Genomic DNA, 1,060,065 nt, shown 5'->3' with positions numbered 1-1,060,065 from the left:
CTCCCTATTTCTCTCTCTCTCTCTCTCTCGCTCTCTCTCTCATTCCCTCTGTCCCAGGTTCCCTCTCTGACTCTATAACCCTCCTCCCCTTTTATTGTCGCCCTTCTCTAATCAATACCAGGGACTTGAACCGACCTTCACCACCCGAACCCTGTCTCAGTAACAGAACACTTCAGTCTGCCTCTTGCACTACCTTGGATTTGTCTTCGAGTGTGTCTTTGCACTGAGGTCTTGATTTTGTACTGTCTTCTGTTTTTCACTGTATGGTATAGTTTTATGTATAATTTATTTATAAATTATGTTCTGTGTGTTGTCAGTTCCTATGTGCCTGTGATGCTGCAGCAAGCAAGTGTTTCATTGCACTTGTACCTCACTGGACTTGTGCACATAATTCGACCTGACATTTCAGCCCTAATGATTAAAGGAGAACGGTAATAAAGGCGGAAGTTTAAGTTTAGTTACACTGGTCTCCTCAGTCCAGATCCTTGGAGCGACGGAGGATGAGGGGGGACCTGATAGAGGTGTATAAGATGATGAGAGCCATTGATCGTGTGGATAGTCAGAGGCTTTTCCCCAGGGCTGAAATGGTTACGACAAGAGGACACAGGTTTAAGGTGCTGGGGAGTAGGTACAGAGGAGATGTCAGGGGTAAGTTTTTTACTCAGAGAGTGGTGAGTGTGTGGAATGGGCTGCCGGCAACGGTGGTGGAGGCGGATACGATTGGGTCTTTTAAGAGACTTTTGGACAGGTACATGGAGCTGAGAAAAATAGAGGGCTATGGGTAAGCTGAGTAATTTTTAAGGTAGGGACATGTTCAGCACAGCTTTGTGGGTCAAAGGGCCTGAATTGTGCTGTAGGTTTTCTATGTTTCTATGATAGTTAGCCTGAGCACCGTGCAGGGCTGGGGCTGTCTCCCTGTTGTTGTGGTTCCTTCACCCTGCGCCCTCCTCCTCCCTCCCCCAGCACTGGCTGCAGCCCACTGAGCTGTGCTTTCGTGTGTGAGTCAGAGGGCTGTGGGTTGGAGGCTGACTCGAGTGCAGAGATCTGGTCTGATACTGCCAGTACTGAGGGAGGCTCCACTGCCCTCGACGCGGCCTTCCTGCAGAGGTGTTAAGTCAATGCTCTGGGTGGGCAAAAGAGGTTTTGGGTTGTTATTGTGTGTTGACACCTGGGTCAATGTGTAAAGCTGAACTAATCTGTCAAACCCATCCCAGTCAGTGTGTGTGAGTGACCCGTCCCCCAGTGAGGGTCAGTGTGTGGGTGTGTGACCCATCCCCCCCATCGGTGTGTGTGGGTGTGGGACCTGTCCCCAGTGAGGGTCAGTGTGTGTGTGGGACCCATCCCCCAGTGAGGGTCAGTGTGTGTGTGGGACCCGTCCCCCAGTGAGGGTCAGTGTGTGTGTGGGACCCGTCCCCCAGTGAGGGTCAGTGTGTGTGTGGGACCTGTCCCCTAGTGAGGGTCAGTGTGACCTGTCCCCAGTGAGGGTCAGTGTATGTGGGTGTGAGACCCGCCCCCCAGTGAGGGTCTGTGTGTGTGTGTGTGTGTGTGTGTGTGTGTGTGTGTGTGTGTGTGTGTGTGTGTGTCCCATCCCCCCGTCGGTGTGTGTGGGTGTGTGACCCGTCCCCCAGTGAGGGTCAGTGTGTGTGTGTGGGACCCGCCCCCAGTGAGGGTCTGTGTGTGTGTGTGTGTGTGTGTGTGTGTGTGTGTGTGTGTGTGTGGGACCCATCCCCCCGTCGGTGTGTGTGGGTGCGTGACCCGTCCCCCAGTGAGGGTCAGTGTGTGTGTGTGGGACCCGTCCCCCAGTGAGGGTCAGTGTGTGTGAGAGAAATTATTTCCCAGGGCAAATCAGTGTATATGGGCCTGTTCTCCAGGGAGAGTCAGTACCTGAAGCTGTGCTGATTAAAATCATGACAAACACAGTCTATTTATGCTGATGAATCACATCATTCTCAAACGTGAATTTATGCAAATCTGTTACTTAACAGTAAACGGTGCAAAAGTCCCTGCTCAGCCCCTTTTGTCCTGCTCACCTAGCTGGAATGGCTTTCTCACTCTCTATATCTCTCTCCCTCTATCTCTTTCCTCTCCCCCCCCCCTCTCTCCACCCCCATTCTTTCTCTTTCCAATGTCTCTCTCTCTCCCCCACTGTCCTCCTTTCCCCACTCTCTCCCTCCCTTCCCTCTTCCTCTCCTGTCTCGCTCCCCTCTCCTCTCGCTCCCCTCCCCCCTCCCCTGTCTCCCTCCCCTCCCCTCCCCTGTCTCCCTCCCCTCCCCTCCCCTCCCCTGTCTCCCTCCCGCCAATCATTCCACCTCCCTCCCTCCTCTCCATTATTTCTTAGGCTGTTATAGTGGAAGAGAAGGACAGTGTAGTTGGGATCGGTCTCACCCAGAGCGCTCCCTCTGCGTCTGGGCACGTGGGAGAGGGCACAGACCTGGTGTCAGACCAGCCAGTGATGAATCGTGAGTTAAAGGTTAGAGCGGAAGAGGCCGTGATTTCCTGCACACAGGTACCAGTGAGTAACTGAACAGAGAGGGCAGGATTGCTGATGTATTGCAAAACCCTTTGATCAGGAACTCAGACGTAGAGCATGCAGGCAGTCAGCAGAACACGGCAGTAGGAACATGTGTCAGTGCACGCCAACTGCTGTCACTCGCACATCTGGGACAGGTGCCACTCTCACATTCAGGAACTGCAGAAGTTATTCCTAGAGTGATGCACATCACCACTGCCATACTTCCAGAGGAACATTGGGTTGTCCTTAACTTCCCCAATAATGACTGGGATTTCCTTAGTGCAAGAGACTCAAAGGGGGAAGCATTTCTTCAGTGCATCCAAGAGGGTTTCTTGAGACAATACGTGGATAGTCCAACTAGAGGAGGGACAACACTGGACCTTGTTTTGGGAAATGACCCTGGGCAGGTGACTGGCCTTTCAGTGGGAGAACATTTTATGGAATAGTCGAACAGCACGGAAACAGGCCCTTCGGCCCAACCGGTCCATGCCGACCAAGATTCCCATTTGGCCCATATCCTAAACCTTTCCTGTCCGCGTACCTGTCCAAGTATCTTTTAAATGTTGTTGTACCTGCCTCAACCACTTCCTCTGGCAGCTCATTCCATATACGGACCACCCTCTGGGTGAAGAGATTGCCCCTCAGGCTCCTATTAAATTTCTCCTGTCTCACCCTCTGGCAAGAAGTTGGAAGATAGCCCCAAATTTGAGGTCGGGAGATGCAGCCATTGCTGACATGATTTCAACTAAGCCCATGTGTGTCGAGAGCGTTTCTGAATACCCACTTCTTCGTCGCTTTGCTGTCTGTGATACGAGACAGATGGTGGCTGTTAGTGTGATCAGGTCAATTACTAAGAAAAAAAACTGCTGTCAAAGCCATCAAGGCTGCCGACAAATTATTAAACAAGAAGTGAATATCGCCACTTGCTACCAAGATTCAGCAAACCCTGAGACTGACACCTCTAACTCTTGGTTCCCCAACAGACTGTGTGAATTCAACCTATCTTTGCCCATCATAATTTTATACATAGAACGTAGAAAACCTACAGCACAATTCAGGCCCTTCGGCCCACAAAGCTGTTCTGAACACGTCCCTACCTTAGAAATTACTAGGCTTACCCACAGCCCTCTATTTTTCTCAGCTCCATGTACCTATCCAAAAGTCTCTTAAAAGACCCTATCGTATCCGCCTCCACCACCTTTGCCGGCAGCCCATTCCACACACTCACCACTCTCTGAGTAAAAAACTTACTCCTGACATCTCCTCTATACCTACTCCCCAGCACCTTAATCCTGTGACCTCTTGTGGCCACCATTTCAGCCCTGGGAAAAAGCCTCTGACTATCCACATGATCAATGCCTCTCATCATCTTATACACCTCTATCAGGTCCCCCCTCATCCTCTGTTGCTCCAAGGAGAAAAGGCTGAGTTCCCTTAACCTGTGTTCATAAGGCATGCTCCCCAATCCAGGCAGCATCCTTGTAAATCTCCTCCACACCCTTTCTATGGCTTCCACATCCTTCCTGTAGTGAGGTGACCAGAACTGAGCACAGTACTCCTCAGTACACCTCTATAAGATTTAAGAAAATGAATAGGGATAAGTCTGGACCTTGTGGGGAAAGTTCTAAATTGGGGGGAGGGCAAATTACATTATTAGACAGGAGTTTAGGGGGAGCTAATCGGGAGCAACGGTTATCAGGCAGGTCCACGTCTGACGGAGTTGTTTAAAGACCAGTTGATCAGAGCTTAGGATCGGCACGTCCCAGTAAGGAGGAAGGGCAAGGATGGCAGGATAACGGAATCTTGGATGGTGAGAGAGGTTATGAAGTTAGTCAAAAAGGAAAAGGAAGCACATGTAAGGTTTAGGAAGCTAAAAATCAGACAGGGACAGAGCAGGAAAGAGCTCAAGCAGAGGATTGGGGAGGCCAGAACGGACCATGAAATGTCCTTGGCAAGTAGGATTAAAGAGAATCCCAAGTCGTTTTATACTTGCATTAAAAATAAGAGGATAACTAAGGAGAGGGTAGAACCACTCGAGGATAAAGGAGGGAATATATGTTTGGAGTCAGAGGATGTGGGCGAGGTACTAAACGAATATTCACCAAGGAGAAGGACATGGAGGATAGTGAGAGCAGTGTGGGGCAGGCTAATGTGCGAGGGTGTTTTGAGATCAGGAAGGAGGTGGTGCTGGGTCTTCTGAGAGCATCAAGGTAGACAGATGCTCCCAGAAGACCCAGCACCATCAGATGGTAGATGGGATATATCTCAGGTTATTGAAAAAGGCGAGAGAGGAGATTGCTGGGGCCTTGACAAATATTTTTGGATCCTCACCAGCAACAGGCGAGGTCCTGGAAAGTAGCCAATGTTGTTCCTTTGTTCAAGAGGGATAATGCAGGAAATTATAGGCCAGTGAGCCTCACATCAGTGCTAGGGAAGCTATTGGAGAAGATAAGATAAGCTATCTTTATTAGTCACATGTCATTGAAACACACAGTGAAATGCATCTTTGCGTATAGTGTTCTGGGGGCAGCCCACAAGTGTCGCCACACTTCCGGCGTCAACATAGACGTCCTAACCCATACGTCTTTGGAGTGTGGGAGGAAACACACGAAGATGCACGGGGAGAACGTACAAACTCTTTACAGGCAGTGGCCGGAATTAAACCCGGGTCGCTGGCGCTGTAATAGTGTTACGCTAACCGCTACACTACGGGATAGGATTTATGAACATTTGGAAAAACGTGGCCAGATTAGGGACAGTCAGCATGGCTTTATGCAGGGCAGGTCATGTCTTACAATCTTGATTCTTTTGAGGAGGTGAAAAAGGTGGTTGATGTGTGTAGGGCAGTGGATGTTGTCCACGTGGATTTTAGTAGGGCATTTGACAAGGTCCCACATGGTAGGCTGATCCAGAAGGTTAAGATGCACAGGATCCACGGTGACTTGGCAGTTTGGATTCAGAATTGACTTGCCCATGGAAAACAGAGGGCAGTGGTGGAAGGGTGTTATTCTGACCAGAGGTCCGTGACCAGTGGTGTGCCACAAGGATCGTGTTTGTGATATATGTAGATGGGTGGGTTAGTAAGTTTGCAGACAACACAAAGATTGGTGGACTTGTGGACAGTGTCAAAAGATACAACAGGATATATATCAGTTACAAATATGGGCGGAGAAATGGCAGATGGAGTTTAATCCGAACAAGTGTGAAGTGGTGCACTTTGGAGGTCTAATGTAAGGGGAAAGTAATGGCAAGACCCTTAACAGCACTGATGTACAGAGAGGTCTTGGGGTCCAAGTCCATAACTCCCTGAAACTGGCCCCACAAGGAGACAGGGTGGTAAAGAAAGCGTACAGCACACTTGCCTTCATCGGTCAGGGCGCTGAGTATAAGGGTCAGGAAGTCATGTTGCAGCTGTATAAAACTTTGGTTAGGCTGCACTTGGAGTATTGTGTGCAGTTCTGGTCACCCTGTTACAGGAAGGATGTGGAGGCTTTGGAAAGGGTACAGCAGAGGTTCACCGGGATGCTGTATGGATTAGAGGGTATGAGCTGCAAGGAGAGGTTGGATAAATTTGAGTTGTTTTCTCTGGAGCATCAGAGGCTGAGGGGAGACGTGATAGAACTTTATAAGATTATGAGAGGCATAGATAGGGGAAACAATCAGAATCTTTCACCCCGGGTAGAAATGTCAAGTACCAGAAGACATGCATTTAAGGTGGGGGGGAAAGTTTTTTTTTACACAGAGTGTGGTAGGTGCGTTGAACGAGCTGCCTGTGGTATAACTAGAAACTAAATTATACATTTTCAATTATTTGTATAATATGGAACTTAAAACAGCTGCCAAATTTTTGCATGGTTAATCCTGTCTCTCTCTCTCTCTCACAGGCACACAGAATGACACAATACACAGAGATATAATGACATGTACGCACAGCTATAATGTCGCTTTCAGTTATAATGTCATACAGAGTTATGATGACAGACACAGTTAAGATCACACACACAGTTATAATGACACGCACAGAGTTATGATCCGACACACAAAGTCAAAATGCCCCCGATGACTCTGACCAATTTTTACAGATGCACCACAAAAAGCCTCATCGCAGGTGCATCATGGCTTGGTATGGCATCTGCTCTGCCCAAGACTGCAAGAAACTACAGAGCTGTGAACACAGTCCAGTCCATCACTCAAACCCCTCTGTCAACTCTGTCTACACTTCCCACTGCCTTGGGAAAGCAGCCAATGTAATCAAATCCCATCCGGCAGAAGATATGAAAGCTTGAAAACACCACCATACTCAAGGACAGCTTCTATCCCACAATTATCAGACTCTTGAACAGACCTCTCATACACTAAAGATGAACTCTTGATCTCTCAGTCTACCTCATCGTGGCCCTTGCACTTTATTTGTCTGCCTGCACTGCATTTTCTCTGTAACTGTAACACTTTATTCTGCATTCTGGTTTTCTTTTCACTACCTCGTTGTACTTATGTATTGGAATGATCTGTCTGGATGGCACGCAAAACACAGCTTTACACTGTATCTCAGCGCACGTGTCAATAATAAACCAATACTGATGATCACACACACACACACAATTATAATCACGCACACAATTATCACACACACTAACAATTATCATACACACTCAATTATAATCACACGCAATTATCACACAATTATAATCACACACGATTATCACACAATTATCACACACAATTATAATCACACGCAATTATCACACACAATTATAATCACACACAATTATAATCACACACGATTATCACACACAAATATCACACACACTCAATTATAATCACACGCAATTATCACACAATTATAATCACACACGCTCACAATTATAATCACACAAGCACAATGATCACACTCTCAGTTATAAGCACACACACCCGGGCCACAGTTAATCTCCGCTGACGTTTCAGGTTGGTGAAAGGTTTCTCTTTTCCACAGACGCTGCCTGACCTGCTGCGTGTTTCCAGCATTTGACGTTTTTCCTTCGGTTCCCCAACATCTACCACCCACGGTTAACCTCCTCTTCCCTCTGTTTTAGCACAAATTGAAATCATCCCCTGTAAAATTTGTGGAGATAAATCCTCGGGAATCCATTATGGAGTCATCACTTGTGAAGGCTGCAAGGTAAGAGCTGCCGAGGAGACGCACGGCTTCGGCCGGGACCAGCCCCTCCGAAGGCGGGGAAGGTGGGAAGGGGGAGCCGTCGGTGTCTGGGCACAACCGCTGGCTGCCAAAGATGGAGCGATTTCTCGGCCGCAGAGGATTGTGGGTATTATAGCCGCCATTATTAAATGCTTGCCACGCGTTGGAGCAGGTGTCCGTATAAATTCCGCAGCTGTGGGGAAGCGGTGGTGGTGGTTATTCACTCGCCGTGTGGTCTTATTTTTATTCTTCCTTTTTTGCTATTCAGGGGTTCTTCAGAAGAAGCCAGCAGAACAGTGTTTCGTACACCTGCTCCCGACAACAGAACTGCCCGATCGACCGCACCAGCCGCAATCGCTGCCAGCACTGTCGGCTGCACAAGTGCCTGGAGCTCGGCATGTCCCGAGATGGTGAGGAGCCTGGCGTCTTGCGTGCGCGGGGCTGAGGGTGGGCTCTCTGATCCAGGGGCTCCCACGCCCTTATCATAAGGAAGCGGTGAAGAGAAATACTTACCACACTTAAATATCCCGCTAGATGTCAGCCCGGAATTCCGAGCCATGGAGTCTCTGTGATGTCATTAGATAGAACGGTTTCCCGAGCACAGAGGCTTATGGGTATTGAAACCGCCATTATTAACATTAACTTAACGGTATGTTTGGAAGACTATCTGTCCGTCAAACAGCATCGTTGATATTTTTGCAGCCAATGAGCAAGCGTTCGGTTTGCAAATCGTCCAGTCACATTTGCTTCCTGAATTTTGTTGACGGGAGAATCTGCTGGTGTAGGAAATGGCGAAATGATAATATTTCCTGATTATGCACCTTGCCGCAGACAGTTGACATCCTGTTGGTGTTCAACGACTTCAGTAAGGAGAAAGGGAAAGCTTCCATTCTAAGAAATTTGTTTCAGTGCTTCAATGCATATCTGTTAACTATGAGGATTTCCTTGGAGTCTCCAATAACGTTTGAAGGTTAACAGGATTCTGGGGGATTAATTCCAGGAGTAACATCATGGGTGACCACGTACTCTCATCTTCCTAGGACTCTTCGTAAGATATGCACAGTAGTGTTGTGGGTGGAGCCACTGCCTCACAGCTCCAGGGGACCCAGGTTTGATCCTGACCTGCAGTGCTGTAGTTTGGCGTTTCCCTGTGACTACATAGATATCTCTGGGTGCTCCATTTTCCTCCAACGTCCCAAAAGACCCGTGGGTTAATTGGCTGCTGTAAATTGCCCCTCGTGTGTGGGTGAGGGGTAGAATCTGGGGGGAGTTGATGTGGGGAGAATAAAATGGGATTAGTGTACATGGGTAGTTGATGGCTGACATAGGCTCAAAGGGCCTGTCTCCATGCTGTATGATGCTATGACTATATGAATCTCACTGGCCAGTATTATTTTTTATTAAACCGCTTTCTTGAGCACCTTTGCTCCATCTGCCGCAACAGCCAGGACCTCCCAGTGGCCACCCACTTCAATTCCACATCCCACTCCCATACTGACATGTCTATCCACGGCCTCCTCTACTGCCACGTTGAGGCCAGGCGCAGGGTGGAGGAACAACACCTCACATTCCGCCTTGGGAGTCTCCAACCTGATGGCCTCAGTATCGCTTTCTCTAACTTCTGCTACCCCCCCCCCCCCAAACCTTTTGTCTTCTCTTATTCCTATGGCTCCCTTCCCCTGCCTTGATGATCTGTCCATCTCCTCCACTCCCCCATCCTTTATTCCACTGTTCACTGCCCTCTCCTACCGGATTCCTCCTCCTTCAGCCCTTTGCCTGTTCTACCTATCACCTCTCAGTTTATTACATCCCCCCCCCCACTTGGACTCGTCTGTCACCTGAACTCACCCCTCCCCTGCCTGTGTGTACTCCTCCCCCTCCTCCCCACCTACTTATTCTGGCTTCTTCCCTCGTCCTTTCCAGTCCCGATGAAGGGTCTCAACCCGAAACATTTACTGCTTATTTCCCTCCATGGATGCTGCCTGACCTGCTGAGTTCCTCCAGCACTTTTTGTGTATTGCTCCAGATTCCAGCATCTGCAGAATTTCTGGTGTCTTTGTTTCTTTTAATGTATAATTTATTTAGTTACCTGAACTTCAATTACCCAGTTGCTGCACTATTCAAACCTGCTGGATCAGTGATCCAGAACACAGATTAATTGAGCCACTACACACACTCTCTCATACCCTCTCTGTGGCCTTCACATGCTCCCAAAAGTGTGGTGACCATAACTGGATGCAGTACTCCAGTTGTGGCTGAATCCTTCCGTATTTCAGGCACCGGATACTATCCAGGAGTGGAAGGAATGGCTGGTTTTCCTACCTTCTGTATCATCTAAAACAGGTTGTCCAGTTCTGGCCTCTTAGCTATTGAGAGATACAGCGTGGAAACAGGCCCTTCGGCCCACTGAGTCCATGCTGACCATTGAACAACCCATCTACACCAATCTCCTCGCATTTCCCAGATCCTCAATCATCTCCAGTTTCCATTGCTCCTCTATCAGTGTTGGTGGCTTCATCAAGCTCTGAAATTACCTCCGTAAACTTCTTCCCTGCTTTTAATGGCATCACTGAGGATACCGAGGCTACAGGAGCAGGTCAGAGGCTGGGTATCCTGCAGCGAGTGATGCACCTCCTGACACCCCAAGGCCTTTTCCCCCACCTACAAGGCACAGGTCAGGAGTGTGACGGGACACTCTCCACTTGCCTGGGTGAGAGTGGCTCCAACAACTCTCGAGAAGCTCGAAACCATCCAGTACAAAGCAGCCCGCTCCACCGGCTCCCCGTCCACCTCCCTAAACACTCCCTCCAGCTACCACTGACACATAGTGGCTACAAAATGCACTGCAGTTACTCGCCCGGCTACTCCGCCACTTCTCCCACCGAGGAGGGGCCAGGGCAGCAGGTGCAGGGAACACCACCACTTGCCGGTTTCCCTCCCAAGTCACACAGCAGCCTGACGTGGAAATATATCGGCCGTTCCTTCATCGTCACCAGGTCTAGACTCTGTACCTCATGACACAGACTGCAGCGACTCACCCCCACCTTCTGAAGGGGTAAGGAAGGAAGGGAAATAAATGCTGATCTTGCCAGTGACATCCAGATCCTGAAAGATCACAAGACAAGGGAGCAGAAGCAGGCCATTCGGCCCATTGAGTCTGCTCCAAGGAAAAGGGAAAAAAGAAAAAGAAATGAGAAATGGTGGGGGGAGGAAAAAACCTATTCTAATCCCAATTTCCGGCCTTATCCCCATATCCCTTGATACCCTGACTATTTAGATATTTATCTATCTCTTCCTTAAACACCCCCAATGATCTGGCCTCCACTACTGTACCTGGCAAGGAATTCCACAAATTCACCACCCTCTGGCTAAAGAAATTTCTCCTCATCTCTGTTTTGAAACTGTACCCTCTAATTCTAAGATTGTGTCCTCTGGTCCTGGACTCAACCCACCGAGGGAAACAGCTTGACCACATCTACTCTGTCCAGTCCTTTCAACATTTTAAATGTATCTATGAGGTCCCCTCTCATTCTTCAGTGAGTACAGTCCAAGAGCCGACAAATGCTCATCATACGTAAGCCCTTTCATTCCGGGAATCATCCTCGTAAATCTCCTCTGAACCCTCTCCAACATCAGCACATCCTTCCTAGGATATGGGGCCCAAAACTGTGCACAGTATTCCAAATGAGGCCTCACTAGTGCCCCGTAGAGCCTCATCAACACTTCCTTACTTTTATACACTATACCTCTAGAAATGAATGCCAACATAGCATTCGCTTTCTTTACCACCGATCCGACCTGGTGGTTAACCTTTAAGATATCCTGCACGAGTACCCCCAAGTCCCTTTGTACTTCTGTACTTTGAATTTTCTCTCCTTCTAGATAATAATCTGCCTGTTTATTTGTGTTTCCAAAGTGTACAACGGCACATTTCTCAACATTGAATCTCATCTGCCATTTCCTTGCCCATTCTCCTAAACTATCTAGGTCTCTCTGCAACCTTCCTGTCTCCTCAATACTCTACTCCTCCACCTATCTTGGTGTCATCTGCAAACTTAGCCACAAAACCATTTACTCCATCATCCAAATCATTAATGTACAAGGTCAAAAGAAGCGGCCCCAACACCGACCCCTGCGGAACACCACTAGTAACCGGTAGCCAACCAGAACAAGATCCTTTTATTTCCACCCTTTGCTTCCTGCCAACCAGCCAATTCTCCACCCATTCTGTTATCCTACCTGTAATTCCATGACCTCTCATCTTATTAATCAGTCTCTTATGCGGCACCTTGTCGAAGGCCTTTTGAAAGTCTAAATACACAACATCTACCGCCTCTCCCTTATCCACCCTACCTGTGATTTCTTCAAAAAACTCCAATAGGTTGGTCAGGCAGGATCTTCCCTTCACAAAAAAAAACTTTACAAAAAAAAAAGTACAACTTAAAATTGAGAGATCAATTTTAGTCACCAATTTCCTTTGACTCAAAACGGATATGATTTGAAGCAGGACTACTTCTGGTCACCTCACTATAGGATGTCGAGGCTTTAGAGAGGGTGCAGAGGAGGTTTACTAGGGTGCTGCCTGGATTAGAGAGCATGTGCTATCAGGAGAGGCTGGACAAACTTGGGCTCTTTGGAGCGGCAGAGGCTGAGGGGTGATCTGTTGGAAGTGTATAAAGTTATGAGGGGCATAGACAGGGTGGACAAGCAATATCTTTTTCCCATTATTGAGTGATCCAATACCAGAGAGCATGCATTTAAGGTGAGAGAGGGTAGGTTCAGAACAGACGTGAGGGGTACATTTTTTTACTGAGAGAGTGGTGGATGCCTGGAATGCGTTGCCTAATAGGGTGGCAGAGGCAAACTCATTGGGGGCTTTTAAGAGGGGCTTGGATGGGCACATGAATGAGGGATATGGGCATTCTGTAGGTAGCAGGGATTAGCTATGTTGGCACAACATTGTGGGCTGGCCTGTTCTATGCTGTACTGTTCTATGTTCCATGTACTTGCCACTCTCTGGGTGAAAAGTGTCTACCTCAAATCACCTTTAAATCTATTCCCCCCCCCTCCTCCCCCCTCCCCCCCCCCACCCACCCTAAATCTATGTGCTCTAGTTTTTCCCCACCTCTGATGTGGGGGAAACTTTCCTGCAGTCTACTCCCCTCAATTTTATGTACCTCAATCACGTCCCACCCCTTAACCTCTACTCCAAGGAGAACAGGCCCAGCCCCTCCAGTCTCTCCTTGTAACTGAACTGCTCCATCCCAGGCAACATCCTGGTGAATCTCCTCTGCACCCTTTCCAGCGCTGTCACACCCTTCCTGCATTGGTGACCAGAACTCCAGCGGAGGGCTGACCAAGGTTTTATAAGAACATAGGACACTACAGCACAGTACAGGCCTTTCAGCCCACAATGTTTTGCCGACATTTTATCCTGCTCTAAGGTCTATCTAACCCTTCCCTCCCACATAGCCCCCCATTTCTCTATCATTATGTATCTAAGAGTCTCTTAAACATCCCTAATGTATCTGCCCCCACAACCTCTGCCGGCAGTGCGTTCCACGCACCCACCCACTCTCTGTGTAAAAAAAACTTAGCTCTGACATCCCCCTTATACCTTTCTCCAATCACCTTAAAATTATGTCCCCTTGTGTTAGCCATTGTCGCCCTGGGAAAAAGTCTCTGACTGTCCACTCGATCTATGCCTCTTATCAACTTGTACACCTCTACCAAGTCAACTCTCATCCTCCTCTCCAAAGAGAAAAGCCCTGGCTCACTCAACCTATCCTCATAAGACATGCTCTCCAATCCAGGCAACATCCTGGTAAATCTCCTCTGCGCCCTCTCTAAAACTTCCACATCCTTCCTATAATGAGGCGACCAGAACTGAACACAATACTCCAAGTGTGATCTAACCAGAGTTCTATAGAGCTGCAACATCACCTCGCGGCTCTTGAACTTAATACCCCGACTAATGAAGGCCAACACAGCATACGCCTTCTTAACAACCCTATCGACCTGCATGGCAATCTTGAGGGATCTCAACCTCAACCAAAGTTAGAGCATAAACTCTCTGTGTCTGTATTGATGCCCCGACCAATGAAGGCCAGTATCCTGCATGTCTAGTCATGTTATCTACCTATGTTGCCACCTTCAAGGATCTATGGGCTTGTATTCCAAGGTCTCTGTTCCTCAATACCCCCCAAAGCCCTACTGTTCGTGGTCTATGTCCTAGCCTCATTAGTGCTCCCAAAATACATCACCTCACATTTGTCTGGATTAAACTCCATCTGCCATTTTTCAGCAACACATTGTGTAGAATTTAAGCTGCATGCAGAGATATCAATCAACAACTCCACCAATTCTCGTGCCATTCGTGAACTCGCCGGTCACACCATCCACATCCAAGTCATTCACATTTATTGTAAATAACAAGGGTCTCAGCACCAGTCCCTGTGGGTCCAGTCGCAAAAATAACCCTCTACCATCACCCTCAAAGCATGGTGGCTAGAACTGCACGCAGTACTCCAGATGAGATCTGACCAATGTTTCATAGAGATACGGGAGACTACAGACCCCATTTGGAACATTGTGAGCAATTTTGGACCCTGTATCTAAGAAAAGATGTGGTGGCTCCAGAGGAGGTTTACAAAAATGATCCCATGAATGAAAGGCTTAAAGTATGAAGAGCATTTGATTGCTCTGGGCCTGTACTTGATGGAGTTCAGAAGGGTGAAGGGGGATCTCATTGAAACCCATCAGATGCTGAAAGGCCTGGATAGAGTGGACATGGAGAGGATGTTCCCATCAGTGGAGAGTCTGGGATCCGAGGGCACAGCCTCAGAATAAAGGGGACATCCCTTTAGAACTGAGATGAGGAGGAATTTCTTCAGTTGGAGGGTGGTGAATCTGTGGAATTCGTTGCCACAGAGGGCGGTGGAGGCCAAGTCACTGGGTGTATTTAAGGAAGAGATTGACGGGTTCTTGACTGGTAAGGTGGGTTAAGTGTTACGGGGAGAACGGGGTTGTCCACGATTGAATGGCAGAGCATACTCGACGGGCTGAATGGCCTATTCCTGCTCCTGAACCTTACGGTCTAACGCACAAAAGGTGCCAGAGGAGCTCGGCGGGTCAGGCGGAGGGAAGTCGACAGTCGACTGAAGCCTTTGTGGGTCCCTTCACGATTTGCAAAGTTGGAGCACGACCTTCTTGTACTCAATGCCCCGATTAATGGAGGTCGTCTCCCCTTGTGCCTGCGCTGCCACCTTCAGGGATTGTATTGTGAAGGGTCATGGCTGTCACGTGACACCACTGATCACCTGGTCGAAAGACACATCACAGTCAATTGAGGTCTGGCTGCACCCACCCATTAGTGCACACACTTCACCATTGGCCTCTGTAAACACCTTCGTACCTGGCTTTGGGCCATTGGCTTGTCTTGGACCACCCAGCCCTCCAGCACTATAAAGAGTGCCACGTGTGTGGCTGTCTCTCTCGACTGTTCTGAAGAATCGTGAAACAATGCTGAAGAGACCATTGGTAAGAATGTGCACTTCCATGAGGGTTAGGAGTGTCCTAAGTAGATTCCCGGTAGCATAGAGCTGTGCCTGCACTGAGTCGAGGGTGGCAGGCATCGTATTGTTTATTCCTTGATCATTTGTACCCAGTTTGTTTTGTTTGTGTGGGGGTGTGTGTGTGGGGGTGTGGGTGTGTGTGTGGGTGTATCTCATCCTTGTTGTGATCCCGCCCCCACATTCGCGATCACCAATGTGCGTGTGTGTGCATTCGTTCCCGTTTATCCTGTCCCACATTTGTCTTTTATAAATAAATCATTCTAACTCCAAAGACTGTGTCCAGAGTCCTCGCCCTTCGAGACCTTTCGAACTTGTCTTACAACAGGGATACTTGTACTAAGTTGGGAAACTCTTGTCCATTTCCCTTCCAGCCGTGAAATTCGGCCGCATGTCCAAGAAACAGAGGGACAGCCTGCACGCCGAGGTCCAGAGGCATCGCATGGAGCAGGAGAGGCAGCCAGGCAAGCCCGAGGCGCCAGATTTGGCCTACTCTCCCGGTGCTTCTGTGCTGGGCCAGGCCAGGTTGGGTCAGGACCCCTTCCCCAGTGGACAGGGTCCCGGTCCGGGGGTGCCGGAGATCGGTGGCCAGCCCTACGGCCCAGCGGAGGTGCCGCTACCTCAGCCTGGCCTGCAGCTGGTGGAAGCAAAGCCGGAGGGAGGGCCAGAGTTCCTGGCCCGGCACGGCCTCCCGCGACTGCAGGCCGGCGCGCTGAGCTCGGAGCTGGGTAAGTAGAGCAGCGGGACCCCAGGGATCCCAACCACTCGCCCTGGACAGTGACCACACTGGGGAGGCGGCGGGGGGGGGAGGTGTCCCAGAGCAACCTGGTCAGCGCCCCACCCACCGGTTCCCCACCCCGCCCACACTCACTCCCCCCGCCCAATCTGGCTCATGGCCCTGCCTGCCAGTTCCCCGCCCATACTTAATCCCCCCCGCCCAATCCGGTTCCTCGGTCCGCCCATTTGGACACACTCACCCCATCCACTCCCTCCACCGTGTCTCCACTCTGCTGGAAGGTTTTGTCCCAAGTGTGTTGGTGTATCACTGTGTGTGCATGTGTGTCCAAGCTGTTGGAGTATCACTGCGCATACACGTGTGTCCAAGCTGTCGGAGTATCACTGTGCGTACACGTGTCCAAGCTGTTGGAGTATCACTGCGCGTGCACGTGTGTCCAAGCTGTTGGAGTATCACTGCGCATACACGTGTGTCCAAGCTGTCGGAGTATCACTGTGCGTACACGTGTCCAAGCTGTTGGTGTATCACTGTGCACGCACGTGTGTCCAAGCTGTTGGAGTATCACTGTGCGTACACGTGTGTCTAAGCTGTTGGAGTATCACTGTGCGTACACGTGTGTCCAAGCTGTCGGAGTATCACTGCGCGTACACGTGTGTCCAAGCTGTCGGAGTATCACTGTGCGTACACATGCGTCCAAGCTGTCGGTGTATCACTGCGCGTGCACGTGCGTCCAAGTGTGTCGGTGTATCACTGCGCGTACATGTGTGTCCAAGTGTGTCAGTGTATCACTGTGCACGCACGTGTGTCCAAACATGTCGGTGTATCACTGTGCACGCATGCGTCCAAGCGTTTCAGTGTATCACTGCACACCCACGTGTGTCCAAGCGTGTCAGTGCACCACTGTGCACGTGCATGTCAAAGCGTGTCGGGGTATCACATCATGTGCATGTCCAAGCATGTCAGTGCATCACTCCAGACCTGTCCTCTCACTGCACGCAGACCGTGTGATCCAGAACGTGGTGAAGTCTCACCGGGAGACCTGCCAGTTCCTGCCCGAGCAGCTGCACGCCCTGCGCTGGAAGGTCTTCTCACAGGCGGAGGTCGAGGGCTACCAGAAGAAGGTGGGACCATGTGGGGGTCTTTGGGTCATGGGCCGAGCCCTCTCACACACAGCAACACCGAGGGAGCGCTGTGGGGGTGGGGAGGGTGAGGAGTGAGCGTAGGGAGGGACGGGGGGGGGAGAGGTTGCGAGGATGGAGGGGCGGTGAGGAGGGAGGGCCGTGGGGGGGGCAGCAAGGAGGTAGTGCAGTGCCCTGGGAGATTCTCTGCCCTCCTTTGTGGCATCAATGTTCCCTGTTTGGATGAACGGTGGATGGTGGGAATTCTCCCGGCTGAACTGACGCCTCAACCAAACCTCAAAATCCAGCGACCCGGTCAACGCCTGATGGCTTGTGGGATCTTGCTGTGCTCCTTGGCTACTGCAGTTTCCATACTTCAACAGTGACTACACCTTGGAGAAGTGCCACACCCAACCTGGAACTCCCGGCCCATCGTTCAGCTGCAGGGATAATTTATATTTTCCCAATTTGTATTTTTCTTAACTCCCTCTCTCTCCTCCTCCCCCCCCCCCCCCCCCACACACCATTGTCGATATCCCTTCCCCTCTCTCATTATTTCCCTCTTCCCTTTCTCACCTTGTCCGTTCTCCCTCCCTCTTGGATCTCTCTCCTCTCACCTCTCCTGCACTCCCTTTTCTCCCCTCTCGTGTTCCACCTTTATCTCCCTCTCCTCTCACTCTCTGCTTCTCTCCGTCTCACATCATTACCCCCGCCACCTCTTTTTCTCTCTTTTTCTCTCTCTCTTTCTCTCTCTTTTTCTCTCTCTCTCTCTCTCTCTCTCTCTCTCTTTCTCTCTCTCTCTTTCTCTCTCTCTCTCTCTCTCTCTCTCTTTCTCTCTCTCTCTCTCTCTCTCTCTCTCTCTTTCTCTCTCTCTTTCTCTCTCTCTTTCTCTCTCCCCCCCCTTCCAGTCCGCCGCGGAGATGTGGCAGAAGTCAGCTCACGCCATCACCGGCGCCATCCAGTACGTGGTGGAGTTTGCCAAACGCATTGACGGGTTCCTAGACCTCTGTCAGAACGACCAGATCGTGCTGCTGAAAGCAGGTGAGACCCCACCCAATGCAAGTCCACCACCCTGTCACGTCCCGGTGGTCGGAAGTGGCGCAGGGGAGCGTCTTCCCTTAGTGTGGGAGACATCAGGCAGGCAGAGAGGCTTGGAGGAGCTGGGAGCTGTTCTCCAAACAGAGCAGGTTAGGAGGACATTTAGTGGAGGCATTGGAAAGTGGAGGGAATCTCACTGTAATGGAAGATAATCAGGACTCGAGGGAGAGAGCAGGAGAACGTCTCTCTGCCTCAACTCACTAGGACCAGGAACGCCCTGCATCGGAAAGCTTTGGGAGCAGATTCAGGAGAGGGTAGACAAACTTGGGCTCTTTTGTCTGGAGCAGCGGAGGCTGAGAGGTGATCTGTTGGAAGTGTGTAAAATCAAGAGGGGCATAGATAGGGTGTACGTTTTCCCATTATTGAGTGATCCAATACCAGAAGACATGTATTTAAGGTGAGAGGGGGTAGGTTCAGTGACAGGTTCGATTCTGGCCACTGTCTGTAAGGAGTTTGTACGTTCTCCCTGTGACTACGTGGGTTTCCTCCGGGTGCTCCAGTTTCCTCCCACATTCCAAAGACATACAGGTTAGGAAGTTGTGGGCATGCCATGTTGGCGCCAGAAGCGTGGCGACACTTGTGTGCTGCCCCCAGCGCACACTACGCAAAGATGCATTTCACTGTGTGTTTCGATGGACCTGACTAATAAAGAGATCTAAAAGATATCAATCTATGTATCTTTTAAAGGCTGTAATTGTACCTGCCACTATCACTTCCTCTGACAGCTTGTTCTATACACTAACAACCTTCTGTGTTTTAAAAAGTTGCCCCTTAAGTCTCTCCCCTCTCGCCTTAAACCTACACCCTCTAGTTTTGGACTCCCCTCCCCTCCCCCGGGAGAAAGACTCTGACCATTCCCCTTGTCTATGCTCCTCGTGATTTTATAAACCTCTGCAGGGTCACCTGAAGCAGCTGAAGACACAGAGCTACGGAAACAGGGCCGAGTCTCCACATTCAATGCTTACGTGGGAAATAGGAGCAGGAGTGGGCTACTTAGCTCATTGAGCCTGCTGTACCAATCAATAAGATATTGGGCTGATCTGATTCTATTCTCTGCATCACCACCTACCCTAGTAACCTTTCACCCCAACTCAAGAATCTTGAAAATATTTGCTCTGCTTTCACTGCTCTTTGAAGAAGAGTTTCAAAGACTCACAACCCTCTCAGAACAAATTTCACCTCGCCCTGCTTTAAATGGATGACCCCTTTATTTTTAGGGGAGATGTCAGAGGTAGGTTTGTTATACACAGTGCCTGGAACACACTGCCGGGGGGTGGTGGTAGAGGCTGATACAACAGGGACATTTAAAAACTCTTAAGTAGGCACATGGAAGTAAGCAAAATGGAGGGGGTTGTGGGCTGCGTAGGAGGGAAGGGTTAGATTGATCAGGGAGTAGGTTTTTATATAGGGCGGCACAACATCGTGGGCTGTTCCATGTTCTAATCCAGGCAACGTCCTGGGGCAGGCATGGCAGTGTAGCGGTTAGTGTAACGCTTTACAGTGCCAGCGACCTAGGTTCAATTCCGGCCACTGTCTGTAAGGAATTTGTCCGTTCTCCCCGTGTCTGCGTGGGTTTCCTCCGGGTGCTCCGGTTTCTTCCCACATTCCAAAGACGTACGGGTTAGGAAGTTGTGGGCATGCTACACAGGCACAGGAAGTCTGGTGACACTTGCGGGCTGCCCCCAGAACACGTGATGCAAAAGATGCATTTCACTGTGTGTTTCGATGTACATGTGACTAATAAAGAGATCTTATATCTGTGGGAATCTTCTCTGCACTCTCTCCAGTGCTATCACATCCTCCGTGTAGTGCGAGCAACTGGAACTGCATGCAGTGCTCCAAGTGCAGTCCAACTAGTGTTTTGTAAAGTTGCAACACAAAATCTCTGCCCCAACCTACGTGGGCAATAATGCCTCGTGCCTTCTCCACCACCCCATCCGCCCTGTGTTGCCACTTTCGGGGAACCATGGGCTGGGACCCCCAGGTTGTCCCTGCCTTGGTGAAGGTTGGATGGAGATCCGAGGCAGGTAGGGGAGCTCGACAGGGCCAGTGGAGGGAGGCTGGTCCCGTTAGTTCAAGGACAGGTCTAACCTTCTGTGGAAGATAGGTAGGCGGGGGGGGGGGGGGGGGGGGGGGGGAATGCGAGGAGAAACATTCTGTACGCAGAACGTAGTGATGATTGCGGTGGGGGGGGGGGGGAAGGGACACAAAGAGAATCAGCCTTGGGAAGAGACCAGAAGTGGGGATAATCTGCAGGGTCTGGCAGGAACTCAAGATATTGGGCTGATCTGATTCTATTCTCTGCATCACCACCTACCCTAGTAACCTTTCACCCCAACTCAAGAATCTTGAAAATATTTGCTCTGCTTTCACTGCTCTTTGAGGAAGAGTTTCAAAGACTCACAACCCTCTCAGAACAAATTTCACCTCGCCCTGCTTTGTGGATGACCCCTTTATTTTTGTAGGGGAGATGTCAGAGGTAGGTTTGTTATACACAGAGTGGTGGGTGGCTGGAACGCATGGCCGGAGGTGGTGGTAGAGGTGGGAAAGGTTTGAACTCCTGCCTCTTGCTCCTGGGATACAGGCGGTTCGGATAGGTCACAGGCCCCAGGGTGTGGGGTCTCGGGGTGGGGTGGACCCCTGAGGGAGGGAGGGGTTGGCACGGACCCAGGCCAATGTCCGTTCTTTGCTGTGTCCACTGCAGGGTCCCTGGAGGTGGTGCTGCTGAGGATGTGTCGCGCCTTCAACCCCACCAACAACACTGTCTTCTTCGAGGGCAAGTTCGCTGGACCCGAGCTCTTCCACTCCTTGGGTAAGGGAACGGCTCCTCCCACAGCACACGGCCTCAGAATATTCTGGAGGAACGGGGCTCCAGAGCCGAACCGTCAATTCCTCATTCACCCTCTGCCTGTCTTCCCCTCCCTCTCTCTTCCTTCCCCCTCACTCATTCTCTCTCCCCCCTCCCTCCGTCTCCACCCCGCTCTATCCCACCTGCCCATTCCTCCCTTTCTACTCCAACCTGACTCTGTCAGACCCAGTTCTCCTGCTATTCTAACTCCTGTGACTCTCCTTTTATTTATTCCTCTTTCTCATTCCATCCTCCTCTCTCTCTTGATCCAGCTCTGCCGTTCATCTCCTTCTCCGTCTTTGTCTATTTTCTCCCTCCCTCTCTTCGACTCTGCCTGTCTCTTCACCTCTTTTCTGTCACTCTGCCTCTCTCCCACTCTCCCCGCCTCCCTCTCCCCCTCCCCATCTGTTTCTCTGCCTCTCTCCCTCTCTCTCTTGCACCCCTCGCTCTCCTCCCTATCTCTCCCTCTTTCTGTCTGCCTTTCTCTCCCTCTGTCCTTCTCTACCTGTCCCCCTCCTCTCTGTTCGCCTGCATCTCTCTCCCTTTCTCCCTCCCTCCCTCCCGCCTCCCCTCTCTCTGTCCCTCTGCCTCCCACGTCCCCCCCCCACCCCTTGGTCCATCGCCTCTGTCTCTCACCTCCTTCTCTCCCCATTGCTACCCCTTGGGTCAGGAGCCCAAGGGCCAGGCAGACACCCCTCTCTCCCCCCACCCCTCTTCTCTCCCCTCCCCCTCCTTCCTTCCCGTCCCCCTCCTCTCCCTCCCCCTCGTCCTCTCCCTCCCCTCCCTCCCTCCTCCCCGTCTCCCCCTCTCCCTCCTCCCCCCCCTCCTCCCTCCTCCCCCCCCTCCTCCCTATCCCTCCCTCCCCCCCCCACCACCTCTCTCTGTCCCTCAGTTTCTCACTCCTGATCTCCCTGCAGCCCTGGATTTCTCTCCCTCTCGCCCTGTGTTTCATGGGACTGACAGTCACCCCCTGTGACCTGGAGCTGCTTCACACTCTCCAATCTCTCGCTCCGCAGGTTGCAAAGATTTGATCAGCATGATATTTGAGTTTTCCCACGGGATGTGCTCGCTGCGTCTCTCCGAGCAGGAACTTGCCCTCTTCTGTGCCACGGTGCTGATATCCACAGGTGAGGCTCCGTCGGGGGAGAGCTGGGGCCAGGGGACTTCCTTGGAGTTTCAGGAATTAATGGGCAAAACCTGGGAGACTTCTGGAATCTTTCCACCACCTGCAAGGCGCAGGTCAGGAGCATGACAGGACACTCCCCACTTCCCTGGGTGGAAATTGTCCATGCACTCCACATCCGCCACATTACCTCTCCCCCGTCGACAGGTCAGGAGTGTGACAGGACACTCCCCACCTCCTTGGGTGGGGTTAGTCCATGCACTCCACATCCGCCACATTACCTCCCTTCCCGCCCCCCCCCCCCCCCCCCCCGTCGACAGGTCAGGAGTGTGACGGGACGCTCTCCACTTCCCTGGGTGAATGCAGCTCCGACAGCTCCCGGGAAGCCCAACACCACACGGGACAAAGCAGCCCGCTCGATCGGCACCCCATCTGCCCCCCCTCCCTCCACCACAGTGACCGCACCGTCTACAAAACGCACCGCGGTTACTTGCCTGGGGCTACTCCGACAGCACCTCCCAGACCCGCCACCTCTCCCCCCGAGGGGGATACCGCCACCCACAGGTTCCCCCTCCGCCATCCCCCGAGATACATCAGCCGTTCCCTCACTGCCACTGAGTCTGAATCCCGGGACCCTCCCCGGCAGCAGTGGGAGCACCTTCCCCACGCAGACAGCAGCAGTTCAGGAAGGCAGCTCAACCCCCACCTTGTCGAGGGGCAGTTGGGAGGGAGTGAGTTGTGTCACTGCTGTTTCTCCTCATTGATGGAGTCTGTTCCCTTCCTCCACCCGAAACCCTCACGGGCAGATCGAATGTGGCTTCAGGAGAAGTTCAAAGTGGAGCGCCTGCAGAACAGCCTGCAGCTGGCCTTCAAACACGTCCTGCTGAGAGACCACCGGGAGCCCATCCTCGCCAAGGTAGGCAGTCGTCCCCGGCAACGGGGCTTAGCGCCACGGCACGGCCGCGTCCCCCTCCTTCCTGACTCAGTCCAGCCGGGGCTCTTCGACTCTGAGGGGCATCCCGTTTGAGCCTGACCTCTCGTCGGATCTTCCCCCCGACACCAGCCCAACACTCATTGGGTTTTCCTACCCCAGGGACGGGTAACCATTCCAACCAGGGCCGTTCTCTCTCTCGCTCCCCCCGCTCTCTCAGCTTGCTCTCCCCCCCTTAACGCACTTTACTCTCCCCCTTTCGTTTACCCTCTTTGTGATTCTCCTTCTCTCCCCATTACCCCCCCACTTTCCCCCTCGGGTCAGGAGCCCAAGGGCCAGGCAGACACCCCTGCTGCAGGCCGAGGGAGACCTTCACGTTACGGAGGAGATGTTAAACCGTCCACCTGCAGGGGTGGACCTGAGGGACCCTTGAGGTTGGGGGGGTGGGTGGGGGAGGAAGGGAGGGGAAGAGTCCTGAGGTCCGCCTCTCATCCTGGCTCGGGAAAAGTAAACAGTCGCTCCGGAATCTTGCTGTGCGTCGACAGCAGAGAGTTGCTGCTCGATTGTGAGGCCTCCTGTGGTCGAATAGCTGGCCCGGACAGGGAGGGAGGGGCTGCGCAGGTGTGTGTTGGGTGGGACTTTCTCCCTCGCAACCCCAGGAGCTGTGCCGGTTTTGGGGGAGGGGGGAGGGGGGGGAGAGAGGGGGTTGAACGAGGAGGCTCCGAGTGACTAGGGTCTGGCCCATTTGTTTCCCCAGCTCCCGGCCAAGGTGCAGTCGCTGCAGAACCTATGTGACCGACACAGCGAGAGCCTGAGGGGCTTCCACCTCACCCACCCCCTCATCGCCCACTCCCTCTTCCCTCCCCTCTACAAGGAGCTCTTCACCCCGGAGTCTGAACACTCGATGCCCTTCGATCTCTGAGGCCCAGCCACTCCTTAAAGGGACCTGGCTCCCACCCTTTGGAATTGGGAATGAGTGTGGGGTCGGTGGGGTTAGAGTGGTGCTGGCTGTGGAGGGAAGAGGGGCTGAGGGGGTTGGTGTGAGGGGCAGGGAGTGGGGTTTAGGGGGAGCAGCTGAGGGAGGATGAGGGTAGAGGGATTGGACAGGGAGGGAAGGGGTTGGAATTAGGAAGGAGTGGGGGAGTGAGGGGCAGATTGGGAGAAGGGGAAGGAGGGTGGGAGGGGTCAGTTGAAGGGAATGAGGTGGTGGGTTGGAGTCGGGAATGGTGAGTTCAGTTACAGTGGGCTGGGGAGTGCAGTGGTAGGAGGAGGGAGTGGGGGGGGTGGGTTAGAGTGAGGGACTAGATTAGAGGGAGTGGGAGGGAGTGAGTGGGGTGTGGGGGAGGGAGGTGGAGAGTGAGGGGGCAGCTCGGAAGAGGGAGTGGTGGGTGAGAGGGAGCGAGGCAAGATTGGAGGAAGGGAAGGAGTGAGTGAGTGGGGCAGATGGGAGGGAGGGGTGGCATCTGAGGGAGTTGGAGAGTGAGGGGGACAGATTGGAGGGAGGGACACTGATCGTTGACATTCTTTAACCGGCCACCACACTGCCCACACCCCCACCCCTTCAAGGGACCATCCCTGCCCCAGGAGCTCCCTCACTACCCCCTCCCCTTCCCCAGGGTTTTCCTCGCTCCGCAGGGCACCCGGGGCTGTGAGGAGACCCTGGGATCGAGGGGTCCCCAATCACCCCTGGACCAACCGAGGCTGTCTGGCCTCCGGCGGACAGCAGGATCAGGAACAAGTGCCGTTGGACGGCTGATTCCCTGAATCCATTCCCTCGGGGAAGTGGGAAAGCTCACCTGCTCCGTCTGGTGGTGCACAGAATTGGGACTGGCCCTGGAGGGAAAGGGCAGATCATTGGCTACCATCTCGGACCCGATCCCAACCACATCCCAGATCCCATCTGATCTTCCAGCGCCGGTTCGGAAGTTGGAAATCCAGCTTGGACATAAAGTTGCTCATTGGTCAGCCGGCTCCTGGAAGCTAGGCTGTGGCCTACTCCGGATCATCTCCACGGCAACCAGCCACAGACTACGTGACAATAAGTTTATTTTCTCAAAAAAAAACGGACTTTTCAAAATTTGCACAGATTATATTCCTGACTGTAGTTTAGCACAAAGGAACTTAGTTTTTTTTTTCAATTAATCAAGGGGGGAAGAAAAAGCCAATTTCTTGCAAGAAAATATTTTGGGCTTTTCTTTTGGAAAACTTGTTTATTTGCTATTTTTTAAAAAAAATCTAAGTAGCTTTGTAAAACTGGGGCATTTTTGGAATATGTTGCATTAGAATATTTAGTAAAAAGTTTAGTTGTAAATAAATATATATTTACCTATTTTATAACTTGAATAAAGAGTTTTGTCAAATAATTATTATCCTCTGTTTTATTAGGGCTTATAGGCCCCATTTGTTGGGTTAATTTTGCCCCTCTCTCTCAGCCCTGGATCTCACTAGGATGAGGTTTCTGGTGAAGCTTTTTTTTTTGCAGAGTGCTGATCCATTTGGCTATTCACCTTGTGTAGGCAGCACTGTCATGCTTCAAGCCTGTCCTTGCTTAGGCCCAGAAGGCTTTCAGTGTGCACGCCAGGCTCCCACATTGCCCATCGTGGAAGAATCGCAGAGGGGGTGTGATGGGGGGAACTGATGGGAGTTCTCCTTGGAAGGTCACCTCAACCAAACCTCACTGGAAACAGGAGCTGTAAACAATCTGCCGTAGGAACTCAGCAGGTCAAGCAGCTTCTGTGGGGTGGGTGGCGGTGAGAAAGGAATTGTCAACATTGATGGAGGGTTTCAACCCGAAATGTCGACAATTCTTCTACCTCCACAGACACTGCTCGACCCGCCGAGTTCCTCCAGCAGATTGTTTGTCGCTCCAGAGTCCAGCATCTGCAGTCACCAGAGTCTCCGCTGGAAACTGACTTTTAATCACATTGCTATGCCTGGAATGGATTGTGCTTGTCCCCGTTAGAACAGTGAGTCCCTGGACTGTGAAACTCACTTACCCCAGGGGTCAGCAACCTTCTTGAACCACTACAGTCCTTCTGGAGGAGGTTCTCCCGGGATTTGGGATGAAGGAACCGTGCTACGTTCGATAGATTTTTGGATGCAAGGAACCGAGGGGATCTGGGGGCTGTGCGAGATGGTGAAGGTGAAACCTGCGTTCACACTGAACTGGTTGAGGGGGTTTCTGGGGTTAAGGTCTGCCCCCTCAGGGAGATCTCCCTCCTGGGGGGGGGGGGTGAAGGGCGAGGAGACAAAACAGGTCGGGGGATTTTAAGGTTGGTTCCATGCTGGTGAAGGACACTCGGCAGACGCGAGATTTGTGAAAGTGGTCTTTGTTTTATAAACTCCATTCATGTTTGTAGTGGAAATCGTCTCAGGGTCCAGTCACTGCAAACCTCATCCCGAGGGTCGGGACATTCCGGACGGAACGTCAGGCTGGGGGGAGGGGGATCTGGCTCAGTTTGTGTGTGTGTGTGTGTGAGAGAGAGAGAGAGAGAGAGAGAGAGAGAGTATACATGCACTGTACGCAAGTGTGTGTGTGTGTGAGCGAGAGAGAGAGTATACATGCACTGTACGCAAGTGTGTGTGTGTGTGTGTGTGTGTGTGTGTATACACGTGCCTGTGTGTGTCCATCTGAGTGTGTATATACACAGCTCTGTATGTATGTGTGCATTATGTCCCTGTGGAGATCTGTGTGGCTTTGTCATTTGTGTATGCACTAGTGTATGTTTGCGTGTGCGTCTTTGGGACAGGTATGTCCATCTGTCTGTCCACACACGTGTCCGTTGACTTTCCATGACGGAGGCAGGACTGGACCCGAGAGGGCTGGGGCCTCTACAGGTCCTCCCCGCGACACAGCCCCAGCAGCGCCGTCTGGTAATCACCCTTCGTGTCCTCCTGTGGGGAGAGAGCTGGTCGTCAGTGCCGGGGTCCAGAGCCTCGGGTCACAGGTCCCCGGAATCAAGGCCCCAGCCAGAGAGAACGCGAATCCGGGCCCACCCTGCAATGCGGGAGGGAGGGAGCGTGAGGCCGCGGGAGGGGCGGCGAGGAGGGAGTGCTGCGCTGTGGGAGGAGGGCACAGCTGAGCAGAAGCCAGAAGGGGAAACACCCAGAATCACAGCTGGACGTGACAGACACTTACCCGGATCGCCGTGTACAGCGACTTCCCATATTTCTTCCTGAACTCGGCACGGATACTCAAGAGATCATTCTCACAACGGGACACAAGCAAACGGGTCAGGGGTCCGTCCTTGGTTCCCAAAGACTGCAAAAGTATAAGCACAGGTCAGACACAGGGTAAAGCTCCCTCCGCACCGTCCCGTCACACACTCCCGGGGTCAGACACAGGGTAAAGCTCCCTCCGCACCGTCCCGTCACACACTCCCGGGGTCAGACACAGGGTAAAGCTCCCTCCGCACCGTCCCGTCACACACTCCCGGGGTCAGACACAGGGTGAAACTCCCTCCACACCGTCCCGTCACACACTCCCGGGGTCAGACACAGGGTGAAGGTCCCTCCACACCGTCCCATCACACACTCCCGGGGTCAGACACAGGGTGAAGGTCCCTCCACACCGTCCCATCACACACTCCCGGGGTCAGACACAGGGTGAAGGTCCCTCCACACCGTCCCATCACACACTCCCGGGGTCAGACACAGGGTGAAGGTCCCTCCACACCGTCCCATCACACACTCCCGGGGTCAGACACAGAGTGAAGGTTCCTCCAGCAGATCCTGTGACTGTTACTGAAGTGTTTCCCACAGACAGAGCTGACTCACCTTCATACACTGTTGCAGTCGGTCAGCGAGGTACTCGGGTGTGTTCTGGATGCTTTGCACTGTATGAGGGAGGGAGGATAGTGAGAGGGTAGTGAGACGCAGCGATGTGATCACCCTCCCCTTTGCTTTGTGCCATCTCCAACGCACTACAGAAATCGTCCAGGATCTCCTGAACCCAGGGGAGTAAGTTGTAACCCCACCAAGGCGTTGGGAGGGTTCGACAGGCTCCAACCAGGACCCGGTCTTAGGAGGACGACGCGAGGGAGTGTTCGGACGTTGGAGGAATTGGTGGGTGAGAATCTGAATGGGAAAGCATCCGAGGGGCAGAATGGCCTCCTAAACCTCGTAACCTCAGGGGTGTTGGATCCACGAGTGGGTGTGCCCTTTGCTGCCTTCCTGGATGGGGGAGACTTGAGCTTTGTCCCAAAGGAAAGGCAATGGACACAAGGTCATCCCTCAGTTGTGCTGCTGCCTGTAATCCGTCTATGCAGAACTCCAGCTGCTTGCTGGCCCAGGCACTCAGGAAAAGACCTGGAGCAATTTTGGGATGGTGTGGGGAGGGGGCAGGGGGTGGAAGTACAGCAACGACCACGTAAACCCCTGTCCGGGATCCCACAGGGAAACTGGCCCCAGAAGGTGTTGGGAGAGGGCAGCCAACTCTCGGTCAGAGATGGAGGGTTGAAGGAGCATCCTGAAGGGGGAAGAGGTTTAGGGAGGGGAATCTGGAGCTCGGGGTCTGGGCAGCTAAAGGCACAGCCACTGAGGGTGGAACAACGCGAAATGGGGGGGTGGGGGGCAGGTCAGCCCTGTGGCACAGCAGGTAGAGCCGCTGCCTCTCAGCTCCGGAGAACCCGGGTTTGATGCCGACCTCTGGCACTGTGTGTGTGTGAGAGTGAGAGAGAGTGTGTGTGTGTGTGTGTGTGTGTGTGTGTGTGTGTGTGTGTGTGTGTGTGTGTGTGTGTGTGTGTGTGTGTGTGGAGTCTGCACGTTCTCCCTATGACCACGTGGGTTTCCCCCAGGTGCTCCAGTTCCCTCCCACATCCCAACAACGTGTGGTTAGTCAGCCGCTGTAAATCACCCCCTAGTGTGTGGGTGAGGGGTAGAATCTGGAAGGGGGGGGCTGGCTTGGTGGGGATGTGGGAAATGCAGAATACTGGAAACTGGGATAGCTCCCTGAGCAAGTGTAGACTCAATGAGCCAAATCGTCTCTTACTACATTATAAGGAAGTATATTGAGGAAGGAATTGGATGAGAGGGGTGTCCAGGGAGATTGGTGGGGGGGTTTGAAGGATCAAGCTCAAGTTTATTGTCATGGGCAGACATACTCAGGGTACAAATGTTGTGAAAATTAGCTTTTTGCAGCAGTAGCTCAGCACATTATAAACATAAGTCAACATAAACAGCTTCTACCCCGCTGTTATAAGACTATTGAACGGTCCCCTAGTAGGATAACATGGACTCTTGACCTCACAATCTACCTCATCATGCCCCTTGCAACTTATTGTCTGCCTGCACTGCACTTTCTCTGTAACTGTGACACTTTATTCTGCATTCTGTTATTGTTTTCCCTTGTACTACCTCGATGCACTGTTGTAATGTTAAGATCTGTATGGATGGCATGCAAAAGAAGGTTTTCCACTGTACACGTGACCGATTTACAAAACTTACACAATAATAAAATAAACAAGATAAACACAAGACACGGCAAGTTGAGAGAGAACAAAGAAGAAATGTAGTCCGAGGTAGAGTTAGGATTTTTCAGGTATCGGTAGACGAGGAGTTTTAGACGAGGCGCTGAGCCAAACAACAAAGTCAGTCTCACCCAGAGCGAGGAATCCTTTCTCATCGTCCCCCTTCATCTGTTTTTTGATCGTTTCCGTGATGTCCTGGGAGTTGTACACTTTGTAGTGTTTAAACACTGCAAGGAACACAGACGGGGAGGGTCAGCGTCTGCCGTACAAGACGCAGCCGGCAGCCGTCTGCCGCGCCTGGGGCCCAGAATCCGACTGGTCATCGCCTCCCCGTTTCATCCAAGGCGTCCCACAGAGCCTGGATGTCTGCTGGTGTCACAGCGGCAGAGACGCGCACACCACCACTTAGCCAAGCAAAGGCAAGCTATTCCACTCCGGAGGGCGTAGACTCAGAGAGGCAGGGAAACAGGCCCTTCTACCCGACTAGTCCTTGCCGACCAAGGTGTCTACTTGAGCTCGTCCTATTTGCCCGCGTTTGGCCCATATCCCTCCAAACCCTTCCTGTCCACTGACCTGTCCAACTGTCTTTTAAACACTGTAACTGTACCCCCTCTGGCAGCTCATTCCACACACCCACCACCCTCCGTGTGAAAAAGTTGCCCCTCAGGTCGCCTTTAAATCTTTCCCCTCTCACCTTAAACCCTTGAGCTTTAGACTGAGGAAGAGACGGTCACCCCTCAGCCTCCTCCGCTCCAGGGAAAACCGTCCCAGCCTCTCCTTATAACCTCTCCAGGGTTTTCCAGCCTACAGCTTCTCTGCAGTTCCTGCAGGTGCTGTTTGGATGCGGAGAGGGTCTCGGACAGAATCCACCCCCCCCCCCCCCCCCAGTGTTGTTTCTCCCACTCTAAACCTTCAACAGATGTCTAATTATTAGCCTGCAAAGGGGTTGTCAGAGAGAGAGAGAGAGAGAGAGAGAGAGAGAGAGAGAGAGAGAGGAGAGAGAGAGAGAGAGAGACACACATAGCAGGAAAACAGGCCCTTCAACCCATTGAATCGGTGCTAACAACCATCCGCACATTTACATTAACTCTATTTTGTTCTCCCCACATTTTCCCGTCAACTCCCCCCCCACCCCCCAGATTCTGCCCCTCACCCACAAACAAAGGGGGTGATTTACAGCTGTCGATTGACACTGCCCCTCCCGTGGCGCTCCCTCCTCGCCGCCCCTCCCGCGGTGCTCCCTCCTCGCCGCCCTCCAACCATGGGAAGCTCCCTCCTGGTGCTCCCTCAGCACTGCCCCTGAGGGAGGGCATATCAGGGCCCCTCAATCCTACCTCGATTCAGGTGGCTGTGGCTCCTCTGGGTCAGAATGGGAATCCAAGCGTCAAAGTTGGGCTTCTTCTGGCTGGCCACGGCATGCAGGGCCTTTAGCGACGAGGGTGGGGGGTTGAGGGGTGGGAACAGGGAGAGAGGAGTCAGAAAATAACCCCACCAGCATCCCCAGTAACCTCCTCTCCAAAACACCGGAACTCCTCTCTCTCTCTGGTACCTTTCAATCCATCCAGTGAGGTTCTTTCCCAGAAGTGGTCGCTCTGGTACTTGAGTGGCTGCCGACCAGCACACAGCAAGATCCCACAGCAACCATGTGACATGGGTGACATATCTCTGCTCCAGGATACCAGGGAGAGCTCCCCAAACATTCCCCTCCTCCTCCAATAGTGGACCTGGGTTAATTTACATTAACTCCCTCCTCACTGCCCCTCCATCCTCACCACCCCTCCCGTGGCACACACTCCTCAATGCCCCCTCCCATGGTGCTCCCTCCTCACCACCCCTCCCGTGGTGTCCCCTCCTCACCTACCTTGATCTGTCCACCGACTCACCAGCTTGGTCTCCCTCCCTCCCTTCCTCCCCCACGACTACCCAATGGCCCACATTATCTGAAGGGGTCGAAGTTCCCCGAATTCCAGCTCAGCGACACAGTTGGCGATGGGGTAAACAGATCAGGGAAAGTTACTTGGGGAGAACCTGTGTTGGTTCGCTCTGTACCACAGCCCCACTTACCCGGGCATCCTCCTCGATCAGCTCATAGTTAATGACGTTTGAGTTTTCCTCTCTCTTCCCCTGGAAGCGGACGATAAGACCAGTTAGTCCGGACGGACATCCCTGTCACCTTGCCGAAAGCCCAGACCGAAAGCCCTGGGCAGATCCCTGTACGTTCTATGGCAAGTCAAACATCTCTACAGCAGAGCAGGTGGGATCTGTGGAATCTGTTGCCACAGAGGGTGGTGGAGGCCAAGTCACTGGGCGTAATTAAGGCAGAGATTGAGAGGCTCTTGATTGGTGAGGGGGTTAAGCGTTACGGGGAGAAGACGGGAGAATGGGGGTGAAAAAAGGGACTGGAGTGGAGCAGGAACAGTAGCATGAATTTGATGGGTTGAATGGCCTGCTTCTGTCCGGATGGAATTGTGTGCGCGCGCATGCATGTGTGTGTATGTATGTGTGCGCGTGTGTACATGCGTTTGTGCCTGTGCGTCTGCGCGTTTGTGTGTGCGCGTGTGTGCATGCGTTTGTGCCTGTGCGTCTGCACCTGTGCGTTTGTGTGTGTGTGTGTGTGTGTGTGTGTGTGTGTGTGTGTGTGTGTGTGTGTGTGTGTGTGCGTTCTCCCTGTGACCGCATGGGTTCCCCCGGGTGCTCTGGTTCCTTCCCACTTCCCCACGACGTGCAGGGTGGGTGCCCCCAGTGTGTGGGTGAGGGGCAGAGTTGGGGGGGCAGCTGATGGGACAATAAGATGGGATCAGTGTAGGATGAAGATAAGTAGGTGCTTTATGTGCGGAGCAGACTCAATGGGCGGAAGGCCTGACCCCCTGCTGGGAGGGACCTTCATCAGTTTCACATTTTCACTGGTTTCCGTCACTCCACCAAAGTTTCCGCTCGACGGCGACACCAGAACGTCAACTGCCGACAGCAATGTCCGATTGGGAATTGGGTAGCAACTTCTCCCGGGGAATGAGGAAGAGCACGTGGTTCATCCCCACAGCAAGGGTTGGGGCAGAGGCAAGGGGCGGGTTTAAGGAGGGGGTGGACAAACAGAGGCAAGGGGGGAGAGAGAGAGAGAGACAGAGACGGAGAGAGAGAGAGAGACGGAGAGAGAGACGGAGAGAGAGAGAGAGAGAACAGAGAGAGAGAGAGAGAGACGGAGAGAGAGAGAGACGGAAAGAGAGAGAGAGACGGAAAGAGAGAGAGAGACGGAAAGAGAGAGAGACGGAAAGAGAGAGAGACGGAAAGAGAGAGAGACGGAAAGAGAGAGACAGAGAGAGAGAGAGAGAGAGAGAGAGACAGAAAGACAGAGAGAAAGAGAGAGAGAGGCAGAGAGAGAGAGAGACAGAGAGAGAGAGAGACAGAGACAGAGAGAGAGAGAGAGAGAGAGAGACAGAGAGAGAAAGAGACAGAGAGACACAGAGAGAGAGAGAGAGACAGAGAGAGAGAGAGAGACAGACAGACATTTTGGACCCGTATCTAAGAAAGGATGCGCTGGCCCTGGAGAGGGTCCAGAGGAGGTTCACAAGAATGATCCCGGGAATGAAAGGGTTAACATATGAGAAGCGTTTGATATCTCTGGGCCTGTACTCAATGGAGTTCAGAAGGATGAGGGGGGGATCTCATTGAAACCCACTGGACACTGAAAGGCCTGGATAGAGTGGACGTGGAGAGTGTTTCCATCAGTGGGAGAGTCCGGGACCCAAGGGCACAGCCTCAGAATAAAGCAACATCCCTTTAGAACTGAGATGAGGAGGAATTTCTTCAGCAAGAGGGTGGTGAATCTGTGGAATCCGTTGCCACAGTGGGCAGTGGAGGCCAAGTCATTGGGTGCAATTAAGGCAGAGATTAATAGGTTCTTGATTGGTGAGGGGGTTAAGGGGAGAAGACGGGAGAATGGGGGTGAAAAAAGAAGTGACTGGGGTGGAGCAGAAACAGTAGCATGGTTCTGATGGGTTGAATGGCCTGCTTCTATCCAGACACCGCAAAGGTAGCATTCCTTGGGAACAATGATCCCCCATTCACACAGCCCTCTTAATGTAATAAAATATCCCCAGAAACTTCCAAGGATTATCATCAAACAAATCAGCCCCGGGTCCACGATGGGAGATGTTGGGACAAGGAACCCGAAGCTCAGTTGGAGAGAAGGGGGAGAGACATTCCAGAGCTCAGGAGGCAGGGAGCAGAAGGCAGGGCGATGGGAATCGGGGGATGGACGGAGAGGCCGGAATTGGAGGAGGGCAGAGAGTTGGGAGGGTTGTTGGAGCTTGGGAGAGACGTCACTGGGAGTTTCCCGACCCTCTCTCCCGACACACCCTGGATGGGTTGCAGTCCGAACCGGGACACAAGGACCAAGACGCACCTCTAACAGGGTGAGGAGCAGGGTTTGGAACTTGCCCCTCGTGTCGCTGCTGATGTCCTGCTCCAGGGTCTTCTGAAATTCTGGAGAAATTAATCAAACTGTGGTTACGCTCCTGGGCCGACAAGGTTCAAATCTCACCCCCCACCCACACCTTCCTTCCCCACCTCCTTCCCTTTATTCCCTGGTCCACTGCCCCATCCAATCAGGTTCCATCACATTCAACCTTCTGCCTCTTCCCCCTCCCAGCTTCTCACAGCGTTCCCAGATTCCCCCCCTCCCCCACTCCTCTTCCTCCCCTTCCCACCCCCTCAAACCGCTCTTATTCTGGCTTCTGCCCTCTTCCTTTCCCAAGGAAGGGTCTCAACCCGAAACGTCGACTGTTCATTTCCCTCCACAGATGCTGCCTGACCCGCTGAGTTCCTCCAGCGTTCAGTGTGTGTTGCTTCATTATCTCACCCTGACACTTTTGGGGACTTCAATATGGATTGAAAAAAAGATATTGGTTGGTATTGTTGTCATATGTCCCGAGATACAGTGAAAGGATTTCCTTCTGCACGTCACCCAGACAGATCATTCCGTACATCAGTACATCGAGGTCATACAGAAGGAAAACAGAATGCAGAATATAGTGTTACAGAGAAAGTGCAGTGCAGGCAGACAATAAGGTGCAAGGGCCATGACGAGGTAGATTGGGAGATCAAGAGTTCACCTTTAGTGTGTGAAAGGTCCGTTCAAGAGTCTGATAACAGCGGGATAGAAGCTGTCTTTGAGCCTGATGACGTTTTCAAGCTTTTGTATCTTCTGCCCGATGGGAGAAGAGAGAATGACCGGGGTGGGAAGGGTCTTTGATTACATTGGCTGCTTTCCCAAGGCAGTGGGAAGTGTAGACAGAGTTGACAGAGGGGAGGTTGGTTTGAGTGATGGACTGGGCTGGGAGAGAGGGGAGGGGAGGGGAGGAGAGGGGAGAGAGGGAACGTTCTGCAGATACAGGTGGTGTGTATGTGTGCTTGTGAAGGGTGTGTGTGACTGAGTGTGTGTGTCCCTGCGTCTGCACCGTGCACACAGGCACACTGTGTGTTTGATTCTTGATTTCGTTCATGGGCCGGGGGTGCTGTTAACAAGGAGGCGGTTCTGAATCAACCAGTTGGGTGGGTCTGGAGTCATAGCCGGGTCTGACCCAGTGAGGACGGGAGAGTTCTGATGTGAATCTCGGGAGTGAAGGGGAAAGGCATTTATATCGTTCCACACTCACCGAGAGTGAGACTGGGATTTTTAAACTCCGGATTGATTTAATTCATTGAAATAACCTCCTGACTGCTGCAGTCGGAATTGTACTAATGTCCCTGACACCAGTGGTCCAGACCCCTGTCTGCTGGTCCAGTCAGGGTGTGTACCATTGTGTGTGTGTGTGAGAGAGAGAGAGAGAGAGAGAGAGAGAGAGACAGAGAGAGAGAGAGAGAGACAGAGACAGAGAGAGAGTGAGTGAGTGTGTGTGCACGTGAGTGTGTGTGTGCACGTGTCTGTTTTTATGACTGACAGTCCACCTGTCTCTCCCCTAACCTGTCACTCCCTGTATCCATCCCTCTCCGCCTGTTCTCCCACCTCCCCGCCTGTCTGCACGGGATCCACAAACCTCGTTTGTAAGCTGCCGCGATCAGCTGCAACTCCTTGTTGGACCGGGTGCTGAGGATTTCGATCAGAGTGTCTTCATCTGTCCCAAGGCCCTGTCAGGAATCAGAAGCAGGTCAGGCCGAGATGGTGTAACCTACACACCACACAGGCGGAGAGAGGGAGGGACGGGTGAGGGGAGGTACAAACGTCAGTCAGAAAGACAGACAGACTCACATGTATATAGGCACACACACACACACGTGCAGACACACGCACACACTCACAGGAGCTCAGACTGTGTAGTCACTCCCGCCTCTGAACCAGAGGGTCAAGGGTTCGAGTCCCACTCTGGAGACAAGAACAAGATCCCAGAAGAGTGCGGGGGAAGTGCCACACAGGGGGGAATGGGTATAAAGTGCATGAGTGAGAGAGGGAATGGGGGGGGGAGGTGGAGAAGGCAAATGAGAGAGAAAGAAAGAACGAAAGAGAGATGAAAGGGATGACAGAATAGGAGAGGGAGAGGGGGGAAGAGGGAGGAGGAGAGGGAGGGAGATGGAGAGGGGGGAGGGAGAGATGGGGAAAGGGGGAGGGAGGGGAACTGGGATCTATGGGAAGAGACAAGAGGTGTGGAGAGGGCTGGGATTGTGGGAGGGAGCTGGGCTCCTGGGGCAGACCCTCCCTCAGCCAGAGCCTGGGCCCCTTGCACGATTACCTTCATTGCCTCTTTAAGCGCCTGTGCGTCGCGGTCCTCTGGGGATTGCAGCAGGGAGACCATGACATTCTCAAGGTAACCGGACAGCTTTTTCTTCAGCGAGGCTTCCAGGTCCTGCAGGAGGGACACAGAACACTTCTCCTTACCATGTTCCCCAGTCCCTCCAACCCACCCCTCGCGCTCACACCCCACAACAACTCCATCTCAGCAAGGTCACAGAGTCACACAGCACGGAAACAGGCCCTTCGGCCCAACTAATCCATGCTAACCAAGATGCCCATCTAAGCTGGTCCCATTTGCCCCCATATCGTTCTGAACATTTCTTGTTCACATACCTATCCAACTGTCTTTTAAACATTGACAAGGTCATGGTTTTAAAATCCTCATCCTTGTTTGTAACTCACATTTTCTTCTCTCCCTGTCCCTCCAGCCCTCCCAGATCTCTGCCCTTCTCCCCATCATCCCCTGATTTCAGCTGCCTGGGCCCTGAGCTCCAGAATTCCCTCCCTAAACCCCTCCACAGACCTCTCCTCCTTCAAGGGGCCCCCAATAACTAACTTCACGTTTGGGCACCTGGTCTAACATCTACCCAGGTTATATCTTACTCATCAGGGGACGGAACTTGGCACAGCAGGTAGAGCCCCTGCCTCTCAGCTCCAGGGACCTGGGTTCAATCCCGACCTCTGGTGCTGTGTGAGTGAGTGAGAGAGAGAGAGCGAGAGAAAAAGAGTGTGTGTGTCTCTCTGGGTGTGTGAGAGAGTGTGAGAGACAGCGTGAGAGAGAGCGTGAGAGTGTGTGTGTGAAAGAGAGAATGTGTGTGTCTCTCTCTCTGTGGGTGAGAGAGAGAGTGTGAGAGAGAGTGTGTGTGTCTCTCTGGGTGTGTGAGAGAGTGAGAGAGAGAGTGTGAGAGAGAGAGTGTGTGTGTCTCTCTCTCTCTGGGTGAGAGAGGGTGAGAGAGAGAGAGAAAGTGTGTATCTCTCTCTCTCTCCCCCCCCCATGTTGGGGCAGCCACCGATCCCTGCTCCAGAAACCCACCGCGTTGTACTGTTTCTGGAAAGCCTTGGTGATGAGTTGTCTCTGATCCCAGGAGCGATTGGAGAGGATCCGGACAATGGTGGCTTCGTCGACCCCTGTGGGATGGAGAGAAAGCGCAGAGTGAAGGGATGTCTGCAGAGGATGTTCGAGGAGGGGCCGTGAGGGGGGAGGGCCGTGCTGTGGGAGGGGCGGTGAGGGGGGAGTGCCGTGCTGTGGGAGGGCCGCGCTGCGGGAGGGGCGGTGAGGGGGGAGGGCCGCGCTGTGGGAGGGGCCGTGAGGGGGGAGGGCCGTGCTGTGGGAGGGGCCGTGAGGGGGGAGGGCCGCGCTGCGGGAGGGGTGGTGAGGAGGGAGGGCCGTGCTGCGGGAGGGGCGGTGAGGGGGGAGGGCCATGCTATGGGAGGGGCCGTGAGGGGGGAGTGCCGTGCTGCGGGAGGGGCGGTGAGGGGGGAGTGCCGTGCTATGGGAGGGGCCGTGAGGAGGGAGCACCGCGCTGTGGGAGGGGCCGTGAGGAGGGAGGGACGGGCTGTGGGAGGGGCGGTGAGGAGGGAGCGCCCCACTGTGGGAGGGGTGGTGAGGGGGGAGCGCTGCGCTGCAGGAGGGGCGGTGAGGGGGGAGCGCCCGGATGGAGCGCCGTGGGAGGGGCGGTGGCAATTTATTTCGGATTTACAGCATCTACAGTTTTATTTTGCATTTCACTCCCTGGGGGAGCAGTGGGCGCAGTTCTTCCCCTCACCACTGAGGGGTGCCACCGAGGCCCATCCACACTGCCCTCACCTCGAGGAGCAGTGGGTAACTGGGAAATGCAGAGAGTTTTGTAGGGGCAGTGGTGTCGAGTGAGCACACAGTACCTTTGGCATCCATCGCCTGCTTCAGAGCTTTCACATCGTCCTCAACAAAGAAGTTGGCGTAAGGTTTCAGGGTGGCCAAACCTCCCCAGTTCATCGGCTGCAAGGGAAGAAAGGGACCGTTAGAAGGCTGAGAGCAGGAGGAGGTGGGTTCGTCTGTAGAATAACAGATCCCCGGGAGTGGGTTACAGGCTGGGATCTGATCCAGGGGTTCAGGGGTTTATATATAGAATAACAGATCCCCGGGTTACAGGCTGGGATCTAATCCAGGGGTTCATATATAGATCCCTGGGAGCAAGTTACAGGCTGGGATCTAATCCAGGGATTCGTGGGGTTTATATATAGAATAACAGATCCCCCGGTTACAGGCTGGGATCTAATCCAGGGGTTCATATATAGATCCCTGGGAGGAGGTTACAGGCTGGGATCTAATCCAGGGGTTTGTGGGGTTTATATATAGAATAACAGATCCCCCGGTTACAGGCTGGGATCTAATCCAGGGGTTCATATATAGATCCCTGGGAGCGAGTTACAGACTGGGATCTAATCCAGGGGTTCGGGGAGTTTATATATAGAATAACAGATCCCCAGGGGTGGGTTACAGGCTGGGATCAAATTAGGTGTGTCCAAGGATACTTTAATTTAGGGTTGGCTGAATTCTATGTCTCTGAATTGGAAGCATTGATCAGTAATTACACATCTCACGACGAAGTTCATACCCATTGTGCAGTTACATCTGAAACCAGCAGAGGGAGCATTGGACTGTGTGTGTGTGTGTGTGTGTGTGTGTGTGTGTGTGTGTGTGTGTGTGTGTGTGTGTGTGTGTGTGTGTGTGTGTGTGTGTGTGTGTGTGTGTGTGTGTGTGTGTGTGTGTGTGTGTGTGTGTGTGTGTGTGTGTGTGTGTGTTGAATAACCCAATGCAAGAAATGTGTGAATATTCCTTTAGCCAAGTAGCAATGCAGACTTTGGGGGATCTGTGTGACAAACTGAACTTACTGTTAAGCTTCAAGGGAAAACAAATATGTCTTAAAATTTAAAAACTGCAATTTGTGGAAATTACTCCAATAATAGAATACACTCAAAGCATCACACACTCAGACACAGAGTGAAGCTCCCTCTACACTGTCCCATCACACACTCCCAGGGTCAGACACAGAGGGAAGCTCCCTCTATACTGTCCTTGATATGATAACATTCTCTTAGACTCTTCATAGCTCTGACTTTTGATCAATCGTGCTGGGAAGACCGTGGGTTCAGGAGAGTGGAATCTCACTCCTAACTAGTTAACAGAGAGAGCACTCAAACTCCCCCACGGTCATAGTGTCCTTCTATTTACCATGGGTGGGGACCTCAGTGAAGAACAAAGTTCTCCTCGTTGGACACTGTTTGGGTTAACGAGCCGGAACCTATCACACTGAGGCCAGGAGGTGGGAGCTTACCCGATCGACTTGCACGATCTGACTGAGGATTTCGTTCACAAGGACCATCCTTCCCGGAGACTGTGTGAAAGAAAACAGAGAGGTTTTACCCACCACGAGTGTGTCTGGGACACAGAGAGTCGCTCTCCTGTCTCCTGCATCTCCCACACAAAATGCTGGAGGAACTCAGCAAGTCAGGCAGCATCTATGGAGGGAAATGGACAGTTGAGGTTTCGGGTTGACTCCATTAACCAAAACGTCGACTGTTTACTTCCCTCCATAGATGCTGCCTGACCTGCTGAGTTCCGCCAGTGTTTTGTGTGTTGTTCCAGATTTCAGCATCTGCAGAACCTCTTGTGTCTCCTGCATATCCAAGTCAGGTCTAGGTCCGTAAACAAGGTGGCCCAGCGGGTAGAGCCGCTGCCTCAGAGCTCCAGAGACCCAGGTTCGAGACCCAACCTCCGGCGCGCTGTGTGTGTGTGTGTGTGTGTGTGTGTGTGTGTGTGTGTGTGTGTGTCCAGAGTTTGCACATTCTCCCTGCAACCGTGTGGGTTTCCCCCGGGTGCTCCGGTTCCCTCCCACATCCCAACAACATGCAGGGTCGGTGAGTTAATCGTCCGCTGTAAATCTCCCCCCACCCCCCAAGTGTGTGGGTGAGGGGTAGAATATGGGGGGTAGTTGATGGGAATGTGGGGAGAATAGGTTACAGGGAAAATTAGCGGGAGATTGGGACTGCTCAGTGGGATGGCATGGACTTGATGGGTCAAAAGGCTGAAGGAATGTCGTACTGTGGGGGAGTCAGGACTGAGGGAGCGCCACGCTGTGGGAGGGGTGGTGAGGAGGGAGGGCCGCACTGTGGGAGGGGTGGCGAGGAGGGAGGGCTGCGCTGTGGGAGGGGCGGCGAGGAGGGACGGTGAGGAGGGATGTCAAGGAGGGAATGCTGCACTGTGGGAGGGGTGGTGAGGAGGGAGGGCCGCACTGTGGGAGGGGCGGCGAGGAGGGAGGGCTGCACCATTGGATCAAACACCACTCAGAGATCTGGTCCTCCCTCTCAGTGGTGGGGGGGGATGAAAAGAGACCCCATGTCTGCTGGGCAGGGAGGGAGGGGGGTAGGGAGAGAACGAGCTCTCACTAACATCCCAGGCCTGATATTTATTCCCCGACCCACACAGTCAGTTGCAACACGGCAATTGCCACCTCATGGGATCTTACTGTGCTGTGGGGAGTGCTCCCTGCTGAGAGCGAGGGATGCGGCTGAGGGACGCTGGGAGCTGCTGGCGAGGGGCGGTTTCTCCCTGGACGGCTGCCTCTCCCGTGCAGACTGAGCCGGGCAGCATTCCTGTGGGGGGCAGGGATCCGGTTCTGCTGGGAGAGCCTGGTTCACGGGCTCCGCAGTGTGGGTGAGGGGGTGAAGGGCTGAGGGAGGGGACAAGGGGGGGGATGGGGATGGAGGAGAGAAGGGAGGGAGGGGAGCCACTGTTACTGCAAGCATAGGACTTGCTGCTAAATCTCTGGCAGAGAGTATTTGGAGGGGGTTTATTCATTGCCTCCTTGTCGTGTGCATTACGTTGGGAAAGGTGCCCCCAGCAAGATCCCACCAATGGCAACGTCCAAATTCTGTGACTGCCCCTCCCGCAGTGCGGTGCTCCCTCCTCACCGCCCCTCCTGTGGCACTCCCTCCTCACTGTCCCTCCCACAGTGCAAAGCTACCTCCTCACTGCCCCTCCCTCAGCACTGACAGCAGCCGGGAGCCCTGCAATCAAGCCCCCTGGCCTCAGAGAACAGACACCCTCAGTGGTTCGGCCTGCCCCACACACAGGGGACTGCGGAGAGAGACCCTGTGCCCCAGTGAGAGACACTTGAAAGGACCTCCCGTCCAAGTGCCCCTCCCCTGGGGCCAATCAACAAGGGTCGGACTTCACCACCACCACCCCCCAACCCTCACTGGGATCTTGCTGTGCACAGATCAGCCACTCGCAACTACAGACCTCTCCTGGGTTGGACCACCAGAAAGACTTCCCGAAACCAGCCCCCACACCCCACCCAGGACAGGCCAGGGCAAGGGGTGCTGGGACACTGACCCCTCCCTACCCTGACCCGGTTGACCCTCGACCCTGTGGCACTGAATGGGGGGACCAGAATCCCACCCCCACCCCAATAGTGTTTGCCCTGCTGGCTGGAATTATGCTTAAAGGTGCTGTTGCTCTTAAAGGTGAGGTTAAGAATTTTCATTTGCGCGCTCTCGGTAAACCAAGAGCACCCAGCTCCCTCTCACCCTTTCCCCTCCCCCCCCACTCCATCGGCCCATCACCCACACACCCCTCCCACTGCGTCCCCTTCCCCCCTCACTGTTCCCATCTGCCCTCCCCACCCTCCCTCATTTGGCTCCAGGCTCCACCTTTCTCTCCTATCAGATCCCACCGTCTGCAGCCCTTTGCTGCCTCCGCCTCTCACCTCCCGGCCTCTGTCGCTGTGCCCACCCTCCCCTCCTCCGTCTGCCCATCGCTTGCCCCACTCTGTCTATCTCCCCTCTACTCTTTCAGACCAGAAGGGTCTCGACCCGAAACGTCGACTTGTCTGTTCCCCCTCCACAGATGCTGCCTGACCCGCTGAGTCCCTCCAGCACTTTGTGTGCTGCTCCAGATCCCAACATCTGCAGTCTCTCTCGTGTCTCCAATCGTCAGAAGGTAGTTGGGACAAGGTTTGGATACGAGCATACAAATTTGGAGCAGGAGTAGGCCATTGCCTCGTCAAGCCTGCTACCACATTCAAGAAGAATCATGGCAGATTTGACTATAACCTCAACCCTACATCACTGCCTCTCGCTGGCAACCTTTCACCCCTTTCCTTATCAGGAATCTTTTAACCTCCTCCCTAAAAATACTCATAGGCTGTTTCCACCGCCCTCAGAGTTCCAAAGACTCACCCACCCTCTGGGAAAGAAATAAAATTACCTTGACTCTGTCTGAAATGGGCCACCCCTGATTTTTAAACAGTGACCCATGGTTCTAGAATCTCCCACAGGAGGAAGCATCCTCTCCACACCCTCGTTGAGACCCAAACTCCAGATACAAGCCCCGCCTGTCCAACCTCTCCCCTTACACTGACCCAAGAAGATAGAGAGGTGTTTTAAAGAGAGAGGTTTTACTGAGAGAACTGCAAAACATATACGTTGAAAGATGCTTCCCCATTCAGACCTGAAACTAATTCTTTGGAACTTTGTAAGTCCTTTGGGGAGATGCGGGATTGCTGCTGTAAGGTGTCAAAACTTTCCTAACTTAGAACTACTCAGCAGGTCAGGCAGCATGGGGAGAAGAGCAGAGTCGACATTTCAAGTTCCGGGACCCTTCATCAGGACTGGAGGAGTGGGAAGGGGCAGGGGTCGTTGTCAGCAGGTATATCCGTGTTTCTCTCCCAACAGATGCTGCCTGACCTGCTGAACACATCCAGCGTCCTGTTTTGTTTTCGGATTCCCAGTATCCTCAGATTTTTTTTTGTGTTCCAATTTCTTAACACCACAGCAGTCAGTGCTGGAAATATTTAAAGGTTTGTGTACACTGCAATCATTTTAACAGCAAGCCCAAACTAAAGTGACACACGCCTCTGTATAATTTCACGTTGCACATTCCTTCCCCCACCCTGGGGACTCCTGCCAGTCTTTTCTCAGGAATGAATTAAAAGACAAGCAGTGTCCCAAGCCTGGCTCTCCCTTGTTCCTCTCTGTCTCTCTCCCCCTTTCTGTTCCTGAAGCAACTCAGCACAGCCTTACCTGAGAGGTGTTTTAGGACGTAAGACTTGGTTGTGTCTCTCTGCAGGGCAAGGTCTGGTTTCGTTGCTTGCTGCTTCTCTCTCGTTTCCCTGTGGGCGTGTCACGTATACTCATCCCATGAGATCACACACACACTATTCAGTAAGTAGGCAGGGAAAACTCAGGTTAGATCTCTCTCCACGTCAGCCAGCTCCAAAACATAGTCATAGAAACAGGCCCTTTGGTCCCTGCTGACCAAGATTCCCATCTAATCCAGTCCCATTTGGCCCATATCCCTCTAAACTTTTCCTATCCATGTACCTGTCCAAGTACCTTTTAAATGTTAATGTACTTGCCTTAACCACTTCCTCTGGCAGCTCGTTCCATATACTGACCACCCCCGGGTAAACAAGTTGCCCCTCGGGTCCCTATTAAATCTCTCCTCTCTCGCCTTAAACCTGTGCCCTCCAGTTCTTGATTCCCCAACTCTGGGGAAAAAGAATGAGTGCGTTCACCCTGTCTATGCCCCTCATGATTTTATACACATCTATAAAATCAACCCTCATTCTCCTACAGTCCCAGCCTGCTCACCCTCTCTCAGTAACTCAGTCCTTCGAGTCACGGCAACATCCTCGCAAATCTCCTCTGCAACAATTTCCAGCTTAGTGGCATCTTTCCTATAGCAGGGTGACCAAAACTGAACACAATACTCCAAGTGCGGCATGACTAGCTTCTTAAACAACTGCAACATAACGTCCCACATTCTGTACTGAATGCCCTGAACGATGAAGGCCAGCGAGCCAAAAGCCTTCTTCACTGTCCTGTCTACCTGTGACTCCACTTTCAGGGGAACCAAGTACTTGTACTCCTAGGTCCCTCTGTTCTACACTCCCCAGGGCCCTACCATTCACTGTCAGCAGGCACGGTAGCGTAGTGGTTAGCATAACGCTATCACAGCGCCAGTGACGCGGGTTCAATTCCCACCACTCTCTGTAAGGAGTTTGTACGTTCTCCCAGTGTCTGCGTGGGTTTCCTCCCACATTCCAAAGATGTACGGGTTAGGAAGTTGTGGGCATGCTATGTTGGCGCCAAAAGTATGGTGACACTTGCGGGCTGCCCCCAGAACACTCTACGCAAAAGATGCATCTTTAAGATAAGATCTTCATTAGTCACATGTACATCGAAACACACAGTGAAATGCATCTTTTGCATAGTGATTTTTGGCGGGGCAGCCCGCGAGTGTCGCCACGCTTCTGGCGCCAACATAGCATGCCCATAACTTCCTAACCCGTACATCTTTTGGAATGTGGGAGGAAACCAGAGCACCCGGAGGAAACCCACACAGACCCAGGGAGAACGTACAAACTCCTTACAGACAGTGGCCGGAATTGAACCCGGGTCGCTGGCGCTGTAAAGCATTATGCTAACCACAATGCTACCGTGCCTGCCTCACTGTGCATTTCGATGTACATGTGACTAATAAAGATATTTTATCCTCAGTTGTCTTCCCAAAATGCAACAACACCTCGCACTTATCTGAATTAAACTGCGTTTGCCATTCCTCAGCCCACTTACCCAGTTAATCAAGATTCCTCTGTCAATCCTGATAACCACCTTCTCTGTCAACGACATCCACTTTAGTGTCACCTGCAAAATTACTAACCACGCCTCATACATTCTCATGAAATCATTGGTCTTTCAACGTTTCCCCGACAGTGGGAACCTCCTCCCTTCGAACTGCAAGGTACCACGCTCAGCAAGGGAAGCTGAAGAAGGTGCAGGCCCCTCAACTCTGCTCGATGACACCGTCTACTTCAGCTGCCCCACTATCCTGGGTTTGAACCCAACCTCGTGTGGAGTTAGTTTTGAACCCCACCCCACTGACCCCAAGGTTACAGAAGTTCAGGAACAGCTTCTTCCCCTCCGCCATCAGATTTCTGAACGGTCCACGAACACCACTTTGTTATTCTTTATTTTTTTTGCACTATTTATTTATTTTTGTAATCCATAGTAATTTTATGACTTTGTACTGTTATTGCTGCTGCAACACAATAAATTTCACGTCATCTACATCGGTGATAATAAGCCTGATTCTGAAGGGCTTCCCCACTGGATGCTCCAGTCTCATGCATGTGGGGTTGGTTAACCAGCCCTTTAAATTGCCCCCCGGGGTGAGGGGAAAAAAGAATCAACAGGGAAGAGAGGTGGTCAGGAGGCGGGGTGGAGTACATGGCCCCTGTGTGTAGCAGTGGTGCTGAGGTGGAGATGGTATCACCATCAACTTGTCCTGGTCCAGCCACATGGACACTCCAGCCAAGAAAGCGTACCATCGCCCCTCGAAGGGGTTCACCAGGATGCTGCCTGGATTGGAGAGTGTTCGCTGAGGAGAGGTTGAACAGACTTGTATATTTGAAGTGTCAGAGGCTAAGGTGATTTCTGAAGCCATAGAAAGGGTGCAGAGGAGATTTACAAGGATGTTGCCTGGATTGGGGAGCATGCCTTGAGTGAACTCGGCCTTTTCTCCTTGGAGCGAAGGAGGCTGAGGGGGGACCTGATAGAGGTGTATAAGATGATGAGAGGCATTGATCATGTGGATAGTTAGAAGCTTTTTCCCTGGGCTGAAATGGTGGCCACAAGAGGACACAGGTTTAAGGTGCTGGGGAGTAGGTACAGAGGAGATGTCAGGGGTAAGTTTTTTCACTCAGAGAGTGGTGAGTGTGTGGAATGGGCTGCCGGCAACGGTGGTGGAGGCGGATACGAATAGGGTCTTTTAAAAGACTTTTGGATAGGTACATGGAGCTGAGAAAAATAGAGGGCTATGGATAAGCCTAGTAATTTCTAAGGGACATGTTCAGCACAGCTTTGTGGGACGAAGGGCCTGTATGGTGCTATAGGTTTTCTATGTTTACAAGATTATGAGTGGCATGGATAGAGTAAACAGAATCTTTTTCCCAGAGTGGAAATGTCATAGCTTTAAGGTGAGAGGGGGGAAGTTTAAAGGAAATGTGTGGGGAAAGTTTTTTTTTTAAAGAGAGTGGTGGGTGTCTGGAACAGGCTGCCAGGGATGGTGGTGGAAGCAGATACAATAGTGGGGTTTAAGGGGCATTTAGACAGGCACACAAACATGCAGGGAACGAAGGGATATAGATTACAGGCAGGCAGATGGGATTAGTTTAATTTGGCGTCATGTTCAGCACAGACACTGGGGGCCGAACGGCCTGTTCTTGCACTGTGCTTGTGTCTGTGTGGCTAAGCACAGCTCAAACACCATCTATAAGTTCACCGATGACACCACAGTTGTTGGTCGAATCTCAGATGGCGACGAGGCAGCGTACAGGAGTGAGATAGATCGGCTCCACGTCAGCAAGACCAAGGAACTGATTGAGGACTTTAGGAAGGAGAAGTCTGGAGAACACACACCAGTCCTCATAGAGGGGTCAGCAGTGGAAAGGACGAGCAGCTTCAACGTCTCGTTGGATCTGTCTGGGGCCCAACACGTTGATGCAATCATGAAGAAGGCATGTCAGCGGCTCTACTTCGTTAGGAGTTTGAGGAGATTCAGTATGTCACCAAAAATTCTTGCAAATTTCTACAAATGTACGGCAGAGAGCATTCTGACTGGTTGCATCACTGCCTGGTATGGAGGCTCCAATGCACAGGATCACAAGAGGGTTGTAGACTCAGCCAGCTCCATCATGGCCACAACCCTCTCCACCATCGAGGACATCTTCAAGAGGCCGTATCTATCAATAAGGACCCTCACCATCCAGGACATGCCCTCTGCTCGTTACTACCATCAGGGAGGAGGTACAGGAGCCTGAAGACCCACACTCAACGATTCAGGAACAGCTTCTTCCCCTCCGCCATCAAATTTCTGAACGGTCCGTGAACCCATGCCTTGTTATTCCTCCTTATTTATTTTTGTAATTTATAGTCATTTTTATGTCTTTGCACTGTACTGCTGCTGCAAACTAACAAATTTCACATCATCTAAGTCAGGGATAATAAATCTGATTCTGCACCACTCCTGCTTTTACCCTTTACATTGTAGATGCAAAAGCAAGGAGATTACGTTGAACCTTTGTAAAACACCAGCGAGACCACAAGGGAAGACTTGTCACCCCACTGTAGGTGCTGGAGAAGGGGTTTAAATGGACAAACAGACAGGGCGGTGGGGAAGGGAGCTAGTACAGGTGCTGTGGCGCAAATGGCCTCCTCCCGGAAGATGTGACGAGAGGGGAGGCTCAGGGCAGCGGAGGCAGATGCAGCAGACTGTGACGGGAACAGGGATTTCTGGTTTGACTGGTTCATCTCCCTGTCACAGAGTCAGGTTTCAGGAGACAGAGAGGGGGTGCCGGTCAGCAGGGAAAATGCACGGTTTCAGATGAGAAACAGGAATCAGGTTGTGAACGGGCTGGGATCCAACTGAAGGCTGGTGCAGAGGGAGGAAGCAGGAAGGTTTCTTAATCAGGGGTGGGGCTCCTCTGCGTTTGTTCCGTCTCTCGCCCTGTACTTGTCACACAGCCATGCCGGTTTTGCAATCCTGCCTCGGCCTCACCCTCCCTACCTCTGGAACCACCTCCTCCAGCTCTGCAACATTCCTGAAACTGGGTAGATAGTGCGAGTGACTCAGAGCTGGGAGCTGCGGCCTTGGGGAGCTGTTCCACTTTGCTCTGCATATAAACCTCAGCCTATGGTTCGGGGTAGCGAGGAGGGAGTGCTACACTGCAGGAGGGGTGGCAAGGAGGGAGTGCCGTGCTCTTTTCGACTCCCTGCTTGGCTTTACAGGTGAATGTAGAAGCCACCCTTCTACTGCGCAGAGGGAGCTCCAAAGATTGATTGCGCTCTGGGGAAGAGCTCTCCCGAATGACCAACCCCTTCTGCTAAGATGCTGACCCCCTTGGATCTAAACACCCCAGCCAGGATAAACAGTGTCCCTGTGTCAACAGGGTCTGTCGTAATGCATTCGACCTTGGCCGCTAACTCTTCTCTCTCCACAGATGCTGTCTGAACATTTCCAGGTTACAATTCCCAGTCACCTCCTGGGACCATCCTCCCCCCATCCCAGCCTGGATGCTCTGGAACACACCAGTAACCAATCCCAGGGAGGTTTGAGAGGCAGGCTGCTCCCATGTCGATCACCACCCACCCTCCCAATGCCCAGCGCAGAGGCGGGGAGAGGGATTTACTAACACATGACATGAAATTTGTTGTTTTGTGGCAGCAGTACAGTGCAAGATATAAGAAACTATAAATTACAAAAATAAATAAATAGCGCAATAAAAAGGAATAATGAGGTAGTGCTCATGGATCATTCAGAACCTCTCGAAGCACTTCATCACAGTAGATGAGAGTGCTGCTGGGCGATAGTTGCTGAGGCAGCTCACTCTGCACTTCTTGGGCACCGGTATGATTGCTGCCCTTTTGAAGCAGGTGGGAACCTCAGACCACAGCAGCGAGAGGTTGAAGATGTCCTTGAACACTCCAGCCAGTTGGTTGGCACAGGTTTTCAGTACCTGACCAGGTACACCGTCGGGGCCTGATGCCTTGCGAGGGTTCACCCTCTTGAAGGATGTGCAGACATCGGCCTCTGAGACAGATCACACGGTCGTTGGATACTGTGGGGGTTTGCACTGGTGTGTTATTCGAGAAATAGCGAGACAGACAGGAGGGCTGGGTATCTATGGGACAACATTGCCACTCACTGGTAAAAGCTGGTACGACAGGTGGAGATGCTCGTGACGGCTCCAGTATAGAGTACGCACCAAAGGCCATTCAGCCCATCTGCCAGCATCCAGCACGCTTGAGACATTTGACAGCTTACATTCAACTTTTACCTGTTCAGGACATCTCTGAGCCCATTACATCCGACGACTGCCCAACCCGACAGCCAACTTGCGCATAGCAAGAGGCCACAAACAACTGGCTGGTATTGATGGTCAACTCTTTTTTTCCCCGTGGTGCCAAGTGAGGGATTAAACATTGGTTCGGACACCGGTGGGGTGGGGGGGGGGGGGGGTCTGCCAGTTGGGTCTGTGGGATCTTTTACATCTGAAAGGGCAGGAGGAGGGGAGGGGGAGGGATGGATTTATGTCCCATCTGGCACTGTGGCGCTCTGTCAGTATGGAACCCACCTCCAACATTCCAGAGAGAGAGAGAGAGAGAGAGAGACAAGTCAATAAGTAGGTGCAACAGGCAATCAGAACGGCAAATGGTACGTAGTCCTTCACTGCTGGAGTGTTTTGAGTTCAGACGTCTTACTGCAGTTGCAGGGGCTCATGGTGAGACCACAGCTGGAGTGCTGTGTACAGTTACGGTCCCTTTACCTAAGGCAGGGGTTTCTTGCTATTGAGGGTGTTGCAACAAAGATTCACCAGACCGATTCCAGGAAAGGCAGGCCCGTCACGTGCACAGGGACAGTGCGAGCCAGGACTCCGCTCTTTAGAATGGGGTGATCCATTGAAAGGTGCAGGGCTCGACAGGGGCGGGGGATTGTTCCCCTCTCCCTGCGAAGTCACAGGCTCAAGATGAAGGGTAGAGCTGTTGAGGACGGAGATGGGGAGGAATTTCTTCACCCAGAGGGTGGTGCGTCTTTGGAATTCTGACTGTGGAGGCTCAGGCATCAAGATAGAGATGGATAGATTTCTGGATATTAGAGGAATCGAGGGATACGGAGAGGAAAGTGAAGCCGAGGTGGATTAACTAAAGTCTCGTTGAAGGGTGGAACAGGCTTCAGGGGTTGAATATCCTCCTCTTGCTCCCACTTCTCACACGCGGAGGGTAGTGGACTCAGCCCAATACATCACGGGCACATCCCTCCCCACCATCGGGAGTATCTACAGGAGGCGCTGCCTCAAGGCAACATCCTTCATCAAAGATCCCCCACCACCCGGGCCGTGCCATCTTCTTACAGCTACCATCGGGCAGGAGCCTGAAGTCCCACACCACCAGGTTCAGGAACAGCTACTTCCCTCCAACCATTCTGTTCTCGAACCAACCGGCACAACCCTAATCACTGCCTCAGTACAGCAACACTGGGACCACTGCACTACAATGGACTTTGTTTATTTTTGCTCTAATTGTGTTCTTCCTTGTAAAAATCGTGTATAATTTATGTTTCTCTTGTGAATGCTGCTTATCTGATGCTGTGTGTCTGTGATGCTGCAAGTAAGGTTTTCATTGCACTTGTGCACCATGTACCTGCGCATATGACAGTAAACTCGACTTTGACGCTGGAACCTTTTGACTCTGAGGAGGAGATAAAGACCCACTACGAATGTTCTGTACTGAGCAGTAGGCACCCTGGTGGGGTGTAGGTGCTCAGGGAAAGAAGAGGTTTACAGACTATCGAAGACTATAAGGATTGGCAGCTGATCGTTTGGCGTTGTACCACAGGCCCATTGTGAAGATGAAGGTCTCGACCGGAATCATCGACTGTCCATTTCCCTCCAGAGACACTGCTCGACCCGCTGAGTTTCTCCAGCAGATTGTTTGTTGCTCCAAATTCCAGCATCTGCAGTCTGTTGCGTCTCTGCTTCCACTAATCCCACTTTATTCCTCTTTCTCCATCACCGCTCCCACCCGACTCTCCCACCACCCACACACTGGGGGGGGGGGGGGGGGGGGGAGCGATTTACAGCGGCCGATTAACCCACCCCATTGGGATGTGGGAGGGTACCGGAGCAGCTGGGGTGGGGAAAGCCAAGTGGTCACAGGGATGACATGCAAACTCCACACACACACACACACACGCACACACACAGCACCTGAGGTCGGGATCGAACTCAGGCCTCCGGAGCTGTGAGGCAGCGGCTCTACCCAGCCACTAGGTACGAGGATTTAATGTGGTGGAGACTAACAATTCAATAGGACAACTTGAGAGAGACAGCAACGAAATGTCTCCCTGGTTATACAGTGAATGCCCCAGGACCGCGCACACACTCTCAGCAGTCTCCCTCTGGGCTTCTCCCCACGAGCTTAGATAGCTGGCTACTCAACTGCAGAGGCATCACTTCTGGCCCAGATCTTATGCACTCGACGCTGAAAACTCCAAGGACCTGGGGCAAACGCTGTAGTTGGGGTATCTCAGCCCAGATTTCCCTTGTCACGTCAGAGTGGGTCACACACTAGTGGCCCAGAACAAAAGACAGTGATGGCTCTGGCAGTTGAATAGCCAGCCAATAAAAGGCTGTCTGGTGGGACTAGCTCAGGTTGGCATGGACGAGTTGGTCCAAAGGGCCTGTTTCCATGCTGTATAACTCTAAGACTCTATATGGCTCTAGTTGACTCGATATCACCCTCACCAATTTTTACAGACACACCACAGAAAGCATCCTATCTGGATGCATCACAGCTTGGTGTGGCAACTGCTCTGCCCAAGACCAAAAGAAACTGCAGAGAGCCATGCACGCAGTCTCCCCTCCATCGACTCAATCTACACTTCCCACTGCCTCAGGAAAGCAGCCAACATAATCAAGGACCCTTCCTACCCTGGTCATTCTATCTTACTAGCTTGGTACAGCAACATTATGACCATTTGACCACTTTGCACTACAAACGGGCTTTGTTTTTTTTGTTTAATTGTTCTTTGTTGTATAATTTTGTACAATTTATGTTCTTCTTCCGCATGTTGTGTATCTGATGCTATGTGCCTGTGATGCTGCTGCAAATAAGCTTTTCATTGCACCTGTGCACACATGGACTTGTGCATCGGACAATAAACTCACCTTCAACTTTCTACTCCCTCCTCCCATCGGGCAGAAGATACAAAATCCTGAAAGCATGTACTACCAGTTTCTATCCCGCTATTATAAGACTATTTAATGGTCCCCTAGTACGATAAGATGGACTCTTGACCTCACAATCTACCTTGTTATGGCCCTTGCACCTTGTCTGTCTGCACTGCACTTTCTCTGTATCTGTAACACATTCTGCATTCTGTTATTGCTCTCCCTTTGTACTACCTCGATATTTGGAATGATCTGTATGGATGGCATGCAAAACAAAGTTTTTCTCTGTATCTCGGTACGTGTGACAATAATAAATCAATTACCAATTTCTATACGACTCTATGCTCATGGGGAGAACAGCATTCATTTAGCATGTGCAACCCTGGGGTGCATTTAAATAGCGACCAGCTAACTCAAGTGTTTCACAGTAATGAAAGAGGTACTCACAGTGACACAATTTTACAGGTGATGACTGTGCACTGCTCTGATCTGCCTACACGAGGAGGATTACACTTCCAATAGAGGGAGTGCAGCGAAGGTTTACCGGGTAGCAGCCAGCTCATCGACCTGAACCGTTAACCCGGGTTCTCTCTCTACGGATGCCACCTGACCTGCTGAGTATCTCCGAGGTTCTCTGTTTTTACTTCAGATTTCCAGCGCCTTTTGCTTTCCGATCACCAGAGCCTCTCCTGGGAAAACAGACCAGTCCTACTGGGAGAAGTCGCGCAGACTGGGTCCACAATCTCTGGAGTTCAGAACGAGACACAATCAGACTTCCTGAGGGGCTTGAGAGGGTAGGTGGAGGGATGATGTTTCTCTGGACGCCTTAAGCGCAGGATGGAGATGAGGAGAAATCTGTTCACTCATGGGGCAGGGAATCTTGGGAATTCTCTCTCCAAGAGGCTCAATCACCCTGGATATTCAAGACGAGAGCAGGATAGACAGCAAGAGTCCCCCTGTTACTGGAGAGATGTGGTTAAACTGAAAAGAGCACAGGGAAGATTTTCGAGGATGTTGCCAGGACCAGAGGGCCTGAGTTATAGGGAGAGGTTGGCCAGGCGAGGTCTTTACACCTTGGAACATAGGAGAATGAGGGGCGACCTCATAGAGATGTTTAAGATTATGAGAGGCATAGATAAGGTGGATGGTAACAGTCTTTTCCCCAGGGTAGGCAAGTCCAAAACTAGGGGGCATGTTTAGGGTGAGAGGGGAAAGATTTAATAGGAACCTGAGAAGGGCATCTTCTTCATGCAGAGGGTGGTGAGTATATGGAACGAGCTGCCAAAGGAAGTGGGTGAGGCAGGTACAATAGTATCATTTAAGAAGCACTTGGATAGGTACATGGAGGGGCGGGGATTGTAGAGGGATGGGCTGAATGCAGGAAATTGGGACTAGCTAGGTGGGCACCATGGTCAGCAGTGACTGGTTGGGCCGAAGGGCCCATATTGCTCTACAGCTCTCTAACAAACAATCTGCTGGAGGAACTCAGCGGGTCGAGCAGCAGCCGTGGGGGCAGGAACATTCACTATTTCAGGTCAAAACCCTGCCTCGGGACTCGATTTTCAGATATTACATGATCAGAGACGGTGGGGTTAAGAGGATGGAAGTGGCGCAGGGGCAGAAGATCGTCCAACGTGTGGGGCAGGAACAAGGGGCCATTTGGTCCCCGTCTGGTCCTGCCAGAGGCAAACTTGTCGAGTTAGTCTCGGTGCTCACACAAGGCAGTTAGGTGACTGGTGAGGAAGGGAAGGCAGATGGGGATGCAGGAGGCCGCAGACGCTGGAATCTGGAGCGACAAACAACCTGCTGGAGGAACTCAGCGGATTGAGCGGCGTCTGTGGGGGCGGAGGGGAACTGCCGCTGTTTCAGGTCCGGACGCTACGTCAGGACGGAGAAGGCAGATGCCTGCCTGGTTACGGGCACATGACACCTCAGACTGCCGTGGGAGCACCGGGTGTTTCATACTTGCAAGCTACTGACTTGGGCATGGCAGTAGGAGTGGGCAGAGGCTGGCATTAAGAGAGACATTCGACTGATGTGAATAAATACCTAGTTTTATTGCAGTTGTTTACAGGCCAATCGCAAAGCTGGTCGACATTGTCCCGGCAACCTCTGTGGAAACCACAGGGATTTGGAGACCGCGGTGGGGGGGGGGGGGGGGGCGGGGGGGAAGGGTCTGGTGGAAACACAGACTTAGGGAGTAAGTCAGCGATGCAGGAGAGGTGCCAAGACAGGAAGATGGCTCCTGAGTCCAAGAAACTGTGCCACAAGTCACAGAGCACACATTACGCGGAGAGGAAGAGGGCGCGGACTGCGTAGACCGCACGGTTTGGCGGACACCGACAGGCTCTTCCGAGATGTGGCAGTTCCTCGTCATGAGCGGCATTCACCTCCTACCTCACCCGCGACAGACGTGGCTGGACGCTCACCGGCTCCAGAAGAGGCCCTTCAGCAGCCGGTCGAGGAAAGGCAGAGGGTCCTGGGCTGACGGCGGCTCCCCGGGTACACCGTGCCCCGCCCGCTGATCCCAGTTCTCCGCAAACCTCTGCAGGTCTCCTGAGTGGATAGGACATGAGAGAGAGAGAGAGAGAGAGAGAGGAGGGGGGAGGAATGGTTACTGGAGGGGGAATCCAGACCCCAAGGATTCTGAGGTCTCTGCCTCGGTTGATCCTTTTCCTCACTCTGCACCTGCCCCTCGACCCAACCCTGCCCCGGTTGGGAAGGATCCAAGGACATCCCCACCAACTTGTTCACTGCTCACTTTTCTCCTGTCTATTAGGAAGGATGTGGAAGGGTTGGAAAGGGTGCAGAGGAGATTTACCAGGATTCTGCCTGGTTTAGAGAGTATGCATTATGAGGAGAGACTAAGGGAACCAAGTCTTTACTCTTTGAGAGGAGGAGGATGAGAGGAGACATGATAGAGGTATACAAAATATTGAGAGGAATAGATAGAGTGGACAGCCAGTGCCTTTTTCCCAGGGCACCAATGCTCAATACAAGAGGGCATGGCTTTAAGGTAATGGGTGGGAAGTTCAAAGGAGATATCAGAGGAAGGTTTTTTTACCCAGAGAGTGGTTGGGGCATGGAATGTGCTGCCTGGGGCGGTGGTGGAGGCAGGTACATTGGTCAAATTCAAGAGATTGTTAGATAAGCATATGAAGGAATTTAAAATAGAGGGATATGTGGTAGGAAGGGGTGAGATAATCTTAGGTGAGGTTTAAAGGTCGGCACAGTATTGTGGGCCAAAGGGCCTGTATTGTGCTGTACTGTTCTATGATTCTATGATTAGTTGCAGCTTCCTGGGGGCAGGGGGCAACCCCAACAAGAGGAAAACCATGAGGGGCATAGACAAGGTGGACAGATCACAGCCCTGTTTCCCCCGGGGGTTCTGGGGTCTAAAACTAGAGGGCACGGGTTTAAGCTGAGAGGGGAAAAGATTTAAAAAAGGACTTGGGGGACAACTTCTTCACACAGAGGGTGGTGGATACACGGAATGAGCTGCCAGAGACAGGTACCATTACGACATTTGAAAGACATTTGGACAGGTACATGGATAGGAAATGTCTGGAGGGATATGGGCCAAACATGGGCAAATGGGACAAGTTTGGCATCTTGGTCGGCATAAACGAGTGGGCTGAAGGGGCTGCTTCCATGCTGTGGAGCTCTACGAGTCAATGCTGTTTCTATAACCCTTCCATTTACCCTCCCCTCCTTGGGCGCAGCGCGCTGTGGGAAGGCTAAGCCCAGACTCCACGGAGGGCTCAGGGAACATCCCTCTCACTGGACTGTCAGGTAGACGCACAGTCAGCGGATCACAGAACACACTCCCCCCACAGACTCGAGTAGTTCCACCCCATCCGACTTACAGACTTGCTACACACACACACACACACACACACACACACAGAGTCCTGGGGCAGCTCCGCGCAGACACACAGACTCCCAGCGAACGCATCAGGGATCCACATCACAGGTCACTCTGGAAGCCACCCTCCCCCCAGCTCTGTGAGCTGCACCCACTGCCCTGGAATGGGCAAACACTGCTCGACATCGCACCGTGGGTCCCAGACACTCACGGTCATCCATGCCGACCACCTGCTCGGTCTGCTCCTCCCTGCCCTGGGCGTCCCTCCGGGTCACCGTGGTGTACGACTGTTCCCCCTGGACTCGGGTTATCTTGGTCTCCTCGTTGCCCTCTCCATCCCGTTCTGTGCGCCGTTCCTCCACCGTCTGCGGAAGGGAATGGGGAACAAAGAAATAAATGAACCAAGACAGGCCAAGGATCCGATCGCCCCTCCCTGTGCCGAGTGAACGGTCTCTATGGCTGACCAAGGACTACTTAGCTGCAAGAAGCATTACAACAAGTCTGACTGACAGATGACCCACAACGAGGAGTTCAACTGTTAGGCCCTGCCCCCAACCACTGGTCAAAGTCAAGTTTATTGTCATCTGCACGTCCATGTGTGAACAGGTGCAATGAAAAACTTACTTGCAGCAGCATCACAGGCACATAACATCAGGTAAGCAGCATTCACAAGAACAATTAAACATAGACTATACACTTTTTTTTTAACAACAACACAATTAGATCAAAAAAAAAGTGCTTTGTAGGCACGGTAGTGTAGGGTTAGCATAACGCTTTACAGCACCAGCGACCCAGGTTCAATTCCGGCCACTGTCTGCAAGGAGTTTATATGTTCTCCCCATGTCTACGTGGGTTTCCTCCGGGTGCTCCGGTTTCCTCCCACATTCCAAAGACGTATGGGTTAGGAAGTTGTGGGCGTGCTATGTTGGCGCCGGAAGCGTGGCGACACTTGCGGGCTGCCCCCAGAACACCACGCAAAAGATGTATTTCACTGTGTGTTTTGATGTACATGTGACTAATAAAGATATCTATCTAGTGCAAAGGGGTCATAGTGTTTGCTGTACTGAGGCAGTGATTAGGGTTGTGCAGGTCGGTTCAAGAACCGAATGGTTGAAGGGAAGCAGCTGTTCCTGAACCTGCTGGTGTGGGATTTCAGACTTCTGTACCCCCTGCCCAATGGGAGCTGCGAGAAGATGGCACGGCCCGGATGGTGGGGACCTTTGACGATAGATGCCACAGTCAGCAGCTGCAGTGGAGTGTGCACAGTAAGTCACTGCCCCCTGTAGTCCGAGACGGCAGCTAATTAGACACTGTCATAGAGGGAGAGTGGGAGAGGGAAGACACATCGTCAGCCACTGGTGAAGTTCCCGAAGATTGGAATGTTGTTCGGTTGTTTGAGAAGGGTAGCAAGTACAAGCCAGAGAACTACAGGCCGGTCAGCTTGACATCAGTGGTGGGGAAGTTACTGGAGGGAATTCTGAAGGACAGGATCTATAAGCATTTAGAGGAGTCAGCATGGCTTTGTGCGTGGAAAGTCATGCTTGACAAACTTTGTAGAGTTTTTGTTTTGAAGAGTAACCAGAAAGGTAGATGAGGGTAGTGGATGTTGTTTATTTGGCCTTCAACGAGGTCCCGCCTGGTGGGCTGGTCTGGAAGGTGAGATCCCATGGAATCCAGGGAGAGCTAGTTAGGTGGATTCAAAACTGGCTCAGAGATAGGAAGCAGAGGGTGGTGGTTGGAGATTGTTTCTCGGAATGGAGGCCAGTGACTAGTGATTTGCCGCAGGAGTCAGTGTTGGGACCCTTGTTATTCATTATTTATATCAATGATTTGGATGCAAGTGGCCAAGGCTTGATCAGTAAGTTTGCGGATGACGTGAAATTAGGAGGTGTTGTTGATAGTGAAGAAGGTTATCATAGATTGCAGGGGGATCTTGATCAGTTAGGGAAGTGGGCTGAGGAGCGGCAAATGGATTTCAATACAGATAAGTGTGAGGTGATGCATTTTGGAAAGTCAAACCAATGTAGGACTTGTACTATGGAACAGAAGGACCAAGGAGTAAAGTGCATCATTAGTTGAAAGCAGCATCACAGGAAGACAGGGTTTAGCGTGCTGGCTTTCATCAGTCAGTGCATTGAGTGTAGGAGTTGGGACGTTATGTTGCAGTTGTATAAGTCTTTGGTGAGGTCGCACTTGGAGTACTATGTACAGTTTTGGTCGCCCTGTTACAGGAGAGATGTGATTAAACCGGAAAGAGTGCAGAAAGCATTTACAAGGACCTTGCCAGGACTAGAGGGCCTGAGTTATAGGGGGAGGTTGGCCAGGCTAGGTCTTTATTCCTTGGAGTATAGCAGAATGAGGGGTGACCTTATAAAGGATTATAAAATCATGAGGGGCATAGATAAGGTGGACGGTAACAGTCTTTTCCCCAGGGTAGGGGAATTCAAAACTAGGGGACATAGGTTTAGGGTGAGAAGGGAAAGATTTAAAAGGGACCTGAGGGGCAACTTTTTCACACGGAGAATGGTAAGTATATGGAACGAGCTGCCAGGGGAAGTGGGTGAGGCAGGTACAACAGTATCATTTGAGAAGAACTTGGATAGGAACATGGAGGGACATGGGCTGAACGCAGGGACTAGATGGGCGGGCACCATGGTCAGCATGGACTCGTTGGGCTGAAGGGCCTGTATCCCTGCTGTACTGCTCCATGACTCTACCAAATCTGTGCCAACGTCAACCTCCCATCTACACTGTGGAGACACAAGAGACTGCAGGTGCTGGAGTCTGGAGCAGGAAACAAGATGCTGGAGGAACTCAAGCCGGTCAGGCAGCATCTGTGGAGGGAAATGGACAGTCGAGGTTTCGGGTCAAGACCCTTCATCTGGATAAAGAGCAGAGAGGGGAGATAGCCAGTGTAAAGCGAGGGGGAGAGTGGGGCAAGAGCTGGTGGATCCAAATGATGAGGGGTGATAGGCAGCAGATGGAGTAGGGGAGAGGGAGAGGGAGAGGGAGAGGGGAAATAGCGACAGAGGCTGGGAGGTGAGAGGTGGAGGCAACAAAGGGCCGCAGATGTTGGGATCTGATAGGAGAGGAAGGTGAAGCCTGGAACCAAATTAGTGGAGAGGGCAGATGGGAACAGTGGGGGGGGAAAGAGGACCCAGTGGGAGGAGCGTGTGGGTGACGGGGGCGCTGGGGTGGGTGTAGGAGGAACTGGGTGGATCAGGTGGAGAGAGAAAAGGGACAGAGGGGGAGCAGGTTACCTGAAAATTGGAGAATTCAATGTTCATGCCGTCAGCTTCTACACTACCCAGGCAGAATACGAGGTGTCGTTCCTCCAGTTTGCAGGAGTTAGTTAGAAGTCTCCAAGCACTTGTAGCCAAAACATTGTTATTCCTAAATCCCGGAACTCCCTCCCCAACCGCACCGTGGGAGCACCTTCCCCACACGGATTGCGGCAGTTCCACAAGGTGGGTCGCCCGGTGAGGGGACGAGAGCGAGAGAGAGAGAGACAGGCGATAAACCGTGGTGCGCTTGGAACATCACTCACCCCGTCAGGACGGACGATTTTGGAAATCGAAATGCTCTTGAAGTAGGATTTACTCTGGGGCTCAGCTGGCTTGAGGGCACTTTCCAAGCCTTCGGAGGTCACCTTGGAGTCCAGGTCTGTGGAGGCAACGGGAATCGGGTTACTTCAACCACCCAGCGGCTATGGTGGAAATTGGCAAGTGGAGTTCACAGAAAAACCCCCCATACTGAGCCCATTTACAAGGCACCGTTCAGGACTGTGAGGGAACACTCTCCGCTTGCCTGGGTGAGGGCAGCTTGGACAACTTTCGAGAAGCTCGATATCATCCAGGACAAAGCATCCCGTTTGGCTGGCACCCCATCATACTGCCTCACTCTAGCACTATAGGGCAGGCACGGTAGTGTAGCGGTTAGCGTAACGCTTTACAGTGCCAGCGACCCGGGTTCAATTCTGGCCACTGTCTGTAAGGAGTTTGTACGTTCTTCCCGTGTCTGCGTGGGTTTTCTCCAGGTGCTCCGGTTTCCTCCCACATTCCAAAGACGTACGGGTTAGGAAGTTGTGGGCATGCTATGTTGGCGCCGGAAGTGTGGCGACACTTGCGGGATGCCCGCAGAACACTCTACACAAAAAGATGCATTTCACTGTGTGTTTCGATGTACATGTGACTAATAAAGATATCTCTTATCTTACAGAAGGTATGTCCACAATGACCCTCAGCAACTTTTTTTAATATAGATGCATCATAGCCTGGGATGGCAATTGCTCTGCACAGGACCGCAAGAAGTTGCGGAGAGCTGTGGACGCAGCCCAGTCCATCGCACAAACCCAGCCTTCCCTCCACCAACTCTGTGACTCACCCTGATCCTGCTTCCTGGCTTCACCCTTCCGCAGACTGTCCCAGAGGTCTTCAAACTGCAACGGAAACGCTCGCGGTCAGAGACTCCACTGGCGACTGGGAACGCAACCCCACCCTTATCTCCCATCCCCCCGCCCAGTCTCCCAACACTCCCCGAGTCTCAATGCCCCTCACAGCAGGGCAGTCAGTTCCACTGGTCGCCAAGCTCCCTCATGCAAACCACGGCCGAGTCAAAGCCCTCGACTCGAGCTGAATTGGAAGACTCCCGCCCTCCCCAGCCATTGCCATTTAACCAAATCATCAAAGCCCCATCGGCAGTCCTTCCAGGCTGTGCCAGTTCGCTGCCTGAGCAATCCCATTCCCCGCCTGAGCAATCCCATTCCCCACAGCCTTGCACACATCTCTTTTGGGTATCAATCCAATTGTTTAATGAACGCTCCTGTTTAATCTGCACTTTCAGGCAAGACATCCAGGACACAGCAACTCTTTGGCTGACAAACATCCCAACAGATGCTGCTCAGCCTGCTGAGTTCCTCCAGCAGATTGTTTGTTGCTCCAGGTTCCAGCAGCTGGGATCTCCAAATCTTTGACTAATTTGTTTTTCCTGATTAGGCCATTGCTTACAAGATGAGCATTACTATCGCACTGGAGTCACACAGAGGCTAAATTAGGTTAAGATTCCCTCCCCCTGAAGAATACTGGCCAACCAGTTTTTGTTTTTAATGACAATCCAACATCTTTGTGATCATCATTCCTGGTTCTTTGTTTTTGGTTTAATTCCAGAACTAAAAATTCCTCCTGTGGTGGGATTTGAAGTCAGACCAATCACCAAGGGGAAATTCTCTGCCTCATCTCTGTCCCATAAAAGCAAACATCCTCTCCATCCCACTGCACTGTCAACATCCCTCAGGATCTTCTATGTTTCAATCAAATGTTTTGATTCTGGAGAGGGTCCAGGTTTCTGAGAATGATCCTGGGGATGGAAGGGTTAATGCGTAAGGAGGGGTTGATGGCTCGATGAAGTTCAGAAGGATGAGAGGTGGGGATCTCATTGAAACCTACCGAATATTGAAAGGCCTGGATAGAGTGGACGTGGAGAGGATGTTTCCATCAGTGGGAGAGTCCAGGATCCGAGGGCACAGCCTCAGAATAAAAGGACATCCCTTAAGAAATGAGATGAGAAGGAATTTCTTTAGCCAGAGGGTGGTGAATCTGTGGAATTCATTGCTACAGACGGCAGTGGAGGCCAAGTAATTGGGTGTATTTAAAACGGAGGTTGATAGGTTCTTGATTAGTAAGGGCATCAAAGGTTATGGGGAGAAGGCAGGAGAATGGGGTTGAGAGGGAAAAATAAATCAGCCATGATCGAATGGTGAAGCAGACTCGATGGCCTAATTCTGCTCCAATGTCTTATGGTCTTAAACCATCTCCCAGTCTTCTAAGCTCCTCTGGATGAGAACCCAGCTTGTCCAACCTTTGCTCACTATTCCGGGGATTAAAAACCAAACAGATGCTGGGAATCCGAACTGAAAATAGAAAATACTGGAAACACTTATTTCCAATATGCCCTTCACAACAAAGGAGGCCAATCTGCCCATCAAGTCCATACCAGCTCAGAGAACAATCCCATTCCCTTACTAATTTTCCCTTTAACCCATTCTCCCCACATTCCCATGAACTCCCTCCAGATTCAACACACCAGGGGGACAACTTACATTAATCTAACCCACTGATCCCACACGTCGTTGGGACGTGGGAGGAAACCAGAGCACCCAGACGAAACCCACGCGGTCACAGGGGGAAGGAACATGCAAACTTCACACACACACACACACACACACACACAGCGCCGGAGTTCGGGATCGAACCTGGGTCTCTGGGGCCGTAAGGCAGCAGCTCTACCCACTGTGCCACTGAACTCTTTGCCAAAACTGGTCTAGTGCAGATATTTCCATTCTTAATTTCCCCATTTGGAGCCCAGTGTGTTAATCTGAGTTCCCTGCACATCTATTTTGAAAAGCATGCAATTAAAACATTTTTCAAGAATCTGTGCCCGTGAATACCTTTTTACCATCACTGGGGATCCCAGGGTTGTGTGTCTCAATTAAAGCTGCAGTGGACTCTTGATTATCTTGCCTTACAGAGAGGAATGCCTCCACTGATAATGCAAAAACACAGATACCATGCAAGAGGTTGCCTCTGGCAACTGTGGAACACACCTCAGTGTTGAGCACCACCCACCCCAACACAACTGCACGGAGGCAGCTTTCAGCAGCTAAGCTGCCTCTGGACCATGCCCGGCAGCTCTACATCCTCAACAAGTAGTGCCTGCCCCTCCCATCCAGGTGACGTCCTTTCCCAAGTTCAGCCCAACACGGACGGGGGTCGTTCACAGAACCAAGGAGGGTTGGATCTGCAGACGGGGCCTTTCTCCACATCCCTCTCACCACATCAGCCTCTGTAATTCTCTCCTGGACGTCACTGGATGCATCACAGCTTGGTACGGCAACTGCTCTGCCCAAGGCCACAAGAAACTGCAGAGAGTTGTGGACACAGCCCAGTCCATCACGCAAACCAGCCTCCCCTCCATGGACTCCGTCTACACTTCCTGCTGCCTCGGTAAAGCAGCCAGCATAATCAAGGACCCCTCCCACCCCGGACATTCTCTCGTCTCCCATCGGGCAGAAGACACAAAAGCCTGAAAGCATGTACCACCGGGCTCAAGGACAGCTTCTATCCTGCTGTTATAAAACGATTAAACGGTTCCCTAGTACGATAAGGTGGACTCTCAACCTCACAATCTACCTCATTGTGGCCTTGCACCTTATTGTCTGCCTGCACTACATCTTCTCTGTAACCCTATACTTCTATTATTACTTTTCCCTTTTGTACTACCTCAATGTGCTTATAGAACATAGAAGAGTACAGCACAGTATGGACCCTTGGGAACAATCTGTATGGATACAAAGTTTTTCCACTATCTCAGTACAAGTGACAATAATAAACCAATTACCATTGCTGAGCTGTTTTAGAGAGCAGCTATGAATCAACCACCTTGGTGGGTCTGGAGTCACACATTGCCAGGTTTCCCTGAAGACCCAGGACTGTGTCAATAGAAACAACAGGAGCCATTCAGCCCATCGAGCCTATACCCATGTTCGATAGGATCGAGGCCAATCCAACATTCAAATCCTTTCCCCCACAAGCCTTAATTCCCCCAACTAGATGCCTGTCTGGGAAGGACCCGTGGTTATGGTAGCAAGTCTGGGTGAGAATGTGGTCGAAGAGCTGCAGAGCAGTGGAAACCACAGGGGGTGCAAGTCCAGAGGAAGGGTCTCGACCCCAAACGTCAACTGTCCGTTTCTCTCCACAGATGCTGCCTGACCCACTGCTTGTTTTTTGCTCCAGATTCCAGCATCTGCAATCTCTTGCATCTCTAGAAATCTATCTCAGCCTTACATGTACACAAGGACTCTGCCCCAACAGCTCCCTGTGACAAAGGACTTCCAAGGAATCACAAGAGTAGAAATTTTCCTAATTTCAGACTTCGACAGGTACCTCCCTGTTCCGAGGCCACACCCTGGACTGTCCCACGAGGGAGAAAATATTCCTTCAGCATTTACCTCCATCTAGCCCCCTTAAATGTCTTTTTTTTTTATTATTAAGATATCCTCATCCTTCTGAGTGTAAATCAAAAAACTGCAGACATTGGAAACAAAGTCAAGGAAAGGAAATGCTGGAGGAACTCAGCAGGTCAGGCAGCAAAGAGAATGTATTAATGTTTCAAGTCAAAGAGAAAAGTGTTGACAGACCTTCAACCTGAAACATTAACTGTGTTTCCCTCTCTCCACAGATGCTGCCTGACCTGCTGAGTGTTTCCAGTATTTTGTCTCATTCTTCTAAACTCCAGTGAATAGAGACCCAACCTATTTAACCTTCCCTGCTTGCTGTACAGAGGGATCTTGGGGTCTGAGTCCATAGCTGAAAGCGGCCACGCAAGTAGATAGGGTAGTAAAGAAGGCACGTGGCATGCTTGTCGTCATTGGTTGGGGCACTGAATACACAAGTCACTCTCTCTTCTCTCCGCTTCCGTCAGGTAGAAGATACAGGAGCATGAGGGCACATACCACCAGGCTTAAGGACAGCTTCTACCCCACTGTGATAAGACTGTTGAACAGTTCCTTTATACAATGAGACGGTCCCTGACCTCACGATCTACCTTGTTGTGACCTTGCACCTTATTGCACTGCACTTTCTCTGTAGCTGTGACACTTTGTACTGTTATTGTTTTTACCTGTACTACATCAATGCACTCTGTACTAACTCAATGTAACTGCACTGGGTGATGAATTGACCTGTACGATTGGTATGCAAGACAAGTTTTTCACTGTACCTTGGTACAAGCGACAATAATAAACCAATACTAATGTTGCTGCTGTACAAAACTTTGGTTGTGCCACATTTAGAGTATTGTGTGCAATCCTGATCACCCCATTACAGGAAGGATGTGGAGGCTTTGGAGAGGGTGCAGAAGAGGTTCACCAGGATGTTGCCTGGGCAGGTGCTACAAAGAGAGGTTGGACAACTTGATTTGTTTTCTCTGGAGGCTTGAGGGGAGACTTGATAGAGGTTTATAAAATGATGAGAGACACAGATCAGGTAGACAGACAGAATCTTTTCCCCAGGATAGAAATGTCAAGTACTGGAGGATGTGCATTTAAGGGGAGAGGAGGAAAGTTTAAAGGAAACGTGAGTGGGGGAAGTTCTTTTTTTAAAAATGCATGGAGAGTGGTGGGTGCCCAAAACAGGCTGCCGGGGTAGTGGTGAAAGCAGACACGATAGTGGCATTTAAGCAGCTTTTAGATACACAGGAATATGCAGGAATGGAGGGATGTGGGATTATCTGGAGGCAGAAGAGATCTAGTTTAATGTGGCATCTTGTTCGGCACAGACCCCGTGGCTGAAGGGCCTGTCCTGTGCTGTACTGTTCGTTGTTCTACGTAATCCTTCCATGGCGAGGATTATCCTACTGAGCCTTCTATGAATCACTTCCAATGGAATCACTCCTTCCATAAATAGGAACATGCCAGATGTAGCCTCACTAATGCTTTGTACAGATTCTGTTAAACTTCCCAACTCAAACTCCAGAGAGTTTATAGTCAGTCTGGATTTGTAGTTACCACCACTGATTCCAAATTCACCGTAAGGACATGCAAACCAGCAGCATCTGTGAGATGCCTCCTTTCTATCCTCTCCTCCCACAGATGCTGCTCGACCCACTGAGTTCCTCCAGCAGATTATTTGTTGCTCCAGATGCCAGCATCTGCAGTCTCTGGTCTCCAGAGGATAAGGGTCCAATCTCTCCTCACATGGCAAACCTTCCAACCCTGCAGACACAAGAGACTGCAGATGCTGGGATCTGGAGCAAGACACAAAACACTGGAGGGACCCAGCGGGTCAGGCAGCATCTGTGGAGGGAAACGGACAGTCGACATTTCAGGCCGAGACCCTTCACCTGGACTGAAAGACCCCAACGTGAATGTTGAGCATCTGCTTGTGACGCTGCTGCAAGTTTTGCAATGCTCCTGTGCACACATGGACTTGTGCAGATGACGATAAACTCGACTTCTGATGATAAGAGGGGAGACGTCCATCCCCGGAACCCGTCTGGTGAACACCCCCCCCACGAGATAGAATGGCGGATCAGACCCAAAGGGCTGAATGGCCTCCTGCCCCCCCCACCCACCTCCCCTCATTTCACCCCCACCCAGCCACCTCCCCTCACCCCCATACCTCCCCCAGCCACCTCCCCCCACTTCCCCCCCACCCACTCACCTCTCCCACACCCACCCACCCGCCACCCACCCATCTCCCCCACAACCACCCCCACGTTGCTGTGACACTTGAGCTTACGTTTCGCGAGGGATTCCAGGGGGGCCGGTAGGGAGCGGTGGGTCTGTCCCCCGGCCGGGGCTCACCTCCTGCCTCCCCGCTGAAGCCGGGCGGCTCGCTGTCAGGTTGCTTCAGCATCCAATCGCGAGGCGCCCGCCTCCTCACCCCCTCCTCGGACCCTCCAGGCAGGGGGTGGGTGTCGATATCAGGAAACTCTGGGGGGGCGGGGGTGGTGAAGAAACAAGAATGAAAATTATTTTCACAACTGTTTGGTTCTCCTCTGTCACGCAAGATGTTCGTCCTCAGTCCTCAGTCCCAAGCTCGCAACTAGCCACCCCCTCTGCTGTTGACCTGGCCAGTCCTATAGTCACAGAATCACACAACACAGAAACAGGCCTTTTGGCCCAACCGGTCCATGCCGACCAAGATGCCCACCTATGCTAGTCCTATTTCCCCACGTTTAGCCCATATCCCTCTAAACCTTTCCCATCCATGTACCTGTCCAAGTGCCTTATGTTAATGTACCTGCCTCAACCAATTCCTCTGGCAGCTCATTCCACATACAGACCACCCTCTGGGTGAAGAAGTCGCCCCTCAGTTTCCTATTAAATCTCTCCCCTCTCACCTTAAACCTGTGCCCTCGAGTTCTCGATTTCCCCTACCCTGGGAAAAAGACCCTGTCTATGCCCCTCATGATTTTATACACCGCTATAGGGTCTCCTACACTCCAAGGTATAAAGTCCCAACCTACTCCAACCTCTCTCTATAACTCAGTCCCTCGAGTCCTGGCAACGTCCCCGTGAATCTTTTCTGCAACCTTTCCAGCTCAATGGCATCTTTCCTATAGCAGGGCGACCAAAACTGAACACAATACTCCAAGTGCAGTCTCACCAATGTCTTGTACAACTGTAACATAACGTGCCAACTTCTGTACTCAATGCCCTGACTGAAGGCCAGCGTGACAAAGGCCTTCTTCACCACCCTGTCTACCTGTGATGCCTATTTTTCAGAAACTCTGTGTCACTGGCCTAACACTCATCTCCTTGAGAAGGTGGGGATGAGCTGTCGCCTTGAGCCATCACTGTCCGTGTGCTCCCACAGTGCTGATGGGGAAGGCATTACAGGATTTAGACCCAGTGATGATGAAGGAACGGCGGATATATTTCTGGATCTGGGTGGTGTGTGACTTGGAGGGGAACCTGCAGGCAGTGATGCCCCCTTGTCTAGTCAAAGAGAAAATGGCAGAAACACTCGGCAGGTCGGGCAGCGTCTGTGAAGAGGGAAGCAAAGTCAATGTTCCATGTCAATGTCCCTGCATCAGAACTGGTGACGGGACACAAAGGGGGACAGAGTTAGAGGGAGATGAGGTACGGGAGCCTCATAACAACATGTTCCACTGCAAGATGGGTCACCATCTGAGCAGACTCCATCTTCGTACATTGGTGCGCTGCAGTTACTCAGTGCCAAGTTTCCCTCCGCACCATCGGGAGTATCTACAGGAGGCGCTGCCTCAAGGAGGCAACACCTATCATCAGAGATCCCCCACCATCTGGGCCATGCCATCTTCTCGCAGCTACCATCAGGCAAGAGGTGCAGAAGCCTGAAGTCCCACACCACCAGGTTCAGGAACAGCGACTTCCCTTCAACCATTCGGTTCTTGAACCGACCGGCACAACCCTAATGACTACCTCAGTAATAGCAACATTATGACCACTATGCACTAAAATGAACTTTGTTCATCGTTTTTGGTTCTAATTGCATTAATCCATGTACAATCCATGTTTATCTTCTGAATATTGTGTCTCTAATGCTACTGCAAGTTTTTCATTGCACCTGTGCGTACATAGACGTGCATATGACAATAAACCTGACTTGACTCAACTTGACTTGTCATTTGCACATGTACAGTGAGGTACAGTTACAATGAAAAATTTGCTTGCTTGCACAGACACGGAGGTACAGACAACACACAGAACATAAATTATACTGCATCTCCCAAATCCACTGCCTCTACTACCAAGAGCATCACTGCCTGCAGATTCCCCTCCAAGTCACACACCACCCTGATCCAGAAATACATTGGCCATTCCTTCATCATCACCGGGTCTAACTCCTGGAACTCCCTCCCCAGCAGCGCCCTGGGAGCATTCACAACTCAGTAGCAACTCGCAAATGACGACTCAAGCACACATTCTCAGGAGGAGAGGAGGGTCAAGCCAGGCCATAAATGGCAGCGACACAGGTGAAAAATAAATATATGAAGGACTGGGAAGGAATGGCTGCGCGCGTGAGGCTGAGGAACAAAGCTGTAGAGATCAGGACAAGATCAGTGGACGGCCCAGGAGGACAGGGAATGGAAGCCAAATAGAAATGTGAAGGCTAACTAGGCATTGGAAGGACGTTTAGGAAGTGTAGAGGACCTGGGCGTGATGGGACAGGTGGATATGGGTTACTTTGTAGGCCTAAAATACCTTGCAGGAACCGAATAGACAGCAGGGTCAGCACAGTGGCGCAGAGGGTAGTGCTACTGCCTCACAGCTTCAGGGAGCCAGGTTCGATCCCGACCTTAGGCACTGCCTGTGTGTGGAGTTTGCACATTCTCGATGCGACGGCGGGTGTTTCCCCCCCACCCCCACCCGGGTGCTCCGGTTTCCTCCTACATCCCCACGACGTGTAGGGGATACATGGAACAGTACAGCACAATACACAATGTTGTGCCGACCTTTAAACCTCACCTAAGACTATCTAACCCCTTCCTCCCACCTCCCACATATCCCTCTATTTTAAATTCCTCCATATGCCTATCTGGTAATCTCTTGAATTTGACCAATGTACCTGCCTCCAGGCAGTGCATTCCACACCTCAACCACTCTCTGGATATCTCCCTTGAATTTCCCACCCATTACTTTAAAGCCATGTCCTCTTGTATTGAGCATTAGTGCCCTGGGAAAGAGGCACTGGCTGTCCACTCTGTCTATTCCTCTTAATATTTTGTACACCTCTATCATGTCTCCTCTCATCCTCCTTCTCTCCAAGGAGTAAAGCCCTAGCTCCCTTAGTCTCTCCTCATAATGCATACTCTCCAAACCAGGCAGCATCCTGGTAAATCTCCTCTGCACCCTTTCCAATGCTTCCACATCCTTCCTATAATGATGTTGTACCTGTACGAGCTGCTGTTAAACTGCTCCCCTAGTGGGTTATGGGTAGAATCTGGGAAAAGTTGATGAGAATGAGGGGAGAATAAAATGGATTAGGGTTGGATTAGTGAAAAAAAATGGGTGCTGATGGTTGGCGATGGATCTGTATCCCTCTCTGTGTCTAGTTGGGCTACTGCTGGTGACCTGCACTCAGTACAGCCACAGCTTATTGAACGGGAGAGCAGGTCTGATGGGCCAAACAATCTCCTCCGGCATCTATCGCTAATAGAATCCTGGACATTTTACAACACAGAAGGCCATTCAGCCTGTCATGTTTGTGCTGGTCGAAAAAGACCTAATCCCACCTCCCAGCACTTGGTCTTTAAGGAGGCAACCAAGCGATGTTTAGAAATAGTGACAAGGAAGAATGTGCGGGGAGTTTTACGAGGGCCCCTTATCTTAAGGAGGATGTACTTATGTTGGAGAGGGTTCAGAGAAGATTTACGAGGACGATTCCCGGAACGAAAGGGCTCACACACGGGGAGCGATTGTCGGCTCTTGGACTGTATTCACTGGAGTACAGAAGAATGAGAGGGGACCTCATAGAAACATTTCGAACGTTGAAAGGACCGGACAGAGTAGATGTGGTTAAGTTGTTTCCCTTGGTGGGTGAGTCCAGGACAAGAGGGTGAAGGGTGGCGGTGGGGAGGAGAGGGGAGGGGGGTGTGAGGTAGGTGAGGTGAGGTGAGGGAGGTGGGGCTGAGCCAACTTGCCAAATTGTCCCATGGGCACATCCCAGCTCCCGATTCCTTTGAAGAGCTCGTCCATCTCGCGGAAGAGTCCAGAAAAGCCTTCGCCAAACGGCTGCCCGCTGGGCCCAAAGCCAAATCCGAAGGGGTCGGCCCGGTGTCCATCGAAGTCCTCGTCATCGTCCCCCTCCTCATCCAGGACGGTCCCACGATAGAACGGATCCCTGAGACCACACACAGGGTTAGAGCGGCTCAGTGTCTTGGGGCTGCAGGGGGTGGGGGGAGTTGTAACCGGGCGCCGGGGGGAGAGAATGGCTGGACTTGGGGAGGGTCCAGGGCAGGGGCTGGCTGCAGGGCTGTGGCGAGGCAAGCAGGAGGTGGGCAATGGGAGGAGTGGGGAGAGGGGGAGAGGGGGGGAGGGGGAGGGGGGGGGAGGGGGAGAGGGGGGAGGGGGAGGGGGAGGGGGGGGGAGGGGGAGAGGGAGGGAGGGGGAGAGGGAGGGGGAGAGGGAGGGGGAGAGAGGGAGGGAGGGGGGAGGGGGAGAGAGGGAGAGAGGGAGAGAGGGGGGAGGGGGAGGGAGGGAGGGGGGAGAGGGGGGAGGGGGAGAGAGGGAGGGAGGGGAGAGGGGGGAGGGGGAGAGAGGGAGGGGGAGGGGGAGAGGGAGGGAGGGGGAGGGGGAGGGAGGGAGGGAGGGGAGAGGGAGGGAGGGGAGAGGGGGAGAGGGGGGGAGAGGGGGAGGGAGGTGTGTGTAACTGGGGAGAAAGGCGGAGGGAGAAAGTGATGGGAACAAGGGACCGGGTGGCCAGAGATGGGGGGGGGGGGAAGAGGAGTGAAGGGTGTTGGGGGGAAAGGTGGGGGCAGTGGGCGGGCGGGCGAATGGGAGGAGTTGGGGGACAGAGGAGGAAGGCACTGGGCGATGGTTCCCCCGCTCCCTCAGGCGGACGGGGACGGGGACACGGTAACGTTTGCCCGGCGCCTCCTCACCCTCCGCGCTCCGGGAAGCCGAAGAGGCCCCGAAAAATCCCGAACAAACTCATCGCTCCGCAGCTGTCCGCCGACCTCCTGCCGCAAAACCCCGCTCGGCGTCCGACCTCCTGCCGCAAACCAGCGTCGTAAAACAGCTCCGCGGCGACCTCAAGCCCATTTAAAGGGACAGTCCCCTCCTGAGGGCTTGGCACTTGAACTCTGCAACTTCCACAGGGAATCTGTCAGGAGCCTCAGCACAACCCCAAAGGCGGGGAACTTGCGCAATGGATGATCTAAACAGTAATGAGCGTGACGACACGTTGCAAGCTGCTCTCTACAGATCTACTCATTACCCTTACTATAATCGTTCTAAACTTTTAAATTTAAACTCTATGACACTAACTATAACTCAATGTAACTGCACTGTGTAATGAATTGACCTGTATGATTGGTTTGCAAGACAAGTTTTTCACTGTACCTCAGTACAAGTGACAATAATAAACCAATACCAACGTGGATTGAAGCATCAATATTGGCCTCAGGACCCAACCCCTAAGGAGCAATCCTTCACTCCTGCTCTTCTTCTAAGAGCAGTTGTGAGATCTTTTAACTTCCATCTGCAATTTTTACTTCCATTGCTTTATTATTCCACTTTAAAGGAGGCACCCTTGACAGTGCAGCAATCCTTCCGAATCAGAATCGGGTTTATTATCACTGATTTATATGTGGTGAAATGTGTTGTTTTGCAGCAGCAGTACAGTGCAACGACATAAATCACTCTGAGTTACAAAATAAATAAATAGTGCAAATAAAACCAATAACAAAGTAGTGTTCATGGTTGCCACTTCCTTGGCAATTCTCATCCATCAGCACGGTGTTCCCTCAGCACTGCAGCACTCCCTCTGCACTGCAGCACTCCCTCTGCACTGCACCCTCCCAAAAGTGCTGTGCTCTCTCCACACTGCATTGAAGCATTAGCTTGGATTTTGTTGTTTGATTCTCTGGAGCAGGACTCAAACCCGTAACCTCTTCCAATGAGCCACCGCTGAAATACAACAAGCCTAAAGTCACTTCGGGAAGGGGCATCTCCATGTTGACGGAGGCTCAGCTGGAAACCAGCTGCATTTAGCCCATTGCAGATTGGGAGTAGCTCTCTCAGAGGCTACATTAGAGCCAACATACATTGATAGGGTGAGGCTACAGTCTGGGAACACGAGGTCGTGATGCAGCGTCTTAACCTGAAACATCAACCATCGCTCTGCCTCCACAGATGCTGCCTGACCCTCTGAGTTCCTCTGACAGTTTGTTTATGTTTTGCTCCAGATTCCAGCATCTGCAGTCTCTTGCATCTCCAGCTTCTACCGATGACTGGGGATTATGAAGGCCGCCCAGTATAGCTCTTTGGACTATAATGAATGAAGCTGTCATCATGCCCTCTTCTTGATGCTATCTGGCAGGAGGTACAGGAGCCTGAAGACCCACACCTCAAGGCTCAACAACAGCTTCTTCCCCACTGCCATTCGCTTTTTGAACCAACCTGAAAAACCCTAATTCTACCTCAGACTATATTTTTCTCTCTCTCTCAACTTGCACTAGTGTTATGTTTTTGTCATATAAGTTATATAATAATTTATGTTCACTTATGTTTGTAATGTACTGTAGTGCTGCAAAGAGCTAATTTTCATGGCATTTATCCCCAGGTATGCATGCCTATGACAATAAACTTGAACTTAACTTAAATCTCTTAAGGAATGGACAGTGGGGGGGGGGGGGGGGGAGAGACATGAAGAGTATGCAGATGCTGGAATCTGGAGCAAGACACAAACTGCCAGAGGAACTCAGTGGGTCGAGCAGTATCTGTGTTGGGGGGGGGGGCGGGGGGTGTAATGGGCTAACGAATTGTCAATTGGTGGTGGGGGATGCTGAGAGAATGAAAAGTCAAGAACAGCATGCAGAGTCACTGGAGAAGGCCTTCAGGACATTCACTTAGAGGACTGTGAAACTGAGGAATTTGTCCCCTGGAGCTGTGGGTGCTCATGTTGAGTGGATTCAATGCTGCAATCAATATATTTTTGGACACTCAGCCATCTCCCATTTGACACCCCATCTTCAATTTTGCAGATGCGCCGTATAAAGCATCCTATCTGGATGCATCACAGCTTGGTACGGCAACTGCTCTGCTTAAGACTACAAGAAATTGCAGAGGGCTGTGGACACAGCCCAGTCCATCACACAAACCAGCCTCCCCTCCACTGACCCCATCTACACTTCCTGCAGCCTTGGGAAAGCAACCAACATAATCAAGGACCCCTCCCACCCCAGTCATTCTCTCTTCTCCCCTCTCCCGTCGTGGAAGATAGAAAAGCTTGAAAGCACATACTACAGACTCAAGTACAGCTTCTATCCTGCGGTTATATGAACTGACCTCCTCTACAATAAAGTCTTGATCTCTCAATTTACCTTATCATAGCCCTTGCACCTTATTGTCCACCTGCACTACACTTTCTCTGTAACTATAACACTATAGTCTGCATTCTGTTATTGCTTTTCCCTTTATATTACCTTGATGTACTTACATTTGGAATGATCTGAATGGATGGCACGCAAAACAAAGTTTTTCACAGCATCTCAGTACTTGACAATAATAAACTAATTCCGGGTCTTGACCCGAAACATCGACTGTTTATTTCTCTCCATTGATGCTGCCTGACCTGCTGAATTCCTCCAGCATTTTGTGCGTGTTGCATCAATTACCTTCTGACTTGTTCCTCTCTTGTTGTATCCAGAACGGTGGGCCTCCTAATCACCAGCAGATGGCACAATCGCTCCCTTCCTCAAAAACCTATTGATTCGACTCCATCCACCCCCACCTCTGGTTAGAGAAATTTCTCCTGAATTCCCAGTCAGATTTACTGACAGCTCGCCTCCAGAGTTTATAGGAAGATACTAATATATGGTGAAATGCAGTCATACAGCATCCTTCACCACAGCCACGCCAATTTACACTAATCCAATATTATTCTCCCCACATTCCCCTCAACCCAGGGGCAATTTACAACAGCCAATTAACCTACCGACCTTCTTTGGGAAACCAGTGGACCAATGCAGTCACAGGAAGAACATTAAAACTCCGCAGAGATAGCACCAGAGATCAGAATTGAACCTGGCAGTAGTTCTACCTTCTGCACCACTCTGGTTCTAACTTGCAGACCTTCAATCGCAGACAAATACCAGGTTGTACGTTCTGATAGGAAGAATGGGGAGGTCACTTATTACTTGGAAGGTGGGAGTATAGGTGGGATGGAAGAAGTACGACATTTTGAAGTATTAATACACCAACTAAAAGTTGCCTTGATAACTGCAAACCAAGCACTAGGGTTTATTTCTGGAGGGATAGAATTAAAAATAGATTTATACTAAACCTGTATCAAACCTTGATTGAACACACTTATAAAGTTCCGCGGACAACTACACTAAGATGGATATAGAGGATGCAAAAAAAACCTACAACGATGGAAGTCAGTCAGTGCATTCAAATCAACACTGGAGAGGGAATAATTCACAGGAACCTGGGTTCGATCCTGACCTCCAGTGCTGTGTGGAGATTGCATGCTGCCCATAAGATATTGGAGCAGAGCTAGGCCATTCAGCCCAATGAGTGTCCCTGTAACTGTGTGGGTTTCCTCCCACGTCGCAAAGACTTGCAGGTCGGTGGGTTAATTAGCTGCTGTAAGTTGCCCCCAGCGTGTGGATAACTGAATAATTCACAGGGCTACAGGAACTTTGTACACCAGTACAATTCAAAGGAGTGCCTACTTCAGTGATTGGGTTCATCTCCATTAGCACGTAAAGGACTTATTTATAACACAGGAGAACATTTAGCCCATCAGATCCATGCCAGCTCCCAGCAGTTCCAGTCCCGTGTAACAACTTCTCTTTCACATGCCTTGTTCTCCCCTTTGCTTCTGGCTTGGGCATGGCTTTAAAGTAATGGGTGGGAAGTTCAAGGGAGATATCAGGGGAAGGTTTTTACCTAGAGAGTAGTTGGAGCATGGAATGCGCGGCCTGGGGTGGCGGTGGAGGCAGGTACATTGGTCAAATTCAAGAGATTGCTAGATAAGCATATGGAGGAATTTAAAAGAGAGGGATATGTGGGAGGAAGGGGTTAGATAGTCTTGGGCGAGGTTTAAAGGTCGGCACAGTATTGTGGGCCGAAGGGCCTGTATTGTGCTGTACTGTCCTTTTGCTGTGTTACCTCCACTAAGGGGCAAGTTACAGCAGCCAATTAACCTACCAACAATGTCTTTGGGATGTGGGAGGAAACTAGAGCAGCCAGGGGAAACCCATGCAGTTGCAGGGAGAACATGCAAACTACACACACACACACACACACACACACACAGTGCCGGAGGGTCAGGATCAAACCCGGGTTGCTGGAGCTATGAGCTCCACCTGCTGCACTGTGACTCTGCAGGTTGCTCCTGGGGATATGCACCCATGCCTTTTACAGCTGGAAGAGGTTGAAGAGACCTCCATGATGCACTGGAAACCAGCCAAATATTGCTGACTAACTCATTCCAAGAGCCAGGAGCTGGTGATGCAGATCACCCTTAGTCAAGGGGCATCCTTAGGGAGAACGTACAGGGAACATATCTTGTTTGATATTGGAGGTTCTAGTTCGTGTACAATCAGGAGTGAATTTACTGGAGTGATGCTAATTGCAGTCTGTCTTTGCATAGTTTTCTGGTTTAAAGAAATAAAGTCTTTAATTTTCTGATGAAAACAATATACATTCTTCACAGGTCCAACTCGCGTTAGAACCTTTGAGGGAACACACATCCTCACTTCATGAATTAATTGGGACTTAACCCCAGCTGTCTCTCTCTCTCTCTCTCCAGAGCCGAGGGCAGGTGCGACTCCACATGTGACTGGAGCTTGTGACAGCTGTGGAGGGCTGTCCTTTCCACCTGTGTGATGATCCCATCTTGGGATAAATGTCAGCATTTCGCTGGACACTCGAGTTTCTGCTGGGCTGAAATTGTCACAGTCCCTGATTTGCGGAGATGTCACCAAGATCTGCTAAAGCTGTCCTGTCTGTCAAGGCAGGGGGTTACCCTTGCTCCCCCAGGGCAGAATCCAAAACCCCGCTATACCGGCTCCCCGGTTACTCCGTCTCGGTTCTTCCGGATTACCAGCCTAACTGGGCCCGCTGGCTGCGATTTGATCAGATTCCAAGCTTCGTAACAAGTGCGGTTGTGACAGTCTTCTCCATTAACCCACAGCAGCTGGTCTCCAGGCTGGATCATGCCGGTGAGTTCAGCTACCCCACCTGGAAAAGAGGTGCCCAGGATAAAGAATTCCATCTCTTTTTCCCTTGGCTCCAGGAATGAGTGTTGAGGAGCCCAGAGAGGCAACTGGCTATGGAGACTGTGGGGGTATTGGTGGTGGATTTACTCGGGAAGGGGAATCCCGACGGCTCTCTATCTCTGGCAATACCGAGGTGTGGAGAATGAGCTGGAAGCTGTGCGTGCAAGGATGGAGGGAGAGAGGGGGAAATAAAAGAGACGGAAGGGGGGAACGAGAGAGGGGAGGAAGGAGTGAGGGAGGAGAGGAAGGGATGGAGGTAGTGTACGTGTTGAAAGGGAGGGAAAAAGGGAAGGGGGATCGGGGAAGAGAGAGGAAAGAGGCGGGGTCAGAGATGGAGAGGAAGTAAGGAAGAAAGGAAGGGAAGATGGATGGAATGCGATAGGAGGAGGAAGCAAAAAAGTGGTCAAAGGTGGGATGGAGAGTGGGGTAGGGACAGGGGGGCAGGGAGGTGGGGTCAGACAGAGAGGCGGGTCTGCCCAAGTAGACCAACACTCACACTGTTGGGCAGTGGGCATTCCCTCCAGAAGCTAGGACGGGAGGGTTAGACACCAGCCTTTGGCTCTCACCACATATAGTGTGCAAGGCTTCTTGTACACCGCTGCACAGAGTCCCACTATTGAGGATATTCCCTTCCTACCTTGGAAAACCTTCTTGATAGTGAGGGGTCGGTCCCCCTGACTGGAGCCCTTTCCCCCATCCAGGCTGAAGCCTAGGCCGGCACTGTTTTTCACCAGCTCCACTGTGATGCACTCTCCCAAACTCTCTGTGGGAAGAAGATACCAGTCAAAGCCCAGAGGGCAGCTCCCCAAATACTGTCCTGACACACAGCGACCCTCCTGGGAACCAGCTCCCCAAATACTGTCCCAACTCGGTGATGCTCATGGGAACAAGCTCCCCGAATACTGCCCCGATTCACTGTTCAGTTTTTGAAGCTAACCTAGACTTTCAAACCCTGTGGGGACCTTTTTTGAATTATTTTCAAAATCTCTGATTTGGGGACTAAAATGCAGATATTGGCTGACACAGTTAGGTTTTTAAAAGTTTTTCCTTGTTTTTTCCATCTAACAGCTTCGGGTTTTGGTAGTGGGAGTAGTTTTTTTTATAGCAAAATATTTCAGTGTTTTCTTCCTTTGTTAACTAACTACTATATGTGATTATTAATTTAGAGTATTGTAATTTAAGTACAATTTAATACAACGTATTCAGTAGTATTTTTATTCTCTTTCTTGATGCATGTACTCTATTTTTTTTCCATGAATTCAATAAAAATATTGTAAAGAGAGAAATACTGCCCCGACACAGAGATTCCCCCTTAGGATTCATATCCCTAAAAATTGTTCCAACACATTGTGTTCTATTAAATTGGATAGATACATGGACGAGAGAGGTCTGGAGGGGTGTGGGCTGGGGGTAGGGAAATGGGACTAGCCGAATAATGTTTCGGCACAGACTAGAAGGGCCGAATGGCCTGTTTTCTGTGCTGTAGTTTTTCTATGGTTCTATGGTTTCTATGGTTCTACCTTCTTAGGGAACCAGCTCCCAAATACTGTGTCAATACATAGAGATCATTCAAAACGCCCAGCTCCCAAACTAACTCAATGTAACTGCACTGTGTAGTGATCGATATGCAAGAGAAGCTTTTCACTGTGCCTCGGAACAAGTGACAATAATAAACTAATACCAATTCTGTCCTAAGGCACAATGTAACTCCTTGGGACCTAATTCCCACACGTTGTCCCAATTTGGAGATCCTCCTTGGGAACCAACCCCCAGCAGTGTAACAGTTCACCACCAACACCTCTGCCCTTTGGGAGAGAAAAGGAGTCCTTACCTGATACCTGGCCACCTTGTGGCATGTTGTTGGCACTGCTGCTCTTGTGAATGGCTGCCTTCTCTGCCTTGGCCACCTTCCGGACCACAACAATAGCTTGTTTCTGAGGTCGAGCCTTGTGGAGGTGGGAGAGAGCCTCGCTGTGGGTGACACCCTTGAGGGAATATCCATTGATGGACAGAATCTCGTCTCCCTGGTCAATGGTCCCCTCTTGGGCAGCCAGACCGTGTGGGAACACCTTGTGGGCCTGACAAGGGAGAGCAGAAGGTCTTACAGAGGGAGAGAGGGCATCGCTCCGAGCATTACAAAGGGGGTGCTGTTTGCTCTCCAGGAGAGCCCATGCCATTGGCTCTGTATCAACTCAGTCACACCCACTGCAGGAGGGGCAGTGAGGAGGGAGCACTGGGCTGTGGGAGGGGTGGCGAGAGTGAGCGCCACACCACGGGAGAGGTGGTGAGGTGGGAGTGCCATGCCGCGGGAGGGGTGGAGAGCAGGGAGCGCCACGCCGCGGGAGGGGTGGCGAGGAGGGAGCGCTGCGCTGAGGGAGGAGTGTGGAGGAGGGAGTGCCATGCTGCAGGAGGGGCAGCAAGGAGGGAGCATTGCACTGTGGGAGGGGTACCGAGGAGGCAGTGTCACGCTGTAGGAGGGGCGGCGAGGTGGGAGCACTGCACTGTGGGAGGGGCAGTGAGGAGGGAGCACCGTGCTGCGGGAGGGGTGGCGAGGGTGAGTGCCACACCACGGGAGGGGTGGTGAGGAGGGAGCGCCATACTGTGGGAGGGGCGGCGAGGGCGGGCTGCTCCTGCACACCTTTCACTTCCTCGCCCTGGTCTGCCGGCCAGACACGCTGTGGCGGTCTGTCTTGCCGGCGAGGACGGTCCCCGGTGGGGGTTTCTCTACGCGGGAGTCCTCCCGCTGTACATCGGGGACCTGGGGTGGAGGGTGTTGCACCGGGCTGTGCCGTGCAACCGATTCTTGAGCCGGTTCAGCGACACCCCGGCTGCCTGTCACTTCTGCGGCCGGGAGGAGACGGTGTACCACGCATACGCGGAGTGCGAGAGGTTGCAGCCCCTCTTCGAGTATCTGCGGGGGCTGCTGCTGAAGTTCTGGTTGCACTTCAGCCCGGCGCTGTTGGTCTACGGGCACCCGGTGCGGCGCGGGGAGAGGCGCGCGGTGGATCTCCTGGTGGGTCTCCTGCTGGGCCTGGCCAAGCTGGCCATCCACGGGACGCGTCGGCGGGCGGCCGAGGGTCCCGGCAGGTCGGCCTGCCTGCCCGTCTTCCACACTTACGTGCGTGCGCGGGTGCGTTTAGAGAGGGAGCACGCGGTTTCCGCGGGCACCCTAGCCGAGTTCCGCGCTCGGTGGGCCCCTCAGGGGATCGCGTGTGTCGTGGACGGTACGAACGCGATTCTTATTTGAAGTGTCCCGTGTCGCGTTAACGGGTGTAGCGTCGCGTGTGTGTTTCGTTAGTATTAGTTTGCATTCTCTACCGTAGTATGTCGTTGCGTAGTTTCTCTTTTCTGTACTAGATGTGGTGTATTGACACTGGTTGTCTTTTGTACTGCTTTTAGGGAATAAACGTTTATTATTAAAAAAAAGGGGCGGCGAGGGTGAGCACCATACTGTGGGAGGGCGGCGAGGAGGGAGTGTCGTGGAAGGTCCTTCGGTCTGAAGAAACATTAAACCGAGGTGGACAATAGCGATTCCCACAACCGTGACAGGATGAAGAGGTGGGGGAGGGGGTAGCGATTTCTCCAGTATCCCTCAACCAGAACGTGCTGTAGGCCATTACCTTGGTGTCTGTGGGATCCTGTTGTACTTCACATTTACTGCATCAGAGCAAAAGAACAGAAACACGAGTAGGCCATTTGGCCCCTCATGCCTGCCCTGGCATTCAACAAGATTGTGGCTGGTCTCTTATCTCGGCACTACTGACCCAATGTCACCCAATTCCTTTCCATGATTGGCCGCATGGCTACAGAAATGCATGTGCTCGCACTTACGGTTACCATCTTGTTCTCGTGGTCTGCTCCCCCTGCGATGCTAAAGCCCAGCCCTGCCCCCTCCTCCTTGTGAAGGACCACCACTTGGATCTCTTCTGGAAACTGGGAACCAAAGAGAGAGAGGTTGTTACGCTGTGGTTTTCACTCACCGCTGACTTGCCCCTACAGAAAGACAAATGTAAACCCACACTGAGTCCCCTCCAATGACCCACCCCGCTCACGACCTCCACAACCAAGTTCTCATTAGAAAATCCTCCTTGTAGTCTTGTTTCCCACGTCCCTGCCAGTCCCCACCTCTTCTACCTTCCACATCTCTGCCTTCCTCCAATTCCAGGCTCTCAAACATTGCCCAATTTCTGTCTCTCCACTCTTGGCAGCCATGCCTTCAGCTGCCTGGATCCCAAGCTCTGGAAATCTCTTCCTAAAACCTTTTGCCTCTCTGTCCTCGAGACACTTCCTAAACTTCCCCCTCTGATAAGCTTCAGGTTTCCGAGACAGTACTTCCTGATACAGCTGTGTTAATTTTTGTTTGATAACATTCCCATGACTTACTTGAATTTCTTCCAATTTAGCACGCTGCATTCCCTGCTCACTGTGCTTTGCTCTGCCACTGGGAGACCAAACTCAGATTGGGAATCTGCCTTGCGAAGACCTCTGCTCAGTCTGCACAGGTGACTCCGAGATTCCAGTCTAACCTACTCTAATCTTTCCAGCTTCAGCCTCCTACACTGTTCCAACTCAAGCTCAAGAAACAGCACCAGACTGGGCACATTACAGGCTTCCAGACTCAACACTGAGTTCAACGATTTCAGGACATCAACAGCTCCAGCCATGTATTGCACACTTCCTGCACTCAGTCTTTTCCTTCTCTTTTCCACTGGTAATTTCACCGGGGCCCCATTCCCCATGCTCTCTTCAGACTTGCCAGGGCTCCGTTTCCCACACACCCTTTAACTCGCCAGGGGTCCCATTCCCCAAACTTCCTTGAAACTCACCTGGTTCACTGGAAAAATTTATTATATTATTGTGTTACATCAAAAAATTAAAAACCTGCCTTCCACCTTTTCGCGTTCCTTCCCCATTCTCTCCTGTCCCCTCATAGCCTGTATTTCTAACTTCCCCTAGTTCTGATGAAAGGTTGCTGATTTTCAACACGAGGGGGCATAATTTTAAGGTGATTTGAGCAATGTATAAGGGGATGACAGGGGTAAATTTTTTTTTACACAGAGAGCGGTGGGTGCGTGGAACACACTGTCAGCAGAGGTTGTGGGGGCAGATACATTAGGAACATTTAAGAGACGCTTCGATAGACACATGAATGATAGAGAAATGGGGGGCAATGTGGGAGGGAAGGGTTAGATAGATCTTACAGCAGGATAAAATGTCGGCACAACATTGTGGGCCGAAGGACCTGTAATGTTCTATGTTCTATGACTTAAGACGTTAGCTCTGTTTGCTGCCTAACCTGCCGAGTATGTTTTCTGGTTTCCAGAATATGCAGTTTTTTTTGCCTTTAGAGTAAAAGTGTAATCCATTTCCCCAGACTAGAGGCTGAAGATCCTTAAAAGGTATTCAAAGACTCTCCTTCCAACACCCTTTGATCCTGAGCAGTCAAGAAGGGGTAAACATCGAAATGTTTCTACTACAGGTCCTCCCCAGCTTACGAACACCCAATTTATGAACAACCTGTACATACGAACGAGCGTTTGGGAGACTGGCGGGATGGATTTGCCAGCTGCTGCAGGTATCTTCTACCACCTGGAGACTCAGTTGGCCACCGCATTTCCAACTTGCGACCCTGTCCGGGTTACGAACAGTTCAGAGGAACAGAACCCTGCCGTAACGGGAGGACCTGCAGTGGGAGAGTCTGGAACAAGGGGACGGTTTCACAATAAGGGGCAGGTCACTTAAAACCGAGGTACTTGTAAGTTTCTTCTCACGGAGGGCAGTGAATCTCTGGGATTCTCTAGAGCGTTGTGGAGACTGGATCTTTACAAGGTAGATAAATTTTTGAAAGATCAGGAAGGGGGATTGAGGGCTCTGGCAAAGAAGAGCTGAGGCCTGGGTTAGATCATATTGAACAGTGGGGCAGGCTCGAGGGGCCAAGCGGCCCACTCCCGCAACTATTTTCTTGTTCTTTGAGGAAGAGGGTTCCCCACTGGAGGCAAAAAAAGGGGGAATCTTATCCTCTTTCCCAACACTAAGGGCCTCCCAGTTGCGGCAACACTGCAGTAAATCTCTTCTGTTTTGGCACCTCCTCGTGTGTCTCAATATCCCTTTTGCAAGAAGTCTACAACAAGCATTCTTTGCGGCCAGACCAACATTTTATGTGGGTTTAACACAGCTTGAGCAATTTTTTTTTAAACCATTCTTTCCCCTATGTTGTTAGGACCAGCATTTGTTGTCCATCTGTAATTGCTCGTCCTGAAAAAGTGGGGGGGGGGGGGGGTGTGAGCCACCTTCTTGAACCGCTGCAGTCCGCGTGGTGAAGGTGCTCCCACAGTGCTGTCAGGGAAGGAGTTCCGGGATTTAGACCCAGCGACGGTGAAAGAATGGCCAAGTCGGGATGGTGGTGGGGAACCTGCAGGTGGTGGGGTTCCCCTGGGCATGCTGCCCTTGGTGGTAGAGGTTGTGGGTTTGGGAGATGCCAGAGTAGCCTGGGCGATTCGTAGACGGTGCATACTGTAGCCATGTGCACTGGTGGAGGAGGGAGGGAGTGTTCAGTGGGGGTGGATGGGGTGCTGATTGACCGGGCTGCTTTATCCTGGCGTCGAGCTTCCTGAGAGTTGATGGAGTTGCACTGACTCAGGCAAGCAGAGAGTGTTCCACCACACTCCCGACTTGTGACTTGAAGATGGTGAAAAGGCCTTAGGGTGTCAAGAGACATTTGCTGCAGCTTCTGACCTGCTCTTGTGGTCACAATGTTTATGTGGCTGACCCAGCTGAATTTATGGCCAATTAATTCCCAGGATATTGATGGTGGGGATTCAGTGATAGTAACCCCACTGAATCTCTTGTTGGAGATGGTCAACGTCTGGAACTTACGTGGAGCAGACGTCACTTGTTATTATCAGCCCGTATCCGAATGTTGTCTGGGTCTTGCTGCAGGCAGGCATGAGTTGCCTCATTTGCTGAGGAGTTGCAAATGGAATTGAACATTGTGCAATCATCAGTGAATATCCCCACCTCTGACCTTACGACAGAAGTCATTGATGAAGCAGCTGAAGATGGTTGGGCCCTGAACACGGCCCTGAGGAACTCCTGTGATGATTGACCTCCAACAATCACAACCACCTTTTGTGCGAGATGCGACTCCAACCATTGGAGTGTTTCTCCTTTGATGTCCATTGACTTCAGTTTAACCAGGGTTCCTGCATGCCACACTCAGTCAGGGTCTGTCTCTCTCACCTTACCTCTGGAGTTCAGTTTGTTGGTCCAGGTTTGGTTCAAGGTCTGCAGCCAAGCTGTCCTGACGAAACCCAAACTGGGCATCGGTGAGCAGGTCGATGCTGAATAACTACTGCCTGATATCACTGTCAACGCTACCTTCTTTGACTTTGCTTGTGACCAACTGATTTTGCAGTAATTAGCCAGATTGGATTTACCCTGCCTTTGGTGAACGGGATAAGTGTTGGGTAGCTTACAAGACAAAGGAGCAGAAGTAGGTCATTCGGCCCATCGAGCCTGCTCCGCCGCTTCACCATGAGCTAAACTATTCTCCCATCTAGCCCCAATTCCCTGCCTTTTCCCCATATCCTTTGATACCCTGGCTAATTAGATACCTATCAATCTCGTCCTTAAACACCCCCAATGATCGGGCCTCCACAGCTGTATGTGGCAAAGAATTCCATAAACCCACGACCCTCTGGCTAAAGAAATTTCTTCTCATCTGTGTTTTCAATGGGTACCCTCTAATACTAAAATTGTGCCCTCTTGTCCTGGACTCACCCACCAGGGGAAACAACTTAGCCACATCTACTCTGTAGATGCCAGTGTTGCAACTGTACTGGAACAGGTTGGCTGGAGGCACAGCTGGTTCTGGAGTGCAGGTCTTCAGTGCTGCAGCTGGGATGTTATCTGGTCCCGTAGCCTTTGCTGTACAGAGTGCACTCAACCCTTTTTTAATGGCACATGGAGCGAGTCGAATTGGCTGGAGAATGGCTTCTGTCGTGGTGGGGACCTCAGGAGGAGGTCAAGATACATATCCTTTCAGCACTTCTGAACGACCGTGGTTGCATATGTTCAGCCTTTTCTACAGCACTCATGGGCCGACAGTGTGGCGCTCCCTCAACACTGCATTATTAATTAACCTGCTTAGCTACTCCCCTTTGCTCCTTTACCCCATTTCAAGTTGTCTAAGTAGTAATAAAAAATAGAAAATGCTAGGAATACTCAGCAGGTCAGGCCACGTCAATGAGAAGAGAAATAGAGTTAACCTTTCAGGTTGAAGGCCTTCGTCGAAACTGGAAAGGGGGAGAAAGAAAGCTTGTTAAGCTGCAGGGAGGGGCTTGTGTCTGATAGGGTAAAACGGGGTAAACATGGGGATAAGTTGTAAACAAGGTTATCTGGTCAACCCTGCAAGGTTTCAACCCAAAGTGTCAACAATTCCTTACCTCCCACAGATGTTGCTCGACCTGCTGAGTTCCTCCAGCAGATTGCGTGTTGTTCCCTCTGAATCTTTCCTATCTATGTACCTGTCTAAATGTCTTTGCTTCTTCTGGTAACTTGATCCATATACCCACCACCCTTGCTGGGATATGGGGAAGGATTTGGGGAAGAGGCTGATGTAGTTGTTCTACAAAGAGCCTGTAGAGATTTGATGGGCTGAATGGTCTCAACAATTTAGGAAGAGAAGAGGCCCTTTTGTTCCCAGACAACTGCCCGACATTCCTAAACATAGAGGGGTGGGAGAGGCGAGTGATTCCAACCCACACCAGTTTGGGAAGAAGAGGGAAACAGTCTATCCCGGCTCGGGCAGAGGGTCCGGAACATACCTGCAACGTCTCCTCCTCCAGGCAGCTGACCTCCTCCAGCAGTCGGTCGAGCTCGTCGGCTGGGATGAGCGAGACCACGGACATGGACGACATGTTGGAGGCCAGCGAGGCGGAGTGGTCCAGTCGCTCATCTCTCCGTAGATCGTCATGGGGCTCCAAGCCGCACTCTCGAAGCTCTACCAGGCTGCACACAGACGTACTCGTCAAACACACCCATTCCCATCAGGCACAGATTAACCCTCAACACCATCAGACTCTGATTCCTCAGGACCTCACACCCCAAAATGACTTACAACCAATTTATTAATTACACTCAGTGAAGCTCCCTCTACACTGTCCCGTCACGCACTCCCAGGGTTAGATCTGGCAGTGAGGTAGGTCCCCAGCGGAGGACTCTTTACGTGGGAATCCTCCCCCTTTATAGGTGGAAAGTGTTGCACAGAGCAGTACCACGTAACAAATCCTTAAGTCTGTTTACAGACTCCCCAGCAACCTGTCTTTTCTGCGGTCAGAGGAGATGGTGTATCATGTATTTATATGGAGTGTGAGAGGTTGCAGCCTCTATTTGAGTATCTGAAGGGGGCTGCTCCTCAGGTTGTGGTTGCACTTCAGCCCCACGCTCCTGATCTTCGGTCACCCGGTGCGAAGGGTGGGTGGGTCAGTCGGGGGAATCTCCTGGTCAGTTCACTCCTGGGAATGGCCAAGGTGGCCAATCACAGGTCTAGTCGGTGGGCAGTCAAGGGTTCTGCCCAAGCCAATTGCCTGCCCCTCTTCGGGGGTTACGTCCGTGCCCGTGTCTCCCTGGAGAAGGTGCACGCAGTATCCACGGGTACAATGGGGGATTTCTGGGATCGGGTGGGCATCAAAGGGGCTCGAATGCATTCTGGATAGTGATGACCCTGTTATAATTTGAAACTGTAAATAGTGTGCATCTCCCCAGCCGCCTGTCATTTCTGCAGCCAGAAGGAAACGGTGTATCACGCATACGCAGAGTGTGAGAGATTGCAGCGTCTATTTGAGTTCGGTCACCCGGTACGAGGGGGGTGGGTCGGTCGGGGGATCTCCTGGTTGGTTTGCTCCTGGGCCTGGCCAAGGTGGCCATTTGTGGGGCCAGGTGGCTGGCTGTCGAGCTGATTGCCTGCCCCTCTTCCAAGGTCGTGCTCACGTCCATGTGTCCCCGGAGGAGGAGCATGCAGTATCTACGGTACAGTGGGGGAATTTCCAGGACCCGTAAGTGCCACAGGGGCTCAAGTGCGTTCTGGATAGAGATGACCATATTATAATTTGAACTGTAAATCGTGTGTATCGTGAAGTACTATAATATTGTACTGTAATCACTGAATGAACCACCTTTGGAAAAGGAAGAAAAAAGAGCACAGGTTAGACACAGAGTGAAGCTCCCTTGGCAATGTTCCATTACACACACCCAGAGCACAGGTTAGACAGAGTGAAGCTCCCGCTATTCTACCCTGTCACACACTGTCACAGAGAGACAGCACAGATTAGATGGAGAATAAAGTTCCATCTACACCATCCCTTCACATTCACCATTTCTGGGTACGAAGGCTGAGGGAGGATATATTACCTTTGGCAGCAGAGGAGTGGATTTTTACCAAATTCAACTTACTGGGTAAAGTCACAGGGAGAGGTTACACACAAACTGGGGGGAATCCAAGTTATCTGCTGAAGAGGTGATTTGATTAAAGTTTTTGATATAAAAGCTAACCAATAGGGTGAATAGGAAAAAATAGGCAGAATCCAAAGATTGGAGCCTGGGTTTCAAGAATGTAGAACTTTAGAATTCCCACAGAGTCAATGCCACGTGAGTTGTTATTTTAAATTTGGGATTTGGGGGTTGTTGTTCACCTGGGATTGAGGGATTGGGAGAAGGTGGGGAGAGAGTGTGAGGCACAGATCGGTCACATTCCCTGCAAATGGTGGAAGCAACTCAGGGTGTGGAGAGGTCTGTCCCCACAGTGGCAGCTGTTAGACAGGGTGCTCTCTCACAGAAGGCCATGGGTTCGAGACCCATTCCAGATACTTGGGCTCAGCACAAAAATCCAAGTGCGGTGCTGAGGGAGCGCACACACTGCCGCAGGAAGGCGAGGAGGGAGCACCACACTGCGGGAGGGGTGGTGCTCTCCAGAGATGGTTGGAGATCACCATGGGTGCAAGTTCAGAGGAAGGACACACTTACACTTAGAGTCAATGGGAGGCAACTTTTAAAGTGGTCTCCCGACCTATACTTGTGACAGAGGGAGTGCTATGAAGGTTCACCAGATGGAGTCCAGAGATGGTGACCTTGAGGAGAGGTTAAGCAATCAAGGCCAATGTTTAGCAGAATGAGAGATGATCTCATTGGATTCTTATGGGGCTTGACAGAGTTGAAGAAGTTTCCCTGTCCTGGCTGTCTAGAACCAGGGGTCACAGTCTCAAAATAATGGGCTGGCCATTCAGGACAGAGGCGAGAAGTTTCTTGACCCAGGTGGTGGAAAATCTTTGGAATTCTCTACCTCAGAGGCTCAGTCACTGAGTACAGAGAATCTTAGATTATGGAAATGAGGGATAGTGCAGGAAAATGGCAAAAGGGTAGAAGTTATTGAGAGGTACAGCTTGGAAACAGGTCCTTCAGCCCATAGTCCGTGCTAGCCATCACCCATTTACACTAATCGCATTACGTAGTAGAGGATCAAGGGATTGTTCAAGGAGGCTGAAGTTATGAAGTCATAAAGGGAAAGCAGCACGAAAACAGGCCCTTCTGCCCATTGCACCTGTGCTAACCACTTTCCTACTTTAATCAAATTAAGTATTAAAGAATCAAGGGATAGTGCGACAAGATAGAAGTTATGAAGATGTACAGGACAGGTACAAGCCCTTCGGTCCATCGAGTCAGTGCTACCCATCAACCACCGATTTTCCTACCGTAATCAAATTAGATGTTAGAGGATCAAGGGGTAGTGCAACGAGGTAGAAAGTGTGGAAGTTATGGAGTCACAGAAGGATCCAGCACGAAAACAAGCCCTTCAGCCCATTGAGTCCATGCTAGCCATTTACACCAGTCCCTATTTTATTCCCCTTGCATTCCCATCTGCTCCCCACCCCCCAGATTCTACCCCTCTCCCCGAGAAATAACCCACTGTTCATATCCACAGATCCCTGAAAGTTGCCTCACAGGTGGATAGGGTAGTTAAGAGAGCTTATGGGATTTTAGCTTTCATGAGTCGTGGGATCAAGTTTAAGAGCCGCGAGGTAATGATGTAGCTCCTCAAAACTCTGGCGAGACCACACTTAGAGCACTGTGTTCAGTTCTGGTCGCCTCATTATAGGAAGGATGTGGAAGCGTTGGAAAGGGTGCAGAGGAGATTTACCAGGATGCTGCCTGGTTTAGAGAGTATGCATTATGAGGAGAGACTAAGGGAGCTAGGGCTTTACTCTTTGGAGAGGAGGAGGATGAGAGGAGACACGATAGAGGCGTATAAAATGTTAAGAGGAATAGATAGAGTGGACAGCCAGCGCCTCTTTCCCAGGGCACCAATGCTCAATACAAGAGGGCATGGCTTTAAAGTAATGGGTGGGAAGTTCAAGGGAGATTTCAAGGGAGATATCGGAGGAAGGTTTTTCCCCCAGAGAGTGGTGGGGGCATGGAATACGCTGCCTGGGGCGGTGGTGGAGGCAGGTACGTTGGTCAAATTCAAGAGATGACTAGATAAGCATATGGAGGAATTTAAAATAGAGGGATAAGTGGGAGGAAGGGGTTAGATAGTCTTAGGCGAGGTTTAAAGGTCGGCACAACATTGTGGGCCGAAGGGCCTGTATTGTGCTGTACTGTTTTATGATTCTATGACCCCGCATGTGTTTGGGACGGAGGAGGGAAACCGGGGCACAGGCGGGGGTCGGGATCCGCCACGGCGGGAGAGGGGCCGAGTGGCTGGAGGCCTCCCGGCGGGAAGCCTCACCTGATGGAATAGCTCCTGTCCAGCTGGCTCACGTCGCTCTGCACCGTCAGCACCGACTCGTCGGACAGCGAGGCCTCGTCGTCGGAGCGGGGGACGGGCGACGGCGGGGGCTCGGCCTCGGCCTCAGCCTCGGGGCTTCCCTCCGGCGGCCGGGGCCGGGACCCGGCCTCGGGGCTTGACCTGCCGTCTCCGGCCCCCGGCGCCGTGAGGCCAGGCGGCTCGTCCACCCACCGACCGGGTGAGGGAGGCCCCTGAGGAGCCTGGGGCTCGGGTCTTCCCGGCTGCTGCTGCTCGCCCTTCCCGCCGCACCGCTGCTTCACCATCTGCTCGAACGACTGGATCTTCTGCAGCACCAGCGACTTCCAACACTCGGGCTGCCGCTTGGCCGCCGGGCGGCCGCCGTCGACGCCGCCGCCGCCCGCCGCCTCCGTTCCCGCCTTTTCCCCGGCGCGCGGCCGCGCGAAGCTCGCGCACCTCCGCCTGATGCTCTCGGCCAACCCGGCGCCGCTCGGCCCCTTGCCCCGCTGCTGGCCCTCGCCCCCGCCCCCGCCCCGCTCCAGCGCCCGCCAGAACTCCGAGGCGCACAGGCTGGCGGAGCGGCGGTGGCCGGCCCTCGGCTGCCAGGCCGTCCCCACCTCATGGCAGCTCATCTTCCTCGGGCCCTCCCCGCCTCCCGCTGCCCCGGACGACGACGAGGAGCTCCACGGCCTCCTCTCCTGCCCCGGGACCTCTGCCCCGCTGTCTGTGGGGCAGACCTTGGCTTTGGAGTCCCATGAAGATGGTTTGGTGCTCGGGCAGGACCAGCCACGCTTGGGTTCCATGAGTTTGGAGCAGAAGTTGGGGCACGATGTCCTGGTGAGATCTTGGTAGAACCACCACCGAAGGAGCTCTGGACCTTTTTCTACTCTTTGGTGTCAACTGTGACTCCCCTTCAGGATATCCTCCAAGCTAGGATGGAAGCTAGGCTCAGTTCTCAAAGCAATCCAGCTCCATCCCCAACCGTATCCATTGAAAGCCCGCTCCTCGGATTGTTGGAAGCTGGTATGGAAACGCTGGCCTGCAAATTAAACAAAAGAGCTGGTCATTGACTTCAGGAAAGGGGGTGGTGTACATGTGCACCTGTGTACATCAACGGTGCTGAGGTCGAGAGGGTTGAGAGCTTCATCAACATCACCAACAGCCCGTCCTGGTCAAGTTGCATAGATGCCACAGACAAGAAAGCTCACCAGCGCCTCAGCTTCCTCAGGAGGCTAAAGAAATTTGGTTTGTCCCCTTTGACTCTCACCAACTTTTACTAACACACCATAGAAAGCATCCTATCTGGATGTATCACGGCTTCGTACGGCAACTGCTCTGCCCAGGACCACAAGAAACTGCAGAGTTGTGGACACAGCCCAGCGCACTAGCCTCCCCTCCTTGGACTCTGTCTTTACCTCTCATTGTCTTGGTGAAGCAGCCGGCATAATCAAAGACCCCACCCACCTGGGACATTCTCTCTTCTCTCCTCTCCCATCAGGTAGAAGATACAGGAGCCTGAGGGCATGTACCACCAGACTTAAGGACAGCTTCTACCCCACTGTGATAAGACTATTGAACGGTTCCCTTATACGATATGGACTCTGACCTCACGATCTGCCTTGTTGTGACCTTGCACCTTATTGCACTGCACTTTCTCTGTAGCTATGACACTTTACTCTGTACTGTTATTGTTTTTACCTGTACTACACCAATGCACTCTGTACTAACTCAATGTAACTGCACTGTGTAATGAATTGACCTGTATGATCAGTTTGCCAGACACGTTTTTCACTGTACCTCAGTACAAGTGACAATAATAAACCAATACCAAAGAAATAACATTGGGAGATCAAGGGGGACTCAAAGAAGTGCACACAGACAAAAACAAGAGGTGGTGAGAAGCAGCCACACTGACTACCTCTGCTGAGGCATTGAGGTTGGATTACAATGGCCTGAGAACTTAAGAAATAGCAGTCGGCCATTCAGCTCTGCTGTTCGTTGGCTGTAGTTACGGAGAGATAGAGAACAGAAACGGGCTCACCAAGTCCACACCAACCGTCAACCACCCATTTACACTAAATCCCACGTTAATCACAGTTGTATATTCTCCCCACATTCCCATCAACTCTCCCCAGATTCCACACTAGGGGCAGTTTACAGTGGCCAATTAACACGTCCTCGGGACATGAGAGGAAACTGGAGCACCCGGGGGAAACCCACGCGGTCACAGGCAGAACATGCAAATTCCACGGAGACAGCACCCAAGGTCACGATGGAACCCAGGTCCCTAGCACTGCGAGGAAGCAACTCCATTAGCTTGCCACTGTTCCAGCTGATCTGATCTTGGCTTCACTTTCCTGTATGATGCCCGTAACTCTTGACTCCCAATGAACCACAAATCCCTTCCGCCATATGTTCGATGACTGCAGCATCCCCACACCCTTTGGGATATAGAATTCCAAAAACTTACCAAGTTCCAGGAGGAGAAATTGCTCCCCATCTCCATCTGAAATGGGTGACCTTTATTTCCCTAGTTCCACACACTAGGGAAAACATCCTGTCAGCATCCACCCTAACAAGCCGCCTGAGAATCTCGTATTTCACTATCACACCAAAGACTCTTGCAAATTTCTATAGATGTACGGTGAAGAGCATTCTGACTGGTTGCATCACTGCCTGGTATGGAGGCTCCAATGCACAGGATTGCAAGAGGCTGCAGAGGGTTGTAGACTCAGCCAGCTCCACCACGGGCACAACCCTCCCCACCATCGAGGACATCTTCAATAGGCGGTGCCTCAAGAAGGCAGCATCCATCACTAAGGACCCTCAGCATCCGGGACATGCCCGCTTCTCGTTACTACCATCGGGGAGGAGGTACAAGAGCCTGAAGACCCACACTCAATGACTTAGGAACAGCTTCTTCCCCTCCACCCTCTGAACGGTCCATGAGCACTACCTCATTCTTTTTTTTTGCACTATTTATTTTATTTTTGTAATTTATAGTACTTCTTATATCTTTGCACTGTACTGCTCCTGCAAAACAAATTTCACATCATATAACTCAGTGATAATAAACCTAATCACATCTTATTCTTCAATGTGTAGACCCAACCTGCTCAACCAATCGTCACAAAACAACCCAAGAGTCATCAAAAAAACAGAGCCTGAAGAACTTAGAGGGCCAAGCGGCATCTGTGGAGGCAAAATATGAATGTCGAAGTTTCAGGTCGAGACCTGCAGCAGGGACTGAGAGGGAAGAGGAAACATTGCTAGTGTGTAGCAGTACAAATCTCTCGATCTCTTCATGTACCTTGTCATGGCCCTTGCACTTTATTTGTCTACCTGCACTGCACTCTCTCTGTAACTAACACTATATACTGCATTCTGTTTCTTTTTCCTTTTGTACTACCTTGACGTAGTTATATACAGAATACTCTGTCTGGAATGGCACGCAAACAAAAGCTTTTCACTGTACATGTGACAATAATAACCCAATTACAAGGGAGGGGTGGGATAGAAGATGGTAAGTGATAGGTAGAACCAGATGGGGAGGGGATGATGGAGGTGAACAAAGAGGAGAAAACTAGTTGGAGAGGTGAGTGTGGGAGAGGAACACCAGGGGTGTGGGCTGCCTGAGATTGGAAAATTCAATTGGGGTGTAAGCAGAATATGAGATGTTGAATCATCCTTCAGTACTACCGAAGGGTCTCTGACCCAAAACATGTTTCTCTTTCCATAGATGCTGCCTGACCTGCTGAGCATTTTGGTATTTTTGTTTTTTTAACGTTACCCTTCATAGCTCTCTGGAGTAGAGTATTCCAAAGATCCACACCTGAGTGAAGAAATTTCTCCTCATCTCTGTCCACCTATGCTGGACTGTGCTTTTCACCCTGAGGACGCAGCCTCTCGGTCAATCCGTCTCCAACTTGTGCCTCTGCAAGATCCCCTCTCAATCTGGTCTCATTCAGCGTGGCACAGACTCTGATCGTGGTGTGTGAGCAGGTGAGTCTTGGAGCTGAGAGAGTCTCCATTCTCAACCCCAGGTTGTGGGATGCTGTGCACAAGGGGAGAAGGGGTGGAGTTAATGGGAATGGGGCAGGGTCTCGCCTTCCCTCTGAACCAGAGAGTCAGGGGGTGCCTACAGTAACAACCAATCTTCTCTAAACCATGTTCAGCCACAGCAAAACATCACATATCCTCCCCTAGTGCCCTGACCATTGGCTTCAGGCCAACTAAGGTCATATGGGGGACAGAGAAACAAAGGACTGCAGATGCTGGAATCTAGATGAAAAACACGATGATGCTGGAGGAACTCAGCAGGCCAGGCAGCATCCGTGGAGAAAAGCAGGTGGTCAACATTTCGGGTCCAGCCTCCCCTCCTTGGACTGTCTTTACCTCTCGCTGTCTTGGTGAAGCAGCCAGCATAATCAAAGACCCCACCCACCCGGGTCATTCTCTCTTCTCTCCCATCGGGTAGAAGATACAGGAGCCTGAGGGCACGTACCACCAGACTTAAGGACAGCTTCTACCCCACTGTGATAAGACTATTGAACGGTTCCCTTATACGATGAGATGGACTCTGACCTCACGATCTACCTTGTTGTGACCTTGCACCTTATTGCACTGCACTTTCTCTGTAGCTGCGACACTTTACTCTATACTGTTGTTGTTTTCACCGGTACTACCTCAATGCACTCTGTACTGACTCAATGTAACTGCACTGTGTAATGAATTGACCTGTACAATCGGTTTGTAAGACAAGCTTTTCACTGTACCTCGGTACAAGTGATAATAATAAACCAATACCAATGATAGGGGGACAGTCTCCTCCTGCTCCTCCACACCTCAATATCTTCCTATTTATCATGAATTCCCTCACCCCACAGGTACTCCCCAAAAGCATTACCTCACATTCTCCATGTCATTTAAAATTCGATTTTTAGATGTTAAGGGTTGAGTGCACAGGAACAGGCCCTTCGGCCCACAATGTCTGTGCCGAACACAATGCAGAATCAAACTACATCTTTCCTGCCTGCACGTGATCCATATCCCTCCATTCCCTGCACATTCATGTGTCTAAAAGCCTCTTGGACGCCATTATCGTACCAGCTTCCACCACTTCCTCCAACAGCCTGTTCCAGGAGCCTGCTGCTCTCTGTGTAAAAAAAACTTGCCCTGCACATCTGCTTTAAACTTTCCCCTGCTCACTTTGAATGCATGCCCTCTGGTACTTGTGTCCCTCTAGTATTTGAGGTTTGTGAAGGAAGGTGGCACTAAGGTAGGTCCGTGTAGCGGTTAGCGTAACGCTTTACAGCGCCAGCGACCCGGGTTCAATTCCGGCCGCTGTCTGTAAGGAGTTTGTACGCTCTCCCCGTGTCTGCGTGGGTTTCCTCCGGGTGCTCCGGTTTCCTCCCACATTCCAAAGACGTACGGGTTAGGAAGTTGTGGGCATGCTATTTTGGCGCTGGAAGCGTGGCGACACTTGCAGGCTGCCCCCAGAACTCTCTACGCAAAAGATGCATTTCACTGTGTGTTTCGATGTACATGTGACTAATAAAGATATCTTGAGCCCAAGTGGATGAATGGACGGCTCTGGCTTTGATTCCAATGCTCCTCTGTTGCTTATATGCCCACTTGATCAGTCCTGTCTGGAACCCACTGACTGGCCTCCTGACTGTTAACCACACTAAAAAAATTTTCAAAATCCTGCAGATGCTGGAAATCTGAAATAGAAACAAAATATTGGACCTGAAATGTTAAAACTCGGTTTCTCTCTCCGTTGATCCTGCCTGACCTGCTGAGTATGTCCAGCATTTTCCGTTGTTGTTACTGCTGACTTGTGCCTCATTGACAAATTTCTTCATTGTGGTCCGAACATTGGGGTACACCACTAACGAGCCCTAAAAGCTCCCATTAACTGTAGATCCACCGGTGTCCCAGCCTTGATGCCACCGCTCGATTCCTTCATTCTCCTCTCCTCCCTCCATCAAACCAGCCTCCCCTCCCTTGACTCCATCCACACTTACCGCTGCCTCGGGAAAGCAGCCAACATAATCAAGGGCCCCTCCCACCCCACACATTCTCTCCTCCCCCCTCCCATCGGGTAGAAGATACAAAAGCTTGAAAACACACGCCACTAGGCTCCGGACCAGCTTCTATCCCACTGTTGACTCTTGAGCAGAACTCTTGTGTGATAGAGATCTCCCAATCCACCTTGTCGTGGCCCTTGCACTTTGTTTGTCTCCTGCACTGCACTTTCTCTGTAACTTTAACACTATATTCTACATTCTGTTATTGCTTTTCCCTTTGTACTACCTCAAAGTACTTATGTTTTGGAATGATCTGTCTGGATGGCATGCAAAACAAAGTTTTTCCACTGTATCTCGGTGCATGTGACAACAATACACTAATTACCAAAGGTCAACTCTTGCACAGTTCTACTCTCCGAACTCAAGGTCTCCTTCACTCAGGAAAGCAGCACCTCAATTTTCGAACTCTCACCCTCCTTTTCAAACCCCACCATGGATTTGGCCCTCTCTGAATTAACAGCACAAAGATACTCAGCCTCTTGGCCCTGTCCTGCCATTTAATCAGGCCAACCTTCCAAAATCTCAGTGTTCCTCCAATTCCCCCCAAGCATACCAGACTTCCATCGCTACAGAGCTCCAGATTCTCCACCCCACACCTCTCCATCCTCCTTTAGGGAGCTCCTTGAACTTCTGGAGTGGGCCTCTTTCTCCACTCTCAGTCCTGATGCAGGGTTTCGACCCAAAACGTCGACAATCCCTCTCCTCCCACAGAGGCTGCTCGACCCGCTGAGTTCCTCCATCTGCAGTCTCTCATGTCTGCTTCAATTCCCACCTGACAATGCACCTCGAGAAGATTAACCAAGTGGGTGTTGTCTAAATGACATTTACCCAAACTCCTCTTAAATCTACCTCACTGAAGATCTATGTGAAGTCCAAACGTTTAGCAATAAAAACTGTCGATACAACACACATCCCCCTCAATCGGCTTCCTCTTTTGCAAGCGTTTCCTTATACCTTGTGGCCTACAATCCCTGCTCGTGACCTTTACTCCTTGTTGCTTGGTTAGGGTGAGATGGCCCCCCAGTTTGCAAGTGGTTACCTTAAACACTGGTCCACAAGGCCTGGCAGTGACGAAGCCCTCTGCAGTCCAGGGTGAACGGATTTGAATGATGTCCTCGGAACCGTCTACAGCCACCGACTTCTCCGTTCAACCAATGGCAGTGAAACTGCGGCGGAAGATTCTGCACCAGATGACGTACAGAATCAATGACGGAAACAAACAAAGGCTTCGGTGCTACAGACCAAGGGCTTCCTCTTTCTGACACACAGACAGCTTCATAAATCTGCAGAGTGTTGCCACAGCTCAGGGGGTTTTTTGCCACTTATTTCACTGAGTTCAGAAAGGGGAATTTGGGAGACTACATGCCAGTTCTCATTGGTGGGTCGGAGGTAGGGTCATAGAGCAATACAGCAGATATATAGGCCCTTCAGCCCAACCAGTCCATGCTGACCACAGTGCCCACCCAGCTAGTCCCAATTTCCTGCGTTCAGCCCATACCAGGCCCCACCCTTCCAGGTACCTATCCAAGTGCTTCTTAATTGATACTATTGTACCTGCCTCAACCACTTCCTCTGGCAGGTCGTTCCATATACTCACCACCCTCTGTGTGAAGTTGCCCCTCAGGTCCCTTTTAAATCTCTCCCCTCTCACCCTAAACCTCTGCCCCCTAGTTTTGCACTCCCCTACCCTGGGGAAAAGACTGTTACTGTCCATCTTATCTATGCCTCCCTTAATTTTAAACACTTCTATAAGGTCGCCCCTCATTCTCCTACATTCCAAGGAATAAAGACCTAGCCTGGCCAACCTCTCCCTATAACTTAAACCCTCCAGTCCTGGCAACATCCTCATAAATCTTTTCTGGAGAGAGTCAGCAGCTTCAGATTCCTGGGCACTAACATCTCAGGTGACCTGTCCTGGGCCTAACACATAGATGCAATCACGAAGAAGTCAAGCCAACACCTCTACTTTCTTAGAAGGTTAAAGAGGTTCAGAATGCACTAAATATCCCAACAAACTTCCACAGATGCACTGCAGAAAGTATCCCGAATGGTTCCATCATGGCCTGGTATGGCAATTTTAATGCACGCAATTCCAGGAATGCAAGAGGCTGCAGAGTAGTAGTAGACACAGCTTGGTTCATCACAGGCATCTACATAAAAGAATCTACATGAGGCGCTGCCTCAAGAAAGCAGCATCTATCATCAAGGATCCCCACCATCCAGGACATGCCCTCTTCTTGCTACCACCATGAGGAACCACCAGGCTCAGGAACAGCTACTTTCCTACAACCATCAGGTTCTTGAACCAACCTACACAACCCTAACCCTACATCAGCAACGGAACACCTCTCACACTACCATGGTCTTGCCTTTGATTGTGTTTTGTCTTGCACCAATGTTTTTGTACAGTCTTTTTTCTTCACTGTCTTGTATAATTTATGTTGTGTTGTTGTCTGTACCTATGTGCCTGTGATGCTGCTGCAAGCAAGGTTTTCTGTTGCACATGTACCGCACTGTACTTGTGCACATGACAATAAACTCGACTCAACTTCACTAATATCCCTTTACTCTCAGTTCTTCTCTCTGGTCCAATTCTCCAGTGGGATGGAGGAGTTTGGTTGGATGTGGACTGAATGCTCACAGGAGCAGATGTGGACCCACAAATCAAATGTCCCCTTAAAGCCAGCAACGTCATAATGACCACTTGGTTAACAAAAACCTGCCAATCACTGGTGCAAAAGTTAATTTGGAGAAGAGAGTTCCAAAATTCCCCACCATCTCTGAACTTCCCTCCTGAAGCCCAAATCCTGATTTTTAGGTTCTGCCTCGCAGTCACAGATTCACAGACCAGCTCCAAAAGTCTCTCTCCAATTCCCCCTTTCGCTGTCCAGAATACCTTATAAAGCTGAATAAAATCACCTCTTTAACTTGCTAAATCACAGAGAATCCACGGAAGCTGTGCGCATGCAATGTTGGCGCCGGTAGCATGGCGACATTTGCAGGCTGCCCCCAGAACACTCTACGCAAAAGATGCATTTCACTGTGTGTTTCGATGTACATATGACTAATAAAAAAGATAGATCTTATCCTAGTTTTTGTGTAACCTCTCGCAGTAACTTAACCCTTGGTGTTCTGGTAGGCGACTGTCAAAGTGATGGACGGTGTCATAGACAGGGCTATCAAGTGGCACTTACTCACCGGTAACATATTCACTGTGTCCCAGTTAGGGTTTCACCGGGACTACTTGGCTCCAGACTCTATCACAGTCTTGATCCAAACATAGATCAACAAGCTGGACAGCAAAGTTGAGGTGAGAGTGATTGTCCTTGGCACCAGGGCAGAACTTGACAGAGTGGTCCTGGTAAAACTGGTCAATGGGCTTCAAAGGGCAAACACTCCAATGGTTGGAGTTGTACTTTGCACAAAGGAAGATGGTTCTTGGAGGTCAATCATCCCAGCTCCAGCACATTACTCTGGGCAGTGTCCAAGGCCCAACCTTCACCAGATGTTTCATCAGTGAGCTTCCTTCCATCATAAGATCAGAAGTGGAATGTTCGCTGATGATTGCACAATGTTCAATTCCATTCACAGTTCGTCAGTAAAGAAAACAGCCCACGTCAGCATGCAGTAAGACCAAGAGAACATTTAGACATGGGATGATAAATGGCAAGTAACATTTGTGGCACTGAAGTACCAACCAATGATCATCTCCTATGAGAGTCTAACCATCTGCCCATGACATTCAATGTCTACCATCGCTGAGTCCCCTAACATCATTATCCTGAGGGTTTGTACTATTGAAAGTGCCCTGACTGGTTGCATCGTGGTCTGATACAGCAATTTGAATGCACAGGAACGCAAGAAGCTGCAGAGTCGTGGACCCAGCCCAATACATCACGGGCACATCCCTCCCTACCATCAGGAGTATCTACAGGAGGCGCTGCCTCAGGAAGGCAACATCCATCATCAAAGATCCCCACCATCCGGGCCATGCCAACTTCTCGCAGCTACCATCGGGCAGGAGGTACAGAAGCCTAATGTCCTACACCACCAGGTTCAGGAACAGCTGAAACAATTTGGTTTTTGAGCCTGCACAATGCTGATCACAACTTCAGTATAGCAACACTATGAGGGTAAATCCACAACAGACACGTGGGATCCTTTTAAAGGCCAATTGGTTAGAGTTCAGGACCACTATGTTTCCATGAGGATTAAAGAAGTTTGGCAAGGTTCAGGAACCTTGGATGACAAGATTGTAAGTTTATCCACAAAGATAAAGGAAACATTTTAAGGTTTAGGGAACTGAAATAAAATGAGGTCATTGAGGAATATAAAGGAAGAAGGAAAGAACTTAAGAAATTAGAAGGGCTAAAAAGGGCCAATGAAATGTCCTAGGTAAATAGGATTAAGGAGAACCTCAAGGCATTTTATACATATATTAGGAACAAGAGGGTAGTTAGGGAAAGGGTAGGTCCACCCAAGAACAAAGGAGGGAATTTATGTCTGGAACCAGAGGAAGTGAGTGATGAGTGCTTTGTATCAGTTGTCACCAGGGTGAAGAACATGGATGGTGGTGACATTAGGGAAGGGTTTGTTATTCCAGGTCACGTCTACATCAAGGAGGAGATGTTGTTGGGGGTCCTGAAAAACATTAAGGTGTACAAGTCTCCAGAGCCCGATAGGACCCATCTCAGGATACTGAGGGAAGCAAGGGAGGAGATTGTTGGGGCTATGACAGATCTTTTTATCCACTTTAGCCACTGGCAAGCTACCAGAAGGCTGGAGAATAGCCATTGTTGTTCCTTTGTTTAAGAAAGGCAACAGGGACAAATCAGGAAATTATAGGCCAGTGAGCCTTACATCAGTGGTAGAGAAATTATTGGAGAAGATTCTTGGTGACAGCATTTGGAAGAGGGGGCACCTATTAGACTCTACGATATGGAAGCAGAATTAGGCCACTCGACCCATCGAGTCTGCTCTGTCATTCAGTCATGGCTGATTTTCTTTTTCAACCCCATTCTCCTGCCAATCCTAAACCCCCTTTGATTGATTAAAACCTATCAAAATGGCAGGACTATGAGTAGTAGTCAGCATGGCTTTGCGTGGGGGAGGTCCTGTCTCACAAATTCAATTGCATTTTTTTTTGAGGAAGTGACGAAGGTGATTGATGAGGGTCGGGTAGTGGGCGTTGTCTACATAGACTTTTGTAACGCCTTTGACAAGGTCCTCCATTGTAGGCTGGTCCAGAAGATTAAGGCACATGGAATCCACGGTGAGTTGGTAAATTGAAACCGAAATTGGCTTAGTCATACAAGACAGAGGGTAGTATAGTAGAGGTGTTTTTTTTTTCCTCACTGGAGGTCTGTGACCAGTGGTGTTCTGCAAGGAGCAGCGTTGGTACCTCTGTTGCGTGTGATATATATACTGATTTGGATAAAAATGTAGGTGATCTGGATTAGGTTTGCAGTGGACACAAAAATCGGACGAGTTGTGGATAGTGAGGGTTGTCGGAGGATACAACAGGATATAGATCAGTTGGAGATGAGGGCGGAGAAATGGCAAATGAAGTTTAATCCCGACAGGTGTGAGGTTTTGCATTTTGGGAGGCCAAATGCAAGAGGAAAGTTTCCAGTAAATGGCAGGAAGATTGATGTACAGAGGGACGTTGGGGTGCAAGTCCATAGCTCCATCAAAGTGGCAACACAGGTGGATAGGGTGGTAAAGAAGTCATATGGCATTCATACCTTTATTGGTTGGGTCATTGTGTATAAAAATTGAAAAGTCACATTACAGCTGTGTAAAACTTTGGTTAGCCTGAATTTGGAGTATCGTGTGCATTTCTGGTCACATTACAGGAAGGAAGGATGTGACGGCTTTGGAGAGGATGCAGGAGAGGTTCACCAGGCTGCTGCCTGGATTCGAGAGTATTAGCCACAAGGAGAGGTTGGACAGACTTGGTTTGTCTTCTCTGGAGTGGCGGAGGTTGAGGTACAATCTGATAAAAGGTATATAAAAACTTTTAAAAAAATTTTGAAACTTGATTTACAGCTCGGTAACAGGCCCTTCTGGCCCAACGAGTCTGCGCCGCCCATTTAAACCCATGTTAACCTACCTGTACATCTTTGGAACGTGGGAGGAAACCCACACAGACAAGGGGAGAACGTACAAACTCCTTACAGACAGTGACGGGAATTGAACCCTGATCACTGGCGCTATAATAGTGTCGCGCTAACATGTAAATACAGCAGGTATACAGGCCCTTCAGCCCAACCAGTCCATGCCAACTTGTGCCCACCCAGCTAGTCCCAGTTTCCTGCGTTCGGCCCATACCCCTCCAAGCCCCACCCCTCCATGTACCTATCCAAGTGCTTCTTATGCTATTGTACCTGCCTCATCCACTTCCTCTGGCAGCTCATTCCATGTACTCACCACCCTCTGTGTGAAAAAGTTGCCCCTCAGGTTCCTTTTAAATCTTTCCCCTCTCACTGTAAACCGATGCCCCCTAGTTTTGGACTCCCCTACCCTGGGGAAAAGACTTAGCATCCATGTCATCTATGCCTCTCCTAATTTTACACACTTCTACAAGGTCACCCTTCATTCTCCTACGTTCCAAGGAATAAAGACCTCACCTGGCCAACCTCTCCCTATAGCTCAGTCCCTCCAGTCCTGGCAACATCCTCTTAAATCTTCTCTGCGCTCTTTCCAGGTTAACCACGTCTTCCCTACAACAGCGTGACCAAAACTGTACACAATACTCCAAGTGCGGCCTCACCAAAGACTGATACAACTGCAACATAATGTCCCAACTCCTATACTCAATATGTTGACCGGTGAAGGCCAGCATGCAAAATGCCTTTTTCACCACCCTGTCTACCTGTGATGCTGCTTTCAACAAACTATGCACTTGTACTCCTAGGTCCCTCTGTTCTATTACACCCCCTAGTGCCCTGCCATTCACAATACAAGTCCTACTCTGGTTTGACTTTCCAAAATGCATCACCTCACACTGATCTGTATTGAAATCCATTTGCCGCTCCTCGGCCCACTTCCCTAACTGATCAAGATCCCCCTGCAATCTACGATAACCTTCTTCACTGTCAACACCACCTCCTAATTTAGTGTCATCTGCAAACCTACTGACCAAGCCTGGATAAAATCTTTTTCTCAGGGTAATGTCAAATACTCAAGGACATCGGTTTAAGGTGAAAGGGGGAAAGATTAAAAGGAGGTTGATACAGAGTGGTGGGTGCCTGGAATGGGCTGCCAAGGGAGGTGGTAGAAGCAGATACAAAAGTTTTAAGATGGATTTAGACAGGCAGGGAAGAAGAGGGTACAGACCATGTGCAGGCAAATGGAATTAATTTAGCTTGACATTATGGGCCAAAGGGCCTGTTCCTGTGCTGTGCCATGTTCCATCACCCTTCATTATACCTGCACAGGTACAAATTGCACAGACTAAACCCCAGCACCCACATCTCTCTGGACTTCTGTTGCTTCCACCTTTCATCATTTGGAAACTCTTCCATTTTATGCTCTTTAGCTCAGAAATGGCTGTCCCCACAATTTGCCCAATCTGTTCACGTCACTGGGACCTAACATTGCTTACAATGCCCAGTGCGATCGGCAAACCAGGATCCATCACTTACAACTGGTTGCAATCCCCGAGGCAGATCCTCGTGAGGCTAAACTACCAATCAGGAAACCTTCCATTTACCAGATGCCCAGCCTGGTCAATGGTCTGTCTTCAGTCCCACAAGTTTCATCTTCAGCTCAGTCTCTTTTACAATCTGGTGAAGGAAGCATTTGGCATGCTTGCCTTCATCGGTCAGGGCATCGAGTACAGGAGTTGAGACCATGTTGCATCGTTGGTGAGACCGCACTTGTGGTATTGTGTGTAGTTCTGGCTGCCCAGCTACAGGAAGGATGTCATTAAGCTGGAAAGGGTGCAGAAAAAATTCATGAGGATCTTACCATGACTGGAGGCCGTGATTGGCAAGCAAAGGCTGGATAGGCTGGGACTGTTTTCTCTGGAGCGTAGGAAGCCAAGGGATGACCTTATAGAGGTATATAAGATGTGGATTGTCACAGTCTTTTCCCTAGGGTAGGGGAGTCTAAAACCAGAGGATATAGATTTAAGGTGAGAGGGCAAAGATTTAAGAGAGACCTGAGGGGCAACTTTTTCCCCACATTGAGAGGAGTGGGTATATGGAAGGAGCTGCCAGATAAAGCAGGTATAATGAGACAGATGTGGATAGGAAAGGTTTAGAGGGATATGGGCCAAACACAGGCAAATGGGACTGGCTTAGAAAGATATCTTGGTCAGCATGGATGAGTTGTGCTGAAGGCACCGTTTCTGTACTGTATGACTCTGGGACTCTACAAAGGGCTTCAACAAAAGCCTTCTGGAAACCTGCATAATGAACTTCTTTAGACACACGTTCACCAATCTTGCGTTGGGAGGCATGATGCACCCTGACAGGGGAGTGACATGGGCAGGCACGGTAGTGTAGCGGTTAGCATAATGCTTTACAGTGCCACTGATCAGGGCTCAATTCCGGCCACTGTCTGTAGGGAGTTTGTACATTCTCCCCCTGTCTGTGTGGGTTTCCTCCGGGTGCTCCGGTTTCCTCCCACATTCCAAAGATGTACGAGCTAGGAAGTTGTGGGCATGCTATGCTGGCGCCGGAAGAGTGGTGACACTTGCGGCCTGCTCCCAGAAGACTATGCAAAAAGATGTATTTCACTGTGTGTTTCGATGTACAGGTGACTAATATACATATCTTATCTTAACATCCAGTTTTCCAAACTAAAAGGCACGTTTTCCAAAAGTTGAGGATACAGACAACCCCTTGGTTACGGCCTTACCCTTACAGAAGTCGCAAATCACTTGCTAAAAGTTTGGGGTACGGAATGAAATTCCCTTGTGGAATTTGTGAAAAAAGTAAATAGAATTTTTTAAATTAATCAACTCACGTTTCTTGATGCATGTGCAGATGACGAGGCTTCAGGTTACAGATGTGGGACGTTTTCTAGGAATTCAACCACCCCCGTAACGTGGGGGTCACCTGTACTTGAGTCAGAGCACTACCGCACCCCTTTGGCCCATCTAGTCCATGCCGACCTGATCTTCTGCCTAGTCCCATCTACCTGCACTCGGACCATATCCCTCCAGACCCCTCCCATCCACGTACCTATCCAAACTTCACAAGTGTTACAACTGAACCCGCAGCTACCACTTCCGTTAGCAGCTCGTTCCACACTCGCACCACCCTCTGAGTGAAAAAGTATCCCCTTATATAATTTCACTTTTCACCCTAGATCTCTGTCCTCTAGTTCTCGTCTCACCCAACTTAGGGGGAAAAAAGCCTGCATGCAGTTACCCTATCTACATCCCTCAATTTTGTATACCTCCATAAGATCATAAGAATTTCCCCTCTTGAAAGATTATAGCAGGGATGGTGTTCTCACTTGCTTCCTTAAACCCTGGGATGGAATCAGTCTGTTCCTGGGGATTTATTACTAACCGTTGTTATTCTGCTCATGTTGTGGTTCAACATTGCTTCGTATGGATTAGGAATGGAAGCTGGCCCCTCAATCCTGCTTTGCAGTTTGGTATCATTACTGCTCCGGTTGTCACCTCAATCTCTCAATACTGCCCAGCCCAGTCACCTTTCACCTCCTTCCTCATCTTTGCCTTGAAGATATTTAGAGGCACTGTTTCCATCATCCTAGAGTTCCAAAGACTCACCACCGTGAAATAATGTCAGCTTTATAGGCCACTTATTTTTAAACCGAGATCCCCGGTTCGAGATTCTACAAGAAACATCCTCTCCCCATTCAGCCAGTTCAATTGTTGCACATTTCAATGCACTGCCATTACCCACTTCAAAAGGTTAACAGAGAGCCTCTGAACACACTCCATTTCTTAAGGCGAGATTTTGATCTCCCTTTTGTTTCACACACCCTTCTTGCAACTCTCACTGTTCTGTCGCCTTTTGATGCTTTGTCACCTTTTAGTGTTACTTCCGAGGTGCCAGCATCTGCAATACTTTTAGCATTTTTGACGCTTAAGTCTTAACTTTATGTCGTTGCTTACCTCCAGTTTGCATAGCTTTCTTGATGGGGGGGTGGGGGGTGCAGGGGAAGAGCTTCATCACATCATATGCCTTCCATTACCGGTTCCCATGAACAGTCCATCATGTCGTACAGAAGGCAGTCTTAGATAAATCAGTCATAATTACATAAGAACATAAAAAATAGGAGGAGGCCACCTGGCCTGTCGAGCCTGCTCCGCTATTCAATAAGATCACGGCTGATCTGGCTGTGGACTCGGCTCCGCCTACCTGCCTTTTCCCAATAACCCTAAATTCCCCTACTATGCAAAAATCTATCTAACTATCTTTAATGAGGTAGCCTCTACTACTTCCTTGGGCAAAAAATTCCACAGATTCATTACTCTCTGGGAAAAGTTCTTCATCTTCACCCTATATCTATTCTCCCAAATCTTGAGGCTATGTCCCCTAGTCTAGTCTCACCTACCAGTGGAAACGACCTTCCTGCCTCTATCTTGTCTATCCCTTTCATAATTTTGTTTCTATAAGATCCCCTCTCATTCTTCTGAATTCCAGCAAGTATAGTCCCAGGCAGCTCGATCTCTCCTCATGGGCTAACCCCTCATCTCTGGAATCAACCTGGTGAACCTCCTCTGCACTGTCTCCAAAGACAGTATATCTTGCATTAACTGGTCACTCACCAAATAATCTGGCTCAATGTCACAGTGTGGCCTGCTCCTCATTGTGATGTGCAGCAAGGGAATGCGTTCCAGAAACCTACTACCTTTCTGATAGGAGATTTGCTGGTCATTATAACCTGCTGCAAAAGATCAAAAATCTCATTAATGATATCCTGCCTTTACCACATGCTTGTCCGATCTCTGCATTTATACATTCTGCCACATCAAAATATAGTGAGATGCTGCACTGCAGTTCTGTTCTAGTTACATTCAGACCTTAAAACTAAGGCCATTGTTTCATTTTTAGCTGCAGAAGATTCCATGGTCCTCTGAAGATATCTCCTGGTATTCTGGGTAAATGCTTTATTCCTAGATCAGTAACACAAAGTAAATCATCTGCTCATCATACTGGGTGTTAATGGGAGCTTGCTGTGCACATATCATCCATATAGCATTTTGGGTCATCTTGAGGATTGTAAAGGCAACTCTCCGTAATTTTACATTCTCTTCTATTAATTTGACCTATAAAGCTCCAATTAGGTGCTATGACATCTGTTATAAAACAATTTGATCTTTTATCACTAAGGTTACCTGCCCATTTTTCCTGTATAGTCTGGTACTTTGAGTTCCTAGTAAAGCCATAACTCAGTAATGGTCACCATGTCGTATTCTCTAAATGAGTCTTCCATTCAACATCCAATTTATTCCATAACACAAGTATATTTACTTCAAAAAAATCTTCTTTGGGCCACAAACCCCCACCTACTCTCTTCCCCTATGTTTTTTTACTTGTCTCCTGGTTCAGTTACTTTTGTTTTCTCTTCACTTGCAGTACCAATAGTTTACAGACTTAAAACTCTTCCATTTTGTTAAGAAACCATAGCATTAGATTCTCTAGCCCCTCCCATTTATGCTCTGACTGAACCTTGGTCCCAGCTGACAGTTCCTCTCTGATGCACTCCTGTTACCAATGTCCCATTAAATGGACCCCCACCCCCTTTCCCAAAACACTCATTTACTCTCATGTCCCTGTCCTTAATCTGGATATCACAAAACTAATCTGCATATGGTTTAGCTAACAACCCAAGATTATAACCCATTTGGATCTTTTCTTCCCAGAAGATCATTAGTCTCAAGACCTGGGAGTGCAGAGGGGCAGATTATACAACGCCTCTTGGTCTGCCCACACTGCTTAAGGACAGGTCACGCATGGTTCCGGATCTTGCCGAGTCCAAGATCTTTGTGCCCATCAGTGGAGATGTTTTATGGTGGAAGGACACTTGATGTGGACAAACAAACAACCTGCTGGAAGAGCTCAGCAGGTCGAGCAGCATCCATGCAAGAAAAGGAACTGTTGACATTTTGGGTTAAAACCCTGCTTCAGGATTCAGGGCTGCATATGGATTGCAGTGATTGAATCTTCCCCCCCACCCCCCAATCTCTCCAATACCCTGCTTCCATACAACAGAGGAACAGAATTAGGCCCATCAAACCTGCTCTGCCATTCAATCAGGGCTGATTTCCTTTTTCTCAACCCCATTCTCCTGCCTTCTCCCCGATAACCCTTAACTCCCTTACCAATCAAAACCCATCTCTGCCTTGAACCCCTTCCAACTACTGAATCTCCTTCAACTACCTCACGCTGCTCAATTTTCCCTGGAGCAGCAAGCATTCAGGCCGTCTTTCCAACATTCTTTGCCCTCTTTTTCATCAGGTGCACTGGGTAGAATCAGTTCTGATGGATGTTCACATTTCATTTCATTTGGGATTCCCTTATGATGCCGTTTCGATGTGGCCCAGCTAAGGAGCCAACTGCCCAGATACCACACCCAGCTCATGTGTTGGGAGTACCCTCAAGCTCATGCTGGGGAGCAACAAGCTCATTAATTAGGAGCCAGAGATTTACCACAGGCAAGCTCATTTCTGACGATCTTGCTATCTGCAGACTCCCACAAACTGCAATCCAGACACACAACCTGCCTTGCTTTTTCCTCTTTACCCGATCCTCAGACTTCTGATCCTACCATTCTCCAGGGTAATCACCCACTCGATCATCTGCTACAATATTTTGGGAACACATGAACTAAATAACTTTTTTGGAAGTACTTTCAGCCTCTAGCTTTAACCACAAGTACTAGAGTCTTGAGCAGTGTCTCATCACCAAAACTTAATAGTGCATACCTCCATTTCTGATCAGTGGGTCAATTGATAATAGTTTACTTCTATTTATCTTTGAGCCACGAGTTACAGGCAATCAATCAAGCTTGGTGACTGTACTTCCATGAGTGACAATGACTATCTGCCACTCACTGCAGGAATTATACTTCTATTGGAAGTTGTGATAATTTCTGGTTTAAGTTCAGTTTCCTTCTTAAATTAAATCGACTGGGAAGTAAATTGAAAGATGTACCAGAAAGCATTTCCAGACAACATGGACAGACACCGCGCCTCTGATCCACTGGCGGACAGTGCCGTCAACAGATTCGAGACTTACCTTGACTTGGAGAGTTTAAGCTCTTGGCAAAATCCTCAACTTTACTTCATGCGCTCCCAGGCGTACAAACGCTTCGTGACCCTAGCAAACGTCCCACGGCGTTTCAAAGGTTTGATGCCTGACCCGTGGCAGATATTAGGGCAGGCGAGCAAACTCCTCGGTCAGAGGGAGGTTTGGAGGGGGAGAAAACAATGGGCTTTTGGAGGTAATTCCAGAGCTCAGGGCCCCGGCAAGATACAGCCACCAATGGCAGAGCAACAGGAATCAGAGGATTGAGAGGGCTGGGATTAGAGGCACGCAACAGCCCACAGAATCAGAGGCATGCACAGCAGCCCTCGAGGGTGGTAGGGTCAGAGGAGACAGATGATATGAGTGAGGATGGAAATATTTGAAGTGCTGCTGACCAGAAGTTAAAACATGAGAATGGAGGGCAAGGAAGCATGAAGGAGACTTGGTGCAGGTTAGTAGGACACAGAGCCTGAAGTTGAGAGAAAACCAGTGTACGTCATCCACAAGGGGATTGGACCCCAATAGAACCAAGCTCAAAACATTTTTAGGAGGAGCTGGAGGAACTGTTGAAGAATAAGCAAGCTATTAGCACAGTGGCAAGATCTAGTGGGTGAGAGCAAGGTATCCCAGCCAGATTGAGAGATAATGGGGTGTGCTGCCTGAAGCCAAAGATTACATTAGAGCCAGACTGTGGAGGAAAGCTTAAGATGGGATGGTGGACATCAGTTACTTACAAAGAAAAACCCGGTAAAAAGTTGTCCAATGCAATTCCGTTTTTTTTCCATTTTATGTCATGAAATTAATTACAAAAAAAGCCGTAAAGAGCAGGTGAGAAACTGGATCCATCTACAGTTCTTTGTGTTGTTTATATATACACAAGAGATACATCATTCACTGAATTGAAACACAGTACAAAATAACACCTCAAAGAAGCCATATAAGAGACCACATTGTCCATATCACTTGAAATTCCTAAAGAAGGGGGCAGAGTGGGGATGGGTTTGAGGGAGAAAAGACGAGGGCGTGGGAGGTGTCTGGGAAGTAAATAAAAAAAATTTGCACTAGGGTAGTGAAGCTCCTTCATCGGGAACGAGGGGCGCAGAGGTAAAACAAACAAGCATCTCGTAATCTTAACGCAGAAAGGAGGAGGAATTACAAATTCTATATTACATACAACAGTAAAGGTGGCATCACAGACACAACGCAGAGCTTTTTTTTTCTGGTTTAAAACTTTGCTAATTTAACTTGCTGTTTTGGTTTAAGTGTGGCCGGACGTGGTGTCGGGTGAGCTGTCACCACTTCTATCCGGGGAATTCCATTTTTTTTTCCCGTTTTCTCTCTCTTTCTTTTCAGGGTTTTTTTCCTCCAAAGCTGGATATGTGTAGCGGACGGTGCCCGCGGTGGGGGGGGTGGGGGGGGAGTCCTCTGCTCTGCTCAGTTGGGACCCCCAGTAGCCCGAGCTGTTGTAGGCCGATTTGTTTGCCTGGGATTTCTGCTGGATGCTGCTGGCCTGAGTACGTTGCCCCGTGCCGCTCTTGAAGAGACGCAACGCACACATAAAAAGAAAGCACAAAAATATATTTTATCCTCCTCTGAAACACTTCCTTGCAAAAAATTTTGGAATTGGAACATTATAGTCACATGTACCAAGGTACAGTGAAAAGCTTGTCTTGCATACCGTTCATACATATCAATTCATTACACAGTGCATTGACATAACACAAGGTAAAACAATAACCGAATGCAGAATAAAGTGTAATAGCTACAGAGAAAATGCAGTGCAGAAAGACAATAAGGTGCAAGGTCATAACGAGGTAGATTGTGAGGTTAAGAGTCCATCTTATCATACTAGGGAACCGTTGAATAGTCTTATAACAGCAGGATAGAAGCTGTCCTTGAGCCTGGTGGTACGTGCTTTTCAGAAGAGAAAATATCCAGGGTGGGTGGGACTTCGGTTATGCCGGCTGTTTTCCTGAGGCAGCAAGAATTTTAAACCGTAGATGCTGGAATCTGGATCAAGAAGTAGATTACTGGAGAAACTCAATGAGTCAGGCAGTAATTGTGAAAGGAAAGTTTTTTATTTCTAAAAATGAAATTTATTCATAATAAAAAATAAAACACTCAGCACATCACTGAAGCCAGCCTCTCCTCCATGGACTCTGTCTACACTTCTCGCTGCCTTGGGAAAGCAGCCAGCATATTATACGTAAACATACAATTCCATTTTATTCTCCCCACATTCCCATCGGCTCCCCCCAGATTCTAAACCGCCATTCAACCCACCAACATCTCAGCTTGGTATGGCAACTGCTCCGCCCGATACCGAAAGAAATTGCAGAGAGTTGTGGACACGGCTCAGTCTATAACAGAAACCAGCCTCCCCTCCATGGACTTGCCTACACTTCTCACTGCCTCGGTAAAGCAGCCTGCATAATCAAAGACCCCACCCCAGTCATTCTCTCTTCTCCCATTGGGCTGAAAGCACGTACCACCAGGCTGAAGGACAGCTTCTATCCCGCTGTTACCAGACTCTTGAAGCGTCCCTGAATACGATAAGATGGACACTCGACCTCACAACCTACCTCATTATGGCCTTGCACCTTATTGTCTGCTTGCCCTGCATTTTCTCTGTAACTGTAACACTTTATTCTGCATTCTGTTATTATTTTCCCTTGTACTACCTCAATGCACTGTTGTAATGAAATGATCTGTATGGATGGCGTGCAAAACAGGGTTTTTCACTAAATCTTGGAACTTGATAATAATGAACCAATTTACCAAGAATAAATGGTGTAAAAGTTTTTACACTCATGGTCAATACATTCAGTAGTGTTAAGACTTTTTTTTAAACCATAGCACCATTGCCACCCACATGGCCCCCTGGGTGGTGCACCATTTCAATGTTCGAGGGGCTTCCCCACCCGACTCAGCCCCTCCACGTGCAGTAGCGGAAGGAGCCTAGACTGCAGTTCTTCCCCACAGAGCCTTTGCATTGGCTGCACCGAGCTTCAGTGTGTCCCTCAGCACGTCCTCCTGCAGCCTGGACTGTGCCAGTCAGTAGTATTCGGCACGCTGGAAAACCAAGTTTAGGGCACTGAGTCGAGTCGGGATGGGATGGGTTCAATGGGTCAAATAGCCACATGTCATATTCAGTTTTATCATTGTAATCCTCTGCTCAAAAGAAGCCAGGAAGGGGATCAATCAGTCCTTCCAGTTTGTTGATTGTGACCTAACTCCATCATTTTCCCCTTTTGAGTTTTAAAAAAACCTTGTCTTAAACTATGGTAGATGGCCAGTGTGAAGAGATGAGGGGGAGGGTGAGGCAAAAGCTGGCAAGAAATAGGTGGATCCAGGTGAGGAGGGGTGCATCTCTGTTGCCTCCACCCCATCACCTCCCAGCCCCTGTCGCTATCTCCACCCTTCCCTCCCCTCCCACCTGAGGATCAACTCCTCCTCACTTGGATCCACCTATCACTTGCCAGCTCTCGCTCCATCTCTTTGTACCGGCATCTTCCTTCCACTCTTTCAGTACAGATGAAGCATGTCAGCCCGAAACGTTGACTGTCCATTTCCCTCCACAGATGCTGCCTGACCCGAGTTCCTCCAGCATCTCGTTTTATTTTTGCTTTAAATTTTAACCCATAGTTTAAGACAAGGTTTTTTTAAAACTCAAAAGGGGAAAATGATGGAGTTAGGTCACAATCAACAAACTGGAAGGACTGATTGATCCTCTTCCTGGCTTCTTTTGAGCAGAGGATTACAATGATAAAACTGAATATGACATGTGGCTATTTGACCCACTGAACCCATCCCGTCCCACCGTCCCATTCTCCTTTCCCTGTAGCTCTGCAAACCTCTCTCTCTCTCTCAAGGGTTCTCCATTTCCCTTCTGAAAGCCCAGACCGATTCAGTTTCCACCAGCCCTGAAGTGCTGGATTATAAGTGCTCTCTGTGCAATAGCTTTCCCTCACATCCCCTTTGTACCTTTAGTCCAAAATATTAAATCTATGCCTTGAGGGTCACGTCAGTACCAACACAAAAGGATGGTTACTGGCGTAGCATTGATGCAACAAAACAGAACAGCTCAGCAAAACTGGTGTGCTGTCAACCAGAAGAGAACCCAGCTTACGGACACCTGACTTATGCACAGCTAGGATATCTGAGCGAGTGTTTGGGAGACCAGCGGGATGGATTTGCTGGCAGCTGAGGGGCTGCAGGCATCTTCTGCTGTGTGGGAACTCTGTCCACGGCCGCCTTTTCTGAGTTATGAACAGTTCGCAGGAACAGAGGCAACACATGAAGTGCTGGAGCGACTTGGCGGGTCAGGCAGCATCCGTGGAGGGAAATGGACAGTCGATGTTTCGGGTCAAGACCCTTCATCTGCTGTATCCAGCATCTGCAGTCTATGTCTGTCCATTCCCCTCCAATAGATACTGCCCGACCCACTGGGTTCCTCCAGCACTGTGTGTTGCTCCAGATTCCAGCATCTGCAGTCTCTTGTGTCTCCTCACAGACAGAATCCTACCACAACCTGGGGAGCACCTTTGACCTGAAATGTTAATTCTGTTTTTCCTTTACAGATCCTACCATATCTGCTGAGCATGTTGTTTCCTTTACTGTTAATAAGGCGATTCCATTTCCATTGAGATTCTCACCACCATGCAACGTCCCAAACACTTACCCTTTGCACCCAAAGAAATGTTTTTATGACTAGTCACAGTTGGAATGCAGGGAATGTGGAGCCAATTTGTACACAGCAAGCTCCCACAGGCAGTAACATAACAAATGCCTGACACCACACTTCTGGTGATGATTGGTCAAGGAACATCGGCGGACTACACTGGAGAGAAAGCGCTCTGGGAATCGTTGAAGAGACAACGGGATCTTGCTTTAGATCCTTTCCACCAGCAGGGGAAAACATGAAGCAGAACAATGCTTGCCCTGTACCCAGGGGGCATGTGCAGGGCCCAGTCTGTGTAATGCATCATCACTGTACTGAAACAGGCCATTTGGCCCATTGAGTTGGTGTGGACCTTTACAGGAGTAACCCAAGCTGGTCCCAACCCCACCCAGCTCCCCTTTGAGGCACCATGATTGGATCCGACTCCAGTAACACCCCTGGCACAGCCAAACCACTTCCTACACCAAGGGTTTTCCTCCTGTATTATTTTCATTCTACGCCTCCTTCTCCTCCCGTCTCAAGCCTTCTGGCAACCGAGAACAGCTCCACCCTTGTCTCACTGCTTTGCACCTTTCTATCAACCTCCCCTACCCCAAGAGAAACAACTCCAGCGTCTTCCCCTCCGCCATCAGGTTTCTGAACGGTCCATAAACACTACCTTGTTATTCCTTTTTTGTTTGCACTATTTGTTTTTGTAATTTAAAGTAATTTTGTGTCTTTGCACTGTACTGCAAACCAACAAATTTCAGTGTCCCAGTCCCGATGAAGGGTCTCGGCCCCGAAACGTCGACCGTTCATTTCCCTCCACAGATGCTGCCTGACCTGCTGAGTTCCTCCAGCATTTTGGGTGTGTTGTTCCAGATTTCCAGCATCTGCAGAATCTCCTGTCTCCAAATTTCATGTCATCCAGTCAGTGATAATAAGTCCGATTCTGGTGTAACTAACGTCACTCACTCCAGAAATCTTTATTACGAATCTCTTCTGTGCTCCCTGTACATGCATCTGTGTACATCAACGGTGCCGAGGTCAAGAGGGTTGAGAGTTTCAACTTCCTGGGAGTGAACATCACTACAACCTGTCCTGGTCAAGTCACATAGATGCCACGCTAAGAAAGCTCACTAGCGCCTCTACTTCCTCAGGATGCTAAAGAAATTCGGTATGTTCCCTTTGACACTCACCAACTTTTATCGATGCACCATAGAAAGCATCCTATCTGAATGCATCACAGCTTGGTACGCAACTGCTCTGCCCAGGACCGCAAGAAACTGCAGAGAGTTGTGGACACAGCCCAGAGCATCATAGACACCAGCCTCCCCTCCTTGGACTCTTTTACCTCTTGCTGTCTTGGTGAAGCAGCCAGCATAATCAAAGACCCCACCCACCCGGGTCATTCTCTCTTCTCTCCTCTTCCATCAGGTAGAAGATATAAGAGCGTGAGGGCACGTACCACTAGACTTAAGGACAGCTTCTATCCCACTGTGATAAGACTACTGAACGGTTCCCTTATACGATGAAATGGACTCTGACCTCATGATTTACCTTGTTGTGACCTTGCACCTTATTGCACTGCACTTTCTCTGTAGCTGTGACACTTTACTCCGTACTGTTATTGTTTTTACCCTGTACTACATCAATGCACTCTGTACTAACTCAATGTAACTGCACTGCGTAATGAATTGACCTGTACGATCAGTATGCAAGACAAGTTTTTCACTGTACCTCGGTACAAGTGACAATAATAAACCAATACCAATGGCGTGACATCTTTCCACTAATGTTGTGCCCAGAATAAACTTATTATGTAGTCCCACGCCCACAAAAATCCTAAACTTGTAGACGCTCGTGACTTAACTTTTTCCAGTTTTGGGATCATACAATGGAAGACGCACTGGACCTCTGAGGACGGCGCACCTGCCCAGAGATGGGTACAGCCGCCACGTGAACCCCCTGCCCCTTCAGTAGCGAAGTATTTGTACCTGGCCGTCTTGTTGGAGATGCAGGATCTGCGAGTGCATCTGCTGCTGGTGTGGCGTCAGGATGTGCATGAACGGAGGAGGGTAGCCGGCAGCGGTGGCTGGGTTCACTGGGCCCCCCGCTCCCCAGGGCCGAGGGCAAGTTAAACGAGGCTGCTGGGGTCCCGGCATGAAAGCCCTGCTTCTCGAAAGACTGCGGAGAAGGGGGGAAATAAACGGTCAAGCCGACAGAGCAGCAGCAATCTAGCCCTGACCCTTCTGCACCCTACCCGTGCCCCCAATCCCCTGCTGGAGGAAGGGGTCAAAGTTAAAGCCCACCCTCAGTGGAGGGATGAGTGATCTATCGAAGGTGCTGGACGCAGAGGATGCTTCCCAGGACTGGATGCAGAGTTTCAGAATGAGAGGTTGCCCATTTAAGACAGAGACGGGGAAGGAATTTTGTCTCCAAGGACTGTGGATGTTTGGAATTCCTTCTCTGACGTAGCAACACGTCTTCTTGCAGAGTGTCATGGGGGCTTTGAAACTCTCTACCCCAGGGAACTGCGGAGGCAGAGCCGTTGGAAGTGGAGAGCTCGAAGCTGCAGCCCTAACAGATCCAATGACTGGTTCGATCTTGACCCTCGGGTACGCGTGTGCAGTTTGCATGTGCTCCCCGAGACCCTGTGGGTTCACCCCGCGCCCCCAAGGTGCTACGGTTTCCTCCCACTCCCAATGATGCGTGGGGTCGGCGGGTTAACTGGCTGGTGTAAATTGTCCCCTTAGTGTATGTGAGCGAGGGGTAGAATCTGGGGGGCAGGGTTGGGAGTTGATGGGAATGTGGGGAAAAAAAATGGGATCAGTGGTGCTTAATGGTTGGTACGGACTCGGTGAGCTGAAAGGTCTGTTTCTGTGTCCTCAAACATTTGTCATAGAAAACAGTGACACAATTCAGAAACGGACCCTTTGGCTCATCAACTCCACACAGTCCATTGAGCACCCATTTATACTCATCCTATACTAATCCTAATTCTCCCCCATATTCCCATCAACCACCACCTCCCCCCACCCCATTCTAACACTCACCTACTCACTGAGGCAATTAAGAGTGGATAACAGGGGAGTCCAGGGGGCAGGCAGGAAAGTGGAGCCAAGGTCAAGATGAAACTAGCCACGACCTTGAACGGCAGCGCAGGTTGGAGGAGCCGAATGGTGGACTCCTGCTCTTCGTTCTTAGCCTTTTGGGAGCTCAATTTACACTGCAGAGAGGGCTGAAGCGGCTAAGGGCTACTGCTAACCTGAAAGATGAATGCCCGCCTGCAGTGCACGACAAGCGTGGAAGAGCGTGAACTTCCGCACACAGGTACGGCACCAGCGATACGGCCCAGTGACTATCCCCAAAATAATCAGATGCTCACTGAGCAGGGGGCAGTGAGCATGTCACGGGAGACCAAGGGACCAGTCCAAGCATTCCTTGCCACAGTGTCACCAGACCTTTCTGCAGTCAGAGTGGGGCTCGTTCCATATGCTTCAACAGCACCTCCCAAAGACAGTGGAGGTGCTCACAGTCCGTCCATTTGGTACCACCTTGTGCGCTCTGGCTGCCACACGTGCCAGCTACTCTCACAGCGCCTCCCCGATTCCCGTCACCCCTGCAGTCGAGGGACCTGCGCAGGGGAACACCGCCACTCATGCATTCCTCCCCAAGCCGCGCACCGTCCCGGCTTGGGAAATGCATATCAGCACTTTGGTGAGGAGGCTGGGCTTGTTTTCTTTAGAGCAGAGGTGGTTTAGGGGCAAAAACAGGGTAGATAGTGAGAAACCTTCCCCCTTAGGCAGAGGGCTTAGGGGGACAGGTAGAAAATTTAGAGGAGATTAGGGTGGCTGGAACCCAAAATGCCTGAGGGGGGTGATGGAGGCAGAGACTCTCACAACATTTAAGAAATATTTAGACCAGCACTTGAAACACCAGAGGGTAGAAAGCTGCAGGCCAACTGCTGGGAAAGGACAGGAGTGCGGTGGCTGGCATAGATATGGTGGGCTGAAGGTCCCGTTTCAGTGCAGTATGACACACCCTGAACTCCTGCCCTAGTGGCGCACTTGGAGCCCCTTCACTGTGTGGACTGGGGATGCACCTCATGGGCAATCCAGGAGAGGCAGTAAATGGCCGGCACTCCCACAAGGATCAACAGACGTCTAAGCCTGCATCTCCAGCAAGGCTGCACACTGCAGTCACACAATGGGCTGTTGGTGGTTGCATTTAAACCCCAAGAATTAAGACCCCTGCTACCTGACCCAATATGGAATCCAACAGTGTCTCTGCTTCAGGGCAGGTTAATACAATCAAATAGGGAGAGGTAGGCATTCAGGAGTCCATCCAGAACAACACCCAGACCCATTTTATTAGTCTATATTCAGGTCAGGAGAAAAGTACTCAGGGTAGGGTTGGGCCCCCAGCTAATACCCAAGCAGACCATTCCGAATGGCAGGTCCTTGCCCAAATCTTTGAGCTGTCACCTCTCAGATGCTGCCTGACCCGCTGAGTGTTCTGCAACAGGCGCACGGCATTGTTGGAAATGCAGAGGAAAATGTGGCGATGAGGGGCCCTGAGCTTTGGCCGATCCTCTCATCTTTCCAGGCAGACTTGGGTGACCTCGCACACCTTACCATACCAGGTATAGCCCAGGAACCTCCCAGTGCTTTGTCCCTTCCTCACCCATTCCAAGGAGGAGCTCTTGCAAGGATAATGACTTATATGAGAACGTTACCAGGACTTGAGTGGCTGAGTTATAGGGAGAGGTTGGGCAGGCTAGAACTTTATTCTTTGGAGCGTAGGAAACTGAGGGGTAACCCCATAGAGGTGTATAAAATCATGAGGGGCATAGATAGGGGAAATGCACACTGTCTTTCTCCCCCAGGGAGAGGAAATCAAAAACTAGTGGGCATAAGTTTAAGGTGAGAGGGGAAAGATTTACAAGGGACCTGAGGGCAACTTCTTCACACAGAGGATGGTGGGTATATGGAACAAGCTGCCAGAGGAAGTGGAAGAGGCAAATACAATTACTGTTTAAGAGATATTTAGACAAGTACATGGATAGGAAAGGTTTAGAGGGATATGGGCCAAATGCAGGCAAATGGACTAGATTAGATGGGCATCTTAGTTGGCATGGATGAGTTGGGCTGAAGAGCCTCTTTCTGTGAATTTAATCACTGTCAGGACAGTGCAGATCTGCTGTGATCATATTGAATGACAGGTCAGCCTTAAAGGGCCTACACTTCCTTTTTTCTTATGTATTCACCTCAAGCCTGTGCCTTCCATGTACCATTTGCCTGCTGTGATTAATTGGCTGTGCAAACACTTTGGGGAGATCTGAGGTGCACTTTCTGACAGATATTGGAGGGGTTTAAAATGATCCCTAATGTATCTTCTCTCCCTCCCCACCCAACACCTCTGCAGGGGAGCTCACCAAGTTTGGATGAGGGGATGCTTCATCTCTAGCCCCGGCCACCACCCTCTGTAATAATCTGTGACTCCCTGTCCAGGAAAACGACCCACGGCGCACTTTTGTGGCAAGCTTTGTTAACCTCCCCAACCCAGCCGAGGTTTCAGGTACCTTCCAAACGGCAACGCACTTACCTGCTGGGTTTTGCTGTACACAGATCCTGAGATGTCTGGAACACCCGTGTTGCTTGAGGTTACTGATACACCAGCTGTTGGAAGAGGAAAGAGCGGTGAATAACCCGGTCTGAGGAGGGGCTGAGGTTACGGGAGAAAAATTTGCAAGCTGAGGCTACACAACCAGGAGTGATTGGTGCAGCTTCAAAGGGCAAGGGGCAACCCACCGAAAGTTTTTTAAAATCCTTAAGAGTTTGATAACAGATTTGATAAAGGGTAGGTGGTGGTGGTTGGGAAGGGAAACGAAGGTGGGGACACGAATAAAAAAAGGGTTATTATTAAATTTAATACAGGATTTATCTAAAAATGTGGGACACAATCCCACAGGGAGGGATTGAGCTGCAGAGATGGGTTTAAGCAGCAGTAAGCTTCATAAACACGAGGAGAGGAATGGAAGGACACAGGGATGGGTGGAGATGGAGAGGGTGAGAACAGGCTGATGTGGAGTGGAAGAGCTGTAAAGATTATAAACCTCACATTTGCTCAAATGAGCCAGCATTTATGCAGTGCCCTTACAGCAGTAATACAACCCCAAGGTGCCTCACTGGGGCACTGCCAAACAAAGATCGTGAGCCACATTAGTACAGATGATCACAAGCCTGGCTAAACGTGCAGGATAAAGGCGGATAGAGACATGGGGTGGGGGGGGAATTTCACAGCTTGGGGGGCCCGGGCACCTGAAAGTGCCATCAGCAATGGTGGAAATTAGAGATCATCGTGGCTGAAATTGGGAGGGTTACAGAGAAAGGGAAGGGTGTAGGGGCCAGAGAGGGGTTATAGAGATAGGGAAGGGTGTCAAGACCGGTTTACAGTGAAAGGGAGAAGTGTGGGGGGGGGGGGGGGGGGGGGGGGGGGGGTGGGGGGGGGGGGGGGGGAGATGGTTACAGAGACGGGGAGGGGTGTAGGGGCTAGAGGGGGGTTACCAAGGATGAGGGCTGGAAGAAATTATAGAGACAGAGGGGTGTAAGGGGCTGGAGGGTACAGAGGTAGAGAAGGGACAAAGAGCTGGAGGGGCTTACAAGTGGGGGTTATGAAGATGAGGAGGGTTGCAGAGGCTGCCGTTACAGAGAAGGGGAGGGTGTAGATGCTGAAGGGATAGGGAATCACAGATGAGAATTTTAAAATCTAGGCATCGTCAGAATGGGAGCCGGTAGAGTCCAGCACACACGGGGAATGGACGATGTGAGTTGGGACACAGGGCCACCGAGTTTGGGAAGAGCCCACACTTATAGTCAGGGAAGATAGGCAAACCCCCACCCATAGGTAAGAGAGGGCAGGTAAGAGAGCCGAAGCAGGGAAAGAGCCACTTTATCAGCCGCCTTCCGAACTGTGGCCGCGGTAAGCAAAGCCACACTGGGCTGGGTGCTGGGAAGCAAGGTGCAGGGAGGACCAAGCTTGGCATGATGAATGCAGCAACACCAACCAATCCCAATCCGAGGTTATGTGCCCGCTGTCACAGTAAACCAGTGGGCATTTCAAGGCTTCGCTTCCTGAGATTTCGCCCAAGACTGGCAGACAAGAGCTACTCAAAAATTCTGGTGGGACTCACCTCTAGGGAAGACAACTCAGTATGGTTAAGGGGAGAGGGGCAGGGAAAGAGCTGTAAGGGTTTGGTTTGGAAGTTGTGGAGACATGGAGTCAACGGGAAGGTAGACAGGATGGAGGAATTGAACTGATGTGACTACCTTCTAGGTAGGTTGGAAGCTGCCACTGTTCGATGGGGGTTGCTGGGTGCCACTTACTAGTGCTGTATCCGTGTGTCCCGTAACCACTCGCCTGCTGGAAGGCGGTTGCCGTTGCGTTCACGTTCACATTGACGCCGTGTTGCTTGGACGAGGTGGGGGGGACCTGTGGAAAATGAGGCAGAGTCACACGTCAGTCAGTCAGGCTCGCACAGTGTGCAATTTGCCTGGTCCCTCTTCACCCCCACCACACCAACCACACCCCCCCCACCCCCCATGCACTCAGCCAGCGACTAGCAGCCCGATACTTATGACCACCTCGTGAGTGGACTCTGGCCAGCCCCAGAGGAACAAGGCCCTTAAGGGGACAGACAGCAGCCAAAATCTCATGACAAACCCAGGAGGATGATCTCCAAGTACGTAATCGATCGCGTCTCAAACGGAGGAGTTAAGGGCGCACAAAAACTGTCAACACCCATCTGCCTTCTCCACACCAGCCGATTCTCTTCGCCCAGAAATCCCTCAAACTCAGCTGCAGATCTACTCACTGGCTGCTCACAGCAACTCAGGTGCAGTGACCTACAGATAATTCTGTTATAACATGCTTCTCTAACACAATTGATGGATTAGGAGACACTATTTGCATTATGCGGGCTGTATCGATTACAGCACGAGCGGGGAAAGCTGTTTAAGTCTGTGCTTTGAAAGCAACTACAGCATGTTCTGTTGTAACTCGACTTCCTATAACGCAAGTTTTTGAAGAACATAGAGGAGAGACTAAGGGAGCTAGGGCTTTACTCTTTGGAGAGGAGGAGGATGAGAGAAGACATGATAGAGGTGTATAAAATATTAAAAGGAATAGATAGAGTAGACAGCCAGCGCTTCTTTCCCAGGGCACCAATGCTCAATACAAGAGGGCATGGCTTTAAAGTAATGGGTGGGAAGTTCAAGGGAGATATCAGAGGAAGGTTTTACACCCAGAGAGTGGTTGGGGCATGGAATGCACTGCCTGGGGCAGTGGTGGAGGCAGGTACATTGGTCAAATTCAAGAGATTGCTAGATAAGCATATGGAGGAATTTAAAATAGAGGGATATGTGGGAGGAAGGGGTTAGTCAGTCTTAAGCGAGGTTTAAAGGTCGGCACGACATTGTGGGCTGAAGGGCCTGTATTGTGCTGTACTGTTCTATGATTCTACGATAACTATCGCGTTATAGCAGGACTACCTATATTCCTATAAAGGGAACAAATAACACCTGGGTGCCTCCAGCAACGCCCAGATTTAAAACCTCATGTCCGATTCCAGGAGCAGGCACCGGAATCGGAAGGTTAACAGCACCAGCAGCAGTCAAATCCACCCACTCTGTGACTAAACAGGTCACTCAGCCCTGCAGCCTCTTACACCGATCAGAGAGATCGCCTTCATCAAGACGTCTCTCTGGCCCTAACTTCCCTCCACACTTCCGATGAATAAAATCAATCTCGGGTTTCAGCTTGACAACTGGCCCTGTCGCTTCTGGTATGGAATCCCAAATACCTCCTGCCCCGTGTGTGCAGAGCCGCTTTCAATCTCAACCCCTGAAACCCTGCCCCTGGTTTTTAAGACTCTGCTCTGTCCTGGAATCTCCAAGCAGCAGGAATAGTTTGTCTATTCCGACAGTCCAGAATGCATTGAAGAGGGCGCAGGAAATATTGACAGGGATGTTGCTGGGATTGGAAAGCTTGAGTTATAAGGAAAGGCTGGATAGGCTGCGACTGTCTTCCCTGGAGCGAAGGAGGTTGAGGGGTGACCTTAGGTGGTTTAGAAAATCATGAGCATAGATGGGGTGGATGGTCACAGTCTTTTCTCTGGGTTACAGTAGTTTAAAACCAGAGGGCATAGGATTAAGGAGAGAGAGGAAAGATTTAGAGGGGACCTGAGGGCAAATTTTTCCACAAAGGTGCTGGTTTATGGAACAAGCTTTCAGGAGGAAGCAGTAGAGACAGGTACAAATATAACATTTAAGAGACATTTAGACAGGTAAATGGATCAGGAAGGTTTGGAGGGATGTGGGCCAAACGCAAGCAAATGGGACGAGCTCAGGTAGGTACCTTGGTAAGCACGGACGAGTTGGGCTGAAGGGCCTGTTTCCCTGCTGTATAACTCCACAAGACAATTTTTTTTTAAAGCATCTCTTTGAAAGCATGGATGTTTTTATTTTAATTTACAGGAGGCAGTGGCAGAGGGGTTGCTAGAATTTATTGTCCATCCCCAAGTGCCACTGAAGAGACAGACATCCACGCAACCCTCGATCTGTTGTCTAGGGTCCATGGGGCCAAGTCTTTGAGCTACATCTGGGGAGTTCTTCACCCTCCCCCCCCCCCCCCCCTCCCCAAACACCTGGTAGATTCACTCTTTAAATTAAATTGGTTTCCGCTGGTGTCCCAAAGCCCGATCTCCTTGCCGATGATCTGGAACCCCTGGTTCTCCCCCCACCCCACAAAGCTTCTCTCCCTGATACTCACAGCGAACATGGCTGGGCCGTACTGGAAGGTGTTGGGGAGTCCGGGCATCCCGGCGTAGTACGGCAGACTGGTGTAGCTATAGCCAGGAGGCAAGGCCGGGTTGAGGAACGTCTGCTGGGTGGTGTGGTGGGTCTGCGTTTGGTTCTGCTGAGGCTGTGCCAGGGTGGTGGCCGGGGCTGGAGATGAAGCATCCCCTCGTCCAAACTTGGTGAGGTCGCCTGCAGAGGTGTTGGGTGGGGAGGGAGAGAAGATACATCGGGGACCGGTTTAAACCCCTTCAACATCTGTCAAGAAATGCACCTCAGTGCATTTCTCCCCAAAGTGCTTGCACAGCCAATTAATCACAGCAGGAAAATTGTACATGGAAGGCATAGTTTAAGGTGAGTACACAAGAAAAAGCGCAGGCCACTCAGCCCTTCAAGGCTGACCTGTCATTCAATATGATCACGGCCGATCTACGCTGGCCTCTTCCTGTGCCAGTTCCCCACAGCCCTCAATTCCTCGATCTTTCAAATAGATCACAAGATACAGGAGCAGAATCAGGCCATTCGGCCCATCGAGTCTGCTCTGCCATTCAATCAGGTGCTTTTTCTTCAACCCCACTCTCCTGCCTTCTCCCCATATTCCTTAACCCCCTTACCAATCCAGAACCTATCAATCTCTGCCTTAAATACACCCAATGACTTGGTTTCCACTGCCCTCTGTGGCAATGAATTCCACAGATTCACCACCACCTGGTTGAAGAAATTCCTCAACTCAGTTCCAAAGGGACGTCCCTGATGGAAGCATCCTCTCCATGTCCGCTCTATCCAGGCCTTTCAGTGTCTGGTAGGATTCAATAAGAAGCTACCTTCCCCACTCATCCTTCTGAACTCAGTACAGGCTCAGAGACATTAAACACTCCTCATACGTTCATTCCTGGGATCATTCTTGTGAAAACCCTCTGGAGCCTCTCCAGGGCCAGCACATCCTTCCTTCGATCTGGGCCCAAAATTGCTCACAATAATTGTTCATAATATTTATCCATTTCCCCCTTAAATAATTCTAATGACCTGGCCTCCACCATCCTCGGGGGGGGGGGGGGGGGGGGGGGGGGGGGTGGTGCGGGGAGGTGATACAGAGAATTCCGGATATTCACTACCTTCTGAGAGGAGATATTTCTACCCACCTCAGTGCAAAACAACCAGTTCCTCATGTTGTAACCATGCCCCCTTCTACAAGGCTCTCCCACTAAAAAAAGTCAGTACCTACCCTGTCAAGCCCCCTTAGCATCTTGTATTTTTGAAAAAGATCACCCTCATTCTTCTTAATCTCCAAACAACATAGACCCAAACTGTTTAGCGAGAGGTTTTGAGGGGATGAATTTTTTCCCCTGCCAAAGGTGGTTAGAATCTGGAAACGCACTGCTTGAGAGAGGCAGATACTCTCACAATATTTAGTAAGTACCTGGACAAGCACTTGAATCACCAGGTTACAGACCAAGTGCTGGCAAATGGGATTAGTATTTATAGGTCCTTTGATGGTTGGCACGGACATGTGGGCTGAAGGGTCTGCTTCTGTGCTGTACGGTAGTGCAGCGGTTGGCGTAACGCTATTACAGCGCCAGCGACTTGGGTTCAATTCCGGCCGCTGTCTGTAAGGAGGTCGTACGTTCTCCCCGTGTCTGCGTGGGTTTCCTCCGGGTGCTCCGGTTTCTTCCCGCATTCCAAAGCCATACAGGTTAGGAAGTTGTGGGCATGCTATGCTGGCGCCGGAAGTGTGGCGACACTGGTGGGCTGCCCCCAGTACACACTACGCAACAAGATGCATTTCACTGTGTTTCGATGTACGTGACTAATAAAGAAATCTTATCTTCTCTACAACAGCAAGATAATGAGGCAATGACCAGATGCAACTAATTTTATATTTTAAAAAGATTTGGTTTAAGAGATAAATAGGTCAGGAGGAAGAACATTCAATGCCCACCCAAAAGGGGGCAGATGGGCATTTGCATTGGTGCAACCAATCCAATGGCACTGGGGAAGGTCAATCTTCACTCTGTAGTTGGATCTACAACCTCCCGCCTCAGAGGGGCGGTGTTGTTCTCTTGGCTGGACTGCCAACCAACCACTTTTCCACCTCCAGGCTTTCCTGCTGCAGCACTAACTTCCCAGGAAGTCCAGAATGCAGTCTGGAGGTTCCACTGGTGGGATGGGTCAAACTGGCTGGTCAAACATCAGCAATGCCCATGGACAACTGGCTTGGGATCTATGCTACCGAGTTATCCAAGTGCCGAGTGCAGGTCAATGGGACTAGCGGAATAGTTTTGGCACGGACTAGAGGGGCCAAATGGCCTGTTTTCTGTGCTGTAGTGTTCTATGGTTCTAAGGGAGCATTGAGTTAGGGCTCAAGAAGGATCCAAATCAACCACGCAGGGACTGGTCTGGGAGTGACATCCATCCGTATCCGAGGTCAACTAAAAACTCCACCTAAGGGCTTCACGTAGTGAATGCACACTCCTTTATAGAAACAATCTCAATGGTGCTCAGACTAATGGGATCAAGATCCAATCTGGGCTGATTTGGATAGAGTCAGAGCAGGGAAACAGGCCCTTCAGCCCACTGTGTCTATGCTGACCACCAAGTGCTAATCCTACCCCAACCCGTTTTGTTCTCCCCACACCATCAGCTCCCCCCCAGATTCTACAACTCAAAGGGCAATTTACAACTGCCATCCAACCTACCAACTCAGACATCACAGCTCAGCACAGCAACTGCTCTGCCCAAACTACAAGAAATTAGAGTCGTGGACACAACCCAGCCCATCACGGAAACCTACATCCCCTCCACGGACTCTGTCTACACTTCCCGCTGCCTCGGTAAAGCAGCCAACATGATCAAGGACCCCGCTCACCCCAGACATTCTCTCTTCTCCCTACTTCCATTGGGAAGATACAAAAGCACATACCACCAGGCTCAAGGACAGCTTCTACCCCACTGTTATAAGACTTCTGAATGGACCCCTTGTCTGATAACGATGAACTCTTGACCTCACAATCTACCTCGTTGTGGCCCTTGTGCCTTATTGTCTGCCCGCACTGCACTCTCTCTGTAACCACAGCACTACATTCTGTTATTCTTTTTCCCTTTTAATAGCTCAATGCACTAATGTGATGAAATGATCTGTCTGGATGGCATGCAAGTTTTTCCCACTGTATCTCAGTACACGTGACAGTAATAAACCAATTCCACTTCCAATCTTTGGGAAACTGAAGAGTGCCCAGGGGAAACCCGCACAGTTGCAGGGAGAACGTGCAGACTCTGCACAGACAGCACCTGAGGTCGGGACTGAACCTGGACAACTGGAGCTGTGAGGAAGCTGCAGCACTATGCTGGGTGGATTGGGGTGGGGTCGGTGGGTGGGTGGGGAGTGGGAGCTGGCTTCCATGGAGAGGGGGAAGGCAAGTCAGACCAGGTCTGGGCTGTGCTGCAGCCACTCCCCACCCAGACTGCGCACATGGAGAGTCAAGTGAACGGAGGACTTGTGTGTGGGGGGGGTGGCGGTGGTGCAGAAATCTGTCGCCAAACCAGAGCTGGCTCCTCCAGAAACCAAACAGATCGAATTAGAAGCAAAAGCGAGAGGAAACCTTTCCGACAGATCAATTCCATCTCTCAGCCGCCCAAAGCTGCTCAAAAAAATCTCTTACCAGAGTATGGGTTATTCGTCAAACTCGCTTCCCTTCCTGTGATTGGGGTGGTAGGAGTGGCAAATGGAATTCCATAGTAATCCTGGAGGAGAGAGGGAAGAGTCAGGAAACCTGGGGATAAAAGGGAAGCTTGGCATTACAGAAAATGAGACCCGCAGGGCCACAAGAGGAGAGGACTGTTGAGGGGCAGCCGGTGGGCAAGAGGGTGAAGGGTCAGATTTCGAGCCAATGGACTCAGCTCCTCTGCAATCCCAGTTCACATGGGACCACAGTGGAGTCCAAAGCACCGCCTCAGTATCTACTGCCCCCATCAGCAACACAAGCACTCAGTAGCAGTGGAAAAAGTTATTGGTAACAGGCTAACAGGAGCCCAGGGCAGAGAGATTGACCCCACAAGAAAGCACCAAACGTGTAGAACACTCAAAATTTGTCCCGGGCCACCCTCAGAAATAACCGCACCAACGTGGACCCTCACTGTGAAGTACCTCGGCAGCGCTTCGTCGTTGCTTGTTCCAGAAACAGTTTGTCTATTGATCTGCAGCACACGGGTATTGCTGGCAGGGCCAGCATTTATTTCCCACCCCCAACTACATCCCTGGGAAGGTGCGGGTGAGCCGCCCCCTCGAACCGCTGCAGTCTGTGCAGTTAAGGTGCTCCCACAGTGCAGCGGGGGAAGGGAGTTCCAGGATTTAGACTTGGCGACGGCAAATGGCTGATGTATTTCCAAGGGTGCAGTTCTGGTCACCCCGTTACAGGAAGGATGCAGAGGCTTTGGAGAGGGTGCAGAAGAGGTTCACCAGGATGCTGCCTGGATTGGAGAGTATTAGCTAGACGGAGAGGTCAGACAAACTTGGACTGTTTTCTCTGGAGGGAGACTTGATAGAAGCACAAAATTATGAGAGCATAGATAAGAGTCTCCCCCCCCCCCCCCCCCCCAACAGGGTGGAAATATCAGATACCAGAGGACAGAGCTTTAAAGGTGAGAGAGGGGAAAGTTTAAAGGAGATGTGCGAAGCACGGTTTTTTTTAATTCAGTGAGTGGTAGGTGTCTGGAACGCACTGCCAGGGGTGGTGGTGGTGGTGGTGGAATCAGATACAATAGCAGTATTTAAGAGGCATTTAGACACGTACAGGTAGATGGGATTTAGATTGGCATCATGGTCAGTACAGACATGGTGGGCTGAAGGGCCTGTTTCTGTGCTGTGCAGAATACAAACAGCTCCAAGTACCACCTAGAGTCCTCAGTGTTTCTGCTTCAGCTGTTATCGTCCTTGCATTGTACAACTTCCATACCATTTACCTGAGTGGAGAGTGACGGCCACTGAGCAGCATTTCATCTGTGCGGCTCTGGGGCAACGTCTAAGGCAGGATTGGGATCAATTTTAAATTGCACACGTCTTTAACTCTGGTCAATGCATGCCTTTACGGGGCACAGAATCGCAGGAGAGAACCAATGCTGATTATTTTATGCAGTTAGTTTTAACATCAGTGCTGGAGACTAATCCAGTGGTTTCCACATGCAACGAGCAGAACAATTTTTTTTGTTGAAAATCAACAAATTGCAGATGCAAAAATCCAAAATAAAAACAGAAAATGCTCAAAACACTCAGCGGGTCAGAGAGCATCTGTGGAGTGAGGAATTGTTAACATTTCAGGTCAGAGACTCTTCGTCAAAACAGAGAAGGGGGAAAGAGGTAGACAGGACATAGGGAATATGCTCCCGTCAACCCATTTGATCTGGTCTTGCGCTATCACAGATGTTCCCTGTTATTTCTCTTTCCCAGTTCTGACGAAGGGTCTCCAACCTGAGACGTTATTTCTCTTTCCACAGACGCTGTCCGACCCGCTGAGTGTTTCCAGCGTATCCTACAGGAACCGAGAGAAAAGAAAAACTACTTACCAAGGGAAATCTTGTCTGTAACATTTGCAAGTCGTCGTAGCCATACACCTGAGGCTAAAGCAAAGGGGACGTTAACAGTGTCTGTCCGAGGGCATCACCTGTGAATGCCGGGAGCAGAGTGTACGGGACTATTTGCATCTCAGTGGTGATCTTGTGGTTCAACCAGGGACTCTGATTCAGAACAAACCTCCCAAAGGAGTCATTGAGGGATGGCAGCTCAAGAATGGAGGTGGCTGGAATTGGCCCATATGGTCCAACCTCCAATGCAAATCACAGCCCCCCACCCGCTTTTCATGTGGAGATCTGCCACTGCCTCACCTACCCCACAACCAAGAGGCTGTGACTGCTGGATGCAGGTACAGGGTTACGGGACAAAAGAGCCAAGATACACATCACTGCAACCTAACAGAATATGTGCACAAGCTCGAACGGTAACTGTCCGCTGGCCTTTATGGCCCCACTGCCATCAGGTTCTTGAACCGACCTAAAAACCCCAAATCTGTCTTGGTCTATATTTCCCCCAACTTGCACTAATTTTTGTTTGTGTTCTGTAAGTTATGTATAATTTCTGTTAATTTATGTTTGTAATATACAGTGCTGCTGCTGCGAACAGAGAAATTTCATGGCATTTATACCCTGGGTACGGATGTCCATGACAATAAACTTGAACTGGCATAAAAGGGTTTGAGCACAGAGATGTACAGTTCCTGGCGAGACTGCATCTGGAATATTGTACACAGGTTTGGAAAGGATCTGCTTGTGACAGAACGACTGCAGATCGATTCCTGGGATTATCTTATGAAGAGAGATTCATCAAACTCTAGGTTTAAAGAATGAGGTGATCGCATTGAAACGCACAAAATCTTAAGGAGCTTAACAGGGTAGATGCAGGGATGATGTTTCCCTTGGTCAGGGTGTCAAGAATCAGAGGGGTCACAGTCTCAAAAGGGGTTAGCCATTTGGGACCAAGATTACATTCCTTAAAGTCATACAGGACAGAAGCAGACCCAACCCGTCCATACTGACCAAGATTTCTACCTGAGCCAGTCCAACTTGCTTGCATTTGGCCCCGATCCCTCTAAACCTTTACTATCCATGAACCTGTCCAAATGTCTACACCCAGAGGGTGGTGAATCTTTAGAATTCTCTACCTGGGGGGCTGTGGAGGCTCATAGTCAAGAAAGAGATAAACAGATTTTTGGATAAAGGGAATCAAGGGGATAAGTGCAAGAAAGAGGCTGAGTGGCCAAAGGTCAGCTGAGTGAAAGAAAAGTGGAGAAGGAACATAGAACAGTACAGTATAATACAGGCCCTTCAGCCCACAATGTTGTGCCGACCTTTAAACCTCACGGTAGACTATCTAACCCTGTTACATTAATGGCCAAGAGATCCATTTTATTTAAATGGAAGGATCCTATACCTCCTACTACACTTCAATGGTTTTCTCAAACTATAACATGTTTAAACAGAAAAAATTAGGAGTGGGATTGTTGATCCTTCACTTAAATTTGAGGAGGTTTGGAGTCCATTTATTCAGTATTTCCATATGATATAAGCTGATCTTTTTCAGATCCCTTTCAATAACCTTTGAATACAGAGGAGCGGAGCTAACAACATAAGAATGTTTTTTTTAAACTGAAGAAATATCAGTCCAGTTTTTTTTTTGGAAGTTTTTTGGTTTGCTTTTGTTTATTTTTTTTGATTTGGGGGTTCTCTTTTCATATAATTAAATCTCTTTTCAATTTTTTTTTTGTATCACACTCACTTAGCAAGAGTGCTGGAGGTCCAGACTATTTTTTACTCGTGAGTATATATATTAACTGTTATCCCGATCTCTTCGCAGCACATGTATAATCATTAACATTATGTATATTAAATTTGAAATTCAATAAGATTGAAAAAGAAGAAAGACTATCTAACCTCTTCCTCCCACATATCCCTTTATTTTAAGTTGCTGCATATGCTTATCTAGGAAGGAAGGAGCTACTCCTGCTTTGGCTTCTCACGTTTTGAAAGGAAGGCTGCTTCGACTACTTTACGTTACAACACAAGTCTCGACCTCGGGAACTGAACTGGCGACATCTCAACATTAACACATGCTTCCTAGACTTGGCCCCAACCTGTCCCCTTCACACCTGGGCCGTATTCCAGAGCGCACCACCAAGCCTCCTGCCCCACGGAAATCGGAGGAGATGGATATTCCCACGTTATCTTTTCAGCCCTTTTGAGGGGATCTGGGGGAGATGCAGGTGAAGACACTGAGAGCTAATATGCATCTGCTGGTGTGTAGGCAGAGTGACAAATAGACATGTATTTGGAAGGGAAGGGAGCAACACTTGTTAGTTAATCAAGGAACTTCTACAGAAGCTTCTCACCTGATAGGCAGGCAGGAGGCCAGGTGCCATGATGTACGGGTTAGGTAGCAAGGGTGGAACTCCTGGAGGAAGATTCGGAGGAGCCTTTCCTGGGAATGACCAATAAAATAAATGTTATTGGCTGCCAGTAATCATAGGATTAGATTTATTACCAGAGAGATAAACAAGATCATTAAGCAAATCAATGTAAATACAACAAGGGATGACCTGTGATAGACACAGAGTAAAGCTCCCTCTACACTGTCTCAATCAGGCAACCCCAGCCTGGAGCAGTTTCCGATGAGTGCCAGATGTCCCTCAGCCAACCTCGCAGGCAGAACCAGCCGCTGGTCAGAGCTCAGGCTCCTGAACCTTTGGCTCGGGCTTCAGAGCAAAGCCTGCTTCCAGGCAGAGGTAATCGCCTCTGGGCAGAGGACTTCGCCAGATAAAATGGGGCTCGAGGCTACTGAAAATTCATCAGGCCATTTTCAAGGGCAACCCTCTAGGATAGACGCCAACACCAACTTAGACAGAGAGAAAGACGGAAAAACACAAAGAAAAACAGAAAAAAGACGAGGGAGAGAGAGAGGGCGCAGAGGGTGGGGGGAGAGAGAGGGCACAGACAGGGCGGGGGAGAGAGAGGGCACAGACAGGGCAGGGGAGAGAGAGGGCACAGACAGGGCAGGGGAGAGAGAGGGCGCAGACAGAGGGTGGGGGGAGAGAGAGACGGGTGAGAAGAAAGAGGCAGAGAGACAGGGAGAAAAAAGGTGAAGAGAGTTAGTGAAGAGGGAGAGAGGGGGTAAGTGAACACCCTTTGGTCTTTTCTGGGTCGGTTTGCGCTGCTCCTCTCGCTTCGTTACCTGACGTGGTTGCCACGGAACTGCGGGAGGACACCGTCACAGTGGAGTTACTGACCAAACTCAGCCCCAGGCTGCTGCCACCTCCGAGGGTGTTGGAAACGCTCGACGAGGGGGCCACCGACACCGTGCTGGCTGCTGTAGCGAAAGTGCTGGGGGGCGGGTGAAGATTGGCTTCACTTTCCACACTTGTGTGCTGGGAGGGTTGGCGAGAGAGGATACGTTTAGAACGCAAAGTAGGTAGGAATACGTCACGCTGAAGCCTGATAACAATGCAAGGCAGTGTATTCGGATGCACAGTTCTCATTAACACCCGAGGATGCTCAGCCACCCCCAAAGTCAAACCAATGCACCCTAAAACAGGCTTCCCCCCACCTCCTTAATTTTCTGCCAGGGAGACCTTTACTGACACCAGTTAAACTCTAGATAAATATAGAGAAACAAAGGACTGCAGATGCTGGAATCTAGATAGATATCCATCTAGATAAAGATATTTATTCATCTATTTGTGGCCTCTCCCTCTTGCTGCTGCAGTCAGGTGGATTTAAAGCAGCTCTTTGTCTATAAGGTTGGTAGTTAAAAGTTTCCCTCCCCCATGGTAGGGCCATCAAAAAGAAGAGTGCATGGTTTTTATGGTGGGAGGACGGAGATTCCAAGGGGATCTGAAGAGTAAGTTTTTGTTTTTACACAGAGAACACTTGCCAGAGGTTCTGGTGGAGTCAGATATGGTCACTGTGTTTGAAAGGCATTTGGACAGACATTTAAATAGACAAGGAATAGAAGGATACAGTCCTAATGTGGGCATATTGTAGATGGGGAGAAAGGTTGGCATGGATGTGGTGGGCTGAAGGGCCTGTTCCTGTGTACAACTTGTCGAAATATTTGCCTCTACAATGGAGAGACCAAATGTCGATTGGGTGATCACTTTGTGGGACACCTGCATTCAGTCCACAGGATTGACCCTGGGCTTCCAACCCTCAGTACTCACTGCACTATCCCCACAATCACAAGACAAAAGGAGCAGAAGTAGGCCATTTGGCCCATCAAGTCTGCTCCATCACTTCACCACGAACTAAACTATTCTCCCATCTAGCCTCAATTCCTGGCCTTACCCCCATATCCCTTGATACCCTGACTAATTAGATACCTATCAATCTCTGCCTTAAACACCCCCAATGATCGGGCCTCCACAGCTGTACGTGGCAACAAATTCCATAAATCCACGACCCTCTGGCTGAAGAAATTTCTCTGCATCTCTGTTCTAAATGGGTACCCCCTAGTTCTAAGACTGTGCCCTCTTGTCCTGGACTCACCCACCAAGGGAAACAGCTTAGCCACATCTACTCTGTCCAGTCCTTTCAACATTTGAAATGTTTCCATGAGGTCCCTTCTCATTCTTCTGTACTCCAGTGAGTACAGCCCAAGAGCCGACAATTGCTCATCCTGTGTGAGCCCTTTCACTCCAGGAATCATCTTCGTAAATCTTCTCTGGGCCCCTTATCTTAGGGAGGATGTACTGACGTTGGAGAGGGTTCAATGACCCGCCCTTCCTTATGCTATCCTTAAATGAAACAAAATAAGAGAGAGCAAGAGAAAGAGCAAAGCAAGGTTGGAGAGAAAAATGTGAAAAGGGTAAAGCAAAGAAGAAAAAGAGAAAACAAGGGAAAGAGAAAAAAAAGCAAAACACAGGTGTGGCAGTACCACAGAGAGAGGAGTGAGTTGGTGAAAAACCTTTATAAAAACTATCTCCAGAGCCAGGTCCTTGTCCAAGGTGACGAAATCCAGGGAGGACTATAGTCTCTGACTGGAGAATGGACCTTGTTTTCCACGGGGGGGCAGGGGGGTTGGTAGTGGTGGTGGTGGGGGTGGCCTTGGGAGGGAAGGTTGAGTGGGTTGACGTACGCAAGGCCAGGGATGAGATTCAAGGAATCTTAGATCTAAGGAACTGCCGGTGCAGTTACTGCACTTGGAGGCTTGCCCAGTGGCTGCTCTGAAACATCAGCTCACACGCACCAGAGAACACCGGCAGACAAGCCTCTTGCATCAGGTATTCCCTGGGGTGGGGGTGAGGGACAAAGAGAGGAGGATGGGGGAGCAGAGCCGTTCCTACTGCTGGGGGCTTCAGGAAACCTGCCTCAGGCCAGCTGTGGCAGAGCGAAGGTTGAAGGGAACAGATGCGTGCGGTAAATGGCGCACAGGAAACAACACAGACAGACCGCGACCCTTCAACAGAGCGCCACAAGATCACAAGACAAAGGAGCAGAAGTAGGCTGTTCGGCCCATTAAGTCTGCTCCATGAGCAAACCTAAACTATTCTCCCATCTAGCCCCAATTTCTGGCCTTATCCCCACATCCCTTGATACCCTGACTAATTAGATACCTATCAATCTCTTCCTTAAAGGCCCCCAATGATTCGGGCTCCACAGCCGTATGTGGCAACGAATTCCTTAAATCCACTACCCTCTGGCTAAAGAAATTTCTCCTCATTTCTGTTCTAAACAGGTACCCTCTAATTCTAAGACTGTGCCCTCTAGTCCTGGACTCACCCACCAAGGGAAACAGCTTAGCCACATCTACTCTGTCCAGTCCTTTCAACATTCGGAATGTTTCCATGAGGTCCCCTCTCATTCTTCAGTGAGTACAGCCAAAGAGCCAACAAACACCCATCATATGTAAGCCCTTTCATTCTGGGAATCATCGTCGTAAATCAAGCATCATTGTTTAACGAATGGAAACACAAGAGACTGTAGATGCTGGAATCTGCAGCAACAACCAAACTCAGTAACTCAGTGGACCGAGCAACATCTGTGGGGGATGGGGAGGAAAGAGAGGGGAGGAATGGTCTTTTCCCCTCACAGATACTGCTTGACCTGCTGAGATGCTCCAGCAGATTGCTTGTTGCTCCACAGATTAAGAACCATATCTCACTCCCTGCCTGCTGTATCCACAGGTCTGAAGGGAACCCCAAACCTGTGTGTACCATTAACCAGGCTTTACCCGGGCTCAATCCAACTCAGTATCTTAACTAACACGTCCCGAATACCCATCACCCCCATGTCTGTGAACCGATACCAGCTCCTGGTTAAACATCAGCTACTTCCAGCTCCCATTTCCCCAACGCACCTCCCGCACAGCTTTACTTCCCCAGGACCAACCCCTCAACCCACACACCCGGCTTCACATCTAACTACCACCCCTCTGCCATTGGTGGCCATGCCTCCAGCGGCTCGGGGCCCCCAAGCCCTGGAATTCCCTCCCTGGACCCTGTCTCTGCCCCCTCCAAAATTCTTTGAGCTTTTGCTCACGCTGGAGCCTGCTAATCCGACAGCACTCCAGGGGCACCACCGCCTCACAGAGTGGTGGCATCTGAAAAAAACATGGCAGCATTACATGTGTATGTGTGTTGTTTAACATGTATTCACCCGCGCTCCAGGCCGACTTCCAGGTGCTGTCTGAGCGGAGCTAGGGCTTTACTCTTTGGAGAGGAGGAGGATGAGGGGAGACATGATAGAGGTGTACAAAATATTAAGAGGAATAGATAGAGTAGACAGCCAGCACCTCTTTCCCAGGGCACCAATGCTCAATACAAGAAGGCATGGCTTTAAAGTAATGGGTGGGAAGTTCAAGGGAGATATCAGAGGAAGGTTTTTTTTACACAGAGAGTGGTTGGGGCATGGAATGTGCTGCCTGGGGTGGTGGTGGAGGCAGGTACACTGGTCAAATTCAAGAGATTACTAAATAGAGGAATTTAAAATAGAGGGATATGTGGGAGGAAGGGGTTAGATAGTCTTAGGCGAGGTTTAAAGTCGGCACAACATTTTAAATTTTTTTAAAAATTTTATTTGCAGCGTGGTAACAGGCCCTTCCGGCCCAACGAGTCCGCGCCGCCCATTTTAAACCCAAATTAACCTATCCGTATGTCTTTGCAATGTGGGAGGAAACCGGAGCACCCGGAGGAAACCCACGCAGACATGGGAGAACGTACAAACTCCTTACAGACGGCGAGCGGAATCGAATCCCAATCGCTGGCACTGTAATAGCGTCGCGCTAACCGCTACACTACCGTGCCGAACATTGTGGGCCGAAGGGCCTGTATTGTGCTGTACTGTTCTATGGTGGTTCCACCAGGTGCTCTGGTTTCATCCCAAAGACATGCTGGCAGATTAAATGGCGACTGTGAATCACCTCTTAGTGCAGGTAGGTGGTAAAAAGAATCAAAGAGAGTTGGTGGGTATGCGAGCAGAGAAATAAGGGCAATGGGATCGTTTCGTTAGGAACCAGAGTGGGCCCAATGGCTCCCAGTAATGTTCTCAGGAGGTGCCTCAGCAACACTTTCTCAAGGGACAAGTCAAGATGCCTGGCCAGTGGCACCATGTATGCTGAGATATAATTTAACCATAGAACAACAGAACCATAGAACAATACAGCACAATACAGGCCCTTCGGCCCACCATACTACCAGGATATTATCTTTTCCCCAAAATCAGAGGTTCCATTGAAATGAGCCAAGACTGCGCGTAACAGGGCTTGTATGTGGGAGGGATCGTCTACACCCACTTTGCTGATAACATGCATTTCTCCAAACACACACACACACAGACCTTTTCAGTAAGCATTACTACTTTCTTCCAATGCCTACCCAGTTCCCAGTTTTGATGTAACTGTGTGCTGTCATGCAATCCCCAGTTTCATAACCCTTAATTTGAAGTTGTTTTTGTAGCCAAATTGACAAAATGATGCAAGGAAGGAAAAATGCACTTGCCAAAAAACGCTGTCACATCAGCAGCAATATTTGGAGAGGCATTCTGAGCAACCTGACATTCAAACTCCCATTCTAGTTTTCAAATCCCTCTTTATGGCCTCCTCACTCCTGCAGCTGCTTCAAACCCCTACTGCCCTTAGAGATCTTTGGTTTCCTTCCACTTCCGACTTCTCGATCATTCCCCGATTCCTGTTCCTCCACCTTTGGTAGCCGTGCCTTCAGCTGTCTCGACCCCAAGACCCAGACTCTGTAATTCCCTCCTTAAAACTCTCCATTTCTCCCTCCACCCACTCCCCGCACACTAATTTAAGGGTCAGGTGGCCATTTGGTCCATCATATCCCATCACCAGAAGAGAGTCAGTCAGCTAATTCATCGGACAAGAAGGTTGTCCTATCACGGATCCATCTTCTTTGGAACTTAGGTGAATGAGGGGTGATCTTATTGAAACGTACAGGGTCCTTAGGGGAACTTTAGATGTTGGAAGGCTCCATTAGTGGTGGAATCTCACACGTGGGGACACAGTCACAAGGCCAGTGCGTAGAAACTTCTCGCAGAGGGTGCTGGATCTGGTTATAATATCATGAGGGGCACAGAGGATAGACAGAGGGAATCTTTCTCCCAGGGCAAGGGGAGTCTAGAACTAGAGAGCACAGAAAGAGGAGAGAGATTGAGGGGCAAGTCCTCCCCCCGCCCCCCCCCCCCCCCCACACACACACACAGGGTGGTGAATATCTGGAACGAGCTGCAAGAGGGGGTGGTGGAGGCAGATACAATCACAAGGCTAAAAGGCGTTCGGGGACAGGGACTTGGGATAGGAAAGATGTAGAGGGATGTCAGACTAATGGGACAAGCGTAGATTGGCATCGTGGTCAGCATGGACGAGATGGGCCGAAGGGCCTGTTTCTGTGCTGGACATTTCCAAGATGGTTGTGGAGACTAGATCATTGCAGGTGGAGCAGTTAAAGAGGAAGTAGATACATTTCTGAAAGATCAAGGAATTAGAACAGTACAGCACAACACAGGCCCTTCGGCCCACAATGTTGTGCCTACCTTTAAACCTCACCTAAGACTATCTAACCCCTTCCTACCACTATGTTAAATTCCTCCATATGCTTATCTAGCAATCTCTTGAATCTGACCGATGTACCTGCTTCCACCACCATCCCAGGCAGCGCATTCCATGCCCCAACCACTCTCTGGGTAAAAACCTTCCTCTGAAATCTCCCTTGAACTTCCCACCCATTACTTTAATTGAGGGCTACGGGGAACCAGCAGAGACGAGGAACGGACAGCAGCAAGTTAGCCAAGATCATATGGAAGGGATCGAGTGGCCTCCTCCTGCTTCCTTATGTCCTCGTGTCTGGGTCAAAGGTACACAGCACAAGCCCACAATGTAATCCTTGCTACAGCTTTGTATGTGCCAGGATGTCAGGCAGGTTTTCAAGCATGTATTTCTAATGAGTCTTGGCTTCAACTAGCCTGCCCAGCAGTGAGTTCTGGACTTCTGGGTGAAAAAGCATTCAATCCAAAGCCCCTGGTTTCTGACCTCTAAATTATCTAATGAAACAGGTTCTTCCTATACTTTTTCTACACTTCCTACACTGGCTTTTTCCCCAGGGCTGAAATGGTTGCCACAAGAGGACACAGATTTAAGGTGCTGGGGCGTAGGTACAGAGGAGATGTCAGGGGTAAGTTTTTTTTTTACTCAGACAGTGGTGAGTGCATGGAATGGGCTGCCAGAGACTTTTGGATAGGTACATGGAGCTTAGAAAAATAGAGGGCTATGGGTAAGCCTAGTAAATTCTAAGGTAGGGACATGTTCGGCACAACTTTGTGGGCTGAAGGGCCTGTATTGCGCTGTAGGTTTTCTATATTTTGGATGCGATCTGAAACATCCCAGACCCTGGCACCTGGGAGGCAAACTACCATCCGAGTTTCTATGTTTTCTATGTTTCTGCACTCTCAAGGTGTGTTAAGATCTCATCAGTGTCAAAATTTGATTTACTACACTCTTGTAGGCAGGTTTACGACACTGAGGACACTGTGCAACTCCACCTCAACCCACTCACAGAAGAATCCCTGAGCTTCCCTTCTGCAGCAGGGCTGTAAGTAGCTGGGGGGGGGGGGTGGGGGGGAGGAGGTCGGAGGTGCAAGTTTCTCTGCCTCAGTGCCTCCCTCTTCTGGGAGGTGGCCCGGAGACCACTCATGGTTGAATGCTTCAGTGGGGCAAGTCACTGTTTTGGCAGCAGAGAAGTGTATGGTAGTAGTGCCCCAGTGGTTCTGCATCATGCACCTCCCGGCCGCCAGGCGAGGATCGAGGGCCTAAACACCTGGGGGGGGGGGGGGGGGGGGGGGGGGGGAGGGGGCAACAAACATCAGAGGGAAGTTATTGCAAACTTACCAAGTGGGTGGATGTTGAAGTGCGTGCTGAGGAAGAGGAGAGGTTGCTGCTCTGTTGAGTAGATGGAGTACTAAGGGGGCAAAAGAGAAAAATTATGCAGTAAAGCCACACCAGCACAGTGCACCGTCAAGTCCAGCTACTTGTTTTCTTTCTTTTTCAATCTTTTTATTGAATTTCACGTTAATTCAAATTAATGTACGTAACATTAATGATCATACATATGATACAAAGATCGGGATAACAGTAATAACTGTTAACATTTATACTCACAAGGAGTAAAATATGTAACCTAGACCCCCCCGCACTCTTGCTAAGTGTACATGATGGGAAACAAAATAATTGAAAAGAAATTTAATTATATAAGAGAAAACCCCCAGATCAAAAAAAAGTAATATTAAACAGAAACAAACCAAAAACTTCAAAGAAAAAAACTGGACTGATATTTCTTCGATTAAAAAAGAACATTCTTATGTCATCAGCTCCGCTCCTCTATATTCAAAGGTTATTGAAGGGGATTCTCAGTTACTTGTTTTTATTGGATAGTAGATTAGTCTGTCATTTACAGAGTGCAATGAAATACCTTGTTCACATGAAGCTCACAGAGTGAACACTATACACGGTAATAGCAACTACAACAACAAACGCAAAACAGCAGAATGGTGCAAAGATTGTAGTGCAATCTGAGGTAGTGCATAAAGAAATGCTGAAGTGACAACAGCAGAGTAATGGGAGAGGTACAGGGAGAGGTAGAGAGTGAGGCACAGGGAGAGGTACAGAGAGAGGCTACTGTCAGGCAGGAAGTACGAAAGCTTTAAGTCCCGCACCACCAGGTTCAAGAACAGCGACTTCCCTTCAACCATTCAGTTCTTGAAACAACCGGCACAACCCTAATCGCTACCTCAGTAGAGCAACACTGTGACCACTTTGCATTGCAATGGACTTGCTCCAATTGTGTTCTTTCTTGTAAAAATTATGTATAATTTGTGTTTATGTTCTCCTTGCAAATGCTGCAGGCACATAGCATCAGATACGCAAAGTAAATTTTTCATTGCACCTGTGCATACATGTACATGTTAATAAACTCGACTTTGAGGTGGAGTTAAGAGTCTGAGAATGTGGCAGCACCAGGAAGAGGGTGTGAAAGAGATGGTTGTTCAGGAGTCTGATAGCAGTGGGGAAGAAGCTGTTCTCGAGTCTGGTTGTCCGGGCTTTCAAGCTCCTGCATCTTCTCTCAGAAGGTACAAGAGAGAAAAAGGGAATGGACAGGGTGGCAAGATTTTAGTGTTCCTCTGTTGTATTCCTGCCATTCCCTTGTTCTCGCTGAAACCAGAGGTGTCCTGTAACGCGAAGAAGGGAGTGGGAGGGAGAATCAGTGTTAAGTAGGAACGGGAGTCTGTCAAGTGCAAGAGATTCTCCAGATTGCACTCCCGGTTATAATTCACCCACGGTGGTCAACGCTTCCGGAGAAGGCAACAGGAGTTTTCCTGGGAACCACCTGTTGCTGCAATGTTCCTGGGAAAATTTCTACGAGGGGGCAGGCAAGATAAGCCCATCGAAGCTGAAACACGCTGCTCACCTGCTTTGCTGTGCGTTGGTAGTGCTTGGGAGCTCCTCATTGTGGCTAAGGCTGGCCAGCGCTGCGGGGTGCTGGCTGTTCGATGTTAGTAGCGACGATGCAGATACTGCATTCGAGAGTGAAGCCATACTGGGGACTGCGGACGAGTCGGACTTCACTGCAGAACCAGCTGCAGCTGCGGTGAACAGGAGGCAACGAAGGGGGTCAGGTTTGTACACGCATGCAGCCCGTTCCTTCCAACCTCACTACACACCCAAGGTACTGACTCCTGCAATTTATTTCCCTGTAACAGCCCAACTCCCAAATGTTCGTTCAGACACCAGAGGCTGCGGATGCTGGAACCTGGAGCAACAAAGTTCTGGAGGAATTCAGGCAGGCACAGTAGTGTAGCTGTTAGCATAACGCTTTACAGCGCTAGCGACCCAGGTTCAATTCCAGCCACTGCCTGTAAGGAGTTTGTACGTTCTCCCAGTGTCTGCGTGGGTTTCCTCCGGGTGCTCCGGTTTCCTCCCACATTCCAAAGATGTACGGATTAGGAAGTTGTGGGCATGCTATGTTGGCGACAGAAGCGTGGCGACACTTGCGGGCTGCCCCCAGAACACTATGCAAAAGATGCATTTCTCTGTGTGTTTCAATGTACATGTGGCTAATAAAGAAAATCTTATCCTGTGGAGGGAAATGAACAGTGTCTAGGAATAAACCCTGTCTGGGGGCTTCGGGGCTGCTCTCTCCCTGCACACGAATTTCACGAGACCATTAGGAGTAGAAGCAAGACATTTGGCCTCTCATGTCTGCTGCACCACTTAATAAGATCGTAGCTGATCCTTTGCCTCAGCACCACTTTCCTGCACTAACCCCGTTCTGCAGGTTCACAGGTCTGAGCACAAGGTCCAAAGGGACAACATTCCTGACAATGGGAATGCAAGGGTGGCTGGGTGAGACTGCAGGGAAAGAGGGAAGAGTCTAAACATTCCAACCAGGGATGAAAGACAGAAACATGCAGGGGGCCAGAGAAATTTCTCTCCCTATGAAGGCTGGGCGAGACTTGAACTTGAAATATTTTCTTGCTCACGGAAGGCACTAACAAACGCAGAGTTAGACCACCAAGACGTGGACATCAGAAACCAAATGCTGGGAATCTAAAATGAACTCAGAAAATGCTGAGCAGGTCAGGCAGCAAATCGGTGGAAAGAGAAACAGTTAATACTTTCAGGTTGACCCAAAATACTAATTCCGCTTCTCTCTCCACAGATGCTGCCTGAGCTGCTGAGTGTCTCCAGCACTTCATTTTAAGGGAACAGAACAGGTGTTGGAGGGCTGAAGGGCCTCTCCCCTCTATTTATTCCCACTTTTACCACTGCATAGCAGCAGGAGGTTGGGCATGGCATCAAGACAAAAATGGCAGGCTGAACATTTAACTGGAGGTTGTGTGTGGGTAACGCAGCAAGAACCAGCATCTGTTACTTCCTCCCCACCACTCACCCCTCCCTACATACCCTACACTTATTTAGACAGTGTAATATTTTTAACTTCAAGCTGTGATGAAACATTAATCCCGGGTCCTCTCTACACACATACTGCCGGAACTGATGAATGGTTTCAGCAATCACTATTTACGTACTAAATGTGGACAACAATGGCAAGGCCAGCACTTCTTGCCCATGCACAAAATGCCCCTCAGAAAGGTGGTGAGCTGCCCTTTTGCAGTCCTCGAGGTGAAGATCAGAGTGCTGTTGGGGAAGTAGTGCAGGGTTTTGGAGCCAACAATGACCTTCCAAGTCAGGACGGTGTGCGACTGGAGGGGGAACCCAAGGAGGTGGTGCATGGTTCCCTTGTCCTCGGTGGTAGTGGTCACGGGTTGGGGCTGTCCGAGTAGCCTAGGTGCACTGCATTACACATTGCAGCCACAATCAATCTGCTGGAGGAACTCAGCGGGTCGAGCAGCATCTGTGGGAGGAATGGAATCGTCAACATTTTTGACCCAAAACGTCAACGATTCCTTTCCTCCCACAGATGCTGCTCGACCCGCTGAGTTCTTCCAGCAGATTGTTTGTGGCTCCAGAACACAACATCTGCAGCCTTTTGCGTCTCCATCACACATTGCAGCCACTGTGTAACACTACATGGAATGGGTGGTAGACGGGGTGCCAATCGAACGGGCTGCTTTGTCCCAGATGGTGATGAACTTGTTGACTGTTGTTGGAGCTGCACTCATGCAGCCAAGTGGCGGGTATTCCACTCCATTCCTGCGTGGTGCCCTGTAGATGGTGGAAAGGCCTTGGGGATGTCAAGAGGCAAGTCACTCACCCAATCTCTGACCTGCTCTGGTATTTTGATGGTTGCTCCAGTTGCATTTCTGGTCATAGGAGACCCCTGATGGTAGCAATGGTTGCACCACTGAATGGAGAGAGGGGTGGTGGGCAGATATTCCTTTGCCAAGAGTTGGTCATTGCCTGGCATGTGTTGGGAGGAGCAAAACCTAGCTGTCACATTTAGCATGCTGTGTTTTAAGAGTCTGGGGAGAAAAGGGGCCTTCGAAGGTGAAACTTTAGCCCGAATGTCAGGAAGTCAACATTTGGGAAAACAATGGACTTCCAATTTTGGGGAACTAGAACAAAAGTCCACCTCAACATAGCTCAAAACAGCACAAAGCCATTGTCCTCACAAATGAAACAAGAATATCGTAGTTCAGAGACACAAAAGACTGCAGACACTGGAATCTGGAGTAACAAACAACCTGCTGGAGGAACTCAGTGGGTCGAGCAGCCTCTGCGGGGGGGGAAGGAACTGTCGACGTTTCAGGTCTGATGCAGAGTCTCGACCCGAAACGCAGACAGTTCCTTTCCTCTCATAGGTGCTGCTCGACCCGCTGAGTTCCTCAAGAGGATTATTTGTGGCTCCAAAGTTTGGAGAGAAACTTAGTTATTGTGCATAACCTCGCCCCACTCCGATCACCATATCCCTGTGTGGGCAAGCCTCGTATTTCCCTCTGCTCCTTAGGGAAAGGAGCTTCTCCTGAATGGATTTAGCAATGATGGAATTGCATCGATGGCTGCTCTTGCTGGTGCTTGCCCTGCTGACACTGTCTGCCCTCCCACCACCTGATGTTGAATCTCACACCCTCTCAGACCACCACCGCCCCCCCCCCACTCCCCAGCGAGGATCTCGACTCACCTTCAATAGACTGCGATGTCTGTATCGTGCTGAAGCCGTTCTGCAAGAGAAATCGGATGTTGTCAGAACACAGTGGGACATGTCAGGAGAGGCGAGGGGAATAAATATCAAACAAGCAAACACCCTCACCCTCCCCAGCTAAGGAAGCTCATTACCTTGGCTTGCGTCAGGTCTTTCTGAGGAGAGGAGGATAGGGAGTTGGAGTACGGTGCCCGCTGCGCGGAACTCTGCTCGTACTGCGTCCCCGGTGCGCTGCTCTGGGCCGTGAATGCCGAGGTCGTGATCGTGTTGGGCTGGTAGCCAGAATCCGGGCTTGGATTGGAGGCGATCGTTGGAGAGGACTCACTGCGAAAGAAGAGAGCAATGAGTACTCGTGGCCACAGCAGTCAGCAGCTGTGGGGGGGGGGAGAAAGAGGGCGAAAACAACAAGGCCCTTCAGGAGGAAGAAATAAATGGAAGAGTGGGGGAATGATGATGAGGATCAGTGGGCTGAATGGCCTCAGTGCTAGGAAGTGGTAACATTTACATCAAATTGCAGAGCACCGTTGCGTTTAAAGCCTTATAGCTCATGCTGCGGAGGGAAGGACGGAGGGCAATAACGTTTTCTAAAGCAGCCCTCACCACCTCCAGAGACCACTGCATGCAGTTCTGGGCACCCCATTACAGGGAGGATGTGGGGGCTTTGGAGAGGGCGCAGAAGAGGTTCGCCAATATGCTGCCTGAATGAGAGGGTATTAACTACAAGGAGAGGTTGGATTGTTTTCTCTGGAGCAGCAGAGGCTGAGGGGAGACCTGACAGAAGTTTATAAGATTATGAGAGGCATAGATAGGGTAGGCAGTCAGAATCTTTTTCCCAGGATAGATACGTTAAATACTAGAGGACATGCATTTAAAGCGAGAGGGGGAATGTTTAAAGGATGTAATACACACACAGAATGGTGGATGCCTGGAACGGGCTGCCAGGGGTGGCGGAAGAAGCAAATACGACAGAGGCACTTAGGAGGCTGTTAGATAGATGAGTGTGCAGGGAATGGAGGGGTAGGGATCATGTGCAGGCAGAAGAGATTTAGTTTAATTCAGCACCATGTTGGGTGCAGACACTGTGGGCCGAAGGGCCTGTTCCTGTGCTGTACTGTTCTATGTTCTAACAAAATATTTTTATTCTTGAAACAGTGGATTGTTATTTTCTACAGATCTGCATTTCACTGTTTTTATGTTCCTTTGTTTTCTCTCTCTAACCGCCCTCTTTAACCTCAACCAGGTCGTGTAGCAGTTAGCATAATGCTATTACAGCACCAGCGACCTGGGTTCAATTCCCATCGCTGTCTGTAAGGAGTTTGCACGTTCGCCCTGGGTCTATGTGGGTTTCCTCCCACATTCCAAAGACGTACAGATTAGGAGCTGTGGGTATGCTCTGCTGGCGCTGGAAGAGTGGCAACACTTGCGGGCTGCCCCCAGCACATTCTCAGTAACACAAAAAGACGCATTTCACTGTGTTTCGACATACATGTGACTAATAAATATTTTATCTTGCATCATCAACAGCTCATCACCCTGGCCTCAATCTATCAGCAGTTATTTCCCCATCCACATCTCTCCCGCCTTCTCTGCAACTTGTCTCAACTTTTCTCTCTTTCCCGGCTCTAATCTGAATTATTAACTGTTTTTCCCTCCACAGACGCTGCCCAACCTGCTGAGTGTTTCCAGCATTTTCTACTTTCATTTCCGATTTCAGGCATTTCGAGGTTTTCATTCACTTTGAAGTGTGGTCAGTGCATGATTGAATACAGCAAGCTCCCAAGTATTTCTTTTTGAAAAAGGTGTTGGTTGTGGGACAAAACACCAGCCCTTAAACGCTGAGGAGAGCTCCCTACTGCTCTTCCAGCAAGTGGCCACAGGATCTTTTACCACCACACAAGGGGACAGGGAGGTCGAGAGCCTGCACGTTTGACACAAGGATCCTTGGCAAACACCCAGCCTCGTGTGGGGCTGCTGCCACCAGGAACAGGTGCATCCAATGGTGGTGCTTTTCAGGTCCCAACAAGCTGTGGATCTGAAAGCCACAAGGCACTTTCCACTTATTTGCTCACCAGCTGTCCCTCTGCTCTGCTGAGAGGCCAGAATGAAGGGGTCAGGTTACACTGCTGTTCGTTGCCTTGGCTGAGGCCACCCCTCATGTCGGTGTGTAGACGGCTGGGGAGAATGGGGATAGTCGAGCTCAGCAGAAGCCTGGGGGGAGGAGGTGGGCGAATGTGGGATCTTCCTGCATCTCAGCAGCAGGATAAGCCTCAAACTATGTTGAAATATGGAGCGTTGTCCATCTGCTGATGGATATGGCTTTATGCCCCCAGGCCTCACTCTGGTGTGGATAAGCTGGGGTCACCCCTCCGGCACTGAAGGAGTTCTGCACTGTCGGGCAAGTTGCCTTTCTGCTGAGGTATTCACTGTGGTTCTGGTGGTTGTAAACGATCCCTGGGCTGACATCTTGAAAAGGTATGGGGATAGTTCTCCCTGGTGCAGAGGAAGGTACTCATCCCTCAACCAACATCACCAAAAATAGACGGGCTGGTGTCTGTCTGTGGAATCTTGCTGTGCACGACACCTACAAGTGATTGTACTTCGATCGGCAGTGAAACACTTGCTAATGCCCTGAATAGTTCATGACAGACTGTACTCTTAATCTTTCTAAGAGCAAACTAACGCAAAACAACATGGCAGAGACTGTTAATTTATTAAAAGATATGGGGCTCAAACATTTCAAAGTTCAGTTTTAGAGTTCATACAGCGCAGAAACTGGTCCTTCGGCCAAATAAGTTCATGCCGACCACAAAGCATCCATTTGCACTAATCCTATACTGAACCCATTTTTTTTTTAAATTCCACCCCCACTCCCCCCCTTCCCATCAACTGCCCCCAGATTCTACCACTCACTTGGGGCAACTTACAGCAGCCAATTAACCAACCAATCTGCACATCTCTGGGACGTGGGAGGGAACTGGAGCACCGTGCAGTCAATAGGAGAACATGCAAACTCCATGCACAGACAGCACCAGAGGTCAGGAGTGAACCTGGGCTGCTGGAGTACTACCAGCAACACCATGGTACTGCCCCAAATTTGGTCAACAAGGGCTCATCATCGCCTCTCCATAGACAGCAGTTGCTTGAAATCAGGGAAATAGTCTCTGATCTGGCACAAAGACTCAGTTAAAGCTGCTCAGTAAAAAGAACCATCCAATAACACTGCACTGGACATCCAGTGAACACATTTGCACTCGTAACACTGAAATTGGCTAACTGCTCTATGTTTTGCATAGAAATTATGGCCTAAGATATCTTTATTAGTCGCGTGTACATCGAAACACAGTGAAATGCATCTTTTTGCGCAGAGTGTTCTGGGGCAGCCCATAAGTGTCGCCATGCTCCAATATAGCATGCCCACAACTTCCTAACCCATACGTCTTTGGAATGTGGGAGGAAACCGGAGCAACTGGAGGAAACCCACGCAGACACGGGGAGAATGTACAAACTCCTTACAGACAGTGGCTGGATTTGAACCCGGGTCTCTGGCGCTGTAAAGCGTTACGATAACCACTGCACTACCATGCCATTCAGTCCATCTGCCACGTCAGTGTTCATTGCCCCTCTATGCATCAGCTGATTGTTTCCCTCCCTCATGGACTTCTCTAGTGTCTTCTGTAACCCAAGGGTGGCACAGAGGCACAAGGATAATAAAGCTCCAGCCGATCCAAAGCCTTTGCACGGTGCACAAGTCAGGAGTGTGATGGAGAACTCCACTCACTTGCCTTGAGGAGTGCAGCTTCAACAACCCTCAAGCAGCACAGTGGGTAGAGCCACTACCTCATAGCTCCAGAGACCCGGGTTCCATCATGCCCTCTGGTGCTGTCCGCGTGTGGAGCTTGCACGTTCTTCTTGTGACTGCGTGGGTTTCCTCCCACGTCCCAACGATGTGTGGGGTTGGTGGGTTAACTGGCCCAAGTGCGTAGGTGAGCGGTGGAACCTGGTGGGGGTGGTTTGCCGGGAGCTGATGAGAATGTGGGGAGAAAAGGGGACCAGTGTTGGATCTGTGCAATGGGTGGCGAACTTGGTAGTAAGAAGGGCTTGTTTCTGTGGTCAGTGACTATAGCATCCAGAACACAGCAGCTTGCTTGGACGTTCTTCCCATTCACTCCATCCACCTCCAGCACACCATGGCTGCAGTGGTCCATGAACAAGGTACACTACAGGCTATTCCAATAGCATCTGCCCTAGTCTCTGCCGTCAAGAAACAGGCACATAGTTACACACCATCCCCCCTTGGGAATCTATCTACTGTTCCTTCATTGCCGCTTGGCCTAAATGCTTTTACCTCTATCCAACACTGCTGTGGGAGCTCCTTCAACGAAAGGACTAGAGGCTCACCACATTTCAAGGGGCAAATAGGTACAGGCAATAAATGCTGGTTTTGCCAGTCCTCCCATGTTCCAAAGACATACGGGTTAGGAAGTTGTGGGCATGCTACATTGGTACTGGAAGCGTGGTGACACTTGTGGGCTGCCCCCAGAGCCCTCTATGCAAAGATACATTTCACTGTGTGTTTCGATGTACATGTGACTTAGTTCCCACTTGCCACAAAAATATTCAAAGATCACTGCAGAAGCAGTCCACCAGACGGCGCAGGAGGAGAAAAGTATCGAGTGGTGTTGGCATTACCTTACAGCACTGGTGTAGAGGCTGCTCTGGGGTTGGCTCACGGGCACACTGGTCGTTGGGGTCGACTCATACTCTGATAACATGGGCTCGGAACCAAACTGCAAAGCCCCAAACTGCAGGTTTAACCCTGCTATATCAGCTGAAGCGGGCATCTCTACGGCAGAAGATGGGATCTGTGAGGAAAGGAAGGGAGGTCAAAAATTCAGCACATAACACCAGGGTTGAGAATCACTTTCACATAAAACCCTCCACGTCCTAAAGCACTTTGGTGCCAACTACATACTTCTGAAAGTGCAGTTACTGCTGTATCATAGGAAGTGCAACATAAAACACACCCTCACCCCATTCCAACCACTGTTCTTCCAACTGTGGTCATGGGAACATTCATGTGTACTCGAGAGGGCAGAGGGGGGCCCCCCCACGGGTTTAACACCATTTTCGAAAGACAGCACCTTTGGCTGTGTGATGCTCCCTTAGGTCTGCACTGGGAGTGCCTGCCTGAAAGCCACCCTGCAGACCTGAATCATGGGTGAACTGATGGGCAAGGCAGCATAACAGGTGGGTGAATGAGAGGACCTGCTTATTCAATGGGGGAAAACCATCTGCTTCAGGCAACCTTTCACAGGAGACCCAATGGTGGTGATTTTGAACAGACCAATTCAGGACAAACTCTTCCCACTGATGAGGGAACCAGAAACTAAGGGAGGGGCATCCCTCAAGGAACCTGTAAACAGGAGGCCTGCACAGTAGGATCTTGCATATAAATTGCAATGTTCACACTGCGCTAATCTGTAATTTCACACAGAACTATTCAGAGGATGGTTTACTCCTGGAGGTATTTGCAGTCAATCTGACTACAAAAAAAATTGAAGTGACTGAGTAGTGATCCTTCTCTGGGTGAACGCCGTTCCTGGGAAGAATGTTAGCCAGGAGCACTCCAGTTCCGATGCATCTCAACCAACTGCCTGAACTAAAAGACAGCATCAGTCAGGGTTATTAAGGGTCAGCCTAGACACGTTTTTAAACTCTGCTGCAATCCAAAAGCACCATTCTACTGCGAGTCAAGCTGTCAATGACGAGGCTCCCTTGTGACCAAGTGCGTGGTCACTGTCGTTCTACGGTGACTTGCGAGACCACCTACTCCCGCTGCATCAGCTGTGACTCCCTCAGAGAAATACAGCACGGAAACAGGCCCTTCAGCCCAACTCGTCCATGCCAACCATAGTGCCCACCAAACTAGTCCCATTTGTCTGCATTTGGCCTGTATCCCTCCTGTCCATGCACTTATTCAAATGTCTTCTATTGTACCTCGACCACTTTTTCTGGCAGCTCGTTCCATATACACACCACCCTCTGTGAAGCTGTCCCTCAGGTCCCTTTTAAATCTTTCCCCTCTGACCCCAAACCTGGTCCACAGAAAATTGTGGGTTCGAGTCCCAGTCTGGGGACTTGAACACAAAACCCTGGACTAATACTCCCAGTGCAGTGCCGAGGAAGGGTCTTGCCATCAGAGGGGGCCACCTTTCGGGGTGGAGGGAGGATCAACACAGACTCGTATCCTACCACAACATTGGGGAACAACCACCAGCAATTCCCACTGCCAAAGGACAAGCCTGGTCATCGTTCTGCTGCTGCTTTTGGGAGCTTGCTGTGCCCAAAAGGGAAATCGGTGGGCGGTGCCGTTAACAGGAGGTAGTCTTCAGCCACAAGGTGATATGGACCAGTTGGAAAGATAGGCAGAACAATGGCAGATGGAACAAGAGTTACACACCATGGAAACAGGCCCTTCGGCCCAACTCGTCCATGCTGACCAACCTGCCTAACTGAGCTAGCCCCGTACCACTAGATCTCCATGGAACTGTCTAAATGTCTTTTAAAGTTGTAACTACTACTTCCTCTGGCAGCTCGTTCCATATACCCAGCAGCTTCAGTGTGAAAAGGTTGCCTCTCAGGTCACTTTTAAATCTTTCCCCTCTCACCTGAAACCTATGCTCTCTAGTTTTAGACTCTACTACCCTGGGGAAAATAAAACCCGTGACTCTCCACCTTATCTATGCTCCTCGTGATTTTCCGTAAAGGCCACCCTTCAGCCTCCTGCAGCTCCACGGAAAAAAAGTCCCAGCCTCTCCTTATAATTCAAGCTGTCCAGTCCCAGCAACATCCTCGTGAATCTTTTCTGCACCCTCTCCAGCTTAATGACATCCTTCCTATAGCTGGGTGACCAGAACTGCACCAGACCAGGTGTGGTCTCAGCAACATCGCATACAGCTGTGATCCTGAGATACCCAAGGTGATGCATTTTGGATGGACTAATAAGGAATGGAAGGTTGCTAGGAAGTACAGAGAAACGGAGGGTCCTTGCCGCACACGTTCAAGGATCAATGAAGGCAACAGCACCGGTAGTTAAGGTGGCATACAGGACGCTTGCCTTTATTAGCACAGAATATAACGGATGCTGTGGTACAACCACAAACAACGCATTAGGCTACAATTGGAGTACTGCGTGCAGTTCTGGTCACCACACTATAGGAAAGATGTGATTGCACTGGAGAGGCTGCAGAGGAGATTCACCAGGATGTTGCCAAGGATGGAGCGTTTCAGTTATGAGGAGAGCCTGGATTAGCTGGGTTTGTTTCTCTTGGAGCTGAGTGAGGGGCATCAATTATGCTACCCAAGATTACGAGGACGACAGACAGGGTGGATAGTGAGAAACTTCTCCCCTTAGCAGAGGCACTGATAACCTCAAGGCATTGAGGAAATCCAAGGAAGAATTATTTTCACCCAGAGAGTGGCTGGAATCTGGAACACACTGCCTGAGGGAATGGTGGAGGGAGACTCTCACAACAATTAATAGATGAGCACTTAAAATCACCAAGGCATAAAAGGTTAGGGGCCAAGTGCTGAAAAAGAGGAAGAGCGTGGAAAAGGCATTTGATAACCAGCAGGGGGATAGTGGGCCTGTACCGAGCCGTACGATTCTAACAGGCAGCTGAGCCAACGATCACAGCAGCAGCCACACCTGAGAAGCGCATCACTGGCCGTCAAGTACCCTGGGCTGTCCAGCACGGGCCGCAGATGGGGAACCTTACCTTGGAAGAAATTGAAGCTTTCTTCTTCTGTGGCTTCAGCTTCTGCTGTGCAGGCTGGGGACTGGAGGACTGGTTCTCTGAGGAGCCGGGGGACACCTGCGTGGCGCCGGATTTGTTTGGCAGAGGTGAGTTTGAAGGTGCCGTTGGCTGTTTGGTGGGGATGAAGACTTCCATCATGCTGGAGTTGGAGTAGGACTGGCGTTGTCCGAAGGGACCGTGAACTGAAGATTCAGTTTGGCTTTTCAACTCTAGAGAGAGACAGACAGACACTGATCGGCATCGTTGCTGCTACAGGAGGGGGACTCTGCACTGGCCTCACACGTTACCCTATCCTGCACTCCAATGACTGCAGTAGCAAGCTCAAACAAACTGAGCCTGAAGCCTCATCTTACAAGCAACCCAACTCCCACCCCTCCAACTCCACTAGTTGAACAACATCCCTTAAATTAGTCGAGCACAAGAGGCAGAGCTGCAGGCAAGGCCTGTCACTATTTGCCCGATCCTCCCCTTGCCCTACGTATCGACTGCCATTTCAGAAAGGCAACCGAGACTCCATCACACACAGCTGTCTCTCAAGGTCACCTGTGCCCCAGATGGGTTTTTATGGTTGCACTATGTAGTTAATAGCTTTTGTTAATTCCGGATTCAGATTCTTAGATGTCACGGTAGGATTTGAACTTGAACCAACAAGGGGGCATAGCTGCAAAATAGGGCAGGCGTGGTAGTGTAACGGTTAGTGTAACACAATCACAGCGCCAGCGATCCGGGTTCAATTCCCGACGCTGTCTGTAAGGAGTTTGTACGTTCTCCCCGTGTCTGCGTGGGTTTCCTCCGGGTGCTCCAGTTTCCTCCCGCATTCCAAAGACGTACAGGTTAGGAAGTTGTGGGTGTGCTATGTTGGCGCCGGAAGCGTGGCGACACTTGTGGGCTGTCCCCCAGCACACTCTACGTAGAAGATGCATTTCACTGTGTGTTTCAATGTACATGTGACTAATAAAGAAATAAGGGGATGGCTATTTAAAACTGAGATGCACAGAAATTTCTTCTCTCAGAGTGTTGGAATTCTCTGCCTGAGGGCAGTGGAGACCGGATCGTTGGATATATTTAAGGTGGAGATGGATAAATATTTGACAGAAAGATCGAGGAATTGAGGGTGAAGAACTGACACAGAAGAGGCCAGCATAGATCAGCCAAGATCATACTGAATGGCGGGGCAGGCTTGAGGGGCTTGTGTTACGTTCTATACCCCGGACACAAGTCCAGTGGTTCAACATTCGTAACTAGCGACGATTTAAACCCAGCACTCGATGCATCTTATTGCTTTAACCTCACTAGTTTTCTCAACCCATTCCTTTTGTCTGCCATGGTTTGACTTGCAAGTCTTGAGTTCTGGGGGAAGCTCAGCGACCTGAAACGTTATCAGTTTCTCTCTCCACACCCGCTGAGCATCTCCAGTGTTACCTATTTTTATTTCAGATTTTTAGGATCTGTGGTATTCTGCACACTACCAATTCTACTTGTCTTGGACCATTATTTAAGTCCTTCAGTCTCTCCCTCCTGTGACCCAACCAAAGGCCTTCTCTTTCGCAATCTCCTTTACATCTCTGAACCTCTCCCGGTTCAGAAAAGAAGATTGTTGACATGAAACCTTAACATTTTGTCCATTTCTTCACAGACTGTGCCTGACGTATTGAGGATTTCTGATTTGTGTCTACGATTTGAAGGCGAAGTGAACCCAATATGGGGGAATCCCTATTTAAGCCTCAACAGGGAAGGTCAGATAACCATGGAGCAATATCTGGGGGTAATCAACATCATTACTTCCTACAAGGTTGTAGCTAGATTTCAGATTGGGGCTGGAACCTATAGCATACTCTGGAAAGGTGTGGGTTACTGAGCACACATGATCTTAACTGCATCTCAAGACCGCAAGAAGTTGCAGAGTTGTGAACACAGCCCAGAACATTATGAAAACCAGCCTCCCCTCCAATAACCCTGTCGACACTTCCCACTGCCTGGGGAATGCAGCCAACATAATCAAAGACCCCTCCCACCCTGGACGCTCTCTTCTCACCCCTTCTGTTGGGCAGATGAAAGTACAAGAGCACATAACACCAGGCTTGACAGCTTCCACCTCAGTGTTAAAAGACTCTTGAATGGACCTCTTGTATGATAAAGAACTCTTGATCTCTTAATCTATCCTGTCGTGGCCCTTGCACCTTATTTGTCTCCCTGCATTGCACTCTCTCTAACTGTAACACTGTATGCTGCATTGTGTTTTTGTTTTCACTTGTATTACCTCAAGGTACTTGGGTATAATCTGTCTGGATGGCACACAAACAAAGCTTTTCACTGTATCACAGTACATGTGACAATAATAGACCAATTACTAATCTAAACTGGTCAGGCCAGCACTAATTGCCCATCCATAATCACTCCCTGCAAAGATGGTGAGCAACCTTCCTGGTGCAGCCGTGCTGGTGAAGATGCTCCCAGTGCTGTTGGGGAGGGAGTTCCAGAATTTAGACCTGGTGATGACAAAGGAACGGCCAATATATTTCCAAGTCAGGATGGGTCAGGCTTGAGGGTTAAGGTTTTAGGTGAACGGTCTTCTCATTAGAACCGGGAGAGGTCTAGAGATTCCAGAGAAGTTTTGAAGGAGGCAGAGAAAGGGGGAAGCGGTGAAGAGGACTGTGGTGGACTTGAAGGGGACCCTGTGGGTGGCAGCGTTCCATGCACCTGCTCCCTTTGCCAATTTGGGAGGTAGCCTGAGTAACTACAGTGCACTTTGTAGATGGACCATAAGACAAAAGGAACAGAATCAGGCCATACGGCCCATCGGGTCCACTCCACCATAATCATGGCGGTTTTTTCTTTAAAAACCCCATTCTCCCACCTGCTCCCTGTAACCCTTAACCCCCTCACCAATCAGGAACCTATCAATCTCTGCCTTAAATACAACCAATGACTTGGCCTCCACAGCCCTCTGTGGCAACGAATTCCACAGATTCGCCACCCTCTGAGTGAGGAAATTCCTTCTCATCTCAGTTTTAAAGGGACATTGAGGCTGTGCCTCGCATCCTCTCCATGTCCACTCTATGCAGACCTTTCAGTATATTGAAAGGTTTCAATGAGATCCCCCTCATCCCTCTGACTGGTCTCTGGATGTGGCGTTTTTTTTGCACTGATGTCTTGTTTCAGCAGAGTTTTTTTCCCCACTGTCTTGTATAATTTATATTCTGCGTGTTGTCTGTACCCAGATGCCTGTGATGCTGCTGCAAATTTTTCATTGTACTGAACGTCAGCGTACTTGATGACAATAAACTTGACCCGACTTGGTGCACACTGCAGCCACACTGCATTGGTGGTGGGAAGGAGGGAGGCAAGGAATGTATCGGGGCACCAACCAAGCAGGCTGTTCCGCGCACTCAGACAAGAACCCAACCCCCCCTCCGCTCACCCCAGACGCACCACTTACCAAAGTGGCCAAGCACCGAGGGCTGAGACGTGGGCCCCATGTCCCAGGAGGAGGTGGCGTTACTGGTGGGCTGCGTGTGCTGGGCTGCCAACTGCGCCAGGGCCTGGGCGGTCTTCAGCTGCTCCAGGAGCTGAGAGCCGGCACTGCTGCCGCCCTTGGGCTCCCCGACATCGCCGAAGTTCTTACTCAGCATGCTGACCTGGAGGGGGGAAAGTGGACCAACAAATGCAAAGCGTCAGGTGGAAGGCAACAAATGCTTTGGTCTCAGCATTCTGGAAAAGCTCGGCCCATCGAGTTTGCTTCGTCTGGGGGGTGGGGGGGGGCGGGGGGATAGTCCCCAAGCCAAGTCCCATTTCCCAGCACGTCCCTCCACAACAGTAGTTCCAGTGCCTGTTCTCTGCACACGACAAGGGCCTCTACAGCCACTGCCCCTTCAGATATTTCTCCTCCGAACTCCCTCTCTGTCCCCCAGTTGCTGACCCGAGAGGTTGTCCACATTGTCTAGGCTTCTCTACCGAGTCCCTCCTTGGTTGGTCAAACCCACCTCCTCCACGACTTCAAACCCCTTCTCCACAAGTAAAATTCTCGGGCCCTTAATGAGCGCCAGAGAGTGGTTCGCACAGTTTGAGCTTTGGCTTGGTAGCATGGAGTGCACTGTTCCACGAAGAGCCAAGGCACTTGGCGAAAGCCCACATGTCCACAGTTCGAGACAGACAGCACAGCAGGAGTTCACAATACAAAGCGGTCACAGCTTGTTCAATCTCCTAATGAAGCAACCCCATTTCCCTGCTCTTCCCCTACAGCCCTGCAAATTATCCTCCCTCAAGGGCCTGTCCAAGGTGTTCCCAAGCTTCCGGCCGCCTGCCACTTTAATTCTCCACCCCACTCCCACCTTAACCTCCGTTGCCTCATGCACCATTCCAACACAACCCAATGAGTTCAAGGAACAGCAGCTCATCTTCCATCTGGGTCCAACAAGAGCCCTCAGGACTGAATACCAAATTTAACAATTTCAGATAACCTGTCTTTCCTGTGTGCATCAGCACTGGCCAGTATCCACCTGCAATACTGACCGAGTTTTTGTCTCTTCACAGATGCTGCCTGACCCACTGGGCATTTCCAACATTATTTTTTAAACCCGCAAACCTCCCCCCACCCCTGATTTCCAGCAACTGAGTTCTGCAACTCTCAGTTCAAGCACATCCTTTTATTTTTGCATTGCCCAAATGTCTTCCTTCCTCCATTAACTGGGCAGCACCAAAAGCACTGCATCACCTGGACCACCTCAGTCTCCACCCTATCACAAGCACTCCCTGTTCTCTCCACCCCTCCTCTTCTCTGTAATTTCAAACACATTCATTTTCTCACTCTTCCTGTTCTGCCACAAGATTATCAACCTGAAACGTCAACTATACTTCTCAGCCTGATTGGCTAAGCATTTCCAACATTTTTAAAGTTTTATTTCCTTTTGAAGGTCGATTCACTTTTCCCATCAACTCCACCGGCAGGGAATTCCAGATAAGAAATATCTTCTGCAGAGAAAGTCTTCCCTTGCATTCTCTTTAGGTCCAGAACGCCGCCCCCGGTCCAGCCATCTAATATCTTTCATCTATCTACCCTGTCCAAGTCTGGAGGGAATAAATGGATCAAGATAGGATTAGTGCTTGATGGTTGGCATGGACTTGGTGGGCCGAAGGGCCTGTATCTCACTGACTCATTAACCGCTCTCTATTGATTCACCCTTCCAAGCAGCAGCAGCACAGAGGCACAGCAGGTAAAGCTTAGAGTACTGTGTCCAGTTCTGGTCGCTCATCATAGGAAGGATGTGGAAGCATTGGAAAGGGTGCAGAGGAGATTTACCAGGATGCTGCCTGGTTTAGAGAGTATGCATTATGAGGAGAGACTAAGGGAGCTCAGGCTTTACTACTCTTTGGAGAGGAGGAGGATGAAAGGAGACATGATAGAGGTGTACAAAATATTAAGAGGAATAGATAGAGTAGACAGCCAGCGCCTCTTTCCTAGGGCACCAATGCTCAATACAAGAGTGCATAGCTTTAAGGTAATGGGTGGGAAGTTCAAGGGAGATATCAGAGGAAGGTTTTTTACCCAGAGAGTGGTTGGGGTGTGGAATGCGCTGCCTGGGGGAGTGGTGGAGGCAGGTACATTGGTCAAATTCAAGAGATTGCTAGATAAGCATATGGAGGAATTTAAAATAGAGGGATATGTGGGAGGAAGGGGTTAGATAGTCTTAGGCGAGGTTTAAAGGTTGACACAACATCGTGGGTCGAAGGGCCTGTATTGTGCTGTGCTGTTCTATGATTCTATGAAGAATTGTGAGATAGTGGATGGGGAAGTGGAGCATCAGTCATGGAATGAAAGGCTCTGATGACAGATCCTCCCCAGGTTACAGACGTCCTACTTTTATGTACAGCCCATACATACAAACAGGCGTTTGGGAGACCTGTGCAATGGATTTGCCAGCCACTGCAGGCGTCTTCTGCCATGTGGAAACTTGGTTTGCTGCAATATCTAAATGGTTGAATTAAACCCCTGGTTTAACTATATGTCACTCCTGGCTGACCTATATTTATAATGAAACAGAAGTTCAGCAGATCCCCAATGACCCTGGGGATTTTTTCTGTTTACAGGTGCACCATAGAAAACATCCTATCCAGATGCATCACGGCTTGGTACGGCAACTGCTCTGCCCGAAGCCACAAGAAACTGCAGAGAGTCGTGGACACAGCCCAGCACATCATGGAAACCAGCCTCGCCTCCACTGACTCCGTCTACACTTCTCACTGCCTCGATAAAGCAACCAACATAATCAAGGATCCCTCCCACCCCGATCATTCTCTCTTCTCCCCCCTTTCCGTCAGGCAGAAGATACAAAAACTTGAAAACATGTATCACCAGGCTCAAGGACAGCTTCTATCCTGCTGTCATCAGACTCTTGTGCGGTAAAGATGAATTCTTGATTTCTCAATCTACCTCGTTGTGGACCTTGCATCCTATTGTCTACCTGCACTGCACTTTCTCTGTAACTAATATATTCCGCATTCTGTTATTGCTTTTCCTTTGGTACTACCTTGATATAGTTATGTTTGTAATGACCTGTCTGAATGGTTTGCAAAGAAAAGTTTTTCACTGTATCTTGGTACATGTGACAATAATAAACCAATTAAATATATTGCTGAACAGCTAGATTTCCGACTTGCAAACTGTTCGGGTACAAGCAGTTCTCAGGAACAGAACCCCATCATAACCTGGGGAGGACTTGTACCACTTCTCAACCCCACCTCACTCTCTGCCTCGAGGCTTTCAGAGAGATGCAATGTGGAGCCGGCATCCTCCGCCACACTTACCATGTTATGCTGAGGGAAGGTGGTGGGGGGAGACGGCTGAGGCACGGGGTGCTGCTTCGAGTTGTTGAACACCAGAGGCTGGGAGAGCGTTGGCGAGGCAGAGCTGTCCAAGGGAGCTGGCTCATTCTCCGACGAGGAAGGCTGCTTGCCCAGCAACACCGCCAGGTCGATCCTACAGGAGGAGGGTAGAAAGCATTAAGCGGGCACCTTTTCCTGCACAGGGCGGGGTGCATGGGCTTTGACCAACTGTGCCAAGATATTCTGTAAAGTTGGGGCTCTGCATTAAGGAAATGGCACCGTCGATATTGAGGGAAAAGGTCAAAAACCAGGGGGAATAGATCGAGGGTAATTGGTTGAGGGACAGGAGGAAAAATGTTTTCATCCTGAGGGTGTTGGGATATGGGACTCGCTCCTTTCTCTCAGTGCTTGGACGTGTAGGTGACAAGCTGCGAGATGCAGGGTTAGCATTGCATAGGATTAGGTTAGGGTACAATGGCTTCCTTCTGCACTGCAAATCTTCTGACTCCAGGGGAAGCTTTCTCCCCCCTACTCTGCCACAGATGTAGAACATAGAACGATTCTCCCCGCACAGAATTTCCAACTGCTGAACACAATATCCACATTTTTTTTTAAATTAAGCAAGCACGGGCTGGAGCAGACACAAGCAGAGCCCGATCGGAAATTACCCTGGCAACGGGCTCTAAGTTTAACGGCAGCCGAGATTGTTGGAGGCGACAACGCAAGTGGTTGGGAGGACATCCTCCGAGACCCACCTCTGACCCGCTGTGATTGTCACAGTCTCGTTGGCAGAAGGCAGGGGTCCAACGTTGGAAGCGGTGAAAATCTTTGTCTCTGACAGCTGAAGGAGAGGAAGTTTTTGTTATTTAAGAGATCAGGCGAGAGGCTGGAAAGATCAAACCAGTGAAGCACCTGACCCACAAGTTACAGACATGCCTCAACCCCACCGTGACAAAGACCACACCTCCCCCCCTCCCCAAATAATAAATTTATCAGACAGAAACTCACGGCTCAGGAGACAGCCCCAATAAATCCATTGTACCACAAGAGACTGTTATGCTCCTGGAAAGAGGAGCCCAAATCGTCTTGGACGCACCAAAGCAAATTAGATTTGCGAGGTTACACAGGAGGCTTGGTCACAGGTCACTCTCCCCACCACCCTAAATCGCAGCACCTCACTAACTGAACACTGGCATGTGATCCAAGGACAATATTCAGCTGGCCTTCACTCATTGCTGAGTTTACACTGTGGGTGCATCGTTCTTTAACTACATCAAGGACCGGTGAAACCTCCCTCTCACCATCATGGGTATAATCTGCAGTGGGCACCACTCTAAAGGATCTGATGGAAACAGAGTGGGCAAAGAATGTTGCTGGAGTACTAGTTAATAGTAGAGATGGCCAGGCACATTGTCATTTTATTTGGAATACAGATTGTACTGAGGTGTCTTAAATCGAGACGGCTGGATAAAGGGGATATAACAACCATTTTCCTTAGAGGTCAATGTACAAGCATCAATTTAAGGTGGAACAGCTATTTTGTTCCCACCTCGGGGATAATGAGGGGTTCTGGAATTCGTTGCCTTACTAGAGGAAGGAGGAATGCTCAGCGCATGTGTGAAGTACCAGGACAGGAGCTGCATTCTGAAGGGCTAATGACCAAAAGCAGGGAAGTGGAAGTCAGTGGACTATGTTAGCATCAACATGATGGGCCAAATGGCCTCTTCCCATACTGCACATTTCTGTGACTCTACAGTAAGGTTGCAAGTAACACGATGGTCCAGGTTGAGTACGCTGCAGAATGAACCACTAACTTCCCACTTGCCGGGCACCTCACACCTTTGTGCCAGAGTGGGGACCTGTTCTACTCATGGTAAGTACACACGAATGACATGTCCACATCGGAGGCCCAGGCTCCCATTATAGTAAGGATTACACTGGCATCCTCTGCCATCAGGACGCACCGTGCCTCTGATGTGCACACTGTGGAACTTTTTTATTTAATCGAGTGATATTTTATTTCAATTAGTGGAGCTGCAAATATGCTGTACCACAATCAAACAGTACCCCAGTGTTTTACGGTGACAGACCCGTCCCCACTAGCACTGTACCCCAGTGTTATAGTGATAGACCTGTCCCCACTAGCACTGTACCCCAGTGTTATAGCGACAGACCCGTCCTCACTAACAGCGTATCCCAGTGTTGTAGTGACAGACCCATCCCCATTAGCACTGTATCCCAGTGTAACAGACCTGTCCCCACCGGTACTGTACCCCAGTGTTATAGTAACAGACCCGTCCCCACTAGCAGCATATCCCAGTGTTATAGTGTCAGACCCGTCCCCACTAGCACTGTACCCCAGTGTTATAGTGACAGACCTGTCCCCACCGGTACTGTACCCCAGTGTTATAGTGACAGACCCGTCCCCACTAACAGCGTATCCCAGTGTTGTAGTGACAGACCCATCCCCATTAGCACTGTATCCCAGTGTAACAGACCTGTCCCCACCGGTACTGTACCCCAGTGTTATAGTAACAGACCCGTCCCCACTAGCAGCATATCCCAGTGTTATAGTGTCAGACCCGTCCCCACTAGCACTGTACCCCAGTGTTATAGTGACAGACCTGTCCCCACCGGTACTGTACCCCAGTGTTATAGTGACAGACCCGTCCCCACTAGCAGCGTATCCCAGTGCTACAGTGACAGACCCGTCCCCACTAGCAGCGTATCCCAGTGTTATAGTGACAGACCCGTCCCCACTAGCAGCGTATCCCAGTGCTATAGTGACAGACCCGTCCCCACTAGCACTGTATCCCAGTGTAACAGTGACAGACCCGTCCCCACCAGTACCGTACCCCAGTGCTACAGTGACAGACCCATCCCCACCAGTACCGTACCCCACCCAGTGCTACAGTGACAGACCCATTCCATCAGTAGTGTTCAACAGCCTTGTACAGCAACAGACCTGACCCCACCAATGCTGCAGTGCCAAGATGTATCTCACCCCTTTTCACTGAAGCACTGCCCACCCATTGGGTCCCGGGACCCCCCCACCACACTGCTTTCCATTAAAAAACAGCTTCCAGCTCAAAACAGAAAGTGAGGCACATTGGCCATTTCATCCAGGAGCCTCGTCAGCAGACTGAAATCACAATGGGATGGACAAACACCTCGGCAGTGGAGAAAAGCAGGAGGGAGAGGCTTGGGGGCAAGAGACCCAGCGATGTGTAAACTGCTCCAGCCCCAGTCCTGGCCTCACCCCAGCCTCCTACCGATGTGCTGCACTCGCTCCCAACTCGGCGGGTCTCTGCAGGGTTCCACCTCACTTCAGGGAGCGGGAATTCTATGCCGACCTTCCCAGCGCAGCACTGGTGGGAAAACAGGGATGGTGTAGTGGCTTTTGGGCAAGACATTGAATCGACCCCCATCTGGAGTGGACGCGAGAGGTTCCCTGGCTGCTACTGCTGAACGAGGGGGCAGTCAATTCTCCCCAGAGTCCAGGGACAATGCTCATTCCTCACCCGAGACCACCAGAACAGTCCCACAATTTACCCTCCTGTGATTTCAGGTGATTTCACTCACTCCTTTGATCCTCCTCCGGCACTTCTCCCATTCTGCCTCACCTGAGGCTCGAGCGAAGACTAGCATGGGGAAGTTGGGCCAAATGGCCCGTTTCCGTGCTGAGATTCCACTCCAACTTTGTCCTCTGACCGCTCCTGCAAACTACCCCCAATACCGGCCCACTCTCCAGTTCCCCACAACCTCCTTCCCCCACCAATCTCCTCGCTCCAACTTAAGGCCACTAACCCAAGACATCAACACCATCTCTCCCCACGGATGCTACCCAACTCGCTGTTCATTGCTTGGCACAATTTCGGACACGCACGGTACACCTGATCAGCCACCACAATTCTTTGCACAGACCAATTCTGTACTGCTGAATTCAGCAGCAAGGAAGTGTGAACTAAACTGCACGGCTCTGAAGGGGCTGAGAGTAAATGTGCACAAATGCTCAAAGTTGGCAGGGCATGAACAACAACAAGGGAACCATGGCTTCATGAACAGAGAAGCAGGAAAGCTAGGTATAAAACACTGGCTTGGTCACAATTGCAGTACTGTGGCCCATTCTGGCCCCCATCCTTCTGAAGGTGTCATACTGTACAGCACAGAAACAGGCCCTTCGGCCAACCATGCCTACCTTTCTGCCCATCTACATTGGTCCCTTTTCCCTGCATTAGGACTGTATCCCTCAATGCTTTGCCCATTTAAGCACCTGTCTGAATCTCTCTTAAACATAGAGATTGTAGCCGATTCCATCACCACCCCGACAGCACGTTCCAGGTATCAACCACTCTGTGTAAAAAAAAAACTTACCCCACAGATCCCCTTTAAGACTCCTTCCTGCCTTAAACCCATGCTCTCGTTTTTGAAACCCTACCGCAGGAAAAAGATCAACCACCCTGTGTGTACCCCTCATAATTTTATAAACCCCTCAGCCTCCTTCACTCCAGGGAAAACAAGGCCACCCCGTTCAACCTCTCCCCATAACTGAAGTCCTCCAATCCGGCAACGTTCTGTCGAGTCACCTCTGCACTCTCTCCAGCGCAACCACATCCTTCCTGAAGTGTGGTGACCAGAGCTGCATACAGTACTCCAATTGTGGTCCAACCAGCATTTTGTAAAGTTGATAACATAATATCCCAGTTCTCGTATTCTATGCTATAGAGTGGGCACAGGGATCACTTACTGGAACAGTTCAATGGGTCAGGGGGGGTGGAAGGTGTGGTTGCTGGTGTTTAGCTCCTACGTAAGACTGGAGAAGCTGGGGATTTGATACAAAGAAGGCTGAAGGTGGTGGACAGGATCCGACAAGCTCAGAGCGGGTAAGTGGAGCAAAGTTGGCAGATTTTGAAGACGGGAGGTGCACGACTTTAAAACTTTTGTATGGGAGAAGCAGCTCTATTGAAAGCAAGGCGCAGGCAGCTGTTCTGATGCGACATTCCCCGCCTAGAGGGGCAATGGAAATAAAAAGCAAAGGGCATTGGATAGGTACTGGAAGCAAAACGTCAGGAGGAAGAGGACTGACTGACAAGTCTGCTCTACGGGGAGGGGTTCTGGACAAAATGTGCTGATTTTACCCTGATGCACTGCAGCTTCTGAAGTCTGGGAAGACTCGAATATTATTGCAAGATCCCTTGGGCTTAACGTCAAGACTGTCAATGGGGGTGGGGCAGGGAAGGAGAGGAAACTGCAAGAGTAAATTTACAGTTTTTAATTCAAGAGAAACAGCGAGAGATTAGAAGTCTGTCTTACCTGATAGCAGCCATTGACTGCTTTGGGAGGGTTCCTTTTATCATCAGGAGTCAGGAAGGTGGTGCCTGGTGCTGACTGAAATATAGGGGAAACTACAAGTGTCAGGAGGCTTCGGAGTTAGGAGACTGCACACACAGTTTTTTTTTGTGGCTTCCGAAACATTTCCTAAAATAAAAAGAACATAGCCACAACGCGACTTGGGGGGGTGGGAGGGGGTGGGTGAAGGAGGGTAGGCAGAACCCAAACTAAAAAGGCGATACCGGGCACATGTTGGCCGGTCGCCCCCCCCCCCCCCAACCCCCCCAGGTCTTCTCAGCCAGCAGCAGGCAGCCTCCTGACGTCAGCTGGTGACCAAAGGATTCTCCACTTACAGCGGCCGCTAGCAGGTAAATAGGAAAAGTAAAAAATAAAGGGGTAAAACTTAGCTGCGTAAATGAAAGCAAAGCTACGAAACAGATAACCTGGAGCAGCACTTGGAGGATTAAACGGAGAGGGTCGAGAAACTGTTCAATGGCACACCTCCCCCACCCCCCATCTGATGAGTCCCTCCACAAACCAGGGTAATTGCCACCTGCAGTCACTACCAGAGGGGCAGGGTAATTATTCCACCCCCCCCCCCGCCCCCAAAATTAACCAGCAATGGGCACGTGCACCGTTTACGAGCGAGGACGGAGGCGTTTCTGTCTGTACAAATCCCAAACCAGTTCAAGTGGCTGATCGCTGGTTTCAACCCTGCTCACTTGAAGGGGGCTATGGCTATCGCTACACAAACCTGACCCTCTCCACTAACCCCTGCTCCCCACTTCCCCCCAACTGTAGGAGGTAATTAAAACTTTCCAGTGATAATGTGGCCAGGCTTGCTGAATAGGGGGTGTGTTGTAAAGCACCTAAAAATTAAAATAAAACAGGTGGGGGGATAATAAAGTTGAACAAGGAAGGGAAGGTCATTAAGACTCTGCCTGCACTTCATGGCATGGGCACACTGACCTACACTACGGACTTAACAACGAGTTATTCACGTCCAAGGGCTGGGGAGGAGGAAACGCCAGGCTGTTTGGGCATCCCACCCCAGATATTCTAAGGTAGCAGCCTATTGTTGTGACCACAGTCCCTCTACGCACTCTGAAAGGGGCAAAGGCGTCTTAAGTGCACAAACATCAGAATGATCGAGATCTTTACTCAAAAGGCGGAGCTTACCAAGAGTCACATTGACAACTTTTACACTGCACACACAAGGCATATCATTACAGTCAGTTTACGAGCACACCTGCAGAGTCTAAATACCTACATCTTCACTCCAGTCATCTGTACCCCACTCCTCCGTCGCAGTCCGCCAAGCACCTACGATTAAAAGAGTTTTAGTATTTTTTTATTAAATACGATGAAGAAGTTGCTGCCAAGCTTCAGGGATTTTGCAGCCTTGGGAACCAGGCACGGGCTGCAAAGTCCCCGAGGAGGTTGCATCACTGAGCGTGCCAGGACTGCAGATTACTGCTCAGTCCCATTGTGGCCAAGTCGGCCGTGCTCTCAAAGTCCAGCTGGAGCCTCAGCATTTAAATGTATCTCCGCGTGGAAGGGTCAGGCTTGTTCACAGAGGGGCCAGATATTTGGAGGCTGGGCAGGGCCGGGCAGGTTCGTTGCTCCAAGGCAAAATTGTCCCACTGGTCAGAGGGGAAACACAAGGAAATACCTATATCACCCAAGGGGGCAGCACATAGACCACCACCACCACTTGGACTTCAGTGGCCACATTCATCCAAAGACTGGGCGTCACAGTGGGGTAACATCCTTCTGGGCGAACCTCAATTGGTTTATTTCCCCAATCACTTTGGAATGTACAACCTCTACCACTGAGTAGAAACAGCAGTCCCCGTGACCTTAGAAACACCACCCCGATTGGAAGTCAACTGGGCATTGCTTCTTGCAAGGTAGCTCTTATCATAGAATCATACAGCACGGAAGCAGACCTTTCGGCCCAACTTGTCCATGCTGACCAAGATTCCCGTGTAAGCTAGTTTCTTTTGCCTGCATTTGACCCCTATCCTTCTAAACCTCTTATGGGGCAATTCGGAATGGGGACAATACCAGCAAGTTCCACATGCTGAGAAATAAGCCTCCAATGCCCCTTTACCTCCCTGTGGATGAAACCACCCATTAAGTTTCCACCCCCCACCCCCCCATCATTATGGTCAGTATGGTTTAGGGTCACCATGGAGCCAAACTGAAAGGAGCAGGGAGCTGGCATGAGGTTGGCCCCTGCCAAACCAAGCAGGGTTGGGAGAAACTGAGAGGGTTGGGCCACAAAAGGAAAAACTCATACCCACAGTAGCTGCTTAACACAGCATCGGGTTTTAAGAACTAACTTCAAAATTTTACTTGAAGATCCTACAGGGAAAAATGAAGACCGTCTCTAATGTCAGGTCAGCGAAACTAACCCGAAGTTGGAGAGGGTGCAAACAGTGTTAAAATTTCTTACAGCTTTTAATTAAATACAAACTTTAAAGCATTGAGAGCAGGGAGAGCGAGGAGGAAGGGTGGAGGGGCAGGAGGGAAGCAAATACTAGCCTAGCCGCAGTCTCTACACCAGCACGGAAGTTGCATTCATGTGTTGTCTTCCAATAATATATACAAGACAGCTGAGTGGCACTGGGATTGGTAGAAGAGTCTGGCTTCTTGCAAATTGAGCTTTTGGTCTGGGACAGAGGAAAGAGGGGGACAACCATAGGCCCACAATAGAAAAGGGGGCACAAATTTATTTGAGCAGGCTACGAACACTTGGCAGGAGTTGGTAAAAGGCCATGGAATTGATGAGGAGATACCACTGGAGCTACCCAATTACTTCTGAGCCCCTTCCCCACTTAAGAAAACCTGCCAGTTGAGCAAACAGGTTAATTCAAGCTTGCTGTATTCCACAATTAATCTACTCCTGCATGCCTCAATTATTTTCAAGCCTTCATCTGCTTTTGAAGCATTTATTAGTGGGGGCAGTGACTGTTCTAGAGGAGTTCATCCACTGGAGCCGTTCCCTCGGCAAGAGGCTGTGCGGAGAGTCAACCTGATCTTGTCTCAATTTGCCGTCGTCTCTGCCAAACTCTTCCCAGCAGGAATCCCTGGATTGTATGTGGGAGCAGAAACCCGGTCCAATTCTGTACCTCCATCACCATCCTCCTCAAGCCAAGTGCAGAGCAGTCATAACCAAAAATGCAAGAAGCATGGCCCGACTCAGAGGATGGTGTTGGTCGCAAAGGATACCTCGTGCCTCTCCTCCTCTGCCCCCAGAGAGGGCAACTTAGGAAATAGTAGACAACCAAATCAGTAGCAAGGAGCACTGTAGCTGGAACGTGCCCGTCTTGTATATATTACATAAAACAGCCAAGGGAAAGGAGAGCAAGCATACAGGGCAGTTGTGACACCTCCATTAGGCTCAAAGGACTGAAGAAACCAATCCCATGGCAAGTGAAACGTCCTTGGAACCAAATTGTGACATGGTATCACAGCCTTGAACACACATCCGAGCCAAATGAGTCAGTGCAAAAAGTGCAAAATAAATATTATATACTGTAACTTCCAGCATCCATTTCAGATGCACAGCAGTAGAGAACGAAACAGTCATATATCCACAGATAACAGCATTAACATATTGGAGATATCTGGGAACATTAATAGCACCTGGGTTAACCCTCACACCGCCTAATGCTTTTGACTACTCTCATCCGCACTAGAATTAAGCCAGCCATCAAGACTGTGCAATGTCACTAAGAAAACTTCTAAAACACTTCCTTAAGTTAGAGTTCAATTTTCTTTTAAAAAGTTTTTTTTGTTAAAAAAAATTAAAAATAAATAAGGCACAATTGTCTAGAAACAATTTTTTTTTAAAAAAAGAGACAAGGTAGGTTAAGGACAAAGCAACTTAAGCGATAGAATGGGACGCATAAAAAGAGCATCCGCAGTGGTCAAAGGGTTAAGCATACCAGGCACAGTTTCAAATTTTCTAGGACAATTTGCCCCGGCGCCCCCAGTGAATTGGAGCCCTGAAAAGGAGAAACAAAAAGAACAAAAAGAAAGAGACAATTGATGTAACTCAGGGTTAGTTTTAGAAGGAGGCAGAATTTGTATATGCCCCCACTTTGCTTTCATTTTTCCTATAAACAGTGTACCTGTGGATATTCATCAGAAACAACGCACACATTGAAATAACTCAAAAGCATGGGATGTAGCGATGGAGCAGAGGTTGTGTGCTCCCACCTTGCTCTCACAGCTATGAGCCACCTCTCGCGCAGGCTCCAAAGGCTAACTTCATTCAATAGGGGATGAATTTTCTGCCAAGGCTGATGCTTTTTTTTTGGCCACTTCAGAAGGCAGTTAAGAGAGCTAACCAGTGGGACTGGAGTCACATACAGGTCAGGTTAAGGACTTTTGACTACACTCACCCGAACTAGAACTAAACCAGCCATCACAATTGTGCAATTGAACCCTGGGAGTGAACCTTCAGAAAACTTCTAAAACACTTCCGTATGTGTTAGAGTTCAATTTTCTTTTAAAAGGTTTCTTTTTTTTTGTTAGAAAAAAATTAAATAAGGCATGATTGTCTAGAAACAAAAGAGACAAGGTGTTCCCTGCCTGAGATTCGAAGAAAACCTGACAGCCTCACCATTGCTGACACTTCATTTTTATCCAAGATTTGTTTAACCAGATTTTAATCCTCAGTTGCCACAAGGAAGTTCAAATACAGGGCTGTGTCTAGTAATGTATCCACCACATTTCTGTACCCCATGCTGGAGAGGGCAGGGAAAGACTAGGGAGGGAAGTTAAAAAAGACACGCCCCCGTATCTCACTGCTGATGAGATCTGTGGTGTTAAATAAATTAGGCTATTCCTAATCAGCTCTGCCAGGGATCTGTCATTAGTCTTGCCGCCAATAATAGGGTTTAGATGGAAAATAAAGTGAAGTTTGAAAAAAAAACAACACGGAGGAAATTTCTCGCTGAACGATGGCAGAAACCCATTTTAATGGGCCAACAATTTATGGGCATGTGTACAGGCCTATTTATCATGTCCCTTTGGCTGGGCGTGGCAGGGTTCAGATGCCAGAGCTTAGGGACTGCACCTTCTGCAGTCTTTAATGATGTCAGGCGGCTCAGAAATCAGTCAATCCCAAGGTGGAATGAAAAGATTACTAAGAAACAAGCCAACCCCTGATGGTTGGAGCTTCCCCCTCACTTACTAAATTGTAGTACACAAGCTGAAATAATCCCAAAATATCCCACTTCAATGCAAAATTTAATTACAACCAGATAAATTTAAATCTAGAATGAACCACTTGGTCAATCTCAATTGGCTTTTCCGCTCTGTCACAGCCCGCACCCTTCCTGCCCCGTTTCCCACCCCCACTTCCTAGAGGGGAGAATGTATAGATTCACTTCCTTGTAATTCTTCACAGGGAAAGCTACACAGCTGCCTGGCTACAGAAGGCATCACCGGCCTGCCCTCCCTGGATAGATGCTGTGCTGGAGCACAAATGGGGTGAAGAGGGGTTGGGGGAGGGAGCTCCTGCACTGTCTGCAGTGCACAGCAATGCAGCAACTTTTGATGCCCCCTGAAACTTGCAGACATTTTGCTGCAACAAGAGGTTTCAGGGGCCTGAAGGAGACTGCGTGATGCAGTGATTGGCCGGAAGAGCGGGTGGAGGATGGGCTGAGATATTGGATGAGGGGGGCAGCACAGCCGACGACAAGACAGGAGCAGGGACCCTCTCCTATACACCCCTCACAGTCCCAGGACAGAACTGCTGCATCCACTATTGGACTTGGACACCAATTACACATTGGTCAGAGGTCTGACCTCACAGCCTTGAAAAAGGTGGCAGGAAATGAACAACTTGCAAAAGTGGGAGGGGTAAATTTGGGAGGGGTTCTAAATAGATTATCGATGGAGGTGGCAGCATTTACTACCCATCTACTACTAGCCCTGAACCGAAGAGGTCGTTAAGAGTCAACCACACTGGTGGATCTGAGTCACGTATAGGCTAAATAAGCAAAAACTGCCGATCGCCATTTCTGAAGGGACATTAATGAACTGGGTTTTTGACAACAATCCAATAGTTTCACATCACCAATGATCCTTGCCTTAATTCCAGATTTAGCTCCTGGACTTTAATTTCCTAGCTGACATGGGGGGAGGGGGGGTGGGGGATGCAAACTCACGCTTCCGGATCAATGGCCCAGAACTCTGGATGCTTGTCCAGCAGCTCGACCGCTAGAATTTCAAAAGAGATGGCCAAAGGCGATAGGGCAAGTGGCCTCCTCATAACGTTCAGTGAAAATACCAGAGAGCAGGTTCTATTACTACCAGACGTCACCAGGATTTTCACAGAAGTTTTGGGCTGTGACAACTCCTACATGAAAAACACGCCAATGCCGCAAAAGTTTCAAATGCAGCCAGGCAGAAGGGAGAGTGGATCAGGGGTTCATTAAAACTGGGAATTGTTGCTCTGGGAAATCCAAACTGAATCCTCCCTCCGCAAGATCCCGAGCGGGAGCCGCTTACTTGTTCCGTCGTCCGGCTCGAAGCTGGCGGTGCTGTTCCACGTTGGATTGGCATTCCCGTAGTACTCGTCCGTGTTGGCGGGATCAGTGTAATCGGCAGGGTTAAACGTCCTGGAATGAAAATGCAAACACCTGATACGCTGCCACCCAGAGCCACAAGTAGTCCCAGTGGGAACGCAATGCCTCATGACACTCGTGTCTCAGTACAGCCTCAAAGGCGGGGACAGCGCAATGCAGGATTTCAGATACAGCTGTGACTTGGTTAGAAGGCAGTGGGGTCCAATCTCACTCTAGAAACTGGGGTGCAAATCCTCGGCTGGTACTCCAGTGCAGTACTGAGTGAGTGCCACACTGCCAGCACACCATCTTCCTGATTAGAAATTAAACAGAGGTCACTGTTTGTGCACTTTGGACAGATGTGAAGGATCCTATTGCTTTTTTGTTTGTTTGTTTGGAGAGTTACGGGTTTGAGCCCCACAATAGGGAGAACTAAGCCCTCAGCAGATACTCCCAGTGTCATGTTACATAGAACAACATAGAATTGTACCGCACAGGAACAGGCCCTTCGGCCCACAATGTCTATGCCGACCATGATGTCAAATGAAACTAATCCTTTCTGCCTGCACATAATCCACCTCTCCATTCCCTGCATATTCAAATCTAACAGCCTCTTAAATGCCTCTACTGTATCTGCTCCCACCACCACCTCTGGCAGCCCGTTCCAAGCACCGACCACTGTGTAAAAAAAAAGCTTGCCCCGCTCATCTGCTTTAAGCTTCCCCCATCTCATCTTAAAGCTATGCCCTCTAGTATTTGACATTCCTACCCTGGGAAAGAGACTCTGACCATCTACCCTATCTATGCCTCTCATTTTATAAACTTCTATCAGGTCTCCCCTCAGCCTCCGATGCTCCAATGTTACACATGGGACATTAAACCCAGGCTGCCAAGGAAAGTTTCTATGGACAGTCTTTTCCCTGGGGTCATAGGCCAATATTTATCCGGCAATCAAGGTATCTAAAATGCCAGCTAGATGTTAAGCTGCATTTGTAGGAGCTTGCCATGTTTCCTACACTATAACAGTAACTGCACTTCAGAAGTACTTCATTGGATGTGTGAGGCGATCCCAATAGATGTGACAGAAATGCAAATCTTTAACAGCGAGGACTGACAAACTTCAAACACCTGGCCAAATGGACTAAAATTTATTCAGGAAAGTATCGCTAAAAAGGAGCTTGTCACATCTGGTCAAACACATTAAGACAGCATGGATACCAATTAACTCTCCTTTTTCTCTCTCGGAAGTTAACAAGGCAACTAAATGCAGAGAAGTGGACCTGATAGAGGTGTATACGATGATGAGAGGCATTGATCCTGTGGACAGTCAGAGGCTTTTTCCCAGGGCTGAAATGGTTGCCACAAGAGGACACAGGTTTAAGGTGCTGGGGAGTAGGTGCAGAGATGTCAGGGCTAAGTTTTTTTTTTACTCAGAGAGTGGTGAGTGTGTGGAATGGGCTCCTGGCAATGATGGTGGAGGCAGATATGATAGGGTCTTTTAAGAGACTTTTGGATAGGTACATGGAGCTGAGAAAAATAGAAGGTTATGGGTAAGTCTAGTATTTTCTAAAGGTAGGGACATGTTCGGCACAGCTTTGTGGGCCGAAGGGACTGAATTATGCTGTAGGTTTTCTATGTTTCTATGGAGTGCAGTTCACCTTTAGTTCCTCAGTCCTCCAAAGGGATGAGGGAGTTGGGATCCCTGTTAGGAATGCCCCTGGCAGTGTCAACACTTCAAAAGCTATACAGCACAGAAAACCAGCCCTTCTGCCTAACTCATCCACACCAACCAAACATCTTGTGTCTATCCAAGCTAATCCCATTTCCCTGCGTTTGGCCCACATCCCTCTAAACCTTCCTTATCCATGTACCCACCAAATGCCTTTTAAATGTCGCCTCTACCATTTCCTCTGGCCGTCGTTCCATATACCTACCAGTGTGTGGAAGAAGTTGCCCCTCAGATCCCCTCTCACTTTAAACCTATGCGCTCCAGCTTTAGACTGCCACCCCCCCCCCCCAACCCTAGGGAAGAGACTGTGGTTATTCACCTGATCTGTGCCCCTCATGATTTTATAAGCCTCTATTAAAGTCACTCCTTAGCCTCATACATGCCAGGGGAAAAAAAAAATCCCAGCCTATCCAGCCCCTCTAGTCCCAGTAACATACTTGTAAACCTTTTTTTTTTAAAAACACCCTCTCCAGTTTAATGACATCTTTCCTATGGCAGGGTGACAAGTGTACAAAGTACTCTAAATGTAGCCATACCGATGTCTTGACCAGCTGAATGACGACACACCAACTCCTGTACTCAATATACTGACCTATGAAGGCAAGTGTGCCAAACACCTTCACCACCCCACTTACCTGTGCCGCCACTTTCAAGTAACTATGCACCCGTGTCCCTAGGCCTCTCTGTTCTACAACACCCCCAAATATTTCCTGTGCAAGTCCTGCCCTGGTTTGTTTTACCAAAATGCAACACCACGCATTTATCCAACTTAAACTTCATCTGCCATTCCTCAGACCACTGGCCCAGTTGAAGATCATTGTGATTTTAGAACAACCTTCTTCACTGCCCACTATACCACCAACTTGCTCCGCTCATTACTCCAGAGGTGTAGCGCACTTGAAAGAAATTCCACCCACCCCACCCAATAACAGACCGGTTTGAATTTCAGGCCCAGAACCAGAGGAGCTGTAACTTGACGTCTCAATGCACAACTTATGTCCAAAAGAATTCAGTTTGTGAAAAGCAACTTACCCCATTCCCTGGGCAGAAAACCTTCCTCCTCTTCGGCCCAAACCTGATGAACAGAACAGAACTGGGATTGGTTTAATTTCCAGGCACAGATGCTGCTTATGGAAGAACATAAGAGGAGCAGACCATCTGGCTCCACCACTCAATAAGATCATGACTGCTCTGGCCGTGGACTCAGTTCCACCTACCTGCCTTTCCCCATAACCCTTAATTCCCCATCTATGCAAAAATCTACCTGTGTCTTAAATATATTTAATGAGGTAGCCCCTACTGCTCCCTTGAGCAGAGAATTCAACAGATTCGCTACTCTCTGGGAAAAGCAGTTCCTCCTCATCTCCCTCCTCCCCCCAATCTTGAGGCTACACCCCCTAGTTCTAGCCTCACCTACCAGTGGAAACAACTTTCCTGCCTCTATCTTATCTGTCCCTTTCATAATTTTACACGTTTCTCTAAGATCCCCTCTCATCTGAATTCCAGCACGTAGAGTCCCAGGCGACTCAATCTCTCCTCATGGGCTAGGAGAGGCTAGCTAAACACGAGGCTTCATCCCAGTGAGGACCCTTTTGCAAGCAGGAGGTGCATGGCCTACAAAAGCTCCCAGAACATTAGCTGGTAAAGGTGGTCCATTTTGCCTTGTTGCAGAGTGCCAGGCCACTGGGGACGCATTCCTCCACCTCCGCCCCACAGGTGCCCAACTCCACAGCTGCCAGTTTTAAACGCGCTCACGGATGTTGCAAGAGCATCACTGGCAAGGCCAGCATTATGCATCTATGACTGCCCTCTTGAGGGAGTGGTGGCAAGACTCCTTCTTGAACTGCTGCAGTCCATGCAGCGAGGCCACTCTCAGTGACGCCGGGCTGGGCAAATCCAAGTGAAGGAAAGGGACGATGTTTCCGGGTGAGGGTGGGTGCATCACTTGGGAGCAGGAAAGCCTGGTGGGGCCCCCCAAGCACCTGCAACCCTCGTACTTTGAGGTGGTAGAGGATGCAGGCTCGAGAGGGCAGCTTTGCCGAGTTGCTGCAGTGCATCTTGTACAACTGTGATCCCCAACATTAAATCACAGTTAGAAATAACTGCAGCCACCTCATCCTATAAATTCTCAGTGTTGTCACCGGGGCAGTTTTGGGGATTACAGGGGACGTCTTCATTTATATATTCATTTCTTGGACATGGGCGTCATTGGTAATGTCAGCATTTTTTGCTCAGTCTATTGTCATAGACACCAGGGTGCAATGAGATTCCTTGCATGAAGCTCACAGAGTAAACACTAATAAATATGACATGCGCAAGACAGCAGAATGGTGCAGAGATTGTAGTCCAATCTGAAGTAGTGAAAAAATAAAACTAAAGTGACTATAGCAGAATAACAGAGGGGTAGAATTAGGAGACAGTATCACTGGGAAAGGGGTGCAAAAGAGATTTTTGGTTCACAAGTCTGATAGCAGTGGGGAAGAAGCCATCTTCCTCAATGCTATCGTCTGATCGTCCAGACTTTCAAGCTCCTGTATCTTATCCCAGAAGGGAATGGCCAGAGTCGCAGGCATCCTTAGCAATACCACTAGTCTTCCCGAAGCAACGTACTGGAAGGGAGTGACGAGCCCATGATGGACCAGGCTGTGTTTACCACTCTCTGCTTATCCCCAGTTGCCCTCAGGAAGGTGGCAATGAGAAACCGTGAAGTGCTGCACGTTTGTGCAGTGAAGGTGCTGCCAGGGCTCCTGGGGAAGGAGCTTCCAGGATTTAGACCCAACCAAATCCATTTCCAAACTGGGATGGTGTGCAATGTGGACAGGAACCCGCAGGGGGTGGTGGTCCCCCGCTGCCCCCAATCGTTATTGGTGGTAGGGGTCATGGGGCTGGAGTATGGGCAAGAAAATGCAGTGCATTTTGTAGGTGGCACACACTGCACCCAGTGATGGATGGGGGTACCAGTCAAGGGGCTGACTCATCTTAGACTGGTGTCCAGTTTGAACGTTAACTGGAGTGGAACTCGGCCAGGCAAGAGTGCGAGTCGGAGGGAAACCTGAAAGCATTCTTCTGTGCCAGCTGCCCTCGTCTTTCATCATGGTAGAAGTTGCAGGTCTAAGGAGAGCCTGTCAGAGTAGTAGAGGGTTAACCTTCCAACCTGAGCAGCCAGCGTGCATTTAAAAAAATATTTTTACCTTTGCAAAATTTTCAAACTGAATAACCCCAGCTAATAGAGCTGCTGCCTCACAGCTCCAGTGACCCAGGTTTGATCCTGACCTCCGTTGCTATCTGAGTGGAGTTTGCATGTTCTCCCTGTGACTGCATGGGTTTCCTCCCACACCCCAAAGACACACGGGGGTTGGTGGGTTAATTGGCTGCTGTAAGTTGCCCCCAGTGTGCAGCTGAGTGGGAAAATCTGGGGGTGGGGGGGGAGGGGAGCTGGGAAGGGAATTGAGGGAAAATAATACGAGAGTAAGTGTTTGATGGTCGGTGCGGAGTTGGTAAGCCGGAGACCTGTGCTGTACGACTCTCTGGCTCATATTAAGCCAATAAAACCTTCTGGGAACCAGGGGAGATGGCACACACGTACTGCAGCTCTGGTGCAAGCGCCGTCAAGTCATCATTGCGTTCCAAAGGTGCTTACCTCTGCCTCTGCCCCGTCCTCGCCTTCCTCTCTCAGAGGTCCTGCCAAAGGTCCCACTGCTCTTTGCTCCGTCCAGCCCATTCTCCTGGCCCCGAACTGCACAGGGAAGAAATCCAATCGAGGGGTTACTCGTGAAAGGGGCACCCGATGACCGCTCAACGCTCTTCACTGGTGTTCCAGTGGACAGAAGAGGATGGGGGAGATCTCCCTAGGCCCAAGCCCAGTGTTAAACTCATCAATCTCACTGAACCAGAACATTCAGTCATTTTGACACTGAGAGGCAGCACAGTGGCCAAGTTTACAGGTTATTAATGCAGTGACCATACCGATGACCTGGACAGACTCATTCAAATTCCATCAACACAGCTGGGGAATTTAAATAAATCTGCAAACAGCGACTGTAAGATTGAGGCAAAATCCCCCTGGGTTCACTAGTGATCAATGGGGAAGGAAAGCTTCCATCCACATCTGTCTGACCTGCACGTGGTTTCAGACTCACCAAGGCATTAAGCCACTGACTTGCTTCACCTATGCTGCTGGAGAACAGGAAATCATCCAACGAGGAGCTACACACAAAAGGTACTGGAGGTCAGCGGGTCAGGCACCATCTATAGAGGGAAATGGACAGTTGACGTTTCAGGTTGGCCAGTCCAGATGAAGGGTCTTGACCCAAAACGTTGACTGTCCATTTCCCTCCACAGATGCTGCCTGACCCACAGAATTCCTCCAGCACCTTCGAGTGTCGCTCCAGATTTCCAGCACCTGCAATCCCCCATGTCTCCATCCAAAAAGGAGGCTCGTATTCAGGTCCGACTGCCATCAAACCCTGAACTATGGTGACACTTGTTCAGTTTGACTTCAGAACAGAATTTATTGGCCAGAGGCTACTGGAAGTCTTGGTTCCCATTTCCTGTCCCCAAATGACAGGAAACAGCACAAGTAATTTTCCATAGCCTGTTCATTATGGCTCTCCCCCAAAATAGTTTCCAACAGCTCAGACAGGAAGCTTAAATGCCCTCTGACATGGTCCAGCAACCACTCCATTCACAGCAACTGGGAGATGCCACCCATGGAAGAGGTGCCCTCATTAACCTGTTGGTACATTCTGCTGTGCAGACACTGCCAAGGTCACAGTCTGTACATTGCACAAGACTCAAAATAACTGATTTTAATTTGAACAGGGGCTCAGTTTGACCACCAATACTCTGTGGTGGCAAAAGTCAACAGCTCCCCACACTCAAACATGCTGCCAACAGAGCCTCATTTCCCCACGACCTAACAGAGATCTTTAAAAAGGATGAATGGTGATTTCTGCCACTCCACAGCCAAGAGGCTGAAAGCCACTCATAAATCCCGTCGGGAATTCTGGAGCACATCTAGTCCCAGAGAGTGGTGGGAAAAGGGAACTCACTCCCACACAGAACAGCCAAGAACCAATGATACACAAAAGGAGGAGGGCAGGTATGTTCAACAGGTGAAAAAACAGACAGGGTCAGGTTCCAGGAGGGATGGATGGATAACCCAGAACGATTCCACGGTGTGACAGCGAGAACATCCATCAAGGCAGTCCTGACACGAGCCACTTACACTCCCTGCCCCGGCTCGCACCCCTTCCTCTCCTGCTTCCACCCACGCGCCTTCGGCTGAACTCCCGGTCTCGGTCGCGAATCTCTTTGCCCTCTTCGTTTCCTTCTGCCTGACCAGCTTCCTTCTGTCCCGCCAAGCTCTTCTTCTTCCCCACCATTTCCCAAGAATCCTGCGAGGGGAGGAGAGAAAGGTGACCAGCTGAGCAAAGGGACAGTGAATCCTCTCTTGCAGAGGAGCTGAATTTTACACTCGCTGCCTCATTCACACACACGTTCCAGTAGAGAGAGCTGGTCATCCTTCTCTCTGATGAACTGGCTGAGGTTGAGCCTAACATAACACGCACTATGGCAGGCACGGTAGCGTAGCAGTTAGCGTAATGCTATTACAGCGCCAGCGACCCAGGTTCAATTCCGGCCGCTGTCTGTAAGGAGTTTGTACGTTCTCCCGTGTCTGCGTGGGTTTCCTCCGGGTGCTCCGGTTTCCTCCCACATTCCAAAGACGTACGGGTTAGGAAGTTGTGGGCGTGCTGTGTTGGCGCCGGAAGCGTGGCGACACTTGCGGGCTGCCCCCAGAACACTCTACGCAAAGGATGCATTTCACTGTGTGTTTTGATGTACATGTGACTAATAAAGAAATCTTATCTTACTATGGAGCCAGGCACAGGGGCAAAGAGGTTAAGATAATGGACTGCCAGTCTGGACTGATTCAGAGGTGGCGCATTGGGGCGGCAGGAGGTGTTGCTGCCTCACAGATCCAGCAACCTGGGTTCGATCCTGACCTCTGGTGCTGTGGGAAGAGTTTGCACGTTCTCTTATGACTGGGTGGGTTCCCCCGCCAGGTGCTCCAGTTTCCTCCCAAGTGCTGGCAGTTGAAGTAGAGGAGTGGTCATGGGCAGGCGAGACAGAACAGGTTACAGGGTGATAAGTGGTGGAATAGGACTGCTCTGAGCACCAGCATAGAATCAATGGGCTGAGTGGCCTCTTTGTACGCTGGAAGGAAATTTAAAAGAATCAAAAAGTCTATGGGGAAGTCGCAGAATAAGTCACAGGACTACAAGGGATTAGGAAAAGTGGGACTGGTTGGTTTGCTCTGTTGGGGAAGCCAGTATGGACTCAATGAGCCAAATGACCTTTCTCTATGTTGCTCTCATTGTTTCCTGGTCTGGACTCTAGAGTTTAGAAGAATGAGAGGCAATGCCATTGTAACACACAAAATTCTTATGTGTAGTTGTTTCTCTTAGGTGGGGTGTCTCAAACCAGAGGTCACGGAATCAAAACAAAAGGGTTGGCCATTCAGGATGGAGAGGAGAAACTTTTTTCCCCCACCTGGAGGGTGATGAATTGCTGGAGTTCACTACCCGAAAGGGCTATGGGGGCTCAGTTGCTGAGTACATTCAAGACTAAGGGGAGGGGGGGAAACGTTTCTGGATATTAAGGGAATTATGGGCCTAGTGCAGGAAAGTGGCACTGAGATAAAGGATCGATGGTCATTAAATGCGAGAGCAGCTGTGGTCTGCTTGTGCTTCTATTTCCTACAAGTTGCTCTAATTCCACAAGGCATATATCAAAGGACTTGTATAAGGGACAACAAAAGATGCTGGAGGAACTCAGCAGGTCAGTCAGCATCTGCAGAGGGAAATGGACAGCAGACATTTCAGGTCGAGAACTTCATCTGGACTGAAACAGAGGGGAGGTAGTCAGTATAAAAAGGTGAGGGGGTGGAGCAAAAGCTGGAGAACAAGTGAGGAAGGGTGATAGGCAGAGTGCAAATAGCCACAGAGGCTTCCCCTCACCGTCACCCCTCCTCCACCATTTTCTGCTTCAGGTAAAGTGGCCCTGGAACTTAGCCTGAGCTGACAGCTGCTCCCAATTGGATACAGGGAGCAGTCTCTATTCCAGGTAGGTGTGCACCTGGCATGCGACAATGGATGTGCTTGTTGTGGACAAGCACAGGGGGTTGTAGAAACCAAGTACTGGTCTGGTTACCTTTGGAAAAGGTCCATGTTTAGTCAGTGCATCCTTTTGCAGAACAGCCTGCAAACACTCAGCTCAATACAGGAACGCTGGTGATGCCCAAATCCCGATACGACAAGAGGGAGAGGAAACCAGGGGACATCTAATAATGTTTCCAAATGGATGGACTGGAACTGCATTGCCAGCCAGAATACAGTCTGTTGGATGGAAATGCTTAGTACAGTAGCTTGAGGGCAACAGCATTCCAGGGAATGGGAACATTAACGTGCCATTTCGCACGTGGCTTTGTTACAGATCTGGAGCTGGGTTGCTGAAGTTAGCCTTCCTTCTATCAGGCAGTCTTATTGGGCAGGGAAGCGAGACAAAGGCACACACACCTCTCACCCCACTCTCTCAGCTACACTGGTTCCGATTCATACACAAAAGCAGTACCGTGTCTGGGTTTCCTTCCAGGAGAACATTGATAGCCCTGTTGACGTCACCATTGCAATCGTGCAAAGCGATCATGCACTCATCCTGGTTTTTGCCTGTGATGTCAATCAGCTGCGGAACAGAAGAGGTGGTTCGGTCAGATGGCATCACTTTTACCTCGCCCCATGGGCGAGAGCCAAAAAGCCCAGGAGGAACAGATGGCGCAAGGTAAAGCGAACAGCCTGAGGCAACGGATGGAACTCTCATCCACAGAAGCCCCAAGGAAACCTTCATGCTTCAGAACACCCCAGCAGGAGGGAACAACCTATACAAGAATAAATGGTTGTTTCCTTGCCCCTGGCAGATAAACACTGCACCCCACCCCAAAAAGCATGCCGATTAATCTGGTCTTAACTAAAAATGGCACCCAATCAATTTCTGCACAAAAGCAAACAGAACTGGAGAGTCAACGATGAAACTCCTGCAAATTACAAGCTCCCAAACACTACAAGAGGCCATTTGGCCCATTGGGCCTGTGCCGGTCCTCTGAACTAATTACTTCTGTTCCTCCCCAATAGGGGATTGTACCTTTTCACATCCGAATCCAGATTTTCCTTTGAAAGTTAATGTCTGTTTTCAAGGAGAGGATTTTGGATCATAAGTCAGTGTGGGACAAAGAAAATCTACACTCTTCTCCCTTCATCCCTGCCAGCCCAAAATTACACCAGATTCTCTTTTTTAAAACCAAACTTGAGCCCATATCCCTCTAGTTACCAGCCCCCTGGCAACAGTTTCCGGTTTACTCAGTCTGAACAGCTCAATTCCATCTTCCTTTAAGGGTTGCTGATCTGAACAACTCTAGTTTCTGTGAGTTTTCCACAAACCTAACTCCCCCACAATCTAATAATAAAATTAAATATTTGATATTCAAACTGTCAATAAATAGCGACCATTCGATATGTAACAAAGCATTTGTTTTGCATGGGAGGAATGCCCAAGACTCCAGAACCAAATTAACTGAGATTGCCACCACTATGAATCGGTGGCTGAACCCCAAGGTGATGCAGCCACATGCCAAATGGAGAGGGGCCGCGCGCCTGCGCTGGGAACAAGTATTCTGCCTTTGATACTTACCTGCTTTACTTTCTCTTCAAAGTCAGCATCATTGTGGTCTGAAATCATCTGTGCAATTCGTATCTGCTCTGCTGTGGCCTTGAGAGGTGGGGTCAAAAAAAAGGAAACAGTGACAGACAAGAGCCAGCTGTAACAGCCTAATCTCAGAAAGAATGACCTTGGTTGGGTTCCAGACGAGCGCAAGAAATACCTTAACCATGGGGCACACCCGTTCCTCTGCATTACATCAGTTGATATAGTTTCCTCCCACTCCCACCATCTTATCTACAGGATACAGCTTGCAAAGTCCCCTAACATCTGCAGAATACAGCCCCCTCACCTGCCAGATTTGGCAGCTGCTCCTGTCAACCATGGGACACTTCCACACCTGTTAACTGCCGGATATGGCCCTGTCCACCTCCCACAAACCTCAAAAGGCAAGATCCAGCTTCCTCTCCACCCCATCATCCCCCCCCCCCCCACCCCAAAACTGCTGGATGCAATCTGCCCTCATCCCACTTGCCATTGCACACACAATCTGTCGTTGGAAGAGTGGGTTTGTTGATCGAACACTCCAGAAACCAGATGACATGGTCAGCTTGCTTGCTGTGCGCAGTGGCTGCCGCATTTCCTACATCATACTGCGCCTTGGAAGGATCTCAAAGGCCGGAGAGAGCTTTGGGCCGTCCAAGTGAAATGGGGGGGACCACGGAAAGTAATGAACCTGCCCTCAACCTGGGCAGCAGGCAAAAATGTGGACAGGGTTAGCTCAAGTCAGGCAAGGGATCCACTGACTGAAAGACATCTGGCATGTTAAGTTTCAGGGACCATAGCCTTGCACAGTTAGAAAGGGACGGGGGGAGGGAACAGAATGCACTCGAACAATACAGAGTAGTAATGGAACACCTGTCACATGACGCTGCACAATGCTGCAAACTGCTCCCTCATGCTCAGCGCTGGGGGAGACAGTGGCATAAGGTTACAGCCGATCACGCAGGTTATCCAGCCAGTTTAGTCAAACCTACAGCACGCTGCTCAGGTGCAATAGCTCTGCCCCCTTCTTCCTCTGCATCAAGTTCCAGACTGACTGCGGCACTTCAATACCAGCACCAAGTCGCCAGCTGATTATTTTTAAACAGACGAACTCTGAAATGACGCCCAGTTTAAATGGGTGTTTGGGGGGGGGGGTGAAAAGCCCTGAAGAAAATGATGCTTCACAAAGCCTTACTCACCAACTCCAGCCAGGAGCTGAAGGCACGCCACCCCTGATCTCCTGCACCAGGTGAGATCGCCCAACGAACTACACTTAAAATTAAGCTACTGCCTGAGCAAAGTAGGGAGGTGCATTACAGCTGCAGCACAACCAAAAGGGAGGGATTGGAACACCTGAGAAACACACTACTCCTTGGCCCAGGAAACCCCTTTGCAAACAAGCCAGACAACAGCGGATGGCCAGGTATCATCTTGCTGTTGAAGCAAGACTGCCTTTGATGTAACATTGCAGAAACTATCAAAGCTTCAGAACAATGCAAGTGCCATTGGCATTTGACAAGTCATGCATGCAGTAAGGGGAGACTGCGCGGAACCAGCTTGGGGAAAACGAGGACTGGGGAAGGAAGGTGGGGCTTTGCAACGTCTGGTTAAGGACAAGCAGAGGGCTGCTGCTGCAAAGCTCCAACAAGCCAGTGGTGCTGTCCGGTGGTGTTCGCACATTCTCACTGCGACTGTGTCGGACTCCCCAGCCTAATCCCACTCCCCACCTTTCAGTCCACAGCCAACTGGCTTAAGCCAGGTTCTGCTGGAAAGTGGAGACACAAGACAGACTGCAGATGCTGGAATCTGGAGTAACACACAAAGCGCTGGAGGAAGGCAGCATCTATGGAGGGAAACGGACAGTTGACTCTTTGGGTCGAGACCCTTTATCTGGACTGAAAGAAAGAGGGAAGCTAGCCAGTGTAGAAATGTGTGTGGTGGGGAGGGGAGGGAGGGAGGAAGGGGTGGAGCAAGAGCTGGCAGGTGATAGGTGGATCCATTTTTTTTGGGGGGGGGGGGTGGAAACAAGAGTGGGAATCACGAGTGAAACTGGGAGGCGATGGGTGAAAATGACAAGGGGATGAAGCAGTTTCCTCCCACATCCCAAAGATGTATGGGTTAGGAAGTTGTGGGCGTGCTATGTTGGCGCTGGAAGCGTGGCGACACTTGCGGGCTGCTCCCCAGAACACCACGCAAAAGATGCATTTCACTGTGTTTCAATGTACATGTGACTAATAAAGAGATCTTATGATGGAATCTGATAGGAGAGGAAGGTGGACCATGGAATAGAGGGGGAGAGGTGCGCAAGAGAAACAGCAGGTGGTGGGCAGGTGGAGAGGGGAAAGGGATAGTGTGAGGGCCAGGTAGATCAGGAGGAGAGAGAAAGGGACCAGAAGTTTGAGAATTTGATATTCACGGCACCAGGTTGGAGACTGCCCAGGGAGAAATCAAGGTGCTGTTCCTCCGATGTGCATTCAGCCTTGAATGCGAGGAGTGATCTGCCACATTCCAGGCAGTGGGTTCCAAACCAACACACCCACTCTTCCCCCCAAGCCTACCCATTCTCTGGATGGAAGAGTTTTCTCCCCACCACCACTTAATCCTTTGGCCAATGACAAACCTATTAGTTACTCAACTGCCTGTTAAGGGAAATAACATTTCCCCATTCTCAGTAAAGGTCACTTAACCTGAAACATTAGCCGTTTCTCTCGACACAGATATCACCTGACTGTATGAGCCTTTCCAGGAACTTTGCTTTTTACTTGAGGAAACTGGGGTGCTCCCACTCACATTACCTAGACATCACAGCAAGTAGAGCCGCTGCCTCACAGCTCCAGTGACCCAGGTTTGGTCCCGACCTCCTGTGCCGTCTGTGTGGAGTTTGCACGCTCTCTCTGTAACCGTGCAGGGTCTCTCCCCCCCCCTACACACACTGCTCCAGTTTCCTCACACATCCCAAAGATGTGCGGGGTGGAGGAGGAATTGGCCGCTATAAATCCTCCCTAGTGTGTGGGTGAGGGGTAGAATCTTTGGGGGGGGGGAGAAGATGGTGACGGCAATCTAGGATGATTAGGTGACAGGGAAAATTAGTAGGGTAAACAAAGCTGGCATAGATTCGATAGGCTAATACATCCTTGTAAGGAAATATAGATCTGAAATAGGGGCCTCAACTTTGTACACCTGTCAGTTCTCCTTATTCCAAAGGAAACAACTCCAGTCTATGTGGTCTTTCCTCAGAACTGGGATTCGCCAGCCTGGTAGCATCCTTGTAGATCTCCTGTGCACCCTGTCTAATATTGTCATATCGTTCGTGCAGTGTGGGAACCAGAACCGTACACTAATCTAGCTATGACCTCGTACTCCACACCTGATCGCCCTTTCCCAACACCCTCCCCGCAAGCCCGCTCTTGCGTTCCACGCCTCAGCCACTGAGGGCAGTAGGGAGCTGGCAACACCAGGCAGTCCCCAGACTGGTACATCAAGAGCAGCTGCTGGAGTACAGCAGAAGGACAGCATAGCCTGCGCACCCCCACCGTTCTGGGCAATGACCGCAGTGGACATTTGGATGGAAGCAAGTCGGCACTGGCTTGAAGGGAATGGGAGCAGCGCTAAGCACCAGTAGGTTATCTGCCCCCCAGAGAAAGGTTACCTGTGGCCGCTGTTTCTGCTGTGTCTGATTCTGTGTCTGTGTCTGATCCCAGTTGCCTCGGGCTCGACTGGTGCCCACCGATGTCATCATTTACAGTATATACAAATAACAGTATTTACAAGGTACAAACCTGCAGGGAAAGAGCAGGGAAAAGACAGGTGAATAAAAATTGCCTTCACAGAGTCAGACAGTTATACAGCACGGAAACAGGCCCTTAGGCTCAACTCGTCCATCCCAACCGAATAGTCTACATTTGGCCCATATCTCTCTAAACCTTCCTATGAACATGTCCAAATGTCTTCTAAGTATTGTAACTGTACCCACCTCTACCACTTCCTCAGGCAGCTCGTTCCACATAACCGCTACCCTGTGTGCGGAGAAGGTTATACCTCAGGTCCTTTTTAAATGTTTCCCCTCTCAACTTCAGCCTATGCCCTCCCTTGCCCTGGGAATAAGGCTGTGACCATCCACCTTATCTGTGCCTCTCATGATTTTATAAATCTCTATAAAGGTCATCCTTCAACCTCCTATGCACCAGGGTAAAAAGCCTGGTGTTGAGGCCAAGATTGGACTAGCTATGATCTTATTCAATGGCAGAGCAGACTTGAGAGGTAGATTGGCCTACACCTGCTATGCTTTCTTGTGTTTTTTTTTTAAAAACACAAAGGATATGTGAACAAGGTAACTGCCATATCCACATAGAAATGAAACAATGGAGATTTTAAAAATTGAGAAGGGCGTTGAACTCTACACCTGGTGGTGGATGCAGAGTGGAAAGAGATTTGTCAGCTGAGTGAGCAGAGTCCGTCAGCTTCAACTCATCCAAAAGGTCTGTTGCCCATATCCCAAATCGCAGGGAATCCGTTCACGCATGTTTTCGCTGCCCGTCCGGTGATCACCAACCCACCCTGGCTCCTGGTTAAGCCACACGTTTGTTTTGAGGTTCACATCCTTGTTCTCAAAGTATCTGTGGTCCCTCGCACTTTACAACCACTGTAGGCTTCTGTCAAAGCTCCGATATCTCTGTTCCCCATTTTCATCCCTCCCTGATCACCAGTGGTTCTTCATCTGCAAGGGCCCAAAGCTCAGGAACTTTTCTTTTTCTCTCTCTCCTCCATTAGAGATGGTCCATAACACCTCCCTCTCAGACCAAACTTTGGGTCACCTGTCCTAGTATCTAATTCAGCATTAATTTTTAAAAACATTTCTGTTAAAATCTACAGCTAGATATTGATGCAACATGGAAGAGGTCAGCTGTGCAAAGCAACACATCAAGACCATTGTCAGTTTTTTTTTGCTAAGTATGTTGTCTGTCAATCACGCTTATCCCTTTCCTATCCCTGGTCAATAAAGCACCTGTACAGAAGAAAGACACCTCAAAAGCTTATGCAAAGCAGGGTCAGACCCAGGACAGCAAGGGAGGGGATGGGAAAGCACCAAGATTAATGGCAGAGTAGGGTTTAGGTGATGAACCTAACTTCCGAAGATGGGGAGGGAAGACGACGAACCAAGGAAGTGGAGAGGCATTTGGAAGGGTTAAATGAAGCATACAAGCATATGCAGCGGCTGAGGATAAAAATAAAATGGAGAAAATGCTAAAAACACTCAGGTCAGGCAGCACTAGGCAGTTAATGCTTCAAGTCTGGGACACTTTTTTTTGAAAACAAGGTAACACAGCCCTGCTGAACCCATTACTCCAGCTCCAATTGAAGAAGGTGTTTAATTCTGAGCATTGTACTTTCTGAAGGATCTTAGACAGTTCAGGAACACCTCTACTTCCTGAGAAGCTTAAGGAGAGTTGGCATGTCAACCAATCCTCAAACAAACTTCTACAGATGCGCTGTTGAAAGTACCCTGACTGGTTGTACCACAACCTGGTACAGCAATTCCAACACACAGGATCATAAGAGGCTGCAGAGTAGTAGACACAGCCTGGACCACCACAGTCACAGCCCTCCCAACCATTGAAAGCATCTACATTAGGCACTGCCTCAAGAAATTGGCATTTATCATCAAGGATCCCCACCATCCAGGTCCTGCCCTCTTCTCGCTGCTACTGTCAAGGCAGGAGGTACAGAAGCCTGAAGTCCCACACCACCAGGTTCAGGAACAGCTACTTCCCTACAACCGTCAGGTTCTTGAACTGACCTGCACAAACCTAATCCTACTTCAGTAATGGAACACGATGGCTACCTCTTGCACTACCATGGACTTATCTGTTTTTTTTGCACTAAATGTTTTGCCCACTTTTTTCTTCACTGTCGTACAAATTGTCCATAAATTATACACGTGTTCTGTTGTCTGAATCTGCATACCTGTGATACTGCTGCATGCAAAGTTTTTCCACTGTACCTGTACCTCACCATACTTCTGCAAATGACAATGAAACTTGACTAGACTTCACGTGGGAGGATGGTTCTGGGGAAGAAGATGATCAGTTACACAGATCAGAGAAGCTGGGGGTGTTTCCTCCAATCCAGGCAAGGTTAAGGGGAGACTTGACTGAAAATTTATGACATAGGAGGGTGCTATTTAGCTTGTTGAACTGCTTCTGCCACCCAAACTAATTCCACCTTACAGCACAACTCATAGCCCTGCAAATCACAGTTCTCAACACACATGCAGGCACTTTTTAAATGTAGTGAGCATTCTGGTCTCTGCCACCCATTTAAGCACAAGAATTCCAGACCCTCACCACCCTTTGGGTAATTTTCTCTTTATTTCCCCTCTGACCCTTCTTCTAAGTCACTGCCCTCTTGTTTTTGACCCCTCTGCCGATCCAAGTCCCTCTTAATTTTATACAATTTGATTAAATCTCTCCTTAGCCCTCTCCATCCTAAAGAAAAGAATTCCTGCCTTGCCAATCTTTCCTCAGAGCTCAAGAAAGGCAGTTTAAAGGTTCCTGTGGCTAATGTGAGACACAAAAAGAGGACACACACCTTGGGCGAACAGGAAAACAGCTAGGGAAAATTTTAACAAAATGCAGCAAAAATCAAACATTCTCCAAGACACAAATGTACAGGTTGCAGAGAGCCATTACGAGGATAGATATCTGGAGGCGTTTTCTTCTGGCTGCAGAGACTGGAATCAGGGGGCCATTTGGGACCACGAGAACAAAATGGGCAATGGGAGCCTTTGGTAATCGCAGTCCCAGGATGAATATATTGAATGCAGAGATTGATTGATTCTTGGACATGCAGGGATTAGGCAGGAAAGTGAAGAGACTCAGGATTAGCAGTGATTGCATTGAATGGTGAGGCAAGCTAGAATGGTTAAGGCCTGCTCCTATTCCTTGGACTATATGCATGCTATTTTAATCGATGTAGTCAGCACAGTGGTGCAGTTGCCTGACAGGGCCAGGAACCTAGGTTCAATCCTGACCTTTGCCGCCGTGTGTGGAGTTTGCATGCTTTATAACTGTGTGGTTCACCCCCCCACCCCCGGTTTCCTCCCTCATTGCAAAGTCATGCAGGTTGGTAGATTAATCAGCCTCTGTAACTTGCCTCTTAGTGGTAAAATCTGGACAGAGTTGATGGCAGTGTAGTATTAAAATAAATGGGTGGTTCGTAGGACCTGTTTCTGTGTTGTACTTTTCTATGATTGCAAATCCTCAATAGTTTCTCACTGAATAATGCCTTACTTCAATGATCTGATGCACACTGCACCCATGAAAGACTACTTTAAGTACTGTTGAGGAGTTTTAACCTTTGTAAATAATATAGCAGGGTGGAATGGACAAGCTGGTGTTTTTTCCTTCCTTTGGAAGAGTGGAGGCTAGAGGTGTATAAAAAGTTCTGAGGGGACTAAGTAGAGTAAATAGGACTGACATATTTCCCTTGGAGAAGAAAAAAAGACATGATTTAAAGTAAAGATCACAAGACAAAGGAGCAGAAGTAGGCCATTTGGCCCATCGAGTCTGCTCCATGAGTTAAACTAATACTATTCCTAACTAGCCGCAATTTCCAGCATTATCCCCATATCCCTTGACTAATTAGATACCCATCAATCTCCTCCTTAAACGCCCCCAACGATCGGGCCTCCATAGCTGTATGTGGCAAAGAATTCCATAGTTTCACTACCCTCTTGCTAAAGAAATTTCTCCTCATTTCTGTTTTAAACTGGTACCCTCTATTTCTAAGACTGTGCCCTCTAGTCCTGGACTCACCCACCATGGGAAACAGCTTAGCCACATCTAGTCTGTCCACTCCTTTCAATATTTTAAATGTTTCTATGAGGTCCCCTCTCATTCTTCTGTACTCCAGTGAGTACAGTCCAAGAGCTGACAATCGCTCATCATAAGTAAGCTCTTTCATTCCAGGAATCATCCTCGTAAATCTTTTCTGAACCCTCTCCAACATCAGTACATCCTTCTCCATGGGGAGAAGGATTAGAGGGGAGATGAGAAAGAAGATAGTCACCTGGAGGGCGTTGGGGTTGGAAGTCACTGCCTGATGAGGTGGTGGAGACAGGAACCCTCCCCACATGTAAACAGTACCTGGGTGTGTACTTGAGGGGAAGTGACCTGCAAGGCTATGGACCCAGTGATGAAGGATGCAGTTCAGCCTGTGTTTTAAGACTGTCACAGGGACAATGGGTTGAATGGCCTCCTTCCTAAATGTTCTGATTCTGGCAACTTGATAGGAAATGATTCAAAATTCTCTCTTTATAAGGAACACAGATTCCTCTCCAAAATACACATGCAGAGAGTGGCCACGTTCTTTCCCACAATCCCAGTTTCCTGGAACACCCACCTCTTCCAAGGGTATGGGCTCTACACAGTTCTCCAACTTCTGGCCCAAACATGGACAATCTTCCCACTGTACCCATCAATGATGTAAATCTCAAACACAGAGTGAACCAAGAAGCTTGCATTCAATACAAAAACAGGTCTACAGAGAGGAAGAGTTCTGCGACTGCATCTGAATGGACTAATCAGCAGCATACATGTGGCAAACTGGAATTCACCCGAGTGAACTATGAGATTTGGGTTGGCCAAAGGAGGCACAATCAACTGGAGGACACTCAGAAGCCTAAAAGAGGAGAACCTCAAGGCATCCATCCATGGACTACTGAAGATAGCAGGGCAGGTAGATGACAAAGAACATAAATAGCAGGCCATTTGGCCCTTCATGCCTGCTCTTCCAGTCAACAACATTACCATTATTCTGCCTCAGGGCTGTTTTCCAGCATTATCCCCGTCTTTTGATTCCCTTAATGTACAAAAGCTATTTTGAATGAACAGAAAGATTGAACCTCAAGGATTGAAAGTTCCAAAGGTTCACCACCCTCATTATGAAGAAATTTCAGCCCTAAACTGTCCACTTTGTTATCAAACTGGGCTCCCTGGTCCTAGACTCCTCACTTGGGAGAACCTCCCTTTCTGCATCTAGCCTGTCATGAACTTTTTCTAAGTTTCATTTGGATCTCCCGCCATTCTTCTAAGCTGCATATAGTCCAAGTTTACTCAACCTCTCCTCACACGGCAAACCTTCCACCCCTGGAACTAGTCTAGTGAACCTTTGAATAAAAATGTTCTTGCCAGATAGAGTACAGCAGAGATCAAAGGTGGTTAAATGAGATGGACAGGTTAGTTCCCTATATAGGTCAAGGCAGATTATACAAAACCAAAGAGGTCCTGCTAGAACTGTGTAAAACACCAGTCAGGCCACAGCTCAAGTTTTGCAGATAGCTCTGCATTACAGGAAGGATGCAACATCACTCAAGAGGGTGCAGAGGATAGCAGATCTGGTGAATTACAGTTACGAGGAGAGACTGTGGTATTAGGTGGGGTTGGTTTATTTGGAAAAGATAGTTGGGGGGGGGGGGGGGAAGAAAAAAAAAGAGGGTGGGGGAATTAAAATTATCAGAAGCCTAATTTGAGAGGCTAGGAAGGAATAGTTGCTCTTACACAGTCAGAAGCTCCTGGAAACATTCAGATGAGGCAGTGTGTTGAGATAGAGAGAATGTTTGAAGTGCAAGACAGAAAGGCCATATTTCCATCCAAAAGGTTGCCAATTAATTTTGTTAAATTCATGCCATGAGGTAATTTTTTTTTTTAAGGATTGGAGGGGAGTTGAGTAAATTTCCTTTGCTCTCAAAAGTTCAGAGGGGACCTGGACCTCATTACCTGAAAGGGTGAAGGCAGAAGCTCTCCCCACATTTAAAAAGTAGCTGATGAGCACAAGAAGAGTCATATATTGAGAGGTGGAGTGGGAACAGCCTCAAGAACTCTTGCTTTGCAGGGAATTCCTGGGAATCTATCAAAGGATCAACCATGGTCTAACAGGCTCAAGGGAACGAACTACCTATTCTCCCCACAAAGACCCGTGTAAATGACACACAACTCAAGCTGTGTTAGACGTCACAACCTAGCACCATTATCAACCGAACAATTCTAAGAACAGCCAATGAGCTGTGGAAACTGTACCGACTTTTCTTCACCAATGTAGACAACGGGAATATTCCAGCCCAATATTGCAATGCTTGTTACATGTCAGCACAGGCTGGGCAGGGGGAAGACGAACCACAGCAGTCCAGAGGTGCCTGTATCACCCAGAGATGTATAGAAGCTTGTATCATGCAGTCCACTGCAAGGTTGCTTTAAGCCTTTACATCATGACTGGTGACCAAGATCATCCACATGCCCCCTTCAATGCCCGTATTGGGATAGATCTGACACAGAAGCAAAGCAACAGACGGCAAAAAGCTTGACCAGCGAAGCAGGGTTTAAAGGAACACCTTAGAAAGGGGAAGGTAGCAGAGAGGTTTAGGAAGGCCTCCAGAGCTCAGGGCTCATTAGTGGTCGAATAACAGAAAATGGGGAATCAGCGAGATTTTGGAATTGGAGCGCAAAAATCTAAATAGTTTGTCGAGCATACAGACACACTTCCCCCGTTTTTGTTTTTACTTTCAGGATCTAGACATTGCCAGCAAGGCCAGAATTTATTGGTAGTTGCCCTTGGTGAGCTGCCTTCATTGCAGTGTGTGGTGAAGGTGCTCCAAGAGTCCTGTGGGGTAGGGAGTTACAGGATTTAGATCCAGTGATAAACGAGCACCAAGATATTTCCCCAGTCAGAATGGTGTGCAACTTAAAGGGGAGCCAGCAGGTGGTAGTATACTGTATGCCTGCTACCCTGGTCCTCCTTGGTGGAAGAGGTTGCAGGCTTGAAAAATGTTGTCAAAGTTGCCTAGGTGAATAGCTGCAGTGCATTTTGCATATGGTCCACACTGCAACCTCAATGTGCACTAGTGGCAGGGAGAGAGAATATTGAGGGTGGTTGATGGGGTACCAATCAAATGGGCCGTTTGGTCCCGGGCAGTGTTGAGATTCTCAAGAATTGTTGGTGCTGTACTCATCCAGGCAAGTGGACAGTATTCCACCATGTTCCTGATTTGCACCTTGGAGACATCAGGAAGGCTTTGGGAATTAAGTCACTTGCCATAGGATACCCAGCCTGTAATCTGCTCGTGGCTCCAGTATTTACGTGGTTGGTCCAGTTAGTCAATGGTGACCCCCAGGATATTGCAGGAGGATTTGGTGATAGCAATACCTTTAATCATCCCCAACACCTTAACATTCAATTATTGGCACGCCTGAAGCATGAACTTCACTTGCCACTTATCAGCCCTTGCCTGAAGGTTGCCTCGGTCTTGCTGTGCGCTGGCCTGGGCTGCGGATGGAATTAAACATTGTGCAATCATCAAACATCCCACTTCTGATCACAAGATGGAAGGAAGTAACAGATGAAGCAGCTGAAGATGATTGGGCAAAGGATACTGCCCTGAGGAACTGCTGCAATGATGTCTGGGATGACCAACCTCCAATAACCACAACCATCTTTACACAATGCAAGACTCTAAGCACTGAAGTGTTTCTATCTGATGACCATTGACCAATCTCCCATCACACGCCACCTTGATGATCAAAGCTCCAAACAGGATAGCAATTTTAAGCACCAACACAGTTTCAACACTTTAAATTAATTACCGAGATGCCTTCACATTATGAACTTGGAACGAACTGTTTCAAATTGTTGGAGAACACCTAAAGGATCAGAGCCCTGGAAGACAAGTCTTCTCAAATGTCCCTACACACCCAGGAACAGGGTAGCCCATACAGTTTATGACACTGGGGGCTGGAAAACACTGGATGACTAGTGGGCTGGTTAACAATGATGTACAATCAGGTTTTTGGTAAACCCAAGTGATATCTGCACCAGGACAGAGATGAGAAAGCTCCAGGATGAGCTGCCCCAGTGGTTTTCACAGCTCGGGGGCTCGAGGACTCTCCCAAGAGCCTTGGGAAGGATTGTTTGTTATACCAAAAAAATAGCCAAGGAAGCACAGCTTTGTTTGACGTTGGACATTTCCCACCAGAATCTTGTCCTTTACACAGGTGCCTCTGGAGCTTTTAATATCCTGCATGGAATTGGAATCCTTGGTAGGGAGCAGAGTGAGGGTGAATGGGGGGGGGGGGGGGGAAAGCAAACAGAGTGGGGGAGAGAGTGAGGGAGAAAAGAGAGTAACAGACAGACAAGATAAATGAGGGGGGGGAAAAAAAAGAGAGCAAGAATAAAAAAGCAGGAAGAAGCGAGGAGAAAGTCTTGGCATCCATGGACTTTTTCCAGTATCGAGCAAGCTACCATTAGTACCCCAGGAAGATGAGCTACTTGGGTGGGAGCTGTCTGCACACCAGGAGGCAGCTGCTGGACCTGTCACGGCTTTAAGCTGCAATCCCATTCTTCTGCTCTCTCCCCATTGCCCTGAAAGTTACCAATTTCCAATATTTATCCAAACCCCTTTTGAAACAGGTGAAAGACATTGCAGCATCTATACTTACAGGAAGTTGGTTGCAGATCAGAACCACTCCCTGCAAACTTTCTCCTCCAGCACCTTGAGTCCATCACTTCAAATGCACATTCCCTGGTCCTTGAACCACCCGGTGCTGGTTACAGCATGCATTTTGCTAGTTTCAACCTGTTATCACGGACTCCTCCAACCAGTTTCCTCTTATCCTTCTGTGCTCCAACCAGAGCTCTTTGGCTTTACTCTTTGGAGAGGAGGAGGATAAGGGGAGACATGATAGAGGTGTACAAAGTATTAAGAGGAATAGATAGAGTGGACAGAGTTTAACCTTTGCAGCCAAAATCCCTCATCCCTGGCACCGAAATGCTTCCCACTTGGACTAGACTGCTGGAGTGCAACTTGATTAGAAGAGCCAAATATCACTTAAACAGCGAGAACCATAGAACAGTACAGCACAATACAGGCCCTTCAGCCCACCATGTTGTGCCGACCTTTAAACCTCGCTTAAGACTATCTAACCCCTTCCTCCCACATATCCCCCTATTTTAAATTCCTCCACATGCCTATCTAACAATCTCTTGAACTTGACCAGTGTACCTGCCTCCACCACTACCCCAAGCAGCACATTCCATGCACCAACCACTCTGGGTAAGAAAAAACCTTCCTCTGATATCTCCCTTGAACTTCCCACCCATTACTTTAAAGCCATGCCCTCTTGTATTGAGCATTGGTGCCCTGGGAAAGAGGCACCGGCTGTCCACTCTATCTATTCCTCTTAATATTTTGTACACCTCTATCATGTCTCCTGTCATCCTCCTTCTCTCCAAAGAGTAAAGCCCTAGCTCCCTTAGGCTCTCCTCATAATGCATGCTCTCTAAACCAGGCAGCATCCTGGTAAATCTCCTCTGCACCTTTTCCAATGCTTCCACATCCTTACTATAATGAGGTGACCAGAACTGGACAGTGTGGCAAAAGAAGATTTTGTGCAATGGGATCTAGGTGCACAGGTCCATTGAACTCAAAAACTAAACATGCGGGTACAACTTGCATTAGAAAAGGCAAATACTACAGGACCGAGAAGTCTGAACAAGATTGTAAAAAGATATTGAGACCAGTTTTGTTTGGCCTGACCCAAGGAGGATAGGAAGACCTGGAGTAAACACAGCATGGGTTCACAAGGGATGAGAGTTATGGAGTCAGAGTCATACAGGGCAGAAACGGGCTAGTTGGTTCAGTACATTCACACCAACCAGTGGGCATCCATCTGTACTGATTCCATCTTCCAGCACTCGGTCTGAAGGCTTCTTTGCCTGGGTGAATCAAGTGCTCATTTAAAGACTTAAGTCACTTACTCTGCTCCCACTACTCTTAGGCAATTCCAGTTACTCACCACTTTCTGGATGAGAGAGGTCCCCATTTCCCAGCTTCACCTCAGGGTTGTCCTGCTAGCAGTGATCGAGAAGACTGACCCCGAACTTACTGGGATAAATAAGAGGGGATCTCATCAAGACATCCCAGGCTCTGAGAGAAAAGAGGCTAGTTCCTTGGGCTGGAAGCATGACACAGTATCATGGCAGAGAGAGGAGGAATTTCTTCACTCAGATATGCAAACCTTTGGAATTCTCTCCAAGCACATTCAAGGCAGAGGCCTCTGGACATGGGGATCAGCCAAGAAATGGACAAATCACTGGATTTCAATGTCCAGAGGAAGGAGGCTGTGGGGCCCTATGGTCCACTCATCTTTCTATTTACGGCTTCAGGAATGTCGTTCACTGTTAAAAACAAAATCCAGGGTTCAGTTGTGGAACACCACAGCACTATCCCGAGGGCCACTCTGAGGAGGAGGTTCCAAGCTTTAAGAGTGGAAGGTCTTGGGAGGTAGAACCTGCACTACAGATTCATTAAACAGCGAAATTCAAGCTATTTCTTTATCATCACTTCTCTGGGTTGCATGCTGGGGCAGAATTATGCCAAGAGAAAAACAATACCATCCAGAGACCACTCTCTCAACCTCTACACATTACACTCCTTCCCTGATCGAAGACATTAATACTTGGACCACTCAAGGACAGAAGATCACTTGTCAGAAACCTTTATCATGCTGCCCCCTCCTAGACAGTGTCACTCTCTGCACTCAATGACCGGGGCGGGAGACAGCGAACGGAAATAACATCCACAAGCATGGTCATATAGAGCACATGGGAACATCCTTGAACAATGCATAACATCAGCTTTCCCCAACTAACATCAAAAACCCCTCCCCTTTTGGTTAAGACCCATGCAGAGTGAAACTCCTGGGAGGAAGATACTAGTGGCATTGCTAGTAAAGCAGCTGCCTCACAGCTCCAGGGACACAAGTTCAATCCCGACCTCTGGTGCTGACTGCATGATGTTCCCTCTGGGTGCTCCGGTTTCTTACCACACTCTGAATACATGCAGGGAGCTAGGTTTGTTGGCTGCTGTAAAATGCCCCTGGCGAGTAGGTGGGTGGAGGGATCAGAGGAGAGTTGATAGAAATGCATGGCGGTTAAAACAGGGTTAGTGTAAATGGGCACTCGATGGTCAGCTTGGGCACTTCAGCTGACCAAGTTAGTTTCTATGATGTATCACTATGACCAGAAGGTCATTCAGCCCCTTGACTCTATTCTGCCATTCAGCGAAACCACAGCTAATGTGTGACACAACTTCTTAAACCTTATCCCTTAACACCTTTGGTTATCAAAAAAAATCTAAGCCTCAGATTCAAGATTTAACAGTTGACTCCCAGCTGAAGGAGGAAGTTTCTACCTTCCTCTGCACGTATAGAAGTTTCTGAATTTCACTCCTGAAAAAGAGGCTCCAATTGCTAGATTACCTCCCACTGCCCAGAGAACCCACCCCTCCCTCCAAAACCAGGGTGCAGATTGCAGAATAACAGAGCAGGCAAGTGGGTTAAGTCTTGGTGGCCCAGGCTCACACATGAAGGGCAGCAGTCTGCACTTCACTGTCATGAGCCCAGAGCAACCCAGAATAGGTAACAGGTCCCAGCACAAGAGCAATCCCTCCCAAGTTTGAGCATGCTAACCATTTGCTCTCCTTGTTGCTTGTGTCATAGTTGCCGAGTACCACTCCTGAAGCCCTGCCCAACATGACTCCACCCCCATCTCCCCAGTAACCTTAACAGAGCACGGCTGAGCAAACAAAGCAGGTGGCTCCGATTTCAGCCTGAAAGTGCAGCAAGATGCAAATCACTGGCAAGAGAGGAGCTTCCAAGCAGAATTGGCCTACAAGTCACAGCAGTTCTTGAAAGATACAAACTTCTTAGAGGGATGTGGTGGGGAGATGCTGAGTGCCTTTTTCCCTTGGGTGGACCACATCTAACTTGGAGGCAGTAGGTGCAGAGTAAAGGGTCAATCATTTCCTTCCTCATTCTTTCATGGGAGTGGATGTTGCTGGCAAGGCCAATGTTTATTGTCCATCTCCTTGAACTGATGAGGTATTCAGGGTCAACCACTGGAGTCACGTACAGACCTAGACTAGGCAAGGCTAGCAGACTTCATTCCCCGAACTACACTGGGTATTTACAACAGGCCCTATTGCCAACCATCAAGCAACCATTAATCCCAATTTATTCTCTCCACATTCCTATCATCTTCCTCTGGATTCTACAACCTTAAGCACAAGGGGTAATTTACAGTAGCCAATTAACTTAGCAACCCAAAGATCTTTGGGATGCGACAGAAAGCCAGGGGAAACCCACGGAGAGAATGTGCAAACTCCACATAGACAGAGCACCTGAGGTCAGGATCGAACCCGGGTCGCTGCAGCTGCAAGGCAGCGACTCTACTTCACTGCGCCTCTGCACTGTTCGACCAATAGTTTCAGTCACCCGTCACTGAGACATGCATTAATTCCAGATGCATTTAATTACTTGGTTACAGTTCACCCTCACTTGCTAGACCACGGCACACAGTTATGGCCACACCAAAGGAAGGACGTGACACACTAGACAGGGTGCAGAGATTTACAACAGGCAGAGAATTATAGTTACAAGGAGAGAGCACCTTGGCTGGGGATGTTTTCTTTGGAACAAAGGAGTCTAAAGATTTAATCGAGGTGTATTAAATTACGAGGCCAGGATAAGTTGAACAGGAAGGAACTGTTACCCTTAGCAGATATGTTAGAATTGAAGGATATAGGTTAATGGGTAGAAGGATTAGTGGAGATTCAATAATTTTTATTCCCCCCCCTCCCCCCAGTAATAATCTACTGCCTCAAAGGGTGGCGGAGACAGAAACTGTCATCACATTTACTGTATCTGTGTGACTTACAGAATAATCAGAATGGGAAAGTGAGACAAGTCTTGGTGGGCCTTTTGCTCAACGTGCTGTGAATTTCTAAGATTCTCCTCCAATCGAATTGTTACAGGACCTTGATTTCTGCTTTTCAAACAACTGTGTGCCCTACACTTGGAATACCAGATGATACAAAATTAACTGGGGGGGGGGGGGGGGGGGTGGGAGCTTTAAACTGCAGCAGAATGTAGATTAACTAGTCAACTGGACATAAAAATGGCAAGCAGAATTCAGTATGGAAAAGTACGAGGTAACGCACTTGGGAAGGTGCGACAAGAGAAGAGATTGCACCATAAATGGGAAGATACCGAGAGGTATAGAGCAAACTTGAAGCAAAGGCCCACAATTCTGTACAGGGAGCACATGCCAATAAGGTGGCAAAAAAGCAGAAGGGATATTTTCCACCAGTCAAGGTTTAGAAAGACAGCAGAAAGATTATACTCGAACCATACAGAACACTTGCCAGACCACGACTTCAGAACTGAACACAGTACAAGCTAACAGTGATACAGCCAGAGGCAGTCCAGCTTCAATCCCTCAGTCATCCAAACATTAGGGGACCTAAATAGAAGAAATAGGAGGTACTTGTTTTCTTTAGCAAGAGGCAGGGATTTTAATTAGTAGAGTCACATAGCATGGGAACAGGTCCTTCGGCCAAACTTATCCATGCCGACCAAGATGCCCACCTGCCTTTATATGGGGAGATGAGAAGACAACATTTCCTCAGAGGGTGACAGAACTCACTGTCTGAAGGGCCATGACCTGCAAGACCATGGAAAGAGGGGGCAAGGCTGAGCACTCTTTTACAATCATAAATGATGGGCTGAATGGTCTTCGTCCATAAACAGCCTGTTTCTTCTCATAGGCTCTGCAGACATGGGCAAAAGCTCCTTATAAATAAGGCAGGGAAGAGCAGAGCTATTAAAGTTACCTGGATTTAGGGAAGAATATGTCAATCACAGTAAACATTGGCAGAAAAAGTAGAAGTAAACCACAAACCATGAAAGTAAATTTGGAGTCAAATCTCAAAACAATCCAACTGAGACCTCAAGTGGTGCAATGAGGGCACATTAACATGTAATAGTATTCTGCTCCTCAAGCCTATCCTGCCAGTAACAAGATCATAGCTGATCTGAGAGAGAAAGAGATTGAGAGATTATACAAGGCCCAACTCATGCATGCTGTCCAAGATGTCTATCTGAGCAAGTCCCATCTGCCCGCCCTTGGCCCATATCCCTCAAAACTTTTCCTTCCCACGTACCTGTCTTTTAAACATGGTAACTGTATCCACCGCTACAGCTTCCTCTGGCAGCTCATTCCATATATCCACTACCCTCTGTTTGACAAAGTTGTCCCTCTGGTCCCTTTTAAATCTTTCCCCTCTCACCTTAAACCTATGCCCTTGAGTTTTGTACTCTTCTACCCTAGGAAAAAGACTATCCACCTTATCTACATCCTCCATGATTTTATACATCTCTGTAAGGTCATGCCTCAACTTCCTATGCTCCAGGGAAAAGTCCCAGGCTATCTAGTCTTTTAGAGCACAAACCCTCCAGTCCCTGCAACATCCTTGTGAATCTTTTCTGCACTCTTTCCAGCTTAATGACTTCCTTCCTACGTGACCAGAACTGCACACAACACTCCAAATGTGTCTCAACCAATGACTTGCACCATTGTAACATGATGTCCCAACTCCTGTATTCAATGCACTGACTGATGACAGCAAGCACGCTAGACGGTTGCTCCACTCTTGCTCTGCTCTCCTGCCTGATCCCCACTCTCAATTCTATTGAATGACAGCATTTACAGCTCTCTCCAAAGACGCATAACCTCAGATGGTCCTTATTGGTCTCAAGTAGCTGGCCTGCCATCCCAAGACCTACTCGTCCCCACCTGGGGAAACACCCTCATATCTGTCCTGCCAGAACCCCAAATGCTTCAATGATACACCAACTAACTTGGGATTCTTCCTGTTTAATCCGACATTCTAATTAACTGGCAACAAAAGCCCGTGAAGTTTTAATCCCAGAACTCATTCTACAGATCAATGCCACGTGCAGGAGTGAAGGTTCCTCCCTACATTAATGGAATATTAACAGAGCTACTATTGAGAGTCCAGGCCAAAGCATAGCTTGTGAAAAGTAGCTTTAAACAGAGTATTTACTGATAACTGCATCAGGCGATGTGGGAAGTACAACTCACAACGATCAATCAATTTGAAGTTCACAGAAACCACAGCAACTTCTCCTGATAAATGCAGGCTAATTTCTCCAGAAAAGTGCAGTCATTGGAGGATAGTTACTCATAAACTATTCAGTCTTGGGCACTTTGGTTGACCAAAGTGACCAGAGGAATTATCACCACCCTGCTTGGTTACAGCTTCATTCAATGGCCCTGCTTTGAAATCTATACCTCAAACATCACAGTGATCCACGAGTTAAGCACAGCCACTTCTGCCCTATAACAGGGGACCAGGAGGAAGTGAACCAAAACATCGTAGGCAGCCAAGAAAGCCGGTGAGAATGGTTATACCAACACTGGCTGACACTGAAGTTAGGCACAAATCTTAGAAATAACAAACTACATTTATGCAGCATCTTAAACATAGCAAAAACATCTAAGCTCTTCAAAAGCTAATGGCAGGCCAAACGAGGAGTCATTAAGGTGACCAGAAGACTGGTTCAACTGGTGAATGAGCATCTCATGGAGAACTGGAGAGATTTAGGGGTGGGAATTCCAGAGCTCACTAAGACAGAAGCATGGTGGACAACAAAAAGTGATGAATGAAACATACAAAATAGTTATTGACTTTGATAGAGAAGATGCTGGTATGATGCTCAAGGCTGGGGAGTTTAGAACCAGGGTTCCTGTGCATTCCTGTGTTTATCCAGCTTCCCTTTAAATCCAACTCAGCTATTCACCTCCTCCATTCCCCATGGGAGAGAGCTCCACACACTCCACGCTCCCTGGCTTCTCTCAAATTCCTCTGGGGATTTGTTACATAACCCTTATTTAGGAAGCCTTGGCTTCAAACATAACCCACCAGCACTCTTCAACAGCACCAGAGGCGATCAAGGCTCAGGCATCCATTCATCCATGTAAACCTATGGAAAGGTACAAACTCACCAGGCTGATGTTGGCTGTCGTGTCCACTGTGCCGAGAAGTGGAAAGTAACCCCACCCCTTAGCTCATCAAATGAGGTGAGCTTATTCTACTCTCCAACCCTATCAGGCACTGGAAAGATTTTCCTTCAATCCCATGTTAATTCTTAGACCAATTTACCTTCCAAGATATGGATCTCTCTGGGAGTCCTTCCTAATACCGTAGACACCCCTATGAACCAAATTACAAAAGTCACCACAAACTACAGAAGTAGATATTTAATCTGAGCTCCTTCAGGCAGTTCCTAATGTTATTCACAGGGATTTTTTTTAAAAAAGCCTCCAAACACATTCTACAAGACTTAGACTGTTCGGGTATTTTAAAAGAAAAATAAATAACTATAGATACTAAAAATCTGACATACAAGCAGAAAATTTTGGAAACAATCATGTCAGGTAGCATCTGTGGAAAGAGCAGAGTTAACATCCCAGGTCAAACACTCTTCACACTCCACCTGAATCATTAACTGTTTTTTTCCCCCCATAGATGCTGCCTGATCTGATGAACGTTTCCAGCATTGAGTTTAACTTGAAATGCAATGGTTCTGTGTGAAGTTATTTCGAGTAATGAAGCAAGATGTTACCCCAGAAACCTTCAGAATTTAGTCTCCAAGTGGGAGGGTGTGAAAGGCACTGTGGGCTGTGGGTCTGAATCATAAAAGATTCACTTACACAGCACCTGAAACATTGTAAAGCAACTCAAAGATGCTTCACATCAGGGTCATTGGATCAAATCTGACACCGGAGATATCAGAACCCTTAACAAAAGCAGAGGTCAAGGATCATTTTAAAAGGAAGATTGAGAGGGAGTTCGAATTCAGGGCCCAGGCGGCTGAAGGCAGAGCCACTGGTGAAGTGAGGGAGATTGAAAATGATCAGGGGGCCAGAACTGGAGGAGGAGAGATCTCAGAGGGGTTGCATCTCCATTAGTGTTGAGCTGAGCTTTGGCTTGGAAGAAATATAGCATCATTTTGGCACAGGAAAGACTTGACGAGTCCAAGTTGGCCAAGGAAAAACTTGATGAGTCCAAGTTGGCCAAGGAGGAGCTATCAGGACTGATCCTACTTCCCAGCTTCCTGTAGAACAAAGAAAATTCAGTCCAATCCCCCTGCATAATATTCCCTCTCTTGCGCCTATCCAATTCCCTCTTGAAAAACCAGACTGATTCTCCCCCCTCCTCCACCATCACCTCAACAGGGAGCGAGCTCCAGTTACAAAGATTTTCCTCACAGCTCCCCTCCCTATATATTCTGCCAACTTTGAATGTATCCCCTTGACTGAGAAACAACTTCCGGCAATCTAAGCCTGCCACAATCTTGTCCATCTGGATTAATCTCCACCCAGTGTGTTCCTTGCTCCGTGGAGAACAGCTTCAGCTTCTCCCAGCCAACTTTGTCCTTCATCCTCTGGAAATCAGGAACACTTGCTGGGGTCCATTCTCATGGTTGACATCCAACCAGAGAGCACAGCGCTGCCTTGCAATGGATAATTAGAAACATAGAAGATAGGAGCATTTGGCTCTATTCAACACAATCACAGCTGATCGCCCACCAGTATCCTGTTCCCACCTTCTCCCCATATCCTTGACCCAATGGTATCAAGAAATATATAAACCTCCTTCTTGAATATATTTAATGATTTGGCCTCCGCTGCCTTTTGTGGTACAGAATTCCACAGGTCCACCACCTCCTGGATGAAAAAATTTCTCCTGATCGATTTCTAAATGGTGTACACATTTCCTGAAGCTGTGACCTCTGGTTCTGGACTCCCTAGCCATTGGTAACATCCTCCCTATATTAGTCTACATGTTAGAACCATGTAGGTTTCTATAAGATTCCTTCTTATTCTTCTGAATTCCTGTGAATGTAGAACTAATTGCCCCAATCTTCCCTTGTTTTTCCTGACTGGAAGTCTGTAACAAGTGGTATACCTCAGGGATCAGTACTACTTGTAATGATTCGGATGAGGATGGAGGGTGTCTGATTCATAAGCTTGCAAATGACATGGAAATTGATAGCTGCAGATAGCAACGGTTGCCTAAGGATACAGCAGGGTATAGATCAGCTTAAAAGTTGGGTGGAATGGTGGCAGGTGGAATTTAATCAAGTACGATGTAATGCACTTCGGGTGGTCAAATTCTGGTAGGACAGAGTAAATGGCAGGGTCCAGGATCGTTGATGGACAGAGAGGCCTTGACATGCAAGTCCACAGCTTGCTGAAAGCAGCAACACTGGTTGGCTGGGGGAAGTGAAGGCATTTGGCACACTTGTCTATGTGGGCCGAGGCATTGAGTCAAGAAGTCATGTAGCAGCTGCAGAAAACATTGGTTACGTAGAACAGTATAGCACAGGACCAGGTCCTCTGGCTCACCACATCTGTGCTGACTATGATGCCAGTTTAACTAATCCCATCTCCCTGCACATGGTCTGTATCCCTCCATTCCAAGCCTGCTCATGCACTTGTCTAAATGCCTTTTAAACCTTGCTGTTGTACCTGCTTCCAGTACCTCCCCTGCCAGCACATTCCAGGCACCCACCACTCTGTAAAATAACTTGCCTCACGTTAGATCTCCAAGTAATGTGTACAGTTCTGGTCACTGCACTACAGGAAGGACATGATAGCAACGAGAAGACATTCACCAGGATACTGCCTGGAATTGAGGGCTATAGTTATAAGGAGAGATTGGAAAAGTTGATTTATTCTCACTGGAATGTAGGACATTGAAGGATGATCCTACTGTGGTTTATACAATCATGAGGGGCATAGATCGGACAGACAGTCTTTCTCCCCCAGGGTAGGGGGGTCTCGAACTAGAGGGCACAGGTTTAAGGTGAGAGGGAAGAAATCTAAAGTAGATTCAAGGGGCAAGTTTTTTCACACAAAGGGTGCTGATTACTTGGAACAAGCTGCCAGAGGAGGTGATGGATACAATTACGTTTGAAGAGCATTTGAACAGGTACTTGGATAGGAAAGGTTTAGAGGGATAAGGGCCTAATGCAGGCAAATGGGATTAGTGTAGTTAGGAATCATGGATGAGGTGGGTCAAAAGGGTCTGTTTCTCTGCAGTACAATTCTATCATTCACACACCAGTCCTACCATCCTGGGAGTCGGTCTATGGCACAAACATCCTTCCTCAAACGAGATCAAAATCTCTCACAAAACTCCAACTGTGGTCTCACCAAGGTCCTGTACAGTTGCAGCAAAATGCCTTAACTCACAATCAAATCCTCCTGCAATGAAGGCCACATACCATTCGCTTTCCTAACTGCTTGCCTTCAGCAGCTAGTCTACAAGGACACCTGGGTCACGTTGCACCTTCTCCAATCTCAAGTTAACATCTTCCTGTATTTAGAACCAAAGTGGGTAACGTCACATTTATCCACATTAAACTGCACCTGCTGCAATTTGGCCCCCTCACTCAACTTGCTGCCTACTGATGGAAAATGGAGAGGTTTAAGAACCCACCCATTTCAGTGTAGACTTCCATGCACAGGTGAAGAGAGAAAAAAGATAATTGGCCCCAATTGGAATTTTCACATGGAAACATGGTGAAGAACCTTGCAAAGAAAATTCAACAGAGGTATGAAAGGCTTGGTCAAAGCAGGTGGTTTTCAGGAGTTGGGAGAAGGAATCAAGAGTAGCCGAAGGCATGGGCACCAATGGCAGAACAAGAGAGGCTGGAATTGGAGTAAAGACACAGCGATTCTTAAGTAGTGTTGAGCTACTGAGGTTTCAGGCTGTTACAGTTGGTGCCCTAGGGAAAATATAGAATCATTGTAGTGCAGGAGGGAGGCTACCTGGGCTACTGAGACTGAGCAGGCCAAAACAAAGAGCCATCACAACTCCAAGGGTAACTCCAGTGCCGGTTGCGACAGAGCCAGGAAACATACCGATAGCTTGCATTTCTACAAACCCTTTTCTGACATCCATGGCCACTTCATAGCCAATGGAGTTCTGAGGTGCACAGAGCACAGCAGCCAACTGGTGCACAAGCTCTCGGAAACAGTGACAATGTCGATTGAAAGATAAATCTTGGATTAGAGGCACTCCAACCTGCAAAACCATGCCCACGCGAACAAGGGATCAGAGTAGCATTGCTCCGCCAATGGTCCTGTACCTGGGAATTTTATTTATTCATTTCACAGTTGTGAACGGCACCAATAATAGCAGTAGTTACTATCTACCCCTAATGACTTTAGAGTCAAGGGTGGCAGTAGGTCTGGATCATAAACAGGCCAGACCGGGTTAGGAGAGGGTAGATTCCCACTCCTGAGTGACGTAGGGAATCAGATGGGATTTTTCAACATAGTCGCTGTTACAAAAACAACCCTTCACCTTTAAATTCTTTTATTTGAATTTAAATTCCCAGCTGCACTGGGTGGGATTTTAACTTGCATCATGAGATCAATGGCGCAGAACTTCAGTCCAGTAACTTAATCACAACACCACTGTACCCCATGATGTCTGCTCAAGTCTCTGGAGTGGGACTCTTGAGGCGAGAGTGACTTCGAGTGCCGTCCCCTCAAAGACATCTGGAATACCCAGGGGATCTGGAGATGTGGCAACAGATACATTTGCTGGGCCCCTTTCACCGGATACAGGCGCACATACCACCAGACAGCTTCTACCCCACTGTGATAAGACTATTGAATGGTTCCCTTATACAATGAGGGAGACTATGACCTCACAATCTACCTTGTTGTGACCTTGCACCTTGTTGCACTGCACTTTCTCTGTAGCTGTGACACTTTACTCTGTACTGTTACTGTTTTTACCTGTGCTACCTCAATGCACTCTGTACTAACTCAATGTAACTGCACTGTGTAATGAATTGACCTGTATAATCGGTTTGTAAGACAAGCTTTTCACTGTACCTCAGTACAAGTGACAATAATAAACCAATACCAGCACCGTGTGTCGTTTACAAAATGGACTGCAGCAAATTGCCCAGACTCCTCCAGCAGCACCTCCCAAATACCTAGAAGGACAAGGGCATCAGGTAGAACAGGATATCACCCCTTGCAGGTTCCTCCCAAAGCTCACAGCATCCTGACTTAGGATATATATCCTCTGTTCCTTTAATTGCTGCCAGGTCCAAATCCTGGAAGTCCCTCCCCAGCAGCACTGTGGGAGAACATTAAAAAAACATTGAACAAAATAGATTTTTAAAAAATCCCCAAGGACCATGTGGTCACCATCCTACCCTTCCCATGGAAAGACTTTAACATCTATCACGCAGGGTAGGGGAGTCTGGAACTAGAGGGCACAGGTTTAAGGTGAGGGGAGAAATTTAAAAGGAGACTCGCTGACTCCATCACGCACAGAGAAAACGTACAAAAATGGGGAATGTATTGGAGTGGACCCATCCCACCTGCCCCCCCACCCCCCACACACACAAGGAATCTGGATTTTAAAGCACCAAATCCCTCTCAGTGATTCACTGACACCAAACAGCACGCTGGGCAGGATTTACCAATCCAAGCCCTACAAAGAGCAACTGGGAAAGGAAGAGGGTGGAGATTGTCCCACAGACCTTCAGAGAAATTCCCTGGCTCCCAACTGCATCAAGGAAGGCTCATATGCGGATGGGAAGACTGGGCTCCCATAACATTTCTGGAGCTGGAGAAAACAGCTCCAACATGAAAAGGATATTGTCAAGTGCCATCAGTCTTGATCTAAACATTCACTCTCTGACCCACCTGCCTGCAAGCTGATTACACCCAAACTTAACAAGTGGCCACATAACCTTATCACAGTCTGAATCGTATTCCATTATGTCCTTGCCAAGGCATCTCCCAAAACACCAGCTTTACCATCAAGGACAAGATGCTGTAAATTCTCCTCCGAGCCACACACTGCTCCTACTTAAATATAATCTCCTGCTACATCACCGCTGGTTCTAAACCCTGGAACATCCTCGCCAACAGTGATGTGGGAGCACCTTCCCCCCCACAGAGACTGCCGCGGTTGGTTGAGCTCTCCACCCCCACCTCTCAGGGGGCAATTAGGGATGGGCAGCAAGTGCCAGCAACACCCACATCCAGTGAATAAGAGATGTTATTGAAAAGCAAAACTACAAATGTTGGAAATCCTAACAATAAAAAAAATGTTGTAAATACTCACTAGCTCAGGTTGTGGAGAGAGAAACAGATACCACTTCAGATGGATGGCCTGGCATCAGAACATTCAATAACCAAAGGTCTCCAATTCAACATTAGCTGTTTCTTTCTCCATAGATGCTGCCTGACCTGTTGAGCATTTGCACTTCGCTTTGGACTCGGTTAGGTCCAAAGATGTAGGTGGACTGCAGCCCAGGTGGGCGGAATACAAACGCAGCAAAACACTGATGCCAAGAAGCCTGTCAGCTGCCTCCCTCTCTGCAAGCATTCTTCAGCTCTCTCTGAGCAGGTTGGTCTCTCTTGGCCTAAGCAGGTTGATTGCGCCAGTTCCCAAGCCACAACACAAATCCTTAAACAAGAGTGTGCAAATATAGAAAGTATCCAAGGAACAGTTAACTTTTAAGTGCTCAATTCTTCAACCAAAGAGTCAAAAATAGAATCATAAAAATTTAAGGTCTGTGAACTACTTGACCCCTCAAATCCATTATTGCTTATACAGGAATCCTTCAGCCTAATTCCACCCCTCTTGGTCTGTTGCATTATAGATACTTCAAGGACTCATCCTGATTCTTAAATGTGAGGAAGGTTTCTACCTCTTATTCCTGGGCAGCATAGTGGTGCAGCTAGTGGAGCTGCTGCCTCATTACACCAGCAATCCTCACCCCTGGTGCCATGTGCAGTATGCATGTTCTCTCTGTGACCATACACGTTTCCCCTAGGTACTCCAGGTTCCTCCCATAGTTTAAATTTGCTTGGAGAGCTGGTATAGATTTGATAGGCCAAAACAGCCTGTTATATCCACCAGCAAGTTTCATTGCCCCCACCATTCCTGGGGTGAAAGATTACTCCTCATTCTAATTGCGTAACTTAAAAATACCCCTCCAACCCCCTCCCAAAGTTATTGTCCCAGACCAAAGAACAATTCCAGTACTGTGAGAATATGGTATCCCTTATTTCAGGTGAAGATGAGGAATTTTCCTCATATTGGGTTGTGAATCTTTGTAGTTCTCTACCTTGGAGAGCAGTTAGGCAGAGTCCTTGGAATATATTCAAGACACATACCTGAAATATATTGACAGATTCAAACAAGGGGGTGAAGGGGTATGGGAGAGTGGTCCTGGAGTGAATAAGATCTTGGCTAGTCCAATCTTGGCCTCAACACCAGGCCTCCCCCTCCCCCCACCAAATTGCCTACCTGTGATTGGCCAAAATTGCCTACCTGTGATTGGCCAAAGTTTTTCCTATACATGAAGCTATCCAAATGCCTTTTAAACGTTGTGATTGTACCTACCCCTACCACTTCCTCTGGCAGCTCGTTCCACATGCCCACCGCTGTGTGGAAAAAGTTGCCCCTCATGTCCCCTTTAAATCTTTCCCCTCTCACCTTAAAGCTATGCCCTCTAGTTTTAGACTCCACTACCTTGAGAAAAAGACTGTGACCATTCACCCTATCTATGCCTCTCACGATTTTATAAACCACCATAAGGTCATCCCTCAGCCTGCTATACTCCGGGGAAAAACTCGTTATGATCTTGCACCTCACTGTCTACCTGCACTTTCTCTGTAGCTGCTACACTTTATTCTGCATCGTTTTTACCTTGTACTACCTCAATGCACTGTGTAATGAATTGATCTGTATGAAAGGTACGCAAGATAAGTTTTTCCACTCTACCTCAGTACATGTGACAATAATAAACCAATTCCAATAAAGGCCTGGTGTTGAGGCCAAGATTGGACTAGCCATGATCTTATTCAATGGCAGAGCAGGCTTGAGGGGTAGATTGTTTACTCCTGGTTATGCTTTCTTGTTTTTCTTTAAAAAGGATATGAGATCAGAGTAACCGCATATCTGCCATATCTGCATAGAAATGAACATTCTGAACTCAAGCTGTGTGAAGAACCTGGGGACTCAAAAGCAAGCTTGTGAATCCCTCCACTGTACCAACATATACCTGGCCTGGACTACTGTACACCCCAAGACAACTGGGTCTCAGGCTGTACCCTTAAAATAAAATGGTGGCATCAAAACATGCTCGGACATAGACTGGCTGCTTATGTACTGTTAAACCTACCACAGAGCATGTACGCAAATATAAAAAGTACGTTTGATACAATTCCCGAGTCAGACGAGGTGCAGAAAAAAAACCCCGCAGCGATTTTCTTTTTAAATAGAAAAACAACATCCTTACACAAGTTCGGTAAAATATAAGTGGAAAGAGCTCACGATAAGATTTAGCAGAAGAGGCAGATGCTCAGAACAAAGCGCTGCGCCACCTAACAGTCCACACACACACCCGAATCTGGGCGCTTAAAGTTTATTTTGCAAAAATAAAATTAATTAAACGATTCAATTCTGTTCAACCCCCCACTACTGAAAAAAAAAAGTTGCTTTTACGCGATTGCGCCTTTTTCTTTGCTCGGGGAGGATACCTGATGCTGACGAGAAGATTAAAAACAAGGAGAAAAGATTTCTCCCTAAATAGAGAGAGAGAGAGAAAATTGCAAACCGATTTTATTCGGTCACAAAGCTAACAAAACCAATTCGAATGCAAAAAAAAAAGCAGCCTCCATGCACATTCAACAACACACACTCACGCGTATTTTTCTAGCAAGTTTGATTACTTTGCACGTTTTCGACCATTAAAAACGTAAAAAAAATAAAAGCTTAATTGCAATCTTAAACAGCCATGATTTGCAATTCAGTCTCATAATAAATTTCCCCCTATAACCAAGGTGCAAACAATCTTAAATTCCTGCATTTGACACACAAGCACACATTTTTACGAGATCCCATTACAATGATAATTTTATGAGCGTGGCGAGGACGAAAAAAAGAGATAAACTACAGTACAAAGCCCTCAAGAAATCCCCTCTCTGTGCTGATGGCTTCCTCTTTCCCGAGGCCTGGGAGGCCTCCAAGCCACCAAGCGTCGATTTACTCTCAAATTAACCCGTCTCTGCAAAAAAAAGACTTTAATACAAATAGGGGGGGAAATCAGACTTAAATAATAGGACTGAATTAAAAAGGAGGAAGGGAAAAAAATGCAAAAATTGCCCTCTCCAGAGGGAGAAAGATCATTAAATCCCTTCCTTTCACAACTAATCGAGCCCCAGGCCTCGGGCCTGGCTGGACAGGCCTTTTTTTTATTTTTTTTTAAAAAAAGCCTGTTTCGTCCAAATTCTCAGCAAATAGAGTTTACGTGATTATTCCTGGAGGCCCAGAACCTCTCCATAACCCTCCTTCTTCAGAAAGGACATGAACATTTTTTTTTGCTGGTGGTGGGGAGGGAGGAGGGGGTGGGAAAAAAATGAGTTTTATTGTTCAGATAGAGGGATTAATTTTAACCCAACAACAATCCCCAAATTAAAAACCTTTAGAGGAATAAATGGGGGGGGGGGGGAAGGGAAGGAAAGAGAGAGATTTTATTCCCCTTGTTATTGTATTCCTTTCTGTTTTAAAAAAAGGTTTAAAAATACCAGACTGAGGGGGGGTTAAATATTTTCCTTTACACATAGTATTTAATCCAAAGAAAGTAGAGGTAGTAAGCTAAATATAAAGGAAATAAAAGGGGGGGGGGAGACAATAAGAGGGACACAAACTTTACCTGCTCCTCAGTCCACACTGCACTAAACACGCACACAAACACCCCCGGCACGTGACCCGGCCCGCCGCGGCTTCGCCCCCGCCGCCATCTTGAACCCCGTGACGTCACCCCCCGGCAACCCAGCCTCCGCGCCCACTATTTCTACCCCCGCCCCCCCCATATACACACCACCACCAACCCTCCCCCCTGCATTTTCTTCCGCCCTCTCCAAATCATTTATTTTATCGTTAATACTGTTGATGCGTTTCCCCGCCGTTGAGTTGGCCTCGGGAGACGCTCCGTGCCTCGCTTTCCCTTCCCCCCCGTCACGTGGGGGGAGGGAGCAACAAGGCTTCCATTAATTGGCACCTCCCCAGAGGTTTATTTTATTATCGCTATCGTCTCTCTTTTTGTTTAATTTCTCTTCGTTAATAATATTTGAACAGTAACGTTCACTGGTCTCTCTGGGGATATTTTACTTCATTAGAGCGTCGTTCCCCCCACTCAGGCTACGCTGGTCACGTGATAAGGACCGCCTGTATTTTAGGGAACTTCCCCCCCCCCCCCGTTTCCAAAGTTTGTACCGCTTCTACTTGTTTTTAAACCTGCCTGATAGAAATGAAAGTAATTCAAATATTAATTGACTTTAGGATTTCCTGTTCACAGCGCCCTGTCACGTGCTGGGGGCATTTTAAGTCCACCGGCGTCCCCCGATATCAATACGCTTTCGTGCCGAACTGTCCTTTTAAATATCGTTCAGGACGGAATAATTTTCGTTCAATTAGGACTGAAACTTTTGAGTGGGAATCCCACTCTTTTTCCCCGTCACGTGACCCGGTCCGTCTCGGCTTCGACCCGCCGCCATTTTAAACTCGTGACGTCAGGCGTCTCAACCCTGCTTTTAACCTCCTCCTCTCCCATCCACATTAACGTTTTTTTTCAAACATTTCGCTAAAATAGGCTTTAACGTTCTCCAAAACCCAACGCTGCTCTCCAATTTTCACTCAGCATTCGGCTAACGCCTCGGTTCCTCTGTCACGTGACCCTCCCCTGGACGCCGCCATTTGGAAGCCTATGACGTCACCGCATCGGCTTCAACATCATCATTCATCATTCAGCCAACATTTACCTTTTCCCTTCCTCCAAACTACCTGCAATTGTTATTACCGTAACAGAAAAAAAAGCATTGACATTATCCCAACTCCAAAACCGATCTCAACGAATTTTGATATTGTGCACTCAGAGACGCCCATGTCACGTGATTTCTTTCCGCACAAGGCGGCTTCACCCAGGCGGACGCCATTTTATTTGTTCCCCTTGGCCCCCTCCCCCCCTCCTCCTCGGCTCTGGGACGCCTGCAAATATAATCTAACGCGGTATCGCCATAAGGCGCCCTTCTTTCTAACGTGATTCGTTTATCCTTCGCTTAAATCATGAGCGCCAAATTCCCCCTCCCGACCCGCCAACAGTAACCCTGTTTAGTTTTGCCCCCTTCGTGACATTTCCCCTCTTGCCCCCCTCGGAGGTTTTCGCGCCAATCCCGCGAATTTTCGACTTCCGCCGAAGACCGACCCCTCTCCCCCCGCCCCCCCCCGGTCTTCCCCCGAACCTTCAGCCGTCGGCCAGCCCCTTCCGATCACCGCCGAAGATTCACGAACGTGTCGAGCGCCGCAGCCGGGACTTACCGATCGCCGTCGGAGGTTCCCGACCGATTCGAGTGTCGTTGACGGTAGCTTCCGATCGCCGCCGAAGATTCCCGAGCGGTTGGAGCGTCCTTGACCGTAGCTTCCGATCGCCGCCGAAGATTCCCGAGCGGTTGGAGCGTCCTTGACCGTAGCTTCCGATCGCCGCCGAAGATTCCCGAGCGGTTGGAGCGTCGTTGGCGGTAACTTCCGATCGCCTCCAAGCGTCGTTGACCGTAGCTTCCGATCGCCGCCGAAGATTCCCGAAACTAATTTTCAATCCCTTCTCGTCACCGATAGGAAGGCAAATTATCTTTCGCGCAACGCGATTGCTCGCATCGGAGTGTTTTTTGTTTCAGGAAGAAATAATTTTAGGGACTTTTTTTATTAAAATGGTTTGCCTCTCCGGAATTAACCGAGTGTTTCCGAAGATGGAACTCGGGCCGAAACGTCGCCGGAGTTTGCGCGCCGCCGCCGGCCGAGTTTAAAGGGCCCGAGGGCGGAGGCGGCGCCGCGCAGCCACGGGTTAAACTTGGCCTGGAACGGCACCAGGGGGTGGCGGCGGGGGGGGCCGGAATCAGCGGCACGGAGCAACTCCCTGGCCCGGGAGAGGATCATGATGAGCGCCAAGAGCCTGTCCGGGGTCAATGTGGTGCTGGTGATGGCCTACGGCAGCCTGGTGAGTGTCAGCTGCCTGCTAGTTACCGCTGGTTACCCCCAGCGTGTGGCCTAAGCCACTCACGTTAGTTATTGCTAGTTATTCCTGGTTTATTGTACTAGACAAATGGGGAAATGACTGTAAGATGGGTGTTATTGCTAGTTATCCATGATTTTCTCTAATTATTCTATAGACAAACTGGGGAATGGCTGTGAGGTGAATATTAGTTATTGCTAGTTATTCCTGATCTCTAATTATTCTATATGACTAACTGGGAATGCCTGCAAGATGGATGTTAGTTATCCCTGATATTTTCTAGTTATCCTATATGTCAAACTGCAGAATGCCTGTAAGATGGGTGTTAGTTATGGCCAGTTATCCCTGATGGTCTCTAGTTATTCTATTTGACAGATGGGAAGATGGGTGTAGGTTATGGCTAGTTATCCCTGATATTCTCTAGTTATCCTACATGCCAAACTGCAGAATGCCTGTAAGATGGGTGTTAGTTATGGCCAGTTATCCCTGATGGTCTCTAGTTATTCTATTTGACAGATGGGAAGATGGGTGTAGGTTATGGCTAGTTATCCCTGATATTCTCTAGTTATCCTACATGCCAAACTGCAGAATGCCTGTAAGATGGGTGTTAGTTATGGCCAGTTATCCCTGATGGTCTCTAGTTATTCTATTTGACAGATGGGAAGATGTGTTAGTTATGGCTAGTTATCCCTGATATTCTCTAGTTATCCTACATGCCAAACTGCAGAATGCCTGTAAGATGGGTGTTAGTTATGGCCAGTTATCCCTGATGGTCTCCAGTTATCCTATATGTCAAACTGCAGAAAGCATGCAAGGTGGGTGTTAGTTATTACTGGTTATCCCCGATTTTCTCTAGTTATAATATATATCAAACTGGGGTATTCCTGTAAGATGGGTGCTAGTTATCCCTGATCTTTGGTTATTCTATATGAAAAGGATTACTATGTATGATAATAGATGGCACATTCTGCTAGTCATAGAGTAGTGTAGCACAAATAGGCCCTTCAGCCCATCATATCCATCCTGACCATCTACACTAATCTCATTTGCCTGCATTAGGATTGTATCCTACTCTTTGCTGGTTTAAGTCCATCTAAATACTACTCAAACATAATGATTTTATTGGATTCCACCACTTCCTTTGGCAGCTTGTTCCAGATATCAACCGCTCTCTGTGTAACAGAAAAAAACTTGCTTCTCGCCTTCAAATAATGCCCTCTTGTTTTTTATGCATCCACTGTGTGTGGGGTGGGGGGAAGATTTTGACTATCTACCATATCATAATCTTACGTACTTCTGTAAAAATACCCCTCTGCCACCTCCATTCCAGGAAAACGCACCCAGCCAATCCAATCTCTCCCCAGAACTACAGTCCTGCAGTCTAGACAACATCTTGGTGCATCTCTTCTGCACTCTCATCAGCACAACCACATCCTATGGTGTGGCAACCAGAATTGCACACAGTACTCCAAGTGTGGCCTAACTAGTGTTTTGTAAAGTTGCAACGTGATGTCCCAATTCTTGTATCCATTTCTTGTTGTTTCAGTATTTTGCAGTAGTTGCTCAAGAAACTATTGCTGCTGATCAGCTCATGGCTTACTGCTGTTTGAACAGTCTGAGGACTTCTAACTTCTTTATTGACAGGGTCTTGCATTCATTGGACATCACTAAGTGCCCTTGGTGACTTTCAGGGCCATTACAGAGGTCACAAACAGTCTGCTGGAGGAACTCAGCGGGTGAATAGCATCTGTGGGAGGAAAGGAATTGTTGATGTTTGGGGTCAAGACCCTGCATCGAGGATGTGAATAAACCAGAGGGATTTTGAGGGTCTCGACCCGAAATGTTGGCAATTCCTTTCCTCCCACAGATGCTGCTCAACCCACTAGTTCCATCAGATTGTGTGCTGCTCCAGATTCCAGCATCTGCAGTCTCTTGTGCCTCCATTTCAGAGGCCCACTCTGTTACAGTGTGCCAAAATTGTATTTGGCCCCAGAGTAGTTTGGAACATTTTGAGAAGCCAGTGTGTTTTGACAACAGTCTGATAGTTTCGTGGTCGTTTATTTTGGTTATTAAATTCTGCATTTATTTCATTAATTTATCTTGAACACCCGAGTTGGTAAGGTGCAATTCAAATTCCTGTCTCTACTGCAGCAATTAGTTCAACCCAAATCATTAAATATATTCAAGAAGGAGCTGGATATTGTTTTTCGGGCTAGAAGCATCAAGGTATGTTGAGAGAGAGCTGGAACAGGGTACTGAGTTTAGATGATCAGTCAGGGTCATATTGAGTGGCGGAGCAGGCTCAACCCAGCCTAGTCCCACTCCTGTTTTATATATTTCTGTAGAATGCCGGCGTTGTGATACTTGCCCAGTATACTTCTGTACCCCCAGCTCTTCGGTGCCAAAATCCGGTGCAGTGCTGTGGGAGCACTGCTCTTTCAGAAGCACCTAACATCAGATGTGATGTGAAACCTCGCCTGTCCTTTCAGGTGATCCTATGGCCACCCCTGGAGAAAGTGGAACAGTGTCCTGGGGCCAGTATCTATCTCCAAGTCAACATTTATCATGTTGCTGTTTGTGGGATCTTGCTGTGCACAAATTGGCCGCTGCATCTCCTGCACTGCAGCGGCGGAAGAAGTCTGCTTGGGTGTAAAACTAAGACATTTAAGAGACTCTTAGATAGACACATGAATGATAGAAAAATATGGGGCTATGTGGGAGGGAAGGGTTAGATCTTAGAGCAGGATGAAATGACGGCACAACATTGTGGGCTGAAGGGCCTGTACTGTGCTGTAATGTTCTATGTTCTAAAGTGAAGCTGATGTGAAGCCTGAGACCGTGGTTTATTTTGAAGTCCACCTGACCTTCCTACAGAGTCCCCAGTGCTGACGTGCAGCTGGTGGCAAGTGTTGGGAAATAAACGGTCAATGTTTCGGGTCGAGACCCCTCATCAGGATCCTTCATCGACGTTCCTGATGAAGGGTCTCAACCCGAAATGTCGACTGTTTACTTCCCTCCATAGGTGCTGCCTGACCCGCTGAGTTCCTCCAGTACTTTTATGTGTGTTGCTCCAGATCCCAGCGTCTGAAGAATCTCTTGTGTCTGCGTGGCAAGTGTTGTAAGCTTCCCACCTTAAAAATGTGGCCACAGTGTAAAACTCTGTATATTTTTATTTTTCCTTTTCTCTGACACCTCTTCCAGTCAAAATAGCCATTGCTCTGGCCCAGAGTCCACTGCTATCTAAACCACCACCCACCAAGTCCCAGTCGTATCTTCCCTAGAGCAAAGGAGGCTGAGGGATTTATAGAGGATTTTAAAATCACGAGGGTCATAGATAAGGTGGACAATCAGAGTCTTTTTCCCAGGGTAGGGGAGTCTAAAACCAGAGGGCATGGGTTTAAGGTAAATGGGGGGAAAATGAAAAGAGGACCTGAGGGGTAAATTTTCCCCATCCAGAGGGCGGTGGGCATATGGAACGAGCTGCCAGAGGAGGCGGTAGAGGTACAATTTGCAACATTTTAAAAGTGGACAGGCACATGGATAGGAAAGGTTTAGAGGGATGTGGGCCAAACGCAAGCAAATTGTCCAAGCTGAGATTGGCATCTTGGTCAGCACAGATGAGTTGGGCTGAAGGGCCTATTTCACGCTGTATTACTCTGACTCTATGACCCCTTTCAGCAGCATTTTTTCCCAGCACCTGGTTGGATACCATGGCCCACTCCCAGAGCACCAATGCTCCACCTCAAGCGACTGCCCCACACTCAAATCCTCTCCTTTCCCTGACCCTTCATGCAGACCTGGGCAGCCAGTGTGAATAAAAACCAACATTTTACTTGCAAACATTGAAGCAATGGAACATTTCAAGGACTTCCATCTATGAGGTGCCTGAGAACCTCTGTTTCTTCTCTGAAGCAGATTGGAACCCAGCACATGGGGTTGCCTCTCACTGGACTTGGTCGGCTGTGCTCCACTGGTTGTGAAGCACTTTGGGATGTCCACTTGTTCCAAGGTGTGTGAAAGAAGTACGTGTTTCCCTCCCTAATGGTGCTTTCTTTGTCCTCAGATATTTGTCCTCCTATTCATCTTTGTCAAGCGCCAGATCATGAGGTTTGCCATGAAATCGCGGAGAGGCCCTCACGTTCCTATCGGCCACAATGCGCCCAAGGTTAGTACCTGACCCGTACTGGGCAAATGGCTCCCGGACGCATGCCTGCTATAACCTGGGCCAGAGAGAGGTGGGGCGATGCTTACTGAATGAGTGGCATAATGGTAAACTTGGCAGGGCAGGCAGAGCCCCAGAGCTCTCAACTCCCCTCAGATCTGCCTGTCTCGGCCTGAAATACATTCAGCGACTTAACTCCACAGCCCTGTCAGGTAGAGAGTCCCAGGGAATCGTTACGCTCTGAGAGGAAATTCCTCCTCGTCTCCATCTTAAACAGGCGATCCCTCATCCTTCGATCAACGTCTGTTTGTAGCTGCACTGCTGCAAGTTTTAAGCCCATTCAGAAAGTGATGCATTCCAAACTCAATGGGACGAAGGGAGGTACAACACTAAATCACGCCCACCCTTAAACAGAGTGCCCTTATCCTGTGGGTTAACCTTGCTCCTCTTCTTTCCATGTGACCTGACAGGACCTGAGAGAGGAGATCGACCGGAGTCTCCTGAAAGTCCAGGACCTCGACTACGAGCCGCAGCTACTCGACGAGGACGATGTGCGCTTGCTTCAGCTGCAGGACCCGACAACCCAAGGTAGTCCATGAAGGAGACTGTAGGCAGTGATACAGAGACACGAGAGGCCGGAATCTGGAGCAACAAGCAATCTGCTCGGCCCGCTGAGTTCCTCCAGCAGAATGTTTCTTGCTACAGACGATCATCCGTTGACCAATCCAAGGAGTAAATGTGACCTAGAGCCACTTGACCACCATCCTGATCAAAGAGAAAGGGTTCAAGACGCAGAGGGGGTCAGGGAGGAAGTGTCTGAGCTTGAGGTCCATCAGCTGAAGGCACAGTGGTGGAGTGGCAGGAATAGAGGATGACAAAGCAACCAGGAGAGTGCAGAGGGTGTAGGTTACAGAGATGGGGAGGGAGAGCAAGTACAGAGCCTCGAGTGTCAGGACTTGGCGAAAGATACACCTCTGTAGTATCTGCTTCCACCACCACCCCTGGCAGCCTATTCCAGGCACCCACCACTCTCTGTGTAACAAACAAAAACTTACCCCGCACGTCTTCTTTAAACTTTCCCCCTCTCACCTTAAATGCACATCTTCCAGTACTTGACATTTCTACCGTGGTTAAAATATTCTGACTGTCCACCCTATCCATGCCTCTCATAATTTTATAAACGTGTATCATGCCCCCCCCTCAGCATCTGACGCTCCTGAGAAAACAATCCAAGGGCAGCTCATTTTATACCAGGATGCTGCCTGGATTAGAGGGTATGAGCTACAAGGAGTGGTTGGACAAACTTGGGTTGTTTTCTCTGAAGTTTAAAGGAGATGAGCGGGGTAAGTTTTTTTTAAAACACAGAGAGCGGCGGGTGCCTGGAACAGGCTCCCAGGCATGGTGGTGGAAGCAGATGCAGTAGCGGTGTTAAAGAGGCTGTTAGACACATGAATATGGAGGGATATGGATCATGTACTAAATCATTAAGAGATTTAGTTTAATTTGGCACCATGGTCGGCACAGACATTGTGGGCCAAAGGGCCTGTTCCTGTGCTGTATTGTTCTGTGTTCTAAACTGAGAGAAGATGAAATGCCCAAGTGAACATTAGAATGGGGTGTGTGGGTTAATGTGTGCCTTGGAACTCTCCATGCCCGGGGAGTGTGTGCCAAGGCAGTCGAAAGGGAGCTTTATTCTGCATCCAACAGTTTTTTTTCCTTCCGTTGTCCCTGGGCATGTGTGACAGGACAGCATAAGAGGAAGACACGAGTGCAGATGCCGGAATCTGGAGCAAAAAATACACTGCTCAAGGAACTCAGCGGATCACGCAGCATCTGTGGAGGCAAAGGAATGGTCGATGTTTCGGGTTCAAACCCTGCATCAGGTCCCAAAATGTCAACCATCCCTCTGCCTCCACAGATGCTGCATGATCCGCTGAGTTCCTCCAGCAGTTTGTTTGTTTCTCCTCCCAGTGTAAGAGGAACTTTGCTGTGTGTCTAACCTGTGCTGTCCCTGCCCTGGGAGTGTGGGATGGGATGGTGCAGAGGGAGCTCCAACCTGACACAATGACACAGTTAGCAGAGCTGCTGCCTCACAGCTCTAGCGACCCGGGTTCGATCCTGACCTCCGGCGCTGTCTGTGTAGAGTTTGCACGTTCTCCCTGTGACTGCGTGGATTTTATAAGATACCTTTATAAGTCACATGTACATCGAAACACGCAGTGAGATGCATCTTTTGCGTAGAGTGTTCTGGGCAGCCCGCAAGCGTCGCCACGCTTCTGGCGCCAACATAGCATGCCCACAACTTCCTAACCCGTACGTCTTTTGGAATGTGGGAGGAAACCGGAGCACCCGGAGGAAACCCATGCAGACACGGGGAGAACGTATAAACTCCTCACAGACAGCAGCAGGAATTGAACCCGGGCCGCTGGCGCTGTAAACCATTACAATAACCGCTACATTACCGTGCCTGCCCTGGGTGCTCCAGTTTCCTCCCACATCCCAAAGACTGGTGGATTTGTAGGTTTATTGGATCAGTATAGTTTGCCTCTAAGGTATGGATGAGTGTTAGAATCGCGGGTGGGGAGAACTTTTTAAAAAAAAAAACAGGATTAGTGCAGGGTTAGTGAAATGTGTTCTTAAAGGTCGGCACAGACTGTGGGCTGAAGGGCCTGTTTCCATTCCTATCCCAGGGGCATGGGGCATCAGAGTGCCCATAATAACGAGGTGCTCCCTTCCTGAAGAACACAGTATTTACAGGAGGCAGATTGTCTCTCAAGATGAGAAGCTGTTTTATTGCCGAGCAGCACTTGAAAGGCCGTGACTGCAATGACTAATGCGTTTCCCCATCGCTGTCCACAGGTCGCTATAACTACTTGTACAGGATGAAGGCCCTGGATGCCATCCGACACATTGGTGAGTGCGGGCAAAGTTTGCACTTGTGGACGTAGCTCCTGGGCGGGCAGACGTACGAGGATCCGCGTTCTTAGATGACGCTTCAACGTCGATAGAAAAAGATCTCTCAATGCAGCTGCTGTTGTTAAAAGGAAACGCAGCAGTCAGCGTGTGCACAGCAAGATCGCATGAAGCAGTGTGGTTGTGGGCAGGTTACATCAGGCGGAGGAAAATGTGTCTGATGTGATAAGTCACAATCAGTACAGGATTGAGGGGCTGAACAGCCTCCTTACAACTGAGGAGTAAATTGGAATAGCAGGAGGAACAGCCCTGTTCTGTCCTGCGCCAGGAGGGTCTTTGTGCTGGTCTCGTGTCTGCAGATTCTCACGACTGCAGGGACAGAGGCTCCGAATTTGAGTGGGGCCTTTCAGGAGTGAAGTTTGGAGGCACCTCTATCTGTAGAGAGTGGAGGGCAGTCCGGGTAGGAACTCAGAAGAACTTGTGGAGAGAAACGACTAGAACTGCAGATGCTAGAATCTGAAAGGAAACTGGAAATGCTGGAAGAACTCAGCCGGCCAAGCAGCCTCTGCGGGGAGAGAAACCAGTCAACGTTTCGAGTCGGTGACCCTTCCTCAGAACTGGGGGAGAAAGTAGAAAGGTTAGAGTTTTCAAAGTAAGGCGGTGGGGGAGGAGAAAGGTGGAAGACACGATGATATAGGGATGCATTAAGACAGACCAGGTGATAAGGTGCGTGATTGCTGATCGTTAGTGAGGCGTTTTAAAGAAACAGGACAAGAAAGGGACATAGTCATAGAGCTGTACACACAAGACAGGCCCTTCAGCCTGACTTATCTGTGCTGACCAAGTTACCTAATTGAGCTAATCCCATTTGGCCCAGATCCCTCTAAACTTTTCCCATCCGTGTACCTGTCCAAATGCCTTTTACATGTTGTGATTGTACCCACCTCTACCACTTCCTCTGGCAGCTCGTTCCATATACCCACCACCCTCTGTGTGGGAGGAAAAAAGTTGCCCCTTTTTACCCTCTCATTTTAAACCTATTCCGTCTAGTTTTGGACTCCCCTGCCCTGGGGAAAAGACTGTGGCTATTCACTTCATCCATAGAACAGTACAGCACAGGAACAGGCCCTTTGGTCTGTGATGTTGTGCTATACTAATTAGATGTAATTAAAAGTCTATAAACCAGCCCGCACGTCCATATCCCTCCATTCTCTGCATATTCATGCGCCTATCTAAGAGCTGCTTATCTGCCTCTATCGTATCTGCCTCCACAACCACCCCGGCACCCACCACTCCCTGTGTAAGAAGAAAGCTTGCCCTGCACATCTCCTATGAACTTGCCCCCTGTCACCTTAAATGCATGCCCTAATGCATTATGCCCCTCGTGATTTTTATCTATAAGGTCATTCCTACGCTCCAGGGGGGGAAATAATTCCCAGCCTATCCTGCCTATCCTGCCTCTCCTTATAACCTATGACATTAGCAGGATGATGGGAAATTAAGATTAAGATTTCTTTATTAGTCACATGTACATCGAAACACACAGTGAAATGCATCTTTTGCACAGATCATTCTGGGGGCAGCCCGCAAGTGTCTTTGGACTGGCAAGGTTTATTCCTAGACACTGTTCATTTCCCTCCACAGGATAAGATTTTCTTTATTAGCCACACGTACATCGAAACACACAGTGAAATGCATCTTTTGCGTAGTGTTCTGGGGACAGCCCGCAAGTGTCGCCATGCTTCTGTCGCCAACATAGCACGCCCGCAACTTCCTAATCCATACATCTTTGGAATGTGGGAGGAAACCGGAGCACCCGGAGGAAACCCACACAGACACAGGGAGAACGTACAAACTTCTTACAGACAGTGGTGGGAATTGAACCCGGGTCGCCGGCGCTGTAAAGCGTTATGCTAACCGCTACACTACCGTGCCTGAAATGATGAGAAAGCGGTTTACCTGAAGTTGGAGAATTCAATGTTCATTCCAAAAAGTTGCAAAGTGCCCAGACGGAAGATAAGATGTTGTTCCTCTCGCTTACGTTGGGCCTCACTACAGCAGTGTGGGAGGACGCAGACGAATCAGAAAGGGACTGGGATTGAGTAATGAAGTGGCAGGTAACAGTGAGGTCAGGGTCACCCTGCGGACTGAGCACAGATGCCCTGCAAAGCGGTTACCCAATCTGTGTTTGGTTTCTTGTTGGCCACATCGTGACTACCAAATGCAGCAGAGGAGATTGAAGAAGTGCCGGTGAAATGGCTGCTTCCCCTGAAACAATGGTGTGGTGTGAGAAGGGGTGAAGGGACAGGTGGTGCCCTGGGACAAGGAGTGGTGGGTGGGGACAAGAATGGACCAGGGGGTTGTGAAGCAAGAAGTCCCTGCAAAATGCAGAAAGGGGAGCAGAGAGGACAACGTGACAGGTGATGGGACCACGTCGCTTTGAAAAGCATTGACGCTCCACTTCCCCCCCCCCCCCACCCCCCCACCGCAGTTTTTTGGAAAGGTTGCTGACCTGAAAGATTGACTGGATTTTCTCTCCATGTGCTGCTTGATTGGCTGAGTTCTGTTCTAGTTTGAAGAGAAACTGGGGTGGATTTGAGGAAAGAGCTGGGATGGCAGGGGAGTGGGGCTGATCGGGAGATCTTTCTCGGGGAGTAGGTGTGTGTGGTGGCCCCCGTCCCTGCGGCGCGATTTCCGCCTTACCGAATCATTTGCCGTCCCCTGCACAGATGTTCCAGTCAGCCAAGGCTCCGATCACGGGAAACTTTTGACAGGGAAGAGTTTCCGCACCTTCCTGTTGGAGCTGCGAGAGGGCAACTCCCCCTACAGAGGGGTCCGCAAGAACCTCATCGAGAAGCTGATAGATGGCTACGAGGCAGCGCGTTACAGGACAGCAGTGAGTGCGCCTGCAGATGTTTTCAATGGGTGTAACAGCAGCCTCTTGTGCTGTGCATAAACTTTGAGTCTCAATTGAGGTACGAAAGGCAGGCAGGGTTTACTGGGGAGTGTAAGCATTGAAAATGAAAAGGAAACAGAATATTGTTGAAATGGAGACTGCAGAACAGTGCTGTACAGAGGGATTTGGGTGTCTTTGTATGTGAAGCACCAACAGTTAGTACCGAGCTACAAATAAATTGGAGGGTAATGGAGTGTCAGCCCTTACTGCAAGCGAGATGGAGTGCACGAGTTATACAGCATGGAAACAGGCCCTTCGGCCCAACTGGTCCATGCTGACCAAGATGCCCCATCCAAGCTAGTCCCATTTGCCAGCATTTAGCCCGTAAGCTTCTAAACCTTTCCTATCCAAGTACCTGTCCAAGTGTCTTTTAAAAGTTGTTATTGTACCTGCCTCAACCACTTCCTCGGGCAGCTCGTTCCACATAGACACCACCCTTTGTGTAACAAAAAAAAAGTTGCCTCTAAAGTTCCTATTAAATCTCACCTTAAACCTATGCCCTCCAGTTCTTGATTTCCCCAACCCTGGGAAACACCCTGTGCATTCACCCTATCTATGCCCCTCAAGATTTTATACACCTATACAAGATCACCTCTCAATCTTCTCTGCTCCAAGGAATGAAATCCTAGCCTGTCCAACCTCTCCCTATAACTCAATCTCTCAAGTCCTGGCAACATCCTTGTAAATCTTTTCTGCATTACATAGAACAGTACAGCACAATACAGGCCTTTCGGCCCACAACGTTGTGCCGACCTTTAAACCTCGCCTAAGACTATCTAACCCCTTCCTCCCACATATCCCTCTATTTTAAATTCCTCCATTTGCTTATCTAGCAATCTCCTGAATTTGACCAATGAACCTGCCTCCACCACCGCTCCAGGCAGTGCATTCCATGCCCCAACCACTCTCTGGGTACAAAAAAAACCTTCCTCTGATATCTCCCTTGAATTTCCCACCCATTACTTTAAAGCCATGCCCTCTTGTATTGAGCATTGGTGCCCTGGGAAAGAGGCGCTGGCTGTCTACTCTATCTATTCCTCTTAATATTTTGTATGCCTCTATCATGTCTCCTCTCATCCTCCTCCTCTCCAAAGAGTAAACCCTAGCTCCCTTAGTCTCTCCTCATAATGCATACTCTCTAAACCAGGCAGCATCCTGGTAAATCTCCTCTGCACCCTTTCCAATGCTTCCACATCCTTCCTATAATGAGGCGACCAGAACTGGACACAGTACCCTTTGCAGTGTTAATTGCAGTGTTTTCCAAATATTTGTCGGTCTGAGGGGAGGGGAGTGGCAGCAGCTTTAACTTTTACATGTTTCTATAATGCCATTACACCGCGTCCGTGGAGGATTTTACCCGTTTTCCCATTAAGTGCCTGTCCCACTGTGCACGCAGTCCGATCCGGGAATGGGCTGGCTTGGATCGTAGGGTCTGCCACGGTAACGGTGGGTTGGGTCTGATGGCGAGTCCCAGGGTGGGTCAGATCATCTGGTCCATTGTTCCACATTTAGGTAGAGCCACAATGTGGGTGTGCATAGTGTACAAATGGAATAACAGGACAATCGTTGGAGACTTGGTTAAAAAAAATCACTAACTGACTGGAGTATCTTTACCAAACGGTCACTCACTGGTCCATGGTGTATAAATATTATAAGGGCACAGTAGGAAGGCATTAGGTGCATCCCCACTCCCAGCAGAGCAACCCCATCAGTCCCATTCTCTCTACCCCCCCCATTCTCCCTCACCCTTTTGCCATTGACCCACACCCTAGGCCGATTAACCTCCCCGCACATCGTTGGGGTGTGGGAGTGAACCGGAGCACCCAGGGGAAACCTACGCGGTTACAGAGAGAACGTGGATGTTCCACGCACATGCTCACTCTCTCTCTCTGTCCCTCTCTCTCTCTCTCTCTGTCTCGCGCGCGCTCACACACAGCAGGGAGGTTGGGATCCAACCCCAATTCCTGGATCTGTGGTACAGCAGCACTAACGGCTGCACCACCGGAAATGAGGCTATTGTCTTTGCTTGATAGCAGTGTAATCTGGGATGATGATGTCCGTCCTCCTGCACATTGGAGGAGCAGGCAAGCGTTCCCATTCCTGATTCTTTTTCCCTGTTGCAGGTCTTTGGAAAAACGGAGTATCTGAAGTACCAGCACGCAGTGAACGAGCTGGCCTCCATGTGAGTTTCTCTGCATTCACTCTTCGCTGCAACCACTGTTCTGCTTTCCCCACCTCGTGGTTCTGATTGTGTTCTTCCTTGTAAAAACTGTGTATAATTTATGTTTTCCTTGTGAATGTTGTGTCTCTGATGCGATGTGCCTGTGATGCTGTTGCACCTGTGCAGACATGTACTTGTGCATGTGACAGACTCTTTGAGTATCTGGAAAGTGGTGGAAACAGGTTCACTGATGGCATTTAAGAAATGTCCAGATGAGTCACCCAGGTGCAGAATGCAACAGGCTAATGCTGGGAGGTGGGATTAATACTGTGGGTGTACTGAGTTGAATGGCTGGTTTCTGTGTTGTTCTGTTCTGTAAGGGCAGTACAAGTGGATTCCATGGGAACTTCCCAACCTGAATTGAGTAAGAACTTTAAAAGTGGACAGCACAGTGGCACAGCAGGTAGAGCCACTGTCTCGGAGCTCCAGAGATCCTGGGTTCAATCCCAACCTCCAGCGCTGTGTGTGTGTGTGTGTGTGTGTGTGTGTGTGTGTGTGTGTGTTCTCTCCCTGTGACCACGTGGTTCCCTCCCAAGTCCCAATGACGTGCAGGGTTGGTGGGTTAATCTGTAAATTGCCCCCCTAGAGAGTGGGTGAGGGGTAGAATCTGTGGGGGGAGGGGGGGGTTTGATGGGAATGGGACAGATGAGAGAGCTGGCACAGGCTTGATGGGCTGAATAGCCTACTGTGCTGTGAGAAAGGTGGTAGAGAAAGATGGTGGGGAAAGAGCAAGGGCTAACGGAGAAGTTTTCTGTGAGCTAGCACAAAAACAATGGGCCGAACTGACTCATTCTATTCTGTCTGGCTCTGCGATTGAAGGCTTGGGTGGAGGGGAGGGAGCGGCTGGTATCCTGGTCGTGCGAGGATGGCACCCTTGGGTGTGGCCCCACCTAACCTGTGTTCCCTCCGACAGCCTTCAAGCCCGGGGAAGCCGGAGCCAAGCACAGCACCAGAATGCAGCCAAGGACCTGACCCCCGCTCCCGAGGCTGCCTCCCCCAGCACCATCCAGGTCACTTACCTCCCATCCAACAAGAGCAAGAGGCCCAAGCACTTCCTGGAGCTGAAGAGCTTCAAGGACAACTACAACACATTGGAGAGCACGCTGTGACAGCCCCGTGGGTGCCGACCAAGGTGACCCACTGCTGGAGAGGAGCAGTGAGGGGGGGGTTTGCGCCAAGCCTGTGACCTCTCTTAACCAGTGCATCCTGAAGATATCCTTCCAAACACAGACTGGCAGCGAGCTCTCTGATGCTGGGCTGCGGTACTGGTGGGGACGAGTCTGTCACTGTATAATAGTGCGGTACAGTACTGGTGGGGACGGGTCTGTCGCTGTATAACACCGGGGTATGGTACTGTTGGGACGGGTCTGTCGCTGTATAATACCAGGGTATGGTACTGTCACTGTATAACACTGCGATACAGTACTGGCGGGGACGGTTGGTTGCTGTATAACACCAGGGTACGGTACCAGTGGGGATGGGTCTGTCGCTGTGTAACACTGGGGTACGGTTCTGGTGAGAATGGGTCTGTTGCTGTATGACACTGGGGTACGGTACCAGTGGGGACAGGTCTGTTGCTGTATGACACTGGGGTACGGTACTGGTGGGGACGGGTCTGTTGCTGTATGACACTGGGGTACGGTACTGGTGGGGATGGGTCTGTTGCTGTATGACACTGGGGTATGGTACCAGTGGGGACAGGTCTGTTGCTGTATAACACTGGGGTATGATACCGGTGGGGACTGGTCGGTTGCTGAAGCCTACTGGTGATCTGTAGATAGTGGCACTTGTTTTCGAAGCCCCTGCCTCTATAAAGCTCGGAGCCTCGCCCTGGAATTCTAGCTCTTCCCTCTCCACCACCTCCTGGAAGGCACTCCAGAAAATTCAGCCTCTACAACTGAGTCTCTGGTCACCTTGGCTGTTATCTTCATGTGGTTCCATTGGGACACTGATGTGCTGTGAAAATGGAAGTTACTGCTTTAACATGGAGGTGGATGGAACCTGGGCAAGTTTCCCCAGGTGAAGGTTACACTGCCTGTTCTGTACAGTTTGTGTTCATTGTGGTCAGTGAGATTCCCCCTCTCACCCCCTAACAGACCAACTCACCTGTGTTTCTTCCCACTTTAAATAAAGTTGCCAGGTTTGAACCAGGCTGAGGATTCGCCTGTTTTGAGTTCCCATGCCTGGTGACGGGATGAGGGATGTGAGCAGGGGTCTCGGTGTGTGAAGGTGGAAGGTCAGAGCCGTAACTCCCCACTGGCACAATCCCATGGAACTGTATTGCCGGGTCTAAATCCGGAAGTCCCTCCCATGAACGATGAGCTGAAGGGCCTTTTTCTGTGCTGTGTGAACTCTATCCAGCTCTGGGAGCAGCTTCACCATGCAGACTGCAGGGGTTCAAGAAGATCTCTCCCCCCACCACCTTGGGACAATTGGCCTCCCCAGGGAAACCCAGATACTGAGGATTCACATCCACACTCCTGCAGCAACACACAAGATGCTGGAAGAACTCAGTGGGACAGGCAGCAACTGTGGAGGGATATGGACAGTCGCCGTTTCCGGTGAGACCCTTCATCGGGACCCTCCATGCTCTGGCACTTTCTGCCCATGTCCCCCAACCACATAAAGAGCTAGGGTTCAGCTCTGAATCTGCAAGTGCTATCCCCAGCTGATGGGGTCTGCTCAGATAAGTGGGGATCTTGTCAGATAAGCAATGCCTCCTCAACTTCTGAAGCTGTGCTCAGAGGGAGCTGGTCACTGACACCCCTCCCTGAGCTACAAGTCAGAATCACTGTGATGTGCCCCCACTACAGTGAGAGGAGAACTTAATGTTCTTTGGGTGTGAGTATGGCTTACTCGAACTTCGGAACTCTCCTCCAAGGTCCAGTTCTTCAGGGGGTAGATTCTGTGTTAAAAATTGCATTGAAATTTGGTCAGCCTGCACTTGGAACAGTTTTGGTCTCCTCGCTGGACAAAACCTGGAGGGAATTCACAAAGGACAAGTCCAGAACCTGTTCTTGGGAAGGATGTGCAGGTCAGCTTCAGGAAGGTAAGGCTATTGGAGATCTTGATGAAAGGGGAGAGGTAGAAAAGGTATTTCCACTTGGAGGAGACATCCAGTACTGGAAGCCTTCTGTATTGTACTGGTTTATTATTGTTGCATGTACCAAGATGCAGTGAAAATCCATCCAAGTAGATCATGCCATGCATAGGTACATTGAGGTAGTAAAAAGGCAAACAGAAAGCAAAATATAGTGTTACAGTTACAGAGAAAGTGTAGTGCAGGTAAACAAAGTGCAAGGGCCATGACGAGGTGGACTGGGAGATCAAGAGTTTGTCTTTAGTGTGTGAGGTCTGTTCAAGAGTCTGATAACAGAAGGGTAGAAGTTGTTCCTTGCCCCTGGTGGTATGTGCTTTCAGACTTTTGCATCTTCTGCCCAACGGGCGAGGGGAGGAGAATCGGTGGGTCTTTGATTACATTGCCCGTTTTCCCAAGGCAGTGGGAAGTGTAGATGGAGTCAATGTGAGGAGGGAGGCTGGTTTCCGTAATGTACTGAGCTGCGTCCACAACTGTCCGCAATCACTTGTGGTCATGGGCAGGACAGTTGCCGTACCAAGCCGGGATGCATCTGGGTAGGATGCTTTCTCGGTGCATCTGTAAAAAAAATTGGTGAGGGTCATCTGGGCCATGCTGAATTTCATGCAATGATGGGAAATCTATGTCCCAGAGGGATATACGGAACATTCCCAGCTGATGGCCGGGGGGGGGGGGGGCAGGGAAGCTGGATAAAAACAAAGATAAGTGAACCAACGGATGTTGAGATGCTGGGTGTAGGAGGAACCTGTTTCTATACTGAATGGTTTGTAGTATTGATAAATTGCATACCTTTCAAGGAAAATGTCCTTCATTTTTTGTCTTTCTGAATATAAAAAAAAGACTTTGGAACATTAAGGGAATGTGACGGGCATCAGAGAAATGCAGGAATGGAAGAACACACAACATCAACGCTTTACTCTCCAGCCGGTATTTCATATCCAGGACACTCCACTACAATGCATCAGGACTCTGCAGGGAGTTTGTGTGCAGCACTGCCATCTGGTAGCTGTGTCATTCAACAGTGCCAGCTCTCTATATTCCATTCACCTCTGCCTCCTGGTCTATAAGCAAGCACCACTGACCAACTGGCCCCATGGAATTCTAGCCTAAATCAGCACACAGGTAGGCTGATTGATTACCTTTTTCGCCAAAGCTACAGAGCTTTGGCTGGTGGAGACCTGGTATATTGCTTGAATGTCTTGGACACTGGCAAGAAGGTGTTGATTATGAATTTTGTGTCTCAGTAAGATCCATCCTCATTTTAAGAGAATATAGGCTGTGTAAATATAGGCTCCTTGTGGGGAAGCCCTGTTATTTCTGGAATCAACTCCATTGACTTAATGAAACCTGCCCCAATGTAGAACTTGTGCTACTGGTCTTTTTCCTCATTTTCATAAAATTGAGCCAAATTAATGGTGATGGCTGCTTCCAAAATGCAGTCCCACTGTCAGCCCCTGAAATGGTCCAGTCCAGCTCCCACCATCAACTTGTGGTGACCTACTTGCTTACGAAAATGCAGCTTCAGAATTCTGCTCCTATTACCCTCTTAACTAGGACAGTAACTAAATAAATGTTAGAAATCTGCAGACATTTCTCTCTCGGTTTTCTATCTACCTCTGACTGCGTAAGGTCTACAGTGCAAGTCCAACCTCCCTCTTTCCTGCAGTTCAACCCATGAATTGGATGGTGGAGCAGATTTGAGGGGCAGTATTTAGTGTTGCATTCAGAAACCTCGGTGCTGGCAGGGGACTCAAACTATGGGGCTGGTTTCTTGCTCACTTGGCCAGGGAGGGGGGAAAACCTCATGACTCAGTGGCCAATACCTATCGAGCCAACCTGATCCACAGAGAATCAAAGTGCCCGACAAGGAATTGGATTTAACTTAGGGCACAATGGCAAACTTTTGGTCGTCAGCAGGCAAAGGGCTTACTATTTCTGGGAATGACCATTCAGCGCTGCTGGCCCTTGGAAAGGTTAGTCGCACTCTCTCCCCTCCCATTGCTTTTCAGCCCCAGACCATTGCTTCCACCTCAAACCAGAAGTGTACGTGACAACCCTCCATTGGTATCCCTGCCACTGAACAGTTTCCCTCCACTTACTTGATCAACCTTCCCTCTACAACTGTGAATCAAGACTCTGTTCAACCCAGAAACTTTATTTAAGCAGAATATAGAGGACAAAATGTACAAAAATACTCATGTTCTAAGTGCCACAAATAATTTAAATAAATATTAACCGACTAGTGTGTACTGAGATCTTAATACTTGATTGTTTATGTAAATGCAACCACAGAGTTTCCCAGAAAAGAAGGGCGTCCCCTTCCCAGTAAAGAAACAAGATTCGTGGTTAAATCCAAAGCTGTGTGTTGCGAAAGTTAGCCCAGGTTCTGGGAAGGGGAGACTTCTCCTCCTCGTGTTCCACATGGGGGGAAACAATGAGCTTCAACCTAAATTGGGGCAGTGGGATTCCAAGACCCAACTGCAACTAGCAGTGAGTTAGCTGGGAGCTATAGCATTGACTCGTGCTGCTCGGGGTGGGTAGAGGGGACAAAGATAGTTGGCTTGACTGCTGACTTTCCCAGCAGTGATGTGGAACCGCTCACTGGTGTGGAGAGTGGGCCTGAGATTGGATCGGAGGGAGCTTTACTATGTCTAACCTGTTTTTCTTTAAAGCAAAGTTTATTCACAAATTTCTATTTTCATTCAAATCCTTACAAAATTCACATCCTCTTTAAAATTAAAACGGCGCCATCCCTGTCCAGGATGCACTCCAGCCCCTGCAGTGCCCACTGCTCCCGGAAGGCCACCAGATATCCAGCAGACACCGTGCTCCCTCTCCAGGAACACCCGGGCACAGATTTATCCTCGGAAGAAGGGCGGGCAGTCGGCTCAGGTGGAACCCTCAACTGCCTGGACCTGTGAATGGACACCTTAGCCAAGCCCAGGAGGGGAGATCCTCTGACTGACTCGTCTCCCTCCACACCAGGTGCCCAAAGATCAGGAGATGGGACTGAAGTGAAGCCAGAACTTAAAGAGCAGCCCCTTCAACTACCCTGCCCTGGGAGTGTGACGGGACAGTGCAGAAGGAACTTCACTCAGGGTCCAACCAGCGCCACGTGGCTGTGCTCAAGGCTGCCTCCTCTGGACCACCGACTTGACCCAGGAGCCTTGCCTATCCACCCATCCCACATTTACATTCGTAGAGGTCACTTGCTGTGGTTGTCTGAGAGATGAGAGAACCATCACCGCGTTTCCAACACACGCATCAAGGCTTTGGGTTTCTTTGATCCCAGCAGGAATCTGTTACTGAGGTGGGAGGGAAAAATAGCTTCAGTCACACAGAGGATTCAACAAGCTTACTGAGACTTCACAAAATAATATTCTGTGCTTCAAAGGGATCTGGGGGTCCAAGTCCATAGCTCTCTGAAAGTGGCTGCACAGGTTGATAGGGTGGTAAAGGCAGTATGCAGTGCACTTGGTGAGGCATTAAGTTCAAGAGTCAGGAGGTTATGTTGCTGCCTTATAAAACTGCTTAGGCTGCATCTGGAGTATTGCATTCAATTCTGGTCATGGGAAAGATGTGGAAGCTCTGGAGAGGGTGCAGAAGAGGTTCGCCAGGATGCTGCCTGGATTAGAGGGCATGAGCGAAAGGGAGAGGCTGGACAAACTTGGGTTGTTTTCTCTGCAGTGGCTGAGGGGAGACCTGAAAGAAGTTTATGAGGTTATGAGAGGCATAGATAGACAGCCGGTATCTTTCTCCCCAGAGTCAAAATATCTAATACTAGAGGGCATGCATTTACAGTGAGAGGGGGCAAGTTCAAAGGAGATGTGCAGGGCAAGTTCTTTTACACAGAGAGTGGTGGGTGCCTGGAACATGCTACCAGGGGTGGTGGTGGAAGCGGATATGATAGGTGTTTAAAGAGGCTCTTGGATAGGCACATGGATGTACAGAGAATGGAGGAACATGGACACTGTGTGGACAAGGGATTAGTTTAGGCATTTAATTGCTAGTTTACTTAGTTTGGCACAACATTGTGGGCTGAAGGGCCTGTCCTATGCTGTATTGTTCCATGTTCCAAATGTAAGGGAGTTACTGTTAAACCACCTGTGTACAGAAAATTCTTCTGTGGTGAATCTCTGGAATTCTCTGCCCCTGGGGGGTGGTGAAGGTTGAATCATTGAGGTGGAGATAGATAAATATTTGAAAGATCGAGGATTGTGGGGAACTGGCCAGCATGGATCAGCCATGATCGTATTGAATGGCGGGGTAGGTCTGAGGGGCTTCCTCCTGCTCCTGTTGTGGCCGCAACAACCTGCAGCTGTTGGTAATCGGTTTGTTATTGTTACATGTACCGAGATAGTGAGAAGCTTTTGTTTTGCGTGCCATCCAGACAGATCATTCCAGACATCAGTACATTGAGGTAGTAAAAGGGAAAAGCAATAATAGAATGCAGAATATAGTGTTAGTCCAGGCAGACAAATAAGATGCAAGGGCCACGATGAGATGGATTGAGAGATCAAGTGTTCATCTTTGTTGTACAGAGGTCCGTTCAGGAGTCTTGTAACAGTGGGGTAGAATCAAGGGGAAGTTGATGGGAATGCTTATTATCGTCACACCTACCAAGATCCAATGAAAACGTTTTGTTTGCGTGCCATCCAGATAGATCATTCCCTATGTAAGTACATTGAGGTAGTACGAAAGGAAAACAATGACAGAATGCGGAATATAGTGTTACAGTTAAACTAAGTGCAGTGCAGGCAGACAATAAGGTGCAAGGGCCACGAATGAGGTAGGTTGGGAGATCAAGAGTTCAAATGTTCATCCTCTAGTGTTCGAGCTTCTATCCCACTGTCCTTGAGCCTGGTGTGCGCTTTCAGGCTTTTGTATCTTCTGCCTGAATTATAGGGAAAAGTTCCTGACCACCTCCCCACAAACGATCCCTCCCCGTCCGATTACCTGAGGCTGTGCTGGTCCGGAGCCCCCTGGGCACTGCTCTCAGACAGGCTGCACTGGGGCGCGCTCTTGCTGCAACTCAGGTACTCCATGTGATCCTGCAGCTCCCGGTTCTGGCGAACGGGACAAAATGAGAAGAGCTGAGTGCGTCAGATCTACAAACTGGGAAAGCGGACCGTCAGTCCACCTGGAGGTGCAAGTTGGGGAAACGGTGGCAGAGACCTGGAGAGGGAGCAAGCACAAGGGGTGCACCAACCCTGGCCACATCTCCCACTGCCGTTACCTCTCATAGAATCATAGAACAGTACAGCACAATACAGGCCCTTTGGCCCACAATGTTGTGCCGACCTTTAGACCTCACCTAAGACTATCTAACCCCCTCCTACCACATATCCCTCTATTTTAAATTCCTCCATATGCTTATCTAGTAATCTCTTGAATTTGACCAATGTACCTGCCTCCACCACCGCCCCAGGCAGCACATTCCATGCCCCAACCACTCTCTGGGTAAAAAACCTTCCTCTGATATCTCCCTTGAACTTCCCACCCATTACTTTAAATCCATGCCCTTTTGTATTGAGCATTGGTGCCCTGGGAAAGAGATGCTAGCTGTCTACTTTATCTATTCCTCTTAATATTTTGTACACCTCTATCATGTCTCATTCTCTCCAAAGAGTAAGTTGGTCCCACAGCCCCTGCCTCTTCTCCAGTTCTGTTGTGAAAGCTCCCATTCCACTGTGCTTCTTAAGAAAGATTGTCTACTCTGTTGTTTGTTGTTTGTTCCACTTGTGTCTCTCTGGTTGCTCCTGCCCCCTCTCTCTCCCTCCCCACCGTGTTCGCTCTTGTCCCTGCGTCCTAGACCTCTCTCCTTTACGGCTTTCCCCACAGCCTTGCCAAAGTAATTATCCATTTTGCTTTTCAAAATTCCCTCGTGGAAATAGGTCCTCCTCCTAGCCAATTTTAAACATCTCAATTGAATCTCCTCTTAACCTGCTCTGCTCAAAAAGCAACCCCAACTTCTCTGGTCTCCCCAAGGTTTCGAACTCCCTTTGCCTAGGGACCGTTCTGGGACACCTCTGATTAAACGTACGCTTGGTACCCGTACCTCGGACTCCAGATGTTCAACTCGCTCCTGCAGCTGCTGGATTAACAGATCCTTTTCCTCGATCTGACTTCTGGAGGCCTGAAGCTACAAGAGGAGAAACAAACAAACAAACTTGGGTTCAGGCACCTCAATAAACCAGGCGGGCACATTGGCACAGCAGGTAGACCAGCTGCCTCACGCCACCGGAGACCTGGGTTCAATCCTGACCTCGGGTGCTGTCTGTGTGGAGTCTGCATGTTCTCCCTGTGACCGTGTAGGTTAACTGGCCACTGTAAATTGCCCCTAGTGAGTAGGTGAGGGGTAGAATCTGGTGGATGAGTTGATTTTGGGGGGGGGGGGGGGGGGGGAGTAGGATTGGTGTAAATGGGTGCTTAGGGTCAGCACAGACTTGGTGGGCTGAAGGGCATGTTTCTGCACTGTCTCTCTCTAGGACAGCAGCTGGAGGGGGAAACTGGTAGCCATCTCCCATGGATTGTGAGATTTGCACTCACACAAGGCAGATAGTAAATAGGAAAGTTCACAAGGTCCTCCCTCAGTGCAGTAACAGGCCTTGAACCCAGATCTCCCACAGCAATCCAGACCAGTTCAGTACCACGTTGTCAGAGGGGAGGGACGGAACATTAAGTTGAAGGTGTGAGGTAGGGACGGTTGTCCCACAGTCAATATCTATTCCTCAATTACTAAAAGCAGATGGTGTAGGTCATTAAACACTTGGACAGGTAAATGGATAGGAAAGATTTGGAGGGATGTGGGCCAAACGCAGGCAAATGGGACCAGCTTAGATGGGTGTCTTGGTCAGCATGGACAAGTTGGGCCGAAGGGCCTTTTTCCGTGCTGTGTTACTTAGTCATGCAGCAGGCAACGGGAGCGTGCTGGGCAGGGATTTGCTGCGGAGTTCCTCGCCACTTTGCGAAGGGTTAAAAGTGGAACGACTCTGGCCAGTGGTGCAGCCCGACTTAATCGCCCCCTCCTCCTCCCACGTTTTATTGTGCTTCTAACGACGCAGTGGTTACTGCTGCTGCCGGGGACCCGGGTTCGATCCCAACCTCTGGCGCTGTCCGTGTGGAGTTTGCACGTTCTCCCTGAGATCACGTGGGTTTCTACTGGCTGCTCCAGTTTCCTCCCACGTCCCAAAGGTTAACTGGTTGCTGTAAAACTACCCAGAGTATCGGTGGGTGGGTGGTAGGAGCAGCAGAAGGTGTAGAGGAGCAAGAGAGAGAGAATGAGTAACAGGAATCCTGAGAGCTGGCAGAGACTCGATGGACTGAATGACCTCCTCCTGTTGTAAGGGAGCACTACCAAGTAGATAGGGTGTTAAAGAAGGATACAGCATGCTTGCCTTCAATGGTCAGGGCATTGAGTCAGAAAGTCATGTTGCAGCTATAATAAAATGTTGGTCAGGCTACACTTGTGTGCAGTTCTGGTCACCCCATTACAGGAAGGATGTGGAGGTTTTAGAGAGGGTGCAGAAGAGGTTCAACCAGGATACTGCCTGGATTAGAGGGGATAAGCTACAGGGAGAGGTTAGACAAACTTGGATTGTTTTCTCTGGAGTTTCGGAGGCTGAGGGGAAACCTGATAGAAGTTGATGAAATTTATGAGAGGCATACCCAGATTAGACAGTCAGAATCTAACTGACTGGGGAGGGAGAGAGGGATGGAGGGAGAGAGGTACCTGTTCGATCATCTGCCGCACTTTCCTCTGTTGACTCTGCAGCATGTCGCTGAGGTGGGAGATCTTTTCCCGCAGGGTCTTGACCTCCTCCTCCAGCCTCTCCGACCTGCAGAGAACGGGAACCAAGGGGCGGAGAGACAGTTAGGCCCAGGGGTCTGTCCACAGGACCGCTCGGTGGGAATGGCCCTCTGCAGCCCGGGTGAGCCAAGCTCACTCTGAAGGGGTAAAACAGGCGTCAAGAGTCAGACAGATTCCTGGACCATCAAGTCCGCGGTGACCGTCTGCCGCTGACCGCCCCTGTCCGACTCCCCGCTCTGTCTCCAGCCAGGTAGCTGTGCTCTCACTCTGCACAGTGGCGCATCAGGTAGAGCCGCTGCCTCACGGCTCCAGAGACCCGGGTTCGATCCCGACCTCCGGTGCTGTGTGTGTGGAGTTTGCACTTTCTCCCTATGACTCCCTGGGTTTCCCCCAGGTGCTCCAGTTCCCTCCCACGTCCCAACGACGTGCGGGGTCGGCAGGTTAACCGGCCGCTGTGAATCGCCCCCCTAGTGTGTGGGTGGGGGGGGGGGGTAGAATCTGGGATGGGGAGGAGGTGAAGTGGTGAAGCCGCCCCCCCACCCCCACACAAAATGAAGGGGGAGCTGAAATCTGGATCTCTCCCCCAAATAGCTGCCAGGGCTGTGGGCTAACTGGAGTTCCCCAGACCGAGGTCAGAGGTGGGTAGATGGGAATAAAAGTGGACCAGCATTTAATGGACAGGTACAGCAGGGCTAGAGGGGCTGAATGACTACCTCCTCCTCCTGTGCCCCCTGCTGGAGAGGGCTTGCAAGGACGGGTTGCAATCCGAGAGGTAAGATGCTGGAACATGGAATAACAACCAATCTGCTAGAGGAGCTCAGTGTCTGTGGGTGGGAGAGGAATTGTCGATGCAGGGTTTCGACCAGAAACATCGACAATATCATGTAAATGCAGTTAGATATTTGTATCAAAATTACTGGTATGTGTGGATTGGAATAGAAAGTGGGAGTTATCAAGTTGGAGAATCGGTAACTAAATTATCACCACACAATATATTTTTATTAAGAGAAGCAAAGCAATTGCTGGGCATCTCATTGTGAGAGCAATTGAAAGCTGAGCTTATTAACCACCTTTCCACCTAGATCTCTCTCAGTACTCTTTCAAAATTAGATGCAACTTATCTTTTAAAACAATTGTTACTATAAACTATCTGACTGCAATGAAAATAAACGAAGAAATTCAGATGCTGGAAATCTGAAATAAAACCACATGAATGATAGAGAAATGGAGGGCTCTATGGGAGGGAAGGGTTAGAGCTAGGGCTTTTCTCTTTGGAGAGGAGGAGGATGAGAGGTGACTTGATAGAGGTGTACAAGATGATAAGAGGCATAGATCGAGTGGACAGTCAGAGACTTTTTCCCAGGGCGGCAATGGCTAACCGAGGGGACATAATTTTAAGGTGATTGGAGGAAGGTATAAGGGGGATATCAGGGGTAAGTTTTTTTTTAAACACAGAGAGTGGTGGGTGCGTGGAAGGCACTGCCAGCAGAGGTTGTGGGGACAGATACATTAGGGACATTTAAGTGACTCTTAGATAGACACATGAATGATAGAGAAATGGGGGGCTATGTGGGAGGGAAGGGTGAGATAGATCTTAGAGCAGGATAAAATGTCGGCACAACATTGTGGGCCAAAGGGCCTGTACTGTGCTGTAGTGTTCTATGTTCTAAATTCCTTCCCCCCCCCCCCCCCCAACGGATGCTGCTTGACCCAAGTTCCTCCAGCAGATTGGTTGTTACTCCATGTTGCAATCATAGGTGGGGAGAGGAGATACCCACTTGACCCCATGCCACTGAGATCCCAGGGGTCATTGGGACGGAGCGGGGGGCACCCACACACCACGGCCGTACCTGTGGCGATGAGCCTCATCGTCCCGGTTCTGTGCTCTCATCTCCCCCAGCTGCCTCTCGCCCTCCTGCATCTTGGCGGCCAGGATCTGGTGCTCCTGTGCGAAGAGCAACAAGATGCCGTTACAATTCAGAATCCAGTTTATTATCACTGACGTACGTCGTGAACTGTGTTGTTTTGTGGCAGCAGTGCAGTGCAAAGACATAAAATCACTTTGTTAATGGATAAATAAATGGTGCTGAAGAAGAATAATGAAGCAGTGTTCATGAACCTTCAGAGGGGAAGAAGTTATTTCTAAACACGTTGAGTGTGGGTCTTCAGCTCCTGTACCTTCTCCCTGATGGTAGTAATGAGAAGAGGGCACGTCCCGGGTGGTGAGGGTCCTTAGTGATGGATGCCACCTTCTTGAGGCACCAACTCTTGAAGACGTCCTCGATGGGGAGGGTTGTGCCCATGACGGAGCTGGCTGAACCTACAACCCTCTGCAGCCTCTTGTGATCCTGCAGATTGGAACCTCCGTACCAGGCTGTGATGCAACCAGTCAGAATGCTCTCCACCGTACATCTGTAGAAATTTGCAAGAAGCTTTGGTGACATACCAAATCTCCTCAAACTCCGAATGAAGTAGAGAGTGTGGTATACCTTCTTTGTGATTGCATCAATGTGTTGGACCCAGGATAGATCCTCTGAGATGTTGACATCCAGGAACTTGAAGCTGCTCACCCTTTCCACCGCTGACCCCTCAATGAGGACTGGTGTGTGTTCTCCCGACTTCCCCTTCCTGAAGTCCACAATCAATTCCTTATTCTTGCTGAGGTTGAGTGCAAGGTTGTTGTTGCAACACCACTCAACCAGCCAATCTATCCCATACACCCTGATGCATGTTTTGCTGTTGTCTAGGTGCTCCAAAGCCGAGTGAAGAGCCAGTGAGATTGCGTCCTCTGTAGACCTGTTGTGGCAGTAGGCAAATTGCAGTGGGTCCAAGTCGAAGTCCTTGCTCAGGCAGGAGTTAATTCTAGCCATGACCAACCTCTCAAAGCACTTCATCACAGTAGACATGAGTGCTACTGGGTGATAGTCATTGAGGTAGCTCACCCTGCTGTCAGGCACCAGTATGATTGATGCCCTTTTGAAGCAGGTGGGAACCTCCGACTGCAGCAATGAGAGGTTGAAGAGGTCCTTGAACACTCCAGCCAGTTGGTCAGCACAGATTTCAGTACCCAGCCAGGGCCTGGTGCCTTGCCGCCTTCACCCCCTTGAAGGATGTTCTGACATCAGCCTCCGAGACAGAGATCACAGGGTCGCCAGATGCTGTGGGGATTTGCACAGGTGTAGTGTTATTCTCCCTTTCAAAGCGTGCATAAAAGGCATTGAGCTCATCAGGGAGTGAAGCATCACTGCCATTTATGCTGTTAGATTTTGCCTTGTAGGAAGTAATGGCATGCAACCCTGCCACAGCTGTTGTGCGTCCAATTGTATCTCTAAATTCGCACAGAATTGCCTTTCACTCTCACGATGGCCTTCCGTAGGTCATACCTGGGCTTCTTGTAGTCTGGATTGCTGGTGTTGAATGCCACATATCTAGCCCTCAGCAGACTGCCAATCTCCTGCTTCATCCAGGGCTTCTGGTTCTCTATGTTCTTAAAGACACACACTCATCCACGTAGGTCTTGATGAAGTCTGCGATACCGTGGAATGTTCATTTAGATCCAAAGATGAATCCCTGAATATAGTCCAGTCCATCGATTCAAAGCAGTACTGTAAACGCTCCTCCACTTCCCCTGACCAAACCTTCGTAGTCCTCACCACCGGTGCTGCAATCCTCAGTCTCTGCCTGTATGTCGGGAGTAGAAGTACAGCCAGATGGTCGGACTTGCCAAAGTGCGGGTGTGGGATGGCACGGTAAGCATTCTTGATGGTGGTGTAGCAGTGATTGAGTGTGTTGGCTGCTCTGGTTCCACAGGTGATATATTGGTGGTAGTTTGTCAGAGACTTCTTCATGCTGGCCTGGTTGAAGTCCCCCACGATGATCGGGAAGGCATCAGGGTGCGCTGTCTTGTGACTGTTGATCACTGTGCTCAGCCCCTCCAGTGCCAGCTTGACATTTGCCAGGGGTCGAATGTACACCGCTACCAGGATGACGGCGGAGAACTCCCTTGGCAGATAAAACAGATGACACTTGGCCGCCAGATGTTCCAGGTCAGGGGAGCAGGATTGAGACAGAACCGCCACATCTGTGCACAACGAAGAGTTAATCACAAAGCAAACGCCACCGCCTCTGCCTTTACCTGATGCCACCATCCGGTCCATGCGGTGGATGCTGAAGCCCTCGGGCTGGAGCACTATGTCCGGAGTGCTGGTGTAGAAGACAATGTAGGGAGCTCTGATGAACAAAGGGTTACTCTCTCTCTCGGTAAGCAGCTTGAGCCACCTGCTCACGGCGTGATAAGGAGTTTCTCAGCTTCATGGCCACAAGGGAAACAGGGTTGTGACTAACTGTAAAAGATGCGTTAACCTGTCTGTCTGCACACAGCAGCCTCGGCTTGACCAATGGTAGCATGAGCTGGTCAAGCATAGGCAAATATGGGTATGCCTGTACAGTAGGTGGACACCCACCGGAGAACAGAATATTTAAGTTTGTTAGCACCCTGTATTCCTTGAGTCGGGCCACGTGCAGGGAAGAGCAGCACTAACTGTTTGCTCCTCAGTGTACCCCCACTCCCGCTAGCGTTAAACAATAAAAGAACTTTTTGTACGCTCCTTGGTTCTGCTGTTGTCTGATTTATTACAGAGCGGGGGTCGACTTTCACACTGGGGGTGAGCCATGTCTCTGTGAAGCAGCATACACAAGAGTCCCTGATGTCCCTCTGGTACTGCAGTCTTGCTCTGAGGTCTTCGATTTTATTTTCCAGAGACTGTACATTAGCCAGGAGGATGGCGGTGGGGCGGTGGGCCTTAGGGCCCTGCATTTCAGTTTTACCTGCAGTCCTCCCGGGCAGCTACATTTCCCAAAATAATGCAGATGTTCCCTGAGCTTCCGGCTGCTGAGCTCTGGGTGGTCTGGAGTCCTGGGTCTGCTGGTTCTGAAGATCGCTAAATGACTTGAAGCGATATTAGTGCAGTCTCTGTGGCAACAGATTTCCGCTGTAGTGTTGTAAACAGGAGTATTTGATGATTCCCTTGGGAGCTGCACACCCCTCTCCGGCACCATTTTGGAGTCTCGGACCCCCACCCACCCTTGCACCGAGCCCCAGACCCGCCCTCCGCCCGCACCTTTTCCATTCCGGCCATCAGCCGCTGGAGTTCCTCGATCCGCTTATCCTGCTGGACGACCCTCTCCTCTGACCTCTGAAGTGATTCCCTGGTGTCTCCCAGCTGCTTCTGGTACTGGCTGGCCTGATCCTACAGTAGGGCAGAGTAACAGGTGCAATGTTATTCCTAAAACAGGGCTCCTGTTTCCTGGGGCACATTTAAGGTCACAATATCACCGCACGAGTCACTGACCCATGAGTGGCCCGGTGATTTGTATGGGAGGAGCAAGTGTAAAATATCCAAGCTGGATGGCAGTGGGGTGGGTTCAGGGAGGCTTTGGGGGGGAGGGGGGGATATAGACGGGTCAAGTGAAAGGGAAAGATTATGACTGACAGGTGGGATATAGATGGGTCAAGTGAAGGGGTAAAATTATGATGGGGTGATATAATGTCGTAGATTTTGGTAGAAAATATGCAAAAGGTGGGGTATTTTATTTTAAATGGGGAGAATTTGAAAAGTGTCCCTATACACCAATCACACACAAAATTCTTACAAGGCTTGAGAGAGTTGACGCAGGAATGGCCAGGGTGTCTAGAAGCAGGAGTCACTGTTTCTAAATTCAGGACAGAGACGAGAAGAAATGTGTTCACCCAGAAGGCGGACGATGTTTGGAACTCTCTAACCAAGAGGACAGAGGAGGCTCAGTCGCCATGTGTATCCAAGACAGATCAATGGATAATTTTTGTTACGAACGAAACCGAGGGATGCGAAGTTAATATAGAAAAGTGCTGCAGAGGTAAAATATTGGCCATATTCTTAATGAATGGCAGAGCAGACACACAGAGCCAAACTCAACTTTCTTTTGCCCTGGAAACTGCTTTCCGACCGACCCAGCCCTGCAAATACAATTGCTCTGCAACTGACTTAGCCTGGCAATCACTAGCCACCGTCTCCTTAAATCCACAAGCCGTGTTACCGACCAGAAGTGCTCCTGACATCAGTCTCCCATTCACAACGATGCCCAGGGTCAAGCAGTCCATTGGCCTCATTAACCTCCCCAGACTCCACAGTGGAAGGAAGTTATTCCCACCCCACCTCCCCTCCCCCAACACCCCCCCACCCAATCACCTACCCTCCTCATTATAAAACTTTTCCCCTACAAGACTCACTAAATCCAGAGATCTAACTCCATGCTAACAAAGAGCCCAAATTTCCACAGATTGGTCTCTTGAAAGACCACGGCCAATTAGGGCACAGCAGGATTCTGCAAATGGCACCCGGGTGGCTCTGCAATGTTGGTGAAGAGATTCATTGTGGTATTGGGGGTTTCCCACCTAAACGATGGGACCTCAAAGAGTGCGTCACTCCCTCTATTCATGGCTGCTCTCTTCCCTCAACCCTTGGACCATTGGCTCGGATCTGGGGTGGGGGGGAGAGGAGAGAGAAGGTGGGGGAGAGGAGGGGGGGGAGAGAGAGAGAAGGGGGTGGGGAGGCAATACGTCTGATGGAGTCCTCCAATGGCTTTTGACGAAGGAGGTGCCCGGCATGGATGGGTCGGTAGGGACACCTGCCCCACTCACCTCCAGGAGCCTCATCTCCCTCTCGTGCCTCCCATCAGCCTCCTTCAGCTTCCCGTACAGCCTCCGCGTGGCCTGCCGCATCTGCTCTGTCTCCTGCTCCCAGCCGTCCGTCTGCCAACAGAGGAGGACGGTTACACCCCCTCAGCAAGGCCTCCTGCCCCCAGGAGTCCCTCCCCTCACTGGGTGTGTTCCCCCTTGCCTCAACTAACCCCAACCCTCTCCCTCGAAACCATGAGAGGCACATGGTAGTGTAGTGGTTCACGTAACGCTATTACAGTGCCAGCAACCCGGGTTCGATTCCGGCTGCTGTCTGTAAGGTGTTTGTACGTTCTCCCCGTGTCTGCTTGGGTTTCCTCCCACATTCCGAAGACGTATGGGTTAGGAAGTTGTGGGCGTGCTATGTTGGCGCTGGAAGCGTGGCGACACTTGTGGGCTGCCCCCAGAACACTCTACGCAAAAGATGCATTTCACTGTGTGTTTCGATGTACGTGTGACTAATAAAGAGATCTTATCATAGATTAGGGGGATGGTCACAGTTTTTCTCCCCCCAGCCTAGGGGAGTCCAAAACTAGAGGGCATAGGTTTAAGGGGAAAGGTTTAAAAAGGGACCCAAGAGGCAACTTTTTCCCACATTGGGTATATGGAATGAGCTGCCAGAGAAAGTGGGAGAGGTGGGTCCAATAATGTTTGAAAGACATTGAGACAGGTACATGGACAGGAAAGGTTTAGAGGGACATGGGCCAAACACAGGCAGATGGGACTAGCTTGGATTGACACCTTGGTCAGTACAGATGAGTTGGAACGAAGGGCCTGTTTCCGTGCTGTACGTCTATGACCCTCCCTCCCCATCCGTGTTGGAGGAGCTGATTCCCATTGGGGAGGAAGGGAATAATAAGCCCAGTTTCTGGGGCTGGCGGGGAAAAGAACACAGAAAAGTACAGCACAGGAACAGGCCCTTCGGCCCACCATGTCTGCGCTGACCATGATGCCAATCTAACTAATCCCACCTGTCTGCATGTGGTCTATATAATCATAATGGGCAGTTTTAGGGTTAATACAATATATAGCACTTTCCCTCCTCAATTTTCACATTTGGTGGATCACCTGATGCTAAGAAGACATATTCTGAGCCCCCTGAAGCCCCCCCCCCAGCTGCCTTGAAGGGTATACCCAAAGATTCAAGGATCAGGAGCTAGAAATAGAAAATTTATTTGCCAAAGAGCTACAGGTATTCAGCCTATTGTACAGTTCTGGTCCTGGAAAAGAGATGCCAAGTGTATCTTTGTTCCCATAAACAGAGGTCGAGTACCTAAGTTCAAAACTGCTACCGAGAGAATGCTGAATGTGTTTCTGCAGACCAAATGATAAATTATGCTTCAAATCAAAGATAGGACAGAATAACTATTATTATAGATGATTATTTAATTGTAAAATATTGTACGACACAAGGGAAGAGAAGACCAGTGAACGTAACCAGGACTGTCCCACTCAGGGTGAAGAGACTGGCCCCGCAACACCGGTTGGACTCCCCACAGAAGCCATGGTGGCTGTCCAGGGTAACAGGAGTCCACAGGGGTAACTGCGGAGCATTGAGCAACCAGGAGCCACAATGCATGACCCTCTCCCTAATCCAGGGTTTACGGACATCCCGCCCTCTCGGCAACATCGAGATAACTGCTTAACGCTGGTCAGCACCACAGGTCCCTCTCACGGTTAAGTATATATAGTCTGCAAGTCCTTACTAAAATCATAAAAGGATTGTGGTAATTTACCCACTGATAGAGCATCTTTAAAAATTTTACCTAACCAGGGAGAGAGGTGGTCAGAAAAGGATTTTAAAAATTCAACTGTATACCCATCAGGACTGGGTGTTTTATCCGAATTCATTGAAGAAATTACTTTCTTTATTTCTTCCTCCGAAATGGGTGCATCTAATATTAAACGTTCATTAAGTGATAATTTCAGAGTCTTCAAATTCCTTAAAAATTCATACATTGATGTCGAATCCGAGATTCTGATTGATATAAAGTAGTATAAAATTCTTGAAAAGATTTGTTAATTTGATCATGTTCTACCGTGTAATTACCATCTCGTTTACAAACTTTAATAATCTGACATTTAGTTGAAACAGCTTTCAGTTGGTTGGCCAACAATTTACCAGATTTATCACCATGTATATAAAACTGACTTTTGGTTTTTGAGTAATTGATTTTCAATTGGAGATGTTAATAATAAACTGTGTTGTAATTGAAGTTCTGTTCTCTTTTTATAGAGCTCCAAACTAGGAGCATCAGAGTATTTTTTTTAATCAATTTGTTTAATCTTATCAGCCAATATACGTAATTCATTACTAGTTCGTTTTTTCAGTCCAGCAGAGTATGAAATAATGTGATTTTAATAAAATCATGAGGGGCATAGATAAGGTGGACCATCACAGTCTTTCCCCCCAGGGTCAGGGAGTCTAAAACTAGAGGGCATAGGTTTAAGGTGAGAGGGGAAAGATTTAAAGGGGCAGGTTTTCCACACACACAGGGTGATGGGTACATGGAAGAAGCTGCAAGAAGAAGTGAAAACAGTTAAAAGACGTTAGTACGGTTACATGGATAGGAAAGGTTGTGAGGGATACGGGTTAAACGCGGGAAAATGGGACTAGCTCAGGAAGACACCTTGGTCAGCATGGACAAGTTGGGGCAAAGGGTCTATTTCCGTGCTCTATAACTCTATGACTCATGAAACCAATCCAAGTCACGTTGCAGCTGTATGAAACATTGGTCAGGCCGCACTTGGAGTATTGTGTGCAGTTCTGGTCGCCCCCGTTATAGGAAGGATGTGGAGGCTTTGGAGAGGGTCCAGAAGAGATTCACTAGGATGCTGCCTGGATTAGAGGGTATGAGCTACAAGGAGAGGTTGGACAAATTTGGGCTGTTTTCTCTGGAGCGGCGGAGGCTGAGGGGAGACCTGATAGAGGTTTATAAGAGTATGAGAGGCATAGATAGCATAGACAGGCAGAATCGTTTTCCCCCCGGGGTAGAATTGTCAAATGCTAGGGGACGTTCATTTAAGGTGAGAGGGGGAAAGTTTAAAGGAGATGTGCGGAGCAGGTTTTTCCCCACACAGAGAGCAGTGGGTGCCTGGGGTGTACTGCCGGGGGGAAGCGGTGGAAGCAGATACGATGGTGGCGTTTACAAGGCTGTTAGACACGCACATGAATATGCAGGGAATGGAGAGATATGGATCATGTACAGGCAGCAGAGATTTAGTGTAACTTGGTATCGTACTCGGCACAGAAATTGTGGGCCTCTTTCCGTGCTGTAGTGTTCTACGTTCTAAGTGATTGCATTACCACAGACCCAAGCGTTCCCCAACAACCTCTGCGGGATCCAAGTCACCTGAGTGCTTGCAGCTGTCAGTCCACACACTGGAGTCCGCTCTCCCTCGAGGTCTGGCCTGGAAAATCCCTAATGAACCAAAGGAATAGTCAGGCAGGGGTTGAAACAACTCGAACCTTAAAGCAACTCCAGCTGGAACAGATCCCAATGCACGTTTATCTGCCTCTAAAGCAAGGGTAGGGTTGCCCTGGGCTCTCTCTGCCCTGTATGCCCAGGAGGGGCTGGGGTGGAGAAGGTGACAGGATCCCAGTAACAAACCCCTGTTGGATTCGACTGTTTTAAGTAGTATTTTTTTAAAAAACATGTATAGTATTTAATACACCTCAGGTGGCTGCACAAGGAATGGCCGCTTACTAGCTTATTGGTTCGTCCATCAGGTGAATACGTGTTTTCTCATTGGTTGGTTTTGCCACAGGTATCTAATAGGTTTCCCGATTGGACTATCGTTAGCTAAGGAGTACCTCTGATCTCACGTAAAAAAGATGTCGCTTTTTGTTAATCACTCTCTTGCTTCTCTCTCTTTTCTTGCCTCTCTCTCTCTTGCTCATCTTGCCTCTCTCTCTCGCTCTCTCCCTCCACCCCGCCCCCCCCACCACCCCCCCGACCCCACACCAGCCCAAGCTCATCTTTAGTTCCTTTTGTCTCGGCTCATCTCCTAGTAGTAAAGCTAGTGGCGTGTGCTCTGTGACTGTTTCTTTGTTTTAAACTTTTCCAATAAAACTTTGTGAAGCACCAAGTTGTTTTCAACTCATTCTTGGACTCCTGAAAGAACCTGCGGATTCAAACATAACCAGATCCAACACCCCCACCACCTCCAAAACCAATGCCTCCCCAGTGAGGGGAGAGCCAGCTCCTTGTCTCCGTTCAAAGAGGTCACGGATAGAAGCTGATGTGATCCCCACCATCTCCCTCCCTTGCATCTCCCCGACTCCTGGCTGGCTATTTGACCACAGCAGGCATCACAGAGAAGCCCAAATCCATCTTCACCCAATGTTGGGTTGCGGTCCTACAGTAAGGGAACAGGCCCTTTGATTCCATGCTGACCACAGAGTACCCATTGACACTGATCCCACTCCGTTCTCCCCAGCACTCCCATCAACTCCCCCTCACCCACGCACTGGGGGGACGGTTTACAGCGGCTAATTAACCCACCGACCCCGCACGTCTTTGGGAAGTGGGAGGAAACCGGCAGACTCCAAGTTCAATGTTGTCATAGGCGAACATACACAGGGTATAAATGCCATGAAAGTTAGCTTTCTGCAGCAGTATGTTACAATACAAAGACAAACACAAGTTAACATAAAGTTAAATTAGCAATAAATTATACACAACTTGCGTGCAAACTCTACACAGACAGCACCAGAGGTCGAGGTCGAACCAGGAGCATTAGAGCTCCTTCCACCGACTCGCCTTTCCCCCTAAGGCAACACCTCGGTGCAGCTGGTAGACCAACCTAACCTCCGGCGCTGTCTGTGTGGAGTTTGCACGCTCTCCCTGTGACCATGTGGGTTCCCCTGGGTGCTCTGGTTCCCTCCCATATCCCAACAATGTGCAGGGTCAGTGGGTTAATCTGCCGCTGTAAATCGCCCCCACTAGTGTGTGGGTGAGGGGTAGAGTCTGGGGGAGGGGGAGGGGGCGGGAGTTGATGGGAATGTGGGGAGAATAAAATGGGATCAGTGTCGATGGTCGTCACAGACTGGGTGGGCCGAAGGGCCTGTTTCTGTGCTGGATCTCTCTATGATCCTGTGAGACCAATGGTAACCGCGGGTGTAAGACATCAGTTTCCTTTTACCTCAGACTTGATGGGATCATCCAGAGCGTTGACCCGGGCTCCATTCATCCTGATGGAGAGATGGTCACGGATCCTTTCCATTGAATGTCTCACCTAAGGACCACCATCGGGATAAAGTCAGTGTGGTGGATGTCAGAGCATGGGATCTTGCTGCACCACATCCTCCCTCTTCACATGGTTTAGACACAGGGTGTCCCATCACGCACTCCCAGGGTCAGACACAGAGTGGAGCTCCCTCTACACCGTCCCATCACACACTCCCGGGGTCAGACATAGACTGAAGCTCCCTCTACACTGTCCCATCACACACTCCCGGGGTCAGACACAGGGTGAAGCTCCCTCCACACCGTCCCATCACACACTCCCGAGGTCAGACACAGGGTGAAGCTCCCTCCACACCGTCCCATCACACACTCCCGGGGTCAGACGCAGACTGAAGCTCCCTCTACACCATCCCATCACACACTCCCGGGGTCAGACACAGAGTGAAGCTCCCTCCACACCGTCCCATCACACACTCCCGGGGTCAGACGCAGAGTGAAGCTCCCTCCACACTGTCCCATCACACACTCCCGGGGTCAGACACAGAGTGAAGCTCCCTCCACACCGTCCCATCACACACTCCCGGGGTCAGACGCAGAGTGAAGCTCCCTCCACACTGTCCCATCACACACTCCCGGGATCAGACACAGAGTGGAGCTCCCTCCGCACCGTCCCATCACACACTCCCGGGATCAGACACAGAGTGGAGCTCCCTCCGCACCGTCCCATCACACACTCCCGGGATCAGACACAGAGTGGAGCTCCCTTAACACTGTGACAAAGAGGGTGGTCATTGTCCCACTACACCTGTGCCAGGTGAAAAAGATTCTGTGGACATTTCTCCCACCCCTGCACACCTCACCAACATCCTGCACTTCCTGTGCAATCCAGCTCTGCAAACACATCACCTCGCCCACCTCTGGATTAAACACTTCTCTGACCAACTGACTAAACCTTCCCTCTGTCCAAAACTGGCGACCACACTGGCCGGCGTTTGTGTCTTCTCCACACTGATGTAGTAACACCTCTCCTGTTGCAGAAGGCACCACTACCCTTTGCTACAGTTACTGGGCCAGTTTTGGATCCAGCCTACCACTCTCCCATGAACACTACCTCATTATTCCTTTTGTTTTGCACTTTGTTTGTTTTGTAATGTCTAATAATTTCGATGTCTTTGCTGCAAAACGACAAATTTCATGTCATACAAGTCAGCGATAATAAACCTGATTCTGTTTCTCCCTTGGATCCAATGGGTTTTTACATCTCTGACCAGCCTGCCACACGAGATCTTGTCAAAAGCCTTGCTAAAGTGCACATCAAACACACTACGCTCCTCAAACCTCCTTGTTACACTGTCCTGTCAAACACTCGCAGGGCTGGATGGGTACATGTTCTCCAGTGTCCCCAGATTAGTCCTGTCCCCGAACTGCAGGTCTAGCAGCAGCCCAAGTCGATCGGCGCAGAGTGAAGTTGAAGCGGCTCGAGTTCCCTGCGTGTGTGTTCTGCTAGCTCTCTCTCTCTCACCCTCTCCATCTGCCTGTCAGAGCGTCAAGCCAACAAACCTCCTTAAAATGTGCCAGTTCCATCCGGAGCTGCCCAAGGGGGTTCTCCTGGGTGTCGAGGGCCATGCCTTTGACATCCGGCTCGTACAATAAGCGTGCCTGGGAAGGACAGAAGCTCTGTTAGTGCTTGATTGACTCCACAGGTCTTCACCTTCAGGGGCACTGTGTAGGCATCGCTGAGGGTCAAGAGGTGCCCTTAACTGAATAGGGCAGAGGTCACACGTGACCCTACACCTCCCACTCAACCGCTGTGCCAGCCAGTGGGGGTCAGGGCAGGGGCACGCCAGAAAGCACAGGTTTCACTCCATACCAGGGCTGTGGGACTGCCCACCAGCATCTCAGGCACAATTATGCCACAGGGCCACCTAACTTGTACCTGATACACTGGATGACTCTGTCCTGGGCCAAGGGCCATCTGAGGAGACTCTGCTACCTCGTGTCTTCGAGTAAACGGGGGTAAGTGCGAGGGGAGGGAGAGAAACCCTTTTCTCTGGAGCATCGGAGACTGCGGGGAGACCTGATAGAAGCTTATAAAATTTTGAGAGGCATAGATAGAGTGAACAGTTGGAGTCTTTTTCACAGGGTAGAACTGTCGAATACCAGAGGAATGAAAGGGCTTACATACGATGAGCGACTGTCGGCTCTTGGAATGTACTCATTGGAGTACAGAAGAATGAAAGGGGACCTCATAGAAACATTTTGAATGTTGAAAGGACTGCACAGAGTAGATGTGGCCAAGTTGTTTCCCTTGGTGGGCGAGTCCAGGACTAGAGGGCACAGTCTTAGAATTAGAGGGTACCCATTTAGAACAGAAATGAGAAGAAATTTCTTTAGCCAGAGGGTCGTGGACTTATGGAATTCGTTGCCACGTACAGCAGTGGAGGCCCGATCATTGGGGGTGTTTAAGGAGATTGATTCATAGGTATCTAATTAGTCAGGGTACCAAGGGATACGGGGAAAAGGCCAGAAATTGGGGCTGGATGGGAGAATAGTTTAGCTCATGGTGAGATAGCGGACCAGACTCGATGGGCCGAATGGCCGACTTCTGCTCGTGTCTTGCATTCTTGTGATAGCTTTAAGGTGAGAGGGCGGAAAGTTGTATTGTTTGTTTTTTTTAAACACACAGCAGTGGGTGTTTGGAACGCATTGCCAGGGGTGGGGGTGGAAGCAGACACAATAGAGGCATTTAAGAGGCTTTTAGATAGGCAGGTGAATATGCAAGTAATGGAGAGATATGGATCACGTGCAGACAGAAGGGATTGAAGTTTAATTTGGCATCATGATCGGCACAGACATGGTGGGCCGAAGGTCCTGTTCCTGTGCTGTACTGTTCAATGTTCTAAACCAACGTAATGGCCCTTTCAGTCTTAAGCGAAGGGAGGTCAACCAGTCAGGGCTTGGAGGGGTGGCAAAGAAATCAGAGGGAGCTCAAAAGGGAAGGGCAAGACACAAATAGGGTCAGGATGGTGGCAACCTTCCCAAAGGTTTACAGAGGTATACAAAATATTGAGAGGAATAGATGGAGTGAGCAGCCAGCGCCTCTTTCCTAGGGCACCAATGCTCAATATAAGAGGGCATGGCTTTAAAGTAATGGGTGGGAAATTCAAGGGAGATATCAGAGGAAGATTTTTTACCCAGAGAGTGGTTGGGGCATGGAATGCACTGCCTGGGACGGTGGTGGAGGCAGGTACATTGGTCAAATTCAAGAGATTGCTAGATAAGCATATGGAGGAATTTAAAATAGAGGGATATGTGGGAGGAAGGGGTTAGATAGTCTTAGGTAAGGTTTAAAGGTCAGCACAACATTGTGGGCCAAAGGGCCTGTATTGTGCTGTACTGTTCTATGTTCTATGAAATATTGGCGCAAGATCAGGAGGAGTCCAACTCTGATGATCAAACCTTTAGTGTTTGGGGTGGTATTGAGGATAAAAGGGAAAGATGATTGATGATGCTCCCGACATGTCCCATTTACACAGGGGTTTACCGCACCAAATCTGACCCAAGCCCCACCGGGGAACGTTGGGATAGGGGACCCAAAGCTCGGAGAGGGAAGGTTTAACGAGCGGTCTTGAAAAAAAGGGGAGAGAGGCACAGAGGTCGCACGTACCTTGGTGGTTTCGTTGGCAGGCCGATCCTGTGCACAATCCCACGGCTCATCTCCGCTGCTCCGGGATGAGATGACGGCGTAAACTCTTCCCACAGGCTGGAAGTAGTAAAGGTGCAAGACTTAAAGTAACCAGGTTAGAGCTCGAAACTAGTAGAGCTCCAACGGAGAACGACTGCCCCCTTCGCGGAGTCCCAGCGTGATAGAGCACGGAGAAAGGTCATTCAGTCCAAACCATGAATCAACCACCCAGTTACATTAATCCCACATTCATATCAATTACCCCTCACCCACACGCTCAGGGTATCTTATAAAGACCTCCAGAGACCAAAGGAGCGCTCCTCATGAATTAACCCTGGACCTCCTTGCATTCATATTCTCTTGTGGCATGGGAGGAGACCACTTAGCCCAATTGGTCTATGCTAGCTCTCTGCGCACCCCATCAGTCCCATTCCCCCACATCCCCATCTCCTCCACACCAGATTCTACCTCTCACCCATACACCAGGGGAGCGATTTACAGCGGCCGATTAACCCACCGACCCCGCACGTCGTTGGGATGTGGGAGGGAACTGGAGCACCCAGAGGAAACCCACGCAGTCACAGGGAGAACGTGCAAACTCCACATTCCACACTCCACACAGAGCGCCAAAGGTCAGGATCAAACCTGGGTCTCTGGAGCCCTAAGGCAATGCCAATGTGCAACAGGCAGTGGACAGTCTCAGTGTTATTACCCTGCACCAGACCCCACTGGCAATGGTTGGTGCACAGACTCATTGTCACTAACTGTTGTCAGACACCACAGAATAACTGGCACTGGTACCAGATAAACAGGGAGCTCCCTGCCCTTGTACAGCCATTCACCAGGGGAGGATATCCACAGTGGGATAAGTCGCTGGGATGGTCCACCACTTGACCCGAGCCCCCTCCCCACCCTGGATCTACTCCCCAGCCGCAGACCAGGACAGGGAACCGAAAAGGTTAGAGAAGAACTGCTCACCTTGGATTTTGCTTGGTCCTTCCATGCTGGGTCCACTTCACGCTGCAGGGTCAGTCTCAACCTGGGGACATCCTACAAAGAAACACGTCGTTAGAACCCTTCCCCTCCACACCACATCAGAATCTATGGTGGGCAGAGGCCAGAGCACACAGCGTGGACAGAAGCCATTCAGCCCAACTGATTGGTACTAGCTCATGATGGCTCCTCCATCTCCCACCTGGACACATCAAGACCGCCTCCGCCTTTGTTTGTGGCATCTGATTGTCCAACATTTATTGCCCTCGAGAAGGTGGAGGAGACCACCTTAGAACAGTACAGCACAGAACAGGCCCTTTGGCCCACAATGTTGTGCCAACGTAGCTATTCCATCCTGCCTACAGAATGCCCGTATCCCTCATCCAAGCCCTTCTTGAAAGCCCCCAATGAGTTTGCCTCTAACACCCTATCAGGCAACACATTCCAGGCATCCACCACTCTCTCACCCCTCACATCTGTTCTGAACCTACCCCCTCTCACCTTAAATGCATGCCCTCTGGTATTGGGTCGCTCAATAATGGGAAAAAGATATTGCTTGTCCACCCTATCTATGCCCCTCACAGTTTTATACACCTCCAACAGATCACCCCTCAGCCCTTCTTGAATCTCTCCGGGTCCGTGTGGTAAAGGTGCTCCCACGGCGATTTTGGGGAGGGAGGGAAGGAGTCATAGAATCATACAGAGACAGACCCTTCAGCCCACCGAGTCTGTGCTAACCGTCAACCACCCATCTACACCAATCCCATTTTGTTCTCCCCACATTGCTACCAACTGCAGCCCCCCCCCCCTCCAGATTCCACCCCTCACTCACGCACTGGGGTGGGAGAGATTTACAACGGCCAATTAACCAACTGACCCCGCACGTCACTGGGATGTGGGAGGAAACCGGAGCACGTGGGGGAGAGCCACGCGGTCACAGGGAGAATGTGCAAACTTCACACACACAATGCCGGAGGTCGGGATCGAACCCGGGTCTCTGGCGCTGTGAGACAGCGGCTCTACCCACTGCGCCACTGTAATGCCCCGGTGTTCCAGAATTTAAGATCTTTTGCATTCCGACCTCCACTGCTGTGTGTGTGTGCCTGGAGCTTGCACTATATTTACAACGTTTTCATCATTGTCCCTGCGGTTTAAGCAGAATCTGTGAAGGGTTAAAATCAAATCCCTTTCTGGCAGTCGAACCTACTCTGACAGTACGGTTCACGGCGAGAATTAAACGGGATCAGTGCAAAAGGTTGACAGTCAACACAGACTCGAAGGGCCGAAGGGCCTGCTTCCGCGCTGTGCCTCTCTAACACACATTTCACATGCTCTGGATTTCATGGGCCACTTCCTTGGGAAGTGTTGCGAGGCAGCCCCTCAGGACCGAGGGCAACTCGTTCCCCTCCAGTTCTGCGGTTGCAGAGGTTGAGGTGGGAACCGCAGACGGGACTGGTGGGTGGGCAGCACGCAAGGTGGCAGCGACTCTCATAATGCAGGAAACGCAGTGTCAATCTGCACACAGTAAGATCCCACAAACAGCAACAGGAGAAAGCACCCAGGCAAAACTGCTCTGTCGATGTTGGTAAATTGGTTTATTATTGTCACACGTACCGAGGTACAGTGAAAAACTGTGTTTTGCATGTCGTCCACACATCATTTCATCACATCAGTACATCAAGGTAGTACAAGGCGAAAGCAGTGACAGAATAAAGTGTTACAGTTACAGAGAAAGTGCAGTGCAGGCAGACAATAAGGTGCAAGGGCCACGACAAGGTAGATTGAGAGGTCAGGAGTCCATCTTATCATACTAGGGGACCGTTCAACAGTCTTATAACAGCAGGATAGAAGCTGTCCTTGAGCCCGGTGGTACGTGCTTTCAGGTTTTTGTATCTTCTGCCCAATGGGAGGGGGGAGAAGAGAGAATGTCTGGGGTGGATGGGGTCTTTGGTTATGTTGGCTGCTTTCCCGAGGCAGTGAGGTGTAGAAGTGGAGGGGAGGCTGGTTTCCGTGATGTGCTGAGCTGTGCCCACAACTCTCTGTGGTTTCTTCTGGTCTCGGGCAGTTGTGTCCCTCCCCTCCATGGACTCCATGTCTATCTTGCTGCCTCGGTAAAGCAGCCGGCGGAACACCAAGCTGGTGCTTTCTATGGCGCATTGATAAAAATTGGTGAGGGTCAACGGGGACATGCCAAGTTCCAAGGCTACACCTTGGCCCAAGAAGATCTTTCAGGTAGTCCCCAGGGATTTTTGTAGGTTAATGTCCCTCCCTAAGGATTTAAGCACAAAATCCTACACAGTGCAGTGTTGGAATTGCTGACATTAAATACAGTCCGTCTGCCCTTTCACAGAGCCTCAAACACCCCGTCTGTGTCAACTATCAAGAACCCATTTATGCCATCTAATCCCATTTTGTTTTAAATTATCATATCAATTTCCCTCAGATTCTCTTTCAGGATCTCACTCAGGGGAGATCTTGCCTGACAAATCTGTTGGAATTCTTTGAGGAAGTAACAGGCAGGGTAGACAATGGAGAGTCAGTGGATGTTGTTTACTTGGATTTTCAGAAGGCCTTTGACAAGGTGCTGCACACGAGGCTGCTAAACAAGATAGGAGCCCGTGGTATTACAGGAAAGGTACTAGCATGGATAGAAGATTGGCTGACTGGCAGAAGGCAAAGAGTGGAAATAAAGGGGGCCTTTTCTGGTTGGCTGCCGATGATTTGGTGTTTCTCAGGTCGGTGTTGGGTCTGCTACTTTTCTCGTTATATGTTAATGATCTGGATGATGGAATTAATGGCTTTGTGGCCAAGTTTGCAGATGATACAAAGATGGGTGGAGGGGCAGGTAGTGTTGAGGAAGCAGGGAGTCTGCAGAAGGACTTGGACAGGTTGGGAGAATGGGCAAAGAAGTGGCAGATGGAATACAGTGTAGGGAAGTGTTTGGTCATGCACTTTGGTAGAAGGAATAAAGGCGTAGACTATTTTCTAAATGGGGAGTGAATTCAGAAATCAGTGCAAAGGAACTTGGGAATCCTAGTGTAGGATTTCCTAAAGGTTAACTTGCAGGTTGAGTTGGTAGTAAGGAAGGCAAATGCAAACTTAGCATTCATTTCAAGAGGACTAGAACATAAAAGCAAGGATGTACTGCTGAGGCTTTATGAGGCATTGGTCAGACCACATTTGGAGAATTGTGGGCAGTTTTGGGCCCCATATCTAAGGAAGGATGTGCTGGCATTGGAGAGGATCCAGAGGAGGTTCACAAGAATGATCTCTGGAATGAAAGGGTTAATGTATAAGGACCATTTGATGGCTCTGGACCTGTACTCGCTGGAGTTTAGAAGCATGAGTGGGGATCTCATTGACACCTACCAAATATTGAAAGGCCTGGATAGAGTGGACATGGAGAAGATGTTTCCATCAGTAGGAGAGTCTAGGACCAGAGGGCACAGTCCCAGAATAAAGGGATGTCCCTCTAGTACTGAGATGAGGAGGAATTTCTTTAGCCAGAGTGTGGTGAATCTGTGGAATTCATTGCCACAGACGGCTGTGGAGCCAAGTCATTGGGTATATTTAAAACAGAGATTGATAGGTTCTTGATTAGTGAGGGAGTCAAAGGTTACGGGGAGAAGGCAGGAGAATGGGGTTGAGAGGGAAAGATAAATCAGCCATGATCGAATGGCAGAGCAGACTCGAAGGGCCGAATGGCCTAATTCTGCTCCTATGTCTTATGATTCTATCCCAATGTGCAAAATCCACATGGACAGCACCAGAGGTCAGTATCAAACCCGTGAGGCAGCAGCTGTGAAACTGTGCCACCCTGCGTTTGTGTGTTTGGGTGAAGTTCTCTGGAAGGATCACAAATTCCAATGAACATTAACAGGAACCCTGAGCAAAGGACAGATATTCTTCCTTTCTGGTTCCAGTCAGTTTTCTGTTTCTCCTTGAGATGAAGGGGGAGAGGGCCAGATGAAGGGAGGAGAGGAAGGGGCAGGTGGGGGGGGGGGGGAGAGAGAGGGGGATGGTGGGGGGTTGGGGGAAGAGGGACAGGACACACACACGGAGGCAGAGAGGAGTTAATGAGAGACAGAAAAAAACTGGGTCAGTAGCAACTGTGCTGCAGAGTTGGACAAGGTGTTGAGCAGATCCCGGCCTCTCCTCCATGGAGATGATGTTGAGGGGGTGGTAAAACCAGAGCGAAACTCCAGTGCCCTTTCAACCCCGTTGCCATGGAACCCGGCAGGTCGAAGCAGCACATTCCTGGCGAGTGAGGAATTCTCCCAAGATCGTCTGCTGGAAGCACACCGTGAGAGATAACACACTGTGAGACTGGGGGATGGTGCAGTAACTGGACTCAGGGTTTACGGATGAAACTTCGACTCTCTCCAGACCCAAACCTGGAGGGTGGGACAAACTCCAACTGCACAAGTACAGTTGATAAGTCTGTCGACAACCTCATCACTTCACCATCAGACACTGGCCAGTTTATCGCTGGTCCCAGTTTGCCTCTCTGCGAGTCACATTAAGTTAGTGGGAGCCTGCTGTGCTCAGATTCCCTCAGTGACAAGAGCGGAATGTGCTGGGAACACACGGCAGGCCAAGCAGGATCTGTGGAGGGAGACACAGCGAACGTTTCAAGTCTGGGACTCTTCGTCAGAGCTGGGAAAGCGGGTACCAGAGAAGGTGAGGGAAGGTGTGGGGAAGTGGGACAGGTGGAACAAAGGGAACATCTCTGGAAGGGCGAGACCAGATGAGTTGATGACGACACAGACGTAGAAACATTACGTGCTTGTAACTTAATCCATCTGGTCTCACCCTATCAGAGGTATCATCTTTGTCCTACCATTCCTCCCATACCTTATCTGCCACCCTAATACTGCCTTATTCTCTCTCTCCCTCCCCCAGTTCTCTTCCTGGACCTGAAACATCATCCGTTTCTCTCTCCACAGGTGCTGCCTGACCTGCCGAGCGTTTCCAGCATTTTTTGTTTTTATTTCAGATTTCTGGCACCTGCAAGCTTTGATTTCCAGTGACAAGAGCAGAACAGGTGAGAGGCTGAACTGAGATGCCATGGCTACTATTGGAAGCATATGAGGCATTATCTATTCAGTCAATACCAGAAAGAAGATCTGGCTAACGTTTGCGGGATCCTGCTGTGCAGAAGTTGGCCACTGCATTCCCTGCAACAGTGACATCCTCAACGCCTCCCAAGGAACACAAGTCACATCAAAGGAGAACTGAAGGCACAAGGTAAATGCAACCGACAGCAGCAAGTAAAGGCCATTCAGCCCCTTGAGCTGCTCCTATCAGACCACAGCTGATCATGTGCCTCAAGGTCCACATTCTTCCTCGATCTCTCCCACCAATCAGGACAGCAGGAATGGTTGGAAGAGCAAAATGGCCCTCAATAAAAGGTCGGCACAGATGAGTTGGGCTCTATAACTCTATAACTCACAGTCTGTTGTCCTCGTTATCTGCTGATTTGCTATCTGATAGTCAGCATACTTGTACTCAACCATCTCAAACTATCAAAAATATATATACACAAGTACGCGTTAATGAACCAATTGCACTGTACCGCTGCCGCAAAACAACAAATTTCATGTCATACAAGTCAGTGATAATAAATCTGACTCTGTACTCCAGGTGCGGCGTCACCAACACCCTGTACAAATGCAACAAAAACTTCACTATTTTTAAACAAAGGTGGTGTCACATTAGGAACCAGCAGCCATTTGTCCTTTTCAAGGTGGTCTGTCATCCATCATTATTGTAGCTGACCTCTTCCTGCACTATCCCCAGATCCCTGAATTCCTGTACCAAGGCAAAGCTCCAATAATCTGCTGCCTGACTATTTAGAAATACTGATTTTTATTTTTTTTCTAATTACAGTTCAGCATCTGGCTCACCAGGTGACATTTTCCATAGTCCCTTTAAATTCACTGTGCTCACTGTAAAATGCATTACAATAGTGCAAAATCTATTTTAAAAAAGTGAATTAAATTTGTGGGGATATTAACAGTAGTAACTTCCAGTAGTCTGGAAAATTTGCTCCAGTCGAGGTGTGCCGGATTAATGGAGTTTTATATATCACTCTATGGTGTAAGAACTGGGTGTGTTAAAGGAATGAATCCAAATACAGGGGGGAGAGGGATATCGCAATCCCGATGTGTCCAAAATGATTTACAGCCAATCGAAGTACCATTGCAATGCAAGAAAAAAAAATCACGGCCAATCCGCCCACAGCAAGCTCCCACAAACCAGAATGAGGTAAGTGTCTGGACAACCTGGTTCCATGAATGCTCCTTTGATCACTGGAAAACTGCCAGCCTTTCCTGGAATCTTGCTCTGTTTCAGGACCAGATCCCAACTCGTTTTACTCAAGGGAACTGCAGGAAATGGCGCAGCGGGTAGAGCCGCTGCCTCACAGCACCGGAGACCCTGCCTGTGACGTGCTGGTAGGTTAATTGGCTGCTGTAAATTACCCCTGTATAGGTAATTGCCTGTATGTTGCAAAGCCACAAGGCAAGTAAGGAGTGGGGGAATGGCGTTGATGAGTTTGCTCTTCTGGGAGTTAGCATGGACCCAACGGGCGGAATGGCCTCCAACTTCAACCAAGAAACTACAAGACGACCGTTCAAACACAAAACTGCAGTCAGGGGGGCATTTTAAATTAAATTTAGTCTCTCTCTCTCTCACACACACACACACGCACATCCACACCCTTTGTCAACAGACAAAGGGATGGGAACACACACTTAAGAAGAATTTGGCCCTGAAACGGGTACCTGAGTAGTGAAGAAAAACGCCCCTGTTTGAATATTTTCAGCCATAACCTAATATTCCCAATATCTTGACCTTGTATTTTAAAGAAATTATTATTGAAGTACATATACACACACGAGTCCAAAGTAACATTGCTCCAACTAATATATTGCACTAATCCCAAGATTCTGATGACGAAAGTCTCGCAATCTCCAACTCTTTATAGATTTATAGACGGAAAATACTGGAAGTACTCAGATCAGACTGAATACTTTGGAAGCGGAGTTACCGCGATAATGGAAACACGATTAAAGATCCAGGTCGGTGACCTTTCGTCAGAACCCTTTTCCAAAACTGTTCCCCTTTCCCTCCTGCCCCGTCCCCCAATCCCCAAACTCACAATCCTTTCGTGCTCTGTCTGGATGTCAGCGATGGACAAAACCCTGGATCCGCTCATCGTGGAGAAGTTTTAGAAGTCTGTAGAAGACGAGAAAGTCAGGGAGGGGGGAAAAGAAGTTCCCAGGAGAGAAAGCAGAAGCGAGTTGTACACAGTAACTCCGCGCTCGGTGAACAAGGAGCAAGCGACAAGAAGATACATTGATAGATACACGGGCGGGCCAATCACAGGCCGCGCAGCTTCCCCGTTGCCGGTTGCCCAGCCAATCAGAAGCCGCGCAACATTCCATTCACACCTGTGGGTGACGGAAACATTCTGTTCAACGCAGTGTCAATGTAGACGGCAACCAGGGAGGTGCAGTGGTTCTTCAAGGCATGTTTCAGGGTGTCGATTGTACCTAACTCCCACATAAATTCTGTAGACTCCCCGCCCTTACCTGGCCTGTCCTACGTGAAACAAAAAATTGCTGGGAACACTCAGCAGGTCGAGCAGCGTATGTGGGGCCTCCACAGTCCAAAGATAAGATGGATTATTAGTCACATGTACATTGAAACACAATGTATCTTTGTTTTATCACAGTGAAATGTATCTTTTGTGTAGTGTGTTCTGGGGGGCAGCCCGCAAGTGTCGCCACGCTTCCGGCGCCAACATAGCACGCCCACAACTTCCTAACCCGTATGCCTTTGGAATGTGGGAGGAAACCCACGCAGTCACGGGGAGAACGTACAAACTCCTTACAGACAGTGGCCAGAATTGAACCCGGGTCGCTGGCGCTGTAATAGTGTTACGCTAACCGCTACACTACTGTGCCTGCCCAAAGAGCAGATAGGGAGAGACAAAAGTGTTGGCATTCCAAATGAAGTACATGTCCAGTGAGACAGTAAACAAAACAAAATTAGGATGAGGAAGGGCAGAGCTGATCAGTCCCATATTTGTTTATGTTCCAGATGTTCAGCACCTGCAGATTTTTGATTTTTATTTCCATACCTCATCTGAGGTTCAGCAGTTTTGTATCTAGTTCCTCAGAGGCAAAAGTGCCAACTGTACCACTGCAGAAGCACCCATGATGGCGCAAAGCTAAGTGGTGGAACAGTGGCTCAGAGTAGCAGCTGCTGCCTCACAGCGTCAGATTCCTGGGTTCGATCCCAACCTCCAGCATTGTGTGTGTGTGTGTGTGTGTGTGTGTGTGTGTGTGTCTCTGTGTGGCTTGCAAGTTCTCCCTGTGACCACATGGATTTCCCCCAGTGTGCCATGTAGGTTGGTAAACTGCTGTAAATTGGCCTCCTTCTGTGCCATAAGGGAGATATCAGAGGAAGGTTTTTTTACCCAGAGAGTGGTTGGGACACGGAATGCGCTGCCTGAGGCGGTGGTGGAGGCAGGTACATTGGTCAAATTCAAGAGATTGCTAGATAAGCATATGGAGGAATTTAAAATAGAGCGATATGTGGGAGGAAGGTTTAGATAGTCTTAGGCGAGGTTTAAGGGTCAGCACAATGTTGTGGGCCGAAGGGCCTGTATTGCGCTGTACTGTTCTATGTTCTTTGTAACATGGTCTGGGATGGCCCAATCAACTACAAACTGTAAAAACACACCCCAATCAAAATACCGAATGCCATTAGTGGAATCATGCTGTTGATAATTCAGGATCTAGCACTTAACATCCACCCACTTACCATGAAAATGACCTATCGGGGTTTTCCTCAGAGGTCAACCAGATTTTCGTGGGTCTGGAATGAGGGAGGAGCTTCCTCTCCCACCTCGAGTCAGAAGGTTGTGGGCTGGAATACCACCCAGCCAGCCAACTGCATGCAAAAACCTAGGCCGACAGCTACTGAGGGAGTGCTGCACTGCTGATCCACAACCATTCACTCACTCCATCACCAACGCACAGTAGCTGCACTTTGTACCATCTACAGGCTACACTGCACCAAGACTCCTTAGCACTTTCCAAACCCACCACATCTACCAGCTAGAAGGAAAAGGGCAGCAGAAGTACGGGGAACACCACCAACCTGGAAGTTGTTCTTCAAGCCACACACCATCCCGACTCAGAAATATATTGCCGTTCCTTCACTGTCGCTGGGTCAAAATCCTGGAACTCCCTCCATAACACCAACAACCTCAAGAACTGCAGTGGTTCAAGAAGGCAGCTCAACACCTCCTCAAGGGCAACTAGGGATGGGCAATCAAATGCTGGCTCAGCTTGCGAATAAAAGAGTAGCTCTCCTGAAGGTCCTGGAGCCAATACTTAAAGCAGCAAAACACATTTCTTAAAACAGATTGCTGTTTGTGAGGTCTTGCTGTGTGCAAAAAATCACAGACACATCTCCCACAGCATGTGATCATGAGCACTGCGGAACCATAATCTATTCATCTGCTGAAGTCACAGGTAGGAGAAACCAAAGGGGGCAGCAGATTTGTGTCGTGAACATTATTGGCGAACCGCCTTCTTCTCAGGCAGTGCCTCGGGATCGAGGATGACTTGCTTCCATTCGAGGAGCGGAGGCTGCCTGTCTGTGACTTAACGTGGGATAGCTACCTCACACAGGTTTGACAGAGAGACGTCTTTGTCCTTTGGCGAGGACATCCAAGACAAATGGAGACCAGGCTCTGTTGTAGACATGGCATACACACACACGCTCCCAAGTGCACACTGTTGTACTCTGACCATCCCCTCACACACACGATCTTGCACAAACACTTTTCCTCATTATCCGACTTCAAGTTATTGTCATAGGAATAGGGTATAAATGCCATGAAAATTAGCTTCCCCTGATCCCTTCCTTCAGTTTCCCTATCTCTGACCCTTTTCCCGACAGCCACTCTCAGTCTCCCCATTCCCTTTGTCCCTCCCCCTTCACACACCTCCTTCCCTGTTAGCCCATTGCCTCTTCCCTCCCATAACACTCCGCCCTCAACTGCCGGCTGCTCTCACTTCCTCAGAGAGGGGGCACCCGCGGACTGCTGTGACTGATCCTCTCCGATCGTCTTCCCGCCCACCCCAGAACCTTCATTCGAGCCCAGAAACCTCCATCGCACACCAAAATCCTCAGGAGAATCTTCATCAGTTCTCCCATTGCTGCCAATCTCACCTGATCAGCTTCTTAAGAGTCATATGGCGCAGAAACAGGCCCTTCGGCCCAACTAATCCATGCTGACCAAGGTGCCTTCCTGAGCTAATCAAGAACAAAACACCAGTCAAACAGCTCACACTGAAGTGTGATAAGGTACTGGTTTTCATTCAGAAATACACTGCATGATTAGAAACTCATTTCCAATCCTTTCTTAGCATAGACATCCAATAAGTACACAAATCATTTTCTTAATCATGTTTGTGGGGCTATTAGTCAGGATTCCATTGCTTTTTCACCACTGTTGGAACTACAAAGGATTCTTATCTTCAGTTAAACTGTGAAATAGTCATAGAGTTATACAGCACAGAAACAGGATCTTCAGCCCAACTCGTCCATGCCGACCAAGTTGTCTACCTGAGCTAGCCCCATTTGCCTGCATTTATCCCATAGCCCTCTAAACCTTTCCTATCCACATACTAGTCTAAGTATCTTTTTAAACATTGTAATCACATCCCCCTCTACCACTTCATTCACCCACCACCCTCTGTGTGAAAGGTGGCCCCTCGGGTCCCTTTCCCCTCTCACCTTAAACCTATGCCCTCTTGTCTTTGACAGCCCCAACACAGGAAAAAGATTTTTACAATCTACCTTATCTATCTCTCTCATAATTTTACATTCTTCTAGGAGGTCATCCTTCAGCTTCCTCTGCTCCAGAGGAAACAAACCCAGTCTATCCAGTCTCTCCTTATATCTATAATGTTCCAATCCAGGCAACATCCTGGTGAATCTCCTCTGCACTCGCTCCAGCGCAGTCACATCCTTCCTATAGTGTGGCGACCAGAACTCCAGCTGTGGCCTCAGCAATGTTTAACAAAGCTGTAATGTTATGTCCCAGCTCTTATATTCTGTGACCTGTTGAGTACTACTAGTGTTTTCTTTTAAACACAGCACTTTCTAAACAGTGAGAAGATCAAAGCATTGGAGATCCATATCACTTTGGGAGTCTGTATACAACAGGCATGTAGAGTGCAAGTTAATTGCATTCAATTCTGGTCGCCACATTATAAGAAGGATGTGGAGGCTCTGGAGAGGGTGCAGAAGAGGTTCACCAGGGTGCTGCCTGGATTAGACGTCATGTGCTACAAGGAGAGGTTGGACAAACTTGGGTTGTTTTCTCTGGAGCAGCGGAGGCTGAGGGGAGACCTGACAGAAATTTATAAGATTATGAGAGGCATAGATACAGCCGGTATCTTTTTCCTAGGGTTGAAATGTCTAATACTCAAAGGCATACACTTAAAGTGAGAGGGGTAAAATTCAAAGGTGTGCAGGGCAAGTTTTTTTATATACAGGGAGTAGTGGGTGCCTGAAATGCATTGCCAGGGGCGTTAGTGGAGGCAAATATGACAGAGGCATTTAAGAGGCTCTTAGATTGGCACATGAATGTGCAAAGAATGGAGGGATATGGACATTGTGTGGGCAGAAGGGATGAGATTAATTACTAGTTTAATTAGTTTGGCACAACATTGTGGGCTGCAGGGCCTCTTCTTGTGCTGTACTTTCTATGTATAACCAAAAGACCATGGAGTTGCTAGCCTTCACATCCAGAGGACTTGAGCTAGAAAGGGAGTGTTCCAATGAGACAAAGCTCTGGTTAGACCAAACGGAGTACTTTGAAGAGGACAGATTGATCTTGGAGGGAGAATAGAAATTTGTCAGATTAATGAGATTAAGGATTAAATTACAAAGGGAGATTCTACATAAAACTATTCCCTGGAGTTCAGAAGGTGGGAAAGGTAATATGATGGGAGTTTTCCACAACAGATTGGGTTGATGGAATAAAGGTGTTTCTGCTTGTTGGGGAGCCTGGATTCCAAAGGGGCAGGATCTGAACGACAAAGGCAGGATCTCAGGATGGCCTGGAAATGCTTCCATCTTCCTTGATTCAGGGACAATTGGCAATTTTAAATTTGGGACCGGTACGTTTTTTTTAACCAAAGGTTTATTGGGGTAAAGGAGTTAGGTAGAACTGGGTCAAAGATCAGGCTGGAGGGGCCGAGTTGCCTTTTGCTGTTCCCATTGGGGCTGCCACTTCAAGTCAAGTCGAGTTTATTGCCATATGCACAAGTACATGTGCGCACAGGTGCAATGGAAAACTTACTTGCAGCAGCAACACAGGCACATACCATTCAAAAGAAAAACAAATTATACAAAAACAAATTATACATCATTGAACCTTTAATTCTACCCCTTCCATTATTGTCACTACAGTATTTCTTATTGCACTACCTCAATTACTCTGTTATTGTCACTTCAGTATTTCTTTTTGCATTACCTCAGTTTGCACTATTAAACTCTGCACCATTCCATTGCTCTTGCGTTGCTGTATTTATTGTAGTTGTTATTATGTACACCGTTTCCTCTGTGTGCTTCAAGTGAGCAAGGAATTTCATTGCACCCCGGTGTACGTGACAATAAACTAATCTGAGATCTGTATAAGGGGAGAAAACAAAAAATGAGAAAATAACAGAGTCTACAACATAATTACAATCCAGCACAACAGTAATTTTAGTGTTTAGGGAACCGGTTTACGATGAAAGGCCTTCCTTTCAAAGGGCAGGTACAAAGAGGATGTTGTTTTCAAATAGTGTTTCATTGAGAGATAAACATGATAGCAGGTATGATCCAAGAGTCACACCCAGCTAATAAAACACGCACACCAACCCTCTTCAGAGAAGTTGGCTGACAGTTTGAAAGTTGGAATCTCTCTCCAACCCTCCTTGTCCTCCGCTGGCTAACCCTGAAACTCACCTGAACCACGACTTGTACTTGGTGAAGTCACTGAACTAAATTAAACTAACAAGCCACAAAAGAACAAGTAAAAAAGAAATGAGTTTCAGTCACACTTTGAGTTAATGGGGAGTGGACGCAGTTGCAATGTAAGAAACACAATAGCCACTTTGTGCAGAGCAAGCTCCCACAAATGGTTAGATCATAGAAAATAGAAAACCTACAGCACAGTTCAGGCCCTTTGGCCCACAAAGCTGTGCCGAACCTGTCCCTACCTTAGAAATCACTATACTTACCCATAGCCCTCTATTTTTCTAAGCTCCATGTACCTATCCAAAGGTCTCTTAAAAGACCCTATCGTATCCGCCTCCACCACCGTTGCCGGCAGCCCATTCCACACACTCACCACTCTCTGAGTAAAAAAACTTACCCCTGACATCTCCTCCGTACCTACTCCCCTGCATCTTAAACCTGTGTCCTCCTGTGGCAACCATTTCAGCCCTGGGCTGAAATCATCTCAACTTCATTTTTGAAGATTGGTTGAAGGATAAATATTGACCAGCACCTTCCTTCCCTCGGCATCAGGAAGAACTCCCCGAGGCCAGGGCTAATACTTGTTTGTCCCTGCTGACATTTGAAAAATGTTTCCCTCTAAACCTTTCCTATCCATGTACCTATATGTGCCTTTTAAACATTGTAATTGAACCCACCTCTATCACTTCCTCTGACAGCTCGTTACATATACACACCACCCTCTGTGTGAAAATACTGCCCCATAGACTGCCTTAAATCTTTCCCCTCTCATCTTAAACCAGTACCCTCCAGTTTTAGACACCCCTACCTTGGGAGGGGACTGTGACCACCCAGCTTACCTATGCCCCTTATGATTTTGTACACTTCTGGAAGGTCACTCCCTCAGCCTCCTTCGCTCCAGGGAAAAAAAACCAGCCCATCTTATAGTATTAAACAAAGCAGAAGGATGTTAGTCAACTCCTTGCTTGCTCCCACATTAATTGTTGTGTCTCTCTGTACTTACCAGTTGGTATTTGAAAGCTCCTGTTGAATCTGGTTCTACTGTTCTTGCAGGCAGGTGCATCCCAGATTGCAAGAACTTGCTGCGTTTCAAAAAAAAGTATTGTTCTTCTGCCAATTAGCCTTCAGCTGTGAACCCTGCTTCACCTTCCTCACCCAGCCATAGTCATCTCAGTGAAAGGACAGCACTTTCAACAAGGCTGCACCTGGCCTGGGTTGCATGCCTGGCTTGTAGAATTGATGCCGATTCCAGGTGAGATAGGACTGTTGGCTGTTGTGTACTTCCATGGGTGGTGGGGGGGGCGGGGGGAGGGAGGGGGAGGGGGAGGGGAAGGGGCACAGGGGGAGGGAGGGGGAGAGGAAGGGGCGTGGGGGGAGGGGGGAGAGAGAGGACGGGGTGTGGGGGGAGGGGGGAGAGAGAGGACGGGGTGTGGGGGGGGGGGAGAGAGGACGGGGTGTGGGGGGGGAGAGAGGACGGGGTGTGGGGGGGGGAGAGAGGACGGGGTGTGGGGGGGGGAGAGAGGACGGGGTGTGGGGGGGGGAGAGAGGACGGGGTGTGGGGGGGGGGAGAGAGGACGGGGTGTGGGGGGGGGAGAGAGGACGGGGTGTGGGGGGGGAGAGAGAGGACGGGGTGTGGGGGGGGAGAGAGAGGACGGGGTGTGGGGGGGGAGAGAGAGGACGGGGTGTGGGGGGGGAGAGAGGACGGGGTGTGGGGGGAGAGAGGACGGGGTGTGGGGGGGAGAGGACGGGGTGTGGGGGGGAGAGAGGACGGGGTGTGGGGGGGGAGAGGACGGGGTGTGGGGGGGAGAGAGGACGGGGTGTGGGGGGGAGAGAGGACGGGGTGTGGGGGGGAGAGAGAGGACGGGGTGTGGGGGGGAGAGAGAGGACGGGGTGTGGGGGGGGAGAGAGAGGACGGGGTGTGGGGGGGGAGAGAGAGGACGGGGTGTGGGGGGGGAGAGAGAGGACGGGGTGTGGGGGGGGAGAGAGAGGACGGGGTGTGGGGGGGAGAGAGAGGACGGGGTGTGGGGGGGGGGAGAGAGAGGACGGGGTGTGGGGGGGGAGAGAGAGGACGGGGTGTGGGGGGGGAGAGAGAGGACGGGGTGTGGGGGGGGAGAGAGAGGACGGGGTGTGGGGGGGGAGAGAGGACGGGGTGTGGGGGGGGGAGAGAGAGGACGGGGTGTGGGGGGGGGGAGAGAGAGGACGGGGTGTGGGAGGGGAGAGAGGACGGGGTGTGGGGGGGGGAGAGGACGGGGTGTGGGGGGGGAGAGAGGACGGGGGGTGGGGGGGGGGAGAGGACGGGGTGTGGGGGGGGAGAGAGGACGGGGTGTGGGGGGGGAGAGAGGACGGGGTGTGGGGGGGGAGAGAGAGGACGGGGTGTGGGAGGGGAGAGAGGACGGGGTGTGGGGGGGGAGAGGACGGGGTGTGGGGGGGGAGAGAGGACGGGGTGTGGGGGTGAGAGAGGACGGGGTGTGGGGGGGGAGAGAGGACGGGGTGTGGGGGGGGAGAGAGGACGGGGTGTGGGGGGGAGAGAGGACGGGGTGTGGGGGGGAGAGAGGACGGGGTGTGGGGGGGAGAGAGGACGGGGTGTGGGGGGAGAGAGGACGGGGTGTGGGGGGGGAGAGAGGACGGGGTGTGGGGGGGAGAGAGGACGGGGTGTGGGGGGGGGAGAGAGGAAGGGATGTTGGGGGGGGGGGGGAGGAAGGGTGGGGAGAGAGGGAGGGGAGAGACTTCTTCTGGCCTCACCCCTGGTCTTCTGTATTGAGCTAAGTTGCCTGGGGATTGATTAACAAGTTATGGCAACAGCACATTCCAGTTGTCACATTCTGATGAACAGAGTGTGCTGGAATACTCGACAGCTTCCAATTGAAAGTATATTTACTTTCCACATGGTAACCAGATCGTTGCATTGATGTCTTCAGGAGAATTATTAGCTAATGTCAGAATGGGTCTGCAAAAGCAAAACATGTCCAAGAATGTTCCCCAATGACGTCAATCCCTGTGGACTGACACATTCCCATTTCCCTTATCACTCCCCTGGAACCCAGCCCTCCAACTCCATAACCCCTTCTGTCATCATAACTTTAATGACTCACCAATAAGTCTCTATCCAGTCCCCTCAATCTCCCTGATCACCCTGCAGGAGGGTTGAAGGGGCATAGGATAGTGAATCTCAGTGGAAACACTTGTAGGCCATTCAGCCCATTGAGCCTGTTCTGCTACACAAGACCTGATCTGCATCCTATCCATCTACATACCAAGGTCCCATATACCTTGGTACTCTTCACTATCAAGAACCAATCAATCTTGGATTAGTTAAATAGATTGATTGAGCTGGCATCTAATGCCGTTCCAGTGAAGAGACTCCCTCCACTATTCAAGCAGGTTTAATTAAGTGGTTGATGGCTGGCATGGACCTGTGGGCTAACGGACCTGTCCCCATGCTGTCTCTTTCTTTAACCATCTTCTATTTCTAACTTTTCTTAGTTCTCATGGAGGGTCACAAATCATAAACGTGAACTTAATATTTAAAGCTGGTTCTCATCTTCCATAGTCTCCCATTTCACTTCACCCACACATTGTACTGGACTTGGAGCTCACAGCTTCTGGTCAGGATATTCATCCTGGCTCAACGAAGTTGAGAAATAAAGTTTTTCCCAATTCTCCTTACAACGTTCCATAGTCATTCACAGCCAATGAAACGCTTCAGGAATTCAGGGTCTGGTGTAATGTAGGAAATATTGCAACTAACTTGCACACAAGCTCCCACAACAGCACTGTGATAATGACCAGGTAACTTTTTTTTTTAAAAAGTGATGCTGTTCGTCAAGGGAATAAGTATTGGTTGGGGACACTGAAGAGCAGGGGTCAGTCATTTAAAACAGGTGCATACAAATTTTTTCTCACAGAGGGTGGTGAATCGTTGGAATTCTCTACATCCCAGAGGGTCTGGATATAATTTTGAAAGAAAGATTGGTGAATTGAGGGCTATGGGAACTGGCACAGACGAGGAGTTGAGGCCAGTGTAAATCAGCTACGATCACCTTAGGAAGCATCCTATCTGGATGCATCACAGCTTGGCAACTGCTCTGCCCGAGACTGCAGGAAACTGCAGAGAATTGTGGACACAGCTCAGCACATTACAGAAACCAGCCTCCCCTCTGTGGATTCTTCTTGCTGCCTTGGGAAAGCAGTCTACATAATCAAAGGACATTCTCTCTTCTTCCTCACCACCCCACTCCCTCCACACTGCCCCCCCCCCCCCCCCCCGCCATTGGGCAGGAGATACAAAAGCCTGAAAGCACATACCACCAGGCTCAAGGACAGCTTCTATCCCGCTGTTATAAGACTATTGAATGGTCCCCTGGTACGATAAAGTGGACTCTTGACCTCACAATCTACCTCATTATGACCTCGCACCTTATTGTCTGCCTGCACTTTCTCTATAACTGTAACACCATATTTTGCATTGTTATTGCTTTTTCCCTTGTACTACCTTGATGTGATGAAATGATCTGTATGGATGGCATGCAAAACAAAAGATTTTCCACTATACCCCAGTACGTGTGACAATAATAGACCAATTTACCATGTTGAATGGCAGGGCAGGCTCAAGAGGCCTGATGACCTACTCCTATTGTCATGTCTCTGTTTGAAAGCTGTTGTGTGATCGTTTAAAGAAAAAATGGGGCCTCAAACCAATGACTCATCTGAGAGGACATCTGATGTGATGATACAATGTTAGTTTTGGCCCTCCCACGCATCGCACCTCCTGCTGAACAGCACTCCCTCGTGACCGCACTCAAGTGTCATTTTAAGTCTGAGAGCCTCTGGACTTGCAGTTGAACTCATATCCTTTCTTTCCCCAAGAGACAAGATCGATATCTCAGCAGCATCACCCTTTCTCCTCTTATTCTTTACCTGCTTCAGGCTAGATTTCTCCCTGCAGTGATTTAGGTATAAAGCTGGTCTGGGAAAGCCCCTTCCACCTGCATGGTCTTCTCTACAGTCTGGATGGGGAATAAAAAAGGCACACAAGATTAGTACAGAGTTGGGACAACTCACTTAACTGGTAGTTTGAACACTACGCTCCCAGTCATCTATCTTCTATTCTTGGTCTCTTCTACGGTTTCAATGAAACTCAACAAATGGTATCTCACCTGTCAACAGAGGATGATTTTACATCTTCCAGACTCACTCGATTCTAGTTCTTCTATTTCTTTCTTCCTGAACTCATGCCTTGCATTTCTTAACATCTCCTGTCTGCCACCCCATTAGGGACGTTCCCTATCTTTTATTGTGCTCCTCTCCCTTCATCACTGCATCTTTCAACCTAATCCTATCACAGAATGGTCATTGTATGAAGGAAGCCATTTGGCCCATCGAGTCTATCCTGAATCCTAGCAAAGCAATCCCATCGGTCACGTTCTTCCACTCTTCTCCCATAGCCCTATAAATTATGTGCCCATCTAATTCTTTTTTGAAGGCACTGATTGGTTGTTTAGAACATAGAACAGTACAGCACAGTAAGGGCCATTCAGCCCACAATGGTGTACTGACCTATATAAACCTACCCCATGATCGATCTAACCTTTCCCTCCCACACAGCCCATAACCCTCCATTTATCTCACATCCATGTGCCTATCCAAGAGTCTTTTAAATGTTCAGCCTACCACTAACCCCGGCAATGTGCTCCAGGCACCCAGGGGTGGGTGTGAAAAACCTACCTCTGACATCTCCCCTAAACTTTTCTCCACTCACCTCAAACACTCTATCTATCCCTCTCATAATCTTATACACCTCTACCAAGTAGCCTCTCATCCTCCATCACTCCAAAGGGAAAAGCACCAGCTCGCTCAACTTTTCCTCATAGGACATGTTTTCTAATCCAGGCAGCATCCTGGTAAATCTCCTCTGCACCCTCTCTAGCACTTCCACATCCTTCCTATAATGAGGTGACCAGAACTGAACACAGTACTCCAAGTGTGGTCTAACCAGTTTTATAGAGCTGCAACATTACCTTGCAGCTCTTGAATTCAATCCCCTGACTAATGAAGGCCAGCACCATATACCTTCTTAACCACCCTATCAACTTGCACTGCAACTTTGAGGGATCTATGGACTTGGAACCCAAGATCCTTCTGTTCCTCCACAAAGCTAAGAATCCTGCCATTAACCTTGTACTCTGCCTTCAAGTTCATTCTTTCAATGTGTATCACTTCACACTTTTCCAGATTGAACTCCACTGCCACTTCACCACTCAACTCTGCATCCTATTCTATATACCGTTGTAACCTATGACAATCTTCTACACTATCCACAACACCTCCAACCTTCGTGTCATCTGCAAACTTACTAACCCATCCCTCCGCTTCCTCATCCAAGTCACTTACAAAAATCACAAAGAGCTGGGGTCCCTGTGGTACACCACTAGTCACTGACCTCCAGGCAGAATACTCTCCATCTACCACCACCCCCTGCCTTCTGTGGGCAAGCCAATTCCAGATCTATGCAGCTAAGTCTCCATGGATCCCATGCCTCATGACTTTATGGATGAGCCTACCTTGGAGAACCTTGTCAAATGCCTTATTAAAATCCATATACACCACATCCACTGCTCTACCTTCATCAATTTGTTTTGTCACCTCCTCGAAAAACTCAATTAGACTCGTGAGCCATGCTGATTATCCCTAATAAGATTATGCTTCTCGAAATGCTCGTAAATTCTGTCCCCAAGAATTCTCTCCAATAGTTTACCCACCACTGACGTAAGACTCATTGGTCTATAATTGCCAGGATTATCCCTATTACCTTTCTTGAACAACTGAACATTTGCCATCCTCCAGTCCTCTGGTACCACTCCTGTGGCCAGGGAGGACGCAAAGATCATCAAGGCCCCAGCAATCTCTTCCCTCACTTCCTGTAGTAACCTGGGGTATATCCCGTTCAGCCCCAGGGACTTATCTTAATGTTTTCAGAAGTTCTAACGTTGCCTTTTTCTTAACCTCAACATGGTCCAGCACATTAGCCTGTTCTCCGCTGACCTCACATTTGTCAAAGTCCCTCTTCCTGGTGAGCACAGCAGCAAAATATTCATTAAGGACCCTCACTCTCGTCATCCTCCTGTTCTTCACATACATGTAGAATGCCTTGGGGTTTCCTTAACCCTGCTCGCCAAGACCTTCTCATGTCTCCTTCTAGCTCTCTGAAGTCCCCTTCTTAAGCTCCTTCCTGGCTACCTTACAATTCTTAAGAGCCCTGTATGATTTTTGCTTCCAAAACCTCAAGTATGCTTCCTCCTTCCTCTTGACTAAATGTTCCACCTCTCATTAACCATTGTTCCTCTATCCTACCATCCTTTCCCTATCTCAGTAGGACAAACATATACAGAACCCCATGCAAGTGGTCCCTAAACAACCTCCACATTTCTGCTGTGAATTTCCCTTAAAACATTCCCAATTTATGCTCCCAAGTTCCTAATACCATCGTAATTAGCCCTCCCCCAATTAAATACTTTCCCATATCGTCTGCTCCTATCCTTGCCCATGACTCAGGGAGTTTTGGTAACTATCTTCAAAACGCTTGTCCACTGAGAGGTCTGTCACCCGACCAGGTTCATTGCTTAGTACTAGATCCAGTATGGCCTCTCGTCGGCCTGTCCACATACTGTGTCCAGGATCCTTCTTGGACACACCTAACAAATTCTGCCCCATCTAAATCTTTTGCACTAAGGAGGTGCCAATTAATGTTAGGGAAGTGGAAGTCACCCATGACAACAACCCTGTTATTTTTGCACCTTTCCAAGATCTCAAAATCTGCCTACTCATCTGCTCCTCAGTGTCCTGGCAGCTATTGAGGGGACTACAGAATACTTCCAATAGAGTGATTGCTCCCTTCCCGTTTCCGACTTCCGCCCAGACTCTGTAGACAATCCCTTCACGATGTCCTCCCTTTCTGCAGCTGTGATATTTTCCCTGATTAGTAATGCCACTCCCCACCCCCCAGCTTTTTACCTCCCCATCCCTTTTGAAAAATCTAAACCCCAGAACATCAATCTTGCCCTTGTGACAGCCAAGCCTCTGTAATGGCCACAACATTGTAATTCCATGTACAATTTTAAAGACAGGAAATTCCAGGTCATAATTATGCCAGGTTAATTGGCATTTCCTCACATCCCATGGAAATGTTAAAACATGGAAGGAGGCTATTCAACCCATTGTTAGAAACTTAAGGAGATTCAGCAAGTCACCAAATACTCTGACAAACCTCTACAGATGCACTGTAGAAAGTAACCTGACTGGTAGCATCATAGCCTGGTATGGCAATTCCAATGCAAGGGAACACAAGAGGCTGCAGGGAGTTGACACGGCCCTCCCCACCATTGACAGCACCTACAGGAGGCATGAAGGATCCTCAGCATCAGGGCCATACCATCTTCTAGCTGCCACCGTTGGACAGGAGGTGCAGAAGCCTGAAGTCCAACACCACCAGCTTCCGACAACCGTCAAGGTTCTTCAACCAACCTGCACAACCCTAACCCGACCTCAGCAACAGAACACTACAGACCACCTTGTGCACTACAATGGACTTGTTTCTAATCTTGATTTTGCACTAATGACTTATTTTGTATAATCTTTTTCTTCACTCTTGTATAATTTATGCTCTGTGCATTGTCTGAATACATGTGCCTGTGATGCTGCTGTAAGCAATTTTTTCACTGTACATGTACCTCACCGTATTTGCGCATATGACAATAAACTCAACTTGACCCTGTGCTGACTCTACACAAAAGGAGGCCAACCGACTCCACTCTCCTGCCACCTCCCCATCAACCAACTTCCTTTTCAACACAACTGAACCTGCATCTATTACCCCAATGGCACTGCTCCTACTTGCTGCCCCTCCCCCCCCAAAAACAGACTCTCAATGTTTTAAATCTGCCAAAAGGTTACAGTTTTTTTAAATTAATTTGTTTTTAGGATGTGGTTGCTGTTGGCGAGACTAGAATTTAATGCCCCTTCAGATGGTGATGGTGGACTGCTACAGTCCTTGAGGTGAAGGTGTTCCTTTTGTGTTGGTGGATCAGGAAATGCAGCTTGAAGGATCGGTTGATTCATTCCCAAGTCAGGATGATGCGAGACCTGCAGGTGCATCGTGCTCAAGATTACAGTCAGATCAGCCATGATCTTAATTACATTGTGGAACAGACTGGAGACACAAGTAGCCTTTTCCTGCTCCCTATTTGTACCAACAAACTACCTGCTGGAGGAACCCAGCAGCATCTGGAGGGGCGGTGGGGGGGTGGGTGGGAAAGGGAACTGTCGGTTTCAGGTTGAAACCCTGCATCAGGACCCGTAATGTTGACAATTCCTTTCCTCCCACCGATGCTGCTCGACCTGCTGAGTTCCTCCAGAAGATAGTTGCTCCAGATTCCAGCATCTGCAGTCTCATGTCCCCAATTCGTATGTACCTGTATGGATGCTGGAAGCCACAAGGTTTGGATGGTGCTAGAGTTTACTTTTCAAATATAGCAACCAATTTCTGCAAAGCAAGCTCCTGAAAATAGTATAGTGATAAGGAGTTAACCAAGGCATAGATGGGGTGAGCTGGGACAGTGGATTAACCATGTAAATGTCACTGAAGTAGCATTTAATAGACGAGTATACAAAAGGTGAAGCAGAAGTTCTCTCCAGCTTATGAACATCTGACTTGTGTATAGCCCGTACACATGAACGAGTGTTTGGGAGACCGATGGGATGGATTTGCCGGCTGCTGCCAGGTGGGAACTCAGTTTCCTGCCACATTTCTGACTTGTGAACTGTTCGGATTAAAAACTGTTCTCAGAAAGGGAGCCCTATTGTGAACTGGAGAGGACCTGTAATAACCAAAACAATGAACCAACCGAGGCAAGGTGTCATGTGTACATTTTACCATACTAAATAAACAAATCACAAAACAATTTGCAACTAAATATCTTAAGCATATTTATTATCTTCCACAGAATATGCAAATTAAAGTTTTGAATTTCAAACATATATACAAAAATATAAATGTGAAAAAATAGCTTTGAAAATTCCCGCAGAAGCTGGAATCAAAACCTCATACAAATCTTGATCGATAGGTAATCGATATTCTCCTCTATACAGTTAATATGTATATAAATCTCTATATAGATTTTGTATAAATCTCTTCAGTTAATATTGATTTTTAAATTTATATACGAGCAAGTCTTGGCAACAGGAAGAGTGTGAAGTAGAAACACGAGACATATTTACATTTAATGTATACACAGTATACTTGCAGTTGATACCATAGCAAAGATATACTATAAAACTGGTGTACAAGTCTACTTTCTGGGTATTTTAGGAAGGGGCCACCTGTATACGAGCATTCATCTGATAAAATTAGGGAAGGTTGAATTATTCTTAAGAAACACTGTCATTTGATGTCTGTATTTTCATCTTCATTCATAAACTCAATCACATGAGACAATGAAATTGTGAAAGACAACATACAAAGTGGAATAAATAGATTTCAAAACCTGAAATTATTTATATTTTAACTGGTGATCTGGATAACAGCGAGATGTTAAGCCCAAGAAAAGCGTTTTCCCAAAACTAAAGTTACCAAAGGAGCCAGCTGCTTATTAATTGCTTGAGAATTATACAGGTGATTTTACTCCCTCTTTATCATCACACGGTTACCAAACCAGGCAACATCCAGCAAGATGACCGTGCTTCAGTCATTACCAACAATATAAAAGTAAGGCTTCTGTTTTTTTTCCCCATATATTATTTGTAAAACTGATCGTGGCTGACCTCAGAATTCATCATTAAACAGAAATTATCAACCTGTGAGCCCAAACAATATTGAAGAATAGTAAGATTGACGGAATGCTTGGTATTATTTTTTCCAAATGATGATTGGTGCTTCACCAGTCTGCCCCACCAGGACCCTGCAAGTTTTTACCATTCTGCATTAAACACTGAAATAAAGAAACTTTAAAAAAAAACTTTTGACACAAGAACCTTACCTGAAAGGGGGAAGTGAGGAGGGTAGGGGAAGGAATATATGATCTCAAAGAAAATAAGTAAGTCTGATTACTGCCATCACAAGGTCTTTACTGGCAGGAAGGGTGGATAGAGGTCATGGATCTGTACTGTGACTCACTTCACAGGCCTCCTAATTAGTCGAGACAAAGCAGACATCAGCCCCAAGTACCTTAATAACTCAAGTGCAAAGGAATCATTCAATATGGTGCAAACATGTCAAATCCTTTCCTGAAAGGTCAAAGTCAAGTTTATTGCCATCTGCACAAGTACATATATGCACAGGTGCAATGAAAAACTTACTTGCAGCAGCACACTTTAGTCAACATTTTCACTTGACTTATCCTGGCCAATATTTAATCCCTCAACTAACATTGCTAACACACATTACTCACTGCCCATCATGAGCACACTGCTGCCAGTGAGAGTTTGCTGTGTGGAAATAGGTTGCCTTACTTCCAAAGTTATGCCAATAACAGAAGTAGATCATTGATGGTAAAGCATTTTGGGACATTCCAAAGGGTGTGAAAAACGCTGTAGAAATTCAACTCTGCATTCCTTTTCCCTTGTGAAGTACTCTCACACCAGGTACACCCTTTCGTCTGCTGGAAACATCTCACCTTCTTGAGGAGGACATTGATTCATGTTAAGAATTCGTGAAGGGTGGGCACTTGCTAATGGTGATGCTGAGCTAGGCATTCCACTGTGGAGAGCATCTCGTTCAGACTCAAGCCAGCTTGCACACAGTTCTCGGGGGGGGGGGGGGGGGGGGGGGGCGCAACAAGCCCCTCTCTGTCAAATCGGGTAACACCACAGACCAGACAATTGGACAGAAGATGGAGCTTGAAAGAATGGTTGATACCTTCCTGTTGCAAGGTGTGACCACATGAACCTTCAAGGCTGTTCTGAGAATCCTAACCACCATGACCAATCCTCTACCTCAATTCCACTCCCATCTCTACCCCACCCCCCCCCCCCACCTTCCCCAATGCCCAACCTTGACGTCCAAGAATCAACTATCGCAGCCTTGATCGCATGCTGTGATGGAGCATCATCAGGTCTCTGGGGTAGACAGCTGTAAGATTCTCAACTCTGAAGCAATCTATCGTCATCTCAGTCCTCACTGGACAAGCTCTCAATTCCGAAATGGTGGATTCAGACCTATTTGTGGACTCTTGTAGAAATTGTCATGTTTGTCTAGATGTTGTGAAGTGTAATACTTTATTATCCAATTATATCTTTCATAAAAAGGTATGTACATTTTTGGAAGGTTGTTATTCTCTCCACTACTCAAGCTGCTTCTATTGGCTGCCGTATGATTGGTAAAACTCTTGCTGTTGAGGACACAAAGTGGGGAGGGGGAGAAGGTGGTGCTGGAGAGCAATTCCTGTCCCACTGCTGACGCCAGTAGATGCTGACATTTCAGTGCAGCACTGAGGGAACGCTGCACACTGTTAGAGCTACAATCTTCAGGTTGTGGTCAGAATGAGGATCCATCACCCTTTCACCTCGAGATCAAATGGTATAATTTTTAAAGAGTTATCTTGTGTCCTGATCAATATTTATGTTTAAGTCAACTTTATCCTAGCATTATCTGGCTACTTTCACATTGCTTATGGGAACTTGTACTACACAAATTAGCTATTGTACTTCCTACATTAAACAGTAACTACACTTTTTAAATAGGTAGTGAGCTGAATAGTCCTCCATAAATGTACTCATCTTTCTGTCATTCATTCTGAACAGTGCTTCATCTCGTGAGTCACAAACACTGGTGATGCCTTCATTGCTTGCTGTGTTCAAAAGGTGGGGGGGGTTGGGATAAAATGATATAGAATGTTAATACACCAGCTGAAGCACAAAATACAAATGTCAAATAATCCCCACAATTGAACGGGAAGCTATGGTATTTTCAAGTTTCCTGGTTAGAAACAGAGGTGGAATAAAATAAATCTTTCCCTCTTAACTTTCTCTCTCCTGAAGGCAGTTGCGTCCATTGGTATGATTTAAGGGGCAACATATTTACAGCAAGTGCCTATAAACTGGCAACTGCAGACATCTACTTCCTCTTCTTATAGACACCAAGCAGAAATAACTGCTGGAAGCTTCGGTTACTCAGTCAATAAAAGGCTTATGAAACACTTCAGACTTGTACCTCCCAACAGTACAACCACAGGAATCTGAGACTGACCGCACCCAGGGCTTCATTTTTTTTTAAAAAAAGATTTTCAAGCCACACCAATTTGGAATAAATAGCCTCCAATAAAGAGGCTGATATTGGTAATGTGTTAGCAGAGCTGACCAGTTAAAGGCGAGCACAGACACCCAAATGCAAGCACTCAAGTTGGATATAGGTGCAGATACAGGAAAAGGCACATAGGTTTCATTAGATTTAGCCAGATACAAACCCATCTATAGATATAGTAGAGAGACAGAGAATATAGCATCATGTACAGAAAAACATACAGAAAGATGGAACAGAGTATAGGCACATGACTACAGATACACATATCTGATGGGGTACAGATGACTCCAAGACCATTGCTTGGCAATATTGGCAGAAAATTTCTTCGCACTGAGTATGACTTCTATCCAAAGATACAATGAGTAAAGTGTGGGTTGTATTCACTAAAAGCTGGCCAATGTAGGTTGCTACTTGATAATTCTGAGGTCCAATCCTGCCTCTCACCGGCACCTTCATCCAATATTGTGGATTCAATGATAGGCAGGCAATTCTGCTCTGCCAGAACCACACAAGCAACACCAATATGGTGAAATCTGTGAGCACCGAGACCTTAGTTTTAATGGAGTCCACAGCTGGATTGTGGTGCCCCAGCTAAATTCTTATCCCTATCAAATCCCAGCTCATTCCAGGGTTGAGCACTGAGCTACTGCTCAAAATTCACGTTGAGAACCTACTCTTAGTCACCCTCTCTCACAATCTGCTCCACCCTGGATAAAGAAATACATACTGACATCTCCCCCAAACTTCTTCCTCCTTGCATCCCAACTCTCATCATCTCACCCCACTAAAGCTTAGCAGTGAGCTTGCAATTTCCTTCAACTGCACCTTCCCTTCCCGCTCATACATTAGGGCTGCCTGCAGTTAATACCAGGGACTGTTGAGGATGTAGCACTTGTACTCGAGTATTGAATGCTGGCCCGATCCAGGGTGATTCACATCCCTCGTGTCTGGCATCCAATTAAAAAAAAATCAGCTTTAACATTGCGACAATAAAATGAAGGATTTTGTTCCCACTCCCGGAACATTCACCTTCAAAATACATCCTAAGCCATTAAAATGAATACTTTTATCTATTCTGCATTCTCCCCTATAGACTTTCCTTTTTGTTCTCTCCTCCCTTCCCCCACCTCCCCCCCCAAAATTAATCCTCTAATTATCCTTGGTTCTGAAGAATAGGCTATTCTCTCCCCATGGATACTGCTTGACTTGTTGAGTATTCCCAGCAGTTTCTTTAATTTCATATGTCCAGCAACCACTCTATTTTATTTTTCTTCTTGTAACTTTATCTTTTCACCGTTTCTTCTTAACTCACTGTATTTTAGTAAATTCTACTTTTATTCTAACATAGCTTATTCTAAATTTAATAATCTACTTTTTCCCATTTTCATTTTTTAAGTTCTAGTTTGGAAGTGAGGTACACATCCATCAAACTATTCCCCAATTGATTGAGCAAAGTTCAAGGATTGACCATCAACTCCCAGCTACATGTGACAGACCAACAGTTGCCAATAGTCAGATCTTATCTACATTCCCTGATCAGTGGCAAGCACCACTCTGCAACAGAAATTGACAGTCTGGATTCACAGTGAAAGAGGAACTTATTCTCAATATGGCCATCTTCAAGGGTCAGTGGTGATGGGGGCTGGAAGATCCTTTTATATACTACATTACTTTCAAGTTGGAGGTCATTCGCTCAGTGAATGACCAGCAACCACTGTTAGCAAAAGAGAAAACAACACACTCAAGAGTGCTGTGCAGCCAAACAAAGATGGGGCAGACAGCATCTCTCACCATGTACAATAGGTAGAGATGAGAGAGACCACTAGATCTGAGTGGCCTGTCAACATATGGAATGGGTGCTGCCAGATATATATCTAATGACCTCCTTTAACACCAATTCCATTAGTACTCTCAGTCCTGGGAAAGCAAATTGCATACTGTGAGGTACCCAAGGATGAACCCTTTTTACCTCCCTATGGGAAGGGAATAGAAACTTGTTACAACATACTGACTAAAATGCAATATTTCCTATCAAAAGCAGGTAAATACATTTACTAAAAGTGGATTCAAAAAGCACAGTGCTTTGCATATGCAGATCATTTAAGAGAGGCTGATTTTCCACTGACAATGATCTTCTAGTCAAGTGAATCAGCAAGTAATGGTACTTCCTTTTGTACACACCAGTCACAGAGAGCGACAGAATGAACTGGTGAATTCCTTGCCTCCAAAAAGATCTAACAGGAGCTCGTCTGCAAATTGCTCTCGGTAATCAGCGACGTGATGGAGGAAGGATTGAACTTGCTTTCAAAATCGTCATCCGAACTGAGGTCATCATCTCTTAGATCCATGTTGGAACGAGTATTCTTCCGCCTGCAGAACGAACACAAGTGGAGCAGTTATGGTCACCATTACTAAAGCCGTGAAGGGAGGCCGTTCAGAACATCGCACTTGCCTATCCAGAAAATACAAGAAGAGGTGGTGGCTATGCAGCCATACCTGATAGATGACCTGTTTCTTAACTCTGGTTTCCATTACCCTTGGTGCCCTGGCTGAACAGAAATAAACCTTGGCCTTTTAATAGACCACCAACTTCTCCAAAAAAAGTTACAGATTTTCATCACACTTGACATCAGCCTTAACATCACCTCTTGTTCTACACTCAGTCCCACCACTCTATCTGGTCACCTCCTTTATTCACCTTAAACACTTCCGTCAGATCGCTCCTCAATCTTCTACATTTGAGGAAATGAGCCCACTTTTACAATTCTAACCTCACAATTAAACCTTTTGGCCCCTAACATTTCTTCCCAGGCCAAAGCATTTTTGTGATTCAGTGCCCAGAATAGATTGGTAAAGTAAAAGAAATTAACTTTCTCACTGGGCTTTTGCATTAACTCTCCATCCCCATTTCAAATACTGAATGCCCTATAGATGATCATCTTCCCAGACTTGCAAGGAGGCCACAGTTATAGCTTGCATCCTGAAATACCAGGTCAATTAAGGAATTTGATATCGCCATCCTAAAACCTCAGGCACTCCAGAGATGAACACCGAAATCTAGGCTGGACACTCCAGTGATTAACTGAAATAGCACTGCACTGTTGTAGTCATCCATCTGCCTGCTGGGTGGCTCTGATTGCTCCTGTTGCAAAGTTCCAAAAATATTCTGGGCATTTCCAGTTCAGCCAATGCCACCTAGAGTAACAAGGTGCTTAGCTTGCCTTTGCTTGCGGAAGCTTGCTGTATGCAAACCAGCTGCAGGGTTTGGCTCCAACATTACCCTTTCATTCATAATTCACTGAGCATGAGGCACATTGGGTTGGCCCAAGGATGTGAACTGCATTAAACAAATACACAATTTCCTTCTGAATCTGGACGAATAGTGACTTATCAACATGTTAAAATTGACCCTATCGTCTGCTGTCAAATATGGGAATTGTTCATTATATATTTCAGTTAATCTTCAGACAAAAACTCCAGATGATACCCAAATGGGCTTCAGCAGCTGGTGATCGATTGTGAACACCTTCTATTGCGCCAAGTAGCAGCTGATGAACAAAATGGTCCAGGTACACTCAAGCTTAAAAGGGAATAGCTAATTTCCCACATCAGGAGTGTCAATATTTATCTTCTAAACATCACAAGAACAGATGATTTCTTGGTTGTTTTTGGGTGCTTAATATATGCAAGTTGATTGCTGGTTTCACACATAATAATGACTACACTTCAGATGGATGTCACTGATCTTCAGGACATTATAAATGCAAGTTTTTCCTTCTGTATCCTGACCTATATTTTGAAATACCTGTCCAACTTCATTTTACACAATCTTTCTCTGCCATAATGACAACAACATGCCATTCAGTGAACGTCAAGCAGTATTGCTTTTACTAATCCCAATAACATAAGTCAGGCTGCAACCAACTTCAGAACTGAGTTAACCAGTTAGTACTTCTTGCATAGAGGGGCATCAAATAAAACGACAAATTCAGAAGCATCTGTCAAGTTTGTGGTTCAACAGCAAGCTAACAGTACAAGTGCCTGTAACCAGGCAGCAGGCTGGTAAATTGGTTATGAAGTTATTTTTAAGCAGTGTGTAGAATAGTAATCTATGGAGGTGTAAGTAGCATTACTGTTGAGAGTGCTTGCAGAATTACAGCGTGGGCCTGTGCGAGCTAGTCACGAAACAAAAAAAAGTTACTCACTTCTCGCTTACAGTGGAACTGCCTAGGAGGGGGAAGAAGAACAAGGAGAAGAGGGTTTACAATCTGCTTGTTGTATCAGAACCAAGAGACAAGTGCCCCCACAAAAGTTTACAAACTAGAAGTGGGTGACAGATTGACTTGCCTTTCATAGGAATAGTAGGCCATTCAGCCCTTTGAGTCTGTTCCGCCAATCAAAAAGATCACGGCCAATCTGTTATTGACTAGGAAAGGCTCTAGGAATTTTCACTCATCAGTTAAAGGGGAAGCAGATTGAATGTCAACTATCCCAATGGCATCTGGTAACCTCAGTCAAATGGTCCACTTTCACTTCAGTATAGAAAATGGCTGTCGCAAAGGTGGCAGTGCACTGCAGCCAAATTGACTGTGCACTGGACCTCAACCACCCTGACTGGTTGTGTTAAAAGTGGATAGTTCTCTTCTTCAGTATCCAGTAACTTCAAAAGTAGCCATAGAGCTCCCCCACCCCATTTGAGGAGCACAGAAAATTACAGCACAGTACAGGCCTTTCAGCCCACAATGTTGTGCCAACATTTTATCTTGCTCTAAGATCTATCTAACCCTTCCCTCCCACACAGACACATGAATGACAGAGAAATGGAGAGCTATCTCTTAAATGTCCCTAATGTATCTGCCCCCACAACCTCTGCCATCAGTGCGTTCCACGCACCCACCACTCTCTGTGTAAAAAAACTTACCCCTGACATCCCTCCTTATACCTTCCGCCAATCACCTTAAAATTATGCCCCCTCATGTTAGCCATTGTTGCCCCGGGAACGTCAAATGCAATCAGTAGGAGTTGTACTTCCTGCTTTTACAAGTTGCCAGGGCAACTTAACTTACAGATCACCTCCCAGTATCATAATTGCCAGGTTAGTTGTCCAATGTTTAAACAACAGCTATTAGATATGCAAGAGTGCTCAGTGGCAGCTTGCCAACCCCCCCCACCTCATGTAAAAAATTTAAATAAGCTCATCATTGGGAGGGGACCCTGTCAAATTTTTATTCATATTCCTCAAAAAGCTTGGTAATACCAATAAATATCAACCTCAACCACAAACGGACTCATTGATTAAAATCACAGGGTCAATCCCTGCTTTATGATGGGTTTGTTAAGTTCAGCAAGAGTGCTGCAACACCTCAGCTTCCTTCAGCTTGGGAAGGGAGGTGTGGAGAACATTTCTTGGGGTTCCTGCTGTAAACTGTGCATAGTATGTAGTAAATTGAAGAAAGAAACTCTCTGTAGTCGTATAGCCAAAAGCTCTGTGATATTCCAAGAACTCTCAATTGTGAAGTGTGGTAATTGTGGACCCTGCACTCCAGCACAATGACAGTGTTTTTAGGAGAGGAAGCAATAACATATGTAGGAGCAGAAATCTATAATGAGGAGCAGATACCAACTCTGGTATTTTCCTTTAAACTGATTTCTTGCAGAAGACCATGATGGGTGGTGCAGCAGCTTCAGACTGCTGTGCTTCTGCAGAGGATAAAGAGATCAGCTGCTAACTACAGAGAGGAAATAAATCAATAAGTCATACATGGGTCTCTGGATCCAGCAACACCACATTACCAGTCCTAGCAACCTTGTTTTTCTCTTTGCACTGTACTGCTGCCGCAAAACAACAAATTTCACATCATCTCAGTCAGGGAGAATAAATCTGATTCTTTAGCTGCCTTCTAGTGGAAACAATCGCGAGAATGAAAGCAAAACTGCATTTAAATCTCTCCCCTTTTTACTTAAAGAAGCAAGAACAATTTATATACAAACAGTTTGGCTGTTACTAGTCTAGTTCAGACTCAACTACAGTAAAACTACATTAATCTGCTCTCTGACCATTCGGAAATCCTGATGATTTGGCATCTGGCTCATCAGGTAATGTTTGCTGTGCTCCCATTCAACTCACTGGGATTGCATTCCCTCTCAATTGTCCCGAATCCTGTTTACAGTGCTCCCTTTAAACTTATCTAGTTCGTAGGGAAATTTTATTATAATACTGTGTAACATCTAAAATGTGTTGGGTATTAATAGAAGTAACATCCAATAGTCTGGAAAATTTGTTAATCTAGTCACAAAGTTCCAAGTGTGACGGATTATTGGAGTTTTAATGTATTCATTTGGGCAAAAATACAGTGTGCCCAAATTGACTGATGATATAATCCCAGATGGAAAAGCAAACTGTGAGAAGGGTGCAAAGAGCCATATACACAGGCTAAGTGAGGGGCATGGAGGTGGCATGTGGAGTACAAGATGGGAGAATGTGAGGTTATTCACATTGGCAGAAATACATTTTATAAGTGGTGAAAAATTAGTGAGTGCAAAGGGGGACCTGGTTGTGCTGGCTCATAGAACCATAGAAAACTCACAGAAAATAAACATGAAGATACAGCAAACAAAAGACGTCAAATAGTATGTTGGTCTTGATTGCGAGAGGGTTGGAGTACAAGGGGAAAGAGGCATTGTTGCAATTACACAGGGATTTAGCAAGACTACGCCTGTTGGTGCAGCACAGATTCAATTTACTGTTTCGTGCCCTGGAGGTTGGTGAGTATGCGCAAGATTAATATCCGTGGATTTTTGCACAGTAAAGGAATCAGAGGACATGGAGTAATGGAGGAATGTGACCATGAAACAAAGGATCAGCTGTTTTAATTGACAAGGTTATCTCCAGGCACCATATGTACAAGGACCCAGGAGGCCATTCAGCCCATCAGATTCATGCGAGGTCACAGAGGAGCATTCCCATTAGTCTCATTTCCCCTCACCTTATCACCATATTATTCCCTCTCACACAAGCTTATCAACTCCCCCTTTGGTTCTTTTTGCCATTAACCTACAGTAGGGGGTAATTTGCAGTGGAAAAAAAATTCAACCTACCTCCATGTCTTTGGGATGTGGGAGGAAGTGGGGGCACCCAGAGGAAACCATGAAGAGAATGTGAAAGCTCCAACACAGATGAACCCAAGGTCAGGATTGAACCTGGGTCTATAAGCTACGAGGTTGTAGCAGCACTTATAGCTGTGCCCCTCCTAGTTTTCTTATGTTCAATGACTACAATCATGCACCTCCAGCTTCCAGTGCAAATGGCTGCATCAGCCAAATCAGAAAACACCAGGAAGGTAGGTCAAGTTTCTGATCTTCTGGGGCTCTTAGCAACACGGAGGACCAGTCTCTGACCTTGAGGGAGACAAGAGACTGCAGATGCTGGAATCTGGAGCAACAAACAATCTGCTGGAGGAACTCAACAGGTCGAGCAACATCTGTGGAAGGGAAGGAATTGTTGATGTTTCAGGTCAAAACCCTGCATCAGGACACACAAACCTGAAACATCGACAATTTCCTCCCTCCCACAGATGCTGCTCGACCCGCTGAGTTCCTCCAGCAGATCGTCTGAACTTTGAGGGGTTGGGAACAATGCCTCTGCCTCCACCCCCACCCCACTCTCACTGGACTAAAGACCAAAAGAGAGAATAAAATGAATATTAACACGAAGAAACAGTAAAGTTTATATTCCCCAAGTATTAAAACATGAACAATGTTACTGTATGCTACTTGCATGACGCAAAATTTTAAGCTAAAACAAGGATGGATTACAAACTTGAATAATAGTGTGCAATACCTCTGGCTGTCACATATTATCATCCCTGACTCCCCTTCCATATCAATTCATTAAGTCACATATCAACTGAGACAAGTCTTCACAGAAATCATTAAATTTTAAAGCTCTGATTACATTCATAAGCTAACTGTTCAATAATTTAATGACTTCTCGCCTTCCCTTCCCACACACAAAAGGACACCTTATCTTTTGAAGACAGCCAGTGCATCACTGTGCGTTCCTCCAAACTGCAGGTATCGAGTCTGTGGTTTCAAAGAGATACTTTATTCACCTCTCAGGATAATTAATCCAAGATTAATCAATCTAATTAATCCAAGATTTGCCACTTTAACCTCTTGATTTACTGCCAGGTCCGAGGGCCTAAATGGCTGACTTCTATATTACTCTCTGCTGTGGTCTTAGTTGACAGTCTGAAAAGACTGTCAAGTTTTGCCCAGAGGCCATCTTACCAGACGTCTTTTTCCAAGGACTTAATCCGATTCTGCAGTTGTTCGTTGACCTCGTGTACTTCCTCCAGCTCCCGCAGACTTTTCTTCCGTGCAGCCTCCAGCCTCTCGATTTCCTCCTCTGCTTCGTCCACTTGTCGCTTCAGGGCCTTCACTCGCAAGGTCAGCTGCATGGGGCAGGGGGTGGGGAGAAAGAGGCAAAACTGACAATAAACAACTTACTGTAAAATAAAAACTATTTTACCAGCTTCCTATTTGCAAATATTTAGAACACAGAAAACCTACAGCACAATTCAGGCCCTTTGGCCCACAAAGCTGAGCCGAACATGTCCCTACCTTCGAAATTACTAGACTTACCTATTTTTCTAAGCTCCATGTACCTATCCAAAAGTCTCTTAAAAGACCCTATCGTATCCGCCTCCACCACCATTGCCAGCAGCCCATTCCACGCACTCATCAAAAAAAACTTACCCCTGACATCTCCTCTGTACCTACTCCCCAGCACCTTAAACCTGGGTCCTCTTGTGGCAACCATTTCAGCCCTGGGAAAAAGCCTCTGACTATCCACATATGTTTAATGTTTAATGACTGCCCAAACATTACTTAGGTCTGGTGCTAAACCATGCAAATTCATTTTGTATTCTGCAAACTGCATTCATATAATAAATTTTTAAAAAAAGCAAATCGATCCTTTATTTACCAATGCATGGACTATTACAATGACAGAATGGCATGAATGTATGCTGGGCTGTTCTGATGAAGCAATAAAGATGACAGAGTTATGACTAGTTCCTTTTCTTCCTCTGATGCAGGTTCTTGCATGTTCCCTCCCCAAAAGGGTTGTTAACACCTCCTGCTACACTTACATGCCCACTATGATTCTGAGGAGTACCGTGGTACTGCAGGTCTTCCTAGGAACTTCCCATAGAAAAGAATTCATTCCCAGGAATACTTCCCTGCAAAATGGGCAACACCTTTCATAGCCTCATGGACACAAGACTGCAGATGCTGGAAATCTGGAGCAACTCACAAAAAGCTGGAGGAACTCAGCGGGTCAGGCAGCATCCATGGAGGGAAATGGATGGATGCTGCCTGACCCGCTGAGTTCCTCCAGCTTTTTATGCGTGGCTCCACTTTCCGTGGCTTAACTCTTTGTGGTAGAAATTATATGTAACAAAAAAAGAGCAGTAAGGTGTCCATATGCCTTACCTCCCAAAAATCTCAGCTTTGAATAGGGTCAAGAGATCTTCGTGGATTAGTAACCCTCAGTGAAGATTTCTCTCTATTCCTTATTTTTTAAATTTAATTTCTTATGCCTTTATTTATGTCTGGAAAACATTACCTGATATGGTAGTGGAGGCAAATTCATTGGGGGCTTTTAAGAGGGGCTTGGGTGGGCACATGAATGAGGGGAAAATGGAAGAATATAGGCATTCTGTAGGTAGGAGGTACTAGCTATGTCGGCACAACATTGTGGGCCAAAGGGCCTGTTCTGTGCTGTATTGTTCTATGTTCTTGCTTAAAATAGTTGACCCATCTTTCCAAGATTATGGCCCTGAGCTATCCAGCCTGAGGAAATACTCAGCACCAACCCCCTCTTGAATTTTATACACACAGACCGTCCCTGGATAATGAACGAGTTCCATTTTTACAAATGTCCACAAGTCAGTTTTGCCCATTGGTCAGAAAGTACACAAACGTGACTCAATATGGTAACCATACCTCCATAGTATTGTAATGAATGGCATCAAAAGCACACAAGACTGGTAAGAAACTACTAAAAGTGGAGAGAGATGGGAAACTAGTTCCATTGTTCATAGTAATGAACGCATGTCAAACTTTTGAATTTAGTAATACAATGGGAGCTCGTTTGTATGTAGGGTGTCTGTAAGTCAGGTGCTTGTAACCCAGGGACAGCCTGTATTATGCAAGTGAATGTTGTGAGCTGAGCTGAGTGATGAACTAATATCCTTTTGTTGTTATTGTTTTGGGGTGAACCCCTACCCAATACTCCTAATCCTCTATGAACAATGGTATGGGGTCCTCATCACCACCAGAACAATTTGGCTCTTGAGTTTACAATGTCACCTGGGCGACAGTAAATGTTTACTCTGGAGTTCAAACCAGATTATACACTCAATGAGTTTTAGGCCTAATTAAACAGCACCCACCATGAACTTGTGGGTGAAGGAGCCCAGACACAAATTCAAAGTAATAGGGTCGGGGTGGGGAATTATGAGGTAAAACTTTAAATACAGAATGGTTATGATCTGGAACTGATTTTTGATTCTACTTTCACCAACCTTTCAATCAAGGCTTTGAAAAAGGTCTGAATAGCCAATTCAAAATGCAAACAATCTGCAGGGCTACTGAGAAACAGCAGGAGACTCAAAGAGCAATGTGGTACCGTAGGTAGCACTGCTGCCACACAGCTGCAGCAACACAGATTTGATCCTGCCCTGGACACAGGATGTTGGAGTTTGCCCTGAAGTATTTTTACTTACAAATATGACAGCCATTTCACACTGTGAGGTCCCAATACCTGCAATTTATGTTAATCTAGTTCCGTCTACACTTCGCACTGCCTTGGGAAAGCAGCTAACATAATTAAGGAGCCTTCCCACCTTCTCCCTGTGACTGTGGGTTTCCCCAGGTGCTTCAGTTCCCTCCCACATCTCAAAGATGTGTTGATGGGTTCATTGCCTACTGAAAATTATTCTGAGTGCAAGTGGGTGGAATCGAAGGGGACAGAATAGATTACAGGGAAATAAGTGGGGGAATGGGACTGATGGGAATACTGCGAGAGCTGGCTTGTATCAGTGGGCAAAATGGCTTCCTTCTAGGTCTTATAAAAATATGAAATATGAATAGATTGTTCCATAAGGAGCCAGCATGGACTTTGTAGACAGAATAGTCTCCTCCATTGTTGTAAAGATTCAATGATCTTTCACCATGGGCAGAGAGAAGCCAAGGAGAATTAACTCCTCTTGAAAACTACTCCATCTCCTTCCAAAAAACATACCTGGTCCTTCTCATCGGAGACATGCTGCCTCTCATCGTCAAGCTGAATGGTCAGTTCCTTTACCTTCCTCTCCAGTTTGCGATTCGATGTCTGCAGAATGCTTCGCTCCCTGTTAATGTGAGGTGGAGAGAGAAGGGACACTATTGAGGAAAAGATCATCTGCAAGTCATCTTACTATCAGGTTCAAATTAACAAAGATTCTTTGTACAGGAAAGTTAAATTTTATAACAGCAAACCAATCAGAAGTGCCCTGAAGTATTTTTACTTACAAATATGGCAGCCATTTCATACTGCGAAGTCCCAATATCTGCAATTTATTTAACATTAATTTAGTTCCATCTATACTTCCCGCTGCCTCAGGAAAGCAGCTAACATAATCAAGGACCCCTCCCACCCCAGTCAGTCAATCACTCTTCTCCCCTCTTCCACTAGGCAGAGGATACAAAAGCCTGAAAGCACAACCACCAGACTCAAGGACAGCTTCTGTTCTCAGACTCTTGAACAGACCTCTCACATGCTAAAGGATGAACTCCTGATCTCCCAATCTACCTCGTCGTAGCCCTTGCACTTTGTCTACCTGCAAGGCAATTTCAATGTAACTGTAACACTATATTCTGCATTCTGTTTTCTTTTCACTACCATGATGTAACTATGTATGGCATGATCTGCCTGGATGGCATGCAAAACAAAATCTTTGTACATGTGACAATAATAAACCAATACCAGTTTTGGTGCTGTTAGATGAAGAAGGAACACTGGCTGAAGCACCCAATGAACTTACCTTTCGAAAATATGTAGGTAGGGAAAGAGCAGGCGTGCCTGGTTCTATGACAATTAGGCTGTTGCCCTACCTTACACCTGTTCATGCAGTAATTCACGATTGGAACAGTTAGTCAAGGCTTTGGTTTACTGCCTTACTCAAGATTCTCATATTTCCTTACAACACAGGAAGCAGTGATGTGGCCCAGAATCTATACTGGCTCTTAGGGCAAGCTTATCCCCAGCACCCCCCCCCCCCCCATATATTTCCCTGTAATACATTTCTCACAAACCCATCTACTCCACTCTAATTCTCCTACCACCCATGTACACTAGAGGCCAATTAACCTATCACTGCAAGTCTTTGAGTTGCGGGAGGAAACCCATGTGGTCACAGGAAGAATGTGCAAACTCCACACAGACAGCATGAAGGATATGATTGAACCCGAGTCTCTGGAGCTCAGGCAGCGCCACCTTACGGTGCCGGCCTGCATTTCAAAATCAAAGCCAGATGATGGTAGTGTGCAACACAATGAAATTGGTAAATTGGTTTATTATTGTCACATGTACCAAGGTACAGTGAAAAACTTGGTTTTGCATGCCATCCATACAGATCATTTCATTCCAACAATGCATTGAGGTAATACAAGGGAAAATAACACCATGTAGAATAAAGTGTTACAGTTACAGAGAAAGTGCAGTGCAAGAAGACAATAAGGTGCATAATAAGGTAGATTGTGAGGGCAAGAGTCCATCTTATCGGACCAGGGCCCATTCAATAGTCTTATAGCAGTGGGATAGAAGCTGTCTTTGAGCCTGGTGGTACGTGTTTTCAGGCTTTTGTATCTTCTGCCTGATTTTTGGGGCGGAGCGGGGGGGGTGGGGTGGGTGGGAAAGAAGAGAGAATGTCCAGGGCTTTTTGAAGAAAAAGCATACAACACCCATTTTCAAAACCACTACCACAAACCATCCACTGGTATTTCAGGCAGTTAATTATGGAGCCTTCTTTCTCAATCATCAATGTATGTCTTAAGGCCACATATAATGACAGTGCAGAATAAAAAGGCATCAGTTTCCAGTCTGGATAGTTTCTGGATAAAAGCACAAACAAGGATACTCATGTGAAGCAAGTGGAATGGATCTGCAATATATTTGCCCAACCAGCTCCCAGAGAGCGCACACTAGATTTCTCACTTAGGATTGGCCAAGAGATGAGGTGCAGATTACATCATCAAATAATACATCCAAAAAAAGTGAACCGTGTGTTTTATAAAAGGAAACTGCCAAGATATACACAACATGCCAAGGTTGTGTTTCCTTTCAAAAAAAAAATTACATCCTGATCAAAATCAGGAATTTTCTTCTCCCAAGATGATAATTATGACTGCAGTTTAGTCTGACAGAGGATTTCACCTCTCTAAATAGCTGCTCTTCATTTGGAGCATTAATAGGTATCAGAAGGCTACCTGAAGGTGGGAAAGTATGTAGAAATACTGCACATCTCAGCCTGATAGGAGCCATATACCATGATAATAAAGACAATACAATAGTTCTCTAAAACACAACGATTCAGGAACAGCTTCTTCCCCTCTGCCAGATTTGTGAACGATAATGTACCCATGAACACAACCTCATTATTTTCTTTTTTGCACTATTTGTTTTTGTAATTTATAGATTTTAATGTCTTTGCACTGTAATGCTGCTACAAAGCAACAAATTTCACGTTGTATGTCAGTGATAATAAATCTGATTTTGATTTGGCAAAATTTCTGTCAATGGACATTAGGTTCATGGGACTTGCTGAGAGATTCCCTTTAATGTTTCCCTATATTGCAACTTTACTTCAAATGCAATTCCTTGCCTTTATTTGGGACAATTGTCATAGCAGGAGTTGGTGATTTGGCCCAATGAGTCCTTACAAGCATTTTGCAAGAACAATCCAGTTGGTCCCATTCCTGATTGTCCTGGGATTTCTTTTCCTTCACTTATCCAATTCCTTTCTGAGCTCTACAAGCCATAAACAAGTTATGCTTCTATAACTGATCCAAGCAGGGAATTACAGATCATTAAAACTCACTGGGTGAGAAAGTTTTTCCTCAAGCTATCTCGATACTTTTGCCCAACACTTTAAATTGATGTTCCTTGGTTTTCGACTGTTCCATCAATTGGACAGTTGCTCTTTATCCCAGAGGCTGTCAAAGTTCATATAAATGCAAGTTCATTCTTGACACACATGGCCAACCCACTTCCGTTCTTAGCATTAGGTGCAACAGCAACATGTGCCTATACTAGATCATATACTGGATCAGCAAGTTTGCTGATGACACTAATGGATCAGCAAGTTTGCTGATGACACTAATGGATCAGCAAGTTTGCTGATGACACTAAGATTGGAGGCACTGTGGACAGTGAGGAAGGCTTTCAAAGCTTGCAGAGGGATCTGGACCAAATGGAAAAACGGGCCAGAAAATGGCAGATGGAACTTAATGCAGACAAGTGCGAGGTGTTGCATTCTGGAAGGACAAATCAAGGGAGGACATACACAGTAAGTGATAGGGCACTGAGGAATGCGGAGGGATCTGGGAGTTCAGATACATAATTCCCTGAAAGTGGCATCACAGGTAGACAGGGTCGTAAAAAAGGCTTTTGGTATCCTGGCATTCATAAATCAAAGTACTGAGTATAGGAGTTGGGATGTTATGGTGAGGTTGTATAAGACATTGGTGAGGCCAAATTTGGAGTATCGTGTGCAGTTCTGGTCACCTAACTATAGGAAGGATATCAGTAAGATTGAAAGAGTGCAGAGAAGATTTACTAGAATGTTGCTGGGTCTTCAGGAGTTGAGTTATAGGGAAAGATTGAACAGGTTAGGACTTTATTCCTTGGAGTGTAGTAGAATGAGGGGAGATTTGATAGAGGTTTACAAAATTATGAGGGGTATAGACAGAGTAAATGCGAGTAGGCTCATTCCACCTAGATTAGGAGAGATAAGTACGAGAGGACATGGCTTTAGGGTGAAAGGGGAAAGGTTTAGGGGGAAAATTAGGGGAACTTCTTCACTCAGAAAATGGTGGGAGTGTGGAATGGGCTGCCATCTGACGTGGTAAATGCAGGCTCACTGTTAAGTTTTAAGAATAAATTGGATAGATACATGGACAGGAGAGGTCTGGAGAGTTATGGACTGGGTGCAGGTCAATGGGCCTAGCGGAATAAAGTTTCGGCACAGACTAGAAGGGCCGAATGGCCTGTTTTCCGTGCTGTAGTGTTCTATGGTTCTACTAGAAATCCAGTGACCGAGACAAATCTTGCTATGACAGCTGAGGAATTTAGCAAATTAAATAAATCTGGAATTTAAAAAAAACAAGTGGGTTCCCAACTGGATTGTCAGCAAAACACAGATGCAAGAGACTGCAGATGCTGGAATCTGGAGCAACAAACAATCTGCTGGAGGACCTTAGCTTGACCCGCCGAGTTCCTCCAGCAGATTGTTTGTTGCTGTCAGTAAAACTCTTCCAATTCACTAAGAATCTTTGGGGAAGAAATCTGATGTCCTTACCTGGTCTGGGGTATATGCGACTACAGACCACAGAATAATAGTTTACTCTGGAAGTGGCCCCAAAAGGTCACTCAGTCCAAGGGTTATCAGACATGGATATTAAACCCTGGTGTTGTCAGTGACATCGCTATCCTCTAAATGGGAATTTAGAGTCTGAAGTGAGCCTTTATCCTGCCTCAGCACTAAACATGAACCAGGAATTGGGGATTATTTCTTTTCAAAGCTAGTACCTTTCCTCTGACTGCAAACGATCCTCCAGCTCTCTGATTCGAGATTCAAGCTGAGGCAAGTTAGCATTCGGTTTCAGACTTCCTTCACTGTTTGCCAATCTGGCCTTTAGATCTTTATTCTGCAAAACAAAGAGAAACCAATGATATTTATGACATTGGAGACTAGACGAAGCATTGTCAGATTGTTGTTGCACCTCCCGAACATTGTGCTCCTTCACGTTCCACTGGGCCTCATCATCGAACCACCATCATGTGCATGCAGGGCATACAGAAACTTGGTCCAGCTCATGTGGGCACTGGAGATAAGACGATATTATCGGTTTATAATGTCATCACTACATTACACAGCATTCATAAACCTAGTGAATGGAACAGCATAAACCCAAATGAAAAACATATCATTACTATCACAACAGGATCACAGCCAATGGCAAGACCACTTGGCTTATAATATCTGGAGCCTTGAACAGATTAACCAATTTGTCTTGTTTATCTGAACAGTAGCTCCCACGCCACTGTGCTCTGGAACACATCATCCCTCAAAAGCCCTAGTCCTCACCTCTCTGGTTAGCTTTCTGCACATTGCTCATGTTTCCCCTGTAAAGCAATGCTGTTGTGAAACGTGCAACATTAAGTGGGTCTTGAATCTCCTTTTCTGTTATTGCATTATAGATCTGTGTTCAACCAATTCTGGCATCTCGTACCATCACAACACTCTTGCTTCACAACTGTCTTCCTAAGTCCCAAACCGGCAATTCCCTCCCTCAGCCTCCCAACCTCCTTTATGATGCTCTTTAACATCTCTGAATAAACATTGGGTTGGAGTTGTTTTGCAATGTTTCATAGCATTAAAGATGCTGCATAAATTGAAGCCATTAAACTTAACTGCTATCAGATTAGGCAACGCACCTGTCTCTCCAAAGAAATTTTATCACATTCCAGATCCTGCCTTGCAGCTCTTTCTTGCATCAGCTCACCTCTCAGTTGCTCAATCTGTTAATAAGGAAGGGAAGAAATTAAAAGAATGAACCACAGCCCTCATGACCGACACCAACCCCTGTACCCTGCAACAGATTTATTCAGAGCTCTATCACAAGGATCAGCTGGACAGAGAAAAAGATTCAAGGACTTACTCAAAGCTTCCTTGAAGAAATGCAACATCCCCATTGACCTCTGGGAACTTCTGCCCACAACAGCTCAAAAGTGGAGGAGCATTTAGGACGGCATTGAGAGCACACAGAAGTCCTCTAAGTGACGGTAAGAGTGCATCACCTCACAAACTGCCCACCTCCCCCTCAGCCATCTACCAGGCTCATCTGCTGATAAGAGGCAATAGATCGAGTGGACAGTCAGAGACCTTTTTCCCAGGGTGACAATGGCTAACACGAGGGGATAAGGTGATTGGAGGAAGGTATAAGGGGGATGTCAGGGGTAAGTATTTTTCCCCCCCCACAGAGTGGTGGGTGTGTGCAAGGCACTGCCGGCAGAGGTTGTGGGGGCAGATACATTAGGGACATTTAAGAGACTCTTAGATAGACACATGAATGATAGAGAAATGGGGGGCTATGTGGGAGGGAAGGGTTAGATAGATCTTAGAGTAGGATAAAATGTTGGCACAACATCATGGGCCAAAGGGCCTGTACTGTGCTGTAGTGTTCTAATCCACAGTTCTCACACTAATTAGCCTCCTCAAGAATCCACAAAAACAGAGTGGAAGCAAGTCATTCAAAGGATTACTGAAGAAAAAATTAATTCCAACTCGAGAAGAAATGCTTGCTTGGACCAACAGGGGTGACAGACACACTGGAAATAATCAGACATCAACCGTTCATAATGGTTCATGCATCTCTCCTGATGCATAGCATTTAACATTCCATAACAAGTTATGGGATAGGCAAATAACATAGCTGTAGATCAGTGTTGGTGGGCAAAGGAAAGAATGACGGGAAGGGATTAACCATAGATTCCCTGCCAGAGAGTGCACAGCTGAGAAACGTTTGGCAAGGATCGCATCAGGTGTAGTCTTGTCTCCTATTAAACTGCCTGCTAATTTTCTCTAAATTACTGCAATAATTGGCATGTGGTACTCAAGCTGATAGAAGCGGCCAGAACCCATAAAACTTCTTCCCCACCACACAATATAAAACATATGGCATTATAATGTAGGCCAATGTGAACTGCAAACCAAGCCATCCCTGACATGCATCAAGTCTCCACTTGCTTATATGTTTAACTACCCAGAAAAGTCAACAATATGCACAAAACCCCAATCATGCTAACATTCAACGAAGTCTTTATAAAAGCACCAAATTATACAGCAGACTAAGTCATACACACACAGCAAACATTTCCATTGGCACATCAAATCACCACGAGACAATCAGTACAAATCTCTAGACAAATTGAGCTGCCCTCATTTTAAGGGTCAGTACATTCAGTCAATTTTAACATTGAAGAGTGCATTACTAATCAAAGAACCATCAAGTAATTCAGTATAAAAAGCCCAATTAGCCTGTCGAATCGGCCACTCTCAGAAAACAATCCAATTAGAGCAACGCTTCAGGTCCTTCCCCATAATTATTTTTCTCTTTCAAGTATTTAACAAATTTCTTCTCTGATCCAATACTACCAATCTTTCAGGCAGTGCATTCTAAATGCTAGCCACTTGTTACATTAGTAGTTCCCTCTGGTTCTTTTGCCCATTACTTTAAATCTATGGCCATCAGCTAACAGAAAGTTTCTCTTTAAGGAAGGATGAATATACTGGGTCTTATTTCCCCTTGGGAAAAGGTGGCCAATTGTGACTTGACAGAGGTTTTTAAAATTATGAAAAGGTTTTGATGAAGTAGATACATAGAAAATGTTTCCACCTGAGGGAAAGATTATTACTAGAAGCTATCAATACAAGAGAGTCACCAAGACATCCATTGTGTATATCTATGTTGATTTAAGTTTACATAATTTACGTTTGTTATGTACCATGCTGCTGCTGCTGCAAAAAGCTAATTTTCATGGCATTTATGCATGCACATGACAATAAACTTGAATAAACTTCTTAACCCTGAGAATGTGGAACTTACTATTACCGGAAGTGGTTGAAGCAAACAGTAAAAATGCTAAGCAGCAAAAAAAACTGCAAGAACTAGATAGGTGAATGGGTTATTTCTATGCAATTATATTCCATGTATTTGTGTAGTTTAATTACATCCTTTGTGGTTTTGAACATCACTTTCGAGTAGCATTCCCTGCACTAAGGAATTTAGCTATACCAGTCAGGAATGACCTCGCAGTACACTGTTATCAGTCTTTTGAATGGACCTCTCACACTCTGAAGGATGAACTCTTGATCTCCTAATCTACCTCGTCGTGGCCCTTGCACTTTATTGTCTACCTGCACTACACCTTCTCTGTAAGTGTAAGACTATATTCTCGTTCTGTTTTCTTTTTATTATCTGTGTAATTATGTATGACATGATTTGCCTGGATGACACACAAAAGCTCAGTGGGATGTGAATGATCAAATGTCAAATGGTGGGTATTTGACATTTAGGTATGAAGGGAATGAAGGGATATGGGGTTAGTGCAGGAAAGTTGTACTGGACTAAACTATCAGCCATTATCTTTTTGAATAGTGGAGCAGGCACAAGGGGGCTTATTGCTTTAATACTTCATATTCCTATGAAAACATGAGCATTTGAATTATGAACTGATCACTCGACCCTTCTAAACAGCGCTGATTTTCAATAAAATCACAGCTGATCTGATCGTAACCTCAACTCTTGCCCAGGTAATCTTTCATCCTCATGCTTATTAAGAACTTATCTCCCTCTGCCTTAAAATATTCAAAGACTGCTTCCACCACCCTTTGAGAAAGAGAGCTCTGAAGGTTGATGGCCCTCAGAGAAAGAGAATAATTAAGTAGGTGACCCCCTGATCTAGATTTTCCCACAATAGGAAATATCCTCTCTACATCCACCCTATCAAGACTCTGCAGGATCTTCTACATTTCAATCAATTTCTGAACCCCAGCAGATACAAGCCTATCCAGCTTTTCCTCAGAAGCCATTACGCCCATTCCAAGTATCAGCATACCTTGGCCTCACCTTTTTAGTATGCATAATGAACTTTGGTTCATTTAGAATGGTTTCATTGTGACTACAGACAAGAGGTTAACAGGCTAGAATAAAAAGCATTTTGAGACTTATAGTTATCAATGGTTTACATGGGTGAATCGCAATGCAGTGGTGAAATTAGTAGAGCCACTGCCTCACAGCTCCAGACACACAGTTCAATCATGACCTCAGGAACTACCAGTGTGGAGTTTGCATGTTCTCCTTGTGACTGGGTGGGTTTCATCCAGGTGCTGTGGTTTCCTCACACATGCCAAAGATGAGCAGGCTAGTAGGTTAACTGTCCATTGTAAATTGACCCCAGCGTGTAGGTGAGTGGTAGAATCTATGATGGGAATGTGTATTATTTATTATTGTCACTTGTACCAAGATACAGTGAAAAGCTTTTGTTTTGTGTGCCATCCAGACAAATCATGCCATACATAATTACATTGAGATAATAAAAAGAAAAACAGAAGGCAAAATATAGCCTTTCATTTACAAAGGAAGTGCAGTGCAGGTAGACAATAAAGTGCAAGTGCAGGTAGATTAGGAGATCAAGAGTTCATCCTTTAGATGGTGAGAGGTCCATTCAAAAGACTGATAACAGTGGGATAGGTGTCCGAGTCTGGTGGTTCATGCTCTCAGGCTTTTGTACCTTCTGCCCATCAGGAGAGGGAATGACCAGGGTGGATGGGGTCCTTGATTATGTTGGCTACTTTCACAAGGTGGCAGCAGCAAGTATAGACAGAGCCAATGGAGGGGAGGCTGGTTTGTGTGACGGACTGGGCTGCGTTCACAACTCTGCAATTTCTTGCTGTTTTGGGCAGAACAGTTGCCATTCCAAGCTGTGACGCATCCGGATAGGATACCTTCTATGTTGCATCTGTAAAAATTGGGAAGACCCATCAGGGACATGCCGAATTTCCTTAGCCTTTGAGGCGTAGAGGTATTGGTGTGCTTTTTTGGGGGGAATAAAATGGTTTATGGTAGGATTAGCATAAATAAATCCTGATTGTCAGCATGGACTGTGGGCTGAAGGACCCATTTCCGTGCTGTACAACTCTAATATGAGTACCTAAGCAGCAGACAGCTTCTTCGGCAAGAATACAGGGAAAGTGCAGGGGAAGGGAGGCATGGGAAATTGGTAATTTTCAAAGGGCTCGAGGAGGTACAATTAACTGATCCCTCTTGTATGATTCCAACATGTGCCATCAGCTGCTTATGATGTACTCTTTCCTCAGAAATGACAACACAGCTGCTGCCTCACAGCTACAGCGACTTGAATCTATCCTGACCTCCGATGCCGCCTGTGTGGATTTTGCACATTCTCCTTGTGACCACGTGGGTTTCCTTCCTCCCAGGTGCAATGGGTTTCATCCCACATCCCAAAGATGGTAGACTAATTGCCCATTGTAAATTGCCCCTAGCATGGTGAATGACAGAATTTGAGGGTAGTTGATGGGAAAGTGTGGAGAATAAAATGCGACGAGTGTAGGATTAGTGCAGGTGGGTGTGTGATGGTTGACACAGATATGACGTGCCGAAGGGCCTGTTTTGGTGCTGCATGAATCTGATACGCTAAAGCCCTGGGACCTGAGCATGATTCAACATACCTGTGATGTCACAGGATGACATGTGGGTGTTGGCTGAATTGTCTGGAACTAGTAAAGAATTTTGGCAGTACTTCCATTCCTTTGAAGAGGATAATAAGTGAATACCACTTTGTTTTTAATTTGAGTGCACATTACATTGGTAGGATCTTGCTAGGTGGTCAGTCAGTGCAAATATATAGGCAGGGAAAATAATAACTTATTAACCACTGGGCAAAGTTCAGTGTTTTTTTTTGCTCCAGGCAAATGAAAATAAGTGACAGGGAAGGTCCCAGGTTTGATTCCCAGCTCATGGAATCAAATGACCTTGGTTGGGTCTGTCATAAGTGTGCTCAGAGCCATGGAATGAGTGGGGCGGGATGAGACCAAGCTGAGAGCCACACCTGATTAGTAAACCAGTGACGCTTGTTGGGACATGAAATAACTTTGCTGGTTGTAAGAAGCTACACAAGGAGTGCAATAAAAACAGGTGAGATTGCATCAGAGGACAGAGAAACAGCATTATCATTTCACACAAGAAGATTTTTCAATCAGAAGAACCGATTAGATAATTTTAGGGTATTGGTATATTATTGTCACTTGTACCGAAGTACAGTGAAAAACTTGTCCTTGCATACCGATCACACAGATCAATTCATTACACAGTGCAGTTACATTGGGTTAGTAGAGTGCATTGAGGTAGTACAGGGTAAAGTGTCACAGCTACAGAGAAAGTGCAGTGCAATGCAATAAGGTGCAAGGTCACAACAAGATAGATCGTGAGGTCAGAGTCCATCTCATTGTATAAGGGAACCATTCAATAGTCTTATCACAGTGGGGTAGAAGCTGTCCTTAAGTCTGGTGGTACGTGCCCTTCTTCTACCCGATGGAAGAGGAGAGAAGAGAGAATGATCCGGGTGGGTGGGGTCTTTGATTATGCTGGCTGCTTCACCAAGACAGCGAGAGGTAAAGACAGAGTCCACGGACGAATATTTTCAATTATGTAAAGAAATGATAGAAGCACAAGATAGGAGTAAAACAAAAGAGCCAGGAGAGGTGAGGAGACAGGCAAGGGCAGAAGCAAAGCCACTGGAAGTAACTTATACTGTCCTTAAATTACCCTGGTTAAATGGAAAGCATTCCAATATTAGATACTGAAATTTTTCAAAAGAACTTGTTTATAGAAACCAAGTGTGATATGAATTTCTTATTATATCTGGTCAAAGTGCAATCAAGAAAGTATTTTATTGTTCTTGGAATGCACTGATCAGGCTGTCAGGGATATTTGAAATCTCTTCCTCTACCTGTTCTCTACTCCTATTGATCCTCTCTGCTGAAAGATCAACACTGCTCTTCTCTTCTTCCAGTTCCAACTCCAGGCGCTTGACTTTATCCTGAAAGCAAGAGGAGAGAAGTAGAGTTACAAATAAGCTTCCTGCAGGACTCTGCCTCAAACATGGTCATCAAGAGACACTGGACTGGGACAGTACAGTGCAGTACACAGACCAACTCACCTGTCTAGTAGGGGTTGCAAAGCAACATGGTCTCTGCCAACCCCCACCACCCACCTTCCCAAAGGTTTTAAAAATACAGGAAACACCCTTCCATCCATAGCTACATGAGCAAAATCATTGTGTTTGGAAGTAGGGCAACAGTTTAAAGGAACATGTCTGGATCACAGCATTCACGTTGCTTGATAAAATCCCATCCTGATATTCAGTTCAATTGATTTCATGAGTCAGAGTTATGCAGCACGGAAACAGGCCCTTTGGCCCAACTTGCCCATGCTGACCAAGGTGTCTTCTTGAGCTAGTCTCACTCCTGCAATTAGCCCACATCCCTCTAAACCTTTCCTATCCATGTATCCATCCTAATGTTGTAACTTTCTCTGGCAGCTTCTATATAACCACCACCCTGTGTGTGAAAAGTGCTCCTCAGGTTCCCTTTAAATATTTCCCTTCTCACCCTAAACTGTACCCTGTGGTATTGGATTCCCCTACCCTAGGAAAAAAAAACTGACCATCCACCTTACTCATGCCGCTCATTTCATTAAGCTCTATAAGGTCACCCTCAGTCTCTTTCACTCCAGGGAAAAGTCCCAGCCTATCCAGTCTCTCCTTATAATTAAAGCCTGCTGGCCTGAAGAAGTTAAAAGTCTGCAAAACAGCTAGCTGGAGCAAGTCAAGGACAGTGGACAAGTAGACAAAACAAATATCTTTGCTCTCATCATGTGGTGGAAGAAATGGAGGATGTTGTTTTGCGAGTCTGTTCTTGTGACCACCATTTTGTGAACTGGTTTTCTGAACTAACTCTTCCTGGATTAAAACAATCAGAAGTGGACATGATGAAGACCCTACCAATAATCTGTTAAATCAGTTATTTGTGGGATGCTCTTTGATTAGGTATAAGAATCAACGCAGACTTATAAAGGAGGATAGTTTGTGTCTGAACTGAAATAACCTGAGGCCAGTGTCTGACTTGGACTGGCTGTAACTGGTTTGAAATGGCCTGATTCAGAGAAAAGCAAAGAAATGACAGGCATATCCTTATTTGGGAGAAGAACAATGAGGTAATGCTACCTGTAAGCCTTGGGCCAGAGCCAATGATAAGTGGACACAGGCTGACTCAATAAGTCTGTATCAACAGAATCAAAGTATAACAGTTCAGAACTGATAAAATAGAGAATAATAATGGAGGATTTTGGAAGTGTAGCAAGTGAAAACTCTGGAGACTATCGCAAGGAAGACCCCCATGCCAGGGCAGGGAGAAGGATCAATAATTTGGCCAACAGGAGATCCCCTATTTTGGTGTTACAAGTTGGAGCAAGGGTCTGGGTGAGTATTGGTACAGAAGGAACAATAGCATTCAGGAACCAAAGTCACTTACCAGAGGTCAACATAACTAGCATGGATATTTGCATTGATACAATAAAGTTGATACGATAAAGCTGCGAGTTTGAATTAATGAGGATTTGTGTGGTCATTTACCTAAACTAAGTTAGTTGACTGAGGTAAGGGTCAACAAGCCCTCCAGTCCAGGGAAGATCCTTGTGAATATTTTCTGCACCTTCTCTAGCTTAATTACATCCTTTCTATAGCATTCTTTCTATAGATCAGAAATGCATACTATATTTCAGGTGCAGTCTCACCAATGTCTTGAACAGCTGTAACATAGCACCCCACCTCTCATACTCAATCCCCTGTCCAATGAAGACAAGCATGCACTCCTTGTCTACTTGTGTCACCACTTCCAGGGAAGTGTGTACTTGTACCCTAGGTCCCTGTGTTCTACAACATGCTCCAGTGCACTGCCATTCACTGTGCATGTCCTATTCTGGTTTAACTTCCCAAAGTGCATCACTTCACTTTTCCAAGTTAAATTTTATCTGCCATTCCTTTGCCCACTTTCCCAGTTGATCTAGATCTAGCCGTCACCTTAGACAACCTTCTTCACTGTCCACCACACCAACAAAATTTGGTGTCATCTGCAAACTTACTAATCTGCAAACCTACGTTCTCATCCGAATCATTAATTTATGTGACAAACAAGGGACCCAGCACAGATCCCTGTGGCACACTGCTGGTCACAGGTCTCCAGTCTGAAAAACAACCCTCCACTGCCACCCTCTGACTCCTTCCACCAAGCCAATTTTGTATCCAATTGGCTAGCTCATCCTGGATCTCATGTGATCCAAGGGGATGTAACAAGGAAAATAGTGAGAGTATATTTTCTCTTGTGGGAAATTGTATCGGGGTATAGCTTCAGAATAGAGGGTCGTCCATCCAAAATAATGCTAAGGAATTTTTTTTCTCTTGAAGGGTTGCAAATCTTTGGAACCCTCCATCTTCAAGAATTGCGGAGGCTGAATCACTGAATATTTTCAAAATGAAATAGACAAGGGATACTGGGATCCACAGAAATGCGACTTTGAACCCAAGATCAGATGAACCATGATCTAAATGAATGGCAGAGCAGGCTCAGGGACTGCATATTTTAACCTTGGTCTACTTCTGTTCTAGACCACGGCAGTCCATATTGTGAAGGTACCCCCAGGGGTGCTGTTAGGTCAAAGTCCTAGGATTTAGACCAAGTTCAGGTGGTGTGACTTGGAGAGAAACTTGCAGGTTATGGCATCTTCATCATATGCATGTCTTCTTGACCTTCTGGTTTCTGGGGGCAATGGTGTTGAAATACCCTTGGTAAATTGCTGCTATGTATCTTGTAGGTAATACACATAGTAGCCACAATGTGCAAATGGTAGAGGGAGTCAATATTGAAGGTGGTGGCTGAAGTGTCAATAAAATTGAAGCCAAACATGTCCTGGCCAGCCTCTACACAAATATAGGTGCATCAGTGTTGCTGTGTTGTAGTCAGGAATGAGGAAATCCAAGATAAGGGAGGCAACAAAGTCATTTCAGCACTTTTAACACTTACCACACTAAAGTCAGCTAAACCAGTACAGGCAGAGATAAACTTGGGATATTGCCTGGCCACAAAGCTCAGCTACTTACTTGCAACAGAAAGTTAGACCCAGCCAAAATTATCCAAAAGAAAATACGAATATCTTGAATTAAAAAGGATTTTACAACTCCCTTAGCACATCTTCAAAGATGACAAATATTCTTTGAAAAGCTGGTAATTCCTTTATAGTACTAATAAAACCTAGAATTAAACAGCAGGGAAAGAAGAGGGAATTTAAGCACAACTTCTATAATTAATGCTTCATGCAACATAGATAGCATTGAGACCAAGAAAAATTAATTAATTTGTAGGTCTTTCATAATAAATGGATTGCCCCTAAATACTTTGATAAGATATCTTTATTAGTCACACGTACATCGAAACACACAGTGAAATACATCTTTTGCGTAGAGTGTTCTGGGGGCAGCCCGCAAGTGTCACCACGCTTCCGGCGCCAACACAGCATGCCCACAACTTCCTAACCTGTACGTCTTTGGAATGTGGGAGGAAACCGGAGCACCCAAAGGAAACCCATGCAGACATGGGGAGAATGTACAAACTCCTTACAGACAGTGGCCGGATTTGAACCCGGGTCGCTGGTGCTGTAAAGCGTTACGCTAATCGCTACACTACTGTGCCTGCCATCACTGCAGGCAGTGAAGTACTTTTAAAGTGTAGTTCCTGCTGTAACGTAGGCAAGGAGACAACCAATTTGTGCACAGCAAGCTCCAACAAACAGTAATGTAGGAATAAACAGATAACCTGCTTCAGTTTTTTCATGAGTGAATATTTTGGAATCTGGGCATCAAGGCCAGTGTTCATTGCTTTTTCTTAATTGACATCAAGGAGATGGTTGTGAGTTGCCTTCTTAAACCACTGTAGTCCTTCTGGTGAAGCTACTCACACAACATTGTTGGGAAGGGGATTCCAGGATTTAGACCCAGTGATATTGAAGGAATAGCAATATATTTCCAAGCCTGGATTGTAAGCGTCTAGGAGGGAAACCTGCAGGTGATGTTGTTCCCTTGCCTCTATTTGTCCTTCTGAGCTGTTGAGGTTGAGGAGTTGAGAGGTGCTGTTGTATAGCCTGGGCAAGCAACACACTGCAACCACTATAAGTAGGTGGTGGAGGGAATGAATATTTACTGATATTAATTAACGCATAATATTGGACAGGACATCAGGGATAATCGCCCCACTCATCCTGGATAAATTCTGCCCTGAGAGGACGACATTCCCATCTCATCTGACAGTTCACTGCTCTGTACTTCTAAATTCTCACAACCTTCAAGTAAATGCAATTTCTCCTCATCTCTGTGCTAAATGTTCCGACAATGATCTCCTAGATTAAAGGTGGCAGCTCATGATTACCATCTCAAGGGCAACGAAAGACTGTGGCATTAGATTCTGGCCCACATTCCTAGAAAGTAGTACAAAAGTCAGATTTTAAACTGCCAGTCTTATCCAGGACCAGACAATGTCCAGCAGCTGTCTCCATCTTTACCTCCCCCCCCCACCCACCTACTTTTTTTTGGTCTGCCTCCATTTATCATCCACCTGCCTGTCTCCCAACTCTACCCCTTCCCCTCCCACTCCCCTACCTGGCTCAACCTGCCCATCATCTTTCACCCATCTTCAGTCCTTGGGCTCCTGTCTCACCACTCCTCCATCTCTTTATAACTCTCAGTCCTGATGCCGTGTTTCAACCTGAAACTTCGGCAATCTCTCCCCTGCCCCCCCAACCCCCCCCCCCCCCCCCCCCAAAGTCAAGTTGCAAAAGAATCACAGGGGGCAGTTGATGGGACAGGAAAGGCTGCTGGACCACTGCAAACTAAGACGAGAGAATGGAATTGATGGGATTGCTATGTTGGCAGCAATGGATTGAATGGCCTCTTCTTGTATTGTAATACATAAGCAACTGACCTCCAGTACTTTTGCCAGCCGGGACTTGTCATCCTGGGTCCTTCTCTTGGTCTCCATTTCCTGTTCCAAGTACTGCACCTTCTGCCCCAACACATCTTTATCCAGAAGCGCATTCTCCTTTTCAGCATTGCTCTGTTGCAGCTCCTGTTTCAAATGGCCAATCTGGAGAGATAAATTTAACACCTTTCGTTATGCAATGTAGTTAATGCAGCAAGAAAAAAATGCCCCAAAGCTCTTCACAGGAACGCTATCAAACAGAAGAAAATTGACAATAAGCAAGGAGATAGGAGAACAAGTAACTAAAAAAAACTGGTTAAAGAGGAATGTTTTAAGGAGCACCTTAGTGGAGAAAAAGAGGAGCAAAGAAGTTTAGGGAGGGAATTCTGGAGTTTACAGTCTCAGCAGTTGAAGGCTTGGCTGCCAACAATGGGATGAGCCAGTCGGCTCATCAAACCAAAATGTTAAATTTTGTTTCACTCTCATTGCAGATGTTGCCCGACTTGCTGAATATTTCTAGCTTTTTCTGTATCTATTTTAATTCACAGTATCTTGCTTTTCTACATTGTCATAGCACCCGTTTGCTTACTGCAAAATACTTGGGATATGAGCTATGAACAATTTATACAATGAATGTTATGCCATATGCTAAATCTATTACCATCTAGTGGCAGTAACTGATCACTACTCCAAACATAATGGAGCATTTCAGACACTGCCAATTTCACCACAGGGCCTCCCTGGGTTACAAATGTCCAAATTATGAACACCCCACACACAGGAACAAGTGTTTGGGAGACCAGCAGGATGGACGGGGGTGGATAGTAGCTGTTGCAGGCATCTTCTGCTGGGTGAGAATGGGGTAGATCCATGAGCCTTCTCTCCCCTACTCACACCCCACCCAAAGCTGCAACAATGAGAGGCTGGATCAATCTGAGTAGAGCTGGGAGCGCTGAGCAGACTCACTCACTCAGAGGCCAGCTGGCGGCCACTCTTACCACACCTGCTCACTCTCTCATCACAACTGTTTCTTTGAGCCCCTCACACACTGTTTTTGTTCATTTACAGTTCACAAACAGTTCTCAGGAACAAAACCCCGTTATAACCTGGGGACTTCAAGTGCACTACAAGTGTAAAATTTGGCTGCTATTGAACTGGTGACGGGCCATAAACACCTGTAGAGAGCAGTGGTTCAACCTGGTCTGGAATTATCTAGGACTGTAGAATCAAGCCTTAAATATTTCAGTTGTGCTGAGAAATGGGGCAAGACTCTCATCCCGATCCATGTACAAAAGTTATAGAAAAGGAAAAGATGGCAGCAATGTTGGGGTGGTGGGGGGTGTGGTGGAGAGAGAAAGGGGTAGAAGGTGGCTGGAAATAAAGTGGCCTCAGAATAAAGAGTTTTTGACCAGAAACGTTAACCATTTCTCTTTCCACAGATGCTGCCTGACCTGTTGAATGTCTCCAGGATTTTCTGTTTTGATGTCAGGTTTCTGGCATGTACATTTTTTTGACTTTTGTTCCAAAATTAGCAAGGTATAGCTAGACTTGGTCTATCACTTTGTGAGAGACTGTTTCTCTTGTTTCAGGAGAGACAGAACTACTAATGTATTTTGATGTGTAGTCTTTTTGTTAAGATAACAGTTTCCTATAGTATCAAAAAACAAATCCTACCAGACTCATTTTAAAGTGATCATGCCTGGCTTTGAACAGTTAGTATTTAAACAAGGCTGGTCTTGGACCACATTGGTTGCTGACCACAAATTTTAATGGGATTAATTTACGCCCAAGTTTAGGATATCTTGGTCACTTGTACCTATAAGGAAGGGTAAAAAGTGGCTTGTACCTCATCTTGTAGTCTCTTGATGGTCATGTTTGCCTTTTCCAGTTCAAGGGTCTTCTCTTTTCCTTGTCTCTGGTGCTCTTGTAACTCGCGACGCGACTTATCCCGATGCTCCTCCAACTGAGACTGCAGCATAACCACCGAGCTTCCTGACTGCTCAGAGATGACTTCTACCTGTGATGGGAGAAACCAAAAAGAACACTGCAACCTGGCTGCATCAGGAGGACATCTTCTGGCCAACCAAGAGAATTTCAAGAGCAAATTTAATTGAGTTCCTCAAAACCACAGAGATAAATAAGGAAAAGTGCATTTCTAGTGGCAGAAGGTCTCGGTAGCCAGAGGACTCAAGGTAAGATGACAAGCATAAAGAGTTCGAAAGTAGTATCAACTATTTCTTGCTGAAGGTGACTTGATGGGGAGAATTTTTGCAGGTTTATGAGGATAGAGCAGAGTGGTGCCTGACCCCAGGAGCCTTGAGAAGAGTGGAGCAGAGCAGCAGCCCTGAGGAGAGCAGCAGCAAGGCCCCAGGAATCTGGAGTGGAGCCACATTCTCTCCAGGAACACAACTGCTCTGTCAGCCTCTGCTGGGAATCTGGAGCAGAACAGCAATGCATCCCCGGGAACCCAGAGAAGCATTCCTTCCACGAGTCTGACCAGAGTGACAGCCTCCCTGAGAATTTGGAGTGAAGCAGCAGCTCTAGGAACCCAGAGTGGAGTGGCAGACCCCAGACAACCCCTTATCTGCCCCCTGAAGAGATTGGCAGCTCTGATGGAGCACTATGTTCTCCATGACAGACGAGGTGGCTGGAACACAACTTGTGAAACTTAGGGCATTTCTTCTACTACCAACAGCTATCAATCTCATTCTGTAAAGTAATTCAACATACTAACTATCCTCAAATAAAAACCCAATTTCTTCACTAAGAAATTGTTCCATTTGGCCTAGATGTTAACTGATTACCTGAAAGGATAACAGAGACAGGAAAACAAATAGGGAATTTGAAAATAGTTTGTGAGCAATTGGACTGTGCTATAACCCACACAGCTACGGAGCTTGGAAATGCAATTAGGCTGATTGGCTTGACTGTGGTGGGCAGGAACGTGATTGGCTGAATGTAATTTCAACTGTGCTACAGATTTCTATGAATCCTCTTTACATACCATGTAGCTGACTCGGTGCTCTCTAAAGTACCTGGCTTGACACTCTGGCTGCAAGCGTTCCTGAGGAGTCCCATCACTACTTAGGGCAACTATTGATGGTAATCTTGTTGCCGTCGTTCTCATCCCAAACATATAATTAACTAAAGGTTAACCAGTGGAAGCAATGCAAGCATTTGAGCAGAGCACAAAGCAAAACTGCTTTTTGTAGAATTTGTTCCCCTTCCCTGCTTCCCACCTCTTTCTGGAGCTTTTCAACCATTTTATCCAGAAGCCTCTTTTGTTCTTCCAGTTCATTCTTTGCTTTCTTGAGCTGGTCCTTCTGCCTCGTCTCATCTTGGAAACGTTCATTCAACTCTTGGTAGTCTTGGGTCATTCTGCTCAGGTTCCGCTGTTTATCACGATGGATAGGGAAAAGAAAATGAAATAGTAACACTGCAGCAAGACACATCTCTCTCACATTCACAAGGCAGGCTCAGCAATGTCACAATACTTGGCTGTACAAAGTTCTGGAATTGGAATATTCCAGCTTCCACTGAACATTCCAGTCTCACTTGCACAAAAAAATAAAAGGATCCCTGGAATGCTATGACATCCATTGCTGCCCGATACCTGGAGTAGTGCAGCAGGGTAACGAAGGTGGTGCCTGATTTATGAGACTCACTGTATCTCATCTACTATTAACTGCTAACGATCTAGTTCTGAAAAGTAATTCAAGGTACTCTGGGTGGGGAATGATATGCCAAATTACAACTGGTTATCTTCAAGTTAAATGATTTATAACTTCTGGGAGGAATTTCATTTGGAGTAAGGATTTTGATAATGCCTTTCTGTATTTGTCAGGAAATTGTGCTTTCCAGCCAAGGAACTATTATGATATGCAGTCACTGTTATATCGTAGGAAACACAACTCTCCAAAGCAAGTTAACTAATGTAATGACCAGATATTTGGTTTTGTAATTAGTTGAGGGATAAATCTTGGGTCCAGGACATTTGAGAACTCCCTTGGGTCTACTTCAAAACAGTGCTATGGGATATTTTACTTCACTTGAGGGCAGACAGGACCTTAGTTTAATGCCTCATCTGAAAGTGCTCCCCCACTGTAATGCCAGTTAATTTTTTGTTAACTTGGAAAGTAGACTAGAAATGAGATGTAAACCCATGTCTTCTAACTCAAAAGTGGAAAATGCTACTCAACGAGGCACAGTTCATGAAGCAGAGTACGCAATGGATTCAGAGGCAGAGGGTGCTATACCTGTGTTTCTTCCAGACGGTTTTCCAACACTCTCTTTGCTACGGCTATTTCCTGTTCCTGGTCAGTGGCTTCTCCCAGAGATTGTTCCATGTGCTTTCGCTCCACCTAAAACAAGTAGGATACTTACTTATTCAGATACTTATCAGAAGGCAGCCTTTCAAAACCCTGGCTACCGGCTGAACTGAGTCCTTAATTCATTTGACTACTTGTTTATAGGTCTCTCAGTATCCTTACATAATAAAAGTTCATCAACCTCAAGGCGGCGTCATCCACTACTAAAGATCCTCACCATCCGGGATGTGCCCTCTTCTCATTACTACCATCAGGGAGGAGGTACCGAAGACCCACACTCAAGGGTTCAGTAACAGCTTCTTCCCCTCTGCCATCAGATTTCTGAACAGTCCAGAACACTACCTCATTATTCCTTTTTGTTTTGCACTACTTATTTTTGTTATTTATAGATTTTATGTCTTTGCACTGTACTGCTGCCACAAAACAACATATTTCACGTCATATGTCAGTGATAATAAATCTGATACTTTCATCTGACACCCAGCCACAGAACCTTAAATTAGGACCAAGCCATTCAAGGACAATGCCATGAAGCACTTGCTCAAGCAGATCTTGATCGTAATGTTACCCTCCCCTTTCTCTGAACTCTCCTATAGATTATTGCTATTGATACCAACAACATTTATAGAAATGATGTGATTGAACTGGAGGGGGTGCAATAGATTTACAATAACGTCACCAAGATTGAAAAAATTTTAGCTAAGTGTTAGGCAACGGCTAGTTTCGTTGACACAGAGGAAGCCGAGATGACATGATGATTGAATATTTGACCAGGTTAATAGAGAGCTCCTTGTATTTGCAAAATTCTCAAAAATAAAAAAAAGGAAGAAAAATGAAAAAACAATAGGAATAATTTGTAAAGATTATTCAGAAGTTGAGAAAAGTGTCATGCTTATAAAGCACCTTAAAAATTCACGTGAAATGAATCACTTTGAAGAGTGGTTACTGCTGGGTAAGCTCCCAAGCCATTCCCAACGCTGAGGAAATGCCTAAGAAAAATACTTATTGCATAACTGATTATGAGATGCCAGATCATTTAATCTCACTTCTGAATGATAGCTGAGTAAGAAATATTTGCCATGGCAAAAAAATGGTCCCTGTTCCCAATTGCCTTTCATTATCAGAGAGGTTCGAGAGACTGGGGAATCTTTAACTTGGTATTGTAGGAGAGGGCAGAAATGGGAGTCTATCCTGGCAAGGGCAAGGACCATTGGCAGTAAATTCTCTAACAATCCCTCTTCTCCTCAGGAGGGTGATCTGAAAGGTTGCGATTAATATTATTGGTGAAATAAGGAGCATGGAGAAAATGGGAAAACTTTGCTTGCGTGTACAATAATTGACAGGACAGACACATGGGCAAAGTGAAGCATTTTTTTTTATTATTATAAGCAAAGTGAATGCCCCCATCTAGTAGTGAGGGCAACATCCTGACTCTTCAAAGTTTTTCCACCAGCTGCAAGGTACAGTCAGTAGTGTATTGGAAAAGTTGCCTTTTGCCCCTAACTCAAACAACACTTAAGAAGCTCAACACATTCAAGGTCAAATCAGCTCGCTTGACTGGCATATAATCCACCACCCAAAATACTTCAACTACTGGCCCAACATGGCTGCAGTGCATACCGTCTACAGAATGCATTAAGGCAATCTGCCAAAGCCAATTTCTCTCAAACCCATAAACCCCACCACTTGGAAGGGCAAGTTCAGCAGGGACATGGAGATGCCACCCTTGCAGGTTTGTCTTCCAAGTCACACACTACCAGACGTGAAACATGTTATCACTCTGTCAAGTTCCAAAGACTCCTGACCCAACAGTGCAATATGTTCACCCCCACCACAAGCAACAGCAGTTAAAGGTGGCAATTGTTAACCACCATCTTCTCAAGGGCAAATAAAGACAGGAAATAAGTGCTGAAGTGCCAACATCCCACAACATTATAAATTAGAAGAGATCTTGCTGTTGAATTACCTCAAGCCTGGCTATTTTGTCTTTCAGCCTTGATTCAGAGCATTGAAATTCCTCAAGCATGTCTTTGCATTCTCCCAATTGGAAATCCATCTGTGAAACCTTCCTCTTCAGGTCCTCATTATCCTGCCTCAATTGTTTCAGAGTAGAATCTGCTGCTTTCTTTGCCTGTTCTGTAGCTCCCTTTTCATTTTCAAGGTTTATTTTCTCCTGTGTGAGCAGAGGAAAAAAAAATTACTTTCAAATTTTCAGAGAGTTTTGATTGTGAACAGCTGTTTTAGTGACTGGTTGGGATGAGACTGAACTGATCCACATGGGTCTTAGGTCACCAGTCAGCTCTGCCACAATTCAGGATATCACAGTGAAACTTTGAGCTCTGATCTATCGGTAAATTGTTTTGTCACATGTACCGAGGTATGGTGAAAAACTTCTCTTGAATACCGTTTATGGGGCAGCACGGTAGCATAGTGGTTAGCGCAGTGGTTAGCGCGATGCTATTACAGCGCCAGCAACTGGGGTTTGATTCCCATCGCTGTCTGTAAGGGGTCTGTACGTTCTCCAGTGTCTGCGTGGGTTTCCTCCGGGTGCTCCGGTTTCCTCCCACATTGTAAAGACGTATGGGTAGGTTAACTTGGGTTTAAAATGGGTGGCGCAGACTCGTTGGGCCAGAAGGGCCTGTTACCACGCTGTAAATAAAAAAAAATACCGTTTATACAGATCAATTCACTACACAGTGCATTGACGTAGTACAAGGCAAAACAATAACAGAGTGCAGAATAAAGTATTACAGTTACAGAGAAAGTGCAGTGCAGGTAGACAATAAAGTGCAAGGTCATAACAAGGTAGATTGTGAGATCAAGAGTTCATCTTATCATACTAGGGGCCCGTTCAATAGTCTTATAACAGCGGGAAAGAAACTGTCCTTGAGCCTAGTGGTATGTGCTTTCAAGCTTTATCTTCTGCCCGATGGGAGTGGGGAGAAGAGAGAATGTCCAGGGTGGGTGGGGTATTTAATTATGATGGCTGAGGCAGCAAGAAGTGTAGACAGTGTCCATGGAGGGGAGGCTGGTTTCCATTAAGTGCTGAGCTGTAACCACAACTCTCTGCAGTTCCTTGCAGTCACAGGCAGAGCAGTTGCCGTACCAAGCCGTGATGCATCTAGATGGGATGCTTTCTATGGTACATTGGTGAGGGTCAAAGGAGACGTGCCAAATTTCTTTAGCCCCCTGAGAAAGCAGAGGTGCTAGTGAGCTTTCTTGGCTGTGGCATCAACGTAAAAGCAATTTATGAAAGGCAACAAGCAGACAAAATTGGAGAGATCATCTCTCTCCCTCAATTAAAAGTAACATTTTATGACTGTCAGAAATAATGTGTAAAACTGCATCTGACTCTACTTACAATTTTCTCCTACCCCAAATGAAGCAATATTTTTTAATGCTCCACACTTGCAGCCAGTGCCAGTCTCACTAATGAGATTCTACAATGCAGGTGGTGATTACTTATCTCATCCCTCTGCATTCAGCTTCCCTCAATTTACCCCCCCCATCCCACCAACTCCCCCTCCAACAGATGGTTCAGCTGTGAAATTATAGAATTGGTACAGCCGTTTGAAATATCTCATTAGTCCTACTCACATATTTCTATATTTTATACTTCTTTACGGCTTTCAGAGCAATCCCATTCTCCCACTTCTCTGCCATTAGTCTGCAGTCTTGTGAATTTTTGGTTTTGCAAGTTTTTGTGATTTAGTTTTTTTTAAGAATTATTTTGCCCTGAGACCACTTACATGCGGACAGCCAGAGTCACCAGATTAGGTCCTGACTTCAGGAAGCTGTGGAATTTCTCTTGCTCACTCACTGCCTCTCCTTCTTAAGACTGAACACTTTAAATGTACTTTTTTTGACATCTGTTCTAATATACCCTTGTCTATTACTCCCCAAGGAAATACCGAGATGTTTTATTAACATAAATAAAGTGCTATATAAATTTAAGATCCAGACACTGCGCAAGGGCCTCAGAAAGCTAGAGCTTTCCAGCCATGAAAGCAACAGTGTCACAATGACTCTGGTCTTGTCCTTCCGCACAATATAACATCGATGGTTTTGTCTTTGAATGCAAACAAGAGATCTTTAATATCCACAAAAACAGGCAGACGTAACTTTCCCAATGAAGACATCCATTCTGGAGGGAAACCAGTCTTGCACATACACCTGCTGGAACACAGTTCAGCCCCACAATCTCCAACAACTCTGCTGAATGAGCACGGCCTGACTGGGTTGAGAATTATCTTGGGAAAATTTCACTGGAGAATTAAAGTATAATGGTTGCAAGTTAAACTCACCTCAGCCATGAGGTCACAGTTCCTCCGAAGCATCTCCATTTCCTTGTGATGGTTTTGCTTTAGTTCTTCCAGCACTTTGCTATGGTTTGCTGCCTTTTCAATTAGTGTCTCCTTCAGTGAACTCAATTCCTTCTCCTTTTGTTGCATTAATGCCTCTTGGTGTTCACTGGTGGCAGTCTTCTCCCGTAGCTCTGTTTTGGTTTTATCCAGTTCCTAAAGCAGAGAAGATATGGTCACTTATTTTCCATCAGTTGCTTTAAACTTACAGTGCCTTGTATCTACTGTTTTATCTTTCCAATTGGCCTCTCCTTCAAAAGTCTTCCACATCCCTCCCCACCATCGGGAGTATCTACAGGTGCTGTTGCCTCAAGAAAGCAACATCCATCAAAGATCCTCACCATCCAGGCCATGCCATCTTCTCAGCTACCATCAGGCAGGAGGTACAGAAGTTTGAAGTCCCACACCACCAGGTTCAAGAACAGCTACTTCCCTTCAACCATTCGGTTCTTGAACCAACCGGAACGGCCCTAATCACTACAGTTTAGCAATACTATGACCACTTTGATCGCTGCACTAAAATGGACCTTTTTTTTGTTCTAATTGTGGTCTTTCTTGTAAAAATTGTGTACAATTTATGGTTAATTTATGTTTTTCTTGTGAATATTGCTTATATGATGCTATGTGCACGTGATGCTGCTGCAAGTAACTTTTTCATCGCACCTGTTCATACATGTACTTGTGCCTATGACAATAAACTCAACCTTGACTTTGAATTAGTCAGGAACAAGATTGAAGCTGAAGGTGGAGCCATAAAAGTAAAATAGTCACCAATAAAGAATTCAAGAGAAGAGAAATTTCTTTACCCAGAGCAGTGTGAATGGGCAACACAGAGTGTTTGAGGCTAATGGATGCATTTAAAGGCAAGTTGAAAATTTAAGGAATAGAAGGCAAAATGAAATAGTGCAGGAGGCGGCTCATGCAGAACGTAAACACTCACATACACCTGCCAATCTGAACTTAAAATTTCTGCGCTGTAAACTGCATGCAAGAAAGGCCAGACTGCAGATCACCATCTAGTATCCTCTGCACTATGAATTTCCTTGGAATTTAAAGGCTTATTGGGCCTTTTGTGCCCATCGAGAGAAGGGAAGCCCTCAGCAATATTTCCCTACTGTTGAAGGCTGTGCTCTGTGGATGCCAGGTTGCAATGTAAAAATATGCAAGACTGGTGGTCAGGAAGAGAAAGGTTTGATTCCAAGGCAATGTGGCAGAACCCTGTCCTTTCGCAAGTCAACAAGAGCCTCTAGTCTTTCCCGATCCTGTTACTCATATTCAGAAGTGAAACCAACAGCACAAGACCTGGATGCCTGCAGCTGCCGGTACATAAAAGATTCTGGATGTTCTACAACGTACGGTCTCCAAGCATGGTCAAGTTGCTTATTCACAACTACAGCTTCCATTTGTAACTCATTGCTAACATAACAGCAAAACATTCCACCTCCCAAAATTTCTAAAAAAAAAGCAAATACTGGAAATCTGTAATAAAAACAGAAAATGCTAGAAAACTCGAGTCACGCCACATCAGTGAGAAAAGAAATAGTTAAATGTTTCAGGTCAAAGATTCCAGGTGTTCTGACAAGGAGTTTTCAACCTGAAATGTTAACTGTCGTTTCCCTTTCCACAAACGTGGCCTGACCTGCTAAACTATTTCCAGAAAATTTATTCCACCTCTATCATAGCAATGGTTAGAAAAAAAACTAAACAGACTAAAATACTAAGGCATGATATACACCCAGCTTACCACAGTGTTCCTCTTGACCCAAGACGAACATAGAAAAGTCTCCCCCGATAGATAACAGGATGGCACGGTGGCGGACATTTTGGCAGCACTGACTTTAGCACCAAGTCTAAGTTAGACCATGCTGGACATCCACTTGCACCAAGGATGGGGGAAGGGTGTTGCTATTACTGGATAGTGATCATTGGACTAACACCCTAATGGTGTCCTAATCAAGCCCAGGTAATTTGCCTTTAAGCTTGGCCCTTCACAGTTGCATAGCCTTCTGACACAGAATAGGATTGTTGAAGGCAGTGACTGAATATCCAAATCAGAAGTCAGCAAGGAAGAGAGAGTAGAACAAGTATTAAAAAATAAACAGAGATTACAGGCCATAGAATGGAAAATTTGCAGTTGGAGGGTATCTGCAGCAGAGAGGCAACTGAAAAAGATAAGGCGGATCCGAATGCAAGTTACTTTTCTTAAGCAACAAACAAAAGGAGCTGGAGGAACTCAGTGGGCCAGGCAGCATCTACGGAGGGAAATGGACAGTCAACATTTCGGGTCAAGACTCTTCAGTCCTAATGAAGGGTCTCAACCCTAAATGTCAATTATCCATTTCCCTCCGTAGATGCTGCCTGACTGGCTGAGTTCCTCCAGCTCCTTTGGGTGTTGCTCCAGATTTCCAGCATCTGCAGCCTCGTGTCTCCATACTTTTTTAAGCGCCTCCATCCCAGCAACATCTGCCGAGGTCTGCTTCACGTGGTCCACCTCACTTTGCAGTGCAGAGTAACGATCTCGCAACTCCCGAAGCTCTTCGTCATATTCTTCCTTCTCCATCTTCATCTGCAACAGTCTGAGATTTGGAAATAGTAATAAATAAATAACTAGACGGATAAATAAATAATACATCACACGATATTATCCTTCTCAAATAGCTGCTGTACCCATCATCCCACCCACCCACAGTGCTGGCACATCAGCATCCATCTGAACTTGGGAAAGTGCACTTGGGATTGAACACATGATTCATCTGACAGCACCCTCTCAGCAGTGGAAACCTGGGCTGTGCACTGCAAGTCTTTAAGAGGCACTTGATTTATTACATTATCACTCAAGAGGAGAGTGCCGGACATTCAGCCCACATTCACATCAGCCAATTCTTTGTTCATAGCCCTGTAGGCAGCAGTACCTCAAGTGCACACTCAGATACTTATAAATGCAATAAAGTTCTATCATCATTGCCCTTTTAAATGGCAAGTTCCTCTACATGTAAAGACAATTAGCTCAATTTCCTTTTAATCTTTCAACCAATTGCTACAAACTTTTGTTGCCCTGGTTACTGAAAGTAGAGAAAGTTCATTTCAAACTGATGACTCAGACCAAATCAAACGTGAAATCTTCCCAGTGATGAATAATGGTGAACTTACTCTTGCTTGCTGCTGCGCAACTCCTCCCGGTTTTTCTGGAACATCTCTTTCCAGTGGCTGCTCTCTTCCGTGCTTTCCTGCAGCTGCTGTTGCAGGTTCCGCATGGTTGAATTGATCTTTTGCCTCTCAGATTCCACATTCTGTTGATTCTTGATTTAGGAAGAGGGGGAGAATATTTAATCATTTCCCTAGTCATACCTTATTTCTTCCCAGTAATGCATCACCCAGTTAGGATGGAGCAAACATTCCAAATAGGAAGATATTCAGCAGAACAGACAGCATCGGTGGATATAAGAAAAAGGCTTAATGCTCCAGGTTGACCACCTTTCATCAGGACCAGTCATTGAGTTCTGATGCAAGGTCCCTACTTCTTTCTCGACAAATAATACTCGACCCAAGTATTCCCAGCACATTCAGATTAATGGGAAGTCCCAACAGTCATTGCCTTTAAAGTTAACTCCAAATGTTGTTCCCATTTTGCATTAAAAAAAACTTTCCAGAGTTTGTGGGTGGCAGCTTGAGTATCACATAATTCCCAAATGAGAAAAAAGACAGGTACAACTTGTTTTTCAACTGGTGACTGGGGGAAGTTCAAGATTTACATAGGATTAACAGCAAGGAAACTGCCCATTTGGCCCATATCCAAATGCATCTCCTCTCATCACTATAACATTCAAATCAATTAACATATCCATTTAGTCCTTCCACCTTCACAAGCTTATAATGGCTTTCCAGTCAAGGTTTTTCACCTTGACCACTACCTCTGGGAGCAAGCTCCACATTCCCCCATCTCTCTGGGGAAGGAAGTTTGTGAGATTTATTAGTGACTTTCTTACATTAATGACATTTAATATTGGCTCTTTCACATTGGAAAATACATTTTCCACATCTATTATTTTATCTTTCACTATTTCACATTTTCTATGAAGTCACACTTATCCACAGAAGAAAGCTCCAGCCTTGTTTAGTCTGCTATTTATTATCTGGGTCATTTTTGTTTCTTGGACAGGAAGCTATTTGACCTCCCCAACACTTAGTGCAACAGTATAGTTAACGTGGCAGATGGAGAATCACAGGGGCAATCCTATGTGTTTTCAATCACAATCTACCTCATTGTGACCTTGCACTTTATTGTCTGCCTGCATCGGACTTTCTCTGTAACACTTTATTCTGCATTCTGTCATTGTTTTCCCTTGTACTACCTCAATGCGCTGATGTGATGAAATGATCTGTATGGATGGCATGCAAAACAAAGTTTTTCCAATGTACCTTGGTACATGTTACAATAATAAACCAATTTCACCTTCCAGGTCCCTACTTATTGAAAAAAAGACTTTGCACAGTATTCAGTTCTCATAGGCTGACACTCCAGCACAGCTTTGAGTGACTGCAGTGCCGTCCAAAGTGCGCGCTTGGAAGTAGAAATTAAATTAAGGGCATACCTGCTTGTTCCAATTGATTTTGAGATTTCATATCACTGCTGAAATACAAGAACCTCTCAAAGGCCTGGCTAATATTTCTCTCTCACCCAGTCATTAAAAGAAAAAGTTCAAGTTACTCATGCACCTCCCTGCAGTTAGTGAGAATTGACAGAAGATAGCAACCTTTAAATCCACGATAGCGTGTAGTTGAACACTGAATTTTGTAATTTCAAGTAACCCACACTCCAGGTTCTCTTCCCACACACACCCATCTGTCCACTGCTTTGTTTACCTTTCCCAGCCCTGTCACTCCTCCTGGTTCTATCTGCCCACCATTCCCTCCCCATCCGGTTTCACCCAACATCTACCAGCCTCTGTCCACCCACCTCCCCAACCCAGCTCCATCTGCTCATTGTCCCCTCCCCATCTGGTTCCACCCATCAGCCTCTATCCCACCCCCTGTACTGCTATACACTAGCAATCCTTCCTCTTCCCTCTCAGTCCTGATACAGAGTCTCGACCCAAAGCATCAACTAACACGTTCTGCCTCCACAGATACTGCTTGACCTGCTGAGTTCTTCCAGTGTCCTGTTTTTTTGTTCCAGATTCAAGCATCTATAGTATCTTTTGTCATCAGTCAGTGCCTGGGAATTAATTGAAAGTAGAAAAAATTGCTGATGCTGAAAATATAAAATAAAAACTGTATATGCTGGAAGTACTCAACAGGTCAGGCAGTGTCTGTGGAAAGAGAAACAGAGTTAAAGCTTAAGGCTAGTGCTGTTTGACCTGCTGAATGTTCCCACAGTAATTGATTGCCTGAGTCACTTCAGAAGGTTTCAAGGACACAGTCAGTATGCAAACAATGTAAACTTGCAAGAGAAAACAAGAGTGCACAAGGATTAAGTCTTAAAATTTTAGGTTGATTTCTTTTCGGTGGATTGGTACTCCATACTCCAGAAACCACTGCATTCCAGCATGGAACAGATTGAGTGAAGTCATCCACAGCACTGCACTCTCAAGGACTTGATTGTTCAACAACCCAATAAAAGAATTTTTCATTCTTTTCCCCCTCCGCATCTTCTGTGCGAATTAGGAGCCAGACATTGCCACTGTTAGTCAGTACTTTGTTTTGTCTATGCAATATGTGTGGTCTCCATCTCTACCTACTCATTTCCCAGACAGTATTCTGATAACAGTCAAAGCACTGTTTGTGCAGGGAGGGAACACGTTCCATTAACAATCAAATTTCAGTCTGTGGCGAATTGTTTTGTTGGAAGAGACTTTTATTATTAGGAGGTAACTGACCACGAGTACACACAGCTCACCCAAATCCACCCATCTGAAACATCTGAAATGATATTACCAATGTGTGGATTGAAGATGTCTGTTCTAAAGTAATTGCAGAGAGCTGGGCCCATGTTTCCACTTGGGTCTGAGGGGCCAATAAGTATACAAATTTCAACACTACTGCAAAACGTAATGGAATAGGGCATGCAAATTACACCTCAAAAGTTCCATCACATAGAAGATGCCCTTGTGACAACCAGCAGATTGGTTTCTTGGTTTTTCCCAATTCACGCCCTTTGATACAAGTGTCTTATGTCTTTCACTACTCTACCTTACATCACCAGTTGAGGGAACGACAAACAAGCTTGATTTTCCATCACTATTGTTAACTTTAATGGTGTACCTATGGATATCAGATTGGAACAGGTTCAGCTTAAGACTACAATGGTGTTTATCCAAGTTTCCATAATACTGACCTAGAGCAGTGGTTCCCAACCCTTTTGGAAGAAAGCCCTACTTGCACATATTTAGTTAAACATGTGCTATCACCAACCCACCTTACTCAAATCACAGGCTGTTCTTTTCAAGGGATTTGTGCTGTCCTGGGGATTATCACTGACTGCCTGCACTCCTAATGGACATCTGTTTTTTTACTTACGTTCAGCCTTTCTTTAGCAAACTTTCCGACAATATTATTAAAGCTGCACATATCCCCTGAAATCTTCTAAAATGAGGAGAAACCCAGAAGGGGCCAAGTGGTTGACAACACCAAAGAAAAGCAAAACCTAACTATGAAGTAGTTGAGCTTTGTAAGATGATTATAATTCTGTGAGAAAAAGGAAATCAGTTTAAAAGAAAATTCCCACTCACCTGAGACACCTCATCAATATTTTTCCTCAGCTGTTCCATATCCTTCTGATATTGGGCTGTAAGCTCTTCCATCGCTTTATCATGGCTGCTCACCTCTTCTTTCAGAACCCCCTTCAGGGCTGTCAGCTCCCTTTCCCTCTGCCTTAGGATGTCTTCCACAGTCTGTTTTGCAGTAGCAATCATATCCAGCTCTTCTTTTGTTCTTGCCAACTCCTGTCAAAAGAGAATATAACTATAAAGCACAGAGAGGTCATCCTTGTGCCTGCTCATGTTTTTGTGAAAGGTGTGCACTGTCTTGTGATTTAGCAACAGTAAGGTTTATCCTTTTAAAATACATAAACAAGAGCTTTCAAGTTGTTACTTAATCTGTTTCAACTATTCCTTCAGGCAGTGCATCCCAGATCATAACTTGATGGGTTAAAGCATTGTTAACTTTTCCCACCTGGATTTGTCAATTATCTTAAACATAGGTGCCTTGGTTACTGATCTTCCTACTTGATGGAACCAGTTTCTCTCCATCTACTCTTACTAAAACATTTTTCACAAATTTGCGCGTTAATTCTCTCACTCCCTCATACACCATTTATAAATTCCCCTCATAAAAGGTACATCTTAAATAGCATGGGGTGGCTGCAATTCAGAAGTAATATTGAGAGTAGGAAGAGGAAGAAAATAAAGAGGTCTCTGAAACTTTGGAAGACAGAGGGGAAGGCAAGGTGAAGCCAAGAAGGAATTTCAACAAAAAGCAATAAAAAGGTGAAAGTAGCAGCAGTAAGATGGACTCATAGGAGCAAGAATGCAATCTTGGAAACAAAGCTGGATAAGACTGCGAGGGATATGGAGGGATATGGAGGGATATGGAGGGATATGGAGGGACTCCCCCCCCCCACCAATGACTTTGTACAGGGCAGGTCATGTCTTTAAAAACTTGACTGAGTTTGTGTGAGGAGGTGAAGGTGATGAGTGCAGGGCAGCAGATATTGTCAAATGTCTTACTAAAATCCATGTAGACAAGGTGCCATGTGGTAGGCTGATCCAGGAGGTTAAGATGCATGGGATCCACGGTGACTTTGTAGTTTGGATTCAGAATTGGCTTGCCCATGGAAAACAGAGGGCAGTGGTGGAAGGGTGTTATTCTGAATGGAGGTCCGTGACCAGTGGTATGCTGCAGGGATCTGTGCTGGGGCCTCTTGTTGTTTGTGATACATGTAGATGGGTGGGTTAGTAAGTTTGCAGACAAGACAAAGATTAGTGGAGTTGTGGACAGTGTCAAGGGCCGTCAAAGTATATAGCAGAATATAAATAAGTTACAGATATGGGCAGAGAAATGGCAGGTGGAGTTTAATCTGATCAAGCGTGAGGCATTGCACTCTGGGAGTTCTAATGGCAGGAACCTTAACAGCATTGATATATAGAGGGACCTTGGGGTCCAAATCCATAGCTCACTGAAAGTGGCCACGCAAGTAGACACGGTGGTAAAGGCAGCATATGGCATGCTTGCCTTCAATAGTTAGGGCATTGAATAAGAGAGTCAGGAAGTCATGTTGCAGCTATTTAAAACTTTGGTTAGACCACACTTGGAAGTATTGTGTGCAATTCTTCTCGCCCCATTACAGGAAGGATGTGGAGGCTTTGGAAAGGATGCAGAAGAGGTTTACCAGAATGCTGCCTGGATTAGACAATACGAGTGATAAGGAGAGGTTGGACAAACTTTGGATTGTTTTCTCTGGGACGATGGAGACTGAGGGGAGACTTGATAAAGGGTAGACAGTCAGAATCGTTTTCCCAGGGTAGAAATGTCAAGTACTAGAGGACATACATTTAAGATGATAGGGGGAATGTTTAAAGATGTGCGGAGCAAGTTTTCTTTCTAAAAAAAACAGAGTGGAGGAACAGGCTATCGGAGGAAGTGGTGGAAGCAGATATAATAGTGATGTTTAAGAGGCTGTAAGGTACATGAATATGCAGGGAATGGAGGGATATGGATTACATAAGGGCAGAAGAGAATTAATTTAATTCAGCATTGTGTATGGCACAGACATTGTGGGCCAAAGGGCCTGTTCCTGGTTCCTATGCTCTATGTATCCCTAATTGGTCCTAAACTGAGAGCTCACTTGGCCATTTCAGAGAGCAGTTGAGAGTCGCATATTGTTGTGGGTTTGAAGATACACATTGGCTTGATTAAGCACAGACATTAGCAAACTAGGCAGGTTACAAAAATCAAGTGGTTTCATGGACACCATTACCAGTACTGGCTTTATATTTTACACACACTTAATTGAATTTAAATTCTCCAGCTTCCATGGTGAGACCTGAACTCAAGTCTCCAGATCACTGCTCAAGGAACGTGGATTATTAGTCCAGTAATTTAATCACTTTGCCACAGCAGCTCTATGAAGACAAATTAGATTCAGTGGATCATAACAAAAACAAACTGATGCATAGGATGCCTTATTGGAGTCAGAATGAAGAGCCAGTAAATGAATGCTGTATTTGACTAGTAGAAAACAGTACTCAGTTGCTTTTATATTAGCACTAGTCAATAATAGATGCAAGAGTTGCAAAATACTGAGATATTCTGTATATAAAAAAACTTAACATTCTACAATGGTTACTTAATATTTGTCTATTTTTAAAATTAATTTTAGGATTACTACCATATGGCAAGGAATCACAGAATGGTTACAGCACAGGTCAGTTGAGTTTGTACCGTCTGTAAGAGAAATCCAGCTAGTCCCACTGCCCCCAATCCCACACTCACCATAACCCTGCAAATTCTGTTCTTTTGGATATTTATCCAGCTTCCTTCTGAATGCCACCAATTTCAATGCACATGCACCCATTTAAGAACTGTGGCCTCTAGTTTATATTCTTCCTGACAAAATGTAATACCACCTATCCAACAGGTCATCTCCATCGTCTTGTCCATTATGCCCTCCTCACAGTTCACCATGCCTCCAAGTTCTGTCATCTGCAAATCTGGAAATGATGCCCTGAACACCCAAGTGCAAGACTGATATATTATTAGGAAAAGCAGTGATCCTAGGACCAACCCCTGGGAAATTTGATTACAGTTCCCTCCAGTCTGTGAAGAAACCTCTCTTGTAGGAAGCAGTGGAGAGAATGATTGGAGGGAATGGAGGTTACACCCATCAGGTAAGGATAAATAGGAACCAGGTTTCTTTCCCCACTTTTGAGTACAATGGAAAGAAGGCAATTGACGAAACAGCTATGTCAAAGTCGACCCGTGCTCTATAATAAATCAGACAACAGCAGAACCAAGGAGCATACAAAAAGTTCTTTATTGTTTCACACTAGTGGGAGTGGGGGGTACATGGAGGAGCAAACAGTCAGTGCTGCTCTTCCCTGCACGTGGCCCCGACTCAAGGAATACAGGGTGCTAACAAACTTAAATACATTGTTCTCCAGTGAGTGTCCACCTGCTGCACAGGCATACCCATATTTGGGTATGCTTGACCAGCTCACGCTACCATTGGTTAAGCCAAGGCTGCTTGTGCACAAACAACCCTGTTCTTGTGGCCTTGAAGCTCAGCAACTCCTTACACAAACAGGCGGCTCAAGCTGTTTACGGGGGGGGGGGGGGCAGACAGAGAAACCCTTTGTTCACCAGAGCTACCTTCCCATTGTCTTCTGCAGCTAAAGATGATTGGGCCTAGGATACAGCCTTGAGGAGTAGTGATTTCAGCCACTGGAGTGCTTTTCTCCTGATCCCATTGACTTTAGATTTACCAAGGTTTCTTGAAGCCATGCTTGATCATAAAGCTGCCATGATCTCAAGGGCTGTCATTCACCTCATCTCTGGGATTCAGCTCTTTACTCCCTGTTTGGATCATATCTGGAGCTGAGAGGCCCTGAGAAAGCCCAAACTGTGCTTCAGGAAACCTGTTATTAGTAAAAGCTAGGTAGTAACGTCAGCAATACTTTCCACTGCTTTGCTGATGACTGGGAGTAGATTCATTGGGTGGAAATTAATCTAATCCAATTTTCCTCACACAGTCAGGTCGATGCCAGATTGTAAATATACTGCAACCAGAGGCACAGCAAGCTGCAGGCACGGTAGTGTAGCAGTTAGCGCAACACTATTACAGTGCCAGCGACCCAGGTTCAATTCCCACCGCTGTCTGTAAGGACTTTGTACGTTCTCCCCGTGACTGTGTGGGTTTCCTCCAGGTGCTCCGGTTTCCTCCCACATTCCAAAGATGTACGAGTTAGGAAGTTGTGGGCATGCTATGTTGGTGCCAGAAGCGTGGCGACACTTGCGGGCTGCCCCCAGAACACCCTATGCAAAAGATGTATTTCACTGTTTTTCGATGTACATGTGACTAATAAAGATATCTTATCTTACATGTTTTCAGTACTACCATGGGATGCTATCTGGTCCCATAACCTTTAACGTTTCGAGTACACGCAGCCATTTCTTGATATCACATGGGAAGACAACCAGCTCTATGGTGGTAGAAACCTCAAAGAAATGGATATGGAACATCTACCTCAGCACTTCTAGCTGAATGTGGTTGTTGAAATCTGCTGCTAATCCTTCACAGCTCACAATGCCTCCAGGTTCTACTACATCTGCAGATTTGGAAACAGTGGCTTATATACCCAATTATTGTTTGTGTGTCTGTCACAAACCATAATGATAGTCCAGGAGAACACACAAGAAAATAGGAGTAGGTGTAGGCCAACTGATCCCCAAAGCCTGCTCTGTCATTTAATATGATCATGGCTGATCTGCTCTAGACCTTAACTCCTCTTCCGTGCCAGTTCCCCAATCTTTCAAAAATTTATCTCCCTTTGAAATACCACCAACCCTCCAGGGTAGAGTAATCCAGTGTTTCACCACCCTGTCCTTTTGATAAAGATCCTCTTTCTCAAAATTTCAAAAGCAGAAAAAGAAGTGACAGCCACATTTGGTAACGAATCTTATTAGTATAGATGACCCCCCCCCCCTCATTACAGCTGTTATGTAAATTAGCACTTACAGAATTCACAAATCGCTACTCAAATTTGAGACACGATAAAATTCACACCTATGGAAAAAAATAAACATAAAATGCGAAAGAAACAACAAATTTTGTCAACTTCTATTTCTAGAAACTCAATACTGTGGGGCACTAAGATTTGAAAATGACATCACTGCATCGATTGGGTTGGCAGTCACAACCCAGTCCCTCTTCTGCCCCACCTCTCTCCAGTCCGAGGACATGTGAACAAACATCTCAGAGTACAATGCTACCACAGTCTTCATCTGCGGGGCATTTTCTTTGATGCAATGTATTGCGAGGAGCTGCAGAAGCCATGACCAGCTCCTTGAAGTAATCCCTTGGCCTTCACTTCCACTAAGTCACAGCGCCTTAACCCATTACCCTCTTCTACACCACTATTCTGTCTTCAACCCTGATCCTCAAATCCCATCCCATTCCCTGATATCACCACTTCCTAAACCCTTTCCTAATCCACAAGTCTTGCCCGTTGGAGAAAATACCTCATAGATGAAGAGTGCAGCACTCTGAGATGTCTGTTCATGTCCTCAGACTGGAGAGGGTGTGGCAAAGGAGGGACTTAGCTGTGACTGCCAACTCAACCAACACGATGATGTCATAGCCAAATCTTTTTGCCCAACAGTATTGAGCAACTAAAAATAAAAATTAACAGAATTTGTTTCTTTTGCACAAGCCTGATCCATTCCCAACCCCCACCCACCTTTATCCCTAATGTTGGCCTCAGCTGGTAAATAACGGTGGTGGGTCACTTTGTCATCGTCAATGAAATGGCTTAATGCGAGAGTCGAACATCTTGTCAGAATGCATCTCCACTTATAACGTGGGATTCAATGGGAAAAGGGAGTTCCTGTTACAGAAAGTGATACGGATGGCTCTTTAGGAATGCAACCCTCACATTCTTAGAAGGCCATCCGTATCGCAGGGGTCGCCCATAATGTGCCAGCTTTCAGTTAGGGTTAGCTTTAGTCTGGAGCTGACTGAATGAAGGAACATTATTGGTCTTCCTACAACCTAACCCAAAACCACAACCTAGAAACCAGGGTCAGATCTAGAAAAACACAAGTGCCAAGAATGGCTTGTGGGGAATTAAGTTGCAATAACAAAAATAGTTCACCAAATTCTCTTTCGCAGGAGGCAATAGCTGAATAACCAGACACCGACTGGTCCAATGGGGCTGAATGGTCGAAAAGCCTTTTCATATTTTCCAGTTTTCTTATGATACTCCACTTGTCTTACCAACCTCTTCCCCATCCACCATCCCCCCCACTCTTTGCCCTTAATGGACTTAGGTTAAATATGGCACTCAACATAAATGAGTTAACAGCATAGTCTGACACTGTGTATCAGTGGAAATTAAGTTAATCCAGCTACCTGATTGAGGAACCTTATCGGTATAAGTAAAAATAAAGTGGGGAAAGAGAAGATTGGGGAACAAAATTCTGGTTCATTTGTTTCAGGAAGAGAAGTGCAAAGGTGAAATTTGTGTGGCATAAGTGGTTATTATTTTTTCCAGAGTTCAGATGGGACATTTGAGTGAGCATTCAAATGGAAAAGTCACATACTTGTAAGGTTTCTTGGTCCCCACCATCTCCTGCAGATTTTCTGATAGTCCTCAGCTCTTTCTGCAACAGCGACATTTCTTCCTGCAGGTCTTTCATTTCAGCTTCCAATGTATCTTTCTCCGCCTTCACTTTCACCAAACTAAGGAAAGAGTGAATAAATAAATTGCAAGGCAAAACACCCACATGCAATCTTGGGCTTCATAAATCTTGAAAAGTGCCGAATGTTTGATCAGGGGAAACTTTATCTAAATGATCTCAAAAGGAAGTCTCTCAGGCATAACTTAATAAGATATTGGAAAACATCAGAAAAATACAAATGAACATTTCGTCAACATAAACTGTGGCAGTCAGAAAAGTAGAACAAAGGGCATACTTTAGAATGAACGTCCAAGATTTCTTTGTGAACACAGCGATCAAGATTTGGGTTGCAAGTCCAAATAGGGCAGCGGAGATTTAAACTTCTGAACCATTTAACAATGGGATGTGAAGCTGGTGACAGAAGGGGGAGGGGAGGTTCCGTCAAGAAACCCAAAGACCTTTCAAAACATTAGTTAGTTAGTTCAGGCTTGAAGAAGAATAATTGAACAGCTGAGCTCAGACATGCCACTGAGCTAATGAAAATAATTTAAAGACCAATTATTGTCACTTTTTTTTCTGCTGGTGGAGATCTGAGAAAGAGGATTTTAATCGAAAGGACAGTGTTCTTGTAGATTATTTTGTTTTTGATAGACATATGGAGACAGAGGCACACAATAATAAAGCTTCCATACAACACCAAATTAATCGCCAAACTACATAAACAAATAGGAAGATGAAAGCCAACAGGAGGGACAGAAAAGCTTATAAGACAAAAAATACACTTGAGAAATGAGCAAAGAGTACAAAAAGCAAATGCTGCAAGTCAAAAAAAATAGTATTTTTTTAATTGGAGGGTTAGGGTAACCACAGGTATAAGTACAACATTTAAAAGTCATAGGCAGGCACATGGATAGAAAAGGCTCAGCGGGATAGTGGCCAAACAAGCAAATGGGAAAAGTTCAGGTAGGCAACTTGGTCGGTATGGACAAGTTGGGCCGAAGGGCTTGTTTCTGTACTGTATAACTCCTACCTTAAATGTGAAAAAAGTACAAAGTGAAAATAGCTGAGTTACAATTATTTTTGAGTAGATCTCAAATAACTGGTGACTTATGCCAATTCCCAAAATGAATGATTGTGGCACTAAAGTAAATAATTATTCAGGGTTTGGTATGTCAGCTGTCTGCCAAATATGCAGGTTGTTACTCAGTGACGGCTGAAACCACAGGCGCCCCTTGTTTGTGAGCTACTTGCAAGAATCCTTTCAATGACTGCAGTTTGCAATCTGATTCTCTTTGATGTTAAACATATTATTAAATTGTGTGGTCATTAAGGTTCAAGTGTGCTACGTAAGATTGGACTACATTACACAGCAGTTATTTCACACCCAACCTTACTCCCACCTCTGTCCCACTCTACCAGAAAATTAATTCTTGAGGGAAATGGAGTTCTGAAATATTAACTGTCTCTCCCTTTCCAAAGATGCTGCCTGACCCACTAAGCTTCCCCCTCACCACCTCCCCTCTAACCACTTTGTTTTTATTTCAGATTTTCAGAGTCTGCAGCTTTTTTGGATTTTCAAATTCTTGAGGGAGAATGATTTCACAGCCAATGTTTGTTCCTCAAGTGTGCACGTCATACCTCGAGGCTGGACCCTTTCAACAACTTAGTTGAGGCAGCCAGTGGAGTTGATGCCTCACTGTTCCAGTGACCTGGGTTCAATCCTGACTTGATGGTACTCCCTGTGTGGAGTTTGCATGTGATTGTGTGGGTTTTCTCCCACATCCCAAAGATATGCTGACTGTTAATAAATGGCGACTAAATTGTTCCTTGTGTGCAGGTATATGGTACAATCTGGGAGGGGAAGGGGAAAAAAAAAGTTGATGCAAATCTGGGGAGAATAAAATGGAATTAAATGTAGTATAGGATTAGTGCAAAAGGGTGATTAATGGTCAGCACATATTCGTTGTGCCAAAGGGCCTGTTTCCATGCCGTATGATTCTATGATCTAGGACTCTAATAGGGTCAGTTTGCTTCCACCCAAACTCAGCTCTGCTCATTTGATATTCATTCTTGTCACTTCGGAGACAAGAGAGAAATAGGAAACAGGAACACTGGCCGACTTCCCTCTCCCTTAGCCCAAAGTGTCCCAGTTACAAGCAGCTAGCTTTGCTTAGGTTGGGTTGGGAAATTGAACTGATCTGTCTCTCTGAACTGGAAGCAGCCATCATTCACTCTCTACATCATCAGGAAAATCAACAATAGCTCAGCAAAGCATCCTCACGGCTAAAGGATTCAAATTAGCAGCTGGTTACGTGCTTTAGGGGAGGCAAGAAAAGTGAGGAGTTCAAACATAGATGTATTCTCACGAGTTAACCATATGTTCTTACTCTTCCATGTTATTCTGGAGGTCTTTTCTGTTCTTTTGGTACAGTGAGTGTAACTGGGTCCTTTCCTCAATGTTCTCCACCAGCTGGAGTTGTAGATCCTGCAGCTCCACCTTGTTTTGATCCTTCTCTGCTCCCAGCCGCTGACGTTTCTGGAGAATTGCAGGGTAGGGAGGGGAAGGTGGTGAAGCAAGAGAAATGAAGAGTTCATCATTTTTAACAAATAGTAAAATCAGAGGACTAAATACATAGAATCAATGGCTGATTTGTGGGCATGTTTATGGGGATGGGGGTTGCTGAGCAGATGAAGCAGAGACCTTCTGCTCTTCCTTCCCTTGTGTTATACCGACTTTGGAAGGCTTGTAGAGATGCCTTCTCTTTTGTCACCCCTACAACTACTTGTTAAATCCACAATAGGTTTAGTCCTTTGCGGAGACACACAGATAGAGCTTTCCAAATCGGAGCACAATGGAAGAACTTCTCCTGCAAATTGCAGACCACCAATAGGATACAGCTGCTCTTTGCAACATAGCAACTTGATGTAACCAGGTCTATTAATTCAGAATCAAGAAACCCATTTGTGATTGAAGGGTGGGGAAGTGGCCAAAGATCCCACAGAATACAGAAGGCCTGATGTAGTGACAACACAATTCAACAAAGCAAAGACGATTGGATAAATTCCCAGTCAAACCTATGGCCCACGTTGGTGTTAGTGACAAAGGTTGATTTTCTCCATGCGATTTATGAAACTCACCTCTGTTCATTGCACTTTTTTTTTGAAGAAATTAGCCTGCTTTTATTGGGAGATGTTGCTGCATCCTCCTTTTTTTAGAAAAGTAAATTAACATTGTCTGTTGTACTTGCTGTAAGACATACATGTTGTCCCAAGTCCTATTTACTCATTGTCACAAACCAGCAACAAAAGAAACACACTGAGCATGATTCAGTGTTAAAAACTATTTTATTAATCACTACTTATGATAATACGTAAAATAAAAGTAAAAAAATGTTAGTATGTTAGAATTCAAGAATGTTAAACCTCGAACGTTAACCCCAAAACTAAACTCTTCGCGTGTGTGTGTGACAAAGTCCAAAACTCCCAGTTCCGGAATGGTTCTTAAAGTTCAGTTCCGCAAGCCATAAGGTGAAACATGAGCAAGGGCTTCTTCAACAACCACCGTTGTCTGAAGATAAGATGTAGATGTAGAAAAACATAGAGAGAGTACATACGAAATCCAAATGTTCCACGATGGAACCCAAACGACACTTCAGTGTTTACTCGGTAGTGACTTCCTCACCCCGAAAAGCATCCGAACCGTGGTCGTCCACATACAAATACCTGTTTCTTTCTACAGGTCAGCAACAAAGTGAACTCCACCGGATTACTTCCAACTTCCATACATGGATTTCAGTGGCAAACACAATTATTGTTTCTCATCCATCGATAGAGAAAAACAAGCAGGCTGGTGTCTCTCTCCCTTCTCTCTCTCTCTTCTTCTTCTTCTTCTTCAACAACGTCATTACGTCCTTTATCTTCTATTGACGTAAGCACGCCCCACACACACATACACACACACTCTCTATCTTAAAGGGACTTTCACTGAGTCCGTAACACCTCCCACCTAAAAAAAAAATTTTCCCAAGAAAATTTTAACCGCGCATACAGTTAGTAATGTTAATAATTATCATGTTACACAACTACAGACTATCAGATTAGTACAGATACATGTTTCCCATTTAACATCGGGAAAGACAATCAGCAATCACATTATCTTTGCCTTTAATGTGAGTTATCATGAGATCAAACTCTTGCAAAATTAAACTCCAGTTTAACAGCCTTCTGTTCTTGTTTTTGACTCGGCTCAGAAACACCAATGGGTTATGATCTGTATACACAGTCAATGGTTGCTGAGCGGTGCAAACATATACACTGAAATGTTGCAAGGCTAAAACAAGCGACAGTAATTCTTTCTCTATGGTGGAATAATTCTTTTGATGCTCATTAAATTTCTTTGAAAAGTAAGCTACAGGATGGTCAATATCATCAAGGTCACCCTTCTGCAACAACACAGCTCCTGCAGCTTCATCACTGGCATCTACTGCTAATGAAAATGGCTTTTCAAAGTCAGGTGTTCTGAGCACAGGATGGTAGCATAAAATGGCTTTCAGCTTCTCAAATGCTTCTTGACAAGAATCTGTCCAAACAAACTTTACTCCCTTCTTCTGAAGATTAGTTAGGGGAAGAGCAATATCAGCAAAACTTTTACAAAATTTTCGATAATATCCAACCATTCCCAAAAATCTTCTAACAGTCCTCGTACCTGTGGGAATAGGGAACTCAGATATTGCTTGAACTTTTGCCTGAACAGGAGCTTGCTTGCCTTGACCTACAACATAACCAAGATACGTCACAGTGGCATGGCCAAATTCACTTTTAGCCAAGTTAACTGTAAGGTTAGCCTTGGAAAGTCTTTCAAACAACCTTTCTAATGCAGAGATGTGATCTTCCCAAGTATCATTCCCAGTCACTAAGTCGTCAATGTAGGCATCTGTATGTTTTAACCCATGAATCACTGAATTAATCATTCTTTGAAATGTTGCCGGAGCATTTTTCATTCCAAATGGCAAAACATTGTATTCATACAATCCAGAAGGGGTTACAAAGGCTGAAATCTCCCTTCCTCTATCTGTTAATGGAACACACCAGTACCCTTTTAATAGGTCAATCTTTGTAAGAAATTTTGCCTTTCCCACTCTGTCTATGCAATCATCCACCCTAGGAATAGGGTAAGCATCTGACTTTGTTACAGCATTCACTTTCCTGTAATCTGTGCAAAATCTAACAGTTCCATCAGGTTTAGGTACAATAACACAGGGCGAACTCCAATTTGAACTAGAATGTCTAATAATATCATTTTCCAACATGTATTTTATTTCCTGATCAACAAGTTTACTTTTTTCCACATTCATTCGATATGGGTGTTGTTTGATTGGTTTTGCATCCCCAACATCAACATCATGGGTAATTATCGATGTTCTGTTTGGAACATCTGGGAACAGATTTTTAAATTTTAAAATTAATTCTCTCATCTGTTGTTTTTGTGAAACTTGTAAATGGTCCAACTTCGTTTCAAGGTTCTCCATGATATTTTGGTTTTTCAGTTTCGATGGAACAATATTTGGTCTAAATTGGCCTTCCTCAACATCAACATCAGGCATTCTAGAAACAACCTTTTCACCATCCACCAAGGCCACAACTGAATCCCTCTCATAATAAGGTTTTAGCATGTTTACGTGACAGAGTTGTGTTTTCTTGCGTCTATCTGGTGTTTTGATTATATATGTTAGATCAGTCACTCGAGATTCAATAACATAGGGTCCAGAAAAACGAGCTTGCAAGGGATTATTTTGGCTAGGGAAAAATACCAACACCTTTTGCCCCACTGCGAATGTCCTAGGCCGAGCACGTCTATCAAAATATGTCTTCATTCTTATCTGGCTTGTTTTCAAATTCTCTCTCGCTAGCTGGCAGACTCTCTCCAACCGAGTTTTAAATTTTTGGACATAGTCCAACAGACTCAAGTGAACTTCCTCATTAACCCATTGCTCTCTTAACAACTCCAAAGGTCCTCTCACCCTATGTCCAAACACAAGCTCAAACGGACTAAATCCGATTGACTCCTGGATCGATTCTCTAACGGCAAACAAAAGTAAATGGATACCTTCGTCCCAATCCTTGGTGTTTTCAAAGCAATAAGTCTTCAGCATATTTTTGAGAGTAGAATGAAATCTCTCCAGAGCTCCTTGAGATTCTGGGTGATATGCAGATGATACAATCTGCTTTGCTCCCAGCTCATAGACTATTTGTTGAAAAATTTTTGACATAAAATTACTACCTTGATCAGATTGGATTTCTTTTGGCAAACCAAACAAGGTAAAAAATTTTACAAGAGCCTTTGACACCGTCTTGGCCTTAATATTTCTAAGGGGTATTGCCTCTGGAAATCTAGAAGTGGCACACATGATGGTTAACAAATACTGATTTCCAGTCTTAGACTTTGGTAATGGACCAACACAGTCCACAATCACCTTCGAAAAGGGTTCACCAAAAGCAGGAATTGGTTTCAAAGGAGCCACAGGGGGTTTTTGATTTGGTTTACCTACCATCTGACATGTGTGGCAGGTTCGACAAAACATCACCACATCTTTTCTCAAACCAGGCCAATAGAATTGTTTCAAGATCTTCCCTACAGTTTTATTCACACCAAAATGACCACCCAAAGGCATACTATGGGCCAGGTTTAAAATCTCATCCCTATAAACTTTTGGAACAACAACCTGATGAATAACTTCCCATTCCTCAGTAACAGGAACATGAGGAGGTCTCCATTTCCTCATTAACACTCCATTTTTGACATAGTATCCAGTTGGCACCTTTTCAATCTCCTCACATGAGAGAGCTTTTTCTTTCAATTCTGTCAACTCAGGGTCCTTTTGTCTGTTCCACCATAAAATCCTTCCTTGACAAAGACAAATCTTTAAATTCAGGCTCATTATAAGGATGTTGATCCTCCAGTGAAGACAGAAAAGTCTCAGATAAGGCATCAAAATTTTCTTCCTGTTTAGGACTGTCACAAGGAACTACATCAGACTGCACCGGACTGTCTGTCTTGGCTAATTCTTTAGCTCTAGCTCGAGTCACCGCACATGATGGGTAAACATCTGAATCATCCTCAGACTCATCAATCCTTGGTTTGGTTGTTAACCGTACCACAGGATCACTTTCTCCATTTGCAAGGTCATTTCCCAATAACAAAGAAACTCCTTCCACTGGCAAACTAGGTCTTATCCCTATCTCGATTGGTCCTTCTACGAACTTTGACTTTAAAATCACCCTGTGAAAAGGGACAGACATGGTCTCACCTGTAACGCCTCGTACTAGATTTACTTCACCAGTGTCACTTTCTTCACCAAAATTTAAAACACTGTCCAGCAAGAGAGATTGACTAGCTCCAGTATCTCTAAGAATTTTCACTGGTACCTGGGGTGACTCATCATTCAGTGAAACAAAACCCTCTGATACATACGAACGGAATTCTTTTCTCACCTCCTCCAACTTTTCCGCTTTTCCCTCTTGCAAGGACTGATCTTTAACAGCATCTCCTAAACCTTTTTGATTTTTAATTGCCTGAAAGCAAGCATTGGGCCCAGCTTCCTTCTTTTCTTCAAAAGGGCACAATTAGATATCACGTGGCCAGGTTTCCTACAGTAATAACAAGTACGCTCAACAGGTTTCTCCAGCCCTGGCTTCTTTTCATCTTTTCCTTTTTGATTACCTCCCAATTTAATCTCTGGTTTACCTGGATTGTCTTTGTAACTCTTTTGAAAGGTTTTAGGTTGTCCCCATTTGGATTTATGGGTTAAAGCATAATCATCTGCCAACCTAGCAGTTTCTTGTAAAGTTTCCACTGCCTTTTCATTTAAATATGTTGTTAATTCAGCTGGAACACATCTTTTAAAGTCTTCCACTAGTATCAATTCTGTCAATTTATCGTAATCCCCATCTACATTTTTAGCCAGGCACCATCGTTCAAAACATATTCTCTTTCCATTGGCAAATTCCATATAAGTCTGATCTGCAGATTTCCTCAAGTCTCTGAATTTTTGTCTATAAGCCTCAGGGACCAATTCATAGGCCTTCAATATAGCTTGTTTTACCTTGGTATAATCAGCTGCATCCTCAACAGACAAAGCAGAATAAGCTTTTTGAGCTTTACCTTTAATCACACTCTGTACCATAAGAGCCCATCCTTTCCTTGGCCAGTTTGAACTCACAGCAACCTTTTCAAAATGTTGGAAATACTGATCAACCTGATCTTCTTCAAACGGAGGGACTAATCGAACCTCCCTGCTGGCTGAAAAACCATCATCAGAATCAGATTCCGAACTCCTACGCTTCATTTGTAACTCATGCTGCCTCTTTTTCTCCTCGTTATCCAGCTCCATCCTCTTCAATTCCATCTGCTTCATTGCTAGATCAGCCTCTATCTTCATCTGAGTTATCTTTTGTTCAGTCTCTAATTTCTTTTGTTCGGCCTCTAATCTCTTTTCCTCTCGTTCGGCCTCTAATTTATTTTGCTCTCGTTCAGCCTCTATCTTTAACTGGGTTTGTTCTCGTTCAGCTTCTATCTTTGCCAGCTGCACCTGTGCCTCAGAAATTGCTATTTCACTGCCAGGAAACTGTTTTAATACTTCCTTCTCAAACACCTTCTTTTCCACATAATGGCCAGCTATCAGTCTCTGAATATCTGCCTTTCTCATAGACTGCTTTACTTCTGTAAGGTTTAGCCTTGTAGCAATCTTTATCAGATCATCCTTTTTCGCCACCTCCAATCCCTTTTGGGTTGGTGACTCCAAAAATGCCTTAATATCCATTGCTGCTGGTTTCCACACACACAAGCCAATTAAAAAGAATTTATCAGACCTCCCTCAAAAATCTTTGGATTGAATCCCGAACAAATCTCGTCAATCTGGGGTACAATCCCAGACGACACTCGTTAACCTTGGGAACTATCCCGGACGAGCCCCCAATTTTGTCACAAACCAGCAACAAAAGAAACACACTGAGCATGATTCAGTGTTAAAAACTATTTTATTAATCACTACTTATGATAATACGTAAAATAAAAGTAAAAAATGTTAGTATGTTAGAATTCAAGAATGTTAAACCTCGAACGTTAACCCCAAAACTAAACTCTTCGTGTGTGTGTGTGTGACAAAGTCCAAAACTCCCAGTTCCGGAATGGTTCTTAAAGTTCAGTTCCGCAAGCCATAAGGTGAAACATGAGCAAGGGCTTCTTCAACAACCACCGTTGTCTGAAGATAAGATGTAGATGTAGAAAAACATAGAGAGAGTACATACGAAATCCAAATGTTCCACGATGGAACCCAAACGACACTTCAGTGTTTACTCGGTAGTGACTTCCTCACCCCGAAAAGCATCCGAACCGTGGTCGTCCACATACAAATACCTGTTTCTTTCTACAGGTCAGCAACAAAGTGAACTCCACCGGATTACTTCCAACTTCCATACATGGATTTCAGTGGCAAACACAATTATTGTTTCTCATCCATCGATAGAGAAAAACAAGCAGGCTGGTGTCTCTCTCCCTTCTCTCTCTCTCTTCTTCTTCTTCTTCTTCTTCAACAACGTCATTACGTCCTTTATCTTCTATTGACGTAAGCACGCCCCACACACACATACACACACACTCTCTATCTTAAAGGGACTTTCACTGAGTCCGTAACATCATTGACTTGACAAGTGTTGTCATTAAGTACAATGAATATAAAAACGGACATTTATTGCTTTGAACATCTTTTCTAGACACAAGTTTAAAAAAACATCCTTTTGGTTAGGCTCGCTGCTAGCAAAGTCACTTTCACGTCTGAATCAGACAGTTGTAATCTAGGCCACTTCACATCAACAACTCCAGTGCAGGTGGGAAGGAAAGCTGTACTGTCAGAGGTGCTGTCTTTCAGATAAAATATGAAGCCCTATCTGCCTGCTCAGGTGAAAGGCATCTTGGCACAACTTTGGAGTTACCATCAGTGACCTGGCCAACACTTATCCCTCAACTAATCCAGTTTGTGGGAGCTTGCTATTCATGAATTGCTGTTACATTTCCTACGCAACAAGTGGCTTTCTTACAAAAAGTTTTTAAATAGACTGTAAAGCCCTTAGAGATACCCTACAATTAGGTAAGGTACATTAAACAAGATTCTTTTTCTCAAAAAAATGCAGTACCTTCATTCTTCTGTTGCAATTTAGTAGGTTGCCACTAGGTGATGCAGTGGCATAGGCACAAGTACACATATGCACAGGTACAATGAAAAACTTACAGCGGCATCACAGGCACACAGCATCATACAAGCAGCATTCACAAGAAAAATATAAATCAGAAAGAACACAATTAGAACAAAAAAAAAAGTCATTTTAGTGCAAAGTGATCACGGTGCTATACTGAGGTAGTGATTAGGGTTTTGCCGGTTGCTTCAAAAACTGAATGGTTGAAGGGAAGCAGCTGTTCTTGAACCTGGTGGTGTGGGACTTTAGACTTCTGTACCAATAGAGTAATAATAGAGCAATGGAGTAACACATTAGGCAGTGGAAATGGAACGCAAAACTATCAGCAATCAGAATCAGATTTATTATCACTGATGTATGTTATGAAATCAGTTGTTTTCCAGCAGCACAGTGCAAGATATAAAAATTACTATGTTATAAATAAATAAATAAATAAATAAATAGTGGCAAAGAGGAATAACGAGGTAGTGTTCATGAACCATTTAGAAATCTGATGGCAGAGGGGAAGGAGCTGCTCCTAAGACGTTAAGTGTGGTCTTCAGGCTTCTGGACCTCCTCCCCGATGATAGGAATGTGAAGAGGTTATGTCCTGGATGGCAAGGGTCTTTAATGATGGACGCCACCTTCATGAGGCACCGCTTCTTGAAGATATCCTCGATGGTGGGGAGGGTTGTGCCTGTGATGGAGCTGGCTGAGTCTACAACCCTCTGCAGCCTCTTGTGATCCTGCAGATTGGAGCCTCCATATCAGGCAATGATGCAGTCAGGATGCTCTCCACCGTACATCTGTATAAATTTGCAACAGTCTTTGGTCACATACTGAATCCCCTCAATTTTCATTAGATGTAGAGCCGCTGGCATGCCTTCTTCGTGATTGCATCAATGTGTTGTGCCCAGGAACTTGAAGCCTCTCACCCTTTCCAGTGCCGACCCCTCAATGAGGAATTGTGTGTGTCTTCCCGACTTCCCCTTCCTGAAGTCCACAATCAATTCCTTGGTCTTGCTGACGTTGAGTGCAAGGTTGTTGTTGCAATGCCACTCAACCAGCCAATCCATCTCACTCCTGTACAGCAATATTGGACAGCCATTTTTGACTAAAAACAAAACATTCCTGGGATGTCCAGGAGAGGCTAATTTTATTGTCCACTCCTGGTTACTGAAGAATAAGAGATCCCCAATACTCTTGAGGAAGTAAAGGATTAATAAACTCTAACTGTATTCATATCTTATAACTGCTGAGAACTGTGGCTACACAAAATACTGATTAAAAAGGTGGTTGGCAGGCCAGAGCAGCAAAACCACTTTTTCTGGGCTGGGTGCTGAGTGATAATTGCTGTGTCCGGGACTGAATTGGCTTGCAATCAAATTAAACTTTAAGGATGATGGTTGCACTTAACGGGAAATGAGAAGGCGTCCCAAACAATGAACGTGATACCTGTCTTTGTGTATCTTGATTGCAAACCAATTAACTGAACCTTGGGTGCGATGCTGTTCTGTTTCTCTGCAGTTGTCCTTTGTTTCTTTGCTGCTCAACCCAGAACCGTGGCGCCTGGCTCATTAAAGTGTGCGTGACAATGTTTGTACAAATTACTGTCTGCCCCCTCTGTACCTCGGAGAACTCCGCTGCGAACTCTACCTGAGCGTAAGCAGATTTCTCCCTAGCGATATATTGCTAAATAACCGCGTTTGAATTAACCTGTGGCACTGTGTGATTTTACAGCAGACAGAAGTGGGACTTCAAAATCGGGTTAACACTCTTACAAGCAATTTAACAACCCAACTTACTGTCCCAAATATGGTGGACAAGAGTTATATGCAAACCACCAATGGACAGAGGTGGCTGGTTGCTCTCTAAAGCATATTAGTTAACCACTAGGGCTTCTTAAATTTTTCTCAAGAGATGCAAAATTACAAGGTTTAGCAAATTCAGCTGCAGAGCTTGCAGTAATGGGATCTGAACTTCAAAACACCAGGTTACGTCTGGTACCACAGCCACTGTGTTTGGAATACAGTGAAGTCCATGACTGGAGGAGAACTACATGTGGCAAATGGCAAAGGCTACTTATACTTCAATACACCACAGGAAAAAATAATTCCATTCAGACAATTTGCTTTGTGTAATTATTTTTGTTTTACCTCCACTAAATTTTTCTCACCACCAAGGTGCTAACAATCTGCTTCAAAGCCCAGCCCTCTGCTATCCCACCCGCAGGAACAGAAGAGAAATCTGATTACCCCAAGGCAATGGCTGCACTGTGAGAACAGCAATCAGCACTGAGATGTGGGGCAGCTAAACAGAGTGGGGGATGCAGCAGCTTACATTACATCCAATAAGAGGCAATAAGAGTGAGCATAGGATCCGGGCGGTCTGCCAACACGTGAAACGACCGCTGCTAGTACCCAGCATTGGTCCACATTCAGCAGGCTGGCCAGGATACACTGCTGAGCCCAGAGCTATTGCACCATTCTCTCCCAACACCAGCCCTCACAGATAGCTTTTTAACATTGCTGTGGTGGTTCCCTCCGCACGAAATATTGTGGTCAGGAAATTACTGTTTCATTGGTGCTGGAATCCCAGAGGGCAGGGGTTCCCACCAGGTTTCTGCCACAGAGGGTGTACACTGATGTCTTTTTGATTTTTTTTTGAAAAAAGTAGGGTGGGGTGTGTACCTGTGAGTGTTCAGAGTCCAGGACCAAGAGCATTGTAACAAATCAGGACTCTGCAGGGTAACACTAGGGGGTACCAGTAGACACAGCCTGGGATAATTGAGATGACATAGCACTCCTATATCAATACACAATGAAAACTCAAATCACATGATTGTAAAGTGTAGAGTGTTTACCGTTAATTCTTCTTCCAGTTTTTGCTGCAGTTCTACTACCTTCTTCTCCAGATCATTCTTCTGAACAGCGACATTCCCAAGATCAGGTGATAATTCTGCATACTGAATGTGGAAAAAAAAGCAAGTTAGGTAAAGCAAAGATCTAAATTACAGACTATCAAAGCAGTATCATGGTGGTGGTATATGGATTAAGGTGTCCCATCTTGTGATGATTACAGCACTGTCATCAGTGAAGAAAATAACTGAGTAAGATTATACTCCAGGGAGTATAAAGACAGTCAAAGTCCATAAGCCTGTTTTCAACATGAAAACAGGTTCTTTGGTCCATCAAGTCCACACTGACCATCAAGCACCCATTTACACTGATCCTATTTTTATTCTCCCCACATTTCCATCAACTCCTTGCAGATTCTACCACCCATCTACACAAGTGAGGTAATTTAAAATGGCCAATTAAATTACCAACTACTTTGTGGCACCTGGAGGAAATCCACAGTCACAGGGAGGACACACAAAAACGTGAGCAACCAAGGTCAAATGCGAGGCAGCAGTTCTAATTGCTGTGCCACTGTGTTACCACTACACATATGGAATAATTCTTAATTTCAATGAATAAAAATAGATAATATTGTAAACTCAGAACTACTGAGTTCCACCCCCACCCCCCGCCAGAAAGGGAATCATGAACAAGCCTGTAATTTGGAGACGCCAAGAACTTCTTTATTAACCAGCAAGAAAAATGGAAAACACAAATGAGTTTAATTATTTTGAGATCCTAAGAGGAAAATCATGCAACACATCAAGGATACATAGAAGAGGAAGAGTTTACAGGTAAACCCAGGCTCATTAATATCAGCAGCTGAAAAATAATTTAAACACAGATCTAAGGATACACACTTGGATTTACAGGGTGCCTTCTGTGGCCTCAACACCCTTAACAGCTGCTGAAGTATAGTTGAAGTGTGTTCAGTTTTGCAGAATAGGAAATGGAGCAGGCAATTTACACGAAACTATGTGGTAATAAACAGCTTTTAGATGTTGACTTAGAATAATGGCTAGGACACCGTGATAACTCTTCAAAGTAGTGCCATGAGATTTCTTACATATTTTTTGAAAGGGCAAATGAAGCATTGGTCCCATGGAAATTGTCCAGTTGAGACAGATCATTGGGGCTGACAGAGGCCTTCAATATGATAAAATTAACTGTAATTCAAGAAAAATTAAAAGAGACTAAACCAAAACTGCCCCTTACTTTGGTGCCTTGGAGTTTGTCAAATACAAGGTTTGCTTTCTTCTTCAAGAAACCGTCACTTTCAATGCTCCTAGAAATGAACATCATAGTGTTAGGAAAAATAATTTAACAGGCAATGCAAGTAAAAAACTTAACTTGAATGGAACAGAGCTGTGTACAGGATTTTCAATTTTTCCTCACGTTATGGCGAGAATGTGTGTACTTGCACTGTCACTGGATCAGAGAGTTATTATCCAGCAAAAAAGTTTGGAACTCATAGGTGGGAGGAAAGAAAGTTCTGTCAAGCACAATCCTAATCATCAACTGCACTATAATCTGAGCTGAGCCATCAGGTGGGAAATTACAACGGGCTGCTGCCTAGACCATAAAAAGTTAAAATAAAACAGTTCATTACTTGAATGATATTTAATGACATCATTATTATTGGGAAGAGCATGCATGTTGACATCTACAAAGAGCAAAACATGTCCGGTTGTGATGTCCTTTGCTCTCCAATAACTCTGCCGAGTTTAGTGGTCAACGTTCGACTTGGTGCTTAGTTGCAAGCCGGCTGCTCACCTGCCATAGAAATCAACGGAAATGAAACTCGGGTGGTTTCTATAACTGGAGACTGATTTGCTGCATGTGGGTAGAGATCTGAAGTTTAGATTCACTCAAGGAGAATTGGGCAAGGATGGGATTGCCATGAATGATGGAATCATCAGAAACTCAGAACATTGGAAACATAGGAAGGGAAGATATAGCCTGAATGTTTACTTTACACAGAACTACACAAGATGTACAGAGTCAGATCACAGAGTTGAAACATGTCCGTGTTTAAGCTCTAGTTGAGCCTCCTTCCTCATTTCCCACTATCAGAACAACCCTCTTCACTTCTCTTTCATGCATTAATCCAACTTCCCCATAAACACACCCATGCCATCAACTCAACCACTTTCTGTGGGAGTTCAAGCTTCTCGAAACTGATCTTTCTCCTAAACTCTCCTGTTGACTGCCTTATATTGATAGCCTCTGGTTTCATGTCCATAAGTGAAAACACCACGTCCTCCCCTTCACAACCCTTCAAGGCCACTAATCAGCTCAATTCTCGATGGATCTAACCTTGCATTTCTGATACCACGAACTTACCCTTCCTTTAGTAGACTGAATATTAACTGCTTTGTAAGCTCCTCGCTGGCAGGAGAATGTGCTTTCTGGTCCTTCAAAAGGTCAGGAGTGCATTTTAACTGTGAAAACAAATAAGAATTTAAAAAGATAATTCAAGACTCTGCACATTCACATTTCCACAAACTGAACCACAATCCTTAAAATTATGGAACAGGATATTAAATAAATATAGATACAAAGATAAATATGTAAAAATTGTCTCTTTATCAATTTCCTCTATAACTACAGCCTCTCAATCTTATGAAACAAGCGAAGGATTTAGACACATTATCTCATTGCAGTCAAAGGCTGTTTTCATCTATGGTCAGGTGCAGATTAAAATACTCTTGCCTCTGAGTGAGGAGTTTGGAGTTCAAGTTCCATTGCAAAGGCTTGAGCACAGAAATCCAGGCCTACAATCCAGTGCAATACAATAGTAAGAGGTTTCAAATGAGACATTAAACCAAGTATCAACCTATGGTACTACATCACAGAGTTTAGCAGAATGTCTTGGCCAACATTTATTCCTCAAATCAACATCACTTAACACTGAGTATCTGGTCATCAGATTACTGCTTGTGGAAGCTTGCTGCATACAAATTTGCTGCTACATTTCTTGTATTACAAGACAGATTAAACTTCAGCACAAACCTGGCTACAAAAAGAGTTGGGGGACATCTGATGGTTGTGAAAAGGTGCAAAAGAGATGCAAGTTTTTTTTCTCTGAAATATTAATTACAGCATGGAACTAATAAATAGAGAGTAAGTGAAATATATACAAAATATGCAAGAAAGAAAAGACCTTTCATCAAATGATGCATACATTTCAGTTATTCAGATGGCTGGAATAGAAAGCATTTTCCAATATTTATTGAGTTAACTGATGTCATAACATTCAATGCAAAGAACTCTTGCACCTTTGGACCAAGGAAAGGTGGGTTTTTTTGTGTGCGCTTTACCCAGTCATCGAAGCTGAAAGCCACAGACACGTGTGCAAGGAAACTATTAGCTCATCTGTGCTGCCATCTGCAGCTGAAGCCTATCAATATTCCATTACATTGAAAAGTTTCAACCCAATCACTTTGAGAAGTTCAGATGGTAGGAGGAAGGTGGGGAGTGGATTGTAAGGCAGGGAGGATGTTGTGACTGCAAGGATAATATGAGCAACTTAGTGAAGAAGGGAATAAGAAAGATTGTGTGTCAAGAAACAAGTGTTACGAGCCAGGTTGCTACTTGGTGAATGTCCCTTTAAGGCACCTGGACAGTAGAGTAGTAGTGTGTGTGGTGTTATCTACAAGACAGCAAGACTATAACTGGGGCATGTTTTGAGGGGGGGGGGGGGGGGGGGGAGAGAGGGGGAGAGAGAGAAAAAGACACACACACACACACAGACTGACTGCTGGTTTCTGTATTGATGGATGAAGAACAGCTGTGTGTCACTGCAAAATGTACATGTATTACAGGTATGGCTGAGCTCCTGACTTTACATGATTGACCACAGAAATCTTACAAGATTTTACATATGGCCTAATCCTCAAATGGCTATGGAGTCGATAATGTACCATTTTCAATGTCTCTGGGAACATTCACTTTCGACCAAAAGAGGATTTTACAGGTAATCCTTGTGATTGAATCTTGTGCTTAGAATTTCAAACATTACCATTTACTGAAAAATTAAGTAAATAGAAAAATGCCCAAGTCATCCCACTACCTATCCCAAAAGCACTTATCAGTGCATTAATTAGCCATTAATTGACCAATTTCATACATATACCACAGGATCTAGCAGAGGCGGAGGACTGCTGACAGAGGGGCCTTCTGAGGATGGCGTACACTGAATGAATCAATGCCGTCTGAGACCTAGAAATACCCAAGGCTAACAGAATGATGGCTCTTGCATCTAAAAGGACCGGAATACAAGGAGACAGAAGTTTTGCTACATTGAAACAAAACCCTGGCTGGACCACAAGTGGAGTGCGTGAACAGTCTGGGTATCCTCCTTAGGAGCAGCAGACTGGCCTTGAGGAAGTGCAGCACAAAATTTATCATAATCATGCCTGGACCTTAAAAATTAAATTACAAAATGAGACAATGTAAACAAGGATTGCATTTCTTTGAATTTAGATTAATACCATTTTCCAGCTGTTGGTGTACAGTCTGGTTCTACAGATAATCATCTAGGCACATTTTAAAATGTGGCAAGGACTTCTGGCTCCATCTTTCAAGCAGTGAATTCCACATTCTCATTTTTGTTGAGTGAACTAAACTGTTCAATCTGCTTCCAGTCCTTACACCATTTAACTTGATTTCATGTGCTCCAATTATTAACTTGTCTGCCTGAAGATATGCCCTTTCTATTCAATTTCATAATTGTACACCTCAATTAGAACTCCTCTCAATCTCCATTGTTCCAAAGTAAGCAACCCCAACCTAACTGATCTCTCCTTGTATCTAATATTCCCCAGCGCTAGCAAATTCCTCATAAATCTCCTCCGTACACACTCACTTTCTTACAATAGCGACTGAACTGTATGCAGCACTCTAGCCATGGCATCTTATACATCTTCAGCATGACCTCTTTGCCTCAGCCAATCAAATATCACCCATTTCCTTCAGAACCACAAATTGTCCCTGACCAATTCCAACCATTGCACTCCTCTGAGTGAGCAATTTGTGCAACTGTCAGCAGTTGAAATTTTAGGCTGTTGTAGGAATGCAGAACGAAGCTATACAATGAAAGCAGGGTGTGAAAGGGCAAAGTTGACTGTGACATTTCCCCCTAAACTACACCAATGGGTTGAAGTTGGATAAACAGAGTAAATAGGGAGTAAAACATTAACTTTGGAACAGGGAAGTTGATAACAACTGCACAGTTCTAGTTTAAAACCCATAAATACTTTGGAGAACTATAACCAAATTACAGTTTATACTTCACTAGTTATAGATCAGAGGGTGCCGATTTTTTGTGGCCTTGTGCAAGTCTCAGCTGCAAGTCTTTGCCACTTTTGGAAAACAATACAATCTAGCTTCAACCTCTAGTGTGATATTGGAACAATACATATATCCAAAAGTTATCGATATGTATTAAATCAAGGCTCCATCTGTTCTCTCAAAAAGATTCCATTGCAATATTTTGAACCAATATCAGGAAAAAGATGATCTGATCATCTTACTGCTACTTGTGGAAACTTGTAGTGTATAATTTGGTGTCTGATGGGGAACCACTTACTCTCTGATGGGGAAAACTACTTGCTCTCCCGCTGCTCTATGGTGAAACAAGCCAAGATGATGCTATAAGAAAATAGTTTTTCAGTAAATGAAAGGGCCAATTTAAATAAAACCACAGGCTCAGAGGAAGACAGAGCACAATATACACATAGGGAGCATGAGAAAATGCAAGTGAGAATGAGGCATACATTTGAAATAGCATTCATGTACTTGAAGAATTGGAGAGCTCAGACCTTTAACCCAGCACTCGCAAGTAAATATCTTGTCATTCCATTAGAACAGTCAGGCACTATGCCATAAACAATCATTGAACTATGCAACAATGCCAACTTTCACTGGATGCATTGTTAAAAATCATAAGTTCTCTACAATATGGTTCAAAATACTTATTAAAAAACAAAAGGAATATGTAAACTTTTCTACCTCTATATCCTGCTCAGTAAAGACTGCAGCCTTTTGATTCTTCTCCACTATGGGTTCCATTTCCATTTGTTTCTGATTCCATTTCCTGGGGATGCTGGATGTATTGAAAGTAGGATAGCACCCCGACTCCTTGTCAGGTTTGTTCCGAAATCCTGTTGTATATCCTTTAACTGCACTAGAAGATCGAGATGTGAATTGGATTGGAGAGGAAGACTCCTTCATAACTGCTGAAGGCTTTGTCTCAAAGATCCTAGCAGGTTCGATGTCTTTACCAACATCCATTATGTCACTGGATCGAAAAGGCTTTTGGCCAGCGCTGGTCTCAGACCTATTGTAAGTCTCAACTTCTCTCTTCAATTGTAGCCCAGTGCTGGAGGGGTAGGACTCTCTATCAAGGCTCTGTGAACGCCTGCGGTCTTCAGGGGAAATCCGATTACGCCGCACTGTTCTTCCTGTACGTTGCCCTCCTTTGCCATCAAATTTACTGATGAGGGTATCCACAGAAGAAAGAGGTTTGGTGTCTATTGCATTAACATCATTGGACTCCAACGGAATATCAGTAACAGAGTAAGCTTTAGCCATTGGCTTTGACATATTTGTGGAATTAAATACAGTATTAGGCCATGGTTTTTCCAGGTGCCTATGATTTGAGTTTCCATGACTTTTTCCTTTCAGACTGCTAACTGATCTCTCACTGTTAGCTGAAGTAGCAGGGCTTGGTGTCCTAAAGCCTGGTCTTTCTTCAGGCAAAAACTGGTAGTTTGGGCCAGGTTCTTTGGAAAACTCTAATTCATCGGAAATGAGCAATGATCCATGAGAATGAAACTTTCTCAGGTGCTCCTCATGGTGCATAGGCTTCCTACGCGGCAAGGACAGGTGGCCCTCATCATTTGAGTATGGAAGGGAGTTTTTGTTATTTTGCATATATATTTTTGAATCATAAACTTTTTCATAACATTTGGATCCAGTCTCCTCATCAGAGCTAGTACACTGGGAATCACTGCGAGAATGTGGCTGCACTGAGACAGTGTCTCCATAAGGGTTTTCTGGCACTTCAAACTCAGTTGCTTTTGTGCGTGTGCTCTGCATCTGTGTGCCAGGTATAGCATTGCTGTTCTCTTCATGGATACCACCTTTAATATAATCCATTCTGCCTGATGCCCCAGGCGCTGATGGTGCTCCATCACTGTTATTCAATACCACAAATGGCTGTCCAGAAATCCCCTGGACTCTCACCACAACACCATAGGATCCTGATTTGGCCAAATTCTTCTTGGGTTTCTTGATTTTATTGTTGCCCTGGAGGTCATCTATGAATCGTATTTGGACTCCGTAGTCCACAGGTGCCTGCTTGTCCACTGGGTTTTGTTCAACATGGCCATCCATTTTCTGCCTAAGGTCAGACTCTCAACTCCTGAAACAAAACAAAAATAGTTAATGACCTGGAGAACTCAATCAAAACAATCAGTCAAGGTCAATCAAGGCACTGAATTCCAAATATTTCTTGCTATTTTCATTACATCCACTTTTAACATGCCCATGGAAAACTTCAATGTATTAGTGCAACAGCAAACAACAGCCTCATTTAATCAACCAGCAGGTAATCTGTAAAAATAGAAACTTCAACTTTGTTCAGTACTTTAGCAATTAATCATTAAACTTGCTTTGAAATGCAAGAACAAGATACACATTACAAACCTCCATATCACTGGTGTTTGGAATGTGGGCAGGCAATTAGAGGGACAGGGTAACTGAGCCTTGAGCCAACAGAAAGCCAAAGGATAATGGAGTATATTACTGGATGTTATCCATCTGGGCCTCCAAAAGAATTCAAAAAGTGAATTAGCAAAAAAAGGCAGAGTTATGACAGATGAAAATTAACAAAGGGTAAATTCTAAGGTCATCCTTTTATGATCCAAGATAAGAGGGGGAAACCCCTTTTCTTCCACAGTATTTCACTCCTATCTCCATTTCTAATTTGGGTTTCCTTATACTGACTGACATTGACTTTTTGCTTTTTGACACCTTACTACACAATCAAACCTTACATACAAATGTCATTGTTGCAAAAATAAAACCACCTCTGTTCATCCTCTAGCCATGAAGGCACTGTCTATTAAACAGAAATGAATGGTAGTCTCCAAATGATCTCTCAAGTGGTCACTTGAGTAAATAATCTCTTGTGCAGTTGAAGAAAAGCAAGCTGCTGCTGCGTTCCAACTAAACCAAATCTGCATCTTCTGCAGACTCAATTCCAGGAGAATTCACTTCATAGCAACCATGTAGAAAAAAAAATCCTGGCCGCTTTTCTGCTCTTAAAACATTAATCAGGCAAGTTGGATACTAAAAGTTTTGATCCTACAAATCAAACAAAAAGGACTAAATGCAGCTAACTAATTGTGAGTAGCAAGATGATGTAAAATTACACACAACTTAAACAAAAATTGGTGATTCGACTGAAAAAGCCAATATTTATGTTCCTTGTGTATTTGTCCAGCTTCCTTTTAAATCATCTCTGTATCAAAAATATCCATGATACCAAGTCTCACACCCATGACTTATGAGGCAAAAAGGTTTTGTCCAAATTCAGTATCATATTAATTCAAGGCCAAAGTGAAGATGAACTCTTTCTGTCATCTCTACATTCATACCATTTCTTTAGCCAGGAAGCTTGCTTCACCCCAGATTACAGAGTATTTCTAGCATTGTTTTATTTCAGATTTTCAGCATCTACAGTATTTTACTTATGCATTTATAATCTATGGCTTGAGTTTCATCTTTAAACATACTTATAAGCACCAGAAATGGTTACCTTACAGGCATATCATCACAGAAAATATAAGGTAAGATTTGACCAGTGATTTTTCCACTGATGTTGGTTACCAAATTACTAAAATCATGGGTTCCTGATCCTGGATACGTGGGCATTAAATTCCCTGCCAGTGCCTTCTAAAAGAGACCTCAAGTTACACATTAGATGCATCTCCAACTGAGTGTAAAGTTCAAATTCCTTGAAAACATACCTTTTGACTTTGGGAATCTTGGCCTCTCATACAGGTCAAATCAAGTATTTTTTTTTGAATATGCTTTCCCCGACTTAGGCATTCTGCCCCATATTTGTGTACGAATAAAATACAACAGAACATAAAATCTTCTAACTAAAAAAGTGGAGGTAGCTGAAAGGATTGCTGGGAAGAAAGTCTAAAACAAAAGTGGCAAAGTTTTAAATGCTGAAACAGGAAAAAAGGCAGCAAATTATAGGTATATACATGATAGGAAAATGTTTTTAGTGACAGAACAGCTGTAGGCATATATTTGTTACTTTGCAACCAAGAGATAGGAAAATCTTTACATAGGCAGAAGACAGCTGCAGTGAATATATTTATAAAGAACAATGACAATGTGGTCAGATCTATTGGAGGCTCGGGGGGGGGGCGAAGAGATGTTTTTCATATCATATAGCTTACTTTAGGGTGAAATCTTAATGTAAATTTATGATAGAAACATGGCTGCTTTATCACAAAAACACAACCACAAATCTGCCTGCAAGAGTAATAAGGAAGCGAGTTGGAAACTAACCTCTCAGCTTTAGATTAGGGACCAATACTGGTTGAGGCCAACCTCTCTTTTCACTCTCATGGAAAAGAGGCAAGTACTAGCTAGGACTAGGATACACTGGTAGAACTCAATCCCTTTAAAAACTGTTGGCATGTGGGACCTCCACCCTATATTAGAATAAGTAATATGGCTTAAAATCTGTTTCAGTGTTCACAATTATCACTGAAGAGTTTTATCTGTACTTGCAAGTAATTACTTTTAATCAAACTATTGCCACATTGGGAAAAAAAATGATCCCCACAAGATCAATTTTTTTTTTAAAAACAGAATCAGGTTTATTATCACTGACATGTTGTGAAATTTTGCCGTTTTGCAGCAGCAGAACAGTGCAAGACAAAGACATAAAAATTACTACAAGTTACAAAAATATATAAATAGTGCAAAAGAGGAACAACAAGGTAGTGTTTGTAGGTTCATGGACCATAACTGGGAAATTCATAAATCGATCATCTCCCAATGAAGATGCAGTGGAATCCCTGTGGAGTATTCGGGGTCAATTGAAAAGGTTTAAACAGAATGTCATGCATAACTCTTATAAACTCAAGTTAGTTTTACAATGCAGAAGCAGCCCTGTATTATCTGCTGGTTGAGACAATCTTGGTCAAAAGGGGGTAGAGTCTTAAAATTAGAATTTGCCGTCAGGAGTTCTGAAGAGGGGTACCTGACCCTGATCCAAAACTGGTTTCTTTCCACAGATGCTACATGACTGAGTTTTTCCAGCAGTTTTATTTTTGTTTCAGATTCCAGCATTTGCATTTTTATTTGTTTTCCTTTCAGGAGTGAAACTAGGCTGGCAAAAATTTGGAAACTTGAATGGTGGAACAAGCTGGAATTAAATAGCCTCCTCTTTCCATGTTCATCCTGTACTAAGAGCATTCTCAAATGCCACTTTGTTGCAAGATTAAATAATTCTGAATTCCCAAATGTTCCTATTGATAAATTCTGTTGTGTAGCTGACCCAAACTCTATGTAGAAATCCAGCATCAGGGTTATAAAGGAGGTTTTAAACAATGGGCAAATCCCAGCATTGAAAATTGTACTATCCAGAGAGACAGTACAACTACTTAAATAATTAGACTCCAAATTGTTTGGATTAAATGACTGTAAGCATACAGTGAAGTGGGTGAAGTACATAAAACTTGTTCTTGTGTTCAGAAAAGACAATGATAAAAGTATTGCTATAAAAGGTGCTCTGTGTTATTATTACACCAAATGCTTTGTTCTGGTTATGGAGAGATTGGCTACTTTGCCTCATCACACATCAAATACTTTTGGGTGAGGTAACACTGGGCAGCAAAGGACAGAAACACCAACTAAGTGAATCTAAATTCAGAAGACTAATACGGGGAACACAAGTACATAAGGTATTGGATTACAGCCATCATTTGAATTGGAATTGTGCAAAAAGGTGATGGTACAAGTCTCAGGAATGAAAATTTCTAATAAATAATAACAATTTTTACATAAGGAACGACATACCCATCGACACTAATACGCATAGGAAAGACAATTACTGCTTCAAAAACTGGAGTGAGAATTCCAGCATATTTGTTCCACTAACTCAAGGTGCCGGTTGCAAATACAGCACTTGAGAGAAATCAACTAAGAACACTGGAAATCTAAGACTCCCCCAGCTGTACAGTTTATTTACACACTGCTTTACCACTGAGATACAGGACACTTACACGCACAAAATTTTGTTTGCAATTGATGATGTATTTCAAAAAGCAAATCAGTGAAAGTGATTCTTCACAGTTTCAAAACCTATTTCATTTCAGATCCTGACAAAAAAAAACACTACGAAGTACATTCAATACATCCAAAGCCAGCAAGCAAGAGCCTTTTATTCAACAGGCTTTCAAAACTGACATTTTAAAAGCTGTACCAAAGACAGAATTCACTTCTACCTTAAACTCCAGCCCAAAGTAACAGAAGCTGCATGACTATGATCTTGGGAATTAGAAAACGTGTTTAACCTAAAAGTTATAAATACACACATTTCCATTAGCTTTATATCGTAAGGTGAAGTTAACAAACGATGTTTGCTTGCAGAAGAAAACAAGAATACAAGTACACCAAAAAATGTTCACAGGAGCCATTAGAATAAACTTGCTGCAAGGAAAGTAGGAAATCCAAACTTCCACCATAATTTTGGGATATATGCACTATCAATAGCTTTAATCATTAAGCATGACCATGGTAATTGTTAAAGATTACGAAACAGAAGAAACAAGATAGCCATGAATAAATATTTTACAGGCCAATTTGCTCCTGTGTTTGGCTGTGTTTATCATTGACATTATCTTCTCTCCCCCCATCTTTGTGATCTTCAAGCCCCATTGTCACTCAGCATTTTACGTAAAAAGGAATAATCACCAAAGCAGTAACTACTTTATTTGGATGGTGCTACGAGCACAGGCTGGAACATGGAATTGGAGGAAGTTGCAGTGAAGAAAAGTTCAGGAAGGGATTCCTGAAACAAAAAAAAAGAGGGTTTTAAATTGACTTCCAGTCCACTAACATCTTAATTTTAAAATTCCTACCTTGGCTTTCAAATCTCTCCCACAGCCCGCTCTTTGTGAGTTCAATGAGATTCATCAGCCTTTTGAGAAATGTTCCTTGGGGTTTAGCCTTTAATACATCCCTCAGTACCTTCGCTCCACCATCCACAGACATTAGGCCTTATTTCTGGAATTCACTCAGCAAACATCTGCCCTTCATTCTTTAAAATGCTGCTTAAAATCCATTCATTAACCTTTCAATTCTGTCTAATTATGATTTTGCAAAAACCTTTAAGCATATTAATGTATTAAAGACACTATAAAATACAAATTATAGGTGCTTTATGGAGTCAATCTAATGAAAAACACCACAATATTCTCTCCACATAGCCCAAGCTTGAAAGTACAAACTCCTGCAGAAACTTATTTATAGCCTAAAAAGAATACTTTCCTATGTCAACCATTACACATTGCTGAAATTCTGGTGAAAATACTGCAGAAGATTTGCTTAAGGCTGGTTAATTCAGACATGTAGGAGTATTTTTGTGAGGAGATGCAAGTTACTTAAGCAATTTGGAAAACTTGCACAAAGTTCAAGTGCCTCAATTAATCACTAAACAAATCATTGTCTGCATTATAACATTCTCTCTTCAAATGAAAACAAAAAACTGGCTACAATTTGTATTTAACACAAATAATGTTACTGCTTTAAAAAATGCAGAACTGAGAACCTACACCAGAGAAACTAGGAAGAACTTTCATTTTTCACTGTACAGGACATTTAAAACAGCAAGAGTTTTTTTTAAATACTGTAAAATTCATGAACAAAGTCAGTAAAGTAAACCAATATAAGTGCCACTTCCCAAGTTCAGCTCCCTGGGGTGACAAGGGGAAACTGACATCATTACAAGATACATGATGCAAATCTCCTGCTATGTCAACTACAGTATAAATGGAAAAAAAGTGTTCTTTCTACACATGTAAAAAAGTACAGCAATCCTCTGTACAAACCTAAAGCACATTATCCAGCAGAGATCACCCTGAACCAACCTGAAGGAGACACAAAACAGGTATTGTATTTCAACGATGACATTGTCCCATTTTTTGATTTCTAAAGGACCCAGCTCTTACTGGGATTTAGTTTCACAGGGTTGCTCAACCCCATGACAGCTTGGCCTAATACCTGCTTTACGTGCAAAGTTTGAGAGAGCAAGTGAGAGCACATCAGGGCAGGCATCACATCCTAAACAATCCCCGAGCTAACCTGATATTCACATATTAACAAGTCACTGGATCACAATCAGGAGCAGGTTTTATCTTCTTCCTGGCCCAGGGTGCTAAAGCCATCTCCATGTTCATTGTAGAAGAGTAGAAGAGCAATTCCACAAGCAACACTTTACAGTTGCACTCAAAGAATATTAATTCTCAGACAATTGCGCAGACTTCAGCGAAGTTAGGGATCAGCAATTACAATAGCACTGACATTTCACAAACAAAATCGGGCGGCACGGTAGCGTAGCAGTTAGCTCGACGCTATTACAGCACCAGCGATTGGGGTTCGATTCCCATCACTGTCTGTAAGGAGTTTGTACGTTCTCCCCGTGTCTGCATGGGTTTCCTCCGGGTGCTCCGGTTTCCTCCCACATTCCAAAGGCGTACGGGTAGGTTAATATGGGTTTAAAATGGGCGGCACAGACTCGTTGGGCCGGAAGGGCCTGTTACTACACAGTAAATAAAGTTTAAAAAAAATATTGTTCTCCCATTTAACAGGCTGCCTAATGCAACAAAGATTAAAATGGCATCTGTAGTCTTTAAGGATCAATATTTGGCGTCACCCAGATGACTGGGAATAAAGTGCTTGAAAAACTGACCCTTTAAAAGTGTGAGTTGTTTGAATAAAAGAGCAAAATAATGTACAACTTTGCTAGGCTCTATACTTAGACTTCCAGAGTTATCCAAGTTTGGAGAGTGAGAGAGCAACCACAGTTATAACTGGTTACTGGAAACACAGTCAGGGGGAGCGCAGGACAAGTCAGCTTTGCATTCTTCTGAAACAGCACAACAATCTGGTGTCTTACTTCACAAATTGTGCAAGTCAAATCATTGTGGGTTTTCAACTCTCAATTCTTTTTAAATGGTGAAAGTAATAGTGCCAATGTCACAGTAACTGCCCAGTCTGTCGTGAACAGTTGAGAACAATCCATCAACGTGGAATATTAACTCTACTTCTCTCTCCAGATTGCTGCCCAAGCAACTGAGCATTTTCAGTATTCTCCTTTTGTGTTTCAGATTTCCAGTTTTTGTTTTCTGACCAGAACAATAGAACAATCTCCAGAGTCTGGTAGGTGATAGGTGGAAACTTAAGTGGGGGGAAAAGGTTAAATGGAACCAGGTGGGAGAGGAGGAGGATAGAACCAGAGGCTGGTAGGTGATGGAACTAGATAAAAAGGAGGGATGATGAGCAGATGGAACCAGGTAAGAGAGAGGTGATAGGAAAGGTGAACCATGAGAGAAAATGTGAGTGATGGGCAGATGGAACTAGCTGGGAGAGGGTAATGAGTCTTGATAACAAAGAGAGGGAATGAATGAAGGTAGAGAGACCCTGGGTGGAATGGTGGGAGCAGGAAAAGAACAAGTGGGTGTGATTATCCAACATTGGAAAATTCAACATTCATACCATTGGGTTGTAGGCTACCAGAGCAGAATACAAGTTGCTGTTCTAGTTTACTTTTGGCTTCACCATGGCTGTGGAGAAGGTATAGAACACAGAGGTCAGTGTGAGAAGGGGAATTGAAGTGACATGTGCCAGAAGCTCAAGACGCCCAATGCTGACAAAGAGCAGTTGCTCTGAAAAATGGTCATCTAGTCTACACTTGGTCTCACTAATGTAAAGGAGGCCACATCACAAGCACTGAATGCAATAGAGCAGGTTGGAGGTGCACACGTATCTCTACCTCACCAGAAAGGGGTGCTTAGATCCCTGGACAATGGTGAGGGAGGTGGTGAAGGGACAAGTATTACAACTCCTACAATTGCAGAGGAAAATGCTCGGGGTGGTGTGGGTGGGAAGAGACGAGCAGACCAGGGAGTCATGGAGAGAGCTTTCCCTGTGGAGAGCAAAGTGTGGGACAGTGAAACCAGCCCTTCAAGCTGATCAACATTCCATAACTCCACTTTCCCATAATCTGATTCCCCTACTGATTAGAAATCTCTCTCAACCATAAGTATACACGAACACTGTCGACATCTCTCTATGACACAGAGTTCCAAAGACACACAAACCTCTGAGAAAATGAATCCTTCCTATTTCAATCTTAAATGAGTACCTGCTTATTCTATGACCTTGTTCATTGGTTCTGGATTCCCCCATAAGAGGAAACATCCTCTTAACATTTACTCTGTCTAGAATATTACGCTTCAATAAAAATCACCTCTGATTCTTTCAAATTCTAATGAGTGGATACCCAACCTGTTTGGCTTTTCTTCAGAGGACAATCCCTCCTTACCCTGGATCATCCTAGTGAACCTTCTTTGAAATGCCTCCAATGAAATATCTTTCATGAAATAAGGGATACAAAATTGTCCACAGTACTCCCGATGGGATTGCACTAACACACTGTACATTTGCACTCTAACCCACTTGAAGTATGGGCAAACGTTCTTTTATCTTTTTCTATTACTTTCCATATCTGTATGGAAGTTTTCTGTGTTCCATTCCATGCACAAGGACTTCCAAATCCCTCGATTTCCTCCAATAACACACTGAACTTGTGACAACCTTTTATGAGGCATCTCATAACTAAGTTCAGATACAATATACCTACTGGTCCCCTTCTACCTACTCTGGTCAAAGCTTCCTCAAAAATAATCAATTTGACTCCCACTTCTTGAAGTTACACTGACTCCATTTCATTAGATTATGATTTTTTGAATGTGCTATTACTTTCTAAGTAATTGATCCCAATACTTTTCTAAAAATAGATGTTAGGATTATTGGCATATAGATACTTTTTGCCCCCCTTCCTTTTTTGAATAGGGGTATCACACTGGCAGTTTTCTAGTCCTCCAGTATTTCTCCACAACCGAAGGACTTTTGGAAGATTACAACTAATGCATCCAGTAGCTCAGCAACCACTTCCTACAGGGTCCAAGGATAAAAGCCATCGGCCCAGGAAACATAGTATTAAGCTAACTAATGGGGCTAACTGATATCTCTTGTGATGGTATTCATTTCTCCCTGGATTTATTCAGTATTAATGGGATGTTCAATGTATCTTCTACTATTAAGAATGATATAAAATCTTTGTTTAACTCCCCCATTTCCTTGCTCACCATAACAATTTTCCCAGCCTCATTCTCTAAAGGGCCTACGCTCGCTCTTCCTTTTTATATACTTATAGAAACTGTTATTGTCTGTATTTACATTTCTCTGTAGTTTGTCTTCGGAGAAAAAAACTGAGGTTTCGTTAGTTTAGCTTCGGCAGGAGTCGGGACTTCAGAACAGTTAAGTTTTTTTTCATTAATTCTCATCGGGAATAGTTGGGCAGGACTGCGCAGGCACGTGATGTCAGCAGTTAGCGTGTGGGCAGTTTAAAACGAAGACTGCTATATCCAGCGGGCAGCGTTCGGAGCAGGCTGCGAAGTGAGAAGGAGCAGAGTTACTGGGCTTTGGCTCAATGGGCTTAGGTGTAAAGGGGGCGAGGCAGGTGAGTAGCTGGTAAGTAAAAGGTAAGGTTTACCTTTATTGTCATAACTTTTAAGTAGAATACAGCTAGGTTGGGAAAGAATAGTTTCAGATGGAGGACATGGCTATGTGTGCTGCAGCTGCATGATGTGGGAGCTAGTGGACCCTGCTGTGGTGCACGGTGACCACTTCTGCAGTAAGATTTGGAGGCTGGAGGAACTTCTGCTCACAATTGATGAGCTGGAGTCGCAGCTTCGAACACTGCGGAGCATCAGGGAGGGAGAGAGTTATGTAGATACTGTGCATCAGGAGACAGTCACCCCCCCCCCCCCCTTAAAGCAGGTACCTCTAGGGTTCAGGAAGCAGATAGAAGGGTGACTGTCAGGGGAGAGAAAAAGAAAAAGGGAACAGGCAGAGGACCCCAGAGGCTGTTCCCCTCAGTAACAGGTTTTCTGCTTTGGAAGCTGTTGAGGGGGATGACCTGCAGGGATCAAGCAGCAGTAGCCAGGTCTCTGGCACTGGGACCGCTCCTGCTGCTCAGAAAGGAAGGGAGGAGAAGAGGAGGGCAGTAGTGATAGGGGACTCGATAGTCAGCGAAACAGATAGGAGATTCTGTGGAAGTGAGCATGAATCCCAGATGGTATGTTGCCTCCCAGGTGCCAGGGTCTGGGATGTCTCTGATCGGGTCCACAGTATCCTTGAGCAGAAGGGAGAACAGCCAGAAGTCGTGGTACGTGTTGGTACCAACGACACAGGTAGGAAGAGGGATGAGGTCCTGAAAAGTGAGTTTAGGGAGCTAGGCGGAAGGCTGAAGAGCAGGACCTCAAGGGTAGCAATCTCAGGATTGGTGCCAGTGCCACGTGATAGTGAAGGTAAGAATAGGAGGAGATGACAGATGAATGAGTGGCTGAGGAGTTGGTGCAAGAGGTAAGGTTTTAGATTTGTGGACCATTGGGATCTCTTCTGGGGAAGGTGGGACCTGTACAGAGAGAACAAGTTACACCTGAACCCGAGGGGGGCCAATATCCTTGCGGGCAGGTTTGCTAGGGTGGTTCAGGAGGGTTTAAACTAGTTTGTGAGGGGGATGGGAACCAGAGGGGTAGTCAGAGGAAGAAGTGGATGTGGAAAAGTCAGATCTAACATATAGAGAGGCTTTGAGGAAGGAGAAGCAGAGTACAGGGTATAAAAGTAAAAGGTGGATGGGCTAAAGTGCATTTACTTAAATGCAAGAAGTATCAGGAATAAGAGTGATGAACTGAGAGCTTGGATAAGCACATGGGACTATGATATTGTGGCTCTTGCAGAGACTTGGCTGTCACCAGGGCAGGAATGGATATTGAATATTCCTGGATTTCAGTGTTTTAAAAGGGATAGGGAGGGGGACAGAAGAGGAGAGGTGGCGCTACTGGTCAGGGACACAGTTACAGCTGCAGAAAGGGTGGATAATGTAGAAGGATCCTCTCTAGAGTTAGTATGCATGGAAGTTAGGAAGAAGGATGGAGCAGTTACTCTACTGGGAGTATTCTATAGGCCCCCCGGCAGCAGCAGGGATACTGAGGAGCAGATTGGGAGGCAGATTTTAGAAACGTGCAAGAATAACAGGGTTGTTATCATGGGACACTTCCCAAATATTGATTGGCACCTGCTTAGTGCCAAAGGTGTAGATGGGGCAGAGTTTGTTAAGTGTGTACAGGATGGATTCCTGTCACAGTATGTTGACAGGCCAACTAGAGGGAATGCCATATTAGATCTAGTATTAGGTAATGAACCGGGTCAGGTGACAGATCTCTCAGTGGGTGAGCATTTGGGGGACAGTGACCACTGCTCCCTAACCTTTAGCATTGTCATGGACAAGGACAGGAGCAAAGAGGACAGGAAGATATTTAATTGGGGAAGGGCAAATTATGAGGCTGTAAGGCTAGAACTTGGGAGTGTAAATTGGGATGACACTTTTGAAGGGAAATGTAGTTATGGAGATGAGGTCATTGTTCAGGGATCTCTAGCAGGATGTTAGGGATAAATTTGTCCCAGTGAGGCAGAGAAAGAATGGCAGGGTGAAGGAATCATGGGTGACAAGAGAGGTGGAACAACTAGTTAGGAGAAAGAAGGCAGCATACACAAGATGTAGGCAGCAAGGATCAGAAAGGGCTCAGGAGGAATATAGGGTAGCAAGGAAGGAACTTAAGGGGCTGAGGAGAGCAAGAAGGGGACATGAAAAGGCCTTGGCAAGTAGGGTTAAGGAAAATCCCAGGGCTTTTTTCACGTACATGAAGAGCAGAAGGATGACGAGAGTAAAGGTAGGACCAATTAGAGGCAAAGGTGGGAGGATGTGCCTGGAAGCTGTGGAAGTGGGTGAGGTTCTCAATGAATACTTCTCTTCAGTATTCACCAAGGAGAGGGGCCTTGATGACGCAGAGGACAGTGTTGGTAAGGTGAATGTTCTAGAGTATGTAGATATCAAGAAAGAGGATGTATTGGAGCTGTTAGAAAATATTAGAACAGATAAGTCCCCGGGGCATGACAGGATATTCTCCAGGCTGCTCCGCGAGGTGAGGGAGGAGATTGCTGAACCATTGGCTAGGATCTTTGAGTACTCGATGTCCACGGGAATGGTACCGGAGGATTGGAGGGTGGCAAATGTTGTCCCCTTATTCAAAAAAGGTAGTAGGGATAGTCCAGGGAATTACAGACCAGTGAGCCTTACGTCTGTGGGTGGGCAAGCTGTTGGAAAGGATTCTTAGAGATAGGATCTATGAGCATTTAGAGAATCATGGACTGATTAGGGACAGCCAGCATGGATTTATGAAGGGAAGATCATGTCTCACAAGCCTGATAGGATTCTTTGAGGTGACCAGGAAGATTGATGAGGGTTGTGCAGTAGATGTGGTCTACGTGGATTTTAGTATGGTGTTTGACAAGGTTCCACGTGGTAGGCTTCTTCAGAAGGTCAGAGGGCATGGGATCCAGGGACACTTGGGCGAGTGGATTCAGAATTGGCTTGTCGGTGGAAAGCAGAGGGTTGTGGTGAAGGGGGTGCTTTCAGATTGGAGGGTTGTAACTAGTGGTGTCACACAATGGTCAGTTCTGGGACCTCTACTTTTCGTGATATTTATTAATGACTTGGATCAGGAGGTAGAAGGGTGGGTTAGCAAGTTTGCAGATGACACAAAGGTCGGAGATGTTGTGGATAGTGTGGAGGACTGTAGGAGATTAGGAGATTGCAGAGGGATATTTACAGGATGCAGAGCTGGGCTGACAAGTGGCAGATGGAGTTCAATCTGGAGAAGTGCGAGGTGGTGCACTTTTGGAAGGACAAACTCCAAGGCGGAGTACAAGGTTAATGGCAGGATTCTGGGTAGTGTGGAGGAGCAGAGGGATTGTTGGGGGGGGGGGGCGGGGGTCCATATCCACAGATCCCTGAAAGTTGCCTCACAGGTGGATAGGGTAATTAAGAAAGCTTATGGGATGTTAGCTTTCATAAGTCGGGGGATTGAGTTTAAGAGCCGCAAGGTAATGATGCAGCTCTACAAAACTCTGGTTAGACCACCGTGTCCAGTTCTGGTCACCTCATTATAGGAAGGATGTGGAAGTGTTGGAAAGGGTGCAGAGGAGATTTACCAGGATGCTGCCTGGTTTAGAGAGTATGCATTATGAGGAGAGACTAACGGAACCAAGTCTTTACTCTATGAGAGGAGGATGAGAGGAGACATGATAGATGTGTACAAAATATTAAGAGGTGCTGGCTGTTACTCTAACAGCCAGCACCTCTTTCCCAGGGCACCAATGCTCAATACAAGAGGGCATGGCTTTAAAGTAATGGGTGGGAAGTTCAAGGGAGATATCAGAGGAAGGTTTTTTACCCTGAGTGGTTGGGGCATGGAATGTGCTGCCTGGGATAGTGGTGGAGACAGGTACACTGGTCAAGTTCAAGAGATTGTCAGGTAAGCATATGGAGGAATTTAAAATAGAGGGATATGTGGGAGGAAGAGGTTAGATAGTCTTAAGTGAGGTTTAATGGTCGGCACAACATGGTGGGCCGAAGGGCCTGTACTGTTCTATGGTTATCCTCAGTTTAATTTCTCACTTTTAAAAAAAATCCTCTTTTACTGGGTTCTGAGTTTATCCCAGCCTTTGGGTCTACCACTAATTTTTGGCTCTTTACATATTTTCTTTTAACTTAATACTCTCCTCATCTTGGTTAGCTACAGTTGATTCACCCCTTTCTTAGAATCTTTCCTCCTTGCTGGGATCTATTTTTGTTTGGCAAAAAAATAGACAAGACTGCAAACAAACAAGTTCACCAACCTTATTAGGTTTACATGTCTCTTGTTCTTGGAAAACAGACTTAAAATTTCTTACAGCTACTTTTGGATAAAGTGGCAACATAGTTTTTACAGGTATCTCAAAAAATATCAAAAACACTGGAGACAATTCAAAATATATACAAAAGTTAAATCAAAACTTGTAATAATGTTAGCTCAGAAGTCAAGATTTTACATAACACTTTTCACCACTTCGGAATATACCATAGCACTTTAGAGTCAATTTTTAAAATTTAGTCATGTTCGTAATGTGGGACATTAGTACAGAAGGAGGGCAGGAGGTTATATGTTCGTACAAGATAGAAAACAAAAACACTAATTCTATTCTTAATGAGCTTTCAACCAAAGTAGAAAAGTTAACTATTATAAATGCTAGATTGGAACAACGGAAAGTGACTACGATTCCCATTTCTGAACATTATACCAGAATTTCCTGCTGGAAGACTTACATAGGGGCATCATATAAAGATAGGATAATGCTCCAATGAGATAGTCTTCCTGCTTCCCAAGTCCCATAACCAAATAACCAGTATGTACATATTCAAGATTCTCAAACAGAACAGCACTTAAAACTCTTATCACCGCAAAGACTTTTAGAAACAGTCCCCTGAAACCAATCAGGAGATTAGAGCTGGGGTGAGGGGCGAGACGGAGAGTAATAACTCATGTCAAATCATTATTCTATTCTCGTGGCAAAATATATTCTAAAGCTCTAGCCAAACAGCTGTAAAGAGATCACACCCATGATGGCGTTCCTCTTTGATGTGAAGGATTTTAAAAGTTAAAAAGGTACCTTTTTTCCAGATGGACTACGGAAGTGCCCTTGATTTAGACTTTGGTCCACACGTGATTCCTCATGATTGCATCTGGAATGCAGCGCAATTCACTATCTAACTTCTCGAAATGTCATAGATAAGAGTCTCCAGAGAGACTGTGGAACATCCCTTCTAAGTCAGCACAGCTATGCAAAAAAAAACACAGCTGCACACATTATTTTTCCACGCCTAGAATGGGCTCACTTTCACAAGTAAATTAACATAATTCACTGCGTCAATAATTACAATCTGTAACAACAAATTAAATTGTTTGCATAGCAAACAGTTAAAACAAAACTGTTCTTCACGACCCCCCCCCAAAAAAAAGGGATTCAACTTGGCTTTTAAGGAAACTCTTCAGAAGCCCCAAGTTATTTCAAGAGGCATCTGAACAGTTAAATAGCAAAATTCTTATTTCAAAGGGTTTCCTTGCAATTTCTTGCCTTTTTTGTTTGCAATAACCCTTAATCATTTTACTTGCTCTCTACTATTTTCTCCTTTACTTGCTCTCTACTATTTTCCCAAATGTCCACTCTGTATTACTCTACCTTTACCAACCTACCACACCACAATCTCCTGACAATCAAGACCCATAACAAGATGCTATAAACATGTATTATCTTCCATATTGTAGGAGCAACCCTTTGCAAAAGGATGATGAAAGTCACCACCATCTCCTGGGAAATAGCACAATTGACTATCTGAAGAAAAGGGTAGCTAAAGATCAAGACCTCAAACCCAGTACTGTTGAGCAGCAGTGACCACACCCTCATGTATACTTCAGCCACATGGAATACCTATTGTGGGCACTTCCAATCACTCAGGACTCAGAAAAATTATCCAACGTCAGCTTTTGTCCCCAGGCCATCATACACGAAATATGCTTAGTCAGCCCTGATAGGTGGGTCATATGTCTGACAAGAGACACACAAAATAGAAAAAGATGTCCAAGAGGAAAGAAAGAACGTTTCAGAATCCTTGGAAAACAAACATGCAAAATCTTCATCAACTTACAGGAACTCCTGACCCAGAACCATTCAAAATGGAGAAGCTGCATACAAGGCAGCATTGAGCATATCATAAGGCAGCCCCAACAGTGAGGGGAAAAAAAAGCAGACGTGGCAAAATCTCCCAAATGCAACCATAAATCCCATCAAGCACCTCTTGCCCCACCTGAAGATTCAGATTCTGAATAGGCTTTATCACCACCTCAAACCCAGATTAGTGGAGTTGTAAGCAAGTAATCCTCAGCAAGAGACTGCTTAAGAGAGAGAGTTCTACCATGCTGTAGCTGCAAGACAACAGTGGGATTACTTGATTTGAAAGACCTGATGAAGGTGCTCTGGAACAGAGTTCTACAAGGTGTCGTGCACAGCCCTGAGTAACTACATAAAAATATTTTTCTCTCACTTTTTAGGGAAATGCAAAATAATCATTTGTTTACAACACTTGCCTACTGAGGTCAGAAACTAGCCAAGCATAAAGAATGCACTAAAACAAGCATGCCTGCACAAACCACAAACTGCGGAGAGAAATAAAAAAAGAAATTATGAGAAGGAGTATAAAAAGGAATAATGATCTATAAACTCACCACCATCTTAATTTGTTGGAAACACTCTGCTCAGTGGACTTTTCACTTACTGTTCTTGGTTTCTGTACTGTACCCATAAACTACATGCGTTGCTGTTTATTACTAGTCCCAATGGATTATATAATTGATGGGCAGGCATTTGTAACGTTCAATACTCTATCCAACTTTACCTACATCAGTGATGTGACTTTTCAAATGTTCAAAATTTAGTTCTGCTATCAAATACCAGAGGTATTACAAGTTTTATCTCAAGAGTGGAGGAAGCAGATTAACTCAAGAAAAGAAATTGGATAAATACCTTAACAGGAGAAAAGTTTGTAGGGCCATCAAGAAACAGTACAGGATTGGGAGTAACATAAAGCTCAAAGATGGACTGCATGTTAGCCTCATGTCTTATTATATGGTTCCAATACAATCATCATCTATGTGTCTGCTCAAAGTGGAACTGCCTCCCCCTTCCCATATTCTGACTTTTTTTTAAAATATTGTTCCTCTTTAAATATTTATTCAATTCCTTTTTAAATGATATTCACTGGCTCAATTGAATAATTATTCCCACATTCTCTCTTGCTGTAGTTAGCACTATTATTATGCACAAGCACAGCCCAACTGCCCAAGTTAAGCTGTGCACTGTTTTCTACCTAGGATGAAACTTGTCACACTTCCCACAGTTTTACTAAGGAACTATTTAGAGGTTTATATACTACCCAGCATGAAGATAATTTGAAGCAAAACTACTGCTTGGAAGTAGTTGCCGATCACTAACCCAACTGTGATTTATACTGCAGTCTTTATATAAAGTCTGCATCTGAAGCAGCTTTGGATTAATGAGAAATACATTATATAATTTAACAGTAGGAAATAGTGCTCACTGTAAATCAAATACTATGACGAGGCCTTCACATTCAAATATTATTCATAATTGTACAGAAATTGTCACCACAGACAGTGGGCTTTTTATCCCAGGCATAGTGATTCCTTCTTTAGGAAAATCTTTCAGGGTACTCAAAAATATTTAATACTTTGACAAAGTTATTTCCCCAAGATGCAATAGGTCAGAGTAACAAAGCCAATTCTTCAGCTGTATTCAGACTTTTTTGTATTGCTATCACAAAATAACGTTAGTGTTATTGGTGACAGAGTCAGAGTTATATAGCACGGAAACACGCCCTTCAACCCAACTGGTTCACGCCGATCAAGATATCCCATCCAAGCTAGTCCCATTTGCCAGCGTTTGGCCTGTAACCTTCTAAATCTTTCCCATTGACATACCTGTCCAATTGTCTTTTAAACGTTATTTAACCTGCCTCAACCACTTCCTCTGGCAGCTCATTCCACATAAACACCACCCTTGGTGTAAAAAAGTTACCCCTCAAGTTCCTATTAAATCTTTCCCCTCTCACCTTAAACCTATGCCCTCTAGTTCTTGACTCCCTAACTCTGGGGGAAAAAAGACTGAGTGCATTCACCCTCTCTATGCCCCTTATGATTTCATAACCCTCTATAAGATCACCTCTCAGTCTCCTACGCTCCAAGGAATAAAGTCCTAGCCTGTCCAACCTCTCCCTATAACTCAGTCCCTCAAGTCCTGGCAGCATCCTTGTAAATCTTTTCTGCACTCTTTTCAGTTTGATAACATCTTTCCAATAGCAGGACTACCAAAACTTAACAATACTCCAAGTGCAGCCTCACCAGCATCCTGTACAACCACACCACGACCTCCCAACTTTTATACTCAATCCCCAACTTAATTTTTGTTTTAAATTTGACATTGTTGCGATAGAAGAGTGAATATACATTTGCAACTTTAATGATTATAATTAAACAGATATATCAAACCAATTACCCCATGATCAGACACATACTATTACATTGAGCCAAAAGTAGTTTAGAATTTGCTGCTGACATTTGTAATGGCCCATGCTCAAATGGTGAAACAGCTATTCACATTCAACACTCCCAATGCAAAATAATCTTGCATTTGAGTTTGAACTTTATGACACAAGTAGCAAGTAGCCATGCAGAGCTGGATGGGTATTTTGAGAGAGATGACAAAAGTGGGAATTTTCAAAAAGCACACAAAGGCACTGTGGAATGAATGACCCCACCCTGTACACTGAAAGCCTTATTCAGGAGGGAATGTTATCACCCATCTTCAGAATCACAGCACTGTCATGGAAACTCAATAGTTTTGTTCAAAACACACTTGGCTAAATATTAATAAATGCAAAGCATGCTCTTAGTCTTCCTGATTGCTTGATGGATATGGGGAAAGAAGCAGAAAAGTGCCAGATTCTCGCGCTAGGGTCTATTTCAATGGTCTAATTATGGATGGAATGATGTAAACATGTTGAAGATGAAAGAAATACATTATCTGCTTTTTGTGATGTTTTACTGCTAGATCCTTTTAGGAACTCATGTTGAGCATTCACATGCTAACACCAGATGTCAAGAGCAATAGAGTTAAGGAGTCACTGTCAACATTGATCACAAGCAGCAGAATGAAATGTAGGACCTTAAAATTTAATAGATAATCCACCAATTTTCACACTGCACATTGGCTGTGTCTTACTGTCCACTACACATTACTAACACCCTCTACCTAAGTTTGAAAATGCAGCCAAGGTCACTTCTGGTTAAGTCCCACCATACAAAAGATACACGCCAATTTTGAGCTGTAAAGCAAGTTAGCCCTTGAGGTCTACTGGGAAAGACAGAACTAAGAGTATACTTAAGAAAGAAATCAGGACGCGAGATAGCTTTAGCAAGGTAAAGGAAAATCCTAATAGAAACTATAATTTTTTTTAAAATAGCAAAAGGGAGAGAATAGGTCCCCTTAAGGATCAAGAGATCATCTATGTGTGGAGCCATACAAGATGGGAGAGGTCTTAAATTAATAGTTCTCATCTGTATTTACCATGAAGGTGGTCATGGAAGTTAGGAAATTCAGGGAAGAGAACAGCAATGTCTTGAAACATACCCACACCACAAAAGAGGTGGTGCTGGCAGTCTTAAGGCACATAAAGGTGGATACATCCCTGGGGCCTGACCAAGAATATCCTTGGACATTGTGGTAAGCCAGAGAAGAAATTGCTGGGGCCCTTGCAGAAATATCTGTATCATCATTAGCCATGGGTGAAATACTGGAAGACTGGAGGGTGATTAATGTTGTGCCCTTAAGGACTGGAAGGACAAGCCAGGGAACAACAGGCTATTGAGCCCAACATCAGTGGTGGGAAAGTTACTGGGGGGAATTCTGAAAGACAGGATTGACCTACATTTGGAAAGGCCAGCTCCATCAGGGGCACAACCCTCCCCACCATCGAGGACATAAAGAGGTGGTGCCTTAGAAGGCAGCATCCATCACTAAGGACCCTTACCATCCTGGATATGCCCTCTTCTCATCACTACTATTGGGTAGGAGGTATAGGAGCCTGAAGACCCACATTCAACCATTTAGGAACAGCTTCTTCCCCTCCACCATCAGATTTCTCGACGGTCCATGAACACTACCTCATTATTCTTTTTTTTGCACTATTTATTTTATTTTGTAATTTATAGTAATTTTGTGTCCTTGCACTATACTACTGCTGCAAAACTACAAATTTCATTTTATGTAAGTCAGTGATAATAAACCTGATTCTGATAGTCAGCATTGTTTTGTGCATGGGAAGTAGTGTCTCACGAATATGATTGACCTTTTTAAAGAGGTGACCAAGAGGATTGATGAGAGCAGGGTAGTAGATGTCGTCTACATGGCCTTTAGCAAGGCCTTTGACGAGGTCCTGCATTGGAGGCTGGAGCTTGCCAGTTAGATACAAAATGATTTTGGTGGCAACAGTCAATAGTTGCTAGTGGACCATTGTTTTTCATATTGTAGGCCTGTGACCAGTGGTGTGCCACTGAGATTGGTGCTGGGTTATCTGTTTGTCATCTAACTTAATCTGGATGAGAATGTTGTTGGTATGGTTAGTAAGTTTGCAGATGACACCAAAATTGGTGGAACAGTGGACAATGAAGAAGGTTATCGAAGATCACATCAAGATCTTGGTCAACTGGGAAAGTGGGCCAAGAAATGACAAATGAAAGTTAATTCAGACAAGTGCAAAGTGTTGTATTTGGGAACTTAAACCAAGGCAGGACTTGCACAGTAACTGGCAGGGCCCTGGAGAGTGTTGAAAGACCTAGAGATACGAGTTACATAATTCCCTGAAATTGGCAGCACAGGCAGAAGGGTTATGAAGGTGCCATTTAGCACACTTGTACTCAATGCCCTACCCATTGAAGGCAAGAACTAGGATGTCATTTTACAGCTGTACAAACAGTTGGTGAAATGCACTTGGAGTATTGTGTGCAGTTCTGGTCACCTAGCTATAGGAAGAATGTCATTAAGCTGGAAAGGGTGCAAAATAGATTCACAAGGATGTTACTGGAACAGGAGGGCTTAAGTTACTACAGACCGGATAAGCTTCCCTGGAGCTTAGAAGACTGAGGGGTGGCCTTATAGTAGGTATATAAAATCGCTAGGGGCATAGTAAAGGTGGATGGTCACAGTTTCCTCCCACCCCCCCAGGGTAGGGAGGGATGTCTAAAACTAGAGGGCATAGGGTGAGGGGAAAGATTTAAAGGGAACTTGAGGGGAAACTTTTCCCACACAGAGGTGTATGAAATGGGCAACCAGAACAAGTGGTAGAGCAGAGTAAAATTACACGGATATGAAAGATTTAGAGAGATACAAGCCAAAACACAGGCAAATGGGACTAGCTCAGGTAGGCAACTTGGTTGGCATGGACAAGTTGGGCCAAAGGGTTTGCTTCCATGCTGCGTAACTCTATAATTATAACATTATAGGATTTTGCTGCATCTTGCAGGAAAGCAAGAATTATGCACTGTCTGCAAATCTACATTTACTCTACATAGGATCTTAATGTAATTTAAGCACAGAATCCCATTCTGGTGCTTCATCCAAATAACTGGACAACTTCATTTATTTTTAAAAACAAAAATAATTTGAAAACAACACTAGATATCTGCACAAGTAAACTGGAAGTGTTTCTTACACAACAAATTTATGCAAGAACTGAAGAATTTGATTGTTCTGGAAAGGAACATACCCAAATTGTTTGTTTAAATTATTAAATGTTTCATATTCTGTACTTTCCTTCAGCAGACTGCATGATCAAACTACTTAATTCCACTGAAGTTACTCATGGGCTTGGAATGCAACGGTAAACTACATTATCAACTCACAGAAACTTGCAATTTTTCAAACAACATAAGAATTACTGTGTCAGAAATTCAGAATTAACTTGCAATTTATGCCACTTGGAAATCAATCTCTTGCTTTCTACTTTCATGAGCAGCAATGATATGAAGACTACCTCCATGCAACCTCTGTGATCATTAAAGCAATAACTAACTTGATGACAGTCTCCCAAAGGCCACACAATCCGTATATCCTTCCCAAATCATTTTTCTTCTTTCCTGGTTCCTCTGGATACTGTGTTCCATCAGTAGCAGCAGCAGCAAAATAAACACTAAGTAGGTAGTGAATATTACTGGTCTGACGTTTGAAAGGCTTGTTCAAGGTGGTGACAGGGGTCTTTCTGTCAATTTATGGCCCACGCATGCAAAGCTCTGAACCTTCTTATAACCATGCAACTATTTTCCTCATAGCTGTGCTGTAGGGCTGTTTCCACAGCACTTCTACCCTTGGGAAACTCACTGGCTTCAATGAACCATCACAGCACAGAGGCCATTTGAAAAACCTTGTACATTTTAAGGTTGGCCGTCCCAGAGGAGCAGCACTCAAACGCAGACCAGACATCTCTGTGCACTATTCTCCACCCACTTAACTTTCCTGCCTGCTGCTGCTTCAAATTAGAACCCAGGGACCCATGATCAATCCATAAAAGGGAAGGAACCCAGCTGCACTCATTTTGTTTTAATTGAAGACACAAAAGGCAGCTGGAGAACTCCATGAAATGCAGCTGCCCAATGAATCAAGTCTTTAGATTTCCCCTGATTTACGTTAAAGTGATGTCATGACAAGAACTACACATCTATCACAAACAGCACTTAACATATACAGGTAAATCATTGCTGTGTTGCAGTTTAATTACCATGCTAGTACTCCACAAGCCTAGGCAAAGGATGCAGAGACGCATTCAATTCCCATCACAGTAGCTGTAGAACTTATTTTTGTTTAAAAAAAAGCTTAACGATGAAGACCATAGTCCTACTGGATTGTCATACAAACCCAATTCCAGTCCTGAAACAATGTCATCAATTCTTAAATCCTCTGAAATAGCCTAGAAACCACTCAGTTGCATAACTGCTACATTTTTCCTGCTTTAATAAAACACTATGGACTTATTATTGGTTTATTATTATTGTCACTTGTACTGAGGTACAGTGAAAAACTTGTCTTGTATCACAAGCATGTATCAACCTTGGCACCAAATTATATCGCTGTTCCTCCAGCATCATCAAGTCTAAATATTGGAACAACCCTACCCAAGAGTACTGTGGGAGCATCTCTGCCATAAGGACAGCATTCAAGATTCATCTTCAGGAATAATTAGGTATGAGCAATAAATTTTGTCCTTGCCAGATCATAGAATAAAAATGAATAAAAAAAACTTTTTGGAACTTAAAGCCTCTTTTCATTTTTATTAGATTTCTACAGCAAAACAGAAAACAAAACCACACACTGAATAAATCTAGCAGTTTGTTTTTACTTCAGTTTCCTACAGTATTCAGTTTGGATTTTAGTTAGATCATGGATCACACAAGATGCGATATACATGTAATACCGGGATTGACAGCGTTCTGAATCTTCTCTGCTTACACTTCAATAGAGAATCAGAGCAACTGTCACTGTTGCAATTTGTAGCTTCTGGTTGTGGGTCACCTTCAATGTCAAAGGGTTTGTCCTTGAAAACGATGTATAGCTGCACTGACATTAGGTACATAGAGTCATAGTCATAACTATTATTTTAATAGGTTACTGATAATAGTAACTTATTACAAAACAGTGTACACAGCAAAAAAAAGACCCTTCAGCCCAGCTCATCCATGCTGACCTTCTTGAGCTAGTCTCATTTGCCTGTGTTTGGCTCGTATCCCTCAAAATCTTTCTGATCCATATACCTGTCCAAATATCTTTTGAACCTTGTAATTGTCAGCTTATACTCACACAAAAAAGTGAGTTGTGATTTGAGTCAGGAGCAGTAATTAATATTTCAATTTAGAGTTTCACCTTATCAGACCTTGTTGTTCCTGATCCTGTCACAACTCAGCCTCAATAGAGAATACAAGTTAAACCCAAGGCAGAAAAAACTGGAAATACTCAACAAGAAATGACTGACTTGTCTGTTACACAATGTTTGAAATTCAAAGTCATATTTCCACACATTTCCAATATTTTGCTTCAAAGAACGCAAATTATGCCACTTGCAAATTCTGAACAGCATCACCTGTTAGTCAAGTTCTTCTTTCTCTTTCAAGGAGGCTCGACATTCCACTGCTTCACTCAACATTGCACAGTTATAATTTCATAAATAGTTCAATTACGGATTAGACAACTTTGCTGGAAGAACAGGCGCCAGCTGCATCTAAGCAACATCTTTTTGTGACAAGTGGGGAACAATTACTAGCAAGGACATCTTTTCCAACCAGAACTCAGAATACATCTCCGCTCATGAGCTTTTTATGTTGCCTTTGCTGTGCCGATGCTGCTAGCTCCCGATGTTCACAACTTTGATAGATGACAGCAGGGCCGTAGGATAACATGACAAATTTACTAATATTGGCAGCTAAGGAAGGGCTGGTTTAAAAATTAAGCTTTAGTCCTCGGCAAATTTACATTATTGGTTGCCGATGGTATGGGTTTCGGAGAACTGTACATCAGGAATCAACAGCAACAGTAGCTTCAGTTGTCTGAGTATAATCCCTTACTAATACATAGGTATTCCATTGACAACAGCTGCAATTTCTCAAAGCCAGGCAATTGACCCATTTCCTTCAAGTTTTGCCTTCCTTTCCCCAAACAAAATAGCCCTGTTGTTGTGCCAAATGTGCTGGACTGGCTCAGTATAACGATGCAAATTTGAATGAAAAGCTGGTTGGTTGGCTCCAGATATAATCCATGTTTTATATTTTGTAAATTCTGAAAATTATCCTATGGTATGCAGGGGGAAAATGCTGGCTCTCCACTCTCTAAATCAGCCTCCAATAAATGGACTGTGTCAGCCAGGGATCAATGATAGCAGTCACACCTTGAATTCAAAGGGCCAGGGATCCAAACCATATCCAGAAATTGGAGTTCATAATCTTGGTCAAAATTCCCAGTGCACACTTATGAACTGATGCATCGGCTTTTACACAAGGTGTTAAACTGGGGTCCTGTGTGACCAAAGGATTCCATTTTGGTATCCAAATAGCATGGGAATTTTTGCCCGTACCTCAGCTTAGTACAAACCAAAAAGCTCAAACTTCTTTTTGTCATTAAATGATCTCATACACAGGTACATAGTTCTAAACTGCATGATCAAAAGTTATCTATGTATATATATATATGCAAAGAATTTTGAATATGGCAGGATATGTTGAAGTTATGGTTAGTAAAGCTTGTGGGATCCTGGACTTCATAAATGGAGCCATCAAGTATAAAAACAGGGATGTTACATTTAATCTTTGCAACACTCAAGTATAGTGACCAAAACTAACCAAAGGCTATAAAATTTTCAAAGAGGGCCTATAAGGACAATTTACTCGAATGGTTCCATGGATGAAGAATTTCAGCTCCAAGATTAGACTGGAGAAACTACAGTTGTTCTCCTTAGAGTGTCAGATGAGACTTGAACCTGGAACCTTTTGTCGCAGGATGTGATAGTACTTCCAAATTGAGCCACAGCAGATGCATGCAATTCCAAGATGACTTGCCTGGCACAATGTGATGGGCCAAGTGGCCTTTTACGCTACAAGACTTTGTGAATCTATGAATGCCTTCACAGGCTCTACCGAGTGAACTTGTCTTGATCACAGATGTTAGACGGTAGTACATTTACATTTTTGACAGCACCAGCTCTAAAAGCTAGCAACATCGAAAATAAGCACATTTTTGTTCATGGGCATAATAATTGTTCCTAATGTACAGATTTATTATAACAAGAAAAAAATGAACCCTGTCACTCCAAGATGTTAATTATGCATTCTAACAAAAGGGTCTCTCCATGAAATATTAATTAGTCTCTAGCAGCTAATGATGCAAACTGCTTCCTAACATTTACTATGAACTGAAACTGCAATAAAACAAATGTATCATGCAAGAGGTAAAATGTCTGGCATGTCGCCAAACTATTGCATGTCATTTTAACAAGTTTTTTTTATTTTTTCCCCCCTATCTTTACGTATCATAACTTTGAGTAACTACCTCTATAAAATTAACAAGGTTGAATCATCTGTGCATCCATAAAGTATAAATAGAACAAGGATAAAACTATTGAGCAACAGTACTTTTCTCCCCTAGTCAAATGGTAATGATCGAAACTGCCACTCCTAGACTTTAAAAGATGAATCATTTCCACACCTACATATACAGAAACGAGGCCAGACGTTCTTTGGCAAAAACAAAGTACAAATTCCTAACTTAGTGAGGATGCAAGCAGATCAGATTAAAACCTTACTTCACCATGCTTAGAGACCAAATTAATCTTGTACAATCAATTTTCTTAAACTTTCCAAACATCACTTATGCATTTCCACTTCACAGTAAAGATTATTCTAGAGTAGAAATTATGAACTGCTTAACTGACTGTGAAAAGAGTAGTTTATTTTACTGAAATTAGGATAGCTTTCATCTAGTGGTCTTAGAGTAAGGACTTTTGAATTCTAAACATGGGACTACCTGCTACAGGTATATTCCCACTAAGAAAGAGCATTTTATTTCTAAGATCTCAGTGATTCATTGGATTAGCGATCTTGCAGATGTTCCCGAGTTCCCGAGGCTATCAGTCAGCACAGACATGATGGATCAAATGGCTTCCTGTAGTCGTGAAGTTCTAAGAGATGAAGATTTCATTCACAATCTCTGATGAGTTTGCTGCTCTGAGCCACAGATGTAGAAGGCCAAAGTACAAATAGCCTGTGTGTTCTTTTGGGTGGGAGAGAAACAGTTGAATCTGGAGCAGTGCCAAGATCCAGCTCTACAATCTAATTGCACCTCCCAAACTCATGACATCTACCACCAAGCAGCAGAAGCTCAGTAGGCACATAGGAACCAATTCCCCTCCCACCTCCTCACTTGCAAGTTTCCCTTCAAGTCACCCACCATTCTGACTTGGAAAAATATAGCCATTCCTTCATTACTAGGTTTAAGTCTTGTATTTTCTAACCTAACAGAGTACAAATGTCTTCACAGAAAAACTTCAGCATTTCAAGATGGTTCACCTCCACCACATCGATGTCAATAAATGCCGGATTTGACAGTGACACCAGATATTCCAAGAAATGAATTAAGTAATAGTCAATACCCAACAACTCACATTCAAAAGTGCATGTGTATTAATTAGGCTGGGTTTGGCTAAATGATACACATGCTTATATAGCTTCCTGTCACTCTCCATCCAACTCAACACAAAGGCATGGTAACTTGGGTGTGGATGTGGAGGACTCTACCCCAGCATAAACCAGCTCATTAAGGAAAAGAGTAATACAAAGAAAACATGACAGGAACTAAATCTACTGATAAACAAACTTCTCTGAACTGTTCCCACATTCACTACCAATATTTTGATATTAATTTTAGTGAGGTACCTGAATATGTCAGTAATTCTGTGGTTTGATCTTCTTATCAATGTTTAAGGAGAAGGTGGGGATATGTAACAAATTCTACACCTAATATACATTATATTTTAGTATTGCATGCATGTCAACTGAGTATTAAAGTGTTAGTTTATTTTGGTTTACAAATACTAGAAAATCCTGGGATCGACTGAAAAAATACAAGAGCCTCCACATTTTTTAATACTTGATTATTTGAGCCAAGTTTTTCTTCCTCTAAGGGGCTGCTGGGATACGAGCCAATTTGCACCCTTTGTTAGCAGGCCTAAGTAGTCAATCTTCACATGATCTTCAATGAGGAATGCTGGCAAGCAACTCAACCATGAAGAGAACTTCAACAGTCAAGTTTGGTTTGTCATTACCCAATGAACACACTAGAAATTGTAGTAATTAGGAACACTGGAGCCAACTGCTGCATCCTTCAGTCGACATTAGCTGAGAGTTAATTCAGCACAGAAGTACTGCAACTTGAGACCTGGTCTAAGCAGGCAAGTTAGAGTGCTTTCATCCACTAGGCACTGTGGTCACCCAATGTATCTCATATTTAGACTGTTCATATTAATTTTGTTACACTGTTAATCCCCAGTGTATTTTTCAGGGTGTTAATTCACAATACTGGTACACAACAGGGGAAAATAATTAGATACGATTCTAAACCAGCACTTTTTAAGATTTTCAGAGTCCAGATTTTGAAAGTGCACATTCAAGACCACGTTTCAAATGCAAACAATCTTTGATGCCGTTACTGAAATCCAATGCGTCAAACACAAATGAAGTAGTTAAACTCTGATCAAACATATATGATGCATGAAAAGATTACAGGCTGTCACCAGGTAAAGAATTAGTTCCACTTTTACAAATACTCAAATTGATTTTGTCTGCGAGTTAGAATATGCACAAAAATCACTCATTGTGGTAACCATACCTCCACAGTATTATAATGAATGGCATCAAAAGCATGTAGACTGATAGAAAGAACAACTACTAAAAGTGGAGCGAGAGCAAACTAGTTCTGCTGTTTGAAGGAATGAACACATATGTACATCTGACTTTTGAATTTAATAATATTATGGGAGTTCGTTCCTACATAGGTGTCCGTAAGTCAGTAATAGTTAAAATAGAAAGTAAAATAGTGAAAATATTTATTCATATAAATTAAAAATATAAAAACTGGTTTACACATTTCTACCCCAAAAGGACAGTGAAACCTGTCCTTAAGCTCCTCCGGTACCAAAAAGGTACAGGCCTCCTTTTCCACCTCCAAAAGTTGATGAGCCAGAGGTGGAGGGGCTGATGGTTGCAGGGTGGTCATGATGGTCAATTGAAAATCCCAAAACCAAGATTACTAGGTGTTAGACACGCATTAATGGTTGTGTGGCTAGGTTCTGTGGATAAAACTGATTTGCAGGTCAGCCATTATATTATCCAATGGTGGAAAAAGCACAAAGATGCAAATGGTCTACCACTATACCCTTTCTGCTGAAAGCATGCAGGTGAAGTGCACCAGACTTGACTGCAGTTGAATACCCTAATCAACATTTCAGCTCAAGGTTCAGGGAAAGGCTACATTTTATACATATGCAAATTGTTTGAAATACAGTCTAAAGATGTTTTTCAATAGGTGGTGTTCTGCCTATTATAACCTCAGAAAGAAGCTTGACTAGTTAATACGTTCATTTTCAAAGTAAACCAAGCATCCAAGGGATTACACTATGACTGTGCTGCAAATCAATTTTCATGGATTTCCTGCACTCAAAAGATGGATATAGTTCACAGAAACTGCTCAGCTAGTCTGCACCAGCCTACGCCTTAATTACCTGACACTATCTGTATATTCTTCCACTTTTTTCCCCTCCTAGTTGTGTAACTGTTATCACTTGCCAAGAAGGAGAAGAAAAGTTAGAGATAAAAGTAATTTAGGAAAAAGCTCATGGTGGATTTACATAGGATACCTCGAGTGAACAGTTCAAGAACTAGGGGACACAAATTTAAACTGCTGGACAAGGTAGTTTGATGTGGGGTGGGGTGGGGGGGGGGGGATGGGCTGAAGGATCAAGATCCACATCTCACTATCTACAAGGGTGGTAAAAAGAATCAATCTGCACTTTCAAAATGGGAATTGAATGGGCACTCAAAAGAAAAATTTAGGCAATTGGGAAAGAGCAGGGGAATGGGACCAAACAGCTTGCTACCAAAAGATTTAGCATAGTATTTATGGGCCAAATGCCCTCCATCTGTGCTTAAAGATTCTATGATACGTGATAACTAAGTTAGTCTTTAGACTTGATAGAAATTTCTGCAAGACTTACAGGATTTATGAAAAATCTTGCATAACCTAGTTTCAGGTTCATTAATGTTTTACGCATAATGTGCTAACTAAATTCAAGCCTTTTAAATACAAGAACAAAATAAAGACTGAAAATCACATGGTACTTTTCACAGAGGAGCTGGTGGTAAAATTATATGTCCCAAACAACAATAATGGAGTAATTAAAGGCCCTAATCTGATTCAACCACAATTTATCCAGCAAGATCATGACAATATTCAGGCAAAGTATCAAATAACATTTTACCCAAAATAGTGTCAAACAATGACCATCTCTCAAAAGACAGTCTAACCACCAATCTTCAACATTTAATGGCATTACCACTGTCAACATCGAGTGTTGAATAAGCCACATTAATACTGTGGCTACAAGAGAAGGTCAGATGCTGAGTGACTGAACGTGACTTACCTCCTAAGACTCTAAAGCCTTTCAACCATCTACAAGGTTCGTCAGCAGTGAGGTAGAATACCTGCTCTCTCCTTGCCTGGATGAGTGCAGCTCCAAAAATATTGAAAAAGCAAGACAAAGCATCCCATTCACTTGGCACCCCATCCACCACTTTAAACATTAATTCCGGCCACCAACACAGAGCAACATGCGCCAACTACAAAATGTTACCAACTTCTGCTATTCTGACTGCAGTTTCTACCCTCAACAGCTACCACCAAGGAGGACAAGTTCAGATACATCAGCAAGTTACCATCAGCCATTTTCCTCTCTTAAACCATCCTGGCTTGGAAATGTATTTCCATTCTTTCTTTGGTGCTAGGTCCAAGTACAGGAAATCTCCACCCACAGCACTGTGGGAATACCTTTAACAGAATGATTGCAGTGTTTCAAGGTGGCTCACTACCAAATTCTCAAAGGAAAATTAGGAACAGGCAATAGATAATGGCTTTCCATTGATGCCCAAATCCTTAAAAAAATTAAAAACACACACCTAAAAGCATACACTACGTCCACTTTGAACTAAAATGGACTTGTTTTTTTTTTGTTCTAATTGCGTTCTCTCTTGTAAAAAGTGTGTATAATTTATGTTTATGTTTTTCTTGTGAATGCTTCTTAAATGATGCTGCTGCAAGTGAGTTTTTCATTGCACCTATGCATACATGTACTTGTGCATATGACAATAAACTCAACTTTGAACAAGAACATTCACGCCAACAATAACTGCTGATCCAAGTAACTATGAGCTTTTTCCAGTTTTTCCCCCCTCTCTTTCAAAGAAATTACTTCTTTTAGCTTCAGCAAAAAAAAACTGCAGGAGGAATTCAGCAGATTGAGCAGCATCTGAGGAGGCAAAGAGCTGGTTGATGTTTCAGCTTATAACCCTGCATCAGCCTAAATTTAATTTCTAATTCAACTAGCTATTTGGAAAATCTAACAATTTTGAAGTTTTATACAGCCTTTCAAGCTACTGGACAGTTCAAGATGCCTTAGAAAAAGGATTAAGGTATCACTGCCCTGAAGAAGGGTAGAAGTTAAAGATGGCACCAAGAAAAGCATTCCACAATGCAGTCAAAAGATTCTGCCACTTGTTGGACTTTAGTGTACCTACAATATAAAAGAAGCTTCAAGAGTGGAAAACTGAAAAGTACTCTTTACTAATTCAATACAACACAAGAAATGCTGTGTAGAAAACGACAATGGAGATGGCACAGACATACGTGACCTATTTTACACACCTGTAAACGAAACACAAAAATGGTACAAAGTGAAAGCAAGTATTATCTTTCTGAATGAGAGTCATTGTGTCAGTTCTGGTTCACCGTCACATCAGCCAAATTGTTGGCCCTGATCCAAGGTCTAGAAGATCTAATTCAGGGTGAGATGTCTGAATCATCCGAGCCATTAAGCTGGATGCCATTCACTCAATGGGGGCAAAGCTTCTGCAACACTATTTCGGAGAACTCTCCATGATATTCAGGACCCACATTAATCCCCTGTTACTAAATATGAATATGGTTGTAATCATATTGCAGTTTATGGGAACGTGATGTGCACTTGATTGCTACTTTACAACACGAATACAATTCAAAACTACTTAATTGGCTGTAAAATGTCAAGATACCTTGAAGTTGTGAAGAAGCTCAAGGGAGGCTTGTGAAAATAACATTTTAAACTGCGGGCACAAACTTAAAGCAGTGCCAATTTAACAAAATGTTTGATGGATCCTGTTTTAAAAAACCTCAATCCTGATTTGTTCAGTTTCTATATTCAATTTTTCCAAATTTAGTGGACAACATTCTCAAAAGTTGCAAAAATGAATTTAAGCAACAAACAAAATAAAAATAAATTCAAGCATGAAATACAGTCAAAAATGAATTCGAGTTTGAAGCAACAATATTTTAAAAATTAAAAAATGAATAAGGGGTTAATAAACAAAGAACAAAAATATCAAATGCCAGGCATGAAAAATGTTCAAAATTAAATTTTAAAAGAGTAAAGCTAAGCAAAAAAACTCTAGCATTCTTATAAAGTTGCACCTGACGACGTTTCAAATTACACCTCTGACAAAACTACGCATTACAGAAAGAGAAATATTCTACATTAAAGCATAGAAACAGGATTTTAAAAAAATAACAAACTCAGGGATATAAACCATTTAAGAAAACTTTTTTAATGATCTTTACACCATGCATTTTCAATTCAAAAGCGTTGATAAATAGAGATGCCTCTCAAAAGAAACAAAATCTTTATTTTTTTCCGAGCTAAACATGCACCAAAGTTCAATTTACTTCATGTTGCATTTAATTTTTTTCCACCTTGTCGTCTCTCAGGGGAACGTCGACGTTCACCTGGCACCGACTATTTAGATCGCTTTTGATCATAAAAATAAAGGTTTTAGAGATCGCCTTACCTCAGGAATTCCAATATTTTGTCACTAAAAACCAGTTTACCAAAGAATTTATTTTTAAATTATTGATTCTGTTTTATCCCTTCTCACCGTCTCCAACCTTTACCTTTGCTGCGCTCTCAACCAAACCCGCCTCCTCTTTGGGCGAGGTGGGCGGGAAGGCAGCGAACGGAAGTCCAACCCCTCTCCGGTCTCCACCTTCCCGGTTTCTGATTGGGCCGCCTCCGACAGAGGCTTCCGCGCTATTGGTTAACGTTCCTGTCGGTTAAATTAAAGGTTCCTCCCCCTCCCCGGTGATCATTAGGTTAGGTTGCAGGTAAACGGGACGAATGTACCGTCGTCCAACTGATGGAGGACGAAAGGGACAAGTTTGAGGGAGAAGGTATAACAGAGATGTACGAAACTATGTAAGATTTGACAGAATAAATAGGTATTGCATGAATGAATAACGAAAAATGTGTTTCTACGAAGAAAGTCTATAACGAGCGCAGAAACAGGCCATTCGGCCCACCCTGTCCATGCTAACCGTTGCACCGATCTATACGAATTCCAACGCATTAGATCCATAGCCTTCTGTGCCTTGGCGATTCAATCACTTGTCTCAATGCTTCTTAAATGTCGTGAGAGTATCTGTCCCCACCACCTCATCAGGCAGCGCATTCCAGACTCCATCCACCCTGTGTGTGTGTGTGTGTGTGTGTGTGTGTGTGTGTAAATAATCTCCCCTCAGATCCCTTCTATACCTCCTGCTTCTCACCTTAAACCCATGCCCTCTTAGAAACCCCACCATAGGAAAAAGATTCTTACTATCTACCTATCCCTTCACAGTGCCAGAGTTCCAGGTTTGAACCCGATCTCTGGCGTTGTGTGTGTGTGTGTGTGTATATATATATATATATATAGAGAGAGAGAGAGAGAGAGAGAGAGAGAGAGTTTGCATGTTTTCTCTGCGACCGCGTGGGTTTCCCCCGGGTGCACCATTTTCCTCCCACGGCCCAAAGATGTGCAGGTTGGTAGATTAATTGGTGACAGGGGATTGCCCCTAGTGTGTAGGTGGCGAGGAGGAGAAGAAAAATGATCACACTCTGAGAAGTTACAATGTGGAAACTACAGTGGAAGGAGATTCCATAGGGAGAACCAAAGGGAATGGATTTAGAGTAGGGGGGAAAGGCAGGTATTGTGAGTACAGGAGCAAGGGTAATAGATTTGTGTTCGTATGGGGCTTTTCATGTTGTTCTAAATAATTTTATGACCAAAGATGTATCTCTTGATTGCTGCTGAAGGAATTACAGCAGCCAATTTGTGCAAGTTCCCACCAACAGCAGTAGGGTCATGAAGTCAACAGCACAGAAGCAGGACCTTCGGTCCAGAGACCATGATTACCATCAAGCTCCCATTTACATTCATATCTTTTTTTTTATTATCCCTACCTTCCCATCAACTCACCCAAGATTCTACCATTTAGCTATACACACTAGGGGTAATTTACAAAAATCAAGAGTGATAAAAATTCATACCAACTGCAGCAACCAAATTTGACTTTGACTTTCCTTTGGTTTTGCAGGAGCTGCAGATTCCATCGGGTTTCTCAGCCAGTTGCTATTTTAAGAAGAGCTGAAAGTCAGGGTGGAGCCTGATACCAATATTACTCAACATATCTACAGAGTTATGATACAGTGAGATTAGCAAATAATTAAACTACAGTACAAAGGAAACTTGCCCACTCACCACCTTCAAGTAGCTAAGAAGCCATCTGTTACCAAGTCACCAAGTACACCTTCATCTACAAGAATTTCAGGTATTAAAAGGTTCATGTGTACTTTCATTTGTATAACCCACTGTCCAAGTGTAATTCTGATCCATATGAAAGAAAGACTTGCATTTCTATTGTCACCTTTCGTATTCATTTCAGGATATTATGAGGACTATACAGCCAGTGAAATAGTTTTGAAGTATAATCGTCATTGTAGTGTAGGAAATGCATGGACAATTTATGCAGACAAGCTTCTACAAACAGCACTGTAATAAAGGTCAGATAATCTGTTTTAATGATTGAAGGGTCAGTATTGGTCAAGACACTGGGGAGTCCTTCCTTTGAAACAATAATGTGAAATTATTTACAAAAACCTGAGGGAAAAAAAGGCGTTCATTTAACAATGCATACTGAAGATGAAGAGAATAGTGAAGCACTTCCTCAATACTGCACTGGGATTGTGAGTCTTGTGAATGAATCTTGAACCCACAACTTTCTGACTCATACGCAAATGCCACATATGCCACACCTGAAGCATTCTTCACAAAATAGATGATGCAAGCTCTCAGGATTGCTCACAAGTGCATTGATTTATCTTAAATAAAAACAGGAAATGCTGGAAGTATTCAGCAGCATCAGAAAGGTGGAAAGGGATGGATAGGACAAAGGGAGTATCTTTGATAGGGTGAGGTTGCTATGGGGATATACTGTTGAATTATCTGGTTGAAACATTAACAAGAATAGTTAGACAGAACATAAGCAACTGAATATTTGTTGTTAAATGCAGGACTGTGAGAAATACCTAGCAGGTCAGACCATGCTAAAGGAGAGAGAACACCTAAGCCAAGGTTATAGATGGGTAACCAGCATTTCTGATTCAGTAAAAATTAAAGTTGTTGAATTCAGTATTGAGTCCAGAAGGCTGCAACATGCCTAGCCAGAGGATGAGATGATATTTATTGCTAACAGTGAACCTCGCTATTGCAGTACAGTGGGTTACAGACAAAGGTATGAGTGGGAGTGGGATGAAGAATTAAAGAAAGATGGTGGGAAAATAAAAGGTAAGTGGACAGGAGTTGCCTTTCCTGCAGTTGCAAGAGAGAGTGCCATGAGAAGTGGACAAACCACGTGGATGCCATGGCCAAGAAAGCTCACCAGCGCCTCTACTTCCTCAGGAGGCTAAAGAAATTTGGTTTGTCCCCTTTGACTCTCACCAACTTTTACCGAGGCACCACAGAAAGCATCCTATCAGGATGTATCATGGCTTGGTATGGCAACTGCTCTGCCCAACACCGCAAGACGCAGCAGAGAGTTGTGGACACAGCCCAGCGCATCACGGACACCAGTCTCCCCTCCTTGGACTCTGTCTTTACCTCTCGTTGTCTTGGTGAAGCAGCCAGCGTAATCAAAGACCCCACCCACCCGGGACATTCTCTCTTCTCTACTCTTCCATTGGGTAGAAGATACAGGTGCCTGAGGGCATGTACCACCAGACTTAAGGACAGCTTCTACCTCACTGTGATAAGACTATTGAACAGCTCCCTTATACAATGAGATGGACTATGACCTATGACCTCATGACCTCACGATCTACCTTGTTGTGACGTTGCACCTTATTGCACTGCACTTTCTCTGTAACTGTGACACTTTACTCTGTACTGTTATTTTTTTTCCTGTACTGCAATAATGCACTCTGTACTAACTTGATGTAACTGCACTGTGTAATGAATTGACCTGTAAGATCGGTTTGTAAGACAAGTTTTTCACTGTACCTCGGTACATGACAATAATAAACCAATACCAATACCAAGTAGTTGGTGGAGGTGGAAAAGTGGAGTTGCAAAGGCAATAGTCCCTTTGTAATACTGAAAAGGGAGGGGAAGGAAAGATGTGTCTGGTACTGGAATCTCATTGAAGGTGGAGGAAATTGTGAAGGATAATCCTTTGAATGCAGAGGCTGGTGAAGTGAAAAGTGAAGATTCTAAGGGGAACTCTATATGTTCTGTCCAGGAGGAGAGAGGATGAGGGCAGAGTTGCAGGGAAATGGGTCAAATGAGGTCAAAGGTAGGAGGAAAATCACAGTTTAGGAAGAAGGAAGACTGAGATGGATGGAAAATTTCATCATCAGAGCAGATATGATGGAGATAGAGGAACTGAGAGAATGGAATGGAGTCCTTACTGGAAGTAGAATGAGAGGAAAAATAAGAACCTTGATTTTCATGATTTATCTCAGTCCATGGCTGCCAGTAGAGTTCTAAAAATGGCTTTAGTGAGCCCAGGATAGGGAAGGGAAACAATCAATGATGAACTCAAAAACATAGGTTGCTACTGTTGGTGTCGCATGGTATTGAAATTCATATACTGAGTTTGGCAGCATTGTGAGGCTTCTAGTAAATGTTTTTCATTGTTTTCCTATTATAAGAGGAACAAACATGGTCAGGAATGTCAGACCATGCTAGCTTGTACCATCCTCTCACCCATGCCAGCTTTCCATTCCACAAACGCCTCCATTTTAAAATCCTCATCCTTGTTCTCAAATACTTCCATGACCTCACACCTTCCTTTCTCTAATCACCTTCAACCTTCCAATACCACTTGGCTGCTTCAATTTTTGGCTCTTGAGCATCTCTGATTTCCATCGCTCTACCAATGGCTTTAGCCACCTAGGCTCTAAGCTGTGGAATGCTCTTCCTTCCTAAAACTTTCCACCTTTATCTGCTTCTTTGATCTTTCACACTTGTCCACTGTACTATTTCAATGTGGGTATGTGGCAGTTTATTCAACATTAGCCACTTCCAGAGATAAAGGTAGGTCACCCAGCTCACAATTAGGATTCTGCTCTTAACAGATAGCACTGCATTCTTCTGTAATTACCTGATAAATTGCAAATCAGGATGAACAAGTTCTCTGATGCATACACCAAAAATCCAGCATGACAGTCATTATCAAGAAACCCATTACATTTTCACAATGAAGTTCTAGAAAATGTGGCTTTCTCTTGACAATTTAGCTCAACTCTTCACCTTGGTAGACAACTTGATACAAAAATCAGCAAAGCCTCTGTCAGATTTACCTTGTGTGTCTGGAAAAAACAAGTTAGCCTTGAGCATAAAGGTATTAATCAAGTTTGTGCCCTCAACACTCTGCTTTATGACATTGAAAGCTAGGACATGTACTCCAAGCAGCAGCAGCAGATTGAAGATATTTCCTCCTGTGATGTCTCAGAAAAATCCTTGGAGTCCCTTGGGATTAATGGGTCACCAACAGTAAGCTTCTGGACACTTGTAGGCTTCTCTGGTAAGAGCATGTGGAGCACATGCCTTCAGATTGTTTAATGGAAGGCTGTGCTTTGTGGCCAATTTAAGAACCATCTACAGCACAACAGAAGGCCTAAGCTCTTCAACAATAAATTCAACTAAGGCCTTGGAAGTTCAGCATTCCCACTGATGGTTGGGAGAACCCTGTCTATAACTTCAGAATCTGCAGTAGCTACATCAAGGCAACCTTGAAGCCACCAAAGAACTAAGATTGAGACCCACAGGCGAGCCAGGAAGCAGAGTACTTCAGCCTCTGTCTGGCTAATGTCCCAATAGCACCTGTGGTAAAGTTAGTATTCACACATCTGCAATTTTTCCATACCATAACTTGACTGACATTATTGAGTCTGCTTTGATTTGTAGAGATGTTGGATGGTTCATCATGAAACCAGTCTCTTTGACTAAAGTTCTAGTTATCTATCCCGATATTTCCTTACGTGGCTTGTTTGGTATTCTGTTATGCTACAGATGATATGTCACTGTAAGCGATTTGAATAATTTGCTTGCTGGTGTGACGATGACGCTACTCAACAGCTCCACTGACAGGCACTAAATTGCACTGCAGTTCTTTGAAAAATCTTTCAGAAAATCCAACTTTAAGCCAGAGAAAATCTATTTCCTTCTCAAGTTTCTGGTATATACAATAAGGATATATTGGAAGAATTAGCCTATTAAGAAATCAGTAGGGGGGAGAATTGAATTGGTAAAACAATTTCTCTCAGTTTATAGAATACAATTGCATTGCAGTAAAATTATGGGATTAGCAGCTGAATTGTGGATCATTGATCCAGAGACCTGAGTTTCAATCCCACCATGGCAGCCAAGGGAATTTAAGGTCGTAGTTAATTAAACCTGGAATTAAAGATAGTCTCAGTAACACTAACTATGAAAGCATCAGATTGTCATGAGAATCCAGCTGGTTCACTAATGCATCATCCATGTCTAACTAAGTTAAGGATGAATTAAATTAAAAAAGGCATACAGTGTTGCAAAGATTAGTGGTAGGTCAGAGAAACGGGAAATTTTTAGAAACCAGCAATTTGGCAAACTGGATCCAAAATTGGCTTAACAATAGAAGACAGAGAATGATGGTAGGGCAATGCACACAAAATGCTGGAGGAACTCAGCAGGTCGGGCAGCATCTATGGAGGGAAATAAACAGTCGACATTTTGGGTCAAGAAGTTGTCAGAGGGTTGTTTTTGCAGTTGGATGCTTGTGACTAGTAGTGTCCCACAAGGATTGGTGCTGGGACCCTTGTTGTCTGCAATGTACATGAATGACTTACATGTGGATTTGGGAGGCAAGATCAGCAAATTCATGGATGACACAAAAATTGGCAGATTTGTTGATAATGTAGAAGATAGTCTGATGCTGCAGAGAATTATCGATGTTTTAATGAAGTGGGCTGAAAAATGGTAGATGGAGTTTAATCCAGACAAATGTGAGGTGATTTGGGAGCACTAATGAGGCTAGGACATTTACCATGAATGATAGGGTCTTCTGAGGAACCGAGGGACCTCTGAGTACAAGTCCATAGATCTTTGTAGGTGGTGACGTGGGTAGATAATGGGATTAGGAAGGCATACAGGATACTGGTGTTCATTAGTCAGGGCATTGAATACAGAAGTAGGGAGGTTATGCTCCAATTTTATAAAACCTTAGTCAGACTTCAGCTGGAGTTCTGCATGCAGTTTTGATCACCAAGGTTTAGGAAGGATGTGATAGTGCAGGAGAGGGTGCTGAGGAGATTCACCAGGATGTCACCTGGGAAGGAGCAGTTCAGTTTTGAGGAGACTGGAGAAGATAAGTCTTTTCTCCCTGGAGTGGAGGAGGGTAAGAGGGGATATGATTGAGGTATATAACATTATGAGGCGTATAGATAGGGTAGACTGCAGCAAACTTTTCCCCATATCAGAGGTAGATAAAACAAGAGGACATAAGTTTAAGGTAAAGGGGAAGAAATGAAGAGGGGTTATGAAAAGAACCTTCTTGACCCAAAGAGTGGGAAGTATCTGGAATGCACTGCCTGACAGAGTGGTTAAAACCAGGTTGCTGACAACATTTAAGAAGTCTTTAGGTGATCACTTGAATCACTTAGGCATAGTGGTCTATGAACAAAGTGCTGGGCGATTGGATTAATACAGAAGGATGCCCACTAGTTGGCATGGACATGATGGGCCAAATGGCCTGTTTCCATGCTGTACAATTCTATAACTCTATGATTCTATAGTAAGGGAATGATTAAAAAATTATAAATTAGGATAATCTATCAAATAATATAAAAAGGAAGAGTGTAAACAAAGTAAGTGTTGAGTGGATGAGACTGGGGAACTAATAATGGGAGATAGGGAATGGCAGAGATTCTAAAAAATTATTCACATTTCTTTTCATGGTTATTATTCATAATAAGTGTTCATGGTAAAATATATTAAAAACATAATAATGGTAATCAAGGGGCTTTAAGGAGGGAGGAAAAACAATTTCCATCAAAAATACCAGGCAAACTAATTGGACTAAAGTCTAACAAGTACCCTGGACCTGATGCCTGCATCCTAGGATCTTAAAGGAAGTGACTGCCAAGATAGTCAATGCTTTGATTATAAATTTCCTGGATGCTGAAGAGGTCCCACAGGATTGTCAAGCCACAAACATAATGCAAGAAAATTCAAGAATGGAGAAAGACAGAAAGCAGGAAACCATAGGCCAGTTAGCCTAACAGCTATCACTGGAAAACTGCTGGAGTGCATTGTTCAGGAGGGAGTAGCAGGACATATACAAAATCATAAGACAATCAAATAGAATGAACATGATTTTTTTGACTAATTTGCTAAAGTTCTTTGAGGATATAACAAATAGGGTCTATTCCTGCTCCTGTTTTTCATGTCTTTCGGTGAAGGGAATCCACCAACGTTACCCTAGCTGACCTATATGTGACTCCAATGTGGTTGGCTCTTAGCTGCCTCCTCAGTTCAGACACAATTTGGGATGGACAATAAATTCTGGCAGTATCAGCGACGTCCACTGCACGGGAACGAATAAGTACAAAGAAAGCTACGAAAGGAAGCAGCAAGGCAGAAATCAAAAGATAAATATCAATTGCGCATGACTGACCTTATAGAGTTGTATAAATCATGAGGGGCATAGATAGGGTGAATGCACACAGACTTTTTCCCAGGGAAAGGGAACCAAAAACAAGAAGGCATAGGTTTAAGGTGAGAGGGGAAAGATTTAAAAGGGACCCAAGGGGCAACTTCTTCACGCAGAGGGTGGTGCATATATGGAACGATTACCAGAGAGAGTAGTTGAGACAGGTACAATAACAACATTTAAAAGACATTTGTACAAGTGCATGGATAGGAAGAGCTTAGAGGGATATGGGCCAAGCGCAGGCAAATGGGAGTAGCTTAGGTGGACATCTTGGTCAGCACGACGAGTCAGGCCAAAGGGCCTGTTTCCAAGCTCTAATAATCTGCATCTCTATAATTCTGATGGGGTGAATTAACTCAACAGACATATCCGGCACTCCAACATTACAAAGGCAACAAGGTGTACATTTACAAGGTGTACATCCTCCCTTGATATCTCAGGGATGTGGTCAATGACAGCATGTCCGTACAGGAAAACGGAGTTCATCAGTGACATCTGTGACAGATATCCCACATTAACTTCACATTGAAATTTGTCTTCGAACTGCGGGTCCAGCAGTGACCAAGGTGGTCACTGTCAGGAGAATTAGCTTCTTAGAAAGTGTTGCTTGGGTGGGCATCTTGATTGGTCACACCAATGTCCTGTTACACCATGATCAACAGCTTATGAGCCTGCAGTTGACCTTAGGGCATACAGCTGTTGACATGGATATGCATGGTTGAGGCTGCTCTCAAGTATCGCAGACTCAGACTGAGCACAGCATGGTTGTGATTGCATGCTCAGAATAGGATACCCTGTTGACTTTGCATAAGGACCATGTTCCAGCCAGGAACAAGTGACTGAAGAGAGAAAAATGTTAATTCAGGATCAAACAGACATTAACTACTCCTTTCGGATCAGTTTACATTCATGAATGTTTTCTGTATCAAGAACGGAACAAGATAAGTTAGACGGTGTGCAAATATTGCTGGATGTGTATATAGTATTACAAGTGAGATGTTTTAAAATAGATCAGGGTCAAGGGCATGCCAATCAGTACTAAAGCAAATGCAGAGTGAAATTAACCTAAATTGACAAAAAATTCGGTTGAAGTTATTAAGCGAAAAATAAATTCCAAAGCTTGGGAAAGAGACACAATAGTGATGAGAGGTTTTAGGGACCAGAGAAAAAGGAGTTTTTTTCATTAAAACGATGAAGATTAAGTGGATGTCTAATAGGTATATTCAGATTGATCAAGGTTAAATCATGAAAAATAATTTCCATTGGAGAGTGGTAACAAAGGAGGACATAGAAAATGCTTTTTCATATAAAACACATTAAAACCTCCATATAGAACAGCGTAGCACAGGAACAGGCCCTCCAGCCCACAATGTTGTGCTGAACTAATTAAGCTACTGATGCCTAATTAAACTAATCCCTTCTGCCTGCAGACAGTTTATATCCCTCCATTCTATGCAGATTCACATGCCTATGTAAGAGTCTCTTGAACGCCTCTGTTGTATCTGCTGCCACCACCACTGCTGGCACTGCATTCCAGGCACCCACCACTCTGTGTAAGAAACTTGTCCTGCACACTTCCTACATCTGCTTCGAACTGTCCCCCTCTCACCTTCAATGCATGCACTCCAGTATTGGACATTTTGACCCTGGGAAAAAGATACCGACTCTCCATCCATGCTCCTCCTAATTTTATAAACTTCTATCAGGTCTCCCCTCAGCTTCTGCTGCTCCCAGAGAAAACAACCCTTCTTTGTCCATATAGCACATGCCCTCTAATCCAGGCAGCATCCTGGTAAACCTTATCTGCACCCTCTCCAAAGTGTTCACATGGTACATTTAACAGCAAAGATCTTCACGGGACCATTATCAAACAAACAAATTGACATTGACCTTCATAAGGAATAACTAGGGTTGGTTGATAAATGGAAATCTTGGTCAAAGAGCTATGTCTTAAGGAACATCTTAAAAGAAGAAGGAGAGGTGGAAATGTGGGAGTGGTATTAAGGAGAGAATCCCAGAGCTTAGGTCCTAGGCAACTGAAGACGCAGCAGCTAGTGATAGGGTGATTAAATTTTGTGGCAAGCAATTGCCAGAATTATGGAAGCACAGAGATCTTGACATGTTATGAGGCTGGATGAGACTGTAGGGATTGGGAGGTGGGGACCATGGGATAATTTGAATTTTAATTCCAAGCCACTGCTGATCTACACTAGCTTCTGGTTAAGCAACTATAGAGACGACGGGTGCCAGTACTTGATGAAGGACTTCTATTTCTATAGCACCATTCACATCGCTTTCAGGACACCCCAATGTACTTGTAATGCAAGAAGTTAATTTGCCAGAAGATAACTCTCATAAACAGCTTCGTAATGACAATAAAAAAAACAGATGCTGGAAACTGATATGAAATGAAAAATGCTGGAAATGCTCAGCAGATGAGACAGCATCTGTGGGCAGAGAAATAGAGTTAACATTTCAGGTTCTAGATGCTTCATCAGAACTGGGAAAGAGAGAAAACATTATAATAAGGCCTGAAACTACTTTTAATGATGTTAGTTTATGATTAACTATTGCCCTCAGGATACGGGGAAAACCTGTTCTTCTTCAGTGGTCATCGGATCTTTCACACATATGTGAAATCTTGATATATCATCCAAATAACAGCACCTTCAAGAGTCCGGGACTCCTGTAGTATTGAATGTCACTCCCACTGGCCCTGATATTATTTTCATTTGATCAATTATAGGCTAGGTGTCACCAGAAACAAGATTTTGTTTTCCTATCCTGGATATGCCAAACAGAAAGAAAAACGCCTTTACATATAACCTTACCACAACCTCAGGAGCTCTCAATGCTTTCTCAATCCAATAAAGCACTTTTTAAAAGTGTTGATAACATAATAATGGCACAACCACTGTAGTTTACATACAACAGGCCTTCACAAACAGCAACATGTTGTTGTGTGAAATGGTTCTTTTCGGCCTTAAGGATGAAGGACTCTGGACAGGAGCTTTGGATATCAAAACTAGTTTTAATCACAAAGGCAAACGCGGGGACAGAATGAATGGGAACAGATACACACTCACATACACACAGGAGACCACGAACGTGAGGGGGGATCGCAACTAAGATAAGATACACACACACACAGATATACACAAGCACACAATAACAATGTACAACTTCAGGATATAATACTTCAATGCCTGACCCACACTAGCATTGGTCCTTAGCGCTCCCTGAGTCTGAGTGAAACGCTCCCAAACCACATGGTGATGCACTCTTACCAGTGATCTCTGCAGCGTTGTCTCACTACTCCTGGGGTCGTCAAAGAGGAAGGGCTAGGGGATTGCAACCCTTTTTATGGTGCTAGGAGGCTGGGTGGAACCTCACTGAGTGATTTAAATGGGCCAATGGTTTGGGGGTCAAGGACAAAGGTGCCTGCCACAGCCAATGGTCAAGCAAGTTCAGAGACAAAAGGTACTCTCACACCTGAGGGATGGGTGGAGCCGCACCTTGATTGACAGTGGTATAACTTCCGATCCGAGGAGCAATGCTGTCCTCCGGTCCGCAGGGGTCAGTGTCATTACTGTCACGTGACAGCCATGTGTTTTCTCACTACACATGTGAAGAATCATTCATTTTAGTGATATTGATAGAGGTAAATATTAATTCAGGATGCTGGAACACATCATCATGTGCTATTTTACACCCACCTCTAAGAGAAGATGGTCCCACATTGTAATGACTAATCTGAAAAACAGCATTTCCTCAGTAGCAAAAAGGAGAATCAGTTGAGATTTTTTCACTCTGGTTACCTGAGATATAAACAAATTGTTCAAAAAATGTACTCACAACTGGTTAGTTTTATAAAATCTCTTTTATTGCCATTGAAAGAATACAAAATTTTCCTTAAAACTGTAAGACACAGATTCTAATATTTCAAAGTCGTTTCCCTTCTTGAGTGAACACTCATGATCACTGAGTAAAATTCTGTGGCAAACAGGTTAATCCCAAACTGCAATGGGGCGGTGTTGAGATGTGATGACAGTGTTATCACATTTTGCCTGTTACTAACCCACAGTGGAGAAGTGTACAAACTTTACTATACCTCTCCAATTATCAGACCGTACACTACTTTGGATATACAGTGAAACCTGTGATGTGTGGTCACCCTAGAACTGATCTCAGCTTATAACACCCACTTTCCCCTTATTATAAGCCCAAATCATAATGGTTAAGACTAACAGTCACAAATAGCTCCCTCCCGAGCAAAAAAATTAATTTCCATTTGATTTACACCCACCCTATTTCATATGAAAGCAGAACTATACAATTTTTGAAATTCCTAAAGTGAGATTTCCTGTACTTTTGCTAATTTCTATATTAAGTTTACAAATAATCAATGTTGATTTAGTAATGATCACTGGAGTGCATTTATACCATAGCTACTGATCTGAGACCAGTACCTAAAGTACTATTGAGGCAATAACTTCAGCGTGAACCATGCAGACCAGTGCTAAGCTTTGTCTTGACAAATGTGGAGTATTTTGGCTGCTGCCAGTTACGTTGTCATGTTGTGTCAAAATAAAATGCTGCAGCTCATACTGGGGAGGGGATAGTTGAGGGTGTTAGACTGTTCCCCTTGGGCATCAGGTCTGGAATGACTTTAGCAGAAACCACATTGAACAGATTTTAATGTAGCAATATAATGCTCCCCTGAGCTCATTTTGGCCTCTATCTTCTGATATTCTGCTGGATAAATGTACAATTAAGTATTCGGACCCTTGCCCCCCCCCCCCCCCCCATTGTATTCACCCCTCAATGTACTCATTCCCTATCCAGACCCACCCATAATAACTCATGAATTAAATCCATATGTTCTCAGTGACACTACGTATGTGGATACTTCTTATTCAAGCTGATGTTTAAAAGTTGCAAATGAAAACAAAATAATGCAGATACTGGAAATTTGAAATAAAAACAAAGGTGCTAGAAGCACTCAGCAGGTTCAGGAAGTATGTGTAAAAATATTCTCTTTCCACAGATACTGCATGATCTGCTGTTTTCAGCATTTTCTCTTTTTATTAAAAGGTATAACATGCGATAAGCAAGTAAAATGTTTCTGCATCTAGACATTAGGTGCCTGAATCTTTTCCTATACACTACAAGGTTATTGAGTTCAAATGGTCCTGCCACAATTCCCCTTGGCTCTCGTTTTGAGGGGAAAGTTTAGCCTCTTACAGACAACCCCCCACTTGCTCAAAGTTTATTTTTGGGGAATGTCAGACATGATGCCCTCAGCTGCTGGATAGCCTGTTCACAGTTGCAATGTCTACCTTTGGCCAGGCTACTTGAAGGCATTCAGTTCTCTGAGGAACATAGTAAAGGAAGGGAGAAATCTGGTAAAGAGAAAAGTCATCCCTTTCATTTAGTTTATTACCACCTTCCCCACCCCACCCCAAAACAACGTGGGTGTGGGGGTGGGGGGGGGGGGGGGTGGTGGTTAGTTTAGTAGGCCAACCAAATATTTTCTACAAACCTCAAGATGCTCATGTTAACAATTATTAGTGCCCACACCTTTATGTACATCAATAATTCGCTCAACAGCAGCGTGCACATCCCCGATACATTGAAATAGTGCTGGTAAAATTTAACAGCAAATTCTTTTTCAACTTGAGTGACCACATACACAGGCTGGACTGCAGCAAACCCACGGAGCAACAAGTCCTACCTTTTTGTTAAAGTGACCATGTCACTTTGTACAGCATCAATAAACAGCTTCACTAAAAAAAACCTACAATCCTTCTACATAATATAGTAAAATAAACTTCGAAACTTTTTTGCTCCAAACATTTTTTGATTTTTTTGTAAATATTGAATACCTATGAAGAGTAATATTTTGCAGTTTCAACTTCTTTGTAAGAAAGATTATTATTGTATAAAACCTTAGGAATAGTGAAAAATAAGTTGGATTTCGGTTTTCTTTGTAAATTACACATGCACCTCTTTATGACTAGCATCTTCAGGGAATTATCATGGTCCTTGCCTTGTACCCTAAGAAGTTTCCTGAGATGGTGTGGCCACTTGTACGGCCTCTTCTTTTCATATTCCAAAAATAAAAAGTTGAAGATGTACAGACCATATTTTTCTAGTGAAGCAGTAACAGCAAACCACTCCTGACAGGACAGAGCAAAACCACCCTCTTTATCCCATTAAGATGCATTCTATAACTGGGACAAAGGACCTTTGCCCAAAATTTTAGCCTGTCTTTTCAAATACTGGTGGATCTGCTGTGGGTTACCAGCAGTTTTGTTGGACTTCAGATCTACAGTGATCTCTTTTTCATTTTAGTTCCAAGTTCAATCACTAAAGAATTCATGTCCTTTTCCTTAACTATTCATCTTTATTAAGATATAAAGATATGTCCTTATTCCCTGGGGCCTTGGATGGGTGTGAAAAGCAGCAGCAAGAGATATCCCAAGACCCAGGAGTACTGCACATGGGAATGCTTGATTGAGGACGGTTAGAGTAATAGAATTTTCCATTTGCCAACTAAACATGGACAATAGGCTCAAAACTTGCCCCCAGTCCATACCAACATGTGCTATATAGAAACATCAGCATATTGTACTCTGCTTCACTGTTGAATTCATGAACATAGCAGGCAGAGAACAATGCACTAACAGTACTATATAGTGCATCTGGAGCTACTGACTGGAGATTAATTTAAAGACAATTTTTTTTAACCTGCCAATTAAGGGGTACATCAATTTGCTCTCCAGGATTTTACCTGAATGCAGTTGAAGGAATGTCTGAAACTTGTCCAAGTTGGGGGAGTGTGTGAGCTGAAGGGGGGAACCTCAGAGGTGCTGGTGTTCCCAAACTCTTTTGTCTTTCCGGATGTTGGGTGTCATGGGTTTGCACAGCTCTGTTGATAAAATGGAACTGATCCTTGAAGTCAGTCTGATTTCAACTGGGAAGGGCTACAGGCTGTGTTTGGGAGAGTGTCAGTCACAGTATGAAAGGTAAAACTCATCCAGGCCTCCCCTTCTGAAATGATGCCTGGTTTATGTACATGGACACAAGTATTACGTTGTCTGTGAGGTATGTGGTCAATGTTCAATTTCACCAGTTATTTAGGAAGACCCATTGGTGGAGGGAAGAATCCTGATCATGTATTGCCCAGAAAGAGTCAGCATCTTTAGAAGAATTCTAATTTTCATTGTGGAGCGACAGGAGAAACTCCCCTTAGACCAGAGCGGATTACGGTAGAGATTACAAAATCTTGAAGTATTTTGATTTTAAAAAATTTGCTTCCACAGGCAGGAGGGTCAGTAAGTGTAAGGTGATTGGCAAAAGAACCCAGAGGCAAAAGAGGAAACTGTTTAAACACAGCAATCTGCCTGGCATGAACCCATTCTCTAAAAGGTTGGCAGAAGCAGATTTAATTGTAGCCTTCAAAGGGGAATTGGATTAATACTTGAAGAAGGTTACAGCTCTAATGGGGATAAGAGTAGGACTAATTAGACGGCTCTGTCAAAGAAACATAATAGGCACGATGGAATGGCCTTAGTCTGGCCCCACTCAATACTACAAGTGCTTTCTTAAATTGAGCCCATCTGAATCAGTTTCATCCTATTTAAATTGTTGTTACATAGCTTATGGTCACAAAAAAAAATTCCATAAATTCCAATTCCACTCCCAGAAAGAGAACAAAGAGAGGGACACCTCTTCACAATACAAAGTAAACCTTAACAGAACAAATTGAAATCCAAAGTACAAACAGGGGTTCAAATAATTGAGCTTTGCCAATAATAAAATCCATCAAAACACTGGTGAGAATATTGTTCAAAGGTTAGATTCAGAACCCCAAATTTAAAACGAAACATGATTCCCCCCCCCATCCCACCACACCACCAACCAGTACACCCACCTTCATAATGCATCCCATTGCAATTCCTACTTGAAAGTATTTATGAATGAAGACTGGGGAACAAGGAATTGATCTGGGCTCTGTATGATCTGGTACCTTGCCACCATTTGCAATCTCAGTTCATTATGAAGAGTGAGGATTATGTTCCTATCATTCAGCTATTGGAGCTGTGAACAGATGTTAAATCCAACCCAAATGTGGTAAAGGGGGTAAATTGGAAGGTATTTGTATTTATATAATTCCTATAAGGTAGAAAAATGTTCCAAATTACTTCACATGAGCAATATTAAACAACATTTTACACTAATCCACATAAGGGCAGGTGACCAAAAGCTCAAAGAAATAGTTATTTTAGGAGCGATTTAAAGGAGGAAAACGATTTAAGGAGGGAATTCCAGAAGTTAGGGTACAGACTGAAGAAGGCATGGTCACTAACAGTGAGGCAATTAAATTTGGGGATGACCTAATAGCAGGGGAAATAGAACGTTTCTCAAAATAGGGAATGTAGTGGATTGCACAAGCCATTTGATGTCTCAGTGGTCTCCATCATCTTTTGTTAAGAAATTCTACGGCTCAGGCAGATTGAAAAGAAAATCTAAAGCAAGAGAAAGTCATTCAGACCATCAAACCTATCCCATTTGGAATCCATGTTACTTCTTCCCCCCCCCCACCCCCGCAGAGGATTTCCCTCTTCATACCTCCTATCATTATTAGAGAATGCAATTTTCCTTCCCATGACCTCCCATGTATATAAAAAGGAGATACTAATATCTCTTTAATCCTCAGAAACTCTGCGCAACCTAAGATTAAATGCAAGGATAGAACACGGAGACACAAAGACCCGTGGAATGCATTCCTGGAGTTAATGATCAAGTAAGACAACTTTTACGAAGAAATGGATAACTGACTGAGGGGCTGGTAATAAAGGGCACACTGATGGGATTAGGATTACAGGTGTGATGGTTAAGAACTTACTACTTGGGTATATGATTAATACAGACCCTTAAAAAAGAGGCCCACTGACTTGGAATCAACTGGGATTTAGTTCCATCACGATGAGAATTGAAATGCTTGATCCTCACTGAGATTAAGGTCGCAAATGGTTACTTTCTCCATTCCCATCAAAAAGCTGTCGGGAGTACAATTTCAGCAGTGAGGAACCATATTGGGACTTAACAACACCCCATCACCATCCATCCCCAAGACCCTTCTCTTCCTTTTTGGCTTATTGTAGAACTAAGGTCAGGTACTCCACAACTAACCCCTCCCCTCCCACACCTCCCCCACCACCCACCCCCCCCCATGCCTCCACCTTCCTCCTGCTCTCAACTCTGGATATTAATCAAGTGCTAAGAAGAACTTTCTTTTTGAACCCCTGGATTAAGACGACAATTTTCTTAAAACCTCGAAAGAAAACAATTCTTTTTAAAACAACAAAAAAAGGATGATAAATTAAAAAGACATATCCTCCAACAACTCTTCAGTTGATTAATCCAACTGCAGGCACGTTAATTGGAAAGGTAACAAGGGCAGCTGTGGGATGTATGGAAACAGTATCCCTAGAGCTCTGCTTTGGATCCCCCCGACATTCACAAAACTGAATCTGGGATGTTCCTTGCTCAGAAGATTTGTGTCTTGTTCCAACAGAATCTTATGCAAAATCCAGTCAAAATGGAGGGGGCCCCAAATCCTCCTTTAAATTCATGAAGACCACTTGTGATTGCTGCCCTAAAATAAAAGCGAAGAAACATAATATTAACGACAGAGATATTTCAGCACAAAATTAGTTTTAGACATTGCTAGGAAAGAAACTGCATTTGTTCTGCACTCGTTGTGACTCAGAAGGAAGCATTCTCCCTGAATTGTTGGACTGTGGGTTCAAGTACCACTCTTGAAAATGGAAGTGACACACCCAGAGCCTTACTGGATAAGATGTTAAAGTCTGCTCTCTGAGGTGGGCATAAAAGATCCCGTGGCCACTATTTTGAAGAAGAGCAGGAGAGATTTCCTTTAAACCATGGCCAATATTTACCCAAATTTTCTGGTCTTTATGGCATTGCTATTTGTGGCAGCAAATTCACTGCTGACTAAATTTCAAAACTACTTCACTATTTGTGGGAGTTGGCTATTGAAGGTACTTAACAGAAACTTTATTATCTATAACCCAGTTTGATGCATTCCAAAAGGCTGTGAAAGATGCAAGACTTTCTTACTTTCTTTTCTTAGGACCTTGCAAAGTAGTGATCAACTGATTACCTTCAAAGTGTAATTTCTCTATCTCCAAGTTAAGACCTTTAAAAAGACAATAAGCCTTCACCTGCTGTCAAACTTTCTTCAACATTAAGACTTCCTTTTTCTCTCAATTCTGTCTGGCAAGTCTGAATACCACTGTAACTGCATAAAATCTGGACACAACCAGGTTTCACAAACAACCATGAATGACAGCTCAAACACCGATGAGAGGCTGAGTGTCCTGCAGGGAGCAACTCATCTCCTGACTCTCCAAAGTCTTTTCACCTTCTACAAGACAGTGGTTGAGAGCAAGATGTGATGCTCTCTATTTGGCTAATTAAAGGCACTTCCAACAATAGTTATGCTCAATACCGTCAGGGACAAAGTGGCCAGTTGAATGTCATTCAGTCTGTTCACCACAAGTGCACTGTGGCTGTACTGCATGCCATCTACGCTAAGGTTTCTCCCAAACCTGTGTCCTATACCCTATCTAGAAACATAAGGGTAGCAGGTATATAAGAGCACCACCTGTGGGTTTTCCTCCAAGTCAACCACCAACCTCAATTGAAAATATGTTGGCAGTTCTTTCATTGCTGCTGGTTCTGAATCCTAAAACTTCCTATCCAACTGAGTGCATCAGTTTAAGGTGGCAGCTCACCACAACCTTCTCAAGAACAGTTAGGCATGTAAGGAAAATGTTGCCCTTGTCAGCAATATCTTCAGCCATAAGTGAATAAAATGATCGCCCACTCTTTGGAATTGTGACCCAAATTCATTAAAGTCCACATTACCAAACAGAAGGGGCCTTTGTTCAATTTCCAAAAAGTTTTATCTAGATTATGTGTTTAAAGTTCAGTATAAGGCTTGGCCTCACAAATTTCTAGTACATTTAACTATCATTAATACTATGTCCAGTTACTATAGTGCAATAATCAACAAAGAAAGCTGAGCTATACTGCCAAATGAAGGGATCAATTGAAAGGAACTGGACTGGTTCCTTGACAGGATGTCATATAGAAGGCTTCATATTTAACACAAAGTTACGATCTTCCAGATTGCTTGAGAGTGTTGAGAAGGAATTTTCTATTGTTTCTTTCTCTTGAGGCAGGGCTCAAGGCTGATCTCGACTCAAAGACTCGAATTATTAGGGAAGGTTGACTAATCTTGGAATCTCTCAACCTCAGGGTGAATGAGAGGAGAATGAAGAATTATATAAGTAACCGAGTGAAATAGAAAAGCTTCAAAACAAATCAAAAATTCAACTCGAACAAAGTGATACAAAAGAAACTAGCTCTTTGTACCAGCACAGATCAGCCATTGAAAGGTGGGGCAGGCTTGAGGGGCCTGGTGATCTACTTCTGCTATTTTCTTGTGCCCTGAGATACCACACAACAGCGCAGTTACTGAGATTACTGAAGAGTACCATCGGCTAGATATCATAGATCACACAATCATAATTCAGAAACCATCAGGCTTCCCTCCGCCCCCTCACAAAATCCAACTGTTCCAAATAAGACTGGGATCTACCTGCTTCACATATGACCCATGGGGTTAGCAGCGTCACCAAGCCCCTGATGAACTACCAGATGTGCAGATGTGGATTCGACATTGGAAATCTTCTCCTCTTCTCTTCTCTTAAGGCATGCAGCTTTGGGATTTAGATTCCGCTCTGTGGGAACAAATCAAGCAGTTTTGGTCTGAGGACTATCCTCCAAAATTATATTTATGAATCAAGAATTTCTTTTATATATATTAATTTCTATCACATTCCTTTTGGGATGTTCCAAAGCTAAGTAAGTACTTTACAAATGTAGTGAGTGTGGTAACGCCATGGTATATGCTCATAGGCAATGTGGTATTGTGGTAAACAACCAATTTGTACACTCCCAGGAGAAGGACCAAAATGAGGACAAATTTATTTCCTCAAAGGTTTCCCCATCATCCAGGACATACCCTCTTCATGTTGCTACCATTGTGGAGGAGATACAGGAGCCTGAAGACCCACACTCAACATTTCAGGAACAACTTCTTCCCCTCCGCCATCAGATCTCTGAATGGTCCATGAACACTACCGCATTATTCCTCTGCTGCACTATTTATTTATTTCTGTAACTTAGAGTAATATTTTATCTTTATGTCATGCACTGTACTGCTGCTGCAAAAACAACAAATTTCACGACATATGTCAGTGATAATAAACCTGATTCTGATTCTGAATCCTTGGAATTCTCTGCTCCAGAGTCTGTGGATGCTTAGTCATTGAGGACATTCAAGGGTGAGACGGAGGGATGTTTGGACACTGGGAGAATGGAAGGATATGGTGAACAGTGCAGAAGATCAACCCTGATCTTACTGAATGCTGGAGCAGACTGTAGGAGCTGCATGACTCACTCACAAGATCATGAGACAAAGGAGCAGAAGTAGGCTACTCAGCCCATCGAGTCTGCTCCGCTACCTCACCATTGGCTAAACTATTCTCCCATCTAGCCCCAATTCCCGGCCTTTTCTCCATATCCCTTGATACCTTGACTAATTAGAGACCTATCAATCTCCTGCTTAAACACCCCCAATGATCAGGCCTCCACAGCTGTATGTGGCAACAAATGCCATAAATCCACGACCCTCTGGCTAAAGAAATTTCTCCTCATTTCTGTTCTAAATGGGTGCCCTCTAATTCTAAGACTGTGCCCTCTAGTCCTGGACACACCCACCAAGGGAAACAACTTGGCCACATCTACTCTGTCCAGTCCTTTCAACATTCGAAATGTTTCTATGTCTTGTCCTCATTTCCTTTGTTCTTAAGATAAACTAAATTATCTCCTTTTGCGCTGGTTGATTCCATTCTAAGTGAGTCTGGGGAGTGAGAGTGCATCCTCATAGAAGTCAGTGGGACCAAATTTCAGCTGCAGAGTACAATGTGTTTATACTGTTTGTTTAGCGCAAGTGACCATAAACAAATTTCTAAACTCTTATAGGTTGTACATTTTTCCAACTAACCTCTGACTTGTTGCTCCAGCCCCAGAATCACAGAGACAGCCTGATGGAGGATCAGAAGCTTCGTCTGTGGTTTATCATTCTTCATGTGCAGCTGACACATCCGCCCCAGCTCCTTAAATGCCTCGTTGATGTCCCGTACACGGAGGCGCTCACGGGCATTGTTTGCCATCCTCCGGTCCTTCTCTCGCTCAGCCTTCTGCTCTGGATTCAAGTCATCATCCTCATGATTGCTGAAACAATTCAAAACAGGTACCTTTAATGTTTTGTTTCTAGAAACTTACCGTTCAGATTGCTCTTTCACAGAGCCAGCAGACATGATGGGCTGAGTGGTCTTTTTCTAATATGTTTAATTCTAATATTTGTTGCATGTGGTAAACTGGTAAATTGGTTCATTATTGTGGGTCTGCGTGGGTTTCCTCCGGCTGCTCCAGTTTCCTCCCACATTCCAAAGACGTATGGGTTAGGAAGTTGTGGGCATGCTATGTTGGCGCTGGAAGCGTGGCAACATTTGCGGGCTGCCCCCAGAACACCCCTCGCAAAAAGATGCATTTCAGTGTGTGTTTCGATGTACATGTGACTAATAAAGATAACTTATATGTACCGAGGTACAGTGAAAAACTTGTCGTACATACCATTCATACAGATCAATTCATTACAACAGTGCATTGAGGTAGTACAAGGTAAAAACAACAGCAGAATAAAGTGTTATTCTATCCTCTTGAAGGAGCAAGACGCAAAAAGATGCATTTCACTGTGTGTTTCGATGTACATGTGACTAATAAAGATATCATATGATACATAAGATGAATCTACCCTTAATATCCCAGTGTCAGCCATCACTCAGTGACATTGACATGGATCATCAGTTTTAGTAATGCTGATTAGGAGATAAATATTGGCCCTAGGACACTGGGGAGAATGCCACTGCCTTTCTTTGAGAAAGTACCATGGGGTCCCTGCATCCACACATGGCAGCAGACATACTCAGCTAAATATCGCATCCAAGAGACAGCACCTTCAGCAGTTATCACATCCTCCCTTCAGCATGGTGACCAGAGATGTACAGAGTAGGGCCTGACCCGAGCCCCAATGAGATTCACTGATCTTTAATTGGACACTCCTTGGCCATATTTCCTGAAGACAAGATCTTCCTTTATAATGATTGTCTCTTAATCTGGCATCAGGGTGGCAAAGTGATGCTGCAGATTCTCACAGCTCTGGGTTGGATTCTAAGGTTCAGTTTGGATTGGGTACAGAATCTGATAAAGTATTCAGGATTGAGTTGTGATCTGCTGGCCTGGCTCAGAATTTTATCCAGGTTAGGATGAGTTGCTCAGTATTAACGCATGTGAGATTGTTATATTTATGATGATGGTCAGGTGATGGAAAATATTATAAGTACTTGGGCTGGGCTTGGGTTTAAATTTTAAACCTGAGCAGATCTCTAGGATAGTGCTCTAGTTGTGGCCTGCTTGTGTTTTATACAGTTTGAGAATGACCTCCCTGCTCCTTACCATCGGCTGATAAAGTTAAGTATCCCCTGTGCCTTCTTTACCTTGATCGGCTGCGTCCTGATTTGTCTTTCCTGTGATCCTCGCCTTCATCGTCCTCAGACAAGTCATCTTCCATCTGGGAGCTCAAGCTGTTCTCCTTCTCCTTCTCATCTCCTTTGGCTTCTGTGGAGATGGTGGAAGAGAGTGCCTGAGCTCCTGATGTGAAAGCAGCTAAAAAATGTAGAAAGACCACAATCAGTCAAGAAACTTAATTTTTCACCAGTGTTCAAACAGCTAAGTGACAACTTACGTCACTAATACAGCCTGAGAAATGTTACCGTACAAAGTTTGACATCATGACACATGAAGAGATACCAAAACAGACAATCAAAGGTCAATCAAAGAGGGGTGGGTCTTAAAGGAGAAGCACTCAAATTTTCTCGGTCAGGGTCAATGTTCTCCCTTGACTAACCTTCCCAGAAAACAAATAAAACCATGATTCATCTCATCTGATGTTTCTGTGACACTGCTGTGCCTGAATGCATAATGACTATAAGGCAGGTAAGATTGATAATGTTCATATTTCCTCCGACATAGAATAAAAAGGTGGCCATTTGGCCCATTAAGTCAGTGCTGGCTCTCAGATCAATCCCATCCCCCTACTTATTTCCCTGCAACATGTTCCCTCAACGTGGCCATTAACACCCCAAACCAGGCCACCTACACCTACTGTAATTTACAGTAGTTCATTACCTTAACAATTAGCACATATTTGGGATGTGGGTGGTAATTTGAGCACCCAGTGTGAACCCATGTGGTGATAGGGAGAACAAGCAAACTTCACATAAACAGCACCCGAGATCAGAATTGAGCCTGGATCACTAGAACTGTGAGACATCTGCACTACCTGCAGCACCACTATGCCACCCTGAAACCAGACTAAGAGATTATCATTATAAAGGACGATTCGACAGGAGGTAAGGCCGAGTGACCAAATAAGGGTCTTAATAATTCTATAAGGGAGGCAGAGAGAAAATGCTTGTTGTGGGAGAGAGCAAAACTGAGAGTCATAAATCTAACAGAGATGCTAATAAATCCATTAAGTAGTTCAGGGAAAAACATCTTCACCCAGAGAGGAGTGAGAACGTGGACTCATTCCCACAGGGAGTGTTTAGGTGGGTAACAGAGATATATGTAAAAGAAGCTGGATTAACACGCAAGGAATATATGAGGATTAGGGGAGATGGAGAGGGGTGGGAGAAAGCACAAATAACAGCATAGATCAGAGCCGCTGAATGGCTTGTCTCTGTGCTGCAAGTTTCATGTAGTTACATAAAAAAAACATTTAGGATATCCTAAATAGTGTGTAAAATACAAGCAAGTGCTCAGGCATAATTTTCTTGCATACTCGCCATCATGGTGCCTGGAAGTCCCATGATTAGACCCAAAGAACAGCGAGGTATTCCTCGGCCGGTATGCTGTAAAAACTTGGTGAGGTAGGGGATTGGAGCATGCAGAGGGTGGTGTTCCTATATGCCTACTTCCTTGTCCTTGGCAATAGAAGCCGTGGACTTTGGAGATACTGTTAGAGGTGCTGAGATGAGTAACCACAGTGCATTTTGTAGCTGCAGACCATCCCCCGGTTAAGAACGGCCGACTTATGGACACCCCTATATACGAACAATCTCTCATAATATTTTTAAATCGAGAAGTCTGACGTATGTATATACAATCGTACAAACGGCAGAACTATTTTCCTCTCTCTCTTTCTCCACTTCTAGTAATTGTTTTTTCTTATCAGTCTTATGTGCTTTTGATGCCATTCATTACAATACTGTGGAGGTATGGTTACCATATTGAGGGATTTTCTTATGCATTTTCCAAAATGGACAAAATCGACTTAAGGATGTCAATGGAACCCTTTTGTTACCCAGGGCAGCCTGTACTGGGATTCTCAGGTCCCTGTTGATATTGCAACCAAGTGGCAGAAGTGGGGTATACACAGGCTGGTGCAAAAGACAAAAGAGGCAGAAGTCGAGGTGAACTACTGCTGAGGATGCCGTACTAATCAGACTTTGTTCAATCTTACATGGCAAATGAACTCTGGACACTTCTGCTTATTGTTATTTTGCTAAGGTCAACATTATATATAGTTGTCTTGGATGCTGGACATGAGAAGATCTTGAACATTGGTCTGTTATGGTAGTGCCTTTATGTTTTGTAGTTACAAAATAAATGTGTAAACTCTCAAAAAACTGCAGGTGGTGCAGGGAATGAATCTTAAGGGCGATGGATAGGGTGCCGATCATTCCAATTGCTACACTTGAGTCTAACTATGATGCTACTATGTCTAACTCAACAACCAACTGGAAAAAGCAACCCAATAACACCTGCCTCCACACCTTAAGCATTTACTCCCTCTGCTACCAGTGCAGTATATACCATCTGCAAAATAAACCATGGTTACTCGCCAAGGCTTCTTCAGCAGCACCTCCCAAGCTCATGACAGCTACCACCAAGAGGATAAAGTTGACAATGCCACTGCTTGTAGGTAACCCCCACTATCCTCCTAGTAGGCTGTTTAGTGTCACTGCTTACAAAGGCAAATAACAGAGGTAGAGCTATCAACAGGACATGCTTTATGGAACTCTCAGCTAATAGTAACGACTGGTACAACAGTGTATCAGAAGTCTCACAATGTGGTATGCTCAGTCCTTAATGGTACAGTTATACTTGTATACACCACGCCCACCAAATTACACTATCCAGGACTGGCAAAATAGCAATTGTTCCTTCATCTGAAAAAAGTCCTTGAAATCCTTTCTCAACACTCCAGCAGATGCATCTTTGGCACACAGCCAGCAGCAATTAAAGGTAGAGTCTCACAACCACCTCCTCAAGTGCCAGTCAGGATGGGCATTTAATGCTAGTTTTGCCAGTGACATCTCAGGGATGAATTAAAAGCCCTGTGTTGTGACCTTCCCAGGATCAAGAGCTCGTGGGCAAACAGTGCCTTTAAACACTGAAGTGTCTAGGGGTTGCAGAATTGATTAGAAACACATCATTTTTGTGCCTATGTGCAAGCATCACCTTACCTCGACACACATCCTGAGCCTGGTGGTTGAGTCCTGCTGCTGCAAGAGCTGCAGACACCACACTGGGCAGGCCTGTCAAACTAGAGTGGACATTTGTTGCATCATCCCGATGAGTGGCTGCCTGTGGAAGAAAAGCAAAAGACAAAATCAGGATCAAAAGATGAAGGCAATTCCTACCTGTATGTATGTGAGGGGGCAAGATTTGTAAGGGACTGGAGGGGCAACTTTTTCCACGCAGAGGGTGGCGTGTAAATGGAACAAGCAGTCAGAGGAAGTAGCAGAGGTGGGTACAATTATATTTAAAAGACTTTTGGATAGGTACATGGATAGGAAAGGTTTAGAGCAATATGGGCCAAATGCAGGCACATGGGACTAGCTCAGTTAGGTAACTGTTTTCCGTGCTGTATAGCTCTGCAACTCTATTAGCTTTGGCTTAGTGGGTAGCACGTCCAAAAAGTTCTGAGTTCAAGTCCCAGTCCAGAGACTTGAACACAAAAGCTCATGTAGCGCTGCAAGGGTGTTGCACCGTTCTGAGGGAGCTCTGCACTATCAGGGAAAAGTTTTGAGGGAAGGCCTAAATATGTGAGCTGCTGTGGGACTAACTGGAGCACTGGACTGTCAGAGCAACATTATGGAGGGAGTGCGGAAATGTCAGAGATGTTAAACCAAGGTCCTACCTGGCTTCTTAGGCAGTCATAAGGAGACTTCTATCTTGAAGGAGAGCAGGAAAATTCTGTGTATTGTTGTGGGGCCATTATTTATCCCACAACCACAAGCAGATGAAGCAGATAACATGATCGTCTGCAGATTGGGGTTGTTTGAGCTAGCTGTACACAAATTGGCTGGTTTGTGACCACATTACAACAGTGACACTTCCAAAATTACCTCCTGTCTGTAAGGTGTTCAGGACAACCTGAGGTCAAGAAAGCAACACACTCTTTGCGAGACTACAACCAGAGTCAGGTGACAAAGTGGAAGGACTTAAAATGCAGTTGTCAACTTGAGCTGAGAACACTGGGTGGCGTCAGAGTCTGCCAGCCACATTTCAGAAGTATCCACCAAGGCTAAACTGACTTACAGCCTCCCTGAGTTCTGTCCATTTAGTTTGTTTCTGTCTGCATTGTTCTTTGTGTGCCAGAGTCTGTAAGACTAGGGTCATATCAGAAGTGCCCAGGATGTACTTATAGTCTGCTGCTGAAGGCAGAGCTTAATCCAAAGGAAGGTTCTTCAACCCTGATTTCTGCGGGCCTGTGTTGCTGAATATTACCTGGAGCCCCAGCCCAACCTACAGAGAGCCACTAAAAACAAGAATAACCATTTAGCTCCCCAAAGCCATTCTACAATCAAAGAATTGTTGTGGCACAGAAGGAGGCCCTTTGGCCCATTGAATCTATGCCAGCTCTAAACTGAGCAATTTCCTAGCTCTTTCCCCAAAGCAGTGCAAATCTTTTTCTTGCAATTCCCTTACTGGCAGAGTCCCTGGTCTTAACCTCTTTCTGCTTCAAAGTTTTTTTCCTTGCAGCCCCCTTGTTGCTCCTGCTCAAGACTTTAAAGCAGATGCACCACAGAACACGGTGTCCCAGTTTCCCAATTCAAAAGGTACAATATCATTCCATGCACGTCTGTTGCATAAACCACATCACCAGCTCAATTTACAAACAAGAAGGACCGAATCAAATTTCCGGACTTGGATATGGTCGCAATCATGTTACATCCTGCAAGTACCTAATTTTCACATGCTCTGCATTGAAAAAATATTCACTTGTACATGTTTCGAGGCCAGCATATTCTAATAATCCACAGTGAATTACCACTCATTTCAGGATGAAAACTGGCTGCTGCAATTCAGTGAAAAACTATATTGCAAACCTCATGTTTATACTATTTCTGGAAAGCCAGAATATCAGATTTCCCTACCAGTGGATGAGAGGATTATTCCAGGATATAGCCTACTACTGGTGAAGAGCTTCAGATTTCCACCACCCACTCTATGAAGTTTCCTAATCTCCACCCTTCAACAACCTAGGTTTAATTTTCATGCCTCCATGTCATGAATTCATCCCACCAAAGGATTTTCTTTCCATCTGAATTATCAGACTGATTTTGAACTGCAGTTATATCAATCCCCAATCATACCAATCCTGATGCAGGGTTTCAACCCAAAATGTTGACAAGTCCTTGCCCCCCCCACCCCCCCACTCCCACAGATACTGCTTGACCCTCTGTGTTCCTCCAGCAGTTTGTTGCCCCAGCCGTACAAACTCAGTTCACCGAGTCAAAGAATTGTCACAGCAAAGGAGGAAACCATTTGAGCCATCCTGCCTCACAGCTCCAGCAACCCACTTTTAATCCTAACCTGGGCTGCTGTCTATGTGGAGTTTGCATGTTCTCCCTATGATTGCATGGGTTTTCTCCAGATGCTTCTATTTCCTCCCACATCACAATAATGTTGATAGGTTAATTGGCCACTGTAAGTTGCCCCGAGTGTGTAGTTGAGTGATAGAATATGAGTGGAGTTGAGGGGAATGCGAGGAGAATAAAATGGGATCAGCGTAAGTGCGTTGGTGCAGACTCGATGGGTCAAAGGGCTTATTTCTGTACTGTGTGTCTCCATGACTCCATGCAAACTGGAGCAGATTTAGGGCATTCAGTCCATTGAATGCCATACACCTCAGCCTTAAAAATATTCAAAGACTCTGTATCCATTTCCCTTTCAGCAAGAGGGTTCCAGAGACCCACAACACAATGGGCAAAGTGACCCTTGCTTCTAGACTCACCCAAAATAGGAGACATCCTCTCCACAACCACTCTGTCAAGACCCCTCAGGATCTTATATATTGCAATGAAGTCTCCCTCGCTCTTCTACACTCCCACATATATAAGGCCAGCCTGTCGAACCTTTAGGCAACCCACCCATTCCAGGTATTAGTCCAGTAAACTTTCCCTGAACTGCTTTGAGCACATTAGCATCCTTCCTTAAATGAGAGCAGTGCTGTACACAGCACATTCTCCATCTAGTATGCCTGCCTTAGTAAACTATCCCAAGCCATTTCAAAGAAGTGCATTCATACAAATTTCAACACCCAACCGCAGGAGATATCAGGGTGGGTGGGCAGAGGCTTTGTCAAAGAGATTTTAAGAAATGAGGAAGAGGTTGAGGGATGAAATTCCAGAGCTCACATCCAGGTGTAGCCAGCAATGATGGAGCAAAGTTTACGGGTAATGATCAAGAGGCTTGAACCGGAGGGGCACAGAGATCTTGGAGGGTTGCAGGGAAGAAAGGAGTGGGCGAAACCATACAGGGCATGGTTAGTAAGGATGAAATTCTTTTATAATTTTAATCAACATAATGTTTTTCATTTGGGAAGGGCCATTCATATCTGATCTGATACTCACCTCATGCCTACAACCTTCCAACTGGTCTCACTGTATAGCAATAAGGAACTGAAAGCTCACCTGCTTTATTTTCCTCTCAATTTAGTCCCCAGTTATGGTTTGCTCACTGCACGCTGCTCATAATTGAAATAATTCAATGATATAAACAGGACGAGAAGCTAACCACAACTATTTGGTGGGGCAGCAGTTCTTACAAGCATGCAGCACAGAACAGCAAGAACTTAAAAGATTTCTATAGCTCCTTCATGGATTCAGGATGTCCAAATATGCTTTATAAACAATGAAATACTTTTGAAATGTAGTCACTGTTATAACTTAGGAAACTGCAATGTGCTAATGACCAACATCTATTTCAGTGAGGTTGGTTAAGGAATGAATATGGACCCAAAACATTAGAGAAAACTTCCCTGACTTTCTTTAAAAAAATGGGACAGCCTTGGTATTTTGTAGCACTCCTTCGGCACTCACTCTTGGGGTTGGTTGGCCTAGATTATGGACTTTGGGTTTCTGAGGCCTACGATCTTCTGAATCAGAGATGATAATGCAAGTCTCTAAGGGAATGCAATTGTATTGGAGATGCCATTACTTGGATGAGGGCTCTGCCATGTTTCCTACATTACAACTGGGACAACACTTCAAAAGTACTACAGCAACTACAAAGTGCTTCACAACATCCTGAAAACTACATAATTACAAATCTTTGCTTTGACGTTACTTGCCAAGTCACTTGGCCTTAACTAGTGAAACCAAAAAGACTAATGTTGTTACTGCTACATCTTTCAGTGTGTCGATGGGCAGAATATCAATTACATGTACACATATGAACCATCTCAATGCCACACTTTGATACAATTCAATATGATAAGTACCAATTAAATAAAAACATTTCTTCTAACCATTTACTTCATTGCCATTACCCTGCACTCAATCCTTTTGAAAACACACAAAAATATGATTGTTTCATTACTATTGTATATATGTGCCTAACCCACACCGAGTCCTGTTCATCCTGATCTTCTCATGCTGGGTCTCAGTTAAATAAGGCCTGGAGTCTTAAAATTCAAATCCCTCCAGGGTCTCAACAATGCCTATCACTGAAACTTCCATCAGCCCTAAAATCTCGAGGTCTCTCTGCTCTTCCAAACCTATGCTCTTGCTCATCCCTCTAGTTATTCCGTCCTCCTTCAGTACCTTCAGTTTCCAGGGTCCCGAGTTCCGGAACATCTCTACTCCACTGCCCATTTTTCCACCTTTCTGCTCCTTTAAGATAAAATAATTGACCCTTGTTGACAAAACTTACATCTCCTTGTCACTCAATTTGATAATCCTCCTGGGAAGGATCTTCTCATGTTAATGGTGCTATTTAATTGCAAGATGAATTAAATGAAGAAATATCTTAAAACCTCAGAAGGGTCTTGATAAAATGAGCAATATTTTCACTTGCAAGGATGAGCAAAACATAGAGCCCATCAACCAAGAAATCCATTCAGGAGAAAATTCTTTACCCAGAGAGTAGTGGGAGTTGGAACTCAGTACCACAGGGAGGGCTCAAGGCAAATAGTAAATGTGGTGTAATGCAAGTGTGTTTAAATGTACACACACGGGAGAAACTAATGTTGATGAGAGTTAGATGAGGAAGGATAGAAGGAGGCAACAATGGAACTTTGACAGATGAACTGTTTCTGGCCTTTCTACAGTATCTTTTACAAGACCAGGACATCCCAAATCACTTAGCAGCCCAAGTACTTCTGTGTGGTCATTGTAATCAATTTAAACATAACAAACCATTAACCTGATCATCTGTTTTTAAGTGAGGCACAAGTACTAGCCAGGAAACAGGGGAAAATTCCCTTGTTCTTCTTCCAACGTTGCTGTTGGATCTCAGTTTTAGTATCGCATTAGAAACAGAGCAGCGCTCATGAGTGGGATCCTTCATCACTGAGTACATTTCTGTGACTCTTCCATATTGCTTGAGTCTGCAGTCTCTGACTGCCAACTTGGGAGAAGCCCTTGGGAGGTGAGGAGAAGGGAGATGTTGCGGGTGTAAATTCCCTACTGCTGTTCCTGGCCAACAGATCGAATCGACAGACTGCAGCAATTCTGCAAAACATTTCACAACCTCAAAACGTTCCAAAGCGTTTACAGCGAGTGAAGTGTCACTGAAACACGCAGTGGAGAACCAGTGCTGAGTCTTTGAAGTGGGGTTCAAACCTTTTGACTCAAAGGTGAGGGTGCTTGCACTGAACCACACCTCTATGCTTAGTGTGTAAGCCAATGGGACAGAGTGCATAGGTGACTCTGAATTACCGTTACCTTTGGACTCTCAACATTGATTTCCCCCACTCAAACCAATAAAACTTGCAGCCACTGGGTTAAACAGCAGCTTTTTGAAAAGTGTGGAAGATGAAATTGCAGTCAATGCTCCCACCCCCACCCCACCCATCACAGTTCACAAAATGCATCTTTGTCTTAAAGCAGGGTTGGGATAATTTGTCTTCAGTTTTCCTCTAAGAAAACAAAACTTTTTTTTCCCTCTGCAGCAAAAGGAAAACCCAGACAGCAGGTGTGCAAACAGTCAGCTGGAGCCTCCGTGTCACTCTTACCAAGCCAGGCCTCGCCAGATCAGGTTTCTGTTCATTGTGCCGTGCATTAGCATACAGCTGCTTGCTCTGAGCTTGGGTGGGCAGAGAAATGGGAGTGGGGTGGTATTAATAGGGTGGGGAGGGAGAAGTGAGAGATGTGGGGGGAGTTGGGGGAAGGGTAGATCCATCAGCCAGCCATGATTAACATTCCACACAAAAGACCCTTTCAAAATAAAAGTCTCTCCTCCACCTCAACTGCTGGATGCAACTCTCCATTCTGAGAAACAGAAGAAAGTGGGCCAGTTTGTGGGACAGAGGGATGTCTTAGATTCATAGGGAGGTGCAGCACAGAAACAGGTCCTTCCACCCAACGGGAATAGAGAACCATTAACCACCTACATTAATCCCACATTCCCATCAATTCCCTCCAGATTCTCCCACTCACCTACACCCGTGGGGCAATTTACAATGGACAATTAACTTATCACGTTGCACATCGTTGGGATGCGGGAGGAAACCCATGTGGTCACAGGGAGAACATGCAGATTCCACAAACAGACCCAAGGTCAGGATTGAACCTGGATCTCTGGTGCTGTGAGGCAGTGGATCTACTACCTGTGCCACTAGTGATTCACACCTGATGGTTGAACAACCTGAGTGGGATTGTTCATCACTGAATATGTTTCTGTGACTCTTCTGTCTGCCGGAATCTGCAGCCTCTGACCACCAACTCAAGACATGCCCATGGGAGGTGAGGAGATGGAAGATTCTGTGGCTGTAAACCCCTCCTCTTGAGTTCCTCTGTGATGCACCCCAACAGGCATCTAGGCTTACACAGAATTCACTTGTGGACAACAGTTCGAATCAGGAGGCTGCAGCAATTCTGCACAATGTTTCACAACCCCAAAATGTACCAAAGCATTTACAGCCATTGATGTGTTACTAAAACATAGTCACTATAGTGATTATACTCAACTTTGCTCCACACACCACACCCCCCCACCAATCTCTACAAGCCTCCTCAATGCCCCACAGCTTTAGACTTTCCACCAAAATTGAGCATCAAACCTCAGTGGTTAGCATTCTCGTATGTCAAAAGACCCTGGGTTCAGCACCTATTTCAGAGAGTTGAGTAATTAATCCAGGACGATACTGCTAGTGGAGTGCTGAGGGAGTGCCACACCAGCAGTGGGCAGGTGCTGACAAAGAGTCACATACTTAGAGGGCAAGTGCCAAGGAAATGGCGGCACGGTAGCATAGTGGTTAGCGTGACACTATTACAGCACCAGCGGCCCGGGTTCAATTCCCGCCACTGTCTATGAGGAGTTTGTACGTTCTCCCTGTGTCGGTGTGGGTTTCCTCTGGGTGTTCCGGTTTCTTCCCACATTCCAAAGATGTACGGCTAGGTTAACATGGGGTTAAATGGGCGGCGCGGACTTGTTGGGCCAGGAGGGCCTGTAACTGTGCTGTAAATAAAAAGCTTAAAGTGTCACGCCTTCCGAAGGCCAGTGCTGGGGCTTCACCATGCCATTGGAGGGCAGCACTGTCAGAGGAGCCGTCCTGAGGGAGAACTGCCTTGTGTACAGAGAATGGGATGGTTAAATGCAATGTATGGCACAGATTCAAGCTACTTAGTTGGTGTTTATTCTTCACACAAACTTCCTCCTTCATTTGGCCCCATCTACAAACCCTTCCATTCCTTCCTCCCTCCCTCATGTTTTTATCCAGCTTTCCCTTAACTACCTCTCTGTTCTTCTCCTCCTCAAACACTTCCCATGGGAGCAAGTTCCACCTTCAGACCACTCTCCGGGGAAAGAAGTTTCTCCTCAATTCCTTATTAGTGACTATTTTATATTTATGACCTCTGGTGTTGCGTAGTTGCACATAGAGGAAACATTTTCCCTATGTTTTCCCTATGTCTGTCCTATTAAATCCTTGTATAATCTTAAAGACCTCTTTCTGGTCACCCCTCAGCCTACTCATTCATGCAGAAATGACCTGTTCAGTTTTGGTGTCATCTGTGCACATTCTTTTTTGCACCTTTTCCTGTGTATGTAGAGGGTTCCAGCATCTGCAGAATATCTTCTGTCTACATAGAGGGTTTGCACATTTTGAGTTGTGCCTCAATTATTCCTCCTCCCGATTCTCAGGATGAAAGCCTGCCGACACATGGTGAATCACTTCTCTCTCAGACCTCCACACAAGGCAGCTTGTGTTGTAAAGCCTCTCCAGGGAAAAAAAATTCACAAATCTGGCAGTAAAATCATCCCATATTTGCTTTCAAGCATATGCCAACTGACCTGCTGTACAACAGTAATGTATCTGTTCCCTTGTTTATTTTCTCTTGCAAGTTCCCCAGCACTGACAGATGTCGCTGATAGTGAACACCAGCAGACCCTGGCCCCTTGTCGCTCCTAAGGGTTTTAGATTCTGGTAGCTCCACCCACCTTACAGGTACACACCAGGTGAATAAACAGGAGCAGGTGTTTTCCTCAATAATAGCCTGCACTGCTTATCTCTCGCATTGCTGCAATGGAATTTCGGTTCACAATCTGCATTTACCCAGGCACAACTGACAGATCTGTAGCAGTATGTCATTACTCCCTCTGCCATATGGCTCAGTGGATGAATGCACTGCTCAGATTGGTACTGAGATTTCCAACCGGCAGTGAGCAAATGGTAGCAAGATGGGTGGGTACTTCTGACCACCCCAGGGATGCTCTCCTGACCTCAAGTGAATATCAGACCTCCTCAGTCCAATGGCTGGACACTATCTAGAGTAACTGCTTTTGACCAGCTGGGCCAACAGCATCAGAAGTGCTTACTCGCCTTCCTTCCTTCTGCTAAGTTTGTGGATGGCACAAAAATTTTGTGGATAGCAAGGAAGGTCATCTAAGGCTACAGCAGGATACAGATCAGATGGAAAGGTTGTCATCGTCGTATTGAATGGTGCAGCAGACTTGAGGGGCCGAGTGGCTGCTCCAACTTCTAGTTCATGTATTTGTATGGAAGGGAGACTGAAATGTGGTGGTGAAGAGAGGTGAAGTATTGTATGCAGATCTGGTCGTCACACTATAGGGAGGATGTGATAGCACTGGAGAGAGTGCAGAGGAGATTCACCAGGATGTTGCCTGGATTAATAGACTTTAATTATGGGGAGAGATTGCACAGACTGCATTTATTTTCCCTGGAGCGAAGGAGGCTGAGGGGTGACTTGATAGAAGTATACAAGATGATGAGGCATTGATAGGATAGATAGTCAAAATCTTTTTCCCACGTTAGAGGTATTAGGAACAAGAGGGCATAGGTTTAAGGCAAGAGGAAGGAATTTTAAAAGGGATCTGAGGGTGGTTGATATCTGGAATGTGCTACCAGATGAAGTGGTGGAATCAGTTATAATCATTTTAAGAGGCATTTAAGACAGGCACTTAAATAGGCAAGGTGTAGAAGGATAAAGAGCTAATGTGGGCAAATGGGATTGGTGTAATTGAGCAAAAAGGTTGGCATGGGTATGATGGGCAGAAGAGCCCATTTATCTGTTGTACTCTCACTCAATAATCCATGAGGAGAAGTGGGTGATTGGATTTTGAGCTTCAAGGTTTATGGAACCTGGGTCTCCAAGACAGAGATCATTATTGGCCATAGTGCAAGAAATGTACAGCATTGAAGGATGCTCCTTGCATCGATTCAGCTCATCATACCTGTGCTGGTTCTTTGAAAGAGTGCATGCTTAATTGTGCACAGCCCCGCTTTGTGTCCCCTACTCTATAAATTCCTCACCCTAACCATACAACTACCAGGTCAACTTCCAACACCTTTAAGTAGAATGTTTCAGATCAAGACAATTCTCAAGTGAAAATTTTTGTCCCCTCTGATCTTTTACCAGTGATTCTAAATCTGTGATCTCTGAATCAGTCACCGGAGAATAGTTATTTGCTGTACAAACCCTTGCAAACTTCAAAGAGGTCAGCTCTCAACATTCACAACTCGGAGAGGGATGGTCCTAACTTTTGCAGTCTCTAGTTCAAGTTCCACACCAAAGTCCTGAGGACGAGGAATTCAGGCTGACACTCCAAGTGCAGTACTGCAGAAGAGTTGTGCTGTCAGAGAGGCATTATTTTGATTAGGCAGAAGGCATAAAAGATCCTATGGCAGTATTCTCAAGAGAGCCACAGAAGTTCTCGCCAGTGTCCTGGGGGTTTATTCCTCAAACAACAAATTATCTCCTCATTATCACACAAATTATATGAAGTCATGAAGGGCATAGATAAGGTGGATGATCACAGTCTTTTTCCCAAGATAGGGGAGTCCAAAACTAGAGAACATAGGTTTAAGGTGATAGGGGAAAGATTTAAAAGCGACCTGAGGGGAATGTTTTTCACACAGAGGGTGTTGGGTATATAGAATGAGTTGCCAGTGCAAGCTACAATTGCAATGTTTAAAAGATGTTTGGACAGGTACATGGATAGAACAGGTTTAGAGGGAATAAGGGCCAAACACAGGCAAATGGGACTAGCTTGGATAGATAGCTTGGTCAACATGGATGAGTTGGGTCAAAGTGCTGTATATGAAATTGGCTGCTTTATTTTCTACATTACAGCATTTGTGGCACACTTGGCTTACAAAGAAGTTCATACACTGGGAAAGATTATCTTCTTCCCTCTTTCCAACTAACTGAAGCCCAACAACCTCTGGTAACTTACCATTGACGTTGCCCGAGCCGAAGGCCCCAGGTTGGGCGCAGAGTAGCCCGAGCCCAAGGCTGCGACCAGCCCGCTGTGCGCCGATGGGCCAAGCAGGCCATGCAGGTCTCCATGACTGCTGGGCAAACTGGACGAGGGCCCCACAGCATGGTTGCGCAGGATGTGGATGGCATCGTCTAACCTGTCCAGTCGATCCTCCATCCTGCTTTGCTGCAAGAACCAGCGAGAAGACAGCTCAGCACGGACCTTGTGGAAGCACGCACAACATTGAAAGGCATGTCCTGCACACGAGGGCAGGGAGACAGTAACAACAGATCACAAACTGGCAAATTTGGTTCAGAATAAACTATCAGAATGGGTGGAATCATCTTCCAGTCAATGAACCCTTCAGCTGGGAGAATAAAGGTAGACTAAATGACCTGTCCTTGCATCAGGGAATTTCCTTTGTTCAAGATGGAGCATTATTACTATCAAGCATTAATGCTGAGCATCATTCCCATGCATTCTGATGCTTGATGCATGCAGGATTAATGTAGCTATAATATAACTACCAATTCCATTCACACTAAGCATTAGTTCCACATGTACTTAGCGTCAACTCTGCACATACTGCAAAATCTCCCTTAAAACTGGTGAAAAGATCTCCAACGCTACAAACACTCAATTCTGTGGACAAGACTCACTATTTTCACTATTAATTGGCATTATTGGAATTGGTAGGTGCTGGGCCACACTGGGACGTGACAATTACCAGCACAGAGGGAACGGCACCAGTCAGCACACTGTCCACAGATGAAGGTGCAAGGGAAAGTGGTGAAAGGGAAATTGTTCAGCTTTCCAAATTTGCTCCAACATTGTCAATTCCCAAGAATCACATTTGAAATTGAACCTCAAGATTGTCTCATTCATTGGAGCCCCCAGAAGCAGATTAACTTTAAAAAAAAATTAAATCTGCTGCACAATTGAGTACTGGTTTAATTGTGTGCTTCACCTGGGAGTGTTTGATGAGACAGTGTTTCAGGAACTTTAATGTACCTTTTTTTAACCATAAAGGGAGCTTTGCTTTTTGTCTATCTCATGCTGTCCCTGCTCTAGGAGTATTTGATTTGACAGTGCAGAGGGAGGTTTACTGTGTATCTGTGGATTCTCTGCCTTGCCAGTGTTTGATACTGATATTGAATGTCTCACAAGTGTTCCGTTTCCACCATCCTCAAATTTCCTCCTTGGGGTCAGCAGAAAATTCCCACAAAGGAATGAATGCAGTTGGAGAATAAGTATTAGAAGTTCTTGTGGAGTTTATAAACCTTAGTTAGGCAAAGTACATTGCTTTTTCAAATGAGGACATGACGGCAAATACCACAGAAACTGGATAGGAAAGGAGATAAAATGGGAAAATATGAATAATGTTAATAGAAAACACTACTACCTCGCATACATCCATTAACACAGAGATTGCGTCATGTAAATGCTCCTTAAGCTGCCGCTCGGCTGGGTTTTTCTATAGGATGCAAAGAGTTGGGGAAAGTATGTTAGAAAAAAAACAAGCCATGCAAAGCAAATATAGCAAGCACGGAACAACCAAACGTGAGGGAATAGGTTATAGCATTTGATACAAAACTCTCAGACATTGCAAGGATCACAAGCTCATCAGACAGCATTCAGCTGGTGGCTGTCCAACTCATCTGAGGTTCAGTGTTGGATGGGGTTCTTTGTTTGAGGAGTTTGGGCAGTAGGAGGAAAAGTGCCAACCTCTACTGAGGCTCATGCTCAAAAGTGTGAACTCTGCAATTCTTTGGATACGTAGGCATGATAGTGGAGCATGCCCCATTCCTGATTAGATGAGGAGAAGGGAAGAGTGCAGAGTGCGAATATTAACCAGTCTCTTACCCCACACTCTGGAATGTTACTAGATGACTGGGTTATGGCAAGAACTAAACCTGCAGGCTGTCTGAGCAAAGGAGAAATGTCAGTAACTGAGTCTGCGAGTGAGTGTTTATCAATGCATGAAGAAGCAGCAGGATTAGGCCATGCAGCCATTGAACCCTGCCGTTCAGCAAGATCATAGCTGATCTTCTCTCTCAACTCCTCTTCCCAGTCCAATCCCGATTACTTCAGTGACCAGAAACCATCAGTCTCAACCAAGGACATCTGCAGCCCTCTGGAGTAGAGAGTTACAAAAGATTTACAACTCTCCAAATGAAGACATTTCCCCTATTTTTGGTCCAAAATGGCCAATCCATTATCCTGAAATGTTGCCTACTACTTCAGATTTCCAAGATCCGCAGTTTTTTAAAAATTTTCACCCACTAAATCTAGACTCCCAAACTAGCTAATCCTCTTGATATCACTGCCTCAAGTTTTATTAATTTTACCATTCTTCTAAACTCCAATATTGATACCTGGGATGAAGAGGTTGTCAAGCCTGCTCTGTCATTCAATAAGATCACAGCTGATAGGATTGTAATCTCAACTCCTCATTCTTGCCTACCTACCCCCAGTAACTTTTTACCCCCTTGTCTATTGAGTATCCCTCTAGATCTGCCTTAAAAACAGTCAAAGACACTGCTTTCAACACTCTTTGAGGAAGGGAGTTCCAAAGGTACACAAGAAAATAGCTTGTGTCATCTGTCCTAAGTGGGACCCCTATTTCTATAAAAACCCTAGTTCTAGATTTGCCCACAAGAGGAAACATCTACCCTATCAAGACCCCTCAGGATCTTCTTATATGTTTGAATAAAGTCCTCTCTCGTGCTTATAAACTCCAGTTGATACCACCCTAGCCTGTGCAACCTTTCCTCATAAGTCAACCCACCAATTCCAGATAGTAGTCCAGTAAACCTTCTCTGCTTCCGATTTAGTATCCTTCCTTAAGTAAAGAAACCATCATATCATGGTAGCTTGCTGATCTCTATGGTTTGGAGACATCCCTCCAAATGACAAAGGAGCTGCTTATTGATCATTCATTCCTTGTTCCTCAGTTTGTGCAGACTTGCTGTTTGCAAGATGACAACTTTTATGCCAGTACTAACACAGTCTTTGGCTAGAAGAATGAAGTGTGCCCACCCAGTCTGATTTCCTTAGGTCAAGAGCTGTTCCAAGTTCCTCTTGGTTTATCTCCTATTAGTTACTGAAGGAACAGAATATTCCATGAAAATCAGAGCAGTGACTATTTGCATTACAACCTTGAGTCCCACCAATAAAATTTACATTGTCAGGAAATTTGCATATGACATCATATTCTCAACATTTATATCTCAGCATGGTCATTAAAGAAAAGGAATGCCCAATACATTGACATTTGTCTACTTTTTATAGTTTAAAGGAGGGAAAGACAGACGAGTCGAATTATTTTGAAATACTACCTGATAACACATTGAAAGAGACACAAGACATCCAGGCCACCAGGAGGCAGCAGTGAAATGAATGACCAGTAACAGCTGCACTTGGAGGAATGTTGGCCAAAGCTTCTCATTTTGGGACAGTGAAGTGGGGAATCTTTTAACAGTTTTGGTTCATTACTGGTTAAATGGTTTAACTGTTAAATCCCAAGGGAGGGATGAGAACCATCTCCCACAATGCACAGGCAGTATGATCCAAACTGCAGGCTCAAGTCCAAAAGTTCAGACATTGAACATGGAAGAATTACTTGAAACTTCGGATCCAGAGTAGAGAGTAATGCCAACCATCTGTTATGTTACAAACACTGAGCACAACCACAGTAATTGCTCACACAGTTGAGTAATAATATCCCAATGTGTGTTAACAAAATCCAACCTTAGGGCAACTTTTGGCAAGCTTACCAGTGAGTGCAAGGTATTCTCATAGTTTGGGGAAGCAGTTGTCTGCCCTCCAGGTCTGGGCCACTGAGCAGAACCTAAAGAAATATAACAATTAAAATAATATTTCATAGAGTCATAGAGTAATACAGCATGGAAACAGGCCCTTTGGCCTAATTTGTCCAGTTTAAGGTCAGAGGAGTTAAGTTTAGGGAGGATGTCAAAGGTAGGTTTTTTTTTTACACAGAGTGGTGGTTGCCTGGGCTGCACTGCTGGGGGTAGTGGTAGAGGCTGATACAATAGGGACATTTAATAGATAGGCACATGGATGTAAGAAAAATGGAGGGTTATGGGCTGTGTAGGAGGGGAGAGTTAGATTGGTCATAGAGTAGGTTTATACAGGTCAGCACAACATCGTGGCCCGAAGGGCCTGTACTGTGCTATATTGTTCTATGTTCTATATTTGTCCATGCCAACCACGGTGCCCACCAAGCTAGTCCCATTTGGCCATCTTTGGCCCATATTAAATTCTACAGCCCCTTTAAGATGTAACCGGACATCATTTGAACAAAAAGAAAATGCATCAATCCAGTTTTAGATTTTCTGAATTACAAGAGCACAACTGTGCAGAAGGAGACACTTTCCACCTGCAGGTCAGGCAGCGTCTGTGGAGGAAAATGGACAGTCGACATTCTGGTCGAGACCCCTGCCTGACCCACTGAGTTCCTGCAGCATCTTGTGTTGCTCCAGTTTTCAGCACCTGCTGTCTCTTGTCTCTCCAATTTACAGCTGCATTGTTTATAAACAGTATCCTTAGCACCATAAAAAAACGACTATTAGAGTGTATTTCATTTGATTTTATTTTCCCAGCAGTTTATGTTATCTTCATTGCTAATGTGTACAAGCCAGAAGTTTACAATTTTATATTTATAGCTTCCTGTGAATCCACTCCCATATTTTTTCCTCTGCTGTCTCTGAAGGCATTGAGGTACACTCTCATTGATGAGCCCCTCCCCATCACCTGTGTCTCGCATCCAATGAGTTATTCTTAACAATTCTTTCATGGGACATGAATACTCCTGGCATTTATTGTCCACCCCGCATGGCTCTTGAACTCCATGGTTTGCTGGGCAGTTTCAAAGAATCAACCACATTGCTGTGGGTCTGGAGTCATACATGTTGAGTAAGGACAGCAGAATTACTTCCCTGGAGGATACGGAGGAACCAGATGAGTTTTTACAACAGTCTGATAGATTGATCATCGTCTTTACTGATACTAGCTTTTTATCTAGATTTGACAAAATTAAATGCTCCTGGAATTGCGGTGGGATCTGAACTTCTGTCTCCAGATCATTCAGTCTCTGGATTGCTTGTTCAGTAACTTAGCCATAGTGCCCATGTACAAGTTTAAAGGACATTCAATCACAGATGATGTCACACAAAGTCAAAGAGATAGAAGGCTTTTATTTCTGCAATGCCTCTTGCACACTCAGTGCATCCCAAAGAGCCAAAGCCAAGGCGTACTTTTTATTTCTGGCTTCCAGCATCCACTGTATTTCATTTTCAATTTACTTTTTGAGTAAGAAACACGGCAGTGCTATTGTGCACAGCAAGCTTCTAAGAGCAGCAATGAGATAACGACCAGGGAAACACTAAGTTAGCATAAAGGTACAGCAAATAATTTGTGAAGTATCTCTAAAACTATGCAGGGAGACCACAGCTCGAGTACTGTGTCCACTTGTGGACTCCTTATTTATGTAGAGACATACTTGCATTGCAAGCCATTCAGAGAATGTTCATGGGATTGATACCTAGGATGAGGAGGTTGTCTATAGAGGAACAACTGAGCAGGATGGCCTTATAGAACATAGAACATTACACCACAATACAGGCCCTTCGGCCCACTATGTTGTGCCAACCTTTTAACTTACTGTAAGATCAATCTAACCATTCGCTCCCACATACCCTTCCATTTTTCTGTCATCCATGTGCTTATCTAAGAGTCTCTTAAATGCCCCTAATGTATCTGCCTCTACCAGCACCCACCACACTCTGTGAAAAACATACCTCTAATATCCCCTCTGTACTTTCCTCCAATCACCTTAAAATGATGCCCCCTCATGTTAGCCATTTCCGCCCTGGGAAAATGTCTCTGGCTGTCCACTTGATCTATGCCTCTAATCATCTTGTACACCTCTATCAGGTCACCTCTCATCCTCCTTCACTCCAAAGAGAAAAGCCCTAGCTCGCTCAACCTATCCTCGTAAGACATGCTCACCAATCCAGGTAGCATCCTGGTAAATCTCCTCTGCACCCTTTCTAAAGCTTCCACATCCTTTCTGAGGTGACCAGAACTGAACACAATACTCTAAGTGTGGTCTAACCAGGGTTTTATAGAGCTGCAGCATTACCTCATGGCTATTAAACGCAATCCCCCGACTAATGAAGACTTTTGTATTTTAAAGACTAAGAGGTGATCTTATTGAATATTGAGGGGATTGACATGCTAGATGCTGAGAGGATGTTTCCTTTAGTGGGGAATCTAGAACTGGGTGCATAATTCCAGAATAAAGTGGTGCCTGTTCGGGGTTGAGATGAGGAGGAATTTTTACTTCCAGAGGGCTGAGAATCTGGAATTCTCTACCCTAGAGAGCAATGGATGTTTAGTCAAAGCTGACTTCTGGACAATGGGTGAAAGAAGAGATCTGGGGAATGTGCAGAAACTGCCAATCAGATAAGCTGTGATCTTATTGAATGGCAGAGCAAGCATGAGGCACCTGCTCCTGCTCTTACTTCTTATAGACATTGTTTGATCCAGGAATAACTATGAACTCAGGATACCAAGGTGAACTGCCTGTGAAATATTCCTACTGGCTCTTTAACTTCCACCCACGGGGATAGATTGGACACACCAAGAGACTACAGATGCTGGAAATCTGGAGCAACAGACAATCTGCTGGAGGAACACAGCAGGTTGAGCAGCATCTGTAGGGAGGAAAGCAACTGCTGATGTTTTCGGTCGAAACCCCACATCAGGACATCAGGATGCAGGGTTTTGACCGGAAATGTCAACAATCCCTTTCCTCCCACTGATGCTGCTCGAACTGCTGAGTTGCTCCAGCAGATTTTTGTTGCTTGGGGTAGGTTGGACTTTGGTTTCACATCTTCCCTGAAAGATGGTGCTCCAAACCATGATGTTTTTCTCCTTACAGGTACCGGGAGTGCTTGCCTAGCTTTTAGTGTTCAAGTCTCTGGGGTGGGGCTAAAAGCCAGTTTTCCGATGGGAAGAGCATGAACCACTTGAGTCACAGCCGGATCCCAGGCAGGCACTCAGCAACGCTGTTACTGATAGAAATCCCACACATGGGACGACCGGTATAGAGAATCAGTTCACTTCAGATCTAACTTAGCGCAGGGAGGACATCAAATCTGGCACCTGGGTAGTCTGTGTGACTCAGAGCCAGTGGGTGGGAGAACCTTTGCCATTGGAAACAAACCATTGAGAGACAAATTGAAAGCATTTCAAACATTGGCCCAACACAGTCTCTGGAGGTTATTGTCGGTCATACCAGTAGTATGCAAGTTAAATCATCATTCTGGCATCGTCCCACTTTGCAATTCTTAAAAACCAGGAAGAATATTTTCACAGTGATTCACTGTGGGTCAGAAGAGTTCAACTAGAGCTTTTCACGCGCTCCCTCCCTATCCGCATTTTTTTAAAGTCTAAAAGGCCCCATCACAGCAAGCCTCTTCCAGCACAGTTAATCAAAGCAGTCGCACTGCCTCAGGGCAACAAAGGAAAGAGAAGAGGCCCCTCATTGGCATTCAACAAAGCCAGGCTTGAGAGAGTGCAGCAGCTGCTCTCTGCAGTCACTCCCTCGGGACCCCAACCAGGGGCACAGCGATTACAGACAATTCCCGTCCAGCAAATAACCTGTTTGTCCGAAAACTTCATTCAATCAGCGTCTAGAATATTCGCTTAATAGCAGGATTAATGGAAAACCCCAGTGGAGCAGTGGCACAGAGGGAATTCCAGCCCTATGACTCCATGAAACTTTATGCTGCACCTGCTCAGAATATCTGCACATTGACAGGCTTGTATTAATTTCTGCATCTACTAATTTCCTGGGTTCATTCCTTTCCCTCCTCTCTCTGACTTTAGGCCATGTACAATATGAAACAATCAGATAAAAATCAATGGAGGGAAAAAGCAGTGTCTTTTTAGGTTGAAACAAAACATTAATGTAATCAAAAGAATCCCAATATGTTCCAGGCAGCATTAGCGATTAAAATTTGACACAGTGCCACATTAAGGGGATTGTAAAACAGGTGACCAGAACTTTGACTACATGGTTAAGTTTAAGGAGAGACAAAGGAGGAGAGAGAGAGATGGAAAGGTTTAGAGAAAGAATTTCAAAGCTGAGGGCCTAAGCAGCAAAAGACATAGATGCCAAAAATAGAAATCAGAGGCACGCAAAAAGCCAGAAAAATAAGAGTATAGTGAACTCAGAGGGTCGTGGGGATCAGGGGGTTACAGAAATAAAAAAAAAGTGGGTGAAGCTCAGGAGGTTTGAATATAAGAAGGAGAATATTATAATTGAGGCATTGCTGGAATGGGAATCTGCATAAATCATCGAGCACGGAGGAAAGAGGCTAGGTGGGACTGGGATTCCTTGCTCTATTCTCCTTGGATGCAAATATCCAATTAGAGATTAATCCTGAAATTAAAGCCCCAAGTACTTGTCCCTGTTCACCAGGGGTGTACGAAGTGGGGATTGAACTCAAAATCACCTGATCCAGAGGCTAAGGCAGTTAGTGTTTGTGCTTTTACTCCTTGAATTATGGTCGACTCTTAAAGCCCTCAGACTGACCAAGATGGGTAGTAATACGGCCTCATTAGAGCACACAAACCACAGATACTAAGATATATAAGAATGCAGAACAGACTCTATGTTCAGCACGCAACAAATCCCAAATTTAGGGAATAGCATCAACCACTATTCATGGCTTTTTGGAGCAACAAACAATCTGCTGAAGGAACTCAGCAGGTCGAGCAGCATCTGTGGGGGGGTGGGGAGGGGGGGTGGTAAAGGAATTGTCTTGAGTCAAAATCCCACATCAGGTCCCCTCCAGCAGATAGTTTGTTGCTTTAAATTCCAGCATCTTCATGGCCTTTTATTTGACTCCACTAAAGCCTCTGATCCCCACCAACTGAAAAGCATTATGGAGGATCCTTGTCAAATTTCTCTGTCCTCAGAAATGCATCACCATCCTCTCTCTGCTTCACAATGACGTGCAAGCCATGATCCTTCCCAACAGATCCACCACAGAACCAATTTCAATGCACACTGTGATCAAGCAAGGCTGTCTCATTGCACCAATCTCTTTCTCAATCTTCCTTGCTGCAAGATTTTACCTCACTGCCATCAAACTCTTTGTTGGAGAAGAGTTAATCTGTAGGACATTAGGGGAAACTTTCAACCTTTTTTGCCTCCACTCCCGAACCAAGATCATTCTAATTTCAATCACCAAATTGCAGTACTCAGGCAATATTTAGATTTGTGCATACTCAAGAGGCCAAGTGCCAAATCATTATTGGTTCCTGCATAAGAGAAAAGGCCTTTGCACCACAATGCAAATTAATATGACCTAACCAGTTTAACTCCACTAACTCTCCCCATGAACAGCAAAGGCACCTTTAAAAGAACTCACTCCTCCAAATCACCCTATTCAGTGCAGTGATGAGCCAAGTTACTGGTTTCCAGTATTTTACACAAGAACTGATAGACTTACATCCCCCAAACACCAATAAAATTTGCAATAAATAAATTTGGAATTTGGCATGAGCCAAGTGTCTGGCTGTGGAAATCATTAAAGAGATACTTAGGAGCTAAACTATACCTTGGTGACCATTAACCAATAAAAACTCAGACTGGGAACCTGGAGAGAAATAACTGGCTCCTTTCACAACCTCAGACTGACCTCGATATGCGTAGTCATAGATGTAAATAGAATTTCATTAGCTAGCTTGAAAGCAGAAAGCTCTGACAAATACATAAATAAACAACCAAACCTCATTTAGGTTTCTCATCCATTCATGGTTTTTATTTTCTGTCACTAGCAAGGCCAGCATTTATTCCCATCTCTCATTGTCCTGAATAGAGCAACCTGCTGGGCCATTTCTCAGGTCCATTTCTAAGCATCAGCAACATTGGTTGGTATGGAGTCACACAACAGGCTAAACTAAATTGGCAATTAGCAATCTAGGTTCAATTCTGGCCCAAACTAGCAAGCTAGATTCAATCCTGATCTCCAACACTGTCTGTGTGGTGTTTGCATGTTCTCCCTGTGACCACATGGATACATCCTGGGTACTCCAGTTTCCTCCCACGTCCCAAAAGACGCAAAGGTTGGTAGGTTGACTGGCCTCCGTAAATTGTTCCTAGTGCATAAGTGAGTGGTAGAATCTGGGATGAGGGTGGTGGTGCTCGATGGTAATGTGGGGAGAATAAAATGGGATTAGTATAAGATTAGTGTAAACGGTCGCTTGATATCTGGTGCAGCTTCGGTGGGTTGAAGGGTTTGGTTCCATGCTGTCTGACTCTATGAGAATAGCAGATTTTCTTCCCTGAGGGACATTAGTGAACCAACAAATAATCTGCTGGAGGAACTCAGCAAATTGAGCAGCATCTGTTAGGGGAGGGGGGGAAGAAATCCTCGATGTTTCAGGTTGAAACCCTGCACCAGGTTTCCTCCCCCCCGACACAGATGCTGCTTGAACTCACTGAGTTCCTCCAGCAGATTGTTTGGTGCTCCAGATTCCAGAACCTGCAAGTCTCTTGGGTCGACATTAGTGAACCAGATGGGTTTTTACAACAATCTAGTAGTTTCATGGTCACAACACCAATAGTAGCTTTTTATTTCCAATGGATTTAATTACTTGAATTTAAATTCTCTGGCTGCCTTGCTGGTACTTCAATTCATGTCTCCAGAAAAAAAGTCCAGGCTTCTGACACTAGTTGAGAAATAAAAACAGACGCTAGGACACTGAGAAGAACTTGGCCCTGTTCTTTTAACTGAGACCTTCCACATCTTCCTGAGTGAGCATACAGGGCCTGGTTTTAATACCTCATCTAAAAGGCACACTTCCAACAGTGTAGACCTCCATCAGTACAACAGTGGCATCAGTCTAGATTACATAAGCTCTCTGAAATGGGACATGAACAGTCTCAGAGGCCAGTGCTATACTGACCAAAGGGTAAAGGGATACATCAAGATACTGGAAAAGGAATTTCAGTTGGAATGTAACTCCTGCATAAATGGCAATAGGAGGAGCGCGCCATCTTGCAAACTACCCACCCATCCAGCCCCTGTCAGGCACCTCCTGCGCCATCTGTGGAAGTTTCCACATAGACCTCATCAGTCGCCCCTAGAGTGGAAGCAAGTAATTCTCCAAGGATGTACCTAAGAGAAGACTACAAGGATGGGCTTGCATAGAAAAATTGGGGTCTAGATAGCTGAGATTTGATGGAGGGTCAGAGTGCAGAGTATATGGGACACAGTGGCCATTCAGCCAACCGATCCATGCTGGTACTTAAGCTCCACTTGAACATCCCCTCATCTTTCTTCATTTAAATCTATGATTGTAATTCACTCTTCCCAGCTCCCTTGTATACTTCACAAGCTGCCTCTTAAATGCATCAAACACTTCCCAAAGTGGTGATTTTTCTTCTGAATATTAGGGTACCCCAAGTTCAATGGGCATCATTCATTATATCATTAGGATTCCCTAGAACAAGGATTACATGCTTGGGATGATGAATCTGCTCAGCCCACTTTATTGCAAATGTAAGTGGTCACTTTAAGCATTGCACAGAATGTGAATAATTTCCTTTTACTGGCGACAGTGGTGAATGTGGTAAAGTGGGCATAAATCAAAGGAAAGTTAGCTACTTCCCATGCAACAATGGTGGTCCCTTTTAAATGACACTGTCTGGTCTATCACTGAGCAACAGGAGCCAGAAAAACCCCAAGTCTTTGTCCGACTGGGGAGATTTCGGGATATGGGAGTAGTGGGTAAAAGGTTATGAAAATAATCTGGATTTTTGCAATTGACTACGATCCAATTCCTCCTTCTGGTAAATACAAAAATGAGCATCAGATGGGCACAGTACTGGTCTGACAGCCCGATGGACCACACGATCCAGGTTCATGATGGTGGAAAGAACACATAGACAAGACATTGAGAGGACAGAGGGAAAGAGGAAATCAGATAGTGAAACTCTCGCAAACTAAGCTTCTATTTTCCCAGAAAAATGTTCAAACCATGAAGTCACAGGGAACAAATCCAAAGAATTCCTTCCTTACCTGTCAGAGATGGTGGGGAGCCCACAGGTGTGGATGGATTCGATGTGTAGTTGTTACTGGTGTGATCAGGTGAATAAATCTGTTTTAAAGAGATAAGCACATCAGAGTGGGATTCAAGATATCAATTTAAGTAGATTTTAGTCAGTCTGTGTTTATTTAATGATTTATCACATCTCTCAAAAAAGCTTGCAAAGTGCTCCACAATACAATGCAATGTAGTGACGATCATGCAGACACATATGTCTGCCATTAAGCATAGTAAGATCCCACAAACACCACAGTTAATCTGGCTTTGTTGGTGTTCATTGAGGAATCAGTGTTGGGCACAGCTCCCGGCTGTTCCTCACATGGAACCACCCACAAGAACATGCCAATGTAGCCTCAAGTGTAATATCCAACAGTGAAGCACTTTCTCTGTACTTACCCGATTTTTCAATTTAGGTTATGAGCTTAAATCCTGAAGTGGAGTTTGGGAAAAAACATCGAACTAACACAAAAAAAATACCAAGGAACAACACAGTAGTGGTTAAATATTTAGCTAAGACCCTTGTATGGGAGATGATAAGTTAGGTTGCTGGAGTCAAGAACAAGGAAGCCTAACCTAAAAATCAGACCAAGAGAAATTTCAGGAAGCACTTCTTGACACAAAGTAAATAAGTAAATTAGTTTATTGTTGTCACATGTACTGACGTACAGTAAAAAAAACTTTGTTCTGCATGCTATCCATACAGATCATTTCATCACATAAGTACATCAAGGTGGTACAAGGGAAAAGCAATAACAGAATGCAGAATAAAGTGTTACAGTTACAGAGAAAGTGCAGTGCAGGTAGACAAATAAAGTGCAAGGGCAATGATGATGTATATTATCAGATCAAGAGTCCGTCTTATTGTACAAGAGGTCTATTCAATCGTCTTATAACAGTGGGATAGAAGCTGTCATTGAGTCTGATGGTATGTACTTTCAGGCCTTTTTATGTTCTGCCCAATGGGAGGGGGGAGAAGAGAGAATGTCTGGGGTGGGAAGGGTCTTATGATTATGTTGGCTGCTTTACCGAAGCAGTGAGAAGTGTAGACAGAGTCCATAGAGGGGAGGCTGGTTTCTGTGATACGCTGAGCTGTGCCCACTACTTTCTGTAGTTTCTTGCAGTCTCGGGCAGAGCAGTTGCCATACCAAGCCATGATGCATCTGGATAGGGTGCTTTCTATGGTGCATCGGTAAAAATTGGTGAGGGTCAATGGGGACATGCCGAATTTCTTTAGACTGGTGGTATCTTAAAGTTTTTGCTGTGACTTGGAGGACAATTGAAAGTGTTTTTGGGTAAAGGGATTAAGGGATATGGAACCAAGGAGGATAACTCAAAGTAGGATACAGGTCAGCCAAGATCTTACTAAATGACGGAGTGGGCTGAACGGCCTCCTTCTATTCCCACATTGTTTCTAAGTAAAGTTTTGAACCCAGAATATAATCCTCGTTTTATTACAGTTGTTTTTATTTCAACAATAAAAACTTGCTAGTCTCCCTTTCAAGGTATTTCAGAACACTTCACAGCCAATGAAGTGCATTTTGAAGTACAGTCACTGTTGGAAATGTACCAATCAGCATACAACAAAAACCCACAAAAGAATGACATGATAACAACCACGTTATCGGTTGCTTGTGATATTGGTTGAAGGATAAGTGAAGCTACAAGGCACTGGGGAGAACTTCGCTGTTTTTCTTCAAAATAATGCCACTGGATCTATTGAGTCTACCCGAGTAACAGGCAGAGCTTAATGTCTCATCTGGACAAGAGCACTTTAAGTGGTTCAGTGCTCTGTCGGAAGGCTAGATAATGGAATAAATGAATGAAACTAAGTCTGGCTTTCTTCCCAAAATCTTGGCCCTATAGCTTCATACACTCAGCATTCCTCCTGCTACCATTGTTTTATTTCTGCTGCACAGCCTTCAAAGGGTTAAGGGGACGGCTTGAACCGGTTGTATGCACCATCTAACCCCAGTCCATTAGGCGCCTCTGATTATACCCTGATCAGTGTCTCAGAAAATTGGGCCTGGCACATTTGGCGTCTATCATCGCGCTGGAACCGAGCCATTACAACAGAGCCCAGTCGACCTGCTAAAATGGAATTGAAAGTGCTGGTTGTGTAGAAGATGTGTGCATCGGAGTGAGAGGGGAGGGGTGTTTGGAGGGAGCTGCTGGAAATCCATATTTCATTGTGACAGATGCTGCCCTACTCACCCCCACCCCTTGGTGAGCCAACTATTGTCTGTTGCATCAAAGAGTAAATTAGACGGGGTCAAGCAGTTCCAGCTGCCTGGTTTCAAAGCAACTGCTTTCTGACTGGGCCCTGTGAGGAAACTTAAAGGCAGCAAAACGGCTTCAGTCCCTCCTCTGCCGGCTTCCCTTGGGATCCAATGGCAGCCGGACTGAGTTTCCACCAGCATCGTTTGCGTCCATGGTTCTCTGTTGGGCACACGATCCGAGTAGCTCCACACTGGAGATGGTGGAAGCGCACGGAGCACCAGGTGGGGATGCAAACAATGGCCAACTTCCAGAAACTAGCATCGCAACACTACAGGTCCTCCCCAGGTTACGGACGCCTGTCTTATGGACAGCCTGTACGTATGATTGGACGTTTGTGAGACCGGCGGGATGGATTTGGTGGCGGCTGCTGGGGCGCAGGGTGGGTACGAGGCATTTCCATGTGCCTTCTCTCCTCAAAAGCCGCAACAACCAAGCCGAGCAGAACCAGGAGTGCTGATGAAGACTCGCTTGCTGAGTCAGTGAGGCCGGCTGGTGGCCACTCTTCCCATACCTGCTTGCTCTCCTGTCACAGCTGTTTCTGTGATCCACACACTGTTTTGTCGATCATTTCCGACATGAATTACTCGAGTTATGAACAGTTCTCAGGAATAGAACCCTATCATAATCTGTGGAGGACCTGTACAGGTTCTGGAAATAAATCTACAATAACCATTTTTCCTTCTTGATTTCCTTCCTCTCCTCCTTATTTCTCCACCTTCTTCCCCAGTGGCCATTCTCCCAGTTGCAAGCACTCCAGAGTGCTGCATTGACTGAAGGAAGCTAGGGCAAACCTGCCAGGCACCGTTCGACCATGACCAACACAGCATAGGCAAGCACTATCCTGCCCTCAAAAAGCCAATAAGAAAAGTTGCTGGATTCTCACTGTTTCTGAATGTATTGCCCCTAATGAGATTAGCTTCCTCACCACCTCTGCACTTCAGCCACTGTGTTTCTTAAGTAACCAGAGTGAAGGGTACATGAACATGCAAATACCACAGGTTAGACTACCCTAGGGACTTGCGTCTGAAATCAAGATTCCCTTAAGGACGTCCCAAACACGTAGCAGCTAATGAAGTGCCTTTGAAGCATGGTTGCCATCGGTGTGCAGAGAGAGTGCAGGGAGATTCACAAGGATGTTTCCTGGAATGGAGGGCTCTAGTTACAAAGAGAGATTGGAGAGACTGGGTTTATTCTCACTGGAATATAGGAGGCTGAGGAGTGACCTTGCAGAGGTTTACAAAATTATGAAGGGCATAGATGGGATGGATGGTCAGAACCTTTTTCCCAGGGCAGTGGAGTCGAGAACTACAGGGCACAGGTTTAAGATAAAAGGGGTGAAATTTGAAGGAACTCTGAGGGGTAGGTTTTTCACACAGATGGTTTTTCACAATAAGCTGCCAGAGAATGTAGTGGAGGCAGATACTATTACAACGTTTAAAAGGTATTCGGACAGGTACATGGATAGGAAAGAAGTAGTGGGATACGAGCTTAATGTGGGCAAACGGGATTAGTGTACATAGGCATCGTGGACAGCATGGACGAGGTGGGCCGTAAGGACCTGTTTCTAACCTGTACATTTTTATGGTGCTCTGAATCATGCCAACTGATCTCCATACAGCAAGGTCCCACTAACAGCAATATGAAAGAAGCCAGGATACCTATTCCAGTGATGTTAACAGCAATGCCAACCAAGGCTCAAAGACAATGTCCTCATGGAATCATGGAGTTGTACCGCACAGAAAGAGGCCCTTCCATGTCCATGCTGAATTTTTTTGCCCGTTTACACTAATGTCATTTGCCCGCATTATGACTGTCTATTTACATGTCTGTCTAAATGCCTCTTAACCATAGTATTTGATTCCATCACCTCCTCTGACAGTGCATTCCAGATATCAACCATTCTCTTTGTAAATCCCTTAAATCCCCTTTAAAACTCCTTCTTCTCACCTTAAGCCTATGCTCTCTTGTTTTTGAAACCCCTATCGTAGATAAAAGATTTTGACTATCTACCCTGTCTAAGCCTCCCACAATCTTATACCTCTGTCCGGTCACTCCTCAACCTCCTTCGCTCCAGGGAAAACAATTCCAGTCTATCCATAAGTAAAGTCCTCCAATCCAGGCAACATCTTGGTGAATCTCCTCTACACCCTCTCCAGCACAATCACATCTTCCTATTGTGTGGCAACCAGAACTGCACACAATACCCCAGCTTAACCAACTGCAGTCTAACCAGTGTTTTGTAAAATCGCATCATAACATCCCAACTCTTCTGTTCTTTGAAATACTGCTTGCATGACCTTTTACATCTTCTTTGAAGGGCTTGGTTCAGCTTCTAATCCCAATGGCAGCACAACATTGCTTCAGTCCCGCACTGGAATATTCACCTAGATTTTCCACTCAAGTCTCTAGACATTTAAAGTTTCCCACAGAACTGTGGCTTAGATGGGGCTGATAACCTTAACTCTCCACTCTTCCACTCCTTCGTTGCATCAAAGGAGGCAACACACCAGAGGAATAGATATGCAAAATAAAATGGAGACAGCCCCTGAGGCAGTGCCAGTGGAACCACACCCCTCCCCACATATCCCCTCCATCCCCTCTGCAAGAGTTGACATGACTTCAGGAGAGGAGCTAATAGAATGGAGGAACATAAATTAGTCGCTGCAGGCGCAGACATTAGAATTCCTGGCTTGCAAGCCAGAAAATGACAAAACCTCTTCCTGTAAACAGCCACAGCCTGGTGATAACATCAGCCCCTTTATGACTGTGGAGACTGGCCACCACCATTCAGGCAAACTTAGATCAGAATCCTCATTAAACGGATGGGCTGCAGCACATTGTGAACAGTTTTCCATGCACAAGCTGCCAGAGATTGTGAAAATGATTCAAATCCTTTTTTTTTGCTGGGCTGTATTTGTTTTTTCACCAGTTAGACCTGTCCAATTTCCCAAATAAAACTGCTTCTACACTGGCACCGGACCTTAAATCAGCTGTCGGCAACACCCCCTCTACTCTGAGCCAGAAGGTTGTGAACCCAAGTCCCACACCAGAGACAGAGAACATAATCCGTGTCAACACTCCCAATGCCAGCATTGAGGGAAGTGCTGTCTTTCAAATGAGTCATCAAACCAAGGATCCTATCTATCCTCTTAAATAGAGACAAACAATTCCATGGAAGAAGAGCTTGCAAGTTCCCCCAGCTGTTCAGCAGCCAATATTGTTCCCTCAAAGAGCATCATTGCACCAGGCACTAAGGTTCTTTTGGGATCTGGGCATGGCTGGCAGCATTTATTGTCTATCCTTAATTGCCCTTGAGCTGGTAGTATTGAGCTGCTGCAGTCCTTCTGGTGAAGGTACTTGCATGGTGCTGCAAGAAGTTCCAGGATTTAAACCTAGCAACGATAAATGACCAGCAATATATTTCCAAGTCAAGACTTGGTGTTCGACTTGGAGGGGAACTTGTAAGCGGTGGTGCTTCCCCTGGCATTCTCCTTGGCTGCAGTTTGCTAAAAAATAAATTGCTGCTGCCTTACTTGTAACAATAAAATGACCACACTTCTGAAAAGTACATTATTACCTCCAAAGATGTTTGGAATATCCCAAGGTTATGATCTTATGCCCAACACTCTGAACTTGGTTTTGATCCCACAATGTTCTGACCTCGAACAAAAATCCAGGCTGACATTCCGAATGCAGAGGTGTTCTCTTTTGTTTAAGTCATTAGATGGGGCCTTGGTTCATTCTCTTGTGGGTAAGATCCCATGCCACTATTTTTAAAGCACTGAAGACACCCCCACCCCACCCAGGACAATATTCATCCCTCAATGAACATTTTTAGAGTTGTTATCCAGTTATTATGACCCATAATTTATGAGAGTTTGCTGGGTTGAAATTAGCAAATAGCTTTCCCTCAGTGCAACAATGACTAGATTTCAAAGTTCTTCGTTGGCTGTGACAGGAGGCAGAGTGGCATAGTAGGCAGTGGTACTGCCTTTCAGCTCCAGCAACTCTGGTTCGATCCTGACCTCCAGTGCTGTCTGTGTGGAGTTTCCACATTCTCCCTGCATTATTTTACCCTGGGTGCTGTGGTTTCCTCCCATGTCCCAAAGATGTGCTGGTAGGTTAGTTGGCTACTGTATATAGAACATAGAACGTAGAAAACCTACAGCACAATTCAGGCCCTTCGGCCCACAAAGCTGTGCTGAACATGTCCCTACCTTAGAAATTACTAGGCTTACCCATAGCCCTCTATTTTTCTAAGCTCCATGTACCTATCTAAAAGTCTCTTAAAAGACCCTATCGTATCCGCCTCCATCACCGTTACCAGCAGCCCATCCCACGCACTCACCACTCTCTGAGTAAAAAACTTACCCCTGACATCTCCTCTACCCCCAGCACCTTAAACCTGTGTCCTCTCGTGGCAACCATTTCAGCCCTGGGAAAAAGCCTCTGACTATCCACACAATCGATACCTCTCATCATCTTATACACCTCTATCAGGTCCCCCCTCATCCTCCGTGGCTCCAAGGAGAAAAGGCCGAGTTCCCTCAACCTGTTTTCATGAGGCATGCTCCCTAATCCAGGCAGCATCCTTGTAAATCTGCTCTGCACCCTTTCTATGGCTTCCACATCCTTCCATAGTGAGGCGACCAGAACTGAGCACAGTACTCCAAGTGGGGTCTGACCGGGGTCCTATATACTGCCGGTAGATTATTTGGCCACTAAGTTGCCCCCAGTGCAGGTGGATGGTAGGAGAATTGGAAGGGAGTTAATGGATATCTGAGACTGAATAGGTTATAGGGAAATAAATGGGTTGATGTGATTGTTCTGAGAGCTGGCATAGACTCAATGAACTCAATGACTTCCTTCTATTTTGTAAGTGAATATATAAAAAACATATAATGCTTTGAGATTTCCTAAAAGGGATATGAAAAGTTGCGATAGAAATGCAATACGAACCATGACCCTCATGAATGGCAAAACGGGCTCAAAGGGCCAGATGACCAATTTGTGAACCTACATTTTTATGTTCTTAAAGTGATAACACAGCTGACAGTCCCTACAAAGTGTACATCCCTCTTTCCTCCACACTGCCACATGTACGGTGATTGCGTTCTGTAGCCCATACACCAAAGGTGCAAACTCTACAGAAGTGTGAGGGCCAGGAAACTGCTTCCACTCAAGATCACAAACCAGAAATGTAACTGGATCAGCAACACAGAAGCTGTGGCTACAGGAGCTAGTCAGAAGCTGGGTGTCCTGTGACAAATGACTCACATCCCAACTCCCCAAAGCCTTTCCATCATCTACCAGGCACAATTCAGGAATGTGAGGGAATATTTTCTCTCTTTGGCTGGATGAGTGCAGCTCCAACAACAAAAAAGCTCAACTCCTTCTAGGGGAAAGCAGCCTGCTTGATAGACACATCTTCTACCATCTTAAAAATTCAGTCCCTCTGCACTAGTGCACTGTGTCCCACCTACAATACTGTAGTTACTTGCCAAGGTTAATTTGATAATACATCCCACACTCATGAACAGGGAAGTGCAAGGAAACGCCATCACCTGCAGGACCCCCTCCAAATAAGACACCAATTGTGACTTGGAAATATATTAACGTTCCCTCAACATTCTTCAGTTTAAATACTTCCTACCCAACCGCATTGGGGGTGGGTGGGGGGGGGGGGGGATCCTTCACCAGAAGGAGAACAATTCAAAGCAGCAATCTCCACCAACCACTCACAGATAATTAGGGATGGGCAATATCTACTGGCCCTACCAGAAACCACCACATCCCACAGATAAATGCAGAAAAAATAAACACGTGCCTTGATATAAAGTCCCAGATCAGAGCTTTCCCAGACCCATCCTATTCATTTCCAAGATTTAAATAACAAAATCTTTCTAATGGACGCACAGGGGGATGTTAATGAGTGGCTGCTTCAAACAAAGCTCGACAGGAGCGGCAATCTCTCTGTGCAACTTCCCCTGCCCCCCATGCTTTTAACTCCCTTTATTTCCAACCAGCCATCCCTCTCTAATGGATAAATGCCACTCATTGGGTGCCCCCGCAGAGGCAGACGCTTTCAACAGAACAGTGAGAGGACTTCATTCTGTTAACCCTTTCCTAGGCAAATTGGTTTGATGGTTTCAATCGAGGGAGTTCAAAGATTTACAAGTATTTTTGCCACGACTGGAAACTTGAGTACTGAGTGTTGGTGTTGTTTTCTTTTCAATAGAGGTGTCAGGATGAAGATTTAATTGAATAATTTAATTGATAAAATAAACTGGGAGGCCTAGATAGAGTGGATAGGAAGGAACTATTTCCCTTGGCAGAAATATCAATACAGAGGGGTTCCAGATTCAAGTTAATTGGTACAATGTTCAGCAGGGAATTTAAAAATGTATTTTTTATCCAAACAGTGGTGGAAGTCTTGAAAACTCTGCCCAAAAAGGCGGTAAAGGCTAAAGCATTTGTCACGTCTAAATAATGGCATTTGATGTGCTATAACCTAAAAGGCTAAGGACCAAGTATATATCAGATTAAGCTGGAGAGCACTCACTTGACAATGGGCTGGATGTCCTCCTCCTAAAGTGGCCTCTTCCTGCACTGTAAATTTCTACAATTTAGTCAGTACAGCTTGCTGTTCCCCATGAACAAGGCACAGGAGCAACATACAAACAGCAACAGGTAAAGGGACAATGTGTCCCCTTTAACTTGCCTGGCAAATGTGAAGATGCTGCCCCTTTAACTGTTTGGAATCCAGGCAGAGGCCCAAGGATCTGGCTTACATCTGACATCAAAGCAATTAACAAGCAACCTCACGAATGCAGCACAGAACTAACCTTGCAGCTTGCACTTCCTTTATTTCAAAAAATCTTTGGAAGAAATAGATTTATTCTCAGGTATTCATTTCAACCCCTTAACAGCTTTGGGTACTATCACCTCCCATGAGCTTGAGTCCACTCCTTATATTGTGAGCAGTTTTGGGCCCTGTATCTAAGGAAAGATGTACTGGCCCTGGAGAGGATCCAGGGGATGTTCACAAGAATGATCCCAGGAACAAAAGGCTTAACATACATTTGTTGCCTCTGGGTCTGTACTCAATGGAGTTCAGAAGGATGAGGGAGGATTTCATTGAAACCTACCGAATACTGAAAGGCCCAGATAGATTGGACATGGAGAGGATGTATCCATTGGTAGGAGAGCCTAGGATCCGAGGGCACAACCTCAGAATAAAGGGGACGTCCCTTTAAAACTGAGGTGCGGAGGAAATTCCTCAGCCAGAGGGTGGTGAATCTGTGGAATTCATTGCCGCAGCGGGCTGTGAAGGCCAAGTCATTGGGTGTATTTAAGGCAGAAATTGATAGGCTCTTGATTGGTAAAGGGGTTAAGGGTTACAGGGAGAATGGGGGTTGAAAACAAAATCAGCCATGATTGGATGGGCCAAATGGCCTAATTCTGCTCTTATATCTTATAGTCTTATTCAGAGCTGTGTGTAAAAAGCTAGCTGGGCTGTACTCCAGGCACTTAGGCCCAAAATGCTGGACAGAGATGTGCCATCTTCCAGGTGAGACTTTAATCCAAGGCCCAGCCTGCCCTCCTTGCTGGAAGATCCCAGGGTGATACTATAAATCTAGAGGGCATGGGTTTAGGGTAAAGGTTAAGATGTTTAGAGGGGATCTGAGGAGGACTTTTTTCAGCCTGAGAATGGTTGGAATCTAGAACGCACTGCCTGAGGGGGTGGTGGAGACAAGACACAACACTGAAGTATTCAGACAAGCATTTGAATCCCCAAGGCATAGAAGGCTACAAACCAATTGCTGGTAAATGGGAAAAGTATAGATGGGTACTTGATAGTTAAGGGCTCGTTTCTGTGCTGTATAACTCTATGACCTTAGACGATAGCTATTGAAACTAGTCCACATGCTAGGTCTCTGTCCATAGCCCTGTAGGTCACAGAACATCAAGTATTCATTGGTATCACTTTAAATGTGAAGAGGGTTTCTGCCTCCATCACCATCAGGTTCCAGACCCCAATGCTCTGAGTGAAAGAACTCTTCAAACACTCACAGTACACAAAAGAAAATAGGAACAGGAATAGGCCACCCAGCCATTCGATATGACCATGGCTAATCTGGCCTCCTCTCCTGTTCCAGTTCCCTGTAGCCCACAATTAACTCAATCTTTCAAAAATCTACGCACCTATACCTAATGATCTCACATCCCTGGCCCACTGCTAATATTCCTACCTATTCAAATCTATGCAACATCCTCATAATTCTCCTCTGAACCCTCCCAAGCACTATCACATATTGGTATCGGTATTGGTTTATTATTGTCACTTGTACCGAGGTACAGTGAAAAACTTCTCTTGCATACCGATCGTACAGGTCAGTTCATTACACAGTGCAGTTACATTGGGTTAGTACAAAGTGCTTTGATGTAGTACAGGTAAGAACAATAACAGTACAGAGTAAAGTGTCACAGCTACAGAGAAAGTGCAGTGCAATAAGGTGCAAGGTCACAACAAGGTAGATCGTGAGGTCAGAGTCCATCTCATCGTATAAGGGAACTGTTCAATAGTCTTATCACAGTGCTATTTCCTGCTATGCAGTGATCAGAGCTATATTGTGGTGACCAGACCCTGCTAACTACATGGATCTGTGGATCTTCTGCTCCTATGAATTTCTCAGTACCCTACACCATTTTCTGTGGATTCCCTGGCCTTGTTGTGCTCCCTATGTTAATTGCTATCAACAATATTTATGTTTCACATTGCTGTGTGGGGGAGCTTGCTGAAGCCACAAGTACATCATTAGTTTTGAAGTGCTTCAAGACACCCCAAGGGTTTCTCTTTACCCTCTTTCATAAATTTTAGGATTTCACTTGGTTTATTTTGTTTTCAAATACCTGCAGGAGCAATAAAACAATTGGGTATAATCAGTCTGCTGACCTCTTTTGTAGCCCTCAGTTTCCTCCATCTAAAAGTTTCCCAGCCCCAACTTTCTGTTTAGACAGATAATGCCCTCATCACTCAAAATCCTCTTGAACTGCATCAGAGAGCAATTAAAGCTGATACTTTTTAAACAAAGGGCAAGGTTTAATATTAAATGATCTTTAAAAAATTTCTACCGTTATTTTTGTTTTGGGAATTATCTCCCCCTTACTGTAAATCAGTTCCATCCCCTGGCAAAGGAGATGTCTCTGCAGCCACAATCTGGAATGTGCTGCCCAAAAGGGTGGTGGAACCAGATCCATTCTTGGCTTTCTAATGGGAATTGGATAAGTACTTGATGCAAAAATAATTGTAGGACCACAGGGAAAGAAATCAACTCAATTGTTCTAGCACAAGGACTGGCGTGGGTTCAACTGTCTGAATGTCGTCGTCCTGCTCTCTCAGGCCTGCTGTGCTTTTATAGCAGCCCTCAAGATCCTGAATCATAGAAAATTTATTACATAGAAATAGGGCATGCCAGTCAAAAAAAGAGCTCCCCAGCCTAATCCCACATCACGGCCCTGTTCTTTAAGTATATATCTAAGCAATGTTTAAATGTGATGAGGGTTTCTACCTCCAACACCTTTTCTGGCAGCAAGTTTTCCCTCATCTCCCCACTAGTTCGTCTACCAATTTCTTTAAATCTTTGCCCCTCTGCTAAGGTAAATAGATCCTTCCTATTTGTCTGGACCCATCATAAGTACAAATATCTCCATCACATCTTTTCTCAGCCTCCTCTGTTTCAAACAAAACAGCCCCAGTGTATCAGTTGTCATTTCACAGGCAACATGCTTGTTAAGATCCTCTGAACCTTCTCCAGTACAATCACATCCTTTCTATAATGTGGTGACCATGATTAAGTCATAGAGTTATACAGCACAGAAACAGGTTCTTCGACCCAACTCAGCCATGCTGACCAAGGTGCCTACCTGTGCTACTCCAATTTGCCCACGTTTGGCCCATATCCCTCCAAACCTTCCCTATCCATGTGCCTGTCCAAATATCTTTTAAACACTGTAATTGTCCCTGTCTCTACCACTTCCTCTGGCAGCTACTTCCATATAACCACCATCCTGTGTGACCTTGCCCCTCAGGCAACGTCTTGTAACATGACATCCCAACTCTTGTACTCAGTACCCCCATCGATGAAGGCAAGCATGCCATACACCTTCTTCACCACCCTGTCTACCTGTGTCGCCACTTTCAGAGGAACTATGTACTTCTAGGTCTCTCTGTTCTACAATACTCCCCAGGGCCCCGCTATTCACGATGAACATTCTGCCCAGGTTTAACTTCCCAAAATGCATCACTGGTACACAGTTCTCAAAATGTGGCTGATCTAATGTTGGATAGTGTTGAGTACAAGAGTTGGAATGTCACGTTACAGCTGTACAAGACATTGGTGAGACCGCACTATGAATGTTGTGTGCAGTTCTGGTCACCATACCATAGGAACGGTGTGATTAAGCTAGACAGGGTGCAAAAAAGATTCACAAGGATGTTGCCAGGACAGGAGGGCTTGAGTTATGGAGAGACTGGATCAGCTGGGACTGTTTTCCCTGGAGTGAAGGAGGTCGAGGTGTGACCTTATAGGGGTTTAAGATATAATTTTGGAGACTTCTGATCTACACATTTTGGCCTTTAGTTCTCTTATTGCTTAAATGGAGGGAAGTTACTCCGCCTACTCATACTCAATGGTTACGGGATGTTATGTCATACTTACATTTAGAGAAGTTCAATTTCTGAATCTAACAGACTTTCAAACACTGTGGGGACCTTTTTTGAACTATTTTCAAAACCTTTAATCTGGCAGTTAAAGTACAGATATTGGCTGATATCATTATGTGTCAAGGGTTTTTCCTTGTCCTTTTTGTTTACTAAACAGCTTCGGTCTTGGTAGTGGGTTTAGATTTTGTTTATAATAAAATTATTCCAATCTATTCATTATTAATTAATTATCATTTTTGATTACTAATATAGAGTATCGTGATTTCAAGTATGATTTAACACAATGTATTTAGTAGTATTTTATCTTCTTTTCGATTCATGTACTCTGTATTTTCTTTGTGGAATTAATAAAAATATTGTAAAGAGAGGGGTTTATGAAATCATCAGGGGCATAGATAAAATGGATTGTAACAGACCTTTTCCCAGGGTAGGGAAGTCTAAAACTAGAGGGTATATGTTCAAGGTGAGAGGGGAAACATTTAAAGGGGGTCTGAGAGGCAAGATTTTCCACACAGAAGTAGGTAGGTATATGAAAGAACTAGCCACCAGAGGAAGTGGTAGATGTGGGTACAATTACAGCATTTAAAAGATATTTGAACTGGTACATGGATGGGAAAGGTTTAGAGGGAGATACAAAAGACTGCTTGAATCTGGAGCAAAAAACAAATTGCTGGAAGAATTCAGCAGCTCTGTGGAGGCAAAGGGATAGTTGACATTTCGGGTTGAGACCCTTCTTCAGTACTCAGAGGGATAGAGACCAAATACAGGGAAGGTCTAGAGGGATATGGGCCAAATGCAATCAAATGAAACTAGCTCAGGAAAACACCCTGGTTGGCATGAATGGGTTGGGCCGAATGGCCTTTTTCTCTGCTATATAACTCTATGACTCTATGAAAAATCTGGTAATCAAGAAATGACTGGATTGTCACTAAAAACTTTAAAGAAATCAGCCATCCTTGCCCTTTTGGCTGACATGTTACTCCAGACCCACCAATGTCAGTGACTCACAACTGCACTCCGGAATTGTTTAGCAAATTCAATAGGTGATTAGGGACAATGAATGTTGGTTTTACCAACAACAACCATAAATAAACCAAAAATATGGCCTGCCAATGCTCTTTCTAGACATGCAGAATGATCAGGAATGCAGGAGGGACGCCCATTTATCTGTACCCTGACAGAAGCCAGCACAAGAGCAGAAGGGAAGGAAATTGGCATTTAAAAGAAAGAATCTGCGTGCAATGGACTATCTCTTTAATTTGTTCGCAGCCTGCAGGCCTGAATTCCTTAGCTCTGATGCCAGTGTCAGATGTATCCCCTGCTGAGCAGCTTTGAAATATGATTCCTCTGGCTTCACAAGAGCCTCAGCAATTCTTACCCCACCCAGCCCCCAACCTTTCCATGTTATCATCCACCAGCCAATGTACACAATGAGTCCCAGTGCTAGCTGTGGCTGAGAGAGGAGCAACCTTGCCTCTGATGCAGAAGGTTTGGAGGCTTGAGCATAAGTATGTAGGCCTAAGCTCCTAGTGACAGTCCGTAGGACTAAACAGCCACCTGAACCAGAGTGAAATCATCATCCTCGATGCCAAGAAAGAATTGAGACATTTGATTCCACTCCAATTCAGGTGACTGCTAAATCCAACAGAACTGCCATAAGAGCTGCTTAACAGGATGGGTGGATTGTGTAGGAGATTCTGCTTGTCCTGCAAGCTTTCCCAAAGAAACTCAAAGTACTTGATGCCTTTCCCAAATACTCCTCCATTGTGAGGGGTCAGAGGCTAGGAATTTCCAGAACGATGTTACATTTTTTCCAAGGAGGGGTTAAGAACATCTAATGCTAATACTAGAGGGCATGCACTTAAGGTGAGAGGGGGTAAGTTCAAAGGAGATGTGCAGGGACACAAGAGATTCTGCAGATGCTGGAATCTGGAGCACACACACAGAGGAACAGTGGGTCAGGCAGCATCTATGGAGGGAAATAAACAGTGGACGTTTTGGGTTGAGACCCTTCGTCAGGACCGCAAAAGAAGAGGGCAGAAGCCAGAATAAAAAGGTCGGGGGAGGGAGAGGAGCACAAGCTGGCAGGTGACAGGTGAGTCCAGGTGAGGGGGGGAAGGTAGGTGGATGGGGGAGGAGAGATGAAAGGGAGTGATGTAAGAAGCTGAGAAGTGAAAGGTAGAAGAGGTAAAGGGCTGAAGAAGAAGGACTCCAGTAGGAGGACAGTAGACCATGGAATAAAGGGAAGTCGGGAATAGATGGGCAGGTCATGAGGGTAGGGGAGGGGAAAGAGAAGGGTGAGGAGGCCACAGGAATGAGGGAAAACAAAGGGGGAGGGAAAGAGGTGAGGACAAGGGGAACCCTGTCCCTATTTATGTTGGGGGGGGATGGGGTGAGGGCAGATGTGCAGGAAATGGGAGGAGATGCAGGTGAGGGCTGCATTGATGGTGGTGGAAGGGAAACCCCGGTTACTGAAAAAAGAGGACATTTCTGATGTCCTGGAATGGAAAGCCTCATCATGGGAACAGATGTGGTGGAGGCAGAGGAACTGAGAGAAGGGGATAACATCCTTGCAAGTGACATGGTGAGAAGAGATGTAGTCAAGGTAACTGAAGGAGTCAGTGGGTTTGTAAAAGATGTCTGTGGTTAATCAGTCTCCGGAGATGGAAACAGACAGATCAAGAAAGGGGAGAGAAGTGTCGGAGATGGACCAAGTAAATTTGAGGGCAGGGTGGAAGTTGGAGGCAAAGTTGATGAAATTGACGAGCTTAGCATGGGTGCAGGAAGCAGCCCCAATGCAGTAATCAATGTAGCAGAGAAAGAGTTGGGGAGCGTTACCAGTGTAGGCTTGGAACATGGATTGCTCCACGTAGCCAACGAAAAGGCAGGCATAGCTGGGGCCCATGCAAGTGCCCATGGCTACACCTTTGGCTTGGAGAAAGTGGGAGGAGTGCAAAGAGAAGTTATTGAGGGTGTGTATCAGTTCTGCCAGACAGAGGAGGGTGGTGGTGGAGGGGAACTGGTTGAATCTGTTGTTGAGAAAGAAGTGGAGAGCCTTAAGGCCTTCTTGATGGGGGATGGAAGTGTACAGGGACTTGACGTCCATAGTGAAAATGAGGCACTCAGGGCCAGGGAACTGAAAGTTGAAGTGATGGAGAGCATGCAAAGTGTCACGGATGTAGGTGGGAAGGGACTGGACCAAGGGGGACAAAATGGAGTCAAGATATGAGGACATGTTCTGTGGGGCAGGAACAGGCAGAAACAAGTGGCCCACTGGGGCAGTTAGGTTTGTGGATCTTGGGTTGGAGGTAGAAATGGGCAGTGCGGGGTAGGGGAACTATGAGGTTGGAGGCTGTAGAGGGGAGATCTTCAGAGTTGATGAGGTCAGTGATGTTGCAGGAGACAATGGCCTGATGCTCCTTGGTGGGGTCCTGGTTGAGGGGTAAGTAAGAGGAGGTGTCCGAGTTGCAGGGCAAGTTTTTTTTTTACACAGAGAGTGGTGGGTGCCTGGAATGCGCTGCCAGGGGTGGTGGTGGAGGCAAATACGATAGAGGCATTTAAAAGGCTCTTAGATAGGCACATGAATGTGCAGAGAATGGAGGGATATGGACATTGTGCAGGCAGAAGGGATTAGTTTACTTAGGCATTTAATTACTCGTTTAATTAGTTCGGCACAACGTCATGGGCCAAAGGGCCTGTTCCTGTGCTGTACTGTCTATGTTCTAACATTCTTGAAGCATTTTCTCTGCTGTGTTGGAAATCACTAGCCACAATAAAGCTTGGCGCAGGGTGCCTGTTTTGAGAGTCAGATGTAAGTCAATGTGGGCCACCCATTAGTGCATATTTATGGCGTCAATGCTGGGGATATTGACCTGGGAGAAGATGCCCACATTGATTTGCTTATCCTGCCAATGGATTTGGAGAATCACTCAATCAATCCCTAACATAGAATACCTAGTCACCATGATGTTGCTCTTTATGGGATCTTGCTATGTGTAAATTGCTGGTGCATTTCTTGGGTTTACTAACTTCAAAGAAGACTTCAATCGCTACAAAGCACTTCAGGACATCCCAAGACCATCATGGGTGCAAAATAATTTGCAAGTCTTTCTTGCAGGGATGTCAGTCCAGTTCCCCATATAGATTTCTGGGAGGGCTTCTGTGAGCCTCTGCAATGTCAACTGCTCTCTGCGTTATAAGTTCAAAATCCACATACAAGCATCATTAGGCTACATTAATCACAGATGTGGCTCATTTGGTAGCATGTTTACTTTTGGTCAATGCAGTGGGCTCTAGTCCCCTCTGGGGATCTGAGCACAAAATTCTCAACTGACACACCAGTGCAATCCTGAGGGAATGCTGCATGTCGCAAGAGAATATGGAAGATCCCATAACCATTTAGAAGCACAATCAGGTTTTTATCACTGACTTATATGTCATGAAATTTGTTGTTTTGCGGCAGCAGTACAGTGCAAAGACATAAAATTACTGTAAATTACAAAATAAATAAATAGTGCAAAAAGAAAGGACTAATGAAGTAGTGTTCATGGGTTTCATGGATCATTCAGAAATCTGGTGGAGGGGAAGAAGCTATTCCTAAATCATTGAGTGTGGGGCTTCAGGCTCTTGTACCTCCTCCCCAATGGTAGTAACGAGAAGAGGGCAGGAGTGTTCTCCCCAGGGTCTTAAGGAGCATATTTATCCCCCAATTAACATAACTAAAGTAGATTACCAGGTCCATTATCACAATGTTCTGTGTGGGTTCTTGTTGATCTTGAAAAAAAGTCCGGCACTGGAGTGGACTGCGGTTGTGAAATGCACCACTTAATATTTAAAAACATTCCCAGGAAATAAAATCCAGCCTTTCTGACAGAAAGATTTATAGTCCACAGAATCAGATGAAACAACTCCGCTAAAAACATTAAGCATCATTAGATAACAGAGTATTGCTTTGTATCTGCAACAAAACCTCATTAAACTCAAGAGCCACCTGCTCTGGCGTTGCCTTAAGTCAGCCCTCATCTCTGTGATTCAACCCAGAGCCCAGTAATCAAAGGAACCGCAGATCAAAAGGGGTGGGAGGGGCTGCCATAATCACAGTGTGGTGTGTGTGTGTGCGCGCACACGTGTGTGTGTGTGTGTGTGTGTGTGTGTGTGTGTGTGTGTGTGTGTGAGAGAGAGAGAGAGAGAGAGAGAGAGAGATCTCAAGTGAGAGAGAAATAGAGGGGGGAGAGAGCAAGAGCAAGGCAGGAGAGCAACAGAAAAAATCTCAGCATAGCCAATAAAGAGGGGCCTGGAAGCAAGAGAAAACAATAAAATCCTTCCCCTCCACACCCCAAGCCTGCTCTGATATTTAATAAGATCACTGAGTATAAAATCAGAGATAGGGTCGATGCACACAGTCTTTTTCCCAGGGTTGGGGAATCAAGAACTAGGGGACATAGGTATAAGGTGAGAGGGGAGAGATTTAATAGGAACCTGAGGGGCAACTTTTTCACGCAGAGGCTGATGCGTATATGGAAATAACTACCAGAGGAAGTAGGTATGTAACAACATTTAAAAGGCAAGGTTTAGGAAAGGTTTAGAGGGATATGGGCCAAACGCGGGCAAGTGGGTCTAGCTTAGATGGGAATCTTGGTCAGCATGGACCAGTTGGGCTGAAGGGCCTGTTTCTGTGCTGTATAACTCTATGACACAGAGCCTGTCAGCTCATCGAAATCCTTACCTGATCCGGCTTAGCAAAGTGATTGGATGGATCGGCATAATTTCAGACTGTAAATGGGTTAATATGAAGAGAATCACAATGGGTGGGATAGATGAGCTTTGGAAGCAAGTTGCAGGAAAACCAGAGTTTAAGAACAGTTTTTTTCCCCTTTATCACATGCACAGGGAAAATCATTACCCGATGCTTCACAGATCAGTCACACGACCGCGGTTAAATGTTCAGGCTGTACACTCTTGCATTCTCACTACAGACATGTCAGACTCCTTGCATTCTAAAAGCAAAAAGAACTGCAAATGCTGGAAATCCGAAATAAAAATAGAAAATGCCAGCAATACTCTGGAAACTTTCTCTCTTCACAGGTGCTGCCTTTCCTCCTGAGTATTTTCAGCTTTTTACTCCTCCCACTGTCTTGCTCCTTTAACTCATCCTCTCCCAACCAAACAACCAAGGAGGAAGAGGGGTCTCAGCCCAAATTGTCAACTGTCCATTTCCCTCTGCAGATGCTGCCTGACCTGCTGAGTTCCTTCAGTGCTTTGTGTGTCACTGAGGACCTTCCATTCGCTCAGTCTGCCTGTCCTCCAATCTATAGACTTCTAACACACACCAATTTCCCCAAATGCTGGACCGTACAAGGTAAGAAATCAGAGTGGACCAGACAAATGTTGTGGTCATTCAATCAAGTGGTTGATCAGATCATTGACCTCAGTTCCACTTTGCTGCCTGATCCCCATAACCCTGGATTCCCCTGAAGTTCCAAAGCCTACCTCAACCTTAAATATATCTGTTAATACATTTTCTGCAGTTCTCTGGTGTAGAAAATTTCAAACATTTCCAACTCCCAGGGAGAAAAGAAAATTCCACCTCATCTCCATCTTAAACAGGCAATGCATTTATCCCAAGTCCAGTTCCTGACACTCCCACCAAGGGAAATATCCTCTCAACATCTATCCTGTGGAGCCCCTTACCAGTTTCAATGAAGTTAACTCTCAATTTTCTCGGTTCCAGTTAGTATTGGATCTTTCCATTCAATGTTGTCACACATCCTCTTGGAAGTAATAGTTTATTTCTCAAAGGGAGAAAGGATCAAGATCGTCAATGATTTAAGGATTGCAAACATGGATGCTCCAGCTGAGTCCCACATCTCCAAAGACATGCTGGTTGGTAGGCTAATTGGCAACCGTAAATTGTCCCTGTTGTAGGGGGAGAATTAGTGTGGTAGGAGGAGGAGTAGGGTGTGGGGAATGGGATTGATAGGATAGATGCGATGAGCCAAATAGCCTCCTTCTATGTCGTGGGAAAATATGAGGAAGACCACAGCTTACATCTACTTTAAGGATAACAAGAGATGGCGTAGTATCTGTCAATGGTGTTGCAATGCAATGAAAGTCTCTTGAGTGGACCTCTTGTATGTTAATGATCACAATCTACCTCAACATGGCCCTTGCACCTTATTGTCTGCCTGCACTGCACCTTCTCTGTAACTGTAACACGATATTCTGCATTCTGTTATTGCTTTTCCCTTGTACTATCTCAGTGTACTTATGTTTTGAAATGCTCTGTCTGGATGGCATGCAGAACCAAGTTTTTCACTGTATCCCAGTACATGTGACAATAAACAATTCCAATTCCAATGTATTTCCAGACAAACACAGGCAGCAACCTACCGATGCCAGGGCCTTGCCCAGAGCGTCGCCAGTCTGCGAGCTTCCAGCTGTGGTCCCTCTGCTCCCTGCAACAGTAAAGCAAAAAGCAAGACAAACATTTTAATAAATAAAAAGCCAGCCAGTTAGGGATAAGGAAACAAACAGCAAGTGGCTTTGGCAGAGTTTCGAATGGCGCGGGACGTACCCATCAGGCTTTCCGAACTGTTTAAGGGCGGGGTGTGCGAGGATGTGGCAAACGGGGTCGAGCTGGTGCTGCTACGGTGAAAACTGGCCACAGGAGGAAGAGTAGCATTCACCTCCGCTGGAGAGTAGGGCTGAGATAAAGAGAACAGAAGCAAATTTAGAAGTCATCGATAGGCCGACTGCCCCACATCAATGGTTCATCAACGTGAAGCAAAACAGCTGGTAAAAACTTGTAAAAATGTAATTGAATGTCTTCCATATTTTTCTTAAAACAAAAATATAATAAATTACAAGGATAGATAGAGAAGGGGAACAGAATTAAACCAAGAAAGGTCCCCAGTTTAACGTCTCATCCTGAAGGACACATCTCTCGGCACCTTCCCTCAATAGGAAGCATCCTATCTGGATGCATCACGGGTTGGTACGGCAACTGCTCTGCCCGTGACCTCAAGAAACTGCAGAGAGTTGTAGACACAGCTTGAACATCATGGAAACCAGCCTCCCCTCCATGGACCCTGTCTGCACATCTCATTGCTTCAAGTAAAGCAGCCAACATAATCAAAGACTCCACCCATCCTAGTCATTCTCTCTTCTCCCCTCTCCCATCAGGCAGAAGATACAAAAGCCTGAAAGCAGGTACCACTAGGGTCAAGGACAGCTTCTATTCCGCTGTTATAAGACTATTGAACAATACCCTGGTACAATAAAATGGACTCTTAACCTCACAATCTACCTCATTATGGCCTTGCACAATCTACCTCATTATGGCCTTGCACCTTATTGTCTGCCTGCATTGCACCTTCTCAGTAACTGTAACACTTTATTCTGCATTCTGTTATTGTTTTCCCCTGTACTACCTCAATGCACTCTTGTAATGAAATGATCTGTATGGACAGCATGCAAAACAGGTTTCTCACTGTTCCTCGGTACATGTAACAATAATAAACCAATTTACCAATTTTGGTAGTGGAGCAGCAGCTTAGATTTTGTGCTCAAGTTTCCAGAGTGGGGCTTGAAACCACAACATCTGACTCAGGAGAATGTTAGAGGGAAAGAACAAACAAGAAAAATGTAGGGAAGAGAAGGGGGAGGGAGCGGAGGAGAAAGAAGAGAGGAAGAGGAGAGGGAGAGAGACAGAGGAGAGAACAAGAGAACACTACCCACTGCACCAGTGCTGACAGTCCAAATTAGACCTCACAATGACTCAACTGACAGATGTGCTAAAGCCACATCTCAGATCTGATTCTCGACAGTCATGGAATGTCAGGGTGGGTGGGGGCTGAAGATAACCAGGATGTAAAGTCCTACACATGAAGCTCAGCTCTATGAGATATAACCAGCCAGGTTTGCTGCTGCAAATGAGTTTTCTCCAACACTTCATGAAGTGTCTGGTTCATCTGGGCCATGACACTTTCCACAGACAAACAACCAGCTAAACCCACTCCTTCAGGTGGGATAGGACTGGAGGGACTTATTTCATACACTGAGATAGGCTGAGTGCAGGCAGAAAACAGGTTGAAGACATCACACTAGTCAGGGCTTCGCGCTGTGAAAGCACTAGGCATGGTAGGGAGGGGATGTGGTGAGGGTACGGCTTATCCCATTGCTCTCTACACAGTGGTCAATAACAATATGAGAGGATACACCAAGGGTTTGGGAGTAGGTGCATGCACCAACCATCCCCTTCCCTGTATAATGAAGAGAACTCAGTACAGACTCTGTGGGCTGAAGGCCCTGCTTCCATGCTGTATCTCCCTCTAACTCACCAGCCGCTCGTGAGGGTGAAGGTTGCTGTAACCATTCGCCTGGCTCATGTGGGGCGTAGCCCCAGCTGGAACTGCCCCGTAGTTGGCTTGGCTGATCCCACCCGATGGAGTCCACAGTTCCGATGTGTTGTGATGTCCATCTGGACAAAAAAATAGGCAAGAGAAAAACAGGAATTCCGTAACGTCTGGCTATTCCTAGGAATCACAGTAATATGACTGAATCGCCCAGCATACAAGGTGACCACTCAGCCCACCTTGCTTGTGCTAGCTCATTCAAAGTGCCATCTAATTAGTCATACTTCCCCACACTTACCTCATAACACTGCAAACATTTCTCTTCCAAATATTTTCTAATTCCATTTCTGAATGTTATTTAATCTGCTTCCACTGCCCATTCAAGCAATGCATTTTATCACCGGGTTACATCTAGTAGCTGGAACCAGGACTAACTAATTCTCTCTCTCTCTCACACAAACACACACACACACACACACAATCGTGCCCCAGAGGTATAACCTCAAAGTTTTACCTTGTAACTAGAATCCAACCCCCTCTGACCCCCCATTCTCCCACTAGGCGTACTCTAAGACTAGACACTCCAAGGACCGTACACCAAGATTACACATCCTCAGTACCACACTCCCACACTCCAATACAAGATACCCGCACAGAATCATACCCCAGAGCTGGGAATAGATGGGAGGTGGATGAAACAAGCCAATTACATGAGGCAGTGTGACACACAGTTTGGAGTAACACCAACTCGGCAGACCCCACCACCCTCCTATATGAACATCCTAAACAGTCACCTTACCTGGCAATAAGAAAGAGCTGGAGAACATGCTGCCAGGTGCTTTGGGGGATGGAAAACTGGAATTCTCCCTGTACTCATCAGAATTCTGTGTCTGGGCATACACCTGCAGAAGACCACGTGGGCAAAAACAGAATTACCACACTGTCCAATTAAAGTTTTCAAACAAATGTCTGGCAGGGTACTTAGGTGCTCATGCTGATGCTAATGAGTAGTTTCGGGTCAGGTGCATACTTATGACCTCAAAACATCACCATTTTGTGCACTCCCACACAGCAAAGATCTTACAGAAGTAACAAGCATCTGTCTTAGTTATATTGGTTGAGGAGTTGACGTTAGTCCTAGAACTCAATGACATTCCTCGAAATAACATTCGTGGGATCTTTCGCATCCACTGGGATAGATGGACAAGTCCTCAGTTCATCATTTTGCTTGAAAGATGGCTTCTCCATTCATAATCGAAGTGGACAGTGTAGATTTTGCATTCACCATGGGCTTGAACTCATGACCCACTTAATTAAGAGGTTGCCCCACTCAGCCATTGCCAATGAATTACAGTGAATGATCAGAAACTGGCAGTCAGCCAGAGCTTAATTGCTGCTTATTACTATGTGCATGCAACTATTGGGCACCACTTTGCAAACTTGCACAGCAAATAACATGTCATCAGCATTGGCAAGAAATCACCAAACGTCTTTTTCTCTGTGAGTACTTTATGAAAAACAAAAACCCTGACTCGTATGTGAGGTGATCTAGTGCAAGCAAATGTTTGGAATAAATCTGCATATAATTAAAAGATGGCAGGAAATGCCTTGACACGACAGGAAGTGCATGCGCATTTCCTTCATCAAATACATCTACCAGTAACAATCAAATTTTGCTTATCGGTTTAATGATCGAGCTCCAAACTCAAGCAATCATGGTGAAATCATGTCAAAATAATTGTCACTAATGCTCACTGCCATGATAGTTCAACTTAATCATAGAAACTTGACCATGTGTCTGTAATGGTGCTTGAATGCTGCAGGTCTAGTCATAATGTTCTATATTTTCACACTAGCCCCACAGCTTTATTCATCCTCAAGTACCTGTCCATTTCCTTGTCGGAAGGAAACTTACAAGCGGCCGCGTATAGTGATAATGCTGCAGCTAACCAGACTGGAGGTGATTGGATAATTCCCATGTCAATCAAACATGGGAGCCCAGACTACTGTAAGTGACTGACATTGATTTTATGCACATTATATGTATCTAACCCCTACTCATTTCATTTTTTTTCTTGAGAAATTAGTTCCTTTAACTGGGAAAAGACTACTGACTGTTAACTTTGTTCGTTAATAATCATCTGCCTGGCTCAACTCCAATGCAGTGGTTGACAGTGTTGGCAATAAGTGCTGCTAATGGAATTGGATGGTGTTTCAGATCCTAATTACCTCCTCACATGGAAAAAATTCTCTTCTTCCCTCCTGATGATTTTACTAATGATGTGAATTTACTGAGCCGCTCGCCGGGGGAAACATATTTACCCTCTCTGTTCTTTCAAAATATTCCAAAACCTTCTGAGAGCACATCTTAACCTTTCAGGTTTCAAGAAGAATAGTTCTAACTTTTTCAACCTCACTAGGTAACTGAAGTTGCATATTCTACTTTGGGATGCCTCAAAGTTGTAAAAGACAGTGTATATATATGCCAATTATTCCATTGTGTATGTAGGTGCATCTGAACCCCAGTATTTTGGTTTCAAACACTGCCAGTACCCTGCGGGGAAGGTGGTTGCACTTTTAGAATTGCCATCTTTTGAGTGAAATATGAAACCATAGCTCTATCTGCCCTCTCAGTTAAAAACAGAAAATGCTATTGGCAAAAAATACTAAGTAATTGGCAATTGATTTATTATTGTCAAACATTCTGAGATATAGTGAAAAGCATGCCATTCAGACAGGACATTCCATACACAAGTACATCAAGGTAGTACAAAAGGAAAACAATAACAGAATGTGTTACAGTTACAAGAAAGTGCAGTGCAGGTAGACAAATAAAGTGCAAGGGCCATAACGAGGTAGACTGTCAGATCAAGAGTTAATATTTATCATATAACAGGTCTGTTTAATCAGAATCAGCATCAGGTTTATCATCACTGACATATGTCATGAAATCTGTTGTTTTGTGGCAGCATTACGGTGCAAGACAGTGAAAGACATAAGGACATAAAAATTACTATAAGTTATAAAAATAAATAGATAGTGCAAAAGAGGAATAACGAGGTAGTGTTCATGGACTGTTCAGAAATCTGATGGCAGGGGGGAAGAACTTGTTCCTGAATCGTTGGGTGTGGGTCTTCAGGCTCCTGTACCTCCTCCCTGATGGTAGTAACGTGAAGAGGGCATGTCCTGGATGGTGAGGGTCCTTAATAATGGGTGGATTGAAAAAACTGATAACAGTGGGATGGAAGCTGTCCTTGAGCCTGGTGGTATGTGTTCTCAAGCTTTTGTATCTTCTGCTCGATGGAAGGGGGAGAAGAGAGAATGACCAGGGTGGGGAGGGGTCTTTGATTATGCTGGCTGCTTTCCTGAGGTGGTGGGAAGTGTTGACAGAATCAGTGGAGGGGAGGCTGGTTTCCATGATGGACTGGGCTGGGTTCACAACTCTCTGCAATTTATAGACAATAGGAGCAGAAGTAGACCATTCGGCCCTTCGAGTCTGCACCGCCATTTTGAGATCATCGCTGATCCTCAACATCAGTATCCTGTTCCTGCCTTGTCCCCATATCCCTTGATTCCCCTATCTATAAGAAACCTATCTAGCTCCTTCTTGAAAGTGCCCAGAGAATTGGCCTCCACTGCCCTCTGAGGCAGTGCATTCCACAAATTCACAACCCTCTGGGAGAAGAAGTTTTTCCTCACCTCTGTCCTAAATGGCCTAGCCCTTATTCTTAAATCATGCCCCCTGGTCCTGGAGTTCCCCAACATCTGGAACATATTTCCTGTCTCTATCTTGTCCAATCCCTTAATAATCCTGTATGTTTCAATCAGATCCCCTCTCAATCTTCTCAATTCCAGTGTGTACAATCCCAGTCTCTCCAACCTCTCAGCATAAGACAGTCCCGACATCCCCGGAATTAACCTCGTAAACCTACGCTGCACGCCCTCTATAGCCAGGATATCCTTCCTTAACCCTGGAGACCAAAACTGTACACAATACTCCAGGAGTGGTCTCACCAGGGCCATGTACAAATGCAAAAGAATCTCTTTGCTTTTGTACTCAATTCCCCTTGTAATACAGGCCAACATTCCATTAGCCTTCATCACTGCCTGCTGCACTTGCTCATTCATTTTCAGTGACTGATGAACAAGGACTCCTAGATCCCTTTGTATTTCCCCCTTACCTAACTCCACACCATTCAGATAATAATCCGCCTTCCTGTTCCTGCTCCCAAAGTGGATAACCTCATACTTATCCACATTAAACTTCATCTGCCAAGTATCTGCCCACTTACCCAATCTATCCAAATCACCTTGAATTCTCCTAACTTCCTCTACACATGTCGCACTGCCACCCAACTTTGTATCATCAGCAAACTTGCTAATGTTATTCACAATGCCTTCATCTAAATCATCAACATAGATCGTAAACAGCTGCAGTCCCAGCACCGAGCCCTGTGGCACCCCACTAGTCACGGCCTGCCATTCTGAGAAACATCTATTCACCCCTACCCTTTGTTTCCTATCCGCCAACCAGTTTTCTATCCATGTTAATACCTGCCCCCCAATTCCATGAGCCCTAATTTTACCCACCAATCTCCTGTGCGGCACTTTATCAAATGCCTTCTGAAAGTCGAGGTACACAACATCCACTGAATCTCCCTCGTCTATTTTCCCGGTTACATCCTCAAAAAACTCCAGTAGATTAGTCAAGCATGATTTGCCCTTGGTAAATCCATGTTGACTCGACCCAATCCTATCATTGCTATCCAAATATGCCACTATTTCATCCCTAGCATCTTCCCCACCACAGATGTCAGGCTAACTGGACGATAGTTCCCCGTTTTCTCCCTCCCTCCTTTCTTAAAAAGTGGGATAACATTAGCCATTCTCCAATCCTCAGGAACTGACCCCGAATCTAAGGAACATCGGAAAATGATCACCAATGCATCCACAATTTCTAGAGCCACCTCCTTTAGTACCCTGGGATGCAGACCATCTGGACCTGGGGATTTGTCAGTCTTCGGCCCCATTAGTCTACCCATTACCATTTCTTTCCTAATGTCAATCCACTTCAGTTCCTCTGTCACCCTCTGCCTTTTGTCCATCCTTACTTCTGGGAGATTTCTTACGTCTTCCCCCGTGAAGACAGATCCAAAGTACTTATTAAATTCGACTGCCATCTCCCTGTTTCCTGTCCTTGCGGTCTTGGGCAGAACAGTTGCCATACTAAGCTGTGATGCATCCGGACAGGATGCTTTCTGTATTGCATCTGTAAAAAAATTGGTGAGGGTCATTGGAGACATGGCAAATTTCCTTAGCCTGTAACATGAGGAAAGTCTTCTTTTCTTAAAAAAAATACAATGAACGGTTAGGATCTGGAATACACTGTCCGTGTGGGTCGTGGAGGCAAATTCAACCACAGCATCGAAGAGGGAACTAGATAAGTTCTTGAAAGGAAAAAAATGTAAGCCTACAGGGAGAAGATAGAGGAGTGGGAAAAGCTGGATTGCTGTGGCACAGAGCCAGCACAGACTTTGATGGGCTGAGTGACCTACTTCTGTGCTGGAATGTTGCTGTGATTCTGAAGAGTAGGGGAGATTTTCGATTTCCTTTTCAAATTTATTGCTGAATTAACGTTGTTTGGTCACTATTGTGGGGGCCTGCTGTGCACAAATCGACCATCACATATCCTACATTACAGCAGCAACTACACTTGGTTGCAAAGTGCTGTGGGTAATGTTAAAGGCACTATACAAATGCAAGTATTACCTAACAGTCATTGAAATCTATACAATTTTTCTGGAGAAATTAACTGCTTTTACTGAGGGAAGTTGCTGCAGTCTGCTTCCTCTGCTCTTGAAGAAGACTTAACTGTACAATTAGTCCCACCCCCATCTCCAGCTGACAGTACTGGATGTGGGAACTTGCTGATTTTGTGGGAATCTGGCATTGCGGTATCACCTCATGGGAGCCTGGCGTCGTGTTACTGTCTTGTGAGAGTCTGCCACTGTGGTAGCATCTTGAGAGTGCAAGAACTGTGGCAACCAATGTATACACAGTGAGCTTCCACAAAACAGCAATATAATGAGATAAATCTACTTTAACGTTGAGTTTTTTGGTGGGGGAGGAATGGTTAAATATTTTTAAACACATGACATTCTTTGAAATAGCAGCCACTGCATCTTTTGCATTCACCCGAGACAGCAGACAGAGCATCATAGCCAAAACACAGTGGTGCCCTTGCTTAGTACTGGCACAGGCAGCCTTAACATGAATTTAGTCTCAAGTCTCCAAAGAGGGACTTGAACACTCGATCTTCAGAGGTGGCAACCACTGAGCCAATACATGCACCATAAAGGCACTTGCAGTTAGTCATCTAATGTTCATGTGTATTGGCTTCAATAACCCCTATTCCTATCGGTACTAGTAGTCAAATAAAACCAGTGACAGTGCTGATTGAGAGGCTGCTGCCAGCACTGTGATTACCTTAACAGTACATGGAAACTGATCCATCAATGAAATCTCTTAAACACAGAGAGAAAAAACTCAAAATTCGTCTAATAAATAAACTGCTCACCGTGGCACCGAACTATCAGAGTATAAAAGGAGCACCAGGTACAGGCTACTAGTAGAGAGTTCTGTTTGCTGAACAATGTCAAGGAACAAGGATGCAAGACAACAACTACAAAACTATAGGAAGGATGTCATTAAGCTGGAAAGGGTGCAGAAAAGATTCACAAGAATGTTACCAGGACTGGAGAGCTTGAATTATAAGGAGAGGCTGGATAGGCTGGGACTTTTATCCCTGCAGCATAGGAGGCTGAGGGGTGACCTTACAGGAGTACATAAAATCATGAGGGACATGGAGAAGGTGGATGGCCACAGTCTTTAGGCCTGTTTCCTTGCTGTATAACCCTATGACTCTTCCCTTTCTCCCTCCACAAACCCTATTTGTCCTACTCAGCCAACCTTCTCCTCAACAAAAAACAAACTGCTGGAGGATGGGTTGAGCAACATCTGTAGGGGGGAAAGGAACCATCAATATTTTGGGTTGAGATCCAATGTGGCTCATCCCGCTGAGTTCCTCCAGCAGTTTGTTTTTTGCTCCAGATTCTAGCATCTGCAGTCTCTTGTGTAACCTTCTCCTCAACTCTCCTAAGAGGGAAAGGATTCGCAACTCTACTATCCCAAAACCTAATCCAGCAACAATAAACTACATTTACAGTGTCTTATCAAATGCACTTCACAGGAGACTTGATTCCACGACGAGCCACACAACAACAACTCGTTGCAAGCTGCTCTCTGCAGATCTACTCATTACTTTTACTATAATGGTTCTACTCTTTTAAATCTAAATTCTATGTCTCTAAAAATTACTACACTTTACTTTGCATTCTGTATTCTTTTACCTTGTACTACCTCGATGCACTGTGTAATGAATTGATCTGTATGAACGGTATGCAAGACAAGTTTTTCATTGTACCTCGGTACAGTGACAATAATTGACCAATTCCAATTCCAGAAAGGTCAGTCATAAAGGACCACCTTAAAGAAGGCAAGAGCAATGGAGAGGTTTCACAAGGGAATTCCAGAGCCCAGGGCCAAGGTGGCCAAAGGCACAGCCACCACTGGTGGAGCAACAGAAATCAGGGGTGTACAAAAGGCCAGAACTGGAGGAACATTGATTACAGAGATGGGGGGGGGGGGGGGGGGGGGGCAAGGCCATAGAGAGACTTGATGATGAGAATTTTAAACCCAAGTCTTTGCCAGACAGGAAGATAAAAGGAAAACAAGGTACAACATCAGTTTCTTCTCTGGCCCATTACCTGGCCAATTCTGATGATTTAAATTGTGATGTGGACATGGCCTCATTTTCCTTGGGTGGAAGATAAAGATTGTGATGCTGGAAAATTGAGGGACATTGGGAGGAAAGGATCGGCACTCATTCATTTGGGGGTCCTGCTATTCAGGGGCAGCTGCTGGAAAGTGTGCCTGTGTGGTCAGCTGGAGGCAGAATTAAATTCAGCTGTAATGCCCCTTGCAGCCAAATAGACTGGTCCAATAAGCACTGGCAAAGCTTCCAGAGGTCAGTGGAAAAAGGGGGGTGGGGGGGGGGGGGGAAGAAAATGACTGATAGCTTAGGGAAGAGCCTGGAGAGAAATTAAAGGAGGCTGCTTCAACTTTGGATTCGGCAGTGGTTCGTACTATGTATATTGCGCCAGGATATGCTCTGCTGGCAGTCTCCCTGACTCCAGAGCTGTCAGCAATTTCATTGCAAGATGCCTTCAATGCTGGCTGAAGTTCAGCCCAAAGCTTCCTCCCTCTCCCATACGGGGGAACTGCCACTGGAAATAATCCGGGCCTTTTAGCAATTCCGCCCCTCATAAATCAGGAGATAACTGCCATGCTCAGCCAGTTCGCCAGCTCCCTGTGAAGGCGAGGTCCCCCATCTGGGCCTCTTGCCCTGTGCCGGCTTAGTGGTAGGAGGTGTAATTAGCCTCAGTCAAGGGTTGTTGGGGGTGGGGAAGAGAGAAGAAGTGTTCAAGAAAAACAACAAGGAAGGGAGCGATAGAAAGAGCGAGAGAGCAAGTGAAAGAGCGTGAGAAAGGGATTGGGCAAGGGAACAAGGGAGAAAAAGGAGGGAAAAGAGAAAGCAAGGAAGAGAGTGAAATAGCAAGCAGGAGAGAGGGGCAAGGGACCGGGTGATGCAACACGGGAGCAGGTGAGAGAGTGAGAGAACGCACATGATAGAGAGAATGTGCGAGTGAGAGTGCATGCAAGACAGAGACTCAGATGAAAGAACTGCAGGCAATGCACAGGACAATGAGTGATTGGAAACGACAAAAAGTAAGGCAACATGAGCATAGATATGGGTGAATGAGCCGAGCAAGAATGGTGTAACACGTGTGTCCGTTGTTAACACGACTGTATTCGTGCTTATACAGTCACACTACACTAGTAACCCTATTTCAGTCATGGTATAATGGTCACATTATTTGACTGTCACTAAATTGGTAACCTTCTGCAGTCACAGTACAATGCAAAAGAGTGGGTACTTCAGGTACTAACAAATCAGGATATGATGACTGGCCCAGGATTACTCAAATAGCCTGCCAGTATCTGCAGCCCTAGAGGCAGCACCCTGAGAAGAGGGGAAAGTAGACAGGGCTCTCCCAGTCACAGAAATGGAACTGTCCCCTATGGTTTGCGACAAGCTGCTCCCTGCCTCCCTCCCCAATACTTCACAGCTGACCCTTGAAGCTGGAAGTAATCGTTTGACATCCACACAAGTTAGAGCAGCAGAAGCCAGTGATTAGGGGACAAGCCAAATATTGTCCACTTGATTGGAGCTGCACTACTGTCCTAACAACATCTGATCATTTGGTTGGTGGCCCCCAGTCTGTTTACCAGCAATAAGAACAAAGTCCACTGCAGCAGAAATTAAGGATTGATTCTATTCCTCAATAAATAAACAGATTCGCATTTCTCTAGCACTTCAGGACTTTACAAAATGTTTTAGTGCCAATGAGCTGCTTGAGAGCACAGTCATTTGTATTGTAGGAAAAATAACAAGAATCAGACATTATCACTGACTTGTATGACGTGAAATTTGCTGTTTTGAAGCAGCAGTACAGTGCAAAGACATACAATTACTATAAATTATAATAGTATTGCAAAAAAAAGGAATAACGATGTAGGGTTCATGGACTATTCAGAAATCTGATGGTGGCGGGGAAGAAGCCGTTTCTGAATCATTGAGTGTGGGTCTTCAGGCTCCTCCCCAATCAATTATTACACAGGAAACTCCCACAACAGCAATGTGATAAGCTTAATAAGAGGTAAAGATTGGCCCCAGGACATCAAGCTTTTCTACCTATGGTGGCTGTGGAGTTTTTTTTATTACCTCCATCTGAGGGGACAGATCACCCTTAGTTTAATATCTCATTCCAAAGACAGCACCTCTGACGCGAAAAACCTTCTGGAAAAAGCCTAGAAGCCTGTTGTCTGCTGGGTGAGACTCAAACTTACAGCTTTCTGATCCAAAGAGTATGCGACCCAAGGAGCAACATCCACTCTTTCACCCAGAGTGAGGCATACTGGAAAAGCTGTACTGTTTCTGCAATTGCATCATACTTTCTGTACTGAAGATCAATGTAGCCTGAGATCACAGCTCTGTCAAAAACAAGTTGTTCATCCAGTAGGACTAATTATGTTAGCTTGAACCAGTTCTAAAGAAGATCCAAGATTGCTTTTGTGAGGGACAATGCAAGGAGTTGCAAATATTCAAACCAAAGAAATAGGAGCAGAACTAAGCCACATAGTATTTCTAGCCTGCTTGACCCTTCATTAAGGGTTTTGTAGAATAGTGGTCAAGTTGCTAGACAAAAATTCAAATCCCAGTACTGCACCTGGGAAATACAAGTAAATGAAGAAGTTCATATTAGATGGTAAAAATGGAACCATCATTAAAAACCCCTCTGGTTTGGGAAGGAAATATCCCATCCTCATCGCACTTGGAACATTGTGTACAGTTCTGATTGCCATACTACAGGAAGGATGTGATAGCAATAGAGAGAGTGCAGAAGAGATTCCCTTGGAATGTTGCCTGGGAGGGTTGTAGTTTTAAAGAAAGGTTGGATAGGCTGGATTTATTTTCACTGCTATGTAGGAGGCAGAGGGGTTACCATATAGAGGTTTTAAAATTATGAGGAGCATAGATAAGGTAGATAGTCTTTTTTCCAGAGCAGGGGAGTCTAGAACTTGGGGGCACAGGTTTAAAGATGAGAGGGGAGAAGCTTAAAGGAAAACTGAGGGCAAGGTTTTCCACATGGAGGGAAATAATTATCTGGAATGAGCTGCCAGAGGTGGTGGTAGAGGCTGATACAGTTAACACATTTAAAAAGGCATTTGTACAGGTACTTGGATAGGAAAGGCATAGAGGAATACAGGCCTAATGTCGGCAAATGGGATTAGTGTAGACCAGCATTACAGCTGACATAGATGAGGTGGTTCAAAAGGATCCATTTCTGTGTTGTACAAATTTTGATTCTATGATTTTTACCCATCTAGATAGAATGCAATTGCAGACCCTGAATTATGGTTGGCTCTCAACTGTCCTCTAAGCAGGCCCAACAAGTTATTCAGTTCAAGAGGCAATAAGACATGGGCAATATGATGCAATATCATCCTTTAAATAAAAACAAATGATCTCGTGCTCCATTTCCCAAGTGTCTAAAAACCTATCATATGACAATGACTCCAATTTCGGCAGGTCTCTGGGGTGGAGGCTCTGAACGAAAAGATGTCCAACCCCTTATCCAGACACTGCACATTCCTGTCAGTAGAAATACCCTATACCAGTCCCTCCAAGAATCCGATCAGGTATAAGTAAGATCACCTCTTGTTCTAAACTCTGTTTAGCATAGGGCCTGTGCTCACCAGAGTTTATGGGCCAATGAAGCAGCAATCCATACATCGGGACATTTGAAAGAACTATACTACTGTCCCTGTAAAAGGAAGACTTCAGGAATGAAATGCCTACTCAGATGGGTGCTGGCCACATACGCCACATTGGAGCTGCATGACTGAAACCACTTCACAGTAGTGTACATCTCTACAGGCCTGTCCAGCAGAAATCAAACCCTCAGAAACCACGACGGCCATTCAGACATCAAGGCTCTGAACAGATGCTTCATCAGCATTCCTTTCATGGAACAATTCCACTCCCCGTGCCCAGAGGCAACCCCTCCCAACCACTGTCCCTTCCAATAGCTGGCCCCAGCTTTCAGGCACGTCACCATCACCATCCTTCAGGTCTGATCCTGGGTGGCTAATCCATCACAACAGGCCTTGGGGCCAAAAATACACCATCCAACAGGATCCACCATATGTCGGACAACAAGGAGAGGAGGTGCACGGTTCCAAATTCAACGTTTACACCTTTTTTTAAAAATAGTTCCCCCCACCACCATCACCCACAAGACTTCAGTGTGTCTGCTACCCTTAAAAAAATCAGAACGTGTTTGGCTGCAATAAAAGGAACTCCCCCAGCAGGACTGTCAGGACTGGTAGATCAAAGGCTCAAGCAGCTTCTGATGTGGTTTCAGTTCCTTTAACAGATCCATATGGAGTTAATAATAATTGGCCCTTGGAATGTCAGAGAGATGCTTCAATTCTGAAAGCTGTGAAAGGCCCGGGCATAAATGCATGCAATTTATTTTTAAGCTCCGCTTTGAGGAGCGCTTTCATAGTCATAAGATTCTTTTGTTATCCCCAACCACCCCCGCCCCCCCTTTCTGCAACCCCTTTGTTAGTGCAGAGTCAACCATTGCTTGGAGGACCACTCTCTCTCTCTCTCTCTCGCCTCTGAATCAGCAGTCTGACCTCCAGTCCCGCTCCAAAGGTTCGAGCACAAACTTCTTGGCTAACACTCACCACAGGGGGCGGTGTCAAGGGAGTGCAGCGCAGTTAGAGGGTGGCAGTACCAAAGGAATAGCACATTGTTATACAGTAGTGCCAATGGATGGCTTCCAGGCTAAAGGGGGATGGTGCCAACGTTGCACCTCATAGCTGGAGGGGAACAGTGCCAAGTGAGTGTCTTGCTGTGTTGCCGACGGGTATCACATTTGTTCTTTGAATAACATGATCTGGATCATTCTCTTATTGCTCTTCGTGGGAGCTTGCTGTGCATAAATTGGCTGCTAATTTTCCCATATTTCCTATGATCTAATCCAGATGCAGGGTCTTGACCTAAAACGTCGAGCAACGCTTTGCCTCCATGGATGCTGCTTGACCTGCTGAGTTCCTCCAGTAGTTGGGTTATTGGTTTAGGCTCACACCCTGGTTGAAGTGCCACACCAATGGAACACTGGTGATAGTCACAAACAATCTGCTGGAGGAACTCAGCAGGTCGAACAGCAGCCGTGGGAGGAAAGGAATTGTCAACGTTTCAGGTCGAAACCCTGCATCAGGACGGTGTTCCTGATGCAGGGCTTCAACCTGAAACATTGACAATTCCTTTCCTCCCACGGCTGCTGTTCGACCTCCTGAGTTCCTCCAGCATATTGTTTGTTGCTCCAGATTCCAGCATCTTCAGTCTCGTGTCTCCACGGGTGATGGTCAGCCACTTCAGGAAGGGAAGAGGAGGAAGGAACACCCAAATTTACATCGCACCTCACACCTGCTCAGGACATCCCAAAGTGCTTTACCACCGATGAAGAATTTTTAAAAAAATGTCCAGTGTAATGGACTAGAATGTACAGGGCAAATTCAGAGCCTCTGCAGGACAAAGGCTTCAAAGTGTGGAAGACCACAATAGACTTCATGGGGAGGGCGAACAAGAATGGTGGAATCGGCGGTTACACGTCAGATGAAATTCAGAGCATTGAAGTGCAATGTGATACTCTTTGCTAGGAAGAACATATCATACAGTTCCGAAGGCAGGGGGTAGGGATGGTATGGTGTGGGGGAAGACCACTGGGTCCATCGAGTCCATATCAGCCCTTTGTAGTCATTCTCAGTCAATCTTTGGTGGGAAGGCAGATTGAGAAAGTGACTAGGCTTCAGTGATAAAGGACAGAAACACAAAAAGGAAGATATGTTGAACCCCTATAAAGCATCATCTTGGTCGTAACTTGAGTTTTGCACCAAATTCTGGTCACTGCACTGCAGGAAGGATGTGAAGTCCTTAGTGAGCATGAACTGCCCTCTCAGGTGGATATAAATGATATGCCTCAATTCAGTTTCCCCTCAGCCTCCTTTGTCAGAAAGAAAACAGCCCACCCTGACCAATCTTTCCTCAGTCAAATTTTCCAGTCTTGAAAGAGTGCAGAAGAGATTTACTAGCATGATCCTAGGTATGAGGGATTTCAGCTACAAAGTTAGACTAGAGATACTGATATTATTCACCAAGGATCAAGTATGGTTGAGAGAAGATTTGGCAGTTCAGAATAATCAAGGATCTAAAAAAAAGTGAATTGATAAAGTCCATTCTGTTAAGTCTGGGAACCAGAGAAGACAGATATAAGGTGGAGGTGGTGTGGAGGAGATTTACCAGGATGTTGCCAGGTCTGGAAAATTGTGGCCGGAAGAAAGAGTGGTTAATCTGGGTTGATTTCTTTGCAACAGAGAAATTTACTTTGCATCTACCCAGCTTGTACCTCGGTCGGGGTAAGATTACACGTAAGGTTGCATTTTGTGCTCATGTCTCTGGAATGTGTCTGTCCATCTGGACACTTGGGCACACAAATCTAACCCGTTATTCAGAGCAGTATGGAGGCTGTGCGATACTGTCAGGGACGCTGTCCTTTCAGATGAAGCACTAAAGACTTCTGTCCTTTGAGTGAGTCAAATCAACTAGGAGTGAATGAGGGAAAACAGCAGCGGGCAGACAGGATTTGGAATTCACTGTCCAAGAGCACAGTTAAAGCATTGCCTTGCAAATCCTAGCATGAACTCAATGACAGAGTGGTCCCTTTGGTGCTGTAACAATTCTAGGACTCTTATCTAATGTCAGAAACATGGCAGCAATTTTATGCACAGCAAGATCACGCAGAGTGAGAAACGGCCAGTTCCTCTGTTTTAGGTGATGCTACTTGACTGACACTATAAAATACTTATGACACAAAAGGAGACCATTCAGCCCCTCTCATCTGTGCTTGTTCAGAAAAGGCTACCCACCCAAAACACTCAGTCTGCAGCCCTGCAGGTCACAGATTTAAGTCACGCCCAAGTACCGCTTAAATGTGGGGAGGGTTTCTGCCTCTACCACCCTTTCAGGCCCCCACCACCTGCTGGTTGAATCATTGTTCCTCAGCTCCCTCTAATTCTTCCAACAATTATTTTAAATCTCTGCCCCCTGATTTTTGACACCGTTGCTAAGGGAAATGGGTTCTTCCTAGTTACGCTACGTAAGCCCCTCCTAAGTTTTACGTCTCAATTAAGTCTCCCCTCAGCCTCCTCTGTTCCAATGAAAACAAACCCAGACTAACCAGTCTTTCCTCGTGGCTACAATTTGCCAGTTCAGTGGTTGAGGCAGGCACATTAACAACATTTAAAAAGACACTTGGACGGGTACATGGATGGGAAAAGGTTAAGAGGGATATGGGCCAAACATGGGCAAGTGGGTCCAGCTTAGATGGGAATCTTGGTTGGCATGGACCAGTTGGGCCAAAGGGCTAAATTCTGTGCTGTAAGACTCTACAACATCCCCATAAATTTCCAGTGCACCATCTTCAATGCAAGTACTGTAATGTGGTAACCAGAACAGTACACAGTGCTCATGCTCTGGTCCTGACATAACTTTCTCAGAGGGTTGTGAGGAGCTCTCTTCCTCAAAAGATAGTTGAAGCTTTGAATAACTTTAAGGCCAGAGGTAGGTAGATGCTTGCTGAGCAAAGGGGTGAAAAGTTACCAGGAGTAGGTGGGAACATGAAGTCATAGTTACAATTAGATCATCTTCTTGAATGGCAGAACAGGCTGAGAGCAAAGATAAAAGACGAGCTGCTGGAGGAACTCAGCTGGTCAGGCAACATTCATGGAGTGAAATTGGACAATGTTTCGGGTTGAGATCCTTCATCTGGACTGAAAGATAGAGGGGAGATTGGCAGCATAAAGTGGTGAAGGGGAGGGGCAGGGCAAGAGCTGGCATGCAAATCGGTGGATCCAGATGAGGTTGATTGGCAGATGGGATCAGGTGGGGGAGGGAAGGGTGGAAATGGTGACAAGGGCTGGGAGGTGATAGGTGGAGGCAAAGGGCTGCAGATGATGGGATCTGGTCGGAAAGGAAGGTGGAGCATGGTACCAAATAAAGGAGATGGGAACAGTAGGTGGAGGGGACCCAGTGGATGGAGTGTGTGGGCAGGTGGAATGGGTCGGGGAGGGTGTATTGTTGGAAGGAAGAGTGTGTGTGAGAGAACCTGGGTCGGTCAGAAGGAGCTGGAAAAGGGACAGAGGGGGAGCAGGTTACATGAAACTGGTGAATTCAGTGTTTATGCCGTCGGATTGGAGACTACCCAGGCGGAATACAAGGTGCTGTAACTGTAGTTTAATAATGGGATAGATTTTTGGACTATAGACGAATCAAGGGTTATGGAGATCAAGCAGGAAAAATTGAAGCCAAAAATCAGATCAGCTGAGCTCTTGTTGAATGGCAGGATGGCTTAGGGCCAATATGACAGACTCTTGTTCATAATTCTTATATTCTTTATGTCCTGAAATCATGAAAGGATCAATGTTCTTTATCTTGGGACAAGTGGTGGATGGAGGCTGTGTCTAACAGATTCTGCCCAATAACAGTGGAAAATGAAAGCATAACAATTCATCTGTATCCTACTAACAAGGAGACAAAGAGAGAAGTTTAGTACCACAATAAAAAGACTAGCCTTAGGGGGAGAACCGAGCACTTGGATCATTAAGCTCTGTATATTGGCTTCAAGAATCCCACACTTAAAATAAACTCTTGTGTCATTAAACATTCAGCAGCAGTGAGACCTGCAAAGTGCTAACAGTGCAATACTTGGCTTTAAATTTACAGGCAGTACACCAGGCATGCAGGTTTGTGAGTCATTCATTTGTGTGAAAGGGAATGAGAGAATCAGAGGGAGAGAGAGAGAATGAGAGAGGGAGAGAGAGAATGAGAGTGAGACTGGGCGGGAGAGATGGGTGGGGAAGGAGGGAGAGAGAAAAACATAAGATAAAAGGGAACAAGAGTTAGGTCTTCAGCCCCTCACATCTCCTCCACCTATCAACAATCATGGCTGATCTTATACCTCAACTGAAATTTCCTGCTCTTTTCCCATAATTTCTTTATTTGGGAAGCTGTCAATCGGTTTTGAATGTAACTAATGACTTGGCCTCCACAGCCCTGCACTGCAATGAATTCCATGGATTCACCACCCTCTGAGTGATGACATTTCTCATTTTAATTCTTAATGGCTTACCCCTCATTTTGAGACCATTACTCCCAGTTCCACTGTGGATCTACCCCCTCAAGCACTAAGAATTTTGTGTGTATCAATGAGGTCAGAGAATGGAGGCCTTACCTACTCATTTTCCCCTCACATGATACATTCAGCATCTCAGAAACCAATCTGGTGAATGTTCACTGCACCCCCTCAACCCATCATGTAAAATATAAAGAGAAAATGCTGGAAACACTCAGCAGGCCAGGCAGCAGCTGTGGAAGGAGAAACAGTTAATGCAAGGTTCGTCAGGTGAGCAAAATTATACACATATAATGAAACCACTTCATAGTAGTATTGGTAGTAAGGCATCTTTATTCTTGTATTCAACTCTCACAGCAACAAAGGCCAATGTATTATTTGCCTTAGTCATCTGCTGCACCTGTACGTTTGCTTCCAATAACTCAGGTCCCTTTGAACACCAACATTTCCCAGTCTCTCAATATTTAAACAATACTCAGCATTTCACTTCCTTCTAGTCGTGGATAACCTCATTTTTCCATTATTTTCCATCTGGCATGTTGTTGCCTGCTTATGCAACTTGGTCATATCGCCTCAAAACCTCTCTGCATCCTCATCACTATTCACATTCCCACTTAGTTTCATGTCATCAACAAACGTGGAAAAGGTCACACTTGTTCCCTTCAACCAATTTAGATTGTGTATAAAGGGACCCAAGCACAATTCCTGCTGGAATTCACTTGTCACAGCCTGTCGACCTGAGGAGAACCCTTTTACTCCTGTTTTCTTTTGTTAACCCAACTCTTAATCCAGAGGAGTATGTGGCCTGCAATGCCATGAGCTCTAACCTTGTTCCTTAACCTGTGTCAAACCTTCTGAAATTCCAAATGCACCACCTTATCTACTAGATATCTTCAAATAACCCCAATAGATTAGTCAAACATGATTTCCCCTTCATAAATTCCTGTATATCCAGATATCACATTCTTTATTGTAGTTTCCAGCATTTTTATCAACTATTGATACCAGGTTACTGGGTTGGTAGTTCTTCACTTACTCTCTCCCTTCTTTCTTAATTAGTGGGTCACAATTTGTTACCCTGCAGTCTGCAGAAACCCTTTCAGAAGCAGTAGAATCGTGGATGATAACCAAAGCAGCCACTGACGTATATAATCAGGTACGTAGCATTTATCACAGACCGTGAAATGGATGGGGGGGGAGGGGGGAAGAGAGAAATGGAAATAGAGCGGAGATGGAGAGAAAGAGTGAATATCAGGTTCCTCGGCACACATTTGACAGAGCCCCTTATCGCTTATGACCCTCAACAATGGGAAACCTTTAAACTGGTTGAATAAACAGTGATTCTGTACAATTACAGAACAAGTAACCTTTACCCCATTGAACAAACAGCGTTTCCGTACAGTTACAGAATGAATAACCTTCACCCTGCTGAATAAACAGACTCCATACAGTTGCACGCCATGTAACCTTTATGTTGTTGAATAAACAGCGACTCCGTAGAGTCCAAGCTGAAATTTGCAAGGCTACAGGGAAACAGCTGGGGAAGTAGGATTAATTGTTAAGAAACAGGATAAATACAATGGGCTGAATAGCTGCCTTCTGCAAAATAACTTGAAGAATTAATCCCACTGTGAATTACGTAAACTGCTGAATTAACAGCACTTCTCTACAGTTACAGAAAAGTACACACATTCCTGTTCTATAAGACAGGGATTCCAGGCAGTACAAGGACTGTATCTGGGAATGTTCTGCTGATCAGACAAATTAATACCTCGCAAAAATCCTTCTCTTCACCCCCCCCCACCCTATATCAATCCACTCTTGTTCTAGTATGAAGGATCTCAACCTGAAACGTCAACTATCCATTTCCCTCCATAGATGCTACCTGACCTGCTGAGTTTCTCCAGCACCTTTTGTCTTGCTTCAGATTCCAGCATCTGCAGTCACTTGTGTCTCCTCGTTCCAGTAGTTTTCCAACTCTTCATATATCCTGGAGTTCCCTGGAAGCTCACTGTCCCAAGATGTCACTGAACCCCACGCAGCAGGCGACTGCAAGGTGTGGCAAGGTAATTTATCTCAGCCAGCAAACTGCAACCATCTCATAAATGGTTTTAGTTCCTGACTCATGCCCAGGCATTACTGTTAGAATGTGACCCTCTTCATACAAGTAGATACAGTTCATGAGCAAGCAGAGACAGCAAGAGTTGGCAGGTTATCCAACTTTGAAACATCACAGATAAACCTGCTCTCCAACCCAACCTCCCATCTTCCACCTTCTGTAAATTTGACCTTGTCCAAAACAGGTTGCTGCATGTCCTCCCATCACTACGTCTGCTGACGTCAGTTGTCAATCCATTTTTTTTAATTCTCCGCCTTGTTTTCAAATCCCTCAGTTGTCTCTTTCCCCACCCCACCATCCCACTCCACATTTTTCCCTCCTCCAGCTCGACCCTTCCGAAATCTGTGCCCCTTCAAGTTGGACCTCATCGTCATCCTCAATTGCCATAAGGTCTGGAATTCCCTCCTCAAACCTCCTGAAAAGCTACCTCTTCAACCAGGCTAGTAATCAGCTGTAAGCAAGTTCCTTTTCTCTCTTGGGGAATGTGCCAAGGGCAACTTGTAACTTCACTGAAACCAGACGACTTCCTGAGATAAGTAAGCACAACCTCAGGATCAAACCCAGGAATGTCAGGTCCAAATTAATATATCCATCAAATCAATGCAGTGTGGTTACTGCTACATTAAAAAGGTCCCTTGTTGATACTGAAGGAGTGAAATTTGAAGCTCTCCCAGCAATTCATATGCTTTAATGACTTATCCAGTCCCCCAGTACACACCCCACCAGGGTCAGCAGTCGAAAATTGATTAAAATGTTACAAGGTGAACAATAATTCTAAACATCCCAATTTACAGTTCAATTATGGTGCTTCATAGATCCCATTCACAGGCCTAAACATCCAATCACTTCACCACCTACACACTAGAGCTTCAGTATGTACCATAACAGTATAAGATGCACTGCAGCAACTCACCAACCAAATTTGCAATCCCTACCACTTAGAAGGACAAAAGCAGTAGGTGCATGAAAAGACAACTAGGACCCCACCATGCCACACACCACCCTAACTTAAAAGTATATTGTCATTCCTTTGTGGTTGTTAGTTCCAAATCCTGGAACTCCCAACCCAACAATACATTAAGGGCACCTTCACCAAAACGGACTACATTGATTCAAGGTGGAGATTAGGGATCAAAATACCAGCCTTGCCAGAGACAAATATTATATATCCCACTATAGTTTCCAAAAAGTGCAACAGGTAGGTCACTTAACCAAGCATCCTGTGCTAAAGGGCCACATTCTAAACCTGTACTCTTCCAGTAGCATAAAAATTTAATCCTAGGTGCCTGCTGTATCAAGCATAATCCAAATGGCTAAATGCATGCCCATTGCACCAGTGAAGAAAAAAAGTATGGCACAGGGTGCAGTGGGTCAAATGGCTTTCTTCTCTGCTCATGATTCTATCCTCCCAATTACACCCTATTCAATACAGTTGCAAATCAGTGTGCTGCCTGAAAGAGGAGTGGAAATGTGTTAGGCTGCAACCTTCCAAAGGGAATTGGATAAATATTTGTAAAGGGAAAATACGCAGAGCTGAGGAGAGAGCGTGGGGCTATATTGTCAGTTGTGACACTCAAGAGTCAGAAATCATACATCCAGTAATGCTCCAAGACTTGAGCTAGCTGATGTTCCCAGTGCCAACACTGAGGTGGGGTTTCACTTTCAGAGAAAACACCTTACAGATGAGACATTAAATCAAAGTCACATATGCTTACTCAAGTATCCCAAGGCTACATTTCAATGAATGGGGGAAGTTCCTCCTCATTCCAGTACTAAACCTTCACTCAGCATCATAAAGACAGATGATCAGAGTCATTTTCATGCTACACTCTGTGGGAGTTTGCTGTGGGCAACTGGTTGCTGCACTTCCCACATGACAATAGTGACTACACCTCAAGAATGCCAAATTAGCAGCAAAGCACTTTGGGACATCCAGTCAAGCACACAAAAGGTGCTATAGAAATACTAGGCTCAAAGAGCTTGAGGTAAAAAAATCATATCCATTGTTTGCCTTGACCTACAAAGTAACCAAGAGCTCTACAGTCACTGGGGAATGGTTGAGGAAGATCCTTGTGATGACTTTCCCTTTGACAGACTGCAGGGAGACCCCTCCATAATTACAGCAAGCGAACTTGTCTCTTTATTGAAGATGGTTACAGCATTTCTAAGATCCCCCGGCAAGGTTTCCTCTTCCCAAAGGCTTTGCACCAGAAGAGCTTCTCCACCACATTTTAGTCATTCCACAGGAATTTTGGATGCTCCAATGGCCTTGTTGTTTGCAGCTGCCGGAGGGCCTTTTCAATCTCCAAAAGGATGGTTATGAGATTGTCATGGATGGTGCACTATAGGATTTAGTCAGGGGCACTCATGTCGAGGACAGGGTCCAGTTCATGAGATCTTCAAAGTGCCTCATCCAGTAGATGCCAACTACACCCATCCTTGATTAGCCCTCTTCTATTTGTGCAGAGTGGGGTCCAGGAAGGCTGTGTCATCACACCAACTCTTTGCTCAATCTTCCCAACTGCAAAACTGCACCTCGCTTCTGACAAGCTACCTGCTGGATTAGGATTAATCTGTATGGTAAATGGGAAACTGTTCAACTTCATCACCTCTGCTCCAAAACCAAGGTCACCCCAATCTAAGTTATCGATTGTCGCTTTGTAGATGACGTTTACGCATGTTCAAAGTAATTATTGATTCCTCCAATGAAGTATAGGAGAATATGGGCCTTCCATTAAACATCCAGGAAAAAAAAGGTCCTTCTCCAACCTGCCACGCTATACAACGGCATACCACCCCACCCTACCTCAACATCAGAATCCACGATGATACCATCAAGAACAATTCACTTTTCAAATCTTGGGAGTCATTTCTCAGATGAAGCCAGACATTGGAGATAAATTCCATCTCCAGTGTTCCAACACAGCCTTTGGCCAACTGAGGAAAGAATAATTGAAGATCAAGAAGTCTACCAAGCAGCAGCAATCCCCTTCTCCTGGAGATATGGACAGCCTATAGCCGAGAAAACCAGTGTTGCCTCCCAGTTCACTGGCTGGATAGGCAAGCCAATATCTAAGCCCAATATCCCCAGCTTCAAGGCTGTCGACCAAGGCCCGTGGTGAGCCACATCGTCCACATATGCAACACCAGACTTCCAAAATAGGTACATTGCTCCAAGCTCTGTTACAACAAGAAATTTCAGGGATGAGAGATAAAGCAATTTACGGCTGTTCTCAAATTGGTCAATTAAATTGGTTTACTATTGTCACATGTACTGAGGTACAATGAAAAGCTCTGTTTTGCAAACCATCCATACACATCATTACATTACAACAGTACATTGAGGTAGGGAAAACAATAACAGAATACAGAATAAGTTGTTACAGTTACAGAGAAAGTGCAGTGCAGGGAGATAATAAGGTGCAAGGGCCATGATGAAGTAGATTGTGAGGTCAAGAGTCCATCTTATCGTACTAGGGGACCATTCAATAGTCTTGTAACAACGAGATAGAAGCTGTCCTCGAGCCTGGTGGTACATGATTTCAGGCTTTTGTATCTTCTGCTGGTTGGGGTGGCGGGTGGGGGGAGAAGAAGAGAGAATGTTCAGGGTGGCGTGGGGGGTGCGGTCTTTGATTATGTTTGCTGCTTTACCAAGGCAGTGAGAAGTGTAGACAGAGTCTGTGGAGGGGAGGCTGATTTCCATGATGTGCAGAGCTGTGTCCACAGCTCTGCAATTTCTTGCAGTCTCAAGCAGAGTAGTTGCCACACCGTGATGCATCCGGATAGGATGCTTTCTATAGTGCATCGAAAAATTCTCATCATCATAGGAATCCCTGTCCTGTGGCTGCTCAAAATGGAGCGGCAACCAGGCTGATACTGAACACTCAGAACATTTCTAACGGCAGGATATGGAACAGCGGAAGGAATGTGCAACGTCCCAAACAATCTGTGGCAAAATCTGCAGATCCTGCGCCGCCTCACAGCCCACAGAACTGGAATGGAAGCAATTCATCCTCAGTCCCAAGAGGTCCCAAGAGACCGCCCAAGAAGAAAAAACATACCTTTCTTTTATGTTTCTTTAAACTGAGCAGCACTTTCAAGGAGCAGGAACAAGCTCACTGGTCAAATGACCCTCTGTGTGGTATCGCTTTACGAAAGTTCAAGAGAAGGTGGAACTCAGGCTGATTCACTTCTTCCACTGATTCTTTAATACTTAAGCTTCCATCTCATTTCACCATCAGGTGCAGAACATTTAGAAACCTTTAATCAGGGAAGCTTTTCAACACGACATATTCTTTGCCAGAAAGATCCATTCAAAGAATCAGATGAAGCAGCATCCCAGCGAGGATTGGAAAATAGAAACCTCAGCAATTAAAAGATTAGAAAATGACTTTGATTTCTGTCCCACCTGAAAATCTGGTTATGTTGTTATTGAGGCCAATCCCACCGAACTAATCCCACCCCCTCCCCCTCTGAACAGATGCATTTAGAGGATTGTCTCATTAGAGAGCAGATTCATTCATTCAGAAAACTTAAACTCTACTCTGTGCCCTATCTTGCATCAAATCTCAATCACCCATTGTGCTTACTGCCTACCAATGGCTCCACATCCAGCAACAACACACTTTAAACTCATATCCTCACCTTCAAGTCTCCACGGTCCCGGTTCTTCTATATCCCCTTCCAGCCCCTGTCGCCTTCTGAGACCTCTGCTCTCCTCTTAATCTGGCTCAAATTTAGTTTGGAGTTTGAACTGCCCTTGCAGTATTAAGTAGCAGCAAAGAGCTGCAGATGGAGCACAGGGAACTGCTTTTGAAGTTAGTTAAAAAAAAACACAGAATTTTGTAAAAATCAGAAATCAGCATTCAAGCAAATAAAAATTACACTGGAATTGAGATCCTGAGACCTAGATAGATATCTCATTGAACTCTGCTGGCATAGAGTTTGGTGCACTGTACTCAAATTTTAGAATCTACTTCATTGTCCTTTGCTTTGGTAAGTGGACATGTTTTCTCTGAGTGTGAGTACACCATGTAGAAAGTCTTGCTTTTCAAATGCTTTGCACCCAGAAAGTACTTTAAGTCCAGTCACCATATTAAGGCAGAAAGTGCAGCAGCTATTTTTGTGCACATCAAATTCTCACTAAAAAGGCATTTTCTTTCATTTTATAAGGTTGCAAATTGTGACAACATTATACAGGCCATCACCAGGTTATAAACACCTGATTTATGAAGACCTCTACATATGAATGAGCTCCCATAATATTAAATTCAAAAGTACGATGTATATACTTGTGTTTGTTCCTACAAATGGCAGAACTAGTTTCCTCCCTCTTCCCACTTCTAGTAATTGTTCTTCCTTATCAGTCTTGTGTGGTGCCACTCATTATAATACTGTGGAGGTATGGTTACCATACCGAGCGATTTTTGTATATTTTCTGACTTGTGGGCAAAATCGACTGTAAAAACGGAACAAATTCATTACCTGGAGACACCCTGTAACTAGCCAGGTTGAAAGTAATTGGTCAATCAAGCTTGGTCGCTGCACTGAAAAAATATATTTAAAAAAATCTGCAGATGCTGGAAATCTGAAATAAAAGCAAAATGCTGTAAAATACTCAGCAAGTTAGGCACATCTGTGAAAATAGAAACAGCCAATGGTTTGCATCTGTGATCCTTTGTCAGATCTGAAACGTTAACCATTTCCCTTTCCACAGATGTTGCCCGAGTTTTTAACACCACTTTGTTGTTATTGGTGACTGCAGTGCTGGGACAAGTTGCTGCAGTTTCTGTTTCCTCTGCTGTACAAAACAAACTGTTTGAGTAAAATGACTTTGTTGTACTTTATTTGAGCTTCTTGCTGCAAATCCCATCCCCAAAATCATCTATTATTACACCACAATCAACCAACACAGCTTTTAAGCAATTTCCAGTCATTCCTTTAACCATCAGTACCCAACTTCCTAGCACTTGGACAACTGATTAGATCCGGTGTGTACTACCCAGTAGCCAGAGGGTTGAAGGTAGCAAACAAAGCTTGACTGGCTGCAGGAAAATGGCTTTAAAGATTCAAATTGGCCATATCTGATACCTGGACCAGTGGAAAGCATGCTTATTAGAAAGTTGTACATCCAAGTCCTGAAATGATGCCTAGAGAGGGTTGCATCATTGGAGGGACAGCATCCAAGGACTGACAGAAGAGCAACACTACAGGACCACTGCATTGTTAGATGCACAAACTTTCAGACTTGATGGAACACTAAAGCCCTCGAAGGTAGTTGAAAAAGTTCTTGTGACTTTATTTTGAGGAACGGGGAGCTCCTCCTTGTGTCCTCTCAGCCAGAGAATATGGTCAATATGCACACTGCACTTTGTGGAAGCTTGCTGTGCTTCCTACATTACCTCAGGGACTCCAGTTCAAAAGGAGTTCATTGGCCTTAAAAGGGATGTCCTGAAAGATGCACAGAACCCAAGTCATTCATTAAATTCCTCCTTAATTTGATTCACGGATCCACAATTATTCAACACTGCTCTCATTCAGAAGTCACTCCTAGTTCTCTAGTCCAGAAGCTGTCTTTCCCTGCAAAGAAAGACCACTCCATCAGGGAAGTGGAACAGGAATACTAGAGGACAGCCAGTATTAATTTGCATTAATACAACATGTTTAATATAGTAAAATATCTCATGGTGCTTTACCGGAGAATTAATTGAATAAAATTGGATAGAGAACCACATTAGCGGGCATTAGCAGACGAGCAAAAACTTGGCCAAAGGAAGAGATGTTATGGAGCATTTTAAAGCAGGAGAGAGATGCAAGGAAGCTACAAGAGGATTTAGCTCAGTTAAGTGAGCTAGCAAAGATCTGGCAATTGGACTATGTGACAAAGTGTGAAATTGTCTATTTTGTCAGGAAAACTAAAAACACCAGATTATCTAAATGGGGAGTGATTGCAGAGGGATCTGGTTATCCAAGTGCATGATTCATGGAAGGCTCATACGCAAGTTCAGCAAGTAATTAGGGAAGCTAACTAAACATTATTGTTCATCACTAGAGGAACTGAATGCAAAAATTATGCCTCAGATATAAAGACCTTTGGTAAGACCACATCTGAAATGCTGTGCTGAGTTTTGGTCCCTTTTTTGTTTAAAAAAAGGAAGAATGTTGGTACAATGGAAGCAGTTGAAAGACTTGACTGATACCTGGAATGGGCAGGTTATCTTATGAGGAAAGGTTGGACAGCGTAAGCTTGAATCTGCAGCAATTTATAAGGGTGAAGGCAGACTTGATTGAAACATACAAGGTCCTGAGGGGTCTTGACAAGGTGCATTTGAGTACGTTTCCTCTTGTGAAAGAATCTACAACTAGAGAACACTGTTTAAAGAAAAGGAATCGTCCATTTAAGATAAAGATGAAGCAAGATTTTTTTCCTCTCAGAAGGTCGCGAGTCTTTGGAACTCCCCTCCTCACTTGGCAGTGGAAGCAGAGTCTTGAGTATTTTTAAGGTAGAGGATGTATTCTTGATAAGCAAGGGTGTGGAAAGGTTACTGAGGAGTGGTCAGCAATGTGAAATTGAGGTCACAATCAGATCAGCTATAATCTTATCAAATGGCAGAGTAGGCTCAGGGGACCCAAGAGGACAACCACTGCTCTAATCCACATTTGTTTTAGAGCCACTGAATCACAGTGCGGAAACACCACCACATTCACATTGATCATCAAGCACTCATTTACACTAATCCTACACAAATCCTATTTTCTTCTCCCCACATTTCCATCAGACCCCCACCCCCCCCTCCCCCAGATTCTACCACTTACATACACATTAGAGTCAATTTACAGTGGACAATTTACCTACCACGCAACAAGCAATCTGCTAGAGGAGGACTCAGAGGGTCGAGCCACTGAGTTCCTCCAGCAGATTGTATGTTGCTCCAGATTCCAGCATCTACAGTCTCTAGTGTCTCCTACCTACCATATGTATGTTGATATATTTAGGGAGGGACTTCCAGAACTCAGGGTCCAGGCAGCTGCAGATCTAGCTGCCATGTCAGATTGGTTTAAAATGGCCCAGTGAGAATCTGAACAGGACAACAAGCCCAATCCCTGATTTCTACTCTTACCCGGTGGGCAGTGTTTGGCCTCACCTGAAGCAACGAACAATCTGCTGGAAGAACTCAATGGGTCGAGCAGTATCTGTGGGAGGAAAGAAATTGTCGACGTTTCGGGTCGAAACCCTGCATCAAGACCAAGAGTGGAGAGGATTCCTTTCCTCCCACAAATGCTGCTCAACCCACTGAGTTCTTCTAGCAGATTGTTTGTTGCTCCTGATTCAGGCATCTACAGTCTCTTGCGTCTCCATTGGCCTCACTGGAGTTGGTTTAAGGAAGGTGCAATATTGTGGTTGCCCTGCTTGAAGTGGACAGTGGGCGAGAACGGCACTGCACACAGAAGCTCAGAGCTTCTGTTACATAGTCAATAATGCATCCTCTTATATTCAGCAAGCTCCCACAGGCAGCGAAAGAGGCATCTCAACAATCAGTTGTAGGACACTGGGGTTGAAAGGATGAACAAATTTCCCCAGAACACAGGAAGGAATTCTCTTGCTCTAAGTGATGACCATGGCAACTTTTATGTCCACTTGAGGAGGCAGTCAGAGCACCAAGAGACCTTCAGGATGTCTACCTGTGCTCAACAACTTTGAGAATAGGCCATGGTAAAGCAACAATCTGCATCCTTCACGTGGTATTTATTTCAACTATTTAAATTCTTTATCTTTTACTCATTAGCTTGATACAAAAATTAGCTGTTCGACAGTGTTATTCAAAGGGATTTGCCTCCCATTGCTTACTGCAAAAAAAAACAAAGGTGAAAGGTGAGGAGGCGGTGTGATTAGCAAACCTGCACCGCCCTCTCTCAGCCAGCACCACCACGACGTTTGTCATTCAGTCCCTCTCAATCTCCACCCCATTATAGACATTCCCTTCGTCCTCTGCTCACCTCCCCCTTCTCTGCAAATAAAAAAAACTTTTCCTAGCCCCATTGAAAGGTTACCGACATGAAACATTGCCTGTTCCTCTCTCTGCGGAAGCTGGCTAACCTACTGAAGATTTTCAGCATTTTACTTCACATTTCTATCATCTACAGATTTTTGCTTTTCCATCATCATCCATACCCATGGTGCCAAGGTTGGTGATCTTGCCTGAAGCAGCAATAGAGAGGGGAGGAATAAGTGACAGGTTACCCTCTCCAAGGGGAAAGAAAGAAATCATGCTGACTTCCAACTCAAATCTGAGGAAGGACCTTTTTACCCAGGAGGTGGTTGGAACCTGGAATGCACTGGCAAGGGTCATAGAGGAAGAAACTCTCATAGCACTTAGATAGTATCTGGATGAGCACTGAATCAGCAAAGCATAGAGGGCAACAAAGGAAGTGTTGCTAAATTGGATCAGTCTACGTGAGTACGTAATGGTTGGTGGGCCACAGGGCCCTCTGTGACTCAAACAGCATACCAAACATTGCGCATATATTGGAGAAGGGCAGATGATGGAAGCAAAGGTTGACAGAGGAGTGGTGCCAGACCAAGTGGCAGGCACGGTAGTGTAGCGGTTAGCGTAACGCTTTACAGCACCAGCAACCCCAGTTCAATTCCAGCCACTGTCTGTAAGGAGTTTGTACATTCTCCCCGTGTCTGTGTTTCCTCCGGGTGCTCCGGTTTCCTCCCACATTCCAAAGACGTACAGGTTAGGAAGTTGCGGGCGTGCTATGTTGGCGCCAGAAGTGTGGCGACACTTGCGGCCTGCCCCCAGAACACTCCACGCAAAAGATGTATTTCACTGTGTGTTTTGATGTACATGACTAATAAAGATCTTATCTATTCAGGAGTAGATTGTAGCGAAGGGCAGGAAAAGTGCTGCAAAGTGTTAGCTCCTAACTACAACAAAACTTCCCGGCGAACATAAATCAGGAAGAAAGTTCAGACGCTGAATGAAATTCAAGCAGAAGCTCGAACACTACACGAGTGATAATTAATTCCAGACCTTCCAGAGTCTGATCTCCCCCTGCCCCTCCCCCCACCCCTCCCCACAAGACACTTGGCCAGATTCACAACCCCTGCTTCCCCTTTGATGTTAAAAGCCCCTTTGCACGCATGGCCCTGTTCATACTATAAATAAAATCCCAATGTGCTTCTGCTGCAAGTTGGTAACTTAAACATTTTCAGCTTTTGAATTTTTCCCCCTCCCTGAATATCAACTTCTATCTCCCCCCCCACCCCCCCCCATCAATCCTTTCAACTTATAAAAGCCTCAAGAAGAATAAATTTGGATTTACATGGCAAATAATTTGATCAGGGTGGACACCAAGAGGATGTTTCCTCAGGCTGGGTAATCTAGAACTAAGGGCATGGCCTCAAGTCAAAGGGTCGATCATTTAAATTTCCTCAATGCAAGTCCTTGAATTCTTTATTCCAAAGGGCTGTGCACATTCATTGACAACATTCAAGATCATTTAACATCATAGAGAGAGGTTGAGCAGGCCGAGACTATATTCATTGGAGTGTAGGAGAATGAGGGGTAAAAAAATTCACGAGGGGCGAAGATAGGGTGAACGCACACAGACTTTATCCCAGGGTTGGGGAATCAAGAACTAGAGAGCATTGGTTTAAGGTGAGAGGGGAGAGATTTAACAGAAACCCGAGGCACCACCAGAGGGCTGGTGGTTGAGGCAGGTACATTAACAACATTTAATAGGCACTTGGACAGATACATGGATAGAAAAAGTTTGGAGGGATATGGACCTAGCTTTGATAGGCATCTTGTTTGGGATGGACCAGTTGGGCTGAAGGGCCTGTTTCCATGCTGTATGATCAATAGATTTTTGGATGTTCGGAGAGTTAAGGGATATGGGATAGTGGGGAGAAAATGGAAAAGGCGAAGGATTTGGTCTGGGATGCACTGCCTGGAAGGGTGGTGGAGGCAGAGATTTGCACAATATTTAAGTAGATTCAAGGCAAGCACTTGAATCACCAGCACTAAAAAGCGACAGACCAAGTGCTGGTAAATGGGATAAGTATAGACAGGCATGGACATGGTGGGCTGAAGGGCCATTTCTGTCCTGTATAACCTAGAGGATCAGCCATGACTATTGAATGTTCTCAAAGAAACAACACACAGAAGCAGCTTATCCCAGAATGAGGTTTCACTCAGGGCTCAGTGAGACCAAAAGTGGAGGATTGCAGAGCTCTGGAAGAGTTGTCAGGCTAAAAGATAGAACAGTGCAGCACAGGAACAGGCCCTTCGGCCCACCATGTCTGTGACAAACATGATGCCAAATTAAACTAAATCTCTCCTGCCTGCACATGGTCCATATCCCCGCATATTCACCTGTCTATCCAAAAGCCCTTTAAACACCAGTATTGTATCTGCTTCCACCACCACCCCTAGCAACTCATTCCAGGCACCTACCACTGTCTAAAAAATACTTGCCCCACACATCTCCTTTAAACACCCCCCCCCCCCCACCTTAAATGCATGTCCTCCAGTATTTGACATTTCTACCCCAGGAAAAAGACTCTGACTATCTACTCTATCTACACCTCTCATAATTTTATAAACTTCTATCAGCTCTCCCCTCAGCACCCCAACACTCCAGAGGAAACAACCTAAGTTTGTCCAACCTCTCCTTATACCCTCTAATCTAGGCAGCATCCTGATGAACATCTTCTGCACCCTCTCCAAAGCCTCCACATCCTTCCTGTAATGGGGCGACCAGAATTGCACACGATACTCCCAAGTGCAGCCTAACCAAAGTTTTATACAGCTGTAACATAGATGTTACATAGAGGGGGAGGAAATTGGGAGGTACCCAATGGAAATTTTAAACTTGTGCCTTGATCTTCCCATTTCAATTTGGCATTAAGTGCCGGTGTGCATTGGTGGTAGGGGATCCACTTGACCAAGTGATTCGAGTTAGAGCACACGCACAGAGGCAGCTTATGTTTCGAGAGGCAAATCTGCAGTAGAGTTCTTCTTGAATATAAAATTGATACGTGACCTGATCCTGACCAATATGGACTTGACTCAAGCACTCAATGCATGTAAATATAACCATCTTACACATGCAAACACAATTAAGAAAATCGTCCAGACTTTGATAAAGTATTGCGCCAGGCGTTGACAAACCTAACCCAAACGTTTCATCAGAATATATACACAACACAAAGACAACAAAAAAAGTAGTGTCCCTTCATGCTCAGGTTGGGTATCTGGTTCTGCTTTGCAGATCACCGTTTCTAACTTGGCTCCCAGTAATTCAAAATGATTATGTTTGGGGGTCTACAGAAGGGGTAGCCAGTGACCACCCTGTAGAAGGGGAAGGCAGAGGGATGCAATCAAAGCAAATCAAACTGCAAAACTATTCAAACACACATGGCAGAGTTTGTTTTCACAGTATGTTTATTCCCCACTAATTAAGGCTGGAGAGGTTGGTAATTATGAATAGAATACTTTCTATTTCAGCTTCACCTTCCTAGGTTAGGGAATCCTTCACCAAAACCAGACAGTATTATCACTCATTATTGACCTTGCTACTCTATCCCATGCAGAACTTCAAAACAAAAATCAATGGGCATTATTAAATGCCATTCATCCTGTGCTCCAGACTGCCTTTCAGTGCCAAACTGCAGACAGCATGTTGTTTGTAATCAGTACCCATTCAAAATTGGATTGAGACTGATCCATCCCCTCAAAAATCAGCCAGGGTTCTAGTCCATTATCTGGTGGCAAAAGAACATTGTCTCATCTACATTTAGAAGAACAGGATGTTATTCAGCGTCTGGGGACTGTTCTGTCATTCAATGAGATCATGAGTCTCAGAACTGACCCAAATTCTACTAGTGCATGGCTGTGTGTGTCGTACCCTTCAGAGGGGCACAGGGAGCAAATACAACCTTCTTCCTCTTGTACATAACAAAAATTACATTTTCCATGTGCAAGTTAACTGCGGCTTTTTCCTGAAGCAGCATCTGCACCGGGGGGAAAATACTTCACTGGTCGCACAGCACTTTGGGATATTCTGGATTCAGGAAAGGCAATTTAGAAATGCATGTCTTCCTTTGTATGGGGGTGGGGGGTGGGGTGGAAAGAGTTAAACTTTGAGGATGTGTTTGCAAGTATGAAAGATTCAGGGCTGGTCATATGGCAGCATTTCAGTGAGTGCACCAAGGATGGAATCTATTACAGAGAACGTAATTGCTTCAGTACAATGGGTGTTCATGGGAAAGGTACAGACACAAACAGGAGTCCATTCACCCTTCTGGGACAATTCTGCCAATCGATAAGGTTGTGGCTGATCTGTGACCTAACCCCACTTAACCACCTTTGCCCATGTCATTTAGTACCATTGGTAAACAACAGTTTATCAGACTCAGGTTTAAAAAATTAACAATTGGCTTGGCATTGATTGCTGTTCGCAGAAGAGAGTTCAAAATTAAAGGCCAACATTAACCAATACAATCCCCAACCCAAGTACTTAGAGTCATTGAGTAATACAGCACAGAAACAGGCTCTTCGGCCCAACTTGTCCATGCTGACCGTGGTGCACACCAAGCGAGTCCCATTTGCCCATGTTTGGCTTATATCCCTCTAAACCTCTTCTATCCATTATACTTAACTCAACTTTCACTTAAAATAAGTCTCTAAACATGTCATACAAATGTTGGTAATATTAAGCAAATCATCCTGAACCATGCAAATTTCTAAGCCAGGCCTAACCAGGGCAGCCCTAACCAGCCCAAACATTTCAACACAATATACACTGGACCTGTACCCAATACACATATGGGAGTTCCATTGTGTCAGGGAGCCAGGTTGTGTTCCAAATCTTCACCGCCCTCTGCATGTACAAGTGGTTTCCCAAATTCACCCCCAAAACCCTGGCTCCAAATATTAATACAGTACAAGGGGACACGACCTTTAGCATATTTTTAAATTAAAGCCAGGATATTCAAGAGCGATGCCAAGAAACTCTCCTTCACATAAAGGGTGAAAGAAATATGGACTCACTCACCATTTTGGCCTTCAAGGCATGAGGCCTATTTTAAGCATCAAAACAAAAGTACCGAGCTGCCAGAGAAAGTAGTTGAGGCAGGTACAATAACAACATTTAAGAGACACTTGGACAGATACATGTATAGGAAAGGTTTGGAGGGATATGGGCCAAACAAGGTAAATGATACTCGGTTAGTTGGGCACCTTGGTTGGCATGGACGTTGGGCTGAAGAGCCTGTTTTCATGCTGTATTACTCTCTGACTTCTATTGACAGATCAAAAAAAATTAACTGTGTAGAGGTTTGGCCTCATTACCTAAAAAAAGGACACAGAAGTACTAGAGGCAGTCCAAAAGAGATTCACCAGGTTGATTCCTGGGATAAAGGGCTTGTCAAACGAAGAGAAGTTGGGTCTGTATTCTTTGGAGCTCAGAAGAATGAGGGGTGACCTTATTGAGACATGCAAGATCCTGAGGGGGCATGACATGTTAGAGGCTGAGATGTTTTCATGGGTGGATACAGTTAGAAGACAGGGGGCCAGTCATTTAAAGTTGAAGTGCATAGAGACTTCTCTTTGCAAAGGGTGGCAAGTCTCTGGAAGCCCCTACCCCTGTGGGTTGTGGAGGCTGGATCATTAGAACAATACTACACAGGAACAGGCCCTTCAGCCTACAGTGTCTGTGCTGACCACAATGCTAATTAAAATTATCTGCCTGCTCATGGTCCATATCCCTCCATTCCCTGCTGTTTATGTTCCCATCTAAATGCCTCTTAAACATGTGATAGAACATAGAACATGACAGCACAGTACAGGCCCTGCGGCCCACTGTGTTGTGCCAACCTTTTAACCTCCTGTAAGATCAATCTAACCATTCGTTCCCACATACCCTTCCATTTTTCTGTCATCCATGTGCCTATCTAAGAGCCTCTTAAATGTCCCTAATGTATCCTCCTCTACCAGCACATTCCACGCACCCACCACTCTGTGAAAAACTTACCTCTGATATCCCCTCTGTAATTTCCTCCAATCACCTTAAAATTATGCCCCCTCATGTTAGCTATTTTCGCTCTGGGAAAAAGTCTCTGGCTGTCCACTCGATCTATGCCTCTAATCATCTTGTACACCTCTATCAGGTCACCTCTCATCCTCCTTCGCTGCAAAGAGGAAAGCCTTAGTTCACTCAGCCTATCCTTATAAGACATGTAATCCAGGCAGCATCCTGGTAAATCTCCTCTGCACCCTTTCTAAAGCTTCCATGTCCTTCCTATAGTGAGACGACCAGAACTGAACACAATACTCTAAGTGTGGTCTAACCAGGGTTTTATAGAGCTGAACATTACCTCAGGGCTCTTGAACACAATCCCCCGACTAATGAAGGCCAACATGCCAGATGCCTTCTTAACAACCCTATCAACGCGCGGCAACTTTGAGGGATCTATGGACGTGGACCCCAAGATCCCTCTGTTCCTCCATACTGCCAAGAATCCTGCCATTAACCCTGTAGTCTGCCTTCAAATTCAACCTTCTAAAGTGAATCACTTCACACTTTTTCCATTGTATTTAAAGTGGAGGGAGGTAAAATTTTGAACAAAAGATTGAGGAGTTGAAGGTTATGGGAGCCTGGCACAGAAGAGGTGGCCTGCGTAGTTTTGTGTAATACTTTTGTATAGAAGTATTTAAGGTTGTGGTTCCACGGTGGGTGGGGGGGGGGGGGGGGGGGGGGGTGTTAAGAAACAAATCATCCATGATTGAATTACAATATCAAAATGGTGAATGCCCTCTTCCCACTCTTCTACCAGTGAGCTGCCTGTCTTCTCACTACAATCAATGCAATTTGATTCTGGGCTGCATTTAAATTATCCTGTTGCTTCTGTGCTTGTGTATTTTTCAGTGAATGAAGAGGCAAACTGTTGATCTGACCTGCTTAGATTAGCAGTGGACGGATTAAGGCGGTCAGCGAGGCTGCAGGCAACGTCCCCAGCTCCTCCCCCCACCCCCAGCCTTAACCCTTGCTCTGCTGAATACGCAAGAACCAGCGAGTGCTTCATCAGAGCTCTAAGTGGGATCATCCTGGATCAGTCCACGCTGACTCCCATTTCCCAGTGTTACCAGGCAACCCTCTCGACCATTAGGCGCCAGACAGGGCAACAACACTGGGAACCAGCAGGGACAATCCAGGATCATCTCTGATAAACCCTTCAGGGATTAAAGATAGAATAAACTTGGATTTATGCTGTCCCTTTAACCTAGTGAAGCACCCAAAAGGTGCTTGACAGTAATGCAATCAGCCCAAAAAACTGCAGGAGATGGCAAAGGGTTGGCAGGAGAGATAGATTTTATGGAATGTTTTTAAAGGCAGAAGGTAGAGAGGTGGAAGTGCAAATGGTTGAGGAAAGGACCTCTGGAACTCAAGGCCCAGGCAGCTGATGGAAACTAGGGACAATCAACAGGCCTGAATTGGAGGGTTAAAGGTTGGAGGAGACTACAGGGACAGGGAAAGAGGCCATAGATAAGGATGAGAATTTTATAAAAGCCTTGTTTAACCAGAAGCCAAAATGGTCAACGTGTACAGGGGGCGAAGGGCGAATAGGAACTGGTGCTAGCTCGGATGTGAGGCAACAGGCTTAAGGACGTTTCCAATGTTTATGGGACCCTCATGGACTTGGGCTGATGTTCAAATCATGACTTGGGCACCAATGTGCAGTTGCGGTACCCATCTAGGGAGAACAGTTCAGCCACTGGCGCATATTGGATATGCTGGCATTAGCCAACACACCTTCAAAAGTACTGGTCACAATTCAGAAAAGCCAAAGATTTTTTTCCTGAAGGAAAATAAAACAAATGAACCAGCCAGAGTCACAGTTGAAAGAGGATCCCCTTATGGGGTGGGATAACGTGGCTCAATTCTACTCAACAGCCCAGCATAGTCCAACCAGTGAATGCCACTGGGCCAGATGAGAAGCCTTTGTTCATGGCAAGTTGGCATCGCCCACGAGGCCAACATTTATTGCCCATCCCTCATTGCCCCTTGAACTGAGTGGCTTGTTGAGTTATTTCAGAATACAGTTGAGAGTCAGCCACGTTACCGAGTCCTTTACAGTTCATGACTATCTGAGAGTGACAGATTTCCTAAGGGGACATCATTGAATCAGATGGATTTATTTTTATTTACAACAACCCTGCTGTTTCATAGTCACCATTACCAATACTGAGCTTTTATTCCAGATTTATCTGGTTAACTGAAGTTAAATCCCCCAGCTGCTGTGGCAGTCTTTGAAGTCATTGCTCCAGTCCATAACTTGAGGCCTTGGGAGTATTAGTTTGGTAACATAACCACTGTGCCATCGTTTCCAATGATGCAAGTTGTGCGTTAAACCAAGGGATCCTCAGTGTCCAGATAAAAGAAGTTGGGAAGGTTTATCAACATCAGCAGCTTTCATAACCTTGGGACAATCAAGCATTTTCCGAATAACAACCTCTGCAAAGCAAGCTCCCATAAATGTGATCGTGGCCATACCATTAGTTCCCATCAGACTTGGCAGAAGAATAAATACAGATGCAGGAACCAAGGGGAGAGCTCTGCTGCTCTTCGAAGAGAAAATGGTCAATTCAGCAATTACCCAACAGATATTGAACTCCTGCAGCCCACCCTCTTCACCTGTGTGAGCAGAAATCAGCCTGCAGCAAGCATCATGGGTTGGAGGGAGCTGATCCCTCTGCCTAAATGCACAACACAGACACCTTCACATACATGTATCCAGCGGACAGAGATCACATACTAAAAGGTAACTTCTCTGAAGATTAATGGATGCAGACACTATCCGACGTGCTACCTCAGTGATGTGGATGGAGAAGCTGGGTTTGTTTTCCTTAAAGTAGGGAAGGTGAAGAGATTTGACAGGTGTGTGTGAACTTTGTAAAATCACGAGGGGTTTTGTACGAGTAAATAAGGAATAAAAAAAATAGGCTTTTAGAATTATGAGAGGGGACTGGATTGAAATATGCAAGATCTTCAGAGCGACAGGGTGGATATGGAGAGGATGCTTTAGCTTGGAGATTCCAGAGCAAGGGGGTCACTGTTTAAAAATAAGGGATCACCTATTTAAGACGAGAATGAGACAAGGTTTTCTCCCTTAGAATCGCAAGTCTTTGGAACTCCCTCAAAGGGCAGTGGAAGCAGAGTCTTTGAATATTTTTAAGGCCGATGATAGGATTCTAGATAAGCAAGAGGGTGAAAGGTTACCAGGAATGGGCAGGAGTGCAGAGTTGAAGTCACGATTAAACCAGCCATGATCTTATTAAATGGCAGAGCAGGCTTGAGGGGTAATTGGAATACCAGCAGTTGTTCCTACCATTGGAGCAGTTCTTCCTCATGTGTTCATACCAAGAAACACTTGAGGAACTGCTCCTGTAGCAAGGACATAGATTGAAGATAATTGGCAATAATAAAAAAAAAGAGGCAGATGGAGAGACTTTCAAAGAAAAAGCATTATAATCTGGAACACTATCCTGCAAGGCTGGAGGGAGTGGATTTAGTTAGAACTTCAAAATGGAATTGGATCAATACTTGCAGAACTGTGGGGATAGTGAAGTTAATTGGGGACAGGCTCTTTCAAAGAAACAGTAGAGACACAAATGGTGAAATGGTCTCCTTCAGTGCTGCATCAGTCCATTATACTGAGTCATACAGAAAGAGGAATTGTCAAACTGCATCCCACTGGTATTGGCAGAGTTGTCCAGATGAAGCAACTTTGTTGCTGTAATTGGCCTTAGCGTCGAAGGAGCAAAAGGAAATTAGCCAGCAGTTCTGATCATTATCGGGTCTTCCCCGTTGGAAGTGTGCATGCGGCTATGCAAAATCAACTCAGTGCTTTGCCCTCACAAGAATAATCAAATAACCCTGATAATTCGCTGCTAAACCTCCTGAGTAATGACTGGGCATAAGCCATGTCATGCCCAACGACTCATCATCCAGAGAAAACGCCCCTTGGGAGGAAGCTAGGTTAACAAAAATTATAGTGATAGAAAATGCATAAACTGGATTGATGGGGCACTTAGTGAAAATAATTTAAAGTCAGCTGCATGCAGATTCTAAAACAACCTTGTCATAACATTAAACCTCAGACCTTTGTACTTTTTAAACAAGTAATCTGAAACACAATTGTGGGTTGGTGTGCCATGACCGCTTCCTACTCTGGTGGATATCATCCATAGTTCAGTGGAGTCCTGTCATTAATGGTCAATGACAGCTATTAAAGGATAACGAGATTGTCAGTCACACGTCTCAGGGCAACCCCATAATGGGGTTTAAAACCATTGGTCGTACTGATCTAACACTCTGTACCAGAAGCTCTGTACCAAATTGTTAGCTGAATACAGCTAATGGAGAATTCAGTTGTGGCCAACTGCATTTCTGATGTTCAAATGAAGAGAACAGACACAGTCATTGAGCCTGTGACCTCAACTCAGATTCACGGGCCTTGTTTGGGAACTGGCAAGGTGATAGAGTGTTACACTATCTCTGTATACTCCTCCAGTCCAAGACCTCCTCCAAATCCGATCCCTTGATTGTCCCTTACGTCCATCATTCAGCTGTTGGCAGCCGTGCCCTCAGCTACTGGGCCCTGGAATTCCCTCCTTAAACCTCTCTGCCGCTTGTGCCTCAAAATCAAATGCTTTGACCACGGAAGGAGAGGTGGCTGGGGGAAGGGAAGGGCAAAGAGTGGAGTGAGGAGGGCAGGGAAAGAGAATAAAAGCAGTAGTGAGCAGGAACACAGAGGGGGGAAAAAAAAAGAGGATGTGGAAAAGAATGAGAAAATAAGAACCAAAAGCCGGTAAACAAAGAACTAGAGCCCTGTAGCCTGCAGGGGAGTGTTGTGTTGCTCTCCTTCATCCCTGGCTCCAGTCAGGTCTCGTCCCACTGAGACTCACTTCCTGCTGAGCTCATAGCCTCTCGCTCGGTCCCTTAACAAGCGTGGAGAGATGTTGAATAGGGGAGTCTGTCCGGAGATAATGAAGACATTCATCATCCCATTTTCCAATCCAGACCCATCTGCAAAACTAGATTTAGTGCAAGCTCAGTGGCTGCCAGGCACAGGGTTAACCCTATCCACTCTCAAACAAGAGCTCGGAGGTTCTGGGGGCAGGTACTTGGCTCTCCCCTGAGCCTGGAGGTTTGGTTTTTGTACCTCTTCTCTCCAGTCAGGGGAGAGCCAAGTACCTGCCCCCAGAACCTCCGAGCTCTTGTTTGACTGTCATGGTCTTGGGCCGCTCGTTGGTCCCATGCAGGTGTCAGTAAAAGTGGGACGTTCACCTGCAAGTGTGGCTCATTTCCAACTCTGTGACTGCCCTTTGAGAGGGGAGAAGGGTCTTCATCTTGACACAGTCTCCCAAAGTTTGCTTCATTTTCAGTCGTCTTGTGCATAAGCCATTAAGGACAAAGTCAGCACACAGGCAGACCTCAACCAAGTAGCAATGCAAGGGAAGAGCATAGCCCGGTCAGTGACTCTCAGTGCAGTGCTGAGAGGGTATTACACAGTCAGCAAATGCAACTTCTAGATAAGCCACTGAACCAAAAAAAAACCCATTTGCCCCCTCAGGTGAGTATCAATAACCCCACAGTCATTATTGGGAAAGCAGAAGAGTTCTCCCCATTTGCATGGGTATAAATCTACCCTTCGAGCAATTCCACCAGAGAACAATTTATGATACTTTGACTCAGTTCCAGTTGTGTTCACAAATGACTGATACAAATAACTGCTAGCTAATCTTTAAAAACGCTGCACTTGAAGATGTTGAAACAAGGTGATGTTTGTACGTCATAGAGGTCAGAGTAATGCAGCACGGAAACAGGCCCTTCAGCCCAACTTGTCCATGCCAACCAAGGTGCCCACCAAACCGAGTATCATTTACCTCATTTGGCCCATATCCCTCAAAACCTTTCCTGTACATGTACCTGTCCAAGTACCTTTTAAATGTTGTTATTGTGCCTCCCTCAACTACTTTCTCTGGCAGCTCGTTCCATTTATGTACTACCCTCTGCGTAAAGAAGATGCCCCTCAGGTCCCTTTTAAATCTTTCTCCTCTCACCTTAAGTTCATGCCCTGTAGTTTTTGGTTTCCTTGGAATAAAGAGTATTCACCCTATTTATTGTCCCTCATGAGTTTATACACCTCAGTCTCCTATGCTCCAAGAATTAAAGTCCTAGCCTGCCCAACCTCTCCCTATAACCCAGACCCTCAAGTCCTGGCAACATTCTCGTAAATCTTCTTTGCACTCTTTCCAGCTTAAAGACATCTTTTTTATAGCAGGGTGACCAAAGATGTGTAACGTACATACTTCGTTTTCTTCAAATCTTTTGACAAAATTTAAACCCAATTTGTTTTGGAACACTGCACCCTCCAAGTTTCTTTCCAAGCCACACCCCATCCTGAATTAGGAGGAGATGGAGAGTGACGAAGGAAGGGTCCAGTATTGAAGTGGACAAGTGATCACTTAATAGTGAAGCATTTTGTCATTTGGAGTTGGTGAAAGGCATTATATATTAAAAAAAGTCTCCCTTTCTGCAACACAACAAACCTCTGTTATAGACAGTGACAATTCACCATTCTGCCCATTCCCAATGGGATGACATTCCCAGAAATAGCATCCAAAATGGAGCGCAATATCCGTCAGCTCAGGTTTCCAGTCACCGCTCCCCTGGCTACATGCCAGCGAGGCGCAGCACACCCACCTCCCATCCCAGATGCTGCGGCAGCTTTGACTGCAGGAGGCAGCAACTTCAGAAGCACCTCTGTGCCGGCCAATGAATTTTCCACCCGAGCTTCTCAAAGAGGGAAGGGGAAGGAAATAACTAGCCTATGTCCTTGCACTCAGTCACGAATCAGTGACCCCAGCTCAAGGTGCTTTCCCCTCCCCATCACCCCATGATTGACCATACCACATAGGCTTACATATGGTCTTGTATTCCTGTGTCATATTTCATGGCCAATGAAGTATTACTGCAGTGCAGTCACTCTCCAATGCCAGAAATGCAGCAGCCAATTGTCTGCACCGCCATCTTGTGTTCCTATCATAGTCCATCTTCTTCAGCCCTTGGCCTCGTTCACCTATCACCTCCCAGCTTCTTGCATCATTCCCACTTCCACCCCCCCCCCCCCCCCCACCCATCTTCCCCTCTCACCTGGATTCACCCACCACCTGCCAGCTCGTGCTCCTCCCCCCCCCCCCCCTTTTATTCTGGCTTTGCCCTTTATCTTTCCAGTCCTGATGAAGGGTCTCAATCGGAAAGATCAACTGTTTATTTCCCTCCATAGATGCTGCCTGACCTGCTAAGTTCCTCCAGTGTTTTGTGTGTTGCTCCAGATTTCCAGCATCTGCAGTCTTTCTTGTGTAGCCAATATATACATAGCAAGCTCCTGCAAACAGCAGAGTGATAACGGAGTGGATTTGGCTGACAGCCCCATCGCATTCTCACTTTGTTCTGGACTCAGCACCAAGAGCGTTCCCTAGCCAGGGGGCTGGATACATCTCACATCTGGCATCTCAGTGATACCTGGTGCTTCTACAGCCTTAATTATAAAAGCAGACTCTATTGTCTTCTTTATTTCACCACATATTGGTGTTTTAAATTTTTAGTGGTCTGTTTGGTAAATCGGTTTATTATTGTCACATGTACTGATGTACAGTGAAAAACTTTGTTTTGCATGCCATCCATACAGATCATTTCATCTCATCAGTACATTGAGGTAGTGCAAGGGAAAAGCAATAACAGAATGCAGGACAAAGTGTTACAGTTACAGAGCAAGTGCAGTGCAGGCAGACAATAAGGTGCAAGGTCATAACGAGGTAGATTGTGAGGTCAAGAGTCCATCTTATCGTACTAGGGGACAGTTCAATAGTCTTATAACAGTGGGATAGAAGCTGTCCGTAAGCCTGGTGGTATGTGCTTTCAGGCATTTGTATATTCTGCCCCATGGGAGAGGGGAGAAGAGGAAATGACCAGGACGGGTGGGGTCTTTGATCATGTTGGCTGCTTTACCAAGGCAGCAAGAAGTGTAGACAGAGTCCATGGAGGGAAGGCTGGTTTCCATGATGTTCTAGCTGTGTCCACAACTCTCTGCAGTTTCTTGCGGTCACAGGCAGACCAGTTGCTGTACCAAGCCGTGATGCATCCGGATAGGATGCTTCCTATTGAGGGAAGGTGCACTGAGAGATGTGTCCTTCAGGATGAGACGTTAAACTGGGGACCTTTCTTGGTTTAATTCTGTTCCCCCTCTCTATCTATGAAGCTGTCCTTGAGCCTGGTGGTAAGTGTTTTCAAATTAAGATATCTTAATTTTAATATTTGGATGTGTTTTTTTTTAAATTTAAGTTAAATTTCAACTATTTCAATAACTCCGATCCCCAGGTGTTTAAAAATAGCAAGCCATTTATTGGTGGGACCGGAGGGGGAAGTCACCACTTGTGGCCAGCTTCACTCACGGGAAGCCCAGAGAACCCACAGCCTCGGTTGGGAGCTGTGAGGCTACGGATGGCGAGACTGGCCAAAGAGCTGGTAGGATGCATTCGATCAAGCACATTGTAAATACCGCACGGGACACACAGAAAGAACTCCCCTTAAAACAGTGCCACCGGACCTCAGACACTGTTCCCTTGGTACCACACTGGAAGCCGGCCAACATTACAGCAGCCTGGAGTCCCTGGGCGTTGCACTTCAACCACCTGACACAGAGCGACTCACTTAGCCACTCTGCCAGTGTGTGGTCACTATGGTCCTCCACTCAGTCAACTGGACACCTGCAATTCCATATATCCTTATGACATAGAAAGCCATTTAACCCGAGTCTATGCTGGCTCACAGATTCATAGGATTTTACAGCAGGGAAACACTCGCTTTGGCCCCACTCGTGCGTGCCAACCAAGGTGCCCATCCAAGCTAGTCCCATGTGTCTGCCTTTGGCCCATATCCTTCTAAACCTTTCCTGTCCAATCCCATTCCCCCACTAGTTTTCCCTGCAACCTATTCACCCAACATTCCCATCAATTCACCCACCCATTCTAGGGGCCAATTTTACTTCAGCCTACCAATCCTCACAACTTTGGGATGTGGGAGGAAACTGGAGCACCCAGAGGGAGCCCACATGGTCACAGGGAGAACGTGCAAACTCCACCCACAGACAGCGCCAGAGGTCGGGTCGAACCCGGGTCTTGGGCACCATGAGGCAGTGGCTTTACCCACTGTGCCACTCTCCTGCTGACTGGGGATCACATCAGGGCACCTTGTAATGTCAGCTAGGAACCAGGCCAGCAACCTTGACCTCAGCACTGCTGAGGAGGGCAACGGGCTGGGTTGGCCAGCATGCACCGAACACAGGGCACGAGTCAGAGGCAGAGAAACACCGACACCAACCAAGTCAGGAGCATACTCAGCAGCAAAGCCTTGTTCTCTATGAGGTCACTAATTCTGCCTAGATTGAAACCAGATGGGATGGGGGTGGGGGCAGGGGGGAGGGAGCAAGGGCTTGGGGATGGGCTTGGTTGGGGGAGGGTGGGCGAGTGGGTGGAGTGGATCTGCTGAGCTGAAACCAAGTTGCAGCCCAAACAGGAAATGATGATCTAAGTGTCTGCACAACAGCTCCCAGACAACCCAATCTTGCTTTTTACGAGACTCCAATCACAGATGCCTGCTCAAGACATTTTTTCCAGTCAGTCCATACCTGAGTTCGAGCTCCTGTTTCGAATTAAATTGGGTCCTTTGATCAAAAGAGAAAATAGCCCACATTTTTTGTTAGACTAAAAAGAAATAACATCGGCACAACCTGCTGAGCTGGGGTCTATGTTTGACAACACACAGCACCGGAGCACGGGGCATCCAATTACTTGTTGTGCAGCAGCACCGCTGACACAGCTCTTTGAAGTTTGTTGACCTATGGTCACAACTGAAGCCAAGGGGGTGGCGGGGAAGTGCTAGGGTGGGGGCTGGTAGTTAGCGATTACCTCTTGGTCAGAGCTGCAAAGCACCCACTTTTCCTTCTTTGCTGGGATTCTTCCTCCAGGCACCAGAGAGGCACTTCTTAACAAGCACGAGCAACACCTAAATAACCCCAGCCAGGCGTCACATGCAAATCCAAGAAACCCACACTGCCTGGCCTCTGGGTGCAAAGGAACTTGTTGCAGCATGGGCGGTGATCTTCAGCTTATCGAGTCCATGTTGGCTGCGAGCAGGAGAGTCCCACATTCCCATTGTCCTCCTCCTTCCCTCACAATATTCCCTTGTGCTTATCCACTTCCTTTTCAAAGGCCCTGCAAGGTCCGTCTCTGCCACGCCCACCGGCAGCGAATTCTAGATCACCAGCCGCAGAATGATGCAGCTGGTGGAGCCGTTGCCTCACTGTGCTGAAGACCCAGGCTCAATCCTGACCTCGGGTATTACCTGCGTGGAGTTTGCACGGTCTCCCCGTCACCCCGTGGGTTTTCCTGGGCACTCTGGTTTCTTCCCATATCCCAAAGACATGCAGGTTGGTAGATTAACTGACTGCTGTAAATTGCCCCTGGTGTGTGGGTGGTAGAATCTGGTGGAAGGGGCGGGAGAAGTTGATAAGAATGTAGGGTAGATAAAATGGAATTAGTGTAAATGGGTGGTGATAGTTGCTGTGGACTCAGTGGGCTGAAGAACCTGTTTCCAATCTGTATCTCTCTATGTCACTACTTTCTGTAAACAGAAAAAACCCTTTGTAAATTTTACCCAACATTTTTAATTTGCTCCTTCGTCAATCCTTCAACGATCTGCTAATGGGAACAGCTTCTCTGCATTTACCCGATCTAAACCCATTGTGATCTATCAGATCTCCTCTCAACCCTCTTTAATCCAAGAGGAACTAGTCTAGTGCAATACCAAGTCACCTTCTACATAAAGTCCCATCAGAAGGATCATCCTCAGGTTGGGTGGGTTTTTATTGCCCTTTGGTACACACAAAGGGAAGAATGGCAGAAACTGCTTGGATCCCGTCTACCCACTAGACAGCTTATTTTATCTTCAGTGTCAATATCTCAAAAGTCAGTTTTCCAATGGTATGGTCCTCCTAGCGTCAGTGCAACAGACTTGGCCAAACAGTAGCTGGATTGGTTGCTGGGAGTGGAACAGCTACATGAAGGTAGCTTCACATTTGATAGGCCAACTGACTGAAATGCCAAAGGACCCAGCCCTTCCCACCAACCAGAATTTCCAACAGAATAAGCCCCCTCCCACCAGCCAGAAATCCCTGCAGATCAATCCCCTTCCAACTAGCCAGAATTCCCTACAGACCAATGGAGAAACAAGAGACTGCAGACGCTGGAACCCGGAGCAAAAACAAACGGCTGGAGGAACTCAGCAGGTCAAGCAGCATCTGTGGAGGCAAAGGGAGGGTCAACATTTCATAGTCCTGATGCAGGGTCTCCACCCAAAACATCGACCATCTCCTTGCCTCCACAGTTACTGCTTGACGTGCCGAGTTCCTCCAGCAGTTCGTTTTTTGCTCCTTACAGACCAAACCCCTTCCCACTGGCCCAGCACACCAGTACTCTTCCCATTAACACTGATCTTGGGAGTTCTTTATCCCAACACATTTGTTCCAATACAAATTCCCAATCCAACCACAAAGCATGGTCCCAATTATTTGCTCATGTGATATTCAGCAGACATAATATATTCCCACCCACTGGCAAACACCACTCTGATGCAATCAGACTTTAGAAAATACTAATTGCAGTGCAAGGATATATATTGTGCTCCTGTGACTGCCGTACCATGGTGGGTTACAACCACCCACTGCCAACAGCTCATCAGTACCCAGGCCTATTGCAGATGAGGAAGGAATCATTTCCCAGTACACTCAGTTAATCTACTTTATCCCGTAGGTAGTGCCAGATCCGGAACAGCCAATCACCACACTGATACAAGCTTGGAGGATCTTTTCCAGATCCCCAAACTTGGCAACTCTGACAAGATTTTGGCAGGGTTGCCAAAGTATTAGCAATGGGCCACCTGTGGTTAACTGGAAATCCAGATGTGACCCGACCACACTCCGAATTTGCAAATAAAAACCAGAGCAGATTGGTTCCACAACATCTAAATCCGCACAGCATGTGAACTTCAACCTGACAAAAGGCACAATTTAAACCAGAACGTTCACAAGCTTCCCTCAAAGTCCTTTCAAATATCTCCAAACCGTTCACAACCAATGAAATACTTCTTGAACGGCGCTGACTGTTGTAATTGAGGAGGATTCAATGGCTAACCTGCGCACAGCAAGCCCACAGGAAGGGTGAGGGAGTCAGAGGGTCCATCCGTGGGATGAAAATGACAGATACGTCAGTTCTGCTGGGGACACATTTCTCCCACAATCAACATCACGAATTGCAGCTCAAGGAAGCCAGGGGAACAGTTCAGCAGTGGCAACCAGTGACAAAAGAACATTAATAGGAGTAGGCCATCCAGTCCCTTGACCCTACTTGTTCATTAGAGAGACAGAGGCATACACAGTCACACCACCTCATTTACACCAATCCCATTTTATTCTCCCATATTCCCCTTACCTCAACCCACCCCCAGATCCTACCACTTACTAAGGGCAATTTATAGCAGCTAATTAATCTACCAGAGTTTTTAAACCCTCATAGGCACAAACCCATATCCCTCAATTCCCTTAATATCCAAACCTCTCTCATAATCCTGCAGAAACATGCCTTTCAGCCCACCACGTCCATGCTTACCATTGAAGCTCTTGACTAGAATCACAAGCTCTCGATGATCCCAAAGATTCACTGCCCTCTGAGTGAAGAATGTTCTTCTCATTTCAGTCATGAATATTCGACCCCTTACTTTATCATCTGTATATCTATGCTTACAAGCCCCATAAAAATTTTGTTCTTTTTTTTAAAAAATGTGATCACCAAGATGGTGCAATACCTCTTGCAGTTGACCAACCTATCGTCTGTAGGAGCTCAGATGTGCAGAGCTGTTGTCCCATCAGTAAACCCAGTAAAAGATGGGAGAACATCCTCAACTTTTTCCACTGTAAAAGAACAGCTTTACTGCCCACAGCAGCACTTTAAACAATCTTTTCTTATTCTCTCTCGAGGCCACTTAACCCCCTCGAGCTTGTTCCACCATTCAAAGAGATCATGGCTGGCCTGTGATCCCAACTCCTTAACTCTGCCTTTCTCCCGTAACTCTTCATATCTTTGGTTCCAAATTTCCTCCACCTTCTTTGAGTAGCTGTGTGCAACTTTTAGGCTGTGTCCCCTAATCCCCCAAGTGTCTGACCAGCATAGGTAACTTCCCTCCGTCCCCCTCATCTGCTCTCCTTAGCATCATGGAACTTCAATCAAGTCACTGCAGCTCTCTAAGTTCTAGGGAACACAAGCAGAGTTTGTGGAACCTCTCCTCCTAATGAATCCAAATACCTTCCTGTTAAATCTCTGCTGCCCTCCGTCTGGAGTCAATCTATCCTTCCCATGTTAGATTGTCCAGAACTTTTCACAGTGTGGTCTAACCAGGGCTCTGGAGCAGAGCATTTATCTATCATGGGCTCAAGACCTCTGGAGAGAAAAGCCAACCTTCCATCAACCTTCTGCACATGACCATTACATTTTAATAATAGACATCCGAGGGTCTTCTCAGCACCACCACCTTTTTTGGACCCACAAGACAGGCTCGCAAGTAAGCTTGCGTGGGTTAAAAAGTTGTCATGATTGCAAACACAGTGGTTTGGTTGCATTATTTCAGTCAACCATACAAGGTGGGTCAGAGTCACTTACGGGCCAGGTCAGGCCAGGATGGTAGATTTCCCTCCCCTGAGCAATATTAATGAACTAGATGGGTTTTTAAATGACAATCCAGTTGCTTTTCAATGTCATCATTTCTAAGTTGTTGTTATTCCAAATTCTAGATTATGAACTGAATTTTAATTTCACAGTTGCCATGGTAGGATTTGAACTGTTCCTGAATTGTTCATTTAGGCCTCTGGGTTACTGTTCCAATAATTTAACTGCAATATTACCACAATAACTTAGGAGAGCAAGTGTGGAGCTATCAATGTGTCCCAACTCTTTCATATTCTTTAACCAATCCACCAAACACAGAACAACGTCCCAAGAGGCTCATAGAGCCACTGCTTCCCAGCTCTGGTGTTGCAGGATTTGATCCTGACCTCTGGTGCTCCCTGTTTGGAGGTTGCACGTTCTCCTTGTGACCAAGTGGGTTTCCCCCGGGTGTTCCAGTTTCCTCCCGGACCCCAAAGATGTGGGGATTGGTATTTAAATTGGTCACTGTAAAATCTCCCTTGTGTGTAGAGGAGCAGTAGAATTTGGCGAGGAGTTGATGGGAATGTGGGGAGAATAAAATGGAGACACAGGAGACTTCAGATGCTGGAATCTGGAGCAACACACAAAGGGCTGGAGGAACTCAGCAGGTCAGGCAGCATCTGTGGAGGGAAATGGAGATTTGATGTTTCGGGTCGAGATGGGTTAGGTTAGGATGAGTGCTTGGTCAGCATGGACTTGGTAGGCCAAAGGGCATGTTTCTGCAGTCTGGGCAAAAGAGGTTGACTTTAAGAAAGATTAAGGAGAGAGGAGCAGAGAGGTTTAGAAATATTCAGAGCGGTCCATGGGGTGTTCAAGGCAAATACCATGGCACCTTTTAAAAGGCAAACTGGATAAATAATTGACGATACAGGATTATAGAAAGAAAGCATGGGACTAGAATACATTTTGGATTTGTTAGGAAAGAGCCACAATCCTCTGCTCCCAATGACCCCATCGTGTCCCCAGCACTGGCTATCCATCACTCCTTCAGAGGTAACCCTACCAATCGCAATCAAACACAACAAAGAATAACGCTGGTGGCATTGGTGGGATCGGTACACCAGTAGACTTTCAGGAGGAGAGAAAGTTGCATGGGAATTAGTGTCTCTGTCTGGTTAAAGTGCAAGAATGATTCTCGAAAAGAAGCTGTTAAGGCTGATTCCGAGCATTCAGAATATTACGGATGGGTGTCCCCTCCCCCTTCAGTCCCTTCCCTTTCTCCATTCGTGCAACTCCTGCAGAATGATCACAGAGATTCGGAGAAGGGAACAACCTCAAATTCACTCGACAGGCTCCCTTCGACCTATTCCTCCTGCTTCCACGCCCCCAAGGGTGACGACTGTCTGCTGCTGACCAGAGTGCAGACTCAGACTAGAGTCGGTGTGCTATTCCACAGCCGAGCCATCACAATCCCGTCTGACAAATGGAAGGCAGCCCCCAAGGACAAATGGCCCAGATGCTGTCGGGGGAAGCAATCCCCGCCCTTCCAAAACCTGCATCTGGTGGGGAGGAGCTCACTGCATAATAGGTACAAGAGGAGACCATTTGGCCCCTCAAGACTATCCGTCAGTTAAACAGTTGAAGATACTTGCATTTACCTGCCTTGGTTCCACCACCCTTAAATACAGGTACGGAATTCATAGAGTCATGCAGTCAGAATTGTACAGTACAGACACAGGCCCTTTGACCCGTGTTCATACTAGCCAATGTACTCATCTACATTAATCCCATTTACCCGCATTAGGTCTGTAGCCTTCTCTCCCTTGGCAGTTCGCTTGGCACTCGTCTAGAGGCTTCTTAAATGTGAGAGTCCTGGCCTCCACCACCACCACCACACGCAGTGCGTTCCTGACTCTAACCATCCTCAGGGGGGGATAAATTCCCCCTCAGATCCTCTCTAAACCTCCTACCCCTCACCTTAAACCTATGCCTTCGTCTTAGACACCCCCATCACGGGAAAAAAGATTTTTATCATCTATCTCACCCATCTTTCCAGGAGGTCATCCCCTCAGCGGCCTCCTCTCCAGGTAAAACAAAACACAGAATATCCAGTCTCTCATTATCACCATAATGCTCCAATCCGGGCAGCATCCCGGTGAATCTCCTCTGCACCCTCCTAACCCAAGGCTAAGCACATCAGCCACAGCTGTGACTGGAATTGGGGACCTCCTCAGACCATCTGGGATTCCAACCGTGAACCTTATCTGACTCAGTCCCGCATCTGACAATTTGCCAATTGAAGCAATTTACATAAAAACTTTACAGTTCCTTTCATGTCCCTTTCAGGATTTCCCAAAGCTTTTGGCTGCCAACAAGATACCTTTGAAGCGTAATCGCTGCTGTGATAGCAGAGATGGAGCCAATTTGCACTCAGCAAGCTCCCACACGAAGCAACACGGTAATGATCCTGATCATCAGATTGATATTGATGGAGGGATAATTATTGGGCCCAGGTCACCAGGATGAACTCCCCTGCTCTCCTTTGAAACAGTGACCAAGGAGTCTTTCACATCCCCCCCAAGAGAGCAGAGAGAGCTTTGCTATAACGCCTCATCTGAAAGACAGCACCCCCAAAAGTGCAGCAGTCCCTTAGTTCTGGTAGTTGGTTTATTATTGTCACATGTACCGAGATACAGTGAAAAGCTTTTGTTTGCGTGCTGTCCAGTGAGGTTGTTCCATATGCAAGTACATCATGGTAGTACAAAAGGAAAACAGAATGCAGAATATAGTGTTACAGTCACAGAGAAAGTGCAGTGCAGGTAGACAAATGAAGTGCTAGGGCCACAACGAGGTAGACTGAGAGATCAAGGGTTCATCTTTATCGTACAAGAGGTCTGATCAAGATAACAGTGGGATAGAAGCTGTCCTTGAGCCTGATGGTGCATGTTCTCAAGTTTTTGTATCTTCTGCCTGATGGAAGGGGGTGAGAGGAGGGGAAGAAGAGAGAATGACTGGGTACCGGACCCTGAGGAGAGCATGAACCCACAACCTTCTGACTTAAAAGTTACAGGGACAGGTTGGGCAGGCTAGGAGTTTATTCCTTGGAACATAGGACACTGAGGGGCGACTTTATAGAGATGTATAAAATTAGGAAGGGCATAGATAGGGTGAATGCACACAGTTTTAAAAACTAGAGGGCATAGGTTTAAGGTAAGAGGGGAAAGTTTTAAAGGGGACCTGAGGGGCAACTTCTTCACCCAGAGGGTGGTGTGTATAAGGAACGAGCTGCCAGAGGAATTGGTTGAGGCAGGTACAATAGCAACATTTAAAAGACACTTGGATGGGGATAAGGGTTAGAGGGATATGGGCCAAACACAGGCAAATGGGGCGAGCTTAGATAGGCATCTTGGTCGGCATGGACAAGTTGGGCCAAAGGGCCTCTTTCCCTGCTGTATGACTCTGACTCTAAGCACCAGTACTGCCCCACAAGCTATAGCTGACAGTCTTATCAGTGCAGAATGAGGCCATTCAGCCCAACCCCTTCCATGCTATTTCTTTGAAAGAACCCTCCAATTAATCCCACCTCCTCTATGTAGCCTGGGAACTATTTACCTTGAAAATATTTATATTTATCCCATCTACTTTTGAAAGTTGCTGATCTGTTCCCACCGCCCTTTCAAATGGTATAATATTTGAAAGGCCGGTGGAAACAGATTTTTGTCAAATTTATCCATGTTCTCTGGGTACCAACCCTCCTGCTACTGGAAATAGAGTCATACATGAGTCCTTTGGCTCTTTGAATCTGCTCCAACAACCAAGCACCCATTTACGCTAATCCTTCATTAATCCCATTTTATTCTCCCCACATTTCCCCCCCAACCCCCCCCCCCGCCAAATTCTACTCCTCACATGTACTCGATGGCCAGTTTAGTGGTTAATTAACCTACCAACCCGCACATCTTTGGGAAGAGGGAGGAAACTGGAGCACCAGGAGGAAACCCATACGGTCAGGGAGAGCGTGCAAACTCCACATAGACAGCACCAGAGGTCAGGATCGAACCAGAGTTCCTGGAGCAATGAGATAGACACTGTGCAGCTGAGTAAATCAGGAGAATCTATTAAAACCCCTCATGATTTTGAATGCCTTCGTTTAATCTCCATTAAGCCATTCCTGCCACAATGAGGATAATTTAAGAACATAGAACATGACAGTACAGGCCCTTCAGCCCATAATTTTGTGCTGACATTTTATCCTGCTCTAAGGTCCATCTAACCTTTCCCTCCCACATAGCCCCCCATTTCTCTATCATTCATGTGTCTATCTAAGAGTCTCTTAAATGTCCCTAATGTATCTGCCCCCACAACCTCTGCCGGCAGTGCGTTCCACGCACCCACCACTCTGTGTAAAAAAACTTACCTCTGACATCCCCCTTATACCTTCCTCCAATCACCTTAAAATTATGTCCCCTCGTGTTAGCCATTGTCGCCCTGGGAAAAAAGTCTCTGACTGTCCACTCGATCTATGCCTCTTATCATTTAGTAGGAACTTGGGGTGTCAACTTTTTTTTATATATACATGCAGAGGGTGGTATATATGTGGAATGAGCTGCCAGAGGAAGTGGTACAATAACAGGTACAATAACAACTTTTAACTGTTGGACAGGTACATGGATAGGAAAGATTTCAAGGGTTATGGGCCAAATGGAAGGAGCTTGGATGGGCATTTTGGTTGGTATGGACCAGTTGGGCCGAAGGACCTAATTCCATGCTGTATGACCAATGCCAATTTCTCCAAAGTATCCATGTAATTGAAGTCCTTCTTCCCCACCACATTTTTGGATAATCACCTCCACTTCCTTACAAAGATTGTCTCAGTCTGGCAAAGGACCTCGAAGGGATAGGCCTAACTTTATTCTAACACAGCTTCTTTTGCACCCCACTCAGTCCGAGTCCCACTTGTTAGACTGTGATTAACACAACCCGACTCGATCCAACAACACTTGCAGCCTTCTGCAACTTTCCCCCAGTTCACACATCACAATTCAATTTGGAAACCTGATTTTCTTGATGAGGCCAGGGTTATTCTATATCCCACCCCAGGCATAGGCATTCACATCAACATAATAGATGGGATATAGTACATGGGAAGCCATACTACAAATGTGTCTGTGCAGGCTTGTTGATGGAGCCAATTAACCCCAGCCCCCTGCTCTTTCTGCAAAGACTTGCAAGTTTTTACCCTCCCTGTATCCTTCCAATTCCCTTTTGGAAAGCTCCAGTTGAATCAGCTCCCATTGCCTTCCCAGACCCAAGAAGATAAGGGAGTGTCCTCATCTCCCACTCTGGTCCTGCTGCCGATTATCCTCATTCTGTGCTCCGACCAACCCTTCTGCCTCCGGAAACAGGTTCTTCATTTCCTTCATCAAACACCCTTCTGATTTTAAATTCCTTTATTAGATCCCATAATCTTTCCTGCCACAAACAGGATAAGATAAGGTAAGATATCTTTATTAGTCACATGTACATAGTAACACACAGTGAAATGCATCTTTTGAGTAGGGTGCTCTGGGGGCAGCCCGCAAGTGTCGCCATGCTTCCGATGCCAACATAGCACACCCACAACTTCCTAACCCATACGTCTTTTTGGAATGTGGGAGAAAACTGGACACCCGGAGTAAACCCATGCAGATACGGGGAGAACGTACAAACTCCTTACAGACAGTGGCCGGAATTGAACCCGGGTCACCAGGGCTGTAAAGTGTTACGCTAACCGCTACACTAATGAGATCCCACAAGAGACTGCAAGTGCTGGAATCTGGTGCAACAAACAATCTGCTGGAGGAACTCAGCAGGTCAAGCAACATCTGTGAAATGTCAAAAATTCCTTTCCTCCCACAGATGTGTCTTGACCTGCTGAGTTCTTCCAGCAGACTGTGTGTTGCTCCAGATTCCAGCATCTGTAGTCTCTTGTGTCTCTGCTGGAGGAACTCAACAGGTCGAGCAGCATCTGTGGGAGGAAAGGAATCAGGATTTCGACAATTCCTTTCTCTCCCTGCAGATGCTGCTCGACCCGCTGAATTTCTCCAGCAGATTTGTTTGTTAGTATCTAATGAGCAGCAGTCAGACTAGTCCTGCTAATACAACTCACCCAAGACATGTGTTAACACCATAGTTCAACTTGTTGGGACCTCTAATCCCCTGCCCAGTCTCCAACCCACACTGCTCATGCCGTGTTCTTGATGGGATGTAGCTCCATAGACTTGTGCATGCGTGTGAAGGATGGTTGGTCAAGGAATGCATTATGCCACTCTGCATTGCCTCCTAGTGGCTTGGTTGGCACTTATCAGACATAGCGCTAGGCAGCGAATCCCAGGTACAATTCCCAAACTGAAGAGGAATTAGCTGGGGCTGCACAGGAGATGTTGTGTTTGGGCCCAGGGACTGAGGACTGTTTGACCTGCATCTCACTGGGTACCAACCTCACCCCAGAAGGTAAGGTGTTCAAGCCCCACTTCTTCAGATGCAATTAAATGTCCAAAATGCCGACATTTCCAGCAGCAATGCCAAGATTCATACAGCATGGAAACACTCCCTTCGGCCCAACTGGTCCATGCCGACCAAGACACCCATCAAAGCTAGTCCCATTTGCCAGTGTTTGGACCACAACCCTCTAAACCTTCTTATCCACAAAACTGTCTTTAAAAAGTTGTTATTTTACCTGCCTCAACCTCGTCCCCCGGCAGCTCATTCCACACACACACACACACACACACACACACACACACACACACACACACTAGCCTCTGTAAAATAAAAAGTTGCCCCTCAAGTTTCTATTAAATCTTTCCCCTCTCACCTTAAACCTGTGGCCTCTAAAAAATTTTATTTACAGCGTGGTAACAGGCCCTTCCAGCCCAACGAGTCCGCGCCGTCCATTTTAAACCCATATTAACCTACCCGTACATCTTTAGAATGTGGGAGGAAACCGGAGCACCTGGAGGAAATCCACGCAGACACAGGAGAACGTACAATCTCCTTACAGACAACAACGGGAATCGAACCCCGATCGCTGGTGCTGTAATAGTGTCGCGCTAACCGCTATGCTACCGTTCTTGATTCCCCAAGTCTGGGAAAAAAGACTGTGCACATTGACCCTATCTATGCCTCTCATGACCAGCATTAACAAGACATGAAATTCAGAGCCAATGTTGATCTCTCTAACCAACGACATGTCATGAAAGGCACTATGAAAATCTGTTTTTCTCCCCCTCCCACAAACTAAGGAAGATGCAATTCCAAAGCTCCCACCCCAATTAAAAAATAAATATCCAGTAACATCATCCCACTCCACTTCTGTCTGAACTCAAGATATTGATTGAGGGCAGAATCATCAGACGCATGCTATAGCTGACCAGCCACCCCCATACCCACACACACACAAGCCTACAGAGCAGCACCACATCAAGAGCCCAATGTGAACAGTATGGGTTGCAGAGAGGGGAGGGGATTAGGGGTCCTTGCTCTGAATGGTCTGATCGAAGGGGAAAAAGGAGGGAAAATAATACAAATATCTCCAGTATATCAGCCCACCACATCAAGCAATCCGGCAGCAAATTCATGCCCAGTCAGGATTTTCTGTGTCAAAGTCGCCCTTGCAGCAACCCACACAATCTTCTTTAAAACAAAAGGAGTGATGATGGGAGGTGGGCAGAGGAGAGAGAAACAGAAATACGTGTAGACTCAGTCTCACCTCAGGCACCAAACACTTTTAGCAGGCAGACACCTAGCTTTCGCTTGTTGACCAGGCTGGTTAATCGTGATTGCAACAGAGCAGCCTACAAAAGAATGGGGCAATGAAATGGCCAACACTCCCACTGCAATATGAACTGTCAGGGGAGAGAAAGTGTAATTCCAAAACTGGACAGATGTAAGGCCAATGCAACACACCAAAGATATCCTACAAAGGCGACGTGCTGGAGGGGATGGGATGGGAGGGGAAGCTGCAAGAACACTTCAGAACTAACAAGAGGTAACTTCACCAAATCTGGCCTTCTATTCAATGCTGCAGTTGGAATACAGCACAGGACAGGGTACGGGGCAGGGGTAGTGCGGAGGGGATCAAAACATCTGTCCAGCAGAGAAACATATTTCAACAATCAACAGATTTCTTGATGCTTCTTAATCAAAAGCCCTCTTCTGCAGAGAGACAGAGAGAGAGAGAAATACAGAGGGGGAGGGAGAGAGAGAGAGAAATACAGAGGGAGAGAAAAATACAGAGGGGGAGAGAGAGAAAAATACAGAGGGGGAGAGAGAAAAATACAAGAGGGAGGGAGAGAGAGAAAAATACAGAGGGAGAGAAAAATACAGAGGGGGAGAGAGAGAGAAATACAGAGGGGGAGAGAGAGAGAGAAATACAGAGGGGGAGAGAGAGAGAGAAATACAGAGGGGGAGAGAGAGAGAGAAATACAGAGGGGGAGAGAGAGAGAGAAATACAGAGGGGGAGAGAGAGAGAGAAATACAGAGGGGGAGAGAGAGAGAGAAATACAGAGGGGGAGAGAGAGAGAGAAATACAGAGGGGGAGAGAGAGAGAGAAATACAGAGGGGGAGAGAGAGAGAGAGAAATACAGAGGGGGAGAGAGAGAGAGAAATACAGAGGGGGAGAGAGAGAGAGAGAAATACAGAGGGGGAGAGAGAGAGAGAGAAATACAGAGGGGGAGAGAGAGAGAGAGAAATACAGAGGGGGAGAGAGAGAGAAATACAGAGGGGGAGAGAGAAATACAGAGGGGGAGAGAGAAATACAGAGGGGGAGAGAGAGAAATACAGAGGGGGAGAGAGAAATACAGAGGGGGAGAGAGAAATACAGAGGGGGAGAGAGAAATACAGAGGGGGAGAGAGAAATACAGAGGGGGAGAGAGAAATACAGAGGGGGAGAGAGAAATACAGAGGGAGAGAGAGAAATACAGAGGGAGAGAGAGAAATACAGAGGGAGAGAGAGAAATACAGAGGGAGAGAGAGAAATACAGAGGGAGAGAGAGAGAAATACAGAGGGGGAGAGAGAGAAATACAGAGGGGGAGAGAGAGAAATACAGAGGGGGAGAGAGAGAAATACAGAGGGGGAGAGAGAGAAATACAGAGGGGGAGAGAGAGAGAGAAATACAGAGGGGGAGAGAGAGAGAGAAATACAGAGGGGGAGAGAGAGAGAAATACAGAGGGGGAGAGAGAGAGAGAAATACAGAGGGGGAGAGAGAGAGAGAAATACAGAGGGGGAGAGAGAGAGAGAAATACAGAGGGGGAGAGAGAGAGAGAAATACAGAGGGGGAGAGAGAGAGAGAAATACAGAGGGGGAGAGAGAGAGAGAAATACAGAGGGGGAGAGAGAGAGAGAGAAATACAGAGGGGGAGAGAGAGAGAAATACAGAGGGGGAGAGAGAAATACAGAGGGGGAGAGAGAAATACAGAGGGGGAGAGAGAGAAATACAGAGGGGGAGAGAGAGAGAAATACAGAGGGGGAGAGAGAGAGAAATACAGAGGGGGAGAGAGAGAGAAATACAGAGGGGGAGAGAGAAATACAGAGGGGGAGAGAGAAATACAGAGGGGGAGAGAGAAATACAGAGGGGGAGAGAGAAATACAGAGGGGGAGAGAGAAATACAGAGGGGGAGAGAGAAATACAGAGGGGGAGAGAGAAATACAGAGGGGGAGAGAGAAATACAGAGGGGGAGAGAGAAATACAGAGGGAGAGAGAGAAATACAGAGGGAGAGAGAGAGAAATACAGAGGGAGAGAGAGAGAAATACAGAGGGAGAGAGAGAGAAATACAGAGGGAGAGAGAGAGAAATACAGAGGGGAGAGAGAGAGAAATACAGAGGGGGAGAGAGAGAGAAATACAGAGGGGGAGAGAGAGAGAGAAATACAGAGGGGGAGAGAGAGAGAGAAATACAGAGGGGGAGAGAGAGAGAGAAATACAGAGGGGGAGAGAGAGAGAGAAATACAGAGGGGGAGAGAGAGAGAGAAATACAGAGGGGGAGAGAGAGAGAGAAATACAGAGGGGGAGAGAGAGAGAGAAATACAGAGGGGAGAGAGAGAGAGAAATACAGAGGGGAGAGAGAGAGAGAAATACAGAGGGGGAGAGAGAGAGAGAAATACAGAGGGGGAGAGAGAGAGAGAAATACAGAGGGGGAGAGAGAGAGAGAAATACAGAGGGGGAGAGAGAGAGAGAAATACAGAGGGGGAGAGAGAGAGAGAAATACAGAGGGGGAGAGAGAGAGAGAAATACAGAGGGGGAGAGAGAGAGAGAAATACAGAGGGGGAGAGAGAGAGAGAAATACAGAGGGGGAGAGAGAGAGAGAAATACAGAGGGGGAGAGAGAGAGAGAAATACAGAGGGGGAGAGAGAGAGAGAAATACAGAGGGGGAGAGAGAGAGAGAAATACAGAGGGGGGGGAGAGAGAGAGAAATACAGAGGGAGGGAGAGAGAGAGAAATACGGAGGGAGAGAGAGAAATACGGAGGGAGAGAGAAATACGGAGGGAGAGAGAAATACGGAGGGAGAGAGAAATACGGAGGGAGAGAGAAATACGGAGGGAGAGAGAAATACGGAGGGAGAGAGAAATACGGAGGGAGAGAGAAATACGGAGGGAGAGAGAAATACGGAGGTGGACAGAGAAATACGGAGGTGGACAGAGAAATACGGAGGTGGACAGAGAAATACGGAGGTGGACAGAGAAATACGGAGGTGGACAGAGAAATACGGAGGTGGACAGAGAAATACAGAGGTGGACAGAGAAATACAGAGGTGGACAGAGAAATACAGAGGTGGACAGAGAAATACAGAGGTGGACAGAGAAATACAGAGGTGGACAGAGAGAGAATTAGTTCAGATGGAGGACAGGGTGGTATGCTGCAGCTGCTTGATGTGGGAACTCATGGACCTTGCTGCGGTCCACGATGGCCACATCTGCAGTAAGTGCTTGAAGCTGGAGGAACTTCGGCTCAAAGTCGATGAGCTGGAGTTACAGCTTCAAACACTGCGCAGCATCAGGGAGGGGGAGAGTTTTGTAGATACTCTACATAAGGAGACGGTCACCTCCCATAAAGCAGGTAATTCTGGAGTCCAGGAAGTAGATAGAAGGGTGACTGTCGGGGAGGGAAAAGGAGAAAGAAAACGAACAGGCAGATAGAGCAGAGGACCCCCCGGAGGCTGTTGCCCTCAGTAACACGTTGTCAGCTTTGGAGACTGTTGAGGGAGATGACCTGCCGGGGCCTAGCAGCAGTAGCCAGGTCTGTGGCACTGGGACCAGTCCTGATGCTCAGAAGGGAAGGGAGAAGAGGAAGGCAGTAGTAATAGGGGACTCGATAGTCAGCAAAACAGATAAGAGGTTCTGTGGCAGTGAGCATGAACCCCGGATGGTTTGTTGCCTCCCAGGTGCCAGGGTCTGGCATGTCACTGATCAGGTCCGCAGGATTCTAGAGTGGGAGGGAGAACAGCTAGAAGTCGTGGTTCATGTTGGTACCAACGACATAGGTGGGAAGAGGGATGAGGTCCTGAAAAATGAGTTTAGCGAGATAGGCAGAAGGCTGAAGGACAGGACCTCGAGGGTAGCGATCTCGGGATTGCCGCCAGTGCCACGCGATAGTGAAGGTAGGAATAGGAGGAGATGGCAGATAAATGCGTGGCTGAGAAGTTGGTGCAGGAGGGAGGGTTTTAGATCATTGGGATCTCTTATGGGGAAGGTGGGACCTGTACAGAGAGGACGGGTTACACCCGAACTTGAGGGGGGCTCAATATCCTTGCGGCCAGGTTTGCGAGGGAGGTTCAGGAGGGTTTAAACTAGATTGCGAGGGGGAAGGGAACCGGAGGAGTAGGTCAGAGGAAGAAGGGGATGGGGAAAAGTCAGATCTGACAGGTAGAGAGGCTTTGAGGAAGGAGAAGCAGAGTACAGGCTACAAAAGTAGTAAGGTGAATGGGCTAACGTGCATTTATTTGAATGTGAGAAGCATCGGGAATAGGGGAGATGAACTGAGAGCTTGGATAAGTACATGGGACTATGATATTACAGAGACATGGCTGACATCGGGGCAGGAATGGATATTGAATATTCCTGGTTTTCAGTGTTTTAAAAGGTATAGGGAGGGGGGGAAGAAGAGGAGGAGGGGTGGCAATACTGGTCAGGGACACAGTTACAGGTGCAGAAAGGGTGGATAATGTAGAAGGATCCTCTCTAGTCAATATGGGTAGAAGTTAGGAATAAGAAAGGGGCAGTTACCCTCCCAGGAGTATTCTATAGGCCCCCGGTAGCAGTAGGGATACTGAGGAGCAGATTGGGAGGCAGTTTTTGGAGAGATGCAAAAATAACAGGGTTATTATAATGGGAGACTTCAACTATCCAAATATTGATTGGCACCTGCTTAGTGCCAAAGGTTTAGACGGGGTGCAGTTTGTTAAGTGTGTCCAGGATGGATTCCTGATGCAGTATGTTGACAGGCCGACGAGAGGGAATGCCATATTAGATCTAGTTTTAGGTAATGAACTGGGTCAGGTGACAGATCTTTCAGTGGGTGAGCATTTGGGCGACAGTGACCATTGCTCCATAACCTTTAGAATTATCATGGACAGGGATAGGAGCAAAGAGGACAGGAAGATATTTAATTGGGGGAAGGCGAATTATGAGGCTATACGGCAAGAACTTGGAAGTGTAAATTGGGGTGACATTTTTGAAGGGAAATGTACCATGGAGGTGTGGTCGATGTTCAGGGATCTTTTGCAAGATATTAGGGATAAATTTGTCCCGGTGAGGCAGAGAAGGAATGGTAGGGTGAAGGAACCATGGGTGACAATGGAGGTGGAACAACTAGTTAGGAAGAAGAGGGCAACATACATAAGGTGTAAGCAGCAAGGATCGGACAGGGCTCGTGAGGAATATAGAGTAGCAAGGAAGGAGCTTAAGAAAGGGCTGAGGAGAGCGAGAAGGGGACATGAAAAGACTTTGGCGAGTAGGGTTGAGGAGAATCCCAAGGCTTTTTTCTCGTACGTAAAGAGCAGAAGGATGGCTAGGGTAAAGGTAGGTCCAATTAAAGACAAAGGTGGGAGGATGTGCCTGGAAGCTGTGGAAGTGGGTGAGGTTCTCAATACTTCTCTTCAGTATTCACCAAGGAAAGGGGCCTTGATGATGCTGAGAACAGTGTAGGTGAGGGTAATGTTCTAGAGTATGTAGATATTAAGAGAGAGGATGTGTTGGAGTTGTTAGAAAACATTAGGACAGATAAGTCCCCAGGGCCTGACGGAATATTCCCCAGGCTGCTTCGTGAGGCGAGGAAGGAGACTGCTGAACCGTTGGTTAGGATCTTTGAGTCCTCGTTGTCAACGGGGTGGCACCGGAGGATTGGAGGGTGGCGAATGTTGTCCCCTTACTCAAAAAAGGTAGTAGGGATAGTCTAGGGAAATACAGACCAGTGAGCCTTACGTCTGTGGTGGGTAAGCTGTTGGAAAGGATTCTAAGAGATAGGATCTATGAGCATTTGGAGAAACATGGACTGATTAGGGACAGCCAGCATGATTTGTGAAGGGAAGATCATGTCTCACAAGCCTGATAGGGTTCTTTGAGGAGGTGACCAGGAAGATTGATGAGGGTAGTGCAGTAGATGTGGTCTACATGGATTTTAGTAAGGTGTTTGACAAGGTTCCGCATGGTAGGCTTCTTCAGAAGGTCAGAGGCCAAGGGATCCGGGGAAGCTTGGCCGTGTGGATTCAGAATTGGCTTGCCTGTAGAAAGCAGAGGGTTGTGGTGGAGGGAGTGCATTCAGGTTGGAGGGCTGTGACTAGTGGTGTCCCACAGGGATCGGTTCTGGGACCTCTACTTTTTGTGATATTTATTAACGACTTAGATGAGGGGGTGGAAGGCTGGGTTAGCAAGTTTGCAGATGACACAAAGATTGGTGGTGTTGTGGATAGTGCGGAGGGCTGTGGAAGCTTGCAGAGGGATATTGATAGGATGCAGAGCTGGGCTGACAAGTGGCAGATGGAGTTCAATCCAGAGAATTGTGAGATGGTACACTTTGGAAGGACAAACTCCAAGGCAGAGTACAAGGTAAATGGCAGGATTTTGGGCAGCGTAGAGGAGCAGAGGGATCTGGGGGTTCATATCCACAGATCACTGAAATTTGCCTAGTAGATGGATAAGGTAGTTAAGAAAGCTTATGGGATGTTAGCTTTCATAAGTCGGGGGATCGAGTTTAAGAGCTGCGAAGTGATGATGCAGCTTTACAAAACTCCGGTTAGGCCACACTTGTAGTACTGTGTCCAGTTCTGGTCACCACATTATAGGAAGGATGTGGAGGCGTTGGAGAGGGTGCAGAGATTTACCAGGATGCTGCCTGGATTAGAGAGTATGGATTATGAGGAGAGACTAAAGGAGCTAGGGCTGTTCTCATTGGAGAGGAGGATGAGGGGAGACATGATAGAGGTATACAAGATATTGCGAGGAATAGATAGAGTGGACAGCCAGTGCCTCTTTCCCAGGGCGGCAATGCTCAAAACAAGAGGACATGGCTTTAAGGTATTGGGTGGGAAGTTCAAGGTTGATGTCAGAGGGAGGTTTTTCCACCCAGAGTGGTTGGTACATGGAATGTGCTGCCTGGAGTGGTGGTGGAGGCTGATACGTTGGACAAGTTCAAGAGATTGTTAGATAAGCATATGGAGGAATTTAAGTTAGAGGGATATGTGGAAGGAAGGGGTTAGATAGCCTTAGGTGTGGTTTAAAGGGTGGCACAACATGGTGGGCCGAAGGGCCTATATTGTGCCGTATTGTTCTGTGGTTCAATGGAAATACAGAGTGGGGGAGAGAGAGAGGGGGGAGGGAGAGAGAAAAATACAGTGGGAGAGAGAGAGAAAAATACAGTGGGAGAGAGAGAGAAAAATACAGAGTGGGGGAGAGAAAAAATAGTGGGAGAGAGAGAGAAAAAAATAGTGGGAGAGAGAGAGTGGGAGAGAGAGAGAAATACAGAGTGGAAGAGATTGAGGGAGAGAGATAGAGACGGAGAGAGAGAGGTCCAGCGATACAAAGTCGGAGAGACAGACATACAAAGTAGAAGTTGGAGAGAGCGTGTGGGAGAGTGAGTGCGTGTCGGTGTGAGAAGGCGACGTGAAACAGAATACGAATCTTTTATAAACATTTCTCTATTTCCTCTAAATCGATCCGCACTTGGTTTTCCACACAAACCCCTCTGTTTTTTTTGCCCCGAGATAACGAGGGGGGGGGGGGGGGGAGGACGAAGATACCGCTTCAAAGAATAGGTCCACTTACGAACTGTCTTTCATTTGTAAAACGCATGTTTTGCTCCTCCAGCGTTTATCTTTTAACGGTGGCATTGAGCTTAAATGTCCAAACCTACAAACTCTCCACACCCTCATCAAGGAGCGGGGACAGAAACTTCCTCAAAACTTTTTCTTTTCAAGCAAGCGATTGCCGAGCCTCTCTTCCATTGTCCTGCAAATACTTTCTCCTTCTTGCCTATTAAAAAGTTCTGAGACAGATATTTGTTTAAACAAATACTGCACACGTTATTGTTGTTGCTGTATTATAAGATTTTGTTAAACCTGTCATAAATAACTGCCCAGAAGGAGATCTGGGGGTGTGGGAGTGTCGGAGAAACCCAGAGCCAAACAAAAATTAAAAAAATATATATATAGGCATATTAGAAAAACAAAGGCAGTGTACGAAGCATGGAAGAGCAAAAAGTTTCCGGACGTGCGATGGATGACTGAAGAGTAGAACTGTTACCAACACTCTCCCTGAATCCAGCACACAAAGACCCTGCAATACAAAGACAGTGGGCAAAAAAACAAGCCTTAATACTTACAGTCTTGCCATTACAGAAGTACATCAAGGAATTATTTCCAACCCCAGGTACTGGGTACGCACAGTACATGCTTGCACAGTTTTTGATGACACCTCAAGTCAGAATTTAGTAATTCCCTCGGATAAAAGTGGAGAGGCAGACACAAGAGATTAAGAACAACACTGACTTGCCTCCCTCAATCTAATTCCAAGACTACAAGATCCCTTTTACCACATGGCCCTCATCAAGAGCCACATGCAGATGAGGATCGAGCCATTCCACTCCCAGTTAAAGGGGAGGGCGCGTTATTTGGCAAAAGATCAAGGAATAAGATGGACTGAGCCAGAGAGAAGGACGTGAGCTGTGAACTCCGCTGGGCGATAAGTTCTTAAAGGGAAATAAAGTTCAGGAAGAAATCTGTGTGATTCAGCGGCAGAATGCAACCGGTGTTGTGGCGTGTTTTTGGAAGGGGGCGGGAAGCAAGAATGTCACAGGATAGAGAACAGTGCAGCACAGGAATAGACCCTTCAGCCCACTATGTTGTGCCAAACTAACTCAACGCCTAACTAAACTAATCCCTTATGCCTGCACAGTGTCCATATCCTCCATTTTCTGCACATTCATCTGCCTAAGAGCCTCATAAAAGCCTCTGTGGTAGTGACAGAAAAGAAGAGTCTTTTGTGTGCAATTTGGACCCGGGGCCAGTATTTATCCCCGTGCGCAAGTTGGCCTGCTGCCTTTCCTGCCTCGGGGCCGGTGCCTCGAGGAGATAGCAATAAACAATCTGCTGGAGGAACTCAGCGGGTCAAGCAGCATCTGTGGGTGGGGAAGGAACTATCGAGGTTTCAGGTCGAGACCCTGCATCAGGACCAGACTCCAGCATCTCTTGCGCCTCAAGGAGGGAATGGGGATGAGTGCTTGAAGAACAGAGAAAGAGGCGGGAGAATAGGACCCACACAACACACACAAAGTGCTGGAGGAACTCAGCAGGTCAGACAGCATATATGGAGGGAAATGAACAGTCGACATTTCCGGTTGAGACCCTTCATCAGGACTGTGAGAATAGGACTGGTGGGATTGTTCTGCAAGGAGACAACACCATTATGGGCCAAATGGCCTCCGTTCTGCACAGCAGATGATCCTCTGATCGGGAGAAAAGGCCTTTGAGAAGCAGATCGTGTTTTGCTTTTCAATGCGTTTCCTTTGCAACGTTAATGGAAATGGAACATCTTGACAGCGAGAAGGAGAACCCATTCCACTCTGATGGAAGTCAAGCAAATACACCACACTTTTCAGTGGGCACTTCTTAAAGAGGTCTTGTGCCAACCTCCCACTGCACTCAACACCAGGAGCAAGGCTCCCAGAACACTCAGCCGGCTCCCACAAGCTGGGTGTAACAATATTTAAAAGACACTTGGACAGGCACATGGATAGGAAAGGTTTAGAGGGATATGGGCCAAACGCTGGCAAATGGAACTAGCTTAGATGGGCATCTTGGTCAGCATGAACAAGTTGGGCTGAAGGGTCCGTTTCCATGCTGTAGGACTCTATGACTCTATAACTCCATATCATTCACATGGGGACACAAGAGACTGCAGATGCAAGTCAGGCAGGAGGTACAGAAGCCCAAAGTCCCCACACCACCAGGTTCAAGAACAGCTACTTCCCTTCAACCATTTGGTTCTTGAACTATCCAGCACAGCCCTGATCACTACAGTTTAGCAACACTGTGACCACTTTGCACTAAAACAGACTTTTTTTGTTCTAATTGTGTTCTTTCTTGTAAAAATTGTGTATAATTTATGTTTAATTTTTTTTGTGAATGCTGCTTATCTGATGCTATGTGCCTGTGATGCTGCTGCAGGTAAGTTTTTCATTGCACCTGTGCAACATGTACTTGTGCCTATGACAATGAACTTGGCTTTGACTTTGCTGGAACAAACAAGATGCTGGAGGAACTCAGTGGCTGCTGAGTTGAAGGAAATGGACAGTCGACGTTTAGGGTGAGATCGCTGAAATGCCCCACACCACTCTCCCAAAACAGGCACCCCTAACTTCGAGCACCGCCACGGCAAGAGATTTCTAGGGGGACAGAGGAAATGGTTGTCAAAGCCTGCCTGAGAAACTCGTCGCTTCCTCACCGACCCATGGGAATGCTGAGCAGCTCAAAGGAGCAGTGGGAATCTCAAGTCTCTTCACTGGCATCATAGGTGTACCACCTTCCCAACTACCGTGTCCTATCCAAACATCTCCTGCCTCACCCGTGGAACCTCAGAACCAGACTGGAAGCAAGATATCCTCATATCCTCAGTCCTGAGGGAGCGTCTAAGAGGAGGAGAGGGACCTGAGCCTTTGGAACTCTCTCCCTCTGAGGGCGGTAGAAGCAGATATTTCTAAGGGAGAGGTAAATAGATTCTTGATCGTCGGCGGGGGTGGGGTTGAAAGATCACCAGGGTAGGTGGGAATGAGATGACAGTCAAATTGGCCATGACCTTATTGAACAGCAGAACAGGCTTGAGGGGCCGAGTGGCTTTCTTCTACAGAGACACAAGAGACTGCAGATGCTGGAAGATGAAGCAACAAGCAATCTGCTGGAGGAATTCAGCGGGTCAACCCGAAATGTTGACAGTTCCTTTACCCCCCACAGATGCTGCTCGACCTGCTGAGTTCCTCCAGCAGGTTGTGTGTTGCTCCAGATTCCAGCGTCTACAGTCTCTTGTGTCTCCATAAGGGAGCTTGCTGTGTACAAACCAATGTGTTTATATTCCCAGCAGTGCAACATTCTCAAACTAGGGAACTGAATGTACTCCACTGAAGCATCCAAAATCTTCTCTTATCCCACCCCTTCTCAATTTGGTTCTCAGCTGTGGTGACTCACAGCAGCACGGAAACGGGACCTTCAGCCCACCATGTCTGTACCGACCATCAAGCACTATTTATACTAATATCACTTTCTTTAAATTGTTCCCCCCCCCCGATTCTACCCCTCACCCACACACTGGGGTGGGGGCAATTTACAGTGGCCAATTAGCCCAGCGACCCCACAGGTCGTTGGGATGTGGGAGGGAACCGGAGCACTCGGGGGAAATCCACATGGTCACAGGGAGAACACGCCAACTCCACACACACACACACAGACAGCGCTGGAGGTCGGGATCGAACTCAGGTCTCTGGGGCTGTGAAACAGCACTCTCCCCGCTGTACTACTGCTCCAACCTTGGGTAAAGCTGGGGTTAAACTGGCTAGATCACCAGTCCCCATTTAGTCTCAGGCACGGAAGGTAAATTTGACTGGTTCTTTGGAGGGAACTTTAAAGAGATGACCATATGTGTATCCTTAATGTGCTTAATGTTGAGTAGAGGGGCTGGGTGAGTGGGCATCTGGTTCTCAACGACATCCCTCCCTACATTCACAGCACCAGTCAGGAGGTGTCTGCTCAGTTATGGTGGAATCAAGCTTGGTTGTGAGGCTCCACACAGTTGAATATACTGAATAGTAGGCGACACACAAGACGCTGGAGGAACTCAGCAGGTCAGGCAGCATCTGTGGAGGGAGATGGACAGTCGACATTTGGGCTCGAGACCCTTCATCTGGACTGAAAGACAGAGGGGAGGTAGCTGGTGTAAAGAGATGAAGGGAAGGGGTGGGGCTGGAGCTGGCAGACGGAGGAGGGGAGAATGGAGGTAGCGATAGAGGCTGGGAGGTGAGAGGTGGAGGCGATAAACGGCTGCAGACGGTGGGATCTGACTGGAGAAGGTGGAGCCTGGAACCAAATAAGGGAGGTGGGGAGGGGGGAGGGCAGAGAGGAACAGTGAGGGGGGAGGGGACCTAGTGGGAGGAGTGTGTGGGTGGTGGGCAGATGGTGTGGGTGCAGGAACAGGGTGCTGGGGGCTGGGGTGGGTGTAGGAGGAACTGGGTGGATCAGGAAGAGAGAGACAAGGGTTAGAGGGGGAGCAGGTTACCTGAAATTGGAGAATTCAATGTTCATGCTGTCGGACTGGCATTTGAACGAGGCCCTTTGTTGGAGAAGGTGGGGGGGAAGAGGCCAATGGAGACTGAAGTCCCGGCGAGTCTTCGTATCACTAGGGAACTGAAAGCTGCCCGCTTCTTTGCTTGTGACTCAGTTTAGGGGCTGCCGTTATGCATATTCACTATCTCTGAACATAATGGCACCCATCAACCCCACGCCTCTGCAGAGGAAGGCAGACAGCCACACCGATGCCTTGCCTGACCTCTGGACCAGTAGGGCAGGTGAAAGAGGGTAAGTCATGACAAGGACCCTGTATGGAGAGCAAGTCTCTTAGGTGAGGCCAGGAGGGCAAATTACACAAAAGGAATTGAATCCCAAGATGCCCTGGTAGAGGAGATCATTCCACCCATTATGCCTGTACTGGCCCTTTGAATCAGTCACACACCCTGCAAATCCTGCCCTCTCCAGTGTGTGCCCTCCCAGACTACAGATCACAGATGGGGAAACATTGAGGGTCCACTCATGACATCGAAATCAGGAGCAGAAGAACAAACCATCTGCTGGAGGAACTCAGTGGGTCGAGCAGCATCTGTGGGAGGAGAGGAGTTGTCAGAACTGAAAAGTCCTGATGCAGGGTCCCAACCTGAGATGTCGACAAGAGACTGCAGACGCTGGAATCTGGAGCAACACCCAGTGCTGGAGCGAACTCAGCGGGTCGGGCAGTATCTGTTCTGGGTTGATGTTCTGGGTCAAGACCCTTCATCTGGACTGAAAGAGAGAGAGAAGATGGCCAGTGTAAAAAAAGGTGGAGGGAAGGGGTGGAGCAAGGGCTGGCAGGTGATAGGTGGATCCAGGTGAGGGGGGGGGTGATAGGCAGGTGAGGGAGGGGGAGAGAGGGAATGATGTCAGAAGCTGGGAGGTATTGAGTGGAAGTGACAAGGGGCTGAAGATGGTAGAATCTGATAGGAGAGGACGGCGGATCATGGAATAGAGGGAGGGGAGCCAGTGGGAGGAGTGTGTGGGTGATGGGCAGGTGCAGAGGGTGGGGGGAAGAGATAGGGTGATGGGGACCAGGTGGATCAGGGGGAGAGAGAAGGAAAAGGGACAGAGGGGAGCGGTTACCGGAGGTTTTTGAATTCAATGTTCAAGCCGCCAGGTTGGAGACTGCCCAGGCGCAATATGAGCTGCTGTTCCTCAAATTTGCATTGAGCCTCAAGTTGGCAATAGAAACGTAGAAAACCTACAGCACAATTCAGGCCCTTCGGCCCACAAAACTGTGCCGAACATGTCCCTAGTTTAGAAATTACTAGGCTTACCCATAGCCCTCTATTTTTCTAAGCTCCATGTACCTGTCCAAAGGTCTCTTAAACGACCCTATCGTATCCGCCTCCACCACTGTTGCCGGCAGCCCAATGAACGTGGACAATTCTTTTCCCCCCACAGATACTGCTCGACCCACTGAGTTCCTCTAGCAGATTATTTGTTGATTAAAGTCCCACAGATTACCAGATCAATGGTGTTGGAAGAACCCCTCTCTCACCATCCAACAGAAGCCGTGCCATGTTTTACATCCAACCGCAGTTTAACTTTTCAGCTGTAAGGTGCTTTCCCCAGCTATGTGACACCACCCACCCCCACCCCCCCCCCCCCCCCCAGCACTGCCCTCGCTGCATCAGTCCACCCCCTGCTTCAGGCACATGTTAGCAACCCAGCACTGTGTTCATGCTGCTGGTACCTGTGAATGAGGGAACATGGCAAAGCCTGAGACGGAGCCCCCATCAACAGAATGAAAGTTGGTCATTACTTCTTTCTCGCTGCAACGCTCATGACAAGACTGTTGAAAGGGTTCGGGGTTTGGCTTTACTTTCCCTACTCTGTTCCTCCTCTCACACACTCACAGCACTAATGAGGAGTGACGGAGATGAGAGCTGAAAATTGGTTTAAGCAAAACTGACCGAGCAAAACAGAGCTCCTTAACACTCTGTCATTCAAGATTAGGATTTTATGTGTGTATTTTGTGTGTGTGTGTCTGTGTGTGCGTGTCTGTGTGTCCGTGCATGTGTGTCTGTGTGTGTGTGTATGTATGGTGTGTGTGTGTGCATACATGTGTGTGTCTGCGTGCGTGCATGTGTTGTGTGTGTCTGTGTGCGTATGTGCATTGTGTGTATGTCTGTGTGTGTGAATGTGCGTGTGTGTGTGTGTGTGTGCATACGTGCGTATGTGTGCATATGTGTGTGTGCGCTGTGTGCATTGGCAAGTGTGTGTGTACACGTGCTTGTGCAAGAGCATTAGTAAGTTTGTGCATGTCTGGGAGAGAGTGAGAAGGGCGGAAAAGTTCAGAGGGACAATGCCAGAGCTCGGGGCCCAGGCAGCTGAAGGCACAGCCACCAACGGCAGAGCAACGAGAACCAGGGGTGAGAAAGGAGCCAGAATTGGAGGATTGCAGTGATCTCTGGGAGGGGGGTGGGCCTGGAACTGGTTCCAATGATGGGGAAGGTCCAGATCATTTGAAAACAAAATTCAAAGGACTGTTGCTGGGAGCTTGATGCAGGCAGCATCAGCTGTATTTATTACATTTGCAACACTGCAAGAAGCACGCCTTTTCTGTAAAGGACTTTACAGAAGGTTGTTAAAGGCGCAACAGAAATGCATGTCTGCTTTTCTCAAAGGCAGTTCGACAATAAATGCTGATTACATCCCAGGAGTGAATCTAACCAAGGGCAGGAATTCCAACCAGCTGAACCTAGCAGGAAGGAGCATCATTCTGAGACAGAATGGTGGAGATTCTGTGTGGATTCCCATGTATGTGCTGCCCTTGCCCTTCCACATGGCAGGGGGTATGGGTTTGTGGGGTGAGGGGTGGTTTGTCTTGTACGTGATGTGGCATTAATTCCTGATGCCTCATCCCTGTGTTTCCGAGTTTGTTAGGCCACCGTTCTTCTGCTGCGATAAGGGGTTGACACAGTGGCGCAGCGGGTAGGGTCACTGCCCCATGGCTCCAGAGACCCGGGTTCAATCCCGACCTCCAGCACTGTCTGTGTGTGGAGTTTGCACGTTCTCCCTGTGACTGTGTGGGTTTCCCCTCAGGTGCTACAGTTTCCTCCCACATCTAAACTGGTAGATTAATTGGCCGCTGTAAATTGCCTCTAGTGTGCAGGTGATTGGTGGGACCTGTGGGGGAGTCGATGAGAATGTGGGGAGAATAAAATGGGATTAGTGTAAAATTAGTAATGGGTGGGTGGTTGATGGTTGGCATGGACTCAATGTGCTGAAGAACTTGTTCATTGCTGGATGACGCTATGACCTCCACAATGTAATTACACAGAGGTCCTCCTGAATGTTAACTGAGTTTATGTTACTCATACACTGGATGGGTGTTTGGATGGGTTCCAGTGGGCTCTTCCTGCTCTTGACATATTTTAAAGCCTTACACACAGAATAGATCACTACAAGCCAACATCTATAATCAGATCTCTGAAATTTGTTCCATTCAGTCTGCTTTCGTAAAGTCCAAGATAAATGGTTCTCAACAAAAACAGACCCTGTCTTCCTGTCGCTTGCGAGGTTTGATTTTAGAGCCATTAACACCTTAGGATCTGAACAGAGGCTGACACAGAGAGGAGGATGAAAGAATCGATTAGCTGGCAACAAGTGGAGCCACTCAGGCTGTCCCTGCCTGGGAGTGTGTGATGGCTCAGTGTAGAGGGAGCTTCACCCTGTATCTGACCCCGGGAGTGTGTGATGGGACGGTGTAGAGGGAGCTCCCCTCTATGTCTGACCCCAGGAGTGTGTGATGGGACAGTGCAGAGGGGCCTTAACTCTATATTTTAACTTTTATCCCTAGATTCCCATTTTGTGCATTTCATTTGTTTAAAATAATTAAAACATTAATACAACTTAAATTAAAATGTTGTGCCCTGTGTCTTCTACATTCTGTGATAGGCAGTGTATAAATTTTCTCCCACAGACGCTGCTCGACCTGCTGAGTTCCTCCAGCAGATTGTGTGTTGCTCCAGATTCCAGCATCTGCAGTCTCTTGTGTCTCCAGGTTGTGACTTCGGGGTGGCTGCCCCGAAGTTAATAACATCCAGGAGGGAAACAGGTTCCCCAAGTCTGCCAGAGGCAACAAGCAGTTAACTGTGCTAATGTCTTAATTCGACTGGAATTCTCTCCGTAGTGGCTGGGGGAAGGGTTGGAGGGTTGGGAGGGCGGGGACAGTGATGCTGTGTAACAATATTAGCCATCTGTTACTGTTTTCTGTCGTGCCGCAGAGTTTGTTGACATCAGCGAGTCTTTTAACCGTCCTGACATCCCACTGGGATGTTGGGGTGGGGGGGGGGGGAGTGGGGGAGGTGGAAATGACCCGATTAGATCTCATCGCCACTGGGTGCCTCTGTGCCACACAGAGAAAGATAGGGGTCAGGCAGGAGGTTAAAGCGGCTTTTGAGGGAAGTGAACGAGTAGGGGTTGTGGGGGGTGGGGTGTCACGGGGCAAGTGAGGGTGGATTAGTGAGGGTAGTGGAATCACAGCAACGCAGGGAACAAGGGCAGGGAATCCAGACTCTTCGAGGTTCAGGGAGAGAGAGGGATGGGAATAGTGAGCGAGAGAGAGAGAGAGAGACCAGAGAGAGAGAGAGCAGAGAGAGAGAGAGAGAGATGGGAATAGTGAGCAAGAGAGAGACACAGGGTTGAGAGAGACTAGAGAGAGAGAGAGGGAGAGAGAGAGAGAGAGAGATGAGGAGGGCAAGAGGGAATCCAGAGAAAAACGGAAAGTGGGTTTGAGAGAGAGAGAGACAGAGAGAGAGGGGGGACATAGTCCAGAAAAAGAGTGCAGGGAGAGGGAGACGGAGAGAGGTAGGAGTTGGGGGGAAGAAAGAGAGACAGAGAGAGACCAGAGATCAGAAAGAGAGGGAGAGGGGAGAGAGAAAGAGGAAGAGAGGAGACAGAAGAAAGAGGGGGGGGGGGGTGCAGCGATTTAAGAGCTGGGGAGAGAAGAGAGAGAGTGAGAAAGACAGTGGGGTGCAGAGAGTAAGAGCTGAGGAGAGAGAGTGAGAAAGAGAGAGACAGATTGCAAGAGAGTGAGAAGAAGAGGTAGGCGTTGGGTGAGAATGAAAAGAGAAAGAGAGAGACAGAGAGAGAGAAAACCAGGGTGAGAACAAGAGACAAGGAGGACAGAGATTAAAAAGGGGTGGGGGGGGAGAGAGACAGACAGACAGACAGAGACAGAGAGGGAGATTGTGAGCAATCCCAACCTCCCCTGCTCGATCATCCAGGGCTCTGGGCAGATGTGTAGGGGGAACTCCAGCCAGCTCTCCCTTACAAAGAGGATTTGCATTTCATTTCTGCGACAGATCTGACAACCTTGGGATCTGTCAGAGCCCTTCACAGCCAAGGAACCGGGGACCTTACCCTCGTGACGCAGCAACTAATCTGTGCACAGCAAGATCCCACAGTCAGCAATGAGATAATCTAACCCGGTGACAATGAAGCGGTTGGAGGATAATGGGGTCTTCTCAGGTCTCCAGGGAGAGGTCCTCTGCTGTTCCGCCAGTGCCGTCCATGAGACAGCAGACAATAGCCTCAGTGTAGCACGGATAAAACACTGGAAACACCCAGCAGGTCAGGCAGCAGCTGTGGAGAGAGAAACTGTCAACGTTTCAGGTCTGAGACCCTTAATCAGAACTGATGAAATGTTATTTGCTTCACTCACCACAGATGCTGGCTGGCCTGTTGAGTTTTTCGAGCATTTTCTCTTTACATTAGTAATTGGTTTATTCTTATCACATGTACTGAGATACAGTGAAAAGCTTTTGTCTGCCTGCCATCCAGACAGAGCGTTCCATACACATCATTCCATACACGAGTACATCGAGGTAGTAAAAAGAAAACAGAATGCAGGATATAGTGTTACAGTTACAGAGAAAGTGCAGTGCAGGTAGACAAGTAAAGTGCAAGGGCCACGATGCATAGAATTGCAATTGAAAAGAGTAGAATGATTATCATAAATGTAATGAATAGGTCTGTTGAAAACTTCTCTTAGATTTCTAGCATCTGCAGTTCTTTATATTTTCAACCTCGGTGTGACCTCTCCTGTGTGGCTGTCCCTCAGCACTGGGTCTGGGACCTTCGGCCTGATTAATATACTCAGGGTTTGAATTTTGTTTTGGTTTTAATTGATAGAAAACATCCTAAAGTCCTGACTGGAAAACTAGTTTTTTATTCTTTTGTTGGGGTCATAGAATAATACACCATGGTAACAGGTCCTTTGGCCCAACACATCTGTGACGACCAAGATACCCTCTTGACCTAGTCCCATTTGCCAGCGTTTGGCCCGTATCCCTCTAAACCTTTCCTATCCATGTACTGTCCAAGTGTCTTTTAAATAATAATTAAACCACTTCCTCTGGCAGCTCGTTCCATACACCCACCACCCTCTGAGTGAAGAAGTTGCCCCTCAGGTCCCTTTTAAATCTTTCCCCACTCACCTTAAACCTATGCCCCCTAGTTTGTGATTCCATTTCCCTGGGGATAAGACTGTGCGCATTCACCCGATTGATGCCCCTCATGATTTTATACACCTCTATATGGTCACCACTCAGTCTTCTGCGCTCCAAGGAACAAAGTCCTAGCCTGCGCAACCTCTCCCTATAACTCAGTCCCTTACCAATAAGTTTCCACCCTGGCCATAAGTTTTCCTTTGCATTAAGAATGCTTCATGTGGCCTTCAGGATGTCTGTAGAAAACTGACTAATACCATAGACAGCACAGAAGCAGGCCCTTCGGCCCATCACATCAATACCAGCCATTAAGTATCAGTGGAAAAAAGATGGGAATAGCAAAGGGGGAAAATTGAACAAAAGGTGTTGATGAATGAAAGTGAAGGTTTTGTCAAAGAGGGTACAGGGAGGGTGCGGAGGCTTCGGAGAGGGTGCAGAAGAGGTTCACCAGGACGCTGCCTGGATTAGAGGGCAGGTGCTATAAGGAGAGGTTGAACAAACTTGGGTTGTTTTCTCTGCAGCAACGAAGGCTGAGGGGAGATCTGATAGAAGTTTGTATGGAAGTTGGCTAATGAGAGGCATAGCTAGAGTCGACAGCCAGTATCTTTCTCCCAGGGTCGAAATGTCCAATACTAGAGGGCATGCATTTAAAGTGAGAGAGGGTAAATTCAGAGGAGATGTGCGGGGCAATTTTTTTTTACACAGAGAGTGGTGGGTGCCTGGAATGTGCTGCCAGGGGTGGTGGCAGAGGCAGATACGATAGAGGGGTTTAAGAGGCTCTTAGATAGGCACATGACTGTGCAGAGAATGGAGGGATATGGATATTGTGTAGGTAGAAGGGATTAGTTTAGTTTGTGGCGACTCACCGTTTAGTCGGGCGAACCGGCTCGGCAGTCGGGTCGCGCGGCGTCGGAGTGACGAGGCCCAAGATGGCGGCGGGCCTCGTCTTTCCCGAGCGACGGGGAGAACCCGCGCGCGGGAAAGCCTTGATGACGTAGTACTTACGTCATTGCCGGTTGCTTTGGGCGGGAACAGTCTCCCTTAAAGGGCCCGCGCAAGGCGGGAAAATAAACCACTTCTTGTTCGACAATCCTCCGACTAGCGTCTTGTTTTATTTTGCGGTAGCAACCGCTACATTGGTGACCCCAACGGTCCAAACGGACTTTGGACCCGCGCAATGGCCGACAGCACAGCAGCCAACGCAGTGGCCCTCAAGCTGCCCACCTTTTGGTCACTTCGGCCCAGCGTCTGGTTTGACCAGGCCAAAGCACAATTCCACCTTCAGCAGATCACCTCCAACTCCACGAAGTACTACCATGTGGTTAGCTCTCTGGACCAAGAGACAGCTGCCCAGGTTGGGGACTTCATCCAGTCGCCTCCGGAGGAAGATAAGTACCCGGCTTTCAAAGACCTTTTGATTCGGACCTTCGGCCTCTCCCGTCGTGAGCGCGCTGGACGGCCTGGGGGACAGATCCCCATCCGCCCTAATGAATGAGATGCTGGCATTGGCCGAGGGACACAAGCCATGCCTGATGTTCGAACAGGCCTTCCTCGAACAGCTCCCCGATGACATCCACCTGTTGTTAGCTGACGCCGACTTCAGCAACCCCCGTGAGGTGGCTGCCCGGGCAGATGTCCTGTGGAGGGCCAAGCGCGAGAGCAGCTCATCCGTCAGTCAAATCAGCAGGCCGCGAGCCCGACGCCCGCCTCGCCCGGCCCCAGCAAACGAGCAACCACACCCCAGGAACGCAGACGATGACACGGGTGACCAGCTGTGCTTCTACCATCAGAGATGGGGTGCGGAGGCCCGTCGATGCCGCCCACCCTGCAAGTTTCAGGGAAATGCCAGGGCCAGCCGCCGCTGGTGGCTACGGCAGCTGGCCGCTGACAGAGCCTCCTATTCGTTCAGGACAAGAAATCTGGACAGCGTTTCCTCGTTGATACTGGAGCGGAGGTCAGTATTTTGCCCCCGACCGGCCGCGACACTCGTAACAGGCCACCCGGTCCTCTACTCAATGCCGCCAACGGTACAACGATACGGTCTTTCGGCACCCGTACACTTCAATTACAATTCGGCGGCAGCCGTTTTACCTGGACTTCGTGTTCATTTACTTAGGCGACATACTGATCGCCAGCCGTAACCGCCAGGAACACCTTTCCCACCTCCGCCAGCTGTATTCCCGCCTCCGCGATTTCGGCCTCACGATCAACCCGTCCAAATGCCAATTCGGACTTGACTCTATCGATTTCCTCGGCCACAAAATCACCAGCGACGGGGCAACACCCCTACCCGCCAAGGTGGACGCTATCCGCCATTTTGCCCGCCCCGACACAGTCAAAGGCCTACAGGAATTCCTTGGGATGGTCAACTTTTACCATCGGTTCATCCCTGCAGCAGCCCGTATCATGCGCCCTCTGTTCTCGCTGCTGGCTGGTAAGGGCAAGGACATCACCTGGACTGACGAGGCTGCGGCTGCTTTCGTTAAGGCCAAAGACGCCCTGGCAGACGCCACGATGCTTGTACACCCTAGGACTGACGTCCCGACTGCCCTCACGGTCGACGCGTCCAACACCGCGGTGGGTGGGGTACTGGAACAGCTACTCGAAGGCCGCTGGCAACCCTTGGCATTTTTCAGCAAGCACCTTAGACCGCCCGAACTGAAGTACAGCGCTTTTGATCGGGAACTTCTAGCACTGTATCTGGCGGTCCAGCATTTCCGATACTTTCTAGAAGGCAGGCCTTTCACCGCTTTCACCGATCATAAGCCTCTGTCCTTTGCCTTCTCCAAAGTCTCCGATCCCTAGTCAGCTCGTCAGCAGAGACATTTATCCTACATTTCCAAATTCACAACTGACATCCAACATGTCTCGGGAAAGGATAATGTCGTTGCTGATGCACTTTCCAGACCAACCATCCACAACCTATCCTTGGGTGTCGACTACACGGCCCTAGCTGATGCACAGCAAGCCGACGACGAACTGCCCAGCTACAGAACCGCAGTCTCGGGTCTGCAGCTCCGAGATTTCTTGGTTGGTCCAGGTCAGCGGACCCTACTTTGCGACGTTGCGACTGGTCAGCCCCGCCCTATAGTCCCTGCAGCCTGGCGGAGACACGTTTTTGACTCGGTACGTGGGTTGGCGCACCTGTCCATCAGATCTACTGTCCAACTGGTCGCCAGCAAGTTTGTCTGGCATGGCCTGCGCAAACAGGTCAGTGAGTGGGCCAGGACTTGTCCGCACTGCCAGACGTCAAAAATCCAGCGACACACCAAGGTCCCACCACAGCAGTTCGAGCCTACCCGTAGGAGGTTCAACCACATACACGTCGACCTCGTGGGCCCTCTGCCGGTTTCAAGAGGAGCCCGGTACCTCCTTACCATCGTGGACCGGTTCACGAGGTGGCCTGAGGCAACCGCCCTGACTGACATCACAACTGATTCCTGCACCCGGGCGCTGCTCACAACTTGGGTCTCACGTTTTGGTGTTCCAGCCCACATCACTTCAGACAGAGGCACCCAATTCACTTCCAGTCTCTGGGCTGCATTAGCAAACCTGCTAGGGACGCAGCTGCACACCACCACGGCCTACCATCCTCAATCAAATGGGTTGGTGGAACGTTTTCACCGCCATCTGAAATCAGCCTTGATGGCCCGCCTGAAGGGTCCTAACTGGGTTGACGAGCTGCCTTGGGTCCTGCTCGGCATACGCACTGCCCCCAAAGAAGACCTCCGCACTTTGTCAGCTGAGCTTGTGTACGGGGCGCCCCTAGTTGTCCCCGGGGAGTTCATACCTGCCCTTCGGGACCAAGAGGAACAACCCCCAGCAGTCCTACAAAGACTGTGCGAGAAGCTTGGCAACTTGGCCCCGATTCCCACCTCACGGCACGGTCAAGCCCCATCCTGCCAGCCCAAGGAACTACGGGACTGTAAGTTTGTTTTCGTTCGCAGGGGCACACCTCGGGCGCCATTGCAACGACCATATGAGGGACTGTTCCGAGTCATACAGAATAATGGATCCACCTTTATTTTGGACACTGGAGGCAGGGAACAGGTTTTCACGGCGGACCGCCTCAAACCGGCCCATTTGGATCTGCAACAACCTGTCGAGGTTGCAACGCCGTGACGCAGAGGCCGGCCCCCTAAGCAGCAGCTGGCACAGCCCACGGACCTTGGGGACTGTATCGCCGGTTCTGGGGGTGGGGGGTTGTGTGGCGACTCACCGTTTAGTCGGGCGAACCGGCTCGGCAGTCGGGTCGCGCGGCGTCGGAGCGACCAGGCCCAAGATGGCGGCGGGCCTCGTCTTTCCCGAGCGATGGGGAGAACCCACGCGCGGGAAAGTCTTGATGACGTAGGACTTACGTCATTGCCGTTTGCTTTGGGCGGGAACAGTCTCCCTTAAAGGGCCCGCGCAAGGCGGGAAAATAAACCACTTCTTGTTCGACAATCCTCCGACTAGCGTCTTGTTTTATTTCGCGGTAGCAACCGCTACAAGTTAGACATTTAATTTCTAGTTTAATTAGTTCAGCACAACATCTTGGGCTGAAGGGCCTGTTCCTGTGCTGTACTGTTCCATGTTCTGTGTTCTAAGTGATTAAGGTAAAGCCCAAACAGATGTGTAACCAGCAATGATAATAATTTCAATTTAGTTGTGCCAAAAATCAGTGACTTTTCAGGGAAAGTATGTTATTTTGTCAGTAAAAGCAAAACAAAACACTCCTGAACTGAACCAAAAATAGACACCAGTTAGGAGCAGGAGGTTCTGTCATTTCATAATGGTTGTTCTGACTGTAACTTCAACTCCAAATTCCTATCGATCCCCCGTAACCTTTCACCCCCTTGCTTATCAAATATCTATCCAACTCCGCCTCAAAAATATTCTAGGACCTTGCTTTCCACAGCCCTTGGAGGAAGAGAGATCCAGTGACTCACCACACCCTACCCGCTTCCCCCCGGGAGAGAAATCTAAGCCCTTGTAACACGGTGGGGTCTCAAACCCATAGAAAGCATGACTGATATTCGGCAAGTTGCCCTACTTACATCTTAGTGTGCAAACTTAAGAGTTCAGGGATAGGAATTTTGCACGTTTATTGTTAACAAGTTAATTAACAGGCCCCATAAACAGAGGATATTGACAATGGATGTTGGGGCAGAATATTTAAACAGCTTTATTAAAACAGAAAATGCTCTAAACACTCAGTAGGGTGGGCAGAAGGAGGCTAAGTAGACCTAATTCTGTCTGCTCTCTGTCTCATAGAGCTATATATGATTATGAAACGCATAGAGTAGGGAGAATCTTTTCCCATGGGAGGGGAATCAAAAATAAGAGGGCATGGGTTTAATGGGAGAGGAAGGCGTTTTAAAGAGGATTTGAAGGGAAAGTTATTTCACACAGATCGTGGTTGGTATCTGGAATATTCTGCCAGAGGATGTGGTGGAACTATATACCATCTGTGCGCTTCAGAGGCATGCACTTCAATAGGCTGAGAAGCATGTGGTCCTAATTCGGGCAACTGGGATTAGTGTAGATAGACAAAAAAGGTCGGCATAAACAAAGTGGGCCGAAGGGCCTGTTTCTGTGCTGTATAACACCGTGACTGTATGGCTGTGATAGCGGCTGTGGGGCCTTTCACGTTTAACGTCTCCCCCAACAGTACCGTTGCAGAATATTAACACCACGCTGCTGTGCTCCGACTGACGCGGGGTTAAAATCTGCCTGGTGGCAGCTGTGGGGTGAATGGGAGCCTCTGCCAGCCCTGACCTGATTTGGAAGGTGCACAGTGCTCCCTCTGAAGAACCTTAAGGTCTATCCCTCTATACCAGTCACCTGGCCAGGTCTGAGATTCCAGTGGCTTCAGGGCTTTTTGTGGTGCGGTTGAGGGGGGTGTCTATTTTTGAGTTACAGAGAGAGTGTCATAGAGGGATACAGCAACAGACCCAACAGACCCACTGTTAACCATCCATTTACACTAATCACTCATTAATTTAATTTTTAAATTCTCCCCACATTCTCCTCAACTCCCCCAGATTCTACCCCTCACCCACACACTAGGGGGGCAATTCACAGAGACCAATTAATCCACCGACCCCCGCACGTCATTAGGATGTGGAAGGGAACTGGAGCATCTGGGGAAACCCAACACACACACACACAAACACACCACCCAAGGTTGGGATCAAACCTGGGTCTCCGGCACTGTGAGGCAGCGACTCTACCCGATGCATTGCTGTGCTGCCCACAGACTGTTAATGAAAGTTGTCCCTTCTAAAACCCGAGATCTACCCAATGGCCGGGCTGAAAATTATTGTTGTGTTATCTCCCTTTGAGGAATTTGATTGCTGACCTGCCCTTCGCTCGTCTTTGTTGAGCCCTTTGGAGGCAGAGGGAGAGGAGCCGTCAGCAACTGCTCCCTGCCCGGCCCCATCCACATCATGCGTAGTTAATGTCAGCCAGGAAATATTAGGTGTTACTTCCTCCGTTCCCCAGCGACACAGCAAGGGGTCCTGCCCTCCTGCAGCCCTGCGGGAGCACAGAGCGCCTTTTGATTTACAATTAGCTCTTTCATTGCCTCCCATCTGTGGCTGAATTCCGCACTTGTGGAAGGCTGGGACAGTGAGAGGGGGGAGGGTTGGAGGCAGTGGGTTCAGGTCAGAAGATGAAGGCACCGAAGCCAGAGTTTTACTCAAGAAGGTCAAAACGGTGTCTTGGAACTCTCAGGACCTTTTAAACCCCCCTAGCCCAAGCCACAAATGCTGCCATGTCTCTTATGTACAATTCTGGTCGACCCATTCGAAGGCTTTGGAAAGGGTACAGCAGAGGTTCACCAGGATGCTGCCTGGATTAGAGGGTATGAGTTATAAGGAGAGGTTGGACAAACTTTTTTGGTTTTCTCTGGATCGTTGGAGGCTGAGGGGAGACCTGATAGAAGTTTATAAAGTTACGAGAGGCATAGATAGGGGAAACAATCAGAATCTTTTTCCCAGCACAGTAATGTCAAATACTAGAGGGCATGCACTTAAGGAGAGAGAGGGAAGGTTGAACGGAGATGTGCAGGGGAAATTTTTTTGTTACAGAGGGTGGTAGGTGGCTGGAACATGTTGCCAGGGGAGTGGGTGGAAGCAGATACGATAGTGGTGCTTAGGAGGCTCTCAGATAGGCACATGAATATGCGGGGAATGGAGGGATACAGATCATGTGGTGGCAGAAGGGATTTTGTTTAATTTGGCATCATGTTCGGCACAGACATAGTGGGCCGAAGGGCCTGTTCCCGTGCTGTTCTATGTCCTTCAACAGAATCTAACTGAGTTTTAAGTTGTCCGCCCAGCTCAATAACATATAGGGATGGGAATCTAACCACTCAGCTACGCTCTCCAACAAATCCAAGCTTTGCATTCCTGGAAATAGCTCTCGAGTCTCAGTGCCAATTCAGGACCTCCTCGAAGCCTCAGAGATACTTTGCCACCGGCAAGCTCCTCAAGTTGTTCAAACAAATCCGTGGTTGAAGACACACCTTGGATTTGTTTTCCTTGGAGCGGAGGAGGCTGAGAGGGAACCTGATAAAAGGAAGAGAAAATTATGAGGGGCATAATAGGAACTCTTGCGCATGGCTGGGGTATCTGAAACTGTGGCTGGGGTATCTGAAACTCGAGGGCATAGGTTTAGTCTCAGGGTTAAGAGGTTTGCAGGGATCTGAGGAAGAACCTTTTCCCCAGAAGGGGGGTGGAATCTACTACCTGAATGCTCTACCTGATGGGGTGGTGGAGGCAGACACTCTCGCATCTGGACGAGCCCTTGAATTGCCAAGGCTGTGGACCAAGTGCTGGTAACTGGGATTAGTGTAAATGGGTCGCCATGGACATGTGTTCCCAAGCTCTGCGACTCTATGGCTGAGACCTCAGCTCCACATCTTAAAGGCAACATGTCTGACAGCTCAGAGCACCGGGCTGGGGGGTTCAGTTTGGATTCCATGCTCACATCTTCCAGCTCCAAGTCGTTGGTGAGACCACACTTGTGCAGATCTGGCCGCCCGACTACAGGGGGTACGTCGTTAAGCTGGAAAGTGTGCAGAAAAGATTCACAAGGATGCTACGAGGACTCTACTAGCCAGGAGCATTGTAGAACAGAGGGACCAAAGGGTACAATTCTATCATTCCCCAAAGGTTGTGACACGGGTAGAGAAGGCGGCGAAGAAGGTAGTTGGCACACTGGCCTTCATCGGTCAGGGCACTGAGTACAGGGTGATGGTGAGACCACACTTGGAGTATTGTGTGCGTTTCTGGTCGCCCAGCTATGAGAAAGATGTCATTAAACTAGGAAGGCTCCTTCAGAGATCAGCAGGGCTGCCTATGTCTTGAGCCACAGGGGATGGGTGAGATTATAAATGAAATTCCCACCCATCTCCTCGGTGTTTACTGTGGAGAAAATTGTGATTGCTCAAGAGACAAGGGAAACAAGTGGAGATGTTTTGGAGGACATTCATATTACCAGGGAGGAGGTATTTGCAGTTTTACAGCACATCAAGGTGGATAAATCCCCAGGGCCTGACCGAGTGCATCCTCGGACATTGTGGGAGGGTAGAAAAGAAATTACGGAGGCCCTTGTGGAGATACTTGCTTCATCATTAGCCACCGGTGAAGTTCCCAAAGACCGGAAGGTGGCTAATGTTGTTCCGTTGTTTAAGAAGGGTAGCAAGGAGAAGCCAGGAAACTGTAGACCGGTCAGCCTGACATCAGCAGTGGGGAAATCACTGGAGGGAATTCGGAGGGACAGGATCTACCAGCATTTGGATAGAAAGAGTTGGATCAGGAGGAGTCAGCATGACTTTGTGTGTGGGAAATTGTGTTTGACAAATCCTTTAGAGTTCCTTGAAGTAACCAAAAGGTAGATGAGGGTAGGGCAGTGGGTGTTGTCTGTTTGGACTTTAACAAAGCCTTCGACAAGGTCCCGTATGGTAGGCTGGTTTGGAAGGTTAGGTCCTATGGAATCCAGGTAGAGCTAGTTAGGTGGATTCAAAATTGCCTCAGAGGTAGGAAGCAGAGGGTGGTGGTTGGAGGTTCCTTCTTGGAATGGAGGCCAGTGATTAGTGGTGTGCCGCAGGGGTCAGTGTTGGGACCCTTGTTATTCGTTATTTATATAAATGATTTGGATGTGAATGGCCAAGGCTTGATCAGCAAGTTTGCAGATGGCATGAAATTAGGAGCTGTTGTTAATAGTGAAGAAGGTTATCGTAGATTGCAGGGGGATCTCGATCAGTTCGGGAAGTGGGCTGACGAGCGGCAAATGGATTTCAATACAGATAAGTGTGAGGTGATGCATTTTGGAAAAAACAAACCAGAGTAAGACTTATACTATGAATGTTGGGGCACTGGCGAGTGTAATGGAACAGAGGGACGAAGGAAAGCATAGTTTGTTAAAAGTGGTGTCACATGTAGACAGGTGGTGAAAAAAGCATTTAGCACACTGAACTTCATCAGTCAGGGCACTGAGTATAGGAGTTAGGACATTATGTTGCAGTTGGATAACTCATTGTTGAGACCGCACTTGGAGTACTGTGTACAGTTTTAGGAAAGACATGGTTAAACTGGAAAGACATGCAGAAAAGATTTATGAGGATGTTGCCAAGACTTGACCTGAGTTACAAGGAGAGGTTGGCCAGGCTAGGTTTTTATTCCTTGGAACGTAGGAGAATGAGGGGCGACCTTATAGAAGTGTTTAAAATTATGAGAGGCATAGATAAGGTGGACGGTAACAGTCTTTTCCCCAGGGTAGGGGAATTCAAAACTAGGGAGCATTGATTTAGGGTGAGAGGGGAAAGATTTAAAAGGGACCTGAGGGCCAGCTTTTTCACGCAGAGGGTGGTGAGTATATGGAATGAGCTGCCAGAGGAAGTGGGTGAGGCAGGTACAACAGTATCATTTAAGAAGCACTTGGATAGGTACATGGAGGGGTGGGGCTTGGTATGGGCTGAACGCAGGAAATTGGGACTAGCTGGGTGGATAACACAGTCAGCATGGACGTGTTGGGCCGAAGGGCCTGTTTCTGTGTTTTATAACTCTATGACCATCCACTAGGCGATGGCTCACAAACTGCATCTCAGCAAATAACCTTTCGGAGGAGAGGGGAGATTTAAACGCAGCAACATTGCACTGACCTGTGCAGGCAGCAAACGCTTGCAGACGCCTGAGGCAGTGACACACAGCCAGACCCTCCCTCCGATAACATTGCATGCAAGCAAATATCAGCAGACACATCTGCACAACATCTTCTGCTGATGCAAACTTCAAGCAGCTACAAATCATTTTCCTGCCTCTGAAGTTTTCTTGTTACCGGGATCAAGTGGATCAGGGTACAGGAAAGCTCAGAGACTCCCAGCACTCCTCAGAGACTCCTCATTTGACTCTTTGCCCTTTGCAAGGGAATAAATGCTATTTTCTACCCTCTCTTCCTTAGTGTATCTCAAGCCAGAGGGCACAAATTTAGGGTAAGGGCGTAAGAGGTTCAGAGGAGATTGAAGGAAGAATTTTTTTTCACCCAGCAGGGGATTGGAACCTGGAACAAACTCCCTGAGGGGGTGGTGGAGGCAGAGACTCTCACCACATCTGGGAAATATCTAGACTTTAATTGCTGAGGCCATGCACCAAATGGTGGTAAAATGGGATTAGTGTAGATAAGTAATGGTCAGCATGGACAGAGTGGGCCGAAGGGCCTGTGAGCTGTATGACTGACGAATATAGAGTAGCGACAGCTTGCACTTAAGACAGTAAAACGTAACCAGATGCTTCACAGGAATGCTGTCAGTTACAATATGACCCCGAGCTACATCAGGAGCCCAGCAGTGGACTCTGCCCAATACATTACAGGCACATCCCTCCCCACCATCGGGAGTATCTACAGGAGGCGCTACCTCGAGAATGCGACGTCTGTCATCAAAGACCTCCACCATCCGGGCTGTGCCATCTTCTTGCAGCTACCATGAGGCAGGAGGTACAGAAGCCTGAAGTCCCCACACCACCAGGTTCAGGAACAGCTACTTCCCTTCAACCATTCGGTTCTTGAACCAACCGGCACAACCCTAATCACTACCTCAGTACAGCAACACTGGGACAACTTTGATCACTTTGCACTACAATGGAGTTCTTTATTCTAATTGTGTCCTGTATAAAAACTGTATATAATTTATATTTTTCTTGTGAATGCTGCTTATCTGATGCTACGTGCCTGTGATGCTGCTGCAAGTAAGTTTTTCATTGCCCATGCACATGACAATAAACTCAACTTTGACTTTGACAGGTGACCCAAAGCTGAGTCAGAGAGAGGGTTTAAGGAACATTTTGAAGGAAGGGTGAGAGGGTAGATTCTGGAGCCAGGGGAGGATCAAATGGCTGACGGAGAGCAGAGAGCCGGGAGGGTCAAAGGGGCTGGAGGAGACTCGAGAGAAAGGATCTCACACAGAGGAAACTAAGGTGTGGAGACACGAGAGACTGCAGGTGCTGGACTCTGGAGTAACAAACAAAATGCTGGAGGAACTCAGCGGGTCAGGCAGCACCTGTGGAGGGAAATGGACAGGTGACATTTTGGGTCGAGACCCTTCATCTGGACTGGTTGACCTGAAACGTCGACTGTCCGTTTCTCTCCGCAGATGCCGCCTGATCTGCTGAGTTCCTCCGGCAGTTTGCTTTTTGCTTTGAAACTGAGGTGTGGTTTACCTGAGGTGAGGCTGGTGTTAGGTGAATGAGCACAGAGAGTGCTGGGTGAAGAGGTTCACAGGAGTGGTACGTGGGAACCCGGGCAGCGTTGGATGTGTCTGGGCCTGTACTCGATGGAGTTCAGAAAGATGGCGAGGGGGGAGTCCTTATCTTAGGAAGGATGTACTGATGTTGGAGAGGGTTCAGAAAAGATTTACGAGGACGATTCCCGGAATGAAAGGGCTTACTTATGTTGAGCATTTATTGGCTCTTGGACTGCACTCACTGGAGTACAGAAGAATGAGAGGGGACCTCATAGAAACATTTAGAATATTGAAAGGACTGGACAGAGTAGATGTGGTTAAGCTGTTCCCCCCAGTGGGTGAGTCCAGGACTAGAGGGTGCAGTCTTAGAATTAGAGGGTACCGGTTTAAAACAGAAATGAGGAGAAATTTCTTTAGCCAGAGGGTAGTGGATTATGGAATTTGTTGCCATGTACAGCTGTGGAGGCCCAATCAGTGGGGGCGTTTAAGGAGGAGATTGATAGGTATCTAATTAGTCAGGGCATCAAGGGATATGGGGATAAGGCTGGAAATTGGGGCTAGAGAGAAATAGTATTAGCTTAGCTCATGGAGCAGACTCGATGGGCCGAATGTCTTGTGAGTCTCATTGAAACCTACTGGATACTGAAAGGCCCAGATAGAGTGGACGTGGAGAGGATGTTTCCATCAGTGGGAGGGTCCAGGATCCGAGGGCACAGCCTGAGAATAAAGGGACGTCCCTTTAGAACTGAGATGAGGAGGAATTTCTTCAGCCAGAGGGCAGTGAGTCTGTGGAATTCGTTGCCACAGAGGGTGGTGGAGGCCAAGTCATTGGGTGTATTTAAGGCAGAGATTGATCGATCCCAAACACGTGCGGGTCGGTGGGTTAATCAGCCGCTTTGAATTACCCCTAGTGTGTGGGTGAGGGGTAGAATCTGGGGGGAGTTGATGGGAACGTGGGGAGAGTGAAAAAAGGGTTAATGTAGGATAAGAGTAAATGGGTGGTTGATGGTTGACACAGACTCACTGTACCAAAGGACCTGTTTCCGTGCTGTATCTATGGCTGTACAAGCACATCCTAGCACTGTACCTAACCCCACAACCTCACTGATCTCCTCCAAGCTCATTAATGAGAGGTTAATATTGGCTGGTGTAATCTGTCTGCCTGGCAATTATCGAGCTCTAAGACACTGATAATCAGGCCCAGCTAAAATAGACACGGGGTGGGATTTAAATGTCACCCAATCGTGATGCAAAAGCACCAGTATGTAATCCTGTTGAAAGTCAGATTTAACAGAAATCAAACCAGAATAGTATATCCAGAGTGCTGCATGGACAGGGTGCTTCTAGGGGAGGTCAAGGAATGGCTGAAGATGCACGTTCATGCCTGACATCAGGGACGGAAAGGCTCAAACATCGTTTAGCCAGCCAAGGCGTGCACGCGCCCACACACACACACACACACACACACACACACACACACAGCGAGGGAAAGAGAGCGCGACGTTCAATAGGATAGAGGGGCAGCAGATGACGTGTGCCTGGCCTTCCAGAAGGCATTCAACGAGGTGCCACATCTCAGGTTGCTGCACACGGTAAGTTGTGTGTAATGTAGTGGCACTGATAGGGAATCGGCTAATAGATAACAGAGAGCTGTGATAAATGGGTTCATCACGTTTGTTGTAGGATCTTGCTGCACACAAGCTGACTGTTGCACTTCCTATGTTACAACTGTGGGCAGACTTCAAATATACTCCACTGGCTGCAAGCTATTTATAGCATTGTGTTGAAGGTCGAGAATCTTGCCGTAAACAACATTAATAGAACATAGAAAACCTACAGCACAATTCAGGCCCTTCGGCCCACAAAGCTGTGCCGAACACGTCCCTACCTTAGAAATTACTAGGCTTACCCACAGCCCTCTATTTTACTCAGCTCCATGTACCTATCCAAAAGTCTCTTAAAAGACCCTATCATATCCGCCTCCACCACCGTTGCCGGCAGCCCATTCCATGCACTCACCACTCTCTGAGTAAAAAACTTACCCCTGACATCTCCTCTGTACCTACTCCCCAGCACCTTAAACCTGTGTCCTCTTGTGGCCACCATTTCAGCCCTGGGAAAAAGCCTCTGACTATCCACATGATCAATGCCTCTCATCATCTTATACACTTCTCTCAGGTCCCCCCTCCCTTCCTCCCCTTGTCTCTACACTGAAACAAGTTTTGCTCCTACATTACGATCTACCTGCCAACTTCGTGCTCACTCCCTCAATGTATGGATATCCCTTTGCAGATTAGCAATGGGTAATAGGAGGGGTGCAACAGGGATCAGTGCTGGGGGCAGGGGGGCCTGGACCATTTATCATCCAGATCGATGATGCACACGAAATGACCAAATGCACCATACCCAAATTTGCTGACGTTCACCCACCTGGTTTTGCGTCAAATTGTGAGGCAGACTCAGAGACTCAAGTCACTCAGACTTGAGTTACAAGGAGAGGCTGGACAGGGACTGTTTTCGCCAGTGTCAGAGGCTGAGGGGTGACCTCACAGAAGTTAATAAAATCATGAGGGGGGCATAGATAAGGTGGATGGTCACATCTTTTCCCCAGGGTAGGGGAGTCTAAAACTAGAGGGCAAGAGGTTCAAGGTGAGAGAGAGGGGCCTTAGAGGCAACATTTTCCACACAGAAGGTGGTGGGTATATGGAACGAGCTGCCAGAGGAAGTGGTAGAGGTGGATACAGTTAAAATGTTTAAGAGACATTTGGACAGGTAAATGGATACAAAAGCCCAGAGGGAAATGGCAAATGGAACTCACTCAGACAGACATCTTGGATGGCATGGATGGATTGGGCCGAGTGGCCTGTTTCCACTCTATGATTCTAAAGAACCTGCAAAGGTCAAAGTCCGTGTGTGCACAGGTGCAATGAAAAACTTAACTTGCAGCAACATCACAGTCATATAGCATCGGATAAGTAGCATTCACAAGAAAGGTATAAAATATAAATTATACACTATTTTTTTTAAACTAGAAAGAACACAATTAAAACAAAAGTCCATTTTAGTGCAAAGTGATCGTAGTGTTGCTATACTGTAGTGATTAGGGTTGTGCCGGTTGGTTCAAGAAGTGAATGGTTGAAGGGAAATAGCTGTTCTTGAACCTGGTGGTGTGGGACTTCAGGCTTCCCAAGGCGACAATGGCTAACACGAGGGGACATAATTTTAAGGCGGTTAGAGGAAGGTATAAGGGGGATGTCAGGGATAAGTTTTTTTTACACACGGAAAGTGGTGGGTGTGTGGAACGCACTGCCTGCAGAGTTTGTGGGGGCAGATACATTTGGGACATATAAGAGACTCTTAGATAGACACATGAATGATAGAAAAATGGGGGGCTATGTAGAAGGGAAGGGTTAGATAGATCTTAGAGCAGGATAAAATGTCAGCACAACATTGTGGATCAAAGGGCCTGTACTGTGCTGTAATGTTCGATACCTCCTGCCCGATGGTAGCTGCGAGAAGATGGCACGGCCCGGATGGTGGGGATCTTTGATGATGGATGTTGCCTTCTTGAGGCAGCACCTCCTGTAGATACTCTTGATGGTGGGGACGGATGTGCCCGTGATGTATTGGGCTGAATCCACTATTCTCTGCAGGATACTTTCAACAGAACATCTGTAGAAATTTGTTGGAGTGTTCGGTGATGAGCCTACAACCTACAGAGAAGAAATTCTTCCTCATCTCCACCTTAGGGTGATCCTTTATTCTTGAACTATGCTTCTTAGTCCTAGATACCTCCACATCCTCTCAGCACTTCCTCACTCAAAATTTTACAGGTTAAGGGAGAGAGAAAAAAGTTGGCAAATAGAGCATAACGTGAGGGTATAAAACGTTTCAGTCCAGGTACAAAACAGGTCCCAGTACACAAAACAGTTAACTTGCAGATACAACAAGGTTAGTGGAACATTGGCCTGAATTGTAATGGGTATGGAGTTAAAAACAAGTAGGGAAGTTTTAATGCACCTTTATAGGGCGAGACTGAACCTGGAGTATGGTGTACAGTTTTAGTCTCTATATCTACAGGAGGATATATTTGCTTCAGAGGCAGTGGAGACACTGGGTTGATTATGGGATAGAGGGCTTGATGTATGAAGGTTGAGCAGTTGGGAATATACTGATTGGCATGTGGAAGAATGAGAGATGATCCTATTGAAACATAAAATTTTGAGGGGGTTTGACAGGGTGGATGCTGAGACGATGTTTCCACTAGCGGGGGTATCTGGAACTAAGAAGTATACATTCAGAATTAGGGGCTGTCCATTTAAAATGGAGGAGAGGAAGAACGTTTTCTCTGGAATACTCTTCTGCAGGAAGCTGTGGAGCCAGTTGTTGAAAGAGACAAATTACCATCAGGAGGTATGAAGGGAGAGTAGGAAAGTGGTGTTGAAGCCAAAACTCGAACTTTTTCAATAGTGAGAGAGCTGCTGCCTGTCTAAACTCACAACCCTCTTCAAACCCCTTCCCTTTCTTTGGTGAGGGACCGAGAGGTGTTTGGGGAGGCAAGTTGCTTTTGTGACCAGGCACCTGTAGGCAAAAGTCACATTGAGTATGTTCTAGGATAGTTTTCCCCCAAGAACTGGGGACAGGTTAGATGGCAAAGCCAGATCCCACTCTCACAACTCATCTCCACCTGTGGATATCAGATGGTCACAGGTTCAAGGACAGTTGTGACCAAAGTCAGAAGGTTAGTGGATTTGAAGCTTCAGTCTTGAGCCTCCGAAGGTGGCTTGGCTAACATCTGACGTCAGCACTGAGGGGGTGCTGCATCTCTCTGAGGTGAGCCATTAAACCAGGGCTCCATCCGCCCTCTCACCTGAACCAAACAGACCCAACAGCCACAACGGGAAGAGCAGCAAAGGCACCCGTGCGACCAACATGCATCCCTCGCCACCATTACCTCAATGCTGATTGCAGGAGCTCGCTGTGCATAAATTGTCTGCCCTACTTCTAACAGTAGCAAGTACTCTCCAAAGTAAGCATCTCATGACTGGTAAGTCCACTCTGAATGCTGTGGGGGAGGGGGATGAGGGAAACCAAGCAGAAGGCCAGAAGAAAGATTCACAGTGGACAGAACACCGTTGAACCTGAGAACTAATTGAAGGTGCATGTGTAGAGGGCAGTAAGGTCAGGCAGGCATAGCTCAGCTCTGATCCGGCAAAGGTGGATCAGGTTCGAGGAGCTGAATAGCTTACTGCTTTATCGCTAAATCCACAACGCTGCAAGCTTTCTGTATCAGACGCTGGCAGGATCAGTCTTCTGAGGTGGTCCTGGGTTGGACAACTTGCAGTTGGGTAGGTTTTGAGGTGGTTGAGGAGGCTAGTGTGGTTTCCCAGACGCTGCCCAGTTAGGGCAACAACTAGTGCCTTGATATGAGTGGGCAGCAAGGAAGGACTGCACGCCAGATGTCAATGCTGGGCTTCTGTGCATTCCCAACACATGGGCTTGTCTGAATGCTCCTTCCACTTAAGAGCAGTAATGGGCCAGAGATTCAGTCAGCACAGATGTTAGCCTTTTCCCAAGGAGCCTTTGGGAACATTTTTCATTCATCCTCCTGCTTTAACAGCATACTTTGTCTTTTCTGTGGTGGATGCTGCCATCTACTGGGCTGCCTCAAATTGACAACTATCCCTGCTGCAGCCATTGCAATACACATTTATAGTGGCCCCTCTGCACCCTGCCCATACAGGCAGGCTTTAACAAATACAATTCTTCAGATTTCATTGCATCCTTTACCATTAAAGAATGGTTACAACAGGGCAGAGGATATTCACAAGAACATCAGAAAGTAAGGAGTAGGCCACTCAGCTCCTTAAATCTGTCCTGCCCTTCGACATGATCACATCTGATCTGCCCCGGTCTCATCTCTGCAGTGCTAGTTCCCCATGGCCCTCGGTTTCATGTTCTTTCAAAATTTATCTCCTTCCTCTTTCAATACCCCATGATTTTAGAATCCACAAGCCTCTGGGGGAGAGAATTTTGGGAATTCACCAACCCTAGAGAGAAACTCATAAATATCTCAGTTTTTAGATGACCACTGCCTAATCACGTAACCAGCTCCCCTGCATCAAGTTTTGACCCGAAACATAGGCAAGTCTGTCCCCCTCATCCTGTCCCCCCCCTCCCCAGATACTGCACAACCCACTGAGTTCCTCCAACAAGTTGCTTGTTGCTCCTGACTCCAGAATTTGCAGTTTCGTGTCTCCATGTACCCTGTCAATCCCCTTAAAGATGTGACATGTTTCAGAAAGATTACCACTCATTTCTTCTAATCGCCAAAGAATATGGATCTAAATTCTTTAGGACAACCTGTTCATCTCAGGAATTAGCCTAGTTTATGTCCTTTGGCCTGCTTGAAATGCAGTATATCCAAAATTGTGCTCAGTACTCCAGGTATGACTGCTCCAGTACCCTGTAACAATATTACCCCATTTCTGAACTCCAACCCTCTTGCAATCAGGGCCAACATGTCATTTGCCTTCCTAATCACTTGCTAAACCTGCCTGATTACAGTATGAAAGCAATGTGTACAAGAACCTGTACTTTGCTCATTGCAGATCTTTCTCTATTGATTCCATTTACTGAAGTGCACAACCTCCCATTTTCCCCACGTTAAACTCCATTTGCCAATTTTTCACCCACCTAATCTATATCCAGTTACGGAATCCTAACATCCTCATCCTTACATGCCCATCAAGTCTATACTGGCTTTGTAGAATATTAATCCAGCTAGTCCCACGCTGCTGAGGACTGCAAATTCTTTCCTTTCAAATTCTCATGTAGCTCCCATTTGAACAGTGCAGTGGAATTTGCTTCCATTCCTTAAACTTCTTTACTATGTCACTGTTCTTTAGTCAACCAATTTCACTTTGAGAGTCTTCGTCCTTGACCACTCTGTCACCAACTACTCTGTTTTAAATATCTAACAGACCCATCTCAAACATCTCTGCTTCAGGGAAATAAACAATACCATATCCCTCATCCCCATAATCATTTCAGGAAATCACTTATATCTCCTTGATAGCAAGTTACAAAATACTGTTGCCTGGCCTTTCAGGCAAGACATTGCCTTTTAGTCCGTTTTCCAGCAATGTCTCCTGCTACCAAGAAGTCCGATAGTACTAACTTTCCAGGTATACAGGTGAAAGACCAGTTACCAGTGGGCATTTGGCCCCGTGGAATCCTGGCTTAGGTTGGAGAATAAAACTAAACTTGGCCACAGAGGCACAAGTCATTGGCCAAATAAAGTTTTAGACTGATTAGGGACAGCCAGCATGGCTTTGTGAAGGGAAGATCTTGCCTCACAAGCCTGATAGGGTTCTTTGAGATGGTGACCAGGCAGATTGATGAGGGTAGTGCAGTAGATGTGGTCTACATGGATTTTAGTAAGGCATTTGACAGGGTTCCACATGGTAGGTTTCTTCAGAAGGTCAGAGGCCAAGGGATCCGGGGAAGCTTGGCCGTGTGGATTCAGAATTGGCTTGCCTGTAGAAAGCAGAGGGTTGTGGTGGAGGGAGTGCATTCGGATTGGAGGGCTGTGACTAGTAGTGTCCCACAGGGATCGGTTCTGGGACCTCTACTTTTTGTGATATTTATTAACGACTTAGATGAAGGGGTGGAAGGCCGGGTTAGCAAGTTTGCAGATGACACAAAGATCGGTGGTGTTGTGGATAGTGCGGAGGGCTGTGGAAGCTGACAGAGGGATATTGATAGGATGCAGAGCTGGGCTGAGAAGTGACAGATGGAGTTCAATCTGGAGAAGTGTGAGGTATTACACTTTGGAAGGACAAACTCCAAGGTGGAGTACAAGGTAAATGGCAGGATTCTGGGCAGTGTGGAGCAGAGGGGTCTGGGGGTTAATATCCACAGATCCCTGAAAGTTGCCTCACAGGTGGATAGGGTAGTTAAGAAAGCTTACGGGATGTTAGCTTTCATAAGTTGTGGGATAGAGTTTAAGAGCCGCAAGGTAATGATGCAGCTCCTCAAAACTCTGGTTAGACCACACTTATAAGTACTGTGTCCAGTTCTGGTCGCCTCATTATAGGATGGATGTGTTGGGGAGGGTGCAGAAGAGATTTACCAGGATGCTGCCTGGATTAGAGAGTATGGATTATGAGGAGAGACTAAAGGAGCTAGGGTTTTACTTATTGGAGAGGAGGATGAGAGGAGACATGATAGAGGTGTACAAAATATTAAGAGGAATAGATAGGGTGGACAGCCAGTGCCTCTTTCCCAAGGGAGATGTCAGAGGGAGGTTTTTCACCCAGTGTGGTTGGTGCATGGAATACACTGCCTGGGGTAGTGGTGGAGGCTGATACGTTGGTCAAGTTCAAGAGATTATTAGACAAGCGAATGGAGGAATTTAAGATAGAGAGCTACTTGGGAGGAAGGGGTTAGATAGTCTTAGGTGTGGTTTGAAGGTCAGCACAACATTGTGGGCCGAAGTGCCTGCATTGTTTTATGGTAACTTCTAACTCAAACCTTTCACGTACAGACCAGGATTAACAGGCAAGTGAATGTCGACTGCTGGAGAAATCATTCGGTCCCATTTGGAGTCACAGGAAGGCAGTTATTGCTGCATGTAGTATTGCCAAGGGGAGTAAGGGAAGCAGCCGTCTCCTGCTTCGCTCATTATCCCACCGATAGACAAATTTCAACAGTCCCTGTGACACACTCGTGTATTCAGATTTCCAATCTTCCGTAAACATCCACTGCTGTCTGCCACCTGGCTACTGCACAGTGGAATTTCCTTCCCTCCACCTCTGCCTCCCTCTCAGGGGAGAAACAGCCACAGAGTATGAAATATTAATACAAACAAGAACCAATTTTCAATCTAAAACTGTGATAGCTGCATGAATAAACACCATTTTCTGCAAAAACAGCCATCTCTCAATAGTGGTACAAGGTGGCTTTTTGGGGGTGCCTGGATTGCCAGAGTTTGAAATGTGCTCAGGTGTTCTTGAGATGTGTTCCCATTCCAAGTACGTAATCCTACAGAACCACTTGTCTACACCCAAACTGTGAAAAGTAAACTATATAATTGTGATTACTGTAAGAGTGTTATATCACATAGTATAAAGAGCTCTATATATCTTGAGTCCAGGAAGATTCATGTTCTGGACTTACATGTGACAGTTAGGTACTTGGGTTGGGTAAGAGCCCAAGCAAGTAGAAAACTGAACTCCGGAAGCAACTTTCAGAAGAGTCTTCTGCTGCTTTATAACACAGGCCCAAGGAAATAAAGATGGAAAGGGCGCGTGCACCCAAGCTGCCAGAGCCCTAAATAAAAAGGAGACAGATGGGCTGACAGGTTACCACAGTAACCAATAACCATTTGTTTGAACACAAACAATCTCTCAAAGTGTTCAGGTTTAAAAACAGCACAGCTAATAGCTTCGAAACAACAAAAGCACTTGCATCTGACTGCAGGGAAAGACAAGAGATTTGCCTGTTTATATGACAATTCACTGTATTTTTACACACTCACCCAAGTTCAGTGATAGAAAGGTACACTCAGCCAAGTTGGAAAGTGGTGAAGTCCCACTCCAGAGATTTCAAAGAGTAAACATTTAGACTAAAACCATCAGTTGAGAAATTAAACCAAGACCCTGTATGCTGTCCCAAATGGCCTTAAAAGACACCTCAGCTTTTAGTTGAAAGAGCTGAAAGTTTTCCTTTGTAAGTCAATGGAGAGAATCTGGTCAATATCAGATTGCCATTTGTGGGAGCTTGCTTGGGTACAAATAGACTGCCGTGTTGTTAACAGCAGTGACAGTACTTTAAGAGCACAGAACTACATGGGCTGTGCACATGTTCCAAAAGGGATATGTACAAGCCTTTCACTCCCATTAACAGACCTACTGATCCAAGTACGATTATACTTTCTCAGGATATGGGTATCATTTATTACCCAGTCCAAGCTGTGCCTTGAGAAGGGGGTAGTGAGCTCCTGTAGTCCATCTAATAAAGGTCACTTGTACCGAGGTGCAGTGAAAAACTTGTCTTGCATACCTACACTGTCACAGCCTAGGGGATTCTAGTATTTACACCCAGTCATTCCTAGTCAGGATGGCATGCAACTTGGAGGGGGAACTGCAGGTGGTGGCGACATCATGCGCAGAGATGCAGAAAATCTTTTCCATGTGGAAGTTGTGCATGTCCCACACTGAGCTCATGGGCTGAAGGTTTCTGTATCAAGCTCTGGCAAATGGCACCCAGTGTTGAGAAGGCTTCGAGAGCCAGACCCAACTCAGGGACTGAACCAGGAATATCTCCAGATGATGAAAAGGAAAGTCAAGCTCTCCAAGGAAGGGTAACTGAGCTGTTCTGTGCTTATAGCATTGTCCCTTACAATTTCACCAAGCAGCCAGCTATTTTTCCAGAAGCTTTGAAGCGAAAAAAAATGTCTTGACCAATTCGGTTAGTTTATAGAAAAGTTTTTTTAAAAAAGACTTTTATTTCCTCGTCACTTTCTCAATTACAGGTACATTGTATTTTGTGGATACTTACAAAGCAACTGGGGATGAAGGAGTCAAAAGTAAACAAAGTCAGTGACACAGTCAAAAATTACAGCATTCCATGCAAATTATCATACATCAGTTTATGCTCTATAAAAACCATGATGGTTGCTCAATGAACTGACTAAAGCTTTTAAAAACTAAGATTTTTTCTTTAAACATGACAGAAGTTTGAACATCACACTAGGGCTGATACAGAGGACAAAATCTCACCCAGCCCAAGCACTTCAGCCCAGCTCTGATCTTGTACTGCTGCGACCCTGCCCCATCCTTCCTTCCCCCACCAGCCTCTGCTTCTCAACTCTGAATATCAGGATGGCAAAGGGGAGGGAGGTGGGGGGCGGAAAAGACAGAAGGGAACGTCAGGGACAAAACAATACAAAACGAACATAAGGCTTGTCACAAACTCATTCAAACACATGGAACTACATTTATTTTAAGAAATAATTAAATGAGACTAGAGGGGGCTCAAGTCAGGATCCTGTATAATTCAACGTCAACACCAAAATTAGTTTCAGCCCCTAACCCAACTGCAATACACAAAAAGGGGTCGCAATACATAAAAAGTTGCTTCCCTTCGTAACTGTTAACACTCGTCAGTAAAAAATATTGCGTGGAATTTGTTTCTTCCAAACAGTGCGGTACATATGTAACATAAGAATCTCAGAACAGGTGACCCTGCTAATCTCAAAATAGCAGTATGAACCAGTATGTACATGATGCACATCAGATGCACTCCCAATCCAACAATGCATCCTTTTTGAATCTGCATTTTCTGCACCTATGCAAAATAGAAATGGGACCACCCCATCACACACTTTTAAAAGGGCTTGCGTCCACTGGATTATTTGCCGTCCTTTTTTAAAAAAAAAATTGTATTAAAATATTTTTGCAATTCTGAACCAAAGTCACTGCTCACTGATCCAGTTAATGAGGTGGCCTTGGATGGGAACAGGTGCACTGCAGTAAAACAGCCTCAGAATGAAGCAGATACAAGATGTTGAGGGTAATTTACTGCCAAGAGTATAGCCCCAGAGGGCAAGAGCTCTACCCACCCATATTACCACTTAAACCCTTCCACTCCTGAAGGCACTGACTGATGGATGATAAGAGGTGTAACTGGCCCAAGTAATCTGTAAACCTAGGTGAAGTGCGAAACCTAGGTGAAGAATTAAAAAATACAAGTTGCAATCTGAAATCTTCTGTTTTAAAGAATGATGGAGTTTTGCAGGAGTTGTGTTAGCCAAGACTCGACTGGAGAAAGTAAATGCACATCCATCTTCAGATATCAGAGCAAGGAGGGCACATCAAACATGCTGCAAGTTAATCTTGCACCTCCCTTGGAAAAGTGAGCTTCAAATGGTTGTCCCCTGCAAAACCATTTTAAGGTCATGGTCAATTCTTCCTGTCTTAGTGCAAAACCTTTCTACTTCCAATGTGTAACAGGCCAATTTTGTTCTTTGAGCTTTTGCCCGACTGAGTATTTCCTGAACCTCACTGTTTATTGTAGTGCATTTCAAGTTAACAGAAAGAAAAGAAACTGAAAACAGGTGATGCTGGGTATGCTAAAGTCATGTGGACAATTCCTGGTCTGAATCAAAGCCCCAGATCATTCATTCCCTGTTGTGTCATCAGGGCAAGTTTACCACCCCAGGTTGGGCATCAAGTGCCAATAGAACAGGAGGGAGTCTAACAGACCACCTCCTCAGTATGTTCTCTCCTTATCCAATTCTCTCCCTCCCTCACTGTGGTACATCTGGACAAACATCACAGGAGCTTCAGCAGGCGTGGGGCTGGTTACTCCTCCAGAAAAAGCATCCTAACTAAACCCAAACCAGTCCACTCCCCTGGAATGGTCACTGATCCAAAGTGAGATTTAGTTATCCTCCTCCAACTCTTCCACTGCCAAACTCTTCCCAAGCCTAGGTCCCATCTACATTTTCAAATACCCTACCAGCTAACCATCAAGCAGGCTTGGTCTCCCACTTGTCCGAATGACAGATGGAATCCAGTCTGCGTGGCCCAGGTACTTGACCCATTAATAAAAACATAACTAAACAGGAAAAATTGATTATATACATCAATTATATACAACTGTGGCAAAATAACTGAGCAGAGATTAAAAATACATTATACACTCATAGAACATCTGCTTTAGGAAAATATGGTATTGCTGCATTTATAGGCTGCACCCCAAAATCTAGCTCCTCTGTGAAGTCAACGCATATACTGGAGCTGATGCAAGTACAGTTTATATACTAATCTGTCCTATACCTTGAACTACACTGAATCTGCATTTGCAAGGATTTGTATCACTTTCATCAGGAGGAGAGTTGTGAGGAAATCCTCACTACAAAGCAGCCACTAGGGTCATGGTGCGAGACCTCAATCACCAACAAAGTTACAGTTAGGCTGTGCACAAGGGACACAAGAGACCATCTCCATTTGCCCTTCCACCCGAGTGTAACAAGTCGCCCTCAACTCCCAAATCACAAAGAGAGCTGAAGCCTCAACAAAACTTTTTATAAGCTCTATCAGTAATAATACTGACTGGATCCAATCAAAATAAGACATTAGTTCAGGCAAGTTTCTTTTTATTTTAAAAAGGGCTAAATTTCCTTCTTCAGCTGTTCCCTTGCACTGATTCCAACAAAGCCAACTTTAGTTGGGGAGGCAGCCCTACAGGTGCTGTAACCCAGCCACACGTACCTTCACCCATTCCAAGAAGTTTATTCTCATATCAAAGCTCAGTGACTGCTGATTGTGGTGGATATCACACCAAATCCTGTCCCAGATGACAAATTTGAGCACGTACAAGACTGGAAGCTGGAAACCTGGCCTTTATCTTGTCTTCTCAGCTGGTGGCAAGGGTGAAATTGCCAGTGGGAGAACAACAGTCTGTTGGCCTCAGGATCGTTTGGGGTGGTGGTTTCAATGAGATATTTGTAAAACTGAACCAGCTGAAGTCAGAAAACCCAGCAGAATAACCACCCAACATCACCTGCTACTTCTGAAGAGAACCACCCCTTTCTTTTAACCCACCCACCAGGACACCCTAGGCTCAAGCTACCAAAGCACCTAGTCAAAAGCAGACACTTGCCCACAGGTTACACCTCATGTCTCGAACACCCAGTTACTGAATAGTCTCCAATGTACTTGGGGCTCAGATCAAATAAGCAGATTTCAATTGCCTGAAAAGCTGAGGGTGCATCTTTTCCTCAACCCCAGGACCTAAACTGGGTTCTACTGGTCTGTTAGTAGGGATTTGATCAAGGGAGCCAGGGTTGTAATTGACTGAGCCATCTACACTCATTCAGATCTTGGCCGCCGTACCATGAAAGCAGAACGGGCTTTGCTTTAAGTTGTGAATCAGCTACATACCTCACATGAGACAAGGTAAATGATCACCAGGCCATAAAGCTCCAGGATACACCAACAGTCATTCAGTGCCAATGCCTGCCGCAGTCAACAGCAAGTACATCACCAGACACGGTGATTAGGTACAGATAGACAACTGGGAGCCAGGCACCCATGGGCAGCACTCTCGGCCAGAGGTCTAGCATTCCAGGACAGAGGAAGTTAAGGGGAGTGGGGGGGGGGGTGGTTGGAAATGGAAGGTATCACACAAAACCCCATACTATTTTATTTACAACCAATCACCACTTCCATTGCCCTGGTGGAATCGTGGGTATGGCAAGCTTAAAATCACGCAAGCTGGTATAACGAGGCCAGAAGGAGCCAGCAATAGGACTTAAAATGAATGAGGCAGCTCTCCCAGTACAGGCTTAATGCAGTGAGGATATCAGACTTTAAATGCTGGTGGTGACCTGCGCTGTCTGACAGACCTGCCACACAGTCACAGGAGCAGAATCATCTTCCTCACATCCCGACCCTCAATCCTTTTCCCCTCTTGACCTCAAGTGGGAAGTAATGCCCAAGTCTGGACTGAAAGGCAGTGACAAGTCCACCAGAGGAAGGTGGGGTGGCTGTTAGCTCAGCCACGGCAGCTTTGGTGTCCTGACCCCACAACTCCACAATCCCACTAGTGGTGGCACCCAACCGGTTAACTCCTGCCCTTAGCCTGGTGCAGCACCAACTGTGCTCCCTTCCCTCTGATCCAAGACATCACCAGCTGCTGATCCGAACCATTTGTGGCAGGAAAGGTTCTGAGTATGCATCAGAATGCCACTGCAGAGTGCTCTCACCTGGGACGGACATGGATCAAAGAGCAGCTTGGGCCAACACCCAAGATAAAATCAAACAGGACTATTTCTCTACACCCGCAAAGAAAACCATTCCAGATACTTTCGTTGGTGAAAGCTTCTTGTGACCATGTGACACTCTAGTGTTCTCCAATATGCCAGTGGAGATGCTACACTGAAATCACAGGCCTCCGTTGCAACAGCAGAGACAGGAAATTCACACCAAACTTGGAGAGCTCATCTGCGAATGCCATGATTTTATACAAAACATTTCTCTCTCATACACATTACCAGGTGGCCACTTTTTGGATTACAGATTGGGGAGGAGGGGTGGGGTGGAGTGGATGCGCTGCCTCTCAACGCCTCCCTGCATCAGTGGCAGAGGGTCCACCAGTGCTATCCAGAGGAAGGTACAGGGCAGTCTACAGATCAGCACATCCTGGTTGGTGGTGGCTTCAGTCTCACCTCCTGCCCGCTCTCTGCGTGCGAGCAGAGCCTCCAGGGCATCGCGCGGCCCCATTCTTGCCGCAGTGCACACGCCTGCCAATCTGACCCTCCCGCCCTCCTCGCAAAAAGAATGGTAACAGCAAATCGGCAATTATTTACAAATCGTTCTCGCGGAACCCGTAGAACGACTCCGTGTCGCTGTCTGCCTCGAACAGCCTGGTCAGCAGCCTGGGGTCAAGGGCGACCGCAGGGGCTACCTCCTCACTCTCGTCCAGTTTCCCGCTCAGTTCCAGCTGTTCTTGCAGGAAGCTCACGAGCTCCTCCTGGACCTCGACCTTGTGCCGCTTGGAGATGGGCTGCCCCCCGGGTCCCAAGAGCACACTGGCCACCAGGAAAGACTGCTGCACGACGCCGGAGTTGGCGCCAATGAACTCAACCGCCTCCGCCACCCAGTTCAGCAGGGACTGCAGCACGTCGCCGTACACGTCCCGGTAGCACTTGGCTTCCCTCAGGTACTCGGCCCAACGCTTCTGCAGGAAGTTCCTGAAGGTCTGGCTGATGCACATGTCAAGGGGCTGGATCCTGGAGGTGCAGCCCCCCGGGATGACCAGAGGCAGGGAGTTGCAGCGGCTGAGGCCGTCGATAAAATCGTCCGACAGGTGCTTACGGAAGCTGTCCAGCACCAGCACGCTCCGGCTGTGCCGGGCGACCACGTGCCTCCGCCACACCTTGGCGAGCCACAGTTCCAGAATCTCGTTCTCGCTGTGCCCGCTAGCTTTCACTTCCAGGAGGATGTCGCTCGGTACCTTCAGCCAGGATGGCAGACCGCCCCGGGAGAAGACCATGGTGGGGAGCAAGCTCCCGTCCGCCAGGATGGTGAAGACTATCACAAACTGCGGCTGCCCGGTCCCCGTCAACCCCAAGCCGCCCAGCGTGCCATCAGGCCTGTGGAGCGACTCCGGATCGAGGAATATTGGGATCTCATCCATGTTGGCAATCATCCGGTGTGGGAAGTCCCTCATGTTGATCTGCCGCTGGGCAAACTCGAGGAAAGTCTGGATGTTTCCCTCCATCTCTCTCGGCAGCCTGCGCTCCACTGTGACCTTGGCGTAGGCAATGAGGTTATGCCGCAGGAAGAACCCTACCGCCCACAGGCAGGTTTCAGCCAGCTCGTGGGTCTCCGGATCCAAGAGCCCAACCAGCTCCTGCAGGAAGGTTTCTTCGGTGAGGGGGAGCTGCTGCTCCCTCTGCACCAGGACCCACTCGACCAGCTGCTCCTCGGCCTCAGCGCACAGGAGAGGGGGCTTGACGTCATCAACGGTGTTCAGCAGGTCTAGGTGCTGTGCGCACTCGTTCAGCCACTGCTCCACCTGACTCCGAGAGTTGGCGTATCGTTCCGATGCAGCCTGCATGCCACAGCACAAGGCCCGCAGCACCACTTTGAACTCGTGCTCAGACAAGGGTTTTCGTTTCGTGGGCAGATCTCTCTGCTGAATCTCAGGATCATCATCTTCCTGTGACAACTCGTTCTTGCTTTGGTGGTGCGTAGGACTTGAACCCTTTCTGTCTTCCTCAACAGATACTGGACTTAAGTCCTTCCTTTCCTCCTCAACACTGATCAGACTCGAATTCTTCCTTTCCTCCTCCATGAATATTGGACTTGAACTCTTTCTCTTCTCCTCGATAGTTATCGGACTCAAGTTCTTCCTGTCCTCTTTGATGTAGATTGGACTCGAAGGCTTTGTATCCTCATCGATAGGTACCAGACACAAACCATTTTTGTCATGACTGGAAGCTGTCGGAGGTGGTGGCGGCGGTGAACTATCAACAACTGCACGGGAACTAACCCTTGCATTAATATAGTCAGTAGAGCAGACCGTGCTGAGTCTTACGGTTTTGATTTGCTGAGTCCTGCAAGAGCACAAAGACAAGATCAAGGGTTTTTGACAGAACTACATCATTATTTGTTTCTTTTTTGCACTATTTTTTTAAATTTATAGTAATTTTATGTCTTTGCACTGCACTGCTGCCACAAAACAAATTTCATGTCATAAGTCAGTGATAATAAATCTGATTCTGAAAAAGAAATGGCAGAGCTCTGCAACGGGATAAGTAACATTTTCAATTTTGAGTGGAGTCTGTACCAACCATAAATCATCTGGTTCTCGGGCACTTGTCCCAAAGCAACTTCCTGACCAACGTCTATAAACTTTCACATCCCTTGAATCTTTCCACATCTTTGAGAACTGATCATACGACAGGTTACAACTGATGCCTGAATGGTTATGGTACTGGATGCTACACTTCATATGCTGAAGGTAAAAGGTCACATTACTATGCAAGGCGAGGCAACAGAACCGGACACATTGTTCTCCATTAATACATAAATGAGTAGCAATCAGAAAGGAAGTTACAGTCAAATCCCAACTCTTCCTCACCACACCCATTGTTAGCCTAGGGATACAACAGCCCCACCCATCAATTCCACAAACATATTAGTCAGATTTTGAGCAAATTCACAAACATACCCAACTTCCCATAATACACAAATTAACATTTTGCATTCTAACATGTACTTACTTGACGATAGGATTCTTGACTTCACAGGTGGCTGGACCTACAAGAGAGGAGGATTTGTGAAAGGTTCGGTATGGACTATACAAGCATTCAGTGAACATCTTGGAAGTGACAAACAGAAGAATCTTCAATCTTTTGAACCAGGGCTACCTGCTCTTTAGGATTTCACTCATGTTGAGCTCCTTACATAAAGTCAGTTGTAATCCATTAAAGGTGCAGCATAGACAGACTCTAGATGCTCTCAGTCCATTTCATATTCTTTCCCCAAAGTCCCACAAAGAACATCGTGTTTCATTTAAAAAAATGCAGCTCTATTTTTGTTCAAGTCTCAACATTAAAATCTGCAAGGCTACCTGTGCCTCATCTCCGCAAAACACATTATAGACATGGGCAGAAAGATTAAAAGAATGTAGTCTCAATTTAAGCCAGCACTGTTCTCATTGTGACAGCGCATGTTAAACAGTTTAAATAGAAATATGCAAAACCGAGTTGTTTTGAGTTTCTGCTCATTAATTCAGCAGCACATTGGTGCGGCTGATAGAGCTGCTGCCTCATAGCTCTAGTGGCCAAGGTCCCACCCCTTTAACGTCAACTTCACATTCTTGACAATTAACTCTTAGTCGAATGATCGATGCTTTTTAAGGACATATTCTAAATGGCACCTCCAAAGTGAACAGCCAAGAGCACAAGAGGTGCAGAGACCATATTCCACCCCTCTGTACTTCAGCAATGAATTAATTACAGAGCTGAACCTGTTAGGTTGCTCAAACTGTCCGTGTACCACCGCTGCTACAACACTCCAACAGCTCCGCTTTTTGATTAAGACCCAAATGGAAAATAAGCAACAACTCTTCCTTGGGAGAACCTCCATTCACATCCCACTAACAACAATGCCCCTCTGCCGTAGCTCCCTGGTCACTGGACTGAAATGCAAACCAGTCTGCAATGTCTGCATTCACCTTCCAGTCATCAGCACTCGACAGGAAAGTGTCGAAGTGCAGAACATTGAACAGCATCTCTACCTCCAGACCTCGGATTAACTCTGTTACCAAGGAATGCAGCTGCCAATTTTCTGAGTTAAGGACTTCTTTTTCACTTTCCTTGGTCACTAGAACTTCTCCTTCTTGGACACGAGTGCTTACATCTTTGGGATTTTACTCATGTAGTGTTCCTTACATAAAGATAGTTGTAATCCATTAAAGGGGCAACATAAACGAAGTATTGGTTCTCTCTCCTTCCACAACCTTTCCTTATCACAGCTGGGTCTGTAAACAATGACTGAGATGTTTCCAAAGATGACGAAAGAGACACCCAACCCACCCTAAACATTGATACTGCATTGGCAATTATTTACTGACAAATCATCTTCCAATACCTGAACTTTCTTCTGTTTTTTCTTCAGCACTGGACTTCTGAACATCTTGTTTCTCCTCTTCCTCACCACTTGCATCTTCAGCAGCTGGAAGCCACGAATCCGAATCCCGTGCTGCCTCATCAGCCACTTCACAGCCTTTTTTCCGATGGTTCACTTTAGAAGTAGAGCACAGGAAAGACAAAAAAATTCAATGGGATGAAGGTGGGGTGGGAGGGCAGCAGAACTAAAATTTAAAATCTGTGAACTCTGATTAAAAAACAATAAACTGGTCACTGATATTGCTTGAGGATCAATTCAAATGCATGCTTATTAGCCTGGGGAAAACCAATGCAATCACAAAGAAAATGCACAAACTCCACACAGGCAACACGGGTGTTCAGGATCACACCTTGGTCACTGGAGCTGTGAGAAAGCTGCTCTACTCTGTGTTATTGTGCTGTCCATATGGGAATAGAAATATTCAAGGCCACAGGAACAATGTTTCCACAACCCCAAACTACAAGTTTGAGGTGTGAAGCACAGACATGTTCTAGAGGGAATGAAATTCACCCCTTGATTCTGCCATCTCCTTGCCATTTGAGAAAGAACCAATTACACTGATCTTACGCTCATTTGACAAGCAGAAAGTGAACTCACTGAAACCAAGCCCCATCTATGTGCTGAGAGAGGTTTGGGAAAAGCTATTTCTAATGCTCAATTACTAGGCAGGTAGACATTTAAATCAGATCATCAAGATCTGTTAGCATCAGCAGCAGGTAGCGTGTGCAGATCGTGGGCAGGCCATTCTTACATACTCCAACATCCAGTTCCTTCCTGAATTGCTCCTGGTTTCTTGCCACCCCAAGCATTGGCATAAAGTTTATGACACCAGATGTCAATTCCAGGAATGAACAAAGGGCTGATAGATAGAGCACAGGTGTACCATGAGCAACCACTCCTCCCCAAGAGGAGTTTCACTTGCAGAAAAGCAAGTGACAACTGCTTTCTGGAGTTTTGGACGTCCCTCATGTCAGAAAGAAACAGGGAGAGAAACCTCTTCCTGCAAGCTGAGACGGATGGGGAAAGTCAAAATATGGAGGAATCAAAAGGAGAGAAAGAGGCTGGAGGAAAGAATGAACTGCAAGAGTGATCAACTCTGACAAAAAATATAATATTTTAGGTTTATCAAAAATAAAGTGATGTTTCTGCATACTTAAATGAGGGAAGGGAGATTCCTGAATCCACATCCAAGACTCCACAGGCTAAGTTTCAGGTGAACATTTCATCCTGGTTAAAAAAAAAGCAACGGTAACTGAAAACCACACCCCGATCCCATGAGCAGTTTGTGCCCCTACCTGTGAGTGTCACAAAACGGCAGGGTCCATGCTCCTGGTTCAGATCCAGGTGTTGTGCCATCTCATCCCCATCACCCTTATCGACAGTAAACGTACAGGACGAGCACGCAAGCAGAACGCCACTGTCAGGAAAAAGGGTGTTTTAACAGGTTACTCTCGCCAGTGTGGGAGACTTGCCTTGTATAATTCACATCAATGAGCAAAACGAGAGTTGAACCATGGGAGGATATTTTGGTGTCAGATGTGGCACAGTGGGCGTTGTCTTCCCTCCCACATCGCATGCAATCTTGGCGGCCACTTCATCACAGGACTGAGGCAGTGTGATACTATCAAAAGTGTTCTTTCTCAGGCAAGATCGTGAGCCAAGGCCACGCCTATCCTCCAAGGTAGATGCAAAAATAATGCTGTAATAGTTTGAAAAAGAGATGCATATTCTCTAGTGTAATAACCAATATTCATCCCTAATCTTGTATCACTAAAACAGGTAATCTGGACATTTTCTTTTAAAAACACACCGTATTGGCTGTAACTGATTGCTGGGCTCCCTGCACGCGAAAAAGAATTTAATTGACTGTAAAGCACTGAGATATCTGGACAGGAGCTAGGATTGTTTTTCTTAAAATCACTCCCAAATGCTGGATTGGCTGGAGGCCAGCTGGAATTGGGCATCTATTACAATAAAGTATTTGAACTTGTATGGGTTCAGGTCCTGCTGAGCCATGCCAGCCTATCATTGTATCCAGGTCAGGATGATCTGCTTTGTATTACTGTAAGTGTCCCCTCCTCTTGATCTATATTTAGTGTTTCATCCTCACAGATCAACAGCACCATTGAGAATGCTATATTTACAGAGATGGTCGATTGGTGCAGAAAAAGCTTCAAGTTCTCTTCCTTGGCTTGGGTTCAGATTGCGTTTTGAATGTAATACCTGATTAAACCTCTCATCTGGGCGGTAAAGTTCAAAGCTGACACGAATTACCTTTTTTTCATTTTTCCAAACATCAAGTATTTTGGTTTCCCTCGTTGAGTGTGGTAACTGCACAATAAACAGAGTTGTGTTAATAAATGCATGGAGCAGGAAGATCCCCTCGAGTCCTGAGCCCAGTCTGCTGTTCAGTATCATAGTTACTCTGTCTGTCTCGACTCCCATTTTGTGTCAACACCTCTTAGGTCCTTTCAAATCCAAAACAGTGTAACTTAAATTGGTATATTATTGTCACGTGTACCAAGGTACAGTGAAAAACTGTTCTGCATGCTATCCATACATATCATTTCATCACATCAGTACAGAGGGAATACAGTAAGAGAATGTAAAATAAAGTGTTAGAGTGCAGTTCAGGCAGACAATAAGATGCAAGGACATGACGAGGTAGATTGTGAGGTCAAGAGTCCATCTTATTGTAGTAGGGGACTTGTTCGATAGTCTGATAACAGCAGGATAGAAGCTATCCTTGAACTGGTGGTACGTGCTTTCAGGCTTTCGAATCTTCTGCCTGATTTTGGGGCAGGGGTGCAGAAGAGAGAATGTTAATCGTTACCTTAACTGGTCACCTACATTAAGTGAAAACTTGCAAAAATTCAGAGGTCTCAGTGAAAAAGTCCTGAAGTGCAACATTGCTTCCCCTCTCAAACCTTTTTGACCTTCTAGACAGGGGAAGGAGACCCTTGAAAATCTTAGAGAACTTTGAGGTTTCAAATGTTCCTCATTCTCCAAAACTCCACTGTGTTCAGAACTGCTCTGTTCGATCTCTGCACATGGGACACCCACCTCATTCCAGAAATTTACACTGCACCACCATGTGCGCGTCTTTAGGTAGGCAGATAAAAATATTTTGCTGCACCTCAAGTACATTGAAACGTTAAAATATATCAGCAGTAAGAATGCTCGAGGCTGTGGGATATTTTGCAAATACACAAGGCAGACTTGGGTATACGCAGCAAGGCAACAGTTTGCAGACAGCAGATTGTCTAATCTACTTGCCCCTCTTCCCAAAGAAAATACAAACAAAATTGAAATATATAGATTATGAACAAAGCTATACAGGCTGAAACTCTCTGGTCCAGCATGTTTTGAACCTGTAGTACAGATCTGTACTAATTCTAAGGTCTAAAATTAACAAATCTGTACTAATCTAATTAATCTACCAATGTAACTTCTGCAATCTCAGCCAACAGCTTTTCAGATTTAGAGAAACTTGGGTTACGGACATTTCTTGGAACCCTCCAGCTTCCATTTCCCACAACTGGCCCACTGTACTTACAAAGAACAGTTCTCCTGCTCAGAGCAAGATGCATTTTCTGTTGTCCAGCACCAGTCAGGTCCCAACAGTGCTGGACTAGAGCTTCAACTGGGATTAGAATTTCATTGATTGCACTATTCTACCCGACTAAAACACATTTATGAAGGGTGTGGAGAGGAATAGAGATTCAAAACAAATTTTTGCGATCAAATTCCAATTTGGTTTGCAGCTACTTATCATGGACAAAACAAAAAGGTTATGTTTACAGGGCCTGAGTTTGAATTGTGCTGAACCAAATCAAACTGGTGTTCATTTAATGTTGTTTAAACTCACAGGATGAGAAGCAGGACAAGGGTAATCTGAGGTGAATGTGCAGTTACAGTGTGACCGGTCTTGAACACAGGAGTCTGCAACACAGTCTACAAAACATTTTGGCAGCAGATGCAGAATTTTAGAAAAACATTAATACAACATTGACTTGCAAAGACTTAAATGCACAGAATTCAGCTGAAGCCACATCCAGCTCACAGATCAATGCCAATGTTTGTATTTTTCCCAACTCTCTTCAACTCAGTCCAAAGCAGAACCTTCTGTTCCTGCCACCCTCCTGCACTGATGTACATTTGCCTTAAATGTAACTGACTGATAACGATGACAGGTCTGAGCTTCAGGCTGTCCTACCTGATCATGTGGTCAGCATAAGCCCGGCTGCAGCTGGTGCTGTACCGACAACGAGAGCAGTGGACATACGTGGGGAAGTGGTTGCTTATGTTGTTGATATTGGTGATGTCAAAGTTGCACTCCAGGCACACCTGGTTACCGTGTAGCTTCCTGTTAGTTTGGGACAAACAGGGAGAGTTAAACTCAGTTTCATCAGCAATTCAAAGGAAGAATACTGTAAATATAAAGCACTCCCCAAAACAATGTCAGAGACTGGAGCACATCAGGCACAGCTGTCCCAACACCAAGGGTGAAAAAGACGTGTATTTATACAGTGTCTTTCTGACCTCAGGATATCCCAGCCACTAGTTTTTGTGGTCATTCATGCAATGTAGGAAATGCTACAGCTAAACTGCACAAAGTACCCACAAGCAACAATGTGGTAATGTCAGAAATACTGAAAACACTCAGCACATCAGCCAGCACCTGTGGATAGAGAAACAGTGAACGTTTCAGTTCAAAGTCCCTTCGTCAGAATGCCCTGACCTGAAACAATGATGGCATCTCACTTTCCACACACACTAGCTGACCTGACCATTTCCAGCACTTGCAGTTTTTTTTGAAATATATTTTCAACCATCTGAATGATGTCATCTATTTTAAGTGTCAGTTGATGGATGAATCTTGACTTGCCTCCTCTTCCAAACAGTCACAGGATATTTTGTGTCCACTTCAAGGGCCAAACAAGGCCTCTGATTAACATTTGGATGATGGCAATTCTTGACAGTGCAACATTTTTCTGTACGGCAATGTCTTAAGTGCTCAAGTCCCTGTAATGGAACTTCAAACCATAATGTTGAGTCAATGGCAAAACTACTGATCACTAAACTCCAAATCAACTAATTCATTCATTGAAGGTCCAGGCTCACCCCCCAGTCTGAGCTGGGACAGTCCACTGGAGCAGTGTGTGGGTGTTGGTAGGGCTGGGGAGGATAATGAAGGATTCTAGTGCTGAATGATATGCAAAAAAAAACCACTACCATGTGTGGATGTTATGACAGAAAAGGATCCACTTGACTTCAACACCCACAAACATTTTAATATAGGCTTAAAACAAAAAATAAACTGCTGGAGGAACTCTGAGTTGGGCAGCATCAGTGCAGGGAAATGGGTAGTTGATATCCATTTCCCTCCACAGATGCTGCCTGATCCATCGATTGTCAACAGTCCGAAATGTCGACTGTCCATTTCCCTCCACAGATGCTGCCTGATCTGTTGAGTTCCTCCAGCAATGTGGTTTTTTTTTTGCTTGTTTCCAGCATCTGCAGTCTCGTGTCTCCAGCTTAATAGAGCCTTGGGTCACTCAGGAATGAACAATGGCAGTTGTCAACAGATATACTGCAAGAGCTACCTCTGCAGTGTTAGCAACCTCCAGAAGCACAGTCAAGGCTGGGAATTAAAATGTAAAAATTAACTGCACGTGCTTTACCAGGCTTCCAGGTCATTTTTAAACAGCTTCCGAACAGCGCAGACAACTGCATATTGGAGCAACTTAAGGTGAGCTATGTACCTGATTTCCTGCATGTCAATCAGCAGTGTAATCATCCTCTCCACAGTCTTCTTCTTGTCCAGTTTGAGCGGAGGCTTGGCAATCGAAGTAACCGTGTGAACAGTTGAGCAAGTTGGGGGCTCCTGGGTTTTAGGGAGCAAAACTGGGGGATAGACTTTTCTGGCCGGGACCTCCTGATTGGGCCCTCCAGCTGCTCGTGCTTGGCCCATTGAAGTCCTTATTGTAACCTGAAATAGAAATAGTATTACATTCATGTCCTAAATGGTAGGATTAGATTTACAATTCAAAACACAAAGTACGCCCAAAAAATTCTGTGTCTGTTCCCCGAGCTTTGTTGATTTGTTCATGCAGACACTACGTTCAATGCACCCATCGGCAGCATAACATGTATGAAGGAGGACCGCATGTCTCCTTTGGAAAAAGAAGGGTTCAAAGGTAGACCGGGCTTTTCTTTATAATATTTCAAGTATAAATTCCAATTCATAATGAAAATTATCCGATGCAAATTTGTCACACGTTTCACGCTCCTGATGTGCAGGTTCCCTGCAAGTTTGGGAACGGATGGGCTGGGGAGGGACCCCCCCATATCATCTCTCCTCATCTCCAGAACAGCTCCTCTTCCCCTACATCAACTAATGGGTATTTTTACATCCTCTCCTGTATGTGCCAAACAGATGTTGGCAGGTGTTTTGCCAGCCAGATGATTTAACACTTGCTTTAAAAGAACATTGCAACTATTAAGCATCAGCGTATAAACACAATAAGGGGGTGGTGAATGCAAAGGGATGTGGTCAGAATTATTGGCCACTCCTAACCTTGGTTCCAGGCTGTAGTCCTTCAAGCTGTTTTGGCTTCTTGAATGTCTTGTGATGTTCAACCTTGTGTTCCATTTTCTCCTTGGCACTGATGAACTGCAGTCTGCACTTATTACAGGGATATACACTTTTCTTCTGAAACAAGACAAGACAATTAAGAAAAAGCCAGAAGCTGACACCTATAAAATATACACCATTCCCATTCAACATGACTGGGAATCGGCAGTGCTGGGATAGAGCAAGTCTGCACAGGTCCAACCCTCACCTCCCCAACCTTCTGAAGACATCACCCCATGACACTACAGTTCGAACCAATGCCAGTACATTAGCCCAACTTACTCATGGGAACGTCCCTCACAGCCCAAGAATCAAATTACTTGTGTGGAAAAGTGGGGGGGAAAGAGAGAAGAGAAACCTTTGTCCTTTATCTTAAGAGTTTCAGAAATAGTCCAAAATGACTTAAGGGCATGCAGCAATACAGGGGCACTCACCTGGTGCTTCATGTAGTGTTGTTGGTAGGCACTACTGTTCTTTAGCACTTTGAGACAGTACGGGCAGAGCAAATTCTTAGTGTCTTCATGAATCATCCGGAAATGGTTATCCACTTCCAAATATACTGAGGAGCGATACTCGCATACCTAGACAAATAAAACACAAGAAAATACTTCGATTTGCTCATTAGACTGAAGAACAGTCTCTCAACTGTCTAAAAGCCCTCAATCGCTACCAATCCATTCCTATCCCATAAACCCCTGTATTGGTTACTGAAAGCCTCAAGTCCTTTCTGGGGTAGATTTCATTCCTATTCATTTACAGGACAAGGTTATCACCGGCAAGTCCAATATTTATTGACCATGCTTAAATTTCCCTCGAGAAGATCGTGGTGACAGAGTGGAGAAGGGTTTCCCACCATGTTGTTGGGTGGGAAGATCCAGGACTTTGACCAAATGAAGGAGAACCAGCATCCACTCCATTTAACATCTTTTTCAGTTGAGTGGATGCACCAAATTACCTCAAATGCATGTAAATCTCCCCTACCTACCATGCTTCCCCTCTCACCTATAAACTTCACCTACCACTCACCAGCTTGTGCTCCTCCCCCTCCACCCCTTTTATTCTGGCTTCTGCTCTTTCTTTCCTTTCAGTCCTAATGAAGGGTCTTGGCCCGAAACGTCAACTGTTCATTTCCCTCCAATAGATGCTGCCTGAACTGCTGAGTTCCTCCAGCATTTCATGTGTGTTGCTCTAGATTTCCAGCATCTGCAGTCTCTCTCGTCTCATCAGATTCCACCTACTCAAGCAGAGGAGTCCCATTTCTAATTTTAATTTGCGCTTTTTTTTTACTGCAATAAGGACTAAACAAAAGAACAAGGTGTCAGCCATTTGGGTCTGAGCTTACTCTACCATTCATCAAGATCATGGCTGATCTTACACCTCAACATTTTTCTTCACTATCCTCATCCCTCAATTGCTTTAAAACCCAGTAATCATTAAACAAGCTCGATGACTAAGCCTTCGTCACCCTCAGCTCATTCATAAACTGCCTACTCCTGATCCCAAAATTGTGGCCCCTGGTTCTAGATGCCTCAATCATATGAAACGTCCTCTCTGCATCCTTCATAATGAGAATTAAGAATTTTCTAATTTGTAATGAGATCATCACTCATTCTTCTGAACTCTGGAAAATACAGGCCTAGCCTACTCTATCTATCTTCATGTGGCAAACTTACCATTCCAGGAACAAGCCTGGTAATCTTTGTCACATTTTCTGTAGCACATATATCTTTTTCTTTTCAGGCAAGGAGACTGGACCATATGTAGTACTCCAGGTGTTGTCTCACCAAAGACCCAGACAGGTAGAGCTTAATATCTTCTCTTCTGGATTCAAATGTTCTCTAGTAAAGGGCAACCCCATTTGCTTTTTTTTAAATATAAAAAATATTGCTGGCTACATCTGCAGTCTTCAGTGATGTCGACAAAGACAATCAGCTCCCTTAGGACATCAATATTCAGCTCTGAAAACATATCATTTGTCCATTTTGTAAACTAAAGTAGACCTCACATTTTTCCACATTACACGCTATCTACTGTGGAGATGAAATCTGAGGGTGACTGGTTATTACCAATCTGTTTTGCACTAGAGAGCACGAGCACAGATTGCTCACTTGATCTCAGGTTCAGCTGCATTCCCCATGGAGCAGAACACCCAACTCATTAAATTCCAAGTTTGTCAGTTACATTCCCTTGGAAATATTACAGGTGGACAGGTAACCTGCGGCACCACATCCCAGCACGAATCTGCACGACCCCATATCAAGTGTTTGCGATATACGAATCATTTTTCCAAATGAACTGCAAGGAAACACCAGAGATTTTGTGCTAGAGATGATCCAGCAAATAATCAACTAATTTGCCTTTAATGGTACTGTGAGGGAGAAGTGTTGATTGGAACATTACAATAGTCCTTTTTCCAAACAGGGACACAAGATCTCCATCAATCCAGTACCCTGGAAGAGACTCTCATGATGAATCTATTATTTCAAAGACAGCTGGGTAGAAATTCATCCTACTTTGTGCACTAAACACACAACGCAGCTTTGTGAACAGATTGGTCTTTACTTCTGAAGTTTGGTTCCACTGACTTTGAGGTGGAGTCAAACTTTCTACATTGCACATTTAGCAGAAGAAAAATTTCTTCACCAGCAACCCTGCCATTTTGATGATCCCGCACAGAGCTAACAGTTCAAGATTACGTGTTCGAGAACTGGAGAGGGGCTTGCGTCTACAACGTCCTGATTCACTGGTGACTGACTCTTCAATTTAGTTAAGCTACTGCATTTGCAGGAAAATTTCTGAAGCAGCAAGGACAGATGATAGAAAGAAATGAGCTTTACCTGACAGACGTATGGCATTTCTCCTGGTTTGTGGGTATCCTTCATGTGCTGTAGGAAAAGCTGTTCTGTTTCAAATGCCAGCTCACAGATCTTGCACTTTGCTACAAAGGAAGGAGAGCAGATGAGGAGGAGAGAGAAACAGGCAATGGCTCACAAATAAATGACATGCAGTAGCCTGAACTCCTGCAATCATTCAATTCTGCAATCCCTGAACACAATGATCAAACATGAGCCTGCTCCCTTTTACTCAACTCAACTGCTCTTAATTACACAAGTGATATAAGGATTAAGATGCACTTACTGGTGGTTTCATAGGGGCTGTGCACGTTTTCAATATGGCACTGTAGCTGGAAAGGAGTGGCGTACTGGCGGAAACAGTGCTGGCAAGTAGTGTGGTTCTCGATGCTTTCGTCGTTTTGCTGCTCCAGCTCTAAGTGATGCTTCATGTGGTTCATAAACCTGCAGTAAATAAACTTCAACTGTTAACTGATTGCATCATTTAAAAAAAACTGCCCTGTGCAAATCCTCAAAGTTTTAAAATTCACCAACAACAGTTTCCCCCTCATTTGACCATGTATCTGCTTATAAAACTTAGGACTAGTTTCACATTTCACAAGCTTGTATTCAGCATATCCCAAGATAACCTCCTCAAGAGTAACTGCCACTAACTCATTCCTTGCCAGGACTTCCAGGTTTAGTCCTCCAGATTTCCAATCCTGCATCATCTCTAGCACATGCAAACTACACTCAACGGCTCAGGAAACTAATAATTTCCATTTAGAACAATACAGCACAGGGACAAGTCACAACGTCAGTGCCATCCACAATGCCAATACAACGAATCCCCTCTGCCTGCACGTGGTTTGTATCCCTCTGTTCCCTGCCTGTTCATGTGTCCAGATGCCTCTTAAACTCGAACGTATCTGCTTCTACAACCCTCCTCAGCTGTGCATTCCAGGCACCTACAAGTCAGCAAATAAAAAAAAAATTGCCTCAAATCTCCTTTTAAAATTTCCCCCCATCCTTAAACTTATTCCTTCTTGTATTTAGACCATAAGACGTAGGAGCAGAATTAGGCTGTGCGCCCATTGGGTCTGCTCCCCATTCAATCATGGCTGATTTATTTTTCCCTCTCAACCCCATTCTCCTGCTCTCTCCCCGTAACCTTTGACACCCTTACTAATCAAGAACCTATCAACCTCTGCTTTAGATATACCCAATGACTTGGCCTCCACAGCCACCTGTGGAGAACTCTGTGATTTCCGTCTCAGAGGCCGATGTGAGAACATCCTTCAAGCGGGTGAACCCTCACAAAGCATCAGGCTCCAACAGTGTACCTAGCCGGGTACTGGAAATCTCTGCTGACCAAATGGCTGGAGTATTCGAGGACATCTTCAACCTCTCACTGCTGCGGTCTGAGGTTCCCAACTGCTTCAAAAGGGCACCAATCATACCAGTGCCCAAGAAGAGCAGGATGAGCTGCCTCAATGACCATCAACAAGTAGCACTCACATCTATCATAACGAAATGCTTTGAGAGGTTGGTTATGGCTAGAATTAACTCCTGCCTGAGGACCTGGACACACTGCAATTTGCCTACAGCTGCCACAACAGGTCAACAGCTGACGCAATCTCATTGGTTCTCCACTCTGCTTTGGAGCACCTAGACAATACTAAAACATACGTCAGGCTGCTGTTTATCGATTACAGCTCAGTGTTCAACATCATAACCCCCTCAGTTTTAAATCACCAAGCTTCTAAACCTGGGCCTCTGTACCTCACTCTGCAACTTGATCCTCAACTACCTCATCAGGAGACCACAGTCAGTATGGATCTGTGACATCTCCTCGCTATCACACAGGTGCACCTCGAGGATGCTTGCTCAGCCCACTGCTCTACTTTCTCTAAACTCTTGACTTTTGTGGCAAAGCACAGCTCAAACGCCATCTATAAGTTCACAGATAACAGGTAAAATTTCAGATAGCGACGAGGAGGCATACAGGAATGAGATAGATTGGCTGGTTGAGTGGTTTTGCAACAATAATCTCGCACTAGATGTCAGCAAGCCCAGTCCTCATTGAGGGATCAGCAGTGGAAAGGGTGTCAACATCTGAGGATCTGTCCTGGGCCCAACACATTGATGCAATCATGAAGAAGGCACGCCAACGGCTCTACTTTGTCAGGAGTTTGAGGAGATTTGGTATGTCACCAAAGACTCTTGCAAATTTCTATAGATGTACGGTGGAGAGCATTCTGACTGGTTGCATCACAGCCTGGTACGGAGGCTCCAATGCACAGGATCGCAAGAGGCTGCAGAGGGTTGTAGACTCAGCCAGCTCCATCACAGGCACAACCCTCCCCACCATCGACAACATCTTCAAGAGGCAATGCCTCAAGAAGATGACATCCATCACTATGGACCCTCACCATCTGGGACATGCCCTCTTTTCATTACTACCATCAGGGAGGTGGTAAAGGAGCCTGAAGACCCACATCAACGATTCAGAAACAGCTTCTTCCCCTCAGCCATCAGATTTCTGAACGGTTCATGAACCCCTAAACACTACCTCATTATTCCTTTTTTATGCACTATTTATTTTGTAATTTACAGTAATTTTATGTTTTTGCACTGTACTGCTGCCACAAAACAACAAATTTCATGTCATAAGACAGTGATAATAAATCTGATTCTGCTGCAATGAATTCCACAGATTCACCACCCTCTGGCTAAAGAAATTCCTCATCTCTGTTCTAAAGGGACATCCTTTCATTGAGTCTGTACTCTCTGGTCCTAGACTCTCCCACTACTGGAAACATCCTCTCCATGTCCATCTTTGGACACTACCTTTGTCAAAATGCTCATCATTTTCTCCTGCACTCATCATCCCTATTCACTAAAGTTTTGGGCTCAGGCCTTAACTTTCCTGAACTGCAGTAATATGTATTTGCTCAGCTGTTATTTGTGATAAACACAAGCTTGTTGACTTGATGCCAACATGTTGCTGGACTAGATGAGCAAGTACACTGATGGCTGATCACCATAACTATAGAGCAACACCAGATTCAATGTGCAACTCTGCACCAATCCCAATTTCATCAACAATTACAGCATGCCTACTCTATTCCTATTGCTTTAGTCTGTGGCGATCCCATTTCTCATAAAACACCCAAGTATCCTGACCAAACAAATTCCAGCACAACCACAGGTCAGAAATTAACTTTTGGCAAATGAGAAAGGTCTTAAAGGTTCCCACTCCTGGTCGTTTCTAGTATAAGCACCTTCTTTGAAGGTGAAGGCACAAGGCATTTGGTGGGAATATGAACACCATGTTCCAACACCCAGTCAACATTCACTGACAATAGAATCACTGTGGTCCATGAAGCCTCAAGTCTTGTGTTGGCTCTTTTTAAAAAAAAGAGCAATTTAATGTCCCATTCCCCTATTCTTTCCCGAAGGCCCTATTATTATCTAGGCTCAGCAATTAGGGCCTACCCTTTGGAAAGAGATCAGAGGCCACTGGCACTTGTGAAACCATGAGTCAGAGAGAGCACCTGATGTTGTTCTTCAATCGCTTCAAGCAGCTGAGGCATCTGAAAGTTGTGCTGGTCTTCATTTCATGAAGCATTTGATAGGTGCTGCCTTCATCTCTCCCGTAGTAGAAATCATCCACTAACATGATTAGTTTGCCTTGGCTAGGCTCAGCAAGCTTGACTGGTGGCTGGTGTGTTGACGTTGGTGGGGTTGGGGGTGGGGGCGGGGGTTGGGGTGGGGCTGGATGCGGTTGCTGCTGAAGGCTCTTGGTGGGCGTTGAAGAATTCAGCAGCTGGGGACAGCAGTACTGGAAAAGAAAGGCTCAAGAATTAGAAAATCAGTAACATTTTCCTTCTCATATTTTGTCATTCACTGTGAAGGTTTTATTGGTACTCCAGAAAGGAGTCTAAAATCTCTTAGGAGAATAGGTTATGTAGCCTACAAAACCCAGGAAACAAGCGAATGGAAAAAAATTGAAATGGGAAGTTATGCAACACAATGAGACTCTGGAATTTAAAAGCTGGCTGAACCAAAAAAGTGAACAGAACTAAAAGTTACTTACAGCCATGTGAACCCTTAAGGACTCCATGATGTTGAAATGAATGTTGCATTTTGGACAATCCTTTGGGATGGGAACTCCATTGTTAATATTGCTTTCAGGCACTACACACACACACAAGGAGAGAGGCAAAAAGGAAAGCTTAACAAAACAACTGGCAGCAATTTTGTTCGGCTCAAAGTATCTTTTGAGCACTGATTATCAGAAACAGAGGGGCACATGTACACATTATGGTCTTTACCTCAGGCTTTAAAGGGATCAATACTATTAAATACCAAAATCTTCCTCCAACATCCAATATTAGAATTCTAAAGCTGCAGTGGCATCATTCATAATAAACTATATTCTCTGTATTGCAACCTATAAAGGAAACTAAATTACATATTGAACACTTTTTTTTACTAGTATGGAGTTCCAGTTTCTTAATATTGTTTTAAATAACCGGTGATTAGAATTCAGCTGCAGGCAAGGAGCTTTTTTTTTATAAAATTATATTGACATGGCTGGCATTTATTACCCATCCATAAATTTGCTTTAAAACGAGTGATTTAGGCCAATTAAGGAATGGGCTGAGAGTCAACCACACTGATGCACGTGCCGCAGGCAAGGACTGCAGACTTCATTCCCTGAAGTCGTGAACTATATGGGTTTTCATGACAATCCAGCAGCACCACTGTCACCATTAAATGGTAATAAGCTTTTCTTTTGAATTTTCAGTTGAATTCCTCAGTAGTCATTTGTAGATTGCAAGTTGTCTCCAGGTCAATAGCTCAGGACTTTGTACACTAGTCACTATGCTTCAGTACATAAAGATCAGAAGGTGCTTTGCCAATTCCAAGCTCCAAGTTAATGCACTTTTTAATTTGAGAAAAAAAAAAACAGAATTCTTGGTGTGTAACAAGTTTGGTACTTTGAACAGTCACATTTGGGCATTGTGTATTGCATGAAGCACACATCCCTTTCGTTCAAAATACTGCACCATTATTAATAGAACATAACCACTGATATCATCCTGAGTTTTTCTGAGCAAGAGTTTGAAATGTACAATGGATTTAATGATCTCTCTCAAGCATATCCCCAAGTAACAACACTCATCCCCCATAAAACAAAAGCCACTAGGCATTCTTGACTGGTAACTTTAAAGAGGGGAAGACCAGTTTGCAATGAAAGATCACAAATAGGGACTACATGTAGTCGACTGCACTTTTTGGCAGAACTTACTTGGAGTAACTGGATTTCCAAAGTGACCCCCATGCACCTACAACAACATTCCCCACATCTTGCAAAGCAAATACACGTACTGGAAGCAATGTTTATCCTGCTTACATTTGAAAGGAGTTGTATTGTTTAGTGTGCTCTTGTGCATCATCTGAGGGGCTGCAGTGGTGGTTGTGGTGATCTGCACTGGTGGAAGGACGCTGCTCTTAACCACTTCTTCAGGCTTTGGCCTGATTTCTGGAGTTGTGGACTCTGTGGTCTTCACTCGAATGAGATTAGTGTTCTGGAGGAAGTTAACTGGGAATTAAAAAGAAATAAAATGTTTTAAATGGGAAGCTATCCACACCCAAAAGACATCCACATTATCAAAAGAAAGCTGGAAATGGACACCCATAGGCTGGGTAACATAATTACCAGCCAAGCGTGCAGAGAATATCAATGAAACTTCTTGAATCCATCAATGGAGGTGGGGTGGGGGGAGGGGGGGGGAACTCTTCCCTTGAAGTCAGGGTTGCCCAAAGGTTTTGTGGTTGGAGGCCCATTTCACAGAGCAGATTCTTGTGCTCATTTATATTGTTTTGCCACACTCCATTTCTACAACATTATCATTGCACTTTATGACTCATCAACACCAACTTTCTAACAACCCATACTCACTCTTTCAATCCAAAATAACTTTACTACCAGGGCCAACGTGTATCTAATATGATAATTTGAAGTACTAGCACATACAGTGATAAGCAAGCCTATAGTTTAAAATTAATGTAATGGTTTTTCTTGGGAGAGCTCCATTCTCAGGAACAAGTTTGGCTTATGGGCTATAGCTTGGGAACCTGTTTTTGGTCACTTCATGACAACTTGGTTTGAACTTCAAATCTGTAATGAAATAGTGGAATTTCCTCAATTGTTTTTTGGGGGGTGGGGGGGGGGGATGGGGGAGGGAGGAGGAAGAATGAATAATGCAGCACATACTCTCAGAGCAGTACAATTCAAGTACTTATCCCCATTCTGCTGCAATAGAAAGATTGGTTATCTCAGCCAAGTTGCTGGCACAGACATTAAACAAAAATCTGGCTCTCTACTCCAGAAGGACAAAGGAGGAAGGTGGTCAAGGGAACAAAGGAATGATATGAGGCAGGTGGGATGAATGGAAAGGCCATTCCTACTATCTTTATTCATCAGCTGGCAGCCCAGAGTGTGGCAAAAAAGTTGGACATTCAACTACCATACAACCTATATAATGGTGTCTTAGCTTAAAAACATATCAAATTACCAATGAGCCAGCTGCAACTTCCTTTTTATGTTCTAGACCCCACATCTCACTGCAGAATTTCTTTACTTACATCATTTTGTTTTTAAACAAGACTTGAAATCCGAGATCTGTTTAATTACCCTTCTGTGAGTGGAACACTTTCCCCCCTATGTACAGTTATGTAAAACATATTTCACTTCCCTCCCATAACTTCAAGGAGAACAATCCCAGCCTCAATTTCTGTCTCACCAAGGACCATTCTGGAAAAGTTCCTCTGCAGCCACTTACCTAATTTATGGTCGTGGTTCGCAAGCTGAAGAGAATGTGGATGGTGCAACATGTTGGATTGAGAGTGGCTGTGGATCTGAGGGCGAGGCTGGGGTGGAGTTTGGACATGAGAGTGGGGCTGAGGCTGCTGAGGGGAAGACATGGGCTGTGTCAAACATTTGGGCTGCAGGTGAGATTGGGTTGGACTCGTCTGTGCTGCTGATTTCTGAGTGACAGGCGGCACTGTGCTCCTGATGGTCACTGTAGCTGGAATCACCGTGGTGACTGAGCCAGGGAACGCATTAGTGGCAGGTCTGATGGATGTGACGGGGGACCACAGCTGAGGAACACCCACTGCTGACTTGACAAACTGTGTAGCTGCTGAATAGAGAAAGCCAAAGAAAAAAAAATAAATATACATTTATTAAAGCTTTACAGCAACAACTTTAGAACTACAAGAAAACTGATAGTGTTTTCTTTTTGGCAAAAGGTATAACATATCTATTTTTACTGGTTCTTGCAAACCATATTTTTCTCATGTAATTTCAACACACAGGTAATCCTCCTGACTTCTAGATCAGCTTTCCCCCAAATGAATTATACAAAATATGCAGAGGTAACACAGACAACTCTGCTCTTCAGATTAAAATTACTTAATGCAATGACAAGAGTTATGGGTGTCACCCTCACAACAAGGAAAAGGATTTACGATTATTTCAAGTGCAAACTAAAGAGGAGGTGCATCATCCATCTTTTTCCCCCCAGTCATCCATGTGGTTTACAGATAGTGGAAGACCTAAAAGAAATTACTAGGGCATATGGGAGGATACTGCTAGCAAGGACAGCATTTATAATCAGCATTCATAGGACTCACACTACCAAAGGCTGCATCCAGTCGAAAAGCCTAATACATCACTCACTACCAATTCTAGTTTCAGCCAGTTTTGGAATTCACCTTAAGATTAGATATTCTAGAGCAAAGAACCATCAAAGGTCTATCTTGCTGAGTGAGAAATGGGAAGGATTCCAGTGCTAAGCCCCAAAATAAGGCAGCTTACACTATGTCTGTTGGGATACTTCGTTAAAACTGTATTAAGGATACATAGGTTCACAACAATGATGCTTCACGTGGACAACACATGATTTCATCTGTGCCATCAGATCTTTATACTATCAAGAAAGAGTACTTTATAGAAATAACAAGAAAGAATAGTCTTTGAATGGACTTCATATCATAGCTGGGGTGTGATAGATATCTCCACCTAGTAATCTACCACCCCCTCATCGATTTGCTCAATTGCGAGGACTTGGCAAAGATGGGACAATGAAGTCAATGAAGGAGGGTATGCTGTAGACTGTATTCAAATCCCATCCCCAGTTAACAGTTGTAGTAATGCAGCAGTGGCAAGACTCAGTGGATTGTACATTTGAAGAACAAACCACCAATTTAAAACCCAAATAAAACACAGCAGTTTCAAACCAAAGACATTTCATAATCATGTTCCAATGGGACTAGCTATTCACTGATTTAGTACAATGTGAAAAGAGCTTTGTAGAAACAAGAGGAAAGATTGAGGATCATTAACTTTTAGATGGAAAGAGAACAAACAGCTGCAGCTGGGCTCGTGTGGGATGTGGATGGAGAAGCAGGGGGTGTTGGAGGGGTTGGGAATGAAGTATTTCGTTGAAATACCATCATCAGGCAACAATAACATGCCAACATTTACTCACTCACTCCCAGCATCAGAGTCTGAACTGGGTAGGATCAAGGAGGTTCCTTTCTCTATCAGAGTTGAAGAGCTTGGGTATCAGACAATTTGGTTATTTTGATGGTACTTGCCATCTCTAACCAGATTCATTGCTACTGTGGACCCTTAAAACTCTCAATTACTCACTTGGCAAATTACAATATGGTTTCAAATTACAAACAAGTTTCAAAGTACCAAATTACAATATGGTTTCAGCACTTAAAAGGATGAACAGGTCAAAGATTGGCACCAACACATTCATTACCTCAAGGAACTTAAAACTCACCCACAATTTTGACTTTGTAACTAGTTGTATTCCCAGTGTCATTTTTCCTAGACCCAAATAGCAGATTAACATGCATTTCTGAAATATGTTTTTGCAAAGGTTAAAGCAAAACTTAATTTAAAAGCTACTGAACAAAATGACTAAAGCTAGCAAAAGTGCATTCCAATTTCCTGGACTTGTAATCAGAGCACTTGTTACAAACACAAGTACCTTAACCACTCACCCAAACTATAGCAGGATTTGAATCAAAAAGCTCCATTAATAATTTGAAAAATAATTGAGTTGATCTCCCACAGATTTGGGTTGGCACTCACTGCCTGGGACCACCATATGCCAAGTGTTGAGCTTGCCACTTACATGGCCAAGGCTTGCACTTGTATCGATGCTGTTCCCTTTACATGGAAGGTTTCTTTGGACCTACCAGTGTTGATAAAAACCATGGACAACCTCACAGAGTCATCAAGCAGAGGGAGACACAGGTGGAAGGAGAGGTCAGATTTGTTGAATGCGAAGTTTAACAATTTACAAAACAAAAACAAACACTTGCAACTTTACCACAATGCATTATTTGAATGCATCTACAGGATTCTGAGAACACATCCATTCCACAGGTCAACTGCAGCAGTGACTCATTCCAGTTACCATGCTGGTGTTCCATACAGGCCAACAGAAACCAAGAATAGCACTGAAGTCCCTTCTACTCAATGGCATCAGAAAGACCCAATAACCTTCCTCAGAGAAGTTGGCTTCCAACCAAGACAATGAACTTCAATGCATTTCAAGTATCTTGCCCTAGCTTATAACCACTTGCCACCATTACCTTTTCAGAGACTGTATCCACCAGACCAGCAGTAAAAGTTAGCATGATCTATCCCAGAATCCAGCTCAACTTTTAACCAGTACTACTAGCTACATCTTTTAGCCAGACTCTTAACACATTTATTGCTAGAAATACTCAGATCAGGCAGCATCTGTGGAGAGAGAAACAGAGTTAATGTTTCAGGTCAATGACCCTTCATCAGAACTCATCTTTTCATTCTAGCCTACCTACACTACCACAGGCCCAACACAACACTTCACAATTCCCAACTCCCTTACCCACAGAGTTACTGATTCACCGTACAAAAAAAAAATCATTCAATCTGTACAGGAGGAATTTGGAGAGTACCCTGTGGGATCAGGAGATGCTGGGCATCATGTTTCCGTAGTTCCTTCCTTTGAAGCTGCGCCATCTGCTTCCATAAACGATAGGGCGACTGCTGCCCATTTGCTGCCAGTATTTGCTCCTCTACATGGATCAGGCATGCACAAAGGTGTTAAGAGTTGTCTTTCTGCACACACATTCCAAGGCACCAGACCTGCTGACCTTCATATCTTTGGCAGTGATACTTCTCCAGTGACAGAGGCTTTGGATTCCAGGTTCACTTTAGCTGACATAAGGCAAGCTTGAGAATGCATTGAGGATCACATCCCTCTGAGTGCTCCACATGAAACTTAGCGATGTTGTTGCAATTCAGCAAGTTCACACTCTTGGGTCAGGGATCCCTGCTCACGCAACTGTTGGGTTTGCCCTGTGAGAAGCTGATAATTAAATACTTAACTCCATTCATTTTAAACATGGAGCTGAAAATCTTGAGAACTCTTGGTCTGCTTATGATCTTCATTCAGAAGCAGATTATAGACAAAGTTGTTCTTCCATTTAGGGTCCTCACAGGGGGAAGCTTGTCCAGGCCGACCAAGTTGCTGAACTGAGTTAGTCCCATTTGCTTGCGTTTGGCCCATATGCTTCTAAACCTTTCCTATCCGTGTACCTGTCCAAAAGTCTTTTGAATATTGTTACTGTACCTGCCTTAACCATATTCTCTGTCAGTTCATTCTGTGTACCCACCATCCTCAAAGTTGCCACCCCTTAGGTCCCTTTTAAATCTTTCCCCTCTCACCTTATTAGAGATGCACCAGATCACCTACATGATTTGGTGCATCTATAATAAATCATATATAGCTTCACGTAGTTCAGTTTTTTGCATTAGAAATTCTACATCCATCATGGCAAGTCATCCGTGTAAACCTCTACATTATAATTGCAAAGACCATCCTCATTTAAGGCAGCAGCAGTACAAGAGTACAACTAAAGCATTACAAGTTCATACTTGCAGCTTCCATTATGAATACAAAAATGTATGTAACAGAAGTGCAAAATTAAAGACAGGAACCACAACTCAAACCCAGTTCAAAAGCTGGCCCCACCCACATGACTTCACCTGAAAACTATGCTTGCTCTCAACTCCACATGCAATGCCATGCTCTTCTACCCTGCATCTGTGCACACCTTTCACTTTAAAATTTTAAGTCCATATATTCATTGAAATGCTGGATTTGTTCCTTTCCACAATGAAGACAGCACAAGACTAGCAGGAGAGTGGTAATCACAGTGAAACAAGCTTACATAGGCAATCACCATCAATAACATGGATTTGTAACTGAAAGATAAAATTACATTAAGTGGCATTCTTTAAAATAGTAACTTGTGCACCTTGATCCAATTATCACCAGTTCCCCACCAGTGAGCCCCTTGAAAATTACATCTCAACTCCCTGAGAAAACTAGACACGAGGTAGCTTTTCCTCAATTTCAGTTCTACTACATTACATTTCCTACCTTCCATACACAGCAATGGTAGCCTAAAGACTTCCAAGACTCACGGCAGTATACACCTTTGTGATGCGACTGTCCAGTTCCTGAACTTGCTGTGCAATGTGTGGTGGCACTGGGATTCCTGGTTCAAAGATCCATTCTTGTGGTGTTAAGTGGGGGATTTTCCTACTCCTGGACCACTCAATCAAAAATGACGTTTGTTTTCTTGCTTCATGTCCAATTCCGTCAAGATCACTGCCAGTTGTGCCGCTACCTATTCTGGATCATTAGCCTCGTCATTTCAGATGCCAAGGATCACAATCCTCCTGTCTGATTTCAAAGACACCAAGCATGTCAGTGCTCATGACTCTGCTGTTGATGCCCCTCCAGTGAGAGCCAGGATTTTACAAGCACTTTGGAATACACTGGAGTAGCTGGAGAAGAATCAAAGGATCAAAAAAAAGTCTTTGGATGCTTATTAGTAATCTCTGCTTTGCACATTCTGAATCACCAAACTGTAGTGCTCATGTCCCTAATGCATTTTATGAAAACGAAAAAAACTGCAGATGGTGGAAATCTGAAACAAAAAAAAACTTGGAAAAATTCTGGTCAAGCAGCACCTATGGAAGAGGAAACAGTCAACATTTCAGGTCTGCGGCCCTTTGTCAGAACTGAGAAAGTGAAAAAGATGCAGGTTTGTTTTCAGAAGGAGAGAAGGTAGGCTTGGGATGTGTAGAACAAAAAGGGAATGTGTGTTGGTATGTGCATTTAAAAAAACACACCTTAAGAATAATAGGGAGCCCCATCTGTCAGCAGCATTCAATCCAGTTGTTCCACTGATTCTAAACAGAATTGAGTTGCATAGTAGTACAGATCACAACTCATGTCATGTCTCCTACTCTTGCTGTTTAACCATATTACATAATTCAAGATTGGAGTCTGTTCAGGAGGCTGGGCTTCAAACTCTTGCTGTTGTTCTTCTATAGACAGGGCTACCTATTTCTGGACCCAGATGACTTGCATACACTATTCTATGTTGCTGCTGCCAATTTTGTTCAAGCAGGAGTGCACATTTTAGGATCCTCGTCACTGTTCTACAGCTGCTCTTCAGACTTGGGCATCCCTGATGACAGACTGAATTTGAGCCACATTATGCTCAGGCTTTTGCAGCTGCCTTGAATGTGGAGTGCCTTGCACTGAGAGAGGCTGGATCATCTCCAGATCATGGTCAGACTGTTGCAGCTGCTCTGATTATGGAGAGATCGTTGAGGCTGATCAAGATGCCAAGTGCTTTGGGATGCGGGAAATTGGATTCAACCCAGATTAAAGCACACTTGTTCCAGAGACTTGTATGCACCTGCTGCAAAATGCTGGATTTGTTGAACACTATGTTGAACCCAATATTGAACAAAGTATCAATTAAACGTCAGCATTTAAAAACACATTTAAAAAATAGGGAGCCCCATCTGTCAGCAGCACTCAATCCAGTTGTTCCACTGATTCTAAACAGTATTAAGTTACATAATAGTACAGACCACAACTCATGTCATCTCTCCTACTCTAGCCACCAGACTGAATGTTTCAAGTAGACCAAAAGGACCGAGTGCTAGAAATTCCTTCCTGCCTAGGCATACTAAGGATAATTGCTTTGCCTAGGCATACTAAGGATAATTGCTCAAGGATGAGCCAGCCTCCAAACCAAGATCAGAGACTTGGACTCTACTGCCACAAAAATCTCCCAATTAAAATAGCCTCTCTCATCTTTCTCCTGGCAGAAATAACAAGTGCTGGCTGAAGTATGTGCAGCTATCTCAAGTTCTGTTCCATCCCTTTTCTAGTCTCCCACTCTTAGTCCATCAGCTCCATTTCAGGAGTTCCTTAATATTCTCATCTGTCCCATTTGCAACATCTTCCTAATCAGTTTTCTACTCCAGATATGGTGCCATCCATCACTGCCACTGCTGGCTGTACTTCCCAAGAACACAGTGAAGGGATATACTGTGGCTCATCTTCACATAATTTAGTGATCTTTATTACAAAATAAAGGCCATGCCTGAACAACTGGTGTAACTAATATCCCACCCAGAATCCTAAAGTTTCAGACTTTTCCCCACCAAAGGTTACAGCATATTCTCTATTAAATGCACTGCTATTTCTTATTGTCAGAATAGTTTCAGCATATCCCAAGTTCATGATCTCCATCATCGAGAAAGACGAGAGCAGGAAGCACGTGGAACATCACCACCTCCAAGCTTGTGTCACCTTGACTTGGAAAGCATTACTATTCCTTCATTGTTGCTAAAACTGCAACTTCCTACCCGACAAAAAAAAACACCATCCTATGGACTACCACAGTTCAAAATAGCAGCTCACCACCTTTACAGCAATAAATGCTGGCCTTGTCCATGACACCCATGGCTCACAAGTGAATAAAAGTTTTGCATGCAAGATGGAAGAGAAAAAGTTATAGAAGAATGAGTAAATATAAGAAGTGTGGATAACAGAAGATCAGCAGGGGAAAAGAACATCTGTACACACAACTGAATGGAACTGTAAATACACAATGTAATACATTTAAAACCAAGGTAGAAAATATTGGGTTTTTAAGCTGTCATTTTCTAGTCTTTTTGTCATTCTCACTCTAAACTACATAATCCTGACACATGCAACGATCTTCAAAACTTGCCCCACTGTTGGGGCTCAAGATCTCTGGGTGCTTGGCTTGAAACTATGCCCTAAGTTTTGAAGATGCCAATTTCTTATTTGTTTCTGCCCTCGCCATCTCTCCTCTACTGACAGCCAGAATCCAAGATGTGCTTTTACAATATGTGAGGGGCAGCACGTTCTTCTGGGTCCCACAAATCTGTGCCTTAAGCCCAGGTCACCTCCCTGTAGTCAAATTTACTCATTGGTGAAAACATTGGCTTTGTGCATGGTGGGTATGATTCTTGCATTCCTGTCATTTGTTTCTTTCTTAGGTTAACAGTAGGCATTGCTGTGTGCTTGCTCAGAGGCAAGTCTTGTTCCATGGAATAATTCTTTAGTGGATGCAGCAACAGTGCTTAGATTTGCACAGGATAACAAGAAGACTGGCAGATTTGTTACAAAAGAAACCCAAGATTGGACTTATTGCACAAATACGAAACCACTTGAACTTCGGTTTACTTGTCTATATCAAGTGCATGCTTCAGTCAACCTTGTTCTATTAAAACCTCCTCAAAAGTCTTGTCATCAGACTGTAACAGTTGACTGTTTACAGTATTAATGTATAATACAGTCACAGACACAGACATCAACCATAACAGTCTTGCACTGCAACCAAGCTAAAAGTTTCATAAAGGAGAAGTCAAAACAGAATCGTGGTGATTCAATAAGACTTGGGTAGCGCGAAGGCCCAGTTAGGGATCAATAAGTTGTAGCCCAAGTGACCTGAACTCCTGGAAGAGCCAATCACCAACAAGACCAGCATGACTCTTGTCTTCACAAAATTCAAAACAGGCTGTTTACTGGCCAATATCTTCTCTCCGGGAGAAGCCGCCACATCAGTCACAACCATCCAATGCATGTTCCAGCCTCGAACCCCTTGCATACTCAGCCCACTCTAGCTCTAGCCTACCCCAGCCTCCGTTCTTCCAAGCACAATTCAATACTCCAAGCATTAGTCACAATCAGTCCAAAGCTGAAGCTATTTTACTGTAGCAATCTTTAGCCAATTCTGCAACAATCTTAAAACCTGGATTTGATTCCAAGTCTTGGACCTCTTTCTGTAGCACGAAGAAACTATATTTAACCAGGATTTTGAATACTGTTGCCCTTTAGACTGTGGGGCATTTCAGGTCCCAAAGGCAGGACACACCTGGTACAAGAGGTCGGATTTGAAAATTAAACCAAAACGCATACATTTGCTTAAAACAAAAAGGAACAATTGTTCTTTTTCTTTAAAACAAAGTGCCTGTCTGTTTGTGTCTCTAGAACCTGTCATGGAAGTAGAGCAAGATAACCTGCTGGGTCAAGGGGAACCAAGAAACTAAAACACTCCTGTACCAATACATCCATCATGAAAGAAGATGCAAATGGAAAAGGAAAAGAACATTACTTAGTCGGAACTAGTGCAAGCATAGAACAACAAGGGCAAAGAGAACAGTAAACATTTAGAAGCCAATAAGGAAAATAAGTGGGGTACAAAAATGTAGCATCAGTTATCTTTTTTAAAGCAAACAGCAAAGACCACAGATTAGTGGAGGGATCAGCCTTCAATAACCCAGTGTGTTCATTGATCAAATAAGCTCCATCATTAATATTGGCTACTCATGTCTCAACTCAGATGAAAAGGGGGAAGGGGAGCTGAACAGAAGTAAGTATTCCAGAATCATGGATCCTATCTCCATCAGTGCTACCGTGTCCTCTTTCCAGACCTTAAGTGACTTACTCTGGGCCAGACTAAACCTGTCTCAATGTGGGCTGCAAATGCACTGCAAATCCATTCACTCAACAAATTAACAAGGTACTATTTTATCCGGTTTTGTAAATGGATTGAATTTAAGAACCTCTACACTCAAGAAGAGTTCTCACAGAATTACTTTGGAACAGGGTAGGAGATCATAGCAAAGAATAATCAAGGGAATTGCTATTTCCCAACTGTTATCACTTAAATAGATGGACAATTAATTCAGCAGCAAACAAGGAATGTCAGGATAGTAATCATAATAATCCACTGTTGTATAAGAGTCAGCATCGCATTCAAAGACGGACCCAAACTGTGCATCAATAAACACCATTAGAGCCAGCAAAAAACAGCCAACAACAGGTACTTATTCAGATTGTTCAATGTTGGTCACTACCATCTGTTGTGGAACTAAAGCAGGCTGAAAGTCAGTGGAAGCAGCCCTGACTGACTGTGTGGTGCACCAGCCTGGATCCTACCTCCATTCATGGCCAGCTGATAAGCAGCCCATGCCCTTTGTTGTTGTTCCCTCCAAACCAAGCTGCATCTCACTCAAACTGCAGTTCCCAGTTTTTAAATATTCTAATCTTTGTTTGTAATATCTGCCACAAGGTGCAGGTACTCCTGTTCCTGCCACCTTTGTCTTTCAAGCTTTGGTGCATGCTTTCATAAATAGCAAACTCATCAGGAAAACTATTTTTCTTCTACTGGATTTGAGATCCCTCCAATTCCAAATTCCATCACGAATTAAATGGCAGATAAAAATGGCGCTGGAGTGTGGCGACACATTGCAAACTGCTCGCTACAGATCTACTCATTACCTTCACTATAATCGTTCTACACTTTTAAATTTAAAATACTTTACTCTGTACTGTTATTGTTTTTACCTGTACTACCTCAATGCACTCTGTACTAACTCAATGTAAATGCACTGTATAATGAATTGACCTGTACAATCGGGTTGTAAGACAAGCTTTTCACTGTACCTCGGTACAAGTGACAATAATAAACCAATACCACGTGCTTGTGGGCTTGCCTTTTACAAGGATTAAGATCAATAAACTTGAAATGTATTAAGGAAACAATGTGCAAGCAGTAAACCAAGTATACCACAAGCCCAATTTCTTTCCTTGTCTGAACAAAGGGTGCTGTCAGGTCTCCTCATTTTATGCTGTATTTCAGCCAGTTCCCTTCTCCTCCACCAATTCCTCCACTGAAACCCAGTTTAATTTCCCCACCATAATTTGCAAATAATTTCTTAATAAATGTACAGCATTATCTTGCCATCCCCTTAACTATGCTGGCCCATTACCCAAAGCAACAGATTCATGTTACAGACCCCTACTCTCGTGGTGTAAAATTCTGGCCTAGAAAAGGCAGTCTCTTTGTAAAATGTATTTTAGCTCAATGAGAGTTTTGTTCAAAATGTAACTGGATGCTTGGCACCAATTCAGCCAAGGACTTCACTCAGACACCTGTCGCGCCGGATGACAAGTAGGGGCTGTGTAACAGACTCCAAAAACTAATATCATCCAGCCTTGCCGACAATGTGGTTAATATATTTGTGAGTTTGTACGAATTATCTTTTGACACAAAGTCATTTTCCATGGATAACACTACTTGGGAGAGAGCAACAGTACAGTTGACTAGTGTGTGGGAATGTAACTCAGCCCCCAATTTAGTATCATATATTCAGACATTTACAGTCAAAAGGCTCAACTTGGGAAACAGTAAAATGTCTTGAACAATAGAAAAACTGAAAAGTTCAGTATCACTGCTGACAGGTAGTGGATTTACACTGACCAATTTAGATAGGCAGCTGCTATCATAGATTTTGGCAACAGGGTATATAGTCACAATTTTGTGACAAAGTTACAACAATTGAATATCAGTGCCAAGACTTTCCACCCACCTCTCCCCCCCCCCACCACCTAAAGTAACAGTGCATAAAAATAGAAAGTTATATAATCTTTCAAAAAAATGGCTTTTGTTAAGCCTCAAGATAGAAAAGTAAATTGTTTACACAAAATTTTCAGAAATCTAAATTTGGCAAAGTAAAAGAAATTCTTCAAATCATTTGTTCATCAGTCTCTCATCTATTGATCTACTTAAAGTTCACCAGCATTGAGTTTCCAAATGGTCACTTTAGCGATTGCCAGTCAATGCTTAAGCAATCCCTTTCTATAAAGCTCACAGCAAACATATTCAATAATGATGCACGACACAAGGGTACAATGGGATATCAGCATTTTAACTGCAATACTTGAAGCAGCCACAAGATTCCAAAGGTCATAACCAATTCCCTGCTTTGCCCAGTTACAAACCCATGTATTTGTCTCTTCTATTCCTGATCACCTCTAGCCTGGACTCCAGCAACAGCCTCTTCTGCTCTCCCAACTGCCAAGTGTTCAGGCCTCACATAGCTGAGCAGATCACAGTGCTAATGCCCAGAGTTCAGGATTTAGGTGGGTAGTCCCAACACCACCCTAGCTACTGCATGACAAGTCCTTGCCAGCCTGGGTCTCCACCTGAACCAGAAGATCTCTTTTTGCGGCTTGGTTTGTCCTGACCACCAATACCTATACTCAGCCTTACATGGGGTAGGACCCAGACAAATGAGAAACGAGACCCATGGTGCTCGTAGCACTGGGGAGATCGGGAAGCCAATCTCAAAAACCCGAAATACTAGCATGATGCTTGCGGAATAAAGACCAAATGTAATTGATTATAATCCACAAGTGACAGGAGGTCATTACTGGAGTTGTCAAATAGTACAAAAATAAAACTGATGCCAGTATAATCAAGTTAATATCACTATTCACAGCCAGAGTGACAGCCCCATCCTGTGGAAAAATCGTAACATTAACACTGTTTGAATATATCAATAGAATATGCACCACAATTTCCTATTCTGTAGGTCACAGTCAAGTAATAAATCCTTACTTGTCTCTTTCACTCCTTTGTTCTTCCCTACGCATACTTTAGATGTCATGCCATAGCAAATCCAAGGAGTCTACAAGCCTGGGGCAACTAACTTAAGCCTCTGAAAGAATCCATTAGACCAAAGTAAACGTATAAATTCAGGTGATTATAAACTGAAGTCACAGCGTTAGTTTAATAATCAAAATCTCTAGATGACAAAGTAGTGAATCCAACAGGCACATAATTTTTTGAAATGCATTACAAGGATCTTGGATCACAGATGACACCTGAACTGATAGGTTAGATAGCCAAGTTATGCCAGCAGTTCCCATCTCAAGTGATGGGGGAGAAATTGGATTCAAACTATTCCAAAAGCAAGCAGACAAGTAATTAACAAAATGTTACTAGAATGATCAAAATTACACATCAAACACATTAATGTAATGCAACTTGTATTTAATAAATTACAATCCCTACTCTTCCGCAAACTTGAAACACAACCTTGCTACAGTTGCGAACAGGCCACTGCATTATGGAAGCCAAATCCACCAGTCTTATCAGAGAAGTCTTTGCAAATGACAAATAGAATGGGAATGAAACACTGAGCTGCAGGATGGTTGAAGGGCCAAAAGCAATCAGATGACACTACAAAAAAACCTGCTTCCAGCGCTGGCCTGATAAGCTGTCAGATGACTAAATGTGTGAACTCTGTTCACCTTAGTATGAAACTTGCATGCCCTCAGGGGTCATCATGAAGGGAGGTTGCAACCAGCATATCTGAAGCATCATTTTTGTGGTGACAACTATTTTAAATGCTGAGCAACATACTATAATCATACCTGATGGGCAGGGCTGCTGAACGGCAAGGATGCATATTTGATGGAAATGGCACTGGAGGGAAGGATTACAATTCAAAACATCCCAAATCTCAGTTTGAAAAACCAAATCACACTATCAAAATTTGTACCATTCACTGGTCATCAACCCAACTGCTGCTAGTCACTTTGACTTGAAGAACCAACAAACTTAATGGCCTCCTATTTCTTATGTTCTTAATCTTCAAGATCTTTATCTCTAAGTCATAATCAATACCTGATAGTAACAGCAAGACCTGCTTTTTACTGCCACACTCCTGCTTTACATACCACACTACCCCAAGGGGCCACCCTCTAGTCTGTTGCAAGCTTTGCTCCCATGGCTCCTAGTCCACCTCTAACCAGGACCACAGTGGATGTGCTAGGATAAAAATGCTACAGGAATGTAATCATACAATCAAATAACTCCAATCAACTAATGGCAATGACTGCATAAAACTCCATCTTGGAGCCACAATGCATTTAAAAATAAATGTCCTGGAGCAATGAAATATACTAAAAAATACATTGCAATTGCTTGAAAAAGAAAACCCTCAGCACTCTTCACCCCAAAACCAAGAGATCAGCCAATAACGACTTCAACTAACCAACCAACCCAATAAACCCTGGACCTCACTATTACAGATTTGACAATTACATGATTTTTAAATTAACTAACCAACTCTTGCAATAGCATGGCAGTTTTATTATTTAAAACTGCAAGTGAGAATATCACCACCAACATAAGGGAAGGAAATACAGACAGGGAGACAAAATCTCAGCAACAGATTAAAAGTTTCAAATGCAATGCCCAATCTGTGTTGATGAATTTATTTTCTCAACTCTACCTGCAGTACAAAAGGCATCAGAACTCTTTTCAAGGAGGAAGGAAAGAAAGATTGAGTGCAAATTTTTTTCCTTCTGGCGAGGTACAAGCACGATTACATGAGCCAGAGATAGACCATGACACCACCATATGGCCAAACAGCACTCTAAAGCTCTAAATCTGAATAACACTCACTAGGATGAGGTATTCAAGGGCACACACAGACACACAGATGTGCAAGTAACAAAAGAAATTGTTTCAGGCCTCAAAAGAGGGATGAATTTACTTATTAATCAATTCAAAAGGATTGCTATCTGTTGCATCCTGGGTTCAACGGCAGGTCTGAAGGAGAAGGAGATGGTAGAACTGCTAGGAATTCTCATGTGATTGCCGAGAATAAAAAATGTAGGAAACACACCTAGTTGACAAGAATTGACAAGAGGCCCACAACCCTTTCCAGCTGACACCTCCACGTTATTACCATTGATAAACAAGTTCCAGCTTTCGTTGTTCTAACTTGCCTGCTGTTATAGAATCATACAGCACAGAAACAGGCCCTTCTGCCCAACTGGTCCATGTCAACCAAGATTCCCATCTAAGCTAATCCCATCTGTGGGGCAATTAGAAGAGCACAGCTGGTTTAATAATTTCATCAAGAAAAGCTTTATATAATCAATGGTATAAAAAAATACCATTGAAGCCTTTTGCTGCTCCTCTCAACTCTTAAAATACCTGTACAATTCTACCTGCAACAGCGTCTTTGTATGTGATCTAACAGTAATGGTGAGATTTTTGATCATGAAGAACATCACAATCAAGCTCGGTTATGGTAATATTCCCAGATATTACTGATCAGGACAGCTGTCAGGAATGATAATTTTTGCTGTAATTACATCAAAGTCACAGGTGATGGAGATGCAAAAAAATGAGGGGGGTCTTTAAACTGGAACCAGCATCACTGGCAACAAGGGGAATGCAAAACCTAGTAAATGTATGAGAGGAAATTAACAAATCCTCAGGCTTTTTGTTCAACTTACTCACTGCAAACAAGGAAAACATTACATGGCAGTAACATATAACACCCGTCACCTCGTAATCGAAGTATTGCTTATAACGAGATGTTCATACATGATTTACATCAACATCTATTACAAAAAATATGCAATTTAATAACAAGCATATCTCATACTGTCACTTCTTAACCTACCTGGTCCATTGCTCCACATACCTGGCACTAAAGTCAAGGGCTTAGTTTGGTATGGGGCTGCTCCCTGACCACCCTGTACATTGAGTACAATACCAACCGGATTCTGTACAGACCTCAGGTCTTTCACGGTAAAACCCTGTAGGGTGGAATCAGAGTACAACATTAATCCTCTAACCATTTCATATACAAAATATACTCATGGAGAGAAGACTGACCAAAGATTTAAAACCAGTGGTGTAAAACATAGTATGCAAAAGCAACAATTAACTTGCTATTTCTACAATAGTCTCTCAAGAAATACCATGGCTGGTAGCAAAATTCATGGACAGCAGGATAATGAAGGAACGTATTGGTTAGTTAAAAACAAGCAATTGGATCCTGCGTGAAATGCTCTGCTTCGAATGCAAGCAATGAATATCCAGGATTACATCCCAACTGAATGCCACACCAGCTCTGAATCACAATCATAGCAGACTTTATATTACATCTTTATACATGCCATGTTCAATTCTTAAAGCCTCTTCCTTCTGGGCCACATTTCCCTCAGAGTACTGCTCAATTTACAATCAGCAGGTTATAGTTACTATAACCTAGACCACAAAGCATTAAAAGAACCACCGAAACCCATAATACATTAATGGCTGACCATGCCACAAACCAGTACAGTTGGACAGCTAAAAATTCTTCTAAAGGAATTTTAAAAATAGTATTTAAAAATTACAGCCTGTCAGTAAAATCAGTAAGTTAAAATAACATACACTTCACAGAGGTCCCATCATATAATTCTAGTTCACCCTGTATGTTAAGAATCAGTAAGAACAAATAAGTTCTGGGAACTTCAATAGTACAAGAATTACAATGATTGAAGGTGCAGCATAACAGTCAAAGGCTAGGCAGAAATTGGCAATGAATATGGCCCTGGGCAAAAATAAATAATTCCCTAACCCCCAGCAGGTAATTTTACCTTTCGTGTACTTTCTTCTGAAAAAGGTTTAGGAAAAATTTCTGGGAAAAAGTTTGCCAAAAGTACACACATAGCATAGCACAATATATGTTGGCAAACAAAATGTTTCAAGGGATAACTCATTTTTCCCTCAAGTCTGCCATGCATTTTATGGAGAAACTTCTGTCCTCCAATCAAACTCACCCCTTCCGAATCTTGTGCAGCATTTGAGCAAGTGGTGTCTCAGGCCAAGGAGTGTTTTAACGGGACAGTATAGAACCTTAATATAACCCATGCTGTATTGGCCTAAAACGCTTTGTGTTAACAGTTGCCTGCTGACGTGGGATAAAAATACTTGCTATTTGTCTGCCCTAGAGCCTCTCTTCCAGTCAACATTTGTGGAAGACAAACCATTTGATATCACATCCCATTCCAAATTCTCTGTGGTGACAATGGAGGACCATAACTTACTTGAGTGGTGATCAAGATGGGCTGCCCCGACACAGAGCTGGTCACTCCAGTTTTTGGATCCTGCAGCACTTGAACAGCAGCAGGCTGGTACATTGATGGCATTGTCATTTGTGATCCAATGCCCGATGGATTTTGTGTTACAATCAAAGGCTGATTGCCCGAATTCATCAGAGGACCACCAGCTGAGAAGAAGGAACAGTCATGAGTAATGCATAACAATTTCTAATTAATTTTCACTGGTCAAGAGGGAATAACCCATTATTTCATGGTATGGCTTAACAGATTGTTCTGTAACAGCCATTGTAAGTCATCCCGATCTCTTCCCAAAACTTGAACACACTTCTCTGTTGCAGCTATCTGTGATAAATACTAGTAGACCACTTCCACCCCTAACCCAGAGTATTCCTCCCTTTAATAAAGGCAATTTAACACAAACAGCTTTTCCACTTAGACATGTATGAATCCCATGGGATTTAAAACTGTTGGACATGTGAACCATTATCACATAATACTGTAGCAGATGCACCAAGATACCAACTTCAAAATATTATAGCCTGAAGACTATTTTTTAAATTACAGTTACAGTAATAAAAGCAGAGCAATTATGCTGGCAAGTCCTTGCAGAAAAGCAAATCAGATTTTCTGTAGCATTATTAACCCCTTATGTCCTAGTTTCTAACTACAGGCAACCCCAACAGTACAGAGCAATTGCGTTCCTAGAAAACCATTGTATTGTGATTTTCCATAATGTGAAATCCTATTTCCCATTGAATCCAATGTTATAAGTAGAGATGTGTTCCTATGGGATGTTTTTCTCTTAACAGTAATGTTAGTACAGCAGCTGCTGGTTCACAATGGGGGTTGGGGGGGGGGGGGGGGGTTGGTGGCAGTGAAGAGACTGCCTTGTCAGTTTCCAAAGCAAATCTCTTAAAGAGGCCAGCCACTGAGTTTGGAGCCACAAGCAACTGCAGATGCTGGAATATAGAGCAAAGAAAAACAAACTGAAGGCCATATGTAGAAACAGATAAGGAACTCCCACATCACTGGTTCCATTTATCACATTGCTTATTTGCAGATTCCAGCATCCACAGTCTTTTGTCTCTCCAATTATCACCTTTCAGTTAAGGTTTACAACTTGCACTTAAAACTCACTGGCCATGTTTCAGACATCTTGGAGGGAAAATAAAATGGAAAACTTTTGGAAAAACTGCCAGACAGCTAAATGAACCTACCATGCTAAAAACCCAACATATTATCTGTGCACGTCAAGAAATGCCAGTTGAAAAACAATAGACAAAATTTGTTGTTTCTTTCACATTTTGCATGCAACTTCCTCTCCCCCCACATCAATTTCACAAGAGTGAATTTTGTTCCCTATCTTGGACTTTTGCATCGTGATTTGTGAAGTCAGCAAGGGCAAATTGCAGTAATGTGGGGGTTGCAAATATGTGTCATGCAGGAGCAGAATGAACTTGCAACATCCAAATAATACCACCATTAGGAACTCTGCCCAAAAGACTGAAGCAGATTCCACAATAAATGAGAATTATACAGGACCCCAGGGAAAGAACAGGCAAGTGAGCTAATTAAGTAACCTTTTCTTTTTAAGGGCTCAACTATAAACAATTCTAAGGCTCTAATCCCTTCACAGCAATTTGCACATTGTGAAGTCCCATAAACAAGATTTTGATAATCTATGGAGAAATGCTGGCCAGGATAGCAAAGAACTGCTTTCCCCTCTCTCAATCTAAAGATGGCTTTTTCTCAGTACAAGTGAAGTCCCTGAGCTAGAGTTTGAATCCAAGGCCCTATAAACCCACAGAGCTGTGCACCTCCTGTACCTTCAAAAATTTCCAGAGTATTTTTTGGAATACATTTTTAAATCATATATTCTGACCCAGAACTTTGACTGCACAGGTACATGTGCATGCAGGGAAAGGGAAGTAGTCAGAGCTTTGACTGAATACCTTTGTGGTGCAGGACAGGCTTACTATGACAAATGTATGTCACTAGTGGATGTTTGAAAGCCACGGACAGACCCATGGAAAGAGAAACTCAGGTCATGTTTTCAGTCAATGACCTTGAACCTTCACATATTACAACTTATGAATGCCGGCTCCGTTTTTCCTCTATCCACAGGTGCTGCCTGGCCTGTTGGGTTCTCCAGCATTTCCAATTAGTTTTTTTTTGCTTTTTAAAGCTGCCATCTTGCTTCAGACAGTTACTACACAGGCCAACTATAGAACAAGTAGAAATCAAAGAACCACTTGGTTGAATGCAAATCAGAGATCCAAAGTTAAGAAGCAGCACTTTTTTAAAAAAAGGTATAATAGAAAGTACAAATGATCCTCCAACTTACTGTTATTGTTAGAGGGGAGAACTGTCAGCATTGCTTTCTTCCCCACCTCACTGTTCTGCTGATCAGCAATATTTGTGGTTGAAAATCCAGGTTTAATTCCTGAGGGAGCAAATAAGATAAGTCTTACAAAAAAAAGAGAACCGTAATGACAGCAGTACACACTCAAACTAGAGACCCTGCACCTCCAAGATCTGCTCTATTTGATTGCAGTATTCAACCATTTAGTTTGAATTCATTCATAACCAAGCTACAGGAAGGGTGTCATTAAGGTGGAAAGCGTGCAGAGAAGATTCCCAAAGATGTTACGGGAGTGGAGGGCTCGAGTTACAAGGAGAGGCTGGAGCTCTTCTCCCTGGAGATGTGACCTTATGGAGGTATACAAAGTCATGGAGGGGCAAAAATAAGGTGAACGGTCACAGTCCATTTCAAAGGGCAGAGGAGTCCAGGGGAGGGCATAGATTTGACAAGAGGAGAACAACTTAAATGGGATGCAAGGGGCAACTTTTCCCACAGAGGCTGCTGGGTATGTGAAATGAGCTGCCAGAGGAAGTGGTAGAGGCTGGTACAATTACAAGATTTAAAAGGCATTTTGATAGGTACTTGAATAGGAATGGTTTAAGGAAGAAATGGGCCAAACACAGAAAAAACGGGACCAGCTCAGGTAGGCAACTTGGCTGGCAAGGATGAGATAGGCCAATGGGCTCATTTCCGTGCTGTATAACTCTAGAACTTCACTTGTGTTATACCTGAGGCATAAGCAGAAGTAACCATGGAACAGAAATAGCCATGACAAGAAAGACATTACCCACAAGCAGACGCAAAACTCAACCAAAGTTAACCAAACCTTTCAAGACACTGCTCAGGTAGTGACTTACAATTGTTGTTGCAATGTAATTAAGAATTTTAAGCCTATTAAGATGTGCCCTCGGGGTTTCTTGATGATTACTATATTGTACTGAAACCTCTATTGTGAATAAAAGCAGCATCAATTAGCTGCAAAATCCTTCCAGCTTCCTAAAGTGACAGGGCATCAGTTACGGTAAATCCAGGTCACTTGCAAAACTGGCAGCTCAAGAGAGGCAAATGTTGGCATGGGTGAAAGGGTTGTGGGAAGGAGAAGACTAGCTTTCCCAAGGATGCCAAAAGTGAAGGGAAGCCTGTGGAGAAACACATTTTCCAGAGAGCTTTGCAGCACAGTAATTATCTGAGGGGTTCGTCCTGGGAGAACACCAATGTCCGCAGGGAAATCCAAAGAACTCTGCCGTTAGAACAGAATTCTCCAGGTGACTGCAAATAGTTGCAGAGGGAGAGCTCAGATAGTGTGGAGGGTCCTCAAGAGAATGCCAAGGAAGCATCCTGGGAAACATGTGCAAGTTGTAGGGCTCTCTCACAAATACTGAAGTTCTACAATTAGCAGGCCAGGCCAGCCTACCAGCTAAGCAAAAAGATATTTCTAATGTTCTGGTCATACTCATTACAGAACATCCACACATCAGCCAGTACCAACAAAAGGTGCACAAGCAGGAAATCTGTCCCAGGAAAAGCAATCATTGCCTCAGAAAAACACACCTCTCCCGGGACCACAGTAAGAATGCTACTTTTAATTCTGCTACCATTGCCTCAATAGAGGTTAGGTGACACAAAATGGACCAGTAGCTAAATTGAGGGCATTTTCTCTCTAAATTACCTGTATTGACATTGTTGGATGCAGTCAGCAACATTCCACCACCTGTATCATCCACAACATCATCCTCTATGAGCTGCCAAGGCTCCAGTTCCTCTTCCTCACACTCCATAAATAAATCCGTGTCCGCCATGTTAGTAGCACCTGAAAGATAGTAAAAGAACAGACATTTAAAAAAAATTGCCCTAATCTATTTAAACAGAGCCATGCTCAAACTCCTAAAAGGTGCAGATGTTGCAAAGGTACAAAAGTTTGGGCAAACAAGGTCTAAAGACAGGTGTGTTTAGAGAAACAATTCCACTGTTTGACATCTAAATGAAGCAATGGCATAATTAGTGGATGATGCTGAAGGATAGCAAGGCTGCGCAGCAGGTAGTGCCGGTATTTAATTATTCCAGTGAACCCTGTTCAATCTAGACCTCTGGTGCTGTGTGTGGAATTTCCACTCCCCTCCCACTTGAGCCCCATGGGGATCCCCTAGGTACACTCATTTCCTTCAACATCCCAAAGGTATTCTGGATGGCAGGTTAATCGAAAACCAAACTGCCCTCGTGTATAGTTGGGTAGTAAAATCTAGGAGGAGTGGATGGGAAGGTGCAGAAAATAAAATGGGACGTGTATAAAATGGGTGCTCGATGGCTGATGCTGATTTGGTGGGGCAGAAGGTCCACACTGCAAGACTCTATGATAGTGGAATTTAGAGGCATATATTAACACAATGTAAAGCAGTCATGAGTGAGGTTGTGAGACTTGGCACAGGATGCCGGGGGTTTGAGATTTGTACAGAGTGGAGATCGGATGCTGTTCAGCAGAGTACTGGAATACAAGCCTGGACATGACAGGTGTGAATGAGTTTAATCTATACCCCACCTCTAGCTCAAACTGGCCCAACACTGCAGCAAAGCAGCATAGGTCGCAGATTGGCACACAAGTCAGTGTTACTGCTTCACAGCTCCAGGCACGAGTTTTATCTTGACCTTGGGTACTGTCTGAATGGAGTTTGCACGTTCTTTCTACAACTGTATGGATTTCCCCCAAGGTGCTTCAATTTCCTCCCACATTCCAAAATACACACGACATACTGGCAGGTTAACTTGCTACAGGCAAAAGGGGAATTGATGGGCGAATGAGAAAGAGTTGAAGAATCACATCGAAACAAAGGGGAAATCAGAGTGATGTGTTGCCTCTGCTGGCAGCTAGTATGGACAAGGGCTGAATGTCTGCTTTTTGTGTCATAGTAACTAAATAAGATCCACCGAACATTATGTGTCAACTGAGTTCACCTTGAATTCAGATCAAACCTCAATACCCACTTTGAACAAAAGTTCACATGATCAGTACAAAACAACAGATATCATGTCAAAACTCCCAGCAACTTTCACCCTCCTTTCGTAAACAAAAAAAAAATTCCTGATAAAATCATGATTCTTTCCCTTAATGCCATCATTTTATCCTCTTAGTCAGAGCACAAATTTCTCACTATTGCTTAGGGTGGCCAATATTCATGCACTTATCTAGGCAGAGAACACTACAGGCTATTCAACTACAGGGGATATCATTGTTTGCCATAACACAAACAAAAATGTCAGTGAACAATGATCAAGAGTGAGAACTCTTGGATTTTTTAAGTTTAGGAATGAGGCTACGGAAGACAGCAGTACAAGCCAAAAAACGTTGCATGGCCAAAATCAGGTACAAAGCAGAAAATCAAACCCAGAACCTCAGATTTCATTTGATCACAAATATAGTCATTAGATGCATGATATTTGCTCCCATGAAGACATTTTTATCATTTTTTGCTTTGTGAATTGAAGTATCTTTTACCTCCAACAGTTGCTCTTTCATCCTCAAATCATTCAACACTGGATTATGCAATAATTTAAAAGGGTGCTAAATGAGATGCCAACAAGATCAATGTTGATGATTTATTCACAATCAAAACCAGGCCTTAAATCCACATTAAATTCAAGCTACAAAACATTTGGACTCACGTCCTACTATCTGAAGTCTCATTCAGAAGAAACATTACTGGCAAATAGCTACGAAGGCTAGTCAGTGCAGGTATCAAGAGATCACATGCACACAAATAAAAATGCTAACAGAATACATCAGAACAAGTACATACAGAACAACTCCATCCAACATCTGAACACCATGATCAGCAAGGTATACATACTGAAAGCAAAGCAACTCCACACAATGAGACTGGCAATCTGATCCCCTTTAAAGTCTTTTACATGATGTGGAACCTGCTTGGAATACTAACTACCCAGCAATTAAGATCACCTAATTCAATTGCATAACATTTCTGTCCACTCTACAGCAATTGAACTAATCATTGAGTTTAAATGCAAACCATCTACTTCTCTACAGGTATAGTTAAACTGAAATGACTATTTCCACCACTTCCAGTTTTTCAAGGGTACTGAAAGCAGCACAGATGTTGGTTAGTTTACCAGAAAGGATGTCTGATAAATTATACCAAGTGCTACAAAACATTTGCAGCACAAAGACCAACCAATTAACTCAGCTCTTCTGTGCCAATGTTTATGTATCTAACAAATACTTCCAGCTACTCATCACAATATTCTTTATCCCTCGTGTTCTAGCTTCCCTTTAATCTTCACGTCAACCATTCCTCGTAGCAGGCTCCATGTTTCTGAGTAAGAAATTTGCCCTCAATTCCTTACTGGATTTATCAGTGCCTTGCACTTCAGTATTTACATCCAGACTTCTCTCCCCCACACCAAGCAGAAACACCCATCCAGAAATTTAGTCAATGCAGCTTAGTCAGTTGAAGATCTTTAATTCTCCTTCTCTCTCCCACTCTGACCCATCTGTAGCCTTCAACAAAACCCAATGAAGCTTGATTAACAGAACCTCATCCTCCCTCAAGACATACTGTAGAGACAATATTGAATAAAATTCAGTTTTATTTTTGTAACAGTTCAATTGCAATATTCAGATTTTCCTCTCCACAGACGCCACCTGATCTGCAGGCCATTCCCAGCATTCTACTTTCGATTTGAGGTTTAAACAATAGTTCTAATCCGCTTTACAGTTTTAACAAGCCCCTTTGCTTTCTCTGACAGCCCTCATTAATCTATTAATGAATAGCTCTCTAAACAATGGGATCACCTGGGCAATCCTGGCATCACCCTATTCAAGACATTCCCAATGATCTCCTTATTGACTTCCCTCCCCGACTCTATCTACAGTTTAAAACTAGTTTCTTTATTTCCCCAGCCCTGATAAAAAGGGTCTCTTTCTTTCCACAGATGCTGCCAAGGAGAAAGTATCAGGCATCATTTCATTTTTTATTGAAATTGAATTGTGCAGTGCACAAAAGCATGGTGTTACATAATCCAATTCTGATAAATTCCTCTCTAACGTCTCAACCTATTTCACAATCTTGAAGAGCTCTTAGGTCATCATTCTGCCATCTTTTAGAAAAAACAGACTGCAATCTCTTCCTTGATAGATATTACTTCTAGTACGATTCTTGTAAACCTCTGTACCTTCTGCAGTGCCTCTTCTATTTTTGTAATACAAGGGCAGAACTCCAAGTGTAGTCTAACTATGTGAAAATCAAAAAACTGCAGATGTTGAAAATCTAAATTAACAGAAAAAATGCTGGAAATATTCACATCTTCAATCCAAAATGTTATCGGTTTCTCTGCCCACAGATGCAGCCTGACCTGAGTATTTCCAAGATAGTGTTTTTATTGTAGTCTAACTATAGCACTATACAATTTGAGTGTCATTTGCTTTTGAATCAGATTCCTCTGCAAATAAATCTCAGTGCCACATTTATGACAATATGAATTTTAACCAGACTTTGCATAGATAAGCTCCTCACCTGCATCACTTGAATGCACCATTCAAATGCAAACGACACAGATGAAAATAATCAAGTTCATTAAATAACCTCCTTTGGTTCAGGTAGCAGGAACAAAGACCTCCATACCCACTCGCCAAATATAACTGTTCTCAGCATAACACGAGGCAGCAACAACTGTTCTTCCCCCAAGAGCTGATATATTCTGCACAAATGGAGTTAATATTAAGTTGAAACTAATGATACCTTTTTGAAAGTTCTCCGATGTCTGCCTCTGGCTGCAACTCCACATTTGGGAATTCTGTCACCTGTCTGGATGATATCATGGTATTTTTTTGTTGTTGGGAGTGGCTGCAAAGTACTCAACTGTCGAGGCAAAAGCCTGAACTGTACAAGGGAAATCCATGGTTGAAAAGATCAAATTTTCAAACAATTGTTTTACATCCACAGGTCAGTATGCGGAGGTCCAGTGAAACAGAAAGTAATGATGTTTACACAAATTCCACCAAACATGCCCAAAATTCTTGCATTCACATTTGCATCAACCAACCACATTAACCTGGGCTACTGATTCAGTAGCAGTAAAAGCAAACTTTTTAGTGGACCTGCTAAAAGGGTAATGGCAAAGTTTAAATGCATAATTGCAGCCCAAAATCTGTAACTCAGCCTAAAGAAAGGAATGCAGTACATCTCAGGATTGCCTAGGTCTTCAACATCCTCGAGTTGCACATATGTCCTCCGCATTCCTTTCAATTCTGGCCTGCTTATCAGCATTCCACTATGCCTTATTGTCTACCTGCACTTTGAATTTCCCTCCCTAAACTGCACCTTAAAAATAGATTTTATAAAAAGGCTTCTTAGGAACTCATTCAGGCCACCATATGCCTGTGAGCATGCAGTGACCTTCACTGCCAATACAGTTACCAATATGCTCCTTCTAGTCTCTACCCATTGTCTTGTGTTGCCACAGCTGATCGATCAGCCAAGAAACATTTGCCACCATTGTTCTGGAATTGTTGTTGCACCAGGTACCACGTAAACTGACATTTTGAGCAAAAACATCAGGACAAACAGGGCTCCTAGATCTTCTGAGAATTCAATGAAATGTGTTTAGTTTGATTACATATTTAAAGCAAATATGCAAATTTTCTGCATGGAACTGCAACTTCACATTCAATCTTTCAAACTTCAACCACTGGGGAAAAATAGAAACTGAAAATTATCAAAGTCATAAAAATTCTCTGCTCATATACAAAGCAAAAAGAACCAGTTTAATCCAAAATTCATTACCCAAGCAGTTTAAGCAGCTTTGTTTGGCCCCATATTGAGAGCGTACATGAGGATCTGCTAACCCAAACATGACTACCATTCGCCACATGTATGTACAAGGTCTATGGTGATTCCTCCATGGATCCAATTTAAGCATATATGTACACCAGACTTTCAGAAACTTTGGACCTACACTTCAGGAATTCCAGTGTGGACAAAACCACATTGCTCAGTTAAGTATCATAAAGTTAGGCTGTCTCCATATTTAAGATATAGCAAAATTTCTGTTATTTTCTCAAAGACTAGTAAGTGAAACCAAAAATATTCACATCTACCCAAATGTGCACATCAAGCCAAAGACAAAATGTTTGGACATTTGTTACATACCTAAAATTTTTGGGGAAGTGTCACTGACAATCTTCGATTACTGCTAGTGGTCAGACATGACAATATTTATACCACAAAAGTGAACTGTTCAGACAATCCAAATTATTCTGTAAACAAAAAAATACCACTTATTGTACCTTCAAAGTGGTGGAATGATTTAGCAATGTTTGAATGCAAGATTTTAAAAAAAAAGATGGGTTTCTTAATGAACATGAGTACAAGTAATTTGATCCATTATTTGCAGCCTGAGCTCCAATCTCCAAAGTAAGGAAAGGTTCTGCTCCTAATCAAGATCCAGGAACCCTAGTGCCAAAGTTTACTTCAGAAAGTGAACAGAGTTAAACTGCACACTGTAATTTTCCGATCTATTTGAAAACCATCAATACATAGATTTTTTTTTAAAAAGGCAATTTGAGAATGAGACCCGTACATAGATGGAGAGTTGTACCAGCCTAACTTATATAACAGTTTGAAAAGGCAGGTTGACAGATCTGTCTGCATATGTGCAGTTAATATAGCAGCCAGAAATAAAACTTGGAATATCACCATTTTCATACCCTCTGCCAAGGCATTTTATAATCAGTGTAATTTTGAAGTGTGCTTACTTACTGTTTTAACTCAAAATGCTGCACCTAATTTGTACACTGCAAGTTCCCACCAACACTCAAATAATGGCTTGTAAATTCTCTGATCATGCAACATCCATACACAACACCCAATTGAATTTCTATGGAAATACTGAAGCAGGGTCTTGATACATGGATAACAAAGTCCATCATCTTCCTTCCAGGTCTTCCTCATGCAGAAAGTCCTGTATATGTGCTATAGCATCCAAAGTGCAATGCATCCTTTTCTGTGATTTAGTGTAACAGTAAAGGCCTCTCATTCAAAACCAGGTCATGACAGCACTTGTGAAGGCTTCTTTAAAGAGGAGCTACCTGAACAGGCCTTTAAGTCCAGGAACTGGATGTACCTGATGGTGGTGCCCATTTTTAAGTTTTCTTTGCTTTAATTCTCTTTTGGTTTCTACCAAACCTGGTCGCAAGCCACCTATCCACCTCCACTGTTTTGAGTTCAACCAGACTGCTCAACAAACTATCAAGGTCCTTGATTTCATGCCACCCCTGCTTTCCCTCAACCTCAGACCTCTCATCTCTAGAAATATTTCCCTTCACATATTGCAGTACTTGAAGAGGAAATGCCTGCCAGCACAAAGTGTGGAAGTCACCAATTATGTACATGACGACTTGGTTAATACGTGCTGTAGATGCAGCAGCAGACCCCACCTGAAAAAAATTCACTGGCACTACAATTTCAAATTAAGTTTGTTTAGACCCAAGTAGTTCCAGGTCAATCCATTTTAGTAAAACAAATTAAAAGACACATTCTTACTAATGAATTCCAATAATTTCTCTTTAAGATAGAGACAGTGTTTTTACATTCACCCCAAAGTGCAGACAAGGTTTAACATCTTAAACAAAATCCACAGATCCAATGAGTGATTTTCAAAAAACATGTTCAATTCAAACAGATTTCACATAGGGAGAGCTGCACAAATTTTCCATATCCATCTTCAAACCCAAATAACAGGCCCTCTTACTTCCATGCAAAAGGAGCCCAAACCACCTTGCAATCACATATGGCAGTCAGTTATGCAGCCCTCACCTGCTCTCCAGTACAACTCGCCCAACCACAGGTCTAGGGTCCATGATAACCAAAACAACTTAAGTTTTGACTTCCCATCCATCAGGGGTGGTGGTGGCAGTGGCTGCAGGCCAGATAGCTTGCTGTGGGATGCAGTTAAAAGCATTCACATCAAAGGCAGTAACAGTCGAGGAGTCCTTCAAAGTATTTTTCCAACAGTCTAGCCTTAGGTTCACCTCCATTCCTGGCTATCAATGGATGGGATGTTGGGCATTTGGGCCACAGACAAAAGACAGCACACAAGAATCCCCACAGGTCATGCACCAACTATTCTTCAGGTCATAGGAATTCCACTGAACCACAGTCTTGGAATGCCTTTTATATTTTTCCCTTGATGCAAGGTGGGGATTCCAACCCCTAGAATGCTTTTGTATTGTGGTTATTTAGCCCTTGGATCTTCTGGTATTTCCAACTAATCTGCCTTTGTTCATTCCAGTGGCGAGGCTAAGAATCTCTTCACAAATACTCCTTATTGCTGGGCTTCAGGACAGTCCAGTCACTGGAAACATTTCAGCTCCTTGACTGGGAGCTAACAAGGTAAATTGGTTTATTATTGTCACATGTCCAAAGGTACAGTGAAAAACTTGCCTTGCATACCATTCATACAGATCAACTCATTACAACAGTGTATCGAGGTAGTACAAGAACAGAGTGCAGAATGAAGTGTTGCGGGTAATAAGTCCAGTGCAGGTAGACAAAAAGATGCAAGGTCATAACTAGGTAGAATGTGAGGTCAAGAGTCCATATTATTGTACTAGGGAACCGTTGAATAGTCTTATAACAGCAGGATAGAAGCTGTCCTTGAGCCTGGTGGTACGCACTTCCAGGCTTTCGTATCTTCTGCCTGATGGGAGGGGGGAGGAGAGGTCTGGCATGAGTGGAGTCTTTGATTACTGGCTGCTTTACCAAGGCAGCAAGAAGTCCACGGAGGGGAGGCTGGTTTCCATGATGTGCCGAGTCCTGTCCACAACTCTCTATAGTTTTTTGGGGTCACAGGCAGAACAATTGTCGTATCAAGCCGTGATGCATCTAGATAGGATGCTTTCTGTGGTATATCACTAAAAATTGGTGAGGGTCAAAGGGGACATGCCAAATCTCTTTAAGCCACCTGAGGAAGTAGAGTCACTGGTGAGCTTTCTTTGCCATGATGTCAACATGATTAGACCAGGACAGGCTACTGCTGATGTTCACTCTGAGGAACTTCAAGCTTTCTGAAGAAGTAAAAGGTTAAGAAATTGTGACCGTACATATAACTAATGAAAAAATACCACGCACACAAGCCCCTAACTCAAGACCAGATGGTTGTCCTAAACAATGAGTATGAGGTTGGTCTTAAAACAATGAGTGTGATGGTTGTCTTTGTATCTTAGGCTCCTCTATTGAAATTGGTGTAGCTGCATTATTTGAGTTTGTGACAATGACTGTATAAATTAATGCCTGCACCTCTGTATTGTGGAGACTTCCGATAAAGACTTTGCATGAGAGTCAGAGAATTCTCCCTGGCAGCACACTGATAATAAACGCGTTTTAACAGAATTAATCCATGGCACTGTGTGATTTTGCAGCAGGCAGGAGTGGGAACTTAAAATTGGGATAACAATTGCTTTCAACCCTCTCAACCATTGATGTAGGTAGGAGCATATGCACCACCTCTCTTCCTGAAGTCAATGACCAGCTCTTTTGTTTTGTTGACATTGAGGTAGTTGTCATGACACCATGCCACTGGGCTCTCTCTCCCCTTTCTGTACGCTAACTCATTGTCATTTGATATACTGTCCACCACAGCAGTATCATCTGCAAACTCGTAGATGGAGTTAGAGCAGAATCTGGCCAAGCAGTCGTGAGTGTACAGACAGTAGAAGTAGGGGGCTGAGGACGCAGCCTTGTGGGGCACCAATGTCGAGAATAATTGTGGTGGTGTTGTCGCTGCCTATCCTTACTGATTATGATCTGTTGGTCAGGAAGTCAAGGATCCAGTTGCAAAGGGAGGTGTTGAGTCCCAAGTCGGAGTTTAGAGCTGAGTTTGCTTGGAATTATAGTATTGAAGGTGGAGTTGTAGTTGATAAACAATAGTCTAAAATAGGTAGGTGTCTTTACTCGCTAGATACTCCAGAGTGTAGGGCCAGGGAGATGGCGTCCGCCATATATCTGTTTCAGTGGTAGGCGAATTGCAATAAGTCGAGGTTGTCTGGGAGGCTGGAGTTAATGCCTGCCATGACATGACCAGCCTCTCGAAGCACTTCATGATGGTGGATGTCAGAGCCCCCGGGCAGAAGGCAATAAGGTACGTTACCTTGTTTGCCTTAGGCACTGGGATGATAGTGGCCTTCTTAAAGCAGGTAGAAACTTCAGACTGAAGCAGGGAGAAGTCAAAATCTCTGCCAATACCCCCGCCCCACCCATCAGCTGATCTGCACAGGATCAAAGAACACGGCCAGGGACACCATCCAGGCCAGATGCTTTCTGCAGGTTCACTCTCCAGAAGACTGATCTTATGTCTGCAATGGTGACTGTGGGTTCAGGTGCATTGGAGGTTGTTGGGGTGGGTGGTCACATTCCCACTCCCTTCTGTTCAAAACATGCATAGCATGCATGAAGCTCATCGGGAAGTGATGTGCTGTAATCGACAACGCTGCCCAATTTAGTTTTGTAGCCCATCACAGCATGCAAGCCCTGCCACAACTGACGGCTGGTCTGGGATTCGATTTGGTACTAAGAACAATTTTCTGTGTGGGATCCTAAAGATTCAACATTGATTTTCTTGTTATCCCCTTTGTTTTGGGACCAGGTTGGAGGAGGTAGAACAGATCGTGCAACAGTCAATCCAACTATCATCGGTACCCATTACAGCAAATCCTTGTTGACTCCTACTCAGATAATGACATAACCTAATGAATGTCAATACAGGAAGTCCCTGATTTACGAGCACCCTTACATACGAACTGACCTTCGTGGTCTTAACAACCTTCAGTTCGTAAGCAAGCCCGGCCCCCGATCCTACCACAGTGGCATCACACCTTCTTTGGCCCAACCCCGGGCCAAGTGCGCATGTGCGGCTGGGGCCATGTGCGCATGCGCGGCTGCGATCCCCGGGCCAAGTGCGCATGCGCTGACACTGTTCCGAGTTACATACAAAATCGGGTTATGAAGTCTCAAAAACAGAACTTGTTTGTAACCCGAGGACTTCCTGTACCAAAGTTGAGGCGCTGTCATGAGGCCTTGCACTAATTTCTTTGGCAAAGCAGCATCTTATGACAACACCATGTTCCAAGCATTTTGTCAAGAGAAGAAGGTTTTCCCTGCTCCCTCCTTGCTCACAAGTAGTTGAAGTTGCATCTTTTCCTAAGCTGGCATTGACACTGCCCCAGAGCATCAGTTTGTCTCCCTCAGATGTACAGCAAGGCTTTCCCAACACCCACAACCCCTGAAGATCAGGTAGAAGTCTTCCTTTGCTGCACCCACAACTTCCAGGATTTGATCAGAGGTGCTGATGACCATAGTTGGCTGGATACATGTTAGACTGAGCTGGAGGATGGAGGCATTCTCTCAAAGGTGTGATCAAGATGCCAAATTAGCTCATTTTTGATGACAAAGAGGGCATTCCTCTTGCCGTTTGCTCTTCCAGGTGTACACGTCGCTGTGTTTGTCGAGCTAGTCATCTCCTGCCCATCATATGTCAACTCCAAATCGAGAAAGCAAACTGTATTCCTGCTGAATTTCTAACACTTGGCAAAGGGGAACTTCAGTTACAAATTCACAAACTCTTCTAATATGGCTGGACACAAGATGACATATCATACACCATAATCATGATCTTCAAAAGGAGACAAATCCAACTGCAGTCACTGCAGAGAGATCTCACTGCTGCCTGCCAAGTATAAAGTCATTCCTAGCGTCCTCCTCGAGTACCTTGCCCCGAGGCTGAGCAACTGTTCCAAACCGCAAGGTACATTTTGGCCTGCCGGGGCACAATGAACATGATCCTTTCCATATAACAGCTGTAAAAGAAATGCAGGGAGCTGCAATAATGACAATAGATGAATATTTTAACTTCAATGAAGCTTTTGACTACCAAGGGAGTATCCTTCAAATATAAATGCAGATGTAATCTAGTTTGCTACATAGCAGGCTAGTTTGAAACATAGAAGACTTATGCTTACAAATGACATCTGCTCCGCAATGGCACGCAAGCCGTGATCCTAATCAACAACTCCACAATAGAGCTAACCTCGACAGATAGGTATTAAGCAAGGCTGTGGCACTTTCCAATCCTTCTTGCCACAATGATGCACCTAATCTCCAACAAGCTTCCCGCTGAGGTGGAGCTAATCATCAGGACCAATATTCAGCTTGTGCACCTCCAATTCAAAACCAAGGTCACTTCATGGATTTAGGAGGATGTTTCTCCTGATTGAGGAATTTAGAGCCAGTAGTCATTCCCATACCTAAAGGTCAGTCATTTAGGACTAAAATGAGGAGAAATGTTGTCATGCAGATGGAGAATGGTGGAGGCTCAGTTATCAAATTCATTCAAAACAGATATAATACATTTCTGGATATGAAGGTAATCAAGGAATATGGGGACAGTGCACAGACAAGCATCGAGGTGGAAGATCAAACATCATCTTAATGAATGGCAGAACTGGCTCAAAGGGCCAGCCCATGCTTCAATTTATGTGACCTCAGTGGTTGACCTGCAAAATGCAGGTGAAGTTCTGATACATGTGCATTCGAAGGCCCTGCTATTCCAAGTCATCAACGAACTTGTTCAAACTGACAAAAGGATGGGCTTTAATTGAACATTCACAAAACCAAGAGGTCCTAGACCAACCGCTGCCAGTTTTACACCAGCTTCCAACTGTAAAAAGTCTACAATAAGCCCCTAAAAGACATGGACCATTTCATCTAACCTCTCAGTGAAGGAAGATGTTCATGGCAAAATTCACCACTGTCTTCAGTGGAGCAGCAAAAATTAGTGCTTGAACACCAAATTTCAAATCTAGCGTAAAACTAATGGTCTACAGTGCAGCACTGACTCCTGCCCTCCTGACTTAAGTTGGCTAGAACAAGAATAGAGGCTCTTCAAAGGCTGGAGAGATATCATTAGCAACTTTTCTGAAAAATTCTCCAAATCCATTGACACAATAAGTGAACTAATGTCTGTGCTCCCTCTCACACCATCGCCCCCAACATTTAAAGCAATTCAGCTCCACTGGCAAGCATGACACCTGACACTATTCTGAACTGTCAGAGCAAGGAATTAACATGTGAACAGAGGAAAAGATGAAATATATTCTCAAAGTCTTTGAGAAAGTGCATCACCCAGACTTCTGGGAACCCCTGGGCCATACCCATTCAAAAGTAGGAGGTGCAGCATTCAGGTTCATATCCAGAAGCTGAATTCCATGTACCCCAAAAAGCCCAGCATAAATCAGGAAAAAGTGCCCCTCTGCACTCATTGGTGGGAGAATCTGCTGGTCCCTCATTAGCCTCAGAATCCACAGAAATTCAGTGGAAGTAAGTTATTCTTGATCCTGATGGACCATCTAAGGAGAATCTTATGGCAGTCTAATGCACTGCATTCCCAACAAATGCACTTCAAGTACTTTATGATGTGTGACACTTGTTTCTTAGTGATGAAATTAAAATGTATAGAAAAGTCTCCCTGCCTTTCAAACCAGCCCCAGTGAAGAGATGGTACCTGCATTTGCTTTTTAAATTGTCTTGATTCTAATTTAAAAATTATGTCTCGGAGGTCATTGCCAGTCACCACTTTTCCAGATTGTATCACTGTGTGACAACTGCAAATACACTGGGCTATGGAAAGAATTAAACAAACTTGGTGCTTATGTCGATTGAAAACCACGTCCGCTCAAGGACACAGCTCACCACCCGTCTGTCACTATCACAGCCACAAGCAATTTTGAGGTCTTCCAACAGCGAAACCACCCTCGAGCCTTGATGGTCAAGGGGTATGCAGTGTACTGAAAACCCTCTGCAACCAAAAGCCCACCACAGTGACTGGAGCTGCCAGCATGTTTTTAGGCCTTAATACTTGTTTTCTGCTTCATAGTTAATGGTTATGTTCTCAAAGTCAGCAGGAGGGGCAGGACTTTTACTAACTGAGGTGGAGCTGGTGCAGACAGGTGCCAGTTTTCACAAATTCAGAATTGCATCACTTGAACCCAGGCACTTCACCGGTAGATCAGTCATATATGTCAGTAATATTTAGCAATAAATTTACAATTTCATATTAAGCATTAAATACAAATGGTACCACAACAGTTCCTTTAAATCACTTAGTTCTAAATAAATCTCAAAAGACCATTAACTGGTTTAGCTGCATTCCAAAAGTGGTACACAAGCAGCTATTCCCATTCAGCTGACCAGGATCTCAGACAACAATTCAAATTTCCATCCAAGATATTCACAATTTTACTTTGTTTCAAACAAATGTTTTCTGACAACACTGCCATAGTCCAAGTTGGAAGGGATCAGGGTTTAGCACTTGTAAACAATAAGTGGCACAGCAGATACATTCCAAAATACTCAGAAAAGAATCCGTCCAGAGAGCACAAACTACAGCAACTTCTCCCCCAGAAAAGCATGATTTGTGAAGCATCAGTTTTCAACAGCAGTTTTTTTGAAAAGCTTAAATGACAGTGAATTATCCAATGACTTGCATTCTGGCTAGCTTAACTGTGGAGACTATATGCAACCATTTCAGCTAAACTTATTACAAAACACAGCAAAAAACCAAATGAGCTGCAAGCCCCTAACCAATAACTTAAAATAATAGTACTGGCTGAAACAAAATTTCTGGATTCAAATTATGCAAAGCTGACGTGCTTGTAAAAAGTGGGGCTATGTTATGCCAGCATCACAAATCAATAACGAAGCAACACTATTGTCCCATTTCCACATGAAGAACATAGTTTTGAAGAAGTTGACAGCTAAAAGTATTAAAACCTAAAACAACGTTACAATTATTCATTAAGGTCTCCAGCCCCCACAGTGGGCTTTCCACAAACAAACCCAAGTTTCAGCTTTGACAGGAATTAAATTGCAAATTACTTTCCCAGTTTACTTATCAGACATTGCAGCATTTAAGTAACACAAACTCAGATCTCAGCAAATGCAGAAAACATGGGCAATTCATACATTATATCCCCACCTTCACAAGTGAGTGCCTCATGGGTATGTACTAATTTTTAAATCCATAAGGTCCTTTCTAATTCCCGATTGCAAGCAATGTCTCACAGTTCATGTTGAAATTTAATTCTACATTTCTATTAAAATGCCATCATGTCGATCCAAATTGTGACATGAAAATTTTGATCAAATGGGAGACTGAAGCATTCATGTAACATGTTTAGAATTCAGCTGACTGACATGCTTAACACTCATGAGGTTTATTTAGCACTTGTGGTTCATTTGACACAACATTAAAGTGAATCAGAGCATGTACAGTTTACAACATACATAATATGCCCTAATTAACAGAAACAACATTTGTGCCTAGAAGCTTCACAAAATATGCACAAAAATCACATACTTCTCTTAGCCTGGAACTTATTTCAGGCAAGAAGAATAAGATTCTGACCAACTTCACTACTGTTCTTCTCTTGCCAATTACAGCCATCAACACAAACCTTATTTGAAAATTTGATTTCATGGTGGTAATGGTGCAGTTTGTTTGGAAGTGCTACTCGATAACCTTTTTCTAAAAAACATATTAAACAATAAACCAAGTGCATGCACATACAAAGAATAATTAAGGATCAGGGCCTGATTGAGACATCATGCTCACAACTGCAATATATATATATATATTAGCTAAAGTATAAATTTAAACTCTAGTTAATAAATCATATTTCCTGTTGGTTATTACATTCCATCAGTAACACGTGATAATTTTACATAGAAATAATAGTTGCAAAAAAATTAAACAGCAATTTTACTACTCATATACTGCCCTCCTGAATTGTTCAGCCTCTCAACCAGTAAGATTTTTCTAACCTACTTTATACAGTGGAAATGCATTTCAAAACATAAAGTACACAGTATACAATCACTTGCTCAGAGGCAAAGTGTCTTAACTCAATTCCAGAGTGCCACAATTTAAGTACACTGGTTGCAACAAAATCACTTCTGCTCTACAGGGTTAAACTTTCACATTTGTAATGCAGATATTCATTTGAACTATCCAAATCTGCTATATAAAAGTGTTGCTTCCATTGTACTTTTGTCATCCAAGGAAAAATAATTGGAGCAGTCAGAAAGAATGATTCTATATTTTGACAGTTTGGGTACATTTTTGAACATCCCTTCTGCTTGACCATACAATTAGTGTTCATCATCTCTCTAAAACAAACTGCAGAGGTAGTTCATAAAGAGCCATTTAAAACTTTTTTAATGAAATAGAACTTGCAGCAAAAGCTCAGTCTACTTTTTATAATTAAATGTCCAACAAAATAAATCCTGCTATAATAAACAATATTTCTTCTGCAACATCAGATAAGCAATACCATGAGAAAGCCAAAAGCCTTTATGCTGACAATATCAAGTCAGCCCAAGTGCTAGAAGAAACAGCAACTGTACAGCAAAGCAAGCCCATTTACATTGGGGGAAAATATGCCCACAAAAACTAAAGCGACATCTGCCGACAAAAGCAGGCTAATTTCTCCAGACGTATTCAGTTAGTGGAGGATAGTTGCAAACAAAGTGCATAGGATTAACCACAGAGCAGTCTTGACTGACAGGGAAATGCTCTCATCTTCAACATCAGTGGGAATATCATTTCTGCCATATAACAGTTCAATGTACCTGCTGTTACAAGGCATCTCTCAAACCCAGCACCAGCAATGCTAGGAAGATTCACTTTCATAACCAATTAAATCTACTTACATCGAGCATTAAAGAAATTAGAAAGCAATTAAAATTTTTTAAAAAGACAGTGCAACAAATGCATTTGCAGGTCCCAACATGCACCAAAACAAATATGAGTCAAGCCACCATTTTGGAAAACAAAATGGTGGCCATGAAATAAATTCAAAACTATCTTCTTGATAGGTTTATATATTTGCATATTAATTTTCTTTTAAAGAGCACAACAAATGGAAAGCTCAAGGAATTCAAAACTTTATGGTTACTCCACACATGACTAAGAATGTTCAGCAGAAATTTTCTCCCATCCAAACACATTGAAGGTGGTTTCCTGCTCCAACAATAGATAATCTCCACGTCTCAACTAAATGCCATTTTGTGCAACTTTCACATCCTGCTTTAAACTTCCCACTTTCCCCTGCATAGAACAGAATGTGGTAAACCTTGCAGTCATTTTATAAACTCCCTTGAAATAACAGTCCTGAAGCAAACAAATTGCTCAAATCCACTCTGCAAACGAAGGACTTTATTATTCCAAGCTTTGCGCCAGAAATCCATCAAGACACTTGTCTTGAACCATCACCAGCAATTTTTGGAGGGTTAAGAGTTTCTGACAATGGCATGCACTTTTGTGGGAAAAAGTGCCATGCTAAGGGGAAGAAAAACAATTTCCTGGGATTGCGATGCTGAATGTTTACATCCGGCGATCAGCGGCTGGAAATTGACCACTCCTGTAGGTGAAATCCAACCAATACAGCAGAGGCCGTTCAGCCCATCGCACCCCCGTGCTGGCTCTCAGAAAGACCAATCCAAATGAGCAGCGCTCCCCATCCCATTTCTCCCATCTCGCAAATGCTTCCCAACCATTTTTTCCCCCAAAAATAACCACTTCCATACCAATTTCCTTACTGGCAAGAGTTTGCAACCCCTCATCCTGGAAAGAAAATCCCAAATCCACAAGTAAAAAAAAAGAAATGAATCACAGGACTTGATAAAACAAAAAAAAGGTTACTTGACCATTATGAATGCAATAACAAAATTCTATTGAAAATACTGTAAACATTACACGCTTAAGAACATTGTGAAAGACACAAGTGCACCACGTTTTCTGAAACAATAAAAACGCAGATTTTTTTTGGAGGGGGGAAAAGCAAAAAAAACACATGCACGCAGATATTGTCCAGAAGAATTTTGAAGAAAAAGGGAAAATGCATTTACCTGGAAGTTTTGCCTGCCTTATAAGAAAAGGAAGAAAAGTGCTTGCAGGTCAATATAAATGGAGGTGCCCGCAGTCAGCCATGTTTAGAGAGGAAAAAAAATGTTTGCCAAGAGGGAGGGAGTTCAAATGGAAAATAAAACCTCAGGGAGGAAAATAGTCCCGGGGTTAAAATGGCGGGCCGGGCGCACGCTTTGAGGGGGGGGGGGCGTTAGAGGGGGAAAAAAACTAAATTATTTTTAAGTTTAGACGCCGCCGTTCGGTCGGGCTCCCCCGATTTACTGCGATCGCTGACAGAAAGCCCCGCCGCCCGTCAACCTTTAACCGTCTTTTTTTATTTTTAAAAACCCGCCGGCTCCAAGATGGCGGCGGCGCGGTTCTCCGCCTCCTTCACCGACGACAACAACAGAGAGAGAAAAAAACCCTCTCTCCATGCCCGGCCAACACCACCCACAGGCTCCTCCCGTCGAATTAAACCAACGGCTGACAGAAACCCCCGACTTACCTCTTGTTTTTTTAAATCGTGAACGGGTGTGTGTGCGTTGGCGCGCTTTTTGGGGGGGGGGACGGTGGCCGAGGAGGGGGGGTGAAAAATAATACCCCCGCGTCGAACTATTTCTCCTCGTCTCCCGAAATTTCTGGAATTTTCTCTCGCTCTCTTCCCACGCCTTCGTTTTGCCCAAGGCGCCAGAACCCGACCGGACCCTCCTGCGCAGCCGCACAACGACCCCATCCACCACCCCCCCCCCTCTCCCCGCGCCCCCCCTCCCCAAACAAAAAAAGACCCGCCCCTTCTCCCGCCCCTTCACCACTTCCGGTCCCTTCCGCGCGGACTTGCACAGCAGGCTGACGTCACTTCCCGCCAGACCATAATACTGGAAGGGGTCTGGTTGCTGTGGAGTTGTTGTGTGAGTGTCTGATTTAATTCCTTATAACCCCCTCCCTTTTGCTTTTTGATACCAAGTTTCACCTTTTCTTAACCATCTGCATTGCCCCTCTTCCCACCCCTGAGTCAGAAGCACAGGAAGAGGCCACTCAGCCCATCTGCTCCTTGCCCTCCCATCAGGTGCCTCCCACCCCCCCATTTCATGGCAAACCCACCCCCATCATCCGGCCTTTCATTTCCCATTGGCTTTCCCCAACCTTCTCAAATGTACCTCAACCCTCCATCCGCTGCACTCTTTGGGCCAATGGGCATCTTCTGGTTTCCCAGCTGAAACGTCAAGTTATTTTCAGTGCAGGAAGGAAGTAGTGCTGTCCATGAAATGCACCCCAATTATCTGTCCATGTGCAATCCAGTCAGCTATGAATCTATTAATCTACTCATTGCTGATGAAAGAGGGGTGAAGAAGGACAGTTTTCTGGAATCCTCATGGGAATTGGCTTTCTCTGATCTCGGGTTATGCGATTTGATGGCATGAAGTAGTCATTTTAGTGCAAAGGATTTAATGGGGAAGAGTGATCATAATATGACAAAAAATCAAGTGCAATTTGTTGGCAATGTTGCTAAGTCTGAAATTTAGGCAGAAGCCACTTGTGTAAGAATGAGGGTTGAGTTAATGGAAGTAGTTTGTGACAAGAGATTAAAAATTATGATAACAGGTAATGGCAGTGTTAAAAATAATTCTATTAAACACAATGAATTTATGGTCTCTTAAGGAATTAAATTGTCCACGGAAGAATGTAATAGTGGCTATCTACAAAGGTTAAGGATAATATTTAATTAGAAATTTAGAATGTTGCCAGAAAGAGCGTTGAGCCGAGGGACTGGAAGGGTTTTGAAAACCATCAAAGGATGACCAAAGTGGAGGAAATAAAATGAAAGGAAGCAAACAATAAATGTAAAAATAGATTGTAGAAGCTTTTATAAGTGTGTAAGAAGAGAAAAAAAACCTGAAACTAAATATGGGTCCCTAAGATACAGAAGAAATTATAAAAGGGAATAACAACATGAGAGATGCACGAGATAAATATTGTTCATATACCTTCAAACTAGAAGTTACAAAGAATATATTGTATGTTCTGGGAACCAATAACCTTATGAAAGTGAAAATCTTAAGGTAATATTAATATTAAGAGATAATATAAGAAAAATGTATTAAACCTAGCACCAATAAATCCACTGGACCCAACAACCCATAACTAAGTATGGTAAAAGATTTTGGTTGCAGTCATGACAGAGGCGTTGGTTTGAGCTTTGCTTGACAGACCTATCTGAAAAGTTATTTTCATTGTCATGGGGTCAAGTAACCTACTTATGCGTATAAATTTTCTGTAGTTTCTGTTTGAGCTTTTTTGAGGATATAACTAGACTATAGATAAGGGGGAGAAGGTGGATGTAATACATATGGATTTTCAAAAGGCTTTCAATTAATTGGCATACAATAGTAGGTTGGTTTAGGGTCATGGCACTATATTTGTTCAGATATAGAATCTATCACAGCTATTTAGATTCTGTAACACTGATAAAAGACTCTGATTTTATAAAACGTGACTTATAAAATTCTGGTTAGGCCGCATCTGGAGTATTGTATTCAACTCTGGTCGTCCCCATTATAGGAAGGATGTGGATGCATTGGAGAGGGTACAGAAGAGGTTTATGCTGCCTGAATTAAAGGGCATGTGCTACAAGGACAGGTTGGACAAACTTGGGTTGTTTTCTCCGGGGTGGCTAAGGGGAGACCTGATAATAGTTTATAAAATTATGAGACATGGATAGAGTGGACAGCCTGTATCTTTTTCCCCCAGGGTCGAAAAGTCTAATTTCTAGAAGGTGCATTTAAGGTGAGGGGGGGAAGGTGGGGTATGTTTTTTTACACAGAGAGTGTTGGTGACAGGAATGTGTAGCCAGCGATGGTGCTGGAAGCAGATACAATAGAGGCATTTAAGAGGCTTTTATGAATATGCAGAGAATGGAGGGTTATGAACCATGTGTAGGCAGAAGGGATTAATTTAGTTAGACGTCATTAGCTTAATTAATTCAGCACAACATCGTGGGCTGAAGGGCCTGTTCTTGTGCTGCACTGTTCTATGTTCTAAAAGTGTCATATCAATGTCTGCTGGCGTTACAAAACTTAGAACTAGGGTGAACTGGGAATGAAGCAGAGAGTTGCAAGGGGATATGGACAAGATAAATAATGAGGCAAATATAGAGAATTGTGTTTTTAATTAGGAAGAATAGAAAATTTTATATTATCAGTAAATATTCCATTGCAGAAGGATTTGAGGGTCTATGTATGGGAATAACAACTAAAAGCTGAATGATTCTGAAGTTATTTATCCAATGAGCAAGAAAAATAAATGTAAGTTCTTGTTCATGATTGGTTGCAATTCTTGCCAATCAGAGCTGGGCCTGATTGTCATATTATGTTTTGGCTTATTTTAGCTCCACATTCTGTCGAAAACTGTCAGTAGGTTACCATTCAGTGCATCAATGATTAGGAGCCAGGAGTTACTGTCCGCAGACTCTTTTTAAAGATAGAATGAACTAACATACAGCATGTTGAGTCTGCTTACTTGGCATATAAAGTCTTTCTTAAAGAGATTCTTGGTGAACAGCAGCAGAGTTTATGTAAAAAGTGTGTCTGAATGATAGCAAACAGAGTTCACTAATTTGGAAAATGGAGACTGTTTTTAACAGAACCACCTGTTAAGAAGAGTGAATAATGTAAGAAAACACAGTCAATGGAGAATAGGTACAAATACATTCTGTAGAAATCTAGACACAATTAACGGGATTGATTGTGTTTGGAAGCTGGCCAGATGTTTATCAGTTTCCTTTGGTTATGGCCATTTAGATCATTAAAGACTATGCATCAGACACAACCACAAAACCTCTCAAATGGACCTCAGAATGAATTTATGGAATCAGAGAGAATTAGAGGAGAGGCCATTTGGTCTCATTGTGTCCATACCAGCGGAAGAAAAGCGACTTGTACACATCCCAATTCCCTGTTCTCAGCCTGTTTAAGGTGCATCAAGTGGTTATCCAGATTTTTTTTTACATTTTCTGTCTCCACCAGTCTTTTAGGCAGTACGTTCCAAACCCCTAAGACTACTTCTACTCCTTCAAATCCTTCCACCAATTGCCTTGAATTTAAGTTGTGGAGCTCTCTGCCAGGGGAATTGCCCTTTTTGCTCTGTCTCGGCCTTTCATCATTTTACACCTCTCTGCTAAACATCCTCTCCGTCATCCTTGTGAACCTCTCTCCTCACAACTATAATTCTCCGGTCTGAGCAACATCCTTGTAAATCTTACCTCTCGTATTATCATATATTCCCTGCAGTGCAATTGGAACTGTACACCCTGCTCCAGCTGTGGCTTAAATAATTTTTTGATATATCTAATTCCAGCATAGCCTCCTGTGCTCACTGAAGGCAGGTATCCATTTGCCTTCTTAACCACTGATTCAGTCTTTGCAATGACCTTCAGGGATCAGTAGATGTGCACTCCAAGGTCCTTTTGATCCTTTTCCATACCTAATCATTTGTGGTGTACATTCTCACTTTGTTTGCTCTTCCCAAATCCATAACCTCACTCTTCTCCATTTGCCACTTTTTTCCACCTGGCCAGTCGATTACTAAGGTAGCACATCACTCTCATTCAACCCTTTGTTCTTCACACTTCCTAATACAGGTAGTTCTGCTATAATGCGGATTGGATACCTGTCCTGAGCCCGGCACATAGATGCAATCACAAGGAAAATGCGCCAGCGTCCTAACTTCCTTAGAAGGTTAAGGAGGTTTGGCTTGTCACCGAACACTCTAACAAACTTCCACAGATGTACTGTTGAAAATATCCTGACTACTTGTCTCATGGTCTGGTGTGAAAATTCAAATACGCAGGAACGCAAGAAGCTGCAGAGAGTAGTGGACTCAGCTCAATACATCACGGGTAAATCCCTCCCCACCATTGGTAGTATCTACAGGAGGCGCTGCCTCAAGAAGGCAGCGTCCTTCGTCAAAGATCCCCCACCATCCGGACCGTGCTATCTTCTCGCAGCTCCCATCGGGCAGGAGGTACAGAAGCCTGAAGTCCCACACCACCAGGTTCAGGAACAGCTACTTCCCTTAAACCATTCGGTTCTTGAACCAGCCGGCACAACCGTAATGACTACCTCAGTAATAACAACACTATGACCACTTTGCACGACAATTGACCTTGTTTTGTTGTAATTGTGTTACATATTTTTGAATACTTTATCTTTTTCTTGTGAATGTTGTGTCTCTAATGTTATGTGCCTGTGATGCTGCTGCAAGTAAGTTTTTCATTGCACCTGTGTATACGTGTACTTGTGCATTCGACAATAAACTCCACTTTTGACTGTATAATGCGATTAATGAATTCGGAAACACTATACGTATAACATAAGCTGAATTAGTTATAACGAGATTTCGTTTGGCAACTAGAGAACCACTTAAGAGTTACTTTGGAAATTGACAAGCAAAAAAAACAGCTGCCTTGGGAATAAAAACGGTCTTAGGGGCAAAAAACCTGTTTACATATAACCTCCCCACAAGTAATCAGACACCACTGTCTCTAAAGAACACAGGCTGCTATTTTCACTGCGGGAAGCCATTGGAAATTGACAAGCAACAGCTTCTATTGATACTTTATTAATTAATTAAACATATAGTCTTTCATATTTTTAGCTTGCAGTAACAAAATTAACTTAGAGCTATTAAAAACACCTTTGTTTTTGAAAATCCTGTGGGAAAAATGACTTTGTTATTGCCAGTCTGAAACTCCCAAAGTCCCTAACCCTCTTTTTTTTCCCATTGGCACAATAGTTTTTATAACTGTTTTCTATAGCGTGATGTTTCTTAGGAAAGCAACTATTGTGTTATAGCAGGACTACCCATACAGTCTTTGTGTCTTGCAGTATGAAGACAGATGCAAAATATTTATCTAATTTCTCTGCCATATCTGTATTCTCTATTATAATTTCTCCTGCTTCTGCTTCTAAGGGGCCCACATTTTCTCTTGTAACCGTCATTTTACATACCTGTGGATGGCCTTATGATCTGTTCCTGCGGATTTCTACCTTCTCCCTTCTCCCTCTGAAACAACTTTCTGGTCTTTCCCTCAGTGTCAGTAAAACAACAGAACTGGTCATTGACTACAGTAAGGGAGGCAGTGCACATGCTCCTGTTTACATCAACGATACTGAGGTCGAGAGAGTTGAGTGCTTGCAGTTCCTTGAGGTGAACATCACCAATAGCCTGTCCTGGTCCAACCTTGTAGACGCCATGGCCAAGAAAGCTTACCAGCACCTCTACTTCCTCAGGAGGTCTAAGAAATTTGGCATGTCACTAACTTTTATCGATGAACCATCGAAAGCATCCTATCTGGATGCCTCAGGGGTTGGTATGGCAACTGCTCTGCCCGAGACGACAAGAAACTGCAGAGAGTTGTGGACACAGCTCAGCACATCACGGAAACCAGTCTCCCTTCCACTGCCTCGGTAAAGCAGCCAACGTAATGAAAGACCCCACCCACCCTGAACATTCTCTCTACTCCCCCCTCCCATCGGGCAGAAGATACAAAAGCCTGAAAGCACGTACCACCAGGCTCAGGGACAGCTTCTATCCTGCTGTTATAAGATTATTGAACAGTCCCCTAGTATGATAAGATGGACTTTTGACTTCACAATTTACCTTCTTATGCCTTGTACCTTATTGTCTGCCTGCACTGCACTTTCTCTGTAACTGTAGCACTTTATTCTGCACTCTGTTATTTTCCCTTGTTCTATCTCAGTGCACTGATGTGATGAAATGATCTGTATGGATAGCATGCAAAACAGTCTTTCACTGTACCTCAGTACATGTGACAATAATTTACCAATTTATTTTGACGGTTTCCATAATTCTCCTAGTTTTTGGTTTTGACATGTCCCTTCTTTTAATAGCATAATACCATCCATGTTCTAGTTTATTGTTGTCATAGGGTATAAATGCCATGAAATTTAACTTTTTGCAGCAGCAGCACAGTACATTACAAGACAAGAACAAACAAAAGTTAACATAAATTAACATAAATTATACATAACTTTCTTAATCTCTCAGGGGAACCACAAATGGTTCATCTTTCTTGGGGACGTATTTCTCAATAAAACTTATTTTTTTAGTGAGAATTAAGAAATATTTTAAAAATATTTGTCATTATTTATTGACAAACAAGTCTTTCACTCTAATTTCCCAATCTACCTCAGTTAATTTGTCTCCCATATTTAACTTTATTTAAATTTGGAACTCCAGTTTCGTAATTAGATATGTCATTACTGAACTCAAAGTAAAAGTCTGTAGGACGCTTTCTTACGGTGTGATTTCTCATTAACCCTGTCTGATTGCACGGGAAGTGGTCAGAAAAATCCTGTTCCCTTTTAACTCCCAAGCTATTTTAATTCCCCTCCCCATTCCCATCGGACCTGTCTGCCCTCGGCCTCCTCCACTGCCAGGGTGAGGCCAAATGCAGACTAAAGGAACAGCATCTCATCCTCCGCTTTGGTAGTCTGCGTGAACATTGAATCCCCCAATTTCTGGTAACCTGCTCCCCCCCACCTTTGTTCCTTTCTCTCTCCTTCTGCTTTGCCCTGATTCTCTCACATAAACCCTGCTTTCCATTTCCACCCACCCCCTAGCCCCCAGCCCCCACCCCCTAGCCCCAGCCCCTAGCCCCCAGCCCCCACCCCCTAGCCCCAGCCCCTAGCCCCCAGCCCCCACCCCCTAGCCCCAGCCCCCGCCCCCACCCCCTAGCCCCTTTCCACCCATTTCCCCTCCTCCACCCACTCCGTCTGCCCATCACTCCTCCCACTGGGTCCCCTCCCTACCTCCCTTATGTGGTTCCATGCTCCGCCTTCCTTTCCAATCATCTGCAGCTACTTGTTGCCTCCACCTATCACCTCCCAGCCTTTGTCACGATTCCCACTCCCCCATCTGCCTATCACCCCTCCTCACCTGGATCCACCTATCGCCTGCCTGCTCTTGCTCCACCCCGCTTTATACTGGGTATCTCCCCTCTTTCAATCCAGATGAAGGATCTTGACCTGAAACATTGACTGTCCATTTCCCTCCACAGATGCTGCCCGACCCACTGAGTTCCTCCAGCAGCTTGTTCCTTGCTCCTGTTCCCTCGTTGGTACCACACTGTATTCTTCCAAGAAACTGTTATAGAGTCATAGAGTTGTGCAGCACAGAAACAGACCCTTTGGCCCACCACATCTATGCTGACCTCTTCGTCTATCTACAGTAATCCTATATGCTCACATTGGGACCATATCCTTCTATGCCTTGCCTATTTAAGTGTCTGTCCAAATACTAAGAGGTAGTAATGTAGTAATCCTATCTGATTCCACTACCTCCTCTGGCAGAACATTCCAGATATCAACCACTTTCTGTGCAAAACAACTTTCACCTCAAATCCCCTCACCAACTTCTATTGGTGCACGATAGAAAGCATCCTATCTGGATGCATCACGGCTTGGTACGGCAACTGCTCTGCCCAGGACCGCAAGAAACTGCAGAGAGTTGTGGACACGGCCCAGCATGTCACGGACACCAGCATCCCCTCCTTGGACTCTTGTCTTTACCTCTCGCTGCCTTGGTGAAGCAGCCAGCATAATCAAAGACCCCACCCACCCGGGTCATTCTCTCTTCTCTCCTCTTCCATCGGGTAGAAGATACAGGAGCCTGAGGGCACGTACCACCAGACTTAAGGACAGCTTCTACCCCACTGTGATAAGACTCCTGAATGGTTCCCTTATACGATAAGATGGACTCTGACCTCACGATCTAGCTTGTTGTGACCTTGCACCTTATTGCACTGCACTTTCTCTGTAGCTGTGACACTTTGTACTGTTATTGTTTTTACCTGTACTACCTCAATGCACTCTGTACTAACTCAATGTAACTGCACTGTGTAATGAATTGATTTGTACAATCGGTGTGTAAGACAAGTTTTTCACTGTACCTCGGTACAAGTGACAATAATAAACCAATACCAATACCAAATCCCCTTTAAAACTCCTTCCTCTCACCTTAAACTTATGCCCTCTTGTTTTTGATACCCCTACCAATGGGAAACCCCTGGCATACAAGCCTATGAATTCAGACTAAGTCCTGATGGTGAATCTGATCTACTGTAATCCACTTCATGATTCAAAGGGCCTGTGATGGCCCTGAGATTTTTACTTAACATATGCCGTAGCACACAAAGAGGCCATTTGGTCCAACTGCTCTGTGCTAGTACTTGTATTGTGAGCCTCCTCCTGCCCCAGTCAGAGATAATCCCTTCTCCCTTGTGAGTTTATCCAGCTCCATTCACACTGTGGTAATTGGTTTTGGTTTGTTTTTGTCACGTGCACCAAGCTTTTGTTTGTGTGCCACCCAGACAGATCATTCCATGCATTGAGGTAGTAAAAAGGAAAACAGATTGCAGAATATAGTGTTACAGTTACAGAGAAATTGCAGTGCAGGTAGACAAATAAGGTGCAAGGGACACAAAGAGGTAGAATGAGAGATTAAGAGTTCATCTTTAGAACATGAGGTCCATTCAAGAGCCTGATAACAGCGGGATAGAAGCTGGTCTTGAGCCTGGTGGTGTGTGTTTTCAGGCTTTTGTATCTTCTGCCCAATGGGAGGGGGGGGGGAGAAGAAACAATGACTGGGGTGGGAGGGGTCCTTTCTCCCCACTCTGAGCAGAAGAATCAATATTGGCTGAATGATGTGCAGGAGCAAAGGGACCTAGGTTTCGACATCAATAAATCATTGAAGGTGGCAGTGGACATAGAGATCTATTATTAAAGCAGGTGGGATCCAGAGCTTGTGGATGAAGTACAGAATAAAAAAATAAGATGGAATTTATATTGAAGCTTTTATACAACATTGGGTAGGCCACAACTGGAGAATCATGTTCAGTTCTGGTCACACCACTTTGGAAAGATGATAACTGGAATGATTGAAGGATTTCAGCTGGGAGGTTAGATTGGGAGAGCTAGGGTTGTTCTCAGAGTACAACCCTAGGGGAGATTTGGAGTGGACGTGATCATGATGGGCTTGGCTCAGGTCAACTGAGAGAAGCTGAGCGGATGGTTCAAGGACCAGGAGACAGATACCGAAAGAGAGATAGTGATGGAGGTTGGGGCTCTCAAAGATCAGTTGGGCACTTGAAGGAAAATAAATTGCAGAACAATGGGGTAAGACTGGGGAAATGGCTCTCACTGGAGTCAGCACACATTAATAGGCTGAAATGTCCTCCTGTGTCCCATCAATTGTGAATTTCTGAAGAGGTTTCCCTTGAATTTCCCATTAAGCATCTTTTACTGACAGCTGCTAGTTTTGCTGTCATTCGCTTGTAAACGAGTCTTTGTTGCCAGTGCAGAATGTCAGTAGATTGTGCACACCCCTGCATATTCATTTCCAGTAGACAGACTTCCGCCTGTATATAGCAATGACGGCCAGTGACAAATCTCTCCCTTGTTGGCATCTCAGAATTAAGTCGTGGCTCCGCCTTCTATCAGGACACTGTTCATCTTCTAATAGGTTAATCCTTGTGGTACTGCTGGAATGCTCGCAAATCTTCCTGCCCCCTCTACAGTGCCTCAATATCCTCACAATACGGCTTATGATTATGGCTCATCACATACTTCCATCCAGTCCATCTTCACGGTGCTTTGCATCAGGAAGGCTAACAGTATCAAAGATGCCTGACACCCTGGCCATTCCCTTTTCTCTCTTTGACCTTCTGGGAGAAGATACAGGAGCTTGAAAACCTGGATCAGGCTCAAGAACAGCTTCTTCCCCACTGCTGTCAGACTTTTGAACTGTTTAGGCGGAACTTCTTCACTCAGAGAGTGGTGGGAGTGTGGAATGAGCTGCCATCTGACATGGTAAATGGGGGCTCACTGTTAAGTTTTAAGAATAAATTGGATAGATACATGGATGGGAGCGGCCTGGAGGGTTATGGACTGAGTGCAGGTCAATGGGACTAGCGGAATAAAGTTTCGGCTCAGACTAGAAGGGCCAAATGGCCTGTTTTCTGTGCTGTAGTGTTCTATGGTTCTAATTACCTCTCTCATATCCCCTTCCCGGTGGTGCTGCTATGTTCTCAAACCCTCAATTCTACCTCTTCTGTTATTGTCACTTTGGCATTTCTTTTCTCACCACTTCAGTTTGTACTACTATACTTTGCATTATTCCGTTGTTTTAGCGCACATCACAGTATTTATTGTGGTATTTATTATTACCATGCATATTTTACTCTGTGAGTGCCCTGGTGTACATGACAATAAACTCATCTGAATCTATTGCACGTCCACCAGTGTATCTTGTTGCTATTTCTGGTCAGTCTTGCTTTTGTGGATCGAATTACAATGCATATTTCTGACATCATCGCCTTCAGACTGTGTTGTCCCTGGCCATCTTCCTCCTATGAGAGAGTCCGGATTTATATCTTAAATTTCTTTTTAAGATTGCAACCTTGTTTCTTCCAGAAATGGGGTTTGTGTTTGTTGGAGGCAGAATGAGTGTGCCTCTCGAGTTTGCTATTCTCATCTATTGGCACTGTCACATTTACTTAGTTCGCAGTCTTCCTTGGTGTTTGGCTTGATTTACGGCTAAGCTCTGGTGCTTGTGGGGGAAGTGTTCAATGTCAATGTACATTTCCAAAAAGAGGGCGTTTAACATTGAAGGAGGAGTTGAAGTTAGGATTATGGTAGAATCAGAAACAGAATCAGATTTATTATCACTGACATGACATGAAATTTGTTGTTTTGCGGCAGCAGTACAGTGTAAAGACAGAAACATCTATAAATTAGAAAAATAAATAAATAGTGCACAAAAGGATCCTTTCAATGTGAGAGGAAGGTTAGGGGTTAAGGAGAGGAGCTGGAGGTTGTAGGTTCAGATGTTCAGGATCTAAAGGATGAGATAATAACTTTTGGTAGTTATGGTTCAAAGTTCGGAACTTAAGTGCAAGACTTGGGACATGTAGAAATTGGGGCTGGGACCAACTCCTATCACAAAAAGAACAGGAACTTTTGCTTTTGGAAATTCACGCCTGAGATGGGAGCACTGTGGTCTGGGAGCTATGAGGTCAAAGGTTTGAGGCCAAATTTAGAGACGCAAGGCTAAACATTCAGAGAAGTAAACATAGAAACTGCAAAGCTGTGGACACAGTTCAGCACATCACATCACAGAAACTAGCCTCCCCTCCATGGACTCTGTCTACACTTCTCACTGCCTTGGTAAAGCATCTGGCATAGTCAGAGACCCCACCCACCCCGCACATTCTCTCTTCTCCCCCCTCCCATCAGGCAGAAGATAAAAAAGCCTGAAAGCATGTACCACCAGGTTCAAGGACACCTTCTATCCCGCTGTTATAAAACTATTGAACGGTTCCCTAGTATGATAAAATGAACTCTTGACCTCACAATCTACCTCGTTATGACCTTGCACCTTGTTGCCTGCACTGCACTCTCTGTAGCTGTGACACTTTATTCCGCATTCTGTTATTGTTTTACATTGTACTACCTCAATGAACTGTGTAATGAATTGATCTGTACCAATGGTATGCAAGACAAGTTTTTTTTAAATTTTTAAATGTTATTTACAGTGTGGTAACCTCAGTTAAAGTGACAATAATAAGCCAATTCCAATAGAACATAATAGTAGAGCACTGAACAGGCAATTCAGTCCATGATGTTGTGCCAAAAAACCTCATGACTGTTATTTGAAGAGCAAGGAAGTTCTCCTGGTGCCTAGCTGCCTGTTAGCCAGCTCTACCACAGGCGCAACCCTCCCCACCATACAGGAGATTTTCAAGAGGCGGTACCTCAAGAAGGCAGTATCCATCATTAAGGACCCTCACCATCCAGGACATGCCCTCTTCTTGTTACTACCATCTGGGAGGAGGTACAGGAGCCTGAAGACCTAAACTCAACGATTCAGGAACAGCTTCTTCCCCTCTATTTCTAAACAATCCATGAACTTTTTGCAAATTTTTTTTGTAATTTATAGATTTTTGTGTCTTTACACTGTACCTCTGCCACAAAATGACAAATTTCACATCATATGTCTGATTCTGGTATGAACCCTCATTCAACATCATTTAAGTCTGACCTGGGGCACGAGCACTTGGCTGGTTATGGGAGCTTGCTGTGCTCAAATTGGCAAACGTGCGCTCCGAGTTCCAGTCTGTTGAGCTACAACAGCACTCATACCTTTGTGAAACCAGTCTTTTGTTTATTCTTCAGAAGAATGCTTTGCAATATCCTGAGTATGAAGAACGAGAGGGAAATGCCAGTCCTTCCTTGAAGACAATTTTTTATTTCTCATTGCCGCCCCGCCCCACCCCACTATAAAACATTTACACTGAAGCAAACACAATGAAAAAATTCCAAGAGATACAACGGCAAACAAGCAATGGCTTTTGGAGTCATCTGTGGAGACGTTCTGCTCCTGTTGATTCACCAGCCCTGCTGTGGACTGAGCTCTTCTACTCAAACCCACTAAAATAAAAAAAGAGTTTAAATCGTAAGATTAGGAAACAGCAATGTGAAGAGACACAGAGCAGAGAATTGGCAATCACAGACGCCCACCAAACAGTCGCACAAATACTCAGTTACTTCTAACCACCTCTTCACAGTGCAGCCATTAGACTAACAGGTGTAGCATTCGTTTTTTTAAAAATATATACAAGATGTGGCCATCACTGCTAAGACCCAGAATTTAATGCCCACCCCAAGCTGCTCACGAGAAGGTGCTAGTGAGCTGCTGTCTTGGACCGCTCTAGTCCTTCTGGTGAAGATGATCCCATGGTTTTGTTGGGGAGAGTGTCCCAGGAGTTCGATCCAGAGATGATGAAAGAATGGCCGATGCACTTCCAAGTTGGGGCAGTGCAGGACTCAGTGGGCTGAAGGGCCTGTTTCTGCTCTGCATGACTCCAAGTTCTGAATATCTTCATCTTCCTCAAAGTTCCAGGAGTTGCTTTCGAACGTGTCACACACTGCAGAAACTACAGCTAACGTGGAGGGAGTGAATGTTGAGGGGGGTGGATGGGATGCTGATTGGGTGGGCCTTTTATGTCCTGGATGGGGTCGAGTTCATTGAACTGCACTCATCCAGACAAGAGGAACAAAATCCAGCACATTCCCGGTTGTTCCTGGTGGAAAGGCTTTGGGCAGTCAGGAGGCGAGTCACTTGCTACAGGATATCCAAATCTAGTAGCTCTGCTTTCTCAGTCTCTCAGCTGTTGCATGGACACAAATCAACCCCCACCCCCTTTCATTTGCCATCACTCAGTTTGCCTACCTTATCATGTGTGCTATTTCCCAGTTGGTGTCTGCCGAGAGCGGTCCCTCAATTTCCACACCAGCTGCAGTTACGGTTGCTAATTGGTACTGCAAGGCAAATGACAAACACATTAGAGTTCAAAGTCAAGTTTATTGTCACATGCACAAGTACATGTATGCAGAGGTGCAATTAAAAAAAAACTTGCAGCAGCATCACAGGTACATAGCATCATATAAGCAAGTTATAACTAAAGAGTTAAGTTTGCTTAAAAGTTTTCAGGAATAAACAAATCATGTTTCCCCAGGATTTTGACTGGATTAGTGAGTTTTAGTTACAAGGAGAGGTTGGACAGACTTGGGTTGTTTTCTCTGCAGTGCTGAGGGGGAAACCTGACAGGAGTTTTACTAAATTATGAGAGGAAGCAATAGGGTAGACAGTCAGAATCTTCTTATTCATGGCAGGGGTATTCAAGACAAGGGCGCATAGAGTTAAGGTGAAAGGGAAGAGTTTTAAAGGGGATCTGAGGGGAAATTGTTTTTTTTTGTTTTACACACAGAGTGGTTGATACCTTGACACCACTGCCAGAGGTGGAATCAGATATAATCGCTACATTTAAGAGGCATTTAAACAGGGAAGGCATAGAAACCTACTAACCTAATGAGGACAAATGGGATTAGTATAGAAGGGCAAAAAGGTCAGCATGGACATTGTGGGCTGAAGGGCCCGTTTCCTTGCTGTACAACTCTACCCGAAAGTGCCCGAGGCAAGAAGAAGATTGCAAGAGATCCAGTAACTCCGAACCTTGCAATATATAAACCACCCCAAATCACTTCACATGGAATCTGACTGGGAGCCATGTGAGGAGACAGCAGGGCAGCTGACTGAAAGCTCAGTCGAGGAGGAAGATTTTTGAGCACCTTTTCAGAGAATCGAGAGAGGTGGAGAGGTTTGGGAGGGAACTCAAGAGCAAGGCCTGGACAGCTGAAGATGTGGTGACAAGTTGTGCAGTGATCAATACTGGGGGACGAAAAACAAGCCAGAAGGGAAGGCATATTCCCCTAATCCCACTCATTGCAATTCCTTTTTCCTGACACTACTTATTGGTGAACAGTTGGATTGTCACCGAGATACAGCACACAAACAGGCCCTTCGGCTCACCAAGTCCATGCCGATCATCAACTACCCACTTGCACTAATCCTACATTAATCCCCCCTTTTTTAATTAGTCAGAGTCCAACAGCGCAGAAACAGACCCTTCGGCCCAACTCGTCCATGCCAACCAAGGTGCCCACCTAAGCTAGTCCCGTTTGCCAGTGTTTGGCCCATATCCCTCCAAACCTTTCCTATCCATTTACTTAGCCAAGTGTTGGAATTGGAATATTATCGTCACATGTACCAAGATACAGTGAGAAGCTTGTCTTGCATACTGTTCGTACAGATCAATTCATTACACAGTGCACTGAGGTAGTACAAGGTAAAACAGAACAGAATGCAGAGTAAAGTGCCACAGCTACAGAGAAAATGCAGTGCAGGCAGATGATAAGGTGCAAGGTCATAACAAGGTAGATTGTGAGATCAAGAGTCCATTTTATCGTACTAGGGAACCATTCAATAATCTTATAACAGCGGGGTAGAAGCTATCCTTGAGCCTGGTGGTACGTGCTTTCAGAATTTTGTATCTTTTACTTTAAATGTCATCATTGTACCTGCCTCAAACCACTTCCTCTGGCAGCTTGTTCCACATACCCACCACCCTGTCTGTGAAGATGTAGCCTCTCAGGTCCCTTTTAAACCTTTCCCATCACCTTAAACCTATGCCCTCTAGTTTTTGATTCCCTTTCCTTGGGAAAAAAGACCATGTACAATCACCCTATGCATGCTCTTTATGATATTATACATCTCTATGAGGTCACCCCTCAATCTCTTACACTCCAAGGAATAAAGTCTTAGCTTGCCCAACCTCCCTATAACTCGGGCAAAGTTGTTCTCCCCACATTCTCATCAATTCCCCTGTAGTCCATCAATAAAAATTGCTGAGCGTCATCGGGGACATGCCAAATTTCCTCAGCCTTCCGAGGAAGAAGAGGCGCCAGTGTGCTTTCTTGGCCATAGCATCCACGTGGCAGGACCAGGACAAATTATTGGTGATATCCAGTGTTAAGGGTATTTATTCCTTTGTCTGCAGGAACACAAAGTGCTGGAGGAACTCCGTGGGTCAGGCAGCATCTATGGAGGGAAATGGGCAGTCGATGTTTTGGGTCGAGACCCGTAACGTTGACTGTCCATTTCCCTCCACAGAGGCTGCCTGACCCACTGAGTTCCTCTGGCGCTTGAGTGTGTTGCTCCAGATTCCAGCATCTGCAGTCTCTTGCGTCTCCAGTGTTCCTTTGTCTGCATGCCCCACCACTTGTGTTAACCCTGGCCCAGCCTTGCTTTGCTTACCCGGTTATAGGACCGTGCATCCCGGTAATAAAGGACCTTCAAGCAACGCTCGATCAGCTGGCGAGCTTCATCTTTCGAAATGAGTGCTTGACTTTCATCTACTTCCCGCATCAGGGGCTGTGGGTAGAAACCAAAACCATCAGTAAAGGGACAGGAGGGAAGGAATGAAACTTCAAAGTAACTGCACAGCACCGAAGAAGATGGGGCTCACCTGTGCGAGGTAGGCACCGAAACCAGTTGCCACTGTCGAAGCCTCATAGGCAACACCAAGCTTGTCTACGTAACCCAGGAAGCTGCAAAGATTAGGCACTGTTTTAAAACTCTGTCCATTTGCCCACTTCATCAGTTGTAATTTCGTAACAGTGGTGCTTTATCAATCACTGCCCTGCTCTCACTGGCTCCTGGAGCCTTGCACAGGTGTGTCAAATCTCCCTCCTCTCAGTATTGGAACAGTGGAGCCCCCATGACTTTATAAAGGGAAATGCTGCAACCTCTTGACTTATTCAGTCAAGTCCCACCAAGGATTTGCTTATACATCACAGCACAGTAGTGCAGCGATTAGCGTAACGCTATTACAGCGCCAGCGACCCGGGTTCAATTCCGGCCGCTGTCTGTAAGGAGTTTGTACGTTCTCCCCGTGTCTGCGTGGGTTTCCACCGGGTGCTCCGGTTTCCTCACACATTCCAAAGACATACAGGTTAGGAAGTTGTGGGCGTGCTATGTTGGCGCCGGAAGCGTGGCGACAGTCGCGGGCTGCCCCCAGAACACTCTACGCAGAAGATGCATTTCGCTGTGTGTTTCAATGTACATGTGACTAATAAAGATATCTTATTTGAGGTGATGGTTTTGAGTCTAACTCCAGACTATTCGCCATACAGCACAAAACAGGCCCTTCAGCCCATCACGTCCATGCTGACCATCAAGCACCCATCTACACCAATCCTTTTTCCCAGCACTTAGTCCATCGCCTGCCTTGCCTTGGTGGTTCAAGTGTTCGTTCACATCCTTCTAAAATGATGCGAGACCAACTCTCGAAATGCAGCAGAAAAAGAGGGGACTGCTGCATTGTCTGCAGCGCAGTTTATTTTAAACCAATGCAGTGTCTTGCTCCCTTGGATGGAAGGAAAAGGCCTCACTATTGACCGAGAAGCAGATGGAGTTCTCAGAGTTGTGAATGAGGCTACTTCAGAGGGGCAACCACATCAGAGCCACAGTTAGCCCAGAGCTTGCTCGGCAGAACAGGATTTCCTTCCCTGGAGGACAGAAAGAACCAGATGATTTTCCAGGACGGCCTCTCATGGTCAAGGGGTTCTAGATTGCCGGATGTAAACTCACGAGTTGGCCATGGTAGGGATTTACCCCTCAACTCTTGGAAAGCCCAACCAATTGCTGTGATCGATAACTTTACCCATGTTTGTGATTGGCTCGTGCACTCCAGACCTGATCGCCACCTGGCTCCCATCCCATCTCCTTTCCAGTTCAACAGCTTACCTCTCGCCATTGTTCATTCCACCGATGATGACTGTGTTCCACAGAGGATTCAACTTGCACCTCCTGGAAAAAGAAAGGAAAAGCTTGAGCCAAGGAGCATGGGTCTGCTCATCTAGGGCAGCACCTGAACTCCGGAGACTGTACTCGTTTGCTGAGACACCCAGGCACTGCAACAAGTAACAGCAAGCTTAATACCGTTACTAACAATGATGTCCCTTCACACAAAGCAAGGCCAACGAAAGGTGCTTCAGAGGAGATCATCTCTCCTTGCATGGCTATGTCAGTTAGTTTGATAGGCAGGTACACAAAAGCTTGGGCATAGTGGGGGGGAGGGGGGGGAGGTGGGAGGTTAGTGAAAGATTGAGGGAGCCAGAGCAGCCGGGGAGGGAATTCCAGAGCTTGGACCCAGGCCATCAATGGCAGAGGGGAGCAAATCGGGTGATGTGGTGATCTCAGAGAGTCATGGAAGCTGAAGGAGGTGACTAATAGGGAAGTGGTAAGAGCACACAGGGGTAATTAGATTGTAAGCTTTCCTGAACTAGAGCCATTTAACAGAGAATATCATGCTGGGGCTGAGGCTACTCAGTGACAAAGCAGCAGAAGGTCAGAACAAGAGCTTGGCACGAGCTTACCGGGCTGTGATGCCCTCGATGACTACCGTCACTTACCTGTTGTACATGACTCTGGTCAGCCAGGAATGGATTGCTTTTGGACTATAACTGTGACCGTCTCCAAGTAATTCTTCGTCAATCCTAGGGAACAGATGCAGCAAATCAGATAGAACGTTGCCCATGAAAACATGCCATTTGGCCTGTCTGTGTCCTGCTTGTGTTTATGCTTCAGGTGAGTCACTTCCCACCCCTCTTCACCTCTGTATCCCTGAAACATTATAAAGCTTAAATGCTGTTTTACTGCTTACCTTAACCAATCCCTGGAGAATGTGGAATGCACTTGCCCTTCCGAGAAAATGCTGTGGGAAAAAGTGGATGTGATGGCCATACTGTTTGGAACAAGGACATACAGGGACTTCCTGGGTTAGAAGACCTGATTTATGGAAATCTGACTTTCCGCAAATTCTCCCATAAATTTGTAAAGAATTTTTCAAGATAGTAACAATAATGTTAATAATAAAACTGGATAGAGTATGGGTTTAATTATGGATAGTGTTATGTGAACATAAGATATTCCAGTAAAATGAAAGAATTATTGGACGTGTATGCAGAGCGATACGATATGGGTGGCAATAGAAAATAAACATTTTTGACTTGGGGAAGAGAAAAGAAATTGGTTTAGGAATAGTTTTCAGGAACAGAACTCTTATCACCCACAGACTGCCCGTACTTGCATTTCTACAGTTATAAAAGCAAAAAACCCTGGAAGCACTCAGCAGATCAGGCAGCATCTGTGGAAGGTGGAAGAGTTAATGTTTTAGGTCCAGGACCCTTTGTCAGATCCAGTATTCCTCTTTCCACAGAAGCTGCCTGACCCGCTGAGTGTTTCCAGCGTTTTCTGCTTTTTATTTCCAGATTTCCAACATCTGCATGTTTTTTCTTTGATTTGCATTTCTGTAGTGCCTTCTAGCACCAAAAAGCCTTCCAGCCAATGACTTCCTTTTGAACTGTTGTAACCTGGGAAATGAGGCAGACGACTTGTGCCCAGCAAACTCCCACACAAAATAAAACAAAATTATGTCCAAATTATCAGTTCTTTTATTGATATTGGGATAGAAAACCATGGAAGAATCCTCCTGTTCCTCTTCCAATGGTGACTGTGGGATCTTTTACCTGCACCCAAAAGGACAGCTAAGGTTCACTTGCAAGACAGTTTCTCTAGTGCTCCCACAATGGCACAGCAGGTAGAGCCGCTGCCTCACAGCTCCAGAGACCCAGGTTCGATCCCGACCTCTGGCACTGTCCGTGGGTGGAGTTTGCCCGTTCTCCCCGTGGCTGCGTGGGTTTCCTCCCACATCCCCAAAGACGTGCTGGGCGGTGGGTTAATTGGCCGCTGTGAATTGCTCCAAGTGTGTGGGTGAGGAGCAGAATCTTGGGAAAATTTGATAAGAATGCAAGAGTAAAAAAATGGGATTGATGCATTAGTGCATAGTTGATGGTCGGTATGGACTCAGTGGGCTGAAGACCCATTGCTGCATGATATCCTAAATCCCCAAATCCTAAAGCTAAAAACCTAACACTCTCAACTTTCGCTCTTGCAACTTGCACTACTATCGTTCTAGTTATTTTGTCATGTATATATAATTTATACTAATTTAAGTTTATGTTAACTTATGTTTGTCACGTGCGTAATGTACTGTGCTGCTGCTGAAAAAAGCTAATCTTCATGGCATTTATACCCTGGGTATGCATGCCTTTGACAATAAGCTTGAACTTGAGATCGATATTTAATTTAATCTGGTTGCGGGACTCCCAATCATTAGTCCAGGCTGGCAATTTAATCATGTACAACTGTATTCCTTTGAAACATAATTCATAGAAATACAGGAGTAGGCCATTCGGCCCTTCAAGCCTGCTCTGCCATTCAATACGATCTTACCCACTCTTGAGCATACTTAATGATGTGACTTTGTGCTTTCTGTGGCGGAGAGATCCACTGGTTCACTGCTCTCTAAAAGAGATTTCTCCTCAGGTCAATCCCACATGGCTCACTCCTTACCCTTAAGATATGACCCTTGGTCCTGGAATGCCCCAACATCAGGAACATCCTTCCTACATCTAGTCTATCCTGCTAGAATTCTGCAAATTTCTTTGAGATCATCTCTCTTCCTTATGAACTCTAGGCTGAATCATTCCAATGTCAGTTCTGCCATCCCAGCAATCTGTCTGGTGAACCTTCACTGCCTTCCCTCCACAGCAAGAACATCCGTCTTCAGATAAAGAGACCGAAACTACATGCAGTAATCAGGGTGAGGTGTCACCAGGGCCCCACACAATTGCAGCAAGACATCCCTGCTTCTGTACTTGAAACCACTCACTACAAGGGCCAGTGTAACTGCCTGCAAAGCCTGCATGCTCACTTTCATTGCTAGATGCATAAGGATACCCAGGTCTTATATGACCAAGCCCTTCCCTCACCTCATTATTATGCCTTGCTGTCCCTAATGCAACCTTATTTTAGCAGGAGGCCCATTGGTTGATAACCTCATAGTTACCTGCATTAAAATACACCTGCTGTACAATGTCCTACTCACCCAACCTGTCTAAATTATACCAGAGCTCCTCACAGCTCACACTCCCATCAACTTGGTATTGTCTGCAAACTTGGGTATATTACATGTACTTCCCTCTTCAGAACCTGATATATTACAAACAATGAGGTTCCCAGGACTGTTCCTTGCAATACCCCAATCGTTACTACCTGCCACTGGGAAAAAGACCTGCTTATTCCGGCTGCATCTTTCGGAAGACAGAGTTAATATTTCAGGTCTTTGATTTCAGATTTATGGCATCTGCAGTTTTTTTTTGATTTCCATTTATTCCGACTCTTCACTTCCTGCTTGCTGACCCATCCTCTATCCATGTCAGTACCTTACCCCCCCCCCCCCCCGTCACAAGTGCTTTCATCTTGCATGCTAACCTCTTATAAGATATCTTTATTAGTCACATGTACATCAAAACACACAGTGAAATGCATCTTCTTGCGTTAAGAATGTTCTGGAGACAGCCCGCAAGTGTCGCCACTCTTCCGGCGCCAACATAGCATGCCCACAGCTCCTAACCTGTACATCTGGGAGGAAACTGGAGCACCTGAAGGAAACCCAGCAGACACGGGGAGAATGTGCAAATTCCTTACAGACAGCTGCAGAATCAAACCCGGGCCGCTGGCGCTGTAATAGCATTACGCTAACCGTTACATACCGTGCCACCCTGTGGGACTTCATTGAAAGCATTCCCAATGTCAAAATGCACCACATCCACTGTTTTTTTCCGCAGCTATTCTGCTCATTACATCTTCAAAGATTTCCAGTGGATTTGTCAAGCCTCATTTCCCTTTTGTAAGTCCATGCTGACTTTATACATAGAGTCGTATAGTCATACAGCACGGAAACAGGCCCTTCAGCTAACCATGAAATACCCATCTATACCAATCCCATTCTATCACCCCCCCACACTCTCATCTAACACTATCTTGCCAGTGCACTGCTATTACCACCTTCTGTAATGAACTCGAGCATTTCCCCACTATCTTTGGCAATGGATAGGGTAGACAGTCGGAATCTTTACCCCAGGGTAGAAATATCAAATATAGGAAGTCCCCGGATTATGAATGAGTTCCGTTTTTGAGTCTGTTCGTATTTGTATGTAAGTCGGAACAGTAGGTAAGTCAGTACAATATTTATAATTGTTATTTATTCAAGTTAAATGGACCCATTTCGACAGTTTTCGTTACGTTTCTTTTTTTATTCCATGCGGGATACAGCGAGTTGAGGTTCAGTGGGTCATGGGTGATGTTAACCGAACGCAGAGCAGTTATTAGCATTACTTTATCAAATAAGTTTATGAGAAAGCGGATCAATTGTGGTGTCTGTGTCAGGTGGACCGCCACACTATCAGGGGACGCGAGAGACCTCAATGTGTGACTTTACTGAAGGTATATATTGAACTTGTTGCTGTTGAACCCACAACAAAATGAACACTCAGATTAGTTAAACAGCCAAAAATCTCCCCCTTTTAAAAGAAAACAATCTATACACAAAGGCCGTCGCCGGCTGAAGCCCGCACCCCCTCTCCTCACTGCCCAGCCTGGTGCTTCCTTCTGTACTCGGGCAGAAATCTTTTGTTCGGTGAGTCCAATGCTGACAAAATATCAAACAGTATGCCAGTGGTTTGACAACATTCCTCAAAAATAAAACGATTAAATAATGTCTGGATCCAGTGTTCACCGCCTCTGTTCTAAGACACGGTCGGATATTCAGAAAGCATCTAACTCAAATCATTGTGCAAGCGAATAGATTCTTCTACAATGTTTTACGAATGAACATTAAAATTCTTCACAATCAGATGCGAATATGGACAACCATTGCATTAAACCATACATGTAAATATTTACAGTTTGTCCCGTTCATCCCGTACTAACGAACTGCCCATTCGTTAGTACGAACCATTGTGTGTCACTCGATTTTTTAAAATAATAGGCTTTACAGAGGTCAGTTCGTAAGTACGGGCGTTCGTAACCCGGGGACTTCCTGTACTAAAGGATGTGTATTTCTGGTGAGAGGGGGAAAAGTTTAAAGGAAATGTGCAGTGCAAGTTTTTTTAAAAAAACTCAGAGTGGTAGGTGCCTGGAACGCGCTGTCTAGGTTGGTAGTGGAAGCAGATATGATAGTGGCATTTAAGGGACTGTTAGATAGACACACAGATATGCAGGGAATGGAGGGATACGGATCATGTGCAGGCAGAAGACATTTAGTTTAATTTGGCATTGTGTTCGGCGCAGACATCGTGGGCCAAAGGGCCTGTTCCTGTGCTGTACTGTTCTATCATGTAAGGCTAACCAGTCTGTAATTCTGTTTCTTCAGCTCCCTCCACTTTTTACATAGTGGGGTTCCATTAGTTACCCATTGAAACTCTTTCAGAGTCTATAAACTTGGCAACCACATCTGTTTCAAAATCATAGGATAGCAAACAGTCTCCAGAGTCTACTTCTAAAACATCTCCAGATTACAGCAACAACAGCAAATTCTCCCAAAACAAGGGCAACTTTGCCAGTAAAAAGCTGAGAGTGGATGACAGCTATTCCATACATCAAATAAAGTCCTGGTTACTAACTGCAGTGATTACTGAAAAGTTGCAGTTTTCACCATTCCTGCCAAAAAAAATAGGGTAATCAATCCAAGCTGCAGTTTGTTGCTGCACTCGAGGGTCCAATAATGCCCTCATGCTCACTTACATCATCTGCTCGATGGCCTGCTTGAGGTACTGGTAGTCAGCATAGTCACCCGAAGCCCCCAGTACCGTGTTGTCGTTCACTTTCATCAGCCGAGGTATGTTCCGGAAGCGCGCCAAGGACCCGTACGAGCCGAGCATGTCAGCCGCAATGATCACCCCTCCATCAAACTTCACCCCGAGTACCGAGGTACCAGTCACCATGGGGCTTCTGAAAACAAACAAAGGTTGCATTAGGGACTGGGAGACTTCACACCCCACTGTGATAAGACTATTGAACGGTTCCCTTATACGATGAGATGGACTCTGACCTCAAAATCTACCTTGTTGTGACCTTGCACATTATTGCACTGCACTTTCTCTGTAGCTGTGACACTTTACTCTGTATTGTTATTGTTACCTGTACTACATCAATGCACTCTGTACTAACTCAATGTAACTGCACCATGTAATGAATTGACCTGTACGAATGGTATGCAAGACAAGTTTTTCACTGTACCTCGGTACAAGTGACAATAATAAACCAATACCAATACATCATGAACAATATCTTATCTCAACCAACCTCGGTCCTTTAATACATCAACCCAACAACAATCTGCCAATTTTAGTGCTGTCTAATTTTGGGAGAGAGACCCTCTGATATCTACCACCTTAGTGTGAAGAAGTACTTATTGACATCACCCCTGAATAGAGTGGCTCCAATTATTATCTTAAATTCCAGACATAATCCAGTCCCGATCAAAGATCACTGACCCAGAACCTTCGTCCTACCCAACCTGAGTGTTGTCCAGCATGTCCTGCCTGGATTTTACTCGATAGTTCACATTGCGTGTGGGCCAAAGCACTTTCACACTCAACCCAGCTGTGGGCTGGTTGCTTTGTGGCAATTATGGAGACTGTATTTACCCATAATGCCAAGTGAGACAGAAACAACCCTATCATCCTGTGGTTGCTGTGGTTTCACTTTCACTGAGGATTGTGGGTTACACAGCAGGAAGCTGGAGACTGGTTTCACTTTCCCCGAACACTAAATACTGTGCAGCTGACAACGCCAGTGTTTGTTGCTTATTCCCAGTAGCCCTTCCAGACGCATCAAGGCTTGGTATGTTCAAAAGGGAACAGCAAGATTATTAGCCTCTCATTCGAGGTCACAGATCCACAACGTAACAACAAATCCAAGAAACTCAACAGAAGATGTGGTTGCAAAGTAGACAAGAGGCCTTCATATTGCAGACACATCAGAGCTCAGACTTAGAACCTAGAACAGTACAGCACAAGAACAGGCCCTTCAGCCCACAATGTCGTGCTGAACTAATTAGACTAGTAATTTAACATCTAACCAAACTAATCCCTTTTGCCTACACAATGTCCAATTCCCTCCATTCTCTGCACATTCATGTGCCTAACAAGTACCATAGGCAGAGAAGGGACGTGTTCAGACAGGCTTGAGATGTGTCTATTTTAATGCAAGGAGTGTTGTGAACAAGGCGGATGAGCTTAGATCGATACTTGGAGCTATGACGTGGTGGCCATTACGGAGACTTGGATGGCTCCGGGGCTGGAATGGTTGATTCAAGTGCCGGTTTTTAGATGTTTCAGGAAGGACAGGGAGGGAAGCAAGAGAGGTGGGGGAGTGGCACTGTTGATCAGAGATAGTGTCACAGCTGCGGAAAAGGTGGACGTTGTGGAGGGATTGTCTACGGAGTCTCTGTGGGTTAGGAGCAGGAAGGGATCGATAACAGTGCTGGGTGTTTTTTATAGGCCGCCCAATAGTGACAGGGTTATTGAGGAGCAGATAGGGAAGCAGAACCTAGAAAGGTGTGAGAATAACAGAGTTGTTGTGATGGGGGATTTTAATTTCCCAAACATCGACTGGCATCTCCAGACAGTGAGGGGATTAGATGGGGTGGAGTTTGTTAGGTGTGTTCAGGAAGGGTTCTTGACACAGTATGAAGATAGACCTACAAGAGGAGAGGCTGTGCTTGATTTGATATTGGGTAATGAACCTGGTCAGGTGTCAGATCTCTCAGCAGGTGAACATTTTGGTGATAGTGATCATAATTCTATCTCCTTAGCACTACAGGGATAGGAACAGACAGGCTAGAAAGGTGTTTACTTGGAGTAAAGGGAATTATGAGGCTCCCAGGCAGGAAATTGGAAGATTAAATTGGGAACAGATGTTCTCTGGGAAAAGTATGGAAGATATGTGGCAAATATTCAGGGGCTATTTGTGTGGAGCTCTGCACAGACTTGTTCCGATAAGACAGGGGAGTCATAATAGGATACAGGAACCGTGGTGTACAAAGGCTATAATAAATCTAGTCAAAAGGAAAAGAAAAGCATACAAAAGGTACGGAGAGCTAGGTAATGTTGGAGATCTGGAGGAGTACCAGGCTAAAGGAACTTAAGAAAGAGATTAGGAGAGCCAGATGGGGACATGAGAAGGCCTTGGCAGGCAGGATCAAGGAAAACCCCAAGGCATTCTACAAGTATGTGAAGAGTAAGAGGATGAAATGCGAAAGGATAGGGCCTATCAAGTGCAGCAGTGGGAAAGTGTGTATGGATCCGGAAGAAATAGCGGAGGTACTTAATGAATACTTTACGTCAGTATTCACCACAGAAAAAGATCTGGGGGATCGTAGTGGGGACTTGCAGTGGCCTGAAAAGCTTGAGCATGTAGATATTAGAAAAGAGGTGGTGCTGAAACTTTTGGAGAGCATCAAGTTAGGTAAGTCGCCGGGACCAGATGAGATGTACCCCAGGTTGCTGTCGGAGGTGAGGGAGGAGATTGCGGAACCTCTGACAATGATCTTTGTGTCGTCCATGGAGACGGGAGAGGTTCCGGAAGATTGGAGGGTTGCAAATGTTGTTCCCTTATTCAAGAAGGGGAGTAGGGATAGTCCAGGAAATTATAGACTGGTGAGTCTTACCTCAGTGGCTGGTAAGCTGATGGAGAAGATCCTGAGAGGCAGGATTAATGAACATTTGGAGAGGTATAATATGATTAGGAATAGTCAGCATGGCTTTGTTAAGGGCAGGTCCTGCCTTACAAGCCTGATTGAATTTTTTGAGGATGTGCCTAAACACATCGATGAAGGGAGAGCAGTAGATGTAGTGTATATGGATTTCAGCAAGGCGTTTGATAAGGTACCCCATGCAAGGGTGATGGAGAAGGTGAGGAGACATGGGATCCAAGGGGACATTGCAGTGTGGATCCAGAACTGGCTGGCCCACAGAAGGCAAAGAGTGGTTGTTGAAGGGTCGTATTCTGAGTAGAGGTCGGTGACCAGTGGTGTACCTCAGGGATCTGTACTGGGACCCTTACTATTTGTGATTTTCATAAATGACCTGGATGAGGAAGTGGAGGGGTGGGTTAGTAAGTTTGCGGATGACACGAAGGTTGGGGGTGTTATGGATAGTTTGGAGAGCTGTCAGAGGTTACAGAGGGACTAGATAGGATACAGAGTTGGGCTGAGAAGTGGCAGATGCAGTTCAACCCAGATAAGTGTGAAGTGATTCATTTTGGTAGGTCAAATATGTTGGCGGAATATAGTACTAATGGTAGGACTCTTGGCAGTGTGGAGGATCAGGGGGATCTTGGGGTTCGAGTCCATAGGATGCTCAAAGTGGCTGCGCAGGTTGACTCTGTGGTTAAGAAGGCATATGGTATATTGTCCTTCATGAATCGGGGAATTGAATTTAGGAGCCGTGAGGTATTGTTGCAGCTATATAGGTCCCTGGTCAGACCCCACTTGGAGTATTGTGCTCAGTTCTGGTCGTCTCCCTACAGGAAAGATGTGGAAGCCATAGAGAGGGTGCAGAGGAGATTTACAAGGATGCTGCCTGGAATGCGGAGTGTGCCTTATGACAACAGGTTGAGGGAACTCGCCCTTTTCTCCTTGGAGAGACGGAGGATGAGGGGGGACCTGATAGAGGTGTATAAAACGATGAGAGGTATTGACAGGGTAGATAGTCAGAGGCTTTTCCCCAGGGCTGAATTGGTGGCCACAAGAGGACATAGGTTTAAGGTGCTGGGGAGTAGTTATAGAGGAGATGTCAGGGGTAAGTTTTTTTACTCAGAGAGTAGTGAGTGCGTGGAATGGGCTGCCGGCAACGGTGGTGGAGGCGGATACTATAGGGTCTTTCAAGAGACTGTTTGATAGGTATATGGAGCTGAGTAAAATAGAGGGCTATGGGTAAGCCTAGTAATTTTTAAGGTAGGGACATGTTTGGCACAGCTTTGTGGGCCGAAGGGCCTGAATTGTGCTGTAATTGTTCTATGTTCTATCCAAGAGCCTTTTATTAAACGCCTCCATCACATTTGCCTCCACCACCACCCCTGGTAGCATAATCCAGGCACCCACCACACTCTCTGTAAAAAATAAACTTGCCCCGCATATCTCCTTTGGGCTTACCTCTCACCTTAAATATACACCCTCTAGTATTAGACATTTCGACCCTGGGAAAAAGATACTGGCTGTCTATGCCTCTTGTAATCTCATAAACTTATATCAGGTCTCCCCTCAGCCTCTGCCGCTCCAGAGAAAACAACCCAAGTTTGTCCAACCTCTTCTTATAGCACATGCCCTCTAATCCAGGCAGCATCCTGGTGAACCTCTTCTGCACCCTCTCCAGAGCCTCCACATCCTTCCTATAATGAGGTGACCAGAATTGAATACAATACTCCAGATGCGGCCTAACCATAGTTTTATATAGCTGCAACATAACTTCCTGACTCTTGAACTCAATACCTCGATTGGTAAGGCAGGCATGCCATATGCCTTCTTTACCACCCTATCAACCTGTGCAGCCACTTTCAGGGAGCTATGGACTTGGACCCCAAGATCCCTCTGCTCATCAACAATGTTAGGGGTCTTGCCATTGTTGTAAATGTCCCTTTACATTTGATCTCCCAAAGTGCAACACTTCACACTTGGCCAGATTAAACTCCATCTGCCATTTCTCTGCCTAGATATGCAATTGATCGAAATCCCACTGTATCCTTTGGCAATCTTGTTGTGCCACACCTATTTCAGAGCACAGAAACCCCAGGGGTCAGACCCCCTCAACATCGTGGGGAAGTCAGGGCTCGGAATCCCCAAGAGCTGTCTCCATTTGGGCAGTGCAAACACATCAGGGCTCAGAATGCCAAGCGCTGTCTCCTCCTGGACAGGGCTCAGAGCACAACTGCCTGATGGTTTGTACAGAGGTGTCAGTGCTCAGACAGCACCCTTCCCTCCCACTATCCCAAGCACTGCTTCCTGCTGGACCTTCTGCGGTCTTAAGTGTCCAAATACCCTAAATGTTGACCATTGCCGGACATCAGGTCTCAGATTCTCCATACATTGCCTCCCACTGGACAGTAAGTAGGCATCAGATATCCTCACCGTAATTTATATTGGACAGCGTGAAGACATCAGGACCAACTCTCTGAGCATTACTTCTTGCTGGTCAGTACAACACAGGGTTCAGACGTCACCAGCACCACCCCCAGTAGCTGATGCAGGAACATCAAGGTGCAATCACCCCACCCAGGCCACTTCTTGCGACATAATGTGTGAACATCAGGGATCAGACTACCCTCCTGCTCCCTTAGAGTCCTCCATTTGCCTAGCTGGTCAGTGGAGCGACATCAGGGTTGAGACCTTCCACCACCTCCAGTGCTGCCCCTGCTGGTCAGTGGAGGGATGTCAGGGCTCAGCTCCCTCAGCAGCACCATCTGCTGGTCAGATCTCAGAATCACCCAGCGCAACCTCCTGTTGCGCAGTGTGGAGATCTCAGGGCTCAGACTCACCGACACCCCCACACATCAGAACTCAGATTGCCCCATCACAACTTCCTACTGGACAGGGTGGGGTCAACACAGCTGAGATTCCACCCTCCCCTCTTGCCTCCCTCCCTCCTTCCCCACCCAACCACCATCTCCTGCTGGTTGGAGTGGGGAACATCAGGGTTCAATGTCTCAACACCGTTCCCTGCTGGAGGGTGTAGAAACATCAGCTTTCAGACCTACTACTGGACAAGGCTTGGATCAGGGCCAAGACACCCTCAGCAAAGCTTCCTGCTGTGCTGTGTGGGGACACCAGTGCTCGTACACAATGACCACCATCTATCTTATACAATGCCAGAATGTCAGGGCTAATTTCCCCAGCACTGCTTCCCCCTGGACAATGTGGGGCAAAAGGGATTAGAATCCCCAAGTACTGTCCCCTGTTGGATAGTGCAGGGACATCAGACAGACTTCCTGACCACCACCAACAGCTGGAGTGGGCTCAGAATCTCAGCTCACTTCCTGCTGGACATTAGACCAACCCCAGCTGATCAGTGTTGGGCATCACAGCTCAGACGCCCCACCTGCAGGTCAGCGCAGGGACAACAGGGCTCAAACTTCCCCAGCGGCGACTCCTGACATACACCTCAGGAACATCAGGGCTCAGATACCTTGCCAAACTTGCCCTGTGCCAACTTCTGGTGGTCTGTGCAGAGACCTCAGAGGCTCAGACTCTGCAGGCAATGCCTACTGGTGGACAGTGGGGAACCTCGGGGGTTCAGACTCCTACATTATTGTTCCTGCAATGTTGCAGCTATACAGGACCCTGGTCAGACCCCACTTGGAGCACTGTGCTCAGGTCTGGTCGCCTCACTACAGGAAGGATGTGGAAGCCACAGAAAGGGTACAGAAGAGATTTACAAGGATGTTGCCTGGATTGGGGCACATGCCTCACGAAAACAGGTTGAGTGAACTCGGCCTTTTCTCCTTAGAGCGGCGGAGGATTGGGGGGGGCGGGGGGGGGGGAGGTGACCTGATAGAAGTGTATAAGATGATGAGAGGCATTGATCATGTGGATCGTCAGAGGCTTTTTCCCAGGGCTGAAATGGTTGCCATGAGAGGACACAGGTTTGAGGTGCTGGGGAGTAGGTACAGAGGAGATGTTAGGGGTAAGTTTTTTTACTCAGAGAGTGGTGAGTGCGTAGAATGGGCTGCCGGCAATGGTGGTGGAGGCAGATATGACGGGGTCTTTTAAGAGACTTTTGGATAGGTACATGGAGCTTAGAAAAATAGAGGGCTATGGGTAAGCTGAGCAATTTCTAAGATAGGGACATGTCCAGCACAGCTTTGTGGGCCAAAGGGCCTGTGTTGTGCTGTAGGTTTTCTATGTTTCTATGTTCCATTACCACCTCCTGCTGGACAGTGCAGGGACATCAGAGCTCAGACATACACAGCAATGCCTCCTGGGGACAATGCCTCCTGATGCACAGTGTGGGGATAATGGGGGCAAACTCTGCCAGTACCACCTCCTGCTGCACAGTGTGGGGATGCTCCTCCAGCAATAAAAACAGGTTTTGGATGTCGGGGGCACAAGCTCACCAAGCAATAGACCCTGCTGGATAGTAGAGGCCTCAGTGGTCAGGTTCCCTCCCATCACCAACTTTCTGCTGTACATTGTGGAAACATCAGAAGGCAAACTCCCTCAGCACCACCTCCTGTTGGAGAGTGTGGGGAGATCAGGGGCTCAGACTCCCCAGGTGACACCTCCTGCTGGACAGTGTGGGGACATCAGGGATGAGCCAAATCTCATTGTGCAGGGACAGCACAGTAGGTCTGAAGCTGAGTTGGTGGAATGATTTTATACAAGACGCTGGTAAGGTCACATTTCAGTTTTGGTTACACTGATAAAGGTGCACAAGATGATAAGAGGCACAGATCGAGTGGACAGCCAGAGACTTTTTCCCAGGGCGACAATGGCTAACACGAGGGGGCATAATTTTAAGGTGACTGGAGGAAGGTATAAGGGGGATGTCAGGGGTAAGTGTTTCTTTTTAACACACAGAGAGTAGCGAGTGTGTGGAAGGCACTGCCAGCCGAGGTTATGGGGGCAGATACATTAGGGACATTTAAGAGACTTAGATAGACACATGAATGATAGAAAAATGGAGGGCTATGTGGGAGGGGTTAGAAAAAGCTTAGAGCAGGATAAAATACGGCACAACATCGTGGGCCAATGGGCCTGTACTGTGCTGTAGTGTTTTATGTTATTAGGAAAGATGCCATTTAGCTGGAAATAATGCAGAGGAAATTTACGAGGATTTGAGGAACTGAGTTATAGAGAAACGGTGAGCAGGCTCAGACTTTATTCATTAAAGCATGGGGGGGGAGGGAGGGGGTTGGGAGTCGGGGGGGTGGAGGGATGGGGTTGGGAGCGGGGAGTGGGTGGGGTTGGGGGGGAGGAAGTTGATGGTAGGGAAGGGAAGTTGGGGAGGGGGTAGGGGGAGGGGGTAGAGGTGGTGGGGGGGTTGATGGGGTTGGGGGACGGAAGTTGAGGGTCGGGAAGGGAAATTGGGGAGGGGATAGGGGGTTGGAGGTGGAGTAGAGGGGTGGGGGTAGGCGGAGGGAATGGAGGTGGGGGGTAGGAGTAGGGGGTGGAGGGAGGGGGTTGGGAGCCGGGGGGGGGCGGAGGGAGGGGGTTGGGAGTGGGTTGATGGGGTTGGGGGAAGGAAGTTGAGGATAGGGAAGGGAAATTGGGGAGGGGGTTGGAGGTGGGGTAGGGGGTTGGAGGTGGGGGGTAGGGAATGGAGGTGGGGGGTAGGGAATGGAGGTGGGGGGTAGGGAATGGAGGGAGGGGGTTGGGAGCCGGGAGGGAGGGGGTTGGGAGCCGGGAGGGGTGGAGGGAGGGGGTTGGGAGTGGGTTGATGGGGTTGGGGGAAGGAAGTTGAGGATAGGGAAGGGAAATTGGGGAGGGGATAGGGGGTTGGAGGTGGGGTAGGGGGTGGGGGTAGGGGAGGGAATGGAGGTGGGGGGTAGGGAATGGAGGTGGGGGGTAGGGGTGGAGGGAGGGGGTTGGGAGCCGGGAGGGGTGGAGGGAGGGGGTTGGGAGTGGGTTGATGGGGTTGGGGGAAGGAAGTTGAGGGTAGGGAAGGGAAATTGGGGAGGGGGTAGGGGATTGGAGGTGGGGTAGAGGGGTGGGAGTAGGGGGAGGGAATGGAGGTGGGGGGTAGGAGTAGGGATGGAGGGAGGGGGTTGGGAGTGAGTTGATGGGGTTGGGGGAAGGAAGTTGAGGATAGGGAAGGGAAATTGGGGAGGGGATAGGGGGTTGGAGGTGGGATAGGGGGTTGGAGGTGGGGTAGGGGGTGGGGGTAGCGGGGGGAGTGTGGGCGGGTGGGGGGAAGAGCCGCTCCCTCATCCTAGGCCGCGCCGCCCTCCCCAAGACGATGAGGCAGCAGTTGAGGCCCAGGCCGCCGCCGCCGCCAACCGCCGGGGACTCCCTCCCCCGCGCACCCCCCACCCTATGCCACACTCACAGCGTCCGCTTGCTGGGCCCCAGGCTGGCGCTGGGCACCGAGTAGAACTGCCCGGGAGCCGGTCCGTCCGCCCACAGCCGCGCCGACCGCTCGCTCAGGGCCGCCATCTTCCACCGAGTGTGGGCGGAGCCGGGCCACGGCACTGACCGCCCGGGAGAGGGGGGGGACGCTCTCCATCTGCCCACAACATCCGCAATAAAGCAACCCACACTGCTTCTAACACCGATATTTATCATTGTTAAACGTAGATTTAACCATTCAATCACCGTTACTGAGCATATATCAGTTTTAATCTTACTTAGTAATCCCCCTGCCTTAATGTGGTACGGTCGCTGTCAATCAAACTCCCCTGGGTCTCGGCACTCTGAGAGAGGGGGAATCCCTGAGTTCATGCTGCCTCATTTCAGCCTAATTGTCGTGTAGTTTTCACCTTTACTTGTTTTTAATGATTAGAGTTATTGCAACATTCTGCTTTTTAATACAATTGGGTGGGTTTACTATTTTCAGTTTTATTTCAATGTTGAAGCCAGTCCAATTCCACCTCTAATTTCACGGAATAGTCCAACGTGGGTAGGTTTTTGCCGGGAATTTCCCACTGAGAGAGGCAATGCCTGCATCTGCGTTCAATCCCAGCGCAGCGTGTATTAAAAAAGTAAACCAGGCTATGCATTACAAAAAATCCGAAATAAATGCAAAACAAAATGCTGGAAATATTCACAGGTCAGTCAGCACCCGTGGAGAGAAGAAAAAAATAATTAACTTCATCCAGGCCAATGATCTATTATCAGCTCTGAGACGTTGACTGCTTCTCTCTCCATGGGTACTGCCCGTCTGGTTGAGGATTTCCAACATTTTACACTTGTATTCCAGGATTTGATGCCAGAAACAATTCCCTGCATGATTACAAGCAATGCCCACAGAAAACTCTGTAACAGGGTGTAATGAGAAATAAGCCCATCACCAATGCAGCTGAACCTGTGATCAAAGTGGAGGAGGTAAGATCAGTCTTCCCGAGAGTGAACGCCAGGAAAGCACCTGGCCCAGATGGTGTCCCTGGCCGTGTGCTCCGATCTTGTGCTGATCAGCTGGCAGAAGTATTTGCAGACATATTTAACCTCTCCCTGCTTCAATCTCAGGTTCCCTCCTGTTTTAAGAAGACCACCATCATCCTGGTACCAAAGAAAAGCAAGGTAACATGCCTCAATGACTACCGACCAGTGGCTCTGACATCCACCACCATGAAGTGCTTTGAGAGGTTGATCATGGCACGCATCAACTCCAGCCTCCCAGACAACCTGGACCCATTGCAATTTGCCTATCGCCAAAACAGGCCTACAGCGGATGCCATCTCCCTGGCCCTACACTCAGCTCTGGAGCATCTGGACAGTAAAGACACCTATGTTAGACTGTTGTTTATTGATTACAGCTCTGCCTTCAGTACAATAATCCCAAGTAAGCTTGTCACCAAACTCCGAGACCTAGGACTCACCAGTTCCCTCTGTAACTGGATCCTTGACATTCTAACAAACAGACTGCAATCAGTGAGGATAGGCAGCAATACCTCTGGCACGATTATTCTCAACACTGGTGCCCCACAAGGCTGTGTCCCCAGCCCTCTGCTCTACTCCCTATACACTCATGACTGTGTGGCCAGATTCTGCTCTAACTCCATCCACACATTTGCAGATGATACCACCGTTGTAGGCCATATCTCAAACAGTGATGAGTCAGACTACAGGAAGGAGATAGAGAGCTTAGTGGAATGGTGTCATGACAACAACCTTGTCCTCAAATGTCAACAAAAGAGCTGGTCATTGACTTCAGGAAAGGGGGCGGTGTACATGCACCTGTCTACATCAATGGTGCTGAGGTCGAGAGGGTTGATAGCTTCAAGTTCCTGGGAGTGAACATCACCAACAGCCTGTCCTGGTCAAGTCACGTAGAAGCCATGGCCAAGAAAGAAATTTGGTTTGTCCCCTTTGACTCTCACCAACTTTTGCAGATGCACCATAGAAAGCATCCTATCTGGATGTATCACAGCTTGGTACGGCAACTGCTCTGCCCAGGACCGCAAAAAACTGCAGAGAGTTGTGGACACAGCCCAGCGCATTACGGACACCAGCCTCCCCTCCTTGGACTCTGTCTTTATATCTCGTTGTCTTGGTGAAGCAGCCGGCATAATCAAAGACCCCACCCACCCGGGACATTCTCTCTTCTCTCCTCTTCCATCGGGGAGAAGATACAGGAGCCTGAGGGCACGTATCACCAGATTTAAGGACAGCTTGTACCCCACTGTGATAAGACTATTGAACAGTTCCCTTATACAATGAGATGGACTATGACCTCACGATCTACCTTGTTGTGACCTTGCACATTATTGCACTGCACTTTCTCTGTAGCTGTGACACTTTACTCTGTACTGTTATTGTTTTTACCTGTGCTACATCAATGCACTCTGTTCTAACTCAATGTAACCGCACTATGTAATGAATTGACCTGTACGATCAGTTTGTAAGACAAGCTTTTCACTGTACCTCGGTACAAGTGACAATAATAAACCAATACCAATACCAAGCACAACATTGTGGGCCGAAGGGCCTGTATCGTGCTGTACTGTTCTATGATTCTATGATGAGAAATAAGAGAGGCAGGTCACTGGCCCTCAAGCCTGCTCCACCATTTAATGAGATCCTGGTTGATTCCTTACCTCTTTGTCACTTTCTTCCACTGATCTTGTGTCACCCAATATTTTAAAAAAATATTAATCTCTGTAAATTCTTCAGTGGAACAATGTATTAAGTAATAGCTTCATCTTGCTTGTCCCAATCTTTTCAGATGTTTCCAATAGCTTTGTATTAAAATAATCTTCCAGTTCTTGCACAAAATCTTTAAACAAGGCATATTTCCCTTCTGTGGTGACAGTACACTATCTGCTTCTGGTTCTATTTCCACAAGGAATATTACTTATTTCACGTTATCACCTTTACTTTCATGATATGAGCATCATAGAGAGATACAGCACTGAACTAATTTAATTAAAAAAAGTTAACACTACTGAACGCATTGACCATGAATGTAAAATTTTGCACTGTTTCTTCTTTTGCATATATTTTTTATCATGAATAAAATATATTTTGAAATATAAAAAAAGACATATAAGCACATATAAAGAAGCATGTTGCATACTTAAGGATGCATCTCATTGCAGAGAAGCCGGAGCTAGAACATAAATATACTTTGGGACTCCTAACAAACAATTCCTCTTTTGCACTATTTATTTATTTTTCTAACTTATGGTAATTTTTATGTCTTTATGTCTTGCACTGTACTGCTGCCGCAAAACAACAAATTACATGACACACGTCAGGGAAAATAAACCTGATTCTGACAATCTGCCGAAGGAACTCAATGGATCGAGCAGCAGCTGTGGGGGAGGGAAGGAACTGTCGACATTTCGAGTTGTTACGAGCCAGGTTGCTCCTTGGTGAGTGTCCCCTTTAAGACACCTGGATGGTAGTGCGGTAGTGTGTGTGGCTTGATCTGACTGCTATGAGTGGGAGTGAATAAGCGTCTATAACTGGAATGATGTACGAGTCTGAAGGCGGATTTTCACGGATGTGCTGGCAACTGCACAGAGAGAGAGAGAGAGAGAGAGTTAGAGAGAGAGAGAGAGTTGGTAGCACTGACTGCCAGTCTCTGTATTTACGAGTGAAGCACAATCGTTGTGACTGTCACCTTACAATCCATGTATGGATTATGGATTTCTGGAGCAATCTGTGGAGTCCACTTTGTCGTTAACCTGTACCAGGAATCAGGTATATCTGTGGACGGCCACATATCGAGTGCCCTCGAAGTGGCAGATATCTCTGACAGAGCAACAGAGTTCTTCGGCGATTGGTATTGGTTCCATCGTGGAACTTGTGGAATTCGTAAACTCCTTCTCTTTACATTCTAATGTGGTTTTCAAAAGCCTTTGCTCATCGTTTTGCTTCATGACTCGCTCAACTGAACTTTGAGAACTGTTCTTAGACTTGGGGTTTGGGAACTTGCCACACACACACTTCGGGTTATTTTTGGGGTCAATGTCTGATATCTAACATTTCTTTTTCTCTGATTATTACAAGTAGTTATTAATAAATAGATTCTAACATTTAAACATGGCTCATTGTGTTTCTGTTGTTGCTGGTACGTAACAGAGTTGAGACCCTGCATCAGGACTGAGAGTGGAGAGGGAAGTCAGTCAGTATGGAAAGGACAAGTACTGAGGAAGGGAACGTGGCTGTGGTAACAAGTCTTAGTAAGAAGGTGGTCAAAGAGCAGTAGAACCCACAGAGAAGCAACAGTGAGAGAGGGTCTCACAGAACACCCATTGAAAAGAGGAAGTCAGCATGCCTTGAAAACTTTGGGACTGGCCAATAAGCAGTTTATCACCATGGCAACTCTGACCTCACCCTATCAGAAATCTTCCCTCTACCCTATTCATTCCCAGCCTCACTGAAACCTATAATTAATTTGCTAACTCACTTTTCTGGTTCTGACGAAGTGCCTTCAACCTGAGGAATTAACTATTTGTCTTCCTACAGATGAGTGCTTCTGTGTATGTTTCAGATTTCTGCACTTTTTAAATAAATTCCTCCTCATACCACTGGCTGTGAACATCCCAAAATTGTCCACAGCTGAATTAATGACTTAAAAATGTTGTTCCCATTCCCCTCCCCTATTCTTCACCCCAATATTCCCACTCTCTCTATTGCTCACTAACCCATGTCTTCCCCATCCCACATTCCACCTCCCCATATCCATTCCCACAGAGAAGGTTAAGGAGGTTCAGCATGTCAATGAGCACTCTTAACGTACTTCTACAGATATACTGTCGAAAGTGTCCTGACTGGTTGCGTCACGGTCTGGTACGGGAATTCAAATGCACAGGAACATAAGAAGCTGCAGAGAGTGGTGGACTCAGCCCAATATGTCATGGGCACATCCCTCCATACCATGCCATCTTCTCACAGCTACTATCGGGCAGGAGGTACAGAAGCCTGAAGTCCCCACACCACCAGGTTCAGGAACAGCTACTTCCCTTCAACCATTCGGTTCTTGAACCAACCGGCACAACCCTAATCACCACCTCAGTATAGCAACACTGTGACCGCTTTGCATTACAATGGAATTTTTTTGTTCTAATTGTGTTCTTTCTTGTATAATTTATGTTTAATTTATATCTTTTCTTGTGAATATTGTGTGTCTGATGCTCTGTGCCTGTGGTGATGCTGCTGCAAGCAAGTTTTTTATTGCACTTGTGCACACATGGGCTTGTGCAGGTGACAATAAAGTCTACTTTGACTTTGACATCGCCTGGCCTGGCATTCCTGGGAGTTTAATTTAAACCATTTAGGATGTTTAAAGTTATGGATGGCCTAGAGAAAGAGGTGGGGTCAAGAAAAATGGAGCAGGAGAAGATTGATAGTTTCATATTGGTTAGTAATGTTAAAGAATACAGAACCAAACTGGCTGGACAGAGTTAAGTGCAGAACAGTGATTAACAAACTGGGCGGAGATACCTGTTGAAAGATTTGAATGCCTCTTCAAGTTCCAATGTCTATGGGATATGGCTTGAGGTGGGGATTTAGCCTACAGTCTGTTTACGTACCAGCAACAATAGAAACACAACGAGCAATGTTTAAATGTTAGAATCTATTTATTAATAACTACTTGTAATGCTAATAAAAAAAGTTAGATATCAGACATTGACCCCAGAATAAACCTAAGTGTGTGTGTGGCTCGTTCCCAAACTACCAAGTCCGGGAACAGTTCTCAAAGTTTTATGATGGCAAACCAGCTCAGTTCAGCAAGTCATGAAACAAAACGGTGAGCAAAGCTGAAAACCATGTTAGAATGTAGAGAGAAGGATTTTACGAATTCCACAAGTTCCACGATGGAACCAGTATGACACCACAATCGCCGAAGATCTCCGTTGCTTTGGTCAGAAATATCTGCCACTCTGAGGGCACTCGATACGTGGCTGCTCACAGATATACCTGATTCCTGGTACCGGTTAACGACAAAGTGGACTCCACAGATTGCTCCAAAAATCCATGTATGGATTGCAAAGTGACAGTCACAATGATTGTGCATCACCCATAGATACAGCGACTGGCAGTCAGTGCTACCAACTCTTATGTTTCTCTCTCTCTCTCTCTCTTCATCTATACATGTCTCCGAGACACGTCTGCAGTTGCCAGCACTCCAAATGAATCTGCCTTCAGACACTTGCACCATTCGAGTTATAGAAGCTTTCTGCTCCCACTTAAAGGGACACTCATCAAGTAGCAACCTGGGCTCGTAACAAGTCTAATAACTCGGCAAACTTCATCTCCTTCTTTCCAGTGCAGATGAAGGGTCTTGACCCTAAATGTTGACTGTCCATTTCTCTCCATAGATGCTGCCTCACCTGCTGAGTCCTCCAGCATTTTTTGTGTTGCTCCAGATTCCAGCAACAAAGTCAGGTTTATTGTCATAAAATCAAAGCCGAGTTTATTGTCATATGCACAACTACATGTGTGCACAGGTGCAATGAAAAACTTACTTGCAGCAGCATCACAGGCACATAGCTTCAGAGAACACAACATTCACAAGGAAAAACATCAATTAAAGATAAATTATACACAAATTTTACAAGAAACAACACAATTAGAACAAAAGAAACAAAGTCCATTGTCGTACAAAGTGTTCATAGTGTTGCTATTACTGAGGGTTCTATTGGTTTTGGTATTGGTTTATTATTGTCACTTGTACTGAGGTACAGTGAAAAACTTGTCTTGCATACCATTCATACATATCAATTCATTACACAGTGCATTGAGGTAGTACAGGGTAAAAACAATAACAGAATACAGAGTAAAGTTTCACAGCTACAGGGAAGTGCATTACAGGTCGACAATAAGGTACAAGGTCACAACAAGGTAGATCGTGAGGTCAAGAGTCCATCTCATCGTATAAGGGAACCGTTCAATAGTATTATCACAGTGGGGTAGAAGCTGTCCTTGAGCCTGGTGGTACATGCTCCTGTATCTTCTGCCTGATGTGAGAGGGGAGAAGAGAGAATGGGTGGGTGGGGGTCTTTTATTATGCTGGCTGCTTCACCAAGGCAGTGAGAGGTATAGACAATGGAGGGGAGGCTGGTTTCTGTGATGTGCTGGGCTGTGCCGGTTGGTTCAAGAACCGAATGGTTGAAGGGAAGCAGCTGTTCCTGAACCCGGTGGTGTGGGACTTCAGTCTTCTGTACCTCCTGCCCGATGGGAGCTGCGAGAAGATGGCATGGCCCGGATGGTGGGGATCTTTGATGATGGATGTTGCCTTCTTGAATCAGCGCCTCCTGTAGATACTCCCGATGGTGGGGAGGGATGTGCCCATGATGTGTTGGGCCAAGTCCACTACTCTCTGCAGCTTCTTATGTCCCTGTGCATTCTAATTGCCGTACCAGACCATGATGCAACCAGTCAGGATACTTTCAACAGTACACCTGCAGAAGTTTGTTAGGAGTGTTTGGTGACAAGCCAAACCTCCTTAACCTTCTAAGAAAGTAAAGACACTGGTGCACCTTGCTTGCGATTGCATCTGCGCCAAGAATGCCAATAAATGTACATCTGCAGTATCTTATGTCTCCATCTCCTTCTGTTATGGAACTGGTCCTGGGAATTGACTGGGAGCTCAAGCTTGGTGAGAAAGGCAGGTTTTAGAAGTAACAGACTCATACAGCATGGAAACAGGCCTTTTGGCCCAACGAGTCTGCACCAACCATCAGAAACCCGTTTGCACCAATCCCACTTTACTCTCCCCATATCCCCATCAACTACCCTCCCCCCCGACCCCAGATTCTACCCCTAACCTACACACACTAGGGGCAATTTACAGCAGCCAACTAATATGCCAATAGTGGGATGCAGGAGGAATCCGGAGACTTGGGGGAAATCCACACAGTCACAGGGAGAATTTGCAAGCTCCGCACGCACGCACGCACGCACGCAGGCACACATGCGCGCGCGCGCGCACACACACACACACACACACACACAGTGCCAGAGGTCAGGATAGAACCAGGATCGCTGGAGCTGTGAGACAGCGGCTATACTAGCTGTGCCAATGTGTCGCCCTTATCTGTTAACTGCAAACAAATCTGATAAAGAGGTTGAGGCTGGGTGGGGAAAGAAATTACTGGTAAAACCAGCTCAGACTGCAAAGAGTTAAAGTCTATCAGGTTTCTTGGCAAATAACCTCATATTCCCTCCCCCATAATGTAAACTGTGCAGCCAACTTTAAAACATAGTGGAGTTGAGTTTCCAGTGTCCTGGTGCCTGCTGTTTGCTGTGCTGCTCTGCTCCCTTACTCAACACAACAACTTTTGGTGATAAGTTCTGACTGGGAAAGAAAGACTATTCTGTTTTCAGAGAGAATGGGTAAGTTGGAGTTCCATCTTATTTGTTCGAATATAAAAAAGGGACAGCTTTTGAGGACTCTCGACAGAGCGTGAAGCTCCTGAACTTTTAAAACTGAATTATAAATAGATCTGTTTGTGCAGTAGCTCGACAGTAACATCAGGTTCTTGGAGGTTCCGGCTCTAAGCACAATGACAGCCTTAATATTTATTTTAAGGATTTTTAATACAGGGAAGTGTCTCTGCCACATGGAAGTGGTAAAAAGATGTGTGTTGGGAGGATCAGCTGGAAGACGAGAGACATGCAAAACCATGACGGTAACACTTTGCAGCGCCAGCGACCCGGGTTCAAATCCGGCCACTCTCTGTCAGGAGTTTGTACATTCTCCCTGTGTCTGCGTGGGTTTCCTCCAGGTGGTCCGGTCTCCTCCCGCATTCCAAAGACGTACGGGTTAGGAAGTTGCGGGCATGCTATGTTGGCGCCAGAAGCGTGGCGACACTTGCGGGCTGCCCCCCAGATCACTATGCAAAAGATGCATTTCACTGTGTTTCGACGTACATGTGACTAATAAAGATCTTACTTTACGGTCTTGAGGTTTCCACTGCAGAGGGTTGACAGAGGGAGGCTCCAGAATACAGATGGGTGGAGTCGCTCAACACTACCACAAATTGGTCTAATAAAATATCACAGTCATAGAGAGATAAAGCACAGAAACAGGTCCTTCAGCCCACTGAATCCTTACCAACTGTTAAGCACCCATTTTTTTTACACTAATCCTATCCTAAACCATTTTACTTTCCTCACATTCTCATTAAGTCCCCCCCGCCCCCTCTCCTCTGGGTTCTATCAGTCACCTACACACGAGGATCCTCTCCATCTGCCCATCACCCACACTCTCCTCCCACTGGTTCCCATTCCCCATTTACCACCATCTGCCCTCCCCACCTCCCCCCCAACACTCCACCGTCCTCTCCTATCACAAACTTCTACCTTCCATCATCTGCAGCCCTTTGCCGCCTCCACCGATCACCTCCCAGCTTCTGGCACGATTCCCACTCTCCCCTCCTCCTCTGTCTGCCTGTCACCATGCCCCCACCCCACCCCCACCCTCCCCCCAACCTGGATCCATTTATCGCCTGCCAGCCCTCGCTCCATCCCTTCGCTCCACCTCTTTATACTGGCTTTCTCCCCTCGATCTTTCAGTCCAAATGAAGGGTCTCGACCTGAAACGTCGACTGTCCATTCCCCTCCCTAGATGCCGCTGAGTTCCTCCTGCGCTTAGTGTGTTGCTCCAGGTTCCAGCATCTGCAGTTTTAAAGCCACGCCCTCTTGTATTGAGCATTGGTGCCCTGGGAAAGAGGCGCTGGCTGTCCACTCTCCTCTTAATATTTTGTACACCTCTATCATGTCTCCTCTCATTCTCCTTCTCTCCAGAGAGTAAACCCCTAGCTCCCTCAGTCTCTCTTGGTAATCTGGAAATATCTCTAAAAGGAACACCTGTGGAGTTCAACATGTTCTGAAGCACAGTACAGTCCCTGAGGTAACTTAGTAGATCTTGTTGCATATTAGAAATGTGATCTTCTCACAGGAATCTCCCACAGAAAGCAAATTTAAAAGGCACTTGGACAGTTATATGGATAGGAAAGCTTTAGAGGGATATGGGCCAAACGTAGGCAAATAGGACTAGTTTAGATGGGAATCTTGTTCAGCACAGACCAGTTGGGCCAAAGGGCCTGTTTCCGTGCTGTATGACTCTAAAACAATTTAATAATGGGGAGATATGCCCTTGCAGGTTAAGTATCAGTCTCAGAGCAGTGGGGAGAGTCGCCCCCAGTGTTGTCTGCAGGGCTAGAAAGGCCAGTAACAGATCAGTTCAACATCTCAGCCTTTACTTCTGGCACTGGTTGATCGTGAACCTCCCGACTCAAAGACTCTGGTTAACTGGCCACTGTATATTGCCCCTAATGTGTAGGTGAGGGGCAGAATCTGGGGGGAGCTGATGGGAATGTGGGGAGAATAAAAAAAAGGGATTAACGTAGGATTAGTGTAGATGGTCGGCACAGACTCAGTGGGCTGACGGGCCAGTTCCCATACTCTGTGACTCTGTGGACATGATACTCTGTAGATAAGCACCACTGATCAATTGACCATGGATTGCAGGTGGTAGCACTTTGCACTTCATAGCTGAATGCCTGAGGGTTCTGCAATTACATTTCATCCACTCAGTGCAGTTAAGGTGAAAGAACTGGTGGGAGGTGTCTTAGAGTCATTCAACAAAGAAACACTCCCTTCAGCCCACCAAGACAGTGATGGCCATCAAGTACCCATTTACTCTATTCCCATTTACCAGTACTTGATCCAAAGCCTTGGCGATTCAAGTGCTTGTCCAGATACGTTTTAAATGTTGTGAGAGTATCTGCCTCCACCATCTTCTCAGTGCCTTCCAGATCCTGGTCCTCCCTCTACTCCTCTCTCCCTCGACCCCTCTCCCTCTTTCCACCCCTCTCCCTCTCTCTCCACCCCTCTCCCTCCCTCTCTCTCCAAACCCTCCCTTTCTCCCTCCAACCCCTCTCCCTCTCTCTCCACCCCTCCCTCTACCCCTCCCTTTCTCCCTCCAACCCCTCTCCCTCTCTCTCCTTCCTTCAACCCCTCCCTCCCTCTTTCTTCTCTCCCTCTCTCCAACCCCTCTCCCTCTCTCTCCCCCATTTACCCCTCTCCCCCTCTATCCTACTCCCCCTCCCTCTTATCCCTCTCCATCCCTCTCTCAACCCCTCTTAAACCTATGCCCTCTGCTTTTGGACGTCTCCATTATGGGGAAAAGTTTCTCAGTCTCCACCCCAAGTCTACCCAATAGCAAGGAAAGGATTAATAATTATTTACAAACTCAGAGTTCCATGTATGCCGTGGCTTTGTTCCAAGTAGCTGTTGTTTATATTCCAAAGGGACAGCGGTTCCTGTCCTTCCCCTTCCAACCTCTTGAGTCTTGGCACTTTGCTCTAACCCCTGGAAATATCTCAAGGGAAGGATGGATCCTTGGCCTCGGTGCTGGGGGACCCGGCAATGCAACAGGGTAAAAGTTTTGCATCATTTGTCAGCAGTTCCAAGGGTTAAACAGCTGCCTTCTGTGTCCTTGTTACTGCTCTGGCTCGATTCCATCTGCGTTCACTTCTGGACACAGCTCAGGAACGAGAACATGGACGCAGCATTGGTTCATGAGTGAAGCACTAATGGGTCCAAGGGAAGGCAAGAATCATAGCGTAAAAAATGCTCGCCCAAATCTTGAGAGGCCCACCTGATCACATTTAACTCCTCATGTGACAGAGGAGGCCATTTGGCCCATTGAGCTTCTATCAATCCGAGACAAGACAAGATCTCTTTATTAGTCACATGTACATCGAAACACACAGTGAGATGCATCTCTTGCGTAGAGTGTTCTGGGGGCAGCCCGCAAGAGTCGCCACGCTTCCGGCGCCAACATAGCACGCCCACAACTTCCTAACCGGTATGCCTTTGGAATGTGGGAGGAAACCGGAGCACCCAGAGGAAACCCACGCAGACACGGGGAGAACGTACAAACTCCTTACTGGCGGTGGCTGGAATCCCATTCGATCACCAAGTCCCTTGCAACTTGCAAATATCAACTCCCCCCCTAGGTCTCCTACCTATCTACCTTACGCTAGGGCAGCCTACCAACCAGCACATATTTGGGATGTGGGAGGAAACCAGAGCACCCAGGGGAAATGCCGGGATTGGACGTGGATCGCTGGAGCTCCAAAGCAGCAGGGTGACAGCTGTACCATTATGCTGCCCTACACCAGAGTGATTTCTCATTGCTTTGAAATTCCCCTGTGGGCTTGCCCTTAGCTCTGTAACCTCAACGGGTTCTGCAACTCACAAAATCTTTGCATTTTCCCAATTCCTGGCTCTTGGACTTACCCCATTATCAAACAGTTTACTTACACTTGCTGCTCAGTCTCCATGATCAGAGTGTTTTATTTTCAGCCTGCGGGGGTGTGAGAGAAGAGGGGCACGGAGAGCGAGAGGGAAGGGAAGGGAAAGGGGAACATCTGAGATGGTGAGGGTGAGGGGGCAGAGGGGCAGGGAGAGGGGTGAGAGGGTGAGGGAAGATGGCGGGGAGAGAAAGGGGGATGGGAGGGAGGCTGGAGGGGGAGACAGATGGGGAGAGAGGCGAGAGGGGGGAAGGGGACAGAGAGGGAAGGGAGAGGAGGGGAAGAGGGAGAGAGAGGGAGGGGGAGAGGGGAGGGGGAGGAGAGGGGGAGAGGGAGAGAATCGTAGAATGATGATTCTCCCTCTCCCCCTCTAGAGGGGTAGAAAGAGAGAGAAGAGGGGGAGAAGCTAGAGGGGGAAGGGGACAGGGAGAGAGTGGGGGAGAGGGAGAGAGAACAGAGAGGAAGGAGCAGAGAGAGAGGAGAGACAGCAGGAAGGGGAGAGATGAGAGAGGGAGGAGAGGGGAGAGAGAGGGGACATAGGTGAAAGAGCGGGGAGAGAGGAAGGGGAAAGAGGGGAAGGGGAGAGACGGGGAGTGAGGTGAGACAGGGGATAGAGGGGAGAGTGGAGGGAAAGGGAACAAGAGGCAAGAGAGGGGAGAGAGAGGAAAGAAGGGTAAGAGAGGGGGAGAGAGGAGGAGAAGAGGGGCAGACAGAAAGAGAGAGCTGAGCAGCACTGTGTATCACTGCACCACCGGAAATCTGCAATCAAAATAATGCCTGCAGTGACTCTAGCTACAGATTCAAAATCAACAGCAAATTTAATATGATAGGCAGCTCTCTGAGTAACAGCCTCACAAGTCGTCAAAAAGGGAAATGTTACTGTATGACGACAGGTTGTTTCTCTTAGGGTAGTTGCAAGTGACGGAGAGGGCTCTTTGCGAACTGATGCCTTGCGTTTACCCCACAGCCAATAAGTGCGGGTCGTGTGGTCCTGGATACAGCAGTCCCCTCAGCGCCATGAAGGGTGAGTTGTACGGCCAGCGTCGTGTTAATTGTGACAGCGGCAGCAAATGTGAGCACAGCAAGGTCCCACAAAAAACACAGACAATATGATCATGTGTCATTTGGGTAATGTTGTTCGAAGAATGAACATGGGTTGGCTCTAGATAATAGAATCATAGCACATACAGCACAATACAGGCCCTTTGGCCCACAATGTTGTGCTGACCTTTAAACCTCACCTAAGACTATCTAACCCCTTCCTACCACATATCTATTTTAAATTCCTCCATATGCTTATCTAGCAATCTCTTGAATTTGACCAATGTACCTGCCTCCACCACCGCCCCAGGCAGCGCATTCCATGCCCCAACCACTCTCTGGGTGAAAAACCTTCCTCTGATATCTCCCTTGAACTTCCCACCCATTACTTTAAAGCCATGCCCTCTTGTATTGAGCATTGGTGCCCTGGGAAAGAGGCGCTGGCTGTCCACTCTATCTATTCCTCTTAACATTTTATACACCTCTATCATGTCTCCTCTCATCCTCCTTCTCTCCAAAGAGTAAAGCCCTAGCTCCCTTAGTCTCTCATCATAGTGCATACTCTCTAAACCAGGCAGCATCCTGGTAAATCTCCTCTGCACCCTTTCCAACACTTCCACATCCTTCCTATAATGAGGCGACCAGAACTGGACACAGTGCTCCAAGTGTGGTCTCACCAGAGTTTTGTAAAGCTGCGTCATTACCTCACGGCTCTTAAACTCGATCCCACGACTTATGAAAGCTAACGTCCCATAAGCTTTCTCAACTACCCTATCCACCTGTGAGGCAACTTTCAGGGATCTGTGGATATGGACCCCCAGACCCGTCTGCTCCTCCACACTACCCAGAATCCTGCGTAATGAATGGGTTCTGTTTGGTAATTGGTTTATTATTGTCCCGTACCGAGGTACAGTGAAAAACTATATTTTGCAAGCTGTCCATACAGATCACTTCACCACATCAGTGTATCGAGGTAGTATAACGGGAAGGCAATAACAGAATGCAGAATAAAACATTATGGTTACAGTGAAAGTGCAGTGCAGGCAGACAATAAGGGCAGCGATGAGGTAGATTGTGAGGTCAAGAGTCCACCTAATCGTACAAGATGTCCGTCAAATAGTCTTATAACAGTAGGGTAGAAGCTGTCCTCAAGCCTGGTGTCCTTGAGTTGACTTAGTCCACAAGTTGGAAACTACACTAAAACTGCTCGGTATGGTAGCCAGACCTCCACAGTATTGTAAACTGATTTGAAAGAACAACTACTAAAAGTGGAGAGAGAGAGAGGAAACTCATTCTGCTGTTTGGTAGTACAATTGTTGTTCGGTTGTCGGACTTCTGAATTTAATAATATTATGGGAACTTGCTCGTATGTGGGGGTGTCCATAAGTCGGGTGTTTGTAACTTTGGGATGGCTTGTTCCTGTTTGGTGGCACAGTGGATTCATGCTGCTGCCTCACAGCTCCAGAGACCTGGGTTTGATCCTGACCTCAGGTGCTGTCTGTACAGAATTTGCACATTGCCTTTGCGACCATGGGTGCTCTGGTTTCCTCCTGCATCACAAAGGTGTGTCAGCTGGTGAATTGGCTCCTCTTAATTACCTCAGAGCGGCCAATGTAGTTGCAAGCTCGTTGATAAAAAGGGGAATGAAACTAATGGGGTTGCTCTCCTGGGAGACACAAGAGATTGCAGATGCTGGGACAGAGTCAGAGAACAATACAGCATGGATATAGGCCCTTTGGCCCAACCAGTCCATGCTGACCACAGCGCCCACCCAGCTAGTCCCAATTTTGGCCCGTGTCCCTCTAAGCCCCTCCCCTCCATGTACCTATCCAAGTTCTTCTTAAATGATACTGTTGTACCTGCCTCACCCACTTCCTCTGGCAGCTCGTTCCATATACTCACCACCCTCTGCGTGAAAAAGCTGGCCCTCAGGTCCCTTTTAAATTTTCCCCTTCTCACCCTAAACCTATGCCCCCTGGTTTTGGACTCCAACCCAGGGGAAAAAGCTGTTATCGTCCACCTTATCTGTACCTCTTATAATTTTAAACACTTCTATAAGGCTGCCCCCTCATTCTCCTATATTCCAAGGAAGGAAGTCTATGCAACCTCTCCCTATAACTCAGGCCCTCTAGTCCTGGCAACATCCTTGTAAATCTTGTCAGCGCTCTTTCCAGTTTAACCACATCTTTCCTATAACAGGGCGACCAAAATTGTACACAGTACTCCAAGTGCGGCCTCACCAACAACTTATACAACTGCAAAGTAATGTCCCAACTCCTATACTCAATGCCCTGACTGATGAAGGCCAGTGCGTGCTGAACGCCTTTTTCACTGCCCTGTCTACCTGTGACGCTGCTTCCGACGAACTATGCCCTTGTACTCCAAGGTCCCTCTGTTCTATTATGCTCCCTGGAGCCCGGCCAGTCATAGAATATGTGGAGCGGCAAACAATCTGCTGCATCTGTGGGAGGAAAGGAATTGCTGACACTTCAGGACCTAATGCAGGGTCTCAACCTGAAACGTCGACAATTCCTTTCTCCCTCACAGATGCTGCTCAATCCGCTCAGTTCCTCCAGCGGACTGTTTGTTGCTCTCCTGTGATATTATAAGCATTAAACGACAAAGATAATATTCCTTGCTCAAAATCGTGCTACAGATTCTAATATCCTCTCACAAGGGGCCATTGTTTTAAAGACTCCACTGAAAGACAGCACCTCTGACAGTGCGGCAGTAATGGCACGAGGAGTGTCAGCCAAACAGACAGGCTCGAGTCTCTGGAGTGAGACTTGTACCCAGCCCCTGTTGCACAAGGGGTGAGAATCCTGCCCTTCGAACCACTGCTGTCCTCTATAAAGGAGCTTGAAGCAAACATTAACCTGGATCTTATATTTTGCACATTCAGTCCCACATCTAAAGTGGGAAAGAAACGAGTCCCTTGTTAAATTGTACAAAGTGACGGCATACAGAGAGACAAAGCAGGGGGTAGGGGGAGCCCAGATCGGAGAGAAAAAAAACTGCAGATGCTGAAAATCCTAAACGAAGATAGAGTGCTGGAAGTGCTTCGCAGGTCGGTCAGCGTCAGAGGGGATGGAAACTCAGTCAAACCTTTATGAGTCAAAGTCAAAGTGGAGCTTATTGTCTTACGCATGAGTCCATGTGTGCACAGGCATAATGAAAAACTTACTTGTGGCAGCATTGCAGGCACATAGCGTCAGATAAGCAGCATTCACAAGAGAAAACATGAACATAACTTATGCACAATTTTTACAAGAAAGGACAGAATTAGAACAAAAGAAAGTCCATTTGGGAGTGAGAACTGGAAGGATGAGAAAGCAGCTTTAGGAGACACAGTGGTGTTGCAAGTAGTGCAAGTGTCTCATAGCTTCAGGGACCTTCGATCCTGACCTCAGGCACTGTCAACATGGAGTTTGCACAATTGTGCAGGTTTCTCCCACGTGCTCCGTTTCCCCCCCCCCCCACATCCCAACGATGTACAGGTGGTGAGGGTGGGTGGTAGGTAGAAGCAGAAGGTTGTTCATGGGTGTGTGTCAAGAGAACAGGGAGGATGAGATGGATGGGAGTGCCCTGACCTAATGGCCTGCTATGTTGTAAGGAAACATGAGGAGATTTAGGCTGCAGAGACAGAATAGAGGGAATCTCTGCAAAGTGATACAGTTGTCAAGGTGATTAGAGGTCCTTTATCAGCAGACAGTTGCAGCAAAATGCTAGAGAGACAATAAAGACATAACAAATTAAAACAAAGGTGCAGCCACATCTTCAGAGACTGAAATAGTTAAGTTCATGTACCGATGGTTCTAATGATGGAAGATGAGGTTCTGTTAGAGTCATAGAGTCAAACAGCGTGGAAACAGGCCCTTTGGCCCAACTCGTCCATGATGACCAAGATGCCCATCTAAGCTTTGACCCATATCCCTCTAAACCTTTCTATCCATGTACCTGTGCAAGTCACTTTTAGACGTTGTGATTGTACCTGCCTCAACCACTTCCTCTGGCAGCTCGTTCTGTATCGGTAGCACCCTCTCTGTAGAAAAAGTTGCCCCTCAGATTCTTATTAAATCTTTCCCCTCTCACTTTAAACCAATGCCCTCTGGTTCTTGATTTCCCAACCCTGGGAAAAAGACTGTGTGCATTCACCCTATCTACGCCCCTCATAGTTTTATACATCCATTTGAGATCACTCCTCAGTCTCCTACGCTCCAAGGAATAGAGTCCCAGCCTGCCCAAACTCTCCCTATAACCCAGTCCTTTGAGTCCCGGCAACATCCTCGTAAATCTTTTCTGCATTCTTTCGAGCTTAATGGCATCTTTCCTACAGCAGGGTTCCTTGAGTTTACATTGGAACAATATGGGACATTGAAGACTGAGCAGTCAGAGTGGGAGTGGAGTGTAGAATTAAGCTGGAAGTTTGTGATCGCCCTTGCAGATCAAACAGAGGTGCTCTGCAAAAAAGGGCCATCCAAGTTGCACTGGGTTTCTCCAGTGTAGAAGAGGCCACATCATCAGCGCTGTGTGCAATGCATTGAAGTGATAAAAGCGCAAGTGTATCCTTGCTTCACCTGTCTCCTCTGCACTGGAGAAACCCTTTGCAAATTGGGCTACCCGTCTGGGCAAAGGGGCTCATTGGATCAGGATGGCATGGTTACAGTTGGCTGAATGTCCATTTTGATGCCTCATCCCTCCTTGCATATCCACCTGGCTGGTCTGCTGGTCAGAAGAGAAAATGGAGGGGGTGTGGGGACAACCAGAGTCGGGATTTTGGATTGAAACGCTCTTCTTTTTTAAAAAGGACCACGGGAAGAAATTGTCTACCTGCCCTGTATATACAGAAACACCCCGGTCAACAAACCAGACTACCTAGCCACAGTGGATGTGGATCCCAAATCCTCCACGTACTGCCAGGTAGGTAACCTTCTGCTGGAATGTGTTGAGGGATTGCAGGGCGGTGTCAAAGGAACAACCTCTCCCTCAATGTCAGCAAAACGAAGGAGCTGGTCATTGACTTCAGGAAGCAGAGCAGAGTACACGCCCCTGTCTGTATCAGTGATGCTGAAGTGGAGATTAAGAGCTTCAAGTTCCTAGATGTAAATATCATCAACAATTTGTCCTGGTCCAGCCATGTAGATGCTATGGTCAAGAAAGCACACCAACGCCTCTACTTCCTCAAAAGGCTAAAGAAATTTGGCATGTCCCCGATGACTCTTACCAATTTTTACAGATGAACCACAGCTCAGGATGGCAACTGCTCTGCCCAAGACCGCAAAAAACTGCGGAGAGTTGTGAATGCAGGGCAGTCCATTACGCAAACCAGCCTCCCCTCCATTGACTCTGTTTACACTTCCCGCTACCTCAGGAAAGCAGCCGACATAATCAAGGACACCCGCCCCACCCCGGTCATTCCCTTTCCTCCCCACCTCCCGTTGGGCAGGAGATACATAAGCTCGAGAGCACGTACTGCCAGGCTCAAGGACAGCTTCTATCCCGCTGTTATCAGACTCTTGAACGGACCTCTCGGACACTAAAAGATGAACTCATGATCTCCCGATCTACCTCGTCGTGGCCCTTGCACTTCATTTGTTTACCTGCACTCCACTTTCTCTGAAACCGTAACACTATATTCTGCATTCTGTTTACCTTTACTACCTCAGGGTACTGACGTATGAAATGATCTGCCTGGATGGCATGCAAACAGAAAGGTTTTCACTGCATTTCATGACCATAATAAAGCAAAGACAATAACCCAATGCCCATATATAAACCACACCCCAGGAACACAGAACATCAAAGGGTTCAGTATTTTTGTGCAGCCTCACTCGAGGGGCAATGGAGAGATGACCTTCAGAGCCAGGCCTTCCAGGAAAGAATGAGCACTGTTTACAAGGTCTATACATATTCCAATTCTCAAGGGCAGATCATATAACATGGGCGTGTATTCTCTGGAGCTTAATTGGCATCATTCTCGAAGGACAAAGAGGTTGTTTGTTTTTAGGGCTGCCAACACCCCTGGAATTACATAAAACACAGAACGTGGAACAGTACGGCACAGGAACAGGCTCTTCAGCCCACAATGTCTGTGCTGAGCACGATGCCAAATTAAACTGAACCTGTCTGCCTGCACATGGTCCACATCCCTCCATTCCCTGCATGTTCATGTGCTTGTCTAAAGGCCTCTTAAATGCCACTATCATTATCTGACTCCATCACCATCCCTGGCAGAACATTCCAGGCACCCACCACTCTCTGTGTAGAGAACTTGCCCTGTACAGCTCCTTTAAACTGCCCGCCTCTCACCTTAAAGCTATGTCCTCTAGTATTTCACATTTCTACCCTGGGAAAAAAACTCTGTCTACCCTATCTCAGGATCAGGATCAGATTTATTATCACTGACATATGTTGAGTTTATTGTCATATACACAAGTACATGTGTGCACAGGTGCAATGAAAAACTTACTTGCAGCAGCATCACAGGCACACAACATCTCATAAACAGGATTCACAAGAGAAACATAAATTAAACACATTTTTTACAAGAAAAAACACAATTAGAACAAAAAATAGTGCAAAATGATCAAAGTTGTCATAGTGTTGCTAAACTCTGGTGATTAGGGGTGTACCAGTTGGTTCAAGAACCAAATGGTTGAAGGGAAGTAGCTGTTCCTGAACCTGGTGGTGTGGGACTCCAGGCTTCTGTACCTCCTGCCCGATGGTAGCTGTGAGAAGATGGCATGGCCCGGATGGTGGGGATCTTTGATGATGGATGTTGCCTTCTTGAGGCAGCGCCTCCTGTAGATACTCCCGATGGTGGGGAGGGATGTGCCCATGATGTATTGGGCCAAATCCACTACTTTCTGCAGCTTCTTTTGTCCCTGTGCATTCCAATTGCCTTTGACGATAGATGTTGCCTTCTGAGGTTTGTCAGAGCGTTTGGTGACAAGCCGAACCTCCTTAATCTATGCCTTCTGAGTTTTGCATTTCTTTGACCTTGAAGCTGCCATAAGCTGCCTTCATAGATGTTGAAATGCTATTTTCTAAACGGGCTTCAGGAACCCAAGTTTGAGACATAAGTTCTCTAATATGAAGAGGTTAAAACTGAGGAGAAAGTTAAAGAAGTGATTGTTCTGATTTCCTGTTTGCTGATCTTTCATCACTGAATGGCAAATCAGAATTCCATTTCTCTTCAATTTATTACAACTTTGGTATCAGAATTAACATGAAGAATGCAGAAGTAATGCACCAACCAGCTTGAAGGAGAGAAGCCTACCATCAGAATAAATGGCTCAACCATCCGGCAGTCCACGTGAGAGAATGTGGATGCTCAGAGGCTGCGACTGATGGATTATTGGAGTCCAGGGGCAATCCAGGAGAGCGGGGGTAATGGAAAATAAAGATGGGAGTAATCTGTGACCATGTTCTCTCTCCAGGTTATCCATCGCTTGCCGATGCCAAACTTGAACGATGAGCTCCACCACTCCGGCTGGAATGCCTGCAGCAGCTGCCATGGAGATCCTTCCAAAAAGCGTAACCGGTTGATCCTGCCGGCGCTGATCTCATCCAGGATTTATGTGATAGACGTGGGGACAGATCCTCGAGCACCCAGGTTGCATAAGGTGATTCTTTTCAGTTCTACACCTCAACATAGAACAATATAGCACAGGAACAGGCCCTTCAGCCCATTATGTCTGTGCCAACCACAATGCCAATCCAAACTAATCCCATCTGACTGCATGTGGTCTGTATCCCTCCATTCCCTGTCTGTTCATGTGCCTGTCTAAATGCCTCTTAAACGTTGTTATTGTATCTGCTTCCACCCCCACCCCTGGCAGCGTGTCTCAGGCACCCACCACTCTCTTTGCAAAGAACTCCTTTAAGCTTTCCCCCTCTCACCTTAAAGATATGCCCTCTGGTATTTGATACTTCCACCCTGGGAAAAAGACTCTATCAACCATATCTATGCTTCTCATCATTTTATATACTTCTGTCAGGTCTCCCCTCAGCCTCTGACACTCCAGAGTAAACAAACCAAGTTTGTCCAACCTCTCCTTGTAGCTAATACTCTCTGATTGAGGCAAAGTCCTGGGGAACCTCTTCTGCACCCTCTCCAAATCCTCCTTCGTGTAAAGCCGGGACCAGAACTGCACACACTACTCCAAATGTGGCCTAACCATTCTCTCTTCTCCCCCCTCCCATCGGGCAGAAGATACAAAAGCCTGAAAGCACATATCACCAGCTCCTATCCCGCTGTCATTAGACTATTGAACGGTCCCCTAGTACGATAAGATGGACTCTTGACCTCACAATCTACCTCGTCGTGGCCTTCGCACCTTACTGTCTGTCTGCACTGCACTTTCTCTGTAACTGTAAGAGTTTATTCTGCATTCTGTTCTACCTCAATGCACTGATGTGATGAAATAATCTGTATGGATGGCATGCAAAACAATGTTATTCACTGTACCACAGTACATGTGACAATAATAAACCAATTTACCAATTTTACCGGTTTTATATTAGCTGCAACGTGACTTCTTGACTTTTACACTCAACACCCTGACTGATGAAGACAACTCTGCCATACACCTTCTCTAGCATGCTATTTGTGTTACCATCTTCAGAGAGCTAATGGACTTGCACCCCAAGATGTCAGCATGCATTTTGTTCTAGAGTGTGACTGCTGGGGTACCATTGAGGAAATGCAGCACTTTTTAGTCTATTTGCAAATTTTTCCGCTCATTGTATCATCTCTGCCAGCATCCTCTGCTAGGCAGCCACGCACTCTAAACAAGAACAGGAAATGCCGGAAACACTCAGCAGGTCAGGCAGCATCTGTGGAGAGAGAAACAGTTAATGTTTTGGGTCCGGGACATTTCATCAGATGGAGGGGAGAGATGTATAAAGCAAGGGGAAGGCTTTATTCTGCATTTTATTCTGCATTCTGACTTCAGGACTGGACTGCACAACTTTTGAAGTGGCTTATATGAGGTGTGAAGGAAATAAGTACATTGTTGGAAGACGTTGACCGGGGGTGCTAACAAGAGGAGTTGGCAAGAGGTCTTGGTAATGGTATTGGTATTGGAATTGGTTTACTATTGTCACGTGTACTGAGGTACAGTGAAAAACTTGTCTTGCAAACCGTTTGTACAGATCAATTCATTACACAGTGCATTGAGGTAGTACAGGGTAAAAACAATAACAGAATACAGAGTAAAGTGTCACAGCTACAGGGAAGTACATTGCAGGTAGACAATAAGGTGCAAGGTCAATCTAAATAGATTGTGAGGTCAAGAATCCATCTCGTCATATAAGGTAACCGTTCAATAGTCTTATCACCGTGGGATAGAAGCTGTCCTTGAGCCTGGTGGTATGTGCCCTCCTGTATCTTCTGCCTGATGGGAGAGGAGAGAAGAGAGAATGACCCGGGCGGGTGGGGTCTTTGATTATGCCGGCTGCTTCACCAAGACAGTGAGAGGTAAAGACAGAGTCCACGGAGGGGAGGCTGGTTTCCGTGATGCGCTGGGCTGTGTCCACAACTCTCTGCAGTTTCTTGCAGTCCTGGGCAGAGCAGCCATACGAAGCCGTTGATGCATCCAGGTAGGATGCTTTCTATGATGCATTGATAAAAATTGGTGAGTGTCAAAGGGGACATGCCAAATTTCTTTCGCCTCCTGAGGAAGTAGAGGCGCTAGTGAGCTTTCTTGGCCGTGGCATCTACATGGTTGGACCAGAGTATTGGAGAGGGTATGGAATTCAAGTGAGAGGAAGGAGTTGTAAAGGGGATCTGAGGGGTAAGTTTTTTAACATAGAGAGTCATAGAGTCATACAGCACGGAAACAGGCCCTTCGGCCCAAATGCTTCATGCCAACCAAGATTCCCATCTAAGCTAGTCCCATTTGCCTGGGATAGAATTCTTGGCAAATCCACAACAGCAGGTCGTGCCTGAGTACAATCAAACTTTTTTTTCTTCCCCAAGTACATTAAATGTCAAAAAGGTAAAAATAAATAGATGTTGTATTTTCTTTGAGGGTTGGGGGGTAAGAAGCTATCAGCAGCTTCCATCAACAGTGATGATACAGCAACGAGTATTTCATTGGGTGTAGTGTGGTTTGGGGTCTCAAGAGGCTGTGCATTCCTCCAGTCTTCCTTGACACCAACATTTCACAAAGTTGAAACAACCTCCAGACCAAAAGCCCTGGAAATTTCTGACCAAGGAAGGAAAAGAAAATACTCCGAAACTCCTCTGTGGCACTGCAGACAAAGCATCAATTCCACTCAAAAGAAGAGAAAGGTAAAATGAAAGGAAATTGGAAGCAGACAGAAGCAAAAAGGAGAACGCACATTGCAACAGGAAATAGAATCAAGAGGGTGGAGTCGAGAGGCAGTGGAGAGGAATGGGTGAAAGAAGGAGCATAAGAAAACTGTGCAGGATCACAGCAGTGTTGAGAAAAGGTGAGGGAGGTGATGTGACAGAGAGAAGGAAATGAAGAAGTCTGCACTTTTCTCCAGAGTGGTTGCCATATGGAATGCACTGCCAGAGGAGGTGGTGTAATCAGATACAATTATTATGTTGAAGAGGCATTTCGACAGGTGAATTGTAAATTGGTAAATTGGTTTATTGTCGTCACTTGTACCGAGGTATCAGTAAAAAACTTTGTTTTGCGTGCCATCCATACAGGTCATTTCATTACATCAGTACATCGAGGTAGTACAAGGGAAATGCAATAACAGAATAAAGTGTTACGGTTAGAGAGAAAGTGCAGTGCAGGCAGACAATAAGGCGCAAGGCCATGACGAGGTAGACTGTGAAGTCAAGAGTCCATCTTATCATTCAAAAGGTCAGTTCAATAGTCTTATAACAGTGGGATAGAATCTGTCCTTGAGCCTGATGGTACATGTTTTCAGGCTTTCATATCTTCTGCCCGATGGGAGGGGGGAAGAAGAGAGAATGTCCGGGGTGGGTAAAGTCTTTGATTATTTTGGCTGCTTTACCGAGGCAGCGGGAAGTGTAGGCAGAGTCCATGGAGGGGGGGCTGGTTTGCATGGTGCGCTGAGCTGTGTCCACAACTCTGCAGTTTCTTGCGGTCCCGGGCAGAGCAGTTGCCATACCAAGCCGTGATGCATCTGGATAGGATGCTTTCTGTGGTGCATCTGTAAAAATTGGTGAGGGTCAATGTGGAAATGCCGAATTTCCTTAGCCACCTGAGGAAGTAGAGGGCTCTGGTGCATTTTCTTATGTGCTTTCAGGCTTTTGTATCTCCTGCCTGATGGAGGGGGGGGGGGAAGAGAGAATGTCTGGGGTGGTTGGCTGCTTTACCAAGGCAGCAAGAAGTACCGACAGAAACAATCACAGGGATTCAAGATGAAGCACAGGGTTTATCGATAACATAGAACGTCACGCGTTTATTTATCCTTTGGACATGATCAACACTCCTTTTCTCTGTTTCACTCCTTTTTTCAGACTGTGGAGCCAATTGATTTGTTCTGGAAGTGCAACCTGGCTAATCCACACACATCTCACTGCCTGGCTAGTGGGGAGGTGATGATCAGTTCCATCGGTGACCCTTCTGGGAATGGCAAAGGTAGTGTGTCAAAGGCACTGGCTCTTATGAAAGTTGACCTGTGGGTTCTACTGTGGCGGCCCAGTTACGTCAGCGATAAAACAACAGAATAGGGACCAACTCTCAAACTCGAGTCCGTCCAGAATGGAAACGTTAACTGCTTCTCTTTCTACAGATGCTGTTGAGTGTTTCCAGTATTTTCTGTTGTTACTTGAGTCCACCAATTGGCTCAGGAATCACTTGGGCCAAAGTAACATTTGTGCCATGTACAGGCGACCCCCGTGTTACAGCGGGAGGGAGATGCATTTCCAGAAAATGGTCTGTATTGCGACTTTCATAACGCGAAACAGCATCATCTGCGCGTGCATCAGGAAATAGGAGTTGGAAAAAAATGTCGTGTTTATTTATTTACCTTTTATCCACAAGTTTCGTGAGCAATTTTTTATTCTGTATCCCAAATTTCTTAAGCAGTGATTTGTGGATTCCATAAGGGTGAATTTCCATTTCCCGAACTTGCCTGTAATGACCATCTCCAATGAGAAAGGGTCTCACCACACGTCCGTGACATTTATCTGGATGACCACTGCCAAATTCCCCACCACTAACATCCTGGTTGGGCCATAAGTGACTCCAAAAATACATCAGAGACGGGACCGAGTTAGCAGATGGGCATCCTACAATGAGTGACTCACCTCCTGACTCACTGAGCCCTTTTCACTATCTCCAAGGCACAAATCCGGAGTGTGGTGGACTTGCCAGAATGAATGCAGCTCCAACAACGCATGAAGTTCAAGTTCAAGCTGTCAGCTTGGTTGGCACCTCATACACCAGCCGAAACACTTATTCCCTCCATCACCTGAGTACTGTGGGTGTACCAGCCAGACCATACGCTCCAGCTGCTTCCCTTGTCCACTCCAATACTTCCCACATCTGCAACCTCCACACCCAGAAGGACAAGGAGAGACACTGCCACTTGCTGGTTCTCCTCCAAGCCACACACCATCCTCACTTGGAAATATATTACCGTTCCCTCATCGTCATTGAGTCTAAATTCTGGAATCCCCTCCCCAACAGCACCTGGGAACAGTTTCACCACACAACTGCAGTGGTTCAAGACGACGGCTCACCCCAACCTTCTCAAGGGCAATTGCGGATTGGCAATAAATACTGGCCTTGACAGCAATGTCCACATCCAGCAACTCAGTGGTTCCAAACCTCAAATGATAGCCCAATTTCACCAGGTTCAGGAACAGCTACTTCCCTTTAACCATTCGGTTCTTGAACCAACCGGCACAACCCTAATCACTACCTCAGTATAGCAACACTATGACCACTTTGCACTACAATGGACTTTGTTGGTTTTTTTGTTCCAATTGTGTTCTTTCTTGTTTAATTTTATATAAATTATGCTTAATATGCTTTTCTTGGTGGATGTTGTGTATCCGATGCTATGTGCCTGTGATACTGCTGCGTTAGTTTTTCATTGCACCCGTGCATACATGTACTTGTGCATATGACAATAAACTCGACTTGGAGATCTGTTCACACTGATAACGTAAGGATTTGTGTTGTCCTGGAGGTTCCCAAAGATTCATGGGGGGGGGGGGGGGTGAAGATATGCCCAATGTAATTGTATTAGTTATCTCAATATTGTGAAAGCCTCAAGAATCGCCTGCATTCTTTGGCACCCTTCCCCAGTTTAAATGATTAAAGACATCTCACTGTTATCCAGTTTTCCTTTCTCTCTTTCAAGTGTGGTGCTGGGATCAAGGAATGGACCAAAACTACTCCCAGCACACAGTGCCTCTCCAAATTGGACTTACGATTGGAATTGGGATTGGAGTTGTTTTATTACTGTCACATTAACCGAGATATAGTGAGAAACTTTTTGTCCGCGTGCCATCCAGACAGATCATTCCATACATAAGTACATCAAAGCAAAAAAAGAAAACAGAATGCAGAAGACAGTGTTATGGTTACAGAGAAAGTGCAGTCCAGGTAGACAATAAGGTGCAAGACCATGACGAAGTAGATCATGAGGTCAAGAGTCCATCTTATCACACTAAGGGTCCGTTTAATAGTCTTATAACAGCGGGGTAGAAGCTGTCCCTGAACCTGGTTGTATGTGCTTTCAGGCTTTTGTATCTTCTGCTCAATGGGAGGGGGGAGAAGAGAGAATGTCCTGGGTGGATAGGGGGGGGTTTTATTATGTTGGCTGCTTTTTCGAGGCAGCAAGAAGTGTGGATAGAGTCCATGAGAGGGAGGCTGGTTTCCGTGATGTGCTGAGCTGTGTCCACAACTCTCTGCAGTTTCTTGCAGTCTCGGGCAGAGCAGTTGCCATACCAAGCTGTGATGCACCAGGATAGGATGCTTTCTATGATGAATCGATAAAAATTGGTGAGGGTCAAAGGGGACATGCCAAATTTCTTTAGCCTCCTGAGGAAGTGGTGAGCTTTCTTGGCCGTGGTTTCTACATGGTTGGACCAGGACAGGCTACTGGTGATACTGGCATCCAATAACAGCGGGATAGAAGCTGTCCTTGATTCTGGTGATACGTGTTTTGAAGCTTTAAATCTCCTCTGCCTTGTCAAACAGGTGGCTTTGCATTACTGGATGGCGAGACGTTTGAAGTGAAGGGGAACTGGGAGCACGAGGGTAATGCAGCTCCCTTCGGGTACGACTTCTGGTATCAGCCCCGGCACAACATCATGATCAGCTCGGAATGGGGTGCACCCAAAGCCCTTGCCAATGGATTTAAGTTGGAAGATGTCGAAGCTGGTGAGTGTGCATTAACAGAGACCCACTCCAGCATTTCCTTCCTCTCAAACACCTCATTGTCTCAAAGGAATTTCCCAGTCCTTGCATCAATGCCATGTAGATGCCATGGCCAAGAAAGCGCACCAGTGCCTCTACTTCCTCAAGGGGCTAAAGAAATTTGCCACGTCCCCGGTGACCCTCACTAATTTTTATAGATACACCACAGAAAGCATCCTATCTGGATGCTTGGTATGGCAACTGATCTACCCGAAACCGCGAGAGAATGCAGAGAGTTGTGGACACAGCCCACCACATCATGGAAACCAGCCTCCCCTCCATGGACTCTGTCTACACTTCTCGCAGCCTTGGTAAAGCAGCCAGCAAAATCAGAGACACCCACCCACCCTGAACATTCTCTCTTCTCCCCCCTCCCATTAGGCAGAAGATACAAAAGCCTGAAAGCACGTACCACCTGGCTCAAGAACAGCTTCTATCCCACTGTTATAAGACTATTGAACGATAAGATGGACTCTTGACATCACAATCTACCTCGTCATAGCCTTGCACCTTATTGTCTGTCTGCACTGCACTTTCTCTGTAACTGTAACACTTCATTCTGCATTCTGTTATTGTTTTTCCTTGTACTACCTCAATGCACTGATGTGATTTAATGATCTGTCTGGATGGCATGCAAGACAAAGTTTTTCACTGTACCTCGGTACATATGACAATAATAAAGCAATGACTAGCCTCCACTAGCGATGATCCAAGTTCATTCAGCACACCTGAATGGCAGCAGATCTCTGGTTCTCTGTGCATTCAACTTGCTCTGCTTTCGTATGGCCGATCTGATCTTGGCCCCAGTCCCTTTTCCCTGCCTGTTCCCTGCAAGCCTCAACTCCCATGTGGGCTAAAAATCCATCTATCTTAGCCTGGATGTATTTAGTGACAGCCTCTGCAGCCCTGGTGCAGAGAATTCCAAAGATTCTCAGAGAAAGGAATTCCAGGCTCTTTTGCCAGATTCCGGTCTCGACATCTGCCCAATCCCTCAATCAGATCAGCTCCTCCATGCCACACACTGCTCTGTCTCTGAAATACATCGCTGTTCCTTTAACACTGAGTGTGAATCCTGCAACTCCCCACCAAACAGCACTATGGGAACACCTTTACCACATGAACCTCAGCGCTTCAAGCTGGCTCACTGGCGCCTTCTAAAGGGTGATGAGGGAACAGCAATAAATCCTGGTCTTACAACAGACACTCATGTCCTGTGAATGATTATATAAAAAAAATCCTCTTATTCCTTCTGTACTCTAGAAAATATTAACCCAAAACATACAGGTCCTCCTCAGCTAATAAATGCCCAACTTATATAAAGCCTGTCGAAGTCAAAGTCAAAGTCAAGTTTATTGCCATAATGCCCGTACATACGAACAAGTGTTTGGGAGAACGGTGAGATGGATTTACCGCAGGCATCTTTTGTCGGTTGGGAACTTGGGAATGCAACCCTGCTGTAACCTGGGGAAGAACCTGTATATCCTTTCTCCTCCTGCACCACCTCCGGCTTGTCAACATGAAAACGTATTCACCATTTCCACATCAGATAAGAATACAGGGGCTCCCTGGACTACGAATGACTTGACTTCCAAAAATCCAACTTTACACAAATTCTCCCACACATTTTTAAAGCACTTTTCAAAATAGTAATAACAATGATAAAATGCTTCATGGTATTCATTAATGACTCAATACCATAAGATATAGGAGTAGAATTAGGCCATTCGGCCCATCGAGTCTGCTCTGCCTTTCATTCATGGCTGATTTTTTTCAACCTTTTCTGCCACCTTCTCCCTGTAACCCTTGACCCCTTTACCAATTAAGTTCCTATCAATCTCTGCCTTAAATACACCCAGTGACTTGGCCTCCACTGCCCTCTGTGGCAATGAATTCCACAGATTCACCACCCTCTGGCTGAAGAAATTCCTCCTCATCTCAGTTCTAAAGAGTCATTCCTTTATTCTGAGACTGTACCCTTGGATCCTTGACTCTCCTACTGATGGAAACGTCCTCTCCACGTCCACTCTATCCAGGCCTTTCAGTATATCTTCCATTAGTTTAATTATAGGTAATGTTAAGCTGATCATTTCAATGAAAGGATTATTGCAAGTGTATGTAGAGCAATAGGATATAAGTTACTGTAGAAAACAGACGTTTCTGACTTATGGAGAAATCGGCTTACAAACAGTTCTCAGGAACGGGACCCTCATGTAACCCAGGGACTGCCTGTACAGTGAAACTCTGACAATCAGCTTGTTTGGACATCTTCAAAAAATGCTGGAGGAACTCAGCGGGTCAGGCAAAATCTATAGAGAGAAATGGGCAGTCGACATTTCAGGTCAAGACCCTCCATCTAGACTGATAAAGGGTCTCAGGCCCAAAACGTCGACTGTCCATTTGCCTCCATAGATGCTGCCTGACCTGCTGAGTTCCTCCAGTGTTTTTTGTGTGTTGCTTTAGACTCCAGCATCTGCATTCTCCTGTTTGGAAATCTTGATGGTTCAGTATCAGGCCCCTATTTCCCACACTCTAAAGGGTGTTATTTCTGGTGCTCTTTTTAAACACACCAGGGCCCGGTTTCCTGTGCTCCCTTTGAACTCACCTGTTCAATGGAAAATTTATTATACTACTGCATAACGTCTTAAGAAAATGAATTAAGAGTGTGTTGAGGTATTAATGGGACTGGTATCCAATAGTCTGGAAAATCGTCCAGTCTAGAACCACCTAAGGGTGACATAGTGGAGACTGTAGACGCTGGAAATCTGGAGCAACACATAAAAAACACTGGAGGAACTCAGCGGGTCAGGCAGCATCGATGGAGGGAAACGGACAGTCGACATTTCGGATCGAGACTCTCAGGTGCCAGAATCTCAGAATTTTACTGTATTGGTAAAGGAGCAGGTTTTCACAATGTGGTGGGATTGCTTCTTGTAGGACATTACGGACATTGCCTTCATGTCTGGGACTGGACCAAGCACACGCGCATACAGACTATCGACCTCGGCAAGGATGGGTCCATTCCGCTGGAGATCCGCTTCCTCCATGACCCCAGTGCCACAGAGGGGTTGGTCGGCTGCGCTTTGAGCGGTTGTGTCTTCCGCTTTTACAAGACAGAGGTACACCCGCGAGACAGCATGATATCTTGGTATTGGTGTCGGTTTATTATTGTCACGTGTACCGAGACACAGTGAGAAGTTTTTGTTTTGCGTGCCATCCAGACAGATCAATCCGTATGTAAGTACATTGGGGTAGTAAAAAGAAAACAGAATGCAGAATATAATGTTGCAGTTGCAGAGAAAGTGCAGAGCAGGAAGACGAATAAAGTGCATGGGCCACGACGAGGTAGATTGGGAGATCAAGTGTTCATCTTTTACTGTATGAGAGGTCCGTTCAAGAGTCTGATAACAGCGGGATAGAAGCTGTCCCTGAGCCTGGTGGTACGTGCTTTCAAGCTTTTGCATCTTCTTCCCAAAAGGAGAGGGGAGAGGAGAGAACAACCGGGGTGGGAGGGATCCATTATGTTGGCTGCTTTCCCGAGGCAGCAGGAAGTGTAGACGGAGTCAATGGAGGGGAGGCTGGTGTGCGTGATGGACGCAAAGTGGGATGGTGGGGGGGGAATGGGGGGAACAGTTCGCAAGTCGAAAATGTGGGTTCCCACATGGCAGAAGATTCCTGCTTCCCCAGCAAATCCACCCTGCCGGTCTTCCCAGACACTCGTTCACAAGTTGAGTGGTTCAGGGAGATTACAGGCTGCAGGAGATGCCAAGGGAGGGTGTGAGCAGACCAAGAGATGGAGAGATCCACGGGGCCCATCCGAGTCATGGGAGATAGCAGAGTGTCCAGGCTGTTTAATTTGTAAGGTAATAGAACGAACATTCGTAACAGTCAGGCATTCGTAACAAACCCAGTAGGTCAGGCCGGGCATGTCTTCCACTCCCAGAGAGAAACGAAAAGCTGAGCTAGTATCACAGATGGATGACTGAAACACACAGAAAAATCAAGCTACCTGAAGTTGTAGAGTGCAATATCGACCATAGAAGGCTGCAATGTGCCCAGATGGAAAATGAGGTGCTGTTCCTCAAGCTTGTGTTGGGTCTCACTGGGACAGTACAGGAGGCTACAAATGTCAGAGTGGGAGTGGGATGAGGAATTAGTGGGAGTGGGATGAGGAGTTAGAGGAATTAGGAAGCTAACAGGTAGCTCAAGGTCAGCCCCGCAGAATGAACGCAGGTGTTCTGCAAAGTGGTCACCTAATCTGCCCTTGGTTTCGCCAATGTAAGGAGACCACCGAATGCAGTACACTAGATTGGAAGAAGTCCAAGTGAATCACTGCTTCACCTGCAAAGGCAGATGCTGCCTGGCCTGCTGAGAACTGCCAGCATTTTCTGCTCTTGTTTCAGATTTCCGGCATCTGCAGGTTTTTGCTTCTTGATTTTCATCTTGAACTCACTTCTACTTCCACAGAAAGGAGACTGGGCTGCAGAGAAAGTTATCGCCATTCCCAGTAAGAAAGTCAAAGGCTGGATTTTGCCAGAGATGCCAGGCAAGTATAAGGGTTTTGCATTAATTGGGTGACAGTCTTAAGCAGTAACAATGATCCAATTAATTCTTCCTCACCCATAGTAGCATCATGTTTCTCCCACCGCTACCATTGGGCGACATTTAAGATGCCCATTATATTACTTGTACTAACAATGCATAGATTGGCCTTCTGTCGGAGATGTTCAACGCAGGCACTGTAAGACTCTCTCTTAGTTAACTCTGAGACAGTAAGACTACACTCTTAGTTTACTCTGGTGTCTTGGCCAACATTTATCCCGGAACTAACACAGCCAGAGATATGGAGACATAAGAGACTGCGGATGCTGGAATCTGGAGCAACAAAGCACACTCAGCCCTGGTGAAGGGGTTTGAGCTGAAACGTCAACAATTCCTTATGGACCCCCCCCCCCCCATCCCCCCAACAGATGCTGTTGGACCCAGAGTTCCTCCTGCAGACTGTTTGTTGCAGCCATTGTTATGGCCATTTACCTCTTGTACGTGAGAGCGTGCAGTCTGCAAATCTGCTGCAGCGATTCCTTCACTGCGCCTGTAACACTTCAAATCTACCTTATTGACTGCAAGAGGCTTTGCGATGTCCTAACTAAAAAGGCGATAAAAGTGCAATTTTTAATTTTCTTCTTTCGGCAGGTGAGAGTTCTGGCAAGGCTTTTTTTTAATTTCAGTTCAAATTTCTAAACTATGTTTGGAAGTGAATTATGGCATCAGCAAAGTCATGAAGTGAATGGGCGGCTGTTGAAAGTTACTGGGGTCCAAAAAGGAAGGAAAGTTAGCTCCTTACAATCTGGACAACATGGGTCCAATCTAACTCCCAATGTGGTCTATGCATAATTAATGGTTTCCATTTATGTGGCATCCTTTTTTCTTATATTTTTCTTACAACCTTGAAGGGGGCCATTTGACCCATTGAATCTATGCTGGCTCTCAAGGCAATCCGCCAATCCCATTCCCCTACTTCTTTCCTTGTAACCTATTCTCTCTTGCCTGCCCATCAAATCTATCCAGCTACTACCTCTACACACTAGTGGGTAATTTACAGCAGCCAGTTAACCCACTGACCCCACATTCCTTTGGGACTTGGGATGAAACTGGAGTAACCAGGGGAAATCCACATGGTCACAGGGAGAATGTGCAAACTTCACACACACACACACACACACACACACACACACACACACACACACACACACACACACACACACACACACACACACACACACACACAGTGCCAGAGGTCAGGACCGAACCTAGGTCGCTGCAGCAATGAGGCAGCAGCTCTACCAACTGTGCCACTGTTCTCTGTACGAGCTGAATCGTTCTCCAGCTCAGTCATAGCCTCCTGATTTAGCCACAGTGCAGGTTTTCCCACTCCTTTAGAACCAAGTCCAATGAGAGATTAAGGCCACTGTAAATTGTCACCAGTGTAGTGCACACAGAGACCTTTGGTAAATTGGTTTATGATTGTCACATGTACCTAGGTACGGTGAAAAACTTGTCTTGCATACCGTTCATACAGATCAATTCATTACAACAGTGCATTGAGGAAGTACAAGGTATAACAATAACAGAATGCAGAATAAACTGTCACAGTTACAGAGAAAATGCAATGCAGACAGACAATAAGGTGCAAGGTCATAATGAAGTGGATTGTGAGATCAAGAGTTCATCTCATCATACTCGGGGACCGTACAATAGTCTTACAACAGCGGGATAGAATCTGTCCTTGAGCCTGGTGGTCCGTGCTTTCAGGTTTTTGTATCTTCTGTCCAACGGGAGGGGGGAGAAGAGAGAATGTCCGGGGTGGGTGGGGTCTTTGATTACGTCGGCTGCTTTACCGAGGCAGCAGGAAGTGTAGTTAGGGTCCATGGAGGGGAGGCTGGTTTCCGTGATGTGCTGGGCTGTGTCCACAACTCTGCAGTTGCTTGCGGTCATAGGCAGAGCAGTTGCCGTACCAAGCCCTGATGTATCCAGACAGGATGCTCTCTGTGGTGCATCGATAAAAATTGATGAGGGTCAATGGGACAAGTCAACTGCAGTAAAGTATCAGCAATGGAACACCACAGACCACCTCTTCCACTACTGTGGACTTGTCTCTGATTGTGTCATTTTTTGGTCTAAGGTCTTGTTTTGCACAATCTTTCTTTTCTCTTCAATGCCTTGTATAATTTATGTTTTGTGTGTTGTCTGAACCTACATGCCTTTGATGCTGCAAGCAAGCTTTTCATTGCACCTGTACCTCATTGTATTTGTGCATATGGCAATAAGCTCAACTTGATTCAATGTCCAAAAGCATAAAGTCTTGTCAAATAAAGTAACACCAAGCCACATGTATTAGTAATAGGATAGAAAATGGGGGACAATTAAGGGGCATCTTAACAAAGGAGTGGTAGGGAGGTTTGGGGAGGGAATTCCTGAGCCTCAAACAGCAGCCAAAGGTGATGGTGGAGCAATGGAAGCTGTGAAATGAGAGTTCAAGCAGTACAGAGATCTGAGGGTTGTCATCCAGTGCAAGGCAATCCAACCTTCTGGCAAATCTTGCTGCAGGTCCAGATTCTTTCTTGTTTGTGTGGTATCCAGCTGCAATAAAACTCCGGCAATCTGGCATCCCATCAGAAACTCCAGTAGTCCAGAATAAGGCTCAGTGATTAGTCTGGAGTATGAGCCCAGGGGGTCCAGAGTGTGTATCTGGGGCTGGAGTCCAGACTGTGTGACCAGAGCCAGGATTCAGACCACCAGGAATCAGGAATGTGAGTAGGTTTGCAGTCAGAGTAATGAACATTGAACACTACAGCACAGTACAGGCCCTTCGGCCCACAATGTTGTGCCGACATTTTATCCTGCACTAAGATCTATCCAACCCTTCCCTCCCACATAGCCCTCCATTTCTCTATCGTTCATATGTCTAAGAGTCTCTTAAATGTCCCTAATGTATCTGCCCCCACAACCTCTACCAGCAGTGTGTTCCAGGCACCCACCACTCTCTGTGTAAAAATCTTACCCCTGACATCCCCCTTATACCTTCCTCCAATCACCTTAAAATTATGTCCCTTCATGTTAGCCATTGTCGCCCTGGGAAAAAGTCTCTGACTGTCCACTCGATCTATGCCTCTTGTACACCTCTATCAAGTCACCTCTCATCCTCCTCCTCTCCAAAGAGAAAAGCCCTAGCTCACTCAACCTATCCTCATAAGACATGGTCTCCAATCCTGGCAAATCCCCTCTGCACCCTCTCTAAAGCTTCCACATCCTATGGTTTGGAGTGCTTATGTATTTTCCACTCTGGAATATTTACTAAGTAACTGTGCAACATGTTAAAAAAAAGGTCAAATCAATGTGTGTAGGTATTAACAGGAGCAACATCCAATAGTCTGAAAGTAGTCCAGACGAAGGGTCTCGACCTGAAACATCGACTGTCCATTTCCCTCCACAGATGGTGCCTGACCCGCTGAGTTCCTCCAGCTTTTTGTTTGTTGCTCCAGATTCCAGCATCTGCAGTCTCTTGCATCTCCGGTCTGGAAAATCTGCTTGCCCAGCACTGAAGGGGTGCTGAATTATTGGAGTTTTATTGCAGTTGAAATCAGTGCGGTCTTGACTTCTTCCCCTCCGTGCGCGAGTGGGATCTGCCAGAAAATTAGTGCGACGACTTTGCTCCGATCGGTGTTGCGCCTTGTTACACGACAGTCAAGAAGCTCTGACGCATGAACTTGCCCTTTGCTTTAGGTCTCATCACTGACATCCTCCTCTCCCTGGATGACCGCTTCCTGTACTTCAGTAACTGGCTCCATGGTGATATCCGGCAGTACGACATCACTGACACCAGGAAGCCCAAGTTGGTTGGGCAGGTAAGAACGTACAGGAGGGTTCGGAATTTGGTCGGAAATCCGAATAATGGGAACGGCATTCAGGGAAGTGCAACGTGGTGGTGGTTGGTGGAGGGGGGGGGGGCGCGGGGAAGTGTCCATCCATGGCCTGATGGCCGTGAAGTGATAAAGGAGGCAGAGTGTGGAAAACTGAGGGTTACCATGAAGAACAAGGCAATCCAACCCAACTGTGCCATTAGGAGGAGGGACCAACTCAAACAAGCTGCATGATCTGGATTCCGATGTTCGTAACTGAGTTTATTTATTGCGTAGTGGGGGCTTGAGGTTTTGTACCCACGTACAAATCAGCCTGCTGATGAAATGGGGTGGGAAATGGCAGATGGAGTTTAATCCTGGTAAGTGTGAGGTGATACACTTTAGGAGTACTAATGAGGCGAAGACATACACCATGAATGGTAGGGTCCCAGGGAGTATCAAGGAATAGAGCAGTCTTGGTGTGAATGCTTACAAGATCCTTGAAGGTGAAAGGCAGGCAGATAACATGGTTCAGGAGGCAGATGGGAAACTGTCCTTTTCTTTCATTAGGGCAGTGAATGCAAGAGCAGGGACGTGTTGTATTCGACTGTTTTAATTAGTTTTTTTTAAACATGTGTAGTGTTTAATACACCTCAAGTGGCTGCACAAGGAATGGCTGCTTACTAGCTTATTGGTGTGTCCATCAGGTGAATGTGGTTTTTTCATTGGTTGGTTTGGCCACAAATATCTAATGGGTTTCCTGATTGGACTATTGTTAGCTAAGGGGTACCTCTTATCTCAGGTATAAAAGGTGTCGCTTTTTGTTAATCTCTCCCTCGCTCTCCTCCCCCCGGCCCGAGCTCACCTTTAGTTCCTTTTGTCTCAGCTCATCTCCTAGTAGTAAAGCTAGTGCCATGTGCTCTGTGACTGTTTCATTGTTTTAAACTTTTCCAATAAAACTTTGTGAAGCACCAAGTTGTTTTCAACTCATTCCTGTGGATTCGAAAATAACTGGATCTGACAGAGGTTATGCTCCAACTTTATGAAGCATTGGTCAGACCTCAGCTGCAGTACTGCATGCAGTTCCGGTCACCGCACTATAGGAAGCACGTGATGGTGCTAAAGAAGGTGCAGAGAAATTCACCAGGGTGTTGCCTGGGATTGAGCGTTTCTGTTATGAGAGACTGGAGAGGCTGGGTTTGTTCTGCCTGGAACGAAATGAAGGTTATGAAGGGACTTGATTGAGATATATAAAATTATGGGGGGTATAGATGGGTAAACTGCAGGAAACGGTTCTCCATATTAGAGTTAGATATAACTAAAGGACATAGATCTAGGTTGAGGGGGTAGAGATTTAGAGGGGCTCTGAGAGGGAACTTTTTCACTCAGAGAGTGGCGAGTACCTGGAGTATACTGCCTGAAAGAGTGGTAGAAGCAAGGTCGCTGACAGCATTTAAGAAGTGTCTGGGCAAGAACTTGAATCGCCTAGGTATAGCCCAAGTGCTGGAAGATGGATTAATACAGTTGGGTGTCCACTGGTCGGCACGGACATGGTGGGCCGAATGGCTCTCTGACAAGTCACAGGGGTAAACTCAAGCAGGATCGCATATGTGATCGGGGCAGATGCGTCTGCGGTGAGTGGATACTTGAGAACCACCACACTGTGCAACTCCTACAATGTCAACCTGACCAATTATTTGCATGCACGCATTTCAAATATTCTAAGGAGCTTCATAGGAGCCTTGTCAAGCAGTATCTATCACTGTGCTGTATCATGAGATAGAAGAACCAGTGATCATTTATTTAAAGAGAAAGGCTTTAAGGAGGGGAGGAGGTGAGAGGAATCCCAGAACCAAGGGTAGCTGAAGATGCAATCACTATTGCAGGAATGGGGTTGTCAGAATCAGAATCAGATTTATCATCACTGACATATGATGTGAAATTTGTTGTTTTGCGGCAGCAGTACAGTGCAAAGACATAAAATCTATAAATTACAAAAATAAATAAATAGTGCATAAAAAGGAGTAATGAGGTAATGTTCATGGATCGTTCAGAATTCTGATGGCAGAGGGGAAGAAGCTGTTCCTGAATTGTTGAGTTTGGGTCTTCAGGCTCCTGTACCTGCTCCCTGATGCTTGTAACGAGAAGAGGGCATGACCCAGATGGTGAGGGTCCTTAGAGATGGATGCTGCCTTCTTGAGGCACCGCCTCTTGAAGATGTCCTCGATGGTGGGGAGGGTTGTGCCCGTGATGGAGCTGGCTGAGTCTACAACCCTCTACAGCCTCTTGTGATCCTGTACATTGGAGCCTCTGTACCAGGCGGTGATGCAACCAGTCAGAATGCTCTTCACCATGCATCTGCAGAAACTTGAAAGTCTTTGGTGACATATCAAATTTCCTCAAGCTCCTAATGAAGTAGAGCCACTGGCGTGCCTTCTTCATGATTGCATCAATGTGTTGGGCCCAGGACAGATCCTCTGAGATGCTGACGCCCAGGAACTTGGAAGCTGCTCGCCCTTTCCACCAATGACCCCTCAATGAGGACTCCCGACTCCCCCCTTCCTGAAGTCCACAATCAGGGCAGGAACTGCAGATGTCTCCCAGTTCCATCAACCTAGGTTTGTTCCTGAACTGCCTGTGTGGAGTTTGCATGTTCTCCCTGTGATCATGTGGGTTTCCACCGAGTGCTCTGTTTTCCTCCACACATCCCAGAAGATATGTTGGCAAGTTAAAAGGCCACGATAAATTTCCCCTGGTAGTAGAGTTTGGAGGCATGCAAGAGAGAATGGCTTTCAAGGAAATAAATGGGGGGGAATGTGATTGCTCTGCTTTCATGGGCTGAATAATTATAAAATTATGAGAAGCATAGATAGACACCCAGTATCTTTCTCTGCCGGGGTCGAAATGTCTAATACGAGAGGCATGCATTTAAGGCAAGAGGGGGAAAGTCCAAAGGAGGTGTGTGAGGCAAGTTTTTGTTTGCACGAAGTGGTGGGTGCCTGGAATGCACATCAGGGGTGGTGGTGGAGGCAGGTACAACTGAGGCTCTTAGATAGGCACATAAATGTGCAGAGAATAGAGGAATATGGACCCTGTGCAGGCACAAGGGATTAGTTTAATTAGGTGTCATTAGTTTAATTAGCTCAGCACAACATTGTGGGCTGAAGGGCCTGTTCCTGTTCTATGAACGGCTCCTATCTATGTCATAAAGAAATATGAAACAAGGGAAATTGCAGCGATAAATGGAGGAGACCCATGGAGAGATCTGTAAAAAATACTTAAATCAAGTTATTGCTGGACTTTGAGCCAGTGTAGGTCAACAACACATAGGATGAACAGGAATTCAGTTAAGTGCTGAAGAATTTTGAGAAGTTCAAGTTTGAGTTAGGAAGACATGAAGTTGGCCATGAGGGAAATGGAATGGTCTTAAGGTAAGAAGGACATGATGCACGTGGGTTCAAATTATACATCGTACAGTTTAATAACAACTTTCCCTTTACTGCTTCAGGGTACACTAAATCCTGCATCACCAGCTCTGGAGACCAATTCTGATTTCATTTTAGGTGTTTATTGGAGGATGTGTTTTGAATGGCGGACCAGTGAAGGTTCTTGAAGACAAGGAACTGAAGAGTCAGCCTGAGCCCCGAATCGTTAAGGTAAGAAGAATTCTTTAACCCCTGTTCTTATTCTCCTGTCCTGTGAGGCTGCAGGGCGAGGTCAGCTCTGATGAGAGCAGGCTGACCCCATCAAAATGGCACTGTGAGTGAGGAAACAGGTTCGGGGGTCTCAAAAGCAAGGACTCTGAACACAGTCTGGCAGTAAATGATTTATTTACAAAAGACAAGCGTGGGAAAATCGCAGCGGGGATCTCTCTCACACACACACAAAAATCACAGCAGGGATCACACACACACACACACACACACACACACACAAAAAACAGACTAGGTACATAAAATAAAGGAAAAACAATATGATACCCGCCACCCCTTGACTCAGTGCAGGCACGGCTCTATGCTACTAGGGACACTAACTAAAATGCTCCCAACCCTTTAACAGTGCACACCTCACCGACGATTTCTCCAGCACTGTTCCACGATACTTGGCCTGGAGTGAAGCAGGGTGGTCCCTCAAAGATGGCACCCTTTATAGTGCTGGAGGGTCCAGCCCAGGTAATTTACAAAGGCCAATGGCTCAGTGCCAGCAAGGACTAATCAATTACAAAGGCTAATGGCCCAAGGCCAAGTACAAAGGTACTTAAAGAGACCAATGGTCAGGTGTGCGCTGATGGGTGGGGCAGGGCCAAACCTCGATTGGCAGTGGTGTGTCTTCCGACCAGGTAGTAGGCAGTGCTGTCACATGACAGCCATGACCCTCCACAATACACACTGTTTCTGCTTAAGGTTGAACAAGCAAGTTCTTTGACAAGCCACGTTCTGTTATCACCTGCCGTTTACATAGGCTGGCTCAATCCAATGGGATCACTGGGAAAGAACCTGCAACTTAACCACACCGTTTCCTGGATTATAGTTGGCAACGGTCAGAAGGCTTGGTACTTCATTAGGAAATTGCCTAAGTCAACTGACCTGTACAAGTCACTGCTGATACTGTCTTTCCCCATATAATTCTCTCAACATGGATACACAACCTACAAATAGTCCATAATTAATTGGACCTGGGACATTTCTCCTGGAGTCATCCAATACAGTTTGGGTTTTGTGGCCAAAGGTGAGCACTTGTTGACTCACTGCTGACCTGTAGAATTGATCAAAGGCCTCGGGATGACCCTCAAGTGCTGGAAGGCATCGCTCGTGGCAAGATGGAGCAAGTCGATAAACATTGCCAGCCGGTTCAGCTCTGTCCCTCACCTTGCCTCCAGTTCCCTCCTTTGTCATTACAAGAGCTTAAGAAAATAGGAGCAGGGATAGACCACTCAGCGCCTCAAGCCTGCCCCACCATTTACTATGATCATGGCTGATCTGTCCCACGTCTCATCTCCTCCATAACCCTCCATTCCCCAATTTGTCAAAATTTTATCTGCCCCCAATGATCCAGCCCCAGGGAGGAGAATTCCAGAGATTCACCACCCTCTGAGGGAAGTTCCTACACACCTCAGTGTTAAATGACTGCCCCCTTGCCTGGTAACTATGCTCCTAGTGGGACTTCCTCATTGGAGATCCTCCCACTAATGGAAACATCTCCACATGTACCCTGTCACAACACCCAAGGACATGTTTCAATAAAGATCACCTCTCATTCTTCTGAACTCCGAAGAATACAGATCCAATTTCTTAAGCCTCTCTTGACAGGAAAGCTCTCTCATCCCAGGAATTAGCTTAGTGATACACAAGAAGTGCTGGAGGAACTCAGCAGGTCTGGCAGCATCTACGGTGGGAAATAAACAGTTGACGTTTTGGGCCGAGACCCTCCGTCAGGACTGGAAAGGGCAGAAGCCTGTACAAGGGGGTGGGGGAGGGGGAGAAGCACCCGCAGGCAGGTGATAGGTGAGTGCAGGTGAAGGGGGGAAGGTAGGTGGGGGAGTGGGTGAAGAAGTCATGAGCATCTGCAGAATTTCTTGTGTCTCTAATTAGCTTAGTGAATCTCTTTTGTTCAGTCTTTAATTCCAGCATTTCCTTTCAAGTCAAATTCAAGTTTATTTATACATTCCCAGGGTATAAATGCCATGAAAATTAGCTTACTGCAGCAGCAGCACAGTACATTACAAACATAAATTACATAAACTTAAACATAAATTAAACACAACTTACATGACAAAATAAACGATAAGATATCTTTATTAGTCACATGTACATCGAAACACACAATGAAATGCATCTTTTGCGTAGAGTGTTGTGGGGGCAGCCCACAAGTGTCGCCACGCTTCCGGCGTCCAAAATAGCATGCCCACAACTTCCTAACCTGTACGTCTTTGGAATGTGGGAGGAAACCGGAGCACCCAGAGGAAACCCACACAGACACGGGGGGAAAATGTACAAACTCCTTACAGACAGCGGCCGGAATTGAACCCGGGTCGCTGGCACTGTAATAGCATTATGCTAACCGCTACGCTACCGTGCCTGTGCAAGTTGAGGGAAATATAGTTGAGGTAGAATTAGGGTTTTTCAGGTCAATTCAAGAACCTGATGGCAGTGGGGAAGAAGCTTCCACTCTCCCTTCCTCCAGTTGTCTATCACCCCTCCTCACCTGAATCCACCTATCACCTGCCAGCTCTTGCTCTACCCCTTCCCCTCATCTCTTTACACTGGCTATCTCCCCTCTACCTTTCAATCCAGATGAAGGGTCTCGACCCGAAATGTCGACTGTCCATTTCCCTCCACAGATGCTGCCTGACCCACCGAGTTCCTCCACCATCTTGTTGGTTGCCAAATAATAACCGGATCACTGGTAAACCGTGATGTTAACCTTTGTATGAGCATTTTCAGAAGTACGCAGTTAGCATCGATGGGCTTTGGAACATTGTCTCAGATGGTGCAAGAATCCAAGTTCTTTCTTTTCCTATGCAGCACAGTGCATTTGTCTACTGAACTAATGGAGCCCGGTTATCAGGTGCTGCCTGTGCACAAACAAAACTTCTTCCACACTCTCAAATAACTTCCTTATATTGAAACAGGGGACAAGGATTCGTGGTGGACCTCAAATGATCCAGCTAAGCTTAGATGGGAAGCGCCTATATGTCAGCACGTCTCTGTACAGTGGATGGGACAAACAATTCTACCCCGAGATTGTCAAGTAAGTCATTCACACAATCACAGAGCCCTCCTAAAATAAAGGAGGCCATTCCATCCAAAATAACCCTGCCAGCTCTTAGAAATATCATTAAATCTTGCAGGAGAACACATGAAATAGGAACAGGAGTAGGCCATTCAGCCCTTCGAGCTTGCTCTACCATTCATCAAGATCATGGCTGATCTTCCATTTCACTGCACTCTCCCCTATCCATGTCCAGAAATCTTTCAATCTGTTTTGAACAGACAACAACCGAGTCTCCACAGCCCTCCAGAGAATTCCAAAGATTCACCACCCACCGAGTGAAAAAAGTTCTCATTTCAGTCCTAAACAGCCAACGCCCTTACATTCCCCTGGTCCAAGACACTCCAGTCAGGGAAAACATCCCGTATCTTGCCTGTTAAGCCCTGTAAGAATTTTAGGTTTCAATAAGATCTCCTCTCATGCTTTCAACTCTAAAGAATAGTCTCAGTCTACTCGATCTTTCCTCATATGGTAAACCTACCGTACCTGAAACCACTCCAATTAACCAGTCGAAATGCGGAGACTCGATTGTCCATTTCTCTGCACAGAAGCTCCCTGACCTGCTGAGTTTCTCCAGCAGTTTGTTTTTTGCTCCAGATTCCAGCATTTACGGTCCCTTGTGTCTCCAATTAGTAGATGGCAAGTACATCCCTTCTGGAGTAAAGAGAACAATACTGTACCAAATACTTCATTTCCTTCCTGAAGGGAAGGGGGATGTTATGGCCTGAACCATTGATCCAGTGACACGAATCCTTGGGGAATTTCAAATCAAGAAGCAAGTCCAGAACTAAAAAGCTGGTATCAGTAGTGACCAGAAGACCTACAGATTATTGCTCAGAACAACATCTGGTCCTCAAACGCTACTCAGAGATGGAATCCATCATCCTGACCCGGTCTGGCCTAATTGTAACTCCAGTCCCACCAATGCCATTAGCTCTTAACTGTCTCATCAGTTTATGGGATGGAAAGTAAATCCACACCCGTGAATGATCAAAAGAAAGGTGTTGATTTTGTACAGTAATCTATTTTTACTGCAGGGAAGGGTCGATGATGCTGCAGGTTGATGTGGACACAGAAAAGGGTGGCCTTACGATCAACGAGAACTTCCTGGTCGACTTTGGGAAGGAACCTGAAGGGCCAGCCCTTGCCCACGAAATTCGATACCCCGGAGGAGACTGCAGCTCCGACATTTGGCTATAGATAAATTTTGGGTGATACCGAGAGGGAAGCGAAGATCCTGGGGGAGAACCGTTAGAGGTCTTCAAAGGCTCGTCTGTCATTGTTGTATGATTCAACCTTGCTCACAATAGCACGTTGTGTCCAATCAACTGAAGAGTCTGCTTTTTGCAATGGCTAAATTTTCGCATGTAGAGCTCTTAAGGGAGTACTTCATGAGCTTTGCCTCGGTTGTCTTAGTGCTTTGTCAATGAACACTTGGATGAACTGAATGCAATTTTATGCTCCCCTACTTCTTAGCTATGGGTCAGTGAAATGAGGGCACAGGAGGAGACCAAAATGCTTCATTTCCTTTTTTTTTGAGTCAGAGCAGGTAGGGATACAACATCCATCTTCTGCTTGGTTGTTGATTAGCTATTTATTGGTACAGGGAAGGCCATTTTGCCTGTTTTATATTGATCTTAATATCAACTTAATATCTTGCACACTTTGCTTCCGCATCCCTCAATACTTTTCCAAAACAAAAATCTACCAGAATCTGATATCTTCATTTGGTTCAAGGTCCAACACCGCTCAGAAGGGGAGGGAGTTCCAGAATCCTATTACCTTACATGCAAAGAACTTTCCAACAATTTTGGGATTTTTCCCTCCTTATTGGGACTCACATCCCAGAAGAAACAGTTTCCTTCATCTCCTTTGGTTATTTTCTTTAATTCCCCTCAATTAGATCTTAGCCATTCAAATTGAATATTTGCAATCAGTTATGGTTAACATCTCTTCTCATGAAAAACTCCTTTTGAAGCTCAGCTTGCTCGTTGACTGCAAGAAAATTGATTTTGTTTTTAGCATACTGACGTATATCCTCCAAAATATTTCAGGATCTGATAATGCACCCAATTATGTTCTTTCAAATAATTTGCTTCTTTCCCTCACTTTGTATAGGACACGTAGTCCAAAGAATGCAAAAATCAAATCTCACCATTGCGATTTCAGAAATTCACTTTATAAAAAAATTTTGGAAAATAAAATGTCTGGTTTCAGTTCAAAAATGTGACTCAAGTTGTCAGCAACACAATTCAAACTGGTTCACTGATGGCTTGTTGGGACGGAAACTTGACATCACCTAATCTGTATAAGGCGTGGTTTCGATGTTAAATCAGAGGCTTGTGGGTTTGAGTCCCACTCTAGAAATCAGAGGGTAAAGGTCTACTGTGATCCTCCTGGTGCAGTACCAAGGACTATTGCACCAGGGGAGAGGCTGTCTTTAGGATGACTAGGCACCCTAATGTTCTCAGGTGGATTTTAAAGACCACAGGCCACTATCCAAAAATTATCTCCTTTGTGTGCATGTCGCCAAATATTTCAACTTATTGTCCTGCGCCATTGTTGAAATTATTCTACACCTTAACCAATAGTTATCCTGCAAACAACGTCATCAAACAGATATTCTGCACTATCTCCTTACTTTATGTGGGAACTTGCTGTGTGTGCAAATTGGCTGCTGCATTTGTGAAAGTACAAGTGTGCTTCAAAGATATTTCAATGTCTATAAAGTCGCAATTGGTTTATTATTGTCACACCTACTGAGGTACAGTGAAAAACTTTGTTTTGCATGCCATCCATACAGATCATTTCATTACATTGAAGTAGCACAAGTGAAAAGCAATAACAGAATGCAGAATATAGTGTTACAGTTACAGGGAAAGTGCAGTGCAGGCAGACAATAAGGCACAAGGCCAAGATGAGATAGATTGAGAGGTCAAGGGTCCATCTAATTGTACAAGAGGTCTGTCCAAGAGTCCTATAATAGTGGGATGGAAGCTGTCCTTGATACTTAATTTCAGGCTTTTGTGTCTTCTGCCTGATGGGACAAGGGAGAAGAGAGAATGTCCAGGGTGGGAGGGGTCTTTGATAATGTTGGCTGCTTTTCCAAGGCATCAAGAAGTGCAGACAGAGTCCATGGAGGGGAGGCTGGTTTTCGTGATGCACTGAGTCGTGATGCCCACAACTCTCTGCAATTTGGGCAGAGCAGTTGCCACATCAAGCCGTGATGCTCTGCGTAGGATGCCTTCCGTGGTGCAGCTGTAAAAATTGGTGAGGGTCAATAGGGAACTTCTTTAGCCCTTTGAGGATGGAGTCGCTGGTGCACTTGTTGGTCATGATGTCTATGTGGTTGGACCAAGACAAGCTATTGCTAATGTTTACACCGAGAAACTTCATGCTCTCAACCATTTCCACCTCAGCACCATTGCTGTAAACAGGAGCATGTACACCACTCTGCTTCCAGAAGTCAATGACCAGCTCTTTTGTTTTGCTGACAAAAGTTTGTTGGGGGCAGGGAGTGATCTCAGTGTGAACAGTGTGGCATAAATATATTTGTTTCAATAGCAATTCCAGCCCTGTATCCATCAGGTTACTTCTTGACCCACTTGTGTAATGCTTAGTGAGCCAGTAGTTGCATCAAACCTTGATAGATGATTCCATGCCTTAGGCCAGCCGAGGACAAGTTACAGGTTATCAGCATGTCAGAACCTCCAAGACTCGGCAGTTGTCGATCTCAACTTTGATAAAGTAAGGATGCAGACTGGGAATAAACTTCTCTTGCATGCACAAAATATATTTCAATCCAAATTTGGATTTAGTTATAATTAAACTTTACATGAGCCAGAATCAAATTCCTCAAGTTTTATTTTTTGTTTCAGTTTGAGATCTGTCATCATCACTGTTTGTCAAAATTGGGTCTGGAAAAAAAAATTAACCTTTTGTTTCTATAACAAATGGCAACTAAATGACTAATGAATAATAATATTATGAACACTCAAATGGTCCATTGCTGCCTGCTAGTTTGCTATTCTAGAACTGCCCTCCCCATTGAGTTAACTGGTTGCATTACCGACCAGCATTTCCTATCGTGTTTCCACAAACAAATCGATCGACTAGTTGTGTGCACACAATTTGTACGGCACATTCCGAAAGCAAAAAGCAAGACTGACACAAGATGCACAACCACCACTTAATTTTATCATCATAAACAAATGTTATGGAGTCATCTCATGGAAACAGGCCCTCAACCCACCGAGTCCACACCAACCATCAAACACCCATTTACACTAATCCCACACTCATCCTATTTCATTAGAGCCATGTAGCACAGAAACAGCCCTTTCAGCCTTCCAGGTTCACGCTGGCTATCAAGTACCGGTTCACGCTGGCTATCAAGTACCTTTTAAAAGTAATCCTATACTAAATTGGGAAATTGATTTATTATTGTCACGTGTACCAAGGTACAGTAGAAAAATTTGTTTTGCATGCCATCCATACACATCATTTCATTACAACAGTGCATTGAGGCAGTACAAGAGAAAACAATAACAGAATGCAGAATAAAGTGTTAGTTACAGAGAAAGTGCAGTGCACACAGGTAATAAGGTGCAAGGCCATAACAGGGCAGATTGTGAGGTCAAGAGTCCATCTTATCATATTAATCCCCTTTTTTTGTTATTTTCCCAACATTCCTATCAACTCCCCCCATATCCACCACTTACTATACACTAGACAATTCACAGTGGCCAATTAACATACCAGCCTGCATGTCTTTGGAAGGTGGGAGAAAACCCCAAGCACCTAGTGTGAGCCCACACAGTCACGGGAAGAACATGTAAACTCCATGCAGACAGCACCCAGGACTGAACCTGAATCACTGGAGTAGTGGAATTCTACTAGCTGTACCATTGTTTTATTTTTTTTTAATTATCCACCAAAAATAAACAAAAATTAAGAAGATCTTTTTTAAGAAGATTTCTGATCAAGTACACGTTTCACATGGGAAGCAAGCAGTGCATAACAATCACTAGTAAGTAAACAAGAGATAAAAGAACATTTTTTCCTCGCAATGAATTACAAACAACCAGATAGGAAACGGAAAGATTTTTCAATTGTAACTTTCATCAGGCAGCCAAATGGATAATTATATAAAGATAATTTGCAGCATTCCCAACCATTTCTAATTTTATTTCATAATTTGCAATTGGGAGACTCGCAAGTATGAGGGACTAATTGCATGCTTCTTAAATTAACCACACAAGTATGATGGGCTGATTGGTCTGTGCTGTATTGTTTTATGATTTTCAGTGTTATATTCAATATCTCATTTAAGTTCACTCAAAATAAAAGTAGGATGGTCCCAGAGATTTATCCAAGGAATTTTGGAGATTAAAGTTGCAAAATAACTAAAATGTAGAACTTTGTACTCCAGTTTAAAATATTTTTTTCCCAAAATTTGTTAAATATCTAAAAAAACTGCAAACCTATCCAGGTCAGGATTAGGCTCCTGCTCGTCAAACTAACTCAATTACTAGAATGATTGACGTTAAGGTTGACCTATAGAAATAAGACTTTGTGGACAACGCCTTCCTCCGTGAGCCAATCAACCACCAGCAGGGAGTTATGAAGTTAGATTGTAACTGAGTAACTGCCACTACCCAATACTTCAAAAAAGACACATTTTCTTAACATTTCTGTTAGAGACACCTAAATGAGCTCAAATAAATGCGTATAATTAAAGGAAAAATATCAACAAAGCCTGAATCTCACCAATAAACATTATGGACGTTTTGCGCGCCACAGGCAGCGCAGCGTTAATTTAGTGCGCTCTCAACCTTGTATAATTGCTCTGTGGTTGATTGACATTAGTCGTATCCAATGAAAAGTCCGCTTCTGTAGGCGGAGGCAGCCGGCCATCCAATAGAAATGTGCCAATGGTAGCGTCTCTTCTTGTCGAGTAAGTTCGGTTGATCTCCAGCTGTTGTCGATTCTTTTAAAGCACGTGACTTATGGGTAACCGTCATTACCGAATAAGTGAACAAATATCGATGGCGAATGCGAAGAAACCGAATCTTCTTCAAGGAATATCGACCGGATTTTTAAAATGTGAAACCGTTGGTCCGGGCTTCGTGTTTACGCGGTGCGCTGATTGACAAGGCGGCGGACGAATGGGAGAGCGGATCCGGCACATCCGGTGGCAAATTGTCCAATCGACACGGGCGCGGGAGGGGGCATGACTTCTGAGTCGAGGCTGAGTTGTTTAAGGTATAAATTTCATTTAATTTGCCGCGAGGGTGTTGGGTGATGAGGGGAATGTTTTCATTTATTTATTCTTTATATCACGTTTATGGTGGGGTTGTGGGTGATTTGGGACACGCCTCTCACTTAAGAGGAGAGGAAATGGGCGTGAGGGGAGGAATGGTGTGGTGGTGAAAGCGGGATGGTGGAAGGTGTAGTAGGCCTGATGGGGTGGGGAAGAGGGGAACAGTAAAAAGAAAGAAAGGTAGGTGACATTGGCCTCAATAACGTCACCCTCCTCTTCCCATCCCCTCCAATCTCTGACTGTTCCCACAACCACCAGGGCTCTAACCCTGCCTTTACTCATTACCAAATAAGCACTGCCAATGTGCTGAGGACTGAATGAGCCAGACTCAATCTCAGCTAGGGTGTCTGCAGGTATGCTGCACCTGTTTTTTGATGGCTTCCCCCCTCCCCACCCCACCCCACCCCACCTCACCACCTTGTATTGTAGAATTGTGGTGGTATGGCCCAATGTGCCTCCAATCAGGCTACATCTGGAAGACACCAAGAGACTGCAGATGCTGGAATCTGGAGCAACAAGATCCTGGAGGAATCAGAATCTCAGCTGGAGGAACTCAGCGGGTCATCGCCATGCAGCATAGAAACGGGCCCTTTGCCTCAACTGGTCCATGCTGACCAAGATTCCCATCTAAGCCTGTCCCATTTGCTTGTGTTTAGCCCATATCTCTATAAACCTGTCCAAGTGTCTTTTAAATGTTGTTTATTTACTTGCCCCGACCACTTCCTCTGGCAGCTCATTCCAGATACTGACCACCCTCTGGGTGAAAAAGTGGCCCCTCAGGTTCCTATTAAATCTCTCCCTCTCACCCTAAACCTAAGTCTTCAAGTTCTTGATTCCCCAACCCTGGGAAAAATACTGCGCATCCATCCTATCTATGCTCCACATGATTTTATACACCTCTGTAAGATTGCTCCTTGTGATTTTATACACCTCTGTAAGATCGCCCCTCATTCTCCTATGCTCCAATAAAGTCCCAACCTGCTCAACTTCTCTCCATAACTCAGTCCCTTGAGTTGCAGCAACACTTTGGGATCAAAAACCCTGCATCAGTCGGAGGTAAAGGGTTTAGAAGACCTCAGACCTGGTATAAAGTTCATGGTCAGCTCGGAAGCAGTGAACTTCAATGTGCTTCAATGCAGTGAACTTCAGTGCAGTATCTCAGTGAGGGCAGATGCCGATGATGAAATTCGCCACTGCCTTTGGTGCACCAGTGCAACTTTCGGCAGTCTGAAGTAAATGGTATTGAAGACCGCAAACCAGGTAGAAAGATCATGGTCAACTCAGAAGCAGTGATCTTCAGTGTGCTTCAGAGGCATTGAGTACCTGTCAGGCCCAGAGTGTTGGAATGCTGCCTCTAATTCCTCCATTCCCATGGGCAGGAGTGAATCAACATCATTGTCCTCTTCCAGCCCAATAATCCAGCATTGAGGCTGTGATGGGCTGGCCATCTCATTCAGTTATCTAACGTGAGATATGCAAAACAGGCATTCTGTTTGGAGTTCTGCCACAGCAATGAATTACAAGGAGGCCAGAGGAAAATTATGCAAGGATGTTTTCAAAGCTCATTTTTGGAGGGGGCGGGGGAAATGTGAAAACCCCACCAACTTGAGGCAAGGCTCCCTAGTTCATGACCCCATAAAATTGAGAAGAAGCATCCATAATTGCTCTGAAAACTGTGTCTTTGTTTCCACAAGAAAACCACCATCCATCCACCCTGTTAAGCACCTGTGGCCCTAACTGTGGTATTATATACATGGATCCTCCATAGCCCTCATAAGCCACCTTCGTACTCACAGTATTGGAATATAAACGTCATCCTCAACCCCAAGAGACTGCATGCAAAGTTCAGAAATAATATCTTAAAACCCTCCCCAAATTTCTATACCTTGGAGCTTGCTGTATACAAATTGGCTGCTACATTTCCTATGAGATTCGAGATTACAGTTTACAAGTGCTGTGAGCACTTTGGACATCCTTTTGGAACAGATCCATTTGCTAAGTTTTTGGTTACTTGTCCAATTGCTGTCTTAAGTGACTGGTGTTTTTTTTACAAAAAAATGGAAAAACTCAGCAGGGCAGGCAGCATCCGTGGAAATAGAGACTGTCAATATTTTGGGGAGATGACTCTTTGTCAGAGCTGGAAAAGGGAGAGATACAAGTTAGTTTCCCTCAGGGGATAAGGTGGTGGAGGGATGCAGCATGGCTGTGATAGGGCGTAATGGACAGTTGTACATTGAGCTTCTTGGTAAAGTTGTGGACCTGCCCAGCTGGTCAGACTTGTATGAGTAGGATAGGAAAAACTGAAGCAACGTGATATCAAAATGGAAAATGCTGGAGAGACTAAGTTTTTCCCAGAGTTATCTATTTCCATTACAAGTTTCCAGCATCAACAGTTTTTATTTTCATTGATTTATTTTTTATTGTCTCATATGGAGGACTTTTTTTAGTGCAGTAACAGATGTGTCTTTGCTGCTTCTCAGAAGGATGTGGAAGGATTGCACCCAGTGCAATACCAAGGGAGCTGTGCACTGTCATGGGTGATGACTTTTGAATGACGTTAAACCAAGACCCTGCCTACTCTATTGAGTGGATGTAAAAGGTCTGATGGCAAAATTTAGTAGGGAGGTTCTGACCTTGTAGACACAAGAGACTGCAGATGCTGGAATCTGGAGCAACAAATAAGATACTAGAGGAACTCAGCGGGTCAGGCAGCGTCTGTGGAGGGAAATGGACAGTCGATGCTTCAGGTCGAGAATCCAGTCTAGATGAAGGGTCTCGACCCAAAATGTCAACTGTCCATTTCCCTCCACAGATGCTGCCTGACCTGTTGAGTTCCTCTGGCATCTTGTTTGCAGTTCCTACCTTGTATCCTGTCAATATTTATCCTTCACTCAGCATTATAGAATGTAGTGTGCTCCTTCTGCTCTTTTTTTTCTGGGGTTCTGTGAACTCCAGCTGAAGATACTTGAAGTTCTTGGTGTCGCCCTGAACACTCCTTCGTTGTGAGTCGTGATGGGCCACTGATTCCCATGAGCTGACAGATGTTTAAGGTTTCTTAAAGATTTGAGAAACATCCTTGAGTTGATTCCTCTGTCTGCCTGTAATCTGTTGCTGTTAAGGAGTTTGGAGCAGAATGCTTGTTTTGGGAGCTTGCTATGGGGCATGCAAACATTGTGGCCTGCCCACTGAAGCTGCTGTAATTAGATCTTTAATCAGGTGTTGGCCTAGTAGAGAAAGCTGACACTGGTTTGCTTATTCTGTCAGTTTGGAGAATTTTGCAGAGATGATGGTGGTTATATCTTGTCGTTTCTTTCTGTTGCCTGCTCTAGGTAACTATTGCCTGCTCAGAAGCAAAGACTAGAGTATGTGTATCATTGCAGCACAGTAGACCATGAGCTTTGTGTCGGGTGTGAGTTCTGGATCTTGAAACACCCTTTTCCTCAAATGACCAAAGACTGTGCTGGTGCACATCAAGTGTCGTTCCTTCTTTAAGGGGTGGCTTCCAGGGTTTAGGAAGTGAAGTTGCTTTGATAGGGTCTGTTCCCTTAGACCTCTGTTGTCGCTGGGCTGTGTTGTTCACTTGGAGCAGTTTGATAGAGGACCTTCGATTTGCGGATGTTTAGTGTAAAAACCCATTCTCTCGTCTGCTTTCTTGAATGAGTTGATAGTGACTTAGAGCTCAGCCTCTAAATGGGTGCACGTTCGAGCTTCATCTGAATACTGCAGCTCTGAGGTTTTAGGGACTTTGGTGTTGGAGTGGAAGCGATGTAGTTGAAGGGTTTCCCATTTGTCCTTTAGATCGGCTCCACTCCCGTGGAAAGCTTATTAGAAATACTGTGATGAGAAAAGATCAAAATTGTGTTTGTGTGAAGATACATTCTTGCTTAACACCAGCCTGCACTGAAATTGGATCTTTCGGTTAAAGTCACAGATCGCCTGTCTCCAGGGCAGTACTTAAGCAGTGCTGAACTACCACAGTCTCCATGTTTTGGATGAGCTATTTTGCAGAGACCCCATCGCCCTCTCAGATGGACCTAAAAGATCCCATGGCCACTGAGCTGGGGACCAGGTCTAATATTAATCTCTCGAGCAATTTTGTTCAAACGATTTGTGCACATCAAGCCCTTTGGCTGCTATGTTACCAATGTTGCAACAGTGCCTGCACTTCAAAAGTACTACACTGGAAGGAAGACGTTTTGAGATGATCTGAGGTTACAAAATGCAAGTCCTTTACCTTTTATGGCAAAAGTGCTGCATCTGCCTTTTTTCTGTGCATTGGCACGAGCTTCTTTTTTGTTAATGGTCTCCCAGGTTGATGTACTCATGAGCAAAACTAAGTTTGAAAGGCTCAGGACCTCTTTGTGGGTCTTCACTGAGCCTCACTGAGATTGCTTATCTATTCATTTTTTGGGGATGTGGGTGTCACTGGCAAGGCCATTGCAGAAAAAGTGGTGGCACTTCACCTTCTTGAACTTCTGGTCAGGCTAGTCTCACAGTGATCTTAGGGATGGTGTTTATATTTAAGTCCTCGCATTGAAAGTATGGTGAAATATTTCTGTGACAGAATAGTGTGACTTGGAAGGGGTATCTGGAGTTGATGGGTATTCCCACGCACCTGCTGCCCTTGTCATTCTTGGTGGTAGAGGTCGCAGTTGAAGTGGACAGTGAGGGTAGGCGGTCACTCTCGCTACTTTATTCACTTGCGGTTGGCTTGGAAGCAGAATGTGGTGCTTGGTGTCCAAATGAGGGCTCTCAACCCAAAACATCGACTATCCATTTTCCTCTTCAGATGCTGCCTGACCCACTGAGTTCTTCCAGCAGCTCATTTTTTTGCTCCAACATCTGCAGTCTCTGGTTTCTCCATTACTAATTGTTAAATTTCATTCATTAGTTCATAATTTCTGTCCTTGGAAAAAAGACAATCTTAGTTGGGTGTTGTTTTGTCTCCTAACATTTCATTAAGCAAAGAGTGTGATTTCAGATTGGATTGGACCAGTGCTCTGCAACTTGTTTGAACACACTGTGGTTCCCATGTAATTGTACCTCTAAATCTCGCTGCTTCTCTCTCCTCCCAGTAGATGCTTCCAAAAACCTACATGTTTGACTAAGCTTTTGGTCATCTGTCCTGATACCCTTTTTCATATGGATTGGTGTTAAAATTTGTGACGTTGTTCTTTGAGATATTTTGCATTGTTAAAGCTGCTGTTTAGATGGAGGGAGTTGTTGTTCAGTCCATGTTGTCGAGTATTGTCACAAACTAATTGAAAATCCTGAGAAGATGATAAATTGCATGACAAAATGATGAATAGGCACAATCAATGGATGAGTGGCTTCAATACTTGTTTCTGCACAGTCTTGTGCGTGTGACTTTAACTTTTTGAGCACTTGTAAGATGTTAAGATTAAAAGCCAACTGTTTTGAAGGTTTGTGCACAGTTATTTTCAGGTCTTTCTGTTGCGAGCATCCATTGCACTCATGTAGTATTTGTTGGTATGGGTCTGTCACTGTAGGACAGTAGCATACATTACTGTTGGATGAGGGTATGTGACTGTGTAATACTGGGATGCAGAAGTAGTGGGTGCAGTTTAGATAGTTTTGGAATCGGGCTATGAAGTGGACAAGGTGCAGGATCAGCTGTTACATAATTAAACTGTTGAGGAGGCTCAAAGAGATGTGTGGCTGCTTTTGCCTTTATTAACACTGGTGGGTATGTGACTGTTGGTTTGTAACACAGTATATCATAGGAAACTATATTTAGACAAGATCTAACATGGCCACTTGCAGTGATCTGTGGTGTGTAGGATCACTTGTCCCTCTCTTTTTCATTGACAGACTGTCATGTTATTTCTTCTAGAGACTGGATCCCATGGAGGAAGAAGAGGTCCACCTGCAAGTACCGAACCGAGGAGGTCTAACCCCACCAGATTCAGAGGCAGCAGATACTGAACCTAGCACTCTGCTCCACAAGTTAAAGGGTGGTATCAAGTAAGAAGCAGTCTGAATATTATTCAGCATTGGCTCCCATACTTATCAATTTATTTCCACAATGCAGAATGGACCAGAAGAGTAAAGATCAGCTTGTCTCTTCTCTTCCGGATATGGGATGCTTTGGTTCTCCTATCCCATAGTGGAAAGGGAGAAGCTAATAGAAAATGTAGCATTCCATAGGAATTGGATCCTGGATGCACTGTTTTAGAAGTAATGACTGAAAACATTTGTTTGATAAAGCAGGGCTCCTGGCATTATGTAGTAAAGTGTGTCTGCCTATGTTGTTAATGCTGGGCTCAGTATATCCTTACCAACTGGGCCCATCTCAGCAGATACAATCCAGCCCAGAATAAGTACCCAAAGTAAGAGGGCACACATCCCCTTGAAGGTGACTCCTGCTGCTGAAGTCTGCAGGTTGGATTGACTATTCCCCTGACTTCCAGCAGGTAAATGCCTGGCCTGACCCACACATGAACTCTCACCCACTTGGGGTTGGTTCCTTTGACCCTCCAATTCCCCATGACAACAAACCTCATCACACAGAGACACAAGGGACTGCAGATACTGGAATCTCGAGCAACCCACAAAACACTGGAGGAACTCAGCAGGTCAGGCAGCATCCATGGAGGGAAATGGCCAGTCGATGTTTCGATGTTTCAGCTCAGATGAAGGGTCTCGACTCAAAACGTCGACTGGCTATTTCCCACCATAGATGCTGCCTGACCTGCTGAGTTCCTCCAGTGTTTTGTGTAAACCTCATGAGGTGCTTGCAACACTTGGAAGAGTGTGGAGAGGAATTGGGCTTGTTGGGAGGGGATGTAGGTGCAGAAGGTAGAGATGAGATATCTTTATTAGTCACACGTACATCGCAACACACAGTGAAATGCATCTTTTTGCGTAGAGTGTTCTGGGGGCAGCCCGCTAGTGTCACCACACTTCCGGCGCCAACATAGCATGCCCACAACTTTCTAACCCATACGTCTTTGGAATGTGGGAGGAAACCAGAGCACCTGGAGGAAACCTACACAGATACGGGGAGAACGTACAAACTCCTTAAAGGTAGTGGCCAGAATTGAACCTGGGTCTGTGGGGCTGTAATAACGTTACGCTAACTGCTGCACTACCGTGCCTGCCCTTACATTTGCAGCTCCTAAAATCAGGGACTCGTATTGTAATCTGCTATGGTCTGCTGTAGTTCAATGCCTAATCTGCATTGCGTGATTCCCCCGTTTAACAACATGCTTGTCTTTATTTCTTGCAGCAAAAATGTCCAATTAAAAGTGGATAATGTTCTGGTAAGCACTTGTTCAGTCTCCTACCCTCTGTTTTGTCTTCCCTTTCCGCCCTGGCATGTATGTGAGCAGTTGGATATGGAAATAAGGAATCTTCCGTTGACTCAAGTCTCATCTCCAGAATTTGGCCAAGAGGCCCACCATAAACAAATAACCCACCAGTACATCAATAACAATGGCCTTTTGAACACATGTATGCGATCGCAAGGGATGTTTTATTTCTTAAAAATGAATGGCTCCCTTTTTCTACCTGAAACATTTATGAAACTAAGGAACTTGCATTTCTTTAGTGCCTTTCATATTATGAGACGGCTCCAGTGAAGTACTTTTGAAGTATATTCACTGTTGTAACATTGATTTTGCACACAGCAAGCTTCCATAAAGAAAATGGTAATGACTGGATCATTTGCCTTTTTGTTAAGTTGGTTGAGGGATAAATGTTGGCCACTGGGCATTGGGGTCAAGAGGACCTGCACTTCCTACAGTATCAGTGTGGGATCTTTTCTCTTTACCTAAGATAGACAGACCTTGGATTGAAGTTTTGATTCACTTTCTCAATCTGTTTACAGCAAGAAGTCAAAGGGTTTTCGGATTCTGAGAAGCTTTATCTCTACCTGCAACTCCCTTCAGGCCCAAGCCATGGAGACAAAAGGTACATGGCAGCCAGGTTCTTAAAATGGTGTATCCAGTGCCAAATTATAAGGACCATTGGCAGATCTGCACTAGACTCCACATAAGTTGTTTGGTCCTTCACACACACATCTTGTGCATGCTGATCGACTGAATTTCATCAATAGTTTTCCCCAGCACCTCCATATTAAGAGTGAGAGCATGACTTGGGTTGTTCTGGAACCTAGAATCTCAACAGTGGTGCAGCTAGTAGAGCCGCTGCCTCACAGCTCCAGTGACCTGGCTTCGATCTTGATCTCCAGTGCTGTCTGTATGGAGTTTGTCCTTTCACCCTGTAATCATGTGGGTTCCCTGTAGGTGCTCCGATTTCCTCCCACATCCCAGAGATGTGCAGTTTAGTAGGTTAATTGTCCACTGTAAATTGCCCTGAGTGTAGAATCTGGGAGGAATTGATGGGAATGTAGGGAGAATAATTTGAGGGAAATTTAGTGGGAAGTCAGGTAGCTCTGTGAGCCTGCATGGACTCAATGGGGTAAAGTAACCTTCCTCGATGTTGTAAGGAAATGTGATGAGTGGTATTCCCATTCTGAATCAATTGTGCAAGTACCTTATTGGCCGTGGTATTCAGTACAAGAGTTGGGATGTCATGTCGCAGCTGTACAAAACCTTGGGTAGACTGCACTTGGAATGTTGTGTAATTCTGGTCGCTGCACTACCGGAAGGATGTGATTAAGCAAGAGAGGGTGCACAAAAGATTCACAAGGATGTTGCCTGGACTGGAAGGCTTGAGATATAAGGGGAGATTGGATAGACTGGGACTGTTTTCCTTGGAGCAAAGGAGGCTGAGGGGTGACCTTTCAAATTAAATTTAATATTTTTAAATTTTATTTACAGCGTGGTAACAGGCCCTTCCGGCCCAACGAGTCCGCGCCGCCCATTTTAAACCCCAAATTAACCTACCTGTACATCTTTAGAATGTGGGAGGAAACCGGAGCACCCGGCGGAAACCCACGCAGACACGGGAGAACGTACAAACTCCTTACAGCGATGGGAATCGAACCCCGATTGCTGGCGCTGTAATAGCATCGCACTAACCGCTACACTACCGTGCCGCTATATAAAATCATGAGGGGCATAAATAGGATAGATAATGTTTTTTCCCAGGGTAAGGGAGTTTGAAAACCAGAAGGTGTAGGTTTAAGGTGAGAGGGGAAAGAGTTAGAGTTTCCGAAGGACAACTTTTCCCACACGGAGGGTGATGCTTATGTGGAATGGGCTATGGGAGGAAGTAGTAGAGGCAAGCATAATTAGAATGTTTAAAAGACATTTTGACAGGTACATTGGAAAGGAAAGGTTTTGGGGGATATGGACCAAATGCGAGTAAAATGGACAAGCTTATTTCGGCACCTTGGACAGCATGGATGAGTTGGGCTGAAGGGCCAGTTTGCATGGGTAACTCTGGAGATGAGTTTTATTATGCTGCAATCCTTAGATCCTGCCACTAGATGTCCCTTTCTCTCTTCCAGCCACTTCCCTCCCCATTCTCCCCACCTCACTCACTCTCTCGCTCTCTCACATATACACAAAACCTATGCTGGAAACTCGAGACACTACAAGGCACAAAATATTTAAACAAGCAAAGGACAAACAGACAATATTTTAGCAATTTTTTGATTGAGATTCTGGCACACTTGGCTGTTCTTCCGTTGGTGGCCTTGAGATTGTTGGCATTCAGCTGAAAGGGCAGTCTCATCTGAAAGGCAGAGGCACTTCTGATAATGATTCACACCATCAACTACTGCCACTGGGTGTGTCTGCCGAGATTTCTCTGCTCCTGTCACTGGGTCTGAAGTAACAATGCCACCCACTCAGCTAACATTGATGAATGATGCAGCGAGGAAGGAGACTATTCTGTCCATGGTGCATGATACAGCTCTTTGAAAGAGCAATCCAGTTAATTCTGTGCACCATCCCCTCTCTCCATTACCCTGCAGTTTCTTCCCCTTCAATCCTTTATTAAATCTTTCTACCATTTTCTCAGTCAATGCATCACACCTTAAATGTAATCCCAAATGCATAAACTGTTTTACCAAACAAAATTTGACAGCAAAGACTGTAATCAGAGTAGAATGGGTTGGCTTTAAAAAGCGCCTTTGATTACGAAAGTGATACTGGTTTATTTAGGCAGGGAGTGTGGATCCTCGGCAGCTGAGTGCTTGGCTGCTGATGGAACGACTAAATTAGAGAGAGGGCAAAAGACCAGAAGTGGAGTCAGCCCCAAAATCATAACAACAGATTAGGTATATGGGAACTCCTCCTCCTTGCCACCCCCCCCCCCCCCCCCCCCAAGTTTTATTAAGTGTTGCTTCTACTCTGTGTGCACAAGTGACATTTAATGGCCAGCTGCTTAATTTTGAGGTGCATCCCTGAATTACATTCCAGTCTGTGTTTGATTTTATTTATCCTCTGCGCCTTGCTATTCCCTTGGGAGGTTTGTGAAGGAGTGCACAGATTTACATGTATAAAACTAACTGTGTCTTTATCATTACCACCATTTGGTTGCAGCTCCAGCATCAGTAGCAGTGATCCATACCCCACAAGCACTGCTGATCAAATGCACGCTTGCAACTGGATTAGGAACCACCTTGAGGAGCATCCAGACACCTGTCTGCCAAAGCAAGATGTCTACGATGCTTACAAGTATGTGAACAATTTTTTTATGTGTGTTGTAATGATTCCTCTGCTCCCTCTGGTCCTGGAGGGGTTCAAGGGCTGTTTGAGTATTTGGGTTGTTGGCTGGCTTGCCACTCAACTCGTTACTGACATATTACTCTGGCTGCCAGAGGAAGTTTTGTAATACAAAATATAAACTAAGAAGCAAAGGGTTCAGAACCTTTAACATTTTAAAAAAAAATAACCTTTTGTCTTTGTGCACAGACGTTACTGTGATAATCTGTCTTACCGGCTCCTGAGTGCAGCAAACTTTGGGAAAATCATGCGTGACGTCTTTCCGAACTTCAAGGCTCGACGACTAGGAGGGCGAGGCCAATCTAAATATCCTTTTCCTTCTCCTTTTGGTATTGTTATTGGTATTCTTATTGTCACTTGTACCGAGGTACAGTGAAAAGCTTGTCTTACAAATCAATCGTACAGGTCAATTCATTGCACTGTGCAGTTACGTTGAGTTAGTACATTGAGGTAGTACAGGTAAAAACAACAACAGTACAGAGTAAAGTGTCACAGCTACAGAGAAAGTGCAGTGCAATAAGGTGCAAGGTCACAACAAGGTAGGTCGTGAAGTCATAGTCCGTCTCATTGTATAAGGGAACTGTTCAATAGTCTTATCACAGTGGGGTAGAAGCTGTCCTTAAGTCTGGTGGTACATGCCTTCAGGCTCCTGTATCTTCTACCCGATGGGAGAAGAGAGAATGTCCCGGGTGGGTGGGGTCTTTGATTATGCTGGCTGCTTCACCAAGACAGCGAGAGGTAAAGACAGAGTCCAAGGAGGGGGTCTGGTGTCCGTGATGCGCTGGGCTGCGTCCACAACTCTCTGCAGTTTCTTGCAGTCCTAGGCAGAGCAGTTTTCGTACCAGACCATGATACATCCAGATAGGATGCTTTCTGTGGTGCATCGGTAAAAGTTGGTGAGAGTCAAAGGGGACAAACCAAATTTCTTTAGCCTCCTGAGGAAGTAGCGGCGCTGGTGAGCTTTCTTGGCCGTGGCTTCTACGTGATTTGACCAGACAGGCTGTTGGTGATGTTCACTCCCAGGAACTTGAAGCTCTCAACCCTCGACCTCAGCACCATTGATGTAGACAGGTGCATGTACACCGCCTCCTTTCCTGAAGTCAATGAGCAGTTCTTTTGTTTTGTTGACATTGAGGGAAAGGTTGTTGCGTTACACCATTCCACTAAGCTCTTTATCTCCTTGCTGTACTCCGACTCATCGCTGTTTGAGATACGGCCTACAATGGTGGTTTCCATCATGGTTGTGCTCTGAGTCAGCCTGGTCTCCATGAGTAGCAACGTCCAAGGCAGTGTTCAAGACCCCGCAACTCCAGACTGATGCTCCCTGTGAAGTATAGAGAGCTCACGGCATTATTGCAGGTGCCATCTTTCAGCCAAGATACTAGAATGGAACTCCCTCGGGTGGATGTAAAATATCCCACTGCATGATAATGAGGAAGTGCAGAGTTCTCCCTGCTGCCTGAGGGCTAATATTTATTCCACAATCAATACAGGTGACATTAGTTACGACATACAAAACCACTTTGTTGGCTGTGAAGCAATTTGGGATGTGAGGCGCTCTGCTGAAGAAAGCCAATTCTTTTTCTTTTCTTTCTTTGTCATTTTTGTATTCTCTTTTGTTGACTCTGCAAACTTCTCTTATCACTATTTTCACATATTTGTTCTTCGAGATATAAACGTCAAGACATTTATTACACTCCCTAATGGCCCCGTTTCTGAAAGCTAAAGAGAAATAGAATCCTACAGCATGGAAACTGGCCCTTCTACCCACTGTGTCCACGCAACCATCAAGCACCCGTTTACACTAATTCCATTTTTATCACCCACATTTCCTTAAACTCCCCCCACATTTATTCCATTACTATAGGGACCATTAACCTATCGACTTGCCTAACTTCAGGATGTAGGAAGATACCAGAGAGCCCGGGGCAAACATACACAGTCTCAGGGCCAATGGAAAAAATCTCCACACGGACACGCCAGAGATCAGAATCGAACTTGGATCACTGGAGCTGTGGGGCGGCAACTCTGCTCGTGCCATTGAAAGCCAGCCACGTTGGTGGGTCTGCAGTAATTTACAGGCCAGATTGTGAAAAGTTTCCTTCTTTACTTGAGATTAGAGAACCAGGTGGGTTTTCAAGCAATTACTTGAATTCCTCAACTTTCAGGGTGGGATTTGAACGTGCCTCTATAGGTCACTATCCTGGTACCTGTATGCTAATTCAGTAATTTAACCATAATGTTAGCATAATTGGAATTGGTTTATTATTGTCACTTGTACCGAGGTACAGTGAAAAACTTGTCTTTGCTTACCGATCGTACAGATTAATTCATTACACAGTGCATGGTCTTGTTTATGTACTTAACTCTTTCCAACATACTGCTATGGTGGGATAAGAAGAAAGACTGTGGTCAGTATGCCTTCTCTTCCAAGCCTGGATTTGAAGCTTCCAGATCCTGTAAGTGGGATTGCAAAATTTTATTGTGTTAGTATTTATCCTACAGTTATGTTTTAGTGTTTAGCCAGGTCATTATGGACATCACTAAGTAAGTGACCATTTCTTTGCAAGGTTGAGCCCTATTCAAGCTGACCCCCTCACTGCACTGCTCACTGACTTCGTTCTTCTCACGTCTGACCTGTCAGTTTTGCAGTCAAAGAAATATTATGTTTGGTGCCTGTAATTTTTCGTTGTCATGAACTGCCCAAGTTTGTCAGAGGTTTGTTGTATCTCATCGCAGAGTCGTACGGTCATGCGTTGAAGTTCATAACTCCAAAGATGTGAGCATGCAATCCCGACCAAAACTGAATGCCATACTAAGGGAGTGCTGCGTTGTTGGGAGTCCTCCACTGTTTGAAGTGCAGTCTTTTGTGTGTGATGTCAATCCAAATGTAGAGGAGTGATTGATGGGGAGATGGACAGAACATGCCTGGAGTGAGACTGGAGAGACGCTAATCCATCTGCAGAGGGATGATGCATAGCGAGGAGAGAGGGACGCAGCGTACAACGGAATGAGGGAGATGGAGGCACAGTACACAAAGGAATATGGTGGGGAAAGAGAGAGGCACAGTACACAGGATTGATGGGGAGAAGGACACATTAAAGAGCAGAGAGGGACCAAGGCTGTGACGTACTTGTCCAACTCTCTGTTCAGGAGTAGTGGACAAGCCGACTTACGGGATATGATTAGAGCACTGTGTCCAGTTCTGGTCGCCTCATTATAGGAAAGATGTGGAAGCATTGGAAAGGATGCAGAGGAGATTTACCAGGATGCTTCCTGGTTTAGAGAGTATGCATTATGAGGAGAGACTAAGGGAGCTAGGGCTTTGGAGAGAAGGAGGATGAGAGGAGACATGATAGAGATGTACAAAATATTAAGAGGAATGGACAGAGTAGACAGCCAGCGCCTCTTTCCCAGGGCACCAATGCTCAATACAAGAGGGCATGGCTTTAAAGTAATGGGTGGGACGTTCAAGGGAGATATCAGAGGAAGGTTTTTTCTTACCCAGAGAGTGGTTAGTGCATGGAATTGGCTGCCTGGGGTGGTGGTGGAGGCAGGTACATTTGTCAAATTCAAGAAATTGCTAGATAAGCATATGGAGGAATTTAAAATAGAGGGATATGTGGTAGGAAGGGGTTAGATAGTCTTAGGTGAGGTTTAAAGGTCGGCACAACATTGTGGGCCAAAGGGCCTGTATTGTGCTGTACTGTTCTATGATTTATGCTTATTCTCTGTCTCTCTGTCCGTCTCTCTCCCATGTTAGCTGGAGGCCAAGGAAGCAGACAAGTCACAGCAGAATGAGGTGCTGATGTCAGCAGCCATCAGCCTGATCTGCGAGTGGGCTCAGCGGGTGCTGATGAGGCAGTTTGACACTGTCGTGGACCTGGCCCGCTTCCTCGTGATGGAGCACCTCATCAGCCCCAGGACCAAGAACGCAATGGTGGTGATGGAGGAGCTCATGACCGGTGAGCAAACACGGTAGTGTAGCGGTTAGTGTAACGCTATTACAGCGCCAGCGACCCGGGTTCAATTCCCGCCACTATCTGTAAGGAGTTTGTATGTTCTCCCTGTGTCAGCGTGGGTTTGCTCCGGGTGCTCCGGTTTCCTCCCAGGTTAGGAAGTTGTGGGCATGCTATGTTGGCACCGGAAGCGTAGCGACACTTGCGGGCTGCCCCCAGAACACTCTACACAAAAGATGTATTCACAGTGTGTTTCGATGTACATGTGACTAATAGAGAGATCTTATCTATCATCTTTAACCAGAATCTTCGATATAATCTTCTGGATTTCTTTCTCAAAATGATAGAATTTTGCAGCCAGAAAAAACGTCATTGAGCCCAATGTGCTCTTACTGGCTCCTTTTTAAAAAGCTGTCCAGATGAAGGTTCTCAACCCGAAACATCAACTGTCCATTTCCCTCCACTGACCCGCTGAGTTCTTCCAGCTGCTTGTTTGTTGCTCCAGATTCCAGCATCTGCAGTCTCCCAATGTGCTGCTTCTCCCCTAACTGTGCTGCTTCTCCAAAGATCACAAGACAAAGGAGCAGAAGTAGGCCGTTCAGCCCGTCGAGTCTGCTCCGCCACTTCACCATGAGCTAAACTATTCTCCCATCTAGTCCCAATTCCCGGCCTTTTCCACATATCCCTTGATACCCTGACTAATTAGATACCTGTCAATCTCCTCCTTAAACACCCCCAAGGATCGGGCTTCCACAGCTGTATGTGGCAACGAATTCCATAAATCCACAACCCTCTGGCTAAAGAAATTTCTCCTCATCTCTGTTTTAAATGGGTACCCTCTAATTCTGAGACTGTGCCCTCTTGTCCTGGACTCACCCACCAAGGGAAACAGCTTAGCCTACTCTGTCCAGTCCTTTCAACATTCAAAATGTTTCTATGAAGTTTTGCAAATTGTTTCTTCTCAAACATATTTCACATAAATAGTTAGGCAGAGATACGACTTCCTTTCTGGTGGATGTAAAAGGTCTCGTGAAGAAGACCGGGGAGTACTCCAATATTTATTCTTCATAGCGTACCTAAAATAACTGTAACTGGTGATTTATTTCTTAGCTTTTTGTGAATTTGCTGTTTGTTCCCACTTCTTGCATTGCAATGGTGATTGCATTTCAGAATCACTTCATCAGCTCCAGAGTGCTTTAGATATTGCAAGGAAGTGAAAATGATTGCCTAAACTTTCTCTTTTATAGCCTAGATGCACTGAGATGAGGGTTTTCTCAAGTATAAACCAGTCAAGACCCATTGAGCTGAATAGTGTGTTTCAGTAATCAAAAATCCTGTATAGTTTCATGTTCAGGAGAAAAGGTACTTTACTAGACAAAACTGGCAGCAAAAGCTTAATGGAAGGTCATGCTAACATGAAAGAAATTTTCACGCTGCACCCCCCACCCCCCTTCAGCTTTCAAAGTTTTACTTTTGCACTTCTTTGTAGTGGTTAGCATTGCGCTATTACAGCGCCAGTGACCCGGGTTCAATTGCGGCTGCTGTCTGTAAGGAGTTTGTACATTCTCCCCGTGTGTCTGCGTGGGTTTCCTCCGGGTGCTCCGGTTTCCTCCCACATTCCAAAGATGAACAGGTTAGGAAGTTGTGGGCATGCTATGTTGGTGCCAGAAACGTGGCGACACTTGTGGGCTGCCCCCAGAACACTCTATTGCAAAAGATGCATTTCACTGTGTGTTTCCATGTACATGTGACTAATGAAGAAATCTTATCCTTATTCATTTCCACTCTTTGCTTAAATGGCAGAAAATATGTTGAAAACTCAGAAAGACCCAAAGCACCGCCAGCAGCCCAAGAACGCTGGGAAGGACGTTGAGGAGAGAACGCAAGACTTGCAGGTGAGTGCTAAACGTCGCTCATTGCTGGGCATTACTGGCACTGTTGCCACTCCGAGTTGCCCTGCAGTTTGACAGAACCAAGTGTTTCACTTGGTAATTAAAAATAAGCCGCGTTGTTCTGGAGGTTAGATTTGCGCTTAAACAAGACCAGATGCATTGTAAGAAGGTCTTGCAAAGACATTATCAAATCAGACAAGCCTTGTATAAAACCCTGGTGTCTCCTTTCTTGGAATCGTAGGTTCAAATTTCATTCAGGCATGAGCTCAAAACCTGGCACTCACAGTACAGTGATGATATAGCCATATGTCAGATGCAACGTTCAGTGAGACGCGATCTGTTCTGGTGGGTGAATGGCGAGGGAAGGGGTGGTGCATGGGCCCAATGTTAATCCGTCAACCACCTTGACTAAAAACATTTCGTCTCGAGTGCTGTTTATGGGATCCTTGCCACATGCAAATTACCAGCCTTAATTTCTGCAATGCCACAGCAGCTGCTTCCTTAGTTTGCAGCAGCCTGTGGTAGTAACAGACATGAGCCTTCCCCATTTCTTTCCAAGCCAGTTAGTCTTTGGCAAAGGCTGAGTACTGCCCTGGAGTGGCCATCTAGATAATGGGCTCAAGTCTCTGGAGTGACATTCCAAAAGGAATGGCAACAACGTGATCATTTCTCAAAAGAGCTTGCGGTGAGAATTAATGGATAATGGTTAAGAACTGGGGTACTAATATGACTTGTATCCTCGGTTCGATTGTCATTGTTCGAGTTCCGTGTCAAACCAGGACCCTGACTGTCTCAGACCCACTTTTGCAGAATAAAATTCCCGTTCATTAGTAGTCTGTATCAGGAAGCAGAAGGAATTGAATTTCTTGAGCAACACACAGACTGCTGGAGGAACTCAGCAGGTCAGGCAGCATCTATAGAAGGAAATGGACAGTCGACGATTCAAGTCGAGACCCTTCATCTGGACTTTTTTTTTGGACTGGGTCCATTTCCCTCCATAGATGCTGCCCATCCCACTGTGTTTTGTGTGTTGCTGCAGCTTCCAGCACCTGCAGACTCCTGTGTCTCCGAATTGAACTTCTTGTTTGTTTCAACTGTGCAGACAGAGGCTTCCAAAGGCACAGTGCCATGTGTCCAGAGCGGGAAAGAAGACGGGCCGGCAGCCAGCCGAGGAAAACAGACCAGTGCGGCTGACGTCGACAGCGTGATAAATCGTTTTGCCCCCATTCGGCCCAAGGCTCAGGCCAAGAAGCTGGTTGCCATCTCCACTGCTGGCGTGGGTCGCTGCATCGCCCCGTCTGCCTTGCCTGTCAGGATGAGTGCCATTCCTCCCCCTGTGCCACTCGCTCTGCCCCCGGGGGCCAACAGCACAGGCATCGTCACCGCTGGGAACGTGCCGCTCCTGAAGAAGGTCACTGTCATCCTCCCGGGCTTGGCCCCGGGGCCAGTCAGACTCCCCGTGCCAGAGGTTCCCCCGGCCGCGGGCTCGCTTAACCTGCCCAACAGCAAGGGCCCAGCTAACAGCCCCAAGGTCAGCAAGCCCAAAGACGGAAAGTGCCGGCTCGCCCGGCCGAAGAGCCCATCCACCGGTGCCTCGTCACGCAAGCGCCCCGCCGGCACGCTGCCTGCCTCCGAAGAGGGGCTCCTCTCCAAGAAGAGGCGGGGGCGCCCGCGGAAGGCGTTGGAAGGACAGGGGAATCCTGAGGGACTGGCTGAAGCGACCAGCAGTGGGATAACCGGTGCCAAGGAAGTTCCAGCGGCCCGACTGGCCCCAGATGCCGCCCGCTGGCCCGAGAACGCCAGTCACGCCACACCGGCTCCCCAGGTCCCAGCGCCCTTGCCGGCTATGGATGCCGCCGCCGCCTCAGCTCCTTCGCTCCCCACTCAGCTCACCTCGCCCGTGGATGGCAGCGCGAAGCCGCGAGCGGGAGCCTCTCCCCCGCCCCCTGCTCTCAGCCAGCCGAGGACTAACAGCGGACTCACGGAGTTGGGGGCGCGCAAGACCTCGGTGATCAGGCAGCTGCCCAGCCTGGCGTGCCAGGACACAAAGGGCAGGATCACTGACGCACAGGACTCCCAGAACTTGCAGGCGACGACTGCCGTCCCCACTTCGCTGGGGCTGCCTTAAGGCTTGGCTAGCGCTGGGTGAGCAAGGGGAGCATTGAGGGGGTGGGCTGGTAATATTTAATACAAGCAGCTGATCCAACATTGGTGGTATTGTATCTGCCGGTTACACACACAGTATGTAACTGTGACTCCTATGGGAATGTATTACTCGTGGCAGATGCGACGTGCCTGCTTTACACCTCCCTACCAAGTTAAATTTCAGCAGCCTACCCCCCAACCCCCCAATCTTAGAGGGACCTGGTGGTTTGAGAATTTAATATACTTTTCTACATGCCATTCTGTTTTAAAAACTGAGTGACTGTTTGATATTTTGACAGTTACAGGTCTTGATGGTTCCAAAAACTTCACTGCAAAAGAGAAAATAATTTTCCCACCACCTCCTGTGACTAACTTTTTCTTTTAATGCTGGTTTTGTCTGGGGAGAGGCAGTAATGCGTAATCATTTCCAGAGTGTTTGTCGGCATTTCAGTTGAAGGTGAAGAGGGCATATTGGCAGGATTCACAACAAACAATCTATTATACCACAAACAAGGTATTTACTCATAGTCTAAATAAAGGCATTGAATTGAAAAGAACCTTGACGCAGCGTGGCACACAGAATGCCGCTTCAAACGGCAGCATCTTTCATGGGTAGAAGCGGGCTAATTGTTCCGACAAATTGCAGAATAGTTGCATGATCTCATTGAAGTGTGTAAAATCAACCCCAGTGGTGCTTCCAGGCTGATTGACGGGGGAATTGCCCAACTTTTTAGCTTGGACCTGTGCTGTCATCTAATGCAGCCAATCCACCTTAAATGATCCTGCTGTCCCTGCTCACCACAGTTATTGTGCTCTTGTTCATAAAGCTTTGCCAAGGCATTTCTCCTTTGTCTAAGCTGCATTTTCCCACCGGTTCATTGAACTGTGCCAAGAATGGTCCTTGCTCCTGCTTCACCTCTTCCTCTCCGGCGACTGCTGGCTCCTCTTTTCCTCCCTGCAACTCTGCATTTGCTTTTGTCTGTTTCAAAAGGGATGGCGCAGAGGGAAGCGGAACTGCCTGTATTTGATCGTGGAGGGAGGCAAAGTGTCTTGTTTCTCTGCAGATTTTGTGAATCACATCAGAGATGGTGGTCCATCACTTTTTCCTGGATAGTCCCAGCACATTCTGTTGAAACTCTTGTGCGGCTGTTTCCACCTTCTCAATGTTATTTCACCGTACTGGATTGACTTGATTTGTGTTTGTCCCCTTTTGTGGCATAGTCGATGAACAAAGCATCAGATAGTGGGCCCTGAATCAACAAGAGAGTCGTACAAGAAGGGAGTCTGATGAAATGGCCTCCTGGGTGGTTCCCAATTGCCTGGGCTGACTGGAGAAATTTCAAGAGGTGTAACAGCACATCATGCCTGTGTTTTCTCTTCAAAGGACCTATGTGTTTAATCCCGCTTCCCACTCTGTCCTCTTCCTCCCCACAACCCTGCAGTTGCTTTTGTTTTCTCAAGTATCCAACTCCTGACAGTCCCAATTGAAGATGATTCCATCGCCTTTTCAGGGAGCAGGTGTCAAATTGCAGCTTGGGGTGGGAAAAGAAAAGAAAATTCTCACCTTGGCCCTGTTTTTATTTTTACCTTCAGTCTGTGTCGCCTGGTTACTGACCCTCACGCTCATGGAAACAGTCCTTCACCAGATCAAATACTACTTCAGTAAAAGTACATAAAGCTGGTCGTTACCACATTGCAGTCCAGCAGCTCACTGTGTGTAAATGGGCTGCCACATCGGTGACTGGACTAAGATCCTCCTTTAGGTACAAGGGTTGTGAAATGAGCTATGTAAATAGAAATATTGTATTTACGTATTAGAACGAGAGTCTTGCGAATGAAAGAAAACTGGAGATAGATTGCCAAATTCAGGGACAATGTAACTGCAGAGCACATAACCAAAATATCATTGGAGAGACAGTAGTACTTTTAATGCTTGCATTTTTAATGGTTTCCACAGGTACAAAAAAATATTATGGGGCATGCCGTTTCCTTAATTCTCTTTTTTTTCTGTCTGTGTGTGTATGTGGGTGTCTCTCTCTGTCTTTCTCTCGTACACATGCCTTCAGTCAGATGAGTAGCAGCTTAAAATATATTTCAAATGTAGGGTTCAGGTTTAACTTTTGCACAACACCCCATAGAACTAATGACTGTAAGTGCATTTTGAATACTTTAAAACACTGGCTGGATTTTTTTTCAATACTGCCCCAAGCCTCCCCAGTTCCAGAACCTCTCATACAATGACTTCATAAATACTAATTCTTTGCTCATAAAAGAGTTATTGAAATCTAATCTGTAGTTTGGAAATTAGGAGGCAACACTGCTTATAAAAATTGCTTTCCAAAAGGAAGTTATTTACCCCATCATGCCTGTGCTGGCTCCCTGAAAGGGTTTAACTTTCATTCTGATTGTCCTATTAATTCTGCAGATGCCTAAAAATTCTCCTCACAAGTGTTCATCCAGTTTCCTTTTGAAAGTTCCTTCCATTGCATCTTTAGGCAGCACATTCCAGATCATAATCTGTTTTAAAATTCTCCTCCTCTTCCTCCCTTTTTTTTAAACTGTTGTCTTTGATCTCTGTCCCCTGATACAGATCCTTCAGTCAGTGGAAACAGTTTCTCCCTAACTATGTGATCGAGACCCTTTGTGCGGCAGTGGCGTTCAATTTTAATTCTCCCTTGCTTTGACTCCATTACCACTGGATGTCCTCTTGCATCCGTTCAGTTGAGGGTATCTTCCATACACAAGCCTAAATAATGATTATTGTAAATCATAGGGGATCCTATACTTTACATACAGCAATCAGGAGAGTGAAATCTGGACCGAATTTCCTCTCTGGAGTGACGATCCCAGTGGCCAGATCTTCCGACTTTCTGGCTGAGGCAATAAATTGTACTAAATGCTTTAAAACTACCTTTTTTTGCTATCAAGCTATTTGGAGCATCCTGGCAGTAAAAGGTTTTTGGATCACAATGGCATTTTGCAAAGGATAAAAATTGACTTCAAGTACTTGCATTTATATAGCACCTTCTATGTAGCACCTACAAAAGGTGTTGCATAGGGTTGTTAACAGGAAGGTCTTGACCTGGGTCACAAAAGGGAATATGTCTGATGTTGAAAGAGGTTTCTTTGATTGAGGAGGGAGGGAGAGTTTTAGGGAAGGAATTCCACAGCTTGGGACTCGGGCACAAGCCACAACCAGCGGAGCAATGAGAATTCTGCAAGAGGCTGGAATTAGAAGAGCACGGGGCCCTTGGAGGTTTGAGGGTTAGAAGTTGGGAGTTGGTGTACTGCCATGCCATGAAAACGAGGGTGAGGATTTTAAAATCGCTGCTTTGTCCAACTGGTAGCCAGCTAAGGTTAGTGAGCACAGAGGCAAGTCTCGGTGTGACTTATGACAGTGAAACAGCTTTGGATCAGCTCAGCTGTAGAAGATATGAAAAGTACAGAACACTGGCCCCATCACCTGGGCAACCAGATGCTGGGAGTTCATACCTACCCACTTAGATACTCTTTGCTAACTTGAGGTCAGAGATCAGAGCAAAGTTGGGGGTGGGAAACTGTTGGGAATTTTAAAAATCCTGGGAGATTCTTCCCTGACTCTGGGGGAAGGGGGCTAAATCATTAATGAGCTAATTTGCTCCAACCTTGTCCCCTCCAGGTATGCCTGTGTCCTTCCTCTCAAGGACAATAATTATTATCATCGACCAAAAACCTGCTCCAGAGAGACCACTGTCTGCTCTCTTAACCATTTTGCCTATCTACTGAGTTTTTTTTTACAGAAAAATATATAAATTATAATTGTGTTTAAAAATGTAAATAAACAAGTTGACGGTAAGCACTCGGATGTTTTCTGTGTCCATTTGGCCCTTTTGGGATTGCGCAGCAAGAAAAAGTTCTCTCATTGAACCACGTGTTCCTGCTATAAAAACAGAAATTGCTGGAAACACTCAGCAGGTCGGGCAGCATCTGCGGAGAGAGAAAGTGTTAAACATTTCCGATCCAGGACCCTTCAGAACTGGTAACGAGAGAGAGAAAACCAGTTAATTTTCAGTAGTGAAGCATATGGTAGAACAAAGGAAATATCTCTGATACAGTGAGACCAAATGACAATATGGGAAGTTAAGATCATATTAAGCTTTGTTTGTGAAATGCTTTGCTAATGGTAAGACTGGGAAAAGGCAGGCAGGCCAGGTTATCCAAAACGTAAACTGGGCCAAAATAAATAATGGGGCAGAAATGGCCAGTTCTGACTCAGATGGAAAGAAAGCCTATTACCTGGGCTCAAGCATATTGGGGCAATATTCAGAAGCCCAGAGCAGGGAAGAAAAAGTGTGTCAGTAGTCAAGTAGGGAACATCAAACAACAGAAACATGAGATTGAGTTTCACGATGATACCCGCACTGGAAAATGAACTCATAGGACCCATTCAGCTTGTGATTTTCTTGATAAAGGCACTGAGCACACCCAGAAATGTACAAGTTACGTTGCCTCATACTTTGCTGGCAAGGGTACAGCTGGCTCACAACTCCTGTAACCCAGGTTTGATCCTGACCTTGGGTGCTGTCTCTGTGTGGAGCTTCACTCATTTCTTTCCTTGAACAAAGACTCGACCAGTTCCCCCCCAGCAGCCCTCTCACCTGCTGGATTTGTCCCTACCCTCAACAACTTCTCTTTCAATTCCCCCCACTTTCTGCAGATGAAAGGTGTAGCTGCAGGCACTCGCATGAGCCCTAACTATGCCTGTCTCGTTATTGACTATTATCCTTGTTCCAAGCCTATTGCAGCACCCTCCAATTCCCCCCACTACATCACTGACTGCATTGGTGCTGCTTCCTGCACTCGTGCAGAACTTGTCAATTTCAAGTCAAATTTATTGTCGTGCACAGGTACAGTGAGGTACGGGTACAATGGAAAACTTGCTGGCAGCATCACAGGCACATAGGTACAGACAACACCCAGAATATAAATTATACTGGACAATGAGGGAAAAAACTGCAAAACAAATATACAAGACTGTGCAAAATGAGACAATTAGTGCAAAAAACCAAATCAATCAGAGCCAATTAATTTCATCACCTTTGCCCCCAAATTCTACCCTGCCCTCTAGTTCACCTGGCCTCTCTCTGGATACCTCTTTTTGGACCTCTCTTGTCTCCATCTCTGGAGACAGACTTGCCACAGACATCTTCTATAAACCCACGGATTCCCACAGCTACCTTGACTATACCTACCCCCACCTGACTCCTGTCAGGATGCCATCTCTTTCTCTCGATTTCTCTGCCTCTGCTGCATCTGATGCCTTCTGCTCTGCGACTTGTGTCCTCCCTGAAACATGGCTTCCCCTCTGCCATTGTTGACGGGGCCTTCTCAACATTTTCCAACATGTCTGCTGTCAATCCCCTTTCCCCAGACAGAATAGCAATAAAGTTCCCTTGGTCCTCGCCTTTCATCTGTGTCCAACATCCTTTGCCATTTCTGCCAGCTCCAATGTATCCTACCATCAGTCACATTTTATTCTCCCCCCCCCCACCCTTTCTGTTTTCTGCAGGGACTACAATCTTTGTGATTCCCTAGTCCACTCATCTCTCCCCCTCTCCCCACTCATCCCCTGGCACTTTTCCCTGCAACCATCAGAGGTGTAACTCCTGTCTCTTCACTTCTTCCCTCACCACCGTCCAGGTACCTAAACAACGCTTCCAGGTGAGGCAGAGGTTCACCTGCACCTCTTCCAGTCTGGTCTACCGCATTCGGTGCTCATGACGTAGCCTCCTCTACATTGGAGAAACCAGGCGTAGATAAGGCGACTGTTTTGCAGAGCACCTGCGCTCTCCACGACAGCCATCTCGAGCTTCTGGTTGCATGTCATTTGAACTCTTCTTCCCATTCCCACACCAACCTTTCTGTCCTTGGCTTTCTCCATTGTTACGGTGAGGCTGAACAGAAGTTGGAAAGAACAACCACAGTGGTATGAACACTGTTTCTTCCAATGGAGATGCAAAAGAATGCAGATGTTGGAATCTGGTGCAAAAACAAACTGCTGGAGGAACTCAGCGGGTCAGGCAGCATCTGTGGAGGGAAATGGACAGTCAATCTTTCAGGTCGAGTCTTTTCACCCGGACTGGAAGAGGGGAGAGCGCCGTGTTTAAAGAGGCGAGAGGAAGGGGTGGAGCAAGAGCTGGCAGGTGATGGGTGGATCCAGGTGAGGAGGGGAGAGTGGGAATAGCGACTGGGAGGTGATAGGTGGGCTGCAGATGATGGGATCTGGAAGGTGGAGCACGCAACCAAATAAGGGAGGTCATGAGGGCAGACGGGACCCAGTGGGAGGGGTGTGTGGGTAATGGGCAGACAGAGTGGGTGGAGGAGGGGGGTATAGAAGGAAGATAGTAGATCGGAAGGAGAGCAGGTTATGGGAAACTGGGGTTGCAGACCACTGTGACGTACCAGCAACAATAGAAACACACCGAGTCATGTATAAGTGTCAGAAACCATTAATAACTACTTATAATAAGAAGAAAAGCAAAAACGTTAGATATTGAACATTAACCCCAAAACTAAACTCGAAGTGTGTGCGCGGCAAATTCCCAAACCCCAAGTCCAGGAATAGTTCTCAAAGTTCAGTTCAGCAAGTCATATGGTAGAACGGTGAGCAGAGGCTTTTGCAAACTGCAGTAGAGCGTAGAGAGGATGTAGAGAGAATTTATGAAATCCAGATGTTCCACGATGGGACCCAGACAACACCTCAATCACTGATGAGCGCCACTGCTTTGTTCTGAAGTATCTGCCACACCAAAAGGCATTCGAGATGTGGCCGCCCACACGAATACCTGTTTCCCGCTACAGGTTAACGACAAAGTGGACTCCACTGGATTGCTCCAAAAATCCATACCTGGATTGTAGTGACAGACACAGTTATTGTTTTTCATCCATTGTTACGGAGACCAGCAGTCAGTGTGTGTCTCTCTCTCTCTCTCTTCCTTCTCACTGACTCACTGAGCAAAACGTCAACACGTTGTAATCGTGCTGTCCTGACGACACCACACACACACACACACACACACACACACACACACACACACACACACACACACACACACACACACACACACACACACACACACAACTACTCTATTTTAAAGGGTCATTCACCAAATAGCAACCTGATCCATAACACTACCCAGATGGAAGATGAGCTGCTGTTCCTGTAGGCTGCATTTTTCTGCACCCTGGCAGTGGAGGGGGCCAAGGACAGACAGGTCGGTGTGTGAATGGGGAGGAGAGTTACCATGCTGCCAGCCGGGAGCTCCACAAGGCAGACAGAGTGCAGGTGTTCGGCAGAGTGGTCACCCAGTCTGCGTCCGGTCTCACCGACGCAGAGGAGGCCATGTCAGGAGCACCGATCGCAGTAAATAAGGTCGGAGGAGATGCACGTGAATCTCCACCTCACCTGGAAGGGCTGTTTAGGGCTCTGGATGGTGGCGAGGAAGGAGGTGCAGGGATAGGTGTTTCACCTCCAGTGGTTGCAGGGGGAGGGGGAAGGAGGGGCGGACCAGGGAGTCACACAGAGAGTGGTCCCTGCGGAAAGCAGAAAGGAGTGGCGAGGGGAAGACATGGTTGATGGTGGGATCATGTTGTGGTTGGCTTGAACTTTCCAATTGTTGCACAAATGTCAGTATTTGGATGACGATATTGGATGTGAATGTACATGGTTAGTAAGGTTGAGGATGATGCTGCAATAGATGGTATCGTAGACAGTGAAGAAGGTTCACAAGATCACAAGACAAGGGAGCAGAAGTAGGCCATTTGGCCCATCAAGTCTGCTCCAAAGAAAAGGGAAAAAAGAAATGAGAAATTGGGGGGGGGGCACAAAAAAACACACTATTCTAACCCCAATTTCCGGCCTTATCCCCATATCCCTTGATACCCCAACTATTTAGATATCTATCTATCTCTTCCTTAAATGCCCCCAATGATCTGGCCTCCACTGCTGTACGTGGCAAGGAATTCCACAAATTCACCACCCTCTGGCTAAATAAGGTTATCAAAAACTACAGGGGGATCTCAATGAGCCAGGTAAATGGGACAAGTCAAACCAGGGTAGGACTGGTACAGCAAACGGTCAGGCCCTGGGGAGTGTTGACGAGCAGAGGGACCTGGGAGTACAAGTACATCGTTGGCTGAAAGTGGCATCACAGGCAGACAGGGAGGTGAAGAAGGTGTTGAGCACGCTGCCCTTCATCAGTAAGAGCATTGAAAATAGGGCTTGGGATGTTACGTTGCAGTTGCACAATATGTTGGTGAGACCGCACTTAGAGTACTGTGTACAGTTTTGGACACCCTGTTACAGGAAAGATGTCATTAACCTGGAGAGACCACAGAGAAGATTCACAAGGATGCTGCCCATACTCAAGGGCCTGAGGTATGGGGAGAGGTTGGGCAGGCTGGGACTTTATTTCTTGGAACACAGGAGGTTGAGGGGTGACCTAATAGAGGTATAACATCATGAGGGGCATAGATAGGGTGAATGCACACACAGTCTTTTTGCCAGGGAAGGGGAACTAAAAACTAGAAGGCATAGGTTTAAGGTGAGAGAGGAAAGATTTAACAGAGACATGAGGGGCAACTTCTTCACGCAGAGGGTGGTGAGTACATGGAACGAGCTGCCAGAGGAAGTGGGTAAGGCAGGTACAACAACAACATTTAAAAGACATTTGGATAAGTACATGGATAGGAAAGGTTTAGACTATGACTGCTTTGATCACTTTGCACTAAAATGGACTTTTTTGTTCTAATTGTTTTCTTTCTTGTAAAACTTTTGTCTAATTTATGTTTAATTTATGTGTTTCTTGTGAATGCAGCTTATATGATGTTGTGTACCTGTGATATTGCTGCAAGTAAGTTTTTCATTGCACCTGTGCACACACGGACTTGTGCACATGACAATAAACTCAACTTTGACTTCAGAGGGATATGGGCCAAATGGGGCTAATATGGTGGACACCGTGGCTGGCATGGACGAGTTGGGCTGAAGGGCCTGTTTCCATGCTGTATTACTCTGTGACTCTAATAGGAGCGATTTCCAAAGCAACTCTTGGTGAAAATGTCTGTGTTCTTAACAAACAATGGTGTCTGATTACTGCAGGGTTACATGTAAACTTGTTTTTTTTCAAGGCTAGTTCTTGTTGGTACTTAATAATATTTATGGGAGCTCGTTCATATGTACAGATGAGCTGTTGTAACCCGGGGAGGGCTTGTAGTCCCTTCTGGAACCTTTCAACCATTGCTCATTTCATTGAGAAATTTGGAATGCTGGTCTCTTTTTTTTCACAGGGTGTGGGAGTTGCTGGCATTTCAGAGCCAGCCACATTGCTGAAAACCAAAAAAAAATCTGCAGATTCTGGAAATCTCGAACAAAAACAGAAAATGCCAGAAACACTCAACATTTGCTGTTTGTGTCTGATGTCGCTTTTGGGCTGAGACCAGATAAAAACAGCCAATTCTCTCCCAAACCGACAGAAGTAAGCCAGATAGATTTTTATAGCAATCATTGCACAATATGTGCTCTTTATTTAAAATGTATTTAATTTAACCAAATTTAAATTCCCCAGCTGTCATGGGATTTGTATTCACCTCTCCAGGTATCTATTGGGTCATCAGCCTGACGAGTTTTCTGTTTCTTCAAGATCCCACTAATAGTTTCCAGCATTTTTTTTGAGTTATTCCCATTCTATCTTTTTCGTCAGGTTGTTGAGCACCCCCTAGGATTGCGGGTTAACCACGTAACATTGGACTTGAGTAGTGTGCATCCAGGTAAGGGTGAGGATCAGTCAGTGATTGCATTTAAAACACAGATCACCAGTTTTCTGGATATGCGGAGACTCAATGGACGTGAGGAGAGAGCCAGGAAATGTTGAGGTGAAAGGTCAGCCAGGTTTTCATTGAATGGTAGAGCAGGCAAGAGGGGCCGAATGGCCTACTCCTGCTCCTCATGCAGTCATAGCGCAGAAACAGGCCCTTTGGCTACCGTCTGACCGCCAACCACCCACTGACACATTGTTTTAATCTTCCCACATTCATGTCAACTTCTCCCCCCCCAAATTCTGCCACACACCCACACACTGGTATTGGGATTGGTTTATTATTGTCACTTGTACCGAGGTCCAGTGAAAAACTTGTCTTGTATGCTGATCGTACGGGTCAATTCATTACACAGTGCAGTTACATTGAGTTAGTACAGAGTGCATTGAGGTAGTACAGGTAAAAACAGTAACAGTACAGAGTAAAGTGTCACAGCTACAGGGAAAGTGCAGTGCAATAAGGTGCAAGGTCACAACAAGGTAGATCGTGAGGTCAGAGTCCATCTCATTGAATAAGGGAACCGTTCAGTAGTCTTCTCACAGTGGGGTAGAAGCTGTCCTTAAGTCTGGTGGTACGTGCCCTCAGGCTCCTGTATCTTCTACCCGATGGAAGAGGAGAGAAGAGAGAATGGGGGACAATTTACAGCGGTCAATTAACCCACTGACCCCGCACATCTTTGGGTCGTGGGAGGAAACTGGAGTACCCGGAGGAAACCCACATAGTCACAGGGAGAACATAAAAACTTCACACACACACACACACACACACACACACACACACACACACACACACACACACACACACACACACACACACACACACACACACACACACACACACACACACACACACACACACACACACACACACACACACACAATAGATGAGGTCGGGATTGAACCTGGGTTGTTGGAGCTGTGAGGCAGCAGCTCTGCAATCTGTGCCGCTCTATAGATACAATTTCTTAAGATTATACTGGATAACTTAAGGTTGAAGCTAAGACTCATCTTTCATGTGAACTAAGGACCTTAAAATTGAAACATCTTCTCTTCCCCACTGCTCTTTCTCCGTCAGACTGCCAACTCTTTACAAGTCACCTCCCTCACTCTAACCTGACTTCTGGATTTAATTTGATGCAAGACGTAAATCAACAGGGAGGTGCGTTGGTGAAGGGGTGTGTTGCGTTTGTCACCTGTAGGTGTGACTGCACTGCCACATGATTAGAAGGATGTGGTTGTGCCGGGGAGAGTGCAGAGGAGATTCACCGGGACATTGCCTGGATTGGAGGACTTTAGTTATGGGGAGAGATTGGATAGGCTGGGCTTGTTTTCCCTGGAGTGAAGGAGGCTGAGAGGTGATCTGATGGAAATTATTAGATCAGTTGGATAGTTAGAATCTTTTTCCCATGGTCGGGATGTCAACAACAGGAGGGCAATATTTTTTTACACGGAGTGGGTAATATCTGGAACGCGCTGCCAGAGGAGGTAGTGGAATCAGATACAGTCACCACGTTGAAGAGACATTTAGACAGACTATTGTACAGGCAAGGCATAGAAGGGAGGACATAATGTGGGAAAAGCGGATGAGTGTAGATGGGCAAAAAAGTCTGCATGGACATGGTGGGCCGAAGGGCCTGTTTCTGTGCTGTACAACTCTATGACTTTATGAAGTTGGACATTAAACTCAGATATGCCCCAGGGAGCTGTCCTCATCTGTAATTTATCCTGGAAGCAATTTTATTAAAATCTGTAATTTAGTCATTATCTCCTGAGGGGACTTGCTGTGCACATATTGGCTGCTGTGTTTTCTCTACAGTAATGATGGTTGTACTTCAAAAGTACCTCACTTGCTGTAAGCCTCTTTGGGACATACAGAAACCTTTCCATGTAAAGGTTTAGAGGGATACTGGCCAAACTCAGGCAAATGGGACGAGCTTAGGTGGGCACCTCGGTCGGCATGGACGAGTTGGGCCAAAGGGCCTGTTTCTGTGCTATTGCTCTGGGAGTCTAAAGTGGAGAGAGGTGCTATAGAAATGCAAGTCCGGTGTCTCACAACATTTCTGCCAAACACCCTTGGGATTTTATATAAACACAGATCATTGATGAGTGACTTTGGGTAATGTTTGCCAGCATGATATTGATAGGATAAGATAAGATCTCTTTATTAGTCACGTGTACATCGAAACACACAGTGAAATGTATCTTTTGCGTAGAGTGTTCTGGGGGCAGCCCGCAAGTGTCACCACACTTCCGACACCAACATAGCACGCCCACAACTTCCTAACCCGTTCATCTTTGGAATGTGGGAGGAAACCGGAGCACCCGGAGGAAACCCACGCAGACACAGGGGGAGAATGTACAAACTCCTTACAGACAGCAGCCGGAATTGAACCCGGGTCGCTGGCGCTGTAATAGCGCAATGCTAACCACTACACTACCGGCCTGCCCTGCAAGGAGTTGGATACCAACCTCACTTAATGCCTGTGGCCATTTCCCGGCAAGAGCTCTTTGGAAAGTCATCAGATCTAGGAAGCTAAGTCCTTCTGGCATTGGCAAGGAGCCCAAGTGTTGGAATCCCCTCCTTCCTTGCCCCATTGAAATTGGTCTTCAGGACCTCAGTCATTCAGTGTGGCTGCATCCATTGCAGCTACCTAGTCAGCCACTTGAGGGAGCTCTCCTGGCCTTCGTACATTTAATTTACAGTCTGTGACAAGTTTTACTTTTCCACAGCAGCACAGAATATCTCAAAGATCTGTACAGACAATGTGATGCTTCTGAAATATAGTTACTGATGTCAGATAAGAAAGTATGCACAGTAGGATTCCACGTCATAGAGTCCTACAGCACAGAACCAGGCCCTTCGGCCCGACGTCCATACAGATTGTGTTGCCCAGGGAGCTAGTCCCATCTGTCCCTGTTTGGCCCATACCTCTCTAAATTTGGTATTGGTATTGGTTTATTATTGGCACTTGTACTGAGGTACAGTGAACAACTTGTCTTGCAAACCAGTTGTACAGGTCAATTCATTACACAGTGCAGTTACATTGAGTTAGTACAGAGTGCATTGAGGTAGTACAGGTAAAAACAATTACAGTACAAAGTGTCACAGCTACAGAGAAAGTGCAGTGCAATAAGGTGCAAGGTCAAAACAAGGTAGAGCGTGAGGTCATAGTCCATCTCATCGTATAAGGGAACCGTTCAAGAGTCTTATCACAGTGGGGTAGAAGCTGTCCTTGAGTCTGGTGGTACGTGCCCTCAGGCTCCTGTATCTTCTACCTGATGGAAGAGGAGAGAAGAGAGGATTACCCGGGTGGGTGGGGTCTTCGACTATGCCGGCTGCTTCACCAAGACAGCGAGAGGTAAAGACAGAGCCCAAGGAGGGGAGGCTGGTGTCCGTGATGCGCTGGGCTGTGTCCACAACTCTCTGCAGTTTCTTGCAGTCCTGGGCAGAGCAGTTGCCGTACCAAGCCATGATACATCCAGATAGGATGCTTTCTATGGTGCATTGGTAAAAGTTGGTGAGAGTCAAAGGGGACAAACCAAATTTCTTTAGCCTCCCGAAGAAGCAGAGACATAAGTCCTATGCATGTACTTATCTAGATGGCTATTGTGCCTGCTTCAACCACTATTCCAAATACGCACCACCCTCTGTGTGAAGAAGCTGCCCCGATGTCCCTTTTAATGCCCCCTGATATTCCTGCTTATATTTTATTTCTGTATCTATAACATAACTAATATCAGGAATTATCCACACTTTTCTCTGCTCTGCCATTCTGGAAGATCATAGCCTCAAATCCACTACATTGCCAGATCTCCTTCCCCCTTGATTTCTCCATCATTCAAAGGTCTCTTAACGTCAGCCTTGATAAACATGTGTACGGCACACTGGATTTGAGAATTCCAGTGATTCACCACCTTCTGAGAGAAGAAATTCCTTCTCTGAGGGTAGAAATTCCTGTCCAAATGAAGAGTCTTGACCAAAATGTCGACTATCCATTTCCCTCCACAGATCCTGCCTGACCCACTGAGTTCCTCCAGCAATTTATTTCCTAACATAGCAACATAGAAAAGCTACAGCACAATTCAGGCCCTTCGGCCCACAAAGCTGTGCCGAACATGTCCCTACCTTAGAAATTACTAGGCTTACCCACAGCCCTCTATTTTTCTAAGCTCCATGTACCTGTCCAAAAGTCTCTTAAAAGACCCTATCGTATCCGCCTCCCCCACCGTTGCCGGCAGCCCATTCCACGCACTCACCACTCTCTGAGTAAAAAACTTACCCCTGACATCTCCTCTGTACCTACTCCCCAGCACCTTAAACCTGTGTCCTCCTGTAGCAACCATTTCAGCCCTGGGGAAAAGCCTCTGACTATCCACACGATCAATGCCTCTCATCATCTTATACACCTCTATCAGGTCCCCCCCTCATCCTCCGTCGCTCCAAGGAGAAAAAGCTGAGTTCACTCAACCTGTTTCCATAAGGCATGCTCCCCAATCCAGGCAACATCCTTGTAAATCTCCTCTGCACCCTCTCTATGGCTTCCACATCATTCCTGTAGTGAGGCGACCAGAACTGAGCACAGTGCTCCAAGTGAGGTCTAATCGGGGTCCTATACAGCTGCAACATTACCTCTCGGCTCCTAAATTCAATTCCATATCTCATTTAAAGAAAGTGATCAGTGTGGGTACAGTAAGTAAGTCATTTGCAATGAGAAATTTTGTTTATGGGATATTGGGAAGAGATCATTTGTTCTTCCACCGAAGAGATTTGGTTTAATATCTGAAAAATGCAACGGTTGTAATGTATCATTTGTTTGTCCATTTGCTAAGCCAAACTTGGATTCAAGCTGCTCCCCTGTCCTGCCCCACCAAGCTCAGAATGCTCACATAAAACAATCTGAATGCAATTTCATCAATGATATCCACTCGTGCTAATATTATTACTTTTTTGTGTGCCTTCTAAATGCTTTTGAGGACTACAGTAAACACCTCAAGATCCTTGAATGTTATCTCCAATACTATGCAAAATCCTCCAGATTCACTGGAAGGAGAGGAGATTCATCAGGGTGTTGGCTGAATTGGATTAGTTAAGTTTTGGGAAGAGATTGGATAGGCTGGGCTTGTTTTCTCTGCAGTGAAGGAGGCCAAGCAGTGACCTGACATTTAAATTATGGGAGCTGTAAATAGGGTAGTCAGAATCTATTTCCCATGGTAGGTATATCCTCTAACAGAGGCAACCCTAAAGACCAACCTTATAAGACAACTCGTCCATTCCAGATATCAGTTCAGCAAACCTCCCTTGAACATGTACTTGTGCACATGACAGTAAACTCAGCTTTGATTTTGACCGCTTCTAAGCCTTAACATCGTTCCCTAAATCAGGAGAGCATTATAGTACAGAATAATACCAACCAATACCAATACCCTGTGATAAGTTAAGTGTGGCTTCAAGAACAAGGACAATCATGGTGTCCAATGTTAAAAAGAGACACGAGAGTTTGACGAGAGTCAAAGATGTGCCGCTCAAGTATTTGGTATGAACATTTAAGTGTCTTGAAAAGTGCCTGAAAGGGTGATAGAGAATGGGCAAGCAGCTAATGAGGGGTAGATGAAGTTGGAAGCCATCAGTGGTCAGTGCAACATGAAGAAAACCAAGAAATGAAACTATTCCTGACCAACAACACAGGTGCACCTCAAGGCTGTATGCTTAGCCCTCTGCTCTACTCTTTATGCACACGTGATTATGTGGCTAAGCATAGCTCCAATGCCATTTTCAAATTTGCTGGATGACACAACTGTTGTTGGATGAATCGCAGGCGGTGATGAGTCACTAGTCAAGTAGTGCTGCAACAACAACCTCTTGCTCAACGTCAGCAAAATGAAAGAGCTGATTGTCGACTTCAGGAAGGGGCAGGAGGGCGAACATGCGCCAGTCTACATTGAGGGGATCGGCAGTGGAGAGAGTCAGCAGCTTTAAATCCCTGGGCGTTAATATATCAGATGACCTGTCCTGGACCCAGCACATAGATGCAACCATAAGGAAAGTGCACCAGCGTCTTCACTTTCTTAGAAGGTTAAGGAGGTTCGGTTTATCACCGAACACTCTAACAAACTTCTACAGATGTACTGTTGAAAGTATCCTGACTGGCTGCTTCATGGTCTGGTAAGGCAATTCGAACACGCAGGAACGTAAAAAGTTGCACTGAGTAGTGGACTCTGCCCAAATACATCACGGGCACATCCCTCCCCACCACGGATGTTGCCTTCTTGGGGCAGCGCCTCTTGTGCTGCCTCAGGAAGGCAACACCCATCGTCAAAGATCCCCACCATCTGGGCCGTGCCATCTTCTTGCAGCTCCCATCAGGCAGGAGGTGCAGAAGCCTGAAGTCCCACACCACCAGGTTCAGGAACAGCTACTTCCCTTCAACCATTCAGTTCTTGAACCAACCAGCACAACCCTAATCACTGCCTCAGTACAGCAACACTGGGACCACTTTGCAGGACAATGGACTTTCTTTTTGTTCTGATTGTGTCCTTTCTTGTTAAAAATTGTGTATAATTGTGATAAGACTATTGAACAGTTCCCTCATGAGATGGACTATGACTTCACAATCTACCTTGTTGTGACCTTGCACCTTATTGCACTGCACTTTCTCTGCAGCTGTGACGCTTTACTCTGCACTGTTAAAAACCATAGAACCATACAGCACAAAACAGGCCCTTCGGCCCACCATGTTGTGCCGTCCATCAAACCACCCTCACACTATCTAAACCTTTCCTCCTGCATATCCCTCTATCTCACATTCCTCCATGTGCCTATCCAACAAACTCTTGAACCTGTCCAATGTATCTGCCTCCACCACCACCCCAGGCAGTGCATTCCATGCACCAACCACTCTCTGGGTGAAAAACCTCCCCCTGACATCTCCCCTGAACCTCCCACCCATAACCTTAAAGCCATGCCCTCTCGTCTTGAGCATTGGTGCCCCGGGAAGGAGGCGCTGACTGTCTACTCTATCTATACCTCTCAATATTTTATATACCTCTATCATGTCTCCCCTCATCCTCCTCCTTTCCAGTGAATAAAGCCCTAGCACCTTAAGCCTCTCCTCATATTCCATACGCTCTAATCCAGGCAGCATCCTGGTAAATCTCCTCTGCACCCTCTCCAATGCCTCCACATCCTTGCTATAATGCGGTTATTGTTTTTACCCGTACTTCCTCAATGCACTTTGTACCAACTCAATGTAACTGCACTGGGTGATGAATTGACCTGTACGGTTGGTTTGCAAGACAAGTTTTTCACTGTACCTGGGTACAAGTGACAATAATAAACCAATACCAATAATTTATGTTTTTTTGTGAATGCTGCTTATATGATGCAGTGTGCCTGTGATGCTGCTGCAAGTAAGTTTTCCATTGCACCTGTGCACACACGGACTTGGGCATAAGGCAAGAAACCCGACTTTGACCGCTGGTGGAGAGGGCAGGTCTTCAGGTGGTGTGGTGGGGTGGGGTGGGGTGGCTTCGGGCGCATGCGTGAGCGGCCGACTGCTGGCCCATGCGCAGTGGGCCGTGCGCTCTCGGCGCATGCGCAGTGCCGGCCGTGCCCGGAGTCGGCTGCGAGCGGCAGAGACGATGGCGAGCTGAGGGCGGCGGGACCCCCCCCCCCCCGCGGGTAACTAAGAGCACCCACTCCAAGGTCGGTCGAACCGCTTTCTCCCCCGCTGTTGGTTATTGCGGCTGATTTTCCTTGTTTGAAATAAGACGAAGGGGCCGGGTGGGGAGGGAATAAACATCTTTTATGTGTATGTGTGAGGGAAACGACAACCAAACCTGATAGCCTGACGGAAGTCCCGACTTCCCGGGCGCTCGCCATTGGTTGGTTTTCCCCTGCGCGGTCAGGGGCGGCGCAGTTGATTGGGGGGTCGCGTTGCCTGTCACTTTGACGGACGGGGCCGCGACAGGTTAGGTTGCAGAGTGGGGGGGGGAGAGGGAGCTCTGAAGTTGCTGACATCGTTTTGTTTTAAAGGGAGGGAGGGGAATGGGATCAGTTCAGGTCAAGCAGTTTCCAACCCAGGACATTTACAAAACAGGCTTCATATTTTGTGAGATATCTTCTTATTTGCAAGGGGAACACTGGCACTTTGCTCTGGGCTTGAACATTTAGTGCACATTTTAATTGGAAATTCAATCACTGGAGCTTTAAGTACAGAAATTTTCCTGTTACACAGTTCAGTCTGTGAGCATTGAGTAGGAAAGTGCCTTTAAAACGACATGTTGTTCAAAATAAGTTTCTTTAAATGCATACTGTTCTGACAGCTATAATATGATGAACTTCCTGGGGTGTAGGTCAAAGTGATGTGGAGGATGTTTTATCTGGATGTTTTATCTGGACATGTTATGAGGTGCACTGAGTTGCACTGAAAAGATGGTGTTTAAGATTCTGTCAGGCTGCCAAGTTCCAAGCACTGTAAAAATGGGCAATTAAAATTAACTGGTGATAAGGCAGATTTTTTAAGCTGGATGGGTATATGCCCATGACCAGTTGGCATTAGCAGGAAATGATTCTCATTATAGTGCTCCCTGTTTGAGTCATGCTTGACAAAGTGTAACTGATATGTGAAACTTCTGCATTGGGTCATATTAAAGTAATGGTCAAATATCATTGATGAAGTTCCTCGTTATGCTTCTGAGAAACCTCCCAGTATATTTTGTATGAATCACTTTTGATTGCTTATGGTTCAAGAAGAAAGATCACCACCACCACCTCAAGGGCAATTAGGCATGGGCAATTAAATACTGGCTCGCCCTGCAAGGCTCACTTCCCTTGAATGAATATTTTTTTAAAAAGAAGTTATAGTAAATGTTGTTTTGTATGCTACTGTGCTGATTAATTTGCATGCTACAAGATCCTGCAAATAACAGTGAGTTGGAAAAGTGTGGTTAATTGACTTTTGTTGCCTCGGAGAAAAGAATTGTCCTGTTGGTGGTTCTGCAAGTATTGCTGCAGGATCTGAAGAATCCCGGGGCATTGGTTTATTGACTTAGTTGAAGAGTGGCAGCTCCAACAACGCAGCGCTCCCTCCCTTGGCATGATTGGTAAACTGGTTTATTATTGTCTCGTGTACCGAGGTACAAGGAAAAACTTATCTTGCCATGCAGATCACTTCATTACAACATTATTCAGTGCATTGAGGTAGTACAAGGTAAAACAATAACAAAATAAAGTGTTATAGTTACAGAGAAAATGCATTGCAGGTAGTCAATAAGTTGCAAGGCTGTAATGAGGTACATTGTGAGGTCATCTTATCATGCTAGGGGACCATTCTGTTGTTTTATAACAACGGGATAGAAGCTGTCTTTGAGCCTGGTGGTCCGTGCATTCAGGCTGTTGTATCTTCTACTGGTGGGAGGCGGGAGAAGAGAGAGTGACCGGGGTGGTTGGAGTCTTTGATTATGTTGGCTGCTTTACTGGTGCAGCAGGAAGTGTCGACAGAGTCCATGGAGGGGAGGCTGGTTTTTGTGATGTGCTGAGCTGTGTCTGGTTGGTGGGGATCCTTGATGATGGATGTTGCCGCCTTGAGGCAGCAAGAAGTGCAGACAGGACAAGTGTGTACAATAGTGTTAACCTGAAGGCTACAGAAACAAATAATGTCTCCATTTTTGTGTCATCTGAAGCTCAGTTTGTAACATTCTCACTTGTTGAGTCAGTGTTCTGGGTGTGAGTCCTGTTTCTGAAAACTGAGGCCAACAGTCCAATGCTATTGAGAATGGGGTGTACAGTTGGAGGTGCATTTTTTTCTTTCAAATGTCCCACCTGCTGTCGGGAGGTGTAAACAATTTGACAGAAGATTGGGGACATTCTCCCCACTGTCCTGGGGTCAAAATTTATCCCACAATCATCCATAGATGGACATCCGTGGAAGCTGGTTTGTGTGCAAGTAAGCTCACGTTTCTTACATCTTGAGTGAAATCATTTTCAAAAATTAATATTAATCATCTGCAAGATGCTTTGGGATGTCTTGAAAGGCATTAAGTTCCAGAAAAGGATGGGGTAAGAGATGAGGAGAGGAGGAAGAAAGAAGCTGAATCAGTTTGAATTGGAGTCAAAGAGCAATACAGCACGGATACAGCCCGAGTCCGTGCCAACCATGGTGCCCACCCAGCTCGTCCCAATTTCCTGTGTTCGGCCTATATCCCTCCATGCACGCCCCCGCCCCATGTACCTATCCAAGTGCTTAAATGATACTATTGTACCTCAATCACTTCTTCTGGCAGCTCGTTCCATATTCTCACCACCCTCTATGTGGAAAAATTTGCCCCTCAGGTCCCTTTTAAATCTTTCCCCTCTCACCCTAAATCTATGTCCCCTAGTTGTGAACTACCCTACCCTGGGGAAAAGACTGTTACCATCCACTTTATCTATGCCCCTCATGATTTTATAAACCTCTATGAGATCAACCCTCATTCTCCTACGCTCCAAGAAATAAAGATCTAGCTTGGCCGACCTCTCCCTATAACCTCTCTGTATAACTCAGTTCTGGTGATATCTTCGTAAACCTTTTCCGCACTCTTTCCAGTTTAACCACATCTTTCCTATAACAGGGCGACCAAAACTGTGCACAGTCCTCTAAGTGCGGCCTCACAAACGACTTGTACAACTGCAACATAATGTCCCAACTCCTATGCTCAATGCCCTGACCGATGAAGGCCCCTGTGCTAAACGCCTTTTTCACCACCCCATCTTTCTGTAATGCTGCTTTCAACAAACTATGCACTTGTACTCCTAGGTCCCTCTTTTCCATTACACTCCCTGGTCCCCAACCACTCATAGTATAAGTCCTACGTTGGTTTGACTTTCCAAAATGCATCACCTCACACTTATCTGTATGTAAATCCATTTGCCGCTCCTCGGCCCACTTCCCTAACTGATCAAGATTCCCCTGTATTCTACAATAACCTTCACTATCAACAACACCTCCTAATTTCTCTGAAAAAAAGACTGGTCCAGCAGCTTATTAATAGAACCACACACCACAGAGTGAAGCCATCTGGCCCGCAATACCTTTGCCTGCTCTTTGAAAGACCTTTGCAGATCTGCTTCCCTTGATCTTGCCCCTTAATGCTGCAATTCCTCATGGTTTTAGTCCCGTTTCCTTCTGATTCTGTTCCTCTCGCGCTCTCTCTCTCACACATACACACAAAGCATAATGAAATGCTAGATTAAATTAGAAAATGTTGACAATTTTTTGCAGGGAGAGAGAAACAGTTAAGGTTTCAGGTTAATGGAGAGCTTCCAGAGGAAGTTTACAAAAATGATTCCGGGAATGAAAAGCTTAACATCTGAGAGCGTTTGATGTCTCTGGGCCTGTGCTCGATGGAGTTTAGAAGGATTTGGGGGGGGGGGGGGGGGGGGGGGTGCGGGGAATCTCCTTGAAACCTACCAGATACTGAAAGGCCTGGATAGAGTGGATGTGGAGAGGATGTTCCCATCAGTGGAAGAGTCTGGGATTTGAGGGCACAGCCTCAGAATAAAGGGACGTCCCTTTAAAACTGAGATGAGGAGGAAGTTCTTCAGCCAGAGGGCGGTGAATCCGTTACTACAGAGGGCGGTGGAGGCCAAGTCATTGGGTGTATTGAAGGCAGAGATTGATGGGTTCTTGATTGGTGAGGGGGTTAAGGGTTATGGGGAGAATGGGGTTAAAAAGAAAATCAGCCATGATTGAATGATGGACCAGACACAATGGGCCAAATGGCCTAATTCTGCCCCTATATCTTCTGGTCTCCACATTACAAGTGGAGGAAGTTGGAAATGTAACGTGGTCCTAGGGATGAGCGATTTCGGCTGGAAGGTTTGACTGGAGAATCTGGAATTACTGCCCTTGAACTAAGGAAGATCAAGAGGAGATTTGTAGTGTTGTTCAAGATCATGAATAGTTTGGACGGGACCAACAGAGGAAAACTGTTCTCATTTCCAGATGATCCAGGGGCTGGGGAGAGTGGATTTAACTGGTTATGCAAAGGGTTGCGAGGAATAATTTCTCCATGCCCTGTAATTCCCTGCCTGATGGGGAGGTAGAATCAGGATCGGGGCTTTCAAGGGGGAATTGGATAAGTACTTGGGGGGGGGGGGGGGGGAATTGGCTATGGATAAAATGGGGATGGAACCAGTGGGATTGCTTTACCAGGGAGCTCTCATTTGGGTGAATGAGTGCTGATGGAATCATATTGGTTTATTGTTGTCACTCGTACCGAGGTACAGTGAAAAACTTGTCTTGCAAACTGATCGTACAGGTAAATTCATTACACTGTGCAGTTACATTGAGTTAGTACAGAGTGCATTGAGGTAGTAGAGGTAAAAACAATAACAGTACAGAGTAAAGTGTCACAGCTACAGAGAAAGTGCAGTGCAATAAGGTGCAAGGTCACAACAAGGTAGATCGTGAGGTCAGAGTCCATCTCATTGTATAAGGGAACCGTTCAATAGTCTTATCACAGTGGGGTAGAAACTGTCCTTAAGTCTGGTGGTACGTGCCCTCAGGCTCCTATATCTTCTACCCGATGGAAGAGGAGAGAAGAGAGAATGAACGGGTGGGTGGGGTCTTTGATTATGCCGGCTGCTTCACCAAGGCAGCACCATGGGAACTGTCCCTTCAGCCCACCGTGTCTCTGCCCACTGACAAGCACCCATTTGTGTTAATCCTATTTTGTTTTCCCCTCATATTCTACTACCCACTGACAGGCTGGGGGTAATTTACTGTGGCTGATTCATTTCTTTGGAAGGTGGGAGAAAACCGGAGCTCCTGGAGGTGTTATCCCAATTTTAAGTTCTCACTCCTGCCTGCTGCAAAATCACACAGTGCCGTGGATTAATTCTGTTAAAATGTGTTTATTAGCAGTATACTGCCAGGGAGAATTCTCCTCTGACTTTCATGCACAGTCTTTATTGGAGGTCTCCACAATACAAAGGGGCAGACATAAATTTATACAGTCCTTGTCACACACTTAAACCATGCGGCTACACCAATTTCAATTGGGGAGCCTAAGATGCAAAGACAACCATCACACTCATTGTTTTAAGACAAAACCTCACACATTGTTTAGTATAATTGGCTTACAGTCAAGTTCCAGACGCAGTAATCACCACCTGGTCTTGAGTCAGGGGCTTGCATGCATGGTATTTCATCAGTTATATGTGCAGTCACAATTTCTTAACCCTTTACTTTCTCAGAGGAAACCCACATGCTCACAGGGAGGAGTGCAAACTCCACACAGACCAAGATTACTGGAGCCATGACCTCTACTAGCCATGCCACAGTGCTGTAGCAGTTCTGAAATTCTAAGCTTTATGATGTAGACGAAGTGGGGAGTGGTGGAAAGGACAGGGTTAGGCCTGTGAGCCAGCAAAGAGTGGCAGGAGCGATTAAATTTCACATGTCATTAAACTGGAAAGGGTGCAAAAAAAGATTTGAGGATCTTCGTGGAACTGGAGGGTCTGAATTATAAGGAGAGGCTGGGACTTTTTTCCCTGGAGCGTAAGATGTTGAGAGGTGAGCTGACAGAGGTGTGTAAAATCATGGGGGTGAAGATAAGGTGAATGGTCACAATCTTTACCCCAGGGCAGGGAAATCCAAAGCAAGAGGGTGGAGTTTAAAGCGAGAGGGGAAAGATTTAAAGGGGTAGGTTTTTCCACACAGAGGGTAATGGGTCTGTGGAATGAGCTGCCAGAGGAAGTGGTAGACATTTAAAATACATTTGGACAGGTACACGGATAGCAAAGGTTCAGAGGGATGTAGCCCAAACGCAAGCAAAAGGGACTGGCTCAGTTCATCAACTTGGTTGGCATGGATAAGTTGAGCTGAAGTGCTGTATGTCTCTGCTCTCATACCACTGAATGCAACAACAAACGTTGCAATCTTATCCAACTTTTGCAGGTTAACTGTATTTGCGTTTTTTAAATTCTTGCTGTTGCAAAGTTAAGCAGGCATAATAGCAAAGTGGTGAGTGGGTTTAGTCCCATATCGGTTGTCAGATCAATATCTGCAGACATGAATTTTAAGTCCTGCCACCACATCTGGGCCACTTAAATCTAAGTAATTAAATTCTGGAATAAACAGCTAATATCGGTAATGCTGACAATGAAACTACCAAATTGTAAAACCCATCTGATTCATTCACTATTCATGGAAGGAATTTCACTGTCCTTATTGGTACTGGTTTATTATTGTCACTTGTACCGAGATACAGTGAAAAACTTGTCTTGCACACCGATCGTACAGGTCAATTCATTACACAGTGCAGTTACATTGGGTTAGTACGGAGTGCATTGAGCTAGTACAGGGTAAAACAATAACAGTACAAAAGTGCAGTGTAGGTAGACAATAAGGCGCAAGGTCACGACAAAATAGATTGTGAGGTCAAGAGTCCATCTCGTCTTATAAGGGAACCGTTTAATAGTCTTATCACAGTTGGGTAGAAGCTGTCCTTGAGTCTGGTGATACTTGCCCTCAGGATCTTGTATCTTCTACCCGATGGAAGAGGAGAGAAGAGAGAATGTCCCGGGTGGGTGGGATCTTTGATTATGCTGGCTGCTATACCAAGACAAGGAGAGGTAAAGAGAGCCCAAGGAGGGGAGGCTGGTGTCCGTGATGTGCTGGGCTGTGTCCACAACTCTCTGCAGTTTCTTGCGGTCCCGGGCAGAGCAGTTGCCGTACCAAGCCATGATGCATCCAGATAGGATGCTTTCTGTGCTGCATCGATAAAAGTTGGTGAGAGTCAAAGGGGACAAACCAAATTTCTTTAGCATCCTGAGGAAGTAGAGGCACTGGTGAGCTTTCTTGGCTGTGGAATCTGCATGATTTGACCAGGACAGGCTGTTGGTGATGTTTATTGACGATATGGGACTCCAGGTTGAGTGTCAACTGTCCTCTGAAGTGACCCAATGAGCAAGTCAGCTCGGGGACAGTGGGGGACGGGGCTTTTGCAGCAACATCCGATTCCTGTGAACGAGTGGGGGAACAGAAACCTGTTTCTTTGGAGTTGCCTTGGATGGATGGAGAAATATGATAAAAGTTAAGTCTTGTACTGAAGAGATGTGGAAGCATAGAGTCACAGCTGTCGTCGTCGTGGCTATCCCTCGAGTTCGAGGATGATGGTCTTTGTTCTGTTGATCTAGTTATGGGCTCTCAAGTGGCTAATGAGTCCAATCGAAGTAGTCCACAGAGCGAAGATGCCTGTGCGTGTATTTGTTTAACGTGTACTTGTTGTTGCACTACAAAAAGCACACGATACTTCACAAATCAACCGACTGATTCCAATGGCATGGAAACCACGACGATTGGAGCTGATGGATTTGTTGCAGCCTTCATCCGCCTTCACAGCCATTGAGTTCGAAGTAACTTCGTCCGCCTGTTCCACCGCTGAGGTCTTGGTTGGATTGTTCTTTGTCAGGGACCTCACCATCGACCTTGCCGCCATGGGTGACCCTACCAGGAGCATAACTCCAGACGGCATCGCTCTTGGGATCTCAGGACCACACAAGCTACTACACCACGACAAGGTGACAATCCATGGAGAAGTCATAGCTGCAGAGGCATGAAACAGGCCATTTGGCCCACCAAGTCTATGCCAACCATCAGGCAGCCTTCAAACTGATCCCATTTAATTCTCCCCACACTCACATCAACTCCCGCCCCCCGCCCCCGCCCCCCACCAGATTCAACCACTCACGTACACACTGGGGGGCCAGTTAACCCTCCAATCCTGTGGCATCTAGAAGGAGACTGGAACACCCAGCTGCAACCCACTTAGTCACAGGGAAAGCGTGCAAACTCCACGCAGACAGTACCTATGATCGCGATCGAATGTTGGTCACTGGAGCTGTGAGACAGCAGCTCTGTTAGCTGCACCACTGTGTCACCTTTAGATTGCCCAGCTCTTTGGAATGGTTTCCGAGGAAGGTAGAAGATAGTCTCCTTGGAATTCTGGATTCTCATACGTCCCTAATTTTCACCACTTTCCCATTGGCGACAGTCAGCTCCCAAGCTCCGGAATTCCCTCCCTAAACCTCTACCTTTGTCTCTCCTCCTTTAAGAAGTGCCTTTGTGACTTCAAAGGGACTATATTAATATAAGTGGTTGAAGAAAAGGCTTTTCAATATTTACATTGCATTGAAGGTCAGCAGTTTCTTGAGAGGAGGGTCTGTTGCACCAAGCAGATTTTTAATTTATTTTAAATCTTTGTTTTTATAGTTCATTTTAGATTATGTTTGAAGCTTCTACATTGGAGTGAGGGCTTATTATATATAATGGCAGATGCCCCCACATTCAGTATCCATGCAGGGCACATTTAAAAATCATTTAAAAAAAATTGCAACAGAGTGCTGTCTGGTTTTGCAGTTGGTTCTGTGTGGGGATCAAGTCTGCAGAAATAGCTTGAGATCTTCTCTGGTCTCCCATTCAGTGCTTGCTTACACAGTACAATATTCAGTTTTGTTCTCTCTGCAATATAACTCAGCATTTCTGAAGTGCCTTTTACTGTGTCAAAACTTTGTGAGCTGCAGGTGCATATTTCAATAGGATTTGAGTTGCAGCTTGGTCAATGGGGAAGAGAAGGAGATAAAAATTTAGCAAGGGAATTCTGGAGCTTGGGGCTAGGCAGGGAGATTGCATCTGCTCAGAATGGAGGTCAGGGGCAATGTACGCCTGACCGGTGTCATTAGAACGAAGACACAGCATTCCTGAGTACTGCACTCTCAAGATATTTCTGGGTTGGACGTTGATCCTGTGATCTTCTGACGAGGCCACTGGACCAGCTCATTGAGCCACTGACGACTTTGTTTGGTGAAAATTACCAAAGAAATCAGCACATGATAATGAAATTTAGAGGAATGTCGACTGACTGGATCTCAGCAGGAATTAAGTGGCCTGATTAATGGAGATTATAAGAATCATACAGCATGGAAATGAGCCCTTTCAGCCCACCAGGGTGTTGTAGAGCGCTGAGTCAAGACCTTCAGCCCATTGGGTCCACACTGACTATCACATAGCTCCTTGCACCAATCCTCCCCACATTCCTGTCAACTGGCACCAGATTCCACCATTCGCCTACACACTAGGGACAATTTACAGCGGCCCATTAACCTATCAACCCACAGGTCTTTGGAATATGGAGGAAACCAGAGTTCCCAGGGAAACCTGCGCAGTCACTGGGAGTGTGTGCAAACTCCACACAGGCAGCATTCAGATTGAACCTGGGTATTGGTTTATTATTGTCACTTGTACCGAGGTACAGTGAAAAACTTGTCTTGCATACCGATCGTACAGGTCAATTCATTACACAGTGCAGTTACATTTAGTCCAGAGTGCAGTGGGGTAGTACACAGCTACAGAGGAAGTGCAGTGCCATAAGGCGCAAGGTCACAACAAGGTAGATCGTGAGGTCAGAGTCCATTGTGAGGTCCAGAGTCACTGGAACTGTGAGGCAGCTACACTATTGTGTAGCTACTAGCTACACCATTGTGCTAACTATCAAGTACGTGTCTGTGCTGATCCCATTTTGTTCTAAATGTATTTGTTTGCTATTGTGCTGGGGCAGGTACAATCAATGATTTCGTCTTTAAAGACTACTTGGAGGCTGTTGACAAAATTTAATCCCTTCCCCAGCCCTACATCCCTCAGAACTCCACACATCCAAATCTGGCCTCTGGCAAATCCCCGTTTTCTGTTGCTGCTGTGCCTTTGGCTGCCTGGATCCCGCTCTGGATTTTTCTCCCTAAACCAACAGGATATTGACAGAATGCGGAGCTGGGCTGAGAAGTGACAGATGGAGTTCAACCCGGATAAGTGTGAAGTGATGCACTATGGGAGATCGGATTCAAAGGCAGAATACAAGGTTAATGGCAGGACTCTTAGCAGTGTGGAGGAACAGAGGGATCTTGGGGTCCATGTCCATAAATCCCTCAAGGTTGCCACGCGGGTCGATAGGGTTGTTAAGAAGGCGTATGGAGTGTTGGCCTTCATTAGTCGGGGTATTGAGTTCAAGAGCCGCGGGGTGATGATGCAGCTCTGTAGAACTCTGGTCAGACCACACTTGGAATATTGTGTTCAGTTCTGGTCGCCTCATTATAGGAAGGATGTGGAAGCTTTAGAGAGGGTGCAGAGGAGATTTACCAGGATGCTGCCTGGATTGAAGAGTATGTCTTATGAGGATAGGTTGAGTGAGCTCAGGCTTTTCTCTTTGCAAAGAAGGAGGATGAGAGGTGACTTGATAGGGGTGTACAAGATGATAAGAGGCATAGATTGAGTGGACAGTCAGAGACTTTTTCCCAGTGCGACAAAGGCTAACATGAAGAGACATAATTTTAAGGTGATTAGTGGAAGGTATAAGGGATAAGCAGATATATTAGGGACTTTTAAGTGACTCTTAGATAGACACATGAATGATAGAAAAATAGGGGGCTATGTGAGAGGGAAGGGTTAGCTAAATCTTAGAGCAGGATAAAATGTCGGCACAACACTGTGGGCCGAAGGGCCTGTACTGTGCTGTAGTGTTCCATGTTCTAAACCTCTTTCCCCACCCCTCTCCCCCAATCTCCTTTTTAAGAAGCTCCTTTGACAGTCTTTGCTCACCCCTCTGAGTAACTTCTTGCATGACCCCGCTACAAACGATGTGCCAGTGAGGTACTTTGGGACATTTTGCGATGTCAAAGGAGCAATATGAGTGGTTGATGCATGGCCATCCCCAGCACTTGACCAATTCCAGGCAGGATTCATGCATGTCTATCAACATGGACATACATTGCCTCTTCCTTCATGACTGCAAGAAAATCTAGGGGCCTCCAACCCGGCAGAAGTATGAGAGTAAGATCATTACAGCAGTTCGAGAAGGTGATTCATCACTGTCTACTTCAGGCAATTAGGGAAAGGCAATAAATACAGATTATTATAAGGGTATTCATATCCCAGGAATGATTAATTAAAGAAACAAAGTCTGCTGTCTAATTGTACTCCACTTTTCAGGAAACTCCCATGACTCACGACTGAAAGGTGCAGCAGAATTGGGGGTATGAAGTGGCTTTGCGGTTGGTATCTGTCATGCATTCTGCCTGGAATTAGATGGGTGTGAGGTGGCAGCAGCCGGGATTCCTGCTGTTTTTTCCCTTCCAACCTCTGCATGCTTGGAATGCCGACACTTGGGTACTGGATTTGTCTAGAAAAAAAGGGCTTGTGCGGTCATTCAAGCAGGCACAACAAATTTAGAACCAGGAATTTCAGGAGTGGTGCCGGGAAGCCTTTCTTTACGTGAAGGTTGGTGGAAATCTGGAACTCCCGTTATCCAAAGGCTGTTGAGGCTAGAGGTCAGTTGAAAACTTAAACAGTTAACAGATCATGGAAACTAAGTTGGAAGATGTGTTAGGGTGCGGATCGCCTGATTGAATATCTCATTTGGACTGTTCATGCGTGTAAACACTGAATGTCCAGAGAATATTTGAATCCGGCCATGCTGATCCTGTCTACTGGTGCTTTCCATTATATCTTGAATAAAGCTCCCTCCACACTGTCCCAGGGCAGAGACAATATGGGTTAGACTCAGATAACATTCCCTCTATATGATGAGGGGAAGGAGTTTTAAAAGGCATCTGAAGGGAAATTTTTTGACATAAGGGTGGTTGATGTCTGGAATGTGCTGTTGGAGGAGGTGGTTGAATCCGATCTCTATGTTAAAGAGACATTTAGGGACTTAAATAGGCACGGCATGGAAGGTCCTAATGCATGTAGATGAGCATAGAAATTGGTATGGATATCGTGGGCTGAAGGGCCAGTTTTAGTGCTGTACAACTCCATGACTCCCAGGGCAGGGACAATGTGGGTCAGATGCAGACTAACACTCCCTCCACACTGTGCTGTCGAACATTTCCAGGGCAGGTACAGCATGGGTTAGGTGTAGAATAAAGCTCCCTCCACATCAAAAGTTCCCAGAGCAGCTGCAGCAAGGGTTACATACCGAATAAAGTAATTTTGTCTACCTATCCTTATAACTGACCTCCCCTCTCTCGTAAACAAGAGTTCCCTTGTAGATAGTAAGGGAGTAGAAATAATTGGGTGATGTAAGAAAGGCTTAAGTTGTACTACAACTTCAACGGTTTTATGAAGCCCTTTTCAGTGGCAAAACATTCCAAGCTACTTCACAAAAGTGTTTATGAACAAGCTTGGCTTTAACAGGGTGCTCGGGTGTGTCTGAAGGCCAGGTCTTTCAAGAAGGTGATGAGAAATTTCTTCATTCAAGTCTCCATGATCTTTGAGGAAGGAAATCTGTTATCCTTATCCAATAAAGTGTAAATGAGACTTTTGACCTGTCAATGTCATTGACTCTGGGTGATTAGGGGGTACACCGTAAATGATTCTCTTGACTGCGATGTCCCTTAAATTAATATCTCAATTAGGGCGGGTGAATGAATTCTGTACTTCAGTGGAGAATGGTGGTGGGGTTGTAATTTAATGCAGCAGAGATGAATGAAGTTTTGACTCCGAGGGAAAAGATAATGGACGAGGGCAAGAAAGTGGAATTATTTCATTATCCTATTGAACAGTGGATATGATTAGTGCGACCTTGAGGCCGACTCCAGCTCCCAGTTCTGTTGAGTGGAAAAATATTTTGTCTGATTTTTTTTTTCATTCCATATTCTAAGAGCAGTTGTGAAAATAGAACACCTTCCCGCCCTCCCGCTTCCCAGTGTTGGGCGAGTGGGCAGCTGCCGCATTGAATCACTTGGTGGCTGCCCTTCCCTGCTCCTTGAACGTCCCTTTGTCGGGGCTCAGCACAGAGGGTGGTGGTTATAGGGGACAAGCTGCCAGCAGAGGTGGTGGAGGCAGATACGATTACAATGTTTAAAAGGCATTTGGACTGGGACTTCAACAGGAAAGGCCTAGAGGGTTACAGGCCAAATGTGGGCATATGGGGTTAGCTAGCCAGGCGTCCCACTGTTGTAAGACTCTTGAATGCAGCTCTTGTACCATAAAGGTGACCTCTTGATCTCTCAGTCTACCTTGTAATCATTAGAATCATAGAACAGTACAGCACAATACAGGCCCTTCGGCCCACAATGTTGTGCCGACCTTTAAACCTCGCCTAAGACTATCTAACCCCTTCCTCCCACGTATCCCTCTATTTTAAATTCCTCCATATGCTTATCTAGCAAGCTCTTGAATTTGACCAATGTACCTGCCTCCACCACCGCCCCAGGCAGCGCATTCCATGCCCCCACCACTCTCTGGGTAAAAAAAACGCCCTCTGATAATCTCCCTTGAACTTCCCACTCATTACCTTAAAGCCATGCCCTCTCGTATTGAGCACTGGTGCCCTGGGAGAGAGGTGCTGGCTGTCCACTCTATCTATTCCTCCAATGGCCCTTGCACCTTATTTGCCCACCTGCACTGCACTTTCTCTGTAACTGTAACATTATATTCTGCATTCTGTTACTGCTTTTCCCCTTGTACTATGTTGATGTACTCACATCTGTCTTAGATAGCATGCAAGACAAAGTTTTTGACTGTGGCTCAGTACTTGTGACAATAGTAGACCAAACATGGTCGACACGGATGAGTTGGGCCGAAGGGACTGTTTCTGTGCTGTACAACTCTGGGTCATTGAGAGAGGTGTGCCAAATGGCCTGGGTGATGGTTACAACTTAAACCAGATTTACAGAAGCCAAACCATCCTGGCTGAGTGGTTTTATTCCCCCTCCTGTAAGTTAACCCGGGGTTCAGCACTGGCAGCCAGTCGCCAACCCTGCACTGTGCTATTCTCTTCACTGAATGTTCAGTGTGTACTGAGACAAACAATCGATACTCTGAGGCATAATGGCCATCAGACAAGTTGTGGGTGTTGCCACCAATAGCGCGCGCATTGTGCCTTCCAAAGTCTTGACAAATTCTAAATGCATTAAAGGCTCCTTTGTTGATCTGCTCTGCGTGCCCTGCAGTTGTATATATATGCAGGCAGCAGCTGAGTTTTGTTAACATGAAGGACACCAGGTTTTGCCTCCAGGCTGTGTCCCAGCTACGACTCCTATGTTTTAAATTTCATAATTAAAATCCTCATTGACTCTGTCATATCACATCCCATTTCGGTAAGCCTGAACTCATCCTCTTGTTTCCTCCACCCCCCCCCCCCCCCACCCTTCACTTTCTCCACTCTGTCCTCTCCCCACGTTACCCCTCATTTCATGTCACCGGTCATGATCTCAGGAAATCCAGGGTGCTGCATACCAAGTGAAATGCTTGTCACTGCTATAATGTGGGAAGCACGGCAGCCAGTTTTGCAAACTGCAAGATTCTACAAACAATGACATAATGACTAGATCATCTGAGGTATTTTTTGATGTTGGCTGAAGAATAAATTATTGGCCTGGCACACAGATGAACTTTGATAATCAGCAGAAAAATGCCTTTGGATCTTTTACACCCAACAGAACAGGCGCAGCCTTGGTTACGTTCCTTGGCCTGTGCCAGTACAGCCCACAATCAGCATTGCATTAGGAGTGTCGGGCCTCGATTTTTATTCTAATCTCAGTTTCTGCTGGTCATTGTTCCTGCTGTTGGGGACACTCTCCCTGGAACTTCTTCTATTTTCCAAAATCACTTACATAAAAAAAAATTATCTCTGCAACCAACCATGCTGGTATTTGTTATCTGTGACAACCCTTTCCATCTCTCCCCAACTCAGCTGATCGCCCAATCCTACCACTTTTTCAATGAGGTTCCCTTTAAATAAACTTGTTGTTTGCCTCCTTGTCAAGCCAAGCTGTGAAATTCCCTATGCATTCTGCATTAGCTGTGTAGATTTGAATCAATGTCATTCAGTCAGTGAAGTTTAATCCCACAAATTATTGGTGATTGAATATGACCTTGTTCCAGTATGCAGAATTTGGCCAAGGGAAGAATGAACCTCTGCTGTGACTCATCCTGCAATCAAGCATTAATATGCATTCCCCAATGGTCATTAACGGCGGCCTTTATTCAATTGTTGGATGTCGATCTCAATTGCAGGGCCAATATATAATGCACATCTCTGACTGTCCCTTGAGAAGGTAGTGGTGAGCTGCTACCTTGTACCGCAGTAGTCTGTGTGGCAAAGTTGCTGTTAGACTGGGAGTTCCACGGCTTGACCCAACAGCAATGGAGGGACAATGGTAAATTTCCAAGACAGGCCCCTTGGGTAAACTTCCCAGCAGTGGGAGACCAGCTGAAGCTTTGGAATTGTGGAATTCTTGCATCATCTGCACAAGGGCACCCCCCCCCCCCCCCCAATTCCCACTCTCCATCTTTTACGGGAGACCATGGATTCTGGGGGCAATCGAGAACGATGGGTATTTGCTGGAGGTCCAAGGATGTTGAGTTGAGATCCCCATCAGTTGTGATCAGATTGATTGGCCTAGCATGCTTGTGAGGGCTGAACAGCCTCCTGGTGCTAGACCCTCATCATGGGAAGAAGGAAGAGATTGGTGAAGCAGTTAAGCGAGAGTGGGATCTGCTTCTACTGTCCATGATGTGGATAGATTGGGTGCTGTGCTGATGTGCACTGTTGTTGTGCAAAGAACAATAGGAATTACAATGAGGATGCAGATAATTGAGGGCTGCAAGTTGCATTAGGCCTGATCAAATTTGAACAAACCATCAGCAGAATCTAGAATTTGTATTCTGATAACGTTCCAAGGCAGGACGGTTTACCGTTTGGAGGTCTTGCTGGTGTTAGTGTTCCCCTTTTCTGCATCCTTTGCTGTGAAGGTCACAGGTTTGTGAGGTGCTGCAGAAGACTTGATGTGAGTCTGCATCTTGCAGACGGCACAAGATGCAGCCTCACACCTCGTACCGTCTGCAAGATGCAGCTTCACTGAGGCAGTGGTGGAGCAAGTGGTTGATTTGGGTAGTAGATATGGAGTCAATGAAGGAGTCTAATTATCCTGAGTGCTGTCAAGCTTCTTGAGTGTTGTTGGAGCTGCACTTATCCCGGCAAGTGGAGACCATATCAAACGCCTGACTGATGCTTTTTAGTTGGTAAGGGGGAAGCGAGGGTTGGAGCACCCAACCCTCTGCCTTGCCCTAGAAGCTGTGCCGCAGTATCTGTGTGGCTGGATCTGCTGAGATCCCTGTCAGTGTGGGTGATTTGGCCTGAGTAGTGCTGTTGAATATTAAAGTGAGGTGATTGCTCTCTTGGCGGGCGGTGGAGGACATGTCTTGAAGCTTGTTGTTGCACAGATGCTTCCAATTTCATAACAGTTGATTGCACTTCAAAATGTAACTTGTTCATCACGAGTTTATAATGGTGCAATTATGTTGATATTTCCTTTAGTGGGGAAGGAACATCTACTTTTTATTGCTCTCTGTGTGGTTGACTGATTCTCTATAGAGAAATGAAGGGTTCTGAGTTTCCTGGGCTAGACAGTGCTTCACTCAATCATGGTTACCTTTTGTGTGGCTTATTTTTTTACAGTCTTGCCTCTTGCCACCACACAGCTGGTGATGGTTCATGTTTAGCTGGGTCTAGCATTCTCGGCACCCAATGTTCCAGTGCTCAATTATTTACGTCCTCGTCGTTGGTCTCGTTGTTCTCTGCGTAATCACAGTACACATCAGCACAACGCTCTGCTTACATGAGTTCCAGCACGGACAATGGAAGCTGGAATAGCCACAGCACTGGAGTGGCTGCTCGTCCTCGAGATGGAGGGAAGCAGTCTCTGCCCCTTCTTTGTTCCTTTAATAATCTCTTCCTTTTCTGCTAAAGACTGTGATTGGGGCAGGCACGGTAGTGTAGCGGTTAGTGTAATGCTACTACGGTGCCAGCGACCCGGGTTCAATTCCAGCTGCTGTCTTTAAGGGAGTTTGTACGTTCTCCCCGTGTCTGTGTGGGTTTCCTCCAGGTGCTCCGGTTTCCTCCCGCGTTCCAAAGACGTACGGGTTAGGAAGTTGTGGGCATGCTATGTTGGCGCCGGAAGCGTGGTGACACTTGCGGCCTGCCCCCAGAACACTCTACGCAAAAGATGCATTTCACTGTGTGTTTCCATGTACATGTGACCAATAAAGAAATCTTTCCTTAATAGGAGGCCATTTAGTCCTAGCAAGTGCATTCGCCAATTGATCTGACCACCTATTCAGACACTGCCTTGTTTTGTAACCAATGAGATGCAGCACAGAAACAGGCCCTTGGAGTCCACATCAACCACCCATTTACACTAACCTTACATCAATCCCTCATTTTATTCTCTCCATGTTTTCTCCAACCCCCACCCCCCAGGATTCTACCACTGGGGGCTATTTACAGTGGCCAGAATCAGATTTATTACCACTGACTTGTATGAAGTGAAATTTGTTGTTTTGCGGCAGCAGTACAGGGCAAAGACACAAAATTACCATAAATTACGAAGATAAATAAATAGTGCAATAAAAAAGGAATAACAAGGCAGTGTTCGTGGACCGTTCAGAAATCTGATGGCGGAGGGGAAGAAGCTGTTCCTGAATTGTTAAGTGTGGGTCTTCAGGCTGCTGTACCTCCTCCCTGATGGTAGTAACAAGAAGAGGGCATGTCTCGGGTGGTGAGGGTCCTTCGTGATGGATGCCGCCTTCTTGAGGCACCACCTCTTTATCCAATTAACCTACCAACCTACACTTCTTTGCGATGTAGGAGGAAACTAGTTGAAGTGTTAGCACAGTTATAGAGTCATAGAAAGGTGCAGTATGGAAACAAACCCACCATGTCTGCATCAACCATCAAGCACCCTTTTACACTAACCCTACATTCCCTCCAACTTTCTCCGGATTCTAGCCCCTCACCCACACACCAGGGACAATTTACAGTGGCCATTTACCCTACTTACCAGCAGATCTTTGTGATGTGGGAGAAAACCGGAGCACCCGGGGGAAACCCATACAGACGCAGGGAGAATGTTCAGACTCCACACACAGATAGCACCGGAGCTCGGGATTGAACCTGTGTCACTGGAGCTGTGAGGCAGCGCCTCTAACTAGCCGCACCACTTGCATTTGTTGTAGGAAACTTGGCACCCAGTTTGTACACAACAAGCTTCCACAAAGAAAATTACCAAAGAATTTGTTTATAGGGATGTTGATTAAAGGATAAATATTGGCAAAGGGACTTCTGGATTTTTAAAATATATAAATAGCGGTCAAATCCAGATGAGACACGGCAATGCAGCAGTTAGTGCTTTTGCCTCATAGCTCCAGGGACCCAGCTTTGTTCCTGACTTTCGATGCTATCCATGTTGGAGTATGTTTTCCCTGTGACCACAAAGGGTTCCCTTCAGTATTCTGCATACCAAGGACATGCTGGTAGGGTAATTGGCTGCAGAGAATTATCCCTCAGTGTAGGTACGTGGCAAGGGGGTACATAGTTGTCAGGCTAAAGGGTGGAGAGGGGTTCTGGTTTAATTGCCATACACCTCTCCCTGATGGTTCCCATTATCTCCTCCCTCAATCAGATTCCTGCACTGGTAGCCTTTGTGTTCCTGCTAATCACCCCCCTCAGCAGCTGTCACCCTCCCCTTCCCCCCCCCCCACCTCTCTCCATCTGCCTCTCTTTTTTTGTCTTGCCTCCATACATCACTCACCTGCCTCCCATCACCCAACTCCACCCCTCTCCCTACCCCACCTGGCTCGACCTGCCCATCATCGTTCACCCCCTTCAGTGCGCCAGTCACCTCGGACTCCTGGATCACCACTCCCCCTCTCCTCTTTATACTGGCTATTTTTCCTCTCCACTCAGTCCTGATGCAGGGTATCGACGGGAAAAGACAACAGTTCCTTCCCCTCCCACCCCCGCAGATGCTGCTCAACCCGCTGAGTTCCTCTAACAGATCGTTTGTTCCTCCAGCACAGTGGTGAAGCAGCTGATGTCGCTGCCTCACAGCTCCAGTGACCCAGGTTCGATCCTGATCTCAGGTGCTGCCCGTGTGGAATTTACATGCTCTCCCTGTGACTGTGTGGGTTTCCCCCCAAGTGCTTCGGTTTCCTTCCACGTTCCAAAGACGTGTTGGTTTAATTATTGGCTGTAAATACCCTGGAATGGGGCTGGGTGGCAGGAGAATTGTGGTGAGTTATGGGCAGAATAGATTACAGGGAAGTAGCTGGGAAATGGAGCTGAGGGAGTTTTCTGGGAGCTGTATTGACAACGGGCTAAACAGCCTTCCTCAAATGTTAAAATCTGAAGATTGCAAGTTGTCATTAGGCCCACAATTTGTTACTCATTTGAAGAAAGGCATACCTGGTAGTGCAGCACTGTCTTGGTACTGCCTCGAGTAATACCCTGCGCTTTGTGGACCTGTGAGTTGGAATCACTTGATGAAAAACACGATGATGCTGGAGGAACTCAGCAGGCTAGGCAGCATCCGTGGAGAAAAGCAGGCGGTCAACGTTTCGGGTCAGGACCCTTCTTGACCCAGGTTTCTCCACCGATGCTGCCTGGCCTGCTGAGTTCCTCCAGCATCATCGTGCTTTTCATCTAGACTCCAGCATCTGCAATCCTTTGTTTCTTTAGTCAGGCTCACTTGTTCAAATGCTAGTCACCTAGTTCCCGTTGACCTCAATGTGCTAAACTTGTGGTTACATCCCAAAGCCTTGTCACTCAGCAGTGAGTGCAACCTCTAAGCTTGGTGTGAAAGACAAAGATGTATTGAGAGCTTGTGTGCATCAAACCAGTGTGTAATGATTTTCTGCAGCTGAAGAGGTATGGATTTTACGTTGATAGCACAATGTTTGTTTTTTGATAAATAACTCTTATAGTATGTTTCTAGTCTGATGTCGATGCAGTTAGATTATAGTCAGTATGACCAACTCCACTCAATTGCTTGGTGCGGCAGTTATCTGATGTTAATGGACCATTGAATACTGTTGTTATGAGAGAGCCTCTCACTAAAGGGCACTGTAGGCACATATCTCTGGGGTTTTAAAGTATAATTTGCACATCTACTCCACTTCAACTGTGCGGACTAATCAACAGGATGAGTGCAGGTTGTGACCTTCCGAACCTGGATTGGAGGGATCATTTTAAACCAAATGGGTAGATAAGAGTATTGGTGGGAGCTGATTAAAATGTATGACATTGAGGTGCAATGCTGGTGGTATAGGTCTGGGAGCCATTGGTAGTGGTGTGTCACTGTATAATACTGGCAGGTACAAGTGTTGCTGTGTATTAGTGAGGTATAACTGGTACAGTAGTGGTGGGTACAGATCTGACACCAGTGCAGTTTTGTTTGAGGTGGGTCTGTCATTAGCAGTGGCATTAATGAAGCACTAACTACAGTGCTCCTGGACACCTCCAGGTTTACAGGTTTGTCTCTGTACAATGCTGCTGCAATATTGGTGGGTACAGCTCCCCCTCGAGAGCAAAGAACTCCTGATCTTCCAATCTACCTTGTCATGGCCCTTGCGCTTTATTTGTCTACCTGCACTGCACTTTCTCTGTAACTGCAACACTATATTCTGCATTCTGTTTTCTTTTATGGCCTCAGTGTAATTATGTCTGGCTGGCATGCAAAGCCAAAGCTTTTCACTGTATCTCAGTACATGTGACAATAATAATAAACCAATAAACCAACCAATGTGTTACTGCACTAGTAGGCGCACATCTGGCGCTGGTGATTATGGCAGTGGAATATGTTTGCAAGGTTGAAGTAAAAGTGTTACACCAGAACAGTGTTGTGAAAGCTTGAAATGCGTTTGCCAGAAGTCCATTTTCCCAATATCTTGTTTCCAAACTGCTGCAAGGTTACTCAACAAAGTTAAAATCGGAGTCTATATGGTAGGAATACTAATTCAACAAAGTCTTGATACTAGGGCAATCTGCTATTCATACTGAAAGATTTAATTTGCATTGCATTAAAACTGTGACCTGCTCTTATTCATCGTTGCTATAATCCATTTGTTAATCCTTCTGCTTGGTGACAGCTGTCTTGGGCAGATGAATACAACCAAGTTAATTCGTAACAGGTGCTGGTTACTCAAACTGCTCTCTGGATTTCTGACCTAAATGGTCATTCTTAAAATGAGGGAAGGCTGTTTGCATTTGTTTAGCACCTTCACCGTTGTAAAATGTTTCGAGGTGCTTTGCAAGAGTATGACGAAATAAAATTTGGCACTGTGCCACGTAATGAGAGAACAAACAGCGTCCTAAAGCTTGGCTACCGAGGTAGGTTTCAAGAAATATCTATAAGGAGGAGAGAGAGAGGGGGAGACAGGTAAATTTTAAAGAGGAGTTCCATGTTCCAGCATATGTATGAAAAAACAAACTGCTGGAGAAACTGTATTTAGTTTTTTTGCTCCGGATTCCAGCTGTATTTCCATAGTTTGTGCCTGGATTGCTGGGATCAGTGTCACAATAGTGGGGAAAGAGCAACTGGGGTTGTGCTGACCATGATACCAAATTAAACTAATCCTGTCTGCCTGCACGTGATCCGTATCCCTCCGTTCCCTGCACGTTCATGTGCCTGTCTAAATGCCCCTTAAGCACCACTATTGCATCTGCTTCTTCCACCCCACTTGTTCCAGGCACTCTCTGTGTTTCCTCACACATCTCCTTTAAACTCTTTCTCCACCCCCCCCCCCCCCCCCCCCCCAGTTATCAGGTATTCCCTTCCTCTTCCCACCCCCCCCCCCCCCAGCCCCCAACATGCCTGAGAAAATGGGACCATTGTCCAACCTCTGCTCGTAGCTAATACTTTCCAACCCAGGCAACGCCCTGGTGAACCTCTTCTGCACCCTCTCCAAAGCCTCCACATCCTTCCTGTAATGGTGCAACCAGAACTGTACACAATACTCTGAATGTGACCTAACCAAAGTTTTGTACAGCTTCACATGACTTTCAGAATTCTACACACAACACCCTGACTGATGCAACTATGCTGTCTGCCTTCTTTACCACCCTACCTACTTGTGTTGCTATTTTCATGGTGCTATGGACTTACACCCCAAGATCCCTGAGTGCTCTTAAGGGTCTTGCCACTTACTGTATACTTTCCCCTTTTGTTCTCCCAAGTGCAACACTTCACACTTGCCTGGATTAAACTCTATCTGCTATTTCTCCACCCGTATCTCCAACTGATCTATATCCTGCTGTATCCTTTGACAACCTTCCTCACTATCCACTTCCTCACTATTCTGCAAACTTACTAATGAGCCAATCTACAATTTCATCAAAATCATTTAATTTTTACATCTATCACAAACAGTGGAGGTCCTGGCACTAATCCATGCGGATCACAACTGGTCACAGACCTCCAGTCAGAGGTACACCCCTCTACCACTACCCTCTGTCTTCTATGGCTAGGCCAGTTTTGAATCCAATCTACCAAGTCACTGTGGATCCCACGTGAATTAATCTTGTGGATCAGGCACCCATGAGGGGCATTGTCTGGTGGTGAGAGACAAGGGGAGTGGAGATTGGCTGGGGGAAAAGGGTGAGAATTTTAAACTGAGGTGTTAAATCAAAAATAAAACTGCAGATACTGGCAATTTGAAACAAAGACGGAAAATGCAGTGAAAACTCAACAAGCCAGGCAGCGTCTGTAGAAGGAAATAATCAACGATTCAGGTTTGCGATCCTTCGTCAGAACTGGGAAAGAGAGAGGTGCAACTTGGTTTTAAATAGCATGGAAGATGGGGGAGAGATATGTGGAACAAACAGGGTGTCTGAAATAGAAGGAGTTGAAGTGGCTTAATCGGGGCAGTTGCCAGCACATTAAGCTACTTGGCCTGTGTCTGTAATGGCACGGTGGTGGGACTTGTCCAGCAAGCTCGACTTCTGCAGGTAGGATAGGGGAAAAAAACCAGAAAATGCTGGAAAAACTAAGCTGTTCAGGCAGCATTTGTGGAAAGAAAAGCAGATAATGTTTCAGATGAGGGTCCCTTTGTTTCTCTTTCCACAGATGCTGCCTCACTTGCTGAGTTTTTCTAGAATTTTTTTGCTTGTTAATGAGTATTCCATACAACCACCAGGTCTCACTGGAATAAGAAACGCAGCCCTCCACCACCCCCCCCCCCCCCCAATTCCCTCTCCCCTCCTCCCTCCCCGCCCTCTCCATTCCTTCCCTCCTCCCTCCCTCCCCCCCCCTCCACCCAGGAGTTCAATGACTGGTTTGTAACGTCCTGGGGCATGCAATCAACTAACTCCACAAATCTGTTTTAAGTATACCTCACTCTCATTGGATATGGAAGCCCCACAACCTCTCATTTCAATGGAAGTGTGACCCTGATTGGTGCTATGCAGAACACAAACACTTCCAAGATGTGTTGCCAGAAAAATAGAGATTATGCTGGCTTCCATGGATGCCCAGCGATCGCAGATCTCCAGACAAGCACGCTCTGTGAACCACTCTGGGTTTCTTTACTTGTGCTTTTGTCTCTGAACAATGAAGGGGAGCAAAAGTAATTAAAATCTGCGTCAGGAATCTGTCTCGGACATAAAGTCAGATATTAATTTTGCCCTGACGTTGAGTGAGGGTTCCTTTAAGGTGAGTTTCCCTACCCTAAGCCTTCTCTTTACTTGAAGTGACGTGTGGCACCAATTGCTGCTAAACCCCTTGGGGCAAGAAGGTTGGCACAATAAATGAATCCTCGTGTCACCTTAACCTTAACGTTTTTAAGAGACTGGAGCCTGTTAACCTGACCACTCCCAATGCCTTGACTGAGGGAGCATTGCACAGTCAGAAATGCTGTCTTCCAAACAAGGTGTTCAAGCCATGTCTGTCTCCTGGTATCCTTATGTATCCCCCGAGAGGATAGAGGAGGAGAAACATAGTCATAGAGTTATACAGGATGGAAACAGGCCCTTCGGTCCAAGTTGCCTACCTGAGCTGGACCAATTTGCCTGCTTTTGGCCCATATCCATCTAAACCTTTCCTATCCATGTCCCCGTCCAAATGTCTTTTAAACATTGTAACTGTACCCGTCTCTACCACTTCCTCTGGCAGCTCGTTCTACGTACCCACCACCCCCTGTGTGGTGGGGGGGGGGGGGCGGAATTAAATTACCCCTCAGATTCCCTGTAAATCTTTCCCCTCTCACCTTAAACCCATGCCCTCTAGTTTTAAGACACCCCTACCCTGGGAAAAAGACTGCAATCATCCACCAAGTGTATAAACGTTCCCTCACACGATGAGATGGACTCTGACCTCATGATCTACCTTGTTGTGACCTTGCACCTTATTGCACTGCACTTTCTCTGTAGCTGTGACACTTTACTCTGTACTGTTATTGTTTTTATCTGTACTACCTCAATGGACTCTGTACTAACCCAATGTAACTGCACTGTGTAATGAATTGATCTGTACGAACGGTATGCAAGACAAGTTTTTCACCATACTTTCACCATAGACAAGTGACAACAATAAACCAATACCAATACCTTATCCATGCCCCTCATGATTTTCTAAGCCTCCACAAGGTCACTCCTCGGCCTCCTACACTCCGGGGAGGGGAAGCCCCAGCCTATCCAGTTTCCCCTTATAAAGTCAAGCCCTCCAGTCCCAGTAACATCCTCGTGAATCTTTGCTGCACCCTTTCCAGCTTAATGACGTGTCCTAGAGCTGGGCGACCAGTACTGCACACAGGAGATGAATGCATTACCATTCTCCGTCTGCAAATTGGGTGTGTTGTTTTCAGAATTACCGCAGTGCTTTGTAATTGCAGCTGTAAAAGGTGCTTCATTGCTTGTGAAGGGTTTTGGGCTATTCTGTACTGCAGAAACGGGGGTCTTCCTTGCTAAATGTTGATGGATGGTCTTGTGATCTTGGTGTTGCAGGCCTGAGAAGCATTGCCATGGAGGAAGCAGAAGGGGATGCTGAGCAGGCCGACCAGTGTCCGGGTGTCGATGACACTGAGCCGCAAACAGGCAGCGCCCTGGGCGTCATCAAGGAAGGCGTGGGCGAGGCCCTGATCGATTCCGAGGTGGCCAAGCGGGCCTGCGAGGAGGTGCTGGAGAAGGTCAAGCTCCTGCGGGGCGCCTCAGCCGATACGGCCGAGGAGGCAGAGGCTGGCGCGCCGGTCGGTGTGCCCAACGGCATCGCCAGTGACGGCGAGCAAGCCAGGATCCGGGCGGAGGACGAGGCGGCGGGCAACACGGTGAAGAACGCCAGGAGGCGGCAGCGGTACAACTCGGCCAAGCAGTCGTGGCTGCTCCGGCTCTTCGAGTCCAAGCTCTTCGACATCTCGATGGCCATCTCATACCTCTACAACTCCAAGGAGCCGGGAGTGCAGGCATACATCGGCAACAGACTCTTCAGCTTCCGGCACGAGGAGGTGGACTTCTACCTGCCCCAGCTGCTGAACATGTACATACACATGGACGAGGATGTTGGTGATGCCATCAAGCCCTACGTGGTCCACCGTTGCCGCCAGAGCATCAACTTCTCCCTGCAGTGCGCCTGGCTGCTGGGCGCCTACTCCTCGGACATGCACATCTCCGCCCAGCGCCACTCCCGCGGCACCAAGCTGCGCAAGCTCATCCTCTCCGACGAGCTGAAGCCGGCCCACCGGCGCAAGGAGGCGCCGCCGGTCAGCTCTGCCGGCGACATGGGGCAGTCGCCCTCCAAGCGGACGCACCAGAGGTCCAAGTCGGATGCCACGGCCAGCATCAGCCTGGGCAGCAACTTGAAGAGGACGGCCAGCAACCCGAAGGTGGAGAGGCAGCAGGATGAGGTGAGGTGGCGTTGGCGCTTGCACTCCGTGGCTGTTGGTTGCAGCTACCCACTCTTCCCCCGGGTGCACTGCCCGCCACGATAGCTCTTGGGCGAGGCTGTTGACCCAAAGCCGATTTACCTGATGGCGTGTGCTTTGGAGGGTCATGGTGCTTGATACCATGCAGTCTTCAGCCCAACGCTGCTGATCTACAGTCACCCGGTGCAGCGCGGGGCGGGTCGCGCGGGGGATCTCCTCGTGTCTTCTGCTGGGCCTGGCCAAGCTGACCATCCTATGGGGTCGCGGCAGCGGGCAGGCGGTCGAGGGTTCCGGCTGGTCCGCCTGCCCGCCTGCCTTCCGTGCTTACGCCCGCGCATGGGTGTCCTTGGAGAGGGAGCGTGCGGTCTCCGCAGGCACCCTGGTTGAGTTCCACGCTCGGTGGGCCCCTCGGGATCACGTATGTCATGGACGGTGCGAATGCAATTCTTCTGTGGAGTGGTGGGTTTAGCGGGTGTTTTCTCTGCTGTGTTGCGTGTGCATTTCGCGGGTGTTTTGTTCACATTATTTTGCTGTAGTTATGTAGCTGCTTAGTTTATTTTCTTCTGTATTAGTTGCAGTGTATTGGCACTGGTTGTCCTTTTGTAGTGCTTTTAGTTGATAAACATTTATATGTAAAAACTATGCAGTCCTTGGATTTTCCAGTGCTGCTAAAGAAGCCTCGTGCTTTCCTCCAGGACTTTAATTGGTGACCTCAAACACCAATTCCCTCTTGGCACTGGTAGGCTGTAGTTGCAATGTGTCCACTGCCATGAACCTGGCTCCATAGTGATCAAAATTGTACCTGGAATACTTATTAACTTGTGGTTTCAGTCCAGCCTGGTCAGTTATGATCACTGCTTGGTGTGGTACTGGGCTGTACAAATAAAAAATGGCCCAAGTTTGGTCTTGAGTCCACGCCGAGTTAACTGAACACTGCTGGAATTGGGTGGGAGGAGGGGCTGTGTGGGCAGGGCTCTCTGTTGAAGATGGATGAATGGACACTTTCAGGACTCCAATCTGCTCACTTTTTGAGATCTAGAGGGAGTGCTGCATACCTTCTTCACAGCCTCACTTGTTCAGTGGTCTGTGTACTTGATTTATTCAGTTGAAATGTTTTGGAGGACTGTTGGTATCATTCTCCTCATGATATCTTGCATGTTTACAACAGCTGTTACATGATGTTTCGTTGGGGTGTGTTATCAGGCAGAAGCTGACACAAAGCCATTTAAGGCCGCATCAAAATTGTGTGCAGTTCTGATCGCCCTGTTACGGACTCAGTGAAAGTCCCTTTAAGATAGAGTGTGTGTGTATGTGTGTGTGGGGCGTGCTTACGTCAATAGAAGATAAAGGACGTAATGATGTTGTTGAAGAAGTCAGAAGGAGAGAGAGAGAGAAGGGAGAGAGACACCAGCCTGCTTGTTTTCTCTATCGATGGATGAGAAACAATAACTGTGTTTGCCACTGAAACCCATGTATGGAAGTTGGAAGTAATCCGGTGGAGTTCACTTTGTTGCTGACCTGTAGAAGGAAACAGGTATTTGTGTGTGGACGACCACGATTCGGATGCTTTTCGGGGTGAGGAAGTCACTACCGAGTAAACACTGAAGTGTCGTTTGGGTTCCATCGTGGAACATTTGGATTTCATATGTACTCTCTCTATGTTTCTCTACGTCTACGTCTTATCTTCAGACAACGGTGGTTGTTGAAGAAGCCCTTGCTCATGTTTCACCTTATGGCTTGCGGAACTGAACTTTAAGAACCATTCCGGAACTGGGAGTTTTGGACTTTGCCACACCCACACACACACGAAGAGTTTAGTTTTGGGGTTAACGTTCGAGGTTTAACATTTTTGAATTCTAACATACTAACATTTTTACTTTTATTTTACGTATTATCATAAGTAGTGATTAATAAAATAGTTTTTAACACTGAATCATGCTCAGTGTGTTTCTTTTGTTGCTGGTTTGTGACAGCCCCATTAGAGAATGGATGTGGAGACTGTGGAGAGGGTGCAGAAGGGGTTCACCAGGATGCTGCCTGGATTAGAGGGTATGAGCTATAAGGAAAGGTTGGACAAACTTGGGTTGCTCTCCCTGGAGTGTTGGAGGCTGAGGAGGGGAGACCTGAGGGAGGTTTTTAAAATTGAGAGGCATAGATAGGGCAGACAGTCAGAATCTTTTCCCCAGACTAGAGATGTCAAACACCAGTGGACATGCTTTTAAGATTAGAGGGGGGAAGTTTAAAAGTGACGTGAGGGGCAAGTTTTTTTTTACACAGGGAGTGATAGGTGCCTTCAATGGGTTACTGGGGTAGTAGTGGAAGCAGACAGTTTGGTGGGGTTTAAGAGGCTAGATAGATACACGAATGTGGAGGGAATGGAGGGATATGGATGGTACACAGGAGGAGGACACTTAGTATAAATTGGCATCAAGATTGGCACAACATCGTGGGCTGAATGGCCTGTCCAGTGCTGTACTGTTGTACGTTCAAAACTGGTGACTGAAAGCTTGGCGAAAGAGCCAGGCTTTGAGCTCTCAAGGACCGAGATGAAGGGAGAGGTTCAGTCTTGGAGCTGATGTGGTTGAAGGAATGACCACTGGGGGTGAGATTAATGCGGCTGAATGTGTGACAAATGGTGATCTTCAAGGGTTCTAATGTCCCTTTGTGGTCTCAAGTATTGTTCAGATTTGGACACCTTACCCCACTGAGGCTCAGTAAATTGGTTGTTCAACCTTGAATGGTTCAACGAGGGCAGTGATGGTCTTGCCCCAGGTGAGGTATGGGTCATACCCCAGGTTGCTGATCAGGTTGAGTTTGATCCACTTTGGTGGAAGAAAATCCTTTTATCTTAAATACTGCTTTTCAGGATATCCCAAAACACTTTGTAAACAGTGAAGCACTTTGAAAATGTCAGCGCTAAGTGTAAACACTAGGATGGACACCATGCCGGGGTTTCCTCCGGGTGCTCTGGTTTCATCCCACATTCCGGAGATGTGCGGGTTGGTGGGTTAATTGGCCACTGTAAATTGCCCCGGTCTTCAGATTCTGGGGGGCTGTTGATGGGAATGCAGGAAGAATTGGTTCCAGGGGAAATTAATCGGGCAATGAGATTGTGAGCTGGCATAGATTTGATGGGCTGAATTACCCCCTCTCTTTGTTCCCTATATTTCCTTACAACATAGTGATGCCAATTTACAAGCAGCAAGCTCCCATAATCAACAAATAATTAGGTAACCTGCTCCCCCTCGTGTCTCTTTTCTCTCTCCTCCTGATCTACCCAGTTCCTCTTGCTCCCATCCCAGCCCCCCCTCACCCTGTCTGTTTCCCTCCTCTACCCACTCCATCTTGCCCATCATCCACACACACCTTGTACTGGTTCCCCTCCCCCTACTGTTCCCATTTGCCCTCCCCACCTCCCTTATTTGGTTCCATACTCCACCTTCCTGTCATACGAGTTTCCATCATCTGCAGCCCCTTGTTACCTCTGCCTATCACCTCCCAGTCACTTTTCCCACTCTCCCCTCCTCCATCTGCCTATCACCCCTGCTGGATCCACCTATCACCTGCCAGCCCTTGCTCCACCCCTTCCCCTCCCTCTTTATGCTGGCTGTCTCCCCTGTCTTTCAGTCCAGCTGAAGGGTTTCGACCCGAAACCTGACCGACCATTTCCCTCTGCAGATGCGGCCTGACCTGCTGAGTTGCTGTTTGTTTGTTTTCTGCTCCAGATTCCAGCATCTTCAGTCTCTTGAGTCTCCAAATAATCAATTAATCTATGTCTCTGTGGTGCAGATTCAGGCATAGGTATTAGATAGGACACCCAGCACTTCAGAATGGTGTTATGGGACCTTTTACTTCCAGTTTTGAGGTGAGATGAGGGCTTAAGTTCTTACTGCACTGAGAGAGGAGGCCGACTTATCTGTGCTAAAGTTTCTAGAGAGCGATTTTAAACCCACTACATTCCTGTCTGAGTCACAGCCCTTTCGAGGCCACAGGGCAACCAACTGATCTGCAGCTGACGTGCAAGATAGAGCAGGCTTTCTTGTGACCACAGGCTCAAGCAAACCTGCTGAGCTCTTTCATCTGTGGTGTTTCCCCAAATACACTTGGAATGCCTAAACAATGGGAGCAGCCTTTCCGATTGCAGCTGTTGTTCGTTTATTTGAACTGGCCTGTGTCGAGAAGCCTATGCTGTTTGCAATGATATTTTTTCCCTCGTTGAACAAGTTGTCCAAGCTAGCTGCTGTGGGGAAACGAGAGGTGGGACAAGAGGCAGCTTGCCTGGTGAATATGTTGGCAGGTTGCTGTAGGCAAAGTTTGTGACGTGGAATCATTGACGTGAACATCATTACATTCCACACTAATTACAGTTGTTGGGGCAGGGGGTGAAAAGTTTGAGCTGTCTGGTGTGATTGTTCACACCAAAAAGACCCTGAAACTAATGGGTTGACATTTTAAAAACCCACCTGATTCACTCAACTGGGTAAGTGGGCCAAGGAATGGCAAATGGAGTTTACCTCTTGTTATCTTGGTGAAGCAGCCAGCATAATCAAAGACCCCACCCACCCAGGACATCCTCTCTTCTGTCCTCTTCCATCAGGTGGAAGATACAGGAGCCTGAGGGCACGTACCACCAGACTTATGGACAGCTTCTACCCCACTGTGATAAGAGGATTGAACGGTTCCCTTATACAATGAGATGGACTCTGACCTCACAATCTACCTTGTTGTGACCTTGCATCTTATTGAACTGCACTTTCTCTGTAGCTGTGACACTTTGTGCTGTTATTGTTTTTACCTGTGCTACATCGATGCACTCTGTACTACCTCAATGCACTCTGTACTAACCCAATGTAACTGCACTGTGTAATGAATTGATCTGTATGATCGGTATACAAAACAAGTTTTTCATTGTACCTCAGTACAAGTGACAATAATAAACCAATACCAATTAATTCGGATAAGTGCGAGGTGTTAGATTTTGGGAAGACAAACCAGGGTAGGACTTTCACACTGAACGGTAGGACTCTTGTGGAGTGTTGTACAGCAGAGGGACTTAGGAGTACAAGTACACGGTTCCCTGAAAGTGGCATCATAAGTAGATGGTGGTGAAGAAGGCTTTTGGCACGCTGGCCTTCATCAGTCAGGGCACTGAGTACAGAAGTTGGGATGTTATGTTGAAGTTGTACAAGACATTCGTGAGGCCACATTTGGAATATTGTTTTCAGTTTTGATCACCCTGCTATAGGAAAGATGCCATTAAGCTGGAAAGGTTGCAGGAAAGATTTACAAGGATGTTATCAGGACTCGAGGGACTGAGTTATAGAGAGAGGTTGAACAGGCTAGAACTTTATTCATTGGAGTGTAGGAGAATGAGGGGTGATCTCCAAGAGGTGCATGCAGTCACAAGGGGCATAGATAGGGTAAAGCACAGTCTTTTTCCCAGGGTTGGGGAATCAAGAACTAGAGGGCATAGGTTTAAGGTGAGTGGGGAGAGAGTTAGTGGGAACCTGAGGGGCAACTTTTCACCCAGAGGGTGGTCCATAAATGGAATGAGCTGCCAGAGCAAGTAGTTGAGGCAGATACATTTAAAAGACACTTGGACAGGTGCATGGATAGGAAAGGTTTGAAGGGATATAGGCCAAACTTGGGCAAATGGGACTAGTGTCGCTGGGCATCTTGGTCGGTATGGACTGGTTGGACAGAAGGGCCTATTTCTGTGCTGTATGACACTCATGGCCATTTTTCAGAGAGGGAAATCTGCCCTCGCTCTCTGATTTGAGCCTGAATGTGACTCAGCTCCTGCACATCAACTGTTGCTTCTTAACTACTTCCTGTAGTGGTCCAGTGGACCACTTGTTTGAAGCAAACCTCCAGCAGGAGTTCCGTAAGGCTGTCACCTCATGGGAGCAACTCAGTAGGTATTAAGTGACGCCTTTGCAAGTGATATCTGCATCTCAAGAAAGAACCTTGAAAGTTACTGTGAAGACTTGCTGCAGCTGTACACAATGGTCCCTCTTGTTGATCTCATCCATTGTTATGAGGCATGCACAGTGTTGCCCTTCAGAATCAGATTTATTATCAGTAACTTACATAATGTGAAATTTGTTTTGCAGCAGCAGTACAGTACAAATATTTAAAATTACAATAGATTACAAAAATAAATATATAGTGCAAAAAAAAGGAATAACAAGATAGTCATGAATTTCATGGACTGTTCAGAAATCTGATGGCGGAGGGGAAGAAGCTGTTCCTGAATTGTTGAGTGTGGGTCTTCAGGCTCCTATACCTACTCCCCGATGGCAGTAATGAGAAGAGGGCATGTCCCGGATGATGAAGGTCCTTAGTGATGGATGTTGCATTATTGAGGCAGCGCCTCTTGAAGATGTCCTCAGTGGTGGGGAGGGTTGTGCTGTGATGGAGCTTGCTGAGTCTGCAACCCTCTGCAGCCTCTTGCGTTCCTGTGCATTGGAGCCACCGTACCGGGCTGTGATCCAACCAGTCAGAATGCTCTCCACTGCACATCTACAGAAATTTGTAAGAGTCTTTGGTGACACACCAAATCTCCTCAAACTCCTAATGAAGTAGAATCATTGGTGTGCTTTCTTCGTGATTGCATCTCCATTGTACTTAATGGGTGTGTTTTGTTCTGTTGTCAAGGTTCCAAATGTCATAGAATCCATAGAGAGATACAGCAAGGTCTCTTAGCCCATCAACCACCCACCTACAGGTCCTCCCCTGGCTATGAACACCTGACTTATGGGCACCCTGTGCATACGAAGGCACATTTCGCAGACTGGAATGGAGGGGGATGGATTTGCGGGCTGCTGTGGGGCTACAGGCATCTTCTGCTGGGTGGGAACGGGGCATTTCCGTGTGCCTTCCATTCCCCACCACCCCCACCTCCCCCTGGAGCTGCAACAGATGAGGGATGGGTCGATCTGAGCAGAGCTGGGAGTGCTGAGCAGACTCGCTCGCTCACTCACTGAGTCAGTGAAACCGGCTGGCGGCCGTTCTTCCTGCGTCTGCTTGCTCTCCCATCATGGCTGTTTCTGTGATCCTCCCCCGCCCACTGTTTCTGTTCACTTCCAACTTGGGAACAGTTTGGATTACGAACAGTTATCGGGAACGGAATCCTGTCGTAACCTGGGGACTGCCTGTACGCTCATCCCATTTTATTCTCCTCAAATTTCTCTTGCCTCCCCACCAGATGACACTACTCATCTGCACACTAGGGCTAATTTACAGTCGCCAATTAACCCACCAAACCTGCATGTGTTTAGGAGGAAACTGGAGCACCCAGTGGAAACGCATGTGGTCACAGAGAGAATGTGCAACCTCCATACAGACAGCATTCGAGGTCAGAATTGTGACCAGCGGCCACAACTGTGATGCAGCGGCCTCCTAGCTGTGTCACTATGCTCTCCTGGAAGATAGATCCCAAGCTGTTCACTCAATACATATCCTTGTCCATGTGTCAACCTGCAAGATTCACTTGGGAGTCGTGCGTCATCCAGGTGGCAACCCATGGTTCCGGTCGCTGTCTGGGCTCCTGAAATATTTGATCCTCAATCAGCTTGAGCATCTTAATCTGCTTATTTCCACTCCACAGGTGTGAAGCAGTATATTCACACACTCTCCTAGTTGGCTGTAAAACTGAGCTTGTTCCAAAGCTGCAGCTGGCCAGAATTCTCATTTAAGATAAGATTTCTTTATTAGTCAAATGTACATCAAAACACACAGCTTCAGGAAAGGGGGCGGTGTACATGCACCCGTCTACATCAATGGTGCTGAGGTCAAGAGGGTTGAGAGCTTCAAGTTCCTGGGAGTGAACATTACCAACAGCCTGTCCTGGTCAAATCATGTAGATGCCACGGCCAAGAAAGCTCACCAGTGGTTTGTCCCCTTTGACTCTCACCAACTTTTACCAATGCACCATAGAAATCATCCTATCTGGATGTATCATGGCTTGGTACAGCAACTGCTTTGCCCAGGACCGCAAGAAACAGCAGAGAGTTGTGGACACAGCCCAGTGCATCACGGACACCAGCCTCCCCTCTGTCTTTACCTCTCGTTGTCTTGGTGAAGCAGCCAAAGTAATCAAAGACCCCACCCACCCAGGAGATCCTCTCTTCTCTCCTCTGCCATCGGGTAGAAGATACAAGTGCCTGAGGGCATGTACCACCAGACTTAAGGAAAGCTTCTACCCCACTGTGAGAAGACTATTGAACGGTTCCTTTATACAATGAGGTGGACTCTAACCTCACTTTCTACCTTGTTGTGACCTTGCACCTTATTGCACTGCACTTTCTCTGTAGCTGTGACACTTTACTCTGTACTGTTATTGTTTTTACCTGTACTACATCAATGCACTTTGTACTAACTCAATGTAACTGCACTATGTAATGAATTGACCTGTATGATCAGTTTGTAAGACAAGCTTTTCACTGTACCTTGGTACAAGTGACAATAATAAACGAATACCAATACCAATCTTTTGTGTAGAGTGTTCTGGGGGCAGCCCACAACTGTCGCCATGTTTCTGGCACCAACATAGCATGCCCACAACTTCCTAACCCGTACATCTTTGGAATGTGGGAGGAAACTGGAGTACCTGGAGGAAACCCATGCAGACACGGGGAGAACGTACAAACTCCTTACAGACAGCGGCTGGAATTCAACCCGGGTCTCTGGCACTGTAATAGCGTTACGCCCAAGTCCTCTTCAATCTTCACATTCCTTGATCGTGTAAAGTACCTATGAAAACTCCCCAGTTTAAAAAAAATATATTGGTCCTAGTCTTCAACCCCTTCGTGGAATCATTTTGTCCTCAGTGCTGTTCCTTCCTTCACCCAGCTGTTCAGTTCCTGCTGAGAAACAGTACGTTCTTAATCTGACCTCTTGCATCCCTGTTCCCACACCCCCTTGTGCAGTCCATCATTTGCTGCTGTCTTCAACCTAGACCATGTTCCCTCACTTAAACATTCCCTCCCTGAATTTCTCTGCCTCGTACACCTCAAGACCTGCCTTCTTGACTAAGTGTTTGGTCACCTGCCCCGATTTCTGTTGTGTGGATCAGCATGGAATATGAATATAAAGCACTTTGAAATGAGACTCGAGGAGATGTTAGGACTGGTGACCAAAAACTTTGCTGCATAGGTAGGTTTTGAAAAGTAACTTGCAGAGGAAAGGAGAAGTTGAGCAAGGGAGCCTTAAAGACTAAAGCCTAGGCAACTGAAGGCATGGCTACCAATAGAGACTCAAGAGACACCAGATGCTGGAACCGTCAGCAAACTGCTAGAAGAGCTCAGCGGGTCAGGCAGCATCTTTGGAGGCAAAGGAAGAGTTGACAATTCAGGTCAAGATCCTGCAGCAGGACTGGACTTGGGTCTCGACCCGAAACGTCAACTATCCTTTTGCCTCCACAGATGCTGCCTGACCCACTGAGTTCCTCCAGCAAGTTGTTTACTGCATGGCTACAGATGGTGATTCTTTAGTTTGGAGATGTCAGGACTGCAGACAGGAATGCAGTAACTGGTCCAGGATGTTCTGACAGCATCTCCCAAACCTGTAGCCTGTACCGCCAACAAAAAGAGGGCTTCTGCCACAGATCTCCCACCAGGTCACACTCTTTTCGCTGCCTTGGTAAAGCAGCCAACATAATCAATGACCCCACCCACCCTGGACATTCTATCTTCTTTCCCCACCTCCCATCGGGCAGAAGATACAGAAGCCTGATGGCACACACCACCAGGATTAAGGACAGCTCCTATCCCGCTGTTATAAGACTATTGAACGGTTCCCTAATACGATAAGATGGACTCTTGACCTCACACCCTACCTCGTCGTAGCCCTTGCACCTTATTGTCTGCCTGTACTGCACTTTCTCTGTAACTGTTACACTTCATTCTGCATTCTGTTATTGTTTTCCCTTGTACTACCTCAATGCACTGATGTGATGAAATGATCTGTATGGATGACATCCAAAACAAAGTTTTTTTTTACTGTACCTTGGTACATGTGACAATAGTAACAATTTACCATCCTGACTTAGAACTGTACCAGCCATTCCTTCATTGTTGCTGGCAGTTAGTCTTGGAACTCCCTCCCCAATAGCACTGGGAACACTTCAGCAGGGTAATGGCAGCAGTTAATGTACCCTGCCTCCAGACAATTAGAGAGGATAAATGGGTGCTCACGTTCTGAGAAATGAATGAAAGCTCATTGTTATCAGGAGGGGTGAAGACGAGACCAAATCTGGTTGGTGGACAGTCCGGATCCACTTAGTTAACCCTGTGTTACTCTCGTTTAAAGTCACTGGGATGTTGACTGCTCGTTGTTGCTCCTGGGTCTCAGGATAATGAGCAGGAAGTCCTGCCTTTACACACTCTTAATGCTTCTCCCAGCCAAGTTATGCAGAGAGAAACTTCTCAGAATTTTTTCGGGGTGAGTCTTGATTCTGGTATTTAGTTGCCAAGCAACTTCAGTCTCGCACTTCAGGTTTACAGGACTGTGTTTATTGTGTTATGTCCCTTAAATGCATGGTTTTGAGGTTACGCACAGATGTGTATGTACAAATAAACGACCTGGTGGTGTGCTACAAGTCAGATGATTTGACATTAGAGCTAGAAGCCAAACCAAGTCAGATGGCTTCTTATGCTTGCTCCAGCTTTTAATAGGGCAGGCACGGTCGTGCAGCGGTTAGCATAACGCTATTACCATGCCAGTCACCTGGGTTCAATTCCAGCCGCTCTCTGTAAGGAGTTTGTACGTTCTCTCCGTGTCTGCATGGGTTTCCTCCCGGTGCTCCAGTTTCCTCCCACATTCCAAAGAGACATGGGTTAGGAAGTTGTGGGCGTGCTATGTTGGCGCCGGAAGCGTGGTCACACTTGCAGGCTGCCTTCAGAACACTCTACGCAAAAAAAAGATGCATTTCACTGTGTGTTTCGATGTACGTGTGACTAATAAAGAAATCTTATCTTATAAAGATGTCTTAATATCACAGGTGGTCCTCACCTCCACGTTCCCTCCCAGTCTTCATTCCCTTGATGTGTTATCAGTCCAGACGTGCACAGCACCCACAGTCTCCCAGGACAAGGAATTCCGAGGACTCAGAGAAAAGATATATGGCCTCATCTCAGTCCCGAATGACCAACTCCTCATCCCACGCCTACACCCATGAATATACCCTCTAGTTCTCAACTCCCCAGCTAGAGGAAACAGCCTCTCGCCATTGACACCCTTTGGAGTTCAGCATTGACATTAAAATCCCCGTCAGAGATGTCTGTCCTACTGAGATTGCCCCTCATTCTTCCAAGATCCATTGATCAATGGATAACCAGCCTGAGTTGCTCTTCTGGATCCGTACTGTGATCCTACACTGGATTGATTCCAAGGCAAGCAGATCCTTCTTTGTGTATGAAGCCCAAAACTACTCCATTTATAGAATAGCATGGACTTGCCAGAGTGGAAGGTGATGCAGGATTGAGGCAGTGGTCATTGTTTAGACCAATCAGGTTTGCTTCAATTAAGGATGGCACATTGGCACAGCTAGCACAGCTTCTGTCTCACTGCTCCAGTGACCCTGATTCGATCCTGACCTATGGTACTTCTGTATGGAGTTAGTACATTCTTCCTCTGACCACAAGGGTTTCCTCCGGGTGCTCTAGTTTTGTCCCGCCTCTCAAGGACATGCTGATGTAATTGTCCCTAGTGTGTTGGCGAGTGGTAGAATTTGGGGGTTGTTGAAAGGAATAAGTTTCGGGGAGAATCAGTGGGGGAGTGGGATTGTTCTGTGAGCTGACATTGACTCAATTGGCTGAATTTCCTCCTATGTCATAAAGAAATATGGAAGTTAATTAATTCTTGGAATTTGGGTGTTAATGTGTTGGCACTGGGAGCAGGAGTAGACCCTTCTCGTTTCTTGTCTATCTTCCAGTGCATTTTTGGAGAGAAATTCAGGGTTTATCATATGGAAAACTAAAGGGTAAGAATGAATGGATCATTTCAGATAGGCAGGCTGTAACTTGTGGGGTACTGAGCTGAAATGACCGATTATGCCTGCTCTTCACTGCTGGAGCCTCAACTGTTTACAATTTATATTAACAACTTAGATGAAGAGACCTGATGTACTTTAACCAAATTTGCTTCTGATGCAAAGATGGGTGGGAATGCAAGTGGTGGTGAGAAGTAAAAGGGAAGTTAAGTTTTTGGGCAATAATTTATTTTATTTGAATACAGTGTTGGGAAATGTGGTTATTCTCTTGGGTAAGATGAATTGAAAAGCAGAATGTTGTTTAAATGGCAGAAGGCAACAGAATGCTAGAGAGGGACTTGGGTGTCCTTGTACAAGTTAGCATTCAGGTACAGCAAGTAATCTGGAAGGGAAATGAAATGGGCTTTATTGCAAAATACTTGGAGTATACAGTAAGGAAGGTTTGCTGTAATTGTACACGGCATTGGCAAGACTGTATAATTGTGATGCCCTTATTTAAGGAGGGGTGCACTTCCACTGGATTGGAGAAGGTTCACTAGGTTGATTTCTGGGGTGAAGGAGTCGAAGAGATGGGGTCTCTGCTCACTGGAGTTTAAAAGAGAGTTGATCTCATTAAATCAGACATGCTTGACAGGATAGATGCTGAGAAGAACCCTACAGCCATGTGGCGTGGTTTCAAAATGTGCACAGTCTCCTGTTTGAGATGGAGATGAGAAATTTCTTCTGAGGTTTGTAGATCTTGGGAGTTATCTACCTAAGAACTGTGGAGGTAGAACCATTCAAGATTGGACTGGTTTTTGGTCTGTTGGGGAGTTGAGAGTTATTGGGAAAGGCCAGGTTAAAATGAGATGGACCATGATTTTATTGCATGGTGGAGCAGGCTCAAGGAGTCATATAGTCTGCACTTCCTGTTTCTTCTGATCTTCCCGCTGTGGTCTGGTGTTACAAATATCTCGGACGGACTTGGGCAGCCGACTTCCTTCCTGAAGGACATTAGTGAATCCAAAGAGCTTTTCTGGCATTCTTGAAGCTTTGCATTACTGATATGAGCCTTTTAATTCCTGGTGAATTAAATTAATTATACATAAATTCCCCTGCATTCATGGTGGGATTAACATGCTGTCCAGTTTACTGGAATACTTGTCCATTACCATAACCACTATGCTCTGATACTCTGTGCTTCCAAGTTCTCATTCCAAAGCCACTAATCCAGGCTGGCAGCACTGAGAGAGAGACTGCCTTTCAGATGACATATTAACCCCTGTTCGACCTCGTGTGTATCAAGAGGAAATCCAAATTTCAAAGCAGGGCAAGGGGATTTCCCTTCGGCTTCCTGACCAAGGTTTATCCGTCAACCAACACTGAAAACATCTAATTAATAGTTAGATCTAATTTGACTTGCCATGCTGACATTGCAAAATGAATGCTCTTCAAATAGCAATGGAACACTTTGTGTTCCTGTGAAATCTTGCATGCTGCCTCTCGGGCTTTGCTTGTTCTTTGCCTTGGTCTCGAACTGGAAGGGCATGGACTGAGACCTGAGTCAGCCTTGATGACAATGCCCCCATGTTCATTAACTGGCCACCATTGTGGACGGTGGCCTATTGGGTGAGATGTTAGAGCAGAGGAGGATACCTGTGAGATCAGCATTCGGGGTCAGATACTGTAACAGAGGAGGAGGATACCTAGAGCTGGCTGTTGAAAGCAGAGTCATACTGCACGGAAGCAGGCCCTTTGGTCCAACTGTTCCATGCTGACCAAGACTCCCATCTAAACTCGTCCCTTTTGTCCACATTTGGCCCCTATCCCTCCAAACCTTTCAAATGTTGTTAATGTACCTGCCTCAACCACTTCCTCTGGCAGCTCATTCCATCACATACAACAAACTAATTAGTAATGCATCCTTTCCTGGTACATGATTTCCCCTAACCTTGATAAATTAAAAATTTAGTGAGGAATAAATTGTTGCTCCATTGAAACCTGAACTGAAGGTAATTTGCAAATGATTATTAAATTCAGTTCTTCGCACTAACTGGCTTGTGGGTCCCCTCTGAATCTGTGCACAGTTTTGTTTTAAGAGTATTGCTGAGAAGAAAGGATTGAATCTATCAGCTGTATAAATCTTGTATTTTAAACAAAGTTGCTGCAGTTAATTACCAGACAGTGTCATTGTCCTGGCAATGTTATTGTTCACCTTTGTGATTTTTATTATTATCTAGCTTGATTTGGAGTCAGAGGGGTTGTTTTGAGCTGTCATTTCTATAGACCAAGTGATTAGACCAATCAAAGCCAAAGTGGAGTTTCTTGTCATCGACACAAGTCCGTGTGTGCACAGGTGCAATGAAAAACTTACTTGCAGTAGCATGACAGGCACATAGCATCAGATAAGCAGCATTCACAAGAAAATCAGAAATTAAACATAAATTATACATAATTTTTGCAAGAAAGAACACAATTAGAACAAAAATAAACAAAGCCCATTTTAATGTGATGATGGGTGAAAGCTCAGCACCATACAAGTTACAGCCTGCCAATCTGAAATGATCCATTCACTCTTACCCTTTAGTTTTCCATATGATAAACCCTTAGCTTCTCTCCAAAAAGGCACTGGAAGATGGACAATAAATGAGAAGCCCAGATCAAAGTGGTCCCAGTGTTGCTATACTGAGGTAGTGATTAGGGTTTGCCGGTCAGTTCAAGAACCGAGTGGTTGAAGGGAAGTCGCTGTTCCTGAACCTGGTAGTGTGGGACTTCAGGCTTCTGTGCCTCCTGCCCGATGGGAGCTGCGAGAAGATGGCGTGGCCTGGATGGTGGGGGATCTGTGATGCTCTTGAGGCAGCGCCTCCTGTAGATACTACCGATGGTGGGGAGGGATGTGCCCGCAATGTATTGAGCATGATTGAGTCGCACTGCAGGGATGGATTTAAGGGGAAGGTGGGGAATAAAGCAATGAAAGAATGTAGGTGTGATGGGGAAATGAAGAGTGATAGGGGGACACTGAAGTACAGTAGAAACAACCAGCATTGAGAAATTGGAATGAATAGACTATCCCAGTGTTTTAAGTTTGTCCTGATGAGTGGCTGCCTCTCTTTGTCTGACCGTAAAAGTAGTGGGCCGTTCAGCCCCTCAACTCTGTTGTGTCATTCATTGAGGTCACAGTGTGTAGCTTAAGTCCAAAAATTCTGCTGGAGGAATTCAGTGGGTCGAGCAGCATCTATGGAGGGAAATGGAGAGTTTTGGGTCAGAAGATGGGTGAAGGTGACAAAGGGGTGAAGATGAAGGAGAGGAAGATGGAGCATGGAATCAAATAAGGGAGGTGGGGAGGGTAGATGGGAAGTGGGGGAGGGGACCCAGTGGGAGGAGTGTGTGGGTCATGGGCAGTGGAGTGAATGGACAATAGGAAGAACTGGGTAGATCAGGAGGGGAGGTAAAAAGGACAGAGGGTGAGCAGTTCACCAGTAGTTGAAGGGTCCAGCGTTCATGCCATCGGGTTGTAGATGCCATCTAGTTTGCATTGAGCCTCACCCTGGCTGTAGAGGAGGCTGAGGAAGAACAAGTCAGTGTGGCAACCGGGAGCCCTGGATGGCCACAGCGGAAACCTCGAGGAGCTCGGTGGGTCCAGCAGCGCCTGTGGGGAGAAAGGAATTGTCGACATTTCAGGTCGAGACCCTGCATCAGGACTGAGAGTGGAGGGGGGAAGATAGCTGGTATAAAGAGAGGGGGAGTGGCGAAGTAGGAGCCTGAGGTGATTGGTGGCTGGAGGAAGGGTGAAGGATGACGGCAGCTCGAGTCAGGTCAGGGAGGCAGAGGAATGGAGCTGGGAGACGGGTGCTGGAGAGAGATAAGCAGGAACACAAAGGGCTGCCAGTGCAGGGAGGTGATAATGGAAACCATTGGGGGGAGGGGAATGGCAAATTGTTTCCATTTGCTTGTCTTTATTGCTGTAATCCTAACTAGCTCTGTCCAATAGGAATCTAATGCGCAAAAATTTTCGTTTGAACACAAAACTTGAGTACCGTCTTTAACGGTGTGGGAAGAGTTCCAAATTTCCCTTTGCATGAAAAGTGCTTCTTGACACCGTCCCAGAAAGTTGTTATCTTAAACTTGTGCCTTCTGGCAATGGACACCCACCTGCCATGTTCTCTGTACAATTCTCCCCCTGCCCTCCTCACATCACTTCACATGGCTGCTGTGGCGGTCACAAACCCACCCAACCTGATCCCTGGCTAAGAGGCAAGCTCTCCGTTTCCCTTTCATTGCAGCTTTGCACTGGAACAAATCACCCTGATAACTCAGTTCCGTCTAATCAGCTGCTCTGTGGAAAATAATCAATTATTGATGGCCTTCTCCATGACATTACTAGACCAAGTGTTGGATGTCAAGCAAATGCTGACAATTAATTTTGCCCAGAGATCTGTCGTTGAGTGTTGCCATCACAAGTCCTTTAATATTCAATGAGACAGCATTTGAGGTGGCACAATATACCACTGAACTCGATGGCTTGGTAGTACAAGGGGGAGGGAGTTGGTAGGAAACGAGAATTAATCAGGGGTCTTGCTGCAGATCACACTGTGCACGTGTGTACACATCTGTCAGGTACGGTAGTGTAGTGGTTAGTGTCACGCTTTACAGCGCCAGCGACCTGGGTTCAATTCCAGCCGCTGTCTGTAAGGAGTTTGTACGTTCTCCCCATGTCTGTGTGGGTTTCCTCCAGGTTCTCCGGTTTCCTCCCACATTCCAAAGACATACGGGTTAAGAAGTTGTGGGCATGCTATGTTGGCACCGGAACGTGGCGACACTTGCGGGCTGCCCCCAGTACACTCTACGCAAAATGTGTATTTCACTGTGTGTTTCGATGTACATGTGACTAATAAAGATATCTGTCACTCGGACCTGCTGGCCGTCTCTCCCTGGCTCACTGCCGAACTTCTCTCCTGTGCTCTGTCTCTCCCCTTGTGACTGTTGCCCCCTCTCTTTACCCCCCCCCACCTCTCCCCTCCAGCCACTCCTGCCCGCATCTGACAAACCCAGATATAATATCTCTAATGGCAGGTAGAATGCATCACCTAGTAGTTTGATGTTAATTATTATGAAGTTGCTTTTAAAAAAAACTTGTGTATGTTCCCCTAGTTCTTTTGTGTATTTTTAAACTGTTAATTGCTGCTCATTATAACAACTCCCTTGGGTTAAAAAAAAGTAGGATTCCCCTCAAACTGCACAAGAGACTTAACTGTAATCCTTATGCCTAATGATAAGGGGAAATAGACTGCTCCTGTCAGGATTGCTGGCCTTCTTTTTGCAAAAGAATCCGCTTCCTTCCATCCCTCCCATTGTGGGGTTTGATTTTAGTTGCTCCGTCAGCTTGAGTTCATCAGGTAGCATTCTTGAGTCAAGAGGATTGAGCCCCACCCCATAAACTTGAACACGTGATGGGGGCTCACACTGCCAATGCCAGTACTGAGAGAGTGCTGCACTGCCAAAGCTGCTGCTTTTGTATCATTTGTTTAATTGAGACCCCATTGGGTGAATGTAAAATACAGCTTTTAGCGAGCAGAAAACAAATTGCTGGAGGAACTCAGCAGGTCAGGCAGCATCTGTGGAGGGACATTAGTCCTTTATCTGGACTCAAGATGAAGGGTCTTGACCCAAAACATTGACTGTCCATTTCCCTCTACAGATGCTGCCTGACCCACCGAGTTCCTCCAGCATTTTGCCTTTTGCTCCAGATCCCAGAATCTGCAGTCACTTGTGTCTCTGTTTTTAGAGAGGGGATGTGCCTGCGGGGAGAAGGTGGGGCTCTCTGGCCGATGTTTACCCTCAAATCAACGTTCCGAGAGGAAAATATTTGGACGTCCGTCACATTGCAGTTGATGAGAGCTTGCTGGGCTCACATTACTGCGGTGTTTCTCACGTTACAACATTACAACCAGGCTTTGAAAATTATCACTTAGAACCATAGAACAGTACAGCACAGAAAACAGGCCATTTGGCCCTTCTAGTCTGTGCCGAAACTTTATTCCGCTAGTCCCATTGACCTGTACTCGGTCCATAACCCTCCAGACCTCTCCCGTCCATGTATCTATCCAATTTATTCTTAAAACTTAAGAGTGAGCCTGCATTCACCACGTCATTTGGGATCCACGTTACTTGGTGTAAAGCATCCTGAGATTGCGAAGAACTGCCACTTAAATGCAATGCTTTGTTTTTTCTTCATTTCTTGCCACTTTTTTTTCCTCATTCCTTTCTCTCTCCTTCCACTGTTATGCTCGATCATTATTCCCCGAGTTTGGAATGTCGACTGGGAAATTATTCAACTGCTGAGTGCTCACGACCACATCCCATGCATGCTTTATGACAAGGGCAAGCAGTCCAAAGTCCCTGGTATCTGGACTCAAGATGAAGGATCTCAACCCATGCCACCTCCTAGACTTGTTTATAGAGGTCCACCCTATCAGCAGACCATTGGTTGTTGGTTTGCGAAGCAGGTCTAGTCATGTACTGTTGTGATGACTAAAGTCGAGTTAATTGTCATATGCACAAGTACAATGAAAAGCTTCCTTAGGCTGGCCCATGCATTATCACGGAAGGAGTCCACCTGCGCCATTAAGTCCAAGTTCAAGATTATTGTCATGGGCAGACATACCCAGGGTATAAATGCCATGAAGATTAGCTTTTTGCAGCAGCCGCACAGTGTATTACACACATGACAAACATAAGTTAACATAAACTTAAATTAACACCAGGCTCAAGGACAGCTTCTATCCCATGGTGATAAGACTATTGAATGGTTCCCTCTGGGTTGGGGGACCTCATAGAAATATTTCGAATGTTAAAAGGCCTGGACAGAGTAGATGTGGCGAAGTTGTTTCCCATGGTAGGGGAGTCTAGTACAAGAGGGCACGACTTCAGGATTGAAGGGCGCCCATTCAGAACAGATGCTGAGAAATTTCTTTAGCCAGAGAGTGGTGAATCTGTGGAATTTGTTGCCACAGGTGGCTGTAGAGGCAAAGTCATTGGGTGTATTTAAGGCAGGGATCGAGTAGCCAGGGCATCAATAGTTATGGTGAGAAGGCAGGGGAGTGGGGCTAAATGGGAGAATGGATCAGCTCATGATAGAATGGAGGATGGCCGGCTTCTGCTCCTTTGTCTTATGGTCTGTCCGATATGGACTCTGACCTCACAATCTACCTTGTTGCGACCTTGCACCTTATTGCACTGCCCTTCCTCTGTGGCTGTGACATTTTACTCTACTGTTATTGTTTTTACCTCAATGCACTGTTATTGTTTCTACATCAATGCACTCTGTACTAACTCAATGTAACTGCACTGTGTAATGAATTGACCTGTACGATCGGTACACAAGACAAGTTTTTCACTGCACCCCGTTACAAGTGACAATAAAAAACCAATACCAGTCATACATACATGACAAAATAAACATAACAATATTAGTGCAAATTGATAGGGAGGAAAAAGAAATATCGTCTGAGGTGGTATTAGGATTTTTTGGGTTGGTTCGAGAAGCTGATGGCACTGGGGAAGAAGCTGTTGTTGTTCATGCCGTCTCTCAGGGACACAACCCCATCAGCCCCTGTACCCTTTAAACTTATTTTCTCTCATATGCCCATTAACTCCCCTTTTAATTCTTGTTACCATTAACCTGCACCAAGGAGGAATTTATAACAGGCAGTTAACCTACAAGCACAGCCTTTGGAAGAAAATAGAAGAACATAGATGAAGTCTACATGGTCATGGAGAGAACCTATGAATTATGCACCAAAGGTCAGGATTGAACCCAGATCCCTGGAGCTGTGTGGCAACAGCACCATGGGGTCATTGCTCTCCAACTATGAGCAACTGCGAACGGCCTCTTCTGTCTTGGGACGGGCAATGATGGTGGCTTTCCCTGGTGCTAACAAGCCATCAGGAAGAAGGAGAGAGAGAGGTGTGTGTGTGTGTATCAAGGATATGCTTCCCTGATGGTTTGGTAGCACATTGGTTGTATGACTCAGCTAGTGGGGTGAGTGCTGCCTCTGTGATGGTGCTCACTCTATGGAGTTGGTTATTCTTAATATTGGCCCCTGGAGTCTGCCCTGGTATTTCAAAAATTCATGGCTGATCTTGCAAAAATAACCCACAAATCGAGTTTTTCCCTGACTTTTCATCTATCGACAATCCGTGGCCCTTGTTCAAGTTCATTGTCAGGCATACGTATACAGGTGTAAATGCCACGAAAATTAGCTTTTTGTAGCAAGTGCACAGTACATTACAAGCATAAGTTAACATAAACTTGAATTAACATAAATTATACATAACTTACAGGAACAAAATAAATATAATGGCACTCATGCAAGTTGAGAGAAAGGAAAAGAAATCCAATCCGAGGTAGTGTTAGGATTGTTTAGGTTGGTTCAAGGACCTGACGGCAGTGGGGAAGAATGTTGTTGAACCTTGAGGTGTGGGTGTTCAGGCTTCTGTACCTCCTGCCTAATGCCAGCATCGAGAAGAGGGCATGGCCCGGATGGTGGGGATCCCTGATGATGGATGTCACCTTTATGAGACATCGCCTCTTGTAGATCTTCATCGATGGTGGGGAGAGCTGTACCCGTAATGGATCTGGCTGACTCCCACCGCTCTCTGTAACCTCTTGGGTGGACAATGCCAAAGATTAATGAAACTTCCATCTCAATCCTAAGTGGTTGCCCCCTTGACTTGGGGATACTGAGCCCCCAGATCTGATTTCTGCAGCCACTTCTCTCCCAGCAAGCAGTACCAGAATTCTGTTTCAAATGAGGTCCCTGTCCAGCTGTCCCTATTCCAAAGGACATCCTTGGAATTAAACTGCATTTTCTGTAAGGCAATGATACTTTTCTTTTAATGAGGATATCAAGTCTTACTGGTGTGTGAGCTGGCATTCGTCCTTCAGGTGGAACATGCAGCACTGGCAAGGATTTTTTGAAAACCTGCATATGATTTTGAAGGATTTCCTAAGGCATGGTGGCGCAGCTGGTAGAGCTGCTGCCTCACTCTGCCAGTGAGCCAGGTTCTATCCTGACCTCGGGTGGAGTTTGCATGTTTTCCCTGTGATCGCACAGGTTTCTAGCGGGTGCTCTGGTTTCCTCCCATGTCCCAAAGACACATAAATTGGTAGGTTAATTGACACCCTCTTGTGTGTGGGTGAGAATGTAAGGGGAATAAAAGACAGGATTAATGTAGATTAGTGTAAATGGGTGATTGGTGTTAGTGCGTTCAGTGGGCCGAAGGGCCTATTCTGTCTATGATTCTTTTGGAGAGCAGCTGTTGACTGGGGAGTTCGTGTCCAATTTACTTTTGTTAGCAGTGTGGTAGCATCGAAAGTGTTAGCTGTTCAAAATTCAGCTGAATTTGCCTCTGTTCATGCCTACATTCTGATTCCTTTCCACTGCCCATCCCACTGTCTTGTAATATGAAGCCAGAGGCGGAGGTTCAGCCTACCTCACTGTTGCAAGAGACAAAGTTCCCTTTGTGAACTTTGATACAGGCAAAGGCAATTTTCTTTCTCACTTTGCTTTCACCCTGTTAATACCACTTCCCTTTTTTTCCTCAGCCCATCCTTTGCAGGGATCTCATGAGGTATTTCCTCTTACTACCCCACTGTACCTGGATTGGAAGTGCAGTACGTTAGCCCGTGTTTTGTGCATCCTTCCAGCCACTGTTACTACTCATGTCAAGTCTGCCAGAGCCGTGAAGCACTGGAGGATCCAGCCTTTGAGGCGGCCGCCTTCATGAGGGGCTTTGTCAGGGAGGAAGGCTGTTGGGGCAACAAACAAGAAGCTGGAGGAACTCGGCGGGTCAGGCAGCATCTGTGGGGGGAAGTGAGCAGTTGTTACTTCGGGTCAAGACCCTTCATCTGGACTGAAGGAGTAGAGGGGAGATGGTCAGTATAAAGAGCTGAGGGGAAGGGGTGGAACAAGAGCTGGCAGGTGATAGGTGGATCTTGGTGAGGAGGGGTGATAAGGAGATGGAGGAGGGGAGAGTGGGAATAGCCACAGAGGCTGGGAGGTGACAGGGAGGGTATTGGTTGGAAGTTATGACAGGCAGTGGAGATATTCCCATGTTACAGGTGGAACTAAGCTCAAAGCACTCATTGACTGTAAAGTGCTTGGGAACCTGTGAGTGAAAGCTGGCTATTTCTTAATTGTTCCTGGCCTCAGTGCTGTGCATCACAGGTGCTAGCAAGAAGCCATGCCTGCAGGATTCCTCTCGTGAAAGTCCAGCAACGTACACTGCATGGTACACGCACTTGCCAATCTGCTGTGCACCCTGAGCTTCCTCTTGAATGTCACTTCAATTCTCAATCCCATTCCCATCCTGACCTATCCTAGGCTTCCTTCACTGCCTAACCTGAACTAGAGGAGCAACGTCTCATCTCCCAGCAACAAACAGTCTGCTGAAGGAGACACAGGAGACTGCAGATGCTGGAATCTGGAGCAACACACAAAAAGCTGGAAGAATTCAGCAGGTCAGACAGCATCTGTGGAGGGAAATGGACGGTCAATGTTTCAGGTTGAGACCCTTCACCTGGACTGGAAGTTGAAGGGTCTCGACCTGAAACGTCGACTGTTCATTTCTCTCCATAGAGCTGTCTGACCTGCTGAGTTCCTCTAGCTTTTTGGTATTGGTATTGGTTTATTATTGTCACTTGTACCGAGGTACAGTGAAAAACTTGTCTTGCATACCGATCGTACAGGTCAATTCATTACACAGTGCAGTTACATTGGGTTAGTACAGAGTGCATTGATGTAGTACAGGTAAAAACAATAACAATACAGAGTAAAGTGTCACAGCTACGGAGAAAGTGCAGTGCAATAAGGTGCAAGGTCACAACAAGGTAGATCGTGAGGAACTCAGTGGGTCGAGCAGCATCTGTGGGAAGAAAGGAATTGCTGTTGTTTTGGATCCTGATGCAGGGTTTCAGCCTGAAATGTCGGCAATTCCTCCTTCCATCCCCCCCCCCCCCCCCAACAGATGCTGCTCGATCCACTGAGTTCCTCCAGTCCAGATGAAGGGTCTCGACCCGAAATGTCAACTGTCCATTTCCCTCCATTGATGCTGCCTGACCTGCCCTCCAGCATCTTGTGTGTTGCTCCAGATTCCAGCATCTGCAGCCTCTTGTGTCAACATTTTATCTTCTGTCTAGGAACTTTGTAACCCTTGGACTAAATAATGAATTCTCCAACTTTAGATAAACTGCTCTCTCATCATTTCCCATTGTCATGTTCCTTTCTTCCTCAACTTCTTTTAAGTGCCTTGCTAATAGTTAACACTCATGCTCCTTGTCACCTGGTCTGCTGTAACCCACCTCCATAGAGTCCATTGCAACACACGAAGCGCTGGAGGAGCTCAGCGGGTCAGGCAGCACCTGTGGAGGGAAATGGGCAGTCGACCTTTTGGATTGAGACCCTTCATCTGGACTGGAGGAACTCAGTGGGTCGAGCAGCATTCGTGAGGGTGGGGGGGGAGGAATTGTCGACGTTTCACGTCGAGACCCTTCATCTGGATTTCCACAGAGTCTGTAGTCTTGCACCTCACTCTCCCAGCTCTGCTTTCCCAACTGAGACCCCCTCCACTTTTCTTCCAGCACTGAGAAAGGGACCCTGAGCTGAAATGTTAACTGCTTTCTCTTTCGGTATTTGCTGCTTGACTGGCCGAGTTCTTCTAGCATTTCCTCTTTTGATGCAGTGAAAGACCATGCATTGTTCAGATGGCAGGACAGCAACTCTGTCACATTCTGTCTGTGAATGGGGCTGTGAGTCAGCTGTGCAGCCTGTGTCAAAGTCCTTAGTAGACGTAGCTTTGGAAAGCTCCTGCATGCAGTAATCTTATTAAAACTATGACTCAGTGGATTATGCTGTAACCATGAACTTGGCTAAACTGACAGGCAATAAATTGAACAGGCACTTGCTTCCAGTAATTATACTGTACAGCTCTGTTCCAACAGTTGCTTGATTTGATATCTGATGCTGTTTATTGTGCAGGCAAGTGGGTAAAGTGCAGAACTTTTGTCCCGTTCTGCTAATGCCTGGTCATTAGCCTTGTAAATCCCGATGACTAATCCTGTGCAGGCGGTCTGCAATTGGACCCTAGTTTAATTCCCTACTTGGAACAGTCCTAGGTTCTCTTGATTGCTTTATGCTGCTGTTTCGCACTGGGAGTCGGAAGGTCATGGGTTGCAGTCCCACTGCAGAGGCTGGAGAACATCATCCAGGTCAACACATCCCAGTGGCAGCACTGAGGGAGTACCGCACTGTCAGAGGTGCAGTCTTTCAGATTCGGTTTTAAACTGAGGCCCCCTCTGCCTGCTCGAGTGAACGCAGATGTTCCCACTGCCAGTAGTAAATAGTGTCCGATTATCTGCTTAATATTATCTCGTCTTCCATTCCCACAGAAGGAAGCTGTTCAGCTCTTTGCATCTACATGGGCTCTTGGAACAATTTATTTCCCACTAACAAATTCTCTCTCCTGTCCTATCAACACCGCCCTGATTCTCCTACCAGCACCTAAACTAGGAGTCATTTACAGCAGCCAGTTAACTGACCAAGCATAACATTTCAGGGGACACAAGAAACTGCAGATGCTACCATCGGGGAGGAGGTACAGGAGCCTGAAGACCCACACTCAACGATTCAGAAACAGCTTCTTCCCCTGCGCCATCAGATTTCTGAACGGTCCATGAACCCTACCTCGTTATTCCTCTTTTTTTGCACTATTTATTTATTTTTGTAAAAATAATTTTTATGTCTTTGCATTGTAAATCTGATTCTGAGATGCTAGAATCTGGAGCAAAGCACAAACCGTTGGAAGAACTCTGGGTCAGGCAGCATCTGTGGAGGGAAAGGGATAGTTGAGACTCTGCATCAAACATTTGTGGGATCTGGAGGAAACCAGAGCAACTGGTAGAAACCCACCCAATCACACTGAGAACCTGCCAACTAAACACAGACAGCATTGGAAGTCAGGATCAATCTCTGGTTACTGGAGCTACAAGGCAGTAGCACTACCTGTTGCTGTTCAACACATCACGACTGTTATCAGAATGAGATTTATTATCTATCACTGACATATGACAGCAGTACAGTGCAAGACATAAAAATTCTATAAATTACAACAAGAAATAGTGCCAAAAACAGAAAGGAATAATGAGGTAGTGTTCACGGACCGTTCAGAAATCTGATGGCAGAGGGGAAGAAGCTGTTTCTGAATCTTTGAGTGTGGGTCTTCGGTAGTGACGAGAAGAGGGCATGTCCCAGATGGTGATGGATGTTGCCTTCCTGAGGCACCACCTCTTGAAGATGTCCTCCATGGTGGGGAAGGTTGTACCCATGATGAAGCTGGCTGAGTCCACAACCCTCTGCAGCCTCTTGTGATCCTGTGCATTGGAGCCTCCGTACCAGGCGGTGATGCAAGCAGTCAGAATGCTCTCCACCGTACATCTGTAGAAATTTGTAAGAGTCTTTGGTGACATATATTGAACCTTCTCAAACTGCTAGTGAAGTAGAGCCACGGGTGTGCCTTCTTTGTGATTTGCATCAATGTGTTGGGCCCAGGATAGATCCTCTGAGATGTTGACGCCTGGGAATGTGAAGCTGCTAGTGGCAAATTGGCTGATGTGTTCCCAGCAATTATAGTGATTAACTTAATAAAGTACTACATTTGTTGTAAAACACTATAAGAATGATTTTTTATTTCCTTCCAATTACAAATATTCCGTGGGGGAGCGGGGCAGGCGGATTAATTCGGATCAGTTCCACAGTGTATTGTGCGAGACAACTTGGCAATTTAGTGAGATTGTGCTGTAGTATGATCTGAGACTTCGAACCAGTTGATTGCCAAGTTGACGCCAGTTATGACTGCAGCTATGTTCTGCTATCTGCTGACTTCCTTACGGACTGAGTCGGTTGTAGTCAAGCCAACCTTATGATATCACAGCCAATAAATGTAATCAGGAAATTGGCAATCGGAGAGTAATGAGGAAGAGGAACACTTAAGTGTAGGGGCCCTTGCGTATCAGGAATGTTGAGCAGAAGTGGGTGCAGCTCAATCGACTCGTGACACATCTTTCCCTCTTTTCCATTGCTGAGGTCACTGAATAAACTTCAGCTCATTCTAAAACGAGCTGCTCATGCCCTGACTTGCAAGAAGTCCCATCTGTCCTTCAGCTTCGTGCTTGCTGACTCATTGGTTTTGTGTCTGCTGGTCTTATAAATCCTCCTCATCTTCAGACCCCACAGTGGTTCATTTCCCTCCCTCAGCTCTCCGACCTACAAGCCTCTGAGATCTCTCCTCCATTCTGGCCACTGCAACCTCCAGGATCTCCATTGTCCAGCTGCCTTGGCCCCATGTTCTGGAATTTCCCCTCTCAATCCCGTTTGTCCAGCTTCAAAAAAAAATCTCCTTAAATCCCGTCTCTGATGAAAGAAGTTGCTCTTAATCGACTGTTTTGGTTGCTTGTTCCAATTTTTCCTTGATGTCACATTTTGTACTTGGTAATGTTCCCATGAACTGCTGTGGGCATTATACAGTCTCGAAGGCACCACATAAATACAGGCTTCACCTTAATGAAGTCTGACATCGTGAACAGGATTGTCAGTAGATCTGACAGGCGAGGACTGAGGCCGTGGTTTCAAATCCAGCAGGGCACGTTATAAACTTGGATTAAGCTATCATCTGGGAAGCAGTAGGAAAAGATCCAATGAAGCAGATGGAAATGATATGAGCATGAATGTTCTTTTTAAAAAGTGGCAGCATGTGACTGGTATAATGATTCCCTTACCAGGAACTGCAGTTAAACACGTTCTCTCCATTTGAATGTAAGAAACAGATGTTGGCCATTTGGCCTCTTTCACCGGCTCTATTATTCAGTAAACCTGTTGCTGATCTTTCACCCCACCTTTCTCTCGCCTGTTTCCCCTCCCCCCCCCGTTCTATTGCCCACGCTAAACCGAATGCGATCGCTCAATTGCATAACATATTTTACCAGTTTTTTTCCTGCTGAGGCAGCTTTGAGTTTGTGGTATTGTGTAAATTGGCAGCTGTGAGAATGAGAAGGAAGTTTAGTTACCGTAGTTCTAGCTGGAATCTTCCTTGCAAGCACACTTTTTTTCAGTGTGGCCAGCAGTCACTGACTTGAGGTTAAATGAACCTCCGCAGTTCAAGTGTTGCTGCTATGTTGGAAGAAGGAAGGGTTAACTACTGATTTATTCCCATCCTTGTGCACACATCCCTCCATCTTTTTGACCCCTCCCAACTTCTGCAACCACCTCCCAAGGTATTTGAGTTCAATTTCCAGGCTTGTGATCGTTCCCAATTTCCATTGCCCACCCTTGCGGTAGCTGCCTGGACCCCAAGATTTGGAGATCTTTTTTCCTCAATCCCTGGAGCTCTCATTCCCCATTCGCCTTACGACCTATCATTCCCATTGATTTGTCCACATATCTTCTTGTGTGACCTGGTATCAAATTTTGACTCATAACATTTTTGTGAAGGGTCCTTTTCTTTTGTAAGCTATGGTAACAGTGCTATACAAATGGCATAGAGACCTGGACTATCTACAGCAGGCAGAATCAGGTTTATTATCACTGTCTTACATGATGTGAAATTTGTTTTGTGGCAGCAGTACAGTGAAAAGACATAAAATTACTATAAATTACAAAATAAATAGTGCAACAAAAAGGAATAGAGGTAGTTGTTCATGGACTGTTCAGAAATCTGATGGCAGAGGGGAAGAAGCTGTTCCTGAATCGTTGAGTGTGGGTCTTCAGGCTCCTATACATTCTCCCTGATGGTAGTAATGAGAAGAGGGCATGTCCTGGATGGTGAGGGTCCTTAGTGATGGATGCCACTGCCTTGAGGCACCGCCCTCTTGAAGATGTCCTCGATGATGGGGAGGGTTGTGTCTGTGATGAAGTTGGCTGAGTCTGCAACCCTCTTCTGTCTCTTGCAAGCCTGTGCATTGGAGCCTTCATACCAGGCTGTGATGCAAACAGTCAGAATGCTCTCCACTGTTGATCTATAGAAATGTGCAAGATTCTTTGGTGACGTACCAAATCTCCTGAAATTCCTAATGAAGTAGAGCCACTGGCATGCCTTCTTCATGATTGCATCAATGTGTTGGACATCTCCAGACTCTGGAAAGATACCTCAATGTGTCTCTCCAGAGTCCTACAAATTTACTTGTACCAATGTCATTGTCTACACCATTGAGGCTCTAGTTGCACTCTTGTTGGCTATGCTGGGCTAGCATGTCCAACACCAGACTCCCAAAACAGATGCTCTATTTCAAGATTCATCCTAGGAAGAGATTACCAGGTGACCAAAGGTAAAGATTCAATGATGTGCTCAAAGATCCCTTGAAGAAATGCAATGTCCCCACTAACTCTTGGGGATCCCTGGCCCATGACCACTCAAAACGGAAAAGGAGCATTTGGGATGGTATTGAGAATCTTGAAGCCGTGAGTCAAGAGTGCACCGAAGCCCCGAATAATGGGGAAATGAGCGGACCACCCCCACGAGCCACCTGTCCACCATCACCTGCCCCACACATGGAATTGTCTCCAGTTCCCATGGTGGCCTCATTAGTTACTGCAGAACCCTCAAACCTAGACTGGAAGCAAATCCTCTTGGATCTTGAGGGACGCAAAATCAAACCGTTGTAAGTGCGCTGCCTAGAACCACAACCTCTCTCGCCTGCTGTTCTCTTCCCCACCCCCCGTTCCCTTTTTCTCACCCACTTTCCCCTCTCTCGTTGCCAGATTATAGCCTTGTTTTGAATGGAGAAGCAGTTTCAGCCATGAAGATTGAAGATAAACGGTGTTCGTACCAAGGCTCAAATTCAAAGCACATCTTTTGTGATGTCAGGGTGTCCCAAAGGGCTTAAGGCAGTGAAATTCTTTGGAAGCGTAGTCACTGTTGGAATACAGCAGCCAATTAGCCTGTAGCAAGGTACCACAACCAGTGATGTGACAGTGATTATTTACTCTCTTGCAGTGATGCCTGACCTGGGACATCTGAAGCAATTTTGCACACCCACTCTGACAAGGTGCACATAAGCCCGAGGTTAATGGGTGTAATGGGAGTCTATCACCTCCAGCTGACGCACGCCATCACAAGCTGCAAGTTCAAGTTTGTTGTCATAGGCATACGTACCTAGGGATAAATGGATGCGTATGCCTATGACAAGAAACTTGAACAATACAATGACAATAAAGCGAGAAGTGTAGACGGAGTCCACGGAGGGGAGGCTGGTTTCCGTGATGTGCTGAGCTGTGTCCACAACTCTTTGCAGCTTCTTGTACTGGGCAGAGCAGTTGCCATACCAAGCCGTGACTTAACCAGATAGGATGCTTCCTGTGGTGCATCGATAAAAAATTGGTGAGGGTCAAAGGGTTCATGCCAAACATGTTGATTCTGAGGAGTGTCTTGAAGGAGAGAGGGAGAGATGGGGTGGTGGTGGGAGTGAGATTTAAGAGTCATGGAGTCGTGCTGTTGCTTCATAGTTCCAAGGACCCAGGCCACTGTGTGGAGTCTGCACGTTCTCCCCTTGTCTGCATGAGTTTCCTCTGAATGCTGCTGTTTCGTCCCGTGACCCAAAGTCATGCTGGTAGTTCAATTGGTTATTGCAAAATTTAACTAGTGAAGGTAAGTGGCAAAAGAAATCAAAGAGGAGTTGATAGGCATGTAAAAGAAAGAATATGTTGCAGGGGTCCAGGGAAATAGAGGGGGAATAGCTGATGGGATTGTTCTACTGGGAGCCAACACTGACCCAGTGGCTGAATGGCCTCCTTTTGTATTGCAAAACATAGGGAAGGGAATTCCAAACCTTTGTTCCCAAGCACCCGGTGGCATTTTGTCAACGGTGGGGCCAAGGAAGTGGGATGGAGGATCATGGAGGTCTGAGGATTGTGATACTGGAGGTGGTTCCTAAAGGGCCATGTATAGTTGTGGCAGAATTGCTTGGATATACTGGACCATAAAGTTCTGTCTTAACAATAGTCCCACTGACAAACAAAATATATTTGGGATGTATTAACACCATTGGTCAGGAGCCCCATATCAGCTTGCACTCAGATCGGGGCAGGCGATGCTCGGTTACCGGGACTTGGGTAATGAATGCTTAACGGGCAAGACTAAATATAGAGCCTGCTGATGTCAGAGCATCATGATTGAGCTGTTTACCAAGCAGACAACTCCATTTAAATGAGCTTAGGGAGAATCTACACCAAAGATGACCTGGGGATCTCTTTGGGAGCCTAAATCCCTTCACAGCAGCTTTTAATGGGATTGAATTCTGATCCATCCCACTAATTGGCTAAGTTAGTGCTGAAAAGTAAGAATGTCTTGTCACACCACAGAAGAAGCAATGGCACTTCTTTCCTTGATGTTCTCCAATTATTGTGAAACTAATAAGTGACACTCAATGGCTGACCAACAAAGTACATCCTATGGTTTCTACAGGTTGTCGGAAGCCCAGTTCTGTACTGAGACAGGTTGTGGTTAGTTGGGGACAATGTCTGGCTTGGGTTGTGGTCAAGAACCAAGGAAAATTCTTACTCCTGATCTCTCTGCCTGCCCATGACATTGACACATTGCATATAGATGTAGGGGTCTGGCTTTGTTGGAAACGCAAGCAAATCAGTACTGCCATGACCAATCCATACCTCAGTTCCATTCCCCCGGAGACGCAAGAGACTGCAGATGCTGGAATCCGGAGTAACAAACAATCTGCTGGAGTGGGTCGAGCAGCATCTGTGGCAGGAAATGGGCAGTTGACGTCTCGAAACCAGGTGTTGTTGCGGGGTTTTGACCCAAAAGGTCGACGATTCCCTTTATCCTGCAGGTGCTGTTCGACCTGTTGAGTTCCTCCAGCAGATTGTTTGTTGCTCCATCTCCCTGCCTCCGTTCCATATCCCTCTCGACCCTTGCCGAAAATCCATGCATTGCTAGCTCCAGTTGACATCACCTTGGTGCCATTGTTGGGAAGGAAGGTACAGTTTTCTACTGTCCTATGTATAAAGATTTACCTATGGTTTTCATTCCTAAATGTCTTGGCTCTAATTTTAAGTTTGCATTCTGCATGAGATGAAACTATCTTTTCTTTGTCTTTTTTTTAAACACCTGATGATATCAACCTTCTCCTTCCTGACCAGAGGAGGCAGTGGAATCAGACACAATTAATACATTTAAGAAGCATTTAGACAGACACTTTAATAGGCAAGGCATAGAAGGATGCGGGCAACTGATAATAGAACCATAGAACAATACAGCATAATACAGGCCCTTAGGCCCACAATGTTGTGCCGCCCTTCAAACCACATCTAAGACTACCTAACCCCTTCCTCCCACATATCCCTCTATCTTAAATTCCTCTATATGCTTATCTAACAATCTCTTGAACTTGACCAACGTATCAGCCTCCACCACCACCCCAGGCAGCACATTCCATGCCCCAGCCACTTTCTGGGTGAAAAACCTCCCTCTGACATCTCCCTTGAACTTCCCACCCATTACCTTAAAGCCATGTCTTCTTGCTTTGAGCATTGGTGCCCTGGGAAAGAGGCGCTGGCTGTCCACTATCTATTCCTCTTAATATCTTGTATACCTCTATCATGTCTCCCCTCATCCTCCTCCTCTCCAATGAGTAAAGCCCTAGCTCCTTTAGTCTCTCCTCATAATCCATACTCTCTAATCCAGGCAGCATCCTGGTAAATCTCCTCTGCACCCTCTCCAACGCCTCCACATCCTTCCTATAATGAGGCGACCAGAACTGGACACAGTACTATAAGTGTGGCCTAACCAGAGTTTTGTAAAGCTGCATCATTACTTCGCGGCTCTTAAACTCGATCCCACAACTTATGAAAGCTAACATCCCATAAGCTTTCTTAACTACGCTATCTACCTGCAAGGCAACTTTCAGTGATCTGTGGATATGAATCCCCAGATCCTTCTGCTCCTCTACGCTGCCCAGAATCCTGCCATTTACCTTGTACTCCACCTTGGAGTTTGTCCTTCCAAAGTGTAATACCTCACACTTCTCTGGATTGAACTCCATCTGCCACTTGTCAGCCGAGCTCTGCATCCTAATAATATCCCTCTGCAAGCTTCCACAGCCCTCCGCACTATCCACAACACCACTGATCTTTGTGTCATCTGCAAACTTGCTAACCCGGCCTTCCACCCCTTCATCTAAGTCGTTAATAAATATCACAAAAAGTAGAGGTCCCAGAACCGATCCCTGTGGGACACTACTAGTCACAGCCCTCCAATCCGAATGCACTCCCTCCACCACAACCCTCTGCTTTCTACAGGCAAGCCAATTTTGAATCCACACGGCCAAGCTTCCCCGGATCCCTTGGCCTCTGACCTTCTGAAGAAGCCTACCATGTGGAACCTTGTCAAACGCCTTACTAAAATCCATATAGACCACATCTACTACACTACCCTCATCAATCTTCCTGGTCACCTCCTCAAAGAACCCTATCAGGCTTGTGAGGCAAGATCTTCCCTTCACAAAGCCATGCTGGCTGTCCCTAATCAGTCTAAAACTTTATTTGGCCAATGACTTGTGTCTCTGTGGCCAAGTTTAGTTTTATTCTCCAACCTAAGTCAGGATTCCACAGGGCCAACTGCCCACTGGTAACTGGCCTTTCACCTGTATACCTGGAAAGTTAGTACTATTGGACTTCTTGGTAGCAGGAGACATTGCTGGAAAACAGACTAAAAGGCAATGTCTTGCCTGAAAGGCCAGGCAACAGTATTTTGTAACTTGCTGTCAAGGAGATATAACAGTGATTTCCTGAAATGATTATGGGGATGAGGGATATGGTATTGTTTATTTCCCTGAAGCAGAGATGTTTGAGATGGGTCTGTTAGATATTTAAAACAGAGTAGTTGGTGACAGAGTGGTCAAGGACGAAGACTCTCAAAGTGAAATTGGTTGACTAAAGAACAGTGACATAGTAAAGAAGTTTAAGGAATGGAAGCAAATTCCACTGCACTGTTCAAATGGGAGCTACATGAGAATTTGAAAGGAAAGAATTTGCAGTCCTCAGCAGCGTGGGACTAGCTGGATTAATATTCTACAAAGCCAGTATAGGCATGTAGGGATGAGGATATTAGGATTCCGTTACTGGATATAGATTAGGTGGGCAAAAAATTGGCAAATGGAGTTTAATGTGGGGAAAATGGGAGGTTGTGCACTTCAGTAAATGGAATCTGAATGGAGAAAGATTTGCAATGAGCAAAGTACAGGTTCTTGTACACGTTGTTTTCATATTGTAATCGGGCAGGTTTATCAAGTGATTAGGAAGGCAAAAGATGCATTTTTAAGATAAGATCTTTATTAGTCACATGTACATCGAAACACACAGTGAAATACACCTTTTGCATAGTGATTTTTGGGGGGGCAGCCCGCAAGTGTCGCCACGCTTTCGGCGCCAACATAACATGCCCACAGCTTCCTAACCCATACATCTTTTGGAATGTGGGAGGAAATCGGAGCACCCGGAGGAAACCCACACAGACACGGGAGAATGTACAAACTCCTTACAGACAGTGGCCGGATTTGAACCCAGGTCACTGGCGCTGTAAAGCGTTATGCTAACCACAGTGCTACTGTGCCTGCCTCACTGTGCGTTTCGATGTACATGTGACTAATAAAGATATCTTATCCTCAGTTGTCTTCCCAAAATGCAACAACACCTCGCACTTAACTGAATTAAACTGCATTTGCCATTCCTCAGCCCACTTATCCAGTTAATCAAAATTCCTCTGTCAATCCTGATAACCACCTTCTCTGTCAACAAGATCTACCTTAGTGTCACCTGCAAAACTACTAACCACGCCTCATATGTTCTCATGAAATCATTGGTCTTTCAACGTGTCCCCGCCAGTGGGAACCCCCTCCCTTCGAACTGCAAGGTCCCGCGTTCAGCGAGGGAAGCTGAAGAAGATGCAGGTCCCTCAACTCTGCTCGATGACACCGTCTACTTCAGCTGCCCTACTGTCCTGGGTTTGAACCCAACCTCGTGTGGAGTTAGTTTTGAACCCACCGACCCCAAGGTTACAGAAGTTCAGGAACAGCTTCTTCCCCTCCGCCATCAGATTTCTGAACGGTCCACGAACACCACTTAGTTATTCTTTTTTTTTGCACTATTTATTTATTTTTGTAATCCACAGTAATTTTATGTCTTTGTTCTGTACTGCTGCTGCAAAACAATAAATTTCACGTCATCTACGTCGGTGATAATAAGCCCGATTCTGAAGGGTTTCCCCACTGGGTGCTCCGGTCTCATGCATGTGGGGTTGGTTAACCGGCCCTTTAAATTGCCCCCCGGGGTGAGGGGAGAAAAGAATCAACAGGGAAGAGAGCTGGTTGTTGGCCTCAGGAGGCGGGGTGGAGTACACGGCCCCCGTGTGTAGCAGTGGGGCGGAGGTGGAGATGGTATCACCGTCACCTTGTCCTGGTCCAGCCACATGGACACTCCGGCCAAGAAAGTGTACCATCGCCCCTCGAAGGGGTTCACCAGGATGCTGCCTGGATTGGAGAGTGTTTGCTATGAGGAGAGGTTGGACAAACTTGTATTATTTGAAGTGTCAGAGGCTGAGGCGATTTCTGAAGCCATAGAAAGGGTGCACAGGAGATTTACAAGGATGTTGCCTGGATTGGGGAGCATGCCTTATGAAAACAGGTTGAATGAACTTGGCCTTTTCTCCTTGGAGCGACGGAGGATGAGAGGTGACCTGATAGAGGTGTATAAGATGATGAGAGGCATTGATCGTGTGGATAGTCAGAGGCTTTTTCCCAGGGCTGAAATGGTTGCCACGAGAGGACACAGGTTTAAGGTGCTGGGGAGTAGCTACAGAGGAGATGTCAGGGGTAAGTTTTTTTACTCAGAGAGTGGTGAGTGTGTGGAATGGGCTGCCGGCAACGGTGATGGAGGCAGATACGATAGGGTCTTTTAAGAGACTTTTGGATAGGTACATGGAGCTTAGAAAAATAGAGGGCTTTGGGTAAGCCTAGTAATTTCTAAGGTAGGGACATGTTCGGCACAACTTTGTGGGCTGAAGGGCCTGAATTGTGCTGTAGGTTTTCTATGTTCTAATTAGCAGGATGCTCCCACCTTCCTGAGGCTTTTGAGGATGAGCAATACATGTCAACCATGACAGCGACCCTCGCATCTCAAATAAGTTGAGTAAGGAAACAAAGAGCCCTTAACTGAAGACTAATCTCCAGTTCTCGATGCTCTAGCCAGTGGGAAGTAGCTTCTTGTCAATGCCCCCACTGTTCTGTTCATGCAAGGTCAGCTCCTGCTCCAAAGTCCAGGCTCAGCCTGCTCTTCCCATTATCATGGAACAATCTCACTGCTTCGAGAATTAATTATCATCCCAGGGATAAATCTGGTGAGTCTATGGTGTACAAAGTCTGAAAGTTAAATATATTCAACATGTCATGGGCATACATAGCCAGGGTATAAGTGCCATGAAAGTTAACTTCTTACAGCAGCAATGCAGTACATTGCAAACAGTGCCAAGATAGATCATATAAACTTAAATTAACATAAATTATACATAATTTGCACGGCACTAAACATAACAACATTAGTGCAAGGTGAGGGGAGTATAGACCGAGGTAGAATTCGGGTCTTTCAGGTGGGTTCAGGAACCTGATGGCAGTGAGGAAGGAGCTGTTGTTGAACCTTGAGGCGTGGGTCTTCAGGCTCCTGTACCACCTGCCTGATGGCAGCATCGAGAAGAGGGCACAGCCGGGATGGTGGGGGTCCCTGATGATGGATGTCCTGAGCCATCGTGCCTCTTGTGGATGTCCTCGATGTTGGGGAGAGCTGTACCCGTGGTGGATCCATCAGTACAGGTACTAAAATCAGCCTTGGTGCACCAGGTATGATTGCACTTGCACAGGTCCAGCTTGTCTTCCTGTATTCTCAGTCTGCTCGATCGCCGGGTGGTGGTGCTGCCCTTGTCTCTCTCTGTGATAGAGGCGGCAGGCTTGGGAAGTTCTCTCAGGATAGAGGAGCAATTGCAGTGCACTTTGCAACGCAAAGCATTCACTCGCTATACTCGGCATGAGAGACCACTGAGTCGATTTCTGGTCTTTTTCATTCATTCATCAGATGTGCTGTCACTGGCAAGGTTGAGTTTATTCCCCATCCCTACTCACCCCCTGAGAATGTTATCCCAATTTTAAGTTCCCACTCCTGCCTGCTGCAAAATCACACAGTGCCACGGATTAATTCTGTTAAAACGCATTTATTAGCAGTATACTGCCAGGGAGAATTCTCCTCTGACTCTGCATGGGAGTCTTTATCGGAAGTCTCCACAATACAGGGGGCAGGCATTAATTTATACAGTCCTTGTCACACACTTAAACAATGTGACTACACCAATTTCAATTGAGGAGCCTAAGATGCAAAGACAACCATCACACATTATTTTAAGACCAACCTCACACTCATTGTTTAAGACAACCATCACACTCATTGTTTCGTATAATTGGCTTACAGTCAGGTTCCAGACACAGTAATTACCACCTGGTTTTGAGTCAGGGGCTTGTGTGCGTGGTATTTTTTTCATTAGTTATATGTATGGTCAGAATTTCTTAATCCTTTACATCCTCAAGAAGATGGCAGTGACCCGCCACCTTGAACTGCAGCAGTCCTCCTAGTGCTTTCAGGAAGGGAATTCCAGGATTTAGACCTACCAGTGCTGAAGGAACAGCTAACATACTTGGAAGTCAGGATAGTGTGTGTCTGGGAGGGTGCGCCTAAATTTGCACTGTTCCCCTGGGTCTGTCTCCCCTTCTCTATCTCAGTGGCAGAGGTCATAGGTTTGAGAGGTGATCTTGAAGGAGTTGCTGAAGAATGAAGGAGCCAGTTCTCCTTGCATGTGCCTGGTTCAGTTGCCTGCTTATTAATCCCAGACATTCCTTACTCTGAGTATCTTCACTTTGCAATTTACCCTGGGCTCGATGTTTAAATTTGTGCTTCAACCTCTGGTTGTACAGTGCCTTGAAGTGCTATTATGGGTTTAAATGACATTTAATAATTCACGTCCGCAAATAGTTAATGAGAGTGCATGCTCTTCTATCGGATCTGCCTCCAAGGCTGACAGGTGACGGACATGCACCAGGAGGAGGAGGGATTGCCCACAGTGGTTGACGTGGATCAGGAGGGTATTTGGCATGTGTGATGACACTTTGCCCTGCTCTTGTAATGAGCTACCATACCCTGGACCTCTTCGCTGCATAAAAGGAGAGGACGTTGATTGGAGGTCTGTTGCCTTGAGCCATGTACAGCTTCTCTTGCATTCTGATCTTGCGATGATGTCCAAGCAAAAAAGGTGGAAATTTGAAGTCAAAGCAAGTATGGAGAGTGTAGCTGGTGGTTGGAATCTGTGAGAGAGAATCTTTTGTGTTAGTTATGGAGTCATAAGACCATAAGGTATAGGAGCAGAATTCGGCCATTCGCCCCATCGAGTTTGCTCCGTGGCTGATGATTTTTTTCTGAAATCCATTCTCCTGCCTACTCCCCATAACCCTTAACCCCCTTACCAATCAAGAACGTATCAATCTCTGCCTTAAATACACCCAATGACTTGGCCTCCACAGCCGTCTGTGGTAACAAACTCCACAGATTCACCACCCTCTGGCTGAAGAAATTCCTCCTCATCTATTTCTAAAGGGATGTCCCTTTATTCTGAGGCTGTGCCCTTGGATCCCAGACTCTCCCACTGATGGAAACATCCTCTCCATGTCCACCCTATCCAGGCCTTTCAGTATCCGGTAGGTTTCAATGAGATTCCCCCCTCATCCTTCTGAGCTCCATCAGGTACAGGCACAGAGCCATCAAATGCTCCTCATACGTTAAGCCTTTCATTCTCAGGATTATTCTTGTGAACCTCCTCTGGACTCCCTTCAGATCCAGCACATCTTTCCTGAAATACAGGCCCCAAAATTGCTCACAGTATTCCAAATGTGGTCCAAGGTCCAAGGTCCAAATTTTTGTCAACTGATTGACAGAATTATACAAGAGGAAGACAACATTTCTGTGGCAACCTTCCCACTCCGAAACAAAACCCCCCAGCAACAACAAAGGTCCACAATGATACCTGGATAAGGTGGTTTATGTCCATATTTTGGAAGCCACAACAAAGGGAGACATTGATGTAATTCATCGTTGTCTTCAGCGTGCCAGTACAGCCTTAAACTGACGAGGAAAAGAGTGAAGAACTCAAATCTTGCTCAGAGCTTATAGTCTTCCACACAGCAGCGATCCCTGGCCTCTTGCATTCATCTGAGACGTGGACCATCTGCATCAATGTGCTGGAGAAGTTGCACGAATGGCACCTCTGCAAAATCCTCCAAATTCACCAAATGTCACCAAAGACTCCTGACAAATTTTCTGCAGATGTATGGTGGAGAGCATTCTGACTGCATCACAGCCTGGTGTGGAGCGTCCAATGCACAGCGTCGCAAGAGGCTGCAGAGGGTTGTAGACTCGGACAGCTCCATCAGGGGCACAACCCTCCCCACCATTGAGGACATCTTCAAGAAGGCGGCATCCATCACTAGAGACCCTCACTATCTGGGATATGCCCTCTTCTCGTTACTACCATCGGGGAGGAGGTACGGGAGCCTGAAGACCCACAGTCAACAATTCAGGAACAGCTTCTTCCCGTTCATGAGATTTCTGAACTGCCTCATTATTCCTTTTTTTTGCACTATTTGTTTATTTATGTAATTTGTAGATTTTTATGTCTTTGCACTGTACTGCAGCAAAACAACAAATTTCAAGTTGTACGAGTCAGTGAGAAGAATTCTGAGGCAGGGTAAGTGAGCCAGTGTCACCATTCTCTCCCACCATTTGAGATCCTGTCCAACTTGGTCAACTCCACTGAGCAGTCAGCAGGATACATCATTCACAGGCTCAGCATCAGATTCACATAACAAATGCTCTGTTCCAAGCTTAGAGGTTATCAGAGGGATGGAAGAAATGATTCAAGGACGTTCCCCAAGCCTCCTTGCTGTCCCCAACAACTCAGGAATCCCTGGTCCAGAACTGCTCAATATTGAGGTTGACAACCCCGAGTTAACTCGTTGCAGGGACACAGAAGTGCAGCGAAAAGTCCTGACAGAGCACAGCTACTCACCCATGTCCTGTCAAGTGTCACCTGCCTCACCTGTGACACAAATCTGTGAGTCCCATGTTGGACTTACTGGTCATCTCTGAATCGACAGAACTTGAGCAGAGGCGTATCAACCTTGACCACAAGAAGTTGAAGCTCTTCTTCATGGTAACACTGCTCCACAGGGAAGGGAGGGTTAGTATTTCCAAGTTGAGAGGCTGACATTCACCTGAACTTTGCATGAATGATGATTCTTTGCATGTGAACAACGTCCAAGAAACCTTCCTCCCAAAACACCACTCCCCACCCAGCCACCCCTCCCCACAAACTGCCTGTTCCTTTGACATTCGCAAACCAGCAAACATCAATTCACTCCGCATGTTGTACCATGCCCTGATGCACTTGACTGTCTGCGATGTACATTTTTCGTAGCGTAGTCACTGTTAGAATGTAGCAAATGCAGCCAACTTGCACATAGCAAGATCCCGAGAACGGCAACATGATAATGAACAGAGTATCAGTTTCATCCCTGTTGTTTTAAGGATAAATGTTAGCCCAGAACACCAAGGAGAACTCCCACGCTGGAGTTCAAACAGGACTTTGCCTTGTGTTTCAATGCTCGTTCAGTACTGCACAGAGGAGTATCAACCTGGATTGCGTGCTGAAGTCTCTGGATTGAAACTCGCGGCCACAGCTTCTCTGGCTTTGAGACAGCTAGTTCGCGTCTTAACTGTTTGCTTGGATTTCAACGGAGATACGAGACTGCAGATGCTGGAATCTGGAGCTAAAAAAACAAACTGCTAGAGGAACTCAGCAGGTCAGGCAGCATCAGTGAAATGAAGTGGACTCCATTTTTCCACTGCAGATGCTGCCTGACCCTCTGAGTTCCTCCAGTATTTTTTGTTTGTTCGAATTTCTTTATTAGTCACATGTACATTGAAACACACAATGAAATGCATCTTTTGCATAGAGTGTTCTGGGGGGCAGCCCACAAGTGTCGCCACGTTTCTGGCGCCAACATAGCATGCCCACAACTTCCTAACCCGTAGGTCTTTGGAATGTGGGAGGAAACCAGAGGACCCGGAGGAAACCCACGCTAGTCACGGGGAGAACGTACAAACTCCTCACAGACAGCGGCCGGAATCGAACCCGGGTCACTGACCCTGTAATAGCATTACGCTAACCGCTGCACTACCGTGCCTGCACTGCAGCCATTATAATCATGAAGTAAAAACAGAAGATGTCAGTGATACTTAGCAGTTCAGACGGCATCAGTGATGTATCAGTCAATGGCGTTTGTTATATGACAACACTAGTGTTTAGCAAAATTAATTTCATGTGACTTTTTAAAGTAATTCTAAGAATATTGATGTTCTGAGCATATAATTATTTGCTAGTCTCACGTGCTGGCAATGGTAGCAGATTAGTTGAGCACGCAATGTTTGTTTAACTGAGAGAGTTTCTTTTGTTAAGACCTGAAAGAAATAATAACAAACCTTTCCTTCCCACTGTTTCCCAGGCGTTTTCGTCCAGTAATGAGAGTATTGGTAGAGATGACAGCACTGTAAGTGGCCAGTTTTTGTTGCGGTGGCTGGGGAGCTGGGTCCTTCCTTCCAAAACAGTATTTCCTCCTTGTGCTACTCATGGTAACTGCCAATGGCAGGCAGACCTGAAAAACGTGTCGATTGGCTGAACACAGCTTCAAATTATGTATGCTTAACCACCCCCCCCCATGAATTTTGTGCCTTTTGTGCCCCCCCCCCCCCCACCCAGTAGGCGCAAGGCAATACCCTCATATTGATTATCTGGTGATGGGGTTAGTGTCAGAGTAAAGCTCCCTTTACACCATCCCATTAAACACAAGAAGGACAGGTTAGCAGTATGCAGCTCCCTTCCCAACCTCCCATCAAACACAGCAAGGGTGTGGACAGCCCAAACTGGATGCACAGTAAAACTTCGTCCCCTGATTCATATAATATGGGTTCAATTCCTTAGATTCAGTTTCACCATACTCATAGAGTTAACCAGCACGGAAAATGGGCCCAACTCATTCATACCAACTGAGCGAGTCCCATTTGCCTGCATTTGGCCCACATCCCTCTAAACCATTCCTGTTCATGCACCTGCCCAAATGTCTCTTAAACGTTGTAACTGTACCCACCTCTACCACTTCCTCTGGCAGCTCGTTCCATATACCCACCACCCTCCGTGTGAGGAACTTTTCCCTCAGAACCCGCCTGATCATCTGAGGAATCATGACCATCAGCTCATTGGCCCATGGCCTTCTCCAGTACAATGTTCATCATCTTAGAAAAATATTCAACGAAAGGAATGAACTCCAGACTGGTGACCTGAAATACTTAACTGAGATCAAAGCTGACGCCCATCAATATAAAAGACACTCTGGCCTGAGAAAATACTGTTTCTGCAAGAACCGTTGATTCTTTCATTCTGCCTCTCTGTTTTACAATGGAATTATTATTTTTGACCTTCTCACCACTTTTGCTGCATTTGCTTTGTCTTTCTCTTCAGCTGCTACATCCCCTCCAACCCCCTCCCCCATATCAGTTGTGGGGGTGGGCGAAGAGTGCTGTGGTCTGGAACATAGATGTTTTTATTTCCTCATAACCCTCTTGCTCCCTCCCCAACTGGAGCTGCTGCTGTTTGGTGATTAGACAATAGTCAGCATGGTTTGATGATGACCTAGATCCTAAGATTGCTTCTGGTTTTCTTGGAATCGTTGGAACCTTTTAATCCGGGACGTGGTGGGGAGGGGGTTGGAGATTGGAACTCCAAAGGCCTGGAGTCAATTGGGAAGTAGCCTGGATGTGTGTTTTAATGCGTGGATGCAGATGCGTACTAGTACACGTCCAACTGCATTGGGGAGTATTGGGTTGGTTCTGTGGGTAGGTCATTGAGAAGGCCAATGGTACGTGGAGAGGGGTAACTACCTGAGGGTAAGCAATTTGCAGAACTATGAGGAGAGAGAGAAGAGGATCAGGACTGCTGGACACTGAACCAAAGTAAACTTTGCCCTCTGTGCCGGCACAGCAGTTACTACTGCTGCCCCGCAGCTCTGGGACCTGGGGTCGGTACTCGCCTTGAGTCCTCTCTGTTGGCCGGGTTGTATGTTTTCTCCGTGACTGCATGGGTTTCCTCTCACATCCCAAAGACATTTCCATGGAGAAAATACGTGCTTTCCTCCATGGATGCTGCCTGGCCTGCTGAGTTCCTCCAACACGATGACACTGGGGATACTCAACAGCCCAGGCAGCATCCGTGGACAAAAGCAGGCGGTGCTTCTTCTCTTCCCTTTCCTAGCCTCTTTTTTTCCTTTCTCTCCTTACCTTTGACCCATCCCCCGACAGATCTGCTCTCCCCTCCTCCCCCGCACCTGCCTATCACTACCTCTTACGTGCATCTACCTATCACCACCTTGTGCCCACCCCACCTCCCCCTTTTGTCTACCTATCACTGCTCTGCTTTTTCCCCCTATATATTGGGCTTCCCCTTTTCCTATCTTCAGTCCTGAAAAAGGGTCCTGACCCGAAATGTTGACCGCCTGCTTTTCTTCACGGATGCTGCCTGGCCTGCTGAGTTCCTCCAGCATCGTCGTGTTTTTCATCTACATTCCAGCATCTGCAATCCTTTGTTTCTCTAGTATATACACTGGTAGGTTAATTGGCAACAGTAAATTACCCCTTATGTGTGGGCTAATGGCAAAAAAAATCAAAAGGCGAGTTGATGGGTATTTGTGAGGGGGAAATTCCAGAGAACAGGGACTGGGATTGGTATTTGTAAGGGTGATGCTCCAGAGAATAAATGCGGGTAAACAAGGAGAAAGGGATGGGACTCAAGGGATTGATCCCCTGAGAGCTGGCATCGACTTGACAGGTCATTGTAAGTGCAGCAGACCCCAGGTTACCTCAGGGTTCTGTTCCTGAGAACTGTCCGTAAACCGATATCTAAGTCAGAAACGTCCATTTTCTACAGCTACCCATATTGTATTGCCATAATTTAATTTAAGATATCTTTATTAGTCACATGTACATTGAAACACACAGTGAAATGCATCTTTTGCGTAGAGTGTTCTGGGGGCAGCCCGCAAGTGTCACCACGCTTCTGGTGCCAACATAGCATGCCCGCAACCCGGGTCACTGATGCTGTAATAGTGTTACGCTAACTGCTACACTACCATGCCTTTAATTCAATAATCACTCTAACGCTACCCATAACTAAACTAATGGAATATAAACTGTGTCCATTCATTAATGAATGCCATGAAACATCTTGAAAAATGCTTTTAAAAAATGGATGGGAGAATTTTCGTAAAGTCGGAATTTTGTAAGTCAGGTCACTTATAACTAGTGGAGCCCCTGTATGACGTGATTCTATGCAGCATTATATCGCACTGTTGACCATGCAGTTGCTGCTAGCCCAGCTAGTTAAATACTGACCCTGGATTCTTGTCCTTGCACTTCAGGGTTAGAAGAACATAGAGCATGACAGCACAGTACAGGCCCTTCGGCCCATGATGTTGTGCCGCAATTTTATCCTGCTCTAAGATCTACCTAACCCTTCCCTCCCACATAGCCCTCCATTTCTCTATCATTCATGTGTCTATCTAAGAGTCTCTTAAATGTCCCTAATATGTCTGCCCCCACAACCTCTGCCGGCAGTGCGTTCCAAGCACCCACCACTCTCTGTGTAAAAAAAGAAGAAACTTACCCCTGATATCTCCCTTATATCTTCCTCCAATCACCTTAAAATTATGTCCCCTCGTGGTAGCCATTGTCATACTGGGAATAAGTCTCTGACTGTCCACTCGATCTGTGCCTCTTATCATCTTGTACACCTCTATCAAGTCACCTCTCATCCTCCTTCTCTCCAAAGAGAAAAGCCCTAGCTCACTCAATCTATCCTCATAAGACATGCTCTCCAATCCTGGCAACATCCTGGTAAATCTCCTCTGCACCCTCTCTAAAGCTTCCACACCCTTCCTATAATGAGGTGACCAGAACTGAACACAATACTCCAAGTGTGGTTGAACAGAGTTCTCTAGAGCTACAGCATGAACATGAACCTTGAGGGATATCACCTTCAGACTACATCATTGGGCCGATGCAATAAAGAGAAGACTTGGGGATGAGCCTGTTGAGATTATGGAAAGTTTGATAGTGCAGGCATAGAGAATACCTTCCTATTTTCATCTGGATCTAGAAAATAAATTGGAAAGAAAAACAATGCTCCATCCACGGAGGAATTTGGGGAAAAAATTGCTTTACCTTGGGAATGTGTAGCTGGCTGCTGATGGGTACAAGAGGCAGTTGGGAAGGTGAGTAATGTGTTGATCTTTATTGCAAGGAGGTTGGATTACAAGAGTGGGAAGCACAGTGAATTGGCTGAATATTGCATGCAATTTTGCTCTCCGTTGCCAAGGACGAGGCACTTGCCTTGGAATCAGCGATGTCTATTTGCTAGATTGTTTCTGGGTATGAGGGATTTCACCATTTTGGGGGTAGATTAAGAGCAATAAGCAATCTGCTGGAGAAAATTAAATACTCCACATTGAGAGTATTTGGAAGCCTCTGTGTCAGAAGGCTGGGCCACTCAGTCCCTGAATATGTTCAACCCTGAGATAGGTTGTTGGATTTTAAGGGAATCAAGGGATACAAGCAGGAAATTGAGGTTCAAGATTGGCCATGACCTTGGAGTCATAGATACAGCATGGAAACAGGCACTTTGGCCCAACCGGTGGAACCAATGAAGTGCCCATTTTCACCCAAATCCTACCCTAACCCGGTTTATTCTCTCCACATCACTGTCAACTCTTCCCCCACCCCCCCCATTGATTCTACCACTCACCCGCACGACAGGGACAACTTGCAGCAGCTAGTTATATATACATTAAATTTATATTAGTCATATACATCGAAACGCACAGTGAAATGCATCTTTTTGCGTTACTGAGAATGTGCCTGGGGGGCAGCCCGCAAGTGTTGCCACTCTTCTGGCACCAACATAGCATGTCCACAACTTCCTAACCCATACGTCTTTGGAATGTGGGAGGAAACCGGAGCACCCGGAGGAAACCCACGCAGACAAATGGGGAGAACGTGCAAACTCCCCACACACAGACAGTGCCAGAAGTTGAGATTGAGCCTGGCTCAATGGAGCTGTGAGAGAATGGCTTTATCTGCTGTGCCATCCCGACCTCCAGCAGTTAGTTTGTTGCTCCAGATTCCAGCAACTGCAGTTTCTTCTGTCTCACCGATCTTATTGGAGCAGTTTCTCCTCATTTTGTATATATTCTTACAAGGTGTAGTTGAGGCAAATAAAGATGCATTTCAGGGACAGCTGAATAAACATAGGGAGGAATAAAGGGATATGGGGATGAGGGTGGGGAGATAGAGGGACGGGAACACACCAACGACAACCAATTGGGCCAAATAGTGTCTTTCTGTGGTATAAATATTGTTCCATAACAATTGCCTGACAGACTCCTGAGCATCCAGTCAGCTTACCACAAGACCAGTAGCTGTGTACTTTTCCACACAAGGCCTTTGCAAAGTGTTTACTGTTTTGTCCGTCACACTTGGGGTGCCATGTGCTCCAGTGCAAATTTATTCTAGGCAATTTGCTCCTGTTTCATACTTGTGAACAATAAGCAATAAGTCTGTCCATTTGTGGACTGATTGAGTTAATTGCCTTCAGCACCCCCCACCCTAACCAATGTCCTCTTAGGCATTTTTTTTCCCCCTTGCTTATGTTTTCAGTGTTAAACATAACTCACAAAAACATAATACTGGGGACTTTGGAGATATGTGGGGCACCAGTCAAGTGCCTTCAGCCTCCTAGTCACCAATGGTTTCACTTGCATTCTGTTTCCTCAGTCTCAGCCCTTTTACACTGTGACAACTAAATCATAGAATGGTTCCAGCACAGAAGGAAGCCATTCGGGCCATCGTGCCTGCCCTGACTCTCTACCTGTTCTTCCCCTTGGCCCTTCACCGTACCCTTGCCGATTTAGCTCCTTATCATCTTCCCTCCTGAAGGCCACAATGGAACCTACCTGCACCTCGTCTGCAGTGCCTTGGATAGAAAGGTTTTTCCTCACCTCACCCTTGATCCCTTTTGCTTTTATTTGATACCCTTGACTTCCAGTTCTCAAACCCTCCATCAAAGGGAACAGACTGCAGCACGTCATCCCGAGAACCACTCTTGCAAATCTTTTCTGGATCCTCATTAGAGAGGGCCCAGAAGAGGACGACCAAAATTGAACCAGCAGATACCAGTTGAAGATGGCAGATGTTTTCTGAAGGTTCAGTATGACTTCCCTGCTTTAATACTCTGTGCCTCCATGAATAAGGCCCAGAATTGTGTCTGTCTTATTAACTGCTTTCTTAACCTGCCTTGTTATTATCAATTATTTATAGACAAGTACCTCCCAGGTTTCTCTGCTCCTGCAGCCTTTTAGCAACGATAGCCCTTATATTGCACGTCCATATTTTTCGTACCAAAATGGACCACCTCGCTTTCTTTGGCATAAAATGTTATCTGCCAAATGTCTGCCTGTTCCACCTGTTTTTATCCGGCTGCAATCTATCACTATCCTCCTCCTCCTTCACAAAAGTGCAAAGTTTTGTGTCGTCTCTAAATTTAGAAGTTGTGGCTCACACCTGCAATTGTGGGTCACGAACAGCAACGGCCCCCAACGCCAAACCCTGCAGAATGCCACTGTTCACCTTCCTCCTGCCTGGGGGGGGGGGGGGGAGAGAAAAGAACTGTTCACCACAACCCTTCATTGCCCGTTACCCAGCCAACCTCATATCTGTGCTGCCAACTTTTCTGGTAAGCCTGGTGTGCCGTTCGAAGGAACAGGAGCCCATCTTCCAACCAGGCATGACTGGAGAATCTGTTTGTTGCATTTTTCTCCTTCTGCAGATGGATCTTTTCTTTCTCGTCCTATTGCCACCATCTTTGCATTTTTTTTAAAAAAAATCATTTAATCTCTCCTTCATCCTACCCTAACTCAGCCCTTCCTTCGTCCCCGTCTCCATTTCTCTGCAATTTAAAACCAGCTTATTTGAATTAATGTTGAACTCGGCATGTCCCTGTTGACCCTCACCAATTTTTTACAGATGCACCATAGAAAGCGTCCTATCTGGATGCATCACAGCTTGGTACGGCAGCTGCCCTGCCCAAGAACACAAGGGACTGCAAAGAGTTGTGGACACAGCAAACTAGCCTCTGCTACATTGACTCCATAAAAAGTTGCCGCTGCTTCGGGAAAGCAGTCAACATAATCAAGGACCCCTCCTACCCCACTCATTCTCTCTTCTTCCGTTGGGCAGAAGATGCAAAAGCCTGAGAGTACGTACCACCAGACTCGAGGATGGTTTCTATTCCACTGTCATAGAGCAATACAACACGGATACAGGCCCTTCAGCCCAACCAGTCCATGCCGACCACAGTGGCCACCCAACTAGCCCCAATTTCCTGTGTTCGGCCCATATCCCTCGAAGCCCCGCCCCTCCATGTACCTATCCAAGTGCTTCTTAAATGATACTGTTGTACCTGCCTTACCCACTTCCTCTGGCAGCTCGTTCCATATACTCACCACCCTCTGTGTGAAGAAGTTGCCCCTCGTCCCTTTTAAATCTTTCCCCTCTCACCCTAAACCTATGGCCCCTAGTTTTGGACTCCCCTGCCCGGGGGAAAAGACTGTTACCGTCCACCTTATCTGTGCCTATCGCAATTTTAAACACCTCTATAAGGTCGTCCCTCATTCTCCTACGTTCCAAGAAATAAAGACCTAGCCTGGCCAACCTCTCCCTATAACTCAGGCCCTCTGTTCTTGGCAACATCCTCGTAAATCTTCTCTGTGCTCTTTCTAGTTTTACTGCATCTTTCCTATAACAGGGTGACCAAAACTGCACATAGTACTCCAAGTGCGGCCTCACCAACGACTTGTACAACTGCAACATAATATCCCAGCTCCTCTACTCAGTGCCCTGACTGATGAAAGCCAGCATGCTAAATGCCCTTTTCATCACCCTGAGTTACCTGTTACTCTGTTATTAGACTTTTGAACAGACCTCTAATACGCTAAAAGATGAATTCTTGATCTCCCAGTCTAGCTCTTTGTGGCCCTTGCACTTTGTCTACCTGCATTGCACTTTCTCGGTAGCTGCTATGCTATATTCTGCATTGTTTTCTTTACAGACCCTCGATGTACTTATGGCATGATCTGTCTGGATGCCACGCAAGCAAAGGTTTTGCAAGGTAGTGTAGCAGTTAGCGTAACACTATTACAGCGCCAGTGACCCAGGTTCAATTCCAGCCACTGTCTGTAAGGAGTTTGTACATTCTCCCCGTGTGTCTGCGTGGGTTTCCTCCAGGTGCTCCGGTTTCCTCCCACATTCCAAAGACGTACAGGCTAGGAAGTTGTGGGCATGCTATGTTGGCGCCGGAAGTGTGGCGACACTTGCGGGCTGCCCCCAGCACATTCTCAGTAACGTAAAAAGACGTATTTCACTGTGTGTTTTGATGTACACGTGACTAATAAATAAGTATCTATCCACACATGACAAAAATATTCCAATTCCCTCTCTGTACAGATTCTCACATCTGGTGAACTGTTCCAGTTTTAAATTTTTATTACACCAAGTTTTGCACGATTTGCAGATACTCCCACAATGTAGGCCAATCAAAAAGAAACTATTTGTACATTTGGATGCTCACACCCCCACAATTTTAAGTCAAAAATCCCCTTGGGTTTTGTGTCATATTATAGGTCCGTTGTTTATACCAGAAAGAAAGGGTTCAGTGAGGGTATATTATGTAATCATGGAACGTGTGGGGTTTTGACCAGTGGGATTTGATCAAGGTAGGTGCAGTGTGAAGAGGGGTTGATGCTTTTCCTAGTGGCAGGGTGGAGTCCAGAATAATGGCAGCACAGCTTAAGAGTTGGGATCACATTGCTCAGTTGTTGGTATCAGGGGTCTCGCTCTCCAACACCAGTCAGTGGAAGTCACTCCTCCAATGCCTGTAGAGGTTTAATGACCAACTGGGAAATTTCAAAGCCAAGACCTCAATTGGTTATGAGGTGATCTTATTGAAAGATTTGTGATTTTGAGGAGGAGGGGGGGTGGGGAAGCAAGGTATTGAGCTGGGAGATGACTCCACTCTCACCTGAGGCATGGTTTCAGATCCCACCCCTGGCAACAGATTCACCTTGAAGGTTGAGGGGACTTGACGAGATGCTGAGAGGATGTTTTACTTGGTGGAGGGATCTCGAGCTAAATGGCAGTTTCTGAATAAACTGGGAGAAATTTCTTCCCTCAGAGCCTGGTAAATCTTTAGCCTTTCTGATTGGAAGTCTGGTGTGCTGCAAAGATCAGTGCTGGGACCCTTGTTGTTTGTGATACATATTACCAACTTTGATGCAAATGTAGGAGGTGTGACTAATAAGTTCACAGATGACATGAAAATTGGTGTTGTGGATAGTGAGGAAGTTTGTCAAAGGACACAGCAGGATATCGATCAGTTGGAGATGTGGGCGGAGGGAGATGAATCTGAGGTGTTGCACTTTGGGAGGGGAAAGTATACAGTATATGGCTGGACCCTTGGGAGCACCCGGGGATTTTGGAGTGCAAGGTTGTCTAAGTCTACCGCAGGATATAGAGGCAATGGAAAGTTGGGCGGAGCGTTAGTTGGCAGATGAAATTTAATCCCAACAAGTGCAAGGGGATGCATTTTGGGAAGTCAAAAAGCAGTAGGATGTATACAGTAAATGGCAGGGCACTAAGGACTGTTGATGAACAGAGAGACATTGGGCTTCATGTCCGTAGTTCACTGAAAGTGGCAGAACAGATAGGATTGTGAAGAAGGCATATGGCCCGCTTACAACCTTACAAAACTTTGGTTAGATTGCATTTGGAGCATTGTTCTGGCTACCACACTGTAGGAAGGATGTGACTGCACTGGAAGGAATGCAGAGGAGATTCAGCAGGAGGTTGCTGGGATTGGAGGACTTTAGTTGGTATTGGTGTTGGTTTATTATTGTCTCCTGTACCGACGTACAGTGAAAAACTTGTCTTGCAAACCGTTCGTACAGGTCAATTCATCACACAGTGCAGTTACATTGCATTAGTACAGAGTGCATTGATGTAGTACAGGTAAAAGCAATAACAGTACAGAGTAAGGTGTCACAGCTACAGAGAAAGTGCAGTGCAATAAGGTGCAAGGTCACAACAAGGTAGATTGTGAGGTCAGAGTCCATCTCATTGTATGAGGGAACTGTTCGATAGTCTATCACGGTGGGGTAGAAGCTGTCCTGGTGTCTGGTGGTATGTGCCCTCAGGCTCCTGTATCTTCTACCCGATGGAAGAGGAGAGAAGAGAGAATGTCCCGGGTGAGTGGGGTCTTTGATTATGCTGGCTGCTTCACCAAGACAGCAAGAGGTAAGGACAGAGTCCGTGGAGGTGAGGCTGGTGTCCGTGATGCGTTGGGCTGTGTCCACAACTCTCTGCAGTTTCTCGCAGTCCTGGGCAGAGCAGTTGCCGTACCAAGCCGTGATACATCCAGATAGGATGCTTTCTATGGTGCATCGATAAAAGTTAATGAGAGACAAAGGGGGCAAACCGAATTTCTTTAGCCTTCTGAGGAAGTAGAGGTGCTGGTGAGCTTCCTTGGCTGTGGCATCTACGTGATTTGTCCAGGACAGGCTGTTGCTGATGTTCACTCCCAGGAACTTGAAGCTCTCAACCTCAGCACCATTAATGTAGACAGGTGCATGTACACCGTCCCCTTTCCTGAAGTCAATGACTAGCTCTTTTGTCTTGTTGACATTGAGGGAAAGGTTGCTGTCATGACACCATGCCACTAAGCTCTCTATCTCCTTCCTGTACTCCGGACTTTGGTGAGACCATACCTGGACTACCAGGTACAATTTAGTTAGTCATCTCCGCAGGGATGTACTTGCGTTGGAGGGATTGATTCTTGGAATGCTAGGGCTGTTCTCCGAGCAATGATTGTGGGCAACACAGTGGCGCAGCTGGTAGAGCCTTTGCCTCACAGCTCCAGAGACCCAGGTTCAATCCTGACCTCGGGTGCTGTCTGTGTGGAGTTTGCACACTTTTATGCTACAAACGATCTGTTGGAGGAGCTCATCTGGTCAAGCAGCATCTGTGGGAGGAAAGGAATTGTCGACGATTCAGGTCAGAGCCCTGCATCAGGACACAGATTCCGATCGTTCGTTTCCCTCCGTGGATGCTGTCTGACCTGCTGACTTCCTCCAGAATCTCGTGTGTTGCTCTGGATTCCAGCACCCACAGCCTCTTGTGTCTCCATTGCACATTGTGTGACTGTTTCCTCCAGGTGCTCCAGTTTCGTCCCACAACCCAAAGGCACACAGGTTGACTGCTGTAAATTGCCCTTGGTGTGTAGGTGAGTGGTCGAATCCAGGGATGAATTGATTGGAATGTGGGGGGAGTAAAATGGATTTGGTGTAGATGGGTGCTCGATGGTCAGTACAGACTGGATGGGCCAAAGGGCTTGTCTCCATACGGTATGACTGAGGAGAATGGGCCAACATTCTTTGGAGATGAGAAGAATAAGAGGTGTTCTCTCTGGTACATTGTATTGGTTTATTATTGTCACTTGTACCAAGGTGCAGAGAAAAACTTGTCCTGCATACCGATCATTGAGTTAGTACAGAGTGCATTGATGTAGTACAGGTAAAAACAATAACAGTACAGAGTCACAGCTACAAAGAAGTACAGTGCAATAATGTGCAAGGTTACAACAAGGTAGATTATGAGGTCAGAGTCCATCTCATTGTGAAAGGATCTGACTAGGAAGATGCTGCTTGGTTGTGTTTTTGGCTAAAAATGGGGAACTGGGGTCATAGTTTGGGGATGAGGAGTCGAAGTTGAGTTTATTGTCATCTGCATGGGTACATGCATGCGCAGGTGCAATGAAGAACTAATGCAGCAGCATCACAGGCACATAGCATCAGATAAGCAGCTTTCACAAGAAAAACATAAGCTATATACAATTTTTACAAGAAAGAACACAATTAGAACAAAAAGAATGTCCATTTTAGTGCAAAGTGATCAAAGTGGTTGTAGTGTTGCTAAACACGAGTGATTAGGGTTGTGCCGGTTGGTTCAAGAACCAAATGGATGAAGGGAAGTAGCTGTTCCTGAACCTGGTGGTGTGGGGACTTCAGGCTTCTGTACCTCCTGCCCGATGGGAGCTGCGAGAAGATGGCACGGCCCGGATGGTGGGGGATCTTTGACTATGGATGTTGCCTTCTTGAGTCAGCACCTCTTGTAGATACTCCCGATGTTGGGGAAGGATGTGCCCGTGATGTATTGGGCAGAGTCCGCTACTCTCTGCAGTTTTTTGCGTGACTGCACATTTGAATTGTCGTACCACAACGTGATGCAACCAGTCAGGATACTTTCAACAGTATGTCTGCAGAAGTTTGTTAGAGTCCTCGGTGACAAGCTGAACCTCCTTAATCTCCGGGGAGAGTAAAGATGCTGGTGCGCCTTCCTTGTGATCGGACATTCAGGATAAATTGGGAAGAATCCTCTGCTCCTGGTTGTGAGCCTTTGGCATTCTGTCCACCAGTGGTTATGGATGTTTCTCCTGTGATTATGTTAGATCCATATATTTTCAGCTGTGGAATTCAAGATTATGGTCATTCAGGCAGCCATGTAGAGTTGAGTTAGAAGATCGTGGTTGTGGGACCTTGTGGCACACTTCTCTCAGCTCTTTTTATTTGTTTCTGAAAAGGTTAGCGCTACCCAGGTGTACGTGCTGCAGGTCTTATTTCTAACTTACCTCTGGGAGTACACATTCAGTTGTTGGTGTACTTGTGTATATTCCCAGATGAATATTCCAATGACGCGTCTGGACTCTCGAGTCACTGGAGACCATTTTGCCCACCTTGTCTGCATCAACCAACCATTTACTTTCATTTTACGCTGCAAGTGTTCTTATTGGGTTGGTTGAACAAGTAGTTTAAGATGTGCCCTGAGCTATAGTATTAACTTAAATTCTTCAGTCTGACAGCCAAGATCTTTGAGATCTTCCAGGATTATAGATTTCTCTGTAGTTGTCAAACCCTGCTCAGTTGCTGCCTTCCCCTCTTTTCTGTTTCTTTGTGCAAAAGGTGCTTTGCAGAAAATTCTGGAAATACTCGTCAGGTCAGGTCACAACTGTGGGGAGAGAGACGTGGAGTCCACGTCTCAGGTCGGTGACCCTCCGTCGGAACTGGGAAAGGATTAAGCTTCAGCCTAAGTTCTGCTTCAAGTCACCTTTAAGTTAAGCTTGGGAGACTCAAGAGGCTGCAGACGCTGGAATCTGGAGCAACGCACAAAGCGCTGGAGGAACTCAGCGGGTCAGGCAGCACCTATGGAGGGAAGCGGACAGTTAGCATCTCGACCTGAAACGTCGACTGTCCATCTCCCTTGATAGATGCTGCCTGACCTGCTGAGTTCCTCCAGTGCTTCATGTGTTTCTTTCAGCTAAGCTTTAATTCTCTTGTTAAGCTGTAGAGAGGGTGCAGCAGGGAGATGTCTCTGTTAGGGTAAAACCAGGGGGACAATGGGGATAAGCTGTAAACTAGTTTATCTGGTCAATGAGAGCGGCGAGAGAGTGTAGACAAAAGAACCTATGAGTTGTGAAATGCAGAGCAGTCCCAGAGAGTAGAAATAGAGCAAAAATACAAGCTAAACTGATTATCACAGATATAATATCTTTACAAATCTCTGACTAATCTGGTGATGGTCTTGCTGAAAGAAAACTGCTTCCTTATACAGTGGCTGAGATGTGCACTGGTAAACAGACCTGGTGAGCAACATCATGTGGATTGGTTTCACCAACTCCGACTGTGACACATCAGTTGGACTCAACCTCCCTCGATGTTGATGAGCTCCACGGTTCATCCCATGCTCTAGTGAAGGAGTTTTCTCCCGAGTTCACTGCAGAATGCATTTGTGCCTACTTGCATTATGGCCCCTGAATTTAGCTAGGGCCATTGCACTGTTGTAGGGTGGAGCCATGACTGAAAATCTGGGGCAGATTGGACCCACCTGGCAGATTGGACCCACCTGGCTGGTGAGGAGAGGGGGAGATGTGGGTTTGGTTGTGGAGAGAAGGGGGGAAAGTAGGAGAGGGGTTGCAGGAGAATTTCACCAAAGCTGAAAAACTTACCCCAAATTTTTCCAGGCTTTTGGCACCCTGGCCTTCGTCAGTCAGGGCATCAAGTATAGAAGTTGGAATGTTATGTTGCAGTTGTACAAGATATTGGTGAGGCCGCACTTGGAATATTGTGTTCAGTTTTGGTCACCATGTTATAGGAAAGATGCTGGAAAGAGTGCAGAGGAGAGTTACCGTTGCCAGGACTTGAGGGACGAAGTTATGGAGAAACGTTGAGCAGATTGGGACTTGGAGCATAGGAGACTGAGGTATGATCTTATAGAGGTGTATAAGATTATGAGGGGCATAGATAGGGTGAAGGCACACAGTCTTTTTCCCAGGGTTGAAGAATCAAGAACTAGAGGGCATAGGTGAGAGGGGAACGATTTAATAGGAACCCGAGGGGCAACTTTTTTCACTCAGAGGGTGGTAGTATATGGAACGAGCAGTCAGAGGAAGTGGTTGAGGCAAGTACATTAACAACATTTGAAAGGTACTTGGACAGGTCCGTGGATAGGAAAGGTTTAGCGGGATATGGGTCAAACACAGGCAAATGGGACCAGCTCAGATGGGAATCTTGGTCAGCATTACCGGTTGGGCTGACGGGCCTGTTTCTGTGCTGTATGACCCTATGATACTGATTATCAAAGGAAAAGGTTGCAGGGCTGTGAGAAAAGCTTAGGAGGGGTAGGGGGACTAACCAGATGATACTTAGGACTAACATGGTAGCACGGTGGTTAAGTTCCTTGAGAAGCACCAGATTTCCGAACCATTGCTTCAGAGACACAAGTTCGAAACCTACAATGGCAGTGTGGAAATTTGTATTCAACTAATTGAAGAAAGCTTGTCTCCATAACTGTAAGCCTGAAACGAATGGATTGTTGTTAACCACCCCCCCAGCTTGTTCAATGATGTTCTTGAAGAAATCTACTTACCCAGTCTGGGTAACCATACCTGATTCCATACCTAATATGCTTTACTCTAAACTGGAATTTAGCGATGGATCTGAATGAAAAGTAAATGGGCCCAAATGCATCCACCATCTGTGGTTTGAAGATTGAAATATGGTGCACATGTTGGTGTGGTGCTAATAAACTGTTCAAGACTAAAAGGGGTTATCTGATTTTATTGGATAAATGCCTTTATAATTGCTTCCAAATGTGTACTGGTTAGTAAGCTGGCCAACACACTGGGACCAAGTGCTCCCAGGCCGTACTTGTGGGCTGGGGCATGTGTTGAGCGCCCAGCCTTGGTGCTGCTCAGTGGGAATGAGCTTTGCTCCAGTGTGTTAACGTGGGCCACAGTTGCCATGAGTTGGCTCAGTGGCTGAAGCCACGTGGGCTGCCGGCAGAGATCACGCGCTCTGATCCTTTTGTGGCTGAAAGTGGAACTTCCCAGCTGCACTTCTGCCCTTTGCCTGGAGCTGTGAAGCCACAAGAGGCGGCTATTTGGCCCTGTTACTACAGTTTTTGTCACCCTGTTGTAAGAAATATGCTACTAGATAAAAAGTGCAGAAAAGGTTTACCGGGACATTGCCTGGACCTGGGGGCTTGAGCTACAAGGAGACTAGAACTTTATTCCCTGGAGCGTAGGAGATTGAGGGATGACCTGATAGAGGTCTTAAGATAAGATATTTATTTATTAGTCGCATGTACATCGAAGCACACAGTGAAATGTGTCTTTTTGCGTTACTGAGAATGTGCTGGGGGGCAGCCCACAAGTGTCACCACTCTTCCGGCACCAACATAGCGTGCCCACGGCTCCTAACCTGTACATATTTGGAAAGTCGGAGGAAACCCGTGCAGGCACGGGAAGAACGTACAAATTCCTTACAGACCCAGCAACCTGGGTCGCTGGCGCTGTAATAGTGTTACGCTAACCGCTACACTACCGTGCGTTTCAGGTAGGGCCATAGACAGGGTGAAAGCACACAGTCTTTTTCCCAGGGATCGGGTGCTAAAAACAAGAGGGCAGAGGTTTAAGATCAGAGGCACGAGATTTAAGGAAGACATCAGGGGCAGCTTCTTCACGCAGAGGGTGGTGCATATTTGGAATGAGCTGCCAGAAATAGTGGTTCAGGCGGGCACATTAGCAACATCTAAAAGCCATTGAGATAAGTACATGGATAGGAGAGGTTTAGAGGGCTATGGGCCAAACACGGGCAGATAGGACCAGCTCACTGGGCAACACAGTCAGCATGGACGAGTTGGGCAGAAGGGCCTGTCTCCATGCTGTATGATTCTATGACAGTTTGGGGACATAACGCTCCATTGAGAAGGAGGCCAATCAGCCCCTCAACCCTGTGATAGTATGAGTCATTGAGCACAGAAACTGGCCCTCTGGTCCATCAAACACCAATTTGCATGAACCCTATTTTAATTCTCTCCACATTCCCAACAACTCCCCTCCAGATTCTACCCCTCACCCACACGCTCGGAGCAACTTACAGTGGCCAGTTAAACTACTGGTAGGAGGAAACCAGAGTGCCTGGGGGAAACCCACAAGAGAACTTGAAAACTCTACATTGACGGCACCCGAGGTCAGGATCAAACCAGGGTCACTGGAGCTGTGAGGCAGCAGCTGTACTAGTTAGAGAGTCATAGAGTCATACAATACGAGAATAGGCCCTTCTGCGCAACTGCACCATGCTAACCAAGGTGCCCCTCTAAGCTAGTCCCTCTAAGCTAGTCTACGTTTGGCCCATAACCCTCCAAACCTTTCCTATCCATGTATCTGCCCAGCTGCCAAATGTTACTATACCTGCCTCAAGCACTTCCCCTGGCAGCTCGTTCCATACACAGACCACAGAAGAAGTTGTCCCTCGGGTCCCTTTTAAATCTTTCCCCTCTCACCCTAAACCTACGCCCTCTAGTTCTTGATTCCCCAACCCTGGGGAAAAAGACTGAGTGCATTCACCCATCATGATTTTACACACCCCTGTAAGGTCACCCCTCATTCTCCTACGCTCCAAAGTATAAAGTCATAGCCTGTTCAACCTCTCCCTTTAACTCAAGCCCTCGAGACCTGGCAACATTGTGCCATTGTTGCAGGCACAGTAGTGTAGCGGTTAGTGTTATGCTATTACAGCACCAGCGACCTGGGTTCAATTCCGGCCACTGTCTGTAAGGAGTTTGTACGTTCTCCCCATGTCTGCATGGGTTTCCTCCGGGTGCTCCGGTTTCCTCCCACATTCCAAAGACGTATGGGTTAGGAAGTTATGGGCATGCTATGTTGGCGCCGGAAGCGTGGCGACACTTGCGGGTTGCCCCAGAACACTCGACGCAAAAGATGCATTTCACTGTGTGTTTCGATGTACATGTGACTAATAAAGATATCTTATTGCATTGCCTGCTGGAACAGGAGGAGGCCACACAGCCCCTCATATCTACTAAACAAGAATAAGAAGAGGCCAGTCAGCATTTTACACAGCAACTGGGAGATGCCATTCACCTCTGGGTCAATGGTCTATCAGTACAAGGGTGATTTTCAGCTCATATACAGGAGCAAACTGGTCATTTGGACCAAGAGCCGTAAAAATCAAAGAACTGCAGATCCTGGAAATCTGAAATTAAAACTAGAAAATGCTGGAAGTACTCAGCAGGGCAGGCTGCATCTTTGGGAAGGGAAATAGTTATCGTTTTAGGTTGAAGACCCATCATCAGAGCTTTATCTGAGTCTTCGACCTGAAACGTTAGCCCTGTTTCTCTTCCCGTAGATGCTGCCTGACCTGCTGAGTATCTCCAGCATTTTCTGCTTCTGTTCCCCTTACCTTCCTCCTTGTGCCTCTCCACTCCCTACTTGGCACCTGCCCTCTCTTTTCCCCCTCTTCTCTGAAGAATTCTGATCTACACCCAGCTTCTGCTGCCTGTGGAGTATGCCGCTCAAAGCAATGACTGAAGGTTCTGTTATTGATTGCTCGCTGGTACCTCCTAATGGTGAATTGGTTTATTATTCTCACATGCACTGAGGTACAGTGAAAAACTTTGTTTTGCAAGCCATCCATACAGATCATTTCATCACATTGAGGTAGTACAAGGCAAAATAATAACAGAAGTTACAGTTACAGTGTACTGTGCAGGCAGACAATAAGGTGCAAGGGCCACGACGAGGTAGGTTGTAAGGTCGAGAGTCCATCTTATCGTACAAGGGGTCCGTTCAATAGTCTTGTAACAGCGGGATAGAAGCTGTCCTTGAGCCTGGTGGTACGTGCTTTCAGGCTTTTGTATCTCCTGCCTGATGGGAGGGGGGGAGAAGAGAGAATGTCCAAGGTAGGTGGGGTCTTTGATTATGTTGGCTGCTTTCCCAAGGCTGCGAGAAGTGTAGACGGTGTCCGTGGAGGGGAGGCTGGTTTCTGTGATGTGCTGAGCTGTATCCACAACTCTCGGGCAGAGCAGTTGCACTACCAAGCCGTGATGCATCTAGATAAGATGCTTTCTATGGTGCATCGATATGGTGAGGGTCAATGGGGACATGCTGAATCTCTTTAGACTCCTGAGGAAGTACAGACACTGGTGAGCTTTCTTGGCCGTGGCATCTACGTGGTTGGACCAGGACAGGCTATTGGTGATGTTTACTCCTGGGAACTTGGAAGCTCTCGATCATCTCCAGCTCAGCACCATTGATGGAAACAGGAGTGTGTGATAATTCTTGACTGAGCATAGTCACAAAACACCTTTTTTCTCTTCTCCTGCCAGACTGAGGAAGGGGTTTGTATTCAAGGCCTTGCCACATTAGCATATTCCTTTGGTGCGACCGTGTGTACCCAAGGGAAAACATGCTTGCCTTGGAGCATGTTGGAGGTAGGACTTTCACAGTGAACAGTAGGGCCCTGGAGTGTTGTGGAACGGAGGGACCCAGGAGTACAGGTACATTGTTCACTGAAAGCGGTGTCACGGGTAGACAAGGTGGTGAAGAAGTCAGTTGGCACACTGGCCTTCAGTCAGGGCATCGAGTAGAGGAGTTCTGATGTTATGTTGCATTGTACAAGACGTTGGTGAGACTGTACTTGGAACATTGGGTATAGTTCTGGTCGCCCTGGTATCGGAAAGACATCATTCAACTGGAAAGAGTGCGGAGAAGATTCAACGAGGACGCTGCCAGGACTTGGAGACTTGAGTTATCAGGAGAGGTTTGGCAGGCTAGGACTTTATTCCTTGGAGTGTAGGAGATTGAGGCGTGACCTTACAGTGGTATATAAATTGGTGAGGGGTATAGATAGAGTGAACTCATGAGGGGCACCGATAAGGTGAATGGTCAGTCTTTTTCCCCAGCGTTGGGGGACTAAAAACTAGAGGGCAGAGGTTTAAGGTGAGAGGGGAATGGTTTAAAAGGTTTCTGAAGGGCAACTTCTTCACACAGAGGGTGGTGCATATATGGAACGAGCTGCCAGACAAAGTAGTTGAGGCAGGTACAACAGCAGCATTCAAAAGATATTTGGACAGGTACACAGATGGGAAAGGTTTAGAGGGATAGGAGCCAAACGCGGACAAGTGGGACTAGCTTGGTGGGCACCATGGTCGGCGTGGACAAGTTGGGCTGAGGTCCTTTCTTATTTTTCCAAAATACCAAGAACAATCCCATTCCAATCTGTCTCTCCTTGAAAGGAGAAAGCTCTCGTCCCTTCAATCCACCCTCTCCAGAGGGTCATAGAGTAATACAGTTCTATGTAGAGGGCGGATTGAAGGGGCGAGAGCCTTCACCTTTCAAGGAGAGAGAGACTGGAATGAGATTGTTCTTTGTATTTTGGAAGAATAGGAAATGACGTCACGGAAGCACAACAGGTTTGCAGAGAGGGCTTGACCAGGAACTTGCCGAGAGACTGTGTCCTCGGGCTGGAGAGCTGGGAAGAAGGGAGGTCATTTCAGGTTAAGGGATCAGCCATTATAACTGAGACAGAACATAAAATGGTACAGCACAAGAATAGGCTCTTCGGCCCATCATATCCATTCCAACTATGATGCCAATTTAAGTTAATCCCATCTGCCTGCACGTGGTCCATATCCATCCATTCCCTGCCTGTTCATGTGCCTGTCTAAATGCTTCGTAATCATCCCACTTACCCAAGGGCAAGGGGAGGAGAAGCTTCTGCACTCCCCTTCACCCCCACCCTCCCAGGAGGTCTATGGATTTTCAGTCATGGAGTATTTTCAAGGCGGGCATTGACAGAGGGAATTGGGGGCTTTGTGTATTGAATGACCAAGTGTTGAGGTAAATGAGAATCAAAAAGATACTGGCAATGTTGGAAATGTGAAATAAAGGCACAAAGTGTTGGAAACACTCAGCGGGTCGTGCAGCGTCTGCGGAAAGAGAAACGGAGTTGATGTTTGGGGTCCTGGACCTTTCATCAGAACTGTCAAGCAAAGGCTCCCGGAACTGAGATGTTGTTTCTCTTTCCAGAATGTTTAGGTATGCTATGGTTGCATTCAGCCAAGGATGAAATGTTTCCCCACATTTTTGAAATGTGTTACTTTGTGCCTTAGTCCTCGAGCTTTTTTTTCCAAACCCTTGTATGGCCTCACTTCCTTCCAACTCTTCAAGATCTGCACTCTCCTCCAAATCCGGGTCATCTCTAATTTGCAACTCCCCCCCCCCCCCCCCCCCACCACTGGCGGCCTCCTTAAAGATGCTCCTTAAAATCTCTGCGACCAAATGCCTAGTTTGTGGCTGAGCGAAAAGTCCTGGGAAGTGCTGTGGAAGCTTCTGAAAGGAGATCTTGTGAAGAGTTTAACAGTACAGCTCCTCCCCAGGGTTCTGTTCCTGTGAAGTGTCCGTAACTGGAGCGGTTCACAGTTTACGGCTGCGGATTGAGTTCCCACCCGGCAGCAGATGCCTGCAGTGGCAAGTCATTCCCGCCGATCGTCCTAAAGGAGCTTGTACGTTCTCCCCATGTCTGCGTGGGTTTCCTCCAGGTGCTCCGGTTTCCTCCGGTTTCCTCCCACATTCCAAAGACGTACAGGTTAGGAAGTTGTGGGCATGCTATGTTGGCGCCGGAAGAGTGACAACACTTGCGGGCTGCCCCCAGAACATTCTCAGTAACGCAAAAAGACATATTTCACTATGTTTCAATGTACATGTGACTAATAAATAAATATCTTAAAAGCTCGCTCCTATGTACGGGTGTACATAAGTTGGGTGTTCGTTAGCTGTGGAACATTTGTATTGCATACCTTTTGAAGTGTTCTGAAATAGAGATTTGAAGGTGATGCATAAACAAGTGTGTGTGTGTGTGTGTGTGTGTACGTGCAAGTGAAGTTTATATTAAATGAAGCACCTTTTCTTTGCTGATCGAGAGCGATGTGCTGCTTCCCCTGTGTCCTCTGCCTGCCTTGACCTCCTCTCTGTTGCCCCCCCGCCTGCAGCAACCTGCCAGATTGGCACCAGAGAGGGAGTTCATCAAGTCGCTCATGGGCATCGGCAAGCGGCTGGTCACCCTGCACACCAAGGAGCAGAAGACGCAGCGGCTGATCTCGGAGCTGTCGCTGCTGAACCACAAACTTCCGTCCCGCGTCTGGCTCCCAACGTCTGGCTTCGATCACCACGTGGTCCGAGTGCCCCATAACCAGGCAGTGGTCCTCAACTCCAAGGACAAGGTGAGTCATGTTCCTCCCTCGCCAATATCACTCTTATGACACAAAGCACAGGAGGAACTCAGCGGGTCAGGCAGCCTCTGTGGAGGAAAATGAACAGTTGATATTTCGGGTTGAGACCCTTCATCTCGGCTGTGAAATGTTAATTGGAAACACTCAGCAGGTTGTGCAGTAACTGTGGAAAGAAAAAAAGAGTTCTCTTGCATTAAAATCGTTTAACGAAGGCTCCTGGAACTGAGATGTTAATTGTTTCTCTTTCCAAGGTGTTTAGGTATGCTGCCGTTGCATTTAAAGGGTCTCCTAAAACACTGAGCTGTGGGAACGTAAAAATGGCAATTTAACGACAAAGGATTTTTCAGGAGTTGTGGAGAAAAAATGGTGGCGTGGGGTTAAAGTGTGATTGGTGAATCATAACATTTCAAAGACATTTGGACAGGTACATGGATAGGAAAGGTTTAGAGGGATAGGGGCCAAACCTGGGCAAATGGGACTGGCCTGGGTGGGCACCTTGGTCGGCATGGATGAGTTGGGCTGCATGACTCAAAATGGCCATGGTTCTCTTTACTCCCAGTGAGAGGTTCCCAATGTGCACGTGTGTCAGCCTCAAAGACAAATCACCATGTCGGCCCTGCCTTGAGAACCCCAAATAAACTGATTTGGTATTAGATGGGAGACCACGGAACTACTGGTGCGGATAACGGGAAAATGTCCCAGTGTGCAGCTTGGCGTGACGTGAGGACGGAACAGAGGGAGCTCAGACCTGTACTGTCCCTGCCCTAGAAGCGTGTGACGGGACTGTGTCAATGGAGCTTGGGTCTATATGTGACAGGACAATGTAGAAGGAGCTATGAGGAGAGGTTAGACGAATTTTGTTTGTTTTCTCTGTGGCATCGGAGACTGAGAGGAGACCTGATAGAAGTTTATAAGATTATGAGAGGCATAGATAGAGGAGACAGCTGATATCTTTTTCCTTGGGTCGAAATGTCTAATTCTCGAGGGCATGCATTTAAGGTGAGAGGGGGCAAGTTCAAAGGAGATGTGCGGTGCAAGTTTTCTTTTACACAAAGAGTGATGGGTGCCTGGAATACACTGCCAGTGGTAGTGGTGGAGGCAGATGCGATAGAGGCTTTCAAGAGGCTCTTAATAGGCACATGAGTGTGCAGAGAATGGAGGGATATGGACATTTTGTAGGCAGCAGGGATTAGTTTAGTTCGGCATTTACTAGTTGAATCAATTCGGCACAACATTGTGGGCCAAAGGGTCTGTTCCTGTGCTGAACTGTTCTATACGACGGGAGAGTGTAAAGGGAGCTTTAATCTGTGCCTAAACGATATTGTTCCTTACCAGGGAGTGTGGAATGGGACTGTGTTGAGGGAGTGTATAACTGGATAATGTAGAGGGAGCTTTACTATGTCTAACCCGTGCTATTCCTGCACTGGGAGTGTGTGATGGAACAGTGTAGAGGATGCTTTACTCTGTGTCTAACCCCTGATGTATATGTGTGCGCCCTGGGAGGGTGTGACAGACATGGCAGAAGGAACTTCACCCCTGGCGGTGGGAGATGAGGCAGTAAAGTGAGCTTTGCTCTGCATCAAACCTGTGCTCTTCCTGACCTGGGGGCTTCACTCACACCTGACCTGTGTCTTGCACTGTTGATACTGAAAGGAAAATATTCTGTGTGTGAGCTCTCGTATTACTTCACAGTTAGAACAGAATTCTGTGTTAAAAGGAAAATCAGAATCCGATTTATTATCACTGACTTGTGTGACATGAAATTTGTTGTTTTGTGGCAGCAGTATAGTGCAAAGGCAAAAATTATTATAAATTGCAAAATTAAATAGTGCAAAACAAAAAGGAATAACTCATATTTTCTCTGTGGAATGGCTTTTTAACGAGTGGCTTGCCAAGGCTTCAGTCTGTGTACGTGTTACTCTTGGTGTAGTCCAGTCCCTGCTGAATCCATCTGCTGCATTTGGTTTAAATCTCCTTTCAAATGGTGTTTATGTTGGGGGAGGTGGTGGGGGGGGGGGGAGAAATAAAAGTTGCTGTGAATCATATTTTACAATGTGTGCCAGACTGCAGCAAAACCAACTGCTTCTTTTCCTGTCCTGCTGCACTGCACTGCAAAAAGCAAAGAAGTTCTGGCCACAGCAACTGAATAAACAAAAGAAAAATATCCAATGCCAAGACCGAAGGCTTGTGTAAATAATCCTGAGGTATTACAGAACAATCCTCTTGTTCTTAGTCTGTGATTGAAGGATTATTTGACCCACACCACCAGGAGATGAAAGGCGGGTAGACTTTGGAATTTGCAGCTGATTTCAGGTTGAGGTTGCAGCAGGTGGTGCTTCCTGGGTTCCTGGGAAAGTCAGCAAGAGTGCATCGGGTTAAGGGTTCAATGCAATGCAGAACCAGGGAGGAGGAACAACCCCAGCATATCATGTCCCTCCTCATAATTGAGGTACACTATCGTGGTGAATTTCCTCTGTGCTCTTGCCAGTGTAACACATCCTTCCTATAGTATGGTGACTAGAATTGTACACAATTCTCCAGCTATTACCTAAGCAATGACAAAACTCTGGTTAGGCCATACTTAGAGTACTGTGTCCAGTTCTGGTCACCTCATTATAGGAAGGATGTGGAAGCGTTGGAAAGGGTGCAGAGGAGATTTACCCGTATGCTGCCTGGTTTAGAGAGTATGCATTATGAGGAGAGACTAAGGGAGCTAGGGCTTTACTCTTTGGAGAGAAGGAGGATGAGAGGAGACATGATAGAGGTGTACAAAATATTAAGAGGAATAGAGTAGACAGCCAGCGCCTCTTTCCCAGGGCACCAATGCTCAATACAAGAGGGCATGGCTTTAAAGTAATGGGTAGGAAGTTCAAGGGAGATATCAGAGGAAGGTTTTTTACCCAGAGAGTGGTTGGGGCATGGAATGTGCTGCCTGGGGCGGTGGTGGAGGCAGGTACGTTGGTCAAATTCAAGAGATTGCTAGATAAGCACATGGAGGAATTTAAAATAGAGGGATATGTGGGAGGAAGGGGTTAGATAGTCTTCGGCGAGGTTTAAAGGTCGGCACAACATTGTGGGCCGAGGGGCCAGTATTGTGCTGTACTGTTCTATGATTCTAAGCAACGTTTCATAAAGCTGAACTATTAACCTCCCTGCTCTTTATATTCTATGCCCCAGCCAATGAAACCGAGCCTGTTCTAGCCTTCAGGGGTCCTTGAATTTGTACCCCAACGTCCTTCTGTTCTTCAATACTCCCTGGCACCCTACCGCCTGGTCCAAGATAGATTGAACCCACAATTGTATGGTGCCTTTTGGGAACCTTAGGTCATGCTGAAGCTATTGCATTCAATTCAAGATTCAAGTTACTTTATTGTCATTCACCCATATGCTATAAAAACACATGGAGGAACAAAATGTCGTTTCCCCCAGACTCTCACAACAGAGGACGTATATAAAACAGAAGACATACGATAAATGCAGACAAAAAAAATTGTGCAAGTACAAACAGTGCAAAAACCGGTATATACAGAATACAGATTTAGTGCAGAGTTAGTGCAAAACCGAGTTGGACGAAGAAAATACAGAACTCAGTGTGTTGCACTAATTGTATAAACATGTGCAGCAGCAGCCGAAGTTCTTGTACACCGTTGTGCGAACCAGGGCTTTTGACGTGGCATTTGTCTGAAACTGTCTCCAGGGTATTCAGGAGCCTGACAGCCTAGCGGGAAAAACTGTTGTACAGTCTAGTAGTTCTGGCCCGGATACTCCCAGACGGCAGTGAGACAAATAGGTCGTGGGAGGGATGAGAAGGGTCATCTATGATTCTGCAGACCTTGCATGTGCATCGTATGTTGTAACTATCATGTGGCACGTTGTCATTAAAGTAATGTGGGAAACATAGCAGCCTATTTGCAAGCAGCCAGCTCCCACTAACAGCAGAGAGGGAGTGTGGAGTTAACCTGTTGAGGGTTAAGTATGGGCTCGGGACTCCCGTGAGTGATTATCGGATATTTTCCGGGTATCTCAGAGACCAGTTAGGACCTCGTCTTCTCCCTTGGAACAAAGAAACTAGAGGAGGAGGAGGGCTTTGAGACCGCACCGCCAGTCAGTGCGGGCGGCACTGCGGTGCCAGAGTCCTGGGTTCCGTCCTGACCTCGGGTGCCAGCCGCGTGGAGTTTGCAACACTGTGACCGTGTGGGTTTCCCTCGGGTTCTCTGGTTCCCTTCCACGTTCCTTCCATTGTGCGGGTTGGTGGATTAACTGATCGCCGTAAATTTCCTCGTAGTGTGTTGGTGAATGGAAGAATCTGTGGGGGGGGGGGGTGGCGGGGGGAGCAGATTAGAATGTGGGGAGAATAAAATGGGATTAATATAGGATCAACGTAAATGGATGGTTTGGCATGGACTCAATGGACCAAAGGGCATGTTTCTGTGCTATATCTCTCTTTTGAGACTGATCTAATCTTAGTTCAAGGTCCACTTTCCTGTCTGATCACCAAAGTTCCCTTTTAATCCAAAAATCCATCTCTATCATCGCTGAGATAGAATATCATCACTGACTTGGTATCAACAGTATGGAGGGGTAGAGTGTTCTAAAGCTTCTGAGAGGACGATTGAAATGGGCACCTCTTAATCCTGAGACTCCGGATTCGATTTGCCCTCCCCCCCCCCCCCCCCATGAACATCAACCCTGACAGGACCTCACCCAGACTTCCTCCCAGCCTCTCATCTGAAGAGACCGTTTCATTTGCTGTGGGATTTGCAAATGGAATTGAGCATCGTGCAGCCATCCAGGATGAAGCGGCCCACTTGATGGGCAGCCCAGCAATTCATTCCCTCCACCACTGGCAGACTGTGGCTGCAGTGTGCACTGTCGACAATATGCACTGCAGTTACTTGCCCAGACTGCTTTGACAGCACCTGCCAAGCCTCCAGCTTTACCACCAAGGAGGACAAGGACGCCAATGCAGGGGAACACCAACACCTCCCTGCAAGCTCCCCCTCCCCGTCAAACACATCCTGATTTGGAAATTTATATGAATGTACAAAACAGAAACATAAGTATAGGCCCCTCAAGCCTTGAAGGATGCTCCGTCATTTAATAGGATGGCGGCTGACCCAATGGTAAACTCAACCCCACGTTCCTGCCCATCTCCAGTAACCTTCCACCCCCCTGGTTTACCAACAACCTACCTGCTTCTACCTTAGCTATCAGTCTAGAGGGCTGAATTATGAGCAGAGACTGGATGGGCTGGGACTGCTTTCCCTGGAGCGAAGGAGGCTGAGGGGTGACCTTATGGAGGTTTATAAAATTGAGGGCCAGAGAGAAGGTGGGAGGTTGTAGTCTTTATCCCAGGCTAAGGGAGTCGAGAACTAGAGGGCGTAGATTTAAGGCGAGATGGGGAAAGATCTAAAGAGGCAGCTTCTTCACACAGAGGGTGGTGGGTATATGGAACGAGCTGCCAGAGGAAGTGGTAAAGGTGGGTACAATTACAAAACATTTAAAATGCATTAGGACAGGTTCATGGATAGGAAAGGTTTAGAGGGATATGGACCAAATTGCAGGCAAATGGGACGACCTTAGATAGGCACCTTGGTCAGCATGGACCAGTTGGGCCAAAGGGCCTGTTTCCGTGGCCTGCTTCCCACTGATGTTTAAGGAAGAGAGTTCCAAAGACTCATGCGTCTCTTTGAGGGAATAATTCGCCCCATCCGTCTTGTGGGTGGCCCCTCATTTTAAACAGTGACCTTTAGTTCTAAGGGAGACAGATTGCAGAATGCTGGAATCTGGAGCAACGCACGATGCTGGAGGAACTCAGCGGGTCAGGGAGCATCTGTGGGGAGAAATGGGCAGTCAACACTACAACCGTCCATTTCCCTCCATGGATGCTGCCTGACCTGCTGGGTTCCTCCAGCATTTCGTATGTCGTTCTAAACTCGCCCACATGAGCAAAAATCCTCTCCACATCCACTCTGTCAAGATCCATCAGGGTCTGAAAGGATTTGGTGAATCTCCTCTGACTCGTAAATATCAGTGGATTCAAGCTCATCCTGTTCAGCTTAAAGGCAACCTGGCCGTTCTAGATACTAGTCTTGCCTTTCATCACTGGGTCTAAATCCTGGAAACCAAGCGGGAATGCCTTGACCACCACAGACTCCGGCAGCTTCAAGAAGGTGATTCACCGCCACCTTCTCGAGGTTGGTTTACATATTTCCTTCCAACATCGAAGGAGGCCATTTGTCCCATCGAGTCTGTGTTTGTTCACAGATCGATCCCATTCTCCCATTAATTTTCCCTGTACCCTATTCCCCTCCCCCCCCTACACCCACATTCTCAACAATTCTACCCCTCGCTCGCGCACTGGGGGAAATTTACAGCAGCCAGTTCGCCGCCTACCCTGCTTGTAGGTGGGATGTGGGAGGAAACTGGAGCACCCCGAGGTGGGGGAGGGGGTAAGGGGGAGGAGGGGAGGGGTGGGTGGGGGAAACCACATGGTCACAGGGAGAGCGTGCAAACTCCACACACTCTCACACTGTCACTCACACCCACACCCACACAGCGCCCCCCTGCTCCCCACCCCCACACACACACTCTCTCCCTCTCTCTCTCACACACACACACACACACACACACACTCTCTCTCTCTCTCTCTCTCACGCTCTCACTCTCTCTCTCACTCACTCTCTGGCTCTCGCACTCCCACTCGCTCTCTCGTGCTCTCTCTCTCTCTCACACATACACACTCACACGGCATGCCAGAGTTCAGGATCAAGCCAAGGTTGCTGGTGCTGTGAGACAGCAGCTGTGCCACCCATAAGGAGCAATGGGCAGTAAATACCAGGCTCACCAGCAATGTCCGCATCCTGAAAAACTAATAAATTAAAAGGAAAGCCTGAAAAATGGCAACTCTGACAGCTCCCTCCGTACTGACACTGCGAGTGTAGGTCTGGATTTTGTGAGTACCTCTTAATAGTACCACTGGACTCGAGGACAGCTTCTACCCCACTGTCATAAGACTCTTGATCAGACCTCTTGTACGACAAAGATGAACTCTTGATCTCTCACTCCACCTCATTGTGGCCCTTGCACCTTACTGTCTGCCGGCACTGCACTTTCTCTGTAACTGTAACACTATATTCTGCATTCTGTTATTGTTCTCCCTTTATACCACCTCAACGTACTTTTTATGGAATGATCAATACGGACAGCACGCAAACAAAAGCTTCCCACTGTATCTCGGTACACATGACGATAATAAACCAATTACCAATCCCCTCTGCATCCTCTCCTGCACTCTCACATCTTTGCTGAGTACAGAAGGTAGGTTTCCCTCCCTGAAGGAAATTAGTGAACCCCATGAATCTTTAAAGCAGTCCAGTAATCCATGCCCCTATCCCTTGCAAGTAACAAAGACTTAGTGTACTCGGTTCAAGGGGAACCTAGAAATAGACAATAAATGCAGCCACTTTCCATAGATAAAGCAGCGATGTACGATGACAATAGTAGACGTAGAGCAAAGTTGTAAATTGCAATCAAGGTTTAACTATTTTCCAGTATTGGTACACAGGATTAAATGTGCGGATTTGTGACGTGGGCTCAGTTGAAATCTACTGAGTCACTGGTGCTACAAAACCGCAGTAAACACCTTTTACAGAATGTCAGGCTTTGAACCAGCATTATTTTTATGGTATTTTTAGCATTGGTGGCATAGTGCATTTCCCAAGGCTGAATTGTCGTTTGTCTTTTGCCTGTCTTCGTATTTCTGCTTCTAGTTCGTTTTCGTGCTGTCTTGAATCGTGGTTCTTGTTTATGGCGTTTGTCGCCTCCCTTACAGCAGCTAAACTGTTTGAACAGAGCAGCAAACCTCCTCGCTGCTTCATAGCTGAGGTGCCCCATTGCAAAAGCTGCAAAGCGAAACTGGTGCAGTGCGATACACCTCCACAGCTTTTGTATAAAGTGCACAGATTGAAGGAACCACAGGCTGCACGTGTGACCCAGCAGCTAAATCAAACCCGCAGTGCGGAAACTAACCAGCATTTGGCTTGAATGGCTCAACTGTGTTGAGTCACTCTGCTCCCTTGTAGAATCACAAGAAGAGTCTTCTTCCAATCTTGTGTACCACGTTCGGTGTTCACAATGTGGCCACAGTGTGATACAGCACGGAACACGAAATATGGAAATTGCCCTTGAGAAGGTGGAGGTGAATCACCTTCTTGAAGCCTCTGGAGTCTCTGTGGTGGTGAAGGTGCACTGTTGGTTTGGAAGTTGTATCCAACGAGGACGAGCTAGACTAACATCTGGAACGGCCAGGTTGCCTTTGAGGGAAAGCTGAACAGGGATGGGCTTATGTCCTCTGAAGTTTACAAGAGTCAGAGAGGATTGATCAAACCCTTTCAGACCCTGATGGATCTTGAGAGGGTGGATGTGGAGAGGATGTTTCCTCGTGGGCGATTTTTAGAACTAAGGGTCACTGTTTAAAAATAAGGGGCCACCCACTTAAGACAGAGATGGGGGCGAATTCTTTTCTCTCAGGTAGTCACGAGTCTTTGGAACTCTCTTCCTCAAACATCTGTGGAAGCAGAGTCTTTGAATAGAGTCATGGAGTTACATACCATGGAAACAGGCCCTTCCGCCCAACATGTCCATGCTGACCAAGTTATCTACCTGAGCAAGTCCCATTTGCCAGCGTTTGGCCCATGTCTAAACCTTTCCTATTGATGTACCTGTCCAAATATCTGTTAAACATAGTAATTGTAGTAACTCTACCACTTCCTCTGGCTGCTTGTTCCACGTATCCCCCAACCCCAGTCATCAGTCAGGGCACTGAGTTGGGACGTTGTGTTGCAGTTGTACTAGTGGTTGGTGAGGCCGCACTTGGAGTACTGTGTACAGTTTGGTCGCCCTGTCATGGGAAAGATGCGATTAAACTGGAAAGATTGCAGAAAAGGTTTACGAGGATGTTGCCAGGACTAGGAGCCCTGATTTATAGGGAGAGGTTGGCCAGGCTAGGTCTTTGGAGGTCTACATTCCTTGGAACGTAGGAGAAAGAGGGACGACCTTATAGAAATGTTTAAAATTATGGGAGGCAGAAATAAGGTGGACAGTAACATGCTTTTCCCCAGGGTAGGGGAATCCAAAGTAGGGGGCATAGATTTAGGGTGAGAGGGGAAGGATTTAAAAAGGACCTGAGGGCCAGCTTTTTCACACAGAGGGTGGTGAGTACATGGAATGAGCTGCCAGAGGAAGTGGGTGAGGCAGGTACAACAGTATCATTTAAGAAGCACTTGGATAGGTACATGGAGGGGTGGGGCTTGGAGGGATATGGGCTGAACGCAGGAAATTGGGACCAGCTGGGTGGGCAGCGTGGTCGGCCTAGACTAGTTGGGCCGAATGGCCTGTATCCCTGCTGTATTGCTCTATGACTCTCTGACCTTGTGTGGAAAAACTTGCTCCTCAAGTCCCCTTTTGAATCTTTCCCCTCTCGCCTTGAATCAATGCCCCCCAGGCACGCAGAACAAAGTTTTTTTTCTCTGTGTATCTCGGCATGTACGACAATAATAGACCACTAACGTGTCTCTCCTTCTGCCGCCTCCCTGCTGTCCCCCTCAGGCGCCCTACCTGATCTACGTTGAGGTGCTGGAGTGCGACAACCTGGAGGTCTCGCCCGTCCCCACCCGCATCCCCGAGAACCGCATCCGCAGCACGCGCTCAGTGGAGAACCTGCCTGGCTGCGGCTCGGGCTCCGGCCACGAGCAGCGGGCGCCCACCTTCACCACCGTGCCCAACTACGACAACGACGATGAGGCCTGGTCCGTCGACGACATCGGGGAGCTGCAGGTGGAGGTGAGGGACCGGGGGTGGGTGGGGGGGAGGGTGGGGGCGGAGTTGGGTGCAGTGACAGCACACCTTGCCGTTAGTCTCCACCTCCATCCTTCAGGTACAGTCTGTCTTCCAATGTCATAGTCATTGGCAATGTGGGCAGAGCAAGATCCCACTGCTTGATATTGACAAGGTTTCTTTCCTTTTTTTCTTTTTGCCTGTTTCTTCCCTTTTACAAATTTTTTATTAATTCCACAAGTAAAATACAGAGTACACACGTCAAAAAGAGGATAAAAATACTGCTGAATACATTGTGTTAAATCCTACCCGAGATCACAATACTCTAAATTAATAATCACATGTGATAGTTAATAAAGAAAAAAATGGATTATTTTTATTATTAAAAAAAAATCTAATCACACTACTAAAACCGGAGCTGCTTGATTTAAAAAAAAGACAAGGAAAGACCCTTGAGACATAACGATATCAGCCAATATCTGTACTTTAGTCACCATATCAAAGGTTCGCCTGTTTCTGCTGCACACAGCAAGATCCCACTGCTTGATAACCGCACTTAGAGATACAGAGCACGGGAACAGGCCCTTCAGCCCAACTTGTCCATGCCAACCAAGATGCCCAGTCCCATTTGCCTGCCTTTGGCCCAGATCCCTCTAAACCTTTCCTATCCATTTTTAAAATTTTTTTTTAAATTTAAATTTTATTTACAGCGTGGTAACAGGCTCTTCTGGCCCAACGAGCCCGCGCGGCCCATTTTAAACCCAAATTAACCTACCCGTAGGTCTTTGCAATGTGGGAGGAAACCGGAGCACCCGGAGGAAACCCATGCAGACACAGGAGAACGTACAAACTCCTTACAGACAGTGACGGGAATCGAACCCCAATCGCTGGCGCTGTAATAGCATCGCGCTAACCGCTACGCTACCGTGCCGCGGTTACCTGTCCTTTTTGAAAAATGTTATTGTACCTGCCCCAACCACTTCCTCTGGCAGCTCGTTCCATATACCCACCATGTGAAGAAGTTGCCCCTCAGGTTCCTTTTAAATCTTTCCCCTCTCACCTTAAACCTATGCCCACTAGTTTTTGATTCCTTTTCCCTGGGAAAAAGGCTTGTGTGCATTTACCCTCGTGGTTTTATACTCCTCTGTAAGATCACCCCCTCCTGCGCCCCAAGGAATAAAGTCCCAACCTGCTCAACCTCTCCCTCTGTTACTCAGGCCCTCAAGACCTGAACCACAAGCATGGTGGAAGCAGGTGGGACAGAAGGAGAAGGGTGTGGGGGTCCGAGGTGTGGAGGAACCTCTAATGACAAGCTTGCCTGTTTCTACTGCACACAGCAAGATCCCACTGCTTGATAATCCCACTGTTTCTACTGCAGTGAAACTAAGGCAGATTCTGGTTTGCGCGGTGCCTTCTGTTCTCCTTCCCCCTCCCCGACCTGCAGGTGACGGGGCCCGACCTGAAACGTTGACCGTCTGCTTTTCTCCACGGATGCTGCCTGACCTGCTGAGTTCCTCCAGCATCTTGTTGAGAGTTGATTTGAACTTCTTTCAAGTAATCTCTTCCTCCCGTTTCCCCCGAAGGTGGAGAGTCTCCGAACGTGTCTGCAACTCAGTCGCAAAATTGAGCTCGAGGCTAAATTCTAATCCATTTTAATACCGTCCTCTGCCCACAGCTACCTGAAGCCCACACCAACAGCAGCGATAATATCTCCCAGTTTTCCGTGGACAGCATCACAAGCCAAGAGAGCAAGGAGCCGGTGTTTATAGCTGCTGGCGATATCAGGTACCTCATCTGCCTCCCCTTCCTCGCTCCTCCCTCCCAGTCCTGCCGGGGTGGCTGCTTCGTGGGAGCTGGATACCGGTTGGGAAATGGGGGTAGCAGAGCTTTGTGTGATCCAAGGTGTGGGGAGGGTGTCAGGCGGGAGGTTGGCCACATGAGCATTGATGCAGTCGCAATGACGCAGGGTGAGCCAGGGCTTCGGTGGGAGCGGGCGAGGTTGAGGGAGGGGAGGAGGCGGGTGGGGTTGAGGGAGGAGGAGGAGGCAGGTGGGGTTGAGGGAGGGGGAGGAGGTGGGTGGGGTTGAGGGAGGGGGAGGCGGCGGGTGGGGTTGAAGGGAGGGGAGGTGGCGGGTGAGGTTGAGGGGGAGGAGGCGGGTGGGATTGAGGGAGGGGAGGAGGTGGGTGGGGTTGAGGGATGGGGAGGAGGCAGGCGGCGAGGTTGAGCGAGGGGGTCGGAGGCAGGTGGGCGAGGTTGAGGGAGGGGGAAAGAGGTGGGTGGGGTTGAAGGCGAGTGAGGTTGAGGGGGGTAGAGGCGGGCGATGTTGAGGGAGGGGGTCAGAGGTGGGTGGGCGAGGTTGAAGGAGGCGGTCGCGGTTGAGGGAGAGGGTCGGAAGTGGACGGGCGAGGTTAAAGGAGGGGGAAGGAGGCGGGCGAGGGTAAAGTAGATGAAAATGGGTGTCTTGCAGATGGAGGGGATTTTTAATCACAGGATCAGGATGTTTATTCCCATCCCTAACTGACCCTTGGAGGATGTAGGGAACCCCTGCCTTAAACCCGCTGCAGTCTGTGTGGTGAAGGTGCTCCCACCGTGTAGTTGAGGGGGGAGTTCCAGGATTCTGACAAAAGGAAAGGCCAGTATATCTCCAGGTCAGGATGGTTTAGACCTTGTGGGAGAGAGAGCCTTCAGTTGATGGCTGCCTTCGTTGTCCTTGATGATAGAGGATACGGGTTTGGGAGGTGCTGTTGAAGGAGCCTGATGAGCAGCTGTCATGCGTTTTGGAGAGGACATAGGTTGATAGCTAAGCTTGCAACGAAAAGGTCACCAGGGTTCCATGTAGATGCAGCCAGTTGTGTTCATATCTCCCAGTTACCCACGGGCAATGTACTGCCTGGCTCAAGTGCTCCACCTGCTGGCAGCACACATTATCCCTCAATCCTTTGATACAGTAGAAGGCCATTCAACCCATCATACCAATGCCAGCTCTCGAAGGACCTCTGCAAATTTTTACCTTCTCAAGTAAGGAATTCCTCTCGGAAGCTTCTGCTGAGTCCGCTTCCTCCGCTCCTTTGGGCAACCTGTGCCATAGCACAGAATGATTGCAGGATGGGATACCGCTTGCCTGGTATTGATGATGTGTGGATTTGTGACATGAGTGCAGACAGAAGCCTTTAGTAAACATTATTTTCATTATTTTATTTTATTTTCATTAAGCCTTTTGCGGCTCTCTATCCCCACCACCTTCTCAAACATGATTAATTGGTAAATTGGTTTATTATTGTCACATGTACTGAGGTACAGTGAAAAACTTTGTTTTGCATGCCATCCAGACGGATCATTTCATTACATCAGTACTTCAAGGTAGTACAAGGGAAAACAATGACAGAATGCAGAATAAGGTGTTACAGACACAGAGAAAGTGCAGTGCAGGCAGACAATAAGGTGCAAGGTCATAATGAGGTAGATTGTGAGGTCAAGAGTCCATCTTATCGTACAAGGGAACCTTCAATAGTCTTATAACATCAGGATAGAAGTTGTCCTTGAGCCTGGTGGTACGTGCTTTCAGGCTTTTGTATCTTCTGCCCGATGGGGGGGGGGGGGGGGAGAAGAGAGAATGTCCGGGGTGGGTGGGTTCTTTGATTATGTCGGCTGCTTTACTGCGGCAGCACGAAGTGTAGACGGGGTCCATGGAGGGGAGGCTGGTTTCTGTGATGTGCTGAGCTGTGTCCGGATGGTGGGGATCCTTGATGGATGTTGCCTTCTTGAGGCAGCATCTCCTGTAGTTAACACTATGACTGTAAAGACCATGAATGTGAAAGCTTTGCACTGTTTCTTCTTATATCTATTTTTTATTATGAATATAGTTTTAGAAATATAACAAAAAAAAGTGCCAGAGAAGTGACGGGCAGCTCTTCATCTTGCAGGCGACGTCTCTCAGAGCAACTGGCCCACGCACCCACCACATTTAAACGGGACCCTGAGGACCCCTCTGCTGTTGCCCTGAAGGAACCGTGGCAGGAGAAAGTCGGGTAGGAATGGAGGCGGTGAAGCCAACCGCAGCCGACACATGGGTTTCTCTTAACGTTTATGTTGGAGACCAGGGGCTTTGCTTTAGCGGAGAGACCCGAGGATTGCTTCGTTTGGAGCCAAAGTCAAGGGGAAATTCATGTTACGAATCTTTCCTCGGGTCATGGAAGGAGATCATTCTCCAACTCATTTCCCCTTAACCGATTCTCCCTCACATGCCATCAACAACTCCCCCATTTCTATTCTTCACCAGCCACCTCTACAGGCTGTCCCCGGGTTACATATTTAGACATCCATAAGTCAGAAAATACACAGAAGTTACGCAATGTGGTAAGCGTACTTCCACAGTATCCTAATGAGTGGCATCAAAAACACATGAGACTGATAGAAAGAACAATTTCTGAAAGTAGAGAGAGAGGGGAAACTATTTCTGAATCCGACTCAGAATCAGATTTATTATCACTGACTTAAATGACATGAAATTTGTTTTGCTGCACCAGTACAAAGTCAAAGTTGAGTTTATTGTCATCAGCACAAGTCCGTGTATCGCCCCAGGGGGCCACGTGAGTGACAGTGGTGCTCTGGTTTTTAAAAAAATAAATAATGAGTCAAAGTCCAGTTTATGGTCATCTGCACAAGTTGTGTGCACAGGTGCAATGAACAACTTCTTTGCAGCAGCATCACAGGCACAGAGCATCAGATCCACAACATTCACAAGAAAAACATAAATTAAACATAAATTATACAACATTCTTATAAGAAAGAACACGATTAGAACAAAAAAAAAGTCCATTTTAGTGCAAAGTGGTCAGAATGTTGCTAAACCGTAATGATTAGGGTTTTGCCAGTTGGTTCAAGAATTGAATTGTGTTCATGGCTTCATGGACCGTTCAGAAATCTGATGGCGGAGGGGAAGAAGCTGTTCCTGAATCGTTAAGTGTGGGTCTTCAGGCTCCTGTACCTCCTCCCCGATGCTAGGAACGAGGTGACACCATATCCCAGATGGTGAGGGTCCTCAGCAATGGATGCTGCCTTCTTGAGGTGCTGCCTGCTTGAGGCACCGCCTCTTGTAGATGTCCTTGTCCGTGATGGAGCTGGTCGAGTCTACAACCCTCTGCAGCCTCTTCCTGCCATTGACAGGAACAAATATATGTGCGTACGTCGGGCTTTTGAATTTGAGTGGGAGCTCGCTCGTACGTTGAGGTGTCCATAAGTCGGGTGTTTATAACCCCGGGAGAGCCTGTACTTGGTGTAATTTCTATCCGCCAATTACTCCACCAGCCAGCACATCTTTGGGAATACATGGGAAAATCCCACACAGTCCTGGCGAATGTGCAAACTCCACACAGACGGCACTGGAGGTCAGAATCGAACCCAGGTAGCTGGAGCTATCAGGTAGTAGTGGCCACCTGTAACTGCAGCACAAAGTCAAGTCATCGACCTGAAGCATTAACTCTGTTTCTCCCTCCGCAAGACGCTGCCTGACCCGCTGCATATTTCCCGTATTTTCTGTTTTTATTCAGATTTCTGCACTGTGACAACTGATGCAGGAATTTGCAGTGATTTAAAAAGTGACCCATTATTCCACCATGGAAGTACGCATTCCAAGATGGAGCTTTTGAACTGGTGCCTAATTTGAGCACAACTAATCGGAATCTGACCCAAGTCCGAGTACTGGGCACCAACCCAATGCATGTTGTTGGATATCATCAGGGTTGGGTTGGGTAGGCAGGCTGCTCCAAGCATTGTGCAAGGCTGGGTTTTAACATCGCTTCTAATCTCCCTTCTCCCACGTGCAGGCGAATCCGAGAGAATTCTCCCTACGGCCACTTTCCGAACTGGCGACTGCTATCGGTCATTGTCAAGTGCGGCGATGATCTTCGCCAGGAGCTCCTGGCTTACCAGGTGTTAAAGCAATTACAGGTACTTCACCTTGCTTTCGATTCCAGAACTCCTGAAATGAACTGGGTTTGACGTCTCCGACACAAGAGGAAGCCATTCAGCTCATCCATGCTTGTTCCCAGTAGAACATTAAATTGGTTTATTATTGTCATGTACTTGGGTACGGTGAAAAACTTCTCTTGCACCCTGTTCATACAGATCGATTCATTACAACAGTGCATTGAGGTAGTGTGAGGTAAAACAATAACAGAGTGCAGAATCAACTAATTACAGTTACAGAGAGTGCAGTGCAGGCAGACAATAAGATGCAAGGTCATAACAAGGTAGATTGTGAGGTCAAGAGTACAGCACAGGAACAGGCCCTTCAGCCCACAGTGTTGTGCCAAACTAAACTAATCCCTTCTGCCTACACAATGTCCATATTCCTTTATTCTTTGCACATTCATGTGCCTACCTAAGAGTCTCTTAATCGTTTCTACCGTATCTGCCTCCACTACCACCCCTGGCAGCGCATTCCAGACACCCACCACTCCCTGTGGGGGGGAAAAACTTGCCCCACACACCTACTTTGAACACCCCCTCTCACAAATGCATGCCCTCTAGTATTAGACATTTCAATCCCAGGAAAAAGATTCAGGCCGTCTATCTATGCCTCTCATAATCTTATAAAGTTCTATCAGGTCTCCCCTCAGCCTCTGCCACTCCACAGAAAGCAACTCAAGTTTGTCCAACCTCTCCTTATTGGACATGCTCTCTAATCCAGGCAGCATTGTGGGGAACCTCTTCTGCATCCTCTTCAGGGCCTCCACATCCTTCCCATAATGGAGCGACCAAATTGAATGCAATACTCCAGATGTGGCCTCACCACAGTTTCATAAAGCTGCAACATAACTTCCTGACTCTTGAACTCAGTGCCTCGACTAATAAAGGCAAGCATGCCGTACGCCTTCTTTACCACAATCTTCTTTAGAACAATACATTCCCCTTCCTTTTCCCCTATAACCATGCCCATCAACTCCCCTTTGATTCTTCGTCACTTAGCTGCATTAACCAATTAACCCAACGCACGTTTTTCCTTTGGTGGAAACTCCCCGTGGTCAAGAGGAGAACGTGTGAACGTAATGCAAACAGCACTCGAGGTCAGGGTCAAGTGTGGGTCCCTAGAGCTGAGATCACAGTGCTAACTGCTGTACCACTGGCTCACCTGTACAGAGATATAATGGACCAGAAACAGTCCATTCAGCTGCCAGTCCATGCCAGTATTAATGGTCCACACAAACCTCCTCTTGCCATTCCTCATCATCCACTTCACCTATGACATCCAGCAATGAGCGACGACCCCAAGTCTTCCCACCATCTACAAGGCACAAGTTGTACAACGTCTAGTCACGCAAGACGTTGGTGAGGCCGCATTTGTAATGTTGTGTTCAGTTTTGGTCACCCTGCTATAGGGAAGGTGCCGTTAAGCTGGAAAGAGTGCAGAGGAGATTTACAAGCATGTTGCCAGGACTTGAGGGCCTGAGTTAGAGGGAGAGGTTGGGCAGGCTAGGACTCTATTCATTGTTTGGTATTGGTTAGTACAGAGTGCATTGATGTAGTACAGGTAAAAACAATAACAGCACAGCGTAAAGTGTCACAGCTACAGAGAAACTGCAGTGCAATAAGGTGCAAGGTCACAACAAGGTACATCGTGAGGTCATAGTCCATCTCATTGTATAAGGGAACCATTCAATAGTCTTATCACAGTGGGGTAGAAGCTGTCCTTAAGTCTGGTGGTACGTGCCCTCAGGCTCCTGTATCGTCTACCTGATGGAAGAGGAGAGAAGAGAGAGTGACCCGGGTGGGTGGGGTCTTTGATCATGCTGGCTGCTTCACCAAGACAACGAGAGGTAAAGACAGAGTCCAAGGAGGGGAGGCTGGTGTCTGTGATGCGCTGGGCTGTGTCCACAACTCTCTGCAGTTTCTTGTGGTCCTGGGCAGAGCAGTTGCTGTACCAAGCAGGGGCATAGATAGGGTGAATGCACACAGTCTTTTTCCCAGGGTTGGGGAATGAAGAACTAGAAGGCATAGGTTTAGGGTGAGAGGGGAGAGGTTCATGAGGAACCTGAAGGGGTAACCTCTTCACCCAGAGGGTGGTCCGCATATGGAACAAGTTGAGGCAGGTACATTAACATTTAAAAGGCACTTGGACAGGTGCATGGATAAGAAGGGTTTCAAGGGATCTGGGCCAAATGCCGGCAAAATGGGACTAGCTCAGATAGGAATCTGGGTTGACATGGACCAGTTGGGCTGAAGGGCCTGTTTCCGAGCTCTGTGAAGCTATATCCTCATCCAGCCCACCCCTAAATGCGTCTGTTCACCCCATCCAACACAGTGTACCGCACTTTCATCATTTTATTGAAGGCAAAGGCATTTCTTACAAATTCTCATTTGGATTTCTGAGTGTAATAATTGCCTCTGGTTACACTATTCCACCCAAGTTAAATATTTTCTTTGTGTCCTCCCTATCAACCTGATTGCTTTAACAACCTCTGTTTGGTACTGAGTTGCAAACTGGTACGGCAAGTTATTCATAAGGCTAATGGAATGTGGGCCTTTATTGCCAGGAATGTGGAGTGTATAAGCAGGAAGGGTTTGCTGTAACCTGACAGGACACTGGTTCAGAGCACACCCAGAGTAACACGAATGGTTTTGGTTTCTAGCTGTAGAGGTGGGTACAATTACAATGTGTAAAAGACATTTGGACAAGTACCTAGATAGAAAAGTCTTCGAGGGATATGGGCCAAATGCAGGCAAGCTTGGATTAACATCTCGGTTGGCGTGGACGAGTTGGGCTGAAGGGTCTGTTGCCATGCTCTATGACTATATTCAAGATATCAGAGGAAGGTTTTTAGATATCAGAGGAAGGTTTTTTACCCAGAGAGTGGTTGGGGCACGGAATGCGCTGCCTGGGGCGGTGGTGGAGGCAGGTACATTGGTCAAATTCAAGAGATTACTCGGTAATAATACGGAGGAATTTAAAATAGAGGGATATGTGGGAGGAAGGGATTAGATAGTCTTACTCAAGGTTTAAAGGTCGGTACAACATTGTGGGCCGAAGGGCCTGTATTGTGCTGCAGTGTTCTATGTCTATGATTTACTTGCACTGGAGACAGTGCAGAGACAATTCAGTAGGTTGAGTCCAGAGATGTTGGTGTAGGAAGAGAGGTTTAGCAGGTCAGAGAGACCATGTTAATGAATCAGACAAGATTCTTCGAGTAGAAGAATGAGAGACGATCTTAATGAATCAGACAACGTTCTGGGAGTTGTCCCAGAGGTTTTCAAACTAGAGGGTATAGTTACAGAATAATCGGTTGCCCATTTCGGACAGAGATAAGGGGGATTTTTTTTCTCTCCTGGGGTCATGACCCTTTGGAACTCTCTATACCTGGGAACTGTGGGGATAGAGTCATTCAAATTATTTAAGGTGAGGATCGACAGACATTCGAGCTGCAAAGGGAGTATAGAACATGCAGCAAGAACGTGGTGCTGGGGTGAGATCAGCGGTGATATTTGTGAACGGTGGAGGGGGCTCGAGGAGCTGACTGGCTTCTCGTGTTCTTTTCTCAACAGAAAAGAGAGGTGTGTTTGCCCTGCCCAACCCCACCAGCAGTTAGATCAGTACACTAGCAGAGAGCTGTGACCCAGCCTTTCAGCTGATACACAAGAGACTGCAGGTGCTGGGGGGGAGAAAAACAACCTGCTGAAGGAACTCAGTAGGTCGACCAGCATCGGTGGTGGGGGAAAGGAATCGTCTGCGATTTGGGTTGAGACTGAGAGTGGAGAGGGGAGATGGCCGGTATAAAGAGGAGAGGGGGGACGTGGTGAGACGGGAGCCAGTAGGTGATTGGTGGGCTGAGGAGGGGTGAAGGATGATGGGCAGAAGGGGAAGGGCTGGAACTGGGAGACAAGGCAGGTGGGTGACTGGTATTGGTTTATTATTGTCACGTACCGAGGTACAGTGAAAAACTTGTCTTCCTACCGTTCATACAGGTCAATTCATTACACAGTGCAGATACACTGAGTCAGTACAGAGTGCATTGAGGTAGTACAGGTAAAAACAATAACAATACAGAGTAAATGTCATAGCTACAGAGAAAGTGCAGTGCAATAAGGTGCAAGGTCACAACAAGGTAGATCGTGAGGTCAGAGTCCATCTAATTGTATAAGGGAACCGTTCAATGGTCTTATCACAGTGGGGTAGAAGCTGTCCTTGAGCCTGGTGGTACGTGCCCTCAGGCTCCTGTATCTTCTACCTGATGGGAGAGGGGAGAAGAGAGAATGACCTGGGTGAGTGGGGTCTCTGATTACGCTGGCTGCTTCACCAAGACAGCGAGAGGTAAAGACAGAGTCCAAGGAGGGGAGGCTGGTGTCTGTGATGCGCTGGGCTGTGTCCACAACTCTCTGCAGTTTCTTGCGTTCCTGGGCAGAGCAGTTGCCGTACCAAACTGTGATACATCCAGATAGGATGCTTTCTATGGTGCATTGGTAAAAGTTGGTGAGAGTCAAAGGGGACAAACCAAATTTCTTTCGCCTCCTGAGGAAGTAGAAGTGCTGGTGAGTTTTCTTGACAAACAAGCAAAAGAAGAGGCAAATGTAGGCAGGTGGGGGTAGGGGAGGGTGAAGGTGGAGACGGGAGGCTTGGAGGGTGCTAAGTGGGAATGCAAAGGCCATGAGTGCTGGAATCTGACAAGGAAGGTAGTTGATAATGGGAACCATTAGGGGAGAGGTGTATGGCGGATGAAATCGGATGGGGGAGGAGATACCGGGTGAAGTGTGTGGGTGGTAAATGGATGGAACTGGGAGGGGGATAAAAATGAGTGATTTTGGGGGGGGGGGGGGTTATAGAGAAAAGGAACAAAAGTAGGAGGACTGGAAATAGAGAGAGAAGGAAACACTGGAGGCAAGGGTTACCTGAAATTGGAAAATTCAGTGTTGATACCATTGGGTTGTAGACCACCCAGGCAGAACATGAGGTGTCGTTCTTCTACAGATGAGATCTTGCATGTCGGACAAGACATTCAACCAAGGCTTATGAGGAACGTTTGACAGCTCTTGGGCTGTACTCCTTGGAGTTCAGAAGGATGAGGGGGGACCTCATAGAAACATTTTGAATGTTAAGAGGCCTGGACACAGTAGATCTGGCAAAGTTGTTTCCCATGGTAGGGGAGTCTAGTACAAGAGGGCATGACTTCAGGATTGAAGGGCGCCCATTCGGAACAGATGCGGAGCAATTTCTTTAGCCAGAGAGTGGTGAGTCTGTGGAATTTGTTGCCATGGGCGGCTGTGGAGGCAAAGTCATTGGGTGTATTTAAGGCAGAGATCGAGTAGCCAGGGCATCAAAGGTTATGGTGAGAAGGCAGGGGAGTGGGGCTAAATGGGAGAATGGATCAGCTCATGATAGAATGGCGGAGCAGACTCGATGGGCTGAATGGCCGACTTCTGCTTTATGGCCTATTGTTATGGTCTTGTTCAGCCTGTAGACTCCCTTGTGGCTACCAAAGAGGAGCATTCTCTGCCATCCCCGTCAGACCCGTCAGTTTGAATTCCCGATTCATTCACCCCCACCTTCCCCATCTTGTCTTCCTGCAGGCCATCTGGGAAGTGGAGCGAGTCCCGCTGTGGATCAAGCCCTACAAGATCCTGGTGATCTCGGCGGACAGCGGGATGATTGAGCCGGTTGTGAACGCGGTGTCGCTCCACCAGATCAAGAAGCAGTCCCAGCTCTCGCTGCTGGACTACTTCCTGCAGGAACACGGCAACTACACGACCGAGGAGTTCCTCTCCGCCCAGCGCAACTTCGTCCAGAGCTGCGCTGGCTACTGCTTGGTCTGTTACCTTCTGCAGGTCAAGGACAGGTGAGGACCCTTGGTGTCACTTTTTTTTAATAGAAACATTTATTAACTAAAAGCACTATAAAAGGACAACCAGTGTCAAAACACTGCAACTAATACAGAAGAGAAGAAAAGAAACTTAGCAGCTGCATAACTACAGCAAAATAACGCAAACTAAACACCCACGAAACGCACACCCAATACAGCAGAGAAAAACACCCGCTAAACGCACCACGCAACACTTCAGAGGAGAATCGCATTCGCACCGTCCACGACACCCCTTGATGTCACTTATTCTTTGAACATTCATTCACGGACATCAAACGGCACCGTGGTCGGCATGGACTGGTTGGGCTGGAGGGCCTGTATCCGTGCTGTATTGCCCTATGACTATCACTGATGTTTGTTGGCATGCCAATATAAGGAAGCTGTCAAGAGTGAATGCATTTATATAGCCAGACTCAAAAGGATGCCAAATTTCCTATCTTGATGGATATCAGGGTTTTAGGAGCAACATGCAATCCCCTGGAAGAACTCAGCAGTTCGAGCAGCATCTGTGGGAGGAAAGGAAAGAGAAATGTCGACAGTTCCTTCCCCCCCACAGGCGCTGCTCGACCCGCCGGGTTTCTCCAGCAGATTGCTTGTTGCTCCAGATTCGAGCGTCTGCAGTATCTCGTGTCTCTATGGGCTTGAGTAGATTCTGGTTACTTTCCCCATTACTGTTGCCAAGATTGACTTGAATTCCTGTTACGTTGGCGAGACCAAGCGCAGACCAGGCTTTGCCGAGGAACTGTACTCTGTCCACGGTGGTCACCTTGAGCTCCTGACTGCAAGCATTCTAACTTCCCCCTCCATTCACTCACCAACCCCTCTCTCCTCGGCCTCCTCCACTGCCAGGGTAGGGCTAAACGAGAGGAACGATGCCTCGTATTCCGCCAGGTACATAGAACATAGAACACTACAGCACAGTACAGGCCCTTCGGCCCACAGTGTTGTGCCGACATTTTATCCTGCTCTAAGATCTATCTAACCCTTCCCTCCCACATAGCCCCCTATTTTTCTATCATTCATGTGTCTATCTAAGAGTCTCTTCAATGTCCCTAATGTATCTGCCCCCACAACCTCTGCTGGCAGTGCATTCCACGCACCCACCACTCTCTGTGTAAAGAACTTACCCCTGACATCCCCCTTATACCTTCCTCCAATCACCTTAAAATTATGCCCCCTTGTGTTAGCCATTGTCGCCCTGGGAAAAAGTCTCTGACTGTCCACTCAATCTATGCCTCTTATCATCTTGTACACCTCTATCAAGTCACCGCTCATCCTCCTCCTCTCCAAAGAGAAAAGCCCTAGCTCGCTCAAGACATGCTCTCCAATCCAGGCAGCATCCTGGTAAATCTCCTCTGCACCCTCTCTAAAGCTTCCACATCCTTCCTATAATGAGGCGACCAGAACTGAACACAATACTCCAAGTGTGGTCTAACCAGAGTTCCATAGAGCTGCAACGTCACCTCGCGGCTCTTGATCTCAATACCCCGACTGATGAAGGCCAACACACCATACACCTTCTTAACAATCCTATCGACCTGCGTGGCAACCTTGAGGGATCTATGGACGTGGACCCCAAGATCCCTCTGTTCATCCACACTGCTAAGAGTCCTGCCAGTAACCTTGTATTTTGCCTTCGAAATAGATCTCCCGAAGTGTGTCACTTCACAGTCTCCAACCGAATTGTATGAACAGTGAATTCTCCAGTTTTAGGTTACCTACCGCCTCCACTCTGTCCCTTTCTCGCTCCCTCTGATCCACCCAGGACCTCTCTCACACCCCCTTCTTTCCAACCCTGACCCTAGCCCCCGGTTTCTTTCTGTTCCCCTACCAGGTTCCATCTGCCACACCCTCAACCCACTGGGTCCCCCTGCTCCCTCCCCATCAGCCTTCCTTCCCTCCCTCCCTCCAGCTTCCCTCATCGCCTCCCTCATCAGACACCACAGTCTGCGGCCCTTTCTCTTAGTGCCTCCCACCCACGGTTGCTCCCCCCACCCTCCACTCCACCTGCCATCATCTTCCTCCTCACCTGGATCCACCGATCGTCTCGCCAGCTCTTGCTTCACCCTTCACCCCCAGGCCATAAGACATAGGAGCAGAATTGGGCCATTCGGCCCATCGTCTGCTCCGCCATTCGTTCGGGGCTGTTTTTTTTATATTCAACCACATTCTCTCACCTCCTCCCCGTAACACTTAACCCCCTCTCTATAGTGGCCATCTCCCCTCTGCACTCCCAGTCCTGATGAAAGGTCTTGACCCAAAATGATACCATCCCTTTCCTGCCACGGTTGCTGCCTGACCCGCTGGGTTCCTCCAGCAACACGATTTGTGTTTTTTTGCTTAATTACAGATTAATTTACTTACTTGAATTTAGATATCCCAGCTCCCTGGTGGGATTTGAACTCCTATCTCTGACTCAGGTCCAGAACTCTAACTGCCCCACTGAGCCACAATGCCTGTCCTTGAATTGTAGTATTTTGCATCAAAGGCCATTTGGAATCCCCAAGGCCATGCCAGGTATTTGAAAGGATTGTCTCATTAATCCCACTTCCCGTCTCCCTTCGTGGCCTTGCAGACCTTGCCTTCTCAATTCTGTGTTCTTGTGTTTCTTTACAACAAAGAAGGAGGCTGTTTATAAGATAAGATTTCTTTATTAGATGAAATGCATCTTTTTGCGTAGAGTGTTCTGGGGGCAGCCCACAAGTGTCGCCAACATAGCATGCCCATGACTTCCTAACCCATACGTCTTTGGAATGTGGGAGGAAACCGGAGCACCCGGAGGAAACCCATGCAGACACGGGGAGAACGTACAAGCTCCTTACAGACAGCGGCGGGAATTGAACCCGGGTCGCTGGCGCTGTAATAGCGTTACGCTACCATGCCACCCTAAAGCAGTGGCCCATATGGAGATTGAACCCACGACCTTGGCGTTATTAGCACCATGCTGTAACAAACTGAGCTAACTGGCCCCATGGAACATGGAACATCAGAACATGGAACAGTACAGCAGAGGAACAGGCCCTTCAGGCCACTATGTCTGTGCCGAACATGTCAAATTAAACTAAATCTCTTCTGCCTGCATATCCCTCCATTCCCTGCATGTTCATGTGTCTATCTAAAAGCCTCTTAAATGCCCCATCATATCTGCTTCCACCACTACCCCTGGCAGCTATTCCAGGCACCCACCACTCTCTGTGTCTAAACAAAACCTGCCCCGCACACCTCCTTTAAATATCCCCCCCCCCCCTCACCTGAAATGCACGTTCCCTAGTCCTTGACATTTCTACCCTGGGAGAAAGGCTCTGACTATCTACCCTCCCCATGCCTCTCATAATTTCATATACTTCTATCAGGTCTCGCCTCAGCCTCCGCCGTTCCAGAGAAAACAACCCAACCTCTCCTTGCAGCTCACACCCTCCAATCCGGGCAGCATCCCGGTAAATCTCTTCTGCACCCTTTTGATGTTGCAAAATCCGCTAAATTAGCGTCTTGGGTTGGATCTGGGTGAGGGATGTGGAGATCCAAAGGGAAGGTTGGTTGACGATGCTCATCAGAGTACTGGTGAATGAGTAAGTGGGATGAGTACCATGAACTTATGGTCCCTTGAGCAATGTGCATCTTACCACTAACGTCTCCCAACGTGGTCCCCATCCACCGGGTCATTGCTGTTTATGAGAGCTTGCTGAGATGCACGTTGGCTGCTGCACTTGGAGGGCTTTGGGACATCCCATGATTGTGAACAGCCCATCCTTGCACTGACCCATCGCTCTTCACAGGCACAATGGCAACATCCTGCTGGATTCGGAAGGGCACATCATTCACATCGACTTCGGCTTCATCCTCTCCAGCTCACCCCGGAATCTGGGCTTCGAGACGTCTGCGTTCAAGCTCACCAACGAGTTTGTTGACGTAAGTTCCCCACATCCCTCCCATCACCCAGGACTGGCACATTCTGAAGCAGTATTGTAGTCAGCAGATAGTGTTGCATCAGGGAAGGCCAACTGTACAGCAACAAGTTAAAGTTATGCAGAAAACCTTTTGTGAGGAGCGGAGGAGACTGAAGCTACAGCAACACCTGCCAATTAGAGCAGGATAATTTTGCCAGGGGAAGTACAGTGAGTGGAGGCTAGTTGAGAATACGTGTACATTAAATCAGTGTGATCTCCACATTTGATCATTAAATCATCACCGCTTCTCCCAACTATAGTGTTTTTATGTGAATCGCAGCCTCTGTTAAATTGCCGATCATCAGGTACCGAAATTAGTACAGAGGAGGCCATTCAGCCCATCTCTTTTCTGTGCTGGCAGAGCGATAGTCCCATGTTTTTTCCCACCGCCACTCTGCCCTTTCCGCACAACCCTGCTGACCTCTGCATCAGGACAACCATTTGTCACAATCGCACAGCTGGTGTCTGTGCTCGTTCACCGTGTTGAGTCATTGTGCCTCTGTTCGGGAACTTTCCATTGCAGAATTGGGAGCGTTGCTTGTGGGATTACAGGATTCCTCCTGCTAACACCCCAAACTGTTGTTGATATTACGGCTTGTGTAAGAGACCCATTTTAATTGCACGAAGCTGCCCCTTTTCAATTGGTGCGCAGCATTAATGCATCGAGTACTGGTCAGTGTCCAACTAATTGTGGGGGGTTTGCATCTGCAGGTCATGGGGGGCCAAGATGGGGACATGTTCAACTACTACAAGATGCTGATGCTGCAAGGGCTGATCGCGGCCAGGAAACACATGGATAAGGTGGCTCAAATTGTGGAGATCATGCAGCAGGGTAGGTGGAACAACGTGCTCATTCTTTTGTTAAGAGCCCAGTTTTATTGTCCCACTCCTCTTTGGTGTGGATCATCCCAGCATTGGTCATTGGTTTATTATTGTCATGTGAAAAGCTTTTGTTTTGCGTGCCGTCCAGACAGATCATTCCATACACGAGTATTGGTATTGGTTTATTATTGTCTCGTACCGAGGTACAGTGGAAAAACTTGCATACCAATCATACAGGTCAATTCATTACACTGCAGTTACATTGAGTTAGTACAGAGAGCATTGATGTAGTACAGGTAAAAACAATAACAGTACAGAGTCAAGTGTCACAGCAATAAGGTGCAAGGTCACAATGAAGAGAAAACAGAATGCAGAATATATTGTTACAGTTACAGGGAAAGTGCAGTGCAGGCAGACAAATAAAGTGCAAGGGCCACGATAAGATCTCTTTATTAGTCACATGTACATCGAAACACACAGTGAAATACATCTTTTTGCGCAGTGTCCTGGGGGGCCAGCCCTTAAGTGTCGCCACACTTCCTGCGCCAACACAGCACGCTCACAACTTTCTAACCCGTACGTCTTTGGAATGTGGGAGGAAACCGGAGCACCCGGAGGAAACCCACGCAGACACGGGGAGAGCGTACAAACTCCTTACGGGCAGTGGCCGGAATTGAACCCGAGTCTCTGGTGCTATAATAGTGTTGCGCTAACTGCAACTGGACCATTCTTGTACCTTCTGCCCAACAGGAGAGGGGAGAAGAGGGAATGACCAGGGTGGGTGGGGTCCTTGATTATGTTGGCTGCTTTCCCAAGGCAGCGGGAAGTGTAGACCGAGTCAATGGAGGGGAGGCTCATTTTCATGATGGATTGGGCTGTGTCCACAACTCTCTGCAATTTCTTGTGGTCTTGGGCAGAGCAGTTGGGATGGTTGCATAGCTCTGTATCGGTGTGAGTCAGACTCACTGCTACACTGTGACTGCCTACTCTCCCCTGGTGGCTTGACCAGGGAACTAGTAGATGTCACATGGAGCTGTAGACGATCTCATGGCTAAGCCCAAAGGGATCCGCACTCATTCATTGAGCCTGGGAACCTAGGGAGAGAGAGAGAGAGAGAGAGAGAGAGAGAGAGAGAGAGTGTGTGTGTGTGTGTGTGTGTGTGTGTGTGTGTGTGTGTGTGTGTGTGTGTGTGTGTGTGTGTGTAGTCAAGCCAAGTTTATTGTCATGTGCACAAGTACAGTGGGGTACAGGTACAATGAAAAGCTGGCTTGTAGTAGCATCACAGGCTTGCAGATGCAGACAACACACAGAACACAAAGTTATACACAAATTATCCAAGACAGTGAAGAAAAGAGTGATCGTGTTCAGTGCATGCAGAGTTCTGTTGTACCTTAAGATAAGTCATCTTTATTAGTCACATGTACATCAAAACACACAGTCAAATGCCTCTTTTTGCATAGTGTTCTGGGGGCAGCCCGCAAGTGTCGCCACGCTTCCGGCACCAACATAGCATGCCCACAACTTCCTAACCCGTATGTCTTTGGAATGTGGGAGGAAACCGGAGCACCCGGAGGAAACCCACGCAGACACGGGGAGAACGTACTAACTCCTTACAGACAGCGGCCGGAATTGAACCCGGGTCGCTGGCGCTGTAATAGCATTACGCTAACCACTACACATGCATTTCTTTGTGTACCTTCGGATGTGTTTGTGCAGCCTTTGTGTACCTTTCGGATGTATTTGGGCATGGCTAGGATTAGGTGTGCATATGAAACTCATCTCTTGTGCGTGTGTGGGGGGAGGGGGGGAACACCGTACCAATGACCACAACATTGAAAAGGCACTTGGACAGGTACGTGGGCAGGAAAGGTTCAGCGGGATACGGGCCAAATGTGGGCAAATGGGAGTAGCTCAGATTGGCCCCTTGGTCGGCATGGACCAGTTGGGCCAAAGGGCCTGCTTCCGTGCTGTATGGCTTTGAAGGTTGGGAGTGGAGGGAGCCATGAGTGGGCAGCGGAGTGTGGGAGGGTGAGAGGGCATGGGCTGCCTGCACAGGATTGCCTGATCCCACTAACGTTACCCAAGACGGGAGTGACCGGACACCCTTCGGCTTCTCTGTTGCCTCACTTCTCTCAGGAGACCCTCCAACTGGGTCACGGCTACCAGCTCCCGATTGCCTTCCTGACCACTTCATGTGTCCTGGGGGCAGGCACAATGGGACATCAAAGCTGCTTCGGTTACCTCGGGTGCAGCCAATGGAGACGCTGCCTCCCTGCTCCAGAGACGCGGATTCAATCCCCATCTCGCAGCGTGGGGTTGCCACCTTCTCCACGCACCCATGCGGGCTCCCTTTCTCTCACGCACCAAAGACTTGTGGGTCGGTGGGTTAGTTGGGCACTGCAAGTCCTCCCCAGTGTGTAGGTGCGTGGTGGAATCTCGGGGGGCATTGACGGGAATGCAGGGAGTTTAAAATTGGGGTTCGTGTAATTGGGTCCTTGAAGGTCAGCAGGAATTGATGCGCCGAAGGGCCTGTTTTCCTGTTGTATGACTCTTTGACCAGCGAGTTCTGCCTCAGCACAATACTCTTCAGTGGTCCCCATTCGAACAGGCAAAACAAGGCAGGTCGCTTGACAGGGCTGTTGCAGAGAAGATGTTTCCGCCTGTGGGAAACAGCCATAAACCGTCAGCCCACAACTGAAGGCAGTCCCTGATGAGTCAAGAAACTGCTCAATCTGCTCAGGAATTCAGAAGCAGAGCAAGGTGCAGCAATGTGTCGCTGCTGCCTCAGAGGGCCGGGGACCCTGGGTTCCATCCTCTCCTCAGCTGCTGTCTGCATGGAGTTTGCATGTTCTCTCCGTGAGATTCCATCAGGTGCTTCCACGTCCCAGAAGAACGTGCCGGTCAGTCAGTTGTCTCCCGTGAAGTGTGGCTAAGTTGGGAAAATCCAAGGGGAGCTGATGGGCAGCATGGGGCAGGACAAGTTGCAGGGCTACGGGGAAATGAGAGGGATAGTAGGACTGCTGGACAACAGGCTGAATAGCCTCGTCCATATTGCTACAAGCCACACTTTCCTCCAGATTGGGGAGAGCAGGCAAAATGGGTGGATTGAAGAGAAACCTGATGAACACATCAGAGGAAAAGACATGGGTTGGGTTGGATAGTAGATCACGCGGAGCAGAAACACTAGTAGGGAGTATCTGGGCCGAATGGCCTGTTTCTCCACTGTGTAACTCTGTCAGAGGAACGCTCATTTTCAGTTCTTACAATGACCGGGAGGAACGGTGAATAAATGTGAGTCGATGATTCCTGTCACCACTCTGCTCTGAAGACCTTGTGATTAATCACTTAGCTGTGACCTGCTAATGTGGTAAAGACAGGAGATCAAGAGCCTTCCCCTCCGCCAGACGTGACACTGCTCCAAAACGGTGCATTTGCTTTTCCTTTCCATCCACAAGGGAATCTCCCAACAAATGAGACAAATTAACTTGTCAGCCTCAAATTCGGCAGGGTCAAAGGACTTGCTTCATAAAAGCAAGTCCTTTGAGAAGGTCCCTCATGGCAGGCTAATCTGGAAGGTGAAATCGCATGGGATCCAGGGGGGAGATGGCAGATTGAATTCGCAGGCACAGTAGTATAGCGGTTAGCGTAATGCTTCACAGCGCCAGCGACCCGGGTTCAATTCCCGCCGCTGTCTGTAAGGAGTTTGTACGTTCTCCCCGTGTCTGCGTGGGTTTCCTCCAGGTGCTCCGGTTTCCTCCCACATTCCAAAGACGTACATGTGACTAATAAAGATATCTCATATTATCTTAAACTTATGCTGTTTTGTTTAATAATGTCTCTGCATGTAGGTGGTGGCAAATTCCCATGGGTTTCTCACCCCCCAGCTACAAATTGACTGAAACCTCCCTCCCTCCACTCCATTATCAGTCTGGACTCTGCCCCTTACAGTGCTGGTTGCTCCCTCTGCCTCACTGACACTCACACAGCAAATCCCTCAGCGCTAGCACCTGCCCATCCTGTGACATTCCTGAGCATCTCTCGTTATCACCTGCGGGACAAACTGACTGGACGCGGAGGTTAGACAAAGATCCACTGGCAAAGCTATCGACAAGATGCACGAGACCACAACCCGAGTTTCCCATTTGTTATAGAGTTCTACAGCATGGAAACAGGCTCTTCAGCCCAACTCGTCCATGCCAACCAAGACGCCCATCTAAGCTAGTTCCATTTGCTTGCGTTTGGCCCATATCCCTCTAAACCTTTCCTATCCATGTACCTGTCCAGGTGTCTTTTAAATATTGTTACACCCGGCTTGTGGGAGCCGTCTGAGTGTTCTGGGAGCCTTGCTGCTGGTGTTGAGTGCGGTGGGAGGATGGCACAAGACCTCTTTAAGAAGTCCCTACTGAAAACTGCGGTGTATTTGCTTGGCTTCCATCAGAGTGGAATGGGTTCCCCTTCTGTCTGATGGAGCATCACTCTGCGCAGAGTCCAACGAGAGGCTGGAAGCAGGGTTGCCTTTCCTCTCAGAAGGTGAAAAAGAGGGAACAACTTTCCACGGTTGCCATGGGTACAGTGTGACTCCTGCAGGAAAGGAAGGCAGCGCAGATGTGTGTGTCATTACCTCAAAGGCACGGATAAGGGTGTATCAGGAGGACAGGGGCTTTGCAATAAGTGGCACAGCGAGTCTGTGCGTGCAGGTGTCCGAGTCGAGCACGTTGTATTCTATCATGAGTGGCGAGTGGGAAGCGTACGGCACGAGGTTTTGGTACCTATTGCAAGCGAACAGCCTGTCCACCTACACTCCCTGTGGAAAGGGACTCAGAGAGGGCGAAAGCCCAGAATCAGGCCCTTCGGCCCACCAAGTTTAGGCTGACCTTCAACCACCAATGTACACTAATCCCAATCTCTCTTTCACAGAGTCATACAGCATGGAAACAGGCCCTTCGGCCCAACTCATCCATGCTGACTGTGTTGCCCAGCGAGCTGGTCCCATCTGCCCACGTTTGGTCCACAGCCCTCTAAACCTCTCCTATCCATGTACATCCAGATGGCTTTTAAATGTTGCTAATGTGCCCGCCTCAACTGCTATTCCTGGCAGCTCATTCCAAATACACACCACCCTGTGCATGAAGAAGCTGCCCCTGATATCCCTTTTAAATCTTTCGCCTCTGATCTTAAACCTTTGCCCTCTTGTTTTTAGCACCCCCTCCCTGGGAAAAAGACTATGCCTTCACCCTGTCTGTGCTTCCTCATGATGTTGTATACCTCTATCAGGTCACCCCTCAATCTCCTGCGTTCAAGGGAATAAAGTCTCACTCTACACAACCTCTCCTTGTAACTCAGGCCCCCAAGTCCAGGCAACATCCTGGTAAATCTCTTCTGCACCCCTTCTAGTTTAATAAATCTTTCCTGTAACAGGGTGACCAAAACTGTACACAATACTCCAAGTGCGGCCTCACCAATGTCTTGTACAATTGCAACATAACCTCCCAACTTCTATACTCAGTGCTCTGACTGATGAAGGCCAGCGTGCTGAACACCTTCTTCACCACCCTGTCTACCTGCGGGGATGCTTTCAGCGAACTATGCACTTGCACTCCAAGGTCCCTGTTCCATAACACTCCCAAGGGCCTGACCGTTCACCTGTATGTCATACCCTGGTTTGATCTCCCAAAATGCAACACCTCACATTTATCTGGATTGAAAGCCATTTGCCAAACCTCAGCCCACAGACCCAGCTGATCAAGATCCCCCTGTAATTTTTCATAAACTTCTACACTATCTATAACACCACCTATTTTAGTATCATCTCCAAGCTTACTAACCATGCCTTGTACATTCACATCCAACAGGTCCCAGCACCGACCCCTGTGGCACACCACTGGACACAGGCCTCCAGTCCGAGAAACAACCCTCGACCCTCACCCTCTGCTTCCTTCCACTGGGCTAATTAAGATATCTTTATTAGTCACATGTACATCGAAACACACAGTGAAATGCATCTTTTGCATAGCATGTTCTGGGGGCAGCCCGCAAGTGTCGCCACACTTCCGGCATCAACATAGCACGCCCACAACTTCCTAACCCGTACGTCTTTGGAATGTGGGTGGAAACCGGAGCACCCGAAGAAAACCCACACAGACACGGGGAGAGCGTACAAACTCCTTACATCAGCGGGAATCGAACCCAGATCACTGGCGCTGTAAAGCGTCACGCTAACCGCTACACTACCGTTCCTGCCCCGACACAAGAAATTCTGCAGATGCTGGAATCAGGAGCAACACACACAAAGTGCTGGAGGAACTCAGCAGGTCAAGCAGCATCTGTGGAGGGAAATAAACAGTCGATGTTTCGGCCTGAGACCCTTCATCAGGACTGGAGAGAGAGAGTGCAGAAGCCAGAATAAGAAGGTGGGGGGAGGGGGAGGAGTGCATGTAGGCAGGGGAGGGGTGAGTTCAGGTGAGGGGGGGAAAGTAGGTGGGTGGGGGAGGCGGGGGGAGATGTAATAAGCTGAGAGGTGACAGGTAGAAGAGGGAAAGGGGCTGAAGAAGGAGGAATTCGGTAGGAGAGGCAGTGGACCATGGATGGGGGAGGGGAGGAGATGGGCAGGTCATCAAGGCGGGGGAAGGGAGCCACAGGAATAAGGGAAGAGAAAGGAGTTTGGGGGGGGGGATGAAAAAGAAGTGGGGGGGTTACCGGAAGTTAGAGAAATCGATGTAGAGGCCATCGGGTTGGAGACTCCCAAGGTGGAATATGAGGGGTTGTTCCTCCAACCTGCATCTGGCCTCAACGTGGATAGACATGTCCAGATGGGAGTGGGATGTGGAATTGAAGTGGGTTGCCACCGGGCGGTCCTGGCTGTTGCGGCAGATGGAGCGAGGGTGCTCGATGAAGCAGTCACCCGGTCTGCTTTGGGTCTCACTGATGTTCAATTCATGAATTGTGATACCCTAAAGGGAAGCCCAATATATAGGAGGGAAAAGCAGAGCAGTGATAGGTGGACAACAGAGGGGAGGTGGGGTGGGTACAGGGTGGTGATAGGTAGATGCAGGTAAGAGATAGTGATAGGCAGGTGGGGGGGGGAGGAGGGGAGAGCAGATCCCTGCTTTTCCCTCCTATATATCGGGCTTCCCCTTTTCCTATCTTCAGTCCTGAAGAAGGATCCTGACCTGAAACGTCGACCACCTGCTTTTCTCCACAGATGCTGCCTGGCCTGCTGAGTTCCTCCAGCATCATCGTGTTTTTCAACTTCTCCCTGAGACTTGACTAATTCCTGACTGGGTTTGGGATTTTCATGGTCATACAGCAAGGAAATAGTCCCTTCAGCCCAACTTACCATTGCCAACCAGGTTGCCTTACTGAGCTGGTCCCATTTTCCTGCATTTGATCCATATCCCTCTTTACTCTCCATGTACCTGTCCAAATGTCTTTTAAACATCATGATCATACCTGCCTCCACCACTTCCTCTGGCAGCTCATTCCATATATCCACCACCCTCCATGTGAAGAAGTTGCCCCTCGGGTCCCTTTTAAATCTTTGCCGTCTCACCCTAAGCCTACGCTCTCTAGTTTTCGACGCCCCTACCCTCGGGAAAAGACTGTGGCTATTCAACTTTTCTAAGCCCCTCTTGATTTTGTAAACCTCTATAAGGGCAGGCACGTTAGTGCAGCGGTTAGTGTAACGCTATTTCAGTGACAGCAACCCGGGTTCAATTCCCGCTGCTGTCTGTAAGGAGTTTGTACGTTCTCCCCGTGTCTGCATGGGTTTCCTCCGGGTGCTCAGGTTTTCTCCTACATTCCAAAGACATATGGGTTAGGAAGTTGTGGGCATGCTATGTTGGCGCCAGAAGCATGGCAACACTTGTGGGCTGCCCCCTAGAACACTCCATGCAAAAGTTGCATTTCACTGTATGTTTCGATGTACATGTGACTAATAAAAAAAGTCTTATCTTAAGGTCACTCCTCAGCCTCCTGTGATCCAGGGGAAAAAATATTCCCAGCCTTTCCTTATAACTCAAACCCTCTAGTCCTGGTAACATCCTCGTAAATCTTTGATGAGATAAGATATCTTTATTCGTCACATGTATATCAAAACACACAATGAAATGCATCTTTTGCGTAGAGTGTTCTGGGGGAAGCCCGCAAGTGTCGCCACACTTCCAGCGCCAATAAAACATGCTCACAACTTCCGAACCCGTACGTCTTTGGAATGTGGGAGGAAACCGGAGCACCCAGAGGAAACCCACGCAGACACGGGGAGAATGTACGAACTCCTTACAGACAGCGGCCGGAATTGAACCCAGGTCGCTGGTGCTGCAATAGCGTTACGCTAACCACTACACTAGCTTCACCCTTCCAGGCTTAATGACATCCCTCCTATATCTGGGCGACCAGAACTGCGCGCAGTACTCCAGTTGCGGTCTCACCAACGTCTTGTACAGCTGTAACATGACGTCCCAACTCCTGAGCTCGGTGCCCTGACCAATGAAGGCCAGCGTACCAGACGCCTCCTTCACCACCCTGTCTTACCGCTTTAAAGGAACTATCGTGGAAACTTTACAACACGAAAGGAGGCCATTTGGCCCATCGTGTCTGTGCACATCTCAAAAGCCCAATCCCAGCACTTGTTCCATTGCTCTCTGAGTCACGACTCTTCAAAACCACATCCAAACATCAGTAGGTGAAGACATCTGGTGCATAAGAGTAAGGGCGTCACTGCGGGAATTTTTCCCTCCCAGGCCCTTTTAATTGTATGCTTTCATTTCCATTTCCGCAGGCTCCCAGCTTCCTTGCTTCCATGGCTCGGGAACGATCCGGCATCTCAAGGAGCGTTTCCACATGAATTTGACAGAGGAGCAGCTGCAGGGACTGATTGAGCAGATGGTGGATGGGAGCATGCGATCGCTGACCACCAAACTCTATGATGGCTTCCAGTACCTCACCAATGGCATCATGTGATCTCCTTACCCTCCCCCCCCCCCCCACACCCCCTCCACCTCCAGAGCAAGGAGGGAAAAGGAAGAAGAAGGAGCGGGGGTGGAGAGAGAGAGAGAGACACTGCAATCTCTCGATGACTGAGGGCAACTTCACTGTTTCCAGGCCTGAGACACAGTTGGAATCCAACCCCCCACTCAGATTGCCGGGGGAAGCATCTGTATCCAAGGACAATTGAGATCCTGTTTCTCCGCGGGATCCAGAAGTGGGAACCACCTTTCACCTGGACCTCATCCCCCTGCCGGAGGGAATTGGATCACATCCGAATTTTGCTCGACCTCACCTCAACGACAGAATCCATTTTCTCTCCACCCCCCCCCACCCTCCCTTCCACCCGTCTCCCCTCTCGTCTTGGAAAGCCTCTTGTTTTTTGAAGAGAGCCTTTTGTATCAAATCCAGGGCCGCCCCACACACTGAAGGGAGAGTATCAAATCCTGCTGGAACATCTGGAGAAGGACAAGGAGAGTTCCTTGCAACCACTGTCCTAAACTTGGTATTCCTGGAAAATGTTCATTCCTCAATCAACCATGTTCATATTATATATATTCCAGGTAATATATATAATATATAATTTTAAAGGTCTAATTTGTCCAGTAATTGCCAACATTTGGGACCTTGCTCTGCTCAAACTGGCTGGACTCTTTCCTGCATTTGGGCAGCAGATGAGAAGATGCTTGCCTTTGGCTGCAAAGTGTTTTGGGAGGCGGCGAGAAGCCCCTGTCTGAATCCCTGCTGCAGTTGGTGTCCCTTCCATCGGACCTCCACCTGCTGCTACTCCAAGAAGCACTACTGTGAGGAGAAACCATCTCACTGACCCTCCAGGGCGGAGCTGTGTGTTGGCTCGGACCACCCCTTCAAGTCCCTGGCCACCTCATGTTGATTCCAACCAAGCACCATTAACACTGCTCAGACTTTTCTCCCCCCCCACCCCACGTGTTTTTTCGTTCGTGTGTGTGTGTGTGTGTGTGTGTGTGTGTACTTTTTAATTTAGTTGTTTTTTCCCTCATTGGTAACCAGGACATTCACGAGGTCAGGAGTGTAGAAATGTCCTTGCTCTGTTTGTCCGTGCTTTAGTTTTCTCCAATTATAACAACTGTGACTATTTGATTGGCTGTGAAGCACTTTTGGGTGTCATGAAGGTAGCTATTGAAATGCAAGTGTTTCTTCTTGGATAGAGAGACGCAAGTCAATTCAGAGGTACTGGTTTGGGGGTTTATCTTTTTTTTGGTTTCTACTCCCTCATTCAACGAGGTCTGCTCCCTGTGCGATTGTCATTTCGGTGTTCACACCCGCAATAAGTCAGCCGCTTCTGTCCCATTACTCATCTCCACGGTGGAGCTGGAGCGGTGGTCGACGTCCTTTTGCTAAAACGCACGCCGTCCGGTGAGAAGGCACGATGTTTTATGTGTCCTCTCTGCCGACCGTCATCCTTGGGAGTTGGTTCTAAGCCACACTTACCTCAAGCGTCCCAGCTTCAACGCTCTTGTCTGTCTTGTAGACTGCGTGTGGGGGTGGTGTTTTAGTCAGGCTTGGCATTTCGAGGGTAAAAGGACAAAAAAATAACTAACTGGGCGATGATCTGGGACCTGCTGCATCTGAGGTCCAACCTCGGCTGTACGCCTCTTCTTGCCCCCACACCCCACCCCACCCCAACTGCGGTTCAGTTACCGACACTGACCTCCGATTAGAACAATCAAGGGGATGTCAGGTGATGAGCCTTCACGGCAACAGGGAGTCATCTAGCATCTCGGATTGAGGTCACTCTCCACCTTGCTTCCCATGGCTGAACAGTTGGCTTGCTTGCACTGTACTGTAGGATCATAAGGTAGAGACCAGACCCTCATGTGGGACGGAGGAGGACGGAATGGAATTGGATCAATTGTTAGTCCATCAAGAGGTGGAAACTCACTGAGAGTAGTTTGAGGTTCTCATGAAGGCCACATTGCAATGGTTTTAGTGTCTCAACCTATTGGCACACCAAACTGGGGTGGATTAGAGTGAATCGTACAATTTATTCCTGCTCTCATTTTCTCCCTTCCACCCAACCCAACTTGCCCTCTCTTCAGGGAGGGCAGTGAATGGGGAGACGGGACTTCCCATCTCGCTGACGGTTTCAGTCTTCTGCTGATGGGAAACTGGGCAATGTGGGGTGTTTGTTAGTTTTCTTTCCCGTCAGGTGAGTCAGTTCTCCTTGCTGTGTCCCATCCTCCCCCTCTTCCCGCTATACAAGCCAGTCCTCCCCCTCCTCATACAGCCAATAACTGGCAGGGCAACTGCTCACTGTAGAGAAGCCGAAGGGTTGTATGACTATGTTGACTGTCTTTGCTCACCTGGCCCCAAATGTGTCCCCGAAATCCAATCACCCTCTGCTTCCATTGACATTTTGATAATCACCTGGTTGTCCTGTGTCCCAGCCCGTTTACCCCAGATGCAGCCCCCATCATGATCAGTCCAACAGCTGAAAACCCCACAGTATCTTGTCTTAGCTCCTGCTTTTCTTATCCCAACATCGAGAGGGGCAAATGTTTGAGAGATCCAAACGTTTCTTTGCATGGACACAGCCAGTGTTTGATCACCACTCACAATCCGTTTAACGTCGGTCATGGATCACACACAGCTCTTGTATTGCTCTCTGCATACATGAAGGCGCCTGTCAAGACAGATTGCAGGACATGTACGCGTGCACTGCAGCTGACATGCACACACACATGCTTGTGCACGCACAAACACGCGCGCACACACACACACACACACACACACACACACACACACACACAGTACCAAGCTAGTCGTTGTCCCTATATCAACTATTGACAAGCGTGCACACAATTAGTCTTTACAGATCATTGTAGCTCTGCAAAGCTTAATGCCCCATTATCACTAAACCTGGAGGAGGGAGTTGGACAGTGCCCTGAAGGTCACCCCTCCCTTGTACGTGCTGAGGATGTAACGGAGAATTGGGCTGTAGTAAAGTGGGAAGAGGCAATAACCAAGCTGCACATTAACACTTCCACCTGCTTCATAACCTCTGATTGAAAACTTATGGCTTGAGAAATTTGACTTTAGATGGATTAAATCTTGCTAGTCAAGCTGTTTAATTACTATATTTGCGAATGATGGTTACTCTCTGTTGAGGAATTGCCTGCAAATTGCTAACTGACTGTGGCAAGTTCTCCCCATTGTCCTGGGCCAACGCGCTTCCTCGAATCAACAGCAGAAGGGAATGAATTAACTGTTCTTTCGATTTGCACAAAGTGCCTGCCACTTACCCAAAGAACAATTTTGCAGGTGTATTTCAGAGAAGTGTGATATAACTTCTGGGTGTCTTTGGGCTAGTGTGGGGAGAGTTTACTCTGCATCTAACCTGTCTCTGCCACGTGAGTGCGTAATGGGACAGGCTAGAGAGAGCTTCACTTTGTGTCTCATCTGTGCTCTAGGAATGTGTGTTTGGACAATGTAGAGGGAACTTTACTCTATGTGTCTATCCTGGCAGTGTGTGACCAGACAGTATGGGTGGAGCTTGAACTCTGCGTCTAACCTGTGCCTTGGGACTGTGTGACGGGACAGTGAAGAGGGAGCTTCACTGTGTGTCTGACCCCGGGAGTGTGTGATGGGACGGTGAAGAGGGAGCTTCACTGTGTGTCTGACCCCGGGAGTGTGTGACGGGACAGTGTAATTGGAGCATTACTCCGTATCTAACCTGTGTTGTCCCTGCCCTGGGAGTGTGTGATGGGACAGTGTAGCGGCAGCTTTACTCTGTACGTTATCCATGTTGTCTGTGCACTGGGACTGTGCAGAGAGAGCAATGCGGAAGGACTGAGACCTGTAATGCAGCTATTGCCTGTTCGAAGTGGGAATATTTTGTTATGCACAACCTCTCACACCTCATTTTGAACATAAATATCCTCCTCCACAATTCCCACATCTTTTTTGTAAGTAAAGTCATCACTTCTTCAACATCAATGCAGAATGTTAACTGTCTCCATGAATACCCACTGCTGAAACAGGCAGTGCAATTGCCTCTCCTCCTCACAGTATTTAGTCACTTTCTGGACCAGATGTTTCACTGTTCTCCACAAATCGACTTCCTTCCAAACCGTCAGTCCTAACCTGCTGATTGACTTAAGTTACCGGATGACAGATTGACTGCGCATTCAAAATATGCACGTCCACTTTATAAAATTGTTTCTCTTTGGGAGTTTCGAAGAGCTGTGATATAAATTAGTCGGTGTCTTTGGGACAGCATGCAGGGAGTTTTGTCTGTATCTAACCTGTGTTCTTGCTCTGGGAGTGTTGACAGCGCAGTTTAGAGAGAGCTTTGCCTGCATCTAACCAGTGTTGTTCCTGCTCTGGGAGTGTCAATGGGGCAGTTTAGAGAGAGCTTTGCTTGTATCTAACCTGTGTTCCTGCTGTGGGAGTATCGATGGGGCAGTGTAGAGGGAGCTTCGCCTGTATCTGACCCATGCTTTTCCTTTTCTGGGAGTGTCGATGGGGCAGTGGGGAGAGGGTTTACTTTCTCCTGCCCTGGGAATATTTGATGAGACAACATGGAGGGAGCTCCACCAGGACAAACAGGGTGTTTGTCCATCTGTTCGCTCAGTAACTGTGAGTTGCAAGATTTTGTTTTACTGTGATATGTCTTGACTTGTCCTTTCTCAATTCCAGATGGGTCCTCCCAACCTGCAGTTCTCTGGGTGATCTTTACTCTCTTCAACCCCTTGTGGCCCTCAGCACCACCCAGCCTTGTAGCTAGCTGCCCTGCCAATCCTCCCCGCTCCAAGGGGAGCCTCCCCCCCCAAAGACCCCCGAAGAGCATCAAAGCATCACCCTCGTACCACCCCAAGCACCCACTTCACGAACAGCAAACTGGGAGGGGCGGTGGGGGGAAGCCTGTGGTCGAGCCGCCACCACAACCCAGTTCCACGGACAAGAGTAAACAGCCAGCCATTCAAGTTTGGCGCTTAGAGTTGTTGGTTTATTTAAGTGAACAAGACACAGAGGGAGCTTTGTACATATTATAAAACTGTATTTAAATTGCTCTTTTATATATACATATACATAAATATATATATATATATAAGCAATGCACGTTTTGAAATTTAGTTTTTGTTGTAAATCTGAAACTAAATTCTCTCAAGACTAGCAGACAATGTGAAGATGGAATTTACAGCAGCATTTTGGCTGCATTCAGTGCTTCTTCTCCACAGCTGCATAGATTTTATTCCTGTACAGTTTTTGCCTCTGTCTTAATAACAGTTTTCTGTGTCCACAGTTTTCTTTGGTTTTCCCAACCCACCCTCTTTATTTTCTTCTGGCGTCCCATGTTTTGTATATGTTGTCTTGTGACTAATTAAAACACCTCTCGTGAAATTGAGTGGAGCTGTAGGTTTTTAATTGCGTACGCCTGTATGCCTTCCCGCACTCCCCCTCCTAGGGTTGAGGGAGTGGGCAAGGATAAGATTTCTTTATTAGTCACATGTACATCGAAACACACAGTGAAATGCATCTTTTGCATAGAGTGTTCTAGGGGCAGCCCGCAAGTGTCACCACGCTTCCGGCGCCAACATAGCACGCCCGCAACTTCCTAACCCGTACGTCTTTGGAATGCGGTAGGAAACTGGAGCACCCAGAGGAAACCCATGCAGACACACGGGGAGAATGTACAAACTCCTTACAAGCAGCGGCTGGATTTGAACCTGGGTCACCGGCGCTGCAAAGCGTTACGCTAACTGTGCTGGATCGCTCGGTGACGGCCTCCCCTGATGCAGCTCGCCTCTTGTGGCTTCCCTGCCCTGCTGATCGAACGTCCCTTCGTCCATGGTTCAGCACTGAAGGCAGCGGTTATATGGAACGAGCTGCCAGAGGGCTGTGCAGGAGGCAGCAGGACAGGTACTCGGATAGGAGAGGTGTGGAGAGCTATGGGACCCAACATGGGCAAGTGGGATTAGCGTAGGTGGGTACCCTGGTCAGCATGGACAAGATGGGCCAAAGGGCCCGTTTCTGTGCTATAACAGTGATTGAAAAATTTTTGGTTATTAAAAGAACCAAAGGATTAATGCAGCAAATGACTCTGAGAGGAAACATCTTACTCACTGATAGTACAGACACGAGGGGCCGAATGACCTACTTCTGTTTCCGAGGTTCACCCAAGTCTGCTGCTCTTATCCTAGCTGATAAGGTCTCTTTATTAGTCACATGTACATCGAAACACACAGTGAAATGCATCTTTTGCGTGGTGTGTTCTGGGGGCAGCCCGCAAGTGTCGCCACACTTCCGGTGCCAACATAGCACGCCCACAACTTCCTAACCCGTACGTGTTTGGAATGTGGGAGGAAACCGGAGCACCCGGAGGAAACCCACGCAGACACACGAGGAGAACGTACAAACTCATTACGGAGAGTGGCCGGAATTGAACCCAGGTTACTGGCGTTGTAATAGAGTTATGCTAACCGCTACATGAGCGTGCCTGCCCTGGTATAGACCATAAGATATAGGGGCAGAATTAGGCCATTTGGTCCATCGAGTCTGGTCTGCCATTTCAGTCATGTCTGGTTTTTATTTCAACCCCGTTCTTCCGCCTTCTCCCCGTAACCCTTAACCCCCTTACCAATCAAGAACCTATCAATCTCTGCCTTAAATACACCCAATGACTTGGCCTCCACTGCCCTCTGTGGCAACGAATTCCACAGATTCACCGCCCTCTGCCTGAAGAAATTCGTCCTCATTAACAAACCAAGTTAGCTTGCCTCTATCCAGTTTATGACATCTAAAAGATATTGTAAAATACTTTATAATCAATGAATCCCTTGATTCTGAGTCTGTGCCCTCAGATCCTAGACTCTCCTACTGATGGAAATATCCTCTCCACGTCACTCTATCCAGGCCTTTCAGTGTCCGGTGGGTTTCAATGAGATCCCCCCCCCCATCCTTCTGAAGTCCATCAAGTACAGGCTCAGAGACATCAAATACTCCGCGTACGTTAAGCATTAAGGTTTGGAAGGTGCTGTCGAAATTTCCACAGTATGCCTTAAAGATGTCGTGCACTGCAGCCAAGATAACGTTTAGGGTGTTGGAAGGGATTCCAATCAAGCGGAATGTTTTGCCCTGGATGGTGTCAAAGCCTCTTGGGCTGCACTCATTCCAGGCAGGTGAAGAGAGTATCCTCTCATGCACCTGACTTGGTGGTGGAAAGGGTTTGGCATTTGGGTTCCAATCTGTCCAGAAGCACCCCAGTTGTGTTGGAATAAGCCACCAAGGAGCACAAGACGCTTTCCCAGAGTTATAAAGAATTCCATGGAGGAAATGGGCAACTACTGAGTCGTTTAAGATCTCTTCATTAGTCACGTGTACATTGAAACACACAGTGAGATGCATCTTTTGCGTCGAGTGTTCTGGGGGGCAGCCCGCAAGTGTCGCCACGCTTCCGGTGCCAACGTAGCACGCCCGCAATTTCCTAACCCGTACGTCTTTTACCTAGAACATGCTGTCTGATTTGGAAGGCAGAAGCAGATTGACTAACAATTTGATCATGTTGACAGTTTAAATGCAGTACTGAGGAATTGCTGCATTGTATTGAGGTACCATCTTCCAGGCGAGACGTAGAACCGACTTGTGGAAGAAGAACAAGGAACAGTGACCATTGGTGCCTTGGTCTCTTATTTTGTTCTTGCGCTGATAAGTAGGGAGAGCAAACAACCTGGTCGTTATTGCATTGCTGTGTGTGGGAGCTTGCTGTGCACAGATGAGTGACTGGCCTTCCTAATGTGGCCACACTTAAGTACAGCGAAGTGCTTTGGGACATGCTGAAGGAGACACGAAGAGAGGCGTTATAGACCCCATAGTGTGCCTGCGGCTTGGAGGAGCAGAGGTCCATGGATTGTGCTGGGAGGCTCTGAAAAGTGTCCACCTTCGCTCCGTCCACTGTACCCGCCAGGATCTCCCGGTGGCCGGCCATTTTAATTCCACTTTCCAATCCCACACCGAGGTGTCCGTCTACTGCCCAGTTTTGAGGTTAGACGCAGATTAGAGGAACAGCACATCGTATTCCGCCTTGGTAGTCTCCAACCTGATGACATGGACATCAGTTTCTCTAAGATAAGATATCTTTATTAGTCACATCAAAACGACACCCAGTGAAATGCATCTTTTGCGTTGAGTGTTCTGGGGGCAGCCCTCAAGTGTCGCCACGCTTCCGGCGCCAACATAGCACGCCCACAACTTCCTAACCCGTACGTCTTTTGGAATGTGGGAGGAAACCGGAGCACCCGGAGGAAACCCACGCAGTCACGGGGAGAACGTACAAACTCCTCACAGACAGCAGCCGGAATTGAACCCGGGTCGCCGGCGCTGTAATAGCGTTATGCTAACCGCTACACTACCGTGCCTGCCTAACTTCTGGTAACCACTCCCCTCTGTCCCATTTTTTCCCCTTATCCTACCGTCCCCATCACCCCATCTCTTTCCCCTCCCACACCCTCTCCGTCGGCCCCCTCACCCACACATTCCCCCCTCCGGTTCCCCTCCTCACCTTCCCTTTATTCCATGCTCCACTGTCCTCTCTATCACCTCCCAGCTTCTGACATCATTCCCACTCTCCCCCCTCCCTCCCCTGCCTATCACACCCCCCTTCACCTGGATCCACCTATCACCTGCCAGCTCTTGCTGCCCTGCTTCCCCCCTCCCCCAACCCTTTTATACCGGCGATTTCCCCTCTTTATTTCCAGTCCCGATGAAGGGTCTCGACCCGAAACGTCGACTGTCCATTTCCCTCCACGGATGCTGCCCGACCCGCTGAGTTCCTCCGGTAGTTTGTGGGTTGCTCCAGATTTCCAGCATCTGCAGTCTCGCTTGTGTCTCTGAAATATGTGTATCTGCTGCCCTCTTGTGGACTTTCTATATTTCACTCTCCCGAGTGCTTGGGCATAGAGTGAGAAACAGACCCTTCAGCCCCCTGAATCCAAGCCGACTGTCAAACGCCCATTGACGCTGATCCCATTGTTATCAGAACACATGTCTGCACAGTGTAAACTTGTGTTAATTCTGTTTACAAATGGATGCCTATACCCCAGAGTGGATGCTGATAAGATTAACCAAAATGTTCTCAGAGGTAAGGAACTCGAACTGTGCTCCTTAAAGTATTCCCATATTTCCTTACAAAACAATAGGATGGCATTTCAACCTCTATTGCCAGCTCACAGAGCAATCCTGCCCCGTCACTAATGTTCCTCTGTAATTGGGTTATTATTGTCACGCATACCAAGATACCGTGAAAAACTTTTGTTTGCGTGCCATCCAGACACATCATTCTGTATGTAAGTACATTGAGGTATTGGTTTATTATTGTCACTTGTACCGAGGTACGGTGAAAAACTTGTCTTGCATACCAATTGATCGTACAGGTCAATTCATTACACAGTGCAGTTACATTGAGTGCATTGAGGTAGTACAGGTAAAAACAATAACAGTACAGAGTAAAGTGTCACAGCTACAGAGAAAGTGCGGTGCAATAAGGTGCAAGGTCACAACAAGGTAGATCGTGAGGTCAGAGTCCATCTCATCGTATAAGGGAACCGTTCAATAGTCTTATCACAGTGGGATAGAAACTGTACTTAAGTCTGGTGGTACGTGCCCTCAGGCTCCTACCTGATGGAAGAGGAGAGAAGAGAGGATGTCCCGGGTGGGTGGGGTCTTTGATTATGCTGGCTGCTTCACCAAGACAGCGAGAGGTAAAGACAGAGTCCAAGGAGGGGAGGCTGGTGTCTGTGACGCGCTGGGCTGTGTCCACAACTCCCTGCAGTTTCTTGCGTTCCTGGGAAGAGCAGTTGCCGTACCAAGCTGTGATGCATCCAGATAGGATGCTTTCTGTGGTGCATTGATAAAAGTTGGTGAGTGTCAAAGGGGACAAACCAAATTTCTTTAGCCTCCTGAGGAAGTAGAGGCACTGGTGAGCTTTCTTGGCCGTGGCGTCTACGTGATTTGATGAGGACAGGCTGTTGGTGATGTTCACTCGTAGGAAAGGGAAAATAGAATGCAGAATCTAGTTGCAGAGAAAGTGCAGTGCAGGCAGGCAAAGTGCAAGGGCCACCACGAGGTAGATTGGGAGATCAAGAGTTTGTCTGTATTGGTTTATTATTGTGACTTGCACCAAGGTACAGTGAAAAACCTGTCTTGCACACCGATCGCACACGTCAATTCATTACACAATGCAGTTACATTGGGTTAGCACAGAGTGCATTGAGGTAGTACAGGTAAAAACAGTAACAGTACAGAGTAAAGTGTCACAGTACAGAGAACGTGCAGTGGAATAAGTTGCAAGGTCACAACAAGGTAGATCATGAGGTCAGAGTCCATCTCATCGTATAAGGGAACCGTTCAATAGTCTTATCCCTGTGGGATAGAAGCTGCCCTTGAGCCTGGTGGTACATGCCCTCAGGCTCCTGTATCTTCCACCTGATGGGAGAAGAGAGAACGTCCCGGGTGGGTGGGGTCTTTGATTATTCTGGCTGCTTCACCAAGGCAGCGAGAGGTAAAGACCATGGAGGGGAGGCTGCTTTCCATGACGCGCTGGGCTGTGTCCACAACTCTCTGCAGTTTCTTGCGGTCCTGGGCAGAACAGTTGCCGTACCGTGATACATCCAGATAGGATGCTTTCTATGGTGCATCGATAAAAGTCGGTGAGAGTCAAAGGGGACATACCGAATTTCTTTAGCCTCCTGAGGAAGTTGGAGGCGCTGGTGAGCTTTCTTGGCCGTGGCATCTACATGGTTGGACTAGGACATGGTGCATCTGTTGTGCAAGAGGCCCATACAGCAGGATAGAAGCTGTCCCTGAGCCTGGTGGTACGTACTCTCAAGCTTTTGTATCTTCTGCCTGATTGGCGGGGGGAGAGGGGTAGAATGACAGGGATGGGAGGGGTCCCCTCCTCTGCCCTCACGACTTGCCCCTCACCCACACATTGCTCCTCCCCTTTATTCCATAGTCTACTGTCCTCTCCTATCAGATTCCGTCTTTTTCAACCCTCTGCCTCTTCCACATATCACCTCCCCTCACCTGGACTCACCCGCCAGCTCGTGCTCCCCCTCCCCACCACTTTTATTCTGCCCTCTTTCTTACCAGTCCCAATGAAGGGTCTCGGCCCGAAAGGTCAACTGTTTATTTCCCTCCACGGATGCTGCCTGACCCGCTGAGTTCCTCCAGCATTTCGCATGTGTTGGGTCCTTTATTATGTTGGCTGCTTTCCCAAGGCAGTGGGAAGTGTAAGTGGAGTCAGGGACGGTGAGGCTGATATTCGTGACTGGGCTGCATTCACAACTCTGTCCAATTTCGTGCCGTCTTGGGCAAAGCAGTTGCGTATTCCCAACCTATTCCGGCATTCCCATCAATTCCTCCCAGATTCTAAACTCACCCACACACTTGGCGGGGGCGATTCACAGCAGCCGGTTAACCCACTGACACCGCATGTATTTGAGATGTGGGAGGAAACCCGGGGGAAACCCAGGGGGTTGCAGGAAGAGTGTGCAAACTCCACACACACAAACACACACACAGCGCCGAAGGTCGGGATCGAACCCGGGTCTCTGGAGCCGTGAGGCAGCGGCTCTACCTGCTGTGCCACTGGGCTGCCCAATGGAGCAGGGGTCAGCAAGAGATTCAACTGAAGCAAAGAGCAGAATTTAACTGTGGCATGGAGGGTTCTCAATAAATCACTGACAAGGATCCTGAACCAGAGGAATTTGACATTTGGCCAAGGGACCCTAGGGGAGAGGGGTGATTTTTATTTTGTGCCTACTGATTTGTTTTAGACTAGAACATGCTCATTTTGATCTGGGACGTGCTGGATGGTAGAAGCAAATTGAGTAATGATTAGACTTCTGAGTTGGATAAATACTCAGAAACGTTGGCAGCTGGACAAGAGCAGGAGGGCAATGGATGGCTCTTCCCAAGAGCATACATGCATACAGTGGGCTGAGTGTCTGTGCGGTTCATTGAACTTAAAGCTGTCACAAACAGTTGTCTGTGCGAGGAAGTCGTTGGCATTGCCGGCAGTGGTGCAGCGATGAGGATAGCAGATGATCAAGAGGTCAGAATTGGAGGAGGGGGTGAAGTGCTGAATGGGTTGTAGAGACGGGGAGAGGTGTTGGGGCTGGAGGGGGTTACAGAGACGAGGAGGGGTGTAGGGGATGGAAAGGTTTACAGAGATGGGGAGGGGTGTAGGGGATGGAGGGGGTCACAGATGGGGATGGGTGTAGGGGCTGGAGGGGGTCACAGAGACAGGGAGGGTGCAGGGGCCGGAGGGGGTTACAGAGACGGGGAGGGGTGTAGGGGCCGGAGGGGGTTACAGAGATGGGGAGGGGTGTGGGGGATGGAGGGGGTTACACAGGAAGGGGTGTAGGGGCTGGAGGAGGTGAGGGAGACAGGGAGGGCTGTAGGGCATGGAGGGGGTAGGGGATGGAGGGGGTCACAGAGACAGGGAGGGGTGTAGGGGATGGAGGAGGTCAGGGAGACGAGGAGGGGTGTAGGGGATGGAGGGGGTTACGGAGACAGGGAGGGGTGTAGGGGCCAGAGGGGGGGGGTCACGGAGATGGGTAGGGTAGGTGATTACAGAGGTGTGGACATTGGAGGGGATGCTCCAGAGGTGGATGGGTGTTGGGATTGGGGGGGGTCATGGAGATGGGAATTGTGGGGGCAAGGGTTCATGGAGATGGGGAAAAGATAGGGACAGGTGAATTTGAAAAGAACGTTGGAGAATTTTACATTTCAGGCACAACTTAACCAGGAGCCGGTGGAAGGGATCCCCACTGACAATGTGAGCAGCAGGGTTTGGAACAGCGTGAGGTTTGTGAAGAGGACAAATGGGGTTGGGCCAGCAGTGCATTGAAGCTGTCAGATCTGAAGGTAACAAAGGACTTCAAGCCATTGAACAGTGCAAGATGTGTAACCAACCCTCAGCTCGATTAGGGTAGGATATGGATGGATAAGTCTGTCCCTAAAGACTGTGTGTCCAGCTGCAGCCCCTCTCAGACCACATGTGGCAGTGGGACATGCTGAGGAACATCAAGGAGGGAGAAGGTGTGGTGGACAGGAGCTTCAGGGAGGTGGTCACACCACAGGCTCAGCTGGATGGTAGATGGGTGACCACCAGGAGAGGCAGGCAGACAGTGCAGGAGTCCCCTCTCTCATGGGTACACCGCTTTCGGTACTGTTGGGGCATGGGCCTCCTCTCAGAGGAGAGCAGCAGCAGCCAAGTCAGTGGGGCTCTGACAGGCCCCTTGTGCAGCAGGGAAGGACAAAGTCTTGACGTGCCGTAGTGATCAGGGACTCAGTGTTCCAGTGGGACAGACGGACTTTTCCATGGCCGTGCGCGAGATCCAGGATGGTGCATTGCCTCCCTGGTGCCAGAGTCAAAGATGTCTCAGAGTGGGTGCAGAACATTCTGGAAGGGGAAGGTGAGCAGCCAGAGGTCATGGTCCATGGTGGTCTGAAGGACGGGGGTAAGGGGGGAGATGGGCCGCTGCAAAGGGAATTTCGGGAGTTGGGTAGAAAGTTGAAAAGCAGGACCTCTGGGTTTGTAATCTCAGGATTACTCCCTGTGGCATGTGCTACTGAGTGTAGAAACAGGGAGATAGAATCAGGCTTATTATCATTGACGTGAAATTTGTTGTTTTGCGACAGCAGTACAGTGCAAAGATGTAACATTACCATAAATTACAAAATAAATAGTGCAAAAAAGAAAGGAATAATGAGGTAATGCATTGCTGAAGAGCTGGTGCAGGAAGGAAGGTCAGGTTTTTAGATCTTTGGGATCTCTTCTAGGGCAGGGGTGACCTGTAGAAGAAGGATGGGTTACACCTGAACTGGAGGGGAACTGATACCCTTGCAGGGTGGTTTGCCAGTGCTACTTGGGAGGACTTTAAACGAGTGAGGCAAGGAGCGGGACCCACAATGACAGTGCAGCAGGGAGAGAGTCTGACTTGTATGTAGAAAATAGAACAGGCAAGTCCAATGGGAAGAGCAGACAGAGGAAGGAAGGAAAGGATGAGGGAGTGGGTAGGTTTTAGTGAGTTTACCAGGCAGGCACGGTAGTGTAGTGGTTAGCGTAACGCTATTACAGCGCCAGCGACCCGCTTTTGATTCCCGCCGCTGTCTGTAAGAAGTTTGCACGTTCTCCCCGTGTCTGCGTGGGTTTCCTCCGGGTGCTCCGGTTTCCTCCCACATTCCAAAGACGTACGGGTTAGGAAGTTGCGGGCATGTTATGTTGGCGCCGGAAGCGTGGCGACACTTGCGGGCTGCTGGAGGAACTCAGCGGGTCGGGCAGCATCCGTGGAGGGAAATGGACTGTCGACGTTTCGGGTCGAGACCCTTCATCGGGACTGGAAATAAAGAGGGGAAATCGCCGGTATAAAAGGGTTGGGGGAGGGGGGAAGCAGGGCAGCAAGAGCTGGCAGGTGATAGGTGGATCCAGGTGAAGGGGGGTGTGATAGGCAGGGGAGGGAGGGGGGAGAGTGGGAATGATGTCAGAAGCTGGGAGGTGATAGAGAGGACAGTGGGAGCATGGAATAAAGGGAAGGTGAGGAGGGGAACCGGAGGGGGGAATGTGTGGTGAGGGGGCCGACGGAGAGGGTGCGGGAGGGGAAAGAGATGGGGTGATGGGGACGGTAGGATAAGGGGAAAAAATGGGACAGAGGGGAGTGGTTACCAGAAGTTAGGCAGGCACGGTAGTGTAGCGGTTAGCGTAACGCTATTACAGCGCCGGCGACCCGGGTTCAATTCTGGCCGCTGTCTGTGAGGAGTTTGTACGTTCTCCCCGTGACTGCGTGGGTTTCCTCCGGGTGCTCCGGTTTCCTCCCACATTCCAAAGTTGTACTGGTTAGGAGTTGTGGGCATGCTACATTGGCGCCGGAAGTGTGGCGACACTTGCAGGCTGCCCCCAGAACACTCTACGCAAAAGATGCATTTCACTGTGTGTTTTGATGTACATGTGACTATAAAGAGATCTTGTCTTGAAATACATCTTTTTGCATAGTGTTCTGGGGCAGCCCACAAGTGTCGCCACGCTTCCGGTGCCAACATAGCACGCCCACAACTTCCTAACCCGCTCATCTTTGGAATGTGGGAGGAAACCGGAGCCCCTGGAGGAAACCCACGCAGACACGGCGAGAATGTACAAACTCCTTACAGACAGTGGCTGGATTTGAACCCAGGTCACTGGCACTGTAAAGCATTAACGCTAACCGCTACACTACCATGCAGTGACTGATTAGGAGGACTCAGCATGGTTTTGTGCAGGGGAGATCATGTCTCACAAATCTGATTGACTTTTTGAGGCAACCAAGGAGATCGATGAAGGCAAGGGGTAGATGGTGTCTACGTGGACTTTAGTCAGGGCTTTTAACAAGGTCCTGCATGATAGGTTGGTCCAGAAGATTAAGGCACGAAGGATGTGGGGCACATCCTGGATAAGAGGAACCAGAGAGGAGTGGACATCTGAAAAGTGACTGGAAATCTGTCGCAAGTGTGCACCACAGGGTTTGGTGCTGGTATCTTGTTGGTTGTCATATAACCTGGATGAGAATGTAGGTGTTGTGATGTAGGCAACACAAACCCTGATGGGGTTGTGGATATTTGGAGCTTTGAAGAGAAGCGAGTCTCTGTGTTTCTGAGTTCACCTTGCAGGAGTCTAAAAGAGGCACATTTGCAAGTTGTTAATTGTTGCTTGGCTGATTAACAGCAGCCAGTAAAGAGAAGGTAGGGCCAAACAGAGCAGCCATTGTTGGAGTAAACCAGTGTTAGAGTGGGGGGGGGGGGGGGTGACTGAGGCTTTGGCTCAAGGGGCTTCGATGAGAGGAGACAAGAGGCTAAGGTAAGTTTCTTTCTTTCTTTGATTTTTCCTTTAGTGCCAGGCTATAGAATGGCTCCAGGGCTGGTGGTGTGTTCATCTTGTGAGATGTGGGAGTTCTGGGAGACCTCCAGTCTCCCTGATAGCTACATCTGCATGAGGTGCATCCAGCTGCAGCTCCTTACAGACCGTGTTAGGGAACTGGAGCTGCAGCTGGATGACCTTCGGCTCCTACGGGCGAACGAGGAGTTCATAGGTAAGAGCTACAGGGAGGCAGTCACTCTGAAGCTGCAGGAGGCAGGTAGCTGGGTGACTGTCAGGAGAAGGATGGAGAATAGGCAGGTAGTGCAGAGTACCCCATGGCCATTCCCCTCAATGACAGGTAGACCGCTTTGGATACTGTTGGGGGGGAGGGGAAGCAACCTACCAGGGGAAAGCCACAGTGACCAGGTCTCTGGCACTGAGCCTGGTTGTGTGGTGCAGAAGGGAAGTGGGGAGAAGAGGAGAGCGGTATTCAGTAGTAAGGAGGACAGACAGGAGATCCTGTGGACGTGAAAGAGACTCCTGGATGGCATGTTGCCTCCCAGGTGCCAGGGTCTGGGATGTCTCGGATCAGGTCCACAGCATTCTGAAGGGGGAGGGTGACCAGCCAGAGGTTGTGGTACATATTGGTACCAATGACATAGGTAGGAAAAGAGATGAGGTCCTGAAGAGGGAATATAGGGAGCTAGGTGGGAAGCTGCAAAGCAGGACCTCAAGGGTAGCAATCACTGGATTGCTGCCTGTGCCACGTGCCAGTGAGGGTAAGAATAGGTTGATTTGGCAAATGAATGTGTGGCTGAGGAGTTGGTGCAGGGGGCAGAGTTTCTGATTTGTGGATCATTGGGATCTCTACTGGGGAAGGTACGACCTGTACAAAAAGGGACAGGTTACACCTGAACTGGAGGGGGACCAATATTCTTGCGGGCAGGTTTGCTAGAGGTGTTGGGGAGGGTTTAAATTAGTTTGGCAGGGGGATGGGAACCAGAGTGATAGGTCAGAGGTCGGTGCATTTAGTGTACAAGTAGATGCAGAGTGTAGAGAGACTGAGGAAGGATAGACAGTTGAAAGGGCAAAATTGCAGTCAGGTGGATGGGCTGGTGTGTCTAATGTGAGAAGTATCAGGACCAAGGCTGATGAACTTGGAGCATGGGTCCGTATGTGGAACTACGACGTGGTGGCCATTACAGCGATTTGGCTGTCACAAGGGCAGGAATGGCTGCTGGATATTCCAGGGTTTAGATGTTTCAAAAGGGACAGGGACGGAGGTAAAAGAGGTGGGGGAGTGGCTTTGCTGATCAGGGACAGTGTCACAGCTGTAGAAAGGGAAAGACTCCTGGAGGGACCATCTACTGAGTCCGTGTAGGTGGAAGTCAGAAACAGGAAGGGAACGATCACTCTATTGGGAGTATTCTACAGATCCCCAAATAGCAGCAGGGACACTGAGGAGCAGATCGGGAGGCAGATTTTGGAAAGGTTCAAAAATAACAGGGTTGTTGTCATGGGTGATTTCAACTTCCTTAATATTCACAAGATCACAAGACAAGGGAGCAGAAGCAGGCCATTCGGCCCATCGAATCTGCTCCAAGGAAAAGGGAAAAAAAGAAATGGGGAATGGGGGGGGTGGGGGAAAAAGAGAAAAAAAAAACCTAATCCCCATTTCCGGCCTTATCCCCATATCCCTTGATACCCCTACTATTTAGGATATCTATATCTCTTCCTTGAATGCCCCCACTGAGCTGGCCTCCACTGCTGTATGTGGCAAGGAGTTCCACAAATTCACCACCCTCTGGCTAAAGAAATTTCTCCTCATCTCTGTTTTGAAACTGTACCCTCTAATTCTAAGATTGTGCCCTCTGGTCCTGGACTCACCTACCAAGGGAAACAGCCTAGCCACATCTACTCTGTCCTTTCCTATCAACATTTTAAATGTCACTATGAGGTCCCCTCTCATTCTTCTGTACTCCAGTGAGTACAGTCCAAGAGCCGACAAACGCTCATCGGAAGAGGTAGGGAAGGTCCTTAATGAATATTTGCTTCAGTATTCACTAGAGAGAGAGACCTTGACATTTGTGAAGATGGCGTACAACAGGCTGATACGCCAGGGCATGTCGACGTGAGGAAAGAGGATGTGCTGGAACTTTTGAAAAACATTAGGATAGATAAATCACCGGGGCCGGACGGGATATATCCAAGGTTATTACGGGAAGCGAGGGAAGAGATTGCTGCGCCTTTGGCGATGATCTTTGCGTCCTCACTGGCCACAGCAGTAGTGCCGGATGATTGGAGGGTGGCAAATGTTGTTCCTTTGTTCAAGAAAGGGAGTAGGGATAACCTAGGAATTACAGACCAGTGAGTCTTACTTCAGTAAATTACTGGAGAAGATTCTTAGAGACAGGATTTATGGGCATTTAGAGATGCATAGGCTGATTAGGGACAGTCAGCATAGCTTTGTGAGGGGCAGGTCATGCCTCAGGAGCCTGATTGAAGTTTTTTGAGGATGTGACAAAGCACATTGATGAAGATTGAGCAGTGGATGTGGTGAACGTGGATTTTAGTAAGGCATTTGATAAGGTTCCTCATGGAAGGCTTATTCAGAAAGTCAGGAGGCATGGGATCCAGGGGAGCTTGGCCGTGTGGATTCAGAATTGGTTCACCCATAGAAGACAGAGGGTGGTGGTAGATGGAGAGTATTCTGCCTGGAGGTCGGTGACCTGTGGTGTTCTGCATGGATCTGTTCTGGGACCCTTGCTCTTTGTGATTTTTATAAGTGACTTGATGAGGATGTGGAAGGGTGGGTTACTAAGTCTGCAGATGACACAAAGGTTGGTGGTGTTGTGGATAGTGTAGAAGATTGCTGTAGGTTACAACAGGACATTGGTAGGATGCAGAGCGGGACTGAGAAGTGGCAGATGGAGTTCAACCGGGAAAAGTGTGAAGTGATACACTTTGGAAGATTGAATTTGAAGGTAGAATACAAGGTTAATGGCAGAACTCTTAGCAGTGTGGAGGAACAGGGGGATCTTGAGGTCCACGTCCATAGATCCCTCAAGGTTGTCGCGCAGGTCGATAGGGTTGTTAAGGAGGTGTATGGTGTATTGGCCTTCATTCGTCTGGGTATCGAGTTCAAGAGCCACGAGTAATGTTGCAGTTCTATAGAACTCTGGTCAGACCACACGGAGTATTGTGTTCAGTTCTGATCGCCTCATTCTAGGAAGGATGTGGGAGCTTGAGAGAGGGTGCAGAGGAGATTTACCAGGATGCTGCCTGGATTGGAGAGCATGTCTTACGAGGATAGGTTGAGTGGGTTCGGGCTTTTCTCTTTGGAGAGCAGGAGGATGAGAGGTGACTTGATAGAGGTGTACAAGATGATAAGAGGCATAGATCGAGCGGACAGCCAGAGACTTTTTCCAGGGCGACAATGGCTAACACGAGGGGACATAATTTTAAGGTGATTGGAGGAAGGTATAAGAAGGGTGTCAGAAGTAGGTTTTTTTTACACAGAGAGTGGTGGGTGTGTGGAATGCACTTCCTCTCCCCTCTCCTCTCCCTCCCCCAACTCCCCCTCCCCACCTCCCCGCTCCCCCCTCCCCACCTCCCCCTCCCCACCTCCCCCTCCCCCTCCCGACCTCCACCCCCTCACCCACCCTCCACCCCCTCACCCACCTCCCCCTCGTCCCCACCTCCCCCCTCCCCCTTCCCAACCTCCCCCCTCCCCACCTCCCCCCTCCCCACCCCCTCCCCCAAATCCCCCTCCCCACCCCCTCCCCCAACTCCCCATCCCCACCCCCTCCCCAACTCCCCCTCCCCACCCCCTCCCCAACTCCCACCTCCCCTCCCCCAACCTCCCCACCTCCCCTCCCCCCCACCTCCCCCTCCCCAACCCTCCCCAACTCCCCTCTCCCCCACCTCCCCCCCCTCTCCCCACCTCCCCCCCCTCTCCCCACCTCCCCCTCTCCCCACCTCCCCCTCTCTCCCCACCTCCCCCTCCCCCTCTCTCCCCACCTCCCCCTCCCCTCTCTCCCCACCTCCCCCTCTCTCCCCACCTCCCCCTCTCGTCCCCACCTCCCCGACAGAAGAGAGAACGGAGGACATTGGGTGGACGTTGCGCGTCGCCGGAGCTCCCGGTAGGTGGTGCAGCCGCGGTCCGCCGCGGGACACACCTCGACATACCCAGAATTCTTGAATGAGCTCCTTCTGTGCCCTACCTGTCCGTACCTGAGCCTCTGCGACCAGTTCCTGGGACATTCCGGCAGGGAGAGACCAAGAGGGCAGACTGCGGCTGGGTGGAGAGGTCCCAGACCACACCAGGCAGGACTTCTGTCCCTTGTTGGTGGTCACCAGGTGTTCCATGGCCCGAGAGAGGGAGAAGATACTTGTGGCGTTTTAAGTCCTTTCCCTCGCCAAGGGGAGACTTCGGAGGCCGTTGGACGTAACTCAGGAAGGTGAAGATTGACTCCATTGCCTGGATCCCAGCAAGATGGTAAGTTGGTGACTGACTGCAAGCCTCCCGAACGAGTTGAGTGTCCACTACATTTGGCAGCGGGCGAGAGAGAGAAAGTTTTCACGCAAAAATTTCTGTCCAACTTTGGTCGGAAATTGGTTGGGACTTGCTTTGGGAGACGGTTTCTCTTGTGAAATGTGTGTGTTTTAGAGTGTGATTGCTGATCGATGTTCGATTTCTCCGCGGGGGTGAGGTTATTGAGTTAACCCGGGGTGTTAACTTTCTTTCGTTGTTCCTCTGCCCGTGCCCCGGGGGGAAGAGAATTTAATTGGACGATTGTGTCGCCGGCTTTGCAGTTGGCCTCTGTGCGTGTGAGAGAGAGACCAGTTCCCAGATGGATAATCCCAGTCAGATTCTATCTCCTGGAGGTGACCACACTAGGGGGAAACCTTCCTGGAGGAGAAGGGCCGTGTCTCCGTTGTGTGTGTGTCTCTGACAGCAGAAGGACTTGGTGTAGATTTAGGACTTGGTGCAGGACTTGATGCTGGAATCTGGAGCCACACAGACACACACACAGACCACTGCTGGAGGAACTCAGCAGGTCAGGCAGCATCTGTGGAGGGAAACACAGTCAACATTTCAGGTTGAGGCCCCTCATCAGGAGCCGAAATTCGACTGTTCATTTCCCTCCATAGATGCTGCCTGACCTGCTGAGTTTCTTCCTCTGTATTGCAAAAGCAAATAGAACATAGAACAGTACAGCACAGTACAGGCCCTTCGCCCACAATGTTGTGCCGACCTTATCCCCATTCAATGTATCCCCCTCTCGACTTCACCTTACATAACCCTCTTATTTTTCTTTCATCCATGTGCCTATCTATTAGTCTCTCAAATGACCCTCTCATCTCGGCCCCTGCCACTACCCCTGGCAGTGCATTCCAGGCACCCACCACTCTCTATGTAAAGCAACAACCTACCTCTGACGTCTCCCCTGAACTTTCCTCCACACACCTTAAACGGGTGACCTCTATCATTGGCCTTTGCCACCCTGGGGAAAAGATGCTGGCTGTCCACTCTGTCTATGCCTCTCATAATCTGATAAACCTCTATCAAGTATACTCTCATCCTCCGTCACTCCAGAGAGAAAAACCCTAGCTCGCTCACCTCTCCTCATAAGACATGCTCTCCAGTCCAGGCAGCATCCTTGTAAATCTCCTCTGCACCCTTTCCAAAGTTTCCACATCCTTCCCATAATGTGGTGCCAGAACTGAACATCGTATTCCAAGTGTGGTCTAACCAGAGTCTTATGGAACTGCAACATTATCTCTTGGCTCTTGAACTCAATCCCCCGGCTAATGAAGGCCAGCACATCATGTGCCTCTTAACTGCCCACTTGTGCAGCAACTTTGAGGGATCTATGTACTTGGACCCCAAGATCTCTCTGTTCCTCCGCACTGCTAAGAATCCTCCCATTAACCTTGTACTCTGCCTTCTCGTTCATTCTTCCAAAGTGTATCACTTCACACTCCACACTCCGGATTGAAACTCCATCTGCCACTTCTCAGCCCAGGTCTGCATTCTGTCTAAATCTATGACAGCCTTCTGCACTACCTACTACACCACCAACCTTCGTGTCATCTGCAGACTTACCAACCCATCCTTCCACTTCCTCATCCAAATCATTCATAAAAATCACAAAGAGCAGGGGTGCCAGAACAGATCCGTGTGGAACACCATGAGTCACCGACCTCCAGGTCGAATACTCCCCTTTTACAACCACCCTCTGCCTTCTGTGGGCAAGCCAATTTCAAATCCACACAGCCAATTTTCCATGGTTGCCATACCTCACAACTTTCTGAATGACCCTACCATGGGGAACCTTGTCAAATGCCTTGCTAAAATCCATATATACTACATCCACTGCACTACTTTCATCAATTTGCCTTGTCACTTCCTCAACAAACTCTATTAAGCTTGTGAGGCATGACCTGCCCTTCACAAAGCCATGTTGACTATCCCTAATAAGACTATGCTTCTCCAAATGCTCATAAATCCTGTCCCTAAGAATCTTGTCTGATAGTTTTGCCCACCACTGACGTAAGACTCACTGGCCCATAATTCCTGGGATTATCCTTTTATCTTTCTTGAACAATGGAACGTTTGCCAACCTCCGGTACCACTCTGTGGCCAGGGAGGACTCAAAGATCATCGTTAATGCTCCAGCAATCTCTTCCCATAGTAATCTGGGGTATATCCTGTCCGACCCCAAGGATTTATCTATCCTAATGCTCTTTAGTAGCTCCAACATTGCTTCTTTCTTAACCTCGACATGCTCCAACACAGTTGCCTGCTCTACGCTAACCTCACATTCGTCTAAGTCCCTCTCACTAACGAACACTGAAGCAAAAGTGTTCATTTAGGACCTCCCCCACCTCCATCGCCATCACCTCCAGACACATTTTCCCCCCTTATCCCTGAACGGTTCTACCCTCACTCCAGTCATCCTCTTGTTCCTCACATGTGCAGAACGCCTTAGGGTCTTAATTGCCTTCCTCGTGTCACCTTCTAGCTCTCCTGATTCCCTTCTTAAGCTCCTTATAACTCTCAAGAGCCCTAACTGATTTTTGCTTCCTAAACCTTAAATATGCTTCCTTCTTCCTCTTGGCAAAACCTTCCACCTCTCTTGTTAACCATGGTTCTTTCACCGTACCTTGTCTCAGTGGAACAAACCTATCCAGAACCCCATGCAAGTGGTCACTGAACAGCCTCCACGTTTCTGCAGTGCATTTACCAGAGAACATCTGTTCCCCTAAATTCTTGCCTAATACCATTGTAATTTGCCCTCCCCCAATTAAATACTTTCCCATAATGTCTGCTCCTATTTTTGTCCGTGGCTGTGCCAAAGGTCAGGGAGTTGTGGTCACTATCCCCGAAATGCTCACCCACTGAGAGGTCTTTTACCTGACCAGGGTCATTGCCCGATAGCAGATCTAGCAGGAAGAAGCGATGTAGTTTAATCTGGCGTCATGGTCGGCACAGACACGGTGGGCCGAAGGGCCTGTACCTGTGCTGTGATATTCTATGTTTCAAACTTTCAAATGGGGAATAGGCCATTCGGCCTCTCAGTCTGTGCTGTCTCCTCAGATCGTGGCGGATTAGGGAGATAGGAGCAGACTGCTCCACCGCTCAATTAGTTCATGGGTAATCCAGCTGTAACCTCAACTTTACATTACTGCCTACTTTCTACAATATTTCGCCCATAGTTTTTCAAGTGTCTGACTCCCTCTCCCTTAAAAATATTCTCATGTTCACACAGCACGGAATAGAGCCTTCAGCCCACTGAGTCCAACGATGTCCCGTTTACACTGATCCTAAACTAATCCCATTTTATTCTCCCCACATTCCCCATCAACTCTCCCCCCCCACCCCCAATTCCATCCCTCACCCACACACCTGGGTGGGGGGGGGGGGGGGGGGGGGGGGGGGGGGCAATTTACAGTGGCCGATTAACCCACTGACCCCGCACATTGTCGGGATGTGGGAGGGAGCCGGAGCCCCCAGGAGAAACCCGCACGGTCACAGGGAGAACGTGTAACACACATGCACATACAAACACACACACATACATACGCATATGCACACGTGCACACACACATATGCATATGTGCGCGCGCACACACACACACATACACACACACACATACACAGAGTGAGGTTACAGCACCAACTGCTGCCCCTCTTAAGGAAGAGAGTTCCAACCACGTCATGAGCCTCTGAGAGAACAAATTTCACAGTGCCTTCTTTTAAATGGGTGACCACTTATTTTAAACATTTCTGGATTCTTCCACAAGAAGAAATGTTCTCAACTGTCTCCGTTCATCTCTCCCTGTTGAATTGCTTAATGATTTTAATCCCCTTGTTCTGATTCCCAACTCTTACCCTCCCACTGCTGAGGGCACACCAGCCACCTGTCAGGTGAACTTGCATTACATCTCTTACATAAAGTCAAAAATATACTTTATTCATAAAAAATTCCACGTATATGACACGGAACATTCACGGCACCATTTTCATCACAAGTCATGTCACTCCAATTACTTGATGTTAGCGTGACAAAGTCAAGGTTGAGTTTATTGTCGTATGTACAAGTACCTGTGCACAGGTGCAATGAAAAACTTACTTGCAGCAGCGTCACAGGCACAGAGCATCAGAGACACAACATAAACGAGAAAAAGATAAATTATTCAAAATTATGCAAGAAAAAACCACAATTATAACCTAGAAAAAACACAATTAGAACCTAAAAAAAAACCAAAGTCTGTTGTAGTGCAAAGTGGTCCCAGTGTTTGCTGTACTGAGGGAGTGATTAGGGTTGTGCCGGTTGGTTTCAAGAACCGAATGGTTGAAGGGAAGTTGCTGTTCCTTAACCTGGTGGTGTGGGGACTTCAGGAACATGGTAGCAGGGAGAAGACGGCATGGCCCGGATGGTGGGAGATCTTTGATGACGGATGTTGCCTTCTTGAGGCAGCGCCTCCTGTACATACTCCCGATGGTGGGGAGGGATGTGCCCGTGATGTGTTGGGCAGAGTCCACTACATCTGTGTTAAAACCCCTTAAAACATTTGCTTAATGGTTGCAAGTACAAGATAACTGATGTCGCGATAACTGATGGTGCAGGAAGTGGGAAGGCCGAGACAGCGGGACGTCTGATAACTGCGGGATAGAAGCCGTCCTTGAGCCTGGTGGTACGTGCCTTCAGGCTTTTGTATCTTCTGCCCGATGGGAGGGGTCAGAAGAGAGAAAGTCTGGGGTGGGTGGGGTCTTTGATTATGCTGGCTGCTTCACCAAGACAGCAAGAAGTGTAGACAGAGTCCCCAGAACATTTTCCTCAGAAAGCCATTCCGATCTGTTGAGTCAGTTTCCGAGGTTACAGTGGGTGTCTGTCTGTTGAAGAAACGGCACACAGATTGTGTGGAGACTGGAGAGAGGTTCCAGGTCAATAACCTTTCATGGGGTTTATTTCAGATTTCCAGCATCTGCAGCTTCATATTTCAACTCCCTCTTAAAATGTCGCAGATGCTTGACACCTGAAATTAAGTGCTGGAAGTACTCAGCAGGTCAGACAGCATCTCTGGAGAGAGAGAACCATTCATGTTGGAGGTTAATGGTCTTTCATAATAACGAGAAACCATTGAGGATGATCAAGTTCAAATAGACAAACAGATATCCAACGGAGAGAGGAGCTGAGCTCCTTTGAGGTTGGCATTCCTGGGAGTGGAAATGGCAGGGTTAATTAAATGGTAATAAAAAGCTTGTCCTGGTTCAACCATATAGACACCATAGTCAAGAAAGCTCACCAGTGCCTCTACTTCTCGGAAAGCTAAGGAAATTCGGCATGTCCCCGTTGACCCTCACCAATTTTTCGAGATGTACCATAGAAAGCATCCTATCTGGATGCATCACAGCTTGGTACAGCAACTGCTCTGGCCCATATTGCAGAGAGTTGTGGACACAGCCCAGTCCATCACACAAACCAGCCTCCCTGCGTGGACTCCGTCTACACTTCACGCTGCCTCAGAAAAGCAGCCAACATAATCAAGGAGCCCTCCCCACCCCAGATGTTTTCATCTTCTCCACCCACCCCCATCGGGGCAGAAGATACAAATGCTTGAAAGCATGTACCTACAGGCTCAAGGACTGCTCCTATCCTGCTTTTATAAGACTCTTGAATGATGCCCTGTATGATAAAGATGAACTCCTGACACCTCAATCTACCTTGTCATGGCCCTTGCGCCTTATTGTCTACCTGCACTGCATTTTCTCTGTAACTTTAACACTTTATTCTGCATTCTGGTATTGGTTTATTATTGTCACGTACCGAGGTACAGTGAAAAACTTGTCTTGCATACTGTTCGTACAGATCAATTCATTACACAGTGCATTGAGGTAGTACAGGGTAAATACAATAACAGAATACAGAGTAAAGTGTCACAGCTACAGGGAAGTGCATTTCAGGCAGACAATAAGGTGCAAGGTCACAGCAAGGTAGATCATGAGGTCAAGAGTCCATCTCATCGTATAAGGGAACCATTCAATAGTCTAATCACCATGGGATAGAAGCTGTCCCTGAGCCTGGTGGTACGTGCCCTCATGCTCCTATATCTTCTACCCGATGGAAGAGGAGAGAAGAGAGAATGCCCCGGGTGGGTGGGGTCTTTGATTATGCTGGCTGCTTCACCAAGGCAGCGAGAGGTAAAGACAGAGTCGTGGAGGGGGAGGCTGGTTTCCGTGATGTGCTGGGCTGTGTCCACAAGTCTGCAGTTTCTTGCGGCCCCGGGCAGAGCAGTTGCTGTACCGAGCCGTGATGCATCCGGATAGGACACTTTCTGTGGTGCATCGATAAAAGTCAGTGAGTGTCACCCTTGCACTACCTCGATGTACTGATGTGATGAAATGATCTGTACGGATGGCAGGCAAAACAAAGTTTATCACTGTACCTCCGTACATGTAACAATAAACCGATTACCGAAGGAAATATATAAACAAACTTTAGAATTAGACGAAGAGTTGTCCCTCAATACTACATGGCATCCACTAAGATTGTAATTTGCTAATTGGATTGTAATCTTATCTCTACATTCCTGTCTTCCTCTGGTAACTTTTCACTCCCTTGCTTATCAAGAAAATATCTACATCTGACTTAAAAATATTCAAAGACTCTGCTACCACCTCCCTTTGAGGAAGCTGTTTCCAACGTCAGAGAGTGGTGCAGATGTGGAACGAGCTGGCCAGAGGAAAAAGTACAACATTTAAAAGACACTTGGACAGGTGCATGGCTAGGAAAGGTTTAGAGGGATATGGGCCAAACGCAGGCAAATGGGACTAGCTCAGGCAGGCAACTTGGTCAGCATGGACGAGTTGGGCCGAAGGGCCTGTTTCTGTGCTGTATGACTCGCAAGAGACTGCAGACGCTGGGATCTGGAGCAACAAACACACTGCTGGAGGAACTCAGCGGGTCAGGCAGCATCTTGGGGGGGAAATGGATGGTCCAAATTTCAGGTCGAGACCCTTCATCAGGACTGAGGGTGTAGAGGGGAGAGAGCCAGGATAAAGAGGTAGAGGGGAGGGGTGAACATTAGAACAGTACAGCATAGAACAGGCCCTTCGGCCCAAAATGTTGTGCCGACATAGCTAATCCCTCCTACCTACAGAATACCCATATCCCTCCATTTTCCTCTCATTCGTGTGCCCATCCAAGCCCCTCTTAAAAGCCCCCAATGAAGTTTCCTCCACCGCTCTATCAGGCAATGCATTCCAGGCATCCACCACTCTCTGAGTAAAAAATTTACCCCTCATCTCTGAACCTACCCCCTCTCATCTTAAATGCATGCCTCTGGTATTGGATCACTCAGTAGTGAGAAAAAGATATTGCTTGTCCACCCTATCTATGCCCCTCATAATTTTATGCACTTCCAATGGATCACCCCTCAGCCTCCACCGCTCCAGAGAAAAGAGCCCAAGTTTGCCCAGCCTCTCCTGATAGCACATACCCTCTAATCCTAGTAAAACTCCTCTGCACCCTCTCTGACACCCTTCCTATAGTGAGGTGACCAGAACTGCATGCAATACTCTATAAATGCGGCCTAACCAGAGTTCTATCGAGATGCATCATAACTTCTTGACTCCTATGTTCAATACCTCGATTAATGAAAGCAAGCATTCCATAAGCCTTCTTAACCACCCTATCTACCTGTGTAGCCACTTTCAATGAGCGATGGACTTGCACCCCAAGGTCTCTCTGCTCATCAACACTGTTAAGGGTCTTGCCCTTAAGAGTTTACTGCCTCTTGACGTTAGTCCTACCAAGGTGCAACATCTCACATTTATCCGGGTTAAACTCCATTTGCCATTTCTCTGCCCACATCTGCAACTGATCTATATCATGCTGTATCTATCACCAGTCTTCTACACTGTCCGGCGGGGCGGGAGGTGACAGGTGGATCCAGGTGAAGAGGAGGCGATAGACAGGGAGGGAGGAATGGAGTCGGGAGATGATGGGTGGGAGGGAGAGGCAGATAAGGAAGGAGCAAAAAGGGGGAAGATGGAGCCGGGGAGGGGGGAGGTAGTGACAGAGGGTGGGAGGTGACGTGGAGGTGTAAAGAGGCTACAGATGCTCGAATGTGACGTGGAACCAGATGGGGATTGATGGGCAGCTGGAGCCAGTTGGGGGAAAGGTTAGAAGAACCAGGAGTATAACATAAGGCGTACGGCACGCTGGCCTTCATTGGTCGGGGTGCTGAGTACAAGAGTCAGGAGGTCACGTTGCAGCTGTATAAAACTTCAGTCAGACAGCACTTTGGAGAATTGTGTGCAGTTCTGGTCGTCCCATTACAGGAAGGATGTGGAGAAGGTGCAGAAGAGGTTCACCAGGGTGCTGCCTGGATTAGAGGGTATGAGCTATAAGGAGAGGTTGGACAAACTTGGGTTGTTCTTCCTGGAGTGTTGGAGGCTGAGGGGAGACCTGATAGAGGCTTATAATATCACGAGAGGGGTAGATCGGGCAGACAGTCTGAATCTTTTCCCCAGGGTCGAAATGTCAAACACCAGAGGATGTGCTTTTAAGGTGAGAGGGGAGTGTGAGGGGCAAGTTTTACATGCAGAGAGTGGTGGGTGCCTGGAATGGGTTACCGGGGTAGTACCGGAAGCAAGGCAGTTTGGTGGAGTTTAAGAGGCTTGTAGATAGACACAGGAATACGAAGGGAATGGAGGGATATGGATGGTACACAGGAGGAGGACATTTATTATAAATTGGCATCAAGATCGGTGCAACATTGTGGGCTGAATGGCCTGTTCATTGCTGTACTGTTCTGAGTGGTATGTGGATCATAGCACATGGAACCGGGTGGGGGAGGGGTATGAAACGTCGGGGGGGGGGTGCAGGTTGTTTGACTGCTTTCCCACTCTGACCCCTCTGTCCGTGACCTCTGCAAGGTTAAGGAACAACACCTGAGGGACTGAGTTATTCAGAGAGGTTGAGCAGGTTGGGACTTTCTTCACTGGAGCGTAGGAGAATGAGTGGTGATCTTAAGAGGTGTATAAAATCATGAGGGGCGTAGATAGGGTGAATGTACACAGTCTTTTTCCCAGGGTTGGGGAATCCAGAACTAGAGGGCACAGGTTTAAGGTGAAAGGGGAGAGATTTAGCTGGAACCTGAGGGGGAGGTTTTCACCCAGAAGGTGGTCTGCGTATGGAACGAGCTGCCGGAGGAAGTGGTTAAGGCAGGTACATTAACAACATTAAAATGTACATGGATGGGAAAGGTTTAGAGGGATATGGGCCGAATGCAGGCAAATGAGACTGGCTTAGATGGGCATCTTGGTCAGCATGGACCGGTTGGGCTGAAGGGCCTGTTTCCGTCTTGTTTGACTCTCCTGCGTGGACACGCTGCGGCCTCCTGGACTATCGAATTCAGTGAATCACTTCCTCTGCTTGTTTCAGGACTTACCAGTTCTGTTGGAGATCGTCCATGGTGTAATATTTGTTCAGTTTTTCTCTTCCCGTTGGCCCAGCCTGATCTGCTGAGCATTTCCTACTGTTCCCTGTTTTGTAGCTCTCGTGTTACATGTGCATTGTGAATTCACGAACATTCTGGTTTTTTTCATTCATGTAGGCATGAACATTGAATTCTCCCACTTTAAGTAACCCCCAAATATCTTCCCCCTTTCCTAGCCTATCTTTGATGTACTGCCCCCCCCCCGCCCTCCTTACCCTTGACCCATCCCCCGGTGGACCTGCTCTCCCCTCCTCCCCCACACCTGCCTATCACTATCTCTCCCCTGCACCTACCTATCACCTCCCTGTGCCCACCCCGCCTCGCCTCTTTTGTCCACCTATCACTGCTCTGCCTTTCCCTCCTATATATTGGGCTTCCCCTTTTCCTATCTTCAGCCCCGAAGAAGGGTCCTGACCCGAAACGTTGACCGCCTGCTTTTCTCCACGGATGCTGCCAGGCCTGCTGAGTTCCTCCAGCATCATAGAGTTTTTTATCAGAGTCCAGTGCAGGTAGCCCTTTGTGTTCCTGGCTGAAGAAATTCCTCCTTACCTCCGTTCTAGAGGGGCGTCCTTTTATTCTGAGGCTGTGCCCTCTGCTGAGGAAGCAGTAGAGGCGGGTACGTTTCGAATGAATCTGGACAGATACGTGATAAGAATCGTGGGCAGGTACGGTAGTGTAGCGGTTAGCGTAACGCTATCAGAGCACCAGCGACCTGGGTTCAATTCCTGCCGCTGTCTGTGAGGAGTTTGTACGTTCTCCCCGTGTCTGCGTGGGTTTCCTCCGGGTGCTCCGGTTTCCTCCCACATTCCAGACGTACAGGTTAGGAAGTTGTGGGCATGCTATGTTGGCGCCGGAAGCGTGGCGACACTTGTGGGCTGCCCCCAGAACACTCTACGCAAAAGGTGTGTGTTTGGATGTACGTGTGACTCATAAAGATCTGATCTTATCTTAAAAAGTTTATAGGATGTGGGCCAGATGCGGGCAAATGGGACTAGCTCAGTCCCATTAGCTTAGTCCCAAAAATAGGGGGCTATGTAGGAGGGAAGGGTTAGATAGATCTTAGAGCGGGATAAGATGTCGGCACTACATTTTGGGCCAGAGGGCCTGTACTATGCGTTCTATGTTCAGGTAGACAACTTGGCCGGCATGGACAAGTTGGGCTGAAGGGTCTGTTTCTGTGTTGTACAACGTCACACGCTGCCTGACACCACCAACGTTTTATTATTAGTGCTGGTATTTTAATTGGCATCACCAGTACAAAATCGAAGGGGAGCTGACGGACACGAGAGAGAGAGCTCAGGAGCATGAGGAGAGGAGGAACAGGAATGATGAGCTGGCACGGACACAAGAGGCCGATTGGCCACAGTGAGTGAGTGAGCTTGCCTCCCTCCTAACAGCTGGCAGGTTTACAGTGGCTGGTGGAGAAGGCAGGTGAGTGCTTGCTTGCGTAGGAGTCTTCCGATGTGCAGGTAAGGGCAGGTGCTTCCCCGTCACAATCAGCTGGTGTGCTGTGGACGTGTTTGGACAGAAGAGTTCTCCGGCAGTGTAGCTGTGGTTGGCTTGTGGGAACCCATTCCACAGGGTCCACCCCCCCAGTGCTGCGGAGACAGAGAACTAATTGCAGCCGCCGCTGTGGTGCAGGGAAGCCGGCTGACCTCTCTGCGCGCAGCAAGATCCCACTGACACAGACAGTTTTGAGCCGCTGCCATCGCGCTCCAGGGTCCCCGGGTTCAATCCCGACCTCTGGCCCTGTGCGTGTGGAGATGTTGTCCACGTGCTCCAGGATTGGTGGGTGAATTGCACCCCCCCCCCCCCCCCAGTGTGTGGGTGAGGGATAGAATTGTGGGAGAGGAAAGGGGGAGTTGACGGGAATGTGGGGAGAATAAAAAAATGCAATGAATGTAGGACTAATGTAGTGGGTGCTTGATGGTCAGCATTGTCTCGATGGGCTGAAGGCCTGTATCCGTGTTCTTGGACTCGAAGTGGATTGCAGGTCAACTTGCAGGTTCCCATTCCAAGGCCCTTGCCATCCCAGCTGGAAATGTATCAGAATCCGGTTTATTATCACTGACTTATATGATGTGAAATTTGTTGTTTTGCGTCAGCAGTACACTGCAAAGACATTTAAAAAACAAAATTACAAAATAGTGCAAGAATAAAGGAATAACGAGGTAGTGTTCATGGGCCGTTCAGAAATCTGATGGCGGAGGGGAAGAAGCTGTTCCTGAGTCATTGAGTGTGGGTCTTCAGGCTCCTGTACCTCCTCCCCGATGGTAGTAACGAGAAGAGGGCATGTCCCGGGTGCTGAGGGTCCTCAGTGATGGATGCCGCTTTCTTGAGGTGACGCCTCTTGAAGGCGTCCTCAGTGGTGGAAATATATTAACTACTCTTCCGTAATCCGGGTCTGGATCTCAGAACTCCTCCTGAAGAGCACCGTGGAAACACCCTCACCACGTGGACTGCAGCGGTTCAAGATGATGGCCCCTCCCCACCCTCTCAGTCAGGGATGGCCAAGAAATGCTGGCCTTCCCACCAAGGTCCACATTCCAAGCATGACTTTATTTCTAATATTTTGGTCCCAATCTTGCTCTACTTCCAAAGTGGCCATGGGATAGACATTAATAACTTGTACAGCCCAGCGCTGATGTGCAGAGAGACCTTGGGGTCCCTCTCTTCTTCCCCCTCTTAGCTTAAATCTATGCCCTCTAGTTTTAGACTCCCCTCTGCTGGGAAAACAATTGTGACCTTGTGTATGCCCCTCATGGTTTATAAACCTCTATAAAGTCACCCTTCAGCCTCCTCCACTCCAGGAAAAAACAGACCCAGCCTCTCCTTATAACCCGAGCCCTCCAGTCCCAGTAATGTCCCCATGAATCTTTTCTGTGCCCTCTCCAGCTTAATGATGTCCTTCCTATAGCTGGGCGACCTGGACACAGTACTCTGAAGAGTGGTCTCACCAGCATCTTGTACAGTTGTAACTGGATATAGGTTGAAGGGTGCCCTTATCGAGATTTATAAAATTATGAAAGGCATAGACAGATTTGATGGAGTCTGTTTCCCAGTGTACTGGAGTCTGGTACTAGAGGGCACAGGTTTAAGGGGAGAAATGTAAAAGAGATCTGAGGGGTAAGTTTTTTCCACACAGAGGGCGGTGAATCTCTGGAAGAGGTGGCGGAGTCCATCACAATTATAACATTTAAAAAGTATTTGAACAAGTTCTCCATGGACTGTCTACACTTCTCGCTGCCTCGGTAAAGCAGCCAACATAGTCAAAGACCCCACTCACCCCGGACATTCTCTCTTCTCCCCCCTCCCATCGGGCAGAAAATACAAAAGCCTGAAAGCACGTACCACCAGGCTCAAGGACAGCTTCTATCCCGCTGTTATAAGACTATTGAACGGTCCCCTAGTACGATGAGATGGACTCTTGACCTCACAATCTACCTCATCGTGGCCCTTGCACCTTATTGTCTGCCTGCACTGCACTTTCTCTGTAACTGTAACACTTTATTCTGCATTCTGTTATTGTTTTACTTTGTACTACCTCAATGCACTGTTGTCATGAATGATCTGTATGCAAGACAAGTTTTTCACTGTACCTCGGTACATGTGACAATAATAAACCAATTCCAATTCTTGGATAGGAAAGGCACAGAGGAACACAGGCCAAATGTGGGCAAATGGTCGATGGACATCATGGTCACCATGGACGAGGTGTCTTTGAAGTTTAATTGAGAAGGTGGTGGGGGCCCCAGTTTAACATCTCACACCAAAGGTGGTATTGCTGACTGTGCGGCAGTCCCCATTACTGCACAGGGAGCATCGGTTGAGGTTAGGACCTAACGTTTTGCCTGGCAGTGATGTTTGGAGGTGATGACCAGCAGGTGCCTCTTTGGAGCAGTGTGGTCTCACCACAGAAAGAGATCCATCTGCTGAGCCCAGGTTCCAACTTCGCACGACACTTGGAGGCGACGTCCATGAGGCCCTCAGAACCAGAGTGGATCAAGTCATCCTCGATCTGGGAGGACTGGCTTAGAAGGTAGTGAAAGTCTGTGGGAAAACCGGTGGGAGGCAGAGGGAAAGCAAAGAGAGAAAGCTGGGGTGGTCAGGGAGCCGAATGTCTGTGTATTATGTGTCTACGTACGTTTAATAATGATTACTGAAGGGTAACTTGTTGCAAGATTGCCCGAGTGGGATATGGACACTGAGTCTCATTAAAGGTTATTCTTTGTGGATTAAAACCTCCTGGTTAGTGCAACAGTTCAAAGTTTAGATAGTTGCAATGCATGGGTGCAGATGTGGAGCGGTTAAAAGTTCTCGATCGTCAATCCAGGAACGAGAATTCAAAGCCTACCACAGCACCAGTAGAATTTAAATACTGCTGCTAATCTGGGATATGAGGAATTCTAATCATTAGTGATTATCATAAAACTACAATTTTGTCACTTTCAAAACAAAAACCACGTCAGGTTTTAAAGTTCTACATGGAAAGAAATTTGCCATCTTTACCCGGTTCTGGTTTATGTGAAGCTTAATCCCTTGGTCCTCCCCAGGAAAGGCAAGGGGAGTTGTGGATGGGCCTTTTGCCAGTGGCATTCGTGTCTCAAAAATTGAATAAAAAATAATTTTTTTTCGAGTATAAGGCTCAGGAAGTCACATTGCAGCTGTACAAAACTTTGGTCAGGTCGCCCCCCATTACAGGAAGGACGTGGAGGTTTTGGAAAAGGGTGCAGAAGAGGTTCACCAGGACGCTGCCTGGATTAGAGAGCCAGAAGGAGAGGTTGGACAGACTTGGATTGTTTTCTCTGGAGTGTTGGGCAATCTGATTGAAGTGTATAAAATTATAAGAGGCATAGATAGGACAGAAAGTCAGTCTTTATCCAGAGGAGAAATGTGAAGTAAAAGAGGACAAGCATTTAAGGTGAGAAGGGGAAAGTTTAAGGGAGATGTGTGCTAAGTTTGTTTACACAGAGAGTGGTGGGTGCCTGGAACAGGCTGCAATTTAGATCGCAGCCTGTAACTCACTCCCAGGGATCTGTTATTCTATATATAAACCCACCGAGCCCCTGGATGAGATCCCAGTGGGTGGGGAATCCCCGTAAGGTTGTAGAGGCTGGATCACTGGGAGTATTTTAAAGAGGTAGGTACATTTTTGAAAGACCGGGGAGGGTCAAGAACTATGGGGTATTGGCAGAGAAAAGGCAAATCAGCCATGATCATAATGAATAGGGCAGGCTTGAGCGGTCAAGCAGTCTACGCACATTGTAAAGCCAGGCGTTGTGAAAAGCAAAGTGAATATGGTCTTAATTCATTAGCCATAGGTGAGGTACCAGAAGGTTGGAGACGGGCGAATGTTGTGCCTTTGTTTAAGACGGACAAGTCAGGGAACTGCAGGCCGGTGAGCCTAACATCGGTGGTAGGAAAGTTGCTGGAGGGGATTCTGAGAGACTGGGCTTGGTTGCAGTTGGAAAGTCAAGGATTGATTAGGGATAGTCAGCATGGCTTTGTGTGTGGGAGACCACCTCTCATGGATTTGATTTGAGGTTTTTAAAGAGGTGCCCAAGAGGACTGACAAGGGTGGGGTGGTAGACGTTGTCTACATTGAACATAGAACAGTACAGCACAGGAACAGGCCCTTCGGCCCACGATGTTGTGCCGAACCAATGACATGAGTAATAAAATGCCCAACTAAACTAAACCCTTCTGCTTAGACAATGTCCATATCCTAACATTTCCCTCACATCCATGTGCGTGTCAAAGAGTTTCTTGAACGCCCCTATCGTATCTGCCTCCACCACCACCCCAGGCAGCGCATTCCAGGCACCCACCGCGCTCTGTGTAAAAAGCTTGTCCCACACATCTCCTTTGAACTTGCCCCCCATCACCTTAAATGCATTCCCTCTGGTATTAGACATTTCAACCCTGGGGAAAAGATACTGGCTGTCGACTCTATCTATGCCTCTCATTATCTCATAAACCTCTATCAGGTCTCCCCTCAGCCTCCGCCGCTCCAGAGAAGGAAACCCATGTTTGTCCAACCTCTCCTTATAGCACCTGCCCTCTAATCCAGGCAGCATCCTGGTGAACCTCTTCTGCACCCTCTCCAAAAGCCTCCACATCCTTCCTACAATGGGGCGACCAGAACTGAATGCAATACTCCAGATGTGGTCTACATGGACTTCAGCAAGCCCTTTGACAAGGTCCTGCATGATAGGCTGGTCTGGAGGGTTGGAGTACATGGGATCCAGGGTGAGCTGGCCAATTGGATACAAAATTGTCTTGGTGGAAGGAGGCAGGGGGTAGGAGTGGAGGGTTCCTTTTCAGATTGGAGGCCTGACCAGTGGTGTGCCGCAGGGATCGGTGCTGGGTCCTCTGTTGTTGTATATTCTAAATCATTAGGAAAAGAATGTAGTTGGCATGATTAGTAAGTTTGCAGATGACACCACAACTAGTGGAGAGTGGGGGAAGGTTGTCTAAGGTTACAGCGGGTAAGTGGGAGTAGGAATGGCAGATGGGATTTAACACGGGCAAGTGCGAGGTGTTGCATTTTGGAAATTAAGCCAGAGCAGGACTTGCACAGTGAACGGCAGGGCCCTGGGGAGTGTCATTGGACAGAGAGACTCAGGAGTACAAGTGAGATGAGATAAGATCTTTATTAGTCACATGTACATCAAAACACACAGTGAAATGCATCTTTTGCGTAAGTGTTCTGGGGGCAGCCCACGAGTGTCGCCACGCTTTTGGCGCCAACATAGCACGCCCACAACTTCCTAACCCATACATAGTGGCAACACACGTAGACAGGGCGGTGAAGAGGATGTAGGGCTTGCTGGCCTTCATCAGCCATGGCATTGAGTACAAGAGCTGGGACGTTATGTTACAGTTGGACAAGACATTGGTAAGACCACATTTGGAGTATTGTGTGTTGTTCTGGTCGTCACACCGTAGGAAGGATGTGATTAGGTTAGAGAGGGTGCAGAGCAGATTCACGAGAGTATTTCTGGAGGACTTGAGTTATGGAGAGACTGGACGGGCTTGGACTGTTTTCCCTGGAGCGAAGGAGGCTGAAGGGTGAACTTATGGACGTATGTAAAATCATGGGGGACATAAGGTAGATAGTCACTTCCTTTTTCTGAGGGTAGGGGGTTTAAGATGAGGGGGGAGAAATTAAGGGGGGGCCTGAGGGGCAAGTTTTCATCCAGAGGGTGGTGGGTATATGGAACGAGCTGCCAGAGGAAGTGGTTGAGGCAGGTACATGAACAACATTTAAAAGGCACTCAGGCAGGAACATGGATGGGAAAGGTTTAGAGGGATATGGGCCAAATGTGGGCATCTTGGTCGGCATGGACCATTTGGGCTGAAGGGCCTGTTTCTGAGCTGTGTAACTCTATGACACAAAGGATGTGCCAATTAACAGCTGGTGTGTTTCGGATTGGGGAAGAAGGAAACCAGTCTGTCGCATCTGCCCCTGGCGGGGAGAGGTGGTGGGTTAAGGAGGTGCTCTCCGAGTAGCCTGGGGAGTAACTACATTGTGCTTTGTGGACGGTGCACACTGTGCGCCGATGGTGGAGGGAGGGAGTGTTCGGGGGGTGGATGGGGTGCTGATCAAGCAGGCTGCTTCGTCCTGGATGGTGTGGAGCTACTTATGTTGTTCTGTTCTTAACCACCACCAACATCATCTTGTTTCACGTACACTAGGGTGTGGTCTTTTTAAACATGTATCACCATGTCTTTCTCCACACACATTCCTGCATGTTGGGTCCTGTTATCAACTGTGTACGGTGATCTGGAAGCTGTGTGGGACTGAGCACTCATCTCTATGTCCGTATGAATTCCTGTTTGGTATTGGTTTATTATTGTCACGTGTGCTGAGGTACAGTGAAAAATTTAGTTTTGTGTGCCATCCATACAGATCATTTCATCACATCAGTACATCGAGGTAGTAGAAGGGAAAAGCAATAACAGAATGCAGAATAGAGTGTTAAAGTTACTGAGAAAGTGCAGTGCAGGCAGACAATCCGGTGCAAGGGTCAAGATGAGATAGATTGTGAGGTCAAGAGTCCGTCTTTAATGTACAAGAGGTCCATTCAGGAGTCTTACAACAGCGGGATAGAAGCTGTCCTTGAGCCTGGTGGTACATACTTTCAGGCTTTTATATCTTCTGCCCGATGGGAGAGGTGGAGAAGAGAGAATGTCCGGGGTGGGAGGGGTCCTTGATTATGTTGGCTGCTTTACCAAGGCAGTGGGAAGGGTAGACAAGAGTCCATGGAGGGGAGGCTGTTTTCTGTGAGGCGCTGATCTGTGTGTCCACAACTCTGCAGTTTCTTGCGGTCTTGGGCAGAGCAGTTGCCGTCCCAAGCCGGGATGCATCCGGATACGATGCTTCTATGGTGCATCTGTTGAAAATTGGTGAGGGTCATCAGGGACATGCCGAATTTCCTTAGCCTCCTGAGGAAGTGGTGTTTATGGTGACTTACTAGCTTATATGGGGAAATCTAATGTTCCTTTCAAAGGAGGCAGCCTTTCCATCTTTCAATGAAGCCTGGGATATGATATTGTGTGTACAGTGTTGAAGAGGTGTGGGTAAGTTGTTGCCCATACCGACTTGCCCCTTGGGAAGGTGGGGGGGGTGGTGGGAGGGCATGGTGAGATGCCACATTGAACGGCCACAGTCCATATGGTGAAGGTGGGGGGCTGTCGGGGAGGGAGTTCCGGGATTTAGACCCGCGATGGTGAAGGAATGGCCGATTATGTTCCCAATATTAAAACTGCAAGTGCTGGAAATACTCATCAGGTCAGGCCAGCTCCGTGGGGAGAGAAGCAGTGTTCAACGTTTCGAGTTGAGGACCCTTCGTCAGAATGGGGTCGGACACAAAGGAAGGTGGTTAAGCTGCAGGGAGGATGGGAGAGGAGGGATGTTTCTGGGGTAAAACCGTGGTGACCATGGGGATCAGCTGTAGACACGGTTATCTGGTAGCTGGAGAGTGATAAGATTTATTTATTAGTCACACGTACATCGAAACGCACAGTGAAATGCATCTTTTTGTGTAGAGTGTTCTGGGGGCAGCCCGCAAGTGTTGCCAGGCTTCCAGCGCCAACATAGCATTCCACAACTTCCTAACCCGTATGTCTTTGGAATGTGGGAGGAAACCGGAGCACCCGGCGGAAACCCATGCAGACACACAGGGAGAACGTACAAACTCCTTACAGACAGCGGCCAGAATTTAACCCAGGTCACTGGCGCTGTTAATAGTGTTACACTAACATGGACCAAAGGATGTAGGGGTTTGCAAAATGCAGAGAAGGAAGACGTGCCCAGCAGGTCAGGTCCCTCTGCTCCCAGTGGGGAGAAAGAACAGGGGGGAAATGAGCTGAGCCGATGTCACAGAGGGACATCTGGTACAGACCGAGAAATCAGTTAGCTGAAGTTGCAGAATTCAATGTATTTCCAAGTCAGGATGCTTCGTGACTTTGGTATTGGAATTGCTTTATTATTTTCACTTGTACCGAGGTACAGTGAAAAACTTGACTTGCATACCAATCGTACAGGTCAATTCATTACACAGTGCAGTTACATTGAGTTAGTACAGAGTGCATTGAGGTAGTACAGGTAAAAACAATAACAGTACAGAGTAAAGGTGTCACAGCTACAGAGAAAGTGCAGTGCAATAAAGTGCACGGTCACACAAGGTAGATCGTGAGGTCGGAGTCCATCTCATTGTAGAAGGGAACTGTTCAATCGTCTTATCACAGTGGGGTAGAAGCTGTCCTTAGTCTGGTGGTACGTGCCCTCAGGCTCCTGTATCTTCTACCTGATGGAAGAGGAGAGAAGAAAGAATGTCCCGGGTGGGGTCTTTGATTATGCCGGCTGCTTCACCAAGGCAGCGAGAGGTGAAGACAGAGTCCAAGGAGGGGAGGCTGGTGTCTGTGACGTGCTGGGCTGTGTCCACAACTCTCTGCGGTTTCTTGTGGTCCTGGGCAGAGCAGTTGCCGTCCCAAGCCGTGATGCATCCAGATAGGATGCTTTCTGTGGTGCATCGATAAAAGTTGGTGAGAGGGGACAAACCGAATTTCTTTAGCCTGCTGAGGAAGTAGGGGTGCTGCTGAGCTGTCTTGGCTGTGGCATCTATGTCATAAGAAAATAGATGATTGCATACAAGTGTAGGCTGGTGAACACAATTATGATGTGGTGGATCTGGTGGGATAGCAGACCAAATTAGGGTCGAATGGCCTTTGCTTCATTCCTGACTAGGGAGGGTTAAGGCCTTGAATTGTGCAAGGGAATGGAGGTGTGATGTTGAGCCAATGGCTGATGGCGGTACATTTGTGTGCACACACAGGGCAGCAAGGAGCGATATCACTGGCAGGCACAGAACGTCAAGCACTCTGGCGTGGATGACATGGTGCTGCTCTCCAAGATCACGGATGATGCAATCGTGGCCAACCTCAAGAAGCGCTACATGGACGATTACATCTTCGTATCCTTCACCCGGTGGGGAAGGTGGCGGGTAGTCACGGAGGCAACACTGATGCTTCACCCGATGGACTGAGAGGTGATGGGTTTAAATCCCACCCCAGAGACCGGGGTACAGTACCGGTGGGGATGGGCCTGTCGCTGCGTAACACTGGGGTACGGTACCAGCGGGGACGGGTCTGTCTCTGTATAATAGCGGGGTACGGTACCGGCGGGGACGGGTCTGTCGCTGTATAACAGCAGGGTACGGTACCGTAGAGGGGAGAGAGATGGGGTGATGGGGGCCGGTGGGATTAAGGAGAAAAAGGGGGACAGAGGGAGTGGTTACTGGAAATTAGAGAAATCGATGTTCATGCCAAAGGACGTTCCATTGCCTGCACTAAACCTGTGGTCTTTAAGGCTGCGTGTGATAGGAATGGTTGGGTGTCAGAGCTTGAGGGGAAAGTAACCACAACAGTGAAGTGTCCAAACCTTCCTGTGTTCATCCTTAACCCCTGAAATGCAGACATATATTGGCCCTGTCCTCATCTCTGTCAATCCCTTCAAACCAATGCCATACTTCACTGATCGGGAGATAGAGCTGTACCAGGGCGCGGTAAGTCTTGTGTTTAACCAGAAATAAAACACTTTGTTTTTGGTCAGTGTGAGTCTGTAGCCCGCTGTTCGGCTCCTCCAGAACCAGTTCCGAAAAACAGCTGTTTAAACAATGTGCTGGAAATGCTCAGCAGGTCAGGCAGCATCCGGGGAGTGAGAAACAGCATGAACACAGAATCAGGAAAACGTACAGCTCAGAAACAGCCCACCTTGTCGATGTTGACCCCGATTCCCTACCCACACTAATCCCATTTGCCCACATGGGGTCCATACCCCTCTGCACCTTTCCTACCTATCCAAACGCCTTTCAAACATAGTAATCGTACCTCCTTCCACCACCTATGGCAGCTCTTTCCAGATTGTGTGGAAAATCTTAGATCTCCTTTTAAATTTCTCTCCTCTCACTTTAAACCTGTGCCCTCTAGTTCTAGACACCCCTGCCCTGGGAGAAAGTTCTATCTGTCCTATCCTCCGAATGTTATCATTCTCTGTAGGGTCACCCCTTAGTCTCCTACGTTTCAATGAGAATAAACCCAGCCTGTCCAATCTCTCCTTTGAACTACAGCCCCCGTTCCAAGCAGCATCCTGGTGAATCTCTTCTGCACTCTCTCTTTTGCGACCACGTCCTTCCTGTAGTGTGGTGACCAGAACTGCATGCAATGCTCTAAGTGGGGCTTAACCAATGTTTTGTACAACCACAATATGGTTCAAGTTTATTGTTGTATCGGCGTGCATACACAGGGTATAAAATACCAGGATAGTTAGCTTTTTGCAGCACAGTACATTACAAGACAAACATAAGTTAACGTGAACTTAAATTAATATAAATTATACATACCTGAAGCACGAGGATCCAGTACAAAAAGTCATACCGTGCTGGTCTGAGGAAATAGATGAGCTTCTATGCGACTGCTTTGAGTCAGTGCACTGGTTCATGTTCAAGGACTCAGCTGCCAGCCTTGATGAGTAGGTCACCACCGTTGCGGACTTCATCAGCAAGTGTGTTGAGGACTGTGTACCAAAGAGGTCAATCCGGGTGTTCCCAAACCGGAAACCATGGATGAACTGGGAGATCCGCTCCCTACTGTGGGCTAGGGCTGCAGCGTTCAAATCAGGTGACCCTAACCTACAGAAGAAATCAAGATACGACCTTCGTGAAGCTATCAGGAATGCCTAAGAGACAATACCAGACCAGAATCGAGTCCCAGACCAGCCGTCAGTTGTGGCAGGGCTCACACCTATAATGGGCTACTAATAAACACAAAGTCGGCAGCATCGCCGACAACAGCGCATCCCCTCCCGATGAGAACGCATTCCATGCACGCTTTGAACAGAAAAGGACTGGAATATCACCACCCACCCTAACAGCCTCCGATGCACCTGAACCCACAGTCACCGTTACAGACATAAGATCAGTCTTACAGAGAGTGAACCCACGGAAAGCATCTGGCCTGGATGGTGTCCCTGGCTGTGTCCTTAGATCCTGCGCAGATCAGCTGGCGGGGGTATTTGTAGAGATTTTAACCTCTCCCTGCTTCAATCCAAGGTTCCCACCTGCTTTGAAGACCATCATCATCCCGGTACCTAAGAAAAATAAGGTAACGTGCCTTAATGCCTACTGGCTCGTGGCTCTGACATCCACCATCATGAAGTGCTTGGAGAGGCTGGTCATGTCACGGCAGGCATTAACTCCCAGACAACCTCAACCCACTGCGAGTCGCCTACCACTGAAACAGGTCTGCGGCAGATGCCATGTCCCTGCCCCTACACTCATCTCTGGAGCATCTGGACAGTAAAGACACCTATGTTAGACTATTGATTATTGACTACAGCTCTGCCTTCAATACAATAATTCCAAGCAAACTCCTCACCAAACTCTAAGACCTGGGACTCAACACCTCCCTTTGCAACAGGATCCTTGACTTCCTGACAAACAGACCGCAATCAGTGAGGATAGGCAGCAACACCTCCAGCACGATTATTCTCAACACTGGTGCCCCACAAGGCTGCATCCTCAGCCCCCTACTCTACTCCCTATACACTCATGACTGCGTGGCCAGATTCTGCATCTACAAGTTTGCAGATGATACCACCGTAATGGGCCAGATCTTCAATAACGATGAGTGTCATGACAACAACCGTTCCCTCAATGTCAGCAAAACAAAAGAGCTGGTCACTGACTTCAGGAAGGGGGCAGTGCACACGCTCCTGTCTACATCAACGGTGCTGAGGTCAAGAGGGTTGAGAGCTTCAAGTTCCTAGGAGCAAACATCACCAATAGCCTGTCCTGATCCAACCACATAGACACCACGGCTAAGAAAACGCACCCGTGCCTCTACTTCCTCAGGAGGCTAAAGAAATTCGGCACGTTCCCTTTGACCCTCACCGACTTTTATAGATGCACCATAGAAAGCATCCTATCCAGATGTATCACGGTTTGGTACGGCAACTGCTCTGCCCGAGACCACAAGAAACTACAGAGAGTTGTGGACACAGCCCAGTGCATCACGGACACCAGCCTCCCCTCCTTGGACTCTGTCTACACTTCTCGCTGCCTCGTTAAAGCAGCCAACCTAATCAAAGACCTCCCCCAACCCAAACATTCTCTCTTCTCCCCCCACCCATCAGGCAGAAGATACAAAAGCCTGAAGGCACGTACCACCAGGCTCAAGGACAGCTTCTATCCCGCTGTTATAAGACTATTGAACGGTTCTAGTACAATAAGGTGGACTCTTGACCTCACAATCTACCTCGTTATGTCCTTGCACCTTATTGTCTGCCTGCACTGCACTTTCTCTGTAACTGTAACACTTAATTCTGCATTCTGTTATTGCTTTTCCTTTCTACTACCTCAATGTACTGATGTGATGAAATGATCTGTATGGATGGCACGCAAACCAATTTTTCACTGTACCTCAGTACATGTGACGATTAAAAAAACAATTTACCAATAACCTGTGTGCAAAATAACCAACAATATAATGACACTAGTGCAATATTGAGAGAGAGGAAACATATGGTCTGAGGTAGTGTTAGGGTTTTTCTGATCAGTTCAAGAACCTGATGGCAATGGGGAAGAAGCTGTTGTTGAACCTTGAGGTGTGGGTCTTCAGGTTCCTGTACCTCCTGCCTGATGGCAGTGTCGAGGAGAGGGCACGGCCCGGATGGCGGCAGTCCCTGATGATGGAGGTCACCTTCCTGAGACATCGCCTCTTGTGGATGTTCCTCGATGGTGGGGAGAGCTGTACCCGTGATAGAACTGGCCGAGTCCACCACTCTCTGTAGCCCAACTCTTATACTCAGTGCCTTGGTTAATGAAGGCAATCATACCAAACGCCTTTTCCACTACACTGTCACTTGCAGGGAGCTTTGGACTTAAGATCTCAACATCAACAATCCTAAGGTCACTGCCAATCACTCTCTATATGACCTACCAGAATTTGACCTTCCAAAGTACATTACATCACATTGTCTTGATTAAATTCCATCTACCAATGCTCCGCCCGCCTGATCTATGTCCCGCTGTATCTCTTCCCTATCTATGAGTCCGCCAATTTTTGTGTCATCTGCAAACTTACCGATCATACCACTTTCATTTTCATCAAGTGACAAAGGTCCCGGCACCAGTCCCTGTGATACACCACTTCTTACAGTCAGTAAAGCACTCATCCACCTCCACCATCACCAAGCCAACTTTGGATCCAGTTTGACCTTCCTGGTTGATGACCTTCAATCAGTCAGGACTGGTCAGGCCATTGGACCCCTCTGCTCCATCCTAGTGCTTCAATCCCACACCATCCTCCTCCTGCCCTTCTCTCCCACAAATCCATCTATTCCTCTCTTCCTTGAGTCTTTATCCAGCTTCCCCTTAAATTTCTGATGCTCACCCCAACCACGTCCAAGCCCCACATACGCTGCGCAGACAGGAGATTTTGTTGGATTTATGGGTACAGATCTTGCCCCACACTTGGAGACCTTTTTGAAACTCTTCCCTCCGCCATCTGCCAATCACCCCTCCTCACCTGCATCTACCTATCGTCTGCCAGCTCTTGGTCCACTCCTTCCCCCTCACCTCTTTACACAGGCCATCTCCCCTCTTCTCTTTCAGTCTGGATGAAGGGTCTTGACCTGAAACATCAACTGTCCATTTCCCTCCACGGATGCTGCCTGACCCGCTGTGTGTTGGTCCAGATCCCAGCATCTGGAGTCTCTCTTGTGTCTTCGTGATTTTGTTTCTTCCGGGCCCCAGTCTCTTCGATCTTTCCTCGTGGAGGCAACGTGTTCAAGGCTCAAGGGTTACCTCCCAGGTTGAAGTGCCAGAACTCCTTCCCTACCAGCACTGTGGGAGGACTTCCAGCACACAGACCACAGCAGTTAACGAACATGGCAACTGATCACTGCCTTCTCAAGGGGCAGTTAGGGATGGGGAATAGACATCAATGTTCTAAATTGTTATCATAGAACAGTACAGCACAATACAGACCCTTCAGGCCACAATGTTGTGCCGACCTTTAAACCTTCTAAGACTATCTAACCCCTTCCTACCACATATCCCTCTATTTTAAATTCCTCCATATGCTTATCCAACAATCTCTTGAATTTGACCAATGTACCTGCCTCCACCACCGCCCCAGGCAATGCATTCCATGCCCCAACCACTCTCTGGGTAAAAAACCTTCCTCTGATACCTCCCTTGAACTTCCCACCCATTACTTTAAAGCCATGCCCTCTTGTATTGAGCATTGGTGCTCTGGGAAAGAGGCGCTGGCTGTCCACTCTGTCTTTTCCTCTTAATATTTTGTACACCTCTATCATATCTCCTCATCCTCCAAAGAATAAAACCCTAGTCTCTCCTCATATTGCATACTCTCTAAACCAGGCAGCATCCTGGTAAATCTCCTCTGCACCCTTTCTAGCCCTTCCACATCCTTCCTATAATGAGGTGACCAGAACTGGACACACCTTCTTCAGGTGTCTTCACCACCTGTACTACCTCTTTCCTTCTTATTATAGGAAACTGTAGTGTTGACTCTCGACAAAGTAACTGGAGATGGACAATAACATTTTGAGTCAACCAGTGCAGAAGCAGGCCCTTCAGTCCACCTTGTCAATGCTGGCTGTCAAGTATTGGTATTGGTTTATGATTGTCACATGTACTGAGGTACAGTGAGAAACTTGTCTTGCATACCAATCATACAGGTCAATTCATTACATAGTGCAGTTACATTGAGTTAGTACAGAGTGCATTGAGGTAGTACAGGTAAAAACAGTAACAGTACAGAGTAAAGTGTCACAGCTACAGGGAAGTGTATTGCAGGTAGACAATAATGTGCAAGGTCATAACAAGGTAGATTGTGAGGTCAAGAGACCATGTCAACGTATAAGGGAACCGTTCAGTAGTCTTAGAACATAGAACACTACAGCATAGTACAGGCCCTTCGGCCCACAATGTTGTGCTGACATCTTATCCTGCCCTAAGATCGATCTAACCCTTCCCTCCCACATAGCCCTCGATTTCTCTATCATTCATGTGTCTAAGAGTCTCTTAGATGTCCCTAATGTATCTGCCCCCACCACCTCTGCCAGCAGTGCGTTCCACGCACCCAGCACCCTGTGTAAAACAAAACATACTCCTGACATCCCCCTTATACCTTCCTCCAATCACCTTACAATTATGTCTCCTCGTGTTAGCCATTGTCGCCCTGGGAAAAAGTCTCTGACTGTCCACTCGATCTATTCCTCTTATCATCTACACCTCTATCAAGTCACCTCTCATCCTCCTCCTCTCCAAAGAGAAAAGCCCTAGCTCACTCAACCCATCCTCATAAGTCATGCTCTCCAATCCAGGCAGCATCCTGGTAAATCTCCTCTGCACCCTCTCTGAAACTTCCACATCCTCTTATCACCGTGGGATAGAAGCTGTCCTTGAGCCTGGTGGTACGTGCCCTCAGGCTCCTGTATCTTCTGCCTGATGGGTGAAGAGAGAATGACCCGGGTGGGTGGGGTCTTTGATTATGCTGGCTGCTTCACCAAGACAGCGAGAGGTAAAGACAGGGTCTGTGGAGGGGAGGCTGGTTTCCGTGACACACTGGGCTGTGTCCACAACTCTCTGCAGTTTCTAGCGGTCCCAGGCAGAGCAGTTGCCGTACCAAGCTGTGATGCATCCAGATAGAACGCTTTCTATGATGCATCGATAAGAGTACCCATCTACACTAACACTGTTCACCAGCACTTGGTCCCTAGCCTTCTCTACCTTGGTGATTCAAGTGCTTGGTCAGATGCCGTGAGAGTCTCTGCCTCCAGCACACCCTCAGGCAGTGTGTTCCTGACCGCAACCTCCCTCTGCCTAACAAAAATCTTCCTCTGATCCCCTCTAAACCTCCTGCCTGTTACCTTAAACCTGTGCCCTCTAGTTTTATGGGGACACAAGAGAGATTGCAACTGCTGGAAATCTGGAGCAACGCACAAAGTCCCGATGAAGGATCTCAGCCCGAAACGTCGACTGTTCATTTCCCTCCATAGATGCTGCCTGGCCCGCTGAGTTCCTCCAGCGTTTTTGTGTGTCCCTCTAGTTATAGACACCTCTGCTATGGTGAAACATTTCTTATTTTCTGTTATCTATATTTTTGTATATCTCACTCTGATTTCATTCATTCATGGGGTGCTAGCATTTACTGCCCGTGCCTAATTGCCCTTGAGAAGGTGGGGGTGAAGCCACTGCCATAGTCTGCTGTGGAGTGTGTGGGGAAGGTGCTCCCACAGTGCTGTTGGGAGGGACCTCTGGGAGTTAGACCAGTGATCCCTTTGCACTGACTGGAGCCCTGTTTCCCACTCCCTTTAAACTCACCAGGACCCCATTTCCCATTCCCATTCACCTCACCAGGACCCCGTTTCCTGCCGTCCCTTTAAACCCACCAGGGTCCCGTCTCCCACTCCCTTTAAACCCACTGGGACCCCGTTTCCCACTCCCTTTAAACTCAACAAGATTCCTGGAAAATTTATTTTATTGTAGTTTATAAAATCTTAACAAAAATAAGTGAATTGATTTTATTGGTTTTATTACTGTCACGTATCCCGGCTGTCCTCTGTGTCTGGTGTGTTTACTAAGTGTTTTGCCGGGACTTGATCTTGTGCTGTGTCTTGTGCCTCTGTATTTTTTTAGGGAGCACCCCTGAATACATTGCTCTGTGGCAAACCTTTCTTTGTCACACTGTTATAAGCAACAATCACCTCAAGAAAATTGCTTTGTACAAATATGTTCAAAAGCAAAAATACCGAGATACGGTGAAGAGCTTTTGTTTGACTGCCATCCAGACAGATCATTCAGTACGTAAATACATCGAGGTAGTAAAAAGAAAACAGAATGCAGAATGTAGTGTTATGGTTACAGAGACAGTGCAGGCAGACAAATAAAGTGCAAGGGCCACGACGAGGTAGATTGGGAGATCAAAAGTTCATCTTCTAGTATATGAGAGGTCCATTCAAGAGTCTGCTACTGCTCTGCCCGGGACCGCAAGAAACTGCAGAGAGTTGTGGACACAGCCCAGCGCATCACGGACACCAGCCTCCCCTCCTTGGACTCTTGTCTTTACCTCTCGCTGTCTTGGTGAAGCAGCCAACGTAATCAAAGACCCCACCTACCTGGGAGATTCTCTCTTCTCTCCTCTTCCATCGGGTAGAAGATACAGGAGTCTGAGGGCACGTATCACCAAACAAGAACAGCTTCTACCCCTCCGTGATAAGACTACTGAACGTTTCCCTTATATGATGAGATGGACTCTGACCTCACGATCTACCTTGTTGTGACCTTGCACCTTATTGCACTGCACTTTCTCTGTAGCTGTGACACTTTACTCTGTACTGTTATTGTTTTTACCTGTACTACCTCAATGCACTCTGTACTAACTCAATGTAACAGCACTGTGTAATGAATTGACCTGTACGATCGGTATGAAAGACAAGTTTTTCACTGTACCTCAGTACAAGTGACAATAATAAACCAATACCAATAGAAATAGCATCCAATAATTCGGAAAATCTGCCAGTTTGGTGTCAAGTGTGAAACATTGGGGTAAGAGAGCAGAGGAGGTGGAATTCATTAGAGAGCTCTTTCACCCAGGGAAGGTGGGCTCAATCAACCTGCTCCCACCTGCTGAGATCTTGTGCTTCCAAGCAAAGTCGATGGTCATCAGTCAAAGCCACAACTAATTCTTGGCTCCGTGGATTGTCACCTTGTCGTGGTGGAGAAGCTTGTGTGGTCCTGAGATCCCGAGAGCGATGCCGTCTGGAGCTCTGCTCCTGATAGGGTCACCCATGGCGGTAAGGTCGATGGTGAGGTCCCTGACAAAGAACAATCCAACCAAGACCTCAGCGGTGGAACAGGCAGACGAAGTTACTTCGAACTCAATGGCTGTGAAGGCGGATGAAGGCTGCAACAAATCCATCAGCTCCAATCGTCATGGTTTCCATGCCGTTGGAATCAGTTGGTTGATTTGTGAAGTATCGTGCACTTTCTGCAGTGCAACATCAAGTACACATTAAACAAATACACGCACAGGCATCTTCGCTCTGTGGGCTACTTCGATTGGACTCATTAGCCACTTGAGAGCCCATAAATAGATCAACGGAACGAAGACCCTCATCCTCAACCTCGAGGGATAGCCACGACAACTACGAATTCTTGGCTCATGCCCAGCAATGGTGAAGGCCAGGTTGCTAACTTTCGTTACAAGGATTGCAACCTTCAGCAAGGCAAGAGGGCCACGGAGGCTCGGTCACTGACTGTATCTGGGATGGAGATCAAAAGACAGGGATCTGGAGTTGAGGTAAATGATCAGCAGTCAATGTTAAATGTGGTGTGGGCAGGATGACCAGCCTGGTTTCCTTCTCCTGCTAGCTTCGCCTGAGGCACAGCTCAACAAAGGTTGCCTGCAGCCCGCTTAATATTTAACCGGCTGATTCCTCTCAGATATGAGGCTGCTCCAGTTAAATGGATTCTGCTCTGGGATCGGCCAAGCAATGAGTCACTGCCACGGGCCCAGTCACCATGGTGACACAGGCCAGACCACTTGGATTTCAGCACAGGATGACGTGTGACTCAAGAGCCACAGGGCGGAGACTGATCTTTCTCTAGATAGGGTGCCTAGTCTCCAGAGAGTCAGTGTCTCTCAACTTTCCCTCTCAACTTTCGTGCTCTCGCTCTCTCACACTCAATCTCTTTCACGCGCTCTGTCACTCTCACTCTCACTCTCTCAGCTCCACCCTGTTCAGAGAGCCCCCTGCCACACAGCGCAGTGTGCCCTGGGATGGGAGAGACTGCACCCATCTCCCCGAGAACTACAGTCAGACGTGAGGAGCGTGCTGACTGCCTCATCACCAACCCTTCCTGTCAAACGCCCAGATGGTTACTGGGTCAGGAGTGTGAAGAGCCCTCCCTGTCAGATTTACCACCTCTGGTCGGTGTATTAGAACATACAGACCCTTCGGCCCACCATGTCTGCACTGAGCGTGATGCCAAATTAAACTAACCCCATCTACCTGCACGTTGTCCCTTCATTCCTTGCGTATTCATATGCCCGTCTAAATCCCTCTTAAACACCACTATCGTATCTGCTTCCACCACCCCCCTGGAAGCGTATTCCAGGCACGTTCCCCCAACCTGTCTGTGTAAAACAGAAGCGTGCCCCCGCACACCTCCTTGAACCGCCAAGCAATATCAGATTCGTTTATTGTCACGTACACCAGGGTGCAATGAAATTCCTTGCTCGCATGAAGCTCACAGAGTAAACAATAAGAACAGTAAGTGAATACAGTGACTGGAGCAAAGCAGAATGGTGTAAAATTCCCTTATACGACGAGATGGACCTGTTGTGACCTTGCACCTTATTGTCTGCCTGCAATGCACCTCCCTGTAGCTGTGACACCTTATTCTGTATTCTGTTATTGTTTTTACCCTGTACTACCTCAATGCACTGTGTAATGAATTGATCTGTACGATCGGTATGCAAGACAAGTTTTTCACTGTACCTCAGCACAAGTGACAATAATAAACCAATTCCAATTCCAAAAAATTGGAGAACCAGATGGGTTTTTATGAAAATCTGGTAATTTCAAAACCACATTAATTTGAGCTTTGTTTATTTGCAAGTTTAAATTCCTGCGGTTGTCTGGTGTGGGATTCAGACTCTCAGTTTGTGGTCCCAGTCTCCGACTGTGAGTTCAGGAGATCAAACACAATGCAAAGATGTCGAGAACCATGTTGTTGGAGTCTACCATTTGCTCTTTCCAATCGTCACAGAGACCTATAGCATGGAAACTGGCCCTTCGGCCCAACCTGCCCGTGCTGACCAAGGTGCCTTCCTGAACTGGTCCCATTTGCCCGCATTTGGTCCATATCCCTCCAAACCTTTCCCAATCCACAAACTTGTCCAAATGTCTTTTAAACGTTGTAACTGTACCCACCTCTATCACCCCGTCTGGCAGCTCGTTCCACATCCCCACCACCCTCTGTGTGGGAAAACTTACCCCTCAGGTGCCCTTTAATATTCCCCCCCCACCTCACATGCCTCTAGTTTTAGACTCCCCTACCCTGGGGAACAGACTTTGACTGTCCACCTTGTCTATGCTCCCCCTCCTTCACTCCAGGGAAAAGAGTCCCACCCTATCCAGCCTCTCCTTATAACCCAAGCCCTCCAGTCCCAGCAACATCCTCGTGAATCTTTCCTGCCCCCTCTCCAGCTTAATGACGTCCTTCCTATAGTGTGGAGACCAGAACTGCAGACCATGCTGAGGTGTGATCTCACCAACGTCCCAACCCTTGTACTCGATGCCCTGTCTGATGAAAGCAAGCAACAGTGTTTTGCATTTCTGACCAAACTAATTCTCTTCCAGGGAACTATCTTTTACGGAGTGTCTGTGCTCCCTTGAAGGCTGTTCTGCTCATTCACTTCCCGGTGTTGCGACAGAGAGAGGGACTCCCACTGAGAAAGTCTTTTCCCATCACCTCTCCCCAGTGTGGTGTCCTGAACTCTATGCAGCACGACGTGGGATTTGAAACCTCTAACCTTCCTGCCCTTGTTGTCTGTTTTGCTGTTGTGGTTTGTAACAAGACGTGCGTTTGCTCACAGGCTCAGTATGAAAACCCGCCTCACATCTACGCCTTGGCAGACAACATGTACCGTAACATGATGATCGATGGTGAGAACCAGTGTGTTATCATCAGGTAACCATCTCCCCTTCATCCACCTTGCCTCTCCCACCGTCTCCTCCCCACTCTAGCCTCGCCTCGCTGAGGAAAGGGATAAGTTAAAGGGAGATACATCAGGGACAGGCAGATACATTAGGGACATTTAAGAAACTCTTCGATAGACACATGAATGATAGAGAAATGGAGGTCTATGTGGGAGGGAAGGGTTAGATAGATCTTAGAGCAGGATAGAATGTCAGCACAACATTGTGGGCCGAAGGGCCTGTACTGTGCTGTAATGTTCTTATGAGGATAGGTTGAGCGAGCTCGGGCTTTTCTCTTTGGAGAGAAGGAGGATGAGAGGTGATTTGATAGAGGTGTACAAGATGATAAGAGGCACAGATTGAGTGGACAGTCAGAGACTTTTTCCCAGGGTGACAATGGCTTACAGGAGGGGACATAATTTTAAGGTGATTGGAGGAAGGTATAAGGGGTAAGTTTTTTTACACAGGGAGTGGTGGGTGCGTGGAACGCACTGCCGGCAGAGGTTGTGGGTGCAGATACATTAGGGACATTTAGGAGACTCTTAGGTAGACACATAAATGATAGAGAAATGGGGGGCTATGTGGGAGGGAAGGGTTAAATAGATCTTAGAGCAGGATAGAATGTCAGCACAACATTGTAGGCCGAAGGGCCTGTACTGTGCTGTAGTGTTCTATGTTCTAAGTCCGAGTTTACAGACACAGTGCAGCAGGATGTGTGAGGTACATAGACCGCTTTCCCGTTCACCATTCAGCCCCTGCACCATGGTGGCACAGTTGGTAGAGCCACTGCCTTGCGGCTCCGGAGACCCGGGTTCAATCCCAGCCTCCGCCGCTGTGTGTGTGTGTGTGTGTGTGTGTGTGTGTGTGTGTGTGTGTGTGTGTGTGTGTGTGTGTGTGTGGAGTTTGCACCTTCTCCCTGTGACTGCACGGGTTTCCCCCGGGTGCTCCACTTCCCCTCCCACATCCCAACGACCTGCAGGTTAACTGGCCGCTGTAAATTCCCCCCAATGTGTCGGTCGATGGCTAAAAGAATTAAAAGGGAGTTGAAGGGATTGTGAGAGGGAATAAGAGATACTGGGAAAGGAGAGGGAGAATAGAGTGAGGGATTGTGTTGCTGGGTGCTGGCAGCAGCACAATGGGCTGAATGGCCTCCTGTGCCTGAATCTCCATGCCGGTGATTCTCCTGCGATGGCTAACACAAGGGGGCATAATTTTAAGGGGATTGGAGGAAGGTATAAGGTCGATGTCACAGGTAGGTTCTTTACACAGAGAGTGGTGGGTGCGTGGAACGCACTGCCAGCAGAGGTTGTGGGGGCAGATACATTAGGGACATTTAAGAGGCTCTTAGATAGACACATGAATGATAGAGAGATGGGGGCTCTGTGGGAGGGAAGGGTACCTGTACCTCACCGTACTTGTGCACAGGACAATAAACTCAGCTGGACTTGACAGTAAGTAACCACAGCAAAACTCGCTCAACGATCCAAGTCCAAACCCCAGCTCCAAAGGGCAATAACTTTCCACTTTCTTTGAAGCCTTGCTCCTGACCTCGAGGTGTATGACCGGCCTCTAATTGCCCACTTGAATAAATAACGCCACTAATCTTGCTGCAGATCGGTGGGCAAAGCAGGGTTCAGGAGGCAAATTTTTATCCTTTGTGGTTGTGAGTCATTCTCCACAGAACAGCACAGTGCAGGAACAGGCCCTTCGGCCCACAATGTCTGTGCTGACCATGGTGCCAAATTAAACTAACCCCTTCTGCCTGCGTGTGATCCATCTCCCTCCATTCCCTGCATGTTCATGTGTCTAAAAGCCTCTTGAACACCTCTATCGTATCTGCCTCCACCACCACCCCTGGCAGCCTGTTCCAGACACCTACCACACTCAGCGTAAAAAAAACTTGCCCTGCATATCCCCTTTAAACTTTCCCCCTCTCATCTTAAAGCTATGCCCTCTGGTATTTGACATTTCTACCCTGGGGAGGAGGATTCAGACTGTTTACCTTCCCCACACCTCTCATAATTTTATAAACTCCTATCAGGCCTCCCCTCAGCCTCTGTCACTCCAAAGCAAGCAACCCAAGTTTGTCCAACCTCTCCCCTAATCCAGGCAGCATCCTGGGAAACATCTTCTGCACCTTCTCCAAAGCCTCCACGTCCTTCCTGTAATGGGGGCGACCAGAACTGCCCACGATACTCCGTGCGGCCTCGGCTGTTTCCTGCAGCTCTGGTAACCACCCTTCTTCCAGTACTCTCCTTCCTCATCCCAGTCCTGCCCCAAGTGAACAGTGGTGCTGGAAAACGGACCCTTTGCTGGTATAAAGGTTTCCACTTATTTTTCTCTTGTTACAGTGGGGAGAGTGGAGCCGGCAAAACAGTGGGAGCCAAGTTCATAATGAGTTACATCTCCAAGGTGTCTGGAGGAGGGCCCAAGGTTCAGGTAAGTGTGATATCACCAGCGTAGCCCCGTCCCCCACATTTCATCACCTCAGACTATATCACACCCCTCGCAAAGTCAAAGGCGAGTTTATTGTCATGTGCACAAGTCCACGTGTGCACAGGTACAATGAAGAACTTACTTGCCGCAGCATCACAGGCATGTAGCTTTAAAGACCATTCACAAGAAAAACATAATTTAGAACATAAATTATACAAGAAAGAACACAATTAGAACAAAAAAAAGGTCCATTGCAGTACAAAGTGGTCCCAGTGTTGCTGTACTGAGGTAGTGATTAGGGTTGTGCCGGTTGGTTCAAGAATGGTTGAAGGGAAGTAGCTGTGCCTGAACTGTGGGACTTCAGGCTCCTGTACCTCCTGCCTGATAGGAGCTGCGAGAAGATGGCACGGCCTGGATGGTGGGGGATCCTTGATAATGGACGTTGCCTTCTTGAGGCAGCGCCTCCTGTAGATGCTCCCGATGCTGGGGAGGGATGTGCCCGTGATGTATTGGTGCTGAGTCCACGACTCTCTGCAGCTTCTTGCGTTCCTGTGCATTTGAATTGTCGTACCAGAGCAAACAGTCAGGACACTTTCAACAGTAACATCTGTAGAAGTTGGTCAGAGTGTTCAGTAGTGTATTGGGGAATCTCTCAGCTTTCTGGAGGTCATTCTGCACTTCACGGTAAGTCCTCAGAAAGTCCCACAACCCCACCCCCCTTTTTCCAGTTCCTGTTGGAGAACTTCTATCAAATCTGCTCCCGCTCCCCTCTGTGTCCCAGCTCTCTCTGTCTGCAAGAGCAGTTCCCACAAGAAGTCCTTGGCCTGGACGTTGGCTCCATTGATGCTGCTGTGCACTTTCCCTTTTGATTTCAGCTGCCTCCTCTCCAACGTCCCTGCCTCCTCCAGTACAATCCTACCCTTTGCTCATGTTGTTGGCCGGTGGCTGTCTTCTGTCCCTTGTACGGCTGTTCCGAGAGTTTCTATTCAGCCTGATGTTTCCCACACAGCGCTGGGAAGTGCTGTGTGAAAGGAGCTGGCATCAGAAGTGCTCTGAAGTGACCCAGGGATTGGTTCCCGCCCCCTCAGCTCTGACCCAGATCCTGCGCTGCTTCAGGGAGGTTCCTCCTGCAGAGATAAAACAGGTCACCGGTGTGAACGGCTCACCCTCTCCTTCTCTCCTCTCCCGTTCATCTGCTCGCCCTCCCCTCCCCTCCTCTCGTCTCCTTCTCCCCCCCACCATCTACCTCAACTCCCCCTTCCCCTCACTCCCTCTCCCCTTCCCCTCCTGCTATCTCCCCTCCTCCCTGTTTCTCCCCTCTTCCCTGTTTCTCCCCCACACCCTCCCCCTCCCCCTCCTCCCTTTCTCTCCCCCTCTCTCCCTGCCCCCTTCTCTCCCCCTCTCTCCCTGCCCCTTTCTCCTCTCTTCCCCCCCCCCCACCCGTCTCCCCCAAGTTGTTGCCCGTACCAACTTGCCCCTTGGGAAGGTGGGGGTGAGATGCTGTATTGAACGACCGCAGTCCGTGTGGGGAAGGTGCGGGGCTGTTGGGGAGGGAGTTCTGGGATTTAGACCCGGCGACGGTGAAGGAACAGCTGATATGTTTCCAACGTAGACGGAGTCCACGGAGGAGAGGCTGGCGTGTGTGATGGACTGGGCTGCGTCCACAACTCTCTGCGGTTTCTCTTGCATGTGTTCACGCGATTGATCTCTCTGTGTCTGTGGGATTGACCCATTCCCTGTATCCTTGTCTCCCGGCAGCAAGTGAAGGATATCATCCTGAAGTCCAACCCTTTGCTGGAGGCCTTTGGGAATGCCAAAACCGTGAGGAATAATAACTCCAGCCGATTTGTACGTAACCATGCTTTTCGTTCGTTTCAAAGTCTTTAGAAAAATTGTTGTGGGAAAACACTTCCTGGTCCCCGCAGAGAGCCACAGAAGAGATGAAATGTGACTGTAATGACCGTAAGATACAGGAGCAGAATTAGGCCCTTTGGCCCATTGGGTCTGCTCCGCCATTCAATCATGGCTGTTTTTTTTTAACCCCATCTTTCCACCACCTCCCCTAACTCTTAACCCCCTTACCAGTCAAGAACCTATCAATCTCTGCCTTAAATACACTCAATGACTTGGGGTCCACGGCCCTCTTGTGGCAACGAATTCCACAGATTCACCGCCCTCTGACACAGGAATGATAGAGAAACGGGGGGCTATGCGGGAGGGAAGGGTCAGGTAGATCTTAGAGCAGGATAAAATGTCGGCACAAAACGTGGGCCGAAGGGCCTGTACTGGCCGATGTTCTGGCCGACGAATTTCCTCCACAGCTCAGTTCTAAAGGGACGTCCCTTTATTCTGAGGCCGTGCCCTCGGAGCCTGGACTCTCCCACTGATGGAAACATCCTCTCCACGTCCGCTCTATCCGGGCCTTTCAATATCCGGGAGGTTTCAATGAGATTCCCCCCTCATCCCTCTGAACTCCATCGAGTACAGGCCCAGAGACGTCAAATGCTCCTCATGTGTTAAACCTCCGCAATTCTTTCAAAGTCTTTGGAAGAAGTATTGTGCAAACCTCTTGGTCCCTCCAGAGAGGGACAGAAGGGAAGAGATGAGATCACCAATGTTTCGATATGTCTGCTGCCAACCCACAAATTAGTTATGCCAGCAGTTGCCAAATTTGATTTTTGGGGGGGAGGTGGGGGCTGGGGGTGGGTTTCCTGGACATCTCATCGCATGATTGGCTCCTTCCAATGACCCTACCTGCATGCATTGGCCTATCCACTGGCAATGAGAAGGCGAAAACACTCTGTTAGCCAATGGAATGAGCTCTTCTGTTAAATAACCGTTTGATAACCAATGAAACACTGAACGATATTTTTAATGTCCCTTTTGATTTTCATCTTGAATTACCTCTGACGCTATTCATACCATCGATTCCATGCCAGCTGTCAAAGCAATGCCATTAAACCCATTTATTTGTAACATTCTCCCTTGTATGGCCATCAACCTCTTCTCCCCAGTTCTTCTACTGCTCACCCACACACTAGGAGCCAGTTTACAGGGGAAAACTGACGTGCAAACCACACACACACACTCTCTGTCTCACTCTCTGTCTCACTCTCTGTCTCACTCTCTGTCTCTCTCTCTGTCTCACTCTCTCTCTCTGTCTCACTCACTCTCTCTCACACTCTCACTCACACACTCTCACACTCTCTGTCTCTCTCTCTCTCTCGCGCTCTCGGTCTCGCTCTCTCTCTCACACACACACACACACACACACACACACACACGAGAGGCATCACCTCTACCTGCTTTGCCACTGTGCAACCCAACATCTTCCATGGACCCCACATCTGATTCATTAGAACAACGTCTTGATGAAGGGTCTCAACCTGAAACGTCGACTGTCCATTTCCCTCCACAGATGCCGCCTGACCCACTGAGTTCCCTCCAGCTTTTTCTGTGTGGCTCCCTCATTTAATCGTGACTGCCTTTGATTGGGAGCCCCAGTCCCAGTAGGAACCTATCCTACCCAACTCTCCTGTGATTATAACCATAAGTAGGTCCTCAGCCGTTCCTCCATTGGAGAGAACCAAAGGTTGTTCATTTTTTGATCTAACCCCTCAGTTGTGACTTGTAAATCTTATTGGTATCCCCATTTACTATGTGGAGACTGTGCACAAGTCCTCCTCTCATCCAGTCTCACCAGACCAAGAGTGTACACAGTGCTCCCAGTGTGGTCTAACCAGACGGGGTCTGTTGAGTGCTGGTCTAACACAGCCGGTAACACCTCTTTCAGGGCAAGTACTTTGAGATCCAGTTCAGCCGAGGTGGGGAACCGGATGGAGGCAAGATCTCCAACTTCCTCTTGGAGAAATCCCGGGTGGTGTCGCAGAACCCCGGGGAGCGCAACTTCCACATCTACTACCAGGTGGGACACACAGCACCCCCACGCTCTTCTCATAAGGGGGGGTGGGGCATTGTTGGGGGCGGAGGAGGTGGAGAGTCGGCAGGGAGGGGAGTCGACGTGGGAGGAGGGGGAGGTAGGTGGCAGTGCAGGGCAGAGGGATTTGAATGCAAGGATCAGCACCTTACCGTTGGGCCGTTGACTTACTGGAAGCTGGTGAGGGAACTCGAGACAAGGAGAAGTCAGGACTTTGGGAGTTGGTGACCGGTGGAACAGTCTGGGATGTGAATTTGGATGAGGGAAGAGGTGGGAGTGGGTCCGGGAGATGGTGGCACGGGCGGTGGTTTCAGGAGTGGGTGAGGAAGGGAGATGTTCTACCAGTTATCTAATGCCTCATGTCCCTTACACCCTACCTCTTGCTCCCCCTCCATCCCTACACCCTATAACCCTCACTCTCCCAGCTCCTGGAGGGGGCGAATCAGGAGGAGAGGACAAACTTGGGAGTGACAGCTCCAGATTATTACTACTACCTCAACCAGTCTGCCACCTACAAGGTCGATGACATCAACGACAAGCAGGAGTTCGCTGAGACCATGGTGAGTCCCCTGTCACGGGATGGTCCTGGAGTAATTGTGGAGCTGTGGGAAAGGACAGAGGATCTTTAGGCCCTCTCTTTTCTCCCTCCTCTCCCTCCCCCCGTCCCCCCGTCTCCCTCCCCTTCCCACCGTCTCCCGTCTCCCCCGTTTCCCCCCCGTCTCGCCCACCCTCATCTCCCTCCCCCTCCACTCCCCCTCATCTCCCTCCCCCTCATCTCCCTCCCCCTCCACTCCCCCTCATCCTCCTCCCTCCCTGTAAAACCCTTTAATCATCTTAAACCCCTCCTCCCTCAAACCTCTGGGTTCTCGTCTGTGGCACCTCTCCTTACAATTTAACCCTTTGGGATCAGACTCTGCCCTCTTCCAACATGGTGAATGACACCTTTCTTGTTGGATCTTGTGCACGGAATGACTGCTGCCTTTGCCCATGCGATGAGTCTCTCCCCAACCGGAGAATTTCTCAAGGGGCTGCCAGGGGGCAAGTTGGTGCCTGTATTTGGTGAGGTGGGATTGAGGGTGGTGGGTAAGTTGGCCCCTGTATTTGGTGAGCTGGGATGGTGGTCGGTGGGTAAGTTGGCGCCTGTATTGGGTGAGGTGGGATGGAGGGCGGTGGGTAAGTTGGCGCCTGTATTTGGTGAGCTGGGATGGTGGTCGGTGAGTAAGTTGGCGCCTGTATTTGGTGAGCTGGGATGGTGGTCAGTGGGTAAGTTGGCGCCTGTATTGGGTGAGGTGGGGTGGAGGGTGGTGGGTAAGTTGGCGCCTGTATTGCGTGAGCTGGGATGGAGGGCGGTGGGGAATTTGCAGGAACAGGATGGCTTTGGCAGGTGTCATCTCCCTCCGCCCCTCCAGAACGCCATGGCGGTGATCGGCCTCTCCCTGGACGAGCGTGCCACCGTGTTGCAGATCGTGGCTGGGATCCTTCACGTCGGCAACATCGCCTTCCAGGAGCAGGGCAACTACGCGGTGGTGGAGAGCGAGGACTGTGAGTGCCGGTCGCCGTGGCAGCCTGTTGGGCACAGGCTCGTGAGAGGGACAGGGCCTGAAAAGTCGGGGCTGGGGGGGTGGTGGGGGGAGGCAGGGCTTGGTTGCTGGGGAGGGGGAGGACGGGCCCAGTTGCTGGGGGGGGGGGAGAGAGGTGGGGCCGGGTTGCTGGGGAGGGGGTGAAGAGGGGGCCCGGTTGCCGGAAGGGAGGGCCCCGGTTTCTGGGAGGAGGAGGGGCCCGGTTGCTAAGGGCGCCAGTTGCTGGGGGGAGGAGCGACCCTGTTGCTAAGGGCCCCAATTGGCAGGGGGAGGAGGGGCCCAGTTGCCGGGAGGGGGGGGGGTTGGTGGGAGGAGGGGCTTGGTTGCCAGGGAGGAAGGTCCCATTTGCCAGGGCTTGTTTGCCGGGGGGAGGAGAGGCTTGGTCGCCAGGGGGAGGTCCCCGGTTGCTGGGGGGGGGTTGGTGGAGGTTGGGCCTAGTTGCCAGTGTAGGAAGACCCCGGTTGTGGTGGGGGGTGGAGGGGGAGAGAGAGGAGGAGGAGGGGCCTAGTGTGGGACTGGAGGAGATAGTCAATTGCTGTTGAACCTGTCTGGTTGAGGGGTGTCGGGTGGTGGCCTGGTGTTAACTAGCAGGCAGGAAACCGGTGGGGCTGATTACCAGGCTTAGATGGGGACTAATTACCGGGAAGGAAATGGACAGAGATCTTAGTAACAGGGCCCCGGTTAGCGGGACAGGGGGAGGGACGATCTGGAACCAAAATGGGGCTGAGGGTTTGGTGGAGGAAGTGGGCTGGGCAGGAATCGACCGAGTGAGTGACTGCTTGTGACCTGACGTCTCTCAAGGAGAGAAGTTAGTTAACTGCAATAATGTTCTAGGTGTAGGGTTGGTGGGACAGGAAGATGCTGGGAGTAGGGTTGGTATCAAGGGGAGACTGCACATGGGAAGCTCAAGAAATGAACCCGATTCAATGGAGAGGCCACCGTTGGTGAGGTTGCTTCTCTCTCTCTCTCTCTCTCTCTCCCCCTCCTCCTCCTCCTCAGTCCTCGCCTTTCCTGCCTATCTGCTGGGGATAGACCAGGGGAGACTGAAGGAGAAGCTCATCAGCCGGACCATGGACAGCAAGTGGGGCGGCAGGTCGGAGACCATCGACGTGACCCTGAATGTGGAGCAGGCCAACTTCACCCGCGACGCCCTCTCCAAGGCCCTGTACGCCCGGCTGTTCGACTACCTGGTGGATGTGAGTGAGGGGGCAGTGGGGGTCGTGGACCGTGGGGCTCGATGGGTTGGTGTTTGCAGGGCAGGCTGGAGATGGTGGGACCCTCTGGGGAGGAGGAAACAGGTGTTGGTATTGGAATAATCCCTACCAAACTCCAAGACCTGGGACTCAACACCTCCCTCTGTAACTGGATCTTTGAATTTCTGACCAACAGACTGCAATCAGTGAGGATAGGCAGCAACATCTCCAGCACGATTATTCTCAACCCTGGTGCCCCACAAGGCTACGTTCTCAGCCCTCTACTGTACTCCCTATATACTCATGACTGTGTGGCCAGATTCTGCTCTAACATCTACAAGTTTGCAGATGACGTCACCATTGTAGGCCATATCTCAAACAGCGATGAGTCAGGGTACATGAAGGAGATAGAGAGCTTAGTGACATGGTGTCATGACAACAACCTTTCCTTTAATGTCAACAAAACAAAAGAGCTGGTCATTGACTTCAGGAAAGGGGGCGGTGTACATGCACCTGCCCACATCAACGGTGCTGAGGTCGAGAGGGTTGAGAGCTTCAAGTTCCTGGGAGTGAACATCACCGATAGCCTGTCCTGGTCAAATCACATAGATGCCACGGCCAAGAAAGCTCACCAGCGCGTCTACTTGCTCGGGAGGCTAAAGAAATTCAGTATGTCCCCTTTAACACTTATCAACTTTTACTGATGCACCACAGAAAGCATCCTATCTGGATGCATCACGGCTTGGTATGGCAACTGCTCTGCCCAGGACCGCAAGAAACTGCAGAGAGTTGTGGACACAGCCCAGCGCGTCACAGAAACCAGCCTCCCCTCCATGGACTCTTGTCTATATCTCTCGCTGTCTTGGTGAAGCAGCCAGCATAATCAAAGACCCCACCCACCCGGGTCATCCTCTCTTCTCTCCTCTTCCATCAGGTAGAAGATACAGGAGTCTGAGGGCACGTACCACCAGGCTTAAGGACCGCTTCTATCCCACTGTGATAAGACTATTGAATGGTTCCCTCATACGATGAGATGGATTCTGACCTCATGATCTACCTTGTGACCTTGCACCTTATTGCACTGCACTTTCTCTGTAGCTGTGACACTACTCCGTACTGTTATTGTTTTTACCTGTACTACATCAATGCACTCTGTACTAACTCAATGTAACTGCACTGTGTAATGAATTGACCTGTACGATCAGTATGCAAGACAAGTTTTTCACTGTATCTTTGTACAAGTGACAATAATAAACCAATTCCAATACCAATTGGTTTATTGTTGTCACACGTACCGAGATACAGTGAGAAACTTTTGTCTGCATGCCATCCAGACAGATAATTCCGTCCATAGGTACATCGAGGGAGTAAAAAGCAATAACAGAATGCAGAATATAGTGTTACATTTACAGAGAAAGTGCAATGCAGGCAGACAATAAGGTGCAAGGGCCACAATGAGGTGGATTGGGAGATTGAGAGTTCATCTTTTGATCATTCAAGAGTCTGATAACAGCGGGATAGAAGCTGCCCTTGAGCCTGGTGATACGTGACCTCGAGCTTTTGTATCTTCTGCCCAACGGGAAAGGGGAGAAGAGCGAATATCTAGAGTGGGTGGGGTCTTTGATTATGCTGGCTGCTTTACCGAGGCAGTGGGAAGTATAGACAGAGTCCGTGGAGGGGAGGCTGGTTTCCATGATGTGCTGGGCTGCGTCCACTACTCTCTGCAATTTCTTGCGGTCCCGGGCAGAGCAGTTACCGTACCAAGCCGTGATTTGTCCGGATAGGATGCTTTCTGTGGTGCATCTGTAAAACTTGGTGAGGGTCATTGGGGACGTGCCGAATTTCCTCAGCCTTCTGAGGAAGTGGAGGCATCGGTGTGCCGCCTTGGCTGAGGGGGCGTGGTTGGCATGAGGGGGAATCGTTGAGGGAAGGGGTGTGTATGGAGGGTTGGGGAGTGTGTGGGGTTGGTTGACTGCATTGTGCTTAGGAGATGAGTGGATCAGATGTCCAGGACCGGGAATGTGTGGGAGGTTGGTTTTGTGCTCCAGAGGTCTGTGGGCAGCTGTTTGAGACTCTGGCGATCCCTCCTCCTCCTCCGCAGGCCATTAACAAAGCCATCCAGAAGGACCACGAAGAATTCAACATCGGAGTGCTCGATATCTACGGCTTCGAGATATTCCAGGTGGGGGTCTGGGATGTCCAGGAGGGAACGTGGGTTCTGCATCGTGTGTGTAGCTCCGTCGGAGCAGCACAGACCGCCACGGTCTGTCTCACCCTCTCACATAGTCACGCTCATACCTGTGCTGCCTCGCCCTCGCACGCTCACACTCCCACTTGTCCCACCCTCGCACGCTCACACCCCTGCACACTCTCGCAGGCTGCATGGTCTAACCGCTGCCGTCCCCTTTGCCCCCAGAGGAATGGCTTCGAGCAGTTCTGCATTAACTTTGTGAACGAGAAGTTGCAGCAGATCTTCATTGAGTTGACCCTCAAGGCCGAACAGGTAAGTCACTGCCTGCGGGAACGGTCGATACTGACCCCAGTCTTCTGGTCACACCTCGCGCCATCCTCGGGGACTGAGGGCTAACCCCCTCCTCAGTCCCTCGGACTGGCTCGCGGGGTACTGAGCCCACTCGCCCGCTCTGTCCCCGTGTAGCCTTAGGCGCTCAGTGCCCTGCTTGGTCCTAGTATGAGATATCACTCATCTAAAGTCCGGTGCACTCTTGGGTCCTAGTGCTTGCCAGGTGTGTGTCTCTCTCGCTCTCGCTCTCCCTTGCTCTCTCTCTCTGCCCTTTCTCTCTCTCTCTCCCCCACCTCTCTCTCTCTCCCCCACCTCTCTCTCTCTCCCACAACTCTCTCTGCACCTCTCTCTCTCCCCAGACTCTCTCTCTCTCCCCCACCTCTCTCTCTCTCCCCCACACTCTCTCTGCACCTCTCTCTCTCCCCCACTCTCTCTCTCTCTCCCCCCCACTCTCTCTGCCCCTTTCTCTCTCTCTCCCCCACTCTCTCTCTGCACCTCTCTCTCTCCCCCAACTCTCTCTCTCTCCCCTCCTCTCTCTCCCCTCCTCTCTCTCCCCTCCTCTCTCTCCCCTCCTCTCTCTCCCCTCCTCTCTCTCCCCTCCTCTCCTCTCTCTCCCCTCCTCTCCTCTCTCTCTCCCTCCTCTCCTCTCTCTCCCCTCCTCTCCTCTCTCTCCCCTCCTCTCCCCTCCTCTCCTCTCTCCCCTCCTCTCCTCTCTCTCCCCTCCTCTCCTCCTCTCCCCCTCCTCTCTCTCTCTCTCCCCTCCTCTCTCTCTCTCTCCCCTCCTCTCTCTCTCTCTCCCCTCCTCTCTCTCTCTCTCCCCTCCTCTCTCTCTCTCTCTCTCCCCTCCTCTCTCTCTCTCTCTCCCCTCCTCTCTCTCTCTCCCCTCATCTCTCTCTCTCTCCCCTCCTCTCTCTGTCTCTCCCCTCCTCTCTCTGTCTCTCCCCTCCTCTCTCTCTCCTCTCCCCTGCTCTCTCTCTCTCTCTCCCCTCCTCTCTCTACCTGCCCTTTCTCTCTCTTCCGCCCCCCCCCCCCCCACCCCGCCGCTCTGGATTATCACTGATCTAATGTCCAATGCAGTCTCAGGGTCCTAGCACCAACCATGGTTTACTCTCGCCCCCAACCCTAGCTCTGGACTGTCAGTAATCCAGACAGTATCTGGTGAAGTCTTGGGGTCCTAGTGCCTGCCATGTCTCATTCTCACCACCATTACCCCCATGCCCCCAACGAACTCTGGGCTGTTGATAATCTGGTCAGAGTCTAGTTGCTCAGGATCCTAGTACCCCACCTTCAAGCTCAGTAGCGTATAACTGACCTGCCTGGTCTGAGTCTCCATTGCAGCCTCCTTACCCGTTCTCCCCAGCAGCACTGTCAATCTGATGTGTTCACTGTCCTTTGAGGTTTCAGGGTCCTAGAAACCACCCCGCCTCCCCCCCTCCCCACCCCTCAAGTTCAGGGCTGACTGACACTTTCTTATGCAGTCACAGGGTCCTAGTGTACCACCTTCCTCCTCTCCCTGCCCTCCACTGCCACCAAGCTCCAGAATAGTGGTAACCGCTCTGTCCTAGTGCCCCCTCGCCACCCCTCGAGCTGTCACAGCTCTGTCTGATGACCATACAGCCCCCTGGCCAAGACGTCCACAGTCTCACTTCCCCAACCATCTTCCTATTTCTACCCCTTCACTCTCCCCATCAACAGCGCTGGCTGTGACTCACTCCTAGTTTTGAACTCATCTCTTACCCGTTTTGTACGCTCGACAGGAAGAGTATGTGCAGGAGGGAATAAAATGGACCCCCATCGAGTACTTCAACAACAAAGTCGTGTGCGACCTCATTGAGAACAAGGTGAGTAGCTGAGGGGTGGTTTATCTCCGTATCGTAGCAACTGCTCCCACCAACAGCGAGGAGGGAAAAAGAGGGGTCAGTCACCTTGGAGAGGGGGGGTGGCTGGGGGCCCAAAGGGTTGGGGGAGGGAAGGAACAGGCGAGGGAGAGGAGAAAACAGGTGGGAAAGGGCTGAGAGAGAGGTGTTCAGCAGCAGAGACCACCAACTTCCCTCCCTCCCCCACCACCCACCACCCACCTCCCTCCCTCACCCACCACCTTCCCTCCCTCCCCCACCACCCACCACCCTCCCTCCCCCACCACCCACCACCTTCCCTCCCTCCCCCACCACCCACCACCCACCTCCCTCCCTCCCCCACCACCCACCACCTTCCCTCCCTCCCCCCTCCCCCACCACCCACCACCATCCCTCCCTCCCCCACCACCCACCTCCCTCCCTCCCCCACCACCCACCACCTTCCCTCCCTCCCCCACCACCCACCTCCCTCCCTCCCTCCCCCCTCCCCCCCACAGGGGGCTCAGTCTGATCCGTGGGTGTTTATGTATCATGTGAGGGGTGGGAGGGCAGGAGAGGGAGGGAGGGAGAGTGGGTAACAGGGAGGGATGGAGCATTGGGTGGATGGTGGGGGGGTGGAGGGTGGGTGGTGGAGGAGGGAGAGAGGGGGTGGGTGGTGGGGAGGGAGGGGGTGTGAGGGAGGGGGGTGGGTGGTGGGAGGGGTTGGGGAGGGAGGGGGTGATGAGGGAGGGGGGTGGGTGGTGGGGAGGGAGGGAGAGTTGGGTGGATGGTGGGGGGGTGGAGGGTGGGTGGTGGGGAGGGAGGGCGTGGGTGGTGAGAGGGGTTGGGGAGGGAGGGAGGGGGTGGGTGGTGGGAGGGGTTGGGGAGGGAGGGGGTGATGAGGGAGGGGGTGGGTGGTGGGGAGGGAGGGAGAGTTGGGTGGATGGTGGGGGGGTGGAGGGTGGGTGGTGGGGGAGGGGGGTGGGTGGTGGGAGGGGTTGGGAGGGAGGGGGGTGGGTGGTGGGGAGGGAGGGAGAGTTGGGTGGACGGTGGGGGGGGGGGTGGAGGGTGGGTGGTGGGGGAGGGGTTGGGGAGGGAGGGAGGGGGTGGGTGGTGGGAGGGTTGGGGAGGGAGGGGGTGGGTGGTGGGGAGGGAGGGAGAGTTGGGTGGACGGTGGGGGGGTGGAGGGTGGGTGGTGGGAGGGAGGGCGTGGGTGGGTGGGGGAGGGGGTTGGGGAGGGAGGGAGGGGGTGGGTGGTGGGAGGGGTTGGGGAGGGAGGAGGGTGGGTGGTGGGAAGGAGGGAGAGTCGGGTGGACGGTGGGGGGGTGGAGGGGAGGGAGGGAGAGTTGGGTGGATGGTGGGGGGGTGGAGGGTGGGTGGTGGGGGAGGGAGGGGTGGGTGGTGGGAGGGGTTGGGGAGGGAGGGGGGTGGGTGGTGGGGAGGAGGGAGAGTCGGGTGGACGGTGGGGGGGTGGAGGGTGGTTGGTGGGAAGGAGGGAGAGTCGGGTGGACGGTGGGGGGGTGGAGGGTGGGTGGTGGGGAGGGAGGGGGTGGGTGGTGGGAGGGGGTGATGAGGGAGGGGGTGGGTGGTGGGGAGGGAGGGAGAGTTGGGTGGACGGTGGGGGGGTGGGGGGTGGGTGGTGGGAAGGAGGGAGAGTCGGGTGGACGGTGGGGGGGTGGAGGGTGGGTGGTGGGAAGGAGGGAGAGTCGGGTGGACGGTGGGGGGGTGGAGGGTGGGTGGTGGGAAGGAGGGAGAGTCGGGTGGACGGTGGGGGGGTGGAGGGTGGGTGGTGGGGAGGGAGGGGGTGGGTGGTGGGAGGGGGTGATGAGGGAGGGGGGTGGGTGGTGGGGAGGGAGGGAGAGTTGGGGGGACGGTGGGGGGGTGGGGGGTGGGTGGTGGGAAGGAGGGAGAGTCGGGTGGACGGTGGGGGGTGGAGGGTGGGTGGTGGGGAGGGAGGGGGTGGGTGGTGGGAGCGGTTGGGGAGGGAGGAGGGTGGGTGGTGGGAAGGAGGGAGGGGTGGTGGGTGGTGGTGGGAGGGGTGGTGGGAGGGGTTGGGGAGGGAGGGGTGGGTGGGCAGCAAAGGGAGGGGAAGTGGGAAGGGCCACGAGGGAGGGGGTGTTGGAGGAGTAGGGGGAAGCGGGAGGGAGCAGGAAGGGGAGGTGAGGTAGGGGAGGGGAGGGGAGGGGAGGGCCGTGAGTTGACAGGAAGCGGAAGGAAGGGAGACGGCAGCAGGAGCAGATGTATTGCGCCTCTCTCCCCTCCTCCTGTACAGAGCCCTCCCGGGGTGATGTGTATCCTGGACGACGTCTGCGCCACGATGCACGCCAAGGGCGAAGGTGCTGACCAGACCCTGGTGCAGAAGCTGCAGTCACAGATCGGCACCCACGACCACTTCAACAGCTGGAACAAGGGCTTCATCATCCACCACTACGCAGGCAAGGTGAGGGGGGCTGTCGTCTCGGGTCCCAGAGCTTTGTGTCCGGGTCGCTAAGGGTCCGTGGTGCCGTTGTAGGGTCCTGTATCAGTCAACGACAGGGAAGAGGATCAAGCTCTCATGAGACAGTGGACGGGGGTGGGTTTGACTCCAGGAGACACAAGATTAGATCTCTTTATTAGTCACATGTACATCGAGACACACAGTGAAATGCATCTTCTGCGTAGAGTGTTCTGGGGGCAGCCCGCAAGTGTCGCCACGCTTCCGGCGCCAACATAGCACGCCCGCAACTTCCTAACCCGTATGTCTTTGGAATGTGGGAGGAAACCGGAGCACCCGGAGGAAACCCACGCAGACACGGGGAGAACGTACAAACTCCTTACAGACAGCAGCTGGACTTGAACCTGGGTCACTGGTGCTGTAATGCATTACGCTAACCGCTACACTACCGTGCCTGCCCTAGAGACTGCAGATGCTGGAATCTGAAGCAACTCAGTGGGTCGAGCAGCATCTGTGGGGGTGGGGTGGGTGGGTGGGGGAAAGGAACTGCGGACGTTTCTGGTCAGGACCCTGCGTCAGCCCTTTCCTCCCACAGATTTTTTTAATTCCAAAATAAACTTTATTCATCATAAAGAACAAACTACATACAACAATAAAACAGTGCAAACCTTTACATTCGTGTACGGATCAATCATTAGTGTTACCCTCTTTTTAAAAACCACAGCACTGATGCCACTCGTGTGGCTCCCTGGGGTGATACCCCAATCCCATATTTACAATATTCAAGGGGGTTCCTCACCTGACCCCTGCCCCTCCCTCTCCTGTGGCAGAAGAACCCTAAACTGTAGTCCTTCCCCACCGAGCCCTCGCGTCGGCTGCACCCAGCTTCAGTGTGTCCCTCAGCACGTACTCCTGCAGCCTGGAATGTGCCAGTCAGCAGCATTCCCCTATGGACATCTCGCAGTGCTGTGAGACCAACAAGCTTCGGGCAGACCAAAGGGCATCTTTCACCGAGTTGATGACCTTCCAGCAGCAGTTGGTCCATCTCTGTGTGTCCCCGGGAACAGCCCATAGATCCTCTGTTACGTAGCTGCTGGGGGATGAACCATACGCTACTGAACCCACTGAGTTCCTCCAGCAGATTATTGGTTGGGTTTGTTGGATTTGACTGTTTTAAGTAGTTTTTTTTAACATGTATAGTGTTTAATACACCTCAAGTGGCTGCACAAGGAATGGCTGCTTCCTAGTTTATTGGTTCGTCCATCAAGTGAATACGTGTTTTCTCATTGGTTGGTTTTGCCACAGGCTTCCTGATTGGAGTATTGTTAGCTAAGGAGTACCCCTGATCTCAGGTATAAAAGGTGTCTTATTTTTATTAATCACTCTCTTGCCTCCATCCCTCTCTTGTTTATAGAACATAGAACAGTTCAGGCCCTTTGGCCCACAATGTTGTGCTGACATTGTATCCTGATCTGAGATCTATCTAACCTTTCCCACATAGCCCCCCATTTTTCTATCATTCATGTGTCTATCTAAGAGTCTCTTAAATGTCCCTAATGTATCTGCCCCCACAACCTCTGACAGCAGTGCCTTCCACGCACCCACCACTCTCTGTGTAAAAAAAAACTTGCCCCTGGCATCCCCCTTATACCTTCCTCCAATCACCTTAAAATTATGCCCCCTCGTGTTAGCCATTGTCGCCCTGGGAAAAAGTCTCTGACTGTCCACTCGATCTATGCTCTTATCATCTTGTACACCTCTGTCAAGTCACCTTCAGTCCTCCTCCTCTCCAAAGAGAAAAGACCTAGCTCACTCAGCCTGTCCTCATAAGACATGTTCTCCAATCCAGGCAGCAGCCTGGTAAATCTCCTCTGCACCCTCTCTAAAGCTTCCACATCCTTCCTATAATGAGGCGACCAGAACTGAAGACAATATTCCAAGTGTGGTCTGACCAGAGTTCTGTAGAGCTGCATCATTACCTCACAGTTCTTGAACTCGATACCCAGACTAATGAGGGCCAACACTCCATGCGCCTTCTTAACAACCCTATCGACCTGAGTGGCAACCTTGAGGGATCTATGGACGTGGACCCCAAGATCCCCCTGTTCCTCTACACTGCTAAGAGTCCTGCCATTAACCTTGTATTCTGCCTTCAAATTCGATCGTCCAAAGTGTATCACCTCACACTTTTCCAGGTGTGAAAAGTGTGCCTTTATCTTGCCTCTAACTCTTTCTCTCGCTCTCTTCCCCCCCGCCCACTCCCCCCAGCCCAAGCTCATCTTTAGTTCCTTTTGTCTCGGCTCATCTCCCAGTAGTAAAGCTAGTGGCATGTGCTCTGTGACTGTTTCAATGTTTTAAACTTTTCCAATAAAACTTTGTGAAGCACCAAGTTGTTTTCAACTCATTCTTGGACTCTTGAAAAAACCTGCGGATTCGAAAATAACCAGATCCGACAGGTTTGACTCCTGTCTTGACTCCCTGCTGCTTTGTCAAAGTCATTGGAGTTTATTGTTATCTGCACAAGTCCATGTGTGCACAGGTGCAATGAAAAACTTACTTGCAGCAGCATCACAGGCACAGAGCATCAGTTCAGCAGCATTCACAAGAAACACATAAACTAAACATAATTTATACACAATTTTTACAAGAAAGAACACAATCAGAACAAAAAAAAGTCCATTTTACTGCAAAGTGGTCCCAGTGTTGCTGTACTGAGGCAGTGATTAGGGTTGTGCCGGTTGGTTCAAGAACCAAATGATTGAAGGGAAGTAGCTGTTCCTGAACCTGGTGGTGTGGGACTTCAGGCTTCTGTATATCTCTCTTTCTCTCTCTCTCGCTCTATCTCTCTCTACCCTGCCTGATGGTAGCTGCGAGAGGATGGCATGGCCCAGAAGGCAGGCACGGTAGTGTAGCAGTTAGCATAACGCTATTACAGCGCCAGTGACCCATGTTCAATTCCGGCCACTGCCTGTAAGGAGTTTGTACATTCTCCCCGTGTCTGCATGGGTTTTCTCCAGGTTCTCCGGTTTCCTCCCACATTCCAAAAGATGTACAGGTTAGGAAGTTGTGGGCATGCTACGTTGGCTCCAGAAGTGTGGCAACACTTGCGGGCTGCCCCCAGAATTCTCTACGCAAAAGATGCATTTCACTGTGTTTCGATGTACGTGACTAATAAAGATACCTTATCTTTGATGATGGATGTTGCCTTCTTGAGGCAGCACCTCCTGTAGATACTCCCGATGGTGGGGAGGGATGTGCCCGTGATGTATTGGGCTGAGTCCACGACTCTCTGCAGCTTCTTGCATTCCTGAATTGCCTTCCCAGACCCTGATGCAACCAGTCAGGACACTTTCAACAGTACGTCTGCTATCTACTCCTAGGTATCATATGACGTGGAAGGTTTCTGTGAGCGGAACCGGGATGTCCTCTTCACCGACCTCATCGAGATGATGCAGAGCAGCGAACTGTAAGTGGCTGTGGGGTAATCAGCAAGCAACACCAATTCCTGCACTGGCAATTCCTCTGGGTGCTGCATCACCAGGGTGTGCTCCCCATCCCTGGGTTGGGCCAAGCCATGCCCGTCCAGCTGGGGCAACAAACCCGTGAGGGGCTGCCCGTCGGGCTGTACCGGCACAGGGTCCGCGTGTCGTGTGACTGCTTTGCCTTTCCTCTCTGCAGGCCCTTCATCCGCGATCTTTTCTCGGAAAACCTCAATGTGGACAAGAAGGGACGGCCGACTACAGTCAGCAGTAAGATTAAGGTACAGGCTCTGGGGCTGGGAACAGGTGGCTGGGCTGAAGGATCACTGGGGGGCGTTTCAGGGCCCAGGGGGTTGGAACTTACTGGCCATTGGGGTCAGGTGGACAGGCCCAGGGAGGTGCTGGTGCTCACACACTCACTCACACACACAAACACACACACACACACACACACACTCACACACACTCACACACACTCACACACACACACTCACACACACTCTCTCGGTCAGCGTGGACCTGGTGGGCCGAAGAGCCTGTGCCTGTGTTGTATTTCTTTAAGAACATAAGAAGCAGGAGGGGGCCACCTGGCCCGTCGAGCCTGCTCCACCATTCAATAAGATCATGGCTGATCTGGCCGTGGACTCAGATCCACCTCCCTGCCTTTTCCCCAGAACCCTTAATTCCCCTGCTGTGCAAAAACCTCTCCAGCTGTGTCCTAAATATATTTAATGAGGTAGCCTCTGCTGCTTCCCTGGGCAGAGAATTCCACAGATTCACTGTTCTCTGGGAAAAGCAGTTCCTCCTTATCTCCATCCTAAATCTGCTCCCCCGAATCTTGAGGCCACGTCCCCTAGTTCTAGTCTCACCTACCAGTGGGAACAACCTTCCTGCCTCTATCTTGTCTATCCCTTTCATAATTTTATGTTTCTATAAGATCCCCTCTCATTCTTCTGGATTCCAGTGAGTATAGTTCCAGGCAGCTCGATCTCTCCTCATAGGCTGACCACCTTACCCACCCACCTTCCCCCACCACCCCCCCCCCCCCCCCAAATCTCCGGAATCAACCTGGTGAACCTCCTGCAAAGACTCGAGGCCCAAATATTGGTTTAGTTGTTGCTCAGAGCAGTGGGTCAGTGGGCCATCAATGGAAGATCAACAACAGACCAGAGTGTGGTCGACCAGTCACCACATAGTTCACCAACTCCACGCTCCACAGGACAAGGGCTGGGCTGGTTAGAAGATGGTTGAGGAGACATTTTATCACTCCAAGGGTTGTGAATCTCTGGGATTCTCTGGAGAGAGGTGGATGCTCAGACACTGAGCTCACTCAAAGCGCGGGGTTGGCATTAAGGGATGTGGGGTTAGTGCAGGAATGTGCCAGTGAGTGACAGCACTGCTGATGTTGTTGAACAATGGAGTGGGCTCTAAGGGCCAAATCAATGGAGTCATTGAGAGATACAACACAGAAACAGGCCCTTCGGCCCAACGAATCCATGCCAACCACCAACCTCCCATTCACACCAATCCAACATTAATCCCATTTTATTTTATAATATTCCCCACATTCCCATCAGCCCTCACCCGTGTGTTAGGGGGGTGATTTACAGCGGCCAGCTAACCGCTAACCTGCCCGTTGTTGGGACGTGGGAGGGAACCGGAGCGCCCGGGGGAAACCCACACAGTCACAGGGAGAATGTGCAGCACACCCACAAAACAAACACACACACACACACACACACACACACACACACACACACCACACACAACACACACACACACACACACACACACAGTCACCCAGTGATCACCTGCCTCTGTTCCTGTGATAGCAAAGCCAAATAAACTCTCTTCTGGGCTGGTGAAACCCTGACATTTGAGCCTGGGATAACAAGCCCTGGGCAGGCTGTGACGTTCCAACCCTTCCCTTACTCCACTGCTACCTCGAATCGCCTGCGGTTGTGTTTTGCAGAAACAAGCCAACGACCTGGTCACCACGCTGATGAAATGCACCCCGCACTACATCCGCTGCATCAAACCCAACGAGACCAAGAAAGCCAAGGACTGGGAGGAGACCAGGTCAGTCTGAGCCCGCCGAGGGGAGGAAGCCAATCTCCCAACCTCGGGACCGCCCCGCACATGTTATACCTCCGAAGCCCGGCCACTGTAGGAAGCACAGCGGTTGTTTTGCAAGCTCCCACTCGCAGCCTCCATCCATCACCTCCCACCCTCACCTCCTCCATCTACCTATTGCCCCCTCCTCACCTGGATCCACCTACCCCCTCCACCTCTGTACACCGGCTATCTCCCCTCTGCTCCTCCAGATGAAGGGTCCCGACCCGAAACGTCGACTGTCCGTCTCCCTCCACGGATGCTGCCCGACCCACTAAGTCCCTCCAGTGTGACTCCAGCTCCCCCTGCGTCGGGATGCAGCTGGAGTCCGAGTGCCCGGTTCGGGACACGGATCCACGACCTTTGGACTAGGTGGAGCAAAAATGCAAAGGTCACTGTCAGTCCCGTGAGGAATAGGGTGGGACCTCTGCAGGCAGTTATCCTCAGCTCATCAGATCCGATCCCTGGAGCGAGGGAGGCTCGGTGAGGGGGGGACCCGACAGAGGTATATAAAATTGTGAGGGGGGGGGCATAGGTCGGGTTGAGAGTAAAAATCTTTCTCCCCATCATAGGGAGGTCCAAGAGGGAAGTGGGTTGAAGGTGAGGGGTGCGGGGGATCCGAGGAGGAATTCTTTCACCCAGAGGGAGTTTGGAGTGTGGAATGCACTGCCTGAGGGGGCGGTGCAGGCAGAGACTCTCGATCTAAGAAGCAAGCAGACGAGATGAATCAAAGTCAAAGCCGAGTTTACTGTCATCTGCACAAGTCTGTGTGTGCACGGGTGCAATGACAACCTTACTTGCAGTAGCAGCACAGGCACACAGCATCCGATCCACAACGTTCACAAGAAATCGCCAAGGAGTAGGTCTATGGAGCTAGTGTGGGTAATGGGATGTGTTACGTACCAGCAACAAAAGAAACACACCAAGACGTGTATAAAGTGTTAAAACTATTTTATTGATAACTGCTGATGATAATAAGGAAAATAAAAGTAAAAATGTTAGAATGTTAGAAGTAAAAATGTTAGATCTTAAATATTAACCCCAAAATTAAACTCGTAGTGTGTGTGTGGCAAATTCCCAAACCCCAAGTCCAGGAATAGTTCTCAAAGTTCAGTTCAGCAGGCTGTAAGGTGAAACGTGAGCAAGGGCTTCTGCAAAACCACTGTTGACTGAAGAGGAAATGTAGAGAGAAAATAGAGAGTAACTAGGAAATCCAGATGTTCCACGATGGAACCCATACGACACCTCGGTCACTGATGATCTCCATTCCTTTGTTCTGAAGTATCTGCCACCCCGAAAGGCACTCAAGACGGCCACAAATACCTGTTTCCCACTACAGGTTAACCACAAAGTGGTCTCCACTGGATTATTCCAAAAATCCACACGTGGATTGTAGTGACAGACACAGTTATTGTTCTTCATCCATCGATACAGAGACCAGCAGACAGTGTCTCTCTCCTCCTCTCTCTCCTGCTTCTGATCTGACTGACTGCTCCAAAAACGTCATCACGTCCTTAGCTCCTGTTGTTATAATCATGCCCCACGCACACATACACACACACAACTGTACTATGTCTTAAAGAGACATTCACCGATAGTAACAACCCGTAACAGATGGGTGTAGATAGGTACAAGGGCCAGCATGGATGTGGTGGGCTGAAGGGCCTGTTTCTGTGCTATATGACTGTGACTCAACAGCCAATCCGCTGGAAGAACTCAGCGGCTCGAGCAGCACCTGTGTGGGAGAAGAAATAGTTGACGTTTCGGGTCGAAACCCTGACCCCAAACATCGACAATTCCTTCCCCCCCCGCAGATGCTGCTCGACCTGCTGAGACACTCCAGCAGATTGTGTGTTGCTCCAGGCTCCAGCGTCTGCGGTCTCTGGTGTCTCCAGCTGGCTGTGACCCTTTCAGTCTCTGGGTCAGGCTAGATCCAGCACCTCAAACCCAACACTAGGCTGAACCTCACATCAACGTACATCAGAGAAAGAGGTGGTCTCAGCATGGACAGACCCCTGAGGAGCACCAATGTCCATCATCCACTGGTCTACATAAGAGCAGGAGGAGGCCATCTGGCTCATCGAGCTTGCTCTGCCATTCATTGAGATCGTGGGCTCAGCTCCCCCTACCTGCCTTTTCCCCATATCCCTTAATTCCCCTACTATTCAAAAATCTATCTAACTGTGTCTTAAATATATTTAATGAGGTAGCCTCCACTGCTTCCCTGGGCAGAGAATTCCACAGATTCACTGCTCTCTGGGAAAAGCAGTTTCTCCTCATCTCCATCCTAAATCTACTCCCCTGAATCTTGAGGTTATATCCCCTAGTTCTAGTCTCACCTACCAGTGGAAACAACCTTCCTGCCTCTGTCTTATCTCTCCCTTTCATAATGTTATATGTTTCTATCAAATCCCCCTCATTCTTCTGAATTCCAGCAGTGAAGTCCCAGGCAACTCAATCTCTCCTCATAGGCTAACCCCCTTATCTCCGGAATCAACCTGGTGAACCTCCTCTGCATCGCCTCCAAAGCCAGTATATCTTTCCTCAAGGAGACCAGAACTGCACGCAGTACTCCAGGTGTGGCCTCATCCGGGTACCCTGTACAGTTGCAGCATAAACCTCCCTGCTCTTAAATTCAATCCCTCCAGCAATGAAGGCCAGCACTCCACTTACCCTCTTGATAACCTGTTGCACCTGCAAACCAACCTTTTGCAGTTCATGCACCAGTACTCCCAAGTCCCTCTGCACAACAGCATGCTGCAATCTTTCACCATTGCGATCTTTCTGAAGAGACATCATCTCTACTTTCTGAATTGGAGGTTACTCAACCTCGAGTATCAAGGGGACTCGACTTTGTTGGTTGGTTGGTGGGCAGTGGGGAGGGAGGGGCTTGTGTGGGCAAAGCGGGGACTGAGTGCCCACAGGAGAGACGCGGGCATTTATAACGGAGAGTAATGTTAGCGCAAGGGCAGTCACTCACTTTTCCTTGGAAGTTGAGGGCGGGAGGAGGGAAGGGTGGGGAGAACGGGGCAGGAACTGGGGAACTCACCGACTCGGGTGCATTGATGAACACTGTGCCGAACTGGAGCTGTCCAATTTCTGAATCTGTGTGGCTTCTCAAGTGTTGTGAAACAGATTCGGGGTCTCAAAAGGCAAGGACTCTGAACACAGTCTGGCAGTAAATGATTTATGTACAAAAGACGAGCGGGGGAAAATGGTAACGGGAATAACACACGCGTATGGTTTATAGCAAGCGTGGGAAAATCGCAACGGGGTAAAATACACAGACACACACACACACACAAAACAAACTAGGTACATACAATCAAGGAAAAACAATACAATACCTGCTACCCCTTGACTCAGTGCAGGCACAGATCTGTGCTACTAGGGACACTAACTAAAACACTCCCAACCCTTTAACAGTGCACACCTCACCAACGATCTCTCCAGCACCGTTCCACGATACTTGGCCTGGAGTGAAGCAGGGTGGTCCCTCGAAGATGGCAAAGAGAAAGAGCCAAGCACATGTGGCGCCCTTTATAGTGCTGGAGGGCTGGGGGATCCAGCCCAGGTAATTTACGGTCAGGTGTGCGCTGATGGGTGGGGCGAAGCCAAACCTTGATCGACAGTGGTGTGTCTTCCGACCAGGTAGCGGGCAGTGCTGTCACATGACAGCCACGACCCTCCACAATACACCAAGCCAGTATCCGAGGTCCAGGCTATTCTGGGGGACGGGGCTTCAAGTTTTGGCTGGTGATGTTTCAAATGGTGAAGGATTCTTCTGTCTTTCTCGCCAAGGGTCAAACATCAAGTGGAGTACCTGGGACTGAGTGAGAACATTCGAGTGCGTCGGGCTGGGTACGCTTACCGAAGAGTCTTCAAGAAGTTCCTCCAGAGGTAGCGTTCCCTTTTGATACTTTGCGCCCTGCCTTAGCATGGGGCTAATTCCTCTTCCCCACCCCCTCACCCCCAGACTTGGCACCTGTGTCCCCATTCCTTTTGCAGGTATGCCATTCTGACCAAAGAAACCTGGCCCAGCTGGAGAGGGGACGAGAGGCAGGGGGTGACCCACCTCCTGCGATCGGTCAACATGGACCAGGACCAGTTCCAGCTCGGCAAGCACAAGGTGTTCATCAAGGCACCTGAGTCGGTGAGTTCCCCGGTTCCTGCCCCCCCCCCCCCCCGCCACTTCTCTCCACCCTTCCTGCTCTCAACCTCCAAGGAAAAGTGAGCCACTGCCCTCACATTATCATTGCTCACCGTTATAAACACCAGTGGTGTTCGGCAGGGATCTGTTCTGGGACCCCTGCTCTTCATGATTTTTATAAAGGACTTGGATGAGAATGTGGAAGGGTGGGTTAGTAAGTTTGTTGATGATACAAAGGTTGGTAGTGTTGTGGATAGTGTAGAAGGTTGCTGTAGATTACAACAGGACATTGACAGAATGCACACCTGGGCTGAGAAGTGGCAGATGGAGTTCAACCCGGTAAGTGTGAAGTGATACATTTCAGGAGATTGAATTCGAAGGCAGAATACAAGGTTAATGGCAGGACTCTTAGCAGTGTGGAGGAACAGATGGATCTTGTGGTCCACGTCCATAGATCCCTCAAGGTTGCCACACAGGTCGACAGGCTTGTTAAGAAGGCGTGTGGAGTGTTGGCCTTCATTAGTCGGGGTATTGAGTTCAAGAACCACGAGGTAATGTTGCAGCTCTATAGAACTCTGGTCAGACCACACTTGGAATATTGTCTTCAGTTCTGGTCGCCTCACTATAGGAAGGATGTGGAAGCTTTAGAGAGGGTGCAGAGGAGATTTACCAGGATGCTGCCTGGATTGGAGAGCATGTCTTATGAGGATAGGTTGAGTGAGCTGGGGCTTTTCTCTTTGGAGAGCAGGAGGATGAGAGGTGACTTGATAGAGGTGTACAAGATGATTAGAGGCATAGATCAAGTGGACAGTCAGAGACTTTTTCCCAGGGCGACAATGGCTAACACGAGGGGGCATAATTTTAAGGTGATTGGAGGAAGGTATAAGGGGGATGTCAGGGGCAAGTTTTTTTTACACAGAGAGTGGTGGGTGCGTGGAACGCACTGCCGGCAGAGGTTGTGGGGGGCAGATACATTAGGGACATTTAAGAGACTCTTAGATAGCCACATGAATGATAGAAAAATAGGGGGCTATGTGGGAGGGAAGGGTTAGATAGATCTTAGAGCAGGATAAAATGTCAGCACAACATTGTGGGCCGAAGGGCCTGTACTGTGCTGTAGTGTTCTATGTTCTAAATGCCCACGTGCACTCGGTCCCTGATCTGTCCATCTGCCCTGTGCCAACACAAGCCCCTCCCTCCCCACTACCCACCAACCAGCCAACAGACTCGAGTCCCTGTGATACTCCAGGTTGAGTAGCCTCCAGCTCGGGAAGCAGGGGTGAAGGAAACGCTGGCTCTTTAGACTAGAGGACAATAGATCCATGGATGCTCCGCAGGGGTCTGTCCACGTGGGGACCACCCCTTTTTCTTGATGTCTGTTCATGGTGTGGATAGGGACTCAGTGTTTGCAACTGGCGCCCAGCTTGGAGGTGGTGTAGCCAGAGAGGGTTGCGGCAAAAGTGCATGGGCAGATAGGTGGCTGTTGTGAAACAGATTCGAAGGGTCTCGAAGGACAGGGACTCTGGACACGGTCTTTGGAGTTAAAATGATTTATTTATTAAAACAAACACGGGAAAGGACAACGGGAGCACTGCACACACACATGCACACGGGTGATCACGAACGTGGGGGAATCACAACAAGGGTAAGATGCACACACAACGAACGGTACAAATGATCAAGGAAGAAACAATATGATGTCTGCCACCTCTCGACAGTGCAAGCATCGGCTCTCTGCTACCGGGAGTATACTTGAGACGCTCCTAACCCTGTGGAAGTGCACACTCTTACCAATGGTCTCTTCAGCGTTGTTTCACGATTCCTCGGAGCAGTCAAGAGAGAGAGAACCATGCCCATGTGGCACTCTTTATCATGCTGGAGGGCTGGAGGGTCCGGCCCAGGTAGTTCAAGCAAGCCAATGGCCTGAGGCCAGGTACAAAGGTGTTTAAAGAGGCCAATGGTCAGGCGTGCACTGATGGGTGGGTGCAGCCAAACCTTGATTGACAGTGTGTCTTTCGACCAGGTAGTGAGCAGTGGTGTCACGTGACAGCAATGACCCTTCACGATACAGTGGCAGATGGGGTTTAATGCAGAGAATTGATGCATTTTGGCAGGAAGATTGAGGGAAGCAAAATCGTCCCTACCCACCTGCCCCCTCTCACCTGGACTCACCTCTGCCCCGCCAGCTCGTGCTCCTGCCCCTCCCCCCACCCTCTCTTTCTGGCTTCTGCCCTCTTCCTCTCCAGTCCTGATGGAAGGGTCTCAGCCCGAAACGCCGACTGTCCATTCCCCTCCACGGATGCTGCCCGACCCGCTGAGTCCCTCCGGCACTTTGTGCATGTCGATCAAGCAGCTGACACGGTTCTGAAGGGGATGCGGGAACAGGGTCACCCGGGTGTGGTTGGGTATCGATCTTTGAAAGGGGCAAATCTGAGGGAGTAGTTAGTACGTCACATGGGAACTGGGGCTTTATAAAGAGAAGCACGGGACACACGGGGAAGTTACATAGAACATTCGTCCGTCAGGTGAATACCTGTTTTCTCATTGGTTGGTTTTGCCCCAGGCTTCCTGATTGGACTATTGTTAGCTAAGGAACACCTCTGACCTCAGGTATAAAAGGTGTTGTTTTTTTGTTAATCCCTCTCTCGCCTCTATCCCTCTCTTGCTTATAGAACATAGAACAATACAGCACAGTACAGGCCCTTCGGCCCACGATGTTGTGCCGACAACGACAAAGAACTACAAGAAAAATAATAACTTGGACCCTAATCCAGCATTGGAATTTTATCTTGGGATTAGTTTATTGTCATTTACACTGGGGTGCAATGAGATTCCTCGCTCACGTGAAGCTCACAGGGTGAACAGTACACATGGAGATAATAAGTCCAACAATAGATTCAGCGATGAGCACAAAACATCAGAACGGTGCAGCGATTGTAGTGCAATTTGAAGCAGTGCAAAAAGAAATGCTGAAGTGACAATAACGGTGTCACCGAGAGAGGTAGAAAGGATCAAGAGCCTGAGAACGTGGCAGCACCGCCGGGAAGGGGATGTGAGAGAGGTGATGGGTTCAGGAGTCTGAAAGTGGGAGCAATTGAGGACAGGCTGCCTGTAGGAGAGGTGGAAACAGGGAATCGGGGCTTTAAATTGGATGGGCACTGGGGAGAAATCAACTTGGTATTGGTATTGGTTTATTATTGTCACTTGTACTGAGGTACAGTGAAAAACTTGTCTTGCATACCGATCGTACAGGTCAATTCATTACACAGTGCAGTTACATTGGGTCAGTACAGAGTGCATTGAGGTAGCACAGGTAAAAACAATAACAGTACAGAGTAAAGTGTCACAGCTACAGAGAAAGTGCAGTGCAATAAGGTGGCAAGGTCACAGCAGGGTAGATTGTGAGGTCAGAGTCCATCTCATTGTATAAGGGAACCGTTCAATAGTCTTATCACAGTGGGGTAGAAGCTGTCCTTGAGCCTGGTGGTACGTGCCCTCAGGCTCCTGTATCTTCTACCCGATGGAAGAGGAGAGAAGAGAGAATGTCCTGGGTGGGTGGGGTCTTTGATTATGCTGGCTGCTTCACCAAGACAGCAGTCACAGGTGAATGGGAAACTTGCAGGTCACAGGGGAATGGAATCGATGAGATTGCACTACGGGGATCCAGCATAGACTTAGTGGGCCAAATGGCCTCCTCCCATGGACTTACGATCCTCTCCCTTTCTCCCTCTGTTGTTTACCTGGCTTTCCCGCTTGCCTGCCTGTGTGCATGTTCTCCCCAGTCTCTGAGGAGAGATTTTACTGCAGTCCCAACTAGGTTGATTCCCGAGCATCTAACGAGCCCAACTCCTGCAATTCTTATCTAACTGGAACCTTGTGCCCGCTCCCCCAGTGTCCCTGCCTCTTTCTGTGTCCCACTCTTACTTTTCATGAACAGAGACTGTGGGCACTTCCCCTCTGCCGTTGCTCTAATCTACAACCTTTAATGAGATACAACAGCACTCTTGTTTCATAACCAGTCCACAGGGACCGGAGTTCAAATCCCAGCAGGGAATTTGAATTCAGTGCATTAAATAAATCTGGATTAAGTACTCCAGGAGTGCTGATCATGAAGCCTGATTGTCATCAGCACAAATAGACCCTAACTTGGTAACTGCTGTCTCATACCCTTGCCAGATTAAAGATAGAACAGCACAAGAACAGGCCCTTCAGCCCACAATGTCTGTGCCGACCATGATGCCAACTTAAATTAATCCCATCTGCCGGCACGTGATCCACATTCCTCCGTTCCCCGCCTGTTCATGTGCCTGTCTGGATGTCTCTTAAATGCCACCATAGTGTCTGTTACCACCACCATCCCTGGCAGTGTGTTCCAGGCACCAAACACTCTCTGTGTGTAGACAAAACTTGCCTCGTAAATCTCCTTTAAACTTTCCCCTTCTCACCTTAAACCTCTGCCCCTCTAGCGTCTGACATTTCCACCCTGGGGAAGAAAGACTCTTACTATCTTTCCCACTCTCCTTATATTCCTCAAGTCCGATTTCAACTTCCCACATCACAGGCACATCCCTCCCCACCATTGGGAGTATCTACAGGAAACGCTGCCTCAAGAAGGCAACATCCATCGTCAAAGGTCCCCCATGCCATCTCCCCGCAACTACCATCGGGCAGGAGGTACAGAAGCCTGAAGTGTCAATGGAGGTCGGACAGTGGTTTCCAATTCGTCTGGATGTTACCAGGAAGGTACCAGTCAAGAGCCCTTGGCTTTGCTGGCATCCTGTCCACCCCCCCCCCCCCCCCCCCCCCCCCCACCAACAAAACCTGTCCAGGTCTCTATGTGACTCCAGTCCCACAGCCTGAAGTCCCACACCACCAGGTTCAGGATGAACTCGATGGGCCGAATGGCCTGCTTCTGCTCCCTTGTCTTGTGATCTTGTGAACAGCTACTTCCCTTCAACCATTCAGTTCTTGAACCAACCTGCACGACCCCAATCACGACTTCAGTATAGCAACACTGGGACCACTTTGCACTGCAGTGGACTTCTTTTTTTGCTCTAATTGTGTTCTTTCTTGTAAAATTTATTTTGTTAATTGACGTTTTCCTTGTGAATGTTGCGTCTCTGATGCTCTGTGCCTGTGATGCTGCTGCAAGGAAGTTTTTCATTGCACCTGTGCACACCTGGACGTGCAGATGTCAATAAACTCGACTTTGACTTTGAACTCCGGAAGCTGGCCTTGCCATAGAACCATAGAACACTACACAGAAAACGGGCCATTTGGCCCTTCTAGTCTGTGCTGAAACTTTATTCCGCTAGTCCCATTGACCTGCACCCAGTCCATAACCTTCCAGACCTCTCCCCTCCACATATCTATCCAATTTATTCTTAAAACAAGAGTGAGCCCGCATTTACCACGTCAGATTGCAGCTCATTCCATACTCCCACCACTCTCTGTGAAGAAGTTTCCCCTAAACCTTTCCCCTTTCACCCTAAAGCCATGTCCTCTTGTACTTATCTCTCCTAATCTAGGTGGAAAGACCCTACTCGCATTTACTCTGTCTGTACCCCTCATAATTTTGTAAACCTCTGTCAAGTCTCCCCTCATTGTCCAGCAGATTGATGGCCAGTAATATTGACAGTTCTGTGAACAATTATCAGAAACTCAGGCGCAGAGGATGTGACTTTGGTGCTTCTGTTGGGACATAGAGACCTAGACTGGTTTTGTTGGGGGAACAGATTGCCATTGAACCCAAGGGCTCCTCCTGGTAACAACCGGACCAATTTGGAACCCATTGTCCGACCTCCACTGGCGGGATTTGAACTCCACGCATTGTCCTCTCACCTTCCCCCCCCTCCCCCCCCCGTCTTTCAAACTCGAGCTCCCCTTCGCTTACCTCATACTTCCCCGAGCCCGGCGTTTCCCCCTCCACCCCCCCCCCCCCCCCCGGGCTGCAGAACCCCGTGCGTGAGTCAGGGTGCCTCTTCTTCCCACGCAGCTCTTCCTGCTGGAGGAGATGAGGGAGCGGAAGTTCAACGGTTTCGCCCGGGTGATCCAGAAGGCCTGGCGGAAGCACATCGCCGTCCGCAAGTACATCCAGATGCGGGAGGAAGGTAAGGAGCCGGGAAGCCGTTTCCCCGACACGTGGGGAAGCCCGTTCCTTGGGGGGGTGGGGATGTGGGAGAGGGTGGGTTGGTCGAACTGTGGGAGACAGTGGGTTGGAGGATGGTCGGAAGCTTAGTCAAGCCTTTCTGCTTGCAGGCAAGGGGCTGAGTGAGGCTGAGGGTTCAATCCCTGTTCCGGATCTTTGAGCCCCACAATCCGGGACAACGTTCCAGTGCGGTGCAGAGAGAGCACCGTCTTTCCGTCTTCCCTCTCAAGTCGATATAAAAGGTCCCATGGAGAACAGTGTGGGGGGGGAGGGGTGGAGTTCCTCCTGAAATTCTGGGACCAATATTCATCCCAGGCAGGATTGGAATTTGTGGGAGCTTGCCGTGCACAAATCAGTCGGGTCTTGACTCTGGGACTTGGTGTGCATAAGGTCCTATAGAAATGCAAGTTGTTGCAATCGGGTAATGGCCAATCTCAAATGACCCCTATCCACCCCATTGATCTTTAATCAACAGGTAATTGGTTTATTATTGTCACACGTACCGAGGTACAGTGAGAAACTTTGCTTTGCATGCCATCCATACAGATCAGTTCAAAACATAAGTACTTTGAGGTAGTACAAGGGAAAACAATAACAGAATGCAGAATAAAGTGTTACAGTTACAGAGAAGGTGCAGTGCAGGCAGACAATATGGTGCAAGGGCCACGACGAGGTAGGTTGTGAGGTCAAGAGTCCATCTTTATCATACAAGAAGTCCGTTCAATAGTCTTATAACAGCGGGATAGAAGCTGTCCTTGAGCCTGGTGGTACATGCTTTCAGGCTTTTCTATCTTCTGGAGGGAGGAGAACGTCCGGGGTGGGTGGGGTCTTCGATTATGCCGGCTGCTTTCCCGAGGCAGCGGGAAGTGTAGACAGAGTCCATGGAAGGGAGGCTGGTTTCTGTGACGGACTGGGCTGTGTCCATAACTCCCTGCAAGTTGTTCCTCTGACACAACAGATGTTGAAATCTGGCTCAATAAACAATCTGCCGGAGGAACTTAGCAGGTCAAGCAGCATCTGTGGGGAGAGGGGAAGGTCCTGATGCAGGATTTCAACCCGAAACGTCGACAATTCCTTTCCTCCCCTCAGATGCTGCTCGACCTGCCGAGTTCCTCCAGCAGATTGTTTGTTGCCTCAGGTTAACTGACCCTGGGGTAGGTGGTCAACAGGTGAGTCAAGGGGCAAGTGAGACAGAGTTCGACCACTTCAAATTTACGAGGACGTTGCCGGGACTCGAGGGCCTGAGTTGCAGGGAGAGGTCGGGCAGGCTGGGACTTTATTCCTTGGAGCATAGGGGTGACCTTATAGAGGTGTATAAGATCTTTTTAATTGTCACGTACATCGAAACACACGGTGAAATGTATCTTTGTGTAGAGTGTTCTGGGGGGCAGCCCGCAAGTGTCGCCACGCTTCCGGCGCCAACATAGCACGCCCACAACTTCCTAACCCGTACGTCTTTGGAATGTGGGAGTAAACCGGAGCACCCGGAGGAAACCCACACAGACACGGGGAGAACATACAAACTCTTTACAGACAGTGGCCGGAATTGAACCCTGGTCCCTGGCGCTGTAATAGCATTACACAGAGGGAGCAGAGATAGGGTGAATGCACACAGTCTTTTATTCCCAGGGAAAGGGAACCAAAAACTAGAGGGCGCAGGTTTAAGGTGAGAGGTGACAGATTTAAAAGAGACCTGAGGGGCGACTTCCTCACACACAGGGCGGTGGGTATATGGAACGAGCTGCCAGAGGGAGTGGGTGAGGCAGGTACAACACAACATTTGAAAGGCACTCGGACAGGTACACGGATGGGAAAGGTTTAGAGGGATATGGGCCAAACGTGGGCAAGTGGGACTGGCTTAGATGGGCATCTTGGTCGGCATGGACCAGTTGGGCCGAAGGGCCTGTTTCCGTGCTGTATGACTCTAAGAGGTTATGGGGGCAACGGTGCCCATGGACGCTGTTTGTGGCTGCACTTCCACTGCTCTCTCAAGCAGTGTGTATTCCACGTCCCCACCACTCTCTGGGTGTTAAAGTTTCCCCTCAAACCCTCCCCTCAATCCCTTACCCCTCACCCTAAATCCATATGTCTGTAGAAGGGCCAGGAAGAGGCCTTTGAGTGCCCCAAGCCTGTTCTCCCCAGAGGGAGGTTGAGATGGCCTGTGGCTCCATCTCATTGAAAAGGGAAGCCAAATTTCCGGCCTTCCAAGCGAATGGGCAAAGAGTTGGGTGGGTTCTGTCAATGGGCTGGCACGGGTATAGTGGGCCGAAGGGCCTCAATCGGCGCGGGTGCTCTCAGGAACTCCCACCCGCCCGTTAACAGCTGCTGGTTCCTTGGCTTCCCTCCCCCCAGCTTCGGACTTGGTTCTGAACAAAAAAGAGCGGCGGAGGAACAGTATCAACCGCAACTTTGTGGGCGATTACATCGGGATGGACAACCGGCCCGAGCTCCGGCAGTTCGTGGGACGCAGAGAACGCATCGACTTCGCCCACACCGTGCTTAAATACGACCGCAGGTTCAAGGTACAGAGTGGTCCTCCCTCCCTCTCTCTCCCCACCCCCGTCCCTCTCTCCCCCCTCTCCCCCCTCTCCCCCCGTCCCTCTCTCCCCCCTCTCCCCCTGTCCCTCTCTCCCCCCTCTCCCCCCGTCCCTCTCTCTCCCCCCGTCCCTCTCTCCCCCGTCCCTCTCTCCCCCGTCCCTCTCTCCCCCCGTCCCTCTCTCTCTCCCCCTCTCTCCCCCCCTCTCTCTCCCCCCTCTCCCTCTCCCCTCTCTCTCTCTCTCTCCCCTCTCTCTCTCTCTCCCCCATCCCCTCTCTCTCTCCCCCCTCCCCTCTCTCTCTCCCCCCCTCCCCTCTCTCTCCCCCCCTCCCTCTCTCTCTCCCCCCTCTCTCTCCCCCCTCCCTCTCTCTCTCCCCCCCTCTCTCTCTCCTCCCCCTCCCTCTCTTCTCTCTCCCCCCCTCCCTCCCTCTCTCTCTCTCCCCCCATCCCTCTCCCCCCCTCTCTCTCTCTCCCCCCATCCCTCTCCCCCCCTCTCTCTCTCTCCCCCCATCCCTCTCCCCCCCCTCTCTCTCTCTCCCCCCATCCCTCTCCCCCCCTCTCTCTCTCTCCCCCCCCTCCCTCCCTCCCTCCCGTTGGGGACCTGCACCTGTGATGTGGGATTGACCTTCTCTCCCACACAGACGGTGAAGAGGGATCTCATCCTCACTCCCAGTTCACTCTACCTGATTGGCCGTGAGAAGGTGAAACAGGGGCCAGACAAGGGGACCATCAAGGAAGTGCTGAAGCGGCAAATCGAAATGCCAAGGATCCAGTTGGTCACCCTCAGGTAAGCAGCCTGTTGGCCAACCCTTTTCCTACCAATCTGGAGCTCAGGGGAACAGCAAGAGGCCACTTGGCCCCTCTGGTTTATTCCACAGATTACCTTTGACTTACATCGACTGTAACCTTCAATGCACCCAATGATTTCCAATGGAGCCCCATTTTTCTGGGGAGGGTGTCCCAGACATCTCCTCTCCCCACCCTCTGTATGAGGAAGAGATTCCTGACTCCAGTTCTCTTCCCCTCATCCTGAGCCTCCCCCAATGAGGGAACACCCACTCTCCAGTCATGCTGTTGAATCCTTCAATCATCTTAAGCTCCTCGATCGGATCCCTCCCTCCCCCTCTTGACCTTGCCCCCCCCCCCAACAGCCAAAGCCAATTCCGACATTCACTCCCTGTGGATTTACCCCCAGTGCAGAACGAAGGCAGGGGGATCAAAGGAGAGTTGATGTGGGAGTTGGGAAGAGTGTGGGGAGAACAGAAAGTTTCAGGGTCGGATGTGTAAAGGGGCAGCTGAATCTGTGGGGCAAAAGGCCCAGTTCCCTGCTGTCTCTCTCTGTTTTCCCCTCTCCCTCTAACCCCCCCAACCCGCCCAACCCCTCCATCCACCTCCACCTCCATCCACCTGCACCCCACTCCCTCCACCTCTACCCCCTCCCTCCCTCCACCCTTCCTGAACCAGTTGAGCTGATCCCCCCCCCACCCCGCTCCAGTGAACGGCTGCTCTCTCTCCCTCCCTCAGCACTCAGCCTCCCCCCCCCCCCCCCACCCCACCACCCCGGCCTGAGGACGCCCACACTCGGCTCATCCCTGGCTCCCTCCTCCCCCGACAGCACCCTGCAGGACGACTTTGTGGTGGTGCACGAGGCGCAGTACGACAGCGTGCTTGAGTCCGCCTTCAAGACAGAGTTCCTCAGCCTCCTGTGTAAGCGGTTCCGGGAGAGGACACAGCGGGAGCTGCCACTCAAGTTCGGCAACCTGTGAGCTCCGGGGATGGGGGGAGGGGGCAGGAGCTGGGGTGGAGGTGGGGGGAGGGTGTAGTGGGGTGGGGGGAGGTTGGTGGGAGGAGCTGGGGTGGAGGTGGGGGGAGGGTGTAGTGGGGTGGGGGGAGGTTGGTTGGTTGGGGGGGAGGTTGGTGGGAGGAGCTGGGGTGGAGGTGAGGGGAGGGTGTAGTGGGGTGGGGGGAGGTTGGTTGGTTGGGGGGGTGTCGGGGGGAGGAGCTGGGGTGGAGGGTGTAGTGGGGTGGGGGGAGGTGGGTGGGGGTTGTCGGGGGGAGGGTGTAGTGGGGTGGGGGGAGGTTGGTGGGTGGGGGGTGGGGGGTGGGGGGAGGAGCTGGGGTGGAGGTGGGGGGGAGGGTGTAGTGGGGTGGGGGGAGGTTGGTTGGGTGGGGGTTGTCGGGGGGAGGGTGTAGTGGGGTGGGGGGATGTTGGTAGGTGGGGGTGGGGGGAGGGTGTAGTGGGGTGGGGGGATGTTGGTAGGTGGGGGGGTGTTGGGGGGAGGAGCTGGGGTGGAGGTGGGGGGAGGGTGTAGTGGGGTGGGGGGAGGTTGGTTGGTTGGGGGGGTGTCGGGGGGAGGAGCTGGGGTGGAGGTGGGGGGGAGGGTGTAGTGGGGTGGGGGGAGGTTGGTTGGGTGGGGGTTGTCGGGGGGAGGGTGTAGTGGGGTGGGGGGATGTTGGTAGGTGGGGGGTGGGGGGAGGGTGTAGTGGGGTGGGTGGAGGTTGGTTGGTTGGGGGGGTGTTGGGGGGAGGAGCTGGGGTGGAGGTGGGGGGGAGGGTGTAGTGGGGTGGGGGGAGGTTGGTGGGTGGGGGTTGTCGGGGGGAGGGTGTAGTGGGGTGGGGGGAGGTTGGTGGGTGGGGGGTGGGGGAGGAGCTGGGGTGGAGGTGGGGGGAGGTTGGTGGGTTGGGGGGGTGTCGGGGGGGGAGGTGGGGGGGAGGTGGAGGCTGCCAAGAAAGGAGGAGAAGCCACCTTTGACCTTTCTGCCCTGCAGCTTGGAGTTCAAGGTGAAGAAAGAGGGGTGGGGACCGTGGGCGGCCGCGGGGACCCGTCAGATCCAGTTCCGGGCGGGTCACGGGGACGTGGCGGTGTTAAAACCCACCGGCAAACTGCTGGAGGTCAGCATCGGAGCCGGACTGCCCAAAAATGCCAGTGAGTTCTGCCGCACACGTGTTGGTGCTTCTGCGGGAAGGAAGGAGTGAGCCTTCCCCACCGTCCGCCACACTCCCCTGCCGCCCACCACACTTCCCCGATCTCCCTCCTATTCAATTCCCCGCACCCTCCCACCCCCAGTGGTCCGGCCTCCACAACTCTTCCCCCACCCCGCACCCCCCCCATCCCACCCACCCACAGCACATCACGGACACCAGCCTCCCCTCCATGGACTCTGTCTACACTTCTCGCTGCCTTGGGAAAGCAGCCGATATAATCAAAGACCCCCCCCCACCCCGGACATTCTCTCTTCTCCCCCCTCCCATCGGGCAGAAAATACAAAAGCCTGAAAGCATGTACCACCAGGCTCAGGGACAGCTTCTATCCCGCTGTTATAAGACTATTGAAAGGTTCCCTAATATGATAAGATGGATTCTTGACCTCACAATCTACCTCATCGTGGCCCTTGCACCTTATTGTCTGCCTGCACTGCACTTTCTCTGTAACTGGAACACTTTATTCTGCATTCTGTTATCGCATTTCCCTTGTACGACCTCAATGCACTGATGTTTTGAAATGATCTGTGTGGACGGCATTCCACTGTACCTCACTACATGTGACAACAATAAACCAATTACAACTACCCTGTCAAACCCCTCAAGGATCTGACACATTTCGACAAGATAGAACATAGAACATTACAGCACAGTACAGGCCCTTTGGCCCACAATGTTGTGCTGACATTTTATCCTGCGCTAAGATCTATCTAACCCCTCCCTCCCACATTGCCCCCCATTTCTCTATCATTCATGCGATCACTCCTCATTCTTCTAAAGTCCAGAGAAAGCAGATCGAATTTCTTCAGCTGCTTGTGATGGCACTGCCTCCAAAGCCAATATATCCATTTATAAATAAGGGGACCACATGTGTGCACAGTCCTGCAGGTGTGGTCTCACCTGTGCTTAACTGGCTGGTCTAAGTGCTTGCCTTACGCAGACATCACAGGGACAGGAGGGTGATTAACTCCCAGTCCCACTCCGCCATTCGTCAGGGCTAACGCCTAATCTGTGAACTCCTCTGTACACCTTTGTTTATACGGTTACTTGTTACGGCACAGAATGAAGTCATTCACTGCTTTGGGCTTAGGCCCAAGGAGGCAAATGGCTTCATTCTGTGTCGTAGCAGAAGCAGCCCACCAGTACCATTTCCCCCTCGCTTTATTCCCCTGCACCCTTGCGACATTTCCACCCCCACACACGTCTATCAACAACTCCCCTGTCATGCTGCTGCCCCTACACCCACACACTTTACTGCGAGCCTTTACCCCACCGATCCTGCACGTCGTTGGGATGTGGGAGGAAGCCGGAGCATGCACGCGGTCACAGGGAGAATGTACACACAGACAGACGCACACAGACACGGACACACGCACACACACACACACTCTGGCATACACACAGCCAAATTAACGGGGGCGTTTACAGCTCCTGTGTGGGAGAACATTCCCTGACCTCCCTTCTGGACCAGAACTGACTGAAGTTCCCTGGAGATTTCTCTGCATCTACCCGATTCCGTCCCATTCCCCGAATCCCTCGGGCAGACCCATTTCAAACCTTGTATATTCCAAGGAAAGCCAGCCACGATTCCACTCTGGCGATATTTGAGTCGAGACTTGAAGAGGCAACACCTCGGGTGGGGGGAAGGGGGGAGTCACTGACGTCAGTAATGGGCGGTGTGTGGGAGATACAACGATGGGCAAGCGGTTGTCTCAGGGTGTCCCTGACACGTGGCACCAAATTGCATTGACATTCTTACTGCCCTAGGGCTGAGGAAAAGTTTTATTTTAATTTCCAGGGCCAACAAGGAAAGATAAGAGAAAAAGTGCCCATATAAAGCAACAGCTCCCTGCTGGTAAGTAAAGCTGTTCCTGCCCCTACACCCCTCCCCATCTCTGTGACCCCCTCCGGCTCCTACACCCTTCCACATCTCCGTGACCCCCTCCCTGTCTCCGTGACCCCCCTCCAGCCCCTACACCCCTCCCCGTCTCCATGTCCCCCTCCGGCCCCTACACCCCTCCCCGTCTCCGTGACCCCCCTCCGGCCCCTACACCCCTCCCCGTCTCCGTGACCCCCCTCCGGCCCCTACACCCCTCCCCGTCTCTGTGACCCCCCCCCCCCCCCCCCCCCCCCCCCCGGCCCCTACACCTCCCCGTCTCCTTGACCCCCTCTGGCCCCTACACCCTCCCCCTGTAACATCCCCCCACAGAGGAGGAGATCACACATGGGTGACAATGCTCTAACCCTCCAGGTGATGCCCGGAACACGACCAGGAGGCAGGACGCCAACTCGGGACCCCAGCCGCTGCATCCCCATGTCCAGGGGCACACCCTCCGCCACCAGACTAGCATGGAGCAGCCCACCTTGCCCCGAGACGGGGCTTCCACCAGGGCCAGGACCTACCTGGACCTGCAGAACCTGGACTTCATGAACGTTCCCGACCAGGGAGTGGCAGGGTAGGTGGTCGGCGCTCACGAAGCACCGGGAATTGGGGCGAGGATCCAGTCTGGGACTGGAGCAGGATCTCAAAGGGTTGGAGCTGTTTGCAGAGGGAGTGACAGGTGTAGAGGCTGGAGGGTGGTGTGGAAGTCAAATTCAAATTTATTGTCATCGGCGCAGGTCCATGTGTGCACAGGGGCAATGGAGAACTTGCAGCAGCATCACAGGCACACAGCATCAGATAAAGCAGCCTTCATGAGAAAGACATAAATTAAACACAAATAGAACATAGAAAACCTACAGCACAATTCAGGCCCTTCGGCCCACAAAGCTGTGCCGAACGTGTCCCTACCTTAGAAATTACTGGGCTTACCCATAGCCCTCTATTTTTCTCAGCTCCATGTACCTGTCCAAAAGTCTCTTGAAAGACCCTATCGTATCCGCCTCCCCCACCGTTGCCGGCAGCCCAGTCCACACACTCACCACTCTCTGAGTAAAAAACTTACCCCTGACATCCCCTCTGTACCTACTCCCCAGCACCTTAAACCTGTGTCCTCTTGTGGCCCCCATTTCAGTCCTGGGAAAAAGCCTCTGACTATCCACATGATCAATACCTCTCATCATCTTACACACCTCTATCAGGTTACAAGAAAGAACGCAATTAGAACCAAAAAAAGTCCACTGTAGTGCAAAGTGGTCCCAGTGTTGCTGTACTGAGGCAGTGATTAGGGTTGTGCCGGTCGGATCAAGAACCGAATGGTTGAAGGGAAGTAGCTGTTCCTGAACCTGGTGGTGTGGGGACTTCAGGCTTCTGTACCTCCTGCCCGACGGGAGCTGTGAGAAGACGGCACGGCCTGGATGGTGGGGATCTTTGATGATGGACGTTGCCTTCTTGAGGCAGCGCCTCCTGTAGATACTCCCGATGGTGGGGAGGGATGTGCCCGTGATGTGTTGGGCTGAGTCCACAACTTTCTGCAGTTTCTTGCGCCTCAGACCCTGATGTAACCAGTCAGGATAGTGGAAGGGGTGGGGGGTAATCAGATAGGGTTACTTCTTGCCAAGGCGGGGAGAGGGTCTGGAATGTTTACTGGTTGGAGGTGGGAGAAGGGAGAGCCGGCTGCTTCTTGGTCATCTTGTGCTTTCTCCTCCTGCACCTACCGCCAGCTTGCAGAGGCGAATGTCTAAGGAAGTGAAGCCAGTCCCAGGGGGAGGGAGGTCCAAGCCCAAGCCTCAGCCCAGGCAGGCTCGGTGCCGAGCGCTCTACGCCTACGACGCGCAGGACACTGACGAGCTGAGCTTCAACGCGGAGGACATCATCGAGATTGTACGGGAAGGTGAGCAGGAACCGGGCTGGAGCTGGTTGGTGGGGTCACTCACTGACGCACATGGGAACACTCACTGACACACACGGAGAAACACTCACTGACACACGCATGAAGAAACAATCACACACACACACACACTGGAACAGGAACACATATTCTCTCACACACAACAGTAACACATTCTCTCACACAGTAACACTCACTGACACACAAACAGTGACAGACAGACACAGTAACACCCTCACACACACACACACAGTAACACTGACACAGGAACACTCATGCTCTCTCACTCTCACACACACACACACACACACACACACAGAGTAACACTCACTGACACACAATCACAGACATTATTTCCTGATGCAGGGCTTCAACCCAAAATGTCGCAATTTCCTTCCCCCCACAGACACTGCTCAACCTGCTGAGTTCCTCCAGCAGCTTGTTTAATACACGTTACATGCCTACACACAGTAATACTAACTCACTGACATACGTTCACAACAGTAACACACATCACACACCCAGTGACAAGTTGCCCCTCTGTAGGTGGAGGGCTTGTGACACACGCCTCCCGGCGAGGGAGGCCGTGCTGGTGGGGGGGGGGGGGAGGGAGGGACAACCCCCAATTGTTGGGGCTTGGGGGAACCTTCTCTGGGTGGCCGTCACTGAGCCCGGTCTCTGCTCTTTCCACATGGACAGATCCATCGGGATGGTGGGTCGGACGGATTCGAGGCAAGGAGGGTCTGCTGCCGGGAAACTACGTGGAGAAGATCTGAACTCCAGCTCGGAGAGGGAATCCCGAACCCAGGGGGCTAGGGGCAGGGTGGGTGGGAGAGAAAGAGGCAGGCACCGCAGGCACGGCCAGAACTGGAGGTGGCTGATGCTCCCGGAGAAAGGTGAGGGGTCCTCGGAAACCAGAACTGCCCAGGGTCCGGAATCGGGGCCGTACACGTACACTGCTGGGGGTCAGTCCCCACCCCCACCCCCACCCGCCAAACTCACTCCAGCCAGACACCAATGCGAATCATTGGCGGGAGGTGTGGCGCTGGGGGCAGGAGGTTTCTCATACCCACCGTCTCCTCCTCCTCCCTGTTCTCCATACCCTCCCTCCCCCCATCCTGTCCCTGCAGCCCTCCCTCTGCCCATCTCCTGCTCCCTCCCACCTCCACCCCGTTTTCGTCCATCCCCTCACTCCGTCCCCTCCCTCATGCTCCCTCGCACCTGCTCCCCCCACGTTCTTCCATCCCCGTCCACCCTCCCTCACTCCCACCCCTCCCTCCATCTCCTCCCCCCACATTCCATCATGCTCCATTCCCTCCCTCCTCCCCTCCACCCTCACTCCAATCCCCTCTCCTTCCTTCCACATCCTCCCCCCCCCCCATCTCCTCTCTCCATCCTGTCCCACCCGTTCAGGTGCAATCTGACTGAATGGTGGAGCAGTCTTGAGAGGGTGGAATGACCAACTCCTTCTGAGACACTCGCACCAGTGGACCCTGCAGTCCTTGCCCGCCAGCTCCAGATGCAGCATTTGACGATGGCTCAAGCTGGGCCAGGTTTACACCCCAGACTGCGTGATGGGAGGCTGGTTTTAATGTCCAACCGGCCCTCTTAACAGAGACAGCGTGTCCCTCACTAGGAGCTGAGCTGCCATCTCGACAAAACTCCTGTGGCCACCAACGAGGAGACCAACCTTTGAACCTAACTCCAAGGTCCTGCCCATCCCAGCAGCCAAGGAATGATCTCACCTGGGTGACGACGCCGTTGTAGAGGGAGTGAAGGAGCTACAATGGGAAATAAAGGAACAACCAAGACCAGGCAGATTTTGGTGACTATTTTATTACAGTAATTTCCAAAACTAAACCGTAAGGTGTTCAAGCAAGTCTAACAATCCCATTTGACTCTTGCTGCAAAACCTGTTCATAATTGACCCTTGGGGTCTGAGAGAAGATGGCAGAAGGGGGGGCAAGGGGAAGGAGAAGGGAGCAGGGGTTCAGAAAGTGGAGGATGGGGCTGTGGGGAACAGGTGAGGAGGGGTTTGGTCAGTGGAGGAAGGGGCAAATGGGGGGGGGGGAATGGAGTGGGGAGGGGTTTGGTCAGTGAGGGATGGGGCTGAGTGAGGAGGGGTTGTGTCAGTGGAGGATGGGATGGGGAAACAGTGACAGGTTTGATAGTCAGGGAGGGTCAGACCCCTTGGAACCCTGAAGCTTTGCCACTGGCCGGTTTGCTGAGAGTTGAAGTGCAGGGGGGGTGGGGGTGGTTAATCAACTGGGAGGAGGGAAAAGGGCGGTATGGTCAAGGATTAGTGACTTTGGTACAGCTTCTTACAACGAGGGCTACAGGCAGCATTCTGCCTGACCTGTGATGTTGCAAGCCCAATGTGTGTCGTTCCCAACTAGCCAACAACCTGTCCCCAACAGGCAGGTCGTCTCCGTTTCACCTGGATGAAAGCTCTGGTTCAGTCTGCTGTTCCCTGCCAGGCCCATTTCTGAACATCTTTACTTTCAGATTTCCAGCGCCCACTGCATTTTACCTCCTGCTTTGTCTGACACACAGGCAGAGAGAGAAAGAGGTGATGAGAAAGGGGTTCATAACGTGAGTGACCGGATGAAGTTTCAGATGATTAAAGGAACTGAGTTAAGAGAGACAGAGACACCATGTCCTCTGCCTGAATTATTCCAGAACAAAGAGGGGCCCTTTGGTGGAGGGGGAGCAGGATGTCAGGAATAACTTTTACACAGGTTGGGGAAAATCTGAAACATCTCCCCCCCACACACGAAGCCATTGAGGCCGAGTGTGAGTTTACTGAATCAGAGTGCGGTTGTCGGGGTTGGCAGACCGAGGTGAGATGGTTCTTATGTCCCCTGTTTAATTTTTGCTCCCTCTGGTTGTGGAAGTGCCCATTAACCTCGGGATAATCACTGAGGGTTCTTTTTCCCTTTTTCTTCCTCTACCTCCCCACCCGATTTCCCTCTCTGCTTCCCGTAAACACAGGAGCCTGAAACAGCTGGACCCAGGTCTAACTGATAAGGGCCAGTAGTCTGATGTGTCGGCCGGACTGGGAACTTCCGTTCCTTGAATGGCATTTGGCAAAAATACCTGCTCAAAGTTCTCCAAGCAGGTGGTTTCAGTTTTATCGCCTTCACTGGGGTATTGCTGAGATCTGAACTGCCAACCTCTGGGACCCGTAGTGAAACCAGGTTTATGGAGCGATTGGGAATAGGAACCTCCTCACCCCAGCCTCACAAACCTTTCCAAAAGAAAAGCAGCCATTTTGAAAGAGTTTGGAAATGGACATTGGAAAGAGATGATGGGTCAAGAGAAGATGACGGATATTGTGGGAGACGTGGATACGGTGGGCTGGAATCCGTGCTGTATAGGTGACCCCCATGTTACAGGGGAGGGTTGTGTTCCTAGGAAACAGGCCATAATGCGATTTTCCATGACGTTATCCGGGCATGTATCAGGATACGAGAGTTGGGGGGGGAGGGGGGGGGGAATAAATTGTCTTTTGATTTATTTTCTACATAAATTCCACGAGAGCAAATGTTATTCCATACCTCAAATCTTTTCGGGAGGTGAATTCTGTAAGGGAGAATTTCTGTAACACGGGGGTCACCCATATAACCCTGTCTCCACAACTACAACCAGTGCTGAGGTTATTGATATTTCTCGGGGGGAGATTCTGAGTTGGGGGAAACAGTGGGAGGATTTGAATAAAAGGACCCTCTCAAGAGCCAGTGGTCTTTGGACCTTGTCCTGAAAATGGCATCCCTCTTCTTTACTAACCAGCTAAGTATCACCTTGTTGAGCAGGGTCTGTCTCTGCTCTTATAACGCAGAGGACACTGCCAGCCTACTCTAACCTACTGTGCCGCCCCAGCCACCCATCACTGCCCAAGAATCTCCAGGATCAGGCAAGAGGGTGGAAAGCAAAGGGTTGTTACAATTAAAATCATTTTCTTGCAGGGAAAAAACATCTCAATTAAAATAAAATCAGCAACTGTAAATGGGTAACGAAGAGTAAATGGCTTTCTGATTGGCCGGGGCTCACGAGGGTGAACGCATCCAGCAACCAATGGGGTGGGGATGGAGGTCAGGTGTCAATCTCCCAGAATGTACCCAGGCAACCACTAGGCCCATTGGAAGGAGCAGGACCCACAGTGAAAGCTTCTTCATCTCCTCGACTCTTGAGGCTCGGTAGTGTTTTCTAAACTCGTCCCGTACATGGAGAGGTGAGGCACCGGCCCCCCGCAGCCTGGGAAGAGGTTGACCGCGGCGGTGGCATCGACGGCCAAGACTGGACGAGGTGGCGGCTCACAGGATGATGCAGTCTTTGGACTTCTCCTCACGGTGTTGCCGGCGCTCAGACCCTGCCTGGCGTCCAGCAGCTGGTGGCTGCCGTGCTGGTGCTGCCTGCTGTGGTGTGAGAGGAAAGCCCAACGTTAATACACCATGGCCAAGGAAGTGCACCCAGTGCCTCTGCTTCCTCAGGAGGCTATGGCGTGTCTCCGTTGGCCCTCACCAATTTCTACAGATGCACTTCAGAAAGCATCCTATCTGGATGCATCACGGCTTGGTACGGCAACTGCTCTGCCCAAATTGTAGAGAGTTGTGGACACAGCCCAGTCCAACACACAAAGCCTCCCCTCCATGGACTCCGCCTACACTTCCCGCTGCCTCGAGAAAGCAGCCAACATGAGCAAGGACCCCCTCCCACCCTGGTCATTCTCCCTGTTTCCCCCCCTCCTACTGGGCAGAAAGCACGTACCACCAGGCTCAAGGACAGCTTCTACTCCGCTGTTATAAGACTCTTGAACAGACCTCTCATTTGCTAAAAGATGAACTCCTGATCTCCCAATCTACCTCATCGTGGCCCTTGCACCCTATTGTCTGCCTGCACTGCACTTTCTCTGTAACTGTAACACAATATTCTGCATTCAGTTGTTCTTTTCACTACTTCAGTGTACTTATGTACGGAATGATCTGTCTGGATGACACGCAAGCAAAAGCTTTTCACTGGGGCAGCGGCTCGACCTGCTGCACCACCCTAGAGAAGGTCTCAGATGAGGAGAAACTTCTTCACTCAGTGAGTGGTGAACCTCTGGAATTCACCACTGTGAAGGACAAGTCACTGAACAATTTTCTTAAGGAGATAGCCAAATTTCTAAATGCAACTGCCATCACAGGGAATGTAGAACATAGAACAGTACAGCACAGGAACAGGCCCTTTGCCCACAATGTCTGTGCCGACCATGATGTTAATTTAAACTAATAGTGTACATCCGTCCATTCCCCGCCCTGTTCATGTGCCTGTCTAAATGCCTCTTAAACACCTCGATCGTATCTGCCTCCACCATCTCCCCTGGCAGCACATTCCAGGCACCCACTGCTCTGTGTGTAAAAACAAAACATTGCTTTGTAAATCTCCTTTAAACTTTCCTCTTATCACCTTAAAGCTATTCTCTCTGGTATTTGACATTTCCACCCTGGAAAAAAGACTATCTGTGCCGCCCATGATTTTATCAGGTCTCCCCTCAGCCTCCAGTGCTCCAGATGGTTTTGAGATAATGATCACCATGTTGAATGGTGGAGCAGGCTCGAAGGGCCAAGTGACTTGCTCCCATTTTCTTTGTTTACGTAACTCATCTCTGGTTGATGGTGACTGAGAAAGTTGCTTGGGGGCTTTGGACGAGGGAAAACAGAGCATAGCCTTGGTGGGTGTGAAGGGCACTCATAGGGGCCCTGCACCCATGGGAAGGTAGTTGGGGGGTGGGGAAAGAGGGAAACAACTAAATTCAATACATAAGCTAACAAGGGTAGCAAAAACAACTGAACCACGCACAGAATCAAAAAATGCAACCTGGTAAAATCTCACTCACCCTTGGTTACATCATAATAAATGCCTCTTAAACTTTGCTATTGAGTCTGCTTTTACCAGCTCCCCAGCAGCCCGTTCCAGGCACCCAACTACTAAAAACTTCCCCGCACATTTCCTTTAAACTGCCCCCCTCTCACCTTAAATCTATGCCCTCTAGTATTTCACATTTTCAACCCTGGGAAGAAGACCATCTACCCTATCTATGCCTCTCAATTTTATAAGCTCATTGTCCGTGGAATGCATTGCTAATGGCAGTCTGGGAGATATTGTATAGTCTGATGTACTAGGACAAGCCCAACAGGTCAGAAATATACAAATGAAAGGAAACAAGGGAAGGGCAAGGTCAAGTGCCCAGTCCTTGTACAGACAGACAGAAAGAGCAAGGTAGAGAAGCTGGAGCAACACACAATCCGCTGGAGGACCTCAGCTTCTTCACCTTGGGGACACAGGAGACTGCAGATGCAGGAATTTGGAGCAACAAACAATCTGCTGGAGGAACTCAATGGGTTGAGCAGCATTTGTAGGGGGGAAAGGAATTGTCAACAGTCCTGATGCAGGGGTTCAGCTTGAAACTTTCCCTCCCACAGATGCTGCTCCACCCACTGAGTTCCTCCAGCAGATTGTTTGTTGCTCCAGATTCCAGCCTCTTGTGTCCCCAAGGTAGAGAAGCTGCTTCTATTTGTTGGAAACCAAAACTACTGTAAGTTGGATTTAGGATCAGCAGAAGCCGCTTTGCCCAGGCAGCAGGGAACTCACAGGGAGGGATTTGAGGGCAAGTTGGACAAACGCACAAGGGAAGAGGAGGGGATGGTAAACGAAGGGCTGGCTTTACCGGTTGGGTCTCGTGTTCCTGCTCCTGGAGGTACCTCACTGCCCGTCGATCCTCCTCCTCCTGCAGTTGCCGGGCTAGCTCCAGGTCACTGATGTCTCCCGAGCTCTGCTGCTGTTGTTGCAGGGAGAGGGCTACCATGTAGTCCTGTGGGGTCAGAGCAGTCAACAGCAAGTCGGGCGGGTACACTAACGTCCTCGTTACCCGCCCACCTACCATCCGCGAGGCCAGCCCCAGGCAACACTACTTTTGCCCCGGAGGTACCAAGAGTGGGAGCAAGTATCTGTAACACCCTACGAGGTTGGCGCAGAGTGTGGGCCGGATTTGTGGGTCAGGGACCCGAGCGCTTCTCATTTCCAAGCTGCGAGAACAATTTGAATCACTCAGTTGTTTCACCCCTGGAGGGGTCATTGCCACGGCTTTAGTGGGAAGTCCATGCCCCTGTCGCTCACCAGTAACAGGGACCTGGCTTCCATACCTTCGGCCTAGATTACCACCTCCCGGGGCGCCCCACACAATCAGGCTCCGAGAAAGGCAGCAACAAAAGGTCTGGTCTGCGGTGGCCTCGAGCAGAGGGTGGGGGAGGAGGGGAGGCAGAGGGGTTTAGGGAGGGAGCTCCAGATCAATGATGTCCAGACCACAGTGACAGAGACAGGGTATGGGCACGAGGACCAGAAGTGGTGGAGGGTCGGAGGAGGTTACAGAGGGAGGGGACAAGACCACTGAGGGATCGGACACAGAGATCCAGCTCATGAACATGAAGCTATAAAACCCTCCACCACCTCCAAAGAGCTTCACAGCCACTGACATGTGGTCATGGCTGTATCATAGAGAGCACTGCTGCCAATGTGAGCACAGTAAGCTCCCCCACACAGCGCAGTGAAAAGGACCACAGCATCTGCCTCAGTGATATTGGTGAGGGATATATATCATGCCCGGGGCAGTGTGACAGCATATTGGAAGTGAAGGAGGTGGAGGGGGTGAGGTGCCACCCCAAACCGCCGCAGTCCACGTGGTGAAGGCGCTGTTGGGGAAGGAGTTCCGGGATTTAGACCCAGCGACGGTGAAGGAACGGCCGACGTATTTCCGAGTGTGCAGCTTGCAGGGGAGCCCGGTTCTGTGGGGCGTCTGGGGAGGTGGTCATCGCTGGTGTTCCCGTGTCCTCGTGAGTGGTAGAGGTCGTGGGTCTTGGTCAAGAAATGTTGCTGGCAGCACACTGCAGCCAGGGTACAGAGAGTGTGGGATCGTTAGACGCTCCCTCAGGTCTGCCCGGGGGGAGTGGGGAGGGGGGGCGGGGTGGGCAGTGGTGGGTGTTGGCTGCAATTACCGACTGAAGATTGGGGTGAGAGTGCTGCCCCTCCCCGGAAATACCCAAGGCTTGCGGAGACACGAGGGTGGGAGGTTAGTTTGAGAGACCGATCCTGGAGCCTTGCGTACCTGGTCGATCTGCTGCTGGGGGGGCTGAGCGACGGTGTAGGGAAGCTGCCGGCCGGTCGGATGACTGAGGCAGAACTCAGCGTCACAGAAGTTGCCGTCTCCCTCCACGTTGTGCAAGCTCTCCCACACCAACTTCTGCTCCGACAGGAAGCCCTGGTCGGTCACTAGCAGGTAGAGGTGGCCCTGAGGGGGACAAAAGGGACACACACCCATCGGCCAGTTACTGTCGAGCTGCACGACGACTTGCTCGGAGATTGAACCCCAAACCAGCTCCCACTCCGACCCCTCCCTCCCAGAGTTACTCCCCTTTAAAGCAGATCTTCTGCCTCCATCTCTGGGTGTCGATGAACCCGATCATTGCAGTGACACTGCTGAGCACTGCAGTCCCATTGGTCTACAGCCCCGTCCGACGGGAACCCCTCTGATGCCCAGACTTTGAGGCTGATCGCCAGTGTCTTGGACCCTCAATGAGGCAGCAGTGACTCAGCTCATGCACAGCCGTGGTAAGGCAAATCACTATAACCGGGATAAACTACCGGGGGGGGGGCAGCAGTTCGTCAGGCGGTCTCACAACTCCGGGGACCCTGCTACAATCCCGACCTCCGGTGCTGAGCGGAGTTTCCCTCAGATCCTCGTTTCCCCCCCCAGAAGCATGGTGGCAGGTTAGTTATTACCACTGTAAATTACCCCTTACTGTGGATTAATGGCATAAGGGAGAGTGTACATTACAGAGACAAATGGGCTCGCTGTGCTTGGACACGATGGCTGACTGGCCTCCTCCTGTGCCATTGTGAGTCCTGAACCTGAACTTTCAATCAGGATATTCAACTGACCCAAACCCGACGTCATATTTGGGTCTCACTGAACTTGGGCCAGACCTCGGGCGTCCAGCCGAGGCTGCAGTTGGGTGATGTCTCCGGGTAACTGTGAGCATGACTTGGAGCTGCCTTCCTGCTACTGTTCAGTGCCCCAGGGGACAGTTGGAAGAAAGGAGAGCTTAACGTAGGGAAGCTCTTCACTTGTCCCCTTACAGGACGCTCCAGGATAAAACGTGGACAAAGCACTAAAGACGCCATTAAGCTGGAAAGAGTGCTGGGACTCGAGGGCCTGAGTTATAGGGAGAGGTTGGGCAGGCCAGGACTTTATTCCTTGGAACGTAGTAGACAGAGAGGTGACCTTGTAGAGGCGTATAAAAGTGAATGGCAGTCTTCTTCCCCCAGGGTTGGGGAATCAAGAACTAGAGGGCATAGGTTTAAGGTGAGAGGGGAGAGATTTCAAAGGGACCCGAGGGGCAACTTCACACAGAGGGTGATGGGTACATGGAACGAGCTGCCAGAGAATGTTGCTGAGGCAGGTGCAACAACAACGTTTAAAAGACAATTGGATGAGTACATGGGGAGGAAAGGTTTAGAGGGATATGGGCCAAATGCAGGCAATGGACATCTTGGTCAGCATGGACGAGTTGGGCTGAAGGGCCTGTTTCTGTGCTGTATAACTCCATGATTCCAGGACACCTGACCCAATGAAAGACTGTGGTCTCACACAGTCATTATGCTGGCAAATGAGGCAGCCATTTTGGGCGCAGTAAGAGACAAAACAGCAACTAGGTAAGTTCTTTTCTCAGATGTTATATCAGTGAAGGGATTAATATCAGCTCCTGGACAGCAGCCAGAACTGCTCTCCTTCAATAGCGGGCCAGGGGAACAGCAGCATCTGCCCAAAAGGACAGACAAGGACCTCAGTTTAACACCTCACCTGAAAGATGTCACTTCTGCCAGCACGATGCCACGTTGGTCTGGATTACGCTGTCAGACCTCTGGAGCGGGATGGAGTTAAGGGGGCGTCAGCGAGAGGTTAGAGCAGGTGAATAGCACAGCCACGTGGGGTGGTTTGATCAGTGGTGAGGAAAAACCATAAGACAAAGGAGCAGAAGTCGGCCATTCGGCCCATTGAGTCTGCTCCACCATTCTATTATGAGCTGATCCATTCTCCCATTTAGCCCCACTCCCCTGCCTTCTCACCATAACCTTTGATGCCCTGGCTACTCAGATACCTATCAATCTCTGCCTTAAATACACCCAATGACTTTGTCTCCACAGCCGCCCGTGGCAACAAATTCCACAGATTCACCACTCTCTGGTTAAATAAATTTCTCTGCATCTCTGTTCTGAATGGGCGCCCTTCAATCCTGAAGTCATGCCCTCTTGTACTAGACTCCCCTACCATGGGAAACAACTTCGCCACATCTACTCTGTCCAGGCCTTTTAACATTCGAAATGTTTCTATGAGGTTCCCCCCTCATTCTTCTGAACTCCAAGGAGTACAGCGCAAGAGCCGTCAAACATTCCTCATATGTTAACCCTCTCATTCCTGGAATCATTCTAGTGAATCTTCTCTGAACCCTCTCCAATGTCAGCACATTCTTTCTTAAATAAGGAGCCCAAAACTGGCTTCCAGATTACGGACGTTTGGGGTGGAGGGTAGATCGGTGGGGGGGGGGGTGGGGTGGGGAGCTGATTCTCGTCCTCAAGTCCTCACCTTGTGCTTAATCATCGTGCTGAAGTGATTGTTCCGGAAGAAGACACACAGCTCCCCTTCCTTGGCTGCAGCCGTGAGCTCGCAGAGACCGTGGTAAGTCAGCTGTGTGGCGGTTGCGTCCAGGAATTGCTCTGCAACCAGCCCTGTGGAATAGAGCAAGTGTTAACGTCCGTGTTCATGGTGGTACAGCTGCTGCCTCACGGCTCCAGAGACCCGGGTGCAATCCTGACTGCCAACTGGGGGGGGGGGGGGGGGGGGGGGGGGTGTGTGTGTGTGTGTGTGTGTGTGTGTGTGTGTGTGTGTGTGTGTGTGTGTGTGTGTGTGTGTGTGTGTGTGTGTGTGTGTGTGTGTGTGTGTGTGTGTGTGTGTGTGTGTGTGTGTGTACGCTCACGCACAGAGTTTACACATTCTCCCTGTGGTCACGTGGGTTTCCCCCAGGTGCTCCAGTTTCCTCCCTCTTCCCAGACGTGCTGTTGGTTGAATTGACCTTTAGTGGAGGTTAATGGGAAAAAGAATCAAAGGGCAGTTGCAGGGCTACAGGGAAATAAGGGGATAGACAAATGGGGTTCTTCCCCTGGGATATGGCAGGGATCCGATGAGCCGTGTGGCTTCCTTCTACAGCACTGTAAGTGGAAGAACACTAACGTTTACCTCACAGCCTTTAAGGTAACAAAACACTGCCAGGATTTTGTTGAGTAACTCACATTGGGGCAGGTGAAACAAGAACTTGTCAAAGAAGCAGTGTTTTTCTGTGCATTTTTAAAAAATATTTCATTTTTGAGATCTGGGCATCACTGGCAAGACCGGCATTTAGAGTCACAGAGTCATACAGCACGGGAACAGGCCCTTTGGCCCAACTGGTCCGTGCCGACCAAGGTGCCCACTTAATTGCCCACGTTTGGCCCATATCCCTCTATCTTATCCATGTATTTATCCAAATGTCTTTTAAATGTCATTATTGTACCTTCATCAACTACTTTCCTTTGGCAGCTCATTCCATATCCCCACCACCCTCTGTGTGAGGAAGCTGGCCCTCAGATTCCTATTAAATCTCCCCTCTCACCTTAAACCTATGCCCTCTAGTTTTTGGTTCCCTTTCCTAGGGAAAAAGACTGTCTATACTCCTCATGTTTTTGTACACCTCCGTAAGGTCAACCCCTCAGTCTTCCCACACTCTAGGGAATAAAGTCCTAGCCTGCTCAACCTCCCCCTATAACCCAGGCCTGAGTCTTGGCAAGACTTGTAAATCGTAAATTATCCATCTCTAATTGCCCTGAATAAACTCACTAGGCCATTTCATAGGACATTTATGCTTCACTTCACAGCATGCATTAGTGAACCAGTTGGGTTTTCCAATCATCTGATTATTTCGTCGATGTTATCACTAAGACCAGCTTTTCTTTTTTAAATTCTAGATTATTAACTGACTTAAATGGGATTTGAACTTGGGGTTCAGGGCTCTGGGTTATTAGTCAAATAACTTAACCACAGCACTGCTTAAAGGAGGAGAAAGAGGTGGTGAGGTTGAGGGAGAAAATTCCTGAGCTCAGGGCTGGTGGTAGATCAACGGGAATCAGGGATGATTAAGAGGCACAGAATTGGAGGAGGGTGGCGATCTCAGGAGGCTGATGAGATGGGAAGGGGGTTGAACACGAGTGAGGCTATTAAAATCAAGATAATTACACTGATAATCCACAAACTGGTGGTTTGGGATCTGGGTGGTTTCCCACGCTCCCTTTAAACACACCGCGGCTCCCGTATCCATCCTTGTTATAAACTCACCAGGACCATTTCCCACGCTCCCTTAAACGTTATCAGGGCCCTGTCTCCCATGCTCCTGTTAACATTATCGGGGCCCCGTTTCCCACCCTTGCATCACCAGGAACCGTTTTCCGTGTTACTTTTAAACTCACTGGGACCCTGTTTCCAAGTCACCAGGCCCTGTTTCCCCACTCTTTAAATTCTGGTTCACTGAAAAATTTATTATAACACTGCACAACACCTTTAGCACATCATGAAACCAGCCTCCCCTCCACGGAATCAGTCTACACTTCTCGCTGCCTCAGGAAAGCAGCCAACATAATCGAAGACCCCACCCACCCCAGACATTCTCTCCCCCCCTCCCATCAGGCAGAAGATACAAAAGCCTGAAAGCCCGTACCACCAGGCTCAAGGACAGCTTCTATCCCGCTGTTATAAGTCCCTTGAATAGTCCCCTAGTACAAGATGGACCTCACAATCTACCTCATCATGGCTTGCACCTTGTTGTCTGCCTGCGCTGCACTTTCTCGGTAACTGTGACACTATATTCTGCGTTCTGTTATTGCTTTTACCTTGTACTACCTCAACGCACTAATGTGATGAAATGATCTGTATGGATAGCACGCAAGACAAATTGTTTCTCCCTCTCTCAGAATATGTGACAATAATAAACCAACTTAACAACAATTTAATTTTTAAAATGAACTAAAAGTGGGTGGGGTAGTAATTGGATTTTTGGAGTTTTATTGTACTTATGGGAGCCGAAAATATCAGCGGGTGGGGGCTGATCGACATGATGCAAGTTGGAACACAGGGAAGTAGGGTGTGATTAAGCTTTTGGAGAGGTAGATTGGAAGCCAGCCAGTAGTGTATTGGAATAGGCAAGTCTGGGGGAGTGGGGAGAAAGGCTTTGAGCCTGCCTGCTTCATCCCAGAGGCAAAACTCTGCTGAGGTATTGTAAGATGGGGGCAATTTTGTCTTACAAAACTTCTGAACAGTCCGTGAACATTACTTTATTATTCCTTTTTTTTCTGCGCCATTTGTTTTGTAACTTACAGTAATTATGTGTTTGCACTGTACTGCTGCCACAAAACAACACATTTCACAACATACGAGTCAGTGATAATAAACCTGATTCAGCCTGTGGTCTGACAATGGGTTAGAGTCACAAGACAAAGGAGCAGAAGTAGGCCCTTCGGCCCACCGAGTCCATGCTGACCATCAACCACCCATGTACTCTAATCCCACTTTTTATTCTCCCCGAGTTCTCAACGACTCCCCCCATTCTTATCGACCCCCCCCCAGATTCTAGCCCTTACCTACACACAGCAGCCAATTAACCCACCGACCTATGATGTGGGAGGAAACTGGAGCACCTGGGAGAAACCCACGCGGTCACAGGGAGAGCATGCGAACTCCACACACACACACACACACACACACACACACACACACACACAGAGCAGCTGAGGTCAGGATTGAACCTGGGTCTCTGGTGCTGTGAGGCAGCGGCTCTACCCGCTGCTCCACTGCATCACCCTCGGCTGGGTCCGAGTGAGACGGTGAACAACAGGTGGCATCGCAACCAACACTGGCACAAATTCTGAGTCTGAGTAGCAGTGCGGCCAGTCCAGCCACCAGGTAAGTGCAGGACAGGGTCACAGGACAAACGTGCACGGCTGAGCTTTGACACAAGTTGCAAGGCTTCACAATGACGGGGCCTCAGTGTTGGCAAGGGTTGGGCAGACAGTAAGTACCCCTCTTGCCTGGGATCCCTCTGCCCTGCTCGCATCTGAAACACAGGTGCCGGCCCTCTCCTCAGAGGGCAGAGGAGCACGGGAGCTGTGCTGGTGAGCTGGGGACTGCCAATGGGAGAATGGCAAGGATTCAACCCAATACTGGCCCAGAACCTGCCGCCAACAGTCAGGGGCAAGATACCGCCCACCTCACCTTCACTGACCAGCGCGCTGTCCGTGGAGTGCTTGGAGCTGATGATCTTTTCTACAAGCTGGTTGTAACTGCACCTCCCGACTGCCTGCATCACCTCGTGGCTCTGGGGAGACCGGCAGGGAGGGGGTGGGTGGAGGAGAGAGGACCAGGGAGGGAGAGAGGGGAAATGGTAGGGGGGGGGGGGGGGGGAGAAGAGGAGAGAGAACCAGTGAGGGAAAGGGAGGAGAGAGGACCGGGGAAGGAGGGAATGGGGAGCCAAGAGGAGAGCAGACAGGGAGAGGAAAAAGGGGATGGGGGGGAGGGTACAGAGAGGATGAGGGAGGGAGGGGAATGGGTGAGGGGGGGAAGGAGAGAGAACAATGGGAAAGGGGGGGAAGAAGAAAGGACCAGGGAGGGAGGTGAAATGATGGTTTGGGGGGGGGGGGGGGAAGAGGGGGGTGAGGGGAATGGGGGGGCCAAGGGGGGGAAGAGAGGGGACCAAACAGGGAGAGGAAATGAGGGCAGGGGGGTGGGAAAGGAGGGAGAACCAAGTAGGGAGGTGAAATTGGGGGGGGGGGGGGGGGGAAGAGGAGGGAAAGAGATAGCAGGGAGAGAGGGGAACCGGGGGGGGCAGAGGAGGGGAAGGGGGATGGAAAGAGAACAAGGGAGGGAGGGGACGGAAGAGGAGAGGGTGGGAGAGAAAAACAAGATCCTGTGTCACGCCGGGAATGCCCGAAGGATGCTGACGAGTTCACCTCCTGCCAGCCCCCAACTAATCACAGCAATCAACGACCCCGCAACAGGGCCAGACACAAGGTGAGGGGAACCCTCTCCAGCTTTGAGAAATTTCGGATGACATGCTACCAAAGGAGGCCCTTCGGCCCATTGTGCCCACCCTAGCTTCTTGAAAGGGTTCTCCAATTAGTCCCAATCCCACCACCAGGTGCTTGGGAAGGAATGAATTGCCCTACTAATGAGCTAGCAGAGTCCCAAAGGGCCAAGTGGCCTCCTGCTTTTATTTATCAATTTAATTCTCTTCAGGAAGCTCCAGTTGAATCCTTTCCTGCTGCCTTTTTTGGAGGGTGCATCCCAGATCACACCAACCTGCTGACTAAAAGAGAATTCTTCTCATTTGGTTTTGTGTACCTTTTAGATTGTGAAATCTAAATCACCTCTGGAAGAAAGACAGCAGCTAATTTCAACACAGCAAGATCCCACAAAGAGCAGTACAAGACGGGTCCATTTCATTATCAGTGGTGCTGATGCTGGGATAGATATTGGCCCCAGGGCACCCTTCACTGCTCACCCGAGAGGGTAGCCAGGCCCTCGGTTTTGTGTGGGCTCTCTCAGTACTGCACTGGGAGCACGGGCTCGGGGCTCTGGAGTGGGACTCAGACCCACAGCCCCCTCCATCATAAAGTGGGTGTGCGGCCCGCAGTGTCACTGAAGGAGGAAGACTCGAGGTATCTGGCTGAACACAGCAGGGATTCCGAGGCACCTGCCAGTGTATGTAGAGCAGAAAGCGTTCCCCCTGTACCCCTCACACATACCTGGGGGTCAACGAGCCAGCCGTGGTAAAGAGGGACATCCAACAGGTCGAACACAATGCATTCCGGGGTGTACTCAAAGTCACCGACTCCTGTGAAGCGGACATTTACGTCCAGCCCCGTGGACAGCTTGGGCAGGACAGCCATGGCATCGTTCATGTTCTGGGGGCAGAGAGGGGGAGAGGGAGAGGGGGAGGGGTGGGGGGAGATAAATTGGCATCCTGAATGCAGAACAATCTCCTGACAGTGGCACAAGTCACACCGTGTAGGTGAGAGAACTCTTCACCGTGCCCATTCACAGTTATTGCTTCTGGCCTGTGTTAAGAGGTTGGTCCCAACAGCGACACCACTCGACCCACTAGCCCTGTGCCACCCTTCAGTGCACCCCTACACCTTGTCTTCCTCTGACACCTGCACCCACCCAACCCTGCCAGTTTTTACTCCTCCTCTCACCGCTGTGTTCCTCCAGCACCCTCCCTCTCCTGACTCCATGGTCATTCTGTCTGCCTCCCCTCTGTTCGCCTGCCACGAACCATAGCTCCTTAGATTGCCAGCTTCGTTTGAATCTTATTCCCGGAGGTTTCACACACAACACGTTGCGTCAGGCACGATTATATCAAGTGATGAAACCCCATTAACGAGACCTCCCAACCAACAGCCCAGGCTGGTTAGGTATGGGTTTTGTCCTTATTTCAAGTCTGGCTGGTAGGAGCCTCTCTCTATCTCTGCAGAACACTGCACACTTTACTTCAGAAGATTGTGTGGGAACCTCCAACAGTCTTGGAGGGTTGGCAGCCCTACTTGTTGTGAGTAGAGCCCTGGGATTTCCATCCCCATAGCCAAGAGGCCCAAGGGTTGGACCGGAACCCACAGCAACAGAGAGCAACTGGACTGATGATCGATGGCCCTGCTGAGCTGGCTCTCCTCCCGTCCTTTCAACCTTGTGACCAGTCTTGCCGTTTTAGACTGAGAAATCACGGTCCATCATGGGCACAGCCCCCTGCCCCCCACCAACAGCATCTACAGGAGGTGCTGCCTCAAGAAGGTGGCATCTATCACCGAGGATCCCCACCATCTGGGTCACGCTCTCTTCTCGCTGCTACTGTCAGGCAGGAGGTACAGAAGCCTGAAGTCCCACACCACCAGGTTCAGGAACAGTTACTTTCCTACACCCATCAGGTTATTGAACCGACCTGTACAACCTCAGCAACAGAACACTACGGACCACCTCTTTACGACCATGGACTTGTCTCTGCTTGTATTCTTTTTAGCACAAATGTCTTGTTTTGCACAGTTTTTTTCCATTATCTTGTATACTACTATTTGATGTGTTGTTCTCTATACCCATGTACCCGTGATGCTGCTGCAAACAAGTTTTTCAGTGTACCTGTACCTCACCGTACTCGTGCACATGACAATAACTCGACTTGACTTGAAATGGTTTTTGGTGGGTTGAATCTGCTGAAATACCTGGTCAAAGTTGAGCTGCAGCCCCTCTGAGCTCTCCTTTGGCTTGGTGGAGAGTATGCAGTCACCTGGAAAAGAGAACATGGATACCAGGGTTTACGGAACGTTACTGGATTGCACAGAAACCTTGCTGGAGTGATTAATTACTTTTTTGTAGGTGAGCACAGTGAAAGCCAACTGGTGCCGATGACCCAGCTAAATCTTTTTTTTTGCTTTCAGTGGAGTCATAGAAAGGTACAAAATGGATACAGGCCCTTCGGCCCACAGAGTCCATGCTGACCATCAAGCCCTCATTTACACAAATCCTACATTAATTTTATTTATTTTTAAGTTCTCCCAACATTCACATCAACTCCCCCCAGACTCTATTCCCCATCTACATACTGGGAGGCAATTTAACCTACCAATCCACACGTCTTTGGGATGTGGGAGAAAACTGGAGCACCCAGGGGTGAGGGGAACCCTTGAGGTCACCAGGAAACATGCAAACTCCACTTAGACAGCACCCGAGGTCAGGATTGAACCTGGGTGTCTGTTGCTGTGAGGCAGCGACTCTACTAGCTGTGCCACTGTGCCGCCCCCATTTACACTGGCCTATTAGCCTACAAACCTACTCAATGTCAGCACGACTAAGGAATTATTCGTGGACTTCACGAAGGGGAAGTCGGGAGAACACGCACCAGTCCTCATTGAGGGGTCAGCAGTGGAAAGGGTGAGCAAGTTTCTGGGCATCAACATCTCAGAGGACCAATCCTGGGCCCAACACATTGATGTAATCATGAAGAAGGCATGCCAGTGGCTCTACTTCGTTAGCAATTTGAGATTTGGTATGCCAGCAAAGGCTCTTACAAATTTCTATAGATGTATGGTTGAGAGCGTTCTGACTGGTTGCATCACCGCCTGGTACGGAGACTCCAATGCACAGGATCGCAAGAGGCTGCAAAGGGTTGTAGACTCAGCCAGCTCCATCACGGGCACAACCCTCCCCATTGTCGAGGACATCTTCTAGAGGCGGTGCCTCAAGAAGGTGGCATCCATCACTTAAGGACCCTCACCATCTGGGACATGCCCTCTTCTTGTTACTACCATCGGGGAGGAGGTACAGGAGGCTTAAGACCCAAACTCAACAATTCAGGAACAGCTTCTTCCCCTCTGCCATCAGCATGAACACCACATGTTATTCCATTTGTTTTCGCTTTTTGATTTCTGTAATTTACAGATTTTTGTCTTGCACTGTATTACTGCTGCAAAACCACAAATTTCATGTCATATGTCAGTGACAATAAATCTGATTCTGATTTTGAATCCACATGTGGGAGGACTGGTGGCACTGGACACTAACAACTCAATATTCTGCTGCTTTTAAACATAATAGTACAGAAATAAACTCTATTGACATAGTGTCCACAGGGAACATTACTGGGGAGTTTGACACCAAGCCGTGTTAATGTATGACCAAAAACTCAAAGTCAGTTTTAAAGGAGTATCAAAGGAGAAAAGACTGTAGGGCAGGCACGGCAGTGTAGCGGTTAGCGTAACGCTATTACAGTGCCAGCGAACCAGGTTCAAATCTGGCCACTGCCTGTAAGGAGTTTGTTCATTCTCCCTGTGTCTGCGTGGGTTTCCTCCCACATTCCAAAGACGTACGGGTTAGGAAGTTGCGGGCGTGCTATGTTGGCGCCGGAAGCATGGCGACACTTGCAGGCTGCCCCCAGAACACTCTACGCAAAAGATGCATTTCACTGTGTGTTTCAATGTACATGTGACTAATAAAGATATCTTAAGGAGAGAATTTCAGGGCTCGGGACCAAGAGAGCTGGAGGCTTGGCTGCCTAAGGTAGAATGAAGGAAATAAGGGAGGATGAAGAGGAGAGTGCAGAGAGGTGTTGCAGATTACAGAGACACGAGGTTGGGTCTGGGGAGACCATGGAGGAATGTGAAAACATGTTGAAATTCAGTTGCTTCACTGTGATGCAGATGAGTCAGGGAGCAATAGGTGAAGAGGACAAGTTAGAACAGCAGAGGTCTCAATGAGCTGGATACGGGACACATCAGTTAAAATCACTATGAATGCACATTGATAGTTACCTAGAAGGATCATCAATTGTTCAACTGATATCACCTCAGTCTTTGGTGGTATCTTCACCTGCAGAAAGAAGAAAACATTCGAGGATGTTCTAAAGCTAAATGATCTCTGGTTGTTACAATTTAAAAGACTCCTTTTAAAATTAACACTGTTCTAACTACAATTTCCATTTAAGCACACCCTTAACGGAGTAAAATAAAGCAAGGTCCTTCATAAGAGCATTAAAGGACAAAATCTGACACTGGGCCACTTTAGGAGACGTTGAGACGGGTGAACTAAATCTCGGTCAGAGGGGGAGGGTCTTAAAAGTTTAGGGAGGAAACTCGGCTTTGATGGCATGTCACAGCAATGGAAATTGGGGGATGACCAGGAGGCCAGAATTGGGGGAAGGTTGTGGAGTTTGGAGGTGATCACAGACATGGGGAAGAGGGGACGAGACCATCGAATGATTTGAACACAAGGCTGAGAATCTTAAGACTGCACTCTCCACCTATTCGGGTCTCTCTCTTTGCCAAGATGCTTAAGAGAGTTTCTTGGTCAAACGTCCGATCCTCTGGTGCAGCTAATCTCCAGTGTCTCTTGAGCAGCAATGGAGCACATGTTGCTGTGCCTAAACAGAGGTTGGTGGTCCAGCACGATCACTAGAAGATCACAGGGTTGGGGTGAGTCTGGCAGTTTTGGAGCAATACAAATCGGGCATGAAGAAGCAGCTGGAACTGGAGAAGGGGCTGACATCCCCAAGAACTGTTCTGAAGGAAGCTGCAGAGGTGGGGAAGGGTAAGACCACAGAGGGTTTTGGTACGGGATTTTAAAACTTTTGGTCAGAGTGCCCAAGTCGTCACTCATTGTGGATTCAAACCACTCCTCAGCCAAGACAAAATTGGTGCAGTCCCCAAGTCAATCACCCCCACAGAGGAAAGTTTCTGCGTCAAGCCCATAGTCATCCCATACAACCTTGATCAGATCATCCCTTATCCTGCACTTGCAGTAATAAAAAAAATAAATTTTTGCAAACTGCACACACAGTGTCAGCCTTCAAATGTGAAGTAAAATGTACGTGGTGTCTTTCACAAACTGGGGGCATCCTGTAACTCGTTTCTGGCACCAGGATCTGATTTTAGCGACTCTAGTGATAGAAAATTGTCCAGAACATCGGGAGAAATCCATTCTCCAAAGCTGCAGACGTGGTACTGTTTATACCTAAATCGGAGAAAGTGGCCTTGATTTCACGACTCAGAGAGGCTATACTCTGACATCACAGTACGTCCTGTCTTGTGCCTGAATGCTGTGCTCAAGGATGCAAATGGCACCCTGTAAATATTAAGAATCTACAGTAGACAGTGACAATAATTTTCCTATGGTGAGGGTAGCTAAAACAAGAGGGTATAAGGTGAGAGGTGGGAAGTTTACAGGGGATCCAAAGGGGAATTTTCCCCCCTCCCAGAGGGTGATTGGAATCTAGAATGCACTGCCTGAGGGAATGGAGGCAGAGACTCACAATATTTAAGAAGCATCGAGACTAGCACCTGAATCGCCAAAACAGGAAAGGCTACAGACCAAATACAGGTCAGAGTAATACAGCAGAGAAACAGGCCCTTCAGCTCAACCTGTCTGTACCGATCAAAGTGCCCACTTAAGCTGGTCCTATTTGCCCACGTTTGGCCTGTATCCCTCTAATCCTTTCCTATCCAGGTGTCTTATACATGTCATTATTGCACCTGCCTCAACTACTTCCTCTGGCAGCTCGGTCCACACATGCACCACCCTCTGTGTGAAGAAGCTGCCCTTCAGATCCTTTTTAAATCTTTCCCCTCTCACCTTACGACTATGCCCAGGTAAATGGGACAAGTATAGATAAGGTACAATGGTCGACGCGGTGGGCTGAGGGGCCCGTTTCTGTGTTGAACAACGGTATGTAGCTATGTAAATTTTTTTTTTCTGATGTCCCAGACTCTGGGGTAAACTGCCTAACTCTACCTTCCATCTCAGGAACAAGATGTTCATGATGGCGATCAGTGGGCAGGGCCCGTTTTCGCTCTGGGTGATTACAGGGGTCTTTTCGCCCTTCCAGTTGATCCATTTCACGTAATAGAAAGTGTTGCTGGGGTCACCCCGGTAGACCTCAGGCCTGGGTCCAGCCCCCTGCAAGGGGTCCTGCTCCGTCTCGCTGGTACTCCCCAGGGACGGGGCAGAGACCTGGTCGGACTCTGCGCTCTCTGCCAGGGGACACTCGGCCTCTGCCAGGTCATCCCCATCATCCTCCTCCTCCGGGGAACCCAACGAGGGAGTCAGGCTGGCCAGGTCGCCCTCAGACTCCGCCGAGGCCAAGCCACTGGTCAGCGACTCCTTGCTGTGGTCTGCTGCCTGGGCGTCAGCTCCCGGTCTCTGACCTTCTTCCACCGTCTGGCCAGCATCAGCGGCCAAAGTCTTCCCGGCCCGCTCTCCTGCTCCCTCCGGACGCCCTTCCCTCTCGCCAGGCTCTCCGGAAGCAGATGGCAGACCAGACATGGTGGCTGCCTTTTTGTCCAGGCCAATATTATCGCCCTGTTCAAAGTCAGTGCTGTCCATGACCGGCTGGTCTCACTCAAAGGAAAAGTCTCAGTAATATCTCCGCAGCTCTGAATCCTTTGTCCTTAGGGATGCCAATAATAATTCCACCACTCCTTTTCTTTAAGCTTCAACCATTGTCCACGATTTTAACGTTCATTCCAAGTTTCAGACAGTTCCAACAATCTGATTTACAAGTTAATTCTCTCTAACGAGAGCAGATGGATGTGCTGAGAGCTGCGAATTGGGATTAGACTGGATGGCTCTTTGTTCAGACACAACAGGCTGTGAATGTCCGAGACGGAGACACTTCAGACAGGTGCCTCTCACTCTGGGCAGGGAGGAGGTGGTTGCGTGTCAGTAGTTGCTTGACATCTCCCACGAAAGCACAGGCAACATGTAGTCTCCTCCAATGGAATTTGCTCCCTGCCGTGTCCGGTCTCCCAAATGAGGTCCAGGCTCCAACCCTCTCGTGCCCTTGTCTACAGCAGGCAGTCCTCTGCAATTTGGTCGCGCCTGTCCTCGGATCAGGGACCTCTCCATGCGGAGACTCCGCCTGCCCCCATCGTGCAGTGTTCAAGGCTCCTGGAGCTAGGAAGCTGCTGTTTCCTTCCGAGGTATCAGGACAAAGGCTCCTCTAGCCTTGTTTCCCCTCTCGTCTACCTTCGGAGCGAGGGGGGATCAACACCTAGCGACAAAACCCAATCCCTGCTCCCCTCTCCTGGGATCCTTTGGGTTGAAAGAGCTCGTCCCTCCACCCTAAACCCCTACCCCCTTAGAGTTAACAGATATCCCCCCCCCCCCAACTTTTAACATCCGTCACCCCCAGACCAGTTGGGTTCAAAGATCACGTCCCTCCACCCTTGACCCTTGCCACCCAGACCCTTCGAGTTAACCAATATTCCCCCCTCCCCACCCCACCCCCTGGACCTCTGACGTCCGTCACCCCACCCTCCCCTCCAACCCCAGACCTGTAGGTGGGGTCAAAAGGCCACGTCCCTTCACCTTTGACCGTTGGCACTAACAGATAAGCCCCTCGACCTTTGACATCGGTCCCCCCCACCAGATTACAACCTATGGGACTAAAAGGCGTCCCTTCACCCTTGGACTCTGGAATCCCAGCACCTACGACCAGATGGACCCCCTTTTGAGGAGATTTATCCCCCCAGGAAGGGGGGGGGGTAACTGGGGGGGGGGGGGGTCCCTCAAAGTTTTGGTGCAAGCCCTGGGGGGGGGGGGGGTGGACCCTGTTGCCCTCGTCCTCCTGCTGCCCCACCCACCCCGGAGTGACTGACCCTCCCTCTCACCAACCTCCCTCCCTCCCCCTCAACCTGCTGACGTCACCACAACCCCCCCCACAAAAAACAAAACCATGCCTAAAGCGCTGATAATCCTCCCTCCCACCCACCCCGGGGGCTCGGTCCCGCTGCCGCACGCCGAAGGCGGGCGGATCCTGAGGGGAGGTGGGGAAAAACTCCGGGCTCTTTTATTTTCCCCCTCCCCTCACAACTCGACGGGCGGGAGACCGACCGGAAATGGAAGCCCTCGCCTGCCAACGAGGGGGGCGCCGTCGGCAAGAGTTCACCCGCATCTCCGCCGCCGCCGCCGCCGTTTTAACGTTCCTCCGGGAACCGCGCCGCCCGCAGGCCGGAGGACTTCAGCTCAGCCCCCCCCCCCCCCCCCCGGCACATCTGTCCCACAAGGTGAGAGGTGTTGGTATTGGTATTGTTATTGGTTTATTATTGTCACTTGTGCCGAGGTCCAGTGAAAAACTTGTCTTGCATCCCGTTCATACAGGTCAATTCATTACACAGTGCAGTTATATTGGGTTAGTACAGAGTGCATTGATGTAGTACAGGCAAAAACAATAACAGTACAGAGTAAAGTGTCGCAGCTACAGAGAAAGTGCAGTGCAATAAGGTGCAAGGTCACAACAAGGTAGATCGTGAGGTCAGAGTCCATCTCATCGTATAAGGGAACCATTCAATCGTCTTATCACAGTGGGGTAGAAGATGTCCTTGAGTCTGGTGGTACGTGCCCTCAGGCTCCTGTATCTTCTATCTGATGGAAGAGGAGAGAAGAGAGAATGTCCCGGGTGGGTGGGGTCTTTGATTATGCCGGCTGCTTCACCAAGACAGCGAGAGGTAAAGACAGTCCAAGGAGGGGAGGCTGGTGTCCGTGATGCGCTGGGCTGCGTCCACAACTCTCTGCAGTTTCTTGCGGTCCTGGGCAGAGCAGTTGCCGTCCCAAGCCGTGATGCATCCAGATAGGATGCTTTCTATGGTGCACCAATAGAAGTTGCTGAGAGTCAAAGGGGAAAAACCGAATTTCTTTAGCCTCCTGAGGCGCTAGTGAGCTTTCTTGGCAGTGGCATCTATGTGATTTGACCAAGACAGGCTGTTGGTGATGTTCATTCCCAGGAACTGATGTTCATGTTCTCAGAAGAGGGCTTTTTACAATCTGGAGTCCCTGCTCCAACAACTGGGGAGAACATTGCATTCAGACAGCACCTGTCACTTTCCTGGAAGTGTCCCCCAAGTCTTTTGCAGCCATTCAAGGTTAAGAAGATGAAAAGATGCCATAATTGGGCTTGTGTGGGACCACCACACGATGAGATATCTTTATTAGTCACATGTACATCGAAACACACGGTGAAATGCATCTTTTGCGTAGAGTGTTCTGGGGGCAGCCCGCAAGTGTCACCACGCTCCCGGCGCCAACATAGCACGCCCACAACCTCCTAACCCGTATGTCGACAGGGAACTGACTTGGTACCGAGTGACACAGCCCCATAGAACGGGGACCCTTCATGGTGTTCCTGTTGGGGGGGAAAGTCGAGGACTTCACTTTCTGGGAGGTGACAACGCGGAGGATGTTTGGTGGGAAATCAGTGCCGCCGCAGGCTGACCGGCGGCGGGAGAGGAAGGGAGTGCGGGGCGACCGGGCTGTGGCATCAATGAACCACCTCCTCACCCCCTCCCCCCCCATCCCACTCCCTCAACCCTCACCCCACAAACCTACCACAAATTGGGAAAGATGCAGGAGGATGTCACCGGGATTCGAGGGTTTGAGTTACAAGGAGAGACTGGAGAGGCTGGGGTTTTTTTCCCCTGGAGGAAAGGAGGCTGAGGGATGACCTAATAGAAGTTTTTAAAGTCATGAGGTGGATGGTCACAGTTTTTTTTCCCCGGGGTAGGAGAGTCTAAAACTAGATGCCATAGGTTTAAGGTGAGAGGGGAAAGATTTAAAGGGGACCTGAGGGGCAACTTTTTCCACATAGGGAGTGGTTGGTATTTGGGCTGCCAGAGGAAGTGGTAATGACCTTCCGACAGGAACATGGAGAGAAAAGGTTCAGAGGGATATGGGCCAAATGCAGGCAAATGGGATTAGTTTAGTCTGCATGGACAGGTTGGGCTGAAGGGCCTGTTTCTCTGCTGCATAACTCAATGTCTTTGGGATGTGGGAGGGAACCGGAGCACCCGGAGGAAACCCACGCAGACACGGGGAGAACGTACAAACTCCTTACAGACAGCGATGGGAATCGAACCCCGATCGCTGGCGCTGTAAAGCGTTACGCTAACTGCTACACTACCGTGCCTGGATGTGACGAGATATGACAACTTCTGCCTGCACAGATGCTGATCGACCCCACAGAGTTCTTCCAGCATCCTGGGGTATTTTTTTGTTCCAGATTCTGGCATCTTTTGTCTTTCTTGTCACCGTGTAAACAGGCTTAGCTTCCCTCACCTCCTCATCCTAACACTGAGAATGCGTTGACCCCAAAAATCTACTCTTTCACAGGATCTGTGGCCCAAACAGTTAGAGATCCGGAAACAGGCAGTGGACGCCTTCTGAAAGTCGCCAGGTTCCAGTTCCCGGTTGCTAGCCACTTTAGTTCCCCTCTCCAGTCCCTCGCCGACCTGCCTGTCCTCGGCCTCTACCAGGGTGAGGTCAAATGCAAGCTAGAGGAACAGTACCTCATAATCTGCCCGGGGAGTCTACAACCCGATGGCATGAACATAGAATTCCCCAGTTTCTGGTGACCTACCCCCCTCAGGCCCTCGTCTCTCTCCTAATCCTCCCAGTTCCTCCTACACCCACCCCAGCCCCCCACCACTCTGTTTCTTTCCCCTCCTCCCTCCTCCACCCGGTCCAACTGCCCATCACCCACACACCCCTCCCACTGGGTCCCCACCTCCCTTATTTGGTTCCAGGCTCCCATCTTCCTCTCCTATCAGATCCCACCATCTGCAGCCCTCTGTCACCTCCACCTCTCACCTCCCAGCCTCTGTCGCTGTCTCCACTCCCCCCTCCTCCATCTGCCGATCACCCCTCCTCACCTGGATCCACCTATCACCTGCCAGCTCCTGCCCCTCACCTCTTTATACTGACAACCTCCCCTTTGCCTTTCAGTCCAGATGAAGATTAAATTTGGTAAATTGGTTTATTATTGTCACCTGTACCGAGGTACAGTGAAAAACTTTGTTTTGCATGCCATTCATACAGGTCATTTCATCGCATCAGTACACTGAGGTAGTACAAGGGAAGAGCAATAACAGAATGCAGAATAAAGTGTCACAGTTACAGAGAAAGTGCAGTGCAGGCAGACAATAAAGCGCAAGGGCCATAACGAGGTAGATTGTGAGGTCAAGAGTCCATCTTATTGTAAAGGGGGACCGTTCAATAGGTTTATAACAGCGGGATAGAAGCTGTCCTTGAGCCTGGTGGAATGTGCTTTCAGGCTTTTGTATTTTCTGCCCGATGGGAGGGGGAGTGAAGAGAGGATGCCCGGGGTGCATGGGGTCTTTGATTATATCGGCTGCTTTCCTGAGGCAGCCTGAAACGTCTACTGTCCATTTCCCTCCAAACATGCTGCCTGACCCACTGAGTTCCTCCAGCAATTTGTTTGATGCTGCAGATTTCAGCATCTGCAGCCTCTCGTGTCTCCAGCTCCCCGCTCCCTGATACAGCCTTCACTTTGACAAACAGACTTGAAACGAACAAAAGCAAATTGGGTGCCATGGAAATTGAGTCCAGAATGGGTGTCTTTAGACATAGAAATACAGGCATATTCTGAACTCAAAGTCGAGTTTATTGTCATCTGCACAAGTCCGTGTGTGCACAGGTGCAATGAAAAACTTACTTGCAGCAGCATCATAGGCACAGAGCATCAGTTCAGCAGCATTCACAAGAAAAACATAAATTAAACATAAATTATACACAATCTCTGCAAGAAAGAACACAAGTAGAACAAAAAGAAACAACGTCCATTGTAGTGCAAAGTGGTCCCAGTGTTGCTGTACTGAAGCAGTGATTAGGGTTGTGCCGGTTGGTTCAAGAACCAACCACGTCCTTCCTATAATGAGGCAACCAGAACTGGACACAGTACTCTAGGTTTTGTAGAGCTCTGGGATTTTTGGGATTGCTTCAAGAGCCAGCATAGACTGGATGGGCCAAATGGTCTCCTATGCAATAAGAAAATCTGTACACATACAGGTGAAGGAAAAATACTTTACTTTTATTTATTGAATTAAACTTCATTCTGAAGTTTATTATGGTTCTAGCTATGGGTTGAGGAGAATGTCATCGAACTGGTTCAGGAACTAGCAATGGTATCTTCCACAGATCAACAGGGCTTGAAGAACTGAGGGGGGAAGAGAGACGAAGGCAGAGGATCAAGGTAGGGGCAGGGAGAGGGGTCCCTGGAAGAGGGCATGGGCTGTGTGTGTGTGTGTGTGCGCCAACACCAACATAAACACAGACAATAAACACAAATGGAACAGGAATTTGTTTATTATAGTCACATGTACTGAGATACAGTGAACAAACTTCTGTCTCCATGCCGTCCAGATAGATCATTTCACACAGAAGTACATTGAGGTAGTACGAAAGGAAAACAGAATGCAGAATATAGTGTTACAGCTACAGAGAAAGCGCAGTGCAGGTGGACAAATAAAGTGCGAGGGCCACAGCGAGGTAGGTTGGGAGATCAAGCCTTCATCTTTAGCGTGTGAGAGGTCTGTTCAGGAGTCCGATAACAGCCTGGCGGTATGTGCGTTCAATCTTTTGTATCTTCTGCCTGATGGAAAGGGGGAGGAGAGAGAATCCAAAGTAACACAAGCACACACACACACACACACACACACACACACACACACACACACACACACACACACACACACACACACACACACACATCTCCAATTGTCTTTCACCCTCCCTGACATTGGATCCAGACCCCACTCTGTCAATCCCAATAAGAGAAGCTGTCTTTGAAGACATGCACCACCAGGCTCAAGGACAGTTTCCATCCCGCTGTTAAAAGACTCCTGAACAGACCTCTCATACAATAAAGATGAACTCTTGATCTCACAATCTACCTCGTCGTGGCCCTTGCACCTTATCGTCTGCCTGCGCTGCACTTTCTCTGCAACTGTGACACTATATTCTGCATTCTGTTATTGCTTTTCCTTTTGTACTACCTCAACATATTTATGTTTGGAATGATCTGTCTGGATAGCATGCAAAACAAAGTTTTTCACTGTACATGTGACAATAATAAATCAGTTACCAGTTACAGGACGCACTGCAGCAACCCACTGAGACTCCTCAGACTGCACCTTCCAAACCCACCAGCTCTACCAGCTAGAAGGACGAGGGCAGCAAAAGCCTGGCGGACACCACCCCTTGGAAGTTGTCCTCCAAACCACACGTGGTCCCGACATGGAAATATATCCCCGTTCCCTCACCGTCACTGGGTCAAAATCCTGGAACTCCCTCGCTGACAGCACTGCAGGTGTACCCACACCTCAAGGACTGCAGCGGTTCAAGAGGGCCGCTCACCGTCACCTTCTCAAGAGCAACTAGGGACGGGGCAATTCAACGCTGGCTCAGCCTGCGGAGCCCACACCCCTCAGGCGTCTCAACATGTTACAACTTGTCTAAGTGACTTGGAAGAAGGAACGGAAGGTGGGCCCACCAAATTTGCTGATGACACGTGAAGTCGGGAAAGTAAGTTGTGAAGAGGACATAAGGAGAGAACAAAGTTATACAGATAGATTGTGATTGGTCAAAAATCTGGCAAATAAAGGATAATGTGTGAAATTGGTCATTTTGGCAGGAAAGTTAATAACAAAGCCAATTATCTAAATGGTGAGCGATTTCAGAACGCTGAGATGTAGAGGGATTGGAGTATCCCAGTGCATGGTTCACTAAAATACCGGAGGAACTCAGCAGGCCGGGCAGCATCCATGGAGAAAAGCAGGTGGTCAATGTTTCGGGTCAGGACCCTTCTTCATGACTGAAGATAGAAAGATAAGATAAGATTTCTTTATTAGTCACATGTACATCAAAACACACAGTGAAATGCACGCTAACACTGACACACATTAACTCTAACACACACTAACCGCTACACTGCCGTGTGCGTATACAATGCAATGCAGCAACACACCAAGGCTCCTCAGACAGCACCTTCCAAACCCACCACCTCTCCCAGCTAGAAGGAGAAGGGCATCAAAAGCACGGAGAACACCTACCCCCTGGAAGTTGCCCTCCGAGCCACACCCCATCCTGACTTCAGATTCAGATACTGTTTTATTATACTGCAGCGACTCACCGCACCGGCATCAAACCGGAACGTCGTCGGAGGCCCGATCCGAGATGGCGTGGGGGCCCTCCTTCTTCCCCATCGTCGGGCTAGGAAAGCCCACGCGCGGGAAGGTCAGGTGACCCACGCGTGACGTCAGCGCGGGAACTGTAGCGCGGGAAGTTTTGGGATATTAAAGGCGCACCGTGCCCCTGTCGTTCATTCGACTTCTGCTTTCGAACCAGCGACTCTGTGTCTTGATTTCGTAGTGTGTAGCTAGCCGCTACAATACATTCATTTTAAATGAGGTATTACAAAATTCCTTCATCAAGTGAGGTAACATTATTAAAAGCTTTATTAAGAAGTTTTTACATTTACTCCTGAATGTCGGTGTTAGAATCTTATACTCTGATTAAGATTGGTTATTGTCATGTACACCAGCGTGCAATGACATTCCTTGCTTGTGTGAAGCTCACAGAGTGAACAATATACATAGGAATAATAAATACAGCAATAGATCTAGCAACGAATGCAAAACAACAGAATGATACAAAGATATTCGTGCAATCTGAAGTAGTGCAAAAAGAAATGCTGAAGTGACAATAATGGAATAACTGAGAGGGGTAAAAATAAGAGTCTGAGAATGTGGCAGCACCACCGGAAAGGGGATGTGAGAGAGGTGATTGTTTCAGAAGTCAGATAGCAGTGGGGAAGAAACTATTCTTGAACCTGGGTTGTCTGGGTGTTGTGCCAAACTTAAGCAGGATTGTTCTCAGGTTTTTATAAATGACTTGGATGAGGATGTGGAAGGGTGGGTTGGTAAGTTTGCTGATGATACAAAGGTTGGTGGTGTTGTGGATAGTATGGAAGGTTGCTGTAGATCGCAACAGGGTATTGATGGGATGCAGAGCAGGGCTGAGAAGTGGCAGATGGAGTTCAACCCAGAAAAGTATGAAGTGATACGCTTCGGGAGATCGTATTTGAAGGCGGGATACAAAGTTAATGGCAGGACTCTTAGCAGTGTGGAGGAACAGAGGGATCTTGGGGTCTACATCCATAGATCCCTCAAGGCTGCTGCGCAGGTCGATAGGGTTGTTAAGAAGGCGTGTGGAGTGTTGGCCTTCATTAGTTTGGGTATTGAGTTCAAGAACTGCGAGGTAATGATGCAGCTCTATAGAACTCTAGTCAGATCACATTTGGAGTATTGTGTTCAGTTTTGGTCGCCTCATTATAGGAAGGATGTGGAAGTTTTAGAGAGGGTGCAGAGGAGATTTACCAGGATGCTGCCTGGATTGGAGAGCATGTCTTATGAGGATAGGTTGAGTGAGCTAGGGCTTTTCTCTTTGCAAAGAAGGAGGATGAGAGGTGACTTGATAGAGGTGCACAAGATGATAAGAGGCATAGATCGAGTGGACAGTCAGAGACTTTTTCCCAGGGCGACAATGGCTAACACGAGGGGGCATAATTTTAAGGTGATTGGAGGAAGGTATAAGGGGGATGTCAGGGGTAAGTTTTTTACACAGAGAGTGGTGGGTGCGTGGAACGCACTGCCGGCAGAGGTTGTGGGGGCAGATACTTTAGGGACATTTAAGAGACTCTTAGGTAGACACATGAATGATAGCAAAATGGGGGGCTATGTGGGAGGGAAGGGTTAGATAGATCTTTGAACAGGATAAAATGTCGGCACAACATTGTGGGCTGAAGGGCCTGTACTGTGCTCTAATGTTCTATGTTCTATGATGCGATAGGAATTATCCTTGCACACGCAATGCTGCACACAACACACTTTACTGCCGAGTTACAACAAGTGGTACTGATCGCGGGAGCACGCCTGAGCCTGTTTAACTGCAGCGCCCTGTTCCAATTGGTCCACAGCGTCAGTCGTGACCTAACCTGTAGTGAGCCGGAATCCAAGAGACCTCACCATTGGTGTGCTCACTCTGTTATACCCCGGTCACTTCTCTCCGTTCCCTACCTGGGTCGAACTTCTATCCCGTTCAACCCATCTTGTGATGTGACCATTGCCTCAGGCACTGCAGGCTCATGTCTGTAGAGACAATACCTCGGTTACCTAGCGCCCAGGTCACCGTCCCCCCCACGCGCGCATACACTTGATCCCAGCAATTGTTCCTTGCCCTCTCTGGCTGACATTTCAGGATTCTTACCACACTGGGCTTTCAACCTCCTGTATCTTCTCCCAGAAAGTAGAAGAGAGAGAAGGGACTGGCCAGGGTGGCCTCCTTGCTGATATCGTCGGCCTTCCCGATGCAACGCACAGTGTAGGTGAACTGGATGGAAGGAAGTGACGGACTGGGCAGTGTTTACCAGATTGCGTCGGTCCAGAGCAGAGCAGTTGGAAATATATCGCTGTTCCTTCCCCTATTGCTGGGTCAAAATCCTGGAACTCCCTCTCTTAACAGCACTGTGGGAATACCCACCTGTACTGTGGAGGGTCATGGCTGTCACGTGACACCATTGACCACCTGGTCGAAAGCCACACCTCTGTCAATCAAGGTCTGGCTCCACCCACCCATTAGTGCACACACTTGACCATTGGCCTTTGTAAACACCTTTGTACCTGACCCTGATCTATTGGCTCGTTTGAATTACCTGGGCTGCCCTCCCAGCCCTCCCGCACTATAAAGAGTGCCACATGTGCGTGGCTCACTCTCTTTTGACTGCTCCAGGAATTGTGAAACAACGCTGGAGAGACCATTGGTAAGAGTGTGCACTTCCACAGGGTTAGGAGCATCCTAAGTAGATTCCCAGTAGCGTAGAGCCGATGCTTGCACTAGAGTCAAGGGGTCAGGCATTATATTGTTTCTTTCTTGATCATTTGTAACCAGTTTGTTTTGTGTGTGTGTGTGTGTGTGTGTGTGTGTGTGTGTGCGCGCACATCTCACCCTTGTTGCAATTTCCCCCACGTTCGCGATCACCCGTGTGCGTGTGTGTAAGTGTGCGTCTGTTCCCGTTCATCCTGTCCCGCGTTTGTCTTTGCGAATAAATCATTTTAACTCCAAAGACTGTGTCCAGAGTCCTTGCCCTTTAAGACCTTACGAACTTGTCTTACAACACCACCCTTCAAGGACTGCAGTGGTTCAAGAAGGCAGCGCACCAGCATCTTCTCAGGGGCAACTAGGGATGGGCAGTTAAATGCTGGCTCGGCTTGCAAAGCCCACATCCCTTCAATGAACATAAAAAGTCTTTCATTGGCTGTAAAGGGTTTGGGGAGATCCTCAGAATCAGGATCACAATCAGGTTTATTATCACTGTCTAACACGTGAAATTTGTTGCTTTGCGGCAGCAGTACAGTGCATAAAATTCCTAATAGATCACATAATAAATAAATAGTGCAAAGAAAGGAATAATGAGAGAGACAAAGGACTGTCGATGCTGGAATCTAGACAAAAAACACTGAGGCTGGAGGAACTCAGCAGGCCAGGCAGCATCCGAAGGGTGCTGACCCGAAACGTTGACCGCCCCCTTTTCTCCACGGATGCTGCCTGGCCTGCTGAGTTCCTCCAGTATCGTCGTGCTTTTCCTCAAAGGAATAACGAGGAAGTTCATGGGTTTAGAAAACTGATGGCAGAGGTGAAATTACTAGGAAGAGCATTTCTTTGTACCCAGGGTGTGAATTTTTAAGTTTTAGGTAATAAAAATTGGAAAACACACCTCGGTCTACCTTATCTATGCCCCTCATAACCCTCAGGCATGGTAGTGTAGCGGTTAGCGTTACGCTATTACAGCGCCAGTGACCTGGGTTCAATTATGGCCACTGTCTGTAAGAAGTTTGTACGCTCTCCCCGTGTCTGCGTGGGTTTCCTCTGGGTGCTCTGGTTTCCTCCCACATTCCAAAGACGCAGGGGTTAGGAAGTTGTGGGCGTGCTGTGTTGGCGCCGGAAGCGTGGTGACACTTGCGGGTTGCCCCAGAACACTCTACGCAAAAGATGCATTTCACTGTGTGTTTCGATGTACATGTGACTAATAAAGATCTCTCTCTCTCTCTCTCTCTCTCTCTCTCATCAAAGGGGCAGAAAGTTATAACAGGGAACTTCCTCTGTAAAATGTCCTGGCGTAATTTCACACTCCCCTAGTGGATGAGTGGTGGTGTTAATAATGTAGCACATTTATGAGGGTTGTTTGTATTAATATATTTTGTAATTTCAATATATTTCTTGATTTCAACCCTGCATTTTATTTTGAGTTTGCTCTTTTCAAACGCAGTGGATTGCATCTCGTTGTCGATACGTTAAAGGTTACACTCGGTAGAGACGTGACTAGGAAACTAAAACAAAGCAGTGAAATTGTGGGTGGCAATGTGTGGGTATTATGAAGCCACTTACAATATAAGTGCACTTTATCTCTAAGTACTAACTCAAATTGTTAAAAACTATAAAATTCAAGCCTTAATTATAACATTTCTTCACAACTGCACTTTTAACAATAATCTGCCTTTCTGGGGCATTTTAATGTCGCAGAACGCCTTATATGTGGCAAGAAGTCTGAGACAAGTTGTGATAGAATTTGTCCTTAAAAGATTAAAGTGATTTATTTTGAAGAGATGTTTGATTTTAAACTAATGCAAACTCATCAAAAATGTGCCTGTACAAAAACAATTATTTCCCTCCCCCAAGAAAACTTCTCCCAACAAATTCTTTGGAAGGACAAAACTTTGCTGCTTGATGCAATCTCCGGCTCTGAGGGGAGGGGGGGGGGGCGGAGTGCGGATGATGGCACGCTGTCAATCAACCCGGGAGAGGGCGGGTCGTTCGGGCGAAAGACGGTCGGCGATTGGTGGAGGCTGGAGCCTGTCAAGCGGGGTCTCCGCCCACCCCTCTCTCCGTGCTAGCAGGAACGCAGGGGAAGGAATCCCAGCAGGTTTGGTTGCGCGGCAGTGGGGCCTCCATTTTGTCGAAGTTTGCTCGCCTGCCCCGAGTTTTCCCCCCGCCTGGAGCCGACCGACTCCCCTCCCCGGTAACCGAAAGCGGACGGACCCCGGAGCAGCAGCAGTCGCCGCCGGCGTTGGCGGCGGATGTACCGGCGTGCGGGGGAGAAGAGGAGGAGGAGGCGACGACCGCCGCTTCGCTGATCTATGGCCGCCGCTGTCAACCCAGGTGAGCGGCTGCCTCAAAATCGAGGCCCAGGCTTCAAGCTGACATGTAGGCCTCAGTTCCCCTCCCTTCACCAGAGCAAAAAGACTGAGTGAAGTGGGACTGGCGCCTGTTATTAAATGCTAATTATAATTTTTACTTTTAATATAATTTTGTGGTCGATATAGTTTTTATAATGGGCAATCCCATATCTTGGTCACACTTTTTTAGCTTCATCTTTCATCTCTTTCCTGTTATAGTGGGGAAATTTTGTATGTAAACATGTCACGCTGTGACTCCTGCCTCCCCCCCTAATGGAGGTGTTGATGTATCGCAGCGTGACATGTTTACATAGCTCCTTTCCCTTCTTCATGTTGACAAGAATTTATGCTGAAGGGTTGTGCAGATGTCGTGCTTTCAACGTGTAAATCAAGTTTGTTTTTTGTTATGGGTGTACATATGCTGGGTATAAATGCTATCAAAATTAGCTTTTCGCATCACAATGTATTAAAGACCAGGACAAACATAAGTTAATGTCAACGTACAATCCTAGGCACTCCAGTTTAGCAACGATATGATCACTTTGCACTAAAATGGACTTTTTTTTTGTTCTAGTTGTGTCCTTGCTTGTAAAAATTGTTTGTTTTTCTTGTGAATGCTATTTTTATGCTTAACAACATTAGTGCAAGATTGAGAGAGAGAGAGCAAAAAAAACTAGTCCAAGGTAGTGTTTTCAGGTTGGTTCAAGAATTTGATGGCAGTGAGGAAGAAGCTGTTGTTGAACCTTGAGGTGTGGGTCTTCAGGCTCCCGTACCACCTCCCTGATTGAGAAGAGGGCATGGCCGAGATGGTGGGAGTCCCTGATGATGGATGTTGCTTTCCTGAGACATCGTCTCTTGTAGATGTCCTTGATGGTGGGCTGAGCTGTACCTGTGATGGAACTGGCTGAGTATTTGGTTTATTTTTGTCACCTGTAGTGGAAAAACTGTTTTTCATGCCATCGATACAGATCATTCCAAAACATAAGTACATTGAGGTAATAGAAAGGAAAAAGCAATAACAGAATGCACAACATATCATTACAATTACTGTTACAGAGAAAGTGTGGTGCAGATAGACAAATAAGGTGCAAGGGTCATGATGAGGTACATTGAGAAATCAAGATTTCAGGTCTTTTTCAAGTCTGTTCAAGAACCTGTTGAAGAAGCTGTTGTTGAACCTTGAGGTGTGGGCCTTCCTGAGACATCGCCTCTTGTAGATGTCCTCAATGGTGGGGAGAATTGTACCCGTGATGAAACTGGTCAAGATGTGCAGATATAATGTTTTCAATGTGTAAATGTTGTTTTATTTAATCCTTTCTTACCTTGTAATGGTACTAACTCCTCTGGGTTGGCATCACAGTTGTGGAATGCCAGAAGTGGTGGAAATTCACCGTCTTTCTATTTGTCAAAAGATATTTTAGATTCAGATTGGTTTATTGCCATATACACCAGGGTGAAATGAAATTCCTTGCTCGTGTGAAGCTCAGAGAATAACTGGTATACATTGTAATAAATACAGCATTAAATACCATTTTGGAATTGGTTTATTATTGTCGCGTACTGAGGTACAGTGAAAAGCTTGTCTTGCATACCGATCGTACAGTCAATTCATTACACAGTGCATTGAAGTAGTACAAGGGAAAACAATAACAGAATGCAGAATAAAGTGTAACAGTTACAGAGAAAGTGCCGTGCAGGTAGACAATAAGGTGCAAGGTCATAGCGAGGTAGATTGTGAGGTCAAGCGTCCATCTTAGTGAACTAGGGAACCGTTCAATAGTCTTATAACAGCAGGACAGAAGTTGTCCTTGAGCCTGGTGGTACATGCTTTCAGGCTTTTGTATCTTCTTCCCGATGGGAGAGGGGAGAAGAGAGAATGTTTGGGGTGGGTGGGTTCTTTGATTATGTTGGCTGCTTTACCAAGGCAGCAAGAAATGTAGACAGTCCATAGAGGGGAGGCTGGTTTCCCAGATGTGCCGAGCTGAGTCCACAACTCTGCAGTTTCTTGCGGTCCCAGGCAGAGCAGTTTCCATACCAAGCCGTGATGCATCTGGATCAGATGCTTTCTATGGTGTATTGATTAAAAATTAGTAAGGGTCGATGGGGACATGCCAGATTTCTTCAGCCTCCTGAGAAAGTAGAGGCGCTGGTGAGCTTTCTTGGCCATGGCACCTATGTGGTTGGACCATGACAGGCTATTGGTGATGTTCACTCCTAGGAACTTGAACCATTAGGTCTGTCCAAACCTTATTCCCCTCTGTTCTCCTTGTAGTTTTCAGATCTGTCCATCTTCTTGTGTTGTAAGCTCGTGAGATCTCTGTGCATTTATGCTGTCCTGATTTCAGGCAGCATGGAAACACACCCTTCAGCCCACTGAGTGCATGCTGACCATCAAGAATCAACCTGTATTAATCCTGTTTTATTTTATTTCATTATTATACTACCCAAATTTATTTGCTGTGGCACCCTAAGCTTTTGAATTCTCTCCCTAAACCCTTGCATTTCTCCACATCATCCTTTGCAACACTCTTTAAATCATGACCAAGCCTCTGGTTTGTTTGATATCCCTCTTCTGAAGCGCCTTAGTATATTATTGCAGGGTATGGTATTGGTTTATTATTGTCGTTTGTACCGAGGTCCAGTGAAAAATGTTTCTTGCATACCGATCGTACAGGTCAATTCATTACACAGTGCAATTACATTGAGTTAGTACAAAGTGCATTCATGTAGTACAGGTAAGAACAATAACAGTACAAAGTGTCACAGCTACAGAGAAAGTGCAGTGCAATAAGGTGCAAGGTCACAAGGTAGATTGTGAGGTCCTAGTCCATCTCATTGTACAAGGGAACTGTTCAATAGTCTTATCACAGTGGGGTAGAAGCTGTCCTTAAGCCTGGTGGTACGTGCCCTCAGGCTCCTGTATCTTCTACCTGATGGAAGAGGAGAGAAGAGAGAATGTCCCGGGTGGGTGGGGTCTTTGATTATGCTGGCTACTTCACCAAGACAGCAAGAGGTAAAGACAGAGTCCAAGGAGGGGAGGCTGGTGTCCATGACACACTGGGCTGTGTCCACAACTCCCTGCAGTTTCTTGCGGTCCTGGGCAGAGCAGTTGCCGTACCAAGCTGTGATATATCCAGATAGGATGCTTTCTGTGGTGCATCGGTAAAAGTTGGTGAGAGTCAAAGGGGACAAACCAAATTTCTTCAGCCTCCTGAGGAAGTAGAGGCGCTGGTGAGATAAGTGCTTGATAAATGGAAGCAGTTGTAATGCAGAAATTTAAAAAAAACTTCCATCTGTGTGTGTTTCCTGTCTATAAATCTGAACTAGCTATTCTCACACTAGTGTAACAGGCTCCCTATTATAAATTTCCAAGTCTAGACATGAAATATAAACTGTTATTGTAATAACATGCTGAAATAAGTAGTTCTCAGCAGTGGTTGTGTGATATTACAGCACAGAGGGGCCTCATCAGCCACCTCAGAACTCGGAAAGCCAGAAGGAAACAAGACATACTCGATCCTGAGGGACTTCCACAGGAGAAGAAGAACTATCCAACCATTCCTCTTTCTTCGTTACTGTGTTATTTTTCTTTTTGCCTTCAAGTGTTTATCCAGTTCTCTGAGTACACCATTGAATCTAGTTCCACCAGGTTACTTGGTAGGTTAATTAATTACTGTAAATTATCCCTAGTGTACATGGGTGTTGGAGAATCAGAGGGGAGTTGATGGGCATCTGAGAGAGAACAGGTTTTAAGGAAATAGGTGGGGAACTGGGATTGCTCTGAGAGTTGGCATTAGAATAGCCCAGCTCCTAAGTCATGAAGAAATATGGAGAAAAATCCTTTGAACAATATTCTCTCTGGCTGCCAACAATTCTGCCATTGCAAACAATTACTGTAAAGTTGGTGTATGAGTCACACCTGTGAATGTTGCATCCTTTTTTTAGGAAACACTTAAATTCAGTTTAAAGGTAATTTCATTTCCCACAAGCTTGGCACCAATAATGAAAAAGAAAGTTCAAGTTTTGAAATCCTATTTTTGTTTCAATTAATGTGCTGTTAGATTTTTCTAATTTCATTGCTTCAAGTAAGAGAACAAATATGAAAATACATACATCAACATTATTGTGGTTAAATGCAGAAAGAATGCTTTGTTTTACCTGTACATCTTAAAATATAGCATCATTAGAAAGATACAAGTATCTTTGAACTTTTGAGGTACGAAACAGACAAGATGCAAGACTGCAGATGCTGGAAAATATAGCAAAAAACAAACTGATGGAGGAACTCAGCGGGTCGAGCAGCGTCTGTGGTGCGTAGGGCAAGTAATTGTCAACATTTCTGGTCGATACCCCGCATCAGGACCCATGTTGCATGTGTATTTGAGGTTCCAGATAAACACCTTAGTCCTTTCCAAAAATTCCCAGAAAGTCAATCCCTATAGTGGTTTTAAGGTGCTCCATTTCCCTCTGTGTTTAAATACTGTCATGCTCCAGTTCTCTGCTTTCCTTTGTCTCTGCACAACTTGTGTCCCAATTCTCATTCCAGTCGATTGATGTGCAGGTTCTCCAAGTTCTTTTGAGTCCTGTTGCCTAGAATGAAAATCCCATATACCAGCTGAAGTATAACTGGGGATTTATAAAAGCTTAACTTGATTTCATAGAATCATAGAACAGTACAGCACAAAACAGGCCCTTCGGCCCACAATGTTGTGCCGACCTTTAAAACCTCTCCTAAGACTATTTAACTCTTTCCTCCTCTACATAGCCCTCTAGTTTAAATTCCTCCATATACTTATCTAACAATCTCTTGAATATGACCAATATACCCCCCTCCACCACCGCCCCAGGCAGCGCATTCCATTCCCCGACCACTCTCTGGGTAAGAAACTTCCCACCCATGCCCTCTTGTACTGAGCATTGGTGCCCTGGGAAAGAGGTGCTGGCTGTCCACTCTATCTATTCCTCTTAATATTTCGTACACCTCTATCATGTCTCCTCTCATCCTCCTCTCCAAAGAGTAAAGCCCTAGCTCCCTCAGTCTCTCCTCACAATGCATACTCTCTAAACCAGGCAGCATCCTGGTAAATCTCCTCTGCACCCTTTCCAACACTTCCACATCCTTCCTATAATGAGGCAACCAGAACTGGACACAGTACTCTAAGTGTGGTCTAACCAGCTTGCCCACCACAGACGTAAGGCTCACTGATTTCCTTGCTTAATGGAGACACAGGAGACTGCAGATGCTGGAATCTGGAGCAACAAGCAATCTGCTGGGAGAACTCAGCGGGTCGCGCAGCATCTGTGTTTGGGGGGGGGGGTGATGGTGGTGATGGGAATTGTTGATGTTTCAGGTCGAAACCTTGCATCAGGACTGAGAGTGGGAAGGGGAGGTGGCCGGTATAAAGAGGAGATAGGGATTGGCGAGGAAGGATTCCGAGGAGGGGTGTAAGATGACAGGCAGGTAGGGGAGGTAAGTGGGAGGTGGAGTGAATGACAGATGGAGGCAGGCAAAGAGAGTTGCTAGGTTCAAAGATTTGTTTACAGCCCCTTCTCTCCATCTTGCTACCCCCAACTCCCTTCACCTCAGGAAGGATTATCTTTCTTCTCTCTTGCTGTGCCTACTTTAAAATTGTGCCATTGTGTTTACAACACCTCTGTGGATTTATCATCATACTTATCTGTGTTAATTGCATCTGCCACCTCAATGCAGATGTCACCAGGGAGACCTCCTGTATTTCATTCAAGTACGAAAATCAATAAAATGCTGGAACTCCGAAATAAGAACAGATTCTTTGAACTTCAGACAATTGGACTATGTATTCTAGATCGCTCACCAACACTTTAGCAGGTCAGGCAGCGGCTGTGGAAAAGGAAACCGTTAATATTTCGGGTCTTGAACCTTTCTTCCGATCAAGGGTCCCAGATCTGAAACATTAACCGTTTCTCTTTCCACAGATTCTGCCTGACTTGCTGTTTGCTCCAGTACAACTGGTTGTTCACTATATCCTAGTTCTGTATCATTGTTAAATTTTGTATTGGTTTGTACAGTGAAAAACTTGTCTTGCCTACCGTCTGTACAGGTCAATTCATTACACGGTGCAGTTACATTGAGTTAGTACAGAGAGCATTGAGGTAGTACAGGTAAAAATAATAACAGTACAGAGTAAAGTGTCACAGCTACAGAGAGAGTGCAGTGCAATAAGGTGCACAGTCACAACAAATAGATCGTGAGGTCAGAGTCCATCTCATCGTATAAGGGAACCGTTCAATAGTCTTATCACAGTGGGATAGAAGCTGTCCTTGAGCCTGGTATGTGCCCTCAGGCTCCTGTATCCCTGTATGGAAGAGGAGAGAATGACCCGGGTGGGTGGGGTCTTTGACTATGCTAGCTGATTCACCAAGACAACAAGAGGTAAAGACAGAGTCCAAGGAGGAGAGGCTGGTGTCCGTGATGCGCTGGGCTGTGTCCACAACTCTCTGCAGTTTCTTGCGGTCCTGGGCAGAGCAGTTGCCGTACCAAGCGGTGATACATTCGGATAGGATGCTTTCAGTGTTGCATCGGTAAAAGTTGGACAAACCGAATTTCTTTAGCTTCCTGAGGAAGTAGAGGTGCTAGTGAGCTTTCTTGGCCATGGCATCTATGTAATTCGACCAGGACGGGCTTTTGGTGATGTTCACTCCCAGGAACTTGAAGCTCTTAACCCTCTTGAACAATGCCCTAACATGGGACCCTGGGGAATGTTGATTATGCCTGTCTGCCGTAGTCCTTGCTATCTAGCCCTTGGTCAATGCTGCACTGTGCTTTTCAATTCGTGTTTTATGTTTTGTTACGGCGTTCAGAAATCAAGAGCAATTGATGCTACAGCATTCCTACACCTCTGTCACTGGTGTGGAAGAAACTTTGCAGCCCAAATTGGTGTAATCAGCCATCTCTGTTTACAGCGCAACACTATAGACTTGATGTCATGGACTTGCCACAATGCCGCATGTACCACCAGATGCGAGGACAGCTTCTGTCCCACTGTTATCAGACTCTTGAATGGACCTCAGAATCAGATTCATTATCACTGACACATGACGTGAGATTTTTTGTTTTGCGGCAGCAGCACAGTGCAAAGACACAAAAATCTATAAATTACAAAAATAAATAGTGCAAAAAGAAAGGAATACCGAGGTAGTGTTCATGGATCTTTCAGAAATCTGATGGCGGAGGGGAAGAAGCTGTTTTTGAATCGTTAAGTTTGGGTCTTCAGGCTCTTGTACCTCCTACAAGAAGGGGGCATGTCCTGTATGGTGAGTGTCCTTAGTGATGGGCACCACCTCTTGAAGATGTCCTTGATGGGTAGAGATATGTTCGTGATGGAGCTGGCTGAGTCTGCAACCCTCTGCAGCCTCTTGCGATCCTGTGCATTGGAGCCTCTATACCTCTCATACGATAAAAACTCTTGATCTCCCAATCTATCTCGTCGTGGTCCTTGCTCTTTATCTGTCTACCTGCACTGCACTTTCTCTGTAACTGTAACACTACATTCTGCATTCTGTTTTCCCTTTTTACTACGTCAATGTACTTGTGTATGGAATGATCTCTCTGGATGGCATGCAGACAAAAGCTTTTCACAGTATCTTGGTACATGTGACAAGAGTAAACCAATACCATCAATAATTCTCGAGCGATTTACAAGCCATGTAGGAGCACATCGTTTGAGTTTATGCCAGCTCCGTGGGTTTCCTCCAGGTGCTCTGATTTCCTCCCACATTCCAAAGACGTACGGGTTAGGAAGTTATGGGCATGCTATGATGGTGCAGGAAGCGTGGCGACACTTGCGGGCTGCCCCCAGAACACGCTATGCAAAAAGATGCATTTCACTGTGTGTTTCAATGTACATGGATTAATAAAGATATCTTATCTAGTAATCCCATCTCCCTCTAACTTGCGCCTCACCATGCTGCCCAGTTAACAAAGGTAAATTTTGTTTGGAATTCAAAAAAAAAAGTGATGGAGTGGTGTGAGAGAGTTCAACGAGTTGCTGTGCATGGCTTTCCACCGAGCGTTGCTGTTTATACTGGGGGAAAGGTTGACACAAGAAAGGTTACAAGAGGTCCAGTTATTTTTCAGGTTAGGAAGCCTGAGGCTCTGTGGTAAGGTTGTGAGTTTGGGACCCATTCTGGAGACTTGGGACAACCAATATTCCCAATTTGGGGTAGGTGGGTGGGGAGGGTGGCAATGGTGCACAGTGGAAGGGAGATTTGCCGGGGTTGTTTAAACCCACCTGAGCCAGCAGTGTCAAGGTTCTTGCTGTTGGCTCGGGTGGGGTTAAACAGCCCCCTGCAAATTTTGAGAAATGGTATGGGGATTCCCTCCAGCTTCCTCGAAGTTCTGTTCGTGGGATCTTGCCGTGTGCAAATTAATAGCCGCCTTTCTGACTTGACTACCCCCCAGCCAACACGTAGCTCATTGGTTGCAAAGGGCTGTGCAAGCTTGTGAAGGTGCTTTTACCACGGAGCACATGTATAATTAAAATTGTTAAACTTAAATGCGGTTCTTGCTGCTGTTGGAGACAAAAGTTTGCTGAGAGCATCATTTGGTTTTGGCTTTTTTAAAAAAAAGTACAGCGTCCCTGTTGTTGCTGTGGTAACAGTGGTTGGTCTTTTGGAGAGTTTTGATTGCAGTTCCGTTGCCAGGACAACCCACGTCTCATTTAATTCAGGATACAAGCAGTGATGATGCAAAAAATGTGAGTGTTCAGACTTCCACACTCTGCTGGATATCTGGCTGGGCCAGTTTGTCTGCGTCTGCTGAATTCGCGTTCAGCTTGGTTTGTGCGGGATTTTTATTTTCCCTTCTTGTTGTCGATCCATCCCCTCTGCTCGTCTTAAACCTGCCTGTCTTAAACCCATTTACAAATGAGATGCTGTGCTACGTTAAAGATCCTTTCTCATTGCTCATTCATGTGATGTGGGTGTTGCAGGCTCTGTTGTCTATTCTTAATCGCCCTTGAATCGAGTGGCTTGCAGGGCCATATCGGTGGGCAGTGAACACAGTGTTGTTGATCTGGAGTCCGCAAATACACACACATTAGGTAAGGACAGCAGGTGCCCTTCCTCATAGCACATTATTTAACCGTGTGATAGAGCAGCAACAGCGCAGTAGTTAGTGCTCCTACCTCATGGCTTCTGGGACCCGGTTCGATCCTGACCTCGGCTGCTGCCTGTATAGAGTTTACACGTTCTACCTACGGGGTTCCCTCCCAGGTACTCTGGTTCCCTCCCACATCACAACGACGTGCTGGTCACTCTCATACAGCATGCAAACAGGCCCTTCGGCCCAACTCGTCCATGCCGACTGTGTTGCCCAGCGAGCTGGTCCCATCTGCCCGCGTTTGGCCTACAGCCCTCTAAACCTCTCCTATCCATGATGGCTTTTAAATGTTGCTAATGTGCCCACCTCAACCACTATTTCTGGCAGCTCATGCCAAATACGCACCACCCTCTGCGTGAAGAAGCTGCCCCTGATGTCCCTTTTAAATCTCTGACCTCTGCTCTTAACCCTATGCCCTCTTGGTTTTTAGTACCCCTCCCTGGGGAAAAAGACTGTGTGCCTTCACCCTGTCTATTCCCCTCATGATCTTGAATACCTCTATTGGGTCACCCCCTCAATCCCCTACATTCCTGTCCTGGTCTGTGCAACCTCTCATTGTAACTCGAGCCCCCAAGTCCAGGCAACATCCTGGTAAATCTTTTCTGCACTCTGGTTGTTCAATTGGCCACTGTAAATAGCAGCTAGTGTAAGTAAGTGGCAAAAGAATCAAAAGGAGATTTGCTGGGCATGTGAGAGGGGAATAATGTAGCAGGGTTATATGGAAATAGAGAGAGGGAATGGGACAGATGGGATCCGGCATAGACCCATTGGGCCAATTGGCAGCCTCCTATATCATTAGTAAGCATGTATTTTTTGTGGAAGTCCTCTGTTTCATGCCACCATTACACTTAATTGCTCTTTATTTTGGATTTTTTTAATTAACTGCTTAACTTCCCTGTCTGCTGTGGTGGGATTTGGATCATTACCTCAGTAACATATCCAATCTGGTTCACTATCTTTGTAGCCAATTTGTATTTATACCACTAAATCATCTTCTCTCTGGGGAAGACAAAGTGCAGCAGATACTCTGCAGATCAGACAGCATCTGTGGAGAGAGAGTAGACATAATATTTCAGGTGAAAGGTCATCGACCTGAAACACTATCTCTGCTTCTCTCTCCACAGATGCTGCCTGACCCACGGCATTATTGTCAGCTTTGATTTCATTTTGGGTTTTCAGCACGTGCAGTTTTTTGGCTTTTTGACGACTCCTCAGTGAATCTGTTCCACAGTGTCATTGTCCTGAGAGTTAGAGATTGGGTGGGAGCAGTTTCCCCAATCTTCTAAAGTTCCATTATATGCCAACTTAAATTTTGCAAAGCAGCACTGGATCTTATCTTTCCAAACTAGGAATTTTGTTTGGAAGTCCTATCTTTTATTTCTTGTTTAGATTCTGGGAATGTTTATGGACAGTGTGAAGGAGAGGCTGAGGGGAGATGGCCAGTATAAAATGGTGAAGGGAAGGGGTGGAGCAAGAACTGGAGGCTCTCTGGGTGGTTGGGGAGGTTGATAGGCAGATGGGGGAAGGGATCCACCTATCGCTTGCCAGCTCTCGCTCCACCCCCTCATCGCCTTACACTGGCTGTCTGCCCTCTAACTTTCAGTCTTGACCTGAAACGTCGACCGTCCATTTCCCTCCACAGATGCTGCCTGACCCGCTGAGTTCCCCAGCCTTTTGTGTGTTTCTCCAGACTCCAGCATCTGCAGCCTCTTGCGCCTCCAATTCTGTTGCTCGGGGTGCGTTAAATTTTGTTAGACCTCTTCCTGCTGGTCAGGTCTGTCTGCTGTGTCTCTTTATTTGTTCGGATGTTTTACCTGCACTGACCTTTCCTTTCTCACATCCTCAAGTTGTAGAAATGGCTTCAGAGATTGGAGGACCTCTGGGTGTGTCTGTGGCTGGAAACGCTGGAGCGGGAACGCAACCTCAGGCTGGCGGGGGCATCATGTCTCGGGCACCCAAGAGGCGCCCAGGGTAAGGAAGTTTGTAATCTGCTTTCTGCGGGGAGACTGTTCTGATTGAATGATTTTGTCAGTAGTGAGAATATGTCCCAACGAACCAAGATGTCCATCCAAGCAAGTTCCCTTTGGCCTGCATTCCTCTAAACCTTCCCCTATCCCATGTGCTTGTCCAAGTGTCTTTTAAATATTGTTGTACCTGTCTCAACCACTTCCTCTGGCAGCTCGTTCCATATACGGACCACCTCTGTGTGGAAAAATTTGCCCCCTCCCACCTCACACGCACTCCCCCTCCCTGGGAAAAGGACTGTGTGCATTCACCCCATCCTCACCCCCTCAGGATTTGATACACCTCCCATAGGATCTCCCCTCTTTCCATCAAGCTCCAAGGAATAAAGTCCTAGCGGGCCCAACCTCTCCCTACAACTCAGGCCTTTGAGTCCCAGCAACATTCTCGTAGATCTTCTTTGCACTCTTTCCAGCTTAGTGATGTCTTTCCCACAACAGGCAAACCACAATACTCCAGATGACGCCTCGCCAAAGGACGTGAGCCTGTTTCCCTGCTGTGTAGCTCTATGAACAGTGGTAGCAGTAACTGATACAGCTCCCCGAACCTGTTCTGCAGTTCAGTTAGATAAAGGCTAATTTGATTACTGGCCTGAACTCCTCGGATCCCTCGGATTCTGCTGTAGGGCTTTTTAAGAAAACTGGATTCCACATTATTGGGCATCTGCCACAATGGGCTGAATTGTTTGACCTGCTCCCTGGGACTTGCTCTCCACCCAGCCAATCCCATGCTGCAGACCTTTCTGTATCTGCAACGGACCCTGTGAATCAAACCAATCACATCTAACTAACAATCTGCTGGAAGAACTCAGCAGGTCAAGCTGCATCTGTGGGAGGGAAGGAACTGCCGACGTTTTGGGTCAAAACGTCCTTTCCTCCCACAGATGCTGCCCGACCCACTGAGTTCTTCGAGTGGATTGTTTGTTGCTCCAGATTCCAGCCTCTGCATTTCCCCCCGCCCCCCCCCCATGCCTCTGCAGCCCCCTCGTGCCTGTCTGGTGTAATAGCTCGCAGTGCACCAAGTGACGTGTATAGTTGAGGGGGAAAATTGTGAGTTACAAAGTAAAACCACTACAGTTGTGGTTTAATGTAAGGATTTAAATGTTTTTAATAAAAGTATAAACCATGTTTCCCCTCCGCTGCACACACCCGCAGCCTGGAAGCTGCCCACGGGTAACGAACGGGTTCCATTTTTACAGACATCCATAAGACTTAAGTCCGGGAAAGATTTAAAAGGGGATCTAAGGGGCAAGTTTTTCCAAACAGATGGTGGTGGATATATAGATAAGGTATCTTTATTAGTCATATGTACATCAAAACACACAGTGAAATGCATCTTTTGAGAAGTGTTTTGGGGGCAGCAGGCAAGTGTCGCCATGCTTCCGGCACCAACATAGCAATCCCACAACCTCCTAACCCGTACGTCTTTGGAACGTGGGAGGAAACCGGAGCACCTGGAGGAAACCCACGCAGACGTGGGGTGAACATACAAACTCCTTACAGACGGTGGCTGGAATTGAACCCGGGTCGCTGGCGCTGTAATAGTGTTATGCTAACCGCTACAGAACGAGCTGCCAGAGGAAGTGGTTAAGGCGGGTACAATTATAATATTTTTAAGACATTTAGACAGTTACATGGATAAGGAAGATTTAGAGGAATGTGGGCCAAACACAGGCAAATGGGATTAGCTCAAGCAAATAACTTGTCGGAAAAGCCTGTTATTCGTTGGGCTGAAGGGCCTGATTCCATGCTGTATGACTCTGTTAATTTTGTCCATAAGTGAGAAAAAACACAAAATATCACAAGAACTGCACCTCCACAGTGTTGTAATTAATGGCATCAACAGCACATAAGACTGATTTTTAACAAAAGAACAATTACTGAAAGTGGAGAGAGAGAGAGATAGGAAACTAGATCTGCCCTTCGTAGGAATGAATGTACGTCAGACTTTTGAACTTAGTAATACTATGGGAGCTCGTTTGTATGTAGGAGGTGTCCCCAAGTTGGGTGTTAGTAAAAGTAAACATCACTGTTCAGCAGTTTTGTCTGCAACTTTAGGAAGTTTGTCCTGCAACTTGCATTGGGTCTTATCCATAGTCACATGGGTTACGTTGGTAAAGTGTATAAGGAAAGATTTAATGTGTTCTGTAAAATCATGATGAAATTAAACCTCCAGGACTGTGCAGGCACGGTAGTGTAGTGGTTAGCGTAACGCTATTACAGCGCCAGTGACCGGGGTTCAATTCCGGCCGCTGTCTGTAAGGAGTTTGTACGTTCTCCCTGTGTCTGCGTGGGTTTCCTCCGGGTGCTCCAGTTTCCTCCCACGTTCCAAAGACGTACGGGTTAGGAAGTTGTGGGCGTGCTATGTCGGCACAGGAAGCGTGGCGACACTTGCGGGCTGCCCCCATAACATTCCACGCAAAAGGATGCATTTCACTGTGTTTCGATGTACATGTGACTGATAAAGAGATCTGATCTTATCGCCTCAGCCTTCCAAGCTCGGTGTAGTCTCAGCTCTACGTCATTGACTCCACTTACTTACGTGCTCTGTGTTGCAAGCCCCAGCTAGTTCTTTGGCAATTGGTTGCCTGGGGCCCCAGTTCTCTCGTACTCATTTTGCTTCATTGTCTGTTAAGATATTTCTTAAGTCTGCCTCTTAAATAGTGTGCGATCTGTTCTAATCTCTCCTTCTTATCAACTTTTGTCTGATGTGCATGACTTTGAGGTACCTTGTGGTGTTTTCTGTTAGAATAGTGCGGCATTGAAAGAAACCAATTCCCCCATCTCATGCTGTCGGCTCTTTGAAGACCAGTCAAGTTATTCCTGCACACTGCACATACAACCTTACTACTCGAATGCAGTTCTATTGAACTATAAACTCCAAAATCCTGACCATTGATCATAGAAACATAGAAAACTTACAGCACAATTCAGGTCCTTTGGCCCACGAAGCTGTGCCGAACATGTCCCTACCTTAGAAATTACTAGGCTTACCCATAGCCCTCTATTTTTCTAAGCTCCATGTACCTATCCAAAAGTCTCTTAAAAGACCCTATCGTATCCGCCTCCCCCACCGTTGCTGGCAGCCCATTCCACGCACTCACCACTCTCTGAGTAAAAAAACTTACCCCTGACATCTCCTTTGTACCTACTCCCCAGCACCTTAAACCTGTGTCCTCTTGTGGCAACCATTTCAGCCCTGGGGAAAAGCCTCTGACTATCCACACGATCAATGCCTCTTATCATCTTATACACCTCTATCAGGTCATCTCTCATCCTCCGTCGCTCCAAGGAGAAAAGGCCGAGTTCACTCAACCTGTTTTCATAAAGGCATGCTCCCCAATCCAGGCAATGGATTATCGATTTTCTTTTCCAAAAACAAATTCTTGTTTCACAGCTGGTTCTGCAGTTCATTTCAAATAGTGAGTTCTCTCATCAGGTTCAAGTTGAAGTTTATTGTCATAGGCATTTGTACACTGGGTATAAAAATTAACTTTTTGCAGCAGTGGCACAGTACGTTACAAGATGAGGACCAACATAAACTTAAGTTAACATTATATATACACATGGAAAATAAACAGCAAATTAAACATAGAACAGTGCAGCACAGGAACAGGCCCGTCAGCCCATGATGTTGCGCCAATCTAATTAAGCTAATGATGCCTAATTAAACTAATTCCTTCTGCCTGCACATGGTCCATATCCCTCCATTCCCTGCATATTGATGTGCCTGTCCAAGAACCTCTTAAATGCCTCTGTTGTATCTGTCTCCACCACCACCCCTGGCAGTGACACTAATGAAAGATTCAGAGAGAGAGAAAAAAAATATTGTCTGAGGTAGCGTTAGGGTTTCTCAGGTGGGTTCAAGGACCTGATGGTGGTGGGGAAGGAGGTGTTGTTGAACCTTGAGATGTGGGGCCTTCAGGCTCCTGTACCTCCTGCCTGATAGCAGCATCAAGAAGAGGGCACGGCCTGGATGGTGGGGGTCCCCTGATGATGGATGTCGCCTTCCTGAGACATCGCCTCTTGTAGATGTTCCTCGATGGTGGGGAGAGCTGTACCCGTGATGGCCGAGTCCACCACTCTGTCCTGTGCATTGGTGTTTCCGTTGCAGGCTGCGATGCAGCCAGTCAGAATGTTTTCCACTGTACATCTGCAGAAGTTTGTCAGCATATTCGAAGACATGCTAAATCTCCTTAAACTTCTAAGAAAGTAGAGACCGTATCAATCCTTTCACCTTTTGGAAGCAGTGAATGCTTATTTGCTCTGCCACATGTACAATCAAAACCTTTGCCAAACCAGGTTTACTGACATCTCTGCCTTGTTTCTCATTTCTGCTGAGGTCATTGTCAATACATTGCAGTGATCCTTTGATTATTTGTTCTTTGTTCCAGATTAGATTTTGATGATGACGATGACGGGGAAGGGAGCAGCAAGTTCCCCAGGTTTGTGCAACTCTGCATTTATTCATTAAGCTATTAAGTTTTAAAATGTCCAATTCATTTGTGTTCTCCAATCCATAGAACAGTACAGCACAATACAGGCCCTTCAGCCCACCACGTTGTGCCGACCTTTAAACCTCGCCTAAGACTATCTAACCCCTTCCTCCCACATATCCCCCTATTTTAAATTCCTCCATATGCTTATCTAACAATCTCTTGAACTTGACCAACATATCAGCCTCCACCGCCACCCCAGGCAGTGCATTCCATGCCCCAACCACTCTGGGTGAAAAACCTCCCTCTGATATCTCCCTTGAACTTCCCACCCATTACCTTAAAGCCATGCCCTCTTGTATTGAGCATTGGTGCCATGGGTCATCAAGGCCCCCTTCTTTGGTGAATACTGAAGAGAGGTATTCATTGAGAACCTCACCCACTTCCACAGCTTCCAGGCACATCTTCCCACCTTTGTCTCCGATCGGTCCTACCTTACTCTCGTCATCCTTCTTCTCTTTCACGTACGAGAAAAAGCCTTGGGATTCTCCTTAACCCTACTCACCAAAGCCTTTTCATGTCCCTTCTCGCTCTCCTCAGCCCCTTCTTGTCCCTTCCTTGCTACTTTATATTCCTCACAAGCCCTATTTGATCCTTGCTGCTTACACCTTATGTATCCAAGATGGTGATGACTGACCTCCGGTGGGGGGCGGGTGGGGGTGTGGGGGGCAGGAGTGGGGGGGTGGTGGGGGGGTGGGTGGGGGTGTGGGGGGCGGGAGTTGGGGGGTGGTGGGGGGCGGGGGGGGTGGGGGTGGTGGGGGGGGCGGGAGTGGGGGGGGTGGTGGGGGGGCGGGGTGGGGGTGTGGGGGGGCGGATCGGGGGTTGGTGGGGGGATGGGGGGGGTGGTGGGGGGGCATGGGGGGTGGTGTGGAATTGAGAAACATCTGATTTTCTTAGTACTGCTCCCAATGGTCAGAGATGTTGGACAGGGTACAGAGAAGATTACGACGATGATTCCTGGAATGAAAGGGCTTACATACGATGAGCGATTGTGGGCTCTTGGACTATATTCAATGGAATACAGAAGAATGAGAGGGGATCTTATGGAAACATTTCGAATGTTGGAAGGACCTGGACAGAGTAGATGTGGCTGTTTCCCTTGGTGGGTGAGTACCGGGACTAGAGGTCACAGTCTTAGAATTAGAGGGTACCCATTTAGAACAGAAATGAGGAGAAATTTCTTTAGCCAGAGGGTCGTGGATTTATGGAATTCATTGCCACATACAGCTGTGGAGGCCTGATCATTGGGGGCGTTTAAGGAGGAGATTGGATAGGTATCTAATTCAGTCAGGGTATCAAGGGATATGGGGAAAAGGCTGGGAATTGGGGCTAGATGGAGAATAGCCTTTAGCTCATGGTGAGGTAGCGGAGTGGACTCGATGGGCCAAAATGGCTTTACTTCTGCTCCTTTTTTCTTGTGATCTTGTGAAACTGTACTGTGACTGTTGACATAGAAAAAATTGATTGGTAGATGTTGACATAACCAATGTATAATGTAAGTAAAACCAGAAAGTGCTAGGATAACACTCAACAGGTCAGGAGCAGCATCTGTTGAAAGAGAAATGGTTAATGTTTTAGTTCCCAGACCCTTGGAATGAGCAAAAGCAAGTTGTGTTTAAGTGGGAGAGAAAGTTGGTGGGGGGGGGGGGGGGTGGGATGAGTAGAGCAAGAGAAGTATGTCTGTGTAGGACGCTCAAAGCGGCCTGCGCAGGTTGACTCTGTGGTTAAGAAGGCATATGGTGTATTGTCCTTCATCATTCGTGGAATTAAATTTAGGAGCCAAGAGGTAATGTGCAGCTATATAGGACACTGGTTAGACCCCACTGGAGTACTGTGCTCAGTTCTGGTCACCTCACTACAGGAAGGATGTGGAAGCCATAGAAGGGTGTGGAGGAGATTTGCAAGGATGCTGCCTGGATTGGGAAGCATGCCTTATGAAAACAGGTTGAGTGAACTCAGCCTTTTCTCCTTGGAGTTGACGAAGGATGAGGGGGGACCTGATAGAGGTGTATAAGATGATGAGAGGCATTGACCGTGTGGATAGTCAGAGGCTTTTCCCCAGGGCTGGAAATGGTGGCCACAAGAGGACACAGGTTTAAGGTGACTGGGGAGTAGGTACAGAGGAGATGTCGGGTAAGTTTTTTACTCGGTGGTGAGTGCGTGGAATGGGCTGCCGGCAACGGTGGGGGAGGCGGATACGATAGGGTCTTTTCAGAGGCTTTTGGACAGGTACATGGAAGCTGAGAAAAATAGAGGGCTATGGGTAAGCCTAGTAATTTCTAAGGTAGAGACATGCTCGGCACAGCTTTGTGGGCCAAAGGGCCTGAATTGTGCTGTAGGTTTTCTATGTTTCTATGTCTGATAGGGTGGGGCCGGTGACTGAAAGAGGCAGGGAGAAGCCCATTGCCTGTGTCCATACCAAGGCTGTGGAGTGTACCCAGCAGGTCAGACTATACTACTAGAAAGAGGAATGTCGAGCCAAAATGATGACGGGCAGAAGTGGCCAGTTCTGATACAGACCGAGAAAGGCTGAATTACCTAAAGTTGGAGAGGTCAATACTTGAGTCTAGAAAGCTGCACTATGCCCAGAAGATGAGATGTTCCTCAGGGTTGTGTTGGGCCTTGTGTGCTGGAGGCCACAGGTAGGTCAGAATGGGAACATGAGACTGCAGGTGCTGGAGTCTGGAGCAACAAACGAAATGCTGGAGTAACTCAGTGGGTCGGCGGGGCAGGGGGGGATGGTGGGTGTTGTGGTGGGGGAATGAACAGTCGACGTTTCGGGTTGAGACCCTTCATCTTGACTGAAAGATAGAGGGGAGATGGCCACTAAAAAGAGGTGAGGGGAAGGGGTGGAGCAAGAGCTGGCAAGTGAAAGGTGGATCCAGGTGAGGAGGGGTGGCAGGCAGGTGGATCCAGGTGAAGGGGGGGGTAGGCAAATAGGGGTGGAAGTGTGGAGACAGCGACAGAGGCTGGGAGGTAATAGGTGGAGGCAACAAAGGTCAGAATGGGAATGAAAGCGTCAGGCAACTGGAAGCTTGGAATCACTCGGGTCCTCAGTAGTAAATGTCAACTGCAAACAACACAGCCCACTCTCTGTACTATAGTCTCTTGCGGTCCTGCACATCGACCTTTCCATACCAGGCCACGATGCAACCAGTCAGAATGCTTTCCACTGTACATCTGCAGAAGTTTGTCAGAATATTCAATGACATGCTAAACTTCTGAGACCGGATCAATCCTTCACCTGTTGGAAGCAGTGAATGCTTATTTGCTCTGTCACATATACAGTCAAAACCTTTGCCAAACCAAAATCGAAGTAAGTGGATCGCATTCTGACAGCCCCAAAGCCTTTTCCCTTCTACAAGGCACAAGTGTGTGGTAGAATACTCTCCACCAGCCTGGATGAACACAGCTTGAACAACATTCAAGAAGCTTGACATTGTCCAGAACAAAGCTGACCTCTTGGTTAGCTCCCCATCCACCACACTAAACATTTATTCCCTGAACCACTGGAGTGGCTGCAGTTTGTACCCTATATAGAAAAAAATAGTAACTCTATAGAATGAGGTTTTGACTAAAAATTATTCTGTTTCTGTCACAAGCAAAATGCACATATACGTAGCACAAATGGATAATTCTCTGTCTAAGGTATTTGGGTTGGAGATGTGTTAACCTGTGGTCTTTCTATCCAGGTGCGATGATGATCAAGGGCCCAATGACAAAGAAAGATTTGCAAGGTAACGGCGACTTCTTCATCAGTTATTAGGGCCGTCCAATTAGAAGGCAGTCGTTACATAAACATAAAAGTCGTGGAGCCTGACAGAGAGGCTGTTTACTCGGGTACTTAATCTCAGTCACAAGCTGATCCCTGTGTCGTCTTATTAGCAAGAGGAGAGGTTGGGCAGCTCCCCATCCCGATTATTATCCAGAGCCATGGGTCAACAGTGCAAGGTAACAAAGGGAACTGAAACTTCATAAGAAATGGGAGCAGAAGTAGGCCCCTCAAACCTGCTCCACCATTCAGTGAGATCAAGGCATATCTGATCTAAGCTTCAGCTCCACTTTCCAGCCTGTTCCCCAAAACCCTTGACTCCTCTTCGGCCTCGAACATTTTCGATAATTCAGCCTCCGCAACTGCCTCGGGTGGAGAATTCCAAAGGTTCACAACTCTGAGAGAAGAAATGTTCCTTTATTTCTGTCTTTGATGATAAACCCCTTACTTGGAATTCATTTTGAATGTATTCCCATGAGAGGAAATATCATCTCAGCATCTATCCGGTTGCGCTCCCTTGGAATCTTTCATGTTTCAGTGTTTGTCATACACCTGTCCCTATGTGTTTAGACAGAAAGTGCAGTGACCCTGCACTTTATTGCACTGTACTTTCTCTGTAGCTGTGACACTTGACTCTACTGTTATTGTTTTTACCTGTACTACCTCAATGCACTCTGTACTAACTCAATGTAACTGCACTGTGTAATGAATTGACCTGTACGATCGGTATGCAAGACAAGTTTTTCCACTGTACCTCGGTACAAGTGACAATAATATACCAAGACCCAACCTGCTCATCTGTTCCTCACTAGTCAACCACATCATCTTGTGAACTAACCAAGTGAAGTTTCTCAGAATGGTCTCCGCTACCTTTAAAAATAAGCAGACCAAGACTGCATGCAGTACTCCAGGTGTGATCTTACCAATACCTTGTATGTTTGGGTGTAGAGACTGCTTCCTAATGCAAAAGATGCCTCGCACATTTACACATTCAGATTAGTTTGTTATATACACCAGGGTGCAGTGAAATTCCTTGCTCATGTGAACCTCCCAGAGTAAACAGTATACATGGAAATAATAAACACAATAAATACAGCGACGAGTAAAAAAACAATGGAATGATGCAATGTGTAGTAGAACAGACCAAAGTAGTGCAAAAAGAAATGCTAAAATGACAGTAACGGAAGAGGGAGAGTTAAGGGTTTGAGAACGTGGCAGCACCACTGGGAAGGGGATGTGAGAGAGGTGATTGGTTCAGGAGTTTGACAGCAGTGGGGAAGAAGCTGTTCTTGAGTCTGGTCGTCCGGGCTTTCAAGCTCCTGTATTTTCTCCCAGAAGATAGAAGAGAGAAAAAGGGAATGGCCAGGGTGGCAGTCATCCTTGACAATACCATTGGGGTTAACGCACCTTGAAGACAGCCTGGATGGAAGGAAGTGATGAGCCTGTGAAGGACTGGGCAGTGTTTATCACTCGTGCAGGTTCTGATAGTACAGAGCAGTTGCCGTACCAGGCTGAGATGCAACCCACAGGATGCCTCTGTGGAAGTTCAAGAGAATCCTCGTGGACAAGCTGAACCTTCTCAGACACCTAAGGAAGTACATACACTGATGTGCCTTTTTGATCACCACATGAGTGTGCTGGAACCAGGAGAGGTTGATGTGATATGGATGCCTCGGAATTTGAAGCTGTCGACCACCTCTATTGCAGCTCCGTTGATTAGGACAGGTTGTTTTCACCCTAAGAGTTTAGGCTTTATTTAAGGAAAATAAACTTCTGGTGCTTCCTCAGCTTTTGAGAAGGTCTGGAAATGCAAGTCATTGGAATACATTGTGAAATGCATGCATATTAGGAGCAATTTTGGGCCCCATATCCAAGGAAGGATGTGCTGGCCCTGGAGAGGGTCCAGAGGAGGTTCACAAGAATGATCCTCAGAATGAAAGGGTTAACGTACGAGGAGCGTTTGATGTCTCTGGGCCTGTATTTGATGGAGTTCGGAAGGATGAGGGGGGACCTCATTGAAACCCACCGGATACTGAAAGGCCTGGATAGAGCGGACGTGGAGAGGACGTTTCCATCAGTAGGAGAGTCCAGGATCTGAGGGCACAGACTCAGAATCAAGGGACGTCCCTTTAGAACTGAGATGAGGAGGAATTTCTTCAGCCAGAGGGCGGTGAATCTGTGGAATCCGTTGCCACAGAGGGCGGTGGAGGCCAAGTCATTGGGTGTATTTAAGGTTGAGATTGATAGGTTCTCGATTGGTAAGGGGGTTAAGGGTTCCGGGGAGAAGGTGGGTAAATGGGGTTGAGAAAAGAAAAATCAGCCATGATTGAATGGTGGAGCAGACTCAATGGGCTGAATGGCCTAATTCTGCTCCTACATCTTGCAGTCTTGTAAGTCCCCTGAGGTCTCTTGTTCTCAGTCTCTCATTGTTCTATCCCTTGCTCTCCAGGGAGAACCACAGTGAGATTGAGCGGCGCCGGCGGAACAAGATGACGGCATACATCACGGAGCTGTCGGACATGGTGCCCACCTGCAGCGCCCTGGCCCGCAAGCCGGACAAGCTGACCATCCTGCGCATGGCCGTGTCCCACATGAAGTCCCTGAGGGGAACAGGCAACACTTCGGTCGATGGCACTTACAAACCCTCCTTCCTCACGGACCAGGTAAGTGGGCTCGCGTGCAGGGGTGGGAGTAGTGTCATTCTTGTCCTCTGCACCTGTGGAGAAACTCTCCATCCCATTCCCACTCTGACCTACCTTGTGTTTATGACCACCTTACAAAGCTCAAGGCACAGTAACCCATCTTCTTTCCGGGCACATTGCAGCCATACAGACACTACATTGAATTCTGTAACTTCAGGTACCTTGCTTTCTCTGTCTATCACAACTGGCCAGTTCTGCTATAAGTCATCAATCTATAATAGTGGCTCAGTTTTTCTCTCTCCATTAGCACAGCATGTCCTTCCGGGCATGTCCCATAGCCCTGCATTTCATAAATTCTACATTCCTGTCTCTCCCTGTCCCATTAACCCATGGACCAGATGACCGCCACAACTTATCCCCTCGGCAACCCTGGTCTCACCCTACCAGAGGTATTCCCTTCTTTCTATCCATCCCTCTTCTAGCCTTTCTGCAACTTTATCTTCCCCATTTCCGGCGAGGGTTTTCAACCTGAAATGTTAGCCCTATTTCTCTCTCCCCGATGCTTCCCAGTCTGAGTGTTTCCAGCATTATCTGTTTTTATTTCAGATTTCTGGCAACTGCAGTTTTTGAATTTTCGAACAGTACTACTTGCCTTTGGCTTGTCACCTGGAGAATAGTGTTCCCTTGCTTTACCCTCTTTCCTCTGTTCCTCCTCGCACAGATTCCAGTGTGCTTATCTTGGTTCCCCTTAATATCAAACAGCGAGGTCAGGAGTAGGCTCATGGGTGTATCCGCTGCAGCTCCCCTCCCTAGGATAAAGAAAGCCAAAGGGTGATCTGATGAAAAGGTTTGGTAGGATTGCGAGAGAGGAGATCCTCCCTCTTGTGAATGGGCCCAGAACCAGAGGCTATCAGTGTAAGACTGTCACCAATAAATCATTCTGGGAACTTGAGGATAATCTCTTCACCTAGAGAATGCACATCTTGCCCCTGTAGGGATTGGAATGTGGTTTCAAGGAGACATTGGATGAACATACGGTGGAGAAACACATGGAAGGAGATGATGCTGCCGGGTTGGGGACGTAGAACAGGGACTGGATGTCGAATGGCCTGTTTCTGTGATTACCCATCTCTTTTGACCTCCTCCACTGGCTTCAGATTGTCAGACTCCCTCTACGAAGTTCATAACAGGACGGGTAGAAGGTTCCTTCAACCATACATTGGGAAGACTGAATCAGTCGTCTTCAGTCGGTTCTGCTAATCCTATCCCCTGTTCCCCTCTCCCTGGGAACTGACCCTGGCACTTCGCAGCCTTGAAGCTGCATTTAACGTCGAGATGAGCTTCATAAACAGGAGCAGGCCACTCGGCCCCTCGAGTCTGTTCCGCCGTTCGTTATGGTCATGGCTGATCCCTCCCAGGCCTCAAATCCTCCACTTCTGTGCCAGTTCCCCATAGTTCCCCATAGCCCTCAATTTCCTGATCTTTCAAAAAAAAACTTATCCAGCTCCACTTTAAATACTTCTAATGATCCGACCTCCACCACCCTCCAGGACGGAGAATTCCAGAGGTTCACCAGCCTCTGAAGAGACATTTCTATGTACCTCAGTGTTAAATGACCAGGCCTCTGTCATGTAACTACATCCCCTTGTTTGAGGCTCTCCCACGTCATGCCCGATAGAATAAGATACTTCAATAAGAGTGCTCCTCGTTCTTCTAAACTGCAAGGAATACAGACCCAACCTATTTTGCCACTCTTGATGGGATGTCCCCGTGACCATGTGGGTTTCCCAGGTGCTGTGGTTTCCTCCCACTTCCCAAAGACCTGTGGGTTGTTGGGTTAATTGGCTGCTGTAAACTGCACCCCTCCCCCCCCCCCCCCCCCCCCAATGTGGAGCTGAGTGGTAGAATCTGGGTGGTGGGGGGGGGGGGGGCAGAGTTGTTGGGAATGTGGGAAGAATAAATGGGATAGTTTAGGATACCTGTGTGCTTGTAGTGCAGTGCAGACTCAGTAAGCTGAAGGTCCTGTTTCTGTGCCGTATGACTATAACTCCAGAATCTCCATTCCAAAAATTTTCTTTGGGACTCATTCCCCTCCAAAATCTTATAGGAAAGACAGTTTCATGTTTCCATTATCCTTTTGACATCCCCCTGAATGCCTGGCTTCAACTGTGAAGGGATTTGGTCAAGTTGGTTGATGGATGAGCAGGATCTAGATGAAGAACTCTCCTCTCCTAATGATGGCTCTGGGTCTTCTGTATCTACCTTACCTGGGCAGATGGGACTTGCCCATTGGAAGGATGGCCCCTCTGATAGTGCCATGCAGTCTTGGTGCTGGCACTGGGAGTGCCGGCCCTGATTTTACATGAAGGTTCCCAGACGAGGGTTGAACGAGCAACTTCTGACTTGGAAGCATTGGAAAGGGTGCAGAGGAGATTTACAGGATGCTGCCTGGTTTAGAGAATATGCATTATGAGGAGAGGGCTTTACTCTTTGGAGAGAAGGAGATTAAAACTGAGGTACATATTAAGAGGAGTAAATAGAGTGGACAGCCAGCGCCTCTTTTCCAGGGCACCAACACTCAATACAAGAGGGCATGACTTCAAAGTAATTGGTGGGAAGTTCAAGGGAGATATCAGAGGAAGGATTTTTTACCCAGAGAGTGGTTGGGACATGGAATGCGCTGCCTGGGGCGGTGGTGGGGGCAGGTACGTTGGTCAATTCAAGATATTACCAGATAAGCATATGAGGGAATTTAAAATAGAGGATATGTTGTAGGAAGGGTTAGATAGACTTAGGCGAGGTTTAAAGGTCAGCACAACATTGTGGGCCGAAGGGCCTGTATTGTGCTGTACTGTTCTATGTTCTATTGAGCCAAGATGTCTGAATAGAACTTGCCCCCACATAGGTTCAGGGAGGCAGTAATAGTTCAGCGGGAATGCTTGACAGTGTTTAACAAGATGTTTCTCTTGACTCTTCACCCAAGGAACTGAAGCATCTGATCCTGGAAGCGGCGGAACGGTTTCCTGTTCGTGGTGGCGTGCGAGACGGGCAAGATCTCTACGTGTCGGACTCGGTCACGCCAGTCCTCAACCAGCCGCAGTCAGAGTGGTTCGGCAGCACCCTGTACAGTCAGGTCCACCCCGACGATGTGGAGGAAGCTGCGGGAGCAGCTCTCCACCCAACGAGAATGCGAATGACAGGTAAAGGCGGCTAACTGGGTCTTGGGTCCGTCACCTTTGACCACCTTGCCCGTGGCCATGTTGCTGAATCTGGTTAATGTCAGTCAGCTGCTCTTTGTTCTGGTAAATTGGTTTATTATTGTCACATGTACTAAGGTACAGTGGAAAAACTTATCTTGCATGCCATCCATACAGATCATTTCACCTCATCAGTGCGTTGAGGTAGTACAAGGGAAAGGCAATAATAGAATGCAGAATAAAGTGCTACAGAGAAAGTGCAGGCAGGCAATAAGGTGCAAGGCCATAGGAGGTAGATTGTGAGGTGAAGAGTCCATCTTATCGTACTAGGTGACCATTCAATAGTCATGTAACAATGGGATAGAAGCTGTCCCGCAGCCTGGTGGTACGTGCTTTCAGGCTTTTGTGTCTTCTGCCTGATGGGAGGGGGGAGAAGGAAAGGATGTCCGGGATGGGAAGGGTCTTTGATTATGCTGGCTGCTTTCCCGAGGCAGTGAGAAGTGTAGACAAGGAGGGGAGGCTGGTTTCCATGATGTGCTGAGCTGTGTCCACAACTCTCTGTAGTTCCATGTGGTCCTGGGCAGAGCAGTTGCCGTACCAAGCCGTGATGCATCTGGATAAGATACTTTCTATGGTGCACCGATTAAAAATTGGTGAGGGTCAAAGGGGACATGCCGAATTTCTTTAGGGAGTAGAGGCACTGGTGAGCTTTCTTGGCCGTGGCGTCTACGTGGTTGGACCAGGACAGGCTATTGGTGATGTTTGCTCCTAGGAACTTGAAGCTCTCAACCCTCTTGACCTCAGCACTGTTGATGTAGACAGGAACATGTGCACTGCCCCCCACTTTCTGAAGTCAATGACCAGCTGATTTGCTTTCCTGATATTGAGGGAAAGGTTGTTGTCGTGATACCATGTCACTAGACTCTCTATCTCCTTCCTGTACTCTGACTCATCATTATTTGAGATGCAGCCCACTATGGTGGTATCATCTGCAAACTTGGAGTTAGAGCAAAATCTTGCCACACAGTTGTGAGTGTACATTTGCTTCTGTTACTGTGTTAGTACTACGAGGTGGACTGGGTGCAAAGTTCAAGCGGAATGTGTATCTTAAGGGAGTGCTCTTAACATAGTAAGTGCTCCTCTGTAACAACTATCAAACATGTTTACCCTTGACGCACAGTGATAGCTGAGTGACGGTTATGTTACTGATTAGTCAATTTCAAAACAGATGATAGCTGAGTGACGGTTATGTTACTGGATTAGTCATTTCAAACAGATCCTATCCCAACAGCCAGGAAAGTTACGGAAAACAAATGTTGGAATCTGAAACCAAAACAGAAATGCTGCCAGAATTTTTAGCCAGTCAAGCAGCATCTGTGGAAAGAGAAATGAGTCCACGTTTTGGGTCTGCCAAAGAGGTTTTTCCAACAGATGCTGCTTGACTGGGTGTGTTCTTCCAGCATTTATTCTTTGTTGCGAGGGTGGGAAAGTTAAATACATTGATTCAACTGAAACCCAGATTGGAAGTTTAGTACAGAATTCTCGTTAGGCCGCATTTAGAGTACTGCATGCAATTCTGGTCGCCTCCCTACAGGAAGGATGTCGAGGCTTTAGAGAGGGTGCAGAGGAGGTTCACTAGGATGCTGCCTGGATTAGAGGGCATGTGCTATCAGGAGAGGCTGGACAAACTTGGGCTCTTTCTCTGGAGCGGTGGAGGCTGAGGGGTGATCTGTTGGAAGTGCATAAATCATGAGGGGCAGAGATAGGGTGGACAAGCAATATCTTTTCCCATTATTGAGCGATCCAATACCAGAGGATGTGCATTGGTATTGCTTTATTAAGGTGAGAGGGGGTAGGTTCAGAACAGATGTGAGGGGTACGTTTTTTTTACTCAGAGTGGTGGATGCCTGGAATGCGTTGCCTGATAGGGTGGTGGAGGCAAATTCATTGGGGGCTTTTAAGAGGGGCTTGGATGGGCACACGAATGAGAGGAAAATAGAGGGATATGGGCATTCTGTAGGTAGGAGGGATTAGCTATGTTTGCACAACATTGTAGGCTGAAGGGCCTGTTCTGTGCTGTACTGTTCTATGTTCTATGTAGTATCTACAAAAGTACAGGTGATTTGTTTCATTAAATTTGTTTTCGGGGAAGGGAAACTGCTTTCTTTCCCAGACCGGTTCGTAAGTGACTACAATCCCAAGGTGTTTGACTCTTAAGGTGCCCTCTGGAATAGAACATAAGAAACTAGGAGCAGGAGCAGGAGTAGGACATTTGGCCACTCAAGCCTGCCTTGCCACTCAGTGTGATTATGACATCTGCCTCATTGCTTCTGAGCCGGTTCCCCGCAGCAGTCACATGTACATCGAAACACAGTGAAATGCATCTTTTTGCCTAGCATGTTCTGGGGGCAGCCCGCAAGTGTTGCCACGCTTCTGGCACCAACGTAACATGCCCACAACTTCCTAACCCGTACGTCTTTGGAATGTGGGAGGAAAGTGGAGCACCCGGAGGAAACCCACACAGACACGGGGAGAACGTACAAACTTCTTACAGGCAGTGGCCGGATTTGAACCTGAGTCGCTGGCGCTGTAAAGTGTTACGCTAACCACCACACTACCGTGCCTGCCCAGTTGTACAAGACGTTAGTGAGGCTGCAGCTGGAGTATTGTGTACGGTTTTGGTCTCCCTGTTATAGGAAAGACACCATTAAACTGGAAAGGGTGCAGAGGAGATTTACGAGGATGTTGCTGGGACTTTAGGGCCTGAGTTACAGGGAGAGGTTGGGCAACCTGGGACTTTATTCCTTGGACTCTGAGGGATTGAGGGGTGACCTGGTGGAGGTGTATGGAATCATGTGGAGTGAATGCACACAGACTTTTCCCCAGGGTGGGGGAGTTGAGGGCTGCAGGGAGTGGGTTTGAGGAGGGAGGGAAGGGATTTGGGAGGGACTTGAGGGGCAACTTCTTCACCCAGAGGGTGGTGCGTATGTGGAACGAGCTGCCAGAGGGAGTGGTTGAGGCAGATACAATAACAACATTTAAAAGGCACTTGGACAGATACGTGGATAGGAAAGGTTTAGAGGGATGTGGACCAAACATGGGTCAATGGGACCAGCTTAGATGGGTATCTTGGTTTGCATGGGTGAGTTGGGCCGAAGGGCCTGTTTCCATGTTGCGTTACTTTGTGAATCTAATTCCCTGATCACTCAAGTACTTTCCCTTTAAATATCCCAATGATCTGGCCTCCACGACCTTCTGAGAAATTCCAGAGCTTCATCACCGTCTGTGAGAAGGAATTTCTGCGCGCCCCAGCTTTAAATGACTGCCTCCTGATCTTGCAGCCATGTCCTCTCATTCAAGACTCCCCCACTGGTGGAAATATCTCGACACGGACCTCATCACACTCTTCGTGATCTTGTATGTTTCAATAAGTCACTCATCGATCTTTTAAGCTCCAAAGAGTGTAGATCTAGTTTCTTGAGCTGCTCGTGATAGAGCAACCCTCTCATTTCGGGAATTAGCCTGGTGAATCTTTTTTTGGACTGCCTCCGATATCAGTATATCCCTAAGGGGGCCTAAACTTAGAATATAGAACAGTACAGCACGGCCCACAATGTCTGTGCCGAACATGATGCCAAATTAAACTAATCCCTTTGGCCTGTACGTGGTCTATACCCCTCCATCCTCTGCATATTCATGTGCCTATCTGATGGCCCCTTAAACGCCACTGTTGTGTCTGCTTCCAACCCCTACCCTGGTAATGCATTCCAGGCACCCACTGCTCTCTGTGTGTTAATACAATAAACTTTCTCTGCACATTTCCTTTAAACTTTCACCCTTCACTTTAATGCTATGCCCTTGTTTTCAATATTTCCACCCTGGGAAAAGGATTCTGGCTGTCTACCCTATCTATACTTCTCATAATTTTATAAACTTTTATCAGGTCTCCCCTCAGCCTCTGACACTCGGCACTTAAATAGTAGCCACTCGGTTCAAGAATGGTTAGGAATGAATAAGAATTGTCCTTGACTGCAGTGTTCACATCCTCTGAATGAATTTGGAAGAGCTTTTGTTCTCATCCAAGTCTAGCTTCGGATTTGAGATTCCCATTTTTTTTTCGCTGCCTCCTCCATATCCCAATAACCTGCCTGACAGCTCTATGGTTTAAAATAAAATTATCAAAGCCCTTCACGGTGTTTCCAAGAAATATGGTAAACAGCCACAGTATGTCTTCAGTTAGTGACTCATTGCAATGGCAATCGGATATTTAAAATGTGTAGGCAGAAAGGCACTATCTTGCTATTGTACAATGTGTCTTTAGTCTCCTAAAATGTCCGATTGTTTCACTGGATCGAACATGAAGCAAAGTTTGGGACCGATCTGTACAAGGAAGTTGAAAAGAACTTAAGTCTTGAGTGATATCTTGCAGCAGGACAGTTATTGGGAGGCAGAGAGGTTTAGGGAGGGAATTTCAGGGACAGTGGTGCAGTTAGTAGAACTGCTGCTTCACAGCTCCAGCAACCCGGGTTCATTCCTGACTTCCGGTGCTGTCTGCATGGAGTTTGCACGTTCTCCTTGTGACTGTGTAGGTTTCTCCTGAGTGCTCCAGTTCTTCCCCCATCCCCAAGACGTGCGGGTTGGTAGGTTAATAAGTTTAGGCCCCCTTATGTAACAAAGGATATAAAGGGAGTGGGTACAGCAGTCCCAGGTGAGTGGTAGAATCTGGGATGGGTTTTATGGGAGAATAAAATAAATGGGGGTTGGAGAATATGGGTGCTTGATGGTTGGTGTGGACTTAGGTCAAATAACCTGCTTCCAAGCTGTAATATTGCGATTGTGGACCAGGCAGCTTCAGGCACCTCTACACTGCAAATGGAACGCGAGTAGGCTCTTTCCACCTAGATTAGGAGAGATAAGTACAATAGGACATGGCTTTAGGGTGAAAGAGGAAAGGTTTAGGAGGAAAGGTGGTGGGAGTGTGGAACGAGCTGCCATCTGACATGGTAAATGAGGGCTCACTCTTAAGTTTGAAGAATAAATTGGATAGATATATGGAGGGGAGAGGTCTGGAGGGTTATAGACGAAGTACAGGTCAATGGGACTGGAGGAATAAAGTTTCGACATAGACTAGAAGAGCCGAATGGCCTGTTTTCTGTGCTGTAGTGTTCTATGGGGGAATGACTGAGAAGCTGGAATTGGAGGAGCTCTGAGATCCCGAGGGTTTCAGGGCTGTGGGAGGTCAGAGGGAGGTAGGGAATGAGACCCTGGAGCAGTTTGGTAGCATAGATAAAAATTTCAAAATGCATGTGCGGGGCTCAGTGTAGGTCAGAGAACATGGGGTGATGGGCATTATGCGTTAGGCAACAAATTTTGGATAATCTGAAGTTCAAGGTCAATGTTGAACGAGATTGAGAGGTTCTGGGAACGAGTTGAATTAATTTTTTTGTATTGTTGGGAGGGACAGGTCGAATTTTGGATCTGAAGACTGGGACCGTGAAGAAGGAAGGGCAGCAGTCCTCCATGAGAATGTGCATGGGCTCACGCCGATCATTCATCTGCAGAGTGAGGTAAGCGAAGTGAACGCAGTGAGCCGCAAGCCGGGTGGCAGATTCGAGGTCTCGAAGGACAAGGACTCTGAACACTGTCTTAGAGAGATGATTTATTTACAAAGGTGATGGCGGCAACACACACACACACACACACACACACACACCACACACACACACACACACACACACACACACACACACACACACACACACACACACACACACACACACACACACACACAAAATAAACTAGATACAGACAATCAAAGAAAAACAATACAATACCTGCCACCCCTTGACTCAGTGCAGGCACTAAAATGCTCCCACCCCTTTTTAACAGTGCACACTTCACCATTTCTCCAGCGCCGTTTCACTGTGCTTGGCCTGGAGTGAAGCAGGGTCGTCCCTCAGAGACAAGAGGCCGAGCCAAGCACATGAGGCACTCCTTATAGCGCTGGAGGGCTGGGGGCGGTCCAGCCCAGGTAATCTAAAAAGGCCAATGGCCAGGTGTCCGCTGATGGGTGGGGTGGGGCGAAACCTTGATTCGCAGTGGTGTGTCTTCCGACCAGGTAGGGGCAGTGTTGTCACGTGACAGCCACGATCCTCCACAATACATAGCCCGAGCTGATGCCCTGCCCGATGCCCACCTTCTACCCTCGCTGAACTGGAGAAGGCTTCCAACCAATATCTTTTTCCGTAGCTAGCCCTTGCAGTCCTTTGGGAAGTGGCAGGTATAGTGGATGGGAGGGTTTGTGTTCCAGAGAGACCCGGTGTATCGCAAAACATTCAGCCAGCAGCACCGAGAGCAGTAAAACTCCGATGATCCAGCGTGCTTAGGGCTTTGCTGCTGGACTAGCAGGTGTTATGGACTATTGGACTATTTCTGTTAATACCTCAGCACACCTTGTGATTGTTTTCTTTAGATATTATGCAGTATTATTCCAAATTTTCCAGTGAACCAGCTAGGTTTTAAGGAAGTGGCCCCAGTGAGTAAGAAGGGAGTGTGGGGACTGGGCCCCTGGTAGATGGGAGGAGACTGGGGTCCCAGTGGGTGGGGAGGGGAGTGTGGGGACTGGGGCCCTGGTGGGTGGGGAGGGGAGTGTGGGGGACTGGGGCCCCGGTGGGGAGGGGACTGGGGCCCCGGTGGGTGTGGGGGACTAGGGTGGGGAGGGAGTGCAGGGACTGGGGAGGGGACTGGGGCCCTGGTGTGTGGGAGGGAAGTGTGGGGGACTGGGGTCCCGGTGGGGGGGGGAGGGGTGTGGGGGACTGAGGTGGGGGTGGGTGGGAAGGGAGTGCGGGGACTGGGGAGGGAACTGGGGCCCTGGTGGGTGGGAGTGTGGGGGACTGGGGTGGGGGTGGGGGTGGGTGGGTGGGGTTTGGGAAAGTGCAGGGACTACGGCCCTGGTGTCTGGGAAGGAAGTGCAGCTAACATCACCTGGTGAGTCAGCCTGCTGAACTACTCGTATTTCTGAATTGCCGGATAGTAGGTTATTGGAGTTTTGCTATTTCATGTACCTTGGCATGACCTGGTTTCACCCAAAGCTCAGCAGGGGAGCATTCTTGCCTCTGAGGCAGAGGCCATGGATTGAGTTTCTCATGGGACGGGAGCTAAGGCTGAGGCCGTGGCACAGAGCCGGTGTGTTGTGGGCAAGATGCTGAATAGAAGCCCCTTCTGTTCTCTCAGGTGGACACAAAAGATCCCACGGTAACATCTTGAAGGGGAGTTATCCTTGGAGCTGTAACCAGTTTTATCGCACAACCTATAACACTTCAAGCCCACAAGAAGTTCCCAAATATGGTCCAACCTACATTGCAACAGAGGCTGCATTTCAAATGTATTAGATTATCCCTAAACCAAGCTGGGGCTTTCTGAAGGAAGGCTCCAGAGACAGGCACATGAAAGAGACTGCAGATGCTGGAACCTGGAGCCAAAATCAAACAGCTGGAGGAACTCAGTGCCTCAAGCAGCATCCGTGGAGGCAAACGGCTGGTCGACATCAGAAGGCCTGAAGCAGGGGTCTCGAGCCAGAGCATTGCCTGTCCTTTTTCTCCACAGATGCTGCTTGACCCACTGATTTCCTCCAGCAGTTTGTTTTTTTTTTTGCTCTGTAGACAGGCAAGTCTTATGTGCACAATCTGGTTGAGAGGTAAGGATGCAAGGAGGAGCAAGTGTAGGTTATTTGGCCCTTCCAAGCTGATCTTTCACCTTGCTGCCTTTTTCCAGTACTATCACCATATCCCCTGTCTCCCGGTTCCCCTGTTGCCCAGGAATCTATTGGTCAATACTTGATATGGTGATTTAATAGGATTGCTTTGTACCTGATATCTTTCTGCAGTTATTAGGAGTTTATTTATTTATCTAAATTTGTGTCTTTCCCTTCACCTTTTCAGATGCGGGAACGCCACTGTGGATCCAGTGTCCATGAACAGACTCAGCTTCCTGAGGAATAGATATAGGTAGTCCACACTCCACAGTACTGCCCCATCCATCTCACCCGATCTATGTTGTGTGCTTAGCCATGAATCTGTTCCTGCTATCGGCCTTAGCCAGTCCCTCCGGAGTGCACCCCACATTCCAACAGCTCTCCAAGTAAAGGAATTTCTCCCGAGTCCTGCACCAGACTGACCAGCGATTTTCTTGTAGTGATGGCTCAAGCTCTGGACCCTCCCATAAATACCAGTGTCCTCTTCTTTTGAAGCTCTCTGTGATTTTTAAACACCTGGTTTGTGCCATCCCTCAATCCCTTGTAGAGGGGCAAAAGCACAGTTAGTGCAGTATTTCTTCATAGAACAGTACAGCACAATACAATGTTGTGCTGACCTTTAAACCTCGCCTAAGACAATCTAACCCCTTCCTCCCACATATCCCTCTATTTTAAATTCCTCCATATACTTATCTAGCATTCTCTTGAATTTAACCAATGTACCTGCCTCCACCACCGCCCCAGGCAGTGCATTCCATGCCCCAACCACTCTCTGGGTAAAAAACCTTCCTCTGATATCTCCCTTGAACTTCCCACCCATTACTTTAAAGCCATGCCCTCTTGTATTGAGCATTGGTGCCCTGGGAAAGAGGTGCTGGCTGTCTACTCTATCTATTCCTCTTAATATTTTGTACATCTCTATCATGTCTCCTCTCATCCTTCTCCTCCTCTCCAAAGAGTAAAGCCCTAGCTGCTCATAATGCATACTCTCTAAACCAGGCAGCTGATTCATGGTTATAATCTCTCTGTTCTGCTGTCACCATAGTGTATTTTAATCACAAATTCTTCGATATCCAGTTCATAACGTAAAGGCCAGTCAATGTTTGCTGTACTTAGCAAGGTTCTCTGCAAGCTTAACCTGACTTTTCACTGCTTTTCGGTTCTTTGTCTCTGGTAGTGAGCCCAAATACTTTGCTTTTTTTTAGGCCAGGGCAAATAAGTCAGAGTGCAAATTGGGTGGGTGATGAGTTGGTTATTTCATGAGGCCAGCCCCCTCCCCGGCCTGCCAAAGGATCCGAGACTGCCTCCTCTTGAGTGGAGGGATTCATGATTCAGTGTAGAGGTGCCCTTCTGAATCTGCCTTGTGTCGTTTGTGCCGTTCGGAACATCACGCACATCTTCCCTGTTCCTTTTGTTGTCAGAAATGGGCTGGGACCTGTGAAGGAAGGAGATCCTCAGTTTGTAGTCGTGCACTGCACAGGTTACATAAAGGCTTGGCCTCCGGCAGGTAAGTTTCATGTGTGTGTGTGTGTGTGTGTGTGTGTGTGTGTGTGTGTGTGTGTTAGTTATTTGGAAATGGAGGGTAGGGAGGTGATTATAGAGGAACTTGTGGAGTTGTGACAATCCCCAAGATGTGTTTGTGATTAAAAATTTTCTTCCTGAGTTAAGGTTTTAATGTTCAAGAAGGAAACGCGATCAGGGGTGTTCTTGATTTGTATTAAGGACTGACCGATGGAAGGGAGTGCCAATCCTCTTTCCTTGTCCTCTCTCTACTTGCTCCCTCCTGTCCTTGCTTGTGGGTCCCCTGAACAACCCAGGCATCCCCCCCCCCCCCCCCCCCGCAGACTGAGTCATGGTCACGCAGCATGGAAACAGGCCCTTTGACCCATATCCCTCTAAACCTTTCCCATCCATGGACCTGTCCAAGTACCTTTTAAATGTTGTTAATGTACCTGCCTCAACCACTTCCTCTGGCAGCTCATTCCATATATGACCACCCTCAGTGGAAAAAATTGCCCCTCGGGTTCCTATTAAATCTCTCCCCTTTCACCTTAAACTTGTGCCCTCTAGTTCTTGATTCCCCAACCCTGGGGAAAAAGACAGTGTGCATTCACCTGATCTATGCCCCTCATAATTTTATACACTTCTACAAGATCACCCCTCATTCTCTTATGCTCCAATGAATAAAGTCCCGAACTGCTCACCCCCTCAAGTCCCGGCAACATCCTCGTAAATCTCCTCGTCACTCTTTCCAGCTGAGCGGCATCTTCCCTATAGCAGGGTGACCAAAACTAACACACTATTCCAAATGCAGCCCCACCAATGTCTTGTACAACTTGACGTTGTACAGCTTGAGCCTTGTAGATGGTAGAAAGGCTTGAGGGAGTTGCTCATTGCCTGATGTCGTAGGTGCAGTGTTCATTTGGCAGGTCCACTTAAATTCCTGGTGAATGGTGAATCCCAAGACATTGAGACCATGGAAGAGTGCAATGTTTCTATCTTTGAAAGACTGGGTTTTTAAAATAATCTTGTAATGCTATCCAGAAAAATGATTGCTTTCTGATTATCATTACGGGTCCCAGTTTTTTTTTTGAATTAGTTGTGAGTCACCATTTCCCAGAAAACTAACTGAACCTACCAAATAAAACCTTGGCGACTGAGTCAGAGGTCAAGTGATCCTGTTGTGGGTGAGTCACTATCTGCCAGCATAAGCCGGCAGTGTGACACAATGACACAACACCTTCCGGATGCCTGGATGAGTGTGGTGCCAATAACGCTCAAGAAACTCGATGCTTACCAGGAGCCAAAAGTGTCACACGGGCTTCTGCAACAATTCCTAGAAAAATAATGGCTGGAAGGAAAACTTGAACTTCCTGCTGCCTCTGGAAAGTAGCAAACATATTCAAAGACTGCCTTCCACCCCCACCCCACTGCGCCCCCCCCAACCACTGGGCAGAAGATACGAAAGCCTGGAAACACGTACCACCAGGCTCAACGACAGCTTGTTATAAGATTCTTGAACAGAGCTCTTGTGCGATAAAGATGAATTCTTGACCTCCATCTACCTCATCGTGGCCCTTGCACCTTATTGTCTGCCTGCACTGCACTTTCTCTGTAACTGTAACACTTTATTCTGCATTCGGTTATTGCTTTTCCCTTGTACTATCTCGATATACTTGTGTTTGGAATGATCTGTATGGATCTAGAAGAATGAGGGGAGATTTGATAGAGGTTTACAAAATTATGAGGGGTATAGACAGAGTAAGTGTGAGTAGGCTCTTTCCACCTAGATTAGGAGAGATAAGTACGAGAGGAGATGGCTTTAGGGTGAAAGGGGAAAGGTTTAGGGGGAACTTCTTCACTCAGAGAGGTGGGAGTGTGGAATGAGCTGTCATCTGACGTGGTAAATGCAGGCTCACTCTTGAGAATAAATTGGATAGATACATGGATGGGAGAGGTCTGGAGGGTTACGGACTGGGTGCAGGTCAGTGGGACGAGCGGAATAAAGTTTTGGCACAGACTAGAAGGGCCGAATGGCCTGTTTTCTGTGCTGTAGTGTTCTATGGTTCTACGATGGCATGCAAAATACAGTTTTTCACTCTGTCGATACATGTGACAATAAAGCCAGTGGGGTTGCTATCAGGCAACCAATTGGAAGGGAGTTTTTTTCTTATTATTGGAAGCATGAAAGTGTTGTTGGTGTTATCCAGGTGTGACGTTACCTGACGATGAACCAGACGGGAGCCAAGGAAACAAGTTCTGTTTGGTGGCTATCGGCCGACTGCAGGTAAGATCCAAGCTCCCACTAGCCTCCTGTTGGAGATGTCTCTTCTTTTTGGCATCCCTTCCAGCTTGAAAGGTCAGATGGCTGAAAGGAGCAGATCCGAGGGTGCGGGATTGGGAGGGACTGAGGGTGATACTTTTGGTTGGTGAATTTTTTATTTGTTCGTGCCATGTGAGCGTTTAGCATTTATCGCTCATCTCTAATCATGCCTCGACTGGGAGGCTGTTCAGAGCTATCCATGTCGTTTCCTTCCCTGGCAGCCACTAATTTTTAAAACAATATTGTAATTTTGTGGTTAATGTTATGAGATTTAGCTTTTTCAAATTCTAGATTTATTTAATTGGTTGAATATAAATCGTTAGTCGATCATTAGTCCAGAACTGGCTGCTGGCCCAGTAACTTAACCATTATGCCAGTGTCTTGAGTTAATGATTGGACTGAAGGACATCTAGTTCATGTTGGAATGGAGACACAAAGACTGCAGGTGCTGGAAATCTGGAGCAACACACACAAGATGCTAGAGGAACTCAGCAGGTCAGGCAGCATCTATGGAGGGAAACGAACAGTCGATGTTTCGGTCTGAGACCCTTCATCAGAACTCTGATCTGCTGAGTTCCTCCAGCATCTTTTGTGTGTTGGAGTCATTCTATGGAAGGGGAATAGATGAGGCTTCCTTTTCCAAAAATTTTCTCTTCAGGACCTCTGGACATCCGGATGTATTTTGCAGTCTGTCTCTATTGTAATGTTGTAAATGCAGAAGTCTAATTATGCACAGTAAGATTCCACAAGCAGCATGTAACGATGATGGGATTGTGAGGTGAGAGGGGGACGTTTAAAGGAGATTTATGAGGCAAGTTTATTGCACAGAGCGTGATGGGTGCCTGGAACATGCTGCCAGTGGAAGTGGTGGAAGCTGAGATGATAGCAATGTTTAAGCACGTAGACAGACACATCAACAGGCAGGGATGGAGGGATGTGGACCTTGTGCAGGCAGATGGGATTAGTTTAGGTTGGCGACAGGGTTGGCCCGGACATTGTGCGCTGAAGGGCCTGTTCCTGTGCCGTACTGTTCTATGTACGTTTTAGTGGTGTGGCTCGAGGGATTAATATTAGCTGCAGGGTACCAGGAACAGTGTTGAGGGACTTCTTGCACATTCTTGAAAGAGCAGGTTGTTTGATCCGATGGGGCATTTCTTGGCACTTGGAGCGTCAGCCTGGTTTGTGGGGAGGGGGGCCTTGAACCCATCCACACTGGCTCACCGGGGAAAGTGCAACCCTGGCTAATAGCTTAGTATGGGTCGAGACTGTACGCATTCTACTATAGTAGGTTCTCCACAAGGAGGGAGGGTAATTTCTCCGGAGAAACGCAGTGAGTGGAGGTGGATAACTTTCACCCAGAAAGCAGAGTGGAAGAAACAAACTGTGGCAATGTCTGCTGATTAAAGCAGGATAATTTCCTAGGATAGAGCACTGTGAGTGGAGGATAGCATGAGTTAGAGATGGTGTGAGGGGTGTGACTCAGTGAGCAGTGGATCCACTCAGAAAATAGAGTGGAAGAAGCGGACTGCGGCAACATGTCCTAGTAAAAAGCAGGAGTGGAGGATAGATGTATAATGTTAACGTGCCGATAACCAGTCAGTCACACTAAACAGTGTGGTCACCAAGATTGATCGACAGAGCAACTAACTAGTCCTCTTTTCAGCTCCCCCACGCCCACCCCCCCCCCCCCCCCCCGACTCAGAATCAGGTTTATTATCGCTTGTACGTCAGGAAATTTGTTGTTTTGCGGGTGTATCGTTATACCCCTACACTACCTTTCCCTTGGCTCGTGGTGCGGTTTAGGTTGCCTGTAAGGAACCTAAGATATAGGAGCAGAAGTAGGCCTCTCGGCCCTTCAAGTATGTTCCACCATTCAATCACTGCTCTCTTTTTGTAACCGCATTCTCCCTGTAACCCTTAATCCAATGGAGAACATGAATCTCTGTCTTAAATACACCCAATGACTTGGCCTCCACTGCCCTCTGTGGCAACGAATTCCACACATTCACCGCCCTCTACCTAGAGAAATTCTTCCTCATTCGGTTCCAAAGGGATGTCCCTTTATTCTGAGGCTGTGCCGTCAGATCCCGGACTCTCCTACTGATGGAAACGTCCTCTCCACGTCCGCTCTTTCATGAGCTCAGGAGGGGTGGGGCTGTGGAGTTGTCAGTGGTGGGCGGGTAAGTTTCACGGGCATGCCTCACCTCCGCCTCTCTCTGTCCTGCTCCCAGGTCACCAGCTCGCCCAGCTGCATCGACATGAAGAGTAACAACATCCCCACTGAGTTCCTGTCCCGGCACAGTGCGAAGGGTATCTTCACCTTTGTTGACCACCGCTGCTTGGGCACCGTTGGGTACCAGCCCCAGGTAGGTGCCTGCTGTCGCGACTGGGGACAGATAAAGTGGTGGGTGCTTCACAACCTTGGGATATCAGACAGGGCTCTTGCAATGGTAACGGGGTGTGCTGGTCACCTGCCTGAGTTACTACAAGGCAGGAGGCGGCCTTTTGGCTCCTCTTTAGGGTAGCATAGTGGAGCAGCTGGTCAAGCAGCTCCCTCATCTTTATTTAATATCTTTATTAGTCACATGTACATCAAAACACACAGTGAAATACATCTTTTTGCGTAGATTGTTCTGAGGGCAGCTCGTAAGTGTCGCCACGTTTCCAGCGCCAACATAGCATGCCCACAGCTTGCTAACCCGTTCGTCTTTGGAATGTGGGAGGAAACCAGAGCAACCGGAGGAAACCCACACAGACACGGAGAGAATGTACTAACTCCTTACAGACAGCAGCCAGAATTGAGCCTGGGTCGCTGGTGCTGTAATCGCGTTACACTAACCGCTACACTACCGTGCCTGCCCATAGTGCCAGAGACATGGGTTCCATGCCAACTTCTGCTGTTGTCCGCGTGTGGCATTTGCACGCTCTTTCTGTGACCGTGTGGGTTTCCCCTGGGTGCTCTGGTTTCCTCCCACATCCCAAAGATAGGGTTGGGGGGGGGGGGGTGGGGAGGTAGAGGGTGAATTGGCAGCTGTAAGTTGCCTCTAATGTGCGGTTGAGGGGGTAGTATCTGGAGTGGAGTTGACAACAGTGTGGGGAGAATAAAATGGGATCAGTTGATGATCGACATGGGCAGAAACGAGTCACTCAGAGTCTCAGCTGAGGGGGACCTACTGCTGACCTATTGCCCTGCCCTCCCCTTGTGACTGACACTGTTTCCACCAAAAGGTCTGAAGTACACTCTGTGAATTCATAAGGTAATCTCCATTGTTTTGTTTAAGGAGTTGCTGGGGAAGGATATCGTGGAATTTGCCCATCCCGAGGATAAGGGACTCCTGCGAGATAGTTTTCAGCAGGTAACGTTCCACTGAGTGGTTGAGAATTTGTTCTTGTGCTCACTGACTCTGACCAGAGCCATGGTTTAACTAGCCAGCCCACTTGGATTGATCAATATTTGTACTGTGTATTTCAAACAAAAATGATTTCGTCCAGGACAACATACTTCAGGAAGAACTGCTGGTGTGTGCAGGTGATGTGGACCTGGGAGTCTTGGTTATTTGCGAGGAGGTAACCACTCCTTGTAGATCAGGATGTAAGGAATTAGAACAGGAATCGACTGCTCCACCATTCAATAAGATCATGGCTGATCTGATATTGACCTCTGCTCCTCTTCCTTTTACCCATAGCCGTCTACTCCCCTGTAGACCAAAAGAAAATAGCTGTTTGGGGGAGAGAATTGTGAAGATTCACAATCCTCTGGGAGAAGTAGTATCACCTCAACTCCATCTTAAGAGGGTGCCTGCTCATTCTGAAGTTATCACCCCTAGTTCCAGATACCTCCCCAAGAGGAGACTCAATGGCTTCCACCAGTCAAGACCCCCCCCCCCCCACCCCCCCAACCTTCAATTAGGTTGCGTGGCATTTTTGTTGAAAGTCCATTAAGCCCAGGCCCATCTAATTTAGCCTCTTCTCCCAAGGCAGCCCTTTTAACTCAGGGACCAAACTTCTCTAGAGTCATAGACTCGTACAGCACGGAAACAGGCCCTTCAGTCCAACAGGTCCATGCTGACTAAGATGCCCATTTGCTCACGTTTGGTCCACATCCCTCTAAACCTTTCCTATCCATGTACCTGTCCAAGTACCTTCTAAACGTTGTTAATGTACCTGCCTTAACCACTTCCTCTGGCAGCTCATTCGATCTACCCACCAACCAAAGTTGCCCCTCAGGTTCCTATTAAATCTCTCCCCACTCACCTTGAACCTATGCCTTTAGTTCTTGATTCCCTAACCCTGGGAGAAAAAGTGTGCACATTGACCCTATCTATACCCCTCATGATTTTATGCACCTCTATGAGGTCACCTGTCATTCTCCTATGCTCCAATGATATCAGAAGGTAACGAGGACAGCACGCAGACGCGCACACAATGAACTGGGTACAGACAATCAAGGAAAAGCAATACCATACCCGCCACCCCTTGACTCAGTGCAGGCATGGCTCTACGCTAGTGGGGACACTACCTAGAATGCTCCTAACCCTATTAACAGTGCACACTTTACCAACGATTTCTCCAGTGCCGTTCCTCGGCCTGGGATGGAGTGGGTGATCCCTCAGAGCAATCAAAAGAGAACAAACCGGGCACATGTGGCACTCTTTATAGTGCTGGGGTTGTGGGGGGGGGAGGGGGGTGTGTGGTGGGGTTCAGCCCAGGTAGTTCAAAAAGGCCAATGGCCCGGTGCCAGCTGGGGCTAATCGATCACAAAGGGCAATGGCCCGAGGCCAGATACGAAGGTGCTTAAAGGGACCAATGGTCAGGTGTGCACTGATGGGTGGGGCGGGGCCAAACCTTGATTGACAGTGGTGTGTCTTTCGACCAGGTAATGGGCAGTGCTGTCACGTGACAGCCACGGCCCTCCACAATACACAGCCCCAAGTTTACGACAAGGTTGCGTTCCTGAGAACTGTTTGAGAGTCAGAAATGAATAACCACAGTGTGCGGGAGACTATCACAGCAAGAGCTGTGACGGGAGAGCGAGCAGGCACGTGAAGAGCGGCCGCCTGCCGGCCTCGCTGAGCAAGTCTGCTCAATCCTCCCAGCTCGACCCAGTCCCCCGATCGTTGAGTCTCGAGGGTGGGGGAGATGAGATGCGCGGAAATGCCCCAGTTCCTTCCCTGCAGAAGACGCCTGTAGTCCGCGACAGCCGGCAACCATCCCCATCTCTCCCGCCAGCCTCCCAAGTGTTCATTCATATGTCTTCAGCCTGTATACTTCACCTTAAATAAGAAGACCAAGGCCACCCCATCCCAGAAACTAGGCTTCTCTAAACTGGTTCTAATGCTAGTATATCTCACCTTGGACAAGGGGACCAAAAGCCCATGAATTGCTCGGTAAAGCCATGTATAATTCTATAAGATTTGCCTTCTATTGTGTTCCATTTCACTTGCACTAAAGACCAACTAACTAATATTATGTTAACCTTGCCTCCCCGGTGGTGTTGCTGATGCCGCTGGCTCCTCTCCCACGCTCTTCGACGACCGCAGGTGGTCACGCTGAAGGGGCAGGTGTTGTCGGTCATGTTCCGGTTCCAGACCAAGAGCCGGGAGTGGGTGGTGATCAGGACAAGCTCTTTCACCTTCCAGAACCCGTATTCCGATGACATCGAGTACATCGTCTGCACCAACACCAACGTCAAGTAGGTATTGTGGCTGTAGGAGAGAACTTAAAGGAGTTAGGAAGGCTGAAAGGGTCCATCCTGGGGAAAGAGTGGGTCAAACCAAAGGGTTCATCTTCGCGTGGAGCCAGGGATGTGGGTGATGTTCTCAATGAATAAAAATTGTAAATTGCTTTATTATTGTCACACGTACCGAGGGGCAGTGAAAAACTTTGTTTTGCATGCCATCCATACAGATCATTTCATCACAGCAGTGCATTGAGGTGGTACAGGGGAAAGCAATAGCAGAATGCAGAGTAAAGTGTTACAGTTACAGAGAAAGTGCAGACAATAAGGTGCAAGGGCCACAGTGAGGTAGATTGTGAGGTCAAGAATCCATTTTATTATACCAGGGGACCGTTCAATAGTCTTATAACAGCAGGATAGAAGCCATCCTTGAGCCTGGTGGTATGTGCTTTCAGGCTTTTGTATCTTCTTGATGGTGGGGGGGGTGGGGAAGAGAGAATGTCCGGGGCAGGTGGGGTCTTTGATTATAAAACACTACAGCACAGTACAGGCCCTTGGGCCCACAATGTTAGGCCGACGTTTTTAGCCTTCTCTATTAACCCTTTCCTCCCACCTGGCTCCCCATTTCTCTATCATTCATGTGTCTGCCTAAGAGTCTCTTAAATATCCCTAATGTATCTGCCCCCACAACCTCTGCCGGCAGTGCGTCCCACGCACCCACCAGTCCTTATGTTGGTTGCTTTACCAAGGCAGCGAGAATTCTGTCATCTTCAAGGAGAAGAACGTTACAGTAAGTTCAGGGAGCAACACGTGGATGACCTGGAGCAGGTCAGGATTAAGGAGGAGGTGTTCAGATGTCGTGGGAGGCGTAAGGGTTGATAAATCCCCAGACCCTGATGATATCTATGCTGGGTTACTATGGGAAGGAAGGGAGGAGATAGCTGGGACCCTGACTGATCTTGTCCATCTTTGTTAGCCCTGGGTAAGGTGCCAGAGGACTGGTGAATAGCCAGTGATTTTTTACTTAAGGAGAGCAGCAAGGATAAGCCAGGAAACTACAGGCCAGTGAGCCTTGCGTCAGTGGTAGGGAAATTATTGGAGGAAGTCTTAAGGGGTAGGATTTATGTAGATGTCGAAAGGCAGGGACTAATCGAGGATTGTCAGCATGGCTTGGTGCGGGGGAAATCCTGCCTCACTGTAGGTCCTCCCTTGCGTACAGCCCGTACGTACGAGGAAGCAGTATGGGTTTGCCGGCTGCCACGGGTATGTTCTGCTGTGTGGGAATGCGATTTGCAGCCGCATTTCCACCTTGTGAACAGTTCAGGGGAGCGTAATCTGGGGGCGACCTGTAATTTGATCGAGTGTTTTTGAGGAGACGACAGAGGAGACTGATGAAGGCAGGGCAGTGGATGTTGTCAGCACGGACTTCACTAAGGCATTTAAGAAGGTCCTGCGTGGTTAGCCTGATCCAGAAGGTTAAGGCACAAAGGAGCCAAGACGAACTGGCTAATTAGGTCTAAATTGGCCTGATGATGAAGGCAGAGGAGGGTGCTAGAAAGGTGTGTTTCAGATTGGAAGTCTGTGACCAGTGGTGTACCATAGTGATTGGTGCTGGGACCCTTGTCTGTCATATAAACAACCTGGATGTGAGTGGAGGAATGATTAGTAGTCTTGATCCAAATGACACAAACATTGACGGTGTGGATAACAAGCTAGGTTGTCCAAGGCTACAGCAGCTTGTAGATCAGATGGAAAGTTGGGTGGAGTGTTGATAGATGGCATTTAATCTCAATAAGTGTAAGGCGATGCATTTTGGGAAGTCAAATGTGGGTAGGATAACTAGTAGGCCACTAAGGTAGGGCAGTACGGTAGTGTGGTTAGCATAACGCTATTACAGCACCAGCAACCCGGGTTCAATTCTGGCTGCTATCCGTAAGGAGTTTGTGCATTCTCCCCGTGTCTGCGTGGGTTTCCTCCCATACTCCAAAAGACGTATGGGTTAGGAAGCTGTGAGCATGCTATGTTGGCACTAGAAGCGTGGCGACACTGGCGGGCTGCCCCCAGAACACTCTATGCAGAAGTTGCATTTCACTGTGTGTTTCAATGTACATGTGACTAATAAATATCTAATATCTAAGGAATGTTGAGGAACAGAGAGACCTTTGGGGTTCAAGTCCATCGGTCCCTAGAAGTGGCAACACAGGGTGGTGAAGAAGGCATATGGCATGCTTGCTTGCATGGCTCAGGCCAAAGGATATAAAGGTTGGGATATTATGTGGCAACTTCACAAAACGTTGGTTGGACAGCACTCGGAACACTGCAAATGCTGGAAGTCTAAAAACCGAAAATGCTGGAAACACTCAGCAGGTCAGGCAGCATCTGTGGAGAGAGGAACAGAGGTGACGATTCAGGTCAACAATCCATCATCAGCAAGCCATTCTCTGACAAAGGCCCTTGACCTGAAACGCTCCACTTCTCTCTCCACAGATGCTGCCTGACCTGCCGAGTGCTTCCAGTTTTGATTCCTTGAGTTTCCATTTGATGACACCATTCGGTTGAATAATATCAAAAGCCTGCTGCTGATCCTTTCATCCCCTGTGTCTTTTATTCCACTTAATTCATGCTTGGCATTTAACTTTCTCAACAGGCATTTGCAGCAGACGCCTGCTCTTGCTGGACAAGAGGAGCTTACGTATGATCACTCCCAGGTAATGTGGAAAATGATGTTAATCCAGACTTCTAATGCATTTCTCTGCAATGTCCTGCAAACCTCAGCAGGGCTTCAGTACAGGCCCTCCTGGTGGGGATGGGTCTATCACTGTATAACACCATGGTACGGTACCGGTAGGGACGGGTCTGTCGCTATATAACGGGTACAGTACCAGTGGGGACGAGTCTGTTGCTGTATAACACTGGGGTACAGTACTGGTGGGGACGGGTCTGTCGCTGTATAACACTGGGGTACGGTACCGGTAGGGACGGGTCTGTCGCTGTATAACACTGGGGTACGGTACCGGTAGGGACGGGTCTGTTGCTGTATAACGCCGGGGTACAGTACCAGCGGGGACGGGTCTGTCGCTGTGTAACACTGGGGTACAGTACCGGCGGGGACGGGTCTGTCGCTGTGTAACACTGGGGTACGGTACCTGCGGGGACGGGTCTGTCGCTGTGTAACACTGGGGTACGGTATCCCAGTGTTCAATTATCTTGAACTCTCCAGCTTGCCCGAAGCTTGCAGAGATCAGATGCTGTTCCAGGTGTGCTCTTCAGTCCACACTGGTCTAAGTGACCACCCTGCCACTTTGAGCTCCATCAGCCACATCCCTGGCTGCTGCCCAGACCAGGTTGTGAACGATCATCTGTTGTCCATCGAACCTTCTCTTGGTTTTCACAGGGTGTCTGGATGGCCTGGTGCTGCTCCCAGAAGCCTGTGGTGGATGGCTTCGGGGGAGTATTGAGCACTCGCTAGACTTCTGATCATAAAGGAGGGGTTATTGACATTGGAATTTACACTGAAATCTGATGCAGTTTAATCCCCATCTCCCTCCCCCTTCCTCCTCACCCTCCCTGTGTGCGGCTCGCTCTCTCTCTCGCTCGACGTTTTAGGTCAACGTACAGGCTCCAGCTTCAGATCACGCAAAACCCATCAGCAAAACAGAGCCACTCTACAGCAGGGAGACGGACACCCGATACGCTGAAATCTATTCTGGCATTGCCACAGGCAAGTAAACCTCAAATGTTTTTACAACTTATCAAAGATAAGTCTGAGCTCGGGTTGCCAAAAATAATGTCAGTCCCTCCACTGTATGTTGCTAGCAGTGGTGTGGGTTGCTGGTGCTCTTCTGACATTGGTGGGGCAGTGGTGGTGTGGTGGGTTCGATCCTGAGCTCCGCTGCTGTCTATGTGCGGTTCTTGCATTCTCCCCGCAACCATGTGGGTTCCCCCATCTTTGTCCCTCCGTCCCAAAGGCAGGGTAATTGGCCACTGTCAATTACCCCTTGGTGTAGGTAAGTGGCAAAAAGAATCAAGGGAATCAATGTTTGGGAGAATGTCTCGGGGCTACTCGGGTTGCTCTGCTGGAGATGGCATGGACTTGATGGGCCGATTGGCCTCCTGTCAAAAGGAGGGGTGTGGGTTCTAATTCTGCAGCCCATACCCCTGACTGCTCCATCAGTGTAGTGCCACTGAGGTAACCCTGCCCTCCTGGAGGGATCACCTTTTGGATGAGAACTTAAATAGAGGATGAAAATCAGAAATCTGTTTCTCTCTCCACAGATGCCACCCGACCCGCTGAGTTTTCCCAGCATTTTCTGCTTTTATTTAACTTAAGTAGTGAACCTGGCCACTCCCTTGGGAAGAGGGAAGTAAGATAATCCATGGCCAGTATTTGGAAGAGGAGCAGTTTCTTGGACTTTATTCTTTAACCAGCACAGTCATATTAACATTATGTTGATGCTGATTCCTTCCTTTAAATAAAAGGAGCTCTTGCCCTCTGCTCCCATTCACTCATTGACCAGATAATCTTGTTCACATCTCATCCCATCCCTTTGGTCACTCCAATTTTCCCCCGTCAGAGACCTCTTCCTTCCCTACAGCTGTACAAGCTTCTTGCGTCTCCTTTTCAGTTCTCTGAATGAGATGTTGACTCCCGTTTCCCTTCCCACCGATGCGGCCTGACCTGCTGAGTTTTTCAAGCCTGCCCCCCTATTGCAAAGGAAACAATGCCGGCTTAGCCAACGTAACCTCCACCCATCACCTCCTAGCCTCTGTCGCTATCCCCCACCTGACTCTGTCTGCCAGTCAACCCCCACATCTCCTGGACCTACCTATCGCTTGCCAGCTCTTGCCCTCACCCCCTCATACCGGCACTCTCCCCTCTTTTTCAGTTTGAATGAAGAGCCTTGACTGGAATCATCGACTGTCCATTTCCCTCCACGGATGCTGCCTGACCCACTGAGTTCCTCCAATGACGTTTCTTTTTTTTGGCTCCAGATTCCAGTAGCTGCGGTCTCTTGTGTCTCAAGCTTAACCATTCTTTCTCCAACAACTAAATGGCTTATTGGGTTTCTCTGCTTCGTTCCATGTGCGCATTGATTCGCTGTCATATTTCGTACGTGACTGCCTTTCAAAATCAGAAGTTAATCTTTTTGGTGCCTCCTGAAGTTTTATATCAAACATAATTTCAGTCTTTCCTGCTGCGTTAAGCAATTTACAACACGTTGGATGTTTCATTGGAGGTGCTTTTCTTTATTTGTTCCGTGTATTGCAGCTGACCAGAACAAGGCAATTTCGTCTACGCCAGCAGCCGGGAGCCAGCAGATCTACCAACAGGGGACCTCCTTCCCACAGGCACGTCCAGCGCAGAGCTTCAGGTGAGTTTTGCCTTCATTAGGGCACCCCAGACCATCGAAGCCCAAGGCTGGCACGTAACCCTACCCTCTGACACGCCCTCTTCCCATCCCACCCAATGGGCTCCCGACCAGAGCGCCAGCAGCCACGTAACCTTCCCCCTTGGTCCTTCTCGCACTCTGAACCTCGGGGCAGGACTGGCAGATTTTGTTGGACGTCATTCTAATTAATCCTCCAATACACTTTTAACTTCTAAGATGTGAAAGTAATATGATAAATTTTCCAGTGAATCCTGGTGAGTTCAAAGGGAGGACTGGGGCCCCAGTCTGTCAAAGTCATTGTCACATGCACAAGTCCACGTGTGCACAGGTACAATGAAAAACTTACTTGCAGCAGCATCATGGGCACAGAGCATCAGATGAGCAGCATTCACAAGAAAAACGTAAATTGTACACAATTTTTACAAGAAAGAACACAAAAAGCACAAAGTCCATTTTAGTGCAAAGTTGTCCCATTGTTGCTGTACTGAGGCAATGATTAGGGGTGTGCAGGTTGGTTCAAGAACCGAATGGTTGAAGGGAAGTAGCCGTTCCTGAACCTGGTGGTGTGGTGTTAAAGGAAGCACGAGAACCATTTAGGAGTGTATCAGCAGGGCAGGCATCTGTCTGTTGGATATCTTCCCTGTTCTTGTAAGCAATCCTGTGGGACCTTTGCAACACTTGCATCACACATTTTCATGGGATGGGGTTGACATTTATTGTCCAAGCACAGTTATTCCACCCCACCCCCATCCTATTCAGACCACAAGCCTGGAATCACTCGGGCCCAGACCAGGTAAAGAGTCATACAGAGGTACAGCAGGGAAAACAGGCCCTTCTGCCTACTGTGTCTGTACTGACCATCGGGATGTCTGAACATTTGGGTAGCAGGTTATTGAAGTCTCACTGTACTTCAAAGTTGGCGTTGAGCAGTGGGGACAATTTTCTATATTGAAGGAGTTATTGGAATTGGTTTATTATTGTCATGTACCGAGGTACAGTGAAAAACTTGTCTTGCAGACCAATCGTACAGGTCAATTCATTACACAGTGCAGTTACATTGAGTTAGTACAGAGTGCATTGATGTAGTACAGGTAAAAACAATAACAGTACAGAGTAAAGTGTCACAGCTACAGAGAAAGTGCAGTGCAATAAGGTACAAGGTCACAACAAGGTAGATCATGAGGTCAGAGTCCGGCTTATCGTATAAAGGAACCGTTCAATAGTCTTCTCACAGTGGGGCAGAAGCTGTCCTTAAGTCTGGTGGTACGTGCCCTCAGGCTCCTGTATCTTCTACCCGATGGGAGAGAAGAGAGAATGTCCCAGGTGGGTGGTGTCTTTGATTATGCTGGCTGCTTCACCAAGACAGCGAGAGGTAAAGACAGAGTCCAAGGAGGGGAGGCTGGTGTCTGTGATGCTCTGGGCTGTATCCACAACTCTGCAGTTTCCTGCAGTCCTGGGCAGACCATTTGCTATACCAAGCTGTGATACAACCAGATAGGATAAAAAGACAAAGGTCTGGTGTTTGTTACCAGAGAGCGTGCAGTGAAGTGCAATAACCTTCAGTGAGTACTTAGTCCTGAGAGTTTCCCGAACGTCTATAGTCTGTGGAGGTGTGAGCTGTAAATGCTATTTGCTGGCACTTGCACCTCTGAGGACGGTTGTGGATTTATCCCCCTTTCAGAGAGACAAAATTTCAGCTGATGATTCAGTGCGGTATCGAGGGAGTGCTGCAGGGCTGTAGATGCTATCTTTGGTTATGATCTTGTGGGGATAATGGACGTAGTGTAAAGCATAGAGTATCACGGTAGTGTAGCGGTTAGCGTAACACTATCACAGCACCAGCAACCCAGGTTCAATTCCTGCTGCTGTCTGGGAGGAGTTTATACGTTCGCCCCGTGTCTGCGTGGGTTTCCTCCGGGTGCTCCGGTTTCCTCCCACATTCCAAAGATGTACGGGTTAGGAAGTCGTGGGCATGCTATGTTGGCGCCGGAAGCATGGCGACACTTGCGGGCTGCCCCCAGAACACACTGTACACAAGAGATGCATTTCGCTGTGTGTTTCGCTATACATGTGACTAAAGAGATCTTAACTGGAGTTTAACCACGTAATTAAATAAATCTGCTGTGGAAAAACATCAAAATTGTGACCATTTTAATACCGCAAAATCAGAATCCATCAGAGAAGGAGGTCACTATCCTCAGTGGCACAGCAGGTAGAGCCGCTGCCTCACAGCGCCGGAGACCTGGGTTCGATCCTGATCTCTGGCGCTGTCTGTGTGGAGCCTGCATGTTCTCCCTGTGACTGCTTGGGTTTCCTCTGGTTGATCCAGTTCTCTCTCACCCCAAAAATGTTCAGGTTGGTGAATTAATTGGCCGCTGTAACTGTCCCCAAGCGCAAGTGAGTGGTAGAATCTGGGGGCAGTTGATGGGAAGATGCGGAGAATTGGGATTGATGTAGGATTGGTGCAAATGGATGGTTGTCGGTTAGCAAGAACTAGTTGGGCTGAAGGGCCTGTTTCCCTGCTGTATCTCCCTATAATTCTGTGTCTAGCTAGTCTGGGCCAAAGTGCTCCTGGACTTGTGGTCAACTCTTCACTGCTGTCTGAGTGGGTCTTGGGAAAACAATGGGGGATGGCCATTAGATGTCAACCCCATACCATAAGTACAAGTGATGTGCATGGTCTGTCTGTAAGAACAGGGAAGGTCTCCAATGTACTGATGCCTCAATTATTAGCACATTGCCAATTGTTGATGATGACAAGTTAGCTGCATCAGTGGCCCACGTTACAACAGTAACCACGCTTCAAGGATGTATTCCATTGGCTGTAAAACATTTTTGGGCATCCAAGACGACGTGAAAGGTGCTATATGAATGCAAGTCTTCCTGTAACAGTTTGGCACAGTGAATCAGAGGATGGTAGACACATACAGCATGGAAATGGGCCCTTCTGACCAAGTTGTTTACCTGAGCCGGTCCCATTTGCCTGCGTTTGGCCCAATATCCTCCAAACCGTTCCTATCCATGTACCCATCCAACTGTCTTTTAACTGGACCCGCCTCAACCACTTCCTCTGGCAACTCGTTCAATGTACACACAACCGTCCATGGGGGAAATCTTCCCCTCGGGTCTATTTTAAATCTGTCCCCTCTCACCTTAAACCTGTGCCCTCTAGTTTTAGACACCCCTACCCTGGGAGAAAGACAGTGACAATTATCTATGCCCTTCATAATGGTCTTGCCACCCACCAACCATCCATTTGCACCAATCCTACATCAATCCCAATTCTCCGCACCTTCCCATCACCTCCCCCCAGATTCTACCACTCACCCACACTTAGGGACAGTGACAGTGGCCAATTAATTCACCATTCTGAACATTTTTGGGGTGAGAGAGAGAACTGGAGCAACCAGAGGAAACCCGCGCAGTCACAGGGAGAACGTGCAGGCTCCACACAGACAGTGCCAGAGATCATAATTGTATAAGTTTCTATAACTACCCAGGCAGGATTCTGGGCAGTGTGGAGGAGCAGAGGGGTCTGGGGGTTCTTATCCACCGATCCCTGAAAGTTGCCTCACAGGTGGATAGGTGGAAAGCTTATGGGAAGTTAGCTTTCATAAGTGGTGGGATCGAGTTTAAGAGCCGTGAGGTAATGACGCAGCTCCTCAAAACTCTGGTGAGACCACACTTAGAGTACTGTGTCCAGTTCTGGTTGCCTCATTATAAGTAGGATGTGGAAGCGTTGGAAAGGGTGCAGAGGAGATTTACCAGGATGCTGCCTGGTTTGGAGAGTACGCATTATGAGGAGAGACTGAGGGAGCTAGGACTTTACTCTTTGGAGAGGAGGATAGAGGTGTACAAAATATTCAGAGGAATAGATAGACATTCAGCGCCTCTTTCCCAGGGCACCAATGCTCAATACAAGAGGGCATGGCTTTAAAGTAATGGGTAGGAAGTTCAAGGGAGATATCAGAGGGAGGTTTTTTACCCACAGAGTGGTTGGGGCGTGGAATGCGCTGCCTGGGGCGGTGGTGGAGGCAGGTACATTGGTCAAATTCAAGAGATTGCTAGATGATTACATGGAGGAAGTTAAAATAGAGGGATATGTGGGAGGAAGGGGTTAGATAGTCTTAGGCGAGGTTTAAAGGTTGGCACAACATTGTGGGCCGAAGGGCCTGTATTGTGCTGGACTGTTCTATGAATGTCACCCCTTGGCCTCCTATGTTCCAGGGAAATCAGCCCCAGCCTAACCAGTCTCTCCTTATAACTCGAGCCCTCCAGATACAGTAACGTAAATCTATATTACACCCTTCAAAATGTACTGCCGTCCTTCCTATAGCAGGGCGACCAGAGAGGGCAGCAAGAGTCGAGCACGGTGACGTGGGATGGGGGCGGGGGACACGTAAGGTTCTGCTCCCTGCAGGACAACCGCTGAACTATCTGGTAATCCATTCGCGCCGAAAGGTTGCTGACGTCCTCCTTTGCTTCTCTCTCTCGCCCCAGCAGCACCGGCATCACGCCCTCGGTGAATGTTGTCCAGCAGCCAGCTTCGGCGGGGCAGATCCTGGCCCAGATCTCCCGGCAGTCGGCCGGCAGCCAGGTCACGGGGAACGCCTGGAGCGGAAGTCGCCCCCCGTTCCCAGCGCAGGTATTTATCCCTTGGCACCCGGCGTTTTATTTCTCTAGAAGCGTCGAGTTTCTCTCCTCCATCCCACCCCTGCTTTTGAAGAAAGTGCCATTCATCTGCAGATTGGGAATCCTAGAACAGTCCAGCACAATACAGGCCCTTCGGCCCACAATGTTGTGCCAACCTTCAAACCTCGCCTAAGACTATCTAACCCCTTCCTCCCACATATCCCTCTATTTTAAATTCCTCCATATGCTTATCTAGCAATCTCTTGAATTTGACCAATGTACCTGCCTCCACCACCGCCCCAGGCAGCGCATTCCACACCCCAACCACTCTCTGGGGGGAAAAACCTTCCTCTAATATCTCCCTTGAACTTCCCACCCATTACTTTAAAGCCATGCCCTCTTGTGTTGAGCATTGGTGCCCTGGGAAAGAGGTGCTGGCTGTCCACTCTATCTCTTCCTCTGAATATTTTGTACACCTCTATCATGTCTCCTCTCATCCTCCTCCTCTCCAAAGAGTAAAGCCCTAGCTCCCTCAGGCAGCATCCTGGTAAATCTCCTCTGCACCCTTTCCAAAGCTTCTACACCCTTCCTATAATGAGGCGACCAGAACTGGACACAGTACTCTTAAGTGTGGTCTCACCAGAGTTTTATAGAGCTGAATCATTACCTTGCGGCTCTTAAACTTGATCCCTTGACTTATGAAAGCTAACATCCCATAAAATTTCTTAAGTACCCTATCCACCTGTGAGGCAACTTTCAGGGATCTGTGGATATGAAGCCCCCAGATCCCTCTGCTCCTCTACACTACCCAGAATCCTGCCATTAACTTTGTACTCCGCCTTCCAAAGTGTACTACCTCACACTTCTCTGGATTGAACTCCATCTACCACTTCTCAGCCCAGCTCTGCATCCTACAGGTCAAAGTTGAGTTTATTGCCATATGCACAACAAAATTAAAACATAACAACTCTAGTGCAAGTTGAGAGGGAGAGAGGAAAAGAAATATAGTCCGAGGTAGTGTTATGGTCCTGATGGCTGTGGGGAAGAAGCTGTTATTGAACCTTGAGGTGTGTGTCTTCAGGCTCCTGTACCTACCACCTCCCTGGCCAGCACATTCCAGGCATCTACCACTGTCTGCGGGCAAGTGGGATTGGTGTAATGAAGGCTTGCCTTTTTATTAGTTGAGACATTGAGTTCAAGAGTTGGGAGGTTACGTTGCAACTTTATAAAACTAGTCAGGCCGCATTTGGGAGTATTGCATTCGATTTTGGTCGCCTCTTTACAGGAAGGATGTGGAGGCTTTGGAGAGGGTGCAGAAGAAGTTTACCAGGATGCTGCTTGGATTAGAGGGCATGTGCTGTAAGGAGAGGTCAGACAAACTTGGGTTGTTTTCTCTGGAGCGGCAGAGGCTGAGGGGAGACCTGATTGAGGTTAATAAGATTATGAGGGGCATCGATATAGTAGACAGCCAGTATCTTTCTCCCCAGGGTCTCCAGGACATGCATTTAAGGCAAGAGGGGGTAAGTTCAAAGGAGATGTGTGGGGCAAGTTTTTTTTAACACAGAGTGGTGGGTGTCTGGAATGCGCTGCCAGGGGTGGTGGAGGCAGATACGATGGAGGGGTTTCTTTCGATAGGCACGTGAATGTGCAGAGAACGGAGGGAGATGGACATTGTGTAGACAGAAGGGATTAGTTTAGTTAGGCATTTAATTCCACAACAAGCCCAGCGTCAAGCACATTCGCAACGCAGGCAGCCCAGTGTCTCCCGGGAGCTTCCAAACTTGTGGCCCTCCCAGCCCTAAAGTCGTGCCTGGGTTTAAGCCGCCCGATCGGAGCCGTGGAAGGCATCCGTTTTACTTTTTCTTGTGCCTTTTCCAGCAGATGGGAACGCAGGGAGCGAAGACGCCGTCACCTCCATTTGGGATGGGAGCCGGTCACAACTTCACAGCCAACGCTGCTTCCTTCAGCCCTCTGGCCAGCCCTGTAGCCACGTCCTCGGCTGGAGGTACCGCCTACCCAACGCTCGCCAGTCGCGCCCCTGCTTTCGGTAGGTGGCCACCTCGGTTTGCTATTCCCCTCGTCCTGGGTGCAGAGGACTCCACCTGGATCCTACCCCTCATCTGCACACTAGGGGCCATTTGCAGCAGCCAGTTAACCTTTTAGAATTGGAATTGCTTTATTATTGTTGCATGTACCGAGATACAGTGGGAAACTTTGTTTTGCATGAAGAGTACATCACAAGAGTACATCGAGGTAGTATAAGGGAAAAGCAATAACAGAATGCAGAGTAAAGTGTTACAGTTACGGAGAAAGTGCAGTGCAGGCAGACAGTAAGGTGCAAGGGCCACGATGAGGTAGATTGTGTCGGATCTGGTTATTTTCGAATCCGCATGTTCTTTCATGAGTCCAGGAATGAGTTGAAAGCAACTTGGTGCATCACAAAATTTTATTGGAAAAGTTTAAAACAAAGAAACAGTCACAGAGCACACGCCACTAGCTTTACTACTGGGAGATGAGCCGAGACAAAAGGAACTAAAGATGAGCTCAGGCCGGCGGGGGGGGTGGGGAAGAGAGTGAGAGTGAGAGAGAGAGAGAGAGAGAGGCAAGAAAGAGAAGCAAGAGAGCAATTAACAAAAAAATGACACCTTTTATACCTGAGATCAGAGGTACTCCTTAGTTAACAATAGTCCAATCAGGAAACCTATTAGATACCTGTGGCAAAACCAACCAATGAGCGAGCAAACATATTCACCTGATGGAGGAACCAATAAGCTAGGAAGCAGCCATTCCTTGTGCAGCCACTTGAGGCGTATTAAACACTATACATGTTTAAAAAAAAACTAATTGAAACAGTCGAATCCAACAATTGTGAGGTCAAGAGTCCATCTTTAATGTACAAGAGGAAGCGGAATTGGTTTATTATTGTCACATGTACGGAAGTACAGTGGAAAAACTTGTCTTGCATACCGTTCGTACAGATCAATTCATTACACAGTGCACTGAGGTAGTTCAAGGTAAAACAGTAACAGAATGCAGAATAAAGTGTTACAGTTACAGAGAAAGTGCAGTGCAGGCAGACAATAAGATGCAAGGGCCACGGAGAGGTAGATTGTGAGGTCAAGAGTCCATCTTATCGTACTCGGGAACCGTTCAATAGTCTTATAACAGCGGGATAGAAGCTGTCCTTGAGCCTGGTGGTACGTGCCCTCAGGCTTTTGTATCTTCTGCCCGATGGGAGGGGGGAGAAGAGAGAATATCTGGGGTGGGAGGGGTCTTTGATTATGTTGGCTGCTTTTCTGAAGCAGTGAGAAGTGTAGTCGGGGTCCACAGAGGGGAGGCTGGTGTGTGTAATGGACTGGACTGTGTCCCCAACTCTCTGATTTCTTGTGGTCTTGGGCAGAGCAGTTGCCATACCAAGCGGTGATGCATCTCAATATGTTTGGGATGGTGGGGGTGGGGGGGGTAACTTGCACACCTTGCACACTCGGAGAATGTGCAAACTCCCCGCAGGCAGTTCTGGAGGTCGGGATTGAACCGGGGTTGTTGGAGCCGTCAGGCAGAAGCTCTGCCGGATACTGCACCTTCTGTATTCAGATACCATCCATCAAGCCCACAGCCTCAGACGGGGTCAGGCTTGGCTCTACTGACCCTTGTGGTCAAACAGCCATCAGGTCCACCAAGTCCAGACCAGTGTTCAGAGACTGCTGCAATCTTCACCCTCGCCGTGCCTCGTTCCATCTGCCTCTCCATTTGTTGCTGTCTCTTCCCCACCGTCATCAACCTACCATAGAGCCAAAAGAGTGCCGAAACAGGTCATTCGGCCCACCGAGTCTGCACCGACCATCAGCCAGCCGTTCATCCCATTTTATTCTCCCCACATTCCCATCAACTCCCCCCAGCATCCATCTCCCGCCCACACACTGGGATCAGTTTACAGCAGCCAATTTACCCACCAACCCGCACGTCGTTGGCATGTGGGAGGAAACTGGAGCACCCGGCAGAAACCCACATGATGACAGGGAGGACGTGCAAACTCTGCGCGCATGCGCGCGCGCACACACACACACACACACACACACACACACACACACACACAGGAGGTCAGGAGGGATATAGATCATGTGTTGTTTCAATTGGCATCTGCTGCGGTTGGCACAGACACTTTGGGCCGAAGGGCCTATTCCTGTGCTGTTCTATGTACTGCAGTACCAACCACACATCTGTGGGATTGTGATTAAAAATCCTTCTGGTTCCAGGGGAAGAAATCTGCTTTCCGTGCCTGGTCTGGGGTTCTACGTGACTTCAGAGCCACTGGTATGGTTGACTCCTGATCTTCTCCCCAACTCGGGTACAATTGGGGATGGCCAATAAATGCTGGCGTTGCCGGTGATGTGTGTGAATGAACAAATTAAAATATATTTTTGATCTTGCTGCGTTTCAGTAAGAGTTTCCTGAGGCCATGACTGTCTCTGTACAGTACAGATCTTCTTAACCAGAGAAAGCTTTTCCTTGTGACTTGCAGCTGAGGCCGGTCAGGCGAGTTCGCAGTTCCAGAGCCGACCTGCAGAGGGAGCGTCGGTGTGGCCGCAGTGGCAGGGACAGCATCATGCACAGACGCCCGCCGAGCAGCACACACATCAGGCCCAGAGCCAGCCCGAGGTGTTTCAGGTACGTCCAGTCACCCTGCATCTGCCCTTCTCCTTTCCCTGCGCACGTCCAGGGCTGATTTCCTCAGAGCAGAGAAGATTAAGGGGAGATTTAATCGAGGCATTGCAATCCGGCAGAAAAGTTTCAGTGGCAATTTAATCGAAGCATTCCAGTCCAGCAGAGAAAGGTAGGAGATTTAATCAAAAGTATTCCAATCTTGCAGAGAAAGTTGAAGGGAGATTAAATCAAGGCATTCCAATCCCGCAGCCAAGGTTAAGAGGAGATTAAATTGAGGTGTTTCATTCCAGCAGAGAAGGTTAAGGGGAGATTTAATCGAGGTGTTCGAATCTGGCGGAGGAGGTTAAGGGGAGATTTAATCGAGGTGTTCGAATCTGGCGGAGGAGGTTAAGGGGAGATTTAATCGAGGTGTTCGAATCTGGCGGAGGAGGTTGAGAGGAGATTTAAAGCATTCCAATGCTGCAGAGAAGGTTGAAGGGTGATTTGATAATTGGTTTGTCACATGTACTGAGATACAATGAAAAGATTCGTTTGCATGCCATCCAGACACATCATTCCGTACACAATTACATCGAGGGAGTATAAAAGGAAAAACAAGAATGCAGAATAAAATGGTTCAGTTACAGAGAAAGTGCAGTGCAGGTAGACAGATAAGGTGCAAGGTCCAAAACAAGGTGGACTGGGAGATCAGGGGTTCCTTATCGTACAAGAGGTCTGTTCAAGCGTTTTATAACAGTGGGGTAGATGATTAATCGAGGGGTTCCAGTCTGGCAGAGAAGGTTAAGGGGAGATTTAATCGAGGGGTTCCAGTCTGGCAGAGGACGTTATGGGGGCTTTATTGGAGATGCTCAAAATCCAAGTAGGGTCTCGGTAGAGTATCCACTGACAGGCAGGTCAGTAACCGGTGGACACGGGGTGCAGTACATGGGACGGATGATCAGTGTGTCATCTCTTCACTGGAACTTGCTGCCTTCACACAGGAACTTTTAAGTGGTTGAAAAGGCCCATGTCAGTGGAACGGGGGAGTTATTTCCCTCTACAGACACAGCCTGACCCTCTTTGAGTTCCTCCAGTGGTTTATTTTGTTTAACCTCAGCTATAAATTGACCAAGTGTGGTCTCCGTTCCGTCAGAAATGCTCTGTTAAATCCAAGAGCTCCCTGAAGGGTTCACTTGATGTCGGCTGTGGCCCGTGTGTGTATCAGGAAAGTTAATGGTCCACTTCCAAGTCTCGGGCACTTAACGGACACTTGGTCCCAGGGAGAACGTGCAGACTCCACGTACAGACAGTGCCGGAGGTCGGGATTGAACCCAGGTTGCTGGAGCTGTGAGGCAGCATCACCACTAGTTCTAGCACCATATCACATCTTATAAATGGATGGCAGCACCATTACAAATAGAAAACATTATTGTCATAGTTCCATACAACACAGAAAGAGGAAGAGGCCACTGGGTCTATGCCGTTGCTCCCAGCCCCTCTCTTGGGCACTAGCTCAAGTCCCGTGAGGGGTCGGTAAATGCTCCCTGCCCATCACCATTCCAGTTATTCCTGTGATCTACACGCTTGCAGACAGCTGCCCTGTTCGGCTCGTCCTTGGTGAGCTAGCACGTCATGCACCTCGTGAGGCCTCATCACAGCCCTTGCTCGAGCTGCCTCGCTGTTCTGCTTGGGCACTTCCCACCAATGTGGCCCTTTGCACCGCCTCGTTGGTCTGGATGTTCCAAGTTTTACCCAATCGCAGCTTGCTCGGGTCTCTTTCTGAGGAATGTGGCTAATTCTTGGCACCTCCAAGCCACCTCCTGTGAACGCCAGCGACCCAGGTTCAATTCCGGCCGCTGTCTGTCAGGAGTTTGTACATTCTCCCTGTGTGTCAGCGTTGGTTTCCTCCGGGTGCTCCAGTTTCCTCCCACATTCCAAAGACATACAGGTTAGGAAGTTGTGGGCATGCTATGTTGGCGCCAGAAGTGTGGCAACACTTGCGGGCTGCCCCCAAAACACTCTACGCAAAAAATGCATTTCACTGTGTGTTTCGATGTACATGTGACTAATGAAATCTTCTAAAGCATCTGAGCCATCCAGCACAGAAACAGGCCCTTCGGCCCACCATATCTGTGCTGACTGTCAAGTACCCATCTATATTAATCCCATTTACCAGCACTTGGTCCACATCCTTCTCTGCCTTGTTGATTCAAATGCTCGTCCAGATACTAGTGTCGTGAGAGTCCCTGCCTCCACCACCCCCCTTGGTCAGTGCGTTCCACATTCCAGCTGCCCTCTGGTTGGGGAAAAAAAATCTTCCTGAGATCCCCTTTGAATCTCTTTCTCTTCCCCCTCCACCCCCTTCCCTAAAGGTTCAGGCACCTCTGAGAGGAAAAGTTTCCTACTATTTGCCCTATCTAAGTCCCTCATGATTTTGTACATCTCCAACAGCTCTCCCCTCACCTTCCTAAAGACAATTCAAGTTACAAACATTTCTCTTCAGTCCTGGGAGTTCGCTTGCAGCCAAAGTCCCAGCGTTTTAATAATGCAGTACCTGAAAATTCTGGGAGGTGGCAGTGTTGAGCTGAGTGGCAAGTCTGGTTTGAGGGGCTGAACGGCCTGGAACTTCCTCTGTTCCTCATTTTAGTCGGAGTCATAAAGTGCGGAAACAGGCCCTTTGGCCCAACCAGTCCATGCCGACCAAGATTCCCATCCCATTTGCCCGCGTTTGGCCCATATCCCTCTAAACCCTTCCTATCCATGTACCTGTCTTTTAAATTGTTTTTGCACCTGCCTCAGCCACCTCCTCTGGCAGCTCGTTCCACATACTATATGTACTAACCTCTGCGTTTTCTTAAAAATAAATGTTCCCCTCAAGTTCCTGCTGAACCTCTCCCCTCTCACATTAAACCTTTGCCCTCTGGTTCTAGAATCTCCAACCCTGGGGAGAATGGACTGTGCGCATTCACCCTGTCTATGCCCCTCATGATCTTATATACCTCTGTAAGATCACCTCTCAGTCTCTAATGCTCCTAGCCTGCCCAACCTCTCCCTGTGTTTTAATAACATTTTTGTTTTGGTTTAACCCCACAGGATATGCTGTCCATCTACGAAGAGCAAGGCACCACCTACAACAGCGACGAGTTCTCGGAGCTCCCCATGTTCCCACCGTTCTCGGAGTAACCCCGAAGCACCGATGGGGAAAAGTTGGTCTCGTCTGTTTTCTTTTATTGCTCAGCACACCCTCTCTCTGCCCGCCTCGACGGAAGTGTTTGTGTGCGTGCGTGCGTGCGCGTAAAACTGTGCACTCAGAAGTATCTCGGTAAATCTCACCCGCCCCGGACCCTGGTCAACTCCTCGTTGGTGTTGAACTGTCGTAACTTGTGCTTCCGGCGCCCGTTGTGTTTTCGTAACCTTGAGCGGGGAGTAATGTCTCTGGATGCCCCCAGGGTCTGTCTCTGCCTGCAGTCCCACCCTGTTGGCGAGTGTGCGTCCCCCTCCCTCCCTCAAGTGGCAGTTTGCCGTTTGCTCTGTGCCCACCTTGAGCTGCGGGATAAGCATTGGCCAGCACTGAGGGGGATCCACCTCAACCCTTGTCCCACCTGAAGCATGGAAGACCCCAGAGGTATTTACGAGGGGTCCTCACAGTTTGCATCGACCTGCTTGAGTTGTACAAAGCCTGGTCACTCTCACTAAAAACCCTGAGCAGGGCGTCCCAAATAGTGGCATTCACTGCCTTCTCTCTCGCCCCTAGTAACAGTGACGTGTGCCCTGACGTTACTCAGCTTCCCCCCGCCCCGCCCAAGAGAACTCTGGGTGGCACACTGGCGCAGTGGGTAGTGCCACTGCCCCCAGACCACCGGAGACCCGGGTTCGACCCCAACCTGTGTGTGTGTGCGCGCGTGCGTGCGTGCGGTGTTTGCACGTTCTCCCTGAGACCCTGCCGGGTTCTCCGGTTCCCTCCCACATCCCAACGATGGGCAGGGTCGGTGGGTTAACTGGCCGATGTAAATTCCCCCCCATCTGGGGTGAGGGGTATAATCCAGGGGGAGCTGATGGGAACGTAGGGAGAATAAAATGGGATCGGTGGATGGTCGGCATAGCCTCAGTGGGCCGAAGGGCCTGTTTCCGTGCTGCAGCTCTCCGTGACTGAGTGGATACACCCCCAGGGTCTTTTCGGCAGGATATAGTTCAGGAAGGTCCCACCCTCTCCTTGGTACAACATCCACAGATGCACAGCAGCAGCCCACTGAAGTTTCCTTGGCAGCCGCTCCCGAACCCCTGCCCCCCACCCCCACAAGAGGGGCTGGCGGTTCTCTCAATGGCACCAGGTCAAATCCCCGAGCTTGGACCGCCACACAGGGTCCAGCGGTCCCACTCTGTTGCAGGGCACTTGGGGACGAGCGATGAGTCCTGTGGTCCCACACCCCGAAGGATTTATCTTCGTTTTGGAGATTTAAGGAGATTTAAAGATATTCCTGCAGAGACCCCTGTGCTTTTTGAGTGTAGGAGACCGTGGGCTCCCTCATATAAATATAGAATCATAAAACGGTACAGCACAATACAGGCCCTTTGGCCCACAATGTTGTGCCGAACTTTAAACCTCACCTAAGACTATCTAACCCCTTCCTCCCACATATCCCTCTATTTTGAATTCCTCCATATGCTTATCTAGTAATCTCTTGAATTTGACCAATGTACCTGCCTCCACCACCACCCCAGGCAGCGCATTCCACGCCCCAACCACTCTCTGGGTGAAAAAAAACACCTTCCTCTGCTATGTCCCCTGAACTTCCCACCCATTACTTTAAAGCCATGCCCTCTTGTATTGAGCATTGGTGCCCCGGGAAAGAGGCGCTGGCTGTCCACTCTATCTATTCCTCTTAATATTTTGTACACAATGGCTGAAGGCTCCTCATGAGCCCCAAAGGTCTGTAGGTCTTGTACCAGGATTTCCTTAAGTTGCTGGAGAGTGGGCACGATAATATATTGCTGGCATCAGTAAGGCTTTACCACACCCCCATTCCTTAAGAGTGGGGAACGCCTCCCACCCGCCTGCTTCACAGATAACCTGCAGTTCAGGCTGTGGGAGTGTAAATCAGCTCCTGCTGCGTTAAAGACGAGATGGTGTGGGTTATGGGCACCTGTAGATCAAAGCACAGAATCGAAAGAAGTTTTCGTTTCACAGGATAGTTGGGGGGGGGGGGGGGGGGTTGGAGTTCCCGAGTTCTCAAACAACGAGAATTGTTTTTCCCTAAGATTGGTGGGTCTGGACTTGTGCGAGCCCAGCATGGGTAAGGAGCACAGACTTCCTTCCTTGTGTTTCTGCCTCGATCGGTCACTTTGTGGTTACTGTTACTGAGTCCTTCTCAAATACCAAACTTGCGGTAAAACTCGATAATCCAATCTCCGACGTGTCCAAAATCCCAATGGTTTGACATCTGGCTCACCGGATCCCAGTTGCTACGCTCCCTGAAACTCACGTAGTTTGGTTTCCCACTCCCCCTTGAAACTCGGAGGCCTTGTTTCTTGCACTCCCTTTACGCTTACCGGCTACAATGGAAAATGTAATTACTCAGCAACGTCTTTTTTTAAAAAAAGATGAATTAAAGTGCATTGGAATATTAATAGGAATAATATCCAACAATCTGGAAAATCTGATCCAGCACCTCAAGTCCCGAGTGTGCCAGATTAACTCAGTTTTACTGCGTTTAATTGGTTGAATCTAAAATTCCCCAGCTGCATTAGAGGGATTTGAACTCACATCATCAGACCTCTGGCAGTTTAATGACCGCACCAACAAGCCGCACAGGAATGTCCCCAAAAAGGAGGCCGTGCGCCTCAGAACGGAAGGATTCCAAAGCCATTGAATGGAGCTGATAGTTGGGTTTTATTGTGCTTCAACCCTCGTGTGACACGGGTCCTGCAGTAGTTTTTATTGAGAATTGTAATTCTGCGTAAATCGCATGTTCACTTCTGCACCAGCCTTGAGAATTTTTATGCGTTTGCAGTTCGACGCAGTGTTTTACCTTGTTGGGTGTGTGTATATGTGTGTGTTTTTTTTTAAATGTTTAAAGTTGTAACATAGATCTATATTGAAGTCATGAATAGCCCAGAAGTTGATTGACACGTTAATCCTTAAAAAAAATCATTGTATTTCAGTCTTTTTCTTTACTACTTTTCGGGCTGTTTTGTAAATAAAAGTATTGGGCGGGTGGGAGGGAAATAGGAAATGGGGACATTTTAAATAACTTTTTATGAAAATGTACATATATATATGTGTGAGATATCTATATCTAGTTTTAATGTGACAGTAATGGTCAGAGCGGCAGAGAAGGAAATGGTTATGTGCTTTATTCAAGGGGGGGTAGTGAGTGCTGATCGTGTGACCACTGCACACACCCGACGACCAGTTAAATGACCCGCTCTGCGATCCTGTCAATAAGGTGTCCTGAGAACAGAAGGGCCACTGTTTCAAGAGGTGTAATTCAGGGCTGGTGCCCAGGAGCAAAGCTTGGGGACTGGGTGTCCTAAATCGGCAGGTCTGTCGGTTCGACAGAGTCTACCACCTCTCCCTTTCTTCTTTGGATCGTGCCTCGCACTGTGGGGACATGAGCTGTCCGCCTCTCGAGCGAGCGCTGGTCACTTCCTTCCACCAGCACCGGTGGGGCTCTTCTTGTTCGCCACCTTGTCTCCAGCACTGGAATCCTTGGTAGTCGACGGTTCCAAAGTCCACGGGACAAGAGACGGGTCTTTTGGTCCATCTGGGGCTAACACCACCTCAACGTTAGCCTTGCTGGCAAATCTCATCGGTGGAATTTGTGTGCTAAAAGCTGCGCCCTGAATCTGCCCAGTCGCCCTCGTCGTTACGGCTCGGGATCAGAACAGCGCCCAAAGAAAACGTCTCGTACGGCAGTGGTGAGTTTCTCAACCACGTCAGTTTATTCAAGCCCTGTGTGTACTTCAAGGCAGAGCTCAAAGAAACTCCACTGATCCAAAAATCTTCTGGCAGTTTATAGTACTTGCGTTACTATACTTACATGCGGATTTCACAAATCCATTAGTAACCCACTCTGTAGTGTTTGATCTTGACTTTATCTCTGCAGGGGTTGCCTCCAACCACCTGACCAATGGGACTTTGCCTGCCTTTACCAGACAGCAGCTTGCCCCATTCTCCCTGCAGTTGGCTGCTGTGATTCATGGTATCATCCTCCTGTCGTGATTCAGCCTATCTCACGATCACTTGTCCTGCACTTGAGCTGTATTCTCACCTCCACTTGTTTTACTCTGTCCTGTGATCTAAGCACTTCCCTACTCTTAGTAGTAGCCTGTTTCGTCTTAAGTTTTAAGCCACCTCCACTATTGGTCGATTTTTCACCCCCCGCCCCCCCCCCCAACCGTCCCTTTCTAGTTTGTTTGACACTTAAGTTGACCGCATTACAAACTTGCCCAATTTTCTTAGAATTCCCGGAGTTCTCTTCATTAATCTCCTCCCTTTTTCACTTTGCCTGCCTTCCCCTGTGGTGCTTTCACAACTCCATGTGCAAGGGAGCCTGTCCATCGCCTACCCTTTACCAAATACTCCGTCTTCAGACGCACCACTGCTCCGCCTGCAGTGACACTTGGCCTGATTCCTTCGGGCATCTGGGGGCCATTGCTCCCCTCTTGATGAATGACCTCGCCAGTGAGCACCGTGTAAGTTTGGATCCCTCCAGTGCCACGCTCATGGTCCACGGTGGGATCGGGATGGGAAAGATACACAGAACGGCACTGCAGAGGAACAATCCCACCAGGTGTGTGCCGAACGCAGTGCCAAATGAATCCCTTCTGCCTGCACGTGATCCATACCTCTCCATCCCCTGCATAGTCGTGTGTCTACATAACAGCCTCTTGAACACCTCTGTCGTATCTTCTCCCACCACCACCCCGGGTAGATGTCATGATGTGTAGTGAATTGACTGCAGACGATAAATTGATACCACTCTGGGTCGAGCAGCATCTGTGGGGAGAGAAAATGGTTGCCATCTTCTGATAAACCGCCATCGACCCCAAACAATAACCGCGTCTCTCTCCTTGGCTGCTACCTGGCCTGCTCGGGTATTTTTATTTGGGTCGCGAATATCCTTCAGGAGTAAGATTGGGATTTGCCAGTGCAGCAGGATTTGGTCTTTTCATTCCAGTGTTCACGCCTGAGGGCCTGGATTCTCCTGTTAGTATTGACGCACTTCTGACGACTGGTTACGAAGAATTGGGCATTTGCCACCCACAGGTTTAATACTCTGGCACTTTCTCCTTTGGAAGTATTCCTGTTACATGTGACAAGCTTCTTACCCCCCCCCTTCTGATTTGGTATCTTGATGCCATCTTGCCACTTTGCCTCTGTTGCTTGTCTGCCGATCACCTGACATGAGATTTTCAGTCAACTGCACACCCGTTTCCTATTTGAGAAGGATATTCCAGTTGCTTGTGAACAGGCCTTGCTCCCAATTCTATGCTCGTGCTGTTCCAATAGCCTTGTGCACTCAAAGGAATATAAAATCTAATCTATGCAACCTAACCTCATGCCTTGAACCTGTTTGTCAGACTGTTAGATTCCCCTCTTGCCTGTACTGTGGGGGCAAATCCTTTCATGAAGGGCAGTGGTGTGTGTGTGTGTAAGCAGAGCTGCGAGCTCTTTGAAGGGCATTGAGTGCTGGGTCTCGCCAGCTCCCGTGCATTAACCAACCTGCCCGTTATCGGTCACGAGTCAGCGTTGCAACCGCGCTGACTTGTTTACCCCCTGTGTCCTCCCTCCCCTTCCTGTGGGGGCAGCAAAGCCAGAGACAGTTTCAGGGTCATATTGTTTGACCAGGTCAGTGGCTGTGACAACACAGAGAACTCCTCCCTTTCCCCCCTACCCACAAATTGTGTGTCTGGGATTCCCCACTCCCCTGCAAAACAATCACTTTTTAATCTATATCTTACACCATTCCTGGAGAGTCTACACTTCAGTGTGAGGGTGCGTCTGTAATATTCTCCCTGGGAAGAGCAGCAGGACTGGTAAATGTCCGTGCATTGTAGAGGCATAGATTCGGGTTGAGTTTAAAAGCCATTGATTTGGATTTTGCTGTTCTAACCTTTTTCCCCAATGATCCTCGGTGTCTCTTATTTCCTGTACATGTTTTTATTTCACTTATTTATTCAGATTAATACATTATTAATCTTCTCATCATATTATTAATAAAGAGGAAAGTGAATCCATCTTTGATTGTGTCTCTGAAGCTTTCGTTGTAACAAGTGGTTTGAAGCCTTGCCTTAAGAAGGGAATGGGGAATAAATTGGTTTATTATTGTCACATGTACCGAGGTACAGTGGTAAAACTTATTTGCACGCCATCCACACAGATCATTTCACCACATCAGTACCTCGAGGTAGTACAAGGGAAAACAATAACAGAATGCAGAATAAAGTGTCACAGTTACAGAGAAAGTGCAGTGCAGGCAGACAATAAGGTGCAAGGTCATAATGAGGTAGATTGTGAGGTCAAGAGTCCAGCTTATCGTATTAGGGGACCATTCAATAATCTTATAACAGTGGGATAGAAGCCGTCCTTGAGCCTGGTGGTACGTGCTTTCAGACTTTTGTATCTTCTGCCCAACAGGAGGGGGGAGAAGAGAGAATGTCCGGGGTGGGAGGGGTCTTTGATCATGCCGGCTGTTTTATCGAGGCAGCGGGAAGTGTAGACAGAGTCCACGGAGGGGAGGCTGGTTTCCGTGATGTGCTGAGTCCTGTCCACAACTCTGCAGTTTCTCGCGGTCCCGGGCAGAGCAGTTGCCGTACTGGGGTCTGGTATTAAATGGATCGTACTATCAGAATGTTCAGGCACACCCTCAATGGGCTGAATGTTCTCTTGTAATACCCGGTGCAGCAATCCAAGCACAAGTCCGGGCTGACGCTCCATGAGAGTCAGTGAGTGGTATGGCTACCATTTCCCAGAGCTCATCAAGATCGTTGCTGAGAACGACACTTGCTGCCGGCGGGAAAATCTGACTGGGAAGCGGAGGGTGCTGTCTGAGGAGAGTTTGCCAGCACTGGAGCAGGTTGCGATGGACGGTACCAAGGCCCACAGCTCCACGGGTCAGTCTGGGTGGTGTCTGGGACTTGCCGACCCGGGCTCTGGTGAGGTGGGAGGGAGTCTTTGGCTGAGTGGGACTCCACAGAGATAGCACACTAAATTCCACACTCAACCATGGGGAACATGGAACAGTGCAGCACAGAACAGGCCACAATGTTCTGCTGACCTAGCTAATCCCTCCTACCTACACAATGTCCATATCCCTCCATTTTCCTCTCATTCATGTGCCCATCCAAGCCCCCAATGAGTTTGCCTCCACCACCCTATCAGGCAACGCATTCCAGGCATCCACCACTCTCTCAGTAAAAAAAACGTACCCCTCACGTCTGTTCTGAACCTACCCCCTCACAAATGCATGCCCTCTGGTATTGGATCGCTCAATAATGGGAAAGATATTGCTTGTCCACCCTATCTCTGCCCCTCGTAATTTTATGCACTTCCAACAGATCACCCCTCAGCCTCTGCCGCTCCAGAGAAAAGAGCCCAAGTTTGTCCAGCCTCTCCTGATAGCACATGCCCTCTAATCCAGGCAGCATCCCGGTAAACGTCCTCTGCACCCTGTTCGCTCCCGCTAGGTCAATCACTTCCCTCTGTCTCGCATCAGGAAGCTGGATGCTGTTCCTGCCTTCCCACCCTCTATCCGCAGTCAGCTTTACCTTGGTTCACCTTGGTTTTGGATGGGAAAGGTTTAGAGGGATATGGGCCAAACACAGGCAATGGGATTAGTTTAGATGGGAATCTTGGCCAGTAAGGACCAGTTGGGTTGAAGGGCCTGTTTCTGTGCTGTTTGATTCTGACCTATGACTACAGTGTTACACACTTAGCTGTGGCCTTAAACCAGATGAGTTGTTTACAGGGAGGCTTTATAGTCAGAGGAACTGGTTTTAGCAAAGGGCCATTGGACCTCTGCTGATTATTTGTAGTTCCATTTCTTTAAGTTTTAAGTTCAACTTCAAGTTACTTTACTGTCATTCACCCAGATGCTCTAAAAACACATGGAGGAACGAAATGTCGTTTCCCCCAGACTCTCACAACAGAGGACGTACATAGAACAGAAGACATTTGAAGAAATTTGGTTTGTCCCCTTTGACTCACCAACTTTTACCGATGCACCACAGAAAGCATCCTATCTGGATGTATCACAGCTTGGGACGGCAACTGCTCTGCCCAGGACCGCAAGAAACTGCAGAGAGTTTTGGACACAGCCCAGCACATCACAGACACCAGCCTCCCCTGCATGGACTCTGTCTTTACCTCTCGTTGTCTTGGTGAAGCAGCCAGCGTAATCAAAGACCCCACCCACCCGGGACATTCTCTCTTCTCTACTCTTCCATCGGGTAGAAGATACAGGAGCCTGAGGGCACGTACCACCAGACTCAAGGACAGCTTCTACCCCACTGTGATAAGACTATTGAACGGTTCCCTTATACGATGAGATGGACTCTGACCTCACGATCTACCTTGTTGTGACCTTGCACCTTATTGCACTGCACTTTCTCTGTAGCTGTGACACTTTACTTTGTACTGTTATTATTTTTACCTGTACTACATCAATGCACTTTGTACTAACTCAATGTAACTGCACTGTGTAATGAATTGACCCGTACGATCGGTATGCAAGACAAGTTTTTCACTGTACCTCGGTACAAGTGACAATAATAAACCAATACAATAAACGCAGACAAAAAAATTGTGCAAGTACAAACAGTGCAAAAACCGGTATATACAGAATACAGATTTAGTGCAGAGTTAGTGCAAAACCGAGTTGGACGAAGAAAATACAGAACTCAGTGTGTTGCACTAATTGTATAAACATGTGCAGCAGCAGCCGAAGTTCTTGTACACCGTTGTGCGAACCAGGGCTTTTGATGCAGCATTTGTCTGAAACTGTCTCCAGGGTATTCAGGAGCCTGACAGCCTAGGGGGAAAAATCTGTTGTGCAGTCTAGTAGTTCTGGCCCGGATACTCCGGTACCGCTTGCCAGACGGCAGTGGGACAAATAGGTTGTGGGAGGGATGAGAAGGGTCATCTTTGATTCCGCAGACCTTGCGTGTCCATCGTGTGTTGTAGGTATCCTGGATGGATAACAGTTGCTAATCGCTGTGATCACGGGCTCCCCTTTTATTGCTATGTCCCGGTCTTCGACCCAGAGTGATCAGAAGTTTCCACTAAGGGGCTCCATCAGTTGGTTTCTGGGACGGCTTAATCAGACCAGACCTCCAGTCCACAAGGTTGACACTGTCACTTTAATTCTCTGCCGCTCTCCTGCTCTGACTTCTGGTCTTTGGCCCGTTGTATTGTTCCAACTGGAGGAACAGCACCTCATCTTCTGACAGGGCACGCAGCAGGCTCTTAGAGACTGCAGATGCTGGAGTCCGGAGCAAAAATCAAATGGCTGGAAGAACTCAGCGGGTCAAACTGAGGCAAGGGAATGGTCGATGTTTTGGGTCAAGACCCTGTATCAGCAGTGAGGGTACAGGGGAAGATAGCCAGTATATAGGCTGGTATATGACAATAAACTGGTCCCGATCTGAATCTGCAGGAGCCCTCTGTCTTTACCTCTCGCTGACAGCCTGTCCTGGTCAAATCACGTAGACGCCACGGCCAAGAAAGCTCACCAGCGCGTCTACTTCCTCAGGAGGCTAAAGAAATTCAGCATGTCCCAGTCAACCCTCACCAATTTTTATCGATGCACCATAGAAAGCATTGTATCCGGATGTATCACGGCTTGGTACAGCAACTGCTCTGCCCGGGACCGCAAGAAACCGCAGAGAGTTGTGGACACAGCCCAGCGCGTCACAGAAACCAGCCTCCCCTCCGTGGACTCTGTCTACACTTCCCGCTGCCTCGGTAAAGCAGCCGACATAATCAAAGACCCCACCCACCCTGGACATTCTCTCTTCTCCCCTCTCCAGTCAGGCAGAAGATACAAAAGCCTGAGAGCACGTACCACCAGGCTCAAGGAAAAGCTTCTACCCCGCTGTTATAAGACGGTTGAATGGTTCCCTAGTACGATGAGATGGACTCTTGACCTCACAATCTACCTTGTACCTTACTGTCTGCCTGCACAGCACTTTCTCTGTAGCTGTGACACTTCATTCTGCACTCTGTTGTTTTCCCTTGTACTACCTCAGTGCACTGTGTAATGAAATAATCTGTACGAACGGTGTGCAAGACAAGCTCTTCACTGTACAAGTGACAATAATAAACCAATTCCAATTCCAGACTCTCCAACTCTGCAGCCAAGCACAGATTATTTCCTTAATTCTCTCCCCGCCTTCTCCGAATTTAAAACGCATTTTCTAACTTTTCCTAGTTCTTGTGAAGGATGAAAGTGACCTGAAATATTAACTCTCATTTCTCTCCACAGATGTTGCTTGACCTGCTGGGAATATTGATAAATCTCTCTTTATTACAGATTTTTTTTTGGATACTTTACACCCAAGCCCCATTCTCTCAGGAGAACAGCTGTTGTCTGAGATCTGAGTTTGGGAGTAGGTGCGGCAGAGTCTGCAGAAAGAGAAAACGTGGCCATTTCAACTCCCCTTCACATTCCCACACTGACCTGTCCACACCTGGCCTTCTCTACTGCCAGGACAAGGCCCAACGCAAACTGAAACACCTCAGTGTTCCCACACACCTTCGATTCACCTATTTCTGTCTGACGTACCCTCTGGTCCTTGGCTGGGCACTCCCAATGAACCGCACAAGTGAAGGAAAGCCCTCGTACAAAAAGAACCAGAATCAACTGATATTAATGAGGGTCTAAAGTTTGTTCGATCAAGTTCAAGTTCACAGTCATACATATATGCAGTTATATAAGGCGTTGGCGAGGCCTCACTTGGAGCACTGTGTACGGTTTTGGTCACCCTGTTATAAAAAAGGTTATTAAACTACGAAGACTGCAGGAAAGATTTACCAGGATCTGCATGGAGTTGGGGGCCTGAGTTATGTTGGATTCGACTGTTTTAAGTAGTTTTTTAACATGTACAGTGTTTAATACACCTCAAGTGGCTGCACAAGGAATGGCATCTCTCTCTCTCCCTCTCTCTCTCCCTTCCCCCTGGCCCTAGCTCATCTGTAGTTCCTTTTATCTCAGCTCATCTCCTAGGCTGCCCCCAGAACACTCTACTCAAAAGATGCATTTCACTGTGGTTCAATGTACACGTGACTAATAAAGAGCTCTGATCTGATCTGAAAGCTGATCTTATCTGATCTTAGTAAAGCTAGTGGCGTGTGCTCTGTGACTGTTTCTTTGTTTTAAACTTTTCCAATAAAACTTTGTGAAGCACCAAGTTGTTTTCAACTCATTCCTGGACTCCTGAAAGAACCTGCGGATTCGAAAATAACCGGATCCGACAGTTATAAGCAGAGGTTACGTAGACTTGAACTTTATTCCCTGGAATGTTGGAGATTGAGGGGTGACCTGATAGAGGTATATAAGATCATGAGGGGCACAGACGGGGTGAAGGCACATAGTCTTTTTCCCCAGGGAGGGGGCGTTAAAAACAAGAGGTTTAAGATCAGAGGTGAGATATTTAAAAGGGGCATCAGGGGCAGCTTCTTCACACAGAGGGTGGTGCGTATTCGGGATGAGCTGCCAGGAATAGCGGTTGAGGCGGGCACATTAGCAACATTTAAAAGCCACCTGGATAAGTACATGGATAGGAGAGGTTTAGAGGGCTGTGGGCCAAACGCGGGCAGATGGGACCAGCTCGTTGGCAACACGGTCGGCATGGACGAGTTGGGCTGAAGGGCCTGTTTCCATTCTGTGTGACTCTATGAATCTATATACACAGGGTATAAACACCATGAAAATTCGCTTTCTGTAGCAGCAGCACAGTACATTACAAAACAGTACATTATGGTATGGTGCTGCCTTTATAATGTTTTACAGAGTTCTGGAGGTAGAGTGGCACCTGGAGAGTCGGACTCCGTTGTTAGATGCACGTTGTCAGTGTGTATTACAGGAACGCAAGAGGCTGCAGAGCGCTGTGGGATTCACCCAGTTCCATCATGGGTACAGCTCTCCCCACCATCGAGGAACATCTACAACAGGTAATGTCTCAGGAAGGTGACCTCCATCATCAGGGACCCCCACCATCCGGGCTGTGCCCTCTTCTCGATGCTGCCATCAGGCAGGAGGTACAGGAACCTGAAGACCCCACACTTCAACAACAGCTTCTTCCCCACTGCCATCAGGTTCTTGAACTGTTCTGAAAAACCTCCAACTACACTTCCCTCAACTTGCACCAATGTCATTATGTTTAAATCGAAGACCCCACCCACCCGGGTCATTCTCTCTCCTCTCCTCTTCCATCGGGGAGAAGATACAGGAGCCTGACGGCACGTACCACCAGACTCAAGGACAGCTTCTGCCCCACTGTGATAAGACTATTGAACGGTTCCCTTATACGATGAGATGGACTCTGACCTCACGATCTACCTTGTTGTGACCTTGCACCTTATTGCACTGCACTTTCTCTGTAGCTGTGACACTTTACTCTGTACTGTTACTGTTTTTACCTGTACTACATCAATGCACCCTGTACTGACTCAAAGTAGCTGCACTGTGCAATGAATTGATCGGTAGGCAAGACAAGCCTTTCACTGTACCTCGGTACAAGTGACAATAATAAAGCAATTCCAATGTTGATGTGTAAGTCATGTATGATTTATGTCAATTTAAGTTTATGTTTGCAATGTGCATGCTGCAAACAAAAGCAAATTGTCATGGCATTTATGCCCTGGGTGTGCATGCCCACGGTATAGCAATAAACTTGAACTTGATGAACTTTTTTTTTGTACCTGTGCCAATCCTCAAGGTTTAAACCCTGCCCCAGAATGGAACCCGGCCTCAGATCCTGGCAAAGCGGCGCCTGCCTGTCTTAAAGATGGCGGCCGACCAGTGACCACGCAGTGCGTCACGCCCGGCGCTGATTGGCTAGCCCGTGGGGGGGGGGGGGCAGGGGCCACGTGACTGTTTTGGCGGCAAGAAGCGAGGCGTCGATTTCGAGGGAGAAGCGGCGATACCGTCGAGGCGGCGGCGGTAACTAGCGATAGTTAGCGATAGTTTCAATAACTAGCGCCGGGTCAGGGTGTTGGTCATTACCATTATGTCCGCCAATGGTCAGTAACTCATGGTGGGCTCTAACGAGGTGGTAACTATTAACTAGCGGGTTACCGATTAACCATGTCATTAACGTGATGCAACAGCAGAGTGAATGTTAACCAGCGCTTGCTGTGGTTAGTTAACGGTCTAATCAACCATTAACACTCCTTATTAATAGTGGATAACTAGTAACTAACGGTTACTGAGTAACAAATTAAATAACCACCAAAACTGGTGCTTAGTGATGTAATTGACTATTTACAGAATAACTAGCCCATTAATTAACAATATGTACAATTTTAATAACTTATCACTGACTCTAATAGCTCAGTGTAATTATTAACTAGTTTTGACTTCTTAGCGGGGTAATTAACCATCAACATTGTATAACAACAGTATGATTAGTAACTGACACTAACAGTACAGAATAATTAACTAGTTTTGACCTTAGTGGGGTAATTAACCATCAACATTGTGTAACAACAGTATAATTTGTAACCGACACTAACAGTACAGAATAATAATTAACTACGTTTGATTTATTTACAGGGTAATTAACCATTAAGATAAGATCTCTTTATTAGTCACATGTACATTGAAACACAGTGAAATGCATCTTTTGCGTCGAGTGTTCTGGGGGCAGCCCGCAAGTGTCACCACGCTTCCGGCGCCAACATAGCATGCCCGCAACTTCCTAACCCGTATGTCTTTTGGAATGTGGGAGGAAACCGGAGCACCCGGAGGAAACCCACGCAGACACGGGGAGAACGTACAAACTCCTTACAGGCAGTGGCCGGAATTGAACCTGGGTCGCTAAAGTTTTACGCTGCCACACTACCGTGCCTGTCCTCCACATTGCATAACAACAGTATAACTAGTAACTGACACAGTATAGAATAATTATTAACCATTTTTGACTTCTTTGCAGGGTAATTAACCATTAACATTGTATAACAACAGTATAATTAGTAACTGACAGTAACTGCAGAGTATTGGTATTGGTTTATTATTGTCACTTGTACTGAGGTACAGTGAAAAACTTGTCTTACAAACCGATCGTACAGGTCAATTCATTATACAGTGCATTTACATTGAGTCAGTACAGAGTGCATTGAGGTAGTACAGGTAAAAACAATAACAGTACAGAGTAAAGTGTCACAGCTACAGAGAAAGTGCAGTAAGGTGCACGGTCACAACAAGGTAGATCGTGAGGTCAGAGTCCATCTCATTGTATAAGGGAACCGTTCAATCGTCTTATCACAGTGGGGTAGAAGCGGTCCTTAAGTCTGGTGGTACGTGCCCTCAGGCTCCTATATCTTCTACCTGATGGAAGAGGAGAGAAGAGAGAATGTCCCGGGTGGGTGGGGGTCTTTGATTATGCCGGCTGCTACACCAAGCCAACGAGAGGTAAAGACAGAGTCCAAGGAGGGGAGGCTGGTGTCCCGCTGAGCTGTGTCCACAACTCTCTGCAGTTTCTTGTGGTCCTGGGCAGAGCAGTTGCTGTACCAAGCCGTGATACATGCAGGTAGGATGCTTTCTATGGTGCATTGGTAAAAGTTGGTGAGGGTCAAAGGGGACAAACCAAATTTCTTTAGCCTCCTGAGGAAGCAGAGGTGCTGGTGAGCTTTCTTGGCCGTGGCAGCTACATGATTTGACCAGGACAGGCTGTTGGTGATGTTCACTCCCAGGAACTTGAAGCTCTCAACCCTCTCGACCTCAGCACCGTTGATGTACACAGGTGCATGTACAACGCCCCCTTTCCTGGTCAATGACCAGCTCTTTTGTTGACGTTGACGGAAAGGTTGTTGTCACTATTAACTAGTTTTGACTATTTTACAGGGTAATTAACCATGAACATTATATAACAACGTAATAACTGTTAACTAAAGTTAACTGATTAAGAATCAGTAAACCCTAGTTAATAATTTATGATGTAAAGAATCAATAATGATGCAGTAACTGTAGATGATCAACAGTCATTTATGGATAATATAATTATTGATACTAAATAACAACACAATACTCATTAACCAGTGCTTACTGATTGTAACATCGTTCCTCACCACAGATCCAACGTCCAAAATCTAACATTCTCGGTTTAGAGACTGCTGGATTTTCCCAGATTTTCCTAGATTTTGGACATTGTACGCAAGCTTTGAAAGATAATTAATAAGTTTGCACTCACCAAATAGGCAATCAATTCCTATCTGCTAGTGCTATCCATGAGGATACCTATTGGTCTTTATGATTGTAACAGCAAAAAAAAACCACAGGGGTGAGATACGAGAGGGGTGCTCAAGAGGCTTTTAGCGAGGCACATGAATATGGAGGGAATGGAGGGATATGGGTCATGTGCAGGCAGAAGAGATTAGTTTAATTTGGCATCGTGTTCAGCACTTACCTTCTGTGCAGTCAAGAATGGATCCAGCTCCCTATAAGAAAATGTAGACTCATTTTTACACTGAAAGCTCAACTCCCTCCTTAAAAGTTGTGAAGCATCTTAGTTATTTGAACTTGGAGCAGGAACGTGGGCATAGAGAGTTGAATGCGATGAATGATTAAGGCACTAACTTCTACTTTATAATGTCTCTCAGAAACTTCTCAAAATGCCCCTCTTGCATCGTGTCCTTGAAGTGCAGTGAATGTTGTTATGTGGGATTACGTTGTTTCTATTAGGCACAACACAAGATCCCAGCAAATGATTTGAAATGGATGACTGGATAACCACTTGTTTTACTGAGGGAAGGCTGACATCCAGGATGCCAGGAGAGCCCAGTACATTTTCAAATAGACCAGTGGGGTCTTTAAGATCCAACCCAGAAGGCAGATGTGGCTGAATTTAACAGTGAATTTAGTTATTTTCGTTTTTAATAGGGAAGAGGGTGTGTTGAGTTCAAATTAAGCAACAATAACTGGTATTTATGAAGCATGTTTAGGTGTCATTAAGTGTCCCAAATGTTACTGGACACATTGATGCCAAGACAAAATAGGGGATATTAAGACAGCTGACCACAATCTTGGTTAGAACTTGGTTAGTGAGTGACTTAGATGGAGGCAGAGAGATTTAAGGAGGGAATTCCCAGACTTACAGTCTGGACAACTCAGGATTTGGCTGCTTGTGATATTATTGTCACATGTACGAAGATACAGTGAGAAACCTAGTTTTGCAAGCCATCCATACAGATCATTTCAAAAACATAAGAACTTTGAGTTGGAAAAGCAGTAGCAATGCAGAATATAGTGTTACAGAGAAAGTGCAGTGCAGGCAGACAATAAGGTGCAAGGGCCACGACAAGATAGATCGTGAAGTCAAGAGTCCATCTTCAACATACAAGAGGTCCATTCAAGAGTCTTATGACAGCAGGATAGAAGCTGCCCTTGAGCCTGGTGGTACGTGGTTTCAAGCTTTTGTATCTTCTGCCCGATGGGAGGGGGGAAGAAGAGATAATGTTCCGGGGTGGGAGGGGAATTCGATTATATTGGCTGCTTTTCCCGAGGCAGCGTGAAGTGTTGACGGAGTCCATGGAGGGGAGGCTGGAGGAGTGCATGAATCCTGGACGAGGTTAGCTAGAGAGGGATTTAAAACCAGGTTGAGAATATACAAATAGAATAGAATGCACAGGAGGTGGTGAGGTTGGGGGTTATATATAAAATTAAGCCTGTAATTTTCAATAGAATGTGCATTTAAGAGTCAATTACTCTAACATTATTCAGTGAACAAGGAAGGTTATTAAACACGCTTAACCTTCAGTGAAACTTTGTGCTGGGGATGAGATAGACTTGCATTTCTATTGTGAATTGCATAATCTCAGGATGCCCAGTGTTTTACAGCTAATGAGGTACTTCCTAAGAACAATAATCACTACCATAAGTTACCATAACTATAGCCAGTTTACAATCAATAAGCACCAACACCAGCAATGACTAGATAACAGCATCTCTACTTCCTCAGGCACGTCCCCTTTGATCCTCACCAATTTCTATTGGTGCACCATAGAAAGCATCCTATCCGGATGCACCACGGCTTGGTACGGCAACTGCTCTGCCCGTGACCGCAAGAAACTGCAGAGAGTTGTGGACACAGTCCAGCACATCAAGGAAACCAGTCTCCCCTCCATGGAATCAGTCTGTACTTTTCGCTGCCTTGGTAAAGCAGCCAACATAATCAAAGACCCCACCCACCCTGGACATTCTCTCTTCTCCCCCCTCCCATTGGGCAGAAGATACAAAAGCCTGAAAGCATGTACCACCAGGCTCAAGGACAGCTTCTGTCCCACTGTTATAAGACAATTGAACGGTTCCCTAGTAT

General features: G+C 47.0%; 16 protein-coding genes across 31 annotated transcripts in view; 7 read left to right on the top strand and 9 right to left on the bottom strand.

The window, feature by feature from the left end:
• LOC127587465 (nuclear receptor ROR-alpha A-like) overlaps nt 1-23,230 on the top strand; it is a 70,216-nt gene extending 46,986 nt beyond the window's left edge. The window contains exons 3-10 of the mRNA XM_052045802.1: nt 7,588-7,673; nt 7,960-8,101; nt 15,637-15,990; nt 16,998-17,119; nt 18,025-18,157; nt 20,919-21,026; nt 22,079-22,189; nt 22,992-23,230. Of these exons, the coding sequence (XP_051901762.1) occupies nt 7,588-7,673; nt 7,960-8,101; nt 15,637-15,990; nt 16,998-17,119; nt 18,025-18,157; nt 20,919-21,026; nt 22,079-22,189; nt 22,992-23,212 (1,277 nt within the window). The 3' untranslated portion in view covers nt 23,213-23,230. The remainder of the gene's footprint in view (nt 1-7,587; nt 7,674-7,959; nt 8,102-15,636; nt 15,991-16,997; nt 17,120-18,024; nt 18,158-20,918; nt 21,027-22,078; nt 22,190-22,991) is intronic.
• A 1,915-nt stretch (nt 23,231-25,145) lies between these two features.
• Nucleotides 25,146-43,494, bottom strand: LOC127587466 (annexin A2-like). The gene is made up of 13 exons (XM_052045803.1): nt 43,376-43,494; nt 39,628-39,687; nt 38,192-38,288; nt 37,344-37,438; nt 36,309-36,422; nt 35,619-35,709; nt 33,986-34,065; nt 31,648-31,707; nt 30,918-31,008; nt 29,715-29,810; nt 27,893-27,951; nt 27,255-27,377; nt 25,146-27,010 (listed from the first exon to the last, which is right to left on the bottom strand). Exons 2-13 carry the CDS (start codon nt 39,673-39,675, stop codon nt 26,948-26,950), a joined length of 1,017 nt encoding a protein of 338 aa, XP_051901763.1. The 5' UTR covers nt 39,676-39,687; nt 43,376-43,494; the 3' UTR covers nt 25,146-26,947.
• A 10,627-nt stretch (nt 43,495-54,121) lies between these two features.
• Nucleotides 54,122-71,298, bottom strand: hax1 (HCLS1 associated protein X-1). The gene is made up of 7 exons (XM_052045953.1): nt 71,093-71,298; nt 70,133-70,332; nt 66,244-66,437; nt 60,332-60,386; nt 59,496-59,611; nt 56,160-56,313; nt 54,122-54,639 (listed from the first exon to the last, which is right to left on the bottom strand). Exons 1-7 carry the CDS (start codon nt 71,143-71,145, stop codon nt 54,509-54,511), a joined length of 903 nt encoding a protein of 300 aa, XP_051901913.1. The 5' UTR covers nt 71,146-71,298; the 3' UTR covers nt 54,122-54,508.
• A 2,109-nt stretch (nt 71,299-73,407) lies between these two features.
• LOC127587439 (pro-interleukin-16-like) lies at nt 73,408-96,504 on the bottom strand. Of its 2 annotated transcripts, none has more exons than XM_052045761.1 (7): nt 96,369-96,504; nt 89,223-90,279; nt 85,267-85,450; nt 80,273-80,374; nt 78,273-78,519; nt 77,079-77,204; nt 73,408-76,403 (listed from the first exon to the last, which is right to left on the bottom strand). In XM_052045761.1, exons 2-7 carry the CDS (start codon nt 90,041-90,043, stop codon nt 76,222-76,224), a joined length of 1,662 nt encoding a protein of 553 aa, XP_051901721.1. In that variant the 5' UTR covers nt 90,044-90,279; nt 96,369-96,504; the 3' UTR covers nt 73,408-76,221. The 2 variants fall into 2 exon arrangements, with proteins under 2 accessions (XP_051901721.1, XP_051901720.1); XM_052045760.1 differs by lacking the exon at nt 96,369-96,504 and adding an exon at nt 95,883-95,954.
• A 13,055-nt stretch (nt 96,505-109,559) lies between these two features.
• Nucleotides 109,560-184,605, bottom strand: ubap2l (ubiquitin associated protein 2-like). The gene is given in 27 exon segments (XM_052045824.1): nt 109,560-110,098; nt 115,222-115,338; nt 115,340-115,411; nt 118,832-118,905; nt 120,613-120,718; nt 123,056-123,273; nt 126,741-126,822; nt 128,641-128,694; nt 131,016-131,104; nt 131,855-132,047; nt 139,016-139,085; nt 140,592-140,766; nt 143,766-143,805; nt 143,921-144,110; nt 148,476-148,648; nt 151,565-151,812; nt 155,043-155,241; nt 158,408-158,579; nt 159,181-159,266; nt 165,027-165,079; nt 170,285-170,394; nt 173,102-173,144; nt 175,710-175,805; nt 177,297-177,465; nt 179,702-179,812; nt 180,815-180,892; nt 184,476-184,605. Coding segments are annotated over 27 exon segments (3,384 nt in total). The 5' UTR covers nt 184,566-184,605; the 3' UTR covers nt 109,560-109,822.
• Nucleotides 184,606-212,540: 27,935 nt separating this feature from the next.
• Nucleotides 212,541-228,278, top strand: c40h1orf43 (chromosome 40 C1orf43 homolog). The gene is made up of 7 exons (XM_052045838.1): nt 212,541-212,841; nt 216,920-217,021; nt 217,489-217,606; nt 219,878-219,931; nt 222,661-222,827; nt 225,011-225,069; nt 226,022-228,278. Exons 1-7 carry the CDS (start codon nt 212,779-212,781, stop codon nt 226,215-226,217), a joined length of 759 nt encoding a protein of 252 aa, XP_051901798.1. The 5' UTR covers nt 212,541-212,778; the 3' UTR covers nt 226,218-228,278.
• Nucleotides 228,279-228,426: 148 nt separating this feature from the next.
• Nucleotides 228,427-266,936, bottom strand: LOC127587479 (tuftelin-like). The gene is made up of 15 exons (XM_052045835.1): nt 266,654-266,936; nt 265,163-265,318; nt 259,760-259,836; nt 252,583-252,654; nt 251,587-251,682; nt 249,480-249,578; nt 247,876-247,968; nt 246,084-246,152; nt 242,695-242,805; nt 241,136-241,264; nt 237,866-237,960; nt 235,938-236,043; nt 234,264-234,347; nt 233,162-233,271; nt 228,427-228,763 (listed from the first exon to the last, which is right to left on the bottom strand). Exons 3-15 carry the CDS (start codon nt 259,814-259,816, stop codon nt 228,583-228,585), a joined length of 1,302 nt encoding a protein of 433 aa, XP_051901795.1. The 5' UTR covers nt 259,817-259,836; nt 265,163-265,318; nt 266,654-266,936; the 3' UTR covers nt 228,427-228,582.
• Nucleotides 257,737-857,072, top strand: pi4kb (phosphatidylinositol 4-kinase, catalytic, beta). 3 transcript variants are annotated; one of them, XM_052045826.1, is made up of 13 exons: nt 257,737-257,746; nt 730,842-730,876; nt 755,986-756,881; nt 797,585-797,629; nt 818,637-818,867; nt 828,486-828,719; nt 830,389-830,498; nt 832,637-832,741; nt 834,539-834,662; nt 840,273-840,538; nt 844,339-844,471; nt 845,221-845,341; nt 854,108-857,072. In XM_052045826.1, exons 3-13 carry the CDS (start codon nt 756,003-756,005, stop codon nt 854,287-854,289), a joined length of 2,430 nt encoding a protein of 809 aa, XP_051901786.1. In that variant the 5' UTR covers nt 257,737-257,746; nt 730,842-730,876; nt 755,986-756,002; the 3' UTR covers nt 854,290-857,072. The 3 variants fall into 3 exon arrangements, with proteins under 3 accessions (XP_051901786.1, XP_051901787.1, XP_051901788.1); XM_052045827.1 differs by lacking the exon at nt 257,737-257,746 and having other exon boundaries at nt 730,762-730,876; XM_052045828.1 differs by lacking the exons at nt 257,737-257,746; nt 797,585-797,629 and having other exon boundaries at nt 730,762-730,876.
• On the bottom strand, nt 275,603-381,808 carry cgnb (cingulin b). 11 transcript variants are annotated; one of them, XM_052045815.1, is made up of 23 exons: nt 381,766-381,808; nt 354,109-354,190; nt 348,100-349,513; nt 344,431-344,528; nt 343,303-343,372; nt 342,051-342,152; nt 331,345-331,493; nt 328,880-329,018; nt 322,294-322,506; nt 318,716-318,864; nt 318,000-318,141; nt 315,509-315,721; nt 313,171-313,377; nt 311,133-311,237; nt 310,116-310,268; nt 308,723-308,893; nt 306,880-307,041; nt 301,800-301,889; nt 295,704-295,787; nt 294,795-294,913; nt 290,250-290,358; nt 287,231-287,394; nt 275,603-281,311 (listed from the first exon to the last, which is right to left on the bottom strand). In XM_052045815.1, exons 3-23 carry the CDS (start codon nt 349,483-349,485, stop codon nt 281,176-281,178), a joined length of 4,161 nt encoding a protein of 1,386 aa, XP_051901775.1. In that variant the 5' UTR covers nt 349,486-349,513; nt 354,109-354,190; nt 381,766-381,808; the 3' UTR covers nt 275,603-281,175. The 11 variants fall into 11 exon arrangements, with proteins under 11 accessions (XP_051901775.1, XP_051901774.1, XP_051901772.1 ...); XM_052045814.1 differs by having other exon boundaries at nt 354,094-354,190; nt 381,663-381,788; XM_052045812.1 differs by having other exon boundaries at nt 381,663-381,788.
• Nucleotides 399,126-516,749, bottom strand: LOC127587477 (transcription factor 12-like). 3 transcript variants are annotated; one of them, XM_052045831.1, is made up of 14 exons: nt 516,585-516,749; nt 453,638-453,740; nt 452,824-452,963; nt 451,059-451,188; nt 450,875-450,939; nt 430,455-430,533; nt 422,112-422,185; nt 419,738-419,809; nt 418,312-418,521; nt 407,631-407,751; nt 404,598-404,766; nt 403,043-403,272; nt 401,573-401,714; nt 399,126-399,541 (listed from the first exon to the last, which is right to left on the bottom strand). In XM_052045831.1, the coding sequence occupies exons 1-13, from the start codon at nt 516,651-516,653 to the stop codon at nt 401,578-401,580; spliced, it is 1,599 nt and encodes a 532-aa protein (XP_051901791.1). In that variant the 5' UTR covers nt 516,654-516,749; the 3' UTR covers nt 399,126-399,541; nt 401,573-401,577. The 3 variants fall into 3 exon arrangements, with proteins under 3 accessions (XP_051901791.1, XP_051901792.1, XP_051901793.1); XM_052045832.1 differs by having other exon boundaries at nt 399,126-399,536; XM_052045833.1 differs by lacking the exon at nt 419,738-419,809.
• Nucleotides 625,249-645,491, bottom strand: psmb4 (proteasome 20S subunit beta 4). The gene is made up of 8 exons (XM_052045837.1): nt 645,371-645,491; nt 636,072-636,278; nt 630,836-630,919; nt 630,168-630,230; nt 628,888-628,969; nt 628,677-628,793; nt 626,253-626,341; nt 625,249-625,450 (listed from the first exon to the last, which is right to left on the bottom strand). The coding sequence occupies exons 1-8, from the start codon at nt 645,475-645,477 to the stop codon at nt 625,438-625,440; spliced, it is 762 nt and encodes a 253-aa protein (XP_051901797.1). The 5' UTR covers nt 645,478-645,491; the 3' UTR covers nt 625,249-625,437.
• On the top strand, nt 653,742-690,897 carry selenbp1 (selenium binding protein 1). Its single transcript, XM_052045836.1, has 12 exons — nt 653,742-653,826; nt 658,723-658,779; nt 663,604-663,716; nt 666,236-666,421; nt 670,264-670,384; nt 672,959-673,141; nt 676,112-676,293; nt 677,642-677,720; nt 681,458-681,579; nt 685,137-685,229; nt 688,205-688,323; nt 689,382-690,897. The coding sequence occupies exons 1-12, from the start codon at nt 653,823-653,825 to the stop codon at nt 689,542-689,544; spliced, it is 1,422 nt and encodes a 473-aa protein (XP_051901796.1). The 5' UTR covers nt 653,742-653,822; the 3' UTR covers nt 689,545-690,897.
• Nucleotides 693,002-717,144, top strand: rfx5 (regulatory factor X, 5). Its single transcript, XM_052045830.1, has 10 exons — nt 693,002-694,608; nt 700,521-700,651; nt 701,916-701,949; nt 702,516-702,598; nt 705,142-705,276; nt 705,514-705,633; nt 707,705-707,783; nt 709,088-709,289; nt 711,087-711,178; nt 712,278-717,144. The coding sequence occupies exons 2-10, from the start codon at nt 700,533-700,535 to the stop codon at nt 713,301-713,303; spliced, it is 1,890 nt and encodes a 629-aa protein (XP_051901790.1). The 5' UTR covers nt 693,002-694,608; nt 700,521-700,532; the 3' UTR covers nt 713,304-717,144.
• Nucleotides 857,073-874,374: 17,302 nt separating the features above from the next.
• On the top strand, nt 874,375-949,418 carry myo1eb (myosin IEb). The gene is made up of 28 exons (XM_052045825.1): nt 874,375-874,682; nt 894,538-894,675; nt 895,177-895,266; nt 906,392-906,486; nt 908,846-908,933; nt 910,689-910,778; nt 912,724-912,855; nt 913,293-913,427; nt 914,277-914,409; nt 915,447-915,643; nt 917,742-917,822; nt 918,057-918,143; nt 919,919-920,002; nt 922,269-922,436; nt 925,811-925,896; nt 926,109-926,190; nt 927,882-927,988; nt 931,823-931,921; nt 932,030-932,174; nt 938,167-938,281; nt 940,672-940,841; nt 941,497-941,642; nt 942,471-942,617; nt 943,624-943,781; nt 945,636-945,692; nt 946,089-946,293; nt 947,441-947,610; nt 948,307-949,418. The coding sequence occupies exons 1-28, from the start codon at nt 874,680-874,682 to the stop codon at nt 948,381-948,383; spliced, it is 3,285 nt and encodes a 1,094-aa protein (XP_051901785.1). The 5' UTR covers nt 874,375-874,679; the 3' UTR covers nt 948,384-949,418.
• Nucleotides 949,419-949,427: 9 nt separating this feature from the next.
• On the bottom strand, nt 949,428-970,494 carry mindy1 (MINDY lysine 48 deubiquitinase 1). The gene is made up of 9 exons (XM_052045834.1): nt 969,056-970,494; nt 967,081-967,138; nt 964,996-965,060; nt 963,529-963,687; nt 962,000-962,102; nt 958,289-958,431; nt 955,751-955,933; nt 954,317-954,460; nt 949,428-952,022 (listed from the first exon to the last, which is right to left on the bottom strand). Exons 1-9 carry the CDS (start codon nt 969,644-969,646, stop codon nt 951,921-951,923), a joined length of 1,548 nt encoding a protein of 515 aa, XP_051901794.1. The 5' UTR covers nt 969,647-970,494; the 3' UTR covers nt 949,428-951,920.
• Nucleotides 970,495-982,064: 11,570 nt separating this feature from the next.
• Nucleotides 982,065-1,042,771, top strand: LOC127587338 (aryl hydrocarbon receptor nuclear translocator-like). Its single transcript, XM_052045586.1, is given in 23 exon segments — nt 982,065-982,327; nt 993,331-993,454; nt 997,899-997,949; nt 1,001,693-1,001,737; nt 1,004,222-1,004,435; nt 1,007,398-1,007,430; nt 1,007,432-1,007,468; nt 1,007,471-1,007,568; nt 1,007,570-1,007,603; nt 1,013,070-1,013,178; nt 1,015,552-1,015,617; nt 1,016,786-1,016,871; nt 1,019,075-1,019,151; nt 1,021,419-1,021,553; nt 1,022,469-1,022,543; nt 1,024,728-1,024,879; nt 1,027,512-1,027,572; nt 1,028,471-1,028,585; nt 1,030,134-1,030,236; nt 1,034,755-1,034,899; nt 1,036,765-1,036,933; nt 1,039,409-1,039,554; nt 1,042,624-1,042,771. Coding segments are annotated over 23 exon segments (2,187 nt in total). The 5' UTR covers nt 982,065-982,305; the 3' UTR covers nt 1,042,714-1,042,771.
• Nucleotides 1,042,772-1,060,065: the final 17,294 nt, after the last annotated feature.

This window comes from Pristis pectinata, chromosome 40 (assembly GCF_009764475.1).
Source record: "Pristis pectinata isolate sPriPec2 chromosome 40, sPriPec2.1.pri, whole genome shotgun sequence".
Lineage (NCBI taxonomy): Eukaryota > Metazoa > Chordata > Chondrichthyes > Rhinopristiformes > Pristidae > Pristis > Pristis pectinata.
Note: the sequence above shows the minus strand (reverse complement) of the source record. Positions and strands in the feature narration are given on the sequence as shown.

Coding starts and splice junctions, on each gene's coding strand:
- LOC127587466 (XM_052045803.1), bottom strand. CDS start 39,675: ATGGTCCTTGTGAACGAAATCCTCAGTCAGATCGTGCAAGTCGATCGG. Junction 31,708..33,985: donor TGCTCCTCACCCTGTTAGAG/GTGCGTCTTGGT, acceptor GTCCGCTTCCAG/GGGAAGAGAGAGGAAAACTC. Junction 31,009..31,647: donor TGATCGAGGAGGATGCCCGG/GTAAGTGGGGCT, acceptor TCGTCGCTAAAG/GCCCTGCATGCCGTGGCCAG.
- hax1 (XM_052045953.1), bottom strand. CDS start 71,145: ATGAGTTTGTTCGGGATTTTTCGGGGCCTCTTCGGCTTCCCGGAGCGC. Junction 70,333..71,092: donor GGCTTCCCGGAGCGCGGAGG/GTGAGGAGGCGC, acceptor GTGTGGTCTCAG/GGATCCGTTCTATCGTGGGA. Junction 54,640..56,159: donor GGTGGTCGGCATGGATGACC/GTGAGTGTCTGG, acceptor CTATCCACTCAG/GAGACCTGCAGAGGTTTGCG.
- LOC127587439 (XM_052045761.1), bottom strand. CDS start 90,043: ATGGAACCCAAGCGTGGCTGGTCCTGCCCGAGCACCAAACCATCTTCA. Junction 85,451..89,222: donor GACAGGAGCTATTCCATCAG/GTGAGGCTTCCC, acceptor GTCTGTGTGCAG/CCTGGTAGAGCTTCGAGAGT. Junction 78,520..80,272: donor ACGAGAACAAGATGGTAACC/GTAAGTGCGAGC, acceptor CTCCCTTGTCAG/GCCCACAAGGTGTTCCCACA.
- c40h1orf43 (XM_052045838.1), top strand. CDS start 212,779: ATGATGAGCGCCAAGAGCCTGTCCGGGGTCAATGTGGTGCTGGTGATG. Junction 217,022..217,488: donor TCGGCCACAATGCGCCCAAG/GTTAGTACCTGA, acceptor GTGACCTGACAG/GACCTGAGAGAGGAGATCGA. Junction 225,070..226,021: donor GTGAACGAGCTGGCCTCCAT/GTGAGTTTCTCT, acceptor TCCCTCCGACAG/CCTTCAAGCCCGGGGAAGCC.
- LOC127587479 (XM_052045835.1), bottom strand. CDS start 259,816: ATGAGCGGATCCAGGGTTTTGTCCATCGCTGACATCCAGACAGAGCAC. Junction 251,683..252,582: donor AGGACCAAGCAAAATCCAAG/GTGAGCAGTTCT, acceptor TACTACTTCCAG/CCTGTGGGAAGAGTTTACGC. Junction 249,579..251,586: donor CTGCCAACGAAACCACCAAG/GTACGTGCGACC, acceptor TGTCCTTCCCAG/GCACGCTTATTGTACGAGCC.
- cgnb (XM_052045815.1), bottom strand. CDS start 349,485: ATGGATGGCCATGTTGAACAAAACCCAGTGGACAAGCAGGCACCTGTG. Junction 318,142..318,715: donor TTGCGCAGCAGCAAGCAAGA/GTAAGTTCACCA, acceptor TCCAAATCTCAG/ACTGTTGCAGATGAAGATGG. Junction 301,890..306,879: donor GGCTGGCAAAAGTACTGGAG/GTCAGTTGCTTA, acceptor TCTTGCTTTCAG/GATAAAGTCAAGCGCCTGGA.
- LOC127587477 (XM_052045831.1), bottom strand. CDS start 516,653: ATGTACTGTGCGTACCCAGTACCTGGGGTTGGAAATAATTCCTTGATG. Junction 422,186..430,454: donor CTCCCCACCATCTCTGACAG/GTAAGGAAGGAA, acceptor ATATTTCTTTAG/GTTCTGCTCAGTGGCCCAGA. Junction 403,273..404,597: donor TCAGGACGCAGCCGATCAAG/GTAAAGAAGGCA, acceptor GAATTGTTTCAG/CAATCATGAGGATGATGACT.
- psmb4 (XM_052045837.1), bottom strand. CDS start 645,477: ATGGCGGCCCTGAGCGAGCGGTCGGCGCGGCTGTGGGCGGACGGACCG. Junction 636,279..645,370: donor GGGCCCAGCAAGCGGACGCT/GTGAGTGTGGCA, acceptor GTTTGTTTTCAG/AAGCCCCATGGTGACTGGTA. Junction 628,794..628,887: donor TCGGTGCCTACCTCGCACAG/GTGAGCCCCATC, acceptor TTCTACCCACAG/CCCCTGATGCGGGAAGTAGA.
- selenbp1 (XM_052045836.1), top strand. Junction 663,717..666,235: donor AATCCTCCACGTACTGCCAG/GTAGGTAACCTT, acceptor TTCTCTCTCCAG/GTTATCCATCGCTTGCCGAT. Junction 677,721..681,457: donor GATTTTGCCAGAGATGCCAG/GCAAGTATAAGG, acceptor CCTTTGCTTTAG/GTCTCATCACTGACATCCTC.
- rfx5 (XM_052045830.1), top strand. CDS start 700,533: ATGGAGGAAGAAGAGGTCCACCTGCAAGTACCGAACCGAGGAGGTCTA. Junction 705,634..707,704: donor GGGCGAGGCCAATCTAAATA/TCCTTTTCCTTC, acceptor CTTTCCAACATA/CTGCTATGGTGGGATAAGAA. Junction 711,179..712,277: donor AGAGAACGCAAGACTTGCAG/GTGAGTGCTAAA, acceptor TCAACTGTGCAG/ACAGAGGCTTCCAAAGGCAC.
- pi4kb (XM_052045826.1), top strand. CDS start 756,003: ATGGAGGAAGCAGAAGGGGATGCTGAGCAGGCCGACCAGTGTCCGGGT. Junction 818,868..828,485: donor TCCTCAACTCCAAGGACAAG/GTGAGTCATGTT, acceptor TGTCCCCCTCAG/GCGCCCTACCTGATCTACGT. Junction 830,499..832,636: donor ATAGCTGCTGGCGATATCAG/GTACCTCATCTG, acceptor TTCATCTTGCAG/GCGACGTCTCTCAGAGCAAC.
- myo1eb (XM_052045825.1), top strand. Junction 913,428..914,276: donor AGGAGTTCGCTGAGACCATG/GTGAGTCCCCTG, acceptor CCGCCCCTCCAG/AACGCCATGGCGGTGATCGG. Junction 945,693..946,088: donor AAAGCAACAGCTCCCTGCTG/GTAAGTAAAGCT, acceptor CTAACCCTCCAG/GTGATGCCCGGAACACGACC.
- mindy1 (XM_052045834.1), bottom strand. CDS start 969,646: ATGGACAGCACTGACTTTGAACAGGGCGATAATATTGGCCTGGACAAA. Junction 965,061..967,080: donor ACAATTGATGATCCTTCTAG/GTAACTATCAAT, acceptor TCTCTTTTCCAG/GTGACTGCATACTCTCCACC. Junction 952,023..954,316: donor AGGAACACGAGACCCAACCG/GTAAAGCCAGCC, acceptor CTCACACCACAG/CAGGCAGCACCAGCACGGCA.